The sequence below is a fragment of the Globicephala melas genome, chromosome 18, assembly GCF_963455315.2.
Source record: "Globicephala melas chromosome 18, mGloMel1.2, whole genome shotgun sequence".
Lineage (NCBI taxonomy): Eukaryota > Metazoa > Chordata > Mammalia > Artiodactyla > Delphinidae > Globicephala > Globicephala melas.
In genome coordinates, this window is record NC_083331.1 from 31,512,997 (window position 1) to 32,613,312 (window position 1,100,316).

Here is a 1,100,316-nt window from a genome sequence, read left to right on the forward strand (position 1 = left end):
AAAAAACAGTCGAGCATCTACTGATGAACACTTATGTTGTTTCCATATCTTGGCAGTTGTAAATAATGCTGCTACTAACACTGGGGTGCATGTATCTCTTTGAATTAATGTTTTCATTTTCTTCGAATATATTGCTATATCATATGGTAGTTCTATTTTTAATATTTTGAGGAGCCTCCATGTTACTTTCTATAGTGGCTGCACCAATTTGCATTCCCACCAACAGTGTACTAGGGTTCCTTTTTCTCCACATCCTCTCCAGCATTTATTATTTGTTGTCTTTTTGATGATAGCCAATATTTTGCCATTTGCAACAACATGAATGGAACTGAAGGGTATTATGCTTAGTTAGATAAGTCAAACAAAGAAAGACAATACTATATGTTTTTACTTCTATGTGGAAGCTAAAAAATAAAACAAAATAGAAACAGACTCATAGATAGAGAGAACAAACTAGTGGGAGACAGGTGAGGGGATGGGGCAAGATAGGAATAGGGGGTTAACAGGTACAAACTACTATATAGGATACAATGTACAGCACAGGGAATATAGGCATATATATATAATATAATGTTATAAATTTAAATGGAATATAATCTATAAAAATGTTGACTCACTACGTTGCACACCTGAAACTAATATAACACTGTAAATCAATTATACTTCAATTTAGAAATTAAAAAATGGGACTGCCAAAAAGTGAGCCTGTGTTGTAGGAGGATGCGCAGAAGGCATTAAATCACTTAAATGTAATAATAATTGTGAAACAAACAAAAAAATGATTTAGAAAGAAGAGCTATGTAATGTCAACATATGATAATTTAATAATATCATCAGAAATCTCATATCATATGAAAAACTTATGAAGCAGAAGGGGTGAATAAAAGTGGGCATGTGGTGGAGCAGGAGGGTGGCAACAGTTTCTGGTTCATTCATGACATTGATATTCAGCCATTTTTTAATTTTAAGGGTACCCCCCAGGACTTCCCTGGTGACGCAGTGGTTAAGAATCTGCCTGCCAATGCAGGGGACACGGGTTCGATCCCTGGTCCAGGAAGATCCCCACATGCCACAGAGCAACTAAGTCTGTGCACCACAACTACTGAGCCTGCACTCTAGAGCTCATGCTCCACAACAAGAGAAGCTACCGTGGTGAGAAGCCTGCGCACTGCAACGAAGAGTAGGCCCCGCCTTGCCGCAACTAGAGAAAGCCCACGTGCAGCAATGAAGACCCAAGACAGCCAAAAATAAATAAATAAAATAAATAAATTTATTTTTAAAAAAAGGTACCCTCTAAAATGTTGTTTTCAGTGATATTTTTCTTCCAAATTGTTAGGCAATAAAATTTTAAATGAACACATTTCATATGACAAAAAGAGCAAACAAAAAAAAAAACGTTTTGAGGGGCAAAACATACAAAACAACAGAAAACAAGTACAGAAATCTTCAAACAAAATGACAAAATAAAATCAAACATAACATTTATTGTAACAAACACCTCTGCTAAAAGATAACTGTTAGACTTATCTATAAAACAAAAGCTAGCCTCTCTAAAACAAAATAACAGAGAAATACTAAAAGTAAATATTTGGACAAAATGCAACAGTTAAACCCAAGGAAGAAGAAACATCCAAATTATATTAATAACAGAAAAATAGCCTTCAACAAAAATTAAAATATGTGTAATCTTATTTTTTATGAAGGTACAATCCATAATAATGATACTGGAGTCATAAACAATTATACTTTATAATTAATATAAAATACATGAAGCAAAAACTGTTAAAAATATGAGAAATAAACAGAAACCCAATAGGAGGTAGAGATTTTAGTACAACAGTCATAGGCTTTGGTAAATAAATAAGATTAAAAATTATATGAAAAATCTAAATACTTAACAGTGTTTATTTAACATATTTATATTGAACTCTATATGGAAAACATAAATACCTAAACTTTTTTCTCAAGTGTCCACGGAACTTTTGCAAAAATAGTTCTCCTATAAGGCCATCTTTAAAAAGTATAAATAAATTTAAAAGAAAACTCCAGAAATTCCATGCAGAGTCTTTGAAACAAAACAAAACAAAACAAAACAAAACAAAAAAACCTACAAAGTAATATTAAAATGTTAAACAAAAATTTTCAAACGTTTGAAAAATGTGTCAACCTCATAAATTGCTGGTGTAAAAAAATAATTACAGAAAAATTTTAAAGTAACATCATGATAAAACTGCATACTAAACATCTGGGAAGTGGCCAAAGTTATTCAAAAGAGTATTCTTCTCAAACTTAAATGCTTTCATTATTAAAAAAAAAGAAAAGAAAAGAAAAAAAAGAGAAAAATGTTAACTAAACCTTTAATTATATAAATTGGAAAGAAAGCACAACAAAGCAATTTTAGGAAAAGCAAAAGAAACTAATTCTTTTTTAAATGCACAGAAATTAACATTTTAATGTGAAAGTTAAAAAGTAGAATTAATTAATCTAAGAATGGCCTCTTTGAAAATAAATCAATCAAAATAACTATTCTCCAAAAAAGAATAATTCTCCAAAAAAGAAATGCTAATATATAAATACAGTATAGAGGTGGTTAAAAATAATACCATTAATGTCATAATATTAAATATAATATTAATATATAATATTATATAATGTATTATATAATAATACCATGTATTAGTTTATGCTAAAACTTTGATAATATCAATGAAATATATTTTTTTCCTAGAAAATATAATTAGAAAAATTGACCCAGGAGAGGTAGAAATCATGGAAGGAATTTAAAAGTTAGTGAATCACTCAGCAAAAATGTGCCAACTTAAAAGAAAGTATCATACTACATAAACCACTCTGGAAAACAAAAACAATTAGCTTTATTTTACAGTTTATCTTATAATGTTTTGCATAATTTAATACCTAAATATAAAAATAGGCAAAGTAAAAGTTCAGACCAACTTCACATATACGTGAACATTTGAAAAATTTAGGTAGACTCTTATGAAAGGTATTACAGAACTATATTTTAAAAATTGTTCACCCCAAGTGCATACAAATTATGCATACAAGATGCCACTGGCACACAGAGCATAGAACAGCTCATTCTGCTGGTTGGGACTCCAGAAGGATTTACACAGGAGGTGACAACTGAGAGAGGCTTTGACAAATGGGTTGATTTTACCAAGCTGAGCTGAAGAAGCTCATCCAGGGTAGGGAAGGGCCTGGGTAAAGGCAGTGAGGCTTAAAGGCAGATCAGAGAGGGGTCATTTTGGAGAAGGAACCAGGGACAGGACACAAGGCTGGAAAAGCTGGGAATGCTCTTTAGGGTCAGGAACCTCAGACAATGTTGACATGACTGAGGGAATCTGGGGCCTAAAGGGATTACAAAGGAGGCCGGCCACTTACCTGCTCTGTGCAAAGACACAGTCTGCCCCTAACCCTGCTTAATCTTCTCGGAGAACATTCTTTTCTTGTAGGGAGGGTACAGGGAAAGAGTGAACAGCTCACACAAATCTATTGCTCCTACAAGAAAAATAAGTAGAAGATACCTTACAGGTATGAGTCACCAATATCATCTTCAGACATAAATGACAAAACATTTTTATTATTGTTTTTCACCCTGCACACTTGAAATCTGAAAGGTCTGAGGTTAACTTGGACCATTATCCTGCTTGACCAGAGGATGATCTTTCTGCCACCTGATAATACCTTTTAATACCTCCTCAAGGTTTATGCTATTCTCTTCCTCCTTTTCAAAGTCTCCTGGGTATTTTTTAAGACAAGCTTTTGCCCCTAGAGCCTCCTTTCCAGCCAGTGTTTGGAGCCAAAATAATCACAATAACTGAGATCTCTCTTTTCTGGTAAATTTTCAACAACAAAAAAAAAATTGTTCACCACAATTGCAAGATTGATTGATTGATTAACCAGATAGACCTCTTGCAATATTTATTATTGTAATGCTATAAAAGTTTATTTCATATTAAGAAATCTCTTAAGACATCAAATAATGGAAAAGAAGAAAAATAGTTATCAAAAAATTATCTCAGAATTTCAGAAGTCTCTAATATAAATTTGCTATATTGTGTCACTATATATACAGCTGCATTTTGAACTGAGACCCAACTGACAACTACAGAACCACTCTATTGCCTCTGTCAACTGAGGTTACTTGATCCAAACCAGAATCCTCATCTACATCCATAGAAAAACCTATTCTTATGAAAGCTTATTGAGATAATACTGTGGTTTGCTACCTAGATTCTCCTTCAAGGAAGAATGTGTTTCCCAGACAGATGCTAGTAGTGCTAGCAAAAGACAGCCTTCAGCTCTCAGTCTACTGGGGATTAACTCAAATGCAGAGAACTGCCTCAGACCTTCTCTAAGCTGGCCCACATTCAATGCAGGACTATAAAATGCTGGCCATCCTGACCCAACTCGGGACAACTCTGAAAGCCCACTCTTGCTCTGGAGCTCCTTTGAGATCAGCTAAGGCAACCATCAGGAATGTATTGCAGCTCAACCTCTTCCTCTGCTCAGTCCTGCTTTCCTCCCTTCCATTTCACAGGTGTTCACCCCAAAGGTACTCCTTAATAAACATCCTGCAAGCTAAACTCCATCTCAGAGCCTGTTTCCGAGGAAATACAACCTACAACATTATGACTTATAGTCATTTTATTTAGTGCCTGACCCTAACACTTGGGCCAGACATTAGCTCTTGGGCCAGGGACTTAGAAATGTGTCAAGAACACAGCCCGGGGTTGCTATCTCAGGTTCTATTTCTGAGGAATTGCTGAGAAATGAGATACTGAGCCTCAGTTTCTCATCTATAAAATGTAGAAATCTAGTGGATTTCTAGGCTCTTTTTCAATTCAAAAATGCCATATGATGAGATTTCCAAACATATATATATGATTTAGAACTTTAATATCCATATACCATTATGTTCTTTAGATAATTTTCTAAACAACATAACACTATAATCACTTGGTAAAAATAAGTTGTCAGATAATTTGAGGTTGAACCTAGAATAGTTATTTGGAAGCCAAAAGAATTAGGAGAAGTCATGAACATCATCTTCATTCATTCGTGTATCAACCTATTTCTTCATCAGCCACTTAGCAAGTAACTACTATGTGCTACACACTGTTGTATGATCCTACTCTTGAGAGCTCACACTTTAATGAAGAAAAGGGATACTAAATAACATAACAATAATCTACTAAGATAAGTTCAGTAATAAAATACAATGAGTTCTGTTGTACCATAGAGGGGTAGATAGATCATTTGGTAGCTGTGTAGACTAAGAAGAGTGGGCAATCCAAATAACAATCTGTTCGGCTGTCCAAAAGAGGATTGATGAAGGCCCTAAATAAGGTAATGAAACAATGGGAAATATTCAAGAAATTTCAAAATTGGCAAGACTTGTGGTAATTAATTTTACAAGAGTGGGGTGAAAGATGTGGGTAAATTATGGAGGATTCCCATGTGTACCTCCACCACTAAAGAAGAGACCCCAGGACACACCACATGAGGAAGAGCCCTGAACACTGAAACACCATGAAGGTAGGCTTTTAGATGATAGTTTCTGTTTCTCCAGCTTGAGGTAAAACATGGGATGACTGTGTCTACCTATCCCATTCAAGTTTGTAAAATGGTAGCCCCCATGCAACACATCACCAGAAAGTCTTTCCTGCTGGGCCCTGGGCTCCTCCCTTCAGTGAGGAGGCCAAAAGCCCCAAGAGGGAGGGAGGGAGGGAGGGGAGGGTTTGCCTGGTGCCATCAGGACCGCGTGTCACCCTGAAGCTAAGGGCAGCAATTGCCACTGCCAGAATCATGCCCTCATTTCCCGGGAAGGTCACTCAAGAAGGCCTCCTCCTGTGTGTTTAGTGTGTCACCTTAACGGTGCTGTCAGGACCAGTCACCTGAGGAAAATGCCCAGGTGAGCCAACCTGCCTGAGAATGTGGCCTCCCTCCTTTAAGAAGCCAAAAATGTGCCCACTGCTCTTGTTGTTGTTGTTGTTAAAGAGTCTATGATAACTCTGTCTATAGGAATTCTTGGCAGTTTTATGTTCTGTATCATTTCTTTTTCTGTCATTGATTGAAAACTCCTTGGATCCTGTTAGCAGTTACAGATTCAAGAAGGCCAGTACTTCATAGGTTTTATCATGTATTTAGAAGGGGAATCACCATCAAGTTGCTGAAATGAGGACGAAGTGTCTTTCAGTCATGGAGATGGAAATAAATGGTGCTCTGCAGGGTGTGCAAGGATAGGCACCCAAGATTCCTTCACCCAGTCCTCCCTTTTCTCCCTCAATGCTTCCTGGAAAATTGACCCCCACACCCCCGCCGCATACACAAAGAGCAAAAAGGATTTAGTGAGAAAGACCAAATCTCTTGCCTACATATACAATAATAACAGCACTTTATTGCACTTATAAAAATGTTCTATTTCATTACACTTTACCAAGCATTTTTAGATTGTTTGACTAAACCCCAAAAATAAAATTATAAAACTGAGAAAGAGAATCATAATGAAGTCAAATTTTACTGGTGTTGTATAAAAGTGTTTAATCACAATTCTAAACGAGGGAACCAGGATGCGGGAAGGCACCTCCACTACCCAAGAGTCAAGTCACTGCATGGCCTGGGTACACCTCTCCATTCAACCAGCCATTATGTCCTCTCCATGACCTCCTCCAGCTGGACTTTAGCTTGGACAAACAACTCTCCCTGCCCCACTGTTGGTCCACCACTGGAAAAAATGATTACCATGTGGCTGGCAGGGTCTTGGTGTTCCAGCTTGGTGTCAGGCCTGAGCCTGTGAGGTGGGAGAGCCGAGTTCAGGACATTGGACCACCAGAGACCTCCCAGCACCACATAATATCAAACAGCAAAAATATCCCAGAGATCTCCATCTCAACGCCAAGACCCACCTCCACCTAATAACCAGAAGGCCTCAGGGCTGGACACCCCATGTCAAAAAACTAGCAAGGCATGACCACAACCCCACCCATTAGCAGAGAGACTGACTAAAATCATAACTTCACAGACAACCCAAAACACATCACCAGACACAGTCCTGCCCATCAGAAAGACAAGATCCAGCCTCATCCACCAGAACACAGGCACCAGTTCCCTCCACCAAGAAACCTACACAACCCACTGAACCAACCTTACCCACTTGGGGAACACAACAAAAACAATGGGAACTATGAACCTGCAGCCTGCAAAATAGAGACCCCAAGCACAGTAAGTTAAGCAAAATGAGAAGACAGAGAACTATGGAGCAGATGAAGGAGCAAGGTAAAAACCCACCAGACCAAAGAAATGAAGAGGAAATAGACAGTCTACCTGAAAAAGAATTCAGAGTAATGATACTAAAGATGATCCAAAATCTTGGATATAGAATGGAGAAAATACAAGAAACATTTAACAAGGAACAAGAAGAACAAAAGAGCAAACAAACAGTGATGAACAGCACAATAAATGAAATTAAAAATTCTCTAGAAGGAATCAATAGCAGAAGAACTGAGGCAGAAGAACAGATAAGTGACCTGGAAGATAAAATAGTGGAAATAACTAACACAGAGCAGAATGAAGAAAAAAGAACGAAAAGAATTGAGGACAGTCTCAGAGACCTCTGGGGCAACATTAAAAGCACCAAAATTGGAATTATAGGGGTCCCATAAAAAGAAGAGAAAAAGAAAGGATCTGAGAAAATATTTCAAGAGATTATAGTCAAAAACTCCCCTAACATGCGAAAGGAAATTGTCAATCAAGTCCAGGAAGCACAGAGTCCTATACAGGATGAACCCAAAGGGAAACACACCGAGACACATACTAATCAAACCATCAAAAATTAAATTCAAAGAAAAATTATTAAAAGCAACAAGGGAAAAGCAACAAATAACATACAAGGGAATCCCCATAAGATTAACAGCTGATCTTTCGGCAGAAACTCTGCAAGCCAGAAGGGAGTGGCAGGACACATTTAAAGTGATAAAAGGGAAAAACCTACAACCAAGATTACTCTACACAGCAAAGGTCTCATTCAGATTTGACAGAGAAATCAAAATCTTTACAGACAAGCAAAAGCAAAGAGAATTCAGCACCACCAAACCAGCTTTACAAGAAATGCTAATGGAACTTCTCTAGGCAAGAAACACAAGAGAAGGAAAAGACCTACAAAAACAAACCCAAAACAATTAAGAAAATGGTAATAGGAACATACATATCAATAATTACCTTAAATGTAAATGGATTAAATGCTCCAACCAAAAGACATAGACTGGCTGAATGGATACAAAAACAAGACCCGTATATATGCAGGTCTACAAGAGACCCACTCAGACCTAGGAACACATACAGACTGAAAGTGAGGGGATGGAAAAAGATATTCCATGCAAATGGAAGTCAAAAGAAAGATGGAGTAGCAATTCTCATATCAGACAAAATAGACTTTAAACTAAAGACTATTACAAGAGACAAAGAAGGACACTACATAATGATGAAGGGATCAATCCAAGAAGAAGATATAACAATTGTAAACATTTATGCACCCAACATAGGAGCACCTGAATACATAAGGCAAATGCTACCAGCCATAAAACAGGAAATCGACAGTAACACAATAATAGTAGGGGATTTTAACACCACATTTTCACCAAAGGAGAGATCAACCAAAATGAAAATAAATAAGAAAACACAAGCTATAAATGACTTATTAAACAAGATGGACTTAATTGATATTTATATGATAGTCCATCCAAAAACAACAGGATACACTTTCTTCTCAAGTGCACACGGAATATTCTCCAGGATAGATCATATCTTGGGTCACAAATCAAGCCTTGGTAAATTTAGGAAAATTGAAATTGTATCAAGTACTTTTCAGACCATTGCGCTATGAGACTAGATATCAGTTACAGGAGAAAATCTGTAAAAAATACAAACACAAAGAGGCTAAACAATACACTACTAAATAACCAAGAGATCACTGAAGAAATCAAAGAGGAGAGCAAAAAATATCTAGAAAAAAATGACAATGAAAACATGATGACCCAAAACCTATGGGATGTAGCAAAAGCAGTTTTAAGAGGGAAGTTTATAGCAATACAATCCTACCTCAAGAAACAAGAAAAATCTCAAATAAACAATCTAACTTTATACCTAAAGCAATTAGAGAAGGAAGAACAAAAGAAACCTGAAAGTTAGCAGAAGGAAAGAAATCAAAAAACTCAGATCAGAAATAAATGAAAAAGAAATGAAGGAAACAACAGCAGAGACCAATAAAACTAAAAGTTGGTACTTTGACAAGATAAACAAAATTGATAAACCATTAGCCAGACTCATCAAGAAAAAAAGAGAAAGACTCAAAACAACAGAATTAGAAATGAAAAAGGAGAAGTAACAACTGACACTGCAGAAATACAAAGGATCATGAGAGATTACTACAAGCAGCTATATGCCAATAAAATGGACAACCTGGAAGAAATGGACAAATTCTTAGAAAAGCACCACTTTCCGAGACCGAACCAGGAAGAAATAGAAAATATAAAGAGACCAATCACAAGCACGGAAATTGAGACTGTATTTAAAAATCTGCCAACAAACAAAAGCCCAGGACCAGATGGCTTCACAGTTAATTTTATCAAACATTTAGAGAGGAGTTAACACCTATCCTTCTCAAACTCTTCCAAAATACAGCAGAGGAAGGAACACTCCCAAATTCATTCTACTAGGCCACCATCACCCTGACACCAGAACTAGACAAAGATGTCACAAAAAAAGAAAACTACAGTTCAATATCACTGATGAATATAGATGCAAAAATCCTCAACAAAATACTAGCAAACAGAACCCAGCAGCACAGTAAAAGGATCATACACCTTGATCAAGTGGGGTTTATCCCAGGAATGCAAGGATTCCTCAATATATGCAGATAAATCACTGTAATACACCATATTAACAAAATGAACAGTAAAAGCCATATGATAATCTCAACAGGTGCAAAAAAAATTTTTGACAAAATTTACATCCATTTATGCTAAAAACCCTCCAGAAAGTAGGCATAGAGGGAACTTACCTCAACATAATAAAGGTCATATATGACAAATCCACAGCCAACATTGTTCTCAATAGTGAAAAACTGAAACCATTTCCACTAATATCAGGAGCAAGACAGGGTTGCCCACACTCACCACAATTATTCCACATAGTTTTGGAAGTTTTAACCACAGCAATCAGAGAAGAAAAAGAAATAAATGAAACCCAAATCAGAAAAGAAGAAGTAAAGCTGTCACTGTTTGCAGATGACATGATACTATACATAGAGAATCCTAAAAATGCCACCAGAAAACTACTAGAGCTAATCAATGAATTTGGTAAAGTACCAGGATACAAAATGCGTGCACAGACATCTCTTGCATTCCTATACACTAATGATGAAAAATCTGAAAGACAAATTAAGGAAACACTCCCATTTACCATTGCAACCAAAAGAATAAAATATCTAGGAATAAACCTACCTAAGGAGACAAAAGACCTGAAGGCAGAAAGCTATAAGACACTGATGGAAGAAATTAAAGACGATACAAACAGATGGAGAGATATACCATGTTCTTGGATTGGAAGAATCAACATTGTGAAAATGACTATACTACCCAAAGCAATCTGCAGAGTCAGTGTAATCCCTATCAAACTACCACTGGCATTTTTCACCAACTAGAACAAAAAATTGCACAATTTGTATAGAAACACAAAAGACCCCGAATAGCCAAAGCAATCTTGAGAAAGAAAAACGGAGTTGGAGGAATCAGGTTCCCTGACTTCAGACTATACTACAAAGCTACAGTAATCAAGACAGTATGGTACTGGCACACAAACAGAAATATAGATCCATGGAACAGGATAGAAAGCCTAGAGATAAACCCACACACATATGGGCACCTTATCTTTGATAAAGGAGACAAGAATATACAATGGAGAAAAGACAGGTTCTTCAATAAGTGGTCCTGGGAAAACTGGACAGCTACACGTAAAAGAATGAAATTAGAACACTTCCTAACACCGTACACAAAAATAAACTCAAAATGGATTAAAGACCTAAATATATGGCCAGACACTATAAAATTCTTAGAGGAAAACATAGGCAGAACACTCTATTATATAAATCATAGCAAGATCCTTTTTGACCCACCTCCTAGAGAAATGGAAAAAAAAAAACCAATAATAAACAAATGGGACCTTATGAAACTTAAAAGCTTTTGCACAGCAAAGGAACCCATAAACAAGACAAAAAGACAACCCTCAGAATGGGAGAAGATACTTGCAAATGAAGCAACTGACAAAGGATTAATCTCCAAAATATACAAGCAGCTCATGCAACTCAATATCAAAAAACAAAGAACTCAATCCAAAAATGGGCAGAAGACCTGAAGAGACATTTCTCCAAAGAAGGTATACAGACTGCCAACAAACACATGAAAGGATGCTCAACATCACTAATCATTAGAGAAATGCAAAACAAAACTACAATGAGGTGTCACCTCACACCATTCAGAATGGCCATCATCAGAAAATGTACAAACAGTAAATGCTGGAGAGGGTGTGTAGAAAAGGGAATCCTCTTGCACTGTTGGTGGGAATGTAAATTGATAAGCCACTATGGAGAATAGTATGGAGCTTCCTTTAAAAACTAACAATAGAACTACCATATGACCCAGCAATCCCACTACTGGGCATATACCCTGAGAAAACCATAATTCAAAAAGAGTCATGTACCACAATGTTCATTGCAGAACTATTTACAATAGCCAGGTCATGGAAGCAACCTAAGTGTTCATCAACAGATGAGTCAATAAAGAAGATGTGGCCCATACATACAATGGAATATTACTCAGCCATAAAATGAAACAAAATTGAGTTATTGGTAGTGAGGTGGATGGATCTAGAGTCTGTCATACAGAGTAAAGTAAGTCAGAAAGAGAATAATAAATTCCATATGCTAACACATATATATGGAATCTTAAAAAAAATGTTCTGAAGAAACTAGGGGTCAGACTGGAATAAAGATGCAGACGTAGAGAATGGACTTGAGGACACAGGGAAGGGGAAGGGTAAACTGGTACGAAGTGAGAGAGTGGCGTTGACATATATACACTACCAAATATAAAGTAGATAGCTAGTGGGAAGCAGCTGCATAGCACAGGGAGATCAGCTCATGCTTTTTGACCCCCTAGAGGGGTGTGATACGGAGGGTAGAAGAGAGCCGCAAGAGGGAGGAGATATGAGGATATATGCATATGTATAACTGATTCACTTTGTTATACAGCAGAAACTAACACAACATTGTAAAGCAATTATACTCCAATAAAGATGTGAAAAAAAAAATCTAAACCAAGATTAACTCAGAGTTTGGGGAACTAAAGATTATAAAATTTTGAGGGGTGTCTTTTTAAAAAGGAATGCAAAATTGGGTATAAAAATAAATTTTGGTTAGGAAAAAATATAAATTACATGCTTTAACAATATGAAAATATCACAAACAAAACCCAGAAAATATAAGATATTTGTTAATTACTTGCTCAACGTCTTCCTATATACTTCTTCTCCCATGTAATTGGCTACATCCTTTTTGATCACCTCTTCATAAGACAAGATTTTATATCGTTTTCTATAGCAGGGTTACTCAGGTTCTGAAATCTTGGCACTACTGGCATTCTGAGCCGGCAATTCTTTGTTGGGAGCAGGTAGAGGAAAGAGGGGAGACAAGATATCCTATGCATTGTAGGAATTTTTGCAGCACCTCTGGCCTCTACCCACTAGATGCCAGTAGCATCCCCCAGTTGTGACCACCAAAAATGTTTTCCAAACATTGTCAAATATTCCCTGGGGGGAAAAAATCACACCCAGTTAAGAATCACTGTTTTGTAGCAAGAAGAAAAAGATAATGTCATAGTCGGCTCAGGCTGCCATAACAAAATACTATAGACTGAGTGGCTTAAACAACAGAAATTAATTTTCCCACAATTCTGGAGGCTAGGAAGCCTAAGATCAAGGTTCTGTCAGGTTCAGTTTCTGGTGAGGGCCCTCTACCTGACTTGCAGATTGCCATCTTCTCACTGAGTCATCACATGGCAGAGGGTGAGAGAGATAGAGGGGGGGGGGGAGAGAGAGAGAGAGAGAGAGAGAGAGAACAATCTCTTCTTATGAGGACACTAATCCTATTGACTCATGCTTATGACCTCGTTTTATCTTAATTACTTTCTTGTAGACCCTTTTTCCAAATACAGTCACATTGAAGGTTTGGGCTTCAACATACGAAATTGGGGGGAAACACAATTCAATCTATAGCAGATACATAACTGTCTTTATTATGGTTAGTCAAATTTTTTTTTTTAGTATTTTGGGAAAGTTTCTATATGTTTTACAACTCTTTATTGGTAATATGTAAATTTTTATAATTGTTGTCAAATTTGGGAAAATATCAAGTTTCTCTCCTAAATGGCCTCTAAGATTTTAGGACATTCTGAGTTTTCTGGAACAGTAATTAATTGTAAATGCTCTTTGAATTAATGACACGTGTTTACCAGTTTGTCACAGATGTCCTCATTGCAGTGGTATATTATGGGTTTTATATTAATGTTGTCAGTGTTAGATTTTCATGTCACATTAGCAAGAAATTAATAAGAAATATGCATAGGTTTAGTTGGGCAAAGGTATTTCAGAGAGAGGAAAGAGCATAAGCAAATGTATGTCTGAGCAATGACAGAGTCTGGGTAGAGTGAGACATAGGAAAGGCAGCAGCTTAAGATGAGAACATTAGAGAAAATGCTCTGGAGTCAGGAGGAGAGCTGGGAAATACTGTTACATGCTGGCCAGCAACTAAGAATAGATGACCATGAATTGAACTTTGGGTTAAGGAATCAAAAGTTGGTTGATGGACCACGAAGCACATAAAAGACAGTATCGTGTGAAAATCATTAGCATCAGAGTCAGCCAAACCTCAGTTTAAACAAAGATCTGACACAAACTAGCTTGTGAAACTTTTCATTGTATCAGTTCACATCCTCTGCCAGGCAGACACCAAGATGGAAGTAGGTGTGCCAGAGACTGATTAAGGGGAATACCCTTGGAAGATAAAAAAGAGGGTGAACAGAAAATACAGAGAATCTTTCAAACGTGATGAAGATCTGACACCTGTGAGAAGAGAGAAGGAAAGAGAATTGGGTGGCAGGACCCTAAGACTGCAGAGCAGCTCTGAGAAAGCTGAAGCTCCAGGGCAAAGGTTGCCCATTCTGCACCAGGCAGGAATGGCCCAGCTCTAGAACTCTGGCCATGCTCAGTCATTGATTGAGAGCAGCCTAGGGAGAGCATGGTCGGTGTGATGCCCTGATGGATCTGAAGGTGTGTGGCTGGAGGCAGCATGCTGATATACTCTCTTGAAGGGAGGTCTCAGCTATGAACCTTCAAGACTGCTCCACTAGCCATGGCTTACTTCTAGAAGTAACTGCTAAACATGTAAATCCATTCCAATGTACCAAAGCTAAATGTATCTTATTCACATTCTCCTTGGCCAAATCCAAAAAACTGTCAGGGCCTACTGCAATGCCACCAGCCACAAGTGGAAATATGACAGAGTAGAACTCAGAGTGAAAAGACACAGTGGTTTGGTTCACTGGTTGAAGTTAAACTATCTTACTTTTGCACATTTACAAAATCATTTGTCTATGCCAACACATCGCAGGAGTCCCTGTCTGTGCATCAGAAGGGGCCCATGCAAATGAAAACCCCGAAACTTAAGATTCTTTACCTTCACATAAATCCACTTCTGGTTCTAGAGATGGTGATGATTTTTTATTGGACGTACACTAGCATCGATACCTAGTCCCACTCCTAAATCCCCAAAGCTCTCAGCTAACTAAAACTAGCATAGAGTGAGTACCTCTGGAAGAACAGAAGGGCTGCCCCCTCCTGGAATAAAAAATCACCAAGTTCAGTGGGGTCAGGGAGCTCTCATTTTTCAATTCTGGCCAGAGTCTATATCTAAGGGAGTCAATATTCAAGAGGGAAGGGCAAGTACATATGTGGTGAGGACATTCAAGGTGGGGGCAGCTCTCATTACGATGTGTAGGAGAGACCCAGGTAAGGGAAAACCTATAGGACAATGTAAAACAGAAAAGATCAAAAGTGGGATCCAAACCAGGTTAAGGAGCTGGCAATATCTAAAAGAGGGGCCCAGAGCCCTAGTCAGCAGTTAGGACTGACCTCTAGAGTTAGGGGACCGGGTAGAGGGTTGAGGGAAAGACCAGGAAGCCAGATTTCCTGGTCAGCCGACTGACTTTCTAGGTGTGTAGTGAGGATGGACAAGCTAGACTATGAATCCACTATCCCCAGAGGTCACTGGTGAGGAAGGACCTGCTGAAACCTTACCACAGCTTCCCCGTTACCTCAGGAACTGAGCGAGGTGAGACAGGTCTTTACCCACACACAGGCAGAGCAGGATGAGGAAGACAGGTAATGAATGGGGAATTACCTCCATGCTGGGCAAGACTCTTTATAAGGCATCCACGCCTCAGAGCTCTAAATGTTCTTCTCACCATCACCAAGCTGTCAAGATACAGTACTAACAAAAGGAAAGCCGGGCCAAGATGAGACCCTGAGAGGCACAGAGAAAGACTTACCAGAGGAGGATAAAAACAGCGATTGTGTTCACAATGGCGTGTAGACTTTACCGGTACGAAATGAGATGCAAGCAAGTCAAAATATTCCTGGAGAAGAAATCAAGGGAAAAGGCAAAATAATAAGAGAGACATGGCAAAGAGTTCCTCAGGAGGGTCACAGACAAATGGCCCTTTGCAATTACAGCATTTGTATAAAATCCAGGTGTAAACAGCAAAGCTGGCACATCCTTAAGTTTAAAAATCTCTTTCGGGGCTTCCCTGGTGGCGCAGTGGTTGAGAGTCCACCTGCCGATGCAGGGGACGCAGGCTCGTGCCCCGGTCCGGGAGGATCTCACATGCCACGGAGCGGCTGGGCCCATGAGCCATGGCTGCTGAGCCTGCGCGTCCGGAGCCTGTGCTCCGCAACGGGAGAGGCCACAACAGTGAGAGGCCCGCGTACCGCAAAAAAAAAAAAAAAAAAATCTCTTTCTTAAACAGAGTTAATTTGTGTCCCAAGTTTCTGGTTATTGGTCTCATGTTTCCCCTAAAAATATGATTTAGAACCTCTAAGTGGGTAGAGGGAATTAGGGATTCTCTCCAGCTATAAATTATTCATCACCTTACTCCACTCTCTTTACCTTCATTGGGATGCTTCCAAATTGACAAAGAAACCTATTTACTGTTAATTGATCACCACTCTAAATTCACTGAGATTGCAGCAGAAACAGGCATCTCAAGTATTGCAGCTGAGATTAGCTGTATCACATCACAGGAGAGGAGGCAGGATGTGGCTACAGCGGGTTGTCCTCACTGACAGCAGACTTCCAATTTCAAGTGCACATGCTTCGAAATTCAATACGACAGTCTGAGTTTGTCTGAAAGTCAAGCTAAAGTGCAGAGCCCCATCTTTGCAGCACAAATGATGGTCAATGGGAATTAAGTCGGGACAAAAGGATCCTTACTTGTTCCACTGCATGTTAAAACTTACTAAAAATAGGTAAAAACTCTTGATACCATATCTGTTGATAGCATTGGAAAAGGTTTTCATTTTTTACTCAGTTCTAGTTTCCCAAATATAATAAGCATTAAATTTTAAAGCAAATAAAATAAATGCAGGAGAATCTAGTGTTATATGGGCATAAGGAAAAATTCTACCAAAGAAATGAGCTCTAAAGAGATGCATTTTATTTCACAATATTTTTGCCAGAAATGACTTGTTCATAATATTATCCATTCAATTGTAAGGTTTTACTGTAGAAATTGCTATTCTCCAAAGTTGGGAATATTTCTTATCAAAGCCCGAGTCAATTATACTAAAGCCAGAGGTTAGTGGTACAAGAGCAATCAAAGAAAAAGTAGTTAAAATTCTTATACTTAAGAACGTTGACCCAATCTATAAGAATGACAAGTTATATTACAAATATTAACATCAATTCATTCATTCAACAAATACAAATTGAGCTGCTAGTTCAAGTCAAACATTATTCTAAGCAAATCTGAGAAGTCTCTGTCCTCGTGGATTGTACATGGAAAGTGGGATGGAGGGTGTTGTGAGAAGAAAAATGAACAAATATATCCAATGTTATGAATGATGAATGCTGTGGAGAGAACTGAAGGATGGAGAGAGTGTTTCCATTTTATAATGAGTGGTCAAGAAAGACTTTCTGACAAGGTGATATTTTCGCAGAAATGTTAAAAAGAAATGGAATAATAAAATAAGCTATGTGCCTATCTGACAGAAGAGAGTTCCATGCAGAAAGAATAGGAAGTGTTTGCAGGTTTGGGGAACGAAAATGTGGCCAGGGTGGCTAGAGCCAAGAAGGTGTGGGAGACCGTGGCCCATCTTGTTGGCCATCGTGTCAGAGCTCAAATCAAGCAGGGCGCGGGAAGCTGTTGTACAGACCTTGGATCCTACATTGTCAATGGACCAAAGAGGCTTGTCTGCAGACAGTGGGAGCAGGCAGATAAGGAGAAGCGAAGGCAGGAGGACCACTTAGGCAGCTGTTGGAGTACTTCAGGCAAAAGATGTTGTAGGAGATGACAGTGGAGGGTGTGACAATTTAAAGACAGGAGCAGCTGACATACATCCGGGTGCTGATCTCCATAGATCCTTTTCCATAGGGAAAGAGGAGTCAAGGATGGCTGAGGTTTATGTCCTGGAGTTGCCACTTATTAAGAAGAGGAAGACTGTAGGGGAAGGTGAGCAGATTTGAGACAGAGGAATTATTCTGATCATATCAAAACTGAGATGACCGTTAGATATCCAAGGAGGGTGGGTGTGTGTCTTTCCCTGGTCATATTACTGAGAAAAATCATTATTGTTGCTAGTAAGGATTAAATCATGTATTAAAAAAAAATTCTCAAGAGGAGATGCCTGAGATACAGAAAGGCTCTGGAACTGGAAAAGCTAAAACGACGTTAGCTGAATGATCTCAGGGTGTCAGCCAACATTTCAGAGACTGGGAGATCTCTCACCTCTAAAAAAAAGAAATGTGACTAAATTCCATGAATGAATGACTCAGCTCTTACAAATTCAAAGAGTATATAAATCCTCCCAAGCCACTGCTCACAAATAGAGCTCTCGTGTCTACCCCAGGAGCAGAGGGGGAAAGGTTATTCTTTAGATGAGGACAATTTCCTCCTTTGGGACTCAGGACTTGTTTGAAGCCTTAGGAGCTAAAGTTCAGAAAGGCCTGCCTTTTGCAGAGGCTGCAATATCAAGAGGGAGAAATGTATAAGCATCACACCCAGGATGTTCCAATCCTGGCTCTTCTGGCAGGAGCTTGGTAACCTTGCTCAGATCTCTAGAATTCCGCCTAAGTTTCCTCATTTAGAAAAGAAACCAAATATAACACCGTTCTCACAGTGTTACTGTGAAGATGTAAGAATTAAAGAATTGAATACCATGTAATACGGTGTATAAGGTGGTATGATATGGACTATACCATATGATTTAGAATGTACCGTAATTCCTATGTATTCCGATCTCCCCACTACTTACTCCGCAGCTTGAGGGGAGCCTGACGAGAACAAGCCCTTTAGTGTCAGGATCTGATTAGCCCTGTAGCTGAATGAGTGAACGACATGAATTAATTTACACGGTGGGGAGTCCGAGAGAATACATTTTTAGCATCTACTATATGCAAGGTATTTTGTAAACATTGCTCAAATTAATCTCCATAACAAACATATAAGGTAAATATTTTCATCCTATTTTGTAAATACGGAATCTGAGGGTCTGAAAGGTTAAGTAATTCAAGTAACTCGCACAAGATCATGCAACCAGTAATTGCTTCTCAGACACGCTTGATTCTGCAACCTCTTTTCACTCCATCACTTTGTCTCCCTTGATGCTGCTTCCCACCCTGCCTCGGTGGCCTAGTGAGGTTTTGAAACGTGATGATGGGACCAGGTCTCCAGACTAAGAATAGCCTGTGAACATGACCTGTCTAGACTTGTGCCTGTCTGTGCCTCTCTCTTCTCTGAATCCCACCTACCACTGTGCTCTGTCTGCACTTCAGTTTTTATGATCAAAGCCCCTCTTTAAATCAATGTTGCTCCTGATCAGTCATCCGGGCATGCCTTCAGACAGCAGGCTGGTCTGCAAAGCTACCAATAATCTCCTTTGACCACTGTTATTCAACTTTGAAGAAACCTACAAGCTGCCTTTAAGTTTTCCCTCTAAGTCACTCTTACATTCAATCCATCACCAAGATCTGTTGTTTCTACAGTCAAAATATCTCTTGAATCTTCCCATAACCATCCTTCTCCTCCAGCTCACTGATCACCTCTTACCTGTATTTCTGCAATAACCCCAAAGTTCTCCCCATTTTCTCTCTTATCCAACCCCAATCTCTTCTCCACATAGCAAAGATTTTTAAAATAGAAATGGATTATGTGCTCCCCCCGCCACCCACCAAATAATGTCTGTAGCTTCCCATTGCACTTCAAATAGAATTGTCACCTTTAGGTACTGTGTACTACCCCTAAGCCTGCATGACTTACCTCTCACTCTCATCCCTGCTCCCCTGCACCAGTCGTAGCATCTCTGTTCACTTCCAGGAGAGGCAAATCTCCTTCCTGTTTGAGGTGTCATGCTACTTCCCCACCTCCTCAAGCTCCCTGCACCTTCTCCTCCCTCCAGTTTCTCCATTGCTTTATAACAATTCATAGTTGGCAATTTCAGACGGTTGGCTGCCAAGAGAAAGGAGAAGAGCCTTACAGGCAGAGGTAAGAGCAAATGCCAGCATGTGCAAGCCTTCTGATCAGAGATGGGAAAGAGCTATGTGTGTTTAAGAAGCTGAAATATTTTTTTTTTCAAAAGACAGCCTTTGTGTCTCTGTGTGAGACTGTAGACTCCGTGGTGGTAGGGCCTTAACTGTCTTATCCACTAGTTCACCTGGCCTGATACTTACAGAACTGACACAGAAAATTCACCCAGTACACACGTAGGACATGACTTATGGCCTTTGGAATCCAGTGTCACAGTCACTCTGGACATTACTTGATTTAATCTTTTTCTCAACAGTGCAGAAAATATGTGGTATTTTCCACAGAAACTTGTATCTAACTACCTCACATACACAGGTATATTTGTAGTCACTGATACTTACCTGTGCATAATTTTGTTATCTTGATTCAACCTTAACTATTTTTTAGTGAATCCATGACCCATTTTCTTCTCTTTGCTATGTCCTTCTGCCGACTCTGTTCTCCATAGGCTGTGGGTTGATCTCAAAGGTCTTGTGGCCTCATCTTGACTGACATGTAGCTCACAAAAATAAGCATCTTGGCATTTCTTCATCTGACCAGCTATGTTAACAGAGGCTTTATGAATATTTTATAAATATTTACTGATGATGTGATAAAAGAAACAAAAGATCTAGTAAGCCTGACTTTTGTTTAATGAAATTTACTTTAAAAGTCTGCACTTATTCAACCTAAAATTGTTATTTGTACAATGATATTTGTATTAATTTTCAAAAAGCGAAGGTAAAGAGATATTTTAAAGTGGTAAATAGTTCAGAATAAATCCAATGAATTTTAAAAAACAGTTATTGTACACCTATTTAGTGTTTATAATTGTGCTAAATTATTTCACATATATCTTTGGTCTTCTAAAGAAGATATTATTAGCCAGGTTTTACAAAAGAGAAAACTTAGACTTACCTAGGTTAGGAAAATTTTTCAACGGCAGAAGGCTGGTAAATGGCAGAACCACAACTGAAATCAGAAACTGCAGTCAGTTTAATGAATGAAGATCTTAGTTTTCCAAGCAATTGTGTTTATGGGACCAGAATGTAAGTAAAGATACCTAGTTTTAAAACTAATCAGATTTATCACCTATCACTGCCCTAACGCTGCAGAAAAACAGCTCCAACATCTCAATGGCTTACAGCAATAAGCATTTGTATTTTTCATGCCTGGGTCTCTATGTCAACTACAGTTTGATTGATCTTGGCTGCTCTCACTTAGATTCCTTTGGGCTTGGCTGGTCTCCAGCTGAAGGTCAAATTCAGGTCTATTTCTACATTTCTTCATCAGCCTGAGGCAAGAACTATCTAGGGCAGGTGGCAGAAACAAAAAAGACTAAACCAAGTGGAAGCAAAGAGCAACACATTTAAAGCTTCTGCTTGCTTTCACATTTCATTGGCCAAAGCAAGTCACATGGCCTGGTCCAAAGTCAAGTAGGCAAGGAATTACGTTTCACCAAATGGACTATGTGAGGTACTACAAAGTTACATAGTAAAAGGCATGAATGTATAAACCCATAATACAAAGATAGTGACAAATTGGGAATCATGATACAATCTACTACAGCATTCATACAACTGGTCTTTGAGTTCAAGGAGCAATCTTGGATCTAGTTACTTAAAGACAAAATAAAAGAAGTAGAGCAACCCTTTTAAAATAAAATTATTGATAAAAATGCTTATTTTGAGATGTAAGTTTACATATAAACTTAAAGATAAGTGTATACAACTGTTTTAAGAATATTATTAAACAGAATGTTTCAGAAATAGAAGCTGGCAGTTCCAAAGTTCCCATATCCAAAGGAAAATTATCAGCAAGAGTCATTTTTAAATCTGTCATATCAGTAGCCATTAGCTACTAAAATTTATCATAAGATGTTAGTTTACAGATCTCACCAGTAGAAAGATATTAAAAATCAATGCAAAAATAATAAAATGTGGGCTTCCCTGGTGGTGCAGTGGTTGAGAGTCCGCCTGCTGATGCAGGGGACACGGGTTCGTGCCCCTGTCTGGGAAGATCCCACATGCCGCGGAGCGGCTGGGCCCGTGAGCCATGACCGCTGAGCCTGCGCATCCAGAGCCTGTACTCCGAAACGGGAGAGGCCACAGCAGTGAGAGGGCTGTGTACTGCAAAAAAAATAAAATAATAGAATTCTATTTAATATGTGGACTCAAAGAAGGTATTCAAATTCATGAGTGTAGAAATAGGAAATATCTTGATAAGGTTGTTTATATTGCAGTGTTTCTGAAAAAAATAAGAAAGCTACAATTTATAAAAGATGGCCAAAGATCTTGGGTAAAAATTTTAAATGCTAGAAATAAAGTTAAAAAGAAGAAAACACATATACAAAACTACTTAACCATTTTCTTTACTACAGAGACATTACTATTTTTAAATACTAGGAAATTAGTTCAAATTTTTAAGAAGTTGGGATCATTATGCTGTTTAGCAACATGTATTCACTTTAGAAGCACACACCAATGCCATGCTATTAAAGATGAAGAAATTAGTCCACTTCCAATTCTTTCCACCTCCTGATTTTTTTTAATAGATCTTTATTGAGTATAATTGCTTCACAATACCGTGTTAGTTTCTGTTGCACAACAAAGCGAATCAGCCATATGCATATACATGTCCCCATATTCCCTTCCTCTTGAGCCTCCTTCCCATCCTCCCTATCCCACCCCTCTAGGTCATCGCAAAGCACCAAGCCTATCTCCCTGTGCTATGCTGCTGCTTCCCACCAGCCAACTATTTTACATTCAACAGTGTATATAGGTTGATGCTACTCTCACTTAGCCCCAGCTTCACCCTCCCACCCCATGTCATCAAGCCCATTCTCTATGTCAACCTATTTATTCCTGCCTTGAAACTACTAGGTTCATCAGTACCATTTGTTCTGTTTTGTTTTGTTTTAGATTACATATATATGTATTAGCATATGGTATTTGTTTTTCTCTTTCTGACTTACTTCACTCTGTATGACAGACTCTAGGTCCATCCACCTCACTACAAATAACTCAATTTCGTTCCTTTTAATGGCTGAGTAATATTCCATTGTATATATGTGCCACATCTTATTTATACATTCATCTGTCGGTGGACACTTAGGTTGCTTCCATGTCCTGGCTATTGTAAATAGAGCTGCAATGAACATTGTGGTACATGACTCTTTTTGGATTATGGTTTTCTCAGGGTATATGCCCAGTAGTGGGATTGCTGGGTTGTATGGTAGTTCTATTTTTAGTTTTTTAAGGAATCTCCATACTGTTTTCCATAGTGGTTGTATCAGTCTACATTCTCACCAACAGTGTAGGAGAGATCCCTTTTCACCACACCCTTTCCAGCATTTACTGTTTCTAGCTTTTTTGATAATGGCCATTCTGACCTGTGTGAAGTGATACCTCATTGTAGTTTTGATTTGCATTTCTCTAATAATTAGTGATGTTGAGCATCTTTTCATGCATATCTTGGCCATCTCTATGTCTTCCTTGGTGAAATGTCTGTTTAGGTCTTCTACCCATTTTTTAACTGTATTTTTTGGGTTTTTTGATATTGAGCTCCATGAGCTGTTTGTTTATTTTGTAGTTTAATCCTTTGTCTGTTGCTTCATTTGCAAGTATCTTCTCCCATTCTGAGGGCTCTCTTTTTGTCTTGTTTATTATTTCCTTTGCTGTACAAAAGCTTTTAAGTTTAATTAAGTCCCACTTGTTTATTTTTGTTTTTATTTCTGTTACTCTAGGAGGGGGGTCAAAAAAGATCCTGCTGTGGTTTATGTCAAAGAGTGGTTTTCCTCTAAAAGTTTTATAGTGTCTGGTCTTACATTTAAGTCTATTCCATTTGGAGTTTATTTTTGTGTACGGTGTTATGTAGTGTTCTAATTTCATTCTTTTACACGTAGCTGTCCAGTTTTCCCAGCACCACTTATTGAAGAGGCTGTCTTTTCTCCATTGTTTGTTCTTGCCTCCTTTGTCGTAAATTAGGTGCCCATATGTGCATGGGTTTATCTCTGGGCATTCTATCCTGTACCATTGATCTATATTGCTGTTTTTGTGCCAGTACCATACTGTCTTGATTACTATAGCTTTGTGGTATAGTTTGACGTTGGGGAGCCTGATTCCTCCAACTCCATTTTTCTTTCTCAAGATTGCTTTGGCTATTCAGGGCCTTTTGTGTTTCCATACGAGTTGTAAGATTTTTTGTTCTAATTCTGTGAAGAATGCCATTGGTAGTTTGATAGGGATTGCGTTGAATCTGTAGATTGCTTTGGGTAGTATAGTCATTTTCACAATATTGATTCTTCCAATCTAAGAACATGGTATATTTCTCCATCTGTTTTTGTCATCTTTGATTTTTTTCATCAGTGTTTTATAGTTTTCTGAGTGCAAGTCTTTCACCTCCTTAGGCAGGTTTGTTCCTATCCACCTCCTGATTTTTAAAAAAATTGTATTCAATTACTTCTTTGTGCTATATAACATTTACATCTTCCTACCACCTCTCACACTGTCTCAAGTCAGCCATGCTGACCCTCTTATTATTTCTCATCCCTGCCAAGATCATCCCTGCCTTGGGTTCCTTTTACTTATTTCTCCCTCTTCCTAGCATACTCTTCCCCAAATATCTGCCAGGCTGGCATCTTCTCATTAGTCAGGTATCAGTTCAAACCTCACCCTCTCTGAGAGGCTTCCCTGACCACTTACCCTCAAGATACTCAACATATCACCATGTTTAATTTTCTTTAGAGCATTTATCACTCTCAGAAACTCCCTTGTTCAGCACTTTATTTTCTGTCTTCCCACAGAATCATGTAAATTCCATGATGGCAGGAATGTTTTGTTTACCACTTCTAGTCAGGACTGTGACACTTTAGAGGAAATCTGTTCTTCTCTCTAGATTGGAGAAGACTTGTGTCATATCCCAGCAGACTCTCTTGTCTCAAGCTAAGCCTGAAGGATTTTAGAGTTTTGTTTAATATTTTGCAGTTGGAGGTTGCTTCTTTATCCTCATTGCACTGATGACAGTTTTTAAATAGTTAACCTCTATTTTTCTTTTTGTTGCTATTCCAGGTTTTGATGCATGCCAAGAGAGGAAATTTAACTAAAATCCTTCCACATCAACATCACCAATTTGCATTCTGCAAACACCGTAAATACCTTAATTTTCCTCTTGAATTTGTTTGTATGAGACCAAACTTAAAAGGAAGAAATGATGATGGAAGCTAAATAGTGGGAACCACCACTGCCATCGTGAGTTGCAGATGCCTTTGGGAGTCTGATAAGAACAAATGACAGGCAGACCTTTATAGGCAGACTCATAAATACTGTCACCTGAAAGCCCGTTCATGGACTCCTTTAAGGACCACAGACCCCACATAATGTGGATTTCCAGTCAGATTTCTCTACATTAACATTTGAACTTCTCAACATATACATAATAAATTTTCCAATAATCTGAATTATTCAAGTCAAAATAAATTCTGCTGTACCCCGCCAGGAATCATCTATCTAATTGATAATATATTAATATTGGTAAAAGTATTAAGAATAGTTCCTGGCACATACAGAGCACCATATTAGCATTTGATAAATATACTAAAGTAAAACTGTTTTGAACTAACCCCTACTCTCTTCTTAGCTGTTCAAAATATATTGCTGTTACATGGCATAATTACTAGTGAAACAAAATATATGTCCTGGCAACTATATTCCAAATGCATAAGACTATGATAAAAAGAGCATGAACTAAGCTGTCACAGAGTTGTGAGGGATTTTTATGCTGTGATGTCAAGGATGGGGAGAAACCCAACCAGCAACCACCTAGATGTTTCCAAACCCTTCTCAAGACTCCAAGAGTGTGAGCTTCTGCCGTTCTGAGTCCAGGGGGGTTTGATTTCTCTGCTTTAATTCCAGGCATTCATGGTAATAGTAAGTACCAGGGAGGTCAGGTGGTTATAGAGCAGTGACATGATAAGAGTAAGTGGAGTAGCAAGGGACCAGCAGTCCCTGGAGGCCCTCTTGTGCATGCAGCATGATTAATCAGTTTCTCTAAAAGTAATATTCTTTCCATCAATTACATACTATGTAGGACAAAAACCTCCCAAATTACTCCCAGACTTTCCCCAAAGTGAAGGTAATTGGGTACCCCCCTTTTTTAAAAGGTGCACATTTTGTTCCTAATTATAATGTCATTACCATAAGGTAAATGTCCTATTGCCAAGGCAACAGGAATGGGGTAACTTGCATCAGTGGGGAAACTTGGATTAAGAACTTGAACTCCATTTGGTCAGAGGACTTCTTGTATTGACTGCCTTCACACTTGGGTTAAAGTACTGCAAATCCTTCTGCAATGGAGCCATTCCTTCCTAGTCTTGTCTCTCATTCCTCCAAGTCTGGGGGACCTGCACAGATTTGCTCCTCTGACCCACACTTCTTCAACATCTCTCCACTTTTTAAAGGAATTTCTAAAATTTTATCTTCTTATAAAAAAAAAAAATTTAGGCCCATTGTTGAGTTTTACCTTTAAAAAATTGCTTATTTCATTTTTTTCAATTTGTATACTGCTATTAGAATATAGTATTCTTGAAGAATAATGATACTCTCCTTTATCATAATTCTTATACAAAACTATAAAATGATGTCCAAATTTGGAATTTCTTCTCAATCTACACAGTGACATTCCCCTAACCTAACACAATTCCTGAATACAGAAGCACACCTTTTGACCACTGTAGATATCTTTATTTTTTTCTTTGTTCAATTGTTTCCCATGGGCAAAAAATCCTGAAGTTTCTTCCAAGATGGGTTAATGTATTCTCAGGTGGCAGCTAGGATGTTGACCATAGCACCAAGCCAAAGGAGCCTTTTCTATATATCCTTAGGTCATGAAGCTTCTATGTCTCTATGTGCCTATGCTATCCCTCTGACTGTCAGTCATTTGAGGTTACTGCATTAATATGCAATAGAGATATAAGAGGGATTTTTAACTGCCAGATGCACTAGAACTAGATTGTATCCCGGTCCAATTAATTCCCCCTTGAGCCCATCTTTATACGATAATATTTAACCTGTGTAATCCGTGTGAAATTCGGCAATACTGTCAATCTCTCTACCAGAGATGTTCCCATTACTAGTAGAGCACAGAAATAATGCAAAAGAAGCCACTATGTTTAGCTATACAAAACTCAGCAATGACCACACACTGCACCCACCACATATAAGTGCACTGTCTATATTCACAAAGACCCTACTACAGCATGGCAAAAGAATAGAGCTAAGGCACTGTTCGCATTTTTAAATGATCCATCCTACTCTTTTTATTCCTTCAAACACAGTGTTTTCTACCATATTTATTCAATTGTCACAGAAAACTAATGCAAGTATAAATGTAGCCAGCCATAAGAAATAAATAAATGCCCAACAGCCAATGTAGATTATGTATTAAGATGTGGGTTATATCAAGGCAGGTTATTTCTGCAGGGACTTCATTCCCACAAATCCTCAAGCATATATGGTGTTACACAACAGATTGCTCTGCCAGGGCTTCTGCCTCTGAATTCCAGGTGTGCTCGATTTTGCATCTGTTACTTCACAAACATTGGACTTGAGCAGCAAACCATATGGCTTCCCTTACTGGATCAACTTTTTATCACAAATATGCACCAATTACCAGTACAGAGGCTGTGCCATCTGAAAATGCCAAGAGTGAGTGGTGTTGGGTTGGGTGCATAGACATAACTCAACATGAGTTTACAGCAGCCCTGAATGTACTGTCTGGTGCTTCCCAGCTGACCCTGATCTATGGTATCTGGATAACAAATGTGCACATTTAGAATATTCTGTTCAGTTATAGCTCTGTGCTGGGAATCAAACAAGTTACAAATAGCCCCAAGTCCAAATACAGTAGTGACATGCAGTAATGGTGTCATTATCAGGCAATAATTCTATGCCTATTACTGACTCCTACTAGTGATAAAAAGGGTAGCCTGTAGCAAAGTGGCCACTCACAGACACTTGCAAGGGGATAGCAAATTACACTTAGGGTCATGATTCTATCCTCAATTAGCTCTGTGTATAAATGTGAGTCTGTGTGTGTGTGCCTGCATGTGTATGTGTATACATCTGCATGTGTGCATGTCTGTGTGAAAGTCATGTGTCTGGTCACTAATTCCCTGGCAAAGAAAAATTAAGTAAAACAAAAAGGGAATGTTCATTTTTAGAATCATTTTCTGGCATTGCCACATGACAAGTTATAATGAAGTGTGTTTTCACTGAACAACACTTCTTTTCATAACACAGTTATGGATCTCCAAACATTCCCTCAGGACAAGATGCTTCTTGAGAAGGGAACTCTCTGAAAGCCAAAAATACGGAAATGTTCTTTTCTATATAGTTCTTCAAGCAATAGAAAGGTGTCTAGAGAAGAATATCTACTTGAAATTCCCAAGCAAGAAGAAAATAGAAATTTTTTGATCCTGCATATTTACAGCACCTTAAAAAAGACTTGTTAAGATCGTTATTATATCCCTCTTATCAAGGACTTATCATAAACTCTGCTTGAGGCAGTCTCAGATTATAAGGGTTTTACTATGCAAGGAAAACAAAAATTCCTGCTGTTCTACTGGTATTTTTATAAATTCCTCATTTATTTTACAGATCATAAAATGGTGACAGAGCAAACGTGTAAAAGACAGCCACAAATTTACATTTTTAACAACATTCAAAAATCAGTCTAATTTTATAATGATTTTAAAAGCTTACAAACATTTAATACAAAGGGAAACAAGAGATCTGAAAGTTCAAAACTGGAGCAAAAGCTAACACTGCTGAAAATGTTAGTTGTGTTGTTAATCTAAGCTTCCAAGTCCTTTGACTGGCATTGCAAGCTTGGTGCTAATCAAAGCAACAAATAACATAGCACCAAAGTTTGCTTGGATCACTTGGCTTTCTCTGTTTCTCTCTACTTCCTAGTGTGTGGTGAGGCTGGCTGTATCTCAATGTTATTTACTTATGTGTTATCAACTTAGGCAATGAATTATATAGTCAAGAGCATCATATGCTTTCTTTCTTTTAGCCAATTGTATTGATTTAGTTCTTTCTCATTGGCAGATAAATTCAGCTTATGTAGCAGCAGTTATCCAGAAGGAACGTTAATATGATCCACAAGACATAAGGAGCTTGCTTAAGCCTCCTGGACCATCCTTAAAATCTGACTTTGAGACGATTTTTTATTTGTCCAAGACAAAAATCTCACTGGCCTCACCTCGTTAATCTTGAATGCAATGTCACAATTTACAGTCTAGAGGTTTAACCTTAATAAGCACAGATTCAAACTTTATCAGAGAGACTTACATCATAAAAAAAATAGCTACTTATGTTTGAGGATCAAAGCCTTGACAGAGACTCATGACTCTCACCCAGGTAAACTCGTAAGGGGCAGCAGTGCTAGGACTCCTGAAACTGGAACTCCACCATAGGGAGCACATACAATATTGCTTTGTGACAAGTTGAGATGGTCTCAATATTAATTGATTCTATTTGATTGTCCCACCTCCTGCCAACTTACTAATTATCATTTATTATGCAGGAATAGAGTGAACAGAATAGACTCTGGCTGTGTGGTGACCAAAATAATGAGTTAAACCAAGGGTTAAAGGGAGGAATTTGCTGCCATATCCTTAATAATAGATATCACCAAAGTTATTCAGTCATTAGATTTAATAAATGTGTATTTACACCATGTCTTACTATTATCTTATTCCAAAATTTCTAAATTTACCATTCATTTACCAGAACAGACAAATTTTCTCTCTATTCACCTGACTTGGTCACTAATTCCTTCTAGCAAAGAGCTGGAGAATCATAAACATTCTGCTGCTTCCAACATAGCTGACTCTTCTGTTTCTAAATTAGAAGAGATATTATCTCACACAGGCATTTGAACTCCATGAAATCGATATAATACTGTATGTCTTTGGCATTCTCAATGGATACATCCTCAGAACTCTACGATCCTCAAAATTGTGAACTCCATTAATTGAGATGGAGATGCTGGGAAGCTGGCTAGGCTTTCTAACCAGTAAATTGAATTCATCCAATTTCCAGGCTAGTAGCCATGTAACTCAAATTCACATTTTTGTTTTCAAGGAGTATATCATTTAATGTCTTCAGGAAGTAGGTATGTTTTTCCTTATTCCATCTATGGACATTTGGATCCCTTGAGGAATGTCAGAACTATAAATACTAAATTTACTAATGCCAACAATTGCAAAAATCCTAAACTTAATGTTTTTTGCTTTTGATAAGAGCAAATAGCATTTTTAATATTAAGGCAATAATAAATTAAACCTGATGTTATGTTTAATTAAATGTTGAGTAAAGTTTTATAGATTTCTATTGAATACCAAAATGTAATCCTTCATGTTTAACATGTGTATGTATGTAGATCCATATGGTATTTTTCTACAATGCTTTGGAATCTTTATTTATTTATTTTTTTGGCCTTGCCATGCAGCATGCAGAACTTCCTCAACCAGGGATCAAACCCGTGCCCCCAACATTGGAAGCACAGAGCCTTAACCACTGGACCACCAGGGAAGTCCACCTTGGAATCTTTTAAAATAATCTGCAAAGTAAGAAGTAAATAAGGGTCAACTATAAGTTACAGTGAAGTGGAATGAAATAGTTAATCACACGTAATTTTACCTACAGGTATGAAGTTAAAGGAAACAAAGAGAAAATAATCAAATAGATGATCATTAAAGAAATATAAAGGAAGGAAGAATTTTAGTGTAATATGTGCTAATAAATTGATCAGAAAATAAAAACAGATTTATCAAAGATAAAAGAACTGAACAAAAAAATTAATGCACTTAAAATTCCAACCATCAAATGATTAAATAATCAGGCTGTTATTGTTAAGAATCCAGCTTTTCAAATATGGTGATTCAGTCTTCAACAAGAAATGAAGATTTATGAGCTGATGCCCTTAGTAACAGTTTAGTATTTCCCAAAGTTCTGAGGCCAACAGTAGTTCTCATGTGAAGAATTAGCTGTACCTCAATAGCTGTTCTCTTCTTCTTCATTAATATTTCCTTCTTCCAAATTTTTTTTAAGTACCTGCCTGCCCAGATAATGTCATCCTTCTGGCCTCCCTTGTAGGTAGGTGTGACCATAGGCCTTCATCTTTCTGGCCTCCCTTGCAGGTAGGTGAGACCATAGGCCTATGGCACAGAAGTCAAATGGCAGTTTCCAAATGCTCTTTTAAAGAGTCATCTAATCTCACCATTTACCCTGTTTTTACTTCTTTCTTCTTGATGTTTTCTGGAGTGCTAATGTGATAACAGAAGCTGGACTAACCATTCTGGACAATAAGGTGACCTTAAGAATGAAAGATATGAATGGTAGAGCAAATCAGAAGAAATCCACCTCCTGGTACAATACCAGTCTTGAACCTCTAGGCTTAAAACTGTTGATAATTTGTTATTTGGATAGTGGTCTCAAGTAAGTGCATGAACATTGTTTAGGAAAAGAGGCCAGGCCTACAAAATTGGCTTTCTCATCAATATCTCTGCCTTCTATAAGAAATCCGTCTACCAGCCTGCACTTTTAGGCTCTCTTCCAGTGACTCATTCTGGTAAGAACCTGACTTGCTCTGGCCACGTTTACCTATTGGGTAGAATTAACATGAGGAGGATCTCTGTTCACTCATGGCCCAGTCTCTTGGCTCTGTCCACCTGAAAACAATGGACATCTACTCTCAACCTCCAGGCTCTGAAGAAAGAATAAGTCAGGCTCCTCCATCTTGCTCCTATAAATGGATAGACCAATTCAAGACAGTGTGGATGGAACAGAAAGACGCATTTTAGGCTCAGAGCCAAACCCAATTCTACAATTTAGCTAAACTATGTATGAATAGGGCAGTTACTTTAATCCCTATCCTGCCCTGTTGTTACTGTTATCAATTTTAGGCCTTGAGGAGAAGAGAGGTGAGTAATGAGACCACCCCAGCAATGATATTTTGAGCTTCTCCTCAGTGTATCAGTGCAAAGTCAAATCAGGAAGTGGTCCTTAATACTCCAGTTCTATATATTTGTCCATTTTAAGTAACAATGATTCTAAAAAATATTCCATAGAAATCATATGTTCTTTTTTTCTTCTCCCTCTTTGGGTCTGCGGTTTTAAAAAATATATCCAATAAAACAACACACACACACAAATCATCACCCCTCTATATATTAGTGATCTGAGCTTGAAAAAAAAAAGAATCACAATATTGTACCATTTTCAATCCACTGAGCAATGTCTTCAACAATGACAATAGGAATGTAATGCTCAAGGAAACAAGAGTAAACTCCAGGTATTTGGCATTTTTTTGTGTGTGGAATCTTAGATATTCCTAAGAAAAGTGCCAGGGAATAAGCTTTACACAACCAAGAGCAGTTAGATGTTATCATGCCCCAGTACATCTACTGCTCAGATAAGGAGGTCTGTACCATTGCGGCAGTATCATGCCAACCTATATCAGAGCCTGAGGCAAAGGAAAAAATCAGTTGTCCTGGGCTGTCTTTATTTAAAATTTTATTTAAAATCTAAAGTTTTGATATTTTGTTCATCGTGGATTTTTTTTTGCTACTTGTGGTTTAAATATTTTCTTGGGACATTATTTATCTCTGTTGCTCCTCCTTACATTTGGCACCCAAAACAAAACTGGATGAGGATAGATAAAAGGGTCTTGGGGTCTCATCCTAGTCCTAGCCCTGCATTTCAGAGTCCTGCACTGGCTATCTGTGTGACTTCTGCCAAGTTTATCTGCATTTCTGGACCTTAGAATATCTGAGATGAGTCACCAGCTGATGCTTCCTTGCTTCACGTTATTATTTGACAATAGGAAAAGCCTGTGCCATGCATGATGCCTGAAGAGTTGACATTAAACAACATAAAAACAGTCTTGCTGTTGTCCTCAAAAATACAAGCCCCTACCTGCATGAGGCAGGCTCATAACAGAGTTGGTCCAACCATCCTTGAGGTAGATGCCACATGGACATGTCAAAGAGCTGCAAATGGGGTGAATACTCAGTTGTGAACCCCTTTGGAGGATTTTTCTTCTTTTTAAAAAGAAGGTACACAGAACTACTAAAACCTGCAGATATTCAATAAGAACCAGTATCTCTGCTTTGCCTGCTTCCAATTACACAGCATCATCCTAGCGCCAGTCTGGGGTTTCTTACATGCACTGATGCTTAAAGCACAGCTATAGCAAAAGCTGGACTGACACTCTTCTTTGCCTCTAGCAATTGCTCAGTGTTTTTTATTTTATTTGGTTTTTGGTTGACCACACTACAAGCCCGTCCTGCAGCGACAGCAAACATGGTTCGCTTCCAGGAGACTCACAAGACCTCTCTAGCGATCTTCATACTCTCTGCCTGGTGGGGAACAAAGATGGGACGAACTTCTTACAAGGAGCCACCACAGACATACACTGAGAGGCACGTTCCTCCTCCCAGGCTGAGTGCCGTCTGCAATGCTGAGATTGTCGGCAAAGAACAACGGGTATCTTTAGAGATAAAAGCATTACCTAAATGCAAGATTTTGTCAGGTAATGACCTCACGATTTTCACCGTATCTCACAATTGCTGTCTGGTGGTGATTATAGGGTAGGGAGCAGTGTGTTTCTTGGAAAGATCCAGATTACGCCTGGGAGGGAGGTAAGCTGTCTGGCAGGACTGACATGCAATGAAAGATTATAAAAACCTGGTTTCTCCAGTCTGACAATGAGCATGGTTAGAAAGGAACTTAATTGCACCATTTAAGATTAGGAAAGGTACAAGGGGAACAAAGTTATCAATTCCAAGCTTAAAATGCCATCACACAATATGAGAATAAGTACTCATATGAATGGCACAGCAAGAAAATTTAAAAACCAATAAAATGAAATACTTCTGCACACAGTGGAATTCAGTGCTGCAGGAGATCAGAGAGTCAAATGCAGCAGCTGTATTTTAAAAGGAAGTTGAATAATTTTATGACCACTATAAAAGAGAAGACAGGCTTAAATTGCTACAGGAGGTTAGAAATGAGGAAAAACTTCATAACTACAAAAGTCGTAAGATCTGTGTGTAGGCTTAGTCAGAGTATTTTGATTTGCCACATTTTCTTTAGCTTTACCAGGATTTGTCACTCCTATTAGCCAAACCAGAAACTGTTCAACCTCAAAGCCCATGACCTTTTGTTTTGCTCTGTGTGGCTCACCATCTTTTGTCTTCCCCATTTGTAACATTACCAAGGCATTTATCACAGACTCCCTGGTGATACCTCCCTGGAAACACGTGTCCACCAAAGTGACTGGCCAGATGCTGTTTACTTTGCACACAGATTTCTGAAATCTACTTTACGCCTTCAGTCTCTCCTCTACTTCAAGTCACATTATAGCCCTGAGGGGATACTGGGAGCAGACTCCAAACTACACGGAGAAATGCCATTAGATTTCAAATCAGTTGCTTTAACCTCTTATGCACCACAGACCACAATAATCCATCAGACGATGCAGGTTTAACCACATTCTGCCTCTCCCCAGTAGCCAACAATAGGCTTTTAGATAAATTAGGATTTTCATTCTGTTGACTGTCTATTGTCTCACACTCCCTACGGGATCATTTCTTGGATGGTGGCACCCTGAAATAATCCCTTGCATTGGTGTAGCACTTCAGAAGTTACGGCATATTTCTGTATCCATATCATTTGATATGGAAGTCAGGGTAGGGCAAATATTAACATAGCCTGTTGAAAAATGAGAAATCAAGCTTCACTTCTGCTCAAGTGCTTATACTTTCTGATTCCTGGTCCTTTTCAATACAAAAGATGACTTACTACAGCTAAGAAAGCTGGCCATTTTATTCACAAATCTCCCTCCTTCCTCTGCCACTTTACTTAAATGCTCTACCACATCTAGAATGGTCTGCTGTTTCTTTCTAATAGTTTTAGTTTACTAAATGCAATTTACTCCATGAAAACAACCTTCATTCACTTAAAATATTCTCATACCCCAAGCAATTATCCCTAATACACACATTTCTCTAGGCCTCTTTCCCTAATCTTCTGAAAAATCATGTTTGCATCCATAAAATACCCAGGGACAGTTAAGGTGAATCAAATCCACAATGTTAGTCATTTTATATGCCTCACAAATTCAGGAACATCTTCCATATGAGTGTTCATATCTTCTTTCATTTATTCAATAAATATTTGAGCATTTTCTATGTACCAAGACACTGAGGATATGTAGCAGAGAATGAAACAGACTAACATTCCAGACCTTATTGAGTTTAGAGTCTAGTGGGGAAGACAAACAGTAAACAAAGTAGCTAAGAAATTTATAGATGTGATAGAGTCTAAAAAATATAAATTTGGTAAAGAAGGAAAAAAGTGTCAGGATGGAGGCAAGTAGATAAAATTTTGAATAAGTGGATAAGGCTTCACTGAAAAGATGGACTTTTGAGTGAAAATCAATGAAGCAAAAGAGATAGCCATGTGACTATCTGAGGGAAGAGTATTTCATATAAAGGAACAGCAAGTGCAAAGGCCCTGAGGTGGAGGTCTGACTATGTGTTTCAAGCAAGAACAAAGAAGCCTGTGTGGTCAGAGTGGAATTAAGGAGGACATAGTGGTAGAAAGTAAAGTCAGAGAGACACTGGAATGATAATAATACAGGGCCTGGTAGGAGATGGAGACCATGTGTGAAGAGAATGATATGCACTAAGTTATACTTTACAAGATATCTATCTGATTGGTTGAAACTAGGCCAAAATGGGCAAGAACAGAAGAAGGAAGATCAGTTAGGAGTCTATTGCATTAATGCAGGCAAGTGACTCAGGAGTCATAGTGAATGTGGTAGGAACGGGATAAATTTAAAATATATTTTGAAAGTAGAATCAGTTGATTTTATGACAAATTATACGTAGAATACCAGAGAATGAGTGGAGCCGGGGATAACACAAAGATTTTGGCTAGAACAGGTAGGCAGATGAATTTTCTATTAATGAAGATATGGAAGGCAAGTGTAAGAGCAGATTTGGAGGTGGGGAATATCAGCAGATCTACTTGAGAAACGTTAAGTGTGTGATGTCTATTAGACATTCCTGTGGAACCTCAAGTAAGCATTGTGTATATGGAATATTTGGATGCATTTGGATTTTGAAGTTCAGAGAAGAGGCCCAGGCAGGAGACATAAACACAGACATTAATAAGCATGTAGGTGGTAAAGATAATATTTAGAAATGAAACAGGATGAGATCCCCTGGGGAGTGGGAGAGAAGGGTTAGAAAAGAGAAAAAGTTTAAGGAGTGAGCCTTGCACATTTCAACATGTAGAAATTGGAGAGACAAAAAAAATGGTAAAGATATATCTAGAAAAGTAAAAGAAAATCTAGGTAAATGTGGCATCTTAGAAGTCAGGTGAAGAAAGTATTTCAAAGACAGAGTGATAATCTAAGTCAAATGCCTCTGATAGGTCAAGTGAAATATGAGAAATAATCTTTAGATTTAGCAACAAGGAGATCATTGGTGACCTTGTTAAGAATGGTTTCACTGGTATAGTGGGGATTAAAGGATAATTTAAGTGAATTAAAAAGAGAGAGGAGAAGAGTAATTGGAAACAGAAAGTCAGCAAACATAGATAACTCTTTCAAGGGAAAATGGGATCATACCTAAAGGAGGAAGTAGGGACATGAGAGGGTATTGTTTTTTTTAATATTGGAAAAATAAGGACACAATTATAATCTAATTGGAATAATCCAATTTAAGGAGGTTTGCCGAGCTACAGAAAAAGGGGGAGAATTGCTGAAGTGTTGTCTCTGAGTAGGGAAGGCAGGATGGGGTCTAATCATTCATGGAGTGTTTAGCCTTAGCCAGGAATATGAAGTTCACTTACAGCAAAAGAAAGAAGGTAGAATTGAGATAAAGGTAGGTGATTAGAGCATGTGGACATTTCTTCTGATTGCTCTTATTTTACCACTGAAGTAAAAAGCAGCATTGTTAGGCCAGAGTTAGAATGGGATGGGGGTGCTTGGGATGATTGACAGAGAGGAAGTACATAGCACGCATCTAGGAGACTGGGAGAATGAATGGATTGGTAGGATGGCTGGCAGCCTTAAATTCTGCCTTGAAAGTAATGATCATGTGTCTAAAGTGAAAACAGTCATCGTGAGTTTGATTTTGTCTCACTTGTACCAGCTGCCTGGATTCAGTCACAGAAGTACTCAAAAGCTTGTTTTAACCAAGGTTGTGATTCAGCCAAGTATAACAAAGGGAAAGGGAACAAGGGAGTTGAGGGTACAGTAGGCCCTCCATATGCATGGGTTCTGCATCTGGGGATTCAACTGACTGCAGACTGAAAATTTTTCTTGTTTTAAATTCCAGAAAGTTCCAAAAAGCAAAACTTCAATTTGCTGTGTGCCAGCAACTACTTACATAACATTTACATTGTATTAGGTATTATGAGTAATCTACAGACGATTTAAAGATACAGGAGGATGTGTGCAGATTATATGGAAACACTACTCCATTTTACATAAGGAACTTGAGCATCACCAGATTTTGGTATCCCGGGGGGGTGAGGGGGGTTCTGGAACTAATCCCCTATGGATACTGGATTTTGACGGATGACTGTATTTGCAGATGACAAGAGAATGAGTATAATGATTGGCCATAGATTTCAAACTAGATAAGAGGTTAGGAGAGGAGGTTAGGGATTTAGAGAAAGTGAAAAAGTAGTAGGAACCGGGGGGTGGCGGGAGTGAAAAATGGTTGCAATTGAGGTAACTGAGGAAGCAAACTGGGAAGAAGGGGCGGGGTTGGTAATCAGTTAATGAGATGATTGAGGTAAAATGTGTTTGGATAATAAAAAGATCAAGATTATAGCCATAGGAGTGGTTGGCTGAGGTCCAATGAAGGCTAAGAAACTGGGAGTGCAGAGGACTGACTGGAAAGGTGATTTGTGTGGACTTGTAATCACTAAGCATGTGACATGAGTGGTACTGGAGTGAGGAGTAGTAAGATAAATTCTCAAGGGATGCAGCATACTAGCCAAAGGGATGGATGGGACAGTGGATGGTGGCAACAAAAGGTGTAGCAGATGATACTGTAGTCTGATGACAGGGGAATAAAAGTTGAGTCTATTTAAGGAAGAGGAGGGTAGACAGAATGATCTGAAAGTGGTCAAAATGAAACAGCCTAATCCATCTCATCCTTTTTACGAGGAATGTGGGAGATAAATGCTATATTTGAGGGTCTCCAGAGGAAGTAAGCCAGGCTTTAGTTAGACAAGAAAAATGAAAGGAACTTACAGAAGAGGTTGAGAATATAGGGATGTTTTTGCAGTTGACCATTTGTTCCAGAAAAGTTAACATGGTTCAGGAGCTAAGAAGTGAGGCAATGAGGATGAGAGTCTGGAATGACTTGGGGTCCCTGGGCTTTTTGTGGTAACTGACCTGAACAGGGGTGAAAGGCATGGTGAGGTTAGTCCTCATGGCTTCAAGGCTGTGAGCTCTCTCATCCTTATAAGTGGGCTCTCATTCCAGCAAGTGAGCTCTTGTTCAGGAACTTCAAGAGTTCTAGACTCTTAATTGTGGAAATGTGGAAGTTGCAGAGGGGCAGTCTTATTCTTAAGGCACAGCTAATCTCCTAAACCCTGCTGCTGTGGCCTGCAGAGGAGTGGCTGTCCCTAGTGTTCTGACGCCTTCTTGACTTCTGTCAATAAGGCTCCGAGGCTGCAGAGACGGCAAAGGCAAGAGTGAGCCCTCCTTCTGGTGTTCACCTCCCACTACAGTGGTAGCCAAGGTCGTCCAAAGAGAGCAAAATAGCTGAGGCGGCTTGTGGAGAGTTTTAAGGAAAACCTTAACCATACATCCACATATATTCGTTTCATTAGAGTACATACATATATTTCATTCATTAGAGTATATGAAATATTTACCAAAAAAAAAAATTTGGAAGGAAGGAATATTGAGAAGCCTACAGCTTCAAAGGAGATTTAGCTGGTCTCCTTTGGTTATTTATTTTTTTTTTCTGAGTGTTAACACATCAAGCTCAACCTGAGGAAACAAAGATTTGGTAGTAAATTCCATATGTTTCCCAGATAGGGTTGCTAGGTAAAATACAGGATAACCAACTAAATTTGGATTTTAGATAAGCTATGAATAATTTTTCAAAATATAAGTATGTCCCATGCAATATTTCTCTTTATTGTATTTTTATTTGCTATATTTGACAATCTTATCCCAAGGGAATTTTAGAAAATTAATAGAAATGTTCAGATGGCTAATGGTGGTCTGTCTTAGAGTAACAAGCCCTGAATGCATATGTCTCAGAAATAGTGGAAAAGTTTTAAAGCCTCCTTCTCCCAAGTTACCCATTCTAGGTTTCCTGTGTCACCAACTGAGTTTGGAAGTATACAGCTAAAGCTGAAATAAGCCAATAGTCACCTAAGGTGCTTCCTCTCTGTTTTGCCAAATACACTTCATTATTCCCAGCGTCCCCACAATTTCAAATGATGGTTTACAGAATGGAGAGAGAAACAGTACAAGAGATTGGATATGGTAACCATTAGAAGGTGGTTTCAACGAGATTCCATAGTCATGGGACAAAAAGGAGACATTCTTAGGGATGGTCCCCAGGACAACAACCCTATCCTGTTTCAGGCCTTTCACAGGACTGGCCTCCCCTGTGGGGTCTCTGGCATAGCTCTGGATAAATAAATGTTCTACATCTTTCCACCCTAACAGGTTTTAAAGAAAAAGAAAAAAATGGAAGATGGAAAAAATCTTTTCTAATGAAATGTTTCAAAAATTCCCAATTTAAGTATAAAGAATTTAGAACAGCACATTAAGCTTGCCACCTGTGTTCTATTTACTTAGAGCAAAGATGATGTTCCCTGATTACTGAAGTTCATCAATGACCAGAGCACACCCTGTGTTATACTACCTACCGGTGAAAGTCACATGGGTGGCTGAAACATGAAAGAAATGCATTATGTTAAAAATCTACTACCAATCCAGGAGGCAAAAGCCAGCTGGATAAATCAGAACAGATTTCAAATAATCACTCTATATGAACCTGCAAATTTATCCACATCCCTATCTCAAAAGCTAACATATTTCAGGTTCTTTCTCATATTTAAATCTAGATAAGTGAATTTCCAATATCCTTTGAGGATGTAGCTGTTGTTTAACACTGTGATTTCATATTTATACAGCTCTTCTCATTGTAGGATCTTAGACCATTTTGCCAGCATAATTCAGTATTAATAACCGTGAAAAAAACAATAATTTCAGCTACGGTATTCTACTGGGCAACTAATCAGGAACACATTTATTTCCCTGGGCATTTGGAAGTTCCTGTTTTAACCTCAAGGAGAAAAAGCAGCCAAATCTTCTGACCCCGCAGAGGAAAATAAAAATAATTAAGGCCAGCCAACAGGACGAAAGAGTGATGTTTCCAAACAAACTCCACTTGTGGGAACCTCTAGAAAACCATTTTATATGTTTCAGGAAAGAAGAAATTGGTTTGGTAATGTGGTGACATTTTTTGACAACATTTATGTAGGAAAGGAAACCAAGATTATTGCATGGATTATACTACTTGGATAAGATTGTATTTTTTGATTAACGTGGCAACTCCCCAAAATCTGACTATAAAAAATCAACTTGGAAATGTGTTTTTCTTGTGAATGAATGATTGGATGCAGCCTCTTCTATGAGCCCTGTACCTAGAATATTTTATCCTCTCCCTTCACTCCAAAATCTTACTCTACCCAACAATGCCAGAATGGTTATTTGTATCACTGATAACTGATGCCTGATGCAGAGAATATTTGTTTCTAGAAACCTCAGTAACCTTTTCTCATCTCAATGGATAAATCCAATCCCATTTTATTTTTCTTACCTACACACCATTTACCTAATTCCATATCAAGCCAGCTTCCTCAGGTACTTACACAGCCTTTTTCCCAATATTTAAATATAAGACCATAAGTAAAAAGGGGTTAGCACAAAGTACTAGTTCCTGAGTCAGGGAATAACCATTGAGAATTTAGTTTAAAACTGATAGAAAGGGGCTTCCCTGGTGGCGCAGTGGTTGGAAGTCCGCCTGCCGATACAGGGGACGTGGGTTCGTGCCCCGCTCCGGGAAGATCCCACATGCCGCGGAGCGGCTGGGCCCGTGAGCCATGGCCGCAGAGCCTGCGCATCAGAGCCTGTGCTCCGCAACGGGAGAGGCCACAGCAGTGAGAGGCCCGCGTACCACAATAAAAAAAAAAAAAAAAACTGATAGAAAGAGCTCCTGCAAGAAAACAAGAAAGTGCATCTATTCTGTCTTGTAACCAAGAAAACCATCCTGTGTGTGTGTGAAAATTAGCTGTAAAACTTGGCAGATTCTTACCAGATGCAGAGAATGATTTTTAAGCAGTTGAAATAACTAGGATAAACAGACCTCTTTAAATGACATTGTGCATGTCACCACCTTACAGCACAGCTTATTTTAGTTGATTTGCATATCGAAATTCTTGGTACTGCATCATTTGTCCCATTTTAAAATGAAATCTCCTCTTCAAAGTTTCTTTTACTTTCTTTTTTTTTTTCTTTTTGAATCCTCCACACATCAGACTTCCTCCACCAAAACAGATGTCATTCACTCAAATCAGGTCACGAAACTGAAGAAGTAGCATGCTGGGAAGACAGACCGAGCCCTGGACATCATTAGGCAATGCGGGATTAAGTACCTCCAGAAAGGAATTGTATTTCCATGTCACAGTGGTCTGAGATGGATTTAGGACAAGACAAGGTAAGTAATAAGTATGTCTGTTGAATTTCATGAATCCTACTAAATCAATTAGTTGCTAAGATATAAGAAGATTTTCTCTATCCTCTTCCTCACCCCCAGTTCTACATAGCCCAGGAAGTTATCAAGCACAGGGGACTGGAGTGATCTGCCAGCGCTCAGCTGCTGCAGGGGGCTCCTAAATGGAAAATTACTCTGATTGTGGCAGTACAATTTCAGATGGCAAGCACTGTCCATGATAGTGAACCTCTCTGCTGAAGCTCAGAAAAAGGCCGAAGTGTTTATCCCATTTTAAAGACACAATTAGCTCAAGTTTTTATCTCCACATCTGAAGAGCCTAAATCAGACTAGTGCCCCGTGAGCATTTCTGATGGAGAAAAGGAGAACGCAGTCCCACACTGGGTTAGTTTCTTTTTCTTTCCATTAACTGACTTTTTGAATAAGCAGCAATTAATCACCCTCCTCTGCCTACAAAGACAAAATTAGAGCTTTGTATGCTAACTCTATTTGATGAGTATTTAGGGTAAAGAAATAGCAATATAGTCAGCATCTTCAACATCAGAATAAGAGCTTATGCAGAGTGTTGTGAACAAGCAATTTTTTTTTTATCTCCACAGGAATTTTTCAGCACAAATCATTTTTTAAAAACCAGAAAGTTATTGAATCATCTTTGGAGGTGTACGAAGTATAAATGAATATATTTTTAGTGATTTCATAAAACAAGTGCAAAGAACACACAACAAAAATGCATTGCCCATTAGTGTTACTATAAGAGTTTACACTTAATCCAAGCATTCTTCCGCTGCACTGGACCTTTTTGATGTTTTTTTAAATTTAAGTATTAGAGTACATTCACTAACTAAATATTTGTCCCTTGAGGCAGAATGTGATTTTTGAAAACTTTCAAAGCTCACATGGAAATTCTTCTCATCTGACGAATAAGAGCCCCCAAAGTGATCATGTTGAAAAACAATACTTCTTGGTAAGCACCATGTTTATCACATCTACTCAGTGAGGCAACATTTACACCCTGTGTAAGGTGCCAAGATGGAGAGATACAAATAAGAACACATGTGCATCCTACCCATTAAGGAGCTTAAAGTCTATTGGGGAGAGAAAAATAGATAACCTTGACAATTGCAGAATGCCTTTAATGACTTACAGAGTGAGCTGAGAGGACCCACAAAGGAATTATTAATGAGAGGACTGGTTAAGAATGTTGAATTTGATCTGGGCCTTGAAAGATGAGTAAAATTTTAACAGAGGAAATTAGTAATGGATGGGAATGGAAGTTCGTGTTAAGCAAATGTGAGAGGAAAGCCACAATACACAAGAAAGAGCAGAGTGTGTTTATGGTGCCACAAGTATCCTGTTGTAAGTCAAGTCTTATATGAAAAATAAGAAGCTAGAAAAGTAGAAATGTGGTCATCAAAAAATGTACCACTGAATAGGACCTGAGAGAACATCTGATTCTACTCTCTTGCTTCATAAATGAAGAAACAAAAAGTAGCTAGCATAACTTGTAAGGTCCCAAGGATCACTAGATCTAGCCAGAACTGAACCCAAATCTTCTGCCAACCAGTTTCCTTTGCACCACTCCATGTGTAGGTTGGCATCACCTTCTGGGAAGTCTGTCTTGTAAGCAATAATGAGTGTGAAGTTGTTGAGCGGGAGAGTGACATGATCAGATATACATACATCAAGGAAAACTTTGAAAGCAGTTAGAAGAGACTGGAGGGAGAAAGATTGATGAAAAAGCTTCTATAGTCATCTAAGTTGGAGATTATGGCAGCCTGCACCAGACCTGTGATGACCGAAATAGAAAGGAAGCAGTGGATTCGAGTGTCATTTCAAGAATGAAATTGCTGCAACTTGGTGATGAGAGAGAAGAAGCTATTACAGATAATGATGAAGCTTTAGAGCTTCAGTGAAGGATATTACCCCATCACCTGAGAAAGGAAAAGGAGAATGAAGAAAAGACTTAGAGGGATAAAATAGTTAACTCTGTGTTTTCCTATCTTGGTGAATGGCATTCAATTGCTCATTAGAAGCTAAGAAGTCTCTGTTCAGCTTTCTGGACCCTAGATCATACATGCAAACATCAGTGCACATGAGGCTAAAACATCAACTTTATTAGCAACCGGTGAAGAACAACAACGAAAAGTAAGGTTTGGGACACTGTATTGGAGATGTACCAGAAGAACTTTCCTTTTTTGCCTCAAGTCAAGTTTTGGGGAAAGAGTAGTATGTCCACAGGGCAGACCCTGAGTCAACTTCCCAGGCAGCGTTAAGGGCAGCTTCACCACCCAGATGGAGACAGGATGCAGAGGAGAAGCCCTCCCCATAAGAGCCAACAAAGAAAGGGGAGGTCTTCTGCCTGGCTCTTTATTTTGAGGACACTAGTCCCACCCTCTAATAAATGGTTGTCCAATGAGTATTAAACTCTGACCAAGCTGAACACCCCTCCTCAAAGGGAACAGAGAGAAGCAGAAGCTTCCTTCCCTGCAAAAGTCAAATTTCCAACAGAGTAAAAAGAACAGAGAACTTCCTTCCTCTATTTTCTAAGCCAGACACACGAGAGTCACCTTCAACAACATTCTCTTCTCCCATAGCAGTTGAGTGATGCTGAAGTCTGATCAGCTCTATCTCCTGAGCACAGCCCAACTCTGTCCTCATTTGCCTAACCCCACTGGTATTTTTTTCATATTTCCCCTAGACCAGTTCAGTAGCATCTCCCAAATGATGTCATAATCTGTGGCTTCACAACATTCCATTTCATTCTTTACAATACTGAGAGATACTAAAATGCAATGTAATTCTCTCTCCTCTCACTTAAAGCCCTCCACATGCTCCCAGTCATTTGGAAAGCATCCAAATACTTGACAATGTTAAATTTATTGCAACTATTTGTCGTCGTATCCTATTATCCTACTAAATTCTGGGTTCTCTTATTCAGGAACATTGTCTAATTTATTTGTGTATTGTTTCAAAGCATAGCAATGTGCCTTAGTGTTCAAAAAAGTATTCTGACCTGTACAAAACCCTTCCATATCTGACCCTGCTTAGTTCTCCAACTTTGTGTCCTGTCACAGCCTCATCAATTCCTACCTACTTTTCATGCAAGTTTTAATTCCAAGTGTTCCAAACTATTTGCTGGTAACTGAGTATTTTTTGCTCTTTCTCCTCACATTTGCACACAGTCTTTGCTCCCTTCCTTCTGTTCCTCTGTTCCTCTTAGATATATTCCTACATATTATCTATATTTCAAAATAGCAACTCATGCCTCCTTCCTGCAAATAGCCTTTCCTAATATTATTTCTTCTCATGACAAAACTGGGCCAGGGTGAGTAGAAGACTCTTCCCATAGTATCTATGCATATTTCTAACTCTGCATTTATCAAACTGCTTTATAATGGTGATTTATCTTTTTTTCCTATATAGATGTGTGAATGAAAAATATTGCCTGCCATATCAGTAAACAAAGGATTTTGCAACCATCAAGCCATCACATTACAGCTGCCCTGATGGTGAGCCCTGAGGGAACCCAGGGTGAGAGAACACAGGATACTGGCCACAGATAGCCGAGGTGCATATTCAAAGGAATGATTTCAGTGAGCCCAGACTCTTGCAACTTCCCATAAATAGAAAAGCACTAAATTACTTAATTTGAGATATCTGGTTTTCTTTAATTAACAATAATCTTTTGATGTTCTGACTACCTGGTCTTTGTTGCAAAAACTCCTGTACATTCTGGCTCCCCTTCTTGCCTCTATGGAGAAGTCTCTCAGAGTTACCTGAGATGCTGTGTCCCGGGCTTAAGTCCTCAGATTTGTGCCCTGAATAAAACATAACTCTCAACTTTTAGATTGTGCCTTTTTTTTTTCAGTTTGACAGTTGCTAAGTTTCCTATGCAGGCACAGGTCTTCATGTGAATGATATATACATAGATTCAGTAAGTGTTGAAGGATAAAAGGAAGGAAGGAAGGAAGAAAGGAAAGAAGAGAGGGAGGGAGGGAAATAAAGGAGAAAGCAAGGAAGGAAAAAACAAGTTCAGTATTTTACATATTAAGTTTTTCAACAGAATATTCATTGGGACATGTCCAACAGAACCACAAGGTGGAAAGTTGAGCCTCTATTCCTCTGTCTTCCTGCTAAATACTTTGTTTTACCAAACCTTCAGAAACAATTCAATAACTAGAGGGTTCATTTTAAATTGCATTTTAAGTTAGAAGACAGAGTAAAAACAAATCTTTTAGGAAAAGCCATGTTTTATTAAATATTTAACTTTCTCCTAAGACTTATGAAGTTATGCAAGTAAGAAAAGGTCTGCTCTTCAATTAAATGGTGCAACTATAAAAAGTAAATAAGGTCAAATTTGACTATGTTTATGAAGTATTTGACAATTCCCTCTACTACTAGAAGAGTATCACATCCCTCCAGTACATTGTCTGGTAGCTGCCTTCCCTCTGGGCAACTGCATTTCATGGCCATGGTGAGAATCATGAAAAACAACATTCCAAAAATTAAAATAGAGTCTACTTTTTCTCTGATGAAAGTCAAACGTCCTTCAAAAAATTCTTATAGGAATAAACAAGAACACATGAAATACTCTAAAAGGATAAACCCATTATAGTTAAATTAAATAAGTTATAGCAGCAGGAAGAGCTTAGGACAATAAGAGATATCAAGACCAATTTAAAGTACTATATAAGTAAGTTGTAAGAAAACAAGAAACTTTATTCTGCAAAGTTCTGCTTTTAGCACTTCTGCTTCTTTGGAGAAGAAAGAAGAACAAAGAAAATTAAGGTTCTTCTTAATGATAGCATATATGTAACGGGGCTGACACTTCCACTCAGCAGGTTTTGTCTTTTCCTTTTCTATTATCATGTTCATGACAAACCTATGTGACTAATGTTCTTCATTCAGCCAATAAATGTTTATTGCATGCCTATTACATAAACACAACGGTTAACAAAACTCAGTCCTTGCCCTGAAGCTCAGCAGGTAAATTAACCAAAGGCAAAATCAAGGTGTGATAAGGGCTAAATTGAGGAAGCAGGTAGAAAGAGAACATAATTTAGTCTGGGGGAGGGGCTAGAGTGCAGATTTCCAGGTGGAGGTAATTGCTAAACTGACATAATCAAGCAAAGAAGAGTGGCTTAGCAACAGGGAAAAGGAATCAGAGGACAGAGAGGATGTTCCTGTCTGAAGGAACAACATCTGCAAAAGAAAAAAAAAAGCATATTTGTAAAGGATTTACCAACATTTCAATGTTTGTAATTTATATTGTGGTGGAGGAAAAGATAGGAGATGAGGTTGAAAAGATAAACAGCAAAATCATGAAAAATCTGAAAGGACAAGTGAAGGAGGTGGATTTTATCCTGAGGACTGTGGGTTGCACCAGAGTTTTAATCACATAGTTTGGGTTTTAGAAAGACTGTAGGTCATTAGTGTGGGATAAGACAAGACTGGAGACAGTTTGGAGATGGTTCTGATAACCTAGGTAAGAGATGATGATGGCCTAATTCAAGAGAGCAGTGATGCTGTGGAAAGACATGGAGATACTGGGATGGTATTAGGAATGAAGAAGATGTGACTGAACTTGATATGTAGTCGTGGGAAGTTAAAACAGAAGAAATTGCTCTCTAGGCTTTTTATACCATGTCTTTTCCTTTTTTTTTTTTACATGATCTATGAAAGCTAAGCACTAATGGTGGTTAAACACCCTATGAAGTCATGGAAGGCTGCAGTGTGGGCTGCATCCAGTTGTTTATATTGATGGCCTAGGAACAGTGATAAAAGAAATGAAACATTCTGCCCAGTTAACAGGAATTTTTTCACTGCTCTAGGAAAATGGACCATTCAACATTATGTTTAGGAAGATGAATGAAAAATACTTGAAAAGTAAGAAGAACAAGGACTGAGGTTTATAATCATTATTCTCCATATAAATTACTAGCAGTTTATAAACCATCCATAAATACCTCCATGAATCTGATGTGTTTCAGAATTTAGTTTTGCTGTTTCATAACAAAAGAAGTTTCTATGATTATTATTTCATATGAGTTCACATCCCATGTTTTTTTCTTCACCTACAGTTCAAACAAACCTCAAATCTAATCACAAGACTTTAGGTTTTTTCCTCTAAAATCTGGGAATATATTGAAATTCTTTTCACATTTGCATGAAATCTATATGGAAAGTATAGTTCCCTATTAAGAGCCTTCTCAGCCAAAGATAAATATAAGCAAATTTCAAAATGTTCCAATTACCATCAAGTCTGCTTTTTAACCACATCAACCATGAGACAAAAAGAAGAAAAAAAAAAAAAAAAAAGGAAAAAGTACTGTGTGCTTTGAGCAGAGAAGAGTAACAGTGAAAATCTAAACAGACCACACTGATAGTCTCCTTTAAGGAAATAAAAGTAAACCAGACTCTGAGAAGGGAGAAGTGCCATGAGACACTAAAATGATCAGTTATATTGCAAGAAGGGAGAAGACGGAAGGGAGTTGTTCATAAGCAAAATTCTTCCCCAAACCCCACATAACAAACTAACCAACATAATACTCAAGGGAACTTTATTCTTTTACTGCTCCTTCTCTGAATGGTCAGAAGTAAAATCTAGTAAATACATGTTGATAGGTTTGTGTCTGGGAAAAACAGTATCCTAACATTACAACCCTTGGCTATAACCCAGCAAATATATGACCAAGCCAGAAATTTCTCCAACCATTACAATGGAACCACACAGCAAACATCAGGAATATTTTAAGTTCCTCTGAGTAGTATTTATTGTTACTACATCCCTTAAAAAAGAAATTGCCTTAAATTTTTGAGATGAAACTTTTTAATAAGTATTTTTAGAGATGTTAGAAATTAGACAAATACCTACCTTGATCTAACACCCTGCCTTGGGAGGATAAAGGCCCCTGAGAAGCTTACCTTATGTGGAAAAAGCATCTTGGCAGTTGTGATTAAGTTAAAGGTCTTGAGATGGGAAGATGATCCTGCAAAATCTGGGTGGGTCCTAAATGCCATCATGGTGTCTCTGCAGAGAGGCGAAGAGGGAGATTTGACTCAGAAGAGGAGAAGTTGATATGACCACGGAGGCAAAGAATGTAGTGATGCAGCCAGAAGCCAAGGAACCCCTGAGTCACTAGGAGCTAGAATAGACTAGGAACAAGGCTCCCCTAGCGCCTCCAGAGGGACCAGGCCTTGCCAACATCAGTGATGCTGATTTTGGACCTCTGGCCTACAGAATTGTAAGAGAATAAATGTATCTTGTTTTAAGCCACAAGGTTTGTGATGACTTATCACAGCAGCTACAGGAATTCCATACAGACATCTTGGGTATACTGGGGGATGGAGATGCTTCTCATCACTCACTTTTCCACTCAGCAGTTCTCCTACACAATGCACTCACGGCCTTGGGCATATTACCTCCTAAAGAGGCAGAGCTTTAACTGTTTTAACTGAAGAGAGTCTCCCGGGTATCCTCACACCAGAGGAAGTTGAAACTTCTGTGCAATCAGAACAGCCAAGCCCTACTCAGGAGCAGAGTTAGGCGGTGGGTAAGAGACTATATCCTTTTCAATGCACTCCTGCTGCCAGTTGCCCCTGGACCCATTCTGGTAGCAAGTCAGTTTGTATGACTCACCGACTCACCAGTAGGGAGAAATCAGAGGCCAAGTGTGGGGTGATGGGAAGCCTTCCAGAGAAGGAGGCCCTTGTCTCAGGTCCGGCATTCACAAGCAATGTGACTTTGGGCAAGTTGCTAACCTACTTCACAACAGTGTCATAGGGCAGCTTTGCGATTAATTTGGAAATGCCTTTTGGTCTACAGAAAATCCATTCTGCCTGTGAGATTTGTATCTCCCAGAGCTACTGATTTGCATACCATGCAGCTCTGCCAAGGAAACAAGCATCTGCCTGCAGTAAGTACCCATGCAGAGTTCTCTTACAAACACAGGTTCTCGGCACAATCCAAATAAAAACGAAAGAAAGGGAGAGGGAGTCTCTTCCATTTGTTTCAGTCCTACTGATGAAATCCTATTTGACAGATTCTGATTCTGCTTCACAAACAGGTACATTGGCAAGCGTTAACTTCCTTGAACCCTGTGAAGCTGTTGGCAAATTGTGTTCAAACGCTTTTGGATCCTCAGGAATAGGGCACTATTTTTGTTTATCTGTTTGTTTTTTAACCTAAGTTGACTAAGCTTTTTTTGTTTATCTGTTTGTTTTTTAACCTAAGTTGACTAAGCTTTCCATAGATGTAGCTGACAATAGTGCCTACAAAAGGTAGCATTTTCAAATATAAATCCAGGGAACAATTATGTGAGAGAGACAGAGCCTTTATCTCCCAGTCTTAATAAAGAACTAAGCATAACGCCTATCAGACTTGTAGTTCTGACGCCAAATTGACCCCTCTGGGAGCTGGGAAAGTCTCAATCTCTTTCCTGCCTTATACAGCAGTGGTAATAAAAGAGCATACACTGAGGATTAACTAAAGTTCACATACTGCCTTGAAGAGAAAAGTCTTGATTTAAGTGCTGAAAATTTACATTAGTGGGAGGGGAAAGACTGGAGAATGGAAAAAAGAATGGAAAGTTCCAGAAAGTTATAATGAGAAATATAAATTGAAGCAGGTCTAAGGGAAAGATGAGAGATCAGATGCATCAAGGTAGGGGGTAGGAAAGACTGCCCCCCAAAAAAAGACTTTTCCTCCATCTGTGTTGGCTAAGGCAGGCTTTCCAGTCCTAAAGGGAAGTGTATCCTTTAGGCAACAAAAGAATAATGATTCCAAGTGTAGAAAAGAGAAAGTAGCAGTAGAGTACCAGGGCATAAGAAAAGGGAAAAGAAGACAAAGAACAAAAATGGTTAAGAGAGGGAAAGGGACATGATAAGACAATAGAGAATGAAATTCATGAAGTCCATAACAGGGTCTAAGAAAAGAGGCCTTTAGTCCCCAATCCATTTTAAGGGCAAGCATTGTTGTCCTGATTTTATGAAATCAGAGCTAGCCCATACTGTCACCTTCCTGCTACAAAAGCAATATGACCAAACCAAATAGAGAGATAGTCTAGCCTCTTAGCATATGGCAAAAAGAAATACTTTATTCACATTCAGAATTCCTAACGTAAAATACTCTGACCACCAAAGCTGTATTTGCACACAAAAAAGCAATTTGGCAGAATTTCATTAAAAAGTTGGATACAATTAAATTGGTTTCCAGGCTCCTATAATCAAGTAAATGGTTAGTTTTTTTGTTTATCTGTTTGTTTTTTAACCTAAGTTGACTAAGCTTTCCATAGATGTAGCTGACAATAGTGCCTACAAAAGGTAGCATTTTCAAATTTTCTCTAAATCGTTAGAAGCAAAGTATTATAATGCATTTTGATTTTGTACTGGATAATTCCAAAACCATCTTGTGGTTTTACAAAAAACTTGGCCAAATTCCATCAGATAATAGTCATGTCTCTCTTTGTGATATGAAGGGGAGTAGAGAGGGCAGGTGACAAAATTGGACTGCTCCACAGTCCAGAGAAAAGACATTTCCCCAGCTCATGAGTGAGCAGATCTCAGATTACATGACTACTCTGCCAGGCTCTGTTTCTTCAGCAGCGCTCAGCCCTTTTACTCTGTTCCAAATAATTAAACCATATCATCTGTGTAGTATTTTAAGTTATAATGATCTTATTTTCCCAACAGCATCATTCATTTATTGGACAAAAGTATTGAATAGAATTCAGTTAAGGAATAGAAAGCAGACTAGTTATTTCAATCAAGGATGATTTATACAAGGAATGATTAAGTAGGTGTTAAAAAACTGGAAACATGGTTTTATCACAGGTAGGGTGGTATTGTCCAACATGGTAGCCACCAGCCACATTCGGCTTTTGAGAGCTTGAAACGTCATTATTCTGAATTGAGATGAACTGAAAGTGTAAAATACCAGATTTCAAAGACTAAGTGTGAATAAAGGAAGGTAAAGTATTTCATTAATAATTTTTATATTGATTACATGTTGAAATGATAATATTTTGGGATATGTTGGGTTAAATAACATCATCTATTTATATTTACTTTTATACTGTGACTACAAGGAAACAAAATTTTACAAATGACTTGCATTTTCTTTCTACTGGGCAGTACTGGATTACAGGCTTAGGAGGCCCCCTGGAACTGGAGTCTTTTGAGAGGGCGCTGCAGGTTGGTGTTAATGTGTCTGAGAGAGAGTGATGGGGCTGGTTCTGGAGGCATGGAAGTCTGCAAATTGGAGCTGATTGTTGCTGAATCAAGTGTCACTGCCATGGTGAAGGAATGTTGGTGCAGGGATGCTGACAGGAATAACAGAAGAACGAGTAGGAGGAGGTCTCTTCTTTTCCAGCCTTGTAATTTTCCTCTGTTGCCGCCAATCGGCAGAACCTAAGAGGAGCCCAACTCTGGGAGAGAAATGTGATTGGCAGGTTCCCAGCCCCAGCAGCACAAAGCACAACATTGAAAGGAGAGTTTGGTGTTGAGAGGCAAATCGCTTAATCACCAGCGTGACATATGCTCCTTGCTGTCAGGCATGGTTTTTAGATATTAGGGATGCAACCATGAACCAAAGTCTCTGGCCTCATACAGCTTCCATTCCAGTGAGATAGGCAGACAATAATAAATACATAAATAAGATAATTTCAGAGTGATAGGTGTTACAGAAAGAAGAAAACAAGGTCATGGGTTAGAAGGTGACAAGGTGAAAGAATGAGTTGGGCACTGCTTTAGATAATGAGATCAGGAAATGTCTCTCTGAGAAGATGACATTGGAACTAAAGTCTGAATGGAGGGGTGGAGATGGGTAGGGGATAAGAAAGAGGAAGCATTCCAAGGCCAAAGGAATAAAACATGCATAATCTCTGAAAAGAGAATGACCTGAGATTGTAGCTCAGCAGTTCCCCAACCTTTTTGGCACCAGGGAATGGTTTCATGGAAGACAATTTTTCCACGGATGGGGGACAGGACGGGGGGGTGGCGGTGCTGGCGGGGGTGAATGGTTCAGGCTGTAATGCGAGCGATGGGGAGCTATGGGGAGCAGTGGGGAGCGAGCGGCAGATGAAGCTTCGCTCGCTCCACTGCCATTCACCTCCTTCTGTGCAGCCCGGTTCCTAACAGGCCGCATACCGGTCCGTGGCCCAGGGGTTGGGGACCCCTGTTGCAGCTGAAGCAAATTTGCCAGGAGAAAAGATGATAAAGGGTGGTTGGGAGTGGATTATGTAGGGTCCCTGTAAATCATAGTAAGTAATAACGGATTTTAACTTAATTGCTATGGGAACCACTGCAGGATATTAAGCAGGAAAATGGTATGATTTGATTTACATTTGTAAAAGGTCATTCTGCCTGCTGTGTAGAGCACTGGGCTCTAGAGGGGCAAGCATACGACGGAGACCAGGAAGCTATCGCAATACCCAGGAAAAAGATGATGATGATGCCTGAGGCTGTGGTGGAAGCAGTGGAGATGTTGAAAAAGTGACTGTATTCAAGATATGGATTAGAGGTTTGAGCCAAGAGTACCCATTAAGATCGGGGTGATTCATGTAATTCATTTGAGTAAATTTTCCAAAGAGCTGACACACTTTAAATGCTGAAATTTTAAGAAAATGTTCTTGTTTTTTTTCATGGAAATAATTCAAAATTGTACAAAACGTTTCTTGGCCTTGTTCTGTAGAAAATCTCAACCGAATTTACAAACTGTTATTTCTACTCAGGGGCCTGTTCTCCAATTTTGTCTGCCATCTGACACAGTCTCTGTCAATTTCTTGAGTTCCTCAACTCCAATTACTTAGACTCCATATGTTAAAACTCTGCTTGTTTTGAGGCAGATCTTAATTAGGATGAAAAGATGATTTTTCCAGCTAATCTAAGCCACACACTGACTATGCCATTGAGGTAGAAATTGCACCTGCCTGGCTCAGGTCAGCATCTGCTGCCCCAGTCTGTCCATAAAGCCTCTGCTTACAAAAGCCTTCATCTAACCAAAATTATCCTTGCTTCTGAGATATCAGTCATATTTAGCTGTTGTGACCCACCAAGGTCAAAATCAACATGATGTGTACTTATGAAAACTGAATAACCAATCATTCAGAAAAGCTTATTTCCATATTACTTTAAGTCCCAATTTCCAGTACTTGTCAGTTTTCCAGTGTTCCTAGCTGATTCATAACGTTGCTAGGGTTTTTAAGGGGCCAATAAATGATCTTTCTTTTTTCATCTGCCAAGATGTTAATGGGAGTCCAAACTGAAAATCAAATTATCATTTACTGATGGATCTAAACTAGAGACTGGCTTGGATTTAAGGCTAAATGACTTTGCTAATATGTCCTCCTAAATTAAACTTAACGCCCCATACTACAAACCCACTACCTTCAATGAAATGGTGAAGGTGACAATCAGATTAGAGTTGGGTGAAAAGCAAATAGAAGGTGAGATAGAAAATAAGGCTTGATGAATTCACAAAGGTAGGCTCCCGAAAGGAATGGAGAAATTGAGCTGTAGTTGATGGGGATGTCAGATCAATGAAACACTATATTTTAAGAAGGTAAGTAGTGGGACATGTTTACATGTACATGGAAATAAGCGAGGGAAAGACTGAGGATGTAGGAAAGTGGATGTATATCAGGAAAGGTGATTGAGAGTCTGTGGATGGGATTCAGAGCAACAGTGCAGAGACTGGCCTCCATAGTAACAGGTGGGAACATAACAAACATGGGGGCAAATGAACTTAGATTTCTAGATTTAGCTGTGGGCAGATGGAGTTTTCATTCTATGTTTTCTATTTTCTGAATGAAAAATGAAGTGAGGTATTCAGCTAAGAATGAGAGGGTGGGAAGTGTGAAAAGAGAGAGGGTTTGAAATTAAAATCTTGCTGGGGAGCAAAGTTACTGAGGAAACATTTCTGAGCGGTGGTGAAGGTCCATTTGAGGTGTGTGATAGTTCACAGGAAACCAGTCAGCTCAGACAGGTAACTTTCTCCAGCAGTATTTAGATGCTCAGGGATATCCAAGGAGAAGCTGGTCATGTGAACTCAAGTAAACAGGGTTATCACAGGTCAAGGAGGAGGAGAAATGGAGAGTCAAAGGAGTTGAAGACATTTGCAAGAGCATGATTATATTAATTTATTTAGCAATAATCTTCTAACTCCTAATATATGTCAAGAACTAATCAAAAATATATATACACTAATATGTATAAAATGGATAACTAATAAGAACCTGTTGTATAAAAAAATAAACTAAATAAAATCGAAATATTCAAAAAAAAAACACAGTGAGATATCACATTATACCTGTTAGAATGGCTAAAATTAAAAAAAAAAAAAAAAGAACTAATCAAAAATACCCAGCTAACTAATAGGTAGATATAGGTGCAGGCCACTATCTAGGGATTCTACCAGAACTGGGTGCAGATTTTTTCTTTAACCTCTTTTTCTTCTTTTCATTTTTCTTAGGGAAAAAAAAAAAAGGAAAACAACAAAAGACAACATATATTTAGTACTTACTATGTGTCAGGTACTCTACTAGGCACTTTTAAAAATTATCTTACTGCTTCCTATATCAATATTATGAAAAAAATCACTATTATTAGCCCCATTTGCAGATGAGGAAAAAGAGTATGAAGATATTAAGCAACCTATGCAGATAACCACAGCACATTCTGAACTACTGGCTTTAGAGCCCCTTGCTTCCACAGGTTGTCTTCATCACTTGTATTTTTACTTTAACACATAAGCAGTGGGTCCTTTATTTGGAGATCCATTTGGAAGAAGTAAGAACTTTAAACTCTGTTATAAACCGGAGTGAAATTATTATTCCAAATTTTCTGATTTTAAAAATTGAGCAGTCTTGCCATATAAGTAATTATTTTAAAACTTTACAAAGAGGTAAATAGCTACTCTAGTCTCCTTCCTTCCTAAACTCTCTTGTGGGTGATACATGCTGAAGAAAATATTTATGCTTTACCTAATGTTTTCAACTTAAAGGATACAATCTGAATTTCTAAATTTGGGCCTGAAAATAAACAGAACTGTCCCTCCTTAATTCCTCTTCCTTCCTTCCTTGCTAATCAAACCAAGATAATTGTTCTGCCCTAGAAAATGTTCAGTGAGTAACATACTATTGTTTTTTTTTTTTTTCTATGCAAAGCCAAACTTAAATAGACACCCCATCCTATTCATCAACAATCACAAAATTAACGAGGAATGAAAGGACTCAGGCTTTAAAGCAAGGATTATGTAGGGGTGAAGGTCACTCACATTTTTAATGTGGAAAGTTTGACAGGGAAATAGGAGGTGTTCCTTTATTACCTAGAAAAAACACACAGTTTCTAAACCTGAATCATACAAAATTCCCTTTGACTATTTTTTAAGACTATGTCATATTTGAATGTATTCAACCGTCACTGTCTGGAAAGACAAATCCAGGTCAGACAAACATTAAAAAATGAACACTTCTGAACAGCAAAACTAATTGGTCATGCATGACATTTAGCAAGGTTTGGTAATAGCTATCATTTGCTGAGGATGTACTGCATTCTAATCCAGAGATTCTCAATCTTGGTTACACATTAGAATCACTGGGGATTTTTTTTTAACTTTATTTTGAACTAATGTTAGACTTACGGAAAATTGCAAAAATAATAGAGTGAGTTCTCATATATCCCTCACCTGCTTCCTGTGACATTAACTCCTTACCCAGTACAAAGATCAGAGCCAAATTAACATTAGTACAGTATATTAACTCAATTAAAAATCTTATTAGAGTCTTTGAAGTTGTTCCACTCATGTCCTTTCGGATTTGTCTGGATTTGTTTTCTCATGATGAGAATGGAGTGATGATTTTTGTAAGAATACCCAGAAGTGATGGATCCTTCTCAGTGTATTATATCAAAGAGCTCATGATATCCATGTCTTTTTCCTGGTGATACTAACTTGGATAACTTCGTTGAAATCATGTCTACTGGATTTCTCCACTGTAAGGTTATTATGTCTCCCTTAGTATTTAATAAGTATCTTGATACTTTGAAACTATGCAAATAATGTTTCTCCTCAAACTTTTATCCATGAATTTTAACATTCATCAGTAGATCTTGTCTACAACAGTTATGACTGTGGTCTTATAAAGTGAGTTTTTATTTCTCTAGTTCCTTCTACATTTATTAACTGGAATTCCACCTGATACCGAGTCCCCATCACAGGTCAATTATATTAAAATATACTAAGCATATTATACCTGGTCCTCACAATGTGGCTAATAACCAGATGTTATTATCTGCTTTGGGATATGAAGAAACTGATACTTGGAATGACAAAAACTTATATTTTTACAACCAATAAGTAACTGATCAGCTGTCTCCAAAATCCATGCTCTTTTCACTGTCCAATCTTCTTCCAAGTTCAGCTCACTGCTCTTGATGTCAAAATTTGTCCCATTTAAAGCCTACTCTCTCTACTAACTCTAATCATCTGTAATTTTTGCCTAGATCAGTCCAAGGTTGGACACATTTTTTTTTCCCAGAACCTTTTGACATCCACCTGCCTAAAGAGTAAGGAACAGTTGCCAGCTATGTTTTTTGCCTTTACCTGGACAACAGATCATCGCTAAACAATATGTGGGTGAACAAAAGGGTATGTCATATACATATCAAACCATTTATATATTTAGGCTAATAGGCAACCTTTTGAAGAAGTATAATCCAAATGCTCTCTGAAGGAATTAAACTCAGCAAGCATAGAAACCTATGTGTGTAGTGGTTAAGAGTGAGGTTTTGCTCCTACACTGTTGGTGGGAATGTAAATTGGTACAGACACTGTGGAAAACAGTATGGAGGTTCCTCAAAAAACTAAAAATAGAGCCATATAATCCAGCAATCCTACTCCTGGGCATATATCCAGACAAAACTATAATTTGAAAAGACACATGTATCCTTATGTTCATACTGTACTGTTTACAATAATCAAGACATGGAAACAGCTTAAATGTCCATCAACAGATGAATGTTTAAAGAAGATGTGGTACGTATATGCAGTGGAATACTACTCAGCCATAAAAAAGAAAGAAATAATGCCATTTGCAGCAACATGGATGGACCTAGAGATTATCAAACTAAGTCAGAGAAAGACAAACACCATATGATATCACTTATACATGGAATCTAAAATATGACACAAATGAACTTTTCTACAAAACAGAAACAGGCTCACAAATGTAGAGAATAAACTTGTGGTTGCCAAGGGGGAGAAGCAGTGGGGAGGGATGGTTTGGGAGTTTGGGGATTAGCAGATGCAAACTATTATATACAGAATGGATAAATAACAAGGTTCTACTCTATAGCACAGGGAACTGTATTCAATATCCTGTAATAAACCATAATGGAAAAGAATATGAAAAAGAATATATATATGTTTATATGTATGTATGTATGTATGTATATATACAACTGAATCACTTTACTGTACAGCAGAAAGTAGCACAGCATTGTAAATCAAATATATTTCAATAAAATAAATTTAAAAAAACAAAGAGTGGGGTTTTGGAGCCAGGTAGACCTGAGTTAGAGTTTGGCGAATCACTCAATGAATATGTTTTTTAACTTTTTAATATTCAATTTCCTAACTGTTAAAATGCAAATATTAATACTGATTACATAAACTTCTTGTGAGGATTCAATAAGCTCTTAGTACAGGGGGATAAGCAATCAATAACTATGAACTTTAAAAAAAAACTCACTGTAACCAAATTGCCTAACACCTGACAAGAGATGAGTGCTTTTTAAAGGAATTTTTAGGTACAGCAGATAGAGGTAATTTTGGAAGAGACTGCCCTTTAAAAGAGAGCAGATGTTATGGGCATGTACAGTTATTTTGGAACAGCCCGTGGGGTGCATAAGGATTCTGATGGAGAAAGGGATAAAAGGAAATGGAGAGTGTGAACTATCACCTTAACTCAGTTCCCTTGGTGGGGGTGACCATCAAGTCAAGAGCTAGATAAAAGGGTGGGCCAGGGGAAGAGTTGCCATAGCTGCCAATCTGGAATAGCAGGCAGTTAAAACATCACATGAAATGTAAAGAGAGAAGATTTTCCTCAGAATGTCTCTCAGGAAGGTAGACCTCTCCGGTATGCACCATATGTGTACACCATGGGGATGAGGAATTTTATCTATTTCAGTCACTTCGGTATTCTTGGTGCCTAGAACACTACCTACCATATAGTAACTGTTCAGCAGAATTATTAGACTACTGGATAATGAATGAATACACTAATAAATTCAAAAGTCTGATTAGGAAGCTTAGCTACTTATAGGTCTTTTCTGTTGCTAACAGGGGTAAAAGAAAATTAGGGGGATGGACTGATTTTTCAGGTCTATAGAAGAAAGCCTACCAGCTGCTCTCCTTGTCTCCCTCTTCCTCATTAAGGGTTCAGGGTCTCTTCTAAATACTTGTTGAACAAATAAAGAACAATAATTTTTAAAAGGGTACCAAATTATAAACATGCTCAGGACATCTAAAAATCTGTTAGACTTTGGCTATATGTCACTGAAAATTACAACTGTACAAAGAGAAACAGTCATTTCTTGCCCAACTATGAAAATGTGAAATAAGATGCCGGTGGCAAAGATTTGAAGATGCTTTTCTCCCTTTCATGTTTAATAAGAGAGCCCTGGGAAATGTGCCTAGCTAAAGAACTTTATTTCCCAACCACATTTATAAATAGAGGTGGCCATTGAGATGTAAGTGATCTCCAGGGAAACTGCCTTGTCCGTTGGTCTTGTATTCCTGCCTGCAATAAAGTTATAATGATTAGAGCTCCAAGAGTTATCGTGTGATTTTGAGGATGATGAACAGAAGGGTATAAGGAAACTGGGTCTCTGATGATTTTCTAGAGCTGCCATAACAGTGTCTATCTCCAGACTTGATTTGTATAGGAGAAAAACAAATTTCCATCCTGTTTAAGTGACTATAGTGATGTAAGTACCTAACACAGTTTTAGTGTTGTGCCCCATCAGATGAAGTGTGTGTTTAGTTGAAATGGTAGAAGAGAGAAAGAAAGCAAATAGAAGTTTTAATTGACAGTTTTAGTAATTATTAACAGGATGGAAGAAACTACAGTGCACAATTTAAATAAATACTTATTATGAGAGCACTGTTATCTACTACAGAATTAAATAACTGAGCTGTGTTTTTGTCAATAACGGGCACATGTGGTATTGAAAAGAATCATAAATCACCTAGTCCAATTACCTGTCTGATGCTCAATTCTTCTCTAGAATATTTAGGTAAGAAGTCATCCAGCTTATGCTTGGCTACATCAAGTGATGAATAACTCTCTACTTCCCACGCCAGCCCATTTTTATCTTTGGACAGTTCTGAAAGTTAGAATGTTGTTTCTTACATTGAGCTGAAAATCTGTTTTCCTTTAGCTTCCATCCACTCATTCTAGCTCTCATCTTTAGAGCCATAATCAGTACATCCAATCCCTGTCCTAAATGATAAGCCTTCAATTATCACACTCCTCTTGAGACAGATGCCCCTGTGAATTTTCATGCCACAAAATCATGCTGACCATGTTTCTGAATATATTGAAATCTGCTTTCCCAGAATCCAGGGAATATGTATGACTACTCTTTTCTTTCCTTGGCATCATATACCTTGAAAGGACATGGCCACATTCTTTCTAGTTTGTAACAACTTCTATTTTGCCAAAAATTTTCTCTGTTACTCAAACACAGATACAAAGTAGTCATTATTCCCAGTTGTTTTCAATAACTCTGAGAGATACATTTTGAGACAAAGCAAGTAAAGAACTTGTCAGATGTTTTATTATTTGCTGAATGAGACTACCCCAATTATACTTCCCCCAATTTTTGAAATTCCCCTACTTACTGTGTTTTATATCTAGGCAACTTATATGACTTAAATCAGAAATAAATCATTTATTTCTTACATCAGGTCAAATGACATTTGGTACATTTCACCATAATATCACCTCTGTCCTTTCACCTTTCATACACACGCCAGTGATCTCCAATAAATTTCTGCTTTTAGGATTTTGGATTTCTAAGCAGGCATAAATGATATTGACACAGAGTACTATTGTGAATTTCTCCACTAAACAAAGTCTATTTCTATTCAATTGGATCTATTCTTCTATTACCATATTTCATACAGACCCCACCCACCAAACTTTGGTGACACCCTGAGATTTTTACCATCTGTGTAATAATATTTTATTCAATTGGTTACCTGCTAAATTCAATTGATTACCTGCTAAAATCAAATATATTGAGCTCACAAAATGTAATAATAGGCAAATAAATGTAACCTAAAAACTTATTTTTTAATTAAAAAAACTGAAACTTGACCAACTAACAAGGACATTGTAAATTTACTCTGGAACTAATCTCTGGGTTTGACACCTAAGGGCAGACATCCCATAAGGAACTTCTGCCGCTTTTCTCTGTTTCTACAACCGGTGTTATGTCAAACAGGCAAAATTAAAATGGTCAGGAACTGCAGTTACCCTGTACCTGGCGAGCAGAACTCATTTTTCAGGCTAGATTTTTAAGAGTGTAAAGCCAGGTTCACAGTTTAGGAGAAACATAGTTTCTCATTCACAATCTGTCGCCCAGTCAACCTATTCTACTACCGATATCAGAAAGGTACAGAGATAAAATATACTTTAAACTTTAAATCCCTCAAACCAGGCTGTCAGGGAGGGGAGAGGTCAGATGCTGACATGATGGAAAAAAGGAAAGCTGATGATGACCACAGTGGTGATATCAGTTTTTCACCAGATAAGTATGAGTTGGGATGGGATCACGTTACGGTGTTGACGTGAGAGACAGATGCGCCTAGAGAGGGTTAGGTAAGTGACAGGCGAAGCAATACATGCTCAAAATTGAGATAAATCATCGGCAATCTCTGGGAATCATTATGTTCCCTACTAAACGTAGAAGAGACTGTTTTTGAATTATATGCATCCTGAAAAAGTCTTTTCTTCTGGGCCCAGAAATTTCCTGCCCAAAGCGTAGGCGGGAAAGATGAGCTCAGTCCACAAGCTTACTCACGTCCTTCACTGGCTTTCACTTCAGCATGTATCTATTTTTCCTTCTCATTAAAAAAAGGCACTAAAATATGTTATCAGGATACCATTTGGAATTTTCATTCATATGGCATATTAGAAATAATTGCTTAAATTATACAATTATTATGTGGAAGACAACTTATTTTTATTATTAGCTTTATGGGTTGGTATTGACATTTTACATAAGAGTAAGGATAGGTTTCTTCTGTCTTCAAAGACTCTACAGCCTAGGAAAGAAGACAAGACATTCATAAATACCTAATACATAATTTAGACTGTAACATGTGCCTTAAGAGTGAGCTAGAGTCTTAGAGGTTTAGAGAAAGAAGAGATTAATTCTGAACTCAAGAACACCACTAGCAAAATGTGCTTTGAATGTTTATGTCTCCCTAAATTTGTATGTTGAAATCCTAATGCCTAATGGGATGGTATTAGAAGGAGGGGGTCTTTGTGGGGGGGGGGTGCTTAGGCCATGAGGGTGGAGCCCTCATAAAGAGGATTAGTGCCTTATAAAAGAGGCTCTGGAAAGATCCCTAGCCCATTCCACTATGTGAGGAAAGAGTGAGAAGGCAAAGGCTATGAACCAGGGTGAGGGCTCTCACCAGAAGGCGACCATGCTGGCACCTTGATCCTGACCTTTCCAGCCCTCAAAACTGTAAAAAGTAAAATTTTGTCATTTATAAGCCACTCAGACTGTGGTATTTCATTATAGGAGCTCAAACAGACTAAGACTATTGGTGAAAGGACAAGATTCAAACATGAGCACGGTGAGTGCTGATCTCAGTCTTACTGCCCTGCCTTGGTCACATCATTTTACTGTGCATTAGTTTCTTCAAACATTAAATGAGAAAGGAAAAACAGCATTCTTGCCCAAAGTACTCATATCCTCTGGAGACAACTCAGAGATGAACAGATCAATAGACAGATTCCAAACCAAGCAAAAACATCATATTGTTCATGGAAAGCTTCACAGCGCTCAGAATAGAGCAGCAGTGTCATCACTCCCCACTGCTGCCATCCTCCAAACTTTACATTCTTTAGGAACGTCCCACAAACCGAGGCTATATTGTCAAGCTGGAGTAAAACGAGATGTTCACATGCAGCCAATCTTAAAAGAAGGTTAATTTGTGTTAGCAAATTGTCAAATAACCTGTCATGCCTAATTATTTTTCTTTACCCACATCCTTTTTACCCCACATAGCATTAAATAGAAAAAAATAAAAAAGGTCTCCAGGATTGTGTGATAGCTGATCTTTCAAGGCTACTTTGTGGCTAGATAAATAAAAAGAAAAACAGAAACATTGCTATTCCAGGATTTTTTTTCTCTCTTTGAAGACACTGAAAAGCAATAATGATGATATAGATTCAAGGGCAAGTGCTTTATCCTTTATAAAGTTGAATTAGTAAGTTGATCCTCTTTATCCAGTATGTTTTTAATGCACAGAGAGATAACATTTGATAAGTTCATGAAAAAAATTACATTAGTACAACAAGTAAGAGAGTATAGGCAGTGAAAATTCATGAAACAAACCAAAATGCAAAGAAAGTGATTGAGTCCCTATTGTAGTACATAAATTACATTGTTAAAATGATGACTGATATTATAGCTTCTATTTCAAAGACTCCCTTTATATAACAGGTCTATTGTCAAAACTGATAATAAGAAAATACTTTCTCAAGAGCATACCTGCCCATAAATTATTCTTATAAAATTGTAGACATGAGAGAGTTATCTGAAATAATGGCACATCTAAATTGAGAGGTGGGGAGAGGAATTTAAAGGAAGAAATGACACTAAAATATATCACCTTAAAGTATTTTTTAAAAAGTACACCACATAAAGTTTCTTCATAATAGTCAAAAAAGAGCATGCAGGATTACATTATTTAAATTTATGTAGCACTCCATATTTTTCAATCATCCTCCATGCATGAATTCGTAACAGTATTCTTCTATAGTTATCTGATTATATATTAGAAAAGTCTCTCTCACTCTCTCTCTGTCTCTCTCTCTCCCTCTATCCCTCCAATGAAGAAATTGAGAAGGAAATGAGTCAAGTAACTTGCCTCAGCTCCTACTGAATAAAGACAAGTTTTTGAACATCTAATAAGAGAACTTTCAAATATGATAAGAGAGATCATGTCTGATCAACTTATCTAAGAAAGGAGAGTGAGAGAGAAAAAAAAGCCCTCAATCAGGGCTGACCCCAAATTTGTTCTTTATACATTTATAGGTTGCAAGGAACAGAGGGGGATTTTGGCTATTGTCAAGTAATAGGGATCACTTTCAGTTTCCAGTCCAAGCTTGAGAAATAAAACCTTCTGGAGACCCAACCTTGGGGGTGCCCCCATCACTTGCATGAGTTTTACCTCCAGTAACACTACCAGGTTCTTACTGAGAAATCAGAGAAAAATCTCCTCAAGCTTCTGGAAGAGGAGGGGGAAAGTAACTGTTCTGAAATATAAATAGAACATTTTTTTTTCTCCTTAAAAAAGACTTCCTTTAAGGAAAATTGTTTTACCAGAGCCTAACAGATCTGGAGGAAGGGAAATGCACAACTCCAACCCCCTCTAGCCTTCCTGTCTCACCTAAGGGGGAAAACAGAACAAAACAAAACTGAGACTTAGACATAATCATAGGACTATGGAATGATTCCCTAATTCCCACATGTACCACATCAATAGGGGTCCTGAATAATAACAGGGGATTACAGCTAAAAATTACTGTATAGCTCAGACCTTATTTACAAAGGGGGCTTTAGGGAAACCCAAATACAAGAGAAGACCAAAGCCGGAGAGGACAAAAGACACGACAAAGTTTAGCCTGTGACATCTATAGCAAATAGTGAACAGCCTAACACCTAGCCAGATAAATTAAAAAACCTCATACTAAAGATCTCATTACCTCGGTTCCTTTTACCCAATACACATGTCAGCCTTCAACCAAAAATTACAAAGCATGCTAAAAGACAAAAAACAGTCTGAAGACATAGCAACCATTAGAAGAAGACACAGATCTAGCTGATATTTTGGAATTGTTAGACCTGGAATTTAACTATATCCTTAGGCTGCTAATGGAAAAGGGGACAACATGTAAGAACAGATGGGTAATGTAAGTAGAGAGATGGAAATTCTAAGAGAGAATTAAAAGGAAATGTTAGAAATCAAAAACACTGCAACAGGGTTTCCCTGGCAGTGCAGTGGTTGAGAGTCCACCTGCCGATGCAGGGGACACGGGTTTGTGCCCCGGTCCGGGAAGATCCCACATGCCGCGGAGTGGCTGGGCCTGTGAGCCATGGCCGCTGAGCCTGCACATCCAGAGTCTGTGCTCCGCAACGGGAGAGGCCACAACAGTGAGAGGCCCGCGTACCAGAAAAAAACCCCAAAAAACAAAAAGAAACACTGCAGCAGGAATGAATGTCTTTGATCCGCTCATCAGTAGACAGGATGAAGCCAAGGAAAGAATCAGTGAACTTGAAGATATGTCAATAGAAACTTCTCAAATTGAAAAGCAAAGAGATTTTTAAAAACTGGGGAAAAAAAGGAATGGAATATCCGAGAACTGTGGAACAAATACAAAGGTATAATATTTACCTAATAGGGATATCAGAATGAGAAGAAAGAGAGAAAAGGAGAAATGTTTAAAGTATTAATGAAGTGATGGCGATTTGTAGTGAGGATACAAGGGAAAATTAGGGAGTGCAGAAAACCACATTCAGCTGTCAAGGCAACAAGTTCCTAATCTAGCAGTAATCTAGCAGTCACTATCCTCACAGGTAAATTTTCTACTGTGAGTGGAAATGGTCTGTTTTCTGACTACTTTCTTCCTTCTCTTCCTCATGTCCTTTTTTACATGGCTTCTACCACCTCATGCCTGCTGTGTGTCTCTTAGCTTTGTGATCAATTTATTGTCCGTGTCCCTCTCTGGATGTCCCTATCACTAAGAGAAAATCTGACTGGGTTAATCACCCTCCAGCATCAGAACCTCTACGAGACAGGATTCCTTTATCAAACCACCTGACAGGATGTTGGCCAACCTATAAGATGACTATATGCAGCTCAGGTGCCCATTCCTAATCCAGTCATCTCTGAGCTAAGCAGAAGGATCATGTGATAAGATGAATGAAGAACCAGAAGCTGCCTCCTAGTTCATGTTTGGAAGGAACTGTTAGCAAGGTAGTCTCTCAGTATGTTACGAATTTATCTGAATTACCAGGCATTTTGGTAGCATGTTGCAAAAAGCAAACTAGGTACCCAAAGAAAATGGTAACTTTGATTCAATGTATCCTTTTCTCCTTGAGTTCTATTTCTGGTTTACACCATGTTACATATTCCCCACAACCACCAATGGGGGGACAGGGAGTATGAAAGGTAACAGTGCTGATGACAGCTCCAAGGTAAACTCTGAGATACATCAGAACCTGGACTAGGCTGCCCCTATGACTCAAAGCATTCTGGTGACAGACCAGGGCAGACAGCTACACAGAGAGTACAAATGTTGATCCGATGTCCCCAAGAACAGCTGTGCACAACTTGATGGTCCCGTTCTTTGAGTTATTTCACTGTGTCGCCTGTCCCAAATATTTTCAACCATCCTCTACTAAACGTGGCTGAAAGACATAGAGGAAAATGTGTGTGTGCTAAAACATAGGCATGTGTGTGTATGAAAATTTCCCCTCAAGAGCACACTATGTTTGAAAAGAATTATTTTCCACTTACCTGATTTCGATTTAGGATATTACTTTTCTAAAACAGATAAAATCAATGTAGGAAGAAAGCAGTGTTCTATCAGTAATGTTTAGTTTTCACTGGAATTCAAGTTAAATATGAATGTGCTTTCTCTTCACTAGCTTTCAAGAGATCGTATTCAACTAACTTCCCTGTACACATAGGACACAGAGCAGTGAGGGAGAGGTACCAGACACCAGCATCATTCTCTTTAGTTCTTGACTGTGTCTGACTTTCAAGGACATTTTTCTCAGGGAGAGAAAGAGTGTTTTGCTCTACCTCCATGTAAAGTGCTGTGAGTGAGCAAAGGCTACAAGGTAGAAGGTGAGAACCCTGTTCCTGTTCAACTAACTCTCTCTGGCCTCAGAATCAAAAGAACTATCCTCCTGCATCACATCCTTTCTATTATCTCTGTGCATACTGTTTCTTGGCAAAAAATATAGTGATACCTTGTGTTTTCCTAGTAGATATCTGTGTTTAAGAAATTGACACAAGGGCTTCCCTGGTGGCGCAGTGGTTGAGAGTCTGCCTGCATCGGCCTGCCGATGCAGGGGATGTGGGTTCATGCCCCAGTCTGGGAAGATCCCACATGCCGCGGAGTGGCTGGGCCCATGAGCCATGGACACTGAGCCTGTGCGTCCGGAGCCTGTTGCTCCGCAACGGGGAGAGGCCACAACGAGAGGCCCGCGTACGGCAGAAAAAAAGAAAAAAGAAATTGACACAAAATGCACACCAGTACACTTTTCTCATTTTACCAGTTTTCTCTGATTCCACATACCTTATAGCCTGACTGTTGCATGGCTGTAAGCAGCACATTTCATCCTAATCTGTTTCTTATGATAGATTTTTAGGGGAGAAAAGGCAACTATTTTGAATATTTTTTCTTCATAACTCCTTTGTCTTTACCAAGAAAAAACAGTGGCCACAGTTATCACTATTCAATTTGCAAAAGAAAATACCAAGGTGATTTATTCATTCATCAAAATATATTGAGTGCCCCCAAGACTCAAACAGCCTTTGTAACGTCTGTGGGAACTTAAATTTGTCAGATAGTTTTCCTATTATAAAGATGAAGAAACTAAGTCACAGGGAGGTTAGACGATTTATCTAAACTAAGAAATGGAGTATAATTGCAAAAATGAAGTCATTTTTTAAGTCTGGCTTCATGATTGTCAGCCAAATCATTTCACTTACACTTTCACACACAATTGTTACAAATGTTACCATACATCAGGACCCATGAGATCTGTACTTCCTGTAATATACATGTCATGTAAAGTATATCTCATGTAACATTATGCAATTGTTTGTTTTTACCTGTTACATAAAATTTATGGTGAATTTACACTCAATGTTAATTGAAAAAATGTTCAGAGTCGACTTTTTCACTAGCAAAACAAAACAAAACAAAATAAAAAACGAGCATATCTCTTAAATTAAAAAAGAAAATTGACCAGCCTTACTTTGTTCCCTCTCCTAAGGGCCTCTTGTCCATGAATTAGCATTAATGAAGGGAGTGAGAGAAGTGAACTCCCCGTACCTGGAGAGCAAAGAAAGCCAGACACATATAGAGAGCTTAGTGTACATGCCGCATAATAGTATTTCTGAAGAGTAGTGAATTCTGTATTCAAACAGAGATTGGCAAGTAAATCCAGAGTTCCTGAGAGTTTGATTTTTCCTTTTTAAAGACGAGATGCTCTGATGGTTGGAGGTTTTCATTTCCCAGCCCTAACACAGAGTAGTCACATATGCAAACACGGACACAATGCCTGCAGTCTCAATGTAGATTAATTATTTCTGGCTGCCAGGAACCATGAGTGGGCTATGCTGTTGTCATGATAAACCCCACCCATCCCTCACTCAGAGACAAAAGAAACACACACATGAAAAGGCCAGAGCCTCAAACCATAGTTATTTCACCTTGAATAGACTTTCCAAATGAAGCCTTTCATTTTGCTTTCTATATTAAACATTGAAAACCAAAAAGGAATTTCAAATCTTGTTTCTTCATTCGTGTATCACAAACTGCTAATTAGAAAAGATTTCTTTTACTAAATGATTTAGTTCTTATGTCTTTTTTAACACTTGAAAGGTTACAGCTTCAGGAAAAGAGGAAAGAGGCTTAATTAAAGAATGAATTATTGAATATTCAGTTTTAATTGATGTTGCCCCAGTGCTATTATTTTGCATGTTTATAGATGTTTTATGTGATTCTGTTATCAGAATAACCAGAGAGAGACATCGACTACTGAGCCTAAAAAAGGGGGAGGGTTTCTGCCTGATCACATCCAGTCATTTAAGTTCAAGAATCATCTGAAGAGTGGTTTCCATGACAACGAGTCACTAATTGTGAACATAAAGTAAAAAATCAACCTTCCCTGAATTTGGCAGCTACATGGATGATGCTGAATTTTTTTTGTAAATAGTAAAATGGCACTTTTCCTTAGGCAATTCCTCAAGTCACTTTCCTGAAATGAAGAAGCCACTTCATTGTGGAGTTAACTCTGGTCTGGCAATGGTGTCAGATTAAAGCCATCCAGATCTGTCAGGCTTTGACTGCCAGCACCTAACTTCTGCTACAGATATGGGGAGAAGGTTGCAATGAGGAGTGAGGGATTTTTGCATCTTAGAGCTGAGAGAGTTGCTGAGGACAATGAATAACCCAGTAAATGCTACCAAACACTGGATTTGAACATTCTCTAGACTGGGGAAAGAAAAACAATTGAGGGGGAAAAGTGAGTTAAAACCCCAAATCAGCCACTTTCCATGGGGTTAGTCATCCATGCTCAATCACTAGCAAAGGTTTCTGGTTTCTCTGTCTGTCAGATTAAAAAAAAAAAAAAACAGAAAAACAAAAAAGTGAACTCTTTGAGACTTGGAAACCTGTTCAACCGACACAATCACACCATTGAATATTCACCAGTTGATGACTTGCAGCATATCATTTGTAAAAATTGCTTCAGCCTGAGTTACCTTTCACCAGCTCTGTAAGTCTACTCACTGGGTCACTAGGAGTGAGTAAGAACATTTTGATAAATTCTGTTTCCATGACAATGAATCAACCAGTGAAAATGGGGAGGTGGTGAAGGATCTGTATTCTGTAGAATACTCTCAGATGTTTGCCTGTTTTCATTTTTAGCCATTTAGTTCTCATGGCTTTGTTCCAGGACTCTTTAATTTGCCAGTAGCTGTTTTTCCTACACAGATTACGGGAGTAATTCATCAGTGAATGTTTCATTCAGTGGTCCTATCTAATGTAAGAAAACATAAAAAAGAATTTTTCCAATTATGACTTTCTGTTTGTTTAGAAAGAATGTAGTAAGCTTTTTTCCTTTCTTTTTTCACAATCTAGCTTTAGTGTTCTTACTCTCCCTTATTGACCATTACCTTACACAGACTATAACTGCAATTTGTAAGGTGCTGGGATCTGCTTTTAAATACCAATAAATCCCAAAAAGGCAATGATTTTTGAATTTACTGGACTGAAACCCCAGAGGGAGACATAAAGAGAAAACGAACATTAAAACATGTAGGCCCAGTACATGTTACAATGGAACAAAGTGTTTAGGAAAAATTAAGAAAGGAATAGAGCCTTTCCTTTACTAAATTACTTTAAACTGGCTTACTTATTTATATACAATGGAATGTGTTTATGTTATTTCAGCATTTACCCACTTCCTGAATTTAATGATAACACTACTATATCCTTGCAGGGGAGGAGGGGACAATTGATTCTGATGGTTTTGTTTTCCAAATGATGAAAAAAGCAAAAAGAACTCATCTATTTGTACCAGAAAAAAATAGATATGCAACTATTTTTTTCTGAGGTATGAAGTAAGAAAAATGTCTCCTCAAAACATGTATTTTCAATCTAAATTAATTTGTATCTCAACAAGTAACTAATTTATCTCATTTTAAAATCTAAGTTCAAATGGTAGGATTTTTTCCCTTGTCTTTCTTTTCACCTAAAACAAGGCAAATAACCAGTTTTCAATTTTCAACTGTTTATTCTGCCATTGTGTAGCCACAAATTTAAAGGATAATTACATTCTTTTCCAAATTCATTGATTTGCTCAGAGCAGGAAGAAATGTTATGCCTAGATGTTGTAGACTGCCAACAATGAACAAAATGATCAGATATCATCTTAATCTGAGACTAAAAGTGCAAAGGACCATGAGATTCACAGGAAGTAAAGCAGAAAACTATTTAACATTTATTATGCAAAGCTCTGCCAATCAAAACTACTTTTGAAACAATTTCAGTAAATAGTAATGCAATAATATATTTTTCTGTGAAGAACTTTCTTCAGGGTCATATTTGCTTTGAGAGCTTAATTTCTCTACCAAGAACAGAAAGAACTCTCACATTGAAAAGAATATGGTAATTTCCTTTTTCTACCTTTTTAACACATACATACCAAAAATATTATTAATATTAGTGGATCTCAGAGAATGTGCATGATTGGAAATCAAAGTAATTGTTTTAAATGAATAAACTCTAGTTGTTGTGCTAATCTATAAACTATTAGAAAAGAAAACCATGCCACTCTAAAATCAGTGTTGGCAGCCCTGAATTTGTTCATCTTGATTTAAAATAGCAAGGGCAACAGTGTCAGTTGACTGGATATGGACAAGGGGAAGTCTAATGAGTTCTTTTGTTCACCTGCCATATGTAACTCCTTCCACTTCTTATGGGCAATGTGCATGGGTTCTGCTAGCAGTGCCATGCTTCCCTTCCTAGACCTAAGGTCGTAACGCAGGTAGCTGGTATTCAGTTCACATTGATGTTAATAGTGTGAGATCCCTCGGCCAGCTGTTGTCTGGGAAATAAAGATGGCATGGCCCACACAAGAGACAGCTGCCTCCACATCAGCGTGACCCGTAGCTGGCACCAGGCAGTGCAGGAGTCAGCTTGTTAATGCTAATGTCTCCGGTGAGATAGGAATAAACAGCCACTCTCTCAGTCCTGTAGATTGAAAGTGTCACAAAAATACTGCCAGTCTAGGCTGCTGATCATTAAAAACGAGTACAGATGAGAGGAATAATGGCTTGTTGATCCACCTGAGTCAAGTTTGACATCCTTGTGACACTATTTACAACTGTATAGAGTCTTTCAGGTATTAGTGGGAGAGATTTTGACAAAGAATATAAGTATGAAATTTCTTGAATTTTAGGTTAAAACTGGTTAATAACAGAGAAAGTATAAAAAGAATATGTATATTTATATATATATGTATAACTAAATCACTTTGCTGTACACCTGAAACTAACCCAACATTGTAAATCAACTATATTTCAATAAAATTTTTTTAAATAAAATAAAACTGGTCAATAACGAAACATACTATATACTCTGATAATTTCTTTTCACAATACACATTAAATGGTGTGCTTAACATCTATTTCATATGACGCATATGCCACAGAACATCTATTACTTAAAATTGTTTTTAGCACTGACAGGACACTACATAAATATTCAGGACAATGACATTTTCAAAGGCTTATTACTTTGCGTGTGAACATAATACATAAATAAATACATAGTATTTATCATAAATATGGTCACATTTAAAAAAAACAATGAAAAGAAATATTGAATGTATATTCATATAGCAATATAAGGATTAATAAGGAAATATATATTTATGAGTCTAAAGAACAGTATCTTCTAATATTTCCAATCTGTTCCTGAAAATGTATCTGAAATACTTTTTTAATCATATAGTATTTTACTTCACTGAGATCTCACTACTTAAATACATTTTGCAGTGAACCTGTTAGTAAAGCCAGAAATATATTTGCAATATGAAATCTATTCTCTACACATCTGTTTTGCAACTTTATTTTTTTTATAGCTATGATTTTAAAATGATATGTTTAGGGACTTCCCTGGTGGCGCAGTGGTTGAGAGTCCGCCTGCCGATGCAGGGGACAAGGGTTCGTGCCCCGGTCCGGGAAGATCCCACATGCCGCAGAGCAGCTGCGCCCGTGAGCTATGGCCGCTGAGCCTGCGTGTCCGGAGTCTGTGCTCCGCGACAGGAGAGGCCACAACAGTGAGAGGCACGCGTACCGCAAAATAAATAAATAAAATGATGTGTTTAATATTAAAAGTTTAAAGCACATACATGCTTTTGTTGTTGGCATTTTTTCCCACTTTTAACCCCAGAAGTGATACTGAGAGATATAGCTTCAAGGGCAGCATTAAATCTCTTTGGAGCAAAGAGATTTGATCAAGAATGCTGGCCCAGGATCCAATATCCCACATGCCCAGAATCTAATCCCAGTGGCTACATACTGTTCCCTATGGTGCAAGAGGTTTATATATATAGTTGACAGCTTAGGATCTCTGCCCCAAGCCAAGAAAACATCTATTGAAGGATGTTTAGATGAAAGAAAGACATAGTGTTCTACTTAATGTATAAGTCAAGGCTAACCTCCATCGGTAAATAATATAAGATTTTTAACTGCATTGAAAGATTATTTTAAAAAGCCCTTTTAGTAGATTGCTACCAATTCAGTGAGCTAGCTGACACAGTCATTCACTCAACAAACATTTATGGAGTATTCACTATTTCTTTTCCCCATAGTTGGCTAGGTGTGCACATAAGATATATAGAGGTAGAGATAAAGAATCTAATGATTATAAAGCAATATGGAAGAGTAACCACAGAAACGCGACCAGAATAATTGTATTGGAGGATTGTGGGAAGGGAGAGAACAGTAAGGTTTAACAATGTGATAATTAGGGAAAAGGCATTCCATACAAAGGAACAGTTGAACAAAGAAAAGTGAAAATTAATCTATTACATATAGAAACCCACAAACAGCTCAGGGTTGCCTGAGTGCCCAGTCTAAGGCAGATGGTAGAAATGAAGAGTGACAGAGATAGAAAGGGGCCATATCAATGAGGTTCCATAGTCATTAACTACTTGCATGTTATCTTGTCCCAATGACCTTTTGGGAGGTGAAGGTAGCAGTTCTGATGAAAGATAATGACAATGATGGAAAATATTCGACAAGAAGATGAGTTGAAAATATGTTTAGGAAGTAGAATTAACAAACATTGGTGATTGATTGGGCATCTCATGAAGAGATGAGAGATTTCAAAATACTATATGATGCACAAGTTCTACCTGGAGCAACTGGCTGGATGGTGGTGCCAACCAACCGAGGGAAAAGAGCCAGCTTAGGGAAACTGTGTTAAAACAGAAGTGTCTATGGAACATTCTTGTAGAGATGCCCACGTAGTAACTGGGTATATGAGTCTAGAGCTCAGAGCACAGGCCTAGATTTGGAATCCATTGGTAAATAATGTTATCTGAAACCAGGAGACTGAATAACATTGTTCAAAAACTATAGAAAGTGAGGGGCTTCCCTGGTGGCGCAGTGGTTAAGAATCTGTCTGCCAATGCAGGTGACGTGGGTTCGAGCCCTGGTTCGGGAAGATCCCACATGCCGCAGAGCAACTAAGCCAGTGTGCCACAACTACTGAGCCTGTGCTCTAGAGCCTGTGAGCCACAACTACTGAGTCAGCGTGCCACAACTAATGAAGCCCATGTGCCTCGAGACCGTGCTCTGCAACAAGAGAAGCCACTGCAATGAGAAGCCTGCACACTGCAATGAAGAGTAACCCCTGTTACCCGCAACTAGAGAAAAAAAAACCCGCACGCAGCAACGAAGACCAAACGCAGCCAAAAAATAAATTTAAAAAAGTATATATATATATATAGAGAGAGAGAGAGAGAGAGAGAGAGCAAGTGAGATAAGTTATGAATTCAGGATCCAACCCTGGGACACAACAATTATTTTAGCGATTTCCAAAAGAAAAGTAACCAAGAAAGGAAACAGCAAGGAGCTGACCAAAGGAGGAGAATCCATAATACATTAATATTATGGGAGCTCCAAAAGTGAAAAATGAAGCAGAAGGCTCCAGTAAGATAAAGATGGAAAAATACAAATTAATCTCCCTCTCTACCTCTCCCTACCTTAATACAAATCTACATCATTAAAAAAAAAAAGAACTTAGAAACCTAAAATGAAGAAACATTTGGAAAGGCCACAGTCTGCATACTCACATATTATTTAGGAGTTTTATAAGTTTATTCTATTTATTCATTCTCTACCTTATTCTCAAAGCACTACAAATTTCTTAGATAAAATTCCTAAATTCATTCTTCACAATTAAACTTGTAATAAATGTTAAGCAAAAGTCAGTTCAGTGTTATTCTCATTGACAAGTACCAGGAGTGCAGATTCTATCTCTTGCCAATTATGGGTGGAAACTTTGGCTTTAATGTCATGTTAAGAGTGCAATGGGTATTTTGTGAGAGATGAGAAGCCTCGCCCATCAATTGAGTCCTAATAGAAAAGCATAGCATTCTTCAATGCAGACAAGAGCAAGTTGTAAAATGAAAGGAAACTGGACTATAAAACCAGACAAAGTAAACTCACTGTAGACTCCTGGGTAGAGGACAGCAGAAATGCATTGGACTGTTGACTTCTTGGCATTGTTCACAGGAACAACCCTTCAACTGGAGACATAACTAACATGCCATCAAAGCTTTGTTGTCAGACACCATCAGATTCCAGTAAGAGTTCAGCCTTTCCCAGCTGTGTGTCTTAGGCAAATACCTAATGTTCCTAAATTTTACTTTCCTCATTTGTACCTACCCCAGAAGCTTGTTGTGAAAATTAAGAGGTAACATGTAAAGCATTAGTCTAGTACAGCGGTTCTCAACACAGGGTGATTTTGCTCCCCAGAGGACATCTGGAAATGTCTGAAGACATTTTTGGTTATTAGGGCTGGGGAGGGGTTGGCTGTTACTGGATTCTAGTGGGGTAAGAGTTTGGGGATGCTGTTAAACATTCTATAAGACACAGGACAGCATCCAAGAATGAAGAATTATCTGACCCCAAATGTCAACAGTGCCAAGGATGAGAAATCCTGATCTAGTAGTTGTGCACACATTATAATAGCTGGTGTTTCCTGAGCCCTCACACCATGCTAAGGGTTATTTCAGTGATTGACATTATCTCATCTAACCTCACCCAAATACCATGAGATTAGTCCTAGTATTATCCCCTGTTTACAGAATAAGAAACTGACAGACAAAAAAGAAGTTAAGTAATGTACACAGAGTTACATAACTGGTAGTGGTAGAACCAGGATTTCATAAATGTTAACTATTATTACATTTCATAGAAAACTGAAAAATTACTCAGGTATTTTCAACTCTTAGCATCAGATAAGAAAGATTGTTTTTTTTTCAACTTCCATGCCAACATTAATATAAATCCAGGCAAAATTGATATGTTGCATGCTTTGACTTCCTTACTCAAGTTTTTCTTTAAATGTGGACAAAATGAAAATGGAGTAATGGTTAAAAGGGGGGAGGAGGGGAATCTAGCATTTCTTAAGAGCACCTTAAAAAGACAATTGCCAGAGCTCCTTTTAGAGAAATCTTAGTGTTAAAAATCAGTAAAACCTGACTTCAGTAACTGGCATTAGGTCTCCTCTAATGCTGAAGTCAATAGCTCCTCTTGTAATGGTGTTATGGTTTAAGCACTGCTTCAGGCCTATGTGAAACTTGAATGTGGGATCAAAGAGATAAAAGTGACCTGACTCTATCACTTTCACTTATAGCCTGAAATTCCTAGGATTTGTACATTTATGCAATATTCAGTGATGTGTCATCGATTGTTTTTAAAAATCTTTTGCATCAATGTCTTTTGGAAGGTATTTTTCTCCTTTTTAAATCTCCCTTTAGGGAAGCTGAACTATAAGCTGTTGGGTATACATGTGTGTGGACCTGAAACCCTGAAAGGCAACAAATGCTGGAATGTGAGCATACATATGAGTATCTTGACAATTATAACAAAATGTTTATGGAAATTTGGGGATCCTGAATTTCCAAGATAATTGCATGTTGAGGGAAAACAGTATAGTATAAAGAAGGAAGCAATATGGCATAGTGGCTAAAAGTGCAAGATTTATCCTCTGGTCAGTATTCAAATCCCAACTGTATCATTTAATAATTATGTGATCTTGAAAATCGACTTGACTATTCTGAATCTCAGTTACCTTTCTTACTGAAGAAGGAAGACAGAAGGTTTGACCAACAGAGGTTGGTGTTCAGTGACTTATGAGTTGAATTTGAAAGGTAGCCAGGGATTAAGTAATGCAGAAATTTATATACCATAGTAGGATTTTGGATTTTATTCTGTGATGGGAAATCATTGGACATTTTTTAGTAGGGGAGTATCATGATGGCAATTTATGTTTTGAGAGGATCACTACGGGTCTTATGTGAAGAATAGACTCTAGGGAGCCAGGAGTAGATGCAGGACAACCAAGAAAAGACAATTGCAATAGTGCAGGCAAGATATGTTGGTGGCTTCAAATAGGAAGATGACACCCCACACCTGGCAGCAGCCAAAACCAATTAGATTCATGACTCAACATAACTTCTGATAGATTGAATATGAGTTGTGAGAAAGAAAATAAAAATGATGTCAAAGTTTTGGGTCTAAGTAACTGGATGAATGGAGACAGAATAAGGAACAGGTAAAAAAAAGAAGGGGCATTATAGAGTTTACTTAGAGATAGTAATTAAGCATCCATGTGGGAATATTCAGTCAACCATTGGATATAAAAGTGTATGCATTCAAGAAAGAGGTCAAGAATGGATCTTAAAATATAGGCATTAAAAGAGTAGAAATATATTTAAGCTATGAGAACTGAGTGAGATTGCTATAGGAATATGTTAAATTAGTAAAGAAAAGAGACTCTGGGTCTGATCTCTAGGGGTCTCCAATATTTAGAGGTCAAGAAAATAAGAAAAATGCAGGAAAATTATGGGAAGGGAGTTTCTTAGAGTCAAGCAAATAAGTGCTTCAAGAAAAAGGAAATGACCTACTGTCATATGTTACAGAGGCACTGAGTGAGATGAAGGAAGAATTGACCATTGGCATTGTCAAGATAGAGGCCATTGGTGACCCCGAGAAGAAAACATTCAGTGGAGTGATGGGTCAAACACCTTATTTCATGAAGTGAGTTCAAGAAAGAATGAGAGGAGTAGAAATGGAGAAGGGAAAAGTAATTAACATATGTTTGTGAAAATCAAATAAGAAAATATATGGGAAGCATTTAGCTCAATTCTTGGCACTTTACAAAGTGACAATTGATAGCTACCGTCACTGTTTTTTATAATTTTTATGTAGTCATCCCCTATCATTTTATTAACTGTATCCACAGCCAGACCAAGAGAAATATATGTGTGTATTAATATATTAACATTTTTGTCAAGGTGTTCAATATATATGTATGTATAATTATCTTATTTTTTCCTTACAATATTCTGTGGAGAAAAAATATATAGTCATGTAAGTTTTTCACAGCTGACAATGTTTAGGCTCACAGCTTATGACTTACCTAAAGTCACATATAAAACCAGAGTGAAACCAAGATCTAATGACGCTTGACTCTTTTCTCTTTTCAGCAATAAAGAATAAAAGTTCAGTTATATCACCAAAGGGAAAAACAAAAAATATCAATGAGAATTAGACAATGTAAATACAAATATACCTTGTTTAGTGAGTTTTGCTTTATTGTACTTAGCAGATATTGTGTTTTTTACAAATTAAAGATTTATGGCAACTTTGCATTGAGCAATCTACTGGCATCATTTTGCCAACAGCTGTTGCTCACTCCATGTCTCTGTGTCACATTTTGATAATTCTTGCAGCATTTCAAGCTTTTTCATTATTATTATATTTGTTATGGTAATCTGTGATCAGTCATCTTTGATGTTACTATTGCAAAAAGACTACAACTCACCAAAGGCTCAGAAGATGGTTAACATTTTTTGGCAATAAAGTATTTTTAAGGTATATTCATTTTTAAAAAACATAATGATATCATTAATAGACTACAATATAGTGTAAACATAAATTTCATATGCACTGGGAAACCAAAAACTTCATGTGATATTCTCTTTATTGCAGTGGTCTGGAACAAAACCCATAATATATCCAAGGTATGCCTGTATCTGACTTGAATAATGAACACCCAAAAGATATTTTTAATTCATAAATCATTTGCACATGTTCTGTTAACCATCTGGTACGTTCTGTTCCTTTTAGACATGGTCAGATTATTCCATCAAGTGAGAAAATGTTCTGCCGTAAAGACAGATTAAAGTGTTTTAGTCATAGAAATTATGTAAGGGAAGGTAGAAAGAAGCAAAACATTTCTTTAAGTATACACTTAATCAATCAAGAAACATCAATTTCTTGCAATTACCCGTGTTGGTTGGTTAGGTACTGGGCATACAAGAGGAAATAGCCAAGCATGATTTCTGCTCCCTTGACATCTATAGTCTAGTGAGATAGATAATAATCAGAGTTAAGAGACAGAGGAATATGTTCCAAGTAAAAGAAAAGGTAACACCCAGAAAAAGAACTAAACAAAGTGGAGATAAGTAATCTACCTGATAAGGAGTTCAAAGTAATAATCATAAAGGTACTTAATAAATTCAGAAGACTGGATGAACACAGTAGAAGTTTAACAAAGAGTTAGAGGATATAAAAAAGAACCTAACAGAGCTGAAGAATATAATTACTGAACTAAAAAATACACTAGAAGGAATCAACAGTAGATTTGATGATACAGAAGAATGGATCAGCAAACTGGAATACAGAGTGGTGGAAGTTATCCAAGTTGAACAGAAGAAGTAAAAAGAATTTTTTAAAATGAGGATAGTTTAAGATAACTCTTGGACAATATCAAGCATACTAACATTTGAATCAATGGGTCTTATAAAGACAAGAGAGGGAGAGAGAGAGGAAGGGGCAGGGAACTTATTTGAAGAAATAATAGTTGAAAACGTCCCTAATATGGGAAAGGAAACAAATGTCCAGCTCCAGGAAGCAAAGAGAGTCTCAAACAAGATCAATCCAAAGGGATCCACACCAAGGCACATTACAATTAAAATGGCAAAAGTTAAAAATAAAATAAAATCTTAAAAACAGAAAGAGAAAAGCAACTAGTTATGTACAAGGGAATTCCCATAAGACTATGAGCTGACTTTTCAGCAGAAACTTTGCAGGCCAGAAGGGAGAAACATGACATGTTCAAAGTGATGGGGGGAAAAAAAAAAATCTACAACCAAGAATACTCTACTTAGCAAGGGTATTATTCAAATTTGAAGGTAAGATAATGAGTTGTACATAAAAGTAAAAGCTAAAAGCATTCAGCATCACAAACCAGCTTTACAAGAAATGTTAAAAGGACTCCTCTAAGCAGAAAAGAAAAGACCACAACTATAAATATAAAAATTATGAAAGAAAAAATCTCATTAGCAAACATACATAAAGGTATGTTCAACCACTTATAAAGCTAGTAAGAAGGTTAAAAGACAAAAGTGGTAAAATCAACTATATCCACAACAAGCAGTTAAGGGAAACACAAAACAAAAAGATGTAAAATATAATTTCAAAAACATTAAACATGAGGAGAGGGGAATAAAAATGGTAAAAATGTGGGGTTTTTAAGATGTGTTCGGACTTAAGAGAAAATCAACTTAAAATAATCATATCAATAATATATGTTGTTATATATGAACCTCATAGTAACACAAACCAACAACCACTAACATATATATATATATACACACAAAAAAGAGAGAAGAATCCAAACAGAGCACTAAAAATAGTCATCAAATTACAAGGGAAAAGAACAAAAGAAAAAGAAAGGAACAAAAGCAAATACAAAACAACCAGAAAATGACAAAATGACATTAAAGACATACCTATCGATAACATAATTACTTTAAATATAAATGGACTACATGCTCCAGTCAAAAGACACAGGGTAGCTAGTTGGATAAAATACCAAGACCATATATATGCTGCCTACAAGAGCCCAATTTAGATCTAAAAATACACAAAGACTGAAATTGAGGGAAGGAAAACAATATTCCATGCAAATGGAAATCAGAAGAAAGCCAGGTAGCAATAATTATATCAGGTAAAATAGACTTTAAACAAAAGACTGTTGCAAGAGACAAAGAAAAACATTATATAATGATCAAGAGATCAATCCAGGAAGAAAATATAACAATTGTAAATATATATGCACTTAACATAGGACAACCTAAATACATAAGGAAAGTATTAACACATATAAAAGGAGAAACTGACAGTAACACAATAAAAGTAGGGGATTTAACACCCCACTTACATCAATAGATCAACCAGACAGAAATCAATAAGGAAACACTGGCCTTAAATAACACATTAGGCCAGATATACTTAATAAATATAAGTTCCATTAAAAAGAAGCAGAATATACATTCTTTTCAAGTGCACATGGAACATTCTCCAGGATAGATCACATGTTAGGCCACAAAATGAGCCCTGGTAAATTTAAGATTGGAATCATATTAAGCATCTTTTTTGACTGCAACTGTATGAAACTAGAAATCAGCTACAAAAAAAAAAATGCAAAACCCACAAACACATGCGGGATAAACAGTATGCTACCAAACAACCAATGGTTCACCAAAAAATTCAAAGAAGAAATTTAAAAATACCTGGAGACAAATGAAAATGAAAACACTACAATCCAAAATCTATGGTACACAATGAAAAGAGTTCTAAGAGGGAAGTTTATAGAGATACAAGCTTACCTCAGGAAACAAGAAAATTCTCAAATAAATACCTAACCTTACACCCAAAGGAGCTAGAAAAAGAAGAACAAACAAAATCCAAAGTTCATAGAAGGGAAGAAATCATAAAGAGCAGAAATAAATGAAATTGAGAAAAAAAATAGAACAGATCACTGAAACTAAGAACTGGTTCTTTGAAAAGATAAACAAAATTGATAAACATTTAGCTAGACTCATAAAGAAAAAAAAAAAGAGTGAGGGCTAGGTAAATAAAATCAGAAACAAAAGAGGAACAGTTGCAAAAACACCACAGAAATACAAAGGACTATGAGATTACTACAAATAATTATACAGCAATAAAATGAGCAACCTAAAAGAAACAAATAAATTCCTAGAAACATCCAATCTCCCAAGACTGAATCAGGAAGAAACAGAAAATATAAACAGATTAGCAGTAATGAAACTGAATCAGTAATAATAATAAAAAATAATTCCCAACTACTGAAAGTCCAGGACCAGAAGGCATCACAGGTGAATGCTACCAAATATTTAAAGAAGAGTTATCACCTTTCCTCAAATGATTCCAGAAAAATTTGAAGAGGAAGAAATTCATTCTATGAGCTTCCGTACTCAGTCTACAAGGCCAGTATCACCCTGATACCAAAACCAGACGTTGACAACAAACACACACACACACACACACACACACAAATGGCATGCCAATATCATTGATGAACATAAATACAAAAATCCTAAACAAAATAGCAAACAAAATTCACAATACATTAAAAGAATTATTCACCATGATCAAGTGGGATTTATGACAGGGGTACAAGGATGGTTCAAAATCTGCAAACCAACCAATGTGATATACCACATTAACAAATTGAAGAATAAAGTCTATATGATCATCTCAGTAAATGCAGAAAAAGCTTTTGACAAAATTCAACATCTATTTATGATAAGAACTCTCAACAAAGTGGTTATAGAGAGAACATACTTCAACATAACAAAGGCATATATGACAAACCTACATCCAACATCCTACGCAACATTGAAAAGCTGAAAGCATTTTCTCAAAGATCAGGAACAAGACAAAGATGCCCACTCTCACCACTTTTCCCCAACATAGTATTGGAAGTCCTAGCCACAGCAATAACACAAAAAAAAGAAATAGAAGAAATACAAATTGGAAAGGAAGAATAAAACTGTCACTGTTTGCAGATGACATGATACTATATAGAAAATTCTAAAGATGTCACCAAAAAAACTTTTAGAACTAATAAAAGAATTCAGTAAAGTTGTAAGGTACAAAATTAATATATTGCAAATCAGTTGCATTTCTACACACTAACAACAAACTGTCAGAGAGAAATTAAGAAAACAATCCCATTTACAATTACATCGAAAAGAATAAAATACTTTGGAATAAATCTAACCAAAGAAAGTTAATAATCTGTACTCAGAAAATTATAAGATATTGATGACAGCAAACAGGAATGGAAAGATGCACTGTGCTCATGAACTAGAAAAATTAATATTGTTAAAATGACCATCTTACTCAAGGCAGCCTACATATTCAACGCAATCCCTATCAAAATACCAATAGTAGTTTTCACAGAACTAGAACATATAATTCTAAAATTTGTATGGAAATACAAAAAACCCCAAATAGCCAAGACAATCTTGAGAAAGAAGAACAAAGCCTGGCTGTATCATGCTCCCTGGTTTCGAACTATACTACAAACCAGATTAATCAAAACAGTATGGTACTGGAACAAAAACAGACACATAGATTAATGGAATGGAATAGACAGTCCATAAATGAACCCACACTTATATGGACAACTTAACCTACAACAAAGAAAGCAAAAATATAAAATGAGGAAAAGACAGCCTTTTCAATAAATGGAGTGGAAAAACTGGATAGCTACATGCAAAAGAATCACACTGGACTATTTTCTCACACTTTACACAAAAATAAATGCAAAATGCATTAAAGACTTAAATGTAAGACCTGAAACCATGAAACTCCTAGAAGAAAACATAGGTAGTATGCTCTTTGACATCTGTCTTGGCAATATTTTTTTGGATCGGTTTCTTCAGGTAAAGGAACTAAACCAAAAATAAACAAATGGGGCTACATCAAAGTAAAAAGCTTCTGCACAGTGAAGGAAACTATCAACAAAACGAAAAGGCAACCTACTGAATGGAAAAAGGTATTTGCAAACAATATATCTGTTAAGGGCTTAATATCCAAAATATAAACAAAAAACAAAACTCATTCAACTCAATACCAAAAAACAAACAACCTGATTAAAAAATGGGCAGAAGAACTGAATAGACATTTTTGTAAAGAGGACATACAGATGGCCAACAGGCACATAAAAAGATGCTCAAAATCACTAATCATTGAGGAAATGCAGATCAAAACCACAGTGAGACACAACCTCACACCTGTCAGGATGGCTATTATCAAAAAGGCAACAATTAACAAGTGTTGGCAAGGATGTAGAAAAAAGGGAACCGTTGTGCACTTCTGGACAGACTGTAAATTGATGCATCCACTATGGAAAACAGTAAGGGGGTTTCTCAAAAAATTAAAAACAGAACTGCTATATGATCCAGCCGTTTCACTTCTGGGTATTTGCTGAATAAAACAAAAACACTAATTCAAAAAGAAGTATGCATTCTAATGTTCATTCCAGCATTATTTATGATAGCTGATACAAGGGTCCACTGATAGAATAATAGATAAAGAAGATATAATGGAATCATATATATAATGGAATAATAGTCATAAAAAAAGAATGAAATGTTGCCATTTGTGATGACATGGATGGATCTAGAGGGTATTATTCTAAGTGAAATAACTCATACAAAGAAAGACAAATATTGCATGATGTCATTTAAATGCAGAGTCTAAAAAACAAAACAGACAAACAAAACAAAATGAAAACAGATTCATAGATACAGAGAACAAATGGTAGCTGCCAGAAGGAAGGAGGGTAGAAAACCCGGCGAAATAGTTGAAGGGGATTAAGAGGTTCAAACTTCCAGTTATATAATAAATAAGTAACAGGAATGTAATATACAGCATAAGAAATATGGTCAATAATGTTGTAATAACTTTGTATGGGTACAGATGGTTACTAGACTTATCATGGTTATCACTTAATGTATGCAAATGTTAAATCATTATTGAGTACACCTGAAACTAACGTAATATTGTATGTCAACTATATTTCAATTAAAAAAAGAAATAACAATTAAACCAGCAAAATATATTTCATTAGTAACAATAGATGCCAGAAGACAATAATATTTTTAAAGTTATAAAGGAACATCACTGTCAAGCTAGAATTCTATACCCAATTAACCTATTGTACAAAAGGAGAGAAAATAAAGATATTTTCAGAAACATAAAAAAGAAACATATATCATTTGTATGAAAGATAAGAAAATATCTGCATCCTTTCAGCAAACCATGTATAATCACTTCCAGAAGCTTGGAATGAAGAGACTCTCAAAAAATACATGCATTCAGTAAGGCACTTTGGTAAAAAATATAAAAGGGAAATTGGGTTGATTTTCTTTTAAGGAATCCATATTTCTTGTTTCCACATTAATGAAAATAGGGAGTAGTGTACTTCATTTACATATCCTTGTAAGAGACCACTGAAGCCAAGGTGAAACATTAATAGAAATAAGCATTAAACAATTCTGAAATGCTTCCAAAATGTGTGAGCTGCTCCCAAGTCTCCAGGTAATCAGTATGGAACGCTACTTACTGCTCCTACAAGGCCAAAGTTTTCAATCCACGAGAGACTAGGGTTTCTTTGGAGCTGCATCCAATCTAAGGTAATGCATACCTCCTGAGAAACATGCACTTCTCCATCAGTGAGAGAATGGCTAAGATAAATTACGTGTCACCCTTCAAATCAGCTACTTCACACTCCAGTCATCTTTGTTAGCAACCAAACTAATCCTTCTTGTTCACCCAGTCCTTTGACACCCAAACTGCTTGGTACATGTTCTCACCAATCCATGCCTCACTGCTACTGTCTCTCCAAAACCTTTCAACTGTGTTCTCTGGAATTCCAATCTGATTAACCCTTACATCTTTAAACTCTTCCTGAACAATGTCTTCCACCTTGGTTAAGAACTTGGAGCTTCTGATGTGAGGTCCATGAACTATGTTTCAAGGAGTCAGTGACATGCTTAAAAAGACAATTTTTAAGTTTTCTTTCTATTATTTTGAAATATGTCTTTGTTAAAAAAAATTGTCTCTGTATTATAAGGATACTGTGTTATTACAAAAGGTCTAGGTTGCTTAGTTTATATGATCAAGCAACGTGCAATCAACATTAAAACTTCTTATAATGTTTTGAAATGTTTTCTATTGACAAAAATTAAATAAAATGTCTCTGCCTTATGATTAAAGAGAACTATTAGTGTTTACTTTAAGCATAGATTAACTTGCAGAAAACTTCCAAGGAAATAAATTATAAGGATCGTTTTATATCCTTTGGTTTTAACTTTGAAAAGGAACACACAAGCCACAATAATTTTTGTATCAAAAGGTTTGCATGAATGGACACACAAAGCTAGCAAAAGGTTTGCCTTGAATTTGTGGACCTTTATACACACACACACACACACACACACACACATACACACGCACCCATATACTTGGATTGGAAACACTGTAACATTACCAAAACCTTGCCAAGCCAGGAATCAAGTCCCATCCTGGACTCCTCACTGTCTTTCACTCTTCACCCCACATCTATTCACTTTCCAACGCCTATGGATTAAAACCCTTAAATATCTCTCAAATCCATCCACTTCTCTCCATACCCACAGCCATCACTCCTGTCCAAGCGAGGTCACCTATTACTACAATTACTGCAATCTTTTCTGTGCCTCTAGTGTTAGTCTTCACTTCCTTCAATTCTGCAGTCAACCAGGGTGATTCTTACATTGCAAGACAAGAGAAAGAGAGAAAACAGATACATCACTATGGTTGTTTTTGAAACTGAGACTTTTTGGAAATTCTGGGGGAAAGTTGTGATGAAGGGAAAACTATTGAGGTAGAAGAAAATCTTAAATAATCACTTTGTTTATTGAAGATTAAAGTCTTTGGGGTTAATTTGTACTATAATTGCAAGTAAAATAATATAATGAAATTAGAGGTTGCTTTTGGACAAATCAGAGTTTGTTGACTTTGTTGTTTTATTTTTAATACAGTAAAGGTTTATTTCTGTCTCAAAGTTTTCAGCCAACATTGGTTGCTGGGGGAGGGAGGGTCCTGCTCCCTCAGTTGTAGGGGGCAAGGCTGAGAGAAACTCCACTATAATGGTGATATATCATCTGAAGTTCATGCCTTCTTCAATTCCCCTCTGCAGGGAATGCATAGCACAAGGGTCTTTACACATTTTTTGTCCTGCTTTGGTCTGGGAGTGATCCACTGATCAGAACTAGTTGGAAGTCCCTCTCTAAAAGCAATGGGCTTGGGAAACATGGTTTTCTATGTTCCCAGAATAGAGAACTGGATCATCTCTACAAAGTCTTTCTATTCACTTTATACTTCAGTCAATTTCTTTGTTGTGTAGAGAATTTTCTCACCCACCCACTAAGGGAAACAACCCCATAGTACACTAAACACAGAGCCAGGCTATTTCTTTTCTTATTCAGGTCACATATGGTCCTTTCCATCTCATTATGAGCAATAAAAACCAGGTCTCATCACTCTATCAGATGGCCACCAAGGACAGCTCCCTGGCACATGGAATGATCTGGGTTTTGCTGCATTTTGGCTGGACCTGGGGAGGCCTTTTTGTATCTGATGATATGAAAGAGGAGCAGCTCCTCTGGGATCTGAAAGTGGAGATGGTAAAGAAAGATATCTGTGTGGACTTTACAGAAAAGCTTCCTGCCATTAAGAGAACATATGAAAAAACTGATGTGACTCCCATGTCCAGAATCAGTTTCATTCACAAATGTGCACATAATGTGTCATGATATAGGTTACTTCATGATCCTGACATGCTTCAAGAATTTTATTTAACCTCAAGGAAGCTGTGGATCATGTCAGTGATTTGTTTTTTTAATGTTAGGGTATGTTAACTTGTCACATGGTTAGCCAGAGAAGGGAGTTATTCCTTTATGTTCTTTGGGATGGGATTCATGGGGTAGTTGAGGCTCAGGAAAGGCAGGAGGTGGGATAAGAGGCTCTGACCTGAGAAGGAACAGATCACAGATTGCATAAATCTGTAAGGATAGCTAGAGCCAAGGGAAGAAGTCAGCAAGGACCCCCCGTGACAGCTAATGACAAATGAACTGACTTCCAAGTTTCCTTTTTCTCCTCTGTAATCCTCTTATGAAAGCCACACATATTTAGAAAAGCATGTTAGTATAGCCTTGGAGAAGGAGATAAATAGGCTCTATTTATGCTTGTGGCAAAGCAGTATGGGAGAGGACAGCAGCTCACAGAGCAGTGATGGGAAGGCCAGGAGTGTACGTGAGGGGCCTCAAGCAGTAGTTAGGAGTGAGCAGTGAAGGGCAACAACTGGTAAAAACAGAAGTCTTCCTTTTCTGGAGATCCTCAGACAAAATTTTGTACTTAGAGCTGATGGAACATTTGTTCAACGAACTTATATTGTTAGTTAATAACACTCCTCTAGGTGCCAGGGATAAGAGAAGTGAACAAAACTACCACAGCCTAGGCCTTGTGGAACATAGGTCCCTGTGCAAGAGATGGATAATTTAAAAATACCCTAAATTATGTCCTATGGTTTTAAGAGCTGTGGAAGAAAGAAAGTGTGGTTGATGTGATTGCAGCAGCTGGAGAGGGCTCCATGCCATTTATAAGAGGAGATCAGGGGGACCTCCCTAAGAAGATGGCATTTGAGCAGAGAGCTGAAGGAGTTTGTGATTGATTTATACAGATGTCTGCAAGAGAATGTTCTATGTGAAAGGAACAAGTGAAAAAGACGAGACTCGAGTATGCATGATATTTTTGATAGCTTAGTAAAGAAAGGAACTCGTATGTCCATGTGACTCACTGCTATCCCCATTGGTATATATTGGCATCAAATCTTATTTTCCACTGAGAAAGTCATTAACTTCATCAGAAACCGAACATGACTGACCAGTTTTTCCTGAGGATTTAATCAAGAAATGAAAGCAGAATGTGAAAATATTAACTTTTATACTAGAGTTTTCTGATCTTCCATAGGGCAAATCTGGAAGAATTTGATTAACCTCTGGAGAGATATTTCATTATTTGTTTTGGGGGTTTTGTTTTTCACTTTTTGTTTTTTGGAGATTTGGGGGGGGCTTTGTTTTTTGTGGGTTTTTTGTTTGTTTTGTTTTGTTTTTGTTTTTGTTTTGTGGTACGCAGGCCTCTCTGTTGTGGCCTTTCCCGTTGCGGAGCACAGGCTCCGGACGAGAAGGCTCAGAGGCCATGGCTCACAGGCCCAGCCACTCCGCGGCATGTGGGATCCTCCCGGACCGGGACACAAACCCATGTTCCCTACATCAGCAGGCGGACTCTCAACCACTGCGCCACCAGGGAAGCCCAGGTTTTTTTGGTTTTTGTTTTTTGTTTTTTTGAGAGAGAGAGCAAAAAGGCCAGACAACTCTAATAGTTTTTCAGAACAGAGTTCATTCATGACTTGCCTTATTTGGAAGCCATGTTTGGCCACATTAATGTGATACATCTTTTTACTCAAGGTCTTCCATCATTGTCAGGGAGGTTATTACAAGAATATGTGCATTTGGGTCAAGCTGCTCACTTTTGAAGAGATTAGAGGTAGAGGACTATATAAATGTAATGTTAATGAAGTGTTTCCACAGTTTAAAATTAAGAGTGACAAAGCTTTAATGTCTCTGCAAGCAGAAAGCTGCAGATACCTGGAAATGAAAGAAAGAAAGAAAGAAAGAAAGAAAGAAAGAAAGAAAGAAAGAAAGAAAGAAAGAAAGAAAGAAAGAAAGAAAGAAAGAAAGAAAGAAAAAAAGAAAGAAAGAAAGAAAGAAAGAAAGAAAGAAAGGAAGGAAGGAAGGAAGGAAGGAAGGAAGGAAGGAAGAAGGAAGGAAGGAAGGAAGAAAGATGTAGTGTGCCTTTGATGTGGGAAAGGCCAAGGATTACTAAAACATTTATCTTTATTTTAATGCCAAGAAATATGGAACACTCTGACTTCAAAGACTGAGGCAGGAAGTGGAACAAACCCTCTCCTAGTTCACCCTCAGATAACAGTGGGCTTGTGTGGGGAATTCCAGAGATCACCCAGTTCTCCAAGTTGAGTAGTTGAATTCAATGTAACATCATTTGAATGATGAGTGAATGTAACATCATTGAATGATGAATGAATGTAATATCATTTCCCTTGTCTTCAAACAAAAGAAGCTACCTTCAAGGACTATGACACAGACACTCTCAGTGTCAGCAGGAAAATTATAATAATTCATGCTTTGATTTTAAGGTCACCTAAGTAGAAGTAAACCGTAAAGAACTTAGTTTCCCTTCCTTCCTTCCTTCCTTCCTCCCTTCCTTCCTTCCTTCCTTTCTTCTTTCCTTCCTTCCTTCCTTCCTTCCTTCCTTTCTTTCTTTCTTTCTTTCTTTCTTTCTTTTCTTTCTTTTTTCCTTCCTGCCTTCCTTTCTTTTTTTTTTACATTTGCAGATATCTACAGCTTGCTTCCTTCCTCCCATCCTCTCTTTTCTTCCTTTCTTTCTCTTTCTTTTTTGTGAATAAAACTGAGCTTTCTCATTAAGCTTTAAAACACATTAAAATTTACTTTTAAAATCTGCATAATTTGCAATTATGTTAATTTTTTAGGAAATCCACCATTTGTTGTTGGCATGAAAAAGCAAAACCAAAAGATGCAATTATTTGTAGAGATTGATTTTACATTCTGTCTCTGAAAAGAAATCAATTTTCCATTCAACAGAATACCTTGTATGCAGTTCTTATGTATATGTGTGTTTATATGCAGTTTCCTAGGAACAAGTCTGTGGCTTTCATCAAATTCTCAAATGACTTTCAAAGGAATAAATACAAATTTAGAAATCCAAGGCCCACTGCCTTAAATCAAACCCTAGCTCTACTCTGGGAATAGTCCTTCTTCTCCTGTTCTCTCCAGCAGAGTCTGTTAATTTCCTCAAACTTCACAGGTCTCAACACTTGAATATGGTCTCCACTACCATTTCCAAACCATTCCTCATCAACCATCTTGTATAATGTTTATCCTCACAGCATCACTGTCCTCCACCAACTTCCTTTTCATTGTCCCTCACTTACTAAAAACTTTATAACCTAATTCACAGTCTTCCTCTCCATTCCAGGTTCTACCAGCATTAACAGAAAGTTGACCATACAGGTGAACAATATATCCAAAACTGTCCTCAAACATTTCTTTATTTCTATAATTTCAATGACCTTCCCCAACATTCTAATTCTGTTACCCACATCCCATAGATAGGACCTCTTCCTTTGTCATCACTTGAAATGCTCATGTCTGATTTCCTAAATTTAAACATCCCAATCTAATAACCACAACTCCTAACTTTCCAATTCTTTCACTCAGCTACTTACATAATACCTGTAGCTGCAAAGCATCCCAATGGTTACAGCAAGAGCTCTGGAGCAGACACTCTGGGCTTAACAGCAGTTTTACTATGTTTAAGATGTATGAACATGAGCAAGTTTCTTAACCTCTCTAAGCCTTTGTTTTTTCTTTTGTAAATAATCGTTGTTGTTGAGAAGATAACATAACCCATAACATTTAGCATGATGCTACTGAGGAAGCATGTAATAAATCATAGTCCTTTTTATTATTATTTGACATTAACAAGATCTCTAGTGACTTCCCTCCTTTAATTTCTTCTTTGTTAACTCACTTCTAAACCCACTTCCCTCTCTACCTATCTTAAAAAATTGTAGTCTTTCACTTTAGACATTCTCCTGCCAACACCCTCAATTCTTTTACCCCACTGTACTTCCATTGCACTCACTGTACAAAATGCCAGTCCTAGATTACCATTAAAAAATAAAAAGGCATATGACTTGGTATGCTGTCCTTGGGCTGGTATAGGTGTTCAGTGAATTATGAGTGAATTAATGAATGAATGCTACCATAAATTCAAGGCCTTCATAATACCTTCAGAATTTCCCAGTAGACTTATTTCTTAGTCATCTCTTTTCTTTTTTTTCAAAGAAGTTATTTCAAATATTCTTTACCCTTCTGTACACTACCACCTGATTTCTCAGGAATTGCAATCTATATATTTTCCTCTCACTCCTGGATCATATTCTTTTGGACCTTCTGCATCAGCATTGAATCACATATGAGTCTCTCTCCTGCCCAGATGCAAACAAAACTATATCTCAAAGTTAAATCCATCCTTCTTCATATTCTCTCCAGTTGTTGCCCTATTTCTCGGTTTTTCCCATCAAAAGTTCTTGAAAGAGTTGTCTAATATTCATGATCTATACTTTCTCACCTCCTGTTTACTGTTCAATATGATTTGAACCTCACCAGACAATTGGAACTCTTTCTGCCAATGTTATTTGTTGCAATAAAAGCTTGACATTTTGGCAGCAATTGACATTGCTAGATATTTTCCTTTGAATGCTTTTTTCCCCTGAGGGTTTTTTTTTTTAAATAACAGCTTTATTGAGATGTTATTCACATACTATAAAGTTCACACTTTTCAAAAGTACAATTCAATGGTTTTTAGTGTATTTACAAAGTTGTTCATTGATCACCATGATCTAACTTCAGAATATTTTATCACCTCCAAAAAGCAACCCCATACCCAGTAACAGTCACTCCCTACTCTCTCCTCCCCAGGCAAACATAAATCTACTTTCTGACTCTCTGGATTTGCCTATTCTATTCATTTCATACGATGAAATCATATAATATGTGGGTTTGGCTTCTTTCAATTAGCATATTTTGAAGGTTCATCTACATCATAGCATGTATCAGAGCTTCATTCCTTTTTGTGGTTGAATAATATTCCATTGCATGAATATATCACATACATGTTGTTCATCCATTAATTAATTGATGTGCATTTGAGTTGTTTCCACTTTTTGGCTACTATGAACATTCCTGTGCAAGGTTTTGTGTGGATATGTTTTCAGTTCTCTTTGAGTGTATACCAAGGAGTGGAATTGTTGAGTTACATGGGCACTCTATATGTAATTTTTTGAGGAACCATCAAACTGTTTGCCAGAGTGGCTACACCAGCAACATAAGAGGGTTCCAATTTCTCCACATCCTTAACAACATTTGGTATTGTCTATCTTTTTAATTATAGCCACCCTAGTTGGTATGAAATGGTATCTCATTGTAGTTTAGATTTTCATTTCCCTAATGACTAATGATCTTATCTTTTCATTTGCTTCTTAGTCATTGTTTATTCTCTTTGGAGAAGTATCTATTTTTCCCTTCCCTCAGACTTCTCTGAGATCATACTTTACTGGTTTTCCTCCCTCTTATGTAGGTTCCTCTTCATCCACCCATATTTTAAATATTGATGTTTTTCATTACTCTGCTCCAGATCCTATCCCTAGGTGGCTTCGTTCATTCCAGGAATTCATTAAAATCTAAAGATCAAATATTCCTAAATCTCTACCTCTTGTTCAGTTCTCTTTCCTGATATCCAGATTTGGCTATCCAACTGTCTACTGGACATCCTCATCTGTATATTCTATAAACATCTCATACTGAACATGGTTAAACTTGAATTCACTGCTCTCCACCTAAACCTCAACCCATTCCTCCCAAGATGAAGCCATTCAGTAGATTACCCAATCCGACATTCTACCTATCTTACTCTTCCCTTTCCATTAACTCACACATGTAAAACATCCAAGTCCACCTTATTCCATCTCTTAAATTCTTGAAATAGGGTCCTTCACTATGTCCCTATTATCAGTGCCCTAGGTCAGCCCTGTTCATTAATTACCTGAACTAATCACAAATTAGAGTGGAAAATACAATAGACTGGCTCCCTTACCACCAGGTCAGCCAATCCTGCCAACATGAACAGAGACTGGCATGCTTAAGGACTACATTTCCCAATCTACCCTCAAGCTGGGCTTTCCACACTGAATTTTCAAGCAGAATTATGTTCCAGGCTAGAGGATAGAAGTAAGTATGATGAAATGGCAGTCATTCAGTTCTCTTGAAAGCACTGACAGGGAAGCAAATTTGTTATCCTGTGGCAGCTTTCCTGGAGATCCTTATGCAATGGTTCTTAAACTTGGCTGTGTACAAGCATCACCTGGAGAGGACTTTTTTTGTTTAATTTTTAATACTATGACTGGGCCCTGCTCCAGGTCAATTAAATACAGTCTCTGGAGGTGCAAGCCCGGCATCAGCACTTTGTTAAGCACTCCAAGGGATGCTGGTGGGAAGCCAAGTTAGGGAAAAATTACCTTGATGTCTAGCTGGTCCCTAACTTCCTGGTTGCCAAGCCCAAGCCATGGTAGCAGCCATTGCTCCTGATTCAACAGCTTTCCTGAGTGTGGCCAAGGCAGTGTGATTCACGAATGGGAGGTTGTGGCAGCAAACGCAGCAGTTCATTGGCCAGCCAGCATGGCAATGTGACTTGTGCAATTGTTTCTGGAAGCTCAGACTAGAGTCAGCTTCTCCAGCCCTTCCAACAAGTCTGTAAGCTGCTAAATACTCTGTAATAAATCCCTTTCTGCTGAAACTGGCTAGAGATTGTTCAGTTGTCTGCTACTGAAACTTGACCAATACAGCTACCTAAAATTCAAATCAAACCACATGACATTCCTGCTTTAAATAATTTACTGGTCTACCCTGTTTTTACATTTAATCTAAAATGCTTTTAAATGACTTACAAGATCTTTTGTGATATGACATCTGCCTTTTTTTAAGGCATGTTAGAAACATGCATTAAAGTAATTTAGAAATGCATAGCTTCATTGAGGAAATTAATCTTGGAAGAATTTCTTGAAAGGAAAGATTTGGACATATGGGCAACACTAGCTGTACATGAATATACATCACTGAATCTTATATTATTATTTTTAAAAACTGTAACAATTCCATGGATATTATCAGTAGTAGTGAAGTGAGAAGTGTTTTGGTATACTCATAGGGTGAGTATTAGTTAAAAGAATCTCTGTGTGATAGTCTTGTGAGTGGTTTCTTTTTTTTAATTTTTATTTTATATTGGAATATAGTTGATTAACAATGTTGTGTTAGTTTCAGGTGTACACCAAAGTGATTCAGTTATACACATACATGTATCTTCTTTTTCAAATTCTTTTCCCATTTAGGTTATTACAGAATATTGAGCAGAGTTCCCTGTGCTATACAGTAGGTCCTTTTTGGTTATCTATTTTAAATATAGCATTTTGTACATGTCAACCCCAAATTCCTCTCTCCCACCTGTCCCCCTGGTAACCATAAGTTCATTCTCTAAGTCTGTGAGTCTGTTTCTGTTTTGTAAATAAGTTCATTTGTATCATTATTTTTAGATTGCACGTATACGTGATAAATGATATTTGTCTTTCTCTGTCTGATTTACTTCACTCAGTATGACAGTCTCTAGGTCCATCCATGTTGCTGAAAATGGCATTATTTCATTCTTTTAATGACTGAGTAATATTCCATTGTATATATGTACCACATCTTCTTTATCCATTCATCTGTTGATGGACATTTAGGTTGCTTTCATGTTTTGGTTATTGTAAACAGTGTTGCAATGAATATTGGGGTGTATGTATCCTTTCAAACCGTGGTTTTCTCAGGATATATGTCAAGGAGTGGGATTCCTGGCTCATATGGTAGCTCTATTTTTAATTTCTTAAAAAACCTCCATACTGTTCTCCATAGTTGCTCTAACAATTTACATTCCCATCAACAGTGCAGGAGGGTTCCCTTTTCTCCACACACTCTCCAGCATTTATTATTTGTAGATTTTTTTGATGATGGCCATTCTGACTGGTGTGAGGTGATACCTCATTGTAGTTTTGATTTGCATATCTCTAATAATTAGCTGTGGTGAACATCTTTTCATATGCCTCTTGACCATCTGTGTGTCTTCTTTGAAGAAATGTCTACTTAGGTCTTCTGCCCATTTTTTGATTGTTTGTTTTATGATATTGAGCTACATGAACTGTTTGTAAATTTTGAAGACTAATCCTTTGTTTGTTGCATTGTTTGCAAACATTTTCTCCCATTCTGTGGGCTTTTTCATTTTCTTTATGGTTTTCTTTGCTGTACAAAAACTTTTAAGATTAATTAGGTCTCATTTGTATATTTTTGTTTTTATTTCCATTACTCTGGGAGGTGGATAGAAAAAGATACTGCTGAAATTTATGTCAGAAAGTGTTCTGCCTAGGTTTTCCTCTAAGAATTTTATAGTATCCGGTCTTACATTTAGGTCTTTAATCCATTTTGAGTTTATGGCTGTGTATGGTGTTAAAAAGTGTTCTAATTTCATTTTTTACATGAAGCTGTCCAGTTTTCCCAGCACCACTTATTGAAGAGACTGTCTTTCCTCCATTGTATAGTCTTACCTCCTTTGTCATAGATTAGGTGACCATAGGTGCATGGGTTTATCTCTGGGCTCTCTATCCTGTTCCATTGATCTTTTTTTTCTGTTTTTGTGCCAGTACCATACAGTCTTGACTACTGTAGCTTTTTGTTATATCTTCTTCTTGGATTGATTCCTTGATCATTATGAGGTGTCCTTCTTTGTCTCTTTAACAGTCTTTATTTTAAAGTCGATTTTTTCTGATATGAGTATTGCTACTCCAGCTTTCTTTTGATTTCCACTTGCAAGGAAAAATTTTTGCATCCCCTTAGTTTCAATCTGTATGTTCCCTAAATCAAAAGTGGGTCTCTTGTAGACAGCATGTATATGGGTCTTTTTGTATCCATTCAGGTAGTCTGTCTTTTGGTTGGGGTATTTAATTCGTTTACCTTTAAGGTAATTATCCATATGTGTCTTCCTATTGTCACTTTCTTAATTGTTTTGGATTGTTTTTGTAGGTCTTTTTTTCTTTCCTTCCTCTTTTCTTCTTTTTTCTTGTGATTTGATGACTAACTTTAGTGTTGTGTTTGGATCCGTTTTTCTTTTTTGTATGTGTATCTTTTGTAGATTTTCAGTTTGCAGTTACCATGAGGTTTTGATGTATCAGTCTGTATACAAACAAGATTGTTTTAAGTTGCTGGTCTTTTACTTTCAAATGCATTTCCAATATCCTGCATTTGTGCTCTCCTGTTCTCACAATTGCCAGTTTTGATATCATATTTTTGTGAGGATGATTTCCAACATTTACTCTATGTTTGCCTTTACCAGTGAGCCTTTCCATTCGTAGTTTTCTTGTTCTAGTTGTGGCCTTTTCTTTTCTGCTTAGAGAGTTTCCTTTAGTGACTGTTGTGAAGCTGATCTGGTCATGCTGAATTCTCTTAGCTTTTGCTTATCTGTAAGTTTTTTTTATTTCTCCATCAAATCTGACTGAGAGTCTTGCTCGGTACAGTATTCTTGGTTGTAGTTTCTTCCCTTTTATCACTTTAAATATATCATGCTACTCCCTTATGGCCTGCAGAGTTTCTGCTGAGAAATCATTTGATAACCTTATGGAGTTTCCTTGTATATTGTTTATTGCTTTTCCCTTGTTGCTTTTAATATTTTTCTTTGTTTATAATTTTTGTCAATTTAATTACTATGTGTCTTGGCATGTTCCTCCTTGGGTTTATCCTTCCTGGGACTCTCTGTGCTTCTGGACTTGGGTGACTGATTCCTTTCACATGTTAGGGAAATTTTCAGCTATTATATCTTCAAATATTTTCTCAGGTCCTTTCTCTCTCTTCTCCTTCTGGGACCTCTGTAATGCAAATGTTGTAGCACTTAATGTTGTCCCAGAGGTCTCTTAAACTGTCTTCATTTTTTTTTCATTCTTTTTTCTTTATTCTGTTCCATGGCAGTGATTTCCACCATTCTGTCTTCCAGGTCAATTATCTGTTCTTCTGTCTCAGTTATTCTGCTATTGATTCCTTCTAGTGTATTTTTCAATTCTGTTATTATATCATTCATTTCTGTTTGTTTGTTCTTTAACACTTCTAGGTCTTTTTAAAACATTTCTTGTACCTTCTCTATCCTTGCCTTCATTCTTTTTCTGAGATTCTGGATCATCTTCACTATCATTATTCTGAATTCTTTTTCTGGTAGGTTGCCTATCTCCATTTCACTTAGTTATTCTTCTGGGAGTTTATCTTGTTCCTTCATCTGGGACATATTTCTCTGCTGTGTCATTTTGTCTAACTTTCTGTGATTGCAGTTTCTGTTTCACAGGCTGCAGGACTGTAGTTTTCCCTGCTTCTGCTGTCTGCCCTCTGGTGGATGTGGCTATCTAAGAGGCTTGTGCAGGCTTCCTGATGGGAGGGATTGGTTCCTGCCCAGTGGTGGGTGGAGCTGGGTCTTTTCCCTGTGGTGGGCAGGGCCATGCTCTGGAAGACTTGAAGCCACTTGCCTGCTGATGGGTGGGGCTGTCTTCCCACCCTGTTGGTTTTTTGACCTGAGATATCCCAGCACTGGAGCCTACAGACTGTTGGGTGGGGCTAATGGCATCCTCCGGGAGGGTTCATGTCATTGAGTACTCCCTAGAACTGCTGCTGCCTGTGTTTTTGTCCCCACAGTAAGCCACAGCCACACCCCTGCCTCCACAGGAGACCCTGTAACACTAACAGGTACATCTGGCTCAGTCTCTTATGGGGTCACACTATCTCGTTGTGGCTTCTTCTTTGTCTTTGTATGTAGGGTATCTTTTTTGGTAGGTTCTAGCATTTTTTGTTGATGGTCGTTCTGCAGTTAATTGTGATTTTGGTGTTCTTGTAAGAATGGATGAGCTCACTTCCTTCTACTCTGCCATCTTGAGCTAATCTCCTGTTTTTGGTTTCTTATACTTTATTCTTATTTCACATTTTTTTTCGAAGAACATGTATACGTCCATCAGAAAAAAAAAATAAAGACAGTTTCACTATAGGAGGAGGAATTTTACATTTATAACAGACAAATCAAATCAAATAAGCAGCCCTCCTTACAGAGCAATGCCCTAACAAGTCAGAATTCTTTCTGGGTGACTTAATGGACACATGCTCTCCATTGACAGTCTCCTTTCATGCAAGCCACTTTGGTCATTGCTATGGCCTTTCCAGTGTAGAGAAGGTAATTGGAAATATTATAAGGACATGGAGATATTCAAATATCTTGTAAACTGTATTTATCTGCTTTGTCTGTGGGTTAAAAGTAAAAGAGTCTAAACAAAGAAGAAAAGTAAAAGCAGACCTCAGGAAATTAGGAGAAATCATCAATAATTCTGCTATCTGCTTCTGCTTCATCTCTTACATTAATAGCATGTGTTATACCAAAAGGGAACACAATTTGGTATTGACTAATGCACATACTGATAAAAAACATCATCAAAACATGTTCCCAGTCCCCTAGCATGCACCAGGAGCCATGGGAAGAGCTTTAGAAAATGATAAATACCATTAAAATTTCATAGAGTATCTCATCTGGTTCCTACAATATCCCTGTGTGATGGGAATTCCTGCATCATCACGTTACAGGTAGGAAAACTGAGGTTCTGGAAAATTAAGTCCCTTGCTCAGGTAAGCATAATTCATAAGTAGAAGGCCAGGTTTCTTAGCTAGCTTTTACTATTCATTTAAGTTCTTTTTTATGCAGCTTACTTAATTTTATTAATTCTATTTTATTGTGGTAAGAACACTTTACATAACATTTACCCTAATCAAATTTTAAGTGTACAATACATATTGTTGACCATGGGTAAAATGTTGAAAAGCAGATCCCTAGAGCTTACACATCTTGCTTACTTAAAACTTTATGCCTAGGGCTTCCCTGGTAGTTCAGTGGTTGAGAGTCTGCCTGCCACTGCAGGGGACCTGGGTTCGTGCCTCGGTCTGGGAGGACCCCACATGCTACAGAGCAGCTGTGCCCATGAGCCATGGCCACTGGGCCCGCGCATCCAGAGTCTGTGCTACGCAACGGGAGAGGCCACAACAGTGAGAGGCCCGCATACCGCAAAAAAAAAAAAAAAAAAAAACCTTTATGCCCATTGATTAGTAACTTCCCATTTCCCCAGTCCCTGACAACCACATTTCTATTCTTTGATTCTGTTAATTTGACTATTTTGGATACCTCATATAAGTGGAATCACATAATATTTGTCTTTCTGTGACTATCTTATTTCACTGAGCATAATGTCCTCAAGATTCATACATGTTGTCACATATTGCAGAATTTTCTTCTTTTGCAAGACTAAACTATACCACATTTCCTTTATCCATTCTCTGTCAATGGACACTTAGGTTGTTCCCACATCTTGGCTATTGTGAAGAGTGTTAAAATGACCATGAGAGTGCTAATATTTCTTTTTTTTTAATTTTTGAAGTTTTAAAAATTTTTTTATACAGCAGGTTCTTATTACTCACCAATTTTATACACATTAGTGTACACAGGTCAATCCCAATCACCAAATACATCACACCACCACCCACAGCCTGCCATGGCTTTCCACCCTTGGTGTCCATACGTTTGTTCTCTACATCTGTGTCTCAATTTCTGCCCACCCAGCAAACCGGTTCATCTGTACCATTTTTCTAGGTTCCAAATATATGTGTTAATATATGATATTTGTTTTTCTCTTTCTGACTTACTTCACTCTGTATGACAGTCTCTAGATTATTCCATGTTTCAACAAATGACTCAATTTTGTTCCTTTTTATGGCTGAGTAATATTCCATTGTATATATGTACCACATCTTCTTTATCCATTCATCAGTCAAAGGGCATTTAGGTTGGTTCCATAACCTGTCTATTGTAAATAGTGCAGCAATGAACATTGGGGTGAATGTGTCTTTTTGGACTATGGTTTTCTCTGGGTATATGCCCAGTAGTGGACTTGATGGATCGTATGGTAATTCTATTTTTAGTTTTCTAAGGAATATCCATACTATTCTCCAGAGTGGCTGTATCAATTTACATTCCCAGCAACAGTGCAAGAGGGTTCCCTTTTCTCCACACCCTCTCCAGCATTTGTTCTTTGTAGATTTTCTGATGATGCCCATTCTAACTGGTGTGAGGTGATACCTCACTGTAGTTTTGATTTACCTTTCTCTAATAATTAGTCATGTTGAGTAGCTTTTCATGTGCTTCTTGTCCATCTGTATGTCTTCTTTGGATAAATGTCTATTTAGGTCTTCTGCCCATTTTTTGATTGGGTTGTTTGTTTATTTAATATTGAGCTGAATAAGCTATTTATATATTTTGGAGATTAATCCTTTGTTCATTGATTCATTTTCAAATATTTCCTCCAATTCTGAGGGTTATCTTTTCATCTTGTTTATGGTTTCCTTTGCTGTACAAAAGCTTTGAAGTTTCATTAGGTCCCATTTGTTTATTTTTGTTTTTATTTCTATTACTCTAGGAGGTGGATCAAAAAAGATCTTGCTGTGATCTATGTCAAAGAATATTCTTCCTATATTTTCTTCTAAGAGTTTTATAGTGTCTGGTCTTAAATTTAGGTCTCTAAACCATTTTGAGTTTATTTTTGTGTATGGTGTTAGAGAGTGTTCTAATTTCATTCTTTTAAATGTAGCTGTCTAGTTTTCCCAGCACCATGTATTGAAGAGATTGTCTTTTCTCCATTGTATATCCTTGCCTCCTTTGTCATAGATTAGTTGACCATATATACGTGGGTTTACCTCTGGGCTTTCTATCTTGTTCCATTGATCTGTGTTTCTCTTTTTTCTGCCAGTACCATATTGTCTTGATTACTGTAGTATAGTCCTAAGTCAGGGAGTCTGATTCCTCCAGCTCCTTTTTTTTCCCTCAAGACTGCTTTGGCTATTTGGGGTCTTTTGTGTCTCATACAAATTTTAAGATTTTTTGCTCTAGTTCTGTAAAAAATGCCATTGATAATTTGATAGGGTTTGCATTGAATCTGTAGATTGCTTTGGATAGTAAAGTCGTTTTCACAATATTGATTCTTCCAATCCAAGAACACAGTATATCTCTCAATCTGTTGGTATCATCTTCAATTTCTTTCATCAGTGTCTTATAGTTTTCTGCATACAGGTCTGTGGTCTCCATAGGTAGGTTTATTCCTAGGTATTTTATTATTTTTGTTGCAATGGTACATGGGAGTGTTTCCTTAATTTCTCTTTCAGATTTTTCATCATTAGGGTATAGGAATGCAAGAGATCTCTGTGTATTAATTTTGTGTCCTAAAACTTTACCAAATTCATTGATTAGCTCTAGTAGTTTTCTGGTGGCATCTTTAGGATTCTCTATGTTTAGTATCATGTCATCTGCAAACAGTGACAGTTTCACTTCTTTTCCAATTTGTATTCCTTTTATTTCTTTTTCTTCTCTGATTGTTGTGGTTAGGACTTCCAAAACTTTTTAAAATAATAGTGGTGAGACTGGACATCCTTGTCTTATTCCTGATCTTAAAAGAAATGCTTTCAGTTTTTCACCATTGAGAATGATGTTTGCTGTGGGTTTGTGGTATACGGCCTTTATTATGTTGAGGTAGGTTCCCTCTGTGCCCATATTCTGGAGAGTTTTTATCATAAATGGGTGTTGAATTTTGTCAAAAGCTTTTAATGTATCTATTGAGATCATTGTATGGTTTTTGCTCTTCAACTTGTTAATATGGTGTATCACATTGATTGATTTGCATATATTGAAGAATCCTTGCATCCCTGGGTTAAATCCCACTTGATCATGTTGTATGATACTTTTAATGTGTTGTTGGGTTCTGTTACTAGTATTTTGTTGAGGATTTTTGCATCTATATTCATCAGTGATATTGGTCTGTAATTTTCTTTTTTTGTAGTATCTCTGTCTGGTTTTGGTATCAGGCTGATGGTGGCCTCATAGAATGAGTTTGGGAATGTTCCTTCATCTGCAATTTTTTGGAAGCGTTTGAGAAGGATGGGTATTAGCTCTTCTCTGAATGTTTGATACAATTCACCTGTGAAGCCATCTGGTCCTTGACTTTTGTTTGTTGGAAGATTTTTAATCAGAGATTCTATTTCATTACTTGTGATTGGTCTGTTCATATTTTCTATTTCTTCCTGGTTCAGTCTTGGAAGATTATAACTTTCTAAGAATTTGTCCATTTCTTCCAGCTTGTCTATTTTATTGGCAGGGTTGCTTGTAGTAGTCTCTTAGGATGCTTTGTATTTCTGCAGTGTCTGTTGTAACTTCTCCTTTTTCATTTCTAATTTTATTGATTTGAGTCCTCTCCCTCTTTTTCTTGATGAGTCTGACTAATTGTTTATCAATTTTCTTTATCTTCTCAAAGAACCAGCTTTTACTTTTATTGATCTTTGCTATTATTTTCTTGTTTCTATTTCATTTATTTCTGCTCTGATCTTTATGATTTCTTTCCTTCTGCTAACTTTGGGTTTTGTTTGTTCTTCTTTTTTTAGTTCCTTTAGGTGTAAGGTTAGATTGTTTATTTGATATTTTTTCTTTTTTCTTGAGGTAGGCTTGTATAGCTATAAACTTTCCTTTTAGAACTGCTTTTGCTGCATCCCATAGGTTTTGCATCGTCGTGTTTTCATTGCCATTTGTCTCTAGGTATTTTTTGATTTCCTCTTTGATTTATTCAGTGATCTCTTGGTTATTTAGTAACATATTTTTTAGCCTTAATGTGCTTGTGTTTTTTATGTTTTTTCCCCTGTAATTCATTTCTAATCCCATAGCATTGTGGTCAGAAAAGATGTTTGATATGATTTCAATTTTCTTAAATTTACTGAGGCTTGATTTGTGACCCAAGATGTGATCAATCCTAGAGAATGTTCTATGTGCACTTGAGAAGAAAGTGTAATCTGCTGTTTTGGATGGAATGTCCTATAAATATCAATTAAATCTATCTGGTCTATTGTGTCATTTAAAGCTTCCGTTTCCTTATTAATTTTCTGTCTGGATGATCTGTCCATTGGTGTAAATGAGGTGTTAAAGTCCCCCACTATTATTGTGTTACTGTTGATTTCCTCTTTTATAGCTGTTAGCAGTTCCCTTATGTATTGAGGTGCTCCTATATTGGGTGCATATATAATTATAATTGTTATATCCTCTTCTTGGATTGATCCCTTGAACATTATGTAGTGTCCTCCCTTGTCTCTTGTAACGTTCTTTACTTAAAAGTCTATTTTATCTGATATGAGTATTGCTACTCCAACTTTCTTTTGGTTTCCATTTGCATGGAATATCTTTTTCCATCCCCTCACTTTCAGTCTGTATGTGTACCTAGGTCTGAAGTGGGTCTCTTGTAGACAGCATATATATGGGTTTCATTTTTGTATCCATTCAGCAAGCCTGTGTCTTTGGGTTGGAGCATTTAATCCATTCACATTTAAGGTAATTATCGATATGTATGTTCTATGACCATTTTCTTAATTGTTTTGGGTTTGCTTTTGTAGGTCCTTTACTTTTCTTGTATTTCCCACTTAGAGAAGTTCCTTTAGCATTTTTTGTAGAGCTGGTTTGGTGGTGCTGAATTCTCTTAGCTTTTGCTTGTCTGTAAAGCTTTTGATTTCTCCATCGAATCTGAATGAGATCCTTGCTGGGTAGAGTAATCTTGGTTGTAGGTTCTTCCCTTTCATCACTTTAAGTATGTCATGCCACTCCCTTCTGGCTTGTGAAGTTTCTGCTGAGAAACCAGCTGTTAACCTTATGGGAGTTCCCTTGTATGTTATTTTTCTTTTTTCCCTTGCTGCTTTCAATAATTTTTCTTTGTCTTTAATTTTTGCCAATTTGATTACTATGTGTCTCGGTGTGTTTCTCCTTGGGTTTATCCTGTATGGGACTCGCTACACTTCCTGGACTTGGGTGACTATTTCCTTTCCCATGTTACGGAAGTTTTCAACTATAATCTCTTCAAATATTTTCTCTGGTCTTTCTCTCTCTTTTTCTCCTCTGGTACCCCTATAATGCAAATGTTGTTTTGTTTAATGTTGTCCCAGAGGTCTCTTAGGCTGTCTTCATTTCTTTTCATTCTTTTTTCTTTATTCTGTTCCACAGCAGTGAATTCCACCATTCTTTACTCCAGGTCACTTATCCATTCTTCTGCCTCAGTTATTCTGCTATTGATTCCTTCTATTGTAGTTCTCATTTCATTATTGTATTGTTCATCCCTGTTTGTTTGTTCTTTAATTCTTCTAGTTGTTTGTTAAACATTTCTTGCATCTTCTCAATCTCTGCCTCCATTCTTTTTCCAAGGTCCTGGATCATCTTCACTATCATTATTTTGAATTCTTTTTCTGGAAGGTTGCCTATCTCCCCTTCATTTAATTGTTTTTCTGGGGTTTTTTTCTTGTTCCTTCATCTGGCACATAGCCCTCTGCCTTTTCATCTTGTCTATCTTTCCGTGAATGTGGTTTTTGTTCCACAGGCTGCAGCATTGTAGTTCTTCTTGCTTCTGCTGTCTGCCCCTTGGTGGATGAGGCTATCTAAGAGGCTTGTGCAAGTTTCCTGATGGGAGGGACTGGTCGCTTATGTTTCTTTGAGATCTTGATTTCAATTCTTTTGGATAAATATTCAGAAGTAGGATTGCTGGATCATATGGTAGTTCTCTTTTTAATTTTTTGAAGAACTTCAATACTCTTTTCTAGGGCTGTTGCACTAGAGATGAAAGATTTGTGTATTGAAAACTACAAAATGTTGATGAAATAATTTAAAGAAGACACAAACAAATGGAAAGATATTCCACATTCATGAATTGGAAAACTTAATATTGTTATGATGCTCATTCTACTCAAAGTAATTTACAGATTCAACATAATCTCTATCAAAATTCCAATGGCACTCTTCACAGAAATAGAAAAAACAATTCTACAATACATATGGAACCAGAAAAGACAACAAGTTGCAAAATCTATGATGAGAAAGAAGAACAAAACTGGAGGCATCACACTTTCTGCTTTCTAATTATATTAAAAAGCTACATTAACCTAAGTTTTGAAAGGAAAATTCACAGAAACTATCCAGGTCTTAATGCCAGGTCTGCAAGTGGGAGGAGGATGGAGAAGCTGGGGGGCGAGGAAGGGCTGAGGGAAGAGAATAACAAAGGAAATTTTCAAGGGAGTGAGTAACATGGAAAAGAGGAGGCCCCACTCATCACTTCTTTACAAAAGAAAATTTGGAGAAACATGCCCTTTTGGGAAACAAATTTAGTGGTTAACACAATATCTGTGTTGTGTACACATCCATTCCACAGAGAGAGGAAAAAACGCCTTCTCTTCAGTTGGTTCCAGGAAAGGCCATCCTAAACCGAGGGATCAGCAAGCATCACTGTGTCTTCTTCTTCTTGCCAGAGTGTGTGGAGCTCCCCATACTGCTCATTTTTAATTGAGAAATTCAACTTATAGTAAATTTCTACTTTAAAAACATGAAATGGTGCTGAAGTAAGTAAGAAATACAAGAAAAAGTAAATTCTCACCTCCAATTCCTTCCCCACTCTACCACCTGCATCTTTTCTCTAAAGGTGACTCTGTGGAACGGTAGCATTGTCCCTACACAGTTGAGGTTCCTGCCCAGAACAGAACCTCCCTTCTGTACTTCCAGGAATTAATTTTAAAGAAACACACACAGGTACATCGTATACATGGATGTTCAGTGTATCGTTGTTGATAACTATAAAAAATTGAGGGAAAAGATGCCCATGAATAGGAGTATTAAATAAATTATGGAAGAGCCATACCATGGAACAATAAACAACAATTAAAAATAAGAAAGTGGACTTACAACAGGAATGTTTAGAAATAGCCTCCTAACAACCCTTCCTCATTAGGGTCCTGGTTCCTGTCTGGGAGGGAATTTAAGTTTGGGGGGTTCTGGGAGAAGCCTTTTTATCCTAAACAGCTAATAATAGTGCTCTTCAACCCTAAACATTAAAGGGAACTGAAAAAAGTGAAGTGACAGTACACATGACAATATAAAAAGTAAATGACCCACATGGATTGAAGGAGGTCAACACAATAAAACTCTGCTAGTAAGACATTTAAGTTATTTTTGCTACCGCCTCTACTATTTTGCTAGTGTTCCATCCAGGCATCCAAAATATTCATGCTCTCTCTCCCTTCCTGCTATCAGCTCAAAGGCTGATCTGAAATCAATCATTTACAGCTTAGTGGGAATGTGTTGCAGAGCCAATATAGGCCTGGCTGAATCATTCAGGGGCCTATTTCCAGAAGTTCCTGGGCTAGAGAAGTACATGTAGCTAAAGTATTTAAAATAATTGTGCAGTGGAATTGTTTTCTGCTATTTCCCCCATTTTTAATATTTTTATTACAAGTGTATGGTTTTCTGCTACAGAGGTCAGTTGTGTTTTTGAGGACTAACCTGACAAGATAAGGATTATTTTCTAATATTGGTCAATGGGAGGATGTGACCAAAATTTCAAAATTCCTAACATTCACATTAGAAAGAAATCTGTTTCTAAATTTTGAACTACATGGATGCTAAATCAGAAATTAAAGGTGATTAAACACCACAAACTGCTCTCAAGTAGATATTTTTGCCTTTGGAGCAGGGGTCTGAGTGTCATTGCTGAAGATAATGGAAAACCACTGAGGTCATGAGGAAGAGTGACAAAATAAAAGTGACACAGAAACTCAATTTGTTAGTGGAGTGTAGAATGGACTCAAAAGGATAGAGGTGGAGGCAAGCAGATTAGAAAGCTCCCGTTGTGTACAAGTCACTAAAATGCATATTTTACACATCTAACCTCACTTACTCATCCCGACAATAATCTGCCATAGATATTTTGATACTTATTTTACAGATGAGAAGACTGAGACTCAAGGAAATAAAACAGCTCTCCTAGTATCACATTGTTATTAAATATCAGTGCCAATTTGAGGAAAGAGAGAATATAGAATAAATTTATAACCTCTTAAGGCCTGAGATCAGTTACGTTGATGATCCTCTCTCTAGAACAGTGCTTCCAAATTGGCTGAGCATTGCAATCACTTGAAGAACTTTTTAGAATACCTAGTCCAGCATTGCACACCAGAAAGATGCTGATTATCAGTCAAGTTTGGGAACCTCCGTTGTCACCCAGATGATCTTCTGGTCATTTTACTAAAAGAGAAACTAGCGCAAGGGATGACTAATTCAGCATTAGACCTATTAACTTTGAGATACTGGCAGGGCACCTAGTAGAATCTCTGCATAATTTAGTTGGAATCATGAGACTAGAGCTGGGAAGAAATATCAGGACTAGAGGAATACATTTTGGAATGATCTGCATGGAGGTGGTACTTGGAGTCATGAAAGGTCTCCCAGGAAGAAATGGAGGGGGGAAGAATAGATGCTGAGGACAGAGCTCTGATAAATAGCCACAGGGGTGGAATGGGAGGAGGAAGAAACAGATAGACACAACTGAGACATTCTTCTTTAGATAGAAGAAGAACCAGGAAGATAAAATGCCACAGGAGTCAAATGAGTGGAGTCCAATTCTATAATCATTAAAGGTAATAGTCATTAAGGAAAAATTTGGATTTAATAATTGAAAAGTTACTGACAAACCCTGAGATTATTATTTGGGATAGAAGGCAGGCAAAAAGGAGTTGATGAACTTGGTGAGAAAAGGAAGGAAGCAGATGTAGGGTTCAGGGATGTCTGGCTATGAAAGAAAGGGAAGAAAAAGTAGCAGCATCTGGACCACAAAACTCAATGGAAGGTGTTTTAATTGTTATTGTCACTGGAGTATTTGGTGCATACTAAGTAAGTGTGAAAGTATAATATTAAATTTAACTATAAAACAATTTACCCAAACCCAGAGGAAGTATCTCCAGTTCTAAACAGGGCTTGGCCATGTTAACAACAAATATTTATTGAATTTGGTATGTTAAATTTGACTAAGAGGTTATCAACAGGATTCAGTTTAAAGTTCAAAAATAAAGTTTGGGATCATGTTGGGATCAAACCAGAGGAGAGGTAGTCCTGGGGTTCTGTACCTCATGTTTAATACTTCAAAGATATGTAAGTGCAGCAGTCTGCTTCAAAGGAGGGGAAAAAAGGCAGATAGCCTACCGTCTCACAAAACTGTTGACAAAAAGTAAAGTATGTATGTGAAAGTGTCCTATAAGCCGCAATAGCTGTTATTCATAAATTTGGTTTAAGCCTATGTGATGAGATATAAGACTAATGAGGGCAGAGAAAGTCTTTAATTCACAGCTCTAACCCCAGTGGGTAGAACAGCGCCTGGTATGTAGTAGATGCTCACTCGTTGCTTGTCAATGAATAAATGGTCATCTCTCATATTAAAATAAGTTAAATCAATAGAAAATTTTGTTGACTGATTTAATCCTACTCCTTGAAATGTCAGACTATCCTTAGAGGAATTTAATTTAAAGGTTCTGAAAGTAGGATAGAGTCACATATACAAAAGGGTGTTTAAAAATTGAGATGGTAGAACACACAAATCAATCCTCTAAAGATAACCTCAAGACCTATGTCCATAGTTCATTGCCATTAATACTTGAAAATCAACTCAAGCATCATCTCCTCCAAAAAGCCAGCCTTGACTCCCCAGTCTGGGTTAAGTACTCACCACACCCCCGACACAGATCCACCACACCCAGAACTCCTGTAGTACTGTGGGAATATTTCTTTCATAGTACCTTTCCTATTGCTTTGAAAATCACTTGTGTCTTCCCCACCAGTCTTTAAGTCTCTTTAGGTCAATAGAATTGTCTTATTCTTCTTATAGTTGCTAATTCCTAACATAGTATCCGGCACTTAGTAGATGCTAAACAAGTTTTCGCTGAAGTGAACTGAATTTGTAAAAGACCTTCATAGATGGTATCAGTTTTATAACCTGATTCACTCATGCATTAGCTTTCAGCCAGTTTTTCAGCTAATCCCTGTTCATACCTGGAAGGAATGATAACATATCACTTCATAAAGACTTTCAGGACCACTTTCAAGTTACCAAATGTCATTTTAAAAGAATTTTGATCAATACTAGTTTAAATTAGATATCAGAAAATCCAATGCATACGTAAGTGTTTGCAGTATTTATATAAAGCTAAATTCAACAATTTCATCCATTTCCTTTCCTCCATTTAGCCTGACATTTCAGCTGATATTCCTGAACTGCTGGGTAAAGCAAATGCATTTCCGTTAGAGCCAGTGTCTCCTGTGAGATTTTGCCAACAGGTGCTCCAGCTTCTTCATTCTATGTACTCTTTCCCTTTACTTGCTGGATTACTAGAACTAGAATTCTGTATTAAAGAATTTACTGTGATTGCTCTAAAGACTGATTTTTACAAATAAGCCTCTTTTGGATTACATGCAAAATGAAAATTTAAGGACCAACTGCACCCCCAGCATTGTATGAGAAGTGGTCAGTAGACAGTGTCCTGATGTTTTCTTTCCTACATCTTTCCTCAGTACTGAAATTCTGGGGGGAAAAAAGATATTCCAGGAATGCATCTTTATGTTCACAACTCTTACTATTCCAAACACATAGAAAATCCCACTCTAAGAAAATATAGCATAACCTTTCCCTTCTGAATATGACGTACCAGCCTAAATCCATATATTCCAAGTCTCTTTGGTAAATATACACTTTGTGTTACCCATCTGTGCAACTGCCATATATTTTTAAAGCCCACAGTTCACAGAAAACTGTCTTAGAGAAACAAACAATGGAAAAGTATAGAAATATCTGATTTATTTCTCTGAATAGGGACCTCCCCAGAAGAAAGTGTACTACAATATCTTCAAGGCATGTGGTTTATCTTTGGGGGAGGAGAGTGAGTGTGAAGAAGGCATCGTTTTCCTGCAGTCTTAAATGGAATCTCTAGTTATATTTGCAAAGATAAAATGTATTTATGTTTCTCAAGATTTTTTGAAAGTTGGCTTTGACATGTACTAATTAACCTTGAACTCCCTGGATACTGCTTCATTCTTCTTTACCCAAGAAATTTGCATATAGGCTTCCCTGGCTAATTTCAATTGTTTCATTATCTCCTGTGCTTTTCCCTCTCTCACATCCCCTGCCTCAACAGAACAAACATTCTTGCACATTTTATTTTGTCTTATTCAGATGAACTTCCCCAACTATTATTACTCTGCAGCAGCCCCTGCTGGTAAAAGACATCATCCAATTTATCTGTCCCTTCTCAATCAGCTGTTTTTGTCAAGCCTGGTGGTTAAATCCCCAACGAGCTATGTCACAGTCTAACCCTGGTGACCCACAGGCTCAGCAGAGCCTGGAACAGGGCTGCCAACCATCTGCAGGGGAGCAAATGTGCCTTGTTTCCAGTGTGGAAAGAACGCCAGAGGAATGCATAATTTTTAGGTGTCTTTATTTCCCTTGTTTCTAGAGCACATAAGGAAAAAGGGGATTTGAAACTGTGTGTGACTAAATGATAAAGGAAAATCAATACAGCAAAAGAGACCACCAGAAAATCTTCAGTTGAAGCACAAGTTGTGACATGATGTCAAAGAGGCATTCTTTTCACAGAGAAGTCGTATTAAATTATGCGAGTGCTGACTGCTCTTCCAAGGACTGTTGATAGATACTTAGGAGAGGAAAATCTTCCTTTCTGGTTGACCTTAAAAGCTGTCTTATCTCAGGTCTTAAACGTTTAAATGTGAACATAAAACATTTTTTCATTGATCCTAGAAAAAAAAATATTCTCAACCTGTCCTCTTTAGTTGTGGCTTATCAACTGTCCATGCATATAGAAAGACCTATGTGTGTATAGATAGGTAGATAGATGTATAGATATATTAATTCTCAGCTAAAGAATAAATACATTTATCATTCAGAATGATAGAATTAGAGTGGAAAACACCCAGGTGATTGCAATTTGTTTTGCCATGCGCCCATGAAAACTCCCTATAGCGGAAAAAAAAATAGAGCAGGCAGGTTATGATAATAGGATATATCTGTTTTTCTTCACATTTGTCATTATATTTAAGCCATTCTTCCCAAAAAGTGTAAAATGTATACATTCGTAATAGGGATACAATTCCCCCCGAGACTGAGATGCATGGGAAAAAATGCTGTGGAACTAATCTACAAGCACATGTAACAGAGCAAACAAGGTGTTGATTGGGAGAAATAAAAAAGAAGAGAACAATGCGAGACAGGAAACAGGACACAGAAGACAAACCGATTTAAAGATTTGGAGTATGTGGCTATTTTGGTATCAGGAAACCCAGCTTTAAAAGGAAGGGTGAATAAGCCTAAAACAATGGGAGATGCATTATTTTTGTGCGCAATCTCAACAGGAACAACATCCCTTCAAAAGAGACACCTCGGGGTTACTTCTAATTCAATAAGTTACTTTTATTTAATAGCAAATAACACCACCAGGTGTGCCAGTTACCAGGAGACTGTTAACCAAGCCAGGTAACCCAGAAGGATGAGGCTTCTCAATTAGCACTATCACACAATGGGCACACCAGGGCCCCCAAGGCCAGCAAAGCATGATGGTTGAGAGTAGAGTCTATTTGAATGAAATAGAATAATCCCAATGCTTTGTTCTTCTATTTGAAAACCAAAGAGCCAGCCTGATATAACAAAGCAGTGCAATCCAGGCTGAAATAACAGAAACCTCTTAGGCAAAGCTGCTAAACAGTTGTACTTTTTAAAGCAAACAGACAAAAAAAAAAATCCAAACAAAACACTGTATGTTCCCTCAATACAAAAGATAAACTATCAAGTTGTGACAAGGGGCTTTGACTTACGGCAAACCTTGACTTCAAGAATCAGTGTGCAGATGAGAAACTGTTAAGTCATCTGACCTTTGTCTGCACTCTGGTTGGCAGACACCCACAAAAATACTTCCCAAGAAATATCACTCCCATAAAGCAATGCAAAAAGTCACTAATGTATTACTGTATCTGGCAAGGGGAACACTCCAGAATTTATTCATTGTTAATGAATTACCAATAGGAGGAATATATGTATATGCCTTTGTGACTTGGGGGGAAAGGCCATGAGGGCCCAGCTTATTAAATTTTGTAAATCATAAGCCTTGTCTGAAAATGCAGAGCACTGTAGCTGATTTAGTTGTCGGCCTAGAAACTGTGCTGTTAGGACCATTAAACAGGTCTAGAGTTTAAGTTGCACAGTAAATTATACTCAAAAGAAACAGACAGAGATTTTGCCTCATGTTTTCTGTCTGTGAAGCACAAACCAGCTGCACCGCAGTGGCCCTGTGAGATGGTATCAGATTTTTACATGAATATGTCAAGCTAGTGCACCTTGGTTGAGCTCACCTGAGAGGACTGCGGAGTCCTCCTGTGAATTTTAATGTCAAAAATGGAGAACCAAATTAAATTAAGCTTTTCCTATTTGAAACATTTTCACAGCTGGAATAGATACAGTCAATACTCTTTTTAGGTTATGCCAGCTTTTATAGTCACTTTCAACAAATAGCCATCATTAGAAATAGCAAGGACAATGCAGTTGATCGTTTAAAAATAAAAGGTTGTCATTTTGATTTTTTTCTTAAAAGAAATAATGAATTGCCTATAGCCACTATGACTGAAACACCCCTTTAGAGGCCACAAATAAATGAGGCCATAAAGAAAGCATAGTCATATGTCAAAGAAAACTGATCCAATTAATCATTCTTTGTAGTAATTCTGTCACAAAACTTTCTAACATTTTGTTTCTATTGAGATGTAAACCCTTAGCTGGTAGTTTGCAGCCTATTCAGTTACTTAATTTTATATTCATTTTTCAAAATGAAAGATTATTTTCCATACAAGACTAAAATTTTGAAAGTTCCTAATGGCCAAGTTATAAATAGCCAATTATTTCATAAAAAGTGGGAAACAATTATTTTCTGAAATGTCGAGACTAAAGGAAAATGCTTTGGAGTATGTAATATAACATGAGTATTTATATTTTGAAAAGGATTACATTCTATAATTGTTGCATAAACATTTAATTGGCTAAGAATAAATATCAAAATTGACCCTGTTACATTCATATAATCTGGGAGTATGTTTTTCAATCATCATAGAAAGAAAACTATGCTATTCAACATCACTTTTAGAATGGAGCCCTACATACAGTAGACACTCAAAAATGTTGGTTGATGATAAACATGATTCTGCCCATTCTATAGACTTTTTAAACATAAAATTCTGACTTAGTTTTCCATGGTAAATTAGGTGAAACCAATCATCATTGGCAATTTATATCTACAAAGCTCTCTTCAGGGCAAAAGAAAATTAGTGTCAACCATTTATTGAGGTCTTCCTACCATCCCCAAGATTCTGTATACATAGAACTTCACAATGTAATACAACAGAACATTGCTTGCTTAAATTCATTTAAAAAAGTTTTTCCCACTCGGATACTTTTTATGTTAAGACACAAGAATCTAGTTTGGAAGATATGATTAAAATGTGGTTTGATATCAATAGAAGAAGGAAAGGGCGGAAATCAATAGTGCAGGAGCTAATAAAGACAAATGTTCTGTGATTCACCAGGGAAGAAATAATGGATGAAAAATTGAATATGATTCAGCAGTGTAACACTGTCACCAAAAGGCAAATGCTATATAGGATTGTATTAATAGACATATCATGTAAAACAAGCAAGGTAATTTTTCAGTAGCAGTAGTTCTCAACACTATAGGTTAGGCCAAAGTTAGAAAAGCGCCTGTTCTTTGACCACAATCATTGCACAAAGTGTTGTATACAGTACACAGGAGAACAAAAAACAAACACAAAGAAAAATAAATGAATTAATATGGATTGTTAGGGAGATAGATACATAGACAGACAAACTATCAGACACAAAGTTTAGAAAACCAGACTTGCTTTCAGAGATCAAGAGAATTAAGTCTATGTTCAGTCAAAAGCAAAGCTAAAACCAGCTAAGAGAGGACATAATTACTATAAAACCAAATACACAAAGGGAACAAGATCCAAAAAGAAGATAGGGACAAGTTGCTTTTATTAGGCAGTGATAGAACCAATAACAAATGGATTCCAGTTGTTTCAGACAATGATTTACATTAAACAGAAAGGAAAATCCCTAGCACATAAACAGGCATGCAATGATTCAATGGTATGCCTGGGATTCCAGTCATTGGAAGTATTCAAAATAATCAGGATACTCATTCATTCAAAAGTGATTTGGTTAATGAGTGCATGGCTGAACACACCTTCAAACATTTATAGTTGTTTTGTGTGCTAAATAATATGACATCTAGTCAGATTGCTTACCAATAGAGCAAAGTTGAAAGAAACAGCTGAGGAAATTCAACCTAAAGTTACAGATTCCAAGGATCACTGAATCCCCACTTTGTCAAAAATAATCTCAGAATAAAAAGATAAGGAAAATACTAGCTAATTTTATTGAAAATTACTATATACCAAGCCCTGTCCTGTATTTTGTACTTATAAAACCTCATTTAGTATACAATCATATATACTATTATTATCATATTACTATAATTATCTCCATTTACAAATGAGAAACTAAAGTATAGGGAGATTAGGTAATTTTGCCCACAAGTTCCCACAGTTAGAATTTTGAACACCATCAGTCTAGCTGCAGGGCCTAGAAGGCTATCCTGACCCTCAGTTACCTAGGAATATACCACAGACTCAAAAGCAATAAGTAGAATGGGCTAAGATGACAGCTAAGTAGAATGGGCTAGCATGACAGTATCAATAGGTAATGACAGTTGGAGACTAAAGAAATAAACTTACGATGAAGAAGAGAAAATTTAAATTAGGAATAAGAAAAAATTTACACTTAATGGATGACATTAAGATTAGAAAACACATTTTAGAAGGCTAAGGAATATTCTCTCTAGACTTTCTAAAATTCTAAGAAGTTTAGATTTTCTTTTAGTGACGATTTAGTGAAATTTCTTTTGGATGTAGAATATTACATTTAGTCCTCCCAAACTCTTTTATAACATATGATTTATGTAAATCATAACATTGCTTGGAAACATTACACTAGAGGACTTCTAAGGAAATATTTAATTTCTAATATAGATTAATTTAATATTTAATTTCTATCTAATATAGATTAATCTAATTAACAGAGACAGCTGGCTACATAACCATACCACCAAATTTTGTACCTCTTGGGTCCCATTGAAAGAACAGGCAGTTAAAAATGGGAATAGAAAAGCAATCTAGAACATAGTCATGATTATGACAATGACCTAAATTGTATCACTCATAGTATAAGCATACCAAATTTGGAAACATTATTCAAAAATGTATTCATGATATAAGAAAGAATGTCTAGCTGCACAACAGACACTATATTAATGCTGCTTCTTATAAAAATCCAATGATTATAACTAGTTTCTTCTTGCCTTAGAGCTTCCAGGTATTTCAATACGCCTTGTTCTTCTGTTTCTTTTCTTTCTTTCCCCCTTCCCTGAACTGGTCTCATTGAAAGCATATTTCATTTCTGATCAAAACAATGAGCCTACAGGTGACATAGGACTTCCTCCTTCAACTCTGATCTCCATTACCACCTTGAACAGGTACGCAGTAGCACCAGTTCTACTGGGAGGGTTTCCCCACCTGTCCCATTATTCTGTTCTTTCCCACTATCTAAGGGTCTTTAAGGGCATTTAGAACAACATTGTATTCTTTCATAATGGGTTCATTCATCTGTCCTGTGTGGATAAAATTACATAACTGATTTAGGAATTTTCTCAATAAAATTCTTATGTTGGAGATTAAAGCTTTCTGTCCAATACAATTTTTAATTCTCACATAAAATACTGGTGAATTCATGAATTGAACACTAGAGTCAAAAATAGCATGCTTCCTCTGGATCCTAAAACCTGAGCCTTCTCAAAAAAAAAAAAAATCAGTAGCATTCTTCATAAAAAATGTTGGCTCTTCACTGTTCTTCATTGGATATCCACTAATTGACAAAACACTGTTTACACCTAGGAAGGTTTAGGACAGATAGGATTGGTTCAAATATTGGTTCTGCTACTTACTAGCTGTATAAATTGACAACTCTGCACCTATTTCAGCATGTTTAATGGGAATAACTTTATTACTTTACTTATGTTTCAGGATAACTGTGAAGATTAGAGATGAAATCAAATTACTATGATATCATGCATGTAGCAGATACACAATGAATGATAGCATTTAAAATTATGTTTATAGTCTAATTACATGTTAAAGTGCATTAGAAAGCCAAAGAATATTCTAAAAGAAGGCAACGGATTTTTATACAGAAAATCTGAAAGTTGGGATTAGAAGTGTCCCTCCCAATCTTCCATTTCTGTGGACCTACCTTGTACCTCCATGAGTTGCAGGAGCACAGTCCTCTGACACTCAAGAAACAGCAGAAATGAGCTTTCAAGTCCTGAAAAGAGCCCTCATCCAAAGACAGAAGTGGTGTTGGGTGATACACACCCCAGCTCCTCACCTCTTGGTGGCAAGCAGTTGAGCCTCAGCTGTCCACCAAGATAATCTGCTGATAAACTACCTCTCCCTGACCCACTACCCTACTCCTCTACCTGTTTTTCTTGGGGTCACCTCCCAAATAAACTACTTACACTCAAATTTTGTCTCAGGATCTGCTTCTAGAAGAACTTGTCTGTCCTAGGCAACAAGTACATTACATAGTAGGTTAAAAGGGGATACACTCTATGAGAAAGCACAGAACATATTAAGAAGGATCTGGATTAAAAGGCAAGGGACAAGGTGGTGGAAGGCATTTGAACAAAGACTTGAGGAGATAAAAGGGTAAACCATGGGGATAAAGGGAGGAAAGCTAATGCAGAGTCCCTGCAGCAGGAGTACGCCTGGTGCCTTCAGGACTTTGGAGGAGAACATTGTGACTGCAATGGAGTGTGTGAGGGAGGGAGTAGTAGAGTATGGGATATGAGTGAGGTAACAGCTGTAGGGAGGTATTAAAGATTTTATAAGCTCTTATAAAGACTTTGGGTGTTAGCCTAAGTAATAGAGTGATATGGAAGGATTTGAGTGGGGGAGTAACATAATCTGACATTTTAAAATCTTTTTAGTTACTGTGTTGAGAAAAGACTGTAGGAGGTAAAAGATAGAAGCAGGGAGAACAGTTGCACATCTATTACAAAAATACACACAAAAGTTCATCAACAGGGACTTCCCTGGTGATCCAGTAGTTAAGACTCGGTGCTCCCAAAGCAGGGGGCCCCAGGTTCGATCTCTGGTCAGGGAACTAGAGCCCGCAAGCCGCAACTAAAGATGCTGCATGCCGCAGCTAAGACCCAGCACAACAAAATAAATAAATAAATAAACATATTTAAAAAGAAGAGTCTATCAACAGGTGAATGGATATATAAATTGTGGTATTTACATACAATGGAATATTATTCAGCCATAAAAAGGTATGAAATACTGATACATACTACAAAGTAGGGTAAACCTCAAAAATATTATGCTAAATTTTAAAATGCCAGACACAAAAGGTTACATACCGTATGATTGCATTTATAAGAAATATCCAGAATAGGTAAATCCATAACGACAGAAACATACTAGTAGTTTCCAGGGGTTGGGGGAAGATGATTTGGGAAGTAATTTCCTAACGGGGACAGGGTTTTACTTTGAGGTGATGAAACTATTTTGGAACTAGATAGAGGTGGTGGTTGACAACATTGTCAATATACAAAATGCCACTAAATTATTCACTTTAAATGGTTAATTTTATGTTATGTGAATTTTATCTCAGTTTTAAAAAGAAAAATCTAAAAAGGGGGAAAAATATGTGCAAGTGGGCTTCCCTGGTGGCGCAGTGGTTGAGAGTCCACCTGCTGATGCAGGGGATGCGGGTTCGTGCCCCGGTCCGGGAAGATCCCACATGCCGCGGAGCGGCTGGGCCCATGAGCCATGGACGCTGAGCCTGCGCGTCCGGAGCCTGTGCTCCGCAATGGGAGAGGCCACAACGGTGAGAGGCCCGCGTACAGCAAAAAAAAAAAAAAAATTATGTGCAAGAAATTATGATGGCTTGGACCAGAAGGCTAGTAACAGAGGTGTTGAGAGTGGTATGATTCTGGACATATTTTCTAGGTGAAGTCAAGACAATTTCAGGACCAAATGTCAGTGTGAAGAGTCAGAGATAACTCCAAATTTGGGGGCTTGAGCAACTATTAGTATAAAGTTGGCATTTATAGATACAGAAGGTTGCCATTGAAGCATGGTTAGGTTAGAAGATCAAGAGTCCAGTTCTGAATATGTTAAGTTTAAGAGGTCTGTAGATAGTCAAGTGGAGTTTGAGATTTCTAGCCTTATGGCAAAGATTTAGAATCATATCCATTGTATTATTATGTTCACTGAGCAATGAATCAGTAAACATTTGGTATTTTAAATATGTGTTGTGTTTAAGGGAATTCAGCTTATTGGAATAACACATCAGGCTTGTAATTCTGAGTCAAAATGTGTAACCAGAATTTAAATATATTGATGATTTTAAGTGGAAATTTTGGTTTTATATATCAGATCACTTAAAAAACAAACTTTTTCATATTTGTAATTTTAATTTATTAGACTTTTAAGAAATAAAATTCGTGAAACTTGCCAATGATATAATTGACACAGTTAAAAAGAAAATATTAAATCTGCTAATGAAGTTTAAATGATTTAGAGGTATATACACTTGCAAACAGATCCAAATGTTATTCAAAGGCCTTTAAAAGTTATTGTAGACTTACATAGTAAATTTTGTAAAATAAAACTAAAGCCTTAAGGAAGAACTAGGTTTTTAAATCTCTAACTTTAATAAGTTGACTATTATGCCTTAAAAGCAAGTTAACTACTGAATGCTTTTTTTTCTACACCTGAGGGCATCAACAAACACATTTAATAGCTTGCTCTGATGAAAAATGAAGAGGTTTGAATGTCTACTTTCTGAAGACCAAGGAAATTAAATGTGCTACATAAAATTTCAAAGCCTAAATTTCCAGATATTTCCTAATATTATTCATGTCTAAAGGGAGTCATGGTTTAATTGTGAGTTATTTTGGAAGTTTGGGCAATCTATGTTGCATGTCACGTTATTCAGGAAAATGCTTGGAGGCCCAACTTGTTAAGGTGTTTGATGCCTTTTATTACTGCTGTTGTCTTAACTATTCAACACAATGGGTCCAAAATTCCAATCCAATGTACTTTGTGACACAATAGCCCTGTGCATAGGAGAGAATGAAGTTGCCCAAAATGTCCCAATATGTCACAACCAAGGCAACAGCAGATACAGTCAGTGAGCAAAGGGAAGAAGTTACATCTGAACATGTGAAAGGTGCCACGTTCATTTTTTTCTAGTCCGTTAACATATCCAGATAGAGATCATAGCAGAAGTTTAAAATATTAAGAAGAATTTGTGGATACATATAAAACTGTGCTGATTAATTTTTTAAATTATTGTGTATAAGTAATACTGAGCTCTATTGGATTACAGCTATTTCTAAGTTTATAACAAGTGGAGTTTCACTGCGCTTACTCTTTATGGACTTATTTTAATAGTTTAAGGCATCTGAAATTTTGGGTTGCTCCCATAAGTAGAATTAATTTAGGTGGTTTGATAACTGATTATTTATGAGGTCAGTTGGAGGTGGAGTAGTGATATTAAAGTAGAAAATCAGTTTAAGCAGCTGAAGTTTCCAGCCAAGCTTTCCGAATTAGTTTAATTCATTAGGTAATTCCTCATTCCCCTCTGAATTTTATCTTTTGGGGACAGACTATCCCAGAATATTTTTAAAAACAAGAGTTAACCACAGAAGAGTAGAACATGCAATTTTGTAGAACTTAAGATATATGAAAAGATAACCTATTAAAAATTATCAGTCCTATCTGTCATTTCTTGTCCAACTCATTTGGCTTTATATTTAAAAATTTTACTAGTGTATTTCCAAATCTTAACTCTAAATATAAATGTTTATCTTTGTTTAAAAAAATTCTTGCCCATTTTACAAATTCATTTTTTGTAAAATTAGGAAAATACAAGAATGTTTCAAAAAGAAAATAAAAACTTCTCACAAATTTACTACCGAGACTCAACATTTTGATGTATTTCTTTCCAGGTTTCCTTCTGCATGTACATAAAGACTTTATTTTTAAAATTTGGATTATATTTTTTATCCAGTTTAGCTTCTTTTCTTTCCTAGGTAACTTCACTTTGTGGACATTTTCCCGAACTTATAAAGATTCATGAGAAAAGTTTTTTAATGGTTATATAGTATTTCATTGTACAAATGTATCCTAATTTATTTAACCATTTCCCTATGGTTAAGTATTCTGATTACTTATTACTAAATAACAACCTAATTAATACTTGAAAACATGTGTGTGCCAACAGAATAAAAATTGACTAAAAATATATATTATAGGGAAGTTCCTAAAGAGTTAAAATATTATTTTTAAAAATCTGTTCTATTATCCTTCTCCTTGGAGATACATTTGATTGTATAATTTTAGTACTTATACCTATTCTTTGATTTTCTTCTTTTTGCTCATAATTGAATATACAGTCAGCTTAATTCTATGGGTCTAATGATTCTGAATTGGTGACATGCTAAGTTTTCATTTTTATCTCAGCTATATATCTACAAATGTTTGAGAGATTTACTTCTGATTACTTGTATCAGCATTTTGCTTTTTCTGTTTTCCAATATATTTTTTGGAAATAGTGAGGACAATCCAATGTGATATTCAAACAATTATACAAACACTGCTATTAACACAAACCTGTCATCACTATCAAAGCTGAAATGGTAGCTGGCATTTCATCTGTATATACCAGCAGCAGAAAGCAACTATAGCTCACCAGCCTAAGGAAAAAAAAATATTGGAAAAACATGAGGGCTTTCACAGGACCAAAGGGAAGTCAGGATGGAAACAGGAAGCAGGCAGCTCCACAGGGTCCCTGTGACAGGAAACACTAGAAGTTTGGCCCTGGCACTGCTGTGACTAGAATTAATAAAATCTTTTTTTCTTACATCGTCACACTCGAGGTTCAATTTTCCCAGAAGAAAGTGTCCAATTGGGCAAGTTGCCCTTGATAGTACTGGGGGTGAGAAGAAGGATCTGGAGGGAGGAGCCTACAAGGATGTTTTGGATTCTCTAGTGAGCAACCAGGAACATGGACTTACCTTTACTTTGTTGTCACAAGATGAAGGAGAAGGAATTCCTCAATGGGAATCAGGGTGCACTTAGGAAAAAGGGAAGTGAATTCTAGACTGCCAACTCCATGGGGCAGGAATCTTTAGGTTTCTTATCCACTGATGCTACACATAGTAGGTGCTTAATAAATATTTGTTGAATCAAATAGAACTAGGTAGGCAAAAAAAGAAGAAAAGAAAAGAAATGAGGGAGGAAGGAAGGAAGGGGGAGGGAGGGAAGAGAAAGAAAGAAAAAGGAAAGGAAAGGAAAGGAAATGAGAAAAACTAAACTTAATTCAGGGTGAATACTTCCTTAATAAAATAAAGAGCTAAGCTAGATGACACTTTTGCTTTTCAATATGAATAAGGAGTGACTCTAAAGCAACGTGATTGATTTTCCTGGATGGCTTGCATATTGACTTTGAAGGCAATTTTCAAAGGGAAGCTCTAAAATGATCTTAAGCAATGGCAGTAATGTTGGTGTAATAGAGAGCTTCTCTATGGGGGCACTTTAAAGGACTCATTTAGATGTTTAAGTCCTGGTAGGTAGGCTTTTAAAAAATTCACTTGTGATTCCACATTGCACATTTTCTATAAACTAATTGGTTAAGGAAAGCAATATAAGGTAATAAGAAAACTAAGAGAGGAGCAGGAAGAATACTACTCTAAATATGGTAGGTTTAATAAGATTTACAGATCCAGTATAATTTGGGGACCTAAATGATTTCTTAAACACATGTGTAAGACCTGCTAAAAGCTATACTAATAGTTACCATATATCTAATATTGACTAGGTATAAGGTACTTATACATTAAATTACACCTATACATTAAATTATCTATGATACTTATAACATCCACCCAGCTAAATAGATACCGTTGCTCCAATTTTACAGGTAAGGAAACTGAGGGTCAGAAATTTGAATTGTCCAAAGTCTTGCAGTAAAGAAAAACAAAGCTGTGATTTGAGCCAGTCTGTTCAGGGCCCCACCCTAAGTGTGACACTGAAAGCAACACTCTCCAAAAGCAACTGAGCAAATGAGGCAACATCCCCTGTTCTCCTTGAAGATATAAACTTATGAGCATATTTACTCCCTACCTGCATCTCCAAAACGTTCTCACACAAACCATTTAATATATTTTCTAAATGATGCTAAAGTCAAGCAAGAATTTAATGTTATCAAACCCATCTTTCCATTTTTTTTCTTTTCAACCCAAATTTATCTTTAAATTTATGTTTAGGTTTACAAATCTAATCATGTATTTAATATATAATACTAATTTTCAAAATCAAAGTGTCTGAAACATTACCAAATAGATGGATAGTGATGAACTTTCTCTTAAATGAGAACTTCAGCATATGATTTGCATTTGCACCAAATTCTTATTTTATGGGAAAAAAAGTACTGTTTTCTATAATGACCAAGGAATAGGCCTAGAGATATCCTTTGTAAAGACTCCTTGATGCCAGAGCATATCAGCATGAAAAAGTAATAAAAGAGAGCTCACAGAGATCTAAAAAGTTTATGGAAAGAACAACTACTTCATAATGAGAGTTTCCAGATCACAAAGTAGAAAGAAGAAATCCAACTATAAATCTATATTCAGAGTACAGCAGAGGAAATAGGATATGAGATAATTTTTGCCTTACTTTTTGAGCAGCATAGATCTTATGAACGGAGGTGGAAGCTATTCAATAACATTTATTGCGAGGCCTCGTTCAGTGCTTTCCACGGGTGGGCAGTCAATAAATCTTATCTGGAGATGATATTTATGCAATGATAATCAGTCTACCTCAGCATAGCAATTTGGGGGGAGAATATTGTCTGTAGCAAGGTTAAGCCTTGTGAAGTAAAATGATAAAAGTAAGGGCAAAGACCGGATATGGAAAGTATTCAAAAAAGAAATTAAGGTTTATGCAATATTTGCATAAGCATTGGCAACTACAATTTAGAAAAGTAAATGCATTTTCAGAAAAATTTGAAACACATTTTGGTAAATGTAGGGAAAGCATTAAAATTAGACATGATTCTCCACCCCCACCCCAAACTTCACCAACCAACACATATTTATTTCCTCATTCAAACAACGAAGACACAGACACAGAAGAAATTTGACCTTTGTTTCAGGGCAGAGTGGGATCAGTCATATACAACTGAGCCCTTTTATCTTTGTTTCTTGACTCTATGTAGACTAAATTAACAAGTTATAAACACGATCCCTAGGGTTTTGCCACACAAAATATCAAACTAAATAATTTCATACATTGACTTAATGGTTTGGTTCACCTGTAAAAAATAATTTAAACATAGAGTTTAAAATGGTTGATTTCGGGCTTCCCTGGTGGCGCAGTGGTTGAGAGTCCGCCTGCCGATGCAGGGGACACCGGTTCGTGCCCCGGCCTGGGAGGATCCCACGTGCCGCGGAGCGGCTGGGCCCGTGGGCCATGGCCGCTGAGCCTGCGCGTCCGGAGCCTGTGCTCCGCAGCGGGAGAGGCCACAGCAGTGAGAGGCCCGCGTACTGCAAAAAAAAAAAAAAAAAAAAAATGGTTGATTTTAATTGAGAATCTTTATGTTCTTTGAATGAACTAAAATTCATTACCTCATTTCAACACACACACACACATGCACAAGAGCACTCTCAGTGGACACTCAGGTGCTAGTATATGAGCTGGTCTCGTGTTTAGAAAAAAAAAAAATCCCAAGCCATGCTGACAGTTAATGTAGAAAAAAATCTATACTTTTTCCTTATGAAAAATTTATTTTTACATAATTTTGTATGGAATTTTAAAATAATAGAAATTTCAATTATTCTTTTTTTCTATCTAGTAAGAGAACTCTAGTTTGAGGAATGAGTTATGGTGAGAAATAAAATGAGGAGTAGAGAAGGAAAAAGCTGCTATGACAACGTTTTTCTAATTAGGTGGCACGTAGAGCTATTTCACTCCATTCACCATAAAGTTATACAACATGCATGTTTTAGAAGTTGTTAACGACTCAAAAATAATATGTAAGGTTAAAAATATAAATAATTGGAGCTGAATCTGTCACCTTAATAGTCTAATTTCTCATTTAATGTTTGTATGATTAGTAAGAAGGCAAGCTACATAGCAGACAGTACACTCCGTTACAAACCCAAAAAGGAAAAAGATAATTGACTGCAAACTTCAGGTTACCCAACCACTCAAATCATTTCTATGTTAGGGTCTAATTTTAGTTTTCTTAGACGTGTCTATATCCTCCTTCTTTGCCTTGTTCATAAACCCAGTCTGAAGCTCTGTGGCTGGCATAAGTCCCCGAGATTTCAGCAGCCGGCTAGGAACAGTAACTTTTACCTGATCTTTTCTTTTTTTTTTTTTGTGGTACGCGGCCTCTCACTGTTGTGGCCTCTTCCGTTGCGGAGCACAGGCTGCAGACGCGCAGGCTCACGGGCCCAGCTGCTCCGCGGCATGTGGGATCTTCCCGGACCGGGGCACGAACCCGTGTCCCCTGCATCGGCAGGCGGACTCTCAACCACTGCACCACCAGGGAAGCCCTACCTGATCTTTTCTTATAGAGAATGTGGGGAAGAAGAAAACACAGGCTGTTCAGTTAGCAGAGACAATGAAACCTAAAACAGATCTCTTTTTCGTAGTTGGAGGGGATATGTAGATGGGGCAGGCAAGGGAAGTGTAAGAAGCAAACTTGTCCCCAGGAGCTGCCATCAGCCAAACAACCAGGAAGATAAACTGAAAATAAGAATAACTTCTTTTCACTGGGGCTTCTCATTTTCCACAAACTCCTCTCTGCATCCATATTGCAACTTCATCTCTGACTTCCTTCTGTAAGGAAGTCTGTTGTCACAATTCAAACGAACAAAGTTTACAGTAAATCTTTACAAAAAGACAGCTGAAGCCTTGGGAGCAAGTCGCTCTGAAAACCTGGAGAGGACAAAACTTCACAGTGCACAGAGACCAATTCAAATAAATTACATATTTGTGCCAGTACCTTTTGGAAACATATTGGACTTCACACGCACACACACACACACACACACACACAAATTAGAAAATTCTGAATGTGTCACACTTTCCTCATTAAGCCTGACATAAGAACATGTGTGCTCATACATGCATGTGTGTATGTAACGTGTGCAGGCAGGGGGGAGAGAAAGAGAAAGACAGAGAGAGAAGGAGAGAGACAGAAAGACAGAGAGAGAGACAGAACTGTAGCAAAACCCATAGAAAGAACCCAAAGGAGATGAAAAAAGTTTTTTTCCATTCTTTGTAATGTTCAAGTACTTAGGAATTACTATATCAGGATATACCCCATTCAGGCAAAAAAAGTTTCATGTTAGAACTTCGGGGAAAATCTTTTGGAATAGGATTCTATATGAGTCTGGTTGAATTAGAGGTGGTCAAATAAGGAGCATAAATTAAACACCAGTCGAATTTAGGAACATTGGCTAAACAAGGTGCAGACAAATAAGGTGTACAGCAAGAATTTATTAAATATTCACTCTTTGTCCATTCAACTGTCATAAATATTTGTTGAGCACCTACAACATTCTAAATTCAACCTCTGCTTTCAGTGAGTTCACAGATAACCTTATCCAGGTGACCAAAGGTGACACTTCTGGGAGTCAGGCAGCAAGGATCAGAAATTCAGGCTAAAGAGAACAAAGAGAAAAATCAGATACCTGGGCAGAGGAACAAAGCCAAGAGAACCTGGGCCCTCAGACCAGTTGATCTGCCTTGATTAGCAGAGAGATGCTCAATCTCAATTCAGGAAGGCTCCTGAATCGCAGATGGGAAACTAAAGTTGACCCAAATCCTATACAGTCTTCTCTCCTCCCGTGTCAGTCCCCATATCCCCTATTATGACCCCCACCCTCACTTCCATCTTTGTACATTTCTGCTCAAACCCTGTATTTTAGTACAAAAAGACTGTTAAACGCATTCTTTCTGACCATCTCCTGCCTCTTCTCTGCTCTCACTCTTCACCCAGATGATGGAACCAATTTCAGATCTGCACATACAACACGCTCTTTCATACTTACACGCTTCTACCCAAGCCTCCATGTGACAAGTTCTCACATATGCTAGGCATTGTGCCAAGCGCTCAATGTGAATTGCTCATGTAATCCCCATGAAGAGGCTACGATGGTTATTATTCTCTCCCAAGGAAAGCCGACAAGGAAACCGAGACTTAAAGAGTTAACTTACACAATAATTCACAGCCATGAGTTGAGATGAGGTCTGAAGCCTTGAAACCTGCCTCCAAAGTCAATTTCATCATGAGTCAGACCATTTCACACTAACTCCTATCCCAAACAAACTTCCTCACTCCATCATTTGACTTCGATGCTGTTTTCTATATCCCCTAAATAACCTGTCATTTCTCTGTCACAGCACTTATCACACTCACCTTCATAGATCCATTTACTTGATTGTCTTTTCTCCAGTATCTAGAATAAGCCCACGAGCCCCTTACACTTGCAGAATTTAGCCCAATGCCTGGTATTTTAAAGGTAAACAATGAAAGTTGTTGACACTCAAGAATAAATAAATGTCATGAGGTTATGAAATCATGAGAATTGGAAGGATTAAAATATAAATTCATCTAATTTCCAAGCCATTCTTCTTCCAGTGTACCATACTGGCTCCCAGCTAATTGTGGATAAAAGTGGAAACAAAATTGTCCATTCTGTCATCTTTGAATTAAGAGAGTGGGAGAACCAGAGTTAAAATCTACTGTTTCTTATATCTGGCACACAACAGGAGCTCAATAAAAGTTTGTTGAATAAATAAGCCTGGTCCTGGTGTATAGGTAGCTGCTGACTCCTCACATAGGTTGACAGTGAATGTGTTACTCAGATTGTGATCTGTAGACCAGTAGGATTGGCAACAGCAGGGAGCTTGTCAGAAATACAGAATCCCAGGCCCTGCCCCAGATCTGCTAAAGCATAATTTGCACTTTATCAAGACCCCCAGGTGACTAGTATGCACGGTAAATTTGAGAAGCACTGCTCTAGAATGTATGCTGTGTATGGAGATGTGGTTCCCACCCAAGGGACTTGCAATTTAAGTTAGAGAGAAAAATTCTCCCAGATATAAAATACAGTAGATTAGCACCATAAAAACAATATTAATGTGAAGAAAGAACAGCATTGATGTAAACTGAAAATTATAGAGAAGAAAATAATGCAATATTTCAAGGAGCTCTTCTTAGGCAGAGGACACAGAGCTCTCAATACAGGTGCTGACTGCAAAATTTGGTAGTGAGCCTCCTGCCCAGCACACCTGCCTTTAAATCATAATGAAGACAGATCTCAGAAAACCCATGTGGTTGGCTTCATATTGCAACTCAAGAAGAAGACTTGTATAATGGACAAGGAAGCAGGATCTGGAGGCAAACAGTCTGGGTTCAAAACCCAGCTCAACCATTGACCAGCTCAACAATCTTGACATTGGGCACACTGGTTAAACCTCAGGACAATATGGGTACCTAACTCATAGAGTTGTGATGAGCCATGGGATGAAACGATCCCTGAAAAGCACTTAGCAGAATGTCTGACACAAATAAGCGCCCAATAAAAATAATACGTAATTACATAAACAAGATAATTCTTGAAATACATAGGCAACTGGTTTGCTTTGGCATGGCTCCCCTGCCCTGATAGGCTTGATGGGTAGCCTGGGTTGTCCCATCCCTCCTTCCAGCTCCCCATCCCCAAATGTGGTCGCTTGGCTCCTAATCAGGGCCCATGAGCTAAGGTGCAGTTGAACCCCTTAACCTTATACAAAAATGTTGCATACAGAAGTATTTGTGCATATTTCTTCAAAAAAGTTCATAGCTTTTACTAGATTTTCAAAGGCATTGATGGCCTCAAAAAGTCATTAATCACTATTCTAAATGAGGTGGGATAGCATGTCAAAAGCAGGTAATAATAACAGACATGAATTCGGTCCTGACTTCATGAGTTGAGTGACTTTTCTAAGGTATCGTCTCATCTTTAACGTGGGGATAATAACACCACCTTATTAATATCGTTTCCTGTGAGGGATTGTGTAACTGTCAAGTGAGATGCTGTATGAAATGGTACCCTAGCTGTAAAAGGCTTCCAGATGTTAGGGACAGCTGTTATTATTAGTGATTTCTCAAACATCTTCTCCCACTCACTCCAAGGAACTGTGTTCTCAGGAAACATCCCCCTTTGACATCCACAAGTCAGGTAAGCTGGTTAGGAGGCTTCGGTGCCCACAGCTTGTGCCCCTGCGATGTTTATAAGGATGGAGATGGCTGAGTGAAGCAAGATGGAAACAGCAGCTGGGATGAGTGGTTACAATGAAATGTTGCTTAAGCAGGAAGAGGGGATGGTGGTAGCGTCTGGCTTGGCTGCCATGGGTTGCTATACTTTGATCTCTGGACAGATGTCTCAGGCAGACATGCCCAGATGTGTCTTCCAGCCAGCGCTGTTTTCTCTTCAGCAACACATCTCCAGGCAGCCTTGCTGTGACATTTCCATTTATCAACAACAAAAGTGAGTGGAATACAGAATGAAGAAGTCAAAAGATTCTGCTTCTTTAATTAAAAGAGGTCAAAACAAAGCAGTATAGAGAAAGGGAAGGAAAACAAGCTACATGAGTAGATGGGGACATAAGCCTGGCTTTGAACCTAGACATTTCCACAGTAATCAAGTGGATTGTCAGGAAGTCATGAATGTATAGCTGAGGTGCAAGTGAAAATGAGACTGCGAGGGGTGTGATAACAGTCCTACATCGACAAAAATTTCATCTCATAGGACTCTTGTACAGGACGCCGACAGTGGGCTAGCTCTGTGCTGAGCACAAAGACGGCTTCAGAGTTTTTAAAGATGTGTTACAGTCTTCGTCGTGTTCTTGAACAATTCATTCCAATCAACCAGTCTTTCCCAGCTAGCATTCCTTTTGAATTTCAGAAAGGAAAAGGCAGGTTCTCTGTCTTCCCTTTATTGATTTCAAATCAGAAATAAGGATATTAAATCAGTTAATGAAGAAATGACATAGGAGAGCCATGTTTTTTAAAATGTCATATCCTTGATAATATGGAAAAATAGGATGATGTTTGGAGTTTCCTGTCTCTAGGATTGAATCATGTTTGGGTCAGCCCATGACCATATATAACTGATGTCCATGGCCTGGCATTTGTTTGCACTTCTTCTCTCTGAGCTTTACTGCTTGAACAGTGCTAGTAATGAGAGGAAATGTATTTGTCTCTCATAACTGTCAGAGATGACACAGAGAAGCAAAAGGAATGTGGGCGGTGCTGTTTTGTTTCTAATTAATGAGGGTTTTCAAGCATTTGTGTAAAAAAAGAAGTTGACATTCAAAGGGTCGGAATCTATTGCCCTTTTCAATGTTTTCCTTTAAGGAAAAAGAAGACAAATTTTTATGTAAAGAAAATACTGTGTGTGCAATTCAATGGAAATGATAGGGACAGCCAGAAATGAAATACAAAAAAAAAAAAATCATCCAGGTACCATAAAGCAATGTATAGCTGAAGGTACCTTATTACTTTGTATCATACCTTCTCATTCTGAATAACTACTGTTATGTAATATGAATCATTGATGTTTAATAATAGAAATAACCACAGTCAGATGCCAAATTAAGGAGAAAAGATCTGCACTTTGAAAAAAAGAACTCTCTTAATATACATGCCACATAAACGTTCAGAGCTTGAGCTCTGAAAGGCATCCTGCAGTGGGGAGCTATTGAGAAAAGCAGTTCTGAGCTAAAGAAATGGGGGGGGGAGGGGGTGGGTCGCAAATCTAGTTACAATTCTGGCTCTTTCCCAGTTGAAGTAAGTGACACTATGAAAGTACATCTAGGCCTAGCTCTGTGGGTGTGTATACCACCACACACAGACACCCTTTCTGGTTGCCTAGTAGCAGCTGGCAGAATTCAGTGGGCAGTGTGTCCATCCATCAAATATACCTACTGAAGTGTCTAATGAGAAGAGAGCTCTGTGTTACTCATCTTAAGGGAATAAAAAAACAAACAGGGCTTCCCTGGTGGCGCAGTGGTTAAGAATCTGCCTGCCAATGCAGGGGACACGGGTTCAATCCCTGGTCCGGGAAGATCCCACATGCCATGGAGCAACTAAGCCCATGAGCCACAACTACTGAAGCCCGCATGCCACAACTACTGAAGCCCGTGTGCCTAGAGCCCATGCTCTGCAACAAGAGAAGCCACCAGAATGAGAAGCCCGTGCACTGCAACGAATAGTAGCCCCCGCTTGCTGCAACTAGAGAAAGCCCACATGCAGCAACGAAGACCCAACGCAGCCAAAAATAAATTTAATTTAATTTAATTTAATTTAAATTTTTTTTTAAAATTTAAAAAAAACAAAAAAACTAGACTTTATATCTCAAAGACAAAAAGCAAAACATAAGACTATCTCTACAAGGTAACATAGCAACAAATAGAAGGTATTCATATTGCAAAGCGCAAAGTCAAGAAGTAAAGGGATGCCCAATACAGTGTTTAATAATTACCATAAAAAGAAAAGAATATACTTGTGATGCAGATGTGGGTTCAATCATTTATGTCTTCCTGAAAGAGGAGAGTTTTTAACAGACAAGGAGTGATGGAGATCTATGAGAATTCACAGGTGAATGGAACATTCTGTTACCATACCCAGAATTTAACTAGCCACAAGTAACAAAAAATTGTGATGGACAGCAGTTCAAAGCAATGGGGATTTCTTTGTTTCACATAATAAAAAGCCTAGAGATAGGCAGCTGCTGGTATTAATTCTGCAGTCTCAAAAGATAAGAGCTAGAATTTCTGTGATTTGAGGGATCCTCCCTCTTGATCACAAGATAGCTGCTGCAGGTCCAGTCATTGTAATTTCATTCAAGGCAACAACAAAGCAAAGAAAGGATAAAAGGATGACAGAGGATGGGAGGGGAGGAAAGGAGGAATGACTAGTACTCATGGTATATGTAGTATATGCCACTTTTACAAGGAAAAGTAAAAGTTTTCCCCAAGCCCCCAACCCCCCTGCAGACTTCTATTTGTATCTTATTAGCTAGAAGTGTTTCTCAGGACAACACAGGGATTCTGACAATGTGAGCCTTGAGTTTTTCCAGTCTCCAGAATGGCTGGCAGAAAGAGCTGGGGAATGTCTAATGATCTACCAAAAATTGGTGCCTGCCACAATTGGACAGACAAATAAGAGAACATATACAGGTTATGGAGAGATTCACTTTCAGGACTGAAACTATCTAGATAGTATTTTGAAAGATTTTACAAAGCACCCAAAGAAAGCATAAAAGTAAATTGTGGGTAGAAATAATATCTAGAATATCTTGCTTACAAAAACATTCACACCCTTATTATACACTTTCACACTTTTATGCACTGGAAAATTTCTATCCATGACAGAAGATCAGCCATCTCTGAAACAGGATATGGCAGTAATTGACCATGCTGCACACAGGAATTCTATGACACAGGTTAAACAAGAAAAGAGAAGCCACTTTCACCAGAGCGAATCTACAAAAACGGGTTGTTAGAATAGAATATATCTACTTAAAGCATCTCCCACTGAAGTTCCACATTTCACCTCTCTTCTCTGGTCTGTTATCAAACAAGTGACCTCTGTTTTTTGTAGCACCTAGGCACTTTGTCTTGTTTGGGGATGTTTTATTTAATTGCAGACACATCCTGCTGGGTACCCTTGTCCTGTTACCTGAAATGAGGAGGAACTGTAGGGGGTTTTGCTCTCTGCTTACTCCCTGTCAATGAAGTCTTTATGCATTGGGACTTTTGAGGCTCTCCACAACCCCATGATTTGAAGTATTACTATCCCTATTTGAAAGTTGAGCAGCCTGAAGCTTAGAGAAGTAAAGTTAGATGACTGAGAAGGAACATCATAGAGCAGCAGCCTGGTGCCAAACCAAGACCGTCAGACCACAGAGTCTGCTGTGGTGCCTCCTGAGCACGCTCTGATTCTGGAAGTCTAAGAGACTAGTCAAGAACTAGCAAACTAGCAAAATTTCTGCATTATGTTAGATGTTGAGTAAGTGAATGAAACCAATTCTACTCTGGCCTCAAAAGAGAGAGTAAAAACAAATGAAATATTTTCCAACTTTGAGAGCACCAGGTCAGTTTGATTCAAGCCACTGTGGTCATCTGAAAGCCATTCTATGGTTCAGAGAAAGTAGCCATGGCATGCTGGGCATGCCAGTAGTTAGGCATGCTGGGAGGTCCCCGACTATTTGCAGGACATGAGGTAACAGAATCCCGTGGAAAGCGTGAGAACCAAACAGTTCTGAATGTAACTCCTCATTCTAAGTATCACTAGCCATTGTCCTCAGTTAATAGCTGAGTTCTCTGAGCCTGCTTTTCCTCTTGCGTACAATAGGGTTCATAATGTCTACCCAGTTGAAGTAATGTATGCAAAGCACCTTGCATAGTGCCTGACACAGACAGCTGGTGCTCTAGAAGGAGAGCAAACATGGGTGCTTGAGCCCTCTGTTAGCACCATGGTCTCCATGTGATGATACTCCACAGGCCAGGGACCCTTCAAGGTATGACCCCAAAGTGGATGAGGGAAACAGAGTCAGCAGGACAGTTCTCCATGCCCCTGCCAGCCCAGGACAGGGCAATCTAGGTCTCAGTGCTACCTAAAAAGCACATTAATATAGTATTGGGAGAGTTTGAGCACACAGGAATGTGATAGAGAGAAGATGTCAGAGATTAGGACTACTGAGAGATTGGAAGATGAAAGGGAGACCCAAGAGAACATAAGGCTTGCTAGCTGCATTGACCTTTTCCAAGTTACCTCGGTTTGGTTTCCTCATCTGTAAAATGGGGCTAATTGATAATAATATCTTCCTCATAGGGATGTTGTGAGCTTAAAATGAAGAAGCACTTAGAACAGTATGCAAGGGCTTCCCTGGTGGTACAGTGGTTAAGAATCCGCCTGCCAATGCAAGGGACATGGGTTCGAGCCCTGGTCTAGGAAGATCCCACATGCCACAGAGCAGCTAAGCCCATGCGCCACAACTACTGAGCCTACGCTCTAGAGCCCGCGAGCCACAATTACTGAGCCTGTGCGCCCCAACTACTGAGGCCTGTGTGCCTAGAACCCGTGTTCTGCAACAAGAGAAGCCACCACAGTGAGAAGCCCACGCACCGCAATGAAGAGTAGCCCCAACTCGCCACAACTAGAGAAAGCCCGTGAGCGACAACAAAGACCCAACACAGCCATAAATAAATAAATAAATAAATTTTAAAAAATTAAAAAAACAAAACAAAATAACAGTATGCAAAAAAAGAAAAAAGATCTTCTACCAGGAAGATCAAATGCTCCACAATTAAAGAAGGTGAGGTTTTAAAGCCTTAGAATTTCATAAAATTATGTTACTCCCAACAGCAGAGTGGAGTGGAGTGGAATTGTTAGTGTGAACTAGGAAATGGGTCAGCAAGCAGTGAAAGCCTGGCAGTGGAAAGCCAGAGATGAGCCAGAGTTAGAATGGATACAAGGGTCAAGCCAAGTTTTGGAGGGGGTTGTTTTGGAACAGGGTTTTTTAACCTTGTCACTATTGCTATTTGGGGCTAGATAATTCTTTGTTGTGGGGCTGTTCTGTGCATTGCAGAATGTTTGGTAACATCTCTGTTCTCTACTCACTGGATGCCTGTAGCCCCTCTCACCCCCAAGTCTTGACAATCAAAATTGTCTCCACACTTTGCCATCTGCCTTCGAGGGCAGAGAAAGGAGAGAGGAAGGGGCTACAAAATCACTCAATTGAAAACCACTGCTTTCTAATGCAGAGACCACGGTATGTGTTAAACCACAAAGAAAGAAATATATAGTTTCCATTTCCTGTTATGTCAAGCTTTTCTGTTTCATATCAATATAGAGGAAAAATGCCAAAATTTCAAATGGTAACAGGAAAAGGAAAAATAGCAATGACTGTCAACTTGAAAGGATGGGAATCAGCAGGTTCTTTATTGCTGTTTTTCTATGCAATAGTGCAAGACAACTGGGGGAAAGTATTGAACTGTAATTTTATTTAATTTCAGGATATGACCAAATTAAGAATAAATAATCTCTATTTACAAAATAGAAAAATTTGTATTAGCTTGAAAACAAATTTCCAGTCAAGAGTTTTGAAAGAATTCAATTGGCTTACAGTACCCTTACTGTCTGGACAGAAAGAAGCAATGAATATGACAAGAAGTCCTGATAGCTTTAGTTTGTCTTTTGTTTTTTTCAGACATGATGCACTTAGAGTCTTTCAATTGCTCTTACCTCCCGGCTTTCTTTCAATATGAAAGCTTTAGCATTCAGTCATGAAATACTGCATCCCAGTTGTTCCTTTTTTTTTTTTTTTTTTTTTGGTTGTTGGGGGTAGGAGTTTATTAATTAATTAATTTATTTTTGCTGTGTTGCGTCTTCGTTTCTGAGCGAGGGCTTTCTCTAGCTGTGGCAAGCGGGGGCCACTCTTCATCGCGGTGCGCGGGCCTCTCACTATCGCGGCCTCTCTTGTTGCGGAGCACAGGTTCCAGACGCACAGGCTCAGTAGTTGTGGCGCACGGGCTTAGTCACTCCGCGGCATGTGGGATCCTCCCAGACCAGGGCTCAAACCCGTGTCCCCTGCATTAGCAGGCAGATTCCCAACCACTGCACCACCAGGGAAGCTCAGTTGTTCCTATTTTTAAAGAGATTCCGTAGAGTTGATATTTGTATAGTTTAATGTTTTAGGCAGAAGTTCAAAAAATAAATAATTCAACCCCATATCTTTACTTAGTCACATATTAAAGAAATATAATTTATAACAAACATCTGCTTTCCAGTAATAGAGTAACAGACGGCAAAGAAAATTGAGTGTGAGAAATGACATACACTCATGCATTTATGTAATTAAAACTTAAAAGAATAGCTGAGTGATATTTTTCTTCTAATGCCAATCCAAGAATTAATAACACTCAAGTTAGCGTCAGGTCTTATAAAAGTACCATCTTAAACACAATGACCTGGTCCAATGGTAACACCTGTTAGTTCTCTTCCTAGACAGCTCTCTGATGTACATGCTGAAGTGACACTACAGGGAAACAAAACAACTGGTCAGCTCAGAAGGGGGGAAATCAATACAATTGATTATTTGGCATTGTGAACACACCTCTCCAAAAAAGGTGATCACATTTAATTTTCACTTTCCAATTGTTTGCTTTAAATTGCTTTGATAAAAATTTACAGGAAATTACTATAGCGATTGCTCTGTGTTATCTTTATACCAAAATGTATGCTGTTTATATTTTCTTCTGCCTCTTATCAAGAAGAAATAATGGATATTTGAAAAAGTATTTGCTGGATTATCTGAAAAAGTCACCAAAGATAAGGACTTTAATTTTAAAAATAGCCATTAGGTTAAAACCAATAAACTCTGGTGTAGAGCATGTTGCAAATGAGGTCAAACTCTTGAGTTAATTCTGAAATAAACTGTTTATTTTGGTTTTGTTCCATGACTATAGGTTGTAGCTTCCAACCAGGCCAGCCAAATCAAAACCACAGATGTTAATCCAAGACTACTCTGTAGTATAAACGAATCAATTCAAACCCGTGACCGTTACTGGAAAAACAACTCAAAATATACAGACCCACCCTAAAACATGACTCAGTAATGGGGAAAAAATCAACCAGTAGGCCTGGTTCTTATGGTTGATCAATAATGCTACCTTCATTTAGGGGGAAGAAAACCAATATATTTTCCATTTTGAATTGCAATAAACAAAGGGAAGTTCTACAATTAGCTCAAACTCAACCAAAGATTACTAGTTACAAAGTATCTGTGCCTCTCTATGAATCAGCAAGGTCAATCTGCAGACATGGCCTATAGATTCGCAGTTAAGTTACAGCCGGCCTCAGTCACTCTTTTAAAACTGTTATTAAACAGGATTTGAAATGCCATTTGTTGAGAGATGACTTAGATTATAGGGTTCCAAATGGAAAGAAAGTTATAATAGAGTAGGAAGGTAGAGCATCCATATTCTACAGAATGAAGTTCCAAATGACCAAAAAAACCTTTACTGAAAACAGTGAAGATCAAAATTCCATTCTGTACCATAAACACTAAACCCAGAAATCTCACCCAAACACTTGAGTCTTAAAGCAAGCTGACAATACATAATGTTTTGAATGCTGCAAAAGGATGATGATAAAAACAGAAAAGAAGTTTTTAGTGTCGATTAGAAAACATCTGGGAAATGACTTCATCTGTTGTTGATAATTAATTTTGAAAAAAAAAAAAAGACAACCATATTATCTCACCTTCGAATTCTTGCAAGTTGTTCATTCGTCACATTACTTTTCTGAAAACAAGATTAAATAACAAAAGCATATTCTGGTATTAGGGATTCCTTTATAAAAGCAATCTTAGCCTCCAAACAGTTTCAACCCACTTTCTCAACTTACTACAATTACATCTTTAATGTTCACCATAACTGTTGCTTAAAATATTAAACTCAAGGCAGTATAAGAGTCTGAAAAGTCAATTTGTGTTTCATATACCTTGTTTATGAAAGCATAAAATTAGAAAATACGTTTTCAAAAACATATTCAAAATGTATGATTGAAGCAAAGAAATAGACGTTGGGATGATAGATAGGTAATCAGATGGCTTATGTTCAGCCATGCCAGAAAATTGAGCTGTGACCAAATATTTATTGTTCTGTTACAGAGCTCTTTTTAGTCAAGCTGTCTAAATTTGCTCTCCATCAGTGGTTCTCCACTTCTGTGTATATGTAGGAGGGGAAAGGATGAGGGGGCAGGGTAGGGGACTAATGGGGAGGACATGTCAAATGCCCAACTGCATAGTTCCTCTCAAATAGATCTGACTCTGTAAGTCTGAGGAGATCTTGTGTAAACCTGTATTATAAGTAACCCAGACGACTCTGATGTAAGTGGTCCATGAATAATACTTACATTAAGAAATATTGCAGCCTTCTGCTTAACACTTGAGAAGCCTTGCTTACATCCTTAATGCTCTCTACCAAACACTCTCAGGAATGCACATTCCTCATAAAAGGTTCCTCCCTACTTCTTACCATTTCCTTGGGGTGTCTTTCCAGTCTTTGCCTCCCAAATCTCCTTGAATCTCTCCCTGCATCATTTCCTTCCACTTGAAACTTGATAATTTGGACTGTCCTTTACTTCCTGAAACTGCGCTTGCCTGATGTGAAGATTCCAGTTCCCCTGTAAATGCAATTTTCTGCAAGGTACAGACAGTTCTGTTCTTCTTTCAGCGTAGCTGCTATCACAAGTTTATGACATTCTTATTTTGAAAAAGGCAGAGTGGTGTAAGACAAACAACTGGGAAGCTGGAGTCCAGAAACTTAGGTTTGCATTTTGATGCATTTTGATGCTGCTAATTCTGACTTAGGATGTTGGGGAAGTCACTTTATGCTCTGAGCTTCAGTCTCCTCACCTGTAAAATAAATCAAATAATGCCTAACTCTTAGGATATAAGTTAGGGTTAAATGAGATACTGTCTGGAAAAAGTCCTTTGAAAATGGTAATTTCCTATAAATTTGGGAAATTTTTGCAAAGCAAGAGAAAGACCTGCCTATGATCATTTTGAAATCCTTGTCTTATGTGGAACAAAATATGGAACTTCTAGCTACTTTTTCATGAAGGGTAAAAAGCATAATCCCTTGATAATAATTTAGTTCTTTAGACATCAATAATGCTAACTCTTTAGTGATCCAGAAACCAACTGTTCTAGATATTTTCCATTTTTCACTTCCTTCCTTTCTTCCTCTGTCCTGCTTTGATGCTCAGGAGTTGGTTCCTGCAGACCACATCTCCTGGAATCTCTTGCTAGCTGCCTTCTGGGTGGTGTTGGCCAACAGAAGGACCAGCAGGAGATGGTTGGCAGGATAGAAGCTGGGCTGTTTCTTCCCTACTCATTCCGTTTTCATACCATATCTGTGGTGGCAACTGTATCCACTCACTATGACAGCAGCCCTCTCCCTCCACAATTCCAATGCTCACTGGGTTCCAGTTACATATTTCCTCCCCTCAGTCCCTCAGCCCGGGGTGTGAAATGGGTTCCTGCTTTCAGCCCCTGAGTGGAGCACCTGTTCATCCTTCATTCATTCTCATTTGATCCCAGCCACCACACCCCTAAAAGTATGCCTTTTATTAAAGTCTTCTCGTTTGAACCATCAGGAATTAATTCTGTTTCTTGCAGGGACCCTGACTGATACACCAGTATAGTAGTAAACCAACTACATGCATGGAATTTTTGAAGGACATGGATTTAAGTTCATTTTTATGATTAGGGTTTTTTGTTATTGTAGAGTATCTTCCATCCTCCTGTTCTTAGTCATAAACAGACATTACTATTAATATTGAATCATTTGCCTGGGCCAACATGGTGAAAAAGATTATTGCCCTAAAGCTAAATAGAAACAAATTCTCTCTCCTGAAGAATCTCTCTGAAGTTTCTATTACCATGGTGGTACTTTGGCTTTGGAATGTTTTTCTTTTCTTTCTTTGTTTTGTTTGAATGACAAAGAAATGGAAGTTTTCTATGGAGTGGTGGTATTTTTTCCTGTTACTAAGGTGGGGTGAGAAATGATCTCTTCTTTTTAAATAAATGTTTATAAGTTTTTATGTGCATTAAACTCCCTCAATATTTTTACGGAGAAAAAAAAATTAATGAAGAAGTTATTAACATTGGAAAATAAGCTATCTCAATTACACAGTAACTTTTTCTCAAAGGTTTTCTTAATATTTATATATTAACATCATAATGACTCAATACAATTTATACAATTTGCAGCCATTATTGTGAAAAAAGATCCCTTAAAATAATACCTCCACCTTATAGACAGATTTGACGTGCCATAGTGACTCACGGAGAGCCAAATGCAGGATTACATGATAAGCCAGAAGCTGTGTCATGGTCTACCAGGCCAGGTAAGTAATACACATTTCGTAAAGGAGCCAAGTAAATAGTTACAGAAACAGGAAAGTCTCTGTAGAGTAAATTGTGCTCAGGCAATTTTTAAAATATGGATTATGGAAGATTCTCTTCTCTCCTTTTCTCTAGGCTTACCTTTTTAATAAGAACAAAAGTAAAACAAATGTGTGTGCACAAAGACACAGAATACATTCTAATAACTTCAGGGACTCTGATTTAATCTACTGAAGATATAGTTCAGAGTAGAGAAATGACATCTTGAGACCCCTTCATTCTATCTGGGTGTTACAGCTGAGATGGGGCTGTGTGAACCAAGCTAAGAACAATATGTGCTGTTCTGATGCCTGAATATTATAGGTGCAGGAATAACTAGCTTGCAGAGCTTCAAAGAGCAGAGACGATTTCAACCTTAATAACCTCTGTGGCATTTTTCAATTTTCCAGGCTGCCAGTCAAATGAATGCATGTCTGGGGTCGGAGAGGAGACAAGAAAGGGAAGAGATTAACCTCTGAGATCCATGATATAAACTCCATTGGCTAAAACTGGTCATGTGTTAGAAACCAAACACGGATAGCGATAACCCTCTCTATACACTGAGCTCAGATGTTAGAACAAAGGTTCTAGGAGGGAAATTGGGATCTTCAGGGTTGCCTGGCTGAAATAATCATGGAATGTTAATCATTCTTATTTTCTTCTTCCCATAGATCGAAAGCAACCCCGCAGTCTCCTCCTGATCTTCAAGCTAATTAGTTCAAGAGATGGTTCTTAAAAAACCGTTGAGTGTCTTTTCAAATGAGAAAGGCTTGCAGAAAACTCAGACCTGCCCCTGCCCAAACTCCTCTATCTCACCAAAGTGAGCAAACAAAACTCTTGGTCTGGCACCTTCCTCATACACAACCCTTCCTCAGCCTTGCTTTATCCGTCGGGAAATTAGAAACTCCCCCAAGAGGTGAAGATCTCCTAATTATGGATGCTCTAAGAAAGCTAAGATTGCTACTATTGCCAAAGAAATACAAATTATACGCAGAATGAACTTGCTCAAAAGAAGAAGCCATTGTGCAGATGTCTCACCACACCTTGACTTGTTTCTTACATTTTCTGGTATCAAACACTCTCAAGTTTTCTTTCAAAGTGTATCTTGAGGCTCTGCTTTTACATTCAGTGCTCCTCCCAGAACTTCTGTGCAAGCACTGGGCATTCCAAAAATAAGACGAGGAATCACCCACTTCTGGAATAAGGGTCCATGAAACTAGGGAAAAACCATGAGGAATAGTCTGTTGATTCTGTCAGAAATCACCAGTCCCAGCCCTTGAGTTTGGGATAGTGTCACCATGATACTGCCAAGGGGCTGCTGACTCCAGGGCTGACTTCACCTGAGCTGATCCTTTTTCATTAATTCATCTATTTATCTATTCATTTATTCAACTGTGAAATATGTAATTTGTAGATATGATGTACAGAATTCTGTGACAGACACTAAAGAGAAATAAAAGCAGTCCAAAACATATATATCTTGCTAAGGAGAGTCTGCCCCACATTAATCTACCTGTTTTTTTGTTTTTGTTTTGTTTTTTTTGGCCGGGCCTCACAGCATGAAGGATCTTAATTCCTAGACCAGGGATTTGAACCCATGCCCCCTGCAGTGGAAGCATGGAGTCCTAACCACTGGACCACCAGGGAAGTCCCGATGTAGCTTAGCTCTTGTCTGAATAACTATAAGAGTGTCACACCTAGCCTCCCTTACCCACCCAAGCACACTTCTAATCCATTCTCCACACTGCCCCCAGGCCAGTAATATTTTCAAATGTAGCTCTGCTGTGTCTTACCCTCACTGCAAGATAAAGACTGCACAAGGTCCCTAGAAATCTTCAGCCTTATCTTGCACCATTGTTCCTTTACATATGAGCTTCTTCCATTCTGGCTTTCTTTTTTAAATAAACTTTTAATTTGGAATAATCATTGATTTGCAGAAAAGTTGCATAGGTAGTATAGAGTTTCCATACACAACTCACTCAATTTCAGTTTCCCCTAATGTTATCATCTTACGTAACTATGATATGTTTGTCAAAACTTAGAAACTAACATTAGTACATTACTATCAACTAAACTCCATACATTATTTAGATTTCACCAGTTTTTCCATTAATGTTCTTTTTCTATTCCTGGGTCTAATCACCCTTCCCTTCTCTTAAATGCTTATCCCATCATACAGCCATTATGCTTGTCATTGTATCACTTAAAATATTCTCTTACCCTCACTCTTCCCCCCAGCTCTCTTTGCTATGTGGTTTCTACTCATTGTTCAGATCTTAGCTCAAAAGTCACTTCTTCAGAGGACTCTCTCTAAAGCCTGAGTCTAGGGCTGGTTTCTGTGTAATGTGCCTTTATACAACTACGTGCCCTTCCTTTGTAGCACTTTTCTCTTTGATGTGATTATTTAATTTTGTCCCTATCGGCCACTAGGCTCTAAAGACCATGAAAGCAGAAAGCCTGTCTGTTTTTCCTAATCATTGTATTCCCCAAGTCTTAGCACGGTGTGTGGCATATCATATGGACTCAAAGAATGTACTGAATTAATAGATGGATAAAAGAATGAAAGAGAAGAGTTAAGTGATAATAGGAGGAAACACATTATAGAACATCAAAATGAGTGACCCAGACAATACAGATGATCACAGAGCTTCAAAAGAGGGAAAGATCAAAGTGAGAGGCAGAATTACAAGAAAACTTCATGACAATAGAGAGTGGGACTTTACCTGGACCTTTTATTCATGCAATTAACAATTACTGAGTATTTACTAAGTGCCAAGCCCTCAAAGTGTTTTGTTCATTTTAAGCAAGGAAATAGTGTGATCAGTGTGACATGTTGTAAAAAACAATGGAGCAATATGGAGGATTGACTGAATAAGAAAGAAACCAGAAAGTTTTAAAAAACAGTTAAGATAATAATTCAGCTAAGAAATACTGAGATCTCAGACTAAGGCAAATGTGATGAAGAAAAGGAAATACTGAGGAGGTCAATTCAACAAGCACTTGGAGATAACAAATATTAGAAAAAGAAATTCCCAGCAGGTTAAATAGCAACAAGAATGAGTTACAAGTTAAAAATTAACATGGATATTTGGAATACAGTGAGAGTACTTCCAGGTTGAAGTAAAGGGCTCATGATGGAAGCTATGGAAGAGAGACTTGGATAGATAAATTCTGCTTTTGAAAAGTCAAGGAGATTGGACTTTATTCTATTAGTAATGAGTCATTAAGCAATAATGACATGATGAAAGTGAGATATAGGATGAAGAGAATTTAGACAAAGGAAGGCTCATTGAGAAGCTGCTGAAGAAATCTAAGCATTTGCTTTAGAGTGTTAGCGTTAGAAATAAAGAGGAAGTGGCATCCCTATCGCATTTTTTAAAAGAAGATTGATTTACAAGTACCTAAATCAGCATCCAGTGTATTGATAGTATCTAGGGCAGAGTATTTTATCCTCATTTTATTTGACTTACTCTTCTTTATGGAGAAAACATCCTGGAAGACTAGTAGGTTTTGAATACCCATCAATATTCATTGAAAACCCTTTATATGACAAGAACATGGAGCATACAAAAAAAAAGTACATATGTGGTCTTCCTTTGAAGTATCTTTTTTACTCTTAGCTTTCAGGAGAAATGAATATATGTGATATACTTCTGTGGTCATGTTCCTCCAAGATGACCCCCATGATCTCCACCTCCTGGCATTCACAATCTGTGTAGTCCCCTCCTGTGTTGTATTGGGCTTGGTCTGTGAGACCAGTGACCTAGAGCAGAAGTGATGGCTTAGCATTTCCCAGAGTACATATAAAAGACTGCATCTTCTGTCTTGGCTTTCTTTCTCTTTCTCAGATCACTCACTCTGGGGGAAGTCAGCTGCTGTGTCATGAAGACATTCAGGTCACCTGTGAAGATGCACGTGTGGTGGGAAGGGAAGCCTCTGGACAACAGCCAGTGAGGAACTGAGGCCTGCCAACAACCACATGAGTGAGCTTGGAACTGGATTCTCAGGCTCCAGTCAAGCCTTGATTCAACTGCAGCTGTTGCCAACAGCGTGACTGCAGCTTGAGAAAGTAAGCCTGAACCACCCAGCTAAGATGCTCCCTGTTTCCTGCCCCTGAGAAACTGTGAGAGACAATAAATGTTTGTTGTTTCAAGCTGCTAAATTTGGGGGTAACTTGTTACACAACAATAGATAACTAAGGCAACTTCATACTACTAAACATTGAAAACTAGCAAGGAAATCATGTTTCCATCTTTGTCCTCGCTGCTAAGAAATGTAAGCTAAATATGATTCTTGATTTTGGTTGCTTTTCTCAGTCTATAGTTATTGATTTATCTTCTTCCCCCCACCCCTTTATTTTTTGTTTCCTATCTTTTGTCTTCTGTCCACTGAATTTGGTTTTATTCTTCTTACTCCTTTATTGTAAAGCTCCTAAAGTCTTTTTGGAAATAGATGCAGGATAAAACAACAAAGTAAAAATAGAAGACATTAAGATAGGGTTCCAGCCGCCATCAGAGAGATCACAATCTCATGGGAGAGAAAAGAGACCAAGTAATGTGACACAGTCTATTACTAGTGTTCAACCACACAGAGATTGCTGTTAGAATTCCAAGGAAAGGGATACCAGAAAAGTTGTATTTTAGGTCAAGTTCCCCAGAAGCAGACCTTGAGATAGGATTTGCATTACAAAAGTGCCCTCAAAATAAACTGTTAAGGAAATGAAGAAAACAGGACAGGGAAAGGGAAAAAGCCAAGCCAGGAAAATTTTGAAAGTCTCATGGAAGATGGTTTCAACCTGATCCTATATGATAAGTCAGGAATATGAGAATGGCTTAGAGAGAGAGTCCTGAGCTTCCGTACTTCTGTACCCATTGGCCAAGGGCCTCTGAAAGACAGGGAAGCTCCCAGGCACACCAGCTCCTGGTGGGACCCCTTGAACTGCAAAGAAGTGGCTGCAGTAGCCTGAGGGAAGTCCTCAAAAGACAGCTGCAGTTGTCAGCGGTCAGAAGAAAGAACACGCTGAAACCAAGTGAGAACACAGAAATGGTGAAGAGATCTGAGGTCATCTGCATAGAACACCAAGGTCTGCTCTATTAGGGAAAATTCCATTCAAGGAGAAGGCTCATCACCTGTAAGGAAACTTATGGGATAGCTAGAATTGGGATAGACACGAAGAAGAAATTATTTTACAGAATCTGAGATGACTAACCAATTATAAAACAGGTAGAACCTCTTGGGAACTCTAGAATGATTCAATATTATAACTTAGACACTTAATTCTATTTCTAATCCCAAGGCGGGATCTTAAGCCCACCTCTTTTGGGGGTTATTAAAACACAATCGTTTGTCTTTAGAAAAGAGCTGATGAAAGGTTAGAAAAATCTCATGCTTCTTCTAAACCTTAGACATGCTATTTTTCACCCATTCTGTTTCTAAAGTACAAATACAGCATAAAACTCTGAGCTAGATCTTAAATAAGAAGAAAGCCTGGTGGAAGAGGATGAGAATCCTTAAAGTGTTTTAAGACTTCCTCTTCTATTATTATCATTATTCCTGGGCTGCTAAAATTTAGAGACCACTTCAAATACAAGCTATTTAATAATATGTCTCTCTCTCTTTCTCTCTCTCTTTCTTTTTTTTCCAGAATTTATCACTAATAAATAAAGTGTTGTAATAGCTTTTCCTCCTATATACACTTTATGATATAGTCTAAATTTATCTGGAGTTGAGCATGAAGGCATAAATCACTAAGCCCCTGCTTGCCTGATCAAGAGCCTATCTTCTAGAAAAATCAGATCTCCAGGGGCTACTGTTCACAGAAACTCTATTTTCTGGCTCTCCGTCAGGGATGCAGACACCTCTCCCCAAGGATTCATCAACTGCCAAACAAAGAGGAAGGCAGGTCAATGATACCAAAATCTGCAGCTTCAGGAGCTTCTGAAGTCCCTGACCAGAAAAAAAATAATAATAGAGAGAGAGAGAGAAAGGAAAAACATTTTCAAAGGAACAAAAACACATGGTCTTAGAATTCATAGGCTATGTTCTGGAAAGGAGACTCTCAGAACCCCATAACAAGCAAGTTTCTGGGACTGTAATGATGGGTTACCAACCAGCCTAGGTAGGTACTGATCATTATTGTTTTATTAGATAGAGTCCAGTTTTGCGTGCTATTCTATCATTTTGACAAAAGGATTTCTTCATGACATCTTTTGTCATGTTATCCTGACTTAAATGTGGATGAACCATACTGAATGATTCACATTTACAGAATGTAGGCTCTGCCTTCTAACTGAATATTTCTCTTTCAATTTGACCCCAGATACCCTTGTACTTTGGCAACACCAATTTATAGCACAAAATGTTAGAATTCCAACCCAAAACAGGAGCCATTGCATTGAGGGTTGTCACTTATATTATAGGTGAGAAAGCTGAGATTCAGAGAAGTCATATAAACCTGCTTAAGGCCAAGCAAAGCTTGTAGTAGAAGACCAGTTACTTGTCTCTCTAGCCAAAGCTCTTCCAGATATACCACAGTTCAACTAAGAAGGTTAGAGATCAATTTAAACTCCAAAGTGGTGCTGTATAAGGACTTAAAGAATCTTTTGAGGGCGAGACATAGTGCAATGAAAGCTGGATAGATGAGACAAAAAACAAACTCTATCACTTCAGCATCGAATGAGAGAAGGCTATCAGGCAAGGCCACTTAGCGGCTGGATAGAGGAAGAATGACAACAAGCTGGGGACAGAGGCAGGGTAAGTATGGCAAGTGGGGTGGGCTGAGCTAGGTTTTTCAAGCTTCCTGTGGATCAGCTAATTTGAATAATTCCGTGGGTTCCCGGGTATAGGGGCTGCCCTTGTTGTCTGGCATCTGGCTCTGGGGCAATTACAGTGGGTGCATATTAGCCCTGGAGTGTGGAAGCTCCATAAGGGAAATGGTTGGGATATGGACTTGACCAGTTCTGAGAAGGGGAACTGACCAGCCTTTAGCCATGGGTGAGCACAGCATCTCCAAAACAATTACAAGTGTTTATGAAAAAATAGAATTAGCCCTGGGCCAAACCACAGATACTCACAGAAGCAGCTATGAAAAAATAAACAGCACCGTTAAGAATCAAAAGACCTGGGTTTGAGTCCCTCTGTCACTCATTTGCTATGTGGCTTTAGGCAAGTTGTTTAACTTCCTCTGTATCCCAGGCTCTTCATCTGTGCATCGAGAATTCATATAATTCACCTTACAGGATTGTGGTGGAGATTAAATATAATAATGTACATCTAACAAATACACATATTTCATATGTTTATATAAAATATAAGGTTGTAAACAAAGGGATTTTCACCCTAATCATAGATACCATTCAAATGTAATGATATTAAAATATTTTTTAACATCTTTATTGGAGTATAGTTTCTTTACAATGTTGTGTTAGTTTCTGCTGTATAACAAAGTGAATCAGCTATATGTATACATATATCCCCATATCCACTCCCTTTTACATCTCCCTCCCACCCTACATATCCCTTCCCTCTAGATGGTCACACAGCACTGAGCTGATCACCCTGTGCTATGTGGCTGCTTCCCACTAGCTTTCCATTTTACATTTGGTAGTGTATATATGTCCATGCCACTCTCTCACTTTGTCTCAGCTTACCCTTCCCCCTCCCGTGTCCTCAAGTCCATTCTCTACGTCTGCGTCTTTATTCCTGTCCTGCCCCTAGGTTTGTCAGAACTTTTTTTTTCTTTATTTTTATTTATTTATTTATTTATTTGGCGGTATGTGGGCCTCTCCCTGTTGTGGCCTCTCGCATCGTGGAGCACAGGCTCCGGACGCGCAGGCTCAACGGCCATGGCTCACGGGCCCAGCCGCTCCGCGGCATGCGGGATCCTCCCGGACCGGGGCACGAACCCGCGTCCCCTGCATCGGCAGGCGGACTCTCAACCACTGCGCCACCAGGGAAGCCCCTTTCTTTATTTTTAGATTCCATATATATGTTAGCATACAGTATTTGTTTTTCTCTTTCTGATTTACTTCACTCTGTATGACAGACTCTAGGTCCATCCACCTCACTACAAATAACTCAATTTCATTTCTTTCTATGGCTGAGTAATATTCCATTGTATATATGTGCCACATCTTCTTTATCCATTCATCTGTCGATGGACACTTAGGTTGCTTCTATGTCCTGGCTATTGTAAATAGTGCTGCAATGAACATTGTGGTACATGACTCTTTCTGAATTATGGTTTTCTCTGGGTATGTGCCCAATAGTGGGATTGCTGGGTCATATGGTAGTTCTATTTTTAGTTTTTTAAGGAAGCTCCACACTGTTCTCCATAGTGGCTGTATCAATTTACATTCCCACCAACAGTGCAAGATGGTTCCCTTTTCTCCACACCCTCTCCAGCATTTATTGTTTGTAGATTTTTTGAGGATGGCCATTCTGAGTGGTGTGAGGTGATACCTCATTGTAGTTTTGATTTGCATTTCTCTAATGATTAGTGATGTTGAGCATCCTTATAATGATATCAAAATATTTTAAAGGACCATATTCTTATCACTACATATACCTACAATCCTTCTAATTCTCAGAGAGTGTCTTTTTACTACCAAATAGACAGAAGTATAAATTGTAGATTCTTGATATAGTAGATCAAGATAGCTCCTTCCAATGTGTTGTGTTCTATTGCCTCAAAATAATAAACTGACAAGACAATATCATGCATCATATTAGTGGCAGCTTATTCAGTGAAACTCCTAAGGAGAGGAATCTGCAGCTCACAGACAGACGCTAGGTTTCATCCTTTGTTAGCTCATCCTTCTTTGTAAACTCCTGAATTTCACAGAGTAAGAAAAATCTTAACTTATAATGATCAGAAAAAGACATGATTCATGAAAACACTCCAAGTTCTTGGAAACACAAAACTATAAAATTATCAGGGGTAAAAGCAAGATAAAAATAAATCATTTTGAACTTAGAAGGACTAGTTTGGGGTAAAGATTTATAAGGGGAGTCTGACTATAAAACATTCAGAGTTCTTTTCCAGACTTCAGAAGTTCTCAATGATTCTCAGTTCATTTTTCTCAGGAAGCACAGTTCTTTTGATATCAATAAAAGAGACTCAAATTGACCTCACCGCTGAGTCTTTCTCATTAAAATTTCTTCCCTCATCAGAAATGGGTGGTAGAGCAGACCCCCAAGGAAGGAAACGGTCTGTCAGTTAAAACCCTTGTTCACATTCTCTCAAGAGCTAAAAAGTGTTTTCCAGGAAGACCTCAGACATTTCCAAGAGATAGAGCTTTTCTTTTGTGTCCTTTCTCCATAGAAACAAGACACTGGTGAATTACTCAACTACATATATTTTCAAAGCATCATAGTGTGTGTACTTTTAAAATGCCTATAAAGCAATAGTCTGCGTAGTGCAGTTCCCAAAGAGTATCACTTCTAATGAAGTCCAGCCCAAACAGGAATTTCCAATCACTACTCACAAACCCCAAGTATTAACTGTATCTGCTTACAAGTGCATAAAACTTCTCATCATGTGTATACTTGTCTATTCTATAACCTTGAAACTCCTGGGAGCCTCCTGCTACCCTAGTCCAAGTTCATGTACTCTCTTACCACTCTCCTGTTTACGAAGAATTCTCCTCCTGTGTCAGTGGCCAGAATGAGGTCATATAATAGGAAAGAACATATCTGACTCCATATTAGATCTATTTCTTTTGCTTTAACGTTGGTATTCTATTGCTTTAGCTTTAGTTAAGAATGTTGCCTATACCCTGAAATGTACAGGATAGACTATTCTCAAGGCTCTGACCTTTAAGGGTGTAACACTTTTCCATTCATATAGAGATAACAAGTTGCAGAATAGCGAATAACATTTGTCTTGTTGGAGGTTTACAGGAACATCTGACCTGACCTACCTGGACAGCTATCAGAGCAAAGGATTCCAACACCAAGAAGTTTGTAACAATCAACCACACCCCCTCCCCTTTCGGCATAAAAGAAGCCTGAATTCTGACTTGGGTACGATGGGTCTCTAGGATGTTAGTGTGCCATTTCTCAGACTTTCTGAATAAAGTCATTATTCCTTGCTCCAACACCTCATCTCCTGTTTTATTGGCCTGTTATGTGGCAAGCAGAACAAGCTTGGACTCACACATCCACTTCTGGTGACATATCCGGCCACTGGTGAGGGGAATTAGACTACCACACTTGGCTAGGACAAGTCAGGGTTTATTGCTGAATCATGTGGGAAGGGGTGGGCACTGAACACATTAAGTTCTAAAATGTCCATTGGTTAGGAACCCAGCAGGGTCTGTTAGCATTGTCATTTCCTGAGTACTGCATTTAGCATTTTAATACAATATTTTATTTTATCTTCAAATACTCATGAGCTGTTTATTACTATTCTCATTTTACATATGAGAAAACAGTTGTGGAAAGAATCAATACTATGCCTAATAGATCAGTGATATGCCCAGTGTCACAGCATTTTTCATAGTGGAGCCAGAAACTACAGCTAAGTTTGATTCTAAAACCTTTACAATTACCTAGCGTGCTGAACTTTTCAGTAAAAACTTCAGCAGCTATGGTTTCTGTTGAATCATCATAATAAGTTGCTGTTGAATCATCAATTTGTTTTCCTTGGAAGTTCTTGGCAAATAACAGATGAAAGATACTGGGCTTGGACACTTCTTAGTTATCCCCAAACCAACCCAGTCAGATTCACCTATGTTGAGATTGTTCAACAAAACAGCCATATGAAAAAATAGAGAGAACCAGAGGCTTGCCATGAAGCTCTGAGAACAATAGAGTTATTAGGAAGAAATACCAAAATATCATTGATTCGCTGGAGAAAATGTTCCTGTTCTGATCCTCACATGCTGATACTACAGATGGACCCAGCTTAGCTGAGGCATGCTCTGTGCTTCAGCTGTTTACTTAAGCAGCACCAGGGTTCTCAGAAATAGTTGCCATGCCAACCAGCTCCAGGACTATATATACATTCATGACCAGGGCTTATTCTTAGGGCTTTGTTACCTCTCTTTCAAAAGTTTGAATCTCTTATTGCTAAACTGCTTGCATTCATGCATTACAGTCTCTGATAGTCAGGCGGTTTCCTTTTCTCCAGCAGGTGAAAAACCCAAGTGGAGGTTTGCAGCTTGTGCAGAGCAATCTTTTGACGCCACAGTTTTATAGTCAGGGACCAGACTGCACTTTTTGCCCAAGCCTCTGAAGATTTGGTGTTTAGATGATAAAGGGCAGTGCCTTTTGTCATCTATTATTAACTGTCACATGTGTGCATTACCACGGAAGTTCTCAAAGGGGAAGTAAAGTGTGATTTTGAGGTACTATGATCATCGTGCTTTTTAAATTTCTTTGCCGCATTTTTAATGAGGCACATTTCAGAATAGCATCAGCCAACAAATTTGGCCAATCAATCCAGCTCATGTCTCCTGCTACTGCTGCATTTAAATAAACCTGCAATGTTGAAAGCTGAAGAGAGAAAGCTCTTTAATTACCTTTTCTCCTGTTTATGTTACTTTGATGGTTTTGTTCAAATGCATCTGAATTTTCAGTCTGTTTATTTTCTAATTATTGGATGACTACATGCAGCACTGCCATTTCAATTAGATTTTGATGGCTGATAAAACCACTGTTGACAGGGAGTGCACAAATGAATTTGGGTAAACCAGATTAGTGATGTTTGTGTTGCTGCATTTAAATAAAACCAAATATCCTGGTAGCAATGTGATCAAATGTGAAAAAAAATTATAAAGAAAGAAAAAGCAGTACTGTGAGAAATCAAGTTTTCAACAGAGAAGCTGTTTCCTGTTGAGACATCATTTTAAATCCTCAAGTGTGCCGCCACTTCTTCAAACAGATTAAAACCCCCCAAAACAATCATATAATCTCTTCTAACAAGAGGTTTGTAGCTAGACAGATTGCTTTAAAGGAGAAAGAAGTAGAAAATCAAAATCTAAATATTGATAATACATGCTAAATCGATCTGAATTGATAAGGTAGAGAAAGCATGGTGATAAAGCTTAAGAGGTTAAGACTTTATGTTCACCCAAAAGATCAATACCTAGGGAGGAAGAAAGCTTGGAAACATTTCCATCTCCAACTAACAACTGAAATATACATAGCAGAGGAGGCAAAGAAGAAACAGACAGGCTATTTCCCCGGGAACAGACCCTGCCCCAGCGGGGCTCAGGCTTGCTTTGTTATCGATGTAATAACTGTGCGAATGATAATCTTGAAGTGCTAAAATATTTGCAAAAAGGAGTGGATATTTGCTGTTTCTCTCAAGTCATTAAAGCAAAGCCAGAGAGTTTAAACAAAACAGAACCATGTGTAGTTGGCCAAACTGAACAGAAACTAACATCCGTGCAGGGTGCGTCACCCGCCATGCCCGCTGCTCTGCGCTGTGCCATGAAGCAGCCTCCCAGCTTGGAACGTGTAGCCCACCTGGCTGCTCAAGGGAAGAGCTGGGATAAGAACCCAGGAGTGACTCCAATGCCTTTGCTCTTGGCCATTTGGCAATGGCAGGTTATCTAGTTTGATTTCATCTTATAAAATATTCACTTATTATCTACTATTTGCTCTTCTTTTCCCTCCTCACTGAGTGGGATCTGAGGTCTTCATCAGGAAAGCTCAGCCAGGATTGGAAGTGAGCGAGAAGTACTGCCTACCATCTATGTGTTCACAAACAAAGCCTGATGTTAAATGTCTGGGAGAACAAAACCCAGAATGGTTGGCTACACTTCTCACCTTTCAATCAGATGTTTTGATATAATAGACTAATAACAGCTAACAACTATATAGAGCTTTCTATATACCAGGCACTTTCTTAAGCCCTTTATAGAGAACTCTTAGCTACTAAGTAGAAGAGCCAGATTCTGACCTAGGCAGTCTTGCTCCAGAGTCCATGCTCCTGCCTGACAATATTTCCTGAGCCTGAGAGGATGACTGAGTGGGCATGTGATCTTGCATCATGCATATATAAGTGGTGCTTGCATCTAATTGTATATCTCTGGTCCGCTGAACAGTGAAACAAAATTGCTTTTCTATTACCTGTTGTTTTTCTTGATTACTGCTACTGATAGTTGGCCTGATAAAAATGTGTTTCTAATTGTTATAATGTATAGAATTTCTAACATTTCCATATGCCAAACTTATGAATAATATATTTATACCCTGCTTCACAAATAAATTGCCTATATTCTCTACTTTCACACTGAAGGAAACAGCTCTAAGAAACTAACATCTACTTGTAATGCATTCTATACCTACTGTTCAAATGTATACAGCATTTCATTTGGTCCTCACAGCAAGCCCATGAAGTAGCATAGGTGTTATTCTCTCAGAGTGAAAAGGCAAAGAACTAGGCATGGGTAAATGAAAGACAATAATCAATGGGATCCATTCTGAAAAATAAAAGAATAAGATGGAAAAATGATAGATGCTGTGACTGAAGAAGTTGACTTGCCCATAATGACTGTTGAATAAGTCAGACAAACTGCTTAAGATCCTAGGGAGGCTAGGCAGAGGCCTATTAGCCCAGAAATTACAATTATTGTTTTTTGAATACCATACCATGGACTGTGGGGAGTTAGATAAGGAGAACCGAAGTCTCTAACTTTAAATGACTTATAATTTGACGAAGAGATATGCACATAAGTCCATATAAATAAGAAAAAGATTTAACACAGCTTCTTCATTTTTGTTTTTGTTTTTTTTGCTGTGCAGCTTGTGGGATCTTAGTTCCCTGACCAGGGATCAAACCCAAGCCCCCTGCACTGGACCACCAGGAAATTCCCAACACAGCTCCACCTTAGCTCCCAATAAAATATTGATACTTGAAAAAAATAACTGTCTGCTAATCTAATATCCACTAGATTACTTACAGGATTATTGCAAAAGAAAGAATTAAAGTTATTATTGAGAAAAGAATAAAGAGCACAATGAAATCATTGAGTAGGATTCTTGAACAGATGGAGAGGATTTCATGTTGATGGGTAGGATAATGCTGTAGGTGGAGGAGCTGTTGTAACCCAATTGCTGCTGGAAGTTAGAAGTCACATTAATAAAAATTTCCATTGTATGAACTCAGGACCAAGATCTGAAATGAGAGTAATGATGGAGTTTGAGTGTAGCACATTCTTATCCAGCCAGTCTAAGAAGTTGGAAGAGTAAGCACTGTACTCTCTTGGTTTCTTGTTCAGTAGTAAGGCTGTGTTGGAGAAAAGGAAAGTTTTATAATGATAAAAATTCTAAGGACTTCCCTGGTGGTTCTGTGGTTAGGAATCCGCCTGCCAGGGCAGGGGACACGAGTTCGAGCCCCGGTCCGGGAAGATCCCACATGTCGCGGAGCAACTAAGCCCTTGTGCCACAACTACTGAAGCCCGCACACCTAGAGGCCGTGCTCCACAACAAAAGAAGCCACCACAATAAGCCAGTACACTGCAACGAAGAGTAGCCCCTGCTTTCTGCAACTGGAGAAAGCCGGAGGACGGCAAAGAAGACCCAACATAGCCAAAAATAAATAAGTAAATAAAATAAATTTTAAAAAATATTCTATACTGTATGTCTAACATGAAGATTACTGCCTTTACCTGTTATGATCTTAGTTGCATGTTTTTATACTGGTGAAAGACAGAGCTTATTCATCTACTCTCTTATTTGACCCCTCCCTCTTACCTTCCCTCTCAATAAACATCACACATCTACGATTAAAAAAAACAAAGCAAAACGAATCCCAATGGACTGGGTTAGGTTGTACATGCGAGAGCTGTCTGGGGAAAAGAAAGAAAGTTGGCTCTTATCAACATGTTATGACAGAACCAGGAAGACATCCCACCATAAGTACCCAGGAACTAGACCCAGAGGTTATTTCAGGGGTCACACTAATAGCTGCTTTTCTGCTTTTAATTTCAATTACATATGACAGTTTACCTCAACATAACCTACAGATAAATTGTGATTCAGAACCTAAGAAGGTATAAAATGTTACACATCTTATCAGAATTTTGTTTACTACAGACTTTATAGTCTTACTGTTAAGTAGTGTATGGCCTTAAGACACTATGCCAATTTCTCTGAATATCTTTTTCTTCATCTGTAAAAGATGGGATTGAATTGGGAAGAGATATAAACTCCAAAATCAGCTAAAACTGGAGTTCTAGGCACTGTGACATAATGATCTTGCAGCACATTTTATTACACTGATGTGCTTCACCCCAGCTCTTCTTTCATCGTGTGATAAAGGGATTCTGTCCAGTAAACAATACTACTGTGTAATACTTTAACTCATAAGCACTTATTTTTGTTGTATTATTACCAGCATTTTTTTAATATTTCTAAAAAATGCTTTTTTCCTTGACATCAAATATAGTAGTTTCTTCACATTGAATTTTCAGAAGAAATAAAGATGGAGAGTTTTCAGAAAGGAGAAAGATATATTCTGTTTCAAGTCAGTTTCATCTTTTCAGTCTTGCATTGCATTTTAAGTCTCACATGACATATTGATAATCAAACTTCAAAGTATCTAGGAAAAATTCAAATCATCCCCTTTCTCTCCTCTTCTACTCTTCTATTAGAGGAAATGTAATAAAGGGAGGTGAGAAGAAAAGAGAAAAGGAAAGGAGAGGAAACTTTTCAAGATTTTGGACTGTCACTATCAAAATAAAAGTTCTTACAAACACCTTCCCTGCAAACAGAAGGAGTTGAGAGTCTAGCCCTTCTTGAGAACATGTTTCTTGCCCTTCCTCCTCTGTGCTGCTTGCTCTGTCCACAATTTTACCCCTGCTCTTCTCTCTGTAATCTCTCCACTCGGCTCTCTTTTCTTTGTGCTGTCCCTGCCCCCAGCATCTCTTCTGCTCTGGCCCCTTTGGCTGTCTCCAAGCTGCCTCTGCTCCTCCGTTACCCTATTCTATTTCAGTAGCCCTTTCCATGACCTCCTCTGCTCCCTCTGCCCTCCACTCACCCTTGTGATCTTTCTGGCCTCCCAAGCTTCTCCTATGATCCCTCTCCTTGGTTTTTCTCTGATTTCTCTGCCCTCTCTGGCTTTCTCAACTTTGTTTAGAACTCAGAAAACCTTAAAAGGTTCAGAGATTAATTTCAGTTTGGATAAGCACCCAAACTTGTGAGTGCTTACGCTGATTCTTTACTAAAACTTTGGATCTAAAATCTCACTGGGAATGTCGGCCTTATAAAAGTTCAAGTTCTTAGAATTTTATCAAGAGAATAATTTCCCCTCAAACACTAGCCTTTCTGCTTCTAATTCTGGGTATGACGAAAAGAGGGCCATTGTTTACTATGCACAATTTATCTTCTTTCATGGGAGGTGGACTCTATACATGATTAGAAATCCCAGTAGGGCACTGAGGAGAGACCCAAGCAAACATATTTTTATTCATTCAGTAAAGGTTTATTAAATGCCTGCTACATGATAGAAGTGCAGGAAACTGTGCTTTACTTCAATCTCAATGAAATAATCATAGACTTACTTTTCATAAATACATTTTATAGACTGTATACTTTGTGACCTTAAATTAGATTAGAAAGGTCAAAAATGTTACTGTGTAAGTCTCCCTACTACTCTTGCTTCACTGTCTAGAATTTAAAGATTAGATATTGTTATTTACTTTCTTTACCTTAAAATACATATTTCCATTATCTCTATCACAGAGCAGGTTAGGTGCTTTTAATCAAAAGTTTTCACTGATTCTGTTACCAAACAAAGTTTGTGTGCCCAATGTACAGTGAGGACAAACAAAGTGAAACATCAGAGTTTGGAGCAGAGAAAGGTTTATTGTAGGGCCAAGCAAGGAGAAGAGGGGGGTGGCTCATGCTCAAAAACCCAAAGCTCTCTGATGGTTTAGGAGGCAGAAGTTTTTATAGGCAAAATGTGGGGTGAGGGCTGCAGGGTATGTGACTTTCTTCTGATTGGTTGATGATGAGGTAATAGGGTGGTGCTCTAGGAATCTTGTGCTCAGCCTCAAGTTGCCATCCTCCACCTGGGTGGGGGCCTTAGTTCTGCAAAATAACTCAAAGGTATTATTATGTATATCCCTTGAGGGGGAACCAGAACCCTGCCCCAAAGCTGCACTACTGTTTCTTGACTTCTCCCTTGTCTCTGCCTCCCCTTACTTCCCTGATTAGCAATTGTTTGAACCTGCCCTTTGGAACTCAGGGAAGATCAAGGAGGCTGAATGAAGCCTATTTCCTACAAACAAGAAGCAAGGGACACAGAAAGGTTTTGACCTGGGAGCCTCACAGGGTCCTGCTCTGCTTCAATTCTCCCTTTCCTGGTCAAGTCCTTACCATAAAGAATGAAAAATGAATAGGATGAAATCATAATTCTTTTTGCTTGCTGTCTCCATCCACTATTTAGTATATTTCTTTGTTTAGCTTTTATTTTTACATTTTTTATGAAAGCTGGAAAACTGAATTTTTATAGTCAACATCAAGCTAGATTGCATAATCTGAAAATATCTGAAATGTTGAGCCAAAAGGTAAATTCTATCTTCTGTCCTACTTACATATGGACATTTGCTCCTGTATCCCTTTGTTATAGGAGTCCCAAACTGGAGATTCATGGGCCATGTCTGCCAAAAGATGTGTTGTATTTGCCTGTAAAATATTTTTTTAAATCTGAACATGAATTCTGTAGCAGACTGATAATCTCCACTTTGCCATAATCTCCAGTAATATCCAGTCATCTACTTGTGAAATCATGGACCTCAGATTGAGACTTGAACCCACGGGCCAAGACTTGAACCTAGGCAAAATCCAGATTGGGACTTGAACCCACCTTCTTTTAACTGAGATCACACACTTAGTCTCAGGTCTTAATGAAGTTCAGGTTCTTGATGTCTCATCACAGAAAGAATTCAGTGAGAGACAAAGTGATACGTAAGAAGTGGATTTATTTAGAGAGAAATGCACTCCCCAGATACAGTGTAGGCCATCTCAGAAAGTGAGAGCAGCACCAAGGTATGGGGTTGTCAGTTTTTATAGGAGTGGGTAACTTCATAGGCTAAAGAGTGGGAGGAGTATTCCAGCTATTTTGGGGAAGGGGTGGGGATTTCCAGAAATTGGCTCACTGCCCACTTTTTGACCATTATGGTCAGCTTTGGAACTGTCATGGCACCTGTGGGTGTGTCATTTAGCTCACTGATGTGTTATAATGGGCGTATACTGAGGCTCAAGGGCTAGTGGAAGTCAGTTCGTACCATCTTGGACCTATTTGGTCCTAATCAGTTTATGTCAGGTTATGTCATTCTTTTAAAGGTTGTGCCCTGCCCCCTTCCCTCCTGTTTTGCTTGTTCTAGTTCACACATTTATATTACTCACCTAGTTCCATATGCATTTGTATTTATGATTCGTAGCTGAGTGTAAAAAGGGAGGTGAGATATGGAGGGACATGAACTTTTGATAATAGCTCAATACATCCTAACAATAGGTTTGCTTGAAATGTAGTGAGAAAATGCAAACTTCAGGGCTCGTTCTCCCATACGTTCTCTGTATGGATGAAAAAATAAGGTGAACTAAAGAAAGGAAGCATTCTATTTTCTTGATAACTCCCAAGAGATTCTTCTACAGTGTTTGGGATGAGTGAGCCTGCATTCTTAGGCGAATTCTCTTTTAATAGAAGCTAGCAGGAATATTCACTTTCTCCCAAACAGGGGGATGTTTCTTTCCAGTGTTAAATTTTATTCAAGGATCAGGAAGATAATATTGATAAGTAAGCCCTTAAATAAAATTGAATAGATTATCAGGGTACCTTTTATGGTATGGTAAGGTAATGCCTGAGTACAAAAGGGCAGCGAGATTACAAGAATTTGTCCATTTCCTTAATTCTGGCAGAATTGTACCTACATAGAAAGTGTCACTGACAATTGCAAGTTCCTTCAGAAATCAAGGAGCCAGAAATAAGTTGAACCTACACTGGATATGCTGCTTCTCAACTTGCTCTATATAGTCACCTCACTCGAATTCTGTATCAGGATCAAAATTTTGTTTCTGTATGGAAGGAGGGCAGAGTAGTATACAGTATAGGATTAATTTAGCCCAGACTGAGGTTTGACCTTTGCCCTCAGCTCCTGGGAAGTAATCTCTACACCTTTAGAATGTCCACTGATAAGAGTGTCTTTGTTGGTGGTGGGGGTGGCGTGGTTGAGCCATGCTAGATAGTCTATACTAACGAAGTGACTTATGGTGGGGAGCTTTGTCCACATGGCATCAGCTCAGTCTCTGGATGGGCTGCAGACTAAGGTCAGCCACATGGACAGTCAACTATGTCTATATGACTGAGCCCCAGTAAAACTCTGGACATTAAAGATCAGGTAAGCTTCCCTGCTGGCAGTACTCCAGGTGTTGAGAGAAATAGGCACTGTCCACACAACTCCACTGGGAGAGGAAAACTGGGTGTTCCATTCCGTATCTTCTGAACCCTCCCTTTGCAACTCTTCCCTCTGCTGATTTCATCTGCATCTTTTCACTATAACAAACCCAAACCATGAGTATAACAGCTTTTCTGAGTTCTCCAAGTCTTTCTAGTGAGTTATTGAACCTGTGGATGGTCTTGGGGACCCCTGAAATTGCAGGTGGAGAAGGTCAAAGGGATGGGGGAGAATCTGTAATGCTTTAGAAATTCTGCAGTAACTTTCTAAGGGTTCTAGCCCTATAAAGCCAACTATTGTCAGAAGACAGAACTCCTCAGACTTTCAGCCCTTATCCAGCTCACAGAAATGGGGTCTAGGCATCCAAGAAGGGTAGCCTGAGCTTCTCAGCAACAACATATGGATTCTTCTTCCTCTTTCCAATGTAAGCCCCACCAAGAGAGAGAAAGAAAATCCAGCCAACTCACCTTTCCTTCATTCTCAGCATCTTATTCAATAAGTTTTCCTAAACCTGCTTCTCAATATCATCTGATTAAGGAAAAAGATAATTATGATATTAATGTCTTGCTTCCCAACACTGAGTGAAATCTCTAGCATTTAACTTCACACTTCAAAGAAATGGGTACCAGTGTAGCAGACACCTATTATTCAAATGCAAATCTCAGAGTGAGACTGAAAACTCAGTTTCTTTTCATTTCTGACTACAAAGAACAGATGGCATTTTCACTGAACTGATCTCAAATTGCCTGTGGGACTGGAGTAAAAACACAGGTATGTGTATAGATCCACCTTAGAAAGTAACAAATTATATTTGGAAAAATATACATCTAGACTAATTCACTCCTGATACTAATAACATGCTGCCAAACACTGGAAAAGTTTTCCCCTACCTATAATTTTCCTTCTTAGTATAAAGTTCTAAACCCTAGAGCAGAAATATAGGAAGCCCAATGGTGCACACCCAGGGTTTCCTCTCTCCTAGTATATCTTCCATACTATAAACATAGGGCAGGGCACAGCCAATGTGGAGCATGGTACAGACACCAGGGCTGCTACGACACCGACTCCTACTACTTACAGAACGGTTTTCAAGTTCCTGTCACTGCTGAGCACAGCCATTATCTTCTTCCATCCTCCCAACAGCCCTGGAGGGAGAAGGTGTTATTCTTCCCATTTTATAGAGACGAGGAATCCAAAGTTTAGAGAGGTTCAAGGGCCTGCCCAAGATCCCAAAGCTAGCAACTGCAAAATCAGCCTTCCACCTCAGTTCTGTCCACCTGAAAGCAGTTTTTTAATCGATGCACATTCGGCGCCCTAGCTAATTAGAGACTGATGCTAGCCATTTATCTTACGGATCATTAATGGATTGCCAATATTCAAATAATTAAAGTATAGTAAAATACCCTTAAGATTAAAAGTACTCAAATTATACAGAATATAATGAAATTTTTCTTGGATGCTTCAGATGATACTTTAAGCCCTGCTAACGTCTCAGGTGCATCTTCCTGCAGAAGAGTGATTGTGCTAAAGAAGTGTAGGTCAGAAGAATAACAGATAAATCAGCTTCCACTTACATATAATCACTACCTTAATTCTCATAAATACTTTTGCAGAGTTCATAATGTAGTGATCTACTAACTTTTTTCAATTCAACTTAACAAATCTTTATCTAGCGCCTTCTTTGTGCCAAGCCCCATGGTAAGCTCTGTGCAGCTGTAATAAGTGTGATATAATGCCTGTCCTTAAGGAGGACACATTCTGACTTTGGAACAGTATATTATCCCCCTTGCAATAGAATTGCCTTATCAATATTTAATTGGCTGTAAGTGGAATATTAACAGCAACAGATCTACATTTTAAAAAATAACAATTGGTATGTCCACTGATTTGTAAAGTGGCTACTATTTTTCTCTTCTCCTCTCCTTTATGTTATCTATTTCAATGAGCTATAACTTTACCTCCTATGTCACCCAAGCTTATTTTGAAACTCTCTCTCTCTCTCTCTCTCTCCCTCTCTCTCTCTCTCTCTCTCTCTCTCACACACACACACACACACACACACACACCTTACTAAATAAATCATTTGATGGTGGTATTTATGGTATTACCTAGCATCTATCACTGCTGCATATTCACAGGGATTTTGCAAAAATCTCTCTTATGACTCTTGGGAGGGAAAAGGAGCAGGGAACAAAGGCAGAAGAATGAGAGGAAAGAAGCATAACCTTCCCTTTGGCAGATGTCTGAGAAAAGGAGACCCTTTATGAGATCACTGCATCAAAGGGAAGTAAGAAGTTTCCAGGCTGCCAGTCACAAAGCCACCAAAACTCACTTTTAATGAAAAAAGAAACTGTTAACTCCTGCACTGTTGTAAAATACTTACCAAAGACACCTTCCCTGCTAAGTGCCATTCATTTCAGGAATGAAATGCTGTAACAGAGAAAAATGCCCAGGGCAACTGGGAACGGGGAACTGTGTGGTTCAACTGTCCCTGTAGGGGAGGGAAAACGTCTCTTTCCTTGACAGCTACCCCACTTAACTACTGTGCAGTCAGCTCTACTTGGCACCAGTGAAAATTCAGCCTTCCAGTAGATTCCCTGCCACCTGCCTTATGACTATCAGCCTACAGTCAACACACCTTGAATGCTTAAAATCCTCAATGACCCCAAGGGCTGCCTTTTGGGGGCAATTAGAAGATCCATGGGAAGAAAATCTTTACTTTGCCACTTGGCTTCAGTTTATGAATTTAATTGAAATTCTGGAAGACAACATTCAACTAAACATTATTTCCTGATTTTTTTTTTCTTCACCTTGGTGCTTTTTTGGTATCCACAGCCAGCAGCCATGGAAGCTGAGGGAGTGACAAATGGCCATCAGGAAGGCTTGAGTCTCCAGAAAATCCGCAGAGATTTTATTCAACTAACAAGGAGGAAAAAGGAGAAATGAAAACAGAAACAAAATAAGCTCAGCTTTTGGCCCCAGGGCTCTACCAGGTATGTGCCAATTTATTCACCCTGAAAGCTGAAGAGATTCCAGATGGAAACATTTTCATTTGTTTTTATTATTTCTTTACTTTATTGGGATTTTTGGTGGTTACTACTTAAAAGTTTCCTTTACAGGGCTAAGAAAGAAGCAAAACAATTACCCAAAATCTATGGAGGGAAGAGAAGTGTTTACTCACTTAGATCACTGGAGTATGGAGTATATGTCTCAGTAAAGCTTTTCCAAAATGCATTTTTCCACAAGAAAAAAAAAAGTTTATTTTTTTTTGTACAAAACACATGACTGGGCTTGAGTACAATCAAAACATGTTTTCCTTATGGGAACATACATTTATGTATGACTGATTCACTTTGTTATAAAGCAGAAACTAACACACCATTGTAAAGCAATTATACCCCAATAAAGATGTTAAAAAATAATAATAATAAGCTACAAGGGGCTTCCCTGGTGGCGCAGTGGTTGAGAGTCCGCCTGCTGATGCAGGGGATGCGGGTTCGTGCCCCGGTCCTGGAGGATCCCACATGCCGCTGAGCGGCTGGGCCCGTGAGCCATGGCCGCTGAGCCTGCGCATCCGGAGCCTGTGCTCTGCAACGGGAGAAACCGCAACAGTGAGAGGCCCGCGTACCACATAAAGAAAGCTACAAGGATATATTGTATAATGTGGGGAATATAGCCAATATTTTATAATAACTATAAATGGAGTAGAACCTTTAAAATTTGTGAATCACCATATTGTACCCCTGTAACTTATATAATAATGTACATCAACTATAGTTTAATTTTTAAAAGAGAGAGAGAGAAAGAGAGGGAACTAATTAAATTTTTAGAAACCCAGCAAGCAACAAAAATGAGGGCACTGCAGCCCAGGCACTGGGTTTGGAGCTATAGTGTTCCATAAACTCTTTTATTTCTACAGTTAACCAAAATATGAAATTTAAGTCCTTTGTTTCCTAACAGCCCAACATCCTTATTTTTCTTAGTGCATCTTATGAGGGTCTTTTACACCGTCTAGCAAGCAGTAAACACAAACCGTTTACAACCACAGCGCATGAAAGATCTGAATTTTTACCGAATGATTGAAACCCAAAGGGACAGATCCCAAAACCAAGGTCATATGAGAACACCTGCCTGTACTGTCCTCATCTGACTTCGTCTGAGACTCAAAGACGTTCAAAAGCCCATCATCCTGGAATCTGATCTCACAGATGGCAGGATCAATGAGAGAGGCTTCAGGGCCGTGCAGTGCGTTCTCTGTTCACACAGATTGGAGAATTCATTGGCAGCTGGTATAAAACCTGCAGGCCTGGGGAGCTGTGTCTTCGGAGCTACATGACCTAAGTAAGAAATGATTGCATTTCTCAGGAGTGGGAGTAATGGCCACATACCCCGCACATTCTTCTGCCATAACATGCCTTCAGAGTCATCAGCTTCTACTTGTACAACAGACGGCCAACAACCAAAGGCTTATCAGCCAAACACATACAGCACTTACAGTCCCAGGATATGGAAGCCTGACCTCTAGCTCCGAGACACCAACCTCTGATTCTTCAGCAAATCGATGCACACCTTCAGCCAGTCGGCCCAGAACAGGTTGGACATGTCATATCCAGGAATGGACAGGAAGAGATCCACCTGCACAAACACATGTTGTGCCCATCCACGCCGATGTCACCCTCCCTGTGTTCTCCCTGTCCCTTAGAGGCCTTCCATGCCAAGTAAGGAGATGGCCACAAACTGTGGACATTCTCATAGCTGTGCCAGGGACTAGATGTCGTGACTAGGCATACACAAGACCCTTCCGATATCCCAAGCACGCCTCCGACAGAAACACTGGAGCTGTGTCCCACTGCTGCACTGCTCCACAGAAACACGGGTGTCCATTCCAGATGTGAGGCCCAAGTTGCTGCTTTAACATCAAATTAAGACTTGCACACCCATGTTCACAGCAGTATTATTCACAACAGCCAAATGGTGGAAACAACCCAAGTGTCCGTCAGTGTAAGAATGGATAAGCAAAATGTGGCATATACAGGCAATAGAATATTATTCAGCTTTAAAAAGGAATGAAATTCTGACATGTGCTATAACAGGAAGAACTTTGAGATAACTTATGCTGAGTGAAATAAACCAGACACAAATGGACAAATGCTGTATGATCCCACTTATATGGGGTACCTAGAATAGGCAATATCATAGCAACAGAAAGTAGAGTAGTTCACCAGGGACTTGGAGGAGGGGAGAAATGAGGAGTTATTGTTTAGTGGGTACGAAGTTTCTATTTAGAATGATGGAAAAATTCTGGAAATAGATAGGAGCAATGGTTATACAATGTGAATGTACTTAATGCCACTGAATTGTACACTTAAAAATGATTAAAATAGTAAATTTTATGTTATGTATATAACAATTAAATTTTTTTAATCAAGATAAAATGTCACTGTGAATAGAAGTATCCCACTTAAAAATAAGCTATGCCTTATATACACTATTGATACTATGTATAAAATAGATAACTAATGAGAACCTACTGTATAGCTCAGGGAACACTACTCAGTGCTCTGTGATGACCTAAATGGGAAGGAAATCCAAAAAAAGGGGGATATATGTATACATACAGCTGATTCACTTTGCTGTACAGTAGAAACTAACACATTGTAAAGCAACTATACTGCAAAAAAAATAATTAAAACAAAAAGCTATGCCTTCAACACATATTCACTAAGTATCTATTATGTGCTCAATTTTGAACTAGGTCTTTTGGGGGATTCAAAGTCTCAGAAATGGTCACTGCCCATAAGCCGTTGAAATAAACAAGAAATCAGCATGGGAAAAATTAAATAATAATGCTTATAGACATATAACAAAGTTTAAAATAACTAACATTTGTATTCTGTTTACTTAAGACTCTCTTATTTCACTTAATCCAAACAACGTGTGGCACCTGAACCAAGCTATGTGCTCAATAAAATGTGAGAAGCTGGTAAAAAAAAAAAAAAAAAAATGTCTTCCTGATCCATTTGAGTCCTAACTAAATGACCAAAGCTAAATGACTATTCACCAGTTCAGTCCAGGACCTGAAAACTTAAATAACTGCTTGTAACTTCATAGTCTGTAAAGTCTTGTGAACAGTGGTATAGATGGTAGAAACAGTTTTTTAACCCAACTAGTATTGTCCTCCCCACGGTTATGTTTTTATCCCTGGTTATTTCTGTCTAGTTCCTCTCGTTGAATGATTCCTCTAGATTTGGATTAATAGACACCTTAAATTTCTTCAATTTAGATCCACATTAATTAGATTCATAGCTCTACTCATTTTCCTATGCACATACTTAAAGAGGTCATAAGCCCAAATATAAATAATGCCTCTGAACAAATGCATTTTTCAATACTGTATTTAAAAATACACTAAAGCTGAAACAAAAGCTTCCCAGTTAAAGTAGGAAGTGGTGAAGTTTCAACCAAAAACATATTAACCATTTAACCATACTGCACCTGTGTTCCAAGGACAGTTTTTTTAGCTTCTTAAAGACATTTAAAAATGCAATTTAAATTATTTTGTACATTTAACGTGGTTTTCAATCACGTCCATTTGGAATTAAACTTAGATTGACTTTACAATCAATACTCATCTTCCTTTTTTCCTAGATTTTTTTGGAGACAAGAAGTAATTCTCTATGTTGCAAAGAAGAGTTTTAGTTGCATTAAGAATTTCTGCTTTGAAGAGAAACACAAATACCCTATGATACATCTTATATGTGGAATCTAAAATATGACACAAATGAACTTATCTATGAAACAGAAACAGACTCACATACATAGAGAACAGACTCGTGGTTGCCAAGGGGGATGGGGTTGGGGGAAGGATGGAGTGGGAGGTTGAGGTTGGGGTTAGTAGATGTAAGCTATTACATATGGAATGGATAAACAACAAGGTCTTACTGTATAGCACAGGAATTATAGTCAATATCCTGTGATAAACCATAATGGATATATATAACTGAATCACTTTGTTGTGCAGCAGAAATTAACACAACATTATAAAACAACTATACTTGAATTTAAAAAAATTTTAAAAAAAGAAAAAGAATTTCTACTCTGTCAGAATCTGAATCAAAAAGAACAAGCATGGTACCTTTTTTTTTTAAACTGAAAAGTGAGTGAAAGATCCCAAGTGTATGGCTCACACATCTCAACTCTCAGGTCAGGGTCCTGGAAGAGCAAATGGTGTTTTTCCAGCCTCTAGATCCCTGTTGCATTTGCTGGGATTCTCTCATTAGCAGTTTATGGAAGCTGGAAGTGAGTTCCATAGCCATGACTGATGTTTTGAACTCAATAGGTTTCTTTGGGGTAAAATTTTACACCAGGGTTCCAATTAGAATCTAAGGCTGATTACTTACATTTATAGACCTCCGGTCTAAATCCAAGCTTTCCTCATCAATGAATCGATGTTTCTTCACTAGATGATTGATTGTGGGAGCATTTAGTGGTTCCTCCCCAGAAGTCTTCTTTCTATTGCTTTTGGGGAAGCTCCAATGGCTTTGCTTTAGCAAACAGAGAAACTGGCTACGAGGTAGCTCTGGAGCCTCCCTGCCTCCATTTATAACCCAACAGCACCACTTACCAGCATTGCCACATTGAGAAATTTGCTAATCCTCTCAAGGTCTTAGTTTCCTTATATATTAAATGTAAATACTTAACAATACTGGTCTTAAAGAGTTCCTTTGAAGATTAACTGTATAAAATATTACAGCACTATAGTAAGTACTCAAAATATGGGATATTGTAAGCTATTATTATACATGTTATATATGTATGTTATATATTATTAGGTTTTTTCTGGTTCACTGGAGTCTCACTGGGGTGTAACACAAATTACAGCATAACCTAACATGCCCTTGAAAATCTCCCTAAGGTAGTATGTACTCTTTTGGGTACAGAGCCTTGAAAAGACACAGCATCTATATCAAACACGGTTGGTGCCCTGTTGATATCCTTACTGCATGCAAACACCTGCCAACTCTCTGCTCAAGGACTTTTCATATGTCTGTGGGCCCACCCTCAGCCCATGTTTAGGGTCAGCCAGAAGTCTGGAGAGTTAATGCCTCTCAGAATCTTCAACAAATGACAAACAAGCAATTGATAGGTAAATGTCACTTATTCCTTGGCCATCAGTTGGGACAAATGAAATATGTTCACACTGTCCTCCAGAGTTCCCTTGAGGGGCTGAGCTCCAGATATCCTCAGAGATAACTGTTCAGAGGACACCTTTAATTGTCTTCATCTCCTTCCTTCACTTCTCTATTCTCCCAGTATTTCCTGGGATGACCTCCCATACACATCACTTACACTTGAATCTTTGTCTCTAAGTCAGCTCCTGGGAACCCAAGAAGAGCTCTCAATAAAACTGTTATATTTTCTTTCAATAAAATGTGGAAATAAATTGTTTCTTTTTGGTTGAGGACCTAGTAAAGTAACTGACTTGGCTTGAAGGCTATACATTACTTATATGTATTTATATTACTTATATGTATGTGTGTATTCTTAAAATTGAAATCATAGTGGAACTCAGCAGCGTGGTTCTGCCTTTCCACTCCAACTTCTAGAAGTTTCTCCATTCTTCTGAGAGTTTCCTTTAGAATATGGGTCTTGGCTCTCCTTTTTCTCTTCTATTCTTGAAAAATTGACCTCAAATCAGTAGCTGGGGCCAAACCAGATACATAGCTTTGCATTTCTGGGGAAGGAGGGAAGGCAAAGCAGCATCAACAGAGGGGATATTAGAACTAAGTAGGAAGAGAAGAGTTGAGGGGTTGGGGAGGGGGCTTGGAGTGGCATGTTGGAACCTGAGTAGAGCATACATAGCATAAAGATCGGGGTTTCTAAACACTATTTGTTGCTAAAAGGAACAAGGGCTGATTCCAGGGCTGATTCCTGGCTTCTAGATGATCTTGTGCCAAGGACAAAAAGAAGTGCTCCAGGAATAATGGGGCTGTGTCAACAGGATACAGAGGTCATCTTGAAGGGGCTCCTACTTGTCAAATCTGGGACAATTTGAGCATCAATAGAAAACTATGTAGCAACAAATTATAACCATTCAACAAAATAGAAATCTGTGAGTTCATACTGATCTTAACTAATGAATTAAATTTGATGAAAAACAGGATATTTACAAAATCTTGAAGCACCTCCCACATAAAACACATCTTAATTACCAAGGGAAAAGGAGTGACATTACTGTGAAGAATCCTGGCAGACACCAACTAACTCAAATGTTCAAACTTAATATAACTAATAACAGATCAAATCAAAATTGTGCACCACCACGTGATAGAATGCAGTAAGAAGTTTACTGCTGTGATATTCCTGCTGAAGACACATAACATGAAAATAATCAGGAGGAACTATTAGTAAAAGGCAAAATAGAAGAACATTCCACAAAATATCTGACATTCAAAAATGTTAAGGTCATAAATGTTGAGGTAGAACTGAGGAACTTTTCTAGACTGAAGGAGCCTAAGAGATATGACAGCAAAAGGCAACATATGAGACTGGCCTGGATTCTTCCCATAATGGACATTATGGGAAAATTTAAATGAGATCTGAAGGTTAAACAGCAGCAATCTTAATTTCCTGATTTTGGTGTACAATCTGGTTATATAGGGAAAAGTCCTTGTATACAGGAAATACACACAAAAGTACCACGTAGGCCACTTACTCTCATATGATACAGAAAAAGAAAAAGGGGGGGGGTGTATATTCACTAGTCTTAAAATTTTTCTCTAAATTTGAAATTCTTTCTAATTTGGTAGCCAGAGAAAATACCTATAGATAACAATATTTAAAGATCCTTCCCCTGCCCCCCAAAATTCAGTTAACCAGAAGAAGACCTCAGTCAACAAACTCTATCAACAAAATGCAGATTTCATCAGGTTTTCAGTACCTCACCAAAGTGTGAATAATCAACCAAATATCATTAAACTCTTTAAGAAAGCTTACACCATGCCCAAACAAACCACCAAGGGACAAAGTAATCCAGACAAAAACACACATAAGAAAAAGAGAACATTGATTCATTTTTTTTTTTAAACAGTATCTGTGGGGCATTCACAAAGTCACCACATAAAATAGTGGAGGTTTTTTGAATGAGTTCTCCCATTTTCAACACAAAATTCAACTTTGCCCACATTCTTTTGACATACTCTCCCAGAATAGTTGAAATTTACTAAAGCAATCACTGATGGCTGTTTTAAAGAGAGCTGATGGAGCTGACAGTCATTGAAACTCAAGTAGTAGTTTACTACCTAGGCTTTAGAATCAGACAGACTCTGGTTTGAATCATAAATCTGCCAATCATATTGGATGTTCTTCTTCCTGATTCTTCTTTTTTCATCTGCAAAATGAGGACAATAATACCTACCCTCACTGTATGGTTGTGAAGAGTAAATGAGATTATATTCACAACTTTGCACATTAAAAAGTACTCATCAAGTGATGCTCTTGATAGTACTTTTATTACTCACCATTAGCTGTTCATAGTCTCAAGATAAATAGGTCTTCCTTCTGGAAGAGGCCCTGAGCTCATCATTTGTCTCAATCATGTTCTGTCAAAGAAATGTCCATGGCCAGTTTCTACTGATCACTCCACTCTCCTTGTGACACCCATTCCACCAATCAGTATGTATGTCCCAGTTTCCTAATTATTAAACTGTTGTCTCTCAGCGTCAGACCCTATTTTCTATACTCTGTTTGGCAACACAAGGGCTGAGACTCTAAAAACCTTCCTCTTCCTTTGCCAGCAGCTCCCTGTTAGGCTCTGACACAAGGGGATGCTAGAGGGAAGTTCTTCCTTCCTGTTTGCATCCTGCTTCCATTTTCGTTTTCTGTTGTTGCTTGACTTTCCTCTTCTGTGTCACTCTGACAGCTTTTCTTCACCCTGATGGTTGGTTCTAATGTAGTCGTTGATCTCAGTCTACAACACTCAGAGAACCAGCCTCAACACACGACTCAGAGGCTCTGCAGAGACCCTCTCACAGCCACTCAGTGTTAATAATCCCAATCTCTTCCCTCTTCCTGCCGTCCTGGGGTTGTGCTTAGTGTTCCCTTTCGACCTTTTCATTTCTGCAGTACCTGGTAACAATAGGTATCGAATAGTTCTCTATTTTAAATTCTTTCTATTAAAATAATGGGTGTGTATTTTACCTCCTGAGTGGACTCTGAGTGATACACATGGGTTGTACATCCTTCTTAAAGTCCTCTTTAGACTCTATCCCAGGATCCCTTCTGGGAATAATCTTGAGCCATAAGCTTAGTCAGTTCTGCACCAACCTACTCAATATAGGCATTTCTCAAATAACTTTGATCTCCATGACTAACCATGGAGTTCAGGCTAACCATGGCTCTCTGTCAAAGTAACACTTGTCACTACATCTGATCTTTCCATTCACATCCACTGGCCCCTTAGAGACAGACACATGTGTTTTACCTGAGTGCCACTAACCATTTCCCTTCACTTCCTACCTCCCACCGAGATCACCTGTAAACGGTTTTTGACTCAGGCTAGTAACGTAGCTGAGAAAATTGTTGAAACCAAAGGTAGCAGAGAAGGATAGACAGACCCATACGTATCATGTTTTTATCACATATTCTGCCTCTCTTCCATTTCTCCTACCTCCAGGTCACTCCAAAAAAGCCATCAGTATTTTCCTCAACATCATTTTCATCTTAGCACTCTCTTCCTCAAGCAGGTACAATGACTCCCTATTGCCTACCAGATCAAGAAAAAACTCCTAAGTTAGACCCTGGGTGTCATTAAGGTGGCTTCAACCAATTAGACTGTAACAGTCTGTAGGTATTCCCACTGGGGAAATGGGATGTGTGGGAAGTGGGCCTGGGGTTCAGCCACTCTCAAAGCAAACACTCTGGAATGTGGTGTACTGGGGAAAGGACAGACGAGAAGCCATAATCTCCATGGAATGTGGTAAAGCCCAAGAGGGAATCCCTCCAGAAATGGAGCAAGTCTTTTGGAAGAGCTTGAAGTGCTCCTCACCTCAGTTACATGCTGTCAGGGGCCACAGACATCTTCAAGACTATTTGAGGGCCAGGAAAACTTCATTCTTTGACACCAGAGGTTGCTATGCCCCTTTGTAGAAGGCCATTTATGTATAGTAAATTGAGTCCTTTACCTGCATTAAAAGAATTTGAATATTTTACCTGTTTCAATGGGTGTTTCCATCAACCACACATATCCACCAGATAAATTTCTATGAAAAGACTGTTTAAAAAATGCTTATTAGGAAGACGAGGGGAAGATGGTGGAAGAGTAAGACGCGGAGATCACTTTCCTCCCCACAGATACACCAGAAATACATCTACATGTGGAACAACTCCTACAGAACACCTACTGAACGCTGTCAGAAGACCTCAGACTTCCCAAAAGGCAAGAAACTCCCCACGTACCTGGGCAGGGCAAAAGAAAAAAGAATAAACAGAGACAAAAGGATAGGGATGGGACCTGCACCAGTGGGAGGGAGCTGTGAAGGAGGAAAGGTCTCCACACACTAGGAAGCCCCTTCGCGGGCGGAGACTGCGGGTGGTGGGCGGGGGAAGCTTCGGAGATGCGGAGGAGAGCATAGCAACAGGGGTGCGGAGGGCAAAGCGGAGAGTTTCCCGCACAGAGGATCGGTGCCGACCAGCACTCACCAGCCCAAGAGCTTTGTCCGCTCACCCGCCGGGGCGGGCGGGGCTGGGAGCTGAGGCTCGGGCTTCGGTCGGAGCGCAGGGAGAGGACTGAGGTTGGCGGCATGAACACAGCCTGCAGGGGGTTAGTGCAGCACGGCTAGCCGGGAGGGAGTCCGGTGAAAAGTCTGCAGCTGCCGAAGAGGCAAGAGACTTTTTCTTCCCTCATTGTTTCCTGTTGCGTGAGGAGAGGGGATTGGGAGCGCTGCTTAGAGGAGCTCCAGAGACGGGCGTGAGCCGCGGCTCAAAGCGCGGACCCCAGAGACGGGCATGAGACGCTAAGGCTGCTGCTGCCGCCACCAAGAAGCCTGTGTGCGAGCACAGGTCACTATCCACACACCCCTTCCGGGGAGCCTGTGCAGCCCGCCACTGCCAGGGTCCCGGGATCCAGGGACAGCTTCCCCGGGAGAACGCACGGCGCGCCTCGGGCTGGTGCAACGTCACTCCGGCCTCTGTAGCCGCAGGCTCGCCCCGCACTCCGTACCCCTCCTTCCCCCCGGCCTGAGTGAGCCAGAGTCCCCAAAGCAGCTGCTCCTTTAACCCCGTCCTGTCTGAGCAAAGAACAGACGCCCTCCGGCGACCTACACGCAGAGGCGGGGCCAATCCAAAGCTGAGAACAAAGAAGAGAAACGGAAATCTCTCCCAGCAGCCTCAGAAGCAGCGGATTAAAGCTCCACAATCAACTTGATGTACCCTGCATCTGTGGAATACATGAATAGACAACGAAACATCCCCAACTGAGGAGGTGGACTTTGAGAGCAATATTTATGATTTTTCCCTTTTTCTTCTTTGTGTGTGTGTGTAAATGTATGCTTCTATGTGAGATTTTGTCTGTATAGCTTTGTTTCCACCATTTGTTCTAGGGTTCTATGCATCCGTTTTTTGTGTTTTTTTTTTTTTCTTTCTTTTAAAAAAATCTTTTTTTCGTAATAATTATTTTTTATTTTAATAACATTATTTTATTTTATCTTACTTTATTTTATTTTATTTTATCTTCTTTCTTTCTTTCCTTCCTTCCCTCCTTCCTTCCTTCCTCCCTCCCTCCCTCCCTTCTTTCTTTTCTTTCTTTCTTTCTTTCTTTCTTTCTTTCTTTCTTTCTTTCTTTCTTTCTTTCTTTCTTTCTTTCTTTCTTTTCTTTCTTCTTTTTCTCCCTTTTATTCTGAGCCATGTGGATGAAAAGCTCTTGGTGCTGCAGCCAAGAGTCAGTGCTGTGCCTCTGAGGTAGGAGAGCCAACTTCAGGACATTGGTCCAGAAGAGACCTCCCAGCACCACATAATATCAAACGGCGAAAATCTCCCAGAGATCTCCATCTCAACACCAGCACCAAGTTTCACTCAACGACCACCCAGCTACAGTGCTGGACATCCTATGCCAAACAACTAGCAAGACAGGAACACAACCCCAGCCATTAGCAGAGAGGCTGCCTAAAATCATAATAAGTCCAAAGACACCCCAAAACACACCAACAGACGTGGACCTGCCCACCAAAAAGACAAGATCTAGCCTAATCAACCAGAACACAGGCACTAGTCCCCTCCACCAGGAAGCCTACACAACCCACTGAAACAACTTTAGCCACTGGGGACAGACACCAAAAACAATGGGAACTACGAACGTGCAGCCTGCAAAAAGGAGACCCCGAACACAGTAAGATAAGCAAAATGAGAAGACAGAAAAACACACAGCAGATGAAGGAGCAAGATAAAACCACACCAGACCTAACAAATGAAGAGGAAATAGGCAGTCTACCTGAAAAAGAATTCAGAATAATGATAGAAAAGATTATCCAAAATCTTGGAAATAGAATAGACAAAATGCAAGAAACATTTAATAAGGACCTAGAAGAACTAAAGAGCAAACAAGCAATGATGAACAACACAATAAATGAAATTAAAAATACTCTAGATGGGATCAATAGCAGAATAACTGAGGCAGAAGAACAGATAAGTGACCTGGAAGATAAAATAGTGGAAATAACTACTGCAGAGCAGAATAAAGAAACAAGAATGAAAAGAATTGAGGACAGTCTCAGAGACCTCTAGGACAACATTAAATACACCAACATTCGAATTATAAAGGTCCCAGAAGAAGAAGAGAAAAAGAAAGGGACTGAGAAAATATTTGAAGAGATTATAGTTAAAAACTTCCCTAATATGGGAAAGGAAATAGTTAATCGAGTCCAGGAAGCACAGAGAGTCCCATACAGGATAAATCCAAGGAGAAATATGCCAAGACACATATTAATCAAACTGTCAAAAATTAAATACAAAGAAAACATATTAAAAGCAGCAAGGGAAAAACAACAAATAACACACAAGGGAATCCCCATAAGGTTAACAGCCGATCTTTCAGCAGAAACTCTGCAAGCCGTAAGGGACTGGCAGGATATATTTAAAGTGATGAAGGAGAAAAACCTGCAACCAAGATTACTCTACCCAGCAAGGATCTCATTCAGATTTGATGGAGAAATTAAAAACTTTAAAGACAAGCAAAAGCTGAGAGAATTCAGCACCACCAAACCAGCTTTACAACAAATGCTAAAGGAACTTCTCTAGGCAAGAAACACAAGAGAAGGAAAAGACCTACAATAACGAACACAAAACAATTAAGAAAAAGGGAATAGGAACATATATATCGATATTTACCTTAAATGTAAATGGACTAAATGCTCCCACCAAAAGACACAGATTGGCTGATTGGATACGAAAACAAGACCCATATATATGCCGTCTACAAGAGACCCACTTCAGGCCTAGAGACACATACAGACTGAAAGTAAGGGGATGGAAAAAGATATTCCATGCAAAGGAAACCAAAAGAAAGCTGGAGTAGCAATTCTCATATCAGACAAAATAGACTTTAAAATAAAGACTATTAGAAGAGACAAAGAAGGACACTACATAATGATGAAGGGATTGATCCAAGAAGAAGATATAACAATTGTAAATATTTATGGAACCAACATAGGAGCACCTCAATACATAAGGAAAATACTAACAGCCATAAAAGGAGAAATCAGCAGTAACACATTCATAGTAGGGGACTTTAACACCCAACTTTCACCAATGGACAGATCATCCAAAATGAAAATACATAAGGAAACACAAGCTTTAAATGATACATTAAACAAGGTGGACCTAATTGATATTTATAGGACATTCCATCCAAAAACAACAGAATACACATTTTTCTCAAGTGTTCATGGAACATTCTCCAGGATAAATCATATCTTGGGTCACAAATCAAGCCTTGGTAAATTTAAGAAAATTGAAATTGTATCAAGCATCTTTTCCGACAACAATGCTATGAGACTAGATATCAATTACAGGAAAAGATCTGTAAAAAATACAAACACATCAAGGCTAAACAATACACTACTTAATAACGAAGTGATCACTGAAGAAATCAAAGAGGAAATCAAAAAATACCTAAAAACAAATGACAATGGAGACACGACAACCCAAAACCTATGGGATGCAGGAAAAGCAGTTCTAAGAGGGAAGTTTATAGCAATAGAATCCTACCTTAAGGAACAGGAAACATCTCGAATAAACAACCTAACCTTGCACCTAAAGCAATTAGAGATAGAAGAACAAAAGAACTCCAAAGTTAGCAGAAGGAAAGAAATCATAATAATCAGATCAGAAATAAATGAAAAAGAAATGATGGAAACAATAACAAAGATCAATAAAACTAAAAGCTGGTTCTTTGAGAAGATAAACAAAATTGATAACCCATTAGCCAGACTCATCAAGAAAAAAAGGGAGAAGACTCAAATCAATAGAATTAGAAATGAAAAAGGAGAAGTAACAACTGACACTGCAGACATACAAAATATCATGAGAGATTACTACAAGCAACTCTATGCCAATAAAATGGACAACCTGGAAGAAATAGACAAATTCTTAGAAATGCACACCTGCCAAGAGTGAACCAGGAAGAAGTAGAAAATATGAACAGACCAATCACAAGCACTGTAATTGAAACTGTGATTAAAAATCTTCCAACAAGCAAAGGCCCAGGACCAGATGGCTTCACAGGCGAATTCTATCAAACATTTAGAGAACAGTTAACACCTATCCTTCTCAAACTCTTCCAAAATATAACAGAGGGAGAAACACTCCCAAACTCCTTCTACGAGGCCACCATCATCCTGATACCAAAACTAGACAAGGATGTTGTCTAGAAAGAAAACTGCAGGCCAATATCACCAATGAATATAGATGCAAAAATTCTCAAAAAAATACTAGGAAACAGAATCCAACAGCACATTAAAAGGATCATACACCATGATCAAGTGGGGTTTATTCCAGGAATGCAAGGATTCTTCAATATATGCAAATCAATCAACGTGACACACTATATTAACAAATTGAAGGAGAAAAAACCATATGATCATCTCAATAGATGCAGAGAAAGCTTTCGACACAATTCAACACCCATTTATGATAAAAACCCTGCAGAAAGTAGGCATAGAGGGAACCTTCCTCAACATAATAAAGACCATATATGACAAACCCACAGCCAACATCATCCTCAATGGTGAAAACTGAAAGCATTTCCACTAAGATCAGGAACAAGACCAGGTTGTCCACTCTCACCATTCTTATTCAACATAGTTTTGGAAGTTTTAGCCACAGCAATCAGAGAAGAAAAGGAAATAAAAGAAATCCAAATCAGAAAAGAAGAAGTAAAGCTGTCACTGTTTGCAGATGACATGATACTATACATAGAGAATCCTAAAGATGCTACCAGAAAACTATTAGAGCTAATCAATGAATTTGGTAAAGTAGCAACATACAAAAGTAATGCACAAAATTCTCTGGCATTCCTATAAACTAATGATGAAAAATCTGAAAGTGAAATCAAGAAAACACTCCCATTTACCATTGCAACAAAAAGAATAAAATATCTAGGAATAAACCTACCTAAGGAGACAAAAGACCTGTAGGCAGAAAATTCTAAGACGCTGATGAAAGAAATTAAAGATGATACAAATAGATGGAGAGATATACCATGTTCTTGGATTGGAAGAATCAACATTGTGAAAATGACTCTACTACCCAAAGCAATCTATAGATTCAATGCAATCCCTATCAAACTACCAATGGCATTTTTCACAGAACTAGAACAAAAAATTTCACAATTTGTATGAGACACAAAAGACCCCGAATAGCCAAAGCAGTCTTGAGGGAAAAAAAAGGAGCTGGAGGAATCAGGCTCCCTGACTTCAGACTATACAACAAAGCTACAGTAATCAAGACAGTATGGTACTGGCACAAAAACAGAAAGATAGATCAATGGAACAGGTTAGAAAGCCCAGAGATAAACCCATGCACATATGCTCACCTTATCTTTGATAAAGGAGGCAGGAATGTACAGTGGAGAAAGGACAGCCTCTTCAATAAGTGGTGCTGGGAAAACTGGACAGGTGCATATAAAAGTATGAGATTAGATCACTCCCTAACACCATACACAAAAATAAGCTCAAAATGGATTAAAGAGCTAAATGTAAGGCCAGAAACTATCAAACTCTTAGAGGAAAACATAGGCAGAACACTCTATGACATAAATCACAGCAAGATCCTTTTTGATCCACCTCCTACAGAAATGGAAGTAAAAACAAAAATAAACAAATGGGACCTAATGAAACTTCAAAGCTTTTGCACAACAAAGGAAACCATAAACAAGACCAAAAGACAACCCTCAGAATGGGAGAAAATATTTGCAAATGAAGCAACTGACAAAGGATTAATCTCCAAAATTTATAAGCAGCTCATGCAGCTCAATAACAATAAATCAAACAACCCAATCCAAAAATGGGCAGAAGACCTAAATAGACATTTCTCCAGAGAAGATATACAGACTGCCAAGAAACACATGAAAGAATGCTCAACATCATTAATCATTAGAGAAATGCAAATCAAAACTACAGTGAGATATCATCTCACACTAGTCAGAATGGCCATCATCAAAAAACCTAGAAACAATAAATGCTGGAGAGGGTGTGGAGAAAAGGGAACCCTCTTGCACTGCTGGTGGGAATGTGAATTGGTACAGCCACTATGGAGAACAGTATGGAGGTTCCTTAAAAAACTACAAATAGAACTACCATATGACCCAGCAATCCCACTACTGGGCATATACCCTGAGAAAACCATAATTCAAAAAGAGTCATGTACCACAATGTTCATTGCAGCTCTATTTACAATAGCCCGGAGATGGAAACAACCTAAGTGTCCATCATCAGATGAATGGATAAAGAAGATGTGGCACATATATACAATGGAATATTACTCAGTCATAAAAGGAAACGAAGTTGAACTATTTATAATGAGGTGGATGGACCTAGAGCCTGTCATACAAAGTGAAGTAAGTCATAAAGAGAAAGACAAATACCATATGCTAACACATATATATAGAATTTAAGAAAAAATAAATGTCATGAAGAACCTAGGGGTAAGACAGGAATAAAGACACAGACCTACTAGAGAATGGACTTGAGGATATGGGGAGGGGGAAGGGTACGCTGTGACAAAGCGAGAGAGTGGCATGGACATATATACACTACCAAACGTAAAATAGATAGCTAGTGGGAAGCAGCCACATAGTACAGGGAGATCAGCTCGGTGCTTTGTGACCACCTAGAGTGGTGGGATAGGGAGGGTGGGAGGGAGGGAGACGCAAGAGGGAAGAGATATGGGAACATATGTATATGTATAACTGATTCACTTTTTTATAAAGCAGAAACTAACACACAATTGTAAAGCAATTATATTCCAATAAAGATGTAAAAAAATGCTTATTAAATAAATCTATGATGGCTATCTTAAATAAATAAACAACTACAATCTTTAGTTCTTTGGGTGGTCACCCTTCTGGTTTTATTACATTATATAAGGTTGGCCAAAAAGTTCGTTCTGGTTTTTCCCTAAGATAATATGTTACCTACAAGGAAAATTATCTATGCCTAATTTATAAGTTTTAAAGAGATTGTTCAGGTTATTTCTATATGATTCTAAATAGCCAGCTAAAATTAGAAAATTCAGTCAAAAGTCTGCATTTCTGATCTACATGATATCAAACATCTAGATATTTAAAGATACCTGGATCATTGGCATATCTTATAGATCAGCCTAAGGAATAAAGATAATTAGGACATGTAAAACACATTTCCATATTTTTAGTGCTCCTACTGAATTTTTACTTAGCTAATTATGATTTGGCTTTAATGTTAAATATTATGTTTGGGGTTTTTTTCTTATAAGTTGACTTGGTACTAAATTATCCTTATTTTGATGTGTCTGTCACGACTTTAAATATATTTACTGTCATTCATTTCACTCAATGTTTCTTCTCAGTTATGCTCTTGCCATTTACTCTGTTTTAGCTGTTTTGTGATTAGGATATGGCATATTTCAAGTTTTTTCACTCTATTTCTTGAGGATTTATAGTTTTAACAGCTTGATTTCTTAGTTAATGTTACAAATCTCTCTGATTTCAGGAATCTATAAAAATACTGAAGGCAAAATGAGGGATATAAGCACAAGAAAGTTTCTGTTACCTAATTTCACCAAAAAATGAAGATTTGATGAACAGGGTGGGGGTGGGTGGTACTGCCTATTTAAATCCATCCGTGGCCCACATTCTGAGCTTCACATGTGGCACATTACAAGATATTTTATATTTTTTGCTTATTTCCATGAAATAAAATATGTTTACTATACATATACTACTGAAACAAGTAGTTTATTCACACTTGAATGTAAAGAACATGCTTCTCTTGATGAGTCATCTGGAGGTGGTAAATGTAAGTAACAATGTATTTATTTTTGTAAATGTCCTTTAACCCACACTGCTGGCCAAACTTCAGGTTCAGCCTCATTTGATAGGCTGCTTTAAGAAAAATAACTCTCACTTAAAAATAAATAAACATATGACCATCAATAACAATTTCTTCTATTTATATTTCCTTGGAATGCATCATATCTCATATAAATGAATTTAAATACATTCTCAGATTACTAAAATGCCACTCATTCCAAAAGTCCTTTGGAACATGCCTACCCCAAGAATACCAAGATGCACTTAGAATAAAATCCAAACTCTTTAACCCTGACCGACAAGGCCTTGCCTGATCTGTCAATTGCTCATCAATTATTACTCCCTTATTTAATATATCCCAGCCATACCAATCTTCATGTTACATGACTTGCAATGCTCATTTTCCCCTCAGAACCCTTGCATTTGCTGTTCCCTCTACCATGAAGGTTGTTCCTCCAAGTCTTTGGATAACCAGTTCCTTCTTATTCAAGTCTTACCTCAAATGTCACATCCTCAAGAGGTCTGCTCTAAAATTCTAACTGCTCTCTACTCCATTTCCTTGGATCATAGCATTTATCTGTATCTGACATCAGGTATTTTCTTGTTGTCTGCCATAGGCTGAGTCTCTGAATAGCCTCATTCTTCCCTGGGGCTTCTCCTCCATTCTGACCATCTAAGTGTGGTCCTTAGATTCTCTCCAGGTTTCTGATTTGTTTTCCCACTCTCTGCTGGGACTGGGGGCTGCCTCAAATCTTGACATGTTTATGTTTGACCCTGATGCCTGTCTTCTTCCTACCAGCACCTTCTGTCTCAGAACTAGATGTGGCTCCCTGTACCCTCATGCCTTGTTTTCACAAAGGGACCTTCCTAAAAGTTATTATCTTTAAGCTACACTCACTAGATCAGAATCTTTGGCTTGGACCTAGGAACTTTGGTTGAATATTCACCTCCTTAAGAAACAGGCTGAACATGAAGACTGTTTTCTTACTCCTCCAACATTCCTTGAGATGGTAAATTTTCTTGACTCTCTCGTATTTCTTGACATTTACAGGAACTTCATTTCCGGAAATAAATGATTTCTCATTAATTTTATCAGGATGCCAAAATATGATTCATGCAGCTTAATGCAAGCAACACATGGTACAGTGAGGTGGCTAGTTGCATGAGTCTGGGTTCAAATCCTAGCTATACCATTTACTAGCGATGTGTACCTGGAGATATTTGTCAAGATCTCTGAGCCTTATCCTCCTAGGTATAAAATGGGGGTAATAAAACAGTCTTCCTGAAAAGGTTGTTGTGAGGATTCAGTGAGATAATGTGAAGTGTTTATATCTGTGCCACACACGCTCACACACTGTGGAGGTGCAGAATGATACAACCCTATGGAGAGGAATTTGCAATATGTAACAAAACCACATGTGTATTTTACCTTTTGGTCCAGCATTGCACCTACAAGTACACCTCCACAAGTAGAGTACAGCATAGACACAAGGTTACTTGTCAAGGCTTTGTTTGTGATAGCAAAGTATTGAAAAAAATCTAAATGTGCCACCGCAGAATGCTGATTGACACAATAGAGCACTATGCAGTTGTGAAAAGAGTGAGAAGTACTTGTATGAACTGATATCAAGGGATTTCTATGATGTACTAAGTGAAAAAAGCAAATGCAAAAGAATATTATGATATATATGTAAAACCTTCATCATAAGACAGAAAATCAGAAATATGTATGTATCTACATGCATATATAGAAACACATACATATACATATGCATGTATACCTATGCAAATATTGATACACATATTCATATGTAACTTATTTGCTCAACTTTTGCAAAATGAAATATAGGAAGAATAAACCAGAAACTAATAAAAACAACAACCCATAAGTGGTAGATGGAAATTGGGAGAAAGATAGAAATAAGGTTTCTCTGAATAGATTTTTTTTTATGCAGTTTTGCCTTTTGAACCATATGTTTTACATATTCAAAAATTAAATTTAAATGAAAAAGGATTTACAAAAAGCAAGCTCTAAAATTGAATACAAACAGAAAAAAATGAACTTAACCATATATCAACTTGATGATATAACCACACAGAGAAGCAGAATGTTTTGAACACTGTAGTCTTGACAATACACTTGGTAGGACCTTATCAGGCAAATCCAGATTGTGGGACTTTCTATAGGGTGTCCGTCTTGGAATCTTCAAAAATATTAATGTTAAAACTGAAAAAAATAGGCAAGGGGGACTGTACTAGATGAACAAGGACCAAAGAGACAAGATAATGAAATATAATGTGTGATCCTTTCTTGGATCTTGAATTCAACCACAAAAAATAACCATAAAGGACATTATTGGGACAGTTGGGGGGAATTTGCATATGGACTGTAGGTTAAAATATATCATCATATCAACGTTAAGTTCCTTGGATATGATTATAATAAGATGTTTTTGTTCTTAGAAAATATATGCTGAAGTATTTATAGATGAACTGTCATGATTCTACATGAACCTTACTTTCAAACTTCAGGTAAAAAGAAAGACAGAGAGAGGGAAAGCAAACATGCAAAATGTTTATATTACTCTTTCAACTACTCTGTAGGTTTGAAATTTTTCAAAATAAAATTTTGGGAGGTAACCTCCAAAACAAACAAACTAAAAGTGATCTGTGCCTGCTAGCTATTACTATCTCTGATTCTCCCAATCTGGGAGGCTGTGAAAAGGAAACCTGGAATAAATACGTATGGCTGATAATAAAAAAGAAATCGTGTACTGGGATCTATTTTCAGCTTACTGAAGCATGTCAGTTGATACTTATTCATTTCCCATAACATTTGCCCAAACAAATAAAATTGCTCCAACTTTTAAAAAAGGAAGTGAGACTGTCTCCAAGCCTCCCTGGAAAGAAGCAGTTAAATCTTATCATTATTTTGCCTCCCTCTTATTTAGTGATGTGCTTTGGCGGAAACTCAAGGGGAGTATAGTTCCAGCCAGCCTCTGGGAAAAACGCAGACAACACTGTCTCTCGCCCCTGTGAATTACACTGGGGGACATGCCGCTGCTTCCAGCCTGCCCATCTCAATTATGATGACAAAGCATCAGGCCAAGAGGCAGACCCCTGGGTAGTTGGGTCTATATTATTTCAGATTTTAAATACTGAAAGCAAGACAGAAAACCTTTCTCCTAGATAGGGAGTGGGAAGTATAATTTACAATAGATTAAGCTCCCCTTATCTGGGCGCATTTAAAGATCTATAGGACCTTCCTTTTAAATTTCTGGTACACAATTGACCTAACAAAACACCTTTACACACTCCTAAATTACATACTTTTAAAAAGTCTTTTTCCCAGATATATAATATTTGCCCCACAAGATGATGAAATGACAATTTGCCACTGGCCTTCTATTTTTCTTTCTTTCAAGACTTAAAAGCCTGTTTCATTTCTATTGCAGGATTGTGTCCAGGTATAGAGAGACACCCTTTGTAACTGGTTAAAAGCTACAGAAAGGCTCTATTGAAACAAAATGCTGCTCATATCCCGATCCATGCCAGTAGGAATAAATCGCACAAAAGCACCTAAAGAAAACCGTTTTATAGTTACTACTGTGGTACATTAGCTGACAAGGGAGAGATGCTTACATTTATAGATTTTTTTTTCCTTTTGTAGAGGCAGAATCTGTAAGCAGCTGAAGAATTGTGTATTATCACCGCTGGAATTTGAATCCAGCTAATGAGAACTAAGAGCAAAAGGAAGATGCCTTGTGAGGCTTCTTGGTCTTGGCCCTGTACATGGGCCATAAAATTAGGCTGCCTTGCTTCCCTTCGGGACTACAGCACCTCTCTGCAAATGTATTTCAAGATTCTATTTTCACATGCATAAAAATATTAAAATATGCACCTCCTTAAAGTGTGCATCCTAAGCTAATTATGAAGTTGAAGCCATCAATACCAAGGTAATCTTATGATATCTTATATTTACATAGTATTATGTACCTCTGTGCTTGAGAGCATAGTCACAGACATAATCTCACTTAATCCTGGGAACTCTGTGAGGTAGATTGAGTGGTTCGTCTTTCCATTATGCAGTTAAAGCAACAGAACAAGACATTCTCAATGCTGAAACTTTATGTCTACCATTTATCAGAACTGAAAAACTCTGACTTGAGAGAGAGAGGAAGAGAGAAATATTCAGCTCTTTCACTTACTAGTTGTGTGGCCCTAGACAAATGACCCAACTTCTCTGAGCTTCAGTTTCCTCAGCTGCAAAATAAGGGAAATAATACCTACCTCTTAAGAATGGTTTGATGGTTAAATAATTTATTTTTGAACTTACACTCAAAAATGATAGCTATTTATTTATTGACTCATTCAATAACTATTTTAGTGTTTTTAGCATTTGACAGACAAGAAAGATACAGATCTAGAGGAAGCAAGTAATATAACCATACTCTTAAGATACAGTGCTAGCCTTCATGAAACTCACAGACTTGAAGGTTGGTATACATTTAAATAAACCATTAGAATGTAGTGTGATATTATGGAAAGCCTGCAAAGGCCACCATGGACAGTGTGAAGGTTTTACACTGCACAATCCAGGGGGCAACATTCATGTCACAGTGTCTGTGAGTGATGACACTAGCGTTGTGTAATGTACCACCTGAGAAGCCATCCATAGCAATCCTGCTGGTAACAGAAAAAGGTTAATAATAGGTTCATAGAGGTAACATTTAATCTAGGCCATTCCAGAAAAGAGAAAATGTGCATGAGAATATATGAAGTGAACATGGAATTGCAAGACCACCATTGCCAAAGTAGGTGGAGTACACATATGACCAAAATATGAAGTTGAAAAGATAAAAAGAGACCATGTGGTGAAAGACCTTGTAAACCATGCCAGATGCAGTTAACTCTCCCATAATGTGGGGATTAGGGGCGCCAACCTCCCACACAGTCAAAAATATGCATATAACTATAGTCAGCCCTCCATATCGTGTTCCACATCCTCAAATTCCATGAACCGCAGATCGTGTAGTACTGTAATATTTAGAACTGAAAAAAGAAAAGCTGCATATAAGTGGACCCACACAGTTCAAACCATGCTGTTCAAGGGTCAACTGTAATTTGTACTTTACTCTCAACAACAAAGAGCTTTAGTGTAAATATATGACTGCTGCCTTAGCGTAACTTCTCCATTTCCCATCAGCCTCCAATGTCCATTTGGAGATAGTTCCAGGGATTGTCCAAACAAAATGAAACCCAAAAATGTTATTGATAATGCTGAGACCACTGTACAGGATTCACTGTGGCTAAGAGGGAAGACAGCCTTAGAATGAAGCGGACACTCTGGCAGGTATACTGGAGTGAGAAGAAGAAACCAGGCTCCTGATGACTACATTGAATCCCTGGGTCCAGTCTTGTCTGAAGTCCACCTACTTTGGGATCTTTGGTGATGTGAACCAATAAAATTCTATTTATTACCTAAACCACTTTGAGTTTTGCTGTTTCTTTCCACCAAAAGATTTTAACTAATACAAGTGCCAACAAAAGACTCTAAGCAAAGAAGTAGCATAATTGTATATACATTTTATTAAAATATTACTGGTAGGAACTGGGAAAAGAATGTACTAGAAGAGGCCAGAAGTCAATAGAATAGTCTTTCACCAAAGTTCAAGCAAAAAGGGAAGACAAAAGGATGAGCTGTATATCCTGTCATAAAAAAAAAATCTTCAAGGAATATTTTTCACAGTAAAACCAAATTGCAAAAAATTTTGTATAATATAATCTTGTTTAATTTTTAAAACCTTCTTTATTTATGTGCTTATGTGTCACTTCACATTTTACTACTATATTCTGCCTGAATTTTTTTAAATGAGAACTCTTAGTTGTATAATTTAAAGAAAGAAAATTTAAGAAATAATGACCAAGTGACTCAACTCTGTGGCCTTGAATGGAAAGGATGAATTTGAAAGACATTTAGAAGTCAATCTATCTAAAGCCAACCTTTTAGGAAAAGTTCTAGCCCCACCTCATACATGACTCTTTTCTGGACTACCCCTTCCCAGGATGATCTTTCTCCTTTTAACTCCTAATATTCTCACTCTCTAGATGATCATTCAGTCTTTCCCACATTCTGCCTTGTACTGAAGATTAACTTTTTATGAATGTATTGATATATCTTCCAAATGGTTATAATCTCCAAGAATCTTGGTTTATGCTATTTTTATAGCTCCACTACGCCTAGTCCTGTGCTTTGTATGTTGTAACTATTCAAATGTCTCCTGGTTTGCTGGGTGTTCTTTCACACCCAGTGTAGAGAGGGCACTACACTGCCCTCTCTATTCCGCATTCCCCTACCAAACTGCAAGCAACCCTTGACCAAACAGGCCTGGAAATCTCCTGAGAATGCTTCTGTCCTGCAACATTAGAACTCTTCCAGGTTCTAGTTTTAGCACTGCCTCTGTATTACCAAAAGGCCTTGGGAAAGTGTCAACTTCGGTGAGTCTCTTTCTGTCTTGTAAAAACCTTAACAGAAATATCTGGAGAGGCCAAGATTAAAGGTCAAGATACAGGGCTTCCCTGGTGGTGCAGTGGTTGAGAATATGCCTGCTAATGCAGGGGACACGGGTTCGAGCCCTGGTCTGGGAGGATCCCACATGCCGCGGAGCAACTAGGCCCGTGAGCCACAACTACTGAGCCTGCGCGTCTGGAGCCTGTGCTCTGCAACAAGAGAGGCCACGATAGTGAGAGGCCTGTGCACCGCGATGAAGAGTGGCCCCCGCTTGCCACAACTAGAGAAAGCCCTCGCACAGAAACTAAGACCCAACACAGCAAAAATAATAATTAATTAATTAATAAACTCCTACCCCCAGCATCAAAAAAATTTTCCATCAGGCAGGACAATCACATACTTTGCTAAATACCTTTGGCTGGGTCTGTAACTAACCAACAACATCCCTTTAAAAAAAAAAAAAAAGTCAAGATACATGGGACATCCTTGGTGGCACAGTGGTTAAGAATCTGCCTGCCAATGCAGGGGACAGGGGTTCGATGCCTGGTCCGGGAAGATCCCACATGCCATGGAGCAGCTAAGCCTGTGTGCCACCACTACTGAGCCTGTATTTTAGAGCCGGTATGCTGCAACTACTGAAGCTCACGTGCCTAGAGCCCATGCTCTACAACAAGTGAAGCCACAGCAATGAGAAGCCTGTGCACCACAACCAAGAGTAGCCCCCGCTCGCCGCAACTGGAGAAAGCCCGCAGCAACAAAATCCCAACGCAGCCAAAAATAAAAATTAAATCAAATCTTAAAAATAAATAAATAAATTTTAAAAAACAGTGTACATACACCTTAATTAAAAGATACTTTATGAAAAAAAGTCAAGATACTCAGAACTTGTGAAGCACAGAAGGAAAAAGCTGGCTGGTACAGGAAGACAACATTGGAGAAGAAATAACGTATCTGAAGGAAGATAATTAAAGTACACTCTAGAGAAAGTACAACTGATAAAGACATCCATTTGAGAAAAGCAATAGGACGAGAGGACATAGCTAAAGGCTTTGCACCAGAACCCATGATCCAAGTAAATAAGTTGTCCTCAAATGACTACAACAAAATCACAAACAGATTTGATCTGGTTGTGTTTTGTTGTCAAGGTCATTTACTCAATGAGTTCATTTAGTTTCTATATTTATGAAGCACTGTGGTCAGTACTGAGAAGACAGTAATAAGATAAGCATGATCCTGCCCTCATGAAGCTTTAGTTCTAGTGAAGGATAAAGACAAGTAAACAATCAATTGCAATACAGTATGATGAGTGCAGTATTGGGAGGGCACCACTCACATTGTAGTCTGTGTACCTGGACATTTACATTTTTCCCTGAAGGACATTTTCACAAACCGCAATGTGGGTAGTGCTCTGGATAAGAAATATAATGGGTGTTATGGATTGAATGTTTGTGTCTCCCTGAAATTCATATGTAAAGCCCCAACCCCTAAGGTGATTATATTTAGAGACAGAGACTTTACGAAGGTAATTAAGGTAAAATGAGGTCACATGGTTGGAGCTTTCATCTGATGGGATTAGTGTCCTTGTAGGAAGAGACATGAGTGGAGAGAGCTCACAATCTTGCTCTCTCCTCACCATGTGAGGACACAGCACGAAGGTGGCTGTCTACAAGCCAGGGAGAGATCTCCCACCAGAAACCAATCCTGCTGGACCTTGGTCTGGGACTTCCAGCCTCCAGAAAATTTCTGTTCTTTAACCACCTAGTTTGTAGTATTTTGTGATGTCAGTTCTAGCAGACTGATTCAATAGGAAAATCACAGAGCATTATAGGAGCACCTAACCCAATCTTAAGAGTTTATAGAAGTCCTCCCAAGAGAAAATGAAATTTAATACCAGATCCAAGGAATGAGTAATAGTTAGTAAGTCAAAGGGAGAGTTGGTAGAGGGGCTGGGGGAAGGTGTCATGTGGAAATGTTTCCCAGGCAAAGAGAGGAGCAGATATAGAGAACAAGACACAGTCACGGTCCACGCTGAGCGAGAGGGGTGCAGCTGTAAAAGGATTAGCAGGACACAGTCACACAGGTCTTTTATAAGCCTTCATAACAAGTTTGGATTTTACGCACAGATCTATAAAAAAGCTATAATATTCCTAATATCATGAAAATTAACAATAATTGGAATCATTTGTTCTATGTAAAATAATTTGCAATCTGGAAGGAAATTTTCACTTCTCCAGTTTTTCAAACATTTGCTCAGCACCACATGGTTAGCCGTCAGTGACATTTGTTTAATAAATGATGGGTTTAGGCTTTTTCTGAGGTTATTATGATCCTCATCTTACCATTGCAATGTACCCACGGTTCCAAATCAAAGGGTTTTTTAATGACCTCTTATTGACATGGTAAAAAAGCCTTTCTCTAAAGAAACCCATGTAATAACTGCTTAAAATTCAGGCTTGCAGTCAGATTGCCTCCTAAAATTCAGCCCTGGCATCACCAGATCAGCCAACACAGTGCTGGATTTGGGAAGGTCAGGTTTAAACCATCCACTCTGGCCTCCAGAACAATTCTGTATTCTTACTCCTCCTGCAAGCTGCCGATCCTTGGATGAGTATTACCACTACCATTTTACATTTCTTATCCTTCCGGAAAACAATAGCTAAACATCGGAGCATGAAATAATATTTTGTTCTGGGGTCTGCTGAGCATGTCAGGTCAAATTCTCCTTTTTTTGGCCTTCAAGTTGTTTTGTGAACTCCCCGAATAGCATTGCACCATATTTCGTCTTCAGGAAAACAGACATTTTGAAAACAAGAGTTGATGGACCTTGACAGCCAGCTCCTTAGCATGGGAGATAGTTACACTCTGACGTTGGGGTCCTTGCCCTTCTCCAACTTCCTCCCACAGCACTGTGAACTCACAGCTGCTGGGAGTCCACTGCCTACTGGACATACCTTAGTCTCAGCATTTGGAGAAGATGGCCAGCTCTCAGAAATCTTGAAAATACTTTTTCATACTGCCCATTTTTTAGTGTGTATCTGATGCACATAAAAATCTCAATGTGATGAAACTAAGAATTGGAGCCATGGGATGAGGAAGCCATATAAACTCAGGTTAATAACGTGAGCAAACCCCCACCCCAATACAGTACCACTGCTGATTGAGCTGGCAGCAAGAAGTCATTTGGAGGAAAGGTGTTTCTGTGATCAATAATCTTTGAGCATCCTATTCAGAAATATCAGGCTTTAGAACTCAACAAAAGAGTCATCCTGAGAGAGCAATGAGACACCCAAATTGCTTCAGAAACAGAGATGTCACTCACCCTCCTGAAACTCTAGAGGAAGGTCAGCGAGTGCAGCTCACCTGAATTCTTCACCACTCTGTGTAAAGATGGCTTTGGCCAAGTCATTGGATCTATTTCACATAGAAATAATATTAACCACCTACTCTGCCTGAATAACTGTTCTCACCTCAGTGTGGGATTCACTCTTCTAGAATCCTTACAGGTGCTTTTCTTACCTCTGGGGCAGCTACCAGCCCCTTTACCACCAGTAATGGACAGCGTATCTATCGGTCACTTCTTTATTTTCATTTGTCTTTGTCTGCTTGTCTGTCTTAGGTCAGGTTTGCTGGAAACAGACCCTGAGACAGAGACTTGCACACAGTTTTATTGGGGCATGAAGTTAGGACCGACGTGCACACGGAAGTGAAGAACAGAAGTGAAGGAAAGGGGTTCGCGGTAAGAGGAAGGAGATGAATTGGGATGTAGTCACACTGGGGGCCAGACCTACAGAGAGCACTGAAGCTAGCATGGTCCTTCAGAGTTGTCCCAGTTACGGCAAGGGGGCTGGGGCTTTATATTCCTCAGTTGACAGGTTCTTAGGTGAGGGCTGCTCTAGGAAGTGATCCTGGTCTTGGGTAAGGCAGCTCCAGCAGATAGAGAGCGATTCCTGGGGAGGGGCTCAGCTGTGAGTCTTCAGCAGCAACACCCCCCAGAATCTGGGGGACTGATGTCTTTCACTGGAAGGGGGCGTGGATGCTGCCCCACAGCATTGACCACACCCCCTCACCCAATAATTTGAGGAGCAGCGAGGGATGGAGAGAGTCTGGCTTAGGGTGATTAAGTCACATTTTCTCCCCTCTTATTTAGGTCAGCATCCCCTTTTCATTCCTCCTCCCTCCTAAACTCTGGTGGTATGTTAAGGAAATGCTCCAAGGGGGCTCTTGTTTCCACTCCTCCAAAAGGATCAGACTAAGGAAGGCAGCTTAGGCCAAGGGTCTTGTAGTTTTAAATTCTGCAGTGCTTAGATAGGTTTAAATACATTATGTAATATTTTTTACAAAAGGAAATTTCTAATACTCACTTCTAATTTTTCTTGCTAGCTTTGAAATGCAAAACGCACAGTATTTCCGCTACATTCTGGTCCAATGAATTTTTGTCCACCATCCAAGAAGGCTTACAGCCATTGTTTCTATGGGAAAATGTGTATTGAGTTCCAAGTACTCAGATCAAAAGAAGTCTTGGAACATTGCCAGCTGGGGACTGCCACACAGGTAGTGGCTGAAATGAGCACGTCATAATCGTCAAACCCTTCAAACACACAGAGGAAGAGCAACCAGCCGATTAGAAGCTGAAGTTGCTCAAACTCATGCTGGAGGGCCAAAATATAGTTCTCATCAATTTATTCCCAACAAATAAATCCAGTAACACACACTCCAAAACAAGGTAGGCTATCTCTAGAGCTCACACGTTTTAATGGAATCGCACTTCATTTCTGGAACAAGCACATCTTGCCCAAGCAGCTCAGCTCTCATTACCAACAGGGTCTGGTCACTGCTCCCTCCATCGCCAGCATGATCCCCGTCATACGAAGGAAGCTGGCGTGAGGAAGGATCAGGGCTGCAGCCTGCAGCTGGGAAGGCGGGCCTGCCCCTGCCCCAGCCTCCGCCTGGGACTCCCTCCGGGCTGCGGGGCCTGAAATGTCCCTTTAACTCTCTTTGGCTCTTTTACCTGTGAAACAGGCCGCAAACAGCCTTTTCCAGGAAGACTCAATGTTCATTCAACGTAATCAAAGAAAAACCCGCCCGCAAGGGAGACACAGAGCTCAGAGCAGTTCCTGAGGAATGACTTACTTTCCTCCTCAAAGGAGGTTAGTATTTCTGAGGTTCGAGGCCCTCTGATTCCTTTGACAGTGATGTTCATAATCGCCGGCTCTCCGCTGGCAGGGCAGCACCACCGAGGAAAGCCCGGTGTGAGATGTGCCCAGTGCAACGATGCCGGTTAAATAAGTACCCTTCATCATCTCCCAACAGTCAAGGAGTTTTAAATCCTGTCAATTCATCCCACGTGAGGGAGATTATGTGATTTCCATGTTCAAGTGCCCCTGTAGTTTGATTTGCATAAGCAAAGACTTTGGGGACATGGAAACAAAGGATCAGTGTGAAGGACTGGAGCGCTGTTAGCATAGAGCATTCTGATTTCCAGACAGCGGGTCCAGCAAATCACTGGCACCTTCCCCCACCCCCACCCCCCACCCAATCAAATCTAGGATTTGAAGATTTCTCATCTACTATAAGGAGAGAGGTTACGGAGCTGAGGTTTACCAGGAAGGCTGTCTTCTTAAGCACAATAATTTCTTTCCTTAAAGGGCTCCCTTCCTCCCACCACCTCTTGCTCTTCTGATGTTCGTTCCAAGGCACAAATATTCTGCCTGATAATACTGGGGGAGGCAGCCACAACCATTTCCAACACTGCAGAACACAGAGGGGAGCTCTGTCTTCATCAACACACACACACACACAAACACACAAATGTATTTATTTTTATCCTGTTTTTTCATCCACTCATGGAATATTGATCCAGCAACACCTAATAAAAAGGACATTGGTTAGGAAATTTGAAGACTTGGATTTGTCCTGACTTTGCCACATTAGTTATCTGGGCAATTCACCTATGTCCTCTGCAACCCAGTTTTCTCCTCTCTAAAATAGAAGGGATGGACCTGAAAACCCTTGGATTCCTTCCATCCCTAACATAAGAAAAATTAATAAGACAACCCAGTGCATGGTCATAGCAGACAGACTGAACAACTGGAATGTAGGGGCTGAAGGCCAAGGGGAGTATCCCAGAAGCCCCACCTTAAGTATGCTGTCACCTGTCACTTTAAGAGTTTGTCACCTACCATCCTTGAGCTAGTCTCTACTTCTTTGAAAGAATATCAACAAATGTGTCTTAGGAGTGTTGGGAAAGTTAAATATAGTACTTCTATGTGAAAAGCACTTTGCAAATTATAAATGCAATACACTGCTACTAATGTGTTAACTCAGGTGAAATTGAAATTCCAAGTACTAACAGCAGGATGTTGTCAAACAGTCCTTTAACCCATTGGTTTTCAGGGGAGTGGACTTGGGAGTGATTTTACCTCCCAGGAAATATTTGGTAATGCCTGGAGACATTTTTTGTTGTCACAACCAGGAGCAGAGGAGAGGGGCTATTGGCATCAGCAGGACAGCGGCTGGGGATGCTTCTAAACATTCTACAAGATCAGGACAGTCCTTCGCAACAAAAAATTATCCTGCTTAATAGTAGGCCTAATACTCCAAAATCATCCTAAACAGTGGCTGTCTGTTTTCCCGGGAAGGAAGATAAGTCCAGTCAGAATGGACCACCAATACTTAGATCCCGTGAATATACCTAGATTCCAACAGAGTCCTGTAGTCCCATGACAGAGCTTCAGCTAAAAGCAGTTTCCTTCAAAGATTTCATCACCAAGCTCTTAGCTACAAGAATTTGGATGGAGGTTGTCCTGTGACCAAAACGTACCCTACATGGAAGGGCAGGAAAATCATGAGCATGTGAATAAGTATGGAAAACATAAGCTCTCTTTTTCATTGTGGTCAGGGGAAGAAAGTCAAATCTCTGTAACACATTTATTACATGTAATTAGGCAATGGGAGCTGGGGAAAGAATATATGCAGATTGGACAAGGCATCTGGTATACTGTGGGCTGAACTCACTGAGTAGCTCATTCTCTCTGGAAATCTACCAATCTAAAGGTCTGCTGTGAACAGACAATATAAGAGTTTAAAATATCTGCTATAATTGATATTTCTTTCAGTTACTTTTTTAAAAAGAGGTTTGATGACTAGCCAGGTGTTACAGAATTTGAAGCGTGAGTAGTTCTACTGAATGTCTGTTGAGCATTTGCACTAGAAACACTGCTTGCAACCCAGGCTGAACAGTGAACATGATTCTGTTGGATCTTTAGTGGGCTGGTAGTTTTAGTCTCCAACTGGTTCAACACCTCAGATGGAGAAAAATAAATAATGAAACCAGAAACTTTTATTTCACATTTAAACAGCAATGTTTTTGTCCCAAAGAAAAAAATAATTTTAAATGCATTTGACTTATTTCTCACCATAATGCCTTAAGGAGGATGTTACCATAAATGGGGAAACAAAATTGTAAGGAATAAGAAAGCTTTGAAGGTAGGATTAGAACTCAAAACTTTTAAATCATTGAAACTCATGGCAACGGTTCTGAAAATGCAACAGTTACCTTCTCTATACCTTCTCCTTAAACTTGACATTTTCCCGTTCCGTGTTACGCCAATATGTTCTCTAAAAGGCTTTTTTTTTTTTTTTTTTTAATCACAGTGACTTGGTAGGTGAGAGTATTGCAGTGCTGGCCATTCCCTCTTGACTTGTCACGTTCAGACCAGATTTCAGTCCTTGGGCCTGGTGTTAAGGTCTCTGACACCTCTGACCACACTGAGAGTTCTTCCTTTACCCTCTTGAAATGTTGGTGCAGGCACTGGCACTGACTCTCTCCACAGAGATGAAGAGCCTGGAAGTGAAATCGCATAGTGGAGGTGAACACCTTGTAAAACACAGAGCAAAGGCATGATGGTTTTAAGGTGAACCAAGGTCACTGCTCCTGGGAGTTTGGTGAGGTGACATTGACAACACCTTCAGAAGCCCTGGTTTTGTAGTACACTGGTCATTGAGGTCTCTTTGAGAGGAAGTAGCTGATTAAGATATATGCAGATAATATTCCAGATTTTTCCTGGGTCTGAATATAAACTTGGCTGGCCTTTTTGAAATGGCACAAAATCTATCAAGTCACCAGGCTGCCATTTTTTAAATTCCTGCTACAACGAACTAAGTGGCACCTCCCAGGATTTACCCCATGTTCAAAACTTGTTCTTTTAATTAAAGGATAAAACAACCTGATAAAACTCTAAGAATATAATTTAGGTTCTAGGAGACTCCAACTATTAGGGGTCTACTTTTGTCTCTGTACTTCCCTTAGGACCTAAGTGAACTCTTAAACTTTTTAATTAACAGTTTATTATAAGAAATTCGTAAAGGTATTATTCTCCTATCATCCTGTAACATGCATGCAAACATACACATTTTCTTTGTAGAGTTCACTTTTGAGGTTTCTGGTTAAAGACAATCCCAGCTTCTAAAAGGCCTTCTTTGGTTTGAGGCAAAGAGAGACGAACAGCTCAGGAGGTGCCTCTCAGAAACTGTAGATCATTTTTATTAAGGATGGGGAGACACAGGAATGGATGAAGGTAGAGGGAAGGAGATTATCTTCCATAGATGTGTATACGTTAAAACTGGAGGAGAAGTTCTCAGTGGTGCATAGGTTAAGGAATCTTAAATAAGTGTCCAAGGAGCTTTCCCTGAGAAAGCAGTACTACCCCTGGTAGGATCACCTACACGGGCTGGTTTTGTCAGCACAATTGGAAAAGAAGAACCTCAAAGCCAGTCCTCTGGGAGAACAATAACCTGACAAAGAGATACAGGGAGAAAATTCTTCTTAGTGAAAATGATGTTTATTCAAAAATACTTCCAGAAGCTATCACACTTCAAGGAATAAAGACATTTTTTTTCTTTCTATAAGGAGGAAATTGAACCAGTCACACTGTTAGAGCAGTGGTAACAAAGGAAGCTCAGCCAGACCCAAGATGTGGGCAGGTACTTATAAGACCCTCGGGTGGAGGACCTTCAGGATGGCGGAGGAGTAAGACATGGAGATCATCTTCCTCCCCACAAATACATCAAAAATACATCTACATGTGGAAAAACTCCTACAGAACACCTACTGAAAGCTGGCAGAAGAAATCAGATGCCCCAAAAGGCAAGAAACTCCCCACATACCTGGCTGTGTGGCTGACAGGGTCTTGGTGCTCCAGTCGGGAGTCAAGTCTCTGAAGTGGAAGAGCCGAGTTCAGGACATTGGATCACCAGAGACCTCCCAGCCCCATGTAATATCAATCAGTGAGAGCTCTCCCAGAGATCTCCCTCTCAATGATGAGACCCAGCTCCACTCAACAATGAGCAAGCTTCAGTGATAGACACCCCATGCCAAACAACTAGTAAGAAAGGAAAACAACCTCAGCAATCAGCAGAGAGACTGCCTAAAATCATAATAAGATCACAGACACCCCAAAACACACCACTGGATGTGGTTCTGCCCACCAGAAAGACAAGATCCAGCCTCATCCACCAGAACACAGGCACTAGTCCCCTCCACCAGTAAACTTACACAACCCAGTGAACCAACCTTACCTACTGGAGACAGACACCAAAAACAACAGGAATTATGAACCTGTAGCCTGTAAAAAGGAGACCCCAAACACAGTAATTTAAACAAAATGAGAAGACAGAGATATACGTATCAGATAAAGGAGCAGAGTAAAAACCCACCAGACCAAACAAATGAAGAGGAAATAGGCAGTCTACCTGAAAAAGAATTCAGTGTAATGATACTAAAGATGATCCAAAATCTTGGAAATAGAACGGAGAAAATACAAGAAACATTTAACAAGGACCTAGAAGAACTAAAGAGCAAACAAACAATGATGAACAACACAATAAATGAAATTTTAAATTCTCTAGAAGGAATCAAGAGCAGAATAACTGAGGCAGAAGAACGGATAAGTGACCTGGAAGATAAAATAGTGGAAATAACTAACACAGAGCAGAATGAAGAAAAAAAATGAAAAGAATTGAGGACAGTCTGAGAGACCTCTGGACAACATTAAATACACCAACGTTTGAATTATAGGGGTCCCAGAAGAAGAAGAGAAAAAGAAAGGGACTGAGAAAATATTTGACAAGATTATAGTTGAAAACTTCCCTAATATGGGAAGGAAATAGTCAATCAAATCCAGGGAGTGCAGAAAGTCCCATACAGGATTAATCAAAGGAGAAACATGCAAAGACACATATTAATCAAGCTATTAAAAATTAAATACAAAGAAAAAACATTAAAAGCAGCAAGGGAAAAGCAACAAATAACATACAAGGAAATCGCCATAAGGTTAACAGCTGATCTTTCAGCAAGCCAGAAGGGAGTGGCAGGACATATTTAAAGTGATGGTGATGAAAGGGAAGAACCTACAACCAAGATTACTCTACCCAGCAAAGATCTCATTCAGATTTGATGGAGAAATTAAAACATTTACAGGCAAGCAAAAGCTAAGGGAATTCAGCACCACCAAACCAGCTTTACAACAAATGCTAAAGGAACTTCTCTAGGAAGGAAACACAAGAAAAGGAAAAGACCTACAATAACAAATGCAAAAGAATTAAGAAAATGATAATAGGAACATACCTATCGATAATTACCTTAACTATAAATGGATTAAATGTTCCAACCAAAAGACATAGACTGACTGAATGGATATGAAAAAAAGACCCATATATATGCTGTCTACAAGAGACCCACTTCAGACCTAGGGACACATACAGACTGAAAGTGAGGGGATGGAAAAAGATATTCCATGCAAACGGAAATCAAAAGAAAGCTGGAGTAGCAATTCTCATATCAGACAATATAGACTTTAAAATGAAGATTATTACAAGAGAAAAAGAAGGACACTACATAATGATCAAGGGATTGATCCAAGAAGAAGAAGATATAACAATTGCAAATATTTATACACCCAACATAGGAGCACCTCAATACATAAGACTAACGCTAAGAGCCATAAAAGGGGAAATGGACAGTAACACAATCATAGTAGGGGATTTTAACACCACAATTTCACCAATGAACAGATCATCCAAAATGAAAATAAGTAAGGAAACACAAGCTTTAAATGACACATTAAACAAGATGAACTCAACTGATATTTATAGGACATTCCATCCAAAAACAACAGAATACACTTTCTTCTCAAGTGCTCATGGAACATGCTCCAGGATAGATCATATCTTGGGTCACAAATCAGCCTTGGTAAATTTAAGAAAATTGAAATCGTATCAAGTATCTTTTCCGACCACAATGCTATGAGACTACATATCAAATACAGGGGGAAAAAACTGTAAAACATAAAAACACATGGATGCTAAACAATATGCTACTAAATAACCAAGAGATTACTGAAGAAGTCAAAGAGGAAATCAAAAAATACCTAGAGACAAATTACAATGAAAACACGACGATCCAAAATCTATAGGATGCAGCTTAGCAGTTCTAAGAGGGAAGTTTATAGCAATACAATCCTACCTCAAGAAACATGAAAAATCTCAAACAAACAACCTTACCTTACACCTAAAGCAATTAGAGAAAGAAGACCAAAAAAACCCAACTTAGCAGAAGGAAAGAAGTCATAAAGATCAGATCAGAAATAAATGAGAAAGAAATGAAGGAAACAATTGCAAAGATCAATAAAACTAAGAGCTGGTTCTTTCAGAAGATAAACAAAGTTGATAAACCATTAGCCAGACTTATCAAGAAAAAAAGAGAAAAGACTCAAATCAACAGAATTAGAGCTGAAAAAGGAGAAGTAACAACTGATACTGTAAAATACAAAGGTTCATGATAGATTACTACAAGCCACTATATGCCATTAAAATGGGCAACATGGAGGAAATGGACACATTCTTAGAAAAGCACAACCTTTCACAACTGAACCAGGAAGAAATAGAAAATGTAAACAGACCAATCACAAGCACTGAAAGTGAAACTGTGATTAAAAATCTTCCAACAAACAAAAGCCCAGGAACAGATGGCACCACAGGCGAATTCTATCAAACTTTTAGAGATGAGCTAACACCTACCCTTCTCAAACTTTTCCAAACTATAGCAGAGGGAAGAACACTCCCAAACTCATTCTACAAGGCCACCATCCCCCTATTACCAAAACTAGATAAAGATGTCACAAAAAAAGAATACTAAAGGACAATATCACTGATGAATATAGATGCAAAAATCCTCAACAAAATACTAGCAAACAGAATCCAACAGCACATTAAAAGGATCATACACCATGATCAAGTGGGGTTTATCCCAGGAATGCAAGGATTCTTCACTATATGCAAATCAATAATTGTGACACACCATACTAACAAATTAAAGTATAAAAACCATATGATCAACTTAATAGATGCAGAAAAAGCTTTTGAACAAAATTCAACATGCATTTATGATAAAAACCCTACAGAAAGTAGGCATAGACGGAACTTACCTCAACACAATAAAGGCCATATATGAGAAACTCACAGCCAACATCGTTCTCAATGGTTAAAAACTGAAACCATTTCCACTAAGAACAGGAAAAAGACAATGTTGCCCACTCTCACCACTATTATTCAACATAGTTTTGAAAGTTTTAGCCACAGCAATCAGAGATGAAAAGGAAATAAATGGAATTCAGATTGGAAAAGAAGAAGTAAAACTGTCACTGTTTGCAGATGACGTGATACTATACATAGAGAATCCTAAAGATTCTCTCAGAAAACTATTAGAGCTAATCAATGAATTTGGTAAAGTAGCAGGATATAAAATTAATGTACAGAAATCTCTTGCATTCCTATACACTAATGATGAAAAATCTGAAAGAGAAATTAAGGAAACACTCCCAGATACACTGCAACAAAAAGAATAAAATCCTAGGAATAAACCTACCTAAGGAGACAAAAGACCTACATGCCAAAAACTATAAGACACTGATGAATGAAATCAAACACAATACAAACAGATGAAGAGATATATTGTGTTCTTGAATTGGAAGAATCAACATTGTGAAAATTACTATACTACCCAAAGCAATCTACAGATTCAATGCAATCCCTATCAAATTATTAATGGCATTTTTCACAGAACTAGAACAAAAATATTCATGGTTTGTATGGAAACACAAGAGACCCCGAATAGCCAAAGCAATCTTGAGAAAGAAAAACAGAGCTGGAGTAATCAGGCTCCCAGACTTCAGACTATACTACAAAGCTACAGTAATCAAGGCAGTATGGTACTGACACAAAAACAGAAATATAGATCAGTGGAAGAGGATAGAAAGCCCAGAGATAAACCCATGCACCTATGGTCACCTTATCTTTGATAAAGGAGGCAAGAATATACAATGGAGAAAAGACAGCTTCTTCAATAAGTGGTGCTGGGAAAACTGGACAGCTACATGTAAAAGAATGAAATTGGAACACTCCCTAACACCATAAGCAAAAATAAACTCAATATGCATTAAAGACCTAAATGTAAAAACGGACACTATAAAACTCTTAGAGGATAGCTTAGGGAGAACACTCTATGACATAAATCACAGCATACCTTTTTTGACCCACCTCCTAGAGAAATGGAAATATAAACAAAAATAAATAAATGGGACCTAATGAAACTTAAAAGCTTTTGCACAGCAAAGGAAACCATAAGCAAGACGAAAAGACATCCTCAGAATGGGAGAAAGTATTTGCCAATGAAGCAACTGATAAAGGATTAATCTCCAATATTTACAAGCAGCTCATGCATCTCAATATCAAAAAACAAACAACACAATACAAAAAATGGGCAGAAGACCTAAATAGACATTTCTCCAAAGAAGATATACAGATTGTCAACAAACACATGAAAGGATGCTCAACATCACTAATCATTAGAGAAATGCAAATCAAAACTACAATGAGGTATCACTTCACACTAGTCAGAATGGCCATCATAAAAAAATCTACAAACAATAATTGCTGGAGAGGATGTGGAGAAAAGGGAACCCACTTGCAGTGTTGGTGGGAATGTAAATTGATACAGCCACTATGGAGGACAGTATGGAGGTTCCCTAAAAAGCTAAAAATAGAGCTACCATGTGATCCAGCAATCCCACTACTGGGCATATACCCAGAGAAAAGTATAATTCAAAGAGCCTGGTACCACAATGTTCATTGCAGCACTATTTACAATAGCCAGGACATGGAAGCAACCTAAGTGTCCATCGACAGATGAAAGGATAAAGAAGATGTGGCACTATATACAATGGAATATTACTCAGCCATAAAAAGAAAACAAATTGAATTATTTGTAGTGAGGTGGATGGACCTAGAGTCTGTCCTACAGAGTGAAGTAAGTCAGAAAGAGAAAAACAAATACTGTACACTAACACATATATATGGAATCTAAAAAAACCAAAATGGTTCTGAAGAACCTAGGGGCAGGACAGGAATAAAGATACAGATGTAGAAAATGGACTTGAGGATGGAGTGGGGGAAGGGTAAATTGGGATGAAGTGAGAGAGTGGCATGGACATATATACACTACCAAATGTAAAATAGATAGCTAGTGGGAAGCAGCCGCATAGCACAGGGAGATCAGCTCGGTGGTCTGTGACCACCTAGAGGGGTGGGATAGGGCGGGTGGGAGGGAGAAGCAAGAGAGAGGGTATATGGGAATATATGTATATGTATAGCTGATTCACTGTGTTATACAGCAGAAACTAACACAACAATGTAAAGCAATTATACTCTAATAAATATGTTAAAAAAAAAAAAAGCCAAAGACCCTCAGGTGTAGTTTGTGGTCTCTGCTGGAGAGTGAGGGATTCCAGGAAGACAGATGAAACAAACGTTCCTATAGTGTCTGTCTCAGAACAACAAGAAAACTTCCTGAGATCAGAGCATCCTGGAACATGCCACCTCACCCTTGCTCAGATTTTATATCGAAACTAATTATCAATATTCCTTTTGACACAAAAGTGTTTTAAAATAGAATGAAACAAGCTTGATTAAATATGAAAAGGCAAGAAGGTATATGTAATTAACTTCTGTTCCCTTTGCTGATAACTTATCCTATGTGGTTCCCTTTGTTCCTCAAATCTAAAATTGTCTTATGGATCAAAACAAAGTCTTCTTTTAAAAAAGACTTTAAATAAATAAATGAAGAATCTGTTTAAAGAAATATATTCTGAGATACACTTTTTTAGTTTCCTCAGTCACTACCCTGATATTAAGTCAAAGTTACACATACTCTCCTAGTGAAATGCTTAAGATAAAACAAGGTTTAATAAATGTTTCAAGCTTATCGGTGAACAGTCACACTTCTCCCTCTGTCTTTTCATTTACTACATTTTTCCACATAAGGAACGCCATATCTGATCAACCATTTTAAAAATAAACAAAGCTCTGTGGGTGGCTGATCTCAGATTGTGTCTGAGATTCATCTTTGTATCGGTGCTAATCTGTGTTGTCGTCCAGTCTTGATGCTTCCCCAGCCTCCAGTGGAAGGCACTCACCTAGGAAACAGAAGATCCATTTTTCAATTGTCCCAGAAGGTTCTTTCTCAACATGAATGCTTCCATGAGTAGTTTATATCCCATTGACTATAACCCTATTACCTCTATTGGGAACAGATGTTGGTATGTTGTAAAAAACTAATATTCATCACAAAAATTTCATTTAGATCATTGTACATGAACACATAGAGATAAATGCAGGGCTAAAGTAATAGAATTCAAGAACATGGAAAAATTCAGAAATAGCTTATTCTTGCTATGCACTTTATCTTCTGGAAGTAAAAGCAACAAACTGTGCCAAGAATTGATTGGGAATTAATTATAAAATTCTCTGACCTAAATCAAATTATAGATTATGTGAAAATAGAATTATTTCCATACATTGCAAAATTATACTTTCCTGAGTATATCTGTTTTACTATGTAGTATTACACACTTTTTCAATGGCACTCTATGCTAATCATTGTCATTTATTTTATACACATTTTTAGCTCAACTCTACTTATAAGGACACTTAGGATTCCAAACATGCACAGTTTTATGGAAAAATACCATTTTTGATATATTGCCCAGTAGACACTGATAATGTCAAATCTTTTGAGAAGCTTACCAAATAGTGGTAGATTTTTTAGTTATGATTAAAGTGAAACAGAATGCCTATTACATATTGACCAACAAAGAGAGATTGTTGGAAGATTCCAGAACAGTGAGGTGCTATCAGAGGGTGTTCTTAGTTGTCCACCAAAGGCCGTTCATTACTTAAGGCCAGGAAAGATTTATGAGGCTGCAAAAGGAACAGAGTGTAACAATTATTCAAAAAGGATATTTGAATTTAGGTATCAAAAATTTGAACAGCCTTAATTACACGATATTTGACAAGGGAAATGTCACTGTCTTTATTTTTGAGTCCTTAGAAATGAGTTTGAAACTTGGAATAAGTATAAAATCATCAAAGAGGAGCTCAGCATCTCTTAGTAGGACTGTCCCAGTTCAGCCATGCTGTTATCCGTATGATGTTGTAAAAATTCAAATAAAGATTGAAAGTGTTTTTCCTCACCTGCTCCTGTCTGGTAAAAGTACTCATGAAGAACTTAAGTATCAGAGCCATGCTCAAGTGGTAGAGAATTATGTCACAGAAGTTAATTTTTTAGAATTAAAATGGGAACTAAGATATCTGAAACAACTCCCTTGTTTTACAGATATAAATATTCACATTTGGAGAAGGTGAATATTTTTTCTAAGTACACGTGGTGAATCAGTGGGAGGCTGTTAAGCTTGAGGGTGGGAGCTCTGGAATTGTACTGCCTGCTGAGCATCCCCCTTCCATCACTTGGTGACTATGTGACCATAGCGTGTTTCTTTATTAATCTTTCTAGGTTTCAATTTCTTCATCTGTAAAATAGACATAATAATAGCAGAGTGGAAGCCCTCTTATTCAATGTCATAAAGACAACAGTATCAAAATTTCATTGTAAGCAGTGATACATTAAAAAATACACAATAAATTATTTATTTTAACCTAAAACGTATTTATTTTATTTATCCATCTTTCATGTAGGGCCAAGGCCTTTTCTTTGAGTACAAGCCATCCTACTTTGTTTCCAGTCATCCATAAAGATTCCATTCCTTCAAAGTACAGCAAGCATTTTAAAGACATTGTAAGTCCATCTAAGCACAGAACTCTTAGATTTTTACAGTTTCCAAATGTATAGCTGTTGTCTTACCTGTACCTAATTCAACATCTTTTTGAAAACTATATCATATTGATTGAATCCTCCCAGTACATTCAAGTTAGTTTTTATAAACATAACCTTCTTTTCTACTGGGATTCTTACTTCATTGAATTGTGTTATATTTAATAAAAATATGTTTTGTTGTAACAAATGCAACTGGTATAATCAGATTTGGGTCCAAATATCTCTGACTCGATAACATGTACCTTGATTTAGAGGAGCAATGGTGGTCAGCTTCCTGAAGATGTGCCTTAAGTATGTCAGTGTGTTTTACAGATGATATGGAGAAAGGTAAGTAGTCTTCTCAATCCAGGTGGCCAAGGAAACTTGTACTGAAAGTTCACAGAACAGTGCCAGTACGTTAGCTATTCAAGTTTAGAACTCATTTCTCCTAACTTCTTGTCAAGTGTCAGGAAGGGGAAATTTCTCCCCTACTCCTCTTGAGTTCTTTTGGCTGGTCTAATAATTAAATTGATCAAGACAGATTAACAAGGGAAAAAGACTAATTTAATTCATATGCACAGAGCTCTCATAGAAATAGGGCCCCCGAAGTGACCAAAGTAGGCTGTTTATATATCATTTTTAGACAAAGAAAAAAGTATTTATGAAAGGGGCTGTGCTTCGGGTAGCAGGCTAATGAAGAAATAACAAAGTCTGTTTATACAGCTTTCTTAGCCTTGAATTCCCTAACTTTGTTGATAAGAATGCTTTCTATCCTCCTGGTATAGGAAGGAGGCCTTCACGTGGGAGATTTATTTCCTGCTTTTAGGGGAAAGTTGGGGGGTAAGAGTGTTTTTTACATATCATTTTTTTTTAACCAGCTGTTTCTCATTTACCTTTAATTCAAAATAATAAGTATGCCATTGAGGTATGTGTTGGGGCAGCCTGCCCTTGGCCCTAACACAAGAGATAGATTGATACTTGTAGGTAAATATTCTTCTTTCCTCTCCACATTTTTTTTCACGTTGGCATTCAAAATTAACTTTGACTCTCTATTTAGTTACATTAATAAAAATTACTACTTGATTACATTATATATCCAAGGTTTGTTACAATAGTAAAGACTGGTGATTAACTCTAGAGTCATGCTAAATACAGTCCCCATAAGAAAAATGTTTTTATTTTTTTAAGAGTTAGTTTCTATTTTTCTCACAATTAAGATACATACAGTTTAAGAGTCAGATACCGTATGACACTGATCCAAGTCTGCACATTTACCCACATTTTAATATCTTGGAGATCTGGATGCCTTCTTGCTGTCCATGACATCTCATAATTACCATGGACCAGGTGGCAGTCATAACATATGACGCTGCCTGAACATTTACACTCCTTAAACGTATCAACATCAAAATGCAGAAGTGACAGCAACTTGGAAGAGAATCACAGAATCAATAGATCAGTCATTTGAGGAATCCCGCGTCACTAGTGATCTCAATGGCCCAGAGAGCCATACAGTGGTATGGAAAAATACAAGCACTGACAGCTTTGAGCTGAAGTAATTCAAAAGAATTTGAAGTTTTAGGAATAATATCCAATTCATTTCACTTACATTTTTGTTTTACATGTATTCACAGGAGGGATGTATGATCAAAAAAATACTATGTCAAATAAATATAAATGAGCTCTTTCATTAATATTATATAAAGATGAAAATGATCCGGACAATAGTGCAGTAACTAGTACCAAAGTAGCACTCCCATCATAAATGAGTGTAATAACGGGGCAAATATATGAGGCAACTTGGTTCCGGTTCTGGACTACAAACAGTATAAGGCTGTGCTCCCTGAAAAAGGAACTCAAGATGTGAGTCTCATTCGTAATAGCCCAGGTGTCTGACTAGGGACAAATTCTTGATTACAGTGCAGTGAGCTGGAGTCCAAGCAGATCAAGGCAATTTATCTGAGCTGAGGAGCCAGAGATCAGATTTGGGGCAACTGAAGCAGCTAGAATCTATAGGACCAGGACGCCAGAGGCAGAAGCTGCATGGAACTTTAAAAGTTTGAATGGGGTTTCCCCATGCACCACATGACAAAAGGCTGTGCTGTGCATGGTCAAAATGATATCACATGAGGCTTGCCAGAGAGCAGCTGCTACAGGGTTCAACCTGGAAAAGAGATATTAGTGGTCAAGCAGTGCTTGTTAAAATGTCACTAGCACTTTGGATATCCTCCAGGGCAAAAAAGACTGCCCTTTAGAAGTAAAGCCTCTGTCTTACTCCATACCCACCCAAACAAAACCTAAAACCAAACTCTGACAAGATCAGCTGGAAGACAGAGTGCAGAAATTGAGTCCCATCAAGAGGAGGTTGGAAAACACCTCCAAACACCTTTCCAAACATCTATCCTGACAAAGCATATAACTAAGGCTAAGGTTACAAAATGCAAGGTGATCAGCCAATAATTGAACTGACTGCTAAAATAAAATCAACATTTTCCAGAGTCTCAACAATGTACTATCAAAGATGATGGCTATAAAACCAAATCCAGGGACTTCCCTGGCCGACCAGTGGTTAAGACTTCACCTTCTAATGCAGGGAGTACGGGTTCGATCCCTGGTAGGGGAGCTAAGATCCCGCATGCCTCAGGGCCAAAAAAACAAAACATAAAACATAAGCAATATTGTAACAAATTCAATAAAGACTTTAAACAAACAAACAAACAAATCCATAAAGAAACAAGAAAACGTGAGTCATAGTCAGTAAAAAAGCTGTCAAGGGCTTCCCTGGTGGCGCAGTGGTTGAGAGTCCGCCTGCCGGATGCAGGGGACACGGGTTTGTGCCCCGGGCCGGGAAGATCCCACATGCCACGGCCATGGCTCCGGAGCCTGTGCTCCACAACGGGAGAGGCCGCAACAGTGGCAGGCCCGCGTACCGCAAAAAAAAAAAAAAGCTGTCAAAAAAAAACCATTCCCAAGATGACTCATATGTTTGATTTACCAAACAAAGACTTTAAAGCAGCGACTATAAATATGTTCAAAGAGTAAAGAAAAATTGTTTTAAAAGTAAAGGAAAATATGGTTGGTCGTAATAAGTAAATAGGTAGAAAATCTCAGAAGATAATTTAAAAAATTTTAAATATAAATTGTACAACTTAAAGTAGAACAACTAAAATGAGAAAATGGGGTTAACTGCATATTAGAGTTGGCAGAAGATTTAGTGATCTTCAAGATATATGAAGAGAGATAATCCAATCTGAAAATCAGAAAGAAGAAAATATTGAAGAAAAATGAACAGAGCCCCAAGAGGTCTCAAGTGTTACAACTGGAAAATGATAGATGATAGATATAGACAAAATAAAGAAAGGAAGGGAGAGAGGGAAGGAGGGAGAGAGGGAGGGAGGGAGGGAGGAAGCACATAAAGATTTGAAAAGAGAAATGGAGAAGCAGAATTATCTCTGTTTATAGACCATATGATTTTCTCTACATAAAATTCTTAAGGTATCTACAAATTTTTTTGAAATTAATATGTGAATTTAGCTAGCAAAATTTAATACACAAAAATCAATTGTATTTTTATACACCAACAACAAACTGGAAAGTTAAAATTAATTGAATAAATTTAATTTAAAAAGTACATGATCTCTATACTAAAAACTATACTGCATTATGGACAGACATTACAGTGGACTAACTGGAGAGATATACAATATTACAAGTTCAAGTTCATAAACTGGAAGGCTTGATATTATGATGTTCATTCTCCCCAAATTTGAACTACAGATTCAAGCAATCTCACTTAAAAGTCACAGCAGTAGAAATTAATAAGCTCATTCAAAAGCTGATATACAAATAAAAGAACCTAGAATAGTCAAAACAATTTTAAAATTAAAGAACAAGCTATAATAATTACACCATCTCATGGTAAGACTTACTAAAATTTACACTAGTCAAGACAATGCAATAATGGTGTAATGATAGACAAAAGTATCATAGAAATAGAATAGAGTCCAAAAACCGATATACATATATGTGGCCAATTGATTTTTTACAAAAGCCAAAATGTCATCAAATAAAGAAACATATTCACTTCATCAAGTGGTGCTGAAACTACTAGATACCTGTATGAAAAAAAAAAAAAATGAATCTTGACCGCATCTGACACCATATACAAAATTAATTTGATAAAATTCGTACCTAAATTTAATAGAGAAGACAATAAAATTCCTAGAGGAAAACATAGGAGAAAATCTTTGTAAACTTGATATAGGTAAATATTTCGTAAACAGAAGACAAAAAATAATTGATAAGTTGGACTTCATCAAAATTAAAAATCTCTGACAGAGCCGGGATCAGGGTGAGGCAAGAGCAGCCAAATCATGCACGTTCAGAGTCAGTCTCTGTCTTTATTTAAAAGTTTGATATTTTGTTCATCATGAACTTTTTATACTAATTTTAATTTTTAAACTATGGGATTAAAATAGTATTTATCTTGATTACTTAGTTTTTTGGCATCCCTTTAAACTTGTGCTTGAGACAAGTGGCTTACTCTCCTCACACTAGTCCTGGCCCTGATCCTGTCCTTCCTAAATTTTGAACTCTGTATCCTCAAGTCAGTGGATCCACAGGCTTGCTTTTGGTTCCCCCTCCCTGCTGTGTAGCTGGAACACCCTTTCCAGTCAGTAAACTGGGTCAGTTACAGAAAATACCTCATTTGTTTTCCTTCTCCAGGAATCACTGTCCAAGTACCTATCTTCCAATGGGTGAACATCATTTTTTCATATGTTTTGTCCAGTTTTCTAGTAGTTTAAGAAGGGAGGGTAGTTCTGGTCCCTGTGTTCCATTATAGCTGGAAGAAGTACTTGCAAGAGTTTTGAAACGTATTTTTATCTCTAGTGTTTGTATGTTTAAAGTTCAGTGAATACGGCAAGCTCCTCAATATACCTCAATTTATACCGATTTAGAAGAGAGGGTTATCAAAAAATTTTTTAAGTATTATAATTTTTAATCTATATTAACATTTTGCAGGTGGCCTGGTGACCATTGATTTTTATAATGCTGACTTTATTTTTAAGTCTAAAAATATTTGGTAATTACTTGTAAGAATGCTGTGGGAAGTACACTGAACCAAAGTTATGGACAATGTGCAGGTGTGTGACACATGACTGTCTGTAACAGGATCCACAATGAAAGAACCGGAAGTTGCTGGGTTTCGTGACTGACATTGAAGTTATTTCTATCTCATATGTGGAGATGTATTCCATCTGCATGAGACAGGCTAGAAATAAAGAGAACTTTTATACTTGTCTCTATTCCTATGAAACTTTGAAAGATGTTTTATCTTTCCTTCCCAAAACACAGATAAGGTATTAGTTCCAAGAATGTGGACTAGGCTCAGAGGAGGGAGGTCAGTTGCTCTCAAACTGCAGGTCTCTGGGCTAGAACCAGGAGAGGCAGGTGGGAATGGCCAAGAGGAAGAATGAAGTATTCAGGTTCCTAAGCTATGAAATGAAGACCAGAGAAACCAGCCACAATAAGAAGGTCTGAATTCGAGAGCAGGAGGTTAGAGGTAGCAGCTTGTATATCCTCAGACCTGAGAGTGGATGGAACAGCTTGTAATCTAGCAATTTCTGTCCCTCCATTAGTGGGCATTAAATACTTCATCCAGAGGGACAGAGCATTTCATTCTGTTGTGATCAGCAGCACGCATTTACTAAGAGAGAGCAGTAATTATACAACAACAACAGAAAAGAAATTTGTGTGCATAAATTATCTCCCTAAGGCATAAGACATTATTTAGATTAGTTTAGATTAAGAAAATTATCTTTTTACTTCCTCTTACTGACCAGACATAGAACAAGTTTTGGCATCTTCTAGCACTGCTGCAACATGTTTACTGCAACAGAAATGTGAAAGAAACTGCCACTCTGCAAGGTGAAAGAGGCCCATTCATTATTTTTCTTTTTTTGATTTTTGAATTTTTATTCTGAGATTCGGAAAAGAAATTTACAATTGTCAGATTAATTTAGAGATTGTTGAAGTACTTAAAATCATGGTTAACATTACTTCTGTGATATTCCTTGTGCCATGGCAATTACTCAAGATGGTTTCTTAAAAGATTGAAATAGTACAGTATATCAATGAACTTTATCTTCTAATTCTTGAAACTTCAATGTAGACCTGTGGAGGAATGTACAGTCAGGCCCATGGATGCAGAGGGCCAATGACACTAGTTATTTTACATAAGGTACTTGAGAATCTCCGGATTTTGTTATCCACGGGGATGGGTGTTTGAGGGTGTCCTGGAACTGATCACCCGAGGATACTAAGGGACAACATAAAATTCACTCTCCTAGCATTTAGTTAACTGGCTTTTGGAATGCATCTAGCATAGTCTCTCCTGGTTGTGAAGTGTGGACAAAGGAACTAGACAGACTCGAGGGTGTTTGAGGGATGACCATGGACAAGCTCTTGGATCCCCGTGAGCCTCTGTTACTTCTGTAAAATGGAGATTACCTTCCTTACTTCTTAGGGTTGCTCAAGAAACATGTCATTGTCCGAGACTTTCCGGGGTGGCCAGCCTTCGGTTACAACAAAGTCTGCTGACCTAGTGGAGCTATGAAAAGACAGGGGGTCTGAGTATTCCTTTGTAGACTATAGTAATTTGAATCTACCACCAAAGTTAAGTTGGTATTTATCTTGGACTAATGGAAAAATTAGGCTTCAGTTTTGTAGACCAATAAGTCAGAAAATGTGCCTGGTTGCCTTTTTGTTCCTGTCTCTCCTCTTCGTTGAACTTTGTGAAACTTCCTTTCCTCCCCATGACCAGACCATTGTTGACTTTTCTCTCTTATGTATGGGAGGTCCCACAAACTGCTTCTCGCAGTCTGCTGTTTATCTTCATTACTCTGTCTTTAGAGAGATCTTTCTTGTTGTTAGAATAATTGAGTGCAGAGAACTAGGAAGCCATTTTCAATACACAGTACTTTGAATGTGGTTCAAATAAATTGAGGCTCCTTGGTTGGCAGCTCTTTTTAATGTAAAAGAGCTTGAGACTGCAGTACTACATGGTAAATGTGACATGGGATCCATCTCTTCTGTATGATAATGACTCTTTTCATCTGTATCTCCACCCCAGATCCCTCTTTTGAACCTCATATGTCCAACCTTGCAGGACACCTCCAATAGGATAGCTTAAAGAATGACTGTATCCAATCCTTCCTGAAGGTCAAAGCAACTCATCATTTCTGACCCAGTACCCAGGGAAAAGCAGTAGCAGGTCGGCTATGAGGCACTGGAATCTGCAGGAACAAAGCCTTCCTTCCAAGGCCCATTCATTCTTAAAATCATTCCGTGTTCTCTTCTCCCTGCTGAGGCTGCCAGCCACCTGCCAATTGTGATGTATTTTATGATGTAGATGGAGGGAGCTAGACAAGGATCACCAATTAATTTCCTTCCCAACAAATGACAAAACGTATCATGAAACTGGTGACCACTGGGTCTTGGCTTCTACCCCAAAGGCAACAGTTTCTCCTCTTTGGCAACTACTTTAAACTTGGAATGAAATCAGCAGTTCTTGCCCCTATGGCCACAACTATCTAAGTCAGGTCTGTAAATAGAATGTTTGGAAAATATGGTAGAGATCCTCTGATCCAGGCCTCCCAGCTTAGACAAGCTAACTGAGGCCCAAGAAGTTATATGACTTATGCAAAATCAGCATAAATCAAAGATATGCAACTCACACATTTATCCAGTTATTATAGTCAGGGATACCTTTCTTACTTGCCTTACCCTGTCTACACAGTTTAAAGATAAGTCTATTTTTATTCAAATTATGAAACTAGTTTGCAAATATGTGGTCAGTCTTCTTTATAACCAGAGTAAACTAAAACTTTTAACTTAATAAACAATTAAGTAAAATTCAATAAGTTGAATATTTTAAAAGATCAAGAAAAAATCAGGTACTAATTGCATTAACAAACACTTGAGTGTTTATAATATACAAGGTGCTGGGCTAAGTTCTAAGGAGGCTAATGGGGCAAATGCAAAGAAATTTAAGGTAACCTCCAGCATCAGCTATGTATTGCTGCCAAAAAAAACAAAACAAAACAAAAAATGAATCTGAGCAGGTTAAGACAACAATTTATTATATTTCAGGATTTTTTTTGAATTTTATTTTATTTCTTTTATATACAGCAGGTTCTTATTAGTTATCCACTTTATACATATTAGTGTATATATGTCAATCCCAATCTCCCAATTCATCCCACCACCACCGCCACCACCTCCACTTTCCCCCCTTGGTGGACTGACCAGGCAGTTCTGCTGATCTCAAGTGGACTCTGGGGCTGCAGTAGGCTGGTGGCTTGGCTGGCACTGGGTGCTCTGATGGCTTGGGGTCTAAGTGGGAATGTCTAAGGTAACGGAGATGGCTGGACCTCTCTCTACTTGATCCTTCATCCTGGGCTTCTTCACGTGATGGCAGAGCATTTCAAAGAAGCAAGAGCAAAACCAAAATCTGCAGTCTCCTTGAGACTTCCACAGCATCAAGTCTATTATGCTCTTCTGTACAAAAGGAGAAAAAGACCCACTCAGATGTAAGTGATGAGGAAAAAGAGGCTTCATCTCTTTGTGGAAAGAGCTGTGAAGGGTTGGTGATCATTTTTAATCCATCACTTCTCCCTAGCTCAGGAACTTAGAATCTAGTTGCAGAAATCATAAGTATAAATTGCCACCAGACATAGCATTATTTTACTGGTATGTGTGAGGCAAGTTTCTAATGCCTTTATATGTATCATCTATCTTAGTATTCATTATAGTCCTATGAATTATTTTGAGTGATAATAGGTTTTATTAGTACACATGATGAAACCTTAGTACCTAAAAGGTTAAGTAACTTGACCAAGGTCATGCTGTTTGAAGGCATTGAAGCAGAATGCAGGCCCAAGCAGTCAAATCTAAATCCCATTCTCTTGAACACCACAGTTTGTGAAATGCTGTTAGGGTACTGCAGTAATTTTCTATTGCTGACATAACACATTGCCACAAAGATATTGACTTAAAACAATACAAATGTATTATTTCACAGTAGTGTAGGTCAGAAGCTTGGGTTGCCTTGGCTGGTTTCTCTGCTCCAGGTTTCACAAAACCAAAATAAAGGCTGGGCTCTATTTTTTTTTTTTTTTTTTTTACGGTATGCGGGCCTCTCACTGTTGTGGCCTCTTCCGTTGCAGAGCACAGGTTCCAGACGCGCAGGCTCAGCGGCCATGGCTCAAGGGACCAGCCGCTCCGCGGCACGTGGGATCGTCCCGGACCGGGGCACGAATCCATGTCCCCTGCATCGGCAGGCGGACTCTCAACCACTGCACCACCAGGGAAGCCCTCTATTTTTTTAAGTTCTCTTTTTTTGTTAATTGAAGTATAGTTGATTTACAATGATGTGTTAGTTTCAGGTGTGTACAACAAAGTGATTCAATTATATATTCTTTTCCAGATTCTTTTCCTTTTAGGTTATTACAAAATATTAAGTATAGTTTCCTGTGCTATATAATAGGTCCTTGTTGGTTATCTATTTTATATACAGTAGTGTGTATATGTTAATCCCAAACTCCTAATTTATTCCTCACCCCTTCCCCTTTGGTAACCATAAGTTTGTTTTCTATGTCTATGGATTTATTCATTTGTATTTTTTTTTAGATTCCACATATGAGTGATATCATATGATATTTGTCTTTGTCTGGCTTACTTCACTTAGTATGATTGTCTCTAGATCCATCCATTTTGCTGCAAATGGCATTACTTCATTCTTCTTTATGGGTGAGTAATATTCCATTGTATATACATATCACATCTTCTTTATCTATTCATCCATCAATGGACATTTAGGTTGCTTCCATGTTTTGGCTATTGTAAACAGTGATTCAATAAACATTGGGGTGCATGTATATTTCCAAATTATGGTTTTCTCTGGATATATGCCCAGGAGTGGGATTGCAGGATCATATGATAGCTCTATTTTTAGTTTTTTAAGGAACCTCCATACTGTTCTCCATAGGGGCTATACCAATTCACATTCCTACCAACAGTGTAAGAGGGTTCCTATTTCTCCACACCCTCTCCAGCATTTGTTATTTGTAGACTTTTTGTTGATGGCCATTCTGACTGGTGTGAGGTGATACCTCACTGTAGTTTTGATTTGCATTTCTCTATTAATTAGCAATGTTGAACATCTTGTCACGTGCCTGTTGGCCACCTGTTTGTCTTCTTTGGATAAATATCTATTTAGGTCTTCTGCCCAGTTTTTGATTGGGTTATTTATTTTTTTAATATTGAACTCTATGAGCTATTTGTATAATCTAGAGATTAATCCCTCATCTGTCACGTCATTTGCAAATATTTTCTCTCATTCTATATGTTGTCTATGGCCATAGCATCCTGAATGCACCCAATTTCATTTGATCTCAAAAGCTAAGCAGGGTCAGGCCTGGTCAGTACTTGGAAGACTGGGCTCTTACTGGGAAGTTCTGGAAAGAATCTGTTTCCTAGTTCATCTGGGCTGTCGGAGGAATTCAGTTTCTTGCAGCTGAAGGACTGAAGTTTCATTCTCTTGATGGCTGTCAGCCTGGAGTCACTTAGCTCCTAGAAGCCTCTCTCCAGTCCTTCCATGTGGGCCCCTATATCTCAAAGCCAGCAACAGTACATGAAATAGTCCTCACACTTATATCTAACTTTTCCTTCTGCTGCATCTCACCTGGCTACTCTTCTGCCCCATCTCTCTTACTGCAGCCAGAGAAAGTTCTCTTCTTATAAGGGCTCATGTGATAAGATTAAGCCCTTATCAATCTTATTACAGGTGATAAGATTGGGTTATCCAGGATACCCTCCCTATTTTAAGGTCTGTAACTTTAGTTACACCTGCCAAATTCCTATTGCCCCATAAGGTCACACATCATGGATTCCAGGGATTAGTGTATGGACATCTTTGTAGGTTATTCTGCCTACCACAGGTATTAAGTACTACTGGAGTTCAGAGGAAAATGAGATAATGAAGACTGGGAGGTTGGAAAGTGTTCAGGGATATAAAACAGGAGTTGGCTTTTAAGAGGATGCATGAGACCTGCTCTTTGTGTTGGGGAGGAAGAAATAAATGCCCATGTGGGAGGCTATTCCAGTTAGTAACAAGAATTGCACAAGTAAGGACACTCAGGAAAGTATAAGGCATTTGTAGTAAATGATAATGATTAGAACAATGGATTTGTGGAAGCAATTAGTGGGAAGATATGTTAGAATACAGATTAAGGTCAGCTGATGGGGAACCATTAATGCCACATAGAGGAATTTGAGTTTTATTCTACAGGCAGCAGGAAGTCATTATGTTTTTTAGAACGAGTGAATAATAAAATGATCTTCTGAATGAATCCAACCAGTGTATAGGAAAGATAGGACTGAGGAGGGCAAGAAGATGGCAGAGTAAATTAGGGGACTATTATAGTCATCCAGTTGTGCAATAATAAGTGTGGATAGAAAGGAAGGGAAATTGGCAAGAAGTCTCAGGAAGAAAGAAACAGCTGCACTCTGGGATTCATTGAAAGTTGCACGTAAAAGAGGAAACTGTGATCTTAGAGAAATGGTAGAGGGGTGGGACGGGATGAAATCTACTACAAAGAGGAAGGCTGAGTCAGGTTAAGCATTAAGTGTGATTCCAGTCTGGGAAGAACAGCTCTGCCCTAACAGGGAGGGGTTGGGGTCAGCATCCTGTTCAGCCTTCATGTCCATGCTTAGGGTAAGAAATGGACTCCCCACTAAGCGGGTACCCACCTGAGTTCCCCTGACTTCAAGAGCCACAGCTCCAGGCACAGAAATGCAGAGACACTTTTCCCCCTGAAAAGTTCCTTTCAATATTTGGAGTTATTTTCCAAACAGTGATTTAATTACTGTTTATAATTTCTGCACTTAATGAAAAATTTACAGCTCCACGTTTGCTTCTGAGGATTCTATGTATTTGTGAAAGAACTTTTTTCTTTCTTCCTATTTTTTTAATGCAAGATTTTTATAGACTCAAAATCTTCTGAACTTTAATCTTTGGGAGCATCTCTGCATCTCAGAATTGATGTATATAATAATAAAAAATATCCCCACTGTACTAGAGGATGGATTAAGAGATCACTCCTGAAGGCACTTCTTAATAGACATTCTTTGGCAGGCCTGAGATTTACAGGGGCCATCATCAAAGCAGCCATGTAAATGGGGACATATTGACAACTTCCCCAGTTAAAGAGAGAGCAAAAAGGATTTATATGCTTCAGCCACAGCTCTCTTGGGAACTCAACAAGGGACTTATTTTGTTTCTCTTTTAATAGCTCCTTTTGGGTACTTTATGGACCAGTTCTCTCATTGCAAGCATCCAATCCCAAGACATAAATTAATTTTAGATGCACCTTTTATCCACCTTGTCTGCTAAGGCAATATTCACTATTTGTTTTGGTTGCCATGGAGATAATTGACTTCCTGGTGTGGCAGGAGTCTTATTTGGGGGTATTAAAGGGGTTTGGGTCCAAGGATTCTTTAATTTACACACAGTGAGGAAAGCCATTTCATCAATGGAGCATTTGTATATATCACCCACTTATAATTGGAATGATTTTTTTTATCACCTTGTGAAATTTCCCTTTTTATTTTCCATCACTTCCTTTTTTTAAGGTTTAACCTCTACTCTCCAAGGTGCTGACTAAAACCACAGCAAAGGGCAAACAGTCCATTTATTACTGTTGTGTAAGATGGTTAGACACAGCCTCCCAGAAGAATACTATTTGAAAAAACAGCTGAAGAATCTGAGAAAATAGTGGATTATAGAACCCTATTCAGGTGGATGAAGAGGCTACATTTTATTAAAGCAAGAAACACTTTGAATACCAATTCATAAAATCAATCTCCTAGTGATCAATTCGGGCTGCTAAAGATTGGTCCCTCTGGAGTTTATGTACCAGTTCTGAAATTTACAAAGGTGATTGTTGGATTCTGCTGTAAACTGTTAGAACAGGCAGTATGAAAGCCCTTTTCAAGTACAATGAGAAAAATTAAGAAATGGCAGTTTTGAAACACTCAAAGAGAGGTATACAAATAATAAAATGATAAAATATAACATTTTACACACATTCCCTCTTACCGTCCACATTTTGACTACAACTACAGATCATGAACATTTGCATAACAGATTATAAAAAGACCTTTAAAGGCACTTAAAAATATAACTACCAGAAACATACCATATTTATTGCACTCCACAAATTTGATGTTTGAAAATCATATGATTTACAGTATTTCTACACATATATTTACAACACCCAAAAAAGTCCCTTAACAATTATCCACAGGGTTAATATTTTTGCTAAAATAATTTTTTGTTGTAGTTCAAAAAGCTATTACCGAAAAAAAATTAAATCAATGATCAGCATGAGAATCCTTAGGAGCAATAACAGTGAACAAAACTCTAAGAACCCACTTCAGTTTTTAAGTGCACAGCACAAAATCAATTTGCTATGACCCTGAGAATCAGCCTTCTTCACCACATGACAACAAAAGAAATGGGGATGAAAACAAATTAAAGTATGTTCTTAAAAGTCTTTTTTGCCTTCCAAAGATTTCAGGGACTCTTTGAGCTGTGAAACTTTTAAAGGCAGCTCTTTGAATGTTTATCAATATCGTTATATATTCTTACAGTAATGGCTTTTAGGCTGACCCTAGAAACTCATGATTCACTTTCTGATTCCTCTTTCATTCTCATTATTGGCTTATTCCACAAATATTTTTTGAGGGTGTATCACGAACATAACACTGTACTAGTCAAAGGAGGGAAAGAAAAATAATTGATGCAATCTAGACATGCACTAAGGTAAGGATAACACAAGGCAGATAATTGGGTGTATGCATCCAGAAAAAAAAATGCCAAAGGAATCCAAAGTGGAGGCGACTGCTCCACTACACTGTTCCCATACATAAGCTCCTTTAACACTGCTGATTCCCAAAGGTATTTCACATGTGTAGGAGAGGAAAAGGCATTCCAAAGGGAAAAATGTACACATGGAGACTAGTATGCATGGAGACAAATAATCACTGAGTCTTACATGCACTCACTCACTGCCCCAACACAGTCCTAAGTTCATTCTATATATTAACTTGTTTCATCTTCACAGTGACATCCTCATTCTTCAAGGAGAAAAGGTACTATTATCATTCCCTCTGTCTAAGGAGAGCTGGAAAAGCACCTTGTGGCCAGGCTGAGAAAGGCCTTCCTTCGATTGCCCTCTCTAGGCTCTGGGGAGCCATATTTTTCTTTCCTTTTCCTTTCCTTTTTTTTTTTTCTTGAGCAGGGATAAGCTCAACTCAGCTTTGTGCTTTAGAAAGATAACCCTGAAGCAAAGAGGAGCATGGATTGAAAGGGATAAAATTTGGAGGGACTTTTCTTTCAACAAAAACATATTTATAGATAACCCTGTGCACACATACATACCATTCACAAAACTCACATAATACACTGCACACCCACACACAGCACGTAAATGCACATATACCACATACTCCAAACACACACATGTACACATGCATACACATACACAACAAACACACACATGTACACACAAATACACATCACAGGCACATATATATGTACCACACACAGACATTCACACATATCCCACATATACATATATGTACATATACACTCAAACAGCACAGAACACACCCACTAGCACCACATGCACACATACAACATGTAAACCACACATATATACATCACACACACTCACAACACCGACACACTGACACATACTCACATTCATTCTCTGGCTTCTATCATGAGGTAAATGAGCTCAAAAGGCAATGCTCATGAAAATTACTTTATATCACTTATTTTCTGTTCTCTGACAGACTGGACATTGTCAGCAATCCTGAGCCTGCAGCAAAGAAATGTTGCAAATCTCCTTCATCTTCTATTTCTAATGACCTGACATTAGAAAGACTTTGTGTTTCTGAGCTCAGTGTCCGTGCCAGGAGGGCTATCTGGAAAGGCAGCACAAGGGACTTTGGGCAGCACTGTCCTCAGCTACTGCAGATGATGTCCTGGCCGCTTATGTCGTAAATTAAGAAAAACCAATACATTTTGGTTTCCTAAGTTTCATCTGGTTTCTTTTTAGAAATTGTCTGTGTTAAACCTGGAGAAAGTCAGTATATAGACCAAGACAGTGACTCCAGCCTGCCAGGGGATCCCCCTGAGTACATATAGACTAACTTAAGCAGTTTTCTTTATGTCTCATTTTCTACATTTCTTTTTATAATTAACATAATATATAATTTCATCATTTATAAGAATAATATATCTGTATCTATAGAAAATAAAAACTTTTTTTTACTCAAAATAACTGCCACCTAGGTGGTAAATTATATTCATATTGTGATTCATACTTAAATTTCTTTAAGCCTTCAGGAAATTCTGGAAAGCAAAACATTTTTGAGTGCATGCGACTTAAGTTTCACTTAGGGACCATGAAAAACACATCCTTTAGAACACACGTAGAACATTTACAGGAAATATGGTCCATGAGATATGAAGCCTCTGTTTGGTCTGAATGGAAGATCACATTTTCATAGTTTTAGGTCAAATTACATCAGTTTCTTTCCAGTTAAAAAAAAAGTGTCATACTAGAATGTTAATATCTTTAAAACCTCTGAGATGCAATATTGTGATCTCTCAGGATAATTTACTGAAGTGAGACCAATAAACTGCAGCAGCTGTAAATACCCGGAGTTGTGCTTAGGAGAAAAGGATTTCCAGAATAAACCATTTGCAGGGAAAATAAAATCTAGCATCCTTTATTTTGAGAACCTACGTTTAGAGCGGAAGACAAAAACCTCCAATATATATCAGTGTAGAGTTTTCACACTTTATCATAAGTATGAATAATTCGAGTTGCTGCAGTAATTTAGGACTTAAGACCAATGTATGACTCTAGGAATAATTTCATTGAAAGAAACAACCAAAGTGATTTCTTTAGTTTCTTCCCTTTCCTCCCTTTTTCCTATCTGTCAACTGTCCAGTATTATTATTTCTACAGAACTGCATGCAAAATATATACAAGAAGCATTTACTGAGCCCCCTACTCTGCTAGGTTCAGAATGAGACATAAAACTGCAGGAAGCTTTATATTTGCCCTAAGTGAGCCTGAAGTCCAGCAGGAGGGATAAGACACTCATGGGAACGCCTAAAAACAAAAGCCCAGTTACGAGGATGAGCAGGGCGGCGCAAACTGCTTTAGGAGCACAGAGCTTTAGGAGCACAGAGAATCACCAGACTGCAGGCTGAAGAAGACATATGCGTAATTCCAACAATGGGAGATGAAATTCCCATTTCAAGGACCTAAAGTTTAAGTCTGTTGAGGGACATTTTGACGGCAGCAGCAGATGTTTGAGACCCTGTGCTAGAAACAGGGAGAGTTAATGACTACAGGTGGTTATCATACCAAAATGACAAACAACAATAACAAAAAATCCATAACAACCAGAGTGGCTTCTGCTAGATGTGCTGGCATATTTTCAAACACTGAAAAGTGTTGCTCATCAATTATCTTTCAATTTGATTTCCTTTTTCTCTGTATGCTGGTGAAGTGCTTTAATGAACATTCACACCATCTCAGTGGAATTGGGAGATAGTGCTTTTTGGAAAAACAGGTGAGGTTGTTGCTCAAGGACGTCTGAGTGTTTCTGCCCAAGGGGTACAGCAGTGGACTCACAAAGCCCCTGCTGGGCCCAGGACAATCACAGCGACTATCAAAGCAAGAGGTTTTTGGTCCCTGGGGAGTTTTCGAAGTGGGATTTTATGGAAGACTCTGTCAGAGAGCCCTCGAGGCTCTTCGTGAGAGTTCACACACATCCCTCCTCTTCCTCCCCTTGGCACCTGCAACCTGAATTTCCCACACAGAATCACATCCAGATCTACAACGCAGAAGAGCCCATTCGATCAGAGGCATCCCTCCTTGCCCCACCAGTGGGGAAGAGCTCCACTGTTAATACTTCTGCTGAAGTCTGAGCAGCCCAGAGCCCATAGGTTAAGTAAATACATTATCAGAATTGCCAGCCTCCAGAGGAAACAGCAATCTGCCATTTGCAGAATGCCTATCGTGTTCCAGAGCCTTACATATTCTTTTTTCTCTAAACAATAATCCTGTAAGGTTAGTTACTATTATTCCTTTTTCATAGGCTTCAAAAGGCAAAATAATTTGCCCAAGACCCCATGACAGAGAGTGGTAAGACTTTCTGATCCCAGACCATTGCTCCTCTCTGTTCTGGAACTGGAAATATAACCCACAAGTGAATTATATATTGCAGTCTAAGCAGTGTAAAACCATGGTGATCAACTAGGTATAACTATATTGGGCTAACCCTGAGAGAAATTGAACAAAACCCCTGGAAAGCCCAGACCACATTATTCTAGGTTAGAAGAGATTGAGGAAGGAGCTCAGACTGGGACATTGTAACCTTAACCAGATAAATGAATTCCCTGCCCACAGGGGCCAGTGTAATGGAGCCTTGCCCTCTCTTTTATAAGACAGTATTTTCACAGACACGAAACCCTCTCAGAACCTTAAACTAGGGCTTGATGATTTGCTTGTTCACACATAGTGCCTACTGAAGTGTATTGGATGGCAATCTGAACCCAGGCAGGTTATAACTTCATGACTTTTCCCTATGAGTAGTTAATCTAAAAACCAGAGATTTCAACATGGACGTTCCAAGTTGCTGTGCCATCCCTTAGGAAATAAATGGTACTTATTCAAAAATTACTGAAATCTCATAGACTTGAAATGGGCTGACCCCAAGGCATAGGGATGAACAGAAATGAAAGATGAAAGGATCTGTCCTAAAGAACAATCATCTTATTCTCCTACTACCTGTGACTTGAAATGAAATAGATCCTAGATTAGGCAAGTTTTCCAGCGTCTCATAGACAGCATCCTTTCATTTCTCCTCTTCCTTTTCTTAATTGGCAGTGGTCTCTGTGGAGCGGTTGTGTTCATAGTAGGATGGGTGTTGAGGATTATGCGGAATGGAGAGAGATGAGAAAGAGGAGGAAGCAATTAATTCTTTTAATCATTCATTTCACAGTATCCGAGTACCACCTTTGTACAAGCTGGGTATATCATTTAGGAAAATAGTCAACACTCCCTGCCCTTGTGAAGATTCCATTCTAGTGAGGGGACAGATGAAAAAAGAACAAATAAATAAAATGTATTGCATGTTAAACAATAAGTGCTAAGGAGAAAAATAAAATAGAAGGGCATAAGAAGTGTCTGGGAATGCAATTTTACGAGGGGATAATTTAACATGGGAGCACATGTTACTACTCAAAGACTTCTAATTGATGGCATTGTCCTAACCCTGTTACAGTAGACTTAGTTGGTACATTAGTTTCCTAAGGCTGCTTTAACAAAGAACCACAAACTGGGTGAATTAAACAACAGAAATGTATTGCTTCACAGGTCTAGAGGCTAGAAGGCTGGGATCGAGGCATCAGCAGGGCTGGATCCTTCTGAGGGCTGTGAGAGAGAATTAGTTCCAGGCCTCTCTCCTGGCTTCTGGTAGCCACAGGTATTCCTTGGCTTGTAGATGGCATTCTCCCTGTGGCTTCACATGGTCCTCCTTCTGTAAGCATCTGCATGTGCATGTCTGTCTCTGTGTCCAAATTTCTCCTTTTAATGAGAACACCAGTTACATTGGATTAAGGCCCACCCTGATGACCTCATCTTAACTTGATGATCCTAAAGATCCTATTTCCAAATAGGGTTGAATTCACAGGTCCTGGGGTTTAAGAGTTCAATATCTTTGGGGGGGAGACACAATTCCAACCATAAAAACTGGTAAGAAATGCTTAAAAAAAATGTAAAGTCCTTACAATAGCACTTGGAGCGAGGAATCATTAAAGGGGTTGATTGCTCTCATCTGGGAATGGTGATGATGCCTGCTTCTATATTTAATAAAGGCTAGTTTCAGCCCTACAAACATTTGTAATGAATTATTTAATGTAAGCTGGCAAAAATATACCCATTGAACAAAGATGTTGTCTTCTGTTGCTATTGGATTTGTCTATAGAATAAGAAAGGAATTAGTGATCTCTAAGGGACTATAGCAACAGAAAAGGACAGGGAAAGGTCTCCTTAGCCAAATCATAGCAACTCAGCACACATTGGGTTAGTACTTGTGCTAGCAGCAGCTCAGCATTGCCTCCTGGGTTCCCTAATAAGCATATTCTCTGTTCACAAAGGGTAGAAAATATTATCAAGCTAAATTTTTCCCTCTGCCGACAGTTAGGGATAATGTGCACCATGTGAATCAAACTGATCACATAAACTAAGACTTTAAAGCACAATATCTGGACATTTCCCAACGGAACATTACTTTTCTGTATAAATTAAAAATGTCTAAAAGGGGGTTTATTAGAAGGAGACTATCAAAGCTTTTTATGAACATGCTTTCTCTTTTGATCTATATAATTTTCAAAAAGTGTTAGACATATCATGATTTCTAGCACAACTGGAATTTTAAATCTAAGAATCAGAAGGAAAAAATGCAAATAGAAAAGACATGATTTTTGAAGCCATGTCTATTCTGCTGCAATTAGTCATTAAGCAGAGGAAATGAATTTCAGTAAAAAGCTTGCATTATCTAACACTTTATCAACCAGAAAGCTCCAGAAAAATAGCGTTTCTAATATCCCCCAACACAAATCTTCAATCTATTAACCACAGGATTACAAGAAGGTTATTATTTGCTTTCTTACTGGTTTAGGGAGGAGAGAGAAAATTACATCTTTGCATCAGTGAGCTTTTTCAAACAATGGAGATTTACATGTCAATCTCCTGATTATTAAATATTATCTATGTGATTTTCAAACACATCCAATAGAAAAATAATTTTAGTCACAGATGATATTTTAGAAATACTATGTACTTTGAATTTACATAGAGCCTTGGAGAAGATCAAAGTCCTTTCAAGGTATGCTTGTGGATCACTGAGCCAGAACAGATCTGAAGTGGTCATTTATTTCCTAGCCCTCTCTTCAAGCATGTAAATATTAAAATATCAAATATTAGCAGATTTTTCAGGTTCCATTCTTAAAGAACTCAATCCATGTAAGGCAAGTTAATAGTGCCTCCTTGTATTTGGGAGATTACTAAATAGTAAATATAGTGTTCATAATGAGTCCAGGTTGGTGGCCATGGGAGGTGATGGAAAAATAATCCTTGTTTGAGTGGCAACTAAGGAAAAGTAAAGTCCCTCTCTTTTGAAAGGTTAGTCCGTCAAGTTACTGCACCACAGAATACTCAAAGGATACAAAGTCAAGTATATTACTTTGCTAGGACTTCCATATAAAACCAGAGACTGGGTGGTTGAAACAACAGAAATTTATTTTCTAATAGTTCTGGAGGCTGGAAGTCCAAGATCAAGGTTCTGGCAGAGTTGAATTCCTCTGAGGGCCATAAAAGAAGGGTCTGTTCCAAGCCTTTCCCCTTGGCTTGCAGATAGCCACCTTCTCGCTGTGTCCTCACATGGTCTCTCCTCCTTGCATGAACACCCCTGGTGTCTCTCTCTGTGTCCTAGTCTCTTCTTATAAGGACATGAGTTACATTGAATAAGGCCCACCTTAACACCCTCATTTAACTGAACTACCTCTTTAAAGGTCCTATCTCCAAATAAAGTCATCTTTTGAGATATTGGGGAGTAGGACCTTAATGAATGAATTATGGGGGGAAACAATTCTGCCTGTAACAGCAAAAGATGGGGATCATCTATTAAGATCAGTGATCATGACTCTACTGTTCATAAAGTTTTGCACATTATTCTTGCTTGAAGGATGAATGCAGGCATCGTCTTTTTTTTTTCTTTCTTTCTCATTAGTCATCAGTTTTATACACATCAGTGCATACATGTCAATCCCTATCACCCAATTCAGCACACCACCACCCCCACTCCCCCACGGCTTTCCCCCCTTGGTGTCTATACGTTTGTTCTCTACATCTGTGTCTCAACTTCTGCCCTGCAAACTGGTTCATCTGTACCATTTTTCTAGGTTCCACATACATGCATTAATATACAATATTTGTTTTTCTCTTTCTGACTTACTTCACTCTGTATGACAGTCTCTAGATCCATCCATGTCTCAGCAAATGACTCAATTTCATTCCTTTTTATGGCTGAGTAATATTCTATTCTATATATGTACCACATCTTCTTTATCCATTTGTCTGTCGATGGGCAGTTAGGTTGCTTCCATGACCTGGCTATTATAAATAGCTCTGCAAAGAACACTGGGGTGCATGTGTCTTTTTGAATTATGGTTTTCTCTGGGTATATGCCCAGTAGTGGGATTGCTGGGTCATATGGTAATTTTACTTTTAGTTTCTTAAGGAACCTCCATACTGTTCTCCATAGTGAATGTATCAATTTACATTCCCAAAAACAGTGCAAGAGGGTTCCCTTTTCTCCACATCCTCTCCAGCATTTGTTCTTTGTAGATTTTCTGATGATGCCCATTCTAACTGGTGTGAGGTGATACCTCATTGTAGTTTTGATTTGCATTTCTCTAATAATTAGTGATGTTGAGCAGCTTTTCATGTGCTTCTCGGCCATCTGTATGTCTTCTTTGGAGAAATGTCTGTTTAGGTCTTCTGCCCATTTTTGGATTGGGTTGTTAGTTTCTTTAATATTGAGCTGCATGAGCTGTTTATATATTTTGGAGATTAATCCTTTGTCCATTGATTTGTTTGAAAATATTTTCTCCCAGTCTGAGGGCTGTCTTTTCGTCTTGTTTATTGTTTCCTTTGCTGTGCAAAAGCTTTGAAGTTTCATTAGGTCCCATTTGTTTATTTTTCTTTTTATTTCCATTACTCTACAAGGTGGATCAAAAAAGATCTTGATGTGATTGATGTCAAGAGTGTGCTTCCTATGTTTTCCTCTAAGAGTTTTACAGTGTCCAGTCTTACATTTAGGTCTCAAATCCATTTTGAGTATATTTTTGTGTATGGTGTTAGGAAGTGTTCTAATTTCATTCTTTTACAGGTAGCTGTCCAGTTTTCCCAGCACAACTTATTGAAGAGACTGTCTTTTCTCCATTGTATATCCTTGAATCCTTTGTCATAGATTAGTTGACCATGGGTACATGGGATTATCTCCAGGCTTTCTAGCTTGTTCCATGATCTATGTTTCTGTTTTTGTGCCATATTGTCTTGATTACTGTAGTTTTGTAGTATAGTCTGAAGTCAGGGAGTCTGATTCCTCCAGCTCCGTTTTTTCCCCTCAAGACTGCTTTGGCTATTCAGTGCCTTTTTTGTCTCCATACAAATTTTAAGATTTTTTGTTCTAGTTCCGTAAAAAAATGCCATTGGTAATTTGATAGGGATTGCATTGAATCTGTAGATTGCTTTGGGTAGTATAGTCATTTTCACAATATTGATTCTTCCAATACAAGAACATGGTATATCTCTCCATCTGTTGGTATCATCTTTAACTTCTTTCATCAGTGTCTTATAGTTTTCTGCATACATGTCTTTTGTCTCCCTAGGTAGGTTTATTCCTAGGTATTTTATTATTTTTGTTGCAATGGTAAATGGGAGTGTTTCCTTAATATCTATTTCAGATTTTTCATCATTAGTGTATAGGAATACAAGAGACTTCTGTGCATGAATTTTGTATCCTTCAACTTAACCAAATTCATTGATTAGCTCTAGTAGTTTTCTGGTGGCATTTTTAGGATTCTCTATGCATAGTATCATGTCATCTACAAACAGTGAAAGTTTTATTTCTTCTTTAACAGTTTATATTCCTTTTATTTCTTTTTCTTCTCTAATAGCCATGGCTAGGACTTCCAAAACTATGTTGAATAACAGTGGTGAGAGTGGATATCCTTCCCTTCTTCCTGATCTTAGAGGAAATGCTTTCAGTTTTTCACCATTGAGAATGATGTTTGCTGTGGGTTTGTTGTATATGGCCTTTATTATGTTGAGGTAGGTTCCCTCTATGCCCACTTTCTGGAGAGGTTTTTATAATAAATGGGTGTTGAATTTTGTCAAATTTTTTTCTGCATCTATTGAGATGATCATATGGTCTTTATTCTTCAATTTGTTAATATGGTGTGTCACATTGATTGATTTTCATATATTGAAGAATGCTTGCATCCCTGGGATAAATCCCACTTGATCATGGTGTATGATCCTTCTAATGTGTTGTTGGATTCTGTTTGCTATTGTTTTGTTGAGGATTTTTGCATCTATATTCATCAGTGATATTGTTCTGTAATTTTCTTTTTTTGTAGTCTCTTTGTCTGGTTTTGGCATCAGGGTGATGGTGGCTTCATAGAATGAGTTTCGGAGGGTTTCTTCCTCTGCAATTTTTTGGAAGAGTTTGAGAAGGATGGGTGTTAGCTATTCTCTAAATGTTTGATAGAATTCACCTGTGAAGCCATCTGGTCCTGGACTTTTGTTTGTTGGAAGATTTTTAATCACAGTTTCAATTTCATTACTTGTGATTGGTCTGTTCATATTTTCTCTTTCTTCCTGGTTCAGTCTTGGAAGTTTATACCTTTCTAATAATTTGTCCATTTCTTCCAGGTTACCCATTTTATTGGCATAGAGTTGCTTGTAGTAGTCTCTTATGATGCATTGTATTTCTGTGGTGTCTGTTGTAACTTCTCCTTTTTCATTTCTAATTTTATTGATTTGAGTCCTCTCCCTCTTTTTCTTGATGAGTCTGACTAATTGTTTATCAATTTTCTTTATCTTCTCAAAGAACCAGCTTTTACTTTTATTGATCTTTGCTATTATTTTCTTGTTTCTATTTCATTTATTTCTGCTCTGATCTTTATGATTTCTTTCCTTCTGCTAACTTTGGGTTTTGTTTGTTCTTCTTTCTCTAGTTCCTTTAGGTGTAAGGTTAGATTGTTTATTTGATATTTTTCTTTTTTCTTGAGGTAGGCTTGTACAGCTATAAACTTCCCTCTTAGAACTGCTTTTGCTGCATCCCATAGGTTTTGGATCATTGTGTTTTCATTGAAATTTGTCTCTAGGTATTTTTTGATTTCCCTTTGATTTCTTCAGTGATCTTTTGGTTATTTAGTAACGTATTGTTTAGCCTCCATGTGCTTGTGTTTTTTACATTTTTTCCCAGTAATTCATTTCCAATCTCATAGTGTTGTGGTCAGAAAAGATGCTTGATATAATTTCAATTTTCTTAAATTTACTGGGGCTTGATTTGTGACCCAAGATGTGATCTATCCTGGAGAATGTTCTGTGCACACTTGAGAAGAAAGTGTAATCTGCTGTTTTGTGGTGGAATGTCCTATAAATATCAATTAAATCTATCTGCTCTATTGTGTCATTTAAAGCTTGTGTTTCCTTATTAATTTCCTGTCTGGATGATCTGTCCATTTGTGTAAGTGAGGTGTTAAAGTCCCCCACTATTATTGTGTTACTGTCGATTTCCTCTTTTATAGCTGTTAGCAGTTGCCTTATGTATTGAGGTGCTCCTATGTTGGGTGCATTTATATTTATAATTGTTATATCTTCTTGGATTGATCCCTTGATCATTATGGAGTGTCCTTCCTTGTCTCTTGTAACATTCTTTATTTTAATGTCTATTTTAACTGATATGAGTATAGCTACTCCAGCTTTCTTTTGATTTCCATTTGCATGGAATATCTTTTTCCATCCCCTCACTTTCAGTCTGTATGTGTCCCTAGGTCTGAAGTGGGTTTCTTGTAGACAGCATATAGATGGGCCTTGTTTTTGTATCCATTCAGCAAGCCTATGTCTTTGGGTTGGAGCACTTAATCCATTCACGTTTAAGGTAATTATTAATATGTGTGTTCTTATGACCATTTCCTTAGTTGTTTTGCATTTGTTTCTGTAGGTCCTTTTCTTCTCTTGTGTTTCCCACTTAGAGAAGTTCCTTTAGCATTTGTTGTAGAGCTGGTTTCGTTGTGCTGAATTCTCTTAGCTTTTGCTTGTCTGTAAAGCTTTTGATTTCTCTGTGGAATCTGAATGAGATCCTTGCTGGTAGAGTAATCTTGGTTGTAGGTTCTTCCCTTTCATCACTTTAAGTATATCATGCCACTCCCTTCTGGATTGTAGAGTTTCTGCTGAGAAATCAGCTGTTAACTTTATGGGAGTTACCTGTATGTTATTTGTCTTTTTTCCCTTGCTGCTTTCAATAATTTTTATTTGTCTTTAATTTTTGCCAATTTGATTACTATGTGCCTCAGTGTGTTTCTCCTTGGGTTTATCCTGTATGGGACTCACAGCACTTCCTGGACTTGGGTGGTTATTTCCTTTCCCATATTAGGGAAGTTTTTGACTATAATCTCTTCAAATATTTTCTTGGGTCATTTCTCTCTCTCTTTTCCTTCTGGGACACCTATAATGTGAATGTTGTTGTGTTTAATGTTGTTTCAGAGGTCTCTTAGGCTGTCTTCATTTCTTTTCATTCTTGTTTTCTTTATTCTGTTCCACAGAAGTGAATTCCACCATTCTGTCTTCCAGGTCACTTATCCATTCTTCTGCCTGAGTTATTCTGCTGTTGATTCTTTCTAGTGTAATTTTCATTTCAGTTATTGTATTGCTCATCTCTGTTTGTTTGTTCTTTAATTCTTCTAGGTCTTTGTTAAACATTTCTTGCATCTTCTCAATCTTTGCCTCCATTCTTTTTCCAAGGTCCTGGATCATTTTCACTATCACTATTCTGAATTCTTTTTCTGGATGGTTGCCTATCTCCACTTCATTTAGTTGTTTTTCTCAGGTGTTATCTTGTTCCTTCATCTGGTACATAGCCTTCTGCCTTTTCATCTTGTCTCTCTTTCTGTGGGTGTGTTTTTTGTTCCACAGGCTGCAGGATTGTAGTTCTTCTTATTTCTGCTGTCTGCCCTCAGTTGGAGTAGGCTATCTTAGACTCTTTTGTAAGTTTCCTGATGGGAGGGACTGGTGGTGGGTAGAGTTCCAGGCATCATCTTATCCAACTGCACAAGCTACAACTTTGATCTGCTTGACTAAAGAAGACTTAGCACAATATGGACAGTTAATGCAGCACTCCCCACTGCAGCACGTGAAGCTCTCAGCCTCTCCCTTCTGCTCTTGAAATAAAGAAGAAATTCAGTGTGGATTATGAGAGTCAAGGCTTTAGAAACCTCAAAATAGAATACTGGGTCCATTGGGAGATTTTAAAGCCTTGTCTACCACAGTGTCTGATACAATCAGGAGCTATCTGAATAATGTATCTCTAAGTAAGCTGACCTCCATCATACTCCTTCTTGTTTGTATCTTTCAGCAGACATCAACCCCTGTCAGAGCAGAGATGTACCACATTCACTAGATTTCCCCAGTTCTAGTCATGGTAGTAGATACATAGTACTGTTGACCCTTGAACAGCACGAGGGTTAGGGACACTCAACCCTCCACACTGTGGAAAACATACAACTTACAGTTGGCCCTCTGTATAAACCTTTACCCATATCCACAGTTTCACATCTGTGGACCCAACCAACCATGGATCATGTAATTCTGCCGTATTTATTACTGACAAAATACACAAATAAGTTGACTTGCGAAGTCCAAACCCATGTTGTTCAAATGTCAACTCTAATTGAAGCCTGTTGATGAGTGAATATACCTTTTCCTTTAGGGGCAGCTCTAGGGCTACCACAGTCATAGGTGAGGCAAGTTTTAAGCTTCCTGAATCACTGCCTTTGGCTTTTCCAAGTAATCTGATTCAGATTGTCTGCCCATTCTTGATGAGAGAAAGGTAGTCTGAGCTTATCAGTCATTGGTTTTCACTTTTTTCCCCATTGCTCTATGTAGTCTCATTATCTAGCTGAAGGAGACAACCCTAAACAGGATTGACTTTCCATTGATTGGCTTTGCTTCTGGTTTGATTCATCTGAATGGCAATCAAGGAAGGGCCTTCACAAGAGTGCAGCTGGCAGTAAGGGTTTATGTGCTTTTATACTTTACATAATACAGGGTAAATTTTGTTTCTTCTAACTAAACATCTGACATTATCCATTTCACTAAATTTCTCACAAAGTGTCCTCCTAATGAACATGCACTCATTTACAATAAGTCACACAACTGTGACTGAAAGGCAGCCATGTCCATGTGCATTTTTATCGTGGTCTATGCAAATTTAAAGTCTGCATGCCTGCTGGGTCCTGTTTCCTAGTGTGAGGACTCCTAGACACCCCTCATTTGCCAGCATTCCTGGGGAAGAAACGTGGACCGAGCATTAGAGACCTCTCCCAACTACAAGAGGAGTCTCAGTACCAGCACTGCTTCCCCTGGCCCTCCCCTCTCCAGCTTCCTGGAAATGGAGGTCATTCCTCTTTTCTAGAAGACCAAGGGTCCCTGCCCTGCTCTGAGTGTCACAAGATAGAGAAGACAGAATAAGCAGCAAAATAAAAGATTGGATGCTGTTTCCAGGAATTCACTCCCATTCTCAGATTACAGATTATCTAAAGGGAAAATTTCACTCAACCAAAAAATCCGTTCAGCTCTGTGAAGCTGCAGATGTTATAAATGGACTCTTTCCTAAAGATCACCAAACCTTGAATTTTTCCTGCCAGAGAGGAGCTGATCTTCATGGATACCCATGTTATTACCAGACATTAAGAAGGAAGGTGAACTCTGTTCTCTCCTCACAAAAGACATTTTTTGCCTTTCCCTCTCCTCTTCCACTGAACCCACTATGTTTACAAGTACAAGCTACGACTCTGGAGATGGAAAATCTGATACTGTCAGCACAAGTGGAACAAAATGAAAAGGGAAAAAAACCTACATCCATCTGGACTTCCATATGTTCTGTAGCCAGGAGGCTAATATAATTCCTTGAATGTTGGTTATAAAGCAATGTGATATGGATAACTGCTATGCACTGAGCTTATTTAGACAAGTGTTCTTTCTACTCAATAAACCTTTGAAAGGATTAAAGTACAATCACTCCCAATTATCTACCCATAATTTCTTCCCTTCTATCAGAGTTTAGACCATACCCTACAACTGGTCCCTGTTTTTATCCCAGTCTGAGTCCCTGTCCACTGGACCAGGGGATAGAGTGTAACAAGATGCATGAATTCAGGGAAGGTTGAGAAGTTGAACATGACAAGGGTGCTGGGTGCACAGCCAGGCAGAGGGCTGATGACAGGTCTGCCTAATGAGTTAGGAGCCAGGCTGTACATAGCCTTATATGTTATGGAATGGATTTCATATCTGAGCAACAGGAATCCTTTGCAGTAATGTGATGCTTTTTGTTTGAAAGAAATAATCCTGGTGACAGTGTAGACAATATGCACAAGATGAGAAAAAAGATGAGGGGACAATTTGGTGGGATTGCCATGGTCCAGCAAAGAAATATGAAGGCTAAACTAAAGCAACTCCTGTAGGTATGGAGAGGAAAACCCAAGTTGAATGTTGTACTCAGAATTATACACTGTGAAAAGTTACTCTCCTCTTGTCAAAAAACAAAGCAAAAGTAGAACCCCCAAGGAATCCTTCTGGGGATTTTCACAGCCCCTATTATATAAAGAAGAATATTAGGAAGTCTTCACTCTTGTTGAAAAATACTGGGGAAAAAATTGGGGGAACCTTAAAATTATACACCTTATTTCTTTATCTTATAGGAGCGACAGTCATTAATATTTTATTTTCTCATCTTAACGTGTAAGTTGCCTCATGATTTCTAAAACTCATAGTTTTCTGTATCCTAATTTTATTCTGTTACACTGAGTATAAAAACACCTTTGGTGTTTCTTTCTTTTCATTTTTTTCTGATGACACCTCAGATTTCCACCTCCAAAAGCTCAGTAACAGCCTTGACCATGGGACCTTTAGTACACTTCATAATAAAATTAAAACTAAATAGATTTCAACTTAATGTTTCTACATCCTCTTTTATATATATATCCTTTAAAGTTGGAGACCACACAATGGTCTTTGTGCCAATTATTTTTTAAAAAGAGGGGAGTTTTGCAAGATACATTTCCCCCTAAAAATTTAAATCTTCTGCTAAAATCTGGTCAAAATTATTGCTACATGAAAGAACTGAAAAGAGCCACGATTCAGTGTGGGTAGATGAATACTATTATAATATAATTTACAAAGATTGCACCATGCTAACCAAACTCTCTGTTGTTCTACACTTGGAATAATTGTGTATTCCAAAGGTTTTCACCTGTTAGGAAGGATGGGCCGGCTTAGCTGAACACTGTTTTGTAGGTCAGCAGGTTCAAGGTCACCCCTTAGAAGCACCTTCTGAAGAGCTCCAGAGCATGATGTGAATTAGATAACCATACCAACCTCAGCAGAGCTTGGCACTCAGATGCTCAGTATCCACAGCCTGGATACAGAGGAGTCTGAGTCTTAGACGTTAGAAGTGGGTGGGATGACAGGATTGTGAGACATGTTTTAAAAGAATTAAGGATTCCGAAAGAGTGGGAGGAAATTGCCTCATGTCCTCACTGAAGCTTCTTGTGAAGCCTGGACACTAACCCACTGCATCAGAGAAGCAGATGTTTCTTATTTCTAGCTTTCTCTTTGTTATGAAAATAAGCACAGGTTAAAAGAGAACTGTGTTTGTTGGACCACGATTTGAAGCACGAATCCCACAGGTATGGGAGAGATGGGAGAAATGGCAGCAGAAGCCCTCACCTGTTTTCTGATGGGCTGTGCAGAAAGACAAGCTCTTGAGAAGTAAACAAGTTTGTCAGTTCACTAAGAAAGCAGCGAACCAGCTGTCACTCTGTTGCACAACACTTAGTCTTTCATTTTATCCCAAAGACACAAAAACAGACATCCAATACCACCTCTCCGTTCTCCTAAGTAATACAATGGAATTGAGATTCTCCAAGTCCACAGAGAAAAAATGTAATTGGAGTAACTAGAATAGGGAGAAAATAAACATATATATATATATATAAGGGAGAAGTAGTCATCAGCTGCTAACTTAGGACTGGTTTTTCAGTGGGTCTTCCTAATCCTGTCTGGAGTCTTTATAATAAAGGCAGCTTCCATTTTCACCAGTATAAGCCTATATTTCAAAAGCAAATTGGATACCTGCATGAACAAGCAGGCAGTTAGGCAGCTAATTACTGTTTGCAATTCAATTACCTAATTACTGTGGGCAAGTGTAGGGTGTTTGTGCAAGCAAACAGTGCCACCCACAAATATTGCAGATTTGATTAAGAAGGCTTAGGTGCAAAGATCCGTGTTCACTGCTAGTGCCTAAGAGACTCAATAATTTTCCCTCTGGGCCCAGGAAAGTCCAGGTTAAACACTCTTCTAGGAATGGAGTGGGGAAAAGCCCACCTAAGCAGACCTCACAAGCTTCTCCCCATGTCAGGCTGATGCTAAGATGGAGCTCTGCCTCACTACTCAAAGTATGGTCCACCTCGCTACTCAAAGTATGGTCCACAGAGCAGCAGTATCAGCATCTTTTGGGAGCCTGTTTGAGAAACAGAATCTCGGGCCCCATCCCAGAACTACTGAATTAGAATTTGCATTATTGTAAGATGCCCAGGTGATTCATATGCCCCTGCGTGTTTGAAAAGCACCACCATAGATAGCTGCTCCAGAAACAAGGTTGGCCTTGGTTCTAAGTCTGCAGAGTTAGGTTGGGGGGTCGGGGGGGAAGTGGGGGGGGGAGTGTTATCCTTGGAGGTTTTCCTTTAAAATGAGAGCCAGGATGGTAGAAGGAGATGACCAGTGTTTATTCAGCCACAATGAGCAAGCTTGAAGCTTCAAGAGAAATCCTAAAGAGGAAACCTTTCAGGAATAAATCCTGAAAATGCTAATACTGAGAGTACTCAGCACATGCCCTGGGAGACAGCAAAGACGATGGAGCTCGTTACCCCACTAAAGGCTTTCACGTGTCATTCCATGAGCATTCTCCTCTCATCTAGGATCCGTTTGCCTGGTAATATTTATCTACATCTGGGACTACATGTTCAGCCACAAAATCATTCTGTGAATGTCCTCAGCCAGGACTTTGAGTCCAATTAATCAGTACAATCTGCCTCCACAGAAGAGCAATATAAGAGGACTCTATTTTGTGGTCTCTGCCAATCTCCACAGAGACCGACCACACTGATGCCTTTACCCAAACGTTGCTGAGACGATGGCCATGCAGCGTCAGGGAGAGGATTTTTCTACTCCCAGAGAGACTGCTTCAACCACCTCATCAATCTTGCTCACTTTGCATGGTGCTGGAACCTGAGAGCATGACATTTTAGGCAAAATGGTGTAGTTTGTCTTCATGATCTAGAGGAAAAGCACTGCACCAGAATCAGGGACCTGACCCCACCACTTAACAGCTGGGCAACCTCGGGTCTCATCATCCAGAAAATGAGGGGATTGAATTGGATGGTTTCATTAACTCCCTTTCCAGTTCCCACAATAATGTGTCTTCATCTCTCCATAATTGGGCTCACAGCTTCTAAGCCTACCTCCAGATGCCCCATAGAGCACATGAGACCTTCCATTTCCCAGCGTGGGCCTTTTCAGCTATCTCCCACCTATACTTTCCTACCATGAATCTCATCCAGTTCAGAGCTTCCTTCAGCTATCTGTTCCATTGGACACCTTCCACAAAGCTGTACTCTAAAGTATTAGCAGTTAATTTAAATGTGTGAACTTTCCCATGGTGTATTTAGGCTTGAATGGAAAACTCTTGCCTTAGCGCAGAGGACTCAATTTCTAATGACGAAACTTTAAACTTGCTTCCTTGATAAAGAAACTATGGTGTGTCTACACATAGCCAAAGCACTGATCATGAGGCCAAAAAACACAATCTGGCTCTTTTTGTTCCAGCAACTGAGTCCCAGAGACATGAACTCACTTGCCCAGGGAGTTGTCAGGATTAGAATGAACATTTCCTGAATCTCAACACTGTAAGGAGGTTCATCTTTTTTATTGTTATTATTATTAAAGCAATTACAATTTGAGGTAAGTGCTGATCAATCAGCATGATCATTAACTTTGTATCTCAAAAGGTCAATGGGAGACCAGATCTCAGACAGGAAATGGTTTTCATCTCAGGACTTCTTCTGTAAAGGAAATGAGAAAGTATCTTTCACAATAATGCGTTACAGTAGTTATCCAAATGAAAGTTAGTGGGCTCTTAAAATCAGTCATTCAATAACCCAAAGGGAAAAGGCAACATTGCTGAGAGCACAGAGATTATTACAAGAGACCAAGACAGAGAAAAAGATGCAAGGAAACCTCTGACTGTCAGTCACTGAGGTCAATGACTTTGCATCTTTGTCTGGGGTTGGATTGGATGATCTCTACATTTTTCTCATACTCTGAAAGTATTTTGAAAAAAAGTGTAATAGGTAGGAATAATGAATCAAAAGCCCAAAATGAAGGTTAGTAGGAATAAATAAAAGGTCTGATATGTGGATCCATATAAGTAACTGTACAAGGACAGGATGAAGTGAAGCCATTGTTTAGCAGCTCTATGATTTTTTAAAAGTCACTGATACCAGTCAATCTCATATGACTTTGAAAGGGTTAAGTTCAAGCAACATTAATATATGTTCATTTGAATATAAATTAAGGAAAATTATAGTCCTCCTCTTCTTGGTTAGACCACATCTAGAGTTGCATTTCATTTTGATACTGCATTTAAGAAGCACGTGGATAACCAGAAGAAAGTGGCCAGAATGGTGAAGGGACTCTGAACTTTGTCCTGTGAGGAATGATAGAAAGATGCAGAATGTTTAGTCTGAGGGGAAAAAAGGCTCCATATGACCTGATGAATACTTGAAGGGCTATCATTTTCAGGAGGGGCTGGCATTATTCTGTGTAGTCCCAGTAAGTGGAGTCAGGGTCAGTGCAAAAGAGATGCAGAGGGAGGACTCTGAGAAGTCAGGGGCGTCCAAACTCAGAATGGGTCACCTCAGGAGGTCACTCACCAGAGCAGTCCAAGCCCTTCTGTTTGTTCTTCTTTGGAAAATATCCAAGCATCACATGAGTGGATGAGCAAGGGGACCCTTCCCAACTAAGGGTCTATGAAATGAAGAGAGAAGCTGGACAGAAAGAGAAAGCAGAGATGAGCACGTGCCAGGTGTTTATTACTGCTTTAAATGAAACCATTCCTGTCTAGGGAATAGCACTAAATCACTCATTTTCACAGGGGGATAATTTTAGTCTATTTTGCTAATAGACATAGAAGGCACTCCTACAGCATTACGACAATTAAGGCACTCTTGATGTCACTGATATAACAAGGCTATCACCTATTAGTAAGTTTTATTTTTCGCTAATGAGACACAAATATCTTGTGTTTATAACTAGAAAACTCATTTTTTCTGTACCTAATATGTGAATTCACTACGTGTGCCTTATTTAAGGTTGTCATATCTCAATAGCAAACTGTATTTTTACCTGACCAGTTGAAAACTCATCATGTTAATGGCAACTCTTATTACTTCATGAAGAAGTGTGTTGCCTTTGCTTTGTATTCATTCTAGGTTTCTTTGTTGCTGCCAGTGTAACTATAATTTATTAAGATGTGGCTGTCTTCAGTAGTGTCACCATCTGTGTTATTAATACAAAAGCAAAACAAAATCTGCTCCTTTTATCTTATATCTACCACTGCCCCCACCCCCAAACGCAATGATTGTCTTATTTTGACTTGGCCTAGAGGCATGAATTGTTTCCTGATTTTAAGAGCCTCCACTTGGAAAGTGTTTGAAGTTCACCTCTTCTCTATAGACACAAGAGAAATCACTAAAATTCTGACAATACACATCACAATCAAATGTGCAGATGTCTACAACTATTAATTAGCACAGATATTGAAATTATCAGAGAAAAACATTCCTCTGTGGTTTGTATCACTATAGTCTGTTTTGAAATTGTACTGTATTACTCCCAATAAAAGCTTGGAGACAGAGAAGAAAGATATATCAATTCATAAAAAAATGAGCATTTTTTATAATTAAAACAATAAGCTACTAATTCTTTTTGGGAAAAGGAAAAAAAGGGAGCAGTGACTTTTGGACAGCTAAGGGGTAAAATAAGGCCCCTGAATCCTAGAAAGTAAAGGAAAAGAACCTGTAAGAATGCTGGAGAAAGTACATAAGGGGATGTGAAGACACCAGAGGCCACTTTTTCCTGCTTTTTAGTTTTTCCTGGGTTATAGTGAAGCCAACTGCCAAAGAAAATAGTTATGTCAGCTTATATCTGGGCAGGAGGTAGAAACAGCCTCAAATAAGAGGAGCCCTGGGCCAGTAAGAGTCTCTCCTTTGTAAAGGCCTCTGAAGAGCTACACTATCCCTCGGTAACCCTCCAGAGCCTCCCAAGAAATGTTCTTTGAATGATCATTCTTGGGGAGTTCAGTCCATTAAATGACCTGGAATTTCAAGCTCATGTTTTTCTCTTGATCACCACTATTTTTACCAAGGTTCTGGCACATGTTAGAAGCCGGGGGAAGGAGCAGGAAAGCCCACAACAAACAGGCCACACAACAAGGTTCATGCTCCTAAGTCTTGGAAGCCACTGCCCTTCACTGGACCTCCTCCCCACCAATCATGGTTGTCAGAGAAACCAACCCTCTGTCCAGATCAGCCTGTTCTAACAGCCCACTGTCAGAGCGTTAGTGACCTTTGAAGAAAAGGGGAAAGAATTATTTGAAATAACCAGTATTTCTCAATGCTCTCTGGGGATAGAGGTTGGGGGGGTTATTTTTATATTTTTTATTTCATTTGATTTTTAATACACAACTATGAGTTAGCAAAAGTAAATATCACATTCTCCAATGGACCAATGAAGAAATCAAGGCAAGAAGAAATTGAAACTTTCCATGGTTGTCAGTGTCACTCAACTATGGCCAGTCATAAGGTCATATGGAGATAAACAAAATTAAGATTAGAACCCAGGTGCCCAAATCCCTAATTTAAAGCTCTTTGGTGAAATCAATTTCCCTCTTGCCAACACTATCTAATTCTCTTCAAAAAGAAAAGCTTTTAATTCTGCATGAGTTCCAGAAACTGTTCTAGATTCTGATGAATCAATTAAGTCCACAGAAACTCAAAACTTTTAAGTTAGACAGGTAAGTCAATAATTACATGATTAGTTCTGTGGATAGTAATACAAGCTCAAAGAAGATGCTACAGGAACACAGTAGAAAAAAATCTCAATTTTGTCTGAGGATGTCAAAGGTAGTAATGTTTGAGCTAGTTCTTAAAATGTAAGAGTTTCCAAAGTAGAAAAGAGGTAAGAAATGTCCTGGAAGAAAGCATAGGGTAAATAAAGGCAGAAAAATATACAGACCACAGGTATTCTAAAGGAATGGTCAATGGTTTAGAGCCACGACATTGGGACTGGGTTGGTAAGGGGCCTGTATGCTAGGTTAATGAACTGGCACTCAGTCCTGTGGTCCAAGGGAGCTATGGAAGGATCCTCTAAAACCAGTGAGTAACAACTGTTATCAACAACCTATTAGGAGCAGAGTTCCAGGTTGCAGACACCACTCTACTGGCATGCTGGCATGAATTGAGAACAGCAAGGGTCCTTTTGCTTACACTAACCTTCCTCCCCCAAGCTGATATCACCATTTCACCTCCCCTTCTACACCATCCAGGAGGCATCTCATGTAATTGAACCTCCATAGAAAGTTCTATGTTTGCAGTGAATGGAGTCATTCATCCAACTACAGGATCTTCACTATAATTGCAGGAAGCTCTCACTGTGGGCTGCATTAGGAGAGCATACTCAGGACTGGCACGAGGACAATGGGCTGGTAGAGCTAGCTGCTAATGTCATGTCCAGCTTTTATGCACAAAGTGAATGGGAGTTTAAAAAAAAGTCAACGTCCATTATCATTGTGATTCATCTTCTTCCCATCAGCACCAGGATGTCTCAGATTAGGTTATCTGGCATTTGGGGAAAAGATCTAGGGCCAGGCTGAAGGGAAGGGGTGTCGCTGAAGAGGCAGGGTTTCCTCTGAGGCCCCAGCTGCAGACACCACGCACCAAGCTGAGAGTCGAGCCAAAGTTGGCCTGAACAAGGGCTGAAAAGGCCTTTATAAAACAGAACAGGGCTTCCCTGGTGGCGCAGTGGTTGAGAGTCCGCCTGCCGATGCAGGGGACACGGGTTCGTGCCCCGGTCCGGGAGGATCCCACATGCCGCGGAGCGGCTGGGCCCGTGAGCCATGGCCGCGGAGCCTGCGCGTCCAGAACCTGTGCTCCGCAACGGGAGAGGCCACAGCATTGAAAGGCCCGCGTACCGCAAAAAAAAAAAAAAAGAAAAAGAAAAACCAGGACGTGAACCCTGGAGCCTCCTGCTCCCAGTAAGAGGAGAATCAGGGAATGGTAGGAACTGACTGTAATTTTCTTTTTCTGTGGTAGCAGAGCAAGGAGAAGTGTCACTAACAGAAGGGAGAGGAAACAGGAGATCTTTATGCTGAGCCGCTAAATTCACTGGAATCTGAAAACCGCAATAGGTTAAGTTCACTTCCGACACCATTTGGCGTTTCACCTTGTGTGTTCAAGAACCTCGGGTGCAAGGATTTTAAAAATACAGCCGTCTCATCTGCAGACAGGGACAGATTGCCTGAAACCTTGGGACTAAACTATGAGGCTCTGAGTGCCTGTATCTGTGAGGGTCCAATCAGAAAAGCAATTTATTGTGCGGATTTGACTTACAAAATTGAGGGAGCTGGTAAATAGTCTCTGCAAAGCTGTTGTCTTTGCATCTGATGCTGGAGCCTGATGTGCAGAGGGCAGGCAGCCCAGAAGGGAAGGTGGATGTAAAGTGGGCAGTGAGGGGGGATGAGCTGGAATCTGGGGAGAGTCCCTCACAAGGACAAACTCACACTTGGCCAGGAGTTGGAGAAGCTGCAGAAGGATTCAGGAGAAGACAGAGCAGTTGTAGACCCAGCTGCTGCCCCTCACCCTGGCAGTGAATGAGCAGATGCTCACCTCTGTGTAGGAGTGACAAAAGGACCTGGTGACCCTTCCCGGTCTTCCAAGCATAAAAACAATAGGGTAGTTGCTGTTACAGTTGTGCCCCCTAAAGCTTGCACAAAAATATCTCTTGTACCTGCCTTGATTAGAAACATACAAGGAGGGGGATTCTGGGAAATGCAGCCCAGCCTGGTCAAGTCAACATGCTGCAGAGCAAGAACACGCTTTTAGAACTGACTTTGTGATTCTAACTGAACGTGGATGGTGTATAGGTGTTGTGTCCATTTCTTAGGGCTCCTGTAACAAAGTGTCACAATTTGGGCAGCTTAAAACAACAGAAATTTATTCTCTCACAGTACTAGAAGCTAGAATTCCAAAATCAAAGTGTCAGTAGGACTACATTTCCTTCAAAGGCTTTTCTGGAGCCCGGGGAAGAATCCTTTCTTGCTTCTAGTTTCTGGTGGTTGCCAGCAATCCTCAGTGTTTCTTGGCTTGTGGCAGCATAACTCCAGTCTCTGCCTCTGTCTTAAATGACCTCTTCCCAGGTTCTCTGTGTGTCTTCTTCTCTTCTTCTAGGGACACAAGTCATGCTGGCTTTAGGCCCCACCTTAATTCAGTATGACCTGATCGTAATGTAACTAATTACATCTGCAGAGACATGGTTTCTAAATAAGGTCACATTCTAAGGTTCTGCATGGACATGAATTCTGTGGGGGACACTATTTAACACAGTACAAATGTCATAAGGGAGAATCTAGACCAGGAAATAAATGGAAATCTTAGAATAGAGAATTCAACCCAAGAAGAGCAGCCTCATTCCAAAGAATCATGTGTTCAGGAATGCAGTTAGGATCCCAGTTAGACACTAAATCTGTTGACCTTGGAATTCAGGCATATCTAGAAGACTGAAAGGCAAGCACTTACTGTTTTCTCATTTATCTCATTTATTTCCTCATAGGACATACCATATTCTTATTCAGATTAGAAAATCTAGGCTCAGAGAGATTAAATAATATGACCAATATACAACCAAGAAGCAGTAGTGTGGGATTTGAACCCGAGACTATCAGCTTCCGTAGGACATCTTCCTTCATTATCCACATTGTGTACCAGTAAATAATATTTACTGAGTAAATATTAAGAAACTTTTCTGGACCATCTCTTCCATGCTTACATCCTCTCTGCAGACTCCCCTAACTGCCCTGGATGGAGCGACTTCCTCCACTGATCTCCCACATTTTGATCACAGTTCCAAGACTGCACTCATTCCATTGTGCTGTAATTCTCTATTTGCATATCTGTTTCCTGTCTCCTGTGCCAGTTCTTATCATTGCAGTATTCCTGTGCCCAGCCCAGTGCCTGGCACATAATAGGAACTCAAATCTTTATTGATTAAAGTTCTTCAGAGAAGAAACACTACTTTCTAAAAATTTCTGGGAATGTTGTGTCTATATCCTCCCCCAATACACTATTTTCAGACTTTAGAGACTCTGAACTTTTCTCTTATGCCAAATGAAATACTTCTACTGCAATGCAAATTTTTACATCTCTTCCCTTTTCTGAAAAGGTATAAAACAGCTAGTCTTCTGAAAAACTTCAGAAAAAGTAGCAAGTAATTTTATGTGTCCATTTTTCTTTTTCTGGTTAATAATCTTACTTCCACAACCTAATTTTATGATATTTTTTGAAAACCTGTTGCCTGTACTTATGAACACACATAAATATTTTTCATTTCATTTTTTGTTTTTAGGTCATTTCAGAAACTTAAAAAATCCACATTAATCCCAGCCATGCTTTGGGTTCTATTTCTTCCCATGCATCTTCTCTATTTCTTGCTACTTTGCTCATTTCTCTAGGAAAAAGCATCTGCCTTCATCAGACTCACTCACTTCCCAGGGAAACAGACCACCATGAAAACTATACCAAAGGGGGAAAAAAAGAGGCAAGCCAAGTTTTGCTCAGGGCCACCACCTAAATTTAGGCTCACTGATTCCCCTGGGCCTTGCAGCAACTAAATGTTATTTTTACTTATCTAGTAGCCTTCGGTTTACTCAGGCCTGTATTATCCACAATAGAGGCTACAAGTCAGAAAGGGTCAATTTATTTTAGCTCATGGCCAGCTCTCATCTCCTTAAGTATTTCAATCCATGCCTAGTGAGGTACTAGATCCTGGCTATCAACATGTGCTCCACAGACAGGCAGCAGCAGCATTTCCCAGCAGGCGATTAGAAATGCAGCATCTCTGGCCCCTCCTCAGACCTACTGTGTCAGAATTACATTTTGACAAGTTTACCAGTTGATTCTTAATGTACATTAATTTTTGAGATGCATATCCCTAGATAATTGGAGGTAACTGTGAGTTAAAAGTAATACAAATAAATGGCATTAAAAAAAAAACAAAACACCTAGGCTGGAATCCTGGCTGTTCTATATTTCTTACCTATGTGACCTTTGGAAAATCACATGGCACTTCTGACCCCCAGTTTCCTCAACTGTTTATAAACACTGTAAAGTAATCTAAGAGTCACTTGCATCAGTCTTCAGTCCTACTCTATAACCACTAAATCAGAATTTCTCAGAGATTTACATTTTAAAAAGCTTCCCAGGTTCTTATGCACATTATAATTTAATGGTCACTGTTGTCAATACATGTAGGGAATAATCTTTTCTATCTTGACATCAATGCTAGTGACATGAGGGAAGAGTACAGTGATTTGAATAATTCTCTCACTAAGTTTGTGTCTGTACTGTGTTTCATCTTCCTTCTTTAGTCTCCATCATAGGTGAAGAAGGGGTAGTCTTCCCTCAAACTGAATCATAGCAGGAAGATTGCTTTATGGAAGAACTCAAAGACTGACAGTCATTCGAAAACATTCCACCAAGACAAAGGCATGTGATGCTTAGTGAGTTATTGTTATTATCAGTGGCTATTCATTGCTCTTCTGATTTGTCTAATACTAAAAAGGTTTCCAGGGAGATGTGGCTTCCTACATTCTCCTTCACAAGATGTTTCTACACCTAGCAGTTAAATAAAACACAGAAAATCGAGCACTCCCTTCTCACTGCTATGCAAGCTTTCCAGATCAAAGAAATCCCTTCAACAGTCCTATACAATTAAGTTAGAGAGCCGTGATGGAAATCAATATTCGGTAAACCTCTCCTATATGCCAGGCACTGTGCTAGTTATCCTCCTATGGCCTCAGATTCAGAAAGAAAAAAACAACAAAAAAAAAAACCTGCAATCTTAAGAGCCAGGGGTTTATTTATTGCATTTTACAGATAATGATGAGAATAAGCATTTGGACACATTACATTCTGTTTTCATGCATAGGTTTGATTCTGAGCTTTAGTTAGCTCATTAGAGTCTCAAAAAAAAAAACAAAAACACAAAAACCTAAGAACTAATACTCAGTGGTGCTTAACTTACAATTCATTCACCATCTAATCCTATTCACAGTTTTCACTCTCACAGTATCATGCAACTTAATTCATGAAATATTGTTTAGTGCTGGCTCTACTCCCTGGGCCCCTGATAGGCAAGGTGAGGGTCGGTTAAGTATGAAATGATGATGACACCTATGAAGACTGCCTTGCATCCTACTCTAGAATGGGATTGGTACAAACAAATGAGCTGATACCACATGAGTAAGAAACATTTAATCAGGGACAGACTCTGGAAACTTCCACTGGTATCTGGCTGAGGGGGACAGACCAGGCACAGGAAGGATCTTAACGTGCTGAGATGGAGGGTCGAGCATCGCAGGAGAAAGATCAGATAAGCAAAGGTTGGGCAGCAGGGCAGTTCAGGGTCTATTCAAGCAAACGGGAGTGGCCCCATTTGGTGGCAGCACAGCAGATATGCAGGAGAGACCTGGGAAGGCAGGATGATATCATGGAAAGCCTTGAATGTCAAGCCAAAGAGCGTGTCATATATTCAAAAGGTTTTGGAGCAGAAGAGCACTTGATTAGAGCTGCATTTTAAACATCACTCTGCCAGCTCTGTGTAGAGTGCTTGGAGGAGAAAAAGAGATAGAGGTAGGGAAGGAGGCTGTAGCCAAACCAAAGCCCTTGGTTGAGTGAGAATGGAAAGGGACAGCTGATATGAGAAACCTCCATGGAGCAGAATTGTATGCACCTTGCTGGGGACCGAGCATCAGTAGCATCAGAAGGCAGGAAGGGCTGAGAGGAGGCCACCTGTGATCCTTGATGTCAGCTAGATCGGCATTTGTACCCCAACTCTGTTCAGCTACCAAAACTCTCTTGAGTCTGAAACCTTATTTGTAACAGGGAAAAATTAACCTTACAGGGCTGTGGTGAGGGGTGACTGAGTGAACTTGTTAAATATCTGGTCCAGAGTGAGCCTGATACCTTGGCTTCCTCCTTTCCCTGTATTCTTGTTATTTAAAGCACAGGGCATGTTGGGGGAGGGATGGAGTGGGGGGTTGGGGTTAGCAGATGTAAGCTATTATGTATAGGATGGGTAAACAACAAGGTCTTACTGCATAGCACAAGGATCTATATTCAATATCCTATGATAAACCATAATGGAAAAGATAAAAAAGAATGTATATGTATGTATAACTGAATCACTTTGCTGTACAGCAGAAATTAACACAACATTGTGAATAAGCTCTACTTAAATTTAAAAAAAAAGAAAAAAAAACAGGACATGGACCCGCAGCAGCAGTGTCTAGAAACATGTTAGAAACGTAGACCCTCACTCCCCACCCTAGACCTGCTGAATCAGAATCTGCCCTTTGACATGATCCCCAAAGATTTTCATGCACATTAAAGTTTGAGAAGCATTACCCTATGCTTTCCATCCAGGTCCCCCAGCTTCTGTCTGACTTCTTAGCTTTGACTCCCCCATTCTTTCCTCCACCTCCCATTCTCCAAGAAAAACTGGGAAAATGAAGGGGAAAAATACCATAAAACCTGGAAGAATGTCCTCCGACTCTAACGTAACAACATTAATTTTTCTCTTTTGTTAAAACTGTCACTAGAAGGCATTTTTTTTTAATTTCTAAGAAGTGAGTTTCAACAATATTTGAAGAAAAATGACTTCCAAAGACAGATTTAGTTGGCAGTTTTTCTGCTGTGTTTGTGGGGAGTGGGGGCTGTCTCAATATTTCCCTGGTGGTGCAGTGGTTGGAATCCGCCTGCCAATGCAGGGGACACGGGTTCCAGCCCTGGTCTGGGAGGATCCCACATGCCGCGGAGCAGCTGGGCCCATGCACCACAGCTACTGAGCCTGCACTGTAGAGCCCGTGAGCCACAGCTACTGAGCCCGCGTGCCGCAACTACTGAAGCCCATGCGCCTGGAGCCTGTGCTCTGCAATGAGAGAAGCCACCGCAATGAGAAGCCCGCACACCACAACGATGAGTGGTCCCCGCTCGCCACAACTGGAGAAAAGCCCACATGCAGCAACGAAGAGCCAATGCAGCCATAAATATATACATACATACATACATACATAAAAGAAAAAAGCACACCTGCAGTGAAGTTTTTAGATGGGCTGATAAAGGAAAAGACAGTGCTCCAGTGACAGTACTAATCCAATTTTATAAGGTAACAAGCAGGACCTGTGGCTGAGAGACGAGAACCTTTGATTTTGTGGATTAAGGATCAAGCTCAGTCCTGAATGCCTGTACATTTGGCTACCATTCAAACCAAAGATTTTAGGCTCTTGACACTGAAGCAACAGCATGGTAAAGGATCAAAAGATGGAGATTTCTTCACAAGAGAGGGTTAGTTCAGGTTCTGCCAATGTAGGTATTCTCTGCATAACATCCACAAGCACGGGGAAGTGGCTAAGCTGGCAAGCCAGTGGCTCAAGGCAGCAAAAACAGACATTCTGACTCCAAACAGAGAGGACAGCACCGTGAGCTCTAAGCCCCATGCTTGCAAAGCTGTGTTCATGATGAGAACACAAAAGCCACAAAACAAACAACCCTGGATCAACACCTCAGAAATTCACCAGCATGGATCCAGGACTCCTTACCAGAACAGTCCTCCAAATACTTCTCTGTAAATGGGAAAAACTTCTAGAATTTCCTAACCCTGATGAGAATCTGCAACTGAAAAAACATTCCCTGATTTTATTTCAGTCTAAATAAGTGAGGATGGCATGGATTAAAAAGTATATGCAGTTGACTGGATAGTCTACTACATTTAATATAATTTCTTATTATTAGTGACGGCACCATTATGATAGAGAACAAAGATCTAGGAAGGTGAGATTCTCCGCCACTTAGCTGAGTTCTTAAGCAAGTGGAAAGCCACCTTTTAAGTATCCATGTTGTTGTCAATAATGATTATAGTTAATTTCCATTTATAAAGCAACAGACTGTTCTTACAAAATGTTACTGTAAGGGTAGTAGATAATTCCTAAATGTTAAAAATGAGACAGAGAGAGGTTAATATCTTGTCCAAGGATATACAACTGATAAAACATGAACCTGCCCATTACATTTATATCTTTCTGACTCTCAAATCATATCTACTAATTCACATTGCCTCCACTAAGTCAGTACACCTTACTGTGCCTCACTTTCCTTACCTGTAAAATGAAGACTGTATGGTCTCCCATGTCATTTTCTACCCTGATATCTTTTTTTTTAACAATTTTATTGAAGTATACTTCCTTTACAATTCTGTGTTAGTTTCTGCTGTATAAAAAAGTGAATCAGCCATACATATACATATATCCCCATATCTCCTCCCTCTTGCGACTCCCTCCTACCCTCCCTATCCCACCCCTCTAGGTGGTCACAAAGCACCAAGCCGATCTCCCTGTGCTCTGCGGCTGCTTCCCACTAGCTATCTATTTTACATTTGGTAGTGTATATATGTCTATGCCACTCTCTCACTTTGTCTCAACTTACCCTTCCCCCTCCCCATGTCCTCAAGTCCATTCTCTACGTCTGTGTCTTTATTCCTGTCCTGCCCCTAGGTTCTTCAGAACCATTTTTTTTTTTTTAGATTCCATATATATGTGTTAGCATATGGTATTTGTTTTTCTTTCTTTGACTTCCTTCCCTCTGTATGACAGACTCTAGGACCATCCACCTCACTACATATAACTCAATTTCATTTCCTTTTATGGCTGAGTAATATTCCATTGTATATATATGCCACATCTTCTTTATCCATTCATCTGTCAATGGACATTAGGGGCGTTTCCATATCGTGGCTATTGTAAATAGAGCTGCAATGATCATTGTGGTACAAGACTCTTTTTGAATTATGGTTTTCTCAGGGTTTATAAGAAAGTATATTAAATAATTTTATTAAATAATAAGAATATATTAAATAATATAAATTTAATTAATAATTAAATGATATAAATTTAATTATATGACTAATTAAATATAAATTTTATAAATAATTTAAATAAATATAATAATTTATATTTAAATATATTTAATATTTTAATATTAATAAATTTATTTAAATATAAATAATTAAATAATATAACTTTAATTATATTATTTTTAAATATAAATTTAATTAATAATATAATTAAATATATTAAATAAGAAGAAATTATATTAAATGTGGTAGACTATCCAGTCAACTGCATATACTTTTTAATCCATGCCATCCTCATTTATTTAGACTGAAATAAAATCAGGGAATGTTTTTTCAGTTGTCCAGTAGTGGGATTGCTGGGGCATATGGTAATTCTTTTTTTAGTTTTTTAAGGAACCTCCATACTGTTCTCCATAGTGGATGTATCAATTTACATTCCCACCAGCACTGCAAGAGGGTTCCCTTTTCTCCACACACTCTCAAGCATTTATTGTTTGTAGATTTTTTGTTGATGCCCATTCTGACTGGTGTGAGGTGATACCTCATTGTGGTTTTGATTTGCATTTCTCTAATGATTATTGACGTTGAGCATTCTTTCACGTATTTGTGAGCAATCTGTATGTCCTCTTTAGAGAAATGTCTATTTAGGTCTTCTGCCCATTTTTGTATTGGGTTGTTTGTTTTCTTGATATTGAGCTGCACGAGCTGCTTGTAAATTTTGGAGACTAATCCTTTGTCAGTTGCTTCATTTACAAACATTTTCTCCCATTCTGAGGGTTCTCTTTTCATCTTGTTTATGGTTTCCTTTGTTGTGCAAAAGTTTTTAAGATTTATTAGGTCCCATTTGTTTATTTTTGTTTTTATTTCCATTTCTCTAGGAGGTGGGTCAGAAAGGATCTTGCTGTGATTTGTCATAGAGTGTTCTGCCTATGTTTTCCTCTAAGAGTTTTACAGTGTCTGGCCTTACATTGAGGTCTATAATCCATTTTCAGTTTATTTTTGTGTATGCTGTTTGGGAGTGTTCTAATTTCATTCTTTTACATGTAGCTGTCCAGTTTTCCCAGCACCATTTATTGCAGAGGCTGTCTTTTCTCCATTGTATATTCTTGCCTCTTTTATCAAAGATAAGGTGAGCATATGTGCATGGGTTATCTCTGGGCTTTCTATCCTGTTCCATTGATCTATCTTTCTGTTTTTGTGCCAGTACCATACTGTCTCGATTACTGTAGTTTTGTAATATAGTCTAAAGTCCAGGAGCCTGATACCTCCAGCTCCATTTTTCTTTCTTAAGATTACTTTGGCTATACGGGGTCTTTTATGTTTCCATACAAATTGTGAAATTTTTTGTTAGTTCTGTGAAAAATTAGTTAGTTCTGTGAAAAATGCCATTGGTAGTTTGATAGGGATTGCATTGAATCTGTAGATTGCTTTGGGTAGCAGAGTCATTTTCACAATGTTGATTCTTCCAATCCAAGAACATGGTATATCTCTCCATCCGTTTGTATTGTGTTTGATTTCATTCATCAGTGTCTTATAGTTTTCTGCCTACAGGTCTTTTGTCTCCTTAGGTAGGTTTATTCCTAGGTATTTTATTCTTTTTGTTGCAGTGTAACTGGAAGTGTTTCCTTAATTTCTCTTTCAGACTTTTCATCATTAGTGTATAGGAATGCAAGAGATTTCTGTGCATTAATTTTGTACCCTGCTACTTTACCAAATTCATTGATTAGCTCTAGTAGTTTTCTCAGAGCATCTTTAGGATTCTCTATGTATAGCATCATGTGATCTGTAAACAGTGACAGTTTTGCTTCTTCTTTTCTGATGTGGATTCCTTTATTTCTTTTTCTATTCTGATTGCTGTGGCTGAAACTTCCAAAACTATGTTGAATAATAGTGGTTAGAGTGGACAACTTTGTCTTGTTCCTGATCTTAGTGGAAATGCTTTCAGTTTTTCACCATTGAGAACTAGGCTGGCTGTGGGTTTGTCATATATGGCCTTTATTATGTTGAGGTAAGTTCCTTCTATACCTTTCTGGAGGGTTGTTACCATAAATGCGTGTTGAATTCTATAAAAAGTTTTTCTGCATCTATTGAGATGATCATATGGTTTTTATCCTTCAATTTGTTAATATGGTTTATCACATTGATTGATTTGAGTATACTGAAGAATCCTTGCATTCCTGGATAAACCCCACTTGATCATGGTGTAAGATCCTTTTAATGTGCTGTTGCATTCTGTTTGCTAGGATTTTGTTGACAATTTTTGCATGTATGTTGATTAGTGATATTTTCCTGTAGTTTTCTTTCTTAGTGACATCTTTGTCTGGTTTTGGTATCACAATGATGGTGGCCTCATAGAATGAGTTTGGAAGTGTTCCTCCCTCTGTTATATTTTGGAAGAGTTTGAGAAGGATTGATGTTAGCTCTTCTCTAAATGTTTGATAGAATTCACCTGTGAAGCCATCTGGTCCTGGGCTTTTGTTTGTTGGAAGATTTCCAATCACAGTCTCAATTTCAGTGCTTGTGATTGGTCTGTTTATATTTTCTATTTCTTCTTGGTTCAGTCTTGGAAGGTTGTGCTTTTCTAAGAATTTGTCCATTTCTTCTAGGTTGTCCATTTTATTGGCATATAGTTGCTTGAGGTAATCTCTCATGATCCCTTGTATTTCTGCAGTGTCACTTGTTACTTCTCCTTTTTCATTTCTAATTCTATTGATTTGAGTCTTCTCCCTTTTTTTTTTTTGATGAGTCTAGCTAACGGTTTATCCATTTTATTTGTCTTCTCAAAGAACCAGCTTTTAGTTTTATTGATCTTTACTATCGTTTCCTTCATTTCTTTTTCATTTATTTCTGATCTGATCTTTATGATTTCTTTCCTTCTGCTAACTTTGGGGTTTTTGTTCTTCTTCCTCTAATTGCTTTAGGTGTAAGTTTAGGTTGTTTATTTGGGATGTTTCTTGTTTCATGAGGTAGTGTTGTATTGCTATAAACTTTCCACTTAGAACTGCTTTTCCTGCATCCCAAAGGTTTTGGGTCGTCATGTTTTCACTGTCATTTTTTCTAAGCATTTTTTGATTTCCTCTTTGACTTCTTCAGTAATCTCTTGGTTATTTAATAACATATTGTTTAGCCTCCATGTGTTTGTATTTTTTACAGTTTTTTTTTCCTGTATTTGATATGTAGCCTCATAGCATTGTGGTCAGAAAAGATATTTGATACGATTTCAATTTTCTTAAATTTACCAAGGCTTGATTTGTGACCCAAGATATGATCTATCCTGGAGCATGTTCCATGAGCACTTGAGAAGAAAGTGTATTCTGTTGTTTTTGGATGGAATGTCCTATAAATATCAGTTGAGTTCATCTTGTTTAATGTATCATTTAAAGCTTGTGTTTCCTTACTTATTTTCATTTTGGATGATCTGTCCATTGGTGAAAGTGGGGTGTTGAAGTCCCCTACTATGATTGTATTACTCTCTACTTCCCCTTTTATGGCTGTTGGCATTTGCCTTATGTATTGAGGTGCTCCTATGTTGGGTGCATAAATATTTACAATTGTTATATCTTCTTCTTGGGTTGATCCCTTGATTATTATGTACTGTCCTTCTTTGTCTCTTGTAATAGTCTTTATTTTAAAGTCTATTTTGTCTGATATGAGAATTGCTACTCCAGCTTTATTTTGATTTCCATTTACATGGAATATCTTTTTCCATCCCTTCATTTTCAGTCTGTATGTGTCCCTAGGTCTGAATTGGATCTCTTGTAGACAGCATATATACAGGATTTCTTTTTGTATCCATTCAGCCAGTCTCTGTCTTTTATTGGTAGCATTTAATCCACTTATATTTAAGGTAATTATCGATATGTATGTTCTTATTAACATTTTCTAAATCCTTTTGGGTTTGTTGTTGTAGGTCTTTTCCTTTTCTTGTGTTTCCTGCCTAGAGAAGTTCCTTTAGCCTTTGTTTTAGAGCTGATTTGGTGGTGCTGAATTCTCTTATCTTTTGCTTGTCTGTAAAGATTTAATTTCTCCATCGAATCTGAATGAGACCTTTGCTGTGTAGAGTAATCTTGGTTGTAAATTGTTCCCTTTCATCACTTTAAATGTGTCCTGCCACTCCCTTCTGGCTTGCAGAGTTTCTGCTGAAAGATCAGCTGTTAATCTTATGGGGGTTCCTTTTGTATGTTATTTGTTGCTTTTCCCTTGCTGCTTTTAATATTTTTTTATTTGTATTTAATTTTTGATAGTTTGATTATATGTGTCTCAGTATGTTTCTCTTTGGGTTTATCCTGTATGAGTCTCTCTGTGCTTTCTGGACTTGATTGACTATTTCCTTTCCTATATTAGAGAATTTTTCAACTATAATTTCGTCAAATATTTTCTCAGTCCCTTTTTTTTTCTCCTCTTCTTCTGGGACTCCTATAATTCAAATGTTGGTACGTTTAATGTTGTCCCAGATGTCTCTGAGACTGTCCTCAATTCTTTTCATTCTTTTTTATTTATTCTGCTCTGTGGTAGGTCTTTCCACTACTTTATCTTCCAGGTCACTTATCCGTTCTTCTGCCTCAGTTATTCTGCTCTTGATTCCTTCTAGTGAACTTTTAATTTCATGTATTGTGTTGTTCATCATTGTTTGTTTGCTCTTTAGCTCTTCTAGGTCCTTGTTAAACATTTCTTGCCTTTTTTCCATTCTATTTTGAAGATTTGGGATCTTCTTTACTATCATTACTCTGAATTCTTTTCCAGGTAGGCTGCCTATTTCCTCTTCATTTGTTTGGTCTGGTGGGTTTTTACCTTGCTCCTTCATCTGCTGTGTTTTCCTCTGTCTTCTCATTTTCCTTAACTTACTGTATTTGAGATCTCCTTTTTGCAGGCTGCAGGTTTGTAGTTCCCATTGTTTTTGATCTGCCCCCAGTGGCTGTTCCCAGTGGCTCAGGTTGGTTCAGTGGATTGTGTAGGCTTCCTGGTGGAGGGGACTAGTACCTGTGTCCTTGTGGATTACCCTGGATTTTGCCTTTCTGGTGGGCAGGACCACGTCCGGTGGTGTGTTTTGGGGTGCCTGTGACCTTATTATGATTTTAGGCAGCGTTTCTTCTAATGAGTGGAGTTGTGTTCCTGTCTTGCTAGTTGTTTGGCATGTGATGTCCAGCACTGTAACTTGCTGGTCATTGTGTAGAGCTGGGTTTTAGCATTGAGATGGAGATCTCTGGGAGAGGTTTCACCGTTTGATATTACATGGAGCCAGGAGGATTCTGGTGGACCAATGTCCTGAACTTGGCTCTCCCACCTCAGAGACACAGGCCTGACACCTGGCCAGAACATCAAGACCCTGTGCCTTCTTTGTCTCCACCATCTTCTTGTGGTGCCGTCACCAGGGAGAGCCATGTTGTTAAGCTAGGTCTCAGTGTCCTTACCCTGACATCTTTGATTCTCTGTGAGGTTAGGTTAGTCAATTCATATACTGTAAGGTATTGTGATGGTTAATTTTATGTGTCAACGTAGCTAGGCTATCGTGTCCACCTGTTTGGTCAAAACTAATCCAGATGATGTAGTGAAGATATTTTTTATAGATGTGATTAACACTTACAACCAGTTGGCTTTAAGTAATAAGGTAAGTGGGCCTTATTCAGTCATTTGAAGGCCTTAAGAGAAAAACTATGGTTTCTCAGAGAAAAAGTAATTTTGCCTCAAGACTATAACAGAGAAACCCTGCCTGAGTGTTCAGTCTTTTAGACCACCCTACCAGTTTTGGACTCAAGACTCCAATTCCTACCTGAGTTTTCAGTATACCAACCTGCCCTATTGATTTAAAGTTTGCCCCTACAATCTTATAAGACAGGTCCTTAAAAAAAAGAAAAAAGAAAAAATATATATATATATATATGTTTCCTGAAGGTTCTAGTTCTCTGAAGAACCCTGACTAAGTGACAGGAAATAATTTGTAACTTTTAAATACAGTGTTTCTCAATCATTTGGCCTAGATGAAAGCACTAAACACAATCAAAATCAAGTATGTAGAAGAGTACCATCAGCAACATGAAAAAATTGATCTGGGGCTTCCCTGGTGGCGCAGTGGCTGAGAGTCTGACTGCCGATGCAGGGGACATGGGTTCGTGCCCCAGTCCAGGAAGATCCCACATGCTGCGGAGCAGCTGGGCCCATGAGCCATGGCTGCTGATCCTGCATGTCCAGAGCCTGTGCTCTGCAACAGGAGAGGCCACGGCAGTGGTATAACTGGTATACCTATGGTATGCCTGTGGTATACATTAGCCTGCATACCACAACAAAACAAAACAAAACAAAACAAAAAAATTGATCTGCCCCCAGATTGATCTTGGACTTCTGAACCTTCCGAATTATGAGAAATAAATTCCTGTTGTTTATAAGCCACCCAGTCTGTGGCATTTTTTAATAGCAGCCTGACAAGTCTAAGGTAAAAGACAAAGAACTACAAGACAGAAAACAATTAACAAAATGACAATAGTAAATCCTTTCCTATCAATAATTACTTTAAATGTAAATGGATTAAACTCCCCAATCAAAATACATAGAAAGGCTGAATTAATCAAAAAGCAACAAACAAAATCTTATGTGCTGTCTACAATGATTCATTCTACATTTAAGGGTACACATTGGCTGCAAATGAAAGGATGGAAAACATATTATGTGCAAATGGTAACCAAAAGAAATCAAGAGTGGGCATAATTATATCAGACAAAATAGACTTTAAGTCAAAAACTGTCAAAAGAGACAAAGATAAAACATTATATAATGATAAAAGGGTCAATTCACAAGAAGATATAACAATTATAGCTCAACATCAGAGGTATATATACCTAAATACATAAAGCAAACATTGACAGAACTGGAGAGAGAAATAGACAGCAACACAATAATTGTAGGAGTTGTCCATACCCCACTTTCAATAATGGATAAAATATCCAAATAGTAGATGAATTAGGAAACAAAAGACTTGACTAAGACTAAAGGTCAAATTGTCCTGGGACTTCTCTGGTGGCACAGTGGTTAAGAATCTGCCTGCCAATGCAGGGGATGCAGGTTCGATCCCTGCTCTGGGAAGATCTCACATGCTATGGAGCAACTAAGCCTGTGTGCCACAACTACTGAGCCTGCGCTCTAGAGCCCACAAGCCACAACTACTGAGCCCATGTGCCACAACTACTGAAGCCCGCATGCCTAGAGCTCGTGCTCTGCAACAAGAGAAGGCACTGCAATGAGAAGCCTGTGCACCACAACAAAGAGTAGCCCACACCTGCTGCAACTAGAGAAAGCCCTCATGCAGCAACAAAGACCCAATGCAGCCAAAAATAAATAAATAAAATAAATAAATTTATTTTAAAAAGAAAAAATATATCAAATGCCCCTAACAGGTATATATAGAATGCTCCACCCAACAGCAGCAAAATACATGTTCTTCTCGAGCACACATGGAGCACTTCTAGGACAGATCACATGTTAGGTCACAAAACAAGTCTTAACAAATTTAAGAAAATTGAAATCATACCAAGTATCTTTCCAGCCACGATGGAAATCAATAACAGAAAGAAAACTGGAAAATTTGCCGTATGTGGAAATTAAACTACATACTCTTGCACAGTGGAACAAAGAAGAAATCAAAAGGGAAATTAGAAAATATCTCAAGACAAACAAAACACACAACATATCAAAACTTATGAGATGTAGCAAATGCAGTACTAAGAGGGAAGTTTATAGGGATAAAAGTCTATATTAAAAGAGAAAAAAAATCTCAAGTAAACAACACAACTTTACAACTCAGAGAATTAGAAAAAGAAGAACAAACTGAGCCCAAAGTTGGCAGATGATAAGTAATACTAAAGATTAGAGCAGAAATGGAAAATGGAAAAACAACAGAAAAAGTCAACAAAAATGAGTCCACTTTTTGAAATGATGGACAAAATTGACAAACCTTTAGCTAAACTGCCCAAGAAAAAGAGAGAAGATTCAAATAAATAAAATCAGAAATGAAAGAAGTTAATAACTGATGCCACAGAAATAAAAAGGATGATGAGACAACTATAAACAATTATACTCCATAAATTGGATGACCTTGAAGAAATGGTTAAATTCCTAGAAACATACAATCTACTAACACTGACTCATGAAGAAATAGAACATCAAATAGGCCCATAATTAGTAAGAAGATTGAATCAGTAATCAAGACCCTCCCATCAAAGAAAAGCCCAAGACCAGATGACTTCACTGGTAAATTCTACCAAACATTTAAAGAAGAATTAACACGAATTTTTCTCAAATTCTTCAAAAAAACTGAAGAGAAGGAAACACTTCTAAACTCATTTTATCAGGCCAGCTAATGCTGATACTAAAGCCAGAAAAAACACTATAAAGTCAATATTCCTGATGAATATAGGTTTAAAAATATCCTCAACAAAATACTAGCATACAAAATCTAACACACCTTACAAGGATCATACATTATGACCAAGTAGGATTTATCCCTGGATGTTCATGTTCAACATATGAAAATAAATCTATATGGGTGATACATCACATTAACAGAATAAAGAATAAAAATTACATGATCAGCTTTATAGACACAGAAGAAGTATTTGATAAAATTCAACACTCTTTCATCATGAAAAGACTCAACAAACTAGGAATAGAAAAATTGTACCTCAACATTATAAAGGCCATACATGAAAAACACACAGCTAACATCATACTCAACAATGAAAAGTTCAAAACTTTTCTTCTGAGATCAGGGACAAAACAAGGATTCCCACTCTCTCTGTTTCTATTCAACATAATACTGGAAGTCCTAGCTAAAACAATTAGTCAAGAAAAACAAATAAAAGGTAGTCAAATCAGAAAGGAAGAAGTAAATTTACCTCTGTTCACAGATGACATAATGTTATATGTAGAAAACCCTAAAGATTCCACACATACACACAAAAAGTAAGGACTAATAAATGAATACAGAAAACTTGTAAGCTACAAAATCAACAAATAAAAATCAATTGCGTTTCTATACACTAGCAATGCATAATCCAAAAGGAAATTAAGAAAACAATTCTATTAACAATAGCATCAAAATGAATAAAATACTTGGGAATAAACTTAAGCAAGGAGGTGGAAAAGCTGTACACTGAAACCTACAAAACATTGCTGAAATAAATTAAAGAAAACACAAATAAATCGAAAAGCCTCCCACGTTCATTGATTGGCAGATTTAACATTATTAAAATGTCCATACTACCCAAAATGATCTACAGATTCAATTCAATCCCTATCAAAACCCAATAGTATTTTTTACAGAAATAGGAAGAAAAATCCTAAAATGCATATGAAACCACAAAAGACTCTAAATAGCCAAAATAATCTTAAGAAAGAGTAAAGCTGAAGGCCTCACACTTTTTGATTTCAAAACATATCACAAAGCTACAGTAATTAATACAATATGGTACTAGCAGATAGACAGACATATAGATGAATGGAACAGAATAGAGAGTCCAGAAATAAACCCATGCATATATGATCAACTGATCTTCAACAATGATGCCAAGAATACTCAATGGAGATTGCATTATTTCTTCAAATGGTGTTGAAAAAACTGGATAACCACACACAAAAGAATGAAATGGGACCTTTATCTTATACCATACACAAAAATCAATTCAAAATGGATTAAAGGCTTAAATGTAAGATCTAAACTCATAAAACTCCTAGAAGAAAACATAGGGGCAAACTTCTTGATGTTGGTCTTGGCAATGGATATGACACCAAAAACACAGAAAACAAAAGCAAAAATAAATAAGTGGGACTATATCAAACAAAAAAGCTCTGCTAAGTAAACAAAACAATCAAAAGGGTAAAAAGGCAATCTATGGAATGGAAGAAAATAATTGCAAACCGTATATCTCCAAAGGGATTAACACCCAAAATACTTGAAGAACTCCTATAAGTCAATAGGAAAAAATAATAATAACCTGATTTAAAAATGGACAAAAGATTTAAATTAAAAAAGACATACATATAGCTAACAGGTATATGAAAGATGTTCAACATTACTAATCATCAGAGAAATGCAAATCAAAACCACAATGAGATATCACTTCATACCTATTAGGATGGCCATTATAAAAATAAATAAATAAATAAAACAGAAAATAACAAGTATGAGTCAGGATGTGGAGAAATTGGAACCCCTACACATTGCAGTAGGAATGTAAAATGGTGTAGCCAATATGGAGAACAGTATGGATGTTCTTTAAAAAATTAAAAATAGAACTACTATATGATGCATCAACCACTTCTGGGCATTTATCCCCCACAAAGAAGCTAAAATCAGAATATCCAAGAGATGTATGCACTCCCATGTTTACTACAGCATTGTTTATAAACCTTCTAGCCAAGAGGTAGAAACAACCTAAATGTCCTTTGACTGATGAATGAATGAAGATAATGTGGTATATACATACAATGGAATATTATTCAGCCTTAAAAAGAAAGGAAATCCTGTCTTATGCTACAACATGGATGAAATTTGAGGACTTTATGCTAATTGAAATAAGCTCCAGAAGGATATATACTGCATGGTTCCACTTATATGAAGTATCTAAAGCAGTCAAACAAAGCAGAAAGTAGAATGGTGGTTTCAGGGCTGGGGGAAGAGGGAAACTGGGAATTGTTGTTCAATAAGTGTAATGTTTCAGTCATGCAAAATGAAAAAATTCTAGTGATCTGCTGTATGACATTGTGCTTATAATTACCAATACTGTAATGTACACTTAAAAATTTAAGATTACGTCTTGTGTATTTTTTACAATTTTTTTTAAAGGTAGGTATATGTTAAAATTGAAAGTAAAAGCGAACTAGTGAAAGGAATTATAAGAAGTGTAATTTTTGCCTCTAGACCTACGGCCAGCCACAGTCAAAACCACGTATAGTTTTGGTTTTTGAAATATATTCCATAATTTTCCAAGGCAACTCCCTCCTTTGTCCTTAGGAAATCTTTCTTTAAAATTCTTAACTCTGTCATGAGTTATGGCATTTGTGTCTTGCCCTAAGTCTAAATGTTTTATTCCATACTTGTCCATGCCCTTAGGATTCTCTGTGTGCATTTTCCTCCCTGTACTATAAAATTTTTTAAATGACTCTGAGACTTTACCATGCTATAAACCACTAAAATTCCTTGGTATTGACCAACAGATTGACGATCCTTAAATGTCACTATGAAATAACCAACTCAGTCAGCAAGGTAGTTATCAGATTTTATTCTCTTGGCTACGCTTTTCACTTTGTTACCTAGCCCTTGCCTTTCAAAATGCCTAAAATTAGGTTTAGTTTACCTGTGCTAGCTACATGTGGCTAGTTATATCTAAATTTAAATGATCTAAAATTATATAAAATTGAAAATTCCATTTTCTAGTCACACTAGCCACATTTCAAGTGCTCAGTAGCCACATGTGGCTAGTTGCTACTGTGTTGAGCAGTGCAGATATAGAACATTATCATTACAGAAAGTTCTATTGGATAGTGCTGTTCTAGATCCTTTCCTCACCCTCCAAAAACCCCACCCTTAGTTGGCATATTAGCAGAACACTTAGCCTCTAAATAAAGTTCACTTGTCTCTGAAAAGTGAGAATAGCACTTTTCTGATTCAAGAAAGAGGACTGACCCAGATTATAGTGATGTTTCTTACTAGTCTGATAGTCTCGTTTCTGCAAACCCACTAAGACTTGACCCTTGGTCAAGAAAATAACCCCATTATAATAATGTTTCTCCGGAAAAAAATCAAATTTGAATTACATCATCTCAACTCACAGCCTCTTTGCCAAGAATATAACCTACTTAAGTGTAGGAACTGCATTCCAACTTCACGAATTCCTTATTCAGTCCAATATGGCAGATGGTACTTAAATCGTATTTTTTCACACCCCAAGGGGCCTTGAAAACACTGTGATAAGAGAACCAGCCTCTCTATGAAGGGTCACAGCATCCCTATAAGAAGACATCTGGGAAGCAGAAAATTCATTTAAAAATGCAAACTACATAGTCCTATAAGTAATTAATTGGGGAACATAAGTTGTATTTGAACTAAAATTGAACCTTTGATTACATTTAATGTCTGGTGGATGATTAATGTTTAAAGTGTTTGTTGTTTACTAAACAAGGAATTTGTCTTTTCTTACCATCTGAAAAATCTTGTTTAAAATACTTAGTTTCAGAGATATGATCATTTCTTTGGCACTTACTGGACTGTTAAATTGAATTCATGCTGTCCTTCCACATTTCCCAGCCTACGCAAGAAGTATGAAAATGGGAACGGATGAGCAAAGCCTGGACATGTTTCCATATCCACTGTGTTAACGTTTATTGATGCAAGTCAGCCCTGCACACAGATCTACCACCTGGACCAAGATAAATGGTGAACAGTGTACTTGTTGCTTGGGCAAATTCACTTCTACATCCAAAACAGAAGTTTCCTAACTTGGAATGTTATTCACTATCACTGCAAACTTTATTGAGATCATCATTTTATCTTAGAAACCATTTTATATCAAAAACCCAGATATGGTTGAAAGACAATAGTTCCCAGTGCAGGATATAATAGGAAAGGTTATCAAACCACCCTTCCTTCTTTGCCTCAAATAGTCATCTTTGCTCTAGGGTTTTCTGAGCAGGGAAAATGAACTGGGGGAGGACTGGGTAATTCTCTCCATCCTTCCATTAACCTTCCCAGTCTTCTATGGTGCCAACTCAACTTGTTGTGTTATTCTTGGCTTCCTGCCCCCTGAAGAACCTGAAAAAAAAAAAAAAAGCCCCTCTCTCATCCCCAAGTTTTAATAGTTGAAATGTGATCAATAAACGTGGATGATGGACTTCAAGTACTGAAAGATTGACCGGTGATGTTCAAAAGCTGATTGTAATAACACCCACCACTATTTGTTATGGGGCCAAGCGGTTTATACACATTCTTCTATTTAATATCAATAATCTTTCAGGTGGGTATGATTTACTGTATTATGAGATGAGGAAAATGAGACTCAAATTGGCTAAATATTGTGTTCAAGATAACAAAGCTAACACATTGCAGTGACAAAATTAGAGCCCAGGTCACTATGATTCAAAAAGCTTGTTCATTAATATTGCCCAGCTAGGAATGTCCTCCCAGACTCTAGGCATGGACTACCAATTCTCCCATCATGCTGCCTGAAACTGAAAAAGTGGCATATCTCATCATTCTTTGGGCAGGGCAAGATAAGGCTAATTTTAGAAGTCTAATGAGAAAGAATTAAGGTACATCCTGTTAGACAGTCAACATAAGTGGCTCTCAATAGCACAAGGAAAAACCAGTTTGTATGGTCAGCAAAGGAAGCAGCCTCAGCTTTCTTTTGTGATTCTCAGCTGGTTGCCCCTTTATGTAGCTTAGCCCACATAGTCACATTCATAGATCCTCTAAATCAAAACCTTTTTTAAAAACACCCATTATTTGGTAGTAATGATTCCTAACTACCAAAGAGTAAGACATACCCTCTCAGGAAAGAACACTGAAGAGGTTTCTCTGAATGCTGGTGAGTTTCAGCTTTTCAAGAGAAAGCCATCTAGAAGAGTGATTTTACACAATTTGTGAATTTTATTAAATTCCAGCAAACTTTTATTGGCACCTGCTCTACATGGGAATTGTGCAAAATGCTGCAGAAGAAGCAGAGAGGTGTAGAATGAGATTGTTGTCCACTGGAGTTTCACGGTTCATTGAGAAGGACAGATACACACCCAATATGTATAATCTGGCAGACAGTAGTTAAGTTGCAAAATCGATCTCCAACTAAAATGCAAGAGGAGAGTAGGAGAGGAAAAGAGTGATTCTAATGATAGGCAGGGTAGAGACAAGTCTGAGAAGGGATTGTAGAGATGCGGGCTCTTTGGGTAAATAAAGGCAAGTAAGACATGGATAGGAACTAACATCCCAGAAGCATAGAAGAAAGCATGTATGCATCTGAGAAATAGTAATAGCCTGGGAAGGCCAAACAGTAGAGTGACTGTGGGGAATCAAGAATATTAAGGGCAATCAGCCTGGGAAGATGTTGGAAGCCAAATGTATTGCCATAATTGTCGGGCTCCTCCTGTAGACCCTTGCTACTCAGAGTCTGGTCGAGGGAATTCCTTGGAAGTATTGTGGTTAGGATTTGGCGCTTTCACTGCTGTGGCCCAGGTTCAACCCCTAGTCGAGGAACTAAGATCCAGTAAGCCGCCCAGAATGGCCAAAGGAAAAAAAAAAAAAAAAAGAGTGCACTAGAAAGAACAGGAACCTCAGGAACATCTGGGAACTTGTTAGATGTGCAGAAGCCCAGGTCCCACCCAAGACCAATCACACCAGAATCTACAATTTTACAAGATCCCCAGGTGAATCTTTGCACATTATGGTTTCAAAAACACTGCTGAGGACAATGGGGGAGCCATTGACGGTTCCTTGGGAAGAGGAGTAGTCTGATCTTAGCTGTGCTTGGGAAATGCAACTTTGTGAAGTGGTATGGACGGCACACAAATTGGCCATTGGATGAGCAGTTATTCAATGATTACATTCTTTATAAAAATAAGACCAGTTGTCTTCTGGAATAATAATTACTAAGTGATACCCCAGTAGTCATAGCTCCATCACATTTAACTTTGAGGTAACTTGGATATTAATTTTTTTAATGAAATTTATTCATCGCATGGGAAGATGAAGGGAAATCTTCCTACTGCCAAAAGTAGACATATTTTTCACTTTAATTCATAGGTCTGGAATCTATGTAACCATGCTGTTTGATTTTAGATGGTTCAAATCTTTTAAAGCTATCTGAAATCTAATAGCCAAGGACCCTGTAATATGAGATAAAATTAATCAGGCAGGCTCAGCGCCCTAAATCCAGAATAGTCCGTAGCAACTCTTGGACCCTCCCACTTTCTCCAAACACCCGTTTTGAGATAGCCAGGATAATTTTCATTACCTGCCCAGACAGCTGTGGAGTGTTGTAATTCATTGTTAGATAACTGCAGCATTCCTCCTTAGAAAAGGATACTTATTGTCAAGGATGCAGTTATTCAAAGGTTTAGTATATTTCTTCAACAGTGATGTACCCACCATGTGCAGAAACAGCCTAGCCCTAGAAACCTCAAAGCCAGGCCACAGCTAACATGCTCATCCCTGCTTGGAGGTCGGTACTACAAATACCCTCCCTAGGTTGCTTGTAATCTCTGCTGCTTTAGCAAACAGTCTAAACCACTCCTGTTGGAAAATCCTCTGGACTCCTGAAAATAACTCCTTACTAGCTGAGCAAACCTTAACCCTCCCCTACAAGCAGATAAGAAAATGCCACACATCTAGAAGGCAAGAGGTAGCCAATTTTTATCTTTAACTATCTCCTCCTTCCACATCCACAGAACAGCCCTGCTATCTTATGATCTTTACTATGAAACTGCAGAGAGGAGAGAAGTGAAAGAGCTAAAAGAAGATAAAATCTCTCCACTCTACGTGTGCGTGCGTGTGCGCATGCATGCACACAGTCATGTGGGAGGGACGCAGAGACGACCACATAAAATTGAAAATCACCTCAGATGACAGCGAGGAGACAGGACTTGCAAGACTCTGGGGGCAGAGATAATTAGAGTGAGTAGGTGTGTTGGGTGAGGTCTAAGAGGTTAGACTATGTACTTAGATTACTTGGGAAATGTTGGACTTTAGGTCAAGGGAGGTTCATTGCTACACCACTTCCTGTAATCTAGATATCACAAGTGACAAACAGGACAAATATGAGGGAAGCTTTTATACTCTAAAATCACTTTTTCTATGTTCATAATAACCTCTTATTTGGCACTATTTTCATTTTTTAAGACACCTTAGCATTGGCAAAATGTGTCCAGAGGCAATTAAATCCCTCTAGTTTCTTCTGTGAAATTGATGTTTAATAACTATTTGGGGAGTTTCTCCAAATAAAAAATTCCATTTTTCCCCATTTCTATTTTAAAATCTCTGACAATCAGTAAATTTAGTTTGACAAGTAATGCCACAAGTAAAGCTACTTCCTAACTTCATAAAATCAATCACAAACTATATCCCCTGTGGTAGAGAAGAGACAGTCTTTGTTCATTGGCACAGCCTGGAAGTACCCAGAAACCAGGCAGCAAAGCTCAGCTCGTCCGATGCAGTCAGAAACCTCTCTGAATCCCTATGAGTACCTACTGCAGATCAGGTGCTTTGTTAGGGAGAGGTTGAGAGAAGACAAATAAGGCATAAACCCTGTCTCACAAACCTTATATAATATGAGGGAGGCAATCAAGGAAAGGGTCATTGTAATCCAGGTTTATCACTATAAATCAATACGGGACAGCTACCCACAAAGGGATGGGAAAAGCTTCTTGACCAATTAGGGGGAAAATCTGTCCAAAATTTAGTTCTTAGAAATTCATTCTGATGGAGGATTTCAGTCGACCTGGAGATGCCCAGGCAGGGTTAACCAGCTCTGAGAGCAAAAAACAAATATCATATGATATCAGTTGTATGTGGAATCTAAAAAAAAGATACAAATGAAATTATATACAAAACAGAAACAGGCTCACAGACACAGAAAACAAACTTATGGTTACCAAAGGGGATAGCAGGGGTGGAGGAGGGTTGGGAGAGACAAATTAGGAGTTTGACCTTAACATATACACACTACTATATATAAAATAGGTAAACAAGGACCTACTGTATTTTTTGTTTTGTTTTTTTTCCTTGATATCTCCAACTCCTACCTTTACTACTACTTTCAAATTTGTCTACCACTTATTAGGAATAGTAATACAGTGAAGATTTATTTGACTTAAGGAATAGGCAGGTAGCCAATTGGAGGAGAAAAAAACAATTAAGGGAAACTCAGCTATGCCCCTCAAAAACATATAAATAGCCTGGATAAGTGAGAATTATTTAGTCCATTGTTGCCTTCTCACTTTTTATTGTCTAAGTTATTTTGGTTTTGAGTCTAAGTTATTTTGGTTTTGAGTGTCTTTGATTGTTATCTCCCAGAGAAGAAATCTCTAGTTAGTGAGTTACTTAGTTAGTTAGTTTTTTGTGCATGATGGAGGGTTAAGTTTTATTTCCACAACCTTGAATATGACCATGGATGGATTGCTGACAGTAAAATCCTTTTTTCTTTTTTTTTGAATTTTATTTTATTTTATTAATACAGCATGTTCTTATAAGCTATCTGTTTTATACATATTAGTATATATATGTCAATCCCAATCTCCCAATTCATCCCACCACCACCACCCCACTGCACTTTCCCCCCTTGGTGTCCATACATTTGTTCTCTGCATATGTGTCTCTATTTCCACCTTGCAAACTGGTTCATCTGTACCATTTTTCTAGATTCCACATATATACGTTAATATATGATATTTCTTTTTCTCTTTCTGCTTACTTCACTCTGTATGACAGTCTCTAGGTCCATCAATGTCTCTAAAAATGATCCAATTTCATTCCTTTTAGTGGCTGAGTAATATTCCATTGCATATATGTACCACAACTTCTTTATCCATTCATCTATCGAGGGAAATTTAGCTTGCACCCATGACCTGGCTACTGTAAATAGTGCTGCAATGAACATTGGGATGCATGTGTCTTTTTAAATTATGGTTTTCTCTCGGTATATGCCCATTAGTGGGATTCCTGGGTTGTATGGTAATTATATTTTCAGTTTTTTAAGGAACCTCCATACTGTTCTCCACAGTGGCTGTATCAATTTACATTCCCACCAACAGGGCAAGAGGGTTCCCTTTTCTCCGCACCCTCTCCAGCATTTGTTGTTTGTAGATTTTCTGATGATGGCCATTCTGACCGGTGTGAGGTGATATCTCATCGTAGTTTTGACTTGCATTTCTCTAATAATTAGTGATGTTGAGCAGTTTTTCATGTGCCTCTTGGCCATCTGTATGTCTTCTTTGGAGAAATGTCTATTTAGGTCTTCTGCCCATTTTTGGATTGGGTTGTTTGTTTCTTTAATATTGTCCTGCATGAGCTGTTTATATATTTTGGAGATTAATCCTTTGTCCGTTTATTCATTTGCAAATATTTTCTCCCAGTCTGAGGGTTGTCTTTTTGTCTTGTTTATGGTTTCCTTTGCTGTGGAAAAGCTTTGAAATTTCATTAAGTCCCATGTGTTTATTTTTGTTTTTATTCCCATTACTCTAGAAGGTGGATCAAAAAAGATCTTGCTGTGATTTATGTCAAAGAGTGTTCTTCCTATGATTTTCTCTAAGAGTTTTATAGTGTCTGGTCTTACATTTAGGTCTCGAATCCATTTTGAGTATATTTTTGTGTATGGTGTTAGGGAGTGTTCTAATTTCATTCTTTTAAATGTAGCTGTCCAGTTTTCCCAGCATCACTGATTGAAGAGAGTGTCTTTCCTCCATTGTATATTCTTGCCCCCTTTATCAAAGATAAGGTGACCATATATGCATGAGTTTATCTCTGTGCTTTCTATACTGTTCCATCAATCTATATTTCTGTTTTTGTACCAGTACCATGCTGTCTTTATTACTGTAGCTTTGTAGTATAGTCTGAAGTCTAGGAGCCTGATTCCACCAGCTCTGTTTTTCTTTCTGAAAACTGCTTTGGCTATTCAGGGTCTTTTATGTTTCCATACAAATTGTGAATTGTTTTGTTCTTGTTCTGTGAAAAATGCCATGGGTAATGTGATAGAGATTGCATTGAATCTGTAGATTGCTTTGGGTAGTATAGTCATTTTCACAATGTTGGTTCTTCCAATCCAAGAACATGGTATATCTCTCCATCTCTTTGTATAGTCTTTGATTTCTTTCATCTGTGTCTTATAGTTTTCTGAGTACAGGCCTTTTGCCTCCTAAGGTAGATTTATTCTTAGGTATTATATTCTTTCTGTTGCAGTAGTGAATGTGATTGTTTCCTTAATAGATGAAGAGATGAGCCTTCTAATGTGTTGTTGGATTCTGTTTGCTAGTATTTTGTTGAGGATATTTGCATCTATATTCATCAGTGATATTGGTCTGTAATTTTCTTTTCTTTTATTGTAGTCTCTTTGTCCGGTGTTGATATCAGGGAGATGATAGACTCATAGAATGAATTTGGGAGTGTTCCTTCCTCTGCAATTTTTTGGAAAAGTTTGAGAAGGATGAATCTTAGCTCTTCTCTAACTGTTTGATAGAATTCACCTTTGAAGTGATCTGGTCCTGGACTTTTTGTTGTTGGAAGATTTTTAATCATGGTTTCAATTTCATTACTTGTGATTGGTCTATTCATATTTTCTATTTCTTCCTAGTTCAGTCTTGGAAGGTTATACCTTTCTCCGAATTTGTCCATTTCTTCCAGGTTGTCTGTTTTATTGGCATAGAGTTGCTTGTAGTAGTCTCTTATGAGGCTTTGTATTTCTGCGGTGTCTGTTGTAACTTCTCAGTTTTCATTTCTAATTTTATTGATTTGAGTCCTCTCCCTCTTTTTCTTGATGAGTCTGGCTAAGGTTTATCAATTTTGCTATCTTCTCAAAGAACCAGCTTTTAGTTTTATTGATCTTTGCTATTGTTTTCTTTGTTTCTATTTCATTTATTTCTGCTCTGATCTTTATGATTTCTTTGCTTCTAGTAACTTTGGGTCTTGTGTATTCTTCTTTCTCTAGCTCCTTTAGGTGTAAAGTTAGATTGTTTATTTGAGATTTTTCTTCTTTCTTGGGGGAGGCTTGTATTGCTATAAACTTCCCTCTTAGAATTGCTTTTGCTGCATCCCATAGGTTTTGGATGGTCACGTTTTCATTGTCACTTGTCTCTAGGTATTTTTTGATTTCCTCTTTGATTTCTTCAGTGATCTCTTGGTTATTTAGTAACATATTGTTTAGATTCCATGTGTTTGTGTTCTTTATGTTTTTTTCCCTGCAATTTATTTCTAATCTCATAGTGTTGTGTTCGGAAAAGATGCTTGATATGATTTCAGTTTTCTTAAATTTACCAAGTGTTGATTTGTGACCCAGGATGTGATCTATCCTGGAGAATGTTCCATGTGCACTTGAGAAGAAAGTGTAATCTGCTGTCTTTGGATGGAATGTCCTATAAATATCAATTAAATCTATCTGGTCTATTGTGTCATTTAAAGCTTTTGTTTCCTTTTAATTTTCTGTCTGTATGACCTGTCCATTGGTGTAAGTGAGGTGTTAAATTCTCCCACTCTTTTTATGTTACTGTTGATTTCCTCTTTTATAACTGTTAGCATTTGCCTTATGTATTGAGGTGATACTATGTTGGGTGCATATATATTTATAATTGTTATGTCTTCTTGGATTGACCCATTGATCATTATGTAGTATCCTTCCTTGTCTCTTGTAACATTCTTTATTTTAAAATCTATTTTATCTGATATGAGTATTGACACTCCAGCTTTCCTTTGATTTCCATTTGCATGGAGTATCTTTTTCCATCCCCTCACTTTCGGTCTGTATGTGCCCTAGGTCTGAAGTGGGTCTCTTGTGGACAGCACATATATGGGTCTTGTTTTTGTATCCATTCAACGAGCCTGTGTCTTTTGGTTGGAGCAATTAATCCATTCACATTTAAGGTAATTATCAATATATATGTTCCTATTACCATTTTCTTAATTGTTTTGGGTTTGTTTTTGTAGGTCCTTTTCTCCTCTTTTGTTTCCCACGTAGAGAAACTCCTTTAGTATTTGTTGTAGAGCTGGTTTGGTGGTGCTGAATTCTCTTAGCTTTTGCTTGTCCGTTAAGCTTGATTTCTCTGTCAAATCTGAATGAGATCCTTGCTGGGTAGAGTAATCTTTGTTGTAGGTTCTTCCCTTTCATCACTTTAAGTATATCATGCCACTCCCTCTGGCTTGTAGACCTTCTGCCGTGAACTCAGCTGTTATCCTTCTCAGAGTTCCCGTGTATGTTATTTGTCATTTTTCCCTTGTTGCTTTTAATAATTTTTCTTTGTCTTTAATTTTTGTCAATTTAATTCCTATGTCTAGTGTGTTTCCCCTTGGGTTTATCCTGCCTGGAACTCTCTGTGCTTCCTGGACTTGGATGGCCATTTCCTTTCCCATATTAGGGAAGTTTTCCACTATAATCTCTTCAAATATTTTCTTGGGTCCTTTCTCTCTCTCTCCTTCTTCTGGGACCCCTATAATGAGAATGTTGGTGTGTTTAATGTTGTCCCAGATGTCTCTTATGCTGTCTTCATTTCTTTTTATCCTTTTTTCTTTATTCTGTTCTGCAGCAGTGAATTCCACCTTTCTGTTTTCCGGCTCACTTATCTGTTCTTCTGCCTCAGTTATTCTGCTACTGATTTCTTCTACTGTATTTTTCATTTCAGTTATTGTATTGTTCATCTCTGTTTGTTTGTTCTTTAATTCTTCTAGGTCTTTTTTAAACATTTCTTGCATCTTCTCGATCTGTGCCTCCATTCTTTTTCTGAGGTTCTGGATCATCTTCACTATCGTTATTCTGAATTCTTTTTCTGGAAGGTTGCCTATCTCCACTTCATTTGCCTATCTCCACTTCGTTTCTCTGCCTATCTTGTTGCTTCATCTGATACATAGTCCTCTGCCTTTTCATTTTGTCTATCTCTCTGTGAATGTGGTTTTCATTCCACAGGCTGCAGAATTGTAGTTCTTGCATGTGCTGTCTGCCCTCTGGTGGATGAGGCTATCTAAGAGGTTTGTGGAAGTTTCCTGATGGGAGGGACTGGTGGTGGGTAGAACTGGGTGTTGATCTGGGGGGCAAACTCAGTAAAACTTTAATCCGCTTGTCTGCTGATGGGTTGGGCTGAGTTCCTTCCCTACTGGTTTTTTGGCCTGAGGCAACCCAGCACTCGAGGCTACAGGTTCTTTGGTGGGGCTAACGGCAGACTCCAGAAGGGCTCATGCCAAGGAGTCCTTCCCAGAACTTCTGCTCCCAGTTTCCTTGTCCCCATGGTGAGTCACATCCACCCTCCACCTCTGCAGGAGATGCTCCAACACTAGCAGGTAGGTCTGGTTCAGTCTCCTATGGGATCACTGCTCCTTCCCCTTGGGTCCTGTTGTGCACACTACTTTGTGTGTGCCCTACAAGAGTGGAGTCTCTGTTTCCCCCAGTCCTGTCAAAGTCCTGCAATCAAATCCCGCTAGCCTTCAAAGTTTGATTCTCTCGGAATTCCTGCTGCCATTGCTGGACCCCCAGGTTGGGAAGCCTGACATGAGGCTCAGTAGCTTCACTCCAGTGGATGGACTTCTGTAGTATAATTGTTCTCTATTTTGTGAGTCACCTACCCAGTGGTTATAGGATTTGATTTTATTGTGACTGTGCCCCACCTACCATCTCACTGAGGCATCTCCTTTGTCTTTGGATATGGAATATATTTTTTGGTGAGTTCCAATGTCTTCCTGTGGATGATTGTTCAGCAGTTAGTTGTGATTCCGGTGCTCTCACCAGAAGGAGTGAGTGCACATTCTTCTACTCCACCATTTTGAACCAATCTAGGGCCTACTGTGTAGCAAAGGGAACCATATTCAATATCTTGTAATAATGTATAATGGTAAAGAATCTGAAAAAGAATATTTGTATATATACATAAACTTGAATATGTATATGAAATTGAATCACTTTGCTGCACGCAGAAAACTAACATAGCATTGTAAATTAGCTATACTTCAATTTTATTTTTATTTTTTTTATTTTTGACTGCGTTGGGTCTTCATTGCTGCATGCAGGCTTTTCTCTGGTTGCAGCAAGCAGGGCTAGTCTTTGTTGTGGTGCATGGGCTTCTCATTGTGGTGACTTCTCTTGTTGTGGAGCATGGTCTCTAGGTGTACAGGCTTCCATAGTTGTGGCTCGCCGGCTGTAGAACACAGGCCCAGTAGTTGTGCTACACAGGCTTAGTTGCTCCGCTGCATGTGGGATCTTCCCAGACCAGGGCTCAAACCCATGTCGCCTGCATCGGCAGGCAGATTCTTAACCACTGCACCACCAGGGAAACCCTATACTTCAATTTTGAAAAAGCATTTAAAGTTAAACTATTGTGTTCTTGCACAAGATGAGCTACCCCAGCACCACATGCAGAATTCAAAATGGATTGAATCCCGTAGTCAGGATGACCCCTGAGCATCTGTAGAAAGTTCTTGTGTGCTAAATCTGTGGTTGGTTCACTGGGAAAGACTAGTTAGTCGGGGTTCACCACTATCAAGCACTTTAGAATGAGCAAGGACCACAGAGCTGAATGGACTGCCTGGGTTTGAACCTGGCTCCCCATTTACCACATATTGGACCTTCGGCTCAACCTCTCTGTGCCACAGTTTCCTCATCTGGGAAATGGGGATAATAATAGCACCTACTTCATAGGGTTGTTATGAGGAGTAAATGAGTTAATATATGTATAGTTTTCAGAATAGTGCTTGGCCCTTAGTAAGTGCTTTGAAAGGTTATGTTAAATAAAAGTCAGTATCATGAGCCCCTTCCCCATTCAATGCCTATCAAGACAGGGTGGCGAACCATAATTCATTCCAGATAATATCTGCTTTTCTATAGATGAAATGACCTTTCTCTGGGGGAAAGAGAGCATCTGTCTGAAGCAGCCTTTCTCTCTACCAAAAAGATTCACTAGGATTATATTCAAATCATGTCCCCTTCCCTCCAGTGAATGAATGGCATACATTTTCCCAAGACACTGGCCATAGTGGGGCCCAACATCTCCTTCTTGTATGAAATAGATATTCAACCAAAAGTAAGAGGTGGTCTCAAGGGAACAGAGATCTCAAGATCTGATAACAAGTTAGCATTGAACTATAGTCAAATCCTTTATTCTTTCTTCTCTTAAATTCAACATTGAAATTAATTCCATTAATTGGCTTTTTTGTCTTAGATTATAAAATTAATTATCATAAATCTTCTGTTTTTCCTATTGTTCTCCACAGAAGCTGGCAAATAACCTTCCTTCTCTAGACCCCTCAAAAAAATTCTTTTTTAACAATTACACTTAGGCATACACATTATCCTCAGACTGACAGACTTCTACAAAACTAATTTCCCCATCGTCTTATCAGAGGTCTGCACTGAAGCAGCAGCCACATGGAAACTGTTTATAAGCTGCACAGGGCAAGTAAATGCCAGGAAGCAAAATTGGCTGCCTTTAAGATTTTACACAGACATTCCAAGTCCCAGAGCTATTTCTTTTCCAAAATTTTAATAATTAGTCTTTTTCTTAAGCTTCGACCCAAAAAAAGAAGAAGAAAGAACAAAAGCTTCCTTCAGAGGATATTAGGATTGTATTAGCCTTCTTTGTCTGGCAGCTTAATAAGCTTCCCACTGAGAGGGTCAGGAGCCACAGACACAGCCCCTCTCAGGCTCACTGCAGATAAAAACTCCACTGATACACAGTTGAGTCCCTGACCCGCAAGTTAACACTCCCTGTTTGTCCAGACGGCCATTCTCCCAAGTGCAGGCTGACAATCATGTCAAAGGAGGCTAGGACCTGACCACCAGCCTCATTTTCGATTGTGAGTAAAATCAGGGTTTGAAGCCAGGTCTCTGAAGATCTGGTGCAATGACATGAACTTGGTCCCCTAATAAATCACAGCTGAAATCACTGTGCAGGAGACCAAATGCTATATGATGCTGCTGGCAAGATGAATTCTATTATAGTCTCACTTGTCCCCTTTTGCCTTGGCTTAAAACTTTCAAAGAAGTTTAATCAGAGTTTCCAAAACTCCATGTTTATCCTTTGTTTAAAAGCAATTTTTTTGTTCTTTTGGGGAATCATCTTACAGATGACCTCAGGGGGAAAATTACATATTTGATATTTATCCTGAGGGCTGTGGTCTCTCACAGGAGCAGAGTTTAGAACAAAGACCATATGTGAATTTAGAAATTCTGAGTGAAGAAAGAACAAAAATTACACATCAAGCCATTTTTGAAAGAGCAAAAATTACATATCAAGTCATTTTGATTTATTTTTAACATTTTACATTTTCTATCTAGAAATGTTGAAAATAAATAATAATGCCTGAAAATTACTATTTACCTTCTGAATTCAGCTTCATTGGAGCAGGCGATACTTAAGAAAGCATTGCCAGTAAATATCGAAACATCACAGAAATATTGATGTCTTACCTCTGTTTTCTTCTCAGCAATTTTTAAATGGGCCAAGTGGTATAAATTCAGCATTAAACACGTAAAGCACAAATATTTTTTCTTGATTCTTAACGCAGAGATGTGTACTCACAAAGAAAAATCAATTTGGCAACCTTGTGTGTACATGACAGTTTTCATTTCCCCACTTGCTGAGAAGAAATGCAGACAATGGGCACTGCTGAATGAAGTGACATTTAGAGAATTGTGATTTTTTTTTCATTACCACCTTAGTCACACTTAAAATTTTTATTTCAATTACGTGAATAAACCTTTCCTACATATTTGAAATTCAACCAGTAAAATTCTTTGCAAGGAAGCAAAATTTTCACCTACTCAAATCACCGTTTTATGCTTATTGTCAAAATGATACATGTAATGGCATCAAAAGGCTGAACAAGTAGAAAACTCAGGCTCTTTGGGCAATATTTTACAAATTTATCCATGTCTTCACTTGCCCTAAACTGACTTCTTTTAACCTTAGACTCATGCCTTCTGGATCTAGCCCATCCTTAGTTTCATGACCACATGATTCTAACTGCTGAACTAGAAGCAGCTAATTTACAGTCTCACATCATAAAAGAATCAGTTTTCGTCTTTAAAGAGATAGTTAATCATTGATGGTTATGCCTTCTATACTTCGAATATTCTCTTAGTCATATCCTACAATTTGGAGAGTGAGTTTTGGGGCAAGTAGACTGTCTGCCCTGCTATTTTGCCAGATGAGCACTTTTTCCTAAAGTACCTTCATTTTCCTGAGTAAACCCATTTCTCAGCTTCCCTGATGTGGAGAAACAACAAATACCCCAGCCATCTGGCTTCACATGTTTCATACTCTGGGAAACAAAGGTCTTTTTCAACATCAGGCCCATTTAACATCCATGCCAGACCCTGATCATTATTTCATTTGTTTCTTCAAAATAGCCTTTCAGGATTGGTCATCTTATCATATTTTCTAGTTGAAAAAACAGAGTCAGAGAGGTTCAGAGGAGTTAGGCTCACTTAGCTATCAAGAATTTGAGTCTAAGTTGTATAGCCATGTGTAAATCAATGAAGTTAGACACACCCTCTCACCATACACAAAAATAAACTCAAAATTGCTTAAAGACTTAAACATAAGACATGATACCATAAAACTCCTAGAAGAGAACATAGACAAAACATTCTCTGACCTAAATCATACCAATGTTTTCTTAGGTCAGTTGCCCAAGGCAATAGAAATAAAAACAAAAATAAATAAGAGGGACCTAATCAAACTTACAAGTTTTTGCACAGCAAAGGAAACCATAAAACGAAAAAACAACCTACAGAATAGGAGAAAACATTTATAAACAATGCAACCGACAAGAGCTTAATTTCCAAAATATACAAATAGTTCATACAACTCAACAACAAAAAAACAAACAACCCAATCCAAAAATGGGCAGAAGACCTAAATAGACATTTCTCCAAAGAAGAAATTCAGAATAGCCAATAGGCATATGAAAAGATGCTCAACATCCCTAATTATTAGAGAAATGCAAATCAAAACTACAAGAGGTACCACCTCACACCAGGCAGAATGGCCATCATTAAAAAGTCTACAAATAACAAATGCTAGAGAGGGTGTGAAGAAAAGGGAACCCTCCTACACTGTTGGTGGGAATGTAAGTTGGTGCAGCCACTGTGGAAAACAGTATGGAAGTTCCTCAGAAAACTAAAAATAAAATTAACATATGATCCAGCAATCCCACGCATGAACATATATCTGGACAAAACTATAATTAAAAATGATAACTTGCACCCCTATGTTCATAGCAGCACTATTCACAATAGCCAAGACATAGAAACAACCTAAATGTCCGTCAACAGATGAATGGATAAAGAAGATGTGGTACATATGTACAATGGAATACTACTCAGCCATAAAAAAAGAATGAAATAATGCCATCTGCAGCAACATGGATGCAACTAGAGATTATCATACTAAATGAAGTAAGTCAGAAAGAGAAAGACAAATACCATATGATATCAGTTATATGTGGAATCTAAAATATGAACCAAATGAACCTATCTATGAAATAGAAACAGAATCACGGCATAGAGAACAGACTGGTGGTTGCTGAGGCGAAGGGGGATGGGGGAGGGTTGGAGCGGGAGGATGGGGTTAGCAGATGTAAGCTTTTATATATAGAATGGATAAATGAAAAGGTCCTACTGTATAGCACAGAGAACTATATTCAATATCCTATGATAAACTATAATGGAAAAGAATATTTTTTAAAAGTATGTTTATATAAGTATAACTGAATCACTTTACTATACAGCAGTAACTAACACAACATTGTAAATCAACTATACTTCAATTTAAAACAAAAAAGAATTTGAGTCAAAGGGTCTGTACTCAGAACTTGGATTCCAGTAAGGAGTCATCTTGCTTCTGTTTCTGGACACAAGCAAAATATAATGGTGAGGATTTGAAGCTTGTATTCAAATCCCACCTCTGCCCCTTCCCAGCTTGGAAAAGTGAAATAAGGCTAGAGATGGACAAGGCCCATAAGACGTTAGTTTGTGAAGTTTAGAGAGTATGTAAAAAGCACTTAGCACAGTGCTTCCCATGTAGCGAAGTGTTCAATAAGGAAGGGGCTATCAAAGCATGGCAAGTCCCAAACTGATTTAAGATACTCCAAGTCACAGTAAGTGTCTTCAAGACATCTCTAGAGTTAAGATACAATAGGCTTGGCCAGTTTTTTAGTCATCCAGGCTTTAATAATAATAATTAATAAAAATATCTTTTATTAAAAGCTTACTACAGCCAAGCACTGTGATTAGCACTTTCTATACAACATCTTCACTGATTCTCACAACCATGCAATAAGCTAGAAATTAAACTTGTTTTATAGATGACAAGCCAAGGACTTGGAGTGGTTCTATACATAGCCGGCTAGTTATGTGAAGGAGTGAAGCTATAAACCGAAGTTTTTACTATAGTTCTGTGAACTACCCTTTGATTATCTCTGTGGCAGGATATGTAGTTGTTTGTCTAAATGCTACTGTTTTATTGGCTTTTTTTTTCTCTGCTACATTAAAAAGATGGAATGAAAACATTTCTACTCATCTCCTAGAAAATGTGAAGATTGAGCTCTCCCTGCCCTCCAAGAAAAAGAAGCTATCTTACCGATTGCTAACAATTTGGGTTCCAAAAATGCTGAACCCAATAATGGGTCATCCACTCTGCAAGAACATAGGAAAACAGGGTTTCAAGAGAGCTGAAGTCCCTCTAAGAAAGAAGGAGAGATCCCTCCAAAATGAAAGTAAGTCAGAAGGCAGCAACTTGGAAGGAGGAGGTGAAAAAAACAGTCACAGGAACAGGAGCCTCATCCCCAAAAGTAAGCCTTACCAAGGACAGCCCTGAGGGCCTGGGTGAAAGGCAAGAGAAGAAGTGGTGAAGAACATCATTCGGAAGCCAGCCTGCCTCTGAGAAAACCCCACTTCCACTTAACTTACTTGTGACTTTTGACAGGGGACTTATCCTCTCTGCTACTCAATAGCTACCTCAGTTTTCCCTTCTGTAAAATGGAGATAATATTACTATCTACGTTATAGGTTTCTGAGGATGAAATGTTAAGCCATTAGAACAGTGCCTGTCCCAGAGTGTGTGCTTAGTAAGTGTAAGTCATTATTTATACAATATTTGCAAGCTCTGGAGTTGTGTGGAGCTATGTCACCATATGACCAAAATAGAGCCTTTGCATGGACGGCACCCACACCCTATGCTCTCACCAGCAGATTCTCCTGTTGGGGTTAGTTCATTCCTAAAGAAGGGGGACATTTTCCCCTCTACTCTTCTAGGTTCTTGGCTGAGATCCCCCATTGTAAAAGATAGATGAACAGGAGAAAAAAAACCCACAAGTTTAACAACATGTATACCTCCTGTATACATGGGAGAGACCCAGGAAAACTGAGCAATTCTCCAAAATGACCCAAGACACCACCTTAAATACCATCTCTAGCTAAAGACAAAAGATGTTGGGGAGTACGGGGAAGGCCAGTTACAGGCCGTTACCAGGAAAAGCGCAGTAAACAAGGGCATGGTAGTTATGCCTTCTCCATTGATAAGAGTTTCTAGAGATCTGGTTATCCTCTTCTTCCTGGTACAGAAAGGAAAACACGCTTAGAAATGGACAGTTCCCTTATGCATGTAAATGTCTCTTAGAAAAGGGTAAGTGCTACTCAGTCTTCAGAGCTTCTCCGTTGTCTGCTGTTTCTTAAAAATAATCAGCCTAAAATAATCTTTATGCCAAAAAGGAGTATTTGGGGGTAACAAATCCTCCTCTCCCTCAGATCCAAAAGTACCCCTGTGGTCTCCCAGCAGGAACAACTCTGCTCTGCCCCTTTCAAATGCCACATGGGGCCACTGTAATGCTGAGGTCAGAAAGCACAGTAAAGTCAGAGCCCAAATGACTAAGAACTGGAACCCCAGTTCCTGGTCCTTCTGCCCCCCTCGCCCCCGCCACCTACTACTTAGTTCTATTTTACTCATTTCCCTCATCTGTAAAACAAAAACACCACCCACCTCACAAGATTGTTATGAGTATTCACTGAGATAACAAATAAGAAGCAGCTAGCATAACACCTGACACATAGTAGGTTGTTTAAAAGATTTATTTCCTTTCTTCTTTCCTTAAGCTAAAGACAGCATTTACTAAACACTGTTAAGGGACTAATAATTTAAGGTTAAAAGGCTAATGGGAAGCAGGGAATCAGTTCTAGCATTAAGACACTGCTGCCTATACAATATCTACTGATTTATTCCTTCCCCAAATATTTGTTTCTCATGATGTTTATAGGTCAGAAAGAATGACTTCTATGTAGGAATAAAATGAGGATGACAATAATAATGATTATTAATAATATCTAACTTCAGATCATAGGCAAAGTGCCTTCTGTTTCTTTAATAGAAACATCTATGTTTTTCTCTTTAGGTCCCTAGAAAACGTAATCATAATTTACTCCTGTGTGTTAGGAGGAAATCAGCCCTGCTGCAGTCATTAAATTCATTTAAGTCCACACAACAGAAGGAGACACTCTGGAGGTCCTCTTTCATCGTTAAATGAGCACCTAGGTGGCGTGGACAGAAGTGAAGGAGATAAAGCCACTTTGAGTAATAAAAGAGAAAAAGCACTGATTAATAAAAATTAATCCGATTTTACATATTAATGGATACAGACCCGCCATCTGTTTACTATACCCATTGTGTGACAATGCAAGGAAGGTAATGAGGAAAACTACTGGAAAGGCCCCACGGTTTAAAAGACCAGAAAAGACTAGAAAAAGACTAGAAACAGAGGCTCACTTGAAGGACCGATTATGATGCTACACCTAACTCCTCAGCAGGACAGCTAATTTCTCACACCAATCAGTCCATTGCTAGAAGTGCTGAAGAGGAAAAAAAGAAGTCCCTGCTGCACACTATCCTGTCTTTCCCCAGATTCTAAATCTTCACACACAAATAATTTGCAAGCACAGACATCTCTGAGATTCGGTGAATTGTCCCTCCCACCTCTCTTTGTTCCCTCAATCCTAGAAGAATGCTCCCAGCAGACAGGAAATGTGACCCAGAAGTGTGGCAGCATGTTCGTGTCTTGTTTCAGGAAGATGAGTGGTTCCCAGTCTCCTCCAGTTGAACTCACACGTTCCATCTTTGATGAAAAATTTAAACAGTCCTGGCTCATTTGGAGCTGTTTGTTCTCAGGACCAGTTTAGGAAACAGCCCTCAGGACACAGCCAGTAAACGGCTTGGTGGTACCCACTGTGCTCTGAGTATGTAACCTCAGGAATCAAGACAAGCTATGGATATTTTCATATTGTGGCTTTTTAGGCAGGATTCCTTGCTACCAACCAGTAATATCAATCCTGATCTAGGTTAGATTTCAAGAATCTATTTCAGTGGTCAAATGCTGGTTAATAGAGTGGATATAATATATGCCCATAGCCTTCTAATTAGTTCCAATGTTTCTCTCTGAGTATAAAATGTCATTGGAAGTATTCTTAAAGAAATAACTGGGAGATATGTAGATAACCCACACAAATATCTATATGTAGCTGGGCTTTACCCAAGTGAACCCAGACAGAAATTGTATCAATATTAACTAATAACAACAATCGTTCATTTACTCTCTTATTGTCATAGGATTGAAGGCTAGGGAAGTCAGGGTTGATTAAAGTAGAGGGTCTTGGGTTCAAACTGATACCAAGAGCACAAACATGCTGAGAGCTGCCACTAGCCAATACAGAAAATGTAGACGGATCCCTGCCCCAACCCTGAGCAGAGGCAGCCCTGTGGGCCCAGAGTTTGTTGAGCAGAAAAAGGGGGTCTGAATTTTAGATCCCATTTGTGACTTCAGTGGTTGTTGTATGTTTCACAAGCAGCACAGTCACAGAGAGCTGCAGCCTCCGTGTGCACGGGGCACCTCCCACAGCAGAGTGAAAGAAGGCATCTGGATGGGTTGGTGCTGGTAATAGGGACTGTCCCACAGGTGAGTCTTCAAAAAGGTAACCTCTGCCTCTTCCTGTGGTTATTCAAGTGAAAGTGAAAAGTTCTCCCATCCATGGCATAAAAGCAAGCAAAAAATAACCACCATATCTCTTGCCAACCTTGTCTCCTTGACCGGGGGGATTTTGAAGACAGAGGGAATGATCACTTGGTTCTTTGCATCTGTAGCAAACCAGCCTCTCCTTCACTGTTGGATTAATGGTTTGGGACACCTAGTGCTGCCACGAAAAGTGCTAGCACACCAAACACCTTGACACAAGCAGCTCGTGTAGGAATGGCTTTAGTTTACAATCAGATGTAAGACATGTACGATTATATTCTTTAAATACATGGGATATATTTTACCTTTTCAAATGAAAATTCCAACACATTACCGTTCATAAATGAAACGAACAAAAAAGTCATAATCAGGAAAGAAGTTAGAACCCGCCCAAATAATTTCTTCTGAATTGTCTCTCTATCTGCTCCATTTCTCTTTTCCCCACCCTCCCAGAGTCTGTTGTTGCCAGCGAGGAAACATGAATGCTGAAGCAAGAACAAAAGGAAAACAGAAACATATATTTATGTAAACTTGTATTGATTCAACTAGGAAGAAACCCCACAGCTTTCAAGGTCTGAATCACAAATCATTATGACCAGAAATGCTGATGTACTAGGAATACGCAAGGACTTTTGCTTGTTATCATGGGTCAGGCCTGTTGCAGTGCTAGAGTTAAGCTGAAAAACATTAAATATAGTTTTAAGCCTTCATTTATCAGGCGATATTTTGGGAAAGGGAGGACACAGTGGCTGTGAGTCCAGGCTTGTATATTCAGCTCCACATGTAGTCACAGACAGATCCACATTCAGGAAAATCAGAGGGAGGTCGCATCACCTTTCCAAACATGAGAAAACTCTGTTCTTCCCAAGATGACCTGAAATGTTCTAATTATTGGTTATTCCCTCTGGTTGGTGATGCAGCCAACAAGCACGTAGAGTTCAGTGAACCCACAAGTGCACAGCTGTTATCTTTGACTTGTGGCCAAAGCAAAAATTGGAACAGAATTTACCCAGACAAGTATAAAGGCTTCTGTTTAAAGCAGCTATTTTCTAAGTCAGATAAACAGCTTTGAAATGGAGAAGAAATGAATTCTTTTCTAGAATGTCTGAATCAAAGTGAGGTCAACGTCTTGAAGACAAGATGTTAACACAGATTACCCACACAGGCTGCACAAGTCTCCCAAAGAATGAGGCAGCCTCCATGCCTCCAGGCCGCCTGTAGTTCTACCTGTTTCATCAACTTGTTTTTGTGTTTGGAAACAACCTTCTGCATTCAAGAAAGGTAGCTATGTTGATTTAGTTAGTTCATGATATAAAACAGCAAAGGACAGCAAACCACTGTGTTGAAAGCTTCCACGAGCTGGCAGTGGCATAGGCCAGTGACCTCTTTTTCCAGTAGCTTGAGAGGCTCTTATCTGACAGTAGGAGGGCAGAAAGAAACAGAGTAGTTTCACTTTGGGCTTGCGTCAGTGATTCTGCCCTTTGAATTTCCACTAAGAAATGACATTAACAAATACCTCATTTTTTGTAGGAAGCAAAGGGACTGGTAAGAAATAGCTGGTGGGAGAAGCAGGGGAAAATCACCCTCCCTGTTCCTTACACAAACACTACATGCCTATGCTAATCTGGCAATCCATCTTGCAATCACCAAGCAGTATCCAGCAAGGAAGCAATTTGCACGGCAACAGTGGTCCTCAGAGCTTTTCATAGCTTGACGCCTATTGCGGCTGCTTATACTGGAGCAGCGGGTGGGTATAAAATAGCAGAATCTGAGCCTACAGAAGCAGCATCCCAGGGTAGAAGAAGAGATTTTTTTTTTTCCAGTAGAGCGAATATGTGTATCAATGTACCTGAATGGAGAGCTGGGTCCTGGTGAGCTGTCATCATCAGCAAATCTGTCTGTACTTCCATCTCAAGTGGTCTATTTTGGTGATAACAACGCTTATGCAGCAAGGGTTTGAAAAGCCTGCTTCTCTTGAATCCAAAGGGGTTACGGACCATGTCTGCAGAGCAGACAGCCCTCAGCCTACTCTCAGCTTTCATTCATTCCCAAAATCTCCCTGCACTCTTCACTTGCAGCAGTAGTAAAATGGCACCATTTTCCAAGGCCTTTCAGCACAATGCATCCACACATGATAAGGAATGACCAAGCATCGTGGGCTGTTCTAAAACACTCTATTGTGAAGGTGGTCAGACGCATAATTGGTGTCGACTTCATACTAATTTGGTCAGGGATAGTTATCAGAAGTCCATTGAACAAATGGATGGGATGTTTCAAACCCATGAGCGTCAAGCTTCTCCAAAAAACAAGAAGTGACAGCTGAAGTCATGCTTAACAGAATTGGTTTTAAAATGTGAAGTGGGTTTTAAAAGCAGCCCTGCCTTCATATTGGGTGTGAATGAGGCTTAGCATGAAATATCAAAAGAGGAGAAATCCCTGTCAAGGCGGAGACTCTTACTTTGTTCTCTGTGGATGACAACTAGATACCTCTAGATAATACTTGAAAGGACTAAGTTGTGTGGGCAGCAGATGGGTGGGCGGCCAAGGCTGTGTGAAACAGCATTCCAAGAAAGCAGTTCAGCCAACTTCACAAGCAGCACATTAGGAACAAAGCCTGTAACAATTCCTGACCTGTTGTTTCTCTGGTAATTTGTTCACCAGAAGTCAGCAAGGGAAATTCTGCCTCCACCTTCCTTGGACTGCATGTGTCCTGCTGCTGGTTGTCTGGTTCTTTTACCCTACTTCTACTCGATTCATGGCTTTCTTGTAATTCTCGAACACTGGAGTTGGCAAACTTGTTCTGTAAAAGGGCAGATAGTGGAGATTGGTTCAAGATGGTGGAGTAGAAAGACATGCTCTCACTCCCTCTTTCGAGAACAACAGAATCACAACTAACTACTGAACAATCATCAACAGGAAAACACTGGAACTCACCAAGAAAGATACTGCACTTGCAAATACAAAGGAGAAGCCACAATGAGACGGTAGGAGGGGTGCTATCACAATAAAATCAAATCCCATAACTGCTGGGTGGGTGACTCACAAACTGGAGAACACTTATACCACAGAAGTCCACCCAGTGGAGTGAAGGCTCCAAGCCACACATCATGCTTCCCAACCTGGGGGTCTGGCAACGGGAGGAGGAATTCCTAGAGAATCAGACTTTGAAGGTTAGCAGTATTTGATTGCAGGACTTTGGCAGGACTGGGAGAAACAGAGATTCCACTATTGGAGGGCACACACAAAGTACTGTGCACATTGGGACCCAGGGGAAGGAGTAGTGACCCCATAGAAGACTGAACCAGACCTACCTGCTAGTGTTAAAGGGTCTCCTGCAGAGGTGGTGGGTGGCTGTGGCTCACCAAGGGATAAGGACACTGGCAGCAGAAGTTCTGGGAAGTACTCCTTGGCGTGAGCCCTCCCAGAGTACGCCATTAGCCCCACCAAAGAGGCCGGGTAGGCTCCAGTGTTGGGTTGTCTCAGTCAAAACAACCAACAGGGAGGGAACCCAGCCCCACCCATCACAGACAAGTGGATTAAAGTTTTACTGAGCTCTGCCCACCAGAGCAACACCCAGCTCTACCCACCACCAGTCCCTCCCATCAGGAAACTTCCACAAGCCTCTTAGATAGCCTCATCCACCACACTAGAGACAGCAGAAGCAAGAGCTACAATCCTGTAACCTGTGGGGGAAAAAACAAATTCACAGAAAGATAGAAAAGATGAAAAGTCAGAGGGCTATGTACCAGATGGAAGAACAAGATAAAACCCCAGAAAACAACTAAATGAAGTGGAGATAGGCAATCTTCCAGAAAAAAAATTCAGAATAAGGATAGAGCAGATGATCCAGAACCTCGGAAAAACAGTGGAGGCAAAGATTGAGAAGATGCAAGAAATGTTTAACAAAGATCTAGAAGAATTAAAGAACAAACAGAGATTAACAATACAATAACTGAAATGAAATATACACTAGAAGGAATCAATAGCAGATTAACTGAGGCAGAAGAACAGCTAAGTGACCTGGAAGACAGAATGGTGGAATTCACTGCTGTGGAACAGAATAAAGAAAAAAGAAGGAAAAGAAATGAAGACAGCCTAAGAGAGCTCTGGGACGACATTCACATTATAGGGCTGCTAGAAGGAGAAGAGAGACAAAGGACCCGAGAAAATATTTGAAGAGACTATAGTCAAAAACTTCCCTAAAATCGGAAAGGAAACAGCCATGAAAGTCCAGGAAGTGCAGAGAGTCTAACACAGGATAAACCCAAGGGGAAACACGCTGAGACACATAGTAATCAAACTGGCAAAAATTAAAGACAAAGAAAAATTATTGAAAGCAGCAAGGGAAAAATGACAAATAACATACAAGGGAACTCCCATAAGGTTAACAGCTGATTTCTCAGCAGAAACTCAACAAGCCAGAAAGGAGTGGCATGATATACTTAAAGTGATGAAAGGGAATAAACTACAATGAAGATTACTCTATCCAGCAAGGATCTCATTCAGATTTGATGGAGAAATCAAAGGCTTTACAGACAAGGAAAAGCTAAGAGAATTCAGCACCACCAAACCAGCTCTACAACAAATGCTAAAGGAACTTCTCTAAGTGGGAAACACAAGAGAAGAAAAGGACCTACAAAAACAAACCCAAAACAATTAATAAAATGGTCATAGGAACATACATATCTATAATTACTTTAAACATGAATGGATTAAATGCTCCAACCAAAACACACAGGTTTGCTGAATGGATACAAAAACAAGACCCATATATATGCTGTCTACAAGAGACCCACTTCAGACCTAGGGACACATACAGACTGAAAGTGAGGGGATGGAAAAAGATATTCCATGCAAATGGAAATCAAAAGAAAGCTGGAGTAGCAATTCTCATATCACACAAAATAGACTTTAAAATAAAGACTACTGCAAGAGACAAAGAAGGACACTACATAATGATCAAGGGATCAATCCAAGAAGAAGATATAACAATTGTAAATACAAGCACCTCAATACATAAGGCAACTGCTAACAGCTCTAAAATAGGAAATTGACAGTAACACAATAATACCGGGGGACATTAACACCTCACTTACACCAATGGACAGATCAGATCATCCAAACAGGAAATTAATAAGGAAACACAAGCTTTAAATGACACAATAGAACAGATAGATTTAATTGATATTTATGGGACGTTCCATCCAAAAACAGCAGATTACACTTTCTTCTCAAGTGCACATGGAACATTCTCCAGGATAGATCACATATTGGGGCACAAATCAAGCCTCAGTAATTTCAGAAAATTGAAATCATATCAAGCATCTTTTCTGACCACAACACTCTGAGATTAGAAATCAATTACAAGCAAAAAAACGTAAAAAACACAAACACATGGAGACTAAACATACGTTACTAAATAACCAAGAGATCACTGAAGAAATCAAAGAGGACATCAAAAAATACCTAGAGACAAATGACAATGAATACACAATGATCCAAAACCTATGGGATGCAGCAAAAGCAGTTCTAAGAGGGAAGTTTATAGCTATACAAGCCTACCTCAAGAAACAAGAAAAATCTCAAATAAACAATCTAACATTACACGTAAAGGAAACAGAAAAGAGGAACAAACAAAACCCAAAGTTAGCAGGAGGAAAGAAATCATAAAGATCAGAGCAGAAATAAATGAAATAGAAACAAAGAAAACAATAGCAAAGATCAATAAAACTAAAAGCTGGTTCTTTGAGAAGGTAAACAAAATTGATAAACCATTAGCCAGACTCATCAAGAAAAAGAGGGAGAGGACTCAAATCAATAAAATTAGAAATGAAAACTGAGAAGTTACAACAGACACCGCAGAAATACAAAGCATCCTAAGAGACTACTACAAGCAACTCTATGCCAATAAAATGGACAACCTGGAAGAAATGGACAAATTCTTAGAAAGGTATAACCTTCCAAGACTGAACCAGGAAGAAATAGAAAATATGAATAGACCTATCAAAAGTAATGAAATTGAATCTGTGATTTAAAATCGTACAACAAACAAAAGTCCAGGACCACATGGCTTCAAAGGTGAATTCTATCAAACATTTAGAGAATAACTAACACCCATCCTTCTCTAACTCTTCCAAAAAATTGCACAGGAAGGCAACTCCCAAACTCATTCTATGAGGTCACCATCACCCTGATACCAAAACCAGACAAAGATATTACAAAAAAAGAAAATTACAGACCAATATCACTGATGAATATGGATGCCAAAATCCTCAACAAAACACTAGCAAACAGAATCCAACAACACATTAAAAGAATCATACACCATGATCAAGTGGGATTTATCCCAAGGATCCTTCAATACACGCAAATCAATCAATGTGATACACCATATTAACAAACTGAAGAATAAAAACCATATGATCACCTCAATAGATGGAGAAAAAGCTTTTGACAAAATTCAACACCGATTTATGATAAAAACTCTACAGAAAGTGGGCATAGGGGGAACCTACTTCAACATAATAAAGGCCATATATGACAAACCCTCAGCAAACATCATTCTCAATGGTGAAAAGATGAAAGCATTTCCTCTAAGATCAGGAACAAGGGAAGGATATCCACTCTCACCACTATTATTCAACATAGTTTTGGAAGTCCTAGCCACAGCAATCAGAGAAGAAAGAGAAATGAAAGGAATACAAATTGGAAAAGAAGAAGTAAAACTGTCACTGTTTGCAGATGACATGATACTATACATAGAGAATGCTAAAGATGCCACCAGAAAACTACTACAGCTAATCAATGAATTTGGTACAGTTTCAGGATACAAAATTAATGCACAGAAATCTCTTTCATTCCTATACACTAATGATGAAAAATCTGAAAGGGAAATTAAGGAAACACTCCCATTTACTATTGCAACAAAAAGAACAAAATACCTAGGAATAAACCTACCTAGGGAGACAAAAGACCTGTATGCAGAAAACTATAAGATACTGTTGAAAGAAATTACATATGGTAACAACAGATGGAGCGATATACCATGATCTTGGATTGGAACAATCAATATTGTGAAAATGACTATACTACCCAAAGCAATCTATAGATTCTATGCATTCCCTATCAAATTAGCAATGGCATTTTTTACAGAACTAGAACAAAAAATCTTAAAATTTCTATGGAGACACAAAAGATCCCGAATAGCCAAAGCAGTCTTGAGGGAAAAAAATGGAGCTGGAGGAATCAGACCCCCTGACTTCAGACTATACTACAAAGCTACAGTAATCAAGACAATAAGGTACTGGCACAAAAACAGAAATATAGATCAATGGAACAGGATAGAAAGCCCAGAGATAAACCCACACACCTATGGTCAACTAATCTATGACAAAGGAGGCAAGGATATACAGTGGAGAAAAGACAGTCTCTTCAATAAGTGGTGCTGGGAAAACTGGACAGCTTACATGTAAAAGAATGAAATTAGAACAATCCTTAACACCATACACAAAAATAAACTCAAAATGGATTCAAGACCTAAATATAAGACCAGGCACTATAAAACTCTTAGAGGAAAACATAGGAAGAACACTCTTTGACATAAATCACAGCAAGATCTTTTTTGATCCACCTCCTAGAGTAATGGAAATAAAAACAAAAATAAACAAATGGGACCTAATGAAACTTCAAAGCTTTTGCGCAACAAAGGCAATCATAAGCAAGATGAAAAGACAACCCTCAGAATGCTAGAAAATATTTGCAAATGCATCATCAAAGGATTAATCTTCAAAATATATAAACAGCTCATGCAGCTCAATATTAAAAAAACAAACAACCCAATCCAAAAATGGGCAGAAGACCTAAATAGACATTTCTGCAAAGAAGACATACAGATGGCCAAGAAACACATGAAAACCTGCTCAATATCACTAATTATTAGAGAAATGCAAATCAAAACTACAATGAGGTATCACCTCACACCAGTTAGAAATGGCATCATCAGAAAATCTACAAACAATAAATGCTGGAGAGGGTGTGGAGAAAAGGGAACCCTCTTGCATTGTTGATGGGAATGTAAATTGATACAGCCACTATGGAGAACAACATGGAAGTTCCTTAAAGAACTAAAAATAGAGTTACCATATGATCCAGCAATCTCACTACTGGGCATATACCCAGAGAAACCCATAATTCAAAAAGACACATGCACCTCAATGTTCATTGCAGCACTATTTACAGTAGCTAGGTCATAGATGCAAGGTAAATTTCCCTCGACAGATGAATGGATAAAGAAGATGTGGTACATATATACAATGGAATATTACTCAGCCATAAAAAGGAACAAACTTGGGTCATATGTAGAGATGTGGATGCACCTAGAGACTGTCATACAGAGTGAAGTAAGTCAGAAAGAGAAAAACAAATACCGTATATTAACGCATATATGTGGAACCTAGAAAATGGTACAGATGAACCGGTTTGCAGAGCAGAAATTGAGACACAGAAGTAGAGAAAAAAACGTATGGACACCAAGGGGGGAAAGAGGCAGGGGTTGGGTGTTGTGGTGTGATGAATCGGGCAGTTGGGATTGACATGTATACACTGATGTGTATAAAATGGATGACTAATAAGAAAAATAAATAAATAAAAAATAAACATTAAGAAAAAAAAAGGGCAGATAGTGAAAAGGTTAAAAGTCAATAGGCCATTCAGTCTCTGTCACAGCTACTTAACTCTGCCATTGTAGCAGGAAGCCAGCCAGCCACAGACCAGACACAAATGAATGAGTGTGGCTGGGTTCCAATAAAACTTTATTTACAAAAATAATTTGGGGGCCAGATTTAGCCCACAGCCATAGTTTGCAGACCCGCTTCTCTAAAATACTGTATCTTAAACAAAGTCAACCCTGGGAAATACTGTGAATTTTCAGTTCCTAGTCCACATTTCAATAACCTTCTATGGTAAATTGTTAGAGTAATGATTCCCTCCCCACGCCCAATCTCTTTGTGCCTTCCACTAGCCATGCCTCTGGGCAGTCTCCCCGCATAGTGACTGTTATGAGCTGAATTGTGTTTCTCCAAAACTCATATGTTAAAGTCCTAACCCCTGGTACCTAGAATGTAACCACATTTGGAGATCAGGCTTCTAGAGAGGTGATTATGTTAAAACGATTACGTTAGGGTGGAGCCCTTATCCAAATTGTCTGGGAAGAAGGGACACCAAGGAAGCACATGCAGAGAAAAGATCATGTGAAGAGGCAGCAGGAGGGAGGCCATCTGCAAGCCAAGGAGAGAGGCCTCAGAAGAAACCAAGCCTGCCAGCTCCTCGATCTTGAAGGTGCAGGCTCCAAAACTGTGAGAAAATACATTTCTGTGTTGAAAGCACCCAGTCTGTGGTGTTTTGTGAGTTGAAAAAACCCAGTCTGTGGTGTTTCGTGAGTTGAAAGCACCCAGTCTGTGGTGTTTTGTGAAGGCAGCCTGAGCAAACTAATATGCTGACTCTGGGCCACACATGTGACTCACCTGGGCCAGTGGGGCAGGACAAATATGACACAAGCAGAGACTGGAACAGTGTCTCTTGCTGCACTCGAGATCCCTGCCAGCAGCCCTGTGAACAAGTCTGGGTTACTCTGCTGGATGGTAAGAAACACACGGCCAGTCCTCTTGTCACCCCAGCCCGCAAGTCAACCCAGAGGCAGCCGCCCACGAATGCAGCAGGGCCCAGCTGAGCTCAGTGGGAGAACCAAAGAACTGACCTGTGCTAACTGCTGACCCATGGGCAACTGTTGGTGTTTTCAGCCACTAAGTTTGGGGATAGTTGTTACACAGAATATATACCCACTGTGTCTCCATCACTTTCCATGTCTTTTCCACCCCGCCACTCAGACCGACCCCCTTGCCTCCAGCTTACTTGGGCCGCTTCAAAGCTGCACTTCCCTCCCCCTCCACACTGCCCAGTAGTTCGGTCCATGCTCATCCGCGCAGGACACAGCTCTCTAGTAGGTGGGCGTATTCATTTTCTGTTGCTGTGATAACAAATTACCACAAACTTAGCAGCTCACAACCACACACCTTTATGATCTCACACTTCTGTAGGTCAGAAGTTTGACACAGGTCTCCAGGTTAACATTGAGGTGTCGGCATGGCTGTGCTCATTTATCGGAGCCCCCAGAGGAGACTATGTTTTCCTGCTCATTCAGATTGTTGGCAGAATTCAGTTCCTCGCTTCTAGAGGACTGACAACCTTGTTCCCTTGCTGGCTGTCAGCTAAGGGCCATTCCCAGCTTCTAGAGGCCACCTACATGTCTTAGCTCCTTCCTCCATCTTCAAAGCCAGCAAGGTGATGTCCCTCTCATACTTAGAATCTCTCCTGCATCTTTGTCCATCACATTTCTCTAACTCCAGGTGGAAAAGTTTTCTGTTTTTTAGTGTTCATGGGATTAGATTGGACCTACCCTGATAATCCAGGATAATCTCCCCATCTCCATAACTTTTATCAACTTCTGCAATCACATCTGCAGAAATTTCTTTTGCCACATAGCATAGCATATTGACAAATTCTGGGGATTAGGATGTAGACATCTTGGAGGAAGGTGGGGTCTGTTATTCTGCCTACCACAGTTAGCAACCTGTGGCAATGAAATCAGAGGCTGTAGTTCTTTATCAGCTCTCAGTTACAATGGGAATTTTTGAAAGGCTAACTCCAAACTCTCAATGTGGCCACCTCCCCACCATAACCACCATCACAGCCACTCCAGTGCTTCTACATCATTTATTTATTCTAGAGTAGTCTTAACCCACACCTCCTCCATCTATGTAGCTCTTATACACACTTAGTTGGAAATTAGGGTATATGGACCATGACTCCCTGAACACAAGGTTTTTTTGTTGTCTGGATTCCCTTATGTCACTGTCTTGGGTTTTTTTGTTGTCTGGATTCCCTTATGTCACTGTCTTGGGCAAATGAGCTCTAACAGGTAGTCGTTTTTCTAGCCAACTGCTTCAAACTCTATTAAGCTTACCTCTAAGGTTGTGTGCAGGAAAAATGCCAGTGTTATGAGCAATGTCACAAGTTCCTACCCCTCTCTACTTCAAATTTTGCAAACTGGTTTATTGCAGTCAATTAGAGCTACCAGAACCTGTTCTATATCAGTTAGGATGACTTCAGCTGCAAGAAAAAGAAACCCTGATTTAAACTGGCATACACAATATGAAAAATTACTATTTCATGTTACAAGAAGCACAGACACAGATCAGACTTCGGGGTTAGTTAATTCTGTGGCTCAAAAAAAATAATCGAGGTCAAATTTTGTTCTCTCTCTCTCCATCCTATCATTCTTGGTGTCATCAAGCTGGTAGCAAGGTGTCTGCTGCTCTTCCTGGCATCACATACAATTGTAACATCCAGAGGAAGAAGAGAGATCGCCTCTTCCTGCGTCTCTATCTTTGTTGTGAGGAAACGTTTTCCTACAGGTTCCCCAGTAGACTGCCCCCTGGTTTCATTAGCAGAACTGACCTCATTTTAAAGCAGGACATGGGAAGGAGAACATGTCACTTCATCAAGCCCTTCCCTGATCAGCCTTTTAAAATAACAACTGCTCCCCAGCACCATCTTCCTACATCCCCTCTGGCCCTGCCGAGGCCCTATTTTCCTCCTTAGTCTTTATCACCATGTGTTTCGCACTGTTATTTGTACATTTTCTTTTCACACATACTATAACATCAACTTCATTGTGTCAGGGATCTGGAACTTCCTTACTTACCTAAAACAAGGCATGGCACATAAGTTTCCCTCAATATTTGTTAAACAAATGTGATACCCCTTGAACAAGTCAGGTCCTTGGAGCTGGAGGTAAAATCCACTTCCCCATTTGGCAGCAGTGGGGTGGGCAGGGTACTGAACAAAAGTGAGTTTGTGTTAAGAGTAGATAGGCAGTGAATGTTAGATAGGCAACTGACAGCCTCATTTTTAACCCCATTTCCTCACCAGCACCATCACCTATTGGCCTGGGGAACTTTGAAAAGACAGAGACTTTGGTCATAGTGAATCTTAAAGCGGTTTACTGGTTTCAGGTAATCTTCCAAGGAGCAAGGACCAGACTCATAGAAGCTTCTCTTCACAGATCCATTTGTCCTAGCATCCTAGCTTCGTTTGGGGTAGAAGGGAAGATTACTGATGTTATCAAGTCCACTGACCTTTATTTAATCTTTTGCTACTTTAATATTTGGAACACTTTATATATTTTACCCATATAATTCTGAGGAAGCAATCAAACTAAAGTTTACATAATAATAAGAAGGGGTTTTATCCTGGAAATAATCAGGATAATCTAAAGCAGTTAGTTGGGACAATAAAAGGAACTAAGGAAAGCCATTAGGCTGGTGTCTGGCTATTCAGACTACTCCACTGAGGGAAGCCTGAGCAGAGTTTGGAGAAAGGCAGCAGGTGAGCCTACTCCTTGCATGTGGCATAATTCATAATATTCCTCATCACATTCTGCTCTCGGAGGTCTTGAGAGCCACAAGGGAGGGAAACACCAGGTCTCTCAGGCCTCCTTCTGGAGGCCCCTCCCTCAGAGAGGAGCCAATATACTCACTGCAGAGAGATACCTGACAAGCACCTTGTGCATGCCAGTCCTGGAAACCCCTTCCCACTCTCATTCCCAAAATGTTTCTTTGTCCTTGCAAAGAAAACAAAGGGACTATGTGGTCTGTTTATCCGGAATCATTAGAGGCGGACAACCCTGAGACACTGTGACCCAACCTAACCCAGGCTCAGAGTCTTCTTCCCACTTGGACCTATTCTGCCTAAATAATGCCTCTTACCCCACTTAGCTCTTGCCATCACTGCCTCTCCCAAGGCTCTGCTCCTTCAGGGGGCTACTTGCCTCCCAAACCAAAGACAACTGTGCCCAATTTCCTCCCCTGGATCCTCAAGCTGCTTCTTGAAATTCCTTATGGTCTCTACAACCAGCTCTTCTCAAAGACACCCTCTGAGGAAACCCTAATTATAATCAGTGTTTCCATTATTTATTTTCTTGCTCAAATTGTTCCAGCTTTGGGCATTAAGAGTCCCTTCAGGTTAACTCCTCCTATGTCCTTACAGCAAGCATGCTTCCATTTTATAGCACTTCCTTGTGCCGCAAGATGATCCTGGTTAATCTTGTGTTTTCCCTGCCCTACCCCTGGAATCAATCACTTCTTTATGAAGCTCTGGTTCCTTTTATTGAAGAACGGTGTTCAGAAACCAAGATCTGGACACCAGGCATACTCTGCTATTGCAGTGCCATTGCTTCTTAGGCCTTCTCAGCAGACAGAGCTAGGAAATACCTGTGTGTATACTAACCCATGCGTACACACATATCTGTATTTTTGTATCCATCTCTGTGTGTGTGTGTGAGTGAGTGTGTGATATATATATATATATGTGAGATATATATATATATATATATATGTGATATATATATATATGTCCATGAGTTTATACTGATACCTCTGATTCCAGGCCAATCTTATAGGTTTTAGCCTTCCCCCTTCCTCCAATAATGATAAACCTGGTTTAATGTCTACTTTATTACTTATAAGTGAATATATGACCTCCTTTGTTCACCTCTAGTGTATACATGAAGTGTTTCAGGATTTCTAGCCCATGCCCCTGTTAGAAGCACATTTACTAACTAGATTACAGCATTTGTATACAGTTACTTTTGTCTTTAGTCTTCCAATATTCAGTCAGAATACTCTTTTACAAAGTTACTTAGGTTCACTCTTTTCTAGCAGTAAGATTCTTGACTGAAGGCTTCTTCAAGCAACCTGTGTCCCTTCTCATAGGCATGGGACCCTTTCTTCACTTACATATGACCTTAGAGCATTGGGTTTTGACATAATGATCCCTTTTCTTCTAGAGAGCAGGCACATTTAAACACACTTCTGAGGTCCTACTTTTAGATCCTTAGCCTAAACAAGTGTCAAATATATATTGCGCCAGATCTTTACATATCTTCTTTACAAGATTAAACCTCTTAATTAAAGATGGAGAATGGGCTTGAGTCTTGTGTATATTGCATTTATGCTTTATTATTTTTCTATACAATACTTTGGATGCCTGAAACGATCATTATAAATTTCTTTTTATTATTCTAAATTTGTATTATACCCTTAAGAGGTATATTGGATTGCTATAGTTCACAACCTCCAGCCATAAAATACAAAGCAATAAAATCTTCTAATTAATGCACACATATGCAAAGTTTATAATGAAATGCAAAGCTATAATTGGACCCAGTTCCTCATCTTACACAAAATAGCAATAGCTATGAACTAGGGGGGAAAAAGAGCTGGAATATTCAGCATTGAAGTTGAATGATTATTTACAGTAACTTAAAGAAAAAACATTATTCCAGATTTTAGAGAGAAGAAATAACCATAAAACCAAGAAGGAAAAATTTGTCTCAATTTATCATTACACAGGAGGATAAGGTCTACTATACTCATGACACACCAAGGTGGGGGAAGACTGTAGCCAATTTATAGATGTGGTAGCTAAGGAAATAAGCTCATCTACTGACTGTAATCTGCCCACATATACTCCTACATACAGCCAACACACACACACACACACACACACACACACACACACACACACACTCCTCTATGGGGAGCCTTAAATTCCCACTTCCTTTTGAGATTTTGTCCTACATATTTCTATACATATATTATGTCTCTTGCTGCAAACGCAGTTGTTCTATCTTTGACTACACGTTATCTCCAATCATGACTTCAAATGACCCACAAATACACTTTTCACAAATAATTTGTTTCCAAATTCTAAAAAACTGAAAATAATAATTTAGGAGTTCTGAACTTTACATGAAATGGAAAAAATCCCACATCATTATATTAATGTTAGGACCTAACTGACCAAAGTTGCTTCACCCTTAGTCTTCTGATTGAACACAAACTGTCACCACCATCCCTACAGTTGCCAAAGCCAGATCCTGGAAATCATCCATCATTCCTCACTCTCTCTGCCCTGGGGCACATTAATCCACCAATAAGTCCTATTAGTTCTATCTCCAAAATGCAGCATGAATTCTTCTACACCTTTCAGTCTCTACTGTCGCAATCCTAATCCAGCCTACTAACAGTGATTAGTTGAACCACTGAGGTTGTCCCTTAACTGTTATCCCAATATCCATTTTTCCCACCTTGAATCCATCCTCTGTACTGCAGTAAGTGAGTGACCTTTCACAAATATTAACTAATAATATTATTCCTTTGTTTAAAGAATGTTAAAAGTCTCCCATTTCCTTCTGGGGACTCATCTTGCCCCACACTTCACTCAGTCTCTGAACTCATGCCCATAACCACCCTTCAGTTCCATTCTGCCTTTACCCATCCCTCCCACTCTACACCTAGTTAGTTCCTACCCATCATTTATATTTCAACTCAAATGTCACTTCCCCTAAAAACTCCTCCCTAACCTCACAGAGTAAGGCAGGGTACCTCTCATCTATTGTCAAAACACAATATGCTTTTTCTTCGTAACACTGATTATAACTGAAATTCTACATTTGTTTCAAAAATTATTTAATTACTCTCCTTCTACCCCCGTTGGATTATCAAGAATTATGTCTACTTGGGTTCTCTCTAGCATCCTGAGCAACAAGGAGGGTGTCTGGCACTTAGTAGGTGGTCAATAAATATTTATTCAATGAATTCTGGAAAGAAAAGGAATAGCCTGAATATATAGAATTTTCACTTTTGTCTTATTTATCAACTGTCAACAGCAGGTGAAATAAAAACCCTGTCAGTGCACGTGAATCTCCTACTGTGATCCCTGAAGTTCTGCTGAGCTCAAGACAGATGGAAACCCTGCAGCAGCCTCATAGAAGGGCTCTCAGGTATGACCTGCATACAAAGTAGGGAGCAGGAAAACACTCCAGGGCAGAAAGCCAGCAGCCTGTTGACATCCATAAAATACAAGGCCAGCTCTGGCTTTGACCCTCTCGGGTCCAGTAAAACATGGTACAGATGGAGAAAAGGAATGGGCTGATTTCTTGGAGTTATTCCAGAAAAGCTGAAAATATGACCAATATTTGAATATATGACCATTTATCAGCCACTCTTGTATGACCTAATAATGTGCGATCATCTTTTTAGTCTCAAAAAGCAGGAGACTAAATGTTTCAACGGTGATTTTTCTTCTTTCTGCCATTTCCAGGTGACATATTTTAGTAAGATATTTAGTAAATATAAGGGTAATGCTTTCTGATCCTCTCTTTCCTTGCTCCCACAAAAATATCGCATCCTGGCCTTGGAACATGGAGGCAGGAGAGTAACCCACCTGGAGAGGGGACACACCACCTCCAGGAAGGAGCCAAGAGCTCAGGAACACTGGCCCAGGGTGTGCAATGAAGGTTTGCCTACTCTGGAATGGAGCAACATGCAGGGGTCTGGTCCCAGGGGCCTGGCTGACACCACGAGGGATCTCCAGGTGGCAGAATTTCTGGGCATCAGGTGGTGCCTGAGACATGGACAGTGAAAGATGCTACAGGCAGGATTCAATGCAAAGAAAAGAGATAGTGGGAACCAGGCAGGTAGAATCAAGGTCCATGGCCAAGCAAATGGTTCATGATTGGGGGGGGAGAGAATTGAGAAACAAAGAGGATAAAGCTGACCAGGTTGACCCCTACCTTATCACGCTTCCTTGCCCTTGAATCTTCCTGAGATTCTATCTGCAGGCTCTTAATCAGTCATCTTCTGATCTTTGTCCCTTGGATGAACCTGCCAGGAAAACCTCCTCAATCAATTCACCCATCTACCTCTCCTTTCACATACTTGGTCTGACGACTGTATAACTCAGGATAAAATTGTCCTAACTGTGTAGAATGGTACAATTCCTAATTAACGAACCCCATCGCCACCCGTGCCCACAATCTGAGCTCCCGGTGCACCTAGTCACCTTTCTCCAGATGCCGTCCCAAAATGTTAACATCTGAGCAGGGTCTTTTGAACTGTCTCCGCTCCCATCAAATCCCATTCCCACCTTGACTCTCAGCCAACTACACCTCCTATTCTATGGAGAAAATAAAAGCCATAGGAAAAGAAACACCTCAACCTCCTCTCCCTACTTTTTGACCTCAAAAGGTGTCTGGATAATTGCTCTCTTCTTTTCCACCTCAGAAGGAGAGGTGGTTCTTCTGCTGCCGATGGTGAAGTCCCCCCCACCATGCGCTCAGGATCACATTTCGTCCAAGTCCTCACAGAGCCTGCTCCATCAGTTATGGCCTCCCTTCCCTTCCTCTGTCTGCACCTTCTCCTGTGCTACTCACTCTTGGCAGGTAAGTCTCTCCCTGCTTAAAAGAATTGTTATCCCTTTAACTCTTTCCTTCCCCACTTTCATAGGTGACTTAAAAGGCCTCTTTTATACTTAACAATTTGTACTTTGTCCCCTCTGATTCACCTGGCATAACTGAAACAGCTCTCACCAAATCAACAACAACCCAACGGACCCTTTTCTGTCTGTCTCACTCACTGCATCTGACACAGTTGGCCACCTTCTCTTCTTGCAGCTCCTATGACCCCAACCCTCAATCTCTCCATCCCTTTGTCGTCTCTCCTGCTGACTTCTCTTCTGCTCCCTTTCTTGTCTCAGCATCACATATTACTTACAAGAACTCACCCACCAGCCATTGCTGAACACTTATACACAGAGGACTTTCAAATAGCAATCCTGTTCTCCTTAGTTCCCAATCCCCCTGTCCATGAGTTTACTAAAAGCTTCTCTTTAGAAAGCCCAGAACTATGTCTAACTCATCACATCTCAAATTGAATAAAGCTTCCTCACAAAAAACATCTTGTCCCTGATGGCTTCTCAGTTCACCCCTAGTCACCCAAACCCAGAGCCTGAGAGGCCATCGAGATTCTTCCTATCCTTTGCCTTCACACCCAATCTTATTGGCTGTCTCTCTTAAATACTTCTGCACAGCTCCACTCACATCCATCTCCACTTTCAATGCTATGGTTAGGCTCTGGTCATTACTTTCCTGAAATGTAGCACTGGACTCCTGATGTATTTCCTTGTGTCTCCTCTGCTCCCCCTTAAATATATCCTAAAGAGTTCTCCTCTGCTTTTGTCCCTTAAAATACATACTACAGGGAAAATAACAAAACTTCCTAGCATGTCATACAGATGATTCTCAGTCTGAAGAACACAGTTACCACCCCTATTAATAAGTATGTTATTTGGGAATTAATAATACCTACTGCCTAAGGTTTCTGTGAGGCATAAATGAGTTAGTACATATAAAATGGTCAGAAAAGTATCTCATACAAAGAGAGTACTCAGACAAATTAGAGAATATTCCAGTAAGAATTCAATAAATGTTCAATAGATAAATAAATGACTGAGACACTCAGCAGAGGATTTGGTGGTTTGCATCCCAGTGTTCTGTAAGCACAGAAAACTAAATATGAGCACAGCAGACCTCAGATTCCAGGCTAAGGGGGAGGCAACTGCTACTATGATGCCAGTTAGGAACCTCGGTGGTCCAAAGACCACATTCCTGGGTTTTGCAGATCAATTTGAGATTTAAAAATCACATTAATTGTGAGATCTCTTTTTTGGTTTCTTATTTTTATTTCCGTTGGGGATGATTCATTTGCACGTTCTTCTTTGCTTGTTCACTTCTTTGAAACCTTTGAGTATAGACACATACAGGGCAAGAACTATATTGCACACAGTGGAAACTCAACTTCTAACTGATGTTCCTTAGGTAACTGATGATGATAAGATGATCAAATGATGACAGTGTAGATGCTAATAAACAGTTTCTTCTCTTCCCCACCTATATTACCTAAGCTTGCCAAAAGAAGCCTCTAACCCCTGTAACCTTAAGGAAGATTTTACATAAAAACACAATTGTGGGCTTCGCTGGTGGTTGAGAGTCCGCTTGCTGATGCAGGGGACACGGGTTCATGCCCCGGTCCGGGAAGATCCCACATGCTGCGGAGCGGCTGGACCTGTGAGCCATGGCCGCTGAGCCTGCACATCCGGAGCCTGTGCTCCGCAATGGGAGAGGCCACAGCAGTGAGAGGCCCGTGAACCCCACCCCCCCAAAACAAACAAACAAAAAAAACACAATTTTTTGCAGGGTCCCAGGTGGCAGATCCTGTCTCTGTCTGAGTCACTGAAATTTATGCTGCAAAAGGATGTCTCTGTGCTCTTCCACATCAACCTTCAAGACACACCTGAACCTCCATTAATGCTCTGTCATTGTTATTTATCTAAACTAGGCCTGCAAGCTGTTTATGTGATTAGTATCCTCCACCATTTTTGGGCAGTGAGCTTCTCAAGTTCCAAGTTTACTTCTTTCCAGTTGAAAGAAGGTCATTCTGTGTACCTGGATTTGGGGGAAAAAAACAAAGAGCTGGATGGAGGGAACTTCCTTTGTACTACTATGAGATATGATTTAAAAAATACTTAATGTTCCCAAAACCTTTCACTGGGGCAGGATGCAGCCACAACTTTCAACATGAAGACCACAAAACACTGCCAATAATGGAGAAACATATTTCACTTCAGTAATTACAGCCAGGAAAGTATGTTATTTTTAAGAGAAACTAGCTATTACATTTTAGATATTTTTATTCTTTTTACACTTTACAGTTCTAGGATTCAGAAAGGATCGTGTTATACAATTAAATTCTCTCTATAAATACACAAAGCAAATATAAGATGTTTAGTATGGTGCCTGGCACAGAATAATATAATACATGGTCATCATTGCTGTTGTTATTCTCATCATTTTGATCATTATCTCCCATAGTCTACTAGGGATATGACCAGAAAAGAGAGCCAATCATAACTTTATCTTCTACTTAGGTGATATAAATACAGACAGATACAGATGAAGGTCTTTTGCAGTCATCACATCACATTCACACAGTAGCCCTGTGAGGTAGGAAAGGTAACATAATTCTCCTAATTTTACAATATAAGGAAGGTGACCCCGAAAGCAGATCAACACCCCCCCACACACCCGCGGCAGTCAGTGGAAGGTTTGAGCATGCAATTCTGCTTTTCAGACTCCTAGCTTCTTACTTTTTCTCTTTGAGGTTGAGAGGAGGGTGCAAAGGAGACTGGGGGACAGGGATGTGAGAGAGGTCAGGGGATGAGAGATAGTTATAAGGATGTTGTTTTCCATGTTACCTCTGTCCCTCAACCAATACAAGGTATAGAGTTGTGAATTGATTTCATTAGTGAGCATAGCTTATGAAATTTCTCTCTTTACTTCGTTATCATCCCCATAAACTGATTGTAAATAGACATTAGCCTACTTTCATGGTTTGTTGCTTCTTACACCAGCATGAAAAGTCGGAACACAGCACTATATCCTACAAAGGCTCAAACTTCTCTTTGAATTTATAATACTTGTTCTAAAGGAGAAGTGAGATTCTGACAATCATGGGTTGATTCCCCATCATGCTCCCTGGCTTCTTGGCTTGATAAGCTAGACCTTCAACAGTGCCAAGCATATGCTGACTGCCCTGGCTCACCCAAGGTATGCTGGAGGCCTTAGGAGACCATATGTTAGGCATCTGACATATGTTTAAAAAGGAGCTGGTCATATTTCTGAAGAGGTTTTCTATAATGTAGCTTCAGCACTGCTAGAACTAGCCCTGTAGCTCACCATGTTTAATTCATGCTTAATTACATTTGAATCCGTGAACTTTTCCACGAAGTCTTCACAATTGCACTCCCGTCGTAGTAGTCTTAGTTGCTGAATTTTTCTGTGGTTTAAGCACAAATGTCAGTGCCTTGTGAAGTTTCACAGTTATGCTATTCACTGTCATTTCTCAACCAGCCATGAATCAACATAATTTGATGATAGCTGCACAATTATGAAAATACTGTCAAGTAGACATCACCCATGTGAACCTAGTGCTAAGCATTATTGTAATGAACTCAGGGAAAAGTCATGAAATTCCTAGCCAGCCTGAACTTAACAGAACATGAAGTCATTTAACTTAATTGAAAGTGTTAGCAATGAGTGTTTCTACTTCAGCAACAGAAATTCCACACAAATTAGAGCTGCTTAGGGAAGGACTGCCTTCTGGGTTGCCTTTCACACAGAGATGACAAAACGACCAGATTTACCCTGGCATTTCATATGCATTCAGCCTCCCTCTCCAGGTACCATTTGATAATCTCCTACTATCACGTTTAAATCAAGTCCTACAAAGTTCCGTATCAGAAAGTCGTGGAATCACAGCTGAAAGGAACTTCCAAGGTGACCTAATCCTTCACATTCATTTCACAGATGAGAAACTCAGACCCAGACTCCTAATATCACAGCTGTATAGCAGTAGCCTGGACCTGGAACTCAGGTTTTCTGACACCCTACCCAAGAAATAGTTTTAGACATGTACTAGAGCACATCTGAGAAATGGTAGCTGAGCGTTACGAGTGAAGACTGAAGCTTTGTTCCAACCTGAGCAATGGAACACCAAGGGCTCAAGTTCGGTCTTCTTCTCCACTCAGATCGACCAACCCTACTACTCTGGCTTTATGCCTGAAAACCTCACCATCAGAAATTCTTCTTTGGATTTAAACCATTGGGTTCCAAGTAGAATCTTGTTTAAATGGAAATAATGCATTAGACAGCAGAGGCTGTCCCCTGAAATGGCCCAAGAAAGTGTGGATTTCCAGTCAGCAATCAGGGCCTGAACGAGTGGGACAGAAGACAGAGGTAACTGATGCAATGGGATGAGGGAGGATACCCTGGGCGCGGTACAGAGCCATGCTGGGTACCTGGAATCTGAAGGTCTGGATAGTAAACATGCCTCTGAGGGGCAGAGTGAGTATTTATAATAGGTGGGGAAATGGAGGGAAAGAGACTGAGAAAGAGCATTGGAGTAGGTGGGTGATTGATACCCACACACTAAGGACCAGTACTTACCAATGGACCAGTACTGGTACTGGACCAGTACCAGTACCAATGACCAGTACTTCCTTCTCTGGAGAAGAACTATATCTCCTAGCAGCATTTTACCTTTTCATTCCTTTCTTTCTCAGAAAAGGGAAGAAAATTTCTGCATCTCTCTTAGGCACTTTTGCCTAAGGTTTTCTCTAAGTATGTATGACACACAGGTGTTCAATCCCTTAGCTAGAAAGGCCACGGTTTGAGAAAATCTTCTGAGTTCAGGCAGCAGGGATAAGCCTCCCAAACAAACCATCCTCCTCCCATCCTTTTGCTACAAAGCTTCCTCGAGGTGGCCTTGGTCAGTTTTGAAGTCCACAAAATACAGGAAAAGAGCTGCAGCTATTGCCTAGCAGCACCTCTGCCTCCCTTCCCTTTTCTCCACCTGCATACCTTATACATGTAGGCTGGACACAGTAGTTATGGTAACACTTAAGGGCTCTGGGACCAATCCTGCCCTGCTTTAAACTGGGTGACGATATAATAAGGTAGGCAATTCCCATAGTAGGTAATCTCCACTAGGGTTGAGATGTAGGTCATTTTCTGGTGTGTATAAGTGAATCCACCAGCAAGGCCCTGTGCTAGTCAATGGAAGTAGAGAGCAAAACCCAGAAACACAGGCCCTATTCTCAAGAGCTTCCAATCCAGTGCAGGAGAGAGAGCATCTATGGAGAGAGATACCCAACAAAAATAACAAGATCAGGCAAAGGGAGGAAAGGGGAGAGGAAGGGAATGCAGAAGAGGCATGAGAGGGAAGGGAAGAAGTAAATGGATGAAAGAGAAGAACTGGGACATGCATCTTTGCGTAGATGATGATAACAGTTAAGTGAGCACTGTGTCCCCAGCATAGTACTGTGATATATACATTACCTTAGTTGATGGTATTTGTGATTTTACATCTCCAGGAAGAAACTGGAATCATTAGTAGATTAGTACCTGTCTCCTAAGACTTACCTCTAGGAAAAGGAACGGAGCAAAAGTGCATCAATTACGGATGACAAAGCAAAGCTGGGGCCTGTGGTTTGAGAGCAGTGAGTCAATGGCCGGAACTCTGCCTTAAAGCTCCTTCCTCTGGGCACATTATCTGCCATTTTACCAACTTGGCTTTGAGTGTCTCCTAATATCTGGCCCAGCACGCTGGACAGCACAGGTACCCAATGTTCATGTGTGGGTGTGCCTTGGATGGTAACTTCTTGCATCCTGAGTGACCCTGCATTGTTGTCATTAGTGAGGGACCAAATCCTTACCCTTCAGTTTGTCAGCAATTCAAGTTTCCAAAGTGCTTGACAGATCCAGACCCACTGTAGACCTTTGGCCGATCTATCCTGATATGCACAGCCATTAAAACTCTCCCTCCTGTTCCTGCACATGCCGGCCAGTTCCTCCAAGTGCCAAGTCACTCTCAAGTGCCAAGAGTGCAAGTGGAATTGAGAGATTAGTGATGCAGAGGTGGTCAAAACGTGGCGGGGGACAAAGGAACAGCAGCACTTCATGCCAAGGACTTTTTCACCCAGAGCAGGCCAAGCCTTTGTCTGCCAGCTTGGAAAATGCTGGCCACAACTCACCCTGGGCTTGCCAGGGTCAGAGATTCTATTGTGAAACGCTCTCTAGGCCCAGGGAAATAATTATTAACTGTGGCTTCCACAGGCTGGGATTATGCCAGGTGGAAAAAACCCTGGACTTTAATCTTCCGATCTGAAATGTCAAATTGGGCCTAAATACTTCCTAGGGCTGTAAGTTCTGCTTAAGGCATCAAGCCAATCTCTTGATGTCTTAAGACCTTCTGTTCTCAACTCAGTCTTTTCTTTTGCATTTCCATGTTAATTAGAATTCTCTGCAAGGGAGAGAACAATTGTTCTGGCTATTATGTACTATCAACAGGCCATTTTCAAGCTTTTACTCAAAATTCAGTGATTAGACCTCAGTCATCATGCCTTCCAGTTACTCTCACTTAGCCCTTCACACTTGCTGAGTAGACAACAGTCAATCATGTGGTTCTGAGACTCGGAACATATTAGGCCTCCTTCCATTCTTTTTTTTTTTTTCTTGTGGTACGCAGGCCTCTCGCTGTTGTGGCCTCTCCCGTTGTGGAGCACAGGCTCCGGATGCGCAGGCTCAATGGCCATGGCTCACGGGGGCATATGGTATCCTCCCGGACCGGGGCACGAACCCGTGTCCCCTGCATCGGCATCAGACTCTCAACCACTGCGCCACCAGGGTAGACCCTCCTTCCACTCTTAATCTCATTGCCTACAGAGCTCTGAGGCGGGAGGGCCGAAGATGAGTCCTCCTCCTGGGACCAAAGCCTAGGGTAACTCACTTCCATAAAAGACAGAGAAAGCCCTTCAGAGGCTAGCGGAAAACAGGCCTGAAGCAACATCAGGCCGCATGAGGAAGCTGGTCACAGCCAGGCCGGCAACGCGGACTGTCAAGAACAAGGTGGGTGGGTTCGCACACAGCAGTAAAATGAGACCAGAGCAGAGGAGCGCGCTTCGGCCTCTGCAGATGGAGACCCGCGTGGGTGCCGCGTGCGCTGGCGGGCCAGCCTGACTCGTCACCCGCCATTCTTCGGCCATCAGGAGCGTGGTCGGCAGCCTGGGAGGTTACTAAAGCAACAGCAAACACAAAGTCATTGCCTTAGTGTGTCTCTTAGCTCCATCTACTCTTTGGAAGCCGGAGAATTATTTTCCCAGAGTAAAGAGGACCCGTGCAAACTAAGCTCTCAAGGAACAGCCAACATTTTGAAAGGACGAGTCAGACTCCACCTTTGATGTCTGGCTGCTGACAGCTCTCCAGGCGCCCCCATCCCCTTCCCCTGCCCCACATCCCAGCTAGCTGACGAGGAAGCCGTTGGCGCTCACAGCCAAGTTCAAACCACGCAAGCCACAGTCCAGAGGTGGGGAACATCACCCCAACTCCTCCCCGGCCACAGCTCCCTAAGCACCCTAGAATCTCCCTTCTCTTCTCAAGCCTTTTTCAGACCAGCTCGGGAGCCTGCTTTGTTCTCCCCAGAGAGCCTCATTATGTGAGTAATAAACATTTTTACACCTTCTTGATGCCTGTGTAATGTCATCACGACCACAGTTGAGGTGGAGGTCCACCTGCCTCCCTGGATGGACCACAACGCCTTGTTCCAAATGCAGATGAGCAAATATTATTTAAAAACTTAACTTGGGGAAATTGCCAAGATGTATTCTTAAGCATAGAAAGCAATTTGTAAAACAAGGGTTGTATTATTCCATTTATATAAAAATAACTATTTGTATATCTATTTTATCTATAAACTAAAACCTGTTAAGCCTGGTCACTCCTAGGTAGGAGAGTGGAGACTAGAAAGAGATTGAAAGGTTAGCTTCTTTGTTTAATCTTTGCTTATGTAAGGCTTGAATCATTTACCATAGATGTATTACACTGTTTGTCTACGGCACTACCAAAAATTAAAATAAATCAAAATATTGAGACTAAAATAATTTTAAAACAAATTTTAAAATAGTTTTACTCATCAGACCAGCAAAAACTTTTTAATGGGGATATCTCACGTTGATGAGGATGTGAGGAAACAGGCACTCTATGAATTGCCAGTAAGCCAGGGAGAAAACTGATAGATAGATAGATACGTAAATAGATGATAGATAGATAGATAGATAGTAGATTGAGAATTATAGATCTATAGATATATATGTGGCCTTAAAATGATCAAGTCCTTTGATCCAGTAATTTTATTTCTAGTGATTAATCCTAAGGAAAAAATTAGAGCTATGCATAGTAATTTATATGAAAGAACCCCTATCGCATTATTTTGAAAGTTAATTTTTATTTCTATCGATGGAATGTATGCACATAGTTTAAACAGGAAGCGAGTTATAAGATTTATGGTGAACATAGCCACCCCTGCCCCCCTATTTCCCATCTCAGAGCCCATTCCATAGATTCCATCTCTTTCAACTCTTCGATAGGCTTCTTCTGATGTGTAACTCGTATTTTAAAATAACATGCCTATCCTGCTACCTCTTGATTCGTTAACTATAGACATAATATACTGATCTTATTATGGTGGCTGAGACTTCAGCTCTCCTGCATCATCCCCATCCCCACTCATCCTTACTTCCTGTCCCTTCCTCCTCCCAATATTATCTCACCATCTTTATTTTATATTATCATAGCTACATATATACTGTACTGAGTCAAGAAGTGTGCTACAATTACATTTCCTTTCTTGTACAACATTTTTCCTAAAGTTAATAATTTCTCCTTTTCTCTATAACACCCCCTAATATTTTTCGATTGTTTAACTAGATGTTGATCTAGATCAAGTAGTCAGCTCCTCCCCGCAAGCACATCTAGGGCTTCCCTTTCTTCCTTCTGATTTTAGATGGGTACCAATTTTTCTTGGTCTTCCTCTTTGTTTACTCCCTATTTTGCTGGAGCTCATCTTCCAGCTGCCTCCCAAGAAGGGAAGCAGGGAAGATCTTTTCTTTTTTTAAGTATTTTCATGTCTGGAAAATCTTTTATTATTTCTCTTATAATTTCCTCATCTTTGTCTTTATGTCTCTCTTACTAGTCTGATGTTAGACTTTCTGGATTGATTTTCTAATTTCCTTTTCTTTCTTCCATTTTCTGTCCCCTTTTGTTCTATTTTCTGAGAGTTCCTCAACTTCATCCTCTAGTCCTTTTATTGAATTTTGTATTCTACTACCATATTTCTAATTTTAAGGGCTCTTTCTAATCCGTTGATTTTTTTTATAGCCTCTTGTGTTTGTTTTATAGATGTAGTATCTTTTATTGCTCTGAAGATATTAAATATAGATTTTTGTTTGTTTTCTTCTGCATTGTCTCTGTGTTTTATGGGACCTTTTTTACTTGTTTGTTTGTTTTTCTCTTTAATGTTGGATGCATTCCTCAAATATATAGTGATCCTTGGCTGAACATTCACATTTAAGGCTGACACTTTCCAAGTTGCTGATTAGAAGTTCAGTGTTCCCGAGTATGACTTGTCCGTCAGTCGAGTGTGGTGCACATGGGCATGACTTGTCCACTCATGAGCTAAACTGGTGATGTTTAGCTCTGAAGAAAACAAGGCTTTTGGTAAAAGAGAAATATCAGTATGTGGAGATCCCTTCTCTGGAAGAGTTGTGTTTCTTTAAAAATTCTCTAATCCCTCCCTGGGGGCAGGGGAATTTTGTGAAGAGGCATCATAAAACTGACTATTAGTGTTACCCAACCAAGCGTGGTTTCACTCGCAAGCACACCGTAAAGTCAATCTATTGACAGCGGGTTGTGGTAAAAGAAAATGCAGTGTTTATTATAAGGTATCACACAAGGAGCCCAGGACAACTAGTGCTCAAAAAGCCCAAACTTCCCTATGGCTTTCAGCAAAGCATTTTTAAAGGCAAGATGAGGGAGGGACATCCCAGGGTATGTGATCAGCTCGTGTACAATTCCCTGATTGGTTGATGGTGGTGTCACAGGGGTTACCATTATCAATCCTAAGGCACCAGGAGGCCTGGGGGCTATGTGCTCATGGTCATCAAGTAGTTAATTTCTATTTGGTGGGGATTTTAGCATCTGTAAAACAACTCAGGAATTATGCATCAGATTCTAATATCTAGGTACTTCAGAGAGGAGCTAAAGCAGAGGATTTGGGAGAGAGGTTTGCCCTGGGAAGCCCCCATAGGGTCCTGTGTAGTTACATTTGCATTCTAGAAAAGCAGGGATTAGGGAGGACAGTGAACTGTGGAGGATTCCATAGATTAGTGCAGTTTAATGGCCCTGCTTCCAGCTCTCTGCCCCACCCACTGCAAGTACTATGATGCCTAGTGTTACTAGGAGAGGGGAGACAGACAAATTGACAAAAGAGCCAGGTAAAGTATAGAGTCTGAAGGAACTGATATGTTACTGGGATGGTATGCCATACTTCTCAGAATTCATGGGGCTGGAGACTTCTGCAAGACCAATGCAGTTTATTGACACTTAAGGTTTCCTAAAGATGAATCCTACTCTTAGGACTAACTCTGGCCAACATAAGGAGATAAAGTGTTGTAAGCTGGACAAAAAGTACCAAGCAGCAGCCTCCATAGAGCTATATTGCTAAAATAAATCTTCCTGCTAGCTGGTCTGAAGCTCGCTGTTTCTGTGTATTGAATTTCAACCTATTTTTATAGTCATGCATTCCTATAAAGACGCTTATTACAGAATGCAAAGACCTGATTAGGAAGAGTAGCTACAGAAAATGAATTATGCAAAGAAAAGAGCTTGCATTCTTAATCAATATACTTGCTAACAAATATGCAGCAAAGAAACAACAGGCTAAGAGCCACTACCCTAGAAATAAATGCTTGTTATTCTAAGAAGAGTATCATTTAGAAATAAACCACATCATTTGGAAAACTTATGTGAATGACATCCTACAACTCAAGCAGATGAAAAGCAATTGCTCTTGTGCCATCACTGGGAGGTAATGAAAAGTCTCTCTGCTCTCTTCCTAAACTCTTGGTTCAAGTTACACTCATGTCAGGATCAAGAAAAAACTCACTTCTACAGCTTCCTTGGTACCTTGCTCAAAGGGATAAGAAGAAGCTTCCAAAAGAAATGTTCAAAGATGGCTTTGAAATGATCAGGAGAATTTGGGGTCCCTAATACTAGTCTCTCCCACCTTGAGGGTAGTGATTTCTTACTACGGAAAACTGAAATTTTCCTTCACTGAACTTCTCTGTATATGTGAGAAGTCTTATACTACCCCAGGGAGGTAGGCTTAGTACAGTCTCCAGTGGACACTATATAGCAACTCAAATATTTAATAGCTTTAATGCCACATATCTACCCATGCATATATCTACCATGTCTACCAATGCCTATATATTATTAGTTACCATAAGTGGTTAAATATCCTATGAAATGTCCTCCAATCCTCAAAGACTATAAACAGGTACTCCTACTGTATCCTGATATGTATACTTACTCAATCTTAGCAGTTACAATTGCCTATTGATACATCTATGTCCCTTCCAGACTCTTAGTTATGAAGGCGTGCATGGGGCATCATCCAACATTACATACCCTGCCCAATGCCCAGCACAGTGCTGGGTACTTAGCAGATGTTCCTGCTGCATGAAGGAGTAGCTTACTATGTCTTTACTAAAAGCTCTTCATAGGGCTTCCCTGGTGGCACAGTGGTTGAGAGTCCGCCTGCCGATGCAGGGGACACGGGTTCGTGCCCCGGTCCGGGAGAATCCCACGTGCCGTGGAGCAGCTGGGCCCATGAGCTGTGGCCGCTGAGCCTGCGCGTCCGGAGCCTGTGCTCCGCAAAGGGAGTGGCCACAGCAGTGAGAGGCCCGCGTACCACAACAACGACAACAAAAAAGCTCTTCATAAACCTTGCCTCACTTCTACATTTCAGCTTCTAAATAATTGAGAGGTGGATATGGAGGTACAAGGGGAGAAAGCATGGAAAAGGATCAAATCGTCAAATGAATTCGACTCTTCACCTGTTTTTGGAACTCGAATTTTGTAAACCACAATTCCACCTAATTAAATGTTTTGAAAGAATGTAACTTGATGCAATCACCTTAGTAAGCAGTTTAGCACTATCCTTTAAAGTTGAATTAACATAGTCTACAACCCAGCAATTCCATTCCTACACTCTTTAAGAACTCTTGCATATGTGCACAAGGGGACATGCACATGAATGTTTATTGCAGCTTTGTTCACAACACCAGAGAAATGGACACACCTAAGCGTTGATTGAGGAGAGAATGTGAAAATAACGGAATGGCAAGTGAGCTGAAATGAACTAAAGCTACACAAAACAAGGGTGAATCTTAGAAACATGTGATGGTTAGTTTTACATGTCAACTTGGCTAAGTTATGGTGCCCAGTGGTTTGGTCAAACACTAGCCTAGTTGTTGCTGTGGAGATACTTTTCAGATGTGATCAAACTGTATAATCAGTAGACTTTAAATAAAGCAGATTATCCTTCATAATGTGGGTGGGCCCCAACCAATCTGTTGAAGGACTTAAAAGCAAAGACTGAGGTTTCTTTTTTTTTTTTTTTTTGTAATTTTCAACATCTGCTCCCCCCTTTCTTAGGCTTGAAGAGAATGGCAACATTTCTGTGACCCAGGAAATTAGGGAGAGCTTCTGTTCTTTTTTTTTTTTATCATCTTTATTGGAGTATAATTGCTTTACAATGTTGTGTTAGTTTCTGCTGTACAGCAAAGTGAATCAGCTATATGTATACCTATATCCCCATATCCCCTTCCCTCTTGAGCTTCCCTCCCACCTTCCCTATCCCACCCCTCTATGTGGTCACAAAGCACCGAGATGATCTCCCTGTGCTATGTGGCTGCTTCCCACTAGCTATCTATTTTACATTTGGTAGTATATATAAATCCATGCCACTCTCTCACTTCATCCCATCTTACCCTTCCCCCTCTCTGTGTCCTCAAGTCCATTCTCTACATCTGCATCTTTATTCCTGTCCTGCCCCTAGGATCTTCAGAACCATTTTTTTTTTTTTTAGATTCCATATATATGTGTTAGCATACGGTATTTGTTTTTCTCTTTCTGACTTCACGCTGTATGACAGAGTCTAGGTCCATCCACCTCACTACAAATAACTCAATTTCATTCCTTTTTGTGGCTGAGTAATATTCCATTGTATATGTGTGCCACATCTTCTTTATCCATTCATCAGTCGATGGACATTTAGTTTGGTTCCATGTCCTGGCTAAGTGCTGCAATGAACATTGTGGTACACGTATCTTTTTTTTTTTTTATGGCTGCATTGGGTCTTCGTTGCTGCGCGCGGGCTTTCTCCAGTTGTGGTAAGCAGGGGCTACTCTTCATTGTGGTGCACGAGCTTCTCACTGAGGTGGCTTCTCTTGTTGCAGAGCACAGGCCCTAGGTGTGCAGGCTCAGTAGTTGTGGCTTGCGGGCTCTCGAGTGAAGGCTCAGTGGTTGTGGTGACAGGCTTAGCTGCTCCGTGGCATGTGGGATCTTCCTGGACCAGGGATCGAACCCATGTCCCCTGCATTGGGACCACTGTGCCACCAGGGAAGTCCCACATGTATCTTTTTGAATTATGGTTTTCTCAAGGTATATGCCCAGTAGTGGGATTGCTGGGTCATATGGTAGTTCTATTTGTAATATTTTAAGGAGCCTCCACACTGTTCTCCATAGTGGCTGCATCAATTTACATTCCCACCAACAGTGTAAGACAGTTCCCTTTTCTCCACACCCTCTCCAGCATTTACTGTTTCTAGATTTTTTTATGATGGCCATTCTGACCAATGTGAGGTGATACCTCATTGTGGGTTTTTTTTTCTTTTTCTTTCTTTAATGAACTATAGTTGCTGTACATTATATGTTACAGGTGTACAATATTGTGATTCACAATTTTTAAAGGTTATGGTCTGTAGTTATTATAAAATATTGGCTATATTCCCCATGTTGTACAACATATCCTGTGTATAGCTTATTTTATACATAATAGCTTGTAGCTCTTAATCCCCTAATCCTTTATTGCCCCTCCCACTTCCATCTCCCCACTGGTTGTTCCCTATATCTGTGAGTTTGCTTTTTTGTTATATTAACTAGTTTATTGTATTTCTTTTTAGAGTCCACATACAAGTGACATCATACAGCATTTGCCTTTCTCTGACTTATTTAATTTAGCATAATGCCTTCCAAATGCATCCAGGCTGCTGCAAATGCCACATCTTCTTTATCCATTCATCTGCTGATGGACACTTAGGTTGCTTCCACATCTTGACAATTGTAAATAATACTGCTATGAACACTGGGGTCCATGTATCTTTTCAAATTAGTGTTTTTCTTTTTCTTCAAATATACACCCAGGAGTGGAATTGGTGGTCATATGGTAGTTCTTTTAGCTTTTTAGAAACCTCCATACTGTTTTCCATAGTGGCTGTACTAATTTACATTTCCACCACCAGTGTGGGAAGGTTCCTTTTCTCCTAGGTGTGATATTCTTTATAGTCAGTGCCTTCACATACATTATTTCATTACAGTCCCTTAACAACCTTATAGGTCACACAGAGAAAACAAAGAAACTAGGAATCAGAGATGTAAGTTCTCACCAAGATCATACAGCTGTGGCAGAGGGAAGAATAAAACCCAGGTTTCCCAGCTCCGTTCTACACCTGACTGCATAATGTTTATATTTAGACAAGGGGACTCACTGAATCAATGCAGGAATCCTTAAAGGATTGTCAGAGTTCTCAAGACATAGTCCTCAGTTACTATCATTTGTCTCATTTTTTGGCTTAGACCACCAAGGTACCTGCTAAATCACTTGTAACCTTGCAAAGGGTTACAAGGAGCCACTTCATCTGTGACCCTCACCTTCTAACACCGATCACTCTCTGTTAGACTAGTTACGTTGTCACCTTGGGTGCTTCAAAGAGTGAGAGAAACACACTCCTTTATCAAGGTCTTGGGTAAGGGCAGTATGGGGGTCTATCACAAAGGAATACATTGGGGCTACATCAGAGGTAAGACCCCCCAAGACGGATAGTCAGAGAAGGACCCTGTTTTGAGGGAGGGCCAGGAGAGGGTAAATGCCACAGTGGAACCTCAGCGTTCTCTGTGATCTGTGAGCAGCCCTGTGGCAGAAAGTTCCAAAGTAAATTGTAGACCTCTCCCCATCCCCAGGGTCATGAACATAAGTTCTCTAAATATTAAATTTTTATATTTAATTCTATTAGTTACTACCTATATTTGTGTGTATGTAAATAATATCTTCTTACAGAGGTAGCATCCAAGAAACAGAGAGGTTAAGTACCTTGCTCAGGTGCATTCAGCATATTCGGTGGTGTAGCAATAAGGACTTTTGTGCCTAGAAACATTATTTATTATAAGTTGTTTATATTATTATACTGTCTCCCCAGTGATATTGCCGGGTCTTTAATGCCAGGGTCTAGATCGTATGCATCTATCCCATACTGCCTCTTGGCTTTCATGTCACATCCACAACTCCTATCCTTAAATACAGCTTTGGGGCTTGACAACTAGAGTTGATTAGTTAAGTGGGTCGTAAGTTCCATCTTTAAATCATCCAGCTGTTCTCTTTACTCAAGAATAAAACCAACCCGGCTGGTAGGTGGGAGTTTCCCACTGTGACCCAGGAAGTCGAGGTCTGGAGACAGGTGTGGAGGGGAAAAGTGGAAGGGAAGAGGGAGCAGCGAGGGGGTGGCAGGGACCTAAACCTTCTCCTGGTCTACCAGAGCACTGTGGTGGGGCTGCTCACGGACAGGGGTGGAGGTGTCCCAAGTCATTATTTGGAAGGAAGCTTATTTCTTGCTGTGCTCTGCAGTCAGGTAGGAATGGAGGGTCAGGGCATAAGAGGATCATTGAATGTTGGAGCTGGAAGAGGTCCCATGAACTGAATCTAATCATTTGGAGATGATGAAGCTGAGGTCCACAGGGGGACATGGTTGGCCCATGGACACAACTGGAGCCTAGTTATTCCAACTCCACTGAGATCTCTTCTTTGTCTAATAACTCATTGTGGTTTTGATTCACATTTCTCTAATGATTAGTAATGTTGAGCATCTTTTCATGTGTTTGTTGGCAATCTGTATGTCTTCTTTGGAGAAATGTCTATTTACATCTTCCGTCCTTTTTTGGATTGGATTGTTTGTTTTTTTGATATTGAGCTGCATGAGCTGCTTGTATACTTTACAAGCAGCTTAATTAATTAAGAGATTAATCCTTTGTCAGTTGCTTCGTTTGCAAATATATTCTCCCATTCTGAGGGTTGTCTTTTCGTCTTGTTTATAGTTTCCTTTGCTGTGCAAAAGCTTTTAAATTTCATTAGGTCTCATTTATTTATTTTTGTTTTTATTTCCTTTACTCTAGGAGGTGGGTCAAAAAGGATCTTGCTGTGATTTATGTCATAGTGTGTTCCGCCTATGTTTTCTGCTAAGAGTTTTATAGTGTCCGGTCTTGCATTTAGTTTTTTAATCTATTTTGACTTTATTTATTTATTTATTTATTTATTTATTTTCGGTATGCAGGCCTCTCACTGTTGTGGCCTCTCCCGTTGTGGATCACAGGCTCTGGAAGCGCAGGCTCATTGGCCATGGCTCATGGGCCCAGCCGCTCCACAGAATGTGGGATCTTCCTGGACCAGGACACGAACCCGTGTCCCCTGCATCGGCAGGTGGACTCTCAACCACTGTGCCACCAGGGAAGCCCTTGACTTTATTTCTGTGTATGGTGTTAGGAAGTGTTCTAATATCATTCTTTTACATGTAGCTGTCCAGTTTTCCTAACACCACTTATTGAAGAGATGGTCTTTTCTCCGTTGTATAGTCTTGCCTCCTTTGTCAAAGGTAAGGTGACCATATGTGTATGGGTTTATCTCTGGACTTTCTATCCTGTCCCATTGATCTACATTTCTGTTTTTGTGGCAGTACCATACTGTCTTGATTACTGTTGCCTTGTATTACTGTACAATAGCCTGAAGTCAGGGAGCCTGAATCCTCCAGCTCCGTTTTTCTTTCTCAAGATTGTTTTGACTATTTGGGGTCTTTTGTGTTTCCATACAAATTGTAAAATTTTTTGTTCTAGTTCTGTGAAAAATGCCATTGGTAATTTGATAGAGATTGCATTGAATCTGTAGATTGCTTTGTAGTATAGTCATTTTCACAATGTTGATTCTTCCAATTCAAGAACATGGTATATCTCTCCATCTGTTTGTATAGTCTGATTTCTTTCATCAGTGTTTTACAGTTTTCTGTATACAGGTCTTTTGCCTCCTTTGGTAGGTTTATTCCTAGGTATTTTATTCTTTTTGTTGCAATGGTAAATGGGAGTGTTTCCTTAATTTCTCTTTCTGATCTTTCGTTGTTAGTGTATAGGAATGCAAGAGATTTCTGTCCATTAATTTTGTATCCTGCTACTTTACCAAATTCATTGATTAGTTCTAGAAGTTTTCCAGGGGGCTTCTTTAGGATTTTCTATGTATAGTATCATGTCATCTGCAAAGAGTGACAGTTCTACTTCTTCTTTTCCAGTTTGGATTCCTTTTCTTTCTTTTTTTTCTCTGATTGCCATGGAACCTTACAAAACTATGTTGAATAATAGTGGTGAGAGTGGGCACCCTTGTCTTGTTTCTGATCTTAGAGGAAATGCTTTCAGTTTTTCACCATTGAGAATGATGTTGGCTGTGGGTTTGTCATATATGGCTTTAGAAGGAATTCTGCCTCAAGACTGAAACATAGAGACCCTGCCTGAGTTTCCATTTCCAGCCTGGCAGCCTGGTCTACAGATTTCAGACTTGCCAGTCCCCACTATCATATGAGTCAATTCCTTAAAATAAATAAATATATATCTACCTCCCATTGGATCTGCCTCTCTGGAGAAACTTGACTAACACAATGCATAAACATCAGTGATAAAAGCATATAAAATAACATCCAGTGGTACTGTGTTACCATATTTATAAAGCTCAAAAAGAGAGAAAACCAACCAATATAATGTTTTGGGATATATACATATGTGGAAAAAATATTTTTACAAAGGAAAAGATAAGCCCCACACTGCATGATTCCACATAACCTCTGTGCAGGGAAGCAGGGGAGGGAGCTCAGGCTTCCCTTTTACAGGAAGTTGGTAATGTGCTAGTTCCTACATAGGGTGCTAGTGTTGTGAGTATTCATTTGATTACTATGTCTTACATTTTATATGTGTATTAAATGTAGAGTTTTTATGAAGCAAATATTTTATGCTTAAAACTTTTTTAATAACAAATCTTATAGACACCTATATAAAAGAACATGCTGCTGAGTTTCTTTTGTTGGCTTAGCCACTGTTTTTAACATAAAATATTTCTTCCTGGAAGCCTCTCCCTGTTCTTTTTTCTTTAGTAACACTCTTTCCTCTTTTTTCTTTGTCCCACTTATACTTTTCACAGCTTCTAATCCATTAACCACTCTGACATATGGATTTAAAAGCCCTTCTTATTACACACTCTGTTGGATTCAAGTTCTCCAAGTCTGATTTTCCCAACTCTTGTTTCATAATAGGTAGCTTTCCATTAACCTTGATTTTCAAACCCCCTCATCTGGTTGTACTGCCAGCTCCTTCATACTCACTGTGCCCAGGTTCTGAGCCCTGTCCAGGGAGAGTACCATATTCCCTGTTGACTCCTTGGGCTTTGATTATCTCTCCTCTTAACTTTGTTCTTTTGGTTAAATAATTTCTCTTAGCTAAAAGTTCACACTGTTCCTGTAAATTTCTTTCCTTCAATTCTCTCTTTGACCTTCTCTAATCCAGCTTTTACCCACTTCACTCCATTGAAACACAAAGCTTCCAATTACCTCCTCCAGGGGGCTCAGCCTCCTGACCTCTGCACCAGCCAGGCCCCCTTGGCCTCACAGCTCCCTTTGATCTTGTGAAACACTCTCCTTGGGTCCATTGATAACTCCTGCAAGGACCAGGCAGAATGTGTTCTTTTGCCCAGAATGCAGAACAGCATGCAGCTGACCCGCCATATTTTGCTTGCTACAAAGTAGCTCCCAGCTCAGAGAGAGAAGCCTTGACAGGAGAATCCTTTTCATTGAAAGTGTTGATTGTGCAGGCTGAAGTAACTTGAGGAAAGAAAAGAGCTGCCTATGATTAGAAAATGCAAATCTTCTTTCAAATAATTTTTCATCAACTTAACAAATAGTTGAATAAAATGAAAATTCTGAGGGAATTTGAATTGGGTCCAAAGTTCACTGTAATAACTTGTCTCCACTTTTTTTTTTTTTAATTTTCTGAGCAGCATATTTGGGGTTTAGTTTTATAACTAAACATGTGAGCAGCATATTCCAATATTTTTGTTTGATTAGCGTTTATTTTGATTTAGAAAGAGCTAGAAATAATCTTTTCTTCTCTGAAATGATACTTTTAAAAAATCTTCCTTTATGGCCTTTATTGTAACATCATATATGAAGATAGGATGTATTACTTACAATATAGTTGTTTGGATTTGAGTTGATAATCTGTACTTGGACATTCAAGATAGATTCTCACAATATATTTCCAAATTACCATTATTGATTTATCTCTATAATCGTATACACCTAGCTAAACAGGACTCTTTTCTCCCTATGCCTTTATTTTTCTCCTCCATATCTCTGCTCCTGTGAAGTTTTTTTGTCTTTTGTTTTTGTTTGTTTGTTTCCTGGCTTAAAGACCTCCTTGCCCTCTCATTTCCTCTGGTCAAAATTCCTCCCATTATTTGACCAGCAGTAGTACTCAGATTATACCCTCTCTGACCTTATTTTGTTTTATGTATTTGCCATATTATATCTTTAACTTTTTATTTGGAAATAATTTCAAGCTCACAGAAAAGTTGCCAACATAATACAAAGCATAATACCTTTTACACAGATAAACAAATTTTAACATTGCAATATTTGTTGTATCTTTTCCTTTCTCTGTAGGCATGTGTTATGTCCAATATTTCCCTCATGAACTTCTTTCAGATGGGTGGTATTTATCATGCCCCTTTATCCCTTAGCATTTCAGTATGTATTTCCTAAGAATGAAGCTATTATTTTATGTGTCCTTGGTACAGTTATCAACTTCAGGAAATTTAATATAGATATGATACTTTTTATCTAAGCAGTCCATATTCCAATATTGTCAATTATTCTAATAAAGTCCTTTTTAATTTTTTTGTAACCTCTAACACAGGATCCAGTTTAAGATCACATAGTTCATTTAGATTGCATTTAATCAAAGTCATGTCATTTCTTTGAATTTATCATCACAGCTAATAAGCAAACTGGAGGTAGTCATATTAAGAATATATAAAAATCCTGCTTTTCATCACACTCTTCCCCCAAGATTTAGCATCCATTAATGATTCTTGCCCAAACAAATCTTTATTATGATAATTGGAAAATGGTGAATTTCCAAGTCCACTATTCCATCCACTTTTTTTTTTTTTTTTTTTTTTTTTTTTGCGGTACGCGGGCCTCTCACTGTTGTGGCCTCTCCCGTTGCGGAGCACAGGCTCCGGACGCGCAGGCCCAGCGGCCATGGCTCACGGGCCCAGCCGCTCCGCGGCATGTGGGATCTTCCCGGACCAGGGCACGAACCCGTGTCCCCTGCATCAGCAGGCGGACTCTCAACCACTGCGCCACCAGGGAAGCCCTTCCATCCACATTTATCTGTCTGAATTTATTCTTAAAGGAAGAACATTCCCTTTTCCAATTTTTTTTACTATATTAATATTATCGGTATAGACTCATAGATTACTATTTTATTCAGTGGGTTACTATCCTTATTTACTGTGATGCTTAAAATTGTCCCAGATTTGGCCAGCAAAACTTCTTCAAGCTGGCTTACCTATGCTTTTGTTATGTCCATGCATTTTTTTGATCACTTCCTTACTTCTGGCATAACAAGATGGTCCAGGCTCATCTTATACCTTCCTGTCCCAGCCCTACAATAAGCCATTTATCATTCATATCACAAACATTATTTTAGTACCTACATGTGCCAGGCATACTTCTAGTCTTCACAGATGAAGTTAACAAGAAGAGACCAACATTAGTCTTTTTCCCCATATCTCACACCCATTCATCCTATTCTTTGTGGTGAAGTACATGAATTTCTCACAAGTTGGATTGCATATTTACTGAATGAGAATAGTTACTTTCTTAAGTTATTTTCTGCTTATCTCAAAGTTTCTCTCTTGTCTGAATCGCAGGCAGGGTGGTCCTGTGAGTCAGTAAGAAGTAACTACAAGTCTAGGGCTGTCTTCAGCCAGCAGGGAAGTTTGCTCTAGGGGCTTCATCCTGGGGTCAGAGCGCACCCCAGTGTCCCTGCTGGCCTGCTGTAGTGCCAGCCTGCTGGGGCCAAAGCTGGGCGGGAGGGCCTTGATGTCGGCTGTTGAGAACACAGAGCACTGGATCAACACTTTAAGGAGGAGGCACTGTAGCCAACTCAGAGATCTGGGTTAATCAAGAACAATATGGTATAGTCCCCCTTTATCCAAAATTTTGCTTTCTGTGGTTTCAGCCAGCCATGGTCTACAGTTTTCTGAAAATATTAAATGGAAAATTCCAGAAAGAAATACTTCATAAGTTTTAAATTGCCTGCTTTCTGAGTAGCTTGATGAGATCTCTGGCCTCAATCCCACAGGACCTGAATCATCCCTTTGTCTGGTGTGTCCACGCTGAACACACCACCTGCCCATTAGTATAAGAAAAAACAGTATATATAGGGCTCCGTATCATCCTCGGTTTCAGGCATCCACCAGGGGTTTTGGGACACATCCCTGCAGATAAGGGAGGGTGGCTACTGTATTGTTGAAGAGCCATATGATTCTCCACCTTGCTCCCTGTGCTTCAGCCACAGCGGCTTTCTCGCCATTCCTTGAAAAAGCCAAGCTCTGTCTCATCACAAGCTCTGGGTTCTCCACACTATCCCATCTCTTACCCTCCAAGACCCTTACTAACCCTGTTAATTTCTTTAACATTAACTTTACAGACTGCACAACAGATCCTTAAAGAACATGGTGAGGAGCTTGGATTTTTATTCAAGGGCAAGAGACTTTAAAAAAAAAACAACTATCATGACATTTAAGGTAATTGACTATAGACGTACATACCCTCTCACTTGAGCTAAGAAATGTAACAACCTAGATGAAAATGTTAGTACTCTCACCTCTATAATCTAGAAGACTTGCTTGCAATCTGAAAATTTTGAAATGAACAAATCACGGCACACAGATTCAGAAGAAATGAAATGTCCCATGGTGAGGCTTTAAGCGGAACCTCCTGCTTTATTTAGGGATGCAACTTCCTGCTTTGGTCATGCTGTTTGAAATTATTAGTGGACTGTTAGTTAGGTACACCTAAGGGACTTTTGAGAATGTAATTCAGAACATTTAATATAGATGAAATGGGAATGCTTTTCATACCCAGTTGTGCAAAGCTGAATGCAAAAGGGTAGTTGACTGAAAAAGTGTATTTGTGTTAGTAATGCTGAATTTTGAAGACCTTTCTCTCTATAACCCCACTACCTTTTTTTATTCATCTGGAAAGTGGTGGGAAGCAGGAAAATGTCCCAGAAGAAATGCTATTTTTAAGCATGTACATTTTGGGAATTTGAGGCTTTGAAAAATTATGTAACCAATCAATCTGGTAATTGGATGGCAAAATAATCAGATTATGATTGCTTTATTCACCAATAGATAAAATTATCCATAGTCAAGATTGGAGAGATTTGCTAAACAATTAGACATGAAGAAAATATTGGTATAGTTTTTTAAAATTATTTTTCTGATTATAAAAGTAACATTAAAAAAGCTGAATGTCTTGAAATAAATGAAATAAATTTGTTGCAATCTCCTCATCCAAATACACTAAGAACTATTATTTTGATATGTCAGTGAATAAGTTGAGGTAGGTCACATGGTAAAGAGAATTCTATATTCTGACTTCTGCAATCATTTTCTATTCTATTTCTTCTTGTCCTTAAATAATCTTTAGTATATGATTTTGAGTGCCTGCATGTTATTCTGGCATGCACATATACCTAATTTATCCAACAACTTCCTTCTTTGGAGGAATATAGGTTGTTTCCGATTTTTAGTTATAATGAACAATATTTTGGATTTCTGGTTTGAAAAATGACAGATTAACTACAAACACTTTGGCCCTCTCTTTTCCCAAACCCAGCTAAAATATACATATGTATATATAGTTATATATATATAGTTATATATAGAGAGTTATATATACATATAGTTATATAGTTATATATATAGTATATATGTTGGAAATCTTTAAACACATACAATTTGTTGAGTCTTGGGAGAAACTATACATCTATTTATGTGACTTTTAAAGTAACCTGGCTTGCATCAGGAAGCTTAACAAAAGCTTCTGATGATAAAGTAAGTGGTTCTTATTATGTTCAAATCTGAGTGCTTGGTTTTTGACACTTTCCCTTGGTGTAGGTAACACCACACTTGAAGGCTTTCTACCTCCATGTGATTATAGCTCTTCTATTACTGCATTTATTACTTCACATTGTAACTATTTGTTCACAGACCTGTCTCACACACTAGCCTAAGAGGTCACAGAGGCCAGGAACCACATTTTCATTCCTTCAATACATATTTTTTGAGCACCTGTTACATATCACAGTGTGACAGGAACAGGAAAAACAATGATGAACAAGTAAACATGGCTTATTTCAGCAAATGCAATGTGGTCTGACCCCCAGACTGGTGCGTTAGTTAGTTATTTCCACTGTGATGCTGCATAACAAACCACCCCAAAACTTGGAGGCTTACAAGAGTCAGCATGTGTTCTCCTGCCCACAGGTCTGCAGGTTCTCTGTAGTTTGCTCGATCCAGGCTGGGTTCCTGCAGACATTCTGCTTCAAGCCGAAGTTTGGCTGGGCCTCGCTCCTCCCTGTGAGTTGGGTTCTGGTCTAAGACACTTGTGTTCATTCTGGGACACAGACTTCTCAAAGCATGCTCCCCTCATGGTGGATTGCTGAAGCACAAAATGTCAAATGCATTAAAATCATCTGCTCCATGACATCCATTAACTTTCTATTGGCCAAGGCAATGGCCAATGTCAATGCAACCTCAGCATCAATGCAACAGGATGTGACCACTGTGGGAGGGCACTGCCAAGTTCCATAGTCTGCTTAACAGGGTGAATGTCAAGAATGGCAAACTATGATTCAATTTACTCTACTAGGTTACTTTTTTTTGTTACAGCTAACCATCGTACCCTGTACTGATCCTTTTTAATTATTCATTGCCCTTATAAATAATTTGTTCAGTATGTCTCCCTACTCATCTGTAAGCTCCATTAAGGTAGAGATCTTGCCTGTTTCACTCACTAACTAGTCACCAAATTATCCTAAACACATAGAAAAGACTCAATAAATTAGTATTGAATTAAATTGAATTGGTGGTGAGTGTCATGATAGGGAAGGTCAGAGAAATAAGAGATCATATGGAACAGAGTTTCCTAGCATTGCCTGCTTATTAGTATCACCTGGAGAACTTTTAAAAACTCTCTCTGGCTTCCCTCGTGGCGCAGTGGTTGAGAGTCCGCCTGCTGATGCAGGGGACACGGGTTCGTGCCCCTGTCCGGGAAGATCCCACATGCCGCGGAGCGGCTGGGCCCGTGAGCCATGTCAGGTGAGCCTGCGCCTCCCGAGCCTGTGCTCCGCAGCAGGAGAGGCCACAACAGTGAGAGGCCCGTGTACCGCAAAAAAAAAAAAAAAACCTCTCTCTGTCTGTGCCTCACCCAGACCAATCAAAGCAGAGTGTTCTAGTTTTAATCTGAGAAAATGGAGATGGGGACTTGGCATGTTTCAAACGCATACCAGGTGTTTCTAACATGTAGCCAGGGATAAGACCCACTGATCTGGGGACACCTATCTTGGATTTGGGCAGCAAGGACTAGTCTGTGAAGAAAGTGTATTTAAGCAGAGACTACCCCAGAACTGATGAGTAGGTTTTGGCCCAGCAGGGAGAGGAGGTGGCCATGGAGGCGTTTAGCAGAGAAGTTGTATGTGCCAAGGCACTGAGGTAAGAGAGAGCTCCTTCACCTGGTATCTGGATCAGGGGGCAGTGAGGGACGTGGAACCCAACAAATGTCCCTCTGGGCAAAATTCTCAAAAAATGACTGGAAAACTTAGGATTTGGAGGAAAGGTTTCCAACCAGGAAGCAGAGGTTTCTCAGGAAGGGTTCTGCCTGGTCTGAGTAACTTCCCTCAGTGGCTTTCCAGGGTGAGGCTTTTGTTTAGTGCAGCTTTTGCCTGAGTGTATTTTTGTTGCTGCTGTTATAATGCTGAACTCTTTCCAGCTCTTCTTTGTTTATGTAACTCTAAGCAGCCATCTAATTTCGAGGATATGACGATCTTTCCATGCAGCATTTTTGTCCGTGGTGACTGCTGAGTTACGTCTTCATAATAGGCAAGCAAGTTTATTTTTGTTCACGTATCAGTATAAGAAATAATCATACCAAGAACATTTCGGCTTTAAAAAAAAATCCTCTTTAAGATAGACTTGATGTAGCTCAGTAGTCTCCTCCTGCAGATCCATATGATGAATCTATTTCAGATGTTTTTACCAGTGAAAGCTTGTTGCTTTTGTCAAAATGATTTACTTTCTTGTACTCAATAATGAAAAATATTTATCTGTTATGTTTTATTTCTTGTCTTAGGAAGCTTAGAGATAAAATTGCAGAATTCAATATTAGCCCAGGTTTGGGATATAATTCTCTTCCTGCCTATCATATTTTAATTCTTTCCTTTTATCTTTAGCAATTCTACTCTACGTGTCTTCAGTGGTAATCTACATTCGATACTTTTTTGAAGAAAGAAGATTACAAATTACAGAACTCTTACTAGATGCTGTGGCAAAAAAAGGCATGTAAGACTCATTCACTGTCCAGGAATCTTCAACCTGCTAAATATTCAGAGAGGAATTTCTCTTCCAATAAGTATATTAATGAAAGGCTTGTAATTTTCTAGGCCTCTAATTATCTCGACAATAGGCTAAAACTAAAACTGTATTTCCTTGCATTCTAACTGAAAATTGAAGTTATAACCATTTTTAATTAAAATTCTTCCAACGGTATACAGGATATTCTTTTCTGCAAAGACATATATGTACAGATATACACACATATGAAAAGGCAGTAGTAGTTAAGACCAATGTATCATTGTGAAGGTTGGCAAATATGAAAAGCTTATTTGTAGGAGGTATATGGGCACTAACAATGAAATAGTAAATGCATAAATAATTGCTGCCTGCTGCCTTTTTTGCAGCTTTCCAGAGAAAAAATTATCCATTGAGATCAAGTAGTTTTAATCATTTTGCAACAGAGAAGATAATCTAAGAAAACTGAGTACCCTGTTCGAAGAAGTTAATGAAAACAGGATTCAATAAACCAACAAGTTGAGACCTTCCAAAGAAAATTAGGCCATTCCAGATCCCAACGCCAGGGTTGTCTTCTAATCTACCTCCTTTGAATAAAAAGAAAAATTTTTTTAAACCCTCTAAAAATTATTCCTTGCCACAGTTCTGCCTTCCAAATCCAATTAGCAATTTCTATTATCTCATTTTAGTAACATCTGTTAAGCTTAAAAATATATTACTGGCTCTCTATTGATCTCTTTCTGGTCTGTATTTATAAAGAAGAAAACTTCTTATTTCTATTTACCAACATGAAAGAAAAAGAGATTTAAGGCAAGACACTTCGCATAGAAACGTCATAAACTTCCACCTAAATAAGCAGTTACAGAAGAGCAGACGCGTCTTGATTGCTTTGGTAAACGGTGCTGTCATAGACCAGTCAATACAGTTAATGCTAACTGTAATGTACTGTTGTCAAAATTGTCCTTATTCCTAAACTTAATTTCTGATTTATGTCATTTTACATAAAGTAATTCTGAAAAGCTAAAGCCTTTTGCATTCATTCCTGCTGATGGGAGACCGACATGACAAATATCTTCTATCATGAGTATTTGAATATCAAGTTCAATATACCTTGTGGGTTCAGGATTGACTGGTGTCTGCTCAGTCATCCCCCACCTGCCCCGGACTTCTGGTAACACAGCTTGAAATACCAGTGAATCAAAATTGACAGGTCGTGGGACTTCCCTGGTGGCACAGTGGTTAAGAATCTGCCTGCCAGTGCAGGGGACACAGGTTTGATCCCTGGTCCAAGAAGATCCCACATGCCACAGAGCAACTAAGCCCGCGAGCCACAACTACTGAAGCCCAGGCGCCCTAGAGCCCGCGCGCTGCAACTACTGAGCTCATGCGCTGCAACTACTGAAACCCGTGCACCTAGAGCCCGTGCTCCGCAACAAGAGAAGCCCACGCACCGCAACAAAGAGTAGCCCCTGCTCGCCACAACTAGAGAAGGCCTGCACACAGCAACAAAGACCCAACACAACCAAATTTTTTTTTAAAAAAAGATTAACAAGTTTTGACCTGAGCTGTATTTATAGAAAACACCATGTTTGTCTCCAGAGGCAATATCCTTCACGAAGGCCTATAGAAATACTTACAATGCACTGTGGAGTGCCTTGGTCATTTTATTCAATAAGTGGTGCATTTCTAAAATGGGAGAAGAATGAAAATTCAAGTTTTTAATTTGATTACAAACGAGTCTCCAGTGAACTGTGGTTGTTCCTTACACATCAGTTCCTATTCCTTGGGGCAAACACAGGAACTGTAGGAGCCAGAGCCATCACATGTTGTTCTAAAGAAGCTGGAAAGTGTCAGAGCTCCTTGCTTCTATGGATGTAGAAAAATCTTGCCGGATCCTTCTCCTAGGCAGTATCATGTCAGAGAATTTGCGTAACACAAACTTGTGTTAAGCACTGCTTTCTCTTTCTCCAATCATCCCAATCTTTCGCTCTCTCTCTCTCCCCTCCCTGGCTCCCTTTCTTATTCTATTTATACTATCTGGTTCACATTTACCTTTATAGAAATTTCTGACTAGATAATTCACACCCTTTGTTGGGGGGCGGGGGGTAGGGGGGCAGGAACAGAGCAGAACGTCAGGTTCTATGCTAACACACTTAACAGAAGAGACTCTAATAATTTCCTACAGTTATTCTTCTCAGCGTAGTATGGAAATGCACTCATTAGTTTAATTTTTTTTCCTTCTGATTGCCAGAATTATTTATTGCTGAAAATTGAAAATTTGTATTATAGTTATTATTCATTTTGATTGGTTTAAAAATTCAGTTTGTTAGGAATCTTAAAGAAAAAAAAAAAATCCCACAAAGTTTAAATGTGGTTCCAAAAGGCAGCAAAGGAATTTGAAGAGAACAGATCTGCTGAAAAAGAAAAATGTTTTAGCATTTTCAACTGACCAGAGTGGAATCAGTGAAAAGCAGGAAGTCTCAGAAGGAAACTGCAGCAAAGTAAAAAGGGTTTATAAAAGAATAAATAGCCATTTTGAGAGTTGTGTTGGAAGGGATAAGGTGATTTTTTTTTTTTTTTATCTGAGGCTATAATGAAAAGACCAGAATTACAGATTTGATGCCTCTATGGGAATCAAACTTTTCCATGACAAGAAATAGACTTTCAACCCCGGCTAAAAATCTTGAAAAGACCTAGAAATATGGACCTGATTATTTAGAGTTGATTCCATCACAATCTGTGGAGAAACAACGCATAATAAAGGATCAGGGTGATCATGTCAATTGAGGACAGTCCCATGAACTAATCTGAATGATTATTTGAGCTGGAGGTTTCTTAGGCTGCAACTACCTATAGACAAGAAATGAGTGGATTATGGCACAATCTTCATTGTTACTATCTGTGGAGATTGTTCTGCAATCACTTCTGCAGCTGTGATTGTTATCAACAGCCAAAGTGAACATGAGCAAACAGCGTGGTGCAGTGGGGGGACACACCCAAGGAATCGAGGTGAGGCTTGAGCCTCTTTTTTTCTCTTCCGCTAACCAGCCACTTGATGTCCCATATGGGGAAGCCCTATAAACTCCTATCTCTTAGTTTCTTCAACTTTCAGATGGGAATAATATAATAATATTCACTTATCTACTACCCCACTGGGTTGTTATGAGTATCAAATTATATGAAAGAAGGAAAAGAACTTTAGAAAAGATTTAAACCATTGATAGATTTGTTGATCTATGGTACCAGAGATCATTCTTACACATCTGCTCAAAGCTCAAATTTCATTACAATTTATGGCATGCATATTAATTTTATTGTTTTTTAAACTTAGTCTTAACACATTCCTACTTAAAAACTAGTAGATGAGATGGTTTTTGCAAAGGGACTTGTCTTTTGTTTTGCTGTAAGTGGAAAAGTCCTATTGTAGAGACTCATTTTTTAGTACTTGGAAGACTTTGGAAAGAAGTCCAAATTCAGAGGCAAGTTTTAAATCCCCTTCCCAAGTATTTCTATGGTAATGGCAACAACAATATTAACACTAACTGCAGTGACAAAGCCCTTGATTTCCCCTTATGGTTATGCTGAATGCATACTGTAGTTTGAAAAAGATAAAGCAATACTTCCTGGGAAAAGCCAACTAGCCTCCGACAAGTTCGCACAGAGAAGGAGAGCCTTCATGTGGTTACCAGGGGTCTGGATCATGGATACTCAGGTTGGAAATTCAGTGGTCAGCGCATCCAGAGGTAACTGGGCTCAGAGACATACTCACACCAACCCAGCTCCCAAGTCTGATGTTAAGAATCCACAGCGCCAATTTATTCACTTATAGCAAAACTGTCCCTCTGCATGGGTAGATCCAGACACGGCAATGCTCACCAGAAGATTGCTTGATGGATATAGAGTCAGAAGCTTACTGCCTGACCTGAACATCTGCTGTGAGATACCTGCACTGCACAGGCCAGGACCTTGAGCTCATGGTTCAGGACACCCAGTCTTCCGGAGAAGGCTGGAGATGGAGAGCCCATCTTCGTCCCCTTTGACTGGCCCTATTATTGACCAATCAGCTTTCAGATTAAGACACTTTTTCCCTTTGCCACATGAATACCTTCCCTTCAATTTTAGCCTGGGAGGCGTTCTGCCTCTGTAAGGTAATCATATATCTTTGTTCTGATATATTAAGTGTTTGTTTCATAGAAACACTTGGAGGGTAATCTTTCCAGGTTCCTGGGCTGCACCTCACTGTGGCCCCAGGTCACGCATCACCAACAATTTTTCCTCACATTTCCCCAGCCTGCTCTGGGCCTTTGAGCGCGGTTCGGTCTGGAACATTCACCATATTCTGTGAAACTTCAGTACCATTTTAAAAGTCCATTCCTCTGTGCGCACTGGGTAGGCTAGTGTTCACTAAGAGAGCTACGTCACCAAACTCAGACTGTGGGGCATAAGTCATTTTGCTGGCATAGCCCTTCCCTCCAATGGAGAAAAATAGAGAAAGAGCATCCTCTGCATTTTGCAAGAATGACAATGTTGAAATCAGTCTTCAAAGAATCATTCTAGTTCCATGGGCCCATAGTAGCCATGGGATCTCCTCTTGACTAGGAAGATTTCACTTCATCAAATAAAAAAGCTGTATTTTGTCAAATAAAAAAAAAGTTGTCACTAATCACCGTAATACTTCCAGATTCAAGCAATTACTCCATAACTGAATCACTTTACTGTACACCTGAAACGAACACAACATTGTAAATCAACTATACTGCAATTAAAAAAAAAGATTCAAGCAACTACGCCAGCCCTAGCTCCAACAGGCTACATGTGTAATCACAGCTAACATTTACTGAATGCTTTCTCTGTGCTAGGCAGAGTATTAGCATTTTGCATGGATTACTTCATTTAATCCTCACAATGACCTTATGATGTAGGTAGTTTAATTATCCCCATTTTACGGATGGGGAGACTGACAGTAAGAACAGACAGATGGTAGAATGTGGAGCCAGGACATAAACCTCCCGGTGAAATCTGAAACAGTGTGGTGACAAGAGTGTTCCATTACTGAAAGCCTTTGTTTTTCCCATGGTACTTGTCCCTATGGTATGCCTGTTCCCTACAACAAAGATGGATCTAGATATTTTGCAGTTGCTAACCATCTTGGCAAGAGCTGGGCAAATAAAAAGTCAAAAAGTGTAGAAACTTGTATTTTGTTGCTACAGAAATTGTGCCTGGCACAATTGTGCCAGGCACTCCTCGGATCAGATCTGAACTGAAAAAAGGGTTTTGTGCCCTACAAACCATAACTGAAAAAAAAATCGTCAAACGTTTTTGAAGGACTTACAGTTTTCACATAATTTCTAGAACATTAGACATTTGCTGGTTGTGTATATGCATCTTTTTTTTTACTTTCAGGCCTATGTGGTGATACAGTTTTCACCTGAGAGCCCCAAGGAGAGAAACTTCTGCCTCACCCAATACTCATAAGGTTAGAGACAGCAATTTTTTTTTCCTTCTAGAAAACCAATAAGGACTTCCCTCATAAATGGACCACAATCCCTGTATGTATTGCTATCTCTTCAACCACACTATTTGCTCCTCCAGAGGAAGCTATTGTATAGGCCACTGCAGGCCCCAGTGGGACTCCGCCAGAGGTGATATCTAAACACAACTGTGGCTCACAGTGGCCTTCCGACCACTCAGATCCATGAATTTGGCACCTACCATGTGCAGGCCACTTTGCTATCAACCTTCAGTGTTTTAAGTTTTATAAATGTACCCAAATGCTGAAAATTATTTGGCCAGTGTGAAAATTTTAGATCCATGCTTAATATGTATATGAAATGTCACTTAGCCCAGGGGTCCACAACCCCCAGGAACCGACCACACAGCAGAAGGTGAGCTGCGGGCAAGTGAGTGAAGCTTCATCTGCTGTTCCCCGCGGCTCCCATTACTGACTGAACCATCCCGCCCCCATCTCCCACCCCCGTTCTTGGAAAAATTGTCTTCCACAAAACTGGTCCCTCGTGCCAAAAAGGTCGGGGACCGCTGACTTAGTCAAATAAATTGTCCTGTTGTGTCATTTGGACCGGGACGCACGCCTTTTAGACTCAGAGGACACTCAACCTTCAAAGCTGGTCAATCCCACTTCCCTTCCTCACCCATCTTTCCCCCACACCCATCTCCAAGTCACCTCCTCTCATCCCCTACATACAAACACACACTTTTTCAAAACAAACCCATGGAGTAGCTATTCGCATGGCTACTCCATCATTAAGATCTATCACTTCCCAGCATCTTATGGCTGTAATAGAATTTCCCCCCTTTGATGAATGCTTGTTCAACAACTCTCACATTTGCCTACCCAAGAAACTCTTTCCTGCAGGAGGAAACAAAATTACACCCTCCTTTACAATGATCCAGCAGAGAAAATGAGATCACCCAACACATTACAGCTTCTATCAGCGGAGCCACATGCTCCCTCTTGAGAAAGGAAGGAAAATGAGCTGCCAGCTAAAAACTCCTAAAGAGTGTCCCAATTACAACTTTTAATTGGTGCTCCTAGTGACGGTACCTCTGACCTAGAACAACTTAGACACACAGATGTACTCCTGAGTCTGCTCATTAGCCTAATGAGGATCGAGTCAGGCAAAGAGTTAATTTGACTAATTTAATCAGCAAGCCCTTCGACGTGTCTACTGGGAGAACGCCAAAGTGACGGAGACAAACAGAAACACACAGAGGAGAGGAATTTACTGAGCTGTGCTTGTGATTAGGCAGAGTCATAGCTTGAACACATAATAGGATAAAAGCTGGAAAAAGCCTTAATGATTGCTCACCCCGGCCACTTCATTTGTTAAGACCTAATGAGGTTAAGAAATCATTATAAAAATAAAACTTATTATAAAATGAGTAATACATGGGAAAGCATTTTCAAAACTGTAAACTGCTGTGCGTGTGCATACACAAAATATTATTAAATTGTTTTCCCAAACAACATAGAAGAAAAACTAAAGCAATGTATTCATTGTTACATATTTTCATAAAACAAATACTATAAATAAGTGTCTTCCCCTTCCCAACCCCCACCCCCAAAACCCTGATTCTTTAGCTGTGTGGACACACTTCACACTCAGTCATCTGATAAGGATATAGTTTGAAATTATTTTTTTTTTTCCCCGTATTTTTTTTTTTTAAACATCTTTATTGGTGCATAATTGCTTTACAATGGTATGTTAGTTTCAGCTTCACAACAAAATGAATCAGTTATATATATACATATGTTCCCATATCTCTTCCCGCTTGCGTCACCCTCCCTCCCACCCTCCCTATCCCACCCCTCCAGGCGGTCACACAGCACCGAGCTGATCTCCCTGTGCTATGCGGCGGCTTCCCACTAGCTATCTACCTTACATTTGGTAGTGTATACATGTCCATGCCTCTTTATTGCTTTGTCACCGTTTACCCTTCCCCCTCCCCATAGCCTCAAGTCCATTCTCTAGTAAGTCTGTGTCTTTATTCCTGTTTCACCCCTAGGTTTTTCATGACATTTTTTTTTTCTTAAATTCCATATATATGTGTTAGCATACGGGTCTCTTGTAGACAGCAAATATATGGGTCTTGTTTTTGTATCCATTCAGCCAATCTGTGTCTTTTGGTGGGAGCATTTAGTCCATTTACATTTAAGGTAATTATCGATATGTGTGTTCCCATTCCCATTTTCTTAATTGTTTTGGGTTTGTTATTGTAGGTCTTTTCCTTCTTTTGTGTTTCTTGCCTAGAGAAGTTCCTTTAGCAGTTGTTGTAGAGCTGGTTTGGTGGTGCTGAACTCTCTCAGCTTTTGCTTGTCTGTAAAGGTTTTAATTTCTCCATCAAATCTGAATGAGATCCTTGCTGGGTAGAGTAATCTTGGTTGCAGGTTTTTCTCCTTCAACACTTTCAATATGTCCTGCCACTCCCTTCTGGCTTGCAGAGTTTCTGCTGAAAGATCAGCTGTTAACCTTATGGGGATTCCCTTGTGTGTTATTTGTTGTTTTTCCCTTGCTGCTTTTAATATGTTTTCTTTGTATTTAATTTTTGACAGTTTGATTAATATGTGTCTTGGCGTATTTCTCCTTGGATTTATCCTGTATGGGACTCTCTGTGCTTCCTGGACTTGATTAACTATTTCCTTTCCCATATTAGGGAAGTTTTCAACTATAATCTCTTCAAATATTTTCTCAGTCCCTTTCTTTTTCTCTTCTTCTTCTGGAACCCCTATAATTCGAATGTTGGTACGTTTAATGTTGTCCCAGAGGTCTCTGAGACTGTCCTCAGTTCTTTTCATTCTTTTTTCTTTATTCTGCTCTGCACTAGTTATTTCCACTATTTTATCTTCCAGGTCACTTATCCGTTCTTCTGCCTCAGTTATTCTGCTATTGATCCCATCTAGAGTACTTTTAATTTCATTTATTGTGTTGTTCATCGCTGCTTGTTTCATCTTTAGTTCTTCTAGGTCCTTGTTAACTGATTCTTGCATTTTGTCCATTCTATTGTCCATTCTATCTCCAAGATTTCGGATCAACCTTACTATCATTATTTTGAATTCTTTTTCAGGTAGACTGCCTATTTCCTCTTCATTTGTTAGGTCTGATGGGTTTTTATCTTGCTCCTTCATCTGCGGTGTGTTTTTCTGTCTTTTCATTTTGCTTATCTTACTGTGTTTGGGGTCTCCTTTTTTGCAGGCTGAAGGTTCGTAGTTCCTGTTGTTTTTTGTGTCTGTCCCCAGTGGCTAAGGTTGGTTCAGTGGGTTGTGTAGGCTTCCTGGTGGAGGGTACTAGTGCCTGTGTTCTGGTGGATGAGGCTAGATCTTGTCTTTCTGGTGGGCAGGTCCACGTCTGGTGGTGTGTTTTGGGGTGTCTGTAGACTTATTATGATTTTGGGCCGCCTCTCTGCTAATGGGTGGGGTTGTGTTCCTGTCTTGCTAGTTGTTTGGCATAGGATGTCCAGCACTGTAGCTTGCTGGTCGTTGAGTGAAGCTGGGTGCTGGCGTTGAGATGGAGATCTCTCGGAAATTTTTGCTGTTTGATATTATGTGCAGCTGGGAGGTCTCTTGTGGATCAGTGTCCTGAAGTTGGCTCTCCCACCTCAGAGGCACAGCACTGACTCCTGGCTGCAGCACCAAGAGCCTTTCATCCACAGGGCTCCTTAATTTGGGATGATTGGTTGTCTATTCAGGTATTCCACAGATGCAGGGTACATCAAGTTGATTGTGGAGCTTTAATCCGCTGCTTCTGAGGCTGCTGGGAGAGATTTCCCTTTCTCTTCTTTGTTCTCACAGCTCCCAGGGGCTCAGCTTTGGATTTAGCCCCGCCTGTGCGTGTAGGTCGCCGGAGGGCGTCTGTTCTTTGCTCAGACAGGACGGGGTTAAAGGAGCCGCTGATTCGGAGGCTCTGGGTCACTCAGGCCCGGGGGTAGGGAGGGGCACGGAGTGTGGGGCGGGCCTGCGGCGGCAGAGGCCGGGGAGAAGTTGCAGCCTGAGGCGCGCCTGTGCGTTCTCCCGGGGGAGTTGTCCCTGGATCCCGGGACCCTGGCAGTGGCGGGCTGCACAGGCTCCCCGGAAGGGCGTGTGGCTAGTGACCTGTGTTCGCACACAGGCCTCCCGGTGGCGGCAGCAGCGGCCCTAGCGTCTCATGTCCGTCTCTGGGCTCCGCACTTTTAGCCGCGGCTCGCGCCCGTCCCTGAGCTCTCTCAAGCAGCGTTCTTAATCCCCTCTCCTCGTGCACCAGGAAACAAAGAGGGACGTAAAAGTCTCTTGCCTCTTCGGCAGTTCCAGACTTCTCCCCGGACTCTCTCCCGGCCAGCCGTGGTGCACTAACGCCCTGCAGGCTGTGTTCACGCCGCCAACCTCAGTCCTCTCCCAGCGCTCCGACAAAAGCCGGAGCCTCAGCTCCCAGTCCCGCCCGCCCCGGCGGGCGAGCAGACAAGCCTCTCGGCTGGCGAGTTCCGGTCGGCCCGATCCTCTGCGCTGGAATCTGTCCGCTTTGCCCTCCGCACCCCTGTTGCTGTGCTCTCCTCCGCGGCTCCCAAGCTCCCCCACTCCGCCTCCCGAAGCCTCCACCCGCGAAGGGGCTTCCTAGTGTTATTTGATGACAAATGTAAATTTTATTTTACATTTGTGTTATTTGATGACAAATGTTATTTGATGAGTGTTATTTGATGACAAATGTAAATTTTAGTTCTACCAGACTTAGGGATTTTCAGTTAATATTTGGTGTAGGTGATTTATGTTTTTGATTAATGGTTTTCAATTTCTTTAAAGTTCTACCTTAAAATGAGCACTATAAAATGTCTATTTAATGTTGGCAGTACTCCTGACAATGTGCCTTGATCTTACAATTAGAGATTAAGCCACAATTGCTCATCAGATTCTGTAATTCTAAGAGACTTGATTGAGGGTTTTTTCCTGGACAACGGAATGTCATTTGCATTGATTATTTCATTATATTAATTTTCTCATCACTTTTTCTTTTCTTTTTTCTTTTTTTTTTTTGTTTTCATTTGAACACTATTAAGGAAGTTTTTTCCCAACAGGCTCAAGCCTAAGGGGATGAAAAAAAGGAAATGAATGAGTTCCTTCAGTTAAAAAACAAAGGAAAGGAAGAAAGAAAGGGTTTATGGGGATACTAAGCCATATAGCCTATAAATTGGTCCTTTTTCCTTTTATCCTTGATGATAGTTTGTAGAATTAAAAGAGGATGGGGAAATTTATATTTTGAGGGTGAGTCTTTTAAGAAATTAATCTTTTGTAATGTCCTTTCTATTTAATGATACTGCAACAGACAGGCCAGGCAATACATAATGTTCCTTTTCTGTAATTTTTCTTAAAAATAATTTTCCCTATTCAATTATTGATGGAGATTCTATTATGTATACTAGGTATAAAGTTTATATTCTTGTAAAAGAGATAGACATTAAATAAATAAACAAATAAATATGACCATAAAACATAAGTGCAATAAAGGAAAAGAATTGTGTTCCATGAGAGAAAAATGGGGATAACATTATTTATATGTGAGTGTGTCAGGGACGGACTCTCTGAGAGATGTAAAGAACAGATGCAAGTTTAGACTCATCAAGTAGAGGGAAGAGGGACCAGGCAAAGTAACAGAAAATGCAAAAGATCTGGAAACAGGAAAGACCTTGGTGGGTTCAAGGAATATCATCAAGGTCAGTGTAAATGGAGTAAAGGAGAAAGTGGTACAAGATGAGGCTGGAGATGAGGCCACTGTCCAGACTGGAGTGATTGAAGAGTGAATAGAGGACTTGATATAGACTAGTAGTGAATTGAATGCAGGATTAAATTTCTTTGCTTCCTCCCCAAATTCATTATAAAATGACAAACAGAAAATAAATCTTTTATAAAAGGCATAAACCCCCAAGAACAAAGAAAGATGCAGAAGAGACAAACGGCATCAAAATTTTATAGTCTGAAAAGCACGTGAGCAAGTGGTAATTGATTTATCAACTCTGAGAAAGTCAGCAGTGGGGAAAGTGAAGAAGTTGCCCAGTTTACCAAGTTACCTCTAGACATGGGGTAAAGGTGAATCTAAAAACAGAAGGATTGCTTGAAAGTCCATTCAAGAATCAGAGAAGGGCTTCCCTGGTGTTGCAGTGGTTGAGAGTCCGCCTACCAATGCAGGGGACACGGGTTCGTGCCCTGGTCCGGGAAGATCCCACATGCCCCGGAGCGGCTGGGCCCGTGAGCCACGGCCACTGAACCTGCGCGTCCGGAGCCTGTGCTCCGCAACGGGAGAAGCCACAGCGATGAGAGGCCCGCATACCGCAAAAAAAAAAAAGAATCAGAGAAACTCTGTACCAGTCAAGAAATGATTCAATACAGAGAATTAGCTGCTTACAAAACTGTTGGGAAAACTAGAGAAGTGCAGGTCAGAGAAAGCCATGGTTACTTCTCAGTTTCACTGTCAGTTTTCAGAAAATCAAGAAGTTGCAAAACTTCAGAAAACTGCCAAAGATGATCACAGCTGTCTGAAGCATCATAGCAGGTGATTTGCAAGAAAATACTCTGAGGCTGCTGTAAAATCTCATATACGCTGAAGTCCACAAAATTCCCTACAACTGCCAGAGGGCAATAAATAACATGGTTTCCACGTTTTTGATGCCTTCCATTCTTGTAGGTGTGTCTCTTATTGGCAGAATTGAATCCAGAACTTGGCCAGCAAATAATTCTGGGAATGTAGTTCCTGGGCTTCTAGCTCCTCCAATACAAGCAAGAGTTCAAAAGAGTCATGATAGCAGGGGGAACAGAAAGAGTACTGAAGCTGAGTTGCTACATCTGTTCAACACGGAGTCCCTCCCAGACCCCATTGCCCATTCGTGCAACTGAGCAATCACCCTTTCCTCTTGTGGGTAGAAGATGAGGGGTAGGACAGATCGTGTCTTGACTGGAGCACTAGAGTCAGCTGATAGCTGGGAGACCATTCTTAAAACTGGGGTGTTAGAAAAACTGAACATATTAAATGTTGAGATCACCCCCAGAACTCTTCTCCCATTTAACTCTAGGTTTAAGCCCCCAGGCCAGATATTGTAAGAGCCTTCCCTAGAAAACCTGACAAGCCCCAAAGAAAAGGCTACAGAGATACCTCTATCAAGGATTTCTCCCAGAAAAAGTCCTTGTCAGATTACTTTATAGAGAAGCCCACAGTGGCAAAAGCCAAGGATCACCAGCATTTGAGGAAGATAACAAATATGAAGATCAGAGCCCAAAATAAACAAATAAATAAAAAACACAAACACATGGAGGCTAAACAACACACTACTTAATAATGAAGTGATCACTGAAGAAATCAAAGAGGAAATTAAAAAATACCTAGAAACAAATGACAATGGAGACACAACGATCCAAAACCTATGGGATGCAGCAAAAGAAGTTCTAAGGGGGAAGTTTATAGCAATACAAGCCCACCTTAAGAAGCAGGAAACATCTCAGATAAACCACCTAACCTTGCACCTCAAGCAATTAGAGAAAGAAGAACAAAAAATCCCCAAAGCTAGCAGAAGGAAAGAAATCATAAAAATCAGATCAGAAATAAATGAAAAAAAAATGAAGGAAACAATAGCAAAGATCAATAAAACTAAAAGCTGGTTCTTTGAGAAGAGAAACAAAATTGATAAACCACTAGCCAGACTCATCAAGAAAAAAAGGGAGAAGACTCAAATCAATAGAATTAGAAATGAAAAAGGAGAAGCAACAACTGACACTGCAGAAATAAAAAAGATCATGAGAGATTACTACAAGCAACTCTATGCCAATAAAATGGACAATCTGGAAGAAATGGACAAATTCTTAGAAATGCACAACCTTCCAAGACTGAATCAGGAAGAAATAGAAAATATGAACAGACCAATCACAAGCACTGAAATTGAAAGTGTGATTAAAAATCTTCCAACAAACAAAAGCCCAGGACCAGATGGCATCACAGGCGAATTCTATCAAACATTTAGAGAAGAGCTAACACCTATCCTTCTCAAACTCTTCCAAAATATAGCAGAGGGAGAAACACTTCCAAATTCCTTCTACGAGGCCACCATCACCTTGATACCAAAACCAGACAAGGATGTCACAAAGAAAGAAAACTACAGGCCAATATCACTGATGAACATAGATGCAAAAATCCTCAACAAAATACTAGCAAACAGAATCCAACAGCGCATTAAAAGGATCATACACCATGATCAAGTGGGGTTAATTCCAGGAATGCAAGGATTCTTCAATATACGCAAATCTATCAATATGATAAACCATATTAGCAAATTGAAGGAGAAAAACCCTATGATCATCTCAATAGATGCAGAGAAAGCTTTTGACAAAATTCAACACCCATTTATGATAAAAACCCTGCAGAAAGTAGGCATAGAGGGAACTTTCCTCAACATAATAAAGACTATATATGACAAGCCCACAGCAAACATCATCCTCAATGGTGAAAAACTGAAAGCATTTCCACTAAGATCAGGAACAAGACAAGGTTGCCCACTCTCACCACTCTTATTCAACACAGTTTTGGAAGTTTTAGCCACAGCAATCAGAGAAGAAAAGGAAATAAAAGGAATCCAAATCGGAAAAGAAGAAGTAAAGCTGTCACTGTTTGCAGATGACATGATACTATACATAGAGAATCCTAAAGATGCTATCAGAAAACTACTAGAGCTAATCAATGAATTTGGTAAAGTAGCAGGATACAAAATGAATGCACAGAAATCTCTGGCGTTCCTATATACTAATGATGAAAAATCTGAAATTGAAATCAAGAAAACACTCCCATTTACCATTGCAACAAAAAGAATAAAATATCTAGGAATAAACCTACCTAAGGAGACAAAAGACCTGTATGCAGAAAATTATAAGACACTGATGAAAGAAATTAAAGATGATACAAATAGATGGAGACATATACCATGTTCTTGGATTGGAAGAATCAACATTGTGAAAATGACTCTACTACCCAAAGCAATCTACAGATTCAATGCAAACCCTATCAAACTACCACTGGCATTTTTCACAGAACTAGAACAAAAAAAATCAGAATTTGTATGGAACCACAAAAGACCCCGAATAGCCAAAGCAATCTTGATAACGAAAAAAGGAGCGGGAGGAATCAGACTCCCTGACTTCAGACTATACTACAAAGCTACAGTAATCAAGACAGTATGGTACTGGCACAAAAACAGAAAGATAGATCAATGGAACAGGATAGAAAGCCCAGAGATAAACCCATGCACATATGGACACCTTATCTTTGATAAAGGTGGCAGAAATGTACAGTGGAGAAAGGACAGCCTCTTCAATAAGTGGTGCTGGGAAAACTGGACAGGTACATGTAAAAGTATGAGATTAGATCACTCCCTAACACCATACACAAAAATAAGCTCAAAATGGATTAAAGAGCTAAATGTAAGGCCAGAAACTATCAAACTCTTAGAGGAAAACATAGGCCGAACACTGTTTGACATAAATCACAGCAAGATCCTTTTTGACCTACCTCCTAGAGAAATGGAAATAAAAACAAAAATAAACAAATGGGACCTAATGAAACTTCAAAGCTTTTGCACAGCAAAGGAAACCGTAAACAAGATCAAAAGCCAATCCTCAGAATGGGAGAAAATATTTGCAAATGAAGCAACTGACAAAGGATTAATCTCCAAAATTTACAAGCAGCTCATGCAGCTCAATAACAAAAAACCAAACAACCCAATCCAAAAATGGGCAGAAGACCTAAATAGACATTTCTCCAAAGAAGATATACAGACTGCCAACAAACACATGAAAGAATGCTCAACTTCATTAATCATTAGAGAAATGCAAATCAAAACTACAATGAGATATCATCTCACACCAGTCAGAATGGCCATCATCAAAAAATCTAGAAACAATAAATGCTGGAGAGGGTGTGGAGAAAAGGGAACCCTCTTGCACTGCTGGTGGGAATGTGAATTGGTACAGCCACTATGGAGAACAATATGGAGGTTCCTTAAAAAACTACAAATAGAACTACCATATGACCTAGCAATCCCACTACTGGGCATATACCCTGAGAAAACCAAAATTCAAAAAGAGTCATGTACCAAAATGTTCATTGCAGCTCTATTTACAATAGCCCAGAGATGGAAACAACCTAAGTGCCCATCATTGGATGAATGGATAAAGAAGATGTGGCACATATATACAATGGAATATTACTCAGCCATAAAAAGAAACGAAATTGAGCTATTTGTAATGAGGTGGATAGACCTAGAGTCTGTCATACAGAGTGAAGTAAGTCAGAAAGAAAAAGACAAATACCATATGCTAACACATATATATGGAATTTAAGAAAAAAAAATGTCATGAAGAACCTAGGGGTAAGACAGGAATAAAGACGCAGACCTACTGGAGAATGGACTTGAGGTTATGGGGAGGGGGAAGGGTGAGCTGTGACTGGGCGAGAGAGAGTCATGGACATATACACACTAACAAACGTAGTAAGGTAGATAGCTAGTGGGAAGCAGCCGCATGGCACAGGGATATTGGCTCGGTGCTTTGTGACAGACTGGAGGGGTGGGATAGGGAGGGTGGGAGGGAGGGAGACGCAAGACAGAAGACATATGGGAACATATGTATATGTATAACTGATTCACTTTGTTATAAAGCAGAAACTAACACACCATTGTAAAGCAATTATACCCCAATAAAGATGTTTAAAAAAAAAAAGAAAAAAAAAGAGCTGCAAAAATGTAAAAAAACAAAACAAAAAACAAAACAAAAAAAACAAACAAAAAACATGGAAGACAGAAGCTATAAAGGAAAGAGAAAAATGTCAAAAACAAAAACTATCATCAACTATCCTCAGAGACTAAGGAGGGTATATTGAAACGAGAACTGAAAAGTATTTTTTAATTGAAGTATGATAGCAGAACCAAAAAAGTTCTGCTTTTTAAAGTTTCTTAGTAGAAACTTTAGCAAATAGTTATAAAAATATCCCAGAAATTAGAGTAAAAAGACAAAGAGGTTTAAAAAAGATAAAAGGAGAGAAAATATAAAGGATGATCCACATAATAGAAGCTCCAAAAATAGAGAAATGAGGAAATTATAAAAGAAGGAAAAGAAAGTATAGTAGTGATAATTCAAGTTAATATACCAGAAATGAAGGACACTGTACTTAACACAATGAATGAACATGGACCAAGAAACATTAGAACACTGGGAACAAAATCTTACAAGCCTTTAAAGAGGAAACCAACATAGGACTTATATCAGGGATTGGCAAGCTTTTTCTGTAAAGAGCCAAATCATAAATGTTTTAGACTTTGCAAGCCATAATATCTCTGTCAAAACTATGCAGCTCTGCAGTTATAGTGTGAAAGCAGATATAGACAATATGCAAATGAATGTGCATGGCTGTGCTCCAATAAAAGTTTATTAAAAACAGGCAGTGTGTCATACTTTGCTAACCCCTAACTTACATAAAGAATCGAGAATCAAAATGGCATCAGACTTTGCAATCAACAGACTGAAGACTGCATGACAATTTTTCAATGTTGGTAAAATTCTGAAGGAAAAGTATTTGTCATGTAGAATTCTACTCCCAGCCAAATTATGAAATAAAAGTGAGGAGTGAATAATGTCTCAAAAATGTTATTTCCCACTGACCTCTTCTCAGGAAGCTAACCAACAGTGAGCTTCATCAAAATGAGAAAGAAAGTCAAGAAAGAAAAAGACATAGGATCCTGAAACCAGGAATTAGTTTCCATTTCTTAGAACTCAGATTGTGGTAAAGCAAAATACCAAGCCTGCAAGTCATACAGCACACAGGGCACCCACTCCAGACTGGAGCAGAGCACAAGGTTTTGGTAGAAATGGCTTCAGGAAGATGAGATTGAGAGAATATCAACTATGTTTATATGGATTCAGAAAACACACAACTACACAGAACTATCCAAATAAACAAAATGACTGTTATTAACTCCAAAAGGGACAAAAAGTTGTGCAGGAAAAAGAAAATAGTAATCATTGATCACTGTATGACTCAACTCTGATAATGGTCTCAAAGTCATAATAAACATTATACATTGATCTAATCAAATTATGATAGAGTAAATAAAAGCAAAAATTAAAATGGGACCTAATTAAAAGCTTTTCACAGCAAAGGAAACCATCGACAATACGAAAAGACAACATACTGAATGGGAGAAAATATTTGCAAATGATATGACTGATAAGGGATTAATATCAACGTATATAAACATTTCATGCAACTCAACATCAAAAAAACAAACAACCCAATTAAAAAATGTGCAGAAGAACTGAATAGACATTTTTCCAAAGAGGAAATGCAGATCACCAGCAGGCACATGAAAAGATGTTCAATGTCACTAATCCTCAGGGAAATGCAAATCAAAAACACAATGAGATATCACCTCACACCTGTGAGAATGGCCACCATCCAAGAACACAAATAACAAATGTTGGCGAGGATCTGGAGAAAAAGGAGCACTTGTACACTGTTGATGGGAAGGTAAATTGGTGTAGCCACTATGAAAAATGGCATGGAGGTTTCTCAAGAAACTAAAAATAGAACTACCATATGATCCAGCAATTCCACTCCTGTATATATATATCTGGAAAAAAAAAAGACACTAATTCAGAAAGATACATGCACCCCAATGTTCATAGCAGCATTATTCACAAATGTCAAGATGTGGAAGCAACTTAAGTGTCCATCAACAGATGAATGGATAAAGCAGATGTGGTATATATGTACAATGGAATACTACTCAGCCATAAAAAAGAATGAAATTTTGCCATTTGCAGCAACATGGATGACCTTGGAGTGCGTTATGCTAAATGAAATAAGTCAGACAGAGAAAGACAAATATTGTATGATATCACTTATATGGGGAATCTAAAAAATACAACATAGTAGTGTACATATGTCAATCCCAATTTCCCAATTCATCCCACCCTCCCTTTCCCCTCTTCATATCCGTATGTTTGTTCTCTATGTCTGATGTTTCTATTTCTGCTTTGCAAATAAGTTCATCTACAGTACTATGTATAAAATAGATAACTAATGAAAACCTACTGTATAGTCCAGGGAACTCTACTCAGTGCTCTGTGGTGACCTAAATGGGAAGGAAATCCAAAAAAGAGGGGATATACATATATGTATGGCTGATTCCTTTTGCTGTAAAGCAGAAACTAACAACATTGTAAAGCAACTATACTCCAATAAAAATTAATTTAAAAAAATAAAATAAATATTAGAGGATTTAGAAGCTAAAAAAATACAATAAACTAGTGAATACAACAAAAAAGAAGCAGACTCACAGATACAGGAATCAAACTAGTGGTGGGGGGAGAGGCAATAGAGGAGTGGGGGGAGTGAGAGGTACAAGTACTGGGTGTAAGATAGGCTCAAGTATGTATTGTACAACACAGGGAATATAGCCAATATTTTGTAATTACTATAAATGGAACGTAACCTTTAAATATTGCATAATTTTTTTAATTTTAATAAAAATTTAAAATATTATGATAGAACTACATATACTGAAAAGATGGAGGGTAAGAACCGCAGTGTGTGGGAGAGGTGGGTATTTGTGGAAAAGAGAGCTAAAACTGTCTCCGATAGCGGAAAATCAAATAATATGTAAAGCTTAAAGTCTAAAAATAAGTAGTGCTATAAACATTTAGAGTTTTAGAGGCAAATACCAAATGAATCAGCTGCAAAAGTTGAACATGGCTGTGTCAGGGTGTTCCGCATTAAGGGTGGCAAGAGTCATTTAAGAAGGCTTATGGAACAATGCGACCCTTTTAAACTCCGAGTGTATATAAAACTTAGATTTTTTTAAGTTAAATTTTAAGAATAATGAATATTTTTCCATCAGTAAGAAAATAACCAAATGGTAAATTTAATCGGTAGATTTTGTATAGCTCTTAACGTAATCAGATGGGACTCACGTTTTAAGGTGGATAAAGCTCAATAATAATGTGGAACAGAAAACAAAACAAAGCAAACTTCAGAAAGAGATGTGGAGTGTGATAGACATAAAAAGTTTAAAAGCATGGAAGACAGTACTGTGTTTTATTTATACATACATACATATGTACTAAAGAACAAAGACTTGTGTGGCAAAAATAAACAACAAATTCAGAATGTAGTGGTCTCTTGGAGGGAGGACGATGAGGTCAGAGAGCAGTGCCAGGAATGCCTTCACTCTAGAATGTTTTATTTCTCTAAAAATGTCTCCTAAGCAAACGAGGTGAAGTAATCCAGTTAGACAAATCAGGAAGACGTTAGAGATGCAAGAAAGAGAAGGATAAACATGAAGAGCAATCATAACTTTAAAATCAGAGCTGTGTTCCTTTTTCTGACAACACTTCACCCCTCCATGTAGGGTCTTCTTTCACTTCTCTTTTTTCCGTTTTGTTTTGTTGTTGTTGTTTTGAGTGTTGTCTGTGTGGTCTTTCCATCAGCATTCCAATGTGCCCTCGCAATGACTACACCTCCCTCCACTTAGAGTCCTGCTCCATCAAGCTTCCTATACACACATTTCCTTACCTCCCATCCACTCTTAAGGGTTTTCTTGTTTTTGAAGTAACTATGCCTCAGTAGGACTATATTCTGACTAAAATATAGTGTTATTAATTAAAATTGTTTTTTACCTCCTCCCATCCTGCCATCATATCTTTGGAGAGGGGGAGCTATAACTTAAAGCACTGTGAGATTTACAGCACAATTTCATCATTAAACATAACGCGAAATCAGGAAGTAGCAATTTCCAGGATTGGTTCAGTCTTGCAACACTGTCACCAGGAGCCAGGCTCCTTCTACACGGGCATCCTCAGAGCATTGGCTGGGTCAATCTGAGGAGATTTGCCCCTCGCAAATGTGGCCATGCGGATGCCACAGTCCCAGTATCAGCTTGAAGAAAAGAGTTGTTTCCTCAAATCCACCTCTTTTATTACAGAGGAAACCTACCTTAACAACTAAAGCAGACGTTCCTTTGGGTTGTATTCACCAGGGTGGGGGTACATGCTCATGCCATAAGTACAAAGTGGGATGGAAATGAGAATCTAGAATTTTCAGTCTCTAGAGTGGGAGGCAGGTTCTGCCAGCAAGCAAGTGGGGGGTTGGATAGGCAATCAACAGTGCCTACCACTTACCTTGGGTGGCTCAGAATATCCACCACCATACCCCACAGAGGGCACAGCAGTGCCAGTGGACAGAGCCATACTAGCAGAAGTAGCAACAATGCCTACCAAAGCAGTACCCAGATAGAAAGGCGGTACCAAATGGAAGCCACAGTGGTGCCAGCAGACACAATGGTGTCCGACAGAGAGAGCTGAGTCCAGCACAGGGACAGACTACAGTTGCATTGTTTGATATGGTCACCAATATCCACAGGTGTCTCTTAAACAAAAATTAAATTTAAAATTCGGTTCCTTGGTCACACTAGTCACATTTTAAGAGTGCAGTAGCCACGAGTTGCTACAGCTATTGCTACTGTATTGGACATCACAGATCAAGAACATTTTCATCTTTACAGAAAGTTTATTGTTTTAGCACTGGGCTAGAGCAAAGGAAGAACTTCTGAAGCGACAAATCCACATTACATAGGAATAAGATTAAATTACAGCTCATCTGCAGGCATCTCCAGGGATGCCTGGAGTTATGGTACAGACCGTTGGCCAAGATAGCAATGAAATGTTCTAGCTAATGATTTATGATGTGCTGTTTAAAGCCCCAAATTCCCCTGGAGATGCCCAGTGCCAGCTTGTCTGCATTGTTTAGTGACAATGTATAGATTGATGTTCCCCACCTGGTTTACCTGCTCACTCAGCCTGATTTTGGCTGTGTGATCAGTGAGGTATGAAAGATCTCCAAGCAAACTGGTGCCTTGTCTTCCCTGAAACAGATATCTCGTGCTCATATTCGTAGACCATGATCCTGAGATGGAGCATATTCTGCACAACAGAGAAAGGACCCTGGAAGCTGTGCCCAGATGTTCCAGCCTCTGTAATGTTGCTTTGTGCTTTCTGGCTCCTGGTGCCTGTATCCTTTGCTTGTAATCAATCTTTCATGAGCATATACCTTGTTAGAGTCCTTCGAGTCCTTTCAATTATCTGACCCCAAGTAATTGGTGCATCCCATGGTGGCCCATCAGATTTGGTCATTAACACATACAAAACACCCTCTGGACACTGCCAGAAGTAACTAGGCTGAACTTTACAAGGCTCTGGAGGTCCCACTCTAGCAGGTGTAAGCAAGAAACACCATGATATATACAAGGTTTTGTTGTTTTCTTCACTCTTACATGTCAAAAGGGAGTCATCAATGAAGTGATATAGTTTGACGTGAATAATCAAAGAGATTATTTATGTTCAAATCCTTGGAAAGATCATTTTATTCCATAAACCTCAATTTTCTCTTCTGTAAAATGGAAACTATTACAGAATTCACATCATAGGACTGTTTGAGGCTGATTTGTATACCACATATAGTGAGTAAAATGCTGATCATAAAGTAAGAACCCCAGAAATGTGAGCTCTTGCTATAACTCTCCCCAAATAAAGATATCTGTTAATAATGAACATTCATAATAAACTGAGTAATGCATTACCTGAAGGATCTCATTGTCTGTCTTGGGTTTCTTTTTTTAAATTTTATCCAGTAGCATTGTCTCAATTACCTTCCAATTTTACATATGTTTTGTTTTCCTTTAAATATTTTACACAAACACACACTGTATCTGAATAGAGTGCTACATCTTCCAACCCCAAATAGCATAATATTTTCATATGCTCTGCTGATGAGCTTAGTTTTTATTAAAAATGCTATATTTTTATCCCATGCATGGCACTTGCTCAGTGGGAAAATTATGAATGTAATTGTTAGACCACTAACTCAGATTTCTTTCCCTGGTGGTTAATGATGGCTTCTAATCCCAGTGGTATAAATGCTTTCTAGCCGTCTGCTGGTATAATCTTGTCACTTCATAGTGAGATCTCACAGCTAGTAAATGGTAGAATTGGGACTCAAATCCAATCAGACCCATATAAATGTTGAAGTCGTAAGAATATTTGGATGATATGATACATTGGAGAGGATATCATTTATGATAGAAATAAGAGATTGTGAAGAGACAAAAATTTTTTTAAAGAAATTGCTTGAACCAATTTATAGGACAAAGCTGCAGGAGAGATAACAAAGTATAGGGTATTTTTCTTACTGTTAAAGAACCTAGACCCCTGATTGGACCTGTTCTACTCAAGTTTCTTTAAATCATATGAAACAGAAACCCATTCAAGAGAACTCAAATAAAATTGTGATTTATTGTAAGGCTATCTTAAACAAGAAAAGGAAATATGGCTGAGCCTCATGTAAACTAGATTGGAAATCAGAACGGTTCTAGGAATTGAGGCAGGGACTTACTCTCCCTCTTTTGATGATAAGATCTCTAAACTCTACCTTTCATGAATCCTTTACTCTGAATTACTTTCTGTCTTACCTGGTTTCCTCTGCTCACATATCTGAACATGGCCCAACACACCCTGACTCTGAACTCTAGGGCCCATTACCTCATGTGACCAGCATTGTGTCTGTCATTTCTGTCAGGTAGGATCCTCCTTACCATTATAGTCATTCTGCATTGCTTGCCCTTGACTCAGAAGCTCATCTGTTTATCAGTTTGGCTGGAGGTTTGTGAGCACCTAGAGCTTTATAGGACTGTGGAAAGTAAGCACCTCCAAATATATCCTTTTTACATATATATACATGCCATTCAAAGGCATTTAGGGCTACCCCAGTGGTGCCATGTAAGGTATATGCCAAATATATAGTAAAAAGGGAAGTGCTCCAACGTTTCCATGGTAGTAGATACCCATGTGGGTGGAAGCTCTGAGAAGCCTCAATAGAGGAGGTGAATAGTAAATGGTATCTTGAAGAATGGGTATATGATGACATGGAAAGAAGATTAAAGGGTGCTCCATTCAAGTAAAAGGGCATGAAGGTAGGAAATATTAAGGTGCATTCAAGGAGTAGAGTTTTTGAACTGAAGCAGAGTATTCATATACAAGTGTAATTTAAAAATAAGTTTATAAAAGGTAAATTGGTAATCGAGGAAGGTCCTGAAGTCTGTGTTACAGAGAATAGATTTCATTCTAGAGGAAAGTTTGGACAAGACATTGTTTCAAATATTGTCTTTTGGGGGTACATAAGGAGAAGTTTTGGTATTGGGGCTATTTGAAGATGGGTCTTGGGTGGTCCAGGACTGGAAAAAAGAGGAAATGTGATATAGCATACTCTACTTCTAAGCCTCCAACCTTAGGAAATTATAAAAGATAAAGACCAAGATTTTTGTAACAAAATATTCATGGTAGCACTACAAATAACAGAAAAACCTGGAAATGATTTAAATACCTAACAACAGGAGGTTCATTCATAAATTACGTATATCCAGATGCTATGTCATTAAAAAGAATGTTTCTGGGGAATATTTGGTGATGTGGGGGGAGGTGAGGTGGAGCTGCTCATTATATATTAAACATAAAATTCAAGGACAAAGCTAGTGTTTATGCATATGGTACTGCCTAAAACTTAAACATCAAATCTTCAGAATTGTTATAATTCACTCTCTACTTCTTAAATAGAAGATGCTAACATTATTGTTTACATGTTTGACAAAAGATATAGCAAGCGAATATTGGTATCTGCTATATGTGTTAAGGTAAATGCTAAGTTCCTGTAACAAAAAGACAGCAAAAATACAAAGGCTTCAATAAGACGGAGGTTTATTTCTCTCTCATGTACTCACCTGGGTGGTGTAGGCTTGTTGAGTAGCTTCCCTTTGAAAAGTCATTCAGGAAACCAGGTTTCTTCTATCTTGGTTCTTCACCTTCCACCAGCTTATCTTTTTTCTTGCATGATCAAAGCTGAGTTGGTGTCATGTTCCAGTTCTAGCCTAATGGAAGGAGGAAAGAGAACAAGTTCTACTTTATTTTTAAGGATGTGTGGCAAAGTGGCTTCTGCTCATATCCCAGCAGCCAAAATTTGGTCACATGGTTGCCCTCAGCTGTAAGGGAGGCTGGGAAATACAGTGGGAGGGGATGTGCTCTATGACTTGAAGGAAGGAGAGAAGAGATACTTGGGGACAATAAACTCTTCCACAACTGCTAGGTCCCCAGGGATCCTTTATTAACTGTTCCCTCCAAATCTAAGGGTTTTATTTTCCTTATGTCAGTAGTGGAAACACTCTGTGACTGTCAGTAAACCAGTTACCCACTTTAGTTTACTGTTCATTGAGCAAGTAGATAGTCAAATGGAGCAAAGGAGAAATCTAAGACCACAAACTTGGGTGGGAAAAAGTAACTGTATTCCTTTATTTTCTTTAACCTTAACTCCAAGCCCCATGCCATCTGGCTGGCAAGAAATTCACTCTTTGGCATTACTGGTCTCTTCTCCCAGGGTTGTATCAAAGTTTCCCCTGAGTTCCTGTGGTCACCACCTGTCATTGCACATCAGGTGCAGGTTTCCTCCAGGTGCCAGACTCCATGCTTTCTGGGCGGCGCAAAGAGCCCAGGAGTATTTCTGAGGCCACGTGTGCACAGCACAGGCCCTACCTCTGGGATCTTTCCACCATCATTTCCCAGCCCCACCCCAGCCCTGCCGGGGATTGGGTCCCAAAACTGCTGCAGTCAAGGCCTCCAGCTCTGCTTTGACTATCCCAGTTTTGTATAAACCTTTCTTCTCTCCCACAGTAACATTCAGGGAAATATTGTGAAAGCCTGAAGTCCAGACTAACATTACAAATGACAGAAAAGGCTCCAGCCTTCAGCACGCTTTGCTTTCCATCCTGCAAAATTTCTACCTGCTTAGAATGGAAGAGGAGGGGAAAACACAGCAAATACACACACAAAGAATCACTTATTTTGCCACCAACTTACTGGAATTGTGTGTAAAATCAGAATGAATGTACTTTGGTACATGGACTATCTGTTTTAAATTGGCAGGTTCTTTTCTGCTTGGTTCCTAGTTACTGGTCAGATTTTGGAGAGTTGGAAAGGTCAGTTAACCTGCACCTAAGTGATGTGTCCATGTCTGAGTCTTCTTTCATGTCTGAGAAGAAAAGGAGAGTGGCAAGAGGACACAATGAAAAAAGGAGAGGTTCCTCATTTAACTGTCGAACCCACAAAGTTTGCCCTGGTTTAAGATAAAGAACCTGGAGGCTGTCATAAAGCTTGAAGTGTTTATATTTATTACACAAACCCAGGCCAGCAGATGGACGTGGAATAGTGTTGGGAGCCCCGAGCAGAACAGAGAAGAGGCAAAGAGGGAAAAATATAAATTTCACTCAAATCACACCCAGGGCAGGTAAATGGGTCCCTTTCTTTCTTTAGGCTGCTTTCTATCCACATCCACCTCCTGAGAGAACAGAACTCTCTGGCTCAAAATCAGGTTTTTGAGAATCAAATCTCCTATTTCTCCGTTCTTGGCCTATCTGACTTCCCAAACATCAACATTTCAAATTTTTAGAAATATTTGACATTTCTCCTGTTGATTTAATACAAACCAGTGATTTTTTTTTTTTTTTTAAGAAAACTCATTTTAACACAATGAAAACATGACAAGAAGCAGCATGCAGCCAGGTCCCTGCTAATGGTGTGGCCGCCTCTCAGCAGACACTTGGGAGGGCCTCAGAAGTCAAACAAGGAGAGGAGCTCAATATTTTATGTCAGGGAAAACTTCCTCTACATCTTCCCTTTTTCCTAAAGATGAAGAAGTGTTGTAGTGACTTTCTAAGGTGCTATGGTTGACATCTTTATTAATGATCTTGCAGAGACAGCAAATGGTACTTAAATGAAATTTGCAGATGACGCTAAATTAAGAGCTGTTGCTAATACCAGTGAAGACAACACAGTAATAAATAAACCTGCGATGGTTAAAAATACAGGGAAGCAAAAAGAAGGAAGAGATACAGAATATGCAATACAAATATGATAGCAATACAGAATACGTGTGTCTTGTAATGTTATGTGAGAGCTACCATGCCCCCGAAAAGGAGACCTATATTAGGGTAAATATGAAGGCACTGGCTCATGGAGAGAGGAAATTCCATGTCCCTTCCTTACAACTCTAATGGACCTGAACTTGGAACAGCATGTCTAATTTGGAACCCTGTATTCAATCTGAAAAAGCCTGAGAATAGAGAACAAAGCTGAATGGAGAATCACCAAGTGTGATGCAAATAAAAGAGTTAATGGGGAGAAATATTTATAATTTCAAGACTAAAGAAAAGTCTGCAATTATTTGGAAGGTGCAAACACCATGAATAACAATTATTTCGCCTGGCGAAAGGCTTGTAACTAGAAATAATGAAGTTAAGTATGGCATTATTTCAGAAATATCAGGAAACTTTTTTCCCATCCACAAAAGCTATTAGATCTAAGTGATAGGTGCAAAGAACATTCTTCCAGAACTTCCCATTCTGTGGGGAAGAGGAGAAGTAGTGGGAAGGATTGTAAGGTAGTTTAAGAGAAAACATTAGCCCACCAGTGAGCAAAGAGCAGGGAAATCAGGACCCTAGGGCTCAGTAGCACCAACACAGGCCTCTGAGGGCCTTGAGATAGGGAGCTCTGGGCCAGGGTTATGCAGCTAAGAGAATGCATTACAAACAAATAAGGAAGACTTGTGATTTCCAGAACTCCTTCCAGTCCTGGAAAGGATGAGCAGAAAAGATTCCATTCACATATCAAAGGAAATGCTTAGAAGAGATCTCTGACCCATATTCCTGGGGTCCTCTAAGAATTAACTCTCCTGTAGTGGCAGGTAGGTTATTCATCCCAGCAGCAAGTGTACTAAGAATAGACAAAACTTTCAAGTGAATATTGATACATTCTGACAACAGTGAACTCACAGTTCAGTTATGACAAACTCTCAGGTCTGACAATTTCTCCTCTCATCTCTTCCGGATAGTTGTTGATAAAAGAATTACAGGATAGAGCAACACATCATTGGCAGGCCTCAGCTCTGCCACATAGTAGTATGATATCTTGATTAAGTTACTTGACTCTTATAAGCCTCAGTTTTCCCATCTATAAAAAATGGATATCATAATAATGTCTAGAAACTGTCATTTGCCTACAATTTCCAAGATCCAAGAATCTTCCTAGTCACTTAAATGAATGTTTCATAAATTATTAGTTTTGTAAATACTAGTTTTGTAAGATAGTAAGCGGGCAATGGATGATATCAGGCAGAGCTCTTGATTACATACAACAAAGCCAGCTCTGGTGATGAAATAAGAAGTTTTTAAAAGGGATATTTAACAGGGACAAAGATGTTGTAGAAAAATTGGCTATTCACATGCAAAAGAATAAGACTAGACCCTTCTATTACATTACTCACAAAAATTCACTCAAAATGATTACAGACTTAAATGTAAGGCCTGACACCATAAAACTCTTAGAAGAAACCACAGGGAAAAGCTTTTTAACATGGGTCTTGGCAATGATTTTTCGAATAAATTTAATCAGAGAAATGAAAAAATGAAGAAGCAAAGAAAAGCAGTCAAACAGGACAAAATAATAATAGTTTAGTTATTAAACAAAGTCAAGGACCTTTAGTTCCTCCTCAAGGGTTACAGATAATATTCTGAGCTGTATCCTTTGAGCTGTTTTGCAGATACTGAAACCCCCACCAGGTGGAAGAAGTTAACTGCATGATGAACAGAGTGCAGCCATGACATAAGTTGCTCCATCTTACATAATTCCAAGAACTGGCCTCAAAGAAATGGGATCAAACTGATCCTGGATCCGAAGATTAACTGTACTAACAACAATCAAGATGGCACTGATCAGACCACCACATGACTAATTTCAAGATGATTGCCAGAGCCGACTGTGCTATTCTGCATGTAGCCCCCTCCCTCTGCTTATACACCCCTAAAATCCTCCTTTAAAAGGTCTTGCTCCCTGATTGGCAGCAGGGAGTTGGCTTTTGTACATTAGTCCATCTTCTCCCCTGGTTGCTGACCTCCTGAATAAAGCAACTTTTGCATTCCTACCAACACTTGTCTCTCAGGTATTGGCTTTTGAGCTGTGAGCAGCCAAAACTGAGTTTGGTAACCCAAGGAGAGGAAGTAAACACTGTTAGAGTTATTTGGTGATAATAGTGAAATATGCCACTATTACCCACTTCCTTGGTTTCAGGACCCCTGCGTTCTGGCTTGGAGGAAACGGCACCACATATTGGTCACTGACTCAGGTCAAAACCACATCTTGGAAAATAACACACAGCCTGCACACAGAGCTGTCACCCAACCAGAGTGGTAACTGAGTCTTCATGGGCCATCCCACTGAGCTACCAGGCCAGCTGTTTCTGAACGTCAGGGTACACAGTAGGGCCAGTGAATCCTATGGCATGGGCACATTGGCTCATGTCTTTTGCTCTGAAATAAATTCTCTGTTCTGTAAATTCTGGCCCCAGCTAAGACCTTGGGAAACGGCAATCATCATACACTTCTCAAATGGGTAGCCACTTGGATCTTGCCGCCACAAAGTTCTCCCCTGACCCTTTTCCAGGCAGTTTAGGGGGTCAGGGAACATGATTCTCAAGATTCATCAGGATCACATAGCAATCACAAGTAAGGTATTCCAGCCCAGCAGTATTCTGAGAGGCCAAGTTTATAGCAGTCTTGTATCTCCAGTCTCTCTACCTTCCCCTCTTTCCTCCTCTCCTCCTCTCGATTATCCTTCTCCTCCTCCCCCCTCCCTCCACCTCCCCCTCCTTCCTTTCTTTTAGCCTTTTTGCCATTATTCTTTTTTTCACTCTCCCTCTCTCTTTTCTCCTTCCTCCCTTTTTTCACTAATTCTTTCTTCTCCTCCTTCACCTTGGACATTTTTTATCATTTCTGTAGTTTCAGTCACCTATTGTCTTTTCCAAATGGGGAGAAGCCCAATTCCTACCTAAATTTCCCAGGGCAACCTTTATCCCACTTGACCCCCAGGCATACTGTAACTTAGAACATTCAGAAAAAACAAATAAACAAACCTTAAGACTACTACACTAAATTATTCTTCCTAGCATAGAAACATTTCTCATTTGTCTTTATTTTAAAAGTTCAAGCTTTGATTCTTTCACTTAAAAAAATTATTCATTTAGATATCAGAGGAAGTGTTTGCAAATTCCTTAATACATTCTTTACAAATTTTCTCAGTTTCAATTTCTATCTAAGATAATTTTTCTTTCAAAATAAAAACCCTCTTTCACATCAATGATCTCATTAGATAATTGTGTTTTAAACTGAGCATTTGATAGGCTTTTAATCTGTCTACATATTTCTATGTTTGTTTTACTGTGTTAGATTTAAGTACATATTTCCAAGAACAGTACTTTTAACCCCTTTAGATATTTTCTTATCTGTGTTGCTATTGTTATTTTACCCTTTTCTAACTTGTTTTGACAAATTTTATTTTGTGACTTTGATCTTTAGTAATAGATCCATGATAAAAGTAATCATTATTTCTGTTACCTGACATCTTTCAAAAACTTTGAGGCCCAAGTTTAAACATTGTCTATTGACTGTCAGACATCTGTTTTAACTAATAATACAGTTTTATGGAAAAGATAAAGAATTGCCTAAAATTTCAGTAAGGATTTTTCACTTGAGGCATAAATGGGAATGTATAAAAGAAAAAGCAAATTATTGCAAAAAGCATATGAGTAGAAATGGTCTAAAATAGAAGGAAATTTTCTAAGAATAAGAAAATGTAGTTGGAACATGCACACACAAACACACAGACACTCTTCTCTTAATCCTTTTGGGTCTTGGATTCCTTCGAGAATCTAAATAAAGCTATGGATTTATCCCCAGACAGAAATACATTGACACACCAGGTCCATGGAGCCCAACTTAAGAACCCATCAACCTATCTCTAAGGAATAATATTAGATAATTAAGTCAAAATACCTTCTTGCTCCCCTTTTGCTCCAAAGCCCCATTGGTTGAAATTTAGTACAATTGTCCCTTGGTACCTATGGAGTTTGATTCCAAGACTCTCATGGATACCAAAATCTGTGGATGCTAAAATCCCTTGTATAAAATGCCATAGTATTTGTGTATAAACTGGGCACAGCCTCCCATATACTTTATTTATTTTATTTGTGTTTGGATTTTTTTTTTTTTTTTTTTTTTTTTGCAGTACGTGGACCTCTTACTGTTGTGGCCTCTCCCGTTCCGGAGCACAGGCTCCGGACGCGCAAGCTCAGTGGCCATGGCTCACGGGCCCAGACGCTCCGCAGCATGTGGGATCTTCCCGGACCGGGGCACGAACCCGTGTCCCCTGCATCGGCAGGCAGACTCTCAACCACTGCGCCACCAGGGAAGCCTGTGCTTGGATTTTTTTCCTTCCAGTTTTATTAAGGTATAATTGACATATAGCACTGTATAAGTTTAAGGTATACACTATAATGATTTGAGTTACATACATCATGAAATGATTACCACAGTAAATTTAGTGACCATCCATCACCTCATATAGATACAAAATAAAAGAAATAGAAAAAAAATTTTCTTCCTTGTGATGAGAACTCCTAGGATTTACTCTCTTAACAACTTTCATATGTAACATACAGCAGCGTTAATTATATTTATCATGTTGTATTTTACATCTCTAATACTTATTTATCTTATAACTGGAAGTTTATACCTTTTAACCACTTTCATCCAATCCCCCTTCCCCTAACCCCCACCTCCAGTAACCACAAATCTGATCGGTTTTTCGATGAGTTTGTTTGTTGATTTTGAAGTATAATTGACCTACAACACTATTTTAGTTCCTAGTGTACAATATAGTGATTCAAAATTTCTATACATTTCAAAATGATCACCATGATGATAAGTCTAGTTACCATCTGTCACTATACAAAGATATGACATAATTATTGACTATATTCCCCACACTGTACATTTCATATTCATGACTCATTTATTCTGTAACTGGAAAATTGTACTTCTTAATCACCCTCACTTAATTTCTCTCATGCCCCACCTCCACCCCCGACAACCATCTGTTTGTTCTCTGTATCTATAACTCTGTTTCTGTTTAGTTACATTTGCTTATTGTTTTGTTTTTTAGATTCCACATAGAAATGAAATCATACAGTATTTGTTTTTCTCTGACTTATTTCACTTAGTATAATACCCTCTAGGTCCATCTTGTTGCAAATGGCAAGATTTCATTCTTTTTTATGGCTGAGTAATATTCCATTGTGTGTGTATATATATATATATATATATATATATATATATACCATGTATTCTTTTTTTTTTTTTAACATCTTTATTGGGGTATAATTACTTTACAATGGTGTGTTAGTTTCTGCTTTATAACAAAGTGAATCAGTTATACATATACATATGTTCCCATATCTCTTCCCTCTTGTATACCATGTATTCTTTATCCATTCATCTATTGATACCTGGGTTGCTTCCACATCTCAGCTATTGTAAATAATGCTGCAATGAGCATAAGTGTGCCTATATATTTCCTCTGTATACTTTAAGTCATTTCTAGATTACTTATAATGCCTAATACAATGTAAAACATATATAAATAGTTGTTAATACAATGTAAATGCTACATAAATAGTTGCTGGTATGCAGAAAATTCAAGTTTTGCTTTTTTAGAAATTTCTGGAATTTTTTTCAAATATTTTCAATCCACTGTTGGTTGAATCTATGGATGCAGAACCTGTAGATACAGAGGGCCTACTGTATTCATCCTGACATAGAAGTAAGGTCAGTACTACCTGTGATTTAACCTTATGTCCATTACGACAGAGCAGAAAAAGAAAGAAAGAATGAGTGAATGAAGCAAGCACAACTCATTGTGGGCGTGACTGTGAAAATACTGTGGGCCCAGGTTTGGAGAAAGTCATTCTAGGCAGAAGAGATTTTTCCGGGCAGAGCAAAGGGAGATGGTGTGAAACACCATGCTTTGTGTGGCAAATCACCAGTGAGAAGGGGCAGTGCAAGAGATGGGATCACTCCATGGGGTAGGGAGGGGGCTGGTGTATGTAATGACTGGCACCTAGACTTTACCCTGTGGAGAAAGGGTTTTGCACGGTAGATTAACTGGTCAGTTTTGAATGTCAGAGAGGTCACCCCGGCCAGAGTGTGGAGAGGGCATTTGAGGAGGACGAGACCAGAGTGCTGGAGGCAGAACCCCCACTAGGAGGTGGTGGTAGAAGTCCAGGACAAAGAGGACGAGAGACTGAACTAAGGCAGTGATGATAGATATAACAAGAAGAGAAAAAAAAATTGAAAAACATGTAGGAAATAAAAAACACAGGACTTGATAATGGAGTGGAGATTGGAAGTGATGGAAAAGTCAGTGTGCTATCCTTCTTAGGGGTACTGGTGTTTTACGGAGGATTTAAATTGTAGAATAAACAGCTCTAGCATCCCAAAACCACTCCACTGAGGGCTTTGTGTGGTCTCATGCTGAGAACACAGCCTCATCACGTGACATTTTCCTTCTACTAAATGACAGCCAAGACTGAAGTTAGGAAGCAGAAAAATTGAGGGGGATGAAGTAAAGAAAGGAGACTCACAAAGAAGTTTATACACCTATAAATGTCCTTGTAGTCTCCCACGTCACACACACACACACACACACACACACACACACACACACACTGAGCCCCCAAAACGGAGAGTGCTCCCCTATCAGTGCCACACACCTACAGTCTGTTTGACCAGGATTCTTGTGCTACATAGAATACAGTGCCATTGAGTGCCTAAAGTATGTTTTCTTTGATTTTCAGAATACATTCTTTCATATTGAAAAATTGCTCCCATAAGTGCTTACCCTAGTAAAATCACGGCTTATGATTCATGTCTGATTCTGCTTCACTGAATTTTGACTCTTTTTATAGCTGATATATTTGGGGGATATTTTCTAATTTCTGGAAAATTACCTCTTTCTCTCTTCTTCAGGTCACTGACCAATTGAAAAATAGAAGAACCACAAAGGCAAAGGAAAGGAAAAGAGTGTGTGTATGAGAGGAATACGAACTACTGTTAACTCTTGATGGTTATATCAGGGCCCTTCACCCAACTGCCTTCTCTCCATCAAGTCTAGCATAGCGAGTGCCTCCTGAGAGGGTCTTGGCCCCCTAACACCCACTGATAATCTCCACTGGTGCTTCCCTTAAGCAATCCATATAAAAATACAATAAAAACATATATATAAGTAAAACAACGTGGTTTCATTTTTTCTTTAGCAAGCCCAATTATGAGCCTCTCAAGTTCCCATCTCCAACCCACTTGCTGTCCCTAAACCGTTTCTATTAGTTTGAACCATATTAAATAACCCTTTTTACATGTCAAGAATGGTTGCATGTCCACAGTTTCACATGGTTGAACTTAATATTGTAGAAATTCTAGAGCCACTGATATCTACAGTGTGTCCTTTCCTGAGATCATAGGGAAGAAAAACAATCTGAGCCATTCTTTCTGTGAATGTACCTGTTGCAACACCTCTGTGAATCCCCCATTCCTCCTACCCCACTTGAGGATTCTCCCTTCCACAGAATTTGTGTTGGGTTGAAGGAGTAATGACAGGTAGTCTGAAAAACTTAGGGGTTTGCTTGGAAAAGACCAATGGAAAGATATCTGCAGCCTAGCTTGTGTCAGAAACAGTGCAGTAGTGCAGAATTCTCCTCCAGCTTCCCAGGACCACCCCACCAAGGACCATGGTGGTCTTGTGCTGAGGACACAGTGCCAGCACATTGCAATATGAGAACCCATTTCCCTCCCACTAGACCCAAAGCACTGTCCTGGCCTCCTAAGAAAGATCCCTCCCTCCTGCATACAAAAGGAAAAACTATATAGATTTTATAAAATGTGGCCAACAGGAAAAAAACTAAAGAGTCAAAATTCTGAAGACCCTGCTGGAAAAATTCATATCTGACTTTAACAATCAATAGCATATGCTGGCATGTGGCTATCATAACACACGCTTGCTATACGCCTGCAGACTGTGATACAATCAAGCTTTCATGTATATTTATGTGACCAGGAGGACTTTGTATTTGACAATTTTAAAAGATGCATGGACTCGGCTCTGTTTAATTCTGACATATTGTTCTATTATCCATAGGAGGCCATTGGCTAAATTGTACTATTCACATGAGGGTCCATGATGGAAATTTATCAGAATGATAGGAAAATATTCAGATTTCAGTTTTCTTTAACAGAGAAATTTGAGAATATAAGCATATTGCGCTTCCAAACGGCCATCAGAACTAGATTTAAGAGGACCTCATTGTACAACAAATGCATTATTAAAATAGGTTTTTATGCATTCATTAAAAGAGAAGCAGCTTGACAACTGATGGAGCAGGAAAGACCAGATCCACAAAATTGTAGCAAATGAAACTACAGACTCAGGGAGTCAAATTCAGCAAGCCTGGAGGAAGCCCCTAACGGTGAAGGAAACTGGCATTTCAAAAAATAAGCAGTTATTTAAGTATTTATTTTGCTTCAATAATGCAATATTTACTTAACTTCCTCAATGCTAATTCCATCCAGAAAAGTCATTTCGAGTTCTCTAGGCCCTTTCATTCATTCAGCATCTGCGGCTTGGATGTCTCAATGCGATAGTTATTGTAATAGACAGAAGTTTTCAAAGGGACTACTCATGGTCACTGCCCTTAGGAATCTGACAGTCTAGAGAGAAAACAGACAGAGATACTTGTTGACAGAACACTCTAGTTTGGTGTTCCTCTTGAAGGAGGTAAGAAGTAGCAGGAAATTCCTGGTTGCCAATGGGAATTTCAAGAGCATCAAAGAAAGGTGTTAGAGGGGCTGTGAGCCCCAGAGAGCATGTTCCCCTCTCAACATTATCCTTGTTTAATGGGGCCTTTTAAGGGGCAGGGTATGTGTCTGCCACTGTTTCAAGCAATGATGATGGGTTTGCAGTAAATCATTCTCGTGTGTGATCAATGACATGCATATTCAGGATGCTAGTCTTGGTGAGCCAAGATAATCAACTTATTACAAACAACGTGTGGGATTAAAAATGTATTAGACTTGGGGTCAGAAGACCTGGCACTGAGTCCCAGCTCTGCCACTACCGGCCTATGTGACCCTGAAAAAAATCACTCCAGTTGCAAGGAAATCTCAGCTGTGAAATGTTGTTGGAATATTGAAAGTCACTGGAGGCCTAAGTTTCTGTGGCTTAGTGGAACTGAGCCTTTGCCCAGCAAGCCTAACTAGACATCTTTAAATGAAGGCCACAATGGAGCATTTTGACTTTGTCTCAGAGCCACAGGTAGAATCCTGCCTTCACAAGGCCACATGATCATGCTGATGAAGTAGATTTTGTTGTCTTTAGACATTATCTATTAAGAACTAAAGATCGATGCATTCAGTGATTATATATTGAGCCTATACCATGGGCTCTGGGAAACAATGGGGATAAAACAGAGTCCCTTCCTCTCCCTGCATCAATAAGCAAGAAAAGCATTCTGGAATTTATCAAGGAGGTCAAATATCTTCTAGTAGCATGCATAGCTACTATCAGAACCCTACGTCTGACATGATCTTAGAGACCATACAGGAAAACATCCTCATTTTTCATTAGGGGAAATTAAGACCTAGACACATATCTTTCCCAAGTCACTCAGGGAGCTAATGACATTCTTCATTTATCAACAAATATTTGAGCTCTGGACGTTTTGCTGGATGCTGTGAAAACAACAGTAAACAAAGCACTCACAAATCTTTTTTTTTTTTTAAGGGGCAATCTTTCTTGAGTTTATTTAATTGAGGTTAAATAAACTCAAGAGTTAAGTACAATTGCTAACATATTCTCCTGTTTCTAATGACCGTGTGACATTCTCATACCTGCTAGCTGTGTTTGCTGATCAGATTAGCCTCACAAATCTTATAGTCTAATGGGAGAAAGATAAGTAAACATGATTTGATAAGCATTATGATCTGGAAACCCATTTTATAGGAGTGCCAGAGAGGGTTTTCTTGAGGGAATCAAGTCTAGGCAAAGCTCTAAAGGATGGGTAGGAGGCAAAGACCTAGGCCTGTGAACCCAAATTTAGAGTTCAACCCTCTTCTACCAGCCAGGACTACAGGAACCACCTGAGATTCACTGCTCAGTGGGGAGTGGGCAATGGTCCTGGAGGAGATTTACCTGCCTCCAGTCCTCTCTGACACACAATGTCCACTGGCTCCTGAGAACCTTAGTCTGGGTTCACTCTGCCCCTGCTTCAGTGAATGGTGGATAGGATAAATGTAGTAGAAAATGTACGTCCAGCTGAGTTGAGCAGACCTAGGTCAATCCCAACTCTGACAGTGACAACAGCTGTGACCTATGGGTCAACCCTCTCTGATTCCCACTTCCCAGCTGCACAATGGGGAAAATACCTCTTTAATAAAGTTATTTAGTCTTCAGTCAAATAATAAATATAAAATAGAGCCTCCAGCAGCCAGGCCAGATCAAGAGCCCACAAAGAGTAGCTTTGAAGGGTTAGGCAAGTGCAAACACCTGAACTTGCAGGCTTCTTGTCAGGGGTTACTAATAGAATTTGCAAAGGAAACAATAAATTCAAGGTCTCTATACACTTAAGAAACTATCTTCTGTTCTGCTCCTCTGCTTCCTCATTATCAATTAAAATTTTTATAAAGTTTCTTGGTGCTTTACATCAAGGCCATTAAAAGATATCTCCATAAACCCTCCATCCCAAGCTCATTAACTACTATGGGCTTACTGAGAAAAGCACCAAAATTAAGTTCAAATGTACAGATTTACTGATTAGAATCAATTCAGTCAGACATAACATGTAAAAAGAAGCACAATTTCTGTTGTCTTGTTCTTCTGGCATAAATTAATTATAGCTTATCCAAAGGAATTTTTCATGAAGGACCTAACAAAATTGTAAATGGAGAACTGGGAATACTTTAAATAAAAGAAGCAAGGGCTTCCCTGGTGGTGCAGTGGTTGAGAGTCTGCCTGCCGATGCAGGGGACACGGGTTCGTGTCCCGGTCCGGGAAGATCCCACATGCCGCAGAGCGGCTAGGCCTGTGAGCCATGGCCACCGAGCCTGTGCATCCAGAGCCTCTGCTCCGCAACGGGAGAGGCCACAACAGTAAGAGGCCCGCGTACCGCAAAAAAAAAAAAGAAACAAGTAGTCCATCCCACTCCTGATTCAGAGGGGTTCTTCCAAGGTGGATAGAAATTTAGCTCCCCAAGTGATCCTCTTTGACTGGATACAGAACCAGGTGGGTGAATGGGTGACGTCCAGACACGTAGACTGTGCATTCCAATGCATAATTTCTCTGCAGGAAACTGGGAGTTCTAACTTCAGTGAGGACCACCCTAGCTGTTGGCCTCCCGGACTTTACTCCATACAATTTCCTTCTTACATCACCTTCAAATCTAGCTTCTCATCAGACTTTGCAAATAATGGAAATGACAAGTTGCAAACTAACCACACTGAGCCTGAATGAAAGGGGATGTGGAGGACCTGGAGGCTGATAATATGCCTGTAGGTCCTGACATAAAATTTCTACTCTGTCTTTTTAGATGCAATGATGATATCAATTCACTCTTTTCTACTCAAGGATGTTATGCAACATCAGCTCCCAGTCTCTGACTTACAATTTTAATGATCCCTAACCAATAGATCTTCTTCATTCTAGCTACAGAAATCCTAAGGATTTCTCTAACTGCTGTACAAGCAACTTGCAAGTTTTTTGTCTCCTTTATACACATATGCCAATGTTATCAACAAAAGTCAAACTTGTCACATGAGAAAAGGAGCATAGTGCAGTATTACTAACCCTGAGACAGCATCATTGTTTGAATTAATTAATCCAATTAGTGACCCTTGTACCCTTCCAGCTAACTGTAAACCTCTATCAATGGGTGATTACCCCATATAATTTTAATGAAAAGAGTCAAAATTTCATAAATAAGCAAGAGTGCACATAAAGGGAATGTATGGTTATTCTAACCAATAAAAAAAAAACAATTCTAAGTTCTCAAACTCAGCGTGTGTCCTGATATCTCTCACAACTTCTGTGTCACTGTTATCACCGAACACACTGATAATCTAACAGCTATTGAAAGAGGCACTCTTCCTAGGGCTTTGATATCATGTCAGTTCTCTTGTTCCCTCTCATGTCCCAAGGTCCATACGCTAAGGCAGTGATCTGAGCAGGGATGGTCAAATGGGATACTCGTAGCCCTGGGAGTATAAAGGCTTTCTAAGGGGTATGGGAATTCCTACAGTTGTCTGGGCATTCCTTTTTTTAAAAATGAGGTATGACTGACAGAACATTACATTAGTTTCAGGTGTACAATGTAATGATTCCATATTTGTATCAAGATGCAAGATGATCATCACAATAAGTTCACTGGACATCCATCACCACGTATAGTTACAAAAAAATCTTTTGTGATAAGAACTTTCATGATCCATTCTCCTAGCTACTTTCAAACATGCAATACAGTATTATTAACTGTAGTTGCCATACCTACCATGGTGGGGTTTATGACTAAATTGTGTCCCAGCCTCTCCTACGTGCTTTGAGCTATGTGGGCCTCCTCTCATTCGCCTGATGGGTAGGAGCCTGACGTGTAGCCAGTTTTTAGGTTTTATCCAGAGCAAGTTATTCTATATGTATCTGTAGATTTGGTGTGTTTGTGGGGGGAGATGAGTTCAGGATCCTCTTATGTCACCACCTTGAATCAGAATCCCCCTATAGATTTAAGAAAATCAATTTCCAGGTTCTCAGACTCCACTCATACCCTTTCCTAAGAAGGATTTGCCTGAGAATGCACCTGGATTCACCAAGAGCCCCTTTCTTGCTTTACAAAAAGTGAGCCACAGCTTCACTCCCCACTCCCACTGTAAGAATCATCAGGGGAGAGGACCTTCTTTCATGACTACGCAAGACACTCTAAGTTCTTACAGCTTCCAGTCGTTTCCTCTTTTTTATGTACTTCTGATAAGAATGAAGGCGGGCATTAAAAATGAAAAATGTTGGTCCCTGTTTGTATGTTCTAAAAGCACATATACAATAAAGTGGGGCTGATAATAAAATAAAATAATGTGGAAGTAACGATCATTTTTGCTTAATGACTTTACTTCTTTTATACTCAGATTATTACCAAAAGATTCATTATGCATGAGGGAGAATCTGTTGAGAGTAAGGCAAAAGGAGTATCTATGGGAAATATTGAAGTCTAAAAATGGTACCTTCTTTTTATGTATTTAAATATAAGCACTTCTTTTCAGCTATTCTCAGTGCTCATCCCTAAGACATGTTATTAGCTGGGAAAAAAGCAGCTTGCATCAGAAAAAAGAAAAGCACTTTCCATCAGCCAAAACAGTATGGGTTAGTGACATAGATCTTTTAAATGTAAGTGGAATGTTTCCTAGGTTTCCAAATTTTGCAAGATAGATTAGGTAAAACCCACATATAAACCTCTATAAGATTTCTTTCAGAAATTGGTGTGTATTATTAAATAAGGTAGTTAAAACTATTTTATCTAGTCATACCTTGAAATATTTATTCTAATCTTCATCTTATGAAAAGTTTAGTATTTCTACCTGCTATTAATAAAATAGAAAATTATGCTAGCTGCCAGACTGATTCATTTTCAGCAGTTTATATACCTTTCTCTTTTGTTTCATATGTAGGAACTTTGATCATAGTGTCAAACTAAAATAATGGAGTTATTACTAATGTGTATAGCTGCATATTATTTAATTATACTTAACAACCAGACACCAAAATATGATGTACACACACACACACCACGTATGCACACGTGCACACATATTTACCTAAGAAAAGTCATGACTTTTACTATAATCTCTAATTTTTTGGTGACATAATTTTACCTATACATTACACTACATTGTTACAAATTAAGTAATGAGAAACTATATATTGAATTATTTTGTTTTTATGTCTTAGTATAAATGGATAAATTAGATGTATTAAATCAAAAACATTTAAATGTTGATTTAACAGTTTTAGTAATCACTTTTATAAGATGTATTCTATAATTTCTTTCTTCAGAGTTTCCATTATATACTTCAAAACCCACTTTTTGATACATTTATTTAATTTAAAAATGAAGTCAGAGAGATCTCCAATTCTAGGAAAAGATGGAGTAGACACACTTCTCTATATTCCACCAACTAAGTACAACTTAAAACTCAGTACCTTATATAAAAAAACAAAAAAGAAGGCTCTGAAAGGAAGAAGTTGGACCAGTGAGGGACCTTGGGACCTATGGAACAGCACAGCAATAAGTTTCCTAGTTTTTCTGTTTGCCTTCTATATATTCTAGACTGGGCACCAGAGAAGCCAGAAACACCAACAGGTACAGGGGGGAAAAAATCCCCTCCAAAGCCTGCTTTCTCTAGCCAGAGGGCCAGGAAAGGGTTACCCAGCAACAAAGAAAAGTTTTAGACAATACTGCCCTACTCCAGCCACATACCATGAAAAAAGTCAAGGCCATACTCCCACTCCCAAGGTGTGCCTTCCTGCTGCCAGGGTGGTGTCAGACAAGGCTAAGCAGGGAGCCAGGACATTCACCACCACCCAGTGGTAAAAAGAGATCCCAGTGGAGGCTACATGAGGAGCTTAAACATCCACCCCTGTCCAACAGTAACAAAGGCACCCTCTCCCAGAGTGTTCATGGAATCTGGACATCTACCTGCACCTGACAGCAACTGAGTGGTGTCCATCTTTGCCCACCAGCATGCTGTCAGAGGAAGTCTGCTAAAACAAAATATTTAAATAAAATCCAGAGTCTAATACACAATACTCAAAATATACAGGATATAATAAAAAAAATCACTCATCTTACCAAGAACCAGGAGAATCTTAACTCAAATGAGTGAAGATAATCAAACATACCCCAACATGGAGATGACACAGATGGTAGAATTATCTGATAGAGATTCTAAAGCAGCCATGATAAAAATGTTTCAGCAGCAATTACGAACATGATTTAAACAAATTTTAAGAAATAGGAAGGTTCAGGAAGGAAGTAGAAACCTCAGCAAAGAAATAGAAGATATAAAAAAAGAAAAACAAATGGAAATTTTAGAACCAAAAAAAGCAATAGCTGAAATTTTAAAACCTCAGTGTATGGGGTCAACACCAGAATAAGAGGACAGAGGAAAGAACCAGTTAACTAAAAGACAGAACAATAGAAATTACGCAGTCTAAGCAACAGAAAGAAAAATGAACTGAAAACAATTAACAGAGCCTTAAAGATTTGTGACTATAACAAAAGATCTAACATTCCTCGTTTTGATATGTAAGATGTAACCAGTGGGGGAAACTGAGTGAAGGGTACATGAGATCTCTCTCTACTGGTTTTGGAATTTTCTGTGAATCTATAATGATCTAAAAATGTTTAAATTTTTTTTCCAAATAAATGAAGTTAGACATCTTCTGAGATGAAGTTAAGTTAATCAGTTTGGCAATGTGCCTTTGCTTTTTAAGTAATCTCTATGTTAATCATTAATGAGCTAAATTTTCTACTCTAAGTTTTAGATGAAAAACTATTTAAGCTACATGATAAAATAGAAGTATTTTATCAAAATATAATACTGGCAAAAGTGGAATAAAATTAACACTGTATTTAGTTTCCCTATTCTTTCTGAGTATACACTGGGTTTGAGTAAACAGGGTGCCTATAAGTTTTAAAATAATAGGTACAATTAATTGTCATTTGATAAGTCTGATAGAATCTTTTTGGCATACTTTGCTTTCCTGAAATCAGAAACTCAAGTTCAAGGAGACAGGGAAAATTATAAAAGTTTCTAAACTTAAGAGCAAAATATTTAAACTGGATGATAATGGATACTAAATCATTATGGGGGCTTCCCTGGTGGCGCAGTGGTTGAGAGTCCGCCTGCCGATGCAGGGGACATGGGTTCGTGCCCCAGTCCGGGAAGATCCCACATGCCACTGAGCAGCTGGGCCCGTGAGCCATGGCCGCTGAGCCTGCGCATCCGGAGCCTGTGCTCCGCAACGGGAGAGGCCACAACAGTGAGAGGCCCGCGTACCATAAAAAAAAAAAAAAAAAAAAAAAATCATGGTATTTAGATTCCACTGGATACATCTAAAATGGTGATGTAACAGTTTCACACTTAAATGTCAATATTTAGAAAATACCAGAAATCTGCATCCCTTTGCAATTATCTAAACTTATGGTAAAAATTATTTGAGGTCATTTTAAAAATACATAGAAGGGCAAAAAAATGTTTGAAGACCATATCCATAAGCCCAGCATCTCTCAGACCTGACCTTCTTCCCAATGGTCCCAGACCACTCTGGGTGCTGACCATCTATCACCACCACATGGCTACATAACCACTCACACTGGATTTGTAGGATTCAACCCCTCTTCTATTTGCACTTCTATCATAGTCACTGCTGTATTCTTCCTAGGGCTAGTCTTAGAGTCAGGTGTTCTGGGTGTGGAGATAATAGACTTTCAATGCCAATCTAAACAAAAAGTGAATGAGACGATTAGTCAAGGAGGTTTGTGTCTCGAGCACATTTGACCTAGGACTGCTTCTGACCCATTTGATCTTTTTAATGCTTCTTTGTCAGTTCTTGGTCTCCTTTACAAGTTGTGTTTAGTTTATTTTAAGAAATATTTATAAAAATCTCCTATATACATGACACTGTACTTTGTGCATAGATAGATAGCTTATATATCATTGCATATATATTTTGAACATACATATTTATATTGTATGTACATTAAAAGGAAAATGTAAGTGAAATAAATTGATTAATATGCTCCTGAAATTTCTTCCAATTCAGTTTATCTTTTCAATATTACTTTTTGAGTCAGAGTTTTTCATGTTTATGTCTTTCAACACAGTGTAGGATTTTCTTTCAAGTTGCTGATACTCTTTCTGCAAGTATTTGCCCACTTTTTTCTTGACTTTATGGAGAAGTTGTCAACAAAAGATTTCAAACAAGATTCATTATCCTTCTTTGAAAGCCTTCCTTAAATAGTGTGTTTACAATGAGGGTGTGCAGTTGTTCAGTCATGTTTCCATAAATAATAACCAACTTTAAGTATGTGCATAAAACAACAACTATGTTATAACTGCTGTCTGCCCGGCCACCAGTGATCAGAAGATACCAGCAAATATAAAGGCTCTCTGATTTCAGAAATGATAAGATGTAGGGGAAAAACTGTGTTTTAGATTTGATCTAATATGGTAATATAAAGGAAAGAATCATTAACTTTCTCTAGGATGGTCTGGGTTGATTCTCAGAGATCATACCTGAGTATGTTTTTGTTCAATTGTTGTCTTATTGCTGGATAGGCCTCCATCAGGCAGATATGAGAGGGGAAGAAGAAAACATGGAGACATGAAGCAACAGGGCACAGTGGGGTATAAATGAGTTGGTGAGAGCTTAAGGTGAGCCTGGAAGCCACAAGGAGCCTAGATCTCAAAATAAAAAGCTTAGACTCTGTTGAGAAGGTAACTATGAGCCACTGAAATTTTAAAGCAGTGTTAAGATATTAAAACCCACTCCAGTTGCACAGTAAAGGAGAAGATTAAGGGATATATTTCCAGAGAGCAAGGAAAACAGGAAAGTCTATTAGGCAAGAGAAAAGTGCTGCTGAATCGAACCCCGCCCCAATTCAACCCAAGCATGCATTAAACCTTTAAAACCAAGAAAAGAGCTTTATAGGTACTCTCCAGTAGGAGGCCAGCAATAGGAACTAGATAAAGTTCTTGTTCTCCAGAAAATGTATTAAGAACTCAATAAACATTTGCTGACAGGAGGAGAGAGAGAAAGAGAGAGAGAGAGAGAGAGAGAAAGAAGGAGGAGGAGGAGAGGTAGTAGTAGTAGAGGAAGGAGAAGGAAAAGGAGGAGGAATGCAGGGAAGGAAGGAAAAAAGAAAGAAGGAAGGCAGAAAAAGAAAGAGAGAGAACTTTTCAAAGAATCAACATTTCAAGTAAGAGATGCTATCTGCATTCTGAAAGTTTAGAAAGATTATAATAGATGATAGAGGAAGACATCTAAAAGAACTTTTTCCCCACCGGGAGAAGTTCTGGTAAATTTCTTCATGCCTCCTTCTACATCTTTACCCTATCTCTCTTTACTCATGTCAGGGTTAGAATTAGGATTTATTTCATTCTCGCCTCGGTTTCTGAGACTCCAGTTTTACATATGTTAGACTTTTTATATCATTCCATAGTACCTTGAGGCTCCATTCAATTTTTTCAATCTTTTTTCCTATGAATTCAGATTTGATCATTTTTATTAATCTATCTCAAGTTAACTGGTTTTCCTCTCTCATCTACAGTCTACTGCTAAGCTACAGTCTACTTCAGTAACTTTTTAAAATTTTAAGATATGGTATTTTTATTTCTATAGAATCCAAATGGTTTTTCATTATCTTTGTGGAGATTTTCTATATTTAATTCACTGCAAGCATATTTTTCTTTACATCCTTAAGCATAGTTAAATAGTTGCTTTAAAATCTTTGCCTGCTAATTCTAACATCTTGTCCACCTCAGAATTTGTCTTTTCTCTTGAGAACAGATCATATTTTCCTGGCTCTTTAAATGTCTAGTTATTCAGGATTGTATCCTCAACATTGTAAGTGTTGTGTTTTAAAAACTGAATTCTTTTATATTCCTCTGAAGAGTGTAAATTTTCTGTTTTAGTAAACAATTATTTGGTTGGAGTCAAACTGAAAACACTGTCTCTTGGAAAATAGCTTAAAACTTAGTTCAGTTCTTTAATATTTGGCTGGAATCTGTCCCATGCATGGTTTGACATTTAGCCAGAGACTTGGGCAGATTTTATAACAGAACTTGGAGCTCTCCCTCTCAAAGTCTCTGGAATTTTCTCTTCATTTGTCAATACCTGTGGTTGCCCAAACTTGTGCTCTGGTTCTTTAGGCCAGAAAAATTGAAAATTTTCTTTTAGAGGTTTTTTGTTTGGTTGGTTGGTTGGTTGGTTGGTTGTTTTTTGAGGTACGCTGGCCTCTCGCTGTTGTGGCCTCTACCGTTGCGGAGCACAGGCTCCGGACCTGCAGGCTCAGCGGCCATGGCTCACGGGCTTAGCTGCTCCGCAGCATGTGGGATCTTCCTGGACCGGGACACGAACCCGTGTCCCCTGCAGCGGCAGGTGGACTCTCAACCACTGCACCACCAGGGAAGCCCCTCTTTTAGAGTTTTAGTGACATCTTGATGCCAACTTTGGCCTGCCCTCAGACTAAATACTATTGGAAAATGGGTAATTCATCCATGCAGTTCACTTTTTTAAAGTGTCAGCTTCTCTCCAGAATCTGCCTGCTTTTGTTCATTCTCTCATGCCTTTAGGTCACTGGTTTTTCAGTTTTGTCCAGAACTTATAGTTACCAGCAGGAGGGTAGGCTCAGTAGAGGTTACCCAAGCCACACTGGAAGGGGAGGTCAGATTATGACTAATCCTGATTATGATTTATAATTACTTACTGAGCCTTTGCTCAGTAAAGTAATTTGCTCAGTGATTAATAAATAGATAGATAGTTGGTAGATGATGATGATAGGTAGGTAGATAGGTAGATAAATAAATAATCTCATTTAATCCTACAAGAATCCCCGGGGGAGGAAATTGTTATTGTTTACATTTTACAGACTCGGAAATGGAAGTGGAGAAAGGCCTGAGGTCACACTCCAGTAACAGATTCAAACCCAACTGTTTTAGAGTCCGAAGTCCAAATTCTTATTGCTTTAAGGAAGAAAATTAGCTCTCTCTACCAAAAGGTGCCCTGAGGCACCAAAGATGGCCCCAGGCAGGTTTCTTAATCAGAAACCAACTTTAAACTAGATGATTGCAGGTGCTTAGAAATTCATTTCCTTACTCACTTAAAGCAGTGTTCCCCAACTTGGCTTAACAGAAGGATCACCTGAGGGGAATCTCTGACTACAGATCAGAGACTTTTAATCAGTCTCCAGGGGCAGGGGATGAAAATCCAAATATTTAACAGGCTCTCCAGATGATTCAATGTTCTTCCCAGTTTGAAAACACTTACTTAGAGAAATGAGCACCTGGTACCCAAACACTTTATTCACAACTGTTTCCTGGTATAAATAATGACGATAATAAGAAATGCTAATTATCACCTAGAGCTTACCTCAGGCTCAGCAGGCTCTTTTCTAAATATTTTACATGTACTATCTCCTTTAATCCTCCCAGCAAACCTGTAAGTAAGTCACTACTGCTTTTATGAGGAAACTTGTCCACAATCATACCAGGAAGAAGAGGAGCAGAGTTTAACTAGGCTGTTTGATTCTACGACCACTCCTTCTATGACCATGCTATTTCATTTCCACTTGTCCAATCTGCCACAACTGAAACAGGAGGGAAGGGGGCAGGGCACAACATTTGAAAGAATGACATAGCCCAAGGACATGACATAAACTGATTAGAACCAAATGAGTCCAAGATGGCAGAGAAGTCGACTTCCGCCAGACCTTGAGCCTCAGTATACACTCACTGTAACACATCAGCAAGCTAAATGACACACCCACCAACGTCATGACAGTTCCAAGGCCACCATAAGGATCAAAAAGTGGACAGTGGCCCAATTCCTTTAAATCCCCGCCCCTTCCCAAAATAGCTGGAATACTCCTCCCACTCATTAGCCTATGAAATTACCCACCCTTATAAAAACTGACAACCCCATACCCTGGTGCCTTTCTCGCCTTCTGAGGTGGCCCACACTCTGTCTGTGGAGCATGTTTCTCTCTAAATAAATCCACTTCAGGACTTCCCTGGTGGCACAGTGGTTAAGAATCTGCCTGCCAATATAGGGAACATGGGTTTGATCCCTAGTCTGGGAATATTCCACATGCTGTGGAGCAACTAAGCCTGTGCACCACAACTACTGAACGTGCACTCTAAAGCCCACGTGCCACAACTACTGAAGCCCACGCGCCCTAGAGCCCGCACACCGCAACTACTGGGCCCAGGCACAGCAACTACTGAAGCCTGCACGTTCTGGGGCCCATGTGCCACAACTACTGAACCCGCATGCCACAACTACTGAAGCCCGTGTGCCTAGAGCCCATGCTCCACAACAAGAGAAGCCACCACAATGAGAAGCCCATGCACGTGACTGAAGCCTGTGACTATAGTCGTTGTGCAGGCAACGAAGAGTAGCCCCTGCTTGCCACAACTAGAGAAAGCCTGCGCGCAGCAACGGAGACCCAACGCAGCCCAAAAGGAAATTAATTAATTAATTAATTAAATCCACTTCTTACCTATCTCTTTGTCTCTCACTGAATTCTTTCTGCCATGAGACATTAAGAACTTGAGCTTCATTAAGTCCTGAAACCAGGTATGTGATCTCAGTTGGAAGACTGTGGGTTTTGGCTGGGTTCGAGTCCTGGCACACGGGTTCAAGTCCCAATCTGAGGTGCATGGTTTCACAACCACTCCTAAAAAGAAGTTTGTGTAAACATGTGGCCACTATACATATTTCCCAAGGGCCAAGAATAAGATTCATAGCTCAGCCTGGAGAGAGTCCCTTTTCCTTGACTGAACTCATTGAAGCTTTGGGTCGTTCTCTGGGCAGTGTCAGAAGGTCCTGCTTCTTTGATTACTTTCAGCAGGAAGATAGGAGAAGAGTAGGAAAGAGCACCAGAGAGCACAGCCAACTGAATCACAACCTAGTTATTTCTACACACTTACAGTAGCAGCCCCTGCACTAGGTGTCAGTGTATAAACCAGATGAGGAGTTTACAGACTAAGGAAAGAGGAATACAACAAACACGATGCCAACTACTGCAAACTGACCTGTTGACCACATGCACAATTCTTAGGGTCTTTTATAGAAAATGGTGGCCACCAAAGAAGTTTCAAGTAGAGAGAGTCAGCCATTTCCTGACAATAAGTTATGCTTAAAACAAGTCAGACCAATAGATGTTTATTAACTAAAATTTTATTAGCAAAGCAAGTATTAAAAAAAAATTTCTTATGACTTCTGTAGACTGGAGAAGGCCTCCATTCTCTTCCCTTTCAGATGTTTTAACCACTAACTTGCATGAAAGGCTCATTTTAGGACAATGCCAAGTTTCCAGAGGCAGGATTCTGTCACCCTGATAGCCTGACAGAGTCTAGAGCTCATGGCTACAAACCAGACCTTTCAAGCGCAGTCCCTGAGGGTACAGTCACAAACCTTGCTGGATTCTTATACCCTATTTATGCTATTTGTTAAACATTCATTGGATATTAAATTCCTCAATTTCACAACTGACAGCTCATTTTCTAATGTTCCCCACATTAAACAACAGGCTGCATTTTATGCAAATAGAAACCTATTTCTGACATCAAATATGTTAATTAGAAACAATGTTGATGGAGATGTGGATAACTGGAGGGCCTGCGATAGCTACCTCTGGAGTGTGGTCCTTTCTGATAGAGTGCTTTCTGACCCTTCAGCTATACTTAATTAGCATCCTAGCTGACCAGTCTTGACCGTGCTTTCTAAATTAATCCCTGGATATGGGCTTAACCTAAATTTTACATCTTATAATATCAGATTGTAATCTTAAAGAACTTTAAAGATAATTCCACTAACAACGACAAGAAACTAGAAACTATGGTAAGCGCTATAAGGAAGCCAATTACAGGGCGTTTGATTGAGAATAAGAAGGGAAACCCATTTCCTCTCACCAGGGACCCAAGACTGGAGGAGGCAGGGAGACTCAGGAGTCAGGGATCTCCTTTCCTGCTTTTTTCTCCCAGTCTTACTGCCTCAGTTGTCCAGAAGTACAAGCAGGGCAGAGCGGAGAATGTTCGAGGGAGTGTAGATAATAGGAGTCGTTAACAGTGAGAAGGGACAGGTAACTTGCATGCCAGGGGTCAACAGGAAAGCTTCCTGAAAATACTCCGTTACCTTCCCCCGCCACCAACAGAGCTGGTGTAGTCATCTCAGTGGACCTTAGGCACATGGATTCCTTCTTCTCAGAATGCAAGCAATTCTAGGCTCTCAGAGCCCTTTTCTGCACAGACCACCTCTAACTGTTGTGTCTGATGCCTCCTCCACCATTTCTCCTTAACTCCTTCCCCTCTGTTCAGCCTCATCCAACACTTCTCTATGAAAGCCATCTCTGGTCATTCATACTTTCCAGCACAGCTTTTCCTCTGCTTCCTAGTTCCTAAATGATGACAGAGAGTGGATTCTGTTCATTTTTATACTTCCACTGGTGGGGCTTTTTTTGTTTTAACAACAAAAAATGTTATGTTCTGTATACTCATTATACAAAGAAATCAAGCAGTATACAAAAGAATAAGGACTAAAGCAATAATCATGTTAAATCCTACAACCCAAAGAGAACTACAGTCAGTAAACAAACTTTCAAATATCTTACTACAAACAAATACACATAAATTTGTATAATTTTACATAAACAGGGCCTTATTATGCATGTTAATTTTATCATAGCCATGTTTTTTTAAACACATATTTTGGCTTGCTTCCACATTCATACATTCTAATATAATCAAACATGTACACATATAGGGATGAGTTGTTTTTAATGAAAACATATTATGAATTCTTCCTTTCATCTTGCTTTTATCACTTAACAATGCATTATGGAAAATCCTCTAAGACAGTGGTTTAAATTTCGTTCTTTTTAATGTCAACATAATATTCCATGAAATTACCAGGGTTTATTTAACCATTCTCTTAAGGAAGGACATTCACTTGTTTCTAGATTTTGTTTGTTTGGGTTGTTTTGGGTTTTTGTGGGTTTTTTTGGCACTACAAACAATATATGAATACTTCTTTTACATATATATCCTTTATATATTGTCACTTTTACTTCTTTGACTATGTGTGAAAAATCTGCAGGCCATTAGGGATTGCTTTAAAATTTCTTACAACCACAAATAAGACTGCAACAAACATTCTAGTCTACACCTCTGATTGTTTCCTTAGGTTAAGTTCCAAAAAATTAAATTAGTAAATTAATGAGGTAGAACATCTTCTTAATGCACACTGCCAAATTTTTCTCCAGAAAGACTATGGTTGTAGCCTTTTCAATCTTTCTAGCAGTGTAAGAGTGCCTATTTTATAGCACCCTCCCTAGTACAAACTATTCTTCATTTCTTCATTAACGCTGTCTCATAAGAGCATCCCTAATCATAATCGTCACTCTGTGTGTCCACATCTCTTGCCAGATCCTGAAATTTTGATGTTCAAATGCCAGTGGTTTACTTTTTCTTTTCTTTTTTTTCCTAAGGTGGCACTCTCTGTGAAGTACCTTTAGTAACTTCTGGAGCAAAAGGAATTCCCTTTTACTCTGGGGCAGTTTTCACTATTGTTGATTACAATCTAGGTTATATCCCAAAACAACCAATAATTTTATCTTCCAAGAGACAACCTTTATTCCTTGAGGTTTCTAGCATAGATGAATATAAACTACAAGAATGAGGGTGTCTTCTTTTTTTTTTGCGGTACACGGGCCTCTCGCTGTTGTGGCCTCTCCCGTTGCGGAGCACAGGCTCCGGATGCACAGGCTCAGCAGCCATGGCTCACGGGTGCAGCCGCTCCGCGGCATGTGGGATCCTCCCGGACCGGGGCACGAACCCGTGTCCCCTGCATCGGCAGGTGGACTCTCAACCACTGAGCCACCAGGGAAGCCCACTTGCTCATCATTTTTATGGCTGTTCCCTGAAGGCCATTTTCAATTTCCACCCCACTCCTGTCCCCACCTCTGTTACTAAGAGGACATGAGGGGAAGGGGATGTGCCAACAGAAACCTTGAATGCATAACCTTGGGGGCTACTCCTCCAGGTCTTTAAAGTAACTTCACAGAAATCGGTAATTTTTTTCTCAGTTCTTTATGTTAAAAATTATAGTGTTACATGAAAGGGTAGAAAATATTTGTCACTTTCTTCATACTTATCCAAACATAATCAGTTGCATCTTTTGCAATATTTGGATATTTTGGACTAAATATCCATTCGTTTATTTAGTCCACAAATATTGAACACTTAGAATGTGCCAGGCACTGTGAACACCGTATCTGGTGGATGTGGTATTAACTTTTGGTCAGGTCAACTTGTTTAGGCAGGTCCTAACCACCTGAGAATGTGGAAAATGTTTCCACAACTCCACCCACAGTATGGCCAAAAAGATAAAGTTTAGCCACCCACAAGTTATTTTAGCCTTTTCCAAATCTACTATGTTCATATAGAAATGAACCTAGATTATAATGAACCTTCCATTATCTACAAGGAGGTAATAATATTTTCTATTATTCAAGTTGGTATGTTATTTAAAATAATCATTTCTGTTTGTCTTTGAGGTGTGTTCTGAAACATGCATATTCGATTTAATGCTGTCACGGCAAGCACTGATTAGTCACAAACTATGTCTGAAACAATCTTCGTCCTCAAACGGTGGAAGGAGAGTGACAACTCTGTGGGTCTCTTTTATAAAAGCATGAATCCCATTCATGAGGGTTCCACCTCATGACTTAAGCACCTCAAAAAGGCCCCACCTCCTAATACCATCCACTGGGCATTAGGATTTCAATATATGAATTGGGGGAGAGAGGGACACAAGTGTTCTGTCGGTAGCAAAAACATTTTTCAAGGTTACTAGATGATTTCCCCCTGCCCTGACACTATTCTGTACTTTGAGGCAGCAAAAACTTGCATGGTAAACTGCATTGTGCATTCTCCATGTTATGCATTCTTGCACCATGCTTGTGGTGTTAGGACACAGGATGGTTATCAATGAGCCAGGAAGCACTCTTCTCAGGTTACCCTGTGTGGTGTGCTCTGCATATGAACTGTTTAATCCTCTTTCTACCAGTTATTCTGGCTTCTGATGAAAGGGTTTTGACTCCTAATGCCCAACAAAGTGTATGCAAATAACGGTGCTGAACTTATCTCAAGGAAACAACAACAATAAAACCATCCCATGAAATGGGAAAATGCAACTTTCATGATAGCTTGAGTCTCCTTCAAGAAAATGACCATGGAAAAGGAAAGAAAAATCTGTAGACAATGAGGGATTGGTGCAAACACTTTAACCTAACAATAGGCTCCAGACATTACCTTAGCTGATGCCAGTCTGTGGCTTCCGAGAATTTGAAGAAAACGAGGAGGATTGATTTCCAATGTGCAATACCAAGTCCCCATTTCCTTCGGGGCTGTGCTAATCCTATCCTTTCTGATATTAATTCCATTCCTTCCAGGAACATATGGACCACACCCTGAGGGGAAGTGAGGCAGGAAGTGAGCTCAGAGGCAAGCCTTTGAACTTCACACCCTCCAAACTAATTTTGAAAGCTTATATGAACATTCCAAATATAGTACTAATGATTTAAATTCAACAGTACATTAAAATAATAATTCATTATCTCACCAAGCATAATTTCTTACAGTAAATTTGTTAATATAACATTTTAAACATCAAAATAAGTAGAAAATATAATAGTACATTCAGAAGAGATGTTTGATAAAAATTTATTCTTAACTTTAAGGTCTCTAAAAATTAGGAATAGAAAACTATTTTCCTATAATGAATACCTATTTCAAACCAATTGGTAATATCATAGTCAATGGTAAAATACTGTACATATTTCTAGTAAAATCTGAATGAAGCAATAATGCCTACTACAATAATTATTACACAAAAATCCCTCTTCGTTATTCAAAAATATATATTAAGCACATACATTTTTCTTGGCCCTGGGGGTATAAAAATGAACAACATAAAGTCTGTTGTCTTGAAAGTTCTCACCAAACAAAAAGATATAAAGATATAGCTATTGGAGGGGCTTCCTTGGTGGCACAGTGGTTGAGAGTCCGCCTGCCTGCCGATGCAGGGGACACTGGTTCGTGCCCCTGTCCGGGAAGATTCCATATGCCGCAGAGCGGCTGGGCCCGTGAGCCATGGCCACTGAGCCTGCGCGTCCGGAGCCTGTGCTCCGCAACGGGAGAGGCCACAACAGTGAGAGGCCCGTGTATTGCAAAAAAAGAAAAAAAAAAGATATAGCTATTGGAAAGGAGAAAGAAAATTATTGTTACTTACAAATCATGTAAGTTTATGTAGGCAGTAGTTTGTGTAGAAAATATCAGATAATAAACTGAAAATGAACTAGAATTAATAAGTGAAATTTAAAACATAAATGCTTCCAAATTAATATTGGGAGGAAATGTTATGCATAAAGTAATAAAAAGATAAAATAACTAAGTACCTTACCAAGGAATACGCAGACACCAGAATGAATGTGAAGAGTACTAGAATACGCCACCCCAAAATATGCCTCTGGCATATGGATTATTTGGGGCCAGACTACTGAGATCCAGCAAAGGCAGGGCAATCTATTTACCTCTCCCTAACTGCCTAAAAATAGACCACAGTTGACTCTTGAACAACTCGGGGTCAGGGGCGCCAACCCTTCAAGCTGTGGAAAATCTGCGTATAAATTATAGTCTGCCCTCTGTATCCACAGTTCTGCATCCATGGATTCAACCAACCATGGATCATGTAGGACTGTAGTATTTACTATTGAAAATAATCCACATATAAGTCGATGCACACAGTTCAAACCATGTTGTTCAAGGGTCAACTGTAGAAACATCCCCTTTTATAAAGGAAATTTTCATTTGTAAAGGTGTCTCCACACCCAGAAGAGAGCTACCCCTGAGATAATCCTTATCACCTGAGACTCTTACCTGCATAAGACAACACTTATTTACCATCTATTTTCTCCCCTCACCTTCCTATATAACTTGCCTCTTGGCCCTGAAGCCCCAAACCCCTTTTTCTTCGTTAAGTGTCAGATGGTATAGAGCCTCAATCATCTGGCTACCAATTTGAGTCTCGTTTCTTTACAAAACTCTGGACATCAGTCATCATAAGTAATGAAAATTGTTTTTTCTCTCTTTAATGTCTTTACCAGTGTGAATCTCAGGCCCTATCCATTGAACCTATGAAGGCAGAGGAAGAGGGATTTTTCCTCCCCTACAAGTGAAACTATAAAGTCTACAGAAAGATCCCAAAGAAAATATGACTAAGTGGAAAGGCACACTAACTAATCTCAATTTCTTCCAAAATAATATATATAGCTTGAATACAATATCAATTAAAAGAGCAATGACTTTTAAAAAAATTTGACAGACATGATTCTAAATTTAATCTGAAAAATTAAAAAGCAAGACTACCTGAGAAAATCTTGAAAAAGATAAATGATAAAAGAGGGGTTTCTTTACCAGATATTTTAAATCTTCAGAGCTACAGTAATAATTTTTCAAGTGTCTAATTCTGAGAAAATATTCAGACGAAACAATAGAACTGCAAATTTATAGGATAAGGAATAAATTATTCAATAAATAATTTTGGTTACATCAACAATTTAGAAACAATCCATTTAGAACCTCATATTACAGATGAATTTAAAAAATTAAACATAAAAATAAGTTACTCAAAAAGTTAAAATATAATTATGCCAAGACCCAGAAACTATACTCTTAGGTATATAGCAAAATAATTAAAAGCAGATATTCAAACAAACACTTGTACACAAATGTTCACAACAACACTATTCACAATAGCCAGAAGTGGAAACAACACAAATGTATACCAATGGATGAATGGTTAAAAATATATGGTATATCATATAATGAAATACTATTCATACAAGGGATTGAAGTGGTTATGTTACCAGAGTTGCCACCAGACCCTTGCAAAACCCCTCCCTTGAAAAGGAGCTAACATATATTTTTAAGTCACAGGTCTGTACACAAAGAAAGGAAGCTATAGGAAGAACCAGAGAGAACCAGCTAAAACCAAGATGGGATTAATCTGACCTCCAGCTGACCGTGAGTCTCATTCTACACTGATTTTACTACATTAGCTAACACACCTACAAGCACCACAATGGGAATTCAGTGACCAAAAAACCATTTCCAGGAAAGCCCTGCCTCTCTCCCAGAAAACTAATGCCTATGCCTCCCCATCATTAGTCTCACTCCTCCCCATAATGTCCTTAGTCCTTAAAATAAATTCCTCTCACCATTAAGGAGAGAAGTTGATTTGTGAAATAAATTCCCACTTCTCCAGTCTCTGGCCATTGAATAAAACTTGCATTGCTTCAATCTCAGTTTTGGTTTCATTTTTGGCTGCATGAACCCAACAGAAAAAGAAGGCAGAAGCCTAGGGCTCAAGCAGGGGTCCATATGACTTAATTTGGTAACAGTTATACATGCTCCAAGATGGATGAACCTAAAAAATATTTGTTGGGGAGGAAGAGTTTTTCCTCTACCCTTCTAGGGTCTTCTGGCTGGTCTAAGAATTAACTGACATGAGACGGATTTTCTCCTGTTGGAGAAAATCAAACAAAAGTTTAATAACATGCATACATGGGGGAGACCAAACTGAATAACTCCCCAAAACTAACTAACTCCCCAAAATGGCTGACACCCTCACCTTAAATACCATCTTTAGCTAAAAACAAAAGAGGTTGTTGGGCCTAGGTATTTGGGGCTTCCAAGGGAAGGAAAGCAATTCATGTGGAGATGAAAAAGCGATGAAAAAGCAAATGTTTGGTAAACAAATGTCTGCTGGGCTATTCAGAGACAGTGGGACAAAGAGAGTAATTTTAACAAATAGACTTTGCTGGGTTCCTCTCTGTCGACCACATCTATCTAGTTCATATTATCTATGGTGATGGCTCCCTTGGTGGAACAAGTCCTACATTCTTCTGGGCAGTTATGGAGAAGGTCAAAGGTTCTTCCTGAGTCTTTGGGGTCTTAAAAATAACCTGCCTAGATTAATCCTCATGCCAAAGAAACACATTTTGGGGTGGCAAGTTTTGCTCCATACACATTATACTAAGTCATATATTTTATAAATTAAATGGTTATTCATATATGTAAAATATATACATAATACATTAAAATATATAATAAATATGTATAATAAAATGATTAGTTATGTGAATTTCACCTCAATAAAAATGTAAGTATATAAAATTACAGAAAAAAACATGGATGCATATGCTCTAAAATCTGGATTTGGAGGAGCTTTCTATATATAAAATCATGAAAGAAATCAAAAGAAAGGATGAATACATTTGATGGGTGAAAATATTTATAATTTGGTGAGTCAAACTAAATAAGAAAATGTACTATATAGATAGGATTCTGAAAAAATATGAGTCATTATGTCTCCAAACTTGCCTGCCCTTCCCCATTTATAACTCTTCTCTGGTTCTCTAACCTCTTGTTAATCTGATCTAAAGAACCAGTTGAAAGACTATCAGACATATACATAAAATTTGTTTCACACCTTGCCAACAGCATGAAATAAGCCTTAGTATAGGGTTTATGAAGACACTATTTATGCCCACAAAGTGTTGAATTTAAAAAGGAGCAGATCATAGCAAGATTTGTCACAAGTCTTACTTTGGTTCACCTATAAACAGATTTTATTAGATTTTTATTTAGATGCTCTGGGCAGATTGTTTAATTTTGAAATTAAGTTTCCAGGTTGGCAGTGGAGTTTTAAATACTCACATTCTAGAAAGGCAGCAGCTTTTAACCTTTGTATTTCTCTTTTAAAAGCTAATTAGGAAATCAAACCCCAAAGGACTGAATCCATAAAATGTTGGCTTTGTAATACTGATGGAACAATTTAAGTCACCTGCTATTTTGGTGTCATCTGATTAGTCACTGGAATGAGATATTCAAAGAAATCTTAAAAGATTTTTAAAAATAATTTAGGAGCTCCACCGCCTTGGTTAATATTAGAAACTATTGCTTGGAAAATTAAATCTGAATAGAGAAGTATTTTAGACTTTCTTATCACTCCTGGCTAAATGTTTCCTTAATTTATTATGCACTTGATCAGTCGGTAAACTTTGGTGATAATTCCTAGCTGTGGTGTCAGCTGGAGCTCCAGAGCCTGCCCATTATCTCTGTGGGTGCCCTGGCGCCCCGTGGGCACTCACCACAAACAGCTGGAGTCCACTAAGGGGAAAAAAGAGCACTAAAGCTCTTTCTACCTCCAAAGGCATTTCCAGCCTGGGAGCACTTGAAATGCTCAGCGACATTCAAAATTCCCCTTTACTTCAACAGAAGGTTCCATTTACAGCTATGATCTTCGACCTCTTCAAATGAGTCTAAAATACCTCCTGACACTGAGGTAATTTTTTCCCCTTTTATCTTAAATATGGCCAGGATCCTATGAAATCCCAATGTGCAGGGTGACCCAGGTATGTGTGCCTCAGGGATGAGCTTCCTAGGACTCCCCTGTCAGCATCTCCATTTGAATTTTCTTCTCTTAAATACCAATCGTGTAAAGCATATTTCTCGTTAATTTAATCCTCAAGAACAAACAGATTTTTTTTCCATTCGGCAAGTGGAACTACTGAAAGTGAGCAAAACCCTGTGGGGCCCTCCCAGTACAAATCTTTCGGTGTCTTCATTTTTTTATCTGTAGGAAATAGCCTTCATTCAACCTCCTTGACCTTCCCTGAGTTCCAAAGGGCAGGTTCAAACAGTTGCTAATCAGGGAAGGGAGAGGCAGCAGAGACAAGGGAGGAGCAGACAAGAAACAATAGTGCAGCAATGGGGAAAGTGTCCTAGTACCTCCTCAAAGAATGTACATAACAGTCTGCTACAGAGCTCTGAGTCACACAGGAACTAGGGCCTCCACCCACGTGTTGGATGGTAACTTCAGTGTGAGCAAAAGCAGTGGAACCCAGACTAGTTGGAACCAGAAGGCTGATGATTGATATTCCTGGAGCACCGCCCTGTTACCTCACCACCAACCAATCAGAAAAAAGTCACACACCCTGCAGCCCTCTCCCCAGATTTTGCCCATAAAAGCTCTTCCCTGAAGACTAATAGAAATTTCGGGCTCCTAGAAGTGCTTAGGAGAGGTGTATGTGCCAAGGAGTAATTAAACAATATGTGTGGATGGCAAATGAGAAGCCCACAGGGGAAGAGTAGGCTTACAAAGGAGGGTGGGCTTCATTCTGCTTTGAGGTCCATGAGTCAGAGATGAAGTGGATCTTCAAAGGTAAAGGATTTTGCTTATAGAAGTGAAGAGGAAGAGAAGAAAGCATTCCTGACTGTGGCCACTAGTCTCCAAAGACCATCACCATCAATTCCCTCCCACCTCATACCCGAATGATGTTTGTTCCATCAAGAGTTGGATCTAATTTCCCAACCGTTGAATATGGGCCGATCTTAGTGACCCCTTCTAACTAGTAGAAAGGGGCAGAGGTACACTGTGTGACTTCCAAAACCAGATTTTAAAAGGCCATGCCACCTCTACCTAGTGTGTGTGAGGTGCTTGCTTTTGGAACCCAGACACTATATATTATGAGGAAGCCCAGGCCTCATGGGGGAGCCCGTGTGGACAGGAGCCAAGGACCCCAGCTGTCAGCCCTGGCTGAGCCCACAGCCACTATGAATTGCCACACCTCCAAATGAGGAAACCTTTGAGGTGACTCCAGCCCCAGCGACTGTCTGACTTCAGCCTCATGAGAGAACACAGGTGAGAATCACCTAGCTGAGCCCAGTCATCCTCTACCACCCTGAGTGAAAACAATTGTGTGTAAATGACTGTTGTTTTTAAGCCAGAGTATTTTGGGGTGGTTTGAAACAGGAAGGAAGGGGGCAGGGCACAACTTTTAAAAGAATGACATAGCCATAGGACATGAAAAAAACTGGTTAGAATGAACTAGGTCCAAGATGGCAGAAGATTCGACTTCCAGTAGACCTTGAGCTTCATTATACACTCTTTGTAATGCATATCCATGCTAAATGACACACCCACAGGCACCATGACAGTTCTGAGGCCAACCATAAAAGGCCAAAAAGTGGGTAATAGCCCTATTTCTGGAAATCTCCACCTCTTCTCCAAAATAGTTGGGATAATCCTCCCACTCATTACTTATGAAATTACCCAGCCCATAAAAACTAACTACCCCATGTTTTGGGGCCTCTCGTCTTCTGAGATGGCTCACACTCTGTCTGTGGAGTATGTTTCTCCCAGGGCCATTCTTACCTTTTGAGATGGACCACGTTCTGTCTATGGAATGTGTATCTCTCTAAAAGAAATCCACTTCTCACCTATCACTTTGTCTCTCACTGAATTCTTTCTGTGACAAGACATCAAGAACCTGTGCTTGGGCTTCTCTGGTGGCGCAGTGGTTGAGAGTCCGCCTGCCGATGCAGGGGACACGAGTTCGTGTCCCGGTCCGGGAAGATCCCACATGCCGCGGAGCGGCTGGGCCCGTGAGCCATGGCCGCTGAGCCTGCGCGTCCAGTGCCTGTGCTCCGCTACGGGAGGGGCCACAACAGTGAGAGGCCCGCGTAGCAAAAACAGAAAAAAAAAAAAGAACCTGTGCTTCATTAAGTCCTCACACCAGGTGTGTGATCTCAATTAAGAGACAGTGGGTTCAAGTCCCAATCTGGGTTTTGTGTGGGTTTGAGTCTCAGCCCTTGGGTTTAAATTCCAATCTCGGTGTTGGCTGGGTTTGAGTCCCAGCTTGTGGGTTCCAGTCCCAATCTTAATTGTGCAGTTTCAGCTTCTTACATAGAAGTAGAAACTAGAGCACAAAGGAGGAAGCTGAAGTAACAGCACAGGGTCACTGAACAACAGCCTGACGTCGGGCATCACAGGCTCACTGAAGTTGAGGAAAGGGGATAGAAGGAAAGCATGGCATAAGGCTGCAGGGTCAGGCACAGGATATGGACAGTTGTTGATGCCATACCAAGGGGGGCAGTCTATTCTATGGGCAATGGGGAAGCCACTGAAGTGGTCTTAGAGGGGACGTGGGAGGTTAATATGATCAGATCTGAGACAGCCCTTCTAGCAGCAGTGTGCAGAAGCCCTGGGAATACTCCATTCATCCCAGTAGGGAGGGTGAGGGACCCTGAAAGAAGGCCAGAAAGAGGAGGGATGGAGCATGGAGGGAAGATTTAAATGTGCTAGGGAAGATAATCTACAGGATTTGGAGGTTGCCTGCATTTGAGGTTGAGGGGAGGAGAAATTAAAGAAAACTTGTTCGTTCATTAAATTCTGATTGACAGACTACTAAGTACGAAGCATGTTTCTGAACCCTGAGGATAAAGCAATGAATAAGGCATTTGGTCCCTCATGAACTTATATTCTAGTGAGGAAGAAAAACAAATGGGTTTAAATGAGTTTAAGACAATTTCTAGTTCATGCCTTTTCTCTTAATCCATCTTCTCATATACCAGGCAGTATACAGGAGAAATGGACAATTTTCCAGAAAATAAGATGAACTCCTTAATTTAACATTCTGATGGTGATCCACGGGCAAATTATCTGGGTGCTGGAGAGAGTTCAGGACTTGTTCTTTGATACTGTTAGACCCTGTGTGGAAATCCAGAAACATGGAGGTCAAAGGAGTACCCTGGGTTGTCTCTTGTGGTCTTTGGTCCCAGAGACCACGACCATGTGGCCAAAAGGAAGCATGAAGGACACGCTTGAGCCAGGGAGGAAGTGATTCTCATTCATTTTTCTATAGTCAGGTAGGCATTTGTTAATTCAGCAAATATCCATCATTCTGACTGCTGGGCATACTGTAGTGAAAAAGAGAAAGAAAACCCCTCAATTCATGGGGCTTACATTATATTAGGGAAGACAGATAATAAGAGGTAAAGAAACAACATAATATCTGTATAGTAGCTTCCTATTGTTGCTGTAACAAAGTATCAGAAACTTAGCGGCTTAAAATGCCACAGATTCATTATCTTACAGTTCTGAAGTTTAGAAGTCTGAAAATGGATCTTATGGGTTAAAGTCAAAGTGTCAACAAGACCGCATTCTGAGAATCCATTTCCTTGCTTTTTGTAGCTTCTCGAGACCACCTGCATTACTTGGCTCATGGCCCCCTTCCTACAACAGCCTCATTCTGACCTCTGTTTCCCCTGTTAATCTCCCTCCCTGACTCTGATCCTCCTGCCTCCCTCACATAAGTACTCTTGTCCCACGCAGACAATCCAGGATGATCTTGATATCCTTTACTTAATTACATCTGTAAAGTCCATTTTTCTATACCTTTTGCTATGTAAACTGACAAAATTAATGACAGATTCTGGGGATTAGGATGTGACATCTTTGGGGACCATTATTCATCCAACCACAGTCAAGTTCTGACTACTATGAAGAAAAATAAAGCAGGATAAGCAGATGGAAGGTATGACTGGGGAGAAAAGGAATGAAAGGAGAGGTCAAATTGGGGCCTGATTATGTAAGATTTTTAAACTGTGGTAAGGACTTGGGAGTTTATTTTCAGTGTGTAGGGAAAACTCTGGAGGATTGACCAATTGTGGCATTACTTGGTTTACAGTTTTGAAGGTTTACTTTTGATGCCATGTGGAGAAATTTTTAAGGAATTTCATTCCAAAGAATAACAGAAAAAAAGGACTGAAGGACAATGCATTGTCAAAGGAGGTGTTGTTGCTTTTGTTTTTATTCATTTTTTCACATTAGAGATATACCAGCAAGTCTATGTGCCTGTGGGAATAGTCTAGTGAAGGAGAAATGGGTGATACAGGAAGAGAAGGGAATAAAAGCAGAGGCAAAGTCCTTGACTGGGCAAGAAGGCAATAGGATCCAGTGCACAAGACGAGGGGTTAATGTACGATAGGAACAGAGACGATTCTTCCTTCATTAACAAGTGGGAAAGGTAGAACCAGAGGGAAGGGACAGACGTAGGGAGACCAGTACACTGCACCTATTTCCCTGGTGGAATAAGAAGCAGGGGCATTGCTAAATCCGTGTGTGTGTGTGTTGGGGGGGGGTGTTACAGGAGAAAACTAAGCATGAAATATTTGAGAGTGACAGAATGCTTTGACTATGGAAATGTTGTAGGTTTCCTGGGCAATATTGAGAGCCCCTTGAGGATTGTAGTCATTAATTTAAAGCCAGCAACATCGCCTGCATGCTTTGGTTTCAGCCATGATCAGCTGCTTGGGAACAGTAATGAAGAATATGAAAAGTTGGATTTGATCAAGATTAGAGTTTTGAATGTGAACACAGTGGAGAGAGAAGGGGAGAACGGATTTGAGGGTGTGTAAGGGAACAATTATAAATATGGACTCTGGCATTTAAATTATATAAAGGAGCAAAGTGAGGACATGGGGCATTGAAGGACAGCAGAAAGAGGTAGGGTCAATGGATAGAAGGTCTCAGGGGGATAAAAAATTATTGGTATGGGGCTATTAGTGTGAGATGGAAAAATAGGAGGTAATGATCAGAGAGGGATGCCTCAAATTGAGATTTTGAAAGAGATGTATGTAAGGGTAACAAAGCATACCATGGATTTGGATAACTAAGGTGCAATGGAAGACAAGAACATTAGAAGTAAAGACAACGTGTTGGACAAATTATCCATATAGATATAAAAACACAAAGGATAATAATAGAATAGTGATAGGGAAACTTCCAGTGATCCAGGGCCTAAATTCTTCAACTAATTAAAGCAAAAGATTAGAAGGATGGTAAGTGATTATTAAAAAGAAGGGTAACAAATAGCATAGTCAAATCATTGGGTGGGGTCAGGGAGGCAGGGGAATGATGGTCTGGAAGTGGGAATGAAGAGTATTACCACTCTAGGTCCAGTGGTCCATGGGGTGGTGGGAAGGAAAACGGCCATCATTTGAGAAAGCTACAGGGAAAACACGGGCCTCAAGGGACAGCCAGATTTCCTTAGGAACGAGAAGGTGGAAGGCACTTTGAAGGATTTAGGGGATTTTGCTGATGACACTCAGTGAGTTCTAGAAAATACAGTTGCCAAGTTTAAGGCTCCGAGGTGTAGGAACTGGGGTCGGGAGAGAGCTGCATGGAGCCATGATGGGGATAATACCCTGAGCACTCATGGGATTAGTCTGATGTTCTCTCAGGGCAGGAGCCAGAGAACATTTTCTGTAAAGAGCCAGACAGGTTTTGTGGAACGTAAGTTCTCTGTCACGACGATCACTCAGCTCTGGCAGTGCAGCCTCAGATGTGCGTAAACGAATGAGGGTGGCTGAGTCCCAGTAAAACTTCAGTAGAGGAAACTGGTAGTTAGCCGACCCCTGCCTGAGGTGGAGTTGATTGATGAGTTTTGGGGACTGTTAGTTGGGTAGTTGCAGGCATAAAGCAGGTTGAGGTCAGAGGAGGGTGGTGGGAATAGTATTCTCACGGAGAGTTCGTGTTATTCTAGGGCCCTGCATCCTGCCAGCAGGGTGAGAGCTGGGTATTCCCTGTGGCATCTGGACCTCTGCGGGCCCACTTAGACCCTGCTGTGGCCTCCTGGGTTTTAGCTAGACTAATGGGTAAATGGTGTGGTCACCTTCCAAAACACAAGTGAGGAAGAAGAGACACTTTTGAGGGAAAAATGTTGAGTTTCATTTATGATGTTGACTTTGTTATCCAAGTAGAGACGACCAATTGGATTAGGGTCTGGAGCTCACAAGATGTCTGGGTGGGACATATAAAGGCACCGTCCTTGGGTAAAGGATAAATTGAAGTCTCAGGCTTTAATTGAAGGCAATCCCCTTGGGAACATTTAAGGGCAGGCAGAAATGGTTTCCAGTTTTATATATTGATAAAATCAATCCCATGTTTTCTAAATCCCATCCTCATTTTGTGCTGGATGGGCACCAAGATTTTGAAAAGTATGAGATGGAAAGTTTCCACCGTTCACAGATCAGATAAATGCACTACTTGTTTGAGGTTGTATAACCGAGGAATGAGTGCATGAAAAAATGTCTTGAATCTCCTGCAATTATTTCAGTAGAGCACAATGATTAATGAGTTGAGGGTTGAAATATCCTCTTTCCTTTTGATGGCTCATTTTTCTGCCCATCATCACCTCTAGAAGAGGACAAAGAAATGAAATCATTTAACATTACTACCAATTAACAGCTTCTGTGGAAAAACTAATGGAAACTCTAGCATAAGTGGATGTTTTTAGGTTGTCTCTTTCTGTGCCCTGAGAACCCAGAAAATCAGTATGAGGTAGTGGAAATGTGGTCTGTGCTGAGAATCTGAAGACCTGAATTTGAGGTGGTTTAGGTACAAACAGGACATGTGACCTTGGGTTCCTCACTTAACCTCTCTGCCCTGCAGTGTTCTCACTTGTAAAGTGCCAACTACATGCCAAGTATATGCCAGACACCTTGCATACCCCTTGCTTCGTTTAATAATTCCTACCTGGGCTTCCCTGGTGGCGCAGTGGTTGAGAGTCCGCCTGCCGATGCAGGGGACACGGGTTCGTGCCCCGGTCCGGGAAGATCCCGCGTGCCGCGGAGCGGCTGGGCCCGTGAGCCATGGCCGCTGAGCCTGCCCGTCCGGAGCCTGTGCTCCGCAACGGTAAAGGCCACAACGGTGAGAGGCCCACGTACCGCAAAAACAAATAAATACATAAATAAATAATTCCTACCTAAAACAAGGTTGCTGTAAGAGCCACGGGAAATGGATATAAAAGCACCTTGTAAACCATAAAGCAATACACCACATAAGGCATTCTATAACACTAATCACGGGTTTTCAGTGGCCCTAATTGCCACAGAAATAGCAATCAGTTTGCCCATGTCTGAAAGCCTCATTTTGGGGTTCAGTTTTCTTTTGTGTTGTTGTTTTTCTTCCTTTTTTTTTTTTTCTTTTTTGGATGTGCCCCACGGCATGTGGGATCCTTTTTCCCCCGAACCAGAGATCAAACCCATGCCCCCTGCATTGGAAGGACAGAGTCTTAACCACTGGACCACTAGGGAAGTCCCTGTGTTACTGTTTTTCATTATTGTTCTTAGGTTAAGGAACCAAATCTCCCATTTACTGCTTATGTTTTATACTAAAATTGCCAAACTCAGAAAAGGGAAGGTAAAGTTCTAAAATTCTTCAGTGACCCGAGGCCCAATCCTCTTACTAAATGTGCTGTGACTTTTATAAACCCCAATCTGCTGCCCTTTCTAAAGCTCCCCTTAGCAAAGTAAAGGGTTTGGAAAAGGAATCCACAGAGGTGCTCTTTTCTGGCCTGAGGAGGCAGTGCCATTAGGATATTATGGCATTCTTGCATTATAATTTACACCTGCATTTCATGCATTTTATTCACTGCCAATAATTATTGAATAATTACTGTGTTCTCCCACTGCGGCCTCTCTTTGTACTCCCACTTCTCCCTAGGGTTTCAGCTAGATTGTTGCCTCTTGAAAGTTTCTTTCCTTCTGAAAAGCAGGCAGGTGGCTTGTAATTGTTATTTTTGAGCCAAGCATTTAAATAGGCAAGCTTTCTACCCAGTACCCTATCTCCCCGGTTTCCGTGTGTACTGTTTACTGGAAGGATAACAGGAAGCAGCTTGTCCTAGGAAGTCACTGCTACTTAAAGACTTTAAAATTCATGTGTTTGTGACTCCCGCGTTACCTATTTTCATGTAGCATCTTCCAAATCTGCTAAGCTGATTTGAATTGAGATAAATTAGATCATTTGCAGCCCAACTTGCCTGCCAAATTCAAACTGGCACTTGAAGCACTTTATGTATGTTTGGGGGTTTGTTGGAAGACAAAATCATCAAGACTTAGCTATAGTGAAGGAGTTTGTTTGTTTTCCTGTATGGAAAACAAGTTAACTCCTGCTTCTTTTTACTTTTTACTCCTTTGCTGCAAAAAAAAAAATAATTCCCCAGTCACCTGGTTAGTCTGTCTCCATATACATCCTCTAACTCAGAGATTTCTATCTTCTTGCCAGTAAACAAAAACTTCAGAGATTATAGATAAATCTAAAGTACTAGGTATAATCTGATTGCTTTACCTACATGATCTTTTAGTCGTTTCAGTGTCACTGCTCCCGGGGAAAGTTTTGTTAAGACTGGAATCTTTACTCAACATTCCTTTCTGTTAAAAACCTATAATTACTCTTGGAACGAACTTAAACTTTTGTTACTTCCCAAAGAGTGCTTACGCTGAATCCTAAAGTGTTCATTCGGTTTTTGCCACCTACTTTACAACCACAATGAAACTCAATATATGATGGTTTAATAGACAAGTGTTTCTTGAGTCTGATTATTGAAAATGGAGACAAAAGCTGTTCTGGACTCCAAAGCTTTCACATAATTTATTATTCCACACATTTATTATTGTGTATTTCACAATAAATACACAAAGGCTGCTTTCTGTATTTATTCAGACTTAGAAGTAACCAAAATGACCCAAGCCCTGGTATCACAGGATAACTGAATACTTATTATTAGAAGGCAAATTTTACTGGATAAATACAGACATTGCTCAAATTGGTTGTACAGTGTAACACCCAGCACTTACTAAGGCAAAGTTGTTTACACTCATCTCTTAGTTAATCCTCACATCAAGGTCTCCCTAAAGTAGGTGGGTAGAAAGTAGGAAATAACATGAGCCTCTGCGTTAGAGCACAAGAGTTGAGCTACTTGAAATTGGTTTGGAAATCTAAGCTCGGGACGCTCAGAATATCATCTTGTTCCCAGGAGCCTCCTCAGTTTCCAAGTGATTTTCCCATAAGAAAAGAGAAGATAATAAATAGAGTCATAGGAATGTTTGAAACTTCATTTTGTGTTGCTGTAAATAATACATTCCTTTAAATAATATCCCTTTGTAAGCTCATTTGTCACCTCACCCAGCCATCTCTATTATAAAAAACTCAGATTTGGGAGATGACAGATTGGCAATCCCAATGCCCCAATTGTTATAAAATGTTTGATAAAGTTGAAGTCTGCCTTCATGTGTATTTTAGACATTGGTCAGTTTATTCATTTAATAAATTATTACTGAACATCTGTACATGTTAGATACCGCACTAAGGGCTGGTGATAAAACAAATACAGCATAGCCCCTGCTCTCCCTAGGATCCTCAATGATGCTAAGTGTAAAATCAGAATCAAAATCTAGGAGATGAGATTATTTAGATAGAGAAAGGACTGACCTCAAGAAATAATCTGTGCATGGCCAAGATGTTACAACACATAACCAGTACACAATCACTTGTGTTGAGTCAGAGATATTAACTAATCCAAATACAGTAAATAGCAGAAGGTGAAATAATTCACTTACTCATATATCATGTATATGTCATTCGCATACCTTTCAGTGCCCTCACAGAACTTACAGCCCTTATTTACCAGTGTCTCCCTCAGTTTTCCCAGCTGTGAATATGTCCCCACATCCATTCAGTTGCCTAGACCAAATATCAGGAATCAACCTTGATTCACCTCTTTCCTTCAACCTCAAACCTCCCCTGACCTCTCACCCCCAATTCAGAAGCAAACTCGGCCAACTCCAAAACACACTGAATGTACACCGTCTCACAGTCTGCAGTCACTGCTCTTGTCCAGCCCCGCCACCTCTCGTCTGGCCCTCGGTGGAGCCCTAACTGAGTTCCCTGCCTCTGTTCTGCCCTTCCAACCCCAGCACACACACCATCCATTTCCAACTCAGCAGCCAGAGTAAACTTCTTAAAATGGAAACCAGCTGTATGTCAATTACATCTCAATTTAAAAAAAAAAGGAAACCAGATTGTGCCACTTTTCAGTGCAAAGTGGCTCCCCTTGAACGGAATAAAATTCAAACTCCTTTTTCGGGGCTATGAAAGCACATATGATCTAGTCCCTGTCTTTCTCTCCAAGCTCAACTCCTACTATGATGGCCCACTCCCAGCCATACTGGACTTTCTGTGCCTCATATTCACCAACTGCCTTCCCACTTTGAGCCTTTGTACAGGCTGGTCCTCCTAATCTTTCCGTGCCTGGTTCCCTCATCACTCAGATCACAGCATAGAGTTATAGCCTCAGACATCTTCTTTGAGCTCTCCCTTTACCACCATATCACCACCAGTTTAATTCTCCACATACCACTTATCACACTCTGGGGGTATCCCTTTTTATTGGTTTATTTGATTGTCGTTTGTCCACCACCATTAAAATGGAAGCTCCATGTCTATCTCGTTGGGCCTAAAACAGTGCCTGATAATGTACCCAATGCTCAATAAATATTTGTGGAATAAAAGGATGAATGATGTCAGCTAGAAAAGAGGGGAGGGGCAGAATGAGGAACTGGAGGGAGAGGAGGGGAGGAGACCAGGGTTTAACCTCAAATCTGTCACTCTGCAGTTTATGTGATCTAGCCGAAGTTATAAATGCTAAGCCATAATTTCCTCTTCTGTAAAGTAGGAATAATAACTGTGAGCATATAAACTGCTCAGCTTTCTTCCTGTTATGTGTGGATGCTAAATAAATATTAGTTTTAATGTGATATTATTAGGTGTGCTCTGTTATGGACCTGAACACTTCTAATATGTCACCCCATGAGTGGGATGAACTACACCTCCATAGCTTCCACCTCTTTTGATACGATTCTCTGCAAGTCAAGCAACTCTCTGATTATTAACTTGACCTCCTACATACCTGATTCATTAGTATCCTTGGCTGCCAATAAAAGCATATTTCCTGATGAATATTAATAAGATAACACCATGTTTACATTTAGTCTCTTTTGAGTTTTGTTAGCTTGAATCAGTCCCCTGAACTTATTCCTCTCTGGGAAAAACCAAACACAGAGGTGTGGGACCTCCAAGGCTGCTGTCCAGGCCCTCTGCCCAATGGCTGCACCAAAGGCCCAGGCCCAGGAGAGCAACCCCAGGCTGTCCTGGACAGCCATTCCCAGTTGTGCACATGGACTCCCGTGCTTTGAATCTAATCACTCTTCCACATGATAACTCTTCCAATACTGAAAATTTTCTATTTTTCTTTTACCTCCCTCCCCCAAATCTTCCCTTGAAGATGGATATCTGCATAGAATGAGAAATCACTGGGGCCGTTTTACAGTTCTGAGCTTCAAATGGGTCAGGAGTGACACCGGCTGAGACATTTCATGTGTTTTTCTTTTAATCTGTCTTTGGGGGAAAGAGATATATCTGTTATAGACTTAATATTTTTAGAAATTTAATGGGCTCATTTAGAAGTAAATATTTTAAATGGGCCACCCACTCATTGCCTTAACTGCACCTTACTGTGGCATTATCACAGAGGCTTCAAACCTCAGGGACCCAGAACCTTTTAACACTCTGTTTAGTAAACGATAAACTCTTGGTCGATGATCTGAGTTCACTCTCCCTTAGCGCAGATCAGGCTGCTGAGGCAGGTGATATTTCAGTCATTTGAATGTCAGTCTAAAAGCATGAACATCTCTGCCACACATCATCAGAGCCCCGGGTCATTTACACTTGTGGTTGTCTTACTTCACAGCCCAGAGCTTTCCCCGAGCTGCTGTCATTCTGACCCTGAGGCCGCCCTTCACAGCCTCCTGACTCCACTCCCCACATCCCCTTTCAAGCCGACACTGAGCAGAAGTTGACCTTGTCCCATCAACCACTTACCCACACAGACCCAATTAATCTTTGGTTGCCAGTCAGTCTAACTCACTTTCCTCCTTGAATTCTATAGAATCTCACAGAAGGGAAGTTTCGGCTTCATTTTCTTCCATGTGGAATGAACTGTGGCTGAAACATAGATGGCTGCGCTATGGAAGGATTTGAGGACCCCTGGGGACCAAAGGCATCTTCTTGTCAGAATGTCAGGGTGTGGGAACCTACCCCTACTCCTTTCTTTTGCTCCTTAGGGCTTCTTTCCAAGGATAAGAAATTCCTAGGCAAATAACCAATTGCTTCCAACCCGGGAGTCTGCTCTAAGACAGATTCCACACAAAAATAAAGGGAAACGGACGGAAAAGGGCATCAAAAAAGGCATTCTGAGTGTCTCAAGGTGTATGAGGGTGCTGGGTCCCCGTGCATAGTGGGTGCCCAAGTGAGTTTAACAATGACCAGACCTGGCTTCAGTCAAGAACACAAAAACATAAATCAATTATTTCAATAAATGTAGGGCAGAAGTCTATCATGAGGACTCGGTTCATCAGTAAGTGTTTAGAATATTCAAAATGCATTCAGACCACTTGTAAGATGATAACTATTGTCTACATGAGATGCCTATATCGTCATTGACGTGGATTTGATGAGCTGCTCACACGAGTAGAGTGAAGATTTGATTTGGGGTGCAAGGACTGAAAAGAAAGACAGCATTGCCCATGGAATGAGAAACTCAAGCAGTGGGGAAGATCAGTGATCCATCCCACATTCCAGCACCAGGGAAAACATCCCATGGTGTCATCCTTGGAGTTGGTGAGGCCCACCCATTGTAACAACAGTTGGGGAATATACTTGGGTCCTGTGATAGGCAGAATAACAGCTCCCACCCCCAAAGCTGTTCATGTCCTAATCCCCAGAAACTTTGCATATGTTAAATTACATAGTAAAGGAGAATTAAGGTTACAGATAGAATTAAGGTCTCAATCAGCTCACCTGGAGATAGGTGAGATTATCCTCAATTTTCTGGGGGGTAGGCCAAATGTAATCACAAAAATCTTTAAAAAGTAAAAGAGGGGGCTTCCCTGGTGGCGCAGTGGTTGAGAGTCCGCCTGCCGATGCAGGGGACACAGGTTCGTGCCCTGGTCCGGGAAGATCCCACATGCCGCGGAGCGGCTGCGCCCGTGAGCCATGGCCGCTGAGCCTGCACGTCCGGAGCCTGTGCTCCGTAACAGGAGAGGCCACAACAGTGAGAGTCTCACATACCGCAAAAAAAAAAAAAAAAAAACAGTAAAAGAGGGAACCTGCAGAGGATGTCAGAGTGATGATATAGGATGGACTTGACCCCTACTGCTGCTTTTGAAGATGGCAGAAGGGGACCACGAGAAAAGAAATACAGACAGCAGGAAGAATCAAGGACAGATTCTCTCCTAGAGCCTGGAGAAGGAACACAGCCCTGTGGGTACCCGTGAGACCCACATTGGACTTATAATCTATAGAACATGTAAGATAATACATGCGTGTTGTTTTAAGCCATTCAGTTTGTGATCACCTGTTACAACAGCCACAGAAAACTAATACAGGTCCCTTCGGAGGTGGAGAGTCAGATGCCCTCCCACCAGGGATAATTTATCCAAAGTAGTGAATCATTTTTCAGTCTCTGTGGAGAGCACCTGCTCATCTTTTACCACAAGCTAAAAGCTTCCCAATTCCACTCTCTCGTGGCATATGCTATTCAGACCAGCTCCTCTGTGGCCATAGGCATTCATAAGCCCTGGGTGGGCGGCAGAATGCTAAGGGAAGAACATCCATTATTGGAAGTCAAAGTGAAACTTACCTTAGAACTTTTCAGCCTACTACTTCAAAAGAAGAGCTAAACTTGAAGGGCATTGTTAGAGATCTGACTGTGCAGCTTTAGCAAAACAAATTCAGAGACAAAATGTGTCCTATATCTCTAGTTTACCTTTATTGTTCCAAAGAATAGCAGGGATCTTAGAAGACTGTCATCTTACAGAACAGTGTGTGGAGTTATAGATGGAGGGGCAGTACTAATGGAGCTGCCTTGCTATAGTAGGTTTAAGGAAAATCCTTGACATTATTTTCCTGCCGTTTTCTAAATTAAATTTACAAGAAATATGATGTATCCTGCTGTGTCATGTGAAAGCTATATTCCTGTAAAGGGCTTATAATCATATTTTAAAAGCTGGAGGGTGAAGTTTGTTCATGTCATCAAAGTCACAAAGTAAAAAATAGAGCCTTACCTTGTGCATTTTTATAATTGTAATACCTTTTGATATATATAACACCACAAAGTGCTTCCCTGATATTGTTTCATTAATCCTCAGAACATCCCCACTGGAGAGGTATATTTTTATCTCCACTTTGCATATGGGAAAACTGAGGCATAATGAGTGTCAGCAATTTGCCTTGGCCTGCCAGTGGGTTGGCCTCACAGCTGGCACCGAAACGCCAGGATCTTAGCCCGAAGACGATTCACGCCATTCATCAGACAACAGTCATCTTGCTAATCTACCTTTCTGCAGGCACAGAAATAACTCTAGGAGTACTTCTGCATTGCTCAAATTTTATCTTCAAGTTCCTCAAGAAAAAAACCCTATAAATAGATTTTCTGTTAATTCCACTACATCTGCTTAAAATAATTATGAACAGTCAGTAGTTTGGAGTGGGAGGGTTCACAGTGGGGGCATTTTGAAAATTTAGTGGGAAATGTGGATGTTCTGGGAAAATGCAACAGGGACTGAGTCTGGGGAGCCGGAACAGGACTGTCGGGAAAGCTGGAAGCTCCCACAGCCACCTGCCCACCGGAAGCACTCATCTCCTCTCAGACCAGGGAACTCCAGACCTTTCGGGACATCATGTTCCTGGGCAGAGAGGTTACTCCTCTTTTTCTACAGGCTTTGATTTTACCCTAGCTCTCAAGCCACTGCTTGACATGCTTTCAACCAATGATTATGCCCCAGGTTTGAACATCTCGATAGAAAACTACAGTAACTTAAAATCTTTACCCCTGCCCTGTGCCTTTGCAGGAGCAGGAGGTCCAAAATCTCCTCTCTGCTTGTTCCCTCAGTTGTGTTTCCCTGAGCAACATAGAACCAAAGTCTTGAGAATCTTACAAACAACAGAGGTGAATAAATGATGTTTTAAGCCCCACTATGTATAGGCGTTAATCTCGCTATGTCACTCCAGCAGCCTCACTAGAATTAGGCTGCCCCTGTTGTTTAAGGGCGTTTTATTATCCTCAACACCCTTTAATAAAAATATTGGGACATTGCTCCTAGTTCTTCTTCCTGAGAACTTTTGTTCTTTTTTTTTTTTTTTTTTTTTTTTTTTTTTTTTTTTGCGATACGCGGGCCTCTCACCGTTGTGGCCTTTACCGTTGCGGAGCACAGGCTCTGGACGGGCAGGCTCAGCGGCCATGGCTCACGGGCCCAGCCGCTCCGCGGCACGCGGGATCTTCCCGGACCGGGGCACGAACCCGTGTCCCCTGCATCGGCAGGCGGACTCTCAACCACTGCGCCACCAGGGAAGCCCCCTGAAAACTTATTTAAAACAAAGGTAGTGTATTTATTTGGATAATTAACATTTTCTATTCCTTTCTTCGTATGCCCATATGCTATATGTGTCACTGTGTTGCAAATGCTCAGTTGTTCTGTGAGTTATTTATACAAATAGTTGATTGACTATAGCTGCACAGAAGCACATTTTAGAGGAAAGTTTCCATTCCAGGATTAAGATTAACAATGGGGAGACAAAGGGCTTGCTCTGCCTGTTCCCTCCTGGACAAGGTAGGTGGTCTTACACAGTGTTGTTTCTCACACAGGGTGTGGGGTGCCAACTGGAGGGTTTCCCAGACCTGCCAGCCAAGCCCCAGCCATATCCTCTCACTTCAGATCATTCCAGTCTGTGCCAGTGGTTTTATGCTGCCAGCACCCTGGGTTCTAAGGGTTCCCTCTGGCCACAAGCATGCTCAGCCTGAGAGGAGGAAATGTCAGAGGCACTGGGGAGTGACCACCGCTGGCGCAGCACTAACCAGATGTGAAATGGGATGAGTGGATCCGCGTTCCACCCTCCTGGCCTCTCAGGTGGAATACTTCTGAGGCATATTCTATACCATCTCTCAGACGCCCCTTAGAGGATGCAACCCAGTCACCCACAGAAGTAACCTGTCCTCTGAGCACCCTGTCTCGGCTTCCTTCAATTCCCAATCTCACTTCCCCACTCCCTGTTGTCCCCTCCTGGAATAATTTCCCAAATAAACTCAAGGTTGGCTTCTGGGGGTACCCAACCTAACTCACCCATGTTTCCTGGACTTCTGTCTTCCTACTGAATCATAGAGTTGCACGGGACCTTCCAAATCTTCTAGCTCCTGACAGACCTTTGGGGGTGGAGGAAGGGCAAGAAAGCAGGACTCTGGCCATTTTCTTCAGCTAGAGCAGGGGAATTTCTATATGTTTTACCTCTCATCTTCCAGGTAATATTCCACTTGAACTAAAGGATCTAAACCTTGAAAAAGTTGCTTGAAAACCATAGATCTAGGGAAACGTATTTCCCTATCCAGGAACCCCCTCTGTGTTAGTTTCCTATTGCTGCTGTAATAAATTACCACAAACTTTAAAACTACAGAAATTCATTTTTTCTGAACTACAGAAATTAAAGTTCTGGGGGACAGAAGTCTGAAATCAAGGTGTCAGCAAGGTCAGTTTACTCCAGAGGCTCTGTGGGAGAGTCTTTCCTGCCTCTTCCAGTTTCTGGTGGCTTCAGGCATTCCTTGGTTTGTGACAGCATCACTCCAATCTCTGCCTCCATCTTCACATGGTCTTCTCCACTGGCTTTGCATCCTCTCACCTTTTGTCTTTCACAAGGACTGTTCTCATTGGATTTAGTGCCCACCCAGATAATCCAGGATGATCTTAACTTATTTATATCTGCAGAGATCCTTTTTCCAAATAAGGTCATATTCACAGGTTCTTGGGGTTAGGACATGGACAGATCTTTTGGGAGCCACCATTCAACCCACAGCATCATCCGTGGTGTCTCTGGCCATCACAGCACAAACCTGTAATGATTAGCAACTCCTTCCCTCACAAGGCAGGTGATTCCATCTTTGCTAAATTCAAATTTCGTAAAGAGTCTTCTTACTGTGCCCAATATTGTGCCCAAATTGACTCTCTATAACTTTTCCCCATCAGTCCTGATTTTGCCTATGGAGATATCCAGGAGAAATTCAGTTCCTTTCCAATGAGATTAATGAATTCAGCTGAGCCTAAAAATTTGGGGTCAGAAAAATTTGGAAGTTTGTGACTTCAGGGCAATCTGGACAACTAATTCAACCTAATTCATCAAATATTATGTGTTTACTTTGTGCAATGTACTGTGGTGGATGGTGCAGAAGATTCTAAGATGGGTAAGAGAATCCAGGATGCAGTTTGTGAGCATCTAGCAGGGCCACAGGACATGCTCACACGTAACTATTACACAACTAACAATAAGACAAGGTAGAAGGTGATGGAGGTCATAAAAGAGGCTTAACAAAGTGCACTGGGAGTTAGATGACAGAGAATGTACCTTGCCATCCTCTCCAATCTATTCTCCACACAGAAGCCAAAATAAGTTTTAAAAAATTCTGAGTATGTTCTTTCAGGCTCAAAACTATACAGTGGTTTTTCATGAAAAAAAAAAATAATTGAACTCCTAGTATGGCCTTCAAATCTCCTTCTGACTGGGCCCCTGCCTGCCTCTCAACCTTGTCATGTATATATTCTTCCTTGCTTCCTGGAAAGGCACCAACCACATGAATCCACGTTTAGTTCCTCAGTTATGCCAAGCTCTGTCCTGGCCCAAGGCCACCTCCCCAGTTACTCCCCGAGCCTGGAACCCTCTCACCCCCAATTTTTTCACCAGTTAGGTCTCAGACTCAAAGAAGACTCTCTTGATTCTTTCATAGCACCATAACATTTCTTTATACCATTTATTACAGTTTGCCATCACACACGTAGGTGTGTAGTTGTTTGAAGTGGTTCTTTGCTAGTAAACAGCAAGTTCATCAGTGCTATTATTTCCCACAATGCCCGCATGGCCTATCACAGTGCCTGGATGATAGATGTTCAATAAAGGCATTTGCCAAACAAGTGATTCAGTGATGAAAGAACAAGAGCAACCAGATGAAAGTTTCTGTAGGAGGTGACATTTGATGAGAATTTTGAAGAAATGGTAGAGTTGGGGCAGGAAAAACGTTCCAGAAGAGTGAAGAATGTATAAATGGGAAATTCAGGGCTTACTGTTTGGAACGTGGCAAATAACAGAGTTTAGTTTAATATAAGGATATATCTAGGGCAGGGATCCACCAACTTATCCGTAAGGGGCTGAATAGCAAAGATTTTAGGCTTTCTGAGCCATGGAGTCTCTGTGGCAACTACTCAGCTCTGCCACTGCAGTGTGAAAGGTGACATAGATGGCATGTGAACAGGTGAGTGTGCTTGTGTTCTAACAAAACTTTATTTACAAAAATAGGTAATGGGGACTTCCCTGGTGGCGCAGTAGTTAAGAATCCACCTGCCAGTGCAGGGGACACAGGTTCAAGTCCTGGTCTAGGAAGATTGCACATGCCGCGGAGCCACTAAGCCCATGAGCCACAACTACTGACGCCTGCACGCCTAGAGCCCGTGCTCTGCAACAAAGAGAAGCCAACACAGTGAGAAGCCTGTGCACCACAACGAAGAGTAGCCCCTGCTCGCTGCAACTAGAGGAAGCCCGCGCGCAGCAATGAAGACCCAACGCAACCAAAAAATTAATTAATTAATTAAAAAAAATAGGTGATGGACCAAATTTGGCCAGTGGTTTGCAGTTTGCTGGCCCCTGGTCCAGGGAATAATGAGAGGGTTACCATTCATTTGAGGCTGGTACAGCACCCTGAATCCTAAACTGTGGATTCAATAAGTTACCAGACAGGTAATAGGCCCACATATGGCCCAAAAAGCCATAGCAAGTTTTAGATAAAGAAGGTATGTGATTAAAGTGGTGTTTTTAGTATGGTTAATCTGGCAGCATCCTCTGATCCCTGAATCAGAGAGATTAGAGACACAGAGAGGAGCACTTGGGTGTCTATTGTAATAATAATAATCTAGGTAAGAGATGATAAGAACCTTACTTGAAAAGAATGAACATGAAGCAATAAGGGAAACTGAAATATTAAGTCTGAGGTCTTCATCCTGGGTATTAGAAAATGGTGCAAGGCTAGTAGGGAAGGAACAGGCAAGTGAGGGGGAAGGAGAGCTTTGGTGTTGAGGGAAAATGGCCAGCTGAGTTCCCACATGTGCAGTTTAGGTAAGAGGAGAACATACAATGGGATATATAACAGATGAGAGAAAATTTAGGGTTCAAGCTAGGAATTTGTGCTGTGGATGCAGACTTGGGTGAAAGCCTGAGCCAGTGGAGAGAGTGGGGGCATGGTGCCTGAAGACAGATGTTGGCGATGATCTTCACTGAGACACCGAGTGGAGGAAGAAAGTGTTAGTAAGTGACCCAGGATAGCAGAGGCCATGGGAAGCAAACAGGGAAGGTTCCACAAGGAGAGGTGAAATCAGGCCCAAACAAATTCCTGTCCAGAAAACCAACAAAAAACAAATCTGTTTCTGGAATTATTTTTTAAACTATATTCACAACATGGTGAATTAACCAGAAATGATGCACAAAAATTAGGCAGAGTGAGACTGGCCTTAAGGTTGGCACCACTCTGTTCTATTAAAGAATGAACATTAGGGGCGGAGTCAAGATAACGTCCTAGGAGGATGTGGAATTCGCATCTCCTCACAACTAGGGTAACTACCAGGCACCGGTTGGGGACCATGGACACCTAAGGGGACGGGAGAAATGCCCAGTTACCAGCTTGGGGGATCTTGGTTCCCAGGCCAGAGGTTGTAGCTGAGCTCCTGTGGTGGGAGCTCCAAGTGCAAACTGCTGGACTAACAGAGAACCTCAGACCCCAGGGAATATCAATTGGAATGAGGCCTCCCAGAGGTCCTAATCTCAGCACCAAGGCCCAGCTCTATCTAACTGCCTGCAAACTCCAGTGCTGGACATCTCAGGCCAAACAACCAGTAAGACTGGAATACAGCACCACCCATCAAAAAAAAAAAAAAAAATGAAACGACAAAAAACATGTTACAGATGAAGGAGCAAGGTAAAAACCTACAAGACCAAATAAATGAAGACAAAATAGGCAACCTGCCTGAAAAAGAATTCAGAGTAATGATAGTAAAGATGATCCAAAATTTCGGAAACAGAATGGAGAAAATACAAGAAACATTTAACAAGGATCTAGAAGAACTAAAGAGCAAGCAAACAGTGATGAACAACACAATTACTGAAATTAAAAACACTCTAGAAGGAATCAATAACAGAATAACTGAGACAGAAGAACAGATAAGTGATCTGGAAGATAAAATAGTAGAAATAACTGCCAGGGAGCAGAATAAAGAAAAAATAATGAAAAGAACTGAGGACAGTCTCAGAGACCTCTGGGACAGTGTTAAAAGCACCGACATTTGAATTATAAGGGTCCCAGAAGAAGAAAAAAGAAAAGGTCTGAGAAAATACTTGAAGAGATTATAGTCAAAAACTTCCCTAACATGGGAAAGGAAATAGTCAGTCAAGTCCAGGAAACTCAGAGTGTACCATACAGGATAAACCCAAAGAGAAACACACTGAGATACATATTAATCAAACTATCAAAAAATAATACAAAGAAAAAATATTAAAAGCATCGAGGGAAAAGCAACAAATAACATACAAAGGAATACCTGTAAGATTAACAGCTGATCTTTCAGCAGAAACTCTGCAAGCCAGAAGAGAGTGGCAGGACATATTTAAACTGATGAAAGACAAAAACCTACAACCAAGATTATTCTACCCAGCAAGGATCTCATTCAGCTTCAATGGAGAAATTAAAACTTTTACAGGTAAGCAAAAGTTAAGAGAATTCAGCACCACCAAACCAGCTTTACAACAAACGCTAAAGGAACTTCTCTAGGCAGGAAACACAAGAGAAGGAAAAGACCTACAGAAACAAACCCAAAACAATTAAGAAAATGGTACTTGGAACATACATATCGATAATTACCTTAAATGTAAATGGATTAAAGGCTCCAACCAAAAGATAGACCAGCTGAATGGATACAGAAACAAGACCTGTACATATGCTGTCTACAAGAGACCCACTTCAGACCTAGGCACACATACAGACTGAAAGTGAGGGGATGGAGAAAGATATTCCATGCAAATGGAAATCAAAAGAAAGTTGGAGTAGCAATTCTCATATCAGAAAAAATAAACTTTAAAACAAAGACTATTACAAGAGACAAAGAAGGACACTACATAATGATCAAGGGATCAATCCAAGAAGATGATGTAACAATTGTAAATATTTATGTGCCCAACATAGGAGCACCTCAGTACATAAGGCAAATGCTACCAGCCATAAGATGGGAAATCAACAGTAACACAATCACAGTAGGGGACTTTAACACCCCACTGTCACCAATGAACAGATCATTCAAAATGAAAATAAATAAGGAAACACAAGCTATAATTGACACATTAAACAAGATGGACTTAATTGATATTTATAGAACATTCCATCCAAAAACAACAGACTACACTTTCTTCTCAAGTGCTCATGGAACATTCTCCAGGATAGACCATATCTTGGGTCACAAATCAAGCCTTGGTAAATTTAAGAAAATTGAAATTGTGTCAGATATCTTTTCCTACCACAGTGCCATGAGACTAGGTATCAATTACAGGAATAAAACTCTAAAAAATACAAACACATGGAGGCTAAACAATACGCTACTAAATAACCAAGATATCACTGAAGAAATAAAAAAATACTTAGAAACAAATGAAAACATGATGACCCAAAACCTGTGGGATGCAGCAAAAGTAGTTCTAAGAGGGAAGTTTACAGCAATACAATCCTACCTCAAGAAACAAGAAACATCTCAAATAAAAAACCTAACCTTACACCTAAAGCAATTAGAGAAATAACAAAAAACCCCTAAAGTTAGCAGAAAGAAAGAAATCATAAAGATCAGATTAGAAATAAATGAAAAAAAAAAAGGAAACAATAGCAAAGATCAATAAAACTAAAAACTGGTTCTTTTGAGAAGATAAACAAAATTGATAAACCATTAACCAGACTCATCAAGAAAAAAAGGGAGAAGACTCAAATCAACAGAATTAGAAATGAAAAAGGAGAAGTAACAATTGACACTGCAAAAATACAAAGGATCATGAGAGATTATTACAAGCAACTCTATGCCAATAAAATGGACCACCTGGAAGAAATGGACAAATTCTTAGAAGAGCACAACCTTCCAAGACTGAACCAGGAAGAAATAGAAAATATAAACAGACCAATCACAAGTAATGAAATTTAAACTGTGATTAAAAATCTTCCAACAAACAAAAGCCCAGGACCAGATGGCTTCACAGGTGAATTCTGTCAAACATTTAGAGAAGAGCTAACACCTATCCTTCTCAAACTCTTCCAAAGTATAGCAGAGGGAGGAACACTCCCGAACACATTCTATGAGACAACCATCACCCTGACACCAAAACCAGACAAAGATGTCACAAAAAACGAAAACTACAGGCCAATATCTCTGATGAACATAGATGCAAAATCCTTAACAAAACACTAGTCAACGGAATCCAATAGAACATTAAAAGGATCATACACCATGATCAAGTGGGTTTTATCTCAGGAATGCAAGGATTCTTCAACATATGCAAATCAATCAATGTGATATTCCATATTAACAAATTGAAGGAGGAAAACTATATAATAATCACAATAGATGTAGAAAAAGGTTTGACAAAATTCAACACCCATTTATGATAAAAACTCTCCAGAAAGTAGGTATAGAGGGAACCTACCTCAACATAATAAAGGCCATATATAACAAACACACAGCCAACATCATTCTCAATGGTAAAAAACTGAAACCATTTCCTCTAAGATCAGGAACAATACAAGGTTGCCCACTCTCACCACGATTATTCAACATAGCTTTGCAAGTTTTAGCCACAGCAATCAGATACAAAAAAGAAATCCAAATTGGAAAAGAAGAAGTAAAACTGTCACTCTTTGCAGATGACATGATACTATACAGAGAGAATCCTAAAGATGCTACCAGAAAACTATTAGAGCTAATCAATGAATTTGGTAGAGTAACAGGATACAAAATTAATGCACAGAAATCTCTTGTATTCCTATACATTAATGATGAAAAATCTGAAAGAGAAATTAAGGAAACACTCCCATTTACCATTGCAACAAAAAGAATAAAACACCTAGGAATAAACCTACCTAAGGAGACAAACATGTATGTAGAAAACTATAGGACACTGATGAAAGAAATTAGAGGTGATACAAACAGATGTAGAGATATACCATGTTTTTGTATTGGAAGAATCAACATTGTGAAAATAACTATACTAACCAAAGCAATCTACAAATTCAATGCAATCCCTATCCAACTACCAATGGCATTTTTCACAGAAATAGAACAAAAAAATTGCACAATTTGTATGGAAACACAAAAGACCCTGAATAGCCAAAACAATCATGAGAAAGAAAAATGGAGCTGGAGGAATCAGGCTCCTGGACTTCAGACTATGCTACAAAGCTACAGTAATCAAGACAGTATGGTACTGGCACAAAAACAGAAATATAGGTCAATGGAACAGGATAGAAAGCCCAGAGATAAACCCATGCACATATGGTCACCTTATCTTTGATGAAGGAGGCAAGAGTATACAATGGAGAAAAGACAGCCTCTTCAATAAGTGGTGCTGGGAAAACTGGACAGCTACATGTAAAAGAATGAAATTAGTACACTTCCTAACACCATACACAAAAATAAACTCAAAGTTGATTAAAGACCTAAACGTAAGGCCAGACACTATAAAACTCTTAAACACACTATGACATGAATTACAACAAGTTCCTTTTTGACTAACCTCCTAGAGAAATGGAAATAAAAACAAAAATAAACAAATGAGACCTAATGAAACTTAAAAGCTTTTGCACAGCAAAGGAAACCATAAACAAGATGAAAAGACAACCCTCAGAATGGGAGAAAATATTTGCAAATGAAGCAAATGACAAAGGATTAATCTCCAAAATATAAAAGCAGCTCATGCAGCTAAATATCAAAAAAAAAAAAAAACCAATCCCAAAATGAGCAGAAGACCTAGACATTTCTCCGAAGAAGATATACATATTGCCAGCAAACACATGAAAAGACGCTCAAAATCGCTAATCATTAGAAAAATGCAAATCAAACTTACAATGAGGTATCACCTCACACTAGTCAAAATGGCCATGTTAAAAAATCTACAAACAGGGTTTCCCTGGTGGTGCAGTGGTTGAGAATCTGCCTGCCAATGCAGCGGACACGGGTTCGTGCCCCAGTCCGGGAGGATCCCACATGCCACGGAGCGGCTGGGCCCATGAGCCATGGCTGCTGATCCTGCGCGTCCGGAGCCTGTGCTCCGCAACGGGAGAGGCCACAACAGTGAGAGGTCCGCGTACTGCAAAAAAAAAAAAAAAAAATCTGCAAACAATAAATGCTGGAGAGGGTGTGGAGAAAAGAGCACCCTCTTGCACTGTTGGTGGGAATGTAAATTGTTACAGGCACTCTGGAGAACAGTATGGGGGTTCGTTAAAAAACTAAATATAGAATTACCATATGACACAGCCATCCCAGTACTAGGCATATATTGTGAGAAAACTATAATTTAAAAAGAGTCATATAACACAATGTTCATTGCAGCACTATTTACAATATCCAGGACACGGAAGCAACCTAAGTATCCATCAATAGATGAATGGGTAAAGAAGATGTGGCACATATAAACAATGGAATATTACTCAGCCATAAAAGGAAACAAAATTGAGTTATCTGTAGTGAGGTGGATGGATCTAGAGTCTGTCATATAGAGTGAAGTAAGTCAGAAAGAGAAAAAGATATACTGTATGCTAACACATATATATGGAATCTAAAAAAAAAAAAAATGGTTCTGATGAACCTAGGGGCAGGACAGGAATAAAGACACAGACATAGAAAATGGACTTGAGCACACGGGGAGGGGGAAGGGTAAGCTGGGACAAAGTGAGAGAGTATCATTGACATATACACACTACCAGATGTAAAATAGCTAGCTAGTGGGAAGCAGCTGCATGGCACAGGGTAATCACCTTTGTGCTTTGTGACCACACAGAGGGGTGGCATAAGGAGGGTGGGAGGGAGACACAAGAGGGAGGGGATATGGGGATATACATATGCATATAGCTGATTCACTTTATTATACAGCAGAAAATACGCAACACTGTAATGCAATTACACTCCAATAAAGATGTTAAATTAATTAATTAATTTAAAAAATGCAGAGGTTAAAAAAAAAAAAAAGAACAAACGTGACACAGAAAAGCGACAGACCTATTTGCTTTCTTTATCCTAGGCAGGCTTGCATATGTCAAATGACCTGAAAAAATTCAATAATCTGTTCATTTGCTCGTCTCTCTCTGATACTCCATCGATGGGTGATTTATCAGTGCAGCCGGGGATTGCACAGGGGCATTCTCTGCATTTGCTTTGATGCTCTGATGCCAAAGCACATTATCATGACCAAAGGCGGTTATTTCCACAGAAAACAATGGCTCGTGGTTAATACCACCCTGTTGGCATATAACAGGGGAGATGACTGGCGTTAATGCGAGAGCAGAGAGTTCACTGCAGCTCACGTCTGTCCTTCAGCTGAAGCCTACTGACACTGTGCTATCACGCTGCCCTGCATCCCCAGGAAGAGTGGACTGTGTTTGTTCTTAGAACAAAGGCTCAGCATCCTTCTTGGTCCCAGCTAAAATCAGGAGGGGTGATGTCCATTGGCAGAGGACTGACAAAGGCTGATTTCACTGGATTTTTTACCTCTCACTCTCTAAGTCAAAGGCCTTTGACTGCAGATTCATGTGGTTAGGCCAGCAGAGAAATTAGCAAAAGGAGGAAAGCAATGATCCAAAATAACCTTTCCTGGAAAGGGCCCAATTTATCCTCACCTGCTGATCTCTGCACACTTTCCAGGTACTCTTGAATTTAAATGACTGTTTATTAGTTTCTTTGGTTTCTCCTTATGAAAGATTTACCATTCTGCATTTTTTGGAAGAAAAAATTAAAATCTTCTGCAGCGTCGCTGGGGATTTTACAATCAGAAAGTAGAAAACTGCATTTCAAATTTGAAGCTAATGAGAGCATGTCCTGTAATAGATGGAATGTAAGGCTCTGTGTCTGCAGAGGGAAGGGATGGAGAAAACAGGTTATCTGCCTGCTGCTGTTCTCTGTCACCAGAAAAATCTCAACTTTACCATCTAACAAGAAAGGTTTGCAGCCTGGAACAAGTCATGCCTCAAGTGAAAAACAACTGTTACCAATTCAGGTAACAACGTATGTGATTTTCACAAAGTCATCTGGCTACATAATAATGAGTCAGTTATTTCTCTAGAATGACTTTCCATGGAGTTTGTGAATACATTTCAAATTTTAACACTACAGTGTTGCAGGTATAAAAGCTACCAGGCCGTAAATTAAGCTGTGCTGTCATTTGCCTTTGCCCCTACAGATCCATTTTCCCACCTTCTCTGTGCTGCAGGAGGCTGACGTTTAAAAACCCTTTCACCAAATCTCCTTGTTCTCTGGTTTCTGATTGGGCTTGTCCAATAGGGGGCGCCAGCAGGAGATCAGAGGACAGGATGAGGGAGGCCAGCGTACCTGTCCTTTCCCTGTCAAAGTTTGAGCAGTGGCTGTGTTTTGCCATGTGGCCCCTCCTGTGGGCTCGGGCCTCAGTGTCTCTTTCTTTGCCCCTGCAGACTCAGGGGCACTAAATGGCTTCCCACCCTTTGCCCCTGGTGCTTCCCCATGCTCTGCCATCTCTTTCATACCTGGCCACACCTCTGGAAGTAGTCCTTTCATTAACTTCTCTTCAGTGAAACCCTTTGAAGGTACCTTTGCTCTCTGACTGCTCCTTGAAGGAGACCACGGCAATATTTTAATGATACCCATTTAAAAATATGTAAAGGGAAGTATGGAAATAACTATGTATATCCTAGTCACAATTTTAACAGCACTATTGGGAAATTTGATAGAATAACTTGATAGAAACTGTTGTGGTCCGAGCATGGGTTGGAAATCTGGACATAAGGCAGAATGTAAGGAAGATAGAGTTTATTAAAGAGAAGGATGGCTGCAAGAACAGTGGCTGACTTCCTGGTAGCCAGGGAAAGTCGACAATGAGCATGGGTTGCTTGTCTGTTTTTATAGCCAGGGAAGCTGCAAGTCATCTGTTGACTGGGCAGAGTACGTATACTTTCAGTGTGCTGAGCGGGAGAAAAATGTGGCAAATTTCTTTCCTTATATAGGATGGGAAAGGGACAGGGCATGCTGCTTGGGAAGGCTCTGGGACATTGCAATGGTCACATTATGACAGTGATAGGAGTCCTGTAACTTTTTGTTCTGGCAATATTGGCCCTTTGAGCTTATCTTGTTCTTTGTCCTTGGAGCACACCAAAGAAACTTGATAGAATAAATCTGAATTTCATCTGGAAGAAAAAGTATTCAAGAACATAGTGCAAAATATTCTGAAAAAATATTTAAAAAGCAAAAGCAATGAAAGAGCTCTCAATTTAGCAGATATGTCAATTGATTTTAATATTTCACAAATTGAAACCAATTAACACTTGTGCAAGAGCAGAAGACAGATGAACTAAAGAGAACAGAGAGTCTAGAAATCCACACAAAAAAATGTGGGGAAAGTGTTCAGGAATGTATGAAAATGGTAGTATTTCCAATCATTAGGGAAAATAATGATTATTTAGTAAAAAGAGTTAGGGTAACTGGCCAGCCATTTGTAAAAAATAAAACACTGGATTCCCAACCTCATTACTTATATCACAACACATTGCAGAGAAATCAAAGATTTTAATGGGAAAAAAAACAAACAATAAAAATACTCAAAGAACATAATTTATAATCTTGGAGCAATTGTTTATGGTTGTTTCTAATCATGTCAAGAAAATATGAAATAATATAGTTTTCGTTCTTAATTGTTATGTAAAATACAAAATTCTGTATACTTAAAAAAGAACTCCACAGTATATATATGAGGAAAAAAATATTTTTTTAATTTTTTAATTTAATTTTATTTATATTTTTATGCAGAAGGTTCTTATTAGTCATCAATTTTATACACATCAGTGTATACATGTCAAACCCAATTGCCCAATTCATCACACCCCCACCCACACCCCACCACCACTTTCCCCCCTTGGTGTCCATATGTTTGTTCTCTACATCTGTGTATCAACTTCTGCCCTGCAAACCGGTTCATCTGTACCATTATTCAAGGTTCCACATACATGTGTTAATATACAATATTTGTTTTTCTTTCTGACTTACTTCACTCTGTATGACAGTCTCTAGATCCATCCATGTCTCAACAAATGACCCAATTTCATTCCTTTTTATGACTGAATAATATTCCATTGTATATATGTACCACATTTTCTTTATTCATTCATCAGTTGAGGGAAATTTACCTTGCATCCATGACCTGGCTACTGTAAATAGTGCTGCAATGATCATTGGGGTGCATGTGTCTTTTTGAATTATGGGTTTCGTTGGGTGGTATATGCCCAGTAGTGAGCTTGTTGGATCATATGGTAACTCTATTTTTAGTTCTTTAAGGAACTTCCATGCTGTTCTCCATAGTGGCTATATCAATTTACATTCCCATCAGCAGTGCAAGAGGGTTCCCTTTTCTCCACACCCTCTCCAGCATTTGTTCTTTGTAGATTTTCTGATGATGCCCATTCTAACTGGTGTGAGGTGATACCTCATTGTAGTTTTGATTTGCATTTCTCTAATAATTAGTGATGTTGAGCAGCTTTTCATGTGCCTCTTGGCCATCTGTATGTCTTCTTTGGAGAAATGTCTGTTTAGGTTTTCTACCCATTTTTGGATTTGGTTGTTTGTTTGTTTTTTTAATATTGAGCTGCATGAGCTGTTTATATATTTTGAGATTAATCCTTTGCCCGTTGATTCGTTTGCAAATATTTTCTCCCAGTCTGAGGGTTGTCTTTTCGTCTTGTTTATCATTTCCTTTGCTGTGCAAAAGCTTTGAAGTTTCATTAAGTCCCATGTGTTTATTTTTGTTTTTATTTCCATTACTCTAGGAGGTGGATCAAAAAAGATCTTGCTGTTATTTATGTCAAAGAGTGTTCTTCCTATGATTTTCTCTAAGAGTTTTAGAGTGTCTGGTCTTACATTTAAGTCTCAAATCCATTTTGAGTTTATTTTTGTGTATGGTGCTAGGGACTGTTCTAATTTCATTCTTTTACATGTAGCTGTCCAGTTTTCCCATCACCACTTATTGAAGAGACTGTCTTTTCTCCATTGTATATCCTTGCCTCCTTTGTCAGAGATTAGTTGACCATAGGTGCGTGAGTTTATCTCTGGGCTTTCTATCTTGTTCCATTGATCTATGTTTCTGTTTTTGTGCCAGTACCATATTGTCTTGGTTACTGTAGCTTTATAGTATAGTCTGAAGTCAGGGAGTCTGATTCCTCCAGCTCCATTTTTTTCCCTCAAGACTGCTTTGGCTATTCGGGGTCTTTTTTGTCTCCATACAAATTTTAAGATTTTTTTGTTCTAGTTCTGTAAAAAATGCCATTGGTAATTTGATAGGGATTGCATTGAATCTGTAGATTGCTTTGGGTAGTATAGTCATTTTCACAATATTGTTTCTTCCAATCCAAGAGCATGGTATATCTCTCCATCTGTTGTTATCATTTTTAATTTCTTTCAAAACAGTGTCTTATAATTTTCTGCATACGTGTCTTTTGTCTCCCTAGGTAGGTTTATTCCTAGGTATTTTATTCTTTTTGTTGCGATGGTAAATGGGAGAGTTTCCTTAATTTGTCTATCAGATTTTTCATCATTAGTGTATAGGAATGCAAGAGATTTCTGTGCATTAATTTTGTATCCTGCAACTTTACCAAATTCATCGATTAGCTCTAGTAGTTGTCTGATGGATCTTTAGGATTCTCTATGTATAGAGAACTTACTGGCAGTATTGTGGAATACATAGCCTGAATTTTTTTTCTGCTGAAAACAACTAAAAATGCTGGATTAAAAATTGTTAAAGCTCTTTAAATATATTACTGAGCTGGGATAAAACTAAGGAGTTTCCAGAGGTCAAAAGTGTAATTGTAGTAGAACCCTGTGAGATAAGTGAGGACTGAAACAGTTTTCATTCTGAGAGTGTCTGCCAACCCTTATGACCCAGATCTTCTCTTTTTGTTGCTTCTACAAGGAGAAGGGGACAAGATAAAGCAAAGGCCTGACTGGGACCACTAAGGCTATACTTTTCCCTGTAAGAGTGAACAAGAACTAAGGCCTGTTGTGTAGAAGGAGAGAGCAGGGAAACTTGCCTGCCACTGCCTTGGCACTGCATGGACCAGTCCATTTCCACTGAATGGAAAAATCCTACCCTGAGGATTTGCCAGCCTTCCTGGGGTTCTGCACCCAGAATTCTCATTATCTGGTACAGTTAGTCCAAAAAGGTTCCTGCTGGCAGTGACCCCAGGCAACAGGCAGAAGCAAGTACAGATTCTCTCTGAAGGCATGAAAATTCAACCCAAGCCTCAAAGAACTCTTAGAGATAAGAGTCCAAAGAAAATAAGCTCATATTCAAAAATAAAGGAAACAAGGCACCAGAAGCAAGAGCCAGCAGATACAAACTTGCAAAATGTTTAGACATCAGCATTATCAGATATAAACTCTAAAATAATGTATTTAATATGTGTTGGTAAATAAAAGAGAATAAAAATATGAAAGGAGGGGCTTCCCTGGTGGCGCAGTGGTTGAGAGTCCGCCTGCCGATGCAGGGGACACGGGTTCGTGCTCCAGTCCGGGAAGATCCCACATGCCACGGAGCGGCTGGTCGCGTGAGCCATGGCCGATGAGCTTGTGCGTCCAGAGCCTGAGCATCCGGAGCCTGTGCTCCGTAACGGGAGAGGCCACAACAGTGAGAGGCCCGCGTACCGCAAATAATAATAATAATAATATGAAAGAAACAGCAGGGTACTAGATACACCAAGCAGACCAGAAAAAGAAGCAAACAGATTTCTAAAATGAACCATATAATAGTTAATGTTAGAAACAGTGGGTGGATTAAACCGAAGATTAACACCAGCTGGAGAGAAATTACTGTCCTGGAAGATAGATGGGAAGAAATTATCCAAAAGTACAGTTAAGAGACATGGAAGATAGACAACATCTTGGACACATCTAATTTTCCAAAAGATGATAGAACAAAAGAGAAAACATACCCAATGAGAAAACGGCCAGAAGTTTTCAGAATTGTGGAGAGACACCAAAGTTCAAATTCAGGAAATTAAATGAATCTTGGGGAGAATAAATAAAAACAAAGCCATACCTATATAGGTCATAGTGAAACTGCAGAACCTCAAAGATAAATATAAAAATATTCAGCAAGAAAAGCAAGATTACCTCTAAAGAACAGTAGTTAGACTGACAACCAATATCACAATAGCAAAAATGCAATTTGTGGAATGATACCATCATTGTGCTCAAAGAAAATATGCGAACATAAAATACATCTTTCAAGAGTGAGAGTGAAATAAAGAGAACTTTTCAAAAACTGTTTACTACTGATAGATTCTTACTTAAGGAAATTCTGAAGGTAGATGCAAAATGATTCCAGAAGAGTTTGAAATAAAGAAGAAATGATACTGATAAATATAGTATAAATGAAAAAAATGTGTAAAACAGTGATAACACTAATTTATGGAGTTAAAAAGAAAGATTGTATGTAGTTTTGAAGGGTCTAGTTGATGTTAAAGTATTTAAGAAGTTGTATTATTTGGAAGAAGAGTTAAACAATGAAAAAAAAATACATATATATATATACGTCTCTGCCCGTGGTTCCCGGCACAGACCCTTGTAATTTTCTGGGTGATGAGAGTGCAAGGAGCATCCCTTGTTCTAACATTTAGTCTTTCTTTGACCCTGTCCCTGACACAGGGCTCCTAAGCTCTTGTGAATTCCTAAGTGATAAGGGTGCTGGGAGCATCTTTAGTTCTAATGAGGTGACTCCATGTGGGTTCCTGGATGGAGGCTGATCACCAGAAAGACCACACCATGATGAGAAGCTTGGAATTTGCAGCCTCACCCCCCTTTCTCCAGAGAGAGGAGAAGGGCTGGAGATGGAGTCAATAATTGATCATGCCTACGTGAGGAAGCCTCCATGAAAATCCCAATAATTGGGGGTTTGGGGAGTCTCCTAGGTTTATGAGCTCATCCATGATGGGAAGGTGACACACCCCAACTCCACAGAGACAGAAGGTCCTGTGCTCAGGACCCTCCCAGACCTTGCCCTATGTATCTCTTCATTCGGCTATTTGTCTGTATCTTTTATGATCATCTTTAATAAACTGGTAATAGTAAGCATTTCCCTGAGTTCTGTGAGTCGCTCTAGCAAATTAAGCAAACCCATGGAGGGGGTCATTGGAGCCTCTGATCTCTAGGTGGTTGGTCAGAAGAGCAGGTGATAACCTGGGCTTTGGATTGAGTTCTAAAGTGTGTGTGTGTGTGTGTGTGTGTGTGTGTGTGTGTGTGTGTGTGTGTGTGTGTGTGTTTGGGAGGGTGGTAATTTGTGGGACTGAGCCCTCAACCTGTGGGATATGATGCTATCTCCAGGTAGATAGTATCAGAATCAAATTAAATTGGAGGACACCCAGCTGGTGTCTGAGACTTGCTTGTTGTTGTGGGAAAAACCCCACACATTTGGTGACCAGAAGTGTCAGAAGCGTCCTGTGTGAGTAGTAAATGAGAGTCACAGGGGGAAAACGCAAAAGTGAAAAATTGGGTTTTTCCCTGCATAGGAAGAAAAAAACTGAGTTTTTCAGTTACAAAGAATAATTAATTAACTTTTAAAGATAAAGCTATCAAAATAGGGAAACTACTAAAAGAATAGAGTGTAACTTTCAAACAGAGGAAAGAAATGAAGTGAGAAAAGTTGGGGGTAGAACAGGATTAAAATGCAATTTTTAGGAATATATACACATATGGAAAACCCACAGAGAAAGCTTGTGGAGACTGGACACAAAGTGTGGCCACTAGTCTGGGCTCAGTGGAGTTGCCAGCAGGATGGTCTTGGACTACCCAGGGCAGAGCTGGGGAGGAGGGTGCATGAGGACCAGTTATCAGCAGCACCTTCATCCCAAAATGTTAGTGGTGATGACTCTTAGTGAAATTTCAGGTATTTGTCAGTTTCTTCATATTTGTATTTATAATGTTTACATAAAAACTAAGATATGTATGAAACTAAATTTATCTGACTGCAGGACACAACAAAGGGAATTTTCCGTGTTTTGAAAGGGCCAATGTTTGTAATTCCCTAGAAGTCACCCTGAAAGTATATTTTTTGGAGTTTCTAATGCTCTAACTGAATTTCTTAAGGTGGGCTGTGCTTTATAAACTCTCAAGCCCCATCTATGCTACTGTTATCACTACCTTTCCTACATGGGTTAGTATTTAGCGATCATTCTTCTCTCAAGAGATCATTTTAATAAAACCACATTCATGCTGCGACACGAATGTGTCATCTAACCACAACTTTTTTTTTTTTTTTTTTTTTTTTGCGGTACGCGGACCTCTCACTGTTGTGGCCCCTCCCGTAGCGGAGCACAGGCACCGGACGCGCAGGCTCAGTGGCCATGGCTCACGGGCCCAGCCGCTCCGCGGCATGTGGGATCTTCCCGGACCGGGGCACGAACCCGCGTCCTCTGCATCGGCAGGCGGACTCTCAACCACTGCGCCACCAGGGAAGCCCTAACCACATCTTAAAAGTATGTCATCTTACAACAGAGGACTCCCATATTGTGGGCCTTCTGTAATTATTAATACATGTAAATAATATTTTTTCGATCATTTTACCTGTTCTAACTACTATCCTGTTGTTTATTTTCTCCTCATTGCCAAAACGCCTCTACCCTCCATCCTTTTCAGCCCTCCCTCCCAACACTCACACATGCCCCGTCCCCTCCACACACGTGCACACTTCCCAGTTCTTTCATTTTCATCGATGGCACCATCATCGTTTCAATATCTTGGGCCAGGAGTCATGATTCTTCCCCTTCCTTTATACAAATAACTAGCTGTTCATATTAAATACAAATAAATTTCTCCAGGAAATAATATCCCTAAAGGCAGAAGGGAAGATCAGGGAAGCGGCTGTGGTGGAGATCATCCGTTTTCCCACTCTTCTCCCCTCCTTTGGGCGCACAGCCGCGGTACAGTTCTAAGCTTTCCCTGTAGTGAGGTGATTCGCTTCTCGTCACTGGGACGTGAACACAAATGGTGTCCGCTACTCCCAGGCCTGGCCAGGAAAACCTCCGGTGTCCCCTCCTTCATGGTCTTTTTCTCCTTAAGCTGCCTGCCCCCCACTCTCCCCACCTCCTCACCCGCAGCAACCCCAGAGCCAGATGCTGAAGTGTCAAAGCCACTGCCAGCCTGGGCTCTGAAAGACTTGTGGGGCATCCCGCCCCACCTGCAGGCCAGCCCTTAACCGCTCTGGGTTGTGAGGGGAGCAGGACGTGAACTGCCAGCGTCTTGAGCCCGGAGTCTTCGGGTCTCTTTGTTTGCACTGTCTTCCTACCCTAACTCAACGAGTGGCACATTCTCAAGAGTTGCTCCTAATAGCCTGAGAATGAAACTTCGTTCTCTAATGATTTTCTCTAAAGTTCTTTTCAGATGAATTCTTAAACACTGTGTGGTGTTTCACCCATGAATGTCAGATTTACCTCATTAGTTAATTTGATCTCCTGGGTGCGGAACTGTTCGTCTTTTCACTCAGTGTGGTACAGAGGCACACTCTGTGGGGTACATCTCAGATGCCAAAAGTTAAGCAGAGCGGTATTTTCCACTAGAACCATTTGGTTTGTTACAATTACGGATGGAAATGTGATCTGGAAGCTGAAGCCGCAGTTCTGAGAGTGCAAAAATAGCAGCAACAAGTCATATATTTACAGGAAACAAAAGGTTTAAAACTAGAATTATAACAGAAACTAAACGACATGGGCTGTTCTGGAACGGGATGCAGGAATTTCAGAAGAGTCGTCTCCTGTTTTGATGGCTCTTCTTGAGGCTGTCTCAGATGTTATCCAAGTATAGCTGAGCCGTTTATACACATCCCACAAATCTGACACCGGATGCCTTGAGAAATCATATGGATATTTCTTAAAGGTCTTTAGGAAGGAGCGCTGCAGGGCTTCAAACATGGTACACACAGAAAAATGCCTTCTGACGCCTCTTCACCCTCCATCTTCACCAGATACCTACAGTGGCTGCAAAAGCACCTCTCACTGTGGAAATCTCTACATTTTCCTCCTCTATCCTCTGCTGCCTTTTGCTCATCCCTCTCTGTTCTCTTCAGTGTAAATCCTGCTACCCTATTCTACAGATTCCCCAAATATCCACCCCTCACTCAGCTCCCTGATCTCCGTGGAAATATCCAAGCAAAGGGATGCTGGTTGGTAGGAAAGAGTGTGTGAGTGAATTCTTCCACATTAATTTTTTTGTCCCTATCATACTGATATGTGAGCTTTGTGGGATGGTATTGATCAGATGATTCTTTTCTATGCTCTTTCCACTTTTTAGGAAGAAGCTCTTAGTTCTCCAACAGACCCACAGCCCTTAACTAAATGAATTGGGAAGGTTTTAGGGAAGTGCAAGGCCCAGAAATTGAGGGTGAGGCTTTGATCTCTACCAATGTCAGCTGTAATTCTTAGTTACCAGTTTCGGAGGCTAATGCTCCAGGCCACTGACAGAAGGGGCTGGGAATTGTTCAGTTTATTTCCATTTTCCCCAGAACTCTCATTCTACGGAGGTCCTAAAAGTGAGGTTGTGTAAGGCTCATTTGTCCATCTTTATATGATCTTTGAGGACAGGTACCTCTTCAGGTTGTTTGCCTGAAGACTTAGAGAAATAAAGGAACAGGGTATTTCCTTGTCTGCAGACAAAAAGCAAACCGGTGGAAGCGCCTGTCTTAGCCCTCTGATGGCTGTGACTCTGTCCAAATTCTTGCTCTGCAACAGGGAATGATGGGGATTAACTAGCACTACCATTTCTAGCTCTCAGTGACCCTCAGGTCTGTGTCAAGCTGATTTCCATGAGCCAGTGAGAGCAGGAGATTAGAAGATATCCACCTTTTCTGTTTGGTCCCAGTCTGATGCTAGCAGTGTTCTCAGCTAGGAATGTCCACAGGACTTGTAGTGAGCCCCAGGGAACGCTCCCCTCTGCCACCAGGGCCAATGTGGTGGCTGGACCAGCCTCTGTGGTCCTTATGACTGCAGGATGCCCTCTAGTAACACATCGTCAGGGAAATTGAGGAATAAGATTTATTACTCACAAGTCCTGGTGGGTACACGGCACAGAGTGAGAGGGAAGGAATGTGGACCTGGGGGCTGACTTCATTAGGGTCCAAAGGTAGGGTGTCTAGGGTGTCAGGGGTTCACTCTATTGGCAAATTTAAAACATAAGAGCACAGGAAGAGAGAAACAGGGTCCCCTAAGTGGTCAGTTATCTAGTTACGCAGGGCTTTCTCAAAGGAGAACTTCATGGGTGGGGCGGCCTGATTCCTTCCATACTTGTGTAGCTGGCAATATGTTAATTTGAGGTGGATGGTTGTGAAACGGATGCCCAGCAGTCAAAAGCTTACTGTCAGACACTTACAATACACTGACCGCACTGAAGACCTAGGAGCTGAGAATCCTAGCGTCAGACAACTCGCTTCATTTCACTTACTGGGGAAGAGGGCCACGAACTAGAATTTGGGGTTCTAGGGGGCTCATTTTTCTGTTGCCCTTTTCAATTGTCTTCGAGCCCTCACTGGCTGGCAGCCCGCCTGGCAACTCACTCCTGGAGGCTCTGCCTCGCATTCCGAGTGCGGGGTCCCGGCCTCGCTGACAACTTCATGTTTCCTACAATCATTTCCTTTGTGACCTTTACAGCTGTCAGATGAGCTTATGGTCTTTTTTTCCCTCTAGTGCTTTACCCTGAAGTGAAATAAAGCTACACATTAATCAGCTTGGGTTCCCAGACACTTTGCTCTGAGCGTCCTCTATAGTTCTCTGCCGTCTAGTAGAACATGCGTGTAGGAGCAAGGCTGGCCTGCCCTTTCAGAACACACTGTGCTCTCCAAGGCCGCGTGACAGAGCTTGTTTAGATAAAAGCGCCAGGCCTGTTTTGGTAGCTTCTGTTCGGTTTATTTGACTTTGGTGAGATCATATTAAAGTTTCATGCTTTCTGGGTGTGTAAAATTGATGAAGCATAAATTAGTTGGCTGATTTGTGCATTGTTGCTCTATTGTTCATAAATGACTATCTTTGGGAAGCTCCCTAGTGGATACAATCTTGTCTGCATGGATCTTAGATAAAACACCACTGTTAACATTTGTCAGAAAAGTATGCATCTGTGGAAAAAAAAAAAAAAATTTTTTTCAGTTCTCTGAAAAATCAGACAAGATGCTTATTTCTACATATTCTTATTTTTCTCCCCATCATTTCTAAAGAATGTATGTCCCACAGTGATGTGGGTGATCTAATGGCATGTACCAGTAGTGTTAAAAATTAGAGTGACAGGGCTTCCCTGGTGGCGCAGTGATTAAGAATCCGCCTGCCAATGCAGGGGACACAGGTTCGAGCCCTGGTCTGGGAAGATCCCACATGCCACGGAGCAACTAAGCCCAGGCGCCACAACTGCCGAGCCCGCGATCTAGAGCCCGTGCGCCACAACTACTGAAGCCTGTGTGCCTAGATCCTGTGCTCTGCAACAAGAGAAGCCACCGCAATGAGAAGCCCGTGCACTGCAACAAAGAGTAGCCCCCACTTGCCACAACTAGAGAAAGCCCGTGTGCAGCAACGAAGACCCAACACAGCCAAAAGTAATAAATGAATTAAATAAATAAATTAAAAAAAAATTAGAGTGACAGACAATCTCAAACGCTATGGTTATTTTCTAAAATAAACACAGGAAAGCATATACTGAAAATATATCAGGTAGGAAGGTGATATGCTTGCCTTAAATACCAAGATAATTTAGTACAGGCTAATTTTTGCCATAATTAATATAGTAACAGATGTTCACCTTGGAATACCTCAAATATAAATCTTGATGCATGTAAAATTAAAAATTTGAAGCCTCCTAATTTAGTTAGATTTTGCTTTTATGAAGATGAAATAAAACTTAGGATGTTTGATACCATGAGTAATTGTTAGTTATTTTCCTTTTGTAGGTGGCTTAACAAAATTTATACAACCTCCTGTCAAATTAAAAAAAAAATTCTAATGGTTCAAGAAAAATATATGTCTGTGTGTTGTTATAGACAAAGTAGGATGCTGGCTTGGTTACCTGCCGCTCAACCTCAGACTTATTTTGTGTCCCCAAATGAAAATTTCATGCTGTTTCCATCTTCAGGGCCTCTGTCTATATTGTTCCCTCTACCTGGAGCTCTCTCTGCCTGCCTAGTTTACCATTCTCTCCACGTGAATTAAGTCACTACCCAGGAGAGCTTCCCTGACCCCCCATCAACACAGTTAGCCTCCCATTGTCCTAAAGCCTGTTTCCTAGACCATGCACACTTACTCTGTCTTCCTTGGTGACTTATACACTCCTCAATGGCAGAGGCTCTGTTTCTTGAGCCTTATATCCCCAGTTTTTAGCAGACTCCCTGGCATTACTGAATGAGTGGGTTTATAGTAAGGACTGATATCTGAACAGCTTATGATTGGCTCTTGCATCTAATTAATATTTTATATGCACAGCTGGACTTTAGCAAAACGGTCAGAGTTGTCCAAGAATAAACCAATATCATTCTCTAACAGATCCTTCAGTTTTCTTTCATTAAATGAATTGTTCATTAATTATTTGCAACACAGTTGAAGTAAATTTTATTAAGCTTTATGGTATCATGCAGGACACTGAAGATACGGTAATTAACAAAACATAGAGCTTGTTTTCTGTAAGCAAGTCAGATACTGGAGACGTATGCCACTAGATTTGTGTGTAAGGATAATGTCAGCAACTCTTAACTTTAAAGGATTAAATTTGGGAACAAAAAGGATAGACAGATAGAAACTTTATACTGGAATGTTTTAGTAATAACAGGCAAGTTTGCTTTTCATTTAAGTTGTCTTTTAAAAATTCAATTATTTATTTGCTAGTATTGCTGACTAGAGAATGGAAAAAGCATACATATGGGAGGCCAATACCCAGTTCAGTTCATGTACAATAAATCTCTTACCTTCAGTATGATTGGAACATAAATTGCTGCTCATCCAAATAATGGAATTCAGAAACCTCTCAAAAAATGCTAATCCAAAATGCACAGCTTACTACTAATCGAAGGTATGAGAAATACCTTGATGACTGAACTGAAAACTTTAAAAACTTCACACATTCTGAATTTATTTTTTCAAAAACCCCAAGCTCGAATGTACTCAATTTTCTAGATATTATTAAAAGGCCTATTTTAAACAAAGTGATTGTTTTGGCAAAAAATAAGTCTTATCAAAGTTACAGCTTATGTATTGTACTTCCATTTCTCCCTAAATTCAGAAAGAAAAAGGGAAGCCAAGGGAAAAACAAAAATGATGTACATTTTTATTTTGCTGAGAGGCTAACGGTTTGCGAAGAACTCATCTTTTGTACATACCATACTAACAGAAATCTCACGAGTCTTCAAAACACGGAGGGCTTGACAAGCTGTTCATCTGTGCAGGAAAAGCATTCCTAGTGGGAGCAGTGTCTGCAAAGTCAACTAACCTCAGAGGACCCAACATTTCTGTCTTTGACCAACAATGGCAGCAAATGTTCATGTTTAAACTTAGTCACCTTATGTGTGATTATTTGACAATACTGTACTCAAAGAGAAGCACTGATGACAGGAATTCAAATGAGAAAATATTTTATAAAATTATCTATTTTCATCTTTGATATATAGGTATAGGAGATTCTGGGAAATCATAGCATTTTGAAACAAAATAATGAAGCTGAGTGGTGAGTCATCCCTAAGGGCAACTACAAAACTGTCTGCAAAACATGGAGCAGGCAGGGTGTTTGATTCTTACATCTCCACTGTTTTTCTAGAAGGCATTTTAGAATCGCAAAAGGAGCCAGTATAGCTTAAGATCACAGGGTCTGGAGTTTTTGAATGCTTAGATTTTAATTATGAGTTCAATCCTTACTGGCTGATGACCATGGATAAATTATTTAACTTCTCTACTCATTCACTGGTAAAATGGGCTCCAAAAGCAACTCTTCTTCATGAGGGTGTTACACACATAAAGTGAGATAAGACACATAACATGCTTGGAACTGTGCTTAGCCCACATTAATGTTTTCCACATGCTGGGAATGAGTTGCTCTATTGCTTAGACCGAGGCAGCACACCAGCCCAGATCTTTAGCAGCTATGCTTTCCCACTAGGCTTTTTGCCTTTCCAGACCCCTTCTTTCTAGGATAGGGCTGATTTATTTCAGTTGCAAGACCTGGTGCAGGTACATGAATAAACCAGGACAGTTATCATGACCCTCAGATAAGCAAAGCGGAGTGTGTGATGGAGCGAAGGTGATAAGCCCAAGGCTAGGGTGCCCACTTATGATTTCATGAAGTCACAGAACACAAATTCTGAGAGTGATAAAATCCTCCAGGGCTCATATATGCTAACCTTCTACCTGAGTAATAGATTCCTTCATTACGTCCCAATCAAACAGAGACTGGCCTTTGCTTGCTGAAGTAAGTTGGTGAAGGAGGCTGTGTAATAAGGGCGGGGAGTACAAAGAGCAAGGAGACAGGGGCTCCGATGGGGGAGCAAGTCCGTTCATCCCTCAGATGAAGAATAAGGGGTTTGAATTAGGTGACCTCCAATGTCCCTCATAAGGACTTGTTTGAATTTTAAGTCTCGATGACTTCATAACCTTGAAGGACAGCCTCTCACTGGGCGGCTCTATGGTTAAAATACTTTCCCATATAGGCTGTTGGCCCCTGCTCTATCCTCTGGTGACACACAGGATACATTCATTATCTTTTCCATACTAATCTTTGAAGGATTTGAAGGCAGCTGGCCTGTCCTCTGAGTCCTCCCGTGCTCTGAACACAGACACACTGTGCGTCAGTATTGCTTCCAGCCCTCACCGTGGAGACCTCCCTTCTAGCACTGCTCAGCAAATCTCTTCTGATCTCGGTGACCTATTCTGCCCTCCTCCTAACTCCCCACATGTGTGCATGGCCTCTGTTCCCACCCACACCCTCCAGTCAGTGCACCATCCCAAACCCAAATCAACAAAGATGTCAGTCAACCCAGAGTCTGTATATATAGTTCAGGCAAGGCATGGTGTCTTGTTTCTGAGCTTTAGGGAAGGCCAAAATGCCGACAATCCCAATGGGTATGTGAGCCATAATTCTGGGAATGAGTCTGGTTGCCATTCTGTAGGATATCCAAAGCTGTAAGAGGGCTGGGTTGTTCCTAAGAAATGGCCACTAGACCCCTCCCTCATGTGCTGTCCTACCAGAGGACTGTGCCCACCAGCCAGCTTCTCCTCAAAATGGCACGGGGTGGGGTATGTGTTTGCTGTGGAGGATAACTATTGCTTATTCACTTGGATGCCTTTCTGTTTCTTCCTGCCTCAATCTATCCCTCTGCTTTTCTACTCAGAGCTCTGTGAAGTGTTTTCAAAATCCTATCTTGTCTCAACTCTTCAGGAGGATGGAGGAAAGGGACTCTTGTCCATGTTTTGACCACAGCATTAAAGGGGAATTGGCTCCCCTTGAAGACAAGAAGGTGGCGACAATGCTATTCAGACTGAAACAAGGGGAAGTTGGGATGCAGCGTTCCATTCAATGTGTGGGCGTAGATTCCCTCATTTTGTTGCTTCTCAGTTCTCCATCAGTAGACCTTCAACCCTTACAGGTCAGATGTAAAATGCATATGCCCTCAACGAAGGGTAACACTGCTGTTACTATACACTTTAAAGAACTCAAAGGAGGTTCAAGTATAGAGGAGGAGAAGCCATAAGGATGGCAGAAGCCCAGCTTCTCAGGAACACTGGGGCTTATCAAAATCAAACTTACCTTCCTCATGCTGTACCTGGGGCATGCCCAGAGAACGGTCATCCTGACCGAGGTCACCCTCCTGAACAGGGCATCTGGTCTCCACAGGCATGGCTGCCGTTCCCATGAGCCACTAATATCTTTATGCTTAACAGTGTCCTTGAAGTGTGCCTGTTCTTACGTAAGTGTGTTCTCCTCCGGCTCATCAGACGGAAGCTGTTAAGCTTCTCTGTAGAGTATGAGGAGAGCTATTACAACATATCAAAAAACTCCCGAAGTGGAATCATGAGAAAGTGCCTGAGAGGCAACACTTCCAAGTGACTGTCAGGATAAAGGAACTAATCGTTGAAAAAGTGGGTGGTACATTGGTGAACTTGGTGAATACATGTTTCCTATAACATCCCGAGACCCCAGAAGTTACTAAGGCATGAAGCTGCTGGACACTTCTCGGTGGACACTCTGGACACTTCTTTAATCTCTAAGAGACCTTCAGTATTCATTTCATAATGTGAGACATACATTTAATCGAATGGGGGCAGTAAATGTTCTGCAGAAAACATATGGAGTGAGTTCCAGGACATTTTAACTGACTTTCTTATAAAGTTAAAAAAAAAAAATCAGATGTTGTCTTCGGGTCAGCACTCCTTTATTTGGGGGAGAGGCTGTGGAAGGAGGGGAGGGTAACGGATACAAGCTATAATTCAGGAGGGTGATACAAGGAAGGTCAGGCAGGACAGAATGATGTGTGAGATCATGTTAGAAATATCACCAGATTCCTTGGGGAGTTATAAAAGTGCCTTAATTCTTGTCCTTGCCAAACATCCTAGAATAGTACGACAAGATTTTATTTATTACCCCAAATTGGACTCTGACGCTCTGGGTGGGCCACAGGTGTGGGATGTCAGTCACGGCTCTCACAATCAGCAGAATGGCCCTTGTTAGGTCATTAAGGAAAGGAAAGGAGTCAAGATGAGACCCTCCAAAGAAATGCCGTTTTTTTTCAGGCTGGAGAGGCACTTGTTTGTTTTTATTAGGCAACTGCTTGGTTTTGCATGGAAAGGGCCATCTGTGCCTGATAGAAGGGAAGGGAAGAAATACTTCATTTAAAAATCAACCTTCCCTCAGAGGTCGGATACTTTAATAATGATGTCTAAATTTTGTTGCCAGATTGTGATATATTTTAACAGAGAATGCTTTACACATATTGAACTTTAAAATTATGACAAAGCATGTAAATAAAAATATCCATATTATTAATATATCTGTACAACAATAATTTGCCTTTATACATGTTATTAAGTATATTAAATTAAATATGCATGTTATTAAATATTTATGGTTAATATACCATAAATATTTGTTCTTTTATGCAAAGATAGACCTGTTCCACCAGGATCAGCTATGCCTGTGAAAACAGATACTTTGGGGAAAAATTAACTGGAATATACCCATCTGAGCACTTGGTCCCCCTCTCAAGAAATAATTCATCAGAATGCTTGATTCAATCTGTTTAATTAATTTATTCTGGCATCTTAATGTTTGACCATCAATCACACCCAGTCAGATTATATATAAAATATTAACATTAGATTGTCATTGGAGATTCATGTTTAAAATAAATATTTAATAACGCATAGTTAGAAAGCAAGGAAAAAGGAGAAATTTTTATAAATAGGTTTTTAATCCAAACATAACATGGAATAAAAATGCCAAGAAAAAATGTAAAGTCTCAAACTTCAGATACAATTAAAAAAAAAACTAAGGTAAATAATAGACTTACTAAAATATGTTAAAAGGCTGTTGTAAAAGAAAATGAATAGGCAGTCCTGAAGTGATAATCCAAAAATTCGGCTTCTAATTTCATCAACAGAATCCCTTTAAAAAAATTATATTTCAAATAGCTTAAAAAATGTATAACAACATAGATCTGCCAGAACCTGGAGCATGTTAGTGATAGTCATTGGAAGGAGGCAATTTCTGGAATTTTCAAAACATTTTTTATCCAATGGTTGGAGTTTCAAAATGGATAGTAGAGGGGAAAAAAATCTATCATTTTAAGGTTTCCTGAAATAAATTAAGATTCCTTTTAAGTTCTTGTCTCTTGGAGATGCTGAAGGGAGAGTATGGTTGCAGACAAATGTGACACTCAACTCTAACTAGGTGAGTAGGAGTCGAAGAGCCTACCACAGCCAAACCCTAATTAGGGGCACAGCTAACTTTCATTCTAACTCAAACCCCATCCCCACCCTAGCTGTAACCTCTTCCTTCATACCTATTTTAAAAGGCAATGGTCTGGGCTTCCCTAGTGGCGCAGTGGTTGAGAGTCTGCCTGCCGATGCAGGGTACATGGGTTCGTACCTTGGTCTGGGAAGATCCCACACACCGTGGAGCGGCTGTGCCCCTGAGCCATGGCCGCTGAGCCTGCGCGTCTGGAGCCTGTGCTCCACAACGGGAGAGGCCACGACAGTGAGAGAGGCCTGCGTACCACACACACACAAAGAAGTCAATGGTCTATTTAGAAATAATGAATTTTTATGGTTTAAGGTTCCATTATTTTCATTTTATAGGGAGATTTGGATTCAGTACTGAAATGCCATCCAGTCTCTGTGGTTCTTTGGCAGCGCCACGTGTTTTGCTAAACAGTAGCTCTTGAGCAAAATGGTTGAACAGTTTGGCCCTAGGACGTATTTTAAGAACAGTCATGCCTGGCAAGGGCAGGTAACAGCTACCATTCAACAATTCACCAGACAAAAATGAGGACCGGGTCACTGCCAGCTACAATTCCTGGATCTCAAAATTTTTAATATGAAGAAAAAGACAATGAATGCCACTTTTAAAAATTTTCATTCATATTAGCAGTTTATATTAGGACCTACAACTTTCAAAAAGTTACATTCTGTACAAAAGGTTGTCACAAAACTAATCACCAAATATGCTCCCAGTGCACCCGTTTATCTATAAATGAAAGTTTAATTAATAAGATGAAATGTAGCACAGATATGTACATTATAGATTTAGTTTCTAACTAGTAAACTCAGATCTACATTGGATTATGATACTTTAAAATGAGAACGAATCACCCAGGAAATAATCATTTGCGGCTAAACTAACATTTTGAAGTCATTAATAACTCCTGTTTTTGAATAATGGTTTTAGTTGTATGGTAACAACTAAAAGAGTTTTGGAGTTACTTGGTATAAATAATTGCATTTTCTAGATTTAGCAGAATTTTTTTCATATAAATTACTGAAATGTTTACTTCCTCATATAAACACTAGGTGTTTGGCACATTTTGTTTAACTATTCAAGTATGTTAACAAAAGCACATACATGCATATATGATTAGATTGCCCCCTTATTTTTAAATTACTTTAAATATTTGATTGGGAAACTTGTTAGCAACAAGTCTTTGCTTTTGGACCACTCAGTGATCACTTAGTGGTCTGTGTTCTTGTCAAATTCTCTCCCCTGATGTGAGAGAAAGGGGAAGGGAATCTATTCGGGGCTTGTCACTAGCCTGGATGGAACACCCTCATCAAGGCACCGACCAGTGTGCCTTTTATCCACTAATTCAAATGAACAAAATCTGTTTGCTCAGAAACACACCCTTGTACCGCAATGTCCGCCTTCAAATTAAAGGTCATCTCTACAGTTTCCATCTGTAGTTGACTAAAGGAATATTATGAATTTTAAAACCCTAATTATAACCCCCGTCTATTGTTGAAAGAAATATCTGCAACAGAAACCAATGTTTCTTGGTTGGCTCTTAACTCTGTCAACTCTTTGTTTTGTGTTTTCCTCCTCATAGCTATAGGCCTCCTATTCAGGCCTGTTCAGAAAAGGCTCCCTCAGAGAGGGCGAGGCAGTACAGGTGTGTACAGTTCCCGGCTACTGGCCCTCGCCTGAAGGTTGTCCTTCAGCCTCTGCAGACAGATGCTCTGGGGGCTGATTGCTCAGTTTCGGGACTTCCCTGCCTTCCTCTGCCCCTGGGAGGTTGTGTCATCATCACTTCCCTTTACTGGCCAGGCTGCTTCTCCCCTGTGTCTGCTCCCCGGCCCTAAGTTGACAGTATTTACCTGCCATCTGGTGTGTCCAAACTACTGGGTTGAATTTCAGTTTTATTTCTGAAAATCCCAAGTCTTTGCAAAATTATGTTAAGAACAGTCAGAATTCCTTCATTTAACTTCTTTCCTTGTGGTTAGGTCTTCCATCTGCTTAAATGTCCTTCACCTTTCCTGATTTTTAAGATTTGCTCTCAGGAAAACAGGAATTGCAACTGGAGGGCAAAATGCACATTTCAGCAATACAGATGAGAACAACTTATTCCCACCTTGGCTGTGGATAACACTCTGTTCCCCAATGTCTATAACCAGGGCCTGGCTCAGAGTTCTAATTAATTAACTTTATTAACTTGGAGTTGAAAGGAGGTGACAACTTAAACATGGAAATAAAAGGCAGTGGACCTCGCAGACTAGTTCCATGTAACTGCTTTTTAACTGGAGGTAAAAGAACAGTCACTTGCTTATTGTACGTCATAAAGCAGAAGAGATGCTTAGATAGACTGCAGAGCACAGTCTGTTTCCAGCTAATCCATGGAACATGGTAATAAAAAAAACAGAAGCAATTATTTTCATTTAGTGCAAGTAACAAGTTTATTTTCTTTGATATAGAATTAACAGAGTTAATTTTATGCCCCCAGTGAGGAAAAATTGCAACATTTGCATAGGAAAGCTTTCCTTGAAACACTTCAGATCTTTGTTAAAGTTATTGATTGTCACATCAGAGAATCTGCAATTTCTAGTTTGTTCACAGAAATTAAAAAAATTCCTTACTTGGGAAGTTTCAAAATGGCAATTCGATCCTAGAGTCATAATTACTGGGTGGGGGGGCGGGGTGGCGCGGGGGGAATGCTCTCCCGGCTAAGAGTTTCCACAGCACTGTAATACTGTGTGCACCCACTTTATACAAAGGCATGTACATTTTGCAAAGAGAGCATATATTCCTATTTATCATTTTTGGAACTGTGTTCAATTGCTGTATAGTCTCCTACAGGGTCTAATTAACATGAATTCAACAATGATGATAATGAGCTTACCAATCATTTCCTCATAGATGTTATATTCAGTTTTATGTTTTCCGTGCTACGCTGATAGCATACAGATCCCAATTAAAGAGAAACCTGGGCCTATATAAATACCATAAACGAAATATACATGGGGTATGTAGCAAGACTTGAGGTTGATGATTTGATGTTCATTAATGTTGGAAAATACTAAAGTAAAAATTACGGTGACTTGGGAAGATGGTATTTTCTTAAGGACACACTGCTGAACACATGGCCACCTACCTGCTCTCTAAAGCATTATATGAAAATTCAACCACCAAATACAGAACACATGAACACCAGGAGACAAAAAAAGCATTAAAGCCCATTACAATCTTGAATAAGCCAAGACCTCAAGTACATAGGAAAACCACTACAATCATGTATTGAGTTTTATTTTTCTAATATATATCATAAATTAAAACCATATAAAGTCACTTATATAAGAAGCAATTTTTTCAAGTGGTATAGCTTAGAGCATGGCTTTATATTTGGCTTAATCATTTTTACCACTTTAATTTATAAAGCTCGTAATCTTGCCAGCAGGGCTTCAACTTCGGGAATGGATTCGTTTTTAGAAACAGAGCCAAGAAGTTCCATTTCCTTTTTTCTGTTGCTTTCTACATTACAGGCTTCCTTCTTCTCAGCTGCCTTGATCCTCTCGGTAGACGTGTGAGTGTCTAGATTATAATTAAGCTCCTTGGTGACTGCAGTCCTTGTGGAGCTGCAATTGATACTGTAGTGTGAATGTGACCCTTCTGTCAACTGCAACTTCTGATTTTCTACAGTAAGGAAGAAAGAAACATAAAACTTATCACTGTGATAAGCAAGCACTGTGCACATTATGAAACATTAAAGTAATTATTCTCAACAAACAAGTCATCTTAGACAGACTAAACTAAATAATATTCAAAAGAGTAAGGTAGATTTAAAATAAACATGCAGAGGTTAAGAATAAGCTAAAAAATATAAATAGACAACTATTTCATTAGCAGACACAGATATGGAGAACAAACTAGGGGTTACCAGTGAGGAGAGGGAAGTGGGGAGGGGCAATATAGGGGTAGAGTATTAAGAGGTACAAATTATTAGGTATAAAATAAGCTAAAAGGATATATTGCATAACAGAAAATATAGCCAATATTTTATAACTATAAATGGAATATAACCTTTAAAAATTGTGAATCAGTATATTGTACACCTGTAACATATAATTTTGTATATCAACTATACTTCAATTAAAATTAATTAACTAATTTTAAAAGTAAATAAATTTCTAAAAATTTTAAAATAAATACTTGCTGAATTGGAAAAAAAATAAATAAAATAAACACACAGAGGTTAAGAATAAGCTAAAAAATATAAATAGACAACAATTTCATTAGCATTAATACTTATTTCCTACTTCTTCTGTGCCTGAAATGCCCATCACTCAGTTATTAGCAAGGCTTAGTTCTGCATTTCATTTAGGTCCCTGCTCAAATGCTATCGAGAGAGGCCGTCTCTGACCATCCATCTAAGATAGCACTCACATTTTCATCGCTCTATCTTCTTACACTCATCTTTCCCTTCACAGAACTTATAACCACCAGACACATCATATACTTGTTTACTTGTCTGTTGTCTACCTCTTCACTAGAATGTAAGCTCCAAGATAGCAAGGACATTGTTCTAAATACTGCTGTAACGTCGGTGCCTAGGATGGCCGTGGAGCACAGCGGATGCTCAGTAAATATGCATTGGGCAAAGAATTTATTTCCACACTCTATGACCCAAGACAGGCGTTAGTTTGAATAATAAAAGGATTAATTTCCTTTTTAAACAAATCTAAGGAGGAAAGTTTCTAATAGGAATTTTAAAATTCAATGCTTTCTTTTAAAAAAAAATACTGAATTTGGCAGGCAAATTGTTAAAACTTCCTAGCAAATCAAAATAATGTCATAATTTGCCAAATACGTACCCATATATTCATACAGACCTATAACCTATACACACATATATATTCTTTCATTGGTAAGTGACAGTGATCTGGACTTATCCAGGCTGTGAGGAGAGAGGTTTAATAGCTAACGGCTAAATGGTGCTAGCTGATTGACTTTCCCAAAGAGCAACAGATTTTCTTTTAATTAACTTGACTCTCACACTGCACAACCTTATGAGTGATCTCTCGTAGATCTCAAATTAAAAAAAAAAAAAAAACAGACACCCTCAATATTCATGTAACCTTGAACAGAGCTTGAAAATGGCTTCAACAAACTTGACATGACATTTAAAGTTTTTTGGTTATTTGCAGAGAGATGTTCCATTATCCCAATAGTGATTACTTTGGAGCAGAAGCAGTCACTCATGACAGTGTGTTTTATGTGAGTGCTGAAAATTCCAACCGAAAACAGCTTGTACATTAAAAGGTGACTGCTGAAGATATTTACTGCACTGTCATTTCCTGACCAGGGGCTTCCGATGATGGATGAGTATTTTACACACTTTCCTGGACAATCTCAACAAGTTTTAGAAGTCTGATCACTTTTTAGCTCTTGGAAGAAAATAAATACACTTTTCCTATCATCACCTTCCCTATCAGGTGGGCAATTGTTACTCAAAAGTTACTAACAGTTCAGTGACTTTCTCTTAGAGCTGTTTATGCTCTATAGTTTATAATGTACATATCATGTTTGCAGTAAAAAAGCACAGCTGACACTCTATTCCTACAGTTTCCATGACCGCACAAATTTATTTATTTTCTAGCACTCACTCTCCTGCCCCAAGGTGTTTGAAAACTGCATTGTAGCTAAGTGCAAATTTTTAGTCAGCTTACTGCTCCTTCCCCAAAAACGTTCCTACCTTTTCTTGTCATTCGATTTCTTGTAAACAACTCCATCATGATGATATCTCCAACAAACTAGTTTATTCTGCCGCTGGGCGACTCTCATTACATTTTTGACAACAGAGAAGAGATTAAATTGGCTAAAATATGGGTCTGTAATATACATAAGTAAAGTATTCCATACTTTCCCTGGCTATAATGTATCAAGCCCAATTCCACATGTGGCAAAGTGAAAAGAGCATGGGATTTTAAGGTAAATCTGGGTTGAAATCCAACCCCTTGGCCCTAACAAGTTATCTCACCTCTTTGAGTCTCAGGTTCTAATAATCAATCTCCACCAGAACTAAAGGAAAGGATGTGGGTGACAACTCCTTTGAGGTACCTCCCTCCAAGCTTTCCAAGGGAGGCTTCTACCACCCAAGGCTTGTTCAGATGCTCTGACCTTTCTGACTTTCTGGTGACCATACCCATGAGAGCTGAAATGCCATTCTATTAATAGCTTGTATTTATGTAGCACCTTTCTTTCTAAAGCATCTGTTGCACTTGAAACATTGCCACTGTCATTTTATAGATTGAGAGGTAAAAAGCAAAAGGAGGTTAAGTCATTTGCTTAGACTTAGTTACTAAGTAAATCAGTGGCAGAAGCCAAATGCTGTCTCTGGAGATAGTAAGGCTGTCTTAAAGAAATTTAAAAAGCTTTTTGCCAAGAAAAAGTGCTAAGTAATTCAAAGCTAAGTTTCATAATAAGGATATCCTGTACTTATACTTCAAAATGCTTTCTGACACATTTAATCCGCCAAATAACTTTGTAAAGCAGATAGTATACCTATGTAAACTACCTCAGCACTGTATCTCCAAGGTCACACATGGACTCCTTTTCTCTCCCGGTATTACTTAAGTTCCTGACTGCGAACTTCAAGTTCGACCTTTATTCACTACAGTTCCCTAGCACTCACTGTCCATTCTCCTAGACAACCCTTTCAGCCCTTCTTCTCTCCCATCAAACGTCCAACCTGTTCTCCTTCACTCTCATTTCACTCACTCATAGAGGCAATCAGAAGAGAACCCCCATAAGCTTCCTGTGCCCCCGACACCTATATGCTGATTGCAGGCACGCCCACTTCTTCCCTCCTGGGGATCTCCTGTGCTCCCCTCTGAGGACAACCAACCCCTCAATGTGGGTGCCAGCTTGTCCATCCCTCTGGCAGCTGTGCCCTCTCTCTACTGCGTCATAAAGGTTTCCTTCTTCATGCAATCATTCCCCTCAGCATGTAAATACTGTGTAGTAACAGTCCCAATCTTTAGAGAAAAAATCTCTATTTGATTCCACATCCTGCTCCATTTACTGCTTCCGTTGTTGACTGCCTTTGTAGCAAAACATCTCAGAAGAATTGCCCATACTACTGTCTCATTTCCTCTCTTCCCATTTTTCTCTTGAACTCACTCCAGTCATGCTTTTGACACTTTACTCTTCTGAAACAGTTCTCGTCAAGGTCACTAATAAACTAGTGTTGCCAAAAACAAGACCTGTATACACACTTGGATATTTTTGTCCTCCTTTACTTGACCTATACCAGATCCAAGGATGAAATGCCCAGCAGAGCCTGGGTTTTTCTTTACTGTTTGCTCTTTGAACTTCTTTGGATGCTTAGGTGGATAACAATGGGTGGCCAATGCAGGCAAAAGTGTTTCCACCCTACTGAGAAAACTCCAGATAGTTGTGGGCTAGCTTTAGGGACAAAAATGATAAGAAGAAAAACCAAGCTGGCATGTAACTCTTCTGTGGTTTTAGGTAGAGAATCTTTCATGAGAAGCAATAGACAAGATAGTATAAAACGGAAAGAGGTCATTCCTGAGACCACTGAAGAAATAAAAAAGAAAGTAAGGGGCTTATTTTAGAATAAGCTTATAGCTGTTAGAAATTCCTAGATAACACTTCTTCACTCCAGCCCTCACATTTATCTCTCAGCATCCTAACAGTCCCCATCTGGGTCCCCAGCCTTGGGAGGCCCAAACTGTGGAACTGAGAGAGTCACACCCTAAACTGCAAAATGACAAATGAAGTTGGGTTGGAGAATGAATCTCCTGTCCCACTGCAAACTAGAGAAAATGTTTACAAGTAGAGAAAGCTCTCAAGTTGCAAGTTCACTTTTATACAGAAATTTTATTACAATGTTGGTTCAAGGCCAGGTGTCTTTTCCCATTACTATTATTTTGAGAGTCCACTATTGGTGGTTTCATGTGGGTTGAACTGGAGACCCAAATTCTACACAAAAACATGCACTTAGTTTATAAATAGTTCACTTCAAACATCAGGGGGATACCACAACCCTGCAAGTTGGCGAAAACTCTATATAGGTATTCAGAGGTATGAAATAAATTGTAATTGGAGGCCAGTGGGCTCATAACCTTTTTTATATGAAATTAGTTCCAAATACAAGATGACACACTTGGACACACGGACTCTTTCAGTGGAAGATAAGGCTGGATGTCAATAAAAAGAGAAGCATTTTCTATTTCCCCTCAAGTCAAATCCTTACCAATACACATTTTTAAATGGAAACAAAAAACATTAAGGCAAAGTAGAATGATTGCTTAACTCTCCAAAGATAGGAAGCTTGTGCTATTATTTTATGAATTGAATCCAAGGTTGTTTTTTGTTTTTGCCTTTAAGACACTATAATCGATGTCTGTGAAGAGAAGTATGATCTATCTAGGACTATTGCCAATATCCAGGCCCTTGGTGATTGGAGTACAGATGGGCAAGGACCAGCTGCCTTTCTTAGTGCTAGGTCAGTAAGGGAATCCAATCCACACATCTTGTATTTATGTTTCTGTGGAAATATTAAACAGGGTGAGAATACATGCTGTTTTCCTTTAAGATAGGAAAACTCACTTATTTCAATTTAATTCCTCATATGATTCTTACTATAAGAATTGATTCTGGAGTCCCACAACAGCTTTTTCCTGAAATTAAATGAAAAGTTGAAAATTGTTGAAAAGTTGAATGGCTCTCAAATACAGAGAACCCACTAGACTTAAAAGAGAGAGAGAGAGAGAGAGAGAGAGAGAGAGAATAAACGCCTTAAACCACATCGGGGCTGGATCCCATATGACCTTGGCAGACTACAGATTTGGATGACAAAGAAAGCTAAAAACAAACAAACAAACAAAAAACCACCCCCAAACCCACCATCCTGAGCTAACTTTTGCATTGTTTCTTTTTTTTAAAAAAAAAAAATAAATTTATTTATTTATTTATGGCTGCATTGGGTCTTTGTTGCTGTGCACAGGCTTTCTCTAGTTGCAGCGAGCGGGGGCTCCTCTTCTTTGTGGTGCACGGGCTTCTCATTGTGGTGGCTTCTCTTGTTGTGGAGCATGGGCTCTAGGCGCGCAGGCTTCAGTAGTGGTGGCATGTGGGCTCAGTAGTTGCGGCTCGCAGGCTCTAGAGCGCAGGCTTCAGTAGTTGTGGCGCACGGGCTTAGTTGCTCTGCGGCATGTGGAATCTTCCCAGACCAGGGCTCGAACCCGTGTCCCCTGCATTGGCAGGCGGATTCTTAACCACTGCGCCACCAGGGAAGTCCCTGCATTGTTTCTTAAGTAACACAAAAGACATAGGAACCAGGAAAGTTGCTGACAAAAACGAAAATATAAACATATGCAACTTGGCATCTAAATGAGAAAATATTTCAGCCAACAGCTGTTATGCTTCCTGAGCTAAGAAGGCAAGGCTAAGGCCTTAGCTGACAGCCCTTGCGGAAAACCCTCTCTGCTACAGGAAATCTCAATTATGGTTCAGAAAAAGGCATTATTCCCTTTAAGTCGGTATTGATCCTCCATCACATTGTGGTTCTAATGGGCACTGGCTTCTCAGAAGTGCCAACTCTCAGATGACATATAAAATTGAGCTCCTGCCTTTTGTGGTCAATGGTGAGGCTGTGGCAGCTTTGACAGGAGTAAGAATATAGAACTCTGGTGTTCTAAATTGACTGCATCTATTCAGTCTTCCTGAAATTTGATCTCTCCTTACAATTCTTTACCTTTTGCTCTTAACTATTACTTTGACCTACTAAGTAGCTGTTTATTTCACCCCAGCAATGCCATTACTTTGACAGGAGAAGAAAATGACCCATAAATATAATTTTTAAAGCACTACTGGGTCTACATGATAGTAAAATGTGTGACAAATATATGTTTTTAATCTATGCAATAACTGAAGTTAGTGCTGGCCACCAGCAGCCCATATCCCTGTGGTTTTTCTTACTGTTGATTTACTGATGCTATAAATAATTGTCTTCGCTTTCTTCATTTTGCTGTTTATTTTATCTTTTGTATTGAAAATATATAAAAATGATAAAAAGAGCAAAAAGGGCATTTTGTATATAGTTAAATTTTTTAGGAGTGCCAAGAAACTCTTAATTGAAACCAATTATGTAGAAACAAAAACAAAAAAACAAAGCAGTTACTCCCCTAATTCTAACAAAACAGACAAGACAGAGATGATAGATGCAAGTTATTTCTGAATAAAGGAGATAATTGACAATTAAATTAGAAGGTTTTTTGCATAAACTCGTCATATATACACTTCTATTCAGTCTTGGTCTATTTCACTGCCCTTTAAATAAAAATTTAAAGACAGCACTGCCATTTTACAATTTCCTATACTGGCCTTCCTAATTTGACACAGTGTGAGAAGGAACTAGAGATGCTGCAGGCTCCTGGGCACAGGACAACCAGGATAAATCCAGCTCTTTTCTCTAAAGGGAATAGTAATGCAAACCCTTCCAGTCAACTGCTTATCTTTCTGATTTGCAATATATTACCTGAATTGAATGTCTCACTCTATATTTGCTTCCCTTTCTCACCTTTCTACCCAGTTATTAGCAAATTCTAATTTGGCTTTCAGCCATACCTCTCTGTTAAAACTGCTCCTTACAAGATTATCAGAAGCCTCAAAATCCCTCAACTCAATGGAATTTTTCCATGCCTCATTTTCTCTTACAGTTGCAACACTTCAGAGTGTGTGTAATAAAGAATTTGGTTAGTCTTTTCCCACTCCTGGGCCCCTCAGACCATGCCTAATAATTTATGCTAATGAGGTGACTCATGACGGGACCCTATTTAGTTTGTGGTAATGAGTGATTCAGAATGGGGGATGGCCAAATCAGAAAGACCAATCATGTGACTGGAGGGTTGGGAGGTGGAGACTGAGTTCAATCATGTGGCCTATCAATCATGCCCAAGTAATGAAGCCTCAGTACAAACTATGGGCACTGAGGATCAGGTGAGTTTTCTTGGTTGGCAATAAGTTTTATCACACACTGACAATATGATGTATATTGTCACACACTGATGCGCTGGGGGGTGGAGGGTAATATATCCCTGAGGACAGCAGAAGTTTTATGTTTGGAACCTGTTTGGCTGGTTCTGGCTTGTGTCCTTTTGCTATAACAAAGCTGCAATAGTAAGTAGAGCATTTTCTTGAATTCTAGGAGTCATTCTAGTGAATTACTGAACCTGAGGAGATAGTGAAAACCCCTAAATTTGTACCCAGCTGGTCAGAAGTATGGGAGGACTTGGGAGCCCTCAAACTTGCAGCAAGTGTATGAAGTAAGGGTAGTCTTTTAGAGGACTGTGACTTGTAAAGTTTGGTCTAACTCTGGACAGCTGGCGTCCAGCTGTAATAAGTAATTGTAATGTACAATTGTAATTGTAATGTAATAAGTCATTACATTACAGATACGTTATATGTTATCTATAACTTAACATCAGTATCATCGCCTTACCTTTATGCATAGATATGCTATAGTTTGCAAGCAATTCCCCACGCATCTACTCATTTTACTCTTATAACACTCCTGTGAGATAAGTGACATGGATGTATTTACCTTGTTTTACATAGAGTTGAGGCAGCAGACATAACTTTCAGGCAGAGCCAGAGACAAAACTCAAGTCTTCAGACCCCTGGTTAGCACCTTCCGTCATGACAAGGCCCTTTACCATGTTTACTCTTCCACTTATTGATGATTCATTCTTAGCCTTCTAATTTACTTTACCTTCTCAGACCTCCCAAACACAAGGATACCTCTCTTCGTGTGGCCATTTCTCATGATTAGATCCGTGGCTCATTTCTGTCCTTTCTACATTCTCTTTACCAAGATCTCACAGCTTCAACTATCTCCTCTAGGAAGGAGACACCCACATCTGCATCTCCAGCCCTAACGGGAGAGCTTTGGTACTGTGCCTACCTCAGCATTTCCATCTAAACGCCCTACCATAATCACACAACACATTTTTGAGTCAAACTTTCACATTCAAAGCAACTTCCTCTTTATACTAATATACCAAAACCAATGATAGCATCTGTTTACCAGTCCTGCTGTCACTGACAGTTGTCTCGGCTACCAGGCACTTGTGGTCACCAGTGTGTGACTTAGTAGCTATTAAATAAATGGTTTCTAAAGTATGCAATTGCCTGTCAGCTAATAGATACCAGACAATAAATAATTTATTTATTTATAAATTATAAATAATCGGTTGGTCTGGTGGTTTATAAGGAAAAGAAGGTAGGAAAATTACACAGGGATATGCTTTGGTATTACAGTTATTGAACACATACTATATATTAAACCCTCTACATGTTATTTAAAAGATTTTCCAACAACACTAAAATATAGGTATTATCAACTGTTTCATAAATGAGGAAATTGAGGCTTAGAGAAGTTCACAAACTGTCAAGGCCACACAGACTTTGATATTTGCTTCTGGGAAATCCAATACAAATCTTATTCCCCCATGCATGGCTCTGGGGGCACATGATAAAGCCATGGCAAAAAGATACTGTGAAAGGTAAAGAGCACTTTATATTTTGGGGTTTGAGGACAGGCCTATTCCCAGTGCTAATGACCAGGAAGGAAGCTGTTTTCCTGAAGCCATTTCTAAGTAGTATCTTACAGTGTGCTTTCAAGTATTTTTCTTTATTTTTTATATTTCCTAATTCAATATTTATTAGATATTTCGAATGTACAGATTTTTTTTTCTGAATGAGTAATGTATGCTATTTCAACTCCATTTCACTTTCATAGAATCATATAATATAGAATCATGTAATCTCAGGATTGGAAAGCCCTTAGTTACTTGGTAGAACCACCTATCCAATACTTGAATTCCATTCACTCAGCATTCTGTCAAGTGGCTGTCTAGCCTAAGTTTGAAGACCTCCAGTCATAGCCTCACAATCTCACAAGGCAATATATTCCTCTACTAATTAAATGTTTTACTTTATATTTATCTAGTGTTTGTTCCCCTGACATCTTAGTCACTAGTCCTACTGATTTTCCCACTAGGGCTATATTAAGAGTCTAATTTCTCTTCCACTCACCAGCCCTTCAAATACTTAAAGACAGCTATCACACTCCCCAAATCTTTGCCAGCCAAACAGCCACAATTTCTTCAACTGTCCCTCCAGAGATCATGAGCTGAAGTTATGGTTAAGTCAACTCAACCTGCTGTGTACTTATACACCATGCTAGGTGCTGAGTCCTTGAAACATTTAGGGTCCTGTCATTTCTATGAACATACAAAACCATATTCATTTAGTAGTTCAAAATTACGGAAAAAAAACAAATCCAACTAGTGTATCCAGTACTATAACACAAAAGAATAATTTGCTCAGAGAATCCTTTTGAATATAACCTTTAAAAATTTTCCATATAGACTTAATACTTGAAGTTGGACAGGAACCAAGATAGCAGAGTAGAAGGACGTGCTCTCGCCCCCTCTTGCGAGAAAACCAGAATCACAACTAACTGCTAGACAATCATTGACAGGAAGACACTGGAACTCACCAAAAAAGATACCCCACATCCAAAGACAAAGGAGAAGCCACAATGAGACAGTAGAAGGGGCGCAATCACAGTAAAATCAAATCCCATAACTGCTGGGTGGGTGACTCATAGACTGGGGAACATTTATATGACAGAAGTCCACCCACTGGAGTGAAGGTTCTGAGCCCCACGTCAGGCTTCCCAACCTGGGGGTCCGGCAACGGGAGGAGGAATTCCTAGAGAATCAGACTTTGAAGCCTAGTGGGAATTGACTGCAGGACTTCGACAGGACTGGGGGAAAGAGAGACTCCACTCTTGGAGGGCACACACAAAGTAGTGTGCACATCGGGACCCAGGGGAGAGATCAATGACCCCAGGGGAGACTGAACCAGACCTACCTGCTAGTGTTGGTGGGTCTCCTGCAGAGGCGGGGGGTGGCTGTGGCTCACTGTGGGGACAAGGTCACTGGCAGCAGAAGTTCTGGGAAGTAATTCTTGGTGTAAGCCCTCCCAAGTCTGTCATTAGCCCCACCAAAGAGCCCAGGTAGGCTCCAGTGTTGGGTGGCCTCAGGCCAAACAACCAACAGGGAGGGAACTCAGCCCCAACCATCAGCAGACAAGTGGTTTAAAGTTTTACTGAGCTCTGCCCACCAGAGCAAGAGCCAGCTCTACCCACTACAAATCCCTCCCATCAGGAAACTTACACAAGCCTCTTACACAGCCTCATCCACCAGAGGGCAGACAGAAAAAACAAGAAGAAATACAATCCAGCAGCCTGTGGAACAAAAACCACATTCATAGAAAGACAAGATTAAAGTCAGAGGGGTATGTAGCAGATGAAGGAACAAGATAAAACCCCAGAAAAACAATGAAGTGAAGTAGAGATAGGCAACCTTCCAGAAAAAGAATTCAGAATAATGATAGTGAAGATGATCCAGGACCTCGGAAAAAGAATGGAGGCAAAGATCGAGAAGATGCAAGAAATGTTTAACAAAGACCTAGAAGAATTAAAGAACAAACAAACAGAGATGAACAATACAATAACTGAAATGAAAACTACACTAGAAGGAATCAATAGCAGAATAACTGAGGCAGAAGAACGGATAAGTGACCTGGAAGACAGAATGGTGGAATTCACTGCTGCGGAACAGAATAAAGAAAAAAGAATGAAAAGAAATGAAGACAGCCTATGGGTTCTCTGGGATATCATTAAATGCAACAACATTTGCATTATGGGGGTCCCAGAAGGACAAGAGAGAGAGAAAGTAACAGAGAAAATATTTGAAGAGATTATAGTTGAAAACTTCCCTAACATGGGAAAGGAAATAGCCACCAAAGTCCAGGAAGCCCAGCGAGTCCCATACAGGATAAACAGAAGGAGAAACATGCCGAGACACATAGTAATCAAACTGGCAAAAATTAAAGACAAAGAAAAATTATTGAAAGCAGCAAGGGAAAAACGACGAATAACATACAAAGGAACTTCCATAAGTTTAACAGCTGATTTCTCAGCAGAAACTCTACAAGCCAGAAGGGAGTGGAATGATATACTTAAAGTGATGAAAGGGAAGAACCTACAACCAAGATTACTCTACCCGGCAAGAATCTCATAAAGATTCGAAGGAGAAATCAAAAGCTTTACAGACAAGCAAAAGCTAAGAGAATTCAGCACCACCAAACCAGCTCTACAAAAAATGCTAAAGGAACTTCTCTAAGTGGGAAACACAAGAGAAGAAAAGGACCTACAAAAACAAACCCAAAACAATTAAGAAAATGGTTATAGGAACATACATATCGATAATTACCTTAAACGTGAATGGATTAAATGCTCCGACCAAAAGACACAGGCTTGCTGAATGGATACAAAAACATGACCCATATATATGCTGTCTACAAGAGACCCACTTCAGACCTAGGGACACATACAGACTGAAAGTGAGGGGATGGAAAAAGATATTCCATGCAAATGGAAATCAAAAGAAAGCTGGAGTAGCAATACTCATATCATATAAAATAGACTTTAAAATAAAGAATGTTACAAGAGACAAGGAAGGACACTACATAATGATCAAAGGATCAATCCAAGAAGAACATATAACAATTATAAATATATATGCACCCAACATAAGAACACCTAAGTACATAAGGCAACTGATAACAGCTCTAAAAGAGGAAATTGACAGTAACACAGTAATAGTGGGGGACTTTAACACTTCAATTACACCAACGGACAGATCATACAGACAGACAATTAATAAAGAAACACAAGCTTTAAATGACACAATAGACCAGATAGATTTAATTGATATTTATAGGACATTTCATCCCCAAAAAGCAGATTACACTCTCTTCTCCAGTGCGCATGGAACATTCTCCAGGATAGATCACATCTTGGGTCACAAATCAAGCTCAGTAAATTTAAGAAAATTGAAATCATATCAGACATCTTTTCTGACCAAAATGCTATGAGATTAGAAATGAATTACAGGGAAAAGAAAACGTAAAAAACACAAACACATGGAGGTTGAACAATATGTTACTAAATAACCAAGAGATCACTGAAGAAATCAAAAAATACCTAGACACAAATGACAATGAAAACACGACAATCCAAAACCTGTGTGATGCAGCAAAAGCAGTTCTAAGAGGGAAGTTAATAGCTATACAAGCCTACCTCAAGAAACAAGGAAAATCTCAAATAAACAACCTAAACCTTACACCTAAAGGAACCAGAGAAAGAAGAGCAAACAAAACCCAAAGTTAGCAGAAGAGAAATCATAAAGATGAAATCATAAAGATCATAAATGAAATAGAAACAAAGAAAACCATAGCAAAGATCAATAAAACTAAAAGCTGGTTCCTTGAGAAGATAAACAAAATTGATAAACCATTAGCCAGACTCATCAAGAAAAAGAGGGAGAGGACTCAAATCAATAAGCCTAGAAATGAAAAAGGAGAAGTTACAACAGACACTGTAGAAATACAAAGCATCCTAAGAGACTACTACAAGCAGTTGCCAATAAAATGGACAACCTGGAAGAAATGGATAAATTCTCAGAAAGGTATAACCTTCCAAGACTGAACCAGGAAGAAGTAGAAAATATGAACAGACCAATCACAAGCAATGAAATTGAAACTGTGATGAAAAATCTTCCAACGAACAAAAGTCCAGGACCAGACGGCTTCACAGGCGAATTCTATCAAACATTTAGAGAAGAGCTAGGACTCATCCTTCTCAACCTCTTCCAAAAAATTGCAAAGGAAGAAACACTCCCAAACTCATTCTATGAGGCCACCATCAGCCTGATACTAAAGCCAGACAAAGAGACTACAAAAAAAGAAAATTACAGACCAATATCATGATGAATATAGATGCAAAAGTCCTCAACAAAATACTAGCAAACAGAATCCAACAACACATTAAAAGGCTCATACACCATGATCAAGTGGTATTTATCCCAGGGATGCAAGGATTCTTCAATATATGCAAATCAATCAATATGATACATCATATTAACAAATTGAAGAATTAAAACCATATCATCATCTCAATAGATGCAGAAAAAGCTTTTGACAAAATTCAACACCAATTTATAATAAACCTCTACAGAAAGTGGGCATAGGGGGAACCTACCTCAACATAATAAAGGCCATATACAACAAACTCACAGCAAACATCATTCTCAATGGTGAAAAACTGAAAGCATTTCCTCTAAGATCAGGAAGAAGACAAGGATGTCCACTCTCACCACTATTATTCAACATAGTTTTGGAAGTCCTAGCCACAGCAATCAGAGAAGAAAGAGAAATAAAAGGAATGCAAATTAGAAAAGAAGAAGTAAAACTGTCACTGTTTGCAGATGACATGATACTATACATAGAGAATCCTAAAGATGCCACCAGAAAACTACTAGAGCTAATCAATGAATTTGGTAAAGTTGCAGGATACAAAATCATTGCACAGCAATCTCTTGCATTCCTATACACTGATGGAAAATGTGAAAGAGAAATTAAGGAAACACTCCCATTTACCACTGCAACAAAAAGAATAAAATACCTAGGAATAAACCTAACTAGGGAGAAAAAAAGACCTGTATGCAGAAAACTATAAGACACTGTTGAAAGAAATGAAAGATGATACCAACAGATGGAGAGATATACCATGTTCTCATATTGGGAGAATCAATATTGTGAAAATAACTATACTACCAAAAGCAATCTAGAGATTCAATGCAATCCCTATTAAATTACCAATGGCAGTTTTTACAGAAGTAGAACAAAAAATCTTAAAACTTGTATGGAGACACAAAAGACCCCGAATAGCCAAAGCAGTCTTGAAGGAAAAAAAAGGAGCGGGAGGAATCAGACTCCCTGACTTCAGACTATACTACAAAGCTACAGTAATCAAGACAATATGGTACTGGCACAAAAACAGAAACATAGATCAACGGAACAAGATAGAAAGCCCAGAGACAAACCCAAGCACCTATGGTAACTAATCTATGAAAAAGGAGGCAAGGATATACAATGGAGAAAAGACAGTCTCTTCAATAAGTGGTGATGGGAATACTGGACAGCTACATGTAAAAGAATGAATTTATAACACTCCCTGACACCATACACAAAAATAAACTCAAAATGGATTCGAGACCTAAATGTAAAACCAGACACTCTAAAACTCTTAGAGGAAAACATAGGAAGAACACTCTGACATAAATCACAGCAAGATCTTTTTTGATCCACCTCCTAGAGTAATGGAAATAAAAACAAAAATAAACAAATGGGACCTAATGAAACTCAAAAGCTTTTGCATAACAAAGGAAACCATAAACAAGACGAAAAGACAACCCTCAGAATGGGAGAAAATATTTGCAAACGAATCAACAGGCAAAGGATTAATCTCAAAAATATAGAAACAGCTCATGCAGCACAATATTAAAGAAACAAACAACCCTATCCAAAAATGGGCAGAAGACCTAAATAGACATTTCTCCAAAGAAGACATACAGATGGACAAGAAGAACATGAAAAGCTGCTCAATACCACTAATTATTAGAGAAATGCAAATCAAAACTACAATGAAGTATCACCTCACACCAGTTAGAATGAACATCATCAGAAAATCTACAAAGAACAAATGCTGGAGAGGGTGTGGAGAAAAGGGAACCCTCTTGCACTGTTGGTGGGAATGCAAATTGATACAGCCACTCTGGAGAAGAGTATGGACGTTCCTTAAAAATCTAAAAATAGAATTACCATACGATCCAGCAATCCCACTACTGGGCATATACCCAGAGAAAACCGTAGCTCAAAAAGACACATGCACCCCAATGTTCATTGCAGCACTATTTACAATAGCCAGGTCTTGGAAGCAACCTAAATGCCCATCAAGAGACGAATGATTAAAGAAGTTGTGGTGCATATATACAATGGAATATTACCCAGCCATAAAAAGGAACGAAATTGGGTCATTTGTTGAGACATGGCTGGATCTAGAGACTGTCATACAGAGTGAAGTAAGTCAGAAAGAGAAAAACAAGTGTCGTATATTAACGCATGTATGTGGTACCTAGAAAAATGGTACAGATGAACCAGTTTGCAGGGCAGAAGTTGAGATGCAGATGTAGAGAACAAACGTATGGACACCAAGGGGGGAAAACTGCGGTGGGGTGGGGATGGTGGTGTTCTGAATTGGGCGATTGGTATTGACATGTATACACTGATGTGTATAAAATTGATGACTAATTAGAACCTGCTATAAAAAAATAAATAAAATAAAATTGAAAAATTAAAAAAAAAAGAAAAAACTTGACGTTGATTTTCAGCCTAATAAAAGCTGCTTAAAACTATCTATTTTTATTCATTAGAGAATTCAATCCTGGGATACATTTGTAATGAAGATGATTTTAAATGAAATAATTTTATGTATGACTTTATATATAGAAATGTTCCCTTACTTCTCCCCAGCCTGTCACTAAATATAAATGTCACTAGCTATATCCAGGAGATAGTAATATGTTCAAGGAGCAAGAAAAACAAACTCATATCCATCTAATTCTGATCTAACTTGCTAGAATGTAAGCTCCACAAAGGCAAAAATCTTTGTTTTATTCACTTAGAATAAAACAGTACTTAGAATAGTGCCTGCTTTATAATGAGTGTTTAAAACATCATTTCTTGAGTGACTGAACCTAAGCATGGCATAATTTTACCACCTTGTTTCATATTAATCCTTCCCAAAGAAAACACTTCAGAATAACATTCCCTGAATAACAAACTGATTACATGTCATTTTTATTTAATGTATATTTTCGTGCTTTCTGGCCTCTTGAGGACCTAGACTTGAGTCTAGAATAGCGCTGTCCAATAGAAATATGAGTGTCAGGAAAGCGGGCTACATAAGCTACTTAAAATTTTCTAGTAGTCACATTAAATATTGGGAAAGAAAATCAGGTGTAACTAATTTTAACAATATATTTTACTTAACCAAATTTCAACTATTATTTCAATATGTAAGCAAAATAAAAAATGTATTAATGAAATCTTTAAGTTTTTTTTTTTGTACTAAGCCTTCAAAATCAAATATGTATTGTACACTTAGAGATCATCTTAATTCAGACTAGCCACATTTCGAGAGCTCAAGAGCCACATATGACTATTGGCTACTATATTGGTAGCATAGTAACCTGGAGTTCCTACAGTGCTAATACCTATAAATTTTTGAGTCAGATATCTTCATAGAAAATTCCAGTGATGGGTAACAATCTCAGCTGGATTTTGTACTGTTAGAAAGCTAATAATTATTATTAAAAAGAATTTAGGAATTATAATTTTTTAAACTTTAGTTAGACGTTCAAATTGGAATAATTCATATCCTAGTGGAAATTAATATTGTTCATTTCCCCATATTTACTAAAAATACTTCTATAATTTGTTATAAGGCACCATATAGGGATGTATGGTTCACAGGGCTAAAGCAAAAATAAGTAATATCAAGATCACAGGCCCCAACCTTATATGGATATGCACTTTGGAACTTTTCTCCTCAGTATCAGGGATGCATTTATATCAGCAATTTATTTCCCTGTGTAATTCAGACTAGTAATCTTAGCTTCATTCTATGGTCACAGGTTGTATAATAATCATAATTAGTTACCAAATAAATATGTGCTGTTTGAATTACATAGGGAAATAAATGCAGATATAAATATAACCCTAATACTGAGGAAAAAAAAAATCCCAAAATACATACCTTATTGAGATTAGGTCAATAAGTGAAAGATAACGTATGAATGGAATCAGTTATTACAGAAGTAAAATGCTTTTCAAACATTATTTTTTTAGCTACATGAAAAACAATCAAATGAAAGAATGTAATATTCCAAAATTTAGCATTTCACTGTGATTTTGTTTTATACAGAAAGGAAGACACAGTTGTACATTCCTAGGTAATCTGGATTTAGGTAGCTTCTGTGAATGGTAAAACAGACAATGGCTAAAGATTCAAAATGCAATCATGAAATTGATTGCTATAATGACATACCTACTGTTTCTACTATCTCTGTTTTGACATATGTTTATCTAGCCCCCAAGGCATAGGGAGACCAGGTTACCATTCAGACTCTTCTATTTTTACTTCATAGTTCTGTAGACATTTTAGTAAATCAGTGAAAATTAGAAGTATCTAACATATTAAATGTGACTCTCCTCCTTTCCAAAATGAGAATGACCTTTATTTCTTGTCACTCTCCTATTCAAATTGGAACAGGACCTACATTGGGGCCAGGTGCACAGAGGCGCCACTATTAAGGCTGAAAGACCTGCCTTTTTTGATTGTTCTGTTCATAGCCCAGCAGCATTATTATGTATTGTATTAATGGTACCAAGTTTCATTATGAAATCTTAAACTACTTCTAAGATTTTGGTTTCTTGTATTTCTAGAAAATGAGTAAAAAAAAATTTGGCACAAGTCATTGGCATTACCTTAGAGAGGAGTTCAGGCTAGTAAACTACTGCCTCCTACTGTCAGTTTGAGGAAATAAGTACCTCAGAGGACCTTCCTCAACCATATTCCTTTTTTACAGATTTACAGATTACTGGCCTTCTTCATCCAAAGTACAATTCTGCATACTATGCCCTTGGACTGGTAACCTAGGAAGACATGTTGATGTTTTCTGAATTTCTCTGAATTCTTTCCCTGACTACTACATATGTGACAAAAATCCAACAAATACTCTGAGTATAGATCTTATCCACTAAAAAAAAAAAAAAAAAAAAAAAAAAAAAAAGGCTGCCTTTAACAATAATTCCCACATACATATCAGAAGGAAAAGGCAAGAAAAAAAACTATATTATTTTGAAATAGTATAGATTTCTCCTAAATAAAAAATATTAACAAGTATGAGCTAAAATAATATAGTAGGACATAGAACAGAAATGTTTAAAAGCTTGAAGTTATGTTTCTAAAATATGGAAGGGGTACATGACAATTTAGGGTAAAAACTACTCATTTTTAGAACTAGCATATTTGGATCAATGACTTGGGTGCTGGATGTAGAGTCCCTTGTGCTCAGCCTGCAATCTGACTTCTGATGGTTTCGGCTGAGTCAAAGAATATTGATCTGCATTTTAAAGGTGAAATTTTTGATTGGCAAAATAAGTCAGGCAAAGAGGACCTTTCTTAGAAGCTGCTCCCTTTTAATGAGGAAACAGTAAAAGGAATAAGTCAATGTCACTTCAGTTATTTTCTTGCAAATAAAACCCTAAGCTTGGTTCCTATGAAACCTCACGCTGCATTGAGATCTCTGAAAAATTGGTTTCTGTAAACAACTCATTTTGAATGCAGCACAGGCTGGGCCTGCACTTCCTAAGACCCTGTGGACGCACAGTCGGATCTGCCCACGTAATTCCCTCTTTCCATTTACTGCTATAGATTCCTGCCTCAGGCTTCGCTAGCCAGCAGGGACTGTTTCCTCAAAGACCCGCTTCTACCCATCTTCCCAGGGCTTTGGAGCACCTCCTGTCTCTATGGTAACACGAAACACAAAGCAGTAGAAATGTACTGTACAGCAGGCAGAAAAGAAAGAAATTAGAGTGCAGTACTCTTGGCAAGCTAAAGAAGGTGCTGACTGCAGGAAAATGGACAGAGGACAAGATGGAGCAATTGTTAGTTGTTCCATTTCTTGTATATTCTCCTAAAAGAGCTACAAGTGTTGGCACAGAAGAAGCCTTAAAGTATATGGAACTTTATAATCCACATGGTATTTGCAATTAAAAAAAAATGACTGCAGATCCACACTAGCCATATATGTCCAGCAATTTATAGTTCATTAAACTATTGAGATGAAAGTATTCAGTTAATTGAGATACCAAGTATGACAAGAAAAAAATTAAATCAAATATTCCAAAATGGTTTATGTTAAAGACAGGAAAATATGTTACTATCATACGGCAGAATGTTCTCATTTTTTATTATTCAGTCTTAAGATAATGTGAATTTTTTTAGTCTTTTTCAGTTTGGGGCACCATACTAAACGGAATATCTAAGTCTATTTAGTTCAGTGTTTTAGTATAATCAGTTCATCTCCCCAAATTGTTGGTCGATTCCAATCTGCTTCCTGTTTACAAACAGCATCCTTAACTTGTGATGAAGTATATAAGGAACGGTAATGCTATTCAACTTGAATCAGAAAATATTCACATAAACCTATAACATCTGCACATTATGAAAGACATATTATTCATATAGACATTTGATAGCTCTTCTAAAAAAATTTCGTGCAAACCTATAAAATAATGCTGAACATCGATGCTGGAAGCTTGCTATGAACTTCAGAATGTCTATTAAAAATGCTGTAGAGAAACCTGACTACTGGGCCTCAGGGCAGCATCTGCTGACACATTTCAAGCACCTGAACTCAGAGATTCACAAAGCTGGTTCTGGACTCTGTCCTTTGAGGCAGCACCCCAAAAATCAGAGCAGCAGAAATTCAGAGCAACTATAATTTCTAGTTATAAAATTTTCTATACACTCACTTGTATAACTCTATTATTAGGAGCTGAGATTTCTTTCCATAGTCTTAGTTTGTTGTTGTTTTTTTAACCCATCAACTGAGATGCAGCAATGAGCTATAGCCACTAGAGGTCAGACAGTTACACCTGTCACTGATCATTAAGTTGGTATTATAGCACTTTGAATAACTTTTAGTGACTTAAAAATATGGAATATAATACATTCTTTTACAACTGTTACAATATAGTAATAATATGTCTGCTTATTGACTATTCTATTTCTAATGGACTTAGATTTTACAGTGGTACTAGCTTTCCATATGGGCTCTCACTTGATTGGAAGAGGAAAGAAACCATTGCAAATAATGGAATCCCACAACATAAAAAGGGTTCTTAAAAAAAAAAAAAAAAAAAAAAGGGTTCTTCTGGAGTATAACAGAGAAGTGCTGTGTTCTGCAGTTTTACCAAGTCCATTTGGTGACCCTAACATTCACGGCCCTTCCAACATGAATGACTTTATTTCTCTAATGTAATAGCTTGTGTTTGTTTTCTCCTGGGGTATACAAGCCTTATCATCTTATATCTTATCAGAGGAAAGAAGTAATTATAATGAAGGGGTGGGTCACTCCTCATCTGTCCAATGAGGTTTACTATGTGACAAACCAAAAATATTGGTTAAAAAAAACAACAACAAAATTTTCAACTATAACACAATCTGCGAAGATGGAACTCGGGTTTAGTTCTAACAAAAATATCGTCATTATCACCATCTTATTATAATGAATAAAATTACAATTAATAAAATAATTGTATGTAAGGTTCCCCCCCAACTTCAGGTTTTGTTTTATAAAACACTAATAATAAAAACAATACTAATGTGTTTGAGCACTTAAGTGCCCGTCTGCAAGAGGTGTTTTACATGAGTCATCATACAATCTAATGGAGTGTGACATTTATTCTCCCCGTTTCACAGTTGAGGAAGGGATGCGTTGAGGGGTTAAGAAACTTGCCCAAGGTCAGGAGGAAAGTGAAGGTGGAGGGAGGATTCAAGCACAATTGGAGCCAGATTCAGCTCCAGGCTTCAAACTATAGCACTGTTATCTAACTGGGAAAAAAAAAAAAAAAAAGCTACAAATGCTGAAGGAGAAGCAGACAGTATTCCTATATTAGCACAAGGAACCAAAAAGGAACTACGAGACACTTCACTTTTACCAATATTGTTTCTGACAAATACCTTAAAAATTTATTGAGCTCTCTAGTTGAAATGAACCAGGAATATACTTTTCCAGGGTTTTTGCTTGTATAGTATAAAGTACTGCCTGTACTTAAAACTGCAATATAACTAGTTATTCATAGAAGAAAAATCTATGGCTCAGATTCACTAGTACATTAGAAAATAGGTAAAGCTAGTTATTTTGACATTATTACATGTAATAACTTTACATTTTAATTGATACTACCCAAATTTGTACCAAGGAGAGTCCAGAGTTATAAAATTTTCTAGTTTTTAAAAAAATAAAATGAACTAACCACAAATGCCTCAATTCTATCTTAAATTAGAAAATTTTTGCATATAGTTTTTCTCTTACTAGCAATCCATAATTGAGGAAATTACTATTCCTTAAACTAAGACATGCATTTTTTTAGCTGTACTTATGCAGTGAACTCTATATGCAATTCTTCTACCCATCTCTATTCCTCTGTCCTAAGCATTGCCTACAATAATCTATAATCCCTCGAGTCTCATCAAATGCTACCTCCTGATTTCTCAAAAGGTTGTGAAGTCCCTTGCCTTCTGCTGTACTTCTTTCATGTGTTACACATCCTGTTTGCTTAGTGTTATAGTTTTTTGTGTCCCTGCTACAGGCCAGAGTCGAGTGACAAGACCATAAAATACTGGGAGTAGGATCTGTGTTTTTCTAATCCCTCGTGGTGTTAGATGCAGTGCTTTATATGCAAATGTGTGTTGTATTTCATCATAAGAGTCAAGGGGGCAGAGTCTATGTTCCATCATTTTTGGGCATGATGTAGGATACAAGATGGACAACTGCTTTCACTCCTTTAGTCAAAAAACGCTGAGTATGTACAGTGGGCCACACTATGCTAAGTGTCAGGAATACAGCAGAGAATAAGCAGACATGGTTCCTGCCTTCAGGAAGCCTGCCATCTAACTGCCTTGACATATCTATATTTATAGAGATATTTCCTTATTATCTTCCATATATAGTAAAGAGAAATAGCAAGAACTGCTCAAAGTGTTCTGAGCTGTCAATTATGTCTCTCACTTTTTTAATGCATTATTGGATTTGGTATCTGTTACGGCTTTTAGCAAAACTAGGACCCATGCCTCTTAAATAATAAACACAAATGTTTAAGTCCTGTGGGTGTGTTAGATTTCAAAAGAGAATGCGTAAGGTGCAGGGGGATATATCACTTGTAGGAGATGATGAAGAAGGGAACAGAAGCAGTGTTGAAGGTAATAGGGCCTAATCAGAGAAAATCTAAGGAGAGCTAATGAACTAGGCTACTTGCGGGATGGATTGACAGGCAAGAGACAGGGAGGGAAAAAAAGAGCCTATGTAGAAATGCAGGTAAGGAGCTGATCAAATCAGGAATAGTTTATAAAAGGTGAATTGGGCAGGATTTGGGGAATACCACATGAAGAAGGAGATGGATTTGTAATCAGAAGTTCTGAGTTCGAGACACTTTTGCTCCAGATGTAGTTGAGAATGGTGGCTGCCTCCACTGTTCTTTCCTTGAGTTAAAGTCCTATTATTCTCCTTGTTGTCAACACTGTATTAAAAGGGAGAAGTATGACCCGAATTCATCATTCCACCTCGCCCACTCTTAAGACACTGGTGTTCTAGTTTTCCATTCTCTCCGGTCAGCCTGAAACCAGGTCAAAGTGCTTTGGCACAGGAAGCCACTCCCCCGGAAGCCTCCTTAACTCCTGCCCCTCCACTCCTGCTGTTCATTCTCACAGTTCTTTTCCTTCTGCACTTACTATAAACATGATGTGTTTGTGTAATTGCATATTTAATATCTGTTTTCTCCACTACATTCTACCAAAAACATCTCTCACCGGGTCTCAGCCAAATAGTAATGATGAAACTGCTACCATTTAGTATGCCTCTGTGTGCTAAACATGACTGGAGGGGTCTTTAATAACATTTCCCCAGGTCATTCTCACACACTCTGCGAAGATGTTTTTTTTTTTTTTTTTGCGGTACGCGGGCCTCTCACTGTTGTGGCCTCTCCCGTTGCGGAGCACAGGCTCCGGACGCGCAGGCTCAGCGGCCATGGCTCACGGGCCCAGCCGCTCCGCGGCATGTGGGATCTTCCCCGACCGGGGCACAGAACCCGTATCCCCTGCATCAGCAGGCAGACTCTCAACCACTGCGCCACCAGGGAAGCCCGAAGCTGTTGTTGATATCCCCATTATACAGGAAGAAAATCAAGGCCAAGAGGTCAGCCACTGATCTGTCAGACCATGACAATGCTCTTGCCTTTGCTGCTGTGACTCTTCCCTGTCTCCTGGAGAGGCTGTGATGATCTCCTCAGGCAGGTTAAAGGCCTTTTTGTGGGAGGCAAGTTTAGCTTTACTCCTTCCACTGCTGTCTCTACAGATTTGGTTTTAACTGAGCTTACCACCATGGAACAGCCTTTTTGTTTATCAAGCTGTATGCTCATTGATTTGTTTCTTTGGATTTATGTGAAAGAGAACCAACACCAATTTTCCCTGGCTCATCTGGCTAGCTGCAAACTCCACATTTGTGACAACTTGGGTCAGAAGGTGCTCTATTATGGGGTTAGTTTATATCTAAAAGGAAAAATTGTAAGGGTTTCTTTTTAGCACTATCATTCACTTTTTATATCCTGGAATGATTCTTTTAATCTCTGTTAACTTCAGCATCTTTCTTTGTTTACTGGCCCTGATTAAATAAGCCAAATCTACACAGGATATTTATGACAAAAACAATATGTATGAAAGCTCTTAGATGGACAGATCACCACACAAATGTACAGCATTGTAAGGGTCCACTCATCACAAATCTTGAAAGTGGCTGTGTTTCAGCCTCTTATCTGATGTTTACAGCATAAAGATTAGTAACGCATACTCCTGAAGTCATATAACTCTGAGTAAAAACAGAGGCATAGATGCTTTTGGAATAATTGATCAAGATATGTCTTTTAATGTAAAAAACAAAAATAAAAATTCATTTCTAATATTTTCAGCATAATCCATTTCATCAGCAAACTGGCTATACTTACATGTATCATTAAATTCGTGGTTAAAGTCATAAATCCACTCATGTGTATTTATGTGTTAATTTTCTGGGAATAGGTGGGTGGAAACCCAAATTCTGACTATATCTCATGAGAATGGAAGCTGCACTACTTATGAATTATAGCTCTTTGTCATTTAAAATAAGCTGGCAGCTTCCTCTTAAAGCATGATAACAGCAATACATTTAAGAATCAAATGTGAGGATTTCAGGACCTCTACCTATTAAGAAAGAGATTATGAAAAGCTTTTTTTGGGGGGGTGTGTGGGGTAGAAAGGAGATTTTTCATCCGTAGAGCCAGATAAACAGTTCACATTTCTCTAAAATGTTGGTGGTTTTCTAAGTGATTTCCTTCTACTCTCATGTTCAACTAACCTGAAAGAGACATATCTGTGACTTTTTGTCTTTTTGAGTAGTAACTAACATTATATTCACGAATTAACTGGGAATGAGGAAACAGACTAAGAAGAACCATTGAAATCTCTAATTAAATATAAGCACCCTTGTTCTTATATTCTCACCTTTTCCAAGTGTCTTCCTCATTCTCCTTGGCTATCAAATACAGGTCTCAAAGAAGCAGGTGTGTGGACACATTAGCACACATGGCATCCATTTAATCCTCCTGTGAGGTGGTTATTGTTTATCTCCATTTACCGACAAGGAAATTGAGCCCAGACATTAAGTGGATTACTCCAGTGGCACAGTGAGGAAAAAGCAGAGGCAGAATGAACACTTAAAAGTCTCTCTGTCTTATGTGAGACCCTGCCGTCGTCTTCTGGGTCACAGATTAGCTGTTTTGCTGAAAGGAGTGCTCTTTATTGTAGAAGTGGTTGGCTAATATGAACAGATATGGAAAAGTGGTATTGCTGGAGGTTGTGTAGGAAAAAAAAGAATATAGTGGAGTTTCAGGAGATCTAAGCAGCTATGAGCTTAAAGACTTTGTAGCAACAGAGCTTGAGTAAGAAAAAACGAGTTTTGTTGATCATAACTCTTGCTTTTATGTGGAATCTGTTTGGGGATCGATAGGTTTATTCTGAAATTCCCTTGTTTCTCTTATTTGCTTTTAATCTGAGATAAACAAAAATCTATATTCAAAGTTAACATTTCAATAGTTAAGAGTTGGAAATCCCCAAACGAAATGTGCCACTACCTGTGGCTTTATGACATTTAGGCTCAGCTTGGTCAGTGCCAAAAGGAACGCTTTTCTAAGATCCTTTTCCATTTTAAAGTTCTTTGATTCAATGAAGAAAATGATACTAAAAATAATGTGATAAATATTTGTTAGTAGAATCTCCTATATGAGAAAGAAGTAGATAAACCACAGAAAATGTGAAGCTCAGCCTTTTATCCTTTCTTCTGAAACAAAGGAGCATGCAGAATCCTAATTTCAGATGATAAGATGACAGACTATTTCTAAGACGTAAATTTGCCAGTTACTATTGGCTGGATTTAGTACCTTAGAGATATCACGTATACTTTTTATCTTACACTGTAAGAATAACATCACAAAGGCTATCTATTTACATCAATGTTCTACTAGGAAAAGAAAAAACAGTCACAGGTGGTTACCAGCAGGAGTACTCACAGGTTCTAAAAGAATAAACAGGAAAATGATGAAGCACTTTGGGCTCTTCAGGGAAAAGTTACTGCTATTTAAGAAATTCAAGGACCTTTTTCCCATTGAGATAACATAAAGAATGCTTTCACTGACAAAACAGGGCATTCATTTTTAACATACTTATATTTTGTAGACATTTACTTTGTTGTGCCACGTACAGTTTTCTGATCTGCTTTGGGTTAGAGGTGCAGAAAGTTTTGCAGGCTAATAAGCCTTTTGCCTGGTTGGTGCCAGAAGTTTATCACAGTTTATACACCCAGGGTGAGCACATTCTAAAGCAGATTCCATCATCACACATCCTCATGTAAAACCATGTACACCAAAGCATTGCAGAAACAGCCTTCAGAAGTAGAACAGAGCAGTGGCACAACAATGAAAAACATTGCAGAGACCAGAACCTTTCATGATCTTTGACAAGTGATGGTACAGAAAACAGTAACAACTTCAGAGCCATGGAGGTGCTGGGGTTCATGTAAAAGCAACATCCCTTTCTCCTTGTCTGCTCTTAGTGGAGCCTCCCCAGAAAGAGTGAGTCTAGACCAAAAGGCAATATTAAAAACAAAAGGTTAGAGATTATCATGGGATATTAATTATGCAAAAGAAGGCAAACTGAATTTAATCAGAAGCAGCAGACTCGGGGCAGGAAGAATTTTCTCTTTTTGACAGAAGCAGTTAGGAAAACATTTATGGTAATACCACAGCATCTGCTGATTACAGTCAAAGCTGCAGGACACCAACGTTAAATCACTGAGCCATCCTGACAGCTCCTGGGTACTCAAGTCACATCAAACAGCAATTTACAGTGAAATTCATCCAAGTCTAAAAATCAGCCAACGTGTTTAAACCAGAGAGAAGTAACTTAGTTTGGACTTTTAAAAAACAATTATAAAAGGGAATTACAGCTGACAAAACTTTTGATCTAATATATGTCCTCGACAAGTACATATTTTTAAAGAACACATGAATTTTCAGATCTATTAGTGTACTTTGTGATCAATAAGGTTTTGAAATTTGTAGCAAGAAAGGACTTTATAAGGTCAAAAATGTAGGAAGTAGAGTGTTACCTCTTTTGACAAGTCAGGACAAAATCTCACATCTCAGTGCTTTGAAATGATACATCTAAAGGATTCAGAGCATAATTAATTAGAATGATAATTTTTTTTTTTTTTTTTTTTTTTTTTGCGGTACACCAGCCTCTCACTGTTGTGGCCTCTCCCCTTGCGGAGCACAGGCTCCGGAAGCGCAGGCTCAGCGGCCATGGCTCATGGGCCTAGGCGCTCCGCGGCATGTGGGATCCTCCTGGACCGGGGCACCAACCCGTGTCCCCTGCATCGGCAGGTGGACTCTCAACTACTGCGCCACCAGGGAAGCCCAGAATGATAATTTTTGAACAATTAACTTGGCTGCTAAGCAAATATGAGTAAAACAAAAAGCTCAGAGAAATAATGAACTGCAACATAGTATAACATTAGGATGATTATTCTATAAACTGCCTACAGAAGGACAGGTATTACCCATCTGGAAGTTGCTAAAATAGTAACTAAAAGAGTACTGAACTTCTATAGATACTAATAACTAAAACTGCCATACTTACATGTTTCAGTGGGCTTTCTTATGGTCAAAAACACAAAGATTTAAATTTAAATCTTTGAATGACCCAAGAGACCAGAGAACAAAAGATTGTGCTCAAGTCTCCTGAGATTAAAATTCACAAAAGTAAATGTCTCATATTTTATCCAAAATCAACAGCAAAGATTTTCTTTCCCCAGTTGCTTTGGGAGTTCAACTAAGTATTATTCATTACATGAGAGATTAAAAGAAAAGGAAACACAAACTTTAAAATGACTGTTTTTGAAGGAAGCCATTGAAACTCTAGTCACAAGGGATGGCTCTATTGTTGTCTTTTTCTCAGCTAGATAAACTGCTTCAAAATATGTTTGCTACAGTTAATCACTAACACAATATTTATCTGCAATTTTAAAATCTGAACTTCTTCCCAAGCACATTAAAAATGTCTCTAGACCTCTATTTATAGACATAACCTATTGATGGCAAAAATGCAACTGAGTAATCAAAAACACTGACAAAAAAACTAATAACTGAAAAGGTCAAAAAATGAATCTGCTGAAAACTTCAACTTAACAAATAAGTCAATATGTAATTGAATAATGAATCGATGAAGGTTTACAGTGCACCTACATGCATGAGCTACAGAGTTACATACTACCAAGAAGTTGAAGGTACTGTTGCTGGTCTGAAAGGGACCGTGGACAAAAGAAGTGCTTATTGGGCTCATTTTTTAGTGTTAGGGAAGTACCAGAGGAGTTGTGCACACAGCAAACGCACTAGGATTTCAGAGGAGTGAGGTGTACCTGGGGATAGTTTAAGTGAAGGCAGGCTTCACAATGGCAGGGACTCAGCTGAGCTTTGCAGTAAAAAGACACTTTTTACTTAGGACTTAAGACACTTCAGAAACAATTTGCAGGGCACCCCACTTAAGGGGAAGTTTACTAAAAAATGTTACAAAGGTCCGACCTAGTAGATCTTAAGGCTCAGGACAAGTGACACTCATGCAGATGAACGTATGAAGGCAATCAAGAAAACATAACATGGGTCATCAAATACTAGCATTTTTAATATCAAATTGTGTCAGGAATATCACACAGAAAACGTTTTTCTAATGGTGTTTGACCCAATAACGACTGTTTCCACAGAAGGGGTTACACGTTTATTACATACTATTGGACCCTCAGGCACAGAAGGAAAGCAATGACTGAGGGAGAGACAAATGTGAACCTCCTGTTACAGAAAGTTAAAAATTTCAAGAATTTACCAACTTCTTTCTTTTGTTCCAGGAAAGTCTCTTGAAAGGCCACAAATATTCTGGGGAAGCTTAAATATAGGGCAGAAAATGAAGAGGGTTTGGACAGACTGAGGATGGAAGCATTCCAGCCAGTCAGAGAGAAGGGGTTGAGCCTCCAGCATTTTGTTTGGAGGACAGCAGACCCCTGCTGATCCATCACACTCTGTCCCCTCTGGCACGCACACAAAATGAAGGAATGAATGAGCGGGGAAAGTGGGAAGCACAGGTGGCATGGTAAAAACAGACGAAGGAGCTAAAATGGCTTGCACTAAAATAAAAAACAAACAGAGTAGTCATTGGCAAACAGATGGCTCCTAATAGAGAAGAAAGTTGGATTAGACAGTTAGTTGGCGCATGTATCTACTGATCCAGAATCAATGGAGAAACTTTCTTCTTCCTGGGACAAACCAGAATTCTGGGTAAGGAACAAGAAGAGAGCTGTTCTTTAAGTTTGGGTGGAGACGCTATGTGACAGAAGTTAGTTTCTATGTAGATTCCCATGGCAGATGTTGGGGAACACATTGCTTTTAAGGTAGGCATATTCAGCACACTAAGGAAACAACTGCATAAAGCAGTAAAGATATAAAGTATGCAAAGTGGAGCTTGAAGCAAACCCATGACAGAAGAGCAAATTGAAGAAACTGAGAGCATATTTATTAGCCCTCCAGGACATTTTAAAATCCTACCAAAGTTACCACTCTGTCCAAATAATATTAAGGATAGACAACATTCAGAACTGGAAGGTCATCAACTCCAGTGTCACTTTGCCCAAGAGGAAACTAAGGCCCAGAAAGCTTAACTCAAAGGTCCTAGAGCTGGACATTATGGAAGGAGGGTAACATGATGGTTGTCCAACTCCCAGCTTCGGGGGCAGGCCAAATGAGGTTTAAACCTCAGGTTTACTCCATTAAATGTTTATAATTCAGTTTAATTTCATTTGTCTGTAGGTACTTTATACCATGACACACATTGCATTTATACAGTGTTCCCCCTATATGTTTCAATATGTACTTATACCTTGCTCTTTCTTCAGGGGGAGCAGGCAAGAAATACCAAGCTGGGGGGAAAGATGTAGAAACTCAGGGATAGTCAAGTCAAGCAACTTATGAGGCAAGTTAGTGAGAGAAGCTTGGCCTATATGCAGCTCTTGTTGCTGGGTCACGTTACGCTTGCCCATCGGTATAATTTGCCCCGGAATTCAGTTTCTACACAGAAGAGGAATTTATTTACTTAATGTAATGGAAATACTGCACATTTGTACCACTGTTGCTTTCTGCTATTTTTCATTACAATTGCATAGTGTTTCAGCTACATTATGGGTTAAACAGACTCTTGAGGTCTAGCCTGGGAACCTACCCACCATTTGTAACATTTACAACATTGTTTCTGTGGGAAATTGCTTTGTGAGTTCCAAAACAACAGATTTAAAAATTAACTTTGGGAATATAAGTGGTTTCAAAGCAGAAGACTGTCCCTCAGACATTTCATATAATTGGTTACTTAATTCATGCATTGAAGAAACAGTAACAGATTGCCTACTACACACCTACCAGTCATGGTGCTGGGGCTGAGAATGCAAAGGTGAAGGAGGTCCTAGACCTTGAGGCACTCCTATCTAGCAGGGAAAAGCACATTATTAAAACAAATAAATTATAAATAAGTGCTAAAACAGAGTTATGGGGAAAAATGATGCTGGAGCAAAGAGGACAGAGGAACTAAGCCTCCAAAGGACTGATGGTGGAAGTAACATTTGTGTCGAGTCTTGACAAATGAGTTCAAGTCTATCACATAAAGAAAGGGAGGAGGGCATCTCAGGTAAGAGGAGCAGAAACAAAATACCAGATGTGAAAGGGTCTGGTGGGTTTGGGGAAATGATGGCAGGAATACTGGCAGAAGGAGTTGGGCTGTGAACTGTCAAGATGCTTTTTATTCATAAAAATTTAACTGCTGGAGAAAGGACTAATAAAGAAAATCATTCATCTGTCGATGAACATTTAGGTTGCTTCCATGTCTTGGCTACTGTAAATAGCACTACAACGAAGACTGGCGTGCATATATCCTTTCAAACCATGTTTTCCTCTGGATATATGCCCAGGAGTGGGATTGCTGGATCATATTGTTCCCTGTTTTTAGTTTTTTAAGCAACCTCCATACTGCTCTGCATAGTGGCTGTATCAATTTATATTCCCACCAACAGTGCAAAAGGGTTCCCTTTTCTCCACACCCTCTCCAGCATTTATTGTTTGTAGATTTTTTGATGATGGCCATTCTAACTGGGGTGAGGTTATATCTCACTGTAGTTTTGATTGGCATTTCTCTAATAATTAGTGATGTTGAGCAGCTTTTCATGTGCCTCTTGGCCATCTGTATGTTTCCTTTGGAGAAATGTCTATTTAGTTCTTCTGCCTATTTTTTTGATTGTGCTATTGGCTTTTTTGATATTGAGCTGAAGGAGCTGTATGAGCTGTTTATAAATTTTGGAGACTAATCCCTTGTCAGTCGCACTGTTTGCAAATATCTTCTCCCATTCTGTGGGTTGTCTTTTCTTTTTGTTTATGGTTTCCTTTACTGTACAAAAGCTTGTAAGTTTGATTAGGTCCTGTTTGTTTACTTTTGTTTTTATTTCCATTACTCTAGGAGATGGCTCAAAAAATATATTGCTGTAATTTATGTCAAAGAGTGTTCTGCCTATGTTTTCCTCTAAGAGTTTTATAGTATTCGGTCTTACATTTAGCTCTTTAATCCATTTTGAGTTTACTTTTGTGTATGGTGTTAAAGAATGTTCTAAATTTTTTCTTTTTTTTTTTAACATGTAGCTGTCCAGTTTTCCCCACACCATTTATTGAAGAGACTATCTTTCCTCCATTGTATAGTCTTGCCTCCTCTGTCATAGATTAATTGACCATAGGTGCGTGGGTTTATTTCTGGGCTTTCTGTTCTGTTCCATTGAACTATATTTCTGTTTTTGTGCCAGTACCACACTGTTTTGATGACTGTAGTTTTGCAGTATAGTCTGAAGTCAGGGAGCCTGACTCCTCCAGCTCCATTTTTCTTTCTCAAGATTGCTTTGGCTATTTGTGGTCTTTTGTGTTTCCATACAAATTTTAAGACGTTTTGTTCTAGTTCTGTGAAAAATACCATTGGTAATTCGACAGGGATTGCACTGACTCTGTAGATTGCCCTGGGGAGTTTAGTCATTTTGACAATATTGATTCTTCAAATCCAAAAATATGCTATATCTTTCCATCTCTTTGTGTCATCTTCAATTTCTTTCATCAGCATCTTACAGTTTTTGGAGTACAGGTCTTTTGTCTCCTTAGGTAGGTTTATTCCCTGGTATTTTATTCTTTTTGATGAGATGGTAAATGGGATTGTTTCCTTAATTTCTCTTTCTGATTTTTCATTGTTAGTGTATAGAAATGCAACAGATTACTGGGTATTAATTTTGCATCCTGCAACTTTACCAAATTCATTGTTGAGCTCTACTAGTTTTCTGGTAGCATCTTTAGGATTTTCTATGTATAGTATCATGTCACTTGCAAAAAGTGACAGTTTTACTTCTTCTTTTCCAATTTTGATTCCTCTTATTTCTTTTTCTTCTCTGATTGCTGTAGCTAGGACTTCCAAAACTATGCTGAATAAAAGTGGTGAGAGTGGACATCCTTGTCCACTGATCTGAGAGGAAATGCTTTCAACTTTTCACCATTGAGTATGATGTTAGCTGTAGTGCTGTCACATATGGCCTTTATTATGTTGAGGTAGGTTTCCTCTAAGCCCAATTTCTGGAGAGTTTTTATCATAAATGGGTGTAGAATTTTGTCAGAAGCTTTTTCTGCATCTATTGGGATGATCATATGGTTTTTATTCTTCAACTTGTTGATGTGGTGTATCACACTGATTGATTTGTGGATATTGAAAAATCTTTGCAACAAATGCTAAAGGAACTTCTCTAAGCAGAAAAGAAAAGGCTACAACTAGAGACAAGAAAATTATGATTGGAAAAGCTCACCAGTAAAAGCAAACATATAGTAAATGTAGGAAATCATCTAAACACAAACATGATATCAAAACAGCAATTGTGAGAAGAGGAGAGCACAAATGCAGGATATTGGAAATACATTTGAAATTAAAAGACCAGCAACGTAAAACAATCTTGTTTATATATAGGCTGCTATATCAAAACCTCATGGTAACCATAAACCAAAAATCTACAACAGATATGCACACAAAAAAGAAAAAGGAATTGAACAAAACACAACACTAAAGTCAGTCTTCAAATCACAAGAGAACAAAAGAGGAAGGGAAGGAAAAAACATACAAAAACAAATCCAAAACAATTAACAAAATGGGAATAAGAACAAACATATCAATAATTACCTTAAACGAAAATGGATTAGAGGCTCCAACCAAAAGACACAGACTGGCTGAATGAATACAAAAATAAGACCCATATATATGCTGTCTATAAGAGACCTACTTTAGATGTAGGGACACATACAGACTGAAAGTGAGGGGATGGAAAAAGATACTCCATGCAAATGCAAATCAAAAGAAAACTGGAGTAGCAATACTCATAGAAGATAAAATAGAGTTTAAAATAAAGTCTCTTCGCTTTGCTGTGCACCTGAAGCTATCACAACGTTGTTGATCAGCTATACTCCAACATATAATAAAAAGTTAAAAAAAATGAAGAAAAAACCACCCCCCCAAAAAAACCCCCACAGATTCCAATAATGTCTGGTGCTTCCAGCAGCTATTATACTGGAACTGCCTGTTAAAACTTTGTGTTGTGATGTTTATTTTTATGCTCACCCCAGAATATAATTGGATACTTGAAAAAAAAAAAAAAAAAGACTTGAGGGAAATAAGGGAGTAAGTCATGTGGTTATCAAAAAATGAGTGCTCTGTATTTGTCAACAATGGAATCAAAATAGAAGGTTAGTGCTAGGTTAGTTTAAGGTCTGAAATATGGGGGGAAGATTCTAGCAACTAAATAAGAATAATGTTTTAAAAAAAAGAAAAGAAAGACTCTTACAAGAGACAAAGAAGGACACTACATAATGATCAAGGGATCAATCCAAGAAGAAGATATAACAATTGTAAATATATATGCACCCAACATAGGAGCACCTCAATATATAAGGCAAATACTAACAGCCATAAAAGGAGAAATCGACAGTAACACAATAATAATGGGGGACTTTAACACCCCACTTACACCAATGGAGAGATCATCCAGATAGAAAATCAGTAAGGAAACACAGGCTTTAAATGACACATTTAGACCAGATGGACTTAATTGATATTTATAGAGCATTCCATCCAAAAGCAGCAGAATACACGTTCTTCTCATGTGCACATGGAACATTCTCCAGGATTGATCACATGCTGGGCCACAAAGCGAGCCTTGGTAAATTTAAGAAAACTGAAATCATATCAAACATCTTTTCTGACCACAACGTTATGAGACTAGAAATCAACAAGAAAAACCCTGTCAAAAACACAAACATGTGGAGGCTAGACAATATGCTACTAAACAACCAATGGATCACTGAAGAAATCAAAGAGGAAATAAAAAAAATACCTAGAGAGAAATGAAAATGAAAGCACAAGGATCCAAAACCTATGGGATGCAGCAAAGGGGGTTCAAAGGGGAAGTTTGTAGCAATACAATTTACCCTCAGGAAACAAGAAAAATCACAAATAAAAACCTAACCTTATACCTAAGGCAACTAGAGAAAGAAGAACAAACAAAACCCAACGTTAGTAGAAGGAAAGAAATCATAAAGATAGAGCAGAAATAAATGAAATAGAAATGAAGAAATCAATAGAAAAGATCAATGAAACTAAAAGCTGGTTCTTTGAAAAGATAAACAAAATTGACAAACCTTTAGCCAGACTCATTAAGAAAAAAAAGGGAGAGGGTAGTTTGTTTTTTTTTTTTTTTGATATTGTGTTGTATGAGCTGTTTGTATATTCTGGAGATTAATCTCTTGTTGGTCACATTGTTTGCAAATATTTTCTTCCATTCTGTAGGTTGATATGGTATATTGACAAAATGGCATATTACTTAGCCATAAAAAAGAATGAAATAATGCCACTTGCAGCAACATAGATGGACCTAGAGATTATCATACTAAGTGAAGTAAGCCAGACAGAGAAAGACAAATATATGATATCGCTTATATATGGAATCTAAAAAAAAAAGTGATACAGATGAACTTATATACAAAACAGAACAGACACAGACCCACAGACATAGAAAACAAACTTACAGTTACCAAAGGGGAAAGGTGGAGGGGTGAAAGGAATAAATTAGGAGTTTGGGATTAAAATATACACACTACTATAAATAAAATAGATGATCAACAAGGACCTTTTTCTTGATACCAAGAAGAAAAAAACATATGGTAATCTGTGAAATGCAGACTATAAAATGTGCTTAAGGTGTGCAGGGAATAAGAAAGAAGCACAGGGAACTATACTCAATAATTTTTAATAACCTATAAGGCAAAAGAATCTGAAAAAGAATACACACACACACACACACACACACACACACACACACACACATATGCATAATTGAATCACTTTGCTGTACACTTGAAGCTAACACAACATTGTAAAGCATCTATACTTCTTAAAATACAGAGAAAAAAATTCACTCTCTAGCAAAAGTGAACCCCACCCCCACCCCCCAAAAAAGAAAGGATCAAAATTAGTGTATAAGCAAAATTGGTCCATATTGGGGCCTCTTGGACTATCTTATCATCTTGGATTTTCTAAAGGAAAGAGGATGGCTAGATCAAGAAAGTTAAATAGATCCCTGGCTTGCACAGAAGATGGAGATTTCTACCTACTCATTTCATTAGTATTGTTTTTAACTCCATGTGTTGTATTATTAACTGTGACCAATCTTTTGCTGAACTATATCAATCAAAGATGATAAAAGCTTGACTAATGATATTTAGTGTTTTAGGAAATATGATAAAGGATCAGCATTTAAAATAAAAATTGGCATATTTTAACCATTTCCTTATGCTTCCTTCTGTTAAACTAATGTTCTTTATATGAGCAAAATTATAATCCTTTTCACTATATGAAACTGTCTCACTGTAAACACATGCTTCAGGAAAATTCAGAATAAAAGTTCATCCAACATTTCAGTCTGTACACAGATCAATTTTAGTTAATGCATATACGTAAACAAAAGAAAGGAAGCAAAGCTAGAGAAAGGTAAAGAAAGAAACAAAAAGGAAAGAATGTTTCAGCTCAAGTACCTTTTAAGTTTACAAGGAACTTTTTAATATTCAAGTACATGATCCATTTGCAGAGGGCTGAAGGAGAGTGTTTAGGACTAAGTAAACTATATTTCTTTCAAGTGTAATATAAACAAAAGGATACAGTCCACTGATCCATTGTAAACACTAGTTAAAAATAATCTTGACCCTTCAGTGTAACGCTTACACAAGGTACATGTTAGGACTTCATTGAGCCTAAGGCAAGTTAAAAAGCATTTTAAAAAGCCACTCACAGCATTTAGAATGTAGGATACCCCAGCTGTAGTGGTTAGTAATCTGTTCTATGTTTTTGGTAACTAAAAACAGAATGAAATTTTATGTTTTTCCCATCTTACTTGGTACAGATTCCTCATAGCTTTGAGAAATTACTGGCTTTCATGGCTATTTTCCCGAATCCTGAGAATTTATCAGTGAAATTTTGGTGACAGAAAGGAGGGTTGAGGTTTAGGACTAGTGTGCTAAGAAGGGGTGTGAATGATAAATAACTCATTGTAAATTTGGAGCCAAAGAGGTTATTAGTTTCTAGTTGTGTCCCTCCTCCAGCCCTTCTACATACCACCCTTCCTGCAAGAAGCTTTATATTCTTGGCTGTCTGGAATCCTTAGCATGATTCCCAACTATAACCCACCTTCTAGAAACCAAAGAGTACTAGAGCCCAAGCCTCACTCTATTCTGTTTGAGGCTGACAATATTATAGTCACGGAACTTTAGGTTTTCTTTTACTGACAAGGAAACTGAAGCCCAGAGTGGTCAAGAGACATGCCCCAATTGAACAGTCATGGTACACGCTTTCCATATAAAACACACCTACCACCAGCACCCCTTCCTCTTTGAGGCCTCTGAAAATCAGTCTGTGCACCTCAATGACACTACAGAGCTGCTCCTTGATTTTATGGTTTGCAGGCTGTGTGTTGTTCCCTAGGAAATATTTTGGTCTAATTTACCTGTCAAAAGTATGAAATACTGTATATAATAAAGTCTTTCCTCTGACTCCAACTCTTTCTTTAATCACAGAGCTTATATTCTATTGGGAGAGGCAGGCATTAAACAAATAATCCAACAAATATGTAATTATAATTTGTAAATGCAGTGAAGGAAAAGTAAAGGATGCGATTATGAAGTGTAACGGGGGACCTGACTTAAGTTTCAGAGACAAGGCAGTTATAGGAATGCTTCAGTGAGAAAATAATACTTGAGACCAGAAAGATAATTAAAGAGTTAGCGAGACAGGTTTAATGGGAGAACTGCATTCCAGGCAGAAGGATCTACATAAAGCCCTTGGGTGGAAGACTCTTGTGGTTAGAATGTAGTGACCAAAAGTAAGAGTGACTCACTCAACTGAGATTTCAGAGGTCTGGAATTTTATTCTAAGAACCATGGGATGCCACTAACAGATGTTAAGCAGGAGTGTGACCTATCCAGATGTGCATTTTTCTGATGGTCCTTGTCATAAAACTCAGGTTTGTTTTTTAACTTTTTATTTTATATTGGAGTATAGATGATTAACAATGTTGTGTTAGTTTCAGGTGTACAGCAAAGTGATTCAGTAATACATATACATGTATCTATTCTTTTTCCAATTCTTTTCCCATTTAGGTTGTTATATAATATTGAGCAGAGTTCCCTGTGTTATACAGTAGGTCCCTGTTGGTACACACCACTATATTTAAAATGGATAACCGACTAGAACTCAGCTTTTAAAGTATATGTCCTGAGTCCAAAGAATGAATAGAGTTAACAGTGCAAAGTCTTCTCTCCTATTTGTAAAAACAATTCAAGGCAAGTGCTCTTTTGATAGTCTTTATGTAGCATCATATAAAGTACCCTAGTGTTGCAATCTAACATGAAAACAAACTGCAGAACAAAAATAGCATACAACCCAATCTTAGAGAAAAGTAACAAAGCTTGTGCAAAATTCACAAAGTATGTGATATCTTCAAATAGTGAAAACTATATAGTGTTTTTTATTAAAAAACAAAGGAAATTGTTACAAAATTATATGACAAATTTGAGTATGAGTTGCAAAGTAAAACTGGAGGCATAATTTATATTGGAAATTGTATTTTCTTTTTTTAAATTTAATTTTTATTTTATATTGGAGTATAGTTGATTTACAATGTTGTGTTAGTTTCAAGTATACTGCAAAGTGATTCATTTTCATATATCTGCTCTGTTTCAAATTCTTTTCCCATATAGGTTATTACAGAAAATTGAGTAGAGTTCCCTGTGCTATACAGTAGGTCCTTGTTGATTATCTACTTTATATATAGTAGTGTGTATATGTTAATCCCAAACTCCTAATTTATCCCCCCTCACCTTTCCTCTTTGGTAAGCATAAGTTTGTTTTCGAAATCTGTGAGCCAGGAATCCCACTCGAAAAGATACATGCACCCCAATGTTCATTGCAGCACTACTTACAATAGCCAAGACATGGAAGCAACCTAAATGTCCATCAACAGAGGAACGGATAAAGAAGATGTGGTACATATATACAATCGAATATTACTCAGCCATAAAAAAAGAATGAAATGATGCCATTTGTAGCAATATGGTTGGATCTAGAGATTATCATACTAAGTAAAGTAAGTCAGACAGAAACAAATGTATGATATCACTTATATGTGGAACCTAAAAAAATGATACAAATGAACTTAGTTACAAAACAGAAACAGACTCAGACTTCAGAAATTGTATTTTCTAGTCTGAATTTTAAAGCATCTTTATAATTCTTATTTTAAAAGGCCAAAAGTGAATTTTCAGTGAAATACTTTCTGAAATAAACTTTCTGAAATGACAATCTGTTTAGTATACAACATTCTAAATTCACCATAAAGAAAAATCCTTAGCAATATCCTGAAATGTGATTGTTCAAATAAGTGGCTTTGTTTTGCTGATCCTGAATTATTCCTGTGGTGCTATATATAAACCACAGGTGCCAAATACTCCACCTTCAATTTGCCTACCTTTGTAGAGAAAGACAGATATGAGACGCTATTAAATTTTTTGGCCTTGAAATTAATAACCAATAATCAACCTCAATAATACTAAAAAAAATAAGTTGGGACTTCCCTGGTGGTCTAGTGGTTAAGAATCGCCTTCCAATGCAGGGGACATGGGTTTGATCCCTGGTCGGGGAACTAAGATCCCACATGCAACTAAGCCCGCACCACAACTACTGAGCCTGCAAGCTGCAACTAGAGAGAAGCCTGCATGCTGCAACAAAGATCTCACGTGCTGCAACTAAGACCCGATGCAGCCAAATAAATAAATAAATAAACTAATTAAATTAAAAAAAAAGAAAAGTCTTTGAATGGATCTAATCAAGGTAAAACAAAATCAGAGACTGGCAAAAACTCAGAGAATTGTGTATGACCACCAACCTCCATAGGACACTCAAGATTTATTTGCTATAGGAATCAAGAATCTCTTCTCAGGTTAGGGTTTTTATTCTAGGAATAAGTTTATGAAGTTGATACATTTTGATTTTTGTCTAGCTTATGAGAAAGGAGGACATGTCATTTTTTATTTGTAGTACAATTCCTAACAGAAAAATGTAAAGCTCTACATCAAAAAGTTACATAATACATTGGAGGAAAGCATATTTTCATAGTTTCTAAAGTTAAATTTGTTTCTTAGTTGGGTACTTTAACAACCTAAGAACTGAAAACATCATAAACCAGCTGATATTTATAGCTTCTAAAATACCTGATTGTTAAATAAATAATGCTCTTGGGATACCTACGTTTCTGCTTAGTAAAGGAAATTAGCCTTAACATAGCTTCTTGGTGAATATAAGACTTCAGTAAATACTTGCTTAGTTTCCAATTTTTAGGAAAATTTTACTAAAAACAACAAAAAAAGAGAGTAAAAAAAAAGTTACAGTTCTAGAATGAAACAAACTTGTTTAGTCATCTGCAACATCTGGTACTGAATGTGGATTTCTTAATTATTGAGAGGGCCCTGAAATATAAATATTCACAGGTTCAAAAGAGTGCTGCCAAATAGGTTATCAAGCAAAAAATACGCAAGCACCTGGAGAACAAAATCCATCTGTCTGACTGAATTTAGTTGAAAATAATTTTTTAGACTTGTTAGTAAAACCCTCATGCAAAATTTATTTGATTGAATAATTTACCAAGAATATTTCCATAAGCATCATAAAGTACTACAGTGGATAAAAATGAATATACTAATCATCTTTCTAACTTTGAACCACTGCCATAGCGTCTAGTGAATATATTTTGTAGGTTTCTAGTTAGGTTTCATCGTGCACGCAGTCTCAACTTGAAGAACAGGACTCCCATAGATATGATGTGGCCAGTCCCATCTATAGGGAAAGGCAGGTAGGAGTTAATATTCCTGGGTGTAGCTGATGTTTACTTGAAGGTAAGCATGGGTGTCTCTCCCTCAGAGATGAGCACTGTGGGGCTTTCCTCATCTTCCCTGGTTCTGGAACTCAGGTGATGGCTAGAGTTAGGATGAGAAAAGCCAGGGGGAGTAATACTAAATCCTATATTCTCTCTCCTGGGGCTTGCTTTTGCAAATAAACTGTGTATTTGGAAATAAACCACTGTTTAATATGTTCGGATAATTCCCCCCTTCAAATATTTACAAGTTAAAAGGAGACTATTAAATGAGATAATAGAATGTATGTAAAGCATTAAGCATGGTACTTCTTATGTAAAAGTCACAAAACAAATATTTCCATCAGGTGCCCACTTGCCCCCTCCGCTAAGCATCAGAAAACTTAACAGCAAAGTTCCTAACAAAGAAGAGAGGTCAGCAATCAGGTAAATCATCTCCTATTAAGTGAACTGTCACAACACAATTAGATTCATGGTTCTGATACTAAAACGAGCATTTATTCTTTCTGAAGACTAAAAGATGTACTTAAGTTAGTACTAACCTTTTATAAGAGTAAGAGTATTCTAACAAAAGGACATTAAGTAGTAGGATAAAATGACCCTTATCTAAAAAAGAATGACAATTCAAGCTGAATCAAGCAATTAAAAAGATATGCACTGGTACATTTTCTTCTAATCTAACAGTATGGAAAAAAATGGCTTTAAAAAAAATTCCTTGTTCCACCACCAAATCCTCTCAGTGTGGTTATCTTTAAAAACAAAACAAAAATCAGAGACTATGATATACTCTCATCTTCCAAACACAAGAAAACAGCAGCTTACTAAATCCTTACTGAAGCTTGAAAGGTAAGGATGCAGCAACTCTTGTCTTTCACTCAAAAGAATTTCCATTTTAGCTGTACCCAATCACATTCACTAGTTTCTATTCAGATGAGATGGTTACTTGATCTTATGAGATGGTTACTTGATCTTATGCTTTTAGCCAGAGATCAATCAAGATAATCTACTAAAATCAAAATGGCATATTATTTAAATTAATAATCACTTTTGAGAAATAGTTCAAGGGATTTCATATCATCTAGATTGATTTTTAAACATTAAGCAACATATGATTAGTAATGGTGGAATATTAGAATACAAAATTTGGGGCAATCTGAAAACCTGTCAGTCGATATGATTATCATTTGAGAACATGTGGAGTTATTTCTTAGAGACAATGCCATCCCTTATGTCACAAACCTGTTACCATGATAGGGAGGACAAACGCCTGCCATATAGTGCTATGCATCCTGTTACAGTAGGTTCATTCAAATTTATAATACAATCTGTGATGTCGATGCAATCACTTTAGATCTCACTGTTATTTCAAACAAATCCATAACTGAGCAAAAAGGCAGGATGTTGACAAGAGTTAATGTGTGTTTTACACTGTTTACAATTGCTTTCTAATCTACTAAATGGCTGTGAAAATTGATGCACTGTTAGGGGTGCTTTTATATACTAGTACAGATAAAGAGCTGTTACATTGCTGTAATCTCTGTAATGCTAAATTGAATTTTCTACAGTGCTCTATGTTTTCTCTATTTGTATATGACAAGTAGGCTCCTGATTTCATGCCAACCCTTAATAAAGAAACCAAAAAATCTTCTCATTTTATTAGTTAAGATGTATTAATTGAGACGTACAGGCTTGTAATTCTATCCTATTGTAAAACAAAACTTTTAATTGTATTTCAAATAGATTAAGAAATCACATCCCAAGAGATCTGGATTATCTCATTCTAAATCTCTGAATCATTTAACTTGACTAGCATGTGGTATATTAAGGCTATATAACCCAATGATAGTTGTAAAAATTCAGACACATCAACGTGAAATATTATTAGTAATACCTCCTCATAGTACTCTACATTTTGACAGTAACAGGCAAGAGGGCAGAAAGGCTTTTGAAAGAAGGAATTGAGGTTCATGTACCAACATCGATAATTATGTGTGTGTGTGTGTGTGTGTGTGTGTGTGTGTGTGTGTATATATATATATATATACACACACACACACACACACACACACACAGTATATTTAAATATCACCACAAACAGGCAATGTGTGAGTGCCCATTATTCATCATAGCTACTAGGAGACTATATTGCCTCTTTGGCTTCAACAGACATGTATTGTAAACGTGTGACATATCTAAGAATCATTCCTCCCTTTCATGACTGTGACTCCTGTTTCAGGCTTACCAATGGAACAATCTGGAATCTGAGTTTCACTTCCATACAAGCTATGAATAAAGACTACCTTTTGATTACAGCAAAGAACGACAAGCGCTCATGATGTTTAAAAACAACTTTAAATCACCCAACTAATTATCAACTACTTGTTTATTACACTAACCTTTTTATATTTACAAGAAAGGGGTTAGAAATAGTGAATGATTAGGCTTTCATTGTCAGATGTTAATTGTGCTTGTATTATAAAATGGTTACTTCTATAAAAAATTTTGTTTAGAAATAAATAATGCCCCTGGCTTTTTTTTCTACTAATATTTTAGGTGCTGGTAGTCAAAGAAAGGAAAATTCTGATATGTGTTGGTAAGAATTAAACACCTAGGGAAGTTCAATAAAGTACATTTGCCCAAATATGCATAAAACAAAGAAAGCTTATTTTACGACTATTGAAACAGGGGCAGCATCTTTCAAAGATCTGTCTTCTTCCTTTTTATAATTATCAATATATTTCATACCCTTACTATTTTTCTCTCTACAAGTTATTGCATTGACATTTATAAAGTGCATCGTTAAGAAAATTAAATAATTGGTTATCTGATTACAATTTCACTCTGAGCTTAATATGGGGTTTTAAAGTCTTTTCCCGTCTGCTGTCTCTGATTCCCCGTGGTAAAGTGGTCTTTTCAAGGACTTAAAATAACTTAAAGTGATGTCTTTCTAATGAAGGAACACAGGACTATTTTACTGCCTCAAAACAACTAATAAAAGAAAAGGAGAAAAAACAAAAGTACTAACAACAAACTTTCTATGACAACCTGATACATCTGGAAATCGGAACTTTAGAACACAGCAGTTATTGAAGCAACTTGACTATGAAAATAATATTTAATGATACTAAAGATAACAAAGCACCAACAAATATTCCTTTCATCCGTCTTTCTAAAATTTGTCTTGAAAACATTATGGAATGAATATGCAAAAAACAAGTGTTGCTAAATTAGTACATAAAAAAGTATTGTAATTGTATATTTTGACAAAAAGAATAGCACAATAAGCCCTATTCCTGCTTTCCTTAAAAGTAGGAAGTAAGCAATATTCTTATTTCCTTAAATCAGCTTGAAGCAATTTATTTCCTATGAACAACACAAATACTACACGGCAAGAATTAATAGGTCTAAGAGAATTAGGATGGCATGGTTAAGAGGTCCTCAACAGTGCTCGCAAGTATTCACTGAGGCAAAGTGACAAAAATAATGATTCCTGAAGCTAAATTCATATAAATGTAAAATTACCATATGTCCTTTTCTTGGGGGTGTTAAAATATTCTTATTAAAAGTGAAATATATGTGTAACAGAGAAAGACAAATATTATATGATATCACTTATATGTGGAATCTAAAAAATAATACAAATGAATCTATATACAAAACAGAAACAGACACAGACATAGAAAACAAACTTATGGTTACCAAAGGGGAAGGTGGGAGGGAGGGGAGGGTAAATTAGGAATTTGGGATTAACAGATACAAACTACTATACATAAAATAGGTAAGCAACAAGAATTTACTGAATGGCATAGGGAACCATATTCAATACCCTGTAATAACCTATAATGGAAAATAATCTGAAAAATAAAATATATAACTAAATCACTTTGCTGTATAGTTGGAACTAACACATTATAAATCAACTACATTTCAATTAAAAAAAATGAAATATAGGTGACTACAAAGGATCATTTTTCTATCCATTCATTCATTCAACAGTTAGTAACTAAACTCCTATTATTGGTCAGGCTCTGTTCTAGAAAGAACAGACAGCAAAACTGAAAAGGTTCCTGCCCTCATGGACCTTGAATTCTGGGGGAAGGCAGTAGGTAGGCTCACAAGACACAAACAAAACAAGTAAATGTATCATATGTCAGAGGGTGGTTGGCATAATGGAGAAAAAGGGCAAAGTAAATGCACTGAGGGCTGGGGTGGCTATTTTATAAAGAACGGTCAGAATAACTTTCTCAGATCAAGAGAAAATGGAGTGGTGATCTGCAGGAAAACTGGATGAGCATGCATAATTTTGGAAGGAAAAACATTCTGGGCAGAAGGAACAGCAGGTACAGACTAACGTGTTCTAGGGGTGGCAAGGTGGCTGGGTCAGCTAACAAGCAAGCCAGGGCAGAAGCAGCAGAAATGAGGTCAGAGACATGAGGAGGGTGGATGGTTTGGCCTTGTACGTCTCTTATCCCACTGGAAGGTTTTCAGATGAAGAGCATCCAGTCTGACCTACACTTGAACAAGCTCACCCTGGTTGCTGTGTTCAGAACAGACCAGAGGAGGACGAGGGTGGAGACCAGGAAGCCAGTTAAGAGGTGATTCCAATAATCCACGTGACAGATGATGTGACTAGATTTGCTCTCCTTCCTAAGAGGTCCAGAGAAAACACGAGATGTCGATTCAACAGCAATTTTTAATAGACTTTTAAATTTATTTCCCAGCATCCCACTCTTTTGAGGAATTCTTTTAGGCAGAGACTGGTCTTAATTCCAGGTTTTTGTTAGAAAGCGATTTCAGTCATCCACTCCATCACAATCTGTAGCTGGACTTTCTCCAGGGAAGCAGAGCCCGCTGGGCAGTTAGTGACCTTGCACTGACTGCTGGAGCGGAATTAGCATGATGGCCTCACTTGGATTTTCTTTTCTTTTTTTTTTTTAAGATTTTCTTTTTTGATGTGGACCATTTTTTAAAGTCTTTATTGAATTTGTTACATTATTGCTTCTGTTTTATGTTTTAGTTTTTTGGCCGTGAAGCACGTGGGATCTTAGCTCCCCGACCAGGGATCGAACCTGCACCCCCTGCATTGGAAGGCGAAGTCTTCACCCCTGGACCACTGGGAATTCCCTCACTTGGATTTTCTAATCTCTAAATTGGAAGGAAAGAGCTATTCTTTTTCTTCCTTTTCCTTCCAAACTTCTTGTTATATCCTTGCTGCCCCTAAAGTCATATGGCTTCTTCACTTCTTTTACCATGTGATCCTCTGAGATCCAACCTCACATTCTCTCTGTCAACTTTAAATGTTGGCACTTTCTTCTAGAGAGCTCACCTATGCCCATGGTTTCAACTATAAGTTTTTGGCTCCAAACTTTACACCTCTATGCTAAACACTTTTCTGAGTTGCAGATCTCAGTTTCTATCTGTGTATAGAATGCCACCTTCTTCAAATTCCTCATGTCTAAAAGCAGACTTATTTTCTCCCTGGGAGAAACACCTGCTCTTCTTCCTTACCTTGACATTTTTGTTTAGTGGTACTGCCATTTTCCTGCTTAGCCCCTTGCAGTAGTTCTGTCCTGGGGAAGGACAAAGGGGAGGAAACAGGAATTCTAACAGCATATTTCTCTACAACAAATTGTCCGCTTCCCTTTCATCCAGCAATCACTCAGGTAGAACTCTTTGTAATAGTAGCCAGATATTTTTCTGGCAGGAGCTTCTTGTTTTGGAGAACCCTAGAAAAGAGGGAGCCATGTGTGTGTGTAGGGGTGCACACACAGGTACACACAAATTCCTTTGTTAGGCCACAGTGATATTTTGGCCAACAACTGTCCACAAAGAATGTAGTATTGGAAGGTGTGGCAGATACAGTGCTCACCAAATATTCCATGTGCATTCCTACATTCCCCAGAATGCTCTGCAATTATGTTGGGGTCATGTGACTAGTTCTGGTCTCTGAGTATGAGTTGAAGTGATGTGTGTCACATTGGGGATGAGGCAATTAAGAGCCAAAGTGTCTCCTCCTTTCCTCCTTCCCTTTGGCAGAGACTGTAGTCTTCCAGAGAGTGTAGCTACGTGATGGAAGGAGGTCTCCTAACCTATGCTGGACCTCATGTGGGAGAGAAATAAACTTGTACTGTGTTAAGTCAGTGAGATCCCAGGGTTTGTTTGCTATGACAGTTAAGTCATCATTACCCTGACTAATAAAGATTGGGTACCCTTGGTGAGTCAACGTTAAAGGTGAAATAGATTATTTAAGTACTCGTGTCATTCTAAAATTTCTCTAAAATCTTAATTTCCATTAATATTTCCTTCTGGTATCATCTTTAGGATAATGAGCCCAGAAATTTCTTTACTTAGTAAAGGAAGTTACCCAGATCAAGTTTCAAGGCTATATATCTTTTATTCTAGTATTGAGGGATTTGGTAAGTAAGTCTTTGCTAACATTACATTGACTCTCTCGTTTTCTCAAATGTGCGTGTGTGTGTGTATGTGTGTGTGTGTGTGTGTGTGTGTGTGTGTGTGTGTATACACATGTTACTTAACCTCTGCCTTCTAGTCCAAAAATATCACACTTAAAAATTGCTCTTGTCCTTCTGTTCATATTAGTTGCTTTATTCCATTGAACCTATCTTGAGGTGTATCAGACCTACAGATACTAAATGTTTGCAATATAGCTATAATAAATTTCTGTTTCTGGACTTTTTTGGGTGAAATTTTGACTGAAGGTAACCCCTGGATATCAATTAGATGTCCCCTCACAGCCATCTCTGAAATCTCCGTTTCTCCTCTAACGTCTGAATTAGGTGCCTCTCCAGGGTCTCTTACAGTCCTTTAGCATGGGGATGGGAACAGTTATCACATTACAGCACAAATGCTTGATTGTCTATCTCTGTCCCAAAATTGTAACCTATGTGAGGTCAGATACCAAGTTTGTCTTTCCAGTACTTAATATAGGGCCAAGATTATAACTGAAGCTCAATAAATATTTGCTCCCACACTGAACAGATTAAGGAAAATTATTTTTGAATTTTTAAGCTAGTTCAAGACCACCACCTTGGAACATGACTTCTTACTGTGGGGATTATTAGCTTTTTCCTAAGGAGAAGATTCATAACTTTAATCAGATTTTCAGAGGAATCTGGGTACTCTTCAAAAAGGGAAAAAGCCACTGCCTTAAAGCCACGCACACACACACACACACACACACACACACACACACACACACGCACGCACACATACACAGGACTCTCGATGACCAGCTCTGTGTTGTTGCATTTGCCCATTTCAACACTCACTGCCCACCTCCACAGAACTGCCTGGGCCTCCCTGAGGACACTCACCAATTTATTGACTCTTTCCTACTGGAAAGTTTTGCGTTCTCTAAAACCTCTGATATTTGACCAAGAACTGTCTTTCTCCAGATTATTTATAAAAGCGTTAAGTAAGCCTAGAGCTAATATCAATCCCTGAAGAGACCTAGTCCTTAAACTTCTCAACCTTTTCTTCTTACCTTTTGTTTTCCTTGTCTAAGAAAGTTCCTTTACCATAATTAAGCCTCTCATTCAACCTCAGCAAATGAAGATTCATATTTATTTTCCCATCTTGGCTATAAGAATTACATACTTACACCTCTTTGAGCAGGAAGACAATATATAACACTCAGGCATCATTCATTTTAATATCTTCATTTGTCAGGAGAAGAAATGCCTTATCCTTCTAACCAGGTATCTTCCTGTCCCCTAACATACAATATACTGAAGAATAAGCTATTTATAATTTAAAAAATCCATGCTTAACTAATTGAAAGTGGTTATTTTCAATCTTTAAAATAGAAAACAAAACGTAAGAATTTAAAAAATGAATAACTATATTGATTTTCTTGCTAGTTATTACATTCACTGTGGAAAAGTTGTTATTTAAAAAACCTTATGCTAACAAGGCTTGATCATATCCTAGGGACTAGGGGAAAAGGATTTCTGAAAGTCAACCTGAAAACAAACACACGCTTTCCCTGACTCTTCACAGTGCACATTTAGTGGCACACTTATGATGCTATCACATGACTACCAGTCAGTTACTCTTAGGAAGTATTTTTTTAATTAACAACAGAAGAAAAACCAAAGCTAATTTTTAAGGCTTAAGATTTCCCCCACTCCTTAATATTGTAAAACTTAATGAACAGAAACCTCACTTAAAATTGAGTTGGGAGGCCAAAGGGGAAGCTCTCACACCCTATGACGATAGCAGAGCTCAATAATAAGAAGAAAGACTACCTTTCTTGCCTGGTAAGGACTCAGACACTGAGAGGAATCTGGGTACTCTTTTTTTACCAGCAGCAGTTTTTTACCACAGCAGTTGTTTTATCACAACTCAGCCAAGGAAAAGCCACTATACCTCAAATTCTCAAATCCTCAAATCCTCACATAGACTCTTTGTTTACTATAGCCCTCCCAGTTTCCTTTCCCTTTTTAAAAGAGGCCTCTCCTTGCTGTGTGGGAACTGCACACGGCTTGCCATGGTTGCAAATCCTGAATTACAATTCTTTATTGATCCCGAGCAAACCCATTTTTGGTGGAGAAATAACTGGCAGTCTATTTATTTTAGATCAACAATACGAAGTGAGTAAACAAAACATAAAAATGTAAACATAAGGCATATGTCAGAAATATTATGGGTTTGGTTCCAGACTACTGCAGTAAAGCAATAAAGGAAGTCACACAATTCTTTTGGTTTCTCAGTGCATATAAAAATTCTGTTTATACTATACTGTAGTCTATTTAAATGTGTGATAGCATTATGTCTTAAAAATGCACATACCTTAATTTAAAAATACAACATTGCTAAAAAATCATCATCTGAGCCTTCAAGTGAGTAGCAGTAACATCAAAGACCACTGATCACAGATCACCATAACAAATAGAATCATAGTGAAAAGTTTGAAATACTGAGAGAATTACCAAATGTGACACAGAGACACGAAGTGAGCAAATGGTGCCAATAGGTTTGTTCTATGCACGGTTGCCACAAACTTTCAATTGGTAAAAAAAAAAACCCAAAACCAAAAAACCAAAGACACACAAAAACACAGTGTTCGTGAAGCACAATAAAATGATAAACTTTAAAAAGTCTATCAAGCCTTCAAAGCCTTACATGCTCGGCCCCCCTTTGCTTCTCTGACCCTAAATCTTCTCTCTCCCAGATAATCCCTCCATCACATACTAGGCCCCTTGATGTTTTTTTAAAAAATGCCAGCATATTCCAGCCTCATGACCCTGCCTTCAATCTTCTTGTTTTCTCCATCTGCAAAAGCCACCTACTCCTTCATCTCCTTCATGTCTATCCTCAAATATTGCTCTTAGGGAGGCCTTCCCTCATTTCTTTCTTTAAAACCATATACCTCCTCATGTCCCCACTACCAAGATTTAGCATTCTCGATCGCTTTTCCTACCTAATCTTCAAAAAAATATTGCTTCTGACTCCTTTCCTCTCCTCCTTCTGGGGTTCTAATTACACACATGTAAACCTGAGCTGCCAGTATGGCAGCCACAGCCGCATGTGACAGCCACATGGAGAGTCTAGAATGAGATGTGGCCAAGTGTAAAACACACATTGATTTCAAAGACTTTGCATGAATAAAAGAAAGTGAAGTGTCTGATTAACAATATCTTCATATTAATTACATGTTGAAATAATATTTTACTAAATAATGGGTCAAATAAAATATATTTTTAACATTTTTTTTTTTTTTTTTTTGCGGTACGCGGGCCTCTCACTGTTGTGGCCTCTCCCATTGCAGAGCACAGGCTCCGGATGCACAGGCTCAGCGGCCATGGCTCACGGGCCCAGCCATTCCGCGGCATGTGGGATCTTCCAGGACCCGGGCGCAAACCCGTGTCCCCTACATCGGTAGGCGGACTCTCAACCACTGCGCCACCAGGGAAGCCCTAAAATATATTTTTTAATTAATTTCAACTCTTTAAGTTAATATGTATTCTGCCATCTTATGTCTATTGGACAGTGCTGTTAAACATTTTTGGGTGTCTCATGTTTATTACATTTTTTCTCCTTTTTTTTCCTCTCTGTGTTCCTGATTGGATATTTTCTAATGACCTGTCTTCTAGTTCACCAATTCTGTTTTGTCTGTATTGACATTTCAACCATCATTTTACCCATCAACTTGTTTTCATATTCTGTATTTTTCAACTCTAGAATTTCCATTGAATTCTTTTTATAGATTCTAATTCTTCAGCAAAACACTCCATCTTCTTATCTATTTTTCTTTTCCTTTATTTTCTTGAATATTTTAATCTCATTTAAAGTCTTTGTCTAATAACTCTAATGTCTGGATCATCTGTGTATCTATTTCTAGTGTGAGTGTGTTCATACGTCCTTATCTCTTGTCATAACTAGAAACATTTTATTGCAATCTTTATGTTAAGTATATACTTATGCCCTGATGATAATGCTTCTCCCTGAGGGTTCATACTCTCCTCTCCTAGGAAGAATGAGTGAGTGACTACCTTAGGATTCACTCAATCAGGGACTGAACTGACCCCAGCCTAAGCTGTAGTTTTAGTAAGACTCAGTCTACTCTGATTTCCCCAGTTCCTAGGGCATTGCCCTCTAGAGTTTTTGAATGACAGCCTGGCAGGTTGTGATGTCCTCAACAAGGTATTTTCTGCTTAGACTTTTAGTCTCCTGCAACTCCTGACCTTCCACAGCTTCGGAATACAGTAAACATCACAAAGGGGAAGCTGGCTCTGTGCTGAGGACCTTCCAGGCTCCTTTTCTGCCAGTCCAGCACCACACAACTACCAGAACTTGGCTGGTTTTGCTGCTCTGAAGTAGCCACCCTCTTTCTGGGGCCAAGGCAAGATTCCCAGCCTCCAGTCTCCAGCCTTAGGGATGATGACCTGCCACCAGCTCCACCCTCACTCAGAAGCAGAGGTTTGCTTTATTATTTTTTCCAGAGCACACTTCACCATCTAACACACTATGTATTCTATTTTCTTAGTTTATCACCTTCTCGCTTCAGTAGAACGTATCCTCCAGGAGAACTGGAGTTTTGTCTGTTGTTTTACATCTGCATCTTCAGTTCTCAAAATACATGGAAAGAATAAAAGAATGAATTTGTGACCACTGCATTGGTAAGATAAGAGAAGCCTGAATAAAAGTGATTCTTAGGTAAAGACGAACCAATTTACCCCTCCGAGAAATATTCATCCTACCAAAAAAACAAAATGTACTTTCTTGGCATGACAAGAGAGCAACCATGAATCTTTAAACCTCTAAGGACCCTGATTAACAACTCCTTCAAAAGTTTCTGTGGGAAGTTATACTCTCACTCCCTTGATGTCCCTCTGATTCTGCTCAGAACAATCTGTCAATTTTTTTATAATGGCCTTCAGGGCCAGCAGCTTCTTAATTTTCAATGGTGGCAAAACATTTTCCCCTTGAAAGTAGGCTTGGCTTTAGAAAAAAAAAATAGAATCCCTTTGGAGTGAGGTTTGATGAAAAAGGAAACTCATAAAATCATTTCTGATCAGTGAAGGGAAGACTGTGTGGTAAACGGGAATTCTTTTTTTTTTTTTTTTTTTGGAGTTAAGTTTTATTTGGGGCAAAATGAGTACAGCAGCCCGGGAGACAGTGTTTCAGATAGCTCTGAAAAACTGCTCCTGGGAATTCTTGTATGGTTTGTAAACTGGCTCTGAAGGCAATTTCAAGAAACTGGAAAATACATAAGAGTGAAAATAGTGTTGAAATAAGTATTTTAGTGTTTTGTTTCATTAGTTTAGTCCTATGGTTAAACATATAATTTTCAAAGTATACAATGCCCATTGGAAGGTAAGAATTAAGAATACATGGAAGAACTAAAATATTAAGAATACAGAGAAGTCTAGGAATTGTTATGGTAGATGAAATTTTTTTTTTTTTTTTTTTGCGGTACGCGGGCCTCCCACTGCTGTGGCCTCTCCCATTGCAGAGCACAGGCTCCGGACGCGCAGGCCCAGCGGCCATGGCTCACGGGCGCAGCCGCTCTGCGGCATGTGGGATCCTCCCGGACCGGGGCACGAGCCCGTGTCCCCTGCATCGGCAGGCGGACTCTCAACCACTGCGCCACCAGGGAAGCCCTAGATGAAATTATTTAGAGTTTACAAAGCCTTTACTAGATATCATGGTGATCATTTCACAATGTATGCAAATGTCAAATCGTTGTGCAGTTCACCTGAAACTAACATAATATTTTATATCGACTATATTTCAACCAAAAAAAAAGGATTGAGCAAAACAAACAAACAAACCAAACACCCCACAAAAAAAAACAAACAAACAAAGTCTGTATGTCCCAGCTTAGAATGCAACACTTTGCTGTGCTAGTGTCACTAAGCAGGTCTCTAACAATTCTGTGTTTCATGAGACTGAACTGTGTCCATACTGTTCATAGGTTTCCTTACTGTTGATATCTTTGTTATCCACTTAGATACAAGTCTGCATGTATTTTTTACATCTTACAATTCTGAATCACCCTCAAAGTTAAACAATAATACATATTAAAAAAAAAAAGTAAGGAAATAAAGCCACCTCTTCCCAACTTCAGTTGAGGAGTCAGTAGATCAAACAGAGAAGAAGAAATGAGAATCATTAAGAACATGAGTAAAATACAAACTATGAAGCTGAAAGTTGGCTGCAAATAATGGTGCTTAAGTTAATTCAATATATTTTCTTAATATACTTTGAAGAATGTCCTGATATTTTAATTTATAAACTATGAGAAGACCCAAAACAAAGAGATACTCAAAAGTGTCCAAAGCCACACACTACCACTTTAAGAGGCTATTTCTTTTGTTACCTAGATTCTTGAACAAAATAAGCTTTAGCTGTGAGAGATCTGTTACTAATACCAGGAAATAAAGTAGTCCCCTGAGAGGTCACCTCTCTTCCTTCTCCTCCTTCTCTCTCCTGTTAGTCATTCGCAGATTACTATCGATAATTTAGGTTAGTCATATGAGCATTTTTGGACAGTAAGAGAGTTAAAATTGATTTCTTCAAATTGAAACTACCAACAAAAATATTAATATTTTATATTAATAACATATTTTCTATGGGAATATTTTGATTGAGAAGAATTGACGCATACATATAAATGGAAGGAAGTAATTATGATTCTATTATTAGCAGTTATTGTGGAAATAATTTCAGAAAATGGTTATATCCATCTGTCTGAGAAAACAGACTTTAACACAAAATGAAGTCATATTCATTACATGAAAAAAATGATCAGAACCTAGTAGTAAAGCCAGCTAAGTGTGTTTCTACCAAGCTCATAGTTTAAGTTTTCATGCATTTTTAAATGTTTCTGGTCTCAAAACATTGAACAGCTGACAATTTCCCCCAAGAGAACAATACCTTGAGGAGAAAGGCAATTAGAATATGGATTGACCAGCAATCAGTAATCATTACTTGGTACATTAAATGTAGTACACTGGCACCTGGTAATTTAGAAACTGGTTAAATATCTGGAAAACAGGGCTTTCTCAAGTTAACTGTGAAAGCTCAGAGAAATAAAATGGACTTTCTCAGTTACAACATATCAGGAAGAAAACTGCTGAATAAGGCTTTAGAAAGTTAAAATTGGGTGAACATATTAAAGGCAATTGGACTCAAAGAGATTGAAGTAAAAATCTGTTATTTCTGGAAAGTTTAAATGCCCCACAGTTTACAACTTAAAAGAGTGGATGATACATTTCATATCAAGGTTCAATATTTCCATGAAGGTAGTTTATATGAACTGTACAATTCAGAAAAAGCTTTTCATAAAATTCTTAAACTAGAAGAGAAGAAATGAAAATTACTTATAAACCAGTGAGACAAGAACTTCCAGAAACTCCCTTCACTGGTGACATCTTTCCACCCACCTCACTGTCTCACACACTCTACCTTCCCTCCCATTTCCACCCATGAACTGTCCGAGCTCTAACAGGGCCAACGCATCCCCTGCAACCCAGACCGCACAGCTTCTCTTTCAAGGACAAGACTCCAGTGACCCACTCACCATTTTCTAACACCATCAATTTCTCTCCACGCCATTGGATTCTTCTCTTTAGCAAACAAACGTGCCACTGTTTCTCTCATCTTAGACAAATGCCCTTTCCTGGACCCCAATTCCTCCTCAAACTACCAACCCATTTTTCGCCTTCCTTTTATAGCAAACTTCCTAGAAAAAGTTATTTATAATCTCAGTTTCTAGTTCCCCTTATTCCCTTTTGAACCCATTTCAATCAGGTATCCGTCCTACCCACTGCACAGTCACCTCCATGATAATAAATCCAACCGTCACTTCTCAGTTCTCACCTTACTTGACCCCTCGTCAGTAGAGGACACAGGCATCACTGCCTCCTTCCTGAGATCACCGTCCTTTGGCTTCCAGGACATCAGAATGCTTCGTCTTCCTGCTCCGTGTTCTGATGTGTCTCCTGCTCATCCTGAGACCTTAATATTAGCCAGTCCCAGCGCTCAGGCCCTGAACATTATCTTTCTGCCCACACTTACTTCCAAAGTCAGCTACTCAGTCTCACTGTTTAAATACCATTTGCCTACTGAGAATTCCCAAATTTATACCTCCACAGGCCTGACCTATATTTGGTATGCATGTTCTGAATATTTTAAAGATGTATTGTTTTTATAATCTCCCCCCACCTCCCATGCTGCCTTTCTTCCAGAGTAAAAAAAAAAAAGGACTCTATTTATTGTGGACAATCAAAAACTAATTTAGGGCTTCTCTGGTGATGCAGTGGTTAAGAATCTGCCTCACAATGCAGGGGACACGGGTTCGATCCCTGGTCAGGGAAGACCCCACATGCCGCGGAGCAACTAAGCCCGTGCACCACAACTACTGAGATTGTGCTCTAGAGCCCATGAGCCATAACTACTGAGCCCGCACACCACAACTACCGAAGCCTGTGCACCTAGAGCCCATGCTCCACAAGAGAAGCTACCGCAATGAGAAGCCCCTGCAATAAGAAGTCTGCACACTGCAAAGAAGAGTAGCCCCCGCTCACCGCAACTAGAAAAAGACCAGGTGCAGCAATGAAGACCCAACGTAGCCAAAAGTAAGTAAATAAAATAAATAAATTTATTAAAAAAAAACTAATTTAAAAGTGCATTCATTCAAAAAACCTTTATTGACATGTATGATTTTCTTAACTGCTAGGTATGAGGGCTATAAAAATGAATAAATCACCTGTTCTCCCAAAACCTAGGTCTAACTATATTCATACACATACAAATTCATTAAAGTCTATGAAGAAATAAAGAGGATCTATGCCCATTTGAAACAAAATAGTAACTGATAAAATGTTTTTAAATGGGCACATAATTTTGTGCTCTTTCATATTTTTATTGAATAACTTTTATTTCTGAGTGAGCCTGTAATTTTATAGAAGCATTAGTTTAACATGATTCACTTTTATTAAGTTGGTCTTTCTGAAAAATAACAGATGGATGACAGAAAATTTGTGCTTTAAAAAATTACAGTATATCTGCAAACATCTTATTACAGACTTCAAGGAAAAAAAATCCTTCATTATTGTTATTTCAAATGTATTCTCTACATTTAAAGTTAGTTTAAAAAATGACACAACACATGATAATCAAAACTGCAATTTGAAAAAGGCATGCAATTTAAAACATGGAAGGAGATTGGGGATGTAATAATAAAATGGTGATTCAACTCTCAAAAAAGTATACAATCCAACTTCTACTGAATTTGAACTCAATCCTTATCCAATTATTGCTAAACAAACAGAGTGAAGGAATAATAAAGAACTTGTTCAACTAACAACATGGTTAAAAACATGGGGTGTGAATGCTGGTTCTGTCTCTTCCAAGTTGTGTGAGCATGGGGCAGTCTAAGTTTTAGTTTCTTTATCTGTAAAACGAAGATAAGGCTGGCTCTCATCTCATGACAGTGATTACTAAGTAACATAATACACGTAAATACCTTAGCACAGTGCCTGATCTATAAACTAAGGACTTAACAAATATTAGCTATTATTACCATTATATTTAATTTCTTAAATTTGTTTACTACACCTTGTTTTTTTTCCTAAGAAGTTTTTTTTTCACCAGAGCTATTCAAATGAACAAGTAACAAAAATAATTAAAACAAAGAGAATATTCACACTGAGCTCTGAATTCTGCCTGAAAGTTTTTAAGCAATACAGTTCATTACAGAGAACAAAGCTATACTTTGAAATCAGTTTGTTCTGTCAAAAAGACAAAATGCTCAGAGGATGTAACTGAATGACCATAATGCACCCTGGCCAAGAAGTGGGGCTTTAACTTGCTCTTTAAAGCACATGCAGGTGAGTACTGTTCTTTCCATTTTAATATAGACTTCCCCCCCATCTGAAGTAGATAATTGTTGTACACTTTTAAGTCACTTTGTCAGTGTTCTTGAACTGTGAAAGTAATTCCGTGTTGAACTCATAAAATATACTCTCCAAGGTCCAAGTTTAAGTGAGCACAGTGATTTGTTTCTTAACAATAGAGCCCAACTAAATTTAAAAACTCCTTTGTACTGGACAGTCCTTGAAGCTTTGAGCACCTTTCTTATCCACAGCTCTTCTGAGCAAAGCAGCCAAGGGCAGTGGTTTCCCTTTAGATACTTTGTGCCTGTAACCAACTATCACCACCCCCTCACCTCTCATGATCAAAGTCTCTACCCTTGCCTCCATTCCCACCACATGTTCCCACTGCCTCAACGATTCCCTTTCCTGCTATCACGGCCACCGCCATTACCCTTATACCCCTCCTCATGATCGATATGAATAAATTAAGCCCTTTACTTACATTATTCCATTTAATCCTCACAACAACTTCAGATGTGTTGTTTTATAGATGAGGAAATCAAGGCACAGAGAACTTAAGAATCGTTTTTGGCCTATGTTCATGTATTTGGTGAATGAGAAAGCCAGAATTTAGATCAAAGTTTTAATAACTACAAAGCACATGTTCTTACCATGGCCTAGTGTATCACTGGCACAGAGCTAATGCTAAAAAATTATTTGTTGCATGAATGGATAAATAAAAGTTGCCACGCTTTGGGTCATGAAGCAGTGGTAATGGTTCACTGGACAACTGGCAGGAGATGCTGACTGACAGGATATTCTAGACTTGATATTATCTAGCTCACCCTGTAAATTCCTTTTGTGGGACAATGAAACACATAGAGAGGGGCACACATAGTATAGGAACACTAAAAGGACAAGAGAGAAGGCAATGGGTGAGAGTCATAAAGTCAAGAAAATCGGTGTAAACATAAGCCAAAAAGGTAAAAAGCATTATATCTGCTGGTAGTAACAACAGCGGCAGAGACAGAGGACACATCATTTGGATGGCACAGCACCCTTGAGGCAATGGCAATAACCTGAACATCACTCTGTACTCCAAGTGGCTGACTGATGCGGAGGCTGCCAACGTGCTCTTTTAAACTCTTTCTGGTTCCTCTTTTGCCATCCAAGCACCAATCCTTTTCTCAGAATACAACAGTTTCATCCATCTGCTCAAGTCACATGTTTATTCCCCACATACAATCCCGTATCGTGTTCTGTATTTTCTCTCTATCCTCACTGCTTCAGTTCTGGTCGAGCCCACCACCATCTCCTGTCTGGATCACGGCAAGTTCCAGCCAATCTCCATCCATTCTCCACATGGCTGGCCTTCCAGCCCCACCTTCTGCACTTGGCTAGGACTTACTCATCTCTCATTTAAAATACTTTCTTTGGGGAAGCTCACCCTCAGAGTGGGGTTGGTCCTCCTGTTAGTGAGTCTTTTGACACTCGCTATTTTTCTAACACTTGTCACACTGACTTAGAATTACTTGTTCAGTTTAACAAGTCTCTGTTTCTAGATCACAGGCTCCTTGAAGACAATACTGTGTTTGTTTTGTTCAATCCTATACTCCAAGTACAGTGCCTGACCCAGAAGGAGTATACAATAAAGATTTGCTTAATAAATACTGATGACTATTTCTTCACATAACACATCATCTGCAGTATCCTGAAGGTCTCTGTTTCTAGAAACCTAAAAAAAAACAAACACTCAAGGTATGATCTGAAAGTGTTTACAAACAGAACTAGAAACTAGCCCACCTCCATGGAGGACTGACATCATACATGTACTGTGCAGAGTGATCTGGGATGGGGAAGGGGTGGGAGGTAGACTTCCTTCAGTATCTAAAGGGGAACCACTGACAATCTTTAAGTGGTAGAATGACCTGATCAGATCTGTGCTTTAGGTAGAAAAATTTGGTGGCAGTGGATGGACTAAGGAGTGTTAAGACTTGAAGAAGGAAGAGCAGGGGTGCAATTAGAACGCTACACGTGAGAGCCTTTTTTAATGGCAGAGACAGCCTCCCATATGGCCATGTGTTTTAGTTCTGACAGAGAAGTCAGTTAAAGGATTGTCAGGAAAGATTTTTCCTTCCTGAAAGCAGAGACTCAAAAGAAGAGATCCCTTTCCCAGACCCTGTCATCTCTGGACATGGCTGTGTGTGGCTGTGATGCCAGTTACCTTGCAAGCATAAATTGATGAGCCCAAGAAAAAACAGCCATGGAGAGCAAAGAGGAAGGTTAAAAAGAGTCCAAATCCTTGATGACATTGTTGAAGGCTTTATAAAGATCAAAATAAAAATAAGTTTTACTTAAAAAAAAAAAAGTCGAGATCTTAAACCTGTCCCTCTTCCTCCAATAAGATGTCATATTCTCAACTGTGAAAGTAAAGTTTACCTTCACAGGGCTTTTTCCACTCATCCCATCCAAATAAGTTAGCATGCTCCAACTTTAAGAGACACATTACTTATTAAAGTGACTTAAATAAGAGGTGTATTTATTATCTCAGTTATCAAGAAATCTCAGCTTTCTTGGCTTCATGAGATGGCTGACTGGGGCTCTCAGGGAGCTGGCTGGGGTATGGAGAGCACGAAATCCCATTTTCTAACATGTAACATACAGCTCTATTTTATATGAAAAGTGAACATAAATAAGTATTCTACCCATCAAAAAAACTCTCCAATTAAATTCTCCCTCCTCCAAATACAATAAGAAAACAGGGAGACAAATGAGGAGGGACAGTACTGAAATAATTTTCTTTCTTTTAATGAAAATTTCTTATAAACTGAGATGCTTATGTACCAGCAAGTAGGATAGACCCTATTTCCCCCTTTATCTATCTATATGAGGCATATGGTTGTTTTCCTTCCTTTCATCCATCCAATATTTGCTACTGTTCATCATATAACCATCTATTACTTAGATGTTAGTAAGAGCACATCATTTTCTCTGTCCTCAAAGAATTATTCAGAATTCACCTTAAGAAGACATCACAAATTACCTGCTTAGCAAAGTTCCCAGCACATGGTAGGCAATCAAATATTTGTTTAATGCATCTGTTCTCTAGTATAATATTTGTGAGGGTTCTGAAACTTTGTGAAGGTAAAATCTTCAGGATACAGCATCTGATTAGAGGAGGGGGTGAGGAAATAAATCACTAGAAGGTACAATTTTGAGCTTTGGAAGGTCTTTATTAGATACAAAACCCAGTCCTTCATATAAACCTCAATTTCTTCATAACATTCCTGCCAAACAACAATTCTGCCTGTGCTTGAATCTTACAACTGGTAAAGAGGTCGTTCCGTGCTAAGGGAGGTCAGCCTGGCATTATACAGTCCTGACTGTTAACATGATCTCCTTTAGAGTGAGACAAAATCTGTTCCCCAGTTAACAGAGAGGAAATTCCCATAGCCTGTCCCAATTATGGCCCTTTAAAGAAAAGTAGTGGAGGTTTGATGGAATTAAGAGTGACCTAGTGACACAAGACGAGGTAAAACTTTGAACAAGTCCTATAAACAATCTGAGACTGATGTTCTCTTTATCTAAGACGAGAATGACAATCTTCACCTGCCACATTCATTGTAAAAAATAAATGAGATAACATAAGTGAGCACACACAGTGCTTGCTGGCACGTAAGCATTTTTTTTTTTTTTTTTTTTTTGCCGTACGCGGGCCTCTCACTGTTGTGGCCCCTCCCGCCGCGGAGCACAAGCTCCGGACGCACAGGCCCAGCGGCCATGGCCCACGGGCCCAGCCGCTCCGCGTCATGTGGGATCCTCCCGTACCGGGGCACGAACTCGTGTCCCCTAAATTGGCAGGCGGACTCTCAACCACTGTGCCACCGGGGAAGCCCCACGTAAGCATTTTTTAAGGTGTGCACGAAGATGACACCACTGAGCACTTCTAAAGATCACCCTTTGCAAAAGGATGAGAGTAAGTGTTCAAAAACTACACTGTAAAGTGGACCAGCCATATTAATATCAATTAGATTAAAAATCTTAATGCATAGATATGTCATTTAACAAATAACCTGTTATATATGGGTTATAATGTCTAGAGCCGTATTAGTCTCTTGATGAAAATTTTTATATTGAAATGCATAAATATTCATGATTCCACTTTTCTTACATTCACAGGAATAATGCTGGACTTGGACATCCAAGAAATGTTAATTCAAAAGCGATGATAATGAAGATGATGTCGACAACAAAAATACGGGTACCTCTCATGGAGAAGTGCTCTGTGCCAGGCAACATACCAAACTCTTCACATCTAAATAGCTTTACGTGCTCACAGAAACCTTCTGAAGTAGATATTATTATTAACATTTCCATTTTATAAATATGATACTGAACCTAAGATAGCTTAATTTACTCAAATAAGGTCACACTATAAGTGGCTAAGGCTGAATTTGAAACCTGGTCTTTGATGTTATATTCCCTCTATTGGTTCCTTAACACATAAAATAAGTGGGTCTGAGAGAATTATTATAAAATATATTCACTCACTGCACTGAATTCTGTTTTAAATGAGATTATCTACCAATAGGGGAATATGTGACTATTTCACATTATTACATCATCTCTTCTTTATGATGACTGTGACTAGTGACTGGTATGCCTATTAAAAAAATAAAAGGTAATACTAATAAAAACATTCTAATTTAATTTTTTTAAAAAATTTTGTACACTGGAGTAACTCTCACAAAATGCACCCAGAACGGTATATATCAAGCACGAATGTAATATTTTCAAAACCACTGACAAGATATATTCAAAAGCTCTGCAACGTAACAGTCCAGGAGTGTTGACATTTTAAATAGTAATCAAAATATAGGATCAATAAGGGTTGGTATAATTTTAGAAAAACACTGCTTAGAACTACTCTGAGTTCGCTGTGAAACAATTAAAACTCTTAACCATCATTTAAATGTTAAAAGTTTATAATATATGGGGTACAATGTTTAAATTTTCAATTTTTAATCTATATGCATTTATTTAAGCTGCAAGCACTTTCTTAGGGGCCTACTTTACAGTTTGCACAGAGGGTAGCCATCTGCCAGCCAGCCACCTTCAGTGCCATCCAGTGATCCATGGTGGAAGGAACTTGTGGTCTCTGTTGCTTCATCTAATTCCAAGTCCTGCATTAATTTGTCACCCAACAGCTCACTCCTCCTGGTCCAACCAAGGCCAAGTCTGACTACTCACTTAGACCCTTTGGGACAAATCTTACTTTTTGGCCATGTACTTAATAATAAATATTATATAACGAAAATACTATCTTTATAGAACTAAACCCCCCACAAAACCCATAATGGTTACATTATGTTTCCAGTTACCTATGCAAGAGAAACATTGGTAACTTTTCCCTATAACCATAAACCCACCTCAATATTACCACCATTGAGTTGATAGTAATGAAGAGAATTATAGTATAGAAGGATAAATCTTCCAAAGTGCTAGCCTCTGAGTTCCAAGGGTAAAAACAAAACAAAACAAAACAAAAAAACAATTATTAAAATAGACAGTCCTATATGTCACTAATCATATTGAATTTTTAATCTCTAATCCATCTCTACAGAGAACACTAAACCACAACAGGGAAATTTAACAGCAGAAAGAAAAATCAATAATTACTGAACTGGCATATACCAGGCACTAGCCAGGTCCCTTATATATTCATTTTCAGACTCATAACAATCTTTTATGGTTGGAATTGTTATTTCAGTGTTATGGTGAGCAAACAGGCTTAAAGGTCAAGGTTATGTTGTTGGCTCCCTTCCTGACACGATGTTGCCTGTGGTGAGGAAAAACTCACACTAAACTTTCCTCCCTTTAAAAAGAATATTATTGAACATAAACCACTCTAACAAGGTCCTAAAACTTTAGAGAAGGTACTGTGATAAGTCCTTGTAATTACAAAGCTAAATTCCTCTTGTTCTATATTCTATGTTTGAATAGCTCAAAAGGAAAATCAAAGCTGTCTAGCACTTGACAATCCATCCAAATTTTCAGAAACATAGATAGTGTTTTATTCAGGGAAAAGCATTATAAATTATAAACACCAGAGTATTCCTGGCCTAAATAAAACAGACTACCTAATCCTATTCACAGTTACTGAATGTAAAGTGCTAAAATAATTAGCTTAATGCCATGAGACTGTTAAGATGATACCAGGAAGAAAGGAGATCACCATAACCAAGTTTCCAAAGTCAGATGGTACTGTCTTCTAATAATATCTCTTAAAGACAAACTCTGCATGTACTATACAGTATGTGTAATTGAGACATCTTTGATAGTGAAATGTTGAGAAAGGCAGAAAAAAGTAATATCTGTTTTAAAAAAGTAATGATTATTTGTTAAATCCTTTCGGTAGACTGTAATCCAATACAGTAACCCTTGGAGCTGTTTTTTTTTGTGGGGGGCGGGTGGAGGGGGAAGGGTAAGCTGGGACGAAGTGAGAGAGAGGCATGGACATATGTACACTACGAAATGTAAAATAGCTAGTGGGAAGCAGCCACATAGAACAGGGAGACCAGCTCGGTGCACTGTGAACACCTAGAGGGGTGGGATAGGGAGGGTGGGAGGGAGACGCAAGAGGGAGGAGATATGGGGATATATGTATATGTATAGCTGATTCACTTTGTTACACAGCAGAAAATAACACAACATTCTAAAGCAATTATAATCCAATAAAGTTGTGAAAAGAAAAAGATAATTTTGTTTAGTTCTAACAGAAGTGAGAGAAAGTGTGGCCAGCTTTTCTTGAGATGCTTTCAGCATACAAAGCATTTTGATTTCTCCCAGATTAAAGTCTACATATTTGGTCTTGTAGTGTCTAATATGATTGCTTTTTTAAAATTTAATTTATTTTTTTAAACAGAAGGTTCTTATTAGTCATCAATTTTATACACATCAGTGTATACATGTCAATCCCAATTGCCCAATTCATCACACCACCACCCCCAATCCCCCGTGGCTTTCCCCCCTTGGTGTCCATAAGTTTGTTCTCTACATCTGTGTCTCAGTTTCTGCCCTGCAAACTGGTTCATCTGTACCATTTTTCTAGGTTCCACATATATGCGTTAATATACAATACTTGTTTTTCTCTTTCTGACTTACTTCACTCTGTATGACAGTCCCTAGATCTATCCACATCTCAACATATGACCCAATTTCGTTCATTTTTATGGCTGAGTAATATTCCACTGTATGTATGTACCACATCTTCTTTATCTATTCGTCTGTCGATGGGCATATAGGTTGTTTCCATGACCTGGCTATTGTAAATAGTGCTGCAATGAACATTGGGGTGCATGTGTCTTTTTGAATTATGGTTTTCTCTGGGTACATGCCCAGGGCTGGGATTGCTGGATCATATGCTAATTCTATTTTTACTTTTTTAAGGAGCCTTCATACTGTTCTCCATAGTGGCTGTATCAATTTACATTCCCACCAACAGTGCAAGAGGGTTCCCTTTTCTCCAAACCCTCTCCAGCATTTGTTGTTTGTAGATTTTCTGATGATGCCCATTCTAACTGGTGTGAGGTGAAACCTCATTGTAGTTTTGGTTTGCATTTCTCTAATAATTAGTGATGTTGAGCAGCTTTTCATGTGCTTCTTGGCCATCTGTATGTCTTCTTTGGAAAAATGTCTATTTAGGTTTTCTGCCCATTTTTGGATTGGGTTGCTTGTTTTTTTAATATTGAGCTGCATGAGCTGTTTATATATTTTGGAGATTAATCCTTTGTCCGTTGATTCGTTTGCAAATATTTTCTCCCATTCTGAGGGTTGTCTTTTCGTCTTGTTTATGGTTTCCTTTGTTGTGCAAAAAAGTTGAAGTTTCATTAGGTCCCACTTGTTTATTTTTGTTTTCATTTCCATTACTCTAGGAGGTGGATCAAAAAATATCTTGCTGTGATTTATGTCAAAGAGTGTTCCTCCTATGTTTTCCTCTAAGAGTTTTACAGTGTCCGGTCTTACATTTAGGTCTCAAATCCATTTTGAGTTTATTTTTGTGTATGGTGTTAGGGACTGTTCTAATTTCATTCTTTTACATGTAGCTGTCCAGTTTTCCCAGTACCACTTGCTGAAGAGGCTGTCTTTTCTCCATTGTATATCCTTCCCTCCTTTGTCATAGATTAGTTGACCATAGGTGTGTGGGTTTTTCTCTGGGCTTTCTATCTTGTTCCATTGATCTATGTTTCTGTTTTTGTGCCAGCACTGTATTGTCTTGATTACTGTAGCTTTGTAGTATAGTCTGAAGTCAGGGAGTCTGATTCCTCCAGCTCCGTTTTTTTCCCTCAAGACTGCTTTGGCTATTCGGGGTCTTTTGTGTCTCCATACAAATTTTAAGATTTTTTGTTCTAGTTCCGTATAAAATGCCATTGTTAATTTGATAGGGATTGCACTGAATCTGTAGATTGCTTTGGGTAGTAGAGTCATTTTCACAATATTGATTCTTCCAATACAAGAACATGGTATATCCCTCCATCTGTTTGTACCATCTTTAATTTCTTTCATCAGTGTCTTATAGTTTTCTGCATACAGGTCTTTTGTCTCCTTAGGTAGGTTTATTCCTAGGTATTTTATTCTATTTGTTGCAGTGGTAAATGGGAGTGTTTCCTTAATTTCTCTTACAGATTTTTCATCATTAGTGTATAGGAATGAAAGAGATTTCTGTGCATTGATTTTCTATCCTGCAACTTTACCAAATTCATTGATTAGCTCTGCTAGTTTTCTGGTGGCATCTTTAGGATTCTCTATGTATAGTATCATGTCATCTTCAAACAGTGACAGTTTTACTTCTTCTTTTCCAATTTGTATTCCTTTTATTTCTTTTTCTTCTCTGATTCCCCAAATCAGAGAAGACTTCCAAAACTATGTCGAATAATAGTGGTGAGAGTGGACATCCTTGTCTTGCTCTTGATCTTAGAGGAAATGCTTTCAGTTTTTTACCATTGAGAATGATGTTTGCTGTGGGTTTGTCATATATGGCCTTTATTATGTTGAGGTAGGTTCCCTCTATGCACACTTTCTGTAGAGTTTTTATCATAAATTGGTGTTGAATTTTGTCAAAAGCTTTTACTGCATCTATTGAGATGATCGTACGGTTTTTATTCTTCAGTTTGTTAATATGGTGTATCACATTGATTGATTTGTGTATATTGAAGAATCCTTGCATCCCTGGGATAAATCCCACTTGATCATGGTGTATGATACTTTTAATGTGCTGTTGGATTCTGTTTGCTAGTATTTTGTTGAGGATTTTTGCATCTATATTCAACAGTGATATTGGTCTATAATTTCCTTTTTTTGTAGTATCTTTGTCTGGTTTTGGTATCATGGTGATGGTGGCCTCATAGAATGAGTTTGGAAGTGTTCCTTCCTCTGCAATTTTTTGGAAGAGTTTGAGAAGGATGGATGTTAGCTCTTCTCTAAATGTTTGATAGAATTCACCTTGAAGCCATCTGGTCCTGGACTTTTGTTTGTTGGAAGCTTTTTAATCAGAGTTTCAGTTTCATTACGTGTGACTGGTCTGTTCATATTTTTTATTTTATTTTTATTTATTTATTTTTTGCGGTACGCGGGCCTCTCCTGTTGTGGAGCACAGGCTCCTGAGGTGCAGGCTCAGTGGCCATAGCTCACGGGCCTAGGTGCTCTGCAGCATGTGGGATCTTCCCGGACCGGGGCATGAACCTGTGTCCCCTGCATCGGCAGGTGGACTCTCAACCACTGCGCCATCAGGGAAGCCCCTGGTCATATTTTCTATCTTTCCTGGTTCAGTCTTGGAAGGTTATACCTTTCTAAGAATTTGTCCATTTCTTCCAGGTTGTCCATTTTAGCAGCATAGAGTTGCCTGTAGTAGTCTCTTAGGATGCTTTGTATTTCTGTGGTGTCGCTGTATGTTCTCTTTTTTCATTTCTAATTTTACTGATTTGAGTCCTCTCCCTCTTTTTCTTGATGAGTCTACCTAATGGTTTATCAAGTTTGTTTATCTTCTCAAAGAACCAGCTTTTAGTTTTATTGATCTTTGCTATTGTTTCTTTGTTTCTATTTCATTTATTTCTGCTCTGATCTTTATGTTTTCTTTCCGTTTGCTAACTTTGGGTTTTGTTTGTTCACTTTCTCTAGTCCCTTCAGGTGTAAGGTTAGATTGTTTATTTGAGAGTTTTCTTGTTTTTTGAGGTAGGCTTGTATAGCTATAAACTTCCTTCTAAGAACTGCTTTTGCTGCATCCCATAGGTTTTGGATCGTCGTGTTTTCATTGTCATTTGTCTCTAGGTATTTTTTGATTTCCTCTTTGATTTCTTCAGTAATCTCTTGGTTATTTATTAACATATTGTTTAGCCTCCATGTCTATGTGTTTTATATGTTTTTTTCCCTGTATTTCATTTCTAATCTCATAGTGTTGTGGTCAGAAAAGATGCTTGATATGATTTCAGTTTTATTAAGTTTACTGAGGTTTGACTTGTGACCCAAGATGTGATCTATCCTGGAGAATGTTCCATGCTCAATTGAGAAGAAAGTGTAATCTGCTGGTTTGGATGGAATGTCCTGTAAATATCAGTTAAATCTATCTGGTCTATTGTGTCATTTAAAACTTCTGTTTCCTTATTTATTTTCATTTTGAATGATCTGTCCATTCGAGTAAGTGAGGTGTTAATGTCCCCCACTGTTATTGTGTTACTGTCGATTTCCTCTTTTAGAGCTGTTAGCAGTTGCCTTATGTACTAAGGTGCTCCTATGTTGGGTGCATATATATGTATAATTGTTATATCTTCTTCTTGGATTGATCCCTTGATCATTATGTAGTGTTCTTCCTTGTCTCTTGTAACATTCTTTATTTTAAAGTGTATTTTTTATTTTTTATTTTTTTGCTTTACGTGGGCCTCTCATTGTGGTGGCCTCTCCCGTTGCAGAGCACAGGCTCCGGACGCGCAGGCTCAGCGGCCATGGCTCATGGGCCCAGACGCTCTGCGGCATGTGGGATCTTCCCGGACCGGGGCACGAACCCGTGTCTCCTGCATCGGCAGGCAGACTCTCAACCACTGCACCACCAGGGAAGCCCCTAAAGTCTATTTTATCGGATATGAGTATTGCTACTCCATGTTTCTTTTGATTTCCATTTGCATGAAATATCTTTTTCCAACCCCTCACTTTCAGTCTGTATGTGTCCCTAGGTCTGAAGTGGGTCTCTTGTAGACAGCATATAGATTGGTCTTGTTTTTGTTTCCATTCAGCAAGCCTGTGTGCTTTGTTTGGAGCATTTAATCCATTCACGTTTAAGGTAATTATCAATATGTATGTTCCTGTGACAAATTTTCTTAATTGTTTTGGGTTTGTTTGTGTAGATTCTTTTCTTCTCTTGTGTTTCCCACTTAGAGAAGCTCCTTTAGCATTTGTTGTAGAGCTGGTTTGGTGGTGCTGAATTCTCTTAGCTTTTGCTTGTCTGTAAAACTTTTGATTTCTCCATCAAATCTTTATGAGATTCTTGCCGGGTAGAGTAATCTTGGTTGTAGGTCTTCCCTTTCATCACTTTAAGTATATCATGTCACTCCCTTCTGGCTTGTAGAGCTTCTGCTGAGAAATTAGCTGTTAACCTTATGGGAGTTCTCTTGTATACTATTTGTCGTTCTTCTGTTGCTGCTTTCAATAATTTTTCTTTGTCTTTAATTTTTGCCAATTTGATTACTATGTATCTCGGCATGTTTCTCCTTGGGTTTATCCTGCCTGGGACTCGCTGTGCTTCCTGGACTTTGGTGGCTATTTCCTTTCCCATGTTAGAGAAGTTTTCAACTATAATCTCTTCAAATATTTTCTCTGGTCCTTTCTCTCTCTCGTCCTTTTGGGACCCCTACAATGCAAATGTTGTTGCGTTTAATGTTGTCCCAGAGGTCTCTTAGGCTGTCTTCATTTCTTTTCATTCTTTTTTCTTTATTCTGTTCCACAGCAGTGAATTCCACCATTCTGTCTTCCAGGTCACTTACCCGTTCTTCTGCCTCAGTTATTCTGCTATTGATTCCTTCTAGTGTAGTTTTCATTTTAGTTATTGTATTGTTTATCTCTCTGTTTGTTTTTATTCTTCTAGGTCTTTGTTAAACATTTCTTGCATCTTCTCAATCTTTGCCTCCATTCTTTTTCCGAGTTCCTGGATCATCTTCACTATCATTATTCTGAATTCTTTTTCTGGAAGGTTGCCTATCTCCACTTCATTTAGTTGTTTTTCTGGGATTTTTTCTTGTTCCATCATCTGGTACATAGCCCTCTGCCTTTTCATCCTGTCTATGTTTCTGTGAATGTGGTTTTTGTTCCAGAGGCTGCAGGATTGTAGTTCTTCTTGCTTCTGCTGTCTGCCCTCTGGTGGATGTGGCTATCTAAGAGGCTTGTGCAAGTTTCCTGATGGCAGGGACTGGTGGTGGGTAGAGCTGGCTCTGAGCTGGTTTTTAATTTTCAATAAGATTAGAGAGGAAACGAAACCCTTATCTCAAGGAGATATCCGTACTCTCATGTTCATTACAGCATTATTCACGATAGCCAAGGTATGGAAACAACCTAAGTGCTCATCAGTGAATGAATGGATCAAGAAAATGTGGTGTGTATATATACGTATACAATATGTAATGGAATATTTTTCAGCCTTAAAAATAAGGAAATCCTGCCATTTCATCCTGGCAACATGGATGAATCTTGAGTGCATTACACTAAGTGAAAGAAGCTAGGCAGAAATTACCACATGGAATTACTTCTCTGTGGAATCTAAAAAAGAAAAAAAAAAAAAAGAAACTCATGGAAACAGAGTAAAAATGTGGTTCCAGGAGTAGGAGGTGGGGGTGGGGGAAACAGGGAAAGATTGGTAAAAGGGCACAAACTTTCATTAATAAAATGAATAAGGTCAGGGGATCTAATGTATAACATGGTGACTACAGTTGGTAACACTGCATTGTATAATCGTAATTTGCTAAGAAAGCAAACCTTAAATGTTTTTGCCAAAAAAGAAAGAAAGATGAATATGTGAAAGATGTGAGGTGATGGATGCATGAATTAACTCAATGAGGGTGCTGTCGCAATGTATACGTATGTCAAATCATTACGTTGTACACTTTAGACATCTTACAGTTTTATATGTCAACTGTAACTCATAAAAGCTGAAAAAAGACTGGAGAATAGTTTTCCATATAATTTATTACAGCTTCTGTGAGAAGTAACAGATACCTCACATTCATATACTTTAATGAGAGTGCCACCTCATAAAAAGCTTTTCCCCCCCGCCAACTCTACTGATAATTTATAGAAAGTATATTCAGAATCCAAATCTGAAACAAGTATACTGTGACAACCACTGATAGTGCATCTCTTAACCTGAGATTTAGCTCATGGTCTGCCTCTGATAAGAATCACATCTTTCTAAAAAGTCCTTAGTTTTCTTTAGTACAAAAAACAGTAGGCTGCTTTTTCTGTAACATCCCATATAATGCCTTCCTTCTAGAATATTTTTCCCCTTGAAATTAAGCCATGAAATAAAATGTCCTGCTTGAAAAACAGTGTATAAGTGAAATGGGACCCAGGTACTTATGTAATTTGGGCTGAACTGTAGAATGAATAAAGAGCAATATTCTTACTTAGGGAAAATATTTATCAAATACAGCATTTAGTATCAGTTCCATGTCACATTTCTAGGTAAAATTTCAGTTTACAAATAAGATACTATGATTTGATGAAGAATGTATTAACAAACTATGATACATGTAAGTTATTTAAAAAGGTTGGTCCTAAACAAAAAAGTAAAATATGTGAAGTCTGCCTTTGGCCACTGCTGTCCCTGGTGATGTTCCGTTCCAGGGAATACTTTCTCTCAAGCTGCTCATGTCCTATCTGCTACAGGCATTTCTTTCACATGGGTACCCTGTGAGCTAAACTCCTCTTCTTCATGTTGGGGAAAGCTGTTTATAGAGCCATGACTTTTGGCTCTTATTGACTTCTTTCTCCTCCCTGGAATACAGAAATGACATGGCATTCCACTAGCCAAACTGGACCGGGGGCAGCCTCCAGAGTAAAAGCTAAAGGTTAAAGATGGTAAGCATCAAGACCGAAGGAGATAATCCCTCACCCTCATCCTTTCCAACCTGGGCCTGGAAGAACGACTCCTGCAAAGAAGGGTGGCAAGAAGAGGGACTGCCATCAATGAAGTGGTGACCAGAGAATATACCATCAACATTCACAAGCACATCCATGGACTGGGGTTCAAGATGCCTGCCCCTCAGACACTCAAAAAAATTAGAAGTTCTCCATGAAGGAGATGGGAACTCCAGATGTGCACATTGACATCAGGCTCAACAAAGCTGTCTGGGCCAAAGGAATCAGCATGTCCCATACTGGATCCATGTGTGGTTGTTTAGAAAACGTAAAGAGGATGAAGACTCACCAAACAAGCTCTATATGTTGGTTATTAATGTTCCTGTCATCACCTTCAAAAATCTACAGTCAGTGTGGATAAGAGCTAACCACTGTCAAATAAAGTTATAAAACTACAAACAAAAAAGACAGGAGTCCAAGTCCCTGATGACATTGTGGAACTTCCATATAAGCATCTTTGAATTTCTCTAACTGAAGTATTTAAGTCAATGATATTTGAGTTTTCTCTTATATGCACCTGAACCTAATCTTAACCAATATGCATTTTTGCTGGGGAGGGGGAAACTGGCTGGTTGGAGGACAAAGGGGAGGGGGATTGTTCATTGCATCTTCTTTTGAAATTCTCAGTTTGAACCATGTGAATGTTTTACTTAGCAAAAATTAAAATTAATTAAAATATAGATTCTAAAAATATTAATAAAATACTATGTCTGAAATATTACAAACTATTAACATTTAATGAAAACATTTAGGTTTATTCTATGAAAAAAGTTCATAAAAAACTGGAAATAATTTATTTTAATAAATATGGGCAATGTATAATAATATAAACCTCAATAGTTTCTTCTGTAAAACACGGAAGTACATCAGGCCAGGAAACACTGTGTCACCTTTGTAACAAAGGCAGGTTCCACATGTGGTTGGTGCTCAAAAATGCTGGTTGAACGAATAAAATGCCATAAAATATATCATCAACGCAAGGGTTCTCCTCTGTATGTGCCTGTCAGTTATCTATAAAGCTGAATGTATGAGAAAGACTTTAGGCAAACAGAGAGGAAAATGACTAGAATTTTCGAAGCTTAGCAGAATACAGTTCTTGGTAGTTATTTAAGCTAGTAAGTAAATATTTTAAGCTCATTTATTTATCTGCCCCAATAACTCATTTTCATTGACTGACTAGCATATGTAACAATCCCAAATGAAAGTTTAAGAAGTATTTATGTGGGGTGAGGCATACAGTTGCTATTAAAGAAGTATTGTAGGAACTTAGCCCTAATTCCCATGACTTTTATTTTTCTAAGATTTTTACCCTATTAAAGCAATCCAAAATAATGCAACTTACTAAATGTATACTTGGCTGAATTTTCATGTTGAAAAATTCCACAAATAACTCTCTAAACATTACATAAGTCAAGATTTTTGAATTATATTTTACATTTATACCAGAGCACATCTTTTTTTGTTCTATTTAAGAAAAAAAATCATCCGTTTTCCCACAAGGGATTGTTAACAATTATAACCAACTTATATGAAAATTTGATTAGAAAAGCTCAAGTGGAATTTGCAAGTATGGCCTTTTTACTGAAAGAATCCATGAAACTTGCAAAAGATTGATAGTAATGTATAACTTACTTTGTCAGTTTCATTTTTTTTCATGTCTTGGTAATAAATATTATTTTGATAAATAAAGATGATTTTTATTGCATTTATTGCACTGTGATTTTTATACAACAATGGCTCCTCAAGTAATATAAAAGGAGGAACCATACTTCAGTACTCAAGCTGTTAACTCATGTTTCTTTTAAAGTTATTTGTCAACATTTCCACAACTGTATAAGAACCAGGTGAATCAATGATGTGGGTTTCTCTAATTCCTACCAAATGAAAATCCAGTCCTGTAAATAGCCCTGTAAGTATTTCTGGACTATCACTAATTCTACTCTATTTGCCTCTCACTATTGCCTTAGGAATCTTTTCGCTTTGGGTCTATTTGAAAAAATAATGGTTAATGACAGAGAAAAGAGGATGTACAATAAACCAAAGAAAACTTGGGTGGATTTGCGTATGCCCCACTTGGCATCAATCCAGCCATAACAGTAGGTGAAAAGGGAAAGAATTCCAGTCCCATCAGGTTACTTGCTTGTGTCTGGAGGAACCAAAACAGAAACAAGGTAGATTAGTTCTGAGAACAGTTTCTGAGCACCATCAAAGTAACGGCCAGAATGGTGCTGGCAGCTCATGCCCTTTCAGGAGCATCAGAAGCAAGGCAAACACTTCTGAATAAAGATACAACCATATAAAGAAGCTTTTACGTTTGACATAAAACTGTTGTCAGAACATTGTACATAAGACATGTCATTACCCCTGTCAAAGATTCTGTGTTCAAAGCCCTTAGGAATTCAAGGTCAGAAAAAAAAACTTGCCACTGTTCAAGAATTGGTATATGATCTTACAGACGGAAATACTAATGATCTAACTTACAGAAGGTCCTCAGAAACATTTTCCAAAAAGCATCTGACAGCCTTATGACATGGTCTTTATTGATTTTTCCCTTCTGTAGGGGACAGATTAATTAATAAGATGTGACGATTACTTGTAAACAAGGTTATGGAGAACTGACAGTCAACGTCCATTTTAACCACCTACTACAGTGCCTTCCTGTATTATACTGGCTGGAAAGCTAAGAACCATCTCAAAGATCCCCTCGCAGTTTGGATATGATTTGGTTTGGCTAGTCTCCAAACTGCTCAAGGCTTAGAAAGGTGGAAGTAAAGTAGAGGCCGTGTTTTTGCTGGTTTTGCTCACAAATGTGACTTTGGAAGCATCAGCAAGTTCCCAGTATCTGGTCACTAGCTTTGTGGGTGCTGAAAGGGAAGATGGGTATCTGCTATGTTGGGGTAGACAGCAAGGGCCCTGTGCAGTTCTGTAGCTGGCAGTAATGATGGTAGCTTCCAGATCACAGGGACTTTGTGTCAGGAGTGGCAGTGAGGTTCTAGAGCAGCAGCTTCCCAATTGAGCAGGCAGTTCTGTCTCACAGAGGAGGGAGCAATTGCCTTGATGGCCTGTGTCCTGGCTTTGGATATTATTCATAAAACTCAATCTAGAGTGCTTCTTCATTTCTCCCAATGATACTGCAATCCATTTAATATGCCATTATCAGTACTTCTCTGCTTAAACTGAATTCTGGTCTCAAGCTGAACCTTGACCTAAACACGTGCCAGCACATACATACTCCTTTCAAGAAATAAATTTCCAGTTTGTAGTGGAGAGGAAGAGGAATACAGGGTTCAAAGTCTATAGGGAAGGGAGCACTTCAAAATAATGTTCAGGGACTAAAGGATGCTACTCAGCTCTCCCTCACTCAGAATCTTTTGTGCTCTTGGTGACGCTGACATGTGTTCAAGGATGAGAGGCCAATGTTTAAAACAGTTCCTTGATGCAAAGTGTCCAGATTGTTAGTAGAAGTACTTCCAGAATAATATCCAAGATTTAAAACCCCAAGGATAAAAGAACAGTAAGTACAATAAGGACTAAACTTTTCAGAGTCAGTGAGACCCTACTTCCCAGGACTGTGTTCCTGAAGCTGCAGGCCCCTATCAGTTTCCGGAGGCAATGGGGTATTGAGATACGCTATACACACTCCCACCATGCAGACATCCAACTTCCCATAAGATGCTATCTCTCTGGCAATTTTAACTGGAAGCTTAATTTAACCGTACTCTGTGTGTGTGTGTGTGTTCTTTCCCCACCAATCCACAGCTCACTTGAAATAGCCCTTTGATAAAGCTTCCTTTTTGGGTTGATTATGAGGTACGGCTTAAAGCTCCTTTGTTAAGTTTCTCCTTGCTAGAAAATAATGGTTTTTCTATCTATCACCATCAATATCTCAACAAAGGTTAAAAGAAGGAAAAAAAAGACTAAGTTTTTGTGATAAAGGGACAGTTCCCTATTATAGTTTGTGAGGCTTAGCCTGCAGGCTGTGGGTAGGGTTGCCAGATTTAGGACAAAAATTTGAATTTCAGGTTAACAATTGTTTCAGATAAATAACAAACAATATCTTTAGTATCAGTATGTCCCATGTAATATTTGGGATATATTTATATAATATTTTTAAAGTATTTATGGGAAATACTGATATTAAAAAAGTATTCAGGGGCTTCCCTGGTGGCGCAGTGGTTGGGAGTCCGCCTGCCGATGCAGCGGACGCGGGTTCGTGCCCCGGTCCGGGAGGATCCCACATGCCGTGGAGCGGCTGGGCCCGTGAGCCATGGCCGCTGGGCCCGCGCGTCCGGAGCCTGTGCTCCACAACGGGAGTGGCCACGGCAGTGAGAGGCCCGCGTACCGCAAAAAAAAAAAAAAAAAAAAAAAAAAAAAAAAGTATTCATTGTTTATTGGAATTCAAATTTAACTGACCATCTGTGTTTTATCTGGCAATCCTACTTGTGCAAAACCCCTTGCATGCACTACCACTGCAGAGTGATCTTATTCTGTACCAAGCTTAGGGGTCCGAGATTGTCTAAAGGATTTAAGACACCTCCAGATAAAATGAAAGAGCTCAGTGTGGATAATTCATGGCATTTTAAATAATGGGGAATAAAGACTAAATTAAACTCTCCATTGGCCTTAGACCCTTGGTATTTCCTGGGTTTTGTTTCCTTGAACCTAGATTCAAGTATTCTCTTGCCCAGAGGATGCACCCCAAGTTTTGGTACTCTAGAACCAGCTCTGCCTCCTTTCTTCCCACTGGCTGTCAGGAAGCTCAGAAATAAATCACAGTACTGACTTTTCAGTTACTTCTCCATGCTTTAAATAGACAAGGTACCTTAAAATCTTTTAAAAAAGAGAGGGACCATAAAATGCTCACTGAATCAAATGAGCTGGCTTTCCTTTATGGTAGTCATGGATAATCAGTGATAGAAACAGCTCTAAAAATTACAGACGACAGTAGTCACGTTCCTAATTTTTCCACCTGTGGGGAATAAAACATAATTATTTCCTTTACTTTAATAGCTATATGTTAGAAATTTGGCTATACAAGCTTTAAAAGAGGGTAGTGTCCTATACTATTGCTGCTGTGATGAACGTACAGAGCAGAAAAGCTATTCCAGAGTTTCAACTTTTATTTACTAAGGCATGTACTGGATAACACAGAGAAGAGAGCAGTATATCAAGAAATTTTGTGTTTTTATTTCTTAAAAGTATTCTGTTGCTAAAGTATGAGAAGTGAAAATGTGGTTAAACTTTGAAATGTAATATATATCTGGAATATAAAATAATTTGCAGCATAGTTAAGTTTTGCTCAAGTCTGGAGAGATAACATGAAAAATTCTCAGACTAGCAGTTTGCTGACTAGAAAATCACTGTATTTTCAATCAGCCTAATATGGCAGTTGTTTTTCATAGGCAGAGAAAAGCTAAAGGGAGACTTACAGCCTGTAGATATTCGGCCTAGCTTCGCAAAATTTAGCTGCTCGTTTCTTCTTATCCTTGTTATATGTGTTCCATATGAGACTTATTATTATCAACGAGAAATAATAGAAGCAAACAGAAGCAAGAGGAAAGGTCCAGACTGGCATGCATTAACTGCTTGTCAACTATGGTTTTCCTAATGAATTGCCCTGTTGCTCTGTATCTCACTGATTACAGTACAACAGCTTTCATTAGTCACTGCAAATAAGACTTGGTGCCACCTTATTTACATCCTATTGCAAATAATTAGCATTTCATATTAGAATCATCCGAGGCACTTCTGAACTTACAGCAAGACTATTTGACATCATCCAATACTTTTTTCCACCCTGAACAAGCTTAAAAACAGATTCTGTGCTTTTTAGTTACAATGGTGTCACCAATGAATTCTACCATGGCTTAAATTCCTGCCAATATTGTAGCTGGGGATATCAAAACGCTGCAGTAATTAGACCTTGCAAGCCTGACTTCCCTAGTGGTAGAACTGTCACAGAAGGGGGGAATTGATATTCAAAGTTTATAATAACTCAAACCTCTACAATTATTGCTAGAACACGAACACTACCATTTTCAATGGCAGAAAGTGACTTATGAAAAATGGCTTATTACAAAGATAAAAGACAGGAAAAAAATAGCATCATACGCTTTGCTGACCAATGTCTTTTCTCTGCTAAAATTTTACAATTACTTATTAAAACTCAAACCTTGATTATTATTAACTTGGGGAGAAAGTATTTCTTTTGAAAACATAGCTGCCATATTTAACAGATTACGAGGTCCATTCTATCACATAAACTAGAACTTCACTTTACAAGTGTTGTATTCTAGAATTAAATGTATAGATTTACATATATTATTTCATATAACCAAATTGATAGAAAGAATGTTGTACAAAGCCAGTTATTTCCACCCCTATATAAATAATAACTGTGTGTGCACGTATATGTATGGACCTACATATGTATACACATATGTAATTCTTTATATGTAACTGATGTTTTCTCCAGCATGCACATACAATAAGACAGGAATCAATGAATCAAATGATTCTGAATTTCTGTGAATATGTTGTTCACAGATAGAACTAGCTAATCTAAACATAACACCTCGGGATAGGGTAACCATCACCCCCAGGCAGTGGTGGGGTCCATTTGCCTGCTCTCATTTCTCTGACCTCGCCATCGCTGGGCTCTGTACTATGTGTATAGATCCTTATATCTACTTCAGGGCCTCATGAGATAATTGAGCCTCCTGGTCCAGCTAACCAACTAAGGAATCCCCAACCCTTTCTGTATTTCTTCCAATTCACTGAGGCACAGATCTAGTGTGAGAGTCTTCAGATGGCTGATCTCGCGACCCCTCACTCATAAGAGTGTTGATCTTTTGGACTCTTCCTGTCTCAGAGTTAACTATCCTCACTAGACATTTGAGAAAAACAGGCAAGTGGGTGTTAAAATGCAATTTACTAATAATGATGGTAATAATAATAAAATTAGCCTTAGGTAATACAGAGAAGTAAACACAAACACATTAAAAATAATAATGTATGACTTTTGGCTAAGAGCTCCCAATGAATGTATAAGAGATTAGAGGCTAGAAATCAACGATGATAATAAAATGTACTCAGTTGATAAAGGCATTTCATACAAATTATCTTTTCTACAAAAAGACTGAAGACCTTCAAAGAAAGAGGGTCTCTTTTTCACATTAAATATTTTATTCTTTACCGTGTCTCTCAATGGAGGCAGTGAATTAATTCTATCTAAAGAAGCCTCTTCAAAAACAAAGCCAACCTCTGTTGATTTCTTATAAGGTCAGTGTGACCTGCAGGAACAAAGGGGTGTTTATTTCCCCCTGGCAACAGCTAGGTGCTCAAATCCTTAGGGGTATAGGTTGTTGTTTAAGAAACTGGGATAATAATTAGGTCTTATATCCTTAAGGTCACATAAAGCATAGTAAACAATTATTTAATATTCAGGGAAGAGGACTATTAGAACTTGTCTGGGCTGACACACAGTCAGCCTCTTTCTCAAATGTTTGCCTGAAATTAACCGGGGAATTTGGAACTCTTTCCCATAGGAGTCCTTATACTCATTCATCCATTTTTCTCAAGTAAAGAATATGGACAAATGCATGGGTTTGAATCCCACCTCGGACACTTACTAGTTATTTAAACTTGAGCAAGTTATTTAACAACTTTCTGTGAAGTCCCTCTTTTATACACACACACACACACACACACACACACACACACACACACACAAATATAAATATCTATGCCTTATGGGATTTTTGTGATGATGGAATGAGTTACTACATGTAAGGGCAAAACACTACCTAGCTATAGTAAGAGCTACATAAATGTTGGCTGTTATTTCTATTGTTAGGAAGATGTGATGTAGAGAAAATAAACCATCGTGAACTTACGCACTTAAAAAAGGAATATCTTGTCTAGTCTATTATTAAAGTGGCCTGGTTATGGTCTTATGCAGCCAGTCTACCACCATATATAGTTGTCACTTGGTATCCAAGGATACCAGGAACCCTGGGCTCCAGGAACCCTGTGGATACCAAAATCCATGGATGCTCAAGTCTATATATAATGGCGTAGTATTTACATATAACTTACGTAATCCTGGAACATCCTCCAACATCCTCTGTATACGTTAACTCATCTCTAGATTACTTAAAATACCTGAACCAATATAAATGCTATGCAAATAGTTGTAAATACAATGTAAATGCTATATAAATAGGTGCTAGCCTGCTGCAAATTCAAGTTTTGTTTTCTGGAACTTTCTGGAATTTTAAAAATATTTTCTTTCTGGAACTGGGTTGAATCCGTGGATATGGAGGGCCAATTGTACATAATTTGACGTGCAGCACTAATGTTCACATTTTGGTCTCTAACAGTCTTCTCCATTAAAGAAAGTGATTCCAAGTTCTACAGCAGGGAAAAAAAATACTCAAAATGAGCCTGGAGCATCTTGTTGCCAAAATGTAAGGACACATTAAAAAAAGCCTGGGTCAGTGTTAAAAGGATACAGAAACTTGAAGACGGTTCTTACTGGACAAGTCTGACAATTTGGGCATCAAAAAGAAAACAGAGAAATTAGTCTTTCGGGAGTTGAAATATATTCTCTGAGTTTCTTGTTGTTGCTTTGTGTCATAATATCTGGTAAGGCTAGACCTCCACTGGCCTCTCTCTCTCTCTCTCCCTTTTTTTTTTTTTTTAATATTTTTTCTAGTTTTTGCTTCTTTGTTTTTCCATTTGAATTTTAGAATTAGCTTATCTATTTCTAAAAAAAAATTCAATGGATAATTTTATTGTAAATGACTTAATGTTGACTGATATCTTTATGAACTAATACATAAAGAATTCCTAGAAAAAAGTAGGAAAAAGACCAAATAACACAACAAAAATGGGAAAAGGATATAAAGAGATGTAAGATATATAAAAATTAAAAGAGAGAAAAGATACTAGTAACATTAGTTGACTCTGAAAAGAAACTGTGTATAAAGGACAGGGGTGGGAGTGAAAGTTTTATAAAGTTTTAATTTTGGACCATAAGAGTGTACTATCTATTAAAAATGAAATTAATTATAAAATAAATACAATCATGGCTTAGTAGAATAAGTTAAGTATGTATAAACAGTAGTCAATTGTGACAATTAAAATGGAAAATTAATATATAGGACATGAAGTAATACAAAAACAGGTGACTATAATAAGATATATAAATTTTTACTAATTTAATACATAAGGAAGTTTTTTGTTGTTGACTTGTAATGTGTCTTTAACGTAATCACAACTATATTCTAAGGATGGAGGTGTGATCTCAATTTGTATGGATGCACACCGCTTTCTCATTTGAGAACATCATTAGTGTGTTGTACACACCTTGTTGAAATGGGAATTTGCCCTGTGGAAATTTAATGCTCTTAATGTAACCAAAAAACATTAATTGTGACAGAAGGGACTGGGTTGAGTCAGATCAGGCATACAACTGAACGCCCTGATTTTCAGCGGTCAATACCAAAGATTCTAAATTCTGTCCCTGACTGAGAACAATACAATGCACTCTCTTCTGAACGTTGATGTTAAAGGGAGGCCCAGCCACCAACTGCAGTGACAACACAAACCACGTGTCTGGGATGGGGTGTTCGGGAGTCATCTTACATCTCTTGTATATATGATTTATAAACTGGATTTGATCCTTGTTCCATAGGGAAGTATTTATACCTAATGAAAAAAAGCCAATACACTTATGTAGGTGAATTTTTCTCCACCTGTATAAAATAGAGAAGCATCTATTTAGGGCACTATAAGTAAGGAACATAGTTCCACAAAGACAGGATATATTGCAAGAAGTAGGAAGAGTTCCAAAGAAGGGCTGCAAGAGGTCAGATAAACCAGTGTTTTGGCAGGAGAGTAGACTCTGCTCACTGAACTGCTCTTAGCTCCAGGGAGCTGAAATCTCTGGAGGACGTCACTAATCATGAGATACTCAGAAGGCACAATAATGCACTTGGTGGAGTAAGCTGGAACAGCTTGTGACCAAAACATTCACATGGTGAAGAAAAAAGCACCAGGTTTGCTGGCAAGGTGTGGACTTTAGAATTTCCACCAATACAGAATGCTGCTGCAAGAGAAGGTGAACTTTGTAAGGTCCATAATGGCAAAAATAGCTAGAGCCCCAGCATCTACGACAGATGCTACCCGGAGCTGCACAATGAACATCTATCTATTGAGTGAGTTCTCAGCATTCGACTACAAAACATTGACGAAGAAACTGTAGAATTTTGTCCAACAGCAAATCATATTTCAAGCTTAAATGTTTAATGCTAATTAATGTCTCATAAAGTTCAAAAGAAAATCCAATCATGTAATTATATTAAAAGAGAACATTTGGAACACTGAGAGAAACAAAGCACAACAACAAAAAACAGTGCCATTTTGAAAAATATTAAGCAATCTAATTAGACAGCCACCATACCTACTTCTGTATAACACTTTTGACCTACAAATTGTACCTTCACACAATACAGGCAGCTCTGTAATTACAATGATCACCACAGTTAAAAAGCTTAGAAAGAGAATGAGCTAGTAAATCAATGCAAAAGATGTTAATTGCCATATTCAAAGACCATGCAAGCCTGCTTGTTATCTATAGTTCAATATAATTATTCCAAAAAAAAAAAAAAAAGGAAAACAGCAAGAAGAACCAAAAAGTCAGGTTGCTTGCCTTTTCTTAGCTGAAATGAAAATGTTTGTACCTAAATTTAGAAAGATTTCTAGCTTATTTTCTGCTTGTTTTACTTGAATTTGAAGACTTTTAACATCTAGATAGTCTTTACTGATCATCTGTCAGAACCCTGGTGTCTACGTCACTGAAAATATTTTAAAAGTCTATTATTATGAGAACATTGATCTGATCAATGTTCTGATCATTGTGCTAAACTACGCTGAACTTTGTAGGATATTAGAGTAATTTAGAACCACAACAGTGAGTTAACAATCTCCAACTTTGACCCTCATTGTTCTGTAAAATTTGATTTGTCATGTTTTCTTTATCTGTACGGAATGCTATTAAAACATCTTTCCTAAGCAGTCCTTTTCCAGAAAAAAAAAATTACCTTTCTCTACGCCTTCAAAATTTAGTTCAAATAACATTTTCTTTATAAAGTTTTTTAGTCTATCCATATGCTTTCTCGTTAGTATAATCTAAGTATTTATAATTTTATTTGTTATAATCTGATATTAAGAAGGTTGGTTGTTAATGATGTAATATATACAATTGTGTTTGTCTTGTTTACATTTCAGTCTATACATTCCTTGAAGGCCTGGAGCTCAATTTCTCTTACATTTTAACAGGAGACTGTGGGGTTTGCATTAACTTTTCTTTATAATTAATTAATTAATTATTGGCTGCATTGGGTCTTTGTTGCCGCGTGCAGGGGCTACTCTTTGTTGCGGTGCGCGGGCTTCTCATTGTGGTGGTTTCTCTTGTTGAGGAGCCCAGGCACTAGGTGTGTGAGCTTCAGTAGTTGTGGCACGTGGGCTCAGTAGTTGTGGCTCACAGACTCTAGAGCACAGGCTCAGTAGTTATGGCGTACGGGCTTAGTTTTTCCGCGGCATGTGGGTTCTCCCCGGACCAGGGTACGAACCTGTGTCCCCTGCATTGGCAGGCGGATCCTTAACCACTGCGCTATCAGGGCAGTCCTAACTTATTAATATAATTAATTTTTTTTTTTTTTACAGAGTACCTCTCAGTTTGGGCTTTAGTGTCTTAATCAGTAAAATGAGAGAATAAAATTAGAAAAGTATTTTCTAAAATATCAGGTTTCTATCCATCAAGACTGGTGTGACATATTTTATTTTATTTTATTATTATTATTATTATTTTTTGCGGTACGCGGGCCTCTCACCGTTGTGGCCTCTCCCGTTGCGGAGCAACAGGCTCCGGACGCACAGGCTCAGCGGCCATGGCTCACGGGCACAGCCGCTCCGCCTCATGTGGGATCTTCCCGGACCAGGGCACGAACCCGTGTCCCCTGCATCGGCAGGCGGACTCTCAACCACTGCGCCACCATGGAAGCCCCCATATTTTACTTTTAATGAAATACAGTAGATTAGAAGAGATTGGATTAGAAAAGAAAATAGACTACATCACAATGAAGTAAAGGTAAAAACTGAACTTTTTGTTTTCTGGTTTTAAATAGGTGTGTGTGCATGTATATATAGTGGGTCTTGTATTATGTTTTTCTAAGTGTGGGTTTAAGTCAAAAAAGTTCCAAAGTCACTGGGGATAGAAGATCTTTAGGCTCCTTCAGTATCTACATTCTGTAATTTCTAAGGCATTCACTTAGGTGTTAATCTTTTTTCTTACATCACTGCTCATTAAGAACTATTCCTGAATTAGATGTAACTTTGTCCAGAGGAGACTATTTAAAAAATTCGAACAGATAAGTACATTAATGAATAAAAAAATGTTCATTACTGAGTAAAACTTGAAAGAAATAGATTCCTTGCAATTCCTTTTCCTCAAAACAAAGCCAGAACTTAATTTCCATAAAAATTTTCAATTTAAAACACCATAATCTAGTATAACTACTGAGAAGAAAATAATAAAAGCTACTATTGAAAAAGTAGTGTATAACTAGCGTGTTCCATCATTTTATTCTTAAGTTTAAAATAAAAATATCCTGAAAGGTTTCTGGAAGACATCCTTATAAAACAAAAATATATGGTCCGGGAAGGTCCCACATGCTACGGAGCAACTAAGCCTGTGCACCATAACTACCGAGCCTGAGCTCTAGAGTCCACGAGTCACAACTACTGAGCCTGCGTGCCACAACTACTGAACCCCGCGTGCCTAGAGCCCATGCTCTGCAACAAAGAGAAGCCACTGCTATGAGAAGCCCGTGCACCGCAAGGAAGAGTAGCCCCTGCTCGCCGCAACTAGAGAAAGCCAACGTGCAGCAACGAAAACCCAACACAGCCAAAGATAAATAAATAAATAAATTTATATTAAAAAAGAGTTAAATATAAATTAGAAAAAGAAAAATATATCACCTCTGATGAATTCATTGCAGATAAAATTTGAAGAATGATATCCAAGATATGGTGGTTTAATTATATTTAATTTAAGTCTTCTGTGCCTGCAGTATCAGTGGTCTCTTAGATTTCTGACATACATTTACTTAGGAAAAGAAAACTCCAAACAAATATTCACCCCAATCTCTTTCCACTATTAACCTCAACAGGTCGAAGGTGCATCCAGAGAGGGCAAATGTTTCCCTTCCCTATTCAGCATCCACCACAGACATCACTAAATGAGCACAATGTTCTTTCCAACTGAGCCTTTCCCAACCCAGTGCTCCAGGAAATGACTGCCAATCAATAGGTTGTTGAGAGGAAACATTTTCCACATCTGGCCCAGATCATAATCCACGTATGTCTGAAAACTTTGGCATGGAAACTAGGTTGTCAACACACATGCACACACATACACACACACACACCTGTATGTTTGCCCAACTGACTGATAACATACATGCCTTCAGAAATCTGTTTTCATTCAGACAATGAGGCAGATATAGTCAGTAATTCAAACCTTCTACTGTGTTTAGTTCCTGAAGTTGCTTTATTCAAGGAAACTCAACTTATTTATATTCTTCAAATTCAGGAATCAAGGTCATATATGAAGGTAGATATCTGGTCCATATTACCTCCCTTTCTTTGCTCCCCATTAAAGCACACATTCCCATCAAATGGCTTAGTAATGGAAGTGATATATAATACATGATGTTCTGCATTAAAACAAATATAGTAAGCATTACTTATAGGTAACAGAGTCTTGGGGTAAAAAGAAAAACATGAAAGGCTAGTCTAACCCAACAAAAAGCACCATAAAGTCTGTCAAAAACAAAAACCTAATTTTCTCTTTTTGCTCATCAACATCATCTCATATCAAAAGTTAAAGTTTGCGGGCTTCCCTGGTGGCACAGTGGTTGAGAGTCCGCCTGCCAATGCAGGGGACATGGGTTCGTGCCCCGGTCCGGGAGGATCCCACATGCCGCGGAGCGGCTGTGCCCGTGAGCCATGGCCGCTGAGCCTGCGCGTCCGGAGCCTGTGCTCCGCAACGGGAGAGGCCACAAGAGTGAGAGGCCCGCGTACCGCAAAAAAAAAAAAAAGTTAAAGTTTGTGTATTATTGAATTGGTGAGTAAATTTGCCCCTCTAGATCATCTGACTTTGCCTCTGAGGGCTCGTGTCACCTCCTCTTCATGTCAATGTCTTGCATGGCTGAGTTGCCACAATCTGCTTTGGTCACTAAAGCTCAAGTCATTCGGAGCCATCAAATCAATTATAACAGCCATTGCTGTCTGACACGGCCAACCAGTGATTGATAACAAAACCTGTCTGCTTTCAGTTCTCATCTGACAGCAACAAACCAGTCCCAGCCTGCTCTTACTGGAATTTGTCATAAATCAATAGCAATTCCACCAGGCAGAAAGGTGCTGGCAACTCTCTTTAGTCCATCTGGCCTCATTTTCTTTTCAAATTTAAAAAATATATAACTATTAAGGTAGATTAATGCCCAAAGTTTATTTCTTGAAGTGTCTAATATTACATGAAAGTAATCTCATAATTTAACACCACATAATGTTCTTATTCTTTAATTTGATTTTTAAGGTGAATGACTAAAACACCACTAAAACTTTGCAAGAGGAAATTTTAGATTCAAATGCTACAATTTTACGTATAATAGAGACAAATGACATTTCCTTTTAGATTATTTCAGATCTGACATCATGTATTTAAATGACTATTTAAGAAATATTTCAACAAAATCTCCCCAAACCAGATTTTTTTTTTTACTATTTAGCTATGACATTATAAAATGCACTAAACATTTAAATACAATATTATAAGCAAATATCAGTCAATAAGCATTGAATATTAATTGCTTGTGGAAGACTGTACTTTGCAGATATGCATACATAATTTTTTCTGCAAAAGTTATTACTTATGGACTAAGACTAGTGCCCTTTAAATATTTTGTGAAGTTGAATAACACTGAGTTATTTGAAGGAAAAGAAAACAACCCTGATTGAATTTGTAGAACTTGGAGAACACTTTGAGAATTTGTGACACCTCACTATGCAATTTTCAACATCAAAAAATACCTAATAAAAAACCTGGATACATCTGGCATTGCTTAGGTAGCAAGCTCATTTAAGCGGGAATGAATGATTCTTGCAGGAATCTTGCACAATAAAAGTAAAACAAAGATCATTCATAATAACAGAAGCATTTATATAAGGGGAGAGGACAAGGAAAGGGAAGAAACATTAAGGACGTATTTTACACAAGGCACTGATAGGGCCTTTATATACATGATTTCATTGGCTCCTCAAACACCTAAGGTAGACATTTTTATTCCAATTTTCAAAAAATGGACATAGGGGCATGTCAAACTGAATTTGAAGTCAGTTCAACCTGATTTCAATGCCTATATTCTTTGTATGTTCATTTATCATTTACTTACTACTAATTGAGAACCTATTATGTGCTCTATGCTAAACTAAGCATCAGACATAGAAAAATGAATAAAACACAGGCACGGGGACTACAGGTAAACAAAACAGACACCAAACCAGAGAGGTTGTAGCAGCCATGGTTATAAAAAGAGAGCATCGCAGTGAGTAAGGCAGTAACAGTTCTACCAGCTCCAAACTCCAACATGTATGTACTCACAAAGCTTGATTTAAATCTCAGTTCAGCTAACTAGATACATGATCTGGGATAAGCCACTCTCCTAGCTTGCCTTTTTCTCACCTATAAAAATGGATTTACCTCAAAAAGGTTGATTTGAGTTTGAAATGAATTAACCTATTCAAGAAAACACTGGGCATTTGATAGTTGCTCATTAAATATTACTTTCCCTTCCCCTTTATACACAAATCCTCACCTTCAAACACCTTCCAAGTTTAGTTGCCAATCCTCAGAAATGTACAAGACCTACCTTCTTCACTTAAAATGTAAAATTACCTGATTTATAGAATTCCCTGACCAAAACTGGTACCCGTGGTAACAATGGTTTGAGGTCATTTAAATAAAGATCTTCGTCAAGAAGGTAGCCTGCGAAAGTACAGGGACCACAGCAGTAAGAGGGTGAAGAATGGGGTCTCAGCACCTGGAGTGGCTGCTGAAGAAGTAGGAAGGGCTCAGCAGAGCTGCCTCCAGAGGGACTGTGCTCTACATGTTGGCCAGACCCAGAAGATGCGGACTTGCCAAAGCAGTATCTAAGGTGCTTAAGACTTGTCGTGTTCCCTTCAGTGCACTTCCTCTCTCCTTCTGCTGGAAAGGGAAGGGGCTGTTATGTTAGGCAGCCCCCAACTGGTAAAGATTTGCCAGACTGTCAAATACTATGACTACCAAGAAGAAAATATGCACAAGAGACTATATTCCTCAACATTATATAATTAAAACCTATAATTCCACTAACCCATGAAGATAGTTTTAAGTGCCATAAGGGAATTCTGTAGATCAAGTCAGTTCTGCATCTGTTACAATAACAGTTACAGATTGACCTGAATTTCTCTTACTAAATTTTAGTCAGTCAACAATTGAACATTATTACCTATGTCTCTTTTATACTGAAATATTTTTACCAATACATCATCTGTCCACAAAAACTTGACTGTGTTCACAACCAATGGCTTTCCCACTTCTGGAAGTTTTTTTCTTTCCTTGTTTTTTGGTCAAACAGCAGTGAAGCAATTCAATTTCAGATTAAGAACATTTAAGAACATTTCAGGGGTGAAGTTTAAATTCTCTCCTTACTGGCCTTCCATTTCTCCTGACCATGCTTTAAGGATCTATCTCCCTCATGCTTAGGTCCAAAGTATCAAAACTGACCACTGTTAATAGAGGGATTATTAAAGGGATTTGAAGTTTTGAATCTGCATTTTGTTAAGAAGGTGATCCTCTAGAATAACGTGCTGTATGAAAATAAACTAATGACATTTCATCTACTGAATTGTAATTTGAATCTTGAATGTATTTGACATTCTAATACAGAACTACTGGAAGCTGCAAGGTATAGTAGAAAACCCACATTAGATGCAAGAATTAGAAATTCTTTATTCTCTATGTACCCATGTGTGATAGTTAACTACTCCGGGTACCCATTTTCTCATTTATTAACTGGGAATACTAATATCAGCATGTGTGGCTCCTGGTGCTGTTCAGAGGACCAATGACAATACCACCAGTGCCAGTAGCATCAGAAGTACAATGCCATCTACGGTTTTTCAGGTCTGTAAGTATCATCTGGACCAAGCATTCTGTGAAAAGCTTTGAAACACAGAATTTAATTAATACCTACAGCAATCTACAAAATACATGCATTTTATGGATTTTAAAGACGAGGATCCTTGAGGCATAGAGAGAGTAAACATTAAGTAAATATCAAAGCTGGGATTTGAACCCCGGTCTGCTTATCCCAATGCATATCCTCTTACCACAGTGCTACATTGACTCCTGTTAAGCACTACAAAAATGCAACCAAGGGCACTGGAAAATACACAAGAGTGTACGTACTTACATGCCAATCATGGAAGTTTAGCAGACATGCACCATGCACCTTTTTGATACCGTGTATGCACCCTTCTCACCTACTTATTCAAGGTTAGGTTGCAGAATCATCTCAGAATATTCTTTCTTTGTTTCCTTTGAAAACATACTCTTGTCTAAGAACAATTAAGGGACACTTTAAGCACAGAACTCAAGAGATACCTACTTTGGAGTCAGAAAGATCCAAGTTCCAATCCATCCCTACCATACTCTACCTATGAGACCATATATTAATGATTTCACCACTCTTTACCTTGGAAATAGGAATAGTCTGACTTGCTTCACAGCATCATTGTAAGAGTTAAGATAAGTAAGTACACAGTGCCTGTCACATAGAGAACGCTCAGTAAACGGTGCCTTCTAATATTAATTACAATGATAGTACTAATGACATTTAATTAGCCTGTGTACTGGGATTTCTCACATGCTATGTCTAACACCCTGGACCAAGGCCTTCTAGAAACTGTAAAATTAGCAAACGATGAACATCTAAGAAGTAATAAAAATGTCATGGAAGAAAGTGAAAGCAAGTTAAATTCTAGCTTTGGTATCTTGAGAAAAATGTCATCAAGTTGTATGTAAAGGTTCAAGAAACTTTTAACGAGCTTGAATTAGATAACTTATCTATCTTTCCTTTATAAGTTAGAATCATTTGATCTATATTAGAGAAACAATATATTTACTCCTCCTCTCATATTTTTCACACTATAAGGGAAGAGGAGAAGGGGATAGTGGAACAAGAAGATGAATAGAGAAGGTGTAGCCCAAAAGCATGGAGGGCATTTTCTCTGAGCTGGTGAATAGTGGAGTAGCTCTAGGTATCCACAACTAAGGCCGGGAAGGGAAAAGGAACAATGGGGATGGTGAGCAAACTGGGGTGAGGTTAAGAGGTGACCTGGAATTGTAGGGGAGCAAGGGGGCTAGTTATTTCCTGTGCCCCACTCTAGCCATTAACAGGTCAATTTTACAGTTTAACCACCTGTCATCCCTGACAAGACAAACATGATCACCATAAAGAAAAATTTAAAATCAAGCAGGTGCTATTTAAAAGAAAGATAATAGGTAAAAGGGATAGGGTAATTAGGAAAGAAGAAATTCACAGAGAAGTTGTTTTTTTCTCCTTGAATTTCCTCCCATTACAGGGATATTTTAGGAGTACGTGCATGGGAGACAAAAACACAAAGAGAAAATGTGAGTAAATATAAAGGGAAAAGAAAAAATTCTAATAGTCCTTATGCTATTATACTACTTACTTGAATTTCTCATATCTGCATAATACTACAAATTTAATATTACAGACTTAAGAGTATTTTAGAAAGAAGAATACCAATGAAAGGAATTGCTAGTAATCAGGGAACTGTAAGTATTGCTAGCAATTAGAGACAGGGTTGCAAAATGTTACTTATTTAGATATATATTCCACTCTATAACGCTAAATTATTTACATAATCTTAAATAAATTAAAAATGATTAGCTAGACTGATAAAGATTTCATACAAGAGTAAAATCTTTAGCCCAATTCAAATATAGCTAATATGCCTAGAGTAAAAGTTTATAAAATAAAGTCTCTTCAATTCCAAAATTGGACCTTTGAATATTATTCAATATAACATGATTTATAAATAGAAGAAAAGAAGTCTGTGGAAATTACTGGGGAAATTATTCATGGTTTCTTATTTGATTTTTTGTCATGAGCACTACCTTAAATTGACATAAGAATATTTTTCAGCCTCCTCTATGTAGTTTCAACAAAATAATGCTAAATCAAATTCATGTAGTGTAAAGTAAAAAATATATGAACAACAAAAAATTTTCAAATATTTACATTTTGTTCTTCTTTGACAGTTTGCACTTTAAAGTTAGGAATTGTAAAAATTTGGGATTAAGAGCAAAATATGTTTTTGTATGCAGATCTGGTATTAATGTTACAAGAAAAGTGGGAAGAATTAAAAGTATTATGGTTTAAAATATATGCATAGGATGTGGAGCTAAGGCTTACTGAGTAGAGAGAGAGTTTAGTTGGAGAAGACTGAAAAGTTCTGAAGATGGAGAGTGGTGATGTTTGCACAACAATATGAATGCATTTAATGCCAAAGAGCTGTACACTTAAAAATGGTTAAAATGATTAATTATTTTATATTTAAATATAAAATGATTAATATATTTTACTACAGTAAAAAATACATATATGAGAAAAAGGATGAAAAATACAAGATAAAGATGTAAATAAAAGGAATACAAAATAGAAGATTAAAGACTTCATATTCTGAATAGTAGCATTAAATATAGGAGATTAAAAAAAATCTTTTTAAAAAAGCTTTTAGAAGAAAATAACATTTATGACCTTGAGGTAGGCAAGATTTCTTAAACAGGACACTAAAAGTGTTAACCATAAAGAAAGGTTCAATTAATTGGACTACATTAAAATTAAGGTCTTTTTGTTTTAAAAAAATGAAAAAGTGAAAAAGACAAGCTACAGGGTGGAAGAAGATATTTGTATTACATATATCCACCAGAGGACTTGGGTCCAGAGTATATCCAGAACTTCTCAAATTAATAGGAAAAAGACAACTTAATAGAAAAAGGGACAAAGACTTAATCAGGCATTTCATGAAAGAGGTTACAAAATTAAAGGAAATACAAGTTAAAGCCCCAATGTAACACCAATACACACCAGTAGAATGGTTAAAATAAAAAAGAACTTTAAAAGACTGGCAACACCAAGTGTTGCTGAGAATATGAGGCAACTGTAATTTCATTCACTGCTGATCGAAGTATAAATTAGTAAGATTTATTTGGAAAATCTTCTGGTAGTGTTCGTGAAAGCTAAACATTAGCGTACACTATTATCCAGCAATTCTACTCCTAGGTGTTTACTTGATAGGAATGCATATATCTGTGCACCAAAAGGCATGTTTGAGGATGTTCATAGTAGTACTATTCAGAATAGCTCCAAACTGGAAACCAACCAAAGGTACTTCAACAGCAGAATGGACAAGTTATAGACCATTCAAATAATGGAACATTAGCAGTAAGAATTAGCAAACAGTTGTTCTGTGTAACATCACGATTGACTATAATAGACATGTTGAGTGGAAGAAGGCAAATTCCAAAAAGAACAGACTAATACTCCATTTATACGATGTTCAAAAAGAAGCAACAGTACCCAATAGTCTTAGAAGGCACAGAATGGTTATCCTTGAGAGGAGATGGTGGGGGGGAGGGAGCAGAGGAGTTAGGGACTGGAAGGGTCTAGTAATGGGGCTTCTGGGGGTATTGGTGATGCTCTGTTCCTTGGTATGAGTGGGGTTACATGGCATGTTTATTTTGAGAAAATATACTGAGCTATATACTTCTACAATTTGTACCTTTTTCTGCATGTATGTAATATTTCAGTAAAAAGTTCAAAAATGAAACAGCACATTAAAACTTAAAGTAGAAAACAGTTAATGACAATGTAAAAAAATCCTCAATTTTCAATGAAATAATGGAAAGAATCATAATGCACTAAAAGGCTTATCTGTAAAACACTGAAATGGAGGATGCTAATTGCTGACACATACCCCTGCAGATTTTCAGCAAACACAAATTCTCTAAATTTAAGTTTCAGAGTCCTGAACAGTATTTGATTCAAAAGTCAAATGAAGAAATGGCTGGGGCAAAGGAGAGACAAGTCAGACACCACAATACAGTACAGAATGTGGGCTTGAAGGAGAAATAATGGTGACATACCACCTTCCTAGCCAAGGGAGACAGTTACAGGCAAAGCAGTGACAACACTAGGTTCCAAGACAAAAAGCCTGTGACATAAGAAGCATTACCACAAGCCACAACTACCTGGACACTGAAAAGCAAGAGAAGACCCAGGGCAATAAGAAAATATTTGAAGAGATTTGAATCTCAGCCTGAGACTACACGAACTCACTGTCACCACCCACCCATCTCAATCCCTCCTCATACTATTTCCAGCAATCCACAAATGAGTAGTAATCTAAAAAGAGCAGCATGTGATTTGAATACAGATCCTGCTAAAAGGAGGGAAAAAAAGAGAAAAAGAACAGATCAAGACATGTCTACTCAACACAGTAGGTCATGTTTTTACTTTATTTTATCATATTTTATGTTTATATTGAAGCAGCTTTGACAATTCACCCTTCATGAATTATGACAAGATTCTTCAGAATTGAAGAAATGATAGACTTTGAAGGTGGCAGTGCTCAGAGTGGGAGTTCACATTTTTAATCTTAATGAAATGTTGAATGTGAAATACAGAGGCACCATTCCGAGAACAGGAAGAAACTGCACAAGTTGAAAAGTTTGGGTCACACTGGGAACTGCAAATGGCTCAAGTATAGCCAAGTGGTGGAGTCCGGTGATGGAGCGCAGAAAGGTGAGGCTGGGGAGGTACAGGCAGGATCATGTGAGGGGTTACATTCTGAACCACTGGCATTTACACAGAGCATGAAAATGTCTGTATTTTTGGATGATCTCTTTAGTAGTAGTAGTGCAGAGGAGTGAAGTGGATGGGAGGAAACCTGGAGGGAAGGAGAGTAATGGGGATACTATAATAAAACCAACCATCTAGAAATGAGGATGGATGGGAAGAAGGCAGTGGTGTTCAAAGAGAGGGAAGGCCAGGTGTGAGCAACCTCATGGAAGTGGGATAAACTGTACTTGGTGACGAATGCTGTGTACATGTGGTAGTGGAGGTGACAAAGCAAGGGAGGAGGTTTCCATCATAGGGATGGTAATAAAGGTTGGGTTAGCAGGAGTTAGGATGTAGGATAAGAGGCTCCAGATGCACCATGTGGTGGAGGTGCCTGAGGAATGACTCCCCACGGAGAGAACTCTCTCATCCTAGCCTCAACACTTACAGGTCTGCATGACAGCCCAGACTGAGGACTGTCCTGAAAAAGTATGAAATTTCCTTTTCTGAACATTTTAAAGAGAAAGTGGCCAATTATCTTTCTGTAATGGCTACTCATAGATCTACTGGAGGGTCTCTTGTAGCCTTTTGATTCTGTGACAACTGCTCTTTTCAGAGTCATATAGGGATGCTTGGGGAATTAATGGGATATTTGTAAAACATTTTCACTTCCTTTAAAGTTTTTATTTACAATCCATTTACATACATTTAAATGCAGCTAGAAAAACACATTTAAATTCAATTTCCTTTGAAATTGCCAAGGGAATGCAAAAGGGAGAATTTAAAAAGCACTTTAATAGAGGAAAAAACTACACACTACAGGTATCACTGTCACTTCCTTGTCTCAAAACATACACACACACACACACACACACACACACACAATCAAGTAAACCGGTGGCAAACCATTTCTTACACTAAGTTTTTATTAGAATCAATTCTTTAAGTTTCTATACTGCTGAAAAACCATACGGGTGCTGGTTACATGGTGAGTTCATTTTGAGGAAATACACTGAACTCATGATTTGTGCATCTTCTGCACGTATGAAAAATTAAATAAGAAAATTGCAGCAACTAAAACTAAAACCTCAACTTTTAAAATGATTAAAAGTGTGATACTCCATGAAGATGTAATATCCAATATCTGGATTCTGATACCAGTCAATTATCTGAAAAATTATGATCTAGAGACAAATTACATTATGGGTAGAAATAATAATAACCATTAAGGTCACTTAATACATGTATCTTCTGGGCACTCTGCTAAGTATTAGGGAATGGGAAATGAAGACGATGGTCCCCGCCCTCCAGGAGTTCATACTCCAGTAAGAATGACAACTGCATCGACAAATAACCAGGTGGCACAGGGAGCAGCACAGAGCAGCTGGGATTATTTTTCTTTGACCAGGAGTGGGATGGGAGGTGGGCCTGGAAGGTAACATCTGAAAGGGAGCTTTGAAACGATGAATGTGCCTGACAAGGGAGAAAAAGAATCTCAGGGAGTAAGATATGGAGCGAATAAAGTATTTTAGTTAGGGACGAGTAGAATCGAGTTGATGGACAACTTGTAAAACTCAGGGCATTTTTGTTCCAGAAAGGTTTCTTGCTGCACTTGCTTTCATAAGACCTGACAACTTTAGCCTGCCTGGAAGTAAGTATTTTAAAACTTAGTTACTTTTTTGTCTTTCTTTTTCCTCTGGCTTTAACACACAGCCTGAGGTTTGTCAGCATGTTAAACAAGAACAAAGCAAGAGAAAAAAAAAGATGGCGAAATAGAAGGGAGAAAGGACCAAAACCCAACATGGCAGGGGCCAGTACTATTTCAAGTGTGAATATTGTTTAACCTAGGGGTTAACTATCTTTTAAAAACAGAATGCAAAAGGTTTTAGCAATTCTTCTGCTATATCTGGAGGGTGATCCTTCCAATACTAGAGGAGCACTTGGAATAAGTATTTCAGATAAATAGTTCAGGGATACTGAGTTCTCTTATAATTTTAGTGGGTAAAGGGAAGAAATGGTAAAGGGAAGTAAAGCCATTCACTAATGGCTGGTGTGGAAGGAAACTCACAATGGAGACAGTATTGCTAAGCGAACTCTCTAAGATGGAGGCCAGAAGCCATTGAGGAAGCGTAGCTTACACATGTCCCAGTCTGCATGGAATCTCATCTTTTTACCACTTACTGTCCTAATCAAGGCATCCAGAACATTAGCCAGAAACTCAAAATACTTATCAGACTCTTGTCCTGAAAGAACTTGGGACAGCCATTCCTCAAGGACAAATATTTCCTTTCTTGTGTCAGAGTACCGCTTCACGGCTATTGCTTTATAAACCCAACTATTGCTCTTCCCTGAATCTGTGTCTCCCAAATTATAATTCTTAAGACCCCATATAAACTCTTTTCTTACTTGCAGGCTTCTGTGCTTTCTTTTCTTTTTTCTTTTTCAGTTGACACTGGTGTGTGCGATAGAGATATTCCTTGTTCAACTGAGAATTACCTGTGAGCCAATGGTTACCAGTTCCCAAGTGTATGTAATATATGAGGCAAAATGAGGTTGCGAATTGATTAGTATTTATCCAGTGCTGGTACTCTAAAAGACAAGCTCTGCATTGTCTGGATTATGGAAAGCCTTGGTTCCCTTACCTCTAAGAACCATAATCAGCTGAGAGGGATCTGAAACCATGACTCCTCGGATTCTCCATTGAGGATGAAGACTTGGTGTTGTAGACTGGTTCAAGATGGCGGAGTAGAAGGATGTGTGCTCACTCCCTCTTGCGAGAGCACTGGAATCACAACTAACTGCTTAAACAGTCATAGAAAGGAAGACACTGGAACTGACCAAAAAAGATATCCACATCCAAAGACAAAGGAGAAGCCACAGTGAGGTGGTAGGAGGGGCGCAATCAAAATAAAATCAAATCCCATAACTGCTGGGTGGATGACGCACAAACTGGAGAACACTTATAACACAGAAGCCCACCCACTGGAGTGAAGGTTCTGAGCCCCACATCAGGCTTCCCAACCTGGGGGTCCGGCAATGGGAGGAGGAATTCCTAGAGAATCAGACTTTGAAGGTTAGCGGGATTTGATTGCAAGACTTCCACAGGACTGGGGGAAACAGAGACTCCACTCCTGGAAGGCACACACAAAGTAGTGTGCGCATCGGGACCCAGGTGAAGGAGCAGTGACCCCAAAGGAGACTGAACCAGACCTACCTGCTAGTGTTGGAGGGGCTCCTGCAGAGGCAAGGGGGTGGCTGTGGCTCACCGTGTGGACAAGGACCCTGGCAGCAGAAGTTCTGGGAAGTACTCCTTGGTGTGAGCCCTCCCAGAGTCTGCCATTAGCCCCACCAAAGAGCCTGGTAGGCTCCAGTGTTGGGTTCACTTAGGCCAAACAAGCAACAGGGAGAGAAACCAGCCCCACCCATCAGCAGAAAAGCAGATTAAAGTTTTACTGAGCTCTTCCCAGCAGAGCAACACCCAGCTCTATGCACCACCATCCCTCCTATCAAGAAACTTGCACAAGCCTCTTAGATAGCCTCATCCACCAGAGTAGACACAGCAGAAGCAAGAATAACTACAGTCCTGTAGCCTGTGGAACAAAAAACACATTTACAGAAAGACAGACAAGAAAAGGCAGAGGGCTTTGTACCAGATGAAGGAACAAGATAAAAACCCAGAAAAACAACTAAGTGAAGTGGAGGTAAGCAATCTTCCAGAAAAAGAATTCAAAATAATGATAGTGAAGATGATACAGGACCTCAGAAAAAGAATGGAGGCAAAGATCGAGAAGATGCAAGAAATGTTTAACAAAGACCTAGAAGAGTTAAAGAACAAACACCTAGAAGAATTAAAGAACAAACAAACAGAGATGAACAATACAATAAATGAATTGAAAAATACACTAGAAGGAATCAATAGCAGAATAACTGAGGCAGAAGACGGATAAGTGACCTGGAAGACAGAATGGTGGAATTCACTGCTGCCGAACAAAATAAAGAAAAAAGGATGAAAACAAATGAGGACAGCCAAAGAGACCTTTGGGACAACATTAAACGCAACAACATTCGCATTATAGGGGTGCCAGAAGGAGAAGAAAGAGAGAAAGGATCCGAGAAAATATTTGAAGAGATTATAGTTGAAAACTTCCCTAACATGGGAAAAGAAATTGCCACCCAAGTCCAGGAAGTGCAGAGAGTCCCAGGCAGCATAAACCCAAGGAGAAACATGCTGAGAAACACAGTAATCAAACTGACAAACATTAAAGACAAAGAAAAATTACTGAAAGCAACAAGGGAAAAACGACAAATAACATACAAGGGAAGTCCCATGAGGTTAAAAGCTGATTTCTCAGTAGAAACTCTACAAGTCAGAAGGGAGTGGCATGATATATTTAAAGTGATGAAAGGGAAGAACCTAGAACCACGATTACTCTAACCGGCAAGGATCTCATTCAGATTCCACAGAGAAATCAAAAGCTTTACGGACAAGCAAAAGCTAAGAGAATTCAGCACCACCAAACCAGCTCTACAAAAGATGCTAAAGGAACTTCTCTAAGTGGGAAACACAAGAGAAGAAAAGGACCTACAGAAACAAACCATAACAATTAAGAAAATGCTAATAGGAACATACATATCGATGATTACCTTAACCGTGAATGGATTAAATGCTCCAACCAAAAGACACAGGCTTGCTGGATGGACACAAAAACAAGACCCATATAAATGCTGTCTACAAGAGGTCCACTTGAGACTTAGGGACTGAAAGTGCACAGACTGAAAGTGAGGGGATGGAAAAGGATATTCCATGCAAATAGAAACCAAAAGAAAGCTGGAGTAGCAATACTCATATCAGATAAAATAGACTTTAAAGTACAGAATGTTACAAGAGGCAAGGAAGGACACTACACAAAGATCAAGGGATCAATCCAAGAAGAAGATATGAAAATTATAAATATATATGCACCCAACATAGGAGCACCACAATATATAAGGCAACTGCTAACAGCTATAAAAGTGGAAATAGACAGTAACACAATATTAGTGGGGGACTTTAACACCTCACATACACCAATGGACAGATCAAGACAGAAAATTAATAAGGAAACACAAGCTTTAAATGACACAATTGACCAGACAGATTTAACTGATATTTATAGGACATTCCATCCCAAAACAGCAGATTACACTTTCTTCTCAAGTGCACACAGAACATTCTCCAGGAAAGATCATATCTTGAATCACAAATCAAGCCTCAGTAAATTTAAGAAAATTGAAATCATATCAGGCATCTTTTCTGACCACAACACTATGAGATTAGAAATCAATTACAGGGAAAAAAAACCATAAAAAACACAAACAAGTGGAGGCTAAACATTACGTTACAAAATAACTAAGAGATCACTGAAGAAATCAAAGAGGAAATCAAAAAATACCTAGAGACAAATGACAACGAAAATATGACGATCCAAAACCTATGGGATGTAGCAAAAGCAGTTCTAAGAGGGAAGTTTATAGCAATACAAGGCTACCTCAAGAAAGAAGAAAAATCTCAAATAAACAATCTAACCTTACACTTAAAGGAACTAGGGAAAGAACAACAAACAAAACCCAAAGTTAGGAGAAGGAAAGAAATCATAAAGATCAGAGCAGAATTAAATGCAATAGAAACAAAGAAAACAATAGCAAAGATCAATAAAACTAAAAGCTGGTTCTCTGAGAAGATAAACAAAATTGATAAACCATTAGCCAGACTCATTAAAAAAAGAGGGTGAGGGCTTCCCTGGTGGCGCAGTGGTTGAGAGTCCGCCTGCCGATGCAGGGGACAACGGGTTCGTGGCTCGGTCTGGGATGATCCCACATGCCGCAGGGCGGCTGGGTCCGTGAGCCATGGCCGCAGAGCCTGCGCATCCGGAGCCTGTGCTCCACAACGGGAAAGGTCACAAGAGTGAGAGGCCCGTGTACCAAAAAAAAAAAAAAAAGAAAAAGAAAAAGAGGGTGAGGACTCAAATCAATAAAAATTAGAAATGAAAAAGGAGAAGTTAAAACAGACACCGCAGAAATACAAAGCATCCTTAGAGACTACTACAAGCAACTCTATTCCAATAAAATGGACAACCTGGAAGAAATGGAAAAAATTCTTAAAAAGGTATAACCTTCCAAGACTGAAACCGGAAGAAAGAAAATATGAACAGAACAATCACAAGTAATGAAATTGAAACTGTGGTTAAAAATCTACCAACAAACAAAAGTCCAGGACTAGATGGTTTCACAGGTGAATTCTACCAACATTTATAGACGAGCTAACACCCATCCTTCTCAAACTCTTCCAAAAAATTGCAGAGAAAGGAAAAGTCCCAAACTCATTCTATGAGGTCACCGTCACCCTGATACCAAAACCAGACAAAGACACTACAAAAAAATAAAATTACAGAACAATATCACTGATGAATATACATGCAAAAATCCTCAACGAAATACTAGCAAATACAATTCAATAGCACATTAAAAGGATCATACACCACGATCAAGTGGGATTTATGCCAGGGATGCAAGGATTCTTCAATATATGCAAATCAGTCAATGTGATCCACCATATTAACAAGTTAAAGAAAAAAAAATATGATCATTTCAAAAGATGCAGAAAAAGCTTTTGACAAAATTCAACACCCATTTACAATAAAAACTCTCCAGAAAGTGGGCATAGGGGGAACCTACCTCAACATAATAAGGCCATATATGACAAACCCACAGCAAACATCATTCTCAATGGTGAAAAACTGAAAATATTTCCTCTAAGATCAGGAACAAGACAAGGATGTCCACTCTCGCCACTATTATTCAACATAGTTTTGAAAGTCTTCTCTGATTTGGGGAATCAGAGAAGAAAAAGAAATAAAAGGAATACAAATTGGAAAAGAAGAAGTAAAAGTGTCACTGTTTGAAGATGACATGATACTATACACAGATAATCCTAAAGATGCCACCAGAAAACTAGCAGAGCTAATCAATGAATATGGTAAAGTTGCAGGATAGAAAATTAATGCACAGAAATCTCTTTCATTCCTATACACTAATGATGAAAAATCTGTAAGAGAAATTAAGGAAACACTCCCATTTACTACTGCAACAAAAGGAATAAAATACCTAGGAATAAACCTACCTAGGGAGACAAAAGACCTGTATGCAGAAAACTGTGAGACACTAATGAAAGAAATTAAAGATGATGCAAACAGATGGGGAGATATACCATGTTCTCATATTGGAAGAATCAATATTGTGAAAATGTGTATACTACCCAAAGCAATCTACAGATTCAATGCAATCTCTATCAAATTACCAATGGCATTTTTTACAGACCTAGAACAAAAAATCTTAAAATTTGAATGGAGACATGAAAGACCCCGAATAGCCAAAGCAGTCCTGAGGGAAAAAAACAGAGCTGGAGGAATCAGACTCCCTGACTTCTGACTATACTACAAAGCTACAGTAATCAAGACAATATGGTACTGGCACAAAAACAGAAATATAGATCAATGGAACAGGATATAAAACCCAGAGATAAACTCATGCACCTATGGTCAACTAATGTATGACAAAGGAGGCAAGGATATACAATGGAGAAAAGAAAGTCTCTTCCGTAAGTGGTGCTGGGAAAACTGGACAGCTACATGTAAAAGAATGAAATTAGAACAGTCCCTAACACCATACACAAAAATAAACTCAAAATGGATTTGAGACCGGCCACTATAAAACTCTTAGAGGAGAACATAGGAAGAACACTCTTTGATGTAAATCACAGCAAGATCTTGTTTGATCCACCTCCTAGAGTAATGGAAATTAAAACAAAAATAAGCAAATGGGACCTAATGAAACTTAAATGCTTTTGTAAAGCAAAGGAAACTACAAAGAAGATGAAAAGACAACCCTCAGAATGGGAGAAAATATTTACAAACGAATCAACGGACAAAGGATTAATCTCCAAAATATATAAACAGCTCATGCAGCTCAATATTAAAAAAACAAACAACCCAATTGAAAAATGTTCAGAAGATCTAGACATTTCTCCAAAGAAGACATACAGATGGCCAAGAAGCACATGAAAAGCTGCTCAACATCACTAATTATTAGAGAAATGCAAATCAAAACTACAATGAGGCATCATCACCTCACACCAGTTAGAATGGGTATCATCATAAAATCTACAAACAACAAATGCTGGAGAGGGTGTGGAGAAAAGGGAACCCTCTTGCAGTGTTGCTGGGAATATAATTTGATACAGCCACTAGGGAAAACACTATGGAGGTTCCTTAAAAAAACTAAAAATAGAATTACCATATGATCCAGCAATCCCACTACTGGGCATATACCCAGAGAAAACCATAATTCAAAAAGACACATGCACCCCAATGTTCACTGCAGCACTATTTACAATGGCCAGGTCATGGAAGCAATCTAAATGCCCATCGACAGGTCAATGGATAAAGAATATGTGGTACACATATACAATGGAACATTACTCAGCCATAAAAAGGAATGAAATTGGGTCATTTGTAGAGATGTGGATGGATCTAGAGACTGTCATACAGAGTGAAGTAAGTCAGAAAGACAAAAACAAATATCATATATTCACACATATATGTGAACATAGAAAAATGGTACAGATGAACTAGTTTGCACGGCAGAAATAGAGATACAGATGTAGATAACAAACATATGGATGCCAAGGGGGAAAAGTGGCGGGGTAGGGGTGGTGATGTGATGAACTGGGAGATTGGGATTGACATATATACACTAATATGTATAAAATGGATAATTAATAAGAGCCTGCTGTAAAAAAAATAAATAAAATTCAAAAAAAACCCAAAAATGAGGTTGCACCTACGTATAAGTATAGATTAAGTTGTCACTCAGTATAGTCCCATTCCCAATAGCCCAGACTTTGTTGAAACAATGAGCTGCTAATAGCTCGGAAACTGCAGGCTGGACCTAGAGTCGTCCTTCTCAGCTCTAGGTGAACTGTCACTAGCAAACTGACTAAAAATGAATGCATATAATCAATGCACACTTTAGGGTTTTCTAAAAATTATTTTTTAAACGAAGAAATTTTCTAGTGAAATTTCAGCCAATTATGTCTGTTGTGTTTGTTTGGCAGTTTCCGCTAATGTTGAAAGTATGTTTCAAGCTAGTCTAAGTAAATAGTCTGGAAGGATATGGATTGAAAATGAATCTTTTCAATCTACTGGTTCATGCAGTCACAATTATTTTTTTTTGTACTCTGGGGTGTGCTTTTTTTTGTTTTGTTTTGTTTTTTTGCGGTACGCGGGACTCTCACTGCTGTGGCCTCTCCCGCTGTGGAGCACAGGCTCCGGACGCACAGGCCCAGCGGCCATGGCTCACGGGCCCAGCTGCTCCGCGGCATGTGGGATCTTCCCGGATCGGGGCACGAATCCGTGTCCCCTGCATCGGCAGGCGGACCCTCAACCACTGCGCCACCAGGGAAGCCCTGGGGTGTGCTTTTTAAAGAACGTTTTATACCTTAAAAACAGCAATTCTGTCCATGTTCTGTATTGCTAAAAATCTATTTCCAGTCAATAAGACTTACATTACCTATTTAACATCGTTTTTTAATTTTATATATCTGTTATAATCAGATATTGGAAATATTTTCATTTTAAAGAAAAACAAACATCAAAAAAGAACCAAAATGAAAAATATGAGCCAGTTAGTTGTGAATATTTCTGGAATTGACATCAACATTTTAAGACTTTTTTTCACATTGAATCCTGATATTAAAAGGTGAGAGAGATTACCCCCAGACCATTTTTTCCAAAATGTTCTTTCTCCAACTAGGGGTATCTTACGAACACAATAATCATCTTAGAAATTTGTTTAAAAACAGAGAACCTACCCCCAGAGGCTCTGCTTCAGTGGGTCTGGAATGAGGCTTCCCAATGATTATGACACACAGCAAGGTTTGGAACCACTGATAGTTTTTCTCATTATGTATAATTTATAGAGTGCTAGTTTCTGGCTTTTGACTAATCATTTTCATGTAATGACTGACAAGGAGAAAAATGAGTCTAACTTTAAAAAATTTAACCTTGAACTATCATCCAAAAGTTATAAAATCATGCTAAGTTTCAAAAAAGAAAAAAGAATATATAATTAGTAGGTGGAATCATTAATTTTCCACCAATTTTCTTAGGAGCAAATGCTGGGCACAATGAAAAAGAATGTTGAACTGTGAATAAGACATGTTTGGCTAAAAATAATTGAGAAATAACTGTAAAAATGAGCCAAACTGTAAACCACAAAACTACTAAAAAATATCTAACAGGTTGCTAAGGTGATCCATGTTACCAATTACCAATACATAAAAAAAAAAAACAAAAAACGCCACCATTATTCAGGACTGTCAGTGAGGTGTATGTACTTAAGGAATGGACTTCCCGATAATGTCCTTGGAAGACTTGACTGTGGCATAGATCAAGAATCTTCTAATAAATATCCATATGAGGTACAGATTTTGCAGCTACATTTTTAAGTCAGGCTGCCTCCATCTATGTATTGCTAGAATGGTTCATCAGTCTTCCAGGGAGAATCACAGTGGGACATACCTTCTTTGAGCTTCCTTGATTTAAAAGGAGGGACAAGGAGTGAGTGCTTTGAGCTGGGGTTAAAAACGAATTTTAAAATTTAGGTCACTCATTCCCTCATTTTCCCAGTGGGGTGGTTCTTTTAAGCCATCAGGCTCTGTCTTCCCTGCTGACGCCCACCCTCCTCAGAAGAAATCTCAAGCTGAAATGGAGGGCCACCTAACTTCATGACTGCTCAGACACATCTATCTCCTCTTGGGTTTCCTGACACACACCCTAGCAGGCGCTCTCTCTTCAAGAGGCCAACTATCTCACATGTGACCTATCATTTCAGGAAGTGATTATCCTGTCACCCACACCAGACTGAGGCCAGGAGAAGCAGCTTGGGCCCTGGATTCCGTCTCCTCATAGTCAACTCCTCCTTCCCAGGTGATAGTCCTTGTAAGACTCACTCCAATCAAGGAACCTGATTCTAAAAGCCTGTGTACTGTCACGTCCACTAGAAGTTGTTTGGAAATGCTTTGGTTTGTTTGGCCCAAGTGAGCAAGATGTTGGCATGCTGTATCGCTAAAAGCAAAGGCCTACAGAGAACCCAATAAGACAAGCTGGGCTGCAGGTTTCTACACAGGGAGGCTCTGGAACACAGCCTCAGCAGTGGTCTGGGTCTGCCCCTGGAAGAAAGTTGGTGGGGGCTCTAGGTACCACAAAGAGCTGGCTTTCCGGATGAGGTTTAACATTCATACGATGTGCTTTCAGAACACTGCTTGATATCAGAGCACTCCTCATCCCATATTCAGATTTTAGGACTTTCATCTCTCTGGTCATTGAGAAAGAACTTTGGTTGAGTGAGGATGGATGGTCTACTCTGATTTCTCCAGAGGGCTACTGTAGACCAATCGTGATGGAAATCTACCGTGCCGTTTATCATCCAGTCCACTGCTAAGCTATATGTTAACACAAATTCTCTCTACCAAAAAAATAAAAGAAAAAAAATGGATGTGCAGCCTCATGGTAAGGTTAGACTTCATTTATTCTCTGAACACTATGGGAGAAGTCATGATTGGTAGTAAATTTGACAGTAAGGAACTTCGTTGACTGAGGAATTAAGAGGAATTAAGAGCATTAATAACAAATAAGCTCTCTTCTCATTTATTATACTGAGAATGCAGTGTTTTAGAAGTACAACCAAATATTTTAAAGTTGAGGATTTAGTAAAAATAACCTTTAAAAGAATATTCCAAAAAAACTTATTAAGGAATATCTGAGATACCTTACATATAAAATTCACAAAAAAGATATATACATTTAAAAAATAGTATTTATGGGCTTCCCTGGTGGCGCAGTGGTTGAGAGTCCTCCTGCCGATGCAGGGGACACGGGTTCATGCCCCGGTCCAGGAGGATCCCACATGCCGCGGAGCGGCTGGGCCCGCAAACCATGGCCGCTGGAGCCTGTGTTACGCAACGGGAGAGGCCACAACGGTGAGAGGCCCGCGTACCGCAAAAAAAAAAAAAAAAAATAGTATTTATTATATAGTTTATAGGTATTTTCTTGTCTTAATTAAAAATTATTAAAAGAAGAAAATAGTACATCTTAGAAAATTTCAACAAGTAAATTTCAAGTCTTTCCTCCTTGGAATTTATGGACTGAATATCTAACCAGTGGGATGGGACTAATTTGTTTAGTGTTTGAAGCACACAAATGACTTACTATGATCACTATCATAGGACACTAATTTCTTTCAGGGCACTGAATGATATTCAGGTAGTTGCCTCCCTGGAAAGAGCAGGACAAGCAATAAAATTATTAAATACACATAGAGTTCTTTCAAGGAAAAAAAAAAAACAACATTGAATTGAAAGGCCTTCTTTCCCTACTTGCCAGTAAAAAGAGGAATCTGTAGTTATGATAGAGCTATCTTTATACCAATTCTGACCATCTCAATACAAACAAATATAAAGCTATTTAGCTTGCTAAAACAAGCCTATGATACTAGTTCCTCTACATTTTAAGGACATTTCAGCCAGGATGTACCTTTAGTCTATTCAATTGAGAGACACATACGTTAAATTTATACCTAAAAAAATACTTTGAAATTTATTACTATGTTTACACAGTAGCTGCTTTTAAAAATCTCATGAACTTGACTATTTTTAAGGATCAATACACTTTTAAAGGGAAGATATAATAGTATAATTGTGCCTCACATGTTTTCTCTTACATTATAATATTTTTTTCTTCCCCAAGTACCTATAACAATTAGGCTTTACAATGAATCATGAGCCAGGTTAATAACATTTTCTCAAATTAAAGTAGCACGATAGACCACACAATTGGTAGATATCACTTGGTCATTTATTTTTCAAAAGGGGTCTGTTCTCATTTACGTTGAGTTGATTTTCAGTTTCAACACATTTCTGGCAACTAAATCATAAGTCTCTAAAAATAAGGTTTTATAAAGAGAGGGGGGAGTTACCAGTATTAACTGAATCTAATACCTATATGAATTACAATTGGTTGGTTCTAGACAAATGAATTATTTTACCTTAGGCCACAGTACTGCAGTTTCAGATGGAAATAAAAGGAAGAACCATTGATCTGTCTCCTACAGCCTCTGGGCATTCCAGTACTGCATTTAGCCCAGATAAACAGTTGTTATGATATGCCTACCACCTACCTCTGAGGGACTGGTGTCAAATTAATCTCCATGTCATCAGTACCTTCTCAACAGGTTTTAAACAGTCTTCTCTTTTTCTCTAAGTCCCAGATCAACAGTTGTCAGGGTCTGAGTCAAGCTGTGCTTCTGCCCACAGTGGCACTGTCAGCACTGTCAGCTACTCAAATAATTTTTTAAGCAGAGCAGCCGGTTGCCTTCAGCAGCAATGCTTTTGGGGGCACTTCGTGCTGTTCACCCAGAGTCTCTGGCTGCTCTACAACTGTGCTAGTTAAGGGATCGACAGAAGGAACAACAAATGGCTACAATTAGCATTCGCCCTGCTCTCGCAAAAGAATTTCATTGCTATGGCAACGGGAGTTGCCCAGACAACATAGGGCTTTGGCTGAGAATAGTGTACTGCATTATACCAAGTACAGAACAAAATAGCCAGAGTTCAGGCTCTCGCTTCACGGCACAAAGATCTCTGCCACCATATTTAAGTTTAATTAACGCGAGCTGATTTCTTAATTTTGTAAGACAAGGTTCTGGCTGCTAATAGCCTGAAACAAAATATCATTATTGATCCATTCTTTTAAAACTCCAGTAAAATAATTAGAGTGATCACATTAGGTGATCACATTAGATTTGTCTTAACTTGATTTTTCTATTTCCTACCTTAAGAGTAGGAAATACTCCTACCTTCCTACTTATATTGCTGTTAACAGTGTTATTTACAAACTCATTTTTCCCTCAATCAGTTGCTATGATAGAAATGTATACAATGTTTGAAAAATTAACAGGAGCTTCCTTTCACCTGGATATTCAACCAAGCCTTAGCTGTGTGTAATTTTAGGAAGGAACAACAATATCTAAGCAATTTATATCAAGAGCTACAATCGTACAGTTATAGAAAATCATTTAAAATCAAACAGAAGCCTGTTTATCACTGTTTTTAAAGTAAACTTTTAAAGCAGAAAGCTGAAAATATCTTGAAATCGGTTTGGTAGTAATACAAGTAAAATGGAAAAAATTAATCTAAATGACACAGAAATAAGCTACCTTGGCTACCATTAAATGGCTCTGCATTCAAGCTACATAATTGAATCAGCCCCACTCATAGTCATGTAAACCATTCCGTGGATATGATCCAGGAGCACTTTTTAATGAGCCATGAAGGGGAGGATGTGCAGGCAGCACGGGACAATGAGGCTAGTTGCTATTATTTGGCAGATGACGATCCTCTTTTCTAAAATTTCCAAAACTCAAATATTTCCCCCTCCCAAACCAACATTCCTGTCAGCACGGGACCAAATATTATCAATAATAACAGTGAACATTTATTGAATGCACAGTGTTTTGTATGGCTTGTTAAATTCAGTTTTCACAATTACCCTATAAGGTGGGCATAGTTTCCACCCACTGACATATGATGAAACCAAGGTGCAAAGAGATTCAGTAACTGCCAGCATATAAGCAGAAAAGCTGAAATTCAAAACTAGTTCTATCCTATAGTATTCTCTTTATCTCAGCTATATTGTGTTACACCACAACTACTAATGTAGTAATTTTAAAGCTTCAGTCTTTTTTGAGAACAACAGTAAGTACAAATTCTAAAATGGGAAAAGTCTAAATGAAAACAAAATTAGCAGTACATATAATAAGCATAATGATGCTCAATTTAGTCAGATTTCTTAATTATCTGGGGCTATGGATTAGTCGGTGTGAAGAGAGAGAGAAATGAACTCTCACTGAGCATATTAGCTACTGGTTTTGGTACAAAATGTCTGAAAACATACAAACAATCTGACCAGAAATTATAACCCTTAACTTATATAGACATTTATTTTCATTTTATAAAAGATCATTTTTAAATTTATTATTTATTTATTTACTTTTGGCTGCGTTGGGTCTTTGTTGCTGCGTGCGGGCTTTCTCTAGTTGTGGCGAGCGGGGGGTACTCTTTATTGTGGTGTGTGGGCTTCTCATTGCGGTGGCTTCTCTTGTTGCAGAGCACAGGCTCTAGAGTGCAGGCTCAGTAGTTGTGGCGCACGAGCTTAGTTGCTCCGCGGCATGTGGGATCTTCCCGGACCAGGGCTCGAACCCGTGTCCCCTGCAATGGCAGGCGGATTCTTAACCACTGTGCCACCAGGGAAGCCCATAAAAGATTATTTTAAAAAGTAAACACTTTATTAGTAGTAAATAGCTATTAATGAAAAGTAAGATTATTTTATTGTCTGGTAGAAATAATCCTGCTTTATAGTTTTTAAATGATACCTCCAGAGTTCAGGTCATACAGTATTACTTAGCACTTCAGTTAATGCCAGGTCAAAGAACAAAAACAAATAATTTTAGAGTTAAAAACATTGTTTATATATGTAGATAAATAAACTTGACTAAGTCTAATTTTAGTCCAATCTAATGGTAAGGGGCAAATATTAGAAGACTTTCCAGGAAATTCAGCTTCTACTTTCATGAGTCACTAGATATTTATTTATGTAATTCTAATTTAAGAAAACAAGAGTTTTTGTAAATCATTAAACTTCAGACAAAATGCAGTACAAAGTGCTCTTTTTTTATAGTCATAAAAAATGCTATAGTAATGGAAGTCTGAAAAATATAGTTTTTTATCAAACTGATATTTTGGGACTCAAAACTGTATTACATAGGGAAAATTTCTTCATTTTGAACATGTTTGAGCAGTGGCAGTATTGAGATTTTTGAGATAGAAAAACAATGTGTAAAATGACAGGGGAGAAAAGCAAGATCCTCCATGACACTGCCTGATGGCCACTATTTTCCAAATAATACCTACGTTAATTTGACCATAATTAAACGTCATTTATAACGAAATAAACACATTAAAAAGGTACTGCAAAGAAACTCAGTGCAGTTGTAGCTTCCATTCAATTTGGTATAAATGTTTCTTGTACTTACGGATATTTTAGGATAATAGAAGCAAAATTGTAAAAGTGCCCACCAATACAAGATAAAAAAATTAAAGGAATGTATGTGAAAGCCCTCTGAAAACTGTAAATGTGACATAAAAATGTGTGTTTCACCAAAAATGTGTTAGCTTTCAAAAGCTCAAAGAAATCACTCTTGATGTTTACTTATTTTAAGTAAATCAGTGGAGAAAAGAAGATGAAGTACATAAATTGCCTCCGCTTCTAACCCACCCCTTCCAATCTATCTCTATTTCTAAAACCCTCATCTAAGCCATCTCCAGCCTTCTTCTCCCGGGACACCTTCACTTTTTAGCTATTTTTAAACAATTTAAATACATGCTAAACTCAAGACAAAATTCCTCAGTTGACTGTTCCAATTTACTCTGTCACAAAACAGGAAGTAAACACAACTTTTGTCTCCACCTTATCTTTCTGTACCCTAAATCATATTTTTGAGTGCATCTTCTATTCTAGAAAAAAGTAATCTGATTCTGTTCAAGGATGGGCAGTTTATTGAAGTGATTCAAAGAATGGAATTTGCTGTCACATATCTGGGTTCAATTCCTAGCTCTGCCATTTATCAGCTTTATGATTTGGGGCAAGGATTACTTAACCTTTTTAAGCCTCTGAATGAGACAATGCAAATAATGTACTCAACAATGTCTAACACGTAGTAAGTGGTCAAATACTGGCTGCTTCATTCTTTATGGAATCTTATTTTTTGAAATAGATTCTCACTCCCCTCACCCTTTATGTCTGGGGCAATCTATTCTCTCTGTTTCTACCATTTAGCAATTAGCATCTTGTAGACAGAAGTCCTGAGTTTGAATCCTGGCTCTGCCACTCAGTAGTTATAATTATCTGCAAAAGAACCCTTTCCAATAATAAACATAGCACACTGAGAATGAAAATCTAAACTATTTGCTTACATAAAAACATGCTTAAACTTGTAAAAACCAAAAGTTCCAGATTAGGGACAGATCCCAGACCAATCATCTCTGTGTCACTTAAATTGTTAACGATCAGTCTTGTCAAACCAAACCTTAAATACCTTCCACTATCAATTCCTCAATTAATTGATTCTTAATCATTACTATTTCTTTGAACTGTTGCTATGTATTAGGCTGTGCTGAGAATCTTCCATGCATTATCTGACACAAATTTTTACAACAAACCAAGGCAGGAATGATTAGAATCACATTTTATGGATGACAAAACTGAGGCACAAGGAGCAAGTAACTTGCTCAAGGTTACACAACTAATAAGAGGCAGATGGTACTCTTGACCTCTATTCTCTACAGCCACATTCACCTGACCAATGAACTGTAGATTCAATGTTCAATTTTTGTGTTTAAATGCTTATATGTCCTGTGTTGTTCATGCAGCTCATGTTACATACACATTCTCCTTAGAGTTAAAACTACATAGAGTCAGATTCAGCACTTATTTTCAACTATTTAGAAGTCATGGAACTTGATTCAATAACACACAACCTGTAAGCACTAAATAAATGTTCACTGATAATGAAGAAAATGTGCACGGCCAGGGCAAAGTCAAGGTAGCATCACACGCACGCTAGAAATAATTTGCAATAAAATTATAAAATATTAAAACTTAATGAGTACAATCTCAATTAGGAAATTGAAAATCTGCTCATTGAACTGGCAGATGATACTTAGTTGGGCAGGGGTTAAACACTTTCGAAGAAAGAAATACAATTTAAAATGACCTTGATAGATTAGAGAAATAGTTCATCAAAAACAGATAAAGTTCAATTAAGAGAAGAACAAAATGGCATACTTAAGAACCAAAAGCATACCACACAGATAAAAATGGGAATGAGTAGCTAGGCAAATTGATGGGGGGGGGGAACCCAAGCCACAAATGAAACAACCTGATTATCTGTTGGCAATATGGGCTATTCTTCTACCTATCAGTGTCTTACAACTCTGGCTGCACTTTGGAATCACAAGGAAAGTTTTAAAAAATATTGTTCATCATGGACCAATTAAATCAGAATCCGTGGAAATAAGGTTCTATATTGGTGTTATTTAAAAACTCTCTAGGTGTATTTAATGTGGCCAAGGTTCAAAATGACTGGAAATTATAACCAATCATATCCTTTATATCCATATGAAGAGCCTTATGAAAATAATAACATAGCTGTTATGTGTGATTAGATAGTGAGATATATGTTCACAAATAGAAACTATTTAATAAAAAAAATCTAATATTAATCAATCATGATTCCAAATACTCAAGAAACATGATGATAGAAGATCTGTGGTTCTCCAAGTGTAGTTCCTGGATGAGCAGCCTCTGGGAATTTATGAGAAATGCAAATTCTCATGCCCACCACAAACCTCCTGAATCCGTAACTCTGGGGTAGACCTAGCAACCTGTGTTTGGTTAAGCTTCTCAAGGGATTCTGATAGATGCTAAAGTTGAGAACCAAAGCTGTAAGCTAAGGAGTCAACTTTCTTGTTTTCTTACAGTGTCTGTTTTCTCTTATAATTACAATTAGGATTGTTATATGCTTTCTTTTGAAAGCCATCCCAAATTCTTCCTAGAAGTAAGTAAGGTATATAAATTATAAATTTTTAAAAACTCACATTTTAGCCAAGTGCTCATAATGTATAATGCCTTCATTACTGAAATACCTTTTATTAAAAGGATTCATGTGATAAATTCAGTGGAAAAAAAAATCTGTTAATATTGCTGCCAAAATTGTCCCGAAGCAGTTTGTTGGTTGGCTCAGTTTCTTTACCTTTCAACTGGCTCTGCTGGCATCAAGTAGACTGTTTAGTCACAAGCATCTATACAGATCTATTAGCTGCTGCCTAATGACCCAAAACCCCCAGGGAAGGAGGTGTGAGTCCCCCTGAGATTTTAGCTTTCCCTTTACCACTTATGTGCCACTGGGATTTAGGTCTGTCTCTGATTTCCATCCCTCTATCTCTACCTCATTACTCCAATAAATCAAGAGATGGTTATATGTATTGTTATTAACAACCAAAATGTAAAAAAAAAACCTACTCCTGGACTAGCAGCATTGAAAAACATCACAAATAAACAGTAATAATAACTCTTCCTAGCTGAGAAATAAGACAGAAGAGATAACAACATTAAAATGTATGGTTTTTCCTTAATGGATGACATATTTTGAAAAGAAATACTGAGAAAGTTTCTTTTCTCCTCCTCTGTTTCTGATCTCCCTGCCCCTCACATTTTGTCAGTTATAATAAAAGACAAAAAGATATAATTTAATTGCTAATTAAAAATGCAAAACAATGAGATACTATTTTGTCTAATTGCTGAAAATTGTGAAACACATCTAGTGCTGTTGAAGGTTTGAGGAATGGACACAGTCACTGGATGCTGGTAGGAGTATAAATTAGTATAATCTCTTCACCATTCCCACATCAGTGTGGCAATATGAATAACAAAGCCTTAAAATTGTTCATATCTGTTAACTTGTCCTGAATAAATAGTGCTGTTTATTAAACAGTAAAAATTTTTAAACCATATAAAGGTAAAACCCTAAAGAAGCTGGTTAAAAATGTAGGGCCCATCCTTACTATGGGACAGTCTAATACCACATTTTATAGAGAAGGAAGCATGGTAAGTAATGAACTTAAGAACACATACTTAGTAAACTACATATCATTTTCCCCCTTCCATAAATTAGAATCAACATTTAAAAACTAAGAGTATGGTTCAACTGCTATGGAAAACAGTATGGTGGTTTCTCAAAAAATTAAAAATAGAACTACCATATGATCCAGCAATCCCATTTCTGGGTATATATCCAAAAGAATCGAAAGCAGGATCTTGAAGAGATATTTGCACTCTTGTGTTCATCGAAGCGCTATTCACAATAGCCAAGAAGTGGAAGCAACCCAAAGGTTCATCAACAGATAAATGGATAAACAAAATGTTGTACATATATACTATGGAATATTATTCAGCCTTAAAAAGGAAGGAAATCCTGACGCATGCTACAACATGGATGAACCTTAAGGACCTTATGCTAAGTGAAATAAGCCAGTCACAAAAAGACAGATGCTATATGATTCCACTTATATGAGTACCTATAGTAATTAAGTTCATAAAAACAGAAAAGTAGAATGGTGGTTGCCAGGGGCTGAGGGAAGGTGGAAATGGAGAGTCGTTGTTTAATGAGTTATAGAGCTTGAGTTTTGCAAGATGAAAATGTTCTGGAGATCTGTTTGTGCAACAATGTGAATATACTTAACACTACTGACCTATACACTTAGAAATTATTAAGATAGTAAATTTTATGTGTTTTTTTAACCACAATTTTAAAAAAAATTAATAAAAAAATAAATAAAAACTAAGAGTAGCTTCTACTTCATATTTATTCTGTATCAGTTTAAAACTACCTTAATTAATATGTTGATATTTGACCTTGGAAGATATGATACATTTTTTTGTGACATATAAATGACAGTGATCTTCTAGGAGAAATGTATACATTCATTCACTTAATCTGGATCTAACTCATCAATAGTAGAATCATGTGCATTGAACTGAATTTTTTCTTTGGTAATAGACTATGTATTCAAAAATAGTTTTTAAAAAAAGCTATTCAAATTTTATCATAAAATTAAATCTAAATGCATCACAAGTTTGTTACTTTGAGAGTTCACCTCTGATACACGTTTGCGAGTTACAAGTTGAGGACAAGGTTTTATGGCAATAGTTTACCATACTCAATATTTCCTGATTAATAGTAAATATTAGGGCATAATGGAATTTATATCAAGATTAGCATTGGAAGGCCCAACTTCAAGACCCAGTTATGCCATCATGTGTTTATTCTTTCTTCCATGTATTCACATATTCACTCATGTATTCACTCATTCACTCATTTATTCATTCATTCATTTTACAAATGGTTTTCTGAAGTTTTACCATGACATAGCTTTTCTAGAATAATGTTCTTGTAGTGTCCCCAGTTCAGTCAGAAAAGCTAGAGGGGCCCTGAATTGCTCTCACATGACAACAAGGAGGAAAAGACAATGGACAGGTACACCAAAGGGAATTTAACAGAACAGGGTAAATAGGCAGCAGAGTCTACAACATGCTTGCTCTTTTAACATATATTGACCAGACCTGTCATTCTAAGGTCTCTCACTAGAACATCTGAGTGATACGGAATATTATATTACTAAAAAGTAACACAGTCTTTCCTTTAATGGGCAGTTTGACATAAGTGTTACGATGGAGTTCTAAGTTGTACCAAAATCTATTTATTCTCAATATGAAAAACACCTACAAGCCAATAGAAAAATATGCAAAAGACTTGAATAGGCACTTCACATAATAAGATATTCAAAAAGACAAAAGAACATGGAATGGTATTCAAGTTACTCATGAGGGAAAGGCAAATCAAAACCACAATGAGCTATCCTACCAGAATTGCTGAAATGAAAACTCTCATACACTGCTGATGGAAGTATAAACTGGTACAATCGTTTTAGAAAACTGTTGGTCAGCATCTACTAAAGCTGAAGATACGCTTATCCACTGAAACAGCAATTACACATCTAGGTATATTTCCTTTTTTTTTTTTTGGAGTATAATTGCTTTACAATGTGGTGTTAGTTTCTGCTGTACAGTGAAGTGAATCAGCTATATGTATACATATATCCCCTCCCTCGTGGACATCCCCCACCCCACACACACACATCCCACCCATGTAGGTCATCACAGAGCACCGAGCTTAGCTCCCGGTGCTATACCACAGGTTCCCACTAGCTATCTATTTTACACATGGTAGTGTATTTATGTCAAACCTATTCTCCCAGTTCATCCCACCCTCCCGTTCCCCCCTGTGTCCACATGTCCATTCTCTAGTTCTGTGTTTCTATACCTGCCATACAAATACGTTCATCTGTACCATTTTTCTAGATTCTACATGTATGTGTTAATATACAATATTTGTTTTCCTCTTTCTGACTTACTTCACTCTGTATGACAGACTCTAGGCCCATCCACATCTCTACAAATGACCCAATTCCATTTCTTTTTATGGCTGAATAAATTGCATTATATATATGTACCACATCTTCTTTATCCATTCATCTGTCGATGGACATTTAAGTTGTTTCCACGTCCTGGCTATTGTAAATAGTACTGCAATGAACATTGGGGTACATGTGTTTTTTTGAATTATGGCTTTCTCAGGGTATATGCCCAGTAGTGGGATTGCTGGGTCATATGGTAGTTCTATTTGTAGTTTTTTAAGGAGCCTCCATACTCTTCTCCATAGTGACTGTACCAATTCACATTCCCACCAACAGTGCAAGAGGATTCCCTTTTCTCCACACCCTCTCCAGCATTTATTGTTTGTAGGGCACAAAAACAGAAACATAGATCAATGGTACAGGATAGAAAGCCCAGAGACAAACTCATGCCCCTATGGTCAACTAATCTATGACAAAGGAGGCAAGAATATAAAACGGAGAAAAGACAGCCTCTTCAATAAATGGTGCTGGGAAAACTGGACAACTACACGTAAAAGAATGAAATTAGAACACTCCTTAACACCATACAAAAAAATAAACTCAAAATGGATTAAATACCTAAACGTAAGACCAGACACTATAAAACTCTTAGAGGAAAACATAAGAAAAACACTCTGACATAAATCACAGCAAGATCTTTTATGACACACCTCCTAGAGTAATGAAAATAAAAACAAAAATAGGCAAATGGGACCTAATGAAACTTAAAAGCTTTTGCACAGAAAAGGAAACCATAAATAAGACAAAAAGACAACCCACAGAATGGGAGAAAATATTTGCAAATGAAGCAACAGACAAAGGATTAATTTCCAAAATATACAAACAGCTCATGCAGATCAATAGGTATATTTCTGACAGAGCCAGAAGACATGTATAAGAATGTTCTTAGCAGCACTATTTGTAATAGCCCAAATCTAGAAACAATATAAATATCCACGAACAAAAGAAAAAAAATTCACATATTCAGAGTGGAATGCTAAATAACCATTAGAACAAACAAATGACAACCTCACACAACAACATGGATACAAAGCGTAAGGTTGTATTTATAAAAAGGACAAAGTAAGTCTAGTTACTGCTGTCACAGTCAGGATATGTGTGGGATGCGAGGTTATGAAAGGGAGAATCTGGAAGGGGCTCTGTGTTTCTAATAATGTTGTTTCTTGATCTGGGTATTGGTTACATAGGTAAGCTTACTTTATGAGCATTCATCAAGCCAGGTACTCAGGAAGTGTGTACTTTTCTATATGTTATTCTTCTATATACAGTATACATTTAAAATGCAGTAAGAAGTATAAGATAAGAAATGTTTAAACAAAACTAAATAATACTTCCCAGTGCAGTGAAATGCATAGTGCCAAGTACTTTACTGAAACAAGGAGAGGGCTTTGCTGAGGCAACAATTTGTACATTTATAAATCTTTTACTCCTGATTTTGAAATACTAATAAGAACAGATACTACACTTGATCTTAGGCAAAAGGCTGAGAAGCGATAACGGAATCACTTTACTGTACACCTGAAACTAACACAACATTTTAAATTAACTATACTCCCATATAAAATAAAAATTAAATTAAAAATTTTTTCAAATAATAAAGAATAATTTTACTTAAAAAAAAGAAAGTAGAAATAGTATTCGGTATTTCTTGAAAGAGGACAGTGAAGGGTTAAAGAAGATCTTAGTGTAAAACTATAAAGACATTCTAGGTAGGACTACAGATCTGTTTAGAAGAGGAACACGTGACTAACCCTATAGGTCTACAACATGGAAACAAATAAATCACACTTTTCAAAACAGATAGGCCTGGACCCAGGGGCAGAGAAACTACCACAAAGAGAGCATACCAGCAAGACATGAAAACTCATCACAAACTAATAATTAAAAACATTACTCTCAAAACCTTCCCTTTTCCTGGCTTTAAAACAAACAAATATGTAGAAGACACAGAGTTAATTTCTAGGAAACATTACAAGTTACTATGACATAGTACCTAGGATTACTGACTCTGCCTACTTAGTTCCATTACTGAATATATTTATCTCTCACCCTGAGCAGATCATGTCTTTTTATATTTAGGTGAGGAAAGGGAATGGGGATCAGTGAATGAAGAGAAAGGAGGTTAATAGAATGGAGAGTAATAGGCCTTGTCCAGTTTCCAGCAAATGAGTAGCAAACAGACAGAGCAGTGTTCAGGAAGTGATGAAAACCTTGAGACTTATTAGAGAGGATACTGCTGCCAACGGCTGCAAGTGTAGCACGGATCCCAGGGGCTCTCTTGGGCGGTGCTTCTCTCTGCCTGGGAGACTGTACTAGTTACCTCTTCACGCCCTATGCCCTTCATTTATTTCTGTCTGCACGTTCAAAAATAGAGCCTCATCATCATTATTTGAGAAGTTGCCTCATGACAGGTCACAATGAATTTTAAAAGATACTTTTCTCTTTTTTTCTCCTCCTTTGGGACATGGGGAAGACTAAGACAAAGGGATGAAGTTATACTTTTCACCCAATGATAAAATATAGTTTGGATTAAATAAAACCCTGCTCATGGTTTAACAAACATCAGCTTAAGAATCCCTTAGCCTAACTATATTAACAAGAATAAGAAATAAAAGGACTAATAATAAAAGTTTCTTGGTTGTGTCTTATACTTGTAACCTTAAAATTCTACGGATTTGGAGTTATTAGCTTGTCAGAATCAAAGTACAAGGTGTTATTAACATTTTTAATGCTTAATCTAAACAGTGTTTTTTGGTTCATCTTTCAATATGGGTATGAGAATTTTGTTTTCATTTGCATATTAGCACTTTTCTGCTGCATACATGCTTTAATGGGAAAAGTATGAACATATAATTTAACGGCCTAATCATATTTCAAAATAAAAAGAATTGCCAGAATCTTTTAACCTTGAGGCTACGATAATGCACTGGGTGAGGGTAAATGAAGTCGATATATGAGGTAAACGGTGATGCGCTAACACTTTCTTTAGCATACTTCAATGTTCCTTTATTTCATTATTCCTCTAGAAATCGGGATTAGGCAGCTCCTCTAATTAACCCAAAGATGTCTGACTAATAGAAGGAGATTGCGAGCATAATTAGTTAAATGATAATGTACATAGCATTTAATGATCATTGTCATTTATTCTAATATCGGAGCTAATAAATGGTGAAACTGTTTAAGCCAAATGCTATCATATCACAATAACGTACATCATGGTTAACACTAATAATTTCTAATTTATTTGGGAATCAATGGGACATGCAGCTTTCCTAATGCATGTGAATGCTTTCTTAAATAAATTTATAGACCCTCATAAAGTAGAAAAATATTTACCTCCTTACCTAGACTACATAACAAGTAGTCATACCACCATTCCCCTCCAAAGCACAAATAGTTCTTCTAGCTACATTAGCTACATCCTTGGCTTTCATGAGGCCAGTGTAATGTATTAAGACACTAATTTACAAACACTCACTCAATAACTGTAACTAATATGAATTCCAAATGCAAATCTCATCCCATTCTCTTGTTTCCTAAGGAGTCAGTGAATACAGATTAGCCATCAAGTTCTTATGCAGCACCGGAAGGCTACTTTTGCTCTAAAAGGCAAAAAAAAAAAAAAAAAAAAAAAAAGAAAAAAAATAGAGTGGTGCTTGATTTTCTCTATTATGCATTTCCATCATTTTCTCTCACATTAAGAATTACAAAGGACAAATATATTCAGATATGTGCTGCAAAATCACTGGCCAATGCTATCTACAGGACACAAAAAAAGTGGGAAGACTGTATGATTTATATGGAGAAGCACAGTCATTATCCTGAGCTAGAGGTACCACCGTAACTCACTCTCATCACCCATATCATCACTCTTTAAGAATGCATAGTGAAGAGCACTTTAGTCTCTGGATCACATAAAAATGAAAAGCTGAAAGCTAGAACAGAGAGAAGTCTCCTTTATACACAGTTATTAGAAGAGAGAAAGTGAAAAAGAAAAATGAAAAATAAAAGTAAAATCTGTGTATTTTAGTAAAGAAGGAGATAAACAACTTACGAGAGATTTTAGCTTCTGGTTATTCTCAATAGGGATAAACTGAGTCATTAGGTGTTTCGCCATCCTGACTGCCCACCTGCTGCCCATTTAGATGTTTCATACTTCTAACTTTAACTTTCTTTAAAGTTAATGGTTACTTTATGAAGAAATCCAAAAGGCTGCCAATGAAACACAGCAGTCCACTGTCCCTGACTCTCTTCCTTATTGATGCTTCTCCTGCTATCTCTTGATTCATCAATTATAGACATTACTTATTGATTTTCTATTGTGATAGATTGAAGCTTAATATCCTCACAGCTTGGGTCTCTCCATAGGGCTGCTCACAACATAGCTTCTCCCAGAACCAAGAAACGGGGAGACACAGCACCCAAGACGAAAGTCACAGTATCTTTTGTAACCTAATCTCAGACGTGACATACTATCATTTCTACCCCATTCCGCTGGTTATACAGACTAATGCTGGAAAATGTTTGGGGGGTGGGTTACATGAGAAAGAACAACAGGAGGCAGCGATCACCGAGGGCCATCTTGGAATCTGCCTACCACAGTGCTTTTACTATTATGACTGTAAAATAGCATACAAGGCTATGCCAAATTCCAGTAGTGTACCATGATTATACAGTTGACCCCTGTACAGCACGGGGATAGGGGCCCCGACCCTCCACGCATTTGAAACTCTGCATAGGATTTATAGTCAGCCCTCCATACACGAGGTTCCTCCCAACTGTGGTTCCACATTCATGGACTCAACCAACAGCAGATCGTGTAGTATTATAATGTTTACTACTGAAAAAAAAATGTGCATATAAGTGAACCCATATAGTTCAAACTCATGTTGTTCAAGGGTCAACTGTACATCACTTTTTTCTAGAATTAACAATTGCTTCTTATTTTCCTAGTGCCTATCACTCTTTCCATACTTGTCCCCAAAGCTTTATAATACAATTATACAATTGTACACAGTCGTATACAGTTATACAAATATAATAAAAATTGTACAGTCAGATATATCAGATTATCTGTAAATTCTACATTTTCCCCCTTATCTTCCCTAGAACTCTGTATGTTTATGCTTTTCAAAATACTGTACTGTTTTTTTCTGCTACTATATTTTTCATATCCAAAAGATTTTTGTTTCTAATCCTTTTATACATATATATATATCTTATATATATGACATATATCATCCTATTCTTTTCATCATTGAAATATTTGACATCTTTGCAATTATTATGGTGTTATTCTCTGTTTACTAAGAGTTCCTCTGGTTTGTTTCCCTTCTTTTTTCATGTTGAATGTTTTCCTCAAATGTCAGCTGATGAGTCCTTGGGCCAAATTAATATTTCAGAGAAAATAATTTGTGTGAGTAGGCTTGTTAACTAGTGGGCTTCTCTGTGGAATGCTCTTGCAGTAAGTTAGCATTTTTTGAGGGAAGGGGGCCCATAATGCCAGTATCTGAAGGCCTTTTCTCTAGACTGTTCATTATCTCCAGAAAAATCTTCTGTCATCTGCTTGGAGTATAAGCTTGGCTTCCACTGAGTGGTGGCTGGGGCCAGAAGAGGACTGTGCTATTCACGTCTCCTCTTTTCTCCTGGAGATCCACCTCTGTGTTCAGGTAACCCCTGTTTCCAGTGCAGCACCTCACCTCTGGCTTGCACCCCATTTATAGTTTCCAGCACAATTTTTCCAAACAACATCTGTACCTCCCACCTCCTGGAGGGGAGGAGGAAAGGAAGGGAGGGAAGTGCAGCCGGAGGGTCACAAGTCTGGACTTGGGAGCCATGCTGCCTGGATGGAGGTTGACCTGCTCCTTTGCCATCACCCCCACTTTCAGCTGGGTGTCTCATTCCTCTTGTCAGTGGTTCCTGGCACCCGTGACTCCTGAGCCCTTATGTGATGCTGTGAGGAGCACATCAGTCTGTTTCTCATTGGGATCCCCCAATTGTTGGGGATTGAACAGTGTCACCCAAAATTTATGTTGAAGTCCTAACACCTGTGAAAGTGACCTTATTTGGAAATAGGGCTTTTGCAGATGTAATCAAGCTAAGGTGGGGTCACACTAGATTAGGGTGAGCCCTAACCAAATGATTCGTGGCCATATAAGAAGGGCATGTGAAGACACAGAGACACACAGGGAGGCCATGAGAAGACGGAGTCTGAGATGAGAGTGACGCAGCCACAAGCCCAGGAACATCGAGGACTGCCGGCCACCTCCAGAAATGAGAGAGGGGGAATGGGTCCTCCCTCGGAGCCTCCAGGAAGAACCAACACTGCCAACACCTTGATTTCGGACTTCTAGCCTCTGGAATTGTGAGAGAACAATTTTCTGTTGTTTTAAGGCCCCCAGTTTGCGGTAATTTGTTTGGTAGCCTTGGAAATGAATACACCTGGATTCCAATTTCCTCTCTCCCGCAATATCTGCTTCCCTGTCTTTATATGCAGTTGTTCCAGGTTAAACATGTCTTGACTTCATAGAAGTTGACACTGGTTTTCATTACTCCTTTTCCTTGTGGCTTTGTGGTGACTCCCATGGGGAAAAGGAGGTAAAAATACCTTTATTATTTTATTTTAAAACCAAAAGTCTCTATAGACTTTCAATTTTTTGTCTTTTTCTTTTCTAAACTAATTCATACCAATTAATGCACTTTAAGTGCAGTATAGGACCTATTCATAGTAACAGAATTAATTTCAATCTCTCCAATTAGCACACCCATTCTGCATACTACTGTCACTTTGCTCAAGAATTTATAATCTTTCTATTGACACATGCATCATGGAAGGTACGCAGAGAAGGGGAAGAACGAGGAGGAACTAACATCTATTGAATTTATTAGCTATCTACTCAACTGTAGGTACTTTAGTATAGTCCCTATTTAATCTTCCAAATAGTCTATGAAGCACATAGTGTAATTTCTCTTACAGCTGAGGAAAAGGAAATCCAAAGGTTAAATAAGCTGCTAGGGTCACCCTTTTATTAAGTCAAGAAGTCAAACCAAGGCCTGTCTGCCTCTAAAGCTCGAGCCTGACACCATGCTGTTTTCAAGTCATACTGTTTGACCAGATCACCCAAGGCTTCTATAAGCAGGATTCAAGAATCTGGCTAGTTTTATGCTTTCACAAATAGTCAGTGAGTAAGAACAGCTATTGCTGTTTTTTAAGTAACTACAATACCTGACAGGCACTTGGCAAAACCTTTATTTCTGATACTGATGACAATCTTGAAAAGTGGTTTCTGTATCTGTGGCTACTCCAGACTGAACTTTAATGAGGGGCAAATAAAATAAAATATAAAAGTAAATCTAGTAGTGCCTTAGAAATATTGAGTTTAACACCAAGCGTTGTTTTTGTAGGAAAAGATCTCAGACACATGATGTAGTTGGCACATGCCTGGAGGAAAACCAGCTGCATTAGGGTCCCCACCATCCCTGCTAGAGTGCCTTCCTCATATGTAGCACGACACCCAAACAATGCTTAAACACACTGGTTCAGCATTGTGTTTAGATGGCATAGATGTTCCAACAGAGTGTCCATTATTTTCCTAATTAAGTACTACGCTATTTTAAAACATGAAATACCTTATCCGCTAAAAAAGGGATGACTCTGCTTGGCTGGTGCTCTAAAGCAGCAGTCCCCAACCTTTTTGGCACCAGGGACCAGTTTCATGGAAGAAAATTTTTCCAGGGACGGTGGGTGGGGGTGTGGTTCAGGCGGCAATGAGAGCATGGGGAGCGGCAGATGAAGCTTCGCTCGCTTGCCCGCTGCTCACCTCCTGCTGTGCCGGTTCCTAACAGTCCGCAGGCCGGTACCGGTCCGTGGCCTGAGGGTTGGGGACTCCTGCTCTAAAGCACACTCAGTTGGCCTACTGCCAAACTGACCCCTATGGTTACATCTGGAGATTAACCTTTAGAACTTTTAGGCAGTTGGAGAACAAAATGCCCTTTGTCACAGGGCCTGTGAAGCACCTGGGCTACTTTTCTTTCCCTCAGACTTTACGGACAGCCATTATTACACAAGTAATAGCCTCTTTTTTCAGCTGGGCCATTGATGCAAAAATTATCTTGCATCTCCCTGAGCAGTAATCTCTCACAATCCATCTAGGAGACATGCCATCCTCCACTGCCCTTGCCTTCCTTCCTCACCCAGAGACTGTCACTTTCAGGAGGAGACCTTATATCCTAGTTCTCAGAGAAAAGACTTCATCACGTGAGACCTCCAAACTCCCTTACTCAATATTTGTATCCACTTCTCTCCATATATCCTTTCTTTCCACCGTCCAGGTGCTCTCCCATCCCATCCCCCAGCAACCTCACCCTCAATACTGCCCCACCAAACACTCATCCCTCCCTTCCGGAGCTCCTTCCCTTCAGAATACAGACAGTAAAGCCAGAGCCACACGAAAGGCAAAGAAACACAACCCCTTCATTGAACTACAACCTGTTCTAGTTCCAGCTATTTCCCTTCTGTTTCATTCTTTCATAGCCAGGCTTTTAGAAAGGACAGCCTCCACTACTCTAACCAACACTGTCTGGCTTCAGTCTCTACTATTCTACCACAACTGCTCTTCCAGAGGTGAACAGTGACACCTGTGTCCTTCAATCCAATCTGTGCCTGGGCGCTCCTCCATCCTTTCCTTACCTGGCCTTTCTGAAGCCTATGGCTTTGCTGACTGCTCTTTCTCTTGGCCTCTGGGAGACTGCTCTTTCCCAGCTGCATAACCCAGTGAGCCCTGCACACACACCTTCCTGCCTGGGAGATCCAGCAAGACTAATGACAGTCCTGGGTACAGGTGATGTCTTCCCCTCCCTGCCTCCTGAGTGAACCTCCACAGTAGCACAAGTTCACTGGACCTTAACTGTTTATCTGAAACAATTTATTTGTCACTAAAATTGTAGATCCACCAACCATTTGATATGTTTTCCACATTTGTGATTATGTCAATGAAAGTTTAGTTTTCAAATGACAAAAAAATAACAGTAAAAGTCATTTGAGAACTAGACTCTATTGACATAGTCACAAATGGGGAAAACACGTCATGTATATATGCATAAAAATGTAACATGTAAAAATAGAGAAAATTTGTAAAAAACCAGTAATAAAACAATAAAATAATTATTTTTTATTCTTTGGAGAATTTGATAAAATCAACAGATCCTTTGAGCAGGAAAAAAAAAATGCCCAAGCACAAAATCTAAAATGAAAGTACAGAGTTAAAGGAGCTTCTAGAGTCTATCCATTGACTCCTTATAAATCCAGACTCTGAACCTATGCTATAAGAAAAGGAGAGATTTAGAATGGGCCCCAAAATTTAAAGATAACAATTATAGTCCACTGTGTAACACAAATAGAACAAGAGACATATTAATCATAACAACTATTTCAGAGAAGTCAAGGACATAACTTTTCTTATACAATAGTTCTTTATCTCCTTTCACTCAATTTAGTCTCAGCCTTCAACTTACATCTGTGAGTACTCATTAAATGAGAGGCATTTGCTATTTCTTGCATAAATGTCCTTTTAAAACAACTTGAGGTCCTCACTACTTGAGAACTTTCTAACCTGTTCATGCTTAAGAGTCTGTTTGATAATGACTAGCCAAAAGGTTGTCCTGCCCTGACTATAAATTAGAAAGGCCTTTCTGTCTACCCACAGGGCATCCTTACACAGGCAGGAGCCCTGCTGAGTTTGTTCTTCCTTTTGCTTGACTACATAGTAAATAGCAGAGACTGGTGTTTGAATAAAATGTGAAATCACCCAAATTGTTTTATATTCTTGGGCTAGAAAAGTCTCCTTAAAAAATGTTTAAGTCTTTTGACACTTACAGGTAGTACTTAATTCTGCTTGAAAGCCCAAGTGTAAGGGTGTCAAAAACAATTAGTATTTTAATAGTTCCCTTCCTTAGGCAGGCACAAATTCATCAGAAAGAGAACAAAAAAAGATTCTCAAGAAATTAAGCCAATGACATTTAGCAAAATCATATAATTTGACTATATTATTCTTTATGCTCTTTCTACTTTAAAATAGGATACAGTTAAAAAAATGGAAATGGTAGTTGTCACCATTTACTACTTTGATAGATAAGGTTTTCTAGACAAAGACTGGTTTGGTGTCGTCCTCACTGTTTTCAGAAAAGCCTTATGGTAGTTAGTGCTCAATAGACACCACTGAAAACCTTACAAATTTCATAATTCTGCCTCAAGACAAATTCTTGCTGTTTCGGAAAAAGGTAGGTCAAGAAATAAGGGGACCCAAGGCTGAGTGAAGCAGGGAGGGGGGATGGTTGTGTGTGAAGTTTTAATATATCAACAACAAAGCCTGTCTTGTGCGCCCCCCTTAGTGTTATTTTGTGGGAAATCATGCCAATTCAAAGATATCTACCTAGCTTCACATTTAATTCTGACTTCCAGTCTTGGAGTGGCAGAGCAGCTGTGTCTGGAGGCAATACAATCTTATTTCTATAAAAATCTCTCAAAGCTCCATACATAAGTGGAAGAGTCAAAATAGATAATCAAATCCAAATTAAGCCTATTAAGAATTGATTTGGTGTAAAGATAATATAGCAAGATTTTGTTTAGGTTATGGATGCTCACTGAAAATGTGTAATCCTTGTTTGCCTAAAATTTTGATTATGTTTTATCTTATTTTGTCACAGTTAAATAGTTTTATCATTAGGGATTTTAATTGCATATAGTTTATAGAATTCTTTCTGATTACTCTATATCCAGTTAATTAAAAAAAAAAAATCCCACCGTACCACTTAATGAAAAGAGAACCATCTAATGAGATGCAATCAAACTGCAGGCAGATGCACCATAAGGTGTGGCCGAACAATTCATATTTGTGAAAGCTTTGTCACAAACATTTTACAGAGTCTACAAGGGAAAAGAAGTCCCTGAAGAGAGTAGAAATCACTGTACCCTGAAAAACACTAGTCACTCAGTGGTAATACCACTCAGTTTTATAAAGAAAAAAAGAAAGAAACAACCAAAGAAAAAGAAATGGGAGTCATACCAAGTCATTTCAAGGACATAGAGTCATACCAAGTCCTTGAAAGTCTTCTTTCAACCTTCATAATGTGGGCTCCACTATTATGCAATCCTTCCCATCTTCAACCTTTTTCTGTCTCTCACTCACTCTGTTACTCACCTGTGTCCATTCCTAAGGCTCAGTCCTTGACTTGCATTCTCTAGCTTTGAAGATTTCCTGCAGGTAACTCATCTGCTTATGCAGTGTTAGCAAGTCTTTGTGAGGGTATCAACACAGAGCTCTAGACTTGGCTTCTCCCCTCGTACCTTGATCAGCTCTCTAACTCTCCCCATTCCTTGCAGCCAAACCATGTCGGCTCAAAGCGGCTACAAAGTCCTTTCGATTCTTTCTTCTCTCTAACATTTGTCACTTTGATTCCATACAAACTGCTCAGACCTGTCATTTTCCTGCTCAAAAACCTCAGTAGTCCAAGTTCTTGGTCTGGCATCAGACTCTCAATATACTTATTCCCTATCTGGTCCTTTATTTTTAACCAGGCCAGGTGATTCACTAACACTGATTCACCAACACCCAAATATGGTATGATTTTATTAAAATGCGTTAATAAATATTTTGATTAACTTGACTTACTATTTTCTACAAACTATAGAAAATCTTTAGATTTCAAATGCACTGTATTAAGTAAAGAAATGAGATAATGCCCTGTACTCATTAGCAGATGCTTTCATTTATTTACTGTTGTTAAACTTTGCTTGATTAAGCAAGGGAAAGAAATCTAATTAATAAGTAACTCTCCACTGCTAAGGAGTAAATAATCCAATCAAGATTGAGCCTAACCCTTCACATCTAATGCAACAACCTTCAAACCTGTGACGATCAAATATCTCCTTTTGATGACAGATAACATATTAGGGAGAAGATGAGAAGGATAACTCCTAGCTACAGATAGAGCTTTAGCAATTGGCATACTAAGTCCTACTTATTTGGGTGACAACCGCAGACCCGATTTTGCTCAATGTACACTAATTGTTCTATGCAAGCCTAAACATAAGCATGTCTGTTCATTCAACACATTCTTACTAAATATCCATGTGTCGGGCACCAACCCATGGAAGAACTGGGGTTACGGCAGTAAACAAGCCAGAAACCCTCCTTTATTGTCTTGTCTGCACCCTGATGGGACTCAGGAGTAGTGTGGCAGACACTGAATAAGAACATTTTAAGGCAAATGTGTGTTGCATAATAGGAAAAACCAGGGTGCTAGTAAGAGCATATAGGTGCTTATAAGAGCATACAGTTTTACAGGGTTCAGACTAAGGTTCAGAAAAGACCTCCTGGGAAAGTGTGCATGCTGCTTCTGCTTCTTCGCTCACGCTTGCCCTCAGGGTTTTGCCTCATTTCTACTTATCCTTCAAAACTTAGCTTTGATTTCAGGTCCTTCTAGAAGCCAAGTTTGAATTGTCCTCATAAAGTCTGGATTGGTCTTTCAGACTTCTTGGTGTTCCAAAAGCTCTGTGCATTACCGCTATCTTGGCATTAATTAGATATATGAGAATTGTTGCTCATCTGTCTCCCAACTAGATAGTGGATTCTTAGAGGGAATCACTACATATTAAGTGCCCAGCAAGTGCTTAATACATTTTGCTAAATAAATGAATGAGTGAAGGTTTAGCAAGGAAAAATACCAAATACTTAATTTCTTCCTAGGTCTTAACAGACAAAGCAAAAGATAAAACAGGGAAAGGTTTTAACAAAAGTATTTTGGGTAGAGATTTGGAGCACAACACAAGGGCTGAATTATTCAGTGTGTACAATTTCTGGAGTTAGAATACTGTACTTTTGAGGTCATCTTTTGCCAAAATATATTCCGTGATATTTTAGCCCCAAGGTCTCACAGGATACTTTATCAGGATTTTCTCATTCTGCAATAAAAGATGATCTCTGTCTCTCTCTCTACACACACACGCACACACACACATATATAGTCTAAGTCTATATTTATAATCTATATATAATCTAAAATTTCCATGATCTTTCTAACAGAGTATAAACTTATTAGATTAATTTAGATCTTTTAATAGAGAGTTTATTAAAAGAAATAAATAGTGGTCCTCATTCAAGAAGGTGGTTTATCCTTGTAATCCAAGCCTCAGATAAAGAAAAGAATGCTATCTAGTGGTTCAATCTGAGAACAAGGGAGAAGATAGACCAGAGGCTAGAAAACCTCTGAGAGGGTGTGAGGGTGTATCTCAATAGCTCAAACTTATGTCACAAGAGAAAAAAATGTATACATGTGGTTCACCCAGATGATGGGAAGAGGAAAAGATAGGGATTCAAGCAGTTGTATTCAGAGCACGATGTGGGAGAGAGATTAAGAGCTTGGACTCAAAAGTCAGAAGGACCTGGGTTTGAAATTTGGTCATAGGACTGGATACAAACTATCAGACCTGTTCAATCCTTGGTTATTTTTGACTATAAAATAGAGATAAAAACATTGACTATCTAATAGGATTATTAAGAAGATTAAATGGCATATGTATAAAGCATTTCAACATATTGCTTGGCTTTTAACTTAAATAACTCAAGCAAAGTAACAGTAAATATTAACTTTATTATTACTATTAATATTATTATTTTATTTAGGATGCAAACAAATTTAAAATAATTGTAGAAAATCTCATATATCTTTTAAAACTAATGAGATATCAACTACTATATATTTTTAGAAAATATAAATATCAGGTGTTAGTTTTGTTTAAGTACATGAAAGCAAATTAAAAAATAAACGAGGTTTCCATGTTACATTTCAGTTGCATAGTTCAGTTGTAGGGTTAGTACTTTCAGTGAAAACACACTAATTTTTAGAAAAAGATTTCAAAATGAACTCTGAAATGTCACCTTTTTCTAAAAAATATGCATGATGCTTGTTGCAATGTCCTTAACCAAATTCTGCATTTTTCAATGTTTAGTCGGATAAATCTATCTTTATACATACAATCCTTAAAGATTAGTCTGGTGGTTTGAATTTTTTTCACTTGGTTAGAAGTATAAAGGGAAAACAAAAGAAATATCAATGAAAATAAGTTTTTAAACTATTTTAATCCACTACATTTTTATTAGAACAGAGAATTTGATCTTTATGGTATATCTCCTTTGGTTTGCTGTATAATCTACTTGCTTAATTATCACAAAAGCCTTAGAACTTACGATAGTACATTGGCCTTGGTAGAGATAGAAATGTAATGCTCACCTGCTTTTTTCATCTGGACCAGAAGTATCACAATTTACAATTATAGATGAACCTTTGTAGCCTGGACACTTTACTAACATTACAGTCACAGAAGGACTGTGTTTCTCAAGGCCAGTACACAAACTTATCTTAAATAATTTCCCCCTACAAAATGGCCAAAATATTTATTTTAAATTAAACACAGCATGGGTATATGTATGCCATTATAATCATATCATATCATGGCTGTGGGTCTTTTCTTTAATGACTTACAATGGGGGCTGAGTTGTTTATTTCATATATTGTATTGATAATAATAATTAAAAAATCTAAGTACCTATATTCAATCAAACAAGAAACATGATGGAAATCAAAACTATATTACGGTTGTGTCACTAAAAAGCTCTGTACTCTAAGAAAGTTTTCAGCCTCTCTGAGTTTCTCTGTCCTCTACAGTTTTTGCCATTATTTAGTATATCACAATGACTCTAAATAATAACCCAAAGCTAGGGATTAATTATCCACAATGAATTTTTCTGACTTATTACAATTTTTTCTTCCTATTGTTAGACTAGGAAAAGGCAAAACAATAAAAACATACTATTGAAAAAAGTCAAAAGATCTATTTAAAATTTTGGTGTAGATTTTTACCTTTTCTCTCATTTATTAAGCATGTATTATGTATACTTTACCTTGAGCAGTCAGGATCTACACAGCTATTAAAAGATCATTACATCCATGTCTTTTTCTTATTTACCGCATACTCTTTTTTATGTTATCCTAGAAATTCTACTTAAGTTTCTCTACTCAGTCAGCTATTAATACTTCTAGAACGTAATTCATCTGTACCCAAAACAACTCTCGAAAAAAATCTGTCAAGTATCTTTTCATTTCTAAATCTGGTAAACTTTGGTAACAATCTCACTGAATAAACGGCAATCACGATGGATGAATTTGACTTTGACCATGAAAGGTAAGCAGAACCCTGTAATACATAACAGTGAGGGAAAGGGAACCAAAGTAAACAAAACCCAATCAACACAAAATGGCATCTTGAAGACAGGAAGAGGGCTCCATGAGGTTGCGTGTTCAGGAGCCAGTTAGAGATGTCTGAAAGGAGTCAGTCTCAGATAAATATCGGAGACTAAGTTAACTCACCTTCTTTTTAGTGATTCTAGCACATCCCGCCACAATAATATCACATGAAGCTCACCTGTATTAAAGATTTTGCCAAAATGCTGGTCACAGTGTTTCACACTGTACTGGCAAATACGGTACAGTAAAACAGGTAACAATTCAATATTTCAAATTGTATCTTAATGTAAAGCAAATCCACTACTTAAAATAGTTCTAAGAAAGCACAATGCTTTTGAAAGGATACACTGGACAACACTGATCAGAATGTGTGAGCTAACTTCAAATAATAATATTAAAAGTAAAACATGCACTTGAGACCTGAAAGAAGAATCCTCGACACTACCTCAAGGCAATAATGGAAGGATGGAAAATATGAGTGCACAATCGCATCGCAAATATGTACATCCACACATTTTTACTATTTTAGTCATACTGAAACTCGAGAACTTCACAGCAACCTACTAAAATCACAGATCAAGAGGATAAAAGTAGATAAGGAGAATGTGCAATTTATGAATACAGTTTATTACCATGGTTACAAACTTTCAGAACAGGCTGAGACGCTGGACTGAGACTTCGCCGAATATCTGTTAAAAAATATATATAAAAGAATCTTAATATAGAGGTCTGTTCATCTCAGGAAGTATAACAGTATTCGACGTATTTCCAAGGTTAAGTATTTCTGGAAGCAAAGCAATGCTTCAATACCCTGAAATACTTGAAGCAATAATGTTATGACTTTTACTTCTCATTTAATTATGCTACTGTGAACTCCACTGGGATAAGGTACATATGGTTCTTTAGATGAGACCTGTCACACTAATCAGGCTTTTCCAGGTTCAGTGCATTGATTTGTTAATGCGCTACTGACACTGGCCAACTGGAACGCTTCTCTCTCTGACACTTGCAAGGGAAGGATTAAACAAACTTATAAAACTTCTGAAGAGTTTTTGCCCACAGCTCTGCATTCTTGACACATGACTTTAAAAGAATTACAAAAAGTGGGGGCGGGGGGGATGTTGGTGCGTGCGGGGTGCTGGGGGGGGGGTTGTTCTTTGTGATAGTCCCCTAGAAAGGAACAGGAAACAAGTGTAACGTTCACCTTTCGGCTTCGGTGTCCTTTTCCTTCGGTCGCGGAAGGCAGCCCCCGACTGCAAGGCCTCCAGCAGACTATCCATCACTCCTGTCTCATCACCCTCTGTGAAAAGAGATGCAGGGAATTCCATCAGCCCTCGGGGTTACCATAGCAATGTCAAAGCATGCGCAGAAACTGGTGATGGTATGGTAGGGGGAAAAAAGATCAGATGCCAGGACTAAGCCAGCAATTTCAAAATATGATATGACTTAACTCTCTCATAAATCAAATATCTTTTAATGAAATCTGTCTCATTAGTGTCCGTGTTACTGTCCACTAAAGAGAACCGAGTTCGACTGATTCACTTCAGAGCACTGCTTTTATAGTCTGGTGGCAAAATAACTTTAAATGGAAGGTGGTTCTAGTCATATCTGTGTCTCAGGTTATCATAAATCACATTTCCCTTGTAGAAATGGGTTATTTTCAAGGCATCGGCTCCTTTTCTAAAATCGACCAGGTGTGGGAGAGTATTTCTGTTGTCGTTATTGAGATTCTGCTGTCTAAACTTATACAAAATTATATTTCCAGGCTAATTTCTGTGAACGTGCTCCCAACAATTGATTCTTCATATCAGGATAATTGTCCCCAGACTTTAGGTGACCCAGAACAATCACTGCAAACTTTTACAGAATGTATGAAAAGTTTGTCTTCTACAATGGAAAATAAACCAAAAGAGGCTCTCAAAAATCTAAATGATTATATCACATTATGATTAGTTTAAATTGATATTCTGTATATAATTGATGAAGATGTGGTTATAGAGCCATTTCTCTCTATCTGGTTATCTTGTAATAATCTATAGCTATTTACAGTTGTCAATGATGTTATTTAAAGGAAGTGGTTAAAAAAAAAAAAAGCTTCAAAGAAACTATTGGATCAACCTAAATTCATGAAAATGCCAAAGATTTTTTTTGTCCCTTAGAGAGAAGTTATTTTCAGGCATTCTCTATGAAATTGTATGTCTGGTATACCATCATGTGTAAAGTACTAGAAAACTATTTTCCTCTGGACTTTTTATTTCTTTTTTTGAAACGCAATCCCTTTATAGGGAACAGATGACAAATGAATGCAGTAGAGTACAAATAACACATTCATTTACAGTTTATAAACAGATATGTGAATATAAACATGTGTCAGCCCTTTTCAATCTGGTTCTGTTTCATTTTTAGAGAAGTACTAAACCTCGTAGGTATAATCCAAAAACAGGTGGGTGAGAAACAGAGTATTTGGAGGTTGTTAACTTACACGTAAATTTAATTCTAAAGTGGCTTGATGGCTATTTTAATTAAAATATGTCAAATATTTCAGACACTTTAATTAGTAACTATCTTTGAAAATTTACACTCAAACTCAACTATATTTTTTCTAAAAAGAACTCCAGGTAAAGCTAAATATTTAAGATTGTGAATATATTTCATTAGTAAAAGGAAACACTGAACATTCTTTAGTAAGTTTGCTGTTGTTAGTGGTACTGATGACGTGATTGTGAAAGTATTACATGTGTATTATAAGCCTGAGCAGATGGGTAAACATGCTGATGCTGTTGGCAACAGGGATGCTTGCTGTGGGATGTGAGATACAAATATGGAGTGGGAGAAGGAGAGGAAGAACCATGAAGTGCTGGATTGGATCTAAAGGTATCATAGAAGATCAAGCTTTAAGAAAAATGCTTTTTCTAGCTTCGTGGCCCAAAAGAGCCTAGAAGTAATGACACTACAGTAGCAATGAGCACAGCTGGCCCTCAGATCTTGGTTTCTAAATATTATTACTCACTAATAGGAACCGGAATACTTAGAAAAATGGCTCATTCTAGGACTGAGATCAAGAAAGTATGAAATGAGTTGAGAAAATATTACTGTGCCAGAAAATAAGAAAGTGCTCAAAGACAGATAGGGATATATCAAAAGGGCAGAGGAGCCAGACTGAAGGATAGCCTTGGCCAAATTTAGGACAATTTGAGCACTGAATGGGTAATGATGGGAACGGATTATTACACACTGGAAAAAAGAATCATGCATCCATACTGATGCTGAAAATTTAAAAATTTATTAAATATCGGGGAAGAAAAAGCTCTGCTTTGAATAAGAATGTGAACCAATAGATGTCAAAGATATAAAGAGGACCGAGTTCCATTAATATAAGAGATAGATAAGGGAAACAGAAAATTCACCATATCACAACCCACACAGTAAGAATTAATTAGGCAGAAATCATCAATGGTTACAAAACCCATTGTATGTAAGGTTATGGAGGAACATGGTATGGAGAAATCTCAAAGATATCACCTTACCCAACTAATCAAATTTGATATCACCAGTAATGGGGCACACTGACAATAATTGTCTCCTGAAGTGATGCACTGAGATGGACACAATATAAACTGTGTAAAAATATTTAACCTGGGAATTCCCTGGAGGTCCAATGGTTAGGACTATGCACTTCCATTGCTGGGGGCACAGGTTTGATCCCTGGCTGGGGAACTAAGATCCCACAAGCCGTGCGGCATGGCCAAAATAAATAAATAAATAAATAAAAGCTTAAAACCATCTTTAACAGAAACAACAAACAACAAAAAAATTTAACCTGCATCTAAACATAAGGAAACCATCTTACAAATCCAAAGTGAGCGACATTCTGTGAAACAACTGGTCTGGTTTCTTAAAAATCATCAATATCATGAAACACCAAGCAAGAGAAAGAGAGGAGAAAAGCTTAGGGAAGCAGCATTCTAGCTTAGAGGAGATTAAATAGACATGGCAACTAAATGCAACACACAATCTTCCATTAGCTCTCGGATTGTAAAAAGTCACAGATGACATTATTGGGATAATTAGACAAATTTTAAATTTGCTCGGTATTAAGTAATTATATTGTACCAATGTTGGTTACCTGAGTTTGATAATTATATTATGATCAGGGAGGATAATGTCACTGTTCTTAGGAGATAGATGCTGACATGTTCAGGCTCACTAAACAACTTACATCACAGTTCCACGTTCCCAATTTCACACCTTTGATCATGCTGTTTTGTTTACACAGAACATCCTTCCCACTTTCTTCACCAATCTAACTCCTTCTCCTTCAAGATAGATAACTGAGAATCCTTTCCTGAGCTGTGTGTGCTGAACTGGTTGCCCCTCTGTGTCCTAATGACTTGTGGTACATATAGCAATAAATCCTTTACAATATTGTTTACTTGATGGTTTCTACCACAGAAGAGTTTGTCGAGGGCAGGGATTGTGGTTTCCATTTATCTTTAACACCTAGAAAAGAAAGTGTTCATTAACGTATGTTGACTATATTAACAAATGAAGCACTAGCGTGGTCAGCTGGAAGGAGTCACCAAGTAGAAGAATAAAGGTCACGATGGGGAGGGAACCAGCGGGAGCACATTCCCACCACCACTGTAAACAGCACAGCTTTGTTCCCTCCTTTCCCTGGGCTCACACAACCATTCAGTTGCCAAACCTTGCTCATGTACATGCCAGTATCCCAAGAAGTGATCCATTGTTTCCTTTTCTGACTAAACTTAATGTTGGTGGTCCAGAACTGAATTATTTTTCACCTGAAATATCGCTTGAGTTGCCTAAAATGATGTTGCTTCTCGTTTCTCCCTAATTCTAATTCATCCCATAGAGCACTGAAGCGGAATTATGATCCCCTGGTCACAAATTTTCAATATCACTCACTTCCCACAACATAAAGTCCCAACCCTTTCTCTTGGCCCTGACACTGACTCCAACTGCTTTCTAAATCTTATCTCTGGTTTCCAACATCACAATCTGTTCTTCAGCTAAAGGCAACTGCCTGTGATTCTCCACAAACATTTTCTCTCCCATCCATCAGTCTCTACCTGGAACTTCTATCCTTGGTCTTGTCCCTCAGAGCTAATGGCTTTGCTTGGCCTTCATTCCCCACTCCCGCAATGGAAAGAATAGTGTATCAGAGAAAGAAGATCTGCATTCTAGTCTGAGCTGTCAACTGGCTACATGTTCCTACATGTTCCTGACATGTGTAATAGAGATAATACCTATCTAGAGTTGATGAGAGGATCAAATGAGATCATACAAATGAAAGCAGTGGTAAATTGCTAAGAGATAAAAAATGTAGGGAAATAAATTCATAAATGAACTCCATAGTGCACTATAGGAAGTTTATGTAATATCTGATTAGGTTTTCAGCATTGTTTTAGATCCATTATAAATTAAATAACTCTTTAATAGCATATGTGATTAATAACATCATTTCTAAGGGAAGCTCTGATCAGAAATACAGGTAGACTCTTAAAACAATCCAATGTGTAAGATGGAGACATAAAATGAAGATGTTTTTCCAAACGCTGAAAATGCATTTAGAATATTCATTTGACACATGTTTATTGAGGGCTATGATGCGCCAGAACATTACTAGGCATGAAGGACATCTAGATCCCAAGAATTAACAAGAAATGTTTTCAGCTCTCCAGAAGCAGAACAGTGTGCTAGGTATGGGAGGGTTCTATGGGAGATGTAAGTTTTCCTAGTGAATTATGACCTGGTGAACAAGCAAGAGTTGACCATGGCAGGGACTGGGGAGGGAACAGCATACCTGGCAGAAGAGATAGCAGGTTCAAAGGCAAAAGTTATAAATAAAAACAAAAGTGAGGTACAATAAAGTATTGAAAGGACTCATATTTACATTATTCTAATATAAACCAGAGAAATAAAAACTAGCCATTTTTATTGCAGACTAGAATTCAACTTCTTTAACTACAAGTCAATTGATATTCAAAATATTTATTATAGTCTCTCTCCTGCTGTTAAAACTCTTTTAAATAAATAGACTAACTGCAATAGTCAAAGCTGTGCTTTGTGTGAATAACATATCACCTTGTTTAATTTGTAAATCGTATTTTAAGAAGTCGCACAGCATCAAGGGAAATGGAGAAGGGAGAGGTAGGGATGAGATATTTTTAAAGGAGAATCAAGAGGATGTGAGGACAGGCAGAGGGGGATCTGCTAAGGAGATCACATGGGAGACAACTGGGCCATAGGAGAGAACAGTGGCTGAGAAACTAAAAGCAAATCTGCTGGGTTGACCATTTGGAAAAAGGATTGTTCCTTATTTCACAGACCTGTCAGAGAGTTTGGATAAAACAGTGACAGGTATATATACACAAATACCCAGCACATTTAAAAAAAAAAAATTAGTATAAACCTAGAAATAATATTGTTGTCCAATAGGAAGTAATCATGGCATGCTAACTGGAGGGGTGAGGAATATTTACACCATTGAACTATTATAAACACTGGCTATTCGTCTGACCATCAGGTATGATAAAATTATAATGTGAAGACAGCAGAGGTAAAGGAGAAGGGGTATACGAGGAAAGTATAAGCGGGGAGAGGGTATAAGGGAACTAAACCTTCTACCACTTAGGAACTCAATGACTAAAATGAAAAACTGACAAATAATAATCTAAGTACATTATCTAGAAATAAGGAAGAGGTAAATATCAGAAAAAAAACCCCACTAAGAATTAAAAGTGGTTGCCTCTGGGAAAAGGGAGGAAGTTGAGATGGTGAAGGAGAGTGTATTTTATTTTGCTATAAGCCTACTGTATTTCATTTAGGAACGTGCAGAAATCACACTGATACACACAAAGAAACTAAAAAATTCCTGACAGGAAGAGGCAACCAAGAAGGAGGAAGAGGAGAGAAAGAGGTTGCTTCTTGACCTTAACGTGCTTTCCTATGACAAGGGGAAGAAGACAGGTAACAAATGGTCCAATATACAATGATGAGCATTGTGATGGAGATCTCCACCCAGGAAGGACACCTGGCATAGGGCAGAGGGAGAAGGGAAAACCGTCACAGAAGGCCTCCTGAAGATGTAAGACTTAAAGGAGTCTTTACATTTGCCAGAGCTTCCTGAAGAGGGAAGGCCCTGCAGAGTTCACAGAACAGCTGTACGGGGGACATGAAACACTTGGGAGAACTCTCATGCCCATGGGAATGGAGGGCAGGTTACAGTAGGGGTTACTGAGAGGTGATGCTGAGGAGACAGGTAGTGGCCAAATCACCAAGCGCTGAAGAACATGCCAGACTGTGGAGTTTGGAAGGGAGCCATTAACTTATTTTAAATGAAGAATTAACATGGTCAAATTTCTACTTTACAAAGATCACTCTGAGAAGAGACAAGACAAAGGGCAAGGAAAATAAGGAGAAGGCAGGTTTCCTGGTTTAAGTCCAGGCAAAATGCGATTGTGGGAATCAGGTAAAGAAGAGGAGTGGTGAAAAAGGAAAAGAGAAAGGAGGAAAAACAGAAAAATCTTGGTCTGCGTGGATGTGAGTACTAAAAAATGAAGTCGAGGCTAATTTCCAAGTATTCGGTTCGGCCAGTTGGATATATGTTGGTATTATTCACCAAGTACTGAATTATTTTTGTTTCATGGTAGAATGGGGCTGAGACAAGAGAAGAATTCAGTTTGGATATGTTGAGATCTTCATGAGATATCCAACTGCAGGTGATTAAAGGTGTCTAGAAGGATGATGGTTTCACAGGTTTAAAACTTGGGGGAGAGGAATTAATTATACTAACAAGTTGAACTTAGAAGCATACTGGTCGTACTGGAAGCTACAGAAAAGAACATAAACATAGTGAAATGGTAATGAACACAAGTTTTGAATTTAGACAACCTGTATTTAAATTCTGGCTTTCCAATTAGAAATCAGTGTGGCTTTGGGAAAATTACTTAACCTTACTAACCTCCATTATTTTTTCCTCAACTTTGATGTGTGATTAATAATAGTGCCTACTTCACAATATTATTGGGAGGATTAAAGGAGATAAATCATGTGTAACACTCAGCAGAGTGCCTGGCACATCATAAGAACTTAATAACAGTTAATCTTTGCTGTGGTCATTACTGATGTTATGGCAGAGCATGAGTTCTGTTAGGAAGGGTGTGTGTAGACATAAGGAAAGAGCTGAGGGGAAGCCACATGGCAAGCTAATATGCAAAGGGGATTTTAGGAGGAACCAACTGTTCTCAACCTGTGACCATTTTCCATTGTGTTCACTTTGCACGTGCTTCCAGAGCTCCCCTTTTCACTCCCACAGTCTCTGGCACACTTTCTTTAAGTTTCATCACATTTGATATGACTTTAGTAGTAGTAAGACATATAATAACCACCTGGAATTTGGCAAGAGGATAGGGAAGGAAAGCTCAGTTTCTCCAAAGAATTGTTGAAAGTGTGCAGCTGATACTCAAAATTCAGAGACTCAGAATTTAACCTACCTCTTTCTAAAAGAAACACAAGACAGTTGCCCCAACAAAATTACATGAATTTACTGTTCATGCTGCTAGTTACAGACCTTCTGGGGACAAAGCTGTATTTGATTTACTTGCTAACCTAGTTCAGTCTTTAACCTTCTAGAACAAAGCTCAAAATACTACTTAACCCAGACAGCAAAAAGACAGGAATAACACAAAACAACATCTTCGAACATGTCTTAATCTAGATGTGAAACTGAAAATTTATTTGAGTCAAGGGAATTAGCCAATTTTCATTGGGATTTAACTGATAAAATGATAATTAGAACAGTTCTCTTGTATATTATAATGACTGACTCAACCATGAGAAGTGGAATTTTATATTTAGAAACCCAATACTTTAGTATTTCTGGTTTTATTCACTATTCTTCATTATTTGCATATCTTGAATTAAATATATTTCCTGTTACAAGTTAGAAGGAAAAATGTAGAATCTTTTACAATGAAGTAAGGTTGTTTTCCTTTTTTCCAAAAGAAACTTAAGAGCAAAGTCAAGGAGCCAAAGTGTTGGGCTTAAATCTTGGCTCTTGCCAGCTGTGTGCCCCTTAAAGACCATCTTGTGCCTCCCTATTTCCTCCTCTATAAGATGGGGATAATAATAGTACGCTTCTCAAAAGGCTGTTGTGAGGATTAAGTGAGCTAATACATGTAAAGAGCTTAGGATAATGCCTCACACACAGTAAGGCTTCAATAAATATTACTATTATTTTTAATATTATGATGACTCTTCTTTTTCACTAATATGGCACACATTGCTGAATGGCCAGTGCAACACGTCCATTCCCTACCCTCTCTTTGTCTGCTTCCACTACAGAAGCTGGAAAAGTTAAAACCTCATTTTCCAAAGCTTCCTTGTAGTGAAGCTGAGGGTGGCCCTATGATGCATTTCTGACTGATAAAGTGTAAGTGATCACCTGTATGGTGCTGCTAGAAACAGAAGAGGCAGATGCTGATAGCCACTCTCCCCCTTCCTCCTATCTTGAATATCTACCGGAGCTGTGACAGCTGTGGCTGCCATCGCACGTTGCTACCCCTTCTCGCTACCTTGAATATGCTTGGGCATGTGACAGTCATCATAACTCTGAGCACAGACCATGGGGCCATTCTTTTAGTTGCTCTGGATAAAATATAAGGCTATATTTTTCAAAGCTTCAGTGAAAACTATTTTGCAGATACATTTGAATGTGTAAACCATAATTATTATACTATTACATTGTATTCAGACTGGAATCTAAATGATTTCATGTCTTATAGTAAGTAGAGTTACAGAGATATTTGTAAAATAAAAAATTTTTCTTATATGAACTCTCCAGTCTCAAAAAGAAAAAAAAATCCATTACTGGATGTCATATATAAAGCATGGTTCTATTCTAATTACACAAACCACCAAGAAAAAGCGGTAAAATAAATATACTCTTATATATAAATCAAAGTGTATTGTTATTAACTTTTAATCTCCAAATTTCTTATGATCTAGATTCTGTTGTAAGAAAGTGATTTTGGCATCATAGTCATTCAGCTTAACTCATGAAGATATCTAATTTACCTTCTTCTGGAATTTTTTATGAAAGTTCTTTCATTTTAAAAACTAATATAAACAATTGACCAAATTCCAGAAAAATAAGTTACTTGTCTGCTCACTTAATTCTCCTCTCAAATAAAAAGGGCATAACCACTTTTGGAATGTAAGCACACTTAAGGCACAAAATTTAAAGAAACCATATAGTCAATGAATGAGTTTGTCATTACGAAATATTATAGCAAAAACTTAGTTGTGCTGTATTAAATAGACATCCAACATTAAAAAAAAACAAAACACCAAAACACAACTTCAATCAGACAGACAGAATTTCCCAAAATGTGTACCACAGAACGCTAGACCCATGAGAAGCTCTGTGTGTGTGTCCATGTGTGTGTACTGTGGGGGAAGTAGGGCGGTTCTGCTGTCAGATATGCTTGGAAAATAATGTATAGTATATATTGCTCTTGGCAATTCATATTGAGTATTGAAACGAAATTCATGGTTGAATTTCACATTGACTAAGAAAACTCAATTCATGATTCATGATAAATGTGGCGTTTCAAATCAGTAGAGGATAAGAAAAGATTCAATAACTACTATGATGGTAGTTTATTTGGATCCCACCCTGCTATTTATACCAACTATTTCAACATGAAAAAATTAAATTGCAAAATATAGCAGACAGTATAGAAAAGTATATTTTTCATTGGTTCTGAAAGGAGACGATTTTCCTGGGAAAAATCTGAATACCCAAATGTCATATAGTTTGTACTATAATAAATGTCTATAAATCACAAGAACAATAAGAACAAAGTCTACACATAAACAATGAAAGGAGAAACCAGGGGAAAAAAAAAATTGAAAACAGGTATTCCCTAAAACTGATTTTCTTGAAATAAAGAACATTATGACTCAGGAAAAAAAAAAAATCAACAATCAATAAAAAAATAACAATAAATCAGGCAAATAATATGTTCAGGGAATCCATCAGAAAGACAAACAAATAGGGCTTTTATATAGAGGATATAATCCACAACGTCATTCATAATTAAAGATTTTCCAAGTACATCAATGAGAGATCATTTTTACCTATCAGCATGGCAATAGTAACAACTGAGGATAATTGGTAAAGGTTGGAAAACAGATCATTCCACACATTATTGGTGGAAATATAAAACTAATGCAACCTCTTGGGAATGCAATTTGGCAATCTGTATCAGAAATAAAACTGCACATACCATTTGATGAAATGATTTTTTTCTAAGAAAATTATCTTACTTATAACTCATGAGTGCAAGGGCATATGTACAAGGATGTTTATTACAATGTTTATAATAACAAGTGATTGAAAATGACCTAAATGCCCATCTGCAAGAGACAGACTTAATAAACTATGACACTCATATACTAAAATATGCTGAGATGAGGAAAAAATAATGAAGCATATTTAAATTGTTGATATGGACCATATCCAAAACATAGTAAGTGAAAAAAGCCAATCACTTATCAATGAGGACATTGAGTACAGACCTTTCTATGATCACTCACGGCTATTAGCTACAAAGCAGAGGATAAATTTCCTGACTTCCTGCTTAGCAATTACTCCACCACATGATGTTGAAGAAAGGCACTAACTAATCATTCTTTCTGTGTTAAGTGTTTGTTAAAATATCTCCCATGTAAGTATCCAAGTGACCAACTCTGATTAGCTTGTTCACAGTGACCTTTTCTAACAATTACTAAAGAAAACAAAATTTAAAACCAGTATTGTCTCCCTGGCAAAAAGAACATTGCCAAAGTTGTGTGTTGTACAGAGCTGAGTGTGCTGAACAGAGGTCTTCAGATGCAAAAGTACAGAGTGTCTGGGGAAAAATAATGTATCTATTTACATACATATGTAGACGTGAAATGATAATGACATTTAACAAGATGTGACTATCACTCACAGTGAACACCCATGACCCTATAATCACAGAGTAACCCAGAGAGGAAAAGGTTAATTACACGGTAGAACACCACCATTCTAAGCAGAAGCTTAACTTGTCACCCACAAGAGCTTCATTTTATCCTGAGAAATTAGTCTGACAGTGCTTAAGCTTGGCAATTGCTTACTTCCTGTTGAAAATATATTAGATGTATTTTAAACTTGTTTTAATATTTTCATATATTAGAAAAATCTGAAAAGACTTTTCAATGGCTTTGTTCCTCATGAAGTTTTTGGACAAAGAATGAAATGATTTCAGATAGAGAAAATAAAAATGCTTATTCAATACCAAGAATCAAGGGGAGGCTAAGCTAGGGAATAGAGGTGATTTTGCAGGAATTTTCTTTCAGGAGAAGCTGGGACAAACGGACTTGAGGCCATGAGAGGCCACTCTCAACCAGCGGTACCTGGAAGAGTGAATGGGGCCCAGAGGGAACCACCAGTCATACTGTGACAGCAGCATATGGTGCATACTGGAAGAAGGGGAAAATAAGGTCAGGAAGGGAGGCTGAAGGAGCTTGGATTCAAGGCTGAAGAACTGCCATAGAATGTTTTTGAAAGGTGTGAAATAATCAAAATTGGACTTCACTGTGATTAAAGCTGGCACAGTGTGAAGGTGTCAAGCCTGGGTGACTGGGAAAACAGTGGTATCATTAACCCAAAATGAGAACATAAAAATCAGGTTTTATGTGGAACATGACAAGTTAGGTTTTAGATGAACTGATTTTGAGGTGCTGGCAGAACAGTCAAACTCTTTTGTCCAGGAAGTAGTTGGAAATATAAAACTATAAAGTCTGTAGTTCAATTCAATCTTACAAATGTGCACCAAGGAATATGTGGCAGGCACTGAAACCAGGCCCTGCCCTGTTCTCATGGGACTTGCAGTCTTAGGGCAATTTCAACACATAATTCGTCACTACCTGTATGACAAATGTTCCAAAAAAGAAAGCCAAGTGGTATGAAATTGCTTAATACAGAGGCAGTAGGTTAGAGGTATAGCTATGGCTGCCCAGTGATGATTTCAGAGGTTATTCTTTGGTACCTGTACTTGTATTTGCACTTAAATTTCTGAAGATAGGTTTTATTTGTACTTTAAAACACATGACCCTATAGATAGCACAGTAAACAGTGGAAATTTGTGTATTTGTATTTTGGGTGCCAAGAATGTAGTCAAGTGCCACCTCACTACTGCCAATCCTGCCCAAAGTAATTTTACTAGATTCAGGTTCTAGGTTCATTTCGAATATGAATTTGTGGTTCAAGTATTAAGTATTCATTATTTTTTCAGTTCATTTCAAAGGAGAAATACAGATTTCTTCTGCACAAATATAGTATTCCTTCCCCAATCAGATGCAGGAATTATGACATTAATATTACAAACTGAAGATATTTTAAAATCCTAATCAGGTTAACAGCAACATATTTTTGAAAGAAAGGAAGTCAGAAAAGACAATAAGGCAAGTCTGAATGAGTGGAAAGTGAGGAGGAAAAGGAATTGACATATGCTTTGAGAAAGCAAATAACACAGAAAAGAAAAGAAAATGGGAGACAACTGAACTTCTGATTAACTCATTAACGACTGCAAAGAAACTGGAGGCAAAAATGTGCTAAACTCTCTCAATAGAACAATGGAAGTTTTTCCCTCAGCTACAGAAAGCTGACAAAATGAATACAGAAGCCCCTAAATAAAAACTGATATTAGGTAAGTTTGAGAACAATTTTATTTAGAAAAGAAAAAATGCATAACAAAAAGAACATAAACTAAATGTGAGTTAGATATATGAGGAAACATCATTGAATGCCCATGTACTAGGATCTGTGTGGAGCATTTTACCTAGATTTTCTGATATAAGTCTCCAGCCCTGCAAGGTAGCTATTGTCAGATCCATTTTAAAGCCAGGGAACCTGAAGCCCGCAGAGGTAAAGTAATGCACCAAAAGCCCTACAACAGGTAGGTAGCAAAGGGGAGGTTTGAACCAAAATCTTTTGATTCTGAAACTGACATTCTTTCCGTTACACTCACTTTTCTTGACCCTCTGTATTGTGACACACTGATACTACGATCCTCTAGATACTCTGCATCTGCGTTGTGTGATAACTGAGAAGTACTCAGACCCTCAGCTTTGTTGAGCTGTACTTAGAGTTGCTTTAGGAAATGCCTCAGGGCACAAAGAGACAGTGGCTTTCATAGCTGGGAACTCAACCAACAAGCACAGATTAGGCCTCCCCAAATTCACTGGGAGCCAGGCACTTTTCTCCAGAACCAGGTGATAAGTGAGATGCAGGTCACTGATGACTCCTTCCTTATAGGGAAAGGCCAGAGACATCGTCCTTCTCCCAGGACCAGGAGTACCTGGACATACTAGAATCAGTCCAGTCTGCAGTGGCCTCCTGGTCCCTCCCTACAAGCCACCTACTGGACAACTGCTACAGTTGGATTAAAACCTTGAGGCCAGTCAAACCACTATCATTCTCAGTTACTCCATCTAAGAGATAAGTTCTTTCTGATCCCTATTTCTTCCAGTATTTATTAACGTAAGCAACTTCTCTACTATCTTGATGTCTTCAATGAACACTCCTTTCACTGCAACTGGAAAACTGGAGGGATGATCTCCCTGCCCCCTTCTAGCTGACATTGCTCATCCTCTCATACTTCCTTGTCATCTGACTTTGTCACCTGATTCAGTCTTCCTCTGCCAGTCAAGTCTTGCCATCATCCTGCATGAATTCAACTCCATGTGAACTACTAATCCAACAGCAAATGAATTCCTTGACCTCCCTCATCTCCAGGGACGAATCCTTTCTCCCTACTTTCCGTCACCCACCCTCACATCCATAATCTGAACTTTACTACCATCCACAACTATTTTATTTCTATTAATTTGGATTCATACAAGCCATCTGTCCTTATTTTCTCTCTCTTTGTCCCTCTCCCTCCCCCTAACCCTCGTCCTGTCATCTATCCACGGAAATCTCCTACACCCTGGCTCCACTGTCTTCACTTCCTTGCCTATCCGTGGTTCATCACTTTGACCACGGTTCACTGGCCAATATCTTATTTTCCTCCTCCATTACGGTCCTTTCTCAGACTACTGGTGAAACTTAAATGAACTGAAAATTCTATCTTCTTGGCACTACACACTAGCTGCTGAATAACTGTGGTGAAAAATAATACTGCAGGATCAGGGCTGGTACATAATCACAGCTACCAACCTCAACTGGATTCTTAGTACTATCCAACACACCATCTATGTTTTACCTGGAGGCTCTCACTCCCACTCCCTGAGAGGGGCTGTTTCAATGCTTCTTTCAACCGACCACCCTTCCTCAGCAGAGCACTTGCTCTATTTCATATATAAAATAGAAACTACTTGATGAAAAAAACCTTAACTTCCTACCATCAAATCTACAAATGTATCTGCACCTGGGCCCAGCTTTTTCTCCTTCCCACTCATCACATTAGCAGAGCATGTCACTTTCCAAGACAACTTCCTCCACCTGTGCTGATATCTCATCCTCCACACTCTTTCCAGCTGCCCTCAGGACCTTGCTCTATTGAGTATCATTCTTCCCCAATCTCCTTTCCTTCCTCATCTTCCCCAACCTACAATTAAACAAATTCAAACACATGCTTTGCCCTCTCGACACCAAACCCCTCTAGCTACTACATTTCTTACATCTCAGTCTCCCTTCCCATACTCATTTATCAACCCTCTCCTCTCTCCTTAGAGCTGATGTCAATGGGACAATTGTCAGTCTGTTTATTCTATGGTCTCTTGGCAGCATTTGACAATATTGACTACCCTTTCTCCTTTGAAATGGTCTCTTCCCTGGGCTTCATGATACCAGAATTTCTTAGTTCCCCTCCCACCTCCACGGCGACTCCTTCTCACACTCTCTTCCTGGCTCCTCTTCCTCTGCCTACATGTACACCATTCCTCACAGTCTCCACTGGCATTTTAACTCCCACAGCTTTGCATGTTGAGAACTCCAAGTTTCCATCACCAGAGCACAAGCTCTACTCCTGAGCTCTGGCTACAGTGACCAACAATCCCCATTTGCCAAAGACTAAGGGGTTTCCTGGAATACAGGGCTTACAGTGCTAAAACTGGGAAAGGCTCAGGCAAACTGGGATGAGTTGGGCACCCTAGACCATACCCAATCATTCACTAGACATGGTAACTCAGGTGTCCTACAGATACTTCATCACCATTTCCCCCAAACTTCATCTTGTCCTGGTGTTCCTTATGTCAGTGAAAGGCACCACCTGTTAAAGTCAGATGGCAGCTGTTGAAGACAGGTATACGTAGAAGGATCTCTCTATGTCAAAGCACTGAGTTCCCAGTCTCTTTTCTCACTGGGGAAATATCCAATAAGTTTCCTATAGAACCTGTTAGCACTTACAAATTCTCCCCAATGAAAAAACAACAAAAACTAATGTATCTTTTATCTGAAAAGTTACAGATCTACTGGAAAGCTCCAGTGGGGCAACATTTCTTTCCTCGATGCCGGTGCCACGTTCTTTTGCCATTCATGTTCTTGACACTAATTCTATAAATTATAAAATTATAAAATTTATAAAATTTCTTCTTTAAACTCCTTTGGATATTTCTAACATGCTGTTATGGAATGGTTAATTTTCCTCTTCAATAAGCTAAAATAAAGCAATGTTTCTTGAGTAAGGAAACTGGGAAACAGCTTGTATTAACTTATGAATATCTCAGCCTGAAGACATGGTACATATCCTGCAGGTCACTGGGAAGCAAAATGGTTGCCCTTCACAGCTTATTCTGTAAATCTGGGGTCCCCAACCCCTGGGCCACGGACCGATACCAGTCCATGGTCTGTTAGGAACCGGGCCGCACAGCAGGAGGTGAGCCGAGGGCGAGTGAGAGAAGCTTCATCTGTATTTACAGCCGCTCCCCATTGCTCACATTACCGCCTGAGCTCCGCCTCCTGTCAGGTCAGCGGCAGAATTAGATTCTCATAGGAGCATAAACCCTATTGTAAACTGCTCATGTGAGGGATCTAGGTGGTGTGCTCCTTATGAGAATCTAATGCCTGATGACCTGAGGTGGAGCTGAGGCGGTGATGCTAGCGCTGGGGAGCAGCTGCATATACAGATTATCATTAGCAGAGAGGTTTGACTGCACAGAGACCATAATAAATCAATTGCCTGCAGACTCACATCAAAACCCTATCAGTGAGTGGCAACCCTCTCCTCTCTCCTTAGAGCTGCAGACTCATATCAAAACCCTATCAGTGAGTGGCAAGTGACAATTAAGCTGCATCTTATGGAGTAGACTAGACAGACTTCGGGTGTCACCCTCTCCCATCACCTCCAGATGGGACCATCTAGTTACAGGAAAACAAGCTCAGGGCTCCCACTGACTCTGCATTATGGTGAGTTGTATAACTATTTCATTATATATTACAGTGTAATAATAATAGAAATAAAGTGCACAATAAATGTAGTACACCTGAATCATCCTGAAACCATCCCCCACCCCCCTTCCGTGGAAAAACTGTCTTCCATGAAACTGGTCCCTGGTGCCAGAAAGGTTGGGGAGCACTGCTGTAAATGGTCTGTGGACCTCAGTTATCTCCACATGACTCCTGACTCTGGGTGTGCTCAATCAAACAATGCCTTTAAACTGCTTGGACAAGTAAAATACAGCCCAGTGCACAAAGGAGAATGAAGAAAAGTTTCAGATTAAGAACCTACAAGAGAAGAGCAAGATCTAAGACTCTTTAGACTGAAGAAAATAAGGGAAATAAATAACTTCATGGTACTCAACTTATCATATTTACATCTCCTCATCTTAATTCAGCACCATACAATAAAGAGGCTTAAGTTACAATGAAAACTTGAGACCAAATTACAGAGTTATTGGAAAAGAAACAATTAACACAGGATCAGACTGCCTGATGGGAAAGGGAAATGGTGTCCTTTCCTTTTTCTCAAATTTAAGAAGATATTCTCTTCTATTTCTGGGAGTTTAGGTATAACATTGTTGAAATGGGAGCCTTGCTGTGCTTTCACAACTTGAAACCTCTTACTAGACACACAGCCACAAACGTATATGATGATTTTCCATGCTCCATATATTCATCTAAGCGTGAACTTCCCATTTTCATCCTCTTGCCAGCCATCTTGTGATCACATTTGTACATATTAGTGCTTTCACCAGGGGGTATATGCATCAGTAAGAGGAGAAGCTGAAATAAGATTAGTTAATTTGCTACTTCATTAACAGCTGTGGTAAAAAGTCCAAAGAGAAAGGAGCTTGAAACTAGCTAAAATGAGGGGTTTGCATTGTAAGCGAATCTAAATTATCTATGTCCCCTACTCCTGCGGATAACTGGGAGTCAGCTGTGCACACATCTGTGGGTGTTTATAAACATTCACCATCTGTGAGAAGCTTATGGGTTGTAAATGGTGAGCTAATTAGTGAAATGTTAGTCATTCCTAATGACAGTTTTTATGGATAAAGGTTTTACCCAGGTTAAATTGATCTCGGAACCTTGTTGATCACTGGAGGCTACTCTACGTTTTATTACAAGACTGAGGACCTACACTACGCTGTATAAGTCACACATTAAAGATGCATTATAACTAGATCAGGCTGCTAGTTTATGCATGTTAATGAGTTCTGCTCTTAACAGACTGAAGTGCTGATTGAGTATTTGTCAGGGAAGATGAGAAGTTGTCAATCTGTAAAAAGGTCAACCGATTCTATAATAAATGGCATTTTCATTTCTGTTCTACATACATACTAACCACGTTCTATTCAGAAAATTAAGATAGCATAGAAGCAAACTAGTAATTGACATGAGACAATTCATTACTGAAAAGGTTTGTCCATATACATACATACATACATACATATCTGCATATATACGTATTTCCCTAAGTTCCCCATATCAGTAACTTTTTCTAAACTCAGGTCTCTCTTTTACTGATCAAAAATGTGGAGAAAACATTCGAAACAGGTTAACTTTCAAATACATTTGTCCTATAACCAAATGGGAAGCAAAACAAAAACAATACACTGCACATGGAGAGAAGACTCCTATTTACTGCCAAATGGAAAGAGTCTTACCATAATAGAGTTTGTATTTTAATAGAGGACAGTGTTGTAGAATGAGTGAGTGGAGAACTAAACTAAGTTTGATTGCCTGGGCTCTAACAAGGCTCATTTTTTTACTTAAAAATTAATTTGCAGAATATAAATGAGATTTCAGAGGCCAGAGGAACCTTATTTTATGGATAAGAAGACTTCTGTTCTGGGAAGCTACTTGGTCTGCAAACCTGGTCACGCTGACCACTAGGCTGGGCCACTCAGCACTGTACCAGGCTGCTCATAGTCCAAGGGGATAACAGCACTTTCCACAACATGGTGAACTGGGGCAAATTAAAAAAACTACCCTATATAAAATGTTACTCCTTCCCACGCTTCCAGTCCCCACAACCCTGCTCTATTTTATTCTCCTCAGAACTTACTGACTTCTAACACTATAGTATATTTATCTTAAACACTGTCTTCTCCACCAGGATACAAGCCCTCAAGTGGCAGGGATGTTTGCTCATTTTATAGTGCCGTGACATAATATGTGTTCAATAAATATTTGTTAAATGAAGGCAACATTTTGATAGGAAGGATATTTTTCACCATTACAGTAATAATTCTGTTAATGAAGGAAGGCACTCCACTGCCAATTTTTATAAATTTTTGGTCAGAAATTTAAAACCACAAGAGCAAATCACACAGGAACCTTAGGAATGCCTTTTGTTATGCTAGATAAGGTGTGATTAATGCTTTAAAAAAATCACAAAATACTGAAACATCGCATATGCCAGGTAAATAAACAAGAAAACAAATTTTAATACTGAGAATCCCAGAGCCTTGGAACTGAATATCTGAGCTGATACCAGCTGAAGTGGAAGGAGGAGGAGTGACCCATTTTCCTTCAAAGGGGAGAATGGGGCACATTCTCTGTCTTACTTTACCGGCATCCCAAGCCTCTGTCAGACTCCAGGGGAAGGGTGCCCCCAGCTTATCCTTATGATCTAACATGATTTGTTTTTAAATGTTCTTGGTTAGTGTAGTTACTAAAACACCTAAACTGTCTTTGTTAACAAAGAAGTTTGTTTCTTTCCTCTAAGAAAGAAGCTAACATTTATGTGCAGTTGTTGTGTTTCATAATCTATGCCAGGCCCTTTCAGGTAAAATTACCCCCCAAATAAAAAGGCTTTAAATTGGAGATGCAAACTCAACATGTCCTAAAGCTAGTATAGGCATAATCCACCCTGTTGTGGCAGTTTCTCCCTTCTTCCCTACACCCAATCAGCGACACAGGCCTATTGGTACTACCTCTAACTGCCTTTCCAATCTATCTTGTCTTCCCGTTTTCAGTACATTCTAGTTTGGGCCTTTGGCATTTAACTCCTGCAAAATTGCAACAGATTCCTAACTGGTCTCAGTCTTTCTACTCCCTCTACATATACTCATCCATCTGCCTTTTTGCCATGAGATCCATCTCTCTAAAAGAAGACAATGCCCTTGGAGGATGAAGCAGAAACCCAAAACAGCACACTCCCCAGTCTTCCAATTTAGCTTCATCTTTCCCCACAGCTCTACTCAACGATCATTCCAGGCCTGCTACACTGTTTATTGCTGTCCAAATATGAATTTGATGCCTCTGTGTCTTAATTTAGCCCATGGATTCCAAGGCTTATTGGAAGGCTCAGTGGAAGCCCTGACTTATTTCAGTTTGTGTTCACTTGGTGTCCACCTAATTGAAGATTCTGGATTTCTAAGTATGAGTAGAGGTCTGACCACTACTGCTCAGATGTCAGCCCACCTCCCTTCTTCCACCATAATGTGGAAGCCAAAAGGACCTTTAAAATATAGGGCCTATCCACATAAGAGAGGACGCAAACCACATACTTGGGTTTTTTTTTTTTTGGTCACGTGGCACACGGGATCTTAGTTCCCTGACCAGGGATCAAACCCACACCCCTTGCATTGGAAGCGTGGAGTCTTAACCACTGGACTACCAGGGAAGTCCCCATACTTGGGTTATAAATGAAAAAGATGCCCCCATCTTCTGGGAGAGAGACTAGAAAATGAGGAGAGTCCATGCAGCATAGGATCCCAGCACACTGCTCCTCATTCCAGAAGGATATGGGACTAAAGGGCAGAATTTCCCATGGAGTCACAGAGAGTGGAATCCAAGAGTGGAAGCATCTTGTGTCCAACGAGCAGATCTGGGAGAGCAGCGGATCCAGGGAAGCATCGTGCGGATGCACCATGTGCTCCCGAGAGGTGGCCCGGGAACAAGTCTAGGCACAAGAGGGCTGCAGAAGCCCCCCTAGGACTTGAGAGCTGTGGGAGGAACACAGGAACTCCCTATGGGCACTGGCTGGGGAGAAAGGAAGTTAGAGAGAAAGTCCAACCACAGAACACAGATATACTCCTGAGAATCACCAATGTCAGGGAGCAAAGGAGGTAGGTATCTATGAGCAATCTGACAGATCTCCGGCATCACCATTCAAGAGCAAAACAGACATCACCTTTACCAAAAGCAGGCAGGAGAAATTATGTGGAAGTAGGGAGGGTGTTCTGGGCCCAGACAGAACAGAACCAAGAGGAATGCACATCCTTAGATGTGTACCTCAAGCCGACTTTCAAGCTTGGGGTCCCCTTTAGGGAGAGAGCTTGGCAGGGAATTTCAAACATGAATAACTGAATTCTACACTGGAATTACTGAGCTAAAACACACAGAGACAGAGAATTGACTAAGTTGTTTACCATTAGGCAGGCTGGTGGTTCAGAGTCAGAAATTAAACTGTATTTATAGAAATATTACATCTTTGCGCGTAATATTTCTATTACATCTATAGAAATATTACACATGGATTTGTTCTCTTGACTGAAATACCTATTTGCTACCAATACTATAAAAGCAACAAAACAAAACAAACATGACAGATGTCATATCTCATCCTAGGATTGGGTCAATTTACCTTTAAGTGAGTCTGCTCAAATAGAATATGTACAATTGAGGAATTTTTGTCCTGCAGCCATGAATTCCATAAATATTTTAAAAGTGCTTATTGAATACCTGCTAGGGAAACATACTATATTAGAAACAGAAACTCACTTTGAAAGGTTTATTGTTTTTTTAAACATGACTAATTTTGTATGAAAGAATTTTATTTTTGTGAGATTTCTTGAGAAATAATAGTATGTTTGATTTTCATGTATAAAGAAGCAGATTTTTTATAGCTAAATCAGAACATTAATTGAAGTATCATTCCAAATAACTATAGCAAATGTTTCATGTCATTTTCTTCTTTTTTCACATTTTATAGAAGATAAATATCTAATTAGTGAAATGAGATAAACCTTTTACTCCAAAGAGGCCTCTGATAAGTTTTTAGGAGGAATACAACAAATTCTCAAATTTTTTGATTTTTATTTTCATAATTAACTGACCTCAGATTGGAGAAGGCTAAAAGCATGCACACACACACAGGCCTCCCTTAGCTAAGCTGTAATTCTCAGATGGAAATTTTTCTACCTTGAAGAGTTCCTCAGATTCTAACAATGTAAACACTGTTGCAGATATTTCTCCCTTCTCTTCTTACCTTTCTCTTTTTAAAGTTGATAGATGGCAACTGAGTTGGTATTCCATTTCTATTCCACCAAAGTGCACTGCTTTAGGAATAGGATGGTGCCAAACATAAAATGGGAATTTCCTCCCCGGGAGGAGGAAAGATTGGAAAAACAACACTCCTTCCCAAGCTCTCCCTTATGACATGAGTGCAGTAGTTCTGAACAAAGCTTGATGTCATTTGGGCTCTTCTAATTTTCCAGGCAGAGAAGAAATAGTTCATAAACTCCCTACTATGCCTCCAAATATAACATGAAGCCATTTTATGTTCAATCCCAGCAGATGATTTAGGAAACATCACTTCCTCAGACTGCAATGCTGGGCACAGAAAAGTGCAATGGGAAAATCAGTTAGGACACAGTATAACCCCAACCCCATGTTTCCTTGGACCAAGTTCCTTGAGCATCCCATGGAAAAGTTCTCCAAGGGCTGCAGTCTACAGGGAAGGTGAGCAACATTAGGGTCTTTCTTGAAAGGATGAAAGGTGCTTCCAATGATCATAAATGATATTTTCATCTACCAAAGTTGAAATCAGAGGATAATGATAGAGGCACAGCAAAATGGTAGAATCGTCTATTAAAACATTTAATAGATCTATTTATTTACTTACTGATTTAATATCTATCTAATAAAAATACTCCACGCAAACAAGAAATAGTGAGCGACTACTATCAAAAGTTGCCATGTTTTTTTGAGAGCTTAACATTGTTCCATTTAAAATAAATAATGGAGGGCAAAGAAAATGAAAAGAAAGTACTTTTATTCACTCATGAAACCAACAGAAAATATAATCTAATTAGCATTGAGAATATCCACTGGAAACGAGCTAATAACTGCAATTCAGCACTAACACAATCAATAGTTATAAAATATATCTGAAGTGCAATAGAAAAACCCCCTTTTTCTTAATTCTTAGCTTTTGAATACAGAGAGTCCCTTTTGTTCACCAATCTTCTTGACTTTATGACATTTGAAGGCTATTCTGAGTTAACTTAAAAAAGAGGAACTGTTGCACATTTAGAAGCTTAGAACTAATGGCAAGTCAAAGAATCAGAGTGGGAATGGCTTTGGAGGGAAACTATCCAGCCTCCTAATGCTGTATTTCCTTTACACAACCCTCTTGAAAGTTAGTGATGGAGCCTCTGACTCAACACTAATTTGACAAACAATGTTTCCACTTTGCAAGAGTTGCTGCATGAATACCACTAATAGTTTAAAAATGAACATTCAAAGGATTATATTACTAAAATTACTGTCACTTTTACCCATTAATGATAATTACTGGTGACAGTTCTATGGTGACACAATTTATTCTAGCCAGTAATATCTCCCAAGAGTTGCTTGTTCCAAAAACAGTCAGTCATCTGTTTTCTGTATTACACTAGTCTGTCAAATTCTTCCTGCCTTGGGGCATCCTCTCCTGTGTTAAGGCTGCCCTCGATGTTGACTTCGTTAATATTATGCTGCTTCTAATTTTCTTGAAGAACATTGGGTACCTGAGGAAGGAAGCTATTCAGGAAACAATATTTTAAAATCCTATCACAAAATAATGTCTAATTTCATCTAAACACTAATGCCTATTTATACCACTTTCAAGTAACACATAAATATTCAATTTCTCTGCTTAATTTTCCCAGTCTGCCCTAGGGTATACTTATTTACCATCAAAAGCCAAATACTATTGAGTTCCTCTTTTACTCAGCAAGATAATCACTTCAGACTTTGAGCAACCTTCATGACCAAGTTCAACACCACTGAATGGATTTCCTTCAACTTTAAGGATTTAATGTCAAAATGACCAAAAATAGTAAGAGAAAAGAGACAGCCTATTAATAAAGAAAAAGCTGGCTCCCCCTATGACCTTTTGACACATTGATATTTTCATCTCAAAAGATATACAAACAATAGTACAGAAATACTGGGGACAAAAGCTGGGATAAAAGGATAGGAGCACAATGGTTGTGCTAGGTTGGTTACTGGAACAATTGACAGCCCAGGCTCTTGTTAGCATTTCAAAAGTTCAAGTGCACAACTTTCCATTTCAAATTAACAGAATCTAAAAGTCAGGTAATTTTTCTGCTGTTGGAAATGTGTTGAAAGATTAAGTTTTCCCTAACAATTACCATGATTTGTGTCAATATTTTTACTCATTTAACTACTAGATCCTCGTTTTGCAACACAGATCAGCCATTTTGCAAATGCATGCTTTGGCTATAGGAAGATAAGAAAAAAGTTAACAGAACAATTTTTTTACTCTGTGTCATAAAACTCAAAAGAATAGTCTCTATAGATTATTTATATTAGGAGTTGGCAAACTTCTTCTGTAAAGGACCAGATAGCAAATATGGGACAAATGGTCTGTGTCCCAATTACTCAACTCTGCACTTGTAGCAAAAAGGCAGCCACAGACAATAGGTAAAGAAATGAGTGTGTCTATTTTCCAACAAAACTTTACTTATAAAAAGAGGTGCAGGCTGATTTGGCTCAAGGGCTGTAGTTTGATCTACATTTTTACTTTACATATAAATAACAATATGCTCAACTGAACACAAAATGGAAGAGATGTCTTTCAGCCAATTAAATATGTATCATTTGTTTGGCAAATCTTCTGACTGCCTTCCATGGTATTTACTACGTGCACACAGTGTGCTAAGTCCTACGAGAAGAACGCATAAGGCCATATTCTTGAAAAATGCACAAACTATTAGAAGCACAGGACTAAAGCAAATAAAATGAGGATAACCAAATATTCTACACATAATTTATATGGCAAGACTATAATGGTTTATAAAAAATAGACTATTATCAAGAGCAAATGTTAGGAGAAGACTTTTTGGAGAATGCAAGAATTGTTAAATCACATTTTGTTAGATTCAGTCAGTTAAGAATTAGAGAAAAGGTATTTATGGGAGAGAGAACATCAGAAATAAATTCAGAGAAGTAGGAATAACTATGCCAGAGGTACACTGGATAGTATAACCAGTTCAACAGAGACAGAGGACAGTCACTGAGAATTTCAAGTTCATGGTCTCTTATCTGTAACCTCTTCAGTCAGATATTTCAGAATTGAAGTTTTTCAGACTGCAGAAAGGTCAAAAAGGTGTATATGCCGTAAAATCATAATACACCCAGAGCAACTTAGAGCAGCATCCTCTAATTAAAAATTTTATTATTTCTGCAGCATGAATATTCACATTTGATGGAACCTCTTATCAGTTCAGGTCAGATTTGGCATCAGATCAGTTTGGACACTAAAGTTACTTTAAAAATTTTGGTTTTCAGAGCATCCTGCATTTTTGAATTATAAAAGGGGATGTAGACATATTTAACTGCTTGAAGGACCTAAGAAATTCTGTTTTGGTTGCAATTTTGTCTGATTGTTTGCTATAGTTTTTTTGACTAGCATACACACACACACACACACACACACACACACACATATATAACAATTGGAAAAAAGGTAAAATTTATACCATCCCTGGTACGTGTGTGTGTGTATATATATATATTACACACACACACACGTATGTATATACATACACACATATACATACATATACGTGTATACATATGTATGTACATACATATGTGCATATATATATGTGTGTGTGTATATATATAGTGTAAAGTGTTGGGTTGGACTCTATTAAGGTAACAACCAGGTTCAAAAGTCTATCTTCTATGGATCTAAAACAATTGGAGGTTTATGGAGGCCTCTGTTTCTCAGGGTAAATGCTAAAAACAGAGGTTTAAAAAATGTTTAAAGGGAATACATTAGATTACAGAAACAAGATAAGTCTGTTAAAAGACAAAGAGATTTGTGATTATGTCTGAAATAAGATAACATTCAATGTCTATCTCTGAAATTGAAGAGAACAACTTCCCATCAAATACAAATAATAATTCCACTCAGAACTGGCAATCTGACTTGGAAGGGCTCATGGTGACAACAATCCACTGGCTTGGAAAGTGTACACTGTGTAAATAACTACTGATTAGGGAGACAGTTATCTAAGGAGTACTCAATGTTATACACAAAGAAGATGCTACTGTGATTGAGTTCTCAATTATAGTACAATAAGTGTAACTGATGTTATCAAAGTTATAGCATCTCCATATTGTAATAAGATCAGAATTACTGATTGATATGATTTCTGCCTAGAATATAAACAGGGTGAATCTAGGCTTAGTAACACAAAAATTTATGAATAAGTGATGTTAATATAAAGATTTCTTTGGTAAAATTCGTAAAAGAAATCTGTGCTATAAAGATTTAAATGATTTTCCCCCGATGATTGGCATTTAATCTCTCACTCCAAAACAAACCTAAACAACAAAAAACGGAGTCTATTTTCTACTTGGCATGTAGTTAATATTATATAATACTCATAAAAAGGGCAATGCAAATGATTTTTATTCATTTATTTATTTTTTGCGGTACGAGGGCCTCTCACTGTTGTGGCCTCTCCCGTTGCGGAGCACAGGCTCCGGACGCACAGGCTCAGCGGCCATGGCTCACGGGCCTAGCCGCTCCGCGGCATGTGGGATCTTCCCGGACCGGGGCACGAACCCGTGTCCCCTGCATCGGCAGGCGGACTCTCCACCACTGCGCCACCAGGGAAGCCCTGGTTTTTAAATATTGGATGAGCAGTAAACCAATCAGTGTGAGGATGTACCATAATGATGTTTAACAAAGAACTACACACATAGCTCAAAGTTAAAAAAAAAAAAAAAGAATCAAGGTTTCAAGATATGTTGTGCTAGAGAAGTCTGAGAGCCTCTTCTCCTAATTTCTCTTCTCTGGGGCATTTTGGAAGGAGAGAAAATGGTATGTGAGCCTTGCACAGCTACACAGAGAAGCCATCTATGAGTGCACACAAAAGCTATTCTCTAAATGAGTTTCCACAAATTGAAGCTGTGTTTTCCAGTGAGAGACTCCTGCACACAAATGAAAACCTGTATAACTATTAGTGAGACTCTCTAGGAAAAGTCTCCCACCAGACACCCCTTGATACTATTCATGGGGTCTCAGTCTCTTAATACCATCAGAAAAAGAAAATGTCACATGGTAGAGATGGGGGGTGGAGACGGGGTGTCTCAGGGCATTTGTGCTCCAGTAAAGCACACTAAGGTGTTTGTGCCCTTTCAAAAATACTATACTGCAAGTTCCCTGGGTCCTTAACTTCTAACGTGGGTCAAACAGTGAAAATACTGAAGACAGTTTCACCCCTTTCAGAGCTGTTGAGCTCTGGGCCCAGAACTATTTAGACTATTGAAAAATCCCTCCTTCAAGAGGGGCAGGGTAGGGCAGAAGACCTAAATAGACATTTCTCCAAAGAAGACATACAGATGGCTAAGAGGCGTATGAAAATATGCTCAACGTCACTAATCATTAGAGAAATGCAAATCAAAACTACAATGAGGTATCACCTCACACTGGTCAGAATGGGCATCATCAGAAAATCTACAAACAACAAATGCTGGAGAGGGTTTAGAGAAAAGGGAACCCTCTTGCACTGTTGGTGGGAATGTAAATTGATACAGCCACTATGGAGAACAGTATGGAGGTTCTTTAAAAAGCTAAAAATAGAATTACCATATGACCCAGCAATCCCACTACTGGGCATATACCCAGAGAAAACCATAATTCAAAAAGACACACATGCCCCAATGTTCACTGCAGCACTATTTACAATAGCCAGGTCATGGAAGCAACCTAAATGTCCATTGACAGATGAATGGGTAAAGAAGATGTGGTATATATATACAATGGAATATTACTCAGCCATAAAAAGGAACGAAATTGGATCATTGGCAGAGACGTGGATGGACCTAGAGACTGTCATACAGAGTGAAGTAACTCAGAAAGAGAAAAACAAATATATTAATGCATGTATGTGGAATCTAGAAAAATGGTACAGATGAACCAGTTTGCAAGGCAGAAATAGAGTCAAAGATGTAGAGAACAAATGTATGGATGCAAAGGGGGGAAAGTGGGGTGAGGGTGGGGGGATAAATTGGGAGATTGGGATTGACATATATACACTAATATGTATAAAATAGATAACTAATAAGAACCTACTATGTAAAAAAATAAATAAAATAAAATTCAAAAAGAAAAAGATACAAATGAACTTATTTACAAAATCGAAACAGACTCACAGACTTCAAAAACAAGCTATGGTTACAAAGGGGAAATGTGGGGTGGGGGGAGGGATAAATTAGTAATTTGGGATTATATATACACACTACCGTATATAAAATAGATAATCAACAAGGACCTACTGTATGGCACAGGGAGCTCTAGTCAATATTCTGTAATAACCTATATGGGAAAAGAATCTGAAAAATAATGGATATATGTATATGTATAACTGAATCACCTTGTTGTACACCTGAAACTAACACAACATTATAAATCAACTATACTCCAATATAAAATAAAAATTAAAAAAATTAAACCTCTTGTAAATCATGTATACTTCAATAAAAAAAAAGAAAAAGTGGGGCAGGGAGGTGCTAGTTCTAGGCATTGGGATATACAAATCTTTGGATAAGCAGAAGAATCAAAGTAGAATCTGAAGCATTTGGAAAGCATTCCTAATTGGCAATTCTCTCAAAACTTCCCAAGACAGAGGAAGAGGCTATCTAGTTTAAAACCATTGATATGGCACTAAAGAGATAGTTGTCCCTCTCACAGGTTTTAAGGGAAGACAATTCTCAACAAACGTATACAATACATAGGTATAGTCTAGTGCCAGTCACCAATTACCAAAATTGTTTTGGTCCCTATTTTCTGCATTATGGTTAAGTCATCAGTGGTAAAGGAATAACAGCACAATAGTTAAAATACGACTTCTGGGACTATCACATTAAGTGAAGTAAGTCAGATGGAGAGAGAAAAGTATATCACTTAGAGATGAAATCTAAAAAAATAATATAAATCAACTTATTTACAAAACAGAAACAAACTCACAGACATAGAAAACAAACTTATCGTTACCACAGGGGAAAGGAGAAGGGGGAGGGATAAATTAGCATTATGGAACTAACAGCTACACACCACTATATATAAAATAGATAAATAATAAGGATTTACTGTATAGCACAGGGAACTATATTCAATATCTTGTATTAACCTATCATGAAAAAGAATCTAAAGCTGTACACCTGAAATAACACAATATTGTAAATCAACCATAGTTCAATTAAAAAAATTTAAAGAACTAAAAATAAAAACATGACCTCTGGTCAGAAAACATGAGTCTTGGCTTCACTTCTTGCTAAAACTGTGACCATGTACAAAAGGAATTAACTGACTCTTTGATAAAAATAGTCTTCTAAGATCACTGCAACTATTACATGCAATAATGAACACATACAGAGCCTGGCAAATATGTGATACATAAAATGGTGGTGGTAGTGGTAATGATAGCAGTAGTAGTGGGTGTTGTTGCTTTTATTATTATTATTATTATTATTCCTTAAAAGATGAAGGTAAGAAAAGAGAAATAATCAATGCCAATGCAATCTAATTTATTTATTCTTCTAAGTAGAGAAATAATTAAAACTGTTTGATATGCATAAATGGCCAAAAGATGCTAAAAAACTGAAAACACTACTCTATAAAACTAGAATGTATGCAATTATGGAAAATAATCTAAGTTTTACGATATATGTAGAGGACACGGTAATTGTCAAGACTTTGAAAGCAAGTACACACATTAATTGCATAACTTTGAGACTGGCAGAGACATTCCCAAGTAGTATTTCTGTAATATGTACTTCCTCTAAAATGGAGGCCTAATTGCTTAGTTATTCTAAATTGCAGAATGGAAAACAAAGGAGCAGTTTTGGCCATGTAGGTAAACAACAGATTTCTAAAAGCTAATTATCTCTTTATTTAATAGACTGAAGTTGTACCAAATGAGACATTTAAGTCTAATAAATAATAAACAAATTGTAACCTAAAGACTAAAATATAGAAGCTGCTCATACAGTTTTTATTGCTCCATTAAATAAGCTCTTATTTACTTCCTTCACAAAACATAATTATACAACACTGGGTCCATTTCAAGACCATTCTGATGTGCTATTTAAAAATTAAGTGAATCAACTTACATACTCAGGAAGTCTTAAAGCATAATATTTGAATTCTATTATCAAACACCCTATTCATTTCCATGATTAAGAAACAGAAGTGCAGCTTTGAAAAAGTTGTACATAATCACATAAAATCACTATTTGTCTTACTAGAAATGATCACACATAAGGATAGCTACACACTTTAAATAAATTTCACTGTCTACACTTTAATTTCTACATCAGATGTTTAATACTTTCAGTATCTTCTAAATAAAAATAATTCAAATTTAAACATCAACCTCAGAGAATGTATTCAAAATTCAACCAATTAAACAAGGACATCATGAAAATGTAGTTAATTTGCTTGTTTGTTTAATGTAATACCAAATCATTCAACAGAAATAACCACAACTGCATATGTGAATATTTAAGAGACCTCCAGGCTCATCATTTTTAAAGAAAACAAAAATGAGACAAATGACCTTTTAATGCCATTACATAATACAAGATGCTGTGCTTCTTAGTTTTGCTGCTCAAAAGGATTTTTAATGCTTCATTTTTCTTCTTAGGGAAACAGCCCACCATCCCATGTTTATATTCATTCTACTAACAAAAATAAGATTCTGAAATGATAGTGATAATAAATAGTAGACTTGAAAATAGTTGCTTGCTGTCTTGCCAAGGGCAAGTAGTGATTTATGATGGATAAGAAAAGCAGGGATTGAATTTACTCTACTGCCTCGGGTGATGGTACAAGAGTTTGTACATCTGTGAAAAAACACAGTTCTTATTTGCATGGTGAAAATACTAAAGTCATGAAAATATACGGAAGGAAGCTTCCTGTGGGTTTAGGGTAGGGTTATGTGAAGATTTTTCTCCTTCTCTATCATTCAGGGGTATGTGTTCTACATACAGAAATAAGAAAAAAACAAGAAGTTCCTGGTCCAGAGAGGTGGCAAAACACTACTATATGTATATATATAACGGATTCATTTTGTTGTGAAGCTGAAACTAACATACCATTGTAAAGCAATTATACTCCAATAAAGATAAAAAAAAATAAATAAATAAATAAATTGAACAATTTGCCCTTCTACATTCTTTTGAAAAAAGGAAAGCCAGGGCAACAACTTCTACAAAGATTAGAGCAATACCATATTCTGTATGAAAATATAACACCCAGAAAGAAAAATAATATAAAGTTTTAGCTGATCCTCACAATAAGATGTTTAAAAAATTCCTACTATTAGCATATATAGCATAGTAAATATACAGGAGACTGGTTATCCTATCAGTTTATAAGGAGTTTTAAAACCAATATTTTAAATGAATAAGTTTGATATACATTAATATTCTCTTTAGTTCTGAAGACCAAATTTCATCCCCAGCACACACCAACACAGCCAGTCTCTATTTTCATCTCATTATCCTGTCTTACCTTACTTCTCATAACTTTTTATAATCTGAAATTATCTTACATATGTGGTTGTCTGATTCACTCATTATAATTATAAACTTCATCACAGCAGAAACCTTATTTATCCTTATTTACCACTGCAATCACAGCACATAGGAAAAAAAAACTGTTGATGAATGAAAGAAACAAAAGTGGCCTAGCTATTAATTTTTTCTATACCAATAAAATAATAATGGAAGACCATAGCAATTATATTTTTCATAATAATACAATGTATTGACGAAAAGCATGTTCTACATCTAATATGGAAAGAAAAAGGTGACTTCATATTTGTACTATTTTTAAATATGAAAAAAGGTATCAACAAATAGTAATAATATATTTGATTCTTATATGACTTACTTGGCTATAACCACTACATTAATACTGAGACTGAATATTTTGTTTTTCTATGCTAATAATCATGTTATGGTTAAAGGAAAATTAAAGACCATTCAGAATAATCATCATTTACTGGGATTTTAGAAGAGGTCTTTTACTTCGGTGAGAAAATTATATATTTAGGTGCTACGAAATTTGGGATATAGCCCTAAATTCTTTAAAATTCTACAGTACAGGAAAATAATTCAAAGTTGATTTCCAAAATTTTCAAAAGAACTGCATCATAGCTTTCTGTTGTATCAAATGCTGTATGATCTTTTATCAAATGATTGATTAAATCTATTAAAATATTCACATAATATATAGTATTAAAGTATTTATTTAATATTGTTTATATAAATCAATGTTAGCCAGACTATCCTTTGAAGAATACTCTCCCGGAAAATGTCAAAATGTATGGTACATATGGACCTCTGCATATAAAGGCTTTGGGAGCTCCCATCAAGTGAGAGCCTTACATTTATTTGAAACCCATCTACGATAATTTCCAGACCATGTTTGGGAAGAGATAGTATAGAAAAATCTCATAAAATAATCCAATAGGTCGAATAAGATGAGCTCCAATTTACAAAAGATGTAACAGAAAACTTTCCTTAAATTTATTTGAAAAATCAAAAATATTCAAATTTATTTTAATAATTAAGAATAGAAAAGTAACAACCTCAACATAAAATTACCTATCTGAAAACAAAATAAACCAGCTATTAGCCATAATTGATCATCAAATTTTAGAACAGTTTTGATAGAATTCAGAAACAGACCCTGGTAAATTAAAAATTATACACCAAATATATGAATGATTAAGAAAGAATTACAAGTAAATGGAGCAGAATAGTATTATGAATAACTTAAACTAAAAAAAGATTGAAGCAGAATATGAAATTGCTGAAGGGATGATTTTCTAAACCTAAAGGTGATAGAAAAAAATCACAAAAACAACGATTATAATAAAACATTACATAAAAAGGAACACATGTCAAGATATAAAAATAAAAAGCCAAATTGAGAAAATCTATTTAAAAGGTAAATATTGATGCATAATAAACTAACACATAAATCAATTAGGAAAAAGACTAAGACAACACAATTCACCAAGGAGGATATACAAATGTACCATAAACACTGAAAAAATGTCCAGATTCAGTAATATTCAAAGAAATGCAACTGAAGATAATAAAATACAACTTTTTAATCTATTAAATTAACAAAAACCTTAAAAAATGAGAATACTCAACTAAGACACATTCATAAACTAACTAAATGTTAAAAGTTGGTGAAATTAGAATAATACTTCTGGAAATCAATTTGGTAACATGCACCAAAAGTCTTAAAAATATTTACCCTTTTCTATTCCATATTCTAATAATTACAAATATTTTCAATTAGTTATAAATAAATAAATATCACACTGAAAAGTTGGAAATAACTATTGTTCTATGACCTCACATTGACAAATGCAACATGGTATATCCAGTGGAGGCAACGACATAGATATTACAAATTACAAATTAAAAATCACAAGTTATGTAAAACATGAAACATTCAGGAAGTTCAGCAAGGTAATGTGAGACACTAAACTCACGTTGTTAAAAGGTACAAGCTTTTAAAACTGAAGGAAAAATGTGTCAAAATATTAACAGTGATTCTTTGGATTATGGATAATGGTCTTTGATCCAATACTTTTTAGGTGATTTTCTATAACATGAAAATACTATTTTCAAATTGGAAAATAAAATAAACTTAATTATCTTTAAAAATGAAAACTTCCTTCAGGAGAAATAGAAATTTAAATAAAAACATTATTAAGATTACATTGGATGTGAGGTTTCATTAAAATTTTTGCTTCCTGTCAGGTTTCAACTTTCCAGACTGATTGCTAAAAAGGCTCTGTGTGACAGACCCCTAGGTAAAACCCACAAACAGTACACAGCCAATCTGCCATCAAGTAACCCATCTAGATGACTTGTTAACCAACACAAAATGAGCTAATGTTCAAATATCAGAATGTCTGGTAAATTAGGCAGTAATACATTATTTTAAAAAGGTGTCCAGAAGTTTCTTTTAAAAATCAGTGCTAAGTTTTCCTGATCTCCATTTTGTTAACACTTTAAGATACTTCTGAGAACACTTCCTGAATTTCAAATGTACTCCTGTGAACAAGAAATTGTGCTTGGATAATTTTTTCCCCTAGAAGAAACATGTACAATACATTAAGATACTCAGCTTGCTTTATTAAAGATAAAATATGCCTGTAAAAGTGAAAGTAAAGAAGGCAAAAAAGGCATCTCGGTTTACCCCAGGGAAACCTTAGGTGAATTTGCAGCCCTGAGTTGTAAACTATGGTAATTGAGCAGTGAAGCTGATGGATTTTTAAAGTTTTCTGCAATCCTTAGTGGCTTGGAGGTGGAAGAGACAGAATTTTGAGAGGGTAAAAATATAACTACAATTTACTTAATTCTTTTGCTTCTAACTTAGTGGTAACTTTTAGCTTTAGAAAATATACATATACGTCTCTGTAAAACAGTAGTTTTTCTACGTTTTCTTTTAAATTTTTAAAAGAACTTTTTTTTTTTTTTTTTTTTTTTTTTGCTGTATGCGGGTCTCTCACTGTTGTGGCCTCTCCCGTTGCGGAGCACAGGCTCCGGACGCACAGGCTCAGCGGCCATGGCTCACGGGCCCAGCCGCTCCGCGGCATGTGGGATCCTCCCAGACCGGGGCACGAACCCGTGTGCCCTGCATCAGCAGTAGGACTCCCAACCACTGCACCACCAGAGAAGCCCCCAAGAACGTTTTAATAAAGAAAATTTCAGGCACTGCCCTGGTGGCGCAGTGGATAAGAATCCACCTGCCAATGCAGGGGACACAGGTTCAATCCCTAGTCCAGGAAGATCCCACATGCCACACAGCAACTAAGCCAGTGCGCCACAACTACTCAGCCTGCACGCTAGAGCCCGTGAGCCACAACTACTGAGCTCATGTACCACAACTACTGAAGCCCGCGTGCCTAGAGCCCGTGCTCCACAACAAGAGAAGCCACCGCACTGCAACGAAGAATAGCCCCCACTCGCAGCAACTAGAGAAAGCCTGTGCACAGCAACAAAGACCCAACACAGCCAAAAATAAATAAACAAAATAATTTTTAAAAAAAACAGAAAATTTCAAAATACAAAGGTAGAGAAAATGGTATCGTGAACACATCCAACCCTCCAAGTACCCATCACCCAACTTTACCATGTAATATTTACAGCCAATCTTGTGTCATCTATACACCTGCCTACTTTCCAGTCATGCTAGGCTATTTTGACTGAAATCCCAGATATAATATCTTTTCATCTATAAACTTTCAGTACGAGTCTCTAAAAGAGACTTTAAAACATATTCACAACAAAGTTGTCACGTCTACAAGAAAAAATAAAGTATTGAAATTTTTCAGACTACTTTTTTCTACATTTGTTTGGATCAGAGTATATACAAGTTTCATTTATTACAATTAGTCGATATGTCTCTTTAAGTCTCTTTTAATCAGTAAGTTTCCCCTCCATCATATTTTCCCCTTCCTTAAGAGTATTTTGTTAAAGAAAACAGGTTACTTGTCCCAGAGAATTTCCCACAGTTTCCTATAGTTAATTTATTCACTGACATAAATTCTTGCAGATTGGTTATTTAAGTAGTAGCCAAAGAACTGGTTATTTAAGTAGTTGCCAAAGAACTGCTAATATAATGGAACTACAATAGTACACCAGAGGACCAAAATCACCTATGACCAATATCAGAATTAAAACACTACTTGTTAGTAAACTAAAGTGGGGAAAGCCCATAAAAGAAAGAATTGCTCTACTGTTTAGCTATACAAATAAGCAATCTTGTCTTCCTTTTTCACAGAAGTATATTAAACTGCTGATAAAGTAAGCCATATTAATCTTGGTGTACACAGTATAAATAGCAAATTTGATAGTACTCACCAGTCTTCATTTCTAATAGGCGCTTTTTCTTTCGTTGGCGTTCAAGTCTTTCCTTCTCTGCCAATTCTTTGGCTATCCTGGCACGTTTTTCTTTTTCCTCTGCTTCTCTTTTTTTGAAATTGTCCTTCATTGCTTGCTATTACAAACAAATTTTGGAAAATGATCAATATTAACCACAGGGATTCCACAAAGAAAATGGAAAATTATTAATCTGTAGAATTGTGATTAAATGTCCTTTAAGTAATGGCTACTTCTTATATTAGTAACACAATCTTTTAAAATATTAGCACATGAACCTTTGTTAAATGTGTTATGTATGTAAAAATACAACTGTTATGTTTAAAACACCTGCATGTTAGTGAAATCAACTAAGAGAAGGAAGACAGAAACTAAAGATAAAAGAGCATTTAATTTACAAATCAAAACCGTTTTCCTATACATACTTCCAAAAGAGTGTCTAGAATATGTATTAGTCTCCCGTACCTCCTCTGCTAATTAAACTATTGAGTACGAGAAAAATAATCACGGAAGAAATGATAGAAAAGAGCTGAAATTTTGTAATGGCTACCTTATATTACAAACCATTATATAACAATTTCTTTCATACAGAGAGAAGTGTCATAAGGATGACTAAAGAAATATTTAGCATTTCAAAGTCAGGTCCTCTGACTGTTCATCAAAACCAATAATGACATGTGAACCATAAGAAGATCTCAATAGATATGTGATTAGTTACTTTCTTATTTTTTTAATTTTTATGCAAATCAAGAAATGCCACTCATGTGGCATTTGTGGGAATTAGCAGGTAATCACAGATTTTTCAAAGTGCCAACAAACAGCATGGCATAATATTACACTCTCCTGTGGAGACCATATTCTCAGGACCAATGAATCCAAACAGGTTATCTAATTGCTAGTTTATCACTAATAGAATTAAGTAGAAAAGTATATAATTAAACTTTAGCAAGTAGGTGGCATGTTATTTTGGGGGGAGGCTTTAATTTCTTCTTTACTATAATATTCTTCTTTTTTCTTTACCCTAGGGATAATGCAAGTTTTTCTTTAGAAATAAAATAAAAAACAAAATAAAGTATTATTGATCAAAACAATAAAAGGAAAATTGCAAAGAAAAAAGGAGGAATAAAAAGCACAGAATAAAGGGAGTATTAAACTCATCCATTCATCCATCCATGCAATAAACATTTACTGAGAGACTGAAGAGTAAATGGTACTAACCTAAAGACTTGGGAAATAGAGATATAGTTCTAAAACAAGTTTACATTCTGTGTGATAGGGTGGGACAGGAGGCAAAGACAGATGATAAACAATTAAAATCTTTAATAAATATAGTACTACAAAAAAATATTAAAAGAATGATGTGATAGAATGCCTGGACAGTTAACTTACATTAGTGGTCACATAAGGCCTCCCTTTCTGATTTGATTCAAGCTCAAAGTCAAGGACCTACCCAGATAATGATCTGGCAAAAAACAAATGCAAAGGCTGTTGGTGGGTTGGAGAGAAAAGAAAGAGGCCAGTATGGTGGTGTTAGATGAGGTCAGAAGATATGCTGGGGCCTGATCATTTAGGATCTTCTAGAACAAGATAGGGGGTTAGAGTTTCTTTCAAGGAAGTAGGAAACAACTAAAGACTTTCAAGTAAGAGAGTGCGCAACTAAGTACTCTAAGATACAAGTACTAATGAAGCACCTTTGTTCCACACTATTTTTTCAAAGATATTTATATAGTGAACACTCTTGGTAGAGGTAGTGTCTACCTCTTAAGCAAATGGATTTGTTTACTGTCCAGTATGATAAACTGGAGCAAAGATCAAATAGTCTTACTAATTCTGAAAAACGACTGGGTTCCCTAAATTCAGAATTTCCTTCCAGTAATACAAAGCACTATGTGTGTAGGTATTAAACCCAGCCCTCTTCACATTGCCCTGTGGGAACCTGAGATCAGTAATCTATGAAAATATTTACTCTAGCTATGACCAGTGCTGTAATAAACCATTCTTTGTTTCTGACCCCATGGTCTTTTGTCTTTACCAACATCTACGAAACTATGGAAATCATGAAACTTTGATAAATTCTCAGATTCTTCACAGTTCGTGACATATAGTAACACTAAATATTATTGCTAAGCTACGAAATACCAGCTGCAATAATACATATTTTAATATGCAATCCCTCCTTTCCTCAAAATGGAATCTGCATCCTCCATTCTGACTCAGAATGATTGTGTGCTTGTTCACTACACTGAAAGTAAGAGGCAGAAGCAAGACTTGAAAGCTATCTACAGTTTATATTTTTTCCACCATGTGGCTTCATATTGATGCAGCATACGTTAAGCACCAGCTATAAGACGACAGCTGCTAAAAAGTCAACATAAGTTAGGAAAAGTGAAGGCAACCTATAAAATGGACAACCATGAATAAATGGACAAATTCTTAGAAAGGTATAATTTCCTAAGACTGAAGCAGGAAGAATTAAAAAATATAAGCAGACCTATCACAAGTAATGAAATTGAAACCATAATTAAAAATCTTCCAACAAACAAAAGTCCAGGACCAGATGGCTTCACAGGCAAATTCTATCAAACTTTTAGAGAAGACCTAACACCGATCCTTCTCAAACTCTTCCGAAAAACTGCAGATGGAGAAACACTCCCAAATCCATTCTACAAAGCCACCATCACTCTGATACCAAAACCAGAAAAAGAAATCACAAAAAAAGAAAATTATAGAACAATATCACTGATGAACATAGATGCAAAAATTCTGAACAAAATACTAGCAAAAAGCACATTAAAAGGATCATACATCATGATCAAGTGGAATTTATCCCAGGGATGCAAGGATTCTTCAATATATGCAAATCAATCAAAGTGATATACCACATTAACAAATTAAGCAATAAAAACCGTATGATCATCTCAATAGATGCAGAAAAAGCTTTTGACAAAATTCAACACCCATTTATGATAAAAACTCTCCAGAAAGTGGGCATAGAGGGAACCTATCTAAATATAATAAAGGTCATATATGACAAACAAGCATCATACTCAATGGTGAAAAACTGAAAGCATTTCCTCTAAGATCAGGAAGAAGACAAGGATGTCCACTCTCACCACTATTATTCAACATGGTCTTGGAAGTCTGAGCCATGGCAATCAGAGAAGAAAAATAAATAAAAGGAAGACAAATTGGGAAAGAAGAAGTAAGACTATCACTGTTTGCCGATGACACGATATTATATATAGAAAATCCTAAAGATGACACCAGAAAACTACTAGAACTAATCAATGAATTTGGTAAGGTTGCACGATACTAAATTAATGCACAAAATCTCCGGCATTTCTATACACCAACAACGAAAAATCAGAAAGTGAAATTAAGGAAACACTCCCATTTACCATTACAACAAAAAGAATACAATATCTAGGAATAAACCTGCCTAAGGAGGCGAAAGACTTGTACTCAGAAAACTATAAAACACTGATGAAAGAAATCAAAGATGACATAAACAGATGGAGAAATATACCATGTTCTTGGACTGGAAGAATCAATATTGTGAAAATGACTATACTACCCAAAGCAATCTACAGATTCAATGCAATTCCTATCAAACTACTAATGGCATTCTTCACAAAATTAGAACAAAAAATTTTACAGTTCATGTGGAAACACAAAAGACCCCTAATAGCCAAAGCAATCTTGAGAAAGAAAAATGGAGCTGGAGGAATCAAGCTCCCCAACTTCAAACTATACCACAAAGCTACAGTAATACAGAATGGTACTGCTACAAAAACAGACATATAAATCAATGGTACAGCATAGAATGCCCAGAGATAAACCCACGCACATATGGGCACCTAATCTATGACAAAGGAGGCAAGAAAATACAATGGAGAAAAGACGGCCTCTTCAATAAGTGGTGCTGGGAAAACTGGACAGCTACACGTAAAAGAATGAAATTATAGCACTACATAACACCATACACAAAAATAAACTCCAAATGGATTAAAGACTTAAATGTAAGACCAGACACTATAAAACTCTTAGAGGAAAAACACTCTTTGACATAAACCACAGCAAGATCTTTTTTGACCCACCTCCTAGAGTAATGGAAATAAAAAGAAAAATAAACATATGGGACTTAATTAAACTTAAAAGCGTTTGCACAGCAAAGGAAACCAAAAACAAGACGAAAAGACAACCCGCAGAATGGGAGAAAATATTTGCAAATGAAATAAGAGACAAATGATTAAACTCCAAAATATACAAATAGCTCATGGAGCTCAATATCAAAAAAACAAACAATCCAGTTAAAAAATGGGCAGAAGACCTAAATAGACATTTCACCAACAAAGACATACAGTTGGCCAAGAGGCACATGAAAAGATGTTCAACATCACTAATTATTAGAGAAATGCAAATCAAAACTACAATGAGGTATCAACCTATGCAGGTCAGAACTGCCATTATCAAAAAATCTAGAAACAATAAATGCTGGAAAGGGTGTGGTGAAAAGGGAACCCTCTTGCACTGTTGGTGGGAATGTAAATTGATACAACCACTATGGAAAACATTATGGAGGTTCCTTAAAAAACTAAAAATAGAACTACCATATGACCCAGCAATCCCAGTACTGGGCACATATCCTGAGAAAACCATAATTCAAAAAGAGACATGTACCACAATGTTCATTGAATCACTATTTACAATAGCCAGGACATGGAAGCAACCTAAGTGTCCATCGACAGATGAATGGATAAAGAAGATGTGGCATATATATATATATATATATACAAGGGAATATTACTCAGCCATAAAAAGAAATGAAATTGAGTTATTTGTAGTGAGGTGGATGGACCTAGAGTCTGCCATACAGAGTGAAGTAAGTCAGAGAGAGAAAAACAAATACTGTAGGCTAACACATATATATGGAATCTAAAAAACAAACAAACAATAAAACATGGTATTGATGAACCTAATAGTAAGGCAGCAATAAAGAGGTAAACATAGAAAAAGGACTTGAGGACATGGGGTGGGAGGGTGAAGCTGGAGCGAAGTGAGAGTAGCATAGACATATATACACTACCGAATGGAAAACAGTTGGCTGGTGGAAAGCAGCAGCATAGCACAGGGAGATAGGCTCAGCTCGGTGCTTTGTGATGACCTAGAGGGTGAGAGAGGGAGGAGCGGAGGGAGGCTTAAGAGGGAGGGGATATGGGGACATGTATATGCATATGGCTGATTAGTTTTGTTGTGCAACAGAAACTAACACAGTATTGTGAAGCAATTATATTCCAATAAAGATCTATTAAAAAAAAAAGACATGTGGTTTCACAGACAAGTGTGTATATCTGTATGTGTGTGTGCATGTGCACCTGTGTATGTATGTATAAGGGAGATGGGAAAGGAAAGGTGGATTGTGGAGGACAAAGGTTAGGCAAATATTTGGGAATCAAAGCTTATTTCTTGTTTGAGGGAAATGAGTAAGAGGAACGGGTAATAGATAAAAAATATATCATGTAGCTTATTTTTCAAACTTATTAAAGCATACAATTTCCAGATGTGAATTTTCTACTTTAATGACTGGATGCATTTCAATGAGAACATTGAATAGATCACCTATTACCAGATATAATTGCCACACCCTTTTAATATTCCATTGGGCAATAAAAAGTCAAATTTACTTCTTAGGATCTAGAAAAATAATGTTTCCCTTTAGAAATAAGGTCTGAAGTAGTTCTTAAAGCTATTCTGTTTTATGGAAAATGCACTACAGAGTTTCATTTAAAAGCCTATCTCATTGAAAACATATCTTATTCTAACATTATAACTATTAGAAGAATTTTAGCTGGAAAAATACCAACAGATAGCACAGAAATAGGCAGTTAGTCTGAAAATACTATCTCAGTTCAATTAGTAATTTGGAGTTTTCTTTTATTCTAAATTTTGAGAAGTAAAAGCAGCCTAAAACAGAAAAGTTTAGAAAACCGCATTATTCTAGATATAATTGCCTCTTAGTTACTTCAATTCTAAAATTTGAAGCCAGAAAGGAAAGTTACGGGTGAACCATATACATAGTTATCTATAAGACAACAATTTCTTTTTTAATCAACTTATTCTTGACCTGGTTTTCCATATAGTCAGTTGGTAAATAAATTGCCCTGCCACTAAGTACTTTCATCTATGTAAAGCCAAAAGAAATTCTTTGAGTGCTTGCAGAACTTCCAGACACACCCTGGTACATGCTCTTGTCTGAAAGATCTATGGGCTTACCAGTCTAGAGGATTTTAAAACGTCAGTCACATTTTGACTGTTCACTTCAAAGGTATAACCAATAATTTACCTGGGTTCCTAAGGCTCACGTGCTTTTTATGGTAATAGAAAATTCTAAAATATCTCTAAAAAATACAGAGGTATATTAATAAATGTACATACAAAAATATATAGATATATGTTAACAAATACACGTGTCTGTATGTGTTCATGTCTGTGTATTTTGGAAGAAAATAAAATACACCAGTTCACAATTGTTTTCCTCCTATAGTTTGTTTTCTACATAACTAAATGTAATAACAAGAACTTTCCCACAACTAGTTTAAATACACATTATAGCATTATACAACACATTTTCTCTCAGAGAAAGCAAAATAAACCAAAGTCAGTAAATTTAAATGACTGTGTGTATGTGTATGTATGTAAAATTTAGAAGTCTAAAATTTAGAGTATAATCCTCCAGAAATCGTGGCTATTATCATAAATGTTATCTTTGAGTTTTTTATATTTGCATTATCCTTTATTATAAACTTCTATGACTTGCTTTTTTCACTCTACATTTCTAAGATTCATCCATATTTTTATGTATAACTTGTGTTTTATTATTTATTCTCCTATCAGTGGGATTTGGGTTGTTTCCAATTTGGGGCTATGATGAACCATGCAGTTACAAACATTTTTGTATGTTTCCCTGTGTATATGTGTAAGAGTTTTTCTTAATGGCAGGTCTCATTGGCTCTTAGATCTGTTTAGAAATTGTTGAAAGATACTCTTTAAGTGAAAGAGAACAGAACATTTTAGAACATAACATAAGCAGTGAGGATAAGTATTGCTTGTTTCTGTTCAAAAAATATATAAATATAAGAGTTCTGGGTCCCATTATAAAATATTATTTTACAATGTGGGTTAGGGTCAAATACTTTGAAAGCCACTGCTTTCTAGGATAGGAACACAACTGATGAATGAAAGGATAGGGTTGTCTTCAGTCTCACTAGGTGATGTGAAAGTGTTTTCAAAGTGCTTGAGCCAAAGTACACCCCCACCGTCAGTACATAATCAAAGCCTACATACTCACCAAGACTGTTATCATCAGTTTTTACCTATATGGAAGGTATATAATAGTATCACATCATGCTTTTAACTTGTATATCTATGTTATTAATTTAAGTATTTTCTCACATGTTTATAAAATATTTGTATTTCCTATTCTATGAAATGCCTATTCCTATCTCTTATCCACTGTTCCATTTGGTTATCATTTTCTTAATGACTGTAGTTCTTTAAATATTTTGGATACTAATCTTTTGTTAGCTTTATAAATATGTCCTGGATTGTAAATGTCATTGTACTTTATGTATGTTGTCTTGCAGTAAACAGAAGTTCTCAAATTTATGTAGTAGTCAAAAATCTCTTTTCCCTTATTGTTGATACCTTTAATATATTATTTAAGAAATCCTTCCCTACATCAAAGACAACAATATTCCTCCATATTTTCTTCTTAAAATTTTAAATGATGCTCACATTTCAGTACCTACTTTATTTAACTGGGATCAACATTTGTGAATACAGTTGTGAATAAAATGAGCTGGGAATCCAATTTAATTTTTTCATATGAAAAATGAGTTGACCCATAACAATTTCACAAGTAGCCTATCCTTTCCCCCACTGATCTACAAAGCCATCTCTTCTGGATTTCAAGTGTCCATATACATGTTGATGTTTTGGGGCTGTTTTAATACATTTGATCAATGTATCCATGTTTGCACCAATAACACTCTGTCTTAATTATGATAGCTTATATATTCTTCTTCTTCTTCCTTTTCTTCTTTAGAAATGACTGCACTATTCTTGGGCCTTTGCTTTGTCATCTATATTTCAGAATAGACTTATTAAGAGTTTTGAAGAAGCTTATTAGGATTTTGAACAGAATTGCTGATTCTGTAGATTGAGAATTGATATCTTTATATCAATATCTTTATATCAATATTGAATCTTTCTATTTATGAACATGATGTGGCTCTCCATTAAGTTTCATCTTTTAAAAGTCTATTGAAAAAAACTTAGAATTTACCTCATTCAGGTCTTGGACATCTTTTGTTAGATTTATTGTCTGTATCTTCTCTTCCTATTTCTTATAAATGATGTATTTTTTTTAAAATTATGATTTTTCAATATTTTGTAACTAATGTGTAAAAATGTATTTGATTCTATACATTCCATTGATAAAATTTCTTATTTTTAATAATTTTCCTATAGGTTCATTTTTGCATTATTCCTACGAATTATTCCTATGAATAATGCAAAAAGGAACCTACAGGAAAATTATTAAAATTATTAAAAATAAGAAATACATAATGGACGATTAGTTTCTTCCTTTTCAGTTTTTATACTTTTCATTCTTGTCTTATTGTACTGTAGTAGCTAAAAGTTAAATTTCCATTATTAGGTAAAGAAGGTTCCCTTTGTCCTACATTTCATATTTAGGGATAGAGGGTTCAACCAGTTTATTGTTCTTGCTTTAAAAGATGAACAACGGTTGAATTTTATCAAATGTTTTCTCAATCTATTGAAACTCTTAATGTAGTGACATGGATATTCTAATACTAAACCACACTAAACCACACTTCCATTTCTTCCATTTCTGACATTTGGACATGAAGAATTTACCTTTTTGAACATTTGGTCATAATTTTTTTTACACTCTATTAGTTTGGAATAATCGTTTAATTAAAATTTGGGAAAACTCATTTGTAAAACTTTCTGGGCCAAGTATTTAATTTGTTGGAAGATTTTAAGTCATTAAATTAAAAATTAGTCATAGACCTATTCAAGCTTTCTATTTCTTTTAAAGTCAGTTTCAATATGTAATTTTTTTCCTAGGAACTTATCCATTTCATCGACCTTTCCAATTCTGGCCTACAAATTTTTACAATATGCTCTTTTTATTAGTATCTTCTATATCTATAGTTATATTCCTTACATTCTCAATATTGTTTCTCTTTTTTCTTGATTAATCTCTTCAGAAATTTATCTAATTAACTTGTCTTATTGAAATAAGCACATTTTGGTTCTTAAAAATTCTCTAAAGTCATTTTTTCCCCTTCATTTCCTTCCATTTTTTCTGGATTATATAATTGTTTTTAAATTTCTGAAGTCCAGATGCTTACCTTATTAACTTTGTCTTTCTGATTTTTTTTTTTTTTTGGCCGTACGTGGGCCTCTCACTGTTGTGGCCTCTCCCGTTGCGAAGCACAGGCTTCGGACACGCAGGCTCAGCGGCCGTGGCTTACGGGTCCAGCCGCTCTGCGGCATGTGGGATCTTCCTGGACCGGGGCACGAACCCGTGTCCCCTGCATCGGCAGGCGGACTCTCAACCACTGTGCCACCAGGGAAACCCTGTCTTTCTGATTTTTTAATATAAAGACTTAGGGTATAAATTTCTTTACACGACTATTATTTTGGCCCACAAATTCTGATGTATTTTCAGTACTTTCAGGTCTGTTTGTTTCTATGATTTCTTCCTTGATACATGAATTATTTAGTATGTTTTTAGAATTTTTTAAAAAGGTTTTAAAAGGTCACCCTTTTAAAATTTTATTTCTAACTTCATGTTATTGTGGTCAATGAATAAACCTGAAACTTACAAATTTATCAAGATTTGTTTCACAATCTCTAGTATGTGATTAACTTGACAAAAGGTCTACCTGTGATTGAGAAGAATATGTGTTCTTTAATTGCTGGGTTGGGTTCTATACACATGTATCAAATCAAATCAATTAATTGAATTGTTTAAAGCTCCCATATCTTTGGCAATATTTTTATGCTTGACACATGAATAAGTTAGAGAACTTTGTTGAAGTTTTCCAATATAATGCTATCTGTCAACTTATTCCTATAGTTTACTATAATTTACATGTTTATTTTGATGCCATGTTATAATGCACATGCAAATTTTTGAATCATATCTTTCTGGTGAATTAAGCTTTTTATCATGAAATAATATTCCCTTAAGTCTATTTTATCTGTTATTAACATAGTTTCCCTTTTTCTTTTAATTAATATTTGCCTTGTATTTCATTAACTGTTTTGTTACTTCAAACTTTTCCATATCCTTGGGTTATTGGTTAGTTTCTTATAAACAGCATAAGACTATATTTTGTTTTTTGTCCAATCTTATGGTCTTTTAAAATGTTATTATAATTTATAAAATATTTGTGTCCACAACTTACATTATTTCTTCTATTCTGTTTAATCTATCCTCCTTTTACATGTAGTTTTTGTCTGTTTGTTTTACTTCATATGTCTTTCTTAGTCCATTTCTTACTCTATAGTTTGGAACTTATACTATTTTTTATTGACTATACTTGTAATTTTATCACACAAATTAATGATGTTTAAAGTTAATTGATATCTTGACCTCCCTTTCTCCCCTTTGAACAATACAGAGAATATAAAATACCTGAACTCTAAACATATCATTCAATTTACTTAACAATTTGTCCAATAGTTAAGCTCTGTCTCCCCTTCTCTGCAAAACAAGCTACACATTGTTTTATTGTATACTTCATTTCTATACATTTAGTTTCATGGTAGGTATGCCTTCTTGTCTCTCAACTTTTTCTTTAAGTAAAAATTCTGCTTCTTTAAATGCATACTTCAGAGCAGGAGTGAGTAAACTACAATACTTGTTCGGCCACCTATTTTTGTACATGGAGTTTTACTGGAACATAGCTGCACCCATTCATTTACCTACTGACCGTGGCTGATTTTGCATGGCTATAGCAGAGCTAAGTAGTTGCAACAGAGGCTGCATATATTTAATATCTGGCCCATTGAAAAGTCTGCCAATCTCTGCTTTAGAAGGTCTTTTAACAAAGGGATATTCACAGAAAACACCTTTATTATCTGTTTACATGAAATTAGTTTAATTTTGCCCTTGTTCTATAAAGAGCTTATGCTGAATACCCCAAATTAAGAGAACAGTAATTTTTTTTCAACACTTGAAAATATCTCACTTTCTTCTATTTTCCATTTTTGCTAATGAGAAGTCATCTGTATCTAACTGTCGTTGCATTAGTGATTGTATCTTTCTCTTTGGCTGCTTTTAAGATTTTGTCTTGTAGTGTTCTACAGTTTCACTACAATATTTGTTAAGTGAATTTCATTTTATTCATCTGGCTTGGTATAGGCTGTACTTCCTATTCTATGGATTCTTGATCTGGAAAACTCACAGCCGTCATTCTGAATATTGTCTTTCATTCATTCCTTCGAGTCTATCTTTCTGAGACTCTCATGGTACAAGGGGTAGCCCTTCTCACCCTGTCCTCCATGTTTCTTAACATGTCTTTTACACTTCTTATCTTATTGTCTCCCTGGATTGCACTGGACAATTTCTTTAGATCTATTGTCTAATTCACCATTTCTTTCTTCAGCTGAATGTAGTCTGCTGTTTAATACATGTTTATGTTCAACCATCATGCTTCCATTTCCTTAAATTCTATCTTAATTCTTTTTCAAACCTACTTCGTCATTTTTGGTAATTTCCTGTTTCTTTCTCTCTCTTTAATCTCATCTGTTATTTACTTCAACATCAAAAATTGTTATTCAATATCTAGAGTCTTGGGGGTTTATATCTATTGTTCTGTTCTATCATGATCATTTCACCATACAACGCCTTGTTTCTTTGTGTGTTTGTTGATTGCGATTAAGTGCTCTTATTTGATTAAACTTAATTTGCAAGAATCTAGAGGATCAAAATTGTAATTGCCTCTTGCACAGAGTTTTTAATTTGCTTCTGTAAATAATCAGGTATCATTTGTAACCTGTATAAGTTTAATTTCCTTTGTCCTAGGCTTGGCATATAAATCTTATGCAGTGTACCTAACCTGCATTTAGCCCTGGTCTTAATCTTGGCATCCCAGGGCAAGCTTGGCTTTCCCCCTTGTGTACCTATGTTATGTTCAACATGTAAGTTTCAGCTTTGTCCTTTTCTCTTTAACCCTTTTCACCTTCAGAGATCTCCCTTGCTTTCACACAAAACAGCCATGTTTTAAAATGCTTTGTTGTATTGCAGTGGGATGGATATTTAAGAATCCATATTAACAGATCAATGGGACAGGATAGAAAGCCCAGAGATAAACCCATACACATATGGTCACCTTATCTTTGAAAAAGGAGGCAAGAATATACAATGGAGAAAAGACAGCCTCTTCAATACGTGGTGCTGGGAAAACTGGACAGCTACATGTAAAAGAATGAAATTAGAACACTCCTTGACACCATACACAAAAGTAAACTGTAAATGGATTAAAGACCTAAATGTAAGGCCAGACACATTTTTTTAGAGGAAAACACAGGCAGAACACTCTATGACATAAATCACAGCAAGATCCTTTGTGACCCACCTCCTAGAGAAATGTAAATAAAAACAAAAATAAACAAATGGGACCTAATGAAACTTAAAAGCTCTTGCACAGTAAAGGAAACAATGAGCAAGGTGAAAAGACAACCCTCAGAATGGGAGGAAATATTTGCAAATGAAGCAACTAACAAAGGATTAATCTCCAAAATATACAAGCAGCTCATGCAACTCAATATCGATAAAACAACCCAATCCAAAAATGGGCAGAAGACCTAAATAGACATTTCTCCAAAGAAGATATACAGATTGCCAACAAACATGTGAAAGGATGCTCAACATCACTAATCATTAGAGAAATGCAAATCAAAACTACAATGAGGTATCATCTCACACTGGTCAGAATGACCATCATCAAAAAATCTACAAACAATAAATGCTGGAGAAGGTGTGGAGAAAAGGGAACCCTCTTGCACTGTTGGCGGGAATGTAAATTGATACAGCCACTATGGAGAAGAGTATGGAGGTTCCTTAAAAAATGAAAAATAGAACTACCATATGACCCAGCAACCCCACTACTGGGCATCTACCCTGAGAAAACCATAATTCAAAAAGAGTCACGTATCACAATGTTCATTGCAGTACTATTTACAATAGCTAGGACATAGAAGCAACCTAAGTGTCCATCAACAGGTGAATGGATAAAGAAGATGTGGCACATATATACAATGGAATATTACTCAGCCATAAAAAGAAACGAAATTGAGTTATTTGTAGTGAGGTAGATGGAACTAGAGTCTGTCATACAGAGTGAAGTAAGTCAGAAAGAGAAAAACAAATACTGTATGCTAACACATATATATGGAATCTAAAATGTTTTTTAAAAATGGTTATGAAGAACCTAGGGGCAGGACAGGAATAAAGACGCAGACGTAGAGAATCGACTTGAGGACACAGGGAGGGGGAAGGGTAATCTGGGACAAAGTGAGAGAGCAGCACTGACATATATACACTACCAAATGTAAAATAGATAGCTAGTGGGAAGCACCTGCATCTCACAAGGAGATCAGCTTGGTGCTTTGTGACCCCCTAGAAAAGTGGGCTAGGGAGGGTGGGAGGGAGATGCAAAAGGGAGGTGATATGGGGATATATGTATATGTATAGATGATTCACTTTATCATAAAGCAGCAACTAACACAACAATGTAAAGCAATTATACTCCAATAAAGATGTTAAAAAAAAAAGGAATTCCTATTAACATATTGTGAAAAGCAAAGTCCTCAAAAGTTTGTTCTTATAGAAGGTTGACCAACACATAATCTTTATTTCTTAAATACTTTCGTAGGGACTTCCCTGGTGGTGCAGTGGTTAAGAATCCGCTTGCCAATGCTGGTGACACGGGTTCGATCCCTGGTCCGGGAAGATCCCACCCGCTGTGGAGCAATTAAGCCCATGCGCCTCAATTACTGAGCCGGCGTGCCCAAACTACTGAGGCTCGCGTGCCTGGAGCCCTGGCTCCGCAACGAGAGAGGCCACCTCAATGAGAAGTCCGCACACTGCAACGAAGAATAGCCCCGGTTCACAGCAACTAGAGAAAGCCTGCGTGCAGCAATGAAAGACCCAACGCAACCAAAAATAAATAAATTTAAAAATAAATAAATAAAATGAAAAATAAATCTTTAAATACTTTTGTATAATGTGGCAGTTCTTATACACTGTATATTTCTCCCTGGGTACATTATACATGTATGTTTTAGAATCTAAAGGTAAACAATTTAACATTGCACAGCCATATAAAGTCAGTCCTAGGCAGGCACTCAAAACAGTTTGCTGAATGAAAAGAATGTCTTAAAAAATACAGTAAATATGACCTTTCACTGCTTTCAGAAATTATTTTTAAAAATCTATCTGAGCTTATTACTGTATATTAGAAAGAGCATACTGGTTAGAAGGAGGAAATCTGAAGTCATATTGCCTTTGTTTGAATCTCCACCTGACACTAAATAGCTGTGTGACTTGTATCTCAGTTTCCTCTTCAGTAAAATGGGTAAAATAATACTTACTTTATGAGGATATTTTAAGAATTAAATAAATTAATGCATGAAAATGGCTTACAGAAGTGCCTGGCACATAGTAGGACCTATATAAATGTTAGCAATTATTAATATTATTAGTAGTAATATTATATTATTACAAACTTATAAAATTATTTTCATTATTACTATGTCATTAACCAAATACCTCAAACACACAATTATTTATCCAGTAACAAATCAATGAAGAGCCATTTCTAGCTTACATCATTTATATGTTTCTATCAAGAAAAAGGGGCGATGCCAATTTTCACAGATCTTATGAGAATATAAATTCCTTCCATCCAGAGACGTTGGAATATGATTGTACATGGAGTTGATAGGAAGTACCAAAGCATGCATCCAATACAGCTAGATTACTTGGCAGGGAAGATAAAGAGATGAACTAAACATGGAAGCTAGGTGTACTCTTGACCTGAAGTCTAGCTATTTACTGCTAAAAATTTAACATATATATATATGAATTATGTATAAATGTACACATACACAGCTTATAGGGATATTTTAAGAATTAAACGACCTAATACATGTAAATGGCTTACAGAAGTGCCTGGCATACACACACACACATTGTTTTTAATACTCTGGTAAACTTTAAGAGATTTTTTCTGGAAAAGAGTTTAGTTTCCTGTGTTCTTCCCCTCGATAAATTCCTCACTTGAAATTTGACTTTTCTGATAAACCTAAAATATTGCCCAATTATACAACAGTCGTTTTATTTTCCCCAAAAGTAAAATTTTAAAAAATCAATGTGCATATTACCCCCTCCCAAAAAAGCCTAAGAAATAGTCTATATTCCAACTACGCCTTTACTTGACAAATATATTAGCCTTAAGTTATAAGATAAAATTGTAGTAAAATAAAATTTTGAGTATAAGACACAAGCAGACTTCCACAGATCCTGACTTTTTATTTTTTAAAGAAGATGGTGGGGGTAGGAGTTTATTAGTTTATTTATTTTTGCTGTGTTGGGCCTTCGTTTCTGTGCGAGGGCTTTCTCTAGCTGTGGCAAGTGGGGGCCACTCTTCATCGCGGTGCGCGGGCCTCTCACTATCGCGCCCTCTCTTGTTGCAGAGCACAGGCTCCAGACACGCAGGGTCAGTAGTTGTGGCTCACGGGCCTAGTTGCTCCGCGGCATGTGGGATCCTCCCAGACCAGGGCTCGAACCCGTGTCCTCTGCATTAACAGGCAGATTCTCAACCACTGTGCCACCAGGGAAGCCCGATCCTCACTTTTTGATTGCATTTCTCCATTTGATTCTTAGCCTATTTAAATAGTTTAATCTGTCCAACTCAACATTTTTCAACATATGATAATGTCTTATATATTTTTGTAACAGAAAATTTTGGCAATTTTATTAAATGAAAAAATATTAAGTTTATAAGTATCTTCTTGTTCAGAGTTATATTTCTTTCAGCATTAATGGATATTTAACCTATGTCAGCCAGGGATCTCTTAGTACAGTTTTTACTAAACTCAAAAATCTTTTCTTCTTGCCTAAGTATTCAATTTTGTCTCAAGTCCCTAAAATGAGATTAGACAAACTGAATTTAAATCTGCATGCCTTCCAAAGAGATGGATGTTAGGACTATGAAGACATAGGCTAATTCTCTCAAAGTAAACAACCACATAAGAGTCTAGCACATTCCCACTAAATGCTTGTTAGGACTTTACCTAACCTTAAGAGGCAACACTCAGCCATATGGAATGACTGCTTCCCAGAAATTCCTGATGACTACTTTAAAAACGCATTCCTGTACTCCTGTATATACACAACATGAAAGAAAAAACATTTAGATAATTAATACCAGTCATAAGTCTCTAAGCATGTAAAAGGTATGTGATCTACTTATCAGTTTTCCATCAAAATTACTTTTTTAACTAAATAGATTATAACTACTTCATGGAAAATACGTTTATTCTTAGAAACCTTTATTTGCAATAATTATAAGGTAGATGCTTTAGAAAGGAATCTAGAATGACAGTTAAAATTAATCAGATTATTTTCTCTGGTATTACCAAATCCAATTAAAAAATGCTATCAGTGAGAACAGGAAAGCATGATATACTATACACTGGCACCAACGCTTCATCACCTTAACATTCAAGACAAAGTGTTTTTAGTTGAACTTTCTACGACCCGAGAAACTTATGAAAATGGAAAACTATCCTTTGAGAATGTCCCAAAGGATGTGCAGGTGCTGATGATTAAACAGTTTTAGCTTCAAGTTGCTCTTTATTGTAAAGTCAGCCTCAGATGAAACACCAAATTACTTATTAGCCCATCAGGGACTTAACATTACTGGCCCTTCATAATTATGCCATGAGTTTGTTTGTAAATCGTCCAAGTACTTTGCAAAATTTTCAAGCAAATGAGATTTTTCAAACTATTAAACAATGTCTTTAATAAATAAAGTATGAAATGTTCACAATTAAGGTTTTCCCAAAGTAGAACTTGATTTTTCCATTAAATATGTTCTCTTCTCTTGTGTTCTGAAGTGATATACTATAAAAATATTCTTTTTCTTTTTATCTGCCAATCATGAGGCTAAATAAAGGCACGATTAGGCACAAGACAGCAGCCATGAAGAATGGTGCTTAAAGATAGGCCTGTTGATAGGACAGCATGGTTTTTTTTTTTTTTTTAGCTATTGCTAATCAGCTCCTCAAGGAAAACATCCAACCAAAGTCCAACAATATTCCATATAAACATGGTAATATTTAAACATAACATAAAAAGTAGCCTTAAGCCAATAGTGTTTTTTCTGTCCTTCTCTCTTTTTTTTTTTTTTCGGTACACGGGCCTCTCACTGTTGTGGCCTCTTCCGTTGAGGAGCACAGGCTCCAGACACGCAGGCTGAGCGGCCATGGCTCACGGGCCCAGCCGCTCTGCGGCATGTGGGATCTTCCCGGACCGGGGCACAAACCCGTGTCCCCTGCATCGGCAGGCAGACTCTCAACCACTGCGCCACCAGGGAAGCCCCTGTCCTCTCCTGTTCAGGACATGGAAGACCAGTATATCTGATGTACAAAGAATATGCCGTTTTATTCATTTTCATTTGTGGTATCCTCGTTTAGTGCTATCTTTCCAATTACATGGGTTAATATACTTATTATGCTGTATCAGTTATGTAGTTGATTTCTTTTTTCTCCATTATCAATTGTTGTTCTTATTACAGTATTAAAATAATTCAGTCTTTACTTTTTGCTATATTATTTCCATATACAAAATACTTAAAATGTAAAAGGGATATACAAATCACCAGTCATTTAGTCATACAGAAATCTGTCAGTCAAATGCATTTATTATCCCACTAAGCAATGCATACTAAGAATAAATCTTATCAGTAAAGAGAAAAATTAAGCCAAGTAATCTAGGTGTGTTTTTATTGTGAAAAGCCTAAAGAACAAAGATTAGAAGAACCAAACAGAATTCATTTTCAAGGCTGCAAACCCAAATATTCAGCACCTGGAATTGATCTAGTTCTTTAAATAAACAGATGCTAACAGGTAAGAAGAAAAGAAGATTCTATAGTTAGAATATTTATTTTGTTCTAGGTTTGGAGCTTTATACCTCTAAGCTTTATACCTCTAAGTACGATCTCAGAATAACAATGGTGCCAGTGAAGATAATTTTCAAGTCGTAACCTCACCCAAATCAGCAAGGATAGAAGATACTTCCTATTATAATTACATAAGCTGGCTCAACATCCAATCACAGGACTTTTACATGATTTTCTTTTCTCTGACAGTGTATAATGAGTCCATCTACAAGATTTAAGGAGCATACAGAAAATGCTTAATGCCTTGGAGTTCCTGCTGGTCACCCAGTTGGTCTATATAGTAATCATCAGAAATGACATTTAGAGTTGAGAAGCATCAAACTGGGGTAATTTAAATGATTCGGCAAAATGAGTTTTGTTCTAGCTGTACTCTATATGAAAAAAATTTACTCTAAAAATACCCTCTCATTGGATGATTTCATTTTTGTTTGGCAAATCACTACTTTAGTCTGAGTATTCACTAGAAGGATAAATTGTATTTGATCAACACATGCAGCAAGACAAAATGAGTTATAACTGATTTTATATTTGTTTACTACACGGTATCTTTCAATTGTGTGAACCAAAAATCAACTTAAAGTCTGCAAACAGCATGAATGATAAATCTTTAACTAGATGAAACATAACTTTAACAAAACTGTAGACATAATCTAAAGACAAAGCTATTGATGGAAAATAGATAGCCATTTATTTCAGAGTATTTTATATGGAAGCATAAAATTAAAAAGAGATAAAATCCTTAAACTATAGATCTTATTAAAATGAAATGGGAAAGGTAAAAATTAATTCTATTCTATGTAGAGAGATCACTTATTTTGAGGGTATATGAACATTATGTTATTTGATCTTCAAACTGTAACATCCTTAAGAAACACATGCTGTTATTAATGGGGAGCTGAGACTCAGGAGGTTAAGTAATCTGCCTAAGTCATAACACCCAAGGCACTCGGATGCCAAAGCCTGCACTCTCAGCCACTGCTGTCTCCCCAGTAGTGATGTGGACAGGAAAAACATCACTATTTAAAACAAACAAAGTGTGAGGCTTATCATAGGCAGAATTCAGCAATCATTTAAAATGTGAAGAAATCAGAGGAAATTATTTTTCTTTGACTGTCATCACACAATTCAGATGGGAGGTATATATGTGGAAAACAAAATTTAGGGAGAAACAAACTGGACTTTATAGACTTTAATAACTGCAAATTTCAGCACATATATCTAAACCCAGTGCAAAAAAAAAAAACAAATACAAGGCACCTCCACCTTTTGTGTATGCAACAGTAATCCCTTTTAAGGCAGGGATTGCTTTCTGCTATCCTCAAAATCCTAACGCTAAAGTGGGGTGTCCAGATATGCAGGGTCTTTGAACCTATTAATAAAGAAGGATGTCTAGTGACTTTTCTAGTACTTCAACATCCCAACAGAGAATGTTTATGTGCTCAGGATAAAAGCTACGTGAACAAAAAAGTTTGACTTCTTTAAGTGTAATCACATCAATTCTATACACGAATATATAATATTGTAAACTCAAAGGGTCTACATAGTTACATATGTCTAATTAAAACAGAAAAATGACATATTCTTAATAAGTAAAACTTATTAGAAAATTTGTTTTCAAACATGTTACTTATAAGAAGACAAATAACAAAGGAATCCTAAGCATTCGGAAGTATTTCTCTAAGATGAGATGTTAAGTAAAATAAATGAGGTGTCAGGTGAAATTTGCTCAAGGAGTTAAGAGTGTTGTTGTACTGTGCTAATAATTCTGGGTAAAGAAAGAAAATAGCAAAAGACCTTCCAATGGTAAAAAAGAAGCATCATCAGGATAAGACGTGAGTGTGTTGAAGAAGAAACCATGTAATTTGGGCCCAAGGGAGTAAAAGCAGTTTGAGCAGACTATGTAATATAAAGATGAGTGGGAGGTGGGACCAGGACATACATATGCTTCAAAGCCACAGTGACCAACGAGAGACACAAAAATTAGTTTTAAACTCAAATGACAAACATGAGCCTGCTACAGCTGTTGGATAAGATAAAGGGAAGTAAGTCAGGAAAAGAAAAACAAATATCGTATGCTAACACATATATATGGAATCTAAAAAAAAAAAAAAATGGTTCTGAAGAACCTAGGGTCAGGACAGGAATAAAGACACAGACGTAGTGAATGGATTTGAGGGCATGGGGAGTGGAAAGGGTAAGCTGGGACGAAGTGAGAGAGTGGCATGGACATATATATACTACCAAATGTAAAATAGGTAGCTAGTGGGAAGCAGCCACATAACACAGGGAGACCAGCTCGGTGCTCTGTGACCACCTAGCGGGGTGGGATAGGGAGGGTGGGAGGGAGACGCAAGAGGGAGGAGATATGGGGATATAGTGTTATAAAGCAGAAGCTAACACCATTGAAAGTAATTATACTCCAATAAAGATGTTAAAATATATATATAAAGGGGGACAAGAGGGTCTTTGTAAGATGCAACCAAAATTCCATAATGAGCTCAATTCATCCTGGAGAAGCATGTTATCTCTTTTAATAACAGGTGCATTGGTAATGGCATATAACAATGAGTCTAAAACCAGACCACAGTGGAAAACGATGATTTCTATGTAACACTACACCACTGAAGGCACGAATTTCATTTGGTGAAGTTTGATTCCTGGTGGGTCACCAATTTGCTCAGCCTATAGTGTGAGGCCAAACATTTCCACCTAGTACCTCCAATTTGAACTTTATGCCTCACATGAGTCCTATGGGAAATAAAAATCTATTACAGAGAGGTGCTGACTCTGTACCGCTCACCTTAACCCTCATCCCAGCCACAAGGCTTTGCATTAATAGGCCTATAATTTTAAAAGTGAACATTTTATGCTTTGAAATAGAACCAGACCTGCAAACATTTTTCTATCGTGAGCTCATCAATGTAAACAGAAAGTTATTCTATCAAGGAGTGAGGAAATAAGGTGAGCCTTGTGCTGATTCCCTCTAGTAAGTTATAAAAAACCTTAAAAATTACATTTTGATTGTTCTTACAAACTCTCTGAGAGCAATGTACTTGGAAATGGTAAAAAAAAAAAAAAAGTACAGGCTTTGGAGTCAGGCAGTCAGGCCTCCATTTAATCCTGCCCCTGCCAATTCTGAAGTGCGTCTGCCAAGGCATAGATTTTCTTTCTCTGGCCTGTAGTTCCCTCCAGGTAACATTCTGTATCTCATAAAAATGTTGTGAAGACTAAGTGGGATGACACATGAAGAGCACCTAGCACAGGGTCTTAGCAATTCCATCAGTGGCAGCTGTATTTGGTTGAAGATGATAGAAAAGGGGTAAGTTAAACTGTCACAATGAACAGCTGTTCCTCAGAGGAAGCCACAAGATCATGAAAGCTTCCCCCCTTGGTCTACTGGGCTTGAGGCAGCAGACTGAAACAGATGTTCCTTTGTTACCTATTGTAAAAAGTCTCTCAGGGAGACAAAAGGAAGGAGGGAAGGAGGGAAGGAAGGAAGGAGGGAAGGAGGGAAGGAAGGAAGGAAGGAAGGGAGGAAGGAAGGAAGGAAGGAAGGAAGGAAGGAAGGAAGGAAGGAAGGAAGGAAGGAAGGGAAGATGCTGAACAGCTCTATCTATGCAAATTAGTTGAGAGATCCTAGTTAACACTGGTGAGACTCCCTGGCTTAGCATCTCCGTTCAGTCACCTGCTAGCTGTCACTATCTATCTAAGCCTCAGTTTCCTCATTTGTAAAATGGGAATAATCCAGTACACATACCACATCTGTTTGTTGTTGTAACGACAAAATGAATGAGAACACCTGGCACTTGGTTGGCAGTATATGTGTTAGCTATTAGAGAATGCCACCCACTGTAGATGGGGGCATCTGATACTAGATGAAGGAAATTCTGAGCACAGATTAGAAGTGCGAGTACAATAATATAGCCCGGCAAAATATGGAGGGAGTGTGCCAGGCATAGGGAACAATGAGCAGAGTGGCCAGAACTTGAGAGAAAACATTCCATAGTAAGCTGCTGTAGTGGAGGGCAGGTGTAGAATGAGGACAGTGCTCCAACTTCTTATGTGTAATACAAAACGGACCTCCAATTTACCGGAACGTTTGCTGCTCATTCATGACCAGGGATCATGAATGTCAGTGGATGAAGTAATAGTGTAAACATAGTTTAATGTATCAACTATACTTAACAATGTAAACATATCTTAAGTGTATCTTAAAGAGAAAATATATTTTTTGCCTATTGTATTAATGTGGCTTTCCAGAACAAACCTTCAACATATTAAAGGTCCACATCTATCCCCAATATTTTCACACTAACTCATTGAAATTAGCCTGGTTTCCACAATTGAATTGTATGGAATTAAATAGCAACCTAAGAGATCAGAAGACATTGACAAATAGACATCTATTTGTCAGTAATTTCTATCAGTCTTGACGCTGTGGTCTTTTTAAAGATACAGTGTCCAAAATTCAAGGAGTATAACTATAAAGAAAGGAAGAAAAAATTTGTGTGTGAAATTATACTTCCCTTACAGTCTTCTTTATGCTTATTTTTATTCTAAAGAAAATTCCCTCTCCAGATTACTTATTTAGATAAAGTGTTTTATACTTAGCTCTAATGATTTTAATTTAGTACAATGTGTATATGAGTGTGTGTGTGTGTCTGTGTCTATATGTATGTGTGTGTGATAGCAGCTACTTCTAGGACCATGTAAACTGTGAAATAGGCAAAGTATAGCTGTCACTCTATGACCCTCCACCTTGAATCCTTCTCCATTCAAACACTTTCTCTCTCTGCCCATCACCTAGTAACAGAAATGCCAAGTCACCCAGAGAACTCCTACCAGATCTCAGGAAGATGTGGAATTAGATCTGGTTTCAAAACCAGACAATACGGCCTTGGTCTCTTTCTTCATTTGCCAAAGGGGGATAGAAACAACGAAAAGATACAGAATTATCATGAAGATTGACTGAGGTAATATATGTTAGGCATTTGGAAAAATGTCTGGTTCATACAAAATACTCAATATCTGATGGGTATTATTATTTTATATATGCATTTTATAATTTTATGCATAATTGTGTCATGGGTCCCCAAGACCACCCTCAGGCTTGATAATTTGTTGGAAGGACTCACGGAACTCAGAAAAGTTGTTACACTCACTGTTAACAGTTTCTTACAGTGAAAGGATATAGATTAAAATCACAGTTGTCTTCTTCCAGTGGAGTTTCATTATTCCAGCAACAATGTGTGACAACACGTGTGATGTACTGCCAACCAGGGAAGCTTACCCAAGCCTTGATGTCAAGAGTTACTGAGGGGACTTCCCTGGTGGTCCAGTTGTAAAGAATACACCTTCCAATGCAGGGGACATGGGTTCGATCCCTGGTTGGGGAACTAAGATCCCATATGCCTCAGGACAACTAAGCCAACTACTGAGCTCGGGTGCCTCTACTAGAGAGCCCGCATGCCAAAAATACAGAGCCCACTCACCCTGGAGCCTGCGCGCCACAACTAGAGAAGGGAAAACCTGCATGCCACAACTAGAGAGAAGCCCATGCACCACAACAAAAGATCCCACGTGCCGCAACTAAGACACAATGCAGCCAAAAAAATAAATAAAATTTAAATAAATAAATAAATAATAAGAGTTATTGAGGTCAGTCATGCAGGCATGAATATAGACTCCCTGCATGAATGACCTTGGCTACTCAGTCTCCAGCACCCCACAGACGACGAACTGACAGTGTGGCCCAAGGCCCCTGGTGAACAAAAGTAGGTGTTCACCGTAAATCACATTTTTTGCATAAACTATCTAGCTTGGCCCAAGGCCCCAGGTATACAAAGAAGGCCATACCGGGCAGGATATTCCAAGGCTCACAGCTGCTCTGTCCAGAGCCAGTCAAGGGCCACTACTTTCTCTAAAATGTACAGGGTTTGAGTACCTTAAGCCCACTGAGTTAACCCTTTACTGCATAATAATTTATTAAGCAACTACCATGCACCAGGAGCTATGACACTTAATATATATTATCTCATTTAATATTTAAATACTCTCATGAGAAAGGAATTAACATCCCCTTTTACAAATATGGAAACTGAGGCTCGAGAAAGTTAAAAGGAATCATAGTCATATATTAACTAGTGTGGAATCCAAACCTTGCTCTCTCAAACTGCAAAGCCTTTGCTACTTCCACTAAGCCATGTTGTCTCATAAAATATTATAAAAATTAAAGTAGTATATTATACGTCACGAATATAGGCACATAATAAATATATTTAATAGATTCATTTCTGGTAGTGAAAAAATAATTTAAAAAATCACTTTGAATTTGTGGAAGAAATAAACTAGAGCTGTGAGCAAATGTGCACTTATTGTAGACCAGTTTTCATTTAAAATATTGAGTTTTTATTGAAAGGGTATCTAGTCACAACCAGGTGATTATAATCAAGTCCAATAAATTCAGCAATAAAGTTTTCCTGAGATTAAAAAGAAATTCAACCTTCTTTAAATTCAACCTTCTTTTTCTTTACACCTCAAAACTTTTTAATCCCCACAAACATTTGCTGAAACACAAAAGTGACTCACCCATCTATTAAGAATAACGTAATTTTTTGTTGTAGAAATGTATTACCAGTTTCCCTAGAGGAAACAATGCTTTCTCACTTTAATACGTGTGTGGTTTTCTCCCCCATCTAATCAGCTAATACTTTTCAAAAGATCTTTTTAATGCCTAAATGAAAGGATTCCACATCAGAGACCTGACCTCCCTATTAAAGTATCTAAAGGAAACCCTAGGAATGTAAAATCCATTCAAAGGCAAATCGCAGGTAGCTTATTATACAATGCATTAAGAAAAGGGGAAAAAAGCTTCATAAGAACTGCACAGAATTTGGTAAAATTATACCACAAAAATACAAATTGATCTTAAGTATAAAGAAACAAATTCATAGCCAAAAGCTTACTACAAAAGTGCTTTGTAGTCAGCCAGGAGGGGAGTCTTTACGAAAAGCTTCAGAATTTGTCACTTTTTCAATCAAAATTTCTGATTACAGCTTAATGTTGGGAAGGCCAAAAAAAGGACAAAACACATTTTTCAATAGATTTAAAAATCTGAAATTTTTAAAGCTAACTTTCAATATCAGAAAAGGTAGATTTTACTACAGACAACAGGAGTAGAATGAAGTAATAAGAGTAATAATAGATAGTAATATATTACATTATATATATAATATAATATATAATTATAATATGTAATATAGTAATATATTATAGTAATATAATAATAGTAATATAGATACAAATACTTTTAAAAAACAAATTAAGATTTTTAACATACCATGAACATGGTTCTGAAGTTATTCAAATCAGTCAAAAAGTCTTCCACAGACACCTTCTTCACATCGATGGCATAGTACCCCATTATACTCTGGTATAACTTGTCCATGTTTTCATGTAATTTTGAAAGTTTCTCATAGTGTTCTTTTGCACTGATAACAAAGCTGTATATTACAGTTAAGGTATTCTGAAATTTACAAAGTAATGCTTTAGGGGAAAAAAAATCCTATAAGTCCAACGTTTTAATTTAATTGTTAGTCATTATTACATATCTCCAAAATGCCAAAATTAGCTCTAATAGTTAACCATTCTTACAATTCAATCTACACTGTACAGTGATGAAATCTTAAGTGTGCTTCCTAATTAACACTGGTGAAGTTATCAGAAAAGTTATTTATATATTTAATATTTCTCTTTTACAATTAAGTTCAAGGAAATTTTTCTTCAAATTTGCCTATCTTATCAGATCATGCAATATGATTTAAAATTATAGTTCAGTAGTTTCAATGATATTGAAATCAATAACATAGGCATTTTGCATAGTAGTTACACTGGACAACCTGGGGTCAATTTCTAGCTCCTGCACTTGGTAGTATTGTGCCTGTGGACAAATGCCTTCATTTCTCTGTGCCACAATTTTGTCACCTGTAAAATGGGAATAATAATAATAACATCACTTATAGGGCTGTTGTGAGGACTAATGAGTTAATACATACAAAGTTCTTAGAAAAATGGCATTTCATAATACATATAAATACTTGGTCTTATTATTGCCCACTTATTCAATTTAAGCTCTACTTAAGGTTCTAAAAGCAATAAATTTTTTGAGTTACATTAAAAACTTCTTATATTGTATAAGTAAATTCATGTTTTAACTTCTTTGGAAAATTGGTATACAATTTCTTCTATGAATTACATGATTTAAAATTATGATTACACACACACACAGAAATGTTCTTTTCTCACTTATTTATGACAATTAGTTGAAAGCACACTGAGACTGAGAAGACTAACTTTCTGTGAATGTGGTGGTGGCATTAGAACACATTTTCTAAACAAACAATAGAATTTCCTTTGTGGTGTGACAGATTGCTGTGGTAGCCAGATAAAAAATCTCCATACCACATTCTGAAAAGGCGACTCCGCTACAGCATCAGTCATAATTATCTATGGCTCTTTTAAACTGGGACATTAAACTTACTGAAGTCATTATATTGTCTCTAACACAAAAGGATAAACAGATATTAACACATTTTTTCAGAAGTCAGAAAATAAGAATAACTAGACTCAGACTGGGAGAACAAAATAAAAAAATGGAATGTTTATGTCTAAAAAGAAAAATTGTCCACAATTTCAAAAAGATATGGTTCCTCTGGTCAGAGCATTCTCCAGTACAGGATGAAATAAGGAAAATGATCCAGGCCCTCTGTTTTGAGAAAAAGAATGAAAGAAAGAGGTAGCACTGTTGCCAGATATGTGGTGAACCTGGGGCAGAGAAGAATGCTGCTCCCACAAGGAAACAAGGCATCCCCATCAATCACCTGTACCCATGTCTACGGTCAATCCACAGATTACATACTGCCCTTCCATGCTTGTTTTTGTTTGTTTGTTTTTTAATACTATGCTCTGCTTAATTAAATATATAGTATTTTAGAAGAACAGACTAGAATGTAAGGAGTCTAGATTCTAATGCAATAGGTTAAATTGAGTTTTTTTTTTTCTAATGAGCTTAGAAAATCTATGGATCTTTCTTTGGCTAGTTTAAACAGCAAAATGCCTCCTCATACTTTCTAAGAATCTAAATCATAATAGTACCAGTGGTCGATGCATTTATATGTAGCATCATTTTTTAATCCTTGGATGAACAAAAGATTTTGTATTAGTGAAATCACAAAATCATAAGAAATTATTATACAGTCACAAGTTTCCATATACTTTGTCTCGTGAAACATCCATATTTGTGAAATGCTGTAAGTAAAGTAAATTTATGTAAATCACACTTGAAATGCATTCAGAAACTATCATTAAATGGAACATATGGTGATTGATTTGTAATGTGCAGTAAGTATCCCTTCATTTACCTAGCAAATTGAGAAATCAACATTGGTTTATATATTCCATCTATAAACTCTCACCTAAAATTTATGTCCCAGATAGAGACTATATCCACATGGATTATTTATATATCCTTAACTCCTGCCTAAAAGAGGAATCATTTTCTGCCTTTGCTTGTCCAAACCTATCATTCCAAGTTTGCTTCAATTCTTCCTCTTCCATGAAGCCACCTTCTCTAATCTCTGCAACTGTAAGTGATCATTTCTTCCACTGAATATATAGCACTTTTAGTCCAGGTATCTCTGTAATGAAGTTCTCTGTTTTCCCTTCTAGTACAATCCCCTAGTAGTGTTTTGTTTTTGCCATGTGATCACCTGTGATTATTAACCCTTTTTCTAGATGCTGTATTAAGTCTAATCATCTGCAGCTACATTGGTGCCAATGACTTATTTCACCCTACTGTCATCACTCAAACTTCGGTGGGAAGAGTAGCAGGCCTCCTCAAAAGTCTGATGTAAGTCAAGGAACTTCTCTTCATAAAATTGCACATATACACATTCACACACACACACGAACACATACAATTTGGATGTAATGTTAAGAGCTAACAGAGTTCCTAAAAAGTAGTTACCCTGGACAACAGGTTGCACTACTATGGTGGGTGTTTCTAATTGTATGGTTCTACAGCTACTCCTTTTTTGCCCTTATCACTGTTTATAAGGCTTTGAGTTTTAATAAATATGAGTAATTTTATTCTAATACCTGGGAATATGCCCATTCACAGGAATCGGTTTGGCAAATAGGTTAAAATAAAGCTCTATTACTCAATAACACTTCTTAGATTGTAGGTTAAGAATCAAAAGTTAATGACATATCAGAAATATGCTTGAGCATACTTAAATAAAACAGTAAAATTCTATTAAATGATGTGATGGGAAAGAAGACCAAGAGCCAGAACGATGGAAATTACATGGTCTTGTTTTAACAGCTAGAGAGTTTTATAAGTTAACTTTCTTATCATTTTTATCTACAAAACAATTTGCTCCCAAAGGAAAGTAAGTAGAGCTTTAAATAAGTGGAATTATCCACAAAGACGGTAAAATTGTGATTGAACTGAAATAATTCTGGAAATAGCCAAATAAATTCTCAGAAGTTTAAAATGACTATTTGATAGAATGGAATAAATGGTTACCTTAATGAGGCACTCTACATCATTACTGCTGGGTACTTTCTCATTAACAGATGAGGGAACATTCACATAAAAAATCATCATTATCCAAAAGAAAAAAACAAACACAGATGTTCTTGTACCAACTGTTAAACTCCAGCTAGAAGTTAATGCCCATATCCATAGTAGTCATAAGGCTTTATTTTCTTCCCCAGAAAGTTCTATATTTGTAAAGAGCTTGAGAAAAATAGGTGAGCTATACAACAAAATTAAACTCTGATAAAATTCATTACAGAAATATTGATATATATCCAACTACTTGATATTTTTGTAAAACCTATTTTCTTTTCCTTTACCAGGACTAAGGCCAAATTCTGATTAACTTCTACTTGAACAAGTATAATTTTCCCATATGAAGGTACATGACAACCAGAACTGTGTTCACACACATTGAACCAAAAATGTTTAGTGTTGGCCAACTAAGTAGTCAGAATGAGATGTGGGATTTAACTCCTGGTTAGCAAGTACTGTTCATTCCCAAGCCACCCAGCCACCCAGCATAAATTTATTCTAAATGTAAATCTACATTTATTCTCATGTTTTGCCCCCATTATTGCACCTTCCCCACCAAGGATGTCTATTACTTCCATTAATCATCTTACAAGGACCAGCTTCAATCAGTCCTACAATGTTTATAGTCTAAAAATTTTTTTTTTTTTTTTTTTTTGCGGTACGCGGGCCTCTCACTGTTGTGGCCTCTCCCGTTGCGGAGCACAGGCTCCGGACGCACAGGCTCAGCGGCCATGGCTCACGGGCGCAGCCGCTCCGCGGCATGTGGGATCTTCCCGGACCGGGGCACGAACCCGTGTCCCCTGCATCGGCAGGCGTACTCTCAACCACTGCACCACCAGGGAAGCCCTACATCTAAAACATTTTATAGATCTTCTTCAGTACCCGGGATCTGGCCAGCCAGCCAGCCAGGTTGGCAGCCAATCTATAAGTAGTCACTAAACACCACTAAGTACCACTCTTCTAGACATGAGGAAAACGAGTAGTTAACAAGGTAAACAAAGTCCCTGCTTTCATGAAACATGAATTCTAGAGTGTGGTGAACAGGTAATAAAGAAGAAAATTAATGAGATATTCAGACAATAATAAGCATGATGAAGAAAACAAAAGTTTGTGTGTGATATTGTATACAGTGACAGAGGCTAACTTATGCTGCGTAGTCAGGGAAGTCCTGGCAGAGAAGGTGACAGTGACTGAAGCATGACTGTCAAGAAGCTGTGAACACGACGTTATAAATGTAGTAAGATTTCTGAGAAGAAAGAGATCATCATAGACTTGAGGATTCATACAGGATGAGAAGTATATACAATTTTTTAACATATTTATTGGAGTATAATTGCTTTACAATGGTGTGTTAGTTTCTGATTTATAACAAAGTGAATCAGCTATACATGTACATATATCCCCATATCTCCTGCCTCTTGCGTCTCCCTCCCACCCTCCCTAACCCACCCCTCTAGGTGGTCAAAAAGCACCAAGCCTATCTCCCTGTGCTATATGGCTGCTTCCCACTAGCTATCTATTTTAAATTTGGTAGTATATATATGTCCATGCCACTCTCTCACTTCGTCCCAGCTTACCCTTCCCCCTCCCCATATCCTCAAGTCCATTCTCTACATCTGCACCTTTATTCCTGTCCTGCCCCTAGAGTTTTCAGAACCATTTTTTTTAGATTCCATATATATGTGTTAGCATACACTATTTGTTTTTCTCTTTCTGACTTACTTCCCTCTGTATGACAAATTCTAGGTGATCCACCTCACTACAAATAACTCAATTTCGTTTCTTTTTATGGATAACATTCCATTGTATATATGTGCCACATCTTGTTTATCAATTCATCTGTCGATGGACACTTAGGTTGCTTCCATGTCCTAGTTATTGTAAATAGAGCTGCAATAAACATTGTGGTACATGTCTCTTTTTGAATTATGGTTTTCTCAGGGTATATGCCCAGTAGTGGGATTGCTGGGTCATATGGTAGTTCTATTTTTAGGTTTTTAAGGAACTTCTATACTGTTCTACATAGTGGCTGTATCAATTTACATTCCCATCAACAGCGCTAGAGGGTTCCCTTTTCTCCACACAGCCCCGAGCATTTACTGCTTGTGGATTTTTTTTTTTTTTAACATCTTTACCGGAGTATAATTGCCTTACAATGGTGTGTTAGTTTCTGCTTTACAACAAACTGAACCAGCTATGCATATACATATATCCCCATATCTCCTCCCTCTTGTGTTTTCCTCCTACCCTCCCTATCCCACCCCTCTAGGTGGTCACAAAGCACCGAGCTGATCTACCTGTGCTATATGGCTGCTTCCCACTATCTACTTTACATTAGGTAGTATATATATGTGCATGCCACTCTCTCACTTTGTCCCAGCTTACTCTTCCCCCTCAAGGCCATTCTCTATGTTTGCGTCTTTAACCCTGTCCTGCCTCTTTGTTCTTCAAAGCAATATATATATATTTTTTACATTCCATATATATGTGTTAGCATACGGTATTTGTTTTTCTCTTTCTGACTTACTTCACTCTGTATGACAGACTCTAGATCCATCCACCTCACTACAAATACCTCAATTTCGTTTCCTTTTATGGCTGAGTAATATTCCATTGTATATATATGCCACATATTGCTTAACCAGTCATCTGTCGATGGACACTTAGGCTGCTTCCATGTCCGGACTATTGTAAATAGAGCTGCAATGAACATTGTGGTAGATGACTCTTTTTGAATTATGGTTTTCTCAGGGTATATGCCCAGTAGTGGGGTTGCTGGGTCACATGGTAGTTCTATTTTTAGTTTTTTAAGGAACCTCCATACTGTTCTCCAAAGTGGCTGTATCAATCTACGTTCCCATCAACAGCGCAATAGGGTTCCCTTTTCTCCACACCCTCTCCGGCATTTATTGTTTGTAGATTTTTTGATGATGGCCATTCTGACTGGTGTGAGGTGATACCTCATTGTAATTGTTATTTGCATTTCTCTAATGATTAGTGATGTTGAGCAGCTTTTCATGTGCTTCTTGGCCATCTGTATGTCTTCTTTGGAAAAATGTCTATTTAGGTCTTCTGCCCATTTTTGGATTGGGTTGTTTGTTTTACTGATATTGAGCTGCATGAGCTGCTTGTATATTTTGGAGATTAATCCTTTGTCAGTTGTTTCATTTGCAAATACTGTCTGCCATTCAGAGGGTTGTCTTTTCATCTTGTTTATGGTTACCTTTGCTGTGTAAAAGCTTTTAAGTTTCATTAGGTCCCATTAGTTTGTTTTTATTTCCATTTCTCTAGGAGGTGGTTCAAAAAGGAACTTCCTGTGATTTATGTCAGAGTGTTCAGCCTATTTTTCCTCTAAGAGTATTATAGTGTCTGGCCTTACATTTAGGTCTTTAATCCATTTTGAGTTTACTTTTGTGTGTGGTGTTAGGGAGTGTTCTAATTTCATTCTTTTACATGTAGCTGTACAGTTTTCCCAACACCACTTATTGAAGAGGCTGTCTTTTCTCCATTGTATATTATTGCCTTCTTTGTAATAGATAAGGTGACCATATGTGTGTGGGTTTATCTCTGGGCTTTCTATCTTGTTCCATTGATCTATATTTCTGTTTTGTGCCACTACCATACTGTCTTGATTACTGTAGCTTTGTAGTATAATCTGAAGTACAGGAGCCTGATTCCTCCAGCTCTATTTTTCCTTCTCAAGATTGCCTTGGTTATTCGGGGTCTTTTGTGTTTCCATACAAATTGTGAAATTTCTTGTTCTAGTTTTGTGAAAAATGCCATTGCTAGTTTGATAGGGACTGCACTGAATCTGTAACTTGCTTTGGGTAGTATAGTCTTTTCACAATGTTGATTCTTCCAATCCAAGAACATGGTATACCTCTCCATCTGTTGGTATCATCCTTAATTTCTTTCATCAGTATCTTATAGTTTTCTACATGCAGGTCTTTTGTCTCCCTAGGTAGGTTTATTCCTAGGTATTTTATTCTTTTTGTTGCAGTGGTGTATGGGAGTGTTTCCTTAACTTCTCTTTCAGATTTTTCGTCATTAGTGTATAGGAATGCAAGATATTTCTGTGCATTAATTTTGTATCCTGCTGCTTTACCAAATTCATTGATTAGCTCTAGTAGTTTTCTGGTAGCATCTTTAGGATTCTCTATGTATATTATCATGTTATCTGCAAACACTGACAGCTTTACTTCTTCTTTTCCGATTTGGATTCCTTTTATTTCTTTTTCTTCTCTGATTGTTGTGGCTAAAACTTCCAAAACTATGTTGAATAACAGTCGTGAGAGTGGACAACCTTGTCTTCTTCCTGATCTTAAGAGGAAATGGTTTTAGTTTCTCACCACTGAAGAGATGTTGGCTATGGCTTGTTATATATGCCCTTTATTATGTTGAGGTAATTTCCCTATATGCCTACTTTCTGGAGCATTTTTATCATAAATTGGTGTTCAATTTTGTTGAAAGCTTTTCTGCATCTATTAAGATGATCATATTTTTTTCCCTTCAATTTGTTTATATGGTTTATAACACTGATTGATTTGCATATACTGAAAACTCCTTGCATTTCTGGGATTAACCCCACTTGATCAGGGTGTATGACCCTTTTAATGTGCTGTTGGATTCTGTCTGCTAGTATTTTGTTGAGAATTTTTGCATATATGTTCATACGTGATACTGACCTGTAGTTATCTTTCTCTGTGACATCTCTGTCTGGTTTAGGTATCAGGGTGATGGTCACCTTGTACAACGAGTTAGGGAGTGTTCCCCCCTCTGATATATTTTGGATGAATTTGAGAAGGATAAGTGTTAGCTCTTCTCTAAATGCTTGATAGAATTCACCTGTGAAGCCATCTGGTCCTGGGCTTTTGTTTGTTGGAGAACTTTTAATCACAGTCTCAATTTCAGTGCTTGTGATTGGTCTGTTTATATTTTCTATTTCTATTTGTCTGTTTCTATTTTCTATTTCTTCCTGGTTCAGTCTTCGAAGGTTGTGCTTTTCTAAGAATTTGTCCATGTCTTCCAGGTTGTGCATTTTATTGGCATATAGTTGCCCGTTGCAATCTCTCATGATCCTTTGTATTACTGCAGTGTGAGTTGTTACTTCTCCTTTTTCACTTGTAATTCTATTGATTTGCGTCTTCTCCCTTTTTTTTCTTGATGAGTCTGGCTAATGGTTTATAAATCTTTTTTGTCTTCTCAACAAACTAGCTTTTAGTTTTATTGATGTTTGCTATTGTTTCCTTCATTTCTTTTTCATTTATTTCTGATCTGATCTCTATGCTTTCTTTCCTTCTGCTAACTTTGGGTTTTTTTTTGTTCTTCAGTCTCTAATTGCTTTAGGTGTAAGGTTAGGTTGTTTAATTGAGATGTTTCTTGTTTCTTGAGGTAGGATTGAATTGCTATAAACTTCCTTCTTAGAACTGCTTTTGCTGCATCCCATAGGTTTTGGTCATCGTGTTTCCACTGTCATATGTTTCTAGGTATTCTTTGATTTCCTCAGTGATCTCTTGGTTATTTAGGAGTGTATTGTTTAGCCTCCACGTGTTTGTATTCGTTCCAGATTTTTTTCCTGTTATTGATATCTTGTCTCACAGCATTGTGGTCAGAAAAGATACTTGATACGAGTTCAATTTTCTTAAATTTACCAAGGCTTGATTTGTGACCCAAGATATGATCTCTCCTGGAAAATGTTCCATGAACTCTTGAGAAGAAAGTGTATTCTGTGGTTTGTGGATGGAATGTCCTATAAGTATCAATTAAGTCCATCTTGTTTAATGTGTCAATTAAAGCCTGTGTTTCCTTATTTTCATTTTGGATGATCTGTCCATTGGTGAACGTGGGGTGTTAAAGCACCCTACTATGATTGTGTTACTGTTGATTTCCCCTACTATGGCTGTTAGCATTTGCCTTGTGTATTGACGTGCACCTATGTTGGGGGCATAAATATTTACAATTGTTATATCTTCTTCTTGGATTGATCCCTTGATCATTACGTAGTGTCCTTGTCTCTAGAAATAGTCTTTAAAGTCTAGTTTGTCTGATATGAGAATTGCTACTGCAGTATTCCTTTGATTTCCATTTGCATGAAATATCTTTTTCCATCCCCTCACTTTCAATCTGTATGTGTCCCTAGGTCTGAAGTGGGTCTCTTCTAGACAGCATATATACGGGTCTTGTTTTTGTATCCATTCAGCCAGTCTATGTCTTTTGGTTGGAGCATTTAATCCATTTAAATTTAAGGTAGTTATCAATATGTACGTTCCGAGTACCATTTTCTTATTTGTTTTGAGTTTGTTATTGTAGGTCTTTTCCTTCTCCTGTGTTTCCTACATAGAGAAGTTCATTTAACATTTGTTGTAAAGCTGGTTTGGTGCTGCTGAATTCTCTTAGCCTTTGCTTGTCTGTAAAGGTTTTGATTTCTCTGTGGAATCTGAATGAGATCCTTGCTGGGTAGAGTAGTCTTGGTTGTAGGTTCTTCCCTTTTATCACTTTAAATATGTCTTGCCTCTCCCTTCTGGCTTGCAGAGTTTCTGCTGAAAGATCAGCTATTAACCTTATGGGGATTCTGGTGTATGTTATTTGTTGTTTTACTGTTGCTGCTTTTAATATTTTTTCTTTGCATTTAATTTTTCATAGTTTGATTTATATGTATTTTGGCATGTTTCTCCTTGGATTTATCCTGTTTGGGAAACTCTGTGCTTCCTTAACTTAACTGACTATCCCCTATCCCATATTAGGGAAGTTTTTAACTATAATCTCTTCTAATATTTTCTCAGTCCCTTTCTTTTTCTCTTCTTTTCTGGGACCCCTATCATTCAAACGTCGGTGTGTTTAATGTTGTCCCAGAAGTCTCTAAGACTGTCATCAATTCTTTTCATTCTTTTCTCTTTATTCTGCTCTGTGGTAGTTATTTCCACTATTTTATCTTGCAGGTCACTTATCCGTTCTCTGCCTCAGTTATTATGCTATTGATTCCTTCTAGAGAATTTTAAATTTCATTTAGTGTGTTGTTCATCATTGTTTGTTTGCTCTTTAGTTCTTCTAGGTCCTTGTTAAAGATTTCTTGTTTATTCTCCATTCTATTTCCAAGACTTTGGATCATCTCTACTATCATTACCCTGAATTCTTTTTCAGGTAGACTGCGTATTTCCTCTTCATTTGTTTGGTTTGGTGGGTTTTTACCTTGCTCCTTCATCTGCTGTGTTTCTTTGTCTTCTCATTTCGCTTAACCTACTGTGTTTGGGGGTCTCCTTTTCACAGGCTGCAGGTTCATAGTTCCTGTTGCATTTGGTGTCTGTCCCCAGTGGCTAAGGTTGGTTCAGTGGGTTGTGTAGGCTTCCTGGTGGAGGGTCTGGTGCCTGTGCTCTGGTGATGAGGCTGGACCTTGTCTTTCTGGTGGGCAGGACCACATCCAGTGGTGTGTTTTGGGGTGTCTGTTAAGTATTTTGCCTTTAGGCAGCCTCTCTGCTAATGGGTGGGGTTGTGTTCTTGTCTTGCTAGTTGTTTGGCATAGAGTGGCCAGCACTGTAGCTTGCTGGTCATTGAGTGGAGCTTGGTCTTAGAGTTGAGATGGAGATCTCTGGGAGAGCTTTCGCTGTTTGACATTACATGGAGCCGGAAGGTCTCTGGTGGACCAATGCCCTGAACTCAGATCTCCCACCTTAAGAGGCACAAGCCTGACACCTGGCTGGAGCACCAAGACCCTGTCAGCCACACGGCTCAGAAGAAAAGGGAAAAAGAGAAGAAAAGAAAGAAAAAGAGAAAGAAAGAAAGAGCGAGAGAGAGAAAGAAAGAAAAGAAAGAAAAGAAAGTTATTAAAATAAAGATTAAAAAAATTAAAACGTAATAAAGAAAGAAAGAAAGAAAAAAAAAAGACAGAAAGAAAGAAGAGAGCAACCAAACCAAAAAACAAAGCCATAAATGATAACCAGCACTAAAAAAAAAAAAAAAAAGGACAGACAGAACCCTAGGATTTATGGTAAAAGCAAAGCTATACAGACAAAAATCACACAAAGAAGCATACACATACACACTCACAAAAAGAGAAAAAGTAAAAAGTGTGTGTGTGTATATATATATATATATATACACACATACATATATATATTAAAAAAAAAAGGAAGAGAGCAACCAAATCAATAAAGAAATCTACCAATGATAATATAGGGTAAATACTAAAGTAAGGTAAACATAAAACCAAAAACAAATTAGATGCAGAAAGCAAACCCTAAGTCTACAGTTGCTCCAAAAGTCCACTGCCTCAATTTTGGGATGATTCGTTGTCTATTCAGGTATTCGAGAGATGCTGGGTACATTGAGTTGATTGTGGGGATTTAATCTGCTGCTCCTGAGGCTGCTGGCAGATCCTTCTCTTCTTTGTTCACACAGCTCTTGGGGTTCAGCTTTGGATTTGGCCCTGCCTCTGCCTGTAGGTTGTCTGAGGGCATCTGTTCTTCGCTCAGACAGGACGGGGTTAAAGGAGCAGCTGATTCGGGGTCTCTGACTCACTCAGGCCATGGGGAGGGAAGGGTACGGAGTGTGGAGCGAGCCTGTGGCGGCAGAGGCCACCATGACGTTGCAACAGCCTGAGGTGCACCGTGTGTTCTCCTGGGGAAGTTGTCCCTGGATCACGGGACCCTGGCAGTGGCAGGCTGCACAGGCTCCCAGGAGGGGAGGTGTGGATAGTGACCTGTGCTTGCACAGAGGCTTCTTGGTGGCTGCAGCAGCAGCCTTAGCGTCTCATGCCTGTCTCTGGTGTTTGTGCTGATAGTCGCGGCTCGTGCCATCTCTGGAGCTCGTTTAGGCGGTGTTCTTTTTTTTTTTTTTTTTTTGCGGTACGTGGGCCTCTTACTGTTGTGGGCTCTCCTGTTGCGGAGCACAGGCTCCGGACGTGCAGGCTCAGCAGCCTTGGCTCACAGGCCCAGCTGCTCCGCAGCATGTGGGATCTTCCTGGACTGGGGCACGAGCCCGTGTCCCCTGCATTGGCAGGCGGACTCTCAAGCACTGCGCCACCTGGGAAGCCCTAGGCGGTGCTCTTAATCCCCTCTCCTCGCGCACCCTGAAAGAATGACTCTTGCCTCATAGGCAGTTCCAGACTTTTCCCGGACTCCCTCCCGGCACACTAGCCCCCTTCAGGCTGTGTTTACGTAGCCAACCCCAGTCCTCTCCCTGGAAACCGAACTCCGAAGCCCGAGCCTCAGCTCCCAGCCCCCACCCGCCCCGGCGGGTGAGCAGACAAGCCTCTCGGGCTGGTGAGTGCTGGTCGGCACCGATCCTCTGTGCGGGAATCTCTCCACTTTGCCCTCTGCATCCCTGTTGCTGCACTCTCCTCCGTGGCTCTGAAGCTTCCCCTCTGCCCACCCCCTGTCTCCACCAGCGAAGGGGCTTCTTAGTGTGTGGAAACATTTCCTCCTTCACAGCTCCCTCCCAGAGGTGCAGGTCCCGTCCCTATTGTTTTGTCTCTGTTTTTTCTTTTTTCTTTTGCCCTACACAGGTACGTGGTGAGTTTCTTGCCTTTTGGGAAGTCTGAGGTCTTCTGGCAGCGTTCAGTAGGTGTTTTGTAGGAGTTGTTCCACATGTACATGTATTTCTGATGTATTTGTGGGGAGGAAGGTGATCTCCACGTCTTACTCCTCTGTCATCTTGAAGGGCTCCTGAGCAGGATATTTTAATCTGAGACTTAAAAGTTTATTAAGAATGGGTTAAATGGAAAACAGGTGAGAGAGAAAACAGGCAAGGGAGGAAAGAAGACTAATTCAAAAGAAAAACTCTCCTCTTACAAATCACTCAATTACGCAACTTCCCACTCTTGCAAATGGACCATGTATTATACTAGTTTACATCTCACCCATTCTACTCTTCTATTTTACTCCTAACCACAGTTCAATTAAATAAAAATGTACTAAATTCATTTACCTGAAAAATGCTGTGCTTTATGCAGTGTGGAATATAGATATAAGTAAGATGTAAGTCTTTCTCTCAGTTTTAGCATCTACATAGTAATTTGAGGAGCATCCAAAATATTGCTATACAGTGTAATAACAAAAAAGAAAGTGAAAATAAAGTGCGATAACAATGAAGAAATTTAAAGACTATAAAATGGAGAAGAGTTGAATAACGTGTCACGTAAGTTGTGTGACAAATACAAAAATATAGAAATGTCTAGCAAAATGATTTTTTCTAAGAGACTTGGGAGAGGGGATAGGATGAGGAGAAAAGAGAAAGGTAAAGCCTTGTGCAAGGAGAATTTCAAGGGTGATGCTCTAGGATCTATTTGTTATTTTCCTCAAAATAACATATATTCCAGAATGTAAAGTTCAGAAGAAATGCAAAAGCATCGCATGACACCAATCCTGGCATTTTCCTAATTTTCTCACTGATAAAGAATTTAATAAATGTGTATACCTCACATATAATACTTTATATATAACAATATTGGTGACCCTACCACAAAACACATTACACATTTTCAAGCAAATATTTACAGTGAAACTACTCTACTCTAATTATACTTTTGACCAGGCTTTGCAATCGAAAAGTAACATAATTATTACTAAAAAGTCAATGTGATATATATGAAATAATTGTGCATGCCTTTTAAAGAATGTACTAAATTTGTATTTTTTAATATTAAGAAGTGTATGTAAAGAAAGCAAGTACTCGCAGAATAAAAATACAGTATACTATAGTTGAGTGCTATTCGTGAAATTTCATTTCGTAAAATTATAACAAAATTGTACACTATAGTTTAAAACAATTCAGTTAACAGATTAAAAGCTCACTAAATCATGATTGTTTAACGTAAATATCTATTTGCAAAAATGCATCCTTAACAACTTAGGTAACACACATATGCTTTCAGAATTTGTTGATGATCCAAACATTTGATATGTGCTTTAGCTAATAAGCACTAATACTTAAAACATAAAATTCCAGTGTTAACAACCCAAACTTTAAACACATTTTTATTCATTGTGCATTTAGTTTCCAAATTCTTCCAGTTTCTAAGATGTAAGAAGCTCACAATTTGCCATTTTAATAAGGTCTGTATAAATTCATTTAATATTCAAAATCTGACTTGTTGTCAGTCCTAATTAAAGTAAACAAAGCTTTGCAATGAATGAATTTAATTACTTTGAAACTAGTATGTCTAACTAAGATGAAAAGCAAACGAGTACAATCTAATCTCAGCAAAGAATATTTATGATTATAAGCTTTGTCAATAGCAAAGTGCACCAACTGTTCATATATCTGACTTCCAAGAAATACATGAATGCTAATCAGTTCATTAGAGGCTTCTAGGTTGTGATATTTAGCGACAGGATGTAGAAGCTTTCTTGTCCATGGAGTGTAATTGTACTCAGAATGAAAAATTGTTTCCAACAAAGCTTCATCCTTCCCACTTCTGATTTCCTGCTCGTTGCTTTTTATGAGCTACATACCTTTCAAGAAGCTGACATCATTCAGCTTCTGTGTCATATGAACACAAGTATGCATAGGTCCTGAGATCACCTGCTGAGCAGGATTCTACCACCTGTATTCTAAGCTCAGGAATTTATCTCAGGTCCTATGTTCCAGGTAACTGAGCTTCATAATTAGTACACATACAGTATATTACCAGAAACTGTATGCAAGCAAAACCTTTTATAAAATGCTTTCTATCTATAGGGAACAATAAAAAGTGCTTCAGTGAACAGTTCTTAATGATTATAATAAATTGTCACATATGAATATTTTAATATGATAAAATTGGGGGGGAAGCTAAGAATGATGAATCTGATACAATTCTACAATAACAAATTTTGTTTAAAAAGCATACTTTGCCAAATTAGAAGGTGTGGCAAATATATATTTGATGGATAAACACAGATTTTAGTTTTAAAAAAACAACCTTCTCAAATGTAGTGATAAAGGCATCCTGCCTAATAAAAGAAGAAACTGGGTGGATAGGAAACATATGAAAGGAAACAAACACATTAGCCTGAATTGATTGTTGCTGGAGTGCATTTTTATGATATCTCCCAAAAGAGACAGTGAAGAAAGCTAAAATTGAACTAATTAACAATTAAGCTGAAAGTATATAATACAATAAAATCTATGACAAGCCAGGTAATAATTTTGTGATTTGACAAATCTCAGGGGAGAAGAGATAGAAAGAGGAAAAGTAGTTACTTTATTTCAAGTATCTCAGTTTAAAATAAAATATTAGGAGTATCTATTTATAAGAGCTCGTTTAGAAGTGGGTTATCCTTTCATATAGAATTCTGAAGTTCATATGGAATTTTGATAATGCATAGTAGTAATACTTTATTAGAAGGCAAAAGACATCTAATTTCACAGAATGGTTTGGAAAGCAACTCAACATTAGTTTCTGGAAATAAAAAAAAAAGTTTACTACTTCAATCACTCATTAGAGATTAACTGACAAACTTAGTAAAACCGAAGATAATTGAATATCAAGGAACCTTAAATTAAGCAGGACACAATCCTAATGCTATTAGTTTTTATGTATATATGTATATCCACACACACACTTCCACATAAACATACACACACACATATTTTGTCAATGTTATTTTGGGTCTAGAGAATACCTACACCAGTAGTGACTGGATAGGTTCGGTTCTGATTTTGGAACCATGTCGTATTTCTAAAGGAGATTTTAAAGCTTCTTGAATATGAGTTAATTTTTAATATATAACAACTCTTGAAATTAAGCTGACTAGTCACAACAGTTTATAAAGTCTTCATCTGCTTCCTAAAACATTTCAAAAGTATCTAAATCACAACATGACATTAGATTCAAACTTCCTCAAATTGAGTTTTCCTATCCTTTCAGTTTACCATGAACATCAGAAGGAAATAGGGCATATGGAAGGAAAAAGATGAGACAACATATTATTCATATTAATAAAAAGGAAAAAAAGGATTGAAATCAATAAACTTCTATATTATTCTTGATAGGTAAAAGCCTTGATAAATTTCCTTGCAAGAAGGCAAAGGTTAAACCTTCTATAATTTGGCTCTTGGCTCTGTAGGGTGATCTCTGGTTATGCAAGTATACTTAAAATGTTAAGTAAATCGTACTCCTAATTGACTAGTGACTTAAGCTATTTAGATATCAAAGGATATGGACATCTTTGTCACAAACTTATCATGCAAGTCCTCAGGAGGGGGAAAGATTTTCAAATCTTTCTCAAGCTGTTGAAGCTGCCTTCCCATCTGCTTCAAATTCTTTTCCAGCGTTTCTACAGAAACTAAGAGAGAGAATATTATACGCATTAGAAGGACAAAATTATAATATAAAAAAGTAAAACACTCTAGAAACAAAACATTTGTGAAAAACCTTAAAATAATAATGGAAATCCACTAAAATAAATGAAAGGTAAATTTCATTTAAATTTTTTGATTTTTAAATCCAGAAATGAAGAAAATTTAATAAAAGATTATTTAAAACAGAAGATGAAATTTAGGAAAAGCTCACATGTACAAACCACATTCAAGAAATACTTTTTGTTGAAAATCAGAGTCCTTGACCTCTACAAACAAAACAAAATAAACAGTCTATTCAGAAAAAGAAGGCAAAGAAAGACAATTGTTTTTAAAATTAAAACTATTTCAATATAATTTTAGCATTTTTCAAAATCATGATCTTTTGAGAGGGAAAAATAAAATATACATGGAAAACATGGAGAAAGTATGCTCTTCTGTTCAAGGTCTCCCATGACAGGAATGAAAAGGTATCAGGGGTTATCTGAATAACATGTGAAACAAATGTCAAACTTTCTTTAGTGGTACTATGAGGACAATCTGTGTTTATTAACTAATAAAGATTTTTTTGTGTGTACATTCTTGCCCAGTGCAAATCACAAGTGATTTCACATACAGCTAAACCCAGGATGGATGGATAGATGGCTGGATGGAAGAGAGATATACTATAATTTTTAATTAACATTTAAATTGAATGTGTTAGCACACCATTGGACAAAATCACATACTTGAAACATTATGATTAAGTTTGCTGATCAAATTTTATTACACACACACATCAAATTTGGGAAACACCTAGTGAAAAGACAAATAAAATCTGAGGAACTCCCATGTAACAAAACGCACAAGGCAAACACTGGGAAGGAACATAGGTGGATTATTTGTTTTTTTCTGACACCTAATTCTTCATTCCAATAGCTACCAATTCTCCAACGCCAACTGGGTGTCTCCCAATTCACTTCAATTCTGACATGCATTGCCTGGAGTTAGCCCAGAACCCACAGGTTTAAGGACTTAGTCCCACAAGACTGCCCTCACTTCACAGGACAGTCACAAGTCCCAGGGATCACCCATACTTCTAACCAATGATAAATTCAAGGGTTCCCATGCCCTCCCCACCAACCCATTTATTTTTTAGAATGTGAAAAATTATAATGTGAGTTCCCTCACAGAACTCAGGGAAGTACTTACTATACTTGCTACTACAGTTTTTATTATAAAGGATATAACTCAGGAATAGCCAAATGGAAGACATGCATAGGGCAAGGAATGGGGAGGGAGGGGGTAGCACAGTCTCCATGCTCTCTCCAGGTACGCTGCTCCCAGCATGTCCCTATGCTCACTACAGCAGAAGCTCCCTTAGCTTCGTCATTTCAGTCTCATCGCAGCTTCACGACACAGGCACGATTGAGTACATCACTGGCGATTGGTGACTGAACTGGAGCTCAGAGGGTGGGCTGAAAGTTCTAACCCTCTAATCACATGGTTGGTACCTCTGTCAACCAGTGCCCCCATCCTGAAGTTCCCTAAGCTGGCCCTCCTCCCCATCTGCCTTGAGTCATCTCAGTAGCATACAAAATACACTCTCATCATTTAAGAAAGATTTTAGGAATCAGGAATAAGACCCAATATATAGTTTTTACTCTCCCGCATGGACACTGAAGTGCATGTCTGGTCAGAAGGCAGAACTCCAGTACCTGTGAGGAGGTATAAGATGAGTACGTTTTTGATTTATGAGTTGTCACCCTCAGAGCTGCCTAACAGCCTGGGCAGTCCTCAGAGGAGACCAGCTGCTTGTAATTGAACATAAAGCTATCCCAGTGAGTGAGTGCTTCTCAGTGGGAAGAGAGAAGGGCTTCAGGTTCAGATGAAAGGCTTATTAGGGGATCCTCTGAGCCTCTTCCAACTCATTGGTAGCAGTGGGTCAGGGACTACGTTCTATCACTGTGATATGAAGCAACTTCTCACTGGCTCAATTTCCACATGAGTGAAATAGGAAGAATCTCGCCTCATACCTTTACCTCACTGCTATTTCATAAAGATCAAATGCTATGATATAGGATGAAGAATTTTTTTTTAAATAAAATGGATTATGAGATGTTACTCTTATTCTTAGAACTCAGTAAGACATGAAGACCTTAAAGATTAAAGTCAGTAATATTAGAATCTAAGGAAACTTAAAAAAAAAGTCGTCATCATCACCATCATCATCAACATGCCAGGAACAGTGTTGTAGAACTCAGGCTAAAAAGAAAAGTTGCTAATTTCAAGAGCAAAATGTTTGGGATGTTAGGAAGCTTTGGGGCATATTCAAACATTTAAGGTTGACATCATAAGGAGTAAGCAGGTTGTCTTAAAAAATGGTTCTGTGGCTACTCTACAGATAGAAATCCCATTAAGCCATTACTTAAGCTTCATCAGCACTATCTGATTACATTTATGTATTATAGTTAAGAGAATTTAAGTGTGATTGATCAACTTTTAGTGAAACCAGCAGTGCTGGTTTTTAAATGAAGACCAAAGCACAACTGAAAGAAAGAAATGTGTGTGCAAGTTCTAGGAGAATAAAATACAATCCAATGTTTGGGGCCATCTGATGGGTAAAACTAAAGAGTATTTAAGAATTTCTTTGGTGTTTTTCTTTTTCAGCAATTATGTTTACAAAGATAGCACCTTTATACATCCGTGAACATCATTTAGCCACACTTTTCTCATGTGTCAAGTTTTTTGAGGTCAGTGACTATAATTTTTTGTATTAGAAATCCCAACTGGAGCAGAGAATTTTAAATTGTACACCCTCAAAGAAGTGTTAATTTACTGGTGTCTCTGTATCTGACCTGTGTATGAATTTTATCTTTCAACTTTGTCACATTTCTTGACCAAGAAATTAATCTTATTTTTTATTTATAATTCCTTTTCATTATTTAGAAGTAACAAAACATAGCCATCATCAAACAGAATTCACTAGATTTTTTTAAGGCAATTTCAATTTTTGCATTTTACTCAATATTCAATCAGATGGGATGTCACCTCAGATACCATGTATCTCTGTCCCCAGCTAACTGCCCATCTGTAATCTCCACACGTTAGTGGGCAGCAGAACCATAAATTCTGTTTCCTGTGCTAGAAACCTGCTAGTCTTGACCCTTCCCTCTCCTGAACCCTCAGATCCAAAGGATCGTGACATTCCTCACATTTTACTTGACAAATAGGACCTACTTCCTTGCTAGGTTGAACACTATTCAAGGCATCTGGAACACTTTTCTCTGCCCTCTTGTCTCCTACTGTTTCTCTCAGAGCCATATCCACACTGTACATGGAAGTTTCCAGACAAACATTAATTTAAAGATGTCCCTTCCCTGCTTAAAAACCAGACAATAAACTGTTTACATGACAACATCGGAGTTCCACCCACAACTTGGCTCTACCTCCTAATCAGCCACACTTTACTCCCAAGTCAACAGTCCTGCTCGTAGCTCCCTTCCTCCCAAACCCTTTCATCTATTCCGTACCTGATGATGGAAGTACCGTGTCTATTTGCCTTGCCCACTCCACCCAAGCCATTCTTATTCATACTCTACAATATGAGTCCAAAACCCCGGTCAGGCCCCTGGTGACATGCCTTCCCTACGTGTCATACCTGGTAATTATCTCTATCTTTGCAATTACTACACTACTTTTATCGTTTTATGTGTCTTCCTCTCCCAACTAACTGGGGATTCCTAAGGGAAGAGAGCCATATTTTATTCATCTTTGTACCTGGGGTTACATAACATAGTGCAGATACTCAAATGTTTGTTGAAGGAATGGATTTTGTATTTAACTTTAACCTCTTGAGATAAAAGCATTAAAAATGGGAAAATATAACAGATTAAATATCTAAAACCTTAAAATCCAAGACACAGACTTTTCTCCAAGTGCCTAGTTATTATAATTATACACTAGAGGTGTTAGAAAAGTTCTGAATAAAAGTCAAAATCACAACCATAAATATTTAGATTTACAGAAATCATGAATATAGGCTCTCTGTAATATGATGCCCTCTATGATTTACCACGTTAAGATTTCAATGTAGGTGCATTGCCTAAGTCCTTCTCACCTCCCTTGCTACAACCTCTCGGTCCCAGCCAACATGCTCTCTCCCCTGGATTATTCTTACAGCATCAAACTGGTTTCACTGCATCTGCCCATTGTTCCTCTACATTTTTCCCCAAAGAAGCAGCCAAAGCAATCCTTTGAAAATGCAAGCCAGATGTCACTCTTTTGCTCAAAGCCCTTCCAATGGCTCCCCATCTCAGAGCAAAGTCAAAATCCTTATAATGGCCAATAACGTCCTATTGGATCTGCTACCTTTCTGACCGTATCTCCCATTACGCCCTCCCCCCACCCACCCCCGCCTCCCTCTGATCCAGTCTCACATCCATTTCTAGGGCTTAGGCACCTGCTCTTCCCTCTGCCTAGAGTGCTTCTCTCACACACCTTCTCATGCCTCCTCACTCCTCTGTCAGGCTTTCACGCAAAGGCCTTCTCTATGGGGCCTTCTCTGACCTCCCAACCTACATTCCAAAAAACAAACAAAAAAAACACCAGGCCTAGGATTCCACAGCTAACCACCTGACATAATATACATTGACTTCTTTCTTTGTTCTGTATCCACTACCTAAAATGTAAATTTCAAGAGAGTAGAGACTTTTTCCTTTGTGTTCATATACTACTCTATCCAGTACCCCAAATGGAACCTGAGACAGAAGAGGCATTCAGAAAACAACTCACGAAATACTGAATGAATGAATCTTATGTAAGCCACTGTTACTTTTTTTTCTGTCACTCAAAGTCAGTCTAATCCTTATTCTTTTTTGTTTGGTTGGTTTTTTTTTTGCGTGTTTGTCTAATCCTTATTAATACAAGTGCCTAGGACAGTGTCTACCATGCAGCAAGAGTTCGATAAACTTTTTGGAAAGAATTCTTTCCTTATAGGGTCAAAACATCAAAAACTATTAATGAGCACTAGCTCTTTTTTCCGTAAAATATGTAGTTTGACAGACAGCTACTGAGAAGCTGCCATCCAGGTGACAGACATATTTACATGACACAAGGGTCTCCCAACGGATCAGTTTTAAATCTTTGCTTCTGAGGACAGAGGGGAAGATTAACTAAAAAGACATTTTCTTTAGGTTTTCCTATGAAGGAGAGTAAACATCTGTTTAGATGTTTCTATTACTTCTATCATCTATGTTCAGTATTAGTTCATATTTCCATATGGCATTCCTCAATATTTCTGGGCTGATAAATTTGATTTTACATAACATGCAAACACCTCCAGGAAAAAAATAACTATAAGTTGTTGAAGAGTTGCTGGAGACTAGTTGTTTTCAAAGGTTGTTTAGTAGTAGGAACCCTTTTTCAAAAGAAATTTTATATCAAAGTTCAAAATATGAATTAATAATAGTGTCAGGCTGAAGCACAGAAGAGTAAATAGAATTTTCCATATTCCATTCCTTATGCTATAATGTCCAATTGGAGAAAATGCATTGAGCTGTACATTTATGATTTGTACAATTTCCTCTATGTATATTATTATCTAATTTTTAGAAAGTACAACAGTTTTTCAATAACACAAATCTACAGAATTCTTGGCCTTTGTACTCTAAAGCTTGCATGATTTTTAGGCAAGACAGTTGGAATCCGTTCAAACAATTTTCGAGAATATATATTAAAATTCTATAATATTATATCCATGCTTACCTGCATCATTAATGACAGCATAGGCAGATGTGTGTAAACAAGGGGCAAGACGGGAATAAAGACGCAGACCTACTAGAAAATGGACTTGAGGATACGGGGAGGGAGAAGGGTAAGCTGTGACAAAGTGAGAGAGTGGCATGGACACATATACTCTACCAAATGTAAAACAGATAGCTAGTGGGAAGCAGCCGCATAGCACAGGGAAATCAGCTTGGTGCTTTGTGACCACCTAGAGGGTGGGATAGGGAGGGTGGGAGGGAGACAGATTCAAGAGGGAAGAGATATGGGGACATATGTATATGTATAGCTGATTCACTTTGTTATAAAGCAGAAACTAACACACCATTGTAAAGCAATTATACTCCAATAAAGATGTTAAAAAAAAAAGAAAGAACCACTGAAAAACAACTACAACAAATGTAGAGAATATTTACATAGTGCTTACTAGGTGCTACATACAAGCTTTATAAATATGTACACATACAAACCTATTTAATCCTCACACCAAACCTCTAAATTAATACTACTATTATCCCCATTTTATATACAAGAAAACTGAGTCCTAGAGAGGATAAGAAACTCATCCAAGGTTATTCCTCTGGCAATGGGCAGAGTTGGGGTTTGAACCCCAGGTGTCTAGCTCCAGAGTCCATGACTGTAATAACAGCCTCTCCTATAATATAATGCCTCTATCACGTTTTTATTTCACCCACTGAAATCATTTATTGGAATTACTGTAATTGTCACTGCCTGTCAATAAAAACTCCTTAAATTCAGTGGCATATTATGAATTTCAGCTTTAACTGCTTCAGTATTTGCATATGATGATATAAGAAAAAGGTATTTCGAAGCTCATCATCAACAATAACCCTTAAACACCAAAACATTTCACAATATAAACGCTTTCTATATATAAAGCTAACAGTGCAGTTACCCTTAACTATTTCATAATACTCAGAGATGATGGTGCTGCCTCCATGCACTTATAGGAGTGATGACAAGGATGACTGGAGTGGGTTGAAGAGTGTCCCCCAAACTCCATGTCCACCCAGAACATCAGAAAGTGACTTATTTTGAAACAGGGTCTTGCAAAGAGAATTAGTTAAAGATCTCAAGATGAAACCATCCTGGATCTAGGGTGGGCCCTAAATCAAGTGATTGCTTTCATTAAAAAGAGATGTGAGGATACAAAGACATGGAGAAGAAAGCAATATAAAAATAGAGGCACAGAGATGCCAAGGATTGCTGGCAGCCACTAGAAGCTTAGAGAGAGGCATTGGATGGTTTCTCCCGAGAGACTACAGAAGAAACCAATCCTACCGACACCTTGATTTCAGATTTCTGTATTCCTGAACAGTTAGAGAATAAATTTATGTTGTTTAAAGTGACCTGGTATGTGGTGATAGTTTATGGCAGCCCTAGGAAACTAAAACTACTAATTCAAGATTTTGCAAGCTATATAAACACAGTCTGGTTTTGGGAAGCAGTTGGCAATTCTACCTTCGGCATCTTATCAGCTCCATGCCTCTTCACCCAGTTGGTAACATGTCAGTTTTGTGAGCAATGAGATTCAACAGACAGCCATAACTGTGTTTGCTCCATCCACTGCTTAGGTTTCTTTATAGTATACAAATTTGTTATGTTAAGCTATCCTTCAAAATGCTGGAAAATTTTCTTTCATCTACCTGGTTTGTAATTTCTCACTTCATGTTGCAAAACTGAAGTGCAGTAAATACTGCTTCCCAGCCAGCAGTCTAAGAATAAGACCTTGGTCATCACTGTTGATCCTGTCCTGTTACTTGATGTTAGCTATGGCTCATAGGTGACACTGATAGAACTATCCAAATAGCTATTTCAAATCTGTAGCTGGCCAAAAATCTGCAAACACTGTAAACTGTTAGTTTCTTGAAAAGATTAATGCTGTATTGATGCCACTTTCAGTCTGCTAACCTCCAAAAAAGATACAGAGGTCTTCCTGGTGTGGTTTTCTTCTTCATCATCATCTATCAGCCCAAGCAGCAGCCAATTCAGGAAATGTTCCTAGCTCAGTATCTTAAAAAGCAATCTTTAGCTGCAAGTAGTTCCTCCATGTCAGTGTTCTTCAACGTCACTCTAAAGAATCCTTAATCCTTCTAGAGATTCTGGCCATGTTCTGTCTATATTCCTTTCTGCTGCCTTCCAAAATAGTTTACATTTGCACCATAAAATAGTGTAATACAACCTTATCACACTCAGGTCTCCAATTTAAACTTTTGATGCCAATCTACATAGATAATCCTTGGAAATAAACTGGCAGGACTTAAATAAAATGTTGCTCATCAAACAACTTGGACCTAGTGGCTCTTTACCAGTACACTGCACTCCCAGTACACTAGAAATATTTTTCATAAATCCTGCAATTACCTTGTGAATGGTTCAGTTATATTTCATCATAACTTTTTATGTTAAAAGTATTAATTTGCTGAATGTAAAATTTTATATATATAGTCCTTTTAGTAAGTATATGGAAACCTACATATGAATTGCCTTTTAAAAATAAATTTATTTTTAAATTATATTTAGCTTGTAGTAATATTAAAATTGTTTTACAGTCCCTGAGTATATGTATTAGATGGCTACAGACAGTCAAAGTAGTTGAGATATAACTACACAGGAGTCATAAACTAGCTTTCCAGACATAGCTTCTTACTCTTCATCTATATGTGGAATCAATGGTACACAAGTAGGAGACATCGAATACTTTCACTATTTCCACAGGACAATGAAAAAAAAAAAGGTAAAACCATCTATTCATACCTCACATTTAGAAAACTGTCAACAGATAGTTCAGAGTGTTACTAGTCTTTGTTAGCTACTTGCTTATAAGAAAATTACAACTATTAAAGTAGCAAAACAGGGAGAAGTGGTAAAGAAATATATGTAGGGATATAATGAGTAAAAGACATGATAACACAAACAAAAAATTAGTACACTTAGTTCAGTGTAAATGAATGAATTTTAAAATAAGATCCAGGATGCCACAGATCTCACCCTGAAAATTAAATGTAAATGCTCATGAATATATTTATTTAGAATGCCTCAATATTTCCTCATACATGTACTAATTTATGTGTCTATTCAAAAAAAGTAATTGAGGCATACTTGGAATTATTTAAAATCATGTGATAATTCATGGTTTGTGTAAGAACCTTTGCTATTCCTAAATTGATTACTAGTGAACATCCAACACAGCAGGTCTAGGGCTGTTTCTTCAAATTATCTGATAAAGTAAAAAATCATGCAGTATAGGCCACTCTATTCTAAAGCCAAAAAACTAAGCAAGAAGAATGTCTTAAATTATTGGATTAGTTTGCTAGGGCTGCCATCACAAAATGCCACAGACTGGGTGGCTTAAACAATAGAATTTATTTTCTCACAGTTCAAAATGTTGGTAAGTTTGATTTCTTCTGAAACATCTCTCCTTGGCTTGCAGGTAGCCACCTTCTCTCTGTGTCCTCACATGGCTGGTCTGGTATGCACACTCCTGATGTCTCTCTGGGTCTAAATTTCCTCTTCTTATAAGCACATAGGTCAGATTGTACTAGGGCTCACCCTATGGGTCCCATTTTAACTTAAGCACACTTTAAAGACCCTCTCTCCATATACAGTCACATTCTGAGGTACCAGGGGTCAGGGTTTCAACAAACAAAGGGCTTCAATATATGGGGACAGAATTCAGCCCATAACAGAATATATTTTGTGCTCTTTATTGACAATTAAAGCAATATCCTACATGGTTGTCTTCTGTAACTAAATTATCTTACTATAAATGCCCCCACCAACAACAATGTGTCCTGTCAAATTATTTCATTGTATTGTCAGAAATATACATTAAGAATGTGTATTTTCATAAAACTCTTAATACTTTACAATTGGTTTAAAATACCAAAAGAATTTATTTATCTTGCAAAATTATGAGGCCCCAACTTTAATCTCCATGACTTAATGGTTCCGACTAACACCATGTTGGTTGTGTTGTTAATTTTGTTGCATAATAAACATTTTTATATATTTACAATATACACTTAAAATATAAAATGCAGTTGAATTAATAACTAATACTGAATATCTAAAATACATATCCAACTTGCTAATACATTTTAATTGGCATTTTTGGAAGTCTATAGTATAAGGAGGTTAATGGAAGCCTTTGAAAATGCTTTTTGCTTGTTACAGCAGATGAATTTGAAATTTTCAAACACTCTGCATTTCCAGGTGACAGCCACCTGGAAATTAAGCGTTCTAAGTGCTCACAGTAGGTGAATAAAAGACAAGCATTCAGTATTTAGTAAGGCATTTACCATAAAATGTTGGAAAGTCATGAGGAATTGAAAACCAGGAGATGTATTTGACTAGACAAATATTTGGGCCAGACCAAGGTATTACTAGCTAAAAGCAAACAAACAGTCTTAAAAGCAGAGAGGTCTATAAAACAGAGCAAACAAAAACTCAAATATAAAACATCAAAGAATGCTCCTGAAAGGTGAAAATGTGGAAATGGTAAAAGTGAAAAAAATTTATAATGGGCAATCATTAAATCCACTCTGATAATACACTGAATATTGTCCTTTCTCAAGAAGCTAATTTCATTCCCAGCAGTTCCAGGAATAGTCTCTAATCTAGAGTAGTAGTTCTTGAATAGTGGTCTAAGATTTTCTGGAAAACCTATGAATTTATCATTAAAGAAAGATTGGAATACACAGAAACTTAGGTGAGGTTCCCAGCAAGCATCAGGAAAAAGTACCAAAGGGAAAGGGACATTTGCTTTAAGGTACCTGACAAAGGAGAGACCTAGACAACATTCTAGGCCACAGCTGCCACTTCCCACAGAACCTACCACACAGCTCTCAGCTGACGTGCTGAAGGCTAGAGGCAGGGGAAATGAGAAAAAGGAAATCAGAAGAAAGTGAGCCAAAAAGGACATTTCTCAAGTAAATAAAATCTGGGGAGGACAGAGTAAGGGAGTAGGAATCAAGAGCCACATTTTTTTTTTTTTTTTTGGTGGTATGCAGGCCTCTCACTGTTGTGGCCTCTCCTGTTGCAGAGCACAGGCTCCGGACGCGCAGGCTCAGAGGCCATGGCTCACGGGCCCAGCCGCTCCGCGGCATGTGGGATCTTCTCGGACCGGGGCACGAACCCGTGTCCCCTGCATCGGCAGGCAGACTTTCAACCACTGCGCCACCAGGGAAGCCCCAAGAGGCACATTTTACAGCACATCATGATCTACACACTGAAGTGTAGCTGGAGATGGCAAGTAAGATGTTGGATATGCAAGTGTGGAGCTCAGAAGGAAGTCTGGGATATAAATCTGTAAGTCATTAATGTAACGATGCTATTTAAGCCCTTGGAGACTAAAGAGATCACCTAAGGAGAAGCAACAGAGAGAAAAAAGAGAAGGACTCAGTATTAGGCTAATAATATAAGCAATACTTAGAGGGTGCATAGAAAAAGGGGAGGAAGTTGCGTATATAAAGAGAGGAGACAGTTGGGACAGAAGTCAGGTGTGAGTGAGGTAACCAGGGCTGCACCAAGACACAGAAACCACACCTTGGACAAGCAGCAAGACAGAGCACAGTTTCTGACACAGTAATCACACAACACATGCTTCTTAAATGAATGAGTGAACAAGTGAGTTACAGACTAGACTAGCATGGTATCTCTAGAATTCAGAGTTAACTATTTAGGGAAAAATGGAAATATATGGAAGAGCTATAATACCTTAAAAAAGACATGGGCTGAACAAGGTGACACTGTAAATTTACCTTGGTTTTATTTTAATATACTCCAAACCCCCCCAAAGTTTGGTCATATTTTCTTTTCATTAATAAAATACCATTCCAAATTAATATGAAACAGGTTATTGTGAATAATCAATAAAACCATCATAGATTAGAGTTCATTAATTTCAACTGTTTAGACAAGGGAAAAATGTATTCAACCCTTAGAAGTCCATAAAGGAAAGAAATATTACAATGGTATACAGAAATACAATAATGATCAAAAAATATTTTCACTGAAATACAACAGAAAAGCTGTAAGCCGTTATCTTTTAGCAAAGAAGCAGCCCTAATGAAGTAGATTCTTGAAAACTGTCATACGGGTAAGCTCATTAGTTACAATGAAAGCTCCCCCTGCTGATCCAGGAGTACCTAATGGCCAGGATATGTTATGTCTCAAAAACAAAGGTACTTTTAAATTCATGTGATAGCTCACTGAGGAGATTTCAAATCTGGAAACTTTCAAATGATGATGTATAATATAAGAGCACCGAAATTTTCCAAAGAAAACAAAGACTTATTTCATCCAAGACTACATTAATTCCTCTAAAATCTCATCCATTAATAGGGTAATAAACTCATGAAAAGAAATCTAGCTCAACAATCACCTACACAGTAAAAAAAATTCTCTCAGTGATGGCTTTTCTATTTCAAATATGAAGTTGGCTACTCCCTGTGAAACACATTCTCAGTATCTGCTGGCCCATACACATATGCATGCCTCCGCTATAAAAGATGGAAACTAAAACCCCTAAAGGCCCCAAAATGCCCCCCAGAAACACCAAGAAAGAAAACAAACAGAAGAATATCATTACCAAGTTACAACTCTGCAAGCAAACTCATATGAAAGTTACATACTTTTCAAAAGCAAAATATTGTAATATTTATACAGAATTTTAAGTACAATCAAATGAGTCAAAATAGATAAATGACATTTATCTTAATTCATAGCAAAAACTGCTAGAAAATGTATTATACAATAAAAAATACATCTGAAAGAGAAGTATGTTCCAGCTTACTATTTTGTTTAAGAACTAGTAGGAAAAATAGTAAAGTGACCAGAAATTCAAACTGCTATTATGAGAAAATGCCCACATTGATTTTATTTTTGCTAAAAACCTAATGCTGATGTAAGCTATTAACTACTCAACCATCTTTTACCCAGAAAAAGAAATTGCTCTATATTTCAAGGCACTTGAAGGTAGCACTTCTTCACCTAGTATTCTGTTGCTTATCAAGCTTAATATTCATCAAGAACACGCATTTTCAATTCTTTTTCATCCCATTTACTTAAATTTTATTCCAGAATTCCAGAAATCTCATTATAAGAAAGGTGCCTTCCTTGAGTTAATGAACTAATCACGTAAAAGCTATTGCGAGTATCTGTGAGTTATTTATTTATTTATTTATTTGGTATGTGAGCCTCTCACTGTTGTGGCCTCTCCCATTGCAGAGCACAGGCTCAGGACTCACAGGCTCAGCGGCCATGGCTCACGGGCCCAGCCACTCCGTGGCATGTGGGATCTTTCCGGACCGGGGCATGAACCCGTGTCCCCTGCATTGGCAGGCGGACCATCAACCTCTGTGCACCAGGGAAGCCCTCTGTGAGTTATTTTTAATGTTCTTTTCCTCTGTGCCTTTTTGCCCAGTCTCACATTGTTTAATATGAGAAGATGATTTGGATTATTTTCCCTTCTTAAATTCCCTTAAAACACTTACAACTATACATAGGGACATTATCTTCTTATGCCATGAACATTTTAAGGTACACAAGGGCAAAGTAAGGAGTAATCCATTAGAACATTAGGATGCAAGAGTGAAAAGTTAAAAGACTTATTTTTGGCTTAAAAATCCATATTGTTTCCAATTTTTTTTTTCAACAGACTATATGAGATATACACTTCAAACAAACATATATCTCAGGAAAAAGTGTGAAAGAACATCTCATCCAATCACATGCCTCTCTGCAAAAAAAAAGTGCTACAATCCCCACTTTAAAGAAGAAACAATTTAAACAGGGTATGAGGACAGCAGAAGCAAGAAGAACTACAATCCTGCAGCCGGTGGAACAAAAACTACATTCACAGAAAGACAGACAAGATGAAAAGGCAGAGGGCTATGTACCAGATGAAGGAACAAGATAAAACCCCAGAAAAGACAACTAAATGAAGTGGAGATAGGCAACCTCCCAGAAAAAGAATTCAGAATAATGATAGTGAAGATGATCCAGGACCTTGGAAAAAGAATGGAGGCAAAGATCAAGATGATGCAAGAAATGTTTAACAAAGACCTAGAAGGATTAAAGAACAAACAAACAGAGATGAAAAATACAATAACTGAAATGAAAACTACACTAGAAGGAATCAATAGCAGAATAGCTGAGGCAGAAGAACAGAAAAGTGACCTGGAGGAAAGAATGGTGGAATTCACTGCCACAGAACGGAATAAAGAAAAAAGAAAGAAAAGAAATTGAAGACAGCCTAAGAGACCTCTAGGACAACATTAAACGCAATGACATTCGCATTACAGGGGTCCCAAAAGGAAAAGCGAGAGAGAGAAAGGACCAGAGAAAATATGTGAAGAGATTAAAGTCAAAAACTTCCCTAACATGGGAAAATAAACAGCCAAGCAAGTCCAGGAAGTGCAGAGTCCCATACAGGATAGACCCAAGGAGAAACACGCCGAGACACATAGTAATCAAATTGGCAAAAATTAAAGACAAAGAAAAATTATGGAAAGCAGCAAGGGAAAAACGACGAATAACATACAAGGGAACTCCCATAAGGTTAACAGCTGATTTCTCAGCAGAAACTCTACAAGCCAGAAGGGAGCAGCATGATATACTTAAAGTGATGAAAGGGAAAAACCTACAACCAAGATTATTCTAGTCAGCAAGGATCTCATTCAGATTCGATGGAGAAATCAAAAGCTTTACAGAAAAGCAAAAGCTAAGAGAATTCAGCACCACCAAACCAGATCTACAACAAATGCTAAAGGAATTTCTCTAAGTGGGAAACAAAAAGAAGAAAAGGACCTACAAAAACAAACCCAAAACAATTAAGAAAATGGTCATAGGAACATACATATTGATAATTACCTTAAACGTGAATGGACTAAATGCTCCAAACAAAAGACACAGGCTGCTGAATGGATACAAAAACAAGACCCATATATATGCTGTCTACAAGAGACCCACTTAAAACCTAAGGACACATACAGACTGAAAGTGAGGGGATGGAAAAAGATATTCCATGCAAATGGAATTCAAAAGAAAGCTGGAGTAGCAATACTCGTATCAGATAAAACAGACTTTAAAATAAAGAATGTTACAAGAGACAAGGAACAACACTACATAATGATCAAGGGATCAATCCAAGAAGAAGATATAACAATTATAAATATATATGCACCCAACATAGGATCACCTCAATACATAAGGCAACTATTAACAGCTATAAAAGAGGAAATCGACATTAACACAATAATAGCAGGAGACTTTAACACCTCACTTACACCAATGGACAGACCATCCAAACAAAAAATTAATAAGGAAACACGAGCTTTAAATGACACAATAGACCGGGTATATTTACTGATGTTTACAGGACATTCTACTCCAAAACAGCAGATTTCACTTTCTTCTCAAGTGTGTACAGAACATTCTCCAGGAGAGATTACATCTTGGGTCACAATTCAAGTCTCAGTATATTTAAGAAAACTGAAATCATATCAAGCATCTTTTCTGACCACAACGCTATGAGATTAGATATCAATTACAGGGAAAAAAACGTGAAATACACAAACACATTGGAAGCTAAATAATACATTACTAAATAACCAAGATATCACTGAAGAAATCAAAGAGGAAATCAGAAAATACCTAGAGACAAATGACAATGAAAACACGACGATCCAAAACCTATGGGATGCAGCAAAAGCAGTTCTAAGAGGGAAGTTTATAGCTATACAAGCCTACCTCAAGAAACAAGAAAAATCTCAAATAAACAATCTAACCTTACACCTAAAGGGACTAGAGAAAGAAGAACAAACAAAACACAAAGTTAGCAGAAGGAAAGAAATCAGAAATAGCAGAGCAGAAATAAATGAAATAAAAACAAAGAAAACAATAGCAAAGAACAATAAAACTAAAAGCTGGTTCTTTGAGAAGATAAACAAAATTGATAAACCATTAGCCAGACTCAACAAGAAAAAGAGGGAGAGGACTCAAATCAATAAAATTAGAAATGGAAAAGGAGAAGTTACAACAGACAATGTAGAAATACAAAGCATCCTAGAGACTACTACAAGCAACTCTATGCCAATACAATGGACAACCTGGAAGAAATGAACAAATTCTTAGAAAGGTATAACCATCCAAGACTGAACCAGGAGGAAAAACAAAATATGAACAGACCAAACACAAGCAAAGAAATGGAAACAGTGATTAAAAATCTTCCAACAAACAAAAGTCCAGGACCAGATGCCTTCACAGGTGAATTCTATCAATCATTTAGAGAAGAGCTGACACCCATCTTTCTCAAACTCTTCCAAAAAATTGCAGAGGAAGAAACCCTCTGAAACTCATTCTACGAGGCCACCATCACCATGATACTAAAACCAGACAAAGATACTACAAAAAAAAAAAAAAAATTATAGACCAATATCACTGATGAATATACATGCAAACATCCTCAACAAAATACTAGCAAACAGAATACAGCAACACATTAAAAGGGTCATACACCATGATCAAGTGGGATTTACCTCAGGGAAGCAAGCATTCTTCAATATATGCAAATCAATCAATGTGATACACCATATTAACAAATTGAAGAATAAAAACCATATGATCATCTCAATAGATGCAGAAAAAGCTTCTGACAAAATTCAACACCCATTTATGATAAAAACTCTCCAGAGACTGGGCATAGTGGGAACCTACTTCAGCATAATAAAGGCCATATACGACAAACACACAGCAAACATCATTCTCAATGGTGAAAAACTGAAAGCATTTCCTCTAAGATCAGGAACAAGACAAGGATGTCCACGCTCACCACTATTATTCAACATAGTTTTGGCAGTCCTAGCCACGGCACTCAGAGAAGAAAAAGAAATAAAAGGAATACAAATTGGAAAAGAAGGAGTAAAACTATCACTGTTTGTAGATGACATGATACTATAAATAGAGAATCCTAAAGATGCCACCAGAAAACTAATAGAGCTAATCAATGAATTCGGTAATGCTGCAGGATACAAAATTAATGCACAAAAATCTCGTGCATTGCTATACACTAATGACGAAAAATCTGAAAGAGAAATTATGGAAAGACTCCCATTTACCACTGCAACAAAAAGAATAAAATACCTAGGAATAAACCTACCTAGGGAGACAAAAGACCTGCATGTAGAAAACTATAAGATACTGATGAAAGAAATTAAGGATGATACCAACAGATGGAGAAGTATACCATGTTCTTAGATTGGAAGAATCAATATTGTGAAAATGACTATGCTACCCAAAGCAATCTACAGATCCAGTGTAAACCCTATCAAATTATCAATGGCATTTTTTATGGAACTAGAACAAAAAATCTTAAAATTTGTATGGAGACACAAAAGACCCCGAATAGCCAAATAACGGAGCTGGAGGAATCAGACTCCTTGACTTCTGACTATACTACAAAGCTACAGTAATCAATACAATATGGTACTGGCACAAAAACAGAAAGATAGATCAATGGAACAAGATAGAAAGCCCAGCGATAAACCCACACACCTATGGTCAACTAATGTATGACAAAGGAGGCAAGGATATACAATGGAGAAAAGACAGTCTCTTCAATAAGTGGTGCTGGGAAAACTGGACAGCTACATGTAAAAGAATGAAATTAGAACACTCCCTAACACCATACACAAAAATAACTCAAAATGGATTAGAGACCTAAATTTAAGACCGGACACTATTAAACCTTTAGAGGAAAACATAGGAAGAACACTCTTTGACATAAATCACAGCAAGATGTTTTCTGACCCACGTCCTAGAGTAATGCAAATAAAAACAAAAATAAACAAATGGGACCTAATGAAACTTCAAAGCTTTTACACAGCAAAGGAAACCACAAACAAGATGAAAAGACAGCCCTCAGACTGGGAGAAATATTTGGAAGTGAATCAACGGACAAAGGATAAATCTCCAAAATATATAAACAGCTCATGCAGCTCAATATTAAAAAAACAAACAAACCAATCCAAAAATGGGTAGAAGACCTAAATAGACATTTCTCTAAAGAAGACATACAGATGGCAAAGAAGCACATGAAAAGCTGCTCAACATCACTAATTATTAGAGAAATGCAAATCAAAACTACAATGAAGTATCACCTCACACCAGTTCGAATGGGCATCATCAGAAAATCTACAAACAACAAATGCTGGAGAGGGTGTGGAGAAAAGGGAACCCTCTTTCACTGTTAGTGGGAATGTAAATTGATACAGCCACTATGGAGAACAGTATGGAGGTTCCTTAAAAAACTAAAAATAGTATTACCATATGATCCAGCAATCCCACTACTGGGCATATACCCAGAGAAACCCATAATTCAAAAAGACACATGCACCCCAATGTTCATTGCGGCACTATTTACAATAGCGAGGTCATGGAAGGCACCTATATGCCCATTGACAGACGAATGGATAAAAATGTGGTACATATATACAATGGAATATTACTCAGACATAAGAAGGAACCAAATTGGGTCATTTTTTGAGACATGGATGGATCTAGAGACTGTCATACAGAGTGAAGTAAGTCAGAAAGAGAAAAACAAATATTGTACATTAACGCATATATGTGGAACCTAGATAAACGGTACAGATGAAGCGGTTTGCAGGGCAGAAATTGAGACAGAGACATGGAGAACAAACGTATGGACATCAAGAGGGGAAAGCGGTGGGCGTTGGGGTTGGTGGTGCGATGAATTGTGAGATTGGGATTGACATGTATACACTGATGTGTATAAAATTGATGACTAATAACATCCTGTTGTATAAAAAATAAATAAAATAAAATTCAAAAAAATAAAAAATAAACAGGGTATGAAATGATAAAAGTGATTTTTTTTAATTTAAAAGAAAAATTCACTATAATACCGGAAAAAAGTATCTTTCTTTACATTGACAAATGACCATTGGTCTGTACAAAAAGAATAGAGATACTCTCCCAGACCAAATGAGATATCTTCCAAAATGTATATCTATACATTTGTATATATTCACACAAATGTGTATTCGTAAATTCATTATTTTTTGAGGCAAGTAAAGTTTTTTTTCCCACAGAACCTATGTGATATATAACCTGGATGCTTCAGATGTTCAAAAAACTGCATAAGTCATATTCAAACCAAATATAAATAATAGGAGTATCCTTTCTCTGACCCTTTCTGTAACCAGATCTAAGCCCACAGCAGGGGCTAAGAAGGAGCTTAGAAACTGAGCTATTAGGAAGGAGTGACTGGAATCTATGGCAGTTTGGTGCCTACTGGGGCAAAGGAAGCAGACTCTACTTGCAAGGTAGGCAGATGGAGATTCAGAATCAGGCCAAGGGGGACACTGACTACAGGTGCTTGGCTCAGATGCATAATCATCCCAGGTGCTTATGAATGACTCATCTAAAGAGAACTGCACTGGACACAGTGGAAGTGGCTTAGCAGCAGAGGGTGGGGCTGGCAGGTATTCAGAAGGTTTAAACTGCAAAACTTCCAATGCAAGAACATGGTATATCTCTTCATCTGTTTGTATCCTCTTTAATTTCTATTTCTTTCATCAGTGTCTCATAGTTTTCTGCATACAGGTCTTTTGTCTCCTTAGGTAGGTTTATTCCTAAGTATTTTATTCTTTTTGTTACAATGGTAAATGGGTGTGTTTCCTTAATTTCTCTTTCTGATTTTTCATGACTAGTGTATAGGAATGCACGAGATTTTTGTGCATTAATTTTGTATCCTGCAACTTTACCAAATTCATTGATTAGCTCGAGTAGTTTTCTGGTAACATCTTTAGTTTTCTCTGTGTATAGTATCATGTCACCTGCAAACAGTGACAGTTTTACTTCTTCTTTTCTGATTTGGATTCCTTTTATTTCTTTTTCTCCTCTGATTGCTGTGGCTAAAACTTCCAAAACGATGCTGAATAGGAGTGGTGAGAGTGGGCAACCTTGTCTTGTTCCTGATCTTAGCGGAAATGGTTTCAGTTTTTCACCATTGAGAAAGATGTTGGCTGTGGGTTTGTCATATATGGCCTTTATGATGTTGAGGTAAGTTCCCTCTATGTCTACTTTCTGGAGAGTTTTTATCATAAATGGGTGTTGAATTTTGCCAAAAGCTTTTCTGCATCTATTGAGATGATCATATTGTTTTTCTCCTTCAATTTGTTAATATGGAGAGATATACCATGCTCTTGGATTGAAAGAATCAACATTGTGAAAATGACTATACTGCCCATAGCAATCTACAGATTCAATGCAATTCCTATCAAACTACCAATGGCACTTTTCACAGAACTAGAATAAAAAATTGCACAATTTGTATGGAAACACAAAAGACCCCGAATAGCCAAAGCAATCTTGGGAAAGAAAAACGGAGCTGGAGGAATAAGGCTCCCATACTTCAGACTATATTATAAGCTACAGTAATCAAGACAGTATGATAAAGGCAGAAAAACAGAAATATAGATCAATGGAACAAGACAGAAAGCCCAGACATAAACTCACACACATATGGTCACCTTATCTTTGATAAAGGAGGCAAGAATATACAATGGAGAAAAGACAGCTTCTTCGATAAGTGGTGCTGGGAAAACTGGACAGCTACATGTAAAATAAATAAAATTAGAACACTCCCTAACACCATACACAAAAACAAACTCAAAATGGATTAAAGACCTAAATGTAAGACCAGACACTACCAAACTCTTAGAGGAAAACATAGGCAGAACACTCTATGACATAAATCACAGCAAGATCCTTTTTGACCCACCTTCTAGAGAAATGGAAATAAAAACAAACAAATGGGACCTAATGAAACTTAAAAACTTTTGCACAGCAAAGGACACCATAAGCAAGATGAAAAGACAACCCTCAGAATAGGAGAAATGGGAGAAATTTGTGTCCTTTAGGTAATATTTGCAAACGAAGCAACTGACAAAGGATTAATCTCCAAAATATACAAGCAGCTTATGCAGCTCAATATCAAAAAAACAAACAACCCAATCCAAAAATGGGCAGAAGACCTAAAAAGACATTTCTCTAAAGAATATATACAGATTGCCAACAAACACATGAAAGGATGCTCAACATCGCCAATCATTAGAGAAATACAAATCAAAACTACAATGAGGTATCACCTCACACTGGTCAGAATGGCCATCATCAGAAAATCTACAAACAATAAATGCTGGAGAAGGTGTGGAGAAAAGGGAACCCTCTTGCACTGTTGGTGGGAATGTAAATTGATACAGCCACTATGGAGAACAGTATGGAGGTTCCTTAAAAAACTAAACATAGAGCTACCATATTACCCAGCAACCCCACTATTGGGCATATACCCTGAGAAAACCATAATTCAAAAAGCAACATACACCACCATATTCATTGCAGCACTATTTACAATAGCCAGGCCATGGAAGCAACCTAAGTGTCCATCGACAGGTGAATGGATAAAGAAGATGTGGCACATATACACAATGGAATATTAATCAGCCATAGAAAGAAACAAAATTGAGTTACTTGTAGTGAGGTGGATGGATCTAGAGTCTGTCATACAGAGTGAAGTAAGTCAGAAAGAGAAAAACAAATACCATATGCTAACACATATATATGGAATCTAAAAAAAAAAAAAAAAAAAATGGTTATGAAGAACCTAGGGGCAGGACAGGAATAAAAACCCAGAGGTAGAGAATGGACTTGAGGACATGGGGAGGGGGAAGGGTAAGCTGGGGCAAAGTGAGAGAGTGGCATGGACATATATACACTACCAAATATAAAATAGATAGCTAATGGGAAGCAGCCATAGAGCACAGGGAGATCAGCTCGGTGCTTTGTGACCACCTAGAGGGGTGGGATAGGGAGGGTGGGAGGGAGATGCAAGAGGGAGGAGATATGGTGTTATATGTATAGATATAGCTGATTCACTTTGTTATACAGCAGCAACTAACATGACATTATAAAGCAATTATACTCCGGTAAAGATGTTAAAAAAAAAAAAAAAACTGCAAACCTATATGTTTTTGTATATAGGGCCTCACTATCCAGTCAAAAAATTAAAGTCATAGCTCCAATAATGACAATTGATAAAGTAAATGTCCTACAACTTTCTATTTTTAAAATGGCATATTCAGTATGAAAACACAGTGACAAAGTGGCAAGTATGTTCAAATAAAAGACATTATTTTCTGTACCAACTGAAGACCCAGAGCACGAAAATCTTTTCTGTAAAAGTACAAACCTTTACTAGCTTTGTCCAAATGTTCCAAATCATTCACAAAATTGAGGATATCAGGGTAGTTTTCTTCACATATTTGCACAAGAAAATGTAGTAGTGTTGTTTTCTGATCTGCTGATTTTGTGTCCTTTAGCTAAACAGAATGAGAGGGAGAAAAAATACAGAGTCAAAAATATGTTGATAGTCTCTCTACTTAAATAATGTTAATACTGTTTTTTACAGATAAGAAATAAATGAGCTGTAAAATTAGTTAATGCTATTTTTGAAAAGCCACTATTTAAACACTTGAAAAGCTACTCTTCATATACTGTTGTTTGGTCTAAGTCATTAATATTTACTGTAAAGAAGGAATAAGCTTAATTCAATCTAGTATGCAATGTTTCATGGGGAAAAAAAAATATGGTGAAATGCCCAGGAAAACAGGACAACCTGGGAACGTATATAATATCAACACTTAAAACAATCCCACATGCTTGCTCATTTTTTCATTTGGCACAGATTTATAGAATGCCTACTAGGTACGGCAGGAGTCGGAGACGCAACACCAGTAAGTCATTCCTCAAGAAGCCATTTAGTGGGGGCGGGGGGGAAACCCCAGAAAATATGCATTTCCCCTGTGTGACAAAGAGTATAGTAAAAATAATCATACAGTATGCCTAGGAGGACAGGGCACCTGAACTGAACACCAGCAGGCAGGAAGTTGTATGGGTTGAGGAAGGGAAGGAAAAAACTCAAAGGCACAGTTTGAAAAAGACCGTAGATGAGGAAGAAAATGGCACTTTAGAGGAGTCCAAGTGACTCCAAAATAAAAGTACATGTTGCGGGGAGGGGGAAGTAGGGAGAGTAGAAAGAAATATGAGGAGAAGGCCAGAAAATTAAAAGAAAGGCAGACCATGCTATGGATATAGGATTCTGATCCCTAAGAACTGGGAAGTTTTAAACTAGATGAGAGCTAATCAGACGTACATTTTAGAAAGCTCCTTGTAGCACAGTGTGGATAAAAGATTAGAGCAAGGGTAAAAACAGAGCAGGAAGAATAATTTTAAAAGCTGTAGCAATAATCCAGGCAGGGAAAGAAAACAGCCTTGAGATGAGGTAATGCCTTAGGCATGAGATAATGGGACAGGGTGGGCATGGAAACCCACATGATGACATCTATTGAAACGGGACAGAAAGAATGAGAAAAAGATTTGGGTGGGGTGGAGAAAAAAGAATTGTTTCAGTTTGGGACAAGTGAACTTGAAGTTTTTGAATAACATCTAAGTGGAGACGCTGGGAAAGGATATAGATATATATAGGTATAGAACAGTGTTCTCAACCTTTATTTCATTATTGCTGGCTAAGTTTTTTTAGGCGTATTTTTCCGAATCATTTGCACCTATGAAATTTTAAAATGATACATATACTGTATACCTGTTTATGTACTGCATGTACATCTGTGCTTTACACATAAAAACAGAGGCAGATAGGAAAGATATTTTTGCTCCCCGAGAACCAATTTTCCATCCCTTGAGGGTGATAAACTGTAGAGAATACATAGTGAGAACTTATTCTAGGATTATCGGTTTGTGAGCTCTTAGCCTCCAAAGCTAAAACGTTGACCAAATAAACACAAATAAGTACACAGCATAAAAGAAAGGAGAACAGAGGCTTGAAGAGAAGGCCAGGATGGACCAATCCTAATCTGAAAAGGCCGAGGAATGAATTAGAAGGGAGAAAGGCTAGGCTACAACCTAGGTACAAATAGAGGTCAGCTTAGCTTTTGTGAGTGATGGGGGTAGGGGGTGTTGGGTGTGAACACAGGGCAAATACATAATCTGATAGTGTTCCCTACAAATGAGTAATCATCCAGATCAGATACACATATAAGGGGAGAAAAAATCACTCTTTTCACACCAGGATTTAATTTAGAGTTGGAAATTCTTGGTATACTTAACTGTGCACAACTTTATTGCTTCCTTTCCAACAATTTCCTACCTTAAAATAAGTGTATACACACACATACACATATATATCCATATGTATTTTTTTCAAACTCTATGTCACTAAGTATTATATCACTATCAGAAAAATATCAAATGAAAGTTACTATCCGATTGTAGCAGAAGGAGATATTCTGTGCCATCACAAATATTAACAAATATTAACAAATATTAACATGACTTATTAATGCAAAAACTATCTTGTCCCTGGAAACACAGAGCTACCCTACTATAGACAGCCAGGCTTTCACATGATTACTCTTATAACAGGTTCAAATGCTGCACTGGCCTATTCGGCATGCAAACCATTCAGCAGCAATTGTTCCTGGCACTTTAAAAACTGACTGATATGAACAGAGTCCATTATTTGATGCCTCTTAAAAGGAACATAAATCACAACATTCATCTGAGTGTTCTGAAAAATTATTCCTCAAAAACTGACTCTGATCACTAGCTAGACTGATTGCCACTAACGTGTGAACGACCAGCTAAAACATAACACTAAAACTGGCCTTTAACTAGCTATGTCACCTTGGGCAAGTTACTGGACCTCAGATTCACATAAATAAAGTGAGAATATGGAACTGGACAGGAAAAGGAAACTCTAAATTCACTTTCCACTCCAAAAATATTAAATATACTTTACAGTGGACTTGTGTTAGTAGACATTGCAAAATCTATTTTTAAAAAATACTAGAATAAAAATGAAGAAACCTAGTTATAATCTCAGTCCAGAAGTTATTTTTGCATGCTTGGGTCAGTTAAAATCTTTCAGTTTCAGCTTTCACATACACTGAGAATGTTAATCCGATTTATAAAAGTTACCTTTCAACTCTACAATTTCATTCGTACTATCATCTTTAATGGATAAGGCTAGGGTAAAAGTAGCAAACTTTCACAAATATAATAGTTTTCCCTGGTACAACCATCAGTCAGTATAAAAACTGTCCTTTGATTTTAATTTTGCTATTTTTTTAAAGCACTCTAATGGTTAACTCTTCTGTTCCCCCACCTCCCTCTTTACAGCAATGACTAGAGAATACCGTTCCTTCGGTGGACTCCCAGTTCCTGACTGTCACCAATTTACACCTTTCTTATCATGCTCCGTTCATGTGAAACTAGACACATGTCCTGTGTGGAATGTTGATTAAGACAAGCACCTGGAAAGAGCTTTCCAGGGCGCTATTTGTGATATAGCTAAATGGCCAGCAATTGCTAGGATTAATATATCAAGAAATCTCTATGATCCAACAATAAGCAACTGGATCAATCTTGATCTTTATTCATGAGCAATAAGAATTCAGAATTAGAATTCTATAATCTATATAGCATCTACCAATTTAATAAATGTTAAGGATGCAGGTCAAATACAGATTCAAATATTTAGAGACAATCATAAAGCTAAACACTAACTTATGGAGGAGGTTGCTATCCTGGCTGTACTATTGAAAACATCAACTGGTTAGCAACTCACATACTGGTCACAGTCTAATATTTAAAATATACTCACTGAATAATAAATAGAAGTCTCCCATCCCTCCAGAACAGAATCTATATTTAACAACCAGGAGACTTAAAAAAAAAAACACTCAAATTCCCAAATAAATAAATCTGAAAATATACCTAATAAAAGATAAGAAGTTAAGAAACACAGAGAGTGACTATTTGTTGACAATGCACGGGTACTTACAAACTACTAGTTGCTCTAAATTCCAGGACAGAGATTCTTCATTCAGTTCCTAACGTTCTCAGGAAAAACTGCACAGTGCTGGGAAGGTATTCTTCCTGCCTCAATTACTCTATGCCCTTCCTTCCTTCCTTCCTTCCCCCAAATCACTTTAAAAAAAAAAAAAAACCCAAAACAAAAACCAAACAAAAAAACCCTCCCAGAAAGCACATGAAAATATATGAAAGCAGAGCAAATATATTTATCACAGTCTTCATTTACTTGCTCAATATTTTTTCACCTTTTGATAAACATTAACAACAAAAAGGGCACACTCTATTTCTACTAATTATTCATATCATACATAATCAGCGATTGAGCTAGAACAAGGAAAGCTTGAGAGATGGTGCTAATTTTGTTGAAGAGAAAAAACAACTTGAGCATACTCTGTAGTGCTAACTCTTGGAAAGAAAATGAAGCTTAAATATCTGGCTTAAAAATTTATTCTTAAGTTTAAAAAATATGCTTTTTAAAAATTTTCACCGACATTGCTTGACAGGATTCCTTTGGTATCACTGTCAAGAGATTTATCTTACTGATGAGTAATCGTCACTGTTAAGGAGAATTTCTTGTTTATATATTGTTTCTTTAAGGAACATTTAATGTGGCATAGATGTCAAATAAACAAAAAGATGGATGGAGTTTCTTCAACCGCTCTTTTCATTCTAGACAAAATAATGTTAAAAGCAGATCCTGTAATAAATCATGGCCTAGTTGTCAGTCTGGATAGAACTCCTTTGTAGCTACAATGCAAGGTTTGGGAATATTTTTAAGCTATTCAGCACAAACTTGGATGACATTTAAAGAAAATTCCATTGTTTTAGTGACAAGAAAGAAAATTCCTAAAATAAAAACTAAGTATCGTCTTGGTGATTTTCAGAATCCAAAGAACTACAACCCCTTACACTCTGAATAATAAAACTTTATCTTAAGAATATTGTTAAACTAGTAGCTGTTCCCCATTATCATGTTCCTATACTTCAATTACGTTATCCAGACAGCACTGACTCTTTGGATGTTGTAGACATTGCTGAACACCAGAAAAATGACAAAATTATGAGGGTCTGTAATGGCTCCATGAACATTCTAGAAGACCCTACCTTGTAAACAGTATGAATGCTGAGGACAACAGCAGCCACTCTTATTTGTGTGGCACTTCCTAAGAGACAGGGACTGGCCAAATAATACAAACTTGTTAAGTGCTTGAAACACACACCATCCTTATGAGGAAGGAACTGGTACTAAGAGGGCAAAAGAGATGTGAAACATCATGTAGCATACCCCAGATCACATAGCTACTATCCAGTAGAGCCAAGATTTATTTGAACCCACTTCTGTGTGAATCCAAAGCTCTTAACCACTATAAAATGCAGTTCCTCTACAAAATCTTTATTTAATATAGATTATTATGCATCAAAAGAAACAAAATTCTCAAAAACACAGTGGATAAAAATAGTAGTAAAACAGTAAAATAGTGTTCATTAATGCAATTTAAAACACTGAAGCCCTATAACCTGCTAATTCTAGCCTGGAAAGCCTCTACATCCCTATCCTGAGGTCACTTCTAGTTCTAAAAGCATGGCATTCTTTCTATTGTTTTATCTATACAATTAATAAAATGCTACCTGAATCTTACCTCAAATGCAAAGTCTTTCCATATTGCTAATAGATCAGTGCTCACAAAATATGATAAAAATATGGTTGAATGACACTGTAAAGTTTCATCTTTAACAGACCCAACCAAGTATATCTACTAACATCATACTCCATCTTAAATCATTTGCAGAATAAGGTGCTTTGTATATGTTTGAAACATCTCTAAGTGTAAGTTACATGTATCCACATGAAAATGGATGTGTGAATATGAACTGCCAAAGAATATATCATAATTGCTCAGATATGAAGCTCAAAAAGTCAATGCGTAGGTTCAAATTCACTAGTGAAACCAACTACAACTATAGAATGAACTGTTTCCTGATATATATAAATACATTTTTAAAAATCAATCATTGTGCTGATTAAATTTTTAAAAATACTGTGTATCCCTCCAAAATGAATGGAAATTTAAAATCTTAACATAAATTAAACAATATGCTTTGCAACATCTATGTCACTGCCGTCACTATTAATACCTATAATAAAACTTTCATAGTGATTTTAAAGATAGGTAGCGATAAACTAATATTAGGTAAAATAGATATTAGATAAATTTATAGCATTCACATATTAAAAACATATTTATTGCTTAGTTTTCATTTTAAAATGATGAGAGTTGAAACATTAAATAAGGAAGAAAATGCTTTAAATGATGTCAGCTTCTATAATTAAACTGACTTCTACTATATCTCCATAGACACACTATCTCTGAATTATATTTTAAACATATTTCTCTTGGATTTCAGTGAGCACTTCAGCATGAAAAGCATTTTTGCATTTTAGTAAAATTTTATCTTGTTGCATTATTATATTGTTCAATGTTCTATTATTTACACTATTCCCTTATTTCACAAGAGATTTAAAATAGCTCAGTGTTCTTTAGTTAATATAAATGGCTCAAATACATTAATTTTAAATTAAATGGTTTTTATACTTCTTAATTTTTTTAATTAACAGACTTTATATTCTAGAGCAGTTTCACTTTAAGACAAATAGAGCAGAAAAGACAGATTCCCATATACTCTCCCCTCCACATACACAAATTCCCCTATCAGTAACATTTTGCATTAATGTGTTACATTTGTTAAAATTTATGTACCTTTATTGATGATATTGATACATTATTATTAATTATTAACCTCCGTTTACTTTTGGGTTCACTCTGTGTTCTAAAGTTGTATGGGTTTTGCCAAATGCATAATGTCACGTATCTACCATTACTGAGTCATAGGGCATAGTTTCAACATCCTGAAAAATCCCCTGTCCTCCACCTATTCATCTCTTCCTTCTTCCCCCTCCCCCCAAACCTCCAGAAACCACTGAATTTTTTACTATCTCTATAATTTTGTCCTTTCCAGAATGTCATATAGTTGGAATCAGAATATGGAGGCTTTTCAGATTGGCTTCTTTCACTTAGTATTATGCATTTCTCCATGTCTTTTCTTGGTTTAAGAGATTTTCTTTTTATGACTGATTTAATAGTCTATTGCAGGGGTCCCCAACGCTCAGGCCACAGACCAGTATGGGTCCACAGCCTGTTAGGAACCTGGCCGCACAGCAGGAGGTGAGCAGCAGGGAGGCGAGCAAGCGAAGCTTCATCTGCCACCCCCTGTCGTTCCCCATCGCTGGTCTATTGTATGACTATATGTATGACTATATCAGTGGGTTTTATCCATTCAGCTATTGAAGGACTTCTCGAGTTGCTTCCAAATTTTGGCAACCACGAATAAAACTGCTACTTGTATGCAGGCTTTTTACTCCTTGGGGTAAACAGGAATGTGATAACTGAATCCTATGTTAAATCTATGTTTAGCTTTGTAACTGCCAGTCTTCTAAAGATGCTGTACTATCTTGCATTCCTTTCATCAGTGAATGAGTGATCCTGTTGTACCACATCCTCAGTAGCATTTGGTGCTGTCAGTGATTTGGATTTTAGCCATTCTAATAGATGTGTAATGGTGTCTCATTTTTTTTAATTTGCAATTCCCTCACGACATATGATGTTGAGTATATTTTCATACAGTTATTTGTCATTTGTAAATCTTCAGTAAGATGTCTGTTCAGGCCTTTCTAAAAAAATTGGGTTGTTTCCTTATTGTTGAGTTTTAGAGTTCTTTGTATATTTTGGATACAAGCCTTTTGTCAGATAGGTGTTTTGCAAAGATTTTATCCCACTCTATGGACTGTCTTTTCACTTCACAGAGCAGAAGTTTTTAAATTCAAATAATGGCTAACTTATAAATGTCCAGTTTTTCCAGCATCATTTCTTTAAAAAACGATTCTTTTCCATTGAATTACCTGTGCTGCTTTGTCCAGGATCAGTTGACTATACCTGTGTGGGTCTATTTCTGGGCTCTCTATTCTGTCCCACTGACTATATCTTTTTCCCCCCAATACCACAGTTTTGATTACTGTAATTTTATAGTAAGTCTTGAAGTCAGTCCTTCCCCTTCCTCCTCCTCCTTTTCTTCCTCCTTCTTCAGTGTTGTATTGACTATTCTGAGTCTTTCACATATCCATAAAAAATTTAGAATCAATCTGTCAATACCCACAAAATTACTTGCTGAGATTGTGATTGGAATTTCATTGACTACATGGATCAAGCTGGGAAGAGCTGACACCTTAACAATATTGAATATTCCTTTCCATGAACATGGGATATCTATTTCTTTATCAGATTTTTTTTTATTTCTTTCATCAAAGTTTTGTCATCTTCCTCATACAAATATTGTAGAAAATTTTTGGTGCTAAAGTAAATGATATTCCATTTTTTATTTCAAATTCTAATTTTTCATCGCTGATATTAAAAAAGTAGTCAACATTTTAATGCCAATCTCATATCCAGAAACTTTGTTCTAATTGCTTATTAAGTTCCAGAAAGTGTTTTTCTTTCTTTCCTTTTTTTTTTGATCAATTTTGGGGGATTTTCTACATAGGCAATCATTTTACTTATGAGCAAAGACAATTTTATTTATTCCTTCCCAATCTGTATACTTTTATGTCCTTTTCTTGTCTTGTTGCATTAAGCCAGGACCTCCAGTACAATGCTGAATAGAAATGGTGAGAAGGGACATGTTTCCTTGTTCCTGATCTTAGGGGAAAAATATTTAGTTTCTTATCATTAAGTATGATGCTCTCTGTAGTTTTTATAGATGTTCTTTATCAACTTAAGGAAATTCCCCTGTATTTCTAGTTTGTTGAAAGTTTTTGTCATGAATGGGTATTGTACTTGATTAGCTGTCTTTTCTGCATATATTGATATGGTCAAATGGTTTTTCTCCTTTAGAGCCTGTTGATTTGATAAATTACATTAATTGATTTTCAAATGTTAAACCAGCCTTCCATACCTGGAATATATCCCTCTTGGTCATGGTATCTAATTCTTTTTTGCATATTGTTGGCTTTGATTTATAATATTTTGTTGAGGATTTTTGCATCTATGTTCATAAGAGATATTGGTCTATAAGTTCCCTTTCTTATAATGTCTTTGTCTGGTTTTGGTGTGCACTCATTTCATCATCAGACTCTTCCCTGCTACATAAGCACATATGTTCACAAATACTATTGGCTAAGTATTACTATACAGATAATAGTGTTGTATGTTTTATCTCTGATCCAGACCTTTGATAAAAGAAAGTCTCCTAGAGTATCAGGAATGGGGTATCTTGTTTAATTTTTTATTTTCATTTATAAAATGTGTAAAAACAGGAGACTAGATTGAACCAAAGATGGCTGGTAAGATTCATTACTACCTCTGATGGGTAGTAGCTATCTCTAAGCATGGTGTTAAGGAGGATTCTGAGGCTGTCTGCTTCAGGGAAAGGAAGTTTGACAGATTAGCAATGCTGGTTTTGAGAGTGGTGAGACGACAGCACATAAGCAGTGCATTTGCTGTTCATGAGCAAAGCCACTTATCTTTTATAATTTGATTAAAGGAATAATTCTAATTTACAATGTTTAATAGTAACTGAAAAAACAAAGGTAATATGAATAAATTTACCAAAAACACTACTTAGTAAAGCTAATTAAATAATTCCTGGAAAATGCTATAGACTAAATGTGTTAACGAATGAGTCAAAGAGGGTTAAGGACTCTAAAAAGTTTCACATTGCTTTGGAAGTCAGTATTTTTCAGTGATTTAATTGGCTGGATGTAAAATAAGAATGGCATTTGTTATCTGTAAGTCTTTGGCCAAAAACTGCTTTATTTTCGAAGGGTGCCAAAACTTACTAGGGTGGTTTTCCAATCTGATAAAGAATAAAAAGCCCTCTAAAATCCTTATAAAACAGTAAATGCAGATGGAACAATGGATTTGTTTGGGAGAAGTCTTTCTTAAAAATAACTTCATGGAGTAAAGGAAAAGGTGATATACAAGAATCAAAATTTCACAAAGATTCACAGTGGCAACCCACGTGACTGTGACAGGCTTATGAAATAGAAACTGTCTGTGACAGGCAGAGGGATTTGCCTCCTGCTTTTCATAATCACTGAAACTCTACTTTCCAAGGTCAAGTCCTGCAAAATAACTCAGAACACTGACCATCAACTTATTTCATTTCCACCACGTGCCTGAGATTCATACTCCTTTCACTCCCTTTCTTCCTTTCAGAATAATGTCCAGCGTGGCATGAAAGAAAAGCAGCAGTTTTGGAAATATTTTCACCTCTCATCCTTAAGTGAGGAAGTAGAGTTGTTTCATTTCTGATTTTGTTCTTGTGTTGGTTAGGTTTTGCTTTTGTGTGTTTGTTGGTTGGTTGGTTCCAGGCCACCAATTTGGTTTTCATTCTGGGATAAGTAAGCAGGGCAGAAGACAGACAAAGTGATTTTCAGTTCAGTCTGTGCATTAAAATCACCTGGGGGAGCTTTTTAAAAATGCCACTAAACAGGATCCACATGCATACATGCTGAAGTAATTGATCTGACGTGAGGCTGATGCATCAGTATTTTTCAAAGGGCACTGTGGGTTGAGAATTGATGTCCCACAAGGAGAGCTGTTCACAACTTTAAGAAATCACTCACTAGAGTTGGTGACAGCATTAAAGAATGAGGAAACTAAACATTTTTTCTAAAAAATCTTCCCTATCACAGCTTTGGTGAAGTTATTCTACTTTTGGTTAGCCTGTGCTCGTGAAAGAAATATACAGACCAGATAAGAATTTCATGCACTAGAAAAGATAACTTAGACAAAAATCAATCTGACCTGCCACCACTGCCTTTTATCACCTAACTCCCAACACCAACAGCCCCATTACTATGTATCCTTTGATAATTTCAACTTTGAGAGGAACTAATTGCATATTCTACTGATAACAGAAAATTTCCTACAAAGTAATGATATGGATAAATTTATAGAGGAAATCAATAGTGAATTCTTCTGCAATTTCCCCCCAAATAACAGCATAAACTGATAGAAATAAGTTATTACAATTGGTAAACTCTTTCAAAATTTATATTTACTATCCCAATACAGGTAGTCACTTTATTTAGTTATACAGAACAAAGAGCTACAATTTACAGCTCCATCATCCAGTTGTATTGATTGAGATGATTTGTTACTCAGGAATCAAACATTTCAGTAGACATTAGTAAACATTATCAAACACATGTTATAGTCATTGTGCATGGATAAATAACGTCTGCTTTTTAAATAACAAGTTAAAATCATCTCATATATTTAATATGGTGTTGAACTTTGATGGCTGAGTCAACTCATTTTTTGCTAGAATGCTGATCTACTTGGCTCTACGCACAGATTCACTAAAATTACTAATTTCAACACTAATGACATAAAATTTTTCTAGGTGGGCATTCTGGTCAGGCAAGCACCTACTATTTGCTCCTTGTATTTCTAAGGATACAAATTAACCAATACAGGTCCTGAAAAAAGAATATAATCTCAAACTGCTTATTATCCAAATTTATCTAAAGTTTAGTAATATCTTTGGAGGATTTTATGAATGACAAGCAGTCTGTCCATTCTTCTATATAGTCTGAGGTTTATCCTTTTAAAAAGCCAAGTCGCCAGAAAGCAAGGTATTGAATACTTACACCATTTTGATTAAACTAGGGATAGCATTACTGTAACTGAAAAATACATATGTATCTTACTATGAGGGTTCTCTTGGAGTGCTACCCCATAAGAGGCTCTGAGTACATATCTGTCAGGGGAGGGGAGGGGAGGGGAAGATGGAGGAGACAAGGGGAGGTGGTTCTAAAAGAAAGAACCTCATGAAATGGATTTTTTCACTTGCTGTTTAAAGGAACACTGCTCAACACTGTATTTTCCCTTTATAATGACACAAACACAAAATTTCTCGTGAAGTTCAGCTTTGGCTAATAAGAGAAACCACAATTTTTAGCTCATGAAAAGTTTCATGACCATGCTTTGCACTTCACTTTTTCCATCCGAAAACCTCAAACCTATACGTCTACTTTAATTTATGTTTACATCTTAATACATTCTAGTCTATGGTTACTTTATATCTCATATTTAACATTTATATTTATTTATCACAGACCCTATCGAATCTTTAAGTAAAAGAAAGTAAAATCTTTTCTCTCTGAACTCATTTATTGTAGTTAGTCATCTCAATTACAAATGTATACAAATATATAATATAAACCCTAAAACCAAACTACAATGCATACAGGATTCATGACTCATGTATTTATTTCTAAACAACGCAAAGTTAACAATTTAATATGAATTTTCACACACTGTTCATACTTAAGCTAAATTTATAAAGGGCATTTAAAAGTAAAGATTTTGGATACAGAATAGTAAATGTCATATAATTACCCAGCATGTTCGAACAGATTAAAATATTACCCTGTCTTTCTACTGTCAAATAAATATGGAATTCCCTGTGTGTGGGCTTATTATCAAACCAAATGCTTTACACTCGGTGTGAAATTCACAATTGTCAACAATCAAGCTGCTACTTCTGATGACAAACATGATGAGATATCATCTTGTTCAATATAGGCTTATATAGCCTACTTGACATGTAGGCTAATAAAAAAATATGAAGTTGTAGTATTTATTTTGTTTCTTGTACAACATAAGGCTCCTTATAGGGATGATCAAACTAGCCAGTACCATTGACTGAAAATACAGTCAACTCTATTACCTGGAGACAGATTAACTGGTTTGCAGCATGACTATAGTGAAATCGTAGCAGCATGCATTGTATTTGTAAGAGGTTTTAAATCACTATGCATCAGTGACTGTATATAAACATGAGAGGATTTCTATTTTCAGCTACATAATAACATTGTCTCTACACAACACTGTATGTACTGCATTGTGTCCACTGCACTGTTATCCATTCAACAGCTATTTGTTCAGTATTTACTATGTACCAAGTACTGTATTAGGGAATTCCACCTCATTAATCAGACCTAATCTCTTGTCTACACTTCTCTTTCAAGGCAGAAATAAGGGAGGGTATGTGGTCAACTTCTTGTGAGTTGGCTGTAGTTCTGAGATGCAAAATCTAAAGAGGAACAGACACTTGGCACTATGAAACAAACTCCAGTAGGTCTGTACGTGTGGAATTAACTTCTCCCCCACCTCGCTCCTCATCCTGTTTTTCTTCCTTTGCTTCCCTTCTTAGAGAAAGCCTGAACCTGGCAGTCTTACTTGCCTCCTTATCCTTCAGCCTCCAAGTTAATAATCACCATGCCCTGACAATAACTAGATGTTCCTTAAATGTGTACACTTCCCTCCATCCCCTTTCCCCTTCAACGCCTTTACCACTACCTTAGCTCAGACCTCCAACATCTCAAAGCACAGTGACAGTTTCATAGTGGACACTCAAATATTTGGTAAAACATTTGAATAAGGCAGCTTCAGTCAGATGCCTTCTAAGACACTGAGGTAAGCTAGGAGAAGGACACACCAAAATCAGCCTGAACTCTTTTCTCTTTTGAGCAACTACTTCAAACATGTCAGTAGCAAGGAGTTATCTTTGACCCCTCCCTTTTTCCTTCACCATTCCCATCTATCTTCTCAGCTCCATTTCCTCTGGCATCCTCCCAGGTCACATGACACAGGTCAGCCAATCACCGAGTCTCTCCCCACTATAACCCCCACCCCCAACCCAGCGCTGTCCAATAGAACTTCCAGCAATGATGAAATGTGCCATATTTGCTGCCAGCATGTATGGACACTGACTCACTTGAAACATGGTAAGTGTGAGGAATTAAATTTTTAATTTTATTTAAATAGTAATTGATTTAAATTTAAATATGTATGGCTAATGGTGACAGTACTGGGAAGTGCAGCTTACCTTTCTTCCATACTGCTGTTAGAATTATCTTCCTGGAAGACAGGTGATAATATCACTTGACTTACAGAAGTAACATGTCTCCATAAAACCTTCAGTATAAGGTGTGACATTTGAAGCTCTTCACCATCTAGACCCATTTACTATCACATTTCCATTTTCTCCACTCCTCTTCCATCCAGGCTCCAACTGTGCCATGATATAACCCTTAATGTGAACTGTTGACACTTGCTTAGAATGCCCTTTCCTCTCAGGGAACATCCACTCGTCCTTCCAGATCCAGCTCAAATTCCTGATCCTCTCTGAGTGTGAAACTGCCCTTCCTTAGCCAAGCTAGCCACTCTCTCTTAACTCTGCTGCCATAACTTTAGTATAAAGTATAAACTTTAGTATAAATTATGCTTTAGTATAAAGCATAATTAATGGCTTACATGTGAAAAATATGAGTGCCATTATCCCAGGTAAATATTAATCACATACATTAAATGAGATGATCAGGTCAAGCATTTGGCACAGGGGTGAGTAAGCACTCTGTAAATGTGCAGTCTTATGAATCACATCATAATACTTGCTAGGACTCTTAACTGGACACAGCAGGCTATGAAAAGCAAGGAGAGGAAAATAAAAAGATGGAGATGGGAGAGGGGAAAAGCTCACAAGTCACCGATACCAACAGAAAGCATAAGCCAGGGAAATTGTGTAAGAAAAGCCATGAAAGCACGAAGAGATCAACTGTTCAGTAAACCCATAGCTAAAGCTGAACTTGTTTCTCACCTTCCAATCTAACCGGTAATCGCAATAATGAAATTCCTTAATCAGGGAGCGTAGATGTTACGAGGTCAAGAACAAGAGAAAGCTTTTCTTGTGATGTGTAACTGAGAAGAATTTGTTGTAAGCTGATCAATAAAGCACTGTTACTATGGCCCACTTCTTAAGACAGAGAGCTCTGTTATATACAACACTGAATACATTTGCTGTAAGAAAATTTAAACTATGGAAGAACCTGGAAGAAAAAAAATCTCTAAACTTACTCAATTTTCATCTCCTCTAAAATTATATTTAGATAGAAACATTTCAAAATAATTAATAACATCTGAGTTATGTGTATTCCTAATATAATGATTTTCCCTTTATATAAAGCAGTCTCACTTTTCTCTCCCTTTAGTCAGCTTTCAAAAAAGAAAAATGCAAAGAGATACTTAAATAGTTAAAGGTAAAGATTTTCGTGGCAATTCCAAGTAATGCTCAATATATATACTGTCATATGCACGTATTTATATTGAATGAATATTAGATTTAAATAATATTTTGATGTTCCATTTCATCAGTTCGAGAAAGCACAGGTTTACAACATAATTTTGCAGTTAAACAAAATTCTTCAGTTGAATTTGCAAATCAGAGAAAATTAACATTTGGATTTAGTTCAGAGGCTGAGTTGAGCTCAGTTCACTCTGGGTTTGGGTTGATGGTTCAGTTTCAGTTCTTGACAATGAGCACATCAAAATAAAAAATACGTAATGTAATCAGGGCTGACATTTAAGAATAAGTGTTCAGGCAAATTATATGTTCTGAAAAAACAAACTCACTTTACAGAGAGAGCTAAGGTTAAATCCGAAGGTTTGAGCATTCCGGGAGCCAGCATTCATGTAGTTTCCCATTAGCAACACAAGTTCCAGCAACTTGCTAAAGCTCCTGCTCTTCTTTATCTCTTCGCAGGCAGTACTGACAGCCATGATGTCAGGTTTGATGTTGTTCACCTGCTCTTCAAACTGAAGCTTAAAGAGAATAGCACTGAGCCGTGGCCGTAGTCTCTTCACATTGCTCATCTGATTGAAAAGAAAATAGCAGATTTCCTTTAAAATGCATGGTATACTTTAGTACTGTGCGGCTGCAAGTAATCTGGGATGATTTATTGGTATGACAGTATGGAAAAAGCAATATGTCCCCTGAAACTGATAGCAGGAAGAGAGAAAAGCCCTGCGTGTTTTTGTGAGGAATCCTGAGTCATCACTCAAAGAAAACATTAAAAATTTAGATGCTCGATGAAAAGAGAGCTTTACTTAAATGACAAAGTTTAAGAAATAAAGTACATATATCTTTTTTTTAAAAAAACTGAATTTTTAAAAGGTAACAGGATACAGAGGCAACAAATTACAAAGCATTCATAGCACTGCTTTAATTTTTGTTCAATACTGAAATATGCTGGGTCATGTTTAAAACATTCAGAAAGGTCTAAAGAGGGTTTGTTTCTTCAAATAGCAATTGATGTCCACAGGAGCCCTGCTGACTAACAGTATGTGTTAGATTGAAGGAGAGTAAATAGGTCCCAATTTGTACTAAATTGACTTTCTTCAGAAACACAGGACAGCAGAATGACTCCTGACACATGCTAAATTAGCAGAGTCAGAGTTAGAAAACATGGGCAGAGCAGGAGACAGAAGCGGTGCAAAGCCACAGGTCTACCACGTGCCAGGTTAGCCCCGTTTGGGACTCTGTGTTTCCTTACTGGGTATAAAGGGGGTTGAAAGTGTTGAAAGAACAAAAGGGCTAGAGGGTCAGCAACTTCTTGCCTTAAATTTACCCCCGAACCATGTGCTAGCAACACACGTGAGGGGGTAGAGCCTGAAGGCTGGAGACATACCACATTTAAGTTACGTGTGAATTCCTTGACCAAACATGTTAGGAATTTGAGACTTAAAACAGATTGATGGGGCAGCAGTGGTAAAACAGGTGAACTTCAACAACGATTATAAACATCAAAAGCACTTTGAGGCAAGGTCAGAAAAAAAAAAAACAGTGACAGAACATGATAGGATCAAAATAGGGAATAGTTCTGTTAATCACTGACCCTCAAGGAAAAGCTAAAAAACAATGCCACATGAAGCTTATAGGATTTCTGTTAAAAACTATCTGCTCATAATATAACGATTGTTATTTAAAATAAACTGTACCATACAAAAGCCTGAACTTATTAGATTCCAATAGGATACTACAGGCACTGCTTTAATGACTTAACAACATAACCCAGTTTACTCATCTAACAAAATCGGAGCAATAAAGAGCTCTCAGTAGATACCTCTGAGAGAATATCTTCAGAGGAACCAAGTTCTTACAGTCACTAAATAGTTTCTCAGCAAATAATATATCTAATTTACATAAAGCATTCTCCCCAGCAACTTGACGTGTTAAATGCTTATGTGTATGCAACCAAGACTCTAAGAGCTCAACTAATATAATTAGTAAGAAGTCTCCTCTACAAGTATTCTAAGGAATGTCTTAAAATTCCTTGAATTCAAGAAACGTCTTCAAAATCCCATCTAGAGAAAATAAATTTTTTTCTCCTAGAAGAGAGTAAAGAAACTGTAAGCTCAAAAATGACATTTTTTTAAAGTACAAAGAAACATTACTAATGATGGTTTTATAAAATATATTTTAGTAATATAAAAATTTATGAAAGACAAAGTGAGACCTTATTAGAATACCAATTCTTAGTGGGCATGAATCATTGTTTGGACATTGTATGTCTAGCACACAAAGTAGAGGTAAGCAGTGATTACTTCTGATAAAGTCATTTTATTTGTTTTAAAATGCTCCCAAATGGACTCACTTACCTGGAACTTGTACCCTTACTTAAATATTACAAATGTAATATTTACACACATTCATATTATACTGGACCAAGGCTGTACCATGCTCTGTTACATTTAATTTATCCTTTAGAATACTAAGACATATAAGGGAACACTCACATGAGCTCATACAGTTATGGCCATTCAGAAGGTGTATGATGGGCCCACAGCATCTCTGCTTTCAGCCTATGCCCTCAATCATGATTATGAAATCAGGTATTTGGTACTTTGCAATAACAAGAGAAGAATTCTCCAGTACCCTATGCAAAACATTAGTATTGCAAAATATATTAATTTTAACATATATTAATGTACCACTTCATGTGCAAAGAGAAAAAAGACTACTTAAATGTCTACATTAAACTACCCTGGGGCTTCCCTGGTGGTGCAGTGGTTGAGAGTCTGCCTGCCGATGCAGGGGACCCGGGTTCGTGTCCCAGTCTGGGAAGATCCCACGTGCCGTGGAGCGGCTAGGCCCGTGAGCCACGGCCGCTGAGCCTGCGTGTCCAGAGCCTGTGCTCCGCAACGGGAGAGGCCACAACAGTGAGAGGCCCGCGTACAGCAAAAAAAACAAACAAACAAACAAACAAAAAACTACCCCGAAGTATGTTAAAGCTTTCCTGCTGACAAGCTAGCCATATGTAGCCAGTACAAAGTAATTAATTTTCCTAGAAAAATATAACCTAGATTTGTATGAGTAATGAGTCTACCTGGCACGAGGGACAGGTACCTTGAAAAAATAGAGTAAGTCTGTGATGTAATGCAGAACAAAGTGCTGAGTTTATCAAATACCCTGACAAAGCCAAGTCAGGAAGGGTAACCTAAACAGATCTTTGAACACCTTTTTAAATTAGATGTCCTTTTCATATTGTTCTTTCTTCCAAATTTTGAAAAAGTGAGTATTTTGGCTGATAAGAAACAAATGCATTTTAGTGAACAAAATTACTGCACTGGAAAGGAATTTGAGAGATCACCAGAACTAGATCCTGTCCAGGGTCTACCATTTAGCCTACGCTAATCTCCTAGGCCAAACGGCTGCCCCTTTTATTTTAAAAATAACAACAACAGGGCTTCCCTGGTGGCGCAGTGGTTGAGAGTCCGCCTGCCGATGCAGGTGACACGGGTTCGTGCCCCGGTCTGGGAAGATCCCACATGCCGCGTAGCGGCTGGGCCCGTGAGCCATGGCCGCTGAGCCTGCGTGTCCGGAGCCTGTGCTCTGCAACGGGAGAGGCCACAATGATGAGAGGCCAGCGTACCGCAAAAAAAAAAAAAAAAAAAAAAAGTCAATGAAAGTTAATGTTCTAAGATCTAAATCTTGTAATCTATGAAGGTAATAGCAGAGTTATTTTTCTCACTGGGCAAATCAAACTCTATTTCTTCAGATGGGATCAAAGAAAAAAGGTAAAAAAAGGGAAAATATTATATATTTTTTAAATCCTGAAGAATGTTTCTTCACCCCCTCACATATTCTATCAACACTAGACATTTGCTGGGACTTCCCTGGTGGTCCAGTGGTTAAGAGTCGGCCTTCCAATGCAGGGGACGTGGGTTTGATCCCTGATCAGGGAACTGGGATCCCAAGTGCCACAGGGCAACTAAGCCTGTGCACTGTGGAGCCCGCGTGCCACAACTGGGGAGCCCACGCCTCTGGAGTCCATGTGCCACAACTAAGACCCGATGCAGCCAAATGAATAAATATTTAAAAAACAAAAACACTGGACATTTGCATTCTGTTTGCTTGCCCAAGAATCTAGAACTATGACTTGTCTGTCAAAGACTAGACTGAATGCATAAATGGAGAGCTATGATGCTCAAATAATATTCTCAATTGTAACAGAAAGTCATTAAAAAAGAGATAAAGAAGGGAAGGGTTACTGCAAAAGTTTAACTGTAAGATAGTTAATAATTAGAATGTTAGAAGAAATTAGAATTCATTTTTACAGAGGTATCCTTTACATTTATTAGTACAGAGTCCTAGCAATGTAAACACATAGCACCAAAATCTGACAATAATGAGTTATAGTCTGAAGACCAACCTAAAGGCATAAAAAAGAAAGTTAAAATATTTTGGTTTTATTACTATTTTTTGAAAGCAGGCAGCAGTACTCCGGCAACCACCCCATCACACCACCGCAGATGTCATGGGCCTGAATGAAAACACCTTAAGAACAGTGACTGGATAAAATCAACAAACAATATCCAGAACACTAAGGGTAATTTTTATTTCAAAATTTTGTTTGTTGGCAATATACACATTGTTGGAGCAGGTACAAAGTAAGACGAAAAGACCTTGAGAAAATCTGTGAACCAAAAAGCATTGACTGGGTGCCCACTCAGTGTTGCAAAAGGCACAGAAGTGGTGGTTGCTGCCCTTGTATCACTGAATTCTTTTCATCTGTCTTAAAGGGCAAAAAGGAGAAAAAGTCTTCAGGGAGATGTACTCTCCCATAATCTCACTATGGTTATCTTTTTCTCATATAATTTTAAGTTTATCCATTATTTCACAGGGGGAAAAAACAGAATCCATCTGACATTTTTATACCAACTACATTTAACACTATATCCTCTTTATTCAGTTTCTTTTATAAATATGAGATTTTCAGGAGCCAACTTATTCAAAACTTGTTGGGTTTTCCCCCACTTCTTGCCTGCAGCCTTGTGTAGGCGCACCTCAAAAGAAATTTGAGAACATCCTCTATATCTTCATTATTCTTCCCTAAAGTTGTGGTAAGACTAATTAATCATTCAACTTTCCTTCTAATACAAGTAACCTGCTGATTGAAAAGCTACTAGCTTGAGTCTTAATTGATTTACTACTCTAAACCTTTACGTTATACATGTTGTAAATACATAATTATAAGGAATAATGGGACGGCATTTCTGTAAGGTTAAATGACTCCTTCAAGGGCACAGGGACAGTAGGGCATGAGCCTAGAGCTAACTTGCTGCCAACTAACTGTGCATGCCACTCAGAGAATCACAATGTGGAAATTAATAACCGCAACTTAAAAGCCACCTGATACTCAAACTATCAATACTTCTACTATGTTTTCCTATGAGTAGGAAGAGACTTTAATTTCCCCATGGTAGTTATCAGACAAATCACTATGGAGACAGGTTGACCCTGCTGTGAGCTCTGCCTGCTACTACTTCATATTTCTTTCCTTTCTTCTTGGTATACCTAACTACCCCTGTATGTTTCCAGATCCACTTTTGTTGTCCCATTACACTGCACTCTCCACTCTTATTTCCATATTTGCTAATTCTTCCACTCCCCGTAAGAGAGGTGTGAGAAGCAAGGAGACTGAAAAAACGAGTGCATCTTTGTGAAAGACAAAACTAGAGAAAACAACAAAGGGTTGAGGGAGAAAAGTGACATCTGAGAAAGGAAGGTGATCTAACAACAGACTTAAGACACTTAGGAAAAAGTTTTGAACTTGATTTTTCTAATTAAACTATATGAAAAATGTCTTCCCTTTACTGTTAGCTGGCCAATATTTTCATAATCTCCAGAATTCTCAGAAAAAAAAGTTCATTTCACTTTAGGAAAGGCATCAAAAACATAGCTATTCAAGTGCCTTATGCCTGGGTAGTGCTTAGAATATCAAGAGTATTTTTAAAATAAATGTGCTCTTATGATAATAAAACTCATAAGCTAAAATTATTTTTTTTAAAACTACACAACAGCAAAGTACATTTTTTGTACTTTGCTATGGCAAAGGCACTTTTTTTTTTTTTTTTTTTTTTTTTGGTGGTACACGGGCCTCTCACTGCTGTGGCCTCTCCCGTTGCAGAGCACAGGCTCCGGACGCGCAGGCTCAGCAGCCATGGCTCACAGGCCCAGTCACACCGCGGCATATGGGATCCTCCCGGACAGGGGCACGAACCCGTGTCCCCTGCATCAGCAGGCAGACTCTCAACCACTGCGCCACCAGCGAAGCCCCAAAGTCGCATTTTTTACATTTTTCCAAAGGAGCAAGGTAAAGCCAAGAATTATACAAAAAGAAAAAAAAAAAAAAGGATAAAATGTATATTCCTCCAGGTAGTCAAGAAATAGACAATTAGCTATAGACATCAGATATGCTTTCTCTTTGTCTACAAATGCTTATCAATTCTGGACCACGAAGGATTTCACAGGAGGTCCAAATGAGTTCCACAGATACTCAGGATCTGAAAGTGGTAAAGTTAGAGAGTGAGAGACTTCTTATTTAATTTGGCAGTCTTAGCAAACACTCAACACATAAGTTTCATATCTGATGAATTAAAAAGCTGGCATAAAACCCAGAAACTTTCTGGTGTCTTAAATTCATTCATGTCTGCTTCCAGACGATCCCCACCCTAACATAGGAAACCAGTGTTTTGATTGCTATCACTATAAGTTTTGCCTGTTCTTGAAATTTATATAAATGAAACTTTCAGGAAACACTATTGGTGTCTGGCTTCTTTCACTCAATAAAATGACTTTGAGATTCACACACATGTTAGTATGATTGAGTACTGTGTTCCTTTTTATTAATATTTCATTGCAAGAATGAGCAATATTTCATTGCAAGAATACACCAAAATTTGTTTAGCCTCTTTCCTAAACCAAAAAGTTGATGGACTTTTTGGTTTCTTCCCAGTTTGGTGCTGTGTAGTGGGTTGGAATGAATAGGCATTGGAAGGATAAATCCTAAACCAGGTACCTGTGAAGGTGACCTTATGTAGAAATAGGGTATTTACAGATGTAATTAAGTTAAAGATTTCCAGGTGAGATCATGCAGGATTCAGGGAGATCCCTAAATCTAATGCCATGTCATTTTACAAGAAAGGAGAGAGAAAGTCACACACAGGAGGAGGCAACATGAAGACTGTGAAGATGGAGGCAGAGACTGGAGTGATACTAAAAGTCAAGAAATACCAAAGGCTACAAGCAGCTACCAGATGCTAAGGGAGAGGCATGGAACAGATTCTTCCTCAGAGTCTCCAGAAGGAACCAACCCTGCCAACAGCTTGATGTAGGACTTTTGGTCTCCAGAAATATGACAGAATAAATTACTGTTGTTTTAAATCACTAACGTTGTGGACATTTGTTATGGCAGCCCAGGGAAACTAATACAGGATATTATGAATATTCTCGTATGAGTCTTTTCATTTCCACTAAATAGTATAGTGTAAATGCACACTTAACCTTACAAGAAATTGTCAAACTTTTTACAAAGTGGCTTATGACACTTTACGCCCCCTTTGCCAATGTTATGCTTTATTCTTGAAGCTTTTATCTTTGAACATTTAGGTCTATATTCCATCCCTCCTTAACTGTTCTGCGTGGTGTGATGAAGGAGTTGATATTCATTTTAGTCAATAGAATATCCAAGTTTCGCAGCATCATTTGGTACAAAGAAGTTCCTTTCTCTACTCACTAGCCTTAAAGTCTTTGTTGAAAAATCAATTGATGGTATCTTTGTAAATCTATCTCTATACTTTTGAGAAAAACATTTATATATCCTTAAACCAAAACCTTACTGTCCTGATATCAAATCAGTAGTCTAGGTCCTCCAAGTTTGTTTTTCAAAATTGATTTTGTCCATTCCAGGTCCTTTGCATGCCATATGAATTTTTGTGATATCTTGTCAGTTACTATTATAAGACCTGCTGGGATTGATTGAGGATGTGTATCGTATGTGTATTACGAATCTATAGATCATTTGAGGGAAAAATGAGGTCTTAACAAATTGAGTCTTCCACTCCAGGAGCATGGTATGTATCACCATTTATTTACAACTTCTTCAAGTTCCCTCACCAATAATTTGTAGTTTGCAGTGTAGAAAATTTGCGTATGTTCAGGGAAATGCATCCTTAAGTATTTTACATTTTTTGATGCTATTGAAAACAGTACTATTTTTATTTTGCTTTCCAATATATCATTGCTTATAGAGAAAATTACAACTGATTTTGGTACAGTGACTATTTTGTGACCTTCTAACAAAGTTTACTACAGATTCCTTATGTATTTACATAGATAATAAGTTCACTTACATCATTTCCAATGTACAGGCCTTTTATCTCATTTTTTTTTTATTACACAAGTTAGAACATATATTATAATGCAGAAAAGTGATGAAAATAGATATCCTTGCCTGGTTTCCAATCATAAATGACAAAGAATTTAATCTTTCCCAACTAAGTATGAGGATAGCTCCGTGTCTTCCATAGATGTCCTTTATCAGGTTGAGAAACTTTCCTTCTTTTTCTACTTGCTAAGAGTTTTTATATATCATAAACAAGATACAATTCTGTCAAATGCTTTTTATTTTGTATCTAGATAATATGATTTTTTCCCCTATTTTCTGATAATATGGTCAACTATCTTAATTTTCAAATGTTAAACCAACCTTGCACAGCTTGGTAATGACACACTCTCCTTTTTAGGCATTGCACTATTTGATACAAAAATATTTTGACAATTTTTGTATATATGTTTATGTATGATATGGGTCTCTAATTTTCTGTAGTAGATTCCGTTCTTTGATTCCTGATGGAAATATGAGAATTTAGTTTTCTTTTTCAGTGCTTTCATTTTCATTAGGTTTAAAATTATTTCTTCTTTGACCCATAAATAATTTAAAACTATGTTATCCAATTTTCAAACAGTGAGAGATGTTCTATTATTGTTGTCCAATTTAATTCCAATTTACATAGAAAACATACTCTACAAGATTTCAGTCTTTTGAAAATTACTGAGACTTATTTTATGTTCCCATATAGTCTACACCTTGGTGAATGTTCCATGTGTATTTGAAACAAATGTATATTCTGCAGTTATATGGGCAATGTTCTATAAATACCAATTAGAACAAGCTGGTTGATAGAACTGTCTTGATTTTCTAATTATTTACTGATTTGTTTCTTGATCTACTTTTTCTAGAATTTACTGAAAGGGGGCATTAAGGTCTCATTATGATTGTGAAGTTATCTATTTCTCCATTTAATTCTACAGGTTTTGCTTCATGAATTTTAATGTTCTTTATTAGGTGCATGCATATTTAAGATGACTGTTTCTTGTAAATTACTCCTTGTATCCTTGTGTAATGCCTCTATTTCTTATAATATGATTTGTCTTGAAATATACATTTTTCTGAAATATACAAAGCTATGCTACTTTTCTTATTGTCTAGTATCTGTTTTCCATTTGTCCTTTCTGCGTTTTACCTCTCTTTTATCCCTTCCTGCTTTTGTGTTTATCAAGCAATTTTTAGTATTCCATTTTATTTCTTCTACTGGCTTCTTAACTATATCTCTTTACTATACTTCCCTGGCTGCTCTAGGACTACCAATATGCCTCTTTATGTAGTCTACTTAGAGTGACTATTAAGTCAGTATTGTGCCTGTTCGTAGGTTTCATTTCCTGCCTCCCCCTTCCAGTATTTCACTCACACTTCCCACCTTCTGGTTCATTTCATGTGTGGTATAATGTTACAACAGCATAATTCCATTTGTCCTACCCAATCATTTGTGCTACTATCATATCTTTTACTTCTATATACATATAAACCTCATCCTGCAATGTTATTTTTTTAATTATTAGTTTTAAGTAAATTATGAGAAGAAAGAAAACATAGTTCGTTGATTATTTCACATGGTCTCCATTCCTTTTTGTGGATATCACTTTTCATTTAGTATCATTTCCACTTGGCCTGCAGGACAACTTTCGCATTTCTTGTAGGGCAGGTCTGATGGTCACAAACTCTGTTTTCACAGAACTAAAAATGTATTTATTTTACCCTATTTTGGGAAGACTATCTACTAAAGAGATAATTTTGAGTTTACAGTTTCTTTATTTCAACATTTAAAATACACCCTAATGTTGACTTCTGCTTTCCATTATTTCTGCAAGGGCAGCTAAATCTCTCTCCTCGTTTTCTTACATGTTTTCCCCTCCTCAAATCACTTTCATGACTTTGTCTTTGTCTTTCAGCAGTTTGACTAGAATGTGCCAAAATGTCTTCCTCTTTATATTTATCCTGACTGGGTTTTGCTGAGGTTCTTGAACCATAAGTTTATATTTTCCACTCAATTTGGCATTTCTTGGCCCATATTTCTTCAAATATTTTGCCAGCCACAATCTCACTTTCTTCTTTTGGGACTACAATTACAGGTGTTTTAGACTGTTTATCTCCAATATACTATTAACCCATATACTGAATATTTTAATTCAGTTATTGAACTTTTCAGTTTGAGAATTCCCATATGGCAAATTTTTATAGTTTTCATTTCCCTGCAAAGATTCCTTAATTAAGATCATGTTTTCCTTCAATTCTTAAAAGATAATTTGCTTTAGTTCTTTGAACATATTTATAATATGCACATTAAAATCTTTGCATTTGAAATCTAAAACCTGGGCTGTCTTGTTTATTTGACTGTTTTTTACAATACATCCCATTTTATTAATCTTTACTTCTTAATGAAATGATGAAATGTTACAACCACTCTTGAGTTGTAATATTCCTTTGAAGAATGTTCCTTCTTGTTTTAGCAGGCAAATCAGTCATTGGGTGATCACCTTAAATTTTTCAGTAGGCTTATTTAGAGGCTTAATAGGCTTGAGCTCACACTTTGTTAGTGTGGCTCTGTGGAAAATGGGAGTTGTTTCTCTAGCCCCTCTAACTTGGTGGGACTCATTCTTCCCAGAGAAGCCTGTAGACTTGATTTTAGGTTTTCTTAGGGTGAGTCTAGAGTAGGTACTCCTTTAGGATGTTGGTCTTCTTTCCTAAGGTATAACCTTTCCAGTTGTTTGAGTGAATACCAAGTAAGTTAATGAGGTGTCAAGAAGCTATCTCTATTCTGGCAGGGCCAGAACTCCAACGCCTCCTAGGAATGTGGACCCCTAGTATCTCTCTTCTACTCTCACTGTGCAGCAGGTGCTATCTGGCAAATCTTGCTCAGTATATGAACAGCTCAGCCTCCAGGCACAGACTCCAGGGAGACTCCCACAAGGAAAACTGGAGTCCCTTTCTGCACAGTTCATTCCCCTATAATGGCCTGCCCTGTTTCAACTGCTATAAAGTCTGATCCCTGCTTCCAAGCTCCAGAGAAAACCATACTTTCTGCTCAAACCCCAGCTCTCTGTGCTATTATCGGAAAACTTTCCAGACCAAAAGCTGGGCATTCACAAGTTCATGCAGTTTCTATTCTCCCAAAGCTTGCAGTTTTCTTCTACTTGTCTATGGCCTTAAAATGGAGGACCTGAATATTTTATCCATTTTATCATTGTTAGTGGTTTACCCAGCTTTTTAAAAATGTATTCCTAAGTATTTTATAGTTTTGTTACTGTAAATGGAATTTTAAAACCTTTTTATTACAATTTCAGTTTTAAGAATACAAAAAACTCTTTAACCAAGTGTTTCCATTTTGTATCATTTGCTCCATCATATTCTCTCTCTTCCTCTTCACATATATGTATTATAAAGGAAATACATATGTGTATATATACTATAATATAATACATAAATATTTAGCTAAGGTTATGTCCACCAGTTTTTCCAATCAATGTAAAGTTACAACATATTCCCTATATAATTAATGTTACTTATAGGAAGATGCTTTGAGACTATATAAATATAGTATGCATACAACTTATTCTCATCAAATTTTCACCTTTGTGTTAATGGGGAGAGCCATTAAGTAGAATACTGGTTATAGTATTTACTGAACTTTATTAAAAATGCACTTTACAGACCTTTCCAGATGGCGTCAAGAATGAGATATAAAATAAGCCAGTCTATATCTACAACAATTACACCTTAAGCCACCACTGCGATAAAACTGCCTAACTCTATAGTAACTTAGTTTCATTAGTCCAGTCTCCCTTTTCCATTATGTTTCCAAAGTCGTCTTAGAAGAGAATATCGAGACCTGTATGATGAGATTTGCAGAATACAGGAAATGCTTCTCAGGCACTAGATGATACTCAGATCTAAAAAGCAACCTTAAAACAATGTTGTTTGCAAAGTGATGAATCATAAGAGACCTTTTTGCTTACAACTACAAAATGCTTTAGGCTTTATTTCAAATGAATGATGCATGGCTAGTAATTAGTATGTGACTATAATGATGTTTTGTTTCATTTTTGCAAATGAAACACATTAAGCAGATTGTGCCATAAAATTTCAATACTACATAGATGGTCTAACTAGAAAGCATCATGTTTCTATACCAAAAAACAACCATAATTCCTATTATGGACTCAAATGCCCCACTTTTTTTTTTTTTTTTTCGGTACGCGGGCCTCTCACTGTTGTGGCCTCTCCCGTTGCGGAGGACAGGCTCCAGACGCGCAGGCTCAGCGGCCATGGCTCACGGGCCCAGCCGCTCCACGGCATGTGGGATCCTCCGGGACCGGGGCACGAACCCGCATCCCCTGCATCGGCAGGCGGACTCTCAACCACTGCACCACCAGGGAAGCCCAATGCCCCACTTTTTAGTTGCCTATTTAGAAGATTTAAAATCCCAAACAAGAAAAAGGAGTAACTGACAAAATTTCCTAAAACTTAATTTCAAGTTCAACAACCCAATAATTTAAGCTCCTACATAAACATACTAAGTAATTTGTACTTATTATTAACTCAAGTTAATCTTTAAATATCAAAAATAAATTTTCTCCAGTGATGAAGCATACAGAAACCAGTGCTAAAAGCAACTTCGAGTACAGTGGGCACCTACAGCAAACAAACACACAAGAGTGACTGCCACCATAAAATATGAAGGACATCCTTTAATGTCATAAAACTATGGTTCACAGCTGAGCTGTACTAGTTACTAGTTGAGTGAACAAGTTGCCTCAGCTCTGAAATGGTAATGCCTATTTCTGGAGTTATGTGAGAGTCAGATATAATTACTCATTTATTTATGTATCAGAGTATTTACTGAATACTTATTATGTACCAAACTCTGTTTAAGGCCTTGGGGAATCACACTGAAAATAAGATGACAGGGACCTGGTCCAAATGGCTGTACTAAAGTAAACAGATGGAGAAAGGGAGAGAAAAAGACAGAAAAACAATAAAACAAATAGACAGGATCACTGTAGTTAAGGATAAGTGCTCATGAATAAGTAGGATGATGGTGGGGGGGACACCAGGATGATGAGCCCTACCACAGGAAAGTGGCACCTGGGCTGAAGCAGAGGTTGCAGCAGGAGTAAGTGCAAATCTGAGGTGGGAGCAAAAAACGAATGTGGCTGAGACACAGCGGACAATGAAGGCAGTGGTAAAATATGAGACTGGGGCTTCCCTGGTGGCGCAGTGGTTGAGAGTCTGCCTGCCGATGCAGGGGACACGGGTTTGTGCCCCGGTCCGGGAAGATCTCACATGCCGCGGAGCGGCTGGGCCCACGAGCCATGGCCACTGAGCCTGCGCATCCAGAGCCTGTGCTCTGCAACGGGAGAGGCCACAACAGTGAGAGGCCTGCATACCGCAAAAAAAAAAAAAAAAAAATATGAGACTGAAGAAACAGACACAAGATTATCTTACAAATTATAATGAAAGTAGAAACCATTAGAATGACCAGAAGGAAATTCCCCTTCTGGCCAAAGATGGAAAAACAGGGACTGGACTTATCTCCCTTCCCCCTGCTGCCCTGAGGCAACAGTTTTCAGGCACTGACTCCAGGCAGTGTGGGATGGTGGTGCCTGAGAAAGGCGAAACAGGTGTGCCCTGTGACCGTCCCAGCTTACTGTTTAGAAAGAGTTTCCAAATTGCAGCACAGGAAGAAGGAACCCAGGTGGAGCAGGAGGTGTCCATGATTGAGAAGGAGGTGAGAGTCTGGGAATGCCAAGGCAGCTAGAGTTCTCAGGACAGAGTATCAGAAAGGAAAGAGTAGCACAGACAGAAAGCTCCAGAGATCTCAAGAGTTTTCCGCTCATGTCTTTAACTGTAGTATCCACCACATACATGTGAGAAAACTACTGAAGGCTGGGGAAAGAATCAGTCAAAAGCACTGGAGGTAATAGTGCCCGATTCTCAGACAAAGCTGGGAACACTTATTTGTTCTCAACAGGCAGAGTGGAAAAACCTCATAATTCATGGAACATTGAGTAGGGTACTCAGAAGGGTATTGCCTTAGTTGTGGGGAAAAATAAGGTCTAGTCTCAAGGCTACTCTGATACCATGTAACAAAGTTTAAAAACAAGCCATAAAAGTCTGAAACGGTTTCCAAGTAATTTAACTGCCTCCTAAAACAAAGTTCAAGAATATTTATAAGAATACAAAGGTATCTAGAGTACAACATGGTAAAATTTTTGTTTGGAGCCCAAAGGATCAGGAAAATACAAACAATGAGGAAAGAATTTGATAAAAACAGACCTACAAATGCACAGATGATAGAAATACTAGACAGCAAAGTTTAAAGTTATTATATTTCATATGTTTGAGAAGGTTGAGGAAAGATCAAGGATTTTAAGCTGAGACATGAGAGGTATTTTTTCAAAAATACCTGAACTGAATTTCTAGAATAGAAAGCTATGATATCTGAGCTGACTAAATAGGAAAAACAGCAAATTAAACACCATAAAAGAAAAGATTAGTGAACTGGAATGCATGTCCAAAATGAAAAAAGAGGAAAAAGAAAATAAAAAGGGCATCAATGAGCTGTGGAACAAGTTTAAGAAGCCTAACATATATGTAATAATAGAATAATACATGTGTAACTTAAGTCTCTGATATAGAGGTGAGAAGGGAGGTATAGAAAAGATATCTGACAAACATAATGGCTAAAAAAATTCCAAATTTAAAGAGAATTATAAACCAACAGATCCAAGAAACTCAATGAAACCCAAGGACAAAAATATGACGAAAACTACACCTGAGGTACATCATAATCAAATTATTCAAAACAAGTGATAAAGAAAGTCTTCAAAAACAACCAGAGAAAAAAAGAAACATGTACAGAGGAACAAAGTTAAGGGTGATGGCAGATTTCCTGCCCAAATAATTCAAACAAGAAGACAGTGCAGTAACATACTTAAAGTGCTGAAAGAAAGAACTATCAACTTGGAATTTCATACCCATGAAAACACTTCAGAATGAAGGTTAAAAAAGACTTCCTCAGACATATAAAAACTGAAAGAATTCATTAGCACTGGAAGAAATGTTACAGGCAATTTTTCAGGCAGAAGAAAGATGATTCCAGATGGAAGATGTACACAACAGAGTGAAGAATGCTGGAGTATGTACATAAAAAAGACAACTGATTTGCTGAAAGTAAAAATAACAAAATGTTATGAGTTTAAACATACGCCAAGGTAAGATGTGTGATAACAAGTGCACACAGCCCAAAATGGGAGAACATTGTTGTGAGGTTTCACACCACACTTAAGGTGGTATCATATCCTTTGAAGGTAGTTAAAAATATATTATGTAAACCCTAAAGCAACCATAAATAAAACAAAAAGTAATAACTAATTAACCAACAGAAAAATCAAGTTATTAAAATACTCAATCCAAGAGAAAAAGAATACCAAAGAATAGATGAGATAAATAGAAAATAAATAACAAGATGGGAGATTCAAATCCCACCATATTAATAACCACATTAACAGAAAATGGTCCCTCTAGTTAAAAAAGAGAAATCATCACACTGGATTTAAAAAAAAAAAAAAAAAAGCAATACTCAACTAATATGCTGCCTGTAACAACAGTAGGTTAAAAGGAAAAGGACAAAAATTAGTTATCACTAATCAAAATAAAGCTGGACTGGCTATATTAATATAACACAAAGTAAACTTCAGACCATTAGAGTATTTTAAGCTTGGAAGTGACATAATCACATCTACTTTTAAGACTCTGCCCCTCACCGCTGTGGCCTCTCCCGCCGCAGAGCACAGGCTCCAGACGCGCAGGCCCAGCAGCCACGGCCCACGGGCCCAGCCGCTCCGCGGTACGCAGGATCCTCCTGGACCGGGGCACGAAACCGCGTCCCCTGCATCGGCGGGTGGACTCTCAACCACTGCGCCACCAGGGAAGCACACATTTACTTTTATACTAAAAGATCTCTAGCTGCTATGTGGAAAAGGACAGAGCATTCAAAACATGAGGCATAGGGCCTGAAACACAATAGGTTATCAACAAATGGCAAACACAAAAATATATACAGTTATGATGGGCTGACCCAGCATTACCACCCCTGAGATTTTATCCTTTCTCAACAATATTATTCTAAAATGAATACCCATGCTTTATTCTACTTTAAATTTGTCTTCCCGTTGCCATTCATTAACATGTATGAAACAAAAGCACCTTAGGCGTGGCAACCCCTGCCTGACTTTCAGAATTTCATTTAACAAAAGAGGGATTATGAGAAATCATTAAAATACCATAAACAAGATACTTACATTCAAGAGGCACTTTGGCTAAATCCCCTAAACTCACAAGTGGTTAATTAATTACATGTTCAAGATTAATCAGTGGACCAGGTAAAGGTTAGTCACAGAGTAAAAGGGAAAGTTGGAGCTGGACATCAAAAAGTCGAACTCGGATCCTTGGATGCGATGCCAGCCAGCTGACCCTTTTATCTCTATCTCCAGAAGCTGACCTGACTAGCGGGCACTAAAGTTTGGGGTGGTACTTCATGGTGGCAGGTCAGGGTAGTGGAAGTAAGAGAAAGTGACACAGGAAAAACTATGGCATAGATTAGCTTACTCAAAAGTAATAAAGAATAAGAGGGCCTTTTCCGGTAACATTTGTTATCTGAGTCATATTTTAAAATAATAACTGTCCTCAAAATACCCTTAAATGATCTACTCTTTGCCTCGACTTTATTTTTTCCTATGCCATTTTACAAATTCTTGCTCCTTCTCTAATACCAGAATATTAATGGCAAAGCTTTTTCTGTATTTATTCCAAACTGAAACCCATTAGGAATGACACCTTGCTGCATTTCTTAGTATTGATTGCTTGCAGTTTTTATTCTGTTTCTACATTAGGACAAATACAGTTCATTCAGGGGCTTCTAAAAGCAAATCAATGGCCTTTCAGAAATTCATTCAGTGTTTGGGTTCATGCTTCAGTTCAAGCCATTGATTTGGTGGGTGCGTTTTGGGAGTGTTCAAATCAAATCACCCTGATACATTTTTCAGGCAACTCTTCTGTCCTTCAGTAATAAAGTATGTCTATTGCTTTGTCTGAAGATGCCAGAGGGCCCAGGTCTGTGATCTGCACTTCAGGCAAAATGGGAGAATTATGTGGATACTGACTAAGGTGTGGTAAGACAAAGGAAAGTGTGAAGGCAGGATTTAGACAAGGCACATAACTAACAAAGGATTAGGCTACAGCTAAGACCCGTGGTTAGAAAAAAATAGATGGAAACCTGAATTTTCGGGTGGTTAAAGTTGAGGGGAAAAAGTAGTCTTCAACTGGCAAAAGAGGTAATTACTAAAGCCAACAGTCAGAATGAGAGTTCCAAAGGAGGTTATAAAAATCCACTAAGAAATAAGAGGCTAAGAACAAGCAAAGCAAAAAAAAAAAAAAAAAGGCAAAAAGAGTGCATAAAGTAATAGAATGAGAACAGAATAGCAAACAGACAATTAAGCAATAAAGGAAAGGACTGTCATGAAGCTAACTGAACTAGTTTCTTCTTAATTGCATTCAAAATATAGAATGCCTCGGGATTCCCTGGTGGCGCAGTGGTTGAGAGTCCGCCTGCCAATGCAGGGGACATGGGTTTGTGCCCCGGTCCGGGAAGATCCCACATGCCACGCAGCGGCTGGGCCCGTGAGCCATGGCTGCTGAGCCTGCGCGTCTGGAGCCTGTGCTCCGCAACGGGAGAGGCCACAACAGTGACAGGCCCCGCATACTGACAAAAAAAAAAAAAAATATATATATATATATATATAGAGAGAGAGAGAGAGAGAGAGAGAATGCCTCAAAAAATTCTGGGTCAGAAATTAGAAAAAGCATAAATAACGATAGCGTCAAGGAAACCCATAATACAAAGCTACTGGAACCTTAAATCCTTTCAGAATATACCAGCATTCAATCGATCAGAATGACTGAGGTGCTTTACTGTGGTGAGTAGTTCCAAGTGGAGCTACTTACAAAGTAAACACTGATAAAAGAGGACTGAAAGACTACTTGCCCATAGCACAAAACTTCAGTAAAGCAGGGACGGGACTAGTCCTGAGCAAAAATGCAATGTAGGCTAAAGTCTACCTTTAAAAACCTTCCCTTTGCATTCATTAGCCTTTCCCACCTCTCGTATATATACAGTTCTTTACCAATAGATCAGGAGTCTTGTATTTAGAAGCAACACGGTATGGAGGAAACAAAATAAAATATGGAAATGTGGACTCAAAAATCCTGAATTTCTTTCTACAGGAAGAAACCCATAATGTGACACCAATGAACAAAACATTGACAGAATACTAGTCCAATCAGTTTCAGCATAAAGCCACAAACTATGAGAACTCAAACATATTAAAATTTATACTGAATTGACTATTTAATATATTAATGTAAGTCAGTGGTGGTCAATAACGTTAAGTCAATAAGTGGTACAGTACACATACACACACTCAGAATTAGATATTTCTAGCAGATGGGAATTCGGACAAAAATAAAAGTCAAATGATTTGGTAGCAGTGATATTGGTGGTATGGAAGTTAACCTTAGCTTTTCACTAAAGGGGAAAAGAATTACTTTGTTCCCCATCTTATTCCTTAAATAAATGTGTCAACTTGGATACAAAATTGGCATTCTTGGTAAAGAAAGAAAAATAGCATTAATAACGGATAATAGCTAAGTTTCAGGACAAGAAACTTGACCCAATGTTAGAGAAAAGAAAACAAATACATTTATCCTTTCAAAAGAGCCAAGTCTGGTATGGAAGATAAGGATGTTTAATGAAACATACAATTTAATACAAAATAAAAATATAAGCAAAGAGGGAAAAGAACCAAAAAGCAACAACAAAAAAAGTTTTTGAAGCCCAGACAAGTGTGTAAAGAACCAAATAAACACAGGACTGAAACACCGCCATCCTCTGTGCCAGGAGCCACAAGCAAATTAAAATGAATAAAACTTACGCAGTTGAGGTTCTGGGTATCCCAAAGATATTTTCAAGGGCTCTTAACACCAATTCCCTGTCAACTAGGGGACAGAAAATGAGGAGAAGGCTTCTCAAGTGATGTGAGTGCTCACAGAGTGATGGAGCCAGATAAGGCAGTTTATATTCCAGGCTCTTCAAGGAAGGACAGAAGATTTCCCTCCCATTTGGGCCCTGAGTTTCTAAAGATAAAAAATGGTTAGCATTTAGTTTCTACAAAGAAAAGCAGGGATGGGACTAGTCCTGAGCACAAGTGTAATGTAGGCTAAAGTCTACCTTTAAAAACCTTCCCTTTGCATTCATTAGCCTTTCCCACCTCTCGTATATATACAATTCTTTACCAATAGATCAGGAACCTTGTATTTAGAAGCAACACGGTATGGTGGAAACAAAATAAAATATGGAAATGTGGAGTCAGAAATCCTGAGTCTGAATCCTTCTCTTCTGTTTATGAGGTGGTGGTGGGGGGGGGTTTTCTGGGTTGTCATCTCTTCTATATGAGTTTCAGTTCTTATAAGCCTAAGAGGCTGTCGTATCAGAGGGATAGATCTACCAGGTCAATGTATACAAATATACCTTGTGAACTGTGCATCACTAAAGCCAAATAATATAATTGTCATGTAATTACTTGACTGTGGTATAGTTGCTAATTTGATACAATACCTATGTCACTGACCTGAAACTCCAAAATTAATCTCTCTCCTTGCTCCTATTATCCAAACTCTCGTCTTCTAAGTGTAATAAGTCTCAGAAACCATATTAAAAAATAATCAGACTAAACTAATGTAGAGTAAGTTTTTAATCTCCTCTAGCTCTCCTATTGCATGACATGATTTACAAGCGGAAGGTTAACCTGCTATATTATAATATCTCAGATAATTAAAATGAATTTGGGAGTATTTTTTGGTCCTTGAGCACACCTTCTATAATAACCATCAAGCTATTATTGTATGCAACTGGGTGATTTTAATTTCAGGAGATTCCTAAGGCAGAGACCCTCAGTTGGATATACCTAGTCAGAGAGCTAGAGGTTATTTCTGGCTCCAACACGTGCCACTAATACGAGACGTTCATCCTAATCAGGTTTTCAGTAATTTGAATTGTCCCCCTGAAAACTGGTCCCACGAACAGAAAATAAATACTCCAGCACCATATCTCATCATGAGACCTGGAAGTCATGATAGCTGATCATAACTGAGATGGTTCATGAGTCAGAATTGGCCTTTAGGCCACACTCCTAACCCATGACCTTTGCTGCTTTGGACATTAAATTGTGTATATTTAAAAGTCAAAGTACAAAAAAGTCTGGGAGATCTAAAAAAATGGTCAAAGAGAGTTATTAGAAAACAACTGTGGAGTGAATAAAATCATTGAGAAAGAGGAGGGTATGAAACAGCTAACAGAATTGAGCACTTATTATTCACTATTGACTCCACACATGCACGCTCTCCCTTAAATCTCACTACAACCTAATGAGATAGGCTCTAAATTCACATACATTTTATATATAAAGAAAATTAAATTGAGGGGTATTAAGAAACTTCCCCCAAATTTTATAGCCAGTATATGGTACTTTAAGAATTCAAACCCAAGTCTGTCTAATTAGACTAGAAATGCAATGGAGGATATTTGAAGGAACCTGGAATACCAAGACAAAGTCATTTTAACCCAGATTTGTGTTTCAGTACTAGGAACATGTGGCAAGGCAAGTCTCAGTAAGTAAGCCAAGAGCTAAATGGTTTTAGTTTTTCAGTATTTAAAATAAACCATAAAGCACCTTAGGGAAAGTTATTTATCCATCTATCAGATATTTATTAGTGATTATTACATGCCAGGTATTGTTCAAGACATTAGAAATTCACCAGTAGGTGTCTAAGAGAATGATTCCTGCCATGATCACGGTCATTCTTATGATAAACTAATAGACAGATTAATGGACAGAACTTAATATAGTAAATGAGAAGGTAATGAGTGCTTGAGGGAAAGATAAAGCAGGGAAGAGGAAAAGAAGTGTTATGGGCAATTTCAAATAGGGTACTCAGAGAAGACCTCCAAAAGTTGACATAGGAAGAAAGATCAAAAGGACATGAGGAAGCAAGCTATTTGGATATATGTAGGAAATAAGTCCAAGGAGAATAAACAGCCAATGTAAACCTCCCAAGAATGTGACTGGCATGTTTGAAGAACAGTACAGAGGCCACGTGGTTAAAGCTGAGTTAGGGGAGAGTGGTAGAAAATGAGGCACGAAACAGCGAGGCAGGGGCACATATGCAGAACCTTGTCAACTATAGCAAGGATTTAGGCTCCTCCTCTGAGGTGGGAAGCCAGTATAAGGTTACAGGTAGAGACAGAACATTATCTGCCTTATGTCACTAGCTGCTGTGTTAAGAACAGACTGTGATATAGATAAGTTGACATAGATATCACTTAATATTATCAAATTATTTCACAACATTTTACATTTTACTTTCATGTTAGATAGAACACAAACAAAATTGCGTACCTTTTGCCACCACATGAAAAAAGGGGTAAGATCAATATAAATCACAATTGAAAATTCAGTTTTTGAGAAACTCACTAGAGTTGGCAACTCAATGAAATAGCATATCATTCTGATCATGCTGTGTTTTTATTCATTCTAATAAATTAAAGAATTGCAAAGTTATTTAATATAGCTGACATTCTACTAATTTCAGGGGAACAAAGGTAACAAAAGCTCATAAGAGAATTCATTCAGAGTTCAATTCCACTTATCCTCCCACTCTACAGAGAACACAATTGGTAGTATGTAAGTGATTTTTTTCCATTAATGGCAGGATTTGATATTACTATTTTGATGTAGATTTGAACTAAATGAACTCAATCCCTTGATTAAGACTTTATCACAGAATATGCCTGCACACTTTTGGCATTTTAACTTTATCTTAGTTCATAATATAGGCGCTATACATTTATTATTATGATATATTAGAGATCATTCCATTTTCTTTCATATGAGAGCAAAATCTAGAGGCAAAAGTAGTCTTTTCTTCCTTTCCACAGATACACATTCTCATGACCACTAGCTTCTTTCCAAAGGTCCCTGATGAATTATATTCCACAAATGCCAAACAGCCCTCTCACCCTTCCTCATGCTTAGTTTTTGAAACAAACTGCAATAGTGTCACATTATAAAATCACCTTGTACAATTCCCTAGACCATGGATTGCAATTTTCCTCAGAGAGGTGGTAACCAGCAGCAAAAACAAACAAAACCTTGCTGACGATGAGTCTCTCTCAAAGGAGAAGATTGAGAAAACCAGTAAGCTTTCCATATTTTGCCTTACCCTTCACTGTCTCCTGTGTTACATTTCTAATTCACTCCCTGGCTGATCTCATCCAGTCCCACAGCTTTAAATTCCACATGTACATGACTGGCTCCCAAATTTATGCCTCCAGCCCTGAACTCCCAGCTTACATCCTAACTACATATTTCATAGGTCCACTTAGATGTCTATAGGTGTTTTAAGTGATCTTCCCTCCCAAAGTCTGTCTCTCTTACAAGTCTTTTCCTCTTTTCTGTAAACAGGATCTCCTATCTTTCAAATTATACAGGCCAAGCACCTTGGGAGTCATCCTTGGCTCCCTCTCATACCCTAAATCCAATCTGTCAGAAATCCCGGCTTCCCTACTTACAAAATACATATGGAATCTGCCCTTCTCACCAGAGACACTGCCATCAAGCCTGTCAAGCCACCACTATGTCTCACCTTAATCATTGTCATAACATGTTAACTGGCCACTGCCTTCAATTTACGCCCCAGCCCGCAATCTGTTCCTCACACAGCTGCCAGAATAATCAATCTGATCTAAATCTAAAGCACAGATAGGATAATTTCACTTCTTTGTTTAAAACTCTCCAATGGCTTTCTCAGGATAATGTCCACGGGCCTCACAACATGGCTGCAAGGTCCTGGTGGCATCTCTCTGATGTCCCCTCCTATTCCCACACCCCCTCATTCACTTTGCCACAGCCCCGGCCTCAGCTGTGTCACACTCGCATATCCCTCAAAGCCTGGCGCTTGTGGTCTCCTCTGTCTATAACATGCTTCCCCAAGACAGCCACACAGGCTTCTGCTCAGATGGGAGAGGCCTTCCCCAGCCATGTTAATCTCACACGTATGCACCGCCCTCATGCCACCACTTCCTGAGGAGTACTTAGTATTACTTGATATTACATCACGTTTTTGTTTCTGTGTATATTGTTACTATACTCAACCAAAATGTAAGACCAAGAAGGAGTAAGAGACATGTTCACTGCAACAAACTCAGAGTCCAGAGCAATGCCCAGCACACAGTAGGTGTTCAATAAATATTTGCCAAATAAATGAACAAACGAATGAATCATTGCTGAACCAAGGAGACGGGTATTGAAATAAAACACATGAGACAGCAGTACAGTTACCAATATAATCTCAAGGTCTAAATTCATCCATAAAACACCTGGTAATCCAGACCCCTGTAACACCAAAAGGCTGAGGCAACACTAATGGACCCGAAGCTATTTCCTCAGAAGCATCTAATGAGAACTCAGATCAATACCAGAGATGTTCTTAAATATACTCAATCTATCAGCAGTGAAGCTATGTTAAGTTCCACCATAAAAAAGCCTCTAATTTTCTGTGAATTTCAGTATATTTGCCTAAATCGATAAATCTGTTACACATTTTATACTACCTGTTAAACATGTAAAGAAAAAGGTGTAAATGGCCTTTTAAGAGTTCTGTCAACATGTACCCCCATTGTGTCATATGTAGGCAGAATTAAGAAGAAATCTGTGAGAGAAAAGATCTTCAGAGAAAATACTACGATGGGCAAGACAGATATTAGCTGACAACTGATGTTTAACTACTTAAACCAACAGACATTAGCTGACAACTGATGTTTAACTACTTAAACCAACAGAATTTCTATAAGTTTCACTAAAAATTCAAATGGCACTGTGATCATTTTGACTTAGACTGCTAAAGGAGATGAAAAGCAGAAATCAGATCATAAGGAAAATGACAGAAGTATTACATGTCTGAAGAATTTCAGGCTACAGATCAATGACAATTGAAAGCAAGCTAAATTAATAAGCCCTAAACTAGGTGGAAGAAAAGCCATCTGCGCTAGTGAGCCTATATTAAGTCCTGGATCCTGGTAGAAGCATGTCAAGAAGGTTGCAAAGCAAAGTGACAAGAATAACTGAACAACAGCTGAACGTTTGTGATCTTAAGAGAAGCAGACCTCTAAGATTTAAATAGCTATGGATAGAGTTATAACAGTTTATTATTCTAAACAAATGTCCTCCTGGGTAGATTTGCAGATGAGACTGCCAGAGTGCTATCTAGAACATCATGGAATATGAAGGACCTGGGACAACTGGACAGGTACCAAAAAGCAGCAACTGAAGACAAACAGAACTTCATATTCTCCAGGAGGAGAGACTGGCAAGATTTATGCCACTGACAGACAAGACTGAAGATGAATTATTAAAGAGTAAAGGAAATAGTAATTATAAGAAGCCAAAGTGGGTCCTTGAAGAAGACACTGTATTACACTAATTCCATGTCTTTTGTTAAGTTTTAAAGTGATAATTCTGTGAAACATGAATGATTTTTTGTCTGGACATTTGCAAAGCACTCAAAATAATCAGCACTTGAGGAATGAGAGAGATGGATATTTTAAATATGGGAAAGCGATGGCTCAGTGGACATCTTCTTTCAGGTCCCTCACCAATCTTGATCAGTCTTTTCTTAAATTGTTTCAATAAGCTGTGATTCTTATACCAAATCACAATTTCCTCAACACTTTTTAGAATATACAACCACTGAGTACCTGAGTATTGACAGACTTAAACACCATGGCCTTCTGAGTTAAAGAAGGATCAGGAAAAGGTCCAACGTAGGTGTGGTACCAGGAGAAAAGTGGAATACTGTGACAAGTTTACAAGTTAGGTGGCAGAATCATATAGGGTGATTATATTCTGTTTTGAAAAAAAGTGTGAAATTATACTTTTATGCCCAAAAGTGTTGGGTACTTGGTCTACTTTTGAATTAACCCATTCTTACCCAGAGAAATAATTGTCTGGAGACCCATTTTAACAAAAATTAAAATAACTATCTCAGGGCTTCCCTGGTGGCGCAGTGGTTGAGAGTCCGCCTGCCGATGCAGGGGACGCAGGTTCGTGCCCCGGTCCGGGAAGATCCCACATGCCGCGGAGCGGCTAGGCCCGTGAGCCATGGCCACTGAGCCTGCATGTCGGGAACCTGTGCTCCGCAACAGGAGAGGCCTGTGTACCACAAAAAACAAAAACAAAAACAAAAAAACTATCTCAAAACTATCTAACATTTTCATTTCAAAATGTGATTTAAAAAAAATACTCTGTATTATACCATAATGATGGATACATGTCATTATATATTTGTCCAAATCCACAGAATGCACAACACCAAGAGTGAACCCTATAGGGAGGGTGGAAGGGAGACACAAGAGGGAGGAGATATGGAGATATATGTATATGTATAGCTGATTCAATTTGTTATAAAGCAGAAACTAACACACCATTGTAAACCAATTATACTCCAATAAAGATGTTAAAAAAAAGAGTGAACCCTAAGGTAATCTATGGACTTTGGACAATTATGATGTGTCTGTGTGGTATACCATGTCAAAAAGTTCCAAGCATACATGAATACTATGACTATATTCCAGGGTAATAAGAACCATTTAGATATATACACTGGGCATTATGGTAGCAAAGAGGCAGGATCCTGAATTCTACAGGGAATAACAGAAATGCTAGGGAAAGAATTCCAGAAAGGGCTTCCTCAAAGCAAAAAGAAAGGAAAAGCAGCCTATTGACAGCCCTGAGTGTGGTGCCTTGAGAGCACAGCAAGTTGTGGAGGAAAGACAAAGCACAAGGAGAAAGTAAGACAGCAGACGGGGCAGGAATTGCCTCCTTAAAAACCTAATGCTGGGTGACTGGGTGGCTAGGAAGGAAGGGATTATGGAGAAGTCTGAGGAAACACTTGGGGGTGATCGGTATGTTCATTATCTTAATTATGGTGATGGTTTCATGAGTGTACTTATGTCAAAATTAATCAAATTTTGCAAATTTTAAATATGTGCATTTTACTGTATGTCAATTATAGCTCAATGAAGTTTTGTTGGTTTGTTTGTTTTTAAAACTTTAATGCTATTCTAAAAATTTTAGACATCCATGTAAAAGTTATGGGAAGCAACTGAAGCAGTTTAGGGAGCTAGTGAGGGATGGTCAGTGGCATTTCATTGCTTATTTCACAACTTTACAAGATGTTCCACACAATCAAACGAAAGACTTAATCAACTGCTATTTTATCACGTTCCTATTATGTGCAAAGAACCAAGCTTCTCCCAAAACACAGAACGTTCCTTTAGGTAAGTAATGTGGATCTTCAATTCACGCATGTGAATTACAGAAGTATTCTTTTTAAATAAACACTCAAATTTGATACAATCGATAAAGTCACTAAGGTTGTTTGCATTATATAATCAACTTTAATTCCAAACAAGAATTATGTAAAATAGTAAACAAACAAAATGCAGCTTACCTGGACATCTGTGTTTGTTTACATTATTTCTCTTTGGTAGAAAGGCAGTGTTCAAAAGTAACACATCCAAAATGCTAATAACCAATGTCAATTAAAGACCAAATAGAATATATAAAATATAACATGTAAATGAGAAATATGTTTTACTTTTGTCATGTATTACTTACATACAACTATCCAGGGTTCTACGTCCTATAGAGTTTGGTATACAAATATAGTATTCAGAAATATGTGAATATCCATTAAATTGTACGTCCTTGAAGCTTTCTTTCAACTATCCTTCATTAAGGGAATAGTTACAGAAAAAGTCATAGTAGGGACCATGAAATACCACATAGGAATTTCAAAACAACACATTATAAAACTAAAAGCCTCCAAAACATATTTCACGGTGAAAACGTTCAGAACAATGTGCATATGAACATGCATACATTTGTAAATACAAAGAAATAGGATCAGAAAGTCAACAAAATGTTAAAAATGATCATTTATATGGAATGCAGTGGGTAGTGAGAAACAAGGAGCTTCTACATTGTATTCAATATTTTTATATGCTATTTAAATATTTTATAACACGAATATTTAGGTGTATTTTAAAATGAGGCATTTTTAATGCAGGGAAATTTGCATGAACTTCCTACAACATTTTTTGATTAAAAAAAAAAACAAAACAGGAGGTCTCTACTGCACAAAGTTTAAAAGTCCTACCCTGCAGTGACACCAAATGGTAGTAGATCAAAATACAGTACACAAAAAGAACATTGTTTAATTCAATTTCCTATAAACATTATGATTCCTTTGAAGAACAGGCAGCTTAACAGAACTAAATAATGTGGAAACAAATACTCAAAAACCTAGCATTTTTAATCAAAGAAAGTCTAGTACACCAAGTTTCAAATGCAAATTGTAGGCCTCTTTCTAAACTTCAGCTAAATCTTGTGATCCCACTGAATATTTACATATCTTATTTCTCACACAGTTAACCATGCTACTGTGAGCACAGTGATTTTACCTAATGGCTTATTGATCAGAAGATCACTGCTAATATAAAAATACAGTCACGTAACTAAAATCAGGTTCTACACAATGGGAACCAACTTTTGGTAAGTAGGCAATATTTTGGGGAAATAAATGAGAAGGTTCTGGGGCTAAAGAGGGAAGGGAAGAATCCAAGAAAAGAGACAGGTAACTGATCCAATGAGTGAGAGTTTCTAGAAAGAATATTTTCATTTCTAAATCTTATTGATAGAAAATTAAGTTGAATAAAGCATGAGGCAAGGACATGCCAAATATGAACCAATTTCTCAGCAAAAAGTTGTGTCCTGGACTATCCAGGGAAAAGAATATTTCAACTTCAGCACATCAGTTAGTACTCAGTGTCTTCTGCCCAAAACCTAAACCAACAAATAAAATTAGCATGTAAACGGTCTCATTCATTTCAAGTCACACAGAAAGATATAGAGATGAACCACCTCCCAGAACGCTCCTCTAAAATGACAAAATACCATTTGACTAGAACACTTAGTCTCTCAACATTAAATGACAGCTTGTTCAGACTTTTTGATGGGTTATTGTTTTTCTTATGCCAAAATCCCCTGGAAAACAAAGGACATATAAATACACTATCAGCCACAAAACAAGTCAATAATAGCATTAAACTACTAGGTCCTGAATTCACAGCACTGGATATCAGTTCTAAAAGGTACCAGCCACCACCATGGCAACACCACTACTAGACTACAAGGCATAGACAGGGCCAGCTCTGGAACACCTGAGAACTGTCCTGCTCAAACTGGCCAATGCCCGAGTCAGAAGGGCTGCAGGGAGAATTAGTTCAGGGAGATACCTTAAGATTCTGAGTTACCAGTAATAACAGATGAGTGACTAAACCCTTAGAACCATAGAAGTACCCAGGTCTACTACACCTGCATTAAGACTGCTTTTTAAAGAATAGAGATAATATCAGGATTAAAGAATTTTGCTTCCAATTTCAAGGGAGAAATAAATAAAAGTGGATATGAAACTCTGTATTACAGGAAACCTGGAAAGAATATAGACATAGCAAATGGTTTAGTGGTTGAAAGAAAGCTTAAAGGATGTACAACTTAATGGATATTCACATATTTCTGAATACTATATTTGTATACCATACTCTATAGGACATAGAACCCTGGATAGTTGTATGTAATACATGACAAAAGTAGAACATATTTCTAATTTATATGTTATATTTTATACATTCTATTTGGTCTTTAATTGACATTGGTTATTAGCATTTTAGATGTGTTACTTTTGAACACTGCCTTTCTACCAAAGAGAAATAATGTAAACAAACACAGATGTCCAGGTAAGCTGCATTTTGTTTGTTTACTATTTTACATAATTCTTGTTTGGAATTAAAGTTGATTATATAATGCAAACAACCTTAGTGACTTTATCGATTGTATCAAATTTGAGTGTTTATTTAAAAAGAATACTTCTGTAATTCACATGAGTCAAATTAATGAATTTACATAACTGGATAAAAGAAAAATGTAAACTGACTGGCAAGTAACATAACTGCAGGGTTTTAACTGATTTTTGTTAACATGAAAACAATGCTAGAAATCACAATATCAGTGTATAGAACCTGAAGATGAAACAGAGCTAACAGCAAGTCTATCTATAGTGAAAACAAATAAAAAGGCAAGCTTTGGCCCTATTTGGGTGCAAAGGCTATCCCAACCTTTGACTCTTCCTTGTTTATGACTCTGTGATGATTTTTCATCTAGAAATGATTAGCACTGTAGGTTTAGTCAATAAGTAAAGGCTTTTCTACAAGAGAAAAGTCTTGTAGGAATCTGCAGTTTAGCTTACCTCAAGATAACAGCCCGTCTTTGACATATACACAATTACATTAAGCATATAACTTTTAAAATAAAACAGGGCTTCCCTGGTGGCGCAGTGGTTGAGGGTCCGCCGGCCGACGCGGGGGGCGCGGTTTCGTTCCCCGGTGTGGGAGGATCCCGCATGCCGCAGAGCGGCTGGGCCAGTGAGCCATGGCCGCTGGGCCTGTGCGTCCGGAGCCTGTGCTCCGTAACGGGAGAGGCCACGGCAGTGAGACACCCGCGTACCGCAAAAAAAATAATAATAAAAATAAAACAGCATTATGGGAATCTTTAAAAATGTACCTGGTAATTATAATCAGTTTCCTAAAACCACCAAATTTATATCATTTATACAATGTTGATAAATTGAAAACACATCACTCTTTAATGAATTAGTGAACTTATCGAGCTTTTAATCCAGAAAGGAGAACAGAAAACTTCAAGGCATTCCATGCTGTTCATCATTTTTTGGGTAACTCTCAAGTATTGTTGAGAACTCTAAGCAAATTTTCCTGTCTTTTGGGGGATGGGCGGGAGTTTGAGAAGTAGGGAGAGCCAGATTGGAAATGGTGAATAATTGATATGGAAAAAAAGGTGAAGTTGAAGAACATTACCATTTGTCACCCCCTCTCCCAAAAAAGAGTATATAGAAAGTTTTCATTTTTTCTTCAACTGTCTTTCTGCTTTCTTCACCAAGACAATTATATTTTACAATGTTAGTACAACACAAACCAGAACTTGAAACAATATTTTTAGGAATATTCATAATCAACAGGTAATGAAGCTCTGTTTATATTTCCATAGCAGATGGTTTTCAACAGCGTCACTCCTTTCTCATTATATTCCATTTGTAGTCAGGTATGATCCAGCATGGAATGTGGAGAGTCAAGGTCAAGTTTGTGTTGACATGTCCTGAAATGGAAGCGATCCATTTCTGTCTTAAAATCAAAACTATAACCTCTAGCCCTGGTATCTGGGAATATAATTGTTTTAACTTTCTGATCCCTCTGAGCACATTGCTTGTAAATCATATCTCTTTGATGTGAACTCTCGTTTTCAAAGGCGGGCATAACCTGGCTATTTAAATAAACCTGAAATATCTGCAAGTTTGAGTTCATTCTTCTGTGACAATCACTAGAAAGAACATGGGAATAGTTTTAAATCTCTGTGATGATATGCAACATAAAAGGTTACTCATTAAATAGACATTTTCACATAAGTTTGTATGTGTTTCAGGCTTAATGTGGATGGGAATATTTCAAAATTATAATTTTACATGTTATGCTTTTCATTCAAGAGTCAAAAAAGATGGGCAAAAATCAAAACTCTAAGTAGTCTGTGGTTAAAAATGTAATGCAAATTCTCCTGTGTCTCATATGGAAGATATTATGCCAAACAGGGATCAAGAGAACGACAGAGTGACCAGGTGAAAGAAAATAAATAAGGAAATAAAAAAAAAAAAGAAAAGAGAAAAACAAGATGAGGAGGAAAGAGTACTCTGGAGAATTGGGTAAAAAAAAAAGCATTTTTCTAAAGATAATAAATTTAAAAGTTTCATAATAAAAATTATAAGGCTGTGAACAGGAAAAAGGTGCTTTTTTTTCTTCTGAGTTTGTGAACTTTGGGTTCAGGATGGAGGGTGAGGGAGGAGGGGAGGTGCTGTAGGAAGGGCTGAGTAGAATGGGTTCATGAAGACACAGGAAGGAGTTTAAGAGCAAACGTCGACAGCATGCCAAATATAGTATGTAGACATAGTCCTTTAGTTATCCAATCCAAATTTTCAAAATTATATCAAATACAATTCCATCATGTCCCTGGAAGTTGGTAATAATATAGCTGAAGGCTGCAGGAAAAAAATAATCTTATATATTAAAAAAAATGAAATACTACTTTAAAATATCATCATGATGGCTGAGTGTAACCAATCTCAAAATGATAATTTAATGGTAGAAGGAAAGAGCAGGAGAAAAGAAAGCTTGATAAAAAATCTTAAAGTTACAATACCACTAATATATAACACTGGAAAGTCTTTTTTCACCTCTTTAGACCCCAACTTCTATAAAGTAGGAAGCCAGAACAAGGTGATTATCAAGGTGTCTTTAAGATTTTCTAAAATGTATTCATTTTTCACCCTCTTTGCCAAGAAAGAGACTATATTTCTAATTTCAGAGTCTAAAATATGAGATGAACTGACGTGAATGATTAGAACAAAAAACTGAAGCTACTCTTGCAATATGTTGGAATACACAGCACTAGAATAAATCACAAATATACTCTCTAGTCTTAGGAGTACAGGTTTCATTTTATATTTTGACATTAAAAAGAGAACTTAAAAAAAATCATGTTTATGCTTTTGAAAAAAATCCTTGGACTTCATTTATGGCTAGAATTTCAATATATAGTTTAAAATCAAGATAATTTCCCATAAATATCCTCAGGTTTGATGGACATTAAATGTTTTTGAGCAATGATGATGTGAAAAGCCTTACATTTCCTTTTCTCTGTTTTTGCACAGTATAAAAATCCCCTCCAAAGAGAGCTGACACTGAGAGACAGTACTTACCATAACAGCAAACTGCTCGGGTTCACATAAGTTGTTATAGTCACTCTTGAACTGAGACAGTGAATTTAACTGTTCTTGATCAGGAAGATGCTTCATTAAGTTCTAAAAATTAAAACCAAAAGAAAATATCTTCACTAAATTTGCTTCTTAAATTCTAGGAAAAATTTTTAATAAACTATGGGAAGGAAATCATTGAAGAAGTTAATCTTTAGTTTTATTTCTAGGTAACCTCCCTAATACTAAACCTTAAGCTACATTCTCTGCATCTTGAAAGCAACCAATTTTCCTCTTCTCTATCCAGGGTTATTATATATTCAAATCAAGTACTACTGAATGTTTATTTGATTAGCTATATATTGGAGAAAGAAGAATTCAACCTATACCAAAGGAACAGCTTTCTCACCTGGATAAATGTGATCAATTACATTTCAGCTTTAGGGAATTAAATGTCATAAATTTCAGGCAAAGCCAAACATATTTTAGCACTTCACTCACAGGGATAAAAGAAATCATCATATTGCTATTAATAGGCAAGGTAAAGAATGGAAAAGAAATCAAGGGAATTGTAATGACAGCATTTGCAAGATTTAACCAACATGATTACAGTTTTAATAATAAAAATGAAGACATCTCTAAAACAAAGTAACTTTTCTGATGCGAAAGAAAATTTGAAAAGGCATTGAAGACACAGGATGATACACCTTGCAGATGAAAGCATATAGAGAGAACTTAAGTGCCATGGCTGTAACAGCCCTTTGCCTATATCATCTGCAGCCCAGAAACCACAGGTTCATTTGGTTGTTCTGGCTCCTTTGTCCACGCACAGCCACAGAAATGGATCACTTCCATTTCAGGACATGTCAACATGTCACAAGCCACACACTTAGACAACAGAAACACTCCCAATGGAGAAAGACCAAGGGAATACATATAATTATGCTTCTCTGTTAAAAAATCCCTTAGACAAAGTCTATATAGATCCTCTGTATCAAAATATAATCAAAATATAATCGACTATAATAGTATTATAGCGAGTTAGTATACGGATATTAAAATTAAGAAAGAAAAGAGTGGTTGGTGCTCACAATTCCAAATTACACCATCTATAAACTCTGTACAAGCCCAAAGTCAAGTACAAATTATAATTAACCCTACATCATGCTGAATATATTTAAGGAGGAAAAAAAAAACCCAAAGGTGTTATTAGTTAAAAAATAATGTTAGAGAATGTTACATATCAAAGAGTTAGATCAAAGAACAAGTTTTTGACTCACTGTGTACCTTTGGACATAAACTTGATTGACTGGCCAAAAACAAACAAAAAAGTGGCAATTTAAGATCATCCCTAAAGAAAGTATTCACCATTAATACTATCAAACTGAATAAAAACAATAAAGGTATATGATTTTCCCATATAAACAGAAGCTTCCCTTAGTAGAATTGCCTGAGATCAAAACACCTGGTTATTAATATTTTCTTTTAATCATTCTAGTTGACATCTGATCTATTTATTACATTGGGCTTCTGAATTTCTTCAGCATCCTTTCAGATAATCATCATATCCCCTTAAGTATTTTTAGTTAATATATACTTAAGTTTTCATCTTTCATCACAAATTCATTAATTTTTCACTTCATTATTTTTGCTTTCTAAAGTAATGAAACTATTGTGATTTATAAGAGTACAGGCCCGACCTTCCTTTGTCTCTCCCTTTATCATATTTCCCATCCTAAGCTCCTATCGAACTAAATTCTTCAGTTGCCCCCACACACCCAGCTTTTCCCTCACAGGATCCCTCTGCTCTTTTCTACATACATGCCATATTCAACCTTTAAGGACACTTACACACAGATACGCACACTTAGCACATTACCTAGTTCTATCAACACAGCCATGTTTATCCTGTATTATAGTTATATATAAATGCCATCTCCCTTGCCACTCCAGAAAGGTAAAGTCTATGTCCGATTGAGCCTAACACCATGCCCTGCACGTGGTGAGCACCATGAAATACGTGCTAAATTAATTAATTAATTAATTAAAGACTGACGGGACAAAGGTAAATGGGTAACAATGAGGTGGAAAAATAACATGCAAAGATGACATCAATACTGACATCTTGTTATATATGAATAAATAACTAGATATGCCATAATAAGATCATGATAATGAACAAAGCCTACCAAAATAATGATTATTACAAAGTAATGCTTTTTCCATGCCCTGTTCAAAACAGGCAAGTTCTTCACTTTACAATTAGAAAGTATTTTTAAAATTAAAAACAAAACTTCAAATAGCATAAAATTCTTATTGTTAATGAATATTTGAAGACTTTGCATATGTCCAAACTAAATTTTTAGATTTTAAATTCATAAGATTGGTTTTATATTTAGCAAGTGTGATAACCAGAATAATGCCCCAATCCCACTAAAATGTTCACACCTAATCCCCAGAACCTGTGAAATATTAGGTTACATGACAAAGGGAATTAGGGTTTGGGATGGAATTAAAGTTGCTATCAGCTGACCCTAAACTAGAGAGATTATCCTGGATTATCCAATGTGCCCAATGTAATCACAAAGGTCATTAAAAGTGGAAGAGGGAGAGAATAACAGAGTAAGAGGAAGATATGACTATATAAGACAGGAACAGAGAGCTGCAACATTGCTGGCTTCGAAATTAAAGGGAGGCATCGACAAGCCAAGGAATGCGGGCAACCATGAGGAGCTGGAAAAGACAAAGAAATGAACTCTCCTCTGAAGCCTTCGGAAAGGAATGCAAGTCTGCTGACACCTGGACTTTGGCACGGTAAGGCCCACACCAGACTTCTGTTCTACAAAAATGTAATACATTTGTTTTATAGTAAGCCACTAGATTTGTGGTAAATTGTTAAAGCAGTAATAGAAAACTAATATATTAATAAATTATATGGAACTGAATGTTCTTAGGACATGAATTTTAAAATGCAAACTTTTTTCCATCTCAAACAACAAAAGCCACATGATCATCCAAAATATTCATATAATCAACTTAAAAGCTACTCTGTAAATATTTAACAAATACATTGTAAAAATTACATATGCATTAAGTAGAAATATTTTATTGAAGGGACTTGGAAATCTACTCTCAAGAACAAAGCACATTCATGATCAACAGGAATAAAGACAAAATGTAGTAAAGAGAAACTACTAGAGGAAAAAGCAAATGCTTGAAAAAGGTTTGTTGAATTAGGTAGTTTATGAGTCTGAGACTCAGCACAAATCACTGATGGGATTATATATTACCACCACACTTAGAAGATGGGACAGACAAAACCAAGAACTTCCAAGGATACCACTTACTGATGGATTAAAACATCTAGAATATTTTTAATCAGTTGTTAACAATGGATTAAAACATCTAGAATATTTTTAATCAGTTGTTAAAATAACTAATAAGAATAAAAGACAGCAAACTGAAGATATTATTCTCTCACTGTATGATTTGTGGTCTGCTTCTCCAACTTTAAACTCTGTCAAGACATGCATTACTGTACCTTATGTATAGAATTCAGCAAGTAATTCTGAAACCATACTAGCATTCGTTAAATAATCCTGTGAGTAGAAAATACTTTAAAAATCTTCCAGCCTTCTGAATGATTCAGAATACCATGCAAACAAATTTCTAGAATTCATGGGAACACAAATGACTCAAGTAAGGGTTGTTAATCAAGGTAACTCTAAATAAAGAGAAAATTCCCTCAGTCTTCTATACCAAACAATAATATACCTTTATAAGACATATAAGCCCAAGAAAAATACATTCTATAAGGATTATACAAATAAATTTAAATTAGCATATTACTAGTCTTAACTGTAACATAAACGTACATATAAAAGTAAACAATTTGCCTTTCAAAAACAGTCATTTGAAATAATTGAAATGTAATCGTTTGATAGCATTATATTTAGTTTGCAGTTAAGAGAAGATGCAGAGCTTTATCTCCTGGCAATGCAGAAGTTATGCTCAAACTAATTATGCAGCAATGATTTTCCAGTTGAATGATTTAGTTTAAGAATTTTGCTTCACTTACAGATTTCTATTTAATGAGAAGCTTGCAATGAAATATTGGAATTTAAGTTCTCTGCCTGTTTGTTTACCTGAATCATAGATTCTCCCAACTGTGTTTCATCCACTTCCAATATCATCATTTTGATTTCCTCATATGGCACCCGAAAAGAACTCAGGAAGATTGCTAAGAGGAAGAGGAAAAAAAAGGTTAATAATGAAGAAGGTAAGAAAACAATTTGAGATGTAGTTCTATATATAAAATCAATATAAAATCAAATCTCTCACTCTCATAAAGTGAGAGATTTTAATTATTTAATATAATTACTGTGGGGGAAACTTTCATTAGCACATTTTATACCCTTCTCCAGTTTTAGAACTAGTGTTTAAACAACAGTCCTATATTATTATGCTGGTTCTGAGGTTGATTTTTAATGCTTAGTTATTAGCCTAACATAGGAATGGTGCCAATTTTGATGTGATTTTAGAAAACTGAAATATGTTTAGAACACTATAGAGATATCACATTGTAATGAAAAGAACCATAAAACCTCAATATGTACATGTAATATTTATCTACACATGTGTGTTATTAGCCTGCATAATGTCTTCTGGCCTTACTAAATAGTTCAGAAAAAAAATTTTTTTAAGAAAACTGCTAAGCAGTGCATTAACACTTTTCCAAGTTATAATAGCACTTCACTGTTCAGAAATATTGTAGACAATATGCCAGAGAAATACCTTTTTTATGTAACTAAAGCTTAAATATGCAATATTAGAACACAAATTTCAATGGAAAACTGTCCAAATGGACTAGATGGGATAATATGTTATTACTGAGAATTTCAACATTATTTCCATTTTTATACCTCATACATCTTATGTTAAAACACAATGATTTCAAAAGTATATAAGAATATTTTCATAGCATTAGATTTAATGCTTTTACTGTTTCCCCCCTTATTTGACTAGTATTATTGTTTCTTCTGTCCAGTGACAGATGTCACTTCTTGAACACACACAGACCTTGCTACCACTACCTACTACTTTGTTTTATATACCAAACATATCATTTCACTTGTAGGTATTTTCATATAAAAACACTATTTTACATAAGACAGAGAAAACATGATCTTTCTTGGAGTAAGGCTGTATTCCTGAGGATACCATGGATCAATTGCAGACGAACAACGAGAGCACCATCTGTGTTCTTATTATCAGCTTCATTCACACATTTTGAACTCACACATAAACGTGGGATAATAGTGCTAGAAATTATAAATGTGTATAACCCTCAATATCCCAAGCATAAGATGGAACAAAGGAGCTAAATGATATTGTAAAAGATAGAGATTAGTGGAATTATAAAAGGATAACCCCATTATAGACATTAGAAAGCACAAAAATATAATATATATATATGATCTCAAAGAGATAATCAATGAATAATTGATAGAGAGGGAATAAAATCTAAATCTGTACATCATGTATAAAACAAGTTGCATATGATTGTAGGATTAAATATAAATATTAACAAATAGGAATACTAAAAGAAATTTAGCATGGCAAATTAGCTCATTTATGGTTAGAGAAGAACTTCTTAATCATAAAAATCAGTGAAAAACATATGAAAAGATTGATATCTGACAAAATAAAAAGAAAACACTAAAACAATTAAAAGCGCTTAAAACAATTAGAAAGCAAGGAAATTGAGGGGATGAACCTGCCTCAAAATTCAGAGGGCTTTCTCCCACTTCATTTAGAAAACAGTGAGGTCCAAATAGGAAAATGAGAAAAATGTATGAAAACGCAAAGGAATAAGAAAAAAGTTACAAAAAAATAATAAATAATATGTTAAACATCAGAAGTAAGCAAATTGAGAAGGCAAATTGTTAAGATAGTACCTGTATTGCAAACTTAGAAAGATAGTAAGATTAATCAGAATCCTTAAAATTCCCTTTGAGAGACAGTAAATTCTACTCAAGAAACCTAACCATGGACACAATAACAAAACGTAGAAAAGGTTATAATATTAAATAGCAAGATTAAAAGGAAAGAATTATACCAAGGCATAATATAGTAATTGAGAGAAAGAAATTATAGTTTTGTATTTCAGGCAGCATGGCAAAGTAGACAGAGAACCTTGAAATATTTCTTAAAAGTTATTTTTTATCTTAATCTTAAATCTATTTCTGAGCTGTTAGTGAAAGAAAGGAAAATAGAAATCCTGGAGAAAATGAAATAATTACTTAAAGAAATGAAAGAAAAGTTTGAAACACTGGACAGGAAAGAAAAGAACATTATGAAAGAGAAACAAAGACTTGAGGGAGAAAAAAACTTTAAAAATAAAAACATATATATTTAGCTACTGAAATGGAAAACTCACACGGATTAGACATCAGATAAAGAGAAAATTGGTGACATAGGCAGAGAAGCTACCCAAAACACAAAGACAAAGAGATGGAAAAGTACTAGGTTAAGAGACATAGAAGATGAGTAAGGACACCTAAAAATGTCTTCTTGGAGTTCCAAAAGGAACACATGCACATACACAGACGCATGCACGCGCGTGCGTGCGCACACGCACATGCACGCACACACACACACACACACACACACACACACACACACACACACACCAGGGAAGAAGGATATTTAAAGAGAAAATGTCATTTTCCAGAATTTTAGAGAGAGACAAATCATCAGAACAAGGAGGCTCAACAAGTCCTAAACATAATTTTTTCTTTAAAGCTACATTAGCTTCTTGTAAAACACCAAGCATGGGAGAGTTTGTACAGTGGGAACACTCAAGCTTTGATACTGGAAGAGAAAATTGGTACGAATGCAGAACAGGTATATATACTTAGGGTAGAGGTATACTTAGAGAAAAGCCAAACTTTTTCTGTAAACGGCTACATGGTAAATATTTTAGGTTTGTCACAACTACACAACTCTGCTATTGCAGAGTCTGTCTGCAACTACTCAACTCTGCTATTGCAGCCCCCAAAGCAGCCATAGATAATATGTAAAAGACAGCCCTGGCTAAGTTCCAATAAAACCTGTTTAAAAAAGCAGGCAATGGACGACATTTAGCCTGAGAACTATAGTATGCCACACCCTTAATATCACCAAAAGTAGGAAACAACCCAGAGGTCGAATGAAATAAAGTATAATATTCAAAGAATGTTATACACACTAAACTGCAATGAAAATGAATACACTACAGCTAGATGAATTAACATGGTATGATTTTATACATGTAATATTCAATATTAGTCAAAACCAACAACTTATTGTTTAGGAACATGTATGTGGTTGGTAAAACTGTAGAGAAAAAAGGAAGGGAATATTTAACTCAAGATTCAGGTTAAGGTTACTTCTCACAGGAAGGGGGATAAGATTAGAGAGGGTCATATATAAGTCCCTAAGTATCAGTAATGTTCCATTTCTTTAGGTATGAATGTTTGATTTATATATCATGCATTTCATATATTCTCTCGTATGTATAATACATCATAACAATATATTTAAAACAAATTTAAATGAATAATATGAAAACAAAATGCATCTGGTGGAAAATGGTGACATACTGTGTGGTAAAGGATTAAGTTTACCCAAGTAAGGTCTGGCTCCTATGAGGTATTCTGTAAGCCCTAATGCCCTGTGCGAAAAAAGTGTCTTTGTTTACTGGGGCATTCACTGGACCACACCAGACAGTTTATGCTAATAATGTGATTTATGGTGGGGGCTTTGGGTCACACAATATTAGCTTGAACTGTGGAGGGGCTGGGAACTAAGGCCATCATATGGGGGTTCAGCTATAATCAAGACCCAGTAAAAACTCTGAACACCAAGGCTAGGGTGAGCATCTCTATTGGCAATAATCTGTGAGAACTGTCACACATCATTGCTGGGAGAAGCTACTAATGTCCATGGCTCCACTGGGAGAGGACAGCTACAAACTTTATGCTTACAACTCTCCTGGACTCTGCCCCACATGCCTCTTCCCTTTGCCAATTTTAATCTGTACCATTTTGCTCTAATAAACTATAACCATGAGTAAAACAGCTTTCAGTCAATTCTGTGAGTCCTTCTAACAAATTATCAAACTTAAGAGTGGTCTTGGGGACCCCCAAATTTGCAACTGGTGTCAGAAGTGAAGGTAGTCTTGGGGACCCCCTAACTTTGCAAATAAAACAACTATATGATCTCACTTATACAATTACGTAACTATATAAACATAAATAACATAATGTACAATTAATAATACATGTTTAACAACATACAATTATACATGAAAGAAAAAATTAAATGTGAATAGAAAAATCTACTTTGCAGACAGACGTAACTTATTCCTTAACTTTCTTCTATATTTGTAATTCATCCACTACTTTCAGGTATTATTCCATAATTAACATATATATTAAACAGATATATTTATAAAGATTGAACTATGTTTTTTTTATAGTTTATGAATAAGTTTTGGGGAAAACATTTGCTATAACTAAGGGCAAATAAACTACAGAAGAGTTGAAAATGGCCTAATGCATAACACAAATCAGAAAATAAGCATAGACCTTTAAAAAAATTTTTAAGTTATTGAGAATAATGAGATACTCATTTAAAGCTTAAAAAATATCCATTAAACTGAATCTTTGTACTAGCATGCATTTTATCCTTCAAAATGTGATTATATTGACCCCAGTGGGAAGCTTTGAATGCAGTGAAGGAGTGTAAAGTGTGCAGATTTTGGAACCAGTCACACATGTTTTTTGCAAGGGAACTTACAAATATTTAAACCTTTACATTAATTCCTAGGTTTCAGGGTTCCTCCCTTTATAGCTCTACTACCCACTCCAAAAAATCTGGTAAAGCATATGAACCTTGTAAAACTCCTGAGCCATCTCTTGATCCTAGAATGGCTAGAATTCTATCTTTTAAACTGAGCCCAGAGTCTGCCAAAACCTTTACAAACTCAAAATATAGGGACCCCAACCCACCTTTAAATAAATAGGTAAATAAATCTGTGGATTTTAGATCCTTTCTGCAAAACTCTGTGAAATATTTCAGTTAAGGGAAATCTAAGAGAAAGTATCTTAGATTTCTAAGTGATATGATAGAGTCTTGTCACCATCACAAGACTCTTCTCAGAATTCAGTATCTCAGAAGACTCTGAATTTCCTAGACAAAAACCAGCTGTGAATCAGACTATAATTACAGTAAAGATTATAGGCTGCTAAAGCTTCTTAAAGCTTAAATCATAACACTTGCTACAATCAGAGAGGGTAAGAATAATCTGAGATGGATTACCTCATAATATGATGACCTGGTATGAATTCTGACCTTTTGATCTTATACATTAAAACATGTATAACAATTAAATGAATGAATACATATGCCCTAGATACAGCAACCCAGACAACAATATCCTTCTTTATGATAATATAATTTTGTTATCTCTAAACAGGAATAAATATGCCCTATACCTACTGGCCATTTTCAAAATCAGCAATCTTTTTCAAGTCACTGAACTGCTACACCCACCAGATACCCTACTTACAATGTCAATACTACTACCTACATGATGAGACTGTGGTAAAGGTTAAAGAGCTAAATACAGAACTAGCACACCAGCTATTACAATTAAATTTGAAATCCCATTTAGCACATGTGTGTAATATGTAAGTAGAACCCTATTCAACAAGTCAAGTATTCAACTTTGAGATGGCTATTTAGGCTATCTTATCATGGCTAACCCGTCTAAAAAGAATTATACTCAAAATGATATTTCTTTAGGACACCTACCTAACAAGACAATTTGTAACGCAGGTCATAAACATTTTTCAAGACAAAAATCATCTTTCAAATCACAGAGTATAGAACTTTTTGACATTATCTAAGTTACTAATGCTTTTAACAGAGACAATGTTCCTTTAAGAGGGAAATGCCCTGAAATATCTGTATCACATAACAAACCCCAAAATTTCACTGGTCTAACCTCCCCTGCAAAACATATTTCTAATTCAGACTACATGTCCATCACACACCAGGAAGACAGGCTCTTTTACTTATCATCCTCATATCAGGATGATGAACACCACTCTGGGTGCGGAGCAGAGAGCACTGCTCCCATCAGCAATTAACGCTTCCACACATAAGTTACCTCATCCCCATTGATATTTTCATTGGCCCAAGCAGGTCACATGGTACCACCTAACTTGAAAGGGGCAGGTATGTGCCCAGAAATAGAAAACTGTGTATTGGCCAATAGCACTAATGTCTGCACACTGCCCGTGGGGATTCTGTCAGGCTTACACTGCAGACAAGAGATGGCCCTCTGCCATAATGAGTTGCAAAACAAGAGGGTTCCAAACCTTTCACAAAAGGAATGTCAACTCTGCCTTCTCTGTACACTAACTTAACTCCCTCTTTAATCAATAGCATGGATCTTTATCCTCTCATCAAGAATTGTTTTGTCCCAATACTTGCAAAAAGCTCACTTGAGGAATGTAATAATTGAAAAGCAGACTAAAAGCCATGTTAGCTCTTCATGCCTCTAGACTCTCCACATTTTATCCCTCTTATAGCATCAGAAAAGTAATATATCCAGATCATACTACCTCAGTTCCAAATAGAACTATCTTTGATGCATTTAAGATGCAGTTAGAAATCAGTCAAAAGCAAAACTATTTGCCCTCTTCTCCCACAATAATTCAGTCAGGAAAACAATTCAATACTAAGAATTTAGCTCCTGTAACAATAATTAAATCTAAAATATTTCCAGTCAGTACTTTTGAGGAAAGGCTTTGAACTGCTCAGATGGGATAACAGAATTCATTTTAATCATCATCCTTATTTCCATTAACATTCCAACCTCCTTTGTGTGTGATCAAGTATCACAAATAATAGAGATTCAGCGGTATACAAGAAATAATCCACCACCAATATTTTTCAAAATATTATGTCATCACCTAAATTCCATAATTCTTTACTGTTATACTTAAAAGAAAGACTTTAAAGGGTAGGTCTCTTTTCAGTTACGGGAAATATATTTCCCTTTCTTAGTTTTATCTTCTAATATGCATTAATCTTTTGAAGAATTTAACTCATAATTTACCTAAAGAAAAGGAAAATTATCTTTGAATTTATTATAAATAATAATAAAATTAACATAAAATGAAAAGCAAGTCAAAAAGAAAATGAAATAATTTAAACGAACCAGTGTGTTCAGTGGTGTGTTTCACTAATTTAATTGTATTGAAATCTGATACTTACAAAGGTTCTGGGCAACTTTAGAATCTAGAAATTTAAGTTCTTTAATTCTTCTCTTAATAGCTTTCTTCTCTTCAAAATCTTCTTCTCTTCTCTCTGTAAAATCAAGGATAGATCCATGTTAAGGGTGGTGGGCACTCAATTGCCAAAAGACAGGATATGAACTTTGTAATAAAAGAATCTAAAAAAAGATATAAATCATTTAAATCAGTTATAAAAATAATAGAATAATAGATATCCCAAGACCTAAACTATTTCAGATAGGGAGTGGCGGCTCTTTCCCTAGAAAAACTACTAAGAGTAAATATTTAGAGGTCTAAACAGCAAAAACAAAAACAAAGCTGATGTGCACTATGGAAACCAATGCTATCAGGTGAAGAATAAGTACAGTTAGCTCCTTTGAACAATGTACAGTACACAATTATAAAAGTAAATGTATTACACTTAGGATAGGTTAAGGAGTTAGCTCTAAGACCGCTAAACAAACACCTAGCTGTTTTACGTTTGATATACCTTGTTCATTTAAAAAGACAGCTCATGTAAAACTTGAAGAGTAGAATGTTTACAATTCGTTTTCCAAATCTTAGAAAAATATTCAAATTTTGATAATCAACCTACTGTATCTGAGCTTTTAAAACTCAGCAAATGCACTTAACCTCTCTGTCTTTGCTAAAAAATAAGTAAGAGAATAAATACATCATGCTAAACAACAATATATGAACTGTGATTATAGCACAGCACATGAGAGTCAAGGTTAACAGCTGTAACCTATAAAGCGATCCTGTCATCTTTCCTCTCGTCTCTTTTGCATACGTTGACAGCACTTCTGATGAACGTAAGTCATCTTTACAAAATTAAGATCTTGATAACAAAGAACACGGATCAAACTGTTTAGTTAGATACGTACAAATAAATCACAAATGTTGAGGAAGAATAACTTCGAAAACAATCTTCACATACAAGATAGCACATTATAATTAAATTCTTTGTATATCAGAAAAGCATTATAATTACATGTTTAGGTACACAGTGTGAAATAGGGATCAAATTTTATACTTTTCAAAATGTTTATTAACTAATTATCTCTATCATTTTATGAATAATCAACCATCTTTCTCAACTGATTTTATATTACACTTTTAGTCTATGTGTTTTCCTGGACTTCTAATTCTGCTCCACTGTTCCATGTACTACTCTTGTGCTATTATCATTCTGTCTTAAGCACTATAGGATTTATGATATATCTTACTATATAATTGGCTGTTCAAATTACTTTTCTTCCTTTTCTAAACTTGCTTCACTTTTCTCATTTATTTTTCCACAGGAACCTTAGAGTAATTCCGAAGTTCCAAAAATAAAATCCACTTGAATTGTATTTGAATTGCAAGGCATTTGTAAACAGATTCAGGCAAATTTGATATGTTGACAATTTCTAAACTTCCTAATCATGAACATGACATGTGTCTATAACTTTTTAACTTAACACAGTACTCTGCGTAGGCATCCTGTACATTTATTGTTAGTGTTAGGTATCTTAAGTATGTCTATTACACTCCTATTATACTCCTGGGGGTACTGATTAATTCTACATTTCCCCACTATACTTTGCAACTAGTTACTGCTGGAATACAGAAACTGTTGAATTTTACATATATGTTTTATAATCATTCACTTTACTTATTTATTCTTTCATTCAAGTAAGAAGTATTTATTAAGCACCAATTAAAAAAGACCATGCTAGACAAAATGGAGATGTCTTGACCTCAAAGAATTTAAGGACCAATAGAGAGGACTGCAAAGTAAATGGCAATTACAGTACATAGATATATCTTCAGTGTTTGGGTAAGAACCACAGGATATTAAAGAAAATTAACCTATACTTGCCAGAGACAGTCTTCATGGAATGAATGATATCTAAGCAAAAGCTAGAAAGCGAAAAGAAGTTAGTCAGGTGAGAAAGTTTTAGGGTGCGGGAAGGAAGGACACAGACAGATAATGGAAAGATAGTGTTTCAGGTTCCGCAAGAACTTGAAGGGCACAGAAAGAATTAAGAATAATAAGAGCTGGGGTCTTCCCTGGGGGGCGCAGTGGTTGAGAGTCCGCCTGCCGATGCAGGGGACACGGGTTCATGCCCCAGTCTGGGAAGACCCCACATGCCGCGGAGCGGCTGGGCCCATGAGCCATGGCCGCTGAGCCTGCGCATCCGGAGCCTGTGAACGGGAGAGGCCACAACAGTGAGAGGCCCGCGTACCACAAAAAAAAAAAAAAAAAAAAAAGAATAATAAGAGCTGAACTTCCTTGGCAGCGCAGTGGTTAAGAATCTGCCTACCAATGCAGGGGACACGGCTTTGATCCCTGGTCCAGGAAGATCCCACATGCCACGGAGCAACTAAGTGCATGCGCCACAGCTACTGAGCCTGTGCTCTAGAAACCGCAAGCCACAACTACTGAGCCTGCGTGCCACAACTACTGAAGCCCACGTGCCTATAGCCCATGCTCCACAATAAGAGAAGCCACTGCAATGAGAAGCCCGCACGCCACAACAAAGAGTAGCACCAGTTCACCGCAACTAGAGAAAGCCCGTGCGCGCAACGAAGACCCAACGCAGCCAAAAATAAATAAATTAATTAATTAATTAAAGAAGAAGAACAAAGAATATTGGGTGTAAATAAATGACACCAGAAATTAATCAGACATCAGATCATGCAAGACCTTTTAAGCCATGATAAGAATTCTGGCTTTTATCCTCCGAGCAACATGGAGCCGGTGAAGGCTTAAGCATGAGAGAGACATCAAAAGAACTGAATTATAGAAAAAACTCAGCTTACTGAAGGTGTATTGAAAGAGTGGCAAAAATAATTGTAGAAGGGCAAGACAGAAGGGAGTTGTAGTAATCCAAATGAGAAAAAAATGGGACCTCACCCAGACCACCAGGATGGAGAGAATAGATGAGCCCTCAAAGCAGAATCCAGTCCAGACCCATCTCTTGAGTTCCAACTTGACTATCCAACTGCCTAGTCTCACACCTCTACTTGGATGTCTAATGGGCACCTTCAACTTCACGTGTCCAAAACCCACATTCACACACCTCCATGCTGCTCTTCCTGGAATTTTCCTCATCTTAGAAATGGGAATGCTCTTATTGCAATTGCTCAAGTCACAAAGCTTGAAGTCATCCTCTTTCCATTAACCCAAAACTACATTTAGTCCATCAGTGAACCCCATCAATTCTAACTCTAAAATATTCACTAAAATTTAGTGTTAAATTTAAAATTTAATATTCACTAAAATAAGCAGGGGCTACTATACTCCCCTGCTTGTGGCTACCATCCTTTCTCACCTGGATCACAATTGCTTTCTAACTAGTCTCCCCATTTCCAAGTTTAACCAACTGCAGTCTCTTCACCACAACGCAGCGAAAGACTCCTGTTAAACCTTAACAGAAAAGGTTTACTTCTCTCACTTCCTTATACAGAATAGCACCCCAACCCCCGCCCAGTATTTTCTATCAACATCACTCTGCCTTTTTTCTCCTCCAAAGCACTTACTCCTCACATATCATAAATCTGATACTGTCTCTCTTCTCCCATTAGAAAGCAAGTTGCTAGAGGCAGGAACTTTGTTCACCGTTGTATGCTGAGCATCAAGCCTGGAACATAACAGAAGCTCAGTAAATGTCTGTAGGTATGTACGTACCTGCAGACTAAAGGAGAAAGAAGGATTTAAGTAACCAGGCAGATGATGATGGTGCTGTTTATTTAATTCAGCAACAAATGAGGAACAGTTTTGACCTAGTCCAGTTTTAAACGTGTAGTTTGAGGAGCTCTTTTATCTCCACATAGTCATGTACAAGAGGCAGCTGAATGTACAGAAGAGAAACCTGAAACAGTGATACAGGTATCAGTCCTAATAATTATTCTACTGACTGTCACAGGTTCTCCAGGTATCAGCAAATAATGACACATTTGTCTCCTTATTCCTAGTATTGAAATCTTTTCCTTGTCTTGTTATACTGGTTAAAATTTTTAGATGAAGGTGAGTAAAAATTTTATTAGTGAACTTCCTTTCCTCAACCTGACCAAATGGCAATCCTTTACTCGTTAGAAAATGTATACATTTTATTTTCCTATCTTTATCCTCAAGAAAAAGGCTGATTCTAAGTTTTTAAAAATCAGTTTATTTCTCAACAGCAGTAACCTGCCACATTCTGAAACATTTTCTGGTCTACATAAAGAAAAAAGTCAAAGAAACGAATAACCTTAAATTTTAAATAATATTGACTGAACATCTACTAGGCATTGCACTGAACACTTTCTGTTGCACTTGCTTATATAATTCTCATAAGAGTAATACTGTTTCTGTGACTACTATCATCATCATCATAATCATGATGAGAAAGATAATGCTTAAGGTAAGTAGCTTTAAAAGCAACAGATCTGATAAAAGAATAAGGGTCACTACACTTTGACTCTAATATTCTTTCCACTAGTTGTAAAATATGTTAGGTGTCACATTAAAAAAAAGAAAAAAGTTTATCTAGCAATCTTGACCACTTTAACCTGCAAATCAGAAACTGAAGCAATTTTAACCAATTCGGCTTTTTTATAAAAACGACAAATTAGACTCTTATTGAGTTTAATGTATCAGCATACCCATAATGCAATGAAATCATGGCTTTCTCCTCTCTTATCTGCTCCATATAGTCAAAGGATGGCTGGGGAAAGATGGAATGGAAATAGGGTAAAGGGGGGAAGAAGCAGAGTTTTCTAAGACAGAAAACAAGATTCAAAAAAAAAAAAAAAAAGGTAGAAATATGCTTATGTAGATATGAAACCAGATAATCAGTTTATTATCCAAACAGACTGATTTGGTTAAAATCTTTCATACTGAGAAATAATGAAAAGTACTGCTGGGGAAAAAACACAGCCAGATAATGGACTGCCTCAAATCAGAGTAAAACCAGTGAAAATGTTTATGCAAATGTCACTGATAAAGCAGAAAATACATGTTGACAACAACAGGGATGCATTAAAGAGGAATAAGAATAAAGGAGGCTGTTTAGCGGGAATGAAATTTTTTCACAAAATCCTGTTTCAGTTTCCCATGCTGACAGTATCTCTGTGGAATACTAGCCAGGAGAATGCAGGGTCCTGCAGGGAACTCAGGCTTGGAATCTCAATGCCACGTTCTGCCATCCTGGCCCCACAGAGTACCAGACACAGTCCACTGTGGCTTACATCCCTCACCTGGAGACACTGGCCCTCTAAGGACTTGTGAGAATGAAGTGAAATGATCTTTACCTTCCTGAAACCATCCCCTACCTCAGCAGTGACAGAGAAAAAAGGGATAAGAAACAGAGTGCCTGACCACAGCTCAGGAGCCCAGAGGCGAGCACATTTTAGATTCATCCCATCCACTGGTGGAGCTCCTATTCTAAACCCAGTACCAACACATTTTCACTAAAAGACTAGCTCTCCTCAAGTATGAGTCATAAAGTCAGATTATTAGTGCCATCTGTACTTGTGATCTAGCTTTTCTGCCATTAGAAGTCCGTGTTTAACCTTACTTCCTAGAGATGTTGAGTAAGGCTACATTCTTCCGAGAGAAGATTAATCCTGTTCAAGAATGGTTCTGATCACTAACACAGCATATGCCGCATTTCATGAGGGTTTTATGTCAGAAAGAAGTCAAAGATGGCAAAACTCTTTGTTGCCGAGAGCTATGAACTGAAAAAGTCTTTTTTAATTACATTTTCTCTTTATTCTTTTCCTATTTTCAAAGTTTCAAAAATAGCAGCAAAATTATATAAAGAATCTCCTTTCAAAATCTTTTCTTTCATACTAAATTTTCCATTAAATATCACAGTTCCATGGTACATGGTTATACATCTTACTCTAGTTCATTTTCCATTATTTTCTAATCAGATTGATTAAAAATGTGACCTTTTTCTAGGAATAGGATTCCACATAAATTTTACAGTACATTATTTAACCACTGCAAACAATTCTAGAATATGCACAATTCTAGAATATGCACAATTCTCACAATTCTAAACGTGTGAGTACCTAGTAGAAGCACAAAATGTAATAAATACTATAGTTTCTCTTTCCACAGTTGAGTATTTTAAATCAGTAAATGTGAATAATAATTTTTTATTCTATTTTTGTCAGAGCTTCCTGGGTAACTATCTTATGACAACGTTTTTAAAATACTAAGCATTTTAATTTTTTCTGGTTTTCATTTAGTACAAGTGCTATTAAATTTTACATGTTGTATGTTTAAAATAAATTACCTTTTTTTTGTTCATTAGATTATTATAGCACTAGCCTTCAGAGGATAAAAGGAAGTGACTGAATGATTAAATAACCATTCTCTATGACACTGAAAGAAGCCAATAAAAATCATCTCAACTACAGAAATAAAGCGAACATAAATCATATGATTAGGAAATGAAAACTGAGGCCTACCACAACCTTCAAATAGGGTGAAAGGTGGGGGCAGGGAGAGAGCTATAAACTAGAGATTATTTGCACAATTGTGGTTGTTTTTCTTCCTGACTTTTCTAACTACTGAGGTTCTAAGAGGCCAATAAAGAGTATCAAAAATTTATTGGGCCGAAATTTAGAAGCAAACAGCCCTTGAATATGAAGTTTAACTACCTCATCTATCAGTGAGGAAACCTAAGTAGAGAAAATATGAGTTACTTGCACGAAGTCACACAAAGGCCTCAGCTGTCACCAGATCCCAGACAAGAACACTGACCACTGCATCACAGGCCCAGAGCAGCTCTGGGACAGGGAATCTGCAGCAGGAAAACAGTCTGCAACCAAGCTCATAAGAGAAAGTTAACTCCCCAAGCGTTGCTTTTTCAGGTAATGGAATTTTCCCTTGCTGCACATGTTTACTGGGAGAGCAGGTGAGGCAGTGAGTGGACCCGGGGAAGGAAGAGAAATGCTTGGTCTCCTGAACACAATGAGCAGAATTTAAAGTTATGGAAAAAAACTATACTTCCAAAGGGAAAGTTGAGAATTCACCATCACTACTCTCACATGGTGGCTCCCTTTGGACGAGGCTCAGTTATTCAGCTACGTGGGGTAAACGGAATGGAAGTCTTAGGGGTGGTATTGAGAACAGGTGAATGGTTGAGAAAAGAAAGCAGATTTCTGAGAGTTAGTACTGCTGGAGTTGTGATAGGACGATATGGTTTCAAGGAAGGTTTAGGCAGCTCGAAGATAGAAGATACATACAAAATCCATAGAAAAAAGTGAAAACTTGGAATAAATTAGCATTTTTTAAGTTGGCACTATCCCCTTGGCAAAATATCAAAGTAAACACTTTGGTACTGAAAACTATAATTGTATAAATAGCTTTAGTCATATCTGTCAATGGTTTGATCTGTCAAACCCAGTTTTAATATTTCTAGGCACAAAAATAAATGGCTATGTGCCTAACTGCAAAGAAAATAAATAGGGCAGAAACAGATTTTTTTTTACTCAAATATTAATATATGACTGCCATAACTAATCAGAGCATTTTACTAGCAAAAAGATATCTGTTTGGCAACCCAAGGCTAAGAATTATATAGTATATAAGAAGACTAGTTGAACCACTAAATAAAATCTTATGGAATAGATGATTTCAACATCAGTAATGATCAAAAGTATAGCAAATAAATGCACATTTCTCTATACAATTAGAAGACAAGGGTATAAAACAACTTTTCTTGAAGGACTTTTTCTCTATAACTCAAGTCCTATATGGATAAGGGAGAAGGATTTCACTACTTAACAAGCCTTGAACTAGACGTGTAGGTAGATTTTTTTTTTAAACGATGTACAAAAGGATTATTAAGGCATTGAGAATACACTTTATAAAAAACTTAAAACATACACTTCAAAGTGATCACATGATTTCTACATACTTAACTAAAAGCACTTTGTTTTCTATGTCTCTTTTTCCTTTATGAAAAAACAAGCTGATCAAAACAAACTGTTATAGAAACTACTTCATCTCTAAGGACCTTTGCAACCACAGAAATAAGCAATATTGCTCATCTCAAAAGTATTACCACTACAAACTAAAAGAACCACTTTCTTCAGGTTCCCTTGTGTGAACACCCCTTCACGACCAAAGACTTAAATAGCAAAAAAACAGGAGTTCAAACCAAATAAAATTATCAACACCCTTCAAAATCACATATTCAACAACTTTTTTTAACTCAACAAGCTTTGCTGGGGTGAAAAATAACCCTAGGACAGTTAAGCCTATTTATCATGTATATCTTAGTGTTAATTGTTTTAATTAAATTAGTTACAAATTGAGATGAGTTCTGATTGCATAAACCACAGGTATGAGGGAAGAAAGTAAAAGGAATCACTCAGCTACCAGAGAATGAAGCCCATTCTCACGTGATCTTTCTTGGCTCATCACAACTTCTTATAAAAACATCCCTAAATTGTATCCTCAAAATCTCCGCACTATAAGGAATGTTTCTAGAACCTACCCCTATGAATTATTTCTGAATGTTGCTGTTTCCCATTCATAGAATAATATGTGTATTCATAAAAAATGATTTTTCTAACTATTGTTTTTGCCAGTACAAGCTACTCCCATATATCCTCTGATGATATTACAAAGTAGAAATACACCTCTGCTAAAGAAATTACAAAGCAAAGAATAAAAGTTAATGTATGACATGCTAATGCATACACAAGAGAATCAACTGAAGGGGAAAAGAACCTTATTATGAAAAGAATGAGAACTCAGTGTACATTCCTAATTTAAAAGAAGGATTAAGTCCAAATGAGGACACAGGTAATTCAGGATATCTAGCATGCTGTAGAATGGAAAGACTTAATAAGCCAACTTATTAGTATTTGTACACACAGTGCTAAGTAACCTGGGAACAGAAAAAGTAACAATAAATTATATTAACTGACAGATATAAAGCCATGCCATATTAAATAGGGAGAAGGTCGATGCTCTCACTCCCTCTTTCGAGAACACCGGAATCACAACTAACTGCTGAACAATCATCGACAGGAAGACACTGGAACTCACCAAAAAAGACACCCCACATGGAAAGACAAAGGAGAAGCCGCAATGAGACTGTAGGAAGGGCACTTTCAAAATAAAATCAAATCCCATAACTGCTGGGCGGGTGACTCACAAATTGGAGAAAACTTAGACCACAGAAGTCCACCCACTGGAGTGAAGGTTCTGAGCCACACGTCATGCTTCTGAACCTGGGAGTCTGGCAACGGGAGGAGGAATTCCTAGAGAATAAGACTTTGAAGGCTAGTGGGATTTGATTGCAGGATTTCGGCACAACTAGGGGAAACAAAGACTCCGCTCAGGGCACACAAAATGTAGTGAGCGCATCAGGACCCAGAGGAAGGAGCAGTGACTCCATAGGAGACTGCACCAGACCTACCTGCTAGTGTTAGAGGGTCTCCTGCAGAGGCGGGGGTGGATGTGGCTCACCAAAGGACAAGAAAACTGGCAGCAGAAGTTCTGGGAAATAGTCCTTGGCGTGAGCCCTCCCAGAGTCCACCATTAGCCACAACAAAGAGCCCAGGTAGGCTACAGTGCTGGGTAGCCTCAGGCCAAACAATCAACAGGGAAGGAACGCTGCCGCACCCATCAGCACACAAGCAGATAACAGTTTTACTGAGCTCTGCCCACCAGAGCAACAGACAGCTCTACCCACCACCAGTCCCTCCCATCAGGAAACTTCCAAAAGCCTCTTAGATAGCCTCATCCACCAGAGGGCAGACAGCAGAAGCAAGAACTACAATCCTGCAGCCTCTGGAACAAAAACCACATTCACAGAAAGATAGACAAGATGAAGAGGCAGAGGGCTATGTACCAGATGAAGGAACAAGATAAAACCCTAGAAAGACAACTAAATGAAATGGAGATAGGCAATCTTCCAGAAAAAGAATTCAGAATAATGATAGTGAAGATGAGGCCCTATGGAAAAGAATGGAGGCAAAGATCGAAAAGATGCAAGAATTGTTTAACAAAGATCTGGAAGAATTAAAGAACAAACAAACAGAGATGAACAATACAATAAATGAAATGAAAAATACCCTAGGAGAAATCGATGGCAGAATAACTGAGGCAGAAGAATGGATAAGTGACCTGGAAGACAGAATGGTGGAATTCACTGCTGTGGAACAGAACAAAGAAAAAAGAATGAAAAGACATGAAGATAGCCTAAGAGACTTCTGGGGCAACATTAAATGCAACAACATTCACAATATAGGGCTCCCAGAGGGAGAAGACAGAGAGAAAGGACCCGAGAAAATATTTGAAGAGATTATAGTCAAAAACTTACCTAACATGGGAAAGGAAATAGTCACCCAAGTCAAGGAAGTGCAGAGAGTCCCATACAGGTTAAACCCAAGGAGAAACATGCCGAGACACATAGTAATCAAACTAGCAAAAATTAAAGACAAAGAAAAATTATGGAAAGCAGCAAGGGAAAAACGACAAATAACATACAAGGGAAATCACATAAGGTTAACAGCTGATTTCTCAGCAGAAACTCTACAAGCCAGAAAGGAGTGGCATGATATACTTAAAGTGATGAAAGGGAAGAAACTATAACCAAGATTACTCTACCCAGCAAGGTTCTCATTCAGATTCGATGGAGAAATCAAAAGCTTTAGAGACAAACAAAAGCTAAGAGAATTCAGCCCCACCAAACCAGCTCTACAACAAATGCTAAAGGAACTTCTCTAAGTGGGAAACACAAGAGAAGAAAAGGACCTACAAAAACAAACGCAAAACAATTAAGAAAATGGTCATAGGAACATACATATGGATAATTACCTTACACGTGAATGGATTAAATGCTCCAACCAAAAGACACAGGCTTGCTGAATGGACACAAAAACAAGAACCCTATAAATGCAGGTTACAATGGACACACTTCAGACCTAGGGACACATACAGACTGAAAGTGAGGGGATGGAAAAGGATATTCTATGCAAATGGAAATCATAAGAAAACTAGAGTAGCAATACTCATATCAGATAAAATAGACTTTAAAATAAAGAATCTTACAAGAGACAAGGAAGGACACTATGTAATGATCAAGGGATCAATCCAAGAAGAAGATATAACAATTATAAATATATATGCACCCAACATAGGAGCACCTCAATAGATAAGGCCACTGCTAACAGCTCTAAAAAAGGAAATCGTCAGTAACACAATAATAGTGGGGAACTTTAACACCTCACTTACACAAATGGACAGATCATCAAAACAGAAAATTAACAAGGAAACACAAGCTTTAAATGACACAATAGACCGATATATTTAATTGATATTTATAGGACATTACATCCAAAAACAGCAGATTACACTTTCTTCTCAAGTGTGCACGGAACATTCTCCAGGATAGATCACATCTTGGGTCACAAATCAAGTCTCAGTAAATGTAAGAAAACTGAAAAAATATCAAGCATCTTTTCTGACCACAACACTATGAGATTAGATATCAATTACAGGGAAAAAAACATAAAATATACAAACACATGGAGGCTAAAAAATACGTTACTAAATAACCAAGAAATCACTGAAGAAATGAAAGAGGAAATCACAAAATACCTAGAGACTAATGACAATGAAAACACGACGATCCAAAACCTATGCAATGCAGCAAAAGCAGTTCTAAGGGGGAAGGTTATAGCTATACAAGCCAACCTCAAGAAACAAGAAAAATCTCAAATAAACAATCTAACCTTACACCTAAAGGAACTAGAGAAAGAAGAACAAATAAAACCCAAAGGTAGCAGAAGGAAAGAAATCATAAAGATCAGAGCAGAAATAAATGCAACAGAAACAAAGAAAACAATAACAAAGATCAATAAAACTAAAAGCTGGTTCTTTGAGAACATAAACAAAATTGATAAACCATTAGCCAGATTCATCAAGAAAAGAGAGAGACGACTCAATTCAATAAAATTAGAAATGAAAAAGGAGAAGTTACAACAGATACCACAGAAATACAAAGCATCCTAAGAGACTACTACAAGCAACTCTATGCCAATAAAATGGACAACCTAGAAGAAATGGACAAATTTGTAGAAAGGTATAAGCTTCCATGACTGAACCAGGAAGAAACAGAAAATATGAACAGACCAATCACAAGTAATGAAATTGAAACTGTGATTAAAAATCTTCCAACAAACAAAAGTCCAGGACCAGATGGCTTCACAGGTGAATTCTATCAAACATTTAAAAAAGAGCTAACACCCATCCTTCTCAAACTCTTCCAAAAAACTGTAGAGGAACACTCCCAAACTCATTCTATGAGGTCACCGTCACCCTAATACCAAAACCAGACAAAGATACTACAAAAAAAGAAAATTACAGACCAATATCATTGCTGAATATGGATGCAAAAATCCCCAACAAAACACAAGCAAACAGAATCCAACAACACATTAAAAGGATCATACACCATGATCAAGTTGGATTCATCCTAGAGATGCAAGGATTATTCAATATACGCAAATCAATCAATGTGATACACCATATTAACAAACTGAAGAATAAAAACCATACAATCATCTCAATAGATGCAGGAAGAGATTTTGACAAAATTCACCACCCATTTAACATAAAAACTCTCCAGAAAGTGGGCATAGAGGGAACCTATTTCAACATAACAAGGTCATATATGACAAACCCACAGAAAACATCATACTCAATGGCGAAAAACTGAAAGCATTTCCTGTAAGATCAAAAACAAGACAAGGATGCCCACTCTCACCACTATTATTCAACATACTTTTGGACGTCCTAGGCATGGCAATCAGAGAAGAAAAAGAAAAAAGAGGAATACAAGTTGGAAAAGAAGAAGTAAAACTGTCACTGTTTGCAGATGACATGATACTATACATAAAGAATCCTAAAGATGACACCAGAAAAATACTAGAGCTAATCAATGAATTTGGTAATGTTGCAGGATACAAAATTAATGCACAGAAATCTCTTGCATTCCTATACACTAATGATGAAAAATCTGAAAGAGAAATTAAAGACACACTCCCATTTACCACTGCAACAAAAATAATAAAATACCTCAGAAAAAACCTACCTAGGGAGACAAAAGACCTGTATGCAGAAAACTATAAGACACTGATGGGAGAGAGGGGGAAGATGCCGGAAGAGTAAGACGCGGAGATCACCTTCCTCCCCACAGATACATCAGAAATACATCTACACGTGGATCAACTCCTACAGAACACCTACTGAACGCTGGCAGAAGAACTCAGACCTCCCAAAAGGCAAGAAACTCCCCACGTACCTGGGCAGGGCAAAAGAAAAAAGAATAAACAGAGACAAAAGAATAGGGACGGGACCTGCACCAGTGGGAGGGAGTCGTGAAGGAGGAAAGGTTTCCACACACCAGAAGCCCCTTCGCGGGTGCAAACTGCGAATGGTGGAAGGGGGAAGCTTCGGAGCCGTGGAGGAGAGCACAGCAACAGAGGTGCAGAGGGCAAAGAGGAGAAATTTCCGCACAGAGGATCAGTGCCGACCAGCACTCACCAGCCCAAGAGGCTTGTCTGCTCACCGGCGGGGGCGGGCGGGGCTGGGAGCTGAGGCTCGGGCTACGGGCTTCAGTTGGAGCACAGGAAGAGGACTGGTGGCGTGAACACAGCATGAAGGGGTTAGTGCACCATGGCTAGCCAGAAGGAAGTCCTGGAAAAAGTCTGGACCTGGCGAAGACGGAAGAGACCTTTTCTTCCCTATTTGCTTCCTGGTGCATGAGGAGAGGGGATTAAGGAGCTCCAAAGACGGGTGCAATCCGCAGCTAACAGCGCCGACCCCAGAGACAGGCGTGAGACGCTAAGGCTGCTGCTGCCGCCACCAAGAAGCCTGCGTGCGAGCACAGGTCACTATCCACACCTCCCTTCCGGGGAGCCTGTGCAGCCCGCCACTGCCAGGGTCCCCTGGTCCAGGGACAACTTACCAGGGAGAATGCAGGCCGCGCCTCAGGCTGGTGAAACGTCACGCCAGCCTCTGCGGCAGCAGGCTCGCCCCGCACTCCGTGCCCCTCCTTCCTCCCAGCCTGAGTGAGCCGCAGCCCCCGAATCACCGGCTCCTTTAACCCCGTCCTGTATGAGCTAAGAACAGACGCCCTCCGGCGACCGACACGCAGAGGCGGAGCCAAATCCAAAGCTGAGGCCCTGGGAGCTCTGAGAACAAAGAAGACAAAGGGAAATCTCTCCCAACAGCCTTAGGAGCAGCGGATTAAAGCTCCACAATCAACTTGATGTACCCTGCATCTGTGGAATACCTGAATAGATAAGGAATCATCCCAAATTGAGGAGGTGGACTTTGAGAGCAAGATTTATGGTTTTTTCCCTTTTCCTCTTTTTGTGAGTGTGTATGTGTATGCTTCTGTGTGAGATTTTGTGTTTAGCTTTGCTTTCACCATTTGTCCTAGGGTTCTCTCCGTCCGTTTTTTTTTTTTTCTTCTTTTTTTTTCTACTTAAAAAAATTTTTTTTTGCTTAATAATTACTTTTTTTATTTTAATAACTTTATTTTAACCGTACTTTATTTTATTTTCTTTTATCCTCTTTCTTTCTTTATTTCTACTTTTTCTGCCTTTTATGCTGAGCCGTGTGGATGAAAGGCTCTTGGTGCTACAGCCAGGAGTCACTGCTGTGCCTCTGAGGTGGGAGAGCCAACTTCAGGAAACTGGTACACAAGAGACCTCCCAGCTCCACGTAATATCAAACGGCGAAAATCTCCCAGAGATCTCCATCTAAACACCAACACCCAGCTTCACTCAACGACCAGCATGCTACAGTGCTGGACACCCTTTGCCAAACAACTAGCAAGACAGGAACACAACACCACCCATTAGAAGAGAGGCTGCCTAAAATCATAAGTCCACAGACACTGCAAAACACACCACCAGACGTGGACCTGCCCACCAGAAAGACAAGATCCAGCCTCATCCACAAGAACACAAGCACTAGTACCCTCCACCAGGAAGCCTACACAACCCACTGAACCAACCTTAGCCACTGGGGACAGACACCAAAAACAACGGGAACCACGAACCTGCAGCCTGCAAAAAGGAGACCCCAAACACAGTAAGATAAGCAAAATGAGAAGACAGAAAAACACACAGCAGATGAAGGAGCATGATAAAAACCCACCAGACCTAACAAATGAACAGGAAATAGGAAGTCTACCTGAAAAAGAATTCAGAATAATGATAGTAAAGATGATCCAAAATCTTGGAAACAGAATAGAGAAAATGCAAGAAACATTTAACAAGGACCTAGAAGAACTACAGATGAAACAAGCAATAATGAACAACACAATAAATGAAATGAAAAATACTCTAGATGGGATCAATAGCAGAATAACTGAGGCAGAAGAACGGATAAGTGACGTGGAAGATAAAGTAGTGGAAATACCTACTGCAGAGTAGAACAAAGAAAAAAGAATGAAAAGAACTGGGGACAGTCTCAGAGACCTCTGGGACAACATAAAACCCACCAACATTCGAATTATAGGGGTTCCAGAAGAAGAAGAGAAAAAGAAAGGGACTGAGAAAATATTTGAAGAGATTATAGTTGAAAACTTCCCTAACATGGGAAAGGAAATACTTAATCAAGTCCAGGAAGCACAGAGAGTCCCATAAAGGATAAATCCAAGGAGAAATACTCCAAGACACATATTAATAAAACTGTCAAAAATTAAATACAAAGAAAGCATATTAAAAGCAGCAAGGGAAAAACAACAAATAACACACAAGGGAATCCCCATAAGATTAACAGCTGATCTCTCAGCAGAAACCCTACAAGCCAGAAGGGAGTGGCAGGACATACTGAAAGTGATGAAGGAGAAAAACCTGCAACCAAGACTACTCTACCCAGCAAGGATCTCATTCAGATTTCATGGAGAAATTAAAACCTTAACAGACAAGCAAAAGCTGAAAGAGTTCAGCACCACCAAACCAGCTCTACAACAAATGCTAAAGGATTTTCTCTAGGCAAGAAACACAAGATAAGGAAAAGAACTACAATAATAAACATAAAACAATTAAGAAAATGGGAACAGGAACATACATATCGATAATTACCTTAAATATAAATGGATTAAATGCTCCCACGAAAAGACACAGACTGGCTGAATGGATACAAAACAAGATCCATATATATGCTGTCTACAAGAGACCCACTTCAGACCTAGAGACACATACAGACTGAAAGTGAGGGGCTAGAAAAAGATATTCCATGTAAATGGAAACCAAAAGAAAGTTGGGAGGCTTCCCTGGTGGCACAGTGGTTGAGAGTCCGCCTGCCAATGCAGGGCACACGGGTTCGTGTCCTGGTCCGGGAGGATCCCACATGCCACAGTGGGGCTGGGCCCGTGAGCCAAGGCTGCTGAGCCTGCGCGTCTGGAGCCTGTGCTCCGCAGCGGGAGAGGCCACAATAGTGAGAGGCCTGTGTACCGCAAAAAAAAAAAAAAAAAAAAAGAAAAGAAAGCTGGAGTAGCAATTCTCATATCAGACAAAATAGACTTTAAAATAAAGACTATTGGAAGAGACAAAGAAGGACACTACATAATGATCAAGGGATCGATCCAAGAAGAAGATATAACAATTGTAAATCTTTATGCACCCAACACAGGAGCACCTCAATACATAAGGCAAATACTAACAGCCATAAAAGGGGAAATCGACAGTAACACATTCATAGTAGAGGACTTTAACACCCCACTTTCACCAATGGACAGATCATCTAAAATGAAAATAAATAAGGAAACACAAGCTTTAAATGATACATTAAACAAGATGGACTTAATTGATATTTATAGGTTATTCCATCCAAGAAAAACAGAATACATATCTTTCTCAACTGCTCATAGAACATTCTCCAGGATAGATCATATCTTGGGTCACAAATCAAGCCTTGGTAAATTTAAGAAAATTGAAATTGTATCAAGTATCCTAGCCGACCACAACACTCTGAGACTAGATATCAATTACAGGAAAAGATCTGTAAAAAATACAAACACATGGAGGCTAAACAATACACTGCTTAATAACGAAGTGATCACTGAAGAAATCAAAGAGGAAATGAAAAATTACCTAGAAACAAATGACAATGGAGACACGACAAACCAAAACCTATGGGATGCAGCAAAAGCAGTTCTAACAGGGAAGTTTATAGCAATACAATCCTACCTTAAGAAACAGGAAACATCTCGAATACACAACCTAACTGTGCACCTAAAGCAATTAGAGAAAGAAGAACAAAAAAAACCCAAAGTTAGCAGAAGGAAAGAAATCATAAAGATCAGATCAGAAACAAATGAAAAAGAAATGAAGGAAATGATAGCAAAGACCAATAAAACTAAAAGCTGGTTCTTTGAGAAGATAAACAAAATTGATAAACCATTAGCCAGACTCATCAATAAAACAAGGGAGAAGACTCATATCAACAGAATTAGAAATGAAAAAGGAGAAGTAAAAACTGACACTGCAGAAATAAAAAAGATCATGAGAGATTACTACAAGCAACTCTATGTCAAAAAAATGGACAACCTGGAAGAAATGGACAAATTCTTAGAAATGCACAACCAGCCAAGACTGAATCAGGAAGAAATAGAAAATATGAACAGACCAATCACAAGCACTGAAATTGAAACTGTCATTAAAAGTCTTCCAACAAACAAAAGCCCAGGACCAGATGGCTTCACAGGCGAATTCTATCAAACATTTAGAGAAGAGCTAACACCTATCCTTCTCAAACTCTTCCAAAATATAGCAGAGGGAGGAACACTCCCAAATTCATTCTACGAGGCCACCATCACCGTGATACCAAAAAGAGACAAGGATGTCACAAAGAAAGAAAACTACAGGCCAATATCACTGATGAACATAGATGCAAAAATCCTCAACAAAATACTAGCAAACGGAATACAACAGCACATTAAAAGGAACATACACCATGATCAAGTTGGGATTATTCCAGGAATGCAAGGATTCTTCAATATACACAAATCAATCAATGTGATACACCATACTAACAAATTGAAGGAGAAAAAATACATGGTCATCTCAATAGATGCAGAGAAAGCTTTCGACAAAATTCAACACCCATTTATGATAAAAACCCTGCAGAAAGTAGGCATAGAGGGAACTTTCCTCAACATAATAAAGGCCATATATGACAAACCCACAGCCAACATCGTCCTCAATTGTGAAAAACTGAAAGCATTTCCACTAAGATCAGGAACAAGACAAAGTTGCCCACACTCAACACTCTTATTCAACATCGTTTTGGAAGTTTAAGCCACAGCAATCAGAGAAGAAAAGGAAATAAAAGGAATCCAAATCGGAAAAGAAGAAGTAAAGCTGTCACTGTTTGCAGATTACATGATACTATACAGAGAGAATCCTAAAGATGCTACTAGAAAACTACTCGAGCTAATCAATGAATTTGGTAAAGTTGCAGGATACAAAATTAATGCACAGAAATCTCTGGCATTCCTATACGCTAATGATGAAAAATCTGAAAGTGAAATCAAGAAAACACTCCCATTTACCATTGCAACAAAAAGAATAAAATACCTAGGAATAAACCTACCTAAGGAGACAAAAGTCCTGTATGCAGAAAATTATAAGACACTGATGAAAGAAAATAAAGATGATACAAATAGATGGAGAGATATACTATGTTCTTGGATTGGAAGAATCAACATTGTGAAAATGACTCTACTACCCAAAGTAATCTACAGATTCAATGCAATCCCTATCAAACTACCAATGGCATTTTTCACAGAACTAGAACATTATATTTTGCAATTTGTATGGAAACACAAAAGACCCCAAATAGCAAAAGCAATCTTGAGAACAAAAAACGGAGCTGGAGGAATAAGGCTCTCTGACTTCAGACTATACTACAAAGCTACAGTAATCAAGATAGTATGGTACTGGCACAAAAACAGAAATATAGATCAATGGAACAGGACAGAAAGCCCAGAGATAAACCCACGCACATATGGTCACCTTATCTTGGATAAAGGAGGCAGGAATGGACAGTGGAGAAAGGACAGTCTCTTCAATAAGTGGTGATAGGAAAACTGGACAGGTACATGTAAAAGTATGAGATTAGATCACTCACTAATACCATACACAAAAATAAGCTCAAAATGGATTAAAGAGCTAAATGTAAGGCCAGAAACTATCAAACTCTTAGAGGAAAACATTGGCAGAACACTCTATGACATAAATCACAGCAAGATCCTTTTTGACCCACCTCCTAGAGAAATGGAAATAAAAACAAACAAACAAAAAAAAAACGAATGGGACCTAATGAAACTTAAAAACTTTTGCACCACAAAGGAAACCATAAACAAGACCAAAAGACAACCCTCAGAATGGGAGAAAATATTTGCAAATGAAGCAACTGACAAAGGATTAATCTCCAAAATTTACAAGCAGCTCATGCAGCTCAATAACAAAAAAACAAAGAACCCAATCCAAAAATGGGCAGAAGACCTAAATAGACATTTCTCCAAAGAAGATATACAGACTGCCAACAAACACATGAAAGAATGCTCAACATCATTAATCATTAGAGAAATGCAAATCAAAACTACAATGATATATCATCTAACACCAGTCAGAATGGCCATCATCAAAAAACCTAGAAACAATAAATGCTGGAGAGGGTGTGGAGAAAAGGGAACCCTCTTGCACTGCTGGTGGGAATGTGAATTGGTACAGCCAGTATGGAGAACAGTATGGAGGTTCCTTAAAAAACTACAAATAGAACTACCATATGACCCAGCAATCCCACTACTGGGCATATACCCTGAGAAAACCATAATTCAAACCGGGTCACGTACCAAAATGTTCATTGCAGCTCTATTTACAATAGCACGGAGATGGAAACAACCTAAGTGTCCATCATCGGATGAATGGATAAAGAAGATGTGGCACATACATACAATGGAATAATACTCAGCCATAAAAAGAAACAAAATTGAGCTATTTATAATGAGGTGGATGGACCTAGAGTCTGTCATACAGAGTGAAGTAAGTCAGAAAGAGAAAGACAAATACCGTATGCTAACACGTATATATGAAACTTAAGGGAAAAAAAAATGTCATGAAGAACCTAGGGGTAAGAAAGGAATAAAGACACAGAACTACTAGAGAATGGACTTGAGGACACGGGGAGGGGGAAGGGTAAGCTGTGACAAAGTGAGAGAGTGGCATGGACATATATACACTACCAAACGTAAAACAGATAGATAGTGGGAAGCAGCCACATAGCAGAGGGGGATCAGTTCAGTGTTTTGTGACCACCTAGAGGGGTGGGATAGGGAGGGTGTGGGGGAGGAAGATGCAAGAGGGAAGAGATATGGGAATCTATGTATATGTATAACTGATTCACTTTGTTATAAAGCAGAAAGTAACACACCATTGTAAAGCAATTATACTCCAATAAAGATGTAAAAAAAAAAAAGACACTGATGAAAGAAATTAAGGATGATACCAAGAGATGAGAGATATTCCATGTTCTTGGATTGGAAGAATCAATATTGTGAAAATGACTATACTACCCAAAGCAATCTACAGATTCAATGCAATCTCTATCAAATTACCAATGGCACTTTTTACAGAACTAGAACAAAAAGTCTTAAAATTTGTATGGAGACACAAAAGACCTCGAATAGCCAAAGCAGTCTTGAGGGAAAAAAGTGGAGCTTGAGGAATCAGACTCCCTGACTTCAGACTATACTACAAAGCTATAGTAATCAAGACAATATGGTAATGGCACAAAAACAGAAATATAGATCAATGGAAAAGGATAAAAAGCCCAGGGATAAATCCACGCACCTATGGTCAACTAATCTATGACAAAGGAGGCAAGGATATACAATGGAGAAAAGACAGTCTCTTCAATAAGTGTTGCTGGGAAAACTGGACAGGTACATGTAAAAGTATGAAATTACAACACCCCGTAACACCATACACAAAAATAAACTCAAAAGGGATTAGAGACCTAAATGTAAGTCCGGGCACTGTAAACCCCTTAGAGGTAAACATAGGAAAAACACTCTTTGACATATATCACAGCAAGATCTTTTTTGATCCACCTCCTAGAGTAATGTAAATAAAAACAAAAAGAAAGAAACGGGACCTAACGCAACTTAAAAGCTTTTGCACAGCAAAGGAAACATAAACAAGACGAAAAGACAACCCTCAAAATGGGAGGAAATATTTGCAAATGAATCATTGGACAAAGGATTAATCTCCAAAATATATAAACAGCTCATTTAGCTCAATTTAAAAAAAAACAAGCACCCAATCCAGAAATGGGCAGAAGACCTAAATAGATATTTCTCCAAAGAACACATACAGATGGCCAAGAAGCACATGAAAAGCTGTTCAACATCACTAATTATTAGAGAAATGCAAATCAAAACTGCAATGAGGTATCACTTCACACCAGTTAGAATGGGCATCATCAGAAAATCTACAAACAACAAATGCTGGAGAGGGTGTAGAGAAAAGGGAACCCTCTTGCACTGTTGGTGGGAATGTAAATTGATACGTCCACTATGGAGAACAGTATGGAGGTTCTTTAAAAAACTAAAAATAAAATTACCATATGACCCAGCAATCCCACTACTGGGCATATACCCAGAGAAACCCATAATTCAAAAAGACACATGCACGCCAATGTTCATTGCAGCACTATTTACAATAGCCAGGTCATGGAAGCAACCTAAATGCCCATCGACAGATAAATGGATAAAGAAGATGTGGTGCATATATACAATGGAATATTACTCAGCCATAAAAAGGAACGAAATTGGGTCATTTGTAGAGATGTGGATGGACCTAGAGACTGTCATACAGAATGAAGTAAGTCTGAAGGAGAAAAACAAATATCGTATATTAACGCATATATGTGGAACCTAGAAAATGGAACAGATGAACTGGTTTGCCAAGCAGAAATTGAGACACAGATGTAGAGAACAAACATATGGACACCAAGGGGAGAAAGTGGCAGGGGCTGTGGGTGGGGGTGTGATGACTTCGGAGATTGGGATTGACATGTATACACTGATGTGTATAAAATGCATACGTAATAAGAAAAAAAATTAGAAGTAAGCATTAAAAAAGAAAAGAAAAACAGTAATATAAATAAATAAATAGGGAGCAGGTCATCCCTGATGTATCAGTGTGTGGGGAAAACAATACAGAGTTTCATCAGAGTGGCCTGCAAGACTATCCAAAGCTTGGTAGGAGAAATGTGATCAGACATTAAAATGACCATTATTCCAAAATACTGAGAAAGAATTTCAGGTTTAAGAAGCAGTGGGCTTCCCTGGTGGCGCAGTGGTTGAGAGTCTGCCTGCCGATGCAGGGGACGCGGGTTTTTGCCCCGGTCCGGGAAGATCCCACATGCCGCATAGCGGCTGCGCCTGTCAGCCATGGCCGCTGAGCCTGCGCGTCTGGAGCCTGTTGCTCCGCAACGGGAGAGGCCACAACAGTGAGAGGCCCACGTACCGCAAAGAAAAAAAAAAAAAAAAAAAAGCAGAATTTTACAATGAACATAATTCTATTCAATGACAGCATGCTTACATTCTTCAGGATCTTGTATTTTTGCAAAAAACTAATCAGAGTGTGGAGGATACACACAAATTTCACATTAACATTTTAGTGTTAGGAAAAGAAAAATGAAGCTCTGGTACTCTATCATAAAAACCTTGGACTTTTCTACAACTATGGGCTTGGCATTGCCCTGGGAAAGGGGTATATATGTCGTCTCTGATCAAAAAGATGCCGTAGTGTGTGTGTGTGTGTGTGTGTGTGTGTGTGTGTGTGTGTGTGTTGTGTGCACGGGAGCCAGTATAGGGAAGAAGAGATGGAGACAATGCCTGGATGTTTATTCAATTCAATTCAACCTTAATTATACAGCCTTTCTGATAAGTAGTTATCCTGTCCCTCTGAGTTTATATTCCTGTCTCCAATAGCTCCGTTAAAAATTCAAGTTATTTGCCTGATTTCTCAGTTATTGAATCTTTATTCCTCTGTGTTCCAGGATACTGCCCATGTTCTAGACCATTCTGGTCTCCAGGTGTTCTACCTAAAATGGAGCTCCATTATTTGTCTGGGCTATTTTCTAGAATCAACTATCATGTGCTAATTTCCTTCCCATAACCACCTGAACTTTGGCTCATGTACACACCTGTTTTCCGTGCATCACCTTCCTTTGATGCAACCCAAATGTTCCATATGTACCTTTCCACTATAGGGAAGTGGTTAAGGGAGCACTAGGAGGGTACATGTTATACTGTGACTGGGAAACTGTTCTAAAAATGATCTTTATTTGGCAGACAAGAAATTGGGGAGTTAATGCTTGATGGTTACAGAGTGTCAGTTGGAGAAGATGAAAAAGTTCTAGTGATGGATGGTGGTAATGGCTGTGCAACAATGTGAATGTATTTAATGCCATAGAACTGTGCTTCAAAATAATTTAAATTGTAAAATTCTGTTATGTAAATTAACCACAATTTTCAAAAATAGGAAAACTATTTATTAAGGCTAGATTTCAAACCATTTTTTTAATAATATTAATTTGACCTCTTCTTGATTTGGAAATATATGTAGGAATGAGTACAAACTTTTTTTTAAATAGAAGAAACAGAAATCTAAGTGATTCCAAAATTCCTGAACCAGACCAAGCTGGGATCACTTAAAATGCGTATGGTTTTTCCCACTTTCCCAAGAAGTGGTGAGGCCAAGATGGTACTTACTCTGCACAATACCCCCACACATATACAGTGGTTTGACTACTTCTCTGATGACACAGAAAATACTGCTACAAAAGAATCCTTCCTCTCTTACCCTTCACCCTGGATTATCTCTTCAAATTGTACAAGGAGTTTAATTCTTGGGCGATTCAGTGTTTTAAGTACCTAATCATATTTCCATTTTCTTGAATGTCACAACCCAGCTCTCAGATTTCTAAGAATATGGTAGCCTATGTCAACTACTCTGCAATTAGAGATGACAAGTGAGAAAACAAGGGTGGATTTTTATACAAAAGGAGATCTAATTCCTCTTCTCACTTCTTCTTATCCCTCCACTTTAAGAGGTTAGGCACACAGTGTAGTCCTCCCGCCTTTTAATTCCTTCCTTGCTTAAGAGTTGGCACAGGTAAGACAGCCTGACATTTTCTAGCACTGGAATTGACCCTCTCATCTCCTTGGTTGCTGCTCCATCTAGGCAGCTGCTACATGGGTTCTTAGCCTCAAACCACTTACCTGAGGCCAGAGAGTCCTATTTAGCATATTCAGACAAAAGCCACTGTAATAAAATGGTTTTATCTTCCTGTGCTGTGGATCCCTACGGGTATATCTTACTACATAAAAAGGAGAAAGGAGAGCTGATCCAAGACTGGATTCAGAAACCCCTGATGCTTTATAATCTCCAAGCCCAACAAAAATTCCTCAGAATTTAAGAGGAACATAATTTCCACCTCCTTCCAAATGTCTATATTTAGAGTTACTGGTTTTTAAATCATAATTTCCCAATGTCTTCCAGCCTGCCTCCTGAAAACCATCTTACCTTTAGTAGACTAACCAAATGTGCTATTAGAAGGAAAAAAGAAACTACTTAACAGACCCTTCTGTGAAAGGGGAAGGGAAGAAACCTTTCATTAATGGGAATGCAGTGGCTTAAATTTTATTAGAGAATCTCACTTTAAACTCAATTACTTCACAATTATGTAGGGCCACCTGACAATTGAGCAGAGAAGCATTAACATCTTAGTGGGGAAGAATCTACAGGAACTGAAACATCACTCACTTACTGTAAACTATCTAAACTTACTAATTAAAAACTATCTCTAGTTTAAATGCTGTATGAAAATCTCAGACATTATAAGTTAATGAACAAAAGACATATACCAACAAGCCAATGCAGAACAGGAAATGAAATATTAAACAAAACAACAATTTTGACATCTAGGAACACCTATTAATTGGGGTTCTCTGGTGCATGCCAAAATTCCTAACCTTTAAAATGTTTTAATATATTGTATTTCTATTCTTAAGACTATTCTACTTCATGCTAGAAACATCAACTCCATATATCAAATGATTACTTGAATTTCTGAAAGCTTCAAATCCTTCTTTACCCCAATTAAAATGGATAGTAAAAAAATCATCTAATAAAAATCTCAATTTACAACAAGAAAACTAAAGCAGAGTGAGGCTAAGAGTCTGACAAATGCACATCAGGATTCCGGACTCCTGTTTCTTGTGCTTATTCCACTGGAAATTTTACCATCCTGGCCACTTGAAACCTATCTAGTCTACCTATCAGTAGAAACTGCAAATGTGATGATGTGAGAAGTGAACAGAATTAAAGGCGGGGAGTCATTCTACCCTGCAGAGAAAGTAGAGCCAGATAATAATTGGAGATGATACCTGAAGATTAATTTTTTTTTCTTTGCTGAGATTTTTCCCACAGCCTTGCCATTTCAGGATCAATGGCATTTATTTCCTCTGGGGTAAAGATAACACTTAGAATAAGAGGTCATCCCTCAACACTGAGTATAAAATTAGATTACTGTTAATATCTACAGTGAGACAAAAGTCTTGAAAGCTAGTGATTCAATTGCAAGAACTGAGTACTTAGAGGGAAAAAAATTTTAATGCATTTGCAGAATTTTCCTTTAACTACATAAAACTGAGGACAGGATCCCACGAGCAGTGGAAAGGAAAGATGCAGAATGTAAGGGAAGCACGAAGTCTTAGACACAGGGAAGACAAAAAAACCCTTCTTGGGCCAATGGAGAATTTGTAGGGGATCAGATTTTAGACCCAACTGTGGAGGGTGTGTTCCCCTCCTCCTGCCACAGATGGAAGTGGGCTGGGGGAGAGGCCTGGGGAGTAAAGAGACACCAGAGGGTTTGGAAACCTCAGAGCAGACTGTCTCTCAGTGGCCTTTTACCAACACAGGGCAAGCTCTGGAGAAGAATGGCGCCCACACATTTAGACAGTGAGGGCGCCTGTAAGAGTATCTTGCTCTGTAAACAGGGGCGTGCAAGTGCTAAAGCATCAGTAGACATATTTTCAGAAATATGTGCTCTACTACATTAGACTTCTCAAATAATGATTGAGAAACTCACACTGGATGTAAATTCCCCTGCAATTCTAATAGGAAAACAATCTATACTAGCAGTAAATATTATATTCTAAACTTTAAAGACTAAGTCGGTGAGAGAAACTGCAAAAAAATATTTCTTCCCAATGTACATACAAATGCCCCAAAGTAAAGTAACATGTAAAATATAATTTTCTATTGACACATAAAACTTGACCTCAAATTATCAAATTTAAAATCTTATCCCAATACTTAGTCCTCCTAGGTTACTTGAATACTCACAATGCTTTCTCAGCTTTTCACAAACTGCTCCTTCTAAGCCTGAGGAAGATATATGCAACTTTTCACTTCATCAATTACTTCTGTCCTCACAGGTGAGCAAACATTCTTCAGGAATAACCATTACACAGATTCCCTGTATTACAAATGGGTGTCTCTTTTGATCACTGGCACCATTTGGAATAATTAACTATCAAATATATTGCCTTCTGAATGCAGTTTACTGAATTAATGGAACCTTGTGTATGTAATATACTTGAAAAAATTTCTTCCACTTCAGAAACCTAAGGTCATTCCTAAGCTGTGACTGTTTAAAAATAAAACAAACGACTTACATATCTTGTTACAAGTTTGGGGATTCATTTACATTGACTAAGGCAAAGTCACCCTTTTACCTTCTGGTTAAACAATACACATATAAAATATATAAGAATTTTTTTTTTAAAAAAAGACTGAACATAAAAATTCCAGCTAATTGCCAAATTATTCTGGAATTGTTCTCTAGGAAAAAGAAATTAATTTTAAAATTCATTATAAAACAATTCAAACAGTATAAAAGTACATAAAGTGAAGGTTCCTTTACACGTTACTATAAATATTCCCCAAAGATAATGAGTACTGGTAATGATAGTTACTGGTAACAAAAACTGCTACTGGTAGTCTTCTAAAAGGCTACACATAAAATGGGTATGAGTATAAACACAAACAGATGTATATTACGTGCATACCAAACTACATTTTAGGTTTTTTTTTCTTTTTAACCAAATTAGCTTTTACCATATATAATATTTTATATTTTACTTGTTTCACAAAGCAATAAACCCTTAATATTTTTCTATATTCATATTTATGGATTGACCACATTCTTTTTAACAGCTTCATAGTATATCTCCTAGGTACCATAATTCAACAATATCATAATTTAACTATTTTCCTTATTGGTGAGTATTTAAGTTGTTTCTAAACTTTTGCTATCAAAAATGTCATTACAGTGAACATCCTTATACATATATTTTTTCCTATGTGTATAAGCTTTTTTGTGTCTGCTTTTAACTGTGCCTAAGTGATAATCTCATTCCCTTATATGAAAAAAAGAAGTATGGTCAATTTATCACTATTAGCACAGTTCTTCTGCTACCTGGATAAAAGAGATTTTTTAAAATTTATTTTGGTAGCTTATAAATATTAAACTAAAATTAACTCTGATTTTACTGATATGTAACTGAGGCCAGGAGAACTAACCTTTCTAAGGCCATACAACTACCTAGTGGTAGATTCAAGACTAGAATCCAGCTTGATTCTAGGCCATTCTCACTGTACCATACTCCACTTCCTGGAAGAGGACATCCAGGGCAGAGAGCCCTGTCAGAGCAGTGATAACAACTGTACCTGTAATGGTTGTCAGTATGGAGCTCCCCAAGGATGCCTTTGCCACTATAAAGACAATCTTAAGTTTCACTCACTCACTCACTTACTCACTCAGAAGGCACTGAGGCTATCCACAGAAAAACTGGGAAAGTAAAACAGTTCCTGTCCTTAAAGAATTTTAGTTAAAGTTGGAGCAATAAGATGGGCAGAGATAAAATTATAGAATAATACAATCACTTACATAAAGTGGAAAGTTTTAGAGAAGTCAGCATCATTTGATACATAACCAATCAAAAGCCCAGAAAAAGAGTTTATTGAAAAAATAGTAAAATTTTGAATGACTAAAAGAAATGAGGCCAATCAAGAAAAAGATGCATGGAGGTTCAGAGAAGCAAAAAGAATAACATATGGCCAGACTGATCAGGGAAATCTTCATGGAGCAAGGGGTATCAGATGTGGGCCTTAAAAGATGAATAGACAGGACTAGAATGCATTCATTTTCTCTCACCCCCATAAATAGTCGCTTTCTGTATATAAATATATGAATTTGTATATACACACAATATAGTAAAATATAGTCCTGAATAAGTTTTCTATAGAATATAGAAGGAAAGTTGAGTAAGAAACAAATCCAAAGGGCAAGAGCTTCGGTTGTTTCCAGTCTTATTCCACTTAAGGCAGCTGCAGAACAGGAGGGTTTAATTTAAGAGTTATCATCATACATGAACTCCTCGTGAATCTCTGAGACAAAAGAGAAACCAATCCTTACAGGAAAGCACAACTAAAGCAATGGACACCATGATTGGTATGCAATGGGATTTTTGATAGTTTATTTATTTAAATATATTTATTTATTAATGCAGAGTTGACTCAAAAACTAATTAGTTTCAACCAAACTTTTCTGTGTGTTAGAAATAAAGGGGCTATAGACCTTTTCACCTCTTTTAAGAGAGGCAAAGCCTCTAAAAAGAACTTGCCGTTAGCATCAATCTTTCTAGGCTCGTAGCAGGCCACTTCCTAGCTTTGTAACACCACCACCATCCAACCTGGCCAGCAATGCCATCATCATCACCATCTACCTTCCTATGCCTAAGTTAGCAGGCATTTCAATAGTGTGTCAGTTCTTCCTCTGCCCCCACCATTCCTTCTGCAGGAACAGCGTTCTCCTTCCTCCCTGCTTTCAAAAATCATAGTCATCCTTCAGAACAACTCAGATTCTCCAAACAGTCCAGGCTTCAGACTTCATCTCCTGCCATTTTCCACTTCACATAATGTGCCCAAGCCATACTGAACTTGACGGATCCTAGGTTACAGATTCTTTCCAACCTGAGGAACTCTGAACGTGTGATTTCCTGCATCTGGAGATCTTGTCCCTTGATCCCTTGCCTGGCAAATTCCTACTTCTTTTTGAGTCTCCATTTAAATGTCATGACCTCAGAGGCTTTCCATGACCATCCTCTCCAATCCAGCACCTATCACAACTTGCTCATTACTTTCAGAGCACATTCAAAAACTATGGTTATTTTTCTTTATCTACCTATTCATTTTCTATCTTCTCCATTTGAAAATACACTACACGAAGGCAGGATCTGTATCTGTCTTGCTCAGCACTGCATCTCAGGAGATAGCACAGTACCTTTTATAGGGGAGACATCCAATATTATTTGTTGTTTGGCTGAATGGTTGTTTGGTCAGCTGGTTGGTCGACTGAGCTGCATGATTTGCCATGATTTATTCAATAACCAAAACCAGAGCCATTGCTTGCTGATGGCAGATAACTGCAATCCTAGTCACAGAATTAAGAAGTAGCTAGCCCTGAGGGAGTATGATTTGTATATCCAATTTCACTCACTGACAGAAAAAAAGCCACAGGAGCGCGAAAACTTAAGCACTTAATACAATAAGGATTACAGAGCTCTGAGGAGAAATAGTCCTTAAGCACAAAGCTGTTGGGCTAGAGATAAGAAGGCCCCTCTTCTGCAGAGGAGTATCGATCCGCAGAATAGATGTGGGAACAAGTGCCAAGAGGTACGGGTGGGTATTCCTGTCCTGTTTCTTTCAGAACTCAGGGTGTGTGCATGAGTATTTTCTATAATAATCATGAATTAATTTTTATTTAAACCTATAAATTAAATTTTTAAAAGCAAGTTTTACACATTAAAAATATGCTTATATAAAAAAATTAAGAATAACCTTCTGGGTTATTATTAAAATCTCTTACATTAAGTAGGCAATGAATTATAGGGAATATAAAAAAGAAAGAAAATATTTCTCAGTGATCAACAAATAACCCAAATGCATCCAATGACGGTTCTATTGGCAAAGGCTTTAAGTCTACTATGTTTAGCCATCAAATTTTTCACCTATTAAATGATAAAATGATCACTATAGATCCTATTAACTTTACCAGTTAATGTTTATTTAACAAACATTCCTACTTTTTCTGTTACAAGATGCAAAGCACTATGATCGTTATGGGTGGTCCTTTTGGCTAAAAAGGTTAAAAACAAATATCTGTATAACGTTTTACACTTTACAAAGCATAGTTTCCAGTTGGAACATCAAGTTCTAGTTTATCAGTAATGAAGAAAATGATGAGGAAACAAAAGCCCTATCAACACTACTTCATATTGTTCCTTATACTGTCATTTCTTTAAAAAAAAAAAAAGTACAGTTCTTGTTCAATATATAGCATATGAAATGCAATGTTCGCAAAGATCAACCCGAAAGATTCCAAAAGAATATATACACAGCTAATTTTAATTAGTACACAAATAACAAAATACAGGCAAACAGACACAAAGGAAAGGACATGTTGCTGATGAATATTGGCCCAGGCTTATCAACATGAACAGCTACTGGATACAATAATTTGATCATACTTAAATTTGCAGTTATTAGTCTAAAAAAACATAAGTACATAATAGACATGTTGAAAAATTTGAAAAATGTTGAAAAATTTGTTAAACGACAAATTTTTTTTTTTATTTTTTTATTACCACCACTGCCAGGCACATCTTTAAAATAATGTGTAATATAAAATGAGAGAATGTGAAAATCTAGTACAATAGAAAAAAATGGAAATTATAAAATAAAACTGATGGCTGAAGTGTGGTGCTGCACTGGGGGTCAACAACACTGTGTCTATTGTTCAGCTGAAACACACAATCTGCCTTTATATACCACTATAATGTTCAATCAAAAACTGTCAATCAGCACCATTTGTTTGTAATCCCTCATCAGAACCCATTGCCTCAGTCTGAACATTCACAGGAAAGAATGCAGAGAGCATATCTGCAACCACTTAACCTTCATCAACCAACATTCATGCACACTCATTAACATTTTTTTCATACCACTTTCAAGCATGACACAGCTCATACCAGAATAATAATTCGCTGATAATTGTTCAAGACAACAGCTGGACAGGCAGAGTGCAGAGGTGAACACTCTCATAGATTATGGGGTACAGCAATGCATTACAATTAGTATAAAAACTCATATGCTCATGTTCAATAGTTTTCAAAAACAGTTAAGAAAATGTCATTAGCAAAAACAGTGATCCTAACTTTAACTCTGCATGGCCCACTGTCTGGTTCTTTTAACACTTTACTGTTTCGAAATAAACCAGTGGCAGCCATCGACCCCAGTTACTGCACCATTGCATTAACAGAAGCAATAATTTTGATGCAGTACCATCTGACATAATCTAAACCTATGATCTAAGTTAAAGACTATCAAGAGGGAAGGAAGAGTTTCACATCTTTCTAATAACATTGTTTTGTAATAAATCTCATAAGATTATTCTTTATTAAAAAAAGTGGGACTAAATACTATGCTTTAAAAATGTGAATTCAGGGCTTCCCTGGTGGCGCAGTGGTTGAGAGTCCGCCTGCCGATGCAGGGGACACGGGTTCGTGACCCAGTCCGGGAAGATCCCACATGCCGCGGAGCGGCTGGGCCTGTGAGCCATGGCCACTGAGCCTGCGCGTCCGGAGCCTGTGCTCCGCAACAGGAGAGGCCACAGCAGTGAAAGGCCCGCGTATGGCAAAAAAAAAGTGAATTCAGAGAAATTAATACCACTGAAGAAACCTGGAATGATATCAATAAAAAAGAAATCCTAGATATAGAAGGAAACTTAGAGAATATCCAGTCCAATGTCCCATTAATAAAAGCTTCAACAGCTACTCTACTTCTTTGCCATGATGCAATACAAATAAAATGAAATTAATATAATGATAAATTAGTTGCCAGTTATGAAGTAATGTGAATCAGGTATCATGCTAGGTATTCAATAGACATAGTCTCTTAATAATACTTTAAGAAGCTATTAACCTTCTTTTTCAAATGAGAAAATTGAAGTTAATCTGAAAAAGAGTGAAAATGTATCCAAAGTCAAAGCAAACCCAAACAAACAGAAAGAAAAAAAACAGAGATAGGATTCCAATCAGGCAGTCTGATTCAAAAACTGAAGGTTTTCACTGTTAATTTCTGCATTCGAATCTTGTTTCTATTTCCATTATTTCATTTTAACATTCTGGCTGCACGATTGTTAGAATTAGACCTATCTCTGCAAGGTTTTTATAGTAAGTCCCCTACGAGCTCCGTTCTGAGAGCTCATTCATAAGTCCAATTTGTTCGTTAAGTCCAACAAAGCTGGCCTAGGTACCCAACTAACACAATTGGCTACACAGTACTGTGCTGTAATAGGTTTATAATACTTTTCACACAAATAATATATAAAAAACAAACACAAAAAATGAAACATTTTTAATCTTACAGTACCTTGAAAAGTACAGTAGTACAGTACAACAGCTGGCATACAGGAGCTGGCATTGAGCGAACAGGCAAGAAGAGTTACTGACTGGAGGAGGGAGAGGAGGTGGGAGATGGTAGAGCTGAAGGATCATCAGCAATAGGAGACGGAGGGCAAGCTGCGATTTCACTCACGCCTGACATTGATGGCACAGGTTCTGGTTCCTTGCTGGAACAAGATGCATGTTCACATCTTTGAAAGTTCACAACGTTAAGGTTTGTATGTAGGGGACTTAACTGCATTCCAAGACACAGCACTTAATGTTCCACAGTTTTCTACTCTTCTCATGTCCAAGAAACCTGCTCTTAGCATTCATAAAATCTCTAACCCTGTAATTCTACCTAGTTTCCCTCTGACACTCCACCAGCCTTTATTTCTTTCACCACCCACCTTAGATTTCCAGATCAAACTTCTTAAGGTAGCTCCTACTATGTCTTTTCCGTCTTGCTTATTTGACATTTAACCACAAATGTCTGGGAGGTGGATCACCAAACCTAAGTAAATACAATGTCTGTTTCTGCAGTCCTATTTCCAATTAGTGATCCTTGTTGAAGGAAATCACATAACCTACATTGGGATCCACTATGCTTTAATAATATTCAATATGATATAAAATAAGACCTCAGTAACATAACCCAGGGATCAGCAAACTATAGGCCCATGGGCTAAGGCCCATCTGCCACTTGTTTTGTAAACAAATTATTAACTGGAACACAGCCATGACCAATAGTTAAAATAGAGTCTGTGGCTACTTCTGTACTACAACAGCACAGGGGCATAAGTATGACAGAAGGTATAAGCCCACAAAGACTAAAATAGTTACTATTTTGCCTTTTATAGAAAAGCTTTGCCACCCTATGCTGGAGATCCATAACAGCATCTCAAGTCAACTGGATAAAAACCCATTTGTCTTCAGCCTAGAATCTATAGACACCAGCCTAATTCATGCTATAAACCTAAATTACCCCATGGTTCTACAATTCTTTCCAAAGTCCATCAGCTAATGATTATCTAAACTTGGTTGATTATACATCCACAAATCTCTCTCCTATGTATGCATTCCCATGGAAGTATCCTAGATTCAGGACTTCATCACCAATCCCCTGGTAATTAAATTAGTCTCTTAACTGATATTCCAGCCCCTGGACTTTCTACTATGTCACAGAGCAACTCGATACTGAATTTTCATGCCAAAGCATAGATTATATCATGTTATACATTTATTCAAAACAGTCCAAGCTTTGTGATAGAATTTATTTAATATTTTAAATTATTAACTTAATATATATAAATGAGTGACATGAACCTCTTTCCAGGTTCATCTTCCAGGTTCATCATTGCCCCATCCTTCTCCCCATCCCCAGAGAGACTGAAGTACACTCCATCAGTACTCTTAACTTCCAAGCCTACATATTTGCCAAACGTGCCCAGCAAACATGTTCACAGTTTCAGCTCCCTCTCCTTGTGTGTTCATTCACTCATCCATCCGACTGGCTTATAAAGCACAATTAACATCAGACACTGGCCTGAGTAAAGGGAATGCAGTAGGGAGAAGACATGTATCTGCGCATGGAAAGATTACAATCTAATAGGAAAAGAAACATTAAATAAACAAACAGATATGAATTTTACTTGAATCACAAACCAGTGTAATGAATGAAAAACAAAGGGCAATGTGGGACTGAATTACAAAGAGATCTACCCTAATCTGGGAAGTTAGAGAAGGCATATCTCTAAGAAAATGACATATAAGTCAAGAAATGAATTATGTATGGAGTCAGCAAGGTGAAGCTACCTCCTTCATAAGGTCTTTTCTAATTACCCCAGTGTAAATCAACGATTTTTAAATATGTCTAATAGTTGTGATATAATGACTTGATGTAATACGGTCAGTCAAGATATGATAAAAGCTACTTAGCATAGAAAGTATGTATGAAAGTAACAAAAAATTATACTGCATATACAAATGTTGAAAGGATAAAAGGAAATACAGTCAAATCCTATAATTAATTCAAGTAAGGTAGTAGAGTTTAGGGTAGTATTTTTTCTTTCAGCCACTTCTAAATTTTCTCTAACATAATAGTTTTATAGCCATTTAAATAGTTAAGTGAATTATCTTTACATAATTTTAATAAAAACGTAAGTAATATTTTGTTGCTTGATTACTAACACACATATAATACTTTATAGTTATAATACAGAATAACCCATAAAACATTTATCTTTCATGTAAAATTGCAAGCTTCCCATTTATAATACCTTTGAATCCTATACCACATTTCACTCAATAAATTTGTTATATTTAAATATTATTTGTATCCAAAAAAAAAAAAGAAAAAGAAATATTAGCAAGGATGTGGAGAAACTGGAACCCCTGTATGTTGCTGGTGGGAATATAAAGTAATTCAGTTGCTTTGGAAAATAGCTGGCAGTTCCTCAAAAAACTAAACATAGAATTACCATAGGATACAGCAATTCCACTCAAAAAAATCAACCCAAAAGGGTTGAAATCAGGTACTCAAACAAATACACGTACAAAAATGTTCAGAGCAGCACTATTCACAATAGCCAAAAGGAGGAAACAGCACAAATCCATCAAAGAAAGAATGGATAAACAAATCATGGTATAATACATACAAGGGAATATTATGCAGCCATTAAAAGGAATGTAGTAGTGATATATGTTACAATGTGGACGATTCTCAAAACTGATAGCTGAAAGAAGCCAGATACAAAAGGCCACGTATGGCATGATCCCATCTAAATCAAACACCCAGCTTAGATCAATTCAGAGACAGAAAACAGACTGGTGGTTGCCAGGGCTGGAGGGAAGAGACAATGGGGAGAAACTGGTTAATGGTACAGGGTTTTACTTTGGACTGATGCAAATCATCTGTAACTAGATAGAGGGGGTGGTGGCACATGTGCTAAATGTCACTGAATTGTATACTTTGGTTAATTTTATGTGATGTGAATTGCACCTCAATTAACAACAACTATAAAAAAATCAATACTCAACAAAGGAGCAATTTTAAGGAAAAAAAAAACTATGAACAATAAAATGTGTTACAATCTGTTTGCTAACAGTTATTCCTGGGGTTTGTAGACATCAAATCAAGGTCCATCCAACGATAACAGAATTTACCTAAACTTATTCCTCCTTCTTATACAGATTCTTGCTGCTAAAACAGGAAAAAAAGGTGAAGCATTTTAGCATCTAGATTCTGAACTTACCCGACTCTCAACCACCTTCATTATTCTCTGAATTTTTTACCTAATTTAGCCCATTATTCACTTAGAGCTAAAGTCATCAGTGGTAGAGTTAATTGGAATCTAGATCATTTAAATAATTCTACTCTCCTTCCAAAATTCCTATTTGCTTAAAATGAAAAAAAGACAGTTTGCTTGAGGAGGTTGAAATTATTATATTTCTGCTTTAAAGGAATAAAAAAACATTAATTTCAGCCAACATTAATTTGGTGCCCACTAGGTGCCAGGCAGTTCCCTAGGTACTTAGGACGAAACAAAGATCCCTCTCCTAAAGGAGTTTAAATTCCAATTGGTGCAGAGAGAGAAAAAGACAAATGCATACCTACTAAATAAGTAATAAACAATATGTTAGAAGGTGATAAATGGTATTTTAAAAAAAGAAAAACAAGGTAGGGAGAGTTGGGTTGGAGAGGTTGTGGGTGAACACAGGCAGTGTGGCAGTACTAAACTGGGGGTAAGTACAGGAGCCTCATTGAGAAGGTGACATTTAAATCAAGACTTGGAGGTGGTAAGGGGCTGACTCGAGCAGACACCTGGAATAACTGTGTTCCAGGCAGGAAAGAGCCCAAGGCAGGAGTCTACCTGGTATGTCTGAGGTGAATCAAAGAGGCTCTCCAGTGTGACTGCAGTGAAAGAACTGAGACGAAGGTTGTAGCAGAGGAAGTGAGAAAGCAGAGGAGCAGGAGTGAGAGTGGTTTCCAAAGCTTCAGCCCTCTCCCAGCAGAAAGGGCTGGCCCACGTAACGGCAGACGGGACGGCTGCACAGAGGTGGAGGCCAGGCAGGCTCTCCAGTGCTAACCTGGTGAAGGACACATCGGCAGCAAGGCAGCAGAGGCTCCCATGGGGAATTTTCCTAGGAGATAAAGAATGGGTAGGGACTGCAAATTAAAACATTCAGAGTAAGTGATGACACAGAGAGAGGCAATGCAATGCATGGCCAAATTTAATGGAAAAAGTAGACCAAATTTACCGGAGAATTGTATGTAGAATAGAAAAATAGCAAGAAGTATACAGCTAAAAATACAATTTGGACCTGAATGCAGAAGGCTACAAATGCCAGACAGGGAAGGCCTTTTTTCTTTTAATCCCTTAGAATGAATGCACATGTGGGAGACCTGTAGGGACGATAAATCTGAAGACAGTTTATATTACTGTCTTAAAAACAGAAAGACTATGAGAAAACAATACAAAAAAAAAAGATTTGAAGAAAGTACATAATGAGTGAAATGGCTATCATGGCTTCTAAAGTTTAAAGGACCAAAACAGAAGATACGTCATTATGCTGCACTGTTAGTCACGGTAGCTGGTCTCAAGGTCATTTCCACACCGATGCGTATCGACTTCCACCCAGGCTCCCCCCAACATGCTCCCACGCCTTTCCCTCCCTCCTTTTCTCTAGTGTCCCAACGGGAGACAGAGGAACGAACATGAGGCATGAAGTTAAGAAGTAAACCCTTGACTTTCAACTTCTTTCTAATGATGCGACCTTGAGGATTAGATTTTTAACTTCTCCAGGCAACAGCTTCTCACACTAACTCTTATAATGTGAAGACCAGGCCCAGTTAGGAGCTGAGCAAACACCCACTTCTCCTTTACTTTGTAAGTCAGTTCCTTTCTCTTATTCTTGTTTGCTTCCACCAGCTGTTCTGGCCTTCTTATAACTCTAGAATAATCAAGAATAATGAGAAATTTTGATTTACTGAGATTGTAGGTTATGCTTATTCATCAAGAACACACTGACGAAAATGGCTCTTTTGACAAAGCACACCTCAGAGATACAAAAGTGGGCATGGGACCATCATGTCAGTTTCATTCTCTGCACTCAACAATCCTGCTGAGGAAAAATGATAGCTAAAAAAGAAAAAACCAGTAATCCACTGATTAGTCATTTTTGGATGCCTAGTCTACAGAACAGTATTCTTTCAGATATATACATATATGTGTACATATACATATATGTATGTATACACACATATAGAGTAAATTCTATTACAAAAGTACAGTTACCACACTGAAGTTGATACAAACTGCTGTTTTCCTTGCTATTGGTATTAAAAGCAGATAAATCTGCTTAAGTTTAATGGAAATACAAATGACTGGTCAATTTTAAAAACTCATATTCACTTTTACAGATAGATAAGATTTTAAATGAAGTTAAATAAAACTTGGGAAAATTAAAAAATATTATTCAGAAAAAGGATAATTTTTAAACAAAAACTTAAAAGCTCTAAAAACTAATGTCCATCATTTAAAAACAAACACAATTATCCCACTGGCTATTTCAACGCTTCTGGGTTGAATCTTACACTAACGGGACCAAGAATGCCAAACTATCCCATTGTGACCTGTGAAACCCTCAAAAATAATTGGTTCTCTAATTGAAAAAGAAAAGAAGATTAAAGAAGGGAGAAGAGCCCTGCTTCAGGAGGAAAAAGTCTCAGACAATACGATGACAGAAGAGTAGACTGGCAAGTAACTGAGCCAACAATTAAATTAAAATAAATTGCTTAGTTTGTGTGAAATGTGGTTGTATTAGATCTTTTGATAAATGTGATATCCCTCAGTGGTGAAATTTTTCCAATTAAAATAAACTTTTTATATATTGTATTTAAATTATCCAGTGAAATATGCAATTATAATAACATTTCCCAGCCTGTAATGAAACTGTATGTTCATATTAGGTCTGAGTAATATTTGGACTAGGAAAAGGTCCCTCTTCCAGAAGTCCCTATTATATAAATATTATATAAATATTTATAAATATATAAATATTACATAAATATAATAAATGATTCAGATAAAAATATGTTGTGAAACTTCATAAAACAAGAGTAACAATCTGTATTTTAAAATATAATTAAACTTTAAGGTGAGGGAATTAAGTTTTTCAACAAGGCAATATAGAAACAGTCATCTCCCACAAGTTTATAATGTATAAAATATAACACATTTCTTTTTCTAAATTAGAACCAGTCTTTCTTTCTTCCTTACATAGTAACAAGTGAAAGTCAAGAACCAATTTGTTTTTAAATAACAGTGGTTCTTTACCTTAGCTTTTTGAAGGGTATTTCTGGCTTGGAAAAAAAAAAAAATTAAGTAAAAACATATATACAGAATTTACTAACATCTTAGAAAAAATGAAATTAATAGTATACATTACAAACTGGAAAATATACAGTAGTCTGTGATACCTTTTCACATTAATTTAATATAGTATATTTAAATCAAGAAGAGGAAAAATCATTCCTGGCACTTAGACATATGAGGATTTTTCCTAAAACTCCGGAAAGGCACTTGGCTGTGGTAACAAAAACATATGTTGGTGTGATTAGTAAAGATCCAAAGCTCAATAAACATTTAGTGAACAGAACAAATGATTTAAACAGTTAAGCCAAAATGCCCCAGGACCCAAAAATGACATTCCTATAAAGGGAATGCAGGGCTAAAGGAGACTGGCATAATTTTAATGAGCGGAATCAACAGGGCCAAGTACCTTGTGAAATGCTGCAATTTTATGGCATCCAGTTATCCCAAACCCCGTCCTCTGTCAGAAGTGTCCACGTCCTAATCCTTGGAGTCTGTGAATATCTTACCTTACATGGAAAAGGGAACTTTGCCAGTGTGGTTAAGGTTAAAGACCCTGAGATTAGGAGAGTCTCCTGGACGATCCAGATGGGCCCAATTTAATCACATGAGTCTTTAAAGAACCTCTCCTGACATAGGTCAGAATCTGAGAAGCATGTACTCAAGGAAATCAGGTGGGGAAGACTCAGCTCACTGCTGCTGGTTTTGAAGAATCTAGAAGGAGGCCACAGACTGAGGAATGTGGGCAGCCTCTGGAAGCTGGAAAAGGCAAGGGACAGATTCTCCTGAGAGCCTCCAGAACATAGCCCTTGATTTTAACCCAGTGAGACTAACCTACAGAACTGTAAGATGGTAAATTTGCGTTATTTAAGCTGCTAAATTTGGAGTAATTTGTTATAGCAGCAATAAAAAACTAAGACAAAGCCCCACCTGTGAGCATAATAATTCTTCCCACCTTTGCCAGCTAAACTATGCTGAAACTGGAGGGAAAGAGAGGAAAACGGATGAGAAGCCAATTGAGAGTCCTGACATCACTGGGATACTGAACTTACTAACTCTGGGACTACCAACCACCAGACTTCTCTTTTAAATCACTTTTAACTGGGTACTGTCTCCCGCAGGCAAACTTTCTCACAGAGTCACCAGAAAAGATTGATTTACATACACTAATGCAGCATGTAAGTTTCTAAGTTCATCATCCAATCTTAGATTTGGGGGCTGTGAGTCATTCTGAGATAAACACTTTTCACTTCAAGAGTTTTGCCTCCCCTATCTATTACTAGACAGGCTGTCAGAGAAGAAGAAATACCAACACCCATTTTCAATTAAGTTCCAGACATCTGTTCATGTATTTCCTTAATTTGTCACCAGTTCAGGAAACAAGAGTTAGGCTAAACCATATGTATAAAATACAATTGTATACAGTTGACCTAAATAATTTCTTTAGCTTACATCACAGAGCTGGAGGAGTAACCTATTCTTGAGAAATTATCACTCCTGTGAACATCATGCTAACACTCTATGAAACGAAGAAAATGAACAGTTATCATCCTTTCTGCAAACCCTGGGGGGAATTTAGGCCATCAGCTCTACTTGGTACTCTTATTTGCCTATCAACTAAAGGTTCCCTACGCCTTAATGCACCCCAGTTCCACAATGACATTAAGCCGTCCGTACCATCCTCATTAGGTTGAAACTGTAAATAAGTGTCAAAAATAATGAATTATTGGGCTTCCCTGGTGGCACAGTGGTTGAGAGTCCGCCTGCCAATGCAGGGGACGCGGGTTTGTGCCCCGGTCCGGGAAGATACCACATGCCGTGGAGCGGCTGGGCCCGTGAGCCATGGCCGCTGAGCCTGCGAGTCCGGAGCCTGTGCTCTGCAACGGGAGAGGCCACAACAGTGAGAGGCCCACGTACCGCAAAAAAAAAAAAAAAAAAAAAAAAAAGGAATTATTGACACGATCCAGTAAGGTTTTATAAAGAACTGAATGAGCTTTCCAAGATCACTCTCGAATCATCAGCTCAATGCTCTAAAACAGAATCACACCAAGAAAAACAAAGTTAAATTTTTCAATTTTTAAAGTTCATGAAATTACACACCAGCTCCATTAACGACATAAACTGAAAGAAAGAAAAAACATCACAGAAAAACTTTTAAAAAAAGAGGGAAATAAAATCCCAAACAGGTCTTTACATTTATTCCTGATTCAACAGATCCTTCTCTACAGAAACTTAATAAAGCATTTGACAGTTAAGATGTACACAAAAATGCAAGAAACAAGAGGTATAGACCAGTATTCTAAAAGTCTTCCTAAGTGGCTATTAACATAGGTCCATTAACAGAGCAGTTTCATGGTTTAGAAAGCTTCATTTGGAAATAAGGCCAGGGACTTCCCTGGTGGCACAGTGGTTAAGAATCCACCTGCCAGTGAAGGGGACAAGGGTTTGAGGCCTGGTCCGGGAAGATCCCACATGCCACGGAGCAACTAAGCCTGTGCGCCACAACTACTGAGCCTGCACTCTAGAGCCTGCGAGCCACAACTGCTGCTACAATGAACTGGGCATTGCAAAATATGTTTTAAAATATTCATCATATAATCCTCACAATAAACTTATGAGCTGGATCTTAACTCCCCCATTTTAGAGAGGAAAGACCTACAGCTGTAAGGGCTGGGGTCGCACACTTGTAGGTGGATTCCACAGTGCCTCACTTCTCCTGCAGACTCCACAGCGTGATGTTAGTATTTACAGTTCAAATACTTACAGAAGTAAAGAGAGGTACCAAATGATGAAAGATGGTCTTAATAAAAAACGGCAGGTTTTTAAAGCCTTTAATATAAATTGTGGGATGAGGATGAACTGCTGTGGGGCAGTGGTAAGGTGGCAGGAGATGAGAGGAAAATTATTTTAAATCAAAGAAGAGCACTTTAAATAAAACATAATAGGATTTCTTTTAATCAGAGAAGCAGCATGGCATAGCAGAAGGAGCAATGGCTTTACACTCATATCTGTATTCCATTCACAGTGGCGGCTCCTTTTAGCTGAACTTCACTTGAAGAGCACAACTTTTTCTTACTGATAAAATGTATACAACATTTGCCTGGGGCCCTTTGCAGAACTGTTTTGAGGAGCAAATAAAACGATATAAATGAAGTAAACATAACTGCTAAAAAGAAAGACACATTATTAATACTGTTGTTTTATTACTGTCTAATTAGGGAATAAGTTTTCTATTTTTTTTCCATTTTTGATATATGCTTTTATTAACAAATGCATTATGGCCTGTTAACATGGATTTAAAAAATGGATGGCCAGATGTTGGAACCACCATAAAAACTTATTCTAAGCTGGATAAAATATCTCATTACAAATAACACACTAGCCCTTTAAATTACAAAACAAACCCAAAAACCACATACCTGTGAATAGGCAGCAGTTGAGGCGAGGCCCCTGACCTCCACCTCACTCCCACCTCTACATGCTGCAGCAGGGTCCTTAACCTTTTTTGCCATGGAGCTCCACTGGCAATCAGAGAAGTGGACCCCTTCTCAGAATAATTTTTAAATGTATAATTTAAATACATAAGATTTCAAAGGAAGCAAATTGTTCTCGAACGCAGTTATTAAAATGCACTGTTTATGGACTGGTAACAAACATGTATGGCAACCATGGAGATGGACTGCTCAGATCTCCCTTTAGGAAAGAACTTTCCACTCGGTTACAAAGGAACACACTTAGCTGACAGGCTCCAAGCCATGAGCACCCTCAGGACCCTCCTCAGTTTTGGAGCCCCAGCCAAGGACTGAGCACGGCAGAAGTAACCAGGCCTGGCCATCACGGCCCAACCTGGGACTCCTCTGACAGGCATTCTGGGCTCCAGCACTCCCTCCCAGCTGCGCTGGCTGAGAAGATTTCTCAGATTTGCATCACAGTCCCAGGTTCTTCCTGCCTAGTCCTGCTCTCAACTGCCTTTACCTTTCACATACATAACCCATCCCTTGCCCCTTAAAAAAACCCTCCTGCACTTCAACATCTCAGCATCTGCTTCCTGGAGGACCCAACAGACAAAATATGCTTCTTTATTAATGTCTTAAGTAACAAGGTCTAGCTGCAGGTCTAATAATTACTCTAATTTTGAAGTAGTGATGAGTTTCAATGATATTTCAATGTACCTGAAGCAATTCTCATGTGATATGAAAGTACGTATGAACCTTACAGGTAGAAACGACATAGGTACTGCTGTGTTTGTTGCCTATATTTATCATTGAAGGAAAAACTAAATTTCAGTTAGAGGTTAATGAAAGTGATGATGCTAAATTTTTTTTTTCTTAGCCAAGTTCATAGGCCTCAAGTTAAGAACTCCTGGTGTAGTGTGTGTCTGACTTTGAAATATTCATTCTTTTAAGGCACAGACACCTACTCAGACAAGTCAGAGCTGTGATAAGCAAAGGTCTCTAAACTGGCATTCTCCTCAGATGCCATGACAGCCATGAAAGCTTGTGGTAAACACAGAACATGTTCAAGGTATCAGAGCATATGCCCAAATGACCTAACCTTGAGGGACCAAGAAAACAACAACAACACCCAGCTTACCTAAACACATGAATATATAATCACCTCCAAACCTAAGTTATGAAATTCAAAGTTATAAAATTACAATAAAGTTATTTCCACAGAAAGTTTTTTTTTCTGTTACAAAAGAATTTACTACACTGTTTATTTAATATCGAATTCCTATAGCATGGAATCCAGCAAGAAGCGCTTATCTCCTTATGACTCTCCTACCACGATCCCACTCCCTCCTTGTGCTCCAGGGATGGATCCAGGTACAGTGCTAACTCCATGTGATTCTCTCTCTTCCAAGCCTGGCAAGTGGTGTGTGTGGAGGAGGGCATGGGGGTCAGAGAGAGTAGAGAAGAGAGGAAGTGAATGGCCAGATTTACAAAATATTACTTTAAGATTAAAATAGCACATTCAGAAGGAGGAGCCTCATTTATATTTTCAGAAGAACAATGGTGTGCACTAACTATGAGTGGGAGTCCTGAGTGATAGAACATACTGCAGACAAGGCAGTCGAAAAATGCACTTTGAGCAATCAGAGGGCAACAAGAGATGCCAGGGTAAATGGGGAAGAAGACAGAAGAAGGAAATGCAGGAAAGGGAAGAGAAATCCTAAGAGACAAAATCCTAAGCGATGACAATGGCATGTAATGACCTTACAATTTTGTTAAGGTTTGACAGCTACAGGCGCACCACTGAAAACTGCTACCAGAATTAAAATACCACGATGAGCTACTTGTAATACGGAAGGGAGACAGCATCCCCCAATCTACCACTAGTCAAGTGACACTAGTTGAATCCAGTGCCCTAATACCATTCTTTTCTCCAGTGGAAGAAGAAAAAAAGAGAATAGAAAAAAGGAAAGAAAAAAAGCCATGTTTATGGGCATACCCCCCCAATACAATACATACAAGTCCAAGCCTCCTCCTTTTCTGTTTATAGCATCAGTACAACATATAAGAAACATGCCTATTTACAGGGACCTTTAAACCTTCTATCACACCATGCCAAAGATATGCTGGGTAACTAAGTGTGTAACTGAAGCATTTTGTGGACTTGAAAGTTGCCTGTGGCTCCAACCTAAATAACCCCTTTCTTTACGCTCTCTCTATAGGTTTTATTTCTCTAAAGCTTTCAGAATAAATTTCTGTTTCTTTTGCAACCCAACAGAGAATATAATTGGTAACAATGAGATACTCTCTAATGGTGAAACAATCAAAACATTCCTGACCTATCTCATAATTTCCTTAAGTTCTTTCCAGATTCAGCCACAGACAAGAACCAAAATAAATCCCTAGAGAAATATTTAATTTGCCACTGACTTCCTCCCCAATCTTCCCAAACTAGTGTTTGTCAAATGTCTTTTCAGAAACCTTTAAGATGTTGAAGATATGTTACATTCATTTTGGCATCATCTCTATATTAACATGCTCTCAAGAACCATACTTCTGTTATAAATTATATTGTTCACCTTAATGTAGGCTTCTGAGGTAGTTCAGGATTTTTTATACACTTTGGTTCATACAGAGGAATAAATTGTGTTTCAGATACAAAGCAACAAACTGAACACAGCCAAGTCACAGGGATACTCCATGGTTTATCACTTCCTACCCCAATACTTTGTCCACGGAACTATGATGTCAGAAATCGAAGCTTGATTTGTTTTTAAGTACATAATCCATTAACTGTTTCCATATGCCATAACTGTTCAGTTGAGAAATTATTTATAAACCAGTTTATTGGCCCTATCTGGCAAATATGATGCACCTGTTATAAAATTTGATTACTTCAGAAAGCTAACAATTGTGGAACCACATTTTCATAATAAATCAGTCTATGAGAATTAGACTATTCATATACTTTCAGAAAGCCCTTTAATCCCTATTAAGTTAACAGTTTGTGAATAATGAAAGTAATTAATATTAATTTTAGTCGATAAATCCAACACCAATAACCCGTTAGTATACGTTAATCCATTTTCCAACAGCCTGTAAAAATTAACCAACAGATGCTTCCACTCTGGTAAAAAATATGCAGGCCATTAGCATTATTTTTATGATACCAAATGTTCAATATAGTATATGAACATTGTGATTAAATTTCTGAGAGATATACAAACAATGTTCTTTTATAACCTTGTTAAGTCTTAACAGAAGCCAGAGACAGTAAAACATGGCAGTCTTTTCTACAATCAAGATCAGTACTGGTTGTCCCACTCCTTGTTCTTAGACTTCACCTGCGAACTTGACTGCGCTTCACCAAGGCCACAGAGTAACATGAGTACAGGGCCCCTCACCACAGTGTCCCCAGTGCTAAACACAAGGCCTCACATTCAATGTGTCCCCTGTAAATACTTGTCGACTTGAACAATGGTAGTCAAATAGGATAAAGAGAAAAAGCAGAAGAAATTAAAGAGGCAGATGAGAAAAATAAAAGAAAAAGATGATCAGGAAAAATGTCTACATGTTATTTTCAAAAGAATCTAAACTATGGAAAGCTAAGATGTATCTCAAAAGTTCAGGATGGAGAGAAGCAAGGAAAACAAAGTGAGATACTTAATAGGGAAATAAAGTATAAAAAAGAAAATGATACTACTGAATCAGAAAAAAAAATGTTGATTTCATAGGAAATGGCTTAGAGGGGGGTTTCCGTACTCCTTAAGATATGACACAAGGGGGCTTCCCTGGTGGCGCAGTGGTTGTGAGTCCACCTGCCGATGCAGGGGACACGGGTTCGTGCCCCAGTCCGGGAAGATCCCACGTGCCACGGAGCTGCTAGGCCCGTGAGCCATGGCCGCTGAGCCTGCGCGTCCGGAGCCTATGCTCCGCAAAAAAAAAAAAAAAAAAAGATATGCCATGAGGCACGCTTCATTGAAGCAATGCTATAAAAGTCACAGGGAGGGGATTAGTTTAGAAAGCAAAGTAAGTAAAATCTAACTGGAAAAAAAGGAAGAAATATAATAAAGGGCAATATGAGTTAAGAGGGAACGTCCAACTCGCTTACCAATAACATCTTGCTCCATCTATGAGTCAGTGGGGCAGGGTGCTATTGTGGGGAGTTAGAACTGTTTTGCAATCGTAGACCAAGAGAAAAACCTCAGCAGAGATGTGGTAAAGTTTAAACAAAGTCACATGAAGAAGACCCAGCTCAGGGCTGGTATACCACAGTTACTCAATAGGGATTATTAGTTCCTCTTCCTCTTCCAACTCCCAGGTTATGAGACCTCTGAAACCCAACAATCTTAACCTAAACGTCTCATAAACCTAAAGCAGTGTAAAATAAATAGCCATACTTAGGACAAAAAATAAAGAACATGAGAGAAAATCCCAAGGTTCTTTTTAGATTATTGGATTCAGTTCCTTTCTTTCTTTTTCCTTTCTGCCAATTTCAAATGCTTAGGAAGCACAAAGATTGGCATCTTCCATTTAAAATGCCTGGAATGGAACATTCAACTATGTCAGAGAAAGAGCCCTGGTTCTTAGTCCAAACAGGTACTTCAATTAAAAAAAAAGTAAAAAAAAATATTTTCTCTAAAAATCCACAAGTCTTCAGTAATCTGAATTCTTTGTCCTTCCCTGCCAAGTTGTGATGCAAGCCAATGATGACAATCAACTAGTAGCCCGTGCCTCTATCTCCCCCTGCCTGCTAGAGAGTGGAGAGCAACTACATTTCTACCTGGAACTCAACAATGAATAATAGGTTTAATTTTGAATTCTGCAGAAATGACAAAATTGATTCAAAGTAACCTTTGGTGTCACGTGAAACAGGCAAATATTCGCAGCCGGGCCACGAATAAAGAGACAAGGAGCAACCTATCCACCAGCCCTCTGTCTTGTCCAAGTTTTCTAAGCACCTTTCTCTTACCTTCCTTTCTGACCTTTCCTATAAAATATCTACTGAAATCCTGTCTTTCTGAAAGCAGCAATGAATAGCCTTTTCTAATGAAATACTAATAATGCCAAAAAGAACACTTAAGGCTCCTCAAATAATGCTTTCTAGGAATTATTCTTTAAAATCCGAACCAAAAATAGTCACCTTCTCAGCTCGCCACCTGTTGGCATTGTGAAATGTTGGCACTGCCCCGCGTTACAACCCTGGGCTTCCCTATCTTTCTGTTGATTATGGAAATATCATCTACTGGTCCCAGAAAAGAGGAAGCAGCATTTGAGCTGAGAGAAAAGAAGTCATAGCCTCTGCCAGCCTCTAAGTCAAACCAAGGAGAGATTCAGGGCAGTGTGGATGCATGCACCAATCCAGAGAGGCACTAATATATGGAATATTCAGAAAAGGATCATTATTTCCTCACCTTAACCTTTACAACTAGTATTAGATTGAGCAAATATGTTGATTTTTTTCAACCTTAAATCGTAAGACTAAAGTTAGATGACAAGAATTTTTTAAAGGTCCAATTATTTCATTTAGGGCTAACACTACAGCTAAATTAAAGACATGCTAACAAGTTTCCCTTTTGAGCCTCATTAATTAAGAAAGTAATCAGAGTAAAGAGGGAAAAAAAATAGAGAAGCTGGATCCCAGAATTACTTAAATAGCTTTTAGGTACCACCCTTTCTACCTACTAGAAAAGCAGAGGGAAAACTAATCAATTCCAGATTATGAAATCTGAAATTCTGAAGTATTTTACATGTAAATACACACTTTAACTGCCATATATTTTCCCTGATTGCCTGAAGAGTGCACTAATCTTATTCAAAGAAAATTTTGATTCTCCATAATCAAAAGATAAAATTAAGATCTGCTTACTTCACAAGTTTTCCTATGGTAAGCTTGCTAAGAAAATGCCCCTGTTTTTCAAAGATCAAAATATATCATTTTTACTATTTTGGTCAAGACCAATGGTGTTCCAAAATATCTGATAAAGGCTTTGGATTTAACACAAATTCTAGAAATATAATTTACAATTACCTTTTAGAGTTTCTAACTTACAATTTTTTTTTTAAGTTTTTAATTTATATTTTAGAAAGCATTTCAAAGCAAAGCAAATGATTTTTTTGCTATCTGCCAACATCCCTTGGTTGCTGTGATGATCAAGTTAAATCACGTATATAAAGCATCTAGCATGGTGCCTAGTACACGGTGGGCACTTTAAGAAATCAATTCTTCTGTCTATACCAAGCCTTCCCATCTCCATTCAGATGGAGAAAAGCCCGCGCACAGCAAAGAAGACCCAACGCAGCCAAAAATTAAAAAACTAATAATTTTAAAAAATAATTAAAACAAACAAAAAAAGATAACGACTGACCTAAGTGCCTTGTACTACAAACCTAAAATGTGTTACTTAAAAATGAACTGAACAGTATATGTGCATATCAGCCCTGAAACATAAGTGGTAGGCCCATGACACTGGATGAGAAAAAATCAAATTTCAGACAAGAGTAATTCCTAAATATAATTGTTAAAAAGAGAAAAATCACACTGCACAGGTAAAAGCTATCTGTGATGGCTTTTGAAAATGAATTCCATTGCATTTAATGAAAAGATGTTATAATCTACTCATAGACTCTATTTCAAACTAATTTTCAAGATGCTCTATAAATTTGATATTTCTATCCCATGTGAGTCATACTAATTAATTATGTGATAGCCACTATAACATTAAAGGGTGGGAAAATTCTGACTAGAGGAAGAGTTACATTTTGTTTTCATTTTTCTATTTCTCATTGACTACAGGGAATTTTCACACCAAAATTTTCTCTGAAAATACCCTCCTTTACGAAAGTCTAATTTAGAATATCTTCAAAGAAGGTATTATAAAGAAATTTTTTTAAGTTTTGTATTAAATCATTTGTATTTTATTTTTTTTTTAACATCTTTATTGGGGTATAATTACTTTACAATGGTGTGTTAGTTTCTGCTTTATAACAAAGTGAATCAGTTATACATATACATATGTTCCCATATCTCCTCCCTCTTGCGTCTCCCTCCCTCCCACCCTCCCTATCCCACCCCTCCAGGCTGTCACAAAGCACCGAGCCAATATCCCTTATTTTAAAAATTGTTCAGTTGATACTCTATATAAAAAATTAACTTCAGATTATTCATTGGATTATTCATTTATCCATTAGTAACATAAAAAAATACCATTTATATGACACAAATAATACTTTCTAAAGGTAAGCATATAAAAAGTTACAATATTAAAATACTAAGAGTAACAAATAACCAAGATATTAAACTTACCTTTTGGTTGGCAACAAAACATATTCTCAAGTTTACAAAGCAAATCCACATTTTCATACTTATTTTCATTTGCTTTTACCCAGAAACAGTCTTCAGTCATTTCCTGAGGTCTGATCTGCAGCCAGAGAGAAGACAGATTCACACACAGTTGAGTGTTTCATCTGTCCCCCACACCCAATCACCATGTATACACCCAGTGCCCCAGACCTGCCAGTAGATGTTTATGAAGTAATCTCTGTAAGATTTTTTTCCCAAAGTATGTTCAATGAAATACAAGTTCTGCAGGAAGTTAATGTGTTATTAGGGAGAAAAAAAAAAAAAAAAAAAAGGTTCGGCTCTCAAATAGTTGGGAATTTGAAGTTGAATGAAATGAAGTTTGTTTCTTCTCAATTATACTTCTCCTAGTCTTTAGCAATGCTCAATTTATGTGACCATGGAACCATCATTCTGCAGGATTCAGAATTCCTATGTCTCGACTAACCACTTCTGACAAGTAGTAATACTTTTCCCAATAGCTATCAATATAAAAAAGTTCCTAAGAATACTATTTTTTTTGTACTTTTGAAAAACACTTCAAAATACAGAGTATAACCACAATAATGTTGAATTGGCAATTTAATTACAATCAAATCCCATTGTAACAACTAACATCAATTCCTACCCAATTTATAAACCAGAGAGCTTTAGTCAATAGCAAAGGGCTTTGACTCAACATTTTTATTTAAAATAATGCCTGTTTATTTAATGTCATTTTGAATAGGGATCCCATTGGAAACTAAATACAATTATATTTAAGTTTTAATCTAGGTAACAGTATTATTTCTCTATTTATTTCTGTTTTACCTTTAACCAATTCAATCTTCTCATGCTGGTCTCCGGTTTAAATTCTTTCTTTGGTTTTAACCCAAAAGGCAGGGTTGGTGGTGGGGGAGAGGTTCGTCCACAGAGAAATCCCAGGGGAGGTGGTGGAGGCACAGGACCACCACCAAATGGCATGGGCATTCCTGGAAGGGGAAGGGGTGCAGGTGGGGGGGGAGGGGGTGCAGGTGGGGGGGGAGGGGGCAAGCCTCCACAAGAGGGCAGTGGCTGCGGTGGAGGAAGTGCTGCGTGGCCAGTTCCATTTTCTTTTGAAGAAGGCAAATAGGTACCCGGTGGCAAGGCACCAAACTATAGGGGAAAGAAAAAGAAGAAATATGACAAAGAACTCTCTATAAAACATGTTAAAGTACACTTTTCTCAAAAATAAGGTATTATTTTAAAACAAAAACAACTGAATTTCAGTAACGTCATGTGGTTTAACCTAAAAACAAAATTTCAAAGATTTTTTTTCCCAATTTAAGAATATTATAGCTTTTGTTTTCATAAAAATGTAATTGTCAGAAATATTACTCCCCGTTTTGAGGTAGTTATGGCCAACCAGGTGGAGATGTCCAGGAGGCAAATGGCAACACGGGCCTAAAAGATCTGAAAGTCAGCAGTCTCTACAGGACAGCTGAAGAAGGCATGGGTGTAGATATGTTCACCCAGAGTATGCAGCATGAGGAAAGGTTTGTATACAGAATTCTACAGGACACCAGCATTTAAGTGGTAAGTAAAAAAAAAATAAGATCCAGAAAAAGAGAGGTAAATAATATTGCCACATCGTGCCTTTGCCCTTGAGAAAAAAAATCTAAGATTCTTAGTAGGACCTTCAGAGCATCTCACGATCTGGTCCCTGTGACCACTAGGCACTTCTGTCCTTATGTTTCCATGGCATAATAACAATAGATGCATTTTTACTATCATAAAGGTGATCTGGGTTGATAAATAATTTTTTGTGATATGGTTATTTCCTGAAATTACTAACTTCAACTCTGAGCCATATAGCTATAGGAGTATTAATAAATCATTTAAAAGTTTTATGGCACAATTATGGAAAACAGATCATGTATAAAGGCTTGAAATCGATATCCAAGGTCAGCACAAAGAAAAAGTATTTAAGAGAAGTTGAAACCACAGTCAAAAAACATGCCTTATCAAAAACATTAAGTATAAAGAAGAATCACTTTAGTGTTATGCTGGGTTGCTGTGATCATGAATAGCACAGCCCTCTCAATGTTAAGGATGTATGTACATTATACTCACACTCAGTATACATTTATGGTTAACAATTAATGTCTTAAAACAAAGGTATGGTTGAATTTCTGCTCTAGATTTTGATGGGTGTGACAGACTTATCACTGATGGGGCCAGACACTGTGACCACCTTGCCCCCCATTCTATCCCCAGCACCTAACAGTACTTGGCTGTTAAGTGACTGAAGGAATGAAGTCACAGATAATAAAACATATTTTATTCATAACCTTTATAATCAGTATAGCTTTGATCAAAGAGAAGTATATTAAGACAAATGCATAGATTTCATGAGAAATACAAACTTATCCAAAGGAAGTATTTGTCAGTTGTTATTCAAAAATGAATAATTGTGGCCAGTGTCAAGTCTCTAATTACAGGCTTTCCTCTAATAGACATAAACAAAGGTCATCACTGTACACAATTTAAAACAACACAGGAGATTCCTTGATTTAATCTGCTTCAAAATGTAAATATATTCCCATTTTACATAAAAGCACATGCAGCAATAACATATCCAAAGATGGTGAATATGTTTTCTATAAATTGAAATTTTCTAGAGTAGATTTACGAGTAATGCTTCAACTGGGAAAAATTAAAAAGAAAGGAAAGTCTAAATTTATACTAGCCCAGACCAGGAAAAACTTTTCATGAATATTTCAGTCATTGTCTATAACTCAATCTGAAATTAAAAAACACAAATGTTTTTTTAATATGAGAGACAAGGAGCCACATAAGAAAGATGAAAACTTTCAATAAATTGTGGTACCTTCTCTTGCAGCACTAAAGAAAGATGATCAGTGAGAATTTTCTTGTAGATAGATTCTTTTTTTTTTTTTCCAAAACTGAACACTAACATATAGCTCTTAGGGTATCTTCAGACAGACTCTGCAACAAAACTATACACTAAAGTATAAAAGAAAACAAACTCTCAAAATAACATAAGAAATAGTATACCTAAGACTATTTCAACATAACCATAAATTAGGATGAAAGGAAAACAGCAAAACTATACTTATTGCTCATCATCTTATGTGTAAATCTACATGAAAAAATTTAGCTGTGAAAATTCTACTTCCTTACTTTCATCCATTTAAAACATGCAGATGATATATTTCTTGCTACCTAAATGCTTTATGTGTAGAGAGCGTATGTGAGTGTATGTATTATCTGCTCCATAATCCAGATTTGCTCTCTTTTTTGTCATTTTTTAAATGTTTACTTTTGGAAATTGAAAAATTATCAGAAAATGTTCTCATTCAGCTAGAGGTTATCTTTCACTGCAAGGTACCCATAGGCTGAAGGTTTTCAAAAAATAAATAGCTTGAGCAATAATTTTCTGTAGTGGGATAAAGATCAGTGATGAATGACAAGTCTAAGAATAAAAGACTTTCTTACCCTTAACGCTTAATTACCTAGCAAACACGTGACATCAGGTACAAAACCCAACCGAAACATAAGGAAATAGATTAGTAAAAGTTTAGACGTTCTTAAAAATGCAAGCAGAAAAAAAGGGGCAAAATCATTTTAAAAATAAACACAGCGGAATAGAAATACATATAAACAATAATATGAAAACATACAAGGGAAATTAAAGTTTCAACATTTTGATGCTATGAAGATATGATACGACCTTTGTTCCCCTGGTGAGCTTTCAATACCCAAATTCACTCCAGGTAGATGGTATTTTACCTGTGATTTAAAAGCTTGTAACTCTGCTTGAAGCTCGTTAATCTGCGCCTCTTTTTTCTGCAATTGAGCCTGAGTTTCTTGGTGGTCGGTAAACTCTTTTTCAAACTGAAAAGGAAAAAAGAAAAAGAAACAAAAACACACAAGAAAGAGAGTAAGATGAAAATACAAAGCACTATTCTTCATCTAGAAATTTGATTCTAATGATCTGTTGGTAGAACATAAACTTTTATGAAAGGAGTGGTAGATTTTTGCTGTCACCCACAGCTTTTCTCTAGGTCCCTCTAGGTCCCACCAAAATCATTCATTTGCAAAGGAGCAGACAAAGCCAGAAATGAAATCTGTGACCATCTCCTCTCAGCAGAACAAACTGGGCCCACAGTTATCCGGAACCCTGGCATTTTTCTTAAAAGTCCCTAAATATCATTGCAATTTTGTGTAAAATAATAGAGAGCTAGGCATTGTACTGAATTCCCTGACCCCTACCTGCAAAAACTTATACTTGAAACTTGTCTGAAGTTTATCAACATGATTTAAAAGAATTCCACTTTAATATTTATTTATTAATAAATAACTCCACTTTGTAAATGCATCAATTACTTTCTTTTTTCTTACTACAACATCATGAGGTTTAAGGACCTGATGCAGGCTCTAACCTTCAACAACAGTTTAAGAGGATAAAGTCCATTTTATTTATCATTAATCTTTGGGAAATTAATGATAAATTAATCTTTCAAAGTCCTTAGTGCAACACTTTGTGGGAGGAAGGCAAATAATAAAATTTGGTGAATCGAATGAGTTTTCTAATTGATACAGCCACTCATCACAAGTTACCATCCTGTATTCAAACACCTTCACCTCGCCATCATCATGACTAAAAACCTCTACTAGCAGGAGTGAATTCAAATAGAGTACTGCTCATAATCAAGAACAAGTATTTGACTGCCTTTTAAAAATAAAAAATAATAATAATCATTTAAGAAAATACAAATATTTCACAAATGTAGCCTTGAGAGAGTTAGTGTTGGGCTCAGGGTTAGGATTAGGGACTCCATACACTGATGGCTTCCAAGTCCCTACCACCAGCTCAGCTTCACATCTGCACTCCAAAATGTAAACCAGTCTATAAATATATTTCCAACTTAATGAACATTTTTCAAGACTAAGAAAGCATTCCAGTATTTTCAAAGCCAATATTATCATCTTCTCTACAAACTTCGATTTTTGAATACTGCTGTTCCATCTAAAGTATAGCGCATATATCATGACTCCTTTGCTCTTAAACCTTTAGTGGCTTCATTATAAAAGCCACACTCATTACCCTAATATCTAAGTATCCCCTGATATCTGGTCCCATACCATCATTTTCCTTTATTCAATAAATATCTAATAGCATGACTATTATGTGTTTCTCAGAGTAGCAGGGACTAGGGGTACAGAGTTTAAGAGAGTATGATCACTGTGTTTAGTAAGCATAGTGTCTGGTGGCAAAGTCAAAGCAAACTAACCACCCAAAATCTATGAAAATTACCAGCAATAAAGAGAGAAAGACTGGAGGCATGTGCATCATTCCTGGAGGAATGATGCTTGATCTCAGGTTTAAAGAACTTGAGTCATTAGCTGAGAAGTGTAGCTTGCATTTCAAATAGAGTGACTAGCACAGGGTGTACATGAATGACAAGCCATCCCCTGTAAGGGGCACAAAAGGAGGTATGAGAACAAACTGCACAGGATGAAGCTGGAGGTAGACAGGAGTGAAACTGTTGAAAGGAATTTCACAATAAACCAAGAAGCTTTTTCTTTTTTGTAAAACCTAAAAACTGTAGAGAGCTATTAGAGTATTTATCATAAGAAAACAACATAATCAAATTTGCACTTTGGAAAACCCAACCAGCAGCAGTGTGGACAATGGACTGAAAGATAAATACTAGAGGCACAGAAATGAGTGTAGAGCTACTGAAGTTATCCAAGCAAGAACCGAAGCCCTTCCTAAATGAAGGTAGAAAATAGGGTAACGGAAAGAAAAGAAAAAAATATGTATTTTATATATATATATATATATATATATATATATATATATATATATATATATATATATAAACACAATCCAAAATATTAGTGTCTGACTGAACAAAGGAAATGAGTGAGGGGAATATATCTAAGATCACGACATTGTTCTGTTGCTTTGCAAGCCAGCAACAAAGTACTATAATTTGAGGGAATGACATACTTATGGGCAAAAACGATGAATTTGGTTTTGAAGGTATTAAGCTTCAGATACTTATGGGAAATTCAAAATAAATTTATATATGCCTCCACGACTTCCTTGGTGACGCAGTGGTTAAGAATCCGCCTGCGAATGCAGGGGCATGGGTTCAAGCCCTGGTCCAGGAAGATCCCACATGCCACAGAGCAACTAAGCCCGTGTGCCACAACTACTGAGCCTGCACAACAGAGCTTACATGCCACAACTACTGAGCCCACGTGCCACAACTACTGAAGTCCACGTGCCTAGAGCCTGTGCTCCGCGACAAGAGAAGCCACTGCAATGAGAAGGCTGTGCACTGCAACGAAGAGCAGCCCCCACTCTCTGCAACCAGAGAAAGCCCGCGCACAGCAACAAAGACCCAATGCAGCCAAAAATAAAAATAAAAAAATAAATTTATTAAAAAGAAAAAATTTATATATGCCTCCTCCTTGGCCATCTCACCTTGTTGCCTCACACTAAAACATCAGGGCTCACATTAGCTCTTACTTCCTTGGGTAAGTCTTCCCTGGCCACACAAGATCTATAGGCTTACAAACCACATAGGGTTTTCCTACCACAACAATTATCACACTGTAATACAAAATTATCAAAATGTAGTATCACATACCTCAATAATACCCACCAACCTGGAAGCTCACTAATAGTGAGAACCTTTTCTATTTTATTCATCACCTTTCCAAAGCTTTATACTTATAATTAAACTCAATAAATATTCGTTGAGTGAAGTCATGAGACTGTTTCTGTCACACCTTCCTTTATATGTTGTATAACCACGTCAATATCATATATACCTTTAGGTCCTCAATCTCCCAGCCTCAAAAATCTTTGAGAGGTCATTTTCTCTACTCTCCTTTATACAACTGCTCAGCCAATGTTTACTGCTACTTAGCAAGAAATAAAAAACTAAATTCTTAGGAGATTAAGAATGAAGAAGTCTTTTTCACAATATCAATATGCACACTATCCTATCTTATAGGCCTTACAATAAGATGCAAAAGGAAAAAGAATTATTTATAGGAATAAAAATAAAACTATAAAAACAACCAGTCATAATTAGTACACTCAAAGAAAACTTATTAAAATTAACTTGACCATACTGAGAGTATCTGTATTACTTACCAAAGAGATAAATTTCTACATCTTCCCCTATAAAACGATCAGACGAAATATAAAGTGTGCTTTAGCATTTTTATATCTATAGTCAAATCACAGTAGCCTTGGGGATAAAATGAATCTCCATTAAAGACGTACTTTATAAAAACTGATATGATAGCCTTCTTCTCCAAAAGAGTTAGCAGAGCAGTATTATGCTTACAAAATTACATGCAAAAATGTCAAGAAACACAGTTAAGGTTGAAGCTCTGCTTAATTTCATTCCCTAGGGTAAATGTATTAGTGCATCTGTACAAGAAGGTGGATAACTCAATATACTCTATGTACTTTCTGACATTTCTGGTCTTCATTTTTCAAATTTATGCACTAAAATAAAGAATGTGTCTAGCAACCATGATAGCTTCCTGCCTAAAGCAAAGTATTTACATGTGTCCTTATAAAGCTATCAGAAAAAAATTCTTGCTGACACATACAAAATGATGTGGCAATAGAAATCTTCTATGGAGCAAAAAATATTTTCTGAATATACCTAACACATATAACTGCTGACTAAAAGGAGACAACTAACCTTGAACAAGTTCTTTCTTCTATTTACATGAAAAGCATACAATTTTAAAACAATGTCTTAAGAAAGATATCAAGTTTAACACCAGTCATATATGAATACTGTATACATAAAAATGATTATAAAAGCAAACGTAGGGGAGACCTTCAAGATGGCAGAGGAGTAAGACTTGGAGATCACCTTCCTCCCCCCAAATACATCAGAAATACATCTACATGTGGAACAACTTCTAGAAAACACCTACTGAATGCTGTCAGAAGACCTCAGACATCCCAAAGGCAAGAAACTCCCCAGGTACCTGGGTAGGGCAAAAGAAAAAACAGAGACAAAAGAATAGGGACAGTACCTGCACCTCTGGGAGGGAGGTGTGAAGGAGGAAAAGTTCTCACACACTGCGAAGCCCCTTCACTGGTGGAGACGGGGAGTGGCGGGGGGAAAGCTTCGGAGCCACGGAGGAGAGCGCAGCAACAGGGATGCAGAGGGCAAAGTGGAGAGACTCCCGCACAGAGGATCGGTACCGACCAGCACTCACCAGCCCGAAAGGCTTGTCTGCTCATACTCCCGCACAGAGGATCGGTACCGACCAGTACTCACCAGCCCGAAAGGCTTGTCTGCTCAAACTCCCGCACAGAGGATCGGTACCGACCAGCACTCACCAGCCCGAAAGGCTTGTCTGCTCATCCACCGGGGCAGGTAGGGGCTGGGAGCTGAGGCTCAGGCTTCGGAGGTCAGATCCCAGGGAGAGGATGGGTTGGCTGCGTGAACACAGCCTGAAGGGGGCTAGGGGGCCACAGTGAGCCAGGAAGGAGTCCAGGAAAAAGTCTGGACCTGCCTAAGAGGCAAGACATTGTTTCTGGGTGCATGAGGAGAGGGGATTCAGAGCACCACCTAAACAAGCTCCAGAGATAGGCACAAGCCACGGCTATCAGCACGAACACCAGAGACAAGCATGAAACGCTAAGGCTGCTGCTGCAGCCACCAAGAAACCTGTGTGCACGCACAGGTCACTATCCACACCTCCCCTCCCGGGAGTCTGTGCAGCCCACCACTGCCAGGGTCCCATGATCCAGGGACAACTTCCCCGGGAGAACACACGGCTCGCCTCAAGCTGTTGCAACATCCCCAGCCCTCTGCAGCTGCAGGCTCTGCCCGCATTCCGTACCCCTCCCTCCTCCCGGCCTGAGTGAGCGAGAGCCCACGAATCAGCTGCTACTTTAACCTTTCCTGTCTGAGCGAAGAACTGACGCCAGAGGGTGACCTACACGCAGAGGCGGAGCTAATCCAAAACTGAACCCCAGGAGCTGTGCAAACAACGAACAGAAAGGGAAATTTCTCCCAGCAGCCTCAGGAGCAGTAGATTATATCTTCACAATCAACTTGATGTAGGCTGCATCTGTGGAATACCTGAATAGACAACGAATCATCCCAAAATTGAGGCAGTGAACTTTGGGAGCAAATGTAGACTTGGGGTTTGCTTTCTGCATCTAATTTGTTCCTGGTTTTACGTTTATATTAGTTTAGTATTTAGAGTTTATTATCATTGGTAGATTTGTTTATTGATTTGGTTTCACTCTTCCTCCTTTTTTTTCTTTTTTTCATATATAGATATATATATTTTTTTCGTTTTTCTCTTATTTTTAGTGTGTATGTGTATGCTTCTTTGTGGGATTTTGTCTGTATAGCTTTGCTTTTACCATTTCTACTAGAGTTCTGTCTGTCCATTTTTTTTTTTTTAAGTATAGCTTTTAGCGCTTGTTATCATTGGTGGATTTGTTTTTTGGTTTGGTTACTCTCTTCTTTCTTTCTTCTTTCTATTACTTTTTAACTTTTTTTATTTTTAATCATTTTTTTAATGATTTGATTTGATTTGATTTGATTTTTCTCTATTTTTCTCCCTTTGCTTCTGAGCCGTGTGGATGACAGGGTCTTGGTGCTCCAGCCAGGTGTCAGGCCTGCGCCTCTAAAATGGGAAAGCCGAGTTCAGGACATCGGTCCACCAGAGAACTCCCGTCTCCATGTAATATCAAACAGCGAAAGCTCTCCTGGAGATCTCCATCTGAACGTTAAAACCCAGGTCCAGTCAACAACCAGCAAGCTACAGTAGTGGACACCCTATGCCAAACAACTAGCAAGACAGGAACACAACCCCACTCATTAGCAGAGAAGCTGCCTAAAATCATAATAAGGTCACAGACACCCCAAAACACACCACCAGAGGCAGTCCTGCAAGACAGAAAGACAAGATCCAGCCTCATCCACCAGAAAACAGGCAGTAGTCCCCTCCACCAGGAAGCCTACACAACCCACTGAAACAACCTTAGCCACTGGGGGCAGGAACCAAAAACAACGGGAACTACGAACCTGCAGCCTGCGAAAAGAAGACCCCAAACACAGTAAATTAAGCAAAATAAGAAGACAGAGAAACACACAGCAGATGAAGGAGCAAGGTAAAAATCCATCAGGCCATACAAATGAAGAGGAAATAGGCACTCTACCTGAAAAAGAATTCAGAGTAATGACAGTAAAGGTAATCCAAAATCTTGGAAATAGAATGGAGAAAATACAAGAAATGTTTAACAAGGACCAAGAAGAACTAAAGAGCAAACAACAACGATGAACAACTCAATAAATGAAATTAAAAATTCTCTAGAAGGAAGCAATAGCAGAATAACTGAGGCAGAAGAATGCAGAAGTGACCTGGAATACGAAATAGTGGAAATAACTACTGAAGAACAGAAAGAAGAAAAAAGAATGAAGAGAATTGAGGACAACCTCAGAGACGTCTGGGACAACATTAAATGGACCAATGTTCGAATTATACGGGTCCAAGAAGAAGAAAAGAAAAAGAAAGGGTCTGAGAAAATATTTGAAGAGATTATAGTTGAAAATTTCACTAATAGGGGGAAGGAAATAGTCCAGGAAGCACAGAGAGTCCCATACAGGATAAATCCAAGGAGAAACATGCCAAGACGCATACTAAACTATCAACTATTAAATACAAAGAACAAATATTAAAAGCAGCAAGGGAAAAACAACAAATAACACACAAGGGAATGCCCATAAGGTTAATAGCTGATCTCTCAGCAGAAACTCTGCAAGACAGAAGGGAGTGGCAGGACACATTTAAAGTGATGAAAGGGAAAAACCTAAAACCAAGATTACTCTACCCAGCAAAGATCTGAATCAGATTCGATGCAGAAATTAAAACCTTTATAGATAAGCAAAGGCTAAGAGAATTCAGCACCACCAAACCAGCTTCACAACAAATGCTAAAGGAACTTCTCTAGGCAGGAAACACAAGAGAAGGAAAAGACCTACAATAACAAACCCAATTCAATTAATAAAATGGTAATAGGAACATGCATATCGATAATTACCTTAAATGTAAACGGATTAAATGCTCCAACCAAAACACAGACTGGCTGAATGGATACAAAACAAGACCCGTATAGATGCTGTCTAAAAGAGACCCACTTCAGACCTAGGGACACATAAAGACTGAAAGTGGGGGATGGAAAAGATACTCCATGCAAATGGAAATCAAAAGAAAGCTGGAGTACCAATTTTCATATCAGACAAACGGACTTTAAAATAAAGACTATTAGAAAAGACAAAGAAGGACATTACATAATGATTAAGGGATCAATCCAAGAAGAAGATATAACAATTGTAAATATTTATGCACCCAACATGAGAGCACCTCAATACATAAGGAAAATGCTAACAGCCATAAAAGGAGAAATGGACAGTAACACACTCATAGTAGGGAAGTTGAAAATTTCCCCACTTTCACCAATGGATAGATCATCCAAAATGAAACTAAATAATGAAACGCAAGCTTTATATGATACATTAAACAAGATGGACTTAATTGATATTTATAGGACATTCCATCCAAAAACAACACAATGCACATTCTTCTCAAGTGCTCATGGAACATTTTCCAGGATAGATCATACCCTGGGTCACAAATCAAGCCTTGGTAAATTTAAGAAAATTGAAACCGCATCAAACATCTTTTCCGATCACAACGCTATGAGACTACATATCAATTACAGGAAAAAATCTGTAAAAATACAAACACATGGAGGCTAAACAATACACTCCTTAATAATAAACAAGAGATCACTGAAGAAATCAGAAAGGAAATCAAAAATACCTAGAAACAAAGGAAAATGAAAACACGCCAACCCAACACCTGTGGGATGCAGCAAAAGCAGTTCTGAGAGGAAAGTTTATAGCAATACAATTCTACCTCAAGAAACAAGAAATATCTCAATTAAACAACCTAAACTTACCCCTAAAGCAATTAGAGAAAGAAGAACAAAAAACCCTCAAAGTTAGCAGAAGGAAAGAAATCATAAGGATCAGATCAGAAATAAACGAAAAAGAAATGAAAGAAACAATAGAAAAGATCAATAAAACTAAAAGCTGGTTCCTTAAGAAGATAAACAAAATTGATAAACCATTAGCCAGACTCATCAAGAAAAAAAGGGATAAGACTCAAATCAATAGAATTAGAAAGAAAAAAGGAGAAGTAACAACTCACAATGCAGAAATACAAAGGATCATGAGAGATTACTACAAGCAGCTATATGCCGATAAAATGGACAACCTGGAAGAAATGGACAAATTCTTAGAAAAGTACAACCTTCCGAGACTGAACCAGGAAGAAATAGAAAATATAAACACACCAGTCACAAGCACTGAAATTGAGACTGTGATAAAAAATCCTCCAACAAACAAAAGCCCACAACCAGAGGGCCTCACAGGTGAATTCTATCAAGAATTTAGAGAGCTAACACCTATCCTTCTAAAACTCCTCCAAAATATAGCAGAGGGAGGAACATTCCCAAACTCATTCTACTAGGCCACCATCACCCTGACACCAAAACCAGACAAAGATGTCACAAAGAAAGAAAACTACAGGCCAGTATCACTGATGAACATAGATGTAAAAATCCTCAACAAAATACTAGCAAACAGAATTCAACAGGATGTTAAAAGGATCATACACCATGATCAAGTGGCGTTTATCCCAGGAATGCAAGAATTCTTCAATATACGCAAATCAATCAATGTGATAAACCATATTAACAAACTGAAGGAGGAAAACCATATGATCATCGCAACAGATACAGACAAAGCTTTTGACAAAATTCAACACCGATTTATGATAAAAACTCTCCGGAAAGTAGGCACAGAGGGAACCTACCTCAACATAATAAACACCATATATGACAAACCCACCGCAAGTAGCATACTCAATTGTGAAAAACTGAAAGTATTTCCACTAAGATCAGGAACGAGACAAGGATGTTCACTCACGCCACTCTTATTTAACATAGTTTTGGAAGTCCTAGCCACAGCAAGCAGAGAAGAAAAATAAATAAAAGGAATACGAATTGGAAAAGAAGAAGTAAAACTGTCACTGTTTCAGATGACATGATACTATACATAGAGAATCCTAACGATGCCACCAGAAAACTACTAGAACTAATCAATGAATTTGGTAAGGTTGCAGGATACAAAATTAATGCACAAAATCTCTGGCATTCCTATACACCTACAACGAAAACTCAGTTAGTGAAATTAAGGAAACAATCCCATTTACCACTGCAACAAAAAGAATAAAATACCTAGGAATAAACCTACCTAAGGAGACAAAAGACCTCTATGCAGAAAACTATAAGACACTGATGAAAGAAATTAAAGATGATACAAACAGATGGAGAGATATACTATGTTCTTGGATTGGAAGAAGCAACATTGTCAAAATGATGATACTACCAACAAAAAATTTCACAATTTATATGGAAACACAAAAGTCCCCGAATAGCCAAAGCAATCTTGAGAAAGAAAAACGGAGCTGGAGGAATCAGGCTTCCTGACTTCAGACTATACTCAAAGCTACAGTAATCAAGACAGTATGGTATTGGCAGAAAAACAGAAATATAGATCAATGCAACAGGATAGAAAGCCCAGACATAAACTCCCGTACATATGGTCACCTTATTTTTGATAAAGGAGGCAAGAATATACAATGGAGAAAAGACAGCCTCTTCAATAAGTGGTGCTGGGAAAACTGGACAGCTACATGTAAAAGAATGAAATTAGAACACTCCCTAACACCATACACAAAAATAAACTCAAAATTGATTCAAGGCCTAAATGTAAGGCCAAACACTATAAAACTCTTAGAGGAAAACATAGGCAGAACACTCTATGACAGAAATCACAGCAAGATCCTTTTTGATGCACCTCCTACAGAAATGGAAATACAAACAAAAATAAACAAATGGGACCTAATGCAACTTAAAAGCTTTTGCAGAGCAAAGGAAACCATAAACAAGACAAAAAGACAACCCTCAGAATGGGAGAAAATATTTGCAAATGAAGCAACTGGCAAAGGATAAATTTCCAAAATATACAAACAGCTCATGGAGCTCAATATCAAAAAAATGAACAACCCAATCCAAAAATGGTCAGAAGACCTAAATAGACATTTCTCCAAAAAAGATATATAGATTGCCAACAAACACGTGAAAGAATGCTCAACATCACTAATCATTAGAGAAATGCAAATCAGAACTACAATGAGGTATCACCTCACACTGGTCAGAATGGCCATCATCAGAAAATCTACAAACAATAAATGCTGGAGGTGGTGTGGAGAAAAGGGAACTCTGTTGCACTGTTGGTGGAAATGTAAATTGATACAGCCACTATGGAGAACAGTATGGAGATTCCTAAAACACTAAAAATAGAACTACCATGTGACCCAGCAATCCCACTCCTGGGCATATACCCTGAGAAAACCATAATTCAAAAAGAGTCATGTACCAGTGTTCACTGCAGCTCTATTTACAATAGCCAGGACATGGAAGCAACCTAAGTGTCCATCGACAGATGAATTGATAAAGAAGATGTGGCACATATATACGGTGGAATATTACTCATCCATAAAAAGAAACGAAATTGAGTTATTTGTAGTGAGGTGGATGAACCTATATTCTGTCATACAGAGTGAAGTCAGAAAGAGAAAAACAAATACCATATGCTAACACATATATATGGAATCTAAAAAAAAATAATAATGGTCATGAAGAACCTAGGGGCAAGATGGGAATAAAGACACAGACTTACTAGAGAATGGACTTGAGGACATGGGGAGGGGGAAGGGTAAGCTGGGATGAAGTGAGAGATTGGCATGGACTTACATATACTACCAAATGTAAAATAGATAGCTAGTGGGAAGCAGCCGCATAGCACAGGGAGATCAGCTCGGTGCTTTGTGACCACCTAGAGGGGTGGGATAGGGAGGGTGGGAGGGAGACACAAGAGGCAGGAGATATGGGGATATATGTATATGTATAGCTGATTCACTTTGTTATAAAGCAGAAACTAACACACCATTGTAAAGCAATTATACTCCATAAAGATGTTTTTAGAAAAAGGAAATTTAAACTATCTGGGATGCATTCAAATCAAACACTTGAAAGTTTGCTACTACTTTCCCACGATGAATTGAAGTATTTACTGAGCTTGGAATACAGAGTCAGTGGGGTGAAAGGTCACCATACAACACAAACATTTATCAACTGGAACACTTATGACACTTAATTTAAAGGATCTAATAATTTGTTTCCCCCTGTAAACTAAGTTGCTTCGCAGCAATGGTGATATATCCACAGCTGTAATCCAAGCTTACAGCCAAAGGCCTGGGAGATAATATCCTCTCACTAAGTATTTGATGAAACTTAGGACTTCTTGGACAGGATACTTACAAAGTTCTTCATAAGTTACAAATAACTTATGAAAGTGTCTACCATTTGCAAGTTATGTTTTATCTTAAAAGTCTATAAAAAATGTACAATTCTCTCAAGATTCATTTAGGGCCTGACACATCAAAAATGTAGACTCTCTGGAATAGTGCCTAACTCAGTGTAAATGTTCCTTTTGTATGTGTTCATTGAGGTGGTGGTAGCAGTAATTACCATGATTCTTTGAATGTGAGGAACCAGCCCTAAGAATTCAAATCAGAATGACTACTTAAAATGTAAAGAATCCAACAACAACAAAAAATAATAAAATTTAAAAGTAAAATTTTAAAAACAGAAAAAGTCCAATAGATACCCATTAAGTAGAGATAAAAGCACAAAACAGTACCTTAAAGAAAAGTGGGGAATGGCTAGATGGTCAGCAGTACTATTGGCCAGAAACAAATGAAACTGCTGACATTCAATATTTTTTATCTATGAAAATGATAAGTTTATGTGGTTCCTCTTAGTCTAATGAAGTAACTTTAATCAAAACAGAAAGCAAGTTAAACTTTTTCTCTTAAAATTTTTAGACATAATTTCAATCTTAAGGGCCTGAATTTATATGATGTCTTGAGAAATACTTCAATCTTAAAATGCTGACTCTATACATTGTCAATCATTTATTCATTCAACTCATTCAAAGAATATGTTTTAGTTCTCAGTCCAGGAATTGTTCTAGGTGCCAGGATAGTGAATAAAGCAAACACAAATCCCTCATAAAGTTTATTCCAGAGGGAGAAATAAACAAGACATTTCCATATACACACACAGATACCTGAATTGTGCAACATATCAGATAGTGATAAATACAACAGTAGAAAAACAAGAAAAGAAGCACAGGGAGGGTCAGAGTTGGGAGTGGGGAGTTTAAATGTTTAAATATAATGGTCCAGGAAGTCCTCCTCAGAGAATGGCATTTGTGCAAATACCTGAAGGAGGTAAAGAAGGAAGTGAGAAGAAGGCACAGAGTCCATGAGGCAGAAGCAGAGCTGCAGGAGCCCCCATATAGTCTTGCAAAGTTAGTCAAATTACTTACTTTCTTGTTAAGTTCTGATGCTTTCTCTTCAAACTCTTCTAGTTTCACCTGATACATGCAAATATCTAAAATTGCAATGACAAAATTTTTATTAAATTCATTGTTACTTTAAAAGTTTAAAAAGAAAAAAACAGAAAAATTAGAAATAGTGTCAGTAATAAAATCAACAAAATGGTGAAACATATAATGTTGGAATGGAGGATTTTCTAAGCATGATACCAAGGTCACAAAATTTAAGGAGAAAGATAAACCAAATTACAATTCTAACCTTGTATTAGGCAAAAGGAGGAGGGAGTTCAACTGTAACATACAATACTAAAAGGTTGCTATCCTCAATTCATAAATATTTTGAAAAAAGAGAAGAGGATAGTCAATACCAACTAGGAAAATGTGCAATAGTAATGAGCAGAAAATTAGGAATAAAAAAATTAAAAATTGCTAAATCATAAGAACAGATACTTGATTTTCCCTAGTAATATGAAAATATAAAAAAGTTTTAATGAGAAATAAGCAAAGATTAAATGATCCCTAATGTCAAGTATTGGAGATAGCACAGGGAACCCTACTCTCCTAAAAACAGTGGAAGTATAATTAAGGAACTTTGCTGATGAGAAACGATGCAATATGTACTAAAACTTAAAATTAATATTTTCTTTCACCCAGTAATGTATTTCTAGGACTTCGCCTTTAAGCAAGAATATTCATTAAAATATTATGTTAGCAAAAAACTGCAAATAACTTAAATGTCCACCAATAATAGATTGACTAATAAGCTCTGATATGTATCCACATGATGGGATACTTGGCAGGAGAAGTAATTCATATTATGAATGAATTCATTATGGATGTCTCATGAATGTACTGTATCCCTTCTTTCTTTTTTTAATGAAAGTAATAATGAACATGGTTTAAGAAAATATACCACAGAACAAGTTAGAAGAAGCAAAAGTCAACCAAATCATTGCATCCAAAACTCAGTCCCACTTCCTAAATGCTTCCTCTTACAGCTCTGGTGGTTAGCTTCCTAACTCAAAATAAAGTGTGTACACCATTATTTTCTGATTTAACTATTTAGGACATTGTAGATAATTTCCTACTATGAAATAAGAAAACACTGTTTCCCAACTAATCCCAATTTTTGATAATTTTACTTTCATTTTGCTGGCTCTGTAACACTAAATTAATACTTAATCTTCTGATTCCTGTTGCACAGACAGCATCTCTTGAATCCCTCTTTTAATATATGGAGTTATCTGTGCCCTATACTTTCCAATATCTGTCTCCCCTACTGTCCTCTCTCACCTAAGCGTGTAAATACAGGGACACTCTCTTCTGTACTTAAGTCTTCTGCATTGTGTCTATAAGTTTATTCTAAACATTTACAATAAATAAACACAATGGACTTATTGTAACTATGTAACATGTTTCACTTATATAGCCAAGAAGTATTCAAAGATTATATAGTAATTCCTTCTCAAGAATTCAATGTCAAAACCTCTCACCTACTCAAGACAAAATATTCCTAATGTCCAGGTAGAAAAAGTTTTCTCTTCAGACACTATTCAGAATCATTCCACATTTTAGTTTGCTACATATTTAGAGCATATTTTTCTTCATTTCTATGTCCCTCCCACCCCCAAGAACTCCTAATTTCTTCTCTCCTGCAGAGAGAAACAAGTATTCACTTTATCAGTCTCACTAGTATTATCTACTCCTTTCTCATTCTATACATTCCACACTTCTTCCTGAACTCAAACATTATATGAAGAAAAAACAACTTCATGCAAATAATAGATATTCCTTTTTAATGCTAAACCAAGATTTGACATACGGTAACTTCTTAAACATTAGTTACAATGTGGAATCGCGTATGATGTCAATGACCATTTTGTACTGTTACTTTTAAATCATTTAGACACATCAAGCCCTGGTCATTTGGGAAAGAGTGGTTTGCAGAGTCATGCAGATCCTCCAAATGGTGACACATCTCATCATACAATATCAAAATAAACAGATAGGGTAATACCACCACTGATCTCATCAGAAAAAAATTTAGGACCGCAAAGCTGCCAAGATGATGGTAGCAAGTACAAGTTTTCCAAAACTCAAATATTTACCTGAATATTCCAATTTTATCATTGGTAACATATTCTATCATTTTCATTGAAGTTACAGACACATTTTATTTCATTTTTAGGAAAGTGTGTGCCAAACACTCACATCTGAGTAGCCACAATTTGTATGACGATCCTTTTTTCAAAGTTAAAAAAAAAAAGCAGGCATTTCAGCTGGCAGCTCAGACGATTACACAAGTATTTCCAATTGGACTCTGGTTTGCAGCACAAGTGATTCACACACACAATATATTGAATATTGAATATATTCACACAGAATATTGAAATGATGTGTGTGCAAAGGTAGATATTTAATAAAATTAACTTTTTTTAGTTCTTTATCAAGGACATTCTTAAATAAAAAATGGCACTTTTTTTGTTTCATTTCTTTTGTTTTACTGAGAATAAAGAATCCCATGGCTACTAATACTGCTTGGTGCCACTGCCTTGATTCACAACAAAGTACCAGCAGTTTTCCCAATATTGCTCTGAAAATACCAACAGAGTAAAAATGCCAAATAACTGTCTCAGTATTGTTATGAAAATAATTTTGCCTATTAGGACCTCCTGAAAAGGTATCCAGGACCCTCTGGAGTCTACAGCCCACACTGTGAGAAACAACACTCTAGCACTAACCCATGGGTAAGGGACATAAGGTATTTTCATTTAAATAACAGAGAAACACTCACCAACAAACTGACTTAAATCTAAGTCTAGTCTTTTTCGATATGTGAAGTCTGGATCCATCCCATCTCTATGCAGTACAATCTGGGATACACACTCATCAATTAATTTGAAGTACTGTTGCCTAGAACCAAGGAAAAGAATAAATGTACACTCTATTAGTGTAACTTTACATCAAAACATTTCAGTAGCTTGATTTCTACTTCAATAATATACAACTGTATAGTTCAACAGTTGACATATAGATTTAACATGAGAGTGAGAGTAAATACAACTGCCACTTTCCTTCTAATGATTTTAACACACTACATTTTTTATGATCTTTTAGCTATAAATACAGTGTGCTTTAAAGATCATTTTCTTGCAAAAGTCAGAATCTTGACTTAATTAGTAGGTAGTAAGAAATAGAATATTAAAATGAAGTGATATGTACTTAAAAGCAGTCCTCAGCAGAGATCATCAACCTATCACTGTACCATACTGAAAGAGCTACCATTAATTCATTTTATTAATACAAACCAAAAGATATATTTTCTAAAAAATTATCTGGAAGGTTCTTAAAAACATACAGTTCACTGTTTTTAGAATGTTTGTGATACTGTGAATTATAAACAATATCAAATGAATGTTCCTTACTCAAAAGAAAGCTAGAAAACTTCAGTATAACAATTTTTGTCCAAAATTTAAATTTAATTAAAATCCCCAAATAGCCTTCATGTGTTAGTACAATTAAGTTCAATCCACCTGTGTTAGTAATAAGCTAAAATACATCCCTTAAAACTCAAGCCAACAAACGTGAAAGAAATATCCAGAAGATTTTACAAACAAAACCAAACTACAGTGATAGAGAGGGTGGGTAATATTCTAATGAATACAGTCCTCCATCCGAACCACCACCTAGGACTATTTCTTCTCAATGACTTTTTGCACAGTTTTCCTCTCCAACCCCTTCTCACCACGTATGTGATGATGCCTCCAGCTACTTGAGACTTCCTTCCCTGTATACTATGACCTACTGCCCTGGACCTATTTACCTGGTACCTAATAAACCATCCATTATGCTGAATAAAATTCACTACAGCTTAACATTAGCAAATAAGACAATGTTCATTAATTGTCATAGAGTAAAAATATTCAAGACATAGTGTTCTTGGATACCAATTAAAGCAAGAAGGTATTATCAATGCTTTCATCAATTTTCTCAACTTCTTTCAATGAAATAATCTCCCATTCCCTAATATTTTAGCTATAATAACCACATTTACACTTGAGGTACATAAATTGCACACACGTTTCTAGCTATCACATTTAAAAACTGAGATGACACACTCTGTCCCTTTTTTACTCTTTTTAATGTTATCTTGATGTTGTTTTAATAAAAACATGGCTTAAATTAACACCAGCTATTGTGTATAATGTTTTTAAAAAACATAATGTCATTAAGTGTTTTCTCACTTCCACAACCCTAAATTATGAGCTCATTTATAATGTAGCTGAAAATTCATGCAAAAACTCTTACAGTAAGGCAATACTAGTAAAGAACAACGTACGTCTGGAATTCAGAAATGTAAATCTAGAAAATAATCTCTATGAGTGATATTGGTAAGGTAGTGAATATGTCAAAGGAATATGTAAACAACCTAATTAAGGGATAAACATAAATGTCATTACTTCATTAATAAAAGTCATTTTTGTTGGAGAATATTTTGAAATCACCTTCACTTTCTCTGCAGTTTTTTTTTTTTACCAAATATCAGAAATTATCTCCCATGCACATTCAACTAACATGCTATTCTGCACACAATAAGCCATTAGTAATTTGTTACAGAATTGAATTTGATCTTCTATCCACCTTCCAATTATCTTACTGCATTTGATTTTTCTTGGGGACCTTTGATGTACATTCTCCAATCAAGTTCCATTTCAGTAAAATTTCCTTTTGTTCCAGATGTGAAAGTAAGCAAAGATTTTAATTTTCCTATCCACTAATTCTTTTAAATGACAATATTTTGCATTCTACAATGAAAATTAACTTATAAAAAACTTCAAAATTTGTATTTATTAATGTCAATATTAATTTTAAATGTTCATCAGTCAAAAATGTTCAGATAACTGAATATTTCTGAAAGGCGAAATCTAGGTCCATTCGAGATAGTAAAACCGAAAAATGAAGGTAAAACCAAAAGAACAAGATTTATGAATCTTGGACCACACAGCAAAAAGAGTAAAATTTACTGTATGTTAATTAAAAGGATGAATATATAATAAAAATATTATGTAAGTGACCACAATTCTGACTCTATCTTGTAATAAATGTATACTCACTATAAGAATCAACAACAACAATAATAGTAATAAATAACTGAGAATTTTGGAACATAGGAAAGAATCGATGGGATCATCTTCACTACGGCCGTCATGGGAAGAATTCTGCCTTCATAGCAACCATATCTGGAACAAAGACCAAGGGCCTCGGGCTTAAAGAGCCAAGAAAGAAGGCAACATAGACGAGTATCAAACTTAAAAGGTACTACTCAAAAAATGACCAAACTAGATGAACTTCTATGCCTCACTAATGTCACTTTGGTAATGCTACAATGTAATATTTCTTTAGACTCTTGATTCCACTAAAGTGAAAGGCTCGCCTGAGTGTGCCCCACTACAGTTGTGCTTTTTAATCTGTTTTGAAGTTAGACACAACCACATGCTCCCTGGAACACAGATGAAGGGATTAAATAACCCCCTTTGTAACACTGTAGACACATTCAACGCTTCAAAAGCAAACAGCAGTCTTAAATTCTTGGAAATTCAAGCGGCAAAAAATCAGAGGTTGACAGGACCAACCACACAGGTATCAAGAAAAGGATGGGGCTACTTTAGAATAAATGGAAGTTCCAAGTTTATTTTTAGGTAAATCTTCAGGAGAGTATAGTATTACAATTAGTGGGGTACCTATGATACTTAAAAATATTATTAATCAAGTATTAGTATTTTTTATCTAGCATTTATAGAGTGGTTAAATATTTAAAGTGTCTTATTTTAATAAAATATGAGAAAGAAGCAAATGAAGTCTCAAAACAGGTTCCTGAACTCTATTTTAGAATATCACTGGGACTTCCAAATTCTACAAAGGAAAGAGGTAGGGTGGATGATCTGTGCTCATCTCGAAGAACCTAAAGTTTTACCACGTTTAGACTTTTATTCTATTCACTTGTTAGGTACATCAAAAACATAAATTGCACCCTCTGACATCACCTAGAGGACACAGCCTGAATGAGACTGTCTAGCAACTCCTTCTACTTGAAATTAGAGTAAGAAAAGACATACTACCCATAGTATTTGAGAATGAATTTCAGCAAAATTAAATTAAAGGTGACCAAAGTGGTTTTATATTCAAAGATCTCAGCTTCCTTCATAAAACAGTAATAAAAGATTTAAGAGGGTATAGAGGACATTTATTGAGCATACACCATATGCCAGATATTTGGCTAGGAGTCTCACTCATGTTACCATTTTAATCTTCATAACAGTCCAGCAGCTTAAGTGTTACTATCCATATATAACTACAGGTAAACATGGATAAACAATTATTTTCTTTAAACAATTTGTTACGCTCAAGATGTCTAGGATATAATCAAACTTGAGAAGTCATTTGTCTAGCTTTCTGATACATTAGCAACATTAAACACAACTGTATTATTAAGGAACTTGCTAGCTACTTAAACACTAATAAAAGTGATGTTTAGTATCTGCCATTCCTACTGCCTAGGGACTAACCAGAAAACATTATTCATCCGCAGTAAACTAGTAATTTGTTGCTAGTTTGCATTTTTATTCAGCTGAAAAGTTGTAACCAAGAATCTGCTGGAGCTTAGAAAGTAATAGTAATATCATTTTATACCATTTTCTACCTAAATATATGCCCAGAGGAAACAGTGCATTCTATGAATCAATATTACGAAAGAAATACAAAACTTAAAAATATTTGCTTGCCCAAATCAAACATCAGGTGAATTTCACAATTAATAGAATTTTATTAGTGAAAGAAAATATTAGAATATAGCTTCCTCTTACCTTATAAAATAATCATTTCGAATCAGCAAAAGATGCTGCAGAATTGAAATGAAATATCCCTCTGCTCTGGTTTCCTTAACTGTGTTCCACACCATGTTGTGAAGATCATTCGCTTCAGTAAACTGATTAAGGAATATGTGGATTTATTTATCCTCTATACCAAACAACTGCAATAATGTGACACGGAATCTGCTCTGTAAGGCTTCGAAAGATTACTGTGTATCTTAACCTAAAATAGGCATCATATATACTCAGCATATAATAAAACACATGTAGTTAGGAATGAGAATAGAGGGAAAACTATGTGCAAATGACAACCTGACCTGACACTTCCTGGCTTCTCCTCCACAATCAACTCCAACCAATATTCCTCTCTTGAGCCAAGATACTGCTGGCAGAAAGAGTAGTGGGCAGCTGGTTGTGAATGAAGTCTTTGGGTTCTGGGGGAGCCCTGACCAAGAGGGCTGGTGCCAGGCATTACCTACCATGGAGCAGCCCCAGTGGAAGACAGAAAGGTGGCAGATCTCTGGACAAGCACAGACATCTGCAGATGCACAGAATTAACAAAGGCCCGTATGAGGATACACCCAAGGTACAGGGTAGGAACTAACCAGCAGGCTAAGGGCACCTATTCCTAATGATGAACGGACTAGGGGGAGGGGAGGTGCCAAACAAAAAGAACAGATTGTACATGTATACATAAGAGGCTTGTCTAAAAAGCATCCATTTGTAGATTGTAACATCCATTTGCATATGCATGTATTCACAAAAACGCACATAAACTAATAAAATAAAAAAGGTTTATACAAACATCCTTCTGATTCAATAAAGGTTTGATTTTATATCATTTATCTAGAAATGGCTTCAGAAGTTTAATATTTTATGGGGTGGGGGCTGTTTAAGCAGTAATTACTGTTTAAGCAGTAATTTTACATATTTGATTAGACTTCAGAACAAAAGGATATTCAAGTTCAGCTCTAACATCTTCGAGGCGATGGAAGAACTCAATCAAATCCTCTTCCTTATGCTCGTCAAAGACTTTAAGTTGGATATCCAGGCCATCATTCTTAATACGCTTTAAATTCTAGAGATATTAAATAGGAGTTATAAGGAACAGTTTTGTTTTTAATGATGCAAAAAATTAATGAAAAACATAAACAATAAACCAACCATTCAACTTGATTTACAGCATTCAAACACTTAAAGTGTTAAATAATACTCAAACCTTATCATCTATTTCAAAAATAGATTTTATACTCAAGCCTTTTTTCCCACAGATAAATTATTCTTGAAGGTAATTTATCTAAATTTCCCCCTACTCAAGTACTTCTCTAATTTAAATATTAATAAGGAGTCTGCAGGGCACTTACTGGCAATATCTCTTTCAATCCACAACGCATAAATTCATTTCTGATGTGAAGCCTGAAGTCCAAATCATCAGGAGATGTAACAAGGGCATTGATAAGCTGCATACATGCTACCTACAATAAATTACACAGCAAGACTTAGACTTGGATTCTGACATTAAAGGAGTAATAGAACTGAAACATCAAGGCTGTGTTCCAAGTATTATCAAATATCTTCCTTCACAGGTGAGTCTATTAAAACGATAATTTGTATGTAAAATATTTTAGTCAATTATAAATTAGACAAGAAATATAGTTTCAGGGGAATTTTTAATTCACTCCATCCAAAAGTTAAGTTCTTCTCCAAAAATATCATTCCATACACATAAGACATAAACTGAACACACACTAGTTGAAAAACTATAAATATCCTTAGATAGATCCTATCCTAAAATAGGATAATAAAATAATTTCTCATTCATCAAGAGAAACCCAAAGACTTTAAGTCAATGAGAGTTAGCAAAGGCCTGAAACTAGTTAATGGGGTTGTTATAACCAAAAATTATATTATGAACATTGCACAGCTAATTACTAGAAGTTAACTTATCAGGCAATGGTTCCTACACTTTGACAAAAATTCAGCTTACTGTGTGTTACGCTTATTAAGAAGACATAAAGAAATAACATAGCTAACTAAATGCTTTAGTTTATAACTTAAATGATGAAAATTAACAATCGCTGTATTTTCCCATTCATATTTAACACTCCAAATTTCAACCTGGATCTCCTTTTTTTTTAATCCCTGGCTGAATTATATCTTTCATTATCCAAAATCTATATAATGGAAGCAAAAGAGGTTGCTTCTAGAGAAGCAAAGAATTCTCTGCTGTTGTTGATGATGTTATTTTTCTAAGTCCACATTCTACCAAAATCTAACAAGAAAGACCAGCTTACTGATCAATGTGTTTAACCTCATGCTGTTCCCTAAATTGTCCTTTTTCCATCCCTTAAGGCAAGGTTTATATGAATTTAAAATGCCATTTTGGGATTAAGACACCAACAGGGGTCTCAGTTCCTGCTGGTTGAAATATATTATAATTGTTCTATTTGATATCTAAACACTAAAATCTGGCCAGCATGCCTCTACTGTCAAAACTTGAAAGAGAGGGAAAAGGAAAACATATTTAAAAGAAAAAAAGAAAAAACTTAAAACAGCGTCTACCTTTCCAGTACACGTTCACTCAGCTGTAACCAGTTCATGTCAGAAAGTCAAGTTTAAAATGCTTTCTTTCCACTTCCTTGCCAGTCATTACCCAATACCACAAATGTTTTTTTCAGCATTTTAAAAGATCTCAAACAGCATACAAATATTTAAATTAGCATACTAATTTAATTTCTCTACGTTCAGAGAAATTAAATTAGTATTAGCCACCAGGTTTCCAGGAAAAGATGCAAATTATAGACAACTCAAAGAAAGAAGCAAAAATAAACAACATAAAAATTAGCAGCAAATATCACCTAAATGGAAAGTTGATATGTGTAGAATAATATTAGCATGAAATTGAGGAGAAAGAAGGGAAAAGAATCATCCAAATTATTCCCAGGAAACATTTTAAAAGGCAATTTTTCATAAAAAGAAAACTAGGAACTGACTTAAGCCGAAAGAATGAATTTAATTCTTTAGGATCCCTTCCCAACTGTAACAGTAATTTGCCACTATCATGACCTACAACCACTCTTTGATTAATTTATATCATGTAAACATATGTCTACATACAGTAAAATGTATTGATTTACATCCTTACAGATAAAAAATTCTATAATCAAGATAAAGACCAAAGAGTTCCTTCTAGGTTTCTAATACATATATTGAGACATTTAGACCTTTTTTATCACATGATTTCACACTGGTATAGCATACCAGCATAAGCGGGAGCCAATCTGGCATCTATCCCATATAACTCAATTCCTAGAGACAGTAGAAAAGGCTCAGGAACTAAAAAGGTAAAATAGGACATGTTGCCTCCCCTAGTGAAGATAAGCAGGTTCAGTAACACAAATATACTATGTACTGTAAGAGATGTGCTCAGTATATGATGAGAATGTGGAGACAGTAAATAAAAACAAGGAAAGCTGAGGAACAGTACTGACTCTTAAGGATTAATAGGGAGACAGCCAGATGAAAAGGAGGACCAAGATGTTTAAAGCAGAGCAGTTTACATGTTCAAAGATCTGGGCTCTTCTGCTGAGTTACAAGGAATTCAGATTTCCTGAGCAGTTTGTAAGGCGGAAAGTGGGAGAACAGGGGAAGGACCCAATAAAGATGAAGCCAGACAGAGGAGGCACAGCTTCATGTGCCGAATCGGAACTTTCTGACTCAGCTGGAAATAGGGGAAATTATAAAGGATTTTATGCAGGAGCGGCGATAATAGAGGTAATAGATTCAAGTTAAGAAGTTATCATACAGGTAGCTTCATTGAGCGATGAGGAGGTCTTGAACAACATTTGAAAAACATTTGATGGCTGGGTGAACATGTGGTTGAGGCAAAAGAAAAGAATTTACAAGTCCTCCCACCTTTGTTGTTCAACTAGATAGGAGGTGGGACCATTAACGGAGACATAAAATGCAAGGAAAGAAACAAATTTCACAGGAGAATAGGATAAATCCTGCTTCTAAAATTCTGAGATTGAAATGTACATTAGGAATCATACATTCATTTAAGAAATTAGTGAATGCTGGAATATTAACAGAAGCTCAAGAAAATAATGAAATTGTGATATTCATCATAAAGAATTAATCACCATGTTCTGTTTGATGTTCCCAAAATGTAGCATATATGATCTCCATTAATTTGCACTAATTATGCCATACTAACAGTTTCAACAGCAGGCAAAAGCCACCTTCCTCTGGAACTGACGAGGGTAAGAAAACAAGAGTTTCTGCCCTCCTGGGAGCATCCTAACTTATCTGAAGGTTCTATCTTTGGGCACCAGACCTTCTCTGTTTACTAGCTCATGCATTTCATTCCTTCCAAGCCTGTTAATGATGTCTACTAAGCACTTCTTGGTGCTAGGGATGCAGCTATGAAATGAAAAAGACAGAAATCACTACTATAGAAAGAGAGGAGGCAAGATTGAATCCACAGTTTGAATTGCCTGGGCAATTCAAAGGCTGACATTTATTAAGCTAGAAAAAAAATCAGCATAAACAGAGGAAACAGGCTTGGGAAGAAAGATCAGGACTTAAGTTTTGGAGATGTTAAGTTGGAAATATTGTCTATTATTGATCTTCATCGAAAAAACTAGAAAAGGAAATTGGATATAGGAGACTCCAGTTGGAGAAAGAGATTACCATAGCATTTGTATGTAAAAACCAAGACCTTAGATGGAATCACCGAGAGAGTAGTAAAGAGAGAGAGAAGAGGAGGTACAAGAACTGGTTGGGACATTTCAATTGTAGGTTTTGATTTGAAGGTTGAGGAAATGAGTTAAAGAAAAGTAAAAAGCTGTCAACGTGGTAGAAGATAAATGAAGAGATTGTGGTGTCCTGGAAGAATGGGAGAAAAGTGTGTCAACAGGGAGAGTGATCAACTGTGTCAAATGCTCTAATAGGTCAAATAAGATAATTACCACTGCATCTGGCAAATTGGTGACTTGACGAGAAGTTTCTACAAAGGGACAGAACTGCTGCTGCACATGGAAAACATTTTCTTCTCACATGTACCATATGCAACCAGTAAATGAAAGCATACAATTAAAATTGGCTCTAAAATATTCTCCTTGCTCCAAATGTACCTTTATACTTTAGAAATACTGCTCATTAACCTTTGGTTTAAACAAGGCTTATAAGTTCGACACATCTTTAGGTGTTAGATATGTACTCAGTTCTAATGATATGGAAAGTAAATGCTGTAACCTCATTTGTTACTCTTGCCCCAATTATCAAAAAGGAGCCTTACATGAGAAAAGGTATTTTTAACATAACTTCTAGCTATAAAGATGTGTCTGCACACAGAGGCACACACATATCCAGCTAGAATTCGGAACAGTTAAGGATTTCCTCAAGAACAGCAACAGACAGAAAATGTCCTACAAAAGCTGAGACCAGCAAACCCCAGATAGCCAAGGATTAGGAAAATAAGCAGACAAAACAGTAATTACAAATAGTGGGACAAATGTCAGCAATGTTGTAAACTAGAGGGGCAAAGACATATAACAGGGGACAAAGTAGATAAACTGTAAGCAAAAATCTCAAAGATATTCAATATGAGGGATAGAGCTTGTCAAAGGCAATCTTAAGAACAAGGCAAATGATCAAAGGAAAATCTTTAGAAGTAGAAAGAGGTTAAACAGCAAGACAAAGACACATGCTGGAATTGACATCACTTAATCAGCAAAGCAGCTTTCTGCCCTTGAAAATGAAGTGAGAAGATTTCTTCACATGTGAATATGCATCACCTAAAGTTCCTCTAGCACACAATTTAATTTACTGCTGTCTATCACTATGTGCAACACAAACAGGAGAAAAAATAAACACTTTATGCATCTTTAACCTTTGGTTTCCAACCCTTTTCAGACAAACAAGTTTAAGTACAAAATGCCAGGTATACTAACAGCAGTGATGCTTGAGCCTCGAACACAGGCCTGTCCAGGTTTTGCAAAGACCACCAACACAGATGCTTTCTCCACGATTATGTGGAAGGAATTGAAAAGGTATCCAACAAACAGCAAAAGCAAACATTCTTTAGAAAGTTCACACTTGGTCAACATATTCATCCTGAATATAACATGTTTTCACATGTAAAATGATGGCTATACTACACTGAAAACATATCAGCTTCCAAAGCTAAATTCAGACTGGAAACAAGCACCAGTAAAGTACTTAAATAAAAATCCTATCAGAATCTGTGAATACTTACTATCTGGGCCTGGAAGACACAGGTCAGACCGCTATTCATCTTCTCTACCCCATAGCAGAAATCATCTGTCTCTCTTTGCACAATCAAATTCTACATTATCAAGTTAAAATGAGTAAATGATGCTTATAGAGAAATATCTTGCCTCCAGTGCAACTAAAGAAACTCCAAAGAATTTTAAAATCTCATGTGTTAATTCAGAATATAAACTAAAATAGACTACTACATTATGTAGACAAACACAGAAAGAGTGAAGTATATCAGCATATATAAAGTCCTATAATTTTACTTATATTTCCAATTAAATATTCGGTAAATGAACACAGTAAGAGGACAAGTCAGAGCTTGAGGTAACTGCATATATCTCATACAGATGCAGAGAAATAAACTGAAGGATTCAAGAGGCCCTAATTTATATGAACAGGAACAGTTGGATTCAAGACAGAACTTGGATTTTTAAAGGTTTATTCAGACACTCCCCCTGAGACATCATGAATTTCTTCTGTGTTCTCCCATTTTGTTGAAACTCCTAGTATCGCAATTTTCATATGAAATATTAGCCAGCTATAAATTCCTGAGTATAAGCTTCTTAAGGACTTAAGCAGTGTATTTCATTCATCTTTATAGTTCTAATATCTAGCAGAACCCTGAACGGCAATCTCTGAATAATTAACTAATTGACTGGTTAATTATGAAATTTTGCAGTTACCTTGAGTCATGAATCAAGTGTATCTTTTTGGTGGTCTATTGTAGCAGAAGTGAAAAAATGTATTACACAGACTCAGAAAATTGGCAGTATACTCTAGGACAAAAATGTTTTTTTTAGTTTAGTAGGTGTGTGCTCCACATGACAATATGAGTTCACATTGGTGTATTATTTTACTGTTTCTTTAATGTTTATTAGCTTAATGGCATATTATTTACTAGTCCATTTTAATATGTTTAACAGTTTGATTCATATAGATACAGTAACCAAACTGCTGCAAACCTCAATAAAAGTAGTGGTAAAAAAAGAGAGGAATTAAAATAAATTGATCTCTGCATCCTTCTGGAATGCCCCAACAGTGATCCTAAAGATAAACATTCTACTACACTCTGTATCCTTCATTAAATGTGCGAACGACTTACTTGATATTAAAAATAACTCTAGTTAACATTGACTTTTGTGAGGGGGTAGGAGATACTTGAAACAAAAAGAAACAGTAAATCAAGATATGACTATTCGTTATAGGAAGACCTTCGTTTGGTCTCGTGCAAAATTAAACTTGGGTACATTTTGAGCATTTAAGGGGTAAGGGAAACAAAACAAACAGAAGCTAATAAACTTGGCTAAATTCAAAAAGGCATTGTAACTGATTTGTTTCAATGTCGTATTTGTCGATTATTGCCAAGTAACATATTTCAAAGTACAGAGTACTTTGTACTACTACTCTGTAATATCATATGAACCGAAATTAGTGAAGGTTTTGTTCCATTCACTCAACATCAAGGTACAACAAACGCACACCTTTGTGTATACAGGAACAACACCAGGAGCATCAGGCTGAAGGAAAAGAAGCCAAAAAGGTGACAGAAGGAGGTGCAACGGTCTGCTCTCTGCTGCCAGGCAATTCTCTCTGTGTCTCTGCATGTATTGCAAGTAGAGGTACAGATGGTTTTCTTCTGCAAGACCTTGACAAGGATGTCTGTATAGCAAACCATCTTGGAAGACAGAGACAGCATCTCCCCTCCAGAGCAAAAGGGAAGGCAGACCCACAGCCCATTCTGAAAGATCTGTGTTCTCCAAGCTCCTGTAACACGACCTGCCATTGCAGCCATGTCTTCAGACAGTCCCTCCAAAATAAAGACTGGACTCAATTATTTCCTGAACTGAGAACCCAAAAATTTATCAGCTGGCTGGGAGGCCTTGTTGAAAGCACTGTCACCTGGTAGCCCCAACTGATAGAGATCCCAATTGGGGGTCCCCAACAACTATAAACAACATGTTCCTTCCAGGAACACCATATGCACCTTCAAAACTATGTATCTTGTGGGGAAGCCAGGCATTAACATGCCTCTCTCTCCGAAAACACCATGACTTACACCACAGAGGTGCTCATAAGAGATGCTCAGGTGTGTGAGGAAACAGTACCAGCACACGTACAGCCTCAGACAACTGTGGCCATCTCTCCACACCCAGGCGAACTTTGGTTATTCTGGGGAGTTTCCTGGAGAGAACACTGATCACTACATATGTGCACCTGCAGACAGTTATCCCTACGATGAGTCACTGAATTAGAACAGATGATACGAAATGTGTCCCTGGTTTTAGCTGAAGTAATCAGTGACACTGCAGCAGCCTTGCAAGGCACTCAGGTCAGCTTTCACTCACTGGCAGGGTTGTTACAGATGAAAGAGTTGCCCCAGATGTCCTCCTTGCTGAACAAAGAGAAGTCTGTGCAATCATTAATACCTCAGGCCGAGTGAAAGAGCAACAGAAGAAGATAAGAAAGCCTCCTGGTGTCCTAAGATAGACCCTGACGGTTTACAGGATTTGTTCAGCTGATGGGATCTGGGACCTGGAAGGCATGCCTGAGGTCAGTACTGCAGAGCAGCCTCAACCTGCTGCTTGGAGCACTGCTGACCAGCAGGCTTAATTAAATACTCTGGGAGACAAATGGAATGGAGCTCATCACAGCCTGTATCAGTCAGAGTAACTGCTGCCCATGATACCAGACTTGGATTCTCTAAGCTCAGGGTGTCGTCCCTATAACACAACCCACTGAAACTGGAAACTGGGGTTGACAAAGCTGATACCTGAGCTACTGCTATGGCTGTGGGTAACTGAAGTCCTTTGTTTTTGACCTAGGAGTTTGTGTATTTTGACAGCAGCACCCATACAAGTGTGGCAGACTAACACAGTAGTTTACAAGTAGCATAAAACCACAGATTCTTTGTGTTCTTGACACTCCAGGAGTCCAGGAAGACACCATAGGAAGGGAAGGTACAGCGTGCCGTCACTGAGGACACAGATGCAGAGGAAAAGTCAAATAGCCAACCCCAAAAACTCCAGGATTCCCACACTTTGATTCCTTTCCTGACAAAAATCTACCACAATCCCATCAGCCCTATGCCCAACAACATGGGTTTGAACAAACTCTTTAGGATCTAGATAATGCTTCAGACACTCTAGCAAAGTATGGCTCTAACAAGAGAAGAAAGAAGACACACATAGAAAGAAAAAATAATAATAAGAGGATAGAAATGAAAATAACAATGAAAATCAAAGTGTGACAGATACTAGAGATTGGTGCACTCACATTATTCCAACCCTCTTCTAAGGAAGACCCAGGCAACACAAGGAGCTAATCACACACATGAAGACTGGACCCTATCAGAATCAGAGGTAGTCACATTATCTTCATCATTATTATTAGCAGACTTAAGTAAATGTAACAATCCTCCCTTAAAAAGTACTTTGAAATAAATATACTTTGCACTAAGAGAAAAATGAGGAATTTTTTAATTTTACTATCTCCCATTTTCTCCAATTTAAAAGCAAACAATTGGTTTCTATTTTATTCAGAGACAAACAAACAAGTTTTATTTTTAATTTCATTTGCTAATATCATCCCTGACTAGTACATTTTAATAAATGCAACTTAAATAGCTAATGGAATAAAATGGGTACTTAGAGCAATAGCTTTATGGGAAAATTGATAATCAGCTAGTTTTAAAATATTTTTTTTATTTTTGTTAACTTTAGAAACACCCAGAGAGAAAAGTATTTAGATATTACTAAAGTACTGCTTGATCATTTTAAAGGAAATAGAATTAGCAACCCCAGAAAAGAGAATCTACTTACTTTTTTCCCCCTAAGTTAGCTATCAGGAAAACAATAACTTTACTCTTAACTTAAGCTTGCTACCTGCTAGCTATTTCATACATTTGACTTAACAGGAAGAAGAAACATCCATTAGCGTATAAACACACAACAAAATGGTTTAGTAGGGAATATTAGAATTGAGAACAATTCTTTGAATTGTTCAATTGAGAACAATTCACAAGAAATGAATTTAAATGATGCTAAAATGACCTTTCACTTCTCACTGAAAATTAAACTTTAAAAACTATATCAAGAAATTATAGTGTTTATAGGACATCAAAAAATAAGGACACTACTAAGTGTAACAGAAAATATACTTAATTACAACTTAAGCAATTAGTTTCATAAAAGCTAATATAATCAGCCACCTGTATCCTGATAAAAATTCTTCAAGCAATTTCCACAGCTGTCCAGAAAGAGGCTGCTGCTAGCCCCTCCTCTCCACCCTTAATGCCTTAACACTAAATATGGCAAATAAGCCGTCATTAAGAAAGAAATCATCCCCACAAATATTCACAGTAGCATTGTTCACAATAACCAAAAAGTTTAAAACAGCCCACATGCCCACCACCTGACAACTGATAAACGAAATGCCGGATACCATACAGCAGCATCATATATGGCATCAACAACAACCACAACAAAATGAGGCTCTGATACATCCTACAGCATGGATGAACCTTGAAAATACTATGCTAAGTGAAAGAAGGAAGAAAAGACCACATACTCTGTGATTTCACTGATACCAAACATCTGGAATACAAAACTCTATAGAGGGAGAAAGTAGAGTATTGGCTGCCTACAGCTAGAGATAATGAGGGCACCGAGGGGTGACGGCCAGGGCATGAGGGCTTTCTTTTGGGGATGATGAAAATGTACTAAAATTGATTGTGGTGAAAATTGCACCGTTCTGAATATACATAAAAACATGGAATTGTACACTTTAAATGAATAAATTTTATCTCAATAAAACTGTTAAAAAAATCATTTCAAAATTATATCAATTCTCTAGACGAATATATTTTCATTTCTTCAAGTCTTACTGTCTTCTATGGAATAGTAATCTTAATTTATAGTTTTTAATTAATAGTTCTTTTTATCATATTTTATCGTAACTATAAAGTTATTTTTCCATAACTTAGCACCTTCAGTAAAATCAGACTAACTACCCATAATAGAAATGAATAAATTTACCCAAGAATTTTTTTGACTCATGTAGTTTGCCTTCAAGTTCATACAGTAATCAGGATTTTAAAAGACCAGATAGATTTAGTTTAATGTCTGGTAGCCAAAACAAATTTAATATGCCAAATAACCAAGAATTTCAAGGTTGCAATAGTCAAACTTTCCAATTAATGAGTCAATCATGTCATTTACCTAGGCAAAACTTGACTTTGTTCTTAAAGAGCCCTTCTTTATCCTTTCCCTCACAGCTTTCAAACATCAAATGATGTAATAATGTTGTAAAAAAAGTTGGAACCCCAATTTTATCAAGATTTTTTAAACTTTTATTTTGAAGTAATTATAGATTCATTGGAAGTTGCAAAAAAAAAAAAAAAATACGTACAGGTTGGTCCTGAGTACTCGTCACACAATTCCTCCCATTGGTAACATCCTGCATCATTATAGTACAATACCAAAACCAAGAAGTTGAAATTGGTACAATCCACAGAGCTTTTTCAGATTTTACCAGCTTTACACTCATCTGTGTATGCATGTACAGTTCTATGCAATTTCATCACATGTATAGATTTGTGTAACCATCACCACAATCAAGATACAGAACTGCTTTAATTGCACGACACTCCTTCCTGCTATTTATTTACAGCCACACCCAACACTTTCCCGGACCCCAATCCAAATCTTTGGCAACCAGTAAAGCAGTAAACTGTTCTTAGAGAACTGTTCTCTATAATCTGGTTATTTCAAGAACGTTATATAGGGCTTCCCTGGTGGCGCAGTGGTTGAGAGTCCCCCTGCCGATGCAGGGGACGCGGGTTCGCGCCCCGGTCCAGGAGGATCCCACATGCCGCGGAGCGGCTGGGCCCGTGAGCCATGGCCACTGAGCCTGCGGGTCCGGAGCCTGTGCTCCGCAATGGGAGAGGCCACAACAGTGAGAGGCCCGCGTACGGCAAAAAAAAAAAAAAAAGAAGAATGTTATATAAATGAAACCACACTGGGCAACCTTTTAGGACTGGCATTTTTCAACAGTGTGTAACCTTTTAGGACTGGCATTTTTCAATCTGCATAATTCTCTGAAGATTCACGCAAGTTGCGTTAAGTCAGTAGTTCATTCCTCTTTGATGTGGAATAGTATTATATGTACGGTGTACCACAGTGTAACCATTCACCTGTTGAGGGACACGGGGTTGTTCCCAGTGTGGGGCTATGACAAATAAACCTGTTATAAAAATTTGTGCATGCATTTTTGTGTGAACATAAGTTTTCATTAGCAAGTTTTCATTAAATGCTGGGTTGTATAGTAAAGTATCAATTTTAATATCAACACTGGTAATGTTTCTTTAAAAAGTGAAGATCACATTTAATCTCCACTGACTTTATTTTTTTAATTTACCAAAATTACTTTTTAAAGCTAGCATTTACTGAACGTTTCTGCTAATGAACCAAGCAGCGTACTAAGCATTTAAACCTATATCCTATGTAATCCTTGCATCAACAGTGAGCTAGGTACTGAGATTATTGCCATCTTACAACTGCGAAAACTGAAGTATAGAAAAGATTTGGGAACTGATCCAGAGTCACTAAAGCTACGATGTGAAGAGCTGGGACTCAAATTCAAGCCTGCCTGACTCAGAACTCTATTGTTTTCATCATTCCTGTAACATGTGTGTCATTAAATACAAAAAGTATGCATTAGAACCAAAAGGTCTTTACTTAGGGAATAAACTTTACATGGGACTATTACATTTCATAGTGAGATTTTTAAACTAGACATAATTTCTAATAAGCTGCACAAATTACCAAAATTAATCTAATAACCTAATGGTATTTGCACAAACACTGTGCAAGTAAAAGTTACATGAGTACTAGAGGAAAACCCAGATAAAGTAATTGTTCAGCTTTTCTCTACACAGTTTCTTTTAGGCTCACTCTTCATTAGTCCTGTGGTGAACAGGAAATCTGGGGCCAATGAGAAATGAGAAGGAAAGGGAAATGAGGGTAATGGTAAATGGATTAACAGACCCCAGCCCACCGAGGAACTGAAGGAGCAGGGTTGAGGTCAGCGGTGGACACAAAGCCCAGGCCCCCACTCCCAGATGTGGAAGGAGGAGCTCTTTTCCAGAAGCTCCAGGAACTGGACCCACGCAATAGTGACCATACACGTACTCAGATCTTCAAGTCTGCATACTGTCCCGAGAAACCAGTCACACAGGGTTCCTCACCACCATTCACAAACACTGTCACCAGAAGCAGATTCACAAAATACCGTCTTCAGAAATGTCATAATAAATTATTAATATGACAGTCCCTAACATTTTCTGATTTTTCATCAAATACCATGTTTATTTTTTATTAACTTAACACTAAGATCTGGCTTTTCCATTCCTACCACAATGAGAAACAATTAAATGGCTAAAGTACACAGAGCTTTCAAGTAAAAATTAAAACTATAATATTTTACTATTAAGTGTGAAACAGATTTACTTCATAGCTATTAGCACCTTGGTTTCCAAATTTTATTGCACATTAGAATCACCTGAGGATCTTTCAAAAATCCCAATAGCCAGGTCCCAACCACACCAATTATTCTTTTTTTTAATTTGAAGGTAGGAATCAGTCATTGATAATTCCTTAAAAATACTTAGGTTTGATTAGCAATGATTGTAACAATAGTTCCAGCAATAAAATTCTTGTGTCTTTAAAAAAAAGGGAGAAATTAAATGAATATTAGGCATGCAGCTTGGGTATTATAGTGTTTCAAGTCTAAATGTGACTTTTTGGGAGTGCTTAAAAATCTTTGAAAGAAAAAAAAATCTTTGAAAGGATTTTTCTAAGTGTATCTTGGTCTTTTTACTCATGGACACTCTCAACTTTTCAGATATAAAACTAATACAACGAAAAGCCACAATTCACTCAATTGCCTAGACTTCTTAAAAAATTATAAAAATCAACAATTGAGATAACAATTCATGGACTATGATTATATATTTCACAGAGAAATCTAGTAAGTCAACTTCTAGGAACCTAAGGAAATAATTATAGGTGTACATAAATTTGTATCTATAAGATAAATTATGATATGTTAGAATTCTGTATTTATTTAAAATGCTATAAAATATTAAATGGCATGTGGGGTTTCATACTACAGTATTAAATATAAGTCAATCAGGAAACAGTTACAAAAAACAGTATGAATGATAAACATGAAACCTACTTGCAATTGAACTGAATTGTGCCGAAGACCTTCCACAATAGAAGAAAATCTGTCAATTTTTCTTTCTTCTCCAGATGATGTTAAAGCTTCTAAAACTTCTTCAAGGCTATTGGAAAATTTGAAATTATAAAGTAAATTACAAACAGCAAATAACCCAATACAATAGCTTAATCTACTAAACTCCAGAGTGACTACTCCTAGGCAACCAATAACATTTTAAAAGTAGCTTACTGATCATATAGCACATATCAAGCATGACCTATGTTACATGTTTTAATTCATTTATTCCTCATAATAACCCTATGATCATGTTTATTTACCAAGCATTTATATAGTACTTACTACACATCAGGCACTATTTAAACCGGTTTACAAATATTAACCATTTTTAATGTATATAATTCTATGAACTCTATAATATGGGATAATTATTTTTATCCCATATTATAGGATAGGAAACTGAGGAAGAAAAAGGTTAAGCCATTTGTCTAGGGTCTCAGGTCTACTAAATGATAAACCTGTGTAGTGAGCACTATATAAATGCTCTTAACCACTATAACCCTACTCTGTCTTGAGTATAAATAAATGAAGCTCTGGTGCCCAAAAACATATAGTACTAAGGAATTACAGTCAAATATAAAGAATAATGGTTATGCAAGAAGTATACTTGCTACTTCTTTAAAGAATGCTTATGCTAACAGTACCCAGCATACTGTAAAAGCTCACACAGTTTGTGGACGTAGACACTTTAGTCCTAAGAGTTATTTACTCATTTTGATGACCTATCCTGAAGTCAAGAAATAATAAAAATAATATGGAAGTGGAGGAGGAGGAGTAGAAGAGGGAGGAGGAAAAAGAGGAAGAGGATTAAGAAAGAGAAGGTAAAGGAGAAGGACAAGAAGAAAGGAAAGGAGGGAGGAAGGGATAGGGAAGGAAAAGGGAAGAAGAGAAAAGAGAAGAAACAAGAAGTAAGGGAGAGAGGGGGGAAGAGGAAGGAGGGAAGCCAAGGGAGGAGGATGGAGGAGGAGCAGAAAGGAGTTGGGGGAGAACAGGAAGTATCTTATGTGTCGACATTAAACTCACACTTAGGTTTCTGCACCAAAATTAACATGGCCTTTTTAAAATGGGAAAGTGCAGAAGCTGTACGCCTGGCTTTGCAGCTGGGACTGCAGCAGGCACGGCCTCATCCAGGGATACACACTATAGCTACATATGGGGGCAGAGGGCCGGGGCTGAGTGGTGCCTGTTGACTCTCCAACTAAGTCCAAACTGAGCGGCGCAACAGTCATCGGCCCCACAGGACCTCTACATGAACAATTTTTAAATGTGTGCAGGAGGTTTCACTTACAGGGCTCTGCCTACCCTTATAGGAGGGAGGGCCATTTCTGTTTGTTCTTTTGGTTGTTCAGCTTGTATATCTTTATCATTTATAAAAAGTATTTTAAATAAATTTTAAATGCTTTCTTGTAATAAGAACACTAATCTTCCTTAAAAAGAAAAACAGGTTTATTTTTATTTATCTTTTAATATGTATATAATGGTCTTTTAGTTACAGCTCTAGCAATTGTGGATAATGTCTTTAAAGTTAAAACTTTAGTATGTACTTTACTGTCAAGGACCTTGCACCCTCAACCATTACATTATCAATTACACACTTATTATTGAATTAATTCTATCCAATAAATAAATAAGAAACAGAACCAATTTGTATATTTTTCAAAGTCTCCATTTAGAATATTTATTTAGGTTTTGAGTTCAGAACAGTTTAAATATAATGAAGAAATCCACTTTTCATAGAAACATGTTAGCCCATAACTACTATATTGATTAAGAGAAAAAAATTACTACTCAAACATTTCCGTTCAGCCAATATAAATCTAAATCACCTGCTTAAGTATAGTTCATTTTTTTAAAGTAAATTCTAGACTAAAATAGAATAATGAAAACATTATATGACTCAAACTGTATTAAATTATTATGTAATGAGAGAAATAAGCTGAGAAGACTTACATGCTTTCCTCCCCTACAATGCACACTGCAGAAAGGAGTTTAACCACATCCGTCATCATACTGGGCTTCTCAGGATCAATGGCTCTGGCTAACAAAGAAAGACTCCTCTCTTCACTCATAATTCTTTCCAAGCCATACTACAACATTTTGGAAATAAGAGGTTAAATTTTAGTGGTTAGTTGAAAAAATAGTGCCCTGAAGGAAATGTAGTTATTTTTAAAATGTTTATAAGATAATATACGTGTACATGTAGTAAAGCCAGAAAATATAAAGAATGCATAACATCCTAAAAAAATTCATAGAAGTATTCCCTTTACATTAAGAACTATGAGAATCAATCAAATATAGATAACCCCTCAAAGGTAATTTTATAGCAATATGACTGATAATTACTAAGACAGATAAGTGGCCAACTAGAGAAAGAGAGAAGCAGTGAGGAATACTGAGATTCCCAACAGGAACACACAAAATGAACAGACTGATACTGAACCAGACACTGAGGCCGTGAGGAGCTCTACTGGGAAGGAAGGTTGGTAAGAGGTACCACAAATAAACGCACAGATCACTGTCCCAGAGAAATATAATGTGAACCACATGTGCAATGTAAAATTTCAAACAAAAAGTAAAACTGATTTTAATAGAATTATTCCGATATACCCAAAATATTATCATTTTAACATATAATAAATATAGAACATTTATTGATGAGATATTTTTACTTTTTTTCTTCCTAAGTATTCAAAATCTAGTGTGTATTGTACACTTACAGCACATCTCAGTTCAGACTAGCCACATTTCAAGGGCTCAGTAGCCACATGTGGCAACCACATTACACAGTGCGGGCCTAGATAGTAACACTTAGTTCATAAACAGGCAAAAGCTGAAGGGTGATTCGGGCTGATACCATGTAGAAACTGCCATAAGAACATGTGTATTCTGATCTGAACGATATTTTGTTATCAGAAAGACAATGCAGTTGTAAACACATTATATAAATGGAATGATTTTGAATGAGGCCAAAGTTTGCTACTGCCAGGATGTCACATTCAATTGGAAGATGGGAGTTATGTTAATGACTTAGTGTTTTGATTTAAGGATGTATACATCTCTTAGGGTCTACTCACAATTTATGGAAGATAAGTATCAAATAACAGAGGATGAATAGAAGCAATAAAACAGTACTATTTATCTACCATACATCCCAGAGGATCCTTTTAAAGAGTGAGAATTTAGTTGATTAGAATTACTACTAAGCACTAAAAAGGAACTTAATCTCAATTACAGACCTACGAACTCAAAATTAGCACTAGGTATTGGTATCAAAGTAAAATCTATAACAAGCTTAAATCCAAATGCTTTGAATGTTATGAATGTTATGAAAACTTATTTATAAGTTTCCTGTCTTGTATATCGCATTTACGTAAAGAAGCTTCACACTGTGGTGAAATATTGCACTTGCTTTAAACCACTATCTAAAGAACACAGGTACAAAGGAGGAAGTACAAACAGAAGGGTCAAGGGCCCCAGGGTATGATTTTTGAAGGGACTTCTCTGTCCTGTTGGTGACAGGGAAACGTTTACAAGGAAACAGCTAAACCAACCAGGAAATGCTCACTTTTGTGGTACTCTGGGCTGTTTCATAACTGGAAACAAAGAAAAGCAGGCATGGGGCCAAAGACTACAATATGCCTCGACAATCATTCCAGGGAATTGTCAGAGTTTTGTAATGTACCACTTAGACCCAATTCAAAAAGTCAATCACCCAATGATTACCAAGTACCAAAGTGCTAGCTCTGTCCTAATAAACCTGAGACTGAATAAAGCTTGCCTTCAGCACTTCCTCCTTCACTTCCCCCACTCTGGGCTGGCATGAGCCAGCACCTGCCCTTCTGGAATCAGAATCCTGTGGCTCCTCCAGCCATTCAAAGCAACTCATACTGATTTCCTCTAAGGGATACCACCTACCTTCTCTGTCAGGCCCTCTGACCCTAAACCATGTGTCAAGAGTGGAACAGGAGCATTCTCTGATCTCCTAGTTTCGACCAGTGTCCTGTGAACTCAAAGCTGCATCACTGGCAATATTCTCTGACTTCACTAATGGAAAATTGTACGGTGCTCATTTTGAGACTGGAATGAGGCCAGGTTACCACTACTGTATCTAGAATTAAAGACTGAACTGCTGCCTACTTGTATAAAATTAATCATTCAATTATTTAAAAAAACAAAGCAAAACTAAACCCGTTGACTCTGTGAGAGAAATAGTCAACTTACCAGTGCTGGCACTTAAAGTGCATTAAATGAAGGCTATTACAAGGTTAGAGAGATAGTGACCAATTTTGGAAGGTCTGTCTCTCCACTGAATGTCAAGGATCCACTCCAGAGTTTAGGAAAACTCAAATTTTCTAAACTGAGGACCAGTGATAGGTTCCCTTTGCATTCTACTTGAGGCCTATTATTACCTCATAGAACTACAGGCCACTGAAGGTGTGTTAGGCAGGGAAAGGTGAATACCCTAAATCCCTGTGTCAGATGCCCTACATGAACATTGGTGCTGAATGACTACCCACGTTGAGTTAATACCAGCAGCAGAGATAATGTAGGGAGGGGGCTGGCTTCAGGAAAAAGGCACCCTCGCTGGGGGTACACACCTTAACACAAAAGGTTAACTGGCCAAAAAGAAACCCCTGTTTTGACTACCTCTTAATTTAAAGGTATTTAACTTTTCATCTTAACTTTTATTTTCTTCCTAATAAATACTCAAAATCTTCTTCTATTTAAACACTATTATAAAGTTCAATTTAGTATTATAAAAAAATTCAATTTCATACAATGATATAAGATTCACTCATAATATCAATTATATGATTAATTACTAGTACCAAATAAGGTACTAGTACATACATTTTTTTCTCTTAAAGCCTATATTTTTCATCATTCAATGAACTTTATAAAGACTGCACAGTAAGGTAGAGGAAAAACCATCAACCAATCCTGGAAAAAATATATTTACCAAAAAATTTCACATATAATTATGTTTAGAATTCAGACATTATAATTCCAAGTATCAGTAACTTTTTATTCATAGCAGCATGACAGTAATAAATGCAAATGGAATATATTCCAGCTCCACATAAACTATAAACAAAATAATCCATTATTTAACAATAAATCACATTATATTAATTAGAATATAAACACATAAAGTTTACTCCCTTTCCAATTCAGTCTTAAACCAAGTAGGAATATTATCTTCTATATACCACTTCACTTTAACCATGACATTCTTAAATTCAAATTATGATCCAAATACCCCGTGCCCCTTTGTTTTGGAAAAATGTTCCTGGGTTTTTGCTGCTCTTAGCCTTCCCATCACCAGTGAAATTTCCAGTTGCTATATTCTTATTTTAGAAGCCCCCCCCACTCCACCTGAAAGCAAGTGTTATATACTCAGTGTGAAAAGATGTCTCCCTATGAGCAATTTGATTCCTTTATTCACTCACTCTTAAAACATACTCTACAAAGGTTACATAATATATCTAAAATCGAATTCTCACAAAACAGTGAGTTCAGTACAGAAAGTACTTGTGATTTCTACATCAGATATTTTCCCTGAAAATCGTATCTGATTGGAGGAAGCAGGGAGGTGAAAAATATTTCATTGGTTAAAAATAGAAAACTCCAGAAAATGATGAAAAATCCATAAATAATTCAATTAAAAAATAAGTATAAAATATAAATATTTGCTGAATTTAATAAAAAGAAATGTAAATGTCAATAATTTAAGTACAAGTACTTAAATACGAAGTTCTCTAAAAGTTTATTTTAAAAATGAGGATAGGGTTTTCCTGGTGGCGCAGTGGTTGAGAATCTCCCTGCTAATGCAGGGGACACGGGTTCCAGCCCTGGTCTGGGAGGATCCCGCATGCCGCGGATCAACTAGGCCTGTGAGCCACAACTACCGAGCCTGCGCGTCTGGAGCCTGTGCTCCGCAAAAAGAGAGGCCGCGATAGTGAGAGGCCCGCGCACCAGGATGAAGAGTGGCCCCTGCTTGCCACAACTGGAGAAAGCCCTCGCACAGAAACGAAGACCCAACACAGCAAAAATAAATAAATTAATTAATTAACTCCTACCCCCAACATCTTCAAAAAATAAATAAATAAGGATAAGGCAAAAATATTAAAAATTAAAATTAATCAGAAATACAGTTTTGCTATAAAACACAAATCATCACCCAACATAGATAAAAGTTCCTCTCCCGCTGTCTAATGAATGAAAACACCTATCATTACTGCACACATCATGAGATAGATATGATTAGATGTTAGAGCTAGAGACATGGCATGGAATAGAGCTAATTTCTGCAATTAACAGTATGAAAAAAAGGAAACACAGTTTGATAAACCCAGCTTCAGTACAGAGCATAAACCATTTCTCTCTTCTAATATATCCTCTTTAAATATTCAAACTGCAGACCTGTCATATTATATTTGGTTTCAATATTACAGTTGGCTCTTGAACATCACAGGGGTTAGGGGCACCAACTCCTCATGCAGTCAAAAATCCGAGTATAATTTCTGACTCCCCCAAGACTTAACTACAAATAGCCTACTCTTGACCAGAAGTCTTACCAATAACCCAGAGTTGATTAACACATATTTTGTATGTTATATGTATTATATACTATATTCTTACAATAAAGGTAGAGAAAAGGTTATTTTAAAAAAGCAGAAGGAAGAAATAATACACTTACAGTACAAATATGTATTTATTTTTAAAAATCCACATATAAGTGAACCAGTGCAGTTCAAACACATATTGTTCAAGGGTCAACTGTACTTGCATTAAGCATCATTGTTCCTCCACCTCTGGGACCTGTTCATATCTGTTCACATTAATTTCATTAAAAATTTAAATCTCTAGACTATAAAAATGAAGTCTTTCCAACTTAATTCTTTGGTAATAAGTATTACTGCAGACCACATTTAATAATCGTTTATGATTTCAAAGCTGATTCATGCTATACTTCTGAAAATTAAAAGAGAAGAGGGAAGGGAGAAAGAGAAGGGAAAAAAAAGAGGACAGATAAGGATGTAGAGAGGTAGGGAGGAAGGACAGGAGGAAAAGAAAATTAATCTGCGCATGAAGGGTTAAGCACCAGAAGAGGATCTATTCATCCCCAAGTTTCTCCTGTTGAGAGAGTTGATTTGACAGAAAACTAGAAATCAATACTTCAATATTTTTTCCATTGTATACTGAAGAGCTTATCAAAGCAATGCATCACTTTAGTGCAAATTCTATATTACATAACTCTTCTTTCATAAGAATTTCTGTAAGAACTGATAAAGAACAACTACAATTACCTATGTACATACCTGGGTGTTCATCAAGGCCTTTAGACACTGTATGACTTTGTGCTGATTCTTCTTTATCATTTTTTCTTGTCTGCATAAAAGATATCAATGTTGGAATCATCACTGGACATGCAAATGTAGCTTAATTAGAAATAATGATTAGCAATACTTACATTTTGCCACTAATCAGCTTTTCCAAAATGTCCAGTAATAATCCAAGCCCCTCATGTCCAAAGCTCTCCACCCAACTGAAAAACAGAAGAAAGGGTAGTCATATATTAAGTCAGTATTCTAGTTTGGAATATCACAATAACGCTATATACTCACAAATATTTTGCACTTGTTATATTCTAGTCATAAATACAATAAAAGAATAACAACACTATGTGTAAAATCATTCATGATTCATAATCTTTGTGAAAAAAGGAGCGATGATGTGATAAGCCAGTGATGTGTTGAACCCAGCTTGCACTTGGCTTGTGAGAGCTGAGTGTGCCCAGCTCTTCCATGCCCCATGTCCATTGACATCATGTTAGTAGCTTAAAACCTGCCATGTTGGAAGTATTGACACTACAGAAATCAGCAAATGCTGCCAATCAGAGTATCCCCTCACCCAGAGCTGGCTGTTAAACATTTAACAGCACACCACTGGATAAGCCTCACTCTGGACTATTCCAAAGAGCAGAAATTGGGCAAGGGAGCAATATTTAAAGAGAAAAGATTCCGGTCTACATAAAGAAAAAGATTACTGGAAAAATTAGTCAAAATATTGTAAAAGCATGTTCTAGGAGAATTTTCCAAACCACTAAAATACATCTTTATAAATGTTAACAATTTATTAAATTTCAACGTTCAGTTGCACTTTTAAAAACAGCTTTATCATTATTTTTATTTATTATTTATTTATATTTTTTTGCGGTACACGGGCCTCTCGCTGTTGTGGCCTCTCCCGTTGCAGAGCACAGGCTCCAGACGCGCAGGCTCAGCGGCCATGGCTCACAGGCCCAGCCGCTCCGCGGCATGTGGGATCTTCCCGGACCGGGGCACAAACCCATGTCTCCTGCATTGGCAGGTGGACTCTCAACCACTGTGCCACCAGGGAAGCCCTATCATTATTTTTAAATAAATATTTTCATCTTGACCCAACCACCTCTATTCCATTAAACCCATTAATATAATCAAAGTATGTATGCAATTAGGATAGCAGTGCCAATAGACAACAGCTCACCTTGATTATAGGAAAACCACCTTAGGACAAATCAGTGTTGATTTGGAAAGCCTAGCACAATAAATAAAATAATGTTAACAATAAGTCTTCCAAAAAGTAGAGGAAAGAAAAAGATATAATATGCTATATATGTGTATTTCTTTGTATATATGTGCTTGTATACATATTTGTTTGTATGTATGATTTTATGTGTGTATGTGTGTCTGTGTGTAGCCTTTGAAAAATGGAATATTAATAACAAACTTTCATCCAATAATCAAAAGCAGGATGTTATATAAAGAATAAAAAATTTAAGTCACATACCAGCTTATAATGCCATTTTCTTACTTAAGACACAATATTAATTCCTTAGAAAATAAGAGTAAACACCAAATGTAATATATTTGCATGAAAAATAAAAATATTATTTTAAAAATTCCAGGGACTTCCCTGGTGGTCCAGTGGTTAAGACTCGGCACTTCCATTGCAGGGGGCGCAGGTTTGATCCCTGGTTGTGGAACTAAGAGCCCACATTTTTGGCATGGTGTGGCCAAAAATTAAAAAAAAAAAAATTCCCTCTTCTTCACTTGTACACTTCTGTGAACATGGCTTAATCACCTACAAATAGTCAGAGTTTCTGATTTTAACCACCCCCCCACAAAGAAAAGAATTTGCCATTTAGATTGGCAGACTCATCTCAGACTATCTTACTCATCTCTTCTCTATGAAAACCACAGAATAACTAATTCAAGAACGCACTTAAACAGGAAAGATACTCCATGTAAAAGAAAAGACTGAAGATCACTATTATAGCTAAGGTGAAGAAAAAAGTTCAATATAAGTTGGTGTTTTCAAACCAGGATACTACTTCAAAAGTTAAGAGTTTACTCTCCACTATCAGCATCGCACAGATTACTTGTAGGCATTTCAAATCTTGCTTTCATATTTCATGTAAACGCCTACAGCATCCCACTTAACTGTTTGCCTTGTTGACATCCAATTCTGTATTTATTCTTATTTCACTTGCAACAGGGAAGCTTGAAATCAAACGTGCAAGGAGTAATTTGAACGTTTTGCTTGGGCTGGAACTGAGATGTGTGGACCGACTGTTCATCAGACCCTCCTGTCTTAGTACCTCACAGTAAGACTTCAGTATTTTGTTTGAAGTGTTTCTCAACAATCTCTATATTCAAAAGTATATCCATTAAGATATCGTAAAGCTAATATAAATGGTTTAGGATTCTTCATACTGCTATCACCTTCAATCATCATACAGAATAAAGTTACTATTCCTAAAACTGCCTTATAACAAAATACACAAAGTATTTTAAAATTATGTTAATGTAACAAAAAGATTTTCTTGCACATGATATGCTCATGTTGGAGCCCACTATAAAATTCAGGAAGCATATCAATCCAGGTAAATCAAGTCTGAGTAATAAATAATAGAACACAGCTATTTTGAAGATTTATCACCCTATTATAACAACTATTTAACTACACAATACTGGGATCCACAGAATTTCTCAAATCAACTATTTCTGGACCCACTAAATAACTCTCTTCTACAATGCAGAACATGAGTCATTAAAGTAAAACTTATGTCCACTCATGCATATTACATATGAACTAATTCTCTAGAAAAGAAACTTACTAAGGTTGAATGTAAAGAAGCATTATACCCAGTTACTTTACACTACAACCTTTTAACTCACGGTGGGAATTAATTTCTTGACAATGATAATATCAGAGAGATTGGCAACAGCCTTCTGAAAGCCAGACTATACTTTACATCATAAAACATATCAATAACAAGGAAAGTCAGACAGGGTGCAGGGAAAGGAAGATAAGATGCTTGATAACAAAAGAAACACTAATATGTAAACATAAAAAGAAAGCTGATGAAAATACTTACTGAAAAGGTAATATTATAATACAAACTAAATGTGCATAAAAAGTTTCCGTGTTTTTCTTAAAAATTTGCAAGGCCAACATATTCTTGTATTAACAAGTTATCATTCACAAACCCATTCTCTCAAAACCCTTGCCCTCACCCCTATTATTTTCAGCAATGTTATTTTTAAGAATAGGAGCAAATATCATTTCTTATCTCTTCTGGAAAAGATGTTCAAGATAAAAAAGTGATATTGAGTAGACAGGTCTGCAATGCTGACAGAGGTTTATTAAAATCGATAGCTTTCTACAGAAGTGAAAAATTTCTCATCATCAATGTAAGAAGCAACCTGGAAAAAAATTATCAACTGATCTATAAATGATCAATATTCAGGAAACAAAATCTATGCTATTTATTCTGTGCCTGACAGCATAGTGCCATAGGGCATTATGTGGTTTAACTAAAACACCTGCATTCATGGATGAATAAGCACTGGGCAAATGTTTTTTTATTTGTGAATAGAAATGACAGAGATTAGTATGACGTGTAATGGAAAAAAAAAAAACGCTTTAAAACATCAGAAAGTAATGTGCTAAGTACTAATTTAACACAAAATCTACCTCTTAAAATTCCATAATGGGAGAAGGTGAGATTTCCACTATTGAGAAACAACGGAAATGAGCTACAGCTGCTCACTGGAGAACTGAAAGATCGAGACACAGAGCTCAATGATATGGGTGCAGTACATCAGACACAACTTCTTTCACGGAAGAGGATCGGCAGAAAGCGTTGACTTTGGAAGAATGTTGCAGCAAATTAGAAGGAAACTTTATGTCTTGATTCCATCAAGGACGAATCTGAGAAATGAAAACTGACAACAACTCTCTCGGACACCTTAACCGGACAGCAGCTACTATTAGAAGCCCTCTTTTTGAAGAGAGAGGGATGCCTACCGTCCCCATTCCTCAGAGAGGGTGATCACAGAGAGGACATTCAGATGTTAATCCTGTGGTTTGTGAGCAACTTGTATTTTCTAGAGATTTCACAATGGAACTATCCATTAAACAACTACTGCTAGGGTGGACCTTCAAAATGGTGGAGAAGTAAGACGTGGAGACCACCTTCCTCCCCACAAGTACATGAAAAATACATCTATGTGTGGAACAACTCCTACAGAACACCTACAGAACGCTGGCAAAGGACCTCAAATGTCCCAAAGGGTAAGAAAATCCCCACGTACCTGGCCATGTGACTGACAGGGTCTTGGTGTTCCAGCCTGGTGTGAGGCATGAGCCTCTGAGGCAGGAGAGTGGAGTTCAGGACACTGGACCACCAGAGACCTCCTGGCCCGATGTAATATCAATCGGTGAGAGCTCTCCCAGAGACCTAAGACCCAACTCCACCCAATGGCCAGCAAGCTCCAGTGCTGGACGCCCCAAGCCAAACAACTAGCAAGAAAACAAACAATCCTTTAGGCAGAGGGGCTCCCTAAAATCGTAATAAGTTAACAGACATCACAAAACACACCATGTGACACAGCCCTGCCCACCAGAAAGACAAGATGCAGCCACACCCACCAGAACACAGGCACCAGTCCCCTCCACCAGGAAGCCTACACAAGCCACTGAACCAACCTTACCCACTGGGTGCAGACACCAAAAGCAATAGGAACTATGAACCTGAAGCCTGCAAAAAGGAGACCTCAAACACAGTAAGTTAAGCAAAATGGGAAGACAGAGAAATATGCAGCAGATGAAGGAGCAAGAAAAAAACCCACCAGACCAAACAAATGAAGAGGAAATAGGCAGTCTACCTGAAAAAAGAATTCAGAGTAATGATAGTAAAGATGATCCAAAATGTTGGAAATAGAATGGAGAAAATACAAGAAACACTTAACAAGGACACAGAAGAACTAAAGAGCAAACAAACAATGATGAACAACATAACAAGTGAAATTAAAAATTCTCTAGAAGGAACCAATAGAAGAATAACTGAGGCAGAAAAAAATGGATAAGCAAAGTGGAAGATAAAATAGTGGAAATAACTACCACAGAGCAGAATAAAGAAATAAGAATGAAAAGAATTGAGGGCAGTCTCAGAGACTTCTGGGACAACATTAAATGCACCAACATTCGAATTATAGGGGTCCAAGAAGAAGAAGAGAAAAAGAAAGGGTCTGAGAAATATTTGAAGAGATTATAGTTGAAAATTTCCCTAACATGGGAAAGGAAATAGTTAAGTCTAGGAAGCGCAGAGAGTCCCACACAGGATAATTCCAAGGAGTAACACACAAAGACACATATTAATTGAACTGTCAAAAATTAAATACAAAGAAAAAATATTAAAAGCAGCAAGGGAAAAACAACAAATAACATACAAAGGAATCCCCATAAGGTTTAAGGTTAACAACTATTCTTTCAGCAGAAACTCTGCAAGCCAGAAGGGAGTGGCAGGACATATTTAAAGTGATGAAAGGGAAAAACCTACAACCAAGATTACTCTACCCAGCAAGGATCTCATTCAGATTTGACAGAGAAATTAAAACATTTACAGACAAGCAAAAGCTAAGAATATTCAGCACCACCAAACCAGCTTTACAACAAATGCTAAAGGAACTTCTCTAGGCAGTAAGCACAAAAAAAGGAAAAGACCCACAAAAACAAACCCAAAACAATTAAGAAAGTGGTAATAGGAACATACATATCAATAATTACCTTAAATGAAAATGGAGTAAATGTCCCAACCAAAAGATATAGATAGACTGGCTGAATGAATGCAAAAACAAGACCCATATATATGCTGTCTACAAGAGACCCACTTCAGACCTAGGGACACATACAGACTGAAAGTAAGAGGATGGAAAAAGATATTCCACGAAATGGAAATCAAAAGAAAGCTGGAGTAGCAATTCTCATCAGACAAAATAGACTTTAAAATAAACATTATTACAAGAGACAAAGAAGGACACTACATAATGATCAAGGGATCAATCCAAGGAGATATAACAATTGTAAATATTTATGTACCCAACATAGGAGCACCTCAATACATAATGCAAATGCTGACAACCAAAAAAGGGGAAATTGACAGTAACACAATAATAGTAGGGGACTTTAACACCCCATTTCACCAATGGACACATCATCCAAAATGAAAATAGATAAGGAAACACAACCTTTAAAAGACACATTCAACAAGATGGGCTTAACTGATATTTATAGGACATTCCACCCAAAAACAACAGAATACACTTTCTTCTCAAGTGCTCATGGAATATTCTCCAGGATAGATCATATCTTCGGTCACAGATCAAGCCTTGGTAAATTTAAGAAAATTGAAATCATATCAAGTGTCTTTTCCCACCACAACTCTATAAGACTAGATATCAATTACAGGGGGAAAAAACTGTAAAAAACATAAACACATGGAGGGTAAACAATACAGTACTAAATAACCAAGAGATCACTGAAGAAATCAAAGAGAACATTAAAAAATACCTAGAAACAAATAAACAACCTAACCTTACACCTAAAGCAATTAGAGAAAGAAGAAACAAAAAACCCCAAAGTTAGCAGAAGGAAAGAACTCATAAAGATCAGATCAGAAATAAATGGAAAAGAAATGAAGAACACAATAGCAAAGATCAATAAAACTAAAAGCTGGTTCTTTGAGAAGAAAAACAAAATTGATAAACCACTAGCCAGACTGATCAAGAAAAAAAGGGAGAAGACTCAAGTCAATAGAATTAGAAATGAAAAGAGAGAAGTAACAACTGACACTACATAAATACAAAGGATCATGAGAGATTACTACAAGCAACTCTATGCCAATAGAATCGACAACCTGGAAGAACTGGACAAATTCTTAGAAAGGCACAACCTTCCAAAACTGAACTAGGAAGAAATGGAAAATATGGACAGACCAATCACAAGTAATGAAATTGAAACTGTGATTAAAAATTTTCCAACAGGGCTTTGCTGGTGGCGCACTGGGTGAGAAGCCACCTGCCAATGCAGGGGAAACAGGTTCAATCCCTGGTCCAGGAAGATCCCACATGCCACGTGTGGCATAACTACTAAGCCTATGCTCTAGAGCCCGTCAGCCACAACTACTGAGCCAACACACCTAGAACCCGTGCCCCACAGCAAGAGAAGCCACCGCAACAAGAAGCCTGCAGGCGGCATGAAAGACCCAAAACAGCCAAAAATAAATAAATTGATTTTTTAAAAAAATCTTCCAAAAAACAAAAGCCCAGGACCAGATGCCTTTACAGGCGAATTCTATCAAACTTTTAGAGAAGAGCTAACAGCTATCCTATTCAAACTCTTCCAAAATATAGCAGAGGGAGGAACACTCCCATAATCATTCTACGAGGCGACCATCACCCAGATACCAAAACCAAACAAAGATGTCACAAAAAATGAAAACTGCAAACCAATATCACTGCTGAACATAGATGCAAAAATCCTCACCAAAATACTAGCAAACAGAATCCAACAGCACATTAAAAAGATCATACACCATGACCAAGTGGGGTTTATCACATGGATGAGAGGATTCTACAATATACGCAAATCTATCAATGTGATACACCATATTAACAAACTGAAGGATAAAAACCATACAATAATCTCAATAGATGCAGAAAAAGCTCTTGACGAAAATCAACACCTATTTATGATAAAAACTCTCCAGAAAGTAGGCATAAAGGGAACTTACTTCAACATAATAAAGGCCATATATGGCAAACCCACAGCCAACATCGTTCTCAATGGTGAAAAACTGAAACCATTTTCTCTAACATCAGGAACAAGACAAGGATGCCCACTCTCACCACTATTATTCAACATAGTTTTGGAAGTTTTAGCCACAGCAATCAGAGAAGAAAAAGAAATAAAAGGAATCCAAATCGGAAAAGAAGAACTAAAACTGTCACTGTTTGCAGATGACATGATACTGTACATAGAGAATCCTAAAGATGCTACCAGGAAACTACTAGAGCTAATCAATGAATCTGGTAAAGTAGCAGGATAAAAAATTAATGCACAGAAAACTCTTGCATTCCTATATACTAATGAGGAAAAAAATCTGAAAAGAAATTAAGGAAACACTGCCATTTACCATTGCAACAAAAAGAAAAAATACCAAGGAATAAACCTACCTAAGGAGAAAAAAGACCTGTATGCAGAAAACTATAAGACACTGATGAATGAAACCAAACACAATACAAACAGATGGAGAGATATACCATATTCTTGGATTGGAAGAATCAACATTGTGAAAATGACTATACTACCCAAAGCAATCTACAGATTCAATGCAATCCCTATCAAACTACCACTAGCATTTTTCACAGAACTAGAACAAAAACTTTCACAATTTGTATGGAAACACAAAAGACCCCGAATAGCCAAAGCAATCTTGAGAAAGAAAAACAGAGCTGAAGGAATCAGGCTCCCTGAATTCAGATTATACTACAAAGCTACAGTAATCAAGACAGTATGGTACTGGCACAAAAACAGAAATATAGATCAATGGAACAGGATAGAAAGCCCAGACATAAACCCATGCATATATGGTCACCTTATCTTTGACAAAGGAGGCAGCAAAGTACAACGCAGAAAAGACAGCGCCCTTAATAAGTGGTGCTGGGAAAACTGGACAGCTACATATAAAAGAATAAAATTAGAACATTTTGTAACACCATACACAGAAATAAACTCAAAATGGATTAAAGACCTAAATGTAAGGCCAGACACTGTCAAACTCTTTAGAGAAAAAGCTAGGAGGAACACTCTTTGACATAAATCACAGCAAGATCCTTTTTGACCCACCTCCTAGAGAAATGGAAATAAAAACAAAAGTAAACAAATGGGACCTAATGAAACTTAAAAGCTTTTGCACAGCCAAAGAAACCATAAACAAGACGAAAAGACAACCCTCAGAATGGGAGAAAATATTTGCAAAAGAAGCAACTGACAAAGGATTAATCTCCAAAATATACAAGCAGCTCATGCAGCTCAATATCAAAAAAGCAAACAACCCAATCCAAAAATGGGCAGAAGATCTAAATAAACATTTCTCCAAAAAAGATATACAGATTGCCAACAAACACGTGAAAGAATGTTCAATATCACTAATCATTAGAGAAATGCAAATCAAAACTACAATGAAGTATCACTCACACCAGTAAAAATGGCCATCATAAAAAAATCTACAAACAATAAATGTTGGAGAGGGCGTGGAGAAAAGGGAACCTTCTTGCACTGTTGTTGTGAATGTAAATTGATATAGCCACTATGGAGAACAGTATGGAGGTTCCTTAATTAACTAAAAATAGAACTACCATATGACCCACCAATCCCACTACTGGGCATATACCCTGAGAAAACCATAATTCAAAAAGACACATGCACGCCAATGTTCATTGCAGCACTATTTACAATAGCCAGGACATGGAAGCAACCTAAGTGTCTATCGACAGACGAGTGGATAAAGAAGATGTGGCACATATATACAATGGAATATTACTCAGCCATAAAAAGAAATTAAATTGAGTTATTTGTAGTGAGGTGGAGGGACCTAGAGCCTGTCATACAGAGTGAAGTAAGTCAGAAAGAGAAAATCAAATACAACATTCTAACACATATATATGGAATCTAAAAAAAAAAAAATTGTTCTGACGAACCTAGGGGCAGGACAGGAGTAAAGATGCAGACATAGAGGATGGACATGAGGACACGGGGAGGGGGAAGGGTAAGCTGGGACAAAGTGAGAGAGCAGCACTGACATATATACACTACCAAATGTAAAATAGATAGCTAGTGGGAAGCACCTGCATCTCACAAGGAGATCAGCTTGGTGCTTTGTGACCCCCTAGAAAAGTGGGCTAGGGAGGGTGGGAGGGAGATGCAAGAGGGAGCGGATATGGGGATATATGTATATGTATAGCTGATTCACTTTGTTATACAGCAGAAACTAACACACCAGTGTAAAGTAATTATACTCCAATAAAGATGTTTAAAAAAAAAAGTTCCATAACTGGAAATACCAAACCCTTCTCTTTTAATTGCTTCAAGAAAAACTAAGTGTATTACCATTTAGCACTTCCTAGTAGGGGTCTCAATGTAGGAGAAAAAAAGAGGTGAAAAGGTGACAGAAGAAATAAAAAGAGGGAGAGGGGCAACTGGTCTCTAGGATTAAATGTTCAAACCACCTTCAAATGTTCAAAGCAGCTTAGGATTGGAAATTGTTATTGCTTCCAGAGACAGAGGACGAAATCAAAAGTGCAGAGTGGTTTACAGTGTAATTTTGGGTTTATGAAGCAAATACAGTCACCTCATAAAGCAGAAATGGTAATCAGGTCTCAAATTTACTTCCTGGACAAAGGAACAAATCACCATCTATATGTTTCCCATAGACTAAAGTTAAAGTTATTACCTCTCTTCCCAAGTGTGCTCTAAGGAAGAGAAAGACAAATGCATCATGGATTGTCAGAGTTGGAATAAACCTACCAGATCATAAGGGCAACCTCACCTGTTACATACACCTGCAGGACAGGGACTATTTCTTATTTGTCTTTAAATCCCAGCACCTAGCACATATTAAGCACCAAAATAGTTTTGGAATGAAAGTGAAACTCCTTCCACTTTTATATACAGTTGACCCTTGAACAACACAGGGCTTAAGGCCACTGACCCTCCATTTAGTCAAAAATCGGTGTATAACTTATAGTAAGCCCTCCACATCTGTATCTGCAGTACCTCCATATCCGCGGTTCAGCATCCTCAGATTCAATCAACCTCAGATTGTGTAGTATAGTAGTATCTACAATTGAAAGAAATCTGCTTATAAGTGGACCCATGTAGTTCAAACCTATGTTGTTCAAGGGTCAACTGTATAAGGAAAGGGACACAGAGAGAAGTTAAGGTCGCTTAGAAATAGCACTAAGTCTGCCGATGCATGCCCTGGCTCATGACCTTAACTTTATATATTTAGAAAAAGGCACCAAGTGATGACGCATTCCACGCAACATCACTGACACTGTTTCAATCTTCATGCCAGAAACATCAATTCTGATTCTAGAACTGGTACTTATACATACTTAACCAAGAAGGATAAATCTGAGTCCCTGTCCTACATCACACTTTAGGACTTGACTGACTGCTGCTCAAAGGATGATGTTTCAACACTACTAAAACAAATGCTCATTAACTAAGTCAGTCAGCCTTTAGTAGGGGCGCACTGTGTGCTCGATACTGCACTAGGGATGAGAAATACAAAGCTGAATAAAACATGTTCTCTGCCCTTGAAAAAATTCACAGACTACTGGTTGAAACAAATGTCGAGCAAAATTATTTCCATAATGTAAGACATGCTATAATCATGGTGCTAAGGGAACAGAAAGAAGGTGCAGCACCTACCTCTCCTGGGAACAAAGCAGCTGATGTCTGCCCTCAGTCTTGATGGATAAGTCACAGAAAGAAAGAGAAGTCGCTAAGCCAGAGGGAATACATGTAAAACATTAAATATGAAAGGCATGGCCTGTGCTAAGCACAAGTGGCTGTATCTGAGATAAAAAACCAAACAGGTAGGAAGGAGCTTGTGAAAAACCTATATACAGTCAGCACTCCATATCCATGGGATCAACAAATTGCAGATCAAAAACATTTGAAAAAAAGAAAATTCCAAAAAGTTCAAAAGGCAAAAGTTGAACTTGCTACACACCAGCAACTATTTACATAGCATTTCTGTTGTATTTACAACTATTTGCCTAGCCTTTACATTATTAGGTATTATAAGTAATCTAGAGATGATTTAAAGTATACAGGAGAATGTACATAGGTTATATGCAAATACTATACTATTTTATGTAAGGAACTTGCGCATCCTCAGATTTTGGTACTGATCCCCCACAGATACCAAGGGATGACTGAACAATGCCATGGGCAATAAGAAGCCACTACAGGGTTAGGCATACGTGGTAGACAGGGTAATCCCACCCCTACCCCTCAAAGATGGCCACGTCTCAACATCAGAACCTATGAATACCCTACATAGCAAAGGGGGAATTAAAAACGGAATTAAGGTTGCTACCAGATGATTTTAAAATAGGGAGATTACTCTAGATTATCCAGATGGACCAAATCTAATTACGTAATTCATTAAAGCTGAGACCCTTTCCCAGGTGGGTTAGAGAGATGAAATGGAAGAAAGGAGATTCAAAGCATGAGATGGACTCAACCTGCCTTTACAGGCTTTAAAGATGGAGGAAGGGGAATATGAACCAAGGAATGTGGGTGGAATCTAAAAAGCTGAGACAACCCTAAACTGACAGCTAGCAAGGAAACAGGATGCCAGTCTCACGAATGCAGGGAATTGAATTCTGCTAATAACCCAAATGATCAAGCAAACAGGGTTGAGTCTCCTCATTCTTGAACACACAACATGTCTCCATTTATTAAGACCTTCTTTGATTTCCTTCACCATGATTTTGTAGTTTTCAGCATAAAAGTCCTATACACAATTTGTTTAGACTTACACCAGAGTATTTTGTTTGTTTGTTTGTTTTGGAGCAGTGGTAAATAGTGTTGTTTTCCAAAAGTCATTGCTAGAATATAGAAATACAATTGATCGTTTTGTTCAGGTAAAAAACAGATAATATAAATTTACCCTCTGAATATTTAAGTGTTCAGTACAGTACTGTCAACTGCATTCCCACTGTTGTACAACAGAGCTCTAAAACGTTTCCTCTTGTGAAACACAATTGATTTTTGTTTATCCTGAATCCTGAAATCTTGCTGAACTCAGTGATTAGTTCTAGTTCAAAAAGTTCTTTGAACTTTTCTGTGTAAACAACTATGTCACCTGTAAATACGGACAGTTTTATTTCTTCCTTTCTGATTCATATGTGTTTTATTTCATTGTGGCCTCATTGCTCTGGCGAGAACTTCTAGCACTGTGTTAAGAGTGTTAAGAGGGAAAGTCCCTGCTTTGTTCCCAGTCAGAGGGGAAAAGCATTCAGTATTTCACCACTATATACCATAGTAGCTACAGGATTTTTGTAGGTTCATGTTATCAAGTTAAAGTACCTCTCTGTATTAGTTTCCTAGGGTTGCTATAACAAAGTATCACACAGTGGGTGACTTAAAACAACAAACTTATTCTCATAGCTCTGGAGTCTGGAAGCTCAAAATTAAATTGTCAGCAGAATCAGGCTCCCACTGAGGCTATGGATAGAATCTTTCTTTTCCTCCTCTTAGCTTCTGGTGGTAGCTGTTAATCTAGGATTCCCATACCTCTGTCATCACGTTGTGTGCTCCCGATGTCTCTTTTCTTCTTATAAGGACACCTGTTATATCAGATTAAGAGTCCATTCTACTCCCTATGATCCCATCTTAATTAATCTGCAATAAAGTCACATTTCTAAGGTGCAAGTTAGGACTTAAACATATCTTTCTGGGGAACACAATCCAATCCATAACATCTATTCTTATTTTTATGACAGTTTTTATCATGAAATAGGGGTTAAGTTTTATCAAATGCTTTGTCTGCATCAATTGATATGATCAGGCGACTGTTCTTCTCTAGCCTTGTCCATATAGTATATTACAATAAGTTTTTTTGTCTATATTCATGATGGACATTGCTCTGTAAAGGTGGAGGTTTCAGGTTTGTTTTTGTTTTGTCTTGTTATTGTTTTTGTCTGGTTTTGCTATCTGTACAAGCTTCATAAATTGCAAACTGTTCCCTGCTGTTGTATTTTCTGGAAGAGACTGTAGAATTGATATTATTTTTCTTCAAATATTTGGTAAAATTCTCTAGTGAAATCATCTGTACTTGATCTTTCAAGGAGTTTCAAATTAGTAATTCAATTTCCTTAATAGAGGACTATTCAAATTTTCTATCTCATATTGGGAATGTTGTAGTACTTTATGCTTTTCAAAGAATTGGTCTTTTTCATCTAAGTTGTCAATTTTGTGTGTTTACAGTTGTTTGTAGCATTTCCTTATTACCCTCTTGATGTAGGGTCTATAGTGATATTCTCTGTTTCATTCCTGATATTGGTAACTTGTGTCTTCTCTTTTTTTCCTCATCAATATTAACAAAGGCTTGTCAATTTTATTAATCTCTCCAAAGAGCCAGCTCCTTGTTTCACTGATTTACTCTATTGTTGTTCTGGTTTCAATTTAATTGATTTCTGCTGTTTATTATTTCCCTCCTTCTGCTTGCTTTGGGCTTACTTTCTTTTCTTTTTTTTTTTAAGATTCTTTTTTTTTGGCGGCACCACACAGCTTGCGGGATCGTAGTTCCCTGACCAGGGATTGAACCCAAGGCCTTGGCAGTGAGAGCACGGAGTCCTAACCACTGGACCGCCAGGGAATTCCCTATTTTTTTTAGATTCTTAAGGTGATAACTGAAATTACTAATGTGAGCCTTTTCCTCTTTTCTAATGTATGTGTTTAGTGCTATAGTACTGCTTTAGATGTGTCCCACAAATTTTGAAATGTGGTATTCTCATTTTCATTATGCTTGGTATATTTTTTGTTTCTTTCGAGACTTCTTCTTTGACCCAAGGACTAGATAGAAGTGTGTTGTTTACTTTCCAAATGTTCAGAAGTCTTCCTGTTATCTTTCTGTTAGTGATTTCTAGTTTGAGTCCATTTTGGTGAGAGAACACATTTAGTATGATTTCAATTCTTTTAAATTTGATGAGGTTTGCTCTGTAGCCCAGGATATGGTCTGTCTCGGTATATGTTCTGTGGTAATAAGAAAAGAATGTGTATTCTTTTATCATTGGATGGATTCTTCTATAAATATATGCTTTTGCTTGATGGTGGTGTTGAATTTTTTATACCCTTTTTGATTTTCTGTCCACATGTTGTATCAATTGTTGACTTAGTTGTTAAGTCTCCATATCTAATTGTGGATTTATCTATTTTTCCTTTCAGTTCTATTATTTCTTGTTTCATGTGTTTTGCATATCTGTGATTTGACACATACACATTTAGGATTGAGCTTTTGGTGGTTTGACTCTTATTATATAGAATCAATCTCTTTTACTTCTTTACTCTGAGGTCTAAATTATATTAAAAATAGCCACAACTGCTTTCTTTTGATTAACATTTGTATATATGTCTATTATGCTTTTACTTTCCATTTGCCTATATCAATATATTTGAAGTAAATTTCTAATAGAAAATATATAACTAGTGATATTTTTAATCCAGTCTGCAAATCTCCTTTAATTAGCATATAACCATTTACACCTAATGTAATTATTAATATGTTAAGGTTTCAGTCAACCTTTTTTTTTTTTGGTTTTTGTTTGTTCACTTTATCTTCTTTTTCCTGACTTCCCATGGTTTACTTCAACATGTTTTAGAATTCCATTTTGATTTACCTAATGTGTTTTTCATGTATATCTCTTTGTATGGCCTATTCAGTGTTTGTTCTAGATATTATGTCATAATATGTCACAGTTTATTGGTGTCACCATTTCACAAGTTTGAGTGAATTATAGAAATTTTGCCTCCTGTTACGGACTGAAAAGTATTCCTCAAAATTCACATGTCGAAACCCAAACCCACAATGTGACTATATTTGTAGATACGGCCTTTAAAGTGTTAATTAAGGTTAACTGAGGTCATAAGAGTAGGGCCCTGATCCAGTATGACGAGTGTCCTTACAAGAGTAGGAGACACCAGGGATGCAGAGAAAAGGCCAAGTGTGGACACAGTAAGACAGTGGCCGTCTACACGTCTAGGAAAGAGGCCTCAGAAGAAACCAACCCTGCTGGCACCTTGATCTTAAGGTTTCAAGCCTCCAGAACTGTGAGAAAATAAATTTCTGTTGTTTAAGTCATCCAGCCTGTAGTATATTGTTATGACAGCTCTCCCTTTACTCTTCCCATTTATAGAATCATTGTTTTTTAAGTATTTCTTCTACATGGATTCAGAACTACATCAGACAGCATTATAAATTTTGCTTCCACCATCAAACATAATTTACAGAAATCATGAGAAGGAAAGTATATTGTATATACCCTTATCTTTACTTACAGTGTTCTTTTTTTCTTCCTAATATTCCAAGGTTCCTTCTTTTATCTTTTCCTCTGTTTAGAAAATGTTCTTTAGTCATTCTTTTAGGTTAAGTTTACCGGCTACAAATTCTCTTGGTTTTCTTTCATCTAAGTATGTCTTGATTTACCCTTCATTCCTGAAGGATATTTTCACAGTATGTAAGAGTCTGAGCTGACTGTTCTTTTTTTTCTTCATTTGAAAACTTTTAATGAGGCTTTTGGCCTCCATAGTTTGATGAGAAATCCAATGTCATTCAAATTGCTTTTTCACATAACTAAAGTGTCATTTCTTGCTGCTTGCAAGATTTTTCTCTCTAAAAAATCTTAGCTTTCAGAAGTTTTACTATGATTTGTCTTAGCGTGAATTTCTTTGGGTTTATCCTGTTTGTGGTTCATTCAAGTTTCTTGAATCTGTAGGTTGATGTCTTTTGCCAAATTTGGGGAGTGTGCAGCCATTGTTTCTTCAAATAATTTAATATCCTGCTCTCTTTCTCAAATCTTTCCAGGACTCTGAAGACAGCAATGTTAGATCTTTAGTTATAGTACCATAGGCCCCTAAGGCTCTGTTCTTTTTTTATTTTTTTTTTATGTTCTCTCTATTGTTCAGATTAGGTAATTTTTAATTTTTATTATTCTATACTGCAGTTTACCAATCCTTTCCTCTCATTCCTACATTTTGCTATTGAGCCCCCTTCAGTAAGTTTTTTTTTTTTTTAATTTCAGTTGCCATATTTTTCACTTCTACAATTTCCATTTGGATCTTTAAAGAAGAATACAGGAAAAAAAAAAAGAAGAAGAATAAAGTTTCTCCTATTTCCTTGCTGAAGCTTTCTATTTTCTCTTTTGTTTCAGCATATGCATAATTGCTCATTAGAATAGTTTTATGATGGCTGCTTTAAAAATCCTTGTCAGATAATTCTAATATCTACATCATCTCAATACTGGCATCTATTAATTATCTTTTTTATCTTATCAGTTTCAGATCTTCCTGCTTCTTGGGATGACAGGTTTTTATATTGAATCCTGGAAATTTTGGGTACCAAGCTAGGAGACTTTGGACCTATTTAAATCTCTTATTTTTAAGCTGGCTTCTTGTGATACTGCTCCAGTAGAGGAGGGAGAGGCAGCACATCAAGATTGCAAGGTGGGAACAGAAGTCCAGGTTCTGCACCTGGCCTCCACTCACATCTCTGAGGAGAGGTTCCCTGTTACTGTGGACATGGTGGGTGTGTGGGCTCCCCACCTGGCCACCATGGTACCTCCCTGGCAGGGAAAGATAGGATTGCCTCATTATGCTCACCATGGAACTTCCACTGGCACCAACAAGGGAGGTAGGGAGGAGGGTTATCTTGTTAACCAATGGATTGTGGTTCAAGTTTTGACTCTCTACTTGGTGGCCTATGACACCATCGCAGTGGGGAGAGGGAAGAGCTCCTCGCTATTGCTGTCTGGGGGTCTAAGTCCAGGCTCCCTACTAGGCTTTGATGGTGAGGGTGGGGATGGGGCACTATTTTTCTTCTGTGGTATTTGGTAGGCATACACTGGTTACTGTCACAGTTTTCTGTCTTGCTGGCTGCCCCTTTCATGGTCCCCTGGCTTAAGAGTAGTAGTAGCCTTTTATTGGGATTTTGTCTACGCTTATTAGTATTTCTAGGTTGCTGACTTCTTTAGGTCCAAATCTGGGATCGAAGAGGCAAAAAGAAAATTCACAGAACTCACCACCATGTTGTTCCTTGGGTCCCAAGTTCCCTAGCCTACGTGCCATTTTGTATTTATTTCATATACAATGTCTTATTTTTTTAGTTGTGCTTAGTGAGGAATAGGTAAAAGTACGTCTACTTCATCTTCTTGGAAACACAAGTTTGAAACATTTACAGTTAACATGTGAGAATCGGCAGAAACTCCCAACCAAGGCACCTGAGAAAAGGCAGTGAAGATGACATCAAATCTTAAGGAATACACCAGAAACTAATACAATGTTGTAAATCAATACTTCATAAATAAATAATTTTTTTAAAAAAACAAATCATAAGAAGAGAGAAAATAGATAAGAGTCAAGGGCCAACTGCTGAAGTGAGGTCAAATAAAAACCGAAAACAACCATTAAAAGCTGAATTCAAGACCAGTTTATAAATAACTCTGTAATAGTAAAATTCTGATTGCAGAAGAATTAAAAAAAGAAAAAGGGTGATTAGAATAGGCATAATAAATGTAATGGGGATAAAGATTTGATGGGAAAAATCTGAAGGAGAAACAAGAAGAGGTAAACAAACAAATAATTAAAATAGGGTATAACAAGCATTAGGACAAACGTAAGCAAAGGATGCTAAAGAAGCAGGTAAGGTAAGTACCTAATGTGGCAGGGGCTAGAAAAAAATCCTCAATCAAAGAAAATTTTATGCCTACAATTTTCACATGGAAAGATGCTAACATATCTTCAGTTTAAAAAGCAGATATGGTAATATGGTAATTTCTACTTTTTTTCAAAAATATGTGTTTTTTTTCCTTTATAGGAAATGTGTCACGTATGCGGAGCTATACACATTCTTAATTATCTCCTACCTAATCAGCTCACTCATTTACCTGCTGGTTTCCAATCCATGTATGAAACACTGGCTAACATCCATTGCAAAATGAGCATTCCAGGCAAGTGTTCTACTCTCTCATACATCCACATGCTTCTGCTCCCACCAAGAATCAGATGGATTGGTTTCCAAATCCATTTTTGCCAGTTGTACTTATTGCTATAATTATGTAATTTAAACTACATAAACAGACAACATATCATTGGGAAAAGTGTTGTTGTTCCTATGAAAATTAAGTCTAATGCTTTGGAAACATTTTTTAAAAGATGACATTTAAACAGTGCTATAGAAGTAGATGTAGATGCAAGCGTAAATATATTGAGAGATCATCAAAAAGACTTTTTTTAAAAGAGTAAGAATTCTATTCTCAGGTTACTTTGTAGAGCCCCCACTTTCCTGTTCCCCAGTAAAACACCATCATGAGGGCGACAACGCATCATGACTATGGTTTATGCAGTCAGCCTTTGTCTCCTCCAAGAACAGCTCTGGGTTCCACATCGAATATCTACAGAAAAAAATGGATGTTTATGTTTTGAACTTTTAAAAAAAAAGGGTATATGTGAATCATTTAGTTTATGATTCCCTGCTTTAACCAACTTTTTTCAAATAAATAACAATAGAGGTAAACAAGAGAACCTCCTCACACACACCCACTCCTACCCAAGAAGTTACAGTGTCCAAGTAGGTGATGCTATTCATTTCTCCTTCATTTTGCTTTTGTGTATTGTTTATTTTCCTGCCATGAATTTATATTTTTAATAGTAAGACAGCATTTTTTAATTACGAAAAACAATAATTTTACATGAACGCCTAGGGAAGCACAAAGTTATTTTGCTAAAAATCAACATAAGGAGCTTCTTGAAAGAGGAAAAAATAAATCACCGGTCACATGTGACAAAGTAACAAATTTCAGACCTTAAACTTAGAAGGTCAGCTTTAATATGTATAATATCCAGATCCAATTTACATTCCCATGTCAGAGCAATATATCACCAATGCCGAATATAACTATAGCTTATTTTAAGCTTTCATTTTTACCTACTCTTAGCAAGGTGACTAATTACTTAAGATGAAGAGTTCTGGGGAGAGTACAAAGCAATTAACATGCTCTGTAGGGCAAAACAAACATACACCTACATCCCATTCAACAGGCCATCCACAAAAATGACACTAAATTATACAGGCGGATAGGGAATTTAGGAACTAAATAATGTTCTGATTGTAAAATCTACCAAACTTCAAAATACAACCATTAACGTATATTTTCTAGGAATTGACTTTTAAAGAAATTATGTATTTAAAACTAGCTATTTATTCCCCCCTCTAATATTAGATGAAATAATGAAGTAACAAACTGAATAATCCGTTCTCATAGTTACTTTTTAGCTACAACATATTCAAGGGTATAAAATGTCTACAGAAAGTATTCCAAATAAAATGTAAAGAAAACCAGATGAACTGCAATGACGAAAAACAAAGCACTTTATACAAGAAACATGAGTTCTTTATCTTTAGATAAAAAGATAGTAGGAGAACTACAGATTTAAAATAACATAATCACTATGCACTCTAATGAAAACTTAAGCCTACTATTAAAAGTAACACATTGCAGAAATTGAAATAGTTTAAAACTATTAAATAGTTTAAGTATTAGTAAGCAAATTTCTTAGTATCAAATGCATCATTACTTTAGGAAAGCATTAACTGAATTATTCATTTTAGTATTAGTAAGCAAATTTCTTAGTATCAAATGCATCATTACTTTAGAAAGCATTAACTGAATTATTCATTTTAAATACAGACTAATTTGACAGCCAACAAATGGGGAAAGAAAAATTGTCATCACACTTTAGGCCTTCCACCATCTGTTCCCACCCTAAATACTTGCTACTACTGCCCAATACTAGTCCAACAGATCAGATCAGTCCATAAATTTAATTATTAAGTCCATAATCTGCCCTTAATTCTGTCAAGTTCATTCCTAGCTTCACTCATAATGCTCCCCTGCACAGAATTACCTCTTCTCTAACCAATGAAACGATTTCATCTTTCAAGGGCCAGTTCAAGTTTCCTCCTTGTTTGAACTCTCACTAATTTAAGTTTCTCCATTTGCTCAAAGGGTTTCATTCTCGTGATCCCAGATATTCCTCCAGTTACTGTCCATTTATTTCTCTCCTTTCTTTTATAGCAGAAGGTCTCAAATGATTTCATCACAGGTGTAATCAGTACATCTTCATCCATTCACTCCATCTCACTTCAATCTGGCTTCTGCCACGCAGACTCCACAAAATTACTTTTCTCAAAGGTCACTAACAGCCCTCCCCTTGCTAATTCCCACTGTATTACCTTGCCCTACCTCAGCAGCATTCTATGTGGTTTGCCACCCCCTTCTTTTGAAACACTCTTCCTCTCTTAGGTTCAGGAAATCAGCCTCCTGGTTTTTCCTCCTCCCCACCAGCCAGAGCTCAATCTGTTTTCCTGGCTTCTCCTCCCTTTCTGGGCCACAAATAATTGCTGAGTTCCTCAGAGCTTCTTCCAGGAACTCTTCTGTACCTTGCTCTCTTTCCAGATGCATGTGCACAGATACACACACCCCAGCCCTGGATCTCTGCCATTCTCAGAGCTTTATGTACAATCCACATATAAACAACAGTACATATCTCCACTCCACAGTTCTCCACTGAGCTGCAGACTCACATATCTGGCTCCTTGCCCGATATCTCAAATTGTGAAACTCTTGGACATACCAAACTTAACATGTTTAAAAGAGATATTTGATTTTCTTCTCCAAAATGCATGGAATCAGTAACAATCATTTTCCTCTCTCCCAGCATGGATGACGAATGTCGCCTGCCATGCACAAAGGATGTTGTAGACATCAGCCTCTGTAGCCACCCCCAATGGTGCACCTTGAGGGGATTCAGGATGGAGAAAAACATGATACTGGCCCTGGATAGTTAAGGTGCATATCAAAGAACAATTTCGACAAGCCCAGACTCTTGCATCTTCCCATACACAGAAAACTGCTAAATTCATTAACTTGAGATGTCTGGTTTTCTTTAATTAGCAGTAATTTTTAGATATTCTGACTACCTGGGTTTTTTTTTTTTTTTTTTACAAAAGCTCCTATATATCCTGGCTCCTCCCTTACCTCTTCCGAACAGTCCCTCAGAGCTATCTGAGAGGCTGTCTCCTGGGCTTAAGTCCTCAGTAAGTCTGCTAAATAAAACATAACTCTCAACTTTTAGGTTGTGCAATTTTTTTTCAGTCAACACCAGTTAACAGCACTGCTATCGACCTCTTTGCTCAAGTCAAAAATCCAGGTTTTGGGTTCTCCTTTTCATTCACAGCCTACATCCAATCCATCAACATGTCCTACTGTTTCTACTCCACTTTATCTGCAAAATCCACCCAGCTCCTCGCCCACTACTACAATCCTTATCCAAGTCCCCTCATCCCTCCTGTGGCTACTTCCACAGCCTCCCTTCTGCTCTCCCTGTCCACTCTCTCCCATCTTGAATCTATTCTCTCCACAGAGCAGGAGTGATCTTTTTAAACAGGTAAGTTAGAATACATCACTTCCTGCTTTAAGCTCCTTAATAGCCTCCCACTTACTTAGAATAAAAATCCAATTTCCCTACCATGACTTTAAGACCCTCATGACCTGGCCACTGCCTACCTCTCTGACGGCCCCATCCGCCTGCCACTGTTTCTCCACCTCAGGTCTCTGCTGCCCAGGAGATGCTCCAGGACCAGCACCAATGCCTAAGCTTCTCTTATCTAGTTCCTTGTCCTCCTGATCTCTTAAACTTCACCATCTCAGACTTTCTCTGACCAGCTTGCATCTAAAAGCTCTCTATGCTTTACTGTTGGTCCCATACATTTTCTTGACTGAACTGATGATATCTTTTATTTACTTCTATTTTCTATGACTTTCCCCAGTATGCCTCTTGTTACTGTGGTACCTCACACAGGTAGAATATTACACCCTCGGCTGTACTCTAGTGGCATGTTATCCATGACACATACTTAAGGACTTAATTAGATAAGAGCTGGTGGTACATTTATTCTTTAGTGTTTGTTAGGCATTTCTCTCCAAATGGAATCTGAGCAATGTGAGGACCAGGAGAAGTGCTTGCACCTCTTCTAGTTTTGTAACAGGGAGGTCCATATAGGCACTAAAGTACCTGGCCTTCTACCCTGAAGAATGAGCAAGACAGGCTCATGCATATCACTTCATTTCATGTTTTAAGTTCCCTATTCTCTCCTTACTATTTAAGTTCATTTAACCTGCACTCTGATATTCTCTTCTGAGCCCCATATTAAGGTTCTACAACAACAGAACATTTTGTCCCCCTCCTCAGAAATTCACAGCATGACAGAGGAAGCAGTCATACCTAGACTCAAGAGTGAAAAGGCTCAAAACAAATGCACAAGGAAAATTACATGAATTTCTGATCTCTACAACTGTGTTGTCCAATAGGTAGCCACTAGCGACGTGTGTATACTTAAATTAATTAAAATTTGATTGCTCAGTCACAGTAGCCACATTTCAAGTGCTTCATAGCCACCTGTGATGAGTTCGAAACACCATAGACACAGAGCATTTCCATCGCTGTACAAAGTTACTGGACTTCTGTTCAAATGAGCCTAATTTCTCTTTGGCCCTGCAGAGACATTCCAGGTGACCTTCCTGGTTCTAAGCTTAATGTGAGTGTTTCTTTTCTGTTACCTTTTATAAATTTTAACATACAAAAGATGTTTAACATATGAAAAGTATACCTATTTCTTTCTGATGTACATTACACCTGTAACAAAATAAACAGAAATCTGTGGCCAGTATAAAATTGAGTTTTACTCTATATGATTTTCTGAATCTAAGAAATTAAAACTTCCTTCTATTGCCAATATATTGTGCCTCCTTTAATATTAAGGCCTTTCTTTATTTATAGTTCTATATTTCTCTATGTAGAGTTATGTCAGAGAATATCAAGACAAGGATCAACTTACTTAAATTCTTTACTTAACCCACTCAGCAATATACTCAACACATAATGTCAAGACCAAAAAATTAGTCTCAGAATTAAACTATATAAATTTTCGTTTGTAGGATACCAAATAACTAGAAGCTTTAGTGCCTGCAGTACAAATAATTTTTCCACTGAAAATATTTATCTTTACCAAAGAAACCAAAGTATTCAGTAAATAACATCATACTGATAGCTATTATAGATTTGAACACAGAAGGTTTACATTTCTGAAAATGCAGACAATTATCACCAAAAAGAAGAAAGTTTCTTATATTTTGCCTTTACATCCATAAAAAATTGTTTAAGATTAACAGCAGTTTTTTTTCCCAAATTGCAGTAATCGAATCTTTTCAAATAGTTTTCATTCATATATTCTCCCTTTTATGCCTGAATATCAAACTACTCTATTTTAAAAGCTAAAATTTGAGACTCTATGTTACATTGAAACTGACTTTATATTTGAATAGGATTTTTTTTAATTAATCTTAGCTATTCAAACAGCAATTTATATTTCACTTTGAATAGACTGGGAGACATATATTTTAAAATAGATTGGCAGCACTTTACAATTCTAGGACTTTTCATGTCAAGTATAAACTGAGCTATATAGCTCTTATTCACCATTTGCAGAAAATATGTATTTCTCTGTTAAAAGCAATTACTCTCTTTTCGATGTACTCTACTTTTATTGTTAACCTTGCATTCAAAGTCAAAGCTTTAAGATACAGGTAAAGTTAACTTTGAAACCAAATAATTATAATACATTTTAATATATCTATGAGCCAAAGCCAAGCTACAGTATGAATGACAATACACAAAGGAGAAAGCCTCCCAACTAGTGGGGAACATTCAACCTTCTAGAGAATCTCTCAGAAAAATGACACCAGCTTTGGAGATGTTGTGAAAAATGCATTGGAAAGTAATGGCTTGCCCTTCAAAAATAGCAAGTTAGTATTCACTTGAAAACATTAATAACTATTTTCTTCCAGGGCATGTTTTATTAATATTTCATTCATTTAAAGCACTTTGGAAAGAACAGCAAGCAAAATGGCCTAAAATTAGAGGTAATTCTCAACAAATATTTCTTTAATAAGCAATACTGTCATAAAAGTTACAAATCCTGAATGATAATTTACACATAAATAATGCAAGGCATATCCCAAGATATATGGCAATGTCTAAAGAGGTAAAGAAGAATATTAACATCCTACCTTACGCTTTGACTTCTTACTGGAAAACAAGCTGGAAAAAATGCTTGTAAGAGGTAAAAGTAAGCACATCTCTGAGGAAATTTCTGTTTAAAAAAACACGAACCTCACTAATATTTTTACTCTACCAAAGGGGATGTTTCTATGATGTGCCATATTGCCAATTTCCTCATCCTGACCACAGGTAGCCAAAGTGAAGGCCACCATGGACCAAAGCTATAGCACTCTGTCAGACCAGCCTCTCCTTTCCTTTCCTACTTTTTATAGTTGGTATGAAGCCCACTCCCTTAGCCTTATCCCACCAAGACTATAGTCCCTGCCATAGGCAGCCTCCCTTAGATCACTCTTTGATTCTCTTGATATGAATGTCTACTCATCCTTGGAGGTTTTAAAATATAAGCTTTAGTCTTTAAGACTTTAACTTCATATGTATTCTCATAGTCTTGAACATAACTTTGAGAAAATAATAATCATGCAATAAATATATCAAAGAAATATGCAGCTACTCAGAAGAACCAAGGCATTTAAGCAGCACTGTATAATAAAATATAACAGAAATGGTATGTATGTGTTGTCCAATATGGTAGCCACAGCCACATGTGTCTACTGAGCATGTGAAATGTTGCCCTTTTTTTCATTAAACTTTAATTAATTAAATTTAAATAGCCACAAGTGACTAGTAGCTACTGTATTGAACAGCACAGGAAAGAAAACACAGAGTCATCTACATTACTAACCTTTCTGACATCATTACTGAAGAGAAAGAAAGAGAAAGAAAGGAAAGGAAAAGGAAAGATGAAAACTACAAGAATGTACATTACCAAGGAACACCTTTACTCCTCTTGCCCATTCAGAAATTATCACTGTAAATATGTATAAACTGCTAGTTTTTCTAAGGCTGATTTTCAAAAAAAAACTTTTTATCTCATGTCTTAATTTAAATTCCAAAACACCACGAGAATAAAAATAAACTGGAGCATATTATTAAAGAACATTATCCTTCTTCCCTCATTTCTACAAAGGGAGAGGTCTCCTACTATATTCCCCATAAAGCAACATTGGGGGTTACTTCTGGTCACTCCCTCTACCTCGTTATTGGAATATCCCCCAGGAAAAATTACTTTATCCAATTGGTGAAAGCGGAGAAAAAAACAGAACGCTCCTACCTGCATAGGAACCTGGCCTGCAGTTACCTATTCTCTCTACCTATTACTACATGATAAGTGATTCAGTGGGAAGAAGTAAGAAGTATATTTCACCTTCAAGCCCCAGTTTTGCTTTTCACTCTAGCTTTTCCAGCAGTACAGCTGATTTTGTTTCTTACCCTGCTTCTGTATCTACTTTTTAAATGTATTTCAGAATGCAAAAGCAAAAAGACGGTGTAATTAGCATCACCATAAAACCCAGTATTTTGCATGTATACGTGTCAAACAGGACAGAAGTTGAATTACAGGAAACTGAATAAATGGTAACAGGTCTCTTTTTTGTGGGATTTAGGGGTGAGTCATAGAGAAAGAAGACTTTGGGAGGCCAAGCAAAAGAAAGATACTGAAAAAGTGCTGAAGCAAATGCAGGACCTGAGAGATGACTGTTTATTTCACTTGACCAAGTTGACTGTGTTTAAGTAGAGGTCGTTTCAAGAAATTCAGAGCAGGGTAATCCTTTGTATCTTAGAAAGTTTTTGACCTGATTCAAGTCCTGAGGCACACTATAAAAGCACTTTTGTTTACATTTTCTAATACTAAAATAAAGAACCTAAGTGTCCAATGAAACTAAAAACTGGAAGAAACAAAAATTTAACACTTATTGACCTATTATGTATCCCAATAAATAATGCACTGGTACTCAGCCCATTTCTTCTCACTCCCCTTCCCCACCTCTATTCTGTTCTGTTCTTGTCTCAAAGGGGCTGAACCTGCAGGCTGCAGTTCCCAGGCTTTGTAATCAACTGCTCTCTGCTAGGTTTGACCAGAGGGAAGGTGAAGAAAGAATAACAAGGCCTCTCTCTCTCCCTTGGCAGTTTCTCTGCAACAGTCGCATCTTCCCCATGGATCCAGTTTCTTCCACTCAACACCAGGCTGTGAGCTTCCAGAGCATTGCCTTTCCCTCCAGCACAGGGGTGGAGCAACTTCCGGCTGTTGCGAACCTCCACTACCTCACTGCTCCCTATTTGGTTTCTCAGTCTTTCCATCACCCATTTAACCAATTTCTGGCATTAACTTCTTTTTTAAAAAGCGTATAGCATGCGCTCTGGTTCCTGTTTTCCTCTCAGGACCCTGACAACATGTATAATACACACATATACATATATGTGCATTACAGTTTGATTCCGATTTCATCTCCAACTTCTTCCTAGGAAAGCATCTTTGGTAAGAACAAGGAAAGGAACAGAAACTCTTTAAGAATCATAATATGGTATAATAAAGCTTTAAGAAGAGAAACGTTTGACTTGTAGATGTTTTAGTTTGAGTGCTCTAAAGAGCCTGCACCACCCTTACCCCACCACAATGTCATTGATAGAATCCACTGACCAAGACGAGGGACTCTGCAGGCACGGTTGAAGGATGTGAAGGCCTGCGGGGATTGGCAGTGATAATAAAGGAGGGACAAGAAGCCTTCCTCACTCAAGTAACACCCAATCTCTACATCATATTCATTGTCCCTTCCCTCAACTATGGGAGGGAAAGGGGATGTAGGAAACCCAGACTTTTACCGGGTTCACTCTCTCCATGAATTTCTTGGATGTTTCTGAGGAATATTAACACACCCACAAATGTCTAATGTCAAAGTATGATTTTCAGAAAGATAAAAACATTGCTCACCCCAATAAAGCCAGCAGTGTCAAATACTTACCACATTAATGAGAGAACCAGCAAGATGGTGAGGCTGGTTCAAAAAGAATTGGAAAAACATCAGAAGATATATAATGACTTAAAGAAAGGATAGTAGAAGAAGAACAATAATTTAAATATAAAACTAATTAATATCCTGCAGGGCAATAAACCTGCAACTTCTGGGGTTTATCTTTAAAAAATAAAAATTTAAAAAGCAAGCAACAGTAAGGTAAAATAACATAATACTAACATATGCATTAAAAATTTAGGGCAAAGGCACACAAGACCCTATTAACAGTTCACCACTGAGCAGCAGGCTTTGACAATCAAATGACAAAAGAGATGAAGACTTTTTCTTTTCTGGTTATACCCGTCTAAGAAATTCAGATTTTTGACATAAGAATACAATGCCTTTATAATTTAAAATTTCTTATCCAACTTTCTTTTTCCTGGTATTAAACTAGATATCCATGACCACCCTTCCAACAACAGTCACTGAGACATGATTTTAAAATTGTGTCTGAGGTGACAAGAAAGTACAGTCTCCTCAAAAGCAAAATTTAAAGAGAGAGAGAGAGGAATTTAGACAGGTAAGCCTGCCTCAAGCCTCATCTGCTCTGGGGGACAAACATGAAGCCCTGGAAACCCAACATCTCCTTTGTGGTAGCTGAGCAGAGCGAATAGAACAAGTGTTACAGCCTCAAGCCTGAGAAACGCCGGCAAAAAGCAAGGCTCTCAAAGGGCCACACCTTAAGTAAGAAGGTGACCTAGCAATAAACCTGCCCCGTAAAGGAGGACATCAAGGCAAATTTCTTCTGATAATTCATAACCCAGTCACACACATATGTGGAGGAAAAAAAAACGAAAAAGCAAAAACCTCAAATTGGTCATTTTAGTTTAAGGCAGCCCTGGATCATTACATTGCTAGTAGTAGAAAAGCATTAATTCATTCTAGCAAAATATCTTCAAAATAAATCTCAAAGAAAAAGTTCCAAGGAATAGGAGGTCACACTCTAAAATTACAAAACACACAAAGAAACAAGAAATGAGTAAAGGTGAAAACAGTAAATAAACAAATAACCACCACCAGGAGTAGGCCTAGGAAACCTTTATTTACTAAAATTACAGAGAATATAAAATATTTAATATGTTTAGAGAAATAATAAACAGGATAAAAATAAGCAAGGAGGGGCTTCCCTGGTGGCGCAGTGGTTGAGAGTACACCTGCCGATGCAGGGGACATGGGTTCGTGCCCCGGTCCGGGAAGATCCCACATGCCGCGGAGCGGCTGGGCCTGTGAGCCATGGCCGCTGAGCCTGCGCGTCTGGACCCTGTGCTCCGCAACGGGAGAGGCCACAACAGTGAGGTGCCCGCATACCAAAAAAATAAAATAATAAAATAAAATAAGCAAGGAGTATTATGAAAAATCATGAAAAAAGATAAGGAGTTTTGAAACAGCCAAAAATATTATGAGGATGAAATTATAACAATGGAAATTTAAAATACAACTTATAAATTAAATAGCAGATTAGACAATGGTGAAGAATTAGGAAACTAGAAGATATTACAAAGTATTCCCAGAATACAGTACAGAGAGACAAACAGATGGAAACTTCAAAGAGATTAGGAAATAATGGTGTATGGAGTAAGAAGCTCTAACACATACAAAACTGAGAGAGGGGGGAATCAATATTCAAAGAGTTAATGGCTGAAATTTTCACAGAACTTATGAAAGACACTAATCATATTCAGGAAGTCCAAAAAAATCCCTAGTAAAAACAAATAAGAAAGAAATTCCACCTAGACACATAGAACACACTATAGAACACCAAAAACAAAACATAATAAAACCAGAGAGAAAAGGCAGATTACCTAGAAGAGCATGAGTTTTAGATAAAAGAGCCTACCTCTCAAAAACAGCAATGTAAGACAGAAGAAAAAATAATATCTTCAATGGACTAAGAAAAGATATCAGAAAACCTTAATTTCATGCCCTTAGGAAAACTATTCTTCAAAAGTAAAGGTAAATAAAGTCGCTTTCAAACAAATAAAACAAAGTTTTACCATCAAAGGACCCTCACTACAGGAATGTAACTGATATACTTGAGCTAAAAGTAAAATCAGAAAAAAATGTGCAAGAACCAAAAAAGGATGAGTATGTATGTGTATAAACACATATACATAAATACATATTTGTAGTATATCTCAGTAGTAACAATAGCTAATTTACAATACAAAAAAAGAAAAAAGAGAAAATTAAAATATCACACAGAACTAGCATACAAATCAAGAGAGGATGATTGGTGTTAACGTATTTTAGGTTCAGAGGAAGAGAGACTGCTTTTTTGTGTCCCTTTTAAGTACACGCATGTACAGTTTCCTTTTTAAGCGTGTGCATGATAAATTTCTCTTCTGTTTTAAGATCAAAGAGAATGTCTTCCAAATTAGTAAATGAGGAAAAATGAAATGAGAAATTTAAAATCTATCAAAAGAATTTGAGGAAGAAGAAGGAAGAATACAGAAAAGAATGGGGGAGGGGTGAGCAGGAGGAGGAGGAAGAGGAACATGGAAAAGCAGCATAAACTGAAAATTTTAAATGGAATGTCATATAAATCCCAATATATTTCTACAATTGATATGAACAAAGATTATCAGACAAGATTTTTTTAAAAGCATCCATGTACTATTTACAATGGATGTTCCTAAAATATAAGAACAAGGTATGAAAAATGATTAATTGTGATAAAATGTGAGTAGCTGCACACAGCATACATAAATATATGAAATACTGAGAGGAAAATGCAAGTCTTCAAAGAGCACATAGAAGATGATGCCATTTAAATAATGTTCAAAAAGATATAAAACCAAGCAATATATTAGGAATACATATATGGTAATCTATAATGCAAAGAAATCCAAAACTCATGACAGTGGTCACCACGGAATAGTGCAAGAAAAGGACACTGAATTAAGGAGGGAGGCATAGAAGCTTCAGAGTTATAGGCAGTAATCTATATGCTAGCCTCATTAGTAGGTGAGTGGGCACTTATTTCACTATAATGACAAACAGCCTTTTTTTATATGTTTAACAGTTTATAAAAATAATTTTTATAGTAAGTCAAACTATTAGTAACTTCAAATTTTTGTCTTGACTTTTTCTCTTCAGATCAGGTTGACATCAAGGAATACAGTGATCTCGTTGCTTGCCACAAGCCTCCTGTCTCTATCCTCATGTGCAGTACGTGGCACAAAACATTCAGCAATCCAAAGATAAGCTCTCCTACCAGCTTTATGTTTTCAAGCCCAGAAATGCAGGAAAACTACACTCTAAACATAGCACTGATTAAATGGAATAATGACACATACAGGCTGCTTACTTGCTCTGCAGTAAACATATATTTTACTGCAAAATTTTCTAAAGTGATCTTCTAGAAGTTACAGTTAACTTAATCAAATCTAGTTCCAAAACCTCCTTAGAAATCTTCTAACAAAATGATAAATTGTAAAATATCTCTTGTAAACTTCAAAATGCACACATTAAGCATGAGTAAAGGAAGATAATGCCTAGGGCTTCCCTGGTGGCGCAGTGGTTGAGAATCTGCCTGCCAATGCAGGCGACACGGGTTCGAGCACTGGTCTGGGAAGATCCCACATGCCGCGGAGCAACTAGCCCCGTGAGCCACAATTACTGAGCCTGCGCGTCCGGAGCCCGTGCTCCGCAACAAGAGAGGCTGCGATAGTGAGAGGCCCACGCACCGCGATGAGGAGTGGCCCCCACTTGCCGCAACTAGAGAAAGCCCACGCACAGAAACGAAGACCCAACACAGCAAAAATAAATAAATAAATAATTTTTTAAAAAAAGATAATGCCTAATATCACAAAACACAAAAATCTAAGAAGACTGGTATTTCTGAGACAGAAACCTTATCCTTGACGACCACATCAACTTGAGCAAATGAAGATGCATTCTATAACTAATTTGCTATATGCAAAGATGAGTAATGGACTAAAACGCTTAATATCAATCATAATGATGTTAGTGTCTACCTTTTTATGTTTCTACCTCCACGTATTTGAAAGCTCAAACATAACTGTTGACTGTGTTGAGATCCACTAAAAGTTATGTTTGATAATTTGAAGAAATTGGTCTTTTCACTTGTGTTCCAAAAATAAAGCTTCTATGTCTTTAAGCTCAAAACTGTCCTTGATGTTGAATAATCAATAAAACTTCAAACAGAAGAACTATGTGATCTTCAAATCAAGTCTTTATAAAACAAGGCCAATAATTTGGCATTTAAAGTGCTGGTTTTCACATAATTCATTATGCAGATAGTCAAAGGATGACATGTCTCATAATCGTTACGCAGACTTTCAGAGGTTGGTGAATGGTTCTAAAATACTGCATATCAGGGATGGGGTGGTGCAGGGGTGCTCTACTTTTTCCTTGATTTTTTTTTTTGGGGGGGTACGCAGGCCTCTCACTGCTGTGGTCTCTCCCGTTGCGGAGCACAGGCTCCGGACGCGCAGGCTCAGCAGCCATGGCTCACGGGCCCAGCTGTTCCGCGGCATGTGGGATCTTCCCGGACCAGGGCACGAACCCGTGTCCCCTGCATCGGCAGCCGGACTCTCAACCACTGCGCCACCAGGGAAGCCCTCCTTGATTTTTGATTTAAATAAATCCTGATCCCAAACCAGCACTGGAGAACTGTCATTAATTAGTTCACTTGCTTCTTTTTCAATTGTATTCACAGACATTAAAGAATTTCACTCTGATTTTCTCAATAATACTACAGATCTAATAATAATCTCAAAAGCTTACAAAAAGTTGGAATTCCTTCTCTCTTGAAATTTAGTCACATACTGTACATAAAAAAGAAAATATGAAAACTGACTTTATCAGCAGACACATCATAACTAACTGCAAAGTCCAAAGATTTGATCAGAAATAGCTTCAAGTTTTACATGTTCAGCTAAGTCATTCCTCTAATTGGAGCACTGGGCACAGAAATACTCATGTCTCAATTTTCTATCTACATAAAGTGCCATGATTTCAGAAAAATTTCTCCAATGACATGGTTTTCTATTCTTTCCAATTAAAAAGACTACTTCGTAGGAAACAGCAACACTTGTGAATTGCTGATAATATATTCTATTGTACGTATATTGGCTCAATAGAACTGGCCACTCTCAGGGAAATAATTCCACAAATTATTATTTTTGAAATATTTATTCTTTCAAATGAAAGAAACATACAGCATTATTTCCCACTGTCTTTATATGGAATCACAATAAATAACTGTATCCATTGTAATATGCCTGAATTCATACATAAAATCCTCTCACAGTTTTTCTTTCACTATCATGTTCATCTACTCAAAATATGAAAAATTAGAAGAGGTAATGGCAGGGTCTATTTCTTATTATACTGAAATTCCATGGTTATTTCCAGTGTCCAGTAGCTGCCGGATAAACTGAAAAATGACTGTAGCTCCCCAGTTGACCCCAAAATACCCTCTTCCTACATTTAAACTCCACAGGAACAGGGCCTGGACCTGCTTTGCTATTTACTCAAGCCCCACGTCTAAGATGGTACTTGGAAACAAAACATTGGTACTTGGAAAACAGCAAGTGCTCAATAACCATTTTTTAAATGAAAACATTTAATAGGTAAAGATTAAGATGGAGACCAGAGCTCTTCATGTATGACTATACCTGTCAAATAAACAAACTCCTAATTCAACTTAGTTTCTAGCAATAGCCAACATAAAACTGAAGAAGGTTAAAATCGTTTCAATCAAATCTTCACTGAGCACTTTCTATGTGCTAAAAGCACTGTGCCTGGTAAAGAGAGGTATATAAGACATATGAAATCCCTGGTCTCATGCCCACCATTAATTTACAGCCTAGAGAACACACTGAAAGTGGTAAAATATGGAAAAATAAAGATAAAATTGAAATAATAGAGATTCTTTGTTTACTCTTCATGCTCCTTACTTAAACCTCACTTTCATGTCTCTCAGCAGGTAGGGTCTTTTTATTTCAAATACTTATACTGTCAAGGATCTTTATCATACTGTAGCCAAACTTCAGAAACATTCGGAATATCAGAATACCAAAAAAAGTCTTTTATATATCATTAACCTCCAATCATAGTTTTTCATTCTGGCCCTCTAGCCCTTTGTCTATATTTTATACACACACACACACATATATGCATATATATATATATATATATATGTATATAAAGAGAGGGCTAGAAAATATTCATATATATTTATGCAGAAATAAGCATTCATTATACAATAAGAAATCAAAACTAATCTACCATAGACTCTTGCAGCTCAGAAATTCTGATTCTATGACTGTTCAGACATTTTATAACAATTCCTACTTAAAATTTTTCAAGAATATGCTGGACTAAAAGGTCTAAAAACTGATTTATCAAGACACCTATTGTAGTGTGGCTAGATACAGGGCACCCAGTTAAACGTGGAATTCTGGAAAAACAACAAATAATTTTTTAGCGTAACTACGTCTAAAACACAGATTTTACTGGGCGTCCTATATTTTTATTTGCTAAGTCTGACAACGCTAACCTCCTATGGGCTACTACAAAGATACCAATTCCAATAAAGGAAATAATAAATTAATGGTATTTCTTGTATATCAAACAGGAATGAGCCAATATATATGTACAATACCAAAATTCAGAGTGAAACTCAGCCCCATTAAATTGACAGTTTCTGATGACTGTTGTCTTTTGAAAAACGCCTCAAGTTTTTAAAAATTCTAAGAAAAAAAAAAAGAATGACTTTTTTAAAAGTCCACAGGCTACATATCACTCAGTAATAAACACAAAAGGTACTATTGAGACTGTATTTCCACATGCATATAAAAATTATGCATTCAATTTTTACCTTGAGAAGTTGTTGAGGTAGACCACCTATTTACTCACAGGCACCATGAAGTACTGCATAAAAGTGGCGGATCATGGCATCTGTTTAATTCAGTAATATGCCCTCATGTTCAGAAAGACGAATTACCTCACGGGATTACTCGTCAAAGACACGCGGAGGGACTCCAGGCACGTGAAGAGCCTTTCATCTGCAGACTCCATCTTCAGTTCATGGATGAATTCCTGAGGTGAGATCTGTCGACTACTCTTAACACTTCCCTGTAAAATAAGTTAAAAATTTTTAATTCATGTTGTGTGAAGATTATCCATTAAAATAGTAACTACATTAATCCCACCTTTCATATTAACAGCAGCACACAACTACTCTGAGTAGCATTACTTTGAGAGGATGATTTCCTTACTTCTGCCCATAAATTTATAAATTCATAATCCATGGTATCCACAAAAGATAGCAACATAATATCAAAAGGTTTTCAAATTAAAATAATTGCTTTGTCAAATCCAGACTATCGTGGAAAACATAGGAAATATCTGAAAATATACCAATGTGTTTTAGGCACATGTAAAATAAAAACCAAAACTTAATACAAGAATGACCCTATTAAAATTAATATTCCAAGCAACACAGAAAAAGCTGTAAATCTTTAAGCACCTAGTTCTAGGCAATACAGACACAGAGATTATCAAAACCTAAGTCTGGAAGGAGAAACGCAAGCAAGGAAACAGTACTATTCAGAGCAGTCTAATTCCTCTAACATGCCACCAAGGGACCAAAGGAGGAACACCCAACTTGGCAGAACAGACAAGGGAAGCCAAGGGGAAGGTAAGTAAGAGGGAGGCAAAGACTTAGACAAGAATACCTTTCAGGCTAAAACATCACACAAAAGCACACACCCAAAAAGAAAAACAAAAGCACATAGCACATATAACTGAGGATAGACGCCAGGTCCTGGAGTGGTAAAGCACTACCACACAAACAGCTTTTCCAGGGGGGTTGGAAGGATCACACTGGCAGCAGTATGAAATACATATGAGAAGAGCTGGAGTTCATTCATTATTCAACAAACATTAATTCCCTACTAAGTGCCTGTCGCTGTGCTAAGTGCTGAAAAAAGACCAGTGAACAAGAGACGAAGATACCTACCTGCACGGAGCTTTATTCTCCACAGGGAAGAATAAAGAATGACAGACAATAAATGTAAAATAATTAACATACATCTCACTGTAGTGTTAAGTGCTATAGAGAAAAATAAAAACAGGAGGAGGAATAAGCAGCATTAGGAGGTGGGATGCAATTTCAAAGAGGGTGGTCGAAGAAAAAATAAAGTCTCACAGAAAAGACTCTGAAGGCCTCAAACCTGAATGTTAGAATAAAGGTTTGAAGGAGGTGAGAGCTCTAAACATGCAGATATCTGGAAAAAATTTGTGATGGAGGGGACTGCAGTCCTTACAGGCCACCAAAGAACTTGACTTTTACTCTGAGATCAGAAGCATCAGAAGCAGAAAGACCTGTTGAGAAGGTATGTGTATAGTCCAGATGGGAAATGATGAGGATGCCCAACTAATAATAAACTCCAGAATTATATCTATTTAAATTACAGATTACAAATCTAATGGGAAGAAAAGGAACTGTACATGCCCAAAAGCAGCTAAGTTGAGATGGTAGGAAATTAGATGTATTTTTTCATTTCTTTTTGTTTTTATTAATTTGCTACAGCATTGCACAAGGAAACATTCCCAATAATGCAAAACAAATTAGCCCTGGGAAACAGGTGATTTTCATAAATAGCAAGTCATAATTTACTAAAGAAAAATATGCCATTCCATGAAATGGGAGCTAACTGAATCCACATTCTATGGGATCCTTACAGCAAAGTTCCTAAAGAGATGAGTTCAGGCATCCAAAAACCCTAACAATAATTTGCCTTAATGACCCAGAATACGGCACTTAATGAACAGTATGTCCCTATTAGTAAAGTCTTCCAGCTATTATAACTTCCATGTTGGTCAAATCAACATGTTGGTCCCCCTAAAATTGGGAACAAGAGAAGAAATGTCAGCTCTCACCATTCCTATTCAGTATTGTAGTGAAGGTCCTAGATAGTGCAGTAATGCAGTAGCAACAACAGACACACAGATTAGAAAGCAAGAAGTAGATATGTCTGTTAGCAAATGAGATGATTATGTACATGAATTTAGCAAACTCACAGAATAAAATTCAATATAGAAAAACAATTTTTTTCTAACTACTACCAGCAATTAGAAAATAAAACTTTTAAATATATCGTTTTCTAACAGCATCAAAAAAATACAAAATCATTAGGAAAATTTTTAACAAAAGAAGGGAAATAGCTATACACTGAAAACTATAAAACATTGTGGAGAAAAAAACGACCTAAATAAATGAAGATGCTATACCATGTTCCTGGACCAGATGACTCAATATCAAGAAATCCATTAATAAATACATTTAAAAAATAATAATTTATAGATTCAATATAATCACCATCAATGTTCCAGCAAGCTTTTCTGAAGAAATTGAGAAGCAGGTTCTAAAATTAATATGGAAATGCAGAGAACCTACAATAGAACAATTTTGAAAAAGAATAAAGTTAGGGGCTTACTTTATCTGGTTTCAAAATTTACTGAAAAGCTACAGTAATCAAAGTAGAATTAATGGAACATTAACAGAACAGAAGAGAGTACAGAAATATATTGAATCTATGTGGTCAATGATTCTCAACAAAGATCTCAATGTAATTCAATGGGGTAAGAAGAATCTTTTCAACAACTGGTGTTAGAATAATTGAATATCCACATGAAAGAATGTGAACCTAAATGCTAGACCTAAATGTAAAAGCTAAAATTATAAAATGTCTAGAAGAACACATAGTGAAAATCTTCACTACCCTGAGGAAGGCAAAGGTTTCTTAGGATACAAAAGCACTAACTATAAAGTTGGATTTCATCAAAATGTAAACCTTCCACTTTTCAAAAACCTCTTTTTTTATTAAGATAGCTTCATTAAGAAAATGAAAGGTAAGCCACAGACTGAGAAAACATTGCAATATGTGTCAAGAATTGTACAGAGGCTGAGATTTTACCCTACATACAAGCTAAGTTAGCCTGTTACTATTTCATGAATTCTGACAGAAAACACAGGACTCCTCAGTTAGAGACAAAAGGACTCTATTATACATGTTGGTTCCCTAACCCACCAACCCACAGGGATGATGCAGAGATTCCTGATGAATGACGGATACCTACACACACAGTGGACTGTATAACAAGGGAAGAACACTGAGCTTCGGTCAATCACCACTTTTATAGTGAACAGTAACAAACCCGCTCATTATCCACAGAGATACAACTTCATCTCTAAAGTTGCTTCACTGTAAATGCAGTCCTGAGAAATGACCTGGATAAAGAATGGTCAGGCCTTGCATGTTGGCATAACCAGAAAGAATATACAGGGATATCCAGGGCCCATGGTAGACTGGCTCTCCCAACGATAAATATATCTCATAAACAGCAGTCCCCAACCTTTTTGGCGCCAGGGACCAGTTTCGTGGAAGACAATTTTTCCACAGACAGAGGGGCTTGGGGGGATGGTTCAGGCAGTAATGCAAGTGATGGGGAGCGGCAGATGAAACCATTTAATGAACTCCTACAATTCAATAGTAATAAGACAAACAGTCCATTTAAAAACGTGAATAATAGACTTTGCAAAAGAAGATGTATGAATGGCCAATAAGCACATGAAATGATGTTCAAGATCATTTGTCATCAGGGAAATGCAAAATAAAACCAAAAACAAAATAATGCTACATACCTCCTGGAATGCTGAGGGTGTGAAGCACCTGGAACTCTCCTACACAACTAGTGGAGATGTAAAACAGTACCGCCACTTATAAAACAGTTTAGAGATTTCTTTTAAAGTTAAATATACACTGACTCAGCAAGTGCACAACTAGGTGTTAAGCAGGAGGGGAAAAAATCCATACAACATTCAGAACAGCTTTATTCATAAAAGCCAAAGACTGGGAACAATGCAAGCCATCATCAACAAGTTGTTGTGTATCCATACAATGGAATACTATGCAACAATAAAAAACTTCACTGCTGATAATGCAACACGATAGATGAATCCAAAAAACTATGCTGAGTTAAAGAAGTCAAAACAAAAAATAGAGCATAATGTATGGTTCCCTTTATAGGAAAGACCGAGACCAATCTGTCAATCTTTTCTCTGGGGCCACTCTGGTTCAAGACATAGAAGCTGAGCTGTTAATTATCTGTGTGTTTGATTAGAGAATGAAGGTAAACGCAGACAACATCTTAAATGGGGCAACAAGTAGACTTTCCCAATAAACACTGGGAAAAAAAGAATAAACTTACTGGCAAAAAATAATTCTTTATTTCAACCATATTAGGTTTTTCCAGTTTGAAACATTTACTGTGTAAAGGTCTCTGCATTTTCACCTGAGATTCCTGCCTTAACACCCTCCCCTCTTACCCAAACCCGCAGCATCACTACTATGCAGGTTCCTCGTGCTGGCTACTCGCAGACATCAGTTAGATCTGGGCCAAAACTAACTTCCCGGAAGGATTTTTTTATAAGCCACACAAACTGAGTCCCCCCCACCCCATCTATGGATTTCTTTTTCAAAACACTCACCACTCTGTATTGTAATAACTTTAATTGCTATTTATTGCTTAAAGGATATATTGAGTACCTACTGTGTGCCGACATTGTTTATATGATGTGGCTACACTGGTGAAATAAAAGTCAAAGATGACTCCTAGGTTTAGGGCCTAAGCCAAAATGTAGTGCTAACTACTTAAATGGGAAAGGTGGAAGAAAAAGAATGAGTAATAGAGGAAGCAGCTATTTAAAAGTCGTAAGTTTGATCAAATGACATTTTTTTCTGTCTAGGAAAATAAAATCAGAGCAGAGACCAAAATAAAGAAAAGCAGGGAACATGGGCATTCTGGAAGAAGGGTATTTCAAGCAAATAGAAAAGCAAATACAAAGCCCTAAGGTAGGAATGAACTTGGCATATTTGAAGGACAGCAAGAAAATTCATCTAAATCCCAGTGAGTGTGACAAAGAGTTATAGATGACAAGGACAGATAAGACAGGCAGACATCTAATCCTGGAAGCAGGGGACTGACAAACCACAGCCAAATGTTTTTGTATGACTTGAGCTAAGAATGGTTTTCACATTTTGAAAGCTTGTAAAAAAGAAGAAGAAGAGGAGGAGAAGGCGGAGAAAGAAGAGAAAGAAACAGCAGCAGAAACAACTGAAAGCATACATAACACCCTAGCCTAAAATGTTTACGATCTGGCCATTTAAGAAAAAGTTTACTGGCCCCTGATAAGGTCTTAAAAACCATGGTAGAGACTTTAGCTTGTGTTCTAAGTGGATGGAAAAACATGCATAGAAATTATAAGATAGAGCAAACATTTTTAGAAGATTATTCTAACTACTGTGTGGCACCAAACTCTAAGTGGCAAAACGTGAAACAAGGAAACAAATTAGAAGCCTTCTACATTGTCTGGTCAAGAGTTGACAGCAGGGCTTCCCTGGTGGCGCAGTGGTTGAGAGTCTGCCTGCCGATGCAGGGGACACGGGTTCGTGCCCCAGTCCGGGAAGATCCCACATGCCGCGGAGCGGCTGGGCCCGTGAGCCATGGCCGCTGAGCCTGCGCGTCTGGAGCCTGTGCTCCGCAATGGGAGAGGCCACAACAGTGAGAGGCCTGCGTACCGCAAAAAAAGAAAACAAAAAAAGAGTTGACAGCAGCCTAGTATATGACGTCAGTGATGGAAGGCACAGATTTGCTCAATATGAAGGAAGATCAGATCAGACTTACTGATAGTTTGGATGTGAGGAGTGAGGTGTGATAGAATTAAAATTCAAAGATGATGACAAAGCTTTTGTTCTCAACAACTAAGGGAATGGTGTCACCATCTTCTGATTACTGCGACCCTGACAAGAGCAGCTTGAATGGTGGATTGGAGATAAGCCTGAACAGAAATTCAAGGGAGAAAGCAAGAAGAAGAATGGACAACTCTTGAGAAGATTCTGTAAATGGGAGCAAAGAACAAGGGCAGTAGCTAGAAAGGAACCTGCAGTGTGATTTGGGGTGTTGGAGGGAAAACCACAACATGTTTGCATGCTGATGGGAATAACCAAGCAAAGAGGAAGAAACTGATGATGAAAAGCATAGGTATAGATGCAGGAAAACAAACAAGTGAACAACAACAAAAAACCCTTAAGTAGGTGACAGAGGATGTGACCTACTATACAAGAGGAAGGATTGACCTTACACAATTGCAGGGAAAGTGGATCATTCTAAGAAGAGCAAAAGCAGAATCTAAGGGAACAGATTCAGGTAGCTTGTTAGATCTGGTGACTAGGAAGTAAGGTACGGCAGTTCTATTCTGATTACATCAACAGTCTCGGTGATAGAAGCGGCAATATAACCAGCTAAAAGTGAGGATGCAGAGCTAAAGGTATGAGAGGAGATATGAAATCATTTTCAGAAAGTAAAAAAGCACACTGACAAAGGCCATGTGGTAGAATATCTGTTAACGTAATCTGTTAAAGGCTCGCTTTGCCAACTGTGGTCATTCAGAAAACACTAGTCAGTGTGGCTGTGTGCTTCCTCCCAGATGTATGCTGTGCTGACGTGCAAGTGCAGAGGAAGTGGGAAGTTCCATTTAACCAAGGGCAGAGTTTATATGAACAGAGAGGCAAATGAACTGAAAATTTATGTAAGATAACAAAGGACTGTGTGTCTAAGGTCAATAAGACAAGAAGTAAGAGCATGGTGAGGGTGGAGAGGAGATGGACATGAAAAAATGGTAGAGTCAACAGATTAGCAGTTCTAAAAGGATTATAGAATTCTTAACGTGGGAATGTTAAGTAAGTAAGTAGGTCAGGAAAGGAAGATTGTAAACCATATTTAGAGGTGGTATTTTATCAATATTATCCAAGGAAATGGGTGGGTGAGATTGGGGGGAAAAACAAAGATTGTTGGGAGTGATAAAGTCAAGGAGATAAGAGGATGAAGTATTAGATTGATCATCTATGTGAATGATCAAGTCAGGAAGGATGATGACAGTGGAGGGAGCAGGAAGAAAAGCAATAAGCTAGGTCAGCAAACCTCCTGGGAATAGTCAGCACCTCTGTGTGGTATCATCTTCTCCATTAGAACACATCTACTAGGGCAGCGTCTGCTTCTGGGAGCCTAATTCAGCACTGTGTCATCAGTCCCTGGTAAAGTGCCTAGCATTCAATGAATGAATGAGGTTATAAAATGGAAGGCACACATGGACTAAGGATTACAACAAGAAAGGAGAGGCAGATAAGTCACACCAAAAAAAAATTCTGAAGAATGAATGCTTAGCTAGAAAGGACTATTTCAATGTAAAGACATAGGAAATAGACCAGATAATTGGGAGATTAGTTTTCAGCACCATTTCCCCCCTTTTATTATATTACTATCAAAATACAGGTACAAAAGAAAGGAAATTGAGGGGAGAAAATATTATGTTACATGAGTAATCAGAAATATTCCTTTTAAACAAAGCCCTTCCAGTGTTTCTTTCATTTTACATAACTTCAAAGGAAGCAGGCAGCCAGGAAGAGGAGGATACTCACGTCTGCCTATCTCTAAGTCCATTAGCCATGAAGATGAAAATACTTAGAAAGCTTTATCCCGTGGCATCAAAACACATTAACGAGAGAAGGATGTCCGCCTGACATCACAAAAATTAGAATGATATTTATCCAACATAGTTTTTAAACCTTTTTTAATCCCTTAGTAAATTTTACTCTAAAATACCATATGCAGGATAAAAAGAAAAGTACATACACTACTCTTGTCATTTTTTATTAAAAAATATTCTAAGGTACAAAAAGTAATATACCCTTTCACAACTTATTTCCCTTACCTGTTCTATTTCTCTAAAATCAAACATTCATTCTTTTGCTATGTAACTATTAAAGGTAATAGTAACCATTTCCTTTGACCTGTCTTAGAACAGATTCATTTGTACCTGCCTCGATGCCTGCATTTCATCTCAGTTTAGGGTTAAGACTTATTCAGCATATTTCTTCATTATTCTGTCTCATTTATTTGTTTGGAGAGTAATTTGGAATACCATTTCTATGACAAATTAAAAATACTGTATTGTATTTTGTTTTGTTGTATTTCCGAGTTACTAGTGAAAAGTACTAAAGAGCTTTCTTTCCTTTTTCAAATAACTGAATTATTTCTATACAACCATGGTGAATCCACCACTTAATGATGACCTGATTTTTAAAATAATAAAAGTAAAAAGCTAAATCTAGAAAGTCTGCATGCTCTGCAGGAAGCCAACACAGCATAAGCCCATGTGGGTGAGGACAATGGCCTTTTAGTCCCTAGTAGAGTGTTTAACACATGGTAGGTTGCTTTAAGCAAAACTTTGCCTACATTATCTGAGACATCACAGAATTCAGGAACTGTATCTTTAAAATACTATTCCAATCACTGTAAACTATTGCTCAACTTGTTAAATCATATCTTATTCCTCTCAGAAAGTAGGTAGCCTATACCAAAATTCACCGTGCAGCATCTCCAACTGCAGGGAATTGTTCAGTTTTTTTATTATACCTAAACCTATCAAGAAAAATCAGCATTTCTTAACATGAAGACCCAAAATATAGCCTCTAGAGATTAAAAAATTAAAATATTGGGGGACTGTAAGAATAGACTGAAGATTTAAGTGCTTTTTGTATGAAGATATGAAGAGTTACTAGACTCAAGATCCTTCTCCATGACATTCACTTTGTAATTTTCAGCAGGTTAACTTCAGAATACAGAAAAATTCCATAAACAAAAAGCCAAAATAGTCAAAACACCTAAGTTCTCATAGTATTGAGTATGTGTACTCTTGCATGGGTGTGTATATGTCTATCTCTATGTCTGTTTATTTATGTCAGTAACAAATTAACTGCCTCAGATTCTCTTTAGCATTGCAATTCCCAAATTCCTGGTACCTATTCAGATGATGAGACTTGTGAAGATAAATAAGATAATATGAAATATGGAGAGTATTTAAAGAAAAAGTTTGCATTGATAATGACATTTTAAGAAAACAGCAGAGTCACCACTGTGTAAAAAAGGGGTGGCACAGTTGCTGCCAAGCAGGTAATTAAAATCTAAATTACTATCATGTATATTGCTATTAAAATGCATTGTGACAATTTCCTTGCATTTTTCAAATGATTTCTAGCATCTCTAATGTTACTGATCAAAAGAAACACCAACCTGTCACTGCAGTATGAATTACTTGTTTTCAGAACATTTGTGATCCCAATAGATCTCCACTGCCAATAAAACCTGTCATTCAGAGATGATATTGTGCTATTATGCTATATTATGATATTAAGATATTGTTTCATAGTAGAAACAATGAGCGATGAAAAGTACTGCAGAAAGGAGCATTCACTAACAAAATTAAGTTTAGCAAAGAACTCCCTTAACGAGTTATTTTTTTCCACAAGCATTTAATGAACACCATTATGAACCAAAAATTCTGCCTATAATTTTGAAAGCTGCTTTTAGTGTACAGTAAAAATAACATATGTTAAAAGTTTAGAATTACCAAGTACATTTTACAAAGGAACATGATAAAATACAGAAAATCTACTGCTCTTCCCCCTGTCAGTTTCTAAAATATCTTTATAGAGGAAAAAAAAAAAAAACTGATTGACCCCATACTAATTTTAGTCACTAAGAAGTTAACTTGAATAAATAATAAAAGAAATTCAACACACTATATTTCTCTTATTATCCATCAATACCTAACTAGCATCCATTTCCCTTCCATTCACAAGGAAAGCTTTCCTTTGCTGGCCCATTGCCTTCAAAAGACACTCGACTATTTAGACAATTTTATGTATTTAAAAAGTGTTGCTCCAACTGCTGAATGCATTATAACATTTCCACCTGCTTACCATGACCAGAACTAAGGTGTTCTTTAGCTTTTAAGCCTCAAAAAGGATATACCATAACAGTTAACAGTCAGCTGCTTCTACCAGAGAATAGTTACTGAATAAACCACGGTGAGCCATACCCCACAAACACACCGCAAAAACTATAGCACCACACACCGTGAACACATAGCATGAAATACAACATGCAGTTATAAAGAATGAAGATATCACTATGAACTGACATGGCATGCTTATCAGAACATATTTTGAAGTGGAAAAATTATAAAAGAATATCTGTAGTATAATATTTTGTATATTATAAAAGAGAAATAAGAAAATATACATATATCTGTTTATTTGTACAGGAAGACACAGGAAGGAATAACCAGGAACTAATGAGACTATCCCTTCCAGGGGTGAAAGGGAACATAGATAAGATGGGAGAGTAGGACACCTAAGAGAAAGGACGGTAAGTGACAAGTCTCAGAATATACCTTTTTGTATAGTTCAGATTTTTGGAACTATGGTGATGTTTCATATACTCATAAAGAAAAAAATCAAGAACAATGGGAAGAAAATCCTAAAATGAAATGAATCCAAATACAAATGGATTTCAAATGGATAATAATGGCAGAGAAATAAGCAAGAATATGAAATTTGAAGGTGTGGTTTTGGGAGGGGGGTATTTAGATAGATACAGAGACAGAGAGATACATAAATAGATAAAGATAGAGAATGAAATATATGTAAGATCCATGTCTGTATACACATATCATGTGTATTCCACATATGGATATACATATATTATATATGTACACATTATACATACATATATGCAATATCCAAATATGCACACTATATATACGTGTCATACATACAAGCATATACATGTATGTATGTATGTCTACATGCACATACATACACATGTTTATGTCCTAGCTCTGTCTGAAGGGCCTAGAAGTAAAGCCATCCTATTAGTAGAAGACCTAGAACCCAGATAATGATTTTTAAATTGCATTCTCCACAAAAAGGATAAGGGCTAGGACAGAACAAGATGATCTTGGAAGATTTTATGCAAGACAGTAAGGAAGTACTCAAAGAATGAAGGGGATATGCCGAAGGACAGAAGAACCAGCTTGAAAGAGTTTCTACTGGTCAAATATAAAGGGGGGGGTAGGGGATGTAGAGTGACTGCTTAAAGGACATGTGGTCTCCTTTGGGGTTGATGAAAATGTTCTGGAACTAGATGGTAGCAATGGTTCCACAACACTGTGAAGATAATAAATGCCAATGAATTGTACACTATAAAATGGTTAAAATGATGAATTTTATATCACCACAAGAAACTTTTTAAAAATCTATAAAACAGAAAAAAATAAATTTGTTGTGTTAGAAGTCAGAACAGGAAATATCTTGGGGAGGAGGAAGGGGAATGACTGGGACACTGGAGCTTGCTAGTGCAGTCCTAGTTCTCCAGCTGAGTCCTGATTACATGGGTGCATTTACTCTGTAATAGTTTATCTAGCACTAGACTAAAGATATGTGGACTTTATGAATGTAGAGTACTAAAAAGCCATTTTCAAATTTGCTAAGTTTGATGCCTTATGCTATTTCTAAGGTTAGACAGGTACATGCAAATAGAATTCTTTTTAAATCTTTAATTTACATTTAAAAATCATGCCATTTAGGAGGAGCTTCAAGATGGCGGAAGAGTAAGACGTGGAGATCACCTTCCTCCCCACAAATACATCAAACATACATCTACATGTGGAACAACACCTACAGAACACCTACTGAATGCTGGCAGAAGACCTCAGACCTCCCAAAAGGCAAGAAACTCCCCACATACCTGGATAGGGCAAAAGGAAAAACAGAGACAAAAGAATAGGGAAGGGGGCTTCCCTGGTGGCGCAGTGGTTGGGAGTCCGCCTGCCGATGCAGGGCACACGGGTTCGTGCCCCGGTCCAGGAGGATCCCACATGCCACGGAGCAGCTGGGCCCCTGGGCCATGGCCGCTGGGCCTGTGTATCCGGAGCCTGTGCTCCGCAACGGGAGAGGCTGCAATGGTGAGAGGCCCGTGTACCGCAAAAATAAAATAAAATATGGACGGGACCTGCACCCGTGGAAGGGAGCTGTTAAGGAGGAAAGGTTTCTACACAATAGGAAGCCACTTTGCAGGCGGAGACTGCGGTGGTGGAAGGGGGAACCTTCGAAGCCACAGAGGAGAGCGCAACAACAGGGGTGCAGAGGGCAAAGTGGAGAGATTACCGCACAGAGGATCGGTGCCGACCAGCATTCACCAGCCGAAGAGGCTTGTCTGCTCACCGGCCAAGATGGGTGGGGGCTGGGAGCTGAGGCTTGGGCTTCGGAGGTCAGATCCCAGGGAGAAAACTAGGGTTGGCTGCCTGAACACAGCATGAAGGGGGCTACTGTGCCACAGCTAGCCAGGACAGAGTCCGGGAAAAAGTCTGGAGCTGCCGAAGAGGCAAGACACTTTTTCCTCCCTCTTTGTTTCCTGGTGCACGAGGAGAGGAGATTAAGAGCATGAACCCCAGAGACGGGCATGGGACGCTAAGGCTGCTGCTGCTGCCACCAAGAAGCCTGTGTGCAAGCACAGGTCACTACCCACACCTCCCCTCCCAGGAGCCTGTGCAGCTGACCACTGCCAGGGTCCCGTGATCCACGGACAACTTCCCCAGGAGAACACACAGCGTGCCTCACACTGGTGCAACGTCACGCTGGCCTCTGCCACCGCAGGCTCGCCCCACATCCGTACCCCTCCCTCCCCATGGCCTGAGTGAGAGAGAGCCCCAGAAACAGCTGCTCCTTTAACCCCATCCTGTCTGAATGAAGAACACACGGCCTCAGGTGACCTACACACAGACGCAGGTCCAAATCCAAAGCTGAACCTCAGGTGTTGTGCGAACAAAGAAGAGAAAGGGAAATCTCTCCCAGCAGCATCAGGAGCAGCGGATTAAATCTGCAGAATCAACTTGAGGTACGCCGCATCTGTGGAATACCTGAATAGACAATGAATCATCCCAAATTGAGGAGGTAGACTTTGGGAGCAACGATATATATACTTTTTCCCTTTTCCTCTTTTTGTGAGTGTGTATCTGTATGCTTCTGTGTGATTTTGTCTGTATAGCTTTGCTATTACCATTTCTCCTACGGTTCTGTCTCTCCGTTTTTATTTTAATTACTTTTTTAAAATATTTTTTAATAATTATGTTTTTTTACTTTAATAACTTTATTTTATTTTATTTCATTTTATCTTCTCTTCCTTTCTTTCTTTCTTTTTCTCCCTTTTATTCTGAGCCGAGGGGATGACAGGCTCTTGGTGCTCCAGCCAGGCATCAGGGCTGTGCCTCTGAGGTGGCAGAGTCAAGTTCAGGACACTGGTCCACAAGAGACTGCCCAGCTCCACGTAATATCAAACGGGGAAAAATCTCCCAGAGATCTCCATCTCAACACCAAGACGCAGCTCCACGCAACAACCAGCAAGCTACAGTGCTGGACACCCTATACCAAACAACTACCAAGACAGGAACACAACCCCACCCATTAGCAGAGAGGCTGCCTAAAATCATAATAAGGCCACAGACACCCCAAAACACACCACCAGATGTGGACCTGCCCACTACAAAGACAATATCCACCCTCATCCACCAGAAAACAGGCATTAGCCCCTGCCACCAGGAAGCCTACAACACCCACTGAACCAAATTAACCTACTGGGGACAGACACCAAAAACAACGGGAACTATAAACCTGCAGCCTGTGAAGAGGAGACACCAAACACAGTAAGTTAAGCAAAATGAGAAGACAAAGAAACACACAGCAGATGAAGGAGCAAGGCGAAAACACACCAGACCTAACAAATGAAGAGGAAATAGGCAGTCTACCTGAAAAAGAATTCAGAATACTGATAATAAAGATGATCCAAAATCGTGGAAATAGAACGGAGAAAATATAAGAAACGTTTAACGAGGACCTAGAAGAACTAAAGAGCAAACAAACAGTTATGAACAACACAATAAATGAAATTTAAAATTCTCTAGAAGGGATCAATAGCAGCATAACTGAGGCAGAAGAACAGATAAGTGACCTGGAAGATAAAATAGTGGAAATATCTACTGCAGAGCAGAATAAAGAAAAAAGAATGAAAAGAACTGAGGACAGTCTCAGAGACCTCTGGGACAACATTAAACGCACCAACATTCGAATTACAGGGGTCCCAGAAGAAGAAGAGAAAAAGAAAGGGACTGAGAAAATATTTGAAGAGATTATAGTTGAAAACTTGCCTAATATGGGAAAGGAAACAGTTAATCAAGTCCAGGAAGCACAGAGAGTCCCATAAAGGATAAATCCAAGGAGAAACACTCCAAGACACATATTAATAAAACTGTCAAAAATTAAATACAAAGAAAAAATATTAAAAGCAGCAAGGGAAAAACAACAAATAACACACAAGGGAATCCCCATAACGTTAACAGCTGATCTTTCAGCAGAAACTCTGCAAGCCAGAAGGGAATGGCAGGACATATTTAAAGTGATGAAGGAAAAAGACCTACAACCAAGATTACTTTACCCAGCAAGGATCTCATTCAGACTTGACGGAAAAATTAAAACCTTTACAGACAAGCAAAAGCTAAGAGAATACAGCACCAGCTCTACAACAAATGCTAAAGGAACTTCTCTAGGCAGGAAACACAAGAGAAGGAAAATACCTACAATAACAAACCCAAAACAATTAAGAAAATGGGAATAGGAACATACATATCGATAATTACCTTAAATGTAAATGGATCAAATGCTTCAACCAAAAGACATAGACTGGCTGAATGGATACAAAAACAAGACCCATATATATGCTGTCTATGAGGGACCCACTTCAGACCTAGGGACACATACAGACTGAAAGTGAGGGGATGGAAAAAGATATTCCATGCAAATGGAAATCAAAAGAAAGCTGGAGTAGCAATTCTCATATCAAACAAAATAGACTTTAAAACAAAGACTATTACAAGAGACAAAGAAGAACACTACATAATGATCAAGGGATCAATCCAAGAAGAAGATATAACAATTATAAATATTTATGCATCCAACATAGGAGCACCTCAACACATAAGGCAAATACTAACAGCCATAAATGGTGAAATCAACAGTAACACAATTATAGTAGGGGACTCTAACAACCCACTTTCACCGATGGACATATCAACCAAAATGAAAATAAATAAGGAAATACAAGCTTAAAATGATACATAAAACAAGATGGACTTAACTGATATTTATAGGACATTCCATCCAAAAACAACAGAATATACATTCTTGTCAAGTGCTCATGGAACATTCTCCAGGATAGATCACATCTTGGGTCACAAATCAAGCCTCGGAAAATTTAAGAAAATTGAAATTGTATCAAGTATCTTTTCCGACCACAATGCTATAAGACTAGATATCAATTACAGGGAAAAATCGGTAAAAAAAAATACAAACACATGGAGGTTAACAATACACTACTTAATAACCAAAAGATCACTGAAGAAATCAAAGAGGCAAGCAAAAAATACCTAGAAACAAATGACAATGAAAACACAACAACCCAAAACCTATGGGATGCAGCAAAAGCAGTTCTAAGAGGGAAGTTTATAGCAATACAATTCTACCTTAAGAAACAAGAAACATCTCAAATGAACAACCTAACCTTACACCTAAAAAATTAGAGAAAGAAGAAACAAAAAACCCCAAAGTTAGCAGAAGGAAAGAAATCATAAAGATCGGATCAGAAATAAATGAAAAAGAAATGAAGGAAACGATAGCAAAAATCAATAAAACTAAAAGCTGGTTCTTTAAGAGGATAAACAAAATTGATAAGCCATTAGCCAGATTCATCAAGAAAAAAGGAAGAAGACTTAAATCAACAAAATTAGAAATGAAAAAGAAGTAACAACTGACATTGCAGAAATAAAAAGGATCATGAGAGATTACTACAAGCAACTCTATGCCAAAAAAATGGACAACCTGGAAGAAATTGACAAATTCATAGAATTGCACAACCTTCTCAGATTGAACCAGGAAGAAACAGAAAATATGAACAGACCAATCACAAGCAAAGAAATTGAAGCTGTGATTTAAAATCTTGCAACAAACAAAAGCCCAGGACCAGACGGCTTCACAGGTGAATTCTATCAAACATTTACAGAAGAGCTAACACCTATCCTTCTCAAACTCTTCCAAAATATAGCAGAGGGAGGAACACTCCCAAATTCATTCTACGAGGCCATCATCACCCTGAAACCACAACCAGACAAAGATGTCACAAAGAAGAAAACTACAGGTCAATATCACTGATGAACATAGATGCAAAAATCCTCAACAAAACACTTAGCAAACAGAATCCAACAGCACATTATAAGGATCATACACCATGATCAAGTGGGGTTTATCCCAGGAATGCAAGGATTCTTCAATATATGCATATCAATCAATGTGATACACCATATTAACAAATTGAAGGAGAAAAACCATATGATCATCTCAATAGATGCAAAGAAAGCTTTTGATAAAATTCAACACCTATTTATGATAAAAACCCTCCAGGAAGTAGGCATAGAGGGAACTTTCCTCAACATAATAAAGGCCATATATGACAAACCCACAGCCAACATCATCCTCAATGGTGAAAAACTGAAACCATTTCCACTAATATCAAGAACAAGACAAGGTTGCCCACTCTCACCACTATTATTCAACATAGTTTTGGAAGTTTTAGCCACAGCAATCAGAGAAGAAAAGGAAATAAAAGGAATCCAAAACACAAAAGAAGAAGTAAAGCTGTCACTGTTTGCAGATGACATGATACTATACATAGAGAATCCTAAAGATGCTACCAGAAAACTGCTAGAGCTAATCAATGAATTTGGTAAAGTAGCAGGATACAAAATTAATGCACAGAAATCTCTTGCATTCCTATACACCAATGATGAAAAATCTGAAAGTGAAATCAAGAAAACACTCCCATTTACCACTGCAACAAAAAGAATAAAATACCTAGGAATAAACCTACCTAAGGAGACAAAAGACCTGTATGCAGAAAATTATAAGACACTGATGAACGAAATTAAAGATGATACAAATAGAGATATACCATGGTCTTGGATTGGAAGAATCAACATTGTGAAAATGATTATACTACCCAAAGCAATCTACAGATTCAATGCAAACCCTATCAAACTACCACTGGCATTTTTCACAGAACTACAACAAGAAATTTCACAATTTGTATGGAAACACAAAAGACCCTGAATAGCCAAAGCAATCTTGAGAAAGAAAAACAGAGCTGGAGGAATCAGGCTCCCTGACTTCAGACTCTACTACAAAGCTACAGTAATCAAGACAGTATGGTAGTGGCACAAAAACAGAAATATAGATCAATGGAACAGGATGGAAAGCCCAGAGATAAACTCACGCACATATGGGCACCTTATCTTTGATAAAGGAGGCAAGAATATACAGTGGAGTTAAGACCACCTCTTCAATAAGTGGTGCTGGGAAAACTGGACAGCTACATGTTAAAGAATGAAATTAGAACACTCCCTAACACCATACACAAAAATAAACTCAAAACGGATTAAAGACCTAAATGTAAGGCCAGACACTATAAAACTCTTAGAGGAAAATATAGGCAGAACACTTTATGACATAAATCACAGCAAGATCCTTTTTGACCCACCTCCTAGAGAAATGGAAATAAAAACAAAAATAAACAAATGGGACCTAATAAAACTTAAAAGCTTTTGCACAGCAAAGGAAACCATAAACAAAATGAAAAGACAACCCTTAGAATGGGAGAAAATATTTGCAAATGAAGCAACTGACAAAGCATTAATCTCATTTACAAGCAGCTCATGCAGCTCAATATCAAAAAATCAAACAACCCAATCCAAAAATGGGCAGAAAACCTAAATAGACATTTCTCCAAAAAGATATACAGATTGCCAATAAACACATGAAAGGATGCTCAACATCACTAATCATTAGAGAAATGCAAATCAAAACTACAATGAGGTATCACCTCACACTGGTCAGAATGGTCATCATCAAAAAATGTAAAACAATAAATGTTGGAGAGGGTGTGGAGAAAAGGGAACCCTCTTGCACTGTTGGTGGGAATGTAAATTGATACAGCCACTCTGGAGAATAGTATGGAGGTTCCTTATAAAACTAAAAATAGAACTACCATACGACCCAGCAATCCCACTCCTGGGCATATACCCTGAGAAAACCATAATTCAAAAAGAGTCATGTACCAAAATATTCACTGCAGCTCTATTTAGCCAGAACATGGAAGCAACCTAAGTGTCCATCAACAGATGAATGGATAAAGAAGATGTGGCACATATATACAATGGAATATTAGCCATAAAAAGAAAGAAAATTGAGTTATTTGTAGTGAGGTGGATGGACCTAGATTCTGTCATACAGAGTAAAGTCAGAAAGAGAAAAACAAATACTGTATGCTAACACATATATATGGAATATAAAAATAATAATAATGGTCATGAAGAACCTAGGGGCAAGATGGGAATAAAGACACAGACTTACTAGAGAATGGACTTGAGGACACGGGGAGGGGGAAGGGTAAGCTGGGACCAAGTGAGAGAGTGGCATGGATACATATACACTACCAAACTTAAAACAGATAGCTAGTGGGAAGCAGCCACATAGCACAGGGAGATCAGATTGGTGGTTTGTGACCACCTAGAGGGTGGGATAGGGAGGGTGGGAGGGAGGGAGACGCAAGAGGGAAGAGATATGGGGACATATGTATATGTATAGCTGATTAATTTTGTTATAAAGCAGAAAGTAACACACCATTGTAAAGCAATTATACTCCAATAAAGATGTTAAAAAAATGCCATTTAAAATATTTTAAACAGAATATACTATATTTCCCTGCTAAAACATTAAATTAAATGAAAAAAGTTACACTAAGTCAAATAAGGCCAACTTGTTTTTATTTAGCATCTTCAGTATATTTTTTGGAACTGGGGGGAAAAAAGCCCAAATTTGGGGGTGGACGGAGCTGATTAAATAAACATGGATGTTCTAATTTGTTCTCTATTTGATGGTTCAATGAAGGATAAAGATTTATTTGGCATATCTGAACAGAAAGAAAAAAATGTGCTGATGTTCTTAGTCATTGGTTCCTTATCTTCTTTACTGTGTTGATTATGTTTATGTAGAAAGAAAAAACACAACAAAACTTCATTGGGCATTTACCGAAAAAGGTTGTAGTGGGGTGAGGGGTTAGAAAACACCAGCTGTTCCAGTCTTTAAAATTAGGCAATTTGTTTTTCCACCCCTCCAGGTAATTACACAATTATTTGCCTCCACAATTCTGAATACTACTTTCAAGTGTCACTGTCACATTTATAGTGTAAGCCCATCTTCCTTTGTTTCTTCTTTCTTTTTCTTGATTTATAGAAGAAAACCACCCTGCCTCTTCATATATACATGCTAGCCTACAAATCTAATCTGTTTATGTTAGTAAAAAGCTCAAAAACATATAACAGCACAAAATCTAATACACTTCTGAGATTATTCTTCTTATAAATAACATTAACAGCTAAATATAGGATAAAAATAAATAGCAGAGATGAAGAAACAAGATCTTTGCAACAGAATCACATTCCACCGTGACCTATGATTTCCTCGGTGTAAAATATTTACAGTGCTTATAGAGTGGAGGAAGCTGTGCAACTGAAACACACTTGAAATATACGTGTATTATCTGATTTTGTCATAATAAACAAATATTCCCTTCTCTTAAATTAAGTTTTAAAGCTGTGCAGTATACAGATCAAAGCAAAAGAAAGGAAGGAAGGACTCACATTCTGTAGGGTGGGTGAGAGAAGGAGCCACATGAACTAATGAATTCATCAAAATGAGGAGAAACAACTCAAGTCCAGAAGGGGTTAGATGTTCACCCTCCTTGAAACTAAGTATATAGATATGAAAAGGCTGAAACTGTCTCAAATTTCTTAGTATTTCCCAGAATCCCTGGCCTTATTATGTTCTAAGCAGATACTATATAAATGCTTCTTAAATAAATGAGAAAATAAAGAGGGTAATGGATCTGAATTGACTGAGCAACTTCTGTGCTCCTGCTAACAACATCCAAAAAAGGTTAAAAACTTTGATAGTAGCACGGTAACAATTTTACAAGTTTATAATTTCTAGGATGTTCTATAAAACCTATCTATCCATCTAAGAATTGATTCAATAATAACCATCTGTATCTTTTATGTACCAACCATTATTATGAACACTGAGACTCAAAATCAAGTTAGGAGAAAATCCTGTCCATGAGGTGCTCGTCATCAGGCAAGAAAGAGCATCTAAACAGTTGTAAGATGGGGGAGGCTGGATATGAATCCATTCTCAATAAGCAGAAGGGAGGATGTCCCAACTGTCATGTGGATAATCAGGGAAGGCTGCCTATTAGAGATAACTCAAGAACCAAATCTTAAAGGATGGGGAATGCAAAGTAGAATAACACAGACAACAGTTAGGTGAAAGAGCCAGTGCCTTTCAGGAACTACATGTCTACATACATCACTGGTGGTGTAGGGAGGAGAGAGAATGCAGTCAGAAAATACACAGGAACCAGAACACACAAGGTGCCTACTTCACACCAAGGAAAGCAGACTTTCACCCACATATAATAGGAAGTCACTGCAGAATTGGAAATAAAATACTAAGCTGTATGTTAGACAGATACTCTGGCAATAGTGAGGAAGGCAGAAATGTGAGCCTCTAGAACGCTTATAAGGTTAGAGAGACAAGGCCAGTTCAGAACTTGTAAGATAGAACTCATCTTCTCAGCTCTATTATAACCTTAAAAAGAAGAGGCAGACAGACAGAAAAGCAGAGAGAAGGAGAGAGAGGGAAGGATGGAGGGATGAATGAATGAGTTACTAGAGTTGGTCACAAAAGTGGGTTCACCTCACATTAAGGAGACCTAACACGTTCGGTCTCCAAGGCACTTGAGACAAAATACAGGAAGAATCGTTTCTCCTGTAATTAGACACAAAGGACTTTCTCTCTAAACATCCCACTCTTCTCAAAAATATTCAATGCTCTACCAAAGAAAAAATATATATTTTTCCAAGCCTACCTTTTCAACCCCATATCCCACTGTTCTCTTTCATAGGAACTTCACCTAAGACAAAAGAACAAATTCCCATCCACATGTGCACATCACAGTTTTCCCCACATACATGCATCTTTGCCGGTGTGTTTCCTACAGCTATGTTTATATGCATCCCAGAAAACAGGAACTCAAACCATTTAAGAAATTTAAAAATCTTACCTTCATCAAAACTATTAATACATTAGGGCAGTTGGTTAAAACAATAGTTACACTCATTCATTCATTCAAAAATATTTGCAGAGCATCTATTACATGCAGGCAGTGTTCTATATGTTAAAAATGGTGAAATGAACAAAACCATCAAAACTTCCTATTAAGTTTTGGAAATATACTCTTGAGATTTTTACCTATTTGGTAGGTAATTCTTTCCTTCCCAGAGTAGTTCCAGTATCACTACTACTTAGACAGTGATTCAGCATATTTCCTTTCAATTACCTCCTAAACCTTTCCTTCAGGTATCTACCAAGCACTGCCCCTCATGAACCTTATGGATAAATAAGAATATCTGTCCTGGTAGAAAGGATAAACATGTCAGATTCTCAAACTCTGTGGTAGTCTGGAAGAATATGAACATAAATACTACTAGTAAAAAATAATTAATACAAGTTCCTCGTGTTCTCAGACCCGACCTTATATTACATATTTATTGATTATCTGTCTCCTCTATTAAAGTACAGGCTACGTGAGAGCAGGGATATGGTCAGCTTTGTTCATCACAATAACCCTACTGCCTAGAACAGTGCCGGGCACAGAGCAGTATTTCTTTAAAGAAAAAAGAAAATGAATTAATGAATGGACGAATGAATGAGAGTTAAACATCTCTATTATCCTAAGAGATACACTGGTACTACAATGACTCAAAATAAAGATCATGACTTGGAGACCAGCCCTGTGTCAATCCATCAACATTTTTCATCTCTGGACTGGATCTTAAAAAACAATTTTCGAGGCTTCCCTTGTGGCACAGTGGTTAAGAATCCGCCTGCCAATACAGGGGACACGGGTTCGATCCCTGGTCCAGGAAGATCCCACATGCCGTGGTGCAACTAAGCCCTCATGCCACAACTACTGAGCCTGTGCTCTAGAGCCTGCGAGCCACAACTACTGAGCCTGCACGCCACAACTACTGAGGCCCACACATCTAGGCCCCATGCTCCACAACGGGAGAAACCACCACAATGAGAAGCCCATGGGCACCGCAACAAAGAGAAGCCCCTGCTCGTTGAAACTAGAGAAAGCCCACACGGCAACAAGGACCCAATGCAGCCAAAAATAAATTAATTAAATAAATTTTTTTCAAAAATCGCCTGGGTAGTTTATAAATAGGCCACCTTCCCAGCCCCTGTCATTAACTTGTACTGTCATCACTGCTAACACAAGAGGAGGGTAAATCCACTCATCATAGCTTTGAGCAACAAAACACAGTGCTCCATAAAGAACTGTACACATTCACGTATAGGAAGGAGATAAGGTAATTAAGTATCTAATTTGTCAACAGAAAACCAATGAGAAAATACAGTGGTCCTGAAAAGGCATTATTTAATCACTGCTTTGATTGATATATTTCAGAATGATGAATAATGCTCACGATCTGTAGAAACTTATACATTCCCTACAAATTGTTACTAAATAGCAAAATAAAATATGACTTTTAATAAAACATATTTCTTGATAAACAGGCTAAGAAAATTCAAGTAGATAATATTAATTTACAGGAATATAATTTTAATGCCATTTCCATTCACTGATATGTATCATAAGCATAGGTCACTTACTAAGCATAAACTGGGATTATCACTGAAGTACTACCACACCCAAATGTATTAATGGAAAAGCAATAAATTCACACTTGAATTTTTAAGTAAGAATGCATAAAACAAAATTATAAAGTTTTAAGTATAAGAAAAGCAAATATCCTGTATGTTATAAACATGTTACACTTGAATTCCTGATAAAAAAACTAAATTCTGGAATATATAATTGGTTTTCCCTTTTTTACAGCTACCACCTCACAGGTCATGACTTATAATTAAATACAGTGGCGTTGCTGGTAAATGTTTTACAACCATCTCTCAGGGAAAGAAAAACAACTTATTGGTAGTATTTGCCAATGTATGGGATGTAAGTACTCCCAAATGGCCGATTACAAGCAACAAATGCAATGCCACCAAATGTGACAGAGAAACTGGCTCTAGACCACCAGTGAAAAATACACTGTGCTAGACTAATTTGTGTTTGGCACATACTGTACTTATAAATCATGGATTTATTCATCAGTAACTTACTGTACATGGAGGCATGATAAAAATTACACAATTCCTGCCTTCAGTGAAATTAGAGTTCTTGTGAAAATCAGAATGGCACAATGGCATGTAATTTCAAATTACTTAAAAATCTAAAACAAACATATTTCTTTCATCTTCACATTTGCAACAGCTAATATTCATTTTAGGTTGCTCAACCACCAATCTCACTTCATCCTGTCTCAATATTAAGTAACAAGTTAACCTAAATATAGCAAAGTGACAATGAATTAAAGATTTCTTCCTAAGAGTTTTATGCTTATTACATGTATGTAATCAGTACTCTAAATTATATTTTTTTAATTATTTTCTTTCTAAAAGTCTGATTCTCTTTTAATTTGCATCTTCCAATACATTTACTCAACCAATATTATTAAGCATTTTATATATGGGGTGGGGGAGGGGGAGCACGAGCATGCCTGGTGTGTGTGTGTGTGTGTGTGTGTGTGTGTGTGTGTGAGAGAGAGAGAGAGAGAGAGAGAGAGAGATTCATTAGGCATATACATTTCTGTGCCACCAGGGAAGCCCGTCATACACATTCCTTTATTCAACATTTATTAAATGCCAGATATACATATATACACTGATAGCAGACCCCTTGCTAGGATAAGAAGATACAAAAGTGATTAAGATATATCACTGCCTCAAGTTTATTTCCTTCACAGTAAATCTATTAGTCATCTTCAATTTATGCCCAAAGATCAGGGTCTTCAATGTTTCTCAACTTCTTTAATTTGAGTAGTGGGATTTAAAACATAGCATTCTCAGAAGGAACTGGGGGGTGGGGGTGGGTAGGTGAAGGGGATTAAGAGTACAAACCCCCAGTGTTATTATTATATAATAAATAAGTCATGGGGATGTGATACACAGCATAAAGAATATGGACAATAATTTGTAATAACTTTGCATGGGTACAGATGGTTATTAGACTTATCATGGTGATCATTTCATAATGTATGCAAATGTAAGTCATTATGTAGTATACCTGAAATACAATATTGTACATCAACTATATTTCAATGTAAAACATGTTATTGATAAATGTGACATTCTGTAATCCTTTAGTATAATTTCTGGGTATAACCAAACCTGTATTGCCGTCTTGATAAGGTTTTCATAATTTTTAAAACTCTTAATTTCTTTATTCATGTATGTGTGTATACACATATATATAAAACTTCTCATAAATCCATAAAAGTGAAATTTTTTACCTAGCTGCTCTTTCCCCACCTTCCCATTGTAAGGTAACCCATGTAAAAAGCCTGGTATATATAACCTTCCATATTTTAACCCAGGCTCACATAATTTCATACATATATACATACATACACACACACACACACACACACACACACACACACACAGAACTATACAGGTAGAAAGTTTATTTATTTATTTTTTTTGCGGTACACGGGCCTCTCACTGTTGTGGCCTCTCCCGTTGTGGAGCAGAGGCTCTGGACGCGCAGGCTCGGTGGCCATGGCTCACAGGCCTAGCCGCTCCGCGGCATGTGGGATCTTCCCAGACCGGGGCACGAACCCGTGTCCCCTGCATCGGCAGGCGGACTCTCAACCACTGCGCCACCAGGGAAGCCCAGAAAGTTTATTTTTTAATGTTATCATCTTACATAATTTTCTTTTCAGTTATTGTCTTGTTCATCTCTGTTTGTTTGTGCTTTAGTTCTTCTAGGTCCTTGTTAAACTTTTCTTGTTATCTTCTCAATCCATGCCTCCATTCTTTTCCCAAAATCTTGAATCATCTTTACTTCGGAATTCTTTTTCAGATTGATTATCTCCTTTTCATTTAGTTGTTCTTGTAGGTTTTTATCTTACTCCTTTGTCTGCAACATATTTCTTTATCAACTCATTTTGTCAAACTTTACTGTGTTTGTGGTCTCCTTTCCACAGGCTGCAGGACTGCAGCTCCTCTTGCTTCTGGTGTCTGCCCCCTGGTGGGTGAGGTTGGTCCAGAGGCTTGTGCTGTTATCCCCTTGACAGGGGGTTTTTGTTGTGGTGACCAGAGCCTGCCCTAGAGATTGAGTGGGACCTCCCCTTTGTTCTGTGGTTGTCACTGTCAGGGGCAGGGGCTGCTCCCTAGTTGCGGCAGTTGAGGCCCCCGGATCTGTTTCTCAGCTGTGATTCTGATCTACGGTGTGAGGTAAGTGGGACTGGAGCACTCCCACTAGGAGAGAAGCTACTGAGTTTTCTCCCTTTGGAGCTGTTCACCTGTGAATGCGCTCTGTTGTGTCCCCTTTCACCTGTTGCGCAGGCTCACAAAGTACACTGTTGTTGGCACTGCTCTCAGTCCTGCCTTAACTGGGGTTAGGCTGGCAATTGGCCCTGGTGACCCTCAGGAGTTGTTTTCACTCGGCCACCAGCACAGGTCCACTGAGGTCAGGTCCCAGTGCCGCACTAGTCATGCACCTGGACCCGCTGTGGGAGCTATGGAGGCCACTTGAACTCTGGCCTGGCCCAACCCCCACGTGTACGCGCCCACAGAGCCCACAGCTGCTAAAGCCAGACCCGTCCCAGCTGCAGGAGCACTTGTCCTTTCGGATGTTTCACAGCCGCTGAATTTAGGAAGCCATCAGCAGGGGTGTAACTCTGCAGTTCATGCAGCCACAAGGAGAGATTTCAGCTCTTTTTCCTTAGTCACATAGCCCCTGGGGCTCAGCTGTGGTTTCAGCCCCTCTTCTGGGCAAATTTCCTAGTGGGGGCACCTATCCGCACCCTCCCGGGCCAGCAGGGCAGGTCCCAGCACCCACTGAAAGATTTCCTAGTAGGGAGCTATCCGTGCCTCATGTTACATAATTTTCTGCATCTTGCTTTTCTGTGATTTAAACCTCATGGAAGTTTCTCAAATTATCTAGTATAACTTTAATTCATTGTTTTTAATATTGGCATAATACTCCCCAGTATGGCTACCCATAATTTATTTAGCCATTGCCTTTTGTTTCCAGGTTTTTAACTTAGTAAATAATAATGAAAGAAGCATCCTTGTGCATATGTCCTCATCTATTAGTGCTTTTGCTCCTTCTTCACAGATTCCCAGGAGTGGAATCCCTGGGTCAAAGAGCATGTATATTTTCCTTTTTTCATAAATATTTAAGATAGCTTTCCAAAAATGCTGTATTCATTTTACAGCTCCACCAGCAACATATGAAGGTACTTTTTCCCCACATTCCCACTTAAACAGTAAATATCTGATGGATATAGTTACTTTAATTTGAATATCCATAACTACAAATCTTTACATATGTAGTTATCTTCTTGGATTTGTTCTTCTTAAATTGTCCTTAGCCCATTTTTCTATTGGATTTTTTTCTAGTCAACTCATGAAAGCTCACCGTAGGGTAACAGATATTAGCCCTTTGTCAAAATCATTAGTAATATTTTTTACTACATCTATTGTCTTTTACCTATGCTTAGTTTGCTATACAAATTCTTCTTTGAACACTTGATTATGCCTATGTTTTCTTTTAGTTTCAAGGTTTCCATTTCTGGGGGAAAGCTGTTGTGTAGTCAGAAGACAACACCAATGTTCAGAGGCCAAGGGGAAAGGGAAGAGAAGGTCCTGGCATTAGATCTTCATTTTAGCCATCCCTTCTCTTCCAGGTAGGAGTCAATAAATCAATAAATTGCCTTTTTTGCTCAAGTTAGTTCAAGGTAAGCTTCTATCACTGACAACTAAAATAGATTTGATTAATACTGCAATGTTCTTACCCAAATGAACTGCTAAGTTTGACACAATGTGGGTTTTATGACAGTACCAGAAAATCAGTACTATATCAATTATTTCCTATTCTCATTACCCATGTCAATGTTCCTAAGTCTCCACATATTTATAAAGAGAAAATATCACTACATGGTTTAAGAAAAATGAATCTAATTATTTCTTAATGCACAACAGCTAAAGCTTTTGAAACTTGTATATAATTGACAGTATTATTTAAATTACCCTTAAGAACTACAGTAAAAGTACACTCAGAGTTTCCATTTGAAAAATGTGTCTTTTTCTTAGCACACAATTTCACACAATTTTTATCCTTTGAATCTTATCTTTTTATACCATAAGTGAAGTAAGCTTCATTTCCAGATACTGGGCTAGAAAGTTATGGATATGACGCCTAATCCTTAATTTTAGAAAGTACAATTTTACATGGCTGTTCTCATTTTAAAACTTAAGATTCCTGAAGGCCTTGTTCCTATATATATAATTCTACAATTCTTCCTCTTAACAATTAGAGGAAGATGAGAAAAGAAACTTGGGCTACATAATAACCATTTAATAACAACCACATAAGGCAAAATTTATGTCAACACTTTGCTGCCCCAAATACCCAGTGCTGAGATCCTCTCGTGCTGGGAGGAAAGGAGTGAGAATTCAGACACGCAGGCTCAGCACACAGGAGCTCTGAATCTGGGCAAAAACAGAGCCATGAACCCTTATCAAGATCTCCAGGAAGTTTTAATAAAGCCCACACTGCATTTACACAACTTGATGGGCTATTGCAAGGCCTTCCCTGAGCTTTACAAGCCACATTTCAAGGCAGCAGCAGACTCACGGAAGCACTGAGCGCTGTTTGTAGCACCCACGCAAGGGGATATTGAGGAAGCCTCCAGACACCTCCTCTCAACAATGGCCAAACATAAATCCAAAAGCAACATTTGTCTTTAGTCCCCAGACCTCATTCCCAACACCAACACCACACGCAGACTTATCCATACCCAGTGGTATCACAAAGATGGGATGACGGCCAGTCACTCAGTACTGACCTCATCCGTTATACTGTTTCTGCACAACTTCTCTTTGACTCCCAGACTTCTGGAAGCACTTGCTTAACATGAACCCCTCAGAACCACATGTTGCTTCCTTCTTTGGATGATTTCCTAGGCATGTATTCTAGCTTCTTACTTGAACTTCTGGTATTTACTTGCTCCTCAGCCTGGCCTTAACCTGGGAGTCACTTGAATTGGTGCTATTTGCCGGATCAGAATTGTTTTGGCCCATTTGTAGTCAAAGGGAAGATGATATCAAGGTTCTAATTTATCATCTTCCTTTACTGTGCCTTCTACTTGTCCCCTATCAGGACAGGCTATGTTAGTCTATACTGTATCCCCTGGAACTCTAGGCTTCTGTAGACGTGGTCAGAGTTGACCACAGGAGGGTTAACCATGGCCTCTAAGGCCCACTACTCTTTTTCAACAGAACAGATCCACTTTTATTTTTGAGATATGATGGGGGAGTAGTGAGGGAGCTATATAAGACTATATAGTCACAAAAAGGTTCTTACACTAAAGAGAATTTTCATTAGTATTTGTTTATATTTTCCAACCTCACATGGGCCCTCAAGAAGCTTTCAGATATTTTTATTCATATTCCATTCCTTCAATACCTGTTTAAATCCCATCGGCTCTTTTCAAAGCTCTATCCCTGTCTCTGCCCTATTCTTAGCGTTATGACTTTCCCCTTAATTCACTAAGAACAGTGAAACTAGGCAGTTGACTCAACTTTCCTCTTCCATCAAGGAAACAGTTTTCTTCTATCTTTACCAGACTCCCTGCCCAGAAAAACATGTGTGCTTCTTTATTCTTATGACTTTTAACATTAAACCAGCAGTCTAATCCCAGTCCTTATTTCCCTCTTTCTCTGTAGTGATTCCTTTTCTACAAACCTTTCAACCAGACCCACCCTCTCACCCAAACCTCCCTCAATTCTGCTTCCCCTCAGGCTACTAATTCATTTCTTTTTTTCTATCACCACTAAAACACTGACAAGTATGGTGTGTATTCACTTTCCCCCCTTCCTCAATATGCATTCACTTCTTAAGCCTTCATAGACTTGCTTACCTCTGCCCGCATCAGCCCTCTCCCAGAGTTTCTCTTACAAATGACCATCAGGGAACTCCTAATCCATGTCTCTTTTCGGTCCCCCTCTGCTAGTCTCCCTGAAGCAAAACGTTTTTTGTATTTTCCCATCTGAGCCCTCCTCTCCCTAGACTATCCCTTCTAATTCTTCTCTAGCTGTCTATATCATATCTCTAGATGAAGATACAGCTGTAGCACCTTTCCAGAATCTCCTCCTCTATCCACTTAACAGAAGCTTTCACAATGGTTCCATCATTTGTCTCTTCTTGCTAAGTTAACTTCATTGAGAAGTTTTCAACCATGTCTTTTTACCAAGAAACATGAAAACTAATCTCTGGCATGACCAATTTCTGACATGCCATGACCAATTTCATGAATTTCAGGAAAAAATATGTACTTCTTGAACTTCTATATACACAAACACTAAAATTTTCTTGAAATGGGACATTGGATAATGCCAAAAAACACTTAGAGGACAAATGTATTTTTTACAAAGAGTATCTTATACTACTTACTATAAATTACAGTTACTAAGGGTCTCTAACCAGTCTCAGAACAAAAGGAGTTGGAACATAATTAGGACAACATTAAAAGAAAAAAAAGAAAAACATCAGAAATAATGCTGACACTTTAGAAAACAAAGAATATACCTTTCATTAGTACTACTAGATGCTTTACCTAACATATATGCCAGATACCATGTGTGTGGTAATAACACTCCGTATTTCATTCTTTCCACAACTACATCTTGAGGTTGGTATTCTCAACCACATTTTCCATTCTGAATAAAAGTAACCAAAAATGTTTAACAACAGTTATCTCTAGTGAAGAAATTGTGGATGGTTTTCATTTTTTCCTTTTTGGTTTATATGTATTTTCTGCAATGATTATATATTACTTTTGAAACGTATTAAGATGAAGACATCAAGTTTTTGAAAGCAGGAAATCTAACTGAGAAACATTTCCTGGTAAAGGAAGGAATCAAAGAATTTTCAGAAATGAAAAGTAACTTAGATGTTATCAGATCTATCCCCCTAATTTTTCATATTGAAAAAAAATCAATTTTAGTAATACTTAATAAATTCTAAGGCAGACAGAAAAATCACATGAAATACTTCAAGTATAAATAATTATTTTCATATATTTTAATGTAGTAATACACCTCTTATGAGTCAAGTCTCCAAGGTTTCCTATATTTTTCATTTATTATGGTATTTGCATCATCCAGCATTGTCACACATAGGTAAGTGCTTAATAAACACTATTTGGAAATGATCACAAACTGAACATTTAAATTACTCATAGATTTATCCAGATGTTTCCAAAACGTAAGTTCTGTAAATAAAAGTGATTATTAAATGAGTGCCAATTTACTACAAGAATGTAAAATGAATCTGTGTGCTATTCCAAGTTACATTTAAAAGCTCTGCAAACAGCATACTATTAGCTCTGCTGATTTGTTTTTATTTTCCTAATTGAAATGTGGTCTGTGTTATCAGGCCATCTGCGCCATGGCAAAATGACTTGGTAAACAAGATAAAAATGGTATTTTCTGTTAGCAACAACATCAGATTTTGTTTCTGCTAAGAAAATATTATTCTAAAAAGACAGTTTCTGGTACCAGTACCGAAAACTTGGATAAAGGAAGCCGCAGTAGGAGCAGCCCGTAGGAGACTGCGGAGAGTCCAGGGTCTCCCCACTAACCCTCCCAAGACAGAGTATGAGGCCTTCTCAACATGGCTGCAGGCAACAATCCAGCACTTTAACATGCACTTAGGGCCCATGTATTCCACTGTACTCGTTTCACCTGCCGATACACTTTGTCTCTACTAAACTGTGAGCTCCTTGATGTACTTGAGACCTTGTCTTAACTGACATTAGCTTCTCCAAGTTTCTCGCATGTAGTAGAAGAAAGACCAGATCACTACAGCTTAAAATCAAGGAGCAAGCACTTGGCAACATGCAACAGTCTGATATAATCTGGTAGATGGTTGTCCCACTCTTCCCCCCATATCATCCTCTTTGCTTTTTGTCCAAAAAAAAGCCCTGTTCATCTTGAGAAATACACAAAAACATCAAAAAACAGGTCACCCATAATCCCACTACTCCTTTTTGTTTGAATATGAGAGGAAATGGGAATTCTTTCCTCAGTTTCTCCAATTCTAGGCCAAAATGACAGACAACTGTGAGTGTTTTAACAAGTTTGGTTAGAATACATAGAGTTTTCCTTTAAATGAATAAATACACACAGGTACCAACTCATTCACATATACATGTACATCCTCACACAACTTTCTTTAAACAAAAAGTGGTTCATACTATACATGTGCTTCTATACCATTTTCTATATCAGCTAACTTTCCAAATCATAAACTCATTCATTTTAATAGCTGTATTATCGATCACTACATGAATGTGCTATAAATTACTTAATCATTTCTCCATTGATGGTTATTTTGGTTATTTTAAATTTCTTTGACATTTTACCCAGTGCTACAAGGGACAACCTCATACATAGATCTTTATATATTAAAGCTATTGATAAAAACAGACTCAAAATCTGGGACTGTTAGATCAGTAGGGTATGCAAGTTTTTTATTTTGAAAGATACTGCCAAATTATACTCCCAAAAGGTTGAATTGCTTTATATTTCTACACCCTCACCAAACACTTACTGTCAGCACTCTTTTTTAGCTTTTCTATTTTGACAGATGAAAAATGCTCTCCATACCTATTTTAATTTACATATTGAGATTGAACATCTTTTCAAGTGGCTGCTTGCCATTTGTATTTTCCTTGGGCAAATTGCTTACTCATACTAAGTAAAAAATTTCCTATTGGGTTATTCATCTTTTTCCTAATGATTTGTAGGTGTTCTTTACACGTTAGTGATACGTTAGCAACTATTTTCTTCCAGTTTTTTATGTCTTCTAACTTTGTTTACTCCCTCCCTCTCCCTGTCACTGCCCATATAGAAGTTTTGAGTTATTATATTAACAAATGTACCCATCTTTTCCTATACAATTTCTGGATTTAAACTTGCTTAAAAACACTGTCTCACTCCAAGATTATTTTTAGTAATATCACCCCAGAATGATATTCCACATTTCATATAACTTACCCAGCCTAGCAAAGATGAGTTTTTCTTACTGAAGAGATAGGTCTAATCTTAAAACTTCAATCTTAACTAACTTAAAGTTCCCCTTTCCTCAGTGTGGCCCTCACTTGGACTAGGAAATCTATAATGTTGGACAGGGCTGTGGATCTTCACTATCTTCCCACCTTGTCCTTCAATTCCATCATCGCTACTCACCACGTTTCCTCCAACACCTTCAGGGTTGAAAAGAGAGAGAGTAGGGAGGAAAGAAAGTTAAGATGTAGAAAACTGCTGTAATCAGGTATCACTGTCACACGCCAGTGCCACTGTCCTCTGGATATGGCTGATAGGCAAATGCTGCCTCCTTCTGTGGGATGCGCATGTGGGTTACTCAGACTCCCTTGCTGAGACTTGGCAGTGCACTCCACATAGACTCTCTCTGTTGGGGGTCATTGCATGTGCAGGTGGGCCCCTTGGGCAAAACTCCTTCCAAGACAACTCAAAGTCAACTCCCTTCGGAGAGATCCACATCCAGTCAATGTTCTGGTACAAGTTCAACTTGTTCCAACAATAGGTCTAAGCCATTCTCCTCGCTCTGCCACCAAAGCACTTCACATAGCCCTTACCTTTAGAGCCAGTTTCTAATTCCTATGTCCTTAAATTGGAAAGGATACAGTCAGCTTCTCTCAAATGTCCACTCATTTGGTTCTACTCCCTTAAAAGGTGTCGGAGATAATGCCATAGCTGACACCTGTATCTCCAAAGAAAGCCTCTATCAATCTTCTATTTTTTACATATTTGTTAACCTATTCTTATAGAGCCTGGATTTGAATGAGCTAATGGTAGCACAATCCATTTCACAGTCACTTTTCATGGCCACACTGCTCTGGTATCTGCTATCATTAGCCCACTTGCTATCCTTGGCCTTTGTACTTCTGCCAAAATGCTAACACAGTAGAAGTCACATTAAATATTTCTGCTATAGAAACCTTAGTTTTACTGTTATAATAATTCCTTTTTAGACTTTTTCAGAATCAAAACAGCCTTAATACTGTAGCTGAATGCCTTATCTTGGGTTGATAGATTTTTTTTCTTTCCTTCTTTATAATGTCTTATACTTCCTAAATATTCTGTAACAATGCATTATTTTTGAAATAAGAAAAAAAAGATTGTTAAAATTGTTACAGTTTAAGTACCTTTATTCAGTCCATTCCCCATTAGTCACATTCTTAACTTAGATTTTGTTATTAACTTTAAATAAGCTTTATACAAAAGTAAATAATTGCTTACAGCCATTCTATTCATTCATTTATTTATTTCTATTTTGTTTTAAGATGATATTTGAATTCTGATCACATCTCACAAGAAAACCAGGCCTCTACAGAACTTTTAATGTGAAAAGTATTTAGAAATCATATACTTTTCTCAGTAAGGAAGAACAGACAAAACAACAGGATAGTACCATATGGGTTGAAGACCACCTCATTAAGTGATACTCTGTAGCTTTTTAAGATGTATCTTTGATTTTAATAATTTAAAATTTGAGCATCTGAATAAATGAATGACACTTAAAATGTTACTTGATTACTAAATAAGTTGATCTTAGAATTTCTAATCATTTTGATTATTTAAACAGCCTTTGTCTCCTAAGAAATTTTTTTTAAATGACAGGGGGAAATATATAAAGATCAGAAGCTATAAAAATAAAAATTCTTAGTGAAAGAGTAAAATGAGGACACCAGTTCCTGTCACTTTCTCCTCTAAAAGGAGTTAAGAAGTGAACCTCAAGGGAGGTACATTTTACCAACTGTTAAGATACCCCCATATCTTAAATTACAACTGACTTCAGATAATGAATTACGAAAAATCAAAATATAACAGATAATTAGCCTCATATTAAAATGACCCAAGAGATTACACATGTGCATCAAGATCAAGAATTTATTTTAATTACAATAAAAAGTATGGCCTCCAGAATTGCAGGGTACTCTAACAGTGGTGAGTATGTGCTATAAGAGGAAGCAGTCTGCAGGCCTACCTGCAGACATGTCCAGAGACCCAGAGTTCTTCAGAGAGCCCCACTAAGACTCCCCAGGAAAAGGGGTGCCAGAAATATTAACACAATCATCTAATTTGTGCTGCATCATGTATTCCCTGCCTTCATGGGGTTTCTAGTCCATCACATTAACTCAACTAATTTAATTTATACATGAAGTATGAGGACAGTTCAGATAGGAAAAGCATATGATGCTATGGGCACACACCCCATTATCCTCATAGTGGATCATCGACAAACCAAGTAAGCAACTCTCTGTCATTTGGCATCCAATATAGACTAGCCTAAAAAAAGAGAAGAAAATATAAGAATTTTCTCCTTAATAATAGTATTTCTGATTACGGATTGTTAAAGTGATATTTGGATTTTAATACATCAGTCCCTATTAGCTTAGATTGTATACCTGCCCACAAAATACATACTGAATCTTAGAATGTTGACCAGTCAAGTTTGTGAGGCTTCAAAATCCATCACCTGTAGACAGTCATGAATTCACAAAGGTAATACTGTCACAAAGGAATCTACCTTGTCCAGATAACTCATGAGCTCGATGCATGTCTCTCGTCTGTCTTTTTCCTCCAAGTACAATACACAAAGGCAGAGCCAGGGCACGTTGTACCTTCTCTGGGCCCTCAAGCACTAACCAAGTTGGCAAAGAGAGTGGCAGTACTGAGGTCAAAACAGCACAAACTGAGTCTTTAATTAAATGTGGCTAAGTGGAGGATGGGAGTTAGATAGCGGTACAAGAATAGAGGAACTGGTACAGGCAAGAACAAAAAAGGGTTGATGTGGACAAGATGGAAGTCAACAGGAACTTCGGGGAACAAAGGTTTCCCCATGAACAAAGGTTACTGCAGGTTTGGACATGCTCCCAGAACATTCCTGAATGGCTATGATAGATTCCATTATAAGAGGATGAATATAATGGGTAACTAAATTTAAAAGGAGATTTAAAATTGGGGGTTAGAGTATAATTTTTAGAAAACTGATAAAAAAAAATTTTTAAGTTAAAAGTTTACTTTTAAAAAGGCACCAAGCCCAGAAACTTGTATAGTTCTTGAAAATAACAAGTCATCAAGTAATTTGTAGGTTGTGCAAAAATATGTGAGTAGGGAAAAAAGGCATATTTATCTGTTTGTCATGAATCTAGTATAGTTAAAGTGTGATACAAAATAAACAAAAGGGCTTCCCTGGTGGTGCAGTGGTTGAGAGTCCGCCTGCCGATGCAGGGGACACGGGTTCGTGCCCAGGTCCAGGAAGATCCCACATGCCGCGGAGCGGCTGGGCCCGTGAGCCATGGCCGCTGAGCCTACGCGTCCGGAGCCTGTGCTCCGCAACGGGAGAGGCCACAACAGTGAGAGGCCCACGTATCGCAAAAAAAAAAAAAAAAAACTAAACGAAAAAAGAAAAACCAAATGGGTTTGTGAATGAGGCAAAATTTTCTAATGAATTATTAAAACTTTGATTTATAAATCTTAATGATATCTTCAATTCATATTATATATTAGGGATAAAATATTAATACATTAATTTATATTACTAAGTCCCCTACATACGAACCTTCAAGTTGTGAACTTTCAAAGATGCAAATGTGCGTTCGCATGTCCAATCACGTAAGGTGTGAGTGAAATTGCAGCTTTCCCTCCGTCTCCTATTGCTGACAATCCTTCAGCTCTACCATCTCCCACCTCCTTCCCCTCCTCTAGTCAGTAAATCTTCTTGCCTGTTCACTTGATGCCAGCCCCTGTATGCCAGCTATTGTACTGTACCACTGTACTTTTCAAGGTACTGTACTGTAAGATTAAAAATGTTTTCTTTATTTGTTGTGTTTGTTTTTTAATGTATTATTTGTGTGGAAAGTATTATAAGCCTACTATAGTAGAGTACTATATAGCCGATTGTGTTAGCTGGGTACCTAGGCTAACTTTGTTGGACTTACAAACAAATTGGACTCTTACGAATGCACTCTCCGAACAGAACTCAATCATATGTAGGGGACTTACTGTAATATATATGAAGTATTAATACAATGGACATGTTTATAATAAACATTTATTGGCTTAGTGGCATATATGATCGGCTTTTTTTAAATTGATAGGGTAAGTAATCAAAAAATTTTGGAGACTACTGACCTAAAATACAGGAAACAAGCCAGAAGCTTCTGTTAACCATCTAGATATACCATGGAAAGAACCTGCGTGAATAAAGCCAAGACATAGCGAAACAGTGCTAAGAGATACGGAAGACCGAGTCCTTACGTCACCTGAGAACTTAGATCCAGGCCGGCCTGAAGCCAGCATATCCCAGGGCTTCCCAGATGCAGGAACCAACATGTTCCTGTTTTTCTGAGTCACTTGGAGCTGAGTCAGTCACTTCTAACAGAGGGTAGAACATTCACATAGGGTAACAAATAAAACGAGTTACAGAAAATTGTATTTTTACGACCCCACTGGAGAGATAAAGGAAAGAAAAAAATAAAGTTCACCGGAGTGTGACTTGTTTAAGGTGCTAGAGACAGACATCCAGTATCAGGCTTTCCACTAGTCTGTAATAGAGTGATTGATGCCCAAAGTATGCTGTAGGCGACACAGTTACTCCTATGAATCAAATTCTGTAAATACCAAGAGGTGATTTTTTTAAATAAACCCCAAACTGTTTATGAAGTATGATAATATCATTCTTGTTAATGTAATAATATACAAGAATGAAAAGAGTTGTTTCTGTAACAAATTAATGCTTAGAAACATCAAGATTAGGCTGAGTTGCTTTAAAAAAAATTTGTTTTCAAATTAGGTATGATCAAGAGAACTGAAAAGATCTCACTGTAAAAATCATACAAATTCTCATAGGTCTGAACTTAGACTGTTTTTACAAGTATAAATTCTTGGCTGAATTAAAATACACAAGTGGTGATCACAGATGATGCTTCATGCTTTATGTAGGAAAAATCAAAGTAGGAACAACTCCTACTCAAAGAAAAGGGCTTGGCTCTGTATTCAAATACTGAGATGTGAATATATAATTTTATGCTCTAAGTAGAAAAAAGATTGTATTTTTTTATGATGACCAGTTTTAATAATTTGTATTTAACTTTTTATTCCAATATAATCAGATTTAAGAATGCTTCATCTGTAGCATTCACACAGTCCCATTTTACACTTTAAACTTTGATAAGATGACTTATCAAGAGATTTAAGATAAAGATAACATAAGAGACTTTATTTAATCATTGCCCTACTTCTCATACCATAATTCTCATAAAAACACTCCTAAATTTTATTATTTGGTAAACTAAGTTTTCAAGAGGCATAATGAATTTTCTGAAATCACAAAGTTAGAAGTAGCAAAGCTGGATTCTCAACTCCTAAAAACAAAGTATAGTGTGCCGTGATGAATAAAATAACCTTTTATAAAATATTGTAGAACACAGCTTTAATTCACACCATCCAGAAAAAAATATAATGTATTCTTTGTTCCTATTTCAAATCATTAATATTACTATACTATTTCAGTAATTTTCTTAGTATTTAAAAATAGTATCTAAATATACTCACCATTTTTGTAATTTATTTTACTACTATATATATAATAAAGTCCTAATGTCCATAACATTTTACAATGTGTTACAGAAATTGATGAGTTTAATTACTTAATGTGCACAGATCAATTTGAAATAAATTGAAAATGAGCATGCCATACACTCTACTTAATCTTGTTACAAACTTGTTTCAAAATTCACTTCCTAATTTGCAACCCAGTAGGTTATATTTTAAAATAATAAATAGAAAACTTTCTTTTACATCTCAGCAATTTAAAGCCAAAGCAACTAAAGGTAAGAAGAGTCCTACTAGTCAAAAGATCTGACCTCAAGGGGAAAAAAAGTCCTATGCTTTTATTATTTAAACCAACACATCCGGCTTGTTATACTCTTTTTCTTCTTAAAAATGCAAATGAAATAACATTATACTTCCTTCTCTGTCTATAGAATAATTTTCAAATGAATTACAGGCATAAAAGGTAGAAAAATTGGTAGACAAATGGAATAACGAAGGAAAATAATCATTCAAAGTCAATTGTAGTTGGTTAAGGATGGCACGGAAGTACATACGTAAGATGAATAATACATTTTCATTCTAAGTAATATAGGTATCTGCATAAGGGGTCACACATCACTTCTCACATTGCTAAACCATTTTAAAGCACAAGGTGATAGAAACTCTCAGATGCCTATGAACTCCATTTACATGGAGTACATCACTATAATTTTTTAAATGCATTCATATTCAAATCTGAGAAACATGATTCTGAGGCTCATCAGTCCTGCTTAATTGCACCAACATCTGCAATCAATTTAAATTCTTTAAGATAGTCTTTCAGCACTTGAAGTGATTTCATGCTGTGATAGATTTAACACACTCACTAATTTATAGACACACACAAGCAGATGAGACCTATTTTTCCAGGGGTGGGGTTAAAGTACTGAAGGGCAGTCTGAATTTCCCAACTATCAGTGGGATATAAGAAAGAATGCATTTTGCATAACTTATTTAAATTATATAAGATGATAGCACTGCACAAACATAATATAGAAATTAAGACTAAAACTAGTGTTTTATTTAATTCTATTTCTAGGTCATGGACCATTAAGAGGTTTGATGACAGTTTACCGGTAAAATAAACAGCAAAATCTAGAGCTATCATTTGACATTATATAGGAAAAAGTCATGAATTAATATATCATCATTTTCTCCACTGAAAGTCAAGAGGGGCTGGGGGAGAGCAAGAGGAAGAATACCAACAATCCAGAAATGGTTTTTTAACCAAACATATAAACTGACCTAAAATGAGGAAAATAATTCAAAAATCAGAAGACTAAAGGACCTGGGCAGATGGCAGCAGGAGCATAGTTTCTGAAAGTGCCTGGATCTCCACAGAAAAAGAAACAAAACAACTAAATAGCAAAACCAAAAACCTAACAATATTGAGCAATAAGGTATGTCCATGATCCTCAAAATACAAGCAGCTGGAGAGAAACCACTAACAGTCACACGATCTGCACAGCATCACGGTCTGTGTGGAAAGAAGCAGAGAAATAAACAAGATGTCTGATGATGTGAAAACAGGAGAATTCTAAAGTAGCCCAGAGGTATTCTTTAGCAATTTGAGAACAGCAGCTGAAAATGATTGGGGTTTGGCCCACACCAGCTGTGGGTGAGCGCAGGAAGCAGAAAAGAGCTGAAGAGACTGGAACTGTCAATGTCCTCTGAGTCCCAACACTGAGGTCAGGGCTCCCTTCCAGGACAGGACCCCACAATGTGGAGAAAGTGTTGAGAGTGAAATCAACAAGGAGCTAAACATTCCTACTGACCACAAAAACATAACCATAAAACACAGCAAACTGTCACTTACGATTTCAAAATGAACTAAGAGACATTTAAAAAATGTATAAAACATGAAAACAAATACCTAAAGCAGAATTAGAAAAACTCAGACAAGTGAGGAGAGCAAACTCAGGAAAAAGAATGGAAATAAATCACTTCAGAAATGAAGCTTGAACTAGAAGAAATATAAGAACAAAAAATAATAAATCATATTATAAGAGATTTAGAAATGAAATACAGAATTTTTTTTCAAAAAAAATCAAAAAGAAATGAATAAGGTAAAAGGATTTGGGAAAAAGTGGCATATTGAAGATATATAAAAATCCAACATACCGATAATAGGATCCATGAGGAAGAAAACCAAAGCAAGTACATAATGAAAGGGTATCTGCATATTTTATAATCCCAAGTCAGACATATAAATAAAGAGAGCTAGTAATCTATAGGGAATGAAAATTAGTTATCTGCAGACCTTTTAAGAGCAATGCTGTCATGCTTTATGCTAGAAAAATTTTTAAATTGTGGGACTTCCCTGGCAGTCCAGTGGTTAAGAATCTGCGCTTCCACTGCAGGGGGCATGTGTTCAATCCCTGGTCAGGGAACTAAGGTCCCACATGCCACAAGGCCAAAAATAAAAATAAAATTTAAAAAAAAAGAAAAGGGAAAAAAATTGTAAATTTAAGATCCTACAGGAAAAAAACATGTGAGCCAAAGTTTTTATATCCAGTAAAACTGACTAAACAATAATGGGCAAATACTGTTATCAACATGAAAAACTCAAGGAATACTGTTTCCATGACCTCTTCAGACAAATCTACTAAAGAACAAACTTCAGACAAACAAAATGACTAAGAGAAATATTAACAAAAGGACTGGTTGTGAGCATTAAAATACAGTTATTCAGAGAATTAAAGACTAAATAGGGGTTAAACACAGTTAGTAAATGCTAAAGGAGTATAAAATGTAATGGCTATATGCGCCATTAGTACAAAAAGAAAAACAACAGCTGGAGATGTGGGCAGCACATGCGAAAGAAAAAAATTTTAAATACATACACATAAATACATACGCATACTTTTTTCATTTGCTCTCTCTCCACTGAAAAGGCCTACAAACAGTGATTAACCCAATAGCAATAAGTATCCTTGACCCCCAGATTGTTCTTGAAATATCATTTCCCACTAAAAGAAATGACAGATTCCAGGTCTAGTGTGGGAAAAGAGGGGAGTCTGCGTAATCTTACCTTACCAGATAGAAATGAAACGATGTAAAATAACAGGGCCATGCCAATCAAAATGACTAGAAGCCAACTGGACAAGGAACCACTGGTTGCAGATGGGACAATTTAAGCTTCACTAAGAATAATAATATTAAAAATAATATATCACCTTTAGAGGATGATAGGGAACCAATTCAATATCTTGAAAACTGGCAAATAAAAGAATCAAGCATTTATCCTAAATTTCCTATATCATAAGGTAATCAGTATTTGTGAGAAAATGTCTCTTTTTAAATATATTCTAACTAATAAATGAAAATAAAATTACAGAATTTTAATGATAAACTGGATATGAAGTACTCCCTGATACAGAACATACCTCCTACGGTCTTACCAAAGGGATCAAACCTGAGTCTGATCAAGCCTCTGGATCTAGCTGCGGCTTTGCAGGAAATGCAAAGGAAAGAGAAACATGTTAACTCTACCACGAGTATGCAATCGGCAAAATACAGACTGCCTTAGATAAAATAAAGGGAACCTGAAGATTAAAAAAAGTTAAAGATATTCCAATTTTAAAATATAAGCAACAATAAACTATGATGTCTAGTGGTATAATTTTGGGAGATAAAATTAAAGAAAGTCAAGGAAGTAGTTCCTATAAAAGTCAAGGTAGTGATTTAGGAAAAAAGCAAGATTTGAGACAGGGTAGATGGAGGGCTTTCTAAGTTGGCTGACAAGGTTCTCTTTATTGATCTGGGTGGTGTTCTTATGAAAACTTATTAAGCTACATATTTATTTGTTGGTGTTTTCTATAACTGTGTTTCATTTTGTAAATCAAAAGTTAAAAAAATCAGAAACCCTGGTTTCTAGTCCTAGCTACTAACTGGGGGCTGTTGCACACTTCATTTGCAAAATGTAGAGATGCTCTAAGATAATTCCAGACCTAATATAAATTAAAAAACACCTCAGGGCTTCCCTGGTGGCGCAGTGGTTGAGAGTCCGCCTGCCGATGCAGGGGACACGGGTTCGTGCCCTGGTCCGGGAAGATCCCACATGCCGCGAGGAGGCTGGGCCCGTGAGCCATGGCCACTGAGCCTGCGCGTCCGGAGCCTGTGCTCCGCAGCGGGAGAGGCCACAACAGTGAGAAGCCCGCGTACCGCAAAAAAAAAAAAAACCCACCTCAGTAACTACAAAAATCTCTACTAAATGAAAGAGTATAACAAAGCCATCCTTAACAAAAAAAAGCCAGAAGATGATTTTTAACTCACCAAAACAATGCAATACAGCTTTCCCAAAGGCTACCAAAGAAAAAAGAAAAAAAATCTAGCGTAACAGTAATAATATACAAGGAGTAGACAAAACCTAAGACTGCCTGAAGTTTCTTTTGGACAATTTTATTTTCATACCTCAAAGAATCCCAAAGGCAGGGTTCCCAGTTTATGTAAACTACCCTGGAAAACTTCTGACAGTAAAAGAATTTGAAATAATTTTTACATTGAGGGTAAGAAGCTATACCAACCACACTTATTTTCTTGAGGGTGGGGAGAAACCATTATATTGTACCAGTTAGGAAATGGTAGTAAATCAGGGAAGCATGAAATTAGGAATGAATACCTTTTGTACATCAAGATGATTAACCCATTATGGATTTTTAAAGTATGTATAGAATTTATTCTCTTTAGGAATAAGAACTGAAAGGATGTCTCTCAAGTACAAACCAAAATAAAGAGGGGTTTAAGTTTACTGCCACCATTAAAGCTTTAAAACCAGACACACTCTTCTCCTCCTTGTTCATACGTGTTCTACTGGGCATCCTTTTCCAAAAAAGACCAAGTTCTTCCATCTGTTACAGTAGATAACCTTCCCCCCTTTGATGATTTTTACAAGAGGCCAAGTGTCGGAGAATTTCTTCGTAGCTACAGTATGCCCTTTGAACACTCATTTTGACGTTATGCACGTGCAAACTAGCGTGGAACCCACAATGGCTTGATAACAGTTTTATGAGTAATGTTCACCATGTTCAGCCTTTCAATCCTATTAACTTCTAGTCTTTGGCTCAATTAACGTTACACTAAAAGACTCTCATCTTGTCCAGCCCAGTTCTCATCCTTGACTGTACCCTAGAAACACCGAGAGAACATTACTAAATACTGATGCCTGGGGCCCACCTGACTTAATTGTAAATGACAGCACCCAGATATCAAGATTTTTAAAGCTCCCCAGATGATTCTAATGGATATCAAGGTTGAGCGCTACTGTTCCTGGCAACTTTTTTTCCTATTTCTTCAATTACCTAATAGAAGAAATTTTCACATATTGAGGTACGGGGACATTATTCTGGTTTATACATGAGTTAATTTGTATTTTATGCTGACTAAAACAGTCTGTTTGTGGCCTATCAAACATACATTGTACAATTGCTTTAATCATTAAAGAAAAGTGTGCACTGACCAGGAGTAAAGAATGTCCATGTTAAAAATAAAGATTAAATGCCTCCCTACCTGGGAGGCCAATGCTGATACTCCTTAAATGATAAGACTCCCTTCCCAGATGCCAAGGCCATACTGCGTACATGCTGATCTGTGTTTTGGGTATTTTTTTGAAACCCTGAAGGAATGTATCCCTGACTTGTTTGATGTTCTTTGTTCTGACGAGACATAAAACTGTGCTGAAAACCATGCTTCTCCAGAGCAGTTCCTCAGAGTTATCTGAGAGGCTGTCTCCCAAGCTATAGTCTTCAGTTTGGCTCAAATAAAACTCTTTTCTATTCCCATTATAGATCATTTATTGATTATTTCCACTGACATACCTTTTCCATTCATTCACTGAAAAACAACTGTACATAATACATAGCATTTTTCTCAATTTTTCACTTATTCCTTCAGAACTGTTCCTTCTTTCAAAAGGTTCATTCCATATGGATATTTGCTCTTCACTTTCATCTCCATTATAATCACATGCCTCTTCTTTCTGGCACTTTCAAAGTTTTCACTACTTTTGCAGTTATCAGAAATAAGCTTAATTATATTCATTAAAGTCTAAAAAGTAAGCATGAACATAGAAAAATATCTTAGATTAAGAAACAACTCAATAACCAAGATGAAAACAACCTCAGATGACCTCTAATGCCGCAACTGGTATAAGCACCACTGGCCCTCTCAGGCTCTAAAATTCTAGTAAATTTTACTAGTAACTAACAATGTTTCTATATCTTTTAAAAAGTGCTATAATGAAAGAAAAGATGTCTTAACGAGCCATAATATTTTTAAAAGACCCAAAATACACAATTCTAGTTTGAACCTAATATAATTTCATCCTATATAAAAAAAGAAAAGATGACTGCTTTCTTCATATTCATCTCCTGCCTAAACAAAAACACAATGCAGTAACATCAGAGAACACTATACACCACTGGTGCTGCTCAGAACGACGTGTAAGAAAGCTGGATGAATCTGAGCTGTTAGAAGATAATTTTAATTGTACATAAATAAAACCTGTCCTATATAGGCACAAATGGAAATTAAAATGCCAGACAGATTAGGAAATACTCTCAAGAAGAAGTTGGTTCATTGCCCTGAGGCTCTGAAATTTTCTCCTAGTCAGCAAGCAAGACGTGGAGACAAACAGGCAAAGTATTGTAAGGGTACTGATGATAAACAGGTAAGTGTCTAATACTGAGCTCTAGCCCCTTTTACCAAGTTTTTATGTGGCAGGGATGCTTTGATCAAATCCCTAACCTGAAATGTAAGCCAAAAAATAACCCGTGTTTATTTTACCAAGAATGTGTAACTATTTATGGTTCATCTAAGTTTCTAGTGGTTAAAATATATAAGCTTTTTAAATAACAACGATGACAAAAAATAGAGGAAATAAAACAAGGACAACAACAACTTGATTTACCTGTATCTGACAATGTTTCCAAAATTTACATATGAAACTGAAATCTAAAAAATAAAACACACACTGAAAGTTATGAAAACACCCTCAATCAAGTCTAGATTTTCTACTTGGAGAAAACGTTCATACATACAAATGAACACACAACTAATATTTTCTCAAAACACAGTTCTCTTCTGATCAAAATATGCCTAGAAGGCTGATACTGCAGAAAACTCTGTCCTCCATGTTTGAGAACACCATGACCTACTGAGCTAGAACAAGTGATGATACCTTTCAAAATACTTTTAACACTACATCTACACACCTACATACATACACATATGTGAAAGTCTATAATCCTGCACTTACGAACTCAATTTACACTCAGTCATTTCATCATGAGAAACTTTTGTTACAATCTTTCTATGTGCCTTTTAAAATTATGTTCTATAATACTTGTTATTTAACTTTATTTTTTGTTAAAGAAGACTAAGCAAGGACTACAGAAATACTTAAGAAAGGATTCAAGGAGTAAAGCTAAACGCCATCCAAACTTTTCTAACAAATGCCTCGGAGGAGCCCTTGAAGTCACTTGACTGCAGTCTAGATTGACTAGGAAAGAAAAAAATTAGAAACAAAGTCAAAGGAAGCTAGTAAACTTCCAGGAGCACTTATAAAAGAGGATTTCTGCTTCATTCCCTGGAAAAATAAATCAAAAAGGAAAAAACTAAATACAAATAGGGAATAAAGGATGGATGTTATAATTATGCACCTTAGAAATGTGAGATTAGGCCTTTTTTATTTCATGTCAGCCCACCTAAAATGAGCTTGTTACTTGCAGCTGGGATACAGTTTCCTATGACATATTGGGGGGCGGCGGGGGATGTCAAGGAGCCTGTAAGAACTTTGGATTCCAACCTAGTGCAATCCTCGGGAACTAGAAGTATGCATTTTGAAGAGAGATTTTTAAAGCATTATATCCACACCTAATGGTACAGCCAAAAAAGACCATGTGCTGATAAGTCATAGTTGTAGTGGTTGTAGTCTGTAAAGAAGTAAACTGCCTGGACAGTGTCGTCATCTCAATGTATAAAAATAAATTAGGAAAAAAAGAAGATGAATGGTTCTTAGAGACATAATCGTTCTTAAAGACATCATAAAGGTGTTATACTACACAGCATAAAACAAAATGTCCCTCAAAACTCTTTAAATGTCTCTCTCTCTCTCCCCCTGAAACTCCACCTCCCCACAGAGGACCAGATATCTTTCTGGTTCTCCTGTCCTATCGCTCAAACACGCCTGGCTGATTCTCCTCTTCCTCCTTTCACTTTCTGGGATATAGGTTTTGGCCTCTCTAAGTTGTCTCTAGTTTTGAATTGCCACGCATCACCCTGAAAAAGCCTAGAAGTGGAACAGCAAATTTTTTCTTCTCAACAAATAGAAAAGAGATTTTATTTTTACTAATCCTTTGCAATGCGTTGGGGTGGGAGTAGGGGGGTGTAGGCAACTCATTGATCTAAATCCTACTCTCTACAGCTATCCTCTTTAACACATTCTTTAGTTGCATATAAATTAATTCATGGTTTTCTGTTAACCCTGTCATGGGAGACTTCCATATTACCCAGACAAAATACACCCAGAAAATGAACACAACATATACACTGATGTCACAGATAAGGGGTATGGTACACCTAAACAAAGAAGAAATAAGAAAAGGAAAACTTGGTGAAGGCAGCAACTCTATTAGGATATATCTCCCAAGCTTGGTTGGTTCCACTCAAAAGAATCTTGACTACAAAAATCATCACTTAATATCTGAAGGGGGCTTTAAAATATGTTTAAGGAAAAAAAGGATTAAAAATAATTGAGCCACACGTAATAAAAGAGAATTATACTCACAGTTGGGATAAGCATAATTAAATACATTTATATGGTAGATTTGTATTTTAAATTCTAGCTCACTTCCATTTAGAAAATAGGAAAATTCTTTGGCAACTGTGGTTTAAGAGATCCTCTCTTGTTCTAGAATTTTCTTCATCCTACCTTGTTCAGGAACTGTGGGTTCTCTTCCATTTGGACTATCATGTCACATCCTACTTATAAGGTCCTTACCACTAATTGCAGAATAGTCTTACCCTCCAGCAAGTCATAGTACATAGGTAAAATCTGTATCGTTCTTTCTTGAAAGAAGTTTTCTCCAATAAACTTGCTGCTAAGCACAAGTCATTTACCAAGGGATGGGCACCTGGCCTTGTAGTGCCTCCCCATCTATGCTCTGAGTATACTGGGTGAGGGGAGGATCTTTTAAGATACTCCTTTGGATGGAAAAAGAAATTTCCAGAGTGAATTAAAGAAATAGCCCACGTAGGCCAAAATGTATCTGGATGGTCTATCAGGATGTTTACAGCAGCAAAGCAAAAACCCAGCTTAAAGCAGCTTCAATAAGAACTGGCATCACCTCATATAATGGAAGAGTTGGGAGGCAGGACTGCACTGGGCCAGAGCAGCAGCTCCATGACGTCAGGCGTCAAGCACCCCACACCCCCTCACAGCCACGACAAGTAGCAGGGAATGGCAGCTTTCCTGCTCTGGACCCTTTCATGAGGGAGAGAAACCTTTCTCAGAAGCCCCCACCAGACCTGGCCATCAGACTGTACTGGCCAAACCTGGATCACATACCCATGCCCTAGGAACTTAGAAACACGTGAATCTGGCATTTTTAGCCTCAAGTATGATATTTGCTTAGTAAATTTTAATAATCTTTCCTAACTGAAGAAATTCAGTCTTACTATTTGGCCACCTAAACTGAAACCTACTAAGATCTTGGAAACAACCTAGTTTGATAGATGGTTTTTATTGTTTTTTTGTTTTTTTCTATTTTAAAACCAAGCTGATCTACTTTAGGGCTAGTTTGAATGTTAACATTTCAGAAGAGTTTTCAAAAAATCAACTGTAGGCATCAATACTATTTTCCAAAAAATAATATTAATGCTTACCCACAAAAGAGAATCTCAAAGCAAATTCTAAGGCTAAAATGTTAACATCTGACAAAGTCCCCACATCCTCTCTAGAACAACCTATCTATGAACTTTGTTTTTCTCAGAGAAACTTTTTCAGTACTCATTGACCTAAATATACTGGCATAACAAAGTCCATATCCTAGAGTTAATAAAATGTGTTTTTACTTCCAGAGCAAAAACAGATGACTGGTCAGTTTGAACTTTCTACAATGTTAACCATTTGCTGAATTATTCAGAACCCTCCTAGGAAAAGCCATGACTCTCCACACACCAATTAAATGCTTTAATCATACTTTAGATAACTAATCTATTTCAATCCTGATAACCTAATTACTTAATTCTAGTAAATAAATTCCAGCCCAAGTCCAAAATAGAGTATTAAACTTTAAAATCAGTTAATGTAAGCTGAAACAGATCCACTGTGAAGAAGTTCAAAATGTTTTATTCTATAAAAAAGTCTGTTTATCTGAAATTCCAGAATTAAACTGCACTATTATGCTAGGGTTTTCTATACCAGTTCTAACTAATGTATTATCTCTTGTAATTATATTAAGTGGATTCACGCTTGTTGGATTTAAAATTCCCTAACAGGAGACTCTGCCCTGATGACTCTACATAAAACAGGTACACCATCTCCACTCCCCCTGCATTTTTTTCCCCACATCACATTTCACCTCCCATTACATGTGTTTGTGTGTTTCTGTCATGTGTGTCTCACTGCTCCATAGGAAACAATGACACACTATCTTGGTGCTCAGTCGCCGGGGCCTTAAATACAGACACTTTTATTAAGTGCCCGACATACAGACGCTTAATAAATGTGTTGAGTGAACAAATGAACGTCTTAGAGATGTAGACTCACTAATAAGAAATTTGTATTTTTACTGAGGTACATTTACTTATATTTTTAATTGTGGTGTAATGATTTCAACAGTAAGAATTTCAACAGTAAATCACAAAGAAAAATAAAAAACAAACAATTGCTACTACAACCACTGCTACCACAAGAGGCAGCCACCAGTTAAAAATCTGTTACGTTCTAATCACAGAATAAACAATTTAATTCTAACAACAAGCCTATGGTGTACATATTAGCCCCATCTTATGGACAAGGGGGTTGAGGATCAGAAAGATAAAATAAGATGTCCAAGATCAAACAAAGGATAAACAGTCAATCCAAAACACAGAGCTCTGACTCCTAAATCCCCACTGTTAATTTGTGATGGCCAAGTATCATCAAGGGACAAAAGCAATTCACATCTCAATGGCAAGATACAGAGCCCATAGAAAGAACTGGGAAAAGCACAGTACTCAGTGAATTCTACACCTGAACATCAGGCAGCCAAAAAATGAGACATGTTTAAAAATTAAACATCACTTGAGTCTTTCCTCCAAAAGAAATACCTCAGAATCACTGACTGGTCTAGTAGATAAATGGAGTTAAAGTATAAATAACTTACATTCTTAAAAGCTGCCCTTGGGTTAAAGTATCCAGTGAAAACTACAGTGTGTTTAGTTATTTTTCTCAAATCCAATTCTATTTTATGTTCAGCCAAAAGCATTTTCTACTGTCTTTCTACCGAGCCTTGCTTCTTCATTAGCTTCCATCTTATATTTTTCATCCAATCCACTTAGTCGTAATTTTTTTTATGACAACAAAGCTCATTTGTTGTTCCATGAAATAAATATAATTGATTCTGTGTGCTGGTCATGTTTCTCAGACATTTAGTTATTACTTCCACCCACATATTTCATGTTTCCCTAGAAAAGTGGCAGCCACGTGGATTCTTAATGCTCCTTGCAGTGTCTACATTTATAATTTGTTACAAGCTAATTTTATCCACAGGGAAACTCACATTAAAGATAGGCCTCTAAGCCACTATTATGTATCCTGATTTAGGTAGTTAGAGTAAAATCAGTCTCACTTTTCTACAATACAAGTATTATCCCAGTTTATAAGTGACATTAGAAATCAATACCCATCTTAATTCACTAACAAGGAGGGGTGTCCTAGAGTGAGTGGACCAAGCAACCACAGTGCTTCTTAACAGTGTGAGTGGCCAAACAGCAAAAGCAGTTTAAAAGTTATAAGGTGAGAAATACTTTCAAATTAAACAAACTTATTATAATACTTGTACCTTTAATTATACATACAAAAGCTCTATGATTACAGTTGCCCGCAAACTTAGGCACTTCATTAGGCAAATGTATTGTTTTCCATACCACAACATGCTTCAGCAGTACTTCTCAACTTGACAGTTTTACTTACTGTCTTGGAAGCAGTATTAATGTACTGCATCACCATTTCTTTTTTGATACTGAAGTCCTTTTCCCGCAATGGTGCCTTTTTATCTTCATTTAAATTCATATCTTCCTGGAAAACACAATTAAAAAGCCTCGTTTTAGAATCTAAGTAGAGCAACAGTTCTACATACACAATGAACAGAAAATCAATACTGTGTGACTAAAGCAGCATTAACTGTTTTGGAATGATTTACATGTAGCTCTGCCAGGAGAAAAAAGAGAAAGGACCTGGAGATACAGAGAACAGAGTATTCTAGATCATTTTAGCAGGTAAAACACTTACCAGAAAAACTTTTTAAATTCACAGCAGGCTAGTAAAATTACATTCACATCACTATAGATAATTAGACAGTTGAAGATTTCTGCCTTCCATAAGCTTATTAGGATTCACAATTTATATATAATTGTGAAATATATATATTACATATAAAAATATATTTATCTATATATATTATAGTCAATATATATTTATAATTTATATAAATATATTTTAAAATATAAACATATTTTTACAACAGCTGTACCTGAAGCCATCTTGCACCATTCTGAAAGCGCTCCTCCATATATCATAAGAATTAAAAGGTAAATAAGCCAATCCCTTTTCAGATTCTGATAAGCTACAAGCACATACCAAATACCTAATACTGATCCTAGCAAAAGGTGAAGCATCCTACAGTTTTAACTGTCTCTTCTCCACCCCTATCAAAAATATTCATTAATTAATTTATTGCATGTTCTAAATCACATAAAAGTGGCACTCATAAAAAGAAGTACCACCTAAAAACCTGACATTTCTCAACAGCACCAATCAAAATAAAGGTTTAGGTAAGCTAGATCTTGCTACAGACCTAATTCTGACTAAAAACTGCAAGTCAATAATATCCACATAAAGATATGAATTGCGACCAGAATCCATCAGCTCAGTTGACAAAGGAAGGGAGGCTGAGGTAAGACAAAAATGGCTGAAGGAGAGGGCAGCTCAAATGGATTTCCTCCTGATCTTAGCCTTGGGTCATCTGTGTGCAATGTAGGACATCTTAATGTATATAAACTACATATCCACTCAGAAACGTGCCCATAAGAATCAGGACTTTGGATCACCCAGGGAGCCCAGAAAGTTAAATTTCTTCTAAGTTTTATAAGGGTTCTACAATTCAGACACTGTAGTTTATGCCTTTAGCTGACTCAGTTTTTGGCTACCAAAACTGTGAAGCAATTAAAAGTCAAAATTCCCTTCATTTCACCTTGATACAAAATTTAAGATCTTAGAAGTTGTCCCGTTTGATACTCCAATAAAAGGTAGCAATTAGTAATGTCACTCTTGGCTATTCTGGTTAGAAATATCCTATTATGTGAATAATGGTTTAGTTTGTTTCTTTTTTTTTTCTCTAAGCCAGTGATTTTCAATACACCTTAACACCACTTAGGAAGCATTCCAGAAATGTCTCGGGGCATTTTGGTTGTCATGGTGACTGAGGTGATGCTACCAGCATTTACAGGGGAAAGGTGTGCTAGACATTCTGCAACACATGAGCTAATCCTACACAATAAGAAACTGTCCTGTGTCCCACAGAGAGATACACAGAGAGAACGAGAGAGGGAAAATCATAATTATCTACGCCTAGACTCTAATTCAATGAAATTAGATGTACAACAGAAGATGTAAATTGTTACATATTTAATACTTTATATATTATGTAACTTAATATACATTGAATTTTCCAAGAATCCAACTACTCTGTAAATTATAGTTGCACTGTTTTTGTTTTAAGCTTTACCATCATTTGTGTTCCATTTCTGAAATTTAGGTATCCCAGGACAATGCTGCTTGTGGTATCTGAATCAACAGAACAACACACCTATATCAACCTACATCGTAGCTGTTGTACTCACAGTGGCATGAGGCAAAGACTCCAGAATGTGACTTTATTGTGCCTTCTTGAGTAGTCGATGGCCAACTGTTTACAATGAAATACATACTGTTTTATTATATAGTACAGTAGGCATTATATGTTGATTTTTTTAAAATTATGAGTGGAGATAGTTTATATAATCTATAAAGAATTGAACTAAGAAAAAGTAATGAGGAAGTTAAGGAGCAATTGCTATAAAAGGTGTGTGTGAGGGGCACCTAAGAGCACAGAGAACATCTGTTTTAAATTATTCACTGTATTTTTTATTTTCTGTCTAATGGCCAAATGTGACCCAGCCTCTTTAACTAGCAAATTAAAATACTTAACAGATATAGAAAACTAAAAAACAGAAAACCCATTAGCTGTGGCTGAAATCAAAATAAAATTTTAAGGTGGAGAGTTGTAAGAAAGAAAAGACTACTGCTTTCTTTCTGGAAAGGCATCTTCACGATAACATGAGCTTATACACAAAAGTTGTATGTTTGGAATTAAGGAAGAAATCCAGAGTTCTCCCAACTTCTTTGCTCTGGCTTACCCCACCTCTCTTGTCTAAATATGACACTCAACTCCATAACGAAAGTTTAATGACAGTGGCTGCTTAAAAACAAGAGGAAACAAAGAAGAAATGATACTACAGAGAAGTTTGGAATCACCTACATAATCGCACAAACCTTCCAGGATCACTCACTAGGTACGTAACTTCATCTAACAGATGGTCCTTCTCTTTACATCCAGGAAGAAATGGCACTCGAAAGAGTAAGAAAAGTTCTGCCCTTTACAAAAGGAAAAAGAGAAATAAGGGAGTGATGGAAAGAAAAAAAAAAAAATGTATGTATCTATGGAATAGGGTACAGGATTTTTAGAATGGATTTTGAATCTTTATCAGTGGAGAACAGGGCTAAAAAAGAAGAAAACTCTACAAGACACTGGCACTGAACCTCTGAGGGTCACAGAGTCCTAGTGAAATGTATTGGAAGCTTCTTCCCAGAAAATGCACATCCATATTTTATGTTATAGTTCCAATTCAAGTTAAGCTGAACATCTTCCAAGGCTATCCAAGAACCTGGAGGTCGGCGGCAATGCGGGAGCCAAGCATCTCTATTTAATAAGCCCCTGCCTTAAGGCAAAACCTTCAGCATGAGATTTTGAATATCACATAGTCTAAACTCCATGTATGTATTACACAACAGAAAATACAGGCTCAGAGAAATGAAATGACTTTTCAGAGTTATCTGGTTGTTAGAAGCTTGAGAACTGGAGCCCAGACACCCAGTCTAGTGCAGTTTCCAGATAACTGTAAAGGGTCTCTTGTGAGCAAGTCATCAGTTTTCACATTAGTGAGTTCACAGCTGGTTAGTATGATCATATCGCATTTCCGTTGTCTTAGGGCACGTTCCCTAGAGGCAGACCTGGGACAGGGATGCAGGTGCAGGTGATTAATGAGGGGGATGCTCTCAGGAAAAGGGGACTGAGACAGGGACATTCGAAAATGTGGCCTCAGCTGGATTCTCGCTTCAGCCTGAAGTGCACAGCAGTAGATAGTACCTGGAAGGAGAGGCCAGCCTTGACACCACCCAAGTCAGTCAGCCATTAGCTGCAGGACCCCAGTTCCCTGAGGCCAAATCTCTGGATTAAGAGGGCAGATGTGAACCACCAGGAGCCAACACTCACACCTGGGTACGCCCGTAACCAGCCTGGTGAAGGGGGTCTTGGAGGGGCACCAACAGTGTCCACTACAGCATTTGAAAATAACTTACTTTATATTATAATAAGGCTTCTTTCTAAGCAGAACTGAATAATACAGAAACCCACATTTATGGCCTACACAAGCAATATAAACCTCTGTGTGTTGACCAGTTCTTCCATTCAAACACAGGTCAGGACATGTAGTACACTGTATGGATACAGAATGATACTGTAGCTACAGATTTTATAACAGCCCTGAAAAACAGCTTACTTCAATATATATATCTATACTTTGATATATATGTAACTCAATAAATATCTGTAATAAATAAAATAATAAACAGCAAATACATAGAACACATAACTGTACAAGGCCTGAGGAATGATTTGAATGAGGCTAATATTTCAGGGGGTATGAGATAAGTTCTATTTCTTTAAATGGAAAAACCTTATCAGTTGGCTATTTAACTGAATATAGCTCATTTAAAAATATTTTTTGAGTAGTCATCAATCAAAACTTTAGTGTCTGTCAATCTGAAGAGTAATTATTGGTTTTGTTGTGAAAGTTCTATTAATACCTTAGCAACATACATAATGAATTAACTCACTTATAGCACTACCTTCATATACATGCTTAAACACAGTTTTTTGCCTGGGGAAATTGGGAGTCGCAGCATCAAAAAGTAATTTTCCTCTAGTTAATTACTTTCTAATTAAAAACTATACTTAAATTGAATCACTGTGCTACTTCACTATGTGAGTCTGACTGGCACTAGGGGCAGATTTCAGAAATACAGGGAGGAAATACTGAAGAAAAAAAAAATTAAGGGGCATGCTAATAAATAAGCAGGATTCTTGGAAAGTGTCAAGGTCATGAGAGATGAGGAAGTACTACTGATCAGGAGATGAAAGAAACATGGCAAACCAAACATAAGATGTGATGCTGGGCTGTAACCTAGAACAGGAAAAGCACATCAGTGAGAAAACTGCTAAAATCTGAATAAAGTCTGTGGTTTGGTAACTACTGTACCAACATTAATTTCTTAGTATTAATAATTGCACTAAAGTTATATAAGATGCTGGCATTAGAGGAAGTTGGGTGAAGGGTATAAAAGAATTCTCTGTACTATTTTTGCAACTCTTCTGTAAGTCTAAGATTATTTCAAAATAAAGTTTTTTAAAAACTAAATTAAAATATTCATAAAACTTCTGCTTTAAAAAACTAATTTGAAAAGAACAAGAAAAATGGAACATCTTACATTCTTTAAAAATACAGTAGTTTTTTAAACGTCCACTAAGTAAATGTTTGTAGTGTATTGGCCACAATAAATACACACAAACTTGATGGAGGGGAGGGAAGTAAAGAAACCACTATCAAGACAAATCTGAGGCTACCGAGAGGAAGAGTTAAGACACAGGTAACAGAAGCACATTCAAAATCTTTTAAAGGTCAGGCATCCTTCGGAATTTTCCAAAACACAAAGTTCAAGATGCTCACATGTCTTCCCAATTTCATTCCAAATCTACTCTCTGAACCATCCTTCTCATTCATTCTCGAAGCAACACTTGCTACACCTTTTCACAAGGACCTGGTATTTCTATAATCTTAAATAACGGTTAAGTCTGAGCCAGGCATTGTGCTAAAATACTTATAAGCACAATTCATTTAATACTCAGTAATAATCCTTTTAGGTATGTACTATCCTCTCTTTATTGATGAGAGAACTAAAACTTAGGGAAATCCTGTAAGTTGGCCACAGTCCTGTAGCTTAGATTTGTCTCTCCATTCTTATTTCCATATTATTTATCTTCATTATCTAAAATCCCACTTCCGGGCTTCTCTGGTGGCGCAGTGGTTGATAGTCCGCCTGCCGATGCAGGGGACACAGGTTCATGCCCCGGTCCGGGAGGATCCCACATGCTGCGGAGCGGCTGGGCCCATGAGCCATGGCCGCTGAGCCTGCGCGTCCAGAGCCTGTGCTCTGCAACGGGAGAGGCCACAACAGTGAGAGGCCCGTGTACCACAAAAAATTAAAATAAAAATAAAATAAATAAAATCCTACTTCCTCTGGGCCTAATGCCATCTGACATGCTCGGCAGCCAACACCTTGTGTTGACTCCTCTGCCAGTCCATGCCTTCACACCCACAACCAGCAATCTTCATTTCCACTTTCCTCAGCCTCGGTCTTCATGACCACACCTGGGCCTTTTCATTAGCTAAAAACTGTTCCACCTCTAGTATCATCATAATCCCCAAGATCCTTTTCTCTGACCTCAATCTTCTATCTTTTCACTTCTCCCACTCCCAAGCCACCTATTTTTTGACCTCAATAAAACCTCCAGTGTCGTGACCCCCTCCATTTTCTCCCAATTAGTCTCTTATGGTCCATCACTTCCTACAACATTGATGGAAAATCCTAGTGGTCTCTCCTCACATTCCCTAGAGTACTCATTTCAAACTTGCCATTTCCAGGAGCTATGAAACCATTGCTTCTACCTACCATTTTCAGTAAGCAAATTTTAATTTCCTCCATGAAAAGGAACCTATAATTCAATTTCCTGTTTCCTCTATTACCAATTTATTTGCACGCTAATTTTTCTATGCCAACTCTTGCCTCTATCCAAAGATAATCCCATTCATTTATGCTCTGGATCCTCTTTCCTTTCACCTCCTAAAAGGGCACTGCACATCAGTTACCCTGTTTTAATCCCGTTTCACTAAATTCTTCTCAGTTCGTTGGGTCTCAGTATATAAACATGTTAGTCCTTAATGGATTAAAAATTAAAAGAAAAAAGCCTCCCCTCAACCCTAGCTCTCCTTTGTATATGCCCTTCTTTTTCCTCCTTCACAAATAATTTTTAAAAGAACTTTTTCTACACTTGCTGTCTCTTTTACATTGCATATACTTTTTAGATATTTGTCAAATGAGATATAACAAAACTTCCCAAATAGAATTTGCTAATCCTATTTTGGGACAAACATGAAATGCAGGTAATTTTCTGGGAAATGGAGATGGAGCCAGAGATAACACTCACAGCCCCAGCCTTGAAGAGTAATGGAAACAAAGTCTAGCTCCAGAGGCAGGGTCTCCAGGCAGTGGCACTGGCACGGGTAAAACTGGCCAAGCTAAAATCCATCATGTCTTCAGGGAGCACTAGCAGAACCACACACAACCTCTGTGACCTGGAACCGTCAGTGTGTGGTTGAGCTGTGCAAAGCAGCACCTGCTTGAGAGGTGAATAGCACTGAGATCCTACCAAGACTTCACTCACCAGGCTGTGTGACTTTGTGTGGTGTTGTGTCCTCTCAGAGGAAAGAAGGTGTACACATTTTTCTAACTTGCACAAGGACACCAGATGGGTAGCTGTGGCCCTGACCTGGAAACCAGGTCAATGACATGTAGTCAAGCCAGCAGCTTTTAAGATGCTCCAAAGGATTTTTCCTATGTGTCAGATGGGGCCAGAAGTTCTCACAAACCAGGAAAATCCAAGTTTGCTACTATCTTTAGACACCTTGACTCCATCCTAGGCTGATAAAATACCAACACAAAATAAATACCTTCTGCTTCTTCTCTGGCAAAACTGAGAGAGAAAAAAAGATGTAATCTTAATACTCATGCACATACATGCAACTAGTGAGCACCAAGGTGTAATCAAGCAGAGAATGGCAAACAGAGAGTGGACATTTTTTCAACTGAATTACAAACATTAGACTCACTATTTTCATTCATGGATGTGGATTTTACGAGACAGCATGTTCATTAAATTTACATACATCAAGTTGAGTGGGATAGTTAATGCCATGGAGAGTCAGACTAAATTTAAAATGATTGACTTATTTGGAGAATTAAGTGAATATACAAGCAGCAAATTGAAGATGGTCAGGTGTGAGGAAATTTACCCAGAAAGGAAAAACACTACAGACAGGCAGAAGCACGACTAGAGTTATAAAACAGATCCTGGAAAAACAGTACAATAATGGATCAAAACATTCATAAGGATCAATAAGCATAATATTAAAAGGTAAAAATTGGAAGCACAGCAATATCAAAACCAAACATTCTTATTGTCAACAGCTATCATCTCATTTCAGTAGTGTTCAATGCTTTGTTTCATGGGTTAAAGCCAAAATAATTGTTCTTGGTAGCAGTTTTGCTAATGTTTTTTTTCACTACAGCCACAAATTGGTTATACATTTTAAGAGGTCCACAGTGATACCCTAATTACTTCTCCTGGGACCTCAGAGCTCAACATCCTACAAGAGCAATTTTACCCATACTTCTTCTAAAAGTATAATTCTGTCCTTAACCACACTGGAATTCATCTTCCATATCACACAATGTCAAAAGGTCTTGCTGATGTGTATCCCTACTGAGGAATGTTCTTACTACCATGAGTGGTTTAGTGCCAAATAAAAACATCAAAGATTTCATGATCTCATTCCAGGTAATTATATACTCCCAAATAGTGCACATTAACTGAATCTCATGTAATTCTGCAATTTAATATATTGTATTCTTAGATTAGGCTTAAGTAAAATTAGAAAACCTGTAAAATATAAATACAACCAAAACCCTGGAACTTGGAATTAACTTTATTACTACTATTTTTTTTAATAAATTTATTTTTTTTGTTTGTTTTATTTTCGGCTGCGTTGGGTCTTCATTGCTGCGCGTGGGCTTTCTCTAGTTGCAGGGAGCGGGGGCTACTCTTCGTTGCGGTGCACGGGCTTCTCATGTTGCAGAGCATGGGCTCTAGGTGCGCGGGCTTCAGCAGTTGTGGCACACGGGCTCAGTAGTTGCGGTTCACGGGCTCTAGAGCGCAGGCTCAGTAGTTGTGACGCACGGTCTTAATTGCTCCGTGGCATGTGGGATCTTCCCAGACCAGGGCTCGAACCCATGTCCCCTACATTGGCAGGCGGATTCTTAACCACTGCGCCACCAGGGAAGCCCTATTACTACTTTATGTTGAAGATGCCCATAAATATGCTAAAGCTATAAAACAGCTTATCTTTCTTTGTCCATCATTTTTACTATGTTCTTATATTAACCTTTATATAATCGTTTCATTTCCTTTACATAACTTTGATTATAAAGAGGTCAGATTTTTTGGTTTCACCAATAGTGGGGTTGGATTCACTGTTCTATCCACAATGTCCTTACTCAATCCCAATTAAAATTAACAGGAAATCAGATAGCTAGCTCATTAACAGGACAGCAGCCATAAAATAGCATTTACCCAGAGATTGACAACAAACTCATAAACATTGTTATTCGACCGAATATTCTAACTGGAGCTTATAGAAAGAGTGCAAACTATTTCAATTTGAAACCAAATTACAATTTAACCTAATGCCAGTATCAGGGAATAAACAAACAGAGAAGAAACTTAAATATCACTTTTTTTCTCACATGCTATAAATTTTAGCAGAATAGACAAGAAATGAGATGAATATGCAGCATGCTGCACAACTCTACTTTGGAATATAATCTGGCTGAAACTGTTCAAGCTTATGCATAAGCACCTACAATCACAGGCAACTGTTACGTAATCCAGCAGAAAAGAACACTGCTACTTATAAAAAGGGCTTCATTCACTTATTTGCTTTTCAACTTTTCTAAACAAATGGCCATTCCTTCATAAATTACATAAAGGATAAAATGGTTATTTCACAAAGCACAAAGGCTGACTTTTCTAGAGAAGAAAATAAGAATAAAAAAAGCCTTCATCGTTTGGAAAGGCTGTACCTGCACACTTCCTAATTAGTGAAAGAGCAAGCTTAAACATTAACATAACCTTTATCCTTTTAAAACTCTCCTTTCTAATCATTTGACTGGTTCCACGAACTCCCACCAGGCAAAATCTAAGGCTCCTAAATCATTTATTTTCTCATTTATCTGGATCTAGAAGAAACAACGAGGCACTGACATTATCCCCCTGACAAACACAACCCATGAATCAAGTTGACAATAGCCTTACACTTCTACCCTCTCTTCCTCCTCCTCCATTTGGATTATTATTTGGATTGCTTTTAAACAACCTTTCCCTGAATTTTTCAATTTCTACCTGAAGGAGAGGGAGATGGGTGACAACTAATAGATCAGAACAAAGCATTACCATAGAACCTCTCTTGTTTTATCTGGTCAACCCAAAATATACTTTTATAGTTTATAAGAAATAAAAAACACCCATGATACGGAAAAGTAGATTTGTAAAAAATGCTAATACTTGAAATGAGCGAACTGCTAGTAGGAATCTATAGCAGTCAATTAGCCTTTAAAGACCTAACACAAACGAGTTTTCCTTGGTGTTTCATTCAGACTCCTGGTGACCCTTAAGACATCACTTACACATCCAACACAATAGGTGTTCATTTGTCTGACTGAAGAAATAGCTATGCAAAAATCTTTAACGCCAACAATGAAAGCGGAAAAAAAGATTTAAAAAGAAAAAAGAAAAATTATCTTTAGCGTGTACCCAAAGAATGGCAATGTGGAATAAAGATAGCAGTAAGAACCCTCCTCCCACCAACTGTACCAAAAAGAATCAAATTCAATTTTATCAGTTCACTTGAGCTCTTCTTTCTTCCTCTGGACCTTAGTTTCAGAGATATCTGAGTTGACTACAAAGCAAAGAACACAAAGACATCTCAGTATTTAACTCTATGTGTACTAATTTATATCTTTTCTTGCTTAGACATGGTATTCACCAAAGCAGAAGAAACAGACTAACTCATTCAACAATACATGAAGTATGCACTGTGAAGACACGAAGGGAACAAAGATGAATAAAGTTAAATGTTCATAGCACAATAAAATAGAGTTCTTATGAAAAGATTAGAAAACTGATCTAATGACATAATAAATAAAAGAAAACAGAAATGTATCATACATAGTCACTCATTTAATCAGTAATGGAGGATATACTCAGTTTAAAGGATAAAAATTAGCAGAACTACACGTCAACCCCATTGGAAGGCGAGTCTAGTGAAGGGCTAGCCAACTTAATACAAATAACTGAAATGTAAAATGAAAAAAAGGCCTTTACCAAATACTTCAGGAACAGGAAAAAAAAAATAATAACTCTTTTCTGGGGTTTTCTACTCCAGAAGGAGTAGAAAGGATAAAGAAAGGAATAAGAATAGGAAAAGATACAAAAATTAGTCACAGATATTCTGATTACATACATAGAAAACTATGAGGAACTCTACAAAGAATAAAAACTGAGAATTCAATAAGATTACTGAATACCAAAAGCAACACACAAATTAATAATCTTAGTAAAAATGTTAATTTTTTTAAAATACTAGTTACATTTTAGAAATAAACCAAGGAATAAAGCTCATAAAAGATGTACACGACCTCTAGGTAGAAAATTATAAACTTTACAGTTCAGGAACAGAGAAAACCGAAATAAATAGATATAAGATATCCAATGTTCACAGAAAAATTTAATATCACAAAGGCATTTATCCTGTCTAAATCAATAAATTTATTGCTATTCCAGTCAAGATCCCAACAGGGTTTATAATAAAACTTAACTAATTGATTGTAAAATTAATATAAAATCACAAAGGGGCCAAGAAGAGCCAGGACAATTTTGAAGAAGGGAAGGGGGTCCTAGATATGAAGGCTTATTATACAGTTATATTAATTAAGACAGTGGATATAAATGCAGAGCTAGACAAAGAGACCAATGGACAAAATCAAACCTCAGAAACAAATCTACATATGAGCAATACCTTGATGTATAACAGTGGTGTTATTACAAATGATGGACAAGAATGGCTATTCAATAAATTCTGCTAGAAAAACTAGTTATCCATGTAGGAAAAGTATTGGATCCAATCTCTCATGTCAGACATAAAGATATCATAATTCTAACAATTTTAGGAATGTAGAAGAACAGATCTATAATGTCAGGATAGAGAAGGATTTCTTAAATAATATATTTATGACATATTTAAGACCGTTTAAAAATCAAAATGGAGCAACTATGGCTCAGGCATCCAAAATGGAGCCAGACCATTGTTGATGTGGTTTCAGACACATTCCTGCATCTCTAAGAACTTGAATTTTCTCTGAACTGTATCAAATTCAAGAACAGGACCAGCCATTTCAAAACAATATCTCCTAGTATCTGCTAGTTGCACCCTTGTAGTTTTCTAACAAAGAAGAACAAACCTGACTCCATATTGTATCTATTCCTTTAGCTCTAACCTCTGTGCTCTGTTGCCTTGCTTAGTCATGCTGACTGTGCACCTTTGTAAAAGAAGTTGCCTATAGCCTGAAATATACATGATAGCCCATTCTTAAGGGTCTGCCTCCCAGCCTTGACCTTTAAGGTATAAAACTTTCATTCCTACAGAGATAAAAAGTTCCGGAACAGAAATAACATTTGTCTTGTTGAAGATTTACAGGAACATTGTGATCAGACTTAAGTGGACAGCTGCAAGAACAAGGGATTCCTGCACCAAGAAGTTTGCAAAACCAGCCACACCTCCACCTTTTTTAGTATAGAAGCCTGAATTCTAACTCGGGTAAGATGGTTCTTTGGGACCCTAGTCCACCATCTTCTAGGTCTGCTGGTTTTCTGCATAAAGTCACTATTCTTTGCCCCAGCACCTCAGTCTCTCCATTTATTGGCCTGTCATGCAAGGAGCAAGTTAGCAGCTTGGACTCCGTAGCAGTTTCAAAGTCTGTCCCCCTTCACAGTTATGTAATCAGTTCAGACCCCAGCCAATCCCTGATTAACAAGCACCCTTACTTCTTTCTAACTCCAGTCCTAATTCTCGACAGACAACTTATGTAAATAACCTTGCAGGTTTTTTGCCTTTATAACCCTCCCCAATTTTGTGGTCCAAAGGAACACAATTCAAGTGGTCCTTGAATCTTTATCTCCTGGGCTGCAATCCTAACAAACCCTAAATAAACACCTGTTTATTCAATCAGGTCTCTGTTTCTGAAATTTTGGTTAACAATACAAAAAGCAGAAACCATAAAAGGATTTATAAATCTGGCCACATTGATTTTTACATTTCTATACTTTCATCCATCCTACCACCCCCAAAAGGAAGTAAAAAGACAAGACTCAGACTGGGACAAGATACTTACAACTCACATAAACTGACATGAGCATTAAGGATATGTGATGAATTCTACAAATCAAAAAAAAAAAAAACGAAAAAAACCTCAACGGAAAAAACTGGCAAAAGATATGAACAAGAAATTCACAGAAGAGTAAACCAAAGGGCCAATAAGTGTGTCAAGAAATGTTCAACCTCACTTATGATCAAAGAAAAAAAAAAATGTTTAAAGTATTAGGTAACCTGTTTATATCCAACAGACTTTCAAAACTTAAAAAGCCTTATTATACCACTGCAAACTCAGTGACATTCTACAAATTAATTCCAATCACTTGGAATCTTCAAGTGTCAAATTCATAAGATACAAGATTAAGGACCTCTTCTAGACTGAGGAGATTTTAAAACATGACAACTGAATACAACACACAGTTCTGAACAGGATTCTTTTGCTATAAAGAGCACTGCTGGTACTACTGGTAAAACTTAAGAGCGTGAGGATTAGTTGACAGAAATTGATCAGTGTTAGCCTCCTGATGGTGGTGGTTATATTGTGGTTAAGTAGGAGGATGTCCTTTTTTGTAGACTAATACTAAAATATTAAGGGATTATGAGGCATTGAGTCAGCAACTTACCAGCAAGTAGTTCAGAAAAAAAGTTTTTTCCTGTACATTTATCATTAAGACACAGAAAACTTTTTTTTTTAACATATAGGAATAAAACCAACAGATTCAGGGTATTGTTCACCTTCAGGAATTAAAGAAGAATGTGACTGAAAGGAGTACACAAAGTATTTCAATTAATTATATATATTCTATCCTTTTTTGTATACCTCACATACCCTATTTAAAAATACCACTGAACAAAAATAGATTCAACTTGAAAGTACATACTGAAAATTGTTTCAAAATTAACTTTTGAATGCCTTTAGGATTGTCTATACTATGTTTCCCCACACTAAAAGCTAAAATATGTATTAAATAGTAGGTCATCTAAGCTCTTAATGCCAATAAACACTTCAAACACATGCTTAAGAGATAATGCTGATGGCATTTTATAAATGTGCTCCCTCCTACAGTAAACATCTTCCCAAGAAAAGATTAGATCATTACTATTCATACTTAAGTATTCGTGCAACTTTATTAGACCATTTCTTCCATGCTTACAAATGATGACAGGAAGTCCAGAATTTAAATAATTTTTGTTAGAGTAATTCTGTCATCATTGGCATTCATTTAATGCCTGTTGATGATCACATCTTGATAGATGACCTTTCTTGCAGCTTTCGTTCTCTCAACAGAGAGTGAAAGTGAGAAAACAAAAAAAAGATATGAATGCATGAAATCTCTCTTCCTATTCATTATTTTAACATTTTTGTGTTATTTGGCAAACTGGCAATTAAAGCTAATTTCCACCTAAACACAGTATTGAAGGTGAAAAGAAATGTAAAGTCTTAGAAATCTTAAAAGTTAGAAAGATGCACCTAATTCAACAGGCAGTTATTTGCGATGATAAACCAGTTGGATGATGCTGCATGGATTTAATCTAGCAGAGAGACATATCAAAACAATAAAAAAAGGATAAATTACACAAGGGACTTATACACAAGCAGCTCTGAGGGGTGAAAGATCTGTACACTGAACACTGTAAGTCACTGATGAAAAAAGCTGCAGAAGACACAAATAAAAGGAAAAATGTTCTGTGTTCTTGGGTTGGAAGAATTAGTATTGTTAAAATGTTCATCCTACTCAAAGCCATCTATATATTCAATGCAATCCCTATCAAGATTCCAATGGCATTTTTATAGAAACAGTCCTACAATTTGTATGGAACCACCAAAAACCATGAATAACCAAAGCAATCTTGAAAAAGAACAAAGCTGGAGACATCACACTTCTCAATTTCAAACTATATTACAAAGCTATAGTAATCAAAACATTATGGTACTGGTATGAAAACAAACACAAAGAACAACAGAACAGAATCAAGAGTCCAGAAATAAACCCATGCATATATGGTCAACTAATATTTGAAATGGGAGCCAACAATACTCAATGGGGAGAGATAGTCTCCTCAATAAAGGAGGAAAAACTGGATAATCACATGCAAAAAAAAAAGAAAGAAAGCAAAAAAAGAAAGAAACTGGACTCCACCTTATACCACTCACAAAAATTAACTCAAAATGGATTAAAGACTTAAATTTAAGACCTGAAACTCTAAAACTCCTAGAAGAAAACATAGAGGAAAAGCTCCTTCATGTTGGTTTTGGCAATGAGTTTTTTGAACATGACACCAAAAGCACAAGCAACAAAAACAAAAATAAACGTGAAGGATTTCATCAAATTAAACAGCTTCTGCACAGCAAAAAAAAAAAAAATCAACAAAATTAAAAGGCAACTTATGAAATGGGAGAAAATATTTGCAAACCACATATCTGGTAAGAAGTTAATATCCAAAATACATAAGGAACACATATAACTCAAAAGCAAAGAAACAAAATCTGATTAAAAATGGGAAGAACTAAATAAACATTTTTCCAAAAAGGTTAAACACATGGCCAATAGGTACATGAAAAGGGACTCAACGTCATTAATCATCAGGGAAATGAAAATCAGAACCACAATGGTTTTATCACCTCACATAGTCAGAATGGCTGTTTTCAAAAATATATATATCAAGTGCTGGGGAGGATGTGAAAAAAAAGAACCCTTATGCATTGCTGGTGGAGTGTAAATTGTTATAACCACTATGGAAAATAGTACAGAGGTTCCTCAAAAAATTAAAAATAGAACTATCACATGATCCAACAATTCCACTTCAAAGGATACAAATTTACAGTTTTAAAATGAATAAATTCTCAGGATGTAATGTACAGAATGGTGACTCTAGTTTAAAAAAATATTATATAGTTGAAATTTGCTAAGAGAGTAAACCTTAAAGTTCTCACCACAGGGAAAAAAATGATAATTATGTGAGGTGATGGACGTGTTAACTGACCTTACTGTGGCAATCATCTTAAAAAATATACCTCTATCAAATCATCACATTGTACACTTTAAGTTTACACAATGTTAAATGCCAATTTTGTCTCAATAAAACTGGAAAAAAATAACAAAATAAGTTCAGTTTCTCGTTTGTTGAGGTTTAACATCTCTTAGAGAGCTTGATTATAGCTGCTCTTTGTAGAAGATACAGCAAAGGGTCAGAATATAGGGAATATTCTACAGTATGAAAGGGCTCCAATCCCCTAGAAGGAGTGTGTAGGGAACAATTGATAAAGAAAAGACAAGAGGGACAGAGGCAACACTCAGAGGAAATAAAAAGAAGAGGAGGCATGGAAAGTAAACTGGTATGAATTGGCTAGAGAGGAGAAAAATCAGGAAAAGGAAAAAAGTGTCATGGTACCCAAAGGAAAAAGAGAAACACAAACAAGAGGTCAGCTGTGCTGTGTTACATGTTGCAAACAGGATCTGATGATTGGAAAGCCACTTACAGTTAGAGGGGTAAACATCTACAGCAAAACAACAGCAAAAATGAAAAGCTTTTGGTAGAAAGAGCCAGAGTAAACTATTCTTTGTGGAGGACAGGCTCTGAATGGAACAAGATAAAGGACAGGAGCTGTGGTAAAGGACACATGAGCTTCCCATGGACAGGATATGGATCCCAGGGAGAAGCAGGCCCGGGCCATCTAAGAGATACTGCATCCCAAAGGTAACCCCACCAGAGGAATGGTTTCATGGAAGCCTGGGGCAGAAGGCCAAAGGAGACGTCACCAGTGACAAGGGAATTATAGGTGAGACTGGGAGCAGGGGAGCCATGAAAATACCATAGGAGAAAGGAATCCACATTTGTAATCCCCTAACCTCTGACAGGCAAAATGGTCCCCCAAAGATATCCATGCCCTAAGCCCTGGCTTCTGTAAATATGTCAAATGACATGGCAAAAGGGACTCTGCAGATGTAATTAAGGTTACAAACTTTAAAACAGGGAAATTATTTTGGATTTTCTGGGTGAGCCCAAGCTAATACATAAACCCTAAAAAGCAGAGGACTTTCTCCAGATGGAGGCAAGAGATGCCACAGAAGGGGAATTCAGAGAAATTCTAAGTGTGAGATGGATGTGATGTATCTGAGATATAAGGGCCCATGTGAAGGATAGGAAAGAGGCCTCTCAAAGCTAAGGCAGCCCCCAGAGGACAATCAGGGAGAAAACTGGGACCTCAGTCCTACAACATCAGGGAACTGGACTCTGCCAACAAAATGAAATCAGAAGAGGATTCTCCCCAAAGCCTCTGATAAGAGCCTCTGACACCGACTTCAGCCTTGTCAGCCTACAGAAACCAGCTAAGTCGACCTGGACTTCAGCCTACAGAACTATGAGACAATACAATGGTGTGGTTTTAGCCACCAAAGCTGTGGCAATTTGTCACGGCCAGCAATAAAACTAACACAACATCCCACGGCACCAGCGCTAGATTATAAATACCCTCAGCCAGCAAAGTATTTTTATTCCTCCTCCCCTCATCTCCAATGTCATCCTGGAGGAGATAGGTTCAGTCTGGAGAGCAGGAAAGAAGGGAACTGCAGTGTGGGGAAACAGAGCAGAGCCCACCAGAGCCCCAAGCACGGCCCCAAGCATGGCCCCAAGCACGGCCACAACCACGGCCCCAAGCACAGCCACTACCACAGCCCCAAGCACAGCCACGACCACAGCCCCAAGCACGGGCCTGACCACAGCCCCAAGCACGGCCACGACCATGACCACAGCCTGCCTGGAGGCTTTAAGTGGAGCAGCCTTGAAAGAGGGAAAGTGAGAGGCTTTCTCTGGATAAAAGTTAACTTATTTAAATTAAACTAGGGTTTTCATTATCTGAAAGCAAACAGAAAACTCTGGGACCTACGGTGAATTTTATCCAGGGGCAGGAAAGAACAAGCTGAAAGAGCTGGTTTAAAGGGGCAATGGCTGGAACAAACAAGTCACTTTCAATCTGTACCTACCATGTTCACCTCGGTCAAAAAGCCAGCTACACAGATCTACTGTGAGTTCAAGAGCAACCACTGAAATTTGACGTCCACAAATCAAAGCTGTATACACAGCAATGCTCACACAACTATTTCACATATCTAAGATCTAAAGAGAAACCAAGATGAGCTTTCAGATAAAAACTCTGCTTTCACTGGATGACAAACAGGAAAAAAAGCCCTTAAGAAGTAGCATAACTAAAAATTCATCACTACTTTTAAAAAGTGCACTGAAAATGTTACCCAGCGACCAACTAAATTAATTTCCTAAATAAAAGTGAAATGAGTACAAATGTTGAAGGATTACACTGTACTTCGCATTCATTAAGTAATCAAGTCAACACACTGTCTTTCAAAGGACCGTCTTGAGGAGGGAAAAGAGGTGTTCTTCAAAACAAAGATTTTACTTCATGTAAAAAATCATCTAAGTACCTTTGATAACGTTAAACAAGATTTTTTTAAACTGTACAATGCCAAAACAAAGAATCTAGATAAAACTTCTAAATGAAACCTCATTTTGGCAAATGCCAAAAAATGAAAATGGCAGATTATTCAATGTTGCTTCCTCAAAAGAATTTTTATTAATAAAAATGGTACAGATAGGTGCAAGCCAAAAATAAAACCCAACCTAAATCTAGCATCCTCCCCAGATATAAAAACAGCTTTAAATTTGTCAAAGATGTGGTATCCCACCTGACAAGCCTGAGAAATATCACTAGTCCACATTTAAAGGAGAAAGACCCTTCTCAGCTTTAGAATCTCCAGCAGGTTTTCCCTGCATTGACCACTGTGATATGGTCAAGGTATCAGAAAGGGAGAAAAAAAAAAAAAAAAACCTTTATTTTTTTTAAAGTCTTTAGTTGTGACAAACTCACTCATTAGCAAATTGGGCAGCCCTGAGAAAGCAATCATTCATTTTACTTCTGCTGAGTAAAGTGAGTTTGACTGCAAAAGGTCTTCTGCCAACAAGGAGACTTGTTTAAGCTTTAATAAGTGGGGCTTCCCTGGTAGTGCAGTGGTTAGGAATCCGCCTGACAATGCAGGGAACACAGGTTTAAGCCCTGGTCCAGGAAGATCTCACATGCCACGGAGCAACTAAGCCCATGCACCACAACTACTGAGCCTGCGCTCTAGAGCCCGCAAGCCACAACTACTGAAGCCCGCGTGCCTAGAGCCCGTGCTCCACAACAAGAGAAGCCACTGCAATGAGAAGCCCGCACACTGCAACGAAGAGTGGCCCCCGCTCACCGCAACTAGAGAAAGCCCGTGGGCAGCAACAAAGACCCAACACAGCCAAAAATAAATAAATAAAATTAATTAATTAATGTAAAATTTTTTAAAAAAAGATTTAACAAGTGATCTGGCCCAGTTATTAAAATGTGTAAACACTTCAAAAATGCCAAAATCCATCTGCCCTGTTCATACAATTAAAATTGATACTCTTAGCTAGGAGAAGGGTAAGAAAGACTAACAGAAACATACTTCTAAAGTCATCATGTTCAGAACAGAATACCATCAACTATGTTCTGTACTTCCTAGGTAGTTGTACTTTAACAACTACTAGCTGCGGTAAGCCTCCATAAATGTCTAACATCACTGGCCTACTTGCTTTACTTACTCAGATGACACCAGCAATTATGAACCAAAAGAAAAATTTTTCTTAACAAGGTAGTCACAAGTGAACCAAAAAAGTACCATTCCAGAATCTCACAGATAATTTAGGTAGTGGTTCCACATATGATACGTGAATGAGGGGGCACTTTATTATCTTGAGTCCTCAAAGGTAGTCTTGAAAAAATCTACCTTATACAAGTCTCATTGACAGATGCAAAGGCTAGCAAAAATGGTTACGTTCTTTTGTTCTAGACTGAAATTATATCAACTTGTGGTGATAAAAGAATTACAAAGGCACACCCCAAATTCAGTGAGTTCAAGGGCAGATTTAACTGTTGCAGGACTATGCAAACCTGGTTATCGTGAGAACTGAGAAAGGACTCAAACAAGGTCCAAAAATCAGCACACTTAACAATGCACACAGCAGAGAGCTGTGACCGTCATTCTCAAATGCAACCGACCCAGACAGACCACTTAGATAATCCATTTAAGGCAAAAAGTATATCATTTGATACTTTAGAGGTTTACGTTTTTATGTATTTCTGTGTAAAACAACTGGTATGACATTTTTCTTCGGATTCTTAATTTTGTAATCCTAAAACTCTCTATGCCTTAAGTACTATCTTAGTGACAGCAGAAATCACCTATGGAACCTGAGTTTCAGACATGTGTGGTTCCATTAACATGAGCCGAAGCAAAGGCTTTTTTTTACATCAAACGTTATATAAGGAATCAAAATTCTTACCATCATCTTTTCAAATAGCTCTAAGATTTCCTTCTCTGACAGTGGCTTTGGAATGTTTTCATTCATCTCTGAAGAGCAATCATTGCTTGAAAATGCAGTCTTCAGGTTGGAAAGTGGAGTCCTTTCTTTCTTGCTCCCTGGAATTCTTATGCTGGCAAATCTGTCCAGCTATGAAGAAAGATAAAATAAATAGCACACACGTAAGTATTCTCTTCTCCAACATTATTTACCTAATTCCCAAAATGAAAAAACAAACAGGGTCAATTACATTATCACTGTGATTTCATCAGGAGGCTTTCAATTAATTCAGCACTTAATCTTTAAAATTAAAAGAAATAATAAATATAAAAATAAGAGTCTTCATAACCATTCTGTCTAAAGGCAGAAGAGATATACAACCTCAAAAGATTCCTTCTAATCTTAAGATTATAGAATTAAGAGTCTAATGAGTGATGTTTGCTTTACAGATTAACAAATTAAGCATTTTTACAAAGGTAACTTAGCTAATTTAGTGGTTGGCATTCTAACTAGTACTCAGTGTCCTGCCCCCCAGCCCCTCATCCAGTGTCCTTTTCATAGTACAGACTATGGGGTGGGGAGGTGGGGGAGCAGGGCATGATTTAGGCATTTTAAAAATTGACTTTTACTTACACCTCCATAACTTGTTGGCCTGATAGACATCACATTTCTCTTTATTCAGGTTGGTCTGTATTTGAACTTCATGAACAACTATAGAGTAGCTAAAGCCTCGGGAAATAAAACTGGATTTTTGCTGCAATGAGATTTCTTCTACAATTATATCATCAAATAGTCCACGGATATTTGAAAATGCATAGACTAGTTTACAAAGTTAATTGTTCATTCATTGAAAATTGCTTGAATTTCACAAGTTCTATTCCTAACAGAGAATCCAGACACATACAGTGTTTCAAGTGGTAACCAGCAAAAAAGGTAAAGAAGTGTGTACTTAAAAAGCACAATGATTCTGGAATTGTTCAGCATAACTGTGCACACATTAAGCTACTATTTTCACCATATATATGTGTAGTACATAGTCCTGTACTATTCATTGTAGTAGCTACTAGCTATGTGTGGTTATTTAAATGTAAATTAAATTTTTTAATTCAGTTCCTTAGTTGCTCTAGTCACATACGAAGTGCTCAAGAACCACAAGAGACTAGTGGTTCCCGTATTGGCCAAAGCACACAAAGTACTTTTCTATCGTGACAGAAGGTTCTACTGGATAGGGCTACTACAGCCCATTAAAGAAATATAACACTTAAAATTCTGTTTAAAAGGACAGTAAGTCACAGTATTGATTATTCACTTCACTAAAGAAATAGGACTTTTTTCAAATAATGATATGCAAAGATAATAATGTTTATCTTTCAAAATAGGTCTTTAAGTTCACTTTGGAGATAATCCCTAGGAAAAACACCATGTACTATACACTCACACATGGTCCATCTAACATGAACTAAACATTAAAGTACTAACAATATGACAGCTTCTGGCAGGATTACAAAGTAGTCACAAAACACCACTGCTCTCATCCTAACAACAAAAGAAGCCAGATACCCTACAAAATTGTACTTGCTACTGTTTTCAACCCATCAGGAAGCTGAGGAAACAAGAAAACCTGTAAGAACTAAATACTGGGACGTGACAAACTGCTTTTATCCCTGACGAACAGCTGAAGAAAAATAAAGGTAAAGAAAAACCAGCCAAGTCTTTTTTATGAACTTTGACAGCTGCATGGGTACTGGCATGAGAGATTAGAATTCCAAGGGCCTCGGTCATGAAGCCCCAACCATGGAGCAAGTCTGCACCCTCCTACCAACTCTTTCCCTCAAGTCTTCACCAGCTACACGGGGTAGGAGGCCAATGGCTGGGGGCAGAGCAGCAAAGCTGAGCGAGATGCTTGCTCCCTGAAGCATGAAAGGTCTCTCCCAATGCAAAGGAGCTGCTCTCCGAAGGCTCTGTACCAGACAGAAGACCTGAGAGAAATCTAGGCCTTCTGAGAGCACACAACAGCTGAGCACAGCTGACAGAGAGCACACGAAGGCTGGGAGCAGGATAACAGGTCTCTCTGAAGAAACAGAGAGACAGCAATGGAACTGAAAACAAAAAAGAGAATGCTACAGTAACCCTAAAGATGGGCATCAGGACTTTAAAGCAGAAAGAAATATTCCACGGTTTTCAAAGCTAAAGTTCAGTTGTAATGTCAAAAAGCAGATTTCCAGAATCTCATTAGCACTCAGATCCTAAGCCCTCAAAACATCTGAGGCCACAGATGAGCTGAATAAAAAACCGAAGCAGCAGGAAACCAAATGCAGCTCAACTAGAGATCACAGTGACTCAGACCCCATTCCAACAGCCTGAAAGAAGGGCATGCCCTTTCTTGGAAGCAAATATTATTTAATTTCTACTGTAATTAAATAAAATGTCCACCATACAATCAAATATTGCTAGACACACAAAGGAGCGAGAAATGCGCCCATAGTCAAAAGAAATCACCTAGAGATGGCCCAGAGGGTAGAATTACTAAACAGACTACTTAAAATAAGATTTATAAAAATATGCTAAAGGATATAATGAAGAGTGGCCATCATGCATGAAGGATGGAGAATTTCAGCAGCAAACCATGGATACTATTTTTTTTTAACTATTAGAATGAAAAATGTATCAGAAATGAAGAGTTCATTAGATGGCCTTAACAGAACCTGAACATTGCTGAGGAAAGAATTGGTGAACCTAAACACATATCAATAGAAAGAATCTAAACTGAAACAAAAAGGAAAAAAAAATGGGAAAAGGGGAAAAAAAAGAATAGAGTAACCACAATCCGTGATACAATATTAAATGTTGTAACACGAGTGTAACTGGGGTCCAGAAGCAGAAGAGAGAGGATAGATAGATAGATAGATAGATAGATAGATAGATAGACAGACATATACATATATCAATTCACAGATCCAAGAAGCTCAGCAAACCCCAGAAAGAATACTAAAATAACAAACAAAAACCAAACAAACAAAAACAGCTAGGAGCCTCATAGTCAAACTGCTGAAAATTAAAAATAAATGGCAAACCACAAAAGTACAGCCAGAGAAAAGAAGACATTATATATAAAACAAAAATGATACAAATGAAAATTTCTCACCAGAAACAATGCCAGCAAAAGACAATGGAATGGCATCTTTGAGGTACTGAAAGAAAAATACACTTATCCTAGAATTCTATGTTTAGTAAAAATACTTTTCATAAATAGAAGCAAAAGAAAGACATTTCCAGACAGACAAAAGCTAGAGAATCTGTCGGCAGCAGATCTCCTCTACAAAAAGTGTCAAAAGAAGCTTTTCAGGCAGAATTGATGGAAATGGAATCCCATATTTACAAAAAGAAATGAAGAGCAATGGAGAGGTTGCTCTATTAGAAGTTGGTAATACAAAGATAAATGAGCTATTTAGAACGTAAATAACAAGTAACAGTCCAGTGGAGGAGACAAGCACATAGACAGGTAATTATAAAGCTATGTAGACAATGTAGCAAGAAGTGTATACAGTGTATCACAGTAGCAAAGAAGAGGGCCCTCGAACTCACCAACATAAACTTTCCCTGCTTTGAAATAACCCAGAAACATAAAATTATCTCCACATGAATATATGTCCAGAAGTTATGTCTCTATGTACATCAGTACTCCAATCCTTGATACTTGTTTTAAAAAACTAGGGACACCCAACAGCTGTTTTAAGAAATGGGGCTGGTTCCTCTGTCTGTCTTCTGAAACACTACTTCATTGCCATCATTTCTATACATGTAATATCAATTCTTGAGTGTAGAAACTATGCTAACTCCTCTTCACACACACACAAAAAAAGTTAATTAATATGCTAAACTTATAATGAAGTGAAATTAAGCAAAACATCATTAATGCAACATCAATATTATAAATGTAAACATGTCAATGAATGGGAATAGTAAGTTTAAGCAATTCACAAGCTAATTTGTGAATACTTAACTTCCAACAGTGTAGAAGAAATCAAAATTTTAGTTTTCACCAAAAGTCACAATTTTTTTAAATAAAAATCTCTGAAAGTCATAAAAATAACAATGACTAATATTTATTGAGCCCCTTCTGTATCTACACACTGTGCTAAGAGCTTGAAATGAAGCATCAGGTTGAATGTATTTGTTTAATCCTTCAATGAGGAAACTATATGTTTAAATAACAAAGAACAAGCTCCAAAACACTTTTAAACATAAAAATGGCATAGTATTTAGCATAAAAAATAGCATAAAGAAAAAAAAAATCAACCCATTACGTTTTTAGATGTAGAACTGCATTTGTATCAATAAACAATACCAGAATTTGTACAATAATACAAAATCAGCACACCTCCCCCACATGCTTAGCACCTAAACTCTGCAGGAGGGTTGCCTTCTATCCAAGTGTTAAAACAAATGTGCACTGGACCACTAGCCTAGCTAGATAAAGGCAAGATAGGAAAAATTAGCATATTCCTTTTCTAACTTCTAATTCTATAAAGATGAAAAAAATCAGTGTTTCATAATTTCAATGCTTTTATTTATTTTCCCTGATTAGAAAGGAATGAAACACAAAATAAGGAAGGAGCCGTGGGAGAAAAATAAATACAATCCGTCTATATTAGAACAGTAAACTGAATTTGTTGAATACCTCGGGCTTAAAGTAAAAGCATTCCCAGGTATGTGATGCTCTATTGAGCACTACAAGTAGTTTCCAAATAATCTGGGCACTATTACAAGCTAGGTACAGAGTGAACATTACTATCAAATCAGTGTAAATGTTCTAAAGAAGTTTCATTTATTTTAAGGGATGATACTATGACTCCACACATAAATGGGGGGAAAAAAAACACTCCTAATTTATCTTTCATGGAATTACACATACAATTTGCTTAAACACGACACAAGAGAACATAAAAGCAAACTTTTAAAACACTTTTGTACATAAAAACACGATAGAAATCCCCATCATACTAACTGTAAGTCGATTGTTGTTTAATTTGGCAATTTCACTGCAAGTGTATGTGTTTTACAATGTGCACTTGGACTGCTGCTCCTAATTTCACCTGAAATTCTCTTAAAGTTCAGCTAGAAACACAACCCAAGCAGGTGAAGTACACAATCTGCCTTTGTTGAAGAACTGGTTAAATACACAGAAGACTCGGGGAATCCTATTATAATGCTGTTTGGAGGTGGTACACAACACAATTAATATGGCTTCAGCTGTGTCTGGGGTGTACTGGGTTTTGTAAATTAATATCACTTATCTTCAGGGGAAGGTAAATGAGCACTCTACTGAGTATTATCTCATACTGATAATCAGTAATGACAGTTTTAAAAAATTTAAAACTCTATCTGGATGTTTAGCTATTGTATAACACTGTAAGAGTGAAAAAACAGTTTTTACTGTTACAATGTTTTAAATGCTAACAGAGCAGTAATTATTTTTAATTTAAAAACAAAAGGCAGGGGAGGAGCTTCAAGATGGCAGAAAGTAAGACGTGGAGATCACCTTCCTCCCCACAAATACCTCAGAAATACATCTACATGTGGAACAACTGCTACAAAACACCTATTGAACGCTGGCAGAAGACCTCAGACCTCCCAAAAGGCAAGAAACTCCCCCACGTACCTGGGCAGGGCAAAAGAAAAAAAGAACAGAGACAAAAAGAATAGGGACGGGACCTGCACCAGTGGGAGGGAGCTATGAAGGAGGAAAGGTTTCCACACGCTAGGAAGCCCCTTCACGGGCGGAGACTGCGGGTGGCAGAGGGGGAAAGCTTCGGAGCCGCGGAGGAGAGCACAGCAACAGGGGTGCGGAGGGCAAAGCGGAGAGATTCCCAAACAGAGGATAGGTGCCGACCAGCACTCACCAGCCCGAGAGGCTTGTCTGCTCACCCACCGGGGCGGGTGGGGGCTGGGAGCTGAGGCTTGGGCTTCGGTCCGATCGCTGGGAGAGAACTGGGGTTGGCTGTGTGAAAGCCTGAAGGGGACTAGTGCGCCCTAGGTAGCCAGGAGGGAGTCCGGGAAAGTCTGGAGCTGCCGAAGGGGCAAGAGACTTTTTCTTGCCTCTTTGTTTCCTGGTGTGCAAGGAGAGGGGATTAAGAGCGCCACTTAAAGGAGCTCAGGAGACGGGTGCGAGCCGCGGCTAGCAGCGCGGACCCCAGGAACGGGCATGAGACGCTAAGGCGGCTGCTGCTGCCGCCACCAAGAAGCCTGTGTGCAAGCACAGGTCACTATCCACACAGCCCCTCCCGGGAGCCTGTGCAGCCCGCCTCTGCCAGGGTCCCGAGATCCAGGGACAACTTCCCCGGGAGAACACATGGCACACCTCAGGCTAGTGCAATGTCACGATGGCTCTGCCACCGCAGGCTCGCCCTGCATCCGTACCCCTCCCTCCCCTAGGCCTGAGTGAGACAGAACCCCCGAATCAGCTGCTCCTTTAACCCCATCCCGTCTGAGCAAAGAACAGACGCCTGCAGGAGATCTACACACAGAGGCAGGGCCAAACCCAAACCTGAACTCCGGGAGCTGTGCGAACAAAAAGGGAAATTTCTCCCAGCAGCCTCAGAAGCAGTGGATTAAATCTCCACAAACAACTTGATTTACCCCGCATCTGTGTAAAACCTGAATGGACAAGGAACCATCCGAAATTGAGGAGGTGGACTTTGGGAGCAACGATGTATATATATATTTTTCCCTTTTTCTATTTTTGTGAGTGTGTATGTGTATGCTTCTGTGTGTGATTTTGTCTGTATAGCTTTGCTTTTACCATTTGACCTAGGGTGCTGTCTGTCCGTTTTTTCGTTGTTCTTATATTTTTTAATTAAAAATTTATCTTCTTAATTATTTTTTGTTTAAATAACTTTATTTTATTTTAATCTTCTTCTTTCTTTCTTATTTTTTCTCCCTTTTATTCTGAGCCATGTGGATGGAAAGGCTCTTGGTGCTCCAGCCAGGCATCACAGTGGGGCCACTAGGTGTGAAAGCCAAGTTCAGGACACTGCTCCACAACAGACCTCCCAGATGCACATAATATCAAACAGCAAAAATCTCTCTGACAGCTCCATCTCAAGGCCAAGACCCAGCTTCACTCAACGACCAGCAAGCTACACTGCTGGACACCCTATGCCAAACAACTAGCAAGACAGGAACACAACACCATCCATTAGCAGAGAGGCTGCCTAAAATCATAATAAGGCCACAGACACCCCAAACATACCACCAGATGTGGACCTGCCACCAGAAAGACAAGATCCAGCCTCATCCACCGGAACACAGGCACCATTCCCCTCCACAAGGAAGCCTACACAACACACTGAACCAACCTTAGCCACTGGGGACAGACACCAAAAACAACGGGAACTACGAACCTGCAGCCTACAAAAAGGAGACCCCAAACACAGTAAGATAAGCAAAATAAGAAGACAGAAAAACACACAGCAGATGAAGGAGCAAGGTAAAAACCCACCAGACCTAACAAATGAAGAGGAAATAGGCAGTCTACCTGAAAAAGAATTCAGAATACTGATAATAAAGATGATCCAAAATCTTGGAAATAGAATAGAGAAAATACAAAAATCGTTTAACAAGGACCTAGAAGAACTAAAGAGCAAACAAACAATGATGAACAACACAATAAATGAAATTTAAAATTCTCTAGAAGGGATCAATAGCAGAATAACTGAGGCAGAAAAACGGATAAGTGACCTAGAAAATAAAACAGTGGAAATAACTACTGCAGAGCACAATAAAGAAAAAGGAATGAAAAGAATTGAGGACAGTCTCAGAGACCTCTGGGACAACATTAAACACACCAACATTCGAATTATAGGGGTTCCAGAAGAAGAAGAGAAAACGAAAGGGACTGAGAAAATATTTGAAGAGATTATAGTTGAAAACTTCCCTAGTATGGGAAAGGAAATAGTTAATCAAGTCCAGGAAGCACAGAGAGTCCCATACAGGATAAATCCAAGGAGAAATACACCAAGACACATATTAATCAAACTATCAAAAATTAACTAAAAAGAAAAAATATTAAAAGCAGCAATGGAAAAACAACACGTAAGGGAATCCGCATAAGGTTAACAGCTGATCTTTCAGCAGAAATTCTGCAAGCCAGAAGGGAGTGGCAGGACATATTTAAGTGATGAAGGAGAAAAACCTACAACCAAGACTACTCTACCCAGCAAGGATCTCATTCAGATTTGATGGAGAAATTAAAACTTTTACAGACAAGCAAAAGCTAAGAGAATTCAGCATCACCGAACCAGCTTTGCAACAAATGCTATAGGAACTTCTCTAGGCAAGAAACACAAGAGAAGGAAAAGACCTACAATAATAAACACAAAACAATTAAGAACATGGTAATAGGAACATACATATCGATAATTACCTTATATGTAAATGGATTAAATACTCCAACCAAAAGACACAGATTGGCTGAATGGATACAAAAACAAGACCCATATATATGCTGTCTACAAGAGACCCACTTCAGACCTGGGACACATACAGACTGAAAGTGAGGGGATGGAAAAAGATATCCCATGCAAATGGAAATCAAAAGAAAGCTGGAGTAGCAATTCTCATATCAGACAAAATAGACTTTAAAACAAAGACTATTACAAGAGACAAAGAAGGACACTACATAATGATCAAGGGATCAATCCAAGAAGAAGATATAACAATTGTAAATATTTATGCACCCAACATGGGAGCACCTCAATACATAAGGCAAATACTAATGGCCATAAGAGGGGAAAACCACAGTAACACAATCGTAGTAGGGGACTTTACCACCCCACTTTCACCAATGGACAGATCATCCAAAATGAAAATATATGAGGAAATACAAGCTTTAAATGATACATTAAACAAGACAGACTTAATTGATATTTATAGGATATTCCATCGAAAAACAAAAGAATACACATTCTTGTGAAGTGCTCATGGAACATTCTCCAGGATAGATCCTATCTTGGGTCACAAATCAAGCCTTGGTAAATTTAAGAAAATTGAAATTGTATCAAGTATCTTTTCCAACCACACTATGAGACTATATATCAATTACAGAAAAAAAAATCTGTAAGAAATACAAACACATGGAGGCTAAACAACACACTACTTAATAACCAAGAGATCACTCTAGAAATCAAACAGGACATCAAAAAATACCTAGAAACAAATGACAATGAAAACACAGTGGCCCAATAGCTATGGGATGCAGCAAAAGCAGTTCTAAGCGGGAACTTTATAGCTATACAATCCTACCTTAAGAAATAAGAAACATCTCAATTAAACAATCTAACCTTAAACATAAAGCAATTAGAGAAAGAAGACCAAAAACCCCCCCAAAGTTAGCAGAAGGAAAGAAATCATAAAGATCAGATCAGAAATAAATGAAAAAGAAATGAAGGAAACGATAGCAAAGATCAATAAAACTAAAAGCTGGTTCTGGGCTTCCCTGGTGGCGCAGTGCTTGAGAGTCCGCCTGCCGATGCAGGGGACACGGGTTCATGCCCTGGTCCAGGACGATCCCACATGCCGCGGAGCGGCTGGGCCCATGAGCCATGGCCGCTGAGCCTGGGCGTCCAGAGCCTGTGCTCCGCAATGAGAGAGGCCACAACAATGAGAGGCCCACGTACCGCAAAAAAAAAAAAAAAAAAAAAAAAAAAAAATCCTTAGTAAAAAGTTGGTTCTTTGAGAAGATAAACAATTGATGAACCATTAGCCAGACTTACCAAGAAAAACAGGGAGAAGACTCAAAACAATAGAATTAGAAATGAAAAAGGAGAAGTAACAACTGACACTGCAGAAATACAAATGATCATGAGAGATTACTACGAGCAACTCTATGCCAATAAAATGGACAACCTGGAAGAAATGGAAAAATTCTTAGAAATGCATAACCTTCTGACACTGAACCAGGAAGAAATACAAAGTATGAACAGACCAATCACAAGCACTGAAATTGAAACTGTGATTGAAAATCTTCCAACACACAAAAGTCCAGGACCAGATGGCTTCACAGGGGAATTCTATCAAACATTTAGAGAAGAGCTAACACCTATCCTTCTCAAACTCTTCCAAAATATAGCAGAGGGAGGAACACTCCAAAACTCATTCTACGAGGCCACCATCACTCTGATACCAAAACCAGACAAAGATGTCACAAAGAAAGAAAACTACAGGCCAATATCACTGATGAACATAGATGCAAAAACCTCAACAAAAAACTAGCAAAGAGAACCCAACAGCGTATTAAAAGGATCATATACTATGATCAAGTGGGGTTTACCCTAGGAATGCAAGGATTCTTCAATATACACAAAACAATCAATGTGATACACCATATTAACAAACTGAAGAAGAAAAACCATATGATCATATCAATAGATGCAGAAAAAGCTTTCGACAAAATTCAACACCTACTTATGATAAAAAAAAAAACCCTCCAGAAAGTAGGCATAGAGGGGAATTTCCTCAACATAATAAAGGCCATATATGACAAACCCACAGCCAACATCATTCTCAATGGTGAATAACTGAAACCATTTCCACAAAGATCAGGAACAAGACAAGGGTGCCCACTCTCACCACTATTATTCAACATAGTTTTGGAAATTTTAGCCACAGCAATCAGAGAAGAAAAAGAAATAAAAGGAATCCAAAACACAAAAGAAGAAGTAAAGCTGTCACTGTTTGCAGGTGACATGACACTATACATAGAGAATCCTAAAGATGCCACCACAAAACTACTAGAGCTAATCAATGAATTTGGTAAAGTAGCAGGACACAAAATTAATGCACAGAAATCTCTTGCATTCCTATACACTAATGATGAAAAATCTGAAAGTGAAATTAAGAAAACACTCCCATCACCACTGCAACAAAAAGAATAAAATACCTAGGAATGAACCTACCTAAGGAGACAAAAGACCTGTATGCAAAAAATTATAAGACACTGATGAAAGCAATTAAAGATGATACAAATAGATGGAGAGATATACCACGTTCTTGGATTGGAAGAATCAAAATTGTGAAAATGCATCTACTACCCAAAGCAATCTACAGATTCAGTGCAATCCGTATCAAACCACCACTGGCATTTTTCACAGAACTAAAACAAAAAATTTCACAATTTGTATGGAAACACAAAAGACCTGGAATAGCCAAAGCAATCTTGAGAAAGAAAAACGGAGCTGGAGGAATCAGGCTCCCTGACTTCAGACTATACTACAAAGCAACAGAAACCTAGAGAGTATGGTACCGGCACAAAAACAGAAATATAGATCAATGGAACAGGATAGAAAGCCTAGAGATAACCGCACACACAGATGGTCACCTTATCTTTGATAAAGGAGGCAAGAATATACAGTGAAGAAAAGACTGCCTCTTCAATAAGTGGTGCTGGGAAAACTGGACAGCTACATGTAAAAGAATTAAATTAGAACACTCCCTAACACCATACACAAAAATAACCTCAAAATGGATTAAAGATCTAAATGTAAGGCCAGATACCATCAAACTCTTAGAGGAAAACATAGGCAGAACACTCTATGACATAAATCACAGCAAGATCCTTTTTCAGCCACCTCCTAGAGAAATGGAAATAAACACAAAAAGAAACAAATGGGACCTAATGAAACTTAAAAGGTTTTGCACAGCAAAGGAAACCATAAACAAGATGAAAAGACAACCCTCAGAATGGGAGAAAATATTTGCAAATGAAGCAACTGACAAAGCATTAATCTCCAAAACATACAAGCAACACATGCAGCTCAATATCAAAAAAACAAATAACCCATGGGCTCCCTGGTGGCACAGTGGTTGAGAGTCCGCCTGCTGATGCAGGGGGGTTCGTGCCCCGGTCTGGGAAGATCCCACATGCCGCAGAGCGGCTGGGCCCATGAGCCATGGCCGCTGAGCCTGCACGTCCAGAGCCTGTGCTCCACAATGGGAGAGGCCACAACAGTGAGAGGCCCGCGTACCGCAAAAAAATAAAAATAAAAAAAAATAACCCAATCCAAAAATGGGCAGAAGACCTAAATAGACATTTCTCCAAAGAAGATATACAGACTGCCAACAAACACATGAAAGAATGCTCAACATCATTAATCATTAGAGAAATGCAAATCAAAACTACCATGAGATATCATCTCACACCAGTCAGAATGGCCATCATCAAAAAATCTACAAACAATAAATGCTGGAGAGGGTGTGGAGAAAAGGGAACCCTCTTGCACTGTTTGTGGGTATGTAAATTGATACAGCCACTCTGGAGAACAGTATGGAGGTTCCTTGAAAAACTGAAAATAGAACTACCATACGACCCAGCAATCCCACTACTGGGCATATACCCTGAGAAAACCATAATTCAAAAAGAGTCATGTACCAAAATGTTCATTGCAGCTCTATTTACAGTAGCCAGGACATGGAAGCAACCTAAGTGTCCATCAACAGATGAATGGATAAAGAAGACGTGGCACATATATACAATAGAATATTACTCAGCCATAAAAAGGAACGAAACTGAGTTATTTGTAGTGAGGTGGATGGACCTAGAGACTGTCATACAGAGTAAAGTAAGTCAGAAAGAGGAAAACAAATACCGTATGCTAACACATATATATGGAATCTAAAAAAAAGGGAAAAAATGGTCAGAAGAACCTAGGGGCAAGATGGGAATAAAGATGCAGACCTACTAGAGAATGGACTTGAGTATACGGGGAGGGGGAAGGGTAAGCTGGAACAAAGTGAGAGAGTGGCATGAACATATATACACTACCAAACTTAAAATAGATAGCTAATGGGAAGCAGCCGCATAGCACAGGGAGATCAGCTTGGTGTTTTGTGACCAACCTAGAGGGGTGGGATAGGGAGGGTGGGAGGGAGGGAGATGCAAGAGGGAAGAGATATGGGGACATATGTATATAATTGATTCACTTTGTTATAAAGCAGAAATTAACACCCCATTGTAAAGCAATTATACTCTAATAAAGATGTTAAAAAAAAGGAAGATATGTAATTATTAGTCATCTTAGAATTTGAAAAGTCAGAAAAACTATTTGTGATCATAAACATACTTCCTTAGAACCCAGAAGGGATTATTTTCATGCAACGCAGGAGAATTATTAAGCAAATAACAGTTCATTTTAAGTAATGAATTAATTCTATTTGAGGGACTTCCCTGGTGGCGAAGCAGTTAAGACTCTGTGCTCCCAATGCAGGGGGCCTGGGTTCTATCCCTGGTCAGCGAACTAGATCCCACATGCATGCCTCAACTAAGAGTTTGCATGCCACAACTAAGGAGCCGGCGATCCACAACTAAGACCGGGTACGACCAAGTAAATAAATAAATAAATAAATATTTTTTTAAAGTTCTATTTGAACACATATACCTGAAATCCAGAAAAATATATCAATTAAAATTATCAATTTTCATGCAATCTTGTACTACATTTAAGAGAAGGAAAAACCTTAACAGCTAAAATAACTTGGCTTTTTAATTATCTTTATTACTAACCAGGCAACTTGCTGATTAAAAACATGGCTCCAGAGTCTGAATTCTGAATCCTGCCCAGCCCCTTGCTTGCTGGGTTACCCTAACCAAACTACTTAAAATTTCCACGATAGTATCTTTGGTGAAGAACTGGTTAGATATACAGAAGACTGAGGGAATTCTATTATAGTGCTATTCGGAGGTGGTACACCATACTTAATTAATATGGCAGTGAGTTGTTAATAGGAAATAAAACTACTTCTCACTTTTCAGCTTCGGGTTAAAAGGCTGACCACTCTATCTAAAGTAGAACATGAGCTCACCCACTCCCCTTTCTCTGTCACAGCACACGGTTTATTTCCTTCATACGTCCTGACATATGACTTACGAAAACCTATAATTTTCATATATTTTGTAATTGTTGACTCTGCCTCTTTCCCACCAAAATGTAAGTTCCATGCTAGACAAACCATCAACTGTCTTAGTTGTGGTGGCCAGTCTCTAGGACAGCCCCCAGTGATCCCCTGACTTGTGTAACCAACAGCACACTGTGAAAATTATGGAGTGTCATCTCCAAGACTAGGTCATAAGAGACATTACAGCTTTTGTCTTGCTCCCTCTTGGATCACTCACTCTAAGATATGCCAGCTGCCAGATCACAAGGACACTGAAGAAGACCTAGGGGGAGGCCCAAAGGGCAAAGAACTGAGCTAAAGAAGCCAGAGAAGCAGGGAGGCATCTTGCCGACAGCCATGTGCTTAAGCCATCCCAGAAGCCCCAGTCAAACCTTCAGATATGAGAGCTCTAGACAACCTCTTCACCGCAACCTCCTGAGACACCAAGTCAGAACCACCCAGATAAGCAAATTCCAAACTCCTGACCTACAGAAACAATATGAGATAATAAATGTTTGCTGTTTTGGCTTAGTTTGTTACAGAGCAGCAGGTAACTGTTACAGCCACTGTTGTGTGTTCAGCCTATGGAACAGTTGCTGGCAGAAAGCTAGCAGTCAATAAGTACTTGAAGGTATGGATAAATAAGCAATTACTAGAGATAAAACACATAAAACATAGTGCCATCCCACAAATGTTTACCACTTAAGGGAAAAATATAATAACAAATTACAAATAAAGTATTGTAAATGCCCTCAAGAAAATCATAAGTAAATTAGCAACAGATAGAGACCAGCGATTAATTCTGGGGTTGAGAAGGAACCTCAAGAGAGGCTTTGGAAAGGGGATACACAGGGAATCTGGTGAGGCTGATATAAGAATTACAGGAGATGGTGCATGTTACAAGCTAAGCAGTATACCTGCGTTGTTCCATGGTCTTTACTAAAATGCAAGTGACATCAATATTACAAAGAGACATCGTCGTGGGGAGGAAAACTGGCCGTTCATTGTTTCAGGTGTGATAAGCTAACCACCCCAGTCATAGGTTCACCCAATAACAATTCCCACAAACCCACCAACTACCTCATTCTACCTTCAATGTTCCTAAATATTACTAATGGGCATTTCCCACTTTTAACTTGTATTATTGAAATTTATGAAAAGTTCTTTAGCCAGACGCTTCTTTGAAAAGATGAAAAAGTACCACCCCCCCCAAAAAAATTAACTACTTACAATGATTTGCTCACATTTAGATTTCATATAGTATTTTAATATTATTAAATGAAAAACATTATATTATTGAAATTCCTTTAAATTTCTTGAAAATAAGTTACCACATGCAATACGTATTCCACAGCCAAATGCCATGTGCAGAGCAGCCAATGGAAATGCCCACGTAGGGAAGAACGAAGGCCTCAGTCTTTCTTTATCTGTGATAAAGTCACAAGTCCAATCCTAGCGTGCATGTGTTCGGTTGCTCATTTGTTTTTTTGTTTTGCCTATGTTTATAATTTTTTTAAATACTAAGTTTCACTTAAAGGTTAATTAAAAAGATTTAATCCTTTCCCATTAAGTTCAATAACACCATGAATTCTACCACAGACCCCTTGGTGGTCCATAGACCACAGGTTAAGAGTCCCTGGTAGGTAGATATGGAATAATAACAGAAATAGTGGTGGAAAAGAAAGCAACTCAAGTTCTAATGCTTGCAGTGAATCAATGGGAGGGACTAGATGACCTACAGTTGAGACCAACATGGAGAAATGAAATAAAAATGCTCAAGAAGAGCTGGAAGTTTTTGAATGAAGAGCTACCAGGAAAATAAAGTCCTCAAATAACCCCTAGGTTTCAAGTAGAGCAAGAGGAAAGCAAACATTCAAAGATAACAGGCTTTGAGTTCCAAAGAACAAAGTAGGAGGGTTTTCGAAGGCTGGAGAAGTTGGGAGATACTGTCAGATTAGAAAAATAAACAGACCTGGATGAGGGAGAAGCACATAGGTGCTTAGTGAAGATGTGGATTGATTATGACTTCTGATGTTGACTCTGGTCAGTAGAAAAGTGATTTTAATTGTAATAATTTTAATGAAAATTAACTAGGAAACATAAATCAAACCATGTGGACTGTATCTTCTCAATTTATCTTCTCTCTGCCCTCTGCCCCTACTGCCACTACCCTAGTTCAGGCCACCTGGACAATTGCTGCAGCCTCCTAACTTGTCCCTGTGTCTTCACTGCCCCCTACCTCTACCCCTCCCCGAGCTACTCCCTGCACTGATGTCAATTTGATCTTACCGAAACGCAAATCAAATCATGTCCCTCACTCCGGTGCTTAAAACCTTCAGCCTTTGTAACCCCATTACTCAGAGGATGACCCTCAAATATCTTACCATGGCTCAAAGGTCCACTTTAATCTAAATCTTACTTCCTCTCCAGACAATCTCTTCACTACTCCACCACCCTTATATGATCTAGATGTAATGAATAACCTAGAGTCTTCTACACATGCACAAGCTATCCCTCATGCCTAGAACCTATCCACACCCACAACTCCTATCCCATCCCCTTTATCTGGCTAATTTCAACTCAATCCTTAGCTTTCAGTTTGAACTACATCTCACATAGGAGCCTTTCTGACACCTCAAGACTGGATTAGATGCCCACAGACCTAGTGCTTTCCATTATATTATATGTATACTACTCTGAAACTGCCTTTCATCATACATATGTTTACTCAACAAACCTTTAACTCCTTGAGAACAAGAATTGTTATTTTATTCACTAAATGTTCCTGGAACTTGGCATGGTCCTAAGCATGTAGTGGGTGTTCTATTAATATTTATTAACTGGGTTAATTAATGAAGAGCTTCCTACCTTCCATGCCCAGGACACAAGCTACTGCATCTTACACTTCTAAATCCTTCTCAACGATATTTTAAATAAGGAATAATTAACACAGCATATCACGGAGAATGCCAGACATTATGCCTTTTATATATTAAATTTAAAAACCCAGACTCTTCCCAACACTGTTATTTCAAAGTGCAGTCCCCTACACTAAAAACAAGTATGAATTTCTGTAATTTAATACCATGGTATAAGATAGTAAGGAAAATACCCACTCAAAGGAAAAGAGCACAAATACATTTTAAAAGAATTTAATATTCAAAATACCTCAAAGTTATATATACCCACATCTACTCAAATAGTTTCTAATTGCATATATTCAAATATTATAATACTATATGCTTGAAAGGAAATATAAATTAGCTCTGTAAATAAGTATCAGACTATTTTTAAGACATAGACCAATACTACCCATACACAAAAATTATCTGAAGACATCAACAATGGCTTTCTACTTGCCAACCTGACACTTCCACTAGGAATCCATTCCACTGATATCCAGGAAGTAAAATTATTACAGGGTAAAAAAATTACTACCACTCCTGCCAGCCTGTATTCCAACCTGTCCTTTAAAACTCAGCTGAAAAGTCACCTTCTCTATGAAGTCTTCTCAAAGACCAAAGTTGACCACACCACTGTGCCATTCCAGCCCATATCACTGCACTACAACTGTACACTGGTTGTGTACACATCTGTTTCCCCACTGTTCCCAGAGGGCAGAGACAGATTATTCATTTCTGTATTCCTATACTAGTACTAAGCCCTCAATAAAGGCTTCATGAATGAATGGATAAAAGGATGAATAAACAAGTCTGCATACCCTACTACATCTTAGCATATTCAACTCTGAGAGCTCTTGATCTTATTCCCAAGTTTCTACTGATTTGAAGAGGAGCTCTCTAAACTAGTCCATAAATATTTAAAAAGTCCAAGATAGCACTTAAGTGTTACTACTGAAAATCTAAGTACAGGAAGCTCTAATTAACTCATATTAATGGACTCAGAAAGGCCCACCCAACTTAGTAAATAGTTTAAGTTTTATAGAACTTATTTTCATGTATATTCAGTTGTCCCAGTCCATGCTGGTATACCTACTTCAGACAGAATATTTTTAATATATAGTTTTACAGAAAAGCTATTGAATATATTATCATACTTTTTACTTTATCATTCGTTTTTAACTTAAAAAGGAAAAATAAGAATAAAAATGCAAAATAAACAAATTATAGTACAGAAAGCTTTATATCTTACTAGGCCAATATAATTATTTTAAATTATTCTTTTCCATTGAGCATTTTTTGTAAAGTTAATGATTTAGGTCCCGTGACCGTACTTGCGAGTCAGACACAAATTCAGATAATCAAAATCATTTTATTTTCTTTCATAAGTATGACATCTAATTTAACATATATCCCACAAGACACAGCACATCTAGGTAGGCACAGGAATACTCTGCAGGTAGACAAAATCCAAGCCTTTCAGGCACATCCATCTGGAAACTCATCTTCGAGAGAACCAGTCTCACAGAAAACACCCAGGAATATGCTGGAGTGGTCTGGCAGCAGTTAGTTATACTGAGTGAGTCTGAAGGCCCATGGAGAACAGGGAAATCTCAAAGCACCCATCAGAATGCACACCCAGACCATGAACCCCTCAGCGTCTCTAAGACCCCATTCCCGAGGGGAACCAGGAAAGCCTGCACGTATACCTGGCAGCAGGCTGCCATTGTTGCTAGATCTGTGATTTCCATACAGAAGTTTTTCTACACCCTTTGCATTTAAGAAACCTTATATCCTTTACCTGTTGCCATCTCTCAGTCACACATATCATTATTCCTTTCGGACAGACCTTTTTCAGTTTTGTTTACTAGAAATATTCAAAACAGTTCATTTCTTATCACAGAAAAATTCTTAGATACACTATGTCTTTACAATTATAATTTTCTCAGGATTAAGATCGATGGCTATGATACAACTTTCCCTTGTCAGTTTCAAGGTCAGTAGTCTCATATGGGTGGCTGCAAGAGAAAAGCAGAAAATAAGGAGATATATTGAATACGTCTAGATTTTACACTGGCACTCTGAGTGGAGAAAAGGATAGGACTTAAGTGGCAGTATAACTCTCTTGGTAAAGATCATGTTTTCTGGGGCCAGTCTGCCAGTTTTCCCAGCTGCCTCATGTGACTTTGAACAAGTTACTTATACTATCTCTTGCCTCAGTTTCTCTGTATTTGAAAAAGGGAATAATAATAATGCCCACTCAGAGGCTTGTTGTGAAAACTGAATGTGTTTATAAAGCTAACATTTGGAATGCTACTTGGCACATAGCTAGTAATTAACTGTCCTTACCATCACATAACACTCCTTTTTCCAATCAGCAGCTGTGTTTCTACATTCTCTAAGTAAATTCTCCAGCAACTTATCTTACATCTTTCTATTCCCTGGAAGATTCTTGCATGTTGACTGAGAGACGTATACCAAGTTAGAGAAGCAGGGTTCTACCATGGAGGCCTTATGTGCCACGTCAAAAAGCTTTAGGCTTGACCTATAGATAACAGGTGCAATTAAGCAGTTTCAAATAGGATAAAATATGGTCAGACATGCAATTTAGATAGGTCATTCTGGTTTCTGTGCAGGAAGTTGGCTTTTTAGGAAGCAATAGAAAGTTGTGAGAGTCCTGACGAGATAATAAAGGGACTAGTGCTGTCATAGAAGACTTGAGAGAAGAGAATATATTCAAGAAATAATCAGAAACACTGGAAGGGTGAAGTTACCGTCTATGAAAATATAGGAATAGAAATGTGTTTAAGAGGGAAGTAAAGCGTTTAATTTGGGGCACACAGAGTTTCAAGTACAAATGAGACATCCATGTGAAGGTATTCTAGGTCAATGCATGAATGTCTCAACTTGAGGGAAAGATCATAGACAGAGATATACACAAAGATATACCAAGTCAAGTACTATATACACAGGAAAGGAGCAATGGCTTCAGGAAAGCAACCTGAGAAATGACAATAGTTTTAAGATAGGCAAAGGAAAAACACACACAATACAGATAGAAAAGGAAAAATCAGAGGGATATGAAAACCTATAGTTTGGTGCCACAGAAGCCAAGAAATCTTTGTTTTTCAAAGAGGAAGGAAATAACTGTATCAGGCAGAGCAGAGAAATCCATTAAACTTCCAAAGACTAAAAAGTAATGAATATCACTGGGGATAAAAAGGATTATTTTATAATGATAAATTGAAACAACAATCCAAAATGTATATGCACTCAGTTGCAGAGCTTCATAAAACATGAAGCAAAAGCTGAAAGAACTAAAAAGAAAAATTAAAAAATCCAAAATTATACTTGGAGATTTCAACACTCCTCAATAATTTTTAGAAAAAGCAGACAGAAAATCAGAATATAGAAGATGTGAACAACACTATTGACCAACTTGGCCTATTAACTATTTATGGACCAATTCTAACAAAAGCAGAATATACATGGAACATTCACCAGGACAGACCACATTCTGGGACAGAAAGCAAGACTCAAATTGAAAAAGACTGAAATCACACAAAGTATGGTCACTGGCCACAAGGGAATTAAATTACAAATCAGTAACATAAAGATATCAGGAAAATCTTCAAATATTTAAAAATTAAACAACATATACCTAAATAATCAATGGGCAAAAGAAGAAATCAACAGGAAATTTAAAACTCTTTTGAATATTCAGAAGATTAGCAGCTAAAGCAGCTCTCAGAAGGAAATTAATAGCATAAAATTCTTATTAGAAAACAAAGTTCTCAATTATTTAAGCTTCCACCTTAAGAAGCCAGAAAAAGAATAAAGCAAAAGTATAGAAATGATAAAGATTAACAAATAAATGAAAATAAAATAAAGAAAATCAGTGAAACCAAAACCTGGTTCTTTGAAAATATCAATAAAATTGACAAACCTCTAGACAAACTAATCAGGGGAAAAACAGAAGACAAATTATCAATATCAGAATTGGAAAAGGGGGAAATAAATACAGATCCTACATTAAAAAGATAAGGAAATATCACAAAATAATTCATAATTCAACAACATAGATAATATGGAAAAGAATTCCTTAAAAGACAAACTACCAGGTCTCACTCAAGAAGAAACAGAAAATTTGAATAGTCCTATATTTAGTAATAGACATTTCATTTCAAACAAGATAGGAATGGCAAATAAACACATGAAAAGATGCCCAACATAATTAGTCACTGGAGGAAACAATTTGTCAGTGTCTTATAAAGTTAAAACCACATGACTCGCCCTCCAAAATGAAAACATATGTCCAAAAACAACTGCACTCAAATGTTCATAGCAGTTTTTCCTAACAGCCAAAAACTGCAAACAACCCAAACTGTTGAATATATAAACCAACTTTAGTATTATCAAACAAGGGAATACTATTCAGTAACAAAAAGAACAAATTTCTGATACACCCAATCACTAGATGAGTCTCAAAAGCATTATGCTAAGTAAAAGAAGCCAGACACAATGGCAAAATACAATGTAATGCCATTTATATGAAATTCTAGAAAATGAACTACTGTATAGTTCAGAAAACTGATCAGTATTTTCCAAGAGCTGGAAGGGGGAAGAGAACTGACTGCAAAGGACACAGCGGAAACTTTCTGAGGTGATGGAAATGTTTTATATAACTGTAGTGTATGCATGATTGTATACATTTGTCAAAATTCAGACTGCACTTTTAAAATTAATACATTATATTATATGTAAATCATACCTCAATTTTTAAAAGTGCATATTACTAATCACTAATATTGTGAATGCATGGTTTACCAAGCATTTTAGTATATATTACTTAATTTAGCTCTTATAAAAACCTCTATAAACAAGGATGCCAAGGCTCAAAAGCTAAATGACATTCAAAGCTAGTACATGGCAGAGCTGGCACCCGAACCCCGCTCCCCTACATTCACCTACGTGTAATGAAGAGCAGACACTAATGGAGATCTCAGAACTTCCTCTAGTTGCTGTACAGGACGATGTCTGTTTTGCTAGCTGTAATTGTGGACTATCTGGTGTCTTGAAGTCAATTTAGTGGAATGGATCACCTTTCTTTTTTTTCATGCAATGGAGAGGAGTAAAAAGGAGTGGAAAGGGGCTTCCCTGGTGGCACAGTGGTTGAGAGTCCGCCTGCTGATTCAGGGGACACGGGTTCGTGACCCGGTCCAGAAGAATCCCACATGCCGCGGAGCAGCTGGGCCCGTGAGCCACAGCCGCTGAGCCTGCACGTCCGGAGCCTGTGCTCCGCAACAGGAGGGGCCACAACAGTGAGAGGCCCACGTACCGCAAAACAAACAAACAAACAAACAAAGGAGTAGAAAGGAAGGAAAAGAAAATGATTAGAGTTCATTATGCTTAGAAACATTAAATATTGGTTCTTAAAAAAACTTCCGTTTTGACAGAGAGAATTTCTGTATGTGTGCTGGGCTACAAAATAAAGTGTATTTCTCACTGTGGGTCCTAGTCAAAAAAGCTTGAAAACCATCGCTGCAGGCCACACAAGAGATTACGACAGTAACGTTGGCTGCAGAGAGATGAAAGGAGAGATGAAGATCAGCAGGAGCGCTGTACTTTAGGCAAATAGTTGTGAGGGACAAGGGAGAAAAAAGCAGGTCAAAAATAATGCCTGCCCCACAGAAACACCCAGTGGACACTTTGATGGAAAACTCAGCATTGTGACATCCACATTCAATTTTGTCCAGCTTACCTTTTCACACATGCCCCCCTTCACTGTCCTCCTCCCAACCTTTTTGCCTCTACAAGGAAAGCTTTCCTTTCAACCCAGGTATAAACAATGAAGCGTTGTAAGCTAAATGATTTTTTTCACCTTTATATTACCCTAGCACCTTGGACAGCACTTTATACCTAGCGGGTGCCCAAATATTCGTAGAGCAAACGCTGTTTAAAGTATATTAAATCTGCCTAGGGGCCTCAAGGCTACAGTAATACTTCATTCCTTTAACCCAACAATGTCCTATGAAATTAAATTCTGACAGTAATTTAAGAAATAACCTTGAAATGTGAAGTACTTTTGCAGGCCTTTAACAAAGCAACCTAAAGAGATGGGTTTCTAACATTAATGTTTCCCAGGATGTTTCAATTTAATGTTTTTAAAATACTGTTATTCAAACATATGACTACAGCAGATGCCATTCTTACATTTCTTCTCTCAAGTCCTGCCCAAAAAAGGCTATTCACTTTAGGAAGTTCTAAATTAAAAGCACACATGCAACACATGTTGCAGGGGTGGCAAACTTTAATTACAAAACATATCGCTAGCACACATCAAAGCATAATGGCAAATGTTTCCCTGCGCTCTGACTCACCAGAAATAGTTTAAAGAGCCCTCAAAATATCCAGCTATCCTCTCCCTCCTCAAAGCTCTGCATTGCTCTGTAACACACATACCCTGTAAGGGTCAACTGCAAATAAGTCAGTCACACCACCCCTCTGTCCATACATCGGGAAGTATTTTTTAAAGGGGGTAAAAATGGACAGAACTGAATGCAGTAGTCAAGATACTTGAGCTTAAATGAGACTCACCAAAACCCTGTGAGGAAGGCAGAGAAGGCATAAAATTAGTCCTGCTTCACTGACAAGTGAACAATCTAATAATTGATCTGCCAAGGTCACAGAGCTAAGAAGTGGTGAAGTTCTGTCTTCCAACGAGAGTCTTCTGATTCCAAGTCCAATCCTCTTTCCACACGGCATCAATCAACAATGACCAAGAAAGAACTAAGTTGTCAGTGTCTCCTGTTCAAGAGAGCCGTGCTTATTCTCTGACCTCCACAACAATGGGCCAGCTGCCTAAACTAGACTGCCTGCTCAATCTTTCCCTGGAAGGAGAGGGTAGCAAGGAATCCAGGACAGTCAATCATGTGAACATCTAAGATGAAGGTAGGTCAAGGCAACAGTCAGAAATCCAGCCAGGTGGTCAGAAAGGCTGACATCAGGTCCTGGTCAAAGCTTCTCTACTCTGTGCAAAGGCAAGACTCCATCTCCAGGAAGCTTGACCAGAACCAAGCCAGGCCCAGATCCCAGGAAACCACAATACCAGGCAGGTTATCAAAAGAGAGACTCGTTCTTTCATTTGTTGAACTAATTTATGAAAATGCTTAACATGTGCCAGACAACATGCCTGGAAGTATTAATAACAACTCACTGTCTCTGTGTTCAAACGGTTTAAACCAGTGAGAAAGACAGACCATAGACCAACATCAAAAAAATCTACAGGGCTTCCCTGGTGGCGCAGTGGTTGAGAGCCCGCCTGCCAATGCAGGGGACACGGGTTCGTGCCCCAGTCTGGGAAGATCCCACATGCCGTGGAGCGGCTGGGCCCGTGAGCCATGGCCGCTGAGCCTGCGCGTCTGGAGCCTGTGCTCAGCAACGGGAGTGGCCACAACAGTGAGAGGCCCGAGTACCGCAAAAAAAAAAAAAAAATCTACAAACAAATAGATGCTGGAAAGGGTATGGAGAAAAGGGAACCCTCCTACTCTGTAAATTGGGAATGTAAATTGGTATAACCATTATGGAGACCAGTATGGAGGTTCCTTAAAAAACTAAATATAGAGCTAGCATATGATCTAGCAATCCCACTCTTGGGCATATATCTGGAGAAGACCATAATTCGAAAAGATACATGCACCCCAATGTTCACTGCAGCACTATTCACAATAGACAAGACATGGAAGCAACCTAAATGTCCATCGACAGAGGAAAGGATAAAGAAGACGTTGTACATATATACAATGGAATTTTACTCAGCCATAAAAAAGAACTAAATAATGCCATTTGCAGCAACATGGTTGGACCTAGAGATTATCATACAAGGTGAAGTAAGTCAGACAGAGAAAGACAAATATTATATGATATTATATGTGGAATCTAATAAAAAATGATACAAAGGAACTTATTTACAAAACAAAAATTGACTCACAGATCTGGAAGTCAAACTTATGGCTACCAAAGGGGAAATATGGCAGGAAGCGATAAATTAGGAGATTGGGATTAACATATACACACTACTATATATAAAACAGATAACTAATAAGGACCTACTGTATAGCACAGGGAACTCTACTCAATATTCTGTAATAACCTATATGGGAAAAGAATCTGAAAAAGAATGGATATATGTATATATATAACTGATTCACTTTGCTGTATATCTGAAATTAACACAACATTGTAAGTCACCTATACTCCAATAAAAATTTTAAAAAAAAGACAGACCATAAATCATGTACTGCTTTGATAAAAATATGCACAGGGCACTATGGTAAAACCCAAAAGTTCTGACCCTACCAAGCCCAGGGGCAAGGATGAGGGGAGAGGCAAGGAATGGAGACAGGATGGACAGAGAAAGTCTTCACTGAGGAGGAACCCATTTACTAATGTAAGATCAGAGCACGATGGCTTCCAGAGTGGCCCACTGAAGCCACTCCACAACATGAGTCTGTTTCTAGAACTTGGAATAGAGATTATGTGTTGGCAAAGTGCAGAGACAGAGTCATGAAACAAAGGTAAGGGTGGGATCTGAATGAAAAGAGGAAAAAAAAAACTGTAGAGTGCCCACAAAATATGAACAAACCTCAAGAATATCATAACATAGAGTACTATTCAGCAACAGAAAGGAAGCACTCACACACACCACAACATGGATGAACCTTGAAAACATCATGCCAAGTAGAGGAATTCAGTCACAAAAGCACACGTAAGACTCCATTTATATAAAATGTCCAGAAGAGGCAAATCTATAGACAGAAAGTGGACTGGACATTGCCTAGGGCTGAGCGAGTTGGGAATAATTCGGGAGAGACTATTCACAGGCATAGTATATTTCATATAAAAATTCTATATAGTATATTCTATATAAAAAGAATATATATATATATTCTTTTTGGGTAATGAAAATGTTCTTAAATTGATTGTGGTGATGGTTCTACAACTCTGCAAGTATACTAAAAACCATTGAATCATACACTTTAAATGGGTGAACTACATGCTATGTGAATTATACCTCAATAAGGCTTTGCAAATATACCACTGTAGATTCTCATAAAAGTTAATACTTAATAATTGCACATGGTTTTATTATTGGCCTTAGGAGCCATCTGAAGGCTAAGTCAGCACAGCAAGTGTGTGGGTTTGGAGCTACATGGAACAAGACTCAAGCCACAGCTACACCACTTGAGAGCTGTGCATACTTGGGTAAGCTACCTACTTAGGCTGCCTGAGCCCCGATGCACTCCGCACTACAATAAGTACATCACCCACCTTGCAGGGTGAGAAGTTATATACATAATCTGCATAAGTGCTCAATATTACTACCATTTCTGAATATTATCCTATGAGAAATAAATGTTATCCAGAAAAGTTTACATAAATATCCTTTTCTTAGATACTATCCAGAGGAATAAAACACAGCGTTCTGATTCAATTTTTTAAATTGTGCATGTCCAGATCTACATCTCATTCATCTTTTTATGCCCACCTAAACCACGTGCCTAAGATGTTACTTTGGATATTGGGGGTGCTAAACACTTTTTGAGCCCTCAGTGAGTTCTAGGCACTGTTTCATATTTGACATAAAGTGAAGCTGAATTCAAATCCTAGTTATCGAAGTGCTGTGCTTGGTCCTCCTTATCATGCTTCTGTGTTTTTGGTGCTACTGTTTATTTGGGTCTTGTTGTTATTCTCATTGTTATTTTTTACCGTTAACCAAGAGTTACATTCAAAAATATACTTCTCAGAAAAATTCATTTGAATATATAAGAATTTGTAACAGTGATATAAAATGTTAAGTACTTATAAGAAAGCTGATTATTTTCAGCATGCAGAATATAGGATAAGGCATGCTTAGTTCTCTCGTTTTTAAACAAAACTTTTAAAAACTATATGTGTGATATTTTAGTCTGGTTTACTTTAATTAGCAACTACATATTTTTGAAAAGCTGACATGTCTTTAGCTATCCTTTGTACCTCTTTTTGAAGTGTGCGATTCACCCTCAAAGAAAGAGAGATGATTTGAATGATTCCAAGTTGACTAACAACTTGTGATTAAACAAAATTTTTAAATGAACATATTGACTAGTCCCTTTTACTATTTGAAAGCAACAATCTAATGTATTTCACAACCAGTTCTACCTCTTACTTTAGCACTATAAAGAGAGTCCCATTTCCAAAACATGCAGTTTGTAGCAATTTCAAAGGTGTTAGTGCAGCACACCATCAACATTACATGGTTAGTTAAGATTCACAACAAAGGAAATATCAAGGATAATCTTACCATATCATCTGTCAGTGTCCTAATATTTAAATGCTGCAAATGAAAGAAACCAATCATATCAGTAATTTATAACAGCTTTTTTAATATTAGTTAATAGAGTACATTTAAAATTCTACAACGCTAAGTTGAATGTAATTCAATTTCTGACAGTCTGATAAAAATGCATTATATATTGTTTTAATCACTTTCTCAAAAAGATGGACAAAAGTTACCTTGAATGTGATAGTCTCCTAAAATTTCTTGTCTTTGTAAACCTCACAAACTAGAAACCTCACTGTAGAACAATAAATATATTCTCCCAAATAACAGTATTAGCTACCATACAGACTTAGAATGCAATGGATATAGGGGTTTAAATAAGATTTTCAGAAAAGTGTTCAAATTATAAAAGTGAAACTTTAAATCTACCATTAGCATGCAGCATAATAGATAATGAAGTACTTTGCTGGCTAATTAACTTAAACAATTCTAATAAAAGAGAAGAGAGTACTAGAATGACTATTTGCATCTTTAACATTGGTTTGATTTATCACCAGTTATTGACAGTAGACACTTTTCAATTTCATTGCTACTTCTTTGAGAACCCTTTTGCCAATTTCCTTGCTAGACATACACAAGGCCACTTTAGAAAGTGAATAAATTAGTTTCCTGCAAAGTGGAGTTGAAAGCAAAATTAAGCATTTAGGGGGGAAAAACAATCCAAGTTTTTATAAATTCTGGAGCTGGGGAAGATTTTGTATTTAAGTAGCTGGAATCAATTTCCAATTCTCCTTCTTCTTATTCATTGTAGCATTAGACCTTTAAAAGGGCAGAGAAAGTGTCAAGCACATTTCCTAAACAGGAAATTAGGTCAGGTCTATGAAAAGTATAAAAGGATATGTGTTAGCAATCATCATCTAATGGAATAAGTGGCAAATAGGTATCAATAAATTCAATATTTATTGACAGAATGAAATTTATCATTCATGCTTGTAACTAGAATGCACTTTTTTTTTAACATCTTTATTGGAGTATAATTGCTTTACACTGGTGTGATAGTTTCTGCTTTAAAACAAAGTGAATCAGTTATACATATACATATATCCCCATATCTACACCCCCTTGCGTCTCCCTCCCACCCTCCCTATCCCACCCCTCTAGGTGGTCACAAAGCACCGAGCTGATCTCCCTGTGCTATGCGGCTGCTTCCCACTAGCTATCTATTTTACATGTGGTAGTGTATATATGTCCATGCCACTCTCTCACTTTGTCCCAGCTTACCCTTCCCCCTCCCCGTATACTCAAGTCCATTCTCTAGTAGGTCTGCGTCTTTATTCCAGTCTTGACCCTGGGTTCTTCATGACCTTTTTTTTCCTTTTTCTTAGATTCCATATATATGTGTTAGCATATGGTATTTGTTTTTCTCTTTCTGACTTACTTCACTCTGTAGGACGGACTCTAGGTCCATCCACCTCACTACAAATAACTCATTTTCGTTTCTTTTTATGGCTAAGTAATATTCCATTGTATATATGTGCCACATCTTCTTTATCCCTTCATCTGTCGATGGACACTTAGGTTGCTTCTACGTCCTGGCTATTGTAAATAGAGCTGCAATGAACATTGTGGTACATGACTCTTTTTGAATTATGGTTTTCTCAGGGTATATGCCCAGTAGTGGGATTGCTGGGTCATATGGTAGTTCTATTGAGGAACCTCCATACTGTTCTCCATAGTGGCTGTATCAATTCACATTCCCACCAGCAGTGCAGGAGGGCTCCCCTTTCTCCACACCCTCTCCAGCATTTGTTCGTAGATTTTTTGATGATGGCACTTTTATGCTCATGAATCTACCTCGATGATGATCCAGGTTAAAAATTTGTACAGTGTAAATCACTATCCCAGATTCTCCACCCTTTCAGAGAAGATGTTCCTTCTTCTACGGCAGGAAAAACAGTAACTGGAGGGACACAGCATGAGCTTTGCTTATACTAAAGAGAATGCAGCTGGATAAGTGATCATGCCAGTTCTAGACTGAATTACGTGATCAGTAGACCACATATGCTGACCTAGGAGCAAAGGAATAATAATACTGGATTAACAAAGTTTAATGTTGAATCCTGGGTTGTAAAATTTACTTTTAATCACTATTAACTTCAGCAGTTGAAATTAACAAGTATGCACAGAGGCCCGTGAGAGTGGGTGTGATCCTGAGGCACTTAGGGTCACAATCTCATCCCAGAGACCATGACTAGAATTGAACCCAAACCCACATGGCTACTGTCTGTGTGCTTTCCCACTAGTAGAGATTTCCAGTCCACTGCATTTGGTTAACCACATTGCTCTCTCCCTCTCCAACCAGAGGTATCACCCCAGTCACAACTCACATCACACCTGAAAGGGATAATTTCAAGTTCCTCTGACAAGGAAAAAGGAATAGAGCCAACTTCTGACACAACAGCATTCTAAGTGGCCTAATGCTTGAAAAGTAAGGCTAATGAAAAAGTATCATGCAGAAATCCTACTTGGAATAGTATGCCACAATAAAGCGAAAACATGTACTAACACAAGTGAAATATTCCAAAATGCCAGTTTGAGTTGCCTTGAGGAAAATGCCATAAAGTGATGTTAAAGAAGAGAAAAGAAACAATGAAAGCAGACAAACAATTTTAAGAGAAATGACACTAGGGCCTATGTAAGATTTATGAACTAAAAACTGCATAGAAGATACAGAAAGTATTATACAGAAAACATAGGGAATGTAGGTTACATGATGTAAAATTCAGAAGATGTAAATAACCAAGAGGAACATTTTTATTTACCTTCAATGGCCTAAAATAGGACAGGCTTTTAAATTAGAGTTGGACTCATAACTTACAGAAAAAGAGTAGTCACTCGAGTAGAAACAAGACACATAAGGATTCATTTTTTTGGTCATAGTATTTTTTTAATTTTTTTTTAATATCCTTAAACTATTTCATTGAGGATCTAGCAACTCAATTAATTTGTTAAATGCTTGGCCTGTTTTTTAAACACTATATGGGCATGCATGTAAGTCCAATTACAAGCTATATTATTATAACAATCTTTCACAAAAAAGAACACGCAATGAATTACAACAGAATTATAATGCTTACATAGAAAAATAAGAAAACTCAAAGGGATGTAAGCATGGGAAGTTTAACAGTCTGAGAGACAAGCAAGAAGTTAAGGTCAGGTTCACTATTCCTTCTCTTCTGGGAAACAGTTACCTATCAATTCTTACCACCAGCAAGATAAGCCAGTAGGGCATGATGACAGCAAATTCAAGGGCCCATGACAGAACTAGAGATGTTGACTAACAGAGTAAACAGCTGGAAAACTCATCTAAAAATGTTGGTTTCTATATCCAAACAGTAGAGACAGAATAAGTTTCAATTCAAGATTCAGCTTTCAGAAAACAGAGATTACATAGGTATTTGTTTACCCACATGCAATCTGAAAGAAACCACTAAACACAAGCTAGCATTAAAAAATTTGAGTAGATCTAAGTGTGAGTAATTTCCCCTACAAACTTAAATGTCTAATCACAGTCCACTTCAAATATGATTGGGAAAAATAAGAAAGAAACACTAAATATTTAGTGAAAAAATGTAAAGGTTAGATCAAGTGGCATCCTTTTGTAGGATCTTTGAATGTTAATATTAATTCAAGTTTATTGTAAAGTTTACATTATCTCAAAGTCCTACCTGTTTAGATTACAGACTTCTAAAAAGTGGAGGGAGAGGGAGAAGAGAACGACTGACATAAAATCCTCAGATAACTCTGTGGGGTTTTGGTCTTGGTTTTGGAGATACAAAACTACAAGGGTGACATCCTTAATGTATAAAAGAAAAAAAACTTTATTATAAAAAAGTATTGCTTTTATACTAGTACTTGAAATACTGTTCAAATGTCTGGTTAACTAAGACACTTAAAAAAATGAAGTATTTCTGTTTTATAGCTACCAGCATGCTCTTTACTATATGGTCTGGTTGGGGAAAACAGAAACTGCCCATATCAATCCAGTTCATGGGTAGAATTTGCTAACATTCATACCAAGTAGGAAACAGAATCATAAAACCACTATTAAATGGAATCAAATAGGAACACTCTTAAAAATAACAACCTGATAGCAACATTAGGGTTATATTTGCCAGGGGGGAGAAAAGTTAAAAGTATACAATTTTAGATATATTAAAACACTTACACCTAGATGTGACTTTGTGACCTTTAGTTACATTATCTGGCCTATGACTCTATAGTGTTAATGCTTTATGACAATGAGATAGAATAAAAGTGGTGATAATATCAAAATATAAACAACTCTGAACACAGGACCACTGGTAATTAATTGGCTAAGGTGTGGTACTAAAGCACACTGGGGCTCTTTTCCCAAGCCAAACCTCACCCTTCTTCCTGTGGTCCTATGTTTCTCAAACTGCTAATTCTATTTCTCCCTAAAAAGAAAGCAGCTCTACATGTAGACAGGTTTTCTGCTAATGACAGTTCCTAGGATGAATGGTCAAGAGGATCACTCTGGAATTGAAAGAGAGAACAAGTCTTTATAGATTTTTCTTCAAAAGAACATAGAATCAAAAAGGGGGGGGGGGGCAGTTTTGACAGAAACACAGAACATCGTCCTCTATATTCCCATTTAAGCAAGGCATCAAAACCTTTATTGAAGACAGTACATAATGTCAAAAAATAGATCCAGAGCTTACAGAGCACTGTGCAAAATGCTGTCAATATCGAGGTATGGAGAACACCACCACCAACTTAGTTGACAAATAAGTAACAAAGACCAAATAAATTATATAATACAAAGCAACATACAAACCCCTGAGGTTCACATGCAATGAAAAAAAGATTCCAAGCTGTAACCTAAGCGTTTTAGCAAATTTTACATTTTCTTTCATTGGTTGGCACATGTGGATTAGCAGACAGCAAAGGCTCTGTCCACTGATGTCCTTAGACATGTGAAGGCCCACCAGGCATCAAGCTAGCAGGCTCGGATCACTGTCAGCAGAGGCAATACACAGTAATATTTTAGAATAATCTTTAGCTGTTGCAATTTAATTCTATTAAGTTTACACCACTTAACTGGGTCATTATGAGAAATTAGCAACAAGTGGAAAAATTAAAAAGATTAAAGCCTCCAAACACAAGTGACTTGGACCCAATTCTCATAAACTAGACCCTCCAAACCAAGTGGTTTTCAGCTTATTAGTGTGCACAAGAAAAACACCAAGACTTTCTTTGTAAAAGTAGATGGCAGGACCTCAGCTTCCCAAGATCCTGGTGCAGTAGGTCTAAGGTGGGGCTTAGGAACCTGTACACTTAAGGGGCTCGAGGGCACTGCTGCTGCAGCGAGTCTGGGACCACACTCCACCACTATCAGCATTAAACATCCCCTGGGCTGCACACAGACCAACGTCTGTCACGTGCCTCATTTAAAATCTATGTCGCAGAAACAAATGAAAACAAGGGTGCAGACAGGAAGCACAGAGGATTTTAAAGAAGTGAGAGACAGGGAGCTGGTACGGTTGGGACAGGCTTTAGTGCCCTGAAGTGACTGGCACCAATTAGCACTGATTTAAGAAAATTCAACGATCTCTGAGTGCAGGATGAATCACCAATTGCATCACTTATTCAAATACTTAGTCTCTCTCTAAGGTACAATAATTCAATCTCATAAGCATATATTTAGTACTTAAGTATCAAAAATTGTTCATTATATCAAACCACGACATGACACTATTTGCTTGAAAAAACGGGTGACAGGTTCTGATCAACAGAACACAGTTACACCTTAAGGAGAAAGGGCCAGGCTCAGTCCTCTCTTAATCGTAATCTGTTTAATCAGAATTATAATCTGCTCAAAGTTTTGTTTTAAAGTCCAGCTTATTCCCTTCCACTAATACACTTATAAATATGTGTTTTAATCTAGTAACATTTCTTATCCACACACCTGTCTTTATTTTAATATCAATGCCAATTATAAAGATTGTAGCAATGTGAAATAATACTACTAGCAACTGTGACACTAAACACACCTGTGGATGGGTCGAAGAGGTATCTCCCCAGCACCCACACAACACACCTAGATCTGAAAATATTGTTCTTCAAGGGCTCCAGATTTAACAGCTCAGGAGGGTCCAAAAATAATACTGAAGCTTTCCCAGCTCTGAGGACAAGAGTAGAGCTGGCTCTTTGATACTATAAAGTAAAGCTTTTAAGCTGCCTCGCTCTTCATGTGGTCATTTTTTTAGTTTGAGGTGGAGAAAAGTGAGAGAGATGTTACGAACAGGTAAGAATCAGAAAAAGCTCACCAGCATCTTTTAATCTGTTCATTTACTCAAAATTGTAATCCTGCCCATCTTAGGATGATAAACACCTGTCCACTACCCATTTTCCAAGGCTTATGCACCTTAGCATCCAAGAATCCAGACCTGCCTTCTCCATGACTCCTTCTTTGTGAAAGACCAGGTTTCAGAAGGAGGCATCATTCAACCATTTACAGACATGAAAAGATTCATTTCTAAGAGGGCACAAGGTTTTCAAAAGGATCAAAAGTCTACCACATAACTGCTCGAAAACAACCACCTCTCCAGAAAAACCAATTCTCAAATTGCTACTTGTAACTCTCACCTGAATTACACATCACAGGGGCTGAACACCTAACAAGTCATTTTTTATTCTAGCAGAACTCTAGTGTTCCTTTTCTTTCAAAGAGAAAACATAATGACTAATCCTAGTAACACAGCCTTCATACCTATTTTAAGATATTCTCTTCAGCTGTTCCAGTTTCTTTCACTAAATTACCAGATCAAAAACGCTTCTCCAACGGGTCCAGGAAAAGACAATTCAAATCCCTGAACCCCTTTACAAGTTAGGTCTGGTTCGAGGTCATCAGAACCCAAGACCTTTTTCATTATCTGGAGAAGGCTGAAAAGTAAGATATTAGCTGTAGACGGATTTTAAATGGTCCCAGAGCTTCCAAAATCACCCTGAAGTTTATCTAATTACTATGTTATTTCTGAGAGTGCCTCAGCCTCTTAGATGTCATGTCTAAGACACGAATTTAGACTGGATATTCCTGAGACTTATATAGTACCACGCATCACACTGCTCTATATTTGAGAAGGGTTTTATTTGTTTACATTTTAGCATCACCATAAGGAAATAAATCTGGTGAAACCTTCTGAGAGAACAATTTGGTGAAACAAATCCTATGTTCAACCTAGTAGTTCTACTAGTAATTACTCTTTAACCTAGTAATTCTATTTGTAGAATCTATACTTAGGAAATAAGAAATACAATCAAGTATTCTTATACATAGATATATACCACTACAGCATTATTTTAAATAGCTACAATTGTAATCAACCTAAAACTTCCCAGAATACGTGCAAGATTAAATTACAGTCTTACCATAGCAAAAATGCTTACAATATAATGTTACATGAAACAAAGCTGTATTTAAAATTGCATTTGCAATATAATTCTAACTTCATTAATATACACATTTATGGAAAAAAAACAGACAGGAACCACTGTTAATTTTACATATCTGGATTGTGGGATTTGAAACAATTTTTTTTTACATTTTTCTGTATTTTCTTAGCTGTCTGGAATGAGCATATTTATTTTTATAATGAGAAAAGTTTCTTTTAATTATATGGATATTACTTTTTACACTAAACAGAAAATATAGATTTGTTCCTTTTCAAATAAAAATGTATGTATGAGACAGTAAAAGAAATAAAAATCTGAAAAATCTAATAAATACTGTGAACAGAGACTTTTTAATAGGCTGTATTTTTAATGCATATTTTCAAATACGTCAGAATACATTAAGCACATTATTCATTTGTTTTCTAATCCACATATATAAATTAACCAATCTCAAAAGTCTCCTTGGTTTTGTGAATTATTGATGTTGTCACCTGCTAGAGACTTAATTCCAAGAAAACTATATGAATCACTACATCACAAGCACAAATCCTTTTGACACAAATTCAATTTCTGTGGCAACAATAATATATTGACTTAGCTTTATTTTTCTACTTTGACACTTATTAATGTCAGAAATAAAAGAAATCTATCATTTTTCCTTATTATAAATGTAAACTATCTCATGCCATCTTAAGAAAGCTAAGGTAGGGCTTCCCTGGTGGCGCAGTGGTTGAGAATCTGCCTGCCAATGCAGGGGACGTGGGTTCGAGCCCTGGTCTGGGAGGATCCCAGATGCATGCCGCGGAGCAACTGGGCCCGTGAGCCACAGCTGCTGAGCCTGCGTGTCTGGAGCCCATGCTCCCAACAGCAGAGGCCGCGATAGTGAGAGGCCCACGCACCACGATGGAGTGGCCCCCGCTTGCTGCAACTGGAGAAAGCCCTTGCACAGAAACGAAGACCCAACACAGCCAAAAATAAATAAATAAATTGAAAAAAGAAAGCTAAGGTAAATACCACTCACTTGATAACTCAATGCAAATGAAGACATGATAACAAAGTATAAGAAATAAGACATGATTGTTCAAGTAAGACCTAGTCTCATAATCCTTTTTTTCTTTTTGCTTTTATTTATTTATTTGTTTGTTTGTTTATTTGGCTGTGTTGGGTCTTAGTTGTGGTACGCAGGCTCTTTCGTTGCGGCATGCGGAATTCTCTCTAGTTGGGGTGCGGGGGCTCAGTAGTTGCAACACACAGGCTTAGTTGCCCTGCGGCATGTGGAATCTTAGTTCCCCGACCAGGGATCGAACCCACGTCCCCTGCATTGGAAGGCAGATTCTTAACCACTGGACCACCAGAGAAGTCCCTCATAACCCTATTTTTCTACTATGCAATACAATTAGGCTGCCAACATGTGCAAGACACTATATTAAATACAAAGAAGACCCACGCAGTGGTTAAGAATCCACCTTCCAATGCAGGGGACGCAGGTTCGATCTCTGGTCAGGGAATTAAGATCCACATGCTGCAGGGCAACTAAGACCACGTGCTGCAACTACTGAGCCTGCGTGCCACAACTAGAGAGTCCACATGCTGCAACTACAGAGCCCAATCGCTCTGAGCCTACACGCCACAACTACTGAGCCTATGCACTCTGGAGCCCACGTGCCACAGCTAGAGAGCTCACACGCTGCAACTACTGAGCCCGTGTGCTCTGGAGCCCGAGCACCACAACTAGAGAGAAGCCTGCGCACCACACCTAGAGAGAAGCCACACGCCACAACTAGAGAGAAGCCCACACACCGCAACAAAGAGCCTGACTACTGAGGCCGTGCACTCTGGAGCCTGAGCGCCATAACTAGAGAGAAGCCCACGCACCACAACTAGAGAAAAGCCACGCACCACAACTAGAGACAAGCCCACATGCTGCAACAAAGAGCCTGTGCACCACAGCTAGAGAGAAGGCATGTGCCACAACTAGAAAGCTCATGTGCCGTAACTACTGAGCCCGTGCACTCCGGAGTTTGAGCGCCACAACTAGAGAGATGCCCGCACGCCACAACAAAGAGTCCACACACTGCAACAAAAGATCCCACGTGCCAGAACTAAGACCTGCTGCAGCCAATAAATAAATAAATAAATAAATTTTAAAAGAAAAAAAGAAGAAGAGTGCTAGGAGGTAGAGTCAGAGACAAAAGGGATGGGGGGGTGTCTAGGGCCAAAAAAAAAATATATATATATATATAAAGAGGACCCAGTCCCTGCTCTTATGAGCTTACAACCAAAGGAGCAGCAAGACAAGTAGCTGAATAACCAAAATGCAAGACAGTGGGTTAAGCACCATAACAGAGGTATTTAATGCTGACAGGAAGAAAAGGCAGCATTTTTAATCATATGTGCATAAATACTTGCTAAGGAACATGCAAACATTATAGCAATGATCTAAAACTAAAGTCAAATTAAGCCATGATTCAGGTAAAACTGGTAGTACAGAATTTGTCCTTTTTACACAATGACAGATTCCTAAAACATTCATTCATTCAACAAATATTAAACATTTCTATGTATTGACAAGGGAACCATCAGTAAATAAAACAAAGATTCCTGTCCTAAAGAAGCTTACCTTCTATTGGGGAACAGACAACAAACACATTAATAAGTTATAGAGGATGTTAGAAGGTGATGAGAGCTCTGCTAAAAATGAAAATTAGCACAAAGTAAGGCAGGCCCAGAAAGCAGCGTTGCAACTTAAAACGTGGGAATTGAGGTAGGCATAAGTCTGAATGGGAAGGTGGCATCTGAGCAGACTGGAGTGGACTAAGGAATCAGGGAAAGTGTTTCAGATAAAAGAGCAGGGAGAACAAAGGCCATTAGGAAAGAGCACCTCTAGGGTTCAAGGAAGGAGGGAGCCAGTGTGGCAACAGCAACATGAAACAAATCAAAGAGGAAGGAGGGGCAGATCCATCCCAGGCCATCTTAAGGACATGGGCTTTTATTCTTCTAACAGAACAGTCACAAATGTTTATGTATAAAAACATGTTATAAGTAATCAACTTAACTAGTAAATAACAGTTGAATCCACTTTGCCAGCAGCTCTGCTTTGCTGGGTGTCAGTTGTATTGGACCACCCTCCTTTCAGCTGCTGGGGCCTCTCACATGCTGTGATTTTTCTTTGGGGCTGAGAACTCCAAGCAGTGGCAGTTTCCCAGCACCATCCCTACAGCCAGCATGTTGCCTGGGCCTCAGGAGACTGACAGCTAAAGGGGAGAATACAATGTGAGGGAAGAAAACAGACTGAGTAGGTATTGCACATATAAATTTACAGTAAGGGTGGGTGAACCTTCAGTATCATCAAGAAATGAAGATCCCAATTCTGTCCCCCATAGCCCTTTTGTTTACAGTTCCTTGGCCCTGGTCCAGGAAGATCCCACACGATCTTCCCGCGGAGCAACTGAGCCCGTGCACCACAACTACTGAGCCCGCACTCTGGAGCCCGTGCTCCACAACAAGAGAAGCCACCGCAATGAGAAGCCCGGGCACTGCAACGAAGAGTAGCCCCCGCTCGCCACAACTAGATAAAGCCCACATGCAGCAACGAAGATCCAACGCAGCCAAAAATAAAATAAATAAATAAAAGTTACCCAAAAAAAGGAGTTGACCCACTGAGTCCCTCTTATTCCTTTCAGGTGGTAATGGGGAAGCTGGTCATGTAGGTAAGAGACCCCCAGCATGAACAGACTTGGGGCATCCTGGTACCAAAATGCTTTGCATGTATGCTGGTGGTGGTTCAAGACCTGCGGACAGCACGTGTCCTGTGTGTCAGCCTATGCCTGAGATCGCCAGACCCCTTTCACTGCATATCCTTCTGCTATTGCTGTGCTATATCCCTATCCTGTAATAAAAATGTTCTGTGTATATAAAAAATTCCTTTGGGTCATTGATCACTCACTGTCTTGCAGTTTGTGGGTTTGTCTTTTTTTTCTTCTTTCCTTTTTTTAAAAAGTGGCAGGGACCTTGTTTCCCTTATCTTTGAACTCCTAGACATACCACAGCGCAGGGAACATTTAGGCCAGTGGTTTTTCAATCTGAATATGAGAATCACCTGAAGAGCTTTTGTTTTCTTTTCCTAATACAAATACCTGAGTAATATCCCAAACCAACTGAATCAGAATACCCAAAGATAGGGCCTGCCATAAGTACTTAAGCTACCCCCATGGTGACTCTAATATACAGCCAGGGTTAGAAACAACTAAATTGGGCAAGCTCAGTCTTCCAGTGCCTAGCATCACCAAAGTCCCACATGTGCAGATATGGCAGACACCTGTTGGGTTTATCTGTCTCGTGCACACAATCCCTTCTCTATGTCATAGGGGTGGGACCAGCAATCATCATTCTTTGTGAGCCAGCCCTGCCACAGCTGAGGTGAGCAGAGCTCAACACTTAAATCCAAGCAAAGCCAATTAAATCCTCACTCTCCCAGAAATGTGGACTTAGAATTCAGAGATGAAAATCAGGACCAAGAACATATATGTATACCTGGAACTGTGAGACTCTGGGCTTGGCTGTGTGAAAATCAAGGTAGCAGAAGCGATACAATGCAGAGATACAACAGTGGAGCAATGCCTGGTAAGAAGCACCACAAAAATGTATGATCCCAGAAAAGGGAATGAGACAAGCTGCCCGTTTTCAGTTCTCCGCTCCAATCCAAGTGAAGCAGCTAAACTCACTGTGCTTGATCCCAGGAGATAGCCCTGTGCATCTTTACAATTGCCCTTTCTAAGGTTAAACTAGATATTGTTATGTTCCTTTAAGCCAAAAGAGGCCTTGACTGACACAGAACCCGAGACTGCAAAATAGATCCCTAGGTACCCATATCATATAGCCCACATCATCACCATTTCCACCGTCACCTATTGAGCATTACCATAGTTACTAATACACCCAACAATCCTAAACATCAGCCATTATCCCATCTTACCGATCAGTAAATTGAGTGTCACAAAAGTGATCTGCCAGAGCGGATGAGTGGCCGGGCTGGGAATGGAACCTTGGTCACTGTGACCCCAAACCCAGGCTCAATTTCCTTCCCTTCCCTTCCCTTCCCTCAATCCTCGCCACTCCGTGGGACAGCAGCTGTTTCAAACCTAGGGAGGAAGACTTACAGTAGAAATGAAGCAGTTTCTGAGTTGTTTATGAGGCAAAGGAATTGGAAATGAAATCTTAACAAGAAAGGTAAGCATAGGGCTTCCCTGGTGGTGCAGTGGTTAAGAAGCCACCTGCCAATGAAGGAGACACAGGTTCAAGCCCTGGTCCGGGAAGATGCCACATGCCATGGAGCAACTAAGCCCGTGAGCCACGACTACTGAGCCTGTGCTCTATAGCCCACGAGCCACAACTACTGAAGCCTATGCACCTAGAGCCCGTGCTCCGCAACAAGAGAAGCCACCACAATGAGAAGCCCACTCACCGCAACAAAGAGTAGCCCCCACTCACCACGCGCAGCAGTGAAGACCCAACACAGCCCAAAAAAATAAATAAAATAAAATAATAAAATAAATAAAAAGAAAGATAAGTATAATTCCAATTGAATGGTTATTAAGTGTTATAACACTGAGTACAAAGTCTTATCTTAAAAGTTGAGGTGATAAGAAGCTGGGGGGATTGTAATTTCTGAAAACTGACTAACACAAAAATATATGTTTTGCTAGGGAGTTTCCCCCTTTATTTTTTTTAAAGTTGCTTAAGTGTAAAATAGAAATGTAATCAATAGTTTTTATATTTTTATTTGTAGAATTTAAGCGTTAGTACATGCCACAAGCCTTATACACCATGTCCTTCCAAATCAGACTAAACATGAGCCACAAAAATATCCACATTTCAAAATCTCATTCAAAAAAACACACACACATACTTGTCAGAAATTAATTACAGGGCAAAAGCTAAATAAAGAAAATTTAATTTTTAAATTATTGATGTTTAAACTCTTTTTTAAATAATTAAATCACCACTAAGTTTTCCTGCATAATTTGATTACTACTTTTTATTACTACCCTCTAAATTGGTTTGTCACTTAAGTCAAAAAGGTGATTGCATATTTACAAATTTAATATCTGAAAAAGGAGGAAAAAGAGCACAATTCCAGCTCTTACATGCAGTCCCAGTGCTATACATAAAATGTGGTTATGTTTTACATCTCTTAGAAATACTAACCAAGCCAGATATCATTATTGAGCATCTAAGCTAACAAAACATCATGCCCGGCCTGGTATATAAAGAACTATAAAACACAGCACCTGCCCTGAAGGAGTTTACAATTCAATAGGTTCTAGAGGAAAACATAAATAACCTGGGTCACTTATTTTCCCTTTTCAGTGATTCAAAAATAATGTAACATAAGTAACCATCATGCCACTGCTACACACACAGAAATACATGGGTTCCTCACCTTAATACTTTTCATTGCACTTCTCACCCAAAGAAATTTGGGGAATTTGGAGAGAAAAATCCTTGAATGGGGTTACATACAGAGCAGTCCAATACTATATCAAACTTACACTATGTCACACGATGACATAGTGAAATTCCAACACATAAAATTCTATCTCACAACTTAGGTTTTGAACACACCAATTTCTGTAGTCAAGCTGCAGGCTCAAGAAACTACAGCCTAAACTGCCCTTGGCAATCTTCCAACAACACCAAGGAGACTTCAGTGATGACTCTCTAGTAATAACCCAAGTATATTTGTAAAGGACTTCTGAAAACACATAGTTTCATATTGATTCATATTCATAATTTCACATTTCATATTGATCATCGCACGATTCAAACACACTAATAAAATGAGTCAACAAGGTTTATGGGGAAGTCAGCAGCTGACAGCAAGAGGCACGGGAAGGCCCCCAGTGATCCTAATAACCTATTGCAAATGACCAAGGACTGCGGGTATAACTTACATATAACATTGTGTAAGTTAAAGACATACAACGTGTTGATCTGACACATTTATATTTTGCAATATGATTGCCACAGTAGCTTTAGCTAACCACCTCTATCACTTCACATAATTATCATTTCTTTTTTGTGTGGAGAACACTTAAGATCTAGTCTCTTAGCAACTCGGAAGTTTATGATACAGTATGGTTGACTATAATCACTATGCTATACATTAGATCTCCAGAACTTATCTTCTGATTGTAAGTTTATACCCTTTAACTCATCTCCCCAAAGTTCATCTCCCTTAACACATTCCCCCACCCTTCTTTTTCAGATTCCACATATAGGTAATATCATATAGTATTTGTCTTTCTCCCTCTGGCTTATCTCACTTAGCATAATGCCCTCAAGGTCCAATCATGTTGTCACAAATGGCAGAATGTCTTTCTTTCTCACAGGTGAATAAACATTCTATTGTGTGTGTGTGTGTGTATATATATATATATATACCATATCTTCTTTATCCATTCAACTGTTGATGGACACTTAGGTTGCTTCCATATCTTGGCTATTGTGAATAATACTGCAATAAACATGGGAGTCCAGATACCTTTTAGAGGTCCAGTTTTCGTTTCCTTTGGATATATACCCAGAACTAGGATTGATGAGTCATATGATAGTTCTGTTTTTAATTTCTGGAAAACCTCCATACTGTTTTCCATAGTGGCTGAACCAGTTTACATTCCCACCAACAGCGCACAAGGGTTGCCTTTTCTCCACATTCTCACCAACACTTGTTCTCTCTTCTTGATGACAGCCATTCTAACAGGTGTGATCCCATGCCTGTTTCTGTCATCGTTGATGTCGTTTTGCTCATAAATCCATCATTGAGGGTAGCTTCAGAGGCTAAGAAAGCGTATCATCTTTGCCTGAACAAGATGTACAAGTTATCCAGCAGGAATAAACTGTCACATCATTGGAAGGCAGTCTGACCTGTAGATGGCCTGTGCCTGAGGCCACAGGCAGTCCATTTAAACATGAATGTGGGCCAAAGTCTAGCATTAGCCACTAGCCACATATGGCTATTTCAAAAGTTAATTCAAATTAAAAAGTCAGCCCTTTGGTAGTATTAGCCACATATGACTAGTGAATATCAAATCGGACACAGCAGAACACAACATTTCCATCATCACAGAAAGTTGTACTTAACAGCACTGATCTAGGTGGTAGTAAAAGCTAATGAAATGAATGAGCTCATGCTGGAAGGAGGTATCAAGTAAAAAAAGTAAAAGATCAAAGAGACAGTACTTGGGAACACTAAGAGGGTAGGAAGAGGGATGAGCAAAGATTAGAAGAGAAGAATAAGTTACATCAAAGGTTTGAAGAAGTGAGGGATCAGTGCTAATACCTTGACGTCTAGTAAGACGAAGCTTGAAAATCGGCCACTGGGTTGGCAGTTGTTGACCTGCCAAAGCAATTTCAGTGGAATGACAGAAGCAAAGACAGGTTGAGGAGCCTATGGGAGGTGTCTGAATCCCTCCCTTATGAGCGCACCCTACCCTTGGCCGATGCCATCATGACAGCAGCAGCAAGCTAAGAGCTATTTAGTACTTACATGTTAACCCCCATTATAACACATTGAAACATCATGTCTAACCTATAATACGGGTACTACTGTTCCCACATCATAGATGAAGAAACAAACAACAACAAAAGTAATTTCCCAGGGTCACACAGCTACCAATTTCAGAGCCAGGACTTAAACCCAGGTTAACTTCAGGGCCCGAGTTCTTTAAAATTACACAATATGGACTCCCTGGTAATACCACACACTTGGTCTGTACCACTATTCTCCATGCCAGACTGAATGGGAGCCTCTTGAAGTCAAGAACCAAACTGTACCCACCTGTGCTATGCTTGGTATTAAAGGCCATTCAAATATTTACAGAATAAATGAAAACAGCTAATTCACAGAATTTGGCTATAAGGGAAGGAAACAGCATGGTATTGAGTGGGTCACAGGGTCATGGGAAAGTTGGAGAGGGAGGTTGTTTGGTTTTGCTTCTGCTTTTTCTTTCAGAATGGAAGATATCTGAGCATTCTTACGGGATGGAGCCTGTGAAGAGTGAAACACTTCATGGAATGGGACTGGATCAAGATCAGTGGCAAAGGGATTAACCTTGAATAGAAAAACAGACACTTCTTCTGTGGATATTGGAAGAGAAAGGATGAAGAGTTGCAGATATAGAAGATTACAGCAGCAGTAGCAGGAAATTGAGCCAGTTCAAGCAGTACGGCCTTTATTTTCTCTCTGAAGAATGTGTCAAGGTGAGTGTGAAGAGTCAGGAGAAACCATCTCTAAGATCATTTCAGCAAATGCTGTGGCATGTTCCTGTGCAGTATCAAGTGGGAGCTTCACACACACAGAGAATATCATTAAAGGATCCAAAAGAAAATAATAAAAGTCATCATTGCCTCTGTATGGGGAAAATCTGAACTGGTGGTCTAGGATGTAAGGGAGTCTTAGTGAATTTCACTCTGAACTCATACACTGTTGGGCTTTTTAAGAGTTTCACACATTACTTTTTCAATTTAAAAAACGATTTACAACAAAAAGGAATCAGGCCCATAGAGAAGGTAAAAAGAGTGAATACATACAGTCTCAGCATAAATGCTGAGAGAAGTAAAAAAGGACGTAACCAAAAAGCTAGTTCAAAGCCAGGGCTCTGGCCCAGCCTGGCTGCTTTCACATCCATCATTTCCTGTTCCCAGCTGCAGCACCTCAGGACCATCCCCAAACCTCTCTCCCTGCCTCAGTTCCATCAAGTGTAACACAAGGGTACCTACTTCAAACCATTGTATTAGGACTAAGTGATTAAAAGAGTATCCAGCCCACCAAGAGAGCTGAATAAGCATAGCTATCATGATGATGACTGTGATCAACATCTCTGAAGACCCTGCTAATCAGTGAGTCTGTAGATTCCTGATGTCTAAGGGCGTCAGTTCACAGAGCTGGAGGGGTTTCCACCAGGATGCAGCAGCACAGGTCAGCCACAGAGAAGCCTATCAGGTTGTTCCAGGCTTGGAGATAGGAGGCAAGTGGACAAGAAGGCCAGAGCTGCTTTATTTATTTATATTCTACCTTATGGCAGGTTTGAGGAGGGGAGGAACGTAAAGGCATCCTAGTTCAAAAGGAAGCCCTGGGTTACTTTCATAGGGTGTGGGTTTAGTGTAGAGCAAGTGTTGTCAGCAGGAGGCTGACAGAGAAAGAAAGAGAGGCAAGGTCAAGGGATGGAGGTCTAGATGAAACAGAAAGGAGGGGATATATGGCCAGGGACCAAGCCTCTTGGCATGTTCCCCACTGGAATTAAGGTCAGGTCCCTGGACACAATGCAGGTGTCCAGCCGGAATGGAGGAAGGAGGAGGGAAGGGGGAAGCAGAAGAAAGGTCAAAATGCTGTCAATAACTGAGATCATGTCACATGCCCTTCAAGATGACCAGCCTGAGAGAATTCAACACTACAGAGGTGGAATCTCCCCTATTTGGGGGTTCAGGAACCAAAAGAATAAAACTACAGTCTCCCACTTACAACGTTGCAACTTTACGATGATGTGAAAACTATACTCATTCAATAGAAACTGCACTTCAAATTTTAAATTTTGATCCTTTCCTAGGCTAGTGATAGATAGGTGGTAGGATACTCCCTCGTGATGCTGGGCAGACAGCAGCCGCAGCTCCCATCAGCCATGCGATCACGAGAGAAACAATCACTCTGGACCCACACAACCAGTCTGTTTTTCACTTTCAGTACAGTATTCAATACATGAGATATTCAACACTTTATTATAAAATAGGCTTTATGTTAGATGAGTTTGCTTGACCATAGGCCAATGTTAAGTTTTCCAAGCACGTTTAAAGTAGCCTAGGCTAAGCTGTAATGTTCAGTAAGTTAGGCATATTCCATGCATTTTTGATTATATTTTCAACTTACAACAGGTTTATTGGGTCCCAACCACATGGTAAATCCAGAAAGATCTGGAATAACAGCTGTCATGTATTAACTGTTAGGCTCTGTGCCCAAGCTATTGTAACATGCATTACCTCAACTAATCGTCACAATACTACAATTATCTATTCCATTTTACAGATAGGATAACTGAGGCACAGAAGTTAATTTTCCCAAGGACATACAGCCATATTTGAATCCAGCCCAAGCCCTCTTTATCACAGTGGTTGGAGGGTTGGAGGGGGTGTTCTAAAGCCACGCTGCCAGGCCCCTGGAGGAGCTTGAGTCGGCAGGTTCAGTTCTCCAATGACCCAGATGTTTCTGGTAGTCTTTACATGCCCTCACCCACCACCACTGCAATCTTTTTTAAAAATAAAATAGACATTTAGGGTATATCAATATTATTTAAATTAAAATTAATCATGAATAGATTAATGAACCAGGTGGTGTAAGGTTACAAGAGTAGTTTTGCATAGATTTTCAATTAGCCAAGTGTTCACATCATAAGCTCAAGCCTATATCAGGTACCACCATGAGAGAAAGTGACTTCCAAAAGCTTACAAACATATGCATACAGCAACTGAAAGCAGGCTCGAGATAACATATCAATAAGAGCAAAATGATACCCTCAGAAGATAGGATGAGTGCAGTTAGAACACGGTTTTAATGAAGACCATCACCTTTTATAAAGAAATGAAACTGTCATACTGAGTTTCTGAATGTAGATTATGTGCATTCTATTTTTCATGTTCATTTCTCGGGCTGTCAATTTTTCATTAGAAATGAATTGTAATTGTCTTTATGAAGTGCATTCTATCCAATGTTTTGATAAACAAAAACAGTTTAATACTACAGTACAGTCCACAATCAATGTCACCAATTTGTAAATCCTGGTTAAAAACTGAATGTTACAAAGTTTCATTTTTATGACACCCAAATAAACAGCCTGCCTCAGGAAAATGCAGCAATTATAGGATAAACTCCCCCGCATCTTGGGAAGACACCTCACAATAAAATTAGCTAAAGAAATGTAACATTACAGATCTTACAATTAGATTAATCCATGTATCTTACTGAGAGTTTCAAGAAATTCTACACCTTAACCCCAGAAAAGGCATATACTTTTTTTTTTCTTTTAACATCTAGAATGACCTAGAATTAGCAATAATTTCCTTGGAGAGCTTTGAGCAGGTTATTTAGCCATCTTTAATCCATGAAGGTTTGACGTAGACCACAGCTACTTGGGTATACCCCAAGGCCCTCAGCACACAGGATGCTCTTAGTACATGTTTGATACATTAAATCCCAGTGCCCCCTTTATTTCTGGTATTTAAGATGGGCTATGATGCTCAAAGATAGAGAGATTAGAAAGTTATTGGATATTAATTCCATTCATGGATCTATTTTTAGGGAAAAATACCCTTTTTTTCTGGTATTTAAGATGGGCTATGATGCTAAAAGATGGAGGGATTAGAAGGTTATTAGGTATTAATTCCATTCATGTATCTATTTTCACGGAAAAGAGAGAGAGATATATTGGAAACCCCCACAACAACAACAAAAATACTAATCAAAATTTTTTAAAAATTAAATCCTGTAAGCCCTTACTTCAAAGAAATGAAGAGTAAATATTATAAGGAGATATAAATAGAAAGGGAAGAAATGAACATTTCAATAGAATTTATGATGTTTCATTTCTGAAGCTTACTGGTGAGCAGTTACACTGTGTTCTGTATCTCTTTTGTATGATAAAGTATATTGTTTAAAGATTGCAAGGGAAATGTTGACCCTTAGAAAAGCACTTAGAGGTAAACTGTTTTAAAGCACATTGTATGCATCCTTCACTACTGATAAATACTTACTAATCACTTTTCGCTCTTCACGAAACAAAAGACTAAATAAAGGTGCAAAACCTCTGCCTGTTCAAGGACTCTCCTAACGTCTTGTCTTACGGCATCTCCAGGTTCCTCAAACTGAGGTCTGCAGGGCCCTTCCACAGACTCTCCGATTCTATCAGACTTTTGAAACTTTGTATTTTTCCAAGATTATATTAAACGTTAGAAATAAAGCAAGCACGTTCTGTACAATCTGAATGACCCCTCTAGAACCACGTTCCATCAGGCACTTTTGGTGACCATGCCTGCATCTGTGTGCTCTACCAATATGGTATCAGCAGGCCCAACAACATGGACATCATGCCACGTACGGTTCACAAGCTCCTGCACTTAAGAAGAATTCAGTTTCGAAAAGTTCTAATTCCAAAATGACACTATTCAAGGAACGATATACCCAAAGCTATGGAAAGTTAAATTTCAAGAGAAAAATGAATATAGAGGCTGGTGGTCTTGGCTCCAATTCTTTCTGCTCTTTATCAACAGTTTCATATAATTTACTAAAAAAAAAAAAAAAAATTTACATATGGCTCTTTTCTTTTTATCATAAGAGTTCATTACTTCACCCAGAACCTCAAGTCCAGACCTTGTGAAAATAACAGGGATGTTAGATAACAGGCCTCCACCAACAGTGTGCAGCCAGATCTTTGGAGCCATCAGTCTGTGCTTAGCCTCCTCAGCTCTGGAATTCCATTTCTATCCAAGAGTCAAGTTGACAAAAAGGAAAACAGCAAACCACACACATAACTTTCCCGTATTAAATCCAACAGTGATGACTTAATTTCAACAAAAATAATTATCAATCACATTAATGTTGTTAATTTAAATTTTATGGGTTTGATACCTTTGTTTTGGATTTTATATGTAAATCTGTTTTGTAAAAGAGCCATAAGCATAAAGAGTTATACTTGGTTTTATATCTATACATATATAAGTAACATTTTTACTATCATTCAATCCACAATGGAGTATCACAAGAATTTTTTTTTTCTAAGTTTGAGGTCATTTCCTTTGCCAGTTTCTTTTTGTAAGTTTCGTTGGTACCTAAGTTTCATAGTTGCATAAAGCTCGTTTTACAAATAAGAACATACCCCTCAGAAAGCTCCAGAAACTTGCTCTGACCTTTCAGTAATAAGAATCAGAAGTCTGCATCAATGCACATGTCACCACCTGACCTGCCAGGATAAGACCTGGGAACAGAATGCCTCCGCCTCAACATGAGGAAAAAGTCTGCTCCAATTAAGATTTCCCAGTATAAGAAAGTTATTCCAATATCCAATGTAACATCCCCAATGCCCTAAAATCTAGACCAAAATTGTACTACTACTACTATTACTACTAATGATGACAACAACAAACCTATAAACGGTAAATATTTAGAGGTTACAGTGCTGTTACAGGTCCTGTTCTCCGCCCATCACATTAACTTTTAATCTTCCCAACAACCCCATTTTACACATGAGGAAACAGGCACAGAGAGAGGCTAAGTTCACCCAAGTTCACACAGCTAATATGTGACATAGCTGGAATCGAAGCCCTAAATATGGTACAAGTCACTGCTTGTAAACATCATTCATAATGCCTCTTCTACAAAAAACTGTGAGAAAGGTTGGCAGTGGGTCCTTTGAAGAATAAAATCTATGGCAAAGCATTTCCGAGTACTTTTCATTAATTAGATAGAAACTTGAATACTCCAGCACCAAAACTTAACTTACTGAAACTCTTAAATTCTCCTCTAAGTTAATAATGATTATGTGATTTGCTATTTGAGAAAATTACTCCCAATGGTAAGGTATTTCAATGCCACCCTGCTGCTATTGAGAGAAAGTTACCTTTGTAGATCCTGTTCAAAGAAAGCTGGTGCTTTGATCCTTAATATCTCATAAAGTAAAAGGTTATGCTTAATCTATATTTTATAGACCTAAAAGTCAAATTAGTTTCTGGGATAAACAAGCAGAGTGTGATGGTAAGCATATTCTGTAGCATTCATTTCATTCCTAGTTTGGAGAATACTATGTGCTGAGTTAAAGACAATTACATTAGTGTAATACATAGCAGTTTTTTCTTGTACTATTCTGCAAGCATAAACAAGTTACACACAGGTTAATTTGCATTCTATGTAAAAAGCCAATTTTAAATCCAATCTATAAGGCAGTAAATATATAAAGATTCTAGGACACAGCAATAAAGTTATGCCGTATAGTAGAGTTAATTTAAGACAACAATAAAAACATGACAAATTTTCACGTTCTACTAACTGCGCAAAGGTATTTCAGGTAACATCTGTTCAGAAGCAATTGTTACAAGACAGACTAGATGAGATGCAAGGTTTCACAGTGCAATAAATGTATGTCAGTTTGCTTCTTCATAATTAAAGACCCAAGTCTTTGAAAAAAGCAATTAAGCCTTGCTCTAAATCTAAGACAATTATCCCTGCTCCCACCCCTTTTTACTCACAAAGAAAAGATCCAGAGTGATCCAGAAGTAATAAATACCATATATTATCTATTTTCAGCAGCTAAATATACTCCCCAAAAGCCACTTGATATATTTTGTTCTCTTGATAAATCATCTATTAACAAATAAAAGTAAACTTATTTTTCCTGTTAGAAGGATAGAAGAAAAGAAAGTCTGGGATGATTCAGAGCAATTTACATTCAACTCTCTGTATCCGCAGGTTCTGAATCTGACTAGTCAACCAAACACAGATCAAAAATATTTGGGGAAAAAAAGTTCCAGGCAGTTCCAAAAAGCAAAACTTGAATTTGCCGCACACTAGCAACTATTTACATAGCATTTACATTGTATTAGGTATTATAAGTAATCTAGAAATGCTTTACTGGAGAATGTGCATAGGTTATATGCAAACACTATGCCATTTTATGTAGGGGACTTGAGCATCCATGGATTTTAGTATCCAAGGAGGGTCCTGGAGCCAACCCCCCGTGGATAACGAAGGACGACTATACTTAGAAGACTGGACTGAATAAAGTGATTTTTACCTTATGAAGGTTTCAGTGCCTGCTAGGTTAGGTGGAATTTTGACATGAATAAAACTCAGGTGCCTAAAGCCTTCAACTAAGAACACCATCTCCAATTCTTGACAGTGTAACTCTAGGACAACTGAGAGCAATCACTTTAACTGAGGACTCAATGAAGAAATAAATTCAAAAAGAGCACATAGAAATCACCTGTATCATTATCATAGTTGCTTTATGATAATGATACAGCACAGCAAGATGAATGAAGGTTCTAGTCATTATTCCAGGAAACCAAACTGTGGTTATCTAATATTCGCTCAAATCACAAATCTTCCAAAATAAACGATACCACAGGAAGAGATTTAAATGAATCTGACGGTTCTCCTAAAACATACATTTATAAACTGTGAAACCAAAACTTTCAATGTGGTCATCCTCATAACTGCTGTTAGTTTCCTGTGGCTGCCGTAACAAATTACCACAAACCTGATGGCTTAAAACAGCAGAAATGTGTTCAACTGGGCTAAAATCAAGGTGTCAGCAGGGCCGATCTCCCAATACGGGAGAAGGGTTCCTTGCCTCTTCCAGTGTCTGATGGCTGCCAGCATTCTTTGGCATGTGGCTGCAACCCCAATCTCTCTGCCTTGTAGTCACCTCACCTTCTCCCTTTCTGTAGTCAAATCTTCCTCTGCCTCCTTCTCATAAGGAAGTGTGTTTGCATTTAGGGTCCACCCTGATAATCCAGGAAAATATCCCCATTTTTTAAAACTTAACTTAATCATGCCTGCAATGTCCTTTTTTTGTCATAAGGTAACGTTCACAGGTTCCAGGAATTAACGTGAATGTTAAGACGTGAATAACTTTGGGGGATCATTATTCAGCCTACCACACCTGCCTCCACATAAGCCCAAGGAAATAAGGCGAGCAGGCACTATTCTCACCAAGCCCACTACGATTTCAACTCTCAAGTTCCCAGAACAATAAGCAAAAGTTCTCCAACCTGATACCTCTTCCCACCTCACAATCTGCCTATAATCAGGAAATCACTAATTCTATATTCATGAAAGGCATTACTAACTATTGTTAATGGTTCCTGAATGAAAAAAGAAGCAGTAAAACAGTAAAAGTAAAACTCCCACTAGCATGGGAGAGTAATACAGGATAGGGATTAAGGATGTGTACTCTGAAGCCAGCTTGCCTAGGTTCAAATCCCAGCCTCACCCACTGGCAGCTGTGCAACCAAAGGCAATTTAACCTCTGTTCCTCAGCTTCCCCTTCCAGCAAACAAGGCTAATTAATACTATCCACCTCATAGGCTTGTTATAAGGATTAAAGCACTTGAAAGTTATGAAGCACCTAGAACAGTGCTCGGCTCACTAAGGTTAACTGTTATTGCTAACAATGACCAAACATAGTAGACATACAGATATTAATGGACATGGTGAAAAACCTCTCACAACCAAAACTGATGGTACTGTAATGACATAACTGGACAGTAACAATCTATACAATGGAAACCATGATTAGATAGATGCCAGATTTACACTAAAGTCTGTGAGAACTTAAAGGATATTCCTAATTGAAAAAGAAGAGCTACTCTTCCAGCTTGGATCATGGAATTTACTGGCCCCCTTTCAAAGGGCTGGCACACATCCTAGGGACGGAAACTTCTCCAGAAGCCACAAGTCCTGCTCTCACTCTGGATCTGGTAGCCACCACTGTGCGTACTGTGTGTTTCTAATAGTAGGAGGTAAGAATGGAATGCCCAGAATCACTGACAGGCTTTTCATGACGAGTAAGAAACTGTTTTGTTTTGTTCTAGAAGGGAAATAGGACTCGGGTCCAGGTACTGACGCTGTGACCTAGGGCAGGTACAAGTTTAATGATCCTACTGAATTCTATTCACCTTCACAGTCTTCACCCAGGTTCTTGCACTGTCCTTCCAGCCTCCACTGGTTGCAAGCCATCTCCCAGTAACTATCCCAGTAACTTAATACACACACACTGCTTGCCATATTCCCTGCTGAAACCAAGTTGGTTAGTTCGCAAGCAGCCCAAAAGAAGTTGATTCATTACGCAGCCAAACTATCCTACGTTTATAATAGACAGACTTCTACTATTTACACACATCTATGGGGAGAAGTTCTATGCTAGAGATGTTTATAAACAATTCAGAAGTAACTTGAGGCCCACAACCAAACATGCAGTAGAAAACAAGGATTTGTTTGTCTGCTTTATCCAGGTTCAAAGTAAAACAGGATTTTTACACTTTTACACTTTTACCTTCTTACACTAAGACAGGAGTCAGTGGCCAGGTTAGCCCTGAGTTCCACTACCAGTCTGTAGCTTTGTGGTTGCAAACACCAAGCACCTACATTATCCCTACTCCTGTCCCATCACCAACCCGCACTACTTGTTCCAGTCAAAAGCAGCTGCCCCAGGCAACTACAGGACCTAATGACTAGGTGACCTGAAGAGATTCAGGCTAGCTAGCATCACTTCATCCCAAATCAAGAGAAAGCCAAGAACCAACTTGATGTCTGGCAATACAGCAGACTGAACAACCGAACAATCATTTTTTGAGGCATTGCAGAGATCTCATGAGGAAGAGGTGGTCTCCAAAGATCACCCTCCAACCCATTAACAAGTGTTACTGGAGTGGGACTGAGAACAGTGAGAAGTAGGCAGACTGGGAAGGGCTGCTCAGAAGGTAACCTTGAGATTGGGATACTGAGCCTAGGCCAGGACAGAGTTAGAGCTGAGCCTGGAACCCCAGGCCCTCTAAGAGTCCAGTTCAATAGGGAGGTGGCACCCCCCCCAGGCTCCTGGTGGAAACAGACTCAGATCATCTCCAGAGAAAACCCTCCCCGGTTAGGCCTCCTAGAAGACAGGTTTAAGACAAAGCAATGAAATTATTGAAATTGAAATTATTGAAATACAAAGTTTAACAAGCGCAGAGGGAGAGACCAAGCTACCATGGGTGCAAGTCAATGTCAGACAGTTCAAAGATGCACATACCAGAATTCCAAATAAAGAATAAAAAGAGTAAAGTAGGAATTGTCTAAAGAAATAAAGGAATATGAAACAAGGAATATCAGGAATACAGTAACCAGGCAGATTGGAAAAAGAAGCAAATGGAACTTACAGAAATAAAAAATAATTGATAACACACATATTCACAAGTTAAATAGATTAGACAGAGCTGATAACAAAATTAGTGAAATGTAAAATACCAAGAAATTACCATGTAAGCAAGAATCTAAATTAGTTTGTGAGATTACAAAGAATCCAAATTACTTCTAAATTAATTTAAAGTTTTGATTCAAATCAGACCCCTATCTAAAAACACACACAGTATTTTAGATGTGTTTATTAAATTTAAGGCTTAAAAGTGTTGTCTTCAGACATTTTTTTCATCTTTACAAAATACCTAAGAAATGAAAAACAGCACAGACCCTAGAACTCACATCACCTGATACTTTTCTCAAGGAAACTAAACTTAAATATGATCTTAGGTTCTGTTTTCATGACCTCCGTTCTGGAATGAGTCACAGCAAATTACACTTCATGTATTCCAGAGCACAGAAGTCGGAGACAAAATGGAATGACAACATTAACCCAGATGGTAAACTGTAAAAGGAAGAAAAGTCATTGCCCAGTGGATTCTTCTCATATGGGATAGAATCTTTCATTGCCAGTCTAACCCTATCTTATTTATTCCTCAGCTCTGTCAAGATAACAATCAACAACATAGTTGATCCTCCTGTGAAATTTCACCATTCCTATGGCCATGTTGATACTTAATTTTGTGTAATTAATCCATGTTGTCCCTCATTTTCAGTATTCTGATACATCTCTTAGCTCTGCTCTCAGTTTTATTCATCTATCATTTTTAATTGTTATATGTAGCTACTCACTCCTCCTCCAGAAGACTTTATTCCCTTAATTTGTGTATCCTGACTTACATTCCTAACAACTTTCATTTGTTCACAGAAGGCACATGCTGTGCTGTAAAATTTCACCTATGACTAAAATGTTTTTCCATATTCCTAAGTAAAATGGAGGGGTTAGTATTAAATTTTCAATTCCGTTGGTCCCACCCCAAATGTATCCACTCTCTATGTGATTAATTTGTGATTTATTTACACACACACACAACAAAACAATCTTCACTGTCTATTCTTTCACTAGTTGATGCCAACAGAAAGATTTACAAGGCGCTAATCATGACACTTCCTTTGACTGTTGAAGTGAGTCAGAGAAGCAACCAGAACAGCAGGTTTCAAATACTTAGACTTCTTTCCAAACTAAACAAAACATTCTTTAGCAGTGACCACATGACCCGCCAATTTTAAACGAGCTGTTTCAACTTGGAAAATCATTATCTACTTTTTAAAATTCTTCTTGGGATTTAAATATTAAGCAGAAAAAGAAATACTATCACCTAAAAGTTCACTTTGATATATCTCATACCCTCAGATGCTGGGGGGGAAAGGAAAAGTTTAACTTAAAAAAATGTGAAGTCCATAATGACGTCAATATTCAGACATTTGAACTGCTTCTCACGTCAGCCTTAAAAACTCTGGGGCAACACACTGATCAGGGTATTTGTCAAAGGATCCAAATAGAATTGGACCCTGCCGTCATAAGTCTACGAAGAGATTGGCAGCTCTGACAATCTAGAACAAAATGTAGCCCCCAATTAGGCCCTGTGGTCCCACCCACGCTGTCAGTCAGGTCAGAGCTGAATGACATTGAAGGACCCGGGACCGAGCCGCAGCCTACCGGCACTGTGGGAGCTGCCCCACCCCCCAGCTTCAGGCCTAACTTACAAACTTAGGGCGTTTCTCTCCAGGCTCCTCGGGGCCTCCGGGCGGCGGAGGGTGCTGGAGGCCCTTCCTGCGCGGCATCTTGCTGTCCCGGCAGCTGCGGAACGAGGCGGAGGAGGGATAGGGGGCTCCGGCGGCCGAGCCCTGCGCCGCGGGGTGCAGCCGTGGCCGGTACCGATCCATGCTTCCCCGCAGCTCCGGGGGAGTAGGAGAAGAAAGAAGGCGGGAGCTCTACAAGCCACAGGCGGGAGCCCAGGGGTCTGCGGCGCACTCGCCTTCCCGGTTCCGCCCCCCACGCCGCCAGTTGGGTTCAGCCCAACCGCTGCCTCCCGGGCCACATCCAACACATCCGAAAATTCCCGCCGCCGCTGACCGCCCGGGACCCGCCAATCGCGCGCTGCGCGGTCAGTGACGGTCCCGGGAGCCGCCCCTTCCGGGAAAAAATAAACGTGATTGGCTGTTCCGCCCGTTCTTTTCGCTGTTCAAGCTTCTGTTGGTCCAGGCAGCCCACCTTAAGGGAACTGGGCGGGATTGGGTTTGGGGAAGTGTGGAGAATTTATGGGGAAGTCTCTTGTCTGGGTGTATTTGGAATTTGGAGAATGGGTTCTTGCTAATCTGGGAGTCTGGCGAGACCCGCCCTACACCACCATATGAACAACGCTGGGATGTGAAATCATCTGCTAACCTTCTCTGCAAGTCTCGGGAGGTCTCGGTGCGATGGCCACTGAGAAAAGTAGTTCTGGGTCCCGTACTTGAAGGGGTGCTAAGCGGGAGAGAACCACAGCGCCCACGGCGCTCCATAAGGATGCTTTCTCAACAGATTGTCAAAATGCCTGCTGAGTGCCGGAGTACTGCGAGCCCGCTCAGGGTGGCAGAGACGGCCACCAAATATCAGCGCTGGGCCACGCCCTTAGGGAGCTCACAGTCTAATGTCCTTCACAAATCCTTACACAAATAACAAAATAATGTAAATGTTATAGCAGTTATTTTAAAAGTTCATTGAGAACAAAAGGGAGAGGAATTGACATTAATTCTGAAGGAGGGGATTTGGAAAGACGAAAGGAAGGATGCCTAGATTTTCTCTGAACAGAAAAGAGTGGCAGGACTTTCAGATAAAAGACGTTCCAGGCAGGAGCAAGGCCAAGAGGAGTGAAGATCAAAGAGTTGAAAAAACTTCAAGGGCATGTAATGAAGGGCCTCGAGCGAAACCATTCCGAAGAGTTTATTGTGTATAGCCAAGGTCGAGATACAAGGCCAAAGCGGTTTTCCCACACATAAGCGTGTTTTCTTTCCCCTTTAAAAGCAATCTCTCCCTTTGAACTATTTCCTTAAGCTACCCATCTTCTGACTCCATGGAGGTGGTGTGGGTAAACATGCAGTACTGATTTGGGTACAAGAAACAACTCTAAGAACTCAGGAGATTAGCACAGAGGTTGAGAAAATGGGCCTTAGTTTCAAGTAAGTCTTCACACTACAGTTTTTTTTTGGGGGGGGGGTTGTTTGTTTGTTTTATGTTTATTTGTTTTTATATTTGTTTACTGTACCAAACTTTCTGTGCCAGTCTCTGTCCTCAAAAATCACCTTATTTTTAGGGGAAAGTCCAGGAGAACAGAAAGTTCAGGAGAACTGCAAGTCGTTCCTATGTATTGGTGACCATTAGACCCAGATGCAAATTTTATTCCCGTTATTTACTAGCTATGTGATGTTGGAGGTGATGTTAAAATTTCTTTCTGTTGCCTTTCCATATGCAAAAGGGGATGATAATAATACCTAACAAGCAGTGTTGTCAGGCTTAAATGAGGTAGCATATGTAAAGTTCTTAGAAATGTCTGTGAAAGCCTCTCCCACCAAAGACCACCAGGAGGAACATGTGTAGTTGAACCAGTGGAGTTTGTTACTCATAAAGAATGAGGACATGCACTATGGGATGGGGTTTCTCAGTAAGAGTCCAGAAAAAGAATGAGAAGGGTTACTCTGAATTTCAGCGCTGTCAGGGATTGGGGACAGTTCGATGAGTGTGTAGCTTAGTAAATCTTATCTAGAAGGATGGCAGGCTAAAGAATGAGGCTAAAGCTGTAACTGACAAAGGAGGAGCAGTCATTGATAGTCTCGAGAGGTTTGGTATTTAGTGATTTGCCCACTGACCTTATTCTGTATGATGGGTTATTTCCTTGAGAAGAACAACAGGGCCTATCTGTGAGTGTCAGGCCAGCTTCTAAAAACACTGAGGCCCAGCTGGAAGTGGCAACTAGTTCCCTCATGTCAAGGGCTGGTTTTTTCTTTCTCAGGTCCTTGGCATGTAGATGGAACTAAATATAAATAAGCAGGAGCTGTTATAATTGATTTTCAGGCTTTACATAGAGCACTCTAACATTTTTCTCATAGAAATTCTTTGCAACCACAATGCACCTGTGAAAATAATACATTTGTCTAAATTTCACATTTTTAAAGTGCATTTTATATGTGTTTATTATTTAGACATCGCAACAGCATGCACTGCCCCTCATTCTGATGCCCCAACAAGAAGGATATGATATACCCTACTGAGTCAACAATTTTGGAAGTGCTACCTTGTGCCAGCCTTGGTACCCAGGGCTGGGACTAAGTTGAATGGCACCAAAGGCAGACCTGGAGAAGCTTGGAATCCAGGAATATGTTTCTTTCCTTTATCATGTCTGTTCATTCTAAACATCTAGACAATTAGTAATGCAATCCTTGTGAGGGTTCACTCTTAATGACTATATAAGAGAGAAAGTTGTGAAAAGTTGAGGGAAGGGATGGATCATTCCCATTCAAAATTTTTTTTTAGTGACAAACAATTTTATGAGATACCATTTTACCCTCATCAGACTGGCAAATATTACAAAGTTCCACATCACCAAGTTTTGACCAAGATGTAGGGATTTCTTCATAGATGATAAGAGTGCAAAACTGGTACAGCCAGTTTGGGCAGCAACTTGGAAACACCTAGTAATGGTGAAGGTACATGTACCTATGACCCAGCAATTCCATGTCTAAAGTCTCCCTGGAGAAGGCCAAAGATACCGTACAAAGGTATTTCCTGAACATCTGTAAGAGCAAAAAAGGGTAAAGCATTTAGCCATCCTGCAGTCAGGGAATATCTGGATAAATCTCAAAAATAAAGAGGAAAATCAAGTGGCAAAATATATATATATACACACACATATATATATATATAAATGTAATGTGTATGTGCGTTATAACACTGAAAAAACACGAGGGAAATTAACACAACAACGTCATCTAGTTCCAAAGAGGAAAGGAAGAAAGAAGAAGGAAGGAATTAAAGCTGAAATGTTATAGCTGAAGTATCGGTAAATGTTTTTATCTATTAAAAGTGAAACATCTGAAGTAAATCTAGAAGAATATTAACACATTTAATCTCAATGGTGGGTATATTTGCGTCTATTTTATTTTTTATTATTTTCTGTAATTTTCTGTTTATTGGAAATGTTTCATATTAAGGGTTTTTGGGGGGTTGAAAATAAGTTTTTTATATATAAGGTTTTTAACAAAATACATAAGCTAACAGAAATAAAGTAACTTTAGAAATAGCTCCCTTAACTCTTCCTATTCCTTCAGAAAATTTTAGTTTGTTGGCATTGAGACCACAATGAGCTATTAAGTTCATGTAAGGAAAAATTAATTTTCTTTTAGGATGACTTTAATTTTTTTTTAAATTTTGAGTAATCAGTCATATTTCCTCCTCCACCTGCCTTTCCACTTTTTTTTCTGTCTTCTCTTCTCACGTGAATTTCCCTTCTCTCCCTTAAATTAGCACAGAGGTGGAGAGCTAGGGAACAAGGAAAACCGCTACATTTCCCTCTTTCAGTTAAACTACAAGTTCAGTGCTTTGCCATGAATACTTTCCAAGTGGTCAGTGCATTAAAACAAGAACCACTTAATAACAAGCCTAATTCAAGCCTAAGTAATTTAACTTTATCATTTTCATCATTGCTTTACCACCTGACTACAGTGGAGGAATGCCTCACTGTACCTAAATTCTGTAGCATTTTGTGCTTAATGACAGTGTATTCAAATAATTGTCTGGCCATTAGCACCGACTTTGCGCTTTCATTCCGAACCCTCAATGACAAGATAAAACAGTGTTGCCTCCTGGACGGGATATGAGGCATGCCTTCTTCCACACTTTCCACATGCTTGTCCGTCTTGGTTAAAATTGCTTCTGTTTTACAATAGAATGTTAGATGAGAAAAAAGCAAATCACATCCTCAGAATGACCACTGATACAGTTATATGATGTATGTGTCTACACCAGTGTTTCTCAGCCTCGGCACTATTAACTTCTGGAGCTGGATAACTCCTTGTTATGGGAGGGACTGTCCTATATACTGTAGGATGTGTAGCAGCATTCCTGACTTTTACCCACTAGTTGTCACCAAAAATTTCCCCAAGCATGGCCAAGTATCCCTGAAGGGCTGAGGAATATTTCACTGTATGGATATAGCACATTTTGTTTACCCATTCATCAGTTGATGGTCATTTGGATTTTTTTCTACCTTTTGACTTATGAATAATGCTGCTATAAATATTCATGTACAGGTTTTTGTGTGGACAAAAGTATTTCTTCTCTTGGATACATGCACAGGAGAGAAATCGCTGGGTCATATGCTAACAGTTTAAGGAACTGTCAGACTTTTCCAAAGTAGCTGCACCATCCTACATTCCCATCAGCAGGGATGGTTCCAATTTCCCCACATACTTGCCAACAATTTTTTTTTTTTTACCTGACTTTTTGAACTTAGCTATGCTAGTGTGTGTGGAGTGGTATCTCATTGTAATTTTGATATGCTGCTTATTTTTTGTAAAAAAAATGTTACTGAAATACAACTATGACTGTTCTTTTACGTATTGTCTATAGCTGCTTTTGCTCTACAACTGTAGCATACTTGGGACAGAGACCATATGGCCTGCAAAGCCTAAAATGTTTACTATCTGGCCCTTTACAGAAAAATATTTTCTGACCCCTGCTAAATTATTTTTCCCCCTTGGTGTATCACAATTTGTTTTGTTTGGTTATTTATTTTTCTTCAATGAGAGTAGTATTCCAGTAAGAAGCAAATATTAATTTTGGACAAATGTTCATGATAGAGCCACATTCTTCCCTTTGCCGTATTACACATTTACACAGGCTTTAACAGTTTTTTTTTAAGTCTGTTTAGCAAGGCCAAGAAGATCTTGCTACCATAATGAGTCACTGTGGAGAACAGTTGATTCAAGGTAGGTGTGAAAAGGAAAGTTATTATATAGATATGTGATTCTTCTTAAAACACATTTAAGTAATTTGTGCTCTGCTAAGTTTTCTCCAGGGCCTTATGCTGTAAGTTCAGATAGAAATTTTTCATAGGGAATATAGTTAATATATTAACACAGTTTAATGTCATGCTTAATAGTTTCCTGGGATTAGAAACTATCAGATTTTGATTAGAAAATTAATTTACCCATGTTTGTAGATGATAGAGCCATTTAAAAGGGAACAGGAATATTCCTTAATATTAACTAACTTACATTAACTAATATTAACATTTAACTAAGGTTCAGTTGAAAGTGTTAGATGTCACTACCAGATCACACTCCCAATATTTGAAATAAGTAGCAAAAAGGAATTAAGAAATCATTAAGACTGTTGTAAGATTACAGTTTAATTCTTTCATATTAAAACACAATTACTAACACCCACATATAATTTGTTGAGTCACTTGGATAATAATTTGTCTAACAATAGCAAATAGTAACTACGTAACTCAAAGCTAAAAATACATGTAAAATAAGCTAGAATTCTATGGTACCCTATAGAGATTTTCAAATATTCTTTTTCTTTCATTAATGTCTCTTTCTCATCACCATATATGTTTTTCTTTTTTTAACCTCAGATGAATTTCTGTGTTTTGGACATTCTGTAAAATCAAATGTACATAAAGCCTGTCTTTATTGAGCTCTCTCCTGAAGGCATTCTTTTGTGTGTATTATTTGCTTTGGTTCTAATTCTTTAACTGAGCCCATCCTAATACAATAGAATAAATACAGTTTTGTCAGTTTGCCGTGATTAATCTATTGATGTCTCTATCTGGTCATGAGAGGGCATTGTATAATTAGTTGCAATGGTTAGCAAAGTTAGCATCCTTAGGTTTTTTGCCTATGATGTCTGAAATATGTACAATTTCCTGTGAAATCAAGCTCTGCCTGCACACTGTTCTGAAACTGCAGTCACAAGTGACCACAAAATTTTATGCTGTCAGGTCTCAATCCTTGATCACCTCTCCATTTGCTGCCATTGATAACAGCATTCTCTTTATTTTTCTTTTTTGACATATAATGTTGTATTAGTTTCAGGTATACAATATAATAATTTGATTTTGTACATATATATATATATATATATTTATTTTTTTGGCTGTGCCACGTGGCTTGTGGGATCTTAGTTCCCTAACCAAGGATTGAACCCGGGCCCTTGGCAGTGAGAGCAGAGTCCTAACCACTGACCACCAGGGAATCCCCTGTATATATTTTGAAATGATTCCACAATAAGTCTACTTAACATCTGTCACTTTATACAGTTACAAAAAAAATTTTTTTCTTGTGATGAGTATCCTTCTTCAACATCTCTACTCGCTTATTTCTCTCATCATCTCTCTAAACATTCTTTCCCTGACCTTTGCTCGGGATAGCATCTCACCCTATAGTATGCCTCAAGGTAGAAAACCTAATTCAGTTCCACTTTTTGCAGAGCCTCCAAATAACAAATGACTGGTGGAATTCATGCTTCTGCGGTACATGCATGCCTCAGTTTACTCATCTGAAAAATGAAGAGGTTAAATTGTTCTTCAGATATTCCAACTAAGATGCTCAGAGCTCTAATCTTTCATATCAGTACCTCCAGGGCCACCACAGAAGGGGAGGGAAAAGGAAATGGAATGATTCTGGGCCCTCTCCCAAGAGACATTTAAACCAACACTGCTTTTACTTGTACATAGAATTCTTCAACAAGAGGTTTCATGTGGAACAAAAAAGGATTTGGAAAAAAGTAAAAAAAATTATTAAATGAAATGGAGTCTAAATCAGTTTTTCTCAATCTTTTTTTTATTATCTTTCCCTTAAGGAGCCTTCGTAGACATTTTTCCTAATTGCCTCCCGGTAAAATTTTAATACTTTAGATATGCCATGTATTTATCAGTGCTTTAGACATAAAGAGAGACCTTTTTTTGCCCCCTAAGAACCAGTTTTCATACCTTTGACATGAGGTACCAAGGGTGATATCGGCTCCCTTCCCATCCTCTAAATGCTCTAAATAATCCAGTACATAACTAACTGGGTCACTTTGAGCTACTTACTATCCTCTGAGAATCTCTATTTCCATTTACAAAACAGGAGAAATAATTTACAAGCATATTATCAAGATTAATTGAAGTAACATATACAAAAGTGTTTTAGCAAAGTGCTAGGTACATATTATATATTCAATGTTATTTTTCCTTCTCCTTGAAAGTCCCATCCATGTTGACATTCTATGATATCTCAATTCTAGTATATTCCCAATTTAGGCATATAACAAAACTGAACCTCTCACAATCTCCACCCCAGTTGTTAATGTTTGCCAGCACCACTGCTCTTCTTCAATATTCCAGACAGCAATCCTGAAAGTTCTCTTTGACGTTTCTTCTCTTTGACAAATTACACCCAAGTCACGGTGGTACAGGGTGAACAGTGAGCACCACCCCAAAATCTGAAAAGGAGGAATGTTTGCCCTTCTGATAATCAAACTAATTAAATTAACATATAATCAGAAATTGTTGGGTTTTTTCCTACGTTAAAGGACTGATAACTTTGACTTCCATGTAAAGAAAAATATTCATCAGAAGGCGGGCAGTCAGAACTGGAGAGGGGAAAAAATGAGACTATCCCATAGACACCTAAAATCCAACACATACAAAAGTGAAATCAACATCTTTGTCTCTTTACCTGCCTCTCACCCAGTCAAGTCACCTCAGCAGATAGCAACACGGCCTACCCACTTACCTTAGCAGAAACCTGCTCCCTTTGGCATCCAGTCTCTAAATCCTGTCAATTCCTAGCCCTTAACACGCCTCAAATCCATTCTCTCCACACCATTGCCCTGCCTTAGACACTGTTCTCCTGCACAGCTGAACCAGCCTCTGACTGCCTTCTCAGACTCTGCTCTGGTCCCACCAGTGTATCCTAGAGGCTGCTGCCACAGAGCTCTCTCTGAAAAGGTTATCTGATTGCCTAATTTCTCCTCGGGTTTAAAATCCAGCTCCTCCAGCTATCACAACTCTGATACCTCAGAAGAATAAGACTGGAAACCTCTCAAGCGGAAACTGCCATAAACCAATGTGGCATACACATTGCCTTGACTGGAGAATGGGCAGCTGAAAAACATTTTAACTAGTTTCCTGATATGAAACATCTACCTTCTCTTGACCTTAAAAGAAAACTTGGGGGCTTCCGGGGTGGCGCAGTGCTTGAGAGTCCGCCTGCCGATGCAGGTGACATGGGTTTGTGTCCCGGTCCGGGAAGATCCCACATGCCGTGGAGCGGCTGGGCCCGTGAGCCATGGCCGCTGAGCCTGCGCATCCGGAGCCTGTGCTCCGCAACAGGAGAGGCCACAACAGTGAGAGGCCCGCGTACCGACAAAAAAAAGAAAAAGAAAAAGAAAAAAAATTTCTTTGGGAACTCTGTTCAATTTCTCAGTACTATTCTACTCTTCCTATCATTAGGAAGCCTAATTCATAGCTCTGTGTTGTTTAAATTACTATTTTTCCTTTACTTATTTTCCTAGTTTTAATTTTACTGTAAAATCTCTTCAAGATTCTGCAATTTAGACTCATAATGTCATCTCTCTTTCTTCTATTTTCCGATAAATCTTTACCTTTACCCCAGGTTACATCTTCATAAATAAGTTTCCAAGATTTTTCTTTTCTTATAGGCAAATGCTGGAGGCTAATTATCATCTCACCGTATGGTTTCTCTTCTCTTCTTTATTCCTCAAAACTATCACGCAGTTCTCCTGCGATTGCTATCGAAATTCATCTGACCTCTTCCTATTATATTTGTACACCTCTAAACTTACCATCTGTTATTGTCCTTCAGATGGTTACTAAATCCTGAATTCATTTTAAGGTCCTGCCATTTCTCTAACTCTATTTTCACCTCTCTCAGTTATGTGATTCCCTAGACCTAATTTTCACTTCTTACTACCAGGAGGGAGTGAACTGTTGTAAGCAAAATAAAACATCCTCTCTTCATTTACACTATGACAAGGAAGAGCTGCACCTCACCCATTTCCTGAAAAGTGGTCTTGAGCAAGGACAAATTAGGCTGGCAAAGGAAGAAATGAGGAGAGCTCAGAAGGAGGCTGAACAGACAGCTGGGTACACCAGGCCCTCTTAAAGTCTTCAGGTGGGATGGACACACAGGGGACTCCAGCCCAGAAATTTTTTTTCTCCTAATTTTTATATTTTTGACAGATAAAACCACAGGGCTATGGAAACATGTGTTAGCCCTCCACCAAACCTGTGTTAAACCTTAGTGTTCAGTCTTAGTCTGTTTACTTTTAGTAACCACATGTTTCTCTGTCCTTAATAAATTTGCTCAAATGCTTTTTGAAATTAAGTAGTACTTCTAGTTCAACCTAACTTTCTAAACTGAGGTTTTAGAAGACAGGACCTCATTTTAATATTTCAGAATGTAAAGCACATGTTCTTTTTGATCTAATTCATATATATGATTTCGTGTATTTTGACCATGTCCTCTCTTAGTTTTCTCTCTTCCACTTGAAAGAATTCCTGTCTTTGAGTTCTTGTCTCAGTACAGCAGCACCCAACCCCTTCAGCTGTTTTGGTTGATCATAGATGAATTTTTCCCTACTTGTCCAAATCTTTACTAACTTATAATTACCAGTACCACAAACTGAATTTCAGATGTAGGTAAACCATGCTTCTGTAAGGCAGTGGATACAATTTTCATTTGTTTTTAAAATACTAAAATGCAAAATAATTTACCTATCAATAGGCCCAGTAGCTCTATTCAAAATAGAGAACTTCTTATAGTAATATGTTATATGTATAAACATTTTATAAATTGAAAATCACTCTAAAGTATATATATATTATAATTTTCCCTGGCATGTATTTGCCACATGCTATATAGGTATCAGATATGCTTTTTTTAAAATATATTTTAAGTATTTATATTTTATATAAATGAAACATATATATTTTTAGGAGTTGTTAACATTAGTTTTCATTCCATGGACTATCAAATTGATGTTTTGAAGCTAGCTGAAAGCATGACAGATGGCCAGAAAACAGCACTTAGTGTTAAAACTGTGTCATAAATCATTCATAAGTGAGTACCTTACCCTTCACATATGATCAAGGGTTGATGGTATCACAACCTGAAGACTGATAGAAAGTGCAGGTTTGAAGGTATGTTTGTCACAACTGTTTCCGTTGCAAGTCACAAATTGTCAGCTCAGACTAGCTGAAGCACAGAAGGGCATGTCTTTTCGTATAACAAAAAAATACTAAGGAAGTTCACATAATAAAAAGAACTAGATCTCAGAAGCTGGGCCTGGAGATCAGGATTGGCTACATAATTTGCATAATGAAAAAGCAAGATGCCCTGTTTAAAAATTATTAAGAATTTCAAGATGACTACAGCAGAGCAGTCAACATTATGTGTGAGGCCCTTCCAAGTTCAGAATCCTGTGTGACATGCAGGTTGTATGCCCATGAAGATGGTGTGCTAGAGATTCAAGTCAACCAGGACCTTCCTTCTCTCTTTCTCCCTGACATCTCTCACATTCACTTTTCTCTGTTTCTTTTTTCATGTTTTCCTCATTCTTTCCTACTGCAATGGCTGAGCCAGTCTTCTTTGCTAATTCAAGCAAATAATGTTTAGAGAGGTTTCCGACTGGTCATATCTGAGTGAAATGCCTAGGTTTGTTGAGGGGACCCAGCAGGGGAGAGGTGGAGTTACCCAAGTGAGAGAATGGGGTGGGCAGATGCATTCAAATCACAAGGAATTGTTGTGGAGTTCCTTAAAGAAAATTGGGATGCTTGCACTAATAAAGGTGAGATGAAACAGTATCCTGAGTAGGCAAAACTGAAATATCCACAATGGGTTTTAAAACCCATTGGGTTTGACTTGTCATCCTTATTGTTTGTAGTTTTTTAATCTTTCTGATCCACAGTGTAAAGATTATGTGAGATGATTAATACTATAGTATGGACATTCAGTAAATATTAGTTTATTTTACATTCTCTAATGTAAGTGTGCATCACAGGGTATAAAATGTCATCATTAATTTGGGATAGTGGTACAGTTTTTGGATTTATATATAAAAAGATAAACTGCACAGTGAGTCTGGCTGGCTCTAAACCTTTTCTGCAAAACTCACATAAGAAATGGTTGAGGGGCTTCCCTGGTGGCTTAGTGGTTAAGAATCCACCTGCCAATACAGGGGACACGGATTCGAGCCCTGGTCTGGGAAGATCCCACATGCCGCGGAGCAACTAAGCCCGTGCACCACAACTACTGAGCCTGCGCTCTAGAGCCCGCGAGCCACAACTACTGACCCCATGTGCCACAATTACTGAAGCCCGTGTGCCTAGAGTCCATGCTCCACAACAAGAGAAGCCACCACAATGAGAAGCCCGCGCACCGCAACGAAGAGTAGCCCCCACTCGCCGCAACTAGAGAAAGCCCGCGCACAGCAACGAAGACCCAATGCGGCCAAAAATAAACTAAATAAATTTTAAAAAAAACAACAAAAAGAAACGGTTGAGAGAAAGCTGGAGAACAAATGGAAGGGCAGTGACAAGAAACTTGTGTTTACAATGTAAAGACTATTACTCTTCTCCAGAGCAGGTTTCATAAGTAGAGCCAGTGCACATTATTTGTAAAGATTTGATCTGTCCCTTAATTCCCCTCAGTACGGATGGACAGTCTGCCATGATAAACAAATCTCTTCTGAAGATTTGGAAATAACAAGAGGGAATTTTTAAAATTTACCAAGTATAACTTTCCTAAGAATCCTAAGAATCTCTTTTATAGACATTCCCTACCTGCCATTACCTATTCAGGTATCCAGACTGTTTCATTTCTTTGCCTTTTTCATTCAGCTCTTGAACTATATAGAGTTTCCTTTCTTTTACACATGGGTATACTGGCTACACCTTTGCCCATGCATTATTGAAAGTTTATGAAGAATAGAAAGAGGCTCTTCACACTCTCAGAGAGCAAGGAATTAAGTTTAATTTCTAGAAAGAGCTGAATAGGGAATTTATTATAGACAAGAGAATTAATAAAAGAAAAACATAAAGGTAGAATCAACATTTTGTTTTTGTTACATCGTCAGGATAACAAGGAGAACTGCACAATCACTAATGTAAATAGCCAGTCATCTTAAAAGCTAAACATTTTGAAAATTATCTATTTAACTAACTTGATTCTTTTCTCTGCTTTACTTTTGTTAATATGGACTATATCTTGAGAACTAAACTAAGAAGGAAAAAAATTTCAATCATGGTAGGTGATTAGTAGGTTTGTGTGTGTGTGGTTGCAAAATAAATCATATAATTGAAAATATAGAGTTTTATATGCACTGGTTCATGGAACCTCCTCTGTATATATTTACTCCTTTATTTTTCATGAAGAAATCATGCTAAATGTTACATATATAATCAACCTCTCTCTCTCTCTCTCTCAAACTCTGAGGAGTCAACGCTTTTGTAATAGTTCTGGAAAAGCAACAGTCATAGCTGCAAGATGGATTTTCACATGCATTCAGAGATAGCTGGGACCAACCAAGCAAATAGTCTATTTGCCTTAATTGTCATGTATAAGATTAGACAACAGATGTTTTCTTACATGTGGTTTGCTAATTTATTTCATTCTTTCTGTCCATTTACACGATCCATTCTGAAAATGAGTATTGAGAAAGTGTAACTGAATCTTCTGCTCCTCTTTTTTTTTTTTGCGGTACGCGGGCCTTTCACTGTTGTGGCCTCTCCCATTGCGGAGCACAGGCTCTGGACGCGCAGGCTCAGCGGCCATGGCTCACGGGCCCAGCCGCTCCGCGGCATGTGGGATCTTCCTGGACCGGGACATGAACCCGTGTCCCCTGCATCAGCAGGCTGACTCTCAACCACTGCGCCACCAGGGAAGCCCTCTTCTGCTCCTCTTGAAAAACAAAATCTAATTTCTCACATTAATATGTCATCTTTCAATGCCAAAACTTAGGGAGAAGAATGTTTGTTACCAACCACAACTTTATATCATGCACAAATAAAAAATCTTTATTCTTTAGCTCCATACAGAAATACCAACACACACCCTTCAAAGAACAGCAGCAGCAAAGCAAAAAAACACAGCTGCTATCACACTATCATGCTCTCCAAGGTATTTAACATCTATAAAAGTTTATCTTATTTTTACTCATAAATTCTGGCAAATTCAGTCACTCTCCCAACCCCCATCATATTCATGCATATTCACACATTCTCTGGAAGTCTGGAAATTTGCCCACAATTATGTTTAAAGCCATGATTTAAATGTGACTAGTTTTGAATGAAATGAATGACTTCTACTAAAATTACTCAACATCAAGCATGTTTTAGAAAACCTTTTAGATCAGGACCCATTTTTCTGTTATGTCTGCCCAATAGTAGTAATGCTAAAGTTCCTTGATCCACTTAATGAGGAAACTGACACGGTTTTCCATTATATAGTAGAGCTGACCATAGAATATTTAAATTGGTTTCAAATTTTAGGTTAATGTTCTTACTGCTGTCCTGCTACTTACCTTAATTTATCTTAGAATTTTATGGTGTTGGACATTACTGTCTGCATAATGATCACAGAAGTTTTAGATGTAGTGCCTCCTCTCTCCTCATTAATGCTGCTACTAAACTTCACTTCTTAAGAAAAAATGATTATATTATATACATATTTCAAAACAGATAATTACACAGTTGAATGATTACTGCCGTGTGTGGTACTTTAATTCTTATGTGGTGTGTAACTTGATGGTAATCACCCAAAGAATATGTACTCAGTTTACCATTTTTTTAAGCTATAAAAATAAAATAAATATGGTAATAAAAAAATCCAGTTTACAGAAGATTATAAAGCACAAAGCAAAAATCTCCCATTCTTTACTCCTACTTCTGTTTAGCAGAGATAACCACATTTAACTGTTTTTATTTCAAGTTCCTTTGGTCATTACTTTTGTTATACTGAATATTACACTTACATCTTGTTTTCGCAATTTATAAGTACTCAACAGTATCAACTGACTCTATTATGAAAGATGAGAAAATTAGCTTACCCCTACCCCTTCTGCTACCTCCTCACTCCAAGGTTTGCTAATTTAACTTTTATTTCTGTTTAATTAGTTACCTTTATTTTTATTTACATATATACACAAATATTTTTACATTTATAATACATAAATGTGATAATATAGTATATCTTTTATCTTAGTGCAGTTTTTTCTTTCTTTTTTTTTTTTTTTGCCTAATTTTCCCTCCCTTTATTCAGAAACACAGTCCCTTTCCATTAACAAATGTTTACAGCCTATAAAGAATCTTTTGATATTTCTTCATGATTTTATAATCATGTAAAACATACACATTGCTCAATGGATATAGAGTTTCAGTTTTGCAAGAAGAAAAATTTCTGGAGATCTATTGTATAATAATGTGGATATGCTTAACACTACTGAACTACACACTTAAAATGGTTGGAATAGGTAAATTTTATGTTATGTGTTTTTACCAAAATTTAGAAATTTTAAAAATACATGATTATATAATCATACACATATGTTCATATATAGGAAGTCTTCACTTTGCACAGTTCCTACATAAACAAATTTCACTTACCACAGTTCAATTGAATAACACCAGTCTCCCAAGAACATGGTTTAAATTTCAGTTGCCACAGTATATTAACTGTGAATGATTGCATAAAGTACAAACTTCAGGACTTCCTGGGTGGTGCAGTGGTTAAGAATCCGCCTGCCAATGCAGGGGACACAGGTTCGAGCCCTGGTATGGGAAGACCCCACATGCCAGGGAGCAACTAAGCCCATGTGCCGCAACTACTGAGCCTGTACTCTAGAGCCCATGAGCCACAACTACTGAGCCTGCATGCCACGACTACTGAAGCCCACACGCCTAGAGCCCATGCTCTGCAACAAGAGAAGCCACCACAATGAGAAGCCTGCACACCGCAACAAAGAGTAACCCCCTCTTACTACAACTAGGGAAAGCCCGCGAGCAGCAACGAAGACCTAACGCAGCCAAAAATAAATAATTTTATATAAAAAAAAGTACAAAGTTCACTGCTAACTTGTCAGTCTACAAACCATCTTGTAAATAACAAATGTACACCATGATCATAACCAGTCATGGCACTTTTTTCAAAATCTGTTGATTGATTGGTCACTGCACGTCTTTTATTCAGGTCATGCACAGACAGCAAAGCATGTAGTGTGTTGTGTCCTTGTCTCCCTGTGATAAAACTACACGACATTTTACAAAATGAATAATCAAAAATGGAAATGGGCAACAAAGATCAAAGTGCAGCCATAAAAGGAAAAGTCATAATGCTGGTAGTGAAATTCCAACTGAACATAAATCGAGTTATGAAAGAAATAACTGGCCATGGGAATGCTGACACTGCTGCCATTCAAGAGACTCTAGCTGTGCAGCCAGAAGGACTTAGTGAAGATGAACTTATCAACATAAATAAGGAAAGTGATTGTAATAAAAAGAATGATATCCCTGAGGAAGTGATGCCAATAAAAAAAACTTCACGTTAAAAGCATTTCTGGAGATATTTCACAACACTGAAAGGATAAAATGTCAGAAGCTGAATCAATCTTAAAAAGAAGAATGACGTGAGTTCCCTGGTGGCCTACTGGCATGGCCCGGGTTCAATCCCTGTTTAGGGAACTGAGATAGGACAAGCAGCACGGCATGGCCAAAAGAAAAAAATTCAAAAAAAAGAAGAATGATAATTTGCTAAGGCATAGAAAAGATACTTACTCCATATAGTAAGTTATCCAGTGGAGAAGGCAGTAGTCTTCCCATCATCCTTGATAAGTTTGTTTTATAAGTTTTTTACAATGAAATAAAACGATTTAATTCTTAATGCTCCTAATGTTTTAACTTACAGTGTACTAAATATATCGTTTTACATTTGCTAATTTCTCTATACCTAATTGACAGTAAGAGCAATTTTAATGTTTTGACTAAACTTGTTAAGGGTTTTAGAACAATCTTAGTTTTCTCTGTTGATTATTAAACCAATGCATATGGTTTCAGCTTGCACAGTCATTTTTTATGGTCTTACTCTACATGCAAAGAGATGATACTGTAGAAGTTCTTTTGGTCATTGTTTATTTTACAAAATTGAGATCATGTTACCTACACTTTTCGGCATTTTCGTCTTCTCACTCATTTTTTTTTGTGGAAATATCTTTAAATTGATTAGTATAATTGTAAGAGATTCTTTTTAAATAGTTGAAAATTTCATAATATACATGTACTATGATTTCTTGAACCATGCCTTTACTAATGGTCATGAAAAACGTTTTTAGCTTTCTGCCACAATGATCATTGCTGAATAAACATTTTGTAGAAATAGTCTTAAGTACTATTTGATTTATTTCTATGATATAGATTCCCAAGAGTGGAATTGCTAGGTCAAATGTATACTCTTAGATATCGAGATAGCTTCACCAAAGGCCATAACAATGCATATTTCAGTCCCTTGTCACTAAGGTAAGTATTCTTTTACTTTGCATTCTCACTGGAAATAGAAATTAGAACTCTTAAATTGTTGTCAGTCAGATAAGGTAAGGTTATATCTTATTGTTAATTTAATTGACTACTATTGAATATTGGAGAGTTTTATGTTTGTTGGTCATTTGAATTTGCTATTTGTAAATAAACTTTTTTTGTGTTCTTTGGTCATTTAAAAAATTGAGGTGTCTTTTTCTTGTCCATCTTGAGCTCTTTGTACATTATATTTTGACTAGCCAAAAAATGTAGAAAGAAAAGCAATTTGGATGGGGTCAGAACTTGCTTTACTAATTAGCTAGAATGTGCATTCAGCAAATCAGTAAGATATTGGTTGGTATAGGAAGAAACAAATAGATCTGCATAACAGAATAGCCTTCAAAAACAAATCCAAGTACATATGATAATTGATTAAATTTATTTTATTTGTTTACATAAGTGGCAAAATGATGGATTATTTAATAAATTTTTCTAGTAAAACTGACTAGGCATACAGGAAAAGTCAAATTGGAAACTCTTCTAGACAAAAAATAAATTTCATATGAATTAAAGTTATAGCTGTAAAACTAAAAAAACATTCTTACACAAAAATCTTCGATACTCTATGTATAATCTATGGATAAGAAAATAAAATTTCTGGCAAAAAGGATGAGATCTATTTGACTATACAAAAATTAAAATTTTTCCTGTGGTTGCAGTCAAATTACCAACCAGGACATCAGTGTTGTCTGAAGGTTCACTGATGGGGAAAGGATCACTTGCAGGACTTTTTACCACATTGTCTCACAACCTGGCAGCTGAGCAATCCAAGGAAGCACTCAGGGTTAAAATCACATTCTTTTTTTAATAATCTATCTCAAATTCACATCCTGTCATTTCTGCTGTATTCTATTAGAAGTTAATCAATAACCCTAGCCCACACTCAAGGTTAGGAGATAACACAAAGATGTGAATACCAGGAAATAGGGATTACTGGGGCTACTTAGAGGTTGCCTACCACAATATATTACATTCATAATTTTAAATAATACGCATACTTAAATCTTGTTTCTTATTTCAGCATCTTTAGATGACATCTCTCAACTACCGTAAAACGAGGAAATTAGCTCCTTCCACCTCTCTCAGCAGCGCCCCGCCCTGCCGTTTCTATCATTTAGACTACTGTCTTTACATTGTCAACATTTATAACATTTACCTGACAAATATAATTACATCTATTGACTCTCTTCACTTTAAGGAAAAGAATAGGCAGGGAGTCCTCTTCTCTCCCATCTTTCAGTCTGAGGGAGGCTTATTCTGGTGGATAATCCCCACACTAGATCCTTAGCCCTCCTTTGGCAGGTTACCCCATTTATTTTTAACCTAGAGATGCAAATGAGGAAAATTGCACAGCTGTTCTATAGACTTTGCTTCACATAATCACCTTGATTTCCGTCTCACTTTATTTTTAAACTGTCCAATACAGAATCTGAAGTCTCCCATTACTTAGCAGGAAACAACCATACTCATTCCCCCTATAAGATTTCCTGTGCAGGTATTGGTCTGTAGATTCTTCCAGTCCAGATTACTCATAAATATGCTCCAAACTGCTCTCTGTCTTCTCAACTCTCTTATCTGTTGATGTTCCCACTCTTCTTTTTGATTCTTTAATGAATGTATTCTCCTATTTGCTTCTTTACTAATATTTCAATAGAATTCTGGGAAGAATAGGAGCTAAATCCCTTTACCCAGTTGGTCACAGTGGAACAGAACCAACCCTATCTATCTACAAGACAGTTAATGGATGCTTGTAGAATAACTAAATTAATTAATACATTAATGGTTGGAGGTGAATGTGATTGTATTAGTTTCCTATTGTTATCACACAAATTACCACAAACTAAGCTTAAAACAACAGAAATTTATTATCTTACAGTTCTGGAAGTCAGTTCAAAATAGGTCTCACTAAGCTGAAATTAAGGTGTCAACAGAGCCCATTCTTTTCTGGAAGCTCTAGAGGAGAAGGCATGTCTAGACTCATGCAAATTGTTAGCAAAATTCATGTCTTTCTGTTGCAGACTGAGATTCCCATTTCTTCCTGGCTGTCAACTGAAGGTTGGTCCCAGCTTCTAGAGACGACTCACATGCCTCAGCTCATGGCCTTCTCCCTCCATCTTAAACCCAGTAACTGCAGATCAAGTCCCACTCATGCTTCAAATCTCACCTGCCTCTTCATGTGTCATCACATCTGTCATGTGCAGTCATGTGACTCTTTAGTCTTGTCCTCTGTTTTTAAGGATTCACCCCAATTATTAAGTATAATCTCATTATTTTAAGGTCAGCTGATTAGCAACTTTAACTTCATCCGCACCCTGAATTTTCTTTTGCCCTGTAAATTTACATATTCACAGATTCCAGAGATTACAACATTGACATCTTTGTGGGGCCATTATTCTGCCTTCCACAATGGTCAATACCCATTGCCATTTATCAGGAAAGGCAATTGTACAATTCTACAGATTTGGAAAAAGTTTATGGAAGTGTGATAGTGATTTCGTATGCACACAAGCAACAGGGAGCAGTAGCTGGAAACAAGATCTTAGTTCCCGGACCAGGAATCCTAACCACTAAACCACAGAGGCCAGCGACTAGGACCTGGATCCCCAGTTCTTGCCTGCCTTGTCAAGAAAAAATTCAGGCAAGGAGGCAGAAGGTAAAGAGAAAAGTAAAAAGTTTATTGGAAAAGCAAAGTACATGCAGAAAGACACACAGGCGAACTTAGAGAGTCGCGCCTTTGGGAAGTTTAAATCCTTTATAAGGGGGCAGTTTTCCGGGTCATTGTCTTCCTTCTGGCCAATCATCTTGATTTGTCTCCCCTGCCTAGTCTGTCTCAGGACCCTTCCCTTAGGTGCACATGCACTTCTCAGCCAAGATGGATCTCAATGCAAAGGAGTCTGGGGGAAGCAAGACTCGTTATGGCCTGGTGTTGTCCCCTGACTTTTGACCCCCGAGGAGCCTTTCTGAGCATATGTAGTGCTTCCCTTGCCCCAAGGAGGGGGGAAGCAGAGAGCCCTTGATCCTTTACTCAAACAAGGTTTTGCCTCCTCTTTGTTCTTACCATGACTGTTATATTAAGGCATCCATAAGAGACAAAGCCTGGCTATTTACCCTGTCTCTGTTGCTTCCATTTCAGAGAGTAAATTGGAGGCTGATTTTAAATGTTTAACCTGGAGACCATCTATCTCCTGTCTCAGGAAATGCAAACAGGAGACTAGTTGTAAGTGTCTGGCCTGAAGTCCACTTTTTCCTGCCCCATGAAATATAAGCAGAAGGGCAGTTGTAAATGTCTAACCTGGGGCCCATCTATCTCCTGCCTCAATATGATTTCAGTAAGGCGGTGAAGAAGGTGAGGAATATACTTGACCAAGCAGAGCAAGGTATTATGTAGGTGGCAATGAAAATGAAAGCATAGAACATTAATTCTTAATCATAGAGGTAGAATAAATAACTGGGGACAGGATGTCCTATGTCTCGCATATTTTACTTATAAGTAACTAAAATATTCTTATAGCAGAATTTATAAATTTGTCTCATTTACAAATTAAGGCAGATAGTTACCTCAAAGAAATGTATACTACTAGGACTAAAAGTAGGCATGGAAAAAATTAATTTGGTAAGCTTTGCAAAAATATTTCTGGTTAAACTGAATATATGAACCCTGAGATTTCAAATATGTTTCCTTAGAGGGTCAATATATGTATGAAGATAGTGAAAATAACAGTTTACTGGAGTATATTGAAAATGATAATTTTGTTATACAAAATTAACCATCCCCTAAAATCATAAAATCCTTATTTCCACATTTGCAGTATGATAAAGCCAAGTGTCATATTCTGTGAAGTGGTGAATATCATTTTCTCCGTCGTAAGGGAAAAAGACATTTTTCCACAGAAAAATACCTCCACTAACAAATTTTGAGAATTTCATTGCTAATACATACAGCACAGAATGGAAGGAAACTTGGCAAATGAAATTTCATAATGGTCTGTAGATGAATTTTTCTATTTTACATGGCATAGGGAAAAATATAATTTTAAAATGTCCATTTATTGTTGTTATACTATCATTTGTGTTAGTAAATAAGTTTGCAGTTATATTACATATTTCCAACTCTGTATAAACTGTTTCACTAATCAATTCTTGCTTCTAATGCCAGGTAAAGTAAAGCTAAAGGATAGGTTCAGACTTTCATTTAAAGGTTGACCATCTGCCAATGCTACTGTACCATGCAGACAAAAACAAATAAATAAGCATGTTCTGTATTTTACTGATGAGCATATAGGTGAATAAAATTCACCCGTAGTGCTAAGTTCACTATATATAGTGCCTACTGAGGTGTCACGTTGCTAAGAAATGTACCTTTAACGTGTTTAAATACACTCATAAACATTGAAAACTGATCTGAATATAAGTTTGTTAGTATTTCCTACAAATTGCAGATCTCAAGATGTAATCAAAATAAAAAGTGATTGTACCTCACCAGGTTGAAATATGTACTTAATACTCATATTTACAGTTCACAATCATAAAAGTTACTCAAAGTAGATTTCAAACATCTTTAGGAATGCTAATTTTATTTAATAAAATTCTTCTGTGTAATTTCTTTGTTCAGATGGAATTTCTAGGTAATATTACTTTTTAATGACTATAATATCATCCTGACATCAAAAGATGGTTGTGGGTTTATGAGCATTTTTATAATGTCAGAATTTTAATATTTTAATTGTGAATCCTTAATAACATGAATTCATTCTTCTGTGCTAACTCTGACATCTTTTCTTTTACAAGGGAATATGTAATTTTATTTTAAGCAGAACAGAGTCAGTATTTATTCTCTTAAAATTACCATTTGTTTCATTTTTGTGCCTCTTATAAAGAGTGTTAGATAAATTGAGAAAACTCTGTTTGTTCTAGGACTTTGTCAGAAAGAGAATAATGACTAAGACTCTCTCCTTTTTTCTTTCTACCTACATTTTTTGAAGACTTCTCTTATGTGCCATCTAAAAAAAATAACAAAATTAAAATCCTGTGAGAAATCTCATTCTTTTTTGTTTTATAACCTTAGATTTTCAACTGTAGTGGACCCTCACTATATCTTTGCAAATTGCTCTATTTCTAAAAACCACCTTTATGCATAATTTGTACCAGAAAATGAATATATAAATCACTGCACACAAATGTTTTGTGTTTATGAATCACTTTGTGGGTGGCCCTGAAAGTTGCTAAACACAAGGCTGATTTAAATGTGTATGTGGGTTGGTAAGCTAGCCTTACTTACTTGCTAAGGGACAGCTACATTGTAAGACAAAGAACTAAAAATAACACCTGCAGCAAAATGACAAATTATTACATGACATGCAAATTTGAGGTCATTCATAATTAGTGATAAGTGAAAAAGTCAAATGTGTGAATGCTTGAGAATAATTTATTAGGCGTAATTTCCCAACATAAAAGTTTATAACTGTCAATACTATTTGTAAAATCTAAAGAGAAGTCAAGTGAAATGGGAAAGAATTAAGTAGAAGGGAGGGAGCTGGGAAATTTGGGTCAGTTAGAGAAATGTAGTGGTATAATGTGATATACCAGGAAGGTCCTGGGATCTATTAGAGATTAGACAAAAGTTCTAATTCTTCCACATCACATCTTCTCTTAAGCCTCATTAATCCTTTCATTAAATGAAATGTTGTACTCAACCCTTTTGTACCACATCCCTGACAGAACCTTAATGAACTAAGAGCCCAAGACAAGAGCAGGCGAGTGTCAATCCTAGAATGAGACTTAAGGACTCATGCATTTAAAGTTTGGGAAGAAGAACTAGGTCTTGAAATATCCTAGCCATTTCTGTTAGCTTGTTTTTTGTGTTAAGCTCTCTTTTTATTACTCTGACTGCCTTTCTGCTCTGTCTCCTTCAGAACACACCTCCTCTGACTTTCAACTTTGCCTGTTCTCAAAGCCACCACACATAGAAGATGTATTTCATGGCTACTGGTGTGTTGTCTGTGTTAATATCTTCTATTCACCCATCCAGGTCTACTCATCACCCTTCTCTACCCAGCCCTGTGCCCTAGGAGGGTGACCTGCATAAACTATATCTGTGAACTCGTCTGTCCCCTGGCTTTCAGTTGTTTTCAGCTAAGGGGAGATTTACTGTGAGAATGGACAGAAGGGGGAGGATGAGCTTGAAATACTGATCCTCCCATGTGTCCCCCATAGCACAAATTCTCCACAGAGGCAATAATAACCTTGTAGAGGGTGAAAATTGGTACATAAGGGCAAAAAAGTATTTAACTAGTTACAATGGTTTGTGGCTGTCTAAATGACCACAGTATAGAAACAGATATACACTAAATCTGTACTACTTAACTTTCATGTGGGAGAAGTGATTAGGTATAAAATGTATGTAAAGGATCTTTGGGGCAGGGAAAGTGACACCCTGTCCTATACAGTCAGTATACCCTGGCTGCATTCTCCAGCTCGAGGTAACAGCTGTTCTGAGACATGGGCTAGGTAGAAAAGAGAGATAGTGGGAGAGAATAGAGAAGGTCTCTTAATTAACTTTAACTACTGAGAAGAGAAAAAAAGAGAACTAAGTCTTCAAAAGAAGAAGGGAAGGCCTCTCTTTTTCCTTGTTTCTCTAACCTCAGTAACTAACACCTAATCTTATTTTAATGTGTACACTTTCCCCCAGAACAAACCTTTACCTATAAATCAATTAACATCAGATTTCCTGATCCCTTACATAAACAATGAGGGAGTGTTAATAAAACTTAATTTATGTAGAATGTGTTGCAACTTACATAGCTCTTTCAATAACGTGTGCTTATTTTATTCTCAAAATTACTTCATATTAACATTTATAGATGAAGACTAGACACAGATCACTTATGTAACCCAACCAAGATAATAGTTAGTAAATTGCAGTACTAAGACTCAAACATTTTTTTAAATAGATTTTGTGATTTTTCCATTTCAACAGTTTAAATCCAAATAATCCTCAGATGCATCATTATGTTCTTAAATTAGTTCTTTATCTTAAATTTTAGATTCTTAAGGTGTTACAGAAGAGATGGAGGACAATGCCTGTCCTCCAGGCATTTAAAAGATATACTGTTGTTGAAATATAAGTATTTTATACAACATTATGGATATAAAAGCAGATACGAGTAGAGAAAATTAACAACTCCAGTATAACAGTAGAGACTTGACTATATAATAATTCATGAAAAAAAATACCCAACTAATCCAAATGCAGAGAAAAAAATATGTTAAAATCAAGAGGTGTGAAGGAAATGTTCAATCTAAGAGATTTTAATGAAAACCCAGCTTAACATTTAACTCCTTAAGGAATAAGAACTCTATAGAACAAGTGGCTTGAGCACATACCACTAAAAGATTTTGACGAATGAAATCTATTTGGGAAATGAGATGACAAGGAAGCAAAGTAAACACATAAGGAGACAATTTTAGTTGAAAAGATATATGTTTGCAAGCAAGCAAAATATTCTAATAATATAAAGGATTAACACTAATCAGCAGGGTGTTAACAAATATATCGGGGGAAGGAATTACAAAGAAAGGAAGCAAGCTTACTAATAAATGAGGACAAGCATGAAATCAATTATGTCCTATGACACTGAAATTGTTTTTTTTTTAACAAGGAAAATGAAGAGGAATTTTTGCAATTTAGAAATAATGAAGTAACAAGTGATAACAAGTATGAAACAAAGTAACAAGTGATAACAAGCATGATAAGGAATTTAGGTATTCTGGACACATATAAATCAGCAGCCAAAAATGACTGGCTGGTCAGAGGTGAAAAGCAATTAGACAGAATTTGTTGAGTTCCTTGCAAACCTCATTGTTAAAAGCTAGTGGATAGGGCTTCCCTGGTGGCGCAGTGGTTGAGAGTCTGCCTGCTGAGGCAGGGGATATGGGTTTGTGCCCCGGTCCGGGAAGATCCCACATGCCGCGGAGCGGCTGGGCCCATGAGCCATGGCTGCTGAGCCTGCGCGTCCGGAGCCTGTGCTCCACAATGGGAGAGGTCACAACAGTGAGAGGCCCGCGTACTGCAAAAAAAAAAAAAAAAATCTAGTGGATATCTTTGGAAAGAATTTGTTGAAAAGAATTTTTCACTGCTGAAGAGAAAGGTCAAAGAACCAGAGCAGGGGAAATGACCATCTGGGAGATATATTGTTAACTATTAACAAAATAATGGTTTCACCACTACAGGAGGAAAACTATGTATTAGAAAAAAATGGTTCCAAGAAAAATGAATAACAGCACATTATCAAGATAAAAAAAATCCCATTCAGAATTATCTTTTCTTTCTATAGAATTATCTAGAAAATGTCTGGTATTTCAACATTCATAGTATTTCCATGCAGCCTTCCTGAACGTTTTATTGGACAAAATGAGTTTGATTTAGATGGAATGTGGCCAAGAGAAATCAAAGCTTTCTGAATGTCTGTAGTAAAGATTATAAGATGAAAATATATCAGATAGTTTTCATACAAACTATTTGAATTTATCAGTGGAAAAAACATACTACTCAATTTTTAACCAAGCTGTTTTAGCAAAATTAAATTAAAGATTTCTAGTATTGAAGATAGAAATTAGATTAGAAATTCAATTAGATTGAATTAGAAATATTCAATATAATAGTTTCTGAGTCAAAGTTATTTTTTTAAAAATAAGTGCAATTTGTTTCCATTCACAGCTTGACAATTCTTGAATATGTTTATCAGCTGGCTGAAGTATGTTTCAATTGTTAGACGTACATGAGGGAAAAAGTTCAACAAGTATGAATTTTAAATTTATGTTCATTCTTTTTAATAGCTATGTAATATTCTACAGTATCGTTTACTTAGTTATTTTAAGTAGGGACATGTAAGTTATCTGGAACATAATTATAGTAGTATTTATTTAGATAATTGTTTATTCATATCAGTTCATCAAGACTGTCTTTGAAGGAGTTACTGATATTTGAAAAAAAATCCCATGTCAAAACACTTTTATCTATAAAACAATTACATGCTTGAATTTCTCTCTTTACTACTTGCATCTCCCCAACATACACACAGACACACACAAACTCACTCACATACACAAACCTCAGAGAACCAAGGGCAACAGTGTGTTAAAATATCAAGAAATAGAAAGAGAAAGAGAAAGGGGCAGAGAACTTATTTGAATAAACAATAGCTGAAAACTTTCCTAAACTGGGAAAGGAAACAAGATCCAGGTCCAAGAAGCACAGAGAATCCCAAATAAGATAAACCCAAAGAAGTCCACAACAAGACATTCTAATTAAAATGACAAAAGTTAAAGATCAAGAGAGAATCTTAAAAGCAGCAAGAGAAAGCAACTATTTTGGTAAAGTGGAACTCCCATAAGACTATCAGCTGACTTTTCAGGAGAAATTTTTCAGGCCAGAAGGCAGTGGAATAATATAATAAAAGTAATGAAAGAAAAAAATCTATAAGAAGAATGTTCTACTCAGCAAGGCCATCATACAGCTCTGAAGAAAAGGAAGAATTTTACAGACAAACAAAAGTTAAAACAGCTCAGCTCCATTAAACTGGATTGACAAGAGTGTTAAAGGAACTTCGCTGAACATAAACAACTGCAACTAGAAATGTGAAAATTATGAAAAGAAAAAAATCTCACTGGCAAACATATAATAAAGGTAGTAGAAAAACCACTTAGGAAGCTAGTAGAAGAGTTAAAAGACAAAGTATTAACAGCAAAATCATCTAAATCGGGCTTCCCTGGTGGCACAGTGGTTGAGAGTCTGCCTGCCGAGGCAGGGGACATGGGTTCGTGCCCCGGTCCGGGAAGATCCCACATGCCGCAGAGCGGCTGGGCCCGTGAGCCATGGCTGCTGAGCCTGTGCATCCGGAGCCTGTGCTCTGCAATGGGAGAGACCACAACAGTGAGAGGCCTGTGTACCGTAAAAAAAAAAAAAAAAAAAAAAAAATCATCTAAATCCACAATAAGTAGTTAAGGGATACACAAAACATTAAAATCTGAACTAAAAAACATTAAACATAGGGAGGTGGAGAGTAAAAATGCAGGGTTGTTAGAGTTTGTTCAACCTTAAGAAATAACTACCTGAAAATAATCAAGTATATATAATTATATATAATTTACATATATAATTATATATAAGGAGTAAATTGTATATAATTTATATACATAATTATATATATAATCTATATATATTATATAGATTATATATATAATTTCTGAAGCATTTATACATTTTTATGTATAAATTATGTATAATAAAGTAAATTACATATTATAATATAATTTAACTTATAATATATTATAAATAATATGAAGTATTACATATAACTATATGTAATATATATTTTAATGTAATAATATATATTATATATATTATACATATTGCATAATGTCATAGATGTTATATATTATGTACATTATAATGTAATAATTATATATTATATATTAATATATTATATTATAAATATTAATAATACAAATAATAAAAATTAAATATACACTAAAATTAGATATTATATCTTAATAGATATTATATATACTATGACATATATTATATATATTATATATAATTATATATTGTAATATATAATATATATCATAATATATAACATAATAATATTATACAATATTGTATATTATGAAATATAATATGTAAACATTATATTTATAATATATTATATAATAATATATTAATAAATAATATACTTAATATATAATATTTATATAATACTATATATTTTATTTTATTTATTTATTTATTTATTTTTTGCGGTATGCGGGCTTCTCACTGTTGTGGCCTCTCCCATTGCGGAGCACAGGCTCCGGACGCACAGGCTCAGTGGCCATGGCTCACGGGCCCAGCCGCTCCACAGCATGTGGGATCTTCCTGGACCGGGGCATGAACCCATGTCCCCTGCATCGGCAGGCGGACTCTCAACCACTGCACCACCAGGGAAGCCCAATACTATATATTTTAAAAACTGTATTACCTACAGTATATTATATATAATACATAATAATGTATACTATAATATATAATATATTTTACAAAACATATTGTATATATAATATTTATATATAAGTATGCATTATATATAAAATATTTATGTATGTGTAATATATATTTAATATTATGCTATATATATTATATAACATTAAAATTATATATTATATTTAATATATATGATATATATAATTATACATAAAATAATATAATTATATTGTATAACATATAATAATATATAATCATATATTATATGAATATCTAATGTTATATATAATATATATAATTATGTAATTAAAATGATATTATTTTCGTATATATAGTATACTATTATTTTAATATATATAGTATAGTATATAATTATAATTATAAATAATATATTATAATAATATATTATAAATAATATGTAATATATTATTCATATATTATATATAATATAATTGCATATAATAAAAATATATGTAAATATAAATTAATATATATCATATATGTATATATAAAATATACATATAAAATATACATAATATGTGTACATAATAATATTGACATATGCATAATATATATTATATATAATTGTATAATACAATTATGTATATATATGCATAATTTTTTTAAGTTGATGATATACATATACACACACACACGCACATATATGCTTGTATATATGAATGTCATGGTAACCACAAACCTATAACAGATACACAAAAGAATACAAACATAGCACTAAAGAAAGTCATCAAATCACAATGGGAGAGATGAAGAGAAGCTAGAAACAGAGAAGAACTCCAAAAGCAACCAGAAAACAAGTAACAAAATGAAAATAAGTACATACCTAATGAATAATTAAATGTAAATGGATTAAATACTCCAATCCAAAGATATAGGGTAGCTGAATGGCTACAAAAACTAGACCCATATATGTGCTACCAGAGACTCTCTTCAATCTAAAGACACACAGGAGACTTCCCTGGCCATCCAGTGGTTAAGAATCCACACTTCCAATGCAGGAAACACAGGGTCGGGGAATTAAGATCCTACCTGCTATGTGGCATGACTAAAGGAAAAAAAAAGACACACAGACTGCAAGTGAAGGATGGAAAATGGTATTCCATGCAAAAGGAAAGGAAAGAAAGCTAGGGTAGGAATATTGATAATAGGCAAAATAGACTTTAAAAAAGAAAGATTATAAGACACAAAAGACATTACATAATGTTAACTGTTTTACATATATATAATAAACAATGATATATATATATATGTGTGTGTGTGTGTGTGTGTGTGTGTGTATACTTTTGCAGGCTAAATAATACATGACTAAACAACAAATCAGTCACTGAAGAAATCAAAAAGGAAATAAAAAATACCTAGAGATGAATAAAAACAAAAACATAATGATCCAAAATCTGTGGGATGCAGCAAAAGCACGTCTAAGAGAGAAGGTTATCATGATACAAGCCTACTACAAGAAACAAGAAAAATCTCAAATAAACTAAGTTTACACCTAAAGGAAGAAAGAAAAAAACAAATATAAGTTAATAGAAGGAAAGAAGTCATAAAGAGCAGAATTAAATGAAATAGCAACTAAAAAAAAATAGAGGGACTTACCTGGCAGTCCAGTTGTTGAGACTTTGCTTTCCAATACAAGGGGTGTGGGTTCAATCCTTGATTGGGGAGCTAAGGTCCCACAAGCCTTGCAGCCAAAAACCCAAAACATAAAACAAGCAATATTATAACGAATCAATAAAGACTTAAAAAAATAGAAAAGATCAAGGAAACTAATAGCTGTTTCTTTGAAAAGATAAACAAAACTGATAAACTTTTAGCCAGACTCATCAAGAAAAAAAGATTGAGAACCCAAATACAATTAGAAATGAAAGAGAAGTTACAACCAACACCACAGAAATACAAAGTATCATAAGAGATTACAACAAACAGTTATATGCCAATAAAGTGGATAACCAAGAAGAAATAGATAAATTCTTACAAATCTTCTAAGACTGAGTCAGTAATAAATACACAATATGAACAGAATTAAACTGAGTTAGAAAATAAAACAAAAAAACCTCCCAACAAATGAAAGCCCAGGACCAGAAAGTATCACAGGTGAATTCTACCAAACATTTAAAGAAAAGTTAACACTTATCCTTCTCAAACTATTCCAAAAAAATTGCAGAGGAAGGAAAACTTCTGAACTCATTCTACCAGGCCAGAATTTACATCTTATCTGATAACAAAACCGGACAAAGACACTACACCCACACACCCACACACACAAATTACAGACCAACATCACTGATAAATACAGATACAAAAATCCTCAACAAAATATTAGCAAACTGAATTCAACAATATATTAAAAGAATTATACATCATAATCAGGTGGGGATTTATCCCAGGGATACAGGTATAGTTCAACATCTACATATTGATTGATGTGATACACCAAATTAACAAACTGAAGGATAATAATCATATGATCATTTTAATAGATGCAGAGAAAGCTTCTGACAAAATTCAAAATTTCTCAAAAATTCTCAACAAAGTGGGTATAGAGGGAACACATCTCAAAATAATAAAGGCCACAGTTAACATCATGCTCAATAGTGAAAAGCTGAAAGCATTTTCTCTAAGATCAGAAACAAGACAAAGATGGCCACTCTCACAGCTTTTATTCAACATAGCTTTGGAAGTCATAGCCACAGCAATCAGATAAGAAAAGGAAATAAAAGGAATCCGAACTGGAAAAGAAGATGTAAAACTGTCACTGTTTGCAGATGGCATGATACTATATATAGAAATTCCTACAGACACCACCAAAAACTATTAGAACTAATAAATGAATTCACCAAATTTACAGGATATAAAATTAATATACAGAAATCTATTGCATTCTATACACTAACAATGAATTATCAGAAAGAGAAATTGGGAAAGCAATCCCATTTACAATTGCATGAAGTACAGTAAAATACCTAAGAATAAATCTAACAAAGGGGGTAACAGACATATACTTGGAAAACTGTAAGATGTTGAAAATGTGTTCATGGTCGATTAATATTGTTAAATTGACCATACTACCTAAAGCAAAATACAGATTCAATGCAATATCTCTCAAAATACCAAACTCATTTTTTCACAGAACTAGAACAAATAATTCTAAAATTTTATGGAAACAAGAATAGAGAAAGAAGAACAAAGCTAGAGGAATCATGCTTCCTGATTTTAAACTATTGTACAAAGACACAGTAGTCAAAACAGTATGGTGCTGGCATAAAAATAGACATATAGAACAATGGAACGGGATAGAGAGCCCAGAAATAAACCAATGCTTATATGGTCAATTAGTCTACGACAAAGGAGGCAGGAATATACAATGTGGAAAAGACAACTTCTTCAATAATGACATTGGTAAAACTGGATAGCTACAAGCAAAAGTATCAAACTGGATTACTTTCTCACACCATATCCAAAAATAAACTCAAAATGAAAGAAAGAATTAAATGTAAGTCTTGAAACTATAAATCTCTTGGAAGAAAACATAGCTGTATGCTCTTTGACATTGGTCTTAGCAATTTTTTTTCAGTCTATCTCCTCAGGCAAAGGAAACAAAAGCAAACACACACACACACACATACATACACACACAGAGACACAAAACCCCAAAAGACAGAAAACAAATGAAAAACCCAAATGGAACTGTATCAAACTAAAAAGTTTTTGTACAATGAAGGAAACGCTCAACAAAACAAACAGACCACGTACTGAGTGGAAGAAGACATTTGCAAACAATATATCTGATAACAGGTTAGTATCCAAAATATACAAAGAACTCATAACTCAACATAAAAAAAAGCAAGCAATCTGATTAAAAAATGGGAAGAAGATCCAGACAGACATTTTTCCAAAGAAAACAAACAGGTGGCCAACAGACACATGAAAAGATGCTCAACACCACTCATTATCAGAGAAATGTAAATCAAAACCACAATGAGATATCATCTCACACCTTTCAGAATAGCTATTATCAAAAAGACAACGAGGGTTTCCCTGGTGGCGCAGTGGTTGAGAGTCCACCTGTCAATGCAGGGGACACAGGTTCGTGCTCCGGTCTGGGAAGATCCCACATGCCGTGGAGCTGCTAGGCCCACGAGCCATGGCCGCTGAGCCTGCACATCCAGAGCCTGTGCTCCACAATGCGAGAGGCCACAATAGTGAGAGGCCCGCTACTGCAAAAGAAAAAAAAAAAAAAGACAATGAATAACAAGTGTTGGAGAGGATGTGGAGAAAAGGGAACCCTCATGCACTTTTAGTGGGAATGTAAATTGGTACAGTCACTATGGAAAAAAAATGTAGTGTATATATATAATAAATAAATAATATTCCATATATATGTAATATTTCACTCAGCATAAAAAAGAATGAAATCTTGTCACTTGCAACAACATAGGTGGATGTAGATAATATTATGCTAAGTGAAGTAAGTCAGGCAGAGAAAGACAAATAGCATATGATTTCACTTCTATGTGGAATCTAAAAAGCAAAACAAATGAACAAGTGAATCAAAACAGAACCAGACTCATAGATACAGAGGACAAACTGTCAGAGGGGAGAAGGGTAGGGGGTTGAGTGAAATAGGTGAGAGATATTAAGAGGTACAAACTTCCAGCTATAAAATAAATAAGTCATAGGGATATAGTATACAGCATAGGGAATATAGTCAATGGTATTGTAATAATTTTGTATGGTGACATGGTAACTGGACATTAGCATGGTGATCATTTTAGAAATATATAAAAATATCAAATCACTCTGTTGTACACCTGACACTAATATAATATGGTATGTCAATTATAATTAAATTTTTAAAAGTAAGTAATAGTAAGATTGGAGACCTAAATGCAACTGTGTCAAATAAATAAATAAATAAATATTCTCTGGGGGGAAAAAAAGGAAAAGTTTTTATTTCTAAATGTTCCTGCCTAATCCATTCAGATATCACATTCTGCAAATCACAAACAGTACTAAAATTAAAAGCTGAAGTACTAGCTAAATCAGAACATTTAAAAGAATGACTGACATACTTGACAATCTCATGGGGGCAGAGAAACCATAAAAGTAAAATGAAAAGTAAAAATAAATACAAGGAAAAAAATAAGTGACAAGCATGGGGAAAACTGTTGTGATGACATGTAAAGGATTATATGAAGAAGGCAATGTAAAAAAATGAACCGAGGATATGATTGATGAATCTAGAGAAGGAATAAAAATGACCAGTAAATATTTAATCTAATAATCAAAGACATACAAAGTAAAATAACAATTTGATATTATTGTTGATCCATTGTGCATAAAGAAAAATTATTAACTCCTGTGATTGGACAGAGCGTGGATAAACTAGGACTCTCATACACTTGGGTATACACAAAAGAAAAATTGGTACAATGAAAGGGACAATTCATTTTTACTTCCACCATAAAAGAAAATCAATTTGGTAACAGGTTTCCAAGTGTAAAATGTGCATACACTTTGACCTAGAAAATCTGTTCCTAAGGCTTTTTTTTTTAAATAAATGATTTCATAACTGATCAGAATTCATTTCTGCGTTTTTAAAATATATTTATTTGTTTATTTATTTATTTGGCTGTGCCGGGTCTTAGTCATGGAAGATGGGATTTTCAATCTTAGTTGTGGCATGTGGGATCTTTAGTTGAGACATGCAGGACCTTTAGTTGCAGCATACTAACTCTTAGTTGTGGCATGTGGGACCTATTTCCCTGACCAGGGATCACACCCGGGCCCCCTGCATTGGGAACACAGAGTTTTAGCCACTGGACCACCAGGGAAGTCCCTGCATTTTTATATTAATAAACACTTGGCAACAATCAAACTGTCCATCAAAAGGGAATTAGGTAAATAAATTCCAGAGTAACCATATAATAGAGAATATTCTACTATCATTAAAAATATTGATGGATGACAGATGAATGGATAAAGAAGATGTGGTACATATATACAATGGAATACTACTCAGCCATAAAAAAGAATGAAATAATGCCATTTGCAGCAACAAGGATGCACCTAGAGATTATCATACTAAGTAAGTCAGAAAGAGAAAGACAAATACCTTATTCTATCACTTACATGTGGAATCTAAAATATGACACAAACGAGCCTATCTATGAAACAGGAACAGAATCAAAGACATAGAGAACAGATGGGTGGTTGTGAAGGGGGAGGGGGTTATGGGAGGGATGGAGTGAGAGGCTGGGTTTAGCAGATGTAAGCTTTTATATATAGAATGGATAAACATCAAGTTCCTACTGTATAACACAGATAACTATATTCAATATCCTATGATAAACCATAATGGAAAAGAATATTTTAAAAAAGAATATATATACTATATATATATTTTATATATATATATAGTATATATATATATATAGTATATAACTGAATCACTTTGCTGTATGGCAGTAATTAACACAACATTGTAAATCAACTATAGTTCAATAAAAAAAATGTTGATGGAGGTTTATATGAACAGAGTTAAATTATGGTTATATTAACCCAGGTTCTCTCTCCACCTATCATTGAATCAATGCATTTAGTGGCTCAGGAGGAGGGCAAATATAACATAATACATATGTATGTGAATGAAATTTTAAACTTAAATCAAGAAGTTTAGGTTTTAGAATATGTGGTACACATATACAATGGAATATTACTCAGCCATAAAAAGAAATGAAACTGAGTTATTTGTAGTGAGGAGGATGGACCTAGAGACTGTTATACAGAGTGAAATAAATCAGAAAGAGAAAAACAAATACTATATGCTAACATATATATATGGAGTCTTAAGAAAAAAAAGTGGTTCTGAAGAACCTAGGGGCAGGACAGGAATAAAGATGCAGACATAGAGAATGGATTAGAGGACACGGGGAAGGGGAAGGGGAAGCTGGGACAAAGTGAGAGAGTGGCATGGACATATATACACTACCAAATATAAAATAGATAGCTAGTGGGAAGCAGCCACATAGCACAGGGAGATCAGCTCGGTGGGATAGGGAGGGTGGAAGGGAGACGCAAGAGGGAGGAGATATATGTTTATGTATAGCTGATTCACTTTGTTATACAGCAGAAACTAACACACCATTGTAAAGCAATTATACACCAATAAAGATGTTTAAAATAAAATAAAGGAAAAAAATAAAAGTTTAGGTTTTTAAGAGCTGGAGTTTGTGAGAGAATGATGTTTAGTTTGAAAAGTTTGGCTTTGCATATTAGAAGCCAAAGCTCTGAAGTGTTCAAACAAATGATAGATTTGGATGATTGTCCGGTGAGTTTCTTCTCCTTTCTGGGCAAAGAAACAAGTTTATTTTTCACAGACATAGAGTAGAGTAGTAAACTTGGCTGCTATCAGTGGTCTCTGAGAAGGAATATAGTTCTCTGCATTCCTGTTGACTAAGCTTTGAAAGTGGGATGAGTGGGGAGAATAGAAATCCAATTTCACTTAAGGTGCACCAATGAAGAGGGTACCTAGGTTTTACTTCTCTAAGTACACCCCAGGGACACTGCAGGTCTTTTAAAGAAATTCTATGTTTAGTGCGTGTATTAGTTTCAAATTGCTGCTATAACCAATTACCAGAAACTTGATGACTTAAAACAATACAATTTATTACCTCATAATTCTAGAGGTCAGAAGAACAAAATTAGTCTCAGTGTGCTAAAATCAAGGTTGTTGGGAAGGCTACATTCCTTCTGAAGTCTTTAAGGGAGAATCTATCTCTTGCCTCTTCTAGATTCTAGAGGCTACCTACATTCATGCGCTCAAGACCCCTTTCTCATCTCTAAAGCCAGCAGTGTAGCATCTTCCAGCCTCTCCCTCTCTCTGCTTCTATTATTATATCTCCTTTTCAGCTTCTGATCTTCCTGCTTCCCTTTTATAAGGGTCTTATGATTATGTTGGGCCTACCAAGAGAATCCAATATCATCTCTGTTTGTAAAGATCTTTAACTTAATCACACCTGTGAAGTCCTTTTTACCATGTAAAGTAACATAATAACAAGTTCTGATGATGAGAATATGAATATCTTTGGGGGCCATTATAACATGGTACACTAGCAGTAGAATAGAAATGACTGTATTAGATGTGTCAGCAGGTGGTCCCAAGGGTAACGTCAGTTTGGCATTGGGAAAAGCTGACAGGGCACAGGTGATGTTAAGCAGTGGATGTTTGTGTCCCTTCGAAATTCATCTGTGAAATCATAACCCCGGAAGGTGATAGTATTAGGAGGTGGGGCCTTTGAGAGGTAATTAGGTTATGAGGGTGGAGCCCTCATAAATGGTATTAGTGCCCTTATAAAGAAGGCTCCAGAAAGCTGCCTTGCCCCTTCTACCATGTGAGGACACAGTGAGAAGACAGCTGTCTATGAACAAGAAGTGGGCTCTTGACAGACACTGAATCTACTGGCACCTTGATCTTGGACTTCCCGGCCTCCAGAACTGTGAAAAATAAATGTTTATTGTTTAAGCCACTCAGTCTATAGTATATTCAGATATAGCAGGCTAAGGAAGATGGGTTGGTGGGCAGACTTGAAGAGACCTTGTGTTTATTATAAAGTGGATGGAGAATGTACAATCTGACAGCCAGATGTCAAGGAATGATTCCAACCCTTTGACCAGATGTGACAAGAATGAAAACTGCTGCCTAAAGGGCAGATAAAAGGCAGCATAAGACAGAGGAGGATCATTAAGGATCTAACCTTGGTTTTCTTCTGCCAAGATGATTCATAGCCCTTGACCATTAACCAAAAAATCACCCTAGGTGAAGTGAAGGAGAAAAAAAAAAAATCCTGAAGTTCTGTGACTATGTCAAACCATGAGTAACCAAGAAAACAGTGGACTGAGTCCACCATGAATTGCCAAGTTTGACTTTTCTACTAGCTGTGGGTCTTCAGAATAAATTAAGCAGTATTTTACTGTAAGTTTCATACACTTCAGTAAATATTTTGAAATTAATAACTAAAACTTACCTTTATTAATATGTAAATAAAGCTATAATTTATTATATGAGAAAACACACTATAAAAATATGTTATCCTATTTTAATTGCTATATTGTATTTACATGTGTTTATGCATAGAAAAACATTTAAAGTTTATGCTCCTAATTAATTTAAACATGGGTCTTTCTGGCTGATTGGAGGATGTGATTTTTCTGTACTCTTTTTCTTTACACCTATCCAATTTTAGATCTGCAATGCGCATGTATTATTTGAATAATCAGCAAAAATAACAAAGCTGTTTCCATTTTGCAAAAAGCTATGGTAAAAATACTATCATTTATTTTAGATAATGAGACGGTGTGGATAGAACACTAAACTAGCTGCTGGCAAAATGAGATCGAGTGTCAGTTTTCCAGTATGCTAGTCATGTGACCTTGAATAAGCCACCTACAGTTTAGGGGCCCCATCTGGAAACTGGGGACAATGATGCTAGCTATACTACCTCACAGTGGTACCATGTGGAATGCATTGGGCTTGACGTTTAATGTGTTATCTAACCCTCAAAACAACTCTTGATGTGTCTATTTTTTTTTTTTAATTTTATTTTTTTGCGGTACGCGGGCCTCTCTCTGTTGTGGCCTCTGCCGTTGCGGAGCACAGGCTCCGGACGCGCAGGCTCAGCGGCCATGGGTCACGGGCCCAGCTGCTCCGCGGCATGTGGGATCCTCCCGGACCGGGGCACAAACCCGTGTCCCCTGCATCGGCAGGCGGACTCTCAACCACTGCACCACCAGGGAAGCCCCTGTGTCTATTATTACCCTCATTATACAAAATCAAATATAGAAAATACATATTACAGTTCTTTGAAAAACATAATATAAACCTAAGCTATTCCTGCAATATAATCAAGAAGAAATGCTTGCAGTGCTAAGTGTAGATGTGGATGTCACATAGAAGCTCTTTAAACAATATACAGATAGATTGATTTCCAGTATGACGATCAAATTCCTTTAAGGTATTCAGCAATTTGAAGAGAGATCTGGGAGTTCTCCGCCTGAAGATAGCCTCTTTAAAACCAAACATTTCAGTGGTATTCTATCACTGCCAGGGTTCTTGATTTAAGCTTTGCTTCTGAGAAATAGATTGTTGATTGAAAGTATCAATTATAAACCTGTGTTTACTAAATTTGAAGTGATTTCCATAGCAGTTCTGTGTGTGTATTTGAAAACACATAAACATATATCTGTTTTATATATGTATATACACATATTATCATGTTAAGTGCTTAGCTATCATTAATTACCTAGTATTCCAGTTAAGATGAGATATAAGTTATGAATACAGATGAGGAAACTAGAATCAGGAATATGGACCAAGTATATTGCCATATGAAATAAAAGTGTCTAGAATAATTCTGTATAACCGAATTAGAAAAATGAGTACAAATCCATACTTCCTTATCTAAAAGCTTTGAGGTTACAAGTATTTTAGAATACAGAGATTTTTGAGTTTCAGAAGGTAATTAAATGCATATAACTTATGTAATGTGCTGATATGTAATATAACCTCTCCAACAGGTCTGTGCCCTATAATCAACCGTATTGTTATTTCTGCAGAAAACTGAATGAATAGTCATACTATAAGTAGGATAAATAGTCTTTAAACAGTCTTATATCAGTTCAGGCTTTGCTGTCAAGTGAGTTTGCAGCAAGCTTAGGAAGAACTTTTCAGTTCAATTAAATGAGGTGCTTCCATTTCCAACTTGTTTTCAGGTTTTCATTTGCTCTTCATTTTCCTGCTCTTGTTGATGTGCTGAGAAGGGCTCACAGTTGTAGAAAGAGATAATGTGAAAACACTGTGTTAACAGAAGATTCATCACTGATGGTGATAAGAAAGTTGTTTACAGGGAAGGAAGTGCTTGTTTCACAGCATCAATGTGTACTCCATAGATGAATAAAGCATATCCATGTCACTGGATGGAAAGAGCTGATAAACAGTTTCCTATGCTAAAGATTTTAGAAGCCTTTAGTTTGTATGAAAACCTAACTAACTCTTGACCTCTGCTTTATGGGCTCTTGCTGGTGATAATGCTTATTATCAATTTCAAGTTCTGACGACCTAGTTGAAGTTATTGGCAATGTTGATATGCTTAGGACTGTAGATACTTTCATAATTTGATGATTATGTGAGTAAGGTGAATAAAGGGTTTATTTTTCCTGGACTTTGGGTAGAATATTTCCATTAGCAATAGGTCAAAAATAAATGGTGACTTAGGGTTGAAGAAAGTTCCTTCTATGCCTACTTTCTGCAGGGTTTTTATCATAAATGGGTGTTGAATTTGTCAAAAGCTTTCTCTGCATCAATTGAGATGATCATATGGTTTTTCTCCTTCAGTTTGTTAATATGGTGTATCACATTGATTGATTTGCATATATTGAAGAATCCTTGCATTCCTGGAATAAACCCCACTTGATCATGGTGTATGATCCTTTTAATGTGCTGTTGGATTCTGTTTGCTAGTATTTTTTTGAGGATTTTGCATCTATGTTCATCAGTGATATTGGCCTGTAGTTTTCTTTCTTTGTGAATCTTTGTCTAGTTTTGGTATCAGGGTGATGGTGGCCTCGTAGAATGAGTTTGGGAGTGTTCCTCCCTCTGCTATATTTTGGAAGAGTTTGAGAAGGAGAGGTGTTAGCTCTTCTTTAAATGTTTGATAGAATACATCTGTGGAGCCACCTGGTCCTGGGCTTTTGTGTGTTGGAAGATTTTTAATCACAGTTTCAATTTCAGTGCTTGTGATATGTCTGTTCATATTTTCTATTTCTTCTTGGTTCAGTCTCAGAAGGTTGTGCACTTCTAAGAATTTGTCCATTTCTTCCAGGTTGTCCATTTTATTGGCATAGAGTTGCTTGTAGTAATCTCTCATGATCCTTTGTATTTCTGCAGTGTCAGTTGCTACTTCTCCTTTTTCATTTCTAATTCTATTGATTTGAGTCTTCTCCCTTTTTTTCTTGATGAGTCTGGCTAATGGTTGATCAATTTTGTTTCTCTTCTCAAAGAACCAGCTTTTAGTTTTATTGATCTTTGCTATCGTTTCCTTCATTTCTTTTTCATTTATTTCTGATCTGATCTTCATGATTTCTTTCCTTCTGCTGACTTTAGGGTTCTTTTGGTTCTTCTTTCTCTAATTGCTTTAGGTGTAAGGTTAGGTTGTTTATTTGAGATATTTCTTGTTTCTTAAGGTAGGATTGTATTGCTATAAACTTCACTCTTAGAACTGCTTTTGCTGCATCCCATAGGTTTTGGGTCATCGTGTTTTCATTGTCATTTGTTTCTAGGTATTTTTTGATTTCCTCTTTGATTTCTTCAGTGATATTTTGGTTATTAAGTAGTGTATTCTTTAGCCTCCATGTGCTTATATTTTTAATAGATTTTTTCCTGTAATTGATATCTAGTCTCATAGCGTTGTGGTCGGAAAAGATACTTGATATGATTTCAGTTTTCTTAAATTTACCAAGGGTTGATTTGTGACCCAAGATATGATCTATCCTGGAGAATGTTCCATGAGCACTTGACAAGAATGTGCATTCTATTGTTTTTGGATGGAATGTCCTATAAATATCAGTTAAGTCCATCTTGTTTAATGTATCATTTTAAGCTTGTGTTTCCTTATTTATTTTCATTTTAGATGATCTGTCCATCAGAGAAAGTGGGGTGTTAAAGTCCCCTACTATGATTGTGTTACTGTGGTTTTCCCCTCTTATGGCTGTTACTATTTGCCTTATGTATTGAGGTTCTCCTATGTTGGGTGCATAAATATTTACAATTGTTATGTCTTCTTCTTGGATTGATCCCTTGATCATTATGTAGTGTCCTTCCTTGTCTCTTGCAACATTCTTTGTTTTAAAGTGTATTTTTCTGATATGAGTATTGCTACTCCAACTTTCTTTTGATTTCCATTTGCATGGAATATCTTTTTCTATCCCCTCACTTTCAGTCTGTATGTGTCTGTAGGTCTGAAGTGGGTCTCTTGTAGACAGCATATATACGGGTCTTGTTTTTCTATCCGTTCAGCCAGTCTATGTCTTTTGGTTGGAGCATTTAATCCATTTACATTTAGGGTAATTATCGATATGTATGTTCCTATTCCCATTTTCTTAATTGTTTTGGGTTTGTTATTGTAGGTTTTTCCCTTCTTTTGTGTTTCCTGCTTAGAGAAGTTCCTTTAGCATTTGTTGTAAAGGTGGTTTGGAGGTGCTGAATTCTCTTAGCTTTTGCTTATCTGTAAAGGTTTTAATTTCTGCCTCAAATCTGAATGAGATCCTTGCTGGGTAGAGTAATCATGGTTGTAGGTTTTTCACTTTCATCACTTTAAATATGTCCTGCCACTGCCTTCTGGCTTGCAGAGTTTCTGCTGAAAGATCAGCGGTTAACCTTATGGGAATTCCCTGTGTGTTATTTGTTGTTTTTCCTTTGCTGCTTTTAATATTTTTTCTTTGTATTTAATTTTTGATAGTTTGATTAATATATGTCTTGGTATTTTTCTCCTTGGATTTATCCTGTATGGGACTCTCTGTGCTTCCTGGACTTGATTAACTATTTCATTTCCCATATTAGGGACATTTTCAACTATACTCTCTTCAAATATTTTCTCAGTCCCTTTCTTTTTCCCTTCCTCTGTTGGCACCCGTAGAATTCAAACGTTAGTGCATTTAATGTTGTCCCAGAGGTCTCTGAGACTGTCTCAGTTCTTTTCATCCTTTTTTCTTTATTCTGCTCTGCAGTAGTTATTTCCACTATTTTATCTTCCAGGTCACTTATCCGTTCTTCTGCCTCAGTTATTCTGCTATTGATCCCTTCTAGAGAATTTTTAATTTCATTTATTGTGTAGTTCATCATTGTTTGTTTGCTCTTTTGTTCTTCTAGGTCCTTGTTTAACAATTCTTGTATTTTCTCTATTATATTTCCAAGATTTTGGATTACCTTCACTATCATTATTCTGAATTCTTTTTCAGGTAGACTGCCTATTTCCTCTTCATTTGTTAAGTCTTGTGGGGTTTTACCTTGCTCCTTCATCTGCTGTGTGTTTTACTGTCTTCTTATTTTGCTTAACTTACTGTGTTTGGGGTCTCCTTTTCACAGGCTACAGGTTCATAGTTCCCGTTGTTTTTGGTGTCTGTCCCCAGTGGCTAAGGTTGGTTCAGTGGGTTGTGTAGGCTTCCTGGTGGAGGGAACTAGTGCCTGTGTTCTGGTGGATGAGGGTGGATCTTGTCTTTCTGGTGGGCTGGTCCATGTCTGGTGGTTTGTTTGGGGTGTCTGTGCCCTTATTATGATTTTAGGCAGCCTCTCTGCTAATGGATGGATTTGTGTTCCTGTCTTAGTAGTTTTTTGGCTTAGGCTGGTCAGCACTGTAGCTTGCTGGTTGTTGAGTGAAGCTGGCTCTTGGTGTTGAGATGGGGATCTCTGGGAGATTTTCGCCATTTGATATTACATGGAGCTGGGAGGTGTCTTGTGGACCAGTGTCCTGAAGTTGGCTCTCCCATCTCAGGGGCACAGCACTGACTCCTGGCTGGAGCACCAAGAGCCTTTCATCCACACAGTTCAGAATAAAAGGGAGAAAAAATAGAAAGAAAGAAAGAAAGAAGATAAAAGAAAAGAAAATAAAGTTATTAATATGAAAAATAATTATTAAGAAAAAAAATTTTTAAGTAAAAAATTTAAAAAAATGGACCAACAGAACCCTAGGACAAATGGTAAAAGCAAAGCTATATAGACAAAATCACACACAGAAGCATACACATACACGCTCACAAAAAGAGAAAAAGGGAAAAAAAAAATCTTTGCTCCCAAAGTCCACTTCCTCAATTTGGGATGATTCGTTGTCTATTCAGGTATTCCACAGATGCAGGGTACATCAGGTGGATTGTGGAGATTTAATCCACTGCTCCTGAGGCTGCTTGGAGAAATTTTCCTTTCTCTTCTTTGTTTGCACGGCTCCCGGGGTTCAGGTTTCGATTTGGCCCCGCCTCTGCGAGTAGGTCACCTGAGGGCGTCTGTTCTTCGCTCAGACAGGACGAGGTTAAAGGAGCAGCTGATTCGGGGGCTCTGGCTCACTCAGGCCTGGGGGAGGGAGGGGTACGGCTGCGGGTTGAGCCTGAGGCGGCAGAGGTCAGCGTGACATTGCACCAGCCTGAGGCACGCTGTGCGTTCTCCCGGGGGAGTTGTCCCTGGATCCCGGGACCCTGGCAGTGGCGGGCTGCACAGGCTCCCGGGAGGGGAGGTGTGGATAGTGACCTGTGCTTGCACACAGGCTTCTTGGTGGCGGCAGCAGCAGCCTTGGTGTCTCATGCCGTCTCTGGGGTCCGTGCTGATAGCGGCCACCTGCGCCAGTCTCTGGAGCTCCTCTAAGCAGCGCTGTTAATCTCCTCTCCTCACGCACCAGGAAACAGAGAAGCGAGAAAAAGTCTCTTGCCTCTTTGGCAGCTCCAGACTTTTTCCTGGACTCCCTCCCGGCTAGTTGTGGTGCACTAGCCCCCTTCAGGCCGTGTTCACGCAGCTAATCCCAGTCCTTTCCCTGTGATGTGACCGAAGCCCGAGCCTCAGCTCCCAGCCCCCGCCCACCCCGGCGGGTGAGCAGACAAGTCTCTCGGGCTGGTGAGTGCTGGTCGGCACCGATCCTCTGTGCGGGAATCTCCCTGCTTTGCCCTCCGCACCCCTGTTGCTACCCTCTCCTCCGTGGCTCTCAAGCTTCCCCTCCGCCACCCGCAGTCTCCGCCCGCGAAGGGGCTTCCTAGTGTGTGGAAACCTTTCCTCCTTCACAGCTCCCTCCCACTGGTGCAGGTCCCGTCCCTATTCTTTTGTCTCTTTTTTTCTATTTTCTTTTGCCCTACCCAGGTACATGGGGAGTTTCTTGCCTTTTGGGAGGTCTGAGTTCTTCTGCCAGCATTCAGTAGGTGTTCTATAGGAGCTGTTCCACATGTAGATGTATTTCTGATGTATTTGTGGAGAGGAAGGTTATCTCCGTGTCTTACTCTTCCGCCATCTTGAAGCTCCTCGTGACTTAAGGTTGGAGAAAAGTTTTCCAGCAGTGACTCACACACTTGTCTGCTTCAAAAAGAAGCGGGTATCTATGTATTAATGTCAACACTTCGGATCTAGTAATGGATAGGATATCCATGAAAGATATAATAATAAGAGGAAAGGCTACAGAAACAGTCTTTAATTAACTTCCTTCCCAAATCTTCCAACCATTCTGTCAAACTAGATCCAGCTGTGACTGAAGACAATAGACCGCTGGTATTTATTGGTCTCTAAGGAAGGTGCCTCACCACTGCAGGTTAATGTAGAAAAGTCAATCTGGGCAATTCATGGTGGACTCAGTCAGTCCAGTGTTTTCTTGGTTACTCATGGTTTGCCCTAGACACAGCACTTTTTTTCTCTCTTTTCTCCTTCCCTTCACCCAGGGTGATTTTTCAGTTAATGGGCAAGGGCTATGAATCATCTGGACAGCAGAGAGGACAGGGTTTTTTCCTTGATGATGCTCCTTGGTCCTATGCTGCTGCCCTTTGGACAGTGTCCTCTCTTCTTGCAACATCTGCTAAGATGGCTGGAGCAAAAGTTTGGTAGAACCTCTCAACAATCTTGAAAGAGTCATCATCCTACTATTAATGGGGAAACTGAGACCCAGAGAGGTTAGGTACTTTGTACAAGGATCACATAGACATAAGTGATAGAGCTTGCAGCCTTGTATAGTTCAAAAAATGGAATGAGAATGATAACTTAGGGATAAAAAGTAGAATTTTATTTAATACATTGTCTAGCAAGCTTCTAGAGATAGCTATACTTTATTAAATTGCACATAAAAATATGTGGGGATACTTCTTCAAGGAATAAAATGTATACGAATAGCATCAATTTATGATCACAAGAAATGGACCAAAGAGGAGTGAAAAACCCAAGAATGATGAAAACACCTTCCATATATTCAGCATGTGTATTATTTCTATAGGTTTGGAATGAAAAGACATTGTATAACGGTCTGTGTGCTCATCTAAAATGACAAGAGAGTAGGAGATAAAAATCTCCTAACACAAACAGCAGTTTTGTTTCCAATGACAGTGCAAAGAGCCAAGCAAAATCTACACTAGGTAGTTTAAATTACTTTCTTGAGGCTGACTTTAAGAGTGATTTGATTCCTACTTTGTGCTAGCAAAAATACATCTATGAGCCTCTGTGTGTTTTATTCCCTTTTCCTTCATTTAAACTCACACACCCACAATCCACTCACCCTCAGACACACACACATAACCCACACAAAATATATATAGATTAAGTCTTCTCTAAATCTAATCACAAATAATACATTTCTAATGGGGGATGTCCAGGCATTGTGATAGGCTTATAAGGAATGATATTTTAGCTAAAAATCCTTTAAGCAGACCTTATGCCAACTGGTCTTCTTAATCAGATGCTTGACACTATAGGAGACTCATCAAATCCTCTTCATTAGTTTTTCATTAGAATAGTGAACAGACTTAATTTTTCAAGGTACTTATTGGTTAAATTGGTTCTCATTTTGATGTTTTCCTGGGGTAAAAAAAGTTGGGGAAGTTGAATTAGATGCTGAACTGAGCCTGTAGGCATGATACTCAGTAAGTCAGACTCACTAAATGGAACCATCAGCAAGAAATCAGAGGGAGGATAAAACCTTATGGGTTGGGTATGTCTGATATATGTGCCTGGCTTGGCATAGTAAAAACAAATAAATATTCAAGAAAATAAATTTTAAAAAATTGGCCTGGGCATCAAGGAATCTAAATTTATTTTTAATTAGATTTGTGACCTCCTGTTTTCCCCATTAAATATGGAATACTTTTGCATGCCAACAGGATAAAGTTGTGAGAAAATAACTGTAAGCAGAAGTGCTTCTAAAACCTGATTTATCCTCCCTATGCCTAAAATACTTTAACATTTCTGGATAATGAAAAATTAGTAGATTAAAATATAATGTTCTGAGGGTTACTACTCTAAAAGCTCATTAAAATTGATAAGAAAAACACTGAGACCCTAATATAAAAATGAGCAAAGGATATGAACAAACAGGACATACCAACAGAGATAATTAGCAAGCAAACATATGGGAAAATGTTTAACCTTGTTAGTTACCAAAGAAATTCCAGTTAAAATAACATTGTGTTAATACCGTACCATTTAAATGTGTCAAGGAAATTATATACTGGTGGATTCTACCAAACATTTAAAGGAGAATTAACACCAATCCTTTACAAACCCTTCTAAAAAATAGAAGAGGAGGGAACCCTTTCTTACTCATTCTATGAGGCCAGTATGACCCTGATACCAAAACCAGACAAAAACATCACAAGAAAACTACAGACCAATATGTTTTATAAATACAGATGCAAAAATCTTCAACAAGATACTAGCAAATGAAATCCTGCAACATATAAAAATATAATACACCATGACCAAGTAGGATTTATCTCAAAAAATCATGGGTAAATATAACATACCACATTAATGCAATGAAGGGAAAAAACAACATATCATCTCAATAGACGCAGAAAAAGCATTTGATGAAATCCAATACTCTTTCATGAAAAAAACACTCAATAAACTGAAAGTAGAAGGAAACTCCCTAAACCTAATACAGGCCATCTCTAAAAATCCACAGCTAACATCATACTTAATGATGGAAAACTAGATCCCTCAAGATCAGGAATAATAAAAGAATATTTGCTTTTACCACGTCTACTCAATATTGTACTAGAAGTACTAGTTAGAGCAAGTAGGCAAGAAAATGAAATAAAAGTAATCCAAATTAGAAAGGCTCTCTATTCTGTTCTATTGATCTATGTGCCTATTTTTAATGCCAATATATGATTATATCTTTTAAATTATTTTTATATATATACAAGGATGGACGAAGAACATGGACACAGGAAACCAAGTGATTCACTAACATGGTATAATCGTTGGTATCCCATTCCTCCTCATAATTGCATTAATTATGAAGATTATGAATCAACCACAATGTTCCTTAGTATTGTGATGTCGTTATATTTAAAACATTTTGAAAATACTTGAAGGAGGATTTCTGAGTGTTCCTTTGGATATGTCTAGCATATAAAGAAAGATGTGTGGATACTCAGTCTAGAAAATGATTCTGACCAGGATCATAGCAACACTGAAAGATGTAGCCAAGTGCAGTGAGGTGGGGTGCCTACATCCTCTGCAGAGCAGCCTGGGCAAGATTGTCTCCTGGAGGTGCAGCCAGACCGGGGGGGGGGGGTGAGATGTGGGCCTTCCCACTGACCAAGGCTAGGACAACAGACTGTGTACTATGAAAAGGAAATTTATAATTACAGAAATGATGACCTTGAGGTGTGCTCCTTATATGAATCAGAGACTGGAGCACATCACTGGATCTTTAAACAGAAGTTTTTAAGCTATAACATGCTTTTACAATTTTTAATATTACAGCATATTGCATACATATTTACATATAGAAAAGTACACAATTCAAGCCTACAACTAGGTGGATATTTACATAAGTATAAGTTAATTTTGCCACTGCCCAGATCAAGACAGAACTTTTCTGGCAGTACCAGCAGGCTCTTCGTGCCCACTCACAGTTTATAACCCAGCCAGAGGCAACCACTATCAGACCTGTATCACCATAGACTTAGTTTTGCTGCGTTTGAACTTGACAAATACGGGATTATTCAGCATGTACTCTTTTGTGCCCCCTTCTCTTGCTCAGTATTACATCTGGGAGATTCCTCCATGATATGCATGTATCTAGAATCCATTCTGTTTCAGTGCTGTGTAGTATTGTCAATTTACAATGTGGATTTACAATTCCTGTAATCTGCCTCCTGCAGAATGTAGAAAGGCTAACGAATTTCCTTTTATTTAAATTTCACTCTGATGTTAAACACATGCATGATTAAATAAACTATCTTAAGAGGAGGAAGTTTAAAATAATAAAAAAAGAATTTCCTTAAGACTATTTGGTCTTGATAAGACGTCAGATGTAGTCAGCTGGAGAGCTGTTGCTTCTGAATAAATAAAATGGGCAGATGGGGCTTCCCTGGTGGCGCAGTGGTTGAGAGTCCGCCTGCCGATGCAGGGGACGCGCGTTCGTGCCCTGGTCCGGAAGGATCCCACGTGCCGCGGAGCGGCTGGGCCCGTGAGCCATGGTCGCTGGGCCTGCGCGTCCAGAGCCTGTGCTCTGCAACGGGAGAGGCCACAGCAGTGAGAGGCCCGCGTACCGCAAAATAAATAAATAAATAAAAATAAAAGCAGGAAAAGTAAGAAGCAGGAACAACAAGCTCTGTCTTAAAAAAAAAAAGGGGCAGATGTTTGGGAACATCTGTAGCATTGTATGATAATCCTGTGGAAAGGGTAGGCAGAACCATGAAGTAGAGGGATTGACCAGTTGGCCAAAGTGGTAAACAAGGGAAATTTGCAAGTCCAGGAGGGTTTGCAGGGAGCACACAGTGATCACACGGCCCTTTGGAGTTGTGGGTTTGAGGCACATGCAGTGTGACTCCAGTGGTCTGTTCTGTCCTATTGTACAGCCATCTTGCCTGTTTCAGGCAGAAGATTAGATTAGGTTCAAATAGAAGTGATGAGGAAAAGGTTTCATTTCAGTCTTAGCTGTCAGTAAGCTGCTGTTTTCAAACACCAGGCTTTCAGACTACAGCTAACAGACGTAGGCTGGAAAAGGAGAATCAATTCCTAAGAGCTATAAACCACATTTCGGAGCTTGCTCTGGGAGGACATCAGAGGTTAGATTATGTTAAATAGTAATAGTAGTAATAATATTAGTGTGTAAGTGTGTTCTTATTTAATGGGGAGATTGGGGCATGTGTTTTCTGTACCTACAGCTGGTGACCTTCTCAGTGGGTCCTCTCGCCTCTGCATTCTCTTCTTCTCAGAACTTGGTGTACAGAATCTTTATTTCCTAGAAAGGCAAAGTAATTGTTGACTTGTGAATCTGTAGAAGCTGGCATGTAAGCTTGTTGGCTGCTCACCAATCCAGCTTTCTACTGACAGAGAAAATTTCTTTGTTTGTCATAACTAAACATATTAAGATGTATAGAACATATTTTGAATGTTCTAACATAAGTTGGCACTCACTAAGGTCTGTGTGACCTTGGGGAAATTAGATCTTGGAGTCTGAGTTTCCTCAACTGTAAAACTATGATTTTAAATTGAGAACGCTAAAGTGCATGTTTAAATGCTGATATAATTTATTTCTAATTCAAGCCATGTAGAGAATCTCAAAAAAGAAAAAAAATTCCCCTTAGATGTTAGGCTTAGCCTTACAACAGCATTGACTCCAGGAACCAAACATTTGATTTTGAATAACCTTGAATTATATTCTGCTTGAATCTGGGTGCTACATTTGGAGCTCACAATGTACCCCACTGAGGCGGCAGAGAAGCACCAGGAGGCAAAAGAACAATTACTTCTTGAAAAAGAGTGATGAGACCCTGACAATAGAGTGGTCTTTTTGGGATAGATAAAGTGCCAAATGTCAGATAACATTAGATTAATTTGAGATCCAGAGAACATTTAGGTCAGACTAACAAATTTATCTTTATTTGTGCTCTTAGCAACCTGTGTGCCAGGTGTTTATTACTCTTGGACAAGAGCCTTCTGCTTATCTGGGAAGAGTTCATTGAGACATGAGTGTCCATTACGTAGGTGTGACATTAAGTGATAGGAAGTTGGCATGCCAAGCCCATGTTGTAAGGGACCATGTTTTATGAGGAGGAAATGTTCATGATTAAGAATTTCTTAGACAAAATTAGGCTCATGTTTAAATTATCCTGAGTTATAAGATGATCACCAGAGAAAATGTGCAGTCATCCTCCATGGAATTGTGCTTATTTCAGGCAAAATTATTCCTAATGCCCATCCCTCCTTTTAGTGTCCAATATACAGCTGTCAAGTGCTGATGCAAGGCAAGAAAATTCCATTTTTCTTTTCTTCTATAAAAAACACGAAAATCCTCCCATGCAATCTTCTAGGCTACTGTCATACAGTATGATTTATGTATTTCTTATATGTTTCTTTCTTTTCAAACCTGGAAGTATATTCTTTTGTTTTATTGGGCTATTTATTCTCTTGACATCCTTGGATGTGAGTTAATGGAACCATGATAAAAGGATAGAGAAGTAGAACAAATAAGCCTGATTGTATAGATTAGGACTTCCTGACAGATTAGGGGTGGCAAGGATAGGAACAAAAGATAAAAATCACCTGATTCATGTGCACTGGGATGGTCCAAATAAACCAGTGCTTGAAGGTTTTGCTATACTGTGACTCTGAAAAATAAATGCAGGAAAGATTGGGTTATGACTGTGGAGACTAAGGAAAGATGTTTGCTTTCCTTTAAAAAAATTAATTTTGATACATAAAATGTAAATGCTTAGTCTAAGAGCCTAGCACAATGCTTTGCATTAAATGAACATCTAATAGATATTTGTTAAAGTCAGGGAAAGGAGTTGATGCATGTGGGACTAAGGAGATGGAGTAGGCAGACATCTATTAGTTTGTCTTCCCAGAAGAGTTCCCATCCCCTTTCTGGCCAGGCCCCATTCATGTGGCTAAGATTGGAACATGCCACCATCTGACAGGTCCTGCTGATTCTGATTGGTGTAGGGATGGAAACCCAAAGTAAAATAATCCTGGTGCCTTCTCTCCACAGTGATTGGCCCAGAGAAGTACCCTTAACAAAATCTGAGCCAATTGGAAGGCCTCCCCAGGATTTTTCAAATTGGAAACATGGAAAATCATGGTAAAGCTGGAAGAACGTAAGAATGAAAATTGCTGGTTGTTACTCTTCCATACTCAGGAGGAAATAAGTCTGACGTGGAGAAGTCAACCCACAGATAGAAACAAGAGAGGGAGAAAAGTCCTGACCACATTTGTCCCTGGTTCTAGCTGTTCCCATGGCCCAGTTTTATCCTTGGCCCTTGTGAGATTTGGTCACTTGAGCCAACCCTGCCCCCTTCACCAAAGCTCAAAGAGTCCTAACTAATACAAGGGACACTTAAAGTAGAAGTAGAACTGGACTGATTTGGAAGTAACTAGATTCTGAGCAATGTGAGGTCAAGGATCATGTCTTTCATCTTTATAATCGCAGTGCGTGAAGTAGTGCTTGGTACTGTTGGTAATCAATAACTGCAGAGTCATTCCAAATACATTTATTAAGTATCTAGGAAACATGCTTAGTGCTGGGAATAAAACAGTGAGCAAGACAATTGCAGTCCTTGCCCTTAAGAAGCTTTCAATCCAGAGAGAGCACAGATATAACCCGGCAATGGTAATAAAAAGTGATGCTTGATAGAGGAGTATTTACTTAGGGTTATTAGGTGACAAATAGCGTAGCTAATCTAAGCAAAGAAGGGAATTATTAACTAATGGGCTATTTCACAGAACCCAAGGGAAAGAATGCAGCCTAGCCTTAGTGAGGACAGGGACAAGAACTGGAGAGACATTGTCCACCCAGTAGTGCTCTTTCTGACTCTCCTCTCTGCTTCTCTTTATCTTTTCCCAAAGACTGCCCCCCAGTTTGAGTGCTACTCTAAAGCACTGGTCACAGTTATAAAGCTGGTCACAGCTTCCAAGAACAAACCTGTCTGAGGAAGATAATCAAACTGACCAGAATTCCTCTGAGGAGGAATATCTAGTTTGAAATCATCCTTGGATAAGTTGGTAGGCTGAGTGGGTGAGCCCTCAGGGCATGCTCGAGTTGCACAAGCTAATTGCTGTCAACTCTATGCATAAAACAAGAAGAATGGGTGTGACCCAGGAGAGACAGTTAGGAAGGAGAGGGTTTAGAGAAGAGACTGAATGACCTCTCTACCCTTCACCTCATTAACAACAAAGACTACAAAAGTTAAAAGATACTCAATGACCAGATATTTGTAATGGAAATGGTGATAGAGAGCTGAGTTCTGTCTGGGTTGGAGCAAAACGAGACAGTCCATGAATAAGCAAGAGGAAGACAGCCAAGTTACACAAGTTAGTGGCCCAGCCACCTGGAGAGACTCATTCTCTTTGCTCCTATTTCATGTTGCCAGAAAAGAAACTCTGATTGGCTGATCTTGGGACTGGTCTGTCTGATAGGCATGTACAAAATGACTGTTGGGTCCACAAGGGGGTAGATGGGATAGTTAAGGGGATTCTTGTGAACTGGTCAGATGTTCTAAAAAGCATTTAATACAGGGAAGAAATGGGTGTCAAGGGAACATATAAGAGAGGTGTCTAATTCATGCTAAATATTCTTTGAATAAAAGAATGAGTAAACTAGATTTTCTTGTATGGTTTGTCAAAAGCTGTGATATATACAGAAGGAAGACAAAGCCATGAGGCAGTCAAAGTCAAGAGTAAGAAAAAGCCATGAGGTAGGAAGAGAGTAAGTAGAATACGTGGTTGCAAGAGAAGTAGACGCTGAGACAGAGACTCCAGAGGCTTTGCTGATGTGGGGGAGGGCAGATGATGAGATGCGACCCAGCGAGCAGACAAGCGCTGTTCCTGTTCTCCTCAAGGTCTGACTCTGTGAACGGAGGGCTATTATTCCCAAGACCTGGTAGTTTAAATGCTGGACTTGTCCCTTTTTTTCTTATTTCCTTATTTTCTCCAGTATTCTTACAAGTAACTACCATAGTTGAGATGCCCTGAGCACATTTATGTTCCTGAGAATCTAAAAGAGCTTAATAACAAAACAAGGAAGGAAGGAAGGAAGGGAGGGAGGGAGGGAGGGAGGGAGGGAGGGAGGGAAGGAGAAAGAAATGAGCAGGATCACGGCTAGCACGTGCATGTTTATAATTGAGTAAGAGTTTCGTTCTCCCCTTCAACCCGGTTCCTTTCTCATAGTTTCTGTTTTCCTCTCCATCCCTACTTCTTTATTCCCTATGAATTCCCTCTCTCAGCCTCCGAATAAAAAACCTATTCTACCCATCTTTCTCCTTCCCCTTTCTATTTAGTTACACATAATGTTGTACAGATGTTCACTGGGTTGCTCAACACTCAACTTATGCAAATTTGACTTTATACAAATTATTACATAAGGCACATAATAAAATTTTAGAGACACAGAAAATTTTGCATTATGTGTGGAAATGAAAAGTATTTTAGTGCATAGATGAATGCTAAGAAGCAAGGCCTAAAATAGCCCCTACGAGGAAAGGGCAATTGCTCTTCCTCTTCTGCTGTCTCTTAATCCCTGCATTGATAGAGTAACACTCCTCCTCCATCTCCTTTGACTCCACTGTGGTAGAATCTGCAGTGAAGTGCTCAGAACTGGGATCCCACTGCTCTGGGTGTCACATCCTTTTTTTAGCTGAGTGACCTTGGGTAAATCATATAATCTCTCTAAATCTCAATGTCCTACTCTACAAAGTAGAGATAATAAGGTTTCCTTCCTTGGAGTTGTTATAAGAAACAAATCAGATAACCTTTGCATAATGCCCAGCCTGTAATGAATATACTTCCCTGATATTACTCACCCCAGTAACAGGCTTCTTTCTTTCCTGACCTACAACTTAAGTCCTTTTCAACTTCTGAGTCATGAAAAAAACACAAGAGATCAATAGCACAAACTGGGGAGCATCAGTAGTAGAAAATGTGGTCCTGTGGGGCTTCAGATCAAAAACTAATCTTTTTTTTTTTTTTTCGAAGTGAGTTGGATGGATCTGAATTCATACAGCGATGAAGTGAGCTGGAGGTTCCTCTAAAATGCTTTTCCAGGTGTTTGAAAGGGCTCTCAATTCCTTCTTTCCTGATCCCTTTCTTTCATTGCAGGTTCTCCTGCATAAATAAATGTGGGGGGAAAAGCACTTAAATCAAATTTGGAGGAGGAGAAGGTGGGGAGAGTAATAGTCAAGGTTTGTAACCTAAATATTCTCCCTATGAAAACAACTTCCTACAGAAACTCAGGTCACATGCCTTTAAACTGCAGTACAGTGGAATAAAACGGTTCTCAGCTCTTATTGAATGGGGAATTTATCGGGCTGCCTTTTAAAAAAAATCTCCTTTTGTGGAACCAGTGAGAGTCTCGGGAACCATGTTCATATCCATAATAATGAAGTCAGATAAAGGTGAACGACTCAGATTCTGCCCATCAAACCATCCAAGCACCATGTGAAAAGTTTTGATAAGGCCCCAGGAAGACAGTTTATGCAGTCCATTTGTCATTGAATATGGTCTCATCCTTAGCACAACATTTTTAAACAGTTTGATTTTTAAAAAAATCAATAGTCCTAGAGTAAGAATGATATCAGGACAACAATCTTCAATTTAATATTGAGGGCTTTTTTCACATCTCTTTTAGCTTTAAACCAACTGGCTTGTATCATAGTCTAAATTCCAACAATGACGTTCCAATGCTTCCAGATTAATTCTTTCTTACTTTTGTCATGTAACACAGGTACAGACTCTTTTCTTGCTTACCAGTGGTTTCTGACTTGACTTTTGAGCTGAGGAAACTCTTTTATCAAATAAAACCCTACTCAGAACTCAACAGCCGAAAGGAACTGCTCAGGAAGCATCTGCTATCAGGAAGATCATTGGAAAACCACTACCCTATGCTAAGAATGCTTTGTTTGACTGGCAGATTTCATAGCCAGAATAGAGAAGCAATCAAAATGTAATTTGCTCAAAGTATGGAAATTTGTTAAGTAGCACATAAATAGAACATAATAAAATATAATAGCTACATTTATGAAAAAGTTGCATTACAGTGTTATGCCTTGCCACTAGGAATAGAAATGGCTGCAGGTTCAAGACTGCATTTTCCAGTCTGCATTCTCTACTTTCCCTCAGGTGTGACGGGCTGGAGCTCTGGAACAACCCATGATAAGCAGTAGGCTCTCTTGCCTCTCTCCTGAGTGAGCATCCCCCCAGTAGTTAGAATTTGTACATGTCCTAGGACCAGGCCTTTCAATCCTGGTGACTGATCACTGGAAATGTGGTTCCAGATTATGGCCCATCTGGAAGGAACCTCTAGCAGAGATGGTACAAAGACATTCTCCTAAACTGCTCTGACTTTGACATAAAACTGGGGAGAATGGAACTTTTCCTCAACCCAAGGATGTTAAATCTTATTTCGTTAAAAGGAGCTTTGATCCTAGAGACATTACTTTATAATAACAACCCCCTGTATTATTTTTGAGAAAATTGACCATCTTTATGATGAGCTCCCATTTTCCAACTCCAGAGTGGGATCCTTGGTTTTTATAAACCTAGAGGGGAAATTTTTTCAAGTTTCTAAACAATGTTACCCAGCAGACTAGTGGAGTAGGGCAGATACAGTAGCATGGTCCTACGTGTGCAGCACAAAACTCGATATGTCAAAGCACCAAGAATTTTTCAGAGGGTAAGACAGTCATGATAATGTATCTTACTCTTGAACCCTTGCATCGAAAAGCTCCTTTTCCTCAGTCTTGCATTTCCTCTGCCATTGTTCCTTCAATGCAGGCAGCCACCATCCCTCCAAGCTGCTGCTAGTCCTATCAATAAGGAAGTTTTGCTTCAGGTCTGTCTCCTCATAACCTACTCCTTTTCACTAAGGGTAGTAAGGAGTAGGGTTGTCCTGGAGCTCTCTCACAAAGGCTCATTAGGGCTGACTGTTAAATTTTCAAAAATTTTGCAAGCCACTCTTAAAAATTAAATTGTGTAAACTTAGAACTAAGCAAATTTTTTTAAACGAATAAACACTCAAAATTCATCACTTACTAGTTATTTTACAACTACCTGTACTTTTATGCATTCATTGTATGCGTATGGTGGAAATTTCATAGACAGTTATGCTATTTTGTGACTCTTTCCCATTCTACATTCAGTGATGTCAGGTTGGCAACTTGAAATCAATCATGGTAAGAACATTTATACCATGGAAATTGTTGAACACAACAAAATTAGGGCTTTTTAAATTTTCTGGATATCTAGTTGTTAAATGTTTGCCATCACATTCTTGGCAAAGACAGTATGAATGGATGTCTATTCCTTTGCAGATGCCCAACAAAACACTGAGTTAAATTTACATGACTAGCTAGTGGGACATTTCACCATCAACTAGCTATTTTTATAATGCTGTGAACTCCGATAGTCACAAGTGGAGTCCCTTGTTCTCTCTTTTTCACCAATGAACACTGTAAATCAGTAGCAGTAAAGAATTAAGCTAGGTTTCAACAAGAAATAAAAACTACACCAATCAACTGTGTGGGTAGCACCTTATACTGTTAGAAAAGTGGTAAAGATATGAAACTCATAAATCTGTTGCGTGAATATATCAGACAGAGATGGAGAAGAAGCTATCACAAGAGGAAGGACATAAACTGTGTTGTGTGAAAGGAAAGGAATGTATTAAAAGAAAGAAATGTACTGCATGGGTTCATAATTTGGTAATAATGTGAACTCATTAGCTAGAGTCTGGGATATTTTTGCTGGGCAGTAAACAGTTTGTCATAGGTAGAAAGAAGACTTTACTGAAGTTAGAAGGGTTAGATCATAAAAGAATGATTTAGTGGACATCTAATGTCTATTATCATATGTGCTCACATTCAAAGCCAGGCCCATTTGTATGTGGGGGGATGGGTTCTTTGTGGGTGCCTTTCTGTATAGTGTCCTTCTAGGGATGGAATTGAGCGTTTCTGCTTTCCTGGAATCCAAGCTCTTCACACCTCTGAATCCCAGACAGTGTCCATCTCTGCCTAAGTCCATAATGTATCCCTATTCCCCAGTGCTTTTCTAGAATTAACTTCTTTCCTGGATGATTAATCCTAACAACATTTTCCTTGGTAGATAAGGTGTGTCTGTTTCAAATAGGGCTGGGACTAGGCTGAGGCAAGTGGACTTGCGTCTGGTGCAAAATTTAAGGGGCAAGAAAAAACTTCAAAATACTTCATAATCAAGATAAATAATATTTTAATGCAATGTTTCAAGGTATCAAAATTAATGCAAAAATCCATAATTTATGAAATATCCAAATTTTAAATAATGACAGCATTATTGTTTAGTAAGAAGAGTGGGTGTTCTCACTTGTAAACCAGTCTTCCAAGTGGACAGCTCTTGTTCCCATTTTCATGTCTCTCGTGAGAATTTGCCCAGTTAGCTATTTCCTCTCTCTCCTAGATCTTCAGCTTCCTCTTAAGGAAGATTTGCTCCCCAAAGCCAACAAACTGCTTAAGTGTCAACTACCTTTAAAATAAAAACAAAGCTAAGACTGCCTCACCTCAATTGCCTTGACTCCGCTACAGCTGGCACCTCCCTGATCTTCCCTTTACACCAAAGTTTGTTTTTCTTTTTTAATATTGATTTTGAAACTCTTTTTTCTTTTTTTTAAATATTTATTTATTTATTTGGTTGCGCTGGATCTTAGTCGTGGCAGGCGGGCTCCTTAGCTGCAGCATGTGAACTCTTAGTTGTGGCATGCATGTGGGATCTAGTTCCCCGACCAGGGATCAAACCCAATGCAGGGCCCCCTGTATTGGGAGCACAGAATTTTATTCACTGCACCACCAGGGAAGTCCCTATACCAAAGTTTCTTGAAAAAGAGTCTATGCTCAATGTCTTTGTGTTCTCACCTCCCATTGGCATTTGCTCACTGGACAATGTTGATTATTCCTGTCTTCTTGAGGAATCTCTTCTCCTTTGACTTCTATGATGCCATAATCCCCCTCCTGCTTTCCAACTTTCCTTCTCAGACTTGTTTGCAGGCTCATTTATTCCTGCCCTGTCTTAAAATGTTGATAATCCTCGAGGTCTGACACCAGCACTCACTCTTCTCTCCTCTCTCTCTCGGTGACCACATAACTCCCCTGAGATCACTATCACTAATAAGCACATGACTCTCCTTTCCAGCTCTGAAGTCTTTCCTGAGCTACAGATTCCTACGTAAACCACCCACTCACTCTCTTGGCTGTCCCCTAGAAACCTCAAACTCAAAATATCCAAATTGAAATCATTTGCCATCTTCCCAGTCTGCTTTTCCTATATTATATATCTGGTTGAATGGCACTAAAATCCAACAAAGAAGGAGAAGTCACCCTTGAGTCTTCCCTTTCAATGGCCTAGGGCTCTGGAGCCCCATGTTCTTTAGGAGATGCCACCTTCACCATCAATGGAGCTGCCAGCAGAGGCCCCCAGGGATCCCCTTCAATATCTGTGCACAGACCCATAGAACTCCTGTGCTCCTGCAAGGACATCTCACGATGATCTGCCCAGGTCATCCCACTCTTCCTCTCTGCCCTCATCTGCTGCCTCTCTCCACTTCACTCCCTCTGTGCCAGAAATACTAGCCTTCTTATTTCCACCAGACCTTTCTTCCCCCAGATGCTCACATGACTCCCCACTTTCCTTCCCTCAGCTCTCTGCTGATACAAAAATCATCAGAAAGGCCATCCCTGTTCACCTGACATAAAATCAGCAACTCACTCCCCTGCTATCCTCTAGTGCCCTATCCTGCTTCATTTTTCGTCACACCACTTATATACACCTGACTTATACTTATTTGTCTGTTTACTGTACCTGCCCCATCAGAATGTACATTTCCTGAGAGCAGAGTCTGTTTTATAAACTCTATATCCTTATCACCTAGAAGTGTCTGACATTTAGTAGATGCATAGTAAATATTTGTTAAATAAATGAATGATTAATTCCTGTCACGTCTACTTTAACATGTATTGTCTCTATTAGTTTCCCCTTTCACACATTCTATAAATGTTGACTCAGGCCCTCGTCTGAGCCCTGCACAGTGCTGGTGTTCACCCATCTGCTGCTCCAGACCTCACTCTCTCTGGCCTGGACTCTTGGACATTTCCCCTCACTGGTCTCCTTGCTTGCAGTCAAGCCTCCCTTTTAACTGTTCATCATGCTGTTGCTAGATTATCTTTCCAACAGAGCTCAAATTGATAGTTTCTCTGTGAAAGCTTTTTCAATAATTTCAGGGGAATTGCTGGACCTTCCCTGTGTCCCAGTGTATCTTGTACAGGTGGTTATCATGACACGTATACCACAGCACTTTGCTACACGTATTTACACAACCATCACACTCTACTTGACTGCAAGTCCATTGAGGGCAGATGCTGTCATTTATTTGTCCCTAAGTCTTATTCATCTTCACTACTTAACAGTGCCAGGGGTATCATGAAAGCTTGGTAAATATTTTTGAATAATAATATAATTTTGAATAAGTGAAATAATAGTGTATTCAATGAGTTATTTGCCTTTATGCCAGAGTCCAAAGCACTTATTCACAAATCACAGTGTGTTTGTCTAACTTTAGAAATGATGCTACCACACACCTCTATATAATATGTAAAAAGCAGGTAGTGTTATCTCCTTCTAACAGAAGGAAGATTGGATTTATATCTGTTTCCTAGGATTAGTTTGCACCCAAAACCGGATTGATAGCATCAAGTCCAGTGTGCAGATTATTAAATTAGATGTTAAGGGATTATCAAAGAAAAGTAGAAACATTCTCTGCCTTCAAGGATTATCTTACTTCAAGGACAGGATGACATGCATAGAAAATATATGTTCATCAAACTCCTTTTAACAACGCTAAAAGTGGACCACCCAAATATTAGGACAGAAAAAGGCCTCTTCCAGCCAAGCTGAAACTCCTTCCGCGGGAGATCAGCGTCTTTGTTCAGATGACAGCTGCCTACCTAGTGAGCGGAACTCCAAGCAGGGAACAAGTTGCCTCTTCTAAGCCTGCAGTGCTCCCTAATGGCCAGCTGTCCAGGGCATGACTCAGAATCACAGCATTCTGACCGTTCAAGTCTCAGCACCACTTCCACAATTCACCTGGAGGGATGAAGCAGCTGGAGCAGAATGCACAGGGAAATGACGATGAATTCCTAAAGACTATTTTATAATAGGTTATCTATCACTGACAAGTCAATAGGTAGATGCTTCCATTTTGAAGGAAGCTGCTAAAAGAAAAAAATAGACTACGACTATGTTTCTAAAACTGAATCAAAACTACAGTTATTCAACTTCAAAATTGTGATATTCTGGTTTTCTGTGTAAAAAGAAAATGAGGCAGAAAAATAAAGTAATTTATAGGCACCTTTCATGTATTTTGAACTGTTCTTTCAAACCCTGTCCCTCAATTAATCCTCACAACAATACTGCAAGGTAAATATTTCTAGCCCTATTTTTATAGAAGAAGATATTGTGGGGAAAAAAGGTCCACATAAAAATATTAATGATTTCTTTCTCTCAGTATGGATCATGGTATTTTATTTTCTTCTATAGGTTATATTCTATTAGTCTCATTATTTATTTTGTGGCTTTCCCGAGCTTTGGTCAGGGGAGCTCCCTCAAGTGAACTCTTGTGTCTTTTTCACATGCCCCCATCAGTTTTGGGGCACTTCCTCACTCTCTGGCACCACAATATATACTTCAGGCTCCTCTTGCATTTTTCTTGCCTCAGTCCTGGAATCAGCCAGGAATATGCACGCTGCTTTTATTGGACAATGGTTTAAAAACAAAACCAAGATCTGAGTGCCAGGTGGGCTCACTGCTGAGATGTCACTGTTTCTAGGCTCTTGTAGGGAAAAAAGATAAGGAATACATGTGTGCCTAACACATACATTCCACACACATTCCTCTACCTTTCTCTCTCTCTAAATATATTAAAAACTGTGAATTCACACTGATACCTCTGATTCCAAATCCCTAGCCTGCCTCATTTCTTTCTCCAGCAGTGAGAAAACAGACTCTCATTATCCACAACATATTTATTTATTTAATCAATTCTGGAAGGCATGTAAAGAAGTTATTGAATTGCTAACCAATACCTCAGTGAAAAACAAATTTAGTAACAATATTTACTATTGTTCAGTTCTTTGTAGTTAACCTTACAATACATAGTCCAAACACTGTTTTCCAAATTTTTGCTGTGTGTACTTTGAGTTTCCTCTACTCCCTGATTCATTTTAACTATTTATTGAGTATAACTTACATTTAGAATTACCATGATGCCAAAAGTCAAAGCTTTAAAAAAAACCCAAAAAACGTTACACCCAGAGCAGTGTCATTCTTCCCTCAGCCTTTCCTCTGTCCGCATTTTCCTATTCTTTCCATCTAGGCCCACCCACCTCCTTTAGGTGACCAAATTAATTAGTTCTTGTTTATGCTTCCTGTGTTTCTGTTTGCACGAATGAGACAATATGGGAATATTTCTCACACTATATTATACATACTATGACACTCTTTTGCACCTGGCCTTTTCACTTAAAAGTATATCCTGGAGACGGCAGATAGCAGAAGCAAGAAGCACTACAATCCTGCAGCCTGTGGAAAAAAAACCACATTCACAGAAAGATAGACAAGATGAAAAGGCAGAGAGCTATGTACCAGATGAAGGAAAAATGTAAAACCCCAGAAAAACAACTAAATGTAGTGGACATAGGCAACCTTCCAGAAAAAGAATTCATAATAAAGGTAGTGAAGATGATCCAGGACCTCGGAAAAAGAATGGAGGCAAAGATTGAGAAGATGCAAGAAATGTTTAACAAAGACCTAGAAGAATTAAAGAACAAACAAACAGAGATGAACAATACAATAAATTAAATGAAAACTACACTAGAAGGAATCAATAGAAGAATAACTGAGGCAGAAGAACGGATAAGTGACCTGAAAGACAGAATGGTGGAATTCACTGCCACAGAACAGAATAAAGAAAAAAGAATGAAAAGAAATGAAAACAGTCTAACAGACCTCTGGGACAACATTAAATGCAACAACATTTGCATTAGAGGGGTCCCAGAAGGAGAAGAGAGAGAAAAAGGACCCAAGCAAATATTTGAAGAGATTATAGTCAAAAACTTCCCTAACATGGGAAAGGAAATAGCCACCCAAGTCCAGAAAGCACAGAGAGTCCCATACAGGATAAACCCAAGGAGAAACACACCGATACACATAGTAATCAAATTGGCAAAAATTAAAGACAAAGAAAAATTATGGAAAACAGCAAGGGAAAAATGACAAATAACATAGAAGGGAACTCCCATAAGGTTTACAGCTGATTTATCAGCAGAAACTCTACAAGCCAGAAGGGAGTGGCATGATATACTTAAAGTGATGAAAGGGAAGAATGTACAACCAAGATTACTCTACCCAACAAGGATCTCATTCAGATTCGATGGAGAAATCAAAAGCTTTACAGAAAAGCAAAAGCTAAGAGAATTCAGCACCACCAAACCAGCTCTACAACAAATGCTAAAGGAACTTTTCTAAGTGGGAAACACAAGAGAAGAAAAGGACCTACAAAAAAAAAAACCCAAAACAATTAAGAAAATGGTCATAGGAACATACATATAAATAATTACCTTAAACGTGAATGGATTAAATGCTCCAGCCAAAAGAGAGAGGCTTGCTGAATGGATACAAAAACAAGACGCATATATATGCTGTCTACAAGAGACCCACTTCAGACCTAGGTACACATACAGACTGAAAGTGGGGGGATGGAAAAAGATATTCCATGCAAATGGAGATCTAAAGAAAGCTGGAGCAGCAATACTCATATTAGATAAAATAGACTTTAAAATAAAGAATGTTACAAGAGACAAGGAAGGACACTACATAATGATCAAGGAATCAATCCAAGAAGAAGATATAACAATTGTAAATACATATGCACCCAACATAGGAGCACCTCAATACATAAGGCAACTGCTAACAGCTATAAAAGAGGAAATCAACAGTGACACAATAATAGTGAGGGACTTTAACACCTCACTTACACCAATTGACAGATCATCCAAACAGAATATTAATAAGGAAACACAAGCTTTAAATGACACAATAGACAAGATAGATTTAATTGATATTTACAGGACATTCCATCCAAAAACAGCAGATTAAACTTTCTTGTCAAGTGCTCATGGAACATTCTCCAGGATAGATCCCATCTTGGGTCACACATCAAGCCTCGGTAAATTTAAGACAATTGAAATCATATCAAGCATCTTTTCTGACCACAATGCTATGAGATTATAAATGAATTACAGGGAGAAAAATGTAAAAATCACAAACACATGAAGGCTAAACAATACATTACTAAATAACCAAGAGATCACTGAAGAAATCAAAGAGGAAATCAAAAAATACCTAGTGACAATGAAAACATGAAGATCCAAAACCTATGGGATGCAGCAAAAGCAGTTCTAAGAAGGAAGTCTATAGCTATACAAGCCTACCTCAAGAAACAAGAAAAATCTCAAATAAACAATCTAATCTCATTCCTAAGGAACTAGAGAAAGAAGAACAGACAAAATACAAAGTTAGGAGAAGGAAAGAAATCATAAAGCTCAGACCAGAAATAAATGAAATAGAAACAAAGAAAACAATTGCAAACATCAATAAAACTAAAAGCTGGTTCTTTGAGAAGATAAACAAAATTGATAAACCATTAGCCAGATTTATCAAGAAAAAAGAGTGAGAGGACTCAAATCAATAAAATTAGAAGTGAAAAAGGAGAAGTTACAACAGACACCACAGAAATACAAAGCATCCTAGAGACTACTACAAGCAACTCTATGCCAATAAAATGGACAACCTGGAAGAAATGGACAAACTCTCAGAAGTGCACAACCTTCTGAGACTGAACCAGGAAGAAATAGAAAATATGAACAGACAAATCACAAGTAATGAAATTGAGAGGGGTGGGATAGGGAGGGTGGGAGGGAGGGAGAGGCAAGAGGGAAGAGATATGGGAACATATGTATGTGTATAATTGATTCACTTTGTTAAAAAGCAGAAACTAACACACCATTGTAAAGCAATTATACTCCAATAAAGATGTTAAAAAAAAATCTTCCAACAAATAAAAGCCCAGGACCAGATGGCTTCACAGGTGAATTCTATCAAACATTTAGAGAAGAGCTAACACCCATCCTTCTCACACTCTTCCAAAAAATTGTGGAGGAAGAAACACTCCCAAATTCATTCTATGAGGCCATCATCCTGATACCAAAACCAGACAAAGATACTACAGAAAAAGGAAATTATAGACCAATATCACTGATCAATATAGATGCAAAAATCCTCAACAAAATACTAGCAAACAGAATCCAACAACACATTGAAAGGATTATACACCATGATCAAGTGGGATTTATCCCAGGGATGCAAGGATTCTTCAATATATGCAAACCAATTAATGTGATATACCTATTAACAAATTGAAGAATAAAAACCATATGATTATCTCAATAGATGCAGAAAAATCTTTTGAAAATATTCAACACCCATTTATGATAAAAATTCTCCAGACAGTGAGCATAGAGGGAACCTACCTCAACATAATAAGGCCATATATGACAAACCCACAGCAAACATCATTCTCAAAGGCAAAAAACTGAAAGCATTTCCTCTAAGATCAAGAACAAGACAAGGATGTCCACTCTCGCCAGTATTATTCAGTAGGTATTGTCTTTTTTTTTTTTTTTTTTTTTTTGTGTTACACGGACCTCCCACTGTTGTGGCCTCTCCCGTTGCGGAGCACAAGCTCCGGACCCGCAGGCTCAGCGGCCATGGCTCACAGGCCCAGCCGCTCTGCTACATGTGGGATCTTCCCTGACAGGGGCACGAACCCATGTCCCCTGCATCGGCAGGCGGACTCTCAACCACTGCACCACCAGGGAAGCCCTCGCCAGTATTATTCAGCATAGTTTTGGAAGTTTTAGCCACAGCAATCAGAGAAGAAAAAGAAATAAAAGGAATACAAATTGGAAAAGAAGAAGTAAAACTGTCACCGTTTACAGATGACATGATACTATACGTAGAGAATCCTAACGATGCCACCAGAAAACTACGAGAGCTAATCGATGAATTTGGTAAACTTGCAGGATACAAAATTAATTCACAGAAATCTTTTTTATTCCTATACACTAATGATGAAAAATCTCACAGAGAAATTAAGGAAACACTCCCATTTACCATTGTAACAAAAAGAATAAAATACCTAGGAATAAACTTATCTAGGGAGACAAAAGACCCGTATGCAGAAAACTGTAAGACACTGTTGAAAGAAATTACAGATGGTAACAACAGATGGAGAGATATACCATGTTCTTCGATTGGAACAATCAATATTGTGAAAATGACTATACTACCCAAAGCAATCTACAGATTCGATGTAATCCCTATCAAATTACCAATGGCATTTTTTACAGAACAAAAAATCTTAAAATTTGTATGGAGACACAAAAGACCCCAAATAGCCAAAGCAGTCTTGAGGGAAAAAATGGAGCTGGAGGAATCAGACTCCCTGACTTCAGACTATACTACAAAGCTACAGTAATTAAGACAATATGGTACTGGAACAAAAACAGAAATATAAATCAATGGAACAGGATAGAAAGCCCAGGGATACACCCACGCACCTATGGTCAACTAATCTCTGACAAAGGAGGCAAGGATATACAATGGAGAAAAGACAGTCTCTTCAATAAGTGGTGCTGGGAAAACTGGACAGCTACATGTAAAAGAATGAAATTAGAACACTCCCTACCACTATACACAAAAATAAACTCAAAATGGATTAGAGACCTAAATGTAAGACCGGACACCATAAAACTGTTAGAGAAAAACATAGGAAGAACACTCTTTGACATAAATCACAGCCTGATCCTTTTTGATCCACCTCCTAGAGTAATGGAAATAAAAACAAAAATAAACAAATGGGTCTTAATGAAACTTGAAAGCTTTTGCAAAGCAAAGGAAACTACACACAAGACAAAAATACAACTCTTAGAATGGGAAAAAGTATTTGCAAACAAATCAATGGAAAAAAACTCCAAAATATGTAAACAGCTCATGGAGCTCAATATTAAAAAAACAAACAACCCAATCCAAAATGGGCTGAAAACCTTTATAGACATTTCTCCAAAGAGGATATACAAATGGCCAAGAAGTACATGAAAAGCTGCTCAACATCACTAATTATTAGAGAAATGCAAATCAAAAGTACCATGAGGTAACATCTCACACCAGTTAGAATGGGCATCATCAGAAAATGTACAAAGAACAAATGCTGGAGAGGGTGTGGAGAAAAGGGAACCCTCTTGCAGTGTTGGTGGGAATATAAATTGATACAGCCACTATGGAGAACAGTATGGAGGTTCCTGAAAAAACTAAAAATAGAATTACCATATGACCCAGCAATCCCACTCCTGGGCATATACCCAGAGAAAACCATAATTCAGAAAGACACATGAACCCCAATGTTCATTGCAGCACTGTTTACAATAGCCAGGTCATGGAAGCAACCTAAATGCCCATCGACAGAGGAATGGATAAAGAAGATGTGGTACATTTATACAATGGAATATTACTCAGCCATAAAAAGGAACAAAATTGGGTCATTTGTAGAGATGTGGATGAATCTAGAGATTGTCATACAGAGTGAAGTAAGTCACAAAGAGAAAAACAAATATCGCATATTAACGCATATATGTGGAACCTAGAAAAATGGTCGAGATAAATCAGTTTTCAGGGCAAAAATTGAGACACAGATGTAGAGAACAAACGTATGGACACCAAGGGGGAAAAGCAGTGGCAGGTGGTGGTGGTGGTGTGATGAGTTGGGAGATTGGGATTGACATGTATACACTGATGTGTATAAAATGGATGACCTAATAAGAACCTGCTGTATAAAAAAATAAATAAAATTAAATTTAAAAAAAGTATATCCTGGAAACTAATCCATATCAGTCAATAAAGATCCTCCTCGTTTTTTTTTTTACAGCTGCATAGTACTTCACTGTGTGGCTATACCATACTTATTCAACCACCCTTTGGTGTGTGGACACATAAGTTGTTTCAAATATTTTGCAGTTAAAAATAATGCTGAAGTTAATAGCTGTGTGAGTATACTTTTTCATATTATTGGAGATATATCATCAGGGTAAATTCCTAGACGTGGGATTATCAGGTCAAAAAGTAAGCATATATATGATTTTGTTAGAAATTGCCAAATTCCCCCCAAAATGGTTGTACTAGTTTAATTTCTCCCAGCAATATATGAGAGTTCCTATTTCTCCATAGCTAGGCCAACAGAATATGTTGTCATACTTTTTTTTTTAATTTAATTTTTTTTGTCATATTTCTAATTTAATTTTATTTTTTGGTCATACTTTTTTTTTTTTTTTTTTTTTGCGGTACTTGGACCTCTCACTGTTGTGGCCTCTCCCGTTGCGGAGCACAGGCTCCAGACGTGCAGGCTCAGCGGCCATGGCTCACGGGCCCAGCCGCTCCGCGGCATGTGGGATCTTCCCGGACCAGGGCACGAACCCATGTCCCCTGCATCGGCAGGCGGACTCTCAACCACTGCGCCACCAGGGAAGCCCGGTCATACTTTTTAATATCACCAATTACATAAGTAAGAACTTGTATCTCAAGTGCTGTTTTAATTTGAATTTCTCTAATTATGAGGAAAACACTTAATTAATTAATATTTATAATATAATTATATTTTTATTGAACTTATTTTCATATACTATGAACCATTTTTATATCTTTTTGGTGAATTGTGTTTGTGTCTTTTCTCCATTTTTCTACAAAGTTCTTAGTCCTTTATTCCTCAATTTTCAAAGGGGAAATTTAGGCTTCTTTCTATAGGTGTGTCATTTGAAATTCTGTACACATTCTGATGCTTATGTGATAAACTTTCATTTATCTTATATAGTTTTATTTAACTTACATAATCCATATTTTCCCTTAGAAGGAATTTAGAGCAGCACTTTGCATATTTTTTTGTAGTTATACTGTTTGCATTTTACAAACACATTTTGATCACAATGTGGCTAAATGACAACAGCAGAATCAAAGAAACAAATTCATGCACGACTCTCTCATGCAATGCCTTCATGAGATATTTACTTAGTGAGAACAAATGAAAAATTATTTTTAAGGAAGAAGGTATATCAACTTGTCCATTCTATAATTCTGACACTCATTCTTATAAAAAGCAGGAGAAAGCCTCAGAAATCATTGCACTCAAGGTAATAAATAAAATAAGTGGAAAACATGAAGCAATGGTGAAAAGTACCAAAATGGAGAAGTACCTAGAGATTAAACAGCTTTACTAAGATCGCATACAGAGTCAAAGACTGAGCTGTGAAAATTCTGGTTACCATTTAAAAGGTTTCATTTAATATTCTTATTAGTTTTATGAAGAATAAATAAAGAATTTATTAAACTTTGCAGATTGTACTAAATGAGATGTTTTCAACAGAGGAAAGAATAGAACATGGTACATATGGAACTAACAAGGTTAGAAACGTGTGGGTAAACAATCATGACGTGATTAATCTTGGGAAAACACCAACTAATGTTCATTGTGGGAAAACATTAGTATTTCAAGTGTAAAGAAATCCAAGTGGATAAAATTCTACAGGGCTTGGGAGTGACAAATAGACCTATTAATAACTAATACCATAAAATCACAGATATTTAAGCTGAAGAAGCTTGAGAAATAAATGAATAATAATAATCAACTGCATTAAGGAGCATTCATCACTTACACAAACAGCTCACAAGTTGTGCCTGGTCAATTCAGTCAACATGTTTTGTTGGGTCCATTACATTTTTTAGAAAACTGCATTTGAATTCACTTAGGTCCTGCCACTCATTCCTTCTTGTTTACATTAAGCACTTGTGTTCATTAAGTCTTTTGTGTACTACAATACCCCTCCCCTCTTTTTAATGCAGTTTATTTCTTGAAGAAACTTGGGTAGAATGTGCCACAGTCTGGATTTGGCTGATTGCGTCATTGTTGTACCATTTTAACTTGATCTTATATCCACTGTATTTCCTGAAAATTGTAAGATAGATCTGGAGCAGGGGTTGGCAAACTTCTTCTGGAAAGGGCCAGATAGTAAACATTTTAGGCTTTATGGGCTACAAAGCTCTGTCACAACTACTCGACTCTGTCACTGTAGGGAAAAAGCAGCAGTAGACAATGTTTAAATGAATGAGCATGGCTGTGTTTCAATACAACTTAAATTTACAAAAACCAGTAATACAGTGTCAGTTGGGGTAGAAGGAGTAACGAGACCTGGAGATGAGTGAGAACGTGTCTTTCTTCCTTTCAAATTTCAATCTGTCCCAAATCTTTTTGGTGAGTCCCCATTGGATTGGAAATTCTTTCTCCTCAGTCACTCCTCCCATCATCAGTAGTAAGTCTGGCCGAGTGTTCCTGGTCATTCAGGTAACAGGCTTCTGCTTTTCTCCCCAATTTCACTGCTGTCAAAGGCTCAGTTCTACCAAAGAGCTGATCTCCTCAGGATCCCAACTTCTATGGAGGTGGTGTTTGTCTCTCTTCTATTTTTATTCTTCTGAAGAGACCTCAAGCCTACAGGTCTCTCTTAGGATTTAGACAGCACTGTCCCTAGGATATGGCAAAGCCAGGAACATCTCTGATTCCAGTCACTCGTGGGGTCAGTGCTGCTTCAGAGGCCACATCACTAGGGTAATGTGTGGAGAAATGAAAAGGAATCCACCAGATAGGGCTTCCCTGGTGGTGCAGTGGGAGAGAGCAAGGGACATGCCTGCCAATGCAAGGGACATGGGTTCGAGCCCTGGTCCAGGAGGACCCCACATGCCGCGGAGCAACTAGGCCCGTGTGCTATAACTACTGAACCTGTGCTCTAGAGCCTGCGAGCCACAACTACTGGACCCACGTGCCGCAACTACTGAAGCCCATGTGCCTAGAGCCTGTGCTCCTCAACAAGAGAAGCCACCACAATGAGAAGTCAGCGCACCGTAACCAAGAGTAGCTCCCACTCGCTGCAACTGGAGAAAGCCCGCACAGCAACGAAGACCCAACGCAGCCATAACTAACTAACTAACTAACTAACTAACTAACTAAATAAATAAATAAATAACTAAATTTAAGAATCCGCCAGATAAAGGTCTGGACATGGAAACAGTATGTAAACAGAAAGGCACTGGCCTGGGGCCAGCTTCACCTCCTCTTACACTCCTCCCTCCCTCCCTCCCACACCGCCTGTTGCCTCTTTGCACCATCTCTACCTCTTCTTTCCCCTTTCAAAGCAACTCTAATGTCAATTTTGTCTGCTTTCCTCTGGATGCCAGTGTTAGAGACTGGAATTCGTTCTTCTCTCCAAGGTTTCCCCTTACCCGAGAAGGTCACTTGATAACAAACTTTCCAAACGAATTGTTTCCCACACACCTTTTCAAACACTCAACTAGCCTTGGCTTTTGTAGGTTGCTGTTTCTGGAATGGCTTTCTATGCCTTCTCTTCCTGGAGAGCTCAGCTCAGGTGATAAAGACATCCCTTCCTCTGTCACAGTGTCCCGGGCTCATTTCTCCCTGAAACTCAGCAGAATGAGTTCATGCTTCTCTCTGCTCCTCCGTCTCCCCACATAGGCCCTATGATAGCATTTCCCACTTTCTGTTACTACGTTGTAATTAGGTGTTTGCCATTCTGTCTCCCTGACTAGACCTTGACTGCTCGAGGCCTGACATGTTATGTCATATTCCCCTTTGTGCTTCCAGAGCTTTGCAGTATCTGCTGCATGGTGGGTGCTGAGTAATGTTTAAATGATTTCATGAATTATACTTCTTTGTCTCACATGCACATTTAGCACAAATATCGAAAAGGTACAAACACTAAGAGATTTCACACATTCTGCTAATGCAAGACGGGAAACTAAAGCTCAATAGCTAAGTGAGAAGTTTCTGTTTTTCAGCTGTGGAGTATGAAGTATTGCCTCCCTGAAATGGAGAGGGGCACTGAATGAAATGGACAGTTGAGGAAGTTCCACTCTGTATCAATCTACCCCTTGCCTGGTCACTAAGGTTTCAGAACTCAAGGAGGGGTTGGCTTATGGGATGTCTCTTCCTCTTCTAGGGGACAAACTAATAATTTAGGTCTCTCACCGGATTGCATCTCAACCATGCAACTGACTATGAACGTGATCTTTCAGTTACCAAAATCCTGCTGACCTAGGATTCCTCAGAATCCTCAGCTCAAGAAAATAGCATGTCCCAGGAGAGAGAATTTAAAACATAATAAAATAAAACAAAGGAAATCCGATACCCAGCTATGTTGGTATCTTTCTAAAGCCTTACTAGCACCATAGTAAGGCTTTCTGCTTCTGTTTCATTATGTGACAGGCAGGGACTGTAAACACTGTCGGTGGCAGAGAAAACAGTGTCTAGAAACAAATAAGAAAAACTAAAGCTGAAACTGGGAATATGTGCAGAGCTTATGCTTTGGTATTCTGTGGTCATGACAGTTTTTGCTCTTATGAAAGTACTGTGTGTGGTGTTCTTTTTCTCAGTAATGATTTCTGAAACTGTGTGACTTGTGGAATTCGCTTTTAAAAAAATGCGTGAGTGTTTAATCGTTCCGGGTGTGAGTAACCACATTCTGTTCGAGTGTGCTTCCAGCCCTCACTTTGCTCCTTATCAGCGACAGTACTCCAAACACTTGTCTCAATTTTAAGATCAAAGCTGATGAAAAACAGACCTCTAAAGTGTTGAATTGCCTTCTGCATTTTTGTGCATCAGAAGAAAATACCTATACCACTTGAAGGGGCTGAATTTTTTTTAGTGCCTCATCTTCAGATTGTGAATTCTGCTTTGTTCATGTCTTACACTGTCAATGTCATCTGCTTCGTGAAATGTATCTTTTAATTAATTATTTTTGTCTCAAATTGTCTTCTGTGGCTCACTGTCAGGACAAGAATTCATATTAGTAAAATAGGACCTGTCGATAAAGGGAAATATCTCGGCTTATTTCAGCATGGAATTAACCTCATTTAACCAGTAAATCACCTTAACTGATTTTTCAGAAAAATCTTTTTGTTGTTTATATATTTTTTGAAGTTGCATACAGCATGGCTTTTCTACAAAGCAGCAATTCAGAAACATGAAAACACTAAATTACAGAAGAACCGAGAAGTCTGGCTGAGAAAGCATTTGGAGAGAATCCTAAAGCTAGAAGCCAAATCAATAACAACACAACAACAACATCAACAACTCCATTCACATTCTGCTCTATGGGGAATCTCCAAAAAGCATCTCCCTGAAATGCATTATTAAATATGAGCAGTTTTCTATAGGTCCTACCTGTCTACTTGGGTTTTTATTAAAATGATGGGAACAACTATAAATAATACAGATAAATGTATAAGGTGATAAAATAAGCAGATAGGACCTTTCTAAAAGCAACCTTAAAAGCATTGATAAATTTTCAAAAGTAAAATATTTACCAAAGCTAATAGAACCAAACTTTCCTGTGATTTGGAGAATCATAATTTAGTCTATGGGAAAGAAATTGAGGTCTGAGGATTTACATAGATTCCCATACTCTTTTCAATATACTCCTTCAGGAGTGAATATGCAGTCCTTTCTTAAGAATGGGGATGAATGTCACCATTCTTTTAGTCCAGATACCAGGAACACTATGATAATGTGCGGTTTGGTCATTATGATCGACTACATGGTGTAGAAATATCGTTGGACTAGAAATGAAGACCTCTAGGTTCTTGTTCCAGATGTACCATTAACTGGTTTTGTGACCTTGAGAAAATCAGTGAATTTGACAAATATTCCGTAAGCACCCAGATACTATACACAATGTTGGAGATATTTTGGCAATAGGCAAGATTCCTTGATTTCCAAGTTCTTTCACCTTAGTAAAGAGAGACTGTAAAAATAATCACACTGTAGAATTACAGATGCAACAATATGAAATAGATGGGATGGGGATTGGGGCAAGAGGAGGCATTTTGGGAACTTTAAGCCCTTTGGTCTGGCTGGCTTTGAGAGAGTTTGACAAGGTGGGATAAAGATAAATCTGGAGTCGTAGGCAGGAAATAAATTGTGGAGTGGTTTTAACATTATAGTAAAGAGTTGGGACTTTATCATGTATCCAGTGAGTCTCAAATTTTGATATGCAACAGAATTATATGGGGAGCTTGTTAAAACACACGTGTCTCCCTTTAGTAATGGCATCAGATTCTTCAGTGGCAGGACCAGGACACTAATGTTTTTGACGACATACACAAAGTTTGCGTCCAACATACACAAAATTTGAGAATAACTGGTATCGTCAGTGGGCATCCACTGAAGGTCCTGAAATAAGGAAATAACACCAGATTTGTATTTTAGAAAGTTCACTGTACCATGTGTGTAGAGAATGGACTAGAAAGGCGTGAGTCTGGGGACAGGGAAACTGATTGAAAGACTATCTTTCCAGTGATCTATGACCCAGTATCCCTTCCTGGGTATGTGTCTGAGAAAACATCCAATATATGTACCTCAGGAGACAAGCACAAGAATGTTCATAGCTGTGATGTGTGTGGTAGCAAAAAACAGGAACAACCCAGATATCCACTAACAAGAGAATGGATGAATTGTGATATCTTTCAAAAAACAGAATATTCTACAACAGTAAAAATGAGTGAATATTGTCTACATTCAGCAGAATAGGTGAAACTTACAAATAGAGTTCTGAGACTAAAAGAGCAAGTAACTGAAGGCTACACATTATATGATACCATTCAAATAGTTTTAAGGTGAGCACTATTAAACAGTTTGTACACACACACTGTTTTTTTGTTGTTTTGTTTTTAACAAGCAAGAGAACAATTTAGACAAATTTAAGCAATTTAGAATAGTATTTACCACTTGTAGAGTGCAAGGATGCATCAGGTGGAAACAAACAATAGCTTCAATGGTGTTAGTAATGTTTTGCTTCTTTATTTGAAGGGTGGCTTGATGGCTGTTGGTGTTTTGATTATGCATTATGACTTATATTTGGTAACTAGTCTACAAAGATGAACCTCCAATGCACCATGCTTCCCAGTATTCATGCTCCTGTATAATCCCCTCCCACACTGAACCTGGGGATGTAATCAAGAGAATGCAGCAGAAGTGACACTATGTGACTTATAAGCCGAAGTCATAAGAAACTTTGTATCTGCCTTCTTGGCCTCTTAGAGCACACACACCGGGAAAGCAAGCCACCATGTAGGAAGTCCAACTACCCCAAGACAACCATTTTGTGAGGAAGCCCAAGTTAGCCAAGGAGAGGCTGCATAGAGACAGGGTGATGTCTGACCAGCTGTCCCAGCTGAGGCACCAGATACATGAGTGAAGAACTCATCATGGGTGCCCAGCACAAGTAAGCTTTCAGATGACACCAGCCCCAGGTACCACCTGACTGCAACTACATGCAGAACTCCAAGTGGGAACTGCCCTGCTGAGCTAAATCAATGCTCAGAATTGTGAGCCATAGTAATAAATTGCTCTTTTAAGCCACATGGTTTGCAATAAATAACCAGAATATTATAAATATGTCACATATATTCTTCTATGCCTATCATATAGTACAATTACTTTTCAAAATGAGATTACTAAAATAACTTGTCAGAATCAGACAGTTTTGGCTTCAAATCCTGGCCTTGCCACTCAGGCTGTGTAGCCCTGGATAAATTACTTCACCTTTCTAAGAATCAATTTTCTCATCTGAGAAAGAGGGGAAAATAGTAGCTCCTAATTCATAAGGAGGTTGAGAGGCTTAGGAGATATAGAATCTATACATCCTTATCCAGGCATAAGTTAAGGACTTAATAAATTATAGGGACAGGCCACACTACACAAACTTGCTTCTTCTGGATCTAAAGAGGAAAGAAAAAAGCTTTTGCTAATGAAGAGTATAGATTATAGCTCAAGAACTGTAAATATCCACGGTAAACAGGATTCAGCCAGAACAAGTGACTATAAAGTCTTTTCCCACTCTGTGGTTTTATGAAGCTTCATTGATTTCCTGTGGTTTATTTCAGGTATAAAACATTTGAATTCAGATTTCCCAGGGACAGATTTCCCCGGGACAGATTTCCCCAGTTATTTCTCTATTTTTAGCATTATCTCTGTCTTTGGCTTCCCTCTCCTGTGGTGCTCTCCACATTGGGCCCTCATTTCCTATCAGGTGACAGCAAAAAATGTAGGGATAATTCAGTCAGTCCACTTGATGGGTGACTGGTTAATACATCTTACAGAAGGATAGGTAAGGACGGAGGAACATGAGATTGAATGCATGGCCTCTTTGCAGGGTATGTGAAGTCTGGGAAGAGAAGCTGGACAGGTAACTTTAAGAAGCAATCTTGTTTGAAAGATGATTACACTCTGGGAAGGGGTGAAATATGACCATTTTGTGTCCCATAGATATCCTCAGAGTCTAATGAAAGGCAGTTTCTGCCCTTTTGCATTTAGCTTAGTCCACAAGCCACACAGTTCAAGAAGATTAACAACACCAGCTGGGAGGTAAGCATTGCTGTTCTGAAGAGGTTGCTGCCCGTGGAGCTTGTGAACCACGAAACATCAATATCGACGTTGGCTGGAGGAGATCCGCGGGGAATCAGGCATGGTTGAAGCCTGCACAGGTCTGCACAGGGGGCAGGTTCTCTGCCTGCAGACCCCAGAGCTCACAGGATCAGAGGATGACTTCTATCTGTTCTCTTACCAGGACAGAGCAAAGTGATGGGGGTTATAATCCAGCAGGAGGTATTTGGGTCAGATGAGCTCCAGAGGTCTCTTTAAGGTCTAATTCAATGAACAGTATGTTTTTCTTATCTCTGATAAGAGGTAGCATTCTAAAAAAACTTAGTGTACTTCTGAAAAAAAAATTGTACTCGTGAAATATTTGTTGAAACTTCATAAGTGTCTGTACTTAAAAAAACATTTTTTAAAAACCGCAGTTACATAAATGTTCAGACTATGGAACTTTGGGGCTTTATTTATTTATATATATTTCTCTTTATAGATTCCTTCCTTCTTCCACTGAATTTTGAGAAGGACATAAAAGTCATTTCCTTTACAAGAAATCCCTCTACTCCCAGCAGTCCTAAATGTTAGAAGGCAAGGTAAGATCACTGGTGGAACCTCAAGGTAGGATTTTTGATACCAGAAAATTCTCTATAGTTTAGCCATAACTAGTATCTAGAGAGTTGTTATTATTCCTGCTTTTCTTGGGGGGAAATATGTAGATTCACATCTCTACCTCGTTGAGCTTTCCTAATAAATTCCAGCATTGGAATCCAGCATTGGATTTTTTTGGAAACAATTTCAAACTTACAGAAAAATTGCAAATACAGTACAAAGATTTTTTTTCTGAACCACTGAGCTTAGGCTGCTGACCTGATGTCCTAAAATCCCCCCAATACTTTAGGGGTTATATTCCTATATAACAACAAGTACCTACGTCAGGAGATCAAAATTGATATTTTACTACCATCTAGTCCTCAGATCCCGTTCAAGTTTTTCCAACTGTCCCAATGATGTCCTTTATAGAAAAGGGATCTGGTAGGAAATGAAGTGTGGCATTTAGTTGTTATGTATCCATGGTTTCCTTTAGTTTAGAACAGTTTCTCAGTCTTTTCTTGACTTTCATGATCCTGACACTTATGAAGATTACAATCCAGTAGATTTTTGTGGGGCTTTTGTTGTTGTTTTTTAATTTTTTTTAACAGAATCCCCTTCATTTTATTTCCCCATGATAAGATTGATGTTACACATCTTTGGCAGGAATACCACAGAACAGAGCTCTGTTCTCCTTGCATTCTATCAGATGGAATGTGATTTTGATTTATCTCATTACTGAAGATGTTAACTTAGATCATTTGATTACAGTGGTGTCTGTAAAGTTACAGGTTCCCTTTTTAATTAATAAGTATTTTGTGGGGAGATAATTTAAGATTACAAAAATATCCTGTTCCTCATCTAAGTTTCTATTTATTTATTTATTCATTCATTCATTCATTTCAGCATGGACTTGTGGGTCCCTATTTTATTAAATGGATTATAATAAGTTACTGTATTTATTTTGATACTCAAATTGTCCCAGATTTAGCCAGTGGGATCTTCTTGCAGCTGGTTCCTCTGTCCTTTTGACATCTCATCAAAGTTCTTTTAACATTTCCTTACTTTCTGGCACAAAAATGTTCCGGGATTACCTCATCCTTTTGCTGCTCTCGTGCTGGAATCAGTCATTTCTCTAAGAAGCCTAGATCCTTTTAATGGAGGATGGTATTTAGAAACCAATATTTGGTTTCCAAGTGTGCTCATTACTGTTGGGGTGTTGTTGCTCACAGCACTCTCAGCTCTTTCAAGCTTTTTATATTTTGAGAAATTATCCATTTGTCAACATGTGGCAAATGCTTTTTCTTAGTTTGAGGTTTTTCTTTTGACTTTATCTATGGTTATTTTGCCTATGCAAAAATAATTGCTCGTATTGTAGCTTTATCAATTTTTTGTCTTGGCTTCTGGGATTCATGTCTAACTCAGGTATTTCACACTTCAGCATTACAAACATTTCTCCCCGTGTTTTTTTCTAGCACTATAGAAAAAGTTTTTTTTTAAATCCTGAAGTGCACCTACCCAAATGTTGGTAAAATATCTGTGTTTCATTGGGAGAGCAAGTTCAGTGCCACAGACTGACACACCATTTGAGGAAAACCAAGACCAAATCCAACTTTTTAGATATGTAGGTATTTTGTGATCTCTTTATACAACTATTGGTTTTCTGCCCTGGTTCACCATTATCATTACCTTTGAAGCTTTTATAAAATAGACTGCTACCTAGTAATCTACCATACAAAACAATTGAATCAGACCTCTGGGGATTACTGGATAAAGATTTTTTAAAAAATCTCTACAGGTGATCTAATGTGCTGCCAAGACTGAGAACCACTGATCTATTCCTACATCTTCACAGCTGCCTAAAATTCTACTACTAGCAACTGCTTCCTTTGGATAAGCAATTCCTCTTTGAATACCTTCTTTTAAAACATAAGTGTTTTTCAAAATTTAATACTTAAGTTTCTAATAATTTAGCACTGAGTTTAGCAGACTCATATCAAGACATAAGAATTAAAATTATATGTGTAAAGAAACTACATGTGCAGCAGACCCACTCTTGTGGGCTGGTTGTGCACAGAAGGCAGCAGTTACCTGGATAAAGGGGATATGGTGTGAAAACAGGAAGAAAACTTGCCATCACAATGATCTCAAGAGGAAACTTAAAGATAGTTCTGGACTTCTGGAAAACAAGAGCAACTTGGGAGGAATGTAATATTAAAAACATGGTTCATTATCCGTGTGATTATTGGTAAGTGACTTAACTTCTCAGAACCTCAGTTTCCTTATTGGCAAAAATGAGACTAATATTATTTGTGGGATTATTGTGAGAATTGTATCAGATTATAAAACTAAAGTTCTTTCCATGTACCTGACGCATAGTAAATACTCAGTAAATTGTTGCCACAAGTTAGAAAGAGCTACTCTTACTCCTTCCAACTAGCACGACTTCTAACAGATGACTATTTCTGCATGAGCTAAGTTGTAAACTGTAAATTGGCTTAGATTGACTTCTTGAGGGGCCTTTATATAATATTCAGTGATATCATTATTTAACACTAATCTTATCATAAGAGTTTTGAGCTGAGACCAGTTTTTTAGAAATGAGCATGCACTTCTTGGGCTCCCCTCATGGTGCAGTGGTTAAGAATCCTCCTGTCAATGCAGACAACACAGGCTTGAGCCCTGGTCTGGGAAGATCCCACATGCCGCGGAGAAACTAAGCCTGTGCGCCACAACTACTGAGCCGGTGTGCTACAACTACTGAAGCCCATGCATCTAGAGCCTATGCTCTGCAACAAGAGAAGCCACTGCAACGAGAAGCCTGTGCACTGCAACGAAGAGTAGCCCCTGCTCACCACTACTAGAGAAAGCCCATACGCAGCAATGAAGACCCAATGCAGCCAAAAATAAATAAATAAAATAAATAAATTTATTAAAAAAAAAGAAATGAGCATGCATTTCTTGATTTCTAAGAAAAAGCCAGTAAAAGAAAAACTATACTGAAAGAAATTAGTTTTTAAGTAGTTAAATTACTCAGTCTCACTGTTGGAATTGTATTGAGGTAATGAATGAATCCAAAGTGGTAAATATGCTATAATTGTTTATTGCACTAAAACTCCAATGTTGTAACTTTTGCAGTATCTTGTGTAAGTATCATATATTCTGAAAAATAAGTGATATTACAACATGAGTTGGTCATGGATAATACTGAATATAGGAATTTATTATGGAATTTAAATTAGTATGTATATACATATTTCTTTTTTTACCTGACATATGTTAAGAGTCAACTGGCCTTGTGACAGTTTGAAGTAATAGACAAAGCATTTCAGAAGTAAGCTCAGAATTATGTAGCCTGAGACATGCACAATTTCCTGTAGTGTCAAGTAAAGTGAATATGAAGTACATCCTTAATAAGCAGAAACAGAAACTGATAGCCCTAATAAAGGAGGAATTTCCTTAAGCTTTTATATACATATATATGAAAAATCTATTTACGCAGTTCTTTTATTTAAAGGAAATTGATGGTTTAAGTAAACTGTAGCCATCAATTCTCTTTATAAAGAGCTTCAACAGGGAAAGTTTTGCACCTGTTAATCAGTTGCAAGACACGGTCAGTTGAGGGAATTATATTGATGCCTAAACCAGGCCACAGGTTGGATGGGTGGAAAGACTATCAGATCTGTTTGCTTTCAGCTAGTGAATTTTTATTAAACATTCAATATGAGCTAGCTCTGTGTTAGGGACTGGGGTAACTCAGGGTCTGTATAATCGAATATGGGCTACATGAAATATTACGGAGAAAAAAAATTTTTTTTTACTAAACAAAAGGGAGATATGTGTATAGATTGAAGTAGTCAGAGAAGGCTTAGTGAGATAGCACTTGACTTGGGTCTTAGAAGTGTTTGGACGGATTGAAGGTGGAGGACAGGGAAGGAGGCATTCTAGGAAGAACAATGTAAGGATAGAATCAAAGAGGTGGAAATAAGCATGGATGTGTGGGGGCTACATTCATCCATTGTTGCTTATGTAACAAATCACCTCCCAACTTTAGGCCATTTGCTGTTGCCTATTGTTCTACTGATCTGGGCCAGGCCTAGTGGATCTCACTTAGGCTTGTAGTCAGCTAAGAGGTCAGCTAGGGCCTGGCTAGTCTGGAAAAACTCACTTACATGTTAGGCTTGCTGGCTGTTGTCTGAAGGGCTATGGCTGGTCTCCACGTGGTGGTCTCTCATACTCCAGCTGGCTAGTCCATGCTCCTCCCCACCTGGTAGGGGTACAGGGGAGAAGAGAAGAGCAGAAGTATGCCAAGGCCCAGACTCACACCTGGCACACTATCATTTTTGCCACGTTCTGTTGGTCAATGCAAATCACAAAGCCAGACTAAAGTGGTGGGGAATTACACTCCTCTTAATAGGAAGAGCTGCAAAATCACTGGGCAAAGGGTGTGGACCACAAGGAGTGGCCATTTTTTTTTTGCGGTACGTGGGCCTCTCACTGTTGTGACCTCTCCCGTGTGGAGCACAGGCTCCGGACGCGCAGGCTCAGCAGCCATGGCTCATGGGCCTAGCCGCTCTGCAGCATGTGGGATCTTCCCGGACCGGGGCACGAACCCGTGTCCCCTGGATCGGCAGGCGGACTCTCAACAACTGCACCACCAGGGAAGCCCCCTGGAGTGGCCATTTTTGTAAACAGTTTTCCACATGGGTCAACCTCACTGAGGTACAGATGTTGTGAAAAGATAAGGAAACAGGGAAAATATATTTTTAGGAAGACTAGCTTGGCAAGAGCTCACACTCAAATTTGAGAAGTCACGGAAGAGACTGAAGGCGATAAGGAGCTGCATCAATAATCCTAGTAAGAGGTATAAGGGGTTTGTCTTTGTTTGGGCTGCTATAACAAAGAACCACAGACTGGGCGGCTAATAAACAACAGAAATTTATATCTCACAGTTCTAGAGGCACCTGCTTGGTCACGTTTTGGTGAAGGCCCTCTTCCTGGTCATGACCAGTGCCTTCTTGTTGTGTCCTGATGTGGTGGAAGGGGGCTAAGGACTCTGTGGTGTTCCTTTTATAAGAGTTTTAATCCCATTTATGAGGGCTCCAGCTAATGACTTAAGCACCTCCCAAAGGGACTACCTCCTAGTACTATCACCTTTGGAGGTTAGGATTTCAAAATATGAGCTTGGGGGGATACAAACAAATCACACGGGACTTCCCTGTGGCGCAGGGGTTATGAATCTGCCTGCCAATGCAGGGGACACGGGTTCGAGCTCTGGTACGGGGTGATCCCACATGCCGCGGAGCAGCTAAGCCCATGTGCCACAACTACTGAGCCTGCACTCTAGAGCCCATGAGCCACAACTACTGAGCCTGCATGCTGCAACTACTGAAGCCTGGGTGCCTAGAGCCTGTGCTCCACAACAAGAGAAGCCGCCAAAATGAGAAGTCCATGCACCACAACAAAGAGTAGTTTCCACTCGCTGCAACTAGAGAGAGCCCACACACAGCAACAAAGACCCAACACAGCCAAAAATAAATAAATGAATAAATTAAAAAACAAAACAAATTAGACCAATACAGGTCAGGCCAAAGATAGAGGCAGTATTTTCAGGATTTTTATTTGTTTCTTAAAAGTAACCATGAAATAAATGGTTCTATCCCTTTGAAAATATTTTGGGGCATTTTTGAATTGGTCTTGACTCATGGTCGTGTGTTTCTGAACTGTGTCTTTTGCTGTCCATATCTTTGGGCTATGGCCCATCCTTAGACTCTGGCGGGTCGTAAGTACATAGTATTGTGCTGACTCCCCCAAACAGGACCATATCCAGCAAATCTGCTGGTGTGAGCCCTTCAGGTGTACATTCATCAGCACTCAGCTGTTCAACAACTGAAAGATTTGTGTGTGTGTGTGTGTGTGTGTGTGTGTGTGTGTTTGCACTCTCTTTAGCTGAGTTTCCCGGGAGACTTGAAACAAATTCCAGTCTTGGTTTCTGAGCTCCTGTCTGCAACCTCAAGTATGCTTACATTAAAACTGGGCCTTTGAAGTACCTTGCTTCATTCCTTTGTTTCTGGGACCATCTCACCATAATGTCATCAACTATGACCTGCCAAACATCATCATGTATTAACCTTAACTCTGCTTAGAGCAATAAATGATGGTGCTCTTGCTTCTAGCAACTCTAAATGTTGCATCAGGTTAAAAAGGAGAAGTGTTTTTATAAATATCCTAAGACTTATATGATAGCTAACTTCTATAAAAATTACACAATATAGGGACTTCCCTGGAGGTCCAGTAGTTGAGACTTCACACTTCCACTGCAAGGGACATGAGTTCAATCCCTGGTTGGGGAACTAAGATCCCCACATGCCACAAAGCACTGCCAAAAAAAAAAAAAAGAAAAAAGAGAATTATACAAAATAAAACAAATACCATAATGAGTATGTTGAGGTAACACTGGTTTATAACATTATATGTTTCATGTGCACCACACTATACTTTGACTTCTGTATACACTACCGCATGCTCACCACCAAAAGTTTAGCTTTCATCCATCACTATACAGTTGACCTCCTTTACTCATTTTGCCCTCCCTCCACACCCTTCTCCCTCTGTTAACTACTACTCTGTTCCATACTGATTTTCAAAAGTACATTATTTCTTTAGAAAGTCTGAGGAAAAAAATAATAATTGAGTTAGGTCTTGGAGAAACCTTAAGAGGTCAGTCTCAGAATGATTGTCTTAGGAGAGAAAAGTCATTTAATGCCAAGTAAAGATTTCAGATACTCATACTTCCCAAATTGATTAAAAAATTTATTGCTTTAATAACTGAAAGTTCAGTTGTTATTACCTACCCTGATATGCTTTTCAAATGGCCACATTGTTTTGTTCTAATGATTTTGCTTTTCTAAAGACTTGTAAATCTTCTATGAAAAGATTTAATTGCTTCCTATGAAGGAAGGAGGAGAGGATGAAAATGCGTGGTGTGAGGCTCTAGAAAAACAAAGCATTTATCTCTATTTCTGTCTGTTGGGATGCTTTAAGGTTAATAATTGGGAATTGCTCATTTTAAAGCCACATTGCATTAAAAAAAAGACACATGCTTCCTGCTGATAGAGTTTTCAGACTGCCTAGAATTTATTGTAATTTTATGAGAGAAAAATCTTAATAGCTCAGCAATCAAATACATTATAAAATAATTTTAGAAAACCTAAGTATTTATAATTGTTCCTTGTAAATTTCACTTTTTTCCCTCTTGTACAGTTATGTTAATCAGGATTTGGAATTTTAATTTGCAGCTTTCATTCATTTTACAACAGTATAATGAATGTTTTATCTTCCCTGGGACTATTATATCCAGAGATAATAAGAACAGTCATCTGTTATATGGTCTGCATTTCTTGAGTTGTCTTCTGTGATTTTGTTGTCAGCCTAGCAAAATTAATTAGATTAATTCCCTAAATTCTAGAGAATATTATTAGATACCAATTAAGCATTCAGAAATGTATATTTTATATACTAGTTTATAGACTAATTTTAAAAGAAAGTAAACCCGCCTAGATTCATACATTTTGATGTTTAGTCTTTATAATACACCCTAATATCTATTAATGTGTCATTAGTTTTGTAGGAATCTGGTAAAAAATCATTTATATGTATTCTGAATAAGATGCTAGCTGACCTTAAGCATTTTTTCCTGTTTGTTTCTTTATGTACATTTTTCAAATAGGGCTAGACACTTGTATATCCTCAAAAACAAAACAAAACTCTGAAAAAGAAAATCACATACACAAATCAGATTGGCTGCTAGTCCTAAATGTCTGACTGGATGCCCATTTATTTTATACTTTTATTATTGTTTTTATTTATTTTTTGAAATAATTTTCAAAAAGCCAATATGCACACAGTTTAACCATCAAGTATAATGATATACAATAGTTCTTTGGCTCACTTCTTCTCAGCTTTACTTACTCACCAGAGATACTGGCTTCAAACACAGCTCTTTTAAAAATTTTGGTAGACAATACTTCCCAGTCTCTCTTGCAGTTGGTTGCAGTCAAGTTTTGAGTTCAGGTGAATGGAAACTGAGCAAAAGTGATGTAAGCCAATTTTTAGGCCCATCAAAAATATCCTGTGGGGCTTCCCTGGTGGCGCAGTGGTTGGGAGTCCGCCTGCCGATGCAGGCGACGCGGGTTCGTGCCCCGGTCTGGGAGGATCCTGCATGGCGCGGAGCGGCTGGGCCCGTGAGCCATGGCCGCTGGGCCTGCGCGTCCGGAGCCTGTGCTCCGCAGCGGGAGTGGCCACAACAGTGAGAGGCCCGCGTACCGCAAAAAAAAAAAAAAAAAAAAAAAAATATCCTGTGTACTATTCTCAACTTTTAGCTGAACGGAGATGACCCTGGCACCTAGAGGATGGGGAGTCCTTGAGACACTGTTGGTATTCTATGTGTTGGTTACCATACTGTTTTTCATGTACATTTTTGGTGGTGAAATACACCAGAAAGACTAAGTCGCTCCCCAGTGCATGACTTTTTGTCTCCGCTATTATGTAAGAAAATGCAAAAGTGGTTTCTAAAAATGTAACATCAAATTTAATAAAATTTTGTACCAGATTGAGAGTTGCATGTCTTTAAGTGTAGCTGAAAAATAGTACAGGTTTGCTCCATGGAAATGCTTTGTTTTGAAAAGTCCTGCTAATCATGATGGCTTCACTAATATCCCAAGGAATAATATACAGTCATAGTGGGGTTAATTGTTAATACTTGTACACGTAAACACATAGTGCAAATAGTCTTATTCATAATTTAGATTTATTTTTAACAAACTTGGAGTCAGATCTTGGAATCATTATTTTGATGTTACTGTGTAGCTACCAAGACCTCATTCCAGGAATAGTAGAAACATTATCACTGCCACTTGATTGTTCACCTGTATTTATATTCCTACTGTAATTCTTGATCAGTTGTTTGTGTGTAGGAATCCTTTTAAGCCACTTGTCCATTTTATGAAGCTCAGTTAACATTAGGTAACATAATCCAGAAATCCACTGAGTAATACAATTGCAGTATGTGACTATAAGTTGAAATTTGACATAGGAGAAAAGGTGCCATTGTCAACTCCTCCAAGTTACAGAATGTCCACCACCTCACAGGATTTCTTACATATTACACAAGCCATTGTCCAGCAGACAGAGTGAGTGAAGGTACCAGATTTGATCTGTATATTACTGTACAACATTTAATTTCCTACTTTTGTTCTTATTGTTTTTTGTTTTTAAAAATAATTGTTTATTTACTGAACCTTGGGCAGATTAGATACACAACCAATTTTAAATTTATATCTTTTAACTCAGTTTTGCAGTGTTTTCACACACACACGCACACAAATTGGCATGCAACAGTTGTCCTAAGGTAAAACACAGTCACCTTAAACTGTTGCAAGTATTTTCACCCAAGGTTGAAAAATTGCTTATCCTGAACATAAAAACTTTTAATAAATTTAAATTAGTTATATAAACCTCGTTACTTGTAGTTTTCCCCTTGCAAAGATCCAAAAAATGTACAAACCCATCATCAGAGACCAAGAGAAAGTCATTTTATTTTATACAAAACAAAATTCACATGTGCCATAAAAGAAAGACCCAGGAAAAACAAAAACAGAAATCCTAATACTGACAGTAATGTTCAGTACTCTAACTTAAACAGTGGCCAAATGCCACTGATCAAAAATAAAACAGTGGCTGTATATCACTGCAAAGAAATCCAAGAGGCTTTTAACCCTTTGGCATCAGAAATCCAGAGTTTTCCAATTACTTGAACGCATACCTCCTATGTGCCAAGAGTAGAGAAAGTGGATGTGCCAGCATAGAAAGAAAAAGAACTATCGTTCACTGCAACACCCAGAGAATTGGCTTTAATAGATACTTCTTACAAGGTTAGGCAGAAACCAAAACAAGGGTCATTAGCTGCTTGTGTCAACAATTTTAAGCGGAGGTGATTGAGGTCTAGGGTTCAAAGTAAAACTATAAGGGGAAAAAGGTTGTTGGCTTAAGTCTTATCTTTAAAGCAAAAACAAGATAAGCAAGGTATAAAAGTACCAACCTGGTAGCATATTCTAGTCACAGAGCTCTGCCATTAGGCTGGATAGAAAATGTCAAGATTCAGATTGTTGTTTCTCATAAGGACTCAACAAAATGAATCTTTAATGACTTGAACTGCAGGATAAGGGATCCCAAGAATGCAGTCATTTTAGTAAAGTACTATCCTGAACAAACTGCATTTTATGATGAAAACAAAAGGAAAGAAGATATAATAAGGACTATACACCTATATTCCACTTACAGTGCTTGAGGTCTGGAAGGACCTGTATAATGAAGGCAGAATTCAAATATGAAATCATGCCAATCACATGTCAAACTTCACTACAACTTTCCTAAAAAAGTGTTTTCCCCCAATATCTCTTAATCACAAAGAAACAGAAGCTGTGAATGTACAGTTCAGAAAATAAAAACGTAGAAACTAATGACATTATTATGACCAGGATGTTTGGTAAACAGTGAATTATGAGTTTGGGCTCATCAGGAAAAGGCTTTTTAAACAACCCTCTGGACTGCAAAAAAATCTCTTCAGGTAGTAGATCTGTCCCAATGTCATGGCAACTAGAACAAGAGCTTCAAAGAAGGACCAAAGGACCACTCTGCTGTTTGTGTTGTCATTGATTGCTCTGTGTATTCTCTCCCAAACTCCCCTGTTCATGCTTTACAGCTGTTATTGCCACTGCGAGCTCATTAATCATTTCTTCTAGCTTCTTCTGGTGAGCTTCTGTTTCCATGTCTTGTCCTTAGGGGGCCTCCCCATTATCAATGGTGTACATCACTATCTTTGGAGTCACGGTGGACACCCTATTGCTAAAACAAAACTTATATGTTCCATCCATGTGAGCAGCAAATGTGTATTTCCCACTGGACTCCCTGTCTCCCTTATAAATTCCTTTATTTTCAGGCCCTGTAGCCTCCACATTGATGTCCAGGAAGCCGCCCTCAGCTACCTCGAAGATGAGGCCCATCTTGGTGCCCGAGGTGACCCGTTTGAAGAAGCATTCCTCTGCGTGCGCATCGATGCTGACGAAGTAGCCCGAGACCGTGGCCAGGAGGGCGGCCAGGAGCACGAGAAGCTCAGCGAGCGTCACCATGGTGCTGCTGGGGCCAAAGCCAGCATCGCAACTGTGCCCTCCGGAGCTGCACCACCACAGCCTTCTCCTAATTTCCTACTTTTTTGATTAAGACTATAGATATGTCTTGACATTTCCTTCCCTCACTCCAGTGGAACATTTCCATGTCCACTCTGGAGACTAGTGCGCTCTAAACCCTTGCTGCTCATACTGTGGTTTATGGACTAGCAGAATCAGCATCATCCCAGGAGCCTGTTAGAAATGCAGCATCTCAGGCCCATCCTCAAATCTACTGCATCAGAGTCTGCGTTTCAGCAAGATCCCCTAGAGAATCATACGTCGTTAACTTTTTTTTTTTAACATCTTTATTGGGGTATAATTGCTTTACAATGGTGTGTTAGTTTATGCTTTATAACAAAGTGAATCAGTTATACATATACATATATTCCCATATCTCTTCCCTCTTGCGTCTCCCTCCCCATCCCACCCCTCCAGGCGGTCACAAAGCACCGAACTGATATCCCTGTGCTATGTGGCTACTTCCCACTAGCTATCTACCTTACATTTGGTACTGTATATACGTCCATGCGTTAACGTTTGAATGAACCTCTCCCTCCTGCGAAAGAGCCTAGAGGCTGGCATTCTGCATGAAGAGTGGGGCTGGAAGATCCACCTTTCTTTGTGCAGTTTAATGCCCTTGCTTTCGGTTCTGTGCCTCACTCTCATCAGGATCTCTGTCTAGTGTCCCCCAAGTCCCCAACGTGGTCGATTTCTTCAGAAATGAAATTTCTTGTGGCATCATAGTTTTTCAAGCCTCGGTGTCTCACACAGATTCCTTCTCCTTTCCTCTGCCTGAAATTTCTTTCCCAATCCTTCTCTCCTTCACATGAGTCCTTTCAAGACCCAGTTCAGGTGGTATGATCTCAGGAACAGTTTCTCTGGCCTGCCCCCCTCTCCATCCCTCTACCATCACAGACCCACAGACCAACAGAAATGCCTCTTTGGGGGCACCCACCTCACCCAGTGCTTACTCCATCTTTTCACAGGTCCTGGTCATTGCTACCTTATCCCTCTCTTCGACTGAACTGTAAGCACTTAAAGGCCTTTGCTCCCTCAATACTTAGCACAAAGCCTGGCACAGGCACACAGGGAGGTTCCTAGTAAATAGCTGTCGAATAAATGTGTCTGAACTGACCTGAACCTTTAGCAGTTCTCTCACTTGCAGTGAAAGCACAGGCACCTTGTAAACGTGTCTTCGGTTTTGCCCCGATGATGTGGAGAGTCTTTCCAGGCTTCTTCTGCTCTGGATGGAATTTCTGCTCCCCCTGGTTTCTTACCTGCTATCTCACATCTGGACTTGGCCTCTCATTTTGGGCTCTGGAGCTGAAACCAGTTAGACTGCCTGCCTGACTTTCTATCTATTAATCTTGACCCTGAGTGCCGATTCTTGACCTCAGTTCAGCACTAGACAGAGAGCACCGTGAGCTCCTTGGTCCTCAGTCCCTCTAGTCAAACTGGGCTAATGAAAGAGAAGAGTGCAGTCAGGAGTGGATGGATTATGTTTAGGGAAAGCTATACTGTGGAAATAGGTCGTTGTTTTATTTTTATATTGTTTTGATGTATAGAGTTTGTTTTATCTTTGCTTTTGCCAGATTAACACAGTATTTATATAACCTTGTGTTTCTTTAGAATGACATTTTGTGGGGGCTTCCCTGGTGGCGCAGTGGTTGAGAGTCCGCCTGCCGATGCAGGGAACACGGGTTCGTGCCCCGGTCCGGGAAGATCCCACATGCCGCGGAGAAGCTAGGCCCGTGAGCCATGGCTGCTGAGCCTGCACGTCCGGAGCCTGTGCTCCGCAAGGGGAGAGACCACAACAGTGAGAGGCCCGCGTACCACAAAAAAATAAATAAATAAAAATAAAATAGAATGACATTTTGTGGAGAATGGGAAATTGTCATTTCATTCTTTCTTAATCTAATCCTAGGCCACATGCCTGTGATAGAATTTTTTTCTGCAGGCTTTTTGCAGGATTATATGAAATGAACATGAGATTTTTGCGTTATTCCAAATAGTATTTCACAAGTTGACCCTATATTTGCTATCCTCAACCTGAGATAAATATGCAAGAATTTACCATTCTGAATATAGTCTATTAATTTTCAACTTAGTGACCTATTTCTACTTCAATCATAAATGCCAAAATGTATTAGCTTAAATTAGCTTTGTGTCTTATGTTTACACTTCTGTGTATTTATAATCGTTCAACTAAAATGATAACTGAGAGACAGTCCCTCAGAATTGAGAAGTTATATGAGAAACTACCCAGCTATACCTTCTTTTGTTAAATTAAACTTTTTATTTTGAAATAATTGTAAATTCACATGCAGTTTATTCACATGCAGAATAAATGTAAATTCACATTGTAAGAAAAAATGCAGAGAAATCCTGTGTACCCTTTATCCAGTTTCTCCCCGTTGTAACATCTTATAAAACTATAATGCAATGTCACAATCAAAATACTAAGATGCCGAACACTTCTACTGCCACAAGTATTCTACATGTTACTTTTGTATAGGTTCACCGCTCGTCCCCTCCGCTATCACCCTCTCCTTAATGGCTGCCAACCACTAATCTGTTCTCCACTAGAGAACATATGGTAGTTGCATGTTTATTTTACTTTATTAAGAAACTGCTAAGCTGTTTTCCACAGTGACTGTACCATTTTACATTCCCACCAGTAATATTATGAGTGACTCAGTTTCTCCATATCTTCACCAGCATTTGGTGTTATCACTATTCTTTATTTTAGGGATTCTGATAGGTATATAGTGATATCTAACTGTGATTTAGTTTGCATTTATCTAATGGCAGATGAGGTTGAACAGCTCTTCATGTGTTTATTTGCCACATTATATCCTGTTTGGTGAAATGTCTCTCCATGTCTTTTTTTTTTTTTCGGTACGCGGGCCCCTCACTGTTGTGGTCTCTCCCGTTGCGGAGCACAGGCTCCAGGCGCGCAGGCTCAGCGGTCATGGCTCACGGGCCCAGCCGCTCCGCGGCATGTGGGATCTTCCCAGACCGGGGCACGAACCCGTGTTCCCTGCATCGGCAGGCGGACTCTCGACCACTGCGCCACCAGGGAAGCCCTCTCCATGTCTTTTGTCAATTTTCTAATAGGAATTTTGCTCTCTGGTTTTGAGAGTGCTTTATATATTTTAGATACTAACCCTCTGTTGAATATGTGATTTGAAAATATTTTCTGCCAGGCTGTAATTTGTCCTTTGATCTTCTTAACAGGGTCTTTCACAAAGCAAACATTTAAAAACCTTGATGAAGACTAATTTATCAATTTTTCCTTTTATGGATCATGATTTTGGCATCAACTCAAAGAAGTCTATGCTTAGTCTTAGTTATCCAAGATTTTTCAGTTTTTTCCTTAAATTTTTTACAGCTTTAAATTTGTCTGTTATACCTTTTGAGTTAATTTTTTTGAACAAGGTGTGACACTTAGGCCAAGGGTCTTTTTTTTTCTACAGATGATGTCCACTTTCCTTAGCACTATTTGTTGAATGGACTTTCTGTCTCCCATTGTGTTACTTTTGCACCTTTGTCAAAAATCTATAGGACATATTTTTGTGGATCTATTTCTGGGCTCTCTATTCTGTTTGTCTACCCCTCCATCAATACCACAAAGTCTTGATTGATGTAACTATGTAATACATCTTGAAACCGAGTAGACTGATTCCACCAATTTTATTCTTCTTTTTTCAAAAATGTTTTAGCTATTCTAGTTCCTCTGCCTTTCCACATAAAATTTAGGAGATATATATGTGTGTGTGTGTGTATATGCATATATACACACACATATATATATATATATCTCCTCACAAAAAAATCTTGTTATAATTTTTATAGGAGTTGTGTCAAACCTGTATATCACTTTAGGGAAAATTGATATCTTTACTATGTTGACTCTTCTAATCCATGAACACTGTATTTCTTGTTCTTTTTTTTTAAGATTTTTTTTTTGATGTGGACCATTTTTAAAGTCTTTATTGAATTTGTTACAATATTGCTTCTGTTTTATGTTTTGGTTTTTTGGCCATGAGGCATGTGGGATCTTAGCTCCCCACCAGGTATTGAACCCGCACCCTCTGCATTGGAAGGTGAAGTCTTAGCCACTGGACCATGAGGGAAATCCCTCTTTTTTTTATGCAATTACTTTATAGGAATCAAACTACTGTTCATGGATGTTAATAAGATAGTTTCTATTATGTACCTGGTGTTTTCTTTTTCTTTTTTTTTGATTTTGAACTCTGTATTTCTATCGACTTATTTAAATCCTTAATGTCTTATATCAGCATTGTGTAGTTTTAGCATACAAATCCTATGCATGTCTTGTTAGATTTACACATAAGGATTTTTTAAAGCTATTGTACAAGTGTTGTGTTTTTCAGTATTCATATGTTCATTGCTAGTGTATAAAAAAAAATCAAGTTTCGTATGTAGATCTTGTATCTTGCCACATTGCTGCATTCACCTATCAGTTCTATGAGATTTTTTTGGTAGAATTTGAAATTTTCTACAAAGTCAATCGTGTCTTCTGTCATAGGGACAGTTCTATTTCTTCTTTTCTGATCTGTATGTCTTTTATTTCCTTTTCTTGCCTTATTTAACTGGCTAGAAATTACAGCACTACGTTGAATAACATTGGTGAAAGCAGATATCCTTGCCATGTATCATTAAGCATAAGGTTAGCTGTAGGGTTTTTTTGTAGATGTTCTTTATCAAGTTGTGTAAATTCCCCTTATTCTTATTTTTCATGAAGTTTTTGAATGGTTGTTCTGCATTGATTGATTTTATCATGTTATTTTTTCTTCTTTTTTTAATATAATAGATTATGTCAAATTGATTACATTGAATAGTTTTCAAATATTGGAACTTTCTTGCATCCATGGAATAAATCTCACTTGCTCATAGTATATAATTCTTTTTTTAAAATATATTGCTGAATTCTATTTGCCAATATTTTGTTAAAGATTTTGCACCTATATTCATGAGACATATTGTTGTACTGTTGTGCAGTTTTCTTGTTTTTTACTGTCTTTGTCTGGCTTTGGTATCAGAGTAATACTAGTTCATAAAATGAATTGGGAGCTATCCTTTGGTATTCTATTTTCTGGAGGAGCTTGTGTGTCGAATTGGTGATAATTTTTTTTTTAAGCATTTGGTAGAATTCTCCAGTAGAGTCATCGAAGATCAGAGTTCTTTTTTGGTAATTAAAAAAATTATGAATTCAATATCCTTAATAGCTTTAGGGCAATTCACATTATCTATTTCATATTGGATGACTTGTAGTAATCTGTGATTTTTGAGGAATCTGTCCATTTCTCTAAGTTGTCAAATATATTTGTGTAGAGTTGTTTTTAGTACTGTTGACCTGTGAACAGCATGGGGGTTAGGAGCACCAACTCTCCATGCAGTCAAAAGTCCATGTATAACCTATAATTGGCCCTCCATATCCATGATTCCACATCAGCATATTCAACCTATTGTGTATTGTGTAGTACTGTAGTATTTACAATTGAAAAAATTCCATGCATAAGAGGACCTGCACACTTCAAACCCATGTTGTTCAAGGGTGAGCTATTTTTCAGGGTGGGGGTGGTAAATGTTTATTTATTTTTCTTTTCTCTTTTTTTATTGAGGTGTAGTTGATTTACAATATTATATGTTTCAGGTGTACAACATAGTAATTCACAATTTTTAAAGGTTATACTCTATTTATAGTTATTATAAAACATCAGCTATATTCCCTATTCTGTACAATATATCCTTGTAGCTTGTTTATTTTATACATAGTAGTTTGCACCTCTTAATCCCCTACACCTATCTTTCCCCTCCCCCTACCCTCTCCCCACTGGTAACCACAAATTTGTTTTCTATATCTGTGAGTCTGTTTCTTTTTTGTTATATTCATTAGTTTGTGATTCTACATGTAAGTGATATCACACAGTATTTGTCTTTCTCTGTCTGACTTATTTCTCTAAGCATAATACCTTCCAAGTCCATCCATGTTGTTGCAAATGGCAAAATTCCATTCTTTTTTATGGCTGAATAGTATTCCATTGTATGTATATGCCACATCTTCTTTATCCATTCATTTGTTGATGAACATTCCCTTATTATCTTTTGATGTCTATGGGGTTTTTAGTGACAGCTTCTGTTTCAGTCTTGATATGGATAATTTTTCTTCTCTCTCTTTTTCTTTGTCAGTCATAATAAAGTTTCGTCAATGTTATTGATCTTTTTAAAGAACCAGCTCTTTGTTCCATTGATTTTCTCTATTGTTTTTCTGTTTTGAATTTTACCAACTTATGTTCTTTATTATTTCTTTCCTTCTGCTTGCTTTGGATTTACTTTGCTCCCTTTATTCCAGGCTCTTGAGGTGGGATGTTAAATTGCTGATTTGAGAATGTTCTTCTTTATTAACAGAGATTTTAGTGTTATAAATTTCCCTTTCAGCATTGCTTTAGGAGTGTCACACAAAACTTTTATGTTGTGTTTTCCTTTTCATTCTGTTCATTGTATTTTTCGATTTCCACTTTCCTCTGACCTTCATGATTTCTGATGAGCAATCCACTGTCATTGAATTATTTTCCCTCATTGATAATGTGTTATTTTATCTGGCTGCTTTCAGGATTTTGTCTTTGTCTTTAGCTTTTAGAAGTTTAATGATGATGTGTCTTGTCATGGATTTCATAGAGTTTTTCCTGTTTGGGCTTCTTCAATCTGTAGTTTTACGTCTCTTGCCAAATTTAGGCAGTTTCCAATCATTATTTCTTTGAGTACTTTTTTAATCTCATCGTTTTCTTCTCTCCTCCAGGACTTGGAGGACTCAAATGTTAGATTTTTGTTATAGTCCCCCAGGTGTCTGAGGCTCTGTTCATTGTATTTTTTTAGCTTATTTCCTCTCTGTTTGTTCAAATTGGGTAATTTTTATTGTTTTATCTTCCAGTTCATTGATTCTTTACTCTGTCACCTCTTTTCTGCTGTTTTGTCCACTTTATTTCAGTGATTGTATTTTGCAGTTCTAAAATTTCTATTTGGTTCTTTTTTATATCTTCTAGTTCTTTGCCGAGGCTTTCTATTTTTCAAAAGTTTCAAGAGTGTTTGTAATCATTCAGTGAAACATTTTTCGATGGCTACTTTAAAATCTTTGTCAGATAATTCTAACATCTCTGCCATTTCAGCATTGACATTTATCAATAGTCTTTTAAAATTCATTTTAAGATCTTCCTTGTTCTTGGTATGATGAGTAATTTTCAGTGGAAACCTGAATATTTTTGTGTTTTGTTATAAGACTCTGGATCTTATTTACTCCTCTTATTCTAACTCTCTTTCTCTGACACTTGTTCTTTTGGGGAAAGAGGAGGGCACTTCCTTGTTAATGCCAGATAGAGGTAGCCTCTGTGGCCATCCAGGCTCGGCTGACACCTGGTCGGAGGGATCCTCATTTCGCTGGATGAGTGGGACTTTCAGCTCAGCTGCGATCTCCACTGATATCACAGTGGAGATGGCCTTGTTACTGCTGGTTGATGGTGAAAGTCCTCACACTTCCTTAGACTTCTTCTGACACTGCCCTAACAGGGAGGAGGAGGAGTGCCTAATTATTGCTGGACCGGGGTGGAACTACAGACTCTTACATGGTCTCCAGGAATATTGTGTAAGAGAGGGGACTCATTACTGGCCAGCAGGGGTAAATGTTCCATCTTCCTGCTTGGCCTTCTCAGATATCCCCTTAGTAGCGGTGTTGGGGCACTTTGCTATAGTGTGTGTGAGTGGAAGTCCCAGCTCCTCACTCCACTCAGTCTTTGCCAGCATGAGTGTAGTAGGGCCACAGCCTTTTCTATGGTGCTTGGCTTTTATTGTTTTCTGTCTTGATGGGTTGCCCTTTTTTTATTGCTTGGCTAGAGAAAGCAGGTTTTGTTGTGGCTTTTTTCCTTGCCTCCATTGGCATTCCCATATTGTTGGCTTCTTCAGCTCCAGGTCTGGATATATGAAGTTAAAAGAAAACTTAGAGAACCCACCACCATGTTTTGTCTCATGTTCCAAAGTCTTGTTTGTCTGCCTTCTTCTCTCTACCTTTCAGTGACATCCTATGTGTTTTATATAAAATGTTCAGGGTTTTAAAGTTTTATTTTATATGACACACAGGGAAATGATGTTTACTCTATGTTCCCAGGAGCAGAAATACAATACATTCAATTTTAAAAATGAGGAAATTGAAGTCTTGGGTAAGGATCCACAGCTACTAGTGGCATAACTGAATTAGATTCCTGCTTGCTCAACTCTTTGTTCAGTGTTCTCACCATTGTAACAATGAAATGTAGTCATCTGCCTTGAACTGTGATGGTGCAGAGACAGTGTTATGAGAATCCTGTACAGACTCCCACTGTCTCCTGGCCACGTATTTTACTTTACACGTATTCCTTCAGAACCTTTACATGGTCTTAGCTAACTCACTATATTACTGTCTTCACTGATGGGTCCATAATTCCCACATATGAACAGCTTCGAGGCAGCAGTGTTAATTTAAGGGAGGGCTGAGGAATTAAACACTAACAAATGCTCTCTTTTTACTTAATTATATATTATTGGAGATGGATGGGGATAATGGATGGAAATAGGAGGTGCTAAATAGCCTCAAGCCATCCAAACATTGCCTGCCTTGTATTAAACTCCAATGATAACAATATGCTGATATGGCAGCCTCTGTTGATTTTAATTAATTAATTTAGGACAATGGTGAAATATTTATTTAATATGAATCTGAGGTTATCTTTGGCAGTGAAAGATTAAAGAGGACCTTAATAAACAAATTTGTTTATTTTTCCCATACTGTTGGCATTAGAAAAACATCTATAGCCACATGAAAACAGAATCTGTCATTTATGAGTTCCACTTATCCTTGCATAAGTCTCAAGTATCAAAATTGATTTTTAAGAATGTTCATTTGAAAAACAGCAGAGATAAGATTCAAGGATGCTTGCTCTTAGAGAAGGATTATTTATTAAGGGAAAGACTTGTCCTTTGAAAATTATTATCATAATTATCACTAAGAACCCAATTCTATATTTCTTATTAAGGCAAAATCCCTATTGAGGTAAACACAAGAAGGATGTTGATTGCAGTGGGATATCTATCTGAATAGGACTAAGTAATCAGCTTTGAAATGTCACTCAGTGGAATCAGCAGGGCAGAGGCTATTCCCTGGCAGGTTGCAAAACATTTTTTTGGAATTGCCAAGGATTTTACATCATCCTTGCATAGGTAATTATTAGGTAACTACAGAAGCAATATTTAAAACTCAAGGAAAAACTTTACTGGAACAGAGAAAATAGCATAGAAGTCCAAGGAGCTATATCAACTCGTTGACTATGTTGAGAGTCATTGAATCACATACTCTCAGAGTTCAAGCCACTTGGTCTGAACCCACACTGGTGAGTAATTCTACTCCAGAGTCACCTGGCCATGGTGTTTCTATGTCTCCTCTCAGGGAAGTCTGAGACTGGCACAAATGGCCCACTTCAGTCTCTGTGTGCTCTCCCTGTGTCTTCTTTTGTTGGGCTTGACTCTCTATTCCTTCAGGCCATGCAAGTGCTTGGGGAATAAGTAATGGGAATGCAAATTAGCTTAAATCATTTGAAAACATTAAAAACCTCAATACAATAGGCACTTGACATTTTGAAAGACTACTTCCCAAAACTTTTAATATTCTCCAGACATGGAAAGATCGCTGTGTCGAAAGTATATATCAAGTTTTCAGGTAGCAAACTACAGCCATCCACCACTGAGTTTTCAGATACAGAGCAGCTGACTAGTTTTGCTCACTCACTAAAAATTTTTATAGAAAACATTATCTCTGTAATTGCCCTCAGCTCACTGATTTACTCTTCACTCATTCTACAAATATTTATTGAAGGCCTAGGTTGTGACAGGTACTGTACTAAGCTCTTTAGATAATAAAACATGTACAATCCCTGTCCTTAGGGTATTAGCAGTCTAGTAGAAGAGGATGTCAATGCACAAGTAAATAAAAAAATATAAAATACAATTTATGATCAGTGCTTTGAAAGAAACAAAGAGGGTAGAGTGATACACGGTACATTGTAGAGAAGGGCTTACTCAGGACTGGTAGGCAGGGAAGACCTTTGAGGGAGTGCCATTTAAGCTGAGAATTGAAAGTGTCAGTTACATAAAAAGTAGGGGACAGGCTATTCTCAGTAAAGGAACAGCATGTGTAAAGTCTCTGAGACTGGAAAAAACACAGAACATCTGAGGGGTTGAAAGGTCAGTGTGGGTGGAGGAAAGTGAGAAAGGTAGATGGGCAGGAGATGAATTTCGTCAGATAGGCAAGGGCTAGATCACATGGGATCTTTGTAGACCATTTGTCTTAGTCCATTTGGGCTGCTATAACAGAATACCATAGACTGGGTGGCTTAAACAACAAACATTTATTTCTCATGGTTCTGGAGGCTGGGAAGACCAAGATCAAGGTGCCAGAAGGTTTAGTGTCCGGTGAGGGTCAGCTTCTTGAATGACAAATGGCCATCTTCTCGCTGTGTCTTCACATGACAGAAGGGGGTGAGGAAGCTTTTGGGGTCTCTTTTAGAAGGGCTCTAATCCCATTCATGAGGGTTCCAACCTCATGACCTAATTACCTCCCAAAGTCCCCACCTCCTAACACCATCATGTTAGGGGTTAGGATTTCAACATATGAATTTTGGGGGGATACAAACATTCGGCATATAACACCATTGTCAGGAGTTTATATTTTATTCTTATGTAATAGGAAGCCACTGACAGGGTTTTAATAGAAAAGTGACATGTTCATAGACCAGGTCAGACTTGTGGCAACCCAGAGTAGCTATTTTACAGTAGCTATAGAATCTGCTTGTTAATTCTAAGGAAAGGCAGCTGGTAATAATTAATGACATATAATGATTACTTTTTGTTATTGTTGTGGGAAAAGCTGGTTGGAGAAAAAACAGGTTGGAGGAGACATGAGCGTCAGTAACCAGCAGAGAAGCCAACAAAATAGTCTACGTGAGATGGTGACTTAGACTATGGTGACAGTGGTGAAAATGAAGACCAGTGAAAGGATTTGACATGCTTTTTCAATGAAATGACAGAGAAAGTGTGTTGATATCAAGCAGCTAGACTGGGTGGATGTGGTGCTAGTTGCTGAAGTGGAGAAGACTGAGGAGACATGGGTGGTGGGCCACATCGAGAGTGTAGTTTTAAACTGATTTGCTGCATTTGAGATGCGGGCAGACATCTGAACGAGGAGGCTGACAAGCATCTGTAAACCAGGACTCAGAGGACAGGTTTTAGGATGTAAATTTGGTATTTGAGGCATAGATATAGAATTGAAAGCCATGGAAACTGAAAAGATCACCAAGAGAGAGGGGTATAAGAGAAAAGGAAAGAGGGTTTAGGACTGAATGAGAGGCCAAAGAGAGAGAGAGGCGTCTGCAAAAGAGTCCGAAGAGGAATTGGCAAAGAGACAGAAGGAAAACCAAGAAAACAAAGAGTTGAGGAGAGGAGGAGAAGGAGAAAGATGAATGGTCTGCTGTATTGAATGCCACCAAGACTGGTTCTTGACTTCAAAAAGCATAAACATCAAAGCAAAATTAGATATATTTAGCATCTGTTATTTCATGTGTTTTACCTGCTAACATGTTTTTCCTGTTCACCTGCAGAAATAACAACTGCTGAGTCATAACACTGTCAAATCACATTCTTTAAAGAAAAGTCTCCCATCTTTTCTTTCTTCATGAATTTTGATTCTCCCTGAATTCTCTGGATAACTTCTACAATTCTCTCCATTTTCTTGTCATACACAGAATCTACAGTCTTCAAAAGTCTCCACTTTCCAAATGTAGAACTATTTTAGATGCAGTTTATTATCTTTTGGAAATTATCCATGTTCATTTTAAAGCATATTAGCCCTTCACCTTCAATGTATTTGAATTGCTATGTTGTTGGAGCCTTGAAATATTAAGCTTATCGAAAAGTTAAGACAAGTTTTCCCTAGAGGGCGGCAAGTAGTTTTAAATTCAAAGTGGTAAAAAACAGTCTATATCTTAAAATAGAAGCAAATTCTTTCTCTGTTTCACATTCTCTCAAGATATCCACAATCCTTTTAAACTCTCTATTTATTATTAAATACAAGCAATTTAGCTCCTTTGGGAGATTATGCAAATAACTCGTCCAGAATTAGCATTTAACATGCAGTTCTTATATCCACACAAATGTTTTGTATAAAGTTGTTTTAAAAAGATTCAAATCTTTATAATTAGGAAGAGAAAATATATTAATAGGAATAAAGGGATACTCTGCTAATCTCCCACATGTAAATTAGCTTATAATTTTCCATCATTTACTTTAGAAGCAACAGAACAATGGAACTTCTCTTCTTCAATATTGCTGTCTCTCTCTTTCTCCTGTCAAAAGTATGTGCTTGTACATGTATATCTAAAAGAAAATGACAAGGAGTGTTAAATACTTTAGTTTTGTAGGAAAGAGAGGGTTGGTAACTTGTGAGTGGGCTTGAAGTTGATGCTCTGTGCTTTGGCCTCAAAGGGATGAACTGCAACACAGACCCCCTGGGGTTCTTATTTCAACTGGCTGTTTGTCCTTGTCCTCTTTGCTAGGGGCTAGATCCACTCTTGCCCATCTGACCCTTCCTCTACAGTCTCCCCACCCCTCCCCAATCTTTACATGAAGGACAATATTGTAGAATACATGGGGAAATTGTTCACTTCCATGGGGAGCACTTCCCTGGGGAAGTTCACTTCCTTTTCACTTTAGTCTCTAGCTTGGCCCTTGGAGAAAATGATCATGCAGGCAGCACATGGACAGTGATCAACAGGGCAGTACTGGGTGGAGTCTTCAGTTTCACTTATCTTCTGGAGCATGACTTTTCTCTTTCAAGTTTCCAGAAGTGCAATGCCCAGTCCTAGGAGTTTAGCATAATTAGGTGATCTAGGATGGTGAAGGATTCACAACCAAGTCAGACACTGAACCATTGAAAGCATTAGGTTGTTGAACCTGGAAGAGGAAAGGGGAACTCTGAAGAGACTTTAAATACAAAATGGGTTATTACAAAAAATTTTTTTAAATTAAAGTATAGTTGATTTACAATGTTGTGCCAATCTCTGCTGTACAGCAGACTGACTCAGTTATACAAATATAGACATTGTATTTTAATATTCTTTTTCATTATGATTTTTTATTTTCCTTTTTTTTTTAACATAAAGTTGGAATAACTTTCTTGAAAAATCCAATCACAGAGAGCACTGCCTTCACTGATGAAATAGACAAACATGTGAAGCATCAGTGCTATCTAACAGGGCTTTCTGGGATAATGTTTTTTTTTCTTAAATTTTGAATTTTATTTATTTTTTTATACAACATGTTCTTATTAGTCAACAGTTTTATACACATCAGTGTATACATGTCAATCCCAATCTCCCAGTTCATCACACCACCACCACCACCCCCCGACTGGTCTCCCCCTTGGTGTCCAGGCGTTTGTTCTCTACATCTGTGTCTCAATGTCTGCCCTGCAAACCAGTTCATCTCTACCATTTTTCTAGGTTCCATATATAAGCATTAATATATGATATTTATTTTTCTCTTTCTGACTTACTTCACTCTGTATGATAGTCTCTAGATCCATCCACGTCTCTACAAATGACCCAATTTCATTCCTTTTTATGGCTGAGTAATATTACAATATATATATGTACCACATCTTCTTTATCCATTCCTCTGTCGATGGACATTTACGTTGCTTCCATGACTGGTTATTGTAAATAGTGCTGCAATGAACATTGGGGTTCATGTGTCTTTCTGAATTATGGTTTTCTCTGGGTATATGCCCAGTAGTGGAATTGGTGGATCATATGGTAATTTTATTTTTAGTTTTTTAAGGAACCTCCATACTGTTCTCCATAGTGGCTGTATCAACTTACATTCCCACCAACAGTGCAAGAGGGTTCCCTTTTCTCCACACCCTGTCCAGCATTTGTTGTTTGTAGATTTTCTGATGATGCCCATTCTAACTGGTGTGAGGTGGTAACTCATTGTAGTTTTGATTTGCATTTCTCTAATAATTAGTGATGTTGAGCAGCTTTTCATGTGCCTCTTGGCCATCTGTATGTCTTCTTTGGAGAAATGTCTGTTTAGGTCTTCTGCCCATTTTTGGATTGGTTTTTTTGTTTTTTTAATATTGAGCTGCATGACTGTTTATATATTTTGGAGATTAATTCTTTGTCCAATGATTCATTTGCAAATATTTTCTCCCATTCTGAGGGTTGTCTTCTCGTCTTGTTTATGGTTTCCTTTGCTGTGCAAAAGCTTTTAAGTTTCATTGGGTCCTATTTGTTTATTTTTGTTTTTATTTCCATTACTTTAGGAGGTGGATCAAAAATAATCTTGCTGTGATTTATGTCAAAGACTGTTCTGCCTATGTTTTCCTCTAAGAGTTTTATAGTGTCCAGTCTTACATTTAGGTCTCTAACCGTTTTGAGTTTACTTTTCTGTATGGTGTTAGGGAGTGTTCTGATTTCATTCTTTTACATGTAGCTGTCCAGTTTTCCCAGCACCACTTATTGAAGAGGCGGTCTTAACTCCACTGTATATTCTTGCCTCCTTTGTCAAAGATAAGGTGCCCATATGTGCGTGAGTTTATCTCTGGGCTTTCCATCCTGTTCCATTGATCTATGTTTCTGTTTTTGTGCCAGTACCATATTGTCTTGATTACTGTAGCTTTGTAGTATAGTCTGATGTCAGGGAGTCTCATTCCTCCCACTCCATTTTTTTCTCTCAAGACTGTTTTTTCTACTCGGGGTCTTTTGTGGCTCCATCCAAATTTTAAGACTTTTTGTTCTAGTTCCTTAAAAAATGCCATTGGTAATTTGATAGGGATTGCATTAAATCTGTAAATTGTTTTGGGTGTTATAGTCATTTTCAGAATATTGATTCTTCCAATCCAAGAACATGTATATCTCTCCATCTTTTGGTATCATCTTTAATCTGTTTCATCAGTGTCTTATAGTTTTCTGCATACAGGTCTTTTGTCTCCCTAGGTAGGTTTATTCCTAGGTATTTTATTCTTTTTGTTGCAGTGGTAAATGGGAGTGTTTCCATAATTTCTCTTTCAGATTTTTCATCATTAATGCATAGGAATGCAAGAGATTGCTGTGCACTAATTTTCTATCTTGCAACTCTACCAAATTCACTGATTAGCTCTCATAGTTTTGTGGTGGTATCTTTAGGATTCTCTATGTATAGTGTCATGTCATCTGCAAACAGTGACAGTTTTACTTCTTCTTTTCCAATCTGTATTCCTTTTATTTCTTTTTCTTCTCTGATTGCCATGGCTAGGACTTCCAAAACTATGTTGAATAATAGTGGTAAGAGTGGACATCCTTGTGTTGTTCGTGATCTTAGAGGAAATGCTTTCAGTTTTTCACCATTGAGAATGATGTTTGCTCTGAGTTTGTCGTATATGGCCTTTATTATGTTGAGGTAGGTTCCCTCTAAGCCCAGTCTCTGGAGAGTTTTTATCATAAATGGGTGTTGAATATTTTCAAAAGATTTTTCTGCATCTATTGAGATGATCATATGGTTTTTATTCTTCAATTTGTTAATATGGTATAGCACATTGATTGATTTGCATATATTGAAGAATCCTTTCATCCCTGGGATAAATCTCACTTGATCAAGGTGTATGATCCTTTTAATGTGTTGTTGGATTCTGTTTGCTAGTGTTTTGCTGAGGATTTTTGCATGTATATTCATCAGTGATATTTGTCTGTAATTCTCTTTTTTTGTAGTATCTTTGTCTGGTTTTGGTATCAGGGTGATGGTGGCCTCATAGCATGAGTTTGGGAGTGTTCCTTCCTCTGCAATTTTTTGGAAGATTTTGAGAAGGATGGGTGTTAGCTCTTCTCTAAATGTTTGATAAAATTCACCTGTGAAGCCATGTGGTCCTGGACTTTTGTTTGTTGGAAGATTTTTAATCACAGTTTCAATTTCATTACTTGTGATTGGTCTGTTCATATTTTCTATTTCTTCCTGGTTCAGTCTTGGAAGGTTATACCTTTCTACAAGTTTGTCCATTTCTTCTAGGTTGCCCTTTTTATTGGCATAGAGTTGCTTGTAGTAGTCTCTTAGGATGCTTTGTATTCCTGCGGTGTCTTTTGTAACTTCTCTGTTTTCATTTCTAATTTTATTGATTTGAGTCCTCTCCCTCATTTTCTTGATGAGCCTGGCTAATGGTTTATCAATTTTGTTTATCTTCTCAAAGAACCAGCTTTTAGTTTTATTGATCTTTGTTATTGTTTTCTTTGTTTCTATATCATTTATTTCTGCTCTGTTCTTTATGATTTCTTTCCTTCTGCTAACTTTGGGTTTTGTTTGTTTTTCTTTCTCTAGTTCCTTTAGGTGTAACGCTAGATTGTTTATTTGAAATTTTTCTTGTTTCTTGAGGTAGGCTTGTATAACTATTAACTTCCATCTTAGAACTGCTTTTGCTGCATTCCATAGGTTTTGGATCATCATGTTTTCATTGTCATTTGTCTCTAAGTAGTTTTTGATTTCCTCTTTGATTTCTTCAGTGATCTCTTGGTTATTTAGTAACGTATTGTTTAGGCTCCATGTGTTTGTGTTTTTTTCCTTGTAATTCATTTCTAATCTCATAGCGTTGTGGTCAGAAAAGATGCTTGATATGATTTCAATTTTATGAAGTTTACTGAGGCTTTATCTGTGACCCAAGATGTGATCTATCCCGGAGAATGTTCCGTGCACACTTGAGAAGAAAGTGTAATCTGCTGTTTTTGGATGGAATGTCCTGTAAATATCAGTTAAATCTATCTGGTTTATTGTGTCATTTAAAGCTTCTGTTTCCTTATTTATTTTCATTTCGGATGATCTGTCCATTGGTGTAAGTGAGGTGTTAAGGTTCCTCACTATTATTGTGTTACTGTCGATTTCCTCTTTCAGAGCTGTTAGCAGTTGCTTTATGTACTGAGGTGCTCCTATGTTGGGTGCATAAATATTTATAATTGTTATATCTTCTTCTTGGATTGATCCCCTGATCATTATGTAGTGTCCTTCATTGTCTCTTTTAACATTCTTTATTTTAAAGTCTATTTTATCTGATATGAGTATTGCTACTCCAGCTTTCTTTTGATTTCCATTTGCATGGAATATCTTTTTCCATACCCTCACTTTCGGTCTGTATGTGTCCATAGGTCTGAAGTGGGTCTCTTGTAGACAGCATATATATGCGTCTTGTTTTTGTATCTATTCAGCAAGCCTGTGTTTTTGGTTGGAGCATTTAATCCAGTCACGGTTAAGGTAAATATTGATATGTATGTTCCTATGACCATTTCCTTAATTTTTTTTTTTTTTTTTTTTTTGCGATACGCGGGCCTCTCACTGCTGTGGCCTCTCCCATTGCGGAGCAGAGGCTCCGGACACGCAGGCCCAGAGGCCATAGCTCACGGGACCAGCCGCTCCGTGGCATGTGGGATCCTCCTGGACCGGGGCACGAACCCATGTCCCCTCCATTGGCAGGCGGACTCTCAACCACTGCGCCACCAGGGAAGCCCGCATTTTCTTAATTTTTATATGTTTGTTTTTGTAGGTCCTTTTCTTCTCTTGTGTTTCCCACTTAGAAAAGTTCTTTCAGCATTTGTTGTAGAGCTGGTTTGGTGGTGCTGAATTCTCTTAGCTTTTGCTTGTCTGTAAAACTTGATTTCTCCATCGAATCTGAATGAGATCCTTGCCGGGTAGAGTAATCTTGGTTGTAGGTTCTTCCCTTTCATCACTTTAAGTATATCATGCCACTCCCTCTGGCTTGTATCGTTTCTGCTGAGAAATCAGCTGTAAACCTTATGGGAGTTCCCTTCTATGTTATTTGTTGTTTTTCCCTTGCTGCTTTCAATAATTTTTCTTTGTCTTTAATTTTTGCCAGTTTGATTACTGTTTTTCAGCATGTTTCTCCTTGGGTTTATCCTGTGTGGGATTCTCTGTGCTTTCTGGACTTGGGTGGCTATTTCCTTTCCCATGTTAGGGAAGTTGTTGACTATAATCTCTTCAAATATTTTCTTGGGTCCTTTGCTCTTTCTTCTCCTTCTGGGACCCCTTTAATGCAAATATTGTTGCGTTTAATGTTGTCCCAGATGCCTCTTAGGCTGTCTTCATTTCTTTTCATTCTTCTTTCTTTGTTCCACAGAAGTGAATTCCACCATTCTGTCTTCCAGGTCACTTATCCGTTCTTCTGCCTGAGTTATTCTGCTATTGATTCCTTCTAGTGTAGTTTTCATTTCAGTTATTGTATTGTTCATCTCTGTTTGTTTGTTCTTTAATTCATCCTTGTCTTTGTTAAACATTTTTTTTGTCTCCTCAATCTTTGCTTCCATTCTTTTTCTGAGGTCCTGGATCATCTTCACTATCATTATTCTGAATTCTTTTTCTCAAGGTTGCCGATCTCCACTTCATTTAGTTGTTTTTCTGGGGTTGTATCTTGTTCTTTCATCTGGTACATAGCCCTCTGCCTTTTCTTCTTGCCTGTCTTTCTGTGAATGTGGTTTTTGTTCCACAGGCTGCAGGATTATAATTCTTCTTGCTTGTGCTCTCTGCCCTCTGGTGGATGTGGCTATCTAAGAGGCTTGTGCAAGTTTCCTGTTGGGAGGGACTGGTGGTGGATAGAGCTGACTGTTGCTCTGGTGGGCAGAGCACAGTAAAACTTTAATCTGCTTGACTGCTGATGTGTGGGGCTGGCTTCCCTCCCTGTTGGTTGTTTGGCCTGAGGCAACCCAACACTGGAGCTTACCTGGGCTCTTTGGTGGGGCTAATGCTGACTCAGGGAGGGCTCACACTAAGGAGTACTTCCCGGAACTTCTGCTGCCAGTGTCCTTGTCCTTGTGGTGAGCCACAACCACCCCCCATCTCTGAAGGAGACCCTCCAACACTAGCAGGTAGTTCTGGTTCAGTCTCCCCTGGGGTCACTGCTCCTTGCCCTGGGTCCCGACATGCACACTGCTTTGTTTGTGCTTTCCAAGAGTGAAGTCTCTGTTTCCCCCAGTCCTGTCAAAGTCTTGCAGTCAAATCTCACTAGCCTTCAAAGTCTGATTCTCTAGGAATTCCTCCTCCTGTTTCCAGACCCCCAGGTTGAGAAGCCTGATGTGGGGCTCAGAACCTTCACTCCAGTGGGTAGACTTCTGTGGTATAACTGTTCTCCAGTCTGTGAGTCACACACCCAGCAGTTATGGGATTGTGCCCCTCCTACCATCTCACTGTGGCTTCTCCTTTGTCTTTGGATGTGGGGTATCTTTTTTAGTGAGTTCCAGTGTCCTCCTGTCGATGATTTTCCAGCAGCTAGTTGTGATTCTGGTGTTCTCACAAGAGGGAGTGAGAGCACGTCCTTCTACTCTGCTATCTTGGTTCAGGGCTCTGGGATATTATTTTTTATCTGAACCTCCAATGTGTGGGTAGTGGCACTTGAAAAGGGGCTAGTGTGTCCCATTTTTTTTATTGGAGTAAAATTTCTTTACAATGTTATGTTAGTTTCTGCTGTACAATGAAGTGAATCAGCTATATGTACACCTGTATCCCCTCCCTCTTGGACCTCCTGCCCCTCTCTTCCATCCCCACCTAGGTCATCACAGAGCACAGAGCTGAGTTCCCTGTGCTATACAGCAGGTTCCCACTAGCCATCTTTTTTACACATGGTAGTGTACTTATGTCAAACCTAATCTCCCAACTCGTCCCACCCTCCCCTTCCCCCACTTTGTCTACATGTCCATCCTCTATGTCTATGTCTCTATTCCTACCCTGCAAATAGGTATGGTTTATCCCAGGAGATTGAATATAATACCTTGTGCTATACAATAGGATCTTGTTGTTTATCCTTTCTAAATATAACAGTTTGCATCTACCAACCCCAAACTCCCAATCCATTCCTCTTTCCCAGCCCCTCCCCCCCCCGCCCAATTGCAACCACAATTCTGATTTCCATGTCTGTGATTTTGTTTCCATTTCATAGATAGGTTCATTTGTGCTATATTTAGATTCCACATTTAAGTGATAATATATGGTATTTGTCTTTCTCTTTCTGGCTTACTTCACTTAGTATGATAATCTCTAGTTGCATCCATGTTGCTGCAAATGGCATTATTTCATTTTTTTATGGCTGAGTAATATTCCGTTGTCTATATATACCACATCTTCTTTATCCATTCATCTGTCAATGGACGTTTAGGTTGTTTCCATGTTTTGGCTACTGTGAATAGTGCTGCTATGAACATAGGGGGTGCATGTATCTTTCAAAATGGGTTTAAATATATTCCTTACAGTTGCCTACTGGTAGAACTAGAAAATTGGGTGGAATGTATAAGGGATACACATTTCTCCTTCAACAAACATCTAGGAAACTACTCTGTACCAGGCAGAGAGTGGGCAGACTGGACACAAGATGAAAATAAGCATTTATTCACTTCAAGGAAATTACTGTCTGGTGATGAAATAGACATGCAAGCAAACAATTATAATTGGTCACGTTAAATGTAAACACAGAGAGACGAATAGTTTTCAAAGAGAGAATAGAGGAAGCCCACCTGTATCTGCTTGGGGGTGCCAAGAAAGCTTGACTAGCAGTTTACTCTTCTCCATTCCCACTGCCACCACCTCATCCAAAACCCCAGGGTCTCTCATCTAAACTTCTCCAGGTGACTCAGGGCTGGTCTTCCTGTCTCCCATTTGCTGCTTCCTCTTGTTTATCCACATTGCAGCCAGAGCAGTTTTCCAAAAAGGAAAATTGGTCATGTCATTTCCCCCCTAAAAAGCCTTCAGTCACTCCCCATTACCACATACTAAAATTCAAACCCTCAGTCTGGCTTATTAGGCATAACTGGCCATTGCTTCCATATCTGATCTCGTCTCTCACTTCTTCCCACCTTAAGCTCCAGTTACGATGATCTACTTGCCATGTTCCTAACTCACCATCTCTTTCTGTGCCCTGGGCCTCTGCATATGTGCATTCTCTCTCTGAAACTAACTAACCTGCCCTCAGATTTCACACATACAGATATATTGGGCAGTCAGGAGATTGGGGGTGGACCCTGGCTCAGCGGGCCAGGTTTACAGAAGTGGTTAAACTGTGGGCAGCTGGAGCCGTATCTCACCAGGAAAACTCTGGGACCCAGGGCAGGACATGTGCCTTAAAGTTATCCTACCTGAGGGGCAGTTGTATACCAGCTCTGGTCAGACTTTGCTTGAGGGTTCAAGAGGGGAATCAATTCCCCGGCTCTTCTAGCCTGTGTGATGGTCAGCCGTTTATGTTGCCTACTAAAGAAAACTCTACCCTTTCTCATATTCATGTATCTTTCAAACCTGATTAGGCCAAAATACTGTAGAGTCTGAGCTGACTATGGATCAATAGTTACATACCTGTCTACAACCTTGGAAGTTACCGTACAGTAATGAAAGCCGGCAATTACAAAGCTCTTAGCAGAAAAATATTCCTTTCCAGCCCTGAGCTTGTGCCAGGGAGAGTGAACAGAGCTCTAAAACCTGTGGAGGTGTCAGCGTCAAATCAGAGACCTCAGAACTGGGATCTTAGTGTTTATCTAATCCCACCACCCAGTGTACCCGTGATGAAGCCAAGGCCCAAGAAGTGCAGTGAGGCGCTCTCAGTTCCAAGCGTGTTCCCAGTTCTCGCCCCAGTGCTCTTTCCACCACATCCCACAACCTCAGAAACAAGGCTGGATGAGGTCACTGGAATTTCACTCCTACCCTCTTGATTCTGATCATAGAACAGATTTTCCCTGAGAGAACGAGTTCCTAATGGGCAGCCCACGCATGTTGCAGCAAATTTGTAGTGTCAAGGCCTCCAAGAGACTGTTTCATTTTGGAGTCTTTCTTTCACTCTCAGATAACCAAGAGAGGCTGCAAGATGTGCTCTTATCTAGAAAGCTAGGCCTCATAGTGTCAACTAGGGTGTGTCTAGGATGGCATCCTTTCCCCAGGCCTGCAAGGTATCGGTTACTCTGCCGTCTCCAGATTCCTGTAGCTGCTGTGGGCAGTCACATCCATGCCAACCTCCAGCTGCCCGCAGCCCCACCAAGGAAAGAGGTGCTATTTAAACAGAACTTTCCTCAGGAACGCACTGACTATTGTTAAGTCTGCATGATTCAACCTCTTGTCAGTCATGTAATTCCAAGAGTCCTCCATCAGAAGATAAAGATTCCTTAGTTAATTTCCAAGCTTTACCTGGAAGCTCCCTAAGCTATCTGCATGCCCCCTTTTGTTGGTCCTGAGCAAAAAATTCAGGTCATCTCAATTAACAAGAAAGACAGGGAATGAGAACAACGAGTATTTCAGGGAATTAAGAAAAGGTTTACAACTAGGCCTCATGGATACGGTTTGCTTTCTGGTATTTTGCAGGAATTTCTCTCCAATGTCCATTTTCTGCTTTATGACTCTGGCATTATTAGAGCTTCTGCTTATTTACAACCTTTACTGCCCTCATGGCCTCTCCAAACAGCCTTCTCTGTGTATCCTTTCACCTCCAACCCCTCTGCTAATTGCTCAGTTCTGGGTTTTGCTTTTTTCACTTTCAAATTTCTGAGAGAAACATCTCATTGCCCTGCCTTATCCCTTTTTGGAGAAAGCTGTTGTGTCAAACCACCTAATAAACCTCTGGGGAATCTAAATATTTGCTGGCCTTCCATCACTTGCTCTAGGAGATGGTGTGCTACGTAAAATGTCATATAAAATGCTTAAGGGACCATCGAGACTTGCCTTCCTTGACCAGCAGCTGGGTGGCTGCGGCGGGGCACGGGCAGGGGGTGTGATTCCTAGGAGAGCAGTGAACGTGGCCTGTTTGGTCCAAATCCCAAAGAGCCATGTGGATGAGGTGATGTTGCTTCTCCTCCCTCTCAGCAGCCTGCATTCACGCATAGAATGGAGTGACCTCAAGGCTTCCAGGCAAATAATAAACCGTTCTGCTCCCCCTGACCACCCCCCAGAAATATTCCGGATCCCGGTTGAAAGAAACTTTGGTAGGCTAAAAAGGGGGAACGTGTATATATTCCTGTGTGCCCAACTTTATTTCATTTAGTAACTTAGGCAACAAAGAAAAATGGACCCTGGGCCTCTTTGAACCAAACCTTAAATGCATTTTGGTATGTGATTTAGTTTCAGAAAAAGAGACTACTGGCTAAAAACCCTACCTCATGATAATTTAGATATTGAAAATGATGCATTTGTATCTTGGCTACTTTATGGACGAAGGGGCTCCTGAGTTTTGGATGATTCATTCCTTACTATACAGAGCATTTGCCATTACTTACTGAAGATTAAATTGAAGAGACTCTATACCTTACACATAGGAAAATATTTGCATTTTAACATCTCCAGGATGCTATTAAACATCTAAGAAAGGTCCATAAAAGAAAGTGTGTCCTAGAGCTTGAAATAGAAAGTAATTAGAAAAAGTAGAAATAGAGTTCCTATTTTTCAGAAAGGAGCCATATCATCCCATAAATCTTTGAAAAGAAGTTTTCTTTGGCCCTGCTCTAAGCATTCAGATGCTTCCCAGGAGCACCTTGACCTTAAATTAACATTTATAGAGTTTAGCTGACATCAAGCTTTACAGTTTAATGGAAGATGTAAAGTTGAAGAAGGTAAGTAGTCTAAATTGGTATTGTATATTAAGTTCCTAATAAGGATGCATTTCTACAACTACCACCATTTTCATTTATTTCCCCCTCTAGAACAATAGTAGCAATTGGCAAATATATGTAATGCATTTTATCTCATGAATAATACATTTTTATATGTTAACCTCATGAATCGGAAACAGTTCAACAATAACAGGAGCATTGATGCTGTCTTCTTAAGAAAGGGTGTATGTGATAATATCTGCACTGTCTGACCTTGATAATGGTGTTTTCTGTAGAATCTATGATATAAATATAGGTTGGAAGAAATATTAACCAAGTGTTAAAATAACAAAGAGGCATCTTTTAAAGAAGAAAATATACAGTGTCACCTATAGATTCTGTTACAGATCAAATGAAAATGAGATACATTCCATTCTGTTCAAACCAGGAACGTCTTCTAAGTGTAATGTGAATCCTGGAGAGTAACATATGAAGATGGTGTTTCAATACTGCTAATGAGTTTCCCTTGGTTGTATTGCAGATAAAAATGGGCTCCCGATATATATACATATTTCTGTACTGCATGAAGCCCAATTTATAAACACTTGACATTAGCACACAAAGGAAAAGTCCATTTCTCCAAGTGTTTAGGCTTCCAGGATAACAGTGGTTTGGTCCCAAGAAAAGATACTTTTGAAAAAGCAGGTGACTAGGAAAACTAGTTCTGCCCTTAGACCTGGACAAAAAGCGCTGGGCTTTGGGCCAGGGGACCTCGGCTGCTTCCTCTTCCTTCCGCCTTGTGCTTGGAGCACCTCCTCAAACGATCTAAGTCCTCCTCTGGTGGCTGTGACCAGCCCAAGTGGCAGTGCCATCCCAGCAGGGTGCCCTGCCCCAGACCACTCTGTGTGGGCCCCAGGCTCCATCGCTCCTCTTTGGGGTGCTCTCCAATACTCACCTCCCAGCCCCCAAGTGTGGGGTCAGCCAGATGCTCTGGGGAACTGCTGGACTCACGTTGGTGAGGCTTGTCCTGGGGCCCTGAGGCTGGTTGCCCATTCCTGGAGGGCAGCCACGTGAGCAAATTGTTCTTGCAGAAAGTTCAGTCTTTCTGTCAAAGGAATGTATGGGCTACCAGAATGATGCTGCCAGACTGATTTTGGATAACTCAAGTTGTTTATACAGACAGCTTCTCTTTGAAAAAAAATTTGCCTCCCCCCATCCCAAGGTAGGGATGGCCCTGTGGTAAACAACAAGAATTAAAATTCTAGCCAGATTAAAAGAAGACAAGAATGGTTCCCCTTCTTCAAAGTTGATGAGATATCACTTACACAGGAGCTAAGAAGTAAATTAATTCTTAGTAGTGAAATGTCTGGGAAAATAAAATGTTTTACAAAAAAAAGAAAATGTAAATCAGGACCTACTGATAGGCACTTATGATGAAAACACTTACTGTAGCATAGAGGGTGAAATCTCTTTTGTAGGAGACTTCCTTGGCCCTATCAGACTCCCCCTTGAGCCCTGCCCCGTGTCCTCTGTCTTGCTTCCCGCTGAAGCCATGGCTACTGTGGACAGGTCTGCACAAGCTCTGACTCATGCTGAAGGAATTGCTTCTCTCACCTGCTCTGGGATCCCTGCCTGTGGTGTGGGACATCTACGGCCTCGGGTGTGAGAAGGAGTTAATTCCCAGTGGGCAACTCTCAACCAAAGGAGTGCCAAGGGAGATCCTAGAGCCAGTGGATAAAGGCTGTGATCCTTCAGGTGGACCGTTCTACTCAGCTACTCAGGAGGTGCCCTCAGGGTAATACTCCAGAGTTGTGACCAACTGAGTCATGAACACTTGATTTGCCCTCTCCTCCTTCCTGCTTTCACTCTCCCTGGTCCTTCACTCTTGGTCCCTACGATCACTTAACAGAATAAACTACCTGCACAAAAGCCTAGGGCTCAGGCTTTGTTTTCCTAGGAGGAACTTGGGTTAAGACTACAGGCAAACATCCCAGGTCACTGTAATTATTCCCCTAAGTTCCACATGGCCTCTCTTCCATGAATTATCTATCACTTAAGCATGTCTCAGTGCAGCACAAAGAGCCCTCTGCATGTGCATATATTTACCAAGTTTACCACACTGATATAAAGATACACGGTTATCCCATCATGCCTGCTGGAAACTATTGATTAAGAAAGAGGGGCCCATATCTTATGTCCCTTTGGTACTCCTACTAGCATCCAAGATGTTGTTTTACATTCACTGGATAGTTTATGGTGTTGGATCACTGGTAACTTGCAGAAAGTGGCCATATAAATAAAACTGTAGACTTCACTCAATTCAGTCAATGTGGATGGAGGCAAAAAACCATTTTCCTCTAACAGGAATATTACAAATAATGAGTATTATATTTTTTAAGATGTCTAACTGGCTTTATAAAAATGCAGTTTTTTATTTATCTTCTACCTACTTACCAAGTGTCATTATAAAATGACAGTTAGTGGTATAAAAATCACTAACTGCTGTGTTTGCATAGAATGAAATGATTGTCAGAATATTCATAAAATTTCAACTTTCCTAGGATTCTGTATTTTAGGAAAAACATTCACAGTTGTACATAGTATAATTTAAATGACTGAAGCCAGGCTGCCAAAATATTCAAATTTCCTTAAGACTTAAGGACATCTAGGATATATAGAAAAGTGGACAAGTATTTGTTAAAAATAAACAGGCGAGTCAGAAATAGAGTAATGGAAGTTATACACAGTCACTTACATATACCCACACATGATCAATGAGGCCTGTGGCATCTGCAAGCAACAATTTTCCACAGTCCCAAAGGGAGAGTGGGATGATTAAAGTGTTTCCTCTTGGACAGGCATCGTTGCTCTTTAAAAAGGAGAAAACTCTAGTTCACATCTGGTTGAGGTACATTATTGAAATACATTCCAGACATTGCTTTTTTTAGTTGAACAGCTGGAAATCTTTTTTTTTTTTTTCTTAATAATTTTGATCTGCCTAATCTTCAGCTTCCTCTGGTGGAGAAAAAAGACAGTACAATTGGCAAAGAAATATACCCCTTTTATGAACACCTCTGTTCCAAGCATGCAATGTAATGTTTTACATATGTTATTTCTAGTAGGGTCACTGAGAAATGCACAATTGATAAGCTGTATCTGAAAAGGTCACACTTGCATGCATTTTGTTGTTGTATCTTATATAGTCCCTATTTTTATTGTTAAAATAGCCTATATCAGCTAGTTTTTAGTCAGGAAAATAGACGCCAGAATAAGTATTTCAAGCAGAGGAATTTCATACAGGGAATTATTTACACGAGTTTGAAGTCTAAAAGAGCAGAGAGAAAATGCTGAAGTAGCCCTAGGGTTAGTAACCTCTGGAAGCAGCTACCATACCTAGGCCTGGGGGAACAAAAGAGAGGGGAAGGGCATCATCAAGACCTAGGACCTCAGGGGCGGCCTCCACTTCACCCCACAGCTGGTGTTGGTCTCCTGAGGTGCTGGGAGTGCCAAAAAAGCCTGAGGCTAGACTGGTGGCTATTGGAGCTGGAGAACAAGATAGATACCTTCTCCCTTCTTCCTGCCTCCATTAGGGAACCTAACAGAAGGTGGACCCAGGGTAGCCTGGGAAGTGCCATTCATAGAATCTCAGCCCCAGCATCACAGAGCAGGTCACAGAAAGGTGGCTTTGGAGCTGAGAGACAGTATGCAAATCACCAGTCCAGAGCTCTGCAATAATCACTAATTAATATAGTACCTTTGTGTTTAGATTTTTGTACAGAGCAGACAAAATTTACTTTAAGACTCTTTAAAACCAGTTGTAGTTGTTTTATGCCTTGGAGCTTTGAGATCACAAGGGTACAGAGTAAGGTTAAATGCATCATTTGTAATACTCCTAAAAGATTATTATGAGATGAAAATACTCTGTTAACATTATAAATAAGGTTATGTATTAGATATAAATTAGTATATATAACTATATATTATACAATAATACATATAATATTTATATATCATATATATTAAATTATGTTTCTAAACTTTTTTTTGTACCTGATCTTATGAATCAGCTGACAGATACAACAGCATTTTAGAAAGTTAAATGAGTTTCTATTGGCTTCAAATATAACATGCTACAAAATTTCAGGAAGGGTTAAGCTTTCCAAATTCCACACCAGAGAACTTGGTTCAAGATTTACTTTCATTAAGCATCATTGAAGCCAACTTTCTACAGGACCACAATGAGCTTGCATCCTTAATTGGCTCTAAATTAGTAACATGTAGCAACTCTTCCTAACCTCTTCTATTTTTTATCCAGTGGGCTGTTCCCCTAAAACTTCCAGAGCATTAATTTTCTTACATTGTCCCTTTATACATAAAGAGGTGTTATTTATTGACTCAATGTCCAGTGCCAGAAGTAGAAATGCTTTCTTTCTGGAGAGCGGAGATGATGAGGAGAAAAACATTTAAAAGTCAGAAAATTGAGTTCAAGCTCAGTTATGCCCCCTATTATCTGGGGTGTAATCTACATGTGGTATACTGTTTTTATAGCGGGGTTTCTCAGCCGTGGCGGGGCTGATATTTGAGGCCAGGTTATTCTTTGCAGTGGAGGGCTGTCCTGTGCATCGTATGTTGCTCAGTAGCATCCCTGGCATCTCCCTACCAGATGCCAGTAGACCCTTCAGATCTGTGACAACCCAAAATGTTCCCAGGCACTGCTAAATCTGCCCCAGTTGAGAACCACTGCTCTAGAGTGTATTTCCTCAGCTAGTTGTAGTTACCACTTCACATGGTTGTTATAAGGATGAGACAGATATTGTATAGGTATCAGTGGTCCTAGCATGGGCTCAAATTAAGCAGATCGGTACACAGTTGGTAAAATGTGGGGTGTGTGTTACCTCTTGGAGGAAATCAACATGTTTTTGACTATGGGGCCTTGCTGCTAAAAATGTGGTCAGATCAATATTGCCTCGCATATACCCAGAGAAAACCGTAATTCAAAAAGACACATGCACCCCAATGTTCATTGTAGCACTATTTACAATAGCCAGGTCATGGAAGCAACGTAAATGTCCATCGACAGAGGAATGGATAAAGAAGATGTGGCACATATATACAATGGAATATTACTCAGCCATAAAAAGGAACGAAATTGGGGCTTTGTAGAGACGTGGATGGATCTAGAGACTGTCATAGAGAGTGAAGTAAGTCAGAAAGAGAAAAACAAATATCGTATATTAATGCATATATGTGGAACCTAGAAAATCGTACAGATGAACCAGTTTGCAGAGCAGAAATTGAGACACAGATGTAGAGAACAAACGTATGCGCCACCAGGGCAGCCCAAGATTTAATTTTAATAAATATATTTCAAAGTATTGCATTAAATACTATTACTATTGCATTAAAATATCCATCTTGATTACTAAGCTTTTTGTCACTCCCTTAAATTTTGTGCCTAGTCCCAGACCTGATAGATGCAGCCCCAGGCCAGTCTTACTAAATCAGAATTTGCTTTTTAACGAGATCCCCAGGTGATGGAGTTGCATAAAAGCTTCCGATGCCCTGCTGTAGTTGCCCCAGAAGCAGCAGCAGGGGGAGGGGGTGGGCATAGGGAGGAGAGCTCCGGAGAGTTTCAGATCTGGGTTCCTCAGATATTCCTCATGCGCTCGTGGGATACTGGCTGCAGGCAAAGCTGTGGGAGCCGTGCTCACGCGGGGTTAGGTGAGACATCTCCTCTTTGGATGCCTAGCAGGTAAAGTGTGATGCAAAGAACGCGACAATCCTCTGAGATGACCAGTCTGCGGCTTTGGAAGCCGGGCGAGTGCTTCTTCTGATAGAGCACGTTGGCGCCCTCCAGTGGACCCGGGGAGCCACTGAGCGAGACAAGGGCCGGACTCCGCGTGGGAGCCGCGCGCAGGGCGCAGGCGCAGAAAAACAGAGCCGGTGGGTGGGTCTTTCAAGTGGCCCAAGGCCTGCTATACGGTGGTGAGGGCAGGAACCCGTTATTCCGGTAACTTGGCTAGTAGCTAGAAACTGGAGAGAGAGAAGAAAACTTAGGTTACATATACTCTTTAATTTATTTTGATTGAAATTTTGAGCGCCTCTTCTGCCCTGAGCAATGGTGGATGAAATGCATGTGGTTAGTCTTCAACAAATATTATTAATTACATAAAAGAGTGAATCCTGAGCTTCAACTCTTGACTTGGCCACATGGGCACTTTTCTCTATGTGAGTACATTATAGACCAGAAATAGTTGTGCATATTATAGCCCTGGACCAGTGGTTCTCAAACCCGTGGAACTCAGTTATTTTGAAGGACATGCCAATTTTTATGCATGCCAAAATTGCATTGACAATTAAAAGTCTCGTGTGCGTGCGTGTGTGTAAAATGATTTTTCTTTAGGTCATTTTTCACACTTAAAATCATTTTCTTTTCTTCTAGTTTTTTCTTTTGTCTGCTGAGTAAGGGTGGCAGAGAGGACTGAGCCCCAGAACAAGAGAGTCTGGGGCACAAAATTCTGATATGTGCTATTAACACTGTATTTTTTAATCATCTGGACAAAACTTAAATTTCTTAGATGGTCCTCATCTGCTAAATATGATTATAAAAGTATAGTCCACACTTTAGAGTTTTCAATATTTTAAGCATAAGATCTCCTTTAAAAATAAAAGCGTACAGGGCTTCCCTGGCGGTGCAGTGGTTGAGAGTCCGCCTGCCGATGCAGGGGACACGGGTTTGTGCCCCTGTCTGGGAAGATCCCACATGCCGCGGATTGGCTGGGCCCGTGAGACATGGCCGCTGAGCCTGCGCGTCCAGAGCCTGTGCTCCGCAATGGGAGAGAGGCCACAACAGTGAGAGGCCCGCGTACCGCAAAAAGTAATAATAAAAGCAGGTAGTATACATACATTTAATATAATTTTGATATATGTGTGTAAGAAATTAGGGTTTTGCTGAGATGATTTAAAAATATACAGTCTTAAAAGCATGTTAGCAGAATTTTGTGCTCCAGACTCTTTCCTCCAGCTCAGTCCTCTCTGCCACCTTCACTTGGCAGACAAAAAGTAAACTATGAGAAAGCAAACTATTTTAACTATGAAAGGTGACCTAAAGAAAAATCATTTCAAGACCAAGCTGGTTGCAGCAAAATTCATTAGCCTTCTCCAGTATGAAAGCTGGTGTCTGGGTGACATTCCAAGGTTACTAATGCTTGTCAGTCCAACAACTTTCAGACTCTACGTGATGGGGAATCTTTGGGGTTTGGCATCAAAGGAGAAAGGAGGTAAAAATGGCCCTGATGGATGTTCTGAGGTTGTTTGATCTAAATCCAGAGAAAATAGCAGCTATCACAGCTGATGGAGTACCCGCTATAACTGGGAAGACGAATAGTACGGAGGAAAAAAAATTAAAGTCAGAAAAGCTGGTGCCAGACATTTTATCATATCTTTATTTTATTTTTTACAAACCAAGCTTGACAACTTGGAAATCCCTTTGTGCAGTTTATAAAATAATGAATTATAAATGAAGGCCTGCATTCACCAACAGACCGAGCAATTATGTAAACAATTTCTGTTCCCCAATATGGCTCCCTGTCATTGCATTTTCAAGTCAAGTCACTTCCATGAGGTGGAACAGTAATACATGTGATGCATATCTTTGAAGCGTTAGCTATCAGACATGGGAGGATGCCAGTTACTTGACATCCCAATGACAAGAAAGGTATCTTGTGTTATATTTCTACTTCTGATTTACACACAGGGAAGAGTCAACTGAAAGACAAAAGTACTACAGGATGATTTGTATTCTTGTATTACTTCTCCTATGTTCAATGGTGTTCATTCTCTGATTTCATCACCATGTGTCTTATTTTCAAGCTCCTTTTAAATACACACACACACATACACACATATACACTCTCACACTCATTCACTCACACACAACTCTTTAAAGTTTCAATTAGTCGTATGTTTTCAGCGTGTTTCCTCGTGTTAATGCTTGTCCTTCCATCTGGTTCCAAGCTCCTGGAGAACAAGCACGGTGTATATTACGCCCTTTGTGTTCTCCCCACACAGTGAGTGTTCAATAAAGACTATTGACTGACTGACACATCTCCCCTTTTTTCTCTTTGTCTCTGACACCTCTGCTTTCTTTCAGAAATGGTATTTTTTAAGTGGCAGTATTTCCCCACTCTGGACTTAGAAAAAGCTCATCTCGGCGTCTAACTTTTTCTTTATGTAAGATTTTCAACAATAGACAAAATAGAGGTGGAAGGAAACCAATATTCTACTACCCCTTGACAATAAATATGTTTTTAATTGAAGAGTGACAAGTGTCTTAGAGAATAGGAGCTTTTTCCCCAAGAAGAATGCTCATGTGTACATCTCTGGTAAAGTAGCCATTGTAAAGTGATAATACCTCCTGCCTATTCTATCCACTCCAACTACTCCTGAATTCAAGGCAGGTATTAATGGATGGCCCAGCTTTATTATTCTTCTGCTGCACAGCGGGTCAGAGACACTGTCTGTATTTGGGGTCTCTGTTGTTCTCACACAGAACTTAAATAGCAGTTTGTTCTCCTTTTGAAATAGAAGCCTAAACCACAATTATTTTTTTAACCTTACCTTAGGAAAAGCCTTGGTAGTTCAGCGATATCCAGAAATATGGACTTTTCAGGAGACATCAAAGTGTACCCTCCATCAATCTGAGCATTGTTTGATCTCACAGAGGCAAGGTAATGTGCCTTTATTACTGTTGCTTTCTCTATTACAGCTATTATGGATTGTACAGTCATGGTAGATTATTATTACAGGGACACTGCTCTCGTGTCACATCCTCCCATTTGCGTCAGCCTCCTGGAAAAGGTGCAGGGGAGAGAATCTCAAGCCGACATGGCATCTGTTCTTCATAGCCTCTCTGCTCACGGCAATTATAGCGTAAAGCAGAGTTCTCTTGGTACTGTTTCCGTATCCCGTTTCTTTTCTTTTCATACTCCTAGCTGAAAGCCTCTTGGAACAAAAGGATATTCGGAAAAAGAGTAGGCCACAAACAAAAGTCATGAGGATTAGTATAGCATGCCAGTGTCTATGGTCATTTCCTACTTTGTTCACCTGTTCACAGGTGCCTGCTTCGTGGTTGCTGCTGACAGTAACTGTAACATCCAAATCAGAACCGCTGTAACATCCAAATCAGAACCGCTGGAGTTCCCGAACCTATTTCACACTCTAGTGACAGCACCAGAAGATACCCACTGAGGGTCTTAGTTTGGGTTTCCCCAGAAGAAGACTCTGAGACAAGGATTCTAATGCAAATTTCCCCAGGAAGCCAGGGGAGGTGGTGCCATTTGGAATCCGACGACTCCAGCTTCCCATAGTGGTAGGGGACATGGGGGAAACAGGTGTCAGTGGTGGGATGGCCCCACTTTCCACATGGTGCTGGATCTGTCTCCCCCTGCTTGGGAGTAGAGGAGTCGTGGAAAGACAGAATGCAGAGAAGGGCAGCAGGAGAAGAGGTGACTATGGTCTGGGCCAGCCATCCAGGTCTCTGCCCAGGTGGAAAGGGTATTGTGGAGGAACATCCCTGCCTGGGTCCAGGTTCAGCAGCTAGGGTGAGGATTCTCCAGTAGACACAGCAAAGGCGATCATGAGAGAGCCTCAGAATTCCCCTTCTTGGGACTTCCCTGGCGATCAGTGGTTAAGACTCTGCGCTTCCGCTGCAGGAGGCACAGGTTTGATCCCTGGTCAGGGAACCAAGATCCCCGCATGCTGCAGTGTGGCCAAAAATAAGTAAGTAAGTATGTAAATAAATAAATGGAATTTGGAATCCAACAATAATAGTTAACAAAAGAAAAAAACCCAACTCATCCACTGGACATTAAAAAAAAAATTCCCTTTCTCATTTTTGAAGCAGAGAGAGGATGAACTGAGGCCAGAACAAACTTTGATCCTTTATTTGCTCTCTCAACATGTCCCTACACTGTTCTAGGTTCAGGAAGACAATAATAAGAGGTAGTAGCTATAAGTCATAGAGCAGGCCCTGGTCTGTGAGGTAGCCACATTTTACAGAGGAAAGCTGAAGCACAGAGAGATTAAGGAACCTGCCCAAGGCCACACAGCTGGGAGGTAGCAGGGCCAGGATTTGAACTCCAGCAGCCTTTCCCGCAGAGTCTGTTCTTGTGACCCCAGCACACACTGTCATGAGAAAATAATGTCTATTTACATTTGTGCTCACTTTCACTTCTTGACGTTTTCCCAACATGAAGGACGAAATGGGGGAGCAGTGTCTTGGGAGATTCATAGCTTCCTTTGGGGAGATTCTTGGATTTAGGCCTCATGTCTGGGACCATCAGTGCCTACTCCCTTACTTGCTTTGTATGATTGGTTTCTATAAGTAAAACATGATTTACCAAAGGAAGCAGGCCCAGAGTAGTATCCTTAGCATATGGCAAAGGGCCTCGTGCTTGGGATTATAAACTTTTCATTGATTGTGTCTTACCTCTCTTATGACTTTATATTTCTATTTCCATGTTTACATACCTATTTTTCCCCATCCAGTTTATCCGTGGAATGAAGAGAAGTGGAAACCATTTCTTTCTCCAAGGCAATGACTACAGAGCTTAAGGTAAATCCAGACATCATAAACCTTCAGTATTTCTGTCGGGAAAATGTGCTGGGCGTGATAATTATTCAGGCAACTTTTTCCTCCCAGGAGGACAGGCAGTTATTTTGACAGCTTATTTCATAGTTACAGATAAAGTTTACATTGTCAGTTAATGGGAATCCACCAGGTAATAGTCATGAGCTCTCGGGGGACAATCTCAAAGCTGTTTCCAAATGTCCTTTATGGCAGCATATGGTCGTATCCTCCACTTCATCACCAGGTCAATCGGCAGTTGCTCTTTAATATGGTATGTTCTTCATGCACCGGTGCAATTTCCAAGTTCCATCACATTTGTTTTTTCCCCCTTGGTGCCTGAAAGTTGCTTAAGCCGCTGATTATTGCCTTGCCATGAGCTCTGATCACTATTCTGGATAGTAGGCATTCAGATGTCATCTTTAATTTGTGATATTAATATTGAACACCATCACCGTTCAGTGGTTTTAGTGAAGTATTTACATATAGACTAGCAAAGCATTTGAACAGTGCATTGAAAACTGTCTGTTCCTAATTGGAACTGTAAAATTTACCACAGCATCTTCATGACGTGGATATGATTTCTGGTTATAAAGTGGCCTTGGAAGTTTTCTTTCAAAAACAAATGAGATGTGCTTTTGCAGCTCTGTATTTCCTCACCTATTCAGACCATTAATGATTGGTGGTGACAGTGCTTGGGGAACTGTTTTTTACAACCTCACACACTTTAAGAAAGATTAATTATCTCCAAGAGTTTTTACTGGGAATCACATTTAAAATTAGTGGCCTAATTAGTTAAGAAATGTATTACTTTATTATGGAGAGAGAAACCTTGCACCATAATGATGGTGTGAAATGCATGAAAAGTCCTTTTACTTTATGACATTAGAGGACGGTGGATTGTCCAGGAACATTTGGACTGCTATTATTAATTATATGATTTGAAGAGCACCTTACCCTGCAAGAAACATGGATATCAATCTGTATCTGAGAGAAGTGGAAGAATGCAAAAGAGAAAAACAGAAAAGAAAAGGGAACATCTTCCTTCTTGTGTTGTTAGATGACCTCATGCCCTGGTCTGTTTAAATTGCTTACTTCCTATGACTCTATAAACTTCTGTGTTTTCATTTGCTGGATTAGATTGAAGTGTCAACTCTATTTGATGAATGGCATTGGTAATATATGTTCATGTTCGTCTTTGCTCTTTCTGCTTTTATTTATATAGAGTCAGTATAATTTATTTCTCCTGAAAAAGCTTTCAGCAAAAAAGACTTTTTAAAGTACAAATACCTTTTAACAGGGTTCTGGGGTTTGTGATGATCAAATCACTCATCTTTCCTTCTTCTTTCTAGCTTTTTTTTCTTCCTTACTTTTAAGTCTAGTGACTAAAAAAGAACATAGGAAAGCTCAATGACTGTACCTAAGCAGAATAAAAAGTTAGCATTGCAGACAAGCCTTTAGCTTGGTCGATGCCTATATCAGCTTAAGCTGCTAATAGCGTAATGATATGAAGAACTGTGCAATTATCTGGATAATTTAGTTTAACAATACCAGTCTGCAGCCTTCCCTGTTCAAACACGTTTTATTCTCATACAGCAGCCCAAGCATAAGATTGCAGATTTATTGTTGCTCTTGCTGACTAGGAGGAACCTGCTTCTTCTTTCGGAGTTTGGGAAGGACCCCCTGGTAATCTTGAGGTTAAAATGGTGTATGCTGTTAATTGTATAATCAGCTATTCACTCTGTATTTTTGCTTAGATCAAAATGTTATGTTTAGGTCAATAGGCAAACATATCTGTTTCAAAGCTTTCGGAGGGTTAATAGGAAAAAAAGAGAATGATTAAATGGACAGAAATCACAAAGTCAGCCTAGTCAGAGTCTGAAAACTACCTAGCACAGTAGTGGCTAGGAAATGAGAGGCAGCAAAAACATGGGAAAATGTAATAAACACAAAGCTGGTTTTGGAGGAGTCCTTGGTTTCCTTCCTTCCTTCCTCCCTCCCTCACTCCCTCCTACCCTCTCTCCCTCCCTCCCTCTGTCCCCCCTCCTTCATTCTTTTCTTTTAAAAATATTCTATCCTTATCCTGAACTGCATCCTTCCCTCATTTCTCTCTTCATTCTTTTTGCCATCTAAGAATTTCTCCTGCTAATTGAAATCCAAGGTTCTTCTGTTATTTACCAAAAGGCTGTTGGAACAAATGAAAAATGTGATAAAATGCCAAGTTAAATCAGTTGAATCACAGAAATAATGACATGAATATAATTGTATTTCTGCTTTACAGATCCATTTGTCTCTGATCCATGGGCATGAGGGTTACCATGACCCACTGGCCTGGGGTCAGCACAATCTGTTTTCTTAGTAGCTTCAGATCTAGACTTCTCTGGGACTCTGTGAAATGAAAGGGGTGATGTACATGCTTTGGAACTCTGGACACATTTGTTCTGACATCAGAGAGTCAAATAAGCTGACTTTAAAATGAAGAGACTATAAGAGTAACAAATTACAGTCCTGCATGACTGAACGCCAGATATAAGCTCATGAATTAAAAAAAAAGTTAGAAATGAGGCAGATTTTATTTCTCAAGTACATGTGGATAAACTGGGATCGATAGTTTTCAATTTCCATAGTCTTGACAACACAGATGACTCTGGAAGTGAAATCAACATTAATCAGAATGGAAGAATGTGTGTTTTTTTTTAATGCAAAGATTTCCAAATTATGTGATTAGTATGCAAAGTAAGTTGGATCAAATTCTACCTTTTCTTATTCTTGTAAACACTCTTTGCAGACAGTTGTTATAATTCCTATTCATTTGGGAAAAGAATATGTTAACTTATGGGCTAACATGAAAATAAAGTTAATTTTAAACCACCAGATATTTATATAACCATATAAGCAATCATTAGAGGGGGCTTAAAAATTATGAATATATGAAAATGTTTGTGGACCTGGCTCTGGAATGAATACTATCATTTTGTAATAGTAGGTTATTCTGTCTAGGTTAGTAGGTCTCCTGAGAAAGAACCAGGAATGGTTTTCCTAACATAAGAGAAGCCATTTTTGGCTTAAGTCATTTTGTGATCTAAGCCTGGTCACAATGCTTGCCTTTGAACAGGTCTCAGTAATTAATGATCTTAAGAGAATGCAGGAAAAAAGGAAAAGCAGTCACGAAACAATGGTTCAGTGATATAAAACAGAGTCCTAGTTCCTCCTCAAGGGATATGCCGCACAATCTGATACATATCTCTGAGTTCTGCAGGAACTAAGGCCCCACCCAGGTGGAGGATGGTAACTACTTGCTGAGACCCCAGACTGGTCGAACCTTAGGAATGATGATGTTAACCCTTTCTGGCCCTTGTGACTTCAATCAACTAAAGCTTGGACTATGTCAACATTTGCCCCAATTCTATGCTGATTTCTCCTCTGCTCAAGCCCCTTCATGAATACCCATGTGCCCTTAGCTTAAAACTTACCCAACTTTGCTGTTCAGGGAGACACAGCTTTGGGAAAGATCCCCAGTGTTCCCCTTACTTGCTGCACATAATACATCCTTCCTTCTCCCCATCTTTGGCTTGGTTGTGTCTTTTGGCTTGACACCCACCAAGAGGCACACCCAGATTTGGGGTAGCAATATTATGACCCTTATGAAACCCAGAAGGACCCTGTTTGGGGCAGGGAGAACTTTCGATGTTCCCAGTTTCTTGTTTGTACAAAATAGGCTTCATTCAGCCTCCTTGATCTTACCCTAGTTCCAAAGGGCTCATTCAAACAGTTGTTGATCAGGGAAGGGAGAGAATGCAGAAGCAAGGAGGAGCAGTCAACAAACAATACTGCAGCCTTGGGGCAGGGTTCTAGTTCCTCCTCAAGAAATATACATAACAATACTTTTGAGTTCTTCTGGAGGAACTAAGGCCTCCACCCAGATGGAGGATGGTAATTTCAGACTGAGCACAAAATTCCTGGAACATCATCCTGTTACCTCACCACCAACCAATCAGAAGAAAGTCACACACCTTGCAGCCCTCACCCCAAATTTTGCCTATAAAACTTTTCCCCAAAAATTATCAGGGAGTTTGAGGTTTTTGAGCATAAGCCACCCTTTCTCCTTGCTTGGGCGTGCAATAAACGTATCTGCTCCAAACTCTGATGTTTCAGTGTGTTTGGCCTCACTGGCCATTAGTGTTTGGTAACACTTAGATATCTAATAGATGCCTCAAATTCAACACAATCTAAACCGAACTCTTCATAGTTTTTTTCCCCTCACCCTGCCTCGAAATGCTTCTGAAACAGGAGAGAAGGGGGCAGGGTACCACGTTTAAAAGAATGACATAGCCATTGAGGATACAACATAAACTGGTTAGAACCAACTAGGTCCAAGATGGCCGAAAATTTGACTTCCAGTAGACCTTGAGCCTCATTATATGCTCACTGTAATACATTAGCATATGCTAAATGACATGCCCACAAGTGCCATGACAGTTTCAAGGCCAACCATAAATGGCCAAAAACTGAGCAGTGACCCAGCTCCTGGAAATCCCTGCCTCTTCCCCAAAATAGTTGGAATAATCCTCCCATTCATTAGCCTATG

General features: G+C 37.9%; 1 protein-coding gene, 1 long non-coding RNA gene, 1 other non-coding gene and 2 pseudogenes across 6 annotated transcripts in view; 2 read left to right on the plus strand and 3 right to left on the minus strand.

Annotated features, from left to right (window-relative positions):
* Nucleotides 1-427,422: 427,422 nt before the first annotated feature.
* DIAPH3 (diaphanous related formin 3) lies at nt 427,423-974,476 on the minus strand. Of its 4 annotated transcripts, XM_030830360.2 has the most exons (28): nt 974,297-974,476; nt 946,198-946,230; nt 919,009-919,176; nt 898,913-899,017; nt 848,736-848,866; nt 814,027-814,101; nt 813,875-813,944; nt 808,503-808,639; nt 806,493-806,598; nt 793,340-793,450; nt 792,935-793,053; nt 791,970-792,086; nt 787,901-788,019; nt 785,098-785,162; nt 772,295-772,399; nt 769,334-769,657; nt 768,491-768,605; nt 718,739-718,831; nt 711,556-711,650; nt 707,417-707,518; nt 675,255-675,494; nt 660,020-660,149; nt 637,822-637,946; nt 621,391-621,555; nt 595,747-595,882; nt 560,308-560,403; nt 559,736-559,792; nt 427,423-428,686 (listed from the first exon to the last, which is right to left on the minus strand). In XM_030830360.2, exons 1-28 carry the CDS (start codon nt 974,474-974,476, stop codon nt 428,424-428,426), a joined length of 3,582 nt encoding a protein of 1,193 aa, XP_030686220.2. In that variant the 3' UTR covers nt 427,423-428,423. The 4 variants fall into 4 exon arrangements, with proteins under 4 accessions (XP_030686220.2, XP_030686221.2, XP_060143811.1 ...); XM_030830361.2 differs by lacking the exon at nt 946,198-946,230; XM_060287828.1 differs by lacking the exons at nt 919,009-919,176; nt 946,198-946,230.
* LOC115839056 (large ribosomal subunit protein eL31 pseudogene) lies at nt 498,451-499,907 on the plus strand (annotated as a pseudogene).
* LOC115839071 (U2 spliceosomal RNA) lies at nt 545,113-545,295 on the minus strand. The gene has a single exon (XR_004033907.2). It is a non-coding gene; the product is annotated as a U2 spliceosomal RNA (small nuclear RNA).
* A 75,677-nt stretch (nt 974,477-1,050,153) lies between the features above and the next one.
* Nucleotides 1,050,154-1,100,316, plus strand: part of LOC138842412 (uncharacterized) — a 68,838-nt gene continuing 18,675 nt past the window's right edge. The window contains exons 1-3 of the long non-coding RNA XR_011376910.1: nt 1,050,154-1,050,194; nt 1,093,726-1,093,830; nt 1,095,650-1,095,716. This is a non-coding gene — a long non-coding RNA (uncharacterized lncRNA). The remainder of the gene's footprint in view (nt 1,050,195-1,093,725; nt 1,093,831-1,095,649; nt 1,095,717-1,100,316) is intronic.
* On the minus strand, nt 1,060,719-1,061,378 carry LOC115839043 (transmembrane emp24 domain-containing protein 2 pseudogene; annotated as a pseudogene).

What these genes read in the sequence shown, in the direction of transcription:
- DIAPH3 (XM_030830360.2), bottom strand. Translation starts at nt 974,476, where the DNA reads ATGGATCGGTACCGGCCACGGCTGCACCCCGCGGCGCAGGGCTCGGCC. An exon ending in GGACACTGACAGATGATATG is followed by an intron (nt 919,177 to 946,197) that starts GTAAGATTATCC and finishes CTTTCTTCATAG; the next exon opens with CTGGACAGATTTGCCAGCAT. An exon ending in ACTTCAGAACCATGTTCATG is followed by an intron (nt 595,883 to 621,390) that starts GTATGTTAAAAA and finishes TGTTTGTAATAG; the next exon opens with CAAGCAATGAAGGACAATTT.